Genomic DNA, 1,153,433 nt, shown 5'->3' with positions numbered 1-1,153,433 from the left:
AGGAAGCTGGACTAGGTTAATCTTTTCCACATTGAACTGGGCAAAGCTAGTAAAAGAAAGCAGGTAAAAAGGAGTTCCAGCTCAGCATCTGCAAAGCACAAATTGTCTTCCCCCAGCAGATTGTAGCAGTTCAAACCACCTCACATCAAACCCATCACCACAGTCTCAGCTCCTCTGTACTTGGCAGACAAATATGTCACTGGTGCACAAGGCATCCCCTTTTAGCTGTGTACTGTGCTATATGAGGGCTATAAATGCTCTGAAGAGATTCCAATGCTCTTCATATCTCATGACAAGACTATACTATTTAATTCTGGGAGTGTGAGATGCAGCAGGTGGCAAATGTGAAAGAACATAGATTGTACAGGCTTGTGTACATTTTTATGTCTAACTTAGGAACTTTCTATCAATTTCTGCAATATCCCTCATTTGTATTTGCATGTAAGTGCAAGACTTCATCTCTTATTCGTATTCCAGTTCTCAAATAAGTATAATTCATAATAGTTCTGAGTCATATTGGTTGCCTTACAAGTGTACTATTAGACTATCTGAAATGAATGTTGTGGATGTTGGATGGTTATAGCTGACATACAGTCAGAGTTTAGTTCCATTTATTAATTATGTATTGCATTTAGGACTTGCAAGTCACCATTCAGTCTTGGTATGTCATTGCCCCGTGTGGAAAAAGATAGGTGATTCACAGTTGGATCTTGACACGATATCTCAAGGGTACGAAATACATTTGTATTTCTTGCAAATGTCAGAAGAAATTGTTTGTTTCAAAAGATGTTATGTGGGTAATGCACACGATACTTATTAAAATGCCTGAGTAGTTTACTAATGTAGTCATGTGGAATCGACTGTATCATTAAGCAATCTAAAAAAATAAAATCCTGATGTAAAAGTCAGATTTTGCATTATATTTTATTAATCTGGGCACATTCAGGCCCATTTTGCCAGATTTACAAGACATTGAGGGGAAGAGAATGAGGAATTAAACAGGAGGAAGTAAAAGCATAATGATTCAAAATACAGAGAGGTGGTAATAAGAAATAGTAAAAATGAAGACAGAATGCAGAAGGAACAAAACAACTGGCTCTTAGGTGGTAAGTCTCCTTATCGCTTTCTATAGAACCTATCTGGTATATATATTGTGTCTGATGCAACAGCTCCTTATTGAAAGTCAATATAACCTTGAATGGTTCTACACTGGTTTTGTTTGTGCAATTGCCTTGGCTACTCTGAAAGAGTTTACTACCCTAGGCTATCAATCTACCAAGTTGCTAAACTGCTCTTACACCATTCTTTGATCTGGTACAAATGAGCTTTCATCATAGTATCTTTGATGGCATCTTTTCTGAACTAAATTTAAAATCCAGTTAATAATTTTCTTCATAGGGTAATTATTAATTCTATAACTAGAAGAAGTGAAACTCCTATGAGAAAGGATATGATATTTCAAGACTTCAAAATAAATGTTAGAATTATCTGTCCTTGTTGTCTGTAATATTATTGGCTGCTGTTCTGTATGCATTTCCTACATTTTACATCATTATTTTAAAAACAGAGACAAGCAGTGATAAATTTAGGACAGCTACTAAAATGCTTCTGATAGTTCATGTCAACAGCAGCCTACTTTCAAGGAATCTGCTATTATTAGCCTTATTGGAAAACCAACAACTGCTTTTTAATTACTATTTTTTGAGGTACTTGACAAATAATGTATTTTAAGATATTCTCATCCAAAGTATCACTAAAAAATTGCAGATATAAAAATAAGACCTCTGGGTAGTCTGTAACAATTCATACAAAGCTGTTCAAAGCTAAAGGAAGAATGAGGTTATCCCCAGATGAAGCATTAATATTACAAATAATTACCATAAAGTACAGTGAGACAGGAACCTTAGACCAAGTCCCCCACCTGATAAACACTAACACAGCAAATACCAGCTCAAAGTAAGGTACAACTGTGAGATCAAGAACAACAACTTTGAGAGCCAATAAATCAGTATTGTAATGAGTGACAATCCAAAACAATGAATGCTTATCGCAAATATGATTAGGCACACTCTGGTCAGATCTGTCCTTATCTCAACCCTCCGGGCCCCACATTGGGTGCCAAAAAAAAACTGTCTTGCTTTAAGCCCAGGCTGTAAATCAGAACCACTCAGTCTACTCCCCCCATTTCTTCCCTCCCTCACCGCTCCCGGAGGGACAGGGAGGAGAATTGAAAGAATGTAACTCCCACAGGTTGAGATAAGAACAGCCCAGTAACTAAGGTATAACACAAACCACTACTGCTACCACCAGTAATAATAATGATAAGGGAAATAATAAGGGAAGATAATGCAATACCACCCTTCAAAACCCAGCCCAACTGAGCAGTGAACTTGCCCTTCCGGGTAGCTCTCAGTTGCATCCTGAGCATGACGTACTGTGGTATAGAATACCTCTTTGGCTAGTTTGGGTCAGGTGTCCTGTCTCTGCTTCCTTCCGGCTTCCTCTCCTCTCTGGCAGAGCATGAGGCTCAGAAAGTCCTTGGTCAGACTAAATATTTGAGCAGTAGCTAAAAACATCGGTGTTATCAGCACTGTTTCCAGGCTGAAAATGAAAAACACAGCGCTGCACCAGCTACTAAGAAGGAGAAAAAATGACTGCTACTGCTGAACCCAGGACATAATACAGTCAGAAATTAATTCTTGTAGTTCTATATAACAAATATGTCTAAAATTATTCTTTCCATTTTTATTTTTAATTTGTGAAATTGGGGTAGGTTAAGAAATGTGGTATATATTACTTGAGCACCTGCAGTGCATTTACTGGTCATATCTAGTGTCTGATAATACCTTGACTTGCTCCACTTTACTGTTCTCCTCTTCATTATTAAGAAGTTAAAACAACATCTCTTAGCTCATAGCCTGCAAAACAATTTAATTCCAAGATCCTTTTTTTTTTCTTTTAACACTAGTCATTTAGTCAAATAAAAGAAAAAAAATCAAAATCTGAATGAGGAAGGAAATCCAGGAGTTATGCCTGCTTTCTGTTACACTACATTTACCTGCAAACAGGTAGTCATAATCTTACAACTCACTGGGAAGCCTCCAGCTGCCTGCAGTACTATTCTGTACTGGCATCTCCTTTTGAAAACCCACAACACAGTTTTGAAAGGCATCTGATATCTTGTCAGAAATATGTAGTAGGTAGTAGAATATTGCTTGAAGTAGTCAAAGCATCTCCAAGCAATTTGAGATAACTGTTGGTGAGACAATAAACAATCAACAGAGATCAGATAACACCTGGTAAGATGAGCCTCTGAATCTGAAACAGGAGAATCTTGACCTTGAATGATATGGCAATCTCTATATAAAGATATTAGACTGAAAGTATTTTACCTACTTACAAATAAAGGTATAACTCCAGGCAGAAAGTAGAGGTTATGCTTTATGTGATAGGTGTCATTGTTAAGAACACCTTCCCTTGTTTAAAGAGTAGAAATTTTCCTCAAAGAACATACATGAAGAACATTTTAAAGCACTTGAGATTGTCTGGAGAGCAGGGAAAATTTTTAAAGTTAAATTCAGGGAGGAGCATCAGAAAAAAACCCACCCCCCCAAAAAAAAACACCCCACAATAAAACAAAACACAAAACCAACCAAAATCAAAAAAGAGTTAAAGAAAAAAATGCAGGAAACATGGATGGGATGATTCTGTACTGATGGAATGACAACTTAAAATGAACTGGAGTTCACTTTGGGAAATAGACTGGTTTATTTTCTATCTCTCAAATGCTTCCTTTGATATTTATGGCCTTAATAAGTGTGTTAAAAGGTCAGATGATATGAATGAAATTGTCAAAACAAAGCTATCCAGATAATTTGAAAGGTTGTCTTGGTTTAACTCTAGCTGGCAACTAAGCACCATACACCTGCTTGCTTACTTTCCCTCATCCCCTGCTGTTGGGACGAGGGAGAGAACTGTAAAAGTGAGGAAATCTGTGGTTTGAGATAACGACACTTGAATAGGTAAGCAAAAACTACACACACAAGCTAAGCAACTTATGAATTCATTCACTACTTTCCACCGTCAGTCACGCGTTCAGACATCTCCAGAAAAAAAATGCACCATCATGTGTATCAGTTACTTGGAAAGACAAACATGATAATTTCAAATGTCCCCCTCTTCTTTCTTCCACCAGATTTATATTGCTGAGCATGACATTATATTGTGTGGGATATCCCTTTGTTTGGTTGGGATCAGCTGTCCTGACTGTGTCACCTCCCAGCTTCTTCTGTACCCTGGAGCCTACTTGCTGTGGTGGGGTGAGAAGCAGAAAAGGTCTTGCTATCAGTAAGCACTGCTCAGTGATAATGAAAACATTCCTGTTATGAACTTTGTTTTGGTAACAAATCCAAAATATCATCATTTGAGCTACTGTGAAGAAAATTACCTCTATCCCAGCCAAGACCAGTACAATCTGGTCCAATCTTTCAAATGAAGTGATTGCTTAATCTAGCAAAGCATTCCAAAAAGCTCTACCAATGATACCTGAAAAACTGCATCTAGAGAAGGGCAATAAAGTGGGTGAAAAGGCTGGAAGTAATGTCCCGTGAGGAGCAGCTGAGAACTTTGTGTTTGTCTGTTCTGGAGAAGAGGTTGAGGGGTGACCTCATTGCTGTTTCCAGTTTCCTGAGAAGGAAAAAGGGAGGTGATCTCTTCTCCCTGGTATCCAATGACAGGACACGTGGGAGCTGTTCAAAGCTGCATTCATGTTAGGTTTAGACTAGATATCAGGAAACGTTTCTTTACCTAGAGGGAGGTCAAACATGAACTGGCTTCCTAGAGAGGTGGTTGACGTCGTACGGTCTGGGAAGCAGGAAAGACTTTGAGTAAGCTCTGTCAGCAATAACTAAAACATCCCTGTATTATCAACAATGTTTTCAAACAAAAGTCCAAAACATAGCTTCATACTAGCTGTTATGAAGAAAATTGTATCCCAACCAAAACCAGCACAAAAGTGCAGGGGGAAAACACAAGTGGAAAGGGCCAACCTTCTTTAAGTTAAACAAAAGGAAGACAAAGATGTTTTGTTTTATGTTGATTCTGCCATTTTTCATGATGTTACACATATTAATTCTTCAGTGTTAATGTTACTTATGTTCTAAATTGCGTTAACGACATAGACACTACTGGCATTAATCCACTGTTCAGTGATACTCAGACAATATTCTTCTTCTATTTAAAAACGCATAGTGTTTTCTAAGGGGATTTATGACATAACTTCAGCTTGTTTTATTTGGATACTTATCAGCATCGCCAAACAAAAGCATAAATTGTGTTGATGCCATTTTGATAAGAAAAATCAATGCTTCCTGAAAGGAGTATAAACATTTAGCAACCCACCAGAATCTACCGATGAATTAATCTTTCAATCTTTTCTGTGTGATAGTCTGACAGTCCTGTTGTCTGTTTGTAGCTTACAGACAGTTGAAGGGAAAAGAGCTCAACTGTGCTAAGGATGTATCTAGCTTGAGAAATATGCATTATATGCTTATAATAGCATATTGTTAAACCAAAGGACATTTCTTAAGTCTTGGTCTGAGGGTAAATTTCAGAGACTGGTGAAAGTAAACTAGTTTTTTTCCTAATATTTTTTTCCCTGTTCCTGATTCTCAGTTTAGCTGGAGACAGAACCATCTGTATCACAACACAATAGTGTAAGATTTAAAAAATAAAAATAAAATAGCCCACCAACAAGGAATTTGTCAATGGGATTTTCTCTACTCATATTATGGTACTGATACCATGCTGTAGTAATTCTGTAGTAATGTTTTTGTAAGCCCTCAATGCAATGAGAGCTTATGTTTGTGTCTAGCTGAGCTCTGTTTACTTCGTAAGTACTTAGAATTGTCACTAGTCAAAACAGAAAAGCTGGAACAAACAACAGTTATCACTTAAAACATTTAGGAAACTGCAAATTGTAAAATAATGTTGCATAATCTTGTCTCATAAGACATACCGAGGAAAGAGAGGCACCTGAGAGGCCTTACACAGGCTCAGAAATTTTGATGTTAGGATATGCCTCTGAGTTACAGGGTTTACAATGTTCCTGGAACTCAGATTGCATATACACAGGAAACCCCTTGAGAACTTCCCATGTGAAGTATATTTAATGCCATTGTGTTATGCAAATTTTAGAATTTTATTAGATTCTTGGAAAAAAATGAAATACAAAGTTTGGATGTTTAATTATACTTCCTGCAAAGATACTTTTGCTATTTATTGAATAAATGTGTAATCTGTCAGTGTAGCAGTAAAACCGTAATTGGTTTGTTTATGTACACTAAAATTAAAAAATTCTTTTTTAGCTGAGTCATACACTTTGAGAGACACATTTGCAAATGTTTTTTCAAAGTGAATAGAATACATCTTATGGTTTTGGATTTAGCTCAGCTCCATAATTTTATTAATTTGCATGCCTGTTACCATTTTATATAGATTTATTTCTTACTAGCATTGCTTATTCTAAAGTGTTATAAACAGTTCCTATTATTGACAAGCCAGGCCCTCTCCTTCTTTGCATTTAAGTCTAGCAATAGGACGAATAGCTACAAACACTCTTTCACACTAAAGAGTGGTTAGTTTCTGAAAGGAGGTCTCTGTCAGTTGTCCCTTAGTATGTGGCAGTAAGAGCATTTCTCTTCTCTTGGCATCTTTCTGTGATTTTGTTAATGGATTCCCTACCCAGGTTTTTTAAGGATAGCTTATGTCATCTAATGTATTTGTGTTGAATTACTATTTCTATGCAATGAATTGAACATAGTTACATGTAACTGTGTTCATAGTTTCCTTAGTTGTTTTTTTTTTCCAATACAGAGACCAAATTTCAACAGCATTTGCTTTAAGCAAACCTTTTTCTTTTGTTAAATGAATTGCTCTCTCAAATAAAAACCCTTCTTTTCAAGAAAACTCTCCTCCTGTTTTGAGGAAAATTGCTGGAGACACAATATGCACTTGCTGAATTAAACTAAATATTTACCTAATCTTGCCTGATTATATTCAAATACTTAAAATAGATAAAAATATTTAAATACCTAAGAAGCAAGATGCTGGAACAAATGAAATTATGGCAGTGATAGTTTTGCTCCTGAAGTGAGACAAAAAATACCCTGCCCAGGAGGCTAAAAAAGAAAGAAGTATTAAATACTGCTTGTTTATAGAAAGAATATAGATAATATCACATTATAATGGGATATTTTTTATTCCAAATAAGAATGAGATTAGTCTAAAACTTTCCATTTTGACAAGCTGTTAAACTTGAGAACCTTAAAAGCTGAGAAATTCAATCCATCAGTGCTTATAGCAGGTCTCAGAATACCTGGACAATGTCCAGGATCCTAAGTAAGAGAGGTTGTGATGTGCTAATACTTAGATTATTACTGCTTTTGACAACTAAACTAATAAAATTCACCTTGATTCTAACCAAAAATCCTGAGGAATTTGATGAGTGAAAATCTGTTGAGATTTATATGCCAAAGGGCTACATAGCTATGGAAAACCACAAATGAAGAAATCCAGAAAGTTTTGCTTCCAAATAAGATCTGAAGACTTGGAGTAATCTGAGCCATCTCCCAGTTTATGAAGGTAAATTAGACCAGATTTAACAAAAGGTTAGTCAGTTCCCATCTAGAAAATTGAGCCAAAGCAAACACTCTGAGTTATACCTCTGTGTATATCCACTGTGGTTGTATAATCTTTCTTTGGAATTCATACCCTGAGTATGGCATTCTCTCACCAGAAAGTAATATAAGATCATATATTTTAAAATGGAAGCTATTCAACCATAAGGATATCAGAAAATGCTATGAGGAAAGAATTTATGAAGTCCAAATTATTCCTCCACCAGGCTGAGCTTGCCACACCTCTGGTCTTTATTTTTTTTCTCTTGTAATGTATACTGTTATTTTAAGGCCCTAACAGAAATCAGAAAAGAAGCAGAAGTTAGGAAAGGTGGTTTAAACTGGTAGAACGAATATGACTAAATATAAATTACATGATATTCTGTAAAGAAATTAAAGATACTAACAGTAGAACTACTCTGTAGCTTAGCTATACAGCTAGAAAATGAAGCCACTTTCAAACAGATGAAAAAAGTGGCATTATCACTAAAAAGTCTGCAACACACACAAAGCCAAATAAATTCAAAGTAAAAATCAGGCTTGCTGCTATAAGCCTATATGTTGGTTTCTCAAATATGGTTGACTTCTTCTGTCCATGTTTTGAGAATGTTCTCATTCACTGAAAGTCAGATGTGCATGAGCTTTTGAGAGCTAAGTGCAGCTAAACGTGCCAATTAGCTGTTCTGTCATGTGTGAAGAAAAAAATCCAAACCATAGAAATCACCTTCAGTCAGCAAATATTTTTTGAGTCCGTCCTTTAAAGGTCCAGTTGGATATAGTACTTAATTCAATTATCTGAACATGTTTCTGAACTGACACAGTATTGCCTGCTGTTATGAGCAAAGGTAACTGGAGACCCAGTAATATCATTGTGAGATTCCTTGGAAAACAGGCATGTAGACCTACAAAGGAAGGGGAAAATATATTTATTATGAGCGTAAAGAAAAATTAGTTTTTTAAATCCCTACACGTCTGTGTTTTTTTTTGTCCTGTGCTCTATTCCCAGGTAATGTCTGTGCTGTCATATAACAGGTGTTCAATCATATTGCTTTATAAAAAATGTAACTGAGGCTGAGATGAAAGAAAGAAATTTTGTAAAGAGTGAAACATGAGTAAAAGCTCAAAGAAGTATGATTTACATGAACAACTCTTATTTCCTGCACATCAGTTTTACAGACTTTAGGTACAATCTAATAGTCTCTTTGTGTTTTGTGGTGAACTTGGTCTGTATGGGAAAGAGCAACCAATTGTTCACATATGAAGAACAATTCTAAAAAAATAAGAGGGGTGGTGTTTTTTGTGGATTTTTTGTTTGTTTTGGTTGTTGTTGTTTTTTTTTTTTTTTGGGGGGGGGTTGTGTTAGTCTTTCTTTAAAAAAAAAACAACCACAAAACAGCAACAACCAAATGAAATATTTTGACATTTTCTTTGAATTTACCAAAGACTATAGTGATGCCTAGGGAAGGAAATCATCTTTGGTTTTATCAAGTGAATTACTGAACATGTTGCTCAGAGGAGCTGAAGATGTCCTAGCCCTAGAAGAGTTCAAGTGGCTGTACCATTTCTACCTTAGATTTTTATATACTGAAAAATAAATAAGGAAAAAGAAAGTGCCTACTAAGATTCATTTGCATTCTAGTCTTACGCTTTTTCAAATTTCTTTATACACTTCTCATATTTTTTGATGGTCCATGCTACACTAATGGTTTATAATCTTAATTTTCTTAGAATAGTACAATTTACAACTAGACAAAATAGCTACATTACCTGCCTAACAAGCAGTACTTCAAACCATTGGTTTGTCTTGGCCCTGTGACTATTTCCTCTTGAAATGTAGGAATGATAATTATTTTTTCCTCTGATGAAACCTAGATTCTTATTAGTAAAGGCAACTGATTCTTTCTTTTATCCATATTGATCATTGTACCTTTGGTTTAAGAGCAGTTAGACATTACAAATTCATTTCAGGAGCCTTTTTATTTTGAACATATATTTTTCTATGGCCGATACAAATAAAACATTTATTTTGGTAGGTTCTGTTAACATAATTGTAGTCCTGAGGTAATGAGAATATTTTTCTAGATTTTTTCAGAACCCACAGTAGTCATCTAAATGATGTTACAGTTGAAGTCTAGTCTAATCATTTACAGGCCACAGTAGTGTTTTCTAACAAGGCTGTCACTTCATATGATTTCCTAATATTTGCATTGCAATTTTGAGGGCATTTCAGCATGTTGGGTATTCCACCAGCAATTGTGGGTAGTTTTGTGAGCTGAACGTTGATCATTTGATCAAAAGTTAACTAATAAAATCTGTATTCAGACTTGCTATAGAGAAGCCATTTATGATATAATAAAACAATTTAATTTTAGAAAACTGTCTACTCTGATAGGAAAACGTGTGAATGTTATTTGATTTCATGTAGAGAAATATCTTGATGAATGAGACATATTTAGCTGCTAAAATTCCACTTAATTTCTCAAGCATCTTAAGTTAAAAAGCAGAGAGGATAGCGTATTTTAACAATTTAAAGAATAAAAACATATGTATATCCCAGCAAGGATTTTTTTGCATAATTTCTCCATACTTGACCCATGGTGTCTAAGTGTAGTAATTCTTAAATTGAAGACTGGGTGTCGTGGTTTAAAACCAGCCAGACAGCTCGTTCACTCACTCCCCCCCTTCTTGCCCTCCCCCTACTCCCGGAGGGATGGAGAGGAGAATCGTAAAGAATCCACCTCCCACAGGTTGAGATAACAACAGTTTAGTAACTAAGGTATAACACAAATCACTACTGCTACCACCAATAATAATAATGATAAGGGAAATGACAAGGGAAGAGAATACACCACCTCAGCACCAGCCGACCGATAACCCTCCCTCCCCAGCCCAGCCAAACACCGACTGATACCTCATTCAACCCTGCAGTGCCCTAGCTGTTCCGGGTAACTCTCAGTTACATCCTGGGCATGATGTGCTGTGGTATGGAATACCTCTTTGGCTAGTTTGGGTCAGGTGTCCTGTCTCTGCTTCCTGCTGGCTTCCCCTCCTCCTTCGCAGAGAATGAGGCTTAGAAAGTCCTTGGCCAGACCAAACATTTGAGCAATAACTAAAAACATCGCTGTTATCAGCACTGTTTCCAGGCCGAAAGTCACAAACACAGCGCTGCACCAGCTACTAAGAAGGAGAAAAAATGACTGCTACTGCTGAACCTAGGACATTAGGATTGGGAGATAATGGGCATATGACAGCACTGGTTTATTAAATAAGATCAAGTCCATAATGGGAAGTATAGCAAATAAAGAAAATAAAGATGACAACAACCCTGGGTTTGGAAGAGATGGTAAAAAAGAAGCTAAAATTGTTCAGCAAATAGAAGGCATTCAAATGTTTATACATAAAAATGTCATTGCTAGTGGCGGCATCCAGTGGCTTTGTGGATAAACTGCAAGGACCAAGATATTCAGGAGTGGTTTGCTCTAGTAGGAAAAGTTTTTCTGCTCCTAGGTCATATTATTGAAGTGTTAAGGGAACACAAGAAGAATAAAAAGTTAAAGATGTTCTCTGCAAGGCAGCCTCTTGTCCAGGACTTCTATACTTCAGAGATGGTGTGTGCAAAGCTACTTTCTACATCAATCTCTACCTAAATTCACAGAATATATAGGAACAGGTTATAAATTTATATTAATGCACTAGACGGAAAATAGTATGGGATAAAAGAGGATGACACATATTTTTACAATATCTCTGACTATGTATAATTATTACAAAGACATGTATTTAATGATTTTAGGGAAATTATTTTATTGAAATAATGCTTTGAACAGCAGTGAGGACAGGAGACATGCCTTTTTAGACATTTAATGCATAGCTTAGTCCATTTGCTATATTTTTTCACTTTCATTACACAATATTTTTTTATATGCTCTCTGTCAGGTTTCATTTTGCTTTTCATAACAACTGAAGTTGCAATTGTATATTGTTCTCTGAGTCTGCATTGCTGATTGTGTGATAGCTAAACATTGACAAGTAACTGTTAATATTTGTAGCTATGATTTTTTTTTCTTCTACTAAAAATTAAATTCCATTGGGTCTTTATCCACAAAAATCTTGGAGAATGGTGGGTTTTTGATGCCTGTGTTTGCCACCAAACACAGTTTGGTGTTGATGTTACAGAAAAGGGTTCTGGTGAGTACAGTTCTGCAAGAAATGGGTGTTTTGGGGTATTTTTTTTTACTTGTCAGACATGCAAAGCTTAACAAGTTGAACAACCTTAGCTATGTGAATGGATGAGCTCTATTGTTATGAGGACTTGTTGCATGATGGAAACTTCCGCATGTTAATTTGAGTGTGGAAAAATAATAGCCAGAGAATGTGTATTACACTGTTGAAGTTAACTGATATTTATAAATAGGTACATGAAGCTTGGCTATTGGGACCATAGAACCCACTTAACACTATAATGGCAAAAGCTTTAGTTTCATTATCTGCAGCTTTAAAACTTCTGTGTACCTCCTAGACTTCTTAGGCACCTCTTGGCCTAAATTAGTGAGCTCCTTCTTGGAATTTGTCTTTGGAACACCTACTTATACATATGCTTATTTTTTAACTCTCTGCACCAGGGTCAGGGACAGAGTTTGTGGTGAAATTTAGGATCACCTCATTGGGGTAGTGATACAGTGAATAATATGATCATAATACTTCACAGATTATAAAAATCTGGTTTAGATGTTTTCCTTGTGAAATTCCCTTCAAGGTCAGCTGTTTGTACAATATTAAGCACCACTTCAGAAATGACATTTTAAAAAACTTTAGAATGTCTTCTTGGTTAGCATCCTAGCAGCTATTTTTAACTACAGTTTCTTTAACACTTCTTAGTATGAACACTGATTGGAACTGATGTTTCCCTCTATTAAGAAAATAATAACAATTAGTAATAGACAAAGTTTACTGGCAGCAAGGCAGTTTTGACAGAAAAGCCTGTGAGCTCCAAGAATTAACTTTTATTTGAAGTTGAAGATCCACTGACCTTGAATTAATCAACCGTATAGAAATGATAACCATGACCAGTGTGTAAACCCTTAATGACATTCAGCTAGGTTAATGGAAAGGCAGGTATTATATACTATAGCACTTCAAAGGCAGTGTTTTCTGTCTACAATCAGATTCAGAGCTCAGAGAAAGCAGGGAGTCCTACCTACCTCATTGTTACAGCAGCTGAGGGAACTGGATTTGTTTAGCCTGGAGAAGGAGGAGCAGATTCCTGTTTGCTGTCTTCAAATATCTCAGAAGGATTGTGAAGAAGACCAAACGAGATGAGTCTCAGAGGTATGCTGTGAAAGGATTCAAAGCATGTTTGCAAATTGCAGCAAATGAAAGTCTAAACGGATGTGAGGAAAACTATTTCCTCGATAGGAGGGAATTACTATTATTGGAGATTTTTCAGAATTTAACTGAGCAGATAATGAGCAACGCAGTCTGACATTGAAGCTATTTTTGCTGGAATCAGAAGTTGGACTGGATGACTTCTAGATGTCTTTTCCAAACTATGTTTTCCTGTGATTCTGTATTCCTTATGGTAGCCTATGTCTCAAAGACCACTGGTTTAGAAATTTCTAACGTGCAGGAGACAAATTACGTTATATATTTTTTGCACTGACTTTCCAGTCTTAATTGTGGTGTTGCTACTACTCTGTGTTATCATGGGCATAGTACAGCTTGTGCATATTTTTTCAGTGATTCGTAGTATTTCTCTCAACTTTATCACAATAAAAGGATGAGTATAACAACCACTGTGCTATAAACCCATACATTCAGTTTTCTTTTAGTTTGGCAAACAAAACAAACTCAGAAACATTATCAGTTCTATGTCTTAATTTTTTTCTGAAATCTGGAATATTGGCAAATCTACTGCATTTTTACTTTTTGGCTTCAGGTATGAAAGCAGTGCAAAGGCCCTAAAATGAATGGAGGTTCACTAAGTAAAATCATTTTGGACTAGGCAGAATACAAATATGACTTGAAATATTCTGAGTTGAATACCTTAACTGCTTTGATGAATTTTCTGATTCGTTATGATGTTGAATTTTGCTTTCGGGAAGAGGAGATGAAACATTTGGGAGCAGATTTAGTGTTCACCAGTAGTAATTCAATAAGCCTGGGAACATCTACTTTGGGTTTGCAACGTTACAAATGGAAAAAATAGCTCATTTTGTTTTGCAGCATATGCCAGTTTAGGAAAGCTTCAGGCTTAACTACCACATTTGTAGAAGCATTTGTAATATCTCTGCTTCTCTAAGACATGGGGCAGTGATCAAAACCAAAGTGTAACTTCTGCTTAATTGACCTTTTAACCTTAAATTACCAGACATCTGGCTGCATGTGTCAATTGAGTGCATTCTAGTAGCAACACAAAAAAGTAATACTGTCCGAAACATCTTAAAACTTTGCCATTTAGCTGTTTATCTGGGGAAGAAGAGGAAGCAGATGATAGAAACAATGCATAAACAATAAATTAGGACTGAGCCATGTGATTGCTTTCTAAGTGTGATTCATGTGATTGCTCTCATAAGCAATGAATTAAGACTGAACCATGTGATTGCTTTCTAAGTGTGATTCATGTGATTGCTTTCATAAGCAATGAATTAAGACTGAACCATGTGATTGCTTTCTAAGTTGTATTCCACTTGGGAGCACAAAGCAAATCACAAGGTTGGGAATTTACAGAGTCACTCAGCTACTCAAGGAAAAAGAGATCAACAGGGTACAGATATTAAAGCAAACCAAAGAAAAAAAAATATGAAATTAATTAATCCAGGTTCCACAATACGTTTTGATTACAGTTTATACTGACAATATACTGTCTGCTTTTCAGAGGCATGTGAAAATCTAGCTTTTCTTCTGATGACTTTACAGTCTAAATTAGCTTTATAAGACTACATAATTGGTGGAGTTCCATAAAGAGGGTTGCTAATTAAATACTTTGTTGGTTGTATGCCCAAAAAGGCCACCACTGTTGCGGTGAAGCTAAACAGGAAAAGCAAGGTATTGCACTGCCTTCAGCATGGTATTTGTGTAGTGTTGTTTCCCATGGACCAGAAAGGTGGAGGATGGATGTATTAAGATGTTAAGGCATAATTTGATTGTGAAGAGTTGCAAATTGTACTTCTCCTCCACTACATCATCAAGTTTGAGAAATTATCTCTTTATCTTGTCAATGAAATGCTTTAGTGACAGCTGTGAAGTGACTGCTGATATTGCAACATTAGAATTAGAAACATTATGTTCAGAGATACTACTATTATCAGAAGCAAAATATAGTTTATTTTATAAACTGCTTTTTTCAAACAAAGAATTCTCAAAACAATCAAATATTTAATGTGATAGCACTGCAAAGCAACTAAACATGAACCACCACTCTTTGCAGTAACTGTCTGGTCACCAAGATATTTCACTTGCAGCTTCAGACCTGCACATAGAAGTTATTTTGCTTATTTAGCCCATATGCAAACAGGTATTGCATGGACTCTCTACCACTTCATTAAAGGGGAGTGAACATATCCTGTCAAGTTATTCTGGATTCTCTGACCAAGTAAGAAAATAAGATTAACTGGTATAAAAGATATCTAAAGGCAAAGTTTTTCTACTTGTATATCTACAGCAGTCTTGATTGAACCTGAGACATAAATAAGAAGACTTTTTGTCAGTGATGGTCTCAATACTTGAATTAGTTCTGGCATCTGATTAAATAGAGCTATTAATTTTTAGGAATCCAGGAAATCCAGAATAATGTGTTCATCTCATAGTCACATAAATCATATAATGAAATGAATGGTTCAGTGAAATAAGATGAAATGCTAACCTGTTCTTTTTTACTGATATAACTCAAACACCTATATATTGTGTGACAAGCTATCAGAGATTCAGTTTTCTTCTCTCTCTCTGCTCTGAAGATTTTCCTTGCAAAGACTGTTTGTGACTGTTGCATGCAAATATAAGTGTTGCCACATACAATCTAACATTCCCCATGCTGGCTGTAAAAAATTAACAGCAGTTATTGATGCTATTAATTGAACTAATGAGACATAATAAAAAAGAAGTAATCATAACTTCAATATTAAAAGATAAAAGTTCTACTTTGAAAAGTACATACCAGGTAAGATGCTTTAGCTACTATTTTCTGGATCACGGTTGAGCTAAGCAATACAACATTTGTGTGACAAGTGACCTGTTGTGAGCACTCATGTATGTACTTTAATCCTGATGCTATAACCTGTCAGAGTGTACTTGTAGAGTGAGAGTCTCAACTAAGACCGAACTCTTGGCTCCCTGAGCTGGCAATACACAGGTGATCACTTTCCTCTACTTAAAGGTGACAGATGAAAAGCTTTAGAGTGTAATACGTTGCTTAATTTTGCTTTCATAAATTAATGACAAATAGCTTTCATCTTTCAATATAGTTGTAGTCATAACATAAAGTAGAAATATGTCCTCACTCTTACAGCCTAGTTTGACTGTTTTTTCACAAAGCTATGAAGTGGACAAAACAGCTGTTTTGTAACATGTTCATATGCCTCTTCTACTTTTTAATATTTGCATGCTTATTTAAAGAACTTCTGGAGAAAGATTAGATCCATTTTTATGTCAGTCAAATAGAGTAAGATAGCCTTCTGTAGTCCATTAAGGCAAGAGCCATCTAACATGTAAAGGAAACACAGCAGCAGAGAACAGCAAGATGGACTAGTCAGTGATGATAGCATGACCAATTTATGAAATAGAAATACATGGTCAGCTTCACATTTAAAAGCAATATGTAACAGTCATTAACTTCATATTTGTGCTAAAGAATCTATGGTGCAACGCCTGAAGATGTGTATGACTGAATTCTAGAATTATATTAGCTTTTGTTAGTAAAAGAGTGTTTAGTTTTTTAAGGAAATTCTTTTTCAAACAGAAGCTTAAAAAGAAAAATATTTTTTTTTCTCCTGCCCAAAATTATTTTTCTGCCATTGGTGGCTAATTTGAAGAGACAACATGGGGCAAATAAAAAAAAATTATTCAACTAGAGTTGGGAGGTAGAGTGTGTGTGTGCTCATGGCCCAGCAGACTAAATCTGGTCAAAGGTGAAAAAAATTCATACCTCATGCAGTTGACATGTCGAAGTCTCAACACTAAATAGTTTGATCTACTAATTAACTACTATTGTGCCATGTTATTTGTTGCTGTAGATCTCTAGTACACAAAACCTGTTTTCCTGGTTTAAAGGATGATAGGTGCTCTGCTAAGCCTTACTTCTTTTTGCTATTTACATTTGCTATATTATTCTTAGAAAACACACATTATGTCTAATTTCTCAGAGGGAAAATAGTAATGATTCACAGGTAATGTATCTTTTCCTAGAGGAATTATTCATAGCCTTATTTTTCTATACTTTTATGTAAAGTTATTCCATAAATAACTTGGTTTGGTATATAGATCCCAAACTATTGATGGCGATATACCTCCAGGGGGGTGCCTAGTGATTTCATGGTAATATGTTACTGGAATATATTATTTGATGATAACTTGATGTTTTTTACTGGGGGTTGAGGGGAGGAGAGACACAAAACCAACTTCTCCCATTAAAATCATGACATTTATTCCAAGTACCCAAAGTCTGTTTTTTTGAACAGAGAATCTGGTAATACACATGAATACATTAATAAGTCCACCAATGACCAGCATAAGTAGGACCAATAGTAGAATATGATATAAAAAGATAAGAAAAAAGTATATGCAGAATGATTGCTTAAGTCCATGTTAATTACAAAACAAGATTTGTCAATAAAGGCTGTGTACCTGATGATTCAGCTGTCTGTATCTCAGTGAACTAGGGTATTGAAGGATTTCTGGAGAGAAAAAAAAACCCTGTATTCATTCTTTTGTCATATGCTTGGCATAACTGTTTATCACAGGATGTTCTACCACTTTTGGCAAAGAAAAGAAAATTTTCTTAGTGCTGTTATCTTGGAATAAAAAAAAAACAAAAAACAAAAAACAACCCAGAGAGCAAGTTCAGCTTTGAGGAATTAGTAGCCACAAGAGAAATCCAAATCTCATAGATGTTTGCTTGTTTATTTTCCCTCTCAAAACCTGTTGGGCTGCACATTAGAGTTACTTTTATCACAAGAAATAATCAGACTATGTCCAAATTACAAAAATGAATTTACTGCGAGAAAGACCTTTACTCCACTGAAATACAAACGTTATTTGTAAGCTGCACTAGTTTTCTGCAGTCCTTCAAGTTACTACTTATGAACTTTCTTCATTTCCCCAGGAATATATCGTGTTTTCATGATGAAAACTGGAGTGAGGTTTAAACCCTCTGTAGTTTAATTTTACTAGCACATGAAAAGCTACTTCAGAGAAATAGGATAGGAGCTGAAAATCCCTGATGTCACAAAAACGACAGACAGCCCTTTATTAGAAAAAAAGCATGTTATTTTGCAAGGCAAGACTACCATCTTGTGGCCTTTGTGTACAATGACTACCTGAGCACGCACAATGAAATAACTGTCACTTCTGCTTCTGTTTTTTTTGCAAGTTTTTTCCCAGTCAAAGCTTATAAGTCTTTCAATAGAAGTTGGTCTTTTTTGTTCCATTGGTTGCAGATATTATGTGAGCATCTATTCTTGCTTCTTTTACTTATTCAGTGTGAAGCCATTAGAAGAGCCTGTCTGTTTCCTCTTGAGGATACTGAAATGCAGCTGAGGAGACCAGGCCTTTCCATTCCAGAACGACTCAAGTCAGTTGTGTCAGCCTTTGTGTTCTGTCCTGTATTCTTTCTCTGCCTGCTTACCTGGGCCTCCTGGGCTTTTGTGTGGCTTGCCAATGTCTCTGTTGGTGTGGTGAGTACTAAAGTGGAATTTATCCTCCGCTATTGTTTGACAAGTTGTGGAGTTGACTTTCCTTATCCCGCTGGTTTGAGTCTGACTAACAGCATGAAGAATGGGGAGCAATGGAACCTGTGTGGGGTACCTGGCTGAGAACAAGGTATCTTGATAAAGGTGGGCATGGGCTGTAAGGACCTTCCAAAAACAAGCGAAGACTGTGTCAAATGTCTTGCTAAAATCTAGATAATGAACATCTACTGCTTTCACCCAATTAAATGACATTTCAAAGTAGAAAGCTCTCAGGCCAACAATACAAAATATAAGTTTATGGGTTTTAACATTTACTTTACACTACAAGAGACAATCAAGGTTTGAATAAAGCTTGATCCAAATCCTTGGAGGAACACAGATTATTCAGTTTTTGGCTGGTGTTTATGCTTTTCTTTTAATTCTCCTTATATTGAGCCAAAGAAATAAAAGAGAACTTCCTGAAGAATATTGGTCACCACTTTGCTGTGGGTTTCAACTTTATTATGTTTTATTTATGAAGAGAATTTTAATCCCTAGTGTGACTAAAGTGTTTATCCTTTCTTCCTAAAGATTTTATTGCTGGTTAGTGCTGGATATGACCAATTCAAAAACACATCTATGGATAGCTTACTATTTATTGCAGTCTCTCTTTATGACTTTAAAAAAAGTAAGATCATGTGTCCCAAAGAATTTTTTTCTGAGGCTTGAAAAATACTTCATTCACAACACAAGAGTAGGCAATGTATGTTTATCAGTGTCACTGGGATACATACATTAATGAAATATTAATTACAGTACTAATGATCATTAATCTTCAAGGCAAATGATTACTTGTAAGAACGCTTCATTGAAAATTAGTAAAACATACTAGCAATAATTGCTGCAAAACTCTTAATACTTTATAATAATACAACAGAATGAGATTTCTTACAATAACCTAACTGCAATTAGGAAAAGAAAACACATTTGTTTCCCTAAGTAAAATACTTTGACTATAAGTAAAATAAATTGTTATCTACATGATACCATAGAGTATTATTGGGGTTTTGTAGTTTTATTCTATCTGAAAGATATTCTTGGGTGTCATGAGTACATGTTTTGACAGTTTTAAAGACAAATGATAATTTCAGTATTTTTTAAAATGGGTTAAGCCACAAAAAAGCCCCAAAATAAACAACAATAAAGCCGACTATAATTATCCAAAGAAAAGCAAGTACTATTTTTCTCTATACAACTTGCTTTACATGCATTCCTGCATGTTTTCTCTGTAGCTTTTGAACAGTAGCCATTTTTCTCCACTGAAATGTAGAGCCACCCTACTCTTACAAGATTTCATGTTAAATTCAGTAATACCTATTTAACTCAATTTCTTCTACAGAGACATAAGAATTGTCTTGAGTTATCAGAAATGCATGGCTCTGTGCTTTTTTTAGGAAGATAGTATTTCCAAACATTTAGCTATGTAAAGTAGATTTCAGTTTCTCTGAAGTACTTACATTTTCCCCAGGGACTTTGTGTCTTGCAGGAATAGTACTGAGCAATACATGAAAGATATCTTCTTAGATTTGTGCTAAACTGATCTTATTAAAAAAAAATCAGTTACATGTGTACAGCAGTCTTCTGGGAGCATGAACACCAAGTGTATTAAAAAAACTTAATAATCTGAAAACTTATCTAATACATGTAGGGTATCCAGAAAAACATCTAAATGAACTTAAAAGTTCAAATGTTGGAAGAAATACATGGTTGATTTGATATTGGGTGGAATATTTTTCATATACCATTCCTAAAGACAAGTAAAGTTTACACACTTGTATAACAGTTGTTGGATATGTTCAGCTGATTAAAGCATTACACTGCCCAACAAAAACATTTTGTATCACACAGTCATAAAATAGTTCAAGTTGGAGGGGAAAACTGAAAACAGAAGATGTGTAAAAAGCAAGAAACCCTAATTTTACTGTGAATTTAGTGTCTTTTAACATTAATAAGAATCAGCGATCACCTCCTGAACCCTGAATACATGTGATGGAGTGGAGAAGGGGAGTTATACTGAAGTATTCCTTAGTATTCCATCTGTAATTGTGGGACTGCTTAACATCTTGTCATGCTCCATCGCCAATGCTAAACTAGAGCTATTATCTTCCACAAAGATTTTTTTTTGCTTGTTTGGTTTTAAAGATGTCAATTATTGCAATCCACCTAATCTGTGCTAGAGCACATGTTAATGAGTAAGCTCTGTATCTTTTCTGAATGATAGGAGACATAAATATTTATTGGCCAAGTTGTTAAAATGACACGAAGTAGTTATCGTGAATTAATTTTTCCATTTCACCTTCATTCAGACTGACTTTATTTTTGGCTTGTGTTCAGTAAAAATAAACCTGTCATGTCCACAAAGTTTAAATCTTTTTAAACCGTCTGTTCTTTTCTGACAAGGACAGTAAACCTGTTACAAATGGTTTATTTATTCTGGTACTTCCCCCTGTTCTTCTGCCTATCTATTCTGGTGTCTTTTTAAATTAATTCTTCCTTCCAATATTCTTTTACAAATCCTTGTCCACAGGCAATCAATAAGAATTTTGCATTTCTAGATGCTGAAAGACTAATCAAATTAAAGGCTTGAAAAGTAAGGCAAAGGAACTTTTAAAAGGAAAATCCAGCCTTTATTTTTTTTTCTTATAGAAGAAAAAAATCTTTTGTTAGTTACTGGTCATCTTTCCTACAGCTGTTCTAACCACATGTAAAGAGATTATCAGTCTCCTGTAAGTAAAATATTGCATTGATTGGTCATAATCTGAAATTAGCAGGAAATCTGCATAATTTCAAAATCATATTTTGAAGTTAGATGGACTGTAATAAACTCACATGTTCCAATTTAGCTATCATCAAGTATTGTGTCTAAACAGACTATGAATCATCTTATAACCAAAACTTCTGATCTTCTAATGACCATTCTAATGATCTTTCCAGAACTTCTGATTCTCAGCATACATTGCATATGACTGAGTTCTGTTCTGTTGATGAAGCCTTCAGTGTTGAAATGTCATATATGTAGTTCCAGAAATTCCATCAGATCAAACAAGCCAACTGGGATTTGCACAGCAGCATTGATCTGATCAGTGGCGTGGAATTATTTTCTTTAGCTGTATTATATTTCTTATATTTCTTAATTTTATTTGTTTTTCTATATTTCTTACATAAAAGCCAATATTAAGTGCTTCCGTCTTTTAGAAATGTCTAATACTTTTTTCTTTTTTTTTTAATCCCTTGAGTTTTGATTACACCAATGACTGGGAAATACAGCCATAAAATAACATCATAGTAGTATAGTGCATTTAGAACAATAAAATCATTGAATAGTTTGGGTTGAAAGAGACCTTAAAGGTCATCTAGTTCCAACACCCCTGCTGTGCATAGGAACGCCTCACACTAGACCATGTCACCCAAGGCTCCATCCAACCTGGCCTTGAACACTGCCAATGATGGAGCATTTACCACTTCTTTGGACAACCTATTCCAGTGCCTTACCACCTGCACAGAAAAGAACTTCTTCCTTATATCTAACCTAAATCTTCCCTGTTAAAAACAAGCAAACAAAGAAACAAAAACAAAACAAAACAAACAAACAAAACAAAACAAAACTTAAAAAAGTAAAAAATAGAACTTTGTTTTCTGGTGTTGAAATTAATGGTTCTGTTTGTTATCATTGAAGCAAGTATTGCAGACTGTACAGTTACCTGTAATTTGATGGATTTTTATCTACATGGATGATGTAAAGTTTTATTGTCTCAGTATATCATACTGAACCTTTTTCATCCCTGCTCAAGCTCTCCTTCCTATCAGTATCTATGCTCCATTCTCCAAAAAGATTGCTTCATCAGATGATTTCTTTCCCGATCTGATTATCTCACAGCTATACTTGGTAGGTGTTCCTGTCCTATTCTATAATGGAGACTTTCTAGAACTGTTAGGAAAGAGTTGAATTGACAGGTGGGATGAGGTGCTTCTGTTGCTGCCTGGAGATCTGGATGCTTTGTAATAACATGCATTCCTTTTTCATATCCCCAGTTCATACATCAGTTCACCACTGGTAGACTCCTGTTTCCTAGTTAAAGCAGGATGAGTGCTTTAACTTTTGTTTCTCTTTCCTACTGTAGATGTCACTCTAAGGCTGTGTGCTTCTTTCTTATTGAAGTAAATCATCAAGTTGGGGAGGAAGGTGCTGAATATTTTAATTATTTAGTCCTGAAATATTTGTAGTTTTATACCTTAGCTTGAACATAGAGGAATTGCAGTAATACTCTTGAACTGAATTACAAATTTTGGATCCTGTAAAAAAAAATCAGGTTTTCGGTATTTTAGCTGACTAAGTTGGGTATTTTCCAGGAAATATAGTTCGAATGAATGATAATTTTATTGGATTTGAGAGTCTTCTGAAAGCCAGATTGGTAGCTTAAAAATTTTATTTTGTTTTAATCCCTAACAAAATGCTAATCTTGGCTATATATGCATTTAGACGGGTACTTTAAAACAGCTACCATATGAGGTGTCCAAATGTTGAATGCTATTCAGGTAAATAGGCTGACTGGATCTCAGCATGTGAATTCACTTATCTTCAGATTTGGTAGGGTGTTTATATTACATTTAAAAATAAGAGATTCAAAAAAGACAATTACATTTGTTAAACTCAGAATATTGTTATGGGCAAAACTGAGCCCCTCTGACATGGGGAATCAGCAGTATGCTGTTAGCAAATTAACATATTAACAATATACTAAAATACAACCAGAAATTTTATTAGTTCAGTTACAGTAACACTAAAACACCCCAACATGTTACAGACAGGTTCTTAACGCACGAGTTGTCAGGACAGTACAGAACCTTGGTCTTTTTGCTAGTGATAGCAAATTTGGATTTACTGAACTATAGAACAAATGTGTAGAGACAAATGTGTATAGAACAAATCCATAGAGACAATAGCAGGTGTTATGCTCAGCACGCAACTGCATCATATTTTTGACAGTATCTTCTATAGCAACCTTCTTTATTCCATTAAAGATGAGGTGACTGCAGAATAGATTTCAAAACCTCAAATGTTGCTGCTCTGAATAGCTTCTGGAGAAGCATCTTTCTCGACTTTTTTATGTAATCTGTCATGGCCCTGAGGGCACCACCATCCCTCACCATCTCTGCCCAGCCCCAGGGCTCTCACCACCCTGTGTAAGGCCCAGGACCCCATTTCAGCCCCCCAGTACCACCTGTCCTTGCCCTAGGAACACTGCTGCAGGGCAGCTATCCAGCTCCCCACAGCCCTGCCCTGCCCAGCTGTCAGCTCTCCTGAGATGAGCCCACCCACGGAAACAGCAGCAAACTAAATGAGATGCTGTCATGGTTTAACCCAACCAGACAACTTGCTCACTCACTCCTCCCCTTCTTGCCCTCCCCCTACTCCTGGAGGGATGGAGAGGAGAATCAGAAAGAATGCAACTCCCACGGGTTGACATAAGAACAGTTTAGTAACTAAGGTATAACACAAATCACTACTGCTACCACCAATAATAGTAATGATAAAGGAAATAACAAGGGAAGAGAATACAACATCCCATCACCAGGCGACCGACAACTTGCCCCCCCCCAGCCCGACCAAGCATCAACCGATACCTCCTCCAACCCTGCAGTCCCCTTAGCCCTTCCGGGGTAACTCTCAGTTACCTCCTGTGCATGACATGCTGTGGTATGGAATACCTCTTTGGTCAGTTTGGGTCAGGTGTCCTCTCTCTGCTTCCTCCCGGCTTCCCCTCCTCCCTGGCAGAGCATGAGGCTCACAAAGTCCTTGGCCAAACCAAAACATCATTGTTTTCAGCTTTGTTCCCAGCCCAAAAGTCAAAACACAGCACTGCACCAGCTACCAAGAAAGAGAAAAATGACTGCTACTGCTAAACCCAGGACAGATGCAAAAAGTTGGGTAGTGTGGCTACTAAACCTGTTTCTTTCCGATCTTATCCTGCTTTGCCTTAAATTATTAAAATTACCATCAATGAACTTGAGGATGCATTTGTTTTTATTCTGTTCCTCTAGAATTTTGTCTGGGAATAATAACATACAGCAATTTAAATTCCTGCAGAATTTTCATGGGTTTATGGGTACAATGCTCCCCAGCCCTCCACACTATTAACTTTCTCATTCTGATGTCTAAAATTGCTTTCTGAAATCTGCTGAGAGGTTCAGATGTACTCTTAAATGGATTTCAAGGAATTTGAGAAGATAAGAGTACATAGCAAATTTTGAGCTCTAAAAAAAAAAGGAAAATTTGAAGCTTCTCCTTAAACTGAAGGAAATGAGAGCTCTAGTGAACTACATATTTACTATATACTGCTTCCTTGGAGTACCTAATGAAATCACCATAGTGCTGGATTAACACAGAAGAATTGAAGTTTGTAACTTTTGTGTATCCAAACGGATGACTTTTCTAGAGAGAAAATATGCCTTTGGAAAATTTCTTCTGATACAAAGTATATCTATTTCGGAAAGGAGTGGAAGTACCCTCCCATTTGGCTACAAAAATATAGTCAAACAAGCAGTTATAAACATTATTAATTTGTGCTCATCTAGACTGATTTATAATGAGGCAGGTAAAACAGTAGCTTGAAGAACCGTCATCCTACCTTATCTGGTTTGCTAATGGCCTGAATAGTGCTTGTTAAATTGCTGTATAAATACAACTTTTTGCTTTGCCTCTAAATTAGAAGACATGATAGCTTGGAGAAAATATGACTTCACTTCCTTAACAGTACTTCTCAAAGAAAATAGTACCTTTCTCTAATTATTTCCCTCATATCACACAGTAATACAGGTTTTCTCTTTTTGATTCTATACTGGTCATTGTCTTTACACCAGCATCAACTCATTTCTTCCCAGTCCCTCTGTAAGCATAATCAAATTTTTAAACAATTATACAAATCTTTAAAAAAACTGGTTCCACAGCTCCATATGCTGAACTGTTGCCCTTAATACTTCCTAATTCGTCCTCAAAAGTTTATTGCTTTTTTACAGTGATTTCCAATAGGAAAACTGGGGGAAAAAACTATTGCAAATCAGAAAACTGACATTCTCAGCATGAATAAGCTGTGAATAGAAACTCTTTATTCAACCCACGTTTTCTCCTCTCTGGTCAGGACCCCTAAGCACCATTGAGGAACCTTGGTTTGTCTGCTGCTTCTCCAGACTATATCTGATTCAGCCCAGATGTGGGTTCTTAGGTCTGACTGCTGGGAGAAGACCTGTGAGAAACAGGTGCCCGGCTCAAATATGTCTTACTTCATTCTTAAATTATCAGACTATATGCTTTCTGTGAGTCTTTTCTTTTTTTCTGATCTTTGATATTTTTAGGCCAAGAAGATCAATCTTAGTTTAAGATGAGCTCCACATTTTTGTTTCAATTGGATGTGAAACCTTTTACTAGTATGTAAATGTTTTTTTAAAAAAGAGCCCCACTTCATTTCCTAGATTTTTAGAATAATCTGCTTTAAATCGATTTTCAATGTAACTTCAAATACAACTTCAGCAAAGACTTTTCATGACAATTTGTCAGATGAATGTGTTAGGTAAAATATTTCAGATGTAAATTTTTGCAATGTTGCAGCTTGTTACTGTGTCCAATGAAACTCGACATTAATATGCTTCTTTCTGGTATTAGGCATTTGTACTTACACATTATGGAGCTGCCAACAGGGGATGTTCAACTTCTTATTGTAGTGCCTTGACAATGTAAATCAGGGAAATTCTTTATATAATTTTCTTCTTAAGTTACATGTAGAGACCTTCAACTTTTCTGAAGTTAAGGAAATTAGAATTGAATTTAAATGCATGATGTTCAGGACATAAATGTATCATTCTTCTCTATAGTATCTATAAGTACAATGGAAAGCTTAATTTCCCTTAAAGGACAGCAATGATATGTCAAAAAAAATCAACATAGATATATTGAGACAAAAAAATTATAATAATATATGATATTCACAGTAAAACTGTAGAACATGCTAAGTACCTTTTTGACTGCCAATATTTATTGCTTCAAGGAAAACTTTAAATTAGGACTAGGTAGTTTTGTGGCCTGACAAAGATCTATACGCTTTCCATCAAGCATAGGGTGAAAAAAAAGTGTTGCTCCACTGTTGAACTATAATATTTAAGGATGGGGTTGGAGGTTCCTGCATCCTTCTGAATTTATTTGTATTACCATTTTGCTCATGTGAATGTTAAATGTTGTTACGAGGGTGGTGAGACACTGTCACACATTGCCCAGAAAAGTTGTGGTTGCTCCATCCCTTGGCAATGTTCAAGGCCAGATCGGATGGGGCTTTGAGAAACCTGATTTAATGGAAGGTATCCCTGCCCATGACAGGGAAATTGGAACTGGATGAACTTTAGGGTGCCTTCCAACCCAAACCATTCTATGATTCTAAGGTTCTACAATGCTTCTTTGTCCTCATTCAAGAATTTTTATTGAAATAAAGGTAACAATTTACCAAAGTGCAGAATCCAACTTTGTTTAGTGTGGGGTGTCTTAGCTTAGTGATATCAGCCTACCCATAATGTGGGGTTTGAGTGTAACAGGCTTTACAATAGGATACATATAAAGCAGAGAGATTCCAAGCATGATCTCCATGAATCTTAGGAAATAATCTGATAAAACAGAAGTTATTGATCAGGTTGGGTTGGTTTTTTTTTTTGAGAACTTTGGATAACTTAACTAGGCTTTTCTGTTACAAGAGTCCTAAAAGTATCAGGAAAATTAACTGTTGTTCATAAAGCAGACTATAACTTTTAAATAAATAGGGTACTAAGGATACCAGAAAGCAACATTACTTTGGGCTATAGATTCTATGCAATTGCAGGTTTGTTTTTTTTTTTTTTCCTTAAAGTAACATTTAAGTCACTTAAGCAGTGCTGTATGGTTTACTTGTAAGTGAAGTTGAAGATTTATTGCTGTGAAAAAAACAAAATGAAAGAGTAGAATGCACAGAAGTCAATTACTTAGGAGATACAGTGGCAGGACCACAGCAAGTAGAATTAACTTGTGACATTGTAGCCATGGTAAACAAGGTCAAGCAATCAATGATGAAATTATCAACTTCAGATAATTGAGCAAACAGATTTGCCTCAGTTTTTAGCTCAGAACCCAGTCAAAGTATTCCTCATCCAGCTAAGGGCAGCTGAGGGAATAAAATGGGGGTTTTCAATCAAATCCTGGATGAGCAGCTGATGAGATTAATCCACATGTATTTAAAAGATGGGTGGAGAGTTCTTCAACATGGAGATATGCATCTCCTATTTAAGCCAATTTTACTAAAAGTACACTGTCAAGTATGGGCATTATGCACAATACTGATGAAGTCAATTCCTATGGAAGCTTCTATGGGGTCACAAAGGAAAAAGCATTATACTGTGTCAGCTGCATTTATCCCTTCCTTATTGCCCATATATTTCATCCAAGGTGCATAGGAACTGAGAAGGTGAAAATGCCTCAGAATTAATATCAGTAGGTTGTCTGTTCTTACACGCATTTCTTTACTTCTCCTAACTAAAGATTAGGAAGTATTTCTGATTTTATCCCCATTGTTCTGACAACGCCAGCCAAAAAGAAGAGATTTAAGTCTATCTCTCATTAAATTGTTAATATTTATAGTGATATTATTTCAGTATTTTCTTTGAGTCTTATAGCATTTTCACTCTTTTACATTGAGCTTCTAAACATTTCTATGTATAGTTACAGGAGACTTAATTTTCAGTAACATGAGAAAAAAGAAAAGTCTCAACCTTCTCAAAACCCAGAACTGAAGAACAAGAAAAGATGTCATGTTTTATGTGAGAAAAAAAATAATATTTTTTTTCTTCTGACTTCTGTTCTAGGGCTTGGTTGAGGGTAGCCTTACTAGTTAGGTTTGCTGCTTAAGCAGTTGTGTGTTCACAGAAACAGTTGTGTTCACAGAAAAAAGAATGTTTGGTTTGCAATTTATGTAATCACTTATTCAAGAAGAGAGTATAACCCTATCCAGTTTAATGTTTGAAAGATGCATTTGAAAAGTTTGAAAGATTTGAATGGACTGCAGCCCATGAGGAGCCAAGCTGGACAAGGTTTTCTCCTGAAGAGTTTTTCTGCACTTCAAGAAATATTAGTGAATTCAAGATGGTTAGTTAATGCCTTGTGTTCACCCAGAATTAAATTGACAGACTAATATTTGTACAGCAATGTTGCACCATGCCATTGTGAACAGTTGTTGTATGTGATGGCACCATCTCCTAGTGTTGTACTTCAACTTGAACTTTATTCTGTGTGCCCCAAAGAACTGAAGATACCTAATACTTTATTTTTCAATAGGACGATGCTATGTTAGAATTGAATTTCCTAATTTTAAGTTCAAAAAAGTTTACCAAGCTCAGTCTCTTCATGTGTGTTAATACCTTAACAGACAGTTTTCTGCAATGCAGAGGTTTGGAAAATGAACTTTTGCTATTTTTGGGATTACAGACAGAGCTTTAAGTATACCATGTCTATAAAAATGCACTGTACCTACAAAACCTGCAAAACCTAGGTGAAGTATGAGTATTCCACAGACAGACTGTGCTGAAGTGGAGAGAAGATGAAATCCAAACCAGAAGTTTTCTTTGCATTTACTAAAGACATCAACCCTCCAACAGAACCTTCTAAGCCCACCATTCAACTCACCTAATTTTAGCCATTGACAAATACTCCAAAATTTAGGAATTATTTATTAAAATGCCTAAGTCTTCAGTCAATGGAGAAGCAATAGCAGCTTCAGAGAATTTTTTTACTTTTCTGGAACATAAGTACGAAGGAAGCATAGATCAAAATTTCTCTGAGAAATACTTTTCTTGACCATAAAATAGCCTTTTAGACAGCTAATTTCAAATGGATTTCTAAATTTCAGATAGTTGGGAAAGGTGACATCTGTTTTCAGCTTTGCTATTTTCACAGCTCTAACAATTGTTTGTGTAAATATGTAATGGAAAACATTTGGGATAGATCAAAACTATGTTTGAAGGAAGATAAACAAAAACACAGTTTATTTTCCTTTAGGGAATAGAATACAACAGTCACTTGAGAATTGCTTATATTGCAGCAGACTGCCTCTTTGGAAAACGGTTCTGTCTCTTCTGTTGCAGAAAAAAATGTGAAAAAGAAACAGGAAGATATGAATGTTTATAATCTAAAAGAGATTTTCTTAGGGTCTGACTATGGTTCAAATATACACCTGCTAGAGCATTTTTTTTTTTTTTTTTTTTTTTACTCACCATTCTTTCTGCAAGATTTATGTGAATCTTTTCTACTGCATGCTTCTGTAGTTGCACCTTTGACAGACCTATGTAGATGAGAGCTGTGAGTAGGAAAGAATACATAATTAAAAAAGTACTCTTAAATGTTTTTAAGACATAGAATTTGGATATGATTGAAAAAGTTGATCTTTCCTTGTAGCCCTGAAAACTTTTTTCTTTGCTATAATGTTGTGTTTGAGATATTTCTTCCACAGTTTAGACAAATAAATAGTGAATCTTACCAAGGTGTTATTAACAAAAATAACAGTACATCCTTTTTATCTGCGGTTCTTTTTTTTTTTTTTTAATTTGAAAATAAGTTTTTAATGCCTCCTTTTCTTTCACCAAGTGACACAACATTTTTAGGCAACAATTTCTGTATCGGTCATTGTTCTTAGAGATTCTATCAAAGAACAAAATGTAAGTTCTTGCTTTTAAATAATTAATAATTTGAAAAATATAAATCTCAGGGTCAGTCATTGTCTAGAACTGTTTTAGAGTAAGATTTTTAAATCTGCAGTGTATACCTTTATTTTTAAGATTGGTACTGTTGCTTGTCAAATGTCAGTACATTATTCTAGCACACTTCTAAAATCCTCTAATGTTATTTTCCTTTCAGAAAATAATTGAGGTGAGTTAAAAGTTAATTGAGACAGGTGGTTTTCAGGATACAGAATTTGTGAAAACATTGTCCCCTCCCCGTCTTTTTCTTATGCCTTGCAGTTTTCATTTTATATCTCAGATATGCTATCACTACCATTGACCTCTAGTCAATGAAATACCCTTTTATTTCCTCAGCATCCATTGCAGGATTCAGAGCATAGCTTGATATGCTTACTTATTTTATCTAAATGCAATTTTTAAATTAAGTTAAAAGCTAAAATAAAAGCACCTCTAAAAACATTTTTCTAGTCAAAAGAAAAAGATTATGGTTAAAACAGAACTCAGGTTATCCTTAAAGTAGTATTGTTTTTTATTTGTTGATGATAGTTTAAAGCTGATATTTAGTCATGTTAACAAAGTGATGTAATAAGGTTCCTACAGCACAATTGCAGATAATAAAGCATGATTACGTTTATGTAGCTGATTATAATGTTGCTCCTATCAAGCTGCACAGAAGAAAATGACTTGTTATACACCATACCTGATGAACATGACTGTCTTGTTGTAATTTGTTAGTGAGAAACACAACTGCATTGGTTAAATTTGCATGTGTAAGTATTATATAAAAAAAAACAGAATAATGTATTGTTAGAATAAAATCCAAAAGAAAAAGTTAAGCTGTTTCCTCAAATTAGTAATCTGGTGAAAGAATTAATTGGCTCAGTGTTTATTTCTTTTTACAGAAGACAGTTGACATCGTAGTGTGGTTTTGTATTATGCTTTAGCGTATTGTCAAAATCGTTACAGAAGCCATGCTCATACTTTTATATGACATTCAGTATGACATTTATATGACAGATCAGCTTTTGTCATAGCTGAAGTAAGGTCAGTCTTCTGTTAGGCATATAACACAATAAGTATATTATAGCTCTGGAAGAGCAGCCAATATGAAATATCTTCTGAATTTTACTTTGGAATCACAATGACCACATGGATGCTCTTATCAAATGCTTTCGGATAGGCTTGGTTGAACAGGTTTCATATTTTTTGTTCTGTCTATATCTTGAAATTGTTTTTGTATGTGAGTGTGTGAGAATATAGGTTTGAGAGAATCAAGGAATGTAAATATTTGGTATTTAACTTAAGAGGAAACAGCTGCAAGGTCTATTACTCTCAGAGAAATGCCATCAGAAATGACTAAATATTTTCCAAATAAGCAAGCAAAAGTAATATGTTAGTATTTGTGTGGTTTCTGAACAAGTAAAGATTTGCCAGCAGTGACTGCAGTAAAGAAATTGCAGTATCCAATTAATTTTCATGAAGATATTCAGGTTTTGTCATTAAAGTCAAGTTGCAACTTTATTACTGGTCTTGTATATTTCTTGCTACAACTTAGTCAGTTCAATCATCATATGCAAGTAATTTGAAAATGAAAACATTTTTACACATGAACTGTATAACGAAATTCTCACTGATACAGGCAGGACTTTTCATGTTCTATCAGACATACTAAAATACTAATATTATTCTATATGGGGCTGTAATGATGACTTTACTAAATAAATACAGTATCTTATTAGAAAATTCTTTCATTTAACCTTGAGGTTGCAGTTCCTTACTTGTCTTTTAGAATAACAAAGCATGCCATAACAAGTCAGTAAACAAGTCTATGTCATTGGAGAACTGTCAAAGGAAAAGTAATTTAAGCTACCCAGAATAAAAATAAAACCCCAAAATATTAAACCAAAACCCAAAAAACCCAAACACAAACAACACTATGATACATTACAGTAATATAACATTTAATATTTCCTTTCCACTTAAGGAGTATCTGAAAAAATTCTATTAACATACTTTTAATCCAGAGAAAACAAACATAAAAACCTGGCAGTTTTCAAATGTTAATTTTCTTAGTAAAAACCCCCAAGACAATATAAAACCAAGTGCTACAAAACATAACACTGATGCAAAATATGAAAATTTAAATTATTTTATAACGTGTTCTTAAGTTGTCGTTAATGATTTGTGCTGACAACCAATGATAACATTCTGGAAAATGTATTCAACTCAGACTGTATACAAAATATGTCAAAGTTTTACACAGAGCAGCTTACTTAGATCAGTGCAGAGTTCTGCTTAAAAAAACAATAGTACCGTATGGCCCTCTGATGATCAAAGCCTCAATTTCCATTTCCATTGTTGAAAGTTGTTATTGTCAAAACAGATCAAGCACAAAGTCACTGACTGGAATTATCTTGAGGTACATGAAATATATAAGGCAGACTGGCATTTAACATTTTTCTTATGCTTTGGAATTTGAGAATTTCTGGTTAACACATCAAAGAAAGAATTCACCAAAAGGCAGAGACTGAAGTAAATCACATTTATTTATTACAAAGTGATTCCCCATGAGCAGATGGAGGTAGGAGAAGGGGGATATCCTTTCTCACATTTTTCTGCAAGACAGAAGTCAAGCTACCTTTGTAGACAAGTCAGTGTGATGACCCATTACATCTTAATGCTAGCCCCTAAAGCCCACTGCGACCCTTGACAGACCTTACAGAAAAGATTTTGTACAACTTTTTTATGATGCATTCATAGCTGAAAGTGTCAGTAACCTTTAATTACTATTTGTGTTACAGGAACAAGTAGAGGTTCTGCTGCAGTGCTGAGTCACCCTGTGCCAGCATACAGGAAGCAATAGCACTTGCCTCACAGAGGAAACTTGTAAGGGAAGAAGGGAAAAGGTAGGAAAAAATTGTCACTGTACTAGTGACAACGGTCGCCATGCACCACTGCTCAGTTTTGTCAAAACCAAACCATTGACTCCTTCATATCCTAGGCCGTTGTCCTAACCCTGAAGTCACATTGTTACATCCTGAAATAGTGCACTATTCCACATTTTTTCTGCTACATAAAGTACTATTTTTAATATTTCAGTAAATGGAAAACAATATCTATTTGCAATGTCTATAAATTAATTAAAGACTAGTACGTTCTGCTATTCAGAACTGTTTTGAATCTCAGCTTTTAAGAAATGGGTATCAGGTATAATTTGTCTTCTAATTTCCCCATGTTATACTGGAAGGCAAAGCTAATGTTCAGTGCTTGTAACATCAAGACAAATACTTTTCAATTTCCTGCTGCAAATGGAAAATGCATTCTATTAACATATACTTAGTATAAGTTGTGTGCTATATTTCTTTATATCTAGGAATGAGTTCTTGGTAAAAGTATGAAATGAGAAAGCCATGTTTCTTAGGGGTGAAATGTTTTACACATGGTGTTTATATTTCTATTTTCCACATGACTCCATATTTGTAAACTGAATTTATGAACTTCCATCAAAGTAGGCTGAATTCTCTGATATTTACAGTACCCAGAAAATCCAACTTCAGCAGTTCAATCATGAATCTTTCACATTTTGTATAATTTAATCATCAGTGTCTCAGTTTCTTGATTGATTGCCCAATAGTCTATTATATGTTATATTAGGCTTATAAATGAGATCTTAGATCACTGTGCACAGAGTATAATACGAGTTCTTCAATTTTGATTACAGTAGTCAGAAAATGTTACATAAATCATTTTGTCAAACCCTGCAAATCAAATTATATTTTCTTTTCTGAACTGTAAACAAAAATTTATCACCATAAAAAAAATCAAAATTCTTTTAGTTACACTGCTGTAAACACGAGTGTGGCCAGTAACTGTGGACTTTAGGCACAGCAGCATCAGCTTATAGATTTAGCACATCATAGTTTTGTAAAGGGAAGGGGGGGAAAAAGAAATGAAAAAAAGAGATTGATGCAAAGAGAACAATACTTATACCCAGATTTAAAAAAAAAAAAAAAAAGTATGCTTTAGGGAAGTAGGACAGAGAAAGTCATAAATTTTGGACCCTAATTTTTTTTTCTGCCTGGGGAGGGATACTGGCTTAGAAAAAGTTTCATTACAAAACTCTTGTTTTGGTTTAAACCCAGTTAGTGACTAAATACCGTGCAGCTGCTCGATCCCTGACCCATACCACAGCACTGCACCAGCTATTAGGAAAAAAATATCCCAGCCAAAACCAGAACAATTCTACTGTCTGTTCTAACTGGTTTTAATAAATTTGTTGTTTCACTCATAAAATGTCATTCTTGAGGGAAATTTGCTGTTGAATCACCTGAGCAATGATTTTCATATTTGTTACTCTACGTCAAATTTACTGCTTTTCCTAGTTACCACTGATACCATGTAATTTTACTTCTTGTTTGTCATCTTAGAGCAGAGAGAATGTAGAAATCTAAGTTTCTCTAGGTTTGCAACCTTCCCATGTGGATCAACAAAGCTTTTTTGAAGTATTATCACCTACATACATTATCAAGTATCACCTTTGTCAAAGACCGTGCTAAAGTCAAAGTATAGAATGGTCACTGCTGTCCTCTCATCCATGAAATTAGTGAGAACATTAGAGAAGAGAATCACACTTCCAAAGTAAAATTTGCCCTTAGTGAATACAAACTGACTATTCAATCAATTTCTTGTCCTGTTTAATCTTGTATATAGGTTACAAGAATATTTGATATCTTAACTTCCCAAAGACTAATGTCAGGTCAACAATCCAGTTGCTCATATCCTTATTCTTGATCTTCTCAAAAACAGGCATATTTGGCTTTCACAATCATTATGTCCCTTCCCCTAGTAACTATAAACTTTCAAGGATAATAGAACAAGACCTCACAATGATATCACCCAACACTTCTAACCACCCTGGGCACAACCTAGCTGCTCTCAAGGGCTTATAAAGTCCAGTTTGCTTAAGTGTTCCGTATTTCATTCTTCTGCTGTGGGTTATGTTCCCCTATGCCAGACTGCCTTGAGGCCGAGGTCTGGGAGGTCTGAGGACAGATTTAGCAGTAAAGACAGGGACAAAGAAGCTAGCAAGAACCTTTTCTGTTTCTGTGTCCTTTGTCATCAAGGTCTCTAGCTGTAGGAATATATTTTTCTTGGTCTATCTTTGGCAGACAAAGTGCAGATAGAGTTCCTACTTGTCCTTCACTTCCACTGCCGAGTCCAGCTACAACTAAGCTTTGCCTTTTCTAATTCTTTACCTTCATGCTCAGGTGATGTTCCTGTATTCTTGATTGAGCTCAGCTGATTACAGACCACATTAATTTGGGCACAACAGTCATAAAAACTTCCTTTTTTTTTTTTAAGAAATAGGAAGAACATATTTTATAATTACCTTAATAACTTTTCTGTTCTAAAAAGTTGCAAATTGATTTTATTATTGTTTATTGTTGTTAATGCAATGAATCAGAGCCAAGGACTTCTTAACTGAGTAATCTAAAACTCTGTGACTTTGCATGTATAATTATACCTGTGCTTTGTCAGTAAAAGACAAATGTAGGAAATCTATTATAAACATGCTCACACATGTTTCCTTTCACTTCATCATCTCAGTCTTAAGTGGATTTAAGCAGCATACATAATTGACAAAGTAAATGAGGTGAATGGTCAATATGCAAGATGTAGAAAATGGGTACAAGCTCAAGTGTATGAACTGAGATTGTATGTTTAGAATATTAGTATTTGGCTTGTTTCAGCAAATTTTACATAGAGCAGTGATTGCACTCCTGTTTCTGTCCTTGAGCCTGATTCTACATTCTTTAGTGTCATTTAATACCCTACTTTTTATTTAGCATCTTGTGAAATTTAATCTTTGTAATTACTCACAGTGAGTAATCGTAATGAATTTGAAGCCAGTAGGATTGTCTCAACAGACAACTAATAATTTGTTGATGTATTGACACTGGTATTTGTTTGCTTCCACTTACCTCTCAGTTCAACAATAACTATGAACCTTCACTCAAGGACATTAAGAACAACAGGAAAAACTTCCACAGGTACATTTGAGATTAAAAGAAAATGAGAGAAAATGTGGCCCCCCTCCAGAATACAGTGGTAGACTGCAGTGAGAGACGAGATAGTGGAAGGTCCTGGGGAAGAGGGTCTCTTCCTTCGAGGCATGTAACGTGGTGGGGACACAGTATCTCCGTGGGTGGAGTACAAATAATGTACTTTCACACTATGTAGTAGGTTTGCTAAAACTTCCCATGATTTCACAGGGAGAATTATTCAAGGACAATGTTCATGCCTCTTTTCACATTTATATTAAGTTGAAAAAATACGTTATAGAGATGCTTTTTTACCACTCTATCTTCAACATGCAACTATTTGGAGAAAAAATACAGTGGTTCTCATTTTAAAGGTTATAATATGGCACTTAAAAATATATTGTGCTCATTACTGCTAAGCAAACAAAGACAACATTTGAAATGAACAAACAAACCGTTATGCTACTTTCAGAATCCTACACTTTGATTTTTTTTTTCACTGTGAGTTTTCCTGTAATTTGTTTTAATACATCTTCATATCTGAATTAAAGAGTTTTGAAAAAATGATAGCATGCAATGCAATTTTGTTTAGAATTCTAAATACTTATTGACATCTGTGGTATCAGGAAAGGAGTCCAGTATGAAATAGATGATGTCACTGTGAGTGTGAAATAAAACAGGTGCATCAGACAGAAGTATATCTGAAGTATATAAGCCAAGTTGATTGCTAGCATGTATTGTAATTGTGGGAAATGTATGTTTTCACATGAAAGTAATAATATATTAGGCATAACTGCATAGCCATAACAATAATACCTAGGTGGCTATGGGTCAATTCAGAAATGAAGTAGGATGTGGGAGAACATATCTACAATACTTTTTAACCCAGTTCTCAAATATGTTCCAGGCTACACACTATATTCTACTTACTTTTCTTCATCTTCCCCTGGATTAAGTAAAATGAATTTAAAACAGGATAAAAAGGTATTTCCTTGGTCTTGGTGGAACAGATTTGATCTTTTATATAGAGTCATCTTTACAGTATTCTTTACAGGATATTTTTATATTTCATTTCTTCTTTTGAGTGGAATACAAACTTTAAAGTCTACTTTCACTTATAACACTCCTTTCTACTTCTGTTTCTAAAAGTTCATTTTATGAAACATAGAACTGGCTGTAGAAAAGCACTGAATATTCTTCTGTATTGTCTCTTAGGAAAATCAGGCATACACAGAATTGATTGCATTAAAATACTTCTAATTCAATACACATTCAACATGTTAAAATAGTTCCTTTTATTTTCTAATTCTTTCCTCATTTTGGGGGGGGGGAGGATTAGGAATAGGGAACCGTGAGGAAGATGTTTCACTCAGGTCAGCCCCAACTGTCTTGTACTGCTTGGCTCCATTGAGAAATAACTTTTAAGGTTCTATGTTCTCTTTATCTGTTAAAAATCCCTGTTTGAATAACATTTCTGAGGCCCATCATAGGAATCCCATGTGGAGAGTGAATCATGAGGAACTGAACAGAACTGAAAATGGAAATAAGCATTAATCAGTGTTCCTAATCAGCACTATGACCTGAAATAAAAATGTTAGTTTTGGATAAGTTTACAAAATGCAGTTTTCCTAAATAACTTCTCAATGGAAATAGGCTTAGTAGAAACAATACTTCCCATGAAAATATTTTAGGAAATCTCTTAACTTGTTTAAATTATCACATATAGTTACCTTACCCACTGATTGTTCTGAAAGAAGGTATTTCAAAATAATAAAACATAAAAAGTCTGCGATAACACAATGCGTCAAAACCAGTGCTTCAGATACCATTTAATTTAGTAATATTAAGAATATTCACATAAAGGCAAGAATGATTTTTTTTCTAGAAATTTTCATTTAGAAACAAAAACTTTCTGTTCTGAGAAGAAGAGAATATAAAGATAAAAAAAATTTATGTTTGGACAGGAAGAAGAGTATCACTCGAATTTTCCAGCATGCTGGAAGAATTAATTGTTGCATTGATTTCTGCAACACCATAATTGCCTTAATTGCCCTCACAACATGCATTTTCCGGAAACTATGTTGACTTATTAAGCTCCATCTGCCATTCTCAGCCTTATTATATCAGAAAAAAAATGGTCTCAGTTCACTTTTCTGGGTCATCTTATAATTACATTGCACACTGAGATGTCAGTTTCTATCTGAAACTGTATAGAAAACTAAATCTACAGGCAGCTTGCAAGAGCTGACAAACTCACCATTTTACGTTTATGAAGGAGAAGAGCAATTTATTATTTATTTTTTTTTTTAATGAAAATACATGGGTTGACTATTCTGTTCACTCCAGATTTATAACTGCGTTGAGCAGTGCTGGACAGGTAGAATTAGATAACAAGTTATTCATTACAAGTACTTGTGTTCAATACAAGTAATTACAAGCATTCATTACAAGTACTTATTTAGCACTTCAACAAGAAATCCAACCCAAGAGATAGTATAGCTCCATACGTGTCAATAAAAAAGTGAAATTTATCTAACTGCATGTTTGACAGTGATCTCTGCACAGCAGTATGTTCCTGTGTGGTAAATGGAGTGTCAAAAATGTAGCCTACACTGCCTGCACAATGCTCATATCTACCCTGCCACAGCCAGTGGGTCAAATTAGTTCTACACATGAGAAATTTCTGCTTTATGTGGCACAGATTTTTTTTTTTTCACACTTTTGAAGGAATCCTTCAGCCCTGGGAACTTCTGAGTGTTTTTATTCTGTAGTTTGGTAATTAGGTGAGGTGGCATAACTAATTTAAATTGTCACTAGAACATGACTGTAATTAAAAGAGCTTTTTTTTTTTTTTTTCACGTGGTGGGAGCAGAATAGAACTTTAATGTAACTACTGCGTGTATTTTGCATTCATAGACTCATAGAATAGTTAGGGCTGGAAAGGACCTTAAGATCATATTAATTCCAAACCCCCTGCCATGGGCAGGGACACCTCACACTAAACCATGTCACCCAAGGCTCTGTCCAACCTGGCTTTGAACACCACCAGGGATGGAGCATTCACAACTCCCCTGGGCAACCCATTCCAGTGCCTCATCACCGTTACACTAAAGAACTTCTTCCTTATATCCAATTTAAACTTCCCCTGTTTAAGTTTGAACCTGTTACCCCTCATCCTATCACTGCAGTCCCTAATGAAGAGTCCCTCCCCAGCATCCTTATAGGCCCCTTTCACATATTGGAAGGCTGCTATGAGGTCTCCACGCAGCCTTCTCTTCTCCAGGCTGAACAGCCCCAACTTTCTCAACCTGTCTTCATATGGGAGGTGCACTAGTCCCCTGATCATCCATATACTAAGACATTGTTTTAGGACAGTGATTTACAAAATTTACTCAATGTATTTAGTTGCTGAGCAGGACTTGAGATACTAATAAAGCTTTTCCTTTTTACCACAGATAGAAAAAAAATAACCTGCAGCAGTCACGTTACTAGTGCTAGTAAGCACTTTATAATGTAATTTTACCTGTTGCACTTTGTTTCCTTATCATGTTTTCAAAATGTCTTGTTCAGCTTCCCCTATGCTTTTCTGAGAAGAGCCTGACTTGGTGTATAGGTTATAAATTTGGTCCAGTCTTAGATGGGAGGTTTTAAAGTAGTTCTGAAGCAAAAATACTGCTGTGAATATTTTAAATGTACTACTGTTTTCTGTGATGAAATGCACTAGTCTCTAATGTTAACTTGTAAGACTTGAGCAGTTGAAATTTGCTGATTTCATAGGAATGTGTTAGTTTTGAATAGGCAGATAAGCCATTCACAGAGTTGTTAATTCCCTACTATATATGTATTCAAGGCAACAAAACATGAATACTGACATTTGAAAACTTGCATTCTTTTTATGAGTTTGCAAGCTACAATTAAATTAATCTCTCTGAACTTTTGTGAAAATTATATCACTGATACTTTCAGAAAGATAATGTCATGCAAACACTTCAAAATAAAATAATTTCAAATTCATTTCAAAGTGAATATCCACCATAACTTGCTTGTTGCATTCACCTAGTACTAAACATTTCTACTTTATTAAAAATGCAGCCTTCAAATTTATTTACCTGTGGCTTGGTTGTAAAACCACTCAGTAGAGGATCCATATGAAAAGAACTCTATCAAAAATATGTAGATATAATTTGGTCCACAGTTCACATGCCTGATAGACTATTAGTCATCTTTCTTTATATATTTTCCTTTTTAAACCTATTCCCCTGTAACAGCCAATGCTTGGAATTGCTAGTGGGTAGATAGTGCTTGTATGCAGTAGGCATTTGACATGTATATCTGAGAGATGAAACCAAAACTCTTTTTCTATTTTAACAAAAGATTGGGTGACAATCAGAGCAAGTATCACTGGAGGGCAGACTGTCAGGAAAGCAATTGGCAGATGAGCAGATAAAATATGGTAGAATGGTATCACATATCAGATGAGGTTGGGAAGTAATGATCAAACAAAGCTAGAGAAAGATGGAACGGATGTGGAGAATGCTTCTGTCACTTCTCTCCCAGATGGCTTGCAGTACTTGATATAAATCTGCTGAAGAAAAACAGTTTGACTGTGTTGTAGGAAAAATTACACTTCCCACAAACAAAGCTTCAGAACTGTAATGTATGGCATTGCAATATATACTGTCTCATTTGCCAAGAGATTATCTTCATTAGGTGAACGTAACATTATCTTAACTATTTCTTAGTCTCAGAAGCATGTCTTGCATTACTTGACACAGATCATTAATACAAAGAAAGAACCCTATGCAGAAAAAGCAGTCTTACAATTTTCAAATTAAATGAAGAATAATCTAAAATAACTTGAATTTGTTTAAAAATTCATATTGTTTGCTTTGTGAAGTATTTAATGATATTGGATGTTTTTGTGTCATGAAGGGATTAATAATTTCTGCAGATTTATTATTAACAGTTTGCTACAGTCTTCAGTAATTAATTATTTTGATATGAATTCAATTTATCTTTTAGGGATATAAATACAAAATAATTAAAGTGATTTCTGTTGACTGGGTACAGTGAACAGGCTTTGCCTATGTCTTCCTAAATTAAGGCAAGCAGACAAGCTGTAATGAAATATTGTGCAATTTTCACTTTTTTTTTAATATATATAATACTTTATAATATAAGATCTTAGGTAAAACAAATAAAAGTTTTCAGAAATCAGACCTATTGTGCATTGATTTTCTTAGATCATGTGTTATTCCAGCATTTGTCTGTAGAGATTTATTAGAAGTCGATATATGGAGATTTGTATTGAATCATGTTTATTTGGGGTTTTTTTTTGCTTGTTTGATTTTTTTTCTTATAAATGGACAGTACAGTGATGTATTGTTTCATAAGAGTGTTTGAAAAAAGATATAAACAAAGAAATAATATACTGCAATTCTTGTATAATGGAGTATCTATTTCAAAGAGAGAAATTAGTAATCTACTCCATTATTTATATGCAGTTTAGAGTCTTAAAAAAAATGTGTGGTTAATCATCAGCACTATGTATTCATTATTCCCAGTGTATCTTAAAATTACATATTCAAGTCAGGGATTTTTAAGAAAAGGCTTAAAAAATATTGAAGAATTATAAATATCCTTATAGTCATTAGTTTAATGTTCAAGGTAGTAATTTAGAATATGAAGTGATTTGCATATTCCTCATCTATTTAATGCACATGCTCAATATGTTGGCCAGCATGATGTAGAACGTTCTGGGAATAGGAGCTCTATTAACCGCTGATTTGGTATAATAACTATAAAATATATGTTATCAGGTCTAACAGAGCAGCCCCCCTAATGTGCTTCAGGTCTCATTCTCCAGCCGAGGGACAGTACCTCTGAACTTAGAATCATAGAATCACAGAACCATACAACAACTCAGGTTTTAAGGAACACCTAAAGACTGATGTTTGATGGTCCAAACTTCTGTGGGAAAGAGAGCCTAGATGGTATTACTTAGCAATCCAATCACATCCTGAAAACTTCCACTAATAGTTTTACCAAGTTCCAGGGGAGGTTGTTCCAGAGAATGTCTGTCCCACTTCAAAAATAATTTGACATATGTTGAGATGAAACTTTGATGAAACTTGGGTATTGTAATCAGAAGCTGATCAGAATCTTCTTCCAAGTAGTGTCTGGCATGAAAACACGGGACTGAGGAAAGATAAGCAGTTTCAGGCAAATTAAGAGAAAAATAACATAAAAATGACTTAATCATTCAAACAATATGTATTTCCACAGCCAGAAAAAAATTATAATATGTAGTTTATTCTTTTACTCATCAGTTTAGACCAATTTTAAAATAAAGGTGTTTTAAAAGAGCCCGAACGCTGGCTTTTCAGGAACCCACACCCTCTTTGTGGAAATCAAATTAAAAAATACTTTGACACTTTCCAGAAGATCTCATTTTTATTTACTCACTTCAACCTGAATTTTTGTATAGTTTTTGACTTTCATGTTACTCAGTTCTTTACCTTAATTTGTCAGAGTAAATTAAGTAAGACTGACTGAATGTGTCCCACTAAACTTTTCTCCAGAAACAGGTTTGCTTAGGACAACATTATATTCTACTAAGACATTGTTTTCTTGATAGTTAACACTTTCAATGGGGACATATATTACCTGAGTTTTCAGTCTTCTTCCAGCTAATGTTCCTTAATTGAAGACATTAGTAGGAAATTTTGATAGCCTGGCAGATACTGCATTTTTCTGGGAGTTGGCACTGTGGCTTCAAATTCTGTCAGAGGAGAGCATTCGTCTGGACACTGTAATATCCTGTCTAGGGATCCTGCCCAGTATCTGTTAGGTGAACAAAAGAAGAAAGATAGATACATTTTCTTACCTGAAAATGTAGTTCGTACCCTCCTATTTTTCCACTGAAAGCCGTATCTCAAATCAAATATTGTTCTAGGGACAAAAGCCTATAGAACATAAGAAAAAAATATTCAATACCTAACATGCAAACTTAGAACTGTTTAAATTTGTATGAAAGTTCGATATATTTTGGCTTGAAATATTGCACACTTGGAGATGCTGCCAATTGTTTATTAAGTGGTTAATTTTTAGTTGGCAGTGATTTATGTACTTAGAAAAAGATCTGAGGCTTCCTAATTCTTTTATTTCAGCTATAATATAACAGCCTTTTGGAAGAATAACTGTAGTTTGAAAAGGTAAGACAGAGAAGGAGCTGCCTCAGGCCTGGATTGTTGCTGATAAAGATGTACTTGGAATCTATTTTAAATATATGATAGGACAAATCAATGTATCTGGTCATTTAGAAAAGCATCTTTAACTTTTATTTTGCCATTGGAAAGAGTATTATTAATACACAGACAAGATAAAGTGTTCTGTAATAAATATACTGAAAATATATTCACCATCACAGTGTTTTACAGACATTAAGGAGCAATCTGTAGGATGTAGCTGTAACAGAAGATAAAGGCGTTTGGAATGATAGCAGTCGTGGTAACTTCATATCTGTTTTTCACTCATCACTTTGATATATGGGTCAGTTGGAAGTGTGGTGTTTTTTTTTTTTTTTTTCCAGAAAAAAAATCTTCTGTCCTAATGATGTCAAAATCAGTTTCAGTTTTTCTGTACCACAAGATGGCTTTTTGGACTAATTAAAGATCTTGTGTTTCTGTTTTCCATTCAAAAAGACCTACACTAAAAGTTTTTAATGGTAACTTCCTTTAGTAGATGTTCATGCTCTAATTGCGTAACTCAGAGCATACATCTTTTGATTTGGGGTCAGTTTTACTCAGTAGTTAAAGCTCATTGAACAGGTGACATTAAATACTGAACAATTTATGCTGTGGTGAATGCTTTACTGGTCTGTAGTGAAGATGGACTGAAACCAGGAATCTTTGGGAATGCTCAGATTGAGAAGGTGATTTAACATGGTTCAACTTCAGATTTTTTTTAGGAGTCAGAACAAACAGGTACCTTAAACTGTCTGTAGACAGGAATGTCTTTGTGTTTCCAGTACTTCTCTTTTTTTTTATTCTAGGGGAAGCAACTGGAGTTCCCATAATGAAGAGACTATTCTAGGGCATGTGCCAAGACACAAAAGTAATGCTGGTCTTGAGGAAAAGACAGGTTTTTCAGCTGCTCTTGTTTTCTTGTAGTGGGAAATTTGCCACCAGTCTAGATCTACCACCATTCTTTGTTGTTGGACTTTCTTTGATGGAGAACAAGATGTATGTGTGCTTTTTCCTCCCATCCTCTCAGCATTCTAAGCTGTGGAAAGTGGTATTTTGAAATGTAAGATTAAGTATTTAGCTTTTACAAAATATTAATTATGGGGTCTAAATTGTTTTCAACACAGATGGTGTGCACCTGCACACTTAGAATCAAGTTTTCAGTTTCTGTTGCCTTGGAAAGAAATACTTGTATATTGCAAAAGAGAGATATTAAAAACTTCAAATATGTTTTATTTGGTTATGTCCGCAGAAGCATTTTAAATAAGTTTCTGTTCTATTGATTTTGAATTTTATTGTAGAGAGCTGGTGTTTTCTGTTGAAAGTAACTAAGACTGAAAGCACTTCTAGTGTTTAGGGAAAAAAAAAAGTGAAGCTCTTCAGGGATGTGTAAAAATGCAGATTGACGTAAATTTACTCAATATTACAGAAGTCATTCATTCAAAGAAAACAGTAATGCCATGATAAATAATAGAGTGAAAATAGGGAATTTACTATTTTATTTATAGTGAGTCCATGAATTCTCTTTTAGCTGTCTGTATGTCAGTATATATTCTCTTAAACATAGGAATTTTGGGCATAATTTCAAAACAAAAGCACTTCCAGTACAGCAAACAAAAAATTAAAATCAAACTGTGTCACTTAGATTGAATAGCTTGAAGTATGGACTTGATCTTAAGGTCCTTTCCAACCCTAACTATTCTATGATTCTCTGATATATTATCCTGGTCAGTAGAGGAGCAGAAATTGATTCAGATGGTCCCACAATGTCTAATTTTTCATTCTGCTTATCAGGTAGAAAGCAGAGATACAGGAACTGAGGATAAGGGTGGGAGCTCAAATCACAAAATTTACAGCTGATTAGATCTGTGGTATTTCTCATGGCTTTCACCTTTTGCTCTGCAGTCAGCTTAATGACTTTGTGTTTCTTGGAACTAAATTTCTTTATCAGTTTCATTGCCAGTGTCTTCCACTGTACCCCTTGTGGTGATGTGCTCACTTTCAGCATCTTAGCAGATCCTTCTACTTTCCACCTATCCCCATTAACACTCATCCACACATTTCAGTTACCATCAAAATTCTGGAAAGTATGAAAGGGCTTTCTAATGTAAAGATCAAGGAAATTATTTAAAAATAATTACTGCTCTATTTAACCTTGTGTTTTCCAAAGTTTCTGAAAACAGGTTTGAATAGGCTAGTTTTATAATGTCTCAGAATGAGTCTGTGTTTTGTCTAATTTAGAAAGCTCTTCACAATCAATTTACTTCAGGCTACCATGAATAATCTTTGTAGTATCAATGTATTTTGTTAGTTTGCAGTTCTCTCTTATTTGCCAAATCACTTCTATGTAGAACAACATGGGTTGTTGTCATTTTAGTTACATCAATATTTAATTACATTCTGCTGCAAAATGTGACCACATTATTCTTACTATTTCTTATCTCTTAGGTTCTCTTGCAAAGATATTCTTCTCTTTCATAATGCCAGCTTAAGTTAATATATTTTTTAACGTATTTCATCAGATTTCTTTGCTCTACCACTCATGTCATCTTCTGTGATGAAATAATTGAAATAGTTTCTCACTGGTGGGGTTATTGCATTTTCTTCTGGTTGTATCTTAAAGTCCTGATAAATGTCCAGGTTATAAAACATATTGTTGTGGCACACCTTAGATTTTCATGGTTACGCAAATTAGATTTCTATGACTAAAGTAAAACTATAATTAGGTAAGATGAATGACTGCACATTTACAAAGACTTCGTGTGTTGCCACCACATGAAAACTCTTTAATCACACCTGACAGTTGAGACATCCATGGTCTTTCACCAGTGAGCTGTGTCCTACCTAATGTAATCCAATTATTTAATAGAGATTTTGCAGGCAAAAAAAGGACTACAAGGAAATCACAAATGAAACCTGCATGTCTGGTTTGAAATTCCTTCCATGTATCTGGATCTCAACTTGTTTATAACCTCAGATGTCCTTCAAACAAATTAAAAACTGCCCTATGTCAAATTTCACATCTGTTTATTAAAAATTAGGGAAAATGAGGGAATGAATAGAGTATTATTGTTGTCATGCTTTAAGCCCAGTTGTAAATCAGAACCACAAAGTCTCTCACTCCCCCAGCTACACCCCTCCCCCCTCCCTCCTGGAGGGATGTGGGGGAGAATTGAAAAGAAATGCAACTCCCACAGGATGAGATAAGAACAGTCCAGGAACTAAGGTATAACACAAACCACTGCTGCTACCAACAATAATAATAATGATAAGGGAAATAACAAGGGAAGAGAATACAATACCACCTGCCGACCGATACCCCGCCCGACTGAGCAGTGAACTAGCCCTTCTGGATAACTCCCCCTAGTTTATATAGTGGGCATGACGTGCTGTGGTACGGAATACCTCTTTGGTTAGTTTGGGTCAGGTGTCCTGTGTTTGCTGCCTCCCGGCTTCCCCTCCTCCCTGGCAGAGCATGACACTCAGGAAGTCCTTGGTCAGACTAAACATTAGCAACTAAAAACATTGGTGTTATCAGCGCTGTTCCCAGGCTGAAAGTCAAAACCACAGCACTGCACCAGCTACTAAGAAGGAGAAAAAATGACTGCTGCTGCTGAACCCAGGAGAGTTTTTCATAGATTAAAGATGAGGAAAATTATGTACAGTGATTGCCCTATCCGGTATCAGTAAATGGATCTATGGCAAATCCAGACCTCTAGTTATCTAACCTGGAAGCCAGACCTCTAGCTATTGAAGCCCAGTTTTAGCTAATATAAATATACTGCTTATGTCAGTTATCTTAAATATGCCAGACTTATATGCCACAGCACATTTCAAAAGTGTAATGGGAGCAGAAAGGATTATCACTGATAAAATATTAATGCTGAAAACTGAGGTATTCAGGAAATCATAAAAAGACAGGGTTATCTTAGAAAACCATCTCAGCCACATTCCACATCCTCTCTCTCTCTTACTGGTTACATCATTAACATATTATTCAGTGCATTAATTTTCACACTTAATGCACAGCAGTGAAAATATTACTTTTTATAAAGAATGGTCAAGGCACAGACGTAAGAGAAACATTGTCAGAAAACTTCCTGAATTTTCTGAGTGCTGCTTGTCTCAATTGTATAAAAATAAACCCCAAGGTGTGTCTTGTTTTTTTGCAACCCCAACTAAATCTCTCTCCTGAAAGAGGTGAGAAGGAAAAAGAAATTAAATGCTAAAATAATCTCAGGCTATATCAATCAGCCTGTTTTTCTTGAGGGTATGTACTGCATGTCATGAAAGAAGCCGGCTTATCTCTTCCTCCTGGTGCTTCTAAACTCATATCTGGAGGCCTGACATCCAGGACACCCCAGCAATGCTCTAAGAAGAATTAATAACCAAAGAGAGACCTCATGCATAATCACTATGGGTAGAAAGGACTGTTCAGTACTTGTCAGCTTCAGACTGTGTCTAGTCCTCTTGCTAGTATACCTAGTTTGACATTCATTGTTTATTCATGCTATTGACTGAAGTAATTTACCATAGTTTTATGGTATAAACCTGAGCTGTCCTTTCAAAGGTTATCAAGTATGCCAATAATGCACACATCAGGAATCTGTCTTTACAGGCCTTATGAAAAATAAAGGAGGGAACTCAGACATACGCACTCTTCAGATTTAAATTAGGTACAGCAGATAAGTGACATGGAATTGATCTGTACACCAACACCAAACCTGTTATGCATGAACTTTTCCAACTTAAAGATCAAGGAAATTTTTTCAAAAAAATTATTGCTCTATTTAACCTTGTGTTCTTCAAAGTTTCTGAAAACAGGTTTGAATAGGGTAGTTTTAAAAGGTCTCAGAATGAGTCTGGGTCGGCTTTTATCACCTCTCAAAACAAGAGGTGAAAAGAACCATCCTTTCACCTTTGTGTTGAGGATTGCTGCAACAGCCATGCTTTTCTTTCTTACACCAACCACAAAAAACATGTTTATGTCTGTGTAGCTTAAGTGTTATGACAAGGCAACATTGCAGAAGAAAACCAGGCAGTATATAAAAAACCTATACTTCTTAGCTGTGGAAAGTAGCTGGAACAATTATATGTTTAGAATTAGTACCTTTATACCCTAACTTACACTGTAATTGATGTTAAAGTCCAGTAAAGTAAAAGTTGTGTCTCCTCTTAGTGGGTCAAACCCAAAGTTAATTTGTTTAATTTCTTGGTAGTAATAAACTTCTGAGTGGAAAACGGAAGATTCTGGTGGCAATTACAGTGGTTTCTATAATGCTACTAGGAAAAAAATACTATATTCTTTTTCAATATGCTTTGCCTTAGTGCTAGCATGTGTATCTTCAGCTCTTAATGGAGAAGAAAAAGGAGACAGAAATATTTTGCAAAGGTTTATAAGGTTCTGGAGTGAGTAGATCTCACTGTCCCAAGCATAAAGCTGCCTTAGGTCTGAAAGACTCGAGATAATCTGTACTGTGTTTTGTCTTTCCTAATTTTACTTCACAGAGCCTTTGATAGTAACCGATTTTTAGTGTACATCTATGCTCTAGGTAGTTTTGCTACCAGTGTAAATGCCATTTTTTAACTATAAGGCCATTGGACAGTAGAGTTTCTTAAGGTATTGTATTGTACTAGTGTATGCAGGAATATCTTCCTAGAGTACTACATTCTATGGAATTATATGGGAATGTCCCTGTATTTTCTTTCATGAAATTTCCTCCTCCTGGGCCAATTAATGACTACACAATTTGTGTTTTGACAAGAATCACTGTATGAGAAAAAAGTGAAGCAACAGAATAGTGATTCATCAGCAGATACAGGCAGAAGAAAATTAGTTTTCCAGATTCCATACTTGCCTCATATGAACTTCTTGTTCCTTTCATATATTTCACCCAGTCTACCCTGTGCACCCTTGCAGTCCTTACAGATGACCAGCCTCTCCCATTACCTACAACTATACTTCAGAAGTAACAGTGGAGGACCAACTTCCTTCATTTTCTTCCAGCATCACTTCCAACACTGTCATGTTCTCTACTGCAGTTCAATGATTTGCAAGATGATATTTTAAATCAAATTATTCCTAACTGACTAAATTCTGTGAGCTATTATAGGAGAATTGAATTTCTTGAATGTTTGCTGGGGAATGATTCTATGGGTTATTCATACCACTTTTTCAGCAGTTTAGAAACATTAAAATATGAAGCTTGACTGGAGAAATGTATTTTTTCTCTTCCATCCCCCTTTAAATATTCTTTTGATGCAGAAAATGCATTTCTTAGTGCTTATCTGGAATTTTACTTGTTTCATCCTTCCACTAGCTTGTTGCAATCACAGATCCCACTAGCAGGTACTTCAGTTCAAATACTCTTATGCAAAAGCTTCAGATAATGACTCCTAAGAGTAAAATAATCCTTGCGGTAGGCCAAAACAAATTCCCATCTAAACCAGTATAATGTTTCAGGCCTATAGCAGTTAGGTAGGGAAAAATCAGACAAGCACTTTGTGATATTTTTCCTAGCCTGCAGCTTATTGCAACTCAAGAATAGGTACTGTCTCGGGTATTTTGTTCCTATGAAAGGAACTGGCACAATATGAAGCTCATTTCTAAAGGTAATTATTTTTATGAAGCGTTATCTTTTTCCAAACACTGAATGTGAAGGACTTTACTACCTATCAAGATCAAAGTTGTTAAAGCCTAAACTTGCAGATCTTGAAGTTGTAAACTTCATTATTTAAGTAGTTTCTTGCTAGACATTTTGAAGTGACAGCTCTTGGTTTTGTCATTTTTGGATTTGTAAGGACATTGCTGAAACACTATGAAATTGCTGAATGAATTCTACACATATTACTACATATGATATTTTCTTAAATTACTTAAATTACAATGTTAATGGTTAGATTGTGTTCTGGCATCGTTGATCTTTCCCTTTTTAAGAATGTATTCAGTAGTTAGCAGAAAAGACTTAATTTGTTTCACTTTGTTTATCTACAGCTAATAATATGAAATAAATTTAATCTATTTCTGTTTCAAGCACTATTTTGTGACCAGTGATTCACAAGAAGTTTTGTTTTCCTGGAAAATGCAATAAAAATTGTGATTATGACCACAACAATTCTAAAAATGTGTAATGCTTGAGTTCTTTTTATTACTACAATCTGAAGTTTGAATTGCTAAAGAAAAGTGCATTGAGAAAACAGGAATAGAAGGTGTTGGTAAGCTGAAACTCATGGGCTTCATAAATCTGTCACTTCAGTGACAGTGTTACTTCTTTCTTTGAAGTACCTTTGGGAAACAAGTTCTTCTCACCCTTCTTTATGAGAAGAATTGCTGATAATTAAATGCCCATGATTATTATCTATAGTAGCTTCTTCCACACTCATTTTATGTATCTACCAAAAATACATGAAACAATACTAAAAATGACTGAAATGTAATGTTCACTCTCATAAGAGGAACCATATAAGGTAAACAAAAGCTATATATTATCACACTGTAATGTCTACAGATAATACATCAGTGCTTGTGGGAAAGGAGAGAATACTCTTCTAGATACCATTTACACCCATTGCCCAACAGACAAAGCAGATATTTACAAAGACTTAATTTATACCTTTTCAATCTGAAGAGTGATTGCATTGTGGAAATAGTTTATCTGTTTTGTTAAACATAAAGGAATAGTTTTTTCATATTAAGTTGTTGTTATTTTTATTAATATATTAATGTTCATAAACTAATGGCTTAATTAGAAAAAGCTCACTGTGTTGTAAAACTATTTTAATGGATTGAGAGAAACTAGTAATGAGTATGCAATTTTGTCAACACTGCAAATAACAGAAATGTACTAAAATAATTTCCATTCTGAGTGTCATAACTATGCAGTTCACATGCTGTAATTAAGTGCCAATGAACATGAACTGTCTTCTAATAAAGGCAAATATAAAATTACTATTCCAAATAAAATACTCAATTTTATTTTTCTAAGCTGTGGGGTATTGGCCTATTTGTTGATTTTTGTATCCATTCTTGAAAGTTGAGAAGAAAACTCAACTACTTTTTCTTTTGATGCTTTTTTTTTTTTTAATATGCATATTCTTTTCATAGTGAAGACATAAAAAAGATATGCAAGTTACCTCATGGTTGCCTCCTGAATTTGTATTATTCTTGCATATACTAACCCTAACCATTCTATGATTTTATGATAAAGCAGCAGTTTATAGATAAAGCAGCGCAAAAATTGATGATTTTCATTTCAGTACAAGACCTTCTCAAGGCTAATGTAACCTGTTGTACTTTAAAAGAACTGAAACCTTGCAAATCCAGCCCTTGGATTTGAATGGATGGATTTGACACTTCTTTTGTATTTTCCTGATCTATTTCTGCCCTACTTTATGGGAAGGTTCCTCTTGTCCTCTCAAAGGGCTCCTATTACTCCTAAAACTTCAGATGTCCAGGCTGTTGAGGAAAAGAGCCTTAAATTGGTGACCTGTTACTAAGCAATACTGTAAAATGGAACAGCAACTGTTTCTGCTTCTTTAAATTTAGCACCTAAATTACAAAACCTTTGAAAGGAATTGCACTTTGGTGCTGTTGACTGTGTTCTTTCTCTGGTTTGTTTTATTTAGTAGATTCTTATTAAAATTCTTTATAGGCATTATTCAGTTTAGAAACGTAATCTGACACACAGCTTTGCATTGATTGCAAAAATATACCATTTAGTCAATTGTGTAACCAAGATATACCATCCAGTGAAATGTGCACAGATCTTGTATCAGAGGCGTGTGGAGGCAGTTTGATAATAGCAAGCTCAGGTCACACTGTGTTGTCTAAGAACATAAATTTTGTCTAGGTAAGAAATAGAAGGTATGGAACTAGGGCTGCTGAGTAAAATGGTTGGAGATGGGGTCAAGAGGAACAGAAAGGAGACATTGAATGTTATGGCATAGAAACAGGAGTTCAATAGAAAGAAGAACTAAAGAAAATCAAGACTACTTTTCTGTTTAATCACAAGGTTATGCTTAAAACAACGATTCGTCTTTCATGACATTGTACTTAGAGATCTGAGCCTGTTTTGATTTAATACTGCACACAGCTACACCCTTTCTTTCCTTACGCTCATGCATAGCCAATGTGAGGTAGATACAGCAGTGAGGGGCTGCCTCAAATTCTCTGGTTGTTCATAGTAAACAGTGCAAAAGGACAGGAGCAGTGCAGTGACACGGAAAAGATGTAGCCTAGATATAGAACAATCAATTACCTTCCCTTAGGTACCACCCAAGTGGCTATGTTACAACTGAAGTTCATCTGTCAAGTAGGTTCAGGACTTCATTTTGGTGTGTCAGTATCTGTTCTGGGATTTGCAGCTACTAAGCCTACAGAGTCTTCTGCAGTAACTGATGTGTAGAGAAGAATCTTATTTATTCTTAGCCCATTGTATCTCTGTGAAAGAAGGTAATTTTGCTCACTGCAAAGTCAAAGAAAATGCCACTTTTATAATTTCTATACTATACCTTCATTTTCATCCCACTGTTTTTTAATCGTTCATAAGGTAGTTAGGGAGGGGAGAGAAAATAATAAAATCATAGAATGACTTGGGTTAGAAGGGACCTTAAAGATCATCTAGTTCCAACACCCCTGCCATGGTCAGGGACACCTTCTACTACACCAGGCTGCTCAAAGTCACCATCCAACCTGGCCTTAAACACTTCCAGGGGAGGGACATCTGCAAGACTGTGACTGAAGATGCTGTGTGTTTTCTTTGACAGATGGACCCACTGGAAATGCACTATATTGGCATGAGTTATTATTATTATTATTATGAAGATTACTAGCTTTATGTCCACTTTGAGAGATCACCATTTATGTTTAATATAAATAAATTTGAAACATTTTGATCATCTTAATGCTGTGGTTCTTTGTTTTTCTGTGATTTCTGCTCTATGACACCAAAACAATGGTTAACCAGAAACGTACATGTTTTATTACAATATCACAATGATATAGCACTTTCTGGGAGGGAACGAAGACTTGCACACAATTTCTTGTCCATAAAGATATTCAGCTTTTAAGAAGGAGTGAAAAAAAAACAACAAACCCAATTATCTTATTAAAATTCTGTGACTAAAATTAAGGGTCAAATGGATATCAGAATATTAAAAAGCCCTGACTCTATCTGTAAGTGACATTTCCTGTAACTGATCCCAGCACAGAGCTTGTAATTTCAGGATGAAAATGAAAGTTATTTTTAGGTTTGCCTGTTTTCAAACTCTTGTTTTTATGTTACTAAATAAAGTGTGTACAATCTAGACAGATAATGCATTTTTTAAAAACTCCATTTTGGAACTAAAAATTTCTTCTGTGCTTCTTCTGCCTGTAATATTCATTCTGAAAATTTAATGATTTTTTTTTAGTAATTATAAACCTTTATTGTTTAACTTGCAAAACAGATGAGATTCCTATATTAAGCTTTTCAGTAGTTGTTTCACAAGTTTAATTTTTAATGTTCTTCATTTATAAGTATGTCTTCAGTTAGAATAATTTATTGTGATGAGATGGCTACTTATATTCATATACTGAAGAAATTCACATACTGAAGAAAATTGCTTAATACGTCAATTACTAATGAAGAATTTAAGAAATACTGAAAACATATTGATAACTTGTAGTTTCAGTATGACTATTAAAAGCTTTTTCTGGGAAACAACAGAAAGGCCTTAATTTTTAGACCTTAGATCACAGTAGCCAGTTAAATTATGAAAATAATTTATTATAATAATGTGAATCTGACAAATTCAGAAGAAGAAGAAAAAAAAATTTTTCATGAAGTGTTTTCTCCCTTAAGCCATCTCATTCAACAGTTCTTCAGGGTCCCAGTACAGCACATATGGCAGGGTAAACTGTTATCCGGGTGGGCAGGTTTACAACAATTAGAAAGCATTGGGCTGTCTGTGATGTTAAGTTATATTTATTGATACTCGATTCCAGCTGGCACTGGAGTAGCTACTTTTTACTGATAGATCTATGTCCTTTTTTTAATATTTCTTAAACAAGATTTATTGGTAAAAAAGTGATATAAGCATATTTCTGCTGTCACAGTTTCTCAAGAGAGAATTTTTTTGTTTGTAGTACCTAATAAATTAAACCAGAAAGACTATAAACAATACATTCTAGCATAAGTTTTAACTAGCCCGATTAATACAAATATTATTTATTTAAGTATTTGTTTTAAACCCTTGCTATCACCTGGGGAAGAGGAAGAGTGAAGGTAACTGATTTTTTTAGTCTCTTGTTTCTGTACCTTGTCTTAGACACGATTTCTATAACAAATACTGGATCTTATTGCTTGAGAAAATTCTGCTAGAAATTTAACATATAGAATCATAGAATAGTTAGGATTGGAAAGGACTTTAAGATCATCTAGTTCCAAACACCCTGCCATGGGCAGGGACAACTCCCTCGGCTCTGTCCAGCCTGGTCTTGAACATCGCCAGGGATGGAGCATTCACAGCTTCCCTGGGCAACACATTCCAGGGCCTCACCGTCCTTACACTTAAACTTTCCCTGTTCAAGTTTGACCTGTTACCCCTTGTCTTACCACTACAGCCCCTAATGAAGAGTTCATCCCCAGCATCCCTATAGGCCCCCTTCAGATACTGTAAGGCTGCTATGAGGTCTCCTTAAAGCCTTCCCTTTTCCAGGCTGAACAGACCCAACTTTCTCAGCCTACCTTCATACAGGAGATGCTCCAGTCCCCTGATCATTCCTGTGGCACTCCTCTGGACTTGTTCCAACTCTAAATAAAAGCTTTCTGCTTATGACCTCATTCTGTTTTTTCCTGCTAATACTCATAACTAAACTTTACCTATAGTGACTCAGACTGATAGGCATGAAACAAATGAGAATCCTTACAAACTTTAATACTTGTATTCCATGAGAAGTCAAAACAAAAGAAAAATCAGGTAATTAAATTTATTATTTCAAATCAAATTAATATCAAATAACTGTACAGTGTTATTATTGTGTTTGGTTTGTTTTTTTATACAAAAAATAGATACATAATTTACAGGAATAAGCATATCTGGGGAAATATGCAGCTGTCAATGCACAATTCATGGAACAGATAAAGGAATAATTTAAAGCTACTTATTTCAATGCAAAATGTGTGAAAGACACTATGTAAGCATGTTTATGGATATTAAGATATAAATTATGTACTACTATAATATAATATATTGTACATTTATATTTTAACTTTCTTTGACTTTGGCTTGGTTATATCAGAGTTAAATTAAGTGGATATGTGTGGATCAGGGTATTAAACATATAATCATCTACTTTTATTTTTACTTTTTATGTAGCTGACATTGTCATTTATAAGTGATTTATTATGACTTCTTTCCCCTCAAAGAATCAGTAAGGTAGGGTTAAGAGCTGTGAATCTCCTTATGTACAGATAATTATATGAGGGTGACATTTTGAAAAAAGTCATCTCAAATAACAAGAGGAGCAGCTACCCGTGAATTCAAACTCCTGGCTATTTATGAGATTAGAGTGTGACATAACGAGATGTGTGCATAGTAGAAACACTTCAGAAAGAAGGATAATTTCTGCTCAGTGTACAGTGGCAAATACCACAGGTGCATCAAAACAGGCTCTGAGGAAACATTCCTTAACTGTGAGGAATTTTTCAGCTAAATCCCAGTCAAATTCCTCAACAGCTTTCTCAAGATATCATTTTCTGATGGACAAAGCTATTGGGATAGGAATAAAAAGTAAGAACATAGTTAGCAAAACACTGTTAATATGATTGTTGAATTCTGTCCTAAAAAGTTATAGAAAAGCAAACAGGGGCCTAGTCATCATAGTGTTGGATGACAATTTTATTTCATGCAGACACTCTTTTTCTTAAAGAAGGAGTTGCACAGAGAAACTAGACTCTAGCTAAATTAAAAAAAAAAAAAAAGAAAAAGAAAAAAAAAAGAAAAAGTTTTACTTATATAGTAAAAAATTTAGAGCAACACTGCAAGATTTGGATTGAGAGCACCAGATCCATGTCATCATGCTTTTATGTCAAGCTGAATAATACTGTTGCAGAAGAAAACTTCAGCAGGAATTTACAAAGGGAATGAACATAAGAGAAACTGAAAGCAAAAGTACAATGAAAAATTGACCAAAGGAAAAAATTTACAGAAAAAGGAAGATAATGAAACAAACTGACAACTGTAGAAGAATGATCAGTCACAAAAATATTTTTTGTCCTTTTGAACAAATGTGACTTCCAGCTTATGAGCTATTTCATCATACACCAGTAAAAATTGATAGTGTTTCTTAGTGACAAAAAGTAGAATTAAGCATATTACTTCCCTTTGGACTCTATCAAGAAAACATTAATGCTATAACAGAAAATTTTATTTAGAATATATAAAAGCTGGGGAAATCATGCAGTTTGAGCTAGATAATGAAAACATTTTAATCTGAAATAGGAGCTATCTACCTTAGTCAAAATATACAAGTTTTGCTAAAATATGTCTCCTTGGGTATCTCAGTGTATAGAGTTGTTTCCTTTTTGAGGTCTATGAGATATACTGGGGAATATTTGACAATCCAGTGACAGACTTTGAAAGAATATAGGAGGATTCAACTAAAGTGATAATGGAAGATACATGATGTTAGCTAGCACTGTACTTCCAAATAGCTTAGAAATTTGAGCATTGTTATTAAAAAAAGAATAAAAAGTACAGCATGTTTTCTGGTATTGTACTTAGTAAGCTATCTAATAAAAAACCAGTTACCCTGACTGGTTTTTCTAGTAGATCGTGATATTAGTAAAGATATTGATATAAGCAAGAAATCACAATATTAGCAAAAATTAAAAAAATAGACACTATTAGGTATTATGACTAGTTCTAATTCTGATATTTTTTAAGAGTCCCACACCAAATTCAGAATTTAAAAAAGGAAGCTATCACATGATTTTTTATCTCTAGCTTGCATAATGCCACATTTCAGGTTTTGCAGTCATTTTGTTCTCAAATATCATGCATACCTAGAGAAAATTTAATGTAAATAATTTAGCACATTGCCAGTTATTAAATGCCAATTACATCTCACTAAGCATAGTAGTTTGGTAGTGGTAGAACCCAAAGCATAAGACTGATACTGAAAGAAAAACTTTTGCTGCTTGGTGTGCTTGCCTGCTCATATTGTTCCATTTTCAGTTCTGCTGCTTGAACATAATTTTTTACCAATTTTCATAAACAAATAAGGTTTTTACAGCCAATTCAATATCTAATAATTTAGTTTGTAATTTCAAGATCTTTGCTTCAGTGGATCTATTGCATCAATCAGCACCAAAGCAATTATATAATTTGCAGTTATTAATCAGATTACATAATATTTACATAACTGTCATGCATAAACATGAGCTGATAACTTCATGACAGAAAAATTGACATTCTCACAATGCTAAGGAATGCAAATATTTCCTATTGTAAAACACCGAGTAAATGGAAGTAAAACACTTACAGGCCTGGTGGTGGAATAGTTGCCTGAGTCTATTTACCATTGATGTGATCAATACTGTAACTGGTATTAGATAGCGTTGTGTTGAATATATGACCTTTTCCATGTCTGTTATGTCTTCCAATAGTTAGTGATGTAATGGCAAATTGGCTTTTTTACTCAGAATACACAGAAATTAATTTGATAGCATGATCTATGGGCTCTAAGTTTACCTTAGCTTTGGACTTTATAGTCAGTAATAATTCAGACTATACAAGTTTGTACCCAGGTTATTTCCTAGAACCATGGGAGCCTGAGCATCAAGCTTGAGTTCCTGCCACTTATACAACTCCTTAAACCTCATGAGGCTGCTGTGCAACTGCACAGCTCAGTAGGGTTGATTCCAGAGGATGTCCTTTTCATTTTTTAGGTTTGCAGGCAATTTCCATTTGCTCACACAACTAGATCCTTGCTGCTTCTTCCTAGGTTCCAGGTTGTGTTTAGAGAAAGGGCAGCTGGCTGCAGGATAAATAGTGAGCGTAGATGGCATCAGGGAAACAGCTGTGAGAAGCCACCACCACATATGCCGTCATAAGATGAAAACTGCATTCACAAAAGAAAAAAATGTGTGAGAGGAAAAAAGAGTAGTCAGATTAAAATAAAGGTGACAAAAAAACAAAACCAGGAGAAAAAGCTTGAGCAGAAATGAGCAATGAGATGATTCTTCTGAAGTTCATTTCTCTCACTTCAATTTCAGGTTTTGACCTAAAAGGATGAAAACTGAATAGTGTGCATCTGTTTGCAGTATTCAGATGGTGATATCTTTGTTGTGCATATCAAACTTGGCATAAATATATCCTCAGCGTTCTTGTTTATTCTCTTCCACTTTAAAAGTAGCTATTCACTAGATTCTGTGGTAGAAAGTAAAATGCAGAACTGATAAAGTGGTCTAATATCCACGGCATTCATACGAACAAACTTTCAAGCACTCCTCTGATTCAAGTCCCTCCTCCAAGAACAAGTGCTTAATATTAAATATCTTGATGTATTCAAAGAAATGTTGGCATTTTTAGAACTGCCAAAGAAACAACTAGAATCTCTAAAAGTTGACTTAGATGATTTTTGGCTACTAGTCTTTTTTTCAGTGAGGAGCTTTCAAACAGGAATTCTTTCTGGTGCTAATCTAGAAAATGGGATATTAGTTTATGAGATTTGAAGTGACATACTTTGAATTAGATTTTTATTACAGTTAATAGCAGAATTGTTACCCCATAAAAAAAATCATTTAGCTACTATTTATTTTCAGAATTGCCCTTTTGAAGCCAATAGAAAAAGTGAAGCATAAAATCCTCAATGAATTACCAGCTATTTAACCTGTATGTCATGGTTTGACTCCAGTAGGCAAATAAGCACCACACAGCCACTCACTCACCTTCCTCCAGCAGGATAAAATAGAATATAATAGACTAAAATAAAATAAAGTAAAAATTACCAACTTTAAGAAAAAGGAAAATAATAGAAAAAAGAGAGAAATAACATTCAGGAAAGACAAATGATGCAAATGAAAAACAATTGCTCACCACCAACCTACCAATGCCAAGCTACTCCCTGATCAGTGGTCCCCAGCCAAGCTTCCTGTGACTTATATGCTGCACGTGACAACACATGGTATAGAATATCATTTTGGTCAGTTGGGGTCAGCTATCTTGGCTGTGTCCCCTCCCAGTTTCTTGTGCACCCCCCAGCCTACTCACTTGTTGGGTGGTGTGAGAAGCAGTAAAGGCCTTGACTCAGTGTAAGCACTGCTCAGCAATAACTAAAACATCCGTGTTTTATCAATACTGTTTTCAGCACAAATCTAAAACATAGCCCAATACAAGCTACTATAAGGAAAATTATCCAAACCCAACACCCAACACACTGTGAAATTAGAACTGAATGTCAGAACAAGGCATGTCAATGGGAGAACATAATACTTGTAACTTGTATTTATGTAGGGTCATTTAAGTAGCAGCAACATTATGGCACTCCATTTAGGAAAAATCATTGATGATCATTAATTGCAAACGCAATTTGCTAAACGAGTTCTAGAGAAGTTTTGTGGGTGCATCTGAGAGGAATTACAACAAAAAATAGATGCTAGAACACAAGGATGGACTTCTGTGGGGTCTGGGACTAAATTTTTTATTTGCTAGCAACAAATCACATCCATCAAGAAAAAGCAGTGCTCTTTTAAAGATTTTTTTCTATTATACAGGATAAGGATACAGCTTCTCTGCTGGCTTTGACAGAAAGAATAGTATCCACTGTAGACAGACATGGCAAAAAGATATATTTTGCTGCTATTATTTTACCAACATGTAAGGGGCCATACTTTAAAAAAAAATCAAAAGTCCAATGTAAAATGAGACTTTAATTTCAGTAAAGTGGCTGAAATATTCTATAGTAACAGTTGAATCATCATTATAATAAAAAGCGTACTGCATTTTTTCTTGAAGAATTTACTTTTTCTGTTACCTTGCTGTCTTTTACCTTGAAAAATCATCTCTTCTTTTTTTCATAATGGTTTATTTTTCTTCTTGCTCTAAAATGCATTTTTGACCAGAGATGACCTAACATTTGTTCAGAATGTAGACACATTCTGAAATGTCAGATGTTTTTTGCAACCTAGTTGATTATATGATTCTACATCTCAATTTTAGATACAGTCTTCAGTAAACTTACGCAAAACTCGTCACAAACATGCTTTAAGTTCACAAAGAGTTTATCTTTTAAATTAGTCTGAAGTCCCTGTCCGGCAGGGGGATTGTACTAGATGATCTTTTGAGGTCCCTTCCAATCTCTAACATACTGTGATACTGTGATACTGTGATATTGGGAAACCAAATAGTTACATTACTTGTATGGCTGGTAATCAGTGCAAAGAAATGGCATCTTTTGATTCCTGCTCTACTCTCTTAATATTACTATCCTTCCAATTTAGAATAACTGTACAAATACCTCACACATTCATATGACTCACAGCCTTCAAAGTAAAATTTCCAACACTTTCATAGTAGCATCAGTATTGCTGCAGAAAAGCCATCATCATTATTAAATAGGTCTGCAAACATGAATAAATTTATTCAATAGACAGAATGGCTAATTCACCAATAATTTGTATAATCACACTTTTATTGGAATTAAAATAATAAGTAATAGTAAAAAATTAATATTTAATAATACAATAATCATGTGAACCCAATTTTGTTGGGTTTAATTGACTAAAATCTGCAAAGCACCCCAGTTAAAGAAAAAACTTTAATTGCAAGACCAATAAAGACATCATACATCCTGGGTCAAAGCAATCCCAGGCACAGTTACAGGTCGGGTGGAGAAAAGATTCAGAGCAGCCCTGTGGAGAAGGACTTGGGGGTGTTGGTCTATGAGAAAATGAACATGAGCCGGCTGCAGTGTGTGCTTGCAGCCCAGAAAGCCAACCATACTCTTGGCTGCATCAAAAGCAGTGTGACCAGCAGGTCAAAGGAGGTGATTCTGCCCCTCTTCTCTGCTCTCATGAGACCTCACTTGGAGTATTCTGTGCAGTTCTGGTGTCCTCGACATAAAAATGACATGGAACTCTTGGAACAAGTCCAGAGGAAGGTCACAAGGATGGTTAGGGGACTGGAGCACCTTCCATATGACGATAGGTTGAGAAAGTCGGGGCTGTTCAGGCTCAAGAAGAGAAGGCTGCATGAAGACCTCATAGCAGTGTTCCAGTACCTGAAGGGGGCTTATAAGGATGGTGGGGAGGGACTGTTCATTAGGTACTGTAGTGGTAGAACAAGGGGTAATAGGTTAAAACTTAAACAGGGGAAGTTTAGATTGAATATAAGGAAGAAGTTCTTTAGTGTAAGGGTGGTGAGGCCTTGGAATGGGTTGCCCAGGGAAGTTGTGAACGCTCCATCCCTGGTAGTGTTCAAGGCCAGGTTGGACAGAGGCTTAGGTGACATGGTTTAGTGTGAGGTGTCCCTGCCTATGGCAGGGGGTTTGGAACTACATGATCTTAACATCCTTTCCAACCCTAACTATTCTATGGTTCTATGATACTATGATAAGCTGTTTCCTGAAATTTGATAAAAAAAGAAACACTCTTAAAACTAGACAGCTAGAATAGTCATAGGACCGAAATCAAGGTCATGCTAATCAAAGTATCATTCTTTTAATGTCTAATATGTAGGATGGTGTTCAGACTTATAAGAGATTCTATTATTTTGTTAACATTGCTGGTATTATGAGAATATAGTCATTTTGGCTTTAGTGCAATTTATGACTGGTGGTTCTTTTAGGCATTGCTGGGCTTTCAATAGAGATTTTAAGTCTTTAAGTAAAATTTAAATGAAATATAGTCAAGGTTTAGGAAGCAAAGATGGTAACTTAATTGATCATCTGGACAAGAGAAGGCAGTGAGTCTGAAGATATGGTATTTAAATAATTTTAAGAAAATAGTGAATTTAATTCAAAGCTAACAAAAGGATAATTTCTTCAAAAATATTTTTTAATTTTGTGTTGCACTTGCACTTCTTTGTACCTCTTTTGACAGAGGTCAACAATTTGTTGTTTGCAACATTTTTAATTGATATATTCAAATTATATGCCTGACTCAGAAACTTCTCAGAAAATGTAGTAGTTCCAAGATGGCTTCTCCTCTGTCAAATTCATTGGTATTTTTTTTAGCAGGGTTCAAAAATTATGAGGAGACACATATAAGACAGACATATAAAGAGAGTGAAATTTGTTAACCTAAGAACAAAGATTACAATTCATAAAAATTCTGTGTAATTTTATAAAATAGAAAGAGCAGTCAATTGCTTATTTCCTCATATGTATCAGTGAGATAAAATATGGTTTCTTTCTTTTAAAAAGATAAAGAATAACTCATATTTGACATATTTACTAATTCACAGAACAGCTATAGCAGTTAACCTTTTCAGAGGTCAATGGGAATGGACAAATCATTAGTTTGTCTTTGTTAACAAATGTTACTGTCTCTTCTATGGCATTTCCCTCAATCTCTAATTAATAGAAACATGTAACTGAGCTCCACCAATTATCACCACATTAATTTGAGTTAATTTCAAAGACGAAATAGCTGTCTGGAGCCTTATATCAGATTGTATGCTGTAATCGTTATCTGTAATTCATTTTCTTGTGATGAAGAAGCCAGCCAGGCTGACTAAAAAAGCCCACCACCAAAAAGTAAAAAAGTTACAGCTTTTGCTGTCATTTGGATGATAAATTAAAGCTTTGTTCCTATCAAAGCCTCAGTGTTTGTTTCATTTCCTAAATTGACTGATTTTATCTGTCTATAGTTAGTGAAAGATTCAATAAATCTTAAGAAATTGAAAATAGTGGTCAGTGATCATTTTTTAGAGAGACAAAAATCACAGCAAACTAAGTTAAATATGCATGGACCCTTAAATGCAAGTTTATGTTGGATTTGCGTTGCAAGGACTTTTGGAGGAGGGACGACTATAAGGGTGGCTTCTGTTAGAAGCTGCTAGAAGCCAAGGCCAAGCCCATCAGAAACAGGAGTAGCACATCTGAGACAACATGTTTAACAAGGGGGAAAGTTACTGCACAGGAGCAACTGCAGCTGTAGAGAGGAGTGAAAATATGCAAGAGCAACAGTGCTGTGGACACAAAGGTCAGTGCAGCAGGATGGGAGAAGGTGCTCCAGGCACAGGAGCAGATATTGCCCTGCAGCCTGTCGTGCAGCCCTTAGTGAGGCAGTCTGTGCCCCTGCAGCTGACATGGAGGTCCATGGTGAAGCAGATATCCACCTGCAGAGTAGATATTAAGAAAAAATTGTTCACTATGAAGGTGGTGAGACACTGGCACTGATTGCTCAGAGAAGTTGCAAATGTCCCATCTCTGGAAGTGTTCAAGTCCAGGTTGGATGGCGCTTTGAGCAACCTGGTCTAGTGGAGAGTCTCTGTCCATGGCAGTAAGGTTGGAACTAGATTATCTTTAAGGTCCTTTTCAACCCAAACCATTCTATGATATGATTTTATGACACAAAATGAACTCTGTCCAAGCATTCTAACTTATGCCAGATAAAATAGTTTTGATACACAAGTCCAGAGGAGGGCCACTAGGATGATCAGGGGACTGGAGCACCTCGTTTTCATGTTGCTAAAGGAAAAATTGTTTTCTGGGAGAGCTCATCTTTCTCCATTGGTTTCTGAGGCAACTTCTGCAACTTGTTTACACAAGGTGTCTGTTGGAAGCCAGCATGTCCTATTTTAATTGGTAATGGTTCTAAAGAAAAATAGTGAGCTGCACCTTGTAACAAACTAGTGAAATATGGAAACAGCACCTGAGATACATATGAACAGTAAACTGTGATGGAGGTGTTAGTGAGCTCCTAGTAAACGAAGTTATTCTCTCAGGCTGTGTGCTTAAACATCTGCTTCTTTCCTCCTATTTCATCATTAATGGTTTACTATAACGCAAATTCTGGTGATGGTATTCATCAACCTGTCTTACCAGCTTCACACAGCAGCTTTTTCACAAAACATTAGCCTTAGAATCTAAATAATCTGGGGGTCCATGCAGGTAATTAGTGGCTCTGTCTGTATGGTTCTTACCCTATTCATAGGTAAGATTATGCAAGATCATTGATCATATATGAAATAAAGTGTGAAAAGTTGATGTCAGCAAAATCTGTTCCTTTAATGGAAACCCACACATCAGAAGCTCTTATACACGTAACACATAGTATATGCAGTACGCCCAGGTATCTCAGAAAATGTGCATGTGCAATAAATCTTAGAACAACCTTCCTTTCAATCAGAGTAGAAAATTTCTATAATACAACTCAGTATAGTTTCTTTGCTTGAAAAAAACTAGACTTTGTTGCCTTTATCTTACCAAAAATCTAAAAGAATTGGTGAATCCTATGTGCTGTAGAAATATCTAAGCATATTGTCTTACTACTGTGCTTTTAAGTAGTTTGGGATCTGCTCACACAAATCAATGTCTACCATCATACATCTCCTCCATCCACATTCCGTCTTGGAAAAATCCTTGGAAAGATCCTTGCAAGTTGAGAAACTTAAGAAATTGAGCTAAATGATATGCTAAGACAGCTGCTCATTCCACACTGTGATGTTGGCACTGCTGATACATAGTTGTCTGCTCTTGTTCATTAATTGTGCCCTTTAAGAGCCGCAGATTTGACTTAAAACCTTTCTGCCAGACAACTGCAGCAAACAAATTAGTAACTGCCAGGGAAGGATCTATCAAAAAAATTTCCTCTGTGAGGCTTCCAACTGTTAAGTGAAGGATTATCATTGCTTACATGATGCTTACTCTCACAACTCAGACATGCTATATGGATCAAGTTGACAACTTTCTGCAAGTAGTAAGCATCACTGGCTGAGTCATTTCCTTTCTGCACTTCTATTCTACCCATATATTTTCAGGATCAGCATGCACAGATAGACTATCATCATATCACTGGAAGTCTTTCATTGCTTGACAAACTATTTTTCATCTGGGCTAATGATCTGTGCTAGCTTGCATTGATCTGCTGGAAGGAGAAATGCAATATGCCCAGTGAGGAAAAGAGAAATTAGGCAATGAAAGGCAGCTGAATACAAGCTAGGTTGCAAATCTCTTTTTATGTTTAATCACTCAGACCTGCTTTGTCATCAGTGACTTCATGGCCAGGTTGGACGAAGCCTTGGGTGATATGGTTTAGAGCGAGGTGTCCCTGCCCATGGCAGGGGGGTTGGAACTTGATGATCTTAAGGTCCTGTCCAACCCTAACTATTCTATGATTCTATGATTCTATGACTTACCCAGGGACTTTCATGTGCAGCAGATAACTACACAATTTATTTTTTTTCTAAACCTGTTGTCTAATGCTCCAGAAACAGCCAGTGTAAGCTGATTAAGCAAATAGGTATTTGGCCTAATGGTACAGCAAAGAGTTGTTCTTACTACTATGGGCCTAAATGATTGTGACCTTGTTCCACTAAATCTCCTTCTAGAGAGTGTGTCCATCTATAGGGAGTTGTTGGAAGACTGACAGGCAGTGACGCATGATGGACCTGTGGAGAATCAAAAATAAGAAGTAGAAATCTCTATAAACTGATGCATGACTTCTGCATCAGAAGGAGGTTTTTAGGAACAATTTTAAAAATCTCTCTGTCTGTCGGAGCACAGAGGAGTGGAAAATGTGCCTCATTTATTTTCTTTATGGAAGCTAACTATAAGTCTTCAAAATAAAGAATCTTTTCACTGTTTCACATTACGTTAAGGTACATTAAAGATATCATCTGTCTTGTCAGGTTTAAACAAGAGATCAGTGAAAAGAGTTAAAGCTCATGTCTCATGACTTTCAGTATAATGGTTTTTCTATTGAATCCTCCCTTTTGCCATCTTTTAAAATAATTGCACCATAGATATCAGAATGAATGGATTTGGAGCCATCATAAGGTGTATGAAGCTGTGGATTGACTCCAAGTCTCAGGAGTTTTACGTGGTTTTTATTCTAACATGTTTCATTGAACAATGGATGACAATGCACAGTCAGAGTTCATCTGAAGCAAACTATTTATGCGCAATCTGATTCTGACTCTACTGATTAATAGCAACTTTGTTATATGTAGCCCAAAAGAATAAGTGAGAGAGAAATGATGTCCAGATATTCTTACCAATTAGATATTCATGTGTAAATAAACTAATCAACTAGGAATCTATGTACCTATTCTTTCCTGCCATAGTGAAACAAGTCTGAAATATTTCATATATACTGTAGTCAGAAGTGAAATAAAATATGTAGTCAGCCTATACTGTCTTAGAACTATTTCAAAGCACAGAAAAATCCCACTGGGCTGGTGAATAAGTAGGGTTTTTGCCACTTCTTATAAAAATATATGTTAATTGTACAACATCTTTGTCTCTAAACTGGAGACACAAATTTGATGGATGGACCACTCAGTGGATAGAGAACTGGTTGGATGGCCGCACACAAAGAGTTGTGGTCAATGGCTCAGTGGCCAGCTGGAGACCAGTAACAAGTGCTGTCCCTCAGGGATCGGTGCTGCAGTTCTGCTAAGGCTCCTCCTTACTTCTCCAAGAATCAAAAATCTCAATACCATATGCCCAAGACAGCCTCCTACCATCACATCACCCACAAGTCCTTCTCTGTTCACAAACAACAGGTCCAACAGGTTGCCTTCCCTCATGTCCTCACTCACAATCTGAATGAAGAAGTTATCTTCCACACATTCCAGGAAACACCTAGCACAAAAGAAGCTCTACAGCATAGAACGATTCATGGTTGGTTTGGTGGATTTTGTTGTTTGTTTCTCTGGCCTTAAAGGACTAGACTCCAACTGTATTTAGCTCAACTATTTCAGAATTAAACTGTAAAGATGACATTATAAAAACATAAACCTATGATGATTTTCCTCATCTCCCCCTAAACTGCAGTTCATAAATCTGATTCTTAGTCATGAATCCCTGAGGGTCAGGCTGAGGACAGAATCAAGGACTACCTCCACAGTAACTATGGGCAAGGTTCAAGGTCTAATTGTCTATCTGTCATAGTATTATTTGCAGCAGTGCCCTTGGTGACTGTTCAGGGACACACAGCTATGACCTATGCACGAACTGACATAATAACATGAATTTAAGTGTTTTGGAGGGGCTGAAAAATTCATGCAGCCTTCAGCTTTCCCCTCTGACCCTGACATCACGTTGTGTAGAGAAGACAAGACACTTACCGCAGGTGCTGGTTTGACACTGGCCATTGCAGAGGTGTGAGGAAGCAGCACACAGGATTAATTCAAGTTGCCAGCAAAAGACACTGTGATTGTCACATACAGCGTTTTGGGGACTGCCTGGGTAGTGGAGAGCTTCCTTTATGCTGTTTCTGTCTGGCACATTAAAGATGCAGATGACGAACCCTGTCAGACAAAACCCTGCAATTTCAGAATTTCAGATGTTTCACACACTTCCCTCCCACCCCCACCCCATGAGATATAACAAAAATTACAAGGATCTGACTCACTCTTACCTTCACTTTCACAGTCATTCTGTTCCAGCAAAATCTGTTAGGTAACCTACCTTTATTTTTTCTTATTATTTTTTTGTTTTGTTTTGCACAGTAAGGGTTGCTTTAAAGTCTTATCAGCATTTGTACATAAAGAAAACTCCATGTCAGGGGTGGGGTTCCATCCATTTATAAAATGTATACAGTGTACAGAATATTATACCTATTTTTATGAATGAAATGGATATTTATGCAAAAAATATTGTTCAAATAATAATAGGCTATGAAATGAAATATATTTCTATAAAATGCATGTGCATTTTTAGAACTATCTAAATTAACTTAATAAAAACAATAACCTCAATTCCTGTGAAAGTGATGAAGCAGCTAATCCTGAAAAGTATTTCCAGGCTCACTACAATAATAAAAGCACCAGGAGTATTCAGCATAGACTCTGAGGAAAACTGATGCTTGACTAAATTGGTAAACTTCTAAGAGGAAGTAACTGGCTGGATGGCGGCACACAAAGAGTTGTGGTCAATGGCTCAATATTCAGCTGGAGACCAGTAACAAGTGGTGTCCCTCAAGGATCAGTGTTGGGACCGGTCTTGTTTAACATCTTCGTCGCTAACATGGACAGTGGGATTGAGTGCACCCTCAGCAAGTTTGCCGATGACACCAAGCTGTGTGGTTTGGCTGATACGTTGGAGGGAAGGAATGCCATCCAGAGGGACCTTGATACGCTTGTGAGGTGGGCTGATGTCAACCTCATGAAGTTTAACCATGCCAAGTGCAAGGTCCTACAACTGAGTCGGAGCAATCCCAGGCATAGCTACAGGCTGGGCAGAGAAGAGATTCAGAGGAGCCCTGTGGAGAAGGACTTGGGGGTGCTGAGAAAATGAACATGAGCCGGCATCAGTGTGCGCTTGCAGTCCAGAAAGCCAACCATATCCTGGGCTGCATCAAAAGGAGAGTAACCAGCAGGTCAAAGGAGGTGATCCTGCCCCTCTGCTCTGTTCTTGTGAGACCTCACTTGGAGTATTGTGTGCAGTTCTGGTGTCCTCAACATAAAAAGGATGTGGAACTCTTGGAACAAGTCCAGAGAAGGGCCACGAAGATGATCAGGGGACTGGAGCACCTCCCATATGAAGATAGGCTGAGAAAGTCGGGGCTGTTCAGGCTGGAGAAGAGAAGGCTGCGTGGAGACCTCATAGCAGCCTTCCAGTATCTGAAGGGGGCCTATGGGGATGCTGGGGAGAGACTTTTCATTAGGGACTGTAGTGGTAGGACAAGGGGTAATGGGTTAAAACAGGAGATGTTTAGATTGGATATGAGGAAATTCTTTCCCGTTAGTGTGGTGAGGCACTGGAATGGGTTGCCCAGGGAGGTTCTGAATGCTCCATCCCTGGCAGTGTTCAAGACCAGGTTGGACGAGGCCCTGGATGATATGGTTTAGTGTGAGGTGTCCCTGCCCATGGCAGGGGTGTTGGAACTTGATGATCTTAAAGGTCCTTTCCAACCCTAACTATTCTATGATTCTATGATTCTATGGCAGATGAAGGGAGAGCAGTGGATATTGTCTACTTGGACTTCAATAAGGCTTTGCACACTGTCTCCTGTAAGACCCTAATAAAGAAGTATGTTGAAGTATGGGCTGGATGAGCAGACAGTGAGGTCAACTAAAAAATGACTAAACAGCTGGACTTGGAGAGTGGTGATCATTGTCACAGTGTAGTTGAAGGTCAGTAACTCGCAGTATACCACAGCTGTCAGTACATGGTCAAGTACCGCTCATCATCTTCATTAATGATCTGGATGATGAGGCAGAGTGCATCTTCAGCAAGTCTGATGATGACACACAGCTGGAAGGAGTGGCTGACACAGCAGGGGTTTGTGCTGCCATTCAGTGGTACCTAGACAGGCTGGGGAAATCAGCTGACAGATATCTCATGAGGTTCAAACAGTAGGGCAAAGTCCTGCACCTGGGGAGGAACAATCCCATGCTCCAGTATATGCTGGGGGATGCCCAGATGGAAAGTAGCTCTGCAGAGAAGGGGTTGTGGTGGACACCAATTTGATCATGAAAAATCAGTATGGCCTTGCTGCAAAGGTGGCTAATGGTATACAGGGCTGCATTACGAGTAGTGTTACCAAGAGGACGAAGAAGGTAATCTCTGCTCATCAGTGGTGAGGCATACCTAGAGTGCTGTATCCAGTTCTTGGCTTCTCAGTACAGACACGGACATACTGGAAAGAGTCCAGCAAGGGTCTGCTGAGGTGATGAAGGAACTGGGGGAAAGACAGAGAGAGCTAGTACTGTTTAGTCTGGAGAAGGCAACACTCAGAGTGAATCTTATCAATGTGTATATATACCTGATGGGAGAAGTACAGTAAATGAGGTCAGGCTCTTCTCAGTGCCCAGTGAGAGAACAAGAGGCAATGGGCACAAATGGAAACATGACAGGTTCCCTCTGAACATCAGGAAACACTATTTTACTGTAAGTCTGACTGATCACAGTCTTACGTTGCCCAAGGAATTTTTTGTTGATATTCAAAGCTGTCTGAACATGGTCCTGGGCAACCATGTCTAAGTGCTCCTCCCTAAGTGGACTAGATGAGTTCCAGAAGCCCCTTGCAACCTCATCCATTCTCTAATTAAAATACAAATACCATTCTTAATTTAATTTGAAGGTCATAAATTTGTGTGAAAATACAGAATGGACCTGAATTATATTCAGTGAAAAATGTTGAATTTGAAGGGTTTTCTCAGATTAGATTCTAGATAAAAAATAATAACCTATTTTTGTATTTATAGAGTAATAAACCTGAAAATATGTTCAAATAAGGCAGTCTTACATTGTGCTCTGCATGGCAACTGTAATTGTTCTTCATGTTCAGAATGTGACCAGGGCTGTGCTTTGTAAGTATAGTATTATTCCTGCCCACAGCAGAAATTGTGGGTGTTCACATAGGATTTGTGGATCTACAAACATGAGACACCTTGTCTCAATCAGTCTACTTCCAGAAAACATTCAAGCTTTGCCCAAATTCTCTGCTGAATCTGTAGTTATTATCCCTTTCTGACCTGGTTCCAGTGCATCCAGTGTTACAGGGCATGATAGGAGACTCATCTTCAGCAACCGTGATGAGCTACAGCAGCCGTGATTGAGTCTTCATTAGATTTGCCTTGAATCCCTTATAACTTATTTCACCAATGGTGTCTGCTACTTTCAAATATAAAAATATTTAAATATAGGAGTAATCAAATGCCAGTGTCTTATTTTTTCCAAATGACTGTAGTTTTCTTTTTTCTCAGTTACAACAAGGCATTCCTATCTGACTCAACATACAGGCAACTCTGACTCACTATACACCAGCAGTTATGGAATCAAGTTTGTTGACCTCTTTATATAACTAGGCAGATTTATGACTCACCCTATGTTTATGTACATCATATTTTTAGTCAAAATAATTTTCCTGTGTTTGTTTTTTTGATAATCACATATTTTAGGTCAAAAGACAGCCAGTTATCTGTAAAATCTTATAAATAGTGAAATAAAAGGAAGCTAAAGTAATGATTGTTATTTATAGGCATCTAGAAATTAGATTATGGTAGAGTATTTTTGTGGGGTTTTTTTTTTTGTTTTTTTGTTTTTTTTTTTAATGAAAGTTGATAAATGAATCCAAATGGTTTCACAACTGGAATATTGACTACAGATTTTGCTACAATTATTTAATCCATATTCAACAATTATTTATATTTAAGTTTACCTAACTGGTTTGCATTTTTTTTTTATAATTGTAACTTCATCAGTTTATTGAAGTTACTATAATCTGATCAAAATAAACTATTTTAAATCCTTGAATTTTACATTTTTCAGAATCTAGCCTAAGTAATTATTCAGTTGAAATACACTGTTTATACTAATAATATACTAATTTATACTAATTATATTAATCTACATTTTTCCTCTGATATTTGCCATAAATAATCTTCTAGTATATTCTTCCACTCCACCCCATGTGTCACTCCTCAAATGTTTATAACTGCCATGTTCCTCATACACCAAAACAGGCCCAATTACTGCCAAAGATCTTTAAACCTGCTTTATTTTAAAAATTTTAAAGAGAAAAACCCCAATATTCTGTGTTGTGTGTTAGCTTTGACTTGGATGCCAATTATCTAAATAATCAGTGGCCTTGAGGATTCTGGGATTTTCATAACATTGAAAAAGTGATTCTTTTAGCTTAACATTTTTGTGAAAATATTTGTGTTTATTCCAGAAAGTGAATTGGTTTCGGAGAAATTTAGTAATTGTCAATGAAGAATCTTAATTTAATCTTAATATTACTTCAAGGAGTTGTATTTCATACTAAATATATATATAAGTATATATTTATATAAAAATTGGTCGTACATTCCCAATATGCAGTTGTTTGTAGCCTAAACTTGTTTGCAAAATATATTTTTTTAGTAAGTTTTAGAAAAAATCTTTTAAGGACCAACCGGGGCAGAAATTAACAATCAGCAGAAACAGATATTTCTGGGTCATGATGTGATTATTCATATTTACTTTTCAGGGTCTTAGCATTTGGGACTTGGAGTAGAATGTTTTCATATAATGTGTGAACACCCATAAAAGTATGCAACAGCTGTACATCAAGTCTACATGTGTCTCAATAGTCCAGCTGTTGCAGACAGGACACCATGTCACAGTAACACCTCTGTTACTGAGGCACAAAGGATGAGCTTTGATTTATCACCCTATATCGGTTTAGCATTCAGAGCTGCCTTATACATAGTCAGCTGAGACAGCCTGTGGACATATCTGTCTGTTCACAAAAGAGCGTGTCAATATTACTTAGAACTTGCTTGGGGATATTTCTGTCAAGATGTCACAGCAGCATTATTGCATGTTTATTATTTAAATAATTAGCTTAATTTATCTGTAACTCTAAATTACACAAATCTGTCTTGAGGGCTAAATTACAATTCTGAATGCTTCTGAGGGATAAATTTTCTGGGGTACTTTCTGTTTGGTTTTTTGTTTATTTGTTTGTTTGTTTGTTTGTTTGTTTTAATATCTAGAAGTCTACCTGAACAGAAAACCCTTGAGAAAATAAAATGGAGGTATTCTGAATTGACAAAGGATTGTCATTCATTCGTTTTACATAATAGTCCTAAATATTTTTAACATAGGTAAGGAAAAAGGATGTTTTACTGTTCTTACTGTGGTAAGTACCCCTTCACTTGCCTAATACAGTTTACCTTTTCTAAAAAGAGATTTTACAATATTCCTCATTAATGTAGTTAACTGCAAAACATAGACTGCCTTGCTAAATGTAAATGGCATTATTTAAACAGTACGAAAGAAAAACATATTATCCCTCCAGAAGGATTACATGTTTGCAAATGTACTTCAATATACTAACTTAAAAGTTGGCTCTGCTTTGATCAGAGATTTGAACTAGATGACCTCCACCGGTATATTCCAATCCAAATCTTTCTATGATTCTACAGTCATTCACTTAAAGTGTCAAATAAGGTATCATCTGTTATCTTTTTCCTGAAGGTTTTCCTGAAGTTTGTTGGGTCAGCTTCATGCCTTGTGTCTTAAGTAATGGTGAAAAAAAACGGTGTGCGGAACAAATGCTGTAAACATGCATTCTACTAGCAATGGTCATAATGACTGCAGGTTAGAGTGGGAATGCTGTGAGGCTGAGAAGTATATGACTACTGTTACCTTGCTGACTGCCCTAACACATGAGGGGAAAGACTGGTGCTGCTGTTTTCCTTCCATCAAAGCCTGTCATCCTGCTTATACATCAGTTCACCCTAAGACTGGAGTTTTAAGACTGCTTGTGAAGACTGCAATATTATCCTCTTTGTTATTTTCCAGATAGTCCTCCATTGGCAGCTTTTCCCTGAGGAGTGTGACCAGCAGGTCAAAGGAGGTGATCCTGCCCCTCTTCTCTGCTCTCGTGAGACCTCACCTGGAGTAATGTGTGCTGTTCTGGTATCCTCAACATAAAAAGGACATGGAACTGTTGGAACAAGTCCAGAGGAGGGCCACGAGAATGATCAGGGGACTGGAGCACCTCCCGTTTGAAGATAGGCTGAGAAAGTTGGAGCTGGTCAGCCTGGAGAAGAGAAGGCTGCATGGAGACCTCATAGCAGCCTTCCAGTATCTGAAGGGGGCCTACAGGGATGCTGGGGAGGGACTCTTCATTAGGGACTGTAGTGACAGGGCAAAGTGTTAGCAGGCTCAAACTTAAACAGGGGAAGTTTAGATCTGATATAAGGAGGAAATTCTTTCCTGTTTAGGGTGGTGAGGCACTGGAATAGGTTGCCCAGGGAGGTTGTGAGTGCTCCATCTCTGGCAGTGTTCAAGGCCAGGTTGGACGAGGCCTTAGGTGATGTGGTTTAGTGTGAGGTGTCCCTGCCCATGGCAGAGGGGTTGGAACTTGATCTTAAGGTCTATTCCAACCCTAACTATTCTATGATTCTATGAAAGAGGAACAGAAGCAAAAAAATACCAATGGACTTCAATGGCTGATGTCTCTTGACAAATCCAAAGAAGGAAAAAGACATGGAACAATACCTTTCTTAGACTTAAAGGTACCATTTTTAGATGAACTCTGGTTATCCTGGCAGCTGGCAAAAAGTTGATTCCTCCCATGAGTCAGCTAATTAGCAGCTCAGAAAGCTTTCAGTGGCAAACGGGGAGCTCATTTGGCTTGGGTATGAGTAAAGTTCAGTGTTTTTTTGACTACTTAGTTTCTGCAAAATAAGGTAATTATTTTCTAAATATCCTGTTATTGTATGTTTACAAAGAAAGCTTTGCTACCAGAATGCTTTTTTTTTTCATGGTATAACTTCAAGAAGGTGATGGTTACTGGGGGAAGGTGGAATAATGTGCCCCCAACTGCTAGGAGATTTGAATTATAGGACAGGGCTCTGCATTGCAGCACAGTGCTTTTTGCATTTAAGATGATTTGATTTAACTGGACATGGTAAGGATGTAGATACAAAGAAGGCTTTGCGTGGAATTTTTAAATTATATCACAAAGCTTCAAAGCAAAAAAGCCACCATTTGCTCTTTAGAAGAGGTTCAATGAAAACCTAATTTTTGAAGTTTTATGCAATTTAACATAATATGAAGTAAAATTATATTTTATCAGCAAATATTTATGAAACTGTTTATTAGTTATTTTTTATTATTATAGCATTTTCACTCTGTTAATCTGTGCAGCAGTAATGACTGAACTCTGAATCTAAATGTTTATGAGACATACAACTATTTCCTTGTTTGAAAAATATCTTTTCCAGATTCTGTCTTATTAATTTTCTTCCTTTCTAGAGTGTTTTCAACTTTTTTGAACAAAATTGACTAAAACTATTGTCAGCAGCTTTGACTGAGAAAAAAAAACAATTTAAGCAACAAAGCACATTTAATCTTGTTATTGGCTGAACTGAAAAGTCAGTATTATTGTCACAGAAAAATCGCATTAGAACTTAGAGAGAACAAGTAGAATTTTAGTTGTTTTCTTAATTGGATCAGCAATGTTATAGGTTGTATATACAGAGAAAGAGAAAGAGAGAGATTTCTGGTCAAAGTATAATTAATTGCCAATTCACATCTATCATTGTGTGTCTATCTAAAATGCGTTTCTTTAGGCATTGCTATACCCAACCATGGAGAAGTGAGAATATTGTCTTTATTTTTCACTAACATTTCACATGTCTTTTTTTAACTGTGTCATATCATCCTACCTGTCTGGTTAGTGTTAAATCAAATGAGTTTATCTAAGGAAAACTGAGAAAAAAGAAATAATGACACTAATATTAAGCCTTGCAGAGACAGTGTAGAGAACTGTTAATTGGTGAATGCATTTTCTGCCTTCAGCTAGATGGTCTAGGCTTACTCGTTATAAGACTTAACATAAGATCAATCTAAAGCCATGAAGACCCTAAAGCTGGGAAGACAACATCAGTCTAGTTATGAGACGCAACCACACAGATGTGCAAGGTGTGAAGCTTTATTAGCCAGGATATTCCCAGGGCCAGGAGCAGGATGCTTAAGGCTGGCAGAAAAAATAAATGTATCTAAGAACGAGGCATTGTTAGGTTGCTATAAAAGGTCCATCCCCACACATGCAAAGGAGGCATGATGGCCTAATAACCTTATCAGAGACATGAGTTCCTGCCCTAGCCCATCCCAGGGCTGTCACTGGGGGGTGTATCTGTGTGTTCATGCCTGTTAGGACCTGGAAACAGGAAGCTGTGGCAGCCTTGTATCTATTGTGCTACTGCATTTAACAGGCAAAGTCCCTTTTAGTTTTATTCTTGTTGTCTAAGAGCCTCTGAGTAAATAAACAATAATTTTCAAAATAATATATACCTTTGGACAAAATTATTGGAAAGAGGCTTGTGCTGCCTGGCTAGAGTCCTGCTCGCTTGCTGAGCAAGCTAAGTATTTAAATAACTGTGCTTTAAGAGCTACAGATATTCATTTACGTCATGCTGTGATCAAACAGATGTGCCCTCTTAAGCGGCTACACTCCTGATTAAGAAGAAGAGAAAGCTCATGTGACGTATTTCTGGATCTGTGGATGCTGTAGTCTCTCTATACCTATGTCTCTAGACATGCTTACAGAAGACATGCTTATGTTTTTAAATCAATTACTTTTGTAGAAGCCTGAAGGGCAAGATCTTTCTGGTGCAAAATAGAATGTAAATATGGTTGGTTAACAAATGCCTTCAGTTGATAGAAATATTCTTTGGTGAGATGGAGGAATTCAAGTTTGTAATTTGAATGGTGCTCTTGGGTAATGTTAAAAAACAATGCCTAAATTTGCACATAGCAGTAGCATGAGCTTTTCTCTAATCACATAATTGAGGGTTCTTTTTATATTTTATCATTGGATACTACCTATTCATTGTTGAAATAATGATATATCTTCATAACAAATAGCATACCAAGTTATTTCAAACACCACTAAGCTCATAACTCTGTGGGTTATGTCCTGTTTTTGGCTGGGATGGAGTTACTGTTTTTCCTAGTAGCTGGTGCACTGCTGTGTTTTTGCTTTAGTCTGAGAATAATGCTGATAACACACTGATGTTTTAGTTGCTGCTAAAGTAACATTTATCCTGATCAACAACTTTTCAGTCTCTCGTGCTTTGACAGTGAGGGGAGGCAGAAGAAGCTGTGAGGAGCAGAGATAGGACACCTGACCCGAACTAGCCAAAGGGGTATTCCATAGCACAGCATACATAGCATAGCAGTATATAAACTGGGGGCAGTTACCTGAAAAGTCCAGATCACTGCTCGGGTCAAGCTGGGTGTTGGTCAGCAGGTGGTAATTGTACATCAATGATGGGTTTTTTGTGTGGTTGTTTTTTTTTGTCTGTTTTTTTTTTTTTTACTCTCTCTCTCCTTCTTATTTCCCTAATCATTATTATTATTAATAGTAGCATTATGTTGTACTTTAGTTATTAAACTGTTCTTATCTCAACCTGTGGGTTTTACATTCTTTTGATTCTCCTTTCCATAGCCCCAGGGAGGGGAGCGGAGGGTGGGCAAGTGGCTGTGTGGTACTGAGTTACTGTCTGAGTTTAAAGCACCCCAGTTGTCACACAATACTTCACTTTTAGCTTTCAGTCACTGAGGTCCACTCTTCCTGCTGCAGATGAATGGCTTTATTCAACATATATTTGTCTAAAAGGTCTATTGAAAGAGAACATTACTTTGATCGGTATTTGAATGCAAGTTCACCAGATATATTTATTACTTTGCTGCCTAACCACTAACATATGAATAATAATCAAAGAGAAGGAGGTAATTCATTGGTGTATTCTTTATACTTGCCAAATACTTCTACAGACTGGGCAAATCTGAAGCTATCAGTCAAAGGGACTTTCTTGCAAGAAGGGCCATGGGAAGATTTCATGGGCTATGTTTGTGGTTATTAGTGACACATCAGATTTCACTGTTGGTTTTTATAATCTACAGGGCTTCCCCCTAAGACTGAATTTACTGCTACAGGCATTAGCAGGTAAACTGAGAGGGTTGAGAAGTGACTGTCTTAATGTATCAAAACATTTGCTGAGGCATGTTCTAGTTGTGTCATTGTGATGTATCATTACTTAATTTGTCTACATGTTCAGAGTCAGAAAAGAATGCCTCTGGCTTTACGCTAAAGGTCTGAGTAGCTTTACTTTCCTGTTTTGACTAGTCATGTATGCAAAATGTGCAATGGCTTGGAGGAGAAAGGTCCTTATGAAGTACTCAGTATTTTCTGAACTTAAGATATTGATTCTAAAGTATGACCCCAAATCTTCATCTTGTATTTAAGAGATTTTTATCAAAGTCTGCAGATTACAAGATCATAAAAAATTTACCTTCACACTATAACAGAAAGCAGCAAATTCATTAAAATTGAAAAGAGGTGGTTTTTTCCACAAATTTTGCATCAGTTCTTGAATTCCTTGATACAGGATGCTACCAATGTTGAAAGTCTGAATGGAGTTTAAAAGGATCCTGAACAGGTTTATGAACAAAAAAATTCAAAGTGTTTAGAAACAATCTCTGCTTTAGAAAACACCTGGGAACTAATGGCTGAAGGCTGCAACAGGGTGTATATAAATATATATAATATATAGGTATTCTTATACTCCATAGGCATATGCTGTTAATCATAGTCTTGGCCTGACCCTTTGCAGGTGCTGTTATGTTCTGTTTCTCTTTGGCTTACATGTCCCTGCAACCTTATTGCCTCAGATATTAATATCATGCTTTCACAGGGCATCCCTGCTTATTTTCTTACCTGTTAGGGAGTAAAGAGAGCAAAACAGATACTCTCCCTTTCTTGGTGAAGCATCAGGACCTATATAACTGTCAGTTCACATGCATCTAACGGATACAGCCTGCAGCACAGCCCTAATTAGTGATATGTTCTTAGGGTGAATTACAGGAATTCTTGATACATTTGAAACTAGAATCAGACCATAGGGTTCTGCCCTTTAATACTTCAAAAAGCCATACCCTACAATTGTCTTGATAAATTTACGAACTTAATAATAAAATCACTGTTCCCTGTAGAGCTAGATAGCTCTTCTGGCTCTGATACTTTACAGGTAGACTGCTCCACAGCTTTGTTGCTTTGAAATCTGACTTGATCTCCACCTATTCTTTCTATGCCAGTATTGCTCTTGGGTTCTTCTCCTTTCCTTTTCAGTAGCTGTCTTCTGCTGTCTTTAGGCAGAGGAATCTTGTCTCTTAGCTTTATTGTGCTCAGATGAGTAATTGGGTTTTTTTCATTTCATTCCATAAACTAAATCTTCCATCCTCCTAAACACGATGAGAGCTGTTGTCTGTTCCTCACTTCCTGTTTAGATTCATCTTCTTGAACCCAGACTATCAAAAGTGCTCAGAGATCATTTCAGGGTCATAGCAATGCCTTATAGTTTTCACGTGATTGCCAATGTACTACTGACATACTTCAGGATCACAAACACATTTCCGATTCAGTACCATGATGTGCTAATGACTTACATTTGGTTACTATGCAAGTAAAGAAAATTCTAATGGTTTATTTCAGTGTTCCTTCTTTTGTTTAATTCCTTCCCTACAGTGATAGGGAAGTACATTACATTACATAGCTCATCATGTATCAAGCAGGGATGCATTCACTATTTGCTGTGCAGTATGTAGGTGAAAAACGTGTGTGTGCATATATAAATACACTGTACATACATATATATATGTTCCACCTATTGCTAGTTGAGGACAGTCCTATTGATCTCATAAGATGAATAAAATAGGCATATCACTTCATCTCAGCAGTACTGTGGATGGAATAAACTACTCCTATCTTATCCCTTTTAACTGAAGCCTAAATAAATCTTTGTAAAAGCACAACACAAAGGCTGTATTTACAATATATTATTTATCATTCATGAGTTTGAGAAAATCTTTTTGTATACAAAGACCGAAAGTAGAAACAAACAGATTGTTCTTTGCAAAAATAGAATGTCATCATGCACGGAATCAGGAAACCTGCCATAATAGGAAGTAAATTAGTGGCATTTACATTGTTCTTAAAGAGATGTTTTATTTGATAGAAGTTTTGTGTTGCTTTTCTCACTTGGCACATGAAGTATTAGAAGGGAATGTTGTTTAAACAAAATCAAATTTATTCTGCTTTTATTGGAAAGAGTCTGGATTTGAAATGGACACACACATAATGGAACTAGACAGGAAAATGTACATAGCTTTCTCTTTAGGGAATACTGGTCAGTTTTACATAACTGCTTCTGGATGCTATTCTTTATTTACTTATATCTCTCCCGAGCTAAGAAAAAGATAGTTTTGCAATCTCAGCTCATAGTATATCACATTATTTCACATAATGTAACCTCAAAAATCTTTTTGACTGCTATAATACAGTAACACAAAGGAGGAAATAATATTGATATTGCATTGTGTGCGGCTGTTCAATACTTACACATTGTATGTGTAAGCTCCAGCAAGATTCACTTGCAGTTACACATGACCAAATACTGTTCAATATACCATAGAATCATAGAATAGTTAGGGTTGGAAAGGACCTTAAGATCATGGCAGGGACACCTCGCCCTAAACCATATCACCCAAGCCTCTGTCCAACCTGGCCTTGAACACTACCAGGGATGGAGCATTCACAACCTCCCTGGGCAACCTATTCCAGTGCCTCACCACACTACAAGGAAAGAATTTCCTCCTTATATCAGATCTAAACTTCCCCTGTTTAAGTTTTAACCCATTACCCCTTGTCCTACCACTACAGTCCCTAATGAAGAGTCCCTCCCCAGCATCCCTGTAGGCCCCCTTCAGATACTGGAAGGCTGCTATGAGGTCTCCACGCAGCCTTCTCTTCTCCAGCCTGAACAGACCCAACTTTCTCAGCCTATCTTCATATGGGAGGTGCTCCAGTCCCCTGATCATCCTCGTGGCCCTCCTCTGGACTTGTTCCAACAGTTCCATATCCTTTTTATGTTGAGGACACCAGAACTGCACACAATACTCCAAGTGAGGTCTCACGAGAGCAGAGTAAAGGGGCAGGATCACCTCCTTTGACCTGCTGGTTACTCTCCTTTTGATGCAGCCCAGGATATGGTTGGCTTTCTGGACTGCAAGCGCACACTGATGCCGGCTCATGTTCATTTTCTCAGCACCCCCAAGTCCTTCTCCACAGGGCTGCTCTGAATCTCTTCTCTGCCCAGCCTGTAGCTATGCCTGGGATTGCTCCGACTCAGGTGTAGGACCTTGCACTTGGCATGGTTAAACTTCATGAGGTTGGCATCAGCCCAGCTCACAAGCGTGTCAAGGTCCCTCTGGATGGCATTCCTTCCCTCCAACGTATCAGCCGAACCACACAGCTTGGTGTCATCGGCAAACTTGCTGAGGGCGCACTCAATCCCACTGTCCATGTTAGCGACGAAGATGTTAAACAAGACCGGTCCCAACACTGATCCTTGAGGGACACCACTTGTTACTGGTCTCCAGCTGGACATTGAGCCATTGACCACAACTCTTTGCGTGCTGCCATCCAGCCAGTTCTTTATTCACCGAGTCGTCCATCCATCTAATTGATGTCTCTCCAATTTATAGACAAGGATGTCATGTGGGACAGTGTCGAATGCTTTACACATATCCAGGTAGATGACACCAACTGCTCTACTGCTGTCCATTAGTTCTGTAGTGTTGAGCCGCAAGATGCATTCCCGTACTGAGGCCGATTGAATTAATCTCCAGATGATTTTTTCTTTCTCATGCATAACTATGTTGTTCTATGTTTTTAAAAATAAGGGTCTGAAATTACAGAAGCCATAGCAACTGCTTTACCCTCTTCATTACTCCAGTAGGATTTGACCGTTCTCAGATATTCATAGATTTGGAATCATTGTTTTTCTAAACAAATGTCAGATTCTACTTTCCTCAAACTTGCAGAAACTTTAAGCTTATCTCCTCTTCTTGCCCTTCATCAGTCAAATGTAGTCTTTAATTACTTCTGTCATTGGATCCTGTTGTTTGAACAGCTGCAACTGCACAAGAACTATTCCCTTAGTTGCTTTGGACATGATCCACAATGGTTTCAGATATCTTTTTTCATCACATCATAGGTAATAAGCTGTATTACGGGGTTTAAACAGAAACAGAGGATGTTCAGGTTAGATATAAGGAAGAAGTTATTTATTGTAATGGTGGCAAGGTACTGGAATGGGTTTACCAAAGAAGTGGTAAATGCTCCATCCCTGGCAGCGTTCAAGGACAGGTCGGACAGAGCCTTGGGCAACATGGTCTAATGTGAGGCATCCCTGCCTATGGCAGCAGGGTTGGAGCTAGATGACTTTAAAGGTCCCTTCCAAACCTATTCTATGTGTCTATGAACAACCTGTTAAAAAAAAAAAAATAGATAAAAGATGTAAATATAAAGTTTAGGCAGGATTAATTTATTACATCTTCCAAATGTCACCTTGAATGTACGTGGCATGTACAATAAGACAGCCTAATTAAAAAAAATATCCAAACAAAATTAAAACCTGAATAATTTCCTTCAAAGCCAGTGTTAATATTTTCTGAAAAAAACAAAGACTGTCCTTGAAAGCCAAAGACTTTTGATAAGTTTACAGATTCACTTTTTCATATGTGTATACATACCTTTACATATATATGTCTGAAGTTACATGTATATCTAAATGATGACATATAGATGTATAAACCCAAGCACAGCTACAGGTTGGGCAAAGAAGAGATTCAGAGCAGCCCTGCAGAGAAAGACTTGGGGGTGCTGGTTGATGAGAAGCTAAACATGAGCCAGCAGTGTGTGCTTGCAGCCCAGAAAGCCAACCATACTCTTGGCTGCATCAAAAGGAGTGTGACCAGCAGGTCGAAGGAGGTGATCCTGCCCCTTTACTCTGCTCTCGTGAGACCTCACTTGGAGTATTGTGTGCAGTTCTGGTGTCCTCAACATAAAAAGGACATGGAACTGTTGGAACAAGACCAGAGGAGGGCCATGAGAATGATCAGGGGACTGGAGCACCTCCCATATGAAGATCGGCTGAAAAAGTTGGGGCTGTTCAGCCTGGAGAAGGCTGTGTGGAAGCCTCATAGCAGCCTTCCAGTATCTGAAGGGGGCCTACAGGGATGCTGGGGAGGGACTCTTCATTAGGGACTGTAGTGGTAGGACAAGGGGTAATGGGTTAAAACTCAAGCAGGGGAAGTTTAGATTAGATATAAGGAGGAAGTTCTTTACTGTAAGGGTGATGAAGCACTGGAATAGGTTGCCCAGTGAAACTCCATCCCTGGTAGTGTGCAAGGCCAGGTTGGACAGAGGCTTGGGTGATATGGTTTAGTGTGAGGTGTCCCTGCCCATGGCAGGGTGTTTAGAACTAGATGATCTTAAGGTCCTTTCCAACCCTAACTATTCTATGATCCTATGATTCTATATTAAAATGATAGCAACACCAAAGCACACAACAAAGTTTCACACATCGTTCTGAGCAATCCTAAACTAAGTCCTTAAGGAAACAAATAGAAGTTTCAAGCAGTCCCCAGCTTTTTCTGAGGTTTCTTTATTTATGCATAATCACTGAATGGTATCGTAACATAATTTCAAAATTTATGTTGCATGGAGTATCAAACCTTCATAACTTTGTACCTGTCATGGTTTAAACCTAGCCAGCCAGCTTGTTCACCCACTCCCCCCCTTCTTGCCCTCCCCCTACCTGGAGGGACAGAGAGGAGAATCAGAAAGAATGCAACTCCCACGGGTTGAGATAAGAGCAGTTTAGTAACCAAGGTATAACACAAATCACTACTGCTACCACCAATAATAGTAATGATAAAGGAAATAACAAGGGAAGAGAATACAACACCTCATCACCAGGTGACCGATAACTCACCCCCCCCAGCCCGACCAAGCACCGACCGATACCTCCTCCAACCCTGCAGTCCACGTAGCCCTTCCAGGGTAAGTCCCAGTTACCTCCTGGGCATGACGTGCTGTGGTATGGAACACTTCTTTGGTCAGTTTGGGTCAGGTGTCCTGTCTCTGCTTCCTCCCGGGTTCCCCTCCTCTCTGGCAGAACATGAGGCTCACAAAATCCTTGGCCAAACCAAAACATCATTTTTATCAGCTCTGTTCCCAGGCCGAAAGTCAAAACACAGCACTGCACCAGCTACCAAGAAGGAGAAAAATGACTGCTACTGCTAAACCCAGGACAGTACCTAACTCTCTAGTTTTGCCTTAGATGAGGGAGCTTCAAGGGCTTAAGATCAATGATGCAAAGTAAACCTAGGTGAAAACATATTTGTCAATTGAAAAACAAGGAAGGAAAATTTAACAGCAGATGTCTGTAACTAAGATACAGATCCCAGCTAAGTCACAAAAAAGAAAAAAAAAAAAGTGCTATAAGTGTTAGCACTGTCTGCATGAATGTTTAAAAATTGAAACCACTCCTAAAGGAAGGAAGGTTTTGAGTCACATATTGGCTGTGCCTTACGTTGCCGTCATAAAAAGGTCCTATGAAGCAGCTCTTAGGTTAACAGGAAATTTAATTTCAAAAAAGTGCACAAAACACCTACCTCAATTATAAATCAATATACAATAAATTCTATTATATTAACTGATCTTTTTTTTTGCCTATCAGGTCTTATTTATATAAAGGAAATATTTTCAACTAGACTATACAAATAGTTTTTCCTTTTTCTGTGAGTAACTTAGAATCAGGTTGCTGTTTCTACTTGCTTAAGTATAATGACAAAAAAACCCTGCACAAACACAACTATAATGAAAATATTTACAATTAAATTTGTAGCAGCTGTGTCACTTGATTCAATTTCTTGATAATCTGATTCTCTGAGCTGTTATCTGCACTTTCCTGTCTAAATTTTATGACAGAGCTCATCCAATTATCTTCTTTTTTTATATGTATAATCCTAGTAATGACAGTCCATTACCTCTGAGGTCTTAGAAGTATTATTAGCAGATACTGTTATTTATTCTTCTGGTCCTATGAAAAGATGGAATACCAGTCAAAGGTTTATATTTACTTCCTATTACATTTTAATCCCATTCTTTTTTTCTCTGTAATTGTTCTTCAAAATCAAAGATCTTTTATCTGTAAGAGAAAATTATGCTTACAAGTAAATACTCTGAACCTTGTTTATTTTTTTGTGGTTTATTTCTATTTCTATTTCTTTATTTGTGTTTTATGTATTTGTTCTTTTACATTATGAAATTAGCTGTTCCGTTCTGCCCTTCTATTTTACAGCACCTAGTACACTGAGAGATGTGCGTAACAAGACAACCTGTTAGGTAGATACTAAAGTGATGTCTGCATATACTTTGTTTTATAATCCTGTACTGCTCCTAGTTATTGGTGGAAGTAGTGACTGCAACAGTATATCCTACCAGTTGTGGTATATGAACACTCAAACATTTGCTGTAATCTCTGATTCTTCTTTAGAATTAAGTACCAAGATATTTGTTTCCTTCCGTCTGCCAATTTTTCCTATACCTGCAGAAGTCTTTCTGGCTTCTGCTAATACCCCTCTCTCTTATACGCCCTTGTCATGGATGGATCCATGCACTTCACTTGTCAGAGAGAGACAACAATACACTTTATTGATATGAAGCAGTGAATTAACAAAGTTCAATGGTAAATGTGACAGTGGTTTAACAAGATTCAATAGCAAGGTACACTTGATTATTTACTGCATAGGAGACAAGGTTAGACAAAGCTGTCAGGGAGACCTTCACATTGAGTCATAAGGTTCAGACAGGACTACTTTGGCTCCTGAACTTCTTCCCAAAAATGAGTCTAGGTGCACCTGGATACGCTTCTAGTCTCAGTCTTGGTCAATGGTTTATGTTTAAAGGATTACATATGTCCTATCAATCCTTTATATTACTTAGCTAAGATTTTAAAGTTCAGCATGCCAGAGATATTCAAATTATGTATTTCTAAATTACCTTTCTCCATCAAAGCTACAACCACAGTTCCTAGAATAAAGTGAAGACATTGCAGTTTGCCCATTGTCCATTTCAATCTGGAGCTACTCTCTTTTCTTTTTTTTTTTTTTTTTTTTTTCAGGTGGTTTTTAATCCCTATTTCACGGGATGTAGGTCAAGAGCTGTAGGCTTTATTAAGTGGGTACCACTACTGTAACTGAGTTTTTTCTCCCTTATGAAAATTTTGTTTTCTTGGTGCTGAACTATTGGTAGTCACTGTGTAAAATATATCAGCATATATTAGAGATGAAACAGGTTACCACAGTGCCATATCAATAAATATATTTGTAATTTTGCAGGCACTTCATGATGGCAACAGTCTAGAGTTCAGTTTAAAATTAAATCAACTTAAGGGTAATGAGTTACCTTTGAATTAATTCAGAAGAGTAATTCATGGAATACTTCCCAAGCACACAAACTCAGTCTGAAAAAGTCATTAACACTTAAGGAGAAATGGCATCTTTATATGACTGGACTTTGATTCTCTAACCTAAGAATTCCTTAGAAATCATTCAGTCTGTTGAACAGACACCCCAACACAAAAAAGACAAAAGTAAGCCTTCTTGTGGTAGCCACAAACTGCCACAATCTTATTTTAACCATGAAGCCTTCCATTCATTAGCGACTAGCTAAACAATGTTTTGAAGCTCTCGTAAAGCACGCTTTTCTACTAAATTGTACTATCAGGTACTGCTTGAGTAAATCTTAGACGGTGGCTTTGTCCATCAGGAAACGTATTGTGGTTAACAATATATTCAGAAGAAGATGAACTTAAAGAGAAGTTCAGATGAACTGAAGCTAGATACATAGCTCAAATATCTATTTAGCTTTTGTTTGCCATTAGTAAAATGCCAATATGTGTCTATGTTTCCAACTCATGGTTTCATTTAGCTGAGATAGGGGGCTAGAGATTAACAGAGGAATTAGTTTTGAACATAGGCAGAAATATTCAGAAGTTCCAATCTTAATATAAACAGATCTAAATGGTGTTTACCTAATCTGTTTTACACCGTCTACTGGAATTTGCAAATGCAGGTGATAGGCTACCTGATCACAAGTAAATATGCTCAGAGGGACTTCTCCATCCTGACGTCCCCTGTGAAAGCTAACTTCACAGTGACTGAAGCTCAGTCTTACTATTCCGTCAAAATCCAGCTACCATAACTACATCTGTGGCAAACAGTAAGTATTCACCTTATACAGGTAGACATAGATGTAAAACTTAAGAATTCACACAGTTTTTTTCATGTGCATCCATATTTCCATTCAAACCTGTTCACCTGTTTTGCACTGGTACCTTCCATACAGCGTATTTTATGCCCCTTAGCCATAAAAGTAGAGATGAGAAATGGGACTATCTGAACCAAATTCATTCCTGGGGGTTTTCCTGTCAAAACTATTAAAAACCTGACTGCTGTAGCATAAGGGAGGAAAAATTAAGGAAGTCTGAGCTGTAGATTTGTGTCTTTCCTATCATTATCATTACAAGTTAACACAGAGGAAATTAATTTAAAATCAGTTAGAAAGAAAAGTAAAAAACTTCCAAACATATTTAAATAAAATCTGGGCTTTGAAGTACTGTATTTTTTTTTAATAAAATAGCAATTGTACTAAAGCATTCTATACCCTGAAAGTGCCTTTTCCTGACTAGTCTTGAACTCTTTTTTCAAGCTATAATTAATTCCCATGTCAATGTATTGTGTCAATGAAATCTCTTTTGCTTTTAAATTCCTTGTTGCAATTGTATTTTTTTATCTTTAGCTGATACTTATGGTATGATAAAATACGTAAAAGAATAAGTTCCTACATTTCTATGAATATGGTACTCTCTGGAAAGAAAAAAAAAAAAACACCCACAAAAAACCCACAAAACCGACCAAACAAAGGCAATCAGTTAATTCGCAACATAGAGAAAGAAGTTAAGGATCAGAGAAAACATGAGGAAGACAAGCTTGACCAAAATGTTATGAGTGGCATTGAAATAGCTGTATTTTCTGAAAGATATAAACAGCAAATTTTATATGTGTTTTAGTCAATAGCTCATTTCCTAAGGTAAGATAGGATGCCAAAAACCACAAGGTAACACCAGTAAAAATTTTTATTGCCTATGGAAAAGCTTTCTCCAGTTGTTTTCCCTGATGACATACACTCAAAGAGCACAACTCCAGGTAAGTTTGAAAATCAAAGCTTTTCCAACCACAGTTGGAACAAACATAGAGGACTGAAGTAAAACCAATAAAAATAAGATCACTATGAGACACTAGTTAGTTTCATTTTAATGATATGCAATTTCATAAAGACCTCTTCCTCTAGAATCTTCATCTCTGAGATACCTATTAATTTCTCTTTATTAATTTAATAACGAAATTAGGAAGATAGAAATTTTTTTTGCTTAATTAAATATTTGTTCCCATTTTTTTCCTCTGATAACACTGTTAAAAATATGAATCCAGTTCTTCTTATTCCAGATTATTAATTATTTATTATCTATCTGAGAGCTGAGATGATCGTCAACACTTTTTTTTTTTCCTAGGTAGGTAAAGGAAAACACCTCATTATATAGGGAACTTATTTCTTTTATCTTGGAAATATCTGTAACAATTAATATCCAGGTCAGTGTGTATGAATCATGAATTCAGCTTCCTAAATGTAAGACTCATCTGAAAGAAGTAGTCTGGTCATCCTATCAATAGAAGCTACAGATCTCTCTCCCCACACCCTTTCCCTGGATTTCTGTTTGTACCTTCACCTGGTTTCAGCTGGGAGAGAGTTAATTTTCTTCCTAGTAGCTGGTGCAGTGCTGTGGTTTGGCTTTAGTCTGAGAACAACAACAATAGCACACCGATGTTTTAGTTGTCACTCAGTAGTGCCTACTCTGACCAAGGACTTTTCAGTCTCTCAAACTAGCCAAAGGGATATTCCATGCCACAGCACATCATGCCCAGCATACAAACTGGGGGGAACCAGTTAATGCTTGAGAACTGGCTGGGCATTGCTTCCTTACCTTCTTCCTTCCTACTTTTCTAAACCAGCAAAGTAGTTGCCTCTGTGTTCTGAACTCAGTGTTAATGATTAATTTGCTGTGGTGGTGAAGTCTGAGTTAGTTGGATTATACCTTTATTGGTCAAAGGTTTGTCACCATTCAAGAGCACTGTGTGAGTTTAATGGAGACAGACACCAAAGCACTTCAATGAGTGATATACATAGTTTTTGCAAATCACATGGCTTCCATGTTCCCTGAGGGAGACGGCATGAACGAGGAGGAAGGTCAGGGTGGCTGGCCCAAGACATGACATTCATTTGGGGCCAAGATACTTAGTATGAAGAGATCTTTCTGACCCTCTCCTCATGCTGTCCTGGGTTTTTCTCTGATACTTTGAAGCCTCCCTCCACTGTCTGATATGATTGGTCATGGGGCTGGGTATGGAGTGCCTGACTCCTAGTGGGGACATGGATATCCCTGAGACACTTGACACTGACCAGGCTGTAGCCTCTCAAAGGCTCTCCACACCTTTGCAACTGTCCCAGAAACTGATAGGTTTATGCTGCAGGAGCAATTCTCCTCTTGTAACTAGTTGACCTATCACTGCTATCGGGTTAGTAAATATGCTACTGTAGCTGTTAGCCAGGCCCAAGACATGGCAACTGTCATCATGCTGCAGTACTAGGCTCAAGATGCCGTTGATTAGTTTGGTGGCATTGCCACTGCCTTAAGTACTTCTGCAGTTTGTGTTGTGGGCATATTTACCTTTCTATATCGTTTATTAAGACATTCAATCTTATTAATGGGAAATATGCAGATATGGCAGCTAAAGTCAGAATTCTACATACTTTTGGTCATTTCTTTCAGTGGCTCAGATCAGTATATGAAATTATGAACCTCGATGACATGAACCCCATAGCTTTTGTTTTTTTAAGACAGTCCTCTGACTTACTGAGCTTCCTGTATCACACATTCAGTTTACAAAGCTTAATGGTGAAGTCTTGAGAGAAAGTATTCTTCACCCCTTCCAGTTTTCTGTGTTAATCTTTTTCTTTGATCCTTGAGACCCTTTGTTTCTTTTTAATGTCACATGAAGAAAGAGGTAGATCAAAGAAATGTGAAAGTAAAAGTGTTGGAAAATTGACGAAGCAGTACAAGATTGTGACAAGAAAGTAATACTATCTTTATTCAGTTGATAAGAGATGCTAGACTGTGCTGTAGATCCAGTGATTTAAATTACGGAAATGTCAAGGACTAGGCTTTGGGGTAGATAGGAGTGACCCAGTTGTTGCTCACTGCTCTTCAACACCACACATAAAGATTTACTAGATGCACCAGTCGCTTCAGAGTACGTGAATGTCTTGTGCAGTGGGTGGGTTGGAGTTTAAGGATAATTTTGAACTGCATTATAGAGAGTTGAAGCAGTCTTTGTGGGTAGAAGCACAAAACTGTTAAATATTAAAACTGCCTAAATTAGTAGGTAGCATATATTCAGTGAGAAATGGGTGTCTATACTTGGAGTCACCATTTAGAAATTATTTAACACAGGTGGTGGATTGTGTTGGCATACTGCCATTTCACATCATTAGTTTAACAGCTATAAAGTAGGAAGGAACACACTGTAAATGTGTTCTTTATATTTTAGGGTGTGGATATCTTAAATCTGGATTTATACAGCTTTGCTTTCACAAAGTTTTCAAATAGAAATTCTTAGTGAAGAAGTGAACAAACCAGCTACTTTTTGTTTAAATTAATTCACCGATTATACTAAATATATTTCCATTGTAAATTTCTTTGTCATTTTAATATTGCATTCACTTCAGTTGAAACAATAAATTAATTTTATGTCTTCTTTTACACTGCATTGATGTTCATATAAGAATTTAACCTTTACAAATATCACCATTTGAAGGCGGGGGGAAAGCTGTTTAAAGCATAGAAAGAAAATTAGGAAGTCACAAAAAGACAGTCATCCAGCAGCACTTGTTCATAATTCTTAATATTCACCTGACAGTCAAACTTGGGATTCATAATTGGCTTTTGTTGATAAGACTCCATTATGCAGAGAAAAACAAGACATGGATAATTAAACAGGTAAGAGAAGCTGCTTTATGCAGTTGCCTGCAGTTTTGAGAAGTGAAATGAACACAAAGGAGTAAAATGCTTTTAATGCATATACTCCTCTGTGGAATAAAAACTAAACAAAAAATATACTGAAAGCTGAGATAAGAAAACAAAAACAAAACAAAGAAAATATGAAATTTGTTGGATTAAATTCCAAATCTGAAGGTTGTAGTTCATTTACAAACAAAAGAATTTCAACCTTCATCACCTCCACAGAAGATCATTTATGTTTTGTTCCTCTCATCTTTAAACCTTACATTTAACATTATCTTTGATTACTAGTGCTTTCACATATTTAGGTATTTCTTTAGTATATTCTCCTAAATATGGTGATGTAAATTCATGTTGTTTGTAGATAAACTACAACATGCAGATTTGGAATTTGATTTAAAGAAATTTCAAATTAAAAAGGATTACAACTCCTCATCGGCTGCAGTCTTCCAAGAAACAGTAGTAGTGCAGTGTAGATCTATTTTACACAGAGTTGATACACATTCATAGAAAAGAGCAAATATTCTTTCCTCATTCTATGTTAGAAAGGGTACATATGATGTTAATATTATAGATTGTATTCAGTATATTTGTGAGACCTTACATATTCTACTATCAGTTTTAGTGAAGGGTCTCTACTTGTGCCTTCAGAATTTTGCTATTCAGTAAAATAGTATTTATAATTTTATAAATGCAATAACGTATTTTCTTGGAGATACAATAATTTATGCATTGTTCACTTATTTTTTTGCTACTTTCAGTGAGAAGTTGGACCAGATGACTTTCAGAGGTTCCTTCCAATCTAAATTATCCTATAACTCTGTGATTCTCCCATCTTCTAAGACACTGTCTGAAATAAAAATATTTGCTAAAAAGGCTGTAAAATGGAATATTCATATGTAAACATTTTATGCATATTACATTTTAAAAATTTTCTGTTGTCCTTTCACGTCAAATACAGCAAAGATAATGGTAAATATTTTTTTAAGTGATAGAAGCATTACTCCCTCTACCTGGTAGATACAATTTTAGGTGAAAAAGGAACGCATATTCTAATTCTTTGCAATACCACTCTTGCTTTTGGCTCAGGCATTCATAAATTTCGGATTGCTGGAAGCTAATTGGTGTAAACCAGGAGAACAGGTGTAAAGAAAAACCTACTATCTGCTTGCTCCATTTATCATTCCATTTGTTCTATTCTGTCAGTGGTGGATTTCTGATCTAGCACAGCAGGGAGGTTTTGCTTTTATACAAGCAAAATGGCATTAAGAGAAAGATTAAAAAAAAAAATTGGTTCTTAATATAAACTTTAGGTAAAATGAGTGGTTCTATATCAAAATTTTCAAGCACTTTTATACTGAGCTTAAATCTGAGGCTTGCCAAGGTCTGGAAGATAGGCATTTTTCTTTCTAATTCCCTGTGGATAAATGAACACAGTCCAAAAAGCTGTCTGAAAATGGTGGTTGCTGCTTTCTTTTAGGAGAGTAAGAGAAAGTGCCTCCTTTATTTTCTTTTCTTTTTGTATAAAGAAATTTACGTACACACTATTCAAATGTGCCTTGTCTAGAAATCTGTTGGCTCTTTACAGATAAGATGCATATCACATTTCTGGTGAAAGCTATTTTACAATGCCAAAAAGAACTGAAGGTTGATTCCGGAAAAAAAAAAAACAACACAGCAAACCTGTGGGATAGAGCACAACCGCATTGCTTATTATTTATGGCAGGATAAATCCAAGGTTATGAGTCCACACTGAGCATTACTTCATCTTCATTACATACACATTTGATCAGGGACTAGAATTTAGGCCTCTTTGCCAGTGGGTAAAAGCAAAAAAAAAAGAATATTCATCACAAAAGCTTTCAGTATATTTCCTATGAGCAAATTCCATCTGGCTTCCCACTGGGTATATTGCTTCTACCTGACTGTGGGTATTCAAAGTGTGTTGTCTGTTGTGACAACCTTCCATAGGTGCCTATCTCTGGGAAACCTGAACACCTAATCTACAATTCTGGGAACTTTTCTTCTAGAAACTATGTTAGATTTGCTTTGGATGCATGCTACATTCAGCAGTTAGGCCAAAGTAGCTTTAGAAACCAAACACACAGTTGCCAGGTTCTGAAATAATCCAAAAATATCTGAAGGTAGCGAAATTACCTCATCTTTCTCCATGTTTAAAAGGTGTAAAGAAATTTTCTAGAACCTTTTTAAACTTCAGGAACAAACTATGGCATAGCTGCCTATTTCAAGTCTATGATTTATATGCAGGACTGTTATTTCTTACAGTAGCGATAGTGTTTGTTAACTGATTGCCATATCCTACCTTCAGAGGCTCTCACCTCTGTTATGGACACAGCTCATTTGCTAAGACATCAAAATTTTATAGTCCAGAACAATAAATAAAATGGCATCGTTTGGGTTATGAAAGCCCAAAGGATCAGAACACATTTTTTTTTTTATGGTAAACTGTAGCAATTCAGCAATCACTGGAGGGGCAGCAACCATAGCTGTCCAGATGAGTTTTCTGAAACCACAACTTTCCCTCTTTCTGAGTCAGTGCCCTTAGGCAACCTGGTAGACTGCAGCAATTTAGCTGACTTATCTGGGACTTAGTCTTCTGAAGTATGCCTGACTGCAAAATGTTCAGGCAAAAGATTAACATATTTTTTGTTGTTGTTGTTTTTTGTTTGTGTTTGATTTTGTTTGTTTGGGTTTTTTTTCAAATTCAGAATCAACATTTTATACCAAGTTGGTATTAGCTAGGAATTACTTGGGAACTTGTTTGGATTTTTTTTCCTTCTCTTTCTAAAAGCATTTTCATCTTCGAAATTCTATCTAATATTTTTTTCTTCCATCTCTTGTGCAATCTGGTGTTTCTAAGCCCCACAATTTTCCAGTTAATTTCCATCTCACAATTGCTACCTTTTTAGTGCTACTATTCATCCAACTATTTTGGGGGTAAAAAAACCCAGATTTTGCTTCTGTTCCCCAAGCTTTTCAGGTGAACTGTACCAAAGCTGCAAGAAAGTGTTCAAGTCCCTGGTTAATTGTATGTGATATTAAACAATTAACAGAAACAAATCATTTGCATTTTAATAACATTGTAGCCATCTGGTAAATGAATCCATTAATCTTGATTAGCTGGGTATCAGACTGGATTTTATAGTTCATTGATGTGTGTATGGTTAAAAAGGAGATCCTAAGTCATGTTTGGAATAATTTTCTCCAGCAAAGGACTACAAAGAGTAAGTCAAGCTTGACTAACATTATGTAAGATACTGATCTATACTCATACTAAGAAAAAAGTTAAAACTGATGGGTTTAAATAATGTGGAGTCTGTGACACAAAATGAGTAGTTGGGTTATCAAGATGAAACTGATACTTTCCATCTACTTTATGATATTAAAAGCAAAAATGCTTCATAAATTGAAGTGGAAAATCAGAGGCGTATCTCAGTTTTAGTAACAGTAAATCCAGCCAAGGTTAGTCACTGACTGTGATGCTTGGGAAGGTTATGGGATTAGACTGTGGCTTTGTTCAGGAAAAAAGTCAGGTTGCTGCTGATCTCCCATACGGAATAAATTAAAGCTCCACAGATTAACAGAATGAAGTGAATTTATGAGCATGAGGAGATGCATTATGCCTTGGGTGATAAGCTTTAGTGTGAGGTGTCCCTGGCCATGGCAGGGGGGTTAGAAGTCCTTTCCAACCCTAACTACTCTATGATTCTATTTTCTCCCACAGGCCTTGTTGCTGGATTTCCAATCTTTTTTTATGCACTGCAGTCACAATTGCACAAGCAGAAGTTACAAATTCTATAACCTACTTTAAGCCGAAGTCTTTATTCCTTCAGAGGGTAGATCTTGATGGTGTAACCTTTTATGCTGCCATTTGACTGTATTTGTCTGTCTGCAGTGTTTGCATCTATACTTAGTATTCTTTCATTGCTGCTTATTTCTCGAAGTACCACATAATGACCTTTAAAAGTAAATTTTAACTTAAAATTTTCAGGTGTTACTAGCCTTTATGTATACATATGGTACCCGTTGCAGAGAGGTTAATTTTTCCTTTGGGTTTTAGCATGGTTGCTTCATTATTTTTTGAAAAATGCTAAAAATGGGAAAGGTAAAGCTCCTTTTATCATTATTTTTCCACTTCATGTTGTTTATTGGTTTCCCTTGCAAAAAAAAAAAAAAAAAAAGAAAAACAACAACAGTAATCACAAAGTTTAGGTTTTTAAGTTTTGAGTGCTTTACACCTTAAAGTAGGGTAAATTATGCAAAACCTTATGCCCTAGTCTGAAAGACTGAATACAGAGGTGAATTATGACATGATTTGTAACTTAAAAAGTAGATGCACTGGAAAATGCAATTTTTTTGAAGTTTTGGAACTGAGGCAGAATTTGAAGGTATTTCACTTAATAGAATCCCACCCAATCACTGTCTTCTTGTTCATATTTTCTTTCTTCTAGAACTTAGTATCATAATGATGTCAGAGGATTTAACATTGAATATGATTCCAGTTTTATAAACAGGAGAAAGAGGAAGCAGGAAATAAAATGTAAGATGCAATTTCCCTGTTGTCAAACTATAATATTGTGCAATGTTTACACTCAACCTTGGGCAAATTTCTTAAAATGCATTATTAAAAAAAAAAAAAGTAATGTCATGCAGCATGAAAAATAACACAAAATCTGGAGTGAAATTGAAACTAATTGCAGGTTGCTCATTTTAATTTTCACAGCTTATACACAATGCAATAGTCTGAGAAATTTCTGTGCAGGTGGAAATTACATTTTATTCAGTGCATGCCATTCTCTAGTGCCTTTTCTGGCAGAATATTTAAGAATTTCATACTATGCTTATTGAACCCATTATGCAATGGCTCTCTTGGGTAACCTTTATACTACTGTTAGAGAAAGGTCAGAAAGAATGATTCTGACATTGTCTTTTTAGACTACCAGAAAGGATGCCATGACAATTCCTACCAGCTGCTGGTCTGTGCCACTGGCCTGTGACAGAATCACAGTTAGGTCATTGTTATTGTTTATTATTCCTGTTACAATTTTTCTCCATTTTGCTTCTTTATCCCAGCTTCTTTTATCTATTCTCAGTAATATTTAGTTTCTTGCCCTGTTCCTCAGCAGCTTAAAGATTTCTCCATCCCTTAGTCTTGAATATGTCTGAAAGACGCAATGTTAAATAAATGAGAAATTATGATGAAATCACAATTTACGGAAAGGCTGAACTTTCCAAGTATAGTCATGTTTATTCAGACAAATGCTTCAGCAGGGATAGCTGTCTTCTAAAATGTTTTTTCCCTTTCCAATGAATTTTGCACCTGTAATTGTTTACAAATATTCAAGCAGTCAGTAAGATGGTATTCTGCCTTTTTCTAGTTCTGTGCTGCATGTGAAAGAACCTTTCCTCAACAAGAGGCAGTTTAATACATAATGTATAAGAAAATGTAGCAAAGTGGAAATTAGTGTATATAGGAATGCCTGGCCATGTTAATGGATAGGATTTTACACACCTCAACAGGTAAAGGACCTATTCAACAGATTTTTAATTTTTTTTTTTAATACAGCAAGCACAAATGTATTTGATTCAGTGGGAATATAGGATGACAGCTACAAATTAATACTAGTTCCAAAACTATTAGTTAAGAAGCCTCCATGGCTATCCTTCCCCTGTGGAATTTATGTAGCTACATTGCCAGTAGTGTGTGATGGGCTGGCATCTTCTTACCAAATTATTTCCTGGCATCTATAAATGCTTTACAGCCATGACTATGAGGTTTTAAATCATGAGAAACAACCATTTTTGTATAAATACGAATTTACCTTAAAAAATAAATTTGTGGTCTTAAATTTTGATTTTGACATAAATTATACTGTTTTTTTTCCAAATACTTTTTACATTTCATCTGAATTTCCTTGTTTTCTGAGATTCTCTTCAGTAATGCAAGCATTGTAGTAAGGTGTACAAAAATCAAATCGTTGCTGAATGTTTTTATTTTTGATTACAAATAAGAGAATATTTAGTTTAGGGAGCTTACCTACTTTCTAAACAACCATTAAAAAATACCTGTAACATATTATAACTGGAAAATAAAGCCAAAAGCATCACTCCATTTCAGGGTTCATCAGCATATACAGAAGAGATTTCCTTGCTTCTTAATAGGGTCAGTTATGAGAAACTTACTGAAAAAAAGTTATTAACTTCTTAAGCATGTACCCTTGCTTTATACAAATAATATGAAGCTTAATATTTCTCAATTATTTATTTCCATGGTTACTTCTGTATGATGCACCAGTTGAAAGAGTCCTGCAAAATCTCCTTGGCAAGTAGTCTAGACATTGTTTATTAATAAAATAAAAATCAGAGTTTAACTGCTGGCAAAACAAGAAGGCAAAGTGCAGTGATACTGCATAGTTGCTCACCTGTGAGAAGAAACTGGCCCGATTCTTTCCTACGTTTCCTTGGGAAGATCTTGGGGTTAGAAACATATTCACGCTTATAGCTGTTCTTCATTAGGCTAATGAATAGAGGAAAAGGTTATAGTATTTTGATAATAATTTGGTAATGTTGTTGGAAATATTTGTTGGAGAAAACCTTTCTCTCCATATCTTCTGTGCACCCAAAACCCTCAGAAACATTTGCACTGATTTTGATTGCCTTTTTAAATGTTTTTGGACTGACTTCAAATATGCAATATCACCTGGAAGGATTTTGCATGATAACACATCAGAGGCTGAAAGAGTTTGATTAGAATTAAAGATGAAATTCATCCATATTATATCTTTATTATAACAGACACTACTGCCTTAGAATATTATTTAGAACTCAAGTGCACCTTATAAATGTTACATTCAGTACAAACTGCTTATTGCTAATTTAATTTGGAGGAGGACTTATTCCAGTTATGATACTAAAAACTGCAAATATAAAAGTACAGACATGACTACGTCCATTATAATTAAAATTCATAGGAGGGGGGTTAAGTAGTTCATATTTTCATTATAATTTTCCTATAGCAATCAGGTTATTGTTAGACTTGAACATTTTGTATAATAGAGGTACTTAAACTACCTTAGAATTTCCCATTTTAAGTTGCCCACTAAAATATTACAAAATTACTTATTTTACATTAATTTCTTATGGTTTTGAGATAGTAAATCCAATGCAGGTCAAAAATTTCTTTAAATTTCTCAGTGGCTGGGTGTCATTGGTCACTGCAGTAGTCATTGGTGGATAAACATTGCTTTCATGCACTGACCCCACGAAGTTCAGTTGACTGTCAGAGTGATTTATTCTATCTGCATTGATGGCTATTTTATACATTTTGATGTGGAGCAACATTTGGTTCAACACTAGTTATCCGTTGCTTATTAACAGGATGATTCATTAAGGTGGAATATATCAAGAAAGGTGACTGAATCTGTGTGTGCTGGAGAAAGTTCTCATTTCTTTTTGCAAGCAAAAAGAGCTCTGTTATGGCAAAAAAAGCAAAAGGCAGAGCCAGTTTCATCCACACCAGCTTCAGTATTTTGCTTTTAGCCATTCCATTAATATTGCTCTCCTCATTTCTCCTATTCATCCATTGTGTTAAACTGTATAAATGGCTAGAACTCAAATCACTACCTCCATGTCTATAATGTTAAACTGATCATGCTCAGGATTGTTATCCAGTGCTGATGCCACGTGGCATGGAAAGGTTGCTACCCATGCTGCTAAGCTAGCTGTTGGGAATGTTCCCTGCTCTATGGCAACTCTTGAGACACAACCAGAAATGTCTGGAGGGAGTGTTAGCTTTTGCAGGCTGAAATAATGACAGGCACGATTTTAATATTTTGAACATATGCACACATAAAAAAAAATATTTTAAAAATTGTTTCAGTGCCCAGGAAAATTTCCTGACACTGTTTAATTTACCAAAATTGGCAGAGCAGAATGGACTTGGTACTTATGATATTGAATTTTATTGTCCCTGGATCCCAGACTGAGCCTAGGACCCAAGAGTTTAGTTCAAATTTCTCTGTCAATAAGACAAAAGATTGAAGTATCTAAACAATCTGACACCAGCTAGAACACTGAGTGGTGGATGCACTGAGTAAGAAAAGCTGAACAGAGAATCATGGAATCATAGAATGGGTTGGAAGGGACATCAAATATCATCTAGTTCCAACCGCCTGCCATGGAAGGGGCACCTTCCACTAGACCAGGATGCTCAAAGCCCCAGTCAACACGCCACTGAACACTTCCAAGGAAGGGGCATCCACAATGTCTCTGGGCAGTCTCTTCCAGTAGCTTGCCATACTGAAGAATCTCTTCTTTTTACCTGATCTAAATCTACCCTCTTTCATTTTAAAACCATTTGCCCTGGTTTTGTTACTGCATACCCTTGTAAAAAGTCCCTCTCCAAGTCTCTTGTAGGCCCCCATAAGGTATTGAAAGGACACAATAAGGTCTCCCCAGAACCTTCTCTTCTTCAGTCTGAGCAAGTCCAACTTTCTCATTCAGTCTTCATAGCAGAGATGCTTCAGCTCTCTGATTGTCTTTGTGGCCCTCCTCAGGACTGTCATCTAGTTCTGAGAACAGAAATAATACTAATTTGCTGTTGTAGGTGTCTTTATTTCATTACTTTCTTGTAGACATCCTCCTAGAGCTAGATGTCATGATTATCTTACAAAGATACCCCTTACTTCCCATTTAAAAAGCATGGGAATATCAAGACTGAGCATGACCTGCTCTTAAATATCTGTATCTCCTGTTTGTGTTACAGCAAGAATTTATAATACAACAGTGACTTCAGAGCCCCATCCTAACCTAAGGAAGTTCAAAACCATATGCCTATCTTTTAAAAAAGCACCATAGCCACTAGGTTCTAGAAAGGAAAGGTATAGATACGCCAAAACTTTCTTCCTCAAACTAATAATCCAAACTGTAATGTAGGAAATAATCAAAACTTAGACAAAAAAAAGAGACACTCTTCATGATTAAGGCATTCACATACAGAGAAGAGGGAGTTTTATCTTCTGGTGGGTCTTTTTTTTTTTTTCCTCTTCTTTTTTTTTTTAACTAAAAAACATAGGATCAGAACATTTTAAGCATTGTAAGACTTTGAACTGGTGGAAGCAAGACGAAGATTTCCTAAAATGTCCTCATTTAGTAGGACTTAATAAATATCACTTTCACAATACATGCAGATATAGGATGATATACTACAACTACAATAAGGATACATTGCTTTCAAATATTCATATTCTGTTAATGAGAGTTAAAGATACTCAGTGTGGGATGTTATGTTAACTACTGTTAAATTTCTATTGACTCTTCTACTCCGGAAAACAAATGAGCTATTTCTCGTGTGAGTTTAGTCTTCTTACACAGAATAGCTCTTGCCTGAGACCTCTCCCTAATGGAAAGGGCAAAGATGACTTATCCGACTTATCAGAGCACTTACAGTTCTGTTAAACTGGCCAAAATCCTCATCTGGACCACAAACTAGAGTATTCTCAATTAAGCCATATTTTAGTATTTTATTTTTTAATGATAGGAATTAACCACAATGTAGTGACATAATAGATCAATTATTGTTATATTAAATATCCAGCCAATATCTTTATTTTAGAGGAAAGAATAAGAGGAAACCATTTCACAGTATCTGAGCAGACTCTCTCCAGTGTATCCTACCCAGACCTCCAGCTAGCTTTTTAAGCCAGTGATAACTGTGGGCTTCATTTTCCTCAACCCTTCCAAGTTTGTCCTTAGTGTTACACCTATAGCCTTACTTTATGATAAAATTAAAGGTACAGATGTGTTAAAGATACAGTAAAGTCAGGTTACACAATGGCTGTATGATGGTACATGTTATTAAAGAACACACAATACAAAGGGTGTGTAGTAAAAAAAAAAATAATTAGCTTACATACTTCCTAGACTACTGTACTGTTTTACATCATCTGCTTAAAGAATTGCCAGATTCAGACCAAAAGTCATGAATTGTTTGATCTGGTTTCTTTGTCTGTCCCTCGTGGCAGTTTCTTTAGTTATTTTCCTTCCCTTTATTTGCTTCTCTTTTTGAGCCAAAGCAATTAAAGTTATGAATTTGGTATGTACATAGTCCCTTTCTCATGCACGTTTTCTCAAGGTTGCTTGTATTATTTGCATGGAGTGAGTCATGTTTCAAAAACTGGATAATGCTTACAGTACTGACACAGGTCTTTCTGATTTACATGTTCTCTAGGTCCATGGTGGCTATCACAGTGTCCTCGGTTCAGCAGTAGCAGTCATTTTTCTCCTTCTTGATAGCTGGTGCAGTGCTGTGTTTTGACTTTCGGCCTGGGAACAGAGCTGATAACAATGATGTTTTGGTCTGGCCAAGGACTTTGTGAGCCTCATTCTCTGCCAGGGAGAAGGGAACCCGGGAGGAAGCAGAGACAGGACACCTGGCCCAAACTGACCAAAGAGGTATTCCATACCACAGCACATCACGCTCAGGATGTAACAGAGTTACCCAGAAGGCCTAGGACTGCAGGGTTGGAGAAGGTATCGGTTGGTGCTTGGTCGGGCTGGGGGTGGGTGAGTTATCGGTTGCCTGGTATTGAGGTGTTGTATTCTCTTCCCTTGTTATTTCCCTTATCATTATTATTATTGGTGGTAGCAGTAGTGATTTGTGCTATACCTTAGTTACTAAACTGTTCTTATCTCAACCTGTTGGAGTTGCATTCTTTTTGATTCTCCTCTCTGTCCCTCCAGGAGTAGGGGGAGGGCAAGAAAGGGGGGAGTGAGTGAACAAGCTGTCTGGCTGGGTTTAAACCACGACACACAGTATAATAGTTTTTGCAGTTTCCATGCTTCCAAGGTTTTACATGTGTCACAACTGCTAAAATGATTTTTCAGAGAGCTGTTTGGGAATATAAAACAGCTCAACAACTCTTAGGTGTATAGATGAATTCTTAGAAAACAATTTGAAAATGTACTTTGCATGTTTGAAGATAGTTTGAAGATAGCTTACATTTCTGACTCTGTCTTGAGATTTAGTGATAAAATATGAAACATTATCCTCAGGAGGTTTTATTGAGAAATATTAAAATAATTAGAAAAAAACAAACCTAATTTTGAGAGAAAATAAGTGTCTGGAACTTAACATCAAATATTTAGGACTACAACAGCAGATGAAAAACTTTTAAAATAATATATATTGTGTTATTCTAAAACTAAAGTTTTCAGAATTAGACACTTAGGTTATCTAAAAAATAATTCATCCATTTATTGATATAAACACAAAAAGCCTACAGCTGTTTTCATTGAGTTTGAACTTCTCTAACTACATAATGTCTTGTTTAATACATAATGTTTGACAAGGGAAGGTATCTTATGTGTTTATTACTGGAGCTACAAAAAATATATATTTTGAAAAAATATATTTGCATTGTTGTAATGTAGTCACTCATTGAGTTGATGACTTTTGTGCTTCGAAAATTTGGACTCAAAATGGAATAATAATCTGGAGAGTATCTTCTGCACAACTTAATACCAACTTTGCTTTGAGGAGTGGTTATTCAATTGTAGAAAACAGAACAATGTAAGATGACTGGAATCTAGATGTAACCTTGTGGTTTTATTCTTGTTTTGTGATTTGGTTTTGGTTTGGGGTTTTTGGAAGTTTGTGTTTTTTTTTGTTGTTTTTTTTTTTTGGAACTGATGCAGAATATTGAATCCTAGTAACCACTACAAATTTCCCCATCTGTGCCAGCTTTTAAAATAGTGCAGTGGGTAATGCTCAGAACTGTATGGCCTGTGCCATGTCAAATACTAGGACTCTGGTTTCTGCAGCCTGTTTTCTAAAGAATACCAGTGTTCAACAGAGAAAAAGGACAACAGTTCTTTGAACCATGAAAGAGTCCTTTGCAATAAGATGGCATAGTGCAGTAATTTTGTAGGTATGTTGTCCCGGATTTTCTGCATTTTGCTAGGGCTGCTCATTACCATGTTCTGCTACTTCACATATGTACCTAGTGGTTCAACTTACTATTTGCCTATTGTAGGAGTGTATTCAGCTAATGTAAAGAAATTGCACAGTTTTCAGTCATAATGTCCTGCACAATCAGCTCTTGGGCATGAAAGAACATTATTTCTTTTGTGACAAAACACTTTCGCACATCCTCCAGCTTGTCCTGAGTGCACTTTTGCAGAATGTAATGAGGACCAACATAAATAAATACTTTACTAAGAACAGTGTATTTGAAAATATTCTATGTAAAATGCCTTACTCCATGGTGAAGCATTTGTGAACAGATGCTAAGTTATTAATTTGTGGGCAGTATTTTTCCCTCCAAGGTATTTCCTGATGGTTAATGTGTTCTTGTCAGCACAATGCCACCTGTTTGCCTTGTATCCAGAGGGTACATATGGGTACACAGGCCCCTAACTCTGCCATTAACTCCAGCCAAAGTAATTATAATTAAAATATTTTCTATTACTTTTATATCTGTGTCCCTCATAGATGTCTGAAGTTGCTATAGATAACACAGAAAAGGGCAGCTTGATGTTTAGGAAAGTATTCCTGGAACTAAATGTAAAATAGCACATTTTTGCACAGACCTCTGTTTTTTGCCTTGTGTCGAGGTTTAGACCCAGCCAGTAACTCAGTACCATTCAGCTTCTCACTCACCCTCCTTCTCTCCTGCCTGGGCAGGATGGGGAGGAGAATCAAAAGAATATAAAAAAACCACAGGTTGAGATAAGAATTATTATTATTATGTAATAATAATAATAAATAATAATAGAAATAACAAGGAGAAAGAATAGGAAACTAAAAATGGGAAAGAGAAAATAAACAATAAACACAAGTTGTTGATGCGGGAGCTCGGACAAAACGCGGAGATGATCGATGTGATCAAGCGATTTACCAAATTTATTCACACACATTGACAGCTTTTATAATACACAAGAATAGCTGATTTAACCAGTATAGATTCCAATTGACTTAAAAGTGCTAACCACACATTCTCATGGCAGATTAGAGGCGAACGGGAAAATTCTGCCAACTGTTACTTTTGCTACTTCTAACGTGTTTCCTGCAGTTTTGCCGCCCCGCTCCCACATCTTGTTATCCTTGAGCAACTACCAAGCCTTTTTGTTCTACTGCACATAGCTGACCCTTAATAACCTAAGGTTAGGCCTTGCAGCCTGGGTAACTTGACTACAAGCCTCAGAGTTCAGCTAAGAAAAGACAGCTGGGATTGCTTCTCATGTCCATCGTTCAGCTATATTCTTCATGACCTCCATCTGCTAGGGCTAAGATGTCTGGGTTGGTCACAAGGTGTCCACCGTCCCTCAACCAATCCACAGCAAGTGATGTACGATACAATTGCTCACCACCAGCTGACCAATACCCAACTCAATCCAAGCAGTGATTGGTCTAATCCAGGTAATTCTCCCCAGTTTATATACTGGGCATGATGTGCTCTGGTATGGAATACCACTTTGGCTAGTTTGGATCAGGTGTCCTGTCTCTGCTTCCTTCCCACTCCCCACTTCTTGTGTCCCTCCTCACTGGCAGAACATGAGGTTGAAAAGTCCTTGATCAGGGTAAGTATTACTTAGCAACAACTAAAACATTGGTGTCATCAGCATTATTCTCAGTCTAAAGCAAAAACACTGCGCTGCACCACCCACTAGGAAGTAAAAAATAACTGTTACAGCTGAAAGCAGGACAACTTAATATGGCCAAAGGTAATAGAATAATAGAATCATAGAATAGTTAGGGCTGGAAAGGACCTTAAGATCATCTAGTTCCAACCCCCCTGCCATGGGCAGGGACACCCCACACTAAACCATCTTACTCAAGGCTACTTTGATACTTTCAAAATTTTGTCTCTATCCTCCATTTTCTTCATGCTAATTTAATGTGGAAAGTAACTATAGCAAAGGGATCATTTCTTATCAATTCTCTTGCTCATTTATATTTCTATTAACCAGGTTAACATCCCCTGCCTCCTCTGCTGTGGCTTTGTTCATCTGGTTTAAGTTCCTGAGAAGTGCGTGCATCAGCATTTTATGAAATCAAGCTTGTAGTGGTTTACCCATCTTTCAGAGGAGCACAATATCTACCAGAGAATCTCAGCACCTACATATTTGTGAAATCATGTTTGAAGATAATAAAGGCATATATAATTGACTTATCTCATTAGATGGCTGCTCTACAACTGGTAATTGCTTCCACAGACACCAGAAATGACGAGAGTACAAAGGTGTCAGTAGAACTTTTCTTCAAATGAAAAATGGAAGCAGATAAACTGTGACTGGACAAACTAGCCAATGTCCCTTAAGCTTTTCCACTTAACTTCAGATTAAGGCACCCTCTCTTTTGCTGCTGCTTTCAAAGCAGAATATCTTCCCTCCTCTCATGAATTTTGGTGTTATTGAAAAAGTGAGAAAGAGAAGCACAGCAAAAGAACAGTGTTTTCCTTTTAGCTCTTATTGTTATAATATGTTACATTGGTTCCTTTTTAACAGGTATTGATGTGCTGGTAGACTCCACAACTCATTAAAGTTGTAAAGTAAGTATGCTTTATTCAGCACTGAGGTGCATGGAGAATCATTTCTCCAAAGGCATGTGCACCTCAGCGTTGTTCTACTTCATATTTATCCTCTAAAAGATTACATATTCATGAGGTTATGCAACACACCTATACATATTCGTGACCTATCCCCGTTTCATGTTATGAGGTAAAAGGTCCTTGCTTGTGTAGTGTCTCCTGGTGGTCATGGGTGAGGGCCTCAAGATGAAGTAAATGAGTCTTCCTTGAACTCTTCATCTCTAGCCGTAGAGCATGTTCCCTGGTGATTTAGTGACTGTCCAAACCACAAAGCTGATTTCAGACGGTTTAGGGGTCCAGAGAACAGGAGTTACTGTTCTTTCCTCTTATCAATAGCCTTAGTCCTCCCACTCTGTTCTGGCAAGCACGATAAGCATTGAGTACGCATTTGCTGAGTAAGCACAAGTAAGTAGTAACATTGTTAAGCAAGCAGCTTAACCCTAACCCCCTGTACATTGGGCAACCCTTTGCATCAGTATTGTTAAAGAATTTTAAATAAAGGAGAATGTCTCAGTGCCTACAGTACAATCACCTGTGCCAGGGAGAGAAATCACACTTCAACAAGTTCTTTCTCGTGGATTTAGGTTGTAACTCTCACATTCTCATCCCTTCAGCCTCTTCAGTTAGTGGTAAAATGATACGTCTGGAGAGGTGAAGTTGCCGAAGAATTTTGTTTCTGACCTTTTCTACAATTATAACTCTAAAATATGAAAATAGAGGGAGGAAAAACACTTGAAAGCTGCTTTGTGTTTCTGTTGCTTTTAACATGAAGGCCTATATCTCTTTTCTCTCCCACCCCATTTTTCACACACGGAGGAAAAAACATTAAAAAGCTGAAGACATACCAATGTTTTTTTTCTGAAATAAGTTTACATGGTGTGTTTGGTAAATGTATTCAAATTTTCTGTTCCGTATGTAACATTCTACTGTGTTTATCCTGTTTCTAACTCACACTTAATAACGTTCAATTTTCTTCTGAAAGTAGAGTGAAAATTGTAAGAGGTAAATTAAGAAACATGATTGCTATTCATAATTTAATGTTGTATAAGCATAAACTAATTAAACCTTACAGTGTTTAATTCATCCATAAACGTGGGAACATCTGCTGTTGATTAATTGCATCTCATAAACATTCAGTTGCTGCACATTTGAGTTAAAATGTCAAGGAACACAGTAAACATTTGTGAGTTTTATGTATTTGAACATGTATGCAATTATGAGCAGCCTGAAGACCCCCATCCCTGCCTTCTCATTAAAAACAAAACAAAACAAAAGAAAAACCAGACTGTATGAAATATGTTTAGAAATCACTTGGAATAGTCTCCTACTCATATCCTGTTGATTAATACGTTGAAAGTCTACTACCTTTGAAACAATTTCCAATTATGTGATCTACAAATTACTGACTAAAGCTAGTCTCATTTTTATCTTTTAATGAAGTTTTAGAGAGAGAGAGGTAGCAGACTGACAAAGATATTCTCCCTTTCACTTTAGGTTATCATATGAAATTGAGCCGATAGACTTCCTCATTGTGTTGCTGTGAATCTAATCCTTTGTGAACACCTCCAGGAGTGACAGTATAGTGATTCACATAGACATTCAGTTTAGGCAACTAGTTTCTTTTCTGTTTGAGTTAGTATGTAGTATTTCTGAACCTTTTTAGTCCAGTATCTGCTAATAAAGTGTAAGATTGATACTATAGTTGTAAACGATGGCTGGCAACCCACCACTCCGTTTTACTTGTTCTGGTGAAAAAAATGTTATCCTTCTGATTGTGTTACACATGAATGAATGACAATTCAGTGATATGGCAATAGTGATGAAAGCTCCTTTACACTCGTTCTTTATTAACATACATTGAATAGCAATATTTGTGTTGTCATAGCTTATGGTGATATGATGAGAAGGAATGCAGAAGCTATAGCAGTCTTCTTCCTCACAGTGTAAAAATGTGTGAAACATAATTGTAAAATTTACAATTATTTATTTAAGACAATTTTTAGTCTACCAGGCACTAAAATATTCTTACTCTCAAATAACTTCTTTACACTCTGGTTGCTTTCAGAGGTCAAAAGTTCAAGAAAAAAAAAAAAAAAGTGCTAAAATTGAATTTAAAAGATAGGAAACATAATTATCTTAAAGTATACCCTTTCTTAGAATCAGTTATGAACAACTATTGGTAATTGCACTGATAATTCTGTATAATTCATTAATAGTGATTTGCTTTCTATGTATTATTTCATTTATTCTTTAAAGGAGAATGAAATTACTATAACACAAATTCAGGAAAAAAAAAGAAAAAAAGTGGCTTTCTTATTGCCTTTAATTATAGGAAACATGGAAAAGCACAGTAAAAGTTTTTGAGGTACTATTTCTGCCATTTTGTATCAGACCTTTCATCACAAACAGGATGCAATATCACAACTCAGAATGATTTGCACTAGCATAATTTAACTGTAAATTTGACTCAAGAGTCATCCCCCTATTCCTAAGCGGACTTGTTACTTAAACCTTCCTAAAAAAAAGAATGTCTGGAATTGTGCATGCTGTTGGAAGGCAGACCAGATGTAAAAATGCCTGTCATGTTACCACTGTATTTTCGAGCATAAGAGATACAAAGGGCATGCTTCTATGTTGAGTCTGATGTCCAGGACATGGTCTCCCTTCACAGTTTCACATATGTGCTACATGTCTTACTGCTCAGTTTCCAAAAATATTTAGTAAAGAGGGAGGTAAATATCTGTTTTTTCCTTCTGCTTGGGATCATTGACAAAAGAAGCTCAACAAAGTCACTTCTGTTTGCTTACTTAACAGACAAATTTACTCATGTAATTTTACTCAGGTAAAAATATGTGTGCACAAAAAAAAATAATTGTGAAAGAAATAGTGGTTTTCTGGACTTTAAGTTAGAATAAAAAGTCTGTAATGAGTAGAAAGGAAAAGGAATCTGTGTGTATGATGGAAAAGAACATGCTTTTACATCTGGTCTGAGTGCATTATCTCTGAAAAGTGTTTGAAAGGTAATGTAGGCAAATACTTTTCAATCTGTAGGCTTGCTGTTAAATTGTGAACCATCACTTTAAAACAGTTTATAATAAGCTAGCATCTTTATTTTCTAAGTAAATAGCTGAATTACTTTAAATGAGTGAATGACAAATAGTGTAAAAATATATCCTGGCTGAGTTTCTGCTTTTGATGTGGATGCTCAAAGTGTGCATGACAATGAAAGCTTGTTCATGCAGACCTCTAGAACAGAGAATTGGAGAGAGCCTACTCACTGTCTGAGAAAATCTTTGTCAGCATCGACTATTTTACGTGGAAGTTTCAGACTTTCCCACTTTTCAGTTGCAGAATGGCATGAGAAATAACACAAAAATAATGGTATCTGGCAAAGTATGACCTTTCTTAACAGTGCTAATGTTCTTGAAATACATTACTAAAACAAGATTTTTATGCAGTAAAACACTCTTTTTTGAAGGTCTGAGTAACAGAGTTTAAATCTGGAACTTAACACAAATGTTTCTTTGAAGACTGCAAAGATATCAGTGATGTTTAGATCTGTTCATGCTGAAAAGAAATGAAGAGTAAGAATATAAGAAACATCGTTTAACTCTGGTTTGCTGTTTGAAGAGTTGTCTCCCTTAAACGATGTGAACTGGTGGAAAAGAGAAAAAGAGTCAGTGTCACCCTTGTTGCAGCATGGCAAAATCTTCCAGGAGAGGTTTCTCTGCCTTTCTCTGAGAGTAGATGAGCAGGCTCAGCTTGGAGGGTCTGGGGAATGAAGAGCCAGATAGATAGATGGACAGACATGGAGCTGTCAGCGGAAGTAAGGGAAATGGTTTTGCAGTAGCAACACATTTCATGTGGTAACCAAAGGGAGCGTACTCCAAGCAGAGGGGACTAGGTAAAAGTTGCACCCTTCAAGGACACAGTGATCACACTTGAATATACTTGATTTCCAGGTTTTCTTTTCAGTCTGCCTCACTCTGATTAAGACTGTGGTAGTCTCATTCTTAGCTGTTTAATTACTTACTCTGGTAAATCATTATCTTCTAAATTTATCTTACCTTATAAAAAAACATTACCTGTAGCAAGAGTGAAGTGGAAGCTTTTGATACACTGCTTAAAAGAAAAGCTGGGGCAGCCCCACCTCAGGCCCTGAAGCTGGAAGTCTCCGTTGCTAGGTTTGTTAGTCAAATCTGCAACTATCATATACAGCAATTTGGAGCAAGTTCATCAAATCTCTTTGAATCAGCAGAAAAATACCTTTATTTGTTACTATTTGCGAAAGCCTGTAGACGATTTGTTCAGTGTTTATCACTGACAACAGGAAGTATTTTAAAAGAGTACAAGGGGGGTTAATGTCATCTTCTGTTTGGAAAGACCTCCTTCAGCTCTTCATAAAGGAAGAAGTCTACTTTTTCTTGGTTAATCAGTGTTTTCATACACACAGTTCTTCTTTGGGTTAACTGACTGATTTTTTTGTTATCTGGATTATGTTAAGGGATTTTTAATTTTTTTTTTTCCTTAGAATTTGTCTTATTTATGTTTTCAGATTACAGAGATCTGGGCCTTGCAATTTTGTGGCCAGATTTTAAATATACAGAATTAGACTATATCTTGATTGTCTTCAGTAACATAAAAAAAAATACTGTTTAACACTTCTTGTTGCTGAAAAAGTTGTTATAATAATTGTCAAATTGTTAATAGAAAAGTGGCTAAGCAAATAAGTTAGTGCATTGCTTAGGGGTCACTTTGAAACAAGTCTAGATTTCTCTACTATCTAGGCTGATGGTAAATTAGATTTTGGAGAAGTGTCAGCAGTTTCCTTCACATGCTTTTCATTTGCTAGGGCTTAACCATTAATTCCAGCAAACAGAGTACCTTCGTCCTACCACACAGAATAACAGGAATCTTTTCTGGCATTGTATTTCTCTTTACTTCCTGGATCGGTTATTTTGTTCTAAAATTTTCAAGGTGATATTTTGTATAGGAAATCGATATGCTCTTTAATACATTTATATTCCCTCTGTTGGCTGTTTGTATGAAGAACTATGGACATTTCATAGGCAGGCTTTCCTCCTTCTGACTTACAATGGTCATTGAGGACTCTAGAGTTACTCTTACTACTAATGGTGGTTGAGCAATCAAAAGGTGCTGCTCTGGCATTTTACCAACCATGTACATAATAAAATATGTGCGAAGAAGTGAAGATCTCTACTACTAAGTACAGATTTAGCAATATGGTTGAAAAGCTACACTGGCTCTGTCACTTCAGCCAGATTTCATCAAATTACTTGGGTATTTCTCTGCTAGGACATGGTGTTGGTTGGGGTGTCTTACACTCAAGATTTACTGAAAAACACCATGACACTTTGTAGGAAACCAGTGCAAGACAATATGCCAAATTCAAGTAGTTGAATTCAGGAAATATCATTGTTTTATTGTCATCATGTAAGGCCCAGTTCTGCCCCAGCTCATGTCTGTTATTGTGCTTGGGAGTTCTGCTGCTTCTTTCAGAGTAAACTCAACTAGATGCTCTGCATTAAGTGTAATTTCATACAATTTCACTTCCTGGTTAATTAACTGACTACTAGACTAGTTAGAAACAAAATACTCTTTCTCAGCTGTACCTCTCACCAGCTTGCTGAGCTGCAACGTTTTTCTTTCTGCCTTCTATCCCATTTTTGGAAAGTAATAGTAACATTTTTTTCCTTAATAAAATATTTTACCATCCCTTAGTGAAAAATACAAGTGAAAAGTGTGTGAGGATCCAGGTATTAATACTGACTATAAATATTAAAAGATAATTTTCTTTTAATTTCTATTACAGATTTCATGACATATGCTGAAGAAGTTGTGAAGAAGGAAAGGGACATTACTCCTATATGGATGAAAAAATGCACAGAATTTGAGGCCTGGGTGGGTTTGTGGTTTTTGTTTGTTTGTTTGTTTTTACTTTAGGCCACAAAGAAAGTTTTAGACAATTTTATTCACTTAACTTCTATTATTTTTCTAAAAAAACAAACATAAAAAATCAGTTAATTTACATACTGATTAAATATCTTCCATACTTTCTTAATTATTCTTAATTACAAAGGCTATTTCCATAGTTACAATTTATATCTTAATTGCATACTAGATTTCTTTCTGTTTATTTGGCTCAATCAATTTATCGACCTTATTTGTTATTTGAACTACACATAAACTTCAGGGGCACATATTTCTTACAGCATTTGGGAAGGAAAAAATGTACTAAGACATGAAAGTGTTTAATATGCAGCTAGTTCAATTACCATGTAATATCATTTAGACTTCACTCTTTAATGCAGATGTAGGCCTTTGAAGAGAATCAGTAAGAAAGTAGGATAAAGAATCAATTAAATTCTCTTAGAATTGAATAAAGCACAATAAGCACCATTTAAAATGTGTAATAATTTTTAAATAACAGCCACAATTTTTAGTGGGTTCATGAAACACAGATAAGTCATGGAGGCATTTAAAACAGTTCTAAACAATTGTAAAGTTTAAAGAAGCCCATTAATATTTTAATTAAATATTGTTCATTACTTTTTATTATACATATTTTTTTTCACAGAAAGCAGATTTTTTTTTACTTTTTTCTTTGTCACTTCAGATCCATTTCAAGCCTCAGCTGTATAATTAAGTGACTCGTGCTAGTCTTCCCTGAAACACTTAACTACACTTATTATGGGCTTGTTTTGCTTCTTTGTAGCAGAAGTGAACTAAGAGATTTTTTTTTTCAATTGTAGACTTAATTACGCAGAGGATATTCTGCTCCATGAAATTTCATATGCGTACACATGTATCTGTTATAAAGTGTATTGTACATGTGTTTTCTTATATGGTTTTCTTATATGCTTTTGGAAATACTGCTTACGTTTTTACAGTTAATTGATTATCTTTATCAGTATCATTTAAAAAACAAACACTTTCACTTCAGAATTTTCACATAGAGAAATTTCTCTTTTAATGCAAAGGTATTTCTTCCTTGTTTGTTTGTTTCTTGTGTTTTGTTGTTTTGTTGTTGTTGTTGTTGTTGTTTTTTAACCTGAGATGAAACATAAGAGAAACAATGTGCATTCTCAGACAAAAGTTATGTTAGGATGCTATGCTTTTTTTTTTCCCCACTTTATTTTTTTTTCTAAGCCTATAGTCCTCTTAGTTCATAAGTACAGCACTGCACCAACATTTCTTCCAGCACTAATGTGCAAGATGTGGGTTTGGGTGTCAATAAGTAACATCCATAAATTTTCTTTTCCTTTGATCAGTTGGAGTGAAGGGATGCAGGTGCTTTGGGCATGTTCTCATTATGACAAAGGAACCAGTCTAAGCCCTGTCACTTTATTCCAATTTAACATATTCAAGTTTTTCAATAGCCCTTCCATATCAGTAGCAGCCATAACTGTTCTATGGGTGGCATCGGTGTTATATGCTCTAGAAATAAGGGATAACAATGCTTTCTGTGCTGGCAGATAATAGGGTAAAGCTAATATTGTGACCTAAGGCCTTTTCAGACCGTATTCTCACAGCTATTCACACTCTCATTCTTCTGATAAAGTAGCATCCATATTTAGAAGAGTGTTGGATATGACAAAAATCTGTATACATGGAATAGGTTCAACCCGATGAGAAAACAGAGAATTTACTGAGAAGGAATAAGTTACTCTCTATGTTTGCAGTGAATGAATTCTTGAATTAGGTCAGAGTTGATAGGAATGTACAAAATAACCTAAATACACTGTAGATTTGATGCATTCCTTGAATATGTTGCATATACAGTGTGGGTAGGATGCCTTTGCAGTATCACTATGTGTGTGTTTTGTGTGTTTGGTGAATTTACCACAAATCACAGAATCCCAAGGGTTGGAAGGGACCTCAGAAGATCATCTAGTCTAACCCCCTGCAAGAGCAGGGTAACCTAGAGTACATCACACAGGAACTTGGCCAGGCAGGCCTTGAATATCTCCAACGTAGGAGACCCCACAAGCCCCCTGGGCAACCTGTTCCAGTGCTCTGTCACTCTCATAGTAAAGAAGTTTTTCCTGATATTCACATGGAACCTCCTATGCTCCAGTTTACACCCATTGCCCCTTGTCCTATCACTGGACATCACTGAAAAAACCCTAGCTCCATCATCTTGACACTCAACCTTTACATATTTGTAAACACTGATGAGGTCACCCCTCGGTCTCCTCCAAACTATAGAGACCCAGCTCCCTCAGCCTCTCCTTATAAGGGAGATGTTCCACTCCCTTAATCATCTCTGTGGCTCTGCGCTGGACTCTTTCAAGCAATTCCCTGTCCTTCTTGAACTGAGGGGCCCAGAACTGGACACAATATTCCAGATGCGGCCTCACCAAGGCAGAATAGAGGGGGAGGAGAACCTCTCTTGACCTACTAACCACACCCTTTCTAATACACCCTAGGATGCCATTGGCCTTCTTGGCCACAAAGGCATATTGCCGGCTCATGGTCATCCTCCTATCCGCCAGGACTCCCAGGTCCCTTTCCCCTTCACTACTGTCCAGCAGGTCAACTCCCAGCCTGTACTGGTACATGGGGTTCTTCCCCAGATGTAAGACTCTACATTTGCCCTTGTTGAATTTCATCAAGTTTCTCCCCGCCCAGCTCTCCAGCCTATCCAGGTCTCACTGAATGGCAGCACAGCCTTCTGGTGTGTCAGCCACTCCTCCCAGTTTAGTATCATCAGCAAATATTACACTTCTGAAAATTTTTAGCAAAATAATCACCAGATTGGCAAATCAACAAGAAGAATACAGACACAGAGCATACACAGATTGTTGACCCTGATAAACTAGTTTTATCAGTTTCTAAAATATTATTTTACTTGATCTATTTTTAAAATGTACACAGTTGGTCTTATATAATTAAGCCTGGTTTCTATATGGCTGCTGTTTAAAATTACATGAGCATAATTACAAAGGAATCTCTATATGGTTGTACAGTTACACTTATAAAAAACAAACCAACAGAACCCACAAAAAAAAAAAAAACAAACAAACAGAAAACACAAACCCCAAAAACTCTTTGAAAAATAGGCTTTATCTGTCAATTTATTAAATTTTTTAGAGTGTCCTTAAATGTGAAGTCTGCTGATGCTTAATAGAAATGACCTGTCTGCTGACTTGAGTATAACGCATTTTTTCTAAGGCTGCATAAAAACTGTATAAAACCTTTGTACCTGCTTCATCCTTATTGTTACATGGTCATAACAAACCATCTTTAAGGTTATTTATTTGCTAAGTTTGTATACGTTAATTTCAGTTTTTAGCAGTTCCTGCTGTTCGATAGCTCAATGCTGAATGAGTAAAGAATGCTGGAAAAAAATTGGGATGCCAAACTTCTAACAGAGGTCAGTCATTCTTAAATGATAGTTTATGGCCAATTTCATACTTGACTAAAAAGTACATTTTTAAAACAATTTTACACCATCCATCTTAGTGTGAAAGTGGAATTGTTAATAGTTTTTCTTGTCTCTTGAATGATGGGGCTACCTTTTTACCAGTTTGTTGCTTATATAGCAGTGCAGGAATTACTTATATCCTCCAATATATCTGCAGAATGATCCTAAGGAAGTCTCCATTTACACAGCTTAAGATGTGAATTCTACAGTTTCCCTCTCATGGTCACCGATCCAATGGGGAGCTCCTGTGACCTGAGGGCTAGTCTTTCAGTAAGGTATAAACCGAACCTTCACTGTGATCACCAAAATGACCAAATTGTATAGTTGCAGGAACCAAATCAGTCAAGCCACAGCTAGAACGTGTTCAAGCCAAATCTAGAAATGAAATGCTAGATATTTTTTTCACATATGACCTTCCTTTAGTCACTTCAGGCATGAGTTGGATGCCTGTGGTCAAAAGGGTTTTGTTGCACATTGTTTGTAGATGTAACCATTATGATACAGTCTAAACTGCTTTAGTTTCCAGTATAGCAATGTTATTTATTGGCTTCTGTCTTTATTTTCCTCATAATTCAGGCAGTCCCTATGACATATTTATGAGTTCTTTCCTCCCTTGAAGCACCTGGGTTTTGCTTTAGGATATGCGTAAGTCAAAAAGTAAAGCAGCCTGATCTCTGAACTGTTTTCTAGCTAGCAGAGAGTAAATGGGAGGCAATCAATTTTAAACTAGGTTGGCCAAATGAAGTGAAAAAAAAAGAACAGCAGTGCATGTACATTTCATTGTCACAGCATCCATGGCATTCTCAGAATTGCATGTTTGCTGCCATATTGTGATTTTATGTCAACTGTGATGTGTAGTCTGAAACTTTTTGAAGACAAATGAGGCTTCTCATTGATTATGATAGATATTTGCTTCCATTTCCAATTACACTTGTCATTACATCATGAAAAAGACAATGTCCCTTCTCCTGAGCCCTGAAAGGCAAAGTTGAGCAGGTTTCTCCAAGGAAAATACTATTATAATTGATAACTTTGCAGAGTAAAGTTTCGCAGATGATACCTTTCTCCTTCTCAGAGCTTCATATGACCTTTGAGAGTATAGAGCTTATAGAATTATAGGTGAGGTTAAATTTGATTTTATTTCCTCCTTGAGCTTTTACTCCAAGATTATTTTTGTCTGTATTAACAGGGTTTGAAAGACATCATTTTGAATAGGCTGTGGCATGAATTCTAAGCAACACCCCAGACTCTTTGTTAAATATAGGTGACTTTGCATAATGATCTAAATCACCTTTTTTTTCTCTGTGTGTTCATGAAGTGTCCTTTTGCTGTCTATGGGCTCCTATAAGACTGAGCAATGTACGGCAATGAAGTATACTCGTGGGTCATAATCTATTTATTTTGCCTGTCATGATTAAAATTCCTTTTATCGACTTGCAATTAGGCTTAAAAAAATACAAGCTATATGATTCAAATGTCTTTTGTTCTTTATATCAAGATGATCAAAGGAAAGACAATCCATAAAACAGAGTATTTGCTTTAAATCCTCCAGGAATTGATTGCTTTTTGTTTGGTCTTAATGTCACATAAGAAAAACAACTATTGACTCTAGTACTGTTTGAAAAACCTTGGATTTGATGATGATTTCCATGCACAATAATTAATTATAGTTCTCTTACTGATTTATTTTCTCCATGCATAGTCAAGACCTTGAATGTTATATGTGCAATACATATTTATTAAGGTAAGATCTAACATCTTGAAATACTTAGATTTGATTTATGAGCTGCTCTCTTTCCAGCTTCCTTTTCATTACTGTTTTTTTTTAAGTGTATAAAATAGCGAAATTTAGCTGGTTGCACAATAAAACTAAAGGGGAGACTGGAGTAGGGAAAGAAGCAATAGAACTTTCAAAATGTTAATATGTGTTGTGGGTTAACCCCCATAGGCAGCTAAGACCCCCCACACAGCCGCTGTTCAGTCTTCCTACAGAAGGATGAGTGGGAGAAAGGGAAGGCTAAAAGAGAAAACTGATGGGTTGAGATAAAGGAAGTTTAATAGAGAAAGCAAATCATAGAATTGTAGAAGAGTTTGAGTTGGAAGTGACCTTGAAGTTGATATAGTTTCAATGACCCTTCCAAAGGTAGAGATATCTTCCACTAGATCATGTTGCTCAAAGCCTCATCCAACCTGGCCTTGAACACTTCCAGGGGTAGGGCAGGGTGTTCCAGTGTCTCATTACTCTCATAAGAAAAATTTTCTCCTTAATATCTAATAAAAAAATTACCCTCTTTCAGTTTTAAGCCAGTTCCCTTTGTTCTGTCTCTGCAGGCCCTTGTAAAAAGTCCTCAGCTTTCTTCTAGGCCCCCTTCAGGCACTGGAAGGCTGCAGTAAGGTCTCAGTTGAACTCTCTCTTCTTTAGGCTGAACAACCCCAACTCTCTTAACCTGTCTTCACAGGAGAGGTGCTCCAAATCTCTGACTATCTCTGTGACTTTCCTTAACAGGTCCATGTCCCTCTTGTACTGGGAGGCCCACAGCTGAACACAGTGCTGCAGGTGGGGTTTCAAGAGAGCAGATGGGCAGGATCACCTCCTTCTACCTGCCGGTCACGCTTGTTTTGCTGCAGCCCAGGATACGGTTAGCTTATCAGATCACACCTAGCTTCTCCTCAACCAACACCCCAATTCCTTCTCCTCAGGGCTGCTCTCAGTCCCTTCTCCGCCCAGCCTGTACCTGTGCTTGGGATTGCCCTGACTTAAGTGCAAGACCTGGCACTTGGCCTTATTGGACTTAATGAGGTTCACACAGCCTCAGCTCTCCAGCCTGTCAAGGTCCCTCTGGATGGTATCCCTTCCCATCAGTGTGTCAACAGCACCACGCAGCTTGATGCACTCCAAATCCATGGTGACTGTCCGTGTCACCAACAAAGTTATTAAGCAGTGTCAGTCCCAATACCAACCTCTGAGGAACACCACTCATCACTGGTATCCACTTGGACATTGAGCCTTTGACCACAACTCTTTGAGTGCAACCATCCAGACAATTCTTTATCTAACAGGTGGTCCATCCATCAGATCCATGCCTATCCAGTTTAGGGAAAAGAATGCTGCGCAGGACAGTGTCAAGTGCTTTGCACAAGTCCAGACAAATGATATCAGTTGCTCTTCCCTTTTCCACCAAACTTCTGAACACAAGGCTGCTTATCTCTGTCTATAAAAGGCCTTATCTGCAAAAGCTGTGTATGCAAGCAAAACAAAAAATGAATTAATTCACTGCTTCTCAAGAGTAGGCTGATGTTTAGCCATCCCCAGGAAAGCAGGGCTTCATCATGTATAATGGCCAATCGGGATAGCAAATTCCATAACTCTGAATGTACCCCTTCCTCCCTCCTTCCCCCAGCTTTATATGCTGAGAATGAAGTCACATGGTATGGGATGTCCCTTTGGTCAGCTGGAGTCAGCTGTCCTGGGTGTGCCTCCTCCTAGTTTCTTGTGCACTCCCAGTCTACTCACCTGTGTCTCAGCTGCGCATTCTCCCCCCTCCCCAAATTACCTTAAGCAGTATGAAGAAAATACTGAAATCTGGAAAAGTCATTAGCAAATGCAGAGAAGACCCTATAATGCAAAATAGAAAACAACACTAATAGATGGATTTCAGTGGTACAGCTGTGAAAATATGTGTTTTTTTTCTTGGCTGCTTCTTTAAAACTATTTAAATTCTTCTATCGGAAAACCTGTATGATAGCTGCTCTCTTGTAGATACATCATATTCTCTACCCTTCTGTTATGATTTTTTTCTTTTGTCCCCCCACAGGAACAGAAGTGCTTAATTCTTTGTCCAGCTCTGACAGTTCAAGTTACTTAAGAAAGCAATTATTGCCAAAATAACAGACCTCTCCCTCAGATTATAAACACTTTTCTGGTCACAGACACTCAACAGCCCTACTATGATATTTGGTCAGAAAAAAGCCCAGCAGATTGATCCGACTTTCTGTGAAGTTGAAGTATTACTGCAAGAGGCTAAGTAAAGAATATGTCCTCAATGGCGTGTAAATATTAATTCTAATCTGTCTGGTTTTGTTTCAGTACAGTATAAGATAAGCAGCAAAACTGAGACATGGTCTCAAAGCAAGGTACCATTAAAGTTCACTTCAAGGAAACAAACTTTTTCTGTTATCTGCTACAGAGTGATGGTTTTAACCTTCATTGAATTTAACTGCAGGTCTTTCAAATTCAGTTGACAAAACTGACATCAAATTGACAAAGAGAGTACTTCATCTGTTTTGAGATGGAAGTAGGTTTGTTTTATTCCTTGGTCTTTTAGGAAAGACATACTTCACACTAAACCATCTCATAAGCTCACTTTTTCTTATTCATCTTTTACTATAATATTTTAAGGGAAGTGACTTTTAAGGAGTCATATATTATTTGCCAGCACAGGTGAATTATTTCAGATGTACATTGAGCAGCTAATTTATAAAGCACTGCCTGTATCACTGAATAAAGTTGACTATCAACCAGTGAATCTATGTTTCTAGCATTAACCAGCATATGATGAAGTGTCTCATATTCTTAGCACATCAAGTTTCAGATGTCATTCAGCCTAATTCTCTTTTTTCTTAACAGCTATAAGGTTGTGTATAGGCCTTCAAGATACAGCCATCAATTTTCTTAGACAGACAATGTATGGAAGTTAGAAATGGGAATGTGTGGCTTCAATGAGGTTTTCAGTCACTTGTGCTATTTGTGCCCAGCTGATGAGTTTAAATCAGAAAGAACAAACCATGAATTTTGCATATATACATAGGAAGAGCTTATATATATGAAGAATATTCTATTCTTCCTTGCAAAATAGAAATGTGACATTATTTTCTCTTTAGTGGCCTCTACTGCAGTTTGTGTGCTATTTGATAATCTAAAACCATGAAGCTGAAATAAACTGAGGCTGTACCTGAAGTTTTGCCTAAGTGTACGTGAGGGTTAAAGCATAAACTCGTCCATGTTCTACATATATTGTACATATATATATATAAATGTTTTAGGACTGAGAAAAATAGTCACATTAATGTTAAAGTATTTCATAAATCTTTCAAATATGGACTGATAGCTGCATGACACCATTAATTTATTTTGCTTTGGCTTCCACGCAATAATGGAGCTGTGTTTATTGTCTATATGGTCTTCACCCACACAAAATAAAACACGTTTTTTTAAACCATCAAGGCTTAGTTGACTAGTGGAAACCCGTTAAGATGCCTGGAACATAATCCTTCATACATATAGCTATGAAAAATCTGGCACTTGTTGGGAGGGGCTATGTTTCCCTTTTAGGGGATATATGTTAAACTTTCTTGGCAACTTCCTCATTCTTACAAACTGACTTTTTTTGCTGCTAAAATAAATTAAAAACCTGTTTCCTCACACACCTTGTTTATGACTTTGAAAATTTGTTTTGAACAACTAAATACAGCCTGAAAGTGATCACTTCAAAACTGACTCTTGCTTGCTGCCTCTCCCTTATCAACAGAACAGGTGAACATCTTTGTCATGAGCCAAGTAGAAGTTATATTGTTTTTCAGTAAGTTTCTGGCATATATCTAACATATCTGACATATATCTAAACTTACTCCCCTGCTCAATGGGCACTTTCTGAACTCCTTGATTAGCTGAGTAGGTGTCTATAATAATAAAATGGTAGGTGTTAAGTGTATATTAAATGTATAAAATTACTGTGTAGGAGTGAAGTAGATTATATTATGAAATTTGCAGTGCTCTGTTGCCGAAACGTATCTCATTCATCCGTATTAGAAAATCCTATTTAACATCAAAATAATGTTCACAAAACTCTTTGAGTTTTGTTTTAAAAATAAAGATCAGGAAATATTAAAGTGTTTAGAGTCAAGTTCTAATATTCTTCACAGTCTTAACTTTCCTCTAGATGGATACTTCTAGATAGATTTGTCTTTGTTTCATGACATACAAAAGATGTGAAAGTAAAGGAGAAGACATCAGTGAGTCTTCCCTTGGCTCAGGAAGCAGGTGACAGTGTGTCTGGTGTAGAGAGGAATACTTATTGTATACTTCCTGAATACTTCCTATGCATACCTGGTTTGCAAGGCAAAGCCTCTTGTTTCACAAAATTCTGGTAAAAGATGCAAACCCACAAATTGAGTGGTCTTCCTTTCTTTATGGCAGTCTAGCTGTTAAATTCTCAAAGTTAATGTATTCAGATGGATGGGCTGTTGGTTTGGCTGTCATTGTTCAGGACCAATTTATTTTTATTATTAAGAGACCCTTAGAAGATATTTGCTGTCACATACATGATATTTTTATTCAAGAGTATTTCTTTAGTTTCAATCCTAAACTGAGTTGTATCTTATTTTTTTAGTTGCATGTCTTTGAGATGCCTTGTAAAAATTCTGCCATTTTCACTTTAAGAATCATGTTAAAATTAAGACAAAGTAACAAAAAACAAAGAATAAACGAAAAAGAACAAAAAAAAAATAAATAAAATACTTATTCTGATTTTTTTTTTCAAAGTTAAAGCATTATGACTTCATGAAAATGTAGAGCTTATCATAGGATCATAGAACATTTAGGGTCGGAAAGGACTTATTTCCAACCTAGTTGGGTCATCTAGTTCCAGCCCCACCCTGCCATCTGCAGGGACCTCCCTATGACAGGGACACTCCCTATGACAGCTTCCTATGACAGTGAAGAAGCTCTGAAATTGCAGAATCATATGCAGTTATTTAGTATTTTGCACATAATAAAATCACAGGCATTTGATATTTTTGTTAAGTTTCAGTCCTAATAATAATTCACTTAAGTGACCATTTAATTCTTTGACAGTCAGCATTTTCCCCTGTATTTGGTCCAGGTACTGGTAGCACCAGTGGGCTGCCTCGGTGTCCCCTGTGTAGAGTGACCAGTGCTGCCCAGTGCTGGACACAGCCCAGTGACTGCTGAGGCCCTCAGTCATGGGTGGGTGCCTCAGGGAAAGCCTGGGTAAGGAAGGGCAAATGGTGCCAGGCAGCCAGGGCTGAGGGGAACCTTGTGAGAAACAGCCCTGCAAACCCCGAGGGCAGAGCATGAGGAGGGCAGGAGGGGCTGCAAGGAGCCACAATAGAGCAGGGGCTTGCCTGCAGCACCTGGAGATGACTGTGCTGGCTGTTAAAACTTCTGTTGGAAACCATATAGGGGGAGTTTTTTTAAACTGGTTTTGGTTTTTGTTTGATTTTAATTTTATTTTGTTTTCATTAGGAATAGCGCTATGCATTTTAAATTCTGATAATATGCTTATATTCATGGTACACTTGGTGTTTGCAAGCAACATGCACAAAATTCTGTTTGCTTAAACTCAGTGAATAAAAAAAAAATTTCTTCAGAAATGCAGGTCTTTTGAAGAGGAGAGAACGAAGATGAAGCAAGAGACAGAAGGGACAAGAAAGTGTCTTGGAGTGTTTGAACATTTTGTCAGTGGCTGTATCCATCTCTTTTTCAAGGCAACATGTTCCCACTATCTATATCCCATTCCATAATGTTTTTCTGCTGCATATTACCTTACATTTCATCAGTTAGGAATGAAACACATTTTTTTTGCTTGTTGTGTCAGCTAGATCAGTTGCCTTACTGTCTCTCTTGAGGTATGATTATGGCTAGTGGTAAATTAATAGAGCACTTTCAAATTAATTAGCTGTTTGAGAAATGATTACTGGGTAACATCCACCATCTCTCCAGGGTTGAGGGACACTTTCAATATTGAATAAAGGGTACTCTTACATATCACTGTCCTAAAGGCAAACACACCAAGAAAATCAGGCTGGCTTCAGTAAGGCTGGAATCCCAGAGGCCTCCAATTGAAAGTGGGCTATTTTTATCACTACCTCAACTTGCAAAAGAACTAAGCAAAATGACACATGTTCTTTATAGTTAACAATGTATAAAATTTTCTTTTTCTTTGATAATATAAGCATAGCTACTTATCTGTCCATTAATGCTGGAAATCAAGTTTGAAAATCAAATGAGCCATCTTCTCTCTACTAATTAAAATTTTCTACAGAAATTCTAGCAAACAACTGAAGTGTAGTTTTGCTTACATGACATTAAAAAGAATTATACCAAATGCTGTTTGAAAATATTTCTACTTGGAGTATAATTAGAAGATTGTGAGATAGGTTTTTACTGTAGAGTGCAGTGAGTATCAAAATATTGTAAGAATAATTGTCTTTAATTCTTTCAAATATTTCATCAGCAGACAAATCTATACATATTTGTAAGAAATTCAAGAAGAAAAAGTCACAGATTTTTAAGGAATGACAGTGATATAGCATCCTTTAATTTTACTAGACAATAACAGAAATTTAAAATTCTTATAAACAAGCTGCTGTTTGTTTTTTTTTTCTGAAAAATTATAAAGCTTTCAGAGTGGAAATCCGCATCTCATATTTTGAGAAACATTTATGGCAAGTGTTAAATCTCTAATACTTAGGAGGGTGCATTACCAAAACAAATTGATAACTGAGTATGCATTTTAATTGTGAGAAGTTAGTAACAGAAAACGTGACAATGTGGCAATAGGAAGAATAACATAGAAACAGGTGAGAGAAAAAAATCATAACTGAGTATGCATTTTAATTGTAAGAAGTTAGTAACAGAAAATGTGACAATGATGTGGCAATAGGAAGAATAACATAGAAACAGGTGAGAGAAAAAAATCATGACATTTTCAAAAATGTACTTTTAAAGTATTTTAGGGTCCTAAGATCAGGTATATATAAATATATATATATATATTACATAAAAATAATTCAGAAGTTGTATTCAGCTTCAGACTAAAATTAATATTTTGAAATTTCTTGTGAAGAAGTTGAAGGTTTTACAATTTTTGGGGTTTGTCTTGTGAAAGCACATATAGACTGATGCTAATTTGTTGTGTTTTGATAACACTGTATGTTAAAGAGGAGGAAGAAAACTCTTTGAATAAATTCAGGTCCTGATTTATCTTTTTTCTTTCTTTTAAGAAAAAAAATTGAAATCTACACAAAGGTATTGTGATAATGAGTGAGAGGACTGCAACAAATTCTCCTGCCCCTGACTTGCAAGGAGTGGCTGCAAAACTGTTCTTCAGAATTCTGTACAGTATTTTGTAGCATCATCTTAGTAAACATTTTGATTTACTCAAGGGAGGTTCTCAGTGATTAAATTAAGCAAATGTCTAAAATACTGTCTTCTGTGATCAAAATAGATTTACTTTTGCCACAATCTTCAATTTTTCACTTTCTCTAGGCCTTTGTATGCTGTCTACAAAAGTGAGCCTATGGTTTTATTATATTTTAAATTATTTTTTGACTCCATTTTCTGAGAGTTCAGAATAGGGATTATTAGAACATATGAAGTAGAAGGGATCTTCACATTCTAATTTCCATGATACATGTCCTATAGTCCACTTCCTAAATGCAGCAAGTTCCAAAAAGCACTTCAGCTTTCTGCATGTCTGTTTTTCTTGCCTCCCTATACACATCTCATAATTTTCTTGTTCTACTGGGTAGTAGTGTTCTCATTTCCAGGCTAAAATTCCTTATCAACTGTTGTGGATTCCTTCAGTCCTAGTTCTTATTTTGTCTTTGCACATGTAAAGTTCTCTTACCTCCTCTGTGCTTAGACCTTTTTTTCTAGTGTAATTCTATGCAGTAATTGTTCCCTTTAACCTTTTGTTTCTCCAGGTGAAACTAGTCTTATTCTTTTAGTCTTCACTTACAGAGTAAGATCTCCATTCTCCATATTTGCATTCTCCATATTTGTCTTTGAACATGCATACCCAGAATTGCATCCAAGATTCTAGATAAACCTTTCTGAGACCTCCAACAGTTATGCTAATGCTTTTCAGTCTCTGCTGAAAATAATCATCCTGATACTGAAATTGTATTTGTCTTTTTTACAACTACACTATATTGCTGATCTACAGTGATCATATGACCATTAACTATGTTCCATACTTCTCTGTTATTTTTAACTCAAGAGTTACAAAAAAAGTTTTGTTGTTAATAAAAAAAGTGAGTTTAAACTCACTTAAAAACTTTCAGCAGCTTTTATCTTCTTCAGTTCCCGGTAGAAGTGAACACATCATTTTTTGGCTAGTTATTCTTCCCAGCAAAGACACAAGCAAAGTGAAGAATACATAGCAGGAAGCGTGAATATAGTTGGTTGTTAATATTGAATTAACATGGAGCTTTACATGGAGTTTTACAGTTAATGCCAATAAGGCAATAATAGACCAATAAACACAATAATTATATCCTATTAGAGATACACAGAATGAAAAATACACACATATTATCCTATATTTATATATAGATATGTATAAGTAGATTTTGTAGAATGACCCCAGTAATGCTCAAGACTGGAACTTGAGTGCTTGCTTGGATATGAGTAAAGTAAGTATTCAATAAGAAATTATCTGATGCTGACAAAAAAGTTTACTTCAGGAAACTGGCTTCAATTCTTTGGGATCAAGATGCTAAGCAGGCCCAGCTCTGTCCCCTCTGATCACTGATATATTTATGTTCTAGATCTACTATGGTTCCCTGAATAAAGAAACTTGAGTGACAAGTTAGGAAGAGACACCAGAATGTAAACAGTATTCTAAGAGTGAGAAGCTTGGCTTGATTATGCCCATGGAATGAGTAGCAACCAGGTTACTGACAGTGACCTACAGGTGGGCTGGAGTGAACCCTAGGGAGGTGGCCCCTAGGCAGTATATATCACCTTAGAAACTACTTTCTACATTGGGCAATTTTAGGTGCTGCCATCAGCTCCTCCTCACTGTGGCAATGTGAATTTGCAGCTTGCTTTCCAATGTAACAAGGTGACAATGGCTTGCTTACCTCTATTTCACATTTTCTCTGATTAGATTCTTCATTTTACTTTTTTTGTGTGTGTGTGTGAATTATTCTCTAGTACTTTGTGTCCTGCCATGTTCTGATGATGCCCCACAGCTTTGTGTCAGCAGCATGATCAAAATATTCACACCAACATCATTACCAAAATCTTTGACTGCAGTATATAATGGACCTGATCTCTGAGAATCTTCCTGTATGGCCTCCAGTACAGTCTATTTCCCTTCATTTCCATGCAGCCTGTTTGTGTATCTGCTTCTCCACATTTTAGTTTGTCTGCTTATGTCCATATCTTTTATTTCAATAACTTAGTTTTAAATATGGTTTTATATCAGATATCATTGACATAGAAATCCATTTTGAGATTGACTTTATTTCTTTTGTTCAGGCAATAATTTATCCAAGAGATCTAACGGATTAATCTAGCACGTTATATATAAAGACTTCCGGCATCATATTATGTCATTTTCTATATATTTGCACTTTATTGTTTTTCAAAATATGTTTGAAAGTATTTAGTGTCTTCCATTTTAACTGTTCCTTTTAATGTTTTATTAGTTGGCAACTCAAACACTCATCTGCAACTAACTTCAGTGGTGTCCTCTTAATGTTTCTGAATTACTACATTTTAAAACTCAATTCTACATGCTATTAAAGCGTCAATGTGTATTTTTATTGGACTATATCAAATGGGTTGATTTAGAAATAAGGCTGATAAGAGATGGAGTAAAATGTCTTATCCCTTCAATATTTAGAAAGGAGTGATCTGTGGAGGAGAAAGAATAAACAGTGAACATGTCCATCAGTTTTTACTTTAAGATTCTCTTTTAATCTTCTGTAACACCTTACAGTATAGCTATTTCATCTGATTTAAATCTTGATGCCAACATAAAATGCCTAAATGTCAAGTCATTTTCACTGAATTTAGATTACTGTAACCAGGTCTGCTTGTCCAGCCATACTTAACAACTGCACAACTGGCAACTGGAAATTATACATATTTCAGCTCATTCCATAAAAAAATTCCTTTGTACATCATAAACCAGTATCTCAGCAGAAAACAAAATGCACATGAACATAGCTGTATTCTTGAGAGGATAACACAGCACAGTGACAAAAGCATGGAGTGCTCTCAGGACCTAAGTATGTTGTATGTGTTGCAACTGAGTATGCGTGTGTGCATGTATTTATATACATGCATTTGGAAGTTAGGGATTGCCTTGATGGAAATGCTTAAAGACTAACAAATCAGACCACTTTAAAAAGCAAGACTTTACTGAATTGACATTCATTAAGAGTACACATGAGCAGTGGTTAGTTTTTAATGACTTTCAGTCATTACATACTTGAACCATTAGTCCTTATCTAGCTTGATTAGTGGTGAATATGTAGTACTTTGATTAGTGGTGAATATGTAACATCAGGGTCTGATGCTGGCTATCAGTGTTGACTGATGGCCTCAGTGCTGACTGATGGCTTCAATCCTCAGTGGTCTTGGTCATGGTGATTGAGGTGATTAGGCCTTAGAGCTGGAAACAAAGTACATCTTTTTCTTTCCTCTCCTCAGTCAGTGGTTTTTTATTCTCCTAGCATACTCAAAACAAAAGGGGAAGGAAGATCCAGCTGTTTCAGGCCTGGTTAATTTTTTTTTCTGCTGTTGTTAGGCATCTTTCTTGCTTCTTCTAAGCCCTTTGGTTGGCAGACAGAAACTATTCGTGATTGGCTTGGACAGACTGTGAAATTATTGTAAGAGCATGACCTGAATTTTTCAAGGCATCTTTAAAGTGGTATCCTAATTTTGAATTCCAAAATATGTCTAAGTGGTTGATTTTTAAAACTGACACACTTCAGTGCAAAATAAATTTGTGATCACTTGAGAGTATGCATGAACTAAAATTTTAATATACTTTTAAGTCTTTTCCACATGGCTTAGCATTTATTTTTCTATTCTCCCATGAAAATGCACAAATTTTAAAAATGAGCAATAAGGTCTGATAAAATTAAGCATATTAAGAACAAGAAGATTAATGTATTAAAATATAACAGATTAAAAGACCAAAGATAAAATCCCACAAGAGTTTATTTCCTCTTTCACAGAACTCTAAAGGTTGCATGGAGAAATTTCTCTAAAAAAATTACCACTGCAGCTGATTGTATACAAATATAACATTGCTATTCTTCCCGGAGCGGTGCCATGCTTGACCTCGTGCTCACCAACAGGGAAGGGCTCGTTCGAAATGTGGCGCTTCAGGGCAGCCTTGGATGCAGCGACCACGAGATGGTCGAATTTGAAATCCTTAGGACAGTGAGAAGAGCGTGCAGCAAGCTCACTGCCCTGGACTTCAAGCTAGCAGACTTCGGCCTCTTCAGGAACTTGCTTAGTAAGGTTCCATGGGATATAGCCGTAGAGGGCAGGGGCGCCCAAGACTCTTGGTTGCTCTTCAAGGATCACCTGCTACAAGCTCAGGAATGTTGCATCCCAACTAGAAGGAAGTGCAGCAGGAGGGCCAGGAGACCTCCTTGGATGGATAAGGAGCTCCTGAGGAAAATTCAAATGAAAAACAGCTTTAAAGAAAGTGGAAGCAAGGACAGGCAGCCTGGGAAGAATACAGAGTTATTGTCCAGGAAGCTAGGGGCCAGGTTAGGAAAACTAAAGCCCAGCTCGAATTAAACTTGGCTAAGGATGCTAAGGAGAACAGGAAGGGATTCTACAGGTACATAGCAAATAAAAAACGGACTAGGGACAACGTAGGCCCCCTCAGGAAGCTCTCGGGTGAACTAGCTGCACAGGATTTGGAGAAGGCTGAGGTTCTGAATGACTTATTTGCCTCCGTCTTCACTGGCAAAAGTTCTGACCGCACCACCCAAGTCTTGGAAGGCAGACACAGGGACTGTGAGAATGAAGACCTTGGGCCCACTGTAGGAGAGGAACTGGTTCGAGACCATCTTAAAAATCTGAATATGCGCAAGTCCGTGGGTCCTGATGAAATCCATCTGCGGGTCCTGAAAGAGCTGGCAAATGAAGTTGCTAAGCCGCTGGCCACCATATTTGAAAAATCATGGCAGTCAGGTGAAGTTCCCAACAACTGGAAAAAGGGAAATATAACCCCCATTTTCAAGATGGGGAAAATGGATGACCCAGGGAATTACAGACCAGTCAGTCTCACATCTGTGCAGGGCAGGATCATGGAGCAGATTCTCCTGGAAGGCATGCTAAGGTACATGGAAAACAACAAGGTGCTTGGTGAGAGCCAGCATGGCTTCACTAAGGGGAAATCCTGCCTACCAATCTGGTGGCCTTCTATGATGGGACTACAGAACTGATGGACAGCAGTAGAGCTGTTGATGTCATCTCCTGGATTTGTGTAAAGTGTTCAACTCTGTCCCACACGACATCCTTGTCTCTAAATTGGAGAGACATCAATTTGATGAATGGACCATTCGGCGGATAAAGAACTGGCTGGATGGCTGCACACAAAGAGTTGTGTCAATGGTTCAATGTCCAGCTGGAGACCAGTAACGAGTGGTGTCCCTCAGGGATCAGTGTTGGGACTGGTCTTGTTCAACATCTTCGTCACTGACATGGATAGTGGGATTGAGTGCGCCCTCAGCAAGTTTGCTGATGACACCAAGCTGTGTGGTTGCCTGGGTTTAGCAGTAGCAGTCATTTTTTCTCCTTCTTGTTAGCTGGTGCAGTGCTGTGTTTTGACTTTCGGGCTGGGAACAAAGCTGATAAAAATGATGTTTTGTTTGGTCAAGGATTTTGTGAGCCTCATGCTCTGCCAGGGAGGAGGGGAAGCCACAAGGAAGCAGACAGGACACTGTTCAATAAGATATAACAGTAGAATTAAGAAATCATCAGTGTCAACTCAGAAAAGCATTCTGAGACAAGTAGATAACCATATATTTGTAATACTGTTATTAAAAAGGCAGGCCTTTTCTATTCTGTCTATAGTATTATTTTCCTTAATTTAATGAATAAACTTAAAAAACTACACTGTCATTTGTTACAGCTAGTATCACTTCACATAATTTCTTTTAAATCAGGAATGTGATTTTTCAGAATATTTCATTGCACAGAAAACATGATGAGTTTTCAAACAAATTGCTTAATGTTTGCTCTTTTTTTTTTCTTTTGTACTTTATTGCTGAAAAATTACATTAACAAAATTCTCACTAGCTTACTTGATATAAACTTATTATTTGCTTGGTTCATTCTTTTTTCATTTATAAATTTATAAATCAGTATTCTGATATATTTCAGTAAGATTTTTAGTATGAGTCAGTTAAATTAATGTAGAGTTTTGTTACAATGTAATGCCTGTAAGGTAAAACCAGATGGTTTTGTAAGGGAAACATTGTAGTGAAACAATATTATGAAAATTAGTTATTACTTTTTATTTCTGCTGCAGTCAGGAACTGACCATTCTCAACAGTTTGCTCCAGATACAATCAAAATCCTTCACAATAAGTACAGAGATCTCTTCAAACATGGAAAATTACATTTTATGGGACCTTATGGAAGGAATCCAGGTTTAAGGGTTCCAAAAATTTCATTAGAGATAGGGCTTTGATTTTTATTTTGTTCTCCCCATTCAAAGAATCAATGACATTTTTATATAAATGTAGGTCCTGATTGGATGAAATAGTGCTCTCTTGTGTAAACAAAGGCCTGTTAAAAGTCAGGCCTTCTTTATTAATCATATCCCTATATTCTATGCTAATGTTGCATCTGTAGTATCAGTTTCACAAATGTTTACTGATGCATGTATAAATGTATTCAGACAAGTGAACACACTTTCATGGTTTTTATATTAGTAGCTTTAGCATCTTAACTAAAATTAGGGAGTTTTCAGAATGTTTTACAGAGGAGAAAAGTTGTTATGAAGCTCATTTACTAAACAGGAAGTGAGGTAGTCAGTCATATCAAACTTGGGCATTTAATATTAAATTAAATTATCCTTACTTATTGTGATGGGGATAAATTTTGCATTAAAACAAAATGTACTGGTTTTGCTTTTTTTGACACGTTGGATGAGTTAACGTTTTTTACTTCTTTTGGCTGTAGATGTCTATTAGTTAATATCCTGAGAATTGCCAATATGGTACAATTTAACTGAACAAAAGTGGGTGGGGGGTTGGTGGGGAGGCGGGAAGAAAGAGAGAACTGCCCTGTTTAAAGTCTCTTTATCTTTCTTTCCTTGCTGAAAGAAAACAAATTAACATAAATGTTAATTTATGGATGAAATACTCAGGAAATGCTGCATTTCGTTTGGTAATTTATTAATGTGATTTGACACAGATAAATATTTTTCCTATATATTAGAAACCCCATGAACACAGAAAATGTATTATTTTAGTTTAGCATAAGATTAAGATTCTCAGATGACTCTCTTTCATGTAAACTTTTTCCATTTTTCAAGGGGAATATCTAACTTCAGAGTCATAGTGCAGAGTGGTAATACTGCATGTAGTTTTCTGCAAGATAAGCTATGGCTACGCATAAAGCAAATTTGCTTGCTTTAAATTATCAAAATGTAGTAAATTATCATCTGTTTAAAGTCATCTTCTATGCATCTGCAGCACTTACATATCATCATATATAATGATTTCTTCTTGGCATTTTGCCACTGTAGGCTGTTTAGTAATTTTGCCTTCTGCTTGCCAGTGGCAGCTGTCATGCTACTTTACTGTAGATTGAAGTTCCTAAAAATTAATTCTAAAAGATACTTTGGTTCACCTCCTTGAACCAAGAACAATTGAACATTTGTAGAAAAATTTCCCATTTCAAGAGCTTTTATTAAGGTTCTGCTTCCTTTTTCTGGAGTGGTAACTTTCAGAACCCACCTCTTCACATTAAAACTTTTATGTGTGTTTCTGGTTTAAATAAAATCAGCTTGTAATTCATAGAATCATAGAATGGTTTGGAATGGAAGGGACATTAAAGAAAATCTAGTCACAACTCCCCTGACACGGGCAGGGACACCTTTCACTAGACCAGGTTGCTCAAAGCCCCATCCAACCTGGCCTTGAACACTGCCAGGGGTGGGGTAGCCACAACTTCTCTGGGCAACCTGTGCTAGTGTCTCACCACCTCACAGTTAAGAACTTCTTCCTAATATCTAATCTAAACCTATACTCTTTCAGTTTAAAGCCATTCCCCTTGTCCTGTCACTACATGACCTTATAAAGAGTCCCTCTACAGATTTCTTATTGGCCTCCTTTAAATACTGGAAGACTGTTCTAAGGTTTTCCCAGAGCCTTTTCCAAGCTGAACAACCCCAACTCCCTCAGCCTGTCTTCCTAGGAGAGGTGTTCTAGCCCTCTGATCATTTTCACTGTCCTCCTTAGGTCTTGCTTGAGTAGGTCCACACCCCTGTTGTGTTGGGAGCCTCAGGGCTGACCACAGGACTCCAGGTGGTGTCTCATGAGAGCAGAGTAGAGGGGCAGGATCACCTCCTTCTACCTGCTGGCCACACTCCTTTTGATGCAGCCCAGGTTACGGTTCGCTTTCTGGGCTGAGAGCGCACACTGCCACTTCATGTTGAGCTTCTCACCAGCTAACACCCCCAAGTTCACCTCAGGCCTACTCTCAGCCCGTTCGCTGCACAGCCTGTACTTGTGCTTGGAATTGCCATGACCCAGGTGCAGGACCATGCAGGTGAAGGATCTTATTTCTTCTATTCTTCATATTTCCTTTGCTTTCTATCTTATTCTTAAGGTAATTTGCAATTTATTAGCTGAGGATTTTCAGATGAGGTAAAAACCTGAGGGAAAGGCAGAAAGAACTCAACTCTGTTGCTGGGCAACAGAGGCATCAACTAGTAGATGATACAGTCTAATGTAGCCAAGACCAAAGGAGAAAGTCAGGAAGGCTCAGAAATTTTCAGTTCAATGTTCAAATGGCAACCTGGCTTTCTGTGCCTCCTTTTAAAAACAATGACATAAAAGAGGTGGAGTTAAAAATACTGAAGGAATAGTCTGAGCAAATGTTTTGTAACTGTTTGGGGGAATAACCTTAAACTAACACCTCAGACTATCAGCTTGGCACTTTTCATGAGCCCTAACAATTGCTACAGTGCCTTAAGTGCTGATTATATTTGGAATGTATTAAGGCTTAATCACTAGAAGACATTACACTAATAAAAGTGGAAATGTTTAAGGTTGCAAATATTGGAATCTTTGTTAGCAGTTTTCTTCTAGGATAAAGTACTTTCAACCTCCACTGCTCAGCCTACTGCCTATGTCATGAGGCAGATTTTCATTTTCTGATTTTAGTAATTCTGGTGCTGGTGATGGACACTAAAATCTATATCTAATGAAATGATTTTTCTTAAGTTAATACAGTAGACTAGAAAACATTACATCTTTTATACAAAGGCTAACTTAATATGGAGGAGGAACCTCCAGACTTTATGAATATAGTGTCTTGCCACTGGGCCATTGTTACCAAATTCAAAGAAGTCAAGGAGAGTTTTCTCAGACTTCCTTATAATTTTAATAGGCTAGGAACCTAAGAAAATTAGAAAATTGGTTTTATCTGTGTTCTGTAGTAGCAGAGAAATATTTATTTTTTTATTTCTCTGAGAACAAAAACTTAAATAAAGAAATTGAACAGAGTAAAAACAAATGTGTTGACAGCAATGTAGAAACCAGAACAGCGGGCAAAAAAGATAAAGCTACTAATACCTACAAAGGAGTAGAAAATGTGTATATTTTTCAGTTACTCACAGGTTATCCCAAAGGTACAACAAGAGAAATGATATAGTTATTAGCCTATCAAATCATATAGAGATGGAAAAACTGTTGACATTTCTGTTTAGCCTAGAGCTGGAGGAGTTTTTGGTTGTTGGTGAGAGTCAAAGAAATGTACAGTGGAAGCTGATGAGAAAGCAGAGTAGAGGAAAAGTTCAAATATTTCTACAGCTGACAGTCTACAATACAGTGTAACAGTATGAAAAATGTGCTTGTTATGTTGCTGGACCTTTATCTTAGCATCCTCACGCCTTTGGTGACCCAGATGAAGTGTTAACAGAACATACATATCAGCTGGTAAAAGTGTGAGAACCAACACTGCATCTATCACTGTCACTGACAGCAAGGGCAGGAGGAAATGAGGCCAGGGTGAGGACTAGTCTTGCAGGCTAGCACTGAAGAATGAGTGAGGCAGTCTTTCCAGTCCATTGGTAGTTAGAGATATTAGTTCCTCACATTCATAGAACTTATCCAATGTCAAATCAGTGACAGTTAGCTGACTCAGAATACAAACTTTACTCACCTATCAGGCTGCCAAAAGCTGATCCCAAAATGCAGTGACGTTATAAAAAAAATGGGAAAAATACAATAGAAGAGAGATTACTCCTGACTCTACAGCAGGCATCAGAATGAGATGCTTTCAAAGAGCTTGTGTACACCTCAGGGACAAACATCTGACTCAGATGAGCCCATTATTAATAATTGCACCTGCCTTTACAATGTAAAAATCCAAGAACATTCAGTTTCTTGGTATATAGTATATTCTGTACTACTGAAGTACCTGCTCTAGGGCTAACTCTGATTCTGGCTATGAAAACTGTATCATCAAAAACATTCCTTCTGAATAATGGCCTACACTGAGCTAAAATGTTCCTCATCTGAGATTTTTTTAACAAACCTTTAAGAATGCTGGCATCATAAGACACTTTAATTGTTGCTAATACTTACTAAATTGAGCTGTACTGAAGCTGATGTAAATGTGGGATAACAGTTGTCACGAGAGGAGTTTGTCCCATAAGGTGTTCTTGATTGTAAAACACCTATGGGAAGACCACATACATATAAAGAAGTCTGTGTCTGACATATTTGCCATGGAGTTCCCCTGCATGCCTATAGCAGCCTCCTAAGAGAGGTTTCTCAGAAGAGCAGTCCCAGGATTTTGCTCCATATAATTTTATAGATAAGATTAATCTCTTCTATTGACTGTCTAGGGAACCTGCAAAAATCTAGCTCGTTCAAAGAGGTGCATAAAATTAAGTGGTATGAAATTCCTGGTTAAAAAAAAAAAAAAAAAGGAAAAAGGAAAAGAAAAAGAAACAAAAAAAATGAAAGTGAAAATACAATTAAACCATGATAGTCACCACAACAGATCTCATTATGGAAATCACAGATAACAGCTGTTGCATTTTCAAGATGCCAAAATAATTTCTGCTACTTTTTAGTTTAAGAAATGAAAATTTTAGATAGATTTATTTCTTAAAGTACGTCAAAAACATCTCCAAGCAAGGAAAAAAGGAAAGGTCACAAATACGTCACTAAATTTGAATGGTCAGTTAAAATTCTGAGTTATTTTCATGAATACTTTTCAACTCCTCATTATTCAGTTCTGCACTGAATTGATATTTTTAAGGTTCCTTCCCCAAAATGAAGGATTCTCTTAAAATATAACATACATTTATCAAATTAAAGTTAATTAAATAGTAATTTTCCTGTAATAAATAATTATCATTAGTTTGCTGTAGTGGATCTGTAGGTGGTCCCTCAGGAATCCATTTTGTTTACATGTCAAAAAAAGGAGTTACAACTTTTCTTGTGCATTCCAATTTCTTGTCATTGCTAACCCTGGCAGAGTTATGATGCATTTGCACTTACTTCTAGAAGAAATGTCTTCTAATCTTACAGACAGTACAAAAAAGACCTACTGCACTTTCATTGCTTTCATTTCTTCATTGTAGATAATACCTCTTGTCTTCCCCCTTTTGAAAAGTATACTGATTTGACAAGGTTAGTAAAAATGTATATTGGTGTTTCAGTGTTGTGAATGTGTACTCTCTCTTCAGCTTAAATAAAATTCTTACCATTTTTGCTGTCATTTAATTTATGTGACCTAAAAGTAACACAAGTAGGGAGGCTGAATTCTTTACACCCCATAGACAGGGTGCACGAAATAGTGGGTGCCATCAACAAACTGAAGTCAACAAAGAAGGCAGAGAAAATGGAGTTGAGGCATAGCACTGCCCTGGCCCAAATGACAAGCCAAACATGGCTAACCTAATATCATAATTTGTGCCACTAGAGGTCAATCACAAATTTACTACCTCCCCAGGGCAAAAGGAAACCGAAAAGGAAAACTCAGCATTACAATTCTTCCCTTGCATTGGATTCAGGACAGCACAGCTACATGCAGTAAGTTTGATGCCAGTCTTAGACTGACCATGTTGGGAAGAGAAGGAAAAAGAAAAAAAGGTACTTAACTTGTATTATAGAAATAAGTTGCCAAATGAAAATGAAGAAAATTATGAATATATTAACTGGTTTTTTTTTTGTACTTCGACACTCTCTATGCAACTTGAAAAACCTAGAAGTGTGATGGGAAAATCACTTTAAGGACAGTTTTCTTCATGAAAGAAGAAATCTAATTCCAATTTAGCATCATTATTCTTTTTAACTCTCTGCAAATTCCTATAATCAGATCTGATCAGTGGTTTCTATGCAATATTTTGATATATTATGAAAATCTGATGCAAAATAGGACCAACGTGGGTCTTTTTATATTGACTAAAAGTAAAAATAATGCTTTATTAAATGTAGAAAGTTCAGTTTGCTTTTTCATTTCATTTGTTGCCTTTCATTCCTCCATGACCTCCATTTTTCTTTTGTAGCACAGAATGATCTGGGATGGAGTTGGTTAAGACTATTAACTGCATACCAAAATTTTAATGTGAGCAAAAGCCACAAGACACAAACATCATACCTTGGGGAGAAAATGTTATGTTTTAGTAGAGATAAATTCTGGGGCGAGTCACTAAGCAAATTATGTCAGTTCGTGAATTTGCCTTACTTACTCTTCAGGCTGTGCTTGTTCTGACAATAAGCTCTAGCTCATACATAGGAAAATAGGCTTAATTTTTTTATTCTATCTTTTTTTTTTTTTTTAATTCTGTACTAGTAAACAGTTACTACCTGACTCACACTTGATTTCTGAACATCTGTCACTCTTTTACCATTTTCATACCAAATATATTTTAACTGTCAGATTAAAACCAGAAGATAAAACCATATACACATTAAAATTATGCTGCATAAGTATGTTATCAATAAGCAGAACGACTCATCTGACTTGTAAAATTCAGTGTCAGTATTTCATAAAGTTTAGACTGAAAAGAAAGTTTTCTGCATTTGGTGAGAAAAAATTGTCCTGGGCTCAGCAGAAGCAGTCATTTTTAATCCCTCTTAGGAGCCGGTACAGAACTGTGATTTTGATTTTCGGCCTGGGAACAGCGCTGATAACACTGATGTTTTTAGTTACTGCTCAAATGTTTCATCTGACCAAAGACTTTCTAAGTATCATGCTTTTTCCTTTCCTTTCCTTTCTTTCCTTACCATTCCACTCCATTCCTTATCTTTCCATTCCATTCCCTGCCCTCTTGATAAGTTGTGTGATGGTGTGAGCATTATTTGCCTAAAATGCCAAGGGGTTTTAAGACCAGAAACACTTTCAAAGACACAAAGCAGACACAAATGAGGTTACAGGTGGAAAGCGTACTTTATTTATTTATAAACCAAGTTTTTTTATGCATCTCAGTTTTGTTGAGTTAATTTCAGTCGAGTTTAGCTTAAATCCTATTTCCTCTTCCTAAATCTGTCAGAGCTGGTGCTCACAAGCCTTAACCCAATGCACACGCGTAGCCAGCAGCAGGCTGACGCATCCTTCTGTTTATGCGGGAAAAGGCCTTCCTTTCGGGCTGACAGAGGAAAGCCGGGGCAGGAGTGGTGCCGTGGTGGGGTGACATCATTGGAAGAACCCAGCCAGAAAGGGCCAGGGAAGACCTGACTTGGGGTGGTGCTCAGTGCTACAGAGGACAGCAGGAAGTCCCGGGGCCACGCTGGGGCCAGCCTGGGAGTGCTGAAGGCTGCCTCCCCCCAGATGTGGGGCACGAGGGCCAGCTGCGTGGAGCGCGAGCCGCTGCCTTTGGACCACAGTGACCCAAAGGAGCCCCATGAAGGGGCTGTGCTCGTCTGTGGCGGAGGCAAAAAACCCCGGGGACACTTGCTAGTCCAGCCTGGGGGCAAAAAAGCCTTCCTTCCCCAGCTGCAGGACACGAGGGGCCACCTTCGTGGTGCATGAGCACCAGGCGATAACCCAGAGCACCAGGAGCACAGGAGCCCTGGCAAGTGGTCATGCTCCTGGTGCTCAGAGGAAGGCCAAAAGCCCCCGGGGCCAGTGCCAATCTGCCCCGGGGGAAAATTCCTTCCTGACCCCAGCTCTGGCGATCGGCTACTCCCTGAGCATGGCAGCAAGACCTGCTCCTGGTCCACGGGCTGGTTATGCCTTCAAAGGGACACTGGGCCTGCCTTTTCTGCCTCCACCTGCAGCCGTCTCAGAGGCTTCCCACAAGAGCAAAATGCTGCTGGCCTCACCTACCCTGGGAGCAAGAACCCTTCCAGTGCCTGGCACCGCAGCTCCAAAACACTGGTGGAGGGCACTGGCCTTATACTGCCTCAGGGCATTGTGATGCTGTGTTGGGGCGTGCTGCCACTATGACATGCAGGTGGCAGGGACCCCGCAGCCCTGCCCACTGCAGCCCTGCTGCTGCTGCTGCTGCTGCTGCTGCCGCTGCTGCTGCTGCCCCTTTGCCCAGCGTGCCTTGGAGAAACATCTTTGGGGTCTGGCCTTGAGGAAGTGACTGTGCCCAGGACGCCCAGTGGGATGTCCCTGCCCATGGTGGCCACACACTTGGCACCGCTGCTAGGTGGGCCTGGAAATTAATCCCTATGGTCAGACTGTATCCATAAAGGCATTTATACCATGTCCACTCTGTTCAATCTTCTTATTGATGGTCTGGATACAGGAGTTGAATGCATCACTGGCGAGTTTGCTGATGATGTTAAGCTGAGAGGTGCTGTTGACTCTCTTGATGGACCAGCGATCTTGCAGAGGGATCTAGACAGACTGGAGTGTTGGGCATTCATCAATGTTATGAAGGTGAACAAGAAGAGGTGCTGAATTCTGTTTGCGGGAGAGAGAAATGCCAGCCCCAAAAGTGTAAAATGGGAGAGAGGTGGCTGGAGAGCAGTCTTGTAGAAAGGGATCTGCATGTGCTGCTTGACAGCGGGCTCAGTGTGATCCAGCAATGTGCCCTGGCAGCCAAGAGGGCAAACCACATCCTGGGGTGCATCACACCCAGCATGACCTGCCACTTAGAAGAGGTGATCTTCCTGCTGCAATCTGCGCTGGTGCAGGCTCCCCTTGAGGGCTGGGTTCAGTTCTTGGCCCCATAATTTAAGAGATAGCCAAAAGAGGGAGCATTCAGGGAACAAAATCACACCTCTGAATACAATACACGAAGGTTGTAACTGATTTATAGACTGAACGTGATTAGCTGGAAAAGAAGGGACCACCACCATTTCAGAAGAGCATGTAGGTCCTGGAATGCATCCGGAGGAGGGCAACAAAGCTGGTGACAGGGCTGGAAGGCCTGTGCTGTGAGGAGCGTCTGAGAACACTGGGTTTGTCTGCTTTGGAGAAAAGGAGGCTGAGAGGGGACCTCCTTGCCCTCTATAGCTCTTGTCAAGCAGGGGAAATGGAGAGGGAGGTGCTGATTTCTTCTCGCTGGCATACACTGATAGGGCATAAGGGAGTGGTTCAGAGCTGTGCCTGAGGAGGTTTAGAGTGGACGTTAGGAAGCATTTCTTTACCTAGAGGGTGGTCCCAAACTGGGAAAGGCTTCCTAGAGAGGTGCCCTGGTTTCAGGAGTAGCAGTCATTTTTTCTCCTTCTTAGTGTTCAGCTGGTGCAGCACTGTGGTTTTGACTTTTGGCCTGGGAACAGTGCTGATAGTACCAATGTTTTTAGTTACTGCTTAAATATTTAGTCTGACCAAGGACTTTCTGAGCCTCATGCTCTGCCAGGGAGGAAAGGAAGCCGGGAGGAAGCAGAGACAGGACACCTGACCCCAACTAGCTAAAGAGGTATTCCATAGCACAGCACATCATGTCCAGGATGTAACTGAGAGTTACCCAGAATGGCTGGTTCACTGCTTGATCGGTCTGGGTATCGATGGGTATTATTTTATTCTCTTCCCTTGTTACTTCCTTTAGCATTATTCTTGTTGGTGGTAGCTGCAGTGATTTGTGTTATACCTTAGTTTCTAAACTGTTTTTTTCTCAACCCATGGGATTTACTTTCTTTTAATTCTCCTCTCCATCCCTCCGGGAGCAGGGTAAAGAAAGGGGTGGGATTTACAGCTCAGCTTAAACCACAACATGACTAAAGTCTAGAATTTTCCTTTTTTCTTTAACTCTTTACCTATTCTTCTTCTCCCTTGCTGATATTTTGAGAGGCATGAATATTATTTGAAATATGTTTTAAAATGCCTTTAGTCTAATGTTTCTTTTCTTCAAATTTTGCCATTCCCATGGTCCCATCAAGGCATACAGCATTCAGCCTTTTCTTCATTAACTTCTAATTCTTTCACGTTTCACTTTGCAAGACAACAAAGATGATACCTTAATGTGATAATCCTTATTATGTTCAAAATGAAGGAACTTTTTAATCCCTGAAGCATGGCAGATTTAGTAAATTGTTGATTACAGTGGCAATTGAAAAACAAATTTTTGCTTGTTTCCACAGAAAAAAGTTATGATCGCGCCAGGATTGATAATGAGACTTTTATCACCAAGGTATAAGTATAGAATTAAACAAGCATCTATTAGAAGGGATTTAAGTATAACTGATCCTAGCTTTGGTCAGCTAGTATTCTGTTTTTGAAAATCTTCTGTTTTGACTAGACAGAGGAAGCCAGTAGCGAGATTTCTGACTGCAAGACAGTCAGTTTGTGCAACAAAGTGCTGTAATGACTTAACAGTTCATATTTTTAAGCAGAGTAGCCACATAATTAGGTTTGTCTTGGCCACAGTCTTTCAGAATATATTGTTTCTAAACCTGACTTGAGCAGTTCAATAATCTGTAGGTAAGATATTAATTAAGGTAATTATTTTGGAAACTTGCTCACTTATTTAAGCACTTAAATAAGAACTGAGAGACTTAAAGTTTGTGTCCCAGGTGCAGCATATTTTGAAATGGCTGAGTTGAAGGAAAAATGTTGTTAATGTATTTTGCAATATGAGAAGACTCCTGTTCTGAGTCCCTGATATGAGTTAAATACATTCTCTATATTACAATCATAAAATCACATTTCTTAGAAGGTCTCAGAGTTGGCTTTTCTGCAAGAAGTAGCTGCTTTTTTTTTTTTTTTTTCCCATATGGACATTTCTTCCTGCATGGTATTAGTTGATGGTTTATTGCCTAGTCATTCACTTCGGAAGTTTCTTCCCATGAATTCTTCACACTTGCTCTCACACTTTCTTTAAAAAAAAAAAAAAAAAGAAAAAAAAAATTCACAGAAAATTTTGTTGCTGCATCCCTCACCCTGTTTTCAAATGTTAAGCAGAACAAACCCCAGTGAAAATTCCACAGTGGTCCTTCTCCACTCCTGAACTGTGCTTCTCTGCTTCCTAATCAATTATTTATCTATGCAGTGACATCCCTCTTATCAGAGAGCTGCTTAGTTCCCTTCAAAAACTTTGGAGAGTGACTTGTGAAGGCTTTTTAGGAATCCAGGTAGATTGGTTGAAATGGATGATCCTTGTTCTGCAGCTTTTGGCCCACTCAGAGAATTCTAGAAAGTCTGTAAGAGTGACTTCCTTTTATGAAAGTTACACTGAGTCTGCATTACAACCATTTTCATAGTGCTTCTTGAAGATATTGAGCCAGATGTTGTATGTCACGCAAGACTAAATCTAAGATTTCATCTGATGTCTTTAACCTAAATTCTTCCTAAAAAAAAAGCATTATAAAAAAGGTATTACCTAACAATCTGATCTTTGGCTATGTTTATCATGATATATGCTCATCCTAAAAAGGAAAATTAGGGTTTCTTCTCTATTATTGAGTCTCTTTTATCTCCCTGCAGTAAGAGCTGCTGTCTTTTTCAAGTGGTCAGAAAAGAAGAGTTGATATTGTACTGTTTGCATTCAAGATCAGAATTTCAGTCCACATGGATTCGGAGCTGCTTGCTGAGTTTTTAGTGTATACGGTTGATTTGACTCTAACCTTTGTTTAATAATGTAACAATTATGTTTAATGTATTTTTAATCTCTATTTTGACATATAATTTAAGCCTATAACACTTAGATATGACTTTAAGCAGTGTGTTGATTCAGACCATCATGGTGAGGGCTTAATAGGTGAAGAAGAAAACAATGATGGTCAGGACAATTATTGCTGCTACCAGCTTTATTATTTAATAATTCAGTCATTGTCACATTTGTTTTCCTTGCCATAGAAAGCCATCACCTTTTCTCTTCTCCACTAACTAAAATCAAGTCTTGAAGCAAAGATTATCTGATATTGCTACTATGAATCTGTGCTATTAAGAATGTGAGACTGATGGACCCAAAATAATATCTGTCATCTAGTGATACTTTTTCAGGGCATTCACCCAGCAAAAGTCCTAGATTCCAGTGCTCGGTTCCAATAGTTCCTTACATATATTGGACTTTATCCAGTGGCCGGTAAGTGCAAGATGTTTAAGCACTCCCTGATGCAAACAATTTTTCCTTTTTACTGAAGAAATGCTGCCATCAATGCCCACAGAATCATGTTCTCTCTTGTTTGTTCATCTTCCTCTGCTGTGTTTTTAAATGATTTGGGCTGCTCTCCTTATGCATGGTACCAAAATCAGTGTTCTCTTTATAGACTAATTTTCCTCTGAATACATTTTCTAAATAGGGCCTTGTGGGAGACTTATCTAAGTGGAGGTCTGCTTTGTGCATTTTGAATTATTTTACTTATGCCTCATATGCTCAAAACAGCCAAAGTAACATCATCTTCAATATATCCAGTAGTGCAGGTTTGGTTGCTTACATAATTAACAGAAATAGAGGTATCAATGGCTTTTAAAGCACTCAAGTTTTCAGGTGGGGATTCTGTGTTTGGTTGTTGGGTTTTTTTAATTTGGATTTTGTCTAAACTCCCCATTACTATGTGTTGGAACTTGTTCCTATTCATCACCAATTAAGCTTAACCTCCAATCTCCTCTTGTATTTCTGGAGACCTAGCTTTTTGTATTTTACTTCCCCTAGTAAGGAAATGAATGTACCACATGAATTCAGAGATTCTTTGCATCTATTTTTTTACTACCAGATAAAATGCAAATAATAATGATGACACTTGTTGTTTTATATGACACAGCACTTTCTGGTAGGTCAGAATTTTTAATGCATGGATTTTTCTGCTTAAAAACCAAAGCAATTTAGCTTAAAAGAAATGTTCTGTTTTGCTAGTTCTGTCACAGAAGAACAAAACTGTCATGGTGTGATTTTGAGGTGGACTTCTTATCTTACACCAATAAGTTTGCAAGACAAATAATTGATGTTGCAGAATCTAGCACACTTGTTCCTGTCCAGTATTTATGCCAGCCATCTCTCATATCCTTCTGTACACTGATTTCTAGTGTTCTTTTCTGATCCACCTCTAATCTAATGCTTTATTCATACTCATATCCTAAATGGCCCAATGATAATGTGTTGATGTTTATCAAATTCATTGTCTTTACGGGACAATCTCTGCAGAATTAATTGCTTCAGAAATTGTTTTTATATGGCACTGATTTTGTTCATGTATCTCTCCCCATGGGTGATGAAACATGATAGGTTCTGTGAATTAATTTCATACTCTGTTGTGTATACAGCCACAGTGATACTACAACACAATTTTAAACTTATTTTTTTCTTGATCACAGCATGAATGGAAAAAATCCAAGTGAGTTTAAAAACCTCAGGATGGGAGTAGGAATAAAAACACGTATTAGATATGGGGAATGATGAGTTCTTACAAAACTAATAGTCACAGGTCAGGAAATTTGAGATGACAGACTTGAAGGATTATTTCTGATGGCAAAGGCACTGAATTAGTCTCTAGATTTGGAATTCAGTTCAATATTTCTGTATAATCTTGAAAAATGTGGGCAAAGATAATATGCAGAATGTAATGCCAGTAATGACAATTAAGGCAGCTCTGAGTCAGCTGAGCTGTTTGCAAGACCTTCTCTAGCACATGTGCATTCTGTGTAATGTTGTGCTGCATTAAAAATACTCATCTTAATTTGAATGAGTTTCTACCTCTAGACCCAAAAGCAGGAAGACATGATTATGGCAGCCATCTTGCTTCCACCATCTATGTGCTCACACCTACTTCTAGAGCATGTCTTCATGATGCTGCATTGCTGAGTGTCTCCCTGGACATAATTTTCTTTCTTTTGATAAAAATACTGGCTACCAGCTTCCTGGTATTTCTCTTCCTTATTACATGTCACAATCTGTTCTTTGATTTCTCTCTACTTTTGCATTTCTGCACTTCCTCCTCACTTCAGTGATGAAGTTGGAGTTCAGCCTTTGCAGAAGAAAGAAATTATAAGGAGCAATAAATTCTCCAAAGCTATTATCTTTACCCTTCCAAACTGAGGACTTATTTGCATTCAATTTTTGTCTTTAGTTTGTCTCTTCTACTATTCAAAGGAATTAAATCACTCAGGGTAATGAGAAGGACACACAGCAATCTCACTGCTCTGAACTTCAACAGAGCAGATTTTGTCCTCTTCAGAAACCTGCTTAGTAAGGTTCCATGGGATAAACCCTTAGAGGCCAGGGGGACCCAAGACTGCTAGTTGATGTTTGAGGATCTCCTGCCCGAAGCTCACAAGCGTTGCATTCTAACAGGAAGGAAATAGGGCACAAAGGCCATGAGGTCTCCATGGGTGGATGAAGAGCTGCTGGGAAAACTTAGAAGGAAAAAAGAAGCCTATAAAAGGTGAAAGTAAGGACAAGCGGCCTGGGAAGAATACAGGGATGTTGTCTGGGAAGCTAGGGACCTGGTTAGGAAAGCTAAGGCCCAGTTAGAATTAAACTTGGCTAGGGATGTGAAAGATAACAGGAAAGGATTCTATAGGTACATTGCAAATAAAAGACAGACGAGGGACAACATGAGCCCTCTTTGGAAGCTATCAGGAGAAATGGCTACCCTGGACTTGGAGAAGGCTGAGGTTCTTAATAACTACTTTGCCTCCGTCTTCACTAGCAAAAGTTCAGACCACACCACCCAAGTCTTGGAAGGCAGAGGCAGAGACTGTGAGAATGAACGCCTTGGGCTCACTGTAGGAGAGGATCAGGCTCAAGAGCATCTTAAGAATCTGAACGTGCACAAGTCCATGGGACCTGATGAAATCAATCCTGAAGGATGGGTCCTGAAGGAGCTGGTAAACGAAGTTAAGCCACTGTCCATGATATTTGAAAAATCATGGTAGTCAGGTGAAGTTCCCGACAACTGGAAAAAGGGAAATATAACCCCCATTTTCAAGAAGGGGAAAATGGATGACCCAGGGAATTACAGACCAGTCAGTCTCACCTCTGTGCAGGGCAGGATCATGGAGCAGATTCTCCTGGAAGGCATGCTAAGGCACATGAAAATCAATAAGGTGCTTGGTGAGAGCCAGCATGGCTTCATTAAGGGGAAATCCTGCCTGACCAATTTGGTGGCCTTCTATGATGAATTCTCACAGTTCAGGTTGGATATAAGGAATAAGTTCTTTACTGTGAGGGTGGTGAGGCACTACAGCAGGTTGTCCAAAGAAATGGTAAATGCTCCATCCCTGGCAGTGTTCAGGGCCAGGTTGGATAGAAGCTTGGATGATGTGGTTTAGTGTGTGGTGTCCCTGCTCATGGCAGGTGGGTTGGAACTTGATGATCTTAAAGTCCTTTCCAACCTAACTATTCTATGATTCTATGAATTCTATGAAATCAAACTGATTGTTCGATTTCAAAGCTTGTATTTTTTTTCTCAGAATGGAGTTCACACATGGTGACCTGCTAAGGGCAAAGTTTCTCCAAATATTTAGAGGCATAGATGCCCAGATGTGTATATTGTTGTGTTTTCTACACTAATTACAGAAAAAACAATTCCCCAGAGTACCCCAAATTACAGTGTAAATATAGAATATTTACAGAACAGTTCTACAGAAATGTAGAACAGATCATAGCCAGAAGATGGAACAGAATTCTTCTGTTCAGATCGTCACAAGATGGAACAGAATTCTTTTGTTTAGATCTTATTTTCCCAATTATCCTAGTACCGCGAACTCTCTCAGGTTTTGATGACAGCAACATTTGAAGTTCATGATTTAGTAAACAGTCTTAAAAAAGAAAATGCAGTTTATGTCTCGAAACTTTAACTGAATTCTCAGTCAGTAGTGTTAAAGTCCTTATATTTGTATTTTTCCTGTATTATTCAATAGTCTTTTTATTAGAAATCATGAGCTTTATGCAGAAAAAATTGCTGTGATTGCTACCACTGAAATAATTAATTTAACTTGTTAGTGTAAGTTGTTGCTCATAATGGCCAAAAGAAGAGAACACTGATAACTTTTTAACTGGCTTTTCACCAGTTATCTGCCTGCTGTAATAAATTAGTTTAATATACAAGGTGGATGCACTATGTCAGGAACACCAGCTCTGTGGAGAGAATGTGCTGAAAGCAATAGTTCAACTCATGTCAGGGTTTTTAATATCTAATGCACCTGTTTGCTTTAACTGCCTTATGAGGACTTTTAATCAAATCTTTATTACTCTCTTGTTGTAATGGGGGAAAATGTCAGACTTGGATTTGTAAATTGCTTGTGTCTCTTTTTCTCAAAACCTGGTTTTGGCACCTCGAGTAGGTGATTTTCTTTTCCTTAGAATTGCAGTGATTTATTTTCAGGCTAGATTGTTAGAGATATTTTTTTCTCGTAGGTGAAAAACATTTGAAAAAATGACAGCTTAAAAAAAAACACCACAAAAAAAAAACAACCCAAAAACCCCCACCCTGACCAGCCTACACTCTTTTGTACAACTAGTTCTACTTCTCTTCCATCATATATCATATTTTCTCATTAAAAATGTATTGTGGATTGAAATAAAAAATCACATGCCAAAACAAAGTTAAGTGGTTTCTGTTTCCTGTGTAATTCATTGTCCTGCAATATTATAGATCTTATTTTTGCTTTTATAAAATCATTGGAAAAAAATGGAATCAGGAAGTGCTTCAAATAATTTCATATAAGTCACTGCATGTCTTTACTTGTCCAAACATCAAGACATTCGTAAAAACTAGGAGGCTGCTCTTTTTCATGGTCTCTGGCTTCTTTTGGAAACTATGGTTGGGTGGACGTACAAAGGTAGGTTATCAATATGGCATTTATCTTACAGTGAACAGAACAAAACATGTCTATAATCTTTAAAAGAGGTGACGTCTTGTTTGTTTTATATTGATGCCTTATTTTCTCACGTTGTCAATTATGTTTGTCTTTTGCTAGGTTGGTTTTTAATTTAGAAAATTTATTTATTAATTAAAACAATTTGAAATATATTTTTAAATGTCTCTTGCTGTAGATTGTTTCCCTATCCCTTCAATCTGAGTGGTCAATTTGAAAAAAACCCAAATATTTATGGAGCTGGAAAAAAAGTTGCACAATAACTATAGAAAGCTTCCTATGAGACTTTTTCAGTGCAATCATTACTCAGTCCTTTCTGTCTTTTTTTTTTCCCCATACCTTGACATTATATCTGTGGCTAAACCGTGTCCCCAGGTGCCACATCTACAAGTCTTTTAAGTACTTCTGGGGATGGTGACTCTACTACATCCCTGGGCAGCCCGTTCCAATGCTTGGTAACCTTTTAGGTGAAGAAATTTTTCCTAATATCCAATCTAAAATTCCTCTGGCACAACTTAATGCCATTTCCTCTCATCCTATCACTTATAACTCCGTGAGGAAAAAAAAAAAAAGAGGTCCCCTGTGTGGAAAGATAACAGTAATTAAGGAGATATTATTGCAGTTAACTTTATTTTTCTAATCAGGAACCTCCATTAATATTAAGACTGTGGGTAGTATTTGTCAGGAGCAAGTCAGTCACAGGTAGACATCAGTTTCAGTGCTGTAGCCTTAGGGCTAGGCTTCCACAGAATGCTAACAATTAAGAAATACAAATATCCTTAAACTCACCAGTCATCACAGGCAATATGGATGTGTGGAAAGGGAAAAATGGATATACACATTGCATAGAATTGTTGTGTCTCAAGTGGATCTGGCACTTTGCCTTGTTGTATTTCATACAATTGGTTTTGGCCCTTTTGTCCAGGTTGTCCAGACTCCTCTTTAGAGCCTTCCTACAATCAAGTACATCAAAACTCCATTCAGTTTGGTGCTATCTGCAAACTTACTGAGGGTGCACTTGATATCCTTATCCAGATCATTGCTAAATATATTGAACAGAACTAGCCTCAGTAGTAAGCCCTGGGGAGCACCACTTGTGACTCACCACCAGCTGGATTTATCTCCATTCAACACCGCTCTTTGGGCTTGGCCATCCAGCCAGTCTTTTATCCAGCAAAAAGTACAGCAGTCTAAGCCTTGAACAGTCAGTTTCTCCAGCAGAATGCTGTAGGAAATGGTGTCAAAGGCTTTCCTGAAATCTAGGTAGTCAACATCCACCACCTTTCCTTCATCCACTGAATGTCATCTTGTCGTCATAGAAGGAGATCAGGTTAGTCAAGCATGACCTGCCTTTCATAAATGCATGCTGACTGGGCCCAATCACCTGGTTGTCCTGTAATACTAAGTTACCTTTCATTCTGCTTTGTGGTCACATTAAAATAAAACAGTTAAGCTTAGTTCTTAAAACATTGTCCTGGATTTTTCTATTCTATTTGTTCTTCTGTGCTTAAAATTAGTGTTTTCATTTTTCTCCTACCTTAAAGCTTTAACCTGACACTTGATTCCAGCTTCCAGTCAGTCTTTCAAGTGTGTAAGCTATGGCTGAACACCAGGAATTAAGTGTTGCTGTATTAAGGTTTTCTTTTATGCTAAAAGAAGATGAATGCAAGAATATTATTGGTAGTAACAGGGACTACCTCTGTGTAATAAGAAAAAAGGAAATTAGTGAGTTATTTACTCATAAACTACTTTTTTTCAGCCTCTAGGAAAATTGACAGTTCCTCTCTTTGTGTTAGTTATTGCCATGGTACTTCATGTTCAGCAGTTGAAGAAAACTTAGTCTTTAATTCCTGTTTTTGTGCTTCCATTATTCTCAAAGTGCAGATTGCATTTCATTCTCTGGCCTATCCAAAACAGTGGAAAAATCTTTTCCCTTGCTTGACTGACTTATACTTCTCTCAGTCTTCTTTCTTGTTCACTTTTGTTTGGCACCTTTCACTTGTTTTCTTTTGACCTTTGGAGAGTTCTACGCATATTTTTAACTATGTGAGGGTTAAACAGGAGAATTTCATGTTTAACAGTTAAATTAACAAGATCAACAAATTTTAATTAACCTGGGTATAACTTTTGTACATGTTAGCTCAGACTTCACTAGCAGTTGAGCTGCATCTCTACCACAGTATAGGCATCAAAATGTAGCAAAACCCCCTCATTATATACTCTATTGGTTGACATACATTAAATACCATGGGTTTAGCTTGAATGTTACTAATATTTAATGTTAAAGTTAGTTTCCATATCAATAATTCATATTTTAAAAAGCTAGAGTATACTGCAGACACATTGTATCTTACTTTTGAGAGACAGATTAAAACTGAAGATTAATCTTGAATTTGATCTACATGTGCAAAATTGGAAGTTCCTCTTAACTCAGGGCCATGGGGATAACAGGCATGAATCACTGCTATTAGACTTTGACTTTCTCTAGTGCTCTTTTCAGATCAGTTCTCAAGCCTTTAAGAAAAAGCTTGTCCTAAATGTTGATGTGCAGGAGAACAACGAATCACTGTAACTAAAAAGATTCCACGTAGATATGACGACAAAAAAGAGTAGTGAAAATTACCCTGAGATTTCAAAAATTATTTTTGATTCTGTGTAAGAATCAATTTCTGATTCAGGGACTTTTTCCTTGAACTCATTAACTTGGGAGCGAGTTAAACCTGGTCCTTGAGACTGATTTTATAAAATTGTAGTGGCTATGAGCAAAAAACCACCACAAAACTGTTTTTTCAAAAGATATGTCAAGGTCTCTGTATTGTAAGTCAGCTTGGGCTCAGTTGTAACATTATAGTGGTTGCTAGAGACTAGCATCAGAGAAAGGATGTCCTGGGTTCAGCAGTAGCAGTCATTTTTCTCCTTCTTAGCAGCCTGTGCAGTGTTGTGCTTTTGACTTTAGTCAACCCAAACTATTCAAAGAGGTATTCCATACCACAGCACGTCATGTCCAGTATATAAACTGGGGGGAGTTACCCAGAAGGCCCAGATCACTGCTCAGGTCAGGCTGGGTATCGGTTGGCAGGTAGGGAGCAATTGTATTTTCTCCCCTTGTCATTTTCCTTATATTTATTATTATTAATTGTAGCAGCAGTGGTTTTGTGTTATACCTTAGTTACTGGACTGTTCTTATCTCAGACTTCGAGAGTTATATTATTTAGATTCTCCTCCCCATCCCTTCTGAATGGGGGGAGGAAAAAGAGGAGGGAGTAAGCAAGCGGCTGCATGGTTCTGAGTTCCTGGCTAGGCTTGAACCATGGCAGAGGGGTACTTTCATTAATTAAATTCTTCTGAGATAATATAATCATATTATCACAGCACAGAATATTTTTTTCCTTTGTTATAGTTTTTGAGACAAAGCAACTATTTTCTTTACTATGCTATTACTCTAATTGTCCTACATATCACATTTTATAACTTAGTGATTTCTCTGTTCACAAGGGCATTTCTGTACCTTGGCTATGGCTTAGAATATAAGCTTGGTCTTTTTTGTTTTCTTTAGAATAGATCTTTAGATTCTAGAGACTAAATTTTAGTTCTTTCTGTATTATTTAATTTTAGTTCTTTCTGTATAATTCCTGAATAGTATAATATCTTATGACAAAGTGTGTAACAGGACTTACATATATTGCCATACAGACCTAAATAGAAATACGTCAAGGAAATGAGGGCTACTGTTGGTAAACCTGAAGGATAGTGAGGGTAAAAGAATAATTCAGGAACAAACTAGCAATGGCTTTACCCAAATGTTTGGCATTTCCATTCTATAAGACAGTGACAGTGTGTACCAACTTTCCAATAGGGAATATAGTACTGGGATGTACATACCATTTTAGATTTTGAGCTTGGATAGAGATGTCAACTAGTTTTCCAAAGTGATTGTATAGATCAGTCTTGCTGGAGCAGATTTACAAGACCCAGGAGTCCCAAAATACTAAAACCTCATTTTCCAAAACAGCTATCTAGCTAATTACGCTCTTTTTATTAGAGTTTTCTTTTTTTGTTGTTGTTTTTTTTCTTTTTTTTTTGTTTTTTTTTATTACAGCAGTAGTAATATTGGGAGCAAACAACCCCACAGAGAGGTAAATACAGTTTAAATGTTTGGGAGATAGAAAACAAGACCAAGCAACAAAGTTATTTTGTAATCTCAGTTTTGCAGCTTACTTTATCTAAATTCTGATAATAATGTTGTTCTCAGTGACCCCTGAGCGGTATCAATATTACTTTGATAGCCATGGATGGCAGTTCTAACAAAAAGGCTGAGAGATGCATGCTTAATGAGCCTGAACTTTTCCCATCTCTGGAGGTAGTTCCCTTCAGGTCAGGACTGAGACACATTGATGGGCTAGTCTAAGGGAGCTTGCATTATCACTCCTAATATAATATTCATTCTCTGGATTTGTTAGTACAGAAATTATTCTCCCAGGCTGTCAATCTGACAAGTCTCATTAGTACCAAAGATTTTCTAGTCTGTACAGGAAAGAAATAATACCTTTATTTTCATTTATCCTCTTGGTAATTTAAGACAGAGCTAGGTAAATACTAAGGACAAGAATGTTCTTCCAAATGTTCTGCATTTCTAAATTCTTTTTTTTGCTTGTTTTTCAAATGACCTTTTTACACTTCTGAAAGGTATATGAATATATGATTCCCATGGTTTTAGCTATTAACACAGGAAATTTTGGCACTCAAGACTGAAAGTCACTGGAAGGACTTCACAGTTTAACTTTTGTATGCAGCTTTGGAACGATTTTTAATGCAGTTACTAGATCTTTAATTACATCTCATGTCATAATCTCTCCATAATTTTATTGACCTAGAACGCCTTAAGAAGTGGTGATGATCCACATCCTTAAAAGCCTAAGAAATATTAGGAGTCCTTAGCGATGGTAGCTACAATTAGAAAAGTAGGAGAAAAAAATTTCACTGGTCTCTGAGGCTTCTGCAATGGTATGAAATGAGTCAACTGAGGCTGTCCTAAAAAAATCCTAACTACTTCTCAGTGCGTTGACAACACTGGGGGAGACAACACTTCAGTGAAAAGACATGGTGTGACCTGACGGTCAATTTTCCATTGGGAATCAAAGCAAGTTTCCTCAATGTAAACACCAAGTATCACAGGTATCTGGTGTCAGCTTACTGGCTTTGTGACATACTGGTATGTTGTAGCTGTGAGCAGAATCTAATGGTTGAACACCAGATGTGAGGAGTGAACCGTGTAACTTATGTAGCCACTTTGAATTGCAGGGGAAAATGTCCTTCCTGATCTGAGTAGGTACCCAGCTAAATATGAAGTATTTGGTATCTGACTTCTGTTTTTCTCTCTCCTGCTGATAAAACCTTTCTCCTGATAAATCCTTTCTCTTTCCATCACAGAGAAGCAGTACAACTCTATTAGAAAGAACACAGATTCAATTTGTCTGCTTTTAACGATTCTGTGTAGCATCTTTAGGTATATTTTGCTTTCTGCTGAAACTTCATTATGCATAGGAGTCTAATGACAGTACATAAGATAATTCAGGACAAGTATGTGCCATACTTATTCATATGCAAGAGTATTTTAATGCATAAACAATACCACTCATACAAATCACATCTGCTAAGAAGTATGGTTCTACTCACTGCATTTAATCTTCAGCATAAGACAGAATGGAGTAAATGGTTTGTAAGTCAGATTGCCTCAAGAAGTCTCTGGCTATCCCTCTCCCCCTTCACTCCCTCCTTTCCCTTTTGTTTTCCCCATTTCTTGACAGGGCATTTACATATTTCCATGTTTTTCAATGTTTCCTGAATCTTCTGGCACCCACCCATCTGTGTTGACATAGAACAAATTAAGCTTTCTGCTTTTGAGCCAATACTGAGTAATTTTTGTGCATACTGTATGACATTTTCCCTGCATGTCTAGGAGACAGCTCCCCATAAGTTACAGGGGATGCTCACATATTAAAAATGTCATCTGCCCTGCTGACAAGCTTTTCATGCCGCAGCTCTTGCTGGTGAGCTTACTACTCTGTCTTTTTAGGCCACTTTTATCTTTGATTTCTGTTGCTAAAAAGTGGCTGTAGCAGCTAAGCTGTTTATGTATTTGTGCTTTAAAAATGGATCAGAACTGTTAGACGTCTTTGGTACTTAAATCACCCTGTGCAATATCGTTCAGGTCCCCTCAGAATAGTGAGGGTTATAAGATCAGGTGGCAATTGTATAGCCGTTAATCTCAGTCCTGGTGTAGCTTGTAGCTGAGCTGCATACGTCTAAGAAACATTCAGCTCCTGCTGTGTTTGTGCACAACATCAGAGCCACAACAGAAGTCTTCCCATCACTCATACTGCTATTATCATTATCAGTATTAAAACTTGATTATTTAAATGCTCAGATAATGATTGGTTTTCATTACATTCACATTTGATATGCAGTTTGTCATCCTGGATTTAATGTTTTTTAATTAAATAGGCTACTGTCTTATCTGCTGATTTTGGTGTAATTGAGTAGTATATTTGCCTTTGGATAAAAAATGTGGCAGGTAGTCAAGTATGCCATTTAGGAACATTAAATAATTCACTCTTCTCAAATTTTGTCTAACAGCAGTCATTTTGAAACACATCAGGATGGGCTGCATCAATAAATAAGTAGAACATCAGCCGTATTTATTATTATACCATAGTACAATGCTACATTTAAAAATATTTAGATATATCTGCTTTCTGAATTTCATGCATCAGAGGGATATCTGTGCTTCTCCATAACCTATACTGCATTTTAATTTACTAAATTTCTTAAAAACAGAGTTCTTTTCCTATGCTTTGTCACTGTAGACCCTTCCTTAACTGGCAGAGCCACTTAGTTGTCATTTCTAAATAGCTTATGCTTTTTATTAAAATTGCGAGTGAAAAAAAAAATCAAACAATTGTAGAGCCCTAGTAAAAAGAACCAAAAGCAACTTTGGAAGGTCATGTGGTCCAGTCCTCTTTCAGCAGGAAAATGTTTTCTCAAGCTTTCACTGATGCTTGTTCCAGTATGAAATGTACCCTGAATCTTTACTGAAACAAAATTGAAGTTTTCACCAGTCTGTCCTCCTCCTTACACACATACCTGCACACACACACAATGTGCACCAGAGTTTCAGAGATTGTAAGAGAGCTATACATATTCTGAACAGGACCTCAGGCTGGATGTCTGGAATCTAAGCCCCCAAGGTATGCTCTGACATGTGTGTGCCCTTGGTCAACATACTTCTTGGAAAGGGAATGTCAGTCAGGGATACAGCAGTCCTTGACCCACTCATTAATTTTGTCTCTTCTTTGCCTACCAAGACAATATCATTTGTAAGAAATAGTCGATGGGAACTGGTTAGCCTGAGATGGTACATCATCTATTTTTTTGCACTGGAAAATGATCTAATCTGCTTTGAGGTAGGGTGGCAGCTCTCCTGTGTAAGAAGGAAATATGGATAAGGAGTATGTATGTCACTACTTTTCCTGAACGGAACTTGTATTGATAGAAATTTAAATATCGGAGTGTTGTGGTTTAAGCGCAGCCGGTAACTCAGAACCATGCAGCCACTCTCTCTCAGCCACACCCTTCCTCCCCCCGGCTCCTGGAGGGATGGGGAGGAGAACTGAAAGAATGTAACTCCCATGGGTTGAGATAAGAACAGTCCAGTGACTAAGGTATAACACAAACCACTGCTGCTACCACCAATAATAATAATGATAAGGGAAATAACAAGGGAAGAGAATACAACAGTTTACCACTCACTGACCGATACCCAGCCCTACCCGAGCAGTGATCTAACCTGTGGGCATGACATGCTGTGATATGGAATACCTCTTTGATTAGTTTGGGTCATGTGTCCTGTCTCTGCTTCCTCACAGCTTCCCCTCCTCCCTGGCAGAGCACGAGACTCAGAAAGTCCTTTGTCAGAGTAAACATTACTGAGCAGCAACTAAAAGCACCAGTGTTATCAGTGCTGTTCCCAGGTTGAAAGTCAAAACCACAGCACTGCACCAGCTACTAAGGAGAAAAATGACTGCTGCTGCTGAACCCAGGACCTGGAGTAAGAGAAAATGGAATTACCAGTTTTCTACCGCTAAAAACTATCCTTCTGCATTGTGCTTCACTTGGGATGTCCTAATCTAGGGTATTACTTTGCATGTATTTGCTGTATGAAGCTGTACAAGCCAAGGGCAAGCAAAAGCTTCCACTAAAAGTGCAGTAAGAATCTGTTAGGTAAAAGGCGGGTAACAGAAGAGCAATTTGGTTAAAATTTGTAGCTTCTCTACTGCTCCAGAATGAAATGTTATGCTGACCCTTGTGATGATTAAGTGCCTTTATACCTCTTCTCAAAAATGGTACCCCATAAAAATACAACATTCTTTTAAACCCAAGAACAATCTTTTGGCACCTATGACACAGAAACTTGTATTGCTGCTGCAGTACCCAAGAATTGAAATGTACTGAATGTTCTTAATTTCTCAAATGAGCTGATAGGTTTCTGGAACCTGTTCTTGGATATTTTTGTAGAAAATTGACTAACAATTTTACAAGTTTGTAATAGTTGCTCTGAAGTAAAGAAATACTCTGCATGCTCCAAGTTGATAACAACCTGGGCTGTCAGAGCTTTTATTAGTCCTTCTCCCTGACAACACATCTAACTGACTGTTAGACAACCTCCAAAATAATTTTGTGCATGATCTGAGACATGATAAACTATCTCTGTGTTGTTGCTGTTCTCTGTCTACTCAGAAGGATGATATTAAATCAGATGGAGTCTGAAAGGCAAGCTACTCTTTAGCAGTGCTAACACTTGGTGTGTCAAATAGGGCAAATCCTGTGATATGAATAAGAGCACTGCAGCCAAAGAGAGTTCATAGCATAGGAAAGGGAGAGAAGATTTGTTGATCACTCAGTGCAATCTCATGGGGCTGCTGGTGCTTTGCTTCTGAGGAAGCACTAAACAGAGTCCAAACACTGTGGAAAAGTCAATTATTAATTCAATTAAGTTTTGGTGGTTTTGTTTTTTTTTTAACCAAACTAATGAGAACGCTCAGGGTCTTTACCATAGAAAGCCTGGTTTATATGGACTACATGTAGATATATATTTTAATGTAAGGTGTATTCCTCTTTGCTGTTGTAGATCAAGTGTTTCTTTTCAGATGCTTATTGATTTCCTTCTTCAGTGTGTGTGAGTGTGAGGAAATGGAGTTATATCTATCTTTTCTTTTTTTAAATGGTAGTAACATTTCTCCCTGACGCTTCGTAATTTTACTCCCCAGCTGTAAAAACTGGTAATAAGTCATTGCCTTCCAGATTTTCGGAAAGTAGATTTGCAAATTATATGTAATTTACCACAGGACTGGACATTCTGAACCTGGCCATGCTTTACTTCTGCACTGAGGTCCACACAACACTGTCGTGGCTGGCTATCTTCGAGATGCTAGTAAATGCCATTAAAAATATGTGGCATATACTAATAAATGTTGCTCTGTTAATGTGGTTAATACCAGCTTTCCCAGGGATATACATTAAGCCAACAAACTGCCTCACTGTCAAGCTAATCTCTGTACAAATAAGCATGTTTTCCAGAATAAGCCTGAATGAGCTTCTCACATTTGCCATAGCTGATTTTCATATCATCAAAACTTCATATTGCAGAGAGCACAAATAATCTTCAAGAAACTAAGTCTCATTCTATCTGATAGATTTGAGCTGTAAATCTAGTGTTGCCACTTCTGAACTCATGCAAGGACCAAAACCACACAACTTGTAGTCACAGCTATTTGCTTCAGTGAACCTGATCCAGCATTTCTGTAGCTGATAAGCTTATATGTGATGTGTCATAGGTTGCATTTTTCTCTTGGTTAAACAGCATTCAGTAGTGAGATTATAAAATCAATACTTCTGGCAGGAAAGTGTAGGTTTTCTCTTAGATATTATTGACAGTAGGATATGTTGTATCATTGACTTTTGTAAAGATCTCCAAAAGGCAGGCTTTGTTACCATAGATAGCATCATATAGCAGAATGAAGTAGATGCAATAAGAAAGGACAAATGAAAGGTGAAAGGCATGAAAAACTTTTTTTTTTCTTTTAATGGAAAAAGGTTTTTTAATGGAAAGTAGATTTAAAAAATAAAAGTCCTAGGGATGCCATGTGTAAATGAAGACATAATCTAACCTATCAAAAATGGATTGTTTCAGATTGGCAGTTTCCCATTATGACTTTATATTTGTCACATTAAGAAAATTATCAAAAATACTGTAGATGTAACAGTGATTGAGAATGCTACTAGAATGCTAGCACGTTTCTTTTTTTATGGCCTGCTCATGCTAAATTATCCACTGTTTCCTCACAGAAACAGCAAAAACAAATATAATCTTACTTTTCTGATTCTTGTGGTTAAACACTGAATCAGAAATATCTTTAAATATTATAGAACTGTAACTAAATCTTTTAAATACAAGTCCATTTCTTTTCCTGGCCTCTATAACTGTAATATACACAGAGTGCATGTGTAAATGTACATGATTCCATAAATACTTGTGCTTCCTTCCTCCCAGTCTGCCCTGAGGGATGCAGCAACAGTACATGCCAAATCTTCCTTTAAGATCTCTCTCATTTTATAAAGTATTTGTTTGAAGATCAGTTTGTCCTTTTACCATGAAGATGTAGCCCCTGTAAGAGATTTATGCAAATTCTCTATGATATAAGCCTTTTACTTAAGATGTGGAGGTGACTCACCAAAATACCAGCTACTCTAATCAGAAAAGAATTTGGGGAAAAAAAAAAAATCTTTAAACTTAAAAACCTGTACAGAATACAGTATTCATGTACTGTAGATATTAGGCAGCCTGACCCTACAACTATGACCATACCAAGTTTCCAGCATATGCATCTTATGCTCATATGCGCAATGCCCTGAATGTCTTCCAGAGTTTCCTCTGGCTGTGCAGTGGCTCATGGACAGAGAGCAGAGCTGGTTTTAAGGGAGTAGTTAGGCACCCTGAAAAGACAGCCAGTAACATTAATGGGGTTTCAAACTGGATAAGTGCTAGTCAATGGGTATATCTTTCCTTTCTACTGCAGGTTTGGGTTATACAAAATCATCACTTTAATGCATGTCTGCTATGATTTCCTTCATATAGCTAGTCACAATTTCAGCAGTAGGGTAGCACTGAATATGCAGTTGGTAGCTTACTGTAATAGGCAAACTTAAAAAGCCTGAAAAATTATATGTAGAAACATGCAACTCTATAGTATTTGTATTGTTTAAGGCACTTCTTAAAGAAAAATACCAAGGAAGCAAATTGTTCTTAACAAGGCATTTTTCAAGTGTGTGCATAGCCATTTAATTTGCAGTATATCTTTAACTGATAGAAGTGTGTCTTAATTAAACTCTCATATTCCAGTTCTGTTCCTACTTATCAAATAAAACAATGGATGTTTAATGTACTGCAGTTCTACAGATGCACCCTTGTAACTCTCTTATATTCCTGTGGTTAAAATTCCATTGCCAGTTCTAACATAATCTTCTAGTTTATATGAATGTAGGATGGTGCAAAACAAAGACAAAAACTGAAACATCTTCACCCCCACTCTCCATTTTTTCCCAACATACTTAATTTCTTTATTCCCAATTCCCCTATCTCTTTCTCCCTAAATGGCACAGAGGGATAGGGAAATCCCAGAATGGCTGAGGTTAGAAGGAAACTTTGGAGATCATCCACCTAAATACACCACAAACCTGTGAAAGAAGGCAGCTTATCACTGAATCTACGTTTGATACCTATGAGTCATGAAAAGAAAGTGATATGTAACATGAACTACTTATTTTTGTTGGTTTTTGGTTTTTTTTGGGGGGGAGGGGGTCCAGTGGTCCTTTGGAGACAGAGAAATAGCATGTAATTGAATGATGAATAGATACTACACCCCTAATTGAATTTAAAATAACCATGTTTTGCAAATATATTGCAAAAAATTCAGGAATAATACAGGGAGGCAAAAAGCTCTTGGCTTTGGTTCTAAATAATTTCTGGTGTAATGGCCTCCTGATGCTCAACGGGCAGCTGTTGATTGTTCTCAAGCCCTCTGGTTGTCAGTGACACAACTTGTACAGTGCTGGTCCTCCAGTCTCAAGTCAGAAGGAGATCTCATATCAATTCCTATCTACTGGGATATAACATATTGTCCCCATTTGATACTGTCTCCCACAGCATTCTCATAGATAAGCTAAGGAAGTGTGGGCTTGACGATCAGGTAGTGAGGTGGATCAAGAACTGGTTGGAAGGAAGAAGGCAGAGAGTTGTGGTCAATGGTGCAGAATCTAGCTGGAGGTCTGTGACTAGTGGAGTGCCTCAGGGGTCGGTGCTGGGACCAGTGCTGTTTAATATTTTCATCAACGACCTGGATGAGGGAACCGAGTGTACTCTCAGCAAGTTCGCTGATGACACTAAACTGGGAGGAATGGCTGACACACCAGAAGGCTGTGCTGCCATTCAGCGAGACCTGGACAGGCTGGAGAGTTGGGAGGGGAGAAATTTGATGAAATTCAACAAGGGCAAGTGTAGAGTCTTGCATCTGGGGAAGAACAACCCCATGTACCAGTACAGGTTGGGGACTGACCTGCTGGAAAGTAGCAAAGGGGAAAGGGAGCTGGGGGTCCTGGTGGATAAGAGGATGACCATGAGCCAGCAATGTGCCCTTGTGGCCAAGAAGGCAAATGGCATCCTGGGGTGCATTAGAAAGGGTGTGGTTAGTAGGTCAAGAGAGGTTCTCCTCCCCCTCTATTCTGCCTTGGTTAGACCGCATATAGAATATTGCATCCAGTTCTGGGCCCCTCAGTTTAAGAAGGACAGGGACCTGCTGGAGAGAGTCCAGAGCAGGGCAACTAAGATGATTAAGGGAGCGGAGCATCCCCCTTATGAGGAAAGACTGAGGGAGCTGGGTCTCTATAGTTTGGAGAAGAGGAGATGGAGGGGTGACCTTATTAGTGCATATAAATATATAAAGGGGGAGTGTCACAAGGATGGAGCCAGGCTCTTCTCAGTGGCAAACAATGATAGGACAAGGGGCAATGGGTACAAACTGGAACACAAGAGGTTCCGCTTAAACTTGAGAAGAAACTTCTTCTCAGTGAGGGTGACGGAACACAGGAACAGGCTGCCCAGGGAGGTTGTGGAGTCTCCTTCTCTGGAGACATTCAAAACCCGCCTGGACACGTTCCTGTGTAACCTTATCTAGGTGTTCCTGCTCCGGCAGGGGGATTGGACTAGATGATCTTTTGAGGTCCCTTCCAATCTCTAGCATACTCTGATACTGTGATACTGTGACCTCATCAGTGCTTACAAATATGTAACGGGTGGGTGTCAGGATGATGGAGCTAGGCTTTTTTCAGTGATATCCAGTGATAGGACAAGCGGCAGTGGGTGTAAACTGGAGCATAGAAGGTTCCACGTTAACATCAGGAAGAACTTCTTTACTGTGAGAGTGACAGAGCAGTGGAACAGGTTGCCCAGGGGGGTTGTGGAGTCTCCCACATTGGAGACATTCAAGGCCCGCCTGGACAAGTTCCTGAGTGATGTACTCTAGGTTACCCTGCTATTGCGGGGGGGTTGGACCAGATGATCTCTTGAGGTCCCTTCCAACCCTTGGGATTCTGTGATTCTGTGATCCTATGCAGTGCCTTTTACCAGGAAGAAAGGAGAATACTGAAATGAAAAGGCAAGCAGAAATCTGATCCTCCTACTCTCCCTCATCCAATAAAATTAATGTATTTGTCACTAGGACTTTGTAAACTTCATCAGAGGAGAGAAGAACACGGTTAAGGTTTCAATGTTTCAGTAGTAGTAATATTTGGGTTGTTTTCACTAACTAATGTGATATGGATAGGTTAATTATATATCGTTTCAGAATCCCCTCTTCATGGCATATTTTCACTATTAATTTTGTACTCATCTACTGAAGTGGGATAAAGTCATATAGCTTATGTTTTATCTCCTCAAAATCGGAGTGTCATCAATAGAAGTTTCATGTAAAGTATTTGCACAATTTTTCTTGACACTGAATGCACACTTTGTCATGTTCCAAATACTTTTATTTTCAATTCTAGCTAGTAGTAAGCTTTGCTTTTTTGTTAGGTACTTTAAAGGACTCTGTGACAAAAGTTCAAATTAATATTTACCACAAGTAATTATTTAGAAGTTGTACTTTATGCTGAATTTTACTATTCCTCCAAATGTAATAAACCGCAAATCCCACAGTAACTTGAAGATCTTCTAACATTAGTTGAAAGATACATGCTCTGAGTCTCTTCTCACATATGATAATATCAATCAACTCAAAAATAATTTTTATGGTTTTATTGAGGATAAGTTCTAATATTCTTGCAAAATAAGTATCATAAGTTTTAGTTCTGAGTAAGAGCAATCTGTAAGAAGTTATTACTCAATCCCAAATGGAATAGAAATGGAGACATTTTTTCCCCTCAATTTAAATTCTTTATAAATTTTAAAAAGCTAAATTGAGAAATGGAAAAAAGACATTTTGTCTGTGACTAGTATATTTTCCTATATTAAATTAAGAGAAGTATTTAAGTATAGGGTTTTTTGATAGAGTGGAATTGGAATATTTAGTATCTATTTTATACTTCTGCCACATCATGTTTTTAATTAAGTATGGGATTCATCATCAATATCACATGACAATGTCTTTCTTAAGTGATAAAGATGGGTCTAGGTCTAGTTTTATATCATGCTATCTTTACAAAATGCAAAGGTGATTAGACTTGAATACTTTTCAAATATATAGAATATTAACATTTATAAAGCAGTGTCTTTTGTTCTAGGGAAAAAAAATTGAGGAGCTGTCACCATAGACTAAAGTAAGTAATTCTTATGCCTTATAAAACTACATGCAGAAATAATTCAAGATTCATATCTCTAAAGCCCCAGTAAACTGCATGCAAAAATAATTGTCTCCCTCACATTATAATGACTCGCATACTGACTGAATTCTTTTAATAGTTGGTAATAATCTTATTTTAGTCCATATGATAATTTTGCTTCTTGATCCTGGCATGTGATATAGTTCTGCCAGGTAGATGATGATAATGAAAGGTTCTTCTTCCTTGTTCTTGCTATATATTTTTTTTAACATTATATTCCTAGCATTGTACTATTGCATTTGACTCTGAACGGTAACGTGAAAATATCATTTGTGTGACCGAGTTTGTGATTTATAGTTTCATACTGGTTCATTGGAATTTTGGTTTTTCTTGTCATGGAGCTTGGTTGACTGTTGCAAACACTCTTCTTTCTTTAAAGGAGAGAGTCAGAGGCATAAAATAGAAAAGTCACACTCTAGGACACAGCTGAAATGAGACAGAACAGAAATAAAACTTGCTTTTGGAACATAACAAAGTGAATAGTAATATATTTGTTCTGTGCAGCATATTCTCTTTTTATTCCTCTGATGTTTCTTTCCCTTTTATTATTTTTTTGCCATTTTATATAGAAGGAAATGAGAAATAAAAAATCTTTATAGAACAAAATTGAATCCTCTAACAAAACAGTAAGCAGATGCATTTAATTTGGAATTTTAAATTCCAGATGAAAAAGAGAAAAATTACGTAATTTTCAGTGGTAACTTTTGTTGTGAGTAGAACTAGAAGACTTTCTTGAATTATATCTTTAAGGTCAAGATTTGCTATTTTTTTCCTTTTTTTTCTGAGTCTGCTCAAGTCTCAAGTCTCTTGCACAGCTGAGGCCATAGGCTGAATATACTCTAGACTGGTTGCACATAAAACATTGGATACATGTTGTCTTGATTTTTTTTTTCTTTTTAGTTGATATTCATGTCTCACTTATAATACATTTCACTTCTTCTGAGTATAGTTGAATCTTTTAGAACATGTACGTTCTCTGGGTCTGCTGCTGAAAATCTGAACCTCTCTGTTTTTGAAATTCTTGAGCCAGCATGGCTATATCACAGGAAGTTTAAGAGCTGCTTCCACTGTGATTAATAAAATCAAAGATTTCTGAAATGGATTATTCCCTGTGTAAAATTCCAGACAGCAAATGGAGAATAAATGGCAGTATCATCTGCCATGCTGCAAGCAGCATCAAACGTGGATGACTAAAGAGATAAAGTCATTCATTTACTTATCTCAACTTCACTCCCCAGTAATAATTTTCAGCCTCTTTCTGTTGAACAAGGTTGCTAAATCAAACTCTTTAACTACAGGAATTGTTCTGAAGAGTAGTCTTTTCTCATTTTGTCTTTCTTTTGTGCAAATTTTTGTTTACTGTATTTAGACTGGATTTTTGCATGGCAAAAACAGTGAGAAAGGACATCTTCCTTCCTATCTGTCTTCATGAAACTTCTGTTAGCTTTCTATTATTTGAGATTGACCCAATCCTCTTAAATTAATAGCAAATTACCATAATTACTACTGACATCCATGAGATTTCACATATGTGAAATACTGGCAGAAGCTTCATTAGTGCCTTAGGAAACTGGTAGAAAAAATTCACTGATCATGAAATCCAGTCAAATAAAGAAAACTTTTGAAGAGTATACCAAACTTCCCGGCAATAGCCTATGCCTTAAGTACAGAAGAAAATCAGGATCACATTTCATGTGAGGCTGAAATGAATAACTGTATGTCAAATGTGCATTTGTACTTGGACATCTTAAATGATAGTGTTATATTTTCTTAGCAACTTAAGACTATGCAAGTTGTGATTTTAACGTGGATAGCAGAGATTATTTGAGATGAATCTTGATTAATGCTGATGATCAAACAGGATACACTTTTAGAAGGGATGTTTTTGGCTGCTCTATTATAGATATTACTATTAAGTTCATGTCAGAAGCCTATCAAGTAGAGAAATTATTGTGGAAGAGTAGAAATAAGAAACAAAATAAACATTGATCTCAGATTTAGTTCAAGGTTTGAAATTCAAGGTAAGGTTTCTGTTGACATAAGAAATGAGAACATTGTCATTGATATGGTTTATGATATACAGTATAATTTTAAGGTTGACTGATAGCCTTGACATGAAGTTAGAGATTTTAAATTTAAAATCTGTCAAGGAGAAGGTTAAGGCTTATGCTTTATTAGGAGTGAGGAGAAGAGGATACAAATAGTGGGACTGTGCATGTCTTGTCCACTGAACTTGTTTTTCTTCACAGCATTTGCAGAAATCTGACACCATGCATTAGGGTTAAATAAATTATGGCAGCTATTATTTTCAGTGACAGCCAGTATAATGTTGACAGAAAAGATTTAAAATCTCTGAAAAAAACACATCAGTGATGTACCAACATGTAACAAAATTTTGAAATTCGTTGTTAAGTTTTGAAAGTTACCATTGTGAGTTTTTGGGGGCTGGTTTTGTTTTTTGTTTTGCTTAGTTTGTTTTGTTTTAAGAGCAATATACTGATTTTTTTCTGCTAGTTGTGTAGAATGTGTAGAAATTCTGTTAGTTGTGTAAATGTGTAGAAATTAATATGTAGGAACTGAATTCTGCAGGTTATACACTTCTCACAGTAGTCAACTCAGTGACTTAAAAAAATTCAAAAAGTTATTTTAGGGGGAGCAATGCAAATAATTTTCAATGTCCATAATTAATTCTTCTCTATTTTTATTTCTTTCTTTTTCATAGAATTATCATTCTTCATTGTTAGAATGCCAAGCAATTGTGTTGAAAATTACATTTCGTAAGAGGACAAAATATCTGAAGTTCTCCCTTCATATAGCTGTCAAATTTGAAAATCTGGTAGAAACTATTTTACAATCTTGTTTTAAAAACAAGTAAATAATAAAATTATATTTACGTTGTCATATTTACTTCTATCTAACCAAACATAGCTAGTATTTCAATTATAAACCCTTTGTAAAAACAGTAACTATTTTTTTTTTATTTCATTAATTTAAAAACTTACATTGCATATGTTGTGACACTTCAATTTTTTTATAATAGCATATTTATTCGTTAAGGACAATGCTTATGCTAGATACACAAAATGGGGATTAATGCAGGGGTTTGAAAAGTATTTTCATTAATATAATGCATGCCTATATGCCTTTTTGTTTTCATCTGTGTATAAATGAAAAGTTTGTGTGAGAGTATTCCAAACACATTTATGTGTGCTTGCTGTTTGCTCATGTGTTTTCAAACTACTGTGATAATAGAGCCCTATATGTATTTAAGGCTTTATAAACAGAGATCCTATGCTTTATACTGTGTGAACAAGCCAATTACTCTTCAAGCAGAGTACTTAAAATCATACACAAATAATCTCTTCTATTAACTGTTCAGAAAAAGCTATAGCAAAATAACAACATTAAACACAGTATGCTTCCTGAGAGAATTGCTTAAGCCTCCACTTTAGAATTAGAACCTTTCACTGACAGAGGAAGTTGCCTATAAACTCTTTGGATTTCTCTTAATTTTTCAAAATGGGGTTGTGATTGATTGATGAAGAAACATGTACAGCAGTACGTGGTTACATTTTCCATCACTATCACAGAAAGAAAATGAAAATCTGAATTCCAAACTTCTTTTCAGAACAGATACAGACTGCAGCAAATGTTTGCTTCTTTCTCACACTCAACTGTGTGAGAAATTTGCTATTTTTTTCTGTCCTTTAGCCCAAAGGATAAGCTACAGAAACATACTTCTGTGGGCTATTGTTGGATGAAGTGTAAGACCAATACATTCTGCAATGAAAGCCCATGTGATTTTGAAGTTATAGCTTCCACTGTTCATCTGTATTGTTTTGCCTGGGAACAGATATTTGGATATTCCTTAGTAGTACAAAAGCTCAAATAGTGCGTATCTTCACTATTTACCTCATGTGCTCATTTCAGATGCTATTTAGACAATTAAGTACTGCAGTAATACGTCCAAGTGTATCCATCCTGCACTCCAGTTGTACTCTCATTTCTCACTGCATACTTGCAGAACTGGTTTTCTTCTATACTTGAACGAAGAATTTTTTTGTGAGGTACAGTCTTTGTCTTTCCCTGTAATATTACTGTCATGTTAATCATTAGGCTGTCGGCAGTCCCTCTAGCACACATGCAATATGTGTCCAGTGATCTGACTTACAATACTGAATTCTGGAATGAAGCATATCCTGTTCAAGTACAGCTGAATCTCTTATTATTATAGCATTAGTTCTGCAAACAGCCCCATCTAACCTGAGCCACACTCCTTGCAGCTGCAGCATTCATTATAACTGTATGTACCCATTCTGGAGCACAAATCTGGAGAGCAAAGCACAACTTGACTTGTAACATGCCTGCTTTCAACAGCATTGTCTTTAACTATTTCCAACACTGTTTTCCAACTGAGAAACGGAAAATTGTCTGAGAAGGATGGTATGTAAACTTTATCCATATATTAATCTACTATCTACAACAGGAAAGAGTATTGGGCAGACTAAGAAACTGTAACCGGATGTAATTCATTCTGGGGACAACTAATACAGATAACTTCAGGACAAATACAGGACTTTGACCTGGTTTCCTCAAAATCTGCATTGTCATACTAAATAATGCTTAAAGTTTCTGTCAGATTTTAATCAAATAGTGTGAAAACATTCTGAAATCTATCTTTAAGAGCATTTGGGACAAAGAAAAGATACATTTATTTGTAAGTACTCTTGCAACTCAATATAGTTGTAATTCTTTTAAATTCACATGCTGTGTTCTCTTACAGATTATCACACAACATGTACCTGTAAACCCTTCACTGTAAGAACCTTTCAATGTGAATCACTCTAAACCTTTGACCTTATCACATTTTACCACTCTTACCCATCCCATCCTTAATTCACTGCTTTTCAAGCTCTTCCTTTTGCTAACATTTGACACATTAAAGCTTAGCTGGCCATCACAGCGCTCATCCATTTCTGCCATACTTGTCTGAGATGTTTGTGCATGTGTATTAGATTGAGATTTCTCTCTCCATGAAGGACATCATAATTGTCTCCCAGGTAGTCTTGTACCTTGTACTTGCAGTGCCTTCCAGCATCTGCAGTGCATTGTCATTCTTCTTTCAAGAAAACAATTTTCTAGTGAATTAAGCAACTTTCTTTTGGAGTCTGGTTGCTAGTCCAGCTTTGGATGTGGATTCACTGCAATCTACTTTATATAGTCTCAACAACAGTCAGATTTAAGAAGAATATCAAAGCCATATATCACTAAAATTATTTGATGTGTAAACTCAAACATAAACTCAGAGTGGCACTCAAGCTGGCAAACAAGGGATCCACTCCAGCCAGGTACCAGGCAGCAGCATGTTTATCAAGAAGAGCTCTGTTCTTTGACTCTTCCCTCATGTCCCACACACTCTCTCTTCCATTCAGCTGCTTGAGGAAGATCATGAACTCATTCTGTACCTACCCAGCATTTAATTCTGTAGGAAGCACACTGTATACTCTTTCTATCCTGGTTGCTAATTAGAGACATGCATGTAAACTTGTGTTTTTTTTGTTTGTTTTTTTTTTCTCTTTTAATTAGGAAAAGGGAAATGCATTAGAAAACTTCTTGAATCAAACTTTTTTTTTTAATATCAGTCTGCTTTTGTTTCATTCTCTCTCACCAAAAAGCTGCTTTGTTAAGTATGCACATTGCTGTTCTGTAGTGGTCCAAGTAATAATAGGGTGATGATAGCTGAAATAACTCTCTCTATGCTTCATTTTATTATGATATGATTAAATCCAAACCTTTTCAGTGAGATAATCACATAAGATGAAACAGAAAGACATAAGGAAAAAGAGATAAGTGAGATCTCAAATTGTTTAACATAAAATCTCAATGCCTCTTTTTGCCAAAGCCCATTTCAGAAACTGATTTCATGTAATAAAGAATTGTATACAAAAGATTTCTGGCCTCAGGTCAGACTAGCCATGGGATACAACATGAATTCCTATTCTTCCTCGCCATATCTTGGAGATATCCCACAAACTGCCTTGACTATGAAAACAAGATACACTGCTGCTGTAGAAATCAAGTTAGGATCATACCAGGCACATTAACCAGTGGATATTAAGTAGATGAACTGGCAGATGGAGAGGGAAGGCTCTTATCTGCAATGGTACAGAATATCTGTGGGGCATTTATGATCTTTAAAATATAGCCAGTATTTTCCTTGTTTGCAAAAATCTTTAGAGTCCTCAAGTAGAAACGGCTTGCTCCACTGGAACTTCTGCTGCCAGCCTGAATTCAGCAAGTGCACAGAATGCTATGGCAAAACACAGCTAATTGTCTCAAAGTGAAAACTTAGAGCTTGTTTGTTTTCACACCTTAAGTTAGAATATCTAGTAGCTATTATTCAGCAGATCTTGGACATGGAGATATATTAGTACCTTGTTAAAGACAGGAAGTATTACCAAGAATGCATTTCTAGGTTATAAGGAAGAAGGAGAATTAGACATATTTCTGTCCCTGCAAGTATCAGCAGAAATAAAAGGGTTATCTGTGGTAGTTTGTGGGTTTTAATATATAAATGTTTTGATGGCTTATTACATTATAACCTTCCAGGTGCTTGCACAACCCTTTCCCTAGCTAGTATAGAGCAAAACAAGAAGTAGATTTTTCATGTGTACTTCATTCTATAATCTGGAAGTTTACTTTGAGTTGCCGCAAAGGCATTGATTTCTCTAATGGAAGTTTACAGACTTTATGCTAAGCTGTTATTAGGTAAAATAGATTAATTTTAACTTAAAATCTAAGAGCTAATGTTAGAAGTGCTAAAATCCATCAGAAAGCCAGGATACGCATCTATGAGCATCACCATAAAGAGAAAAAGATTTTCTGAGTACAGAGGTTTATACAAGAATAAGCCTGGGGATTCCTAAGCAGGAAAGCTGAAGCTGCTTTTGTTTAGTGTTTGTTAGTATTCAGGGAATTGCTTCTCTGTGTTTCCTTTACTTCACTCTCTTTTACTCCCCCAAACTCCTTCTTTCAAAGAAATAGTCTGACTACCTTCTGATGTCTTCTTGTGTATAATATAAACTATTCTAGCAGGGTGTGAAGTAGTGGCTAACTTCTTGGTACATCGAGTAACAGTACTAAACTGACAGTTTCTTACAGAAACTACTTTACAAGTAATTAGCCAGGCAGAAAAAATCAGGAAATTGGCTTGAAAATAATGCAAGAACATTTTGTTTGCTTCAAAACCAGATGATGGTGCTTTCTTGTCATTCAGCCTATCCGTCTAACTTAGGCCTTTCTTGTTTCTGCTTTTTCATTTTTTCTCAAGTGGTCAAGGACTAGAAGGTATTATTTTATGAGTGCCATGGAGCTTTTTAGTCTGATAGCTATAGTAATTCTCCTTATACTGAGATTTAGTTGAAAGGATGATTGCAGAAGGAAGGTGTTAGCAAATGAACATTATTTATCGTTTGTTGATGATACTAAATTGAGTGGTACAGTTGATACACTAGAGGGAAGAGATGTCATCCAGCGGGACCTTGACAGGCTTGAGAAGTGGGTCCAGGTGAATCTCATGATGCTCAACAAGGCCAGTTTAAAGGACCTGAACCTCAGGGAAATCCAGAGTACCAATATAGACTAGATAATTAATGGCTTGTGAGTCATCCTGCAGGGAAGGACTTGGATATTGGTCAATGAAAAATTATACATGAACTGGCAATGTGCGTTTGAAGTTCAGAGGGCCAGCTGTATTGTGGAGTCCATAAAAGGAAATGACTAGCAGGTCAGAAGACTTGATCCTCCTCATCTACTCCATCCTTGTGAGACCACATCTGGTGTACTGTATCCTCATCTGGGGTGCCCAGCACAAGAAGGACATGCAGCTGCTAGAGTGGGTCCAGAAGACAGCCACAAAAATGATCAGAGGATAAAACACCTCTCCTATGAAGAAAGGCTGAGAGCTGGAATTATTCAGCCTGAGAAAATGTCTGGGGAAACCTAATTCTGGTCTTTGAATACTTAAAGCAGGCTTATAAGAGAGATGGTGAAGGGCATTTTACTAGGGCCTGTAGTGATAAACAAGAGACGATACTTTTAAACTTTAAAGAAAGTAAATTGAGATTAGATTTAAGGAATAATTTTCTTACTATGTGGGTGGTAGGACACTGGAATAGGTTGATCAAAAAAGAGTTCAGGGTCACATTACATGGGGCCTTAAACAACCTGATGTGGTGAAAATGTCCTTGCCCATGACAGCAGAGTTGAAACTGGATGGGGAACAACGTGATTGTTATTTGACCTTGATGATGGGGAAGGTTTTGGAGCCAATCACCTTGAGTGCCACCACATGACATGTACAGGACAACCGGGTGATCAGGCCCAGTCAGCATGGCTTTATGAAAAGCAGGTCATGCTTGACTAACCTGATCTCCTATGGCAAGGTGATCTGTGTAGTACTAAGGGAAAGGCTTAGAATGATGATTACCTAGACTTTGGTAAAACCTTTGACACCGTTTCCCACAACACTGAATTAGAGAAACTGGATGCTTTTGGCTTGGATGGGTGTACTTTTTACTGGCAAAAAAATGTCTGGATGGCCAAGCCCAAAGAATGGTAGTAAATGGACTTAAATCCACTTGGTGGCTGGTTACAAGTGGTGTTCCCCAGGGCTCAGTATTGGGGAATGTTTTTTTCTTTTTCATAAAAATATTAAACAGTTCTGTTTAATATCTTTATAACATCTGATATCTTTTTAATATCTGTATCTGAATGAGGGGACTGAGTGCACCCTCAGTAAATTTGCACATGACACCAAGCAAGAGTATTGATGTGCTTGGTGGTAGGAAGGCTCTACAGAGGGATTTGGACAGGCTGGATCAATATGCCAAGGCTGATTGTATGAGGTTCCACAAGGCCAGGTATTGGGTCCTGCACTTGGGTCACAATGACCCCATGCAACACTACAGGCTTGGCCAAGAGTGACTGGAAAGCTACTCAGCAGAAAAGGACCTGGGGGTGTAGGTCAACAGCCAGCTAACCATGAGTCGATTTGTGTCCAGGCAGCCAGGGACAACAACATCCTGGCATGTATCAGAAATAGTGTGGCCAGCAGGACTAAGGCAGTGATCGTCCCCCTGTACTTGGCGCTGGTGAGGCTGCACATTGAACACTGTGTCCAGTTTTGGACCCTTCACTACAAGAAAAACATTGAGGTGTTGGAGCACATCCAAAGAAGGGCAGTGAAGCTGGTAAAGTATTTAGACACTAAGTCTTCTGAGGAGCAGCTGGTATTGTTTAGCCTGGACAAAAAAAACAGCTGAGACCTTAGCTCTTTATAACTACCTGAAATGAGGTTGTAGTGACAAGAGAGTTTGTAGATATTAGGAAAAATTACTTCACCAAAACTGTGATCAAACATTGAAACAGACTGCCCAGGAAAGTCATGGAGTCACCACCCCTGAGGTATTTGAAAGATGTGTAGATGTGGCACTTAGGGACATATTTCATTGGTGGACTTGGCAGTGTTAGCTTAACTGTTGGATTGTGATCTTAAGAGTTGTTTCTAAACTAAACAATTCTATAATCTTTAGAGGTTCCTTCCAACCTAAACCATTCTAGGATTCTGTTTCAAATCCTGTATGGGCTGAGAGACTTCAAGAATCTTGATAAATCCTCCTTCTGTAGTACTTCACAGTATAATGTTAAATACACTAATAATTTATGTTGTGCCTCTAGACTAGAAGCCTTCAAACTCTTATTTCATCAATACATAGTGAGTATACATTTGTATAGGATTTCAGTGTTCTTCAAGAATAAGTATTTAAGCATACAAAGGTGTTAGAAAAAAATTAGAAAAAAATCATCCATACTAATTATTTGACTCTGCTGTGTTGAAGATGAGAAGTTATAAGCAAAACAGTATTTCTGACTTGACTATCATATCAAATTCATACCCCAAACTTTGATTTTTTTTCTTTGCTATGACGCCTTTCCCAGCAAATATACACTGTGGTATTAAAAAGTATATTATTTAAGGCATGTATATAATGTACTCCTTAGTACATGTTGTTATTTTACTACATTTCCGTAAATGGGAAAAAGGATGGACTTTTTCTTACATATTGGGGTTTGAATTAAGACATCTTGGATTCAATTTCTACCTGCATTTCAAGCTCAAATTTAAGTTAGTTAATATATACTTTCTGGATGTATGCTGATTTCCATTTGCTAGCTGATTAGATACCACAGACACCTCAATATGAATTTACATCAGCACAGGTATTTCTTTCTCACCCTGGGAAGTTCTCAGCTAACACTGACTATATGAGCACTAAGGGAGCAGTGAGAGCCATCAGGCTAATGTGGAGTGTGAATAGGTGTTTTCTATTCAGATTGAAGAGGTGTCCCTGGATGTGATTCAGAAAACACTCAGAAGTTAAAAGTCTTGAAAAAGTGTCTCTTGCTTGATGAACTCCTGTAAGAGCTATATTATTTTGACATTGATTAGTAAAAAGCATCTTTATTGAACTGTGTGTGAAATTGTTCTCTGACAGCAAATTGAGTACATTCCAGAATTTGCTTTCCTGCCAGCAAAATAAAGTAATAATTAACTTCCTGTTACATTTTTTTTTTTACACGTCTGAGTCATGAGCCCAATTTCACGTTTCTTTGCTACTTCAAAATAGCACTCTCACTGACATGTACCCACCCTTCTAGCTAGCTTAGAATCTTATATTTCCCACTTGCTCAGTATACGTCTTCCATTTACTTTATTCACATTATTCTGTTCATTTGCTCTTTTGCAGAAAGAGGAATAAACTCCCAGGGAGAGTTCAGCAGTATATAACAGCTGTGAATATGTTCTGCTGCTGATGACAAAAAACCACAGTTCACCTGACAGTTTTAGAGGTGTGTTTTGTTGACCTTTTTTCAGCAATTGTTGAATCAATGCTAGCAATCAGGTGAAGCCACGTTAGGTAGTTCTGGAGTGTTTCAGAAGCCTAAATGTTTTTGACCATGGATGGAGCACCGGAAGGAGAGAGATATAGCCAATGTCAGCAAGAGTAAGAAAGGTTAAATGAGACAGACCCAAATAAAAATACTGGGCATGTCAGTCATGATCCTTCAGTGAAAGGTGAAAAAAATCAGCTTAAGCTGATTTAGGTTTAAGTTGGAGAAAAATTCTTACCTGATCCCAAACTACTGATCAGGTTTTGCTTTAACAGGGCAGTGTGAGAAATATGACTGCAGTCCTATGCGTCAGATATTTTTCAGACATCGGAGCACTTACATGTCATTTGGTGGTCTTACATCTAGCTGTGCCAAACACCAGGTGCTTCAGAAGAAGGTAAAAACTCCTTTTTCTGATGCACTCCTACACATTTGAAGAAGTCAACATGACTATTCTAAATGTAGATGATGTGAAGAATAACTTTCCTGGTTCTTGCAGAAGCAGCTGAAATCTTGGAGTGTAACTTGCAAATGCTTTTTCCTTTTACATACCAAGAAGTCCAGTTTTCCTTTCCTGACATGGAATGAGTGGGTAAACGATAAAAATAACATAATTTTGTCATTAGTTGTTCCAGATCACACTTTGCTAAATTCCATGAGTCAGCATGGGAGTATTTGATGCTTAACAGCACAGTAAGGATTAATAAATTTCCTCACAGCCAGAGTGATAGACTTAGGTACTGTTCTTATTTTATTGCCCACTGCACTCACAAAAAAGAAGCTAAAAACTGCACCCTCTACTCATGAGGCAAGGAATCTAGTGACAACGGAAATGGAAAAGGATGAGATGCTGATTGATTTCTTTGCCTCCATTTTTTAGGTAAATGTGTACTCTCAGGCTGCTGGGTCAGCAAGCCTTGTGACAGTGGCTGTGGGAATGAAACACCCCCCAGAGCAGATGGAGTACTTAATCAAATAAAACATACATATATGGGAGTAAACGTGGTGCTGACAGAGCTCACCAAGGTGGCTGTGAGGTTGCTGCCACTTAAAAATGATGGGATGTAACAGGTAGAAAAATGCAAACATCACATCCTTCTCAAGACAGGCAAAGAAGGAGGCCAAGAAAATGATGAGACAGTAAAGTTTTACCCTGGATGCTTTTCAGTTCACACATTACCTGATGCAGGACTAAATGACTTCCTGACCGGTGATACCCCTCCTACATAGAAGGTAGGTCTGTGTGTGAGAATTAAGGCACATGCACATATTCTTTTTCACTCAAAATGAAACTCAAATAAATTAAGCCATGTGTGGTCTGCTGAGAATATACTTGTTCTGTAACTACAAAGAGTCTTGTTTTCTGAGTTGTATTCGTATCATGACTCTATTCTTCTTTGGGAAGCAGGGGAGATAGCAGGTTACTGCTAAGCAGCAGCTGTCATCAGAAAGCTGTATGTGTCATGCGGCAGTGGATTAAGTGCCACTGAAGTACTTCGCTTCCAAAGCCTTTCTGTCTGTTATCAGTTGAAATGATTTATACCCCCAGTATTCAGCCCAATGTGTATATCCATTTTCCTCTTTCCACCCATCCCTATGGCCTGTGATGTCTGGTGAGTTTAAGGCTATCTATATTTCTCAGTGTTTGAGAGAAGCCTAGCCCTACAGTCACAGTGCTAAAGTAAAAGTCTACATGTGACTGACCTACTCCTGACAAATACTATCTACAGTCTTAGCATTAATGATGGTGCCTGTTTAGAAAAACAAAGCTGTATTAATATCCCTTTAATCCTTGCCATCATTTCCCACAGGGAATTTCTTTTTTTTTTTTTTCTCACAGAAAATTATTATGGCCAACTCTAGAAATACCTGTTGCAGAAAACACTTTTGAGAATTTTTTTTTTCTGACTGAGAAAGTTATTTCAATGACTGAGATTTTTAATTCCATTTCTATGGGCACATCTAAACAATGAAATTAACACTGATGCAAAATATTTTGATATTTGAAGTGTTTTCAAAAATGCAGTTTCTTGAGAAGGGTAAGACAAGTCCAGTAGCTATTTGGGTAGTGCTGAATAAACACAAAATACCGTTAACTTTTACTGGGACTGAAGAAATCAGGCTCAGATAAGACAGAACACCACTGCTGGTTCTTTATGTTGGCTGAGTAGGAGGCGGTTTAGATTCAAAGGCTTTTCACTGAAATTGGAATAGCATCCACAAAAAAAAGAGAACTCTTTCCTTTTAGCAAGGCCATATAATCCAGAGTACAAGCAAAATAATATTGTCTCCATTTGCATGCATGTCAGAAAGCCTTTCAAACTGTTCTTAGGTGTTTGGAAAGTTTGATTGTGGGAATGTAAAATAATGATTCTTTTTTTTTTTTTTTGGTGGTGGTTCTTTCTTGAAGTGGTACACTTTGATTAAGAAACGATGTTATCTGTGCATATGTACAGCAACTATTGTGTTTGGATTCTGTGCTTATGCTGAAGAAACAACTAATTAAAAAAAAAAAAATCAATGGGCAGGCTACACCTATCTGAATATTTAATATGTTGGTTTAGATCTAAGAGAAAAAAGTTGTGTAATCTTCATCGTGAAACATACATTTTGGACTCTCCATGTAGAAAGTGGCCTTTACAAATCAGTCAACATTAGGTATGTTTGCCACAGAGCAGGATGAAGTCTTACTTATACAAAACATCCACTGTCAATGAGGCCACCTGGTTCACAAAGCGGAGATACATGACCTTCTACAATATCTTCTGACATTCATGGTGTAGAAGGTTTCCTGGGGTAAACAAAGCTTTAAAAATGCAGTTGTTCAACTACGTTCTTCTCTCACAAGTACTCCTCTTCCAGTTATTTAAGACTGGAACGGTAGTAGGGGTCTTCTCTTTGTACAGAGTTAATCTTCTGAAAGCATTTCTTATTAGTACCAACTACCCTGGATGTTGAAATTGGGCATAAAGAATGTACTGCGCAAGAGATGTGTAGGAGAAGCAGCATTCTGGCCCCTGCTACCGCAGCCTGAAAATGACAATGAAATGAAATGACATACAGAGCTTCCCTTAAAGGACAGACTCAATGAATCAAGTACCAAAACTCACACATACCCAAGGTAGTCAGGTTTGAAAATGAAGTTCTGAGCATTTCTTAGCAAAACTTGGTTAAGACTGTATGCTAACAAATACTATTTTTCATTCCATTAAGTCAAAATATCCCCACGACAAGGGGGTGTCCGTGAAAGAGGGGGAAAGAGCTTGCGTGCCCTTGTGAAGTTGGGAGTTATGCTGGTGGTGTCTTATGCTTCTGGTAGGGTCTCCCATGCCAGTCAGCTCTCAAATGAAGGGTCAGACAAAGTGTGTCCATGGGCAGGATGGGCTCACTAGCCTTCAGGCAACCATCCTAGGAGAAGGACAACTCCAACTTCAAACCCGGGCAGATGGAGCTCGTGTAGCCCTGTAAGGCCATCCATCTAAGAGAAGGATACTCTAATTAAACCTACGACCTGAGGACTTTGCTGTCACCATCCAAGCTTGCTAGGCCCTGGCAGATAAACCTCAGGTGTAAAGGGTGAAGCCAGTTCTGCGCACGCTGTGCCTCACCTAAAATAAATCCACTGCGCAGGCCCGAAGGGTTTACCCACACTTGCAAAGCCCTGCAGCGACAGGCGAGGGACGAAACGGCAGGTGATAAGGTGCACTGGAAGTCGCAGACCCAACCCTGCATGCAGGCGGTTCAGGACATTGGTCGCTCAAGTCTGACCCAGGAGATGACAGTCTTGTTCGGCAGCATCCTGAATGACCAAGCAGCCTTTTTCAAGGACAGCACTGCTTGCTCCATATGGAGAGAGGCCTAGAAAAGGTGGCCTAACCAAAGCTCATCTCCCCCTCCACCTGGTTGGCTAGCCGCGGCCAACGGGCATCTTCTATTGCGGTCAATTAAAAACAAAGAGACAAAGGCATACACCTGCCTCCAAAGGTGTGTCCAGATTGACACTCGCATGTTGGAACATCAGAACCATGCTTGATACAGCGAACAGTGGGCGTCCTGAACGCCGTTCTGCGCTAATTGCCCATGAATTGTCACGTCTTAACATCGATATTGCTGCACTCAGTGAAGTTCGTCTTCATGAGGAAGGTAGCCTCAAAGAACATGGTGCTGGCTATACACTCTACTGGTCAGGCAAACCCAAAACTGAAAGTCATCTTTCTGGAGTCGGCTTCATGATTAAAAACTCCATAGCCTCTAAACTTGACAATTTGCTGATAGGTCATTCCGACCGTATTATCTCCTTACGTCTTCCACTACACAATAAGCAACACGTTGTTCTTTTCAGCATATATGCTCCAACTCTGCAAGCTGACCCTGCAGAAAAAGAAAAATTCTACTCCGACCTGCGTCACCTCACTCAGAAAGTTCCTATAGAAGATAAGATCATAATTCTTGGTGACTTCAACGCCCGAGTAGGAAAGAACTTTGAAGCCTGGAAAGGAGTACTAGGCAAGCACGGTGTTGGCAACTGCAATGATAACGGTCGTCTCTTACTAGAGTTCTGTGCAGAGCAACAGCTTACCATCACCAACACTATCTTCCAGCAGAAAGACAGCTGGAAGACAACCTGGATGCATCCTCGATCTAAACATTGGCACCTTATTGACTATGTTTTAGTGCGCCAGAGAAATATTCGTGATGTCTGCCAGACCAGAGTGATGCCTAGTGCAGAATGCCAAACAGACCACCGCCTTGTGTGTTGCAAACTTAATTTCCACTTCAAGCCCAAACCTAAGAGGGGCGGCATTCCAAGGAGGAGGCTCAATGTTGATAATCTTCAAATAGCTGCAGTGAGGGACAGCTTTTAGGCTAACCTTCAAACTAGGCTTGAAGACCAACTTATAGATTCTTCTCCTGAAGCGCTTTGGCAACGTATCAAAAACAGCATCCTGCAGTCCTCTGTAGAATCCATTGGGTTCTCCTCAAAGAAAAACAAAGACTGGTTTGACGATAGCAACCAGGAGGTCCAGGAATTGCTGACAAAAAAGAGATCTGCTCATCAAGCACACCTCGCTCAGCCACTCTGCCATGTAAGAAAAGCAGCCTTTCGTCTTGCATGTAGCAAACTCCAACAGAAACTTAGAGACATCCAGAACAAGTGGTGGCTCAACCTAGCAGAAAAGACTCAACTATGTGCAGATTTGGGTGACCACAGAGGATTCTATGAGGCTCTGAAGGCAGTGTATGGACCCACATTCCAGGTTCAAAGCCCCTTACTTGGTGCAGATGGCCAAACGCTTCTTACAGATAAAATCTCCATCCTGAATCGTTGGTCTGAACATTTTCAAACCCTCTTTAGTGCTAATCGTGTAGTCCAAGGCGAAGGAATCCAGCACATTCTGCAACATCCAGTGAAAAACGAATTGGATTTAGCCCCTACCATGGGAGAGACTTTTAAGGCCATACAGCAGGTGAAAACTGGCAAGGCAGCTGGGGTTGACGGAGTCCCATCTGAAATATGGAAGCATGGAGGCCAAGCACTCCACGCTAAATTTCATGAGCTAGTTGTGTGCTGTTGGGAACAAGGCAAAATACCGTCAGACTTTCGTGACGCAATCATCGTCACTCTGTATAAGAAAAAAGGTGTCAAGTCAGACTGCTCAAACTACCGTGGTATAACTCTGCTCTCCATTGCTGGTAAAATTCTTGCAAGAATACTGTTGAACAGACTAGTACCTGCTATCGCAGAAGAACTTCTACCTGAAAGTCAGTGTGGTTTCAGGGCTAATAGAAGTACCACAGACATGGTATTTGTTCTCAGACAATTGCAAGAAAAGTGTAGAGAACAGAATAAGGGGTTATACGTAACTTTCGTTGACCTCACCAAAGCTTTTGACACTGTGAGCAGGAAAGGCTTGTGGCTGATCTTAGAACGATTAGGTTGTCCCCCCAAGTTCCTGAAAATAATCATTCTGTTACATGAGGATCAGCAAGGCCAAGTCAGGTATGGTGATGCACTATCTGAGCCTTTCCCAATAACCAATGGTGTGAAACAAGGTTGCGTTCTCGCACCGACCTTATTCACAATCTTCTTCAGCATGATGCTCCAAAGGGCTACAGCAGACCTCGACGAACAAGACGGCATTTATATTCGATATCGTACCGATGGTAGCCTATTCAATCTAAGGCGACTGAAGGCCCACACTAAGACCCTAAACCATCTTGTCCGTGAACTGCTCTTTGCTGATGATGCCGCCCTTGTTGCCCACACAGAAGCAGCTCTGCAGCGTTTAACATCTTGCTTTGCGGAGGCGGCTGAGGTTTTTGGGCTGGAAGTCAGCTTGAAGAAGACAGTAGTCCTCTACCAACCTGCACCCCAAGAAGATTATCGCCATCCCCATATTACCATTGGCGAGTCAGAGCTTAAGACAGTTCAGCAGTTCAGCTATCTGGGAAGCATCGTTTCCTCGGATGCCACGATCGACAAAGAGATAGACAACAGAATAGCAAAGGCATATAGAGCCTTTGGAAAACTCCATAAAAGAGTCTGGTGTAATAAACACCTGAAGAAAAGTACAAAGATCAGTGTCTACAGAGCCATTGTATTGTCTACTCTTTTATATGGGTCTAAATCATGGGTCATCTACCGTCATCACCTGCGACTCCTGGAACGCTTTCATCAGCGCTGCCTCCGTACAATTCTAAACATCCATTGGACTGACTATGTGTCTAATGTCACTGTCCTCGAACAGGCAGGGGTCACCAGCATCGAGGCCACATTGCTGAAACTGCAGCTGCGCTGGGCAGGGCACGTCTCTAGAATGAAGGATCACCGCCTCCCCAAGATCGTGTTTTACGGTGAACTTGCCACTGGTAGCCGCAAGAGAGGTGCCCCAAAGAAGAGATACAAGGACTCCCTGAAACAATACCTTAGCCTTGGCCATACTGACTACCATCAGTGGTCCACCTTGGCCTCCAATCGGGAGACTTGGAGGCACACCATACATAATGCCGCTGACTCCTTTGAGAGTTCACGAAGAACTAGTCTCGAGGAGAAAAGACAACGCAGGAAGAATCGTGTCCCACCTGTTCCACCCAAGGAGACCTTCTGCTGTGCTTTTTGTAGCCGGATTTGCCTATCCCACATTGGCCTTCTTAGTCATCAGCGTGCTTGTAGTAACCGTGGGTAAATGCCCTTCCCAAATCTTCGTTCGCGAAGTCAAGCCATGATGATGATTGTGTTTGGATGTTCATTTGGTTTTGGTCTCTTACTACTCTAGCAGTGAAACTGAGAGGTGAAGAAATAAGCAGATTTGTGGCTTTGGAGGTGGGAAAAGGGGAAACAAAGTCCAAAACAGTACAAAACCACATCTCTCTTCCCAACTCTGAACTGGATTTCTTTACTGCTGCTCAGTCACTTGTCTTTATACGGTGATCATCACTTCCTAAACCAACAGTCATTAAAACCACAAACATCCAGATTGTCATGCTTTGGGAAAAGGAAATCACACCACATAGTGGGGTGATGTTACATTGCTTTCTGGTCTTCTGGAACCTGGTAGATATGGGTACAATCACCTCTGATGACTGTTGCTAATTAACAAATTTAGCTGGCAGCTCCCAGCACTGCCAATCTATTATTTTTTGTATTCACATAGACTCATTTGAGTGCATAACTGAAGGGAAAAATACCCACAACATAACGAATGAGGTTGGAGTATGTCTCGTACAATCATTAAATGATGATCTGTTTATTTTTAGAACCTTAAATTAGGCCTTAGATTTTAATGTAAGGTCAAGTCAAAACTGATCAGTTGCCATAAATTTCAGAGTGAAGAAGAATACACACAAAAGAGAAGCAAAATTATGCTGGTATGAAAAGAAAATCATCTGGTAGTAGCTGACAAAATACTATATGGTAGGACAATAAATTAGGCCTTTGCAGAGTCTCTCATATTCTATACTGAGTACTCATTTCCATTTAACTTGGTGAAGAAGGTCAGTTTGTAAGTAACACACTGTGAAATTGCCAACAATATACTGCCAGCCAATGAAAACTGATGTAACGCTACTGGTGTTAACAGAAATAGAGACATTGTGATGATTGCTTATTATCAGAAGTTATTGATTTGAGTTCCATCTTTGTTGGTTTAATGTATTTGCTGACACTTGTATCTTTTATTTTAAATGTATCAAAATTCTGCAAGATAGTCTGGTATTTCTTACAACTTCTAATACTGCTGGTCTTAGAAATAAAACTTGCAAGTGAAATTTTATCAATCACCTTAGTTCCCATTAAGTTTGAAACTTAGCCTCTGTCATCTCCCCAGGGTTGCTAAAGAATTCGGTAACATCAGTACGCACTTCTACTTTGTCTCACCTTTGCAGTGAAACAGTAAAACCAGTACATAGAATTCAGGTCACCACTAGTCTCATACAAGCGATAATAGATACCAGTGTTAAACAGGGTGAAAATAGAGTTTCTACTTCAGTCATTGTATGAAATTCTGTCTGTAAATGCCATATTAAAAATTAATTAATGTAGTTCATATTTCTGTTCATATCAGCCTAGAAATATTAAATTGTTTTCAGTCTATAATTACACTAAAGAAGGGAAAATTGATAAATATATTTTTTATTGGAATAAGAGAATAAGAATATGTGGGTGTGAATGAGATTTAACTGCAATGTGCCTTACTATCACAACACAGTATTTTTCCAGCTCTGATAAACCTGGACGAAACCTAGATCACCTAGATCCTTTTGCAGCTAATGAAAGATGAAATCACAGGAAAGGCTTCCTTTCTGTAGTTGCACTAGAAAACTCTGCATTTTAGAAGTCTTATTCCAACCTGAGATTAATTTGAAATTCAATGTAACTCCAGATTTTTGGTGACATCATGTAAAGCATCCTCAGAAGATTATCTGGGATGTAAATTAGAAGGAAACGATGTTAATGCAACATTAAAGATATCAGAGCCATCAGCAGCTGTTAATTAAACTACAGCCATTCAAGATCAGTGGACTTGCTGAACATTGTTCAAATACAGCTCATTGAGCAATAATATATGCTGTCTGGTTTGGAAATATACTAGTAATTTGACAAATGCTATTTGGCAATAGCCTAGCATCAGATATGTGTGCTCAGGTGTACAAAGTCTGAGCCAAGACTGCTGTAGGATGGCATCTACGCCATGATTTTTTAATTATTTAGTAAGATGGAAACATCTCTTCAAGAATGGATAGCAATCACCTTTAGTTGTATCAAGAGACTGATTTTTTAAAACAGAAACATTTCTGTGAATTACTTGTAGAAAGGGGGTTTCTTTTCTGAGATAGCAACAACTGCCTGTTGCCAACATCTTATTTGCAAGATAAATGAAAGAGCTGAAAACATTGGGTGATACACAGGGAATTTATCTCTTAGAAAAAAAAGACCAATGTGCAGTAGGCAAGATGTTTCTGTTGAAGAAAAAGCAGGAAAAATTACCTGTTTTCACTTTAGAAATCTTTTTTTTTTTTGACTACAGTTTCTGATGAATGTCTTTATTATTTTTCTTTCTAGTAATGACATGGAACTTCTTACTAGTTTAATAAAACTCTGTATTTTTCCCATCTGTTTAGCATCTCAGTATGCTCAGATATTTAAGTAATATTATTTGGAGTGATGTCTAGATATCTAAGATTTTGGCTTCTATGGTCATGGATCTGCTTTTGAGATGGGTCTGTTGGGAACCAGTGGGATTTAGCTGACCAAGTGGGGCAAGAGTGTCTTTGCCAACAAGCTGGTCAGACTTACAAGGTGAGCTTTAGGCTAGATTTAGTGGGGGTCCCAGAGAAGCTATTAAGATTGTGTCATGGCTTAAACCAAGCCAGTAACTCAGAACCATGCAGCTGTTCCCTTACTCTGCCCAACTTCTTTTTCCTCCCACTCTCAGAAGGATGGGGAGGAAAATCAAAAGAATGTAACTTCCACCAGTTGAGGTAAGACCAGTCCAGTAACTAAGGTGTAACACAAAACCACTGCTGCTACCACCAATAATAATAATGATAAGGGAAATAACAAGGGAAGAGAATACAACTGCTCACCACTCGCTGACCGATACCCAGCCCAACATGAGCAGCAATCTGGACCTTCTGGGTAAGTTCCCCCAGTCATTCCAGGGCATGACGTGCTGTGGTATAGAATACCCCTTTGGCTAGTTTGGGTCAGATGTCTTGTCTCTGCTTCCTCCCAGCTTCCCCTCCTCCCTGGCAGAGCATGAGACTCAGAAAGTCCTTGGTCAGGGTAAACATTACTGAGCAACAACTAAAAACATCGGTGTTATCAGCACTGTTCCCAGGCTGAAAGTCAAAAACACAGCACTGCACCAGGTACTAAGAAGGAGAAAAATGACTGCTACTGCTGAACCTAGGACAGATTGTTAGAGGGTAAGAAAAGGCATGTTTTTTTTCTTGAGGTCTTTTTTTTTTTTTTAAAAATGGTTTGGTTAGGTTTTGTTGAAGGATGGGGAGGCTGAGGCTTTTTGTTCTGTCTAAGAGTAGGCAAATGTGTGATGTAGAGATGGCACAGGCAACTAGAAATGTGAAATTTTAATCTTTACAATTTTTCAAGATTCAGCTCAACAAAGCCAAGGATTGAGTCCAACTCTCTGCACCTTGCAGGAGTACCTGTGTTAGTTATGGCTTTCTTTCAACTGGGAGGCTCTATTTTGTGAGCTTGAGAGTTCCCTGGCAAGCAGTGTTTTGTGATTCCTGTCATCTAAATGAATTTATTGAGGTGAAAATATGCTGTTTAAAATGAGCTTCTGTACAGCTATCATAAATATATTAATATTTTAGCATTCTTATTTATTGTACAAGTTATATTGTTACATGTATGTTTCCTTGGGAATATCTTACCTTGGTGTTTCTGCAATTTCTGCCCATCAGAATGTCATAAATCCACTTACTTCCCTGTTTCAATAATTCAAAGGCAGAATAAGTGTTATGCAGGAGATAAAGTAACAACTATGTACATGTAGCATATACGTATAGTAGCAGCTCTCCAAAAATAAGTTAAAAAAGAATGCTGGTGGTGCCAGTTTCTTAAGGCTCAATTTCCTTTGGAAAGGATGGTACTTGTAATGGTTTGACTTTCCACTGAATGTAGCAATGCACTTTCTAAAGACAAATAAAAAATGCGTTTTCATGCGTATGGATAGTTGTGAGTAGGGAACACCCTTCACCAACTGGAGACTTTTTTGGTCTTATTTGGCTTTGGTACTTGGCAGCTTTTACTGGGAAGATGAATTAGTTATACACCACAGGACAGATAGCATCTTGGAGGGAGATGAAAAGTAGAAAAAAATCTCATCCGTAGTGGGTGTAGTTCCCTGATGCTTGCTTGGGAATATGGCTCTAGGTAGCTTTGGCAGCGATGCTCTCTTCTGACATGCAAAAGTTTGTCTCACATGCACTGATACTGACTGGTCCATAATGAAGATGTGTATCTTCGTTTGCTCTTTAGGCACCGCAATATAACATACATTCTTTTAGCTCTGTATGGTTTCAACTTTTGATGAATTCAAAAAACTCCTCATGAAGATTTTACTGAGGACTTATTTCTGCATGCTACTTCTTAAGAGAATTTCTAACCTGATCAGATTTATCTTGGGGTTGCTTTAAATCATGGCACAAATTCATCTGGAGTAATGGATAACCCATTACTTAAAAAACTTAAGAAGAACCCAAAAAAGGTGGATACAACCAAAACCATCCTCTGAAATCTAAGTTGATTTTACAGTTAAGCATCCAGCTGTTAAAGAAATAAAATGTCACAAAACCTTGACGCTAAGTAATTGCAGTAATTTGGACCTTTAACAGTCTGGTCTGCTAATTGATTTTACCAGAACATGGGATGAACTGTTCCTTAGTATATGTTTCTGGATGAAAACAGAAAGCAAGTACTGTGTATTCAGCTCAGTTCCAGAGACACTGATTCAAAACCTGTAGTATTTCATTCAAAGCATACATCCTAAAAATGAGCGGGTGTTTAGTGGAAAACATGCAAAAACTCTCTCATATGTAATTCCAAGCCAGTGAGAAATGGATAAACTTCCTATGGTCCAAGTCAGATAAAATTTATTTTATTGTTTTTGTTCTTAGATCTATAATCATTTATGAATAAGTGACAAACTTAACCTAACTGAAAGTAATTGTAGCTATACTTGTGTCCTGAAAAGGGAACAGAGATTAGCAGGCTATGAAACTGACCTTTCTTTTGTAACTTTTTATGGAACAGAATTTACTTCTTTTTTTCGATGTGTATTTTTTGGGGGGGGAGGGATTTTTGAGGATTTTTTGGGGGGGATATTTTTTATTTTGGCTATAACTGATATTGAGATCAATCCATGATTTAAAATTGAATTAAAGGCTTAAACAATTTCTCAGGCAAATTTCCTTTTTGCCTTGGGGAGTGGAAGTGAAGCAACCTTTCGAAACTTCATGAAAAAAATGAACAGGGCTTATATAAAGAAGGCTGAAATCTTAAGTTTAGTGAAACTAATGTAGTTTTAACAAAAATGGCTACAGGTTTCTATTACTACTTCTACGGAATATAGGAAGACAGGATCATATGAAAGAGGCAGATTAATTATTTTTTATTTCGTTTGAATTAGTGTGATTATTATTGATATTTACAACATGTTATGTGTGCATAAAGTGCTCACAGTTTAATACTTAATGGTTTAATACTCGAATATTTAATTCTGAAGTTGTATAAATAACACATCTCAAAGAGGAAAATGGTTGTTAGTCAGAAATTACTGAAATAGTCCTCTGCTTTTCAACAACTATTTAATAGCCTTTTACTCTCCTGAACTTCATCACTGTCTATCATCATTAAGCTGCCCATGGTTTTCTTTCTTCCATTTTTGAGGCAAAAAGTTTTCTACATGCATTACATGTATAAATGCAAAAATTTCTATTAAATTCATTTCAGTCTTCCAGGAGCTTTCTTTCTCATCTTGATGTTTAGATTAAGTCTTTGCCAACTTAATATTTAGATTTTCTTGGTTATTGAACTTTGAATAGTAAGTTATTTGAGACTTGGAACTCTTGTATTGAGCATATAATGGGGCTGTGAAATATTCAGGTAATTCTGGAGTGTAAGTAATATTTTTGGTAGGGTAGAGTGTGAGCTTTAGGGTTTCCTAGGAGACCATCTGTGGCAAAAGCATTGAAAAAACAGTAATGAACTTAAACCCAATTGTAAACCACAAAGTTGTTGGTAGTAGATAATTAAACAGTTTAGCTGTTTCCAGCAATCATTTGTGATAATTTCCTACTGCATATAATTATGAACACGAGGAGAACAAGACCTTTGACAGTCTTGTAGATTTCCAAATGCTGTGGCAAATCAGGGAGACTGGAAGTTATTCTTTAGGAAAGCTTAATTAGTACATAAGAAATCCCTTCTTAGATGGGGTTTGGTGGGTTCCTTTTTTTTTTTTTTTTTAATATCTCTGGAATATCTCTATCTTTGCTTTAATTTCCCTGGAACCAATCCAGCTTCTTGCAGTTATGTTAAGACTTTTTATTTCTTCTGCTTTTGAGAGAGGACCTGGGATAAAAAAGCCTTGTTGTGCAGTTATTTTCAAGGACATGTTTTGGTTTGAGGTGAAACCAAAGAAAATGGAAAACGGCACAGTCCCAACCAGCTGCTGAGCTCCTCAGAGGGATACAGGCTGTGTTCCAGATTCTGAAGCTTTTATCTGCCAATGAATCCTGCTAAAAACAGAAGGGAGTTCATAATACTAGATTTAATTTGAAAATAGTAGTAATATTACTTCTAGTGGTTTAGCACAATCCAAGGCATCATTTTAAGGTGCTATTATTCTAGCACACAGTGTTACCACAAGGCTCTAAAAAAAGCACCAGAAATCTTCATTATTTCATTTCAGAAAGAGGGTTTAAAATCACACAGACAAACCAGCTTCTTTGTTTTGCAAAATTTCAGCTATTGCTGTTACACTTCTCTTTTTTTTTTTTCTTTTCCAGATTTAAATACTCTTCTAGTGCTTCTGGCAGCCCCAGTTTTGGTGCAGTAGGATGCCTGCCTCTGAAAGAGGCACTTCTTTCTTCTGTGAGACTGGCTGTTAGTAGCAGCCCTTCAAACAGAATTCCCTTCTGTTGCTCTGCCCATTACGCTTTTGTGGAACAGAGTTACTAATATTTTCACCTTCATCTGGTATCTGGGGCCAATATAAATGGGGAATGGAAGCTTGCAACAGCAAGGACTTGCAGGAGGAAGAGACTTTCCCCAGAGTCAGAGGTGTCCTTGCCTAACTGATTCACTAGTCTGTAGGCTGATGACAAAAGACCCACTATAGCAGGTGAAACACTAGATAATAGTACAGCAACCCAGTCTGCACCAAGGATAACAACAAAGCACAACTAGGAGAAGGTGAAAGGTAATACTTGTAGGTGACTCACTTTTGAGGGGCATGAAGACACCTGGTGTGGTGCACTCTCCAGAGAGGTGTGCTGCCTACCAGAGGCTCACATCAACGATTTCACAGAGAGACTACAGAGCCTCATATGGCCCACTGACTATTAGCTGCTACTGTTGTTTCATGGGGGCACCACAGATTTGGCTAGAAGCAGTGTGAGGACAATCAAGAAGGATTACAGAGCCCTGAGTGCAGCTGTCTAGGACTGGAATACAGGTAGTCTTTCCATCAATCCTCACAGTCAAAGGGAAGGGGCTGGAAAGGGCCAGTCGAATCTCATGAATAAACAGATGGTTACAGGACTGGTACCACAGCTAGAGTTTTGGCTACATAGACTCACTTTGAGAAACTTGATCTGCTGGGGGCTGATGGAATCCACCTCTTGGAGAAAGGGAAGAGTGTTTTTAGTCACAGGCTTGCCTAGCTGGTGAAAAAGGGATTAAACTGAAGTTGCTGGGAGAAAGGAAACTCAATACCTTCGACTCCTACCAGTCTGATGCTGATGTCAGTAGATGTCCATAAACTGGAGAGGGATAACAAGTCAGCAATGGAGCAGCTGATGAGTAACAGAAAGGACTTCCAAATGTTCCAGCCAACAAATCCAGCATCAGTAGGTCCCAAGTGAAATGCCTCTATGCCTATGCTCAGAAACATGGGAAAAAAGTGATAAGAGTTAGAGGTGCATGCATGCCTGAAGGGCAATGACCTCATTGGCATCATGGAGATTTAGTGAGATGACTCCCACTACAGTGTAGGAATGGAAGGATATAGGCTCTCCAGAAAAAAACAGGCTGGGGAGACAAGGAGGGGGTGTCACTGAAAGTGTTCAAGAACAGGTTGGAAGGTGTTTTGAGCAACCTGGTCTGGTGGACAGTGTCCCAGCCTGTGGCTGGCAGGTTGGAACTAAATGATCTCTGTGACCCTATGACTGTATTAATGGAAATCTGTACAAAGACTTGCACACCGTATGCAAGGTGCTTAGTAGCAATACACAGACTGTGGTATATTCACAGTGCCTGACATGGATATCTATAATTCTGTCAGAACTATCGTAGTTCATCTATTGATGTTTTTTGCAAAGGTTAAGGAATAGTAATTCCTCAGATAACAAGTACTTGTCTAAGATAAATAAAGGTAATATAGTGTTTATAGATTGAGACGATGATCAGGAAAAATAGCAAAAGCTAATCCACTTATTCTTCCAAGTGAGATCTGTGTACAGTTTGACACTTTTACAGTGGGAAAATATGAGAATAATTTTTAGTTTAACTCTGAATTAACAATTCTCCAGGTATGTATGTGTGTTCATTTGCACTTAGCTAAGATGCTATAGCCCTTTTTTTTTCAGTTGCTGGTGTATTTCACAGTTGAATTCTCCCTTGAAAAACCGAGTAACTGTAATACAACCTGTGAGGTCCATAAGTTGACTTTCAACAGTGAAAGGATATTACATCCCCTGCAATTACATTTTCCACCAATGAAAAATTAAAGCTGTCCTGAGAACCGTGTGCTTCTTATTCATTAATTATCTGTGTATGTGAAGGTTCTAGTGTTAGAAAAATCCCTATTTATCAGGTATTCAAGAGTATCTTGTCTTGGATGTTTCTATTAGAGTGGGTGGAATTGTACTATGAATTTCAAAATCCAAACTACTAAGCAATGGGTGACAGTGAAAATCCCACCTTAAACTGTTTGCGGTCATGGTCTTTTCACAGGTAGTGTAATAATTTTGTTCAAAGCTGTTATTTTTTTAAGCTTGCATTCTCATGAGGTATTGTGTAGTAGAAGCTGATGGAGTATTTTTTACTTCAATCCCTCACCATGGAAAGTATTGTCATTCTTTCATCTGGCCTTCAGAAGAGATGAGAAGGTCTGCTCTTCAAAAGCTTTTAAAGGAGGGGGAAATTACTGAGGGTAGAAATTTTAGGATTAAGGAAGAATGACATAAAAGATACCTGAAAAGGATTAACAGGTTTTATATTGTAACACTGGTTTATATCAAGTGATTTATCTTTGCAAGTATAAATATATTGAGGGAATATTCGAAGCTCAGATAATAGATATAAATAAATAAAGGAGAAGGGAAGGGAAAGGAAGGGAAGGGAAAGGATCCAGATCTGGTCATTCTGTTACTTAATTCGAAAAAGTGGGAATGAGAAATGAAGCAAATGTTTTACAAATCAGTCAAAAAAAAAAAAAAAAAAAAGAGAATGTAGTTTGAACTATAACTGCTTAGCAAAGGGAGTAGCTTCCAATCATTTGATTAAAGAGAACATTTACTTAAAAAAGTAACACTCAAATATAGCAGTATAGTTTAAAAGAGAGGTTGCGCTTAGCGAGCATTATTAGTGTTATAAAGTGATAATGAAACCTAACGGTATAGAACCAGAAAAGTATTCCAAACCCCTGAAAACCTGGAAATCAAATCAAATTGGTAATGAATGTAAGAATTAACTTAATAACCTAGTACCTGGAGAAAGGAAAAGTGATAAATGTATATAGCATTGTTGCATAAAGATGTGTGATCTGGATCATGAATTTGTCTTCTTTAACTGTACATATTTCCATGATATGAAGTATGGAGCTTTACACTGGTCAGTCTTTGAGAAGAATAAAATAATAGAAGGATTAAACAATACAATAGGCTACATGATCAGGGGACTGAAACACCTCCCGTATGAAGATCAGCTGAGAAAGTTGGGGTTGTTCAGCTTAGAGAAGAGAAGGCTGCATGGAGACCTCATAGCAGCCTTCCAAGTATCTGAAGAGGGGCTATAGGGATTCTGGGGATGGACTATTCATTAGGGACTATACTGATAGAACAAGGGGTAATGGGTTAAAACTTAAACAGGGGAAGTTTAGATTGGATATAAGGAAGAAATTCTTTCCTGTTAGGGTGGTGAGGCATTGGAATAGGTTGCCCAGGGAAGTTGTGAATGCTCCATTCCTGGCAGTGTTCAAGACCAGGTTGGACGAGGCCCTGGATGATATGGTTTAGTGTGAGGTGTCCCTGCCCATGGCAGGGGAGTTGGAACTAGATGATCTTAAGGTCCTTTCCAACCCTAACTCTTATATGGTTCTATGATTCTATGGTAGCCTGAAGCAGTCTCATAATTTTTAGAATATTGAATGACATAAATTCTTCATTAATTTGTTAATATTACATAAAAAAGACTCAAATGCAAAGAAAATTTTATGATTCTGTGAAATAAGGATTTTTAAGCACATCTCTGTATATTGTTAGTTGCAGAGAAAAAAAATTGTGGAAAAATAAATGTAACAGTTGACCTTGTTTGGTTCATTCTGCCTGAAAGATCAGGTTCCTCAGTTGTTGTGAGGCTGAAACTCCTCAAGCCATAGCTAAAATATGCCCATGTACATTAATTACTTAATATAAGACTTTTTAGGTCTAAAAGAACATGTAACATGTTCCATTAAAACGTTCTGTCTCTTTTCTATGAAGTGGTATAACACTTGCATATTTCTTGCAAGATGGGCAGCCCATGAAATGTAGAGAGATGGTGGCATAACATACAGAAACAGTAATTCTTGTGGAGTTATTCAGCTTTGCATCTTCCTTTAGTTATGAAGCAAAAGCTCTAAGTTAGAGACAGCAACAGAAGAATATTTCTGAACTTAATGACTTCCAAATTTATTTATGAATGTGATCAAACTACCTGTATCTTTAAGTGTTCAAAATAACTGTAGAATCACGAAGGAAGAAAGAAACATCCACTAGCAACATCATAAGCCCCACCCACAACTTAACTAGCTCTACATTTCCAAAAATGCTGAAATTTCTGAAATTAGATAGCTTTTGCAGCTGTATGAAGAGATTTTATAAACTGAAGTGGCATACAGAATAACGTGGGCTTGTCATTTTGATTAAGCTATGATCTGAAGCTTAAACTACTTAGACAGAAACTAACTTCAATACTTTGTGTTGCAGGTGTAATAAAATCTGGGGAGTATTCATTTCAAGTTTTTTAATGGATGGAATGGAATCAGCAAATGGGCCTTTGAATTATTATTTAGTAAAAACAGAATACACCCAGAGACATTGTATGCCTTGTCCAAAATAGTTCTTGATACGAAAATAAAATCTTCCAGGATGTTCTATGTTGGCTTTATTAGGAAATGAAAATCTTAGAGAAATTAAAGAGGATAGCATGGTACAGTGTAATATGTTACTTTCATCTTCTGTTAGTTAAAGCATTTACTAGATTAATTTTGTAATATAAAAGCATCTACAAATTTGGTTAAGTCTCAGGTGTTTTTCTGATTAAAAGTAGATGACAAGCATAAAATTTCCCAGGCCTAGGTGAGGTAAATCCAGTATTTAATAAGTGAAGACTAATTTTCCCTGGAGTCTTCCAATAACAGTTGTTTGAACTGGGAAAATTACTCTTTGCTTATTTTTCTTTTTATTTATAATTTAAAGATTTTTTTTTCACAGGAATGGGGTAAAAGAAATTGCTTAAGGTGTAGGAAGAGAAAGCACGTGATTCATGTAGTAGAAGTACATACTATGCCCAAACCTATAGTAACCCTTAGTATGAATATCCATAAACAGACTTGAATGAGAGTGAGAACAGAAAATAGATACTGGGTGCTAGACATTAATGTAGACCTCTTCTCACATAATTGTTTTCATTGGCACTCTCTCCTGGTTCAGGACACACACCAGCAACTGTAGCACCACAGCTGAGAAGGGGGAACTTATGTAGCTCTTAGAAGTGGAATAATAATAGATATGGCAGAAATCCAATATTAAGTACCGTATTCTTTTTAATAATCCAAAATGTGCAGTATGAGGTCATATGAGAACTAGCTGAAATTTGGATGAAAACATCTGGAAAAAAGTTCCAAGTGAAGTCTATTCAAGGTATGTCCAGATATTCACTAATTTGAGCTGATGAAATTTAATAACTAAGAACACTAATAAAATTAAATGCAAAAAAAACCCATACAAAATAAAACTTCTATGAAAAGAAATTTCTTTGTGAAAGTAAACCACAAAACATTGTTCTGAAAACATTAATACTATGTAGACAAAAGTGGTAGATCCATTGTCTATCAGAAACTAGAACATATTAAAATGTCTTGCTAATTTTTGTTGAATTATGACTATTTATCTGTCCTCCAGTTATGAGAAAAAGCAAAAGAAGTATTACAAAACTGAAAACATTGATGCTCTTGAACTAGATATTAGCAGCTTTTGTTACTTTACTGAATTGATACTTTTTAAAAAACCTAATGGGTTCAATCACTCAGTAATTACATAATAGCTTTGCATGTGTGTTTGTTTTAAATAGCCATGTTATTTTTAAACATTAATAAGAGAGGAGAGGACATACATAAAACCCAAAACATAAATAGCAAGCAGGCAGGGGAAAAAGATAAATATCTGTTTAGAAATGTACAGAAAAGTAGGTGGATAGTAGAAAACAGCAGTGCTTGGGAAACCTCAGATTTACTTCCAGGCATTCCCCCAAAGTAGTGAGCACTTTATTTCAGCCAGACAAATTGCTTATTGTTCCCCCCATGAAGAGATGTACATCAGTGAAAGTACAGAACACAGGATCTGCAAAGTTGGCACAATTACCATTCTTAAGAAATTATAATAATAGGGAAAAAAAAAATTATACAAACTTTCCTTCAGCTTTAGGATCACTTGAGTACTGCTAAGTCCACACAGTCCCCACAAGTGTCTTCATGAGCAGGCTGCCACTGCTTACATTCCTTCTCTGAACTGATTGAGAGCTTTTCTTCTACAAAAATTAAGTTCACTCTTATCTTCATAAGGTTATTTCCTTTAGTGATTTCAAGCATTTGCTAGGCAAGACATGGCTTAACTGAAAATTCCCGTAAAACACCTGGCTCCTCCAGCACACTAAATTCACTCTGATGTGTTTTTTTGTCAAGCTGCAGCCTGTAGACCCTTTGGGGTTCATGTTCTGTTTCTCTAGTGGATCTCAAAAGTTTACGTCTTCTCTACAGCACTTTGACTTTTTTTAAAGGTTCAGAAGCTGAAAATGGTTGAAAATTCTTAGAGGACTCTGATTTAAATAAGATAGTGATGCTTGACTCTTGATTATGCTTTCATGTGCCATCTGCTAAAAATGTTGAGAGCCACTGTTAAGACTCAGAGATGGAAGAAAAAAATGCAAAAATGGTAGATTTAGTTTGATCTAGGTTTTCATTAACATTGTCTGCTGTGTTTACAGATCTGAATGATATACCTTATTCTGAAAATCAATTTCACTACCAGTGATGTAGTACAATTCTGTAGTAAGCAAATGTGTTTTTTTTTCCAGTGGAATCTGAAGCTTGGTTTGTTTATTTCCTCAGGTCAGAATAAAAGTATAACTGTTAAAATCAATCTAAGGCTTATTGAACTTGAAGTACAAAATACATCTATTTCAACATTTTTTCAGAAGCGATGGTTTATCATTGCTTAAGTGGTTTCATGTAGTTTCTTGATTGTATTATTTGGTGGAATTAAGTTCTCTCATTCTAACAGTAAACAGATCTTTCCATAAGAAATCAAGATCAAGAGGTATTTTATTTCATGTTTCAGTGTAGTTCACTATTTATTACATTCCAGAAGTACTGTCATCCTCTCAAATTGAAATGCTGTCACCCTAAAGGCTTTCAGATGACCTTTTAGTTCTCCATTCCAAATTCCTTGACACAAATTAAGCTTTTTTTTATTCTTTTTTCTTTCTTGAGATCACTTTTAGAAATCTGCTTTCCCACTTGAATCTTTTGTGTTTAGAGCTTTTACATATAAATGTTATTTCATTTGTAACAGTTTAATATTAATGCCAGGTGAACACAGTTCCTCATTGTGTTCTTATTTGCTTTAAGTAGTCTATTTTTCTCCTTGAGAAAATGTTTTTTACTTATGTGTCTGTCGCAGGATTGCATAGACGATAGGACTAAACTGTCTGTCTTGTATTGCCTGTTAAATAGTCAGTGTAAGACAAAAAAAATCACCTTGGTATTTTTATCTTCCTTTGAACATGTTTGCTACCACTCTGAGACTGCCTTTCATATATGAATTTTTATTAACAAATATAAACTATTTCACCTTCCCATGAGGTACTGGCTCCATGTTGGTTTGTTTTCTTTCTTCCATGTAATTCTTGGCACAAATGCCTTCTTCTCTGTAAGGGCAAGGAAAGAAATTACAATAACCGACTGCTAAAAACAGCTCTAGCAATTACCTGTCTATGTAATTTTCAAGTCCTTTTGATTAAGAATCCATTCAGATATTATCTTGTGTCTCAACAGATTAAAAATTTGGAAAAACCCCCACCAACCTCCTGCTGCTTTGTGTCATCTGATCCATTACATGTGTTCTTGTTTTAAGTTTCATTCACAGATTATAAACATATAAAAGTAATGGTTGTTTAGTGTGAGAATCAGCTACTCTTGCTCTGAACTTTGGAAATTTCCAATGTAGTGTGTTAGCCATGACTGTTACATTTATTTCTTTATATTAGGTTTTGCTCTTTTTTTCCACATAAAATTACTTGTAGTATCATGAAACAAAGTTACTGAAGAGATGCATGAACTTAGTTTTGTTTTGAATATATTTCAGTAATTCATTATGCTACACAAAGTGCTGAAAGCCAAATATTATTACTGTCTTATTTTTATGCCTATTTTACGATGTAACATTAGCAATGAACTTCTTGCATCTACATAAAAGCTGTGGCTGAAATGCAAAGGTCTGTATTTAGCTCATGTAAAGTATGTTTCATGATTTTCACCCTGATACTGCAAAGGTTAGCTACTGTTCAGAAGACTGTCACCAAATACTATTCACAGGAAAATCATTCCATTACTGTGCATGGCAACTTTATTCACATAATCATTCTCTTCTGAAAGAACGACAATTTTCAGCTGAATATACTTGTTTGTTTATTTTGTTTGTTTGAAAAAAATTTTCTACAAACTTAATAGGCTTGCAAATAAGCAGGTAGCAGTAACTAGTGGATTAATTCCACAAATAGATATAAGTTTTAAGCATAATCTTCATCATGTGCATCTAATAAATAGATATATAAAAGGTACCTCATAGGTGAAAGAATGCATACATTTTGATGGAACATCTCTTGTGCCAGCTCTCTATGCAGGTTTTCAGTGTTTGTTCAATAACACTGATTAAACAATTTCTGTTTTATAAATTTTATAAAGTATTTGCTTCAGATGACTGCTCATGGAGATTGCATATGACCTGAATGAGATCAGATACATATTTATAATAATTATTTATATTTTTTCCTACTCAGAATTTCTATTGCTTTCTGAGTCTGTGTTTATATTATTGAACCGCTTTTGTAAATTTATGCTTTGTATGCAAATCAAGATCTAGTGGATTTGCATTCCACTGTGATGAGAATAACATTTTTCCTCAGCTACAGAGTAGCTTCTTTTATTAAGCTTAGTAGTGTACTTGTTACATGTATGATGTGGAAAGCACCATTTATGTTACAGAGTAAACACATACTGAAGAACAAGGGGTTTGGGGGATTTTTTTGCTTCTGTACATTACTGAATTTTCTTACATCATTTCCTTAATCTATTCCCAAAACTATGTATAAAAAATCATCCACTCTAAGTTAGCTATTTTCTCTGATATATGGAAAAACTTAACATTTTCAGATTGTATATTTGTTGCCTAACCGAGCAATTTCTCCACAGAACAAGTCCATTAAGGTCAGTTCAGTAATGCATTTCTGAGATTCTTTTCATTCACTGCTCACAAAAGAGAGCAAGCATTTTTATTGACATACTCAGGAGTGATACATTTTTCATCAAAACTGTTTTTTTTTTTTTAGGATAAGGCCAAGTTTTTTGAAAATATTTTGTTAAAGTTAACTTCTCATGTGAAAAACATAAAGGAAAAATTCCAACATAACCTTATTGTTTTACATTTGGAAGTCAAGTTCTCATTAAGCTCTTTCAGATATAATTGCAGCAAAAAAAGTGTGTCTTGGATGTTCAAGAAAGTTTGTCGAAATTGATTGAGTATGGAAGTAAGGACATACCCAACATGTCAAAGTAAGATATTAATAAACAGTAAATTCGCCCCATCTCCTTACAAGGCAAGAAGATTACCTTAAATTTAATTTTCTATGGAAAAAGGATGTATGCAGAGGCAACTGTTATGAAGTAGGCAATTCACTGTAGAGTTTCTTTGTATTTCCTGTTGTTTTGTATAAAATTAAATTGCATTAATCCCAATGTAGACATGTAATCAGAATTAAAGTGGTCCTAATTGAATTTAGCTTAATTCACTTTGAAGTCTGAAGTGGACTACATTAAATTAAAACCATTGAAATTCTGAACAAAAGGATCAATACTAGGCTTTAATTAATTTTAATTAATGCACTTCAACAGTTACTTCAGATTAAGTTTCTTGACTGTTTCTGTATTGACAAATTCAATAGTCCTTGAGTCTTTAGATGGGAGTTTATCATTAATTACAAAATGATTGCCTCCTTTCTCCACAACCTAAACAGCTAATGGCATAAGATGTAGCTATTCTGAGACCAACACAAAACACACAGAATGTAAACACAAACATTTTTAAACTCTGGCACTTCATTCCTGGAAGCCTTAATAATTATTGAAAAGATAGTAAATTTATCTGACAATTAGAAAGTAATCTATTATTAACTGGAATTATGCAAGCCATCCATCTTATTTATTCTTTCATCCTTTAATATTGTCTCTGTTCTGCATGAGCAAAAGGCAATATATGTAACAACATGATTTTTTTTAATTATTTTTCTTCCAGAAATTCAATTATTTTTTAGTTTATGTTGAAGATTCATAGTTGATTAATTAAAGGTAATATGAATATTTAAACCTCAGAAATAAAGGGTTTTCTTTTTTTTTTTTTTAAGCATGCAAAATGTTGTTCAAACATTCTATATGATTATATTGGAATAAAATTTGTGTCGCTGAATTGGTGTCAGACAAGTAGCTGAATAATTCAGCATCATATGCATTTTTAGGCTTTGTTCAACTATTATTTCAGGGAAATACATTTGCTCTTTATTATTTTAATCTATTTGAAATGTTTCATAATTCAGTTAGTGACATAGCTGAATATTTTGGCAAGTTATGTGTAAAGCCATTAATGTAAGAATCTGTTTCCCTTAAACCAAGGTATGGCTCCAAAGCAACACTTTCAAGGAATTCAGAGTTGTTCTTCAGTTTCTCATTTTGGATAACATTTACTTTTATTTTAATCATTCAAAGATGTATTTTGAATTGCTGTGTAAATTTAGAAACTTTTTTCTTTTTCTTTGAGCTGATAAATCTTTACATTCCGTAGCAGCATTGGAGTTTAGGTCTTTCACTTTGGTTCTTCATTCATCTGACATTATTATGAATTAAATTTTCCATATTAATAAGTCAATTCTAGCAGCTGTCTTGTAGTATATAATGCACATATATATACAAACTGTATATTGCATATGCATATATGATACTATATATACATCCTTTTTTGTCATTTGTACCATCACAAAGCTATGATCATTTCCAAGGAAAGTTAATGGGATTTCACGATTAGCGAAAGTTAATGATTTCTAGGACAAGGTACAATTATTTTTATTAAAAAAAATTGTAATGGTTCTAAATCCAAATGAACTGGAATCCCTATTGCAAGAGAAATATGATGATAAGTTATCTGTGGAAAAGAATACTGTTTATGACAACACCAACAACCGTACAACCAAAGCTGTATTTTATAGATGAATGTGACACGCCTGGAGGAGAAAACCTTTCTCTAAAGCAATTTAAAATGGAAATAGTCAAAGGACCAGGACAAATTGTTATGCGAAATTCTGCTTTCCATATTCCCTAAGTGCTGCAGTTAAGAGAAATGTGTCAAGTAGATGCAGAATGTATCAGGAGGTGAAGAAACGTATGTTTAAACTGGAAAAATTACTGAGTGCTGTTACAAACAAAATAAACATGCTAACTCTTTGATTGCTTAATGGATAACAGGAGAAGCAGGAGTGCAACAGTGAGGAAGAACCTGAAACTGAAAAGTGTAGTTACCTGTTGAAAGGGAGTTTGGAGAGAGATGCACGTAATGATGATGATGGCTTGGCTTCGCAAGCGAAGATTTGGGAAGGGCTTTAACCACGCTTATTACAAGCACAATGACCAAGGGCATGTGGGATATGCAAATCTGTTTGGAAAAAAAGGGTGCTTAGGCAATCAGGAAGTAGAGTACTCAGATGTCACCTATACTTGACTGAATATGATTCACATGTCAAAATTCCATCTTGTTCTATTTTCTGCTTTGGGTTGGTTTTCAGTAAGTTTGTCTAAACCAACAGATAAGGTGCTTTCACTGTCTGCTAGGCTGGGGTGTAGAGCTTTCTGCGAAGCGCAAAACAGCGAACATTTATTTAGGGAAGGAAAAAAAGCAAAGGGGAAAAGCAGGGTGCTGTGGAGTACTCAAACATTTATGCGTGTTTGTTAAGTTCTCTTTTGCAACAGATCCCATATGCCTCAGGTTGAGCCTGAAGAAACACCTTATTTTTCTGAACTGCTGCGTGTGTATCCTACTCCAACTAGTTCAAGAGTTTCATATGCTGGCTCTTCATGTACCTGCATAATTGAGAGCTGTTGTTCCCAATCTTTTTTGAAGCTAAGTCTCCCTTGAGAAGATTGGCATATTTCACTGGTAAACAGGTAATAAAATTTCATTATAATTTAGCATGTGGAGAAGTCAGTAGACTGTAATTGGTAAAGATTTTTCAAATACTATGTTAAAGCCCACAGGTTTGGTTTTCAGTTGCTTCTTTGTTGTTTTTTGTTTGTTTGTGTTTGTTTTGGTTGGGTTTTTTGGTTGTTTTTTTTTTTTTGGTGGGGGGAATGGTGGATGGTACAAGGACCTAGTGATGTATTAAAAGGCATATTTCTATCACTTTTCTAGCTGCAAGTAACAGAAAAAATGCTAAAATAATGAATTTCAGTGAAGAATGATTTTTATTTTACAGTAGCGGAAGGTTATAATAACCAGATGAGAAAAATGCACAATCTAAGTTTTTTTCTGTAAAAATGAAGAAATTGAGATAAATGGCACAATTACCCTTGCAGGGCCTTCACAAAGACACTGCTACAAGCCTGACACTCTCCAGAGATCTAAAAGCACAGCTAAACTACTTCAGTTAACCTTTAACTGAGGTGTGTACAGCTGTGGCTGAAGTTCAGTACTATTTTTCTTTTCTGTTGTGCTGCTGTATTCATAGTCTCAAACCCTTGGTCTAGAAGCTTTGTATAAATAATGTAACCCTGTCCTTGTATTATCTGAATCAGTTTAGAGGTTGGTGCATAACTGAACAAAAAACATCTTTCAAACAAAGCAAGAGACAGCAAATTTTATGAGACACATTGTGCATGTTTAAATTGTTAGCATAGTGGCATAGTGGCATCACTTCTGAATATTTCAGGTCAAAGCACCCATTTCCCTTTTTGGTAGAAACTATGCCACTGATGTGAAGAGCAGTTTGATTATATTGTTAGTGGACTGAATTTGTACTTCAACCTTTGATTTCAAGTTTGAATGCATCATTCCAGCTTGTGCTCTACCCAACCTTTGTTTTCACATATAAGTCTGCTTGCAGAGATTCCACCACTGAATGTTAGGACTACACAGCAAGTACAGGTTTTACTCATGTCAATTACTTGGGCAAGGACTTAGGTAAATCACACAAAGTAGTAGTATCTAGGTATTAGAAATGACCTTCAAAACATAATTTATAAGGTAGTTGAAGGCCATCATAATAGTATGTGTTATTCAATATGCATTTTTCTTTCAGGAAACCCAATGTAAAACTCATATGTCTTTCATTTTTTTCATTTAAAAATTTAAACCAAGTCTCACCATTAGAAAACAGGATATCGATACTGACTCACTTAAATCTGATCATGGTGATGTGTCAGCAACGGAAAAATCTTGTTTATATCTGTCTATCTATCTACCTATCTTTATATATTTATTTCATGCTGCAAAGTGGTGACTAGTTAATGTTTAGAAGAATTGGCTCAATGCTGCCCAATTGTGAAAAAGAGCCATTCGTTCATAAGTGGTAGAAGTATCAAGACCAGTTCTGTGGGGATTTGTAAATTGCCATCTTTTTTTTTCCTACTGTTATAGCACTCTCAGCTCTTGCATATCCCTAGCACCTATCACCACTGCAGTGTCCTCAGGTCTCTTCTGCATCCAGATGAGTAGTCACGTGTTATGGTCAGAGATATATATATGTATGTTGATTATTCAGATCCTATGCAACTTCTGATTATGTACCTGACTTTTTCTTCTCACTATGAATAAAAAACTTCTTTTCAACTGGAAGGAGAACTATGTTCGTCCATCAGTTTTCCAGTACTGTTACTTGTAGGAGCTTGGTAACTTTGAATATTCAGTAAAATCTAATTGCAGTCAACCAGTAGCTAAAAAAATAGCAACACAGTGCTTGCCATTGCCTGATTTCTTTAGGAAATGAAGGTAAAATCAAATAAAATGCAAATTTTAAAGAATAAGATAAACTTATTATTCTCATTAAAACAATGTAGAATTTAGCAATACTGATGATTTGCTCTTTGCATATATCAGAATAGCTCTTACCAAGTTGTCACAGGCGGGGGAACAGAAAGGTTCTGGGAGCTGCCATCAGATCTTTCACTTCTCATTTACGTGTTGTAAGCAACCCAAAAGCAGACTGTGTAATCATGTCTATTACACTGAGTTGCATAAAGATGTATTAATGGTATAAGAAGACACTTTGGAGCACTGACAAGTATTCAGAGTCCTCTGTGCTCCAGTGACCTCTGTCTTCACCTGAAATTGATTCTCAGTCTTGGGAGCAGCCTTGCAGTGCTTGTTCGTGTACTTTTTTCTGCAAGAAGAAGCCCATCCAGAGGTTGTCACAGCTGATTTTCTGCAACAGTGAAGATCTTGGAAACAACTATTTAACACCTTACTTGTCCTTTTTACTGAGGACTGTAGTCTTGCTACAAGCAAGAAAGTAACTGAGAGCTTCAGGCACAAGTAAGACCTGGTTAGTCCAAACAAACCTCTTAATATTTAAACATGGTTATATGGGATTTTAATTAGCTTCTGTAAGTCAATATTTCTATTGTCAGTCTCCTATTCTATCTTGCAAGAGAAGTTTTTGATCCAGATGCTTTAAATCGAGATCAAGATTATGTTTTAATTACCACAGCAGAAAAATTTGCATGACTGGAGTAGTACTGTAAAAAACTATGTTTTATTAGCATCAAACCTGGCTCAGTTCTAAGTGGCAGGTTGGATTAGATGCATTTCTAAAAAAAAAAAAAAAGAAGGAAAAGGAAAAGAAAAAAAGAAAAAAAGAAAAAGAAAAAAGAAAAAGAAAAAGAAAAAAGAAAAAGAAAAAGAAAAAGAAAAAGAAAAAGAAAAAGAAAAAGGAAAAGAAAAAGAAAAAGAAAAAGAAAAAGGAAAAAAGAAAAAGAAAAAGGAAAAGAAAAAGGAAAAAAGAAAAAGTAAAAGGAAAAGAAAAAGAAAAAGAAAAAGAAAAAGAAAAAGAAAAAGAAAAAGAAAAAGAAAAAGGAAAAAAGAAAAAGAAAAAGGAAAAGAAAAAGGAAAAAAGAAAAAGTAAAAGGAAAAGAAAAAGAAAAAGAAAAAGAAAAAGAAAAAGAAAAAGAAAAAGAAAAAGAAAAAGAAAAAGAAAAAGGAAAAGAAAAAGAAAAAGAAAAAGAAAAAGGAAAAAAGAAAAAGTAAAAGGAAAAGAAAAAGGAAAAAAGAAAAAGAAAATAAAAGGAAAAGAAAAAGGAAAAGAAGAAGAAGAAAAAGGAAATAAAAAGAAAAAGAAAAAGGAAATAAGAAGTAAAGGGAAAAGAAAAAGAAAAAATAAATAAAAATAAATATGAAATAAAAACAAAAATAAAAATAAAATGGTTGAGTCAGAAAAAAACCTCAAGGAATTACAGATTGCAGGCTACTGTGTTCAATTAAAATGCCTTTGAAAATGGTAAAGCAATGAAATTATTTGTAAGCACTTGTAAAATAAGAAATAACTAACTGCCAACACAGATTTGCCAGGAACATCCCGTTACCAGTTAAAAAACTTTGTGGCAATTAAAAAATGCAGCAGGTGTCACAAATCTTGACCTTAAATAGTGCTTCTGAAAGTGTTTCAGATGACATTCTTAAAGAAAAGACGTTTTCTATTGATTGGCATTACAGCACAGATAAAGCAATGTTGGGAAAAAATCACTTCCAGAGACTTAATAGGATTCACTGTCAAAGAAGAAGCCTATGTCACACATTTTCAAAGAAAACTGTCATTCTGGAAACATCCTTTTATTTTGTAGTATTAATGCTTGGGATGAAATATAAAGAATGGTTACTAAATTTGAACTTTAAACAGACCTGGAGAAATCTGCAAGTATTGGGAAGAACACCATTAGAATTTAAAGTGATTTGGATAATCTGGGAAATGGCCTAAATGAACACAGTGAATTTTTAGAGAGACAAGTGCAAAATACTTCACATAGGAACAAATAGCTGCATGGATGCAGAAATGAGAAAAATGGCTTAAGGAACAGTTATTTACAAAAACACTGGGAGAAACATTATATTAGAATAAAACTGAACAGAAAGATGCCCTGCAACATATTTCAAAAAATGGTCTTATGTAAAGGAGCCTGTACATGCAGCCTTGACACAGACACTTTCTCCCTTCAGAAAGGCTTATGAAGTTTCTTCTTTGCAGCTCGCCCTCCTCATTCCAAGTTGACCCTGCTTGCATCTAAGGGGCTACACATATCAAAGAGCGATGGTAACTGCTGAGTACATTGTATTTTGGTCGGCAGAGGGTTAGTAAGGTTTTCCTGGATACACTATAGCAAGTTATGGGCACTGCCCTTTGATTACCTAAAGTTGTAGACATTCCCTGAAAAATGTCCAGTGAGCTCAGAGAAAAGAAAAAGGTGAGGAAGGATTGAAAGTGTTACAAGACTAAGACTACAGAGGGTATGCAGTAGTGTTCAAGCACAGTCTACAAGGCTGTTGCACAAGAAAAGGAAATAATCTGTTCTTCACATCTGCAGTAGCTGGGAAAAGGAAATAATGGGCTTCTGTTGCTGTCAAGTAAAGTGAAGTCAGGTACAGGGAAAAAAAAACCAACAAAGAAAAACAAACAAACAAACAAACAAACAAACAAACAAACAAAAGAAACCCAACTAGTGAAACACTGGAAATGCCTGAGGAAGGTGAGATCTCCAACACTAAGAACAGTCTAGAAGCACATCTGCAAGTACTATCAAATATAGCTGATGCAGGAGTCTTCTATGGGAGACTTTGGAGTGCATAAACTAAGTATTTTTGTACACATGCTATTGTTTGATAAAGATAGGTGAAATATTTTGAGGTCTAGAAAGAAATAGCTTTCTGAATTATTCCTCCCCTTTTCTGCAGCAAAACTATACTGCACAAACCAAAGAGAAAATATATCACTGTCTCAGAACAGAAACATGGGTGCCTTAGGAACAATTTCTATTTGGTTGGTTTGTTTGTTTTGGGGGTTTATTATTATTATTTATTTTAAATACACAAAAGAATATAATAACTCCTTCTTTGGGTTAACCTACCTTGGTAATTGATTTGGCTTCAGCTGAGCAGCTCAAAAATCACTTGGGACCTTAGCATATCTCAATGCTGGTGATATGTTAGTGCAAAACCACAGTTTCTAAGCAGCCTTCCACATAGGCTATGTATTCATACCTGGGCTCTGTGTTCATGCACACGTTTGGTCCATGTTGATAGTGTGAATATATTTTATCACACAGACTTAAGCCTCCATATAAAAAAATAACAGAATTGAGTCATTGAACCATTTTGGGGAATTTTCTGTGGGTGAATATGCAGTAAGTAGGTAAATCTTAGCTTCTACCTGCATCTTAAAACAACTGTTATCAGGCCATTTATGGTCTGGAACTTGAATAAATACCATTCTGCTGTCACTGAGACAGTTGTCACTTATCAACAGACTGTGTTTATTAGTGCAGGTACAGTAATTTCATTTCAATCTGAGTTGTGTAAATCCTCACGACTTGACAATAACTTACTAGTTTATTTTTAACCTTTTAAAGGAAGATATTTTTGTATATGATTAAAAGTTCATAGCTAAATAATGTTTTATATTTTGCATAAAGCATTAAACAAAAGACATTAGTATAAGTTTTGAGGATACCAGAAGTGGGTAGTTACAGAACAAGAAACCTGCTTTTCAATGAAAAAATGTTTCTCAATTTCATCAAAAGTTCAGTAATATTCAAGAATGCTTATAGTATGTGAAGTTTTATCTACTATATATTTTTTCTTAGTTAATTTTATGAGCTCCTGAAGACCATGTCTAAAAAATATTCCATCTAGAAGAACTTTCCTTAAAGTAATTCAGATTTACTTCTTTCCTAGTTCCCTTGCTGGTATTGATAACTGTGGTTTGCATTCTGGTCAGGTTTCTACAGGACTTTAGGTGATTTTTGTTTATCCAAAATTTAATGAGAATGCTAATGACGTTGCCAATTTTAATTGTTTAGCTTGAAAGGGCAAACATGATTTACATTAATTTTACCACCTTCATAACTAATTAGAATCTCAGCCTTGTGGCTATGGTTTTAGACATCTTTGCACTTTAATGTGACAGCAAAATACTGTTAGTTACTCTCTTGTGTGAAATTTTGTTCTGATTTATTGACACTATAAGGGCATCTTACAATCTGGACACTAATCAACCTTAACTACAGATTTCATACTCAGCATGGCTCAAAGCTCTTATTCGATGGCTTGCTGAAAAATATTGTGTCAGTGAGACTTTTTTCTCTTCCTCCTTCATAGAGTTCTGTCAGGCCAATTATTACTGGAGCATTGGTCAAATATTTTAAAGATTAAAATCTTATTTAATAAAGATCAGAAGAAGGTGTGTAAAGATCTCTTTTGTGGGTATAAATGTATATAGGTGATGCAAGATGGCTTCAGTTGCAGTTAAGTTTTCAGCTATGAAATGCCTGCACTTCTCGCAGCATAAATGTAAATCCTAGCAGAAAATAAAATTACCCTAGGTGATCTTAGCTTTGAACACTTAACCCATTAACAACCTGCTACTATGTCTTGTGAAAAAAAAAAAAAAAGTTTTTAAAAAGAAAAGAACTTGCATCATAGGCATAAGTTTAGCGGTTAGTATTAGAATGATAACAGTTCAGGGGTCTTGTAGGTAGAGATCATAGCATCATAGAATGGTTAGGGCTTGAAAGTACCTGAGGATCATCTAGTTCTAGCCCCCCTGCAATGGGCAAGGATGCCTCGTCCTGCACCACTGTCCTGAGTTTAGGATGCCTCCTCCTGCACCACTGCCCTAAACCCAGGACAACCACTTATCCCAAAGTTCTGTCCAACCTGCACTTGAACTCTGCCATGGATTCACAACTTTCTTGGGCAACCCATTCCAGTGCTTCACCACCCTCACAGTAAATAAATAGTGATGTGTAATAGGGTAAAGGAGAAGGGCTAGAGGCTTAAAGGAAAATGGAAAAAAAAATAAAATAAATCCAGAAGAACTGAAAGGAAGCCAGAAATAATGTTATGTATGAATTATACCATGGCTGATGGTGTGAAAAGGGAGAGCCCATGTGTCTGAGCCCATTTTCACTTTCTGTGACACAGTCTGGGATTTCAACCTCTATGACTCATTCTTCATCCAATGACTTTTTTTCACCGGCTATCACCTTCATTGGCCAATTCCCCTGGAGAGGATTACATGGAGCAAATATAACTTTCCCTAGGTTTTACAAGTTTATGACTATTACTACCATTTGCTAAGCAGTAGATGATTCCCATTACTAGTATTTATTTCTTTATTATTCCTTAATATTTCTCTTCAGACATTCTCATTACATTCTGTCTTAAATTACATGTTCATACTGATCTCACATTTCTGTGGTTTATTTCATCAGTGCTTATATGGAGTAACATAAAAATCTGAGCAAAGGAGAGGATTAGCAAAAGTACAACATTTTGTGTGCTGTGCAAACAGATCTCTTATTTTTTTCAAATATACTATCTTACTGAACTTACAGAAAAGCTCTCAGTGACTGGATTCAAACGTGTGTAAAAATTAAGCAAAGCTATTCATTCTATAGACTTCATGTGACTAATTTAAAATGAAAGTACAATGTGACAATCATTCGTAATACTTATCTTCAGAGAAATTACAGTGCATGCTGTCATTAAAAGTTGGGTTGTTTTCTTTTTTTTTACTTAGGATGCTTGATTTGATATCTATGTATGTCTGGTTATCAATAGATGACTTCATGAAGGGAATAATTTGGTTAAGCTGCTTCAAGTTGTGTTGATGAATGGTTGGCATCTGGATAACTTTTATTTATTCTTAAAGACACTACTTATATCTATCACTAACTGAAGTGAGCATATTCAAATACACTAGAGAAAATTTCTTTTGACAAGGACATGCAGAACAAATTAAAGGAAAATAAAATCAGGAACATTCTGAAATATATCTTTAAGTACCCTTCATTAAATGCAATTTTAACCATACTTCTAAATACAAATTAACAAGAAATTATGCAGTTACATATTGACTGTACAGATTATAGATATCTTTTTCTGTATCAATGGATGATGACTTTGCCAGCAGCTCAATGACTGTTCTCGATGACTGTTCTCTTTTGTCTGTGAAAACTTTGGTCAGTGCTGAAGAAAAGATTTGGACAAAACAAAAAAAAAATATTCTGGTTTAATGGGGTTATGCCTATCTAATGAAAGATGCTTCAGCATTAGTACAAATAGTTTCACATTCAGCTACTTAGTTTGGTGATTAGAATCTATATCTCTAATTGGTTGTGCAGAACCATTATCCTGCATTAATATTAGTTTGCCCATTCTTCTGATAATTCAGTTTAAATGAAAACTACAAGAGCTGCTGTTTCTTATCATCTTGCCTATGGAGTCTAAATTTAAATGGGTCATATTATTTAATGAGTTGCACAGAGGTCAACAGTCCTCTTTATGAGAGCTCAGTGCATTTTTCACAAAGCTTTGAATAATTTGTTTTATCATTTCAGCTTGGTTATTGGATGTGTCAGAGATTTATTTTGAGTCTAATTTTTAGCAGCAGATGTACTCTAGATTAAAATGTGGAGAAAAATAGAAAAGTCTAGTAATCCAGAGGACTAAAGAAAGTATGCATTTAATTTTTCTTTTTTTCTCCAACCGATCAACATCCTATTTACAACTGTATACAAAATGTGGCATTCTGCTTCCCAGTCACTGAGACAAAAACAGGAGGCTTGTTTCTCCCATTTTGTCTTGAATTTAAATGGAAACTCTATGTTAATATAGACACAGCTGTGTGTGCAGTCTTTTCAGTTAAACAGGAGAAAAGTAAATCCTGATGGAAAGTATATGTTTAAAAAAAATATTAAAAAAAAACTCATCAGCATTTTATACTCAAAATTTTGTAAATAAAAAAAATTTATACCACTGCAAGTCCAGTAACTTATTGTTAGTAGAATTAATGCCTTACCTTTGATTACATCTAATAAAAAATTCTTAGTTTGGTCAGAGTGACATTAACATTTCTAGCTCAAATTATGTAAAGTTAAAAAGGGACACTTTCTAATGAATCGTCTTTTCTCTGGTGTCATGCTCATCCCACTCGGGTGAAAGACTTCAGTCTTTGGTGGTTACTCAGCATCCTATGTCCTTTGCTGAAAGGGTTGTCCTCACTGTAAGACATGTCTGGGGCACTTTTATCTTGCCTACAGAGTGTACTTTGGGCTGCCTTCGTTGGTGTATCTAAACTTCACACTATATCTAAATTTACCATCAGAGATGTGTTTTACATATGAAATCAGTGTTACAAAACAGGGTGCCTTCCTTTGACCTGGTGAATTGTTGATTGCCCTGCAGCCACCAGTATCACTCGTTGTCTGCAAACTCAGGGCCCCTGCTGCCATTTCATGCTGTTTTTCTTCAACACTGCATTTTATCAACATCATAGATAGCTGATTCTTCACAGAATATCTCCTGGCATCAAATAAGCCTGATATTACACAACTCTACAAATCTAAACAAAAGATGGGGGGGGGGGGAAGAAAAAAGTAAAATAGTGAACTGGACAGATAACTGTTGTTATAGCCCAAAATGAATCTCCCAACAGGCACAGAGAAGCCTGGAAAAGCCTGATAAGTCCTTAGGCTTTTGTGTTAGCCTTATACAAAGCCTGTGTCCTGTTACAAGCAAGCAACGGCCACCCTCCTCCAACCCTAACCCCCCAAGCCTAAACAAAACAACAAACCAAACCAAACAACAACATCCCACCCCCAGCACTACTCCGCAAGACTTACTGTGCTATGACACTAGAGCTGAAACTCTTTGGGTTTTTTTAAAGTCGTCTTCTACTTTGACACATGGTAAATGGGAAATTTATCTATTACGGAAAATAGAAGAAATTGAAGATTTTTATCATTAATCAAGAAGCTTGTTCTTCAGTGCCCAAGGGAAGAGAACTTCAGTTATGAGATTAGGTTTGCCTTATGAGACTAGTTTTAGCCATTGATTTCATAAATAAATTAATTTTCCTAAAAGTAAGAGTCTACAACCTACACTTAGGTGACACCATTACCTCTCCTGTAATGGAGTGAAAACAATATTTCTAGAGAAAACAACTTATTTTATCTTGTGAGGAGGCTTCTTTGGTAGAATTATTTCCCTGAATTGTATTCTATTTCCCTGCTGTTTTCTTAGTAAAAATCCTGAGCTAAATTTTTTACTGCTTCTATTAGTGAAGGTAACCCCAGATTGGTCTTCTATATCATCTGTTAGTGCCTGGCAGCTCTTTATAAGAGTGCCTTTAGCTCGTTATAAGAAAGAGTACAAGCAGAAGTAGTTTGGTATGGGGTATATAATTTCAAAGAGTTAATATTTGGGTTTTATGGTGGGAAAACTAACTTTTCATTTCAAATAATGCCTCTATATTTTTCTTGCAAAGACAAGCTCAAAAGAGTAAATGGGTATAAAACAATATTTAGAGTTTAAGTGATTAAGGCACAAGAGCTGGAGACTCAGTGCAGAGGTAAAGCACATGTGTATTTACTTACAAACAAAGTATCAATTACCTTTGATAGCTGTGCCTGAAAAATCACCTTGCTAAACTCACTGCAGGCATTCAAGGCAGCCATGTACATTGAGGTATGGTACTAGTAGACTGACGTTATTTGTTGAAGGAAGGATAAAATTATTCATTAAGAGGATAACACAGGGTATGTGCTGCTCACTGAACAGGATTCAAGGTACACTACTCACTAATTCAGTGCAGCTTTTGCCTAAGAAAAGCTTATTAATGGGGAACAATGGCAGTGTAGCACTGGATGGGAATACTGCAGGGCTCACCAAGTGCATTTTGGTGAATATTTTTTCTAGCATTACATTTGTGTTGTCTGTGATAAAGTATGCAAAATGATGCAGCTTGAAGGAAACTGATGAACAGAGACATGAACTGAATTGCAAAGCAAATTTCAGGAAATAACTTCTCTCAAACACAGGCAGAATTGGATAATCAGTCACAAATGACAAAGGCAGTATTGCTTTTCGGAGTATGTACTGCATTGCAGCACATAATTAACACCCAGCATTACAGAGCTCTGGAGGCTATTTTGTTACAGTCAAAGGAAAAATTGGTGAGTTCAGACTTGGTTTGTTAATCTGAATTCTGATAGCATTGCTTGCGTCCCTAGTCTTTTTGTGTTAGCTATTCCTCTTTGCAAGCTTACATGAAATCATGAAGTAGTAATCCCTTCCAGACATGTTACTGGAAGCTTCTACCAGGTTTTTTGAGATCTTCTCTTAGAATTTGTTATATACATGAGAAATGTAATCTGTATTTCTTTTCAATTATTCTAGGCCATTTAAACAAGATAATAAGGACGAAAAATGCTCCATTTTCTGTCTATTTGTACTCTGATATTTGTCCAAGTATTTACCAGCTTGATTCCTGGCTCAGTGACAAGATGTGCCCTGGAAGGCTTCTTTACAACATACAAATTTTCATGAGGTGTTTTCCATCCTAATTATTACAGAGGTTCACAACTTCAGAGAAACCAGAATATCTGACTCTCACTCAAATTGCAGCCTAGAGGGTAAGGGATGAATTACATAAGCATGTCACTTGAAGTTGAAGTCATGATGGTCTAAGAGGTCATGTGATTCAAATCATTCATGCTATTCTTGTTGATGTGCAGCAATATTCCTAACTTTAAAAAATATCTACAACCTAAAGTATGACAAGGTGTGATTTCTTTCTTCAAGCAAAAGTTTAGGTTAGATGTCTGCAATGAGGTTTACTATGAAATTTAATGCTACTACTGAATTGCATTAATGCAACATAATTTTATTCTGAATTGCAGCGAATTTTCAACAGTACCTTCAAAACAGTTTTATCTGTCATAAAAGCTGTTGAACATTGTCAAAAAAAAAGTAATCATACCTAATAAGTATTTCTAGTCATTAGCAATCTGCGTATTGCCTTACGGCCATTTGGAGACTCAGTGCTGTAGCTCATTTTACACATTTGAATGCTATATTCCAATTTCTTATTCTGCCATTCTTTGAATAAAACTGCATTGCAGCTGTTATTTCTTCCTTCTGCTCAGTTGCCTATTTAAGGAACAAATTTTCCTTTTTTATTGGGTTGTTGTTTTTGGTTTTTTTTTTAGTTGGAACCCAGCACTGGACAAAACCAGATGGATTTTTCTACAGGGCACTATGCAGATCCCATCCATGGAGAAGTTACTCTCTATCTCATAGTTTCAGTTAGTACAATTCCCTCCTTTCCTGCAATAGAGAGCACAGCATGGTCTGAATTTGCTTTTTTACCCTGCCTGCCTGATTTTTACAGAGCAGGTAAGCCAGGTTATATACGTGGGCTTGTCAGATCTGAGCTTCATTTTAATTCAGGGTTGATTTTTGGCAAAGCTTTAGAAAGCAAAATGTTTAAATTGTGGTTATTTTGCAAAACGCCTTATTTGTAGTGTATCTTTTTGAGAATAACTGAGTTTCTAAGCAAACTACAAAGTCTGGAACAAGATTTTCTGGAGTAAGTACCTCTTGGGAAACCTTTATTTTTAAGGAAACAAGCTACTCAATGTTTCCTAAAGCTTCAAGATTTCTTAGGCTGCATATCAGCAAACTTTGAAGCTCAAATTTCAGTGTGTGCACACATAAAATACGTATGTTTAGGTTTAAAATTGGCCAAAAGGAAAATATTTTCCCTCACAGTTCTCATTCAGTGTAGAAAAATAATTAAAATATAATATATAGTGCTATGAGTAGAAGTAATGTTTAATCAAGTTAATAGAAAACAAATTCTTAATTACTTTCCAAGTCCCAGGTATCAAAAGGTCTCTATCTCATTTCACCCTATATTGTACATAAAGACATATATAAATACCCAAAATACGCAATAATAAAAACAAATAATGGCAAGAAGTTTTGTTCTTGTGTTGAAGAACACATTTTTATTTCTATTTAAAATTTGCCAATAATTTCCTAGTGCAGAAGTTAATAAGTACTGCAAAACCATTAGTTTTGATAAAAAAGAGCAATGGCCCTACTGTGAAAAGTTTGTTCACAAAAATCAAGAGAGACATTGTTGCAATAGTTTTCTTAATTAGAAGTTCTGTGCAGTCTTTTCTGGACAGACTGAAGTGTCGCAGTCTGTCAGATTTTGAGCAGAGCATAGCGTTTGTAACACTTCTTTCCTTCTTGGATTTTTGGTGTTGAGACTGTGTGATATTCCAATTTAAATAATTATATCAAGTATTAATAATCCATATATATTATAAATATTGTATTTACAATATAAATTACTTAGGACATTCAGATACAGTTTTGCCAGATTTTTAAATACTAGCAATATACAAATAAGTATTGAATTCAAATGTTTCACTGCTTTAGTGCTTCAGGGTTTAATGTGGGGACAATTTTTAAACAGCTTCATGGACAAACGTGTTCAAGTAATTAAATTTATTAGTGCACTACTGTGAGTTGAAATATATTTTGTTCAGAAGCTGCTATTGTGAATGTTCTAATTATCTCCATTGTGTGAGGACATTGCGCTAAAGGCTTTTGGCATATAATGGGATTGAGAGAAAACCAACAGAGAGACTGAAGGAAGAGAAGTTTTAATCACTGTTTTTTTAAGTTTTTTAAGTTTTAAACACCTGTTCTGGGCTAAACCTGGTAGACACCTGAGCACTACACAGCTGCTCACTCAGTTATCACCAGAGTGGGATGAAGAAGAGAATCAGAAGAAGAAAATTTTTTAGTTGAGATAAAGACGATTCAACAAGAAAAACAAAGCTGTACATGCAGGCAAAGAAAAATAAAGAATTCATTCAATACTTGCTATCAGCAGGAAAATGTCCAGCCACTTTGTTGGAAAACATATTCATCACATGTAACAGTTACTTGGGAAGACAAATGTCATAATCTTTAATATACCCCCTTCTGATTCTTTCCTCCAGGTTTTATTGCTCATCTCAATATCATATGGTATGGAATATCCCTTTGGTCAGTTGTGGTCAGCTGCCCTAACTAGGTCTCCTTCCAGCTTCTTGTATATCACCACCATTGGCAAGGCATTGTGAGAAAGTCTTTGCAAACAGCAGTCAGCAATAGGTAAAACACCAGTGTGCTATAAATGATGCTTTGGTCCGCAGTACCATACTAGCTGCTGTGAAGAAAATTAAGCATTGTACTCAAAACCAGTACAAAAATTTTGACCTGTGTGATTGACAACTGGACTTGCAGCAGCCTGCATAACGTCCAATTCCACTGAAAAACTAGGCTTATCATTACGACAGATTTTATAGAATCATAGAATAGTTAGGGTGGGAAAGGATCTTAAGATCAGCTAGTGCCAACCCCTCTGCCATGGGCAGGGACACCTCACATTAAACCATGCCACACAAGGCTCTGTCCAACCTGGCCTTGAACACTGCCAGGGACAGTGCCAGGGACAGTGCATTCGCAACTTCCCTGGACAACCCATTCCAGTGCCTCACCATCCTAACAGGAAAGAATTTCCTCCTTATATCTAACCTAAACTTCCCCTGTTTCAGTATTAACCTGTTACCCTATGTCCTTTCATTACAATCCCTAATGAAGAGTCCATCCCCAGAATTCCTACAGGCCCCCTTCAGATACTGGAAGGCTGCTATGAGGTCTCCATGCAGCCTTCTCCTCTCCAGGCTGAACAGACCCAACTTTCTCAGCCGATCTTCATACGGGAGGTGCTCCAGTCCCCTGATCATCCTCGTGGCCCCTCTCTGGAGTTGTTCCAACAGTTCAATTTCTTTTTTATGCTGAGAACACCAGAACTGCACACAATACTCCAAGTGAGGTCTCATGAGAGCAGAGTAAAGGGGCAGGATCATCTCCTTCGACCTGCTGGCCACGTTCCTCTTGATGCAGCCCAGGATACACATGGCTTTCTGGGCTGTGAGCGCATACTGCCAACTCATGTTCGTTTTCTCATCAACCAACACCCCCAAGTCCTTCTCAACAGGGCTGCTCTAAATTACTTCTCTGCCCAACCTGTAGCTGTGCCTGGGATTGCTCCGACCCAGGTGTAGGACCTTGCACTTGGCATGGTTAAATTTCATGAGGTTGGCATCAGCCCACCTTGCAAGCATGTCAAGGTCCCTCTGGATGACATTCCTTCCCTCCAGTGTATCAACTGAACCACACAGCTTGGTGTCATTGGCAAACTTGTTGAGGGTGCACTCAATCCCACTGTCCATGTCAGCGACGAAGATGTTGAACAAGACCGGTCCCAACACCAATCCCTGAGGGACACCACTCGTTACTGGTCTCCAGCTGGACATTGAGCCATTGACCACAACTCTTTATGTGTGGCCATCCAGCCAGTTCTTTATCCACCGCATGGTCCATCTATCATACTGATGTCTCTCCAATTTGGAAACAAGGATGTTGTGTGGGACAGTGTCAAACACTTTGCACAAGTCCAGGTAGATGACATCAACTTCCCTACCTGTGTCATCAGTTCCATAGCCCCATCATAGAAGGCCACCAAACTGGCCAGGCAGGATTTCCCTTCATGAAGCCACGCTGGCTGTCACCAAGCACGTTCTTGTTTTTCATGTGCCTTAGCATGCCTTCCAGGAGAATCTGCTCCAAATTTTTGCCAGGCACAGAGGTGAGACTGACTGGTCTGTAATTCCCTCGGTCATCCATTTTCCCCTTCTTGAAAATGGGGGTTATATTTCTTTTTTCCCCAGTCATTGAGAACTTCACCTGACTGCCATGATTTTTCAAATATGAAGGACAGTGGCTTAGCAACTTAATTCATCAGCTCCTTCGTGACCCGCGGATGGATTTCATCAGGTCCCATGGACTTGTGCACATTCAGGTTCTTAAGATGATCTCGAACCAGATCCCCTCCTACAGTGGGCCTAGGGTCTTCATTCTCACAGTCCCTTCGTCTGCCTTCCAAGACTTGGGTGGGGTGATCACAGCTTTTGCCAGTGAAGACTGAGGCAAAGAAGTCATTAAGACCCTCAGTTTTCTCCAAATTCAGGGTGGAGCCTTCTCCAAATCTGGGGTAGAAGGGTATATGAAGAGACTCTGCAAAGGCCTAATTTATTGTCCTACCATACAGTATTTTGTCATTATTTTCTTTTCATACCAGCATAATTTTGCTTCTCTTTTGTGTGTATTCTTCTTCACTCTGAAATTTATGGCAACTGATCAGCTTTGATTTGACCTTACAAGGCCTAATTTAAGGTTCTAAAAATAAACAGATCATCATTTAATGATTATACAAGACAAACTTCAACCTCATTCGTTATGTTGTGGGTATTTTTCCCTTCAGTTATGCACTCAAATGAGTCTATGTGAATACAAAAAATAATAGATTGGCAGTGCTGGGAGCTGCCAGCTAAATTTTTTAATTAGCAACAGTCATCAGAGGTGATTGTACCCATATCTACCAGGTTCCAGAAGACCAGGTTTCAGAAGACCAGAAAACAATGCAACATTACCCAACTTTGTGGTGTGATTTCCTTTTCCCAAGGCATGACAATCTGAATGTCTGTCGTTTTAATGACTGTTGTTTTAGGAAGTGATGATCACCGTATAAAGACAAGTGACTGAGCAGCAGCAAAGAAATACAATTACACCTATTTATAAAGAGAAGTCTGGAAGAACTGCAGCATCAGAGTTGGGAAGAAAGATGTGGCTTTGTACTGTTTTGGACTTTGTTTCCCCTTTTCCCACCTCCAAAGCCACAAATCTGCTTATTTCCTCACCTATCAGTTTCACTGATGGAGTAGTAAGAGACCAAAACCAAATGAACATCCAAACACAATAGTCGCTGTACAAATGCACAGATAACAGCATTCCTTAACCAAAGTGTACCACTTTAAGAAAGAAATACCATAAACACATTAATAAAAGGAAAAGAATAATTATTTTACATTCCCACAATCAAACTTTCAAACACCTAAGAATATTGAGCCATTGACCACAACCCTTTGTGTGCAGCCATACAGACAGTTCTTTATCCATCAAGTGCTCCATCTGTCAAATTGATGTCTCTCCAATTTAGAGACAAAGATGGTGTATGGGACAGTGTCAAACACTTTACACAAGTCCAGGTAGATGACTTCAACTTTTCAACCCCTATCCATCAGTTCCATAGCCCCATCATAGAAGGCCACCAAATTGGTGAGGCAGGATTTCCCTTTAGTGGCAGTAGAAGTGGCAGCATATAAAATGAATATGATCTAGGAAAGTTCTTAAATTTAATTTATCTACTTAGATAGACAACTGATGAAATCTGAGAGAAAAAAAAATTAGCTGGAATAAAATGTGCTATTGAAAGAAACAAATCTATGACAACTTTCATAAGTGAAACATAGCCCTTATCTTGCTCATAGTGTCCATCCACATCAGCTGGGAATTGACACTGTCTGTGTTTGTGAAACAAGGATGTTCAGTAACAGGTGTGAATTAAAAAAGCCAAGCACCAATCCAGATTTGCAAGTTGTGTATTCACAAATAAAGTCATAACAAGAGGAATCAGTTTAATTAGAAATAGATTATATTCAGATTTAAAATATGCTGCCTTGCCTGGCACTCAGTGGGCATTTAATGAACTAGAACATTCTTAATATTTTCAAATGTTTTGATACTGGAAAACTGTGCATCTCATGCTTTCATGTCTATTTCTCTCCTGAACAATAGGCAGGAAAGAAACTTAAAAAAATAACAAGCCTGTGAATATGGCTGAAAATCACTGACTGTGATAAGGTTATTCTGCAAGATCCACAAACATATCCCTAACCCAGTTATACACTTTAAAATACTGCCCCTTGTCAGGATGGGACCTGAACATACATGTTTGTCCTGGGTTTAGCAGTAGCAGTCATTTTTTCTCCTTCTTAGTAGCTGGTGCAGTGCTGTGTTTTGACTTTCAGCCTGGGAGCAGAGCTGATAACAATGATGTTTTGGTTTGGCCAAGGACTTGGTGAGCCTCATGCTCTGCCAGGGAGGAGGGGAAGGCGGGAGGAAGCAGAGACAGGACACCTGACCCAAACTGACCAAAGAGGTATTCCATACCACAGCACGTCATGCCCAAGAGGTAACTGAGAGTTACCCAGAAGGGCTGGGATTGCAGGGTTGGAGGAGGTATCTGTCGGTGCTTGGTCGGGCTGGGGGGGACGAGTTACCGGTCGCCTGGTGATGAGGTGTTGCATTCTCTTCCCTTGTTATTTCCTTTATGATTATTACTATTGGTGGTAGCAGCAGTGATTTGTGTTATACCTTAGTTACTAAACTGTTCTTATCTCAACCCGTGGGAGTTGCATTCTTTTTGATTCTCCTCTCCGTCCCTCCAGGAGTAGGGGGAGGGCAAGAAGTGGGGGAGTGAGTGAAAAAGCTGTCTGTCTGGGTTTAAACCACGACAACGTTCTTCTCTATGATTTAGAGAAAGAAAGAGGTGGGGGGGGGTGGAGTTAGTTCCCAAACAGAGACTCCTGAAAGTGTTATAGAGGGAATCTGCACTCTCTGAAAAGCCTTCTTAAAATACCTGGTCAAAGATAATCTATAGGTTACCCATGTGTTCATCTACTCTGTAACTTCATAGTAGCAGCAACATCCAAAATTCTAGTATCTTAAAGGTGAATTTACTAAAAGGACCTGCAAATTCATTTTAATAACCTCTGCGTTGTGGGTTGACCCTGACTGGATATCAGGTGCTCACCAAAGCCGCTCTATCACTCCCCTCCTCAATTAGACAGGGGAGAGAAAATATAGCAAAAGGTTTTTGGGTCAAGGTAAGGGCAGAGAGAGATTATTCACCAATTACCCTCATGGGCAAAACAGATGTGGCTTGGGGAAATTAGTTTAATTTGTAACGATCAAACCAGAGTAAAATAATGAGAAATGTGGACAGGTCCACCCAGGAGCCTGCCCCAGCACAGGCTTCCCACAGAGTCACATCTTCCTGTGGACATCCCCCTGTTCTGGTGTGGGGTCCTCAACAGGCTGCATGGAAACCTCTGATCTAGCACCTGGAGCACTTCCTCCCTTCCTTCTGCACTGACCTTAGTGTCTGCAGGGCTCTTTCTCTCAAATATCCTCACTCTTTTCTCCCCCTGCAATTGCTCCAACACACTTGTGGTTTTTTCCCTTCTTAACTATGTTATCTGAAAGATGCTACCACCATCAGTGATGGGCTTTGCCTTGGCCAGCAGTAGGTCTATCTTGGAGCTGGCTGGCATTGGCTGTATTAGACACAGGGGAAGATTCTAGCAGAAAAAGCTGTGTTGTGGCCCCCTCGCTATGAAAACTTTGTCATGCAAATCCAATACACTTTGTAATTTGCAAAACTCAGAGAAAGGAACTTACTTAAGAGAACTGGTCAGCAATAGGATCATGATCTGCCTGTCTTTATTTTCTGACTTCAGCTTTTCAAACTTTCAGCTATTCAGTGCAAATATTGTCTAATAAAGATATGTTTTTGATAACCTTCAAAATGACAACTAAATTTTACCTTCCTTAATATTTCCAAAGTTTTCTTGATACTTTGTTTCTCTATCCAATCACTTTCAGAGTTCATGGGCTTTCAAAACTTGTTATCAAGTAGATATATGATCCAATGAATGTAGGAGGAGTTTCCCAGTATTTTTATGTCTCTTCAATGCATCTGTTTGCTAAACCCGCTATACTGTGTGGTTAACCCATGCAAGTTGTCATATTATTTCTGAGAAAATATTTTTCTTCTAGTGTGGAGTATGATTTTAACCAGTCACCTTACAGAAGGTAACATTAATTGTTCAGAAGTTTTATGTACCATAATGCAACAGAAGAAATCATATTTCACAGACACACTGCAAGCTGAAGATGCTAAGCTCATTGAGTAAATTATTCATTGTGATTTTTTTTCCCAACTCTAATTAATGTATTCTGCTAGCAGACTATGTTTAATACATTATAAAACCACAGCTTGTGCAAAATTGTATTGCCAGTTTCATTTGATAAATGTTTCTTTCTTTGTTTGTTTATTTTGCATCCTCCCAGAAGTGTATTTGGTTTTCATAGTAAAGTGTTTCAGTTTAATTGCAGTAAGGATGCCAAGTTTAGGAACCTATTTTTCCTTCTCACTGTTGTTGATGGCTCATATTAAGAAAGTAATGACCATGTAGTGTGTTACATATCTACCAGCTGTTTCATTTTGTTCTTCATATAGAGCCACATAGCTGGTTTTATTGAAGCATAGAGCATGATGCAATATTGTATTGTGGTTTTGGTGACAGTGTATCTTTAATATAGCAATATGAAGTTCAGGATTTATTTATCCAAGTGTCTAAAGGTATACCTTCAATGAGAATTAACACAAGCGATGTGCTAGGAAATAAATGCTGCAGCTTGATGCTTTTTCATTACTATTCTATTTTTTCCATGTAAGGGCTGTTGATGTTCACATGGACCATTGAAAAAGATAATAAAAAAATTGCCTTAATGGGTTTCAGTCTCTGGGTGCAAAATTTACTAACTTCAATAAATAACTATGTTTTAATTAGAACCTTCTTTAAATGAAAAACATTTTTCCAGGTTCCAAGCAGAAAAAAATAAGTTATAGCAACCTAAAACACCTTTTTGGTTAATGAAGAACGGCTGGTTTTCAAACACAAAAAAATACTTGCATAAATGGTTATGCAAGTGGGAGATAATGCTTAAAAAGTACTTTGATAACCTACTTCATTAACTCTTAATGGGAGTTGTGATCTTAACTTCCCCTTTGCCTTTTCTTGAAGATTTTTCATTTAGGTTTTGGCTTCTGCAATACTCAGTTTTTATTGTCAGTACTGGTAAAGTAAGCATTGCATGAAGCTAGTCTATTCTTAAAGCCACAGTATGTTTTAGCCACTGCTCTTATCTTAACCCATGAGTTGAACCTTTTTCCAGTTCTCCTCCCCATCTGACCAGGGGGTGGGAGCGAGTGAGTGGCTGTGGGGTGCTTAATTGCCAACTGGGTTTAAACCATGATACTCATGTAAATTAATACTGTTCCTCCTAAAATATTTCTATTTTATTCTCATGGTATGACACAGTCACAAAATACCCACACCTGTGTGTATCTGGCTATTTTGTTTATAATTAGGTAGCAAATATCCTAAGCTAAAAGCATCCTAAATTAAAATCATCCTTTTAAAACTTACTTGATGAGAAAGTGATGCTAGTTTTGTTACAGCTGCAGTTATGCTAAAAGGATTACTTGAAAATACATAAATTAAAAGTTTTTAACACTGTCTTGAGGAAATCACTTCAGTGTTCAAACTGAATAACATTAACTCATTCAATTGCTTAAAGCCTGATTTAAAGTTTTCTTGAATAAAAATTTAAAAGTCTCAGTTTAATTTGGAGTTCTGTTCGGGGTTTTGTTGGGTTTCCTTTTTTCCCAATAAAGTAAGTTTAGCATAATTCCAGTTGTAAAAGTTGCAGTTTCATTCCCCTAATTTTTTATGGATGTATATTTTAAGGCAGGTCAGCATTTGAACTCTGAAATGTAGAATTTTGTCTTTGGCATTACCTTGTTTATGCATCTTATTAAAAGTCAGTTATTTTAAAATGGATATGTATTTTGTGATATAACTTATATAAGATGCTATCTTGAATGTATGATATTGTTCCAATTAAACACATAGAATTACATGTGTAGAAAAAAAAGATAATTTTTATACACATCATATGGTGATAAGTATACAGAACCATAGAATCTTAGAATCATAGAAAGGCTTAGGTTGAAAGAGACCTTAAAGATCATCTAATTCCAACCCACTTGCCATACACAGGAATACTTTCCACTAGACCAGGTTGACCAAAGCCCCCTCCAACCTGTGCTTGTTCTGGTTCTCAGTACCATAGCTTGCATCTGGTACTGAAGACATGTATCATTGTTAAACCTGAATTGCGGAGTATACAGGTATTTACAAACTTAGTATTCACTGCAATCAGAGGAAGATAGACATCGCTCTTTTGTCCTTAAAAGATAAACAAATATACTAACCCTGTCATTGTCATTTCACAAAATGCATTTTATTATCAGAAATGACTTGTAGTGAGCATTTGTATTTGAAGTGACCTAGGGATCAATATAGAAAACAGGCATCTTCAACAATAATCCATATTGACTTTATATCATGCTATGGCATTAGAATTATTAAATTTAAACATAACTATCATTGAATTTAGGAGTATCGCCATAATCACCAAGTTTCTTTGTTTTCCTGGATAGAAGTCTTCCTACTGATGTCTGATGAGATTTTTACAGCCAGGCTTCAACTTGCTTGGCTTCAAAGGTGCACAAATATTCCTGTATTCTTCATATGCTGATCCAGTTAGTTACTTGAAAATGTTTCTAAGTAGATTGTGCCAGATGAAAAGACTAAGGATAGCATGTTTCAGCTCCAAGCTGAAACCATCTAGATAACATACATAAATGTGATTAGTAAACAGAAAGGCATATATTGCCTGTACACAGAATATTCACAGGGAGCCAGACCAGTAAGTGAATCACTGGAGCTTGGAACTTCATCCTTGTATGCAGTAAGATTGATAGATTTTAGACAGAAATTAGACATACAACTTCCATTGCAACAAACGTTATCTGAATTACTAAATCAATCAGCGATTCAGATAGGAAAAGTGGAAAAATAATCAGAATTATTAAAAGTACATACAACTTTGTAAACTTTGTGCAGTTGTGTCAGAAGTATGTAAAATCATTTAAAATTGCATTGTTAATAAAAAGGACAGTATTTTGCACAGACTTTGGGAAAGCTATGCAGTGAGAAAATAAAGCTCACTTAGTGTTTGAAAGTTGTATTTGCTCTGAAATCAACTTAGTTTGTATTTTGTCCACTGATAGTGAGTTAGATACTAAATTTGTACTTAAATTGTTTCAGCATTAGTATTCTATGCTTTCAGTAGTCACATGCACATATTTTTATAAATGCACCATGCATATTAACTGTAACTTCAATATGTTCCTACATTTTTTTTTTCATTAATAGTTTTTTAAAAGAATAATATGTGTCCAACCAGTGATTAACAGATTTCTGGTGACATCTTGAACATCATTAATATTTTTTGTGGTATAGTCAGTTTTTCCTCATCTACAAATACCTGCTTTTCTGACTAAGGCTGAAAACTGTGTTAACCAAGCCAGACAGAAGCCAGATAGCTTCCAGATAGTCTACCAGCTTTATTTCTATAACGGTCTCTTTTTATTCAGCTGTAACTGATGGTCAGGCTGCTCTACTCTGCCAAGAAACATTTCTCATTCCATAGGTTCAATTTTCAGCCACTCCATTTACCTGAATCTCCAGTTCAAAAGTGATAGGGACATATAAGCATGTAGTAATAGCCACACTAAAAAGCTTATTTTTCGGGTGAACTTACTATCATTTAATAACACATCTTCATGATTCAGATCAGAAGTGGCTTGTGGCACACTAGCTCAGAGCACAAGTGAAATTATTATGACAGCTTCCACATAACTGTATGTTAAGTTCTCTTTATTCTCCTTTATCTGGCCTGTAAATCTTCCTCTGCACTTCAGTGCTCTTTTTGTGTCCATGGTGTCCATTGTCTCCTGCTGGATTTGGTTATACAGGGATCACAACAAACTTTAGAGATAGCACCAATCTGATGTTAGTGTACAATGGACAAGAGACATGTGAGAGCTTTTCAAGGTATCAGTTCAAATTCAAGTGTCTGATTTAAGATATAAAAATTAAGCTTTTTTTTTTTTTTCTGAATGTGGTAGACAATTTTGTACACTCATAAAAGAGCTTTCATGTATGGGAACAGATTGAAAACCAGATCATTGGCTCACTGTTGATTAGATAGTCTCTGGTGGAAAAGTTGCACAAAGTTAGTCTTTCTGCCAGCCCCACACTGAACTCCAATGGGTAGGCAGTGCAGGGTTTACACTGACTGGTTGATTGGAGTTATCATCTACTGATACTTCTGGTGGTGTACAAAATTCTGATTCTTTTCTGTCAAATTTAACACAATTCCTTCTGATATAAGCAGCATAAGGTACATGGGTTCTACCTGCTTTTCTTCACAGTGCTTTTTTCGCATTCAGAAAACAAAGGTTTTTAGAAAATTGTGATGATGGAGGTCTTGATAAATCTTAAAAATGAAGGAATCAATCTTTGGCTGTTTTTTTTATTATTTCTTTTTCCTAACACTTAAGAGGAAGCATTGTAACTGTTTTCTCTATTTATGATGTTTAGTGTGGAAGCATCTAAATTTCATCAAAGGAAGTTTCATCAATTTTGTACCCATTTATCTTGTATAAAAAAAATTTATAAATAAACAGTTACTATAAGCAACACCTCTTTTTTTTTCTTTCTTCTTTTTTTTTTTTTTTTTAATTGAACTTTGGAGTTTCTTTCCCTGCTGCATCTTCATTCTATTAATTATTTTGACATAAGCCTGAATTTTTGGAAGGTCACATTTTGAAATTTGGACAGATTTTTCTGGCCCTAAAATGTAAACTGCCATGTATGAGCAAAGATCATAGCAGATGTCACTGTGTGATTTTTCTTTTTCAGTTCAGTATCAGATAGCTTTCTGAATTTCAGAGAATTACGTAAAGTTCTGATGGTCCAAATTTAATATTTATCAGGGCAGTACAGCTGCATTGAAGTGGCTGATACATAAGAAAAATGTATTTAGAACTGATTCCTGTTTTAATAAAAATGGTATCTGATATTTGTGACCTTATATTTCAGGTTTAATGAATATTAAAATATTTCTTACGTGTTCTACAAAACCCAGTTGAGAGAAACTAAATCAGATTTTTCATAGAAAATTATATTTGTTCAGAATTTCCTGATTTCTTCATCATAAATAAGTGATTAAAAAAATGATAACCCTTTTATCCTTTAATTACACTGGAGTGTTTGAATTTTTTGGTGCTGAGGCATTTACTGGACTAAAAGTGTTCTCACTAACGCCTGAACAATTGCAGTATCTGTGCTTATTTTAGCCAATACCACCTGGCAACTGATTGATAAAAAGACTGTTACCACTTTTAAAATTACTAATAACTCAGAACTGTATAATCTGATGCCTCTGAAATAACAAGGTACAGACAAAGAAGCTTTGGTCATATGCCTTTTACAGGCCATTTAATTAAAACGGGAAAGTAAAACTGCTTTTTAAATATTTAGCTGTAAAATACACAATTGAAAACAACACTTTCATAAGGGGTGTAGCTCAATAGACTAATTCTGGACATCTCAACATATAATAGAAATAATATTTGGTGCTTAAAACGTCAAATTATAATTTTCTAACAAAATTTTCAGGCCATTGTTTCATAAGAAGGATGTCGCAGACTGTCAAGGGATTTGAGGGATCTCCACCTAATTGCATTCAGAAGCAACAGAAAGCAGAAGATATGATCAGTAATATTTAAACGTATATACTCAAATCCACAAATGATGGATGTAGGTGCCTAGTTTAACTGTCAGACACAGTCCTCAAAACCACAGTGTGTCTCTTTAGGCACCTAATACCTGTAGGCACTTGAACTTTTGCCAGTGAGTTTCTACTAGCACAGGCAATTCTCTCCCAAATCTCTCCCAGTTTGGTAGCACTGAGTGCCTTAATGCTTCCTACCCATCTGTCTTCACCTGGAAACCTCTGCATAGACATTCCCCTCAGGCCAGTCCGGAAAGCTTGTTCAGAGTGAATGAGCGATATGCTATGTCCTTTTACTAAAAACAGCAAGTGGTGTTGCTTACCTCTTATTCATTATCACAAAGCTGATGGTGCTTAGTATATGGGGAACCTGAATCCAGCACCCTCTTCTGCTGATGAACACAGCCTCCTGTGCCTAGGAAAAAAAGAAAAGATCTTTACGCTAGAGTTCTACCCCAGAAAAGTAAACTTGATGTAAAAAATCCAGCTATTACAAAGTAGGAAGTAGTCTGAGGAAGGGCTTAGCTGTGACACTGATACTCTGTGTGATGCTGGTAGAATATGTTCTGCTGTACTACTTATATAAACACCTAGCATACTGCTAATGCAACACCAGGAAGAAGAAAGTTTTCAGGAAACCTTTGAATGAAGGAGAATAATTTGACAGACCGGACCACCGAAAAAGAAACATTCTAGAAAAGGAAACAGAATATCTGGGAACTGAAATATGGTGAAGCTAAATGCTTCCAAGCCAAATTTGACCTGCAATGGACATGAAATACATCTGTCAAAAGAAAAGAATCAGTAATCAAGGACTAGTTGTGCTATGGTCTCTGATTTGCAAAATCTGTAGTGGTTCTTTATTTGGACTGTACTTCCTCTTCCTGTTGCTTAGTGTTTTACAGCATCCCTTTCAAGTAATTCACTAAGAATGATCCCTGTCCTTAGTCTGCAAAAGGCAAAATTATAAACCGAACAAGAAACATTTTTATTGGATAAGCAAAATGGGCTTCCTTTTATTAATATTTTAGTGTTACTCAGGCAGTTTTAAAGCTCTTTCATGAATTATTTTGTACTTGGAGTTTTCTTACACACTTTCCTGGGTATTTATTATTTTGCCTAGCATAAAAGAAAGCTGTCACTGATACAAAAGATACTAAAGGATGCTTAAAAATAGAAATTGTTCTTGCCTTCTGGTTCATTAAATTCAGATGCTCCTTGTTTGGTCATTTTTAAGAAATTGTTTTTCATTCTTATAATGACTCTCAGGTTGCTTGCTCCAAAAGTCAACTCCGGCTACCTCTTATTAGTCTAGTAATTTACAAAACTTCTTACTGTAAACTTTTGCTATCATGTGCTTTGTCATAACATGAAAAGAAACAATTTAGCTCCTTAACTACTGCCTACAGGCAGTATACACCAAGGGTTCACGTGCAAAATTATGATGTTATATGAAAATGGTTGAGATGCAAGCATGGATGAAATTTATCTGAGATCATGGCAAGGAAAAACATGAATATATAGAGTGAGTGATAATCTGACTCTGAAATACTGTTATTTACTGCAATATCCCTTATTAGATCTTGTGGAGTGGAAAAGAACATATCACCCTTTACAAAAGGCATAGAAATGAAGAGTGATCTGTTTTATAAGCGCAGGCATGCAGGCATTATCAACAGAAGAAACTGGGGTTTAGTTCTTTACATTTTGATGTATTTGATGATAGCTTATATTGCTGCTCCAGGCATGATGTTGAATATGATTTAAGTCATACTTTATTAAAAAAGAAGTCATTGTTTTTAAAAAAGTACTAGCTTACTTGTATCTGAACTTCTTATGATCTCAAGTTAATCAAGTACTTTCAAATATGAAATACTGGGGAATGAATGGGAAAATCTGGAAAAGCAGATCATGTTGGTATGATCATCTACCTTATTTCCTGTAGTTCAACACTGATGAACTCCTATTTCTCCCATCTCAAAGAGAGAGTTCTGTGTGTATGCAGTTCAGTGTTTATCAAGTGGTGGTGGTCTGTAGTTTGGGTGTAGTCAAATAAAAAGTTCTGACGCAACTTTCCTAGTGTTTGAGGCCTGATACATTCCACATTTCTGTGGAAGATCTCACGTTCTTTACTATTCCCCTAGTTGTTTCCTAACAAAGCATTCCAGTTGGCATGCAATTTTACCAGCTATAAATAAAATATGTAGAATCAGTCTGGTCCAGCAGAGTGAGTGCTACTGCTCTAATTCTATATAGACTTCAGCAAAATTATAGCGGTGTCTACAAAAACTGAATAGTCATGCAGTCTGTTTTCTTGGGATGAAAAGTGTATGTCAGCGGAAAGGGTGATGAAAGTGTGCCATATCACAGCTCTCTTGCTAGAGTTGCTCCATTCTGAATAAAGAATGAAACTATATGGCAGAAAATTGGTCTCTGCTGTCAGATCAGAGCTTGTTCTAAGTGTCTTTTATAGCTTTCCCAACAAATGCAAAGCCCCAGAAAAAGCAACTGTGATGGTTTTATGTAAAAATACATTCTGACCTCATAATTAAAGGGAAACTAAGAAGAGAACTAAGAATCTGAGTTAAACCTTTGCTCCCTGCTCTAACCTACCCATAGGCTTTAGCCAATTTCTTGTGCTTTCAACTGCTACCCAGCAATTCATAAACCCCAGCACAGCTCTAGCACTATAATATTTGATAGCAGTAGACTGACCTACATAATCTTGGTATTAGGAGTGTTAGAATAACTTTTTCCTTTTAGACATCTTATAGACAAATTATTTGTGTATTACAGAGTGGGGAGGCAGGGGGATCAGGATTCTGCTATTTCCTTGCAGCATTTCTTCCAGTGGACCTCTGTCTGTGCACAGACTTTTTATAAAGCTGACAACAGCCAAACTGCGTTCCATTTAATAACTGGAAAATCCCATAAAATTAAGGTAGAGATTTATGACACAATAGAACCTTTGCTGAGCACTACACCATCCTTTAGGCATACAAAGCTGACAAAGCCTTCTGTAAGGCAGTGTTAGCAACTGTTCTTTGATTAGGAGACACTGAGATGCTTAATCAAGTATGCTACTAGAAGTACCTGAAGTCACCTATGTCTGTGTATACATGGACTCTCTCTTGAAGAAATAATATACAGCAGATGCTCTTTAAGTCATGTAGATAAATGGATATTATTATCCCATCTGCTTTTCTTTTTTCCCTTTCTTCTCCTTACAATCTCTCTTAGTTACAGTTCCAAGAGCTGAGATACATTCACAGAATACCTACTGTGAATCTGCCAGTTTCATGTAAATCGCTACAGTTGTACTCACTATAAAAATGAACTCATGCACCTTCTAAATAATTGCTCTGCTTTCAGCTAATGAAGAACATTATTTAGAAGGCAGGCATTTCTATAAATTTCTATACCTTGTAGTTCCTGGTAATTTCACTGTGATTTTGCAGAGCTAATCTAACCAAACTGGCTATTGAATCAACTATTAAGCATGAAAGTGTAAAAGCCTGATCATTTATTTTTGCTCATTCTCACATTCTTCTTGTAGTGCATTTTATCAAGTTATGTCAATGTTTCCTTCTTACTAACACTGGGAAAATTGCAACTTTCCCCTCCCAACTGAATTTCTATGAAATAAACTGCAATCTAAACTGGGAAGTGTTACCATGCTCTTTTCAACTTAGAAGAACTTAATTATCACAGGTGTAATATTTTTTTCTAACTGTTTCCTTAGATCCCTTCAATTGTTTTGTATAACTTGTTTTTTTTTTAATATGATTAAATATTTTAATACTGGGTGAGTACCTTGCTTCTGTTTCACTGCTTCTTTATTAAAATAAATGCTGCTTTTCCAACCTTGATATTTCTGCATGGGTGCATTAATGGTTTTAGTCTTGAATACCCCTGTTGCGACTCAAAGATTTAACACTTAAATGTATAAAATCACATTGCATATTAAAGTAGCTTCTTCTTATAGTAGAAGGTTTTAATCATATGCATCTTAATTACTCCCTTTCAAAAATTATATCAGGGAAAGAAAAAAGAAACATCTGAAAAAAAATTGGTCTTTGCATCCTTATTTGATGTACTATGTATGACAAAAAATGGTTTTATGGCTTTCCAAAGAAAAGAGTATTTATACTCTTTCTACTTTTAAAGTTGTTTCATTCATTTAAACAGATATGTCTGTCAAGACATGTTGTTTGATTTTCATCTCCCCCAACTTTCAAATTCTTCCATTCCCCAAATCTGAAAATTTAAGATAGTTCTTTTTTTCCCTGATGTCACATGCAAAGATATCCTCACAGTTGTGGTATGAAAAATATCTCTTTATGGTCATTCACAATGTTCATTTGCTGCTCATATGCCAATGATACCACTTAGTGATTAACTGTTTCAGGTTAACACAGGATTTGGGAGAACAAATGAATAAAGTACAAGAGGTGAATAAAAAGCTCTAAAGTTAAGCTGTCTAAGATTACACCATTCTTCAGATCCAACTAAATAAAAATAGTCTTCTTACCAGATGGGTAGAAATATTTTGATAGTATTTATGTGAAGAGCTTCCTATTAACCTATGGGTCCTAGGATAGCTATATATTTCTGCTTAGTATTAAAATAATTTTAAAATGTAATTGCTTGTGTAATAGCATACATCAACTTTGTTGCATGGGTGTGCATGCTGAAAGCTGTTGATTTGCATGCATGACTTGGTCTTATTAAGCTGGAAAGTGGATGCAAAAACGTATGCTCTTTACCTAGAAAATCAAGGAGTAGGCTCAGTATTAATTCTGAGTCAAGAATGATGTGTTCCCTGTTGTATTTGTACTACACTGAACATACACTTAACAGTAGTTCTTCTCTTCAATAAACATTAATATTATTTACAGGTTAGCTACTTAATACTTGTCGTGGTTTAAGCCCAGGCCATAAATTAGAACCATGCAGTCTACTCCATATCCCCACACCCCACCCCGACCCTGGAGGGATGTGAAGGAAAGTCAAAAACAATGTAACTCCCACGGGCTGAGATAAGAACAGTCCAGTAACTAAGGTATAAGACAAATTACTACTGCTACCACTAATAACAATAATGATAAAGGAAATAACAAGGGAAGAGAATGAAACACCTCATCACTCTCAGACCAATAATACTCAGCCCCCAGCAGTGCACTAGCCCTTCTGGCTAAATCTCAGTTACATCCTGGGCATAACATGCTGTGGCATGAAATACTTCTTTGCCTAGTTTGGGTCTCGTGTCCTGTCTCTGCTTCCTCCCAGCTTCCCCCCATCCCTGGCAGAGCATGAGACTCAGAAAGTCCTTGGTCAGACTAAACATTTGAGCAGTAACTAAAAACATTGGTGTTATCAGCGCTGTTCCCAGGCTGAAAGTCAAAACCACAGCACTGCACCAACTACTAAGAAGAAGAAAAATGAGTGCTACTGCTGAACCCAGGACAATACTTCATTTCTTAAGAACTGATTGAAAGGTTAAAACTTTATAAATGAGTAGGAGCCTGGGACTCCCAGGTTTTTTGTCTTCACATTGCTTTGTCTGATTTCCAGAAAAAAAAAACCAAAACATTTTAATGGCAATATTTTTAATGCTGTCTTAAGCTCAGCATCCACAAACACAAGCACCCAAACAGTTACTAATAAGTTAAAATAAATTTTATAATTTTATTACTTGAAATTACTTCACACTGACTAACCAGGAGAACTGCATAGCTTATATCCTGTTTTTATTGCTTCTCTGGACAAGTTATTTTTCTCTTTTTGAGGTAGAATTTATAGTACAGTGTACAAGAAGTATTCTCATAAACATGGAAACTGTAAAAAGATATGTGTATTTCCTTTTAATAACAAAATTTGTCTTCTTAATGTACTGAGAGCTCAATATGAAAGGAAAACCTAGTTTTCTGTAAATATAAGTCATACTTTCTTTGGTCTGATACTTATCAATAACCAAGACTTAATTTGAATGGTATTCTCCTTATATTTAAAAATATTTTTATGGTGTGTGAAAACATCTATTCTCACTGAAAAATTTCTTTCTTTCATTGTGACAAAATATTACAAAAAACCTTCAACTAGAAGCAGTAAGGCTTTTCTATTAATGCTTACCTGCTAGTAATTCCTGCATATTTTATCACTGAACTTCAGACAAATTAAACAATATTGATATTCTTACTGTTTCTGGAATTGTTCAAAAAATGGAATTCTGCTAGAAATGCTGGCATTGGAGAATTTAATCCTAGTCATCGCTCAGAAGGAAAAAACAAAATTTTTCAGTAGATTGGTAAAATACAATACTTTCATTCAGTTTCTTTGCAAGATTATAAAACTCTATTTTGGAGTTATATCAACCAACTTAAAGTTTTATTCTATCAGAAACCTAAACATTACCAAGTTACTGTGAACTTCATAGAATTTCCAATTCTGTTGTTGATATTAAAAAAAAAGTTAATACAAATAATACAGTTGAAATGTTAATGCTTAAATGGTAAGGAATTATAATTCAATTTCTTAAAATTTACTACCTTATTTTTTTTATTTTTCATTTATTTGGGGAAGACAGTTCTTACTGTGAACCATAGTGACTTACTGTAAAATGAAGTAAAAAATAACTACTCCATAGAAGGGTCCAGGTATTATCACAATGTAATTTTTTCTTTAAAGCCCTTATAACTAGGAAAGAGATCAATATTACACTTATAAGCAAGAGTAATATCATCAGTGTATGTTTCTCTTTCTGACATTTTTGGTCTTAATCTGCTCTGAGTTTTCCTATCACTACATGCTCGAATCTATCTACAGCATGGTTTCTTAGTTCTTCGTAGATAATTACTTATCAGTTTACCAGATCTTACACTCTATAGAATAACTTTTTAAACAAATAGAAGAATTTTCATTAAGCATCAAATTTAGGTAGGTTTTTTTCTGTGATACATTTTATTATACTCAAGTATGTAAGTATTCAGACTGACATCCATATGCAGTGATTGCTCAGGTTTACAAGGAGGCTGATTTCTCTTTTGAGCATAAGACTTATTAATATGATAATTTTTCAAGCATACATGAGTGTATAAGATCTAGTGAGACATGAACTCTGATGTCCATGTAAAATAAAGTCAGCAAATTGATTTTGGAGAAGCCGTTTCTAAACAAGGATCAAATGTTGCCACTAAATGCCAATTGTATTCTGAAAGTTGTTAGAAATATAAAATGCATTCCAATAAAAATAGACAGATAGCTGGTTTTATATAAAATCAATCAGTTTGGAGAGGAAACGCAAATCTGTTAGGCTAGCATTCCAGTAGTGGCTTTTTTTCATTGTTTTACTAGGCTGGGTGTAAAAAAGTAAAGTAAACTTTTGGTGTTCTTTTATTTAGCAAAATGTTCTTGTCAGTTCCCTCAGGAAAGTAATATCACCACATTAAAAGAACTTGGGATATTTTTTAATTACCCAGTTCAACATATATTAATGTTATTCAATATAGTAACAACACCATTTCCTATTACCTTCTGCATTTGTTTAAATAAGAATTCTGTTCTTTGGGTTTTCATATTTAAAAACTTGATTTCTTGTTTAATTTCAGGCATCAGACAAGCTAGAGTTGTCAAATTTTCTAGAATTTTCTATTCTTTCCTCATAAATCAGTTCCTTCCTTTTTTTATTTTTTTTTTCATGGTTGTCTCTGAATCCCCTTCAGTTTATAAATGTTTATCTGGAAGGTAACTTCTTGAACTGAATCCTGTATTCAAAGTGTTATTCCACTAGAGATGTCCAGAGGCAAGTACTCTCTGTCTGCTTTGTCATGATATATCTTTGCATACAAGCTCTAAACTGGAAAATATTTGCTTTCTGTTGCTGTCATTTCACATTGAAAACTCACAGCTCATTATCACACGACAAGTCCTTTACATTTCTGAGGCTGTCTATCACGAAGTTCTCTCTGTTACACTGGTGATTTGTTCTTCAAATGATTGCCTCCTTTCACCCTTTCAGCCCTCTTAATTTCTGAAGTTACATATAGCCACAGTTAGGCAGTGGGGCTGCACAGATCTTGGAATGAATACTGGCACTAAGGTCTAAATGATTTTATTTGTATTTTCAAACTCATTGATGTCAAGCTTCCATCAGTTTTTTGTCATGTTTATTCTCTCCTAATGAGGTATATGACATATAATAAAATTACGATAGAAAACTACTGATTTTCTGGGAGACTGTTTGATAAATAAAATGTCCGAGCCTAGATATCTCTGGTTACTTTTTATCTATTGGCATTCCCCGGAAATGCAGAGAAAATTATACTAACTACCAGAGATTTTACAAACTTTTCTGCTGTTTATGATGCCAGCTGAAAAGAAAAACAAGGCTTACCTGATGGCAAGCACAGTTTCAGGGCCATTTAAAAACATCACAGAGAAGGCATTGTTTTATTTTCTAGTCATATGTTTAAAAGGCAATAATAACACTAATCCTGGTGCATGCTGAGTGTATCTAATACTTGACTTGCTGACTGAAGTTTTCTAGATTAACATTTCACTCTGTCATTTTAACCTGGAATCATTTTCTTTGCATAGGTCATTTTGTAAGCAAAAAGCAGATATTTCTGTCTGTGGCCTAGGCAAAAAGATTACTTTTAACATGAGAATTTTTATTAGTTTTTACCTAACAAACATGAAATCATAGCCCATAGTGGTAATATACAGTTTTAATTTGCCATGTTTACAAGATTTTAGCATGCTGTGCACAATCTAAATATATCTTGCTAGCAAGTTAAGTTGAGAACTTCAGCATAGACTTTTATTCATTTTGGAAAAAAGATGCCATTTATTGACTGGAACACTGGGTGATGGGTACTCAGAGGTTTGTATAAGACTCTCTGGTTAACTTCAGGTGAAATTTTCTCCATGTTTTAGATTTCTTCACTTTTTAAATGAATGCAGTGAAATAATCTCATGTAAAAGTAACGGTGAGATTTAATTACAGAATCACAGAATGGTTGAAATTGGAGGGATTGTCTAGTCCAACCTATCTGCTCAAGCAGGGTCACCTAGAGGGCACTGCTCAGGATTGTGTCAAGAAAGCTTTTGGGTAGGGTCAACCAGGGTTCCAGGGAAGGAGACTCCACAACCTCTGTGGGTAACCTATTCCAGTGCTTAATCACCCTCACAGTAAACAAGTTCTTCCTCATTTTCAGATGTAACTTTCTGTGTTCTAATTTATGCTCATTCCCACTTGTCCTATTGTCTGGCACCAACAAGAAGAGTCTGGCCCCATCCTCTTGACATCCCTCTCTTCAGTTAGAATCATAGAATAGTTAGGGTTGGAAAGGACTTTAAGATCATCTAGTTCCAACCCCCCTGCCACGGGCAGGGACAGCTGATACTAAACCATATTACCCAAGGCTCTGTGTAACCCAGTCTTGAACACTGCCAGGGATGGAGCATTCGCAACCTCCCTGGGTAAACTATTCCAGTGCCTTACCACCTTCACAGTAAGAACTTCCTCCTTATATCCAATCTAAACTTCGCCTGTTCAAGTTTGAACCCATTACCCCTTTCCTATCACTACAGTCCCTAATACTTAGACACATTGATCATATCATCAGATCCACCCAAGCTTTCTCCTCTCTAAGCTGAAGAGACCCAACTCCCTTAGCCTTGCCCTATAGGAATAATGCTCCAAACCCTTAATCATCCTAGTAGCCTTTCACTGCACTTGCTCCAAGAATTTCATGTCACTTTTGTACTGGGGAGCCCAGAGCTGGACATAGTACTCCAGATGTAGCCTCACTAGGGCTGAGTAGAGAGGGAAGATTACCTCCCCATCCTGCTGACAATGCTGTTCTTAATGTAGCCCAAGATACCACCGGCCTCCTTGGCCACAGGGGCACATTACTGGCTCACGGACAACTTTTGCCCACCAGGACCCACAGGTCCTTCTCCACAGAGTTCCTTTCCAGCAGGTCAGCCCCAAGCCTATACTGGCGCATAAGGTTATCCATCCCCAAGTGTAGGATCCTGCACTTGCGTTTGTTGAATTTCGAAAGGCTCCTCTCTGTCTATCTCTACACCCTTTCTATATACTGCTGAATGACAGCAAAACACTCTGGAGTATCAAACACTCCTAATTTTGTATTGTCAGAACACTTGCTGAAGAGGCACTCTACCTTTTCATCCAAGTCACTGATGAATAAGTTAAGCAGTACTGGACCCAATGGATATTTAATGGATATTTAATGAAATGTTCTCCCCTACCCACCACCATCACACACACACACACACACACACAAAAAAAAAACAAAAAAAACCAAACATCACATTTCTCTGGATTTGGGTTAGTTTAGGGTTACAACACACAGCTTGAAAAATATGTGCAAAAGCTCTGACTAAATTGGGTCTCGGAAGAAAGAAAAAGAAGGATAACTTGAATTACACATTGTAAGATCACATACTCCCAAAAATATGGTTGTAACTTTTAGACACATGATTTCCTCTTGACAAACATATACAAACAAATCTGAATTTTTATTTCCTCACATATTAATAAGAAAGATTAATTTAATAAAAACAGTGATTTGAGCAGATCTATGCTTATCTCAGGACTAATGGAAGCTTTTTTATATGCAGCTTTTGTGATTGGTAGATCCTTCATATTGGCAACTGTAAGGCAGATGGAAATGTTTTAACATTTTTCTGACAAATAAACAGCTGACAGCATCCCTTGATGGTGTTTTTTTATGGCATGGATTCACCAAACTCTGTCTCATTTACATGAAAATGTCAGCAGCTGGAATGGGAGCAAGCTGGTGACTAATAAGTCTGAATTAATTGCAGCCATTAATTTTAATTGGGATTCAATATGTTCCAATTTGGTGTACATTTAAATTACTAATTAAGTTTCACTTTTTATATCTATCTCACATGAAGAAATTACTGATAATTCATCTCTGAGATAAATACCTGAAAAGCAAACAGAAGTAAGCTTATTATTTCACTCTTAAACAGTATGCATTTAAATTTGGATCTCTTACTACAAAGTGAGATATTTCTCACTTTGTAGTAAGATTCTGTGAAGAAGAAAACTATATATAAAAAAAAACAGTGCTTGAATAAAATCTATACCTTTATTCAGAAAAAAAATTACTTATATTTTTTCACACTAAATAACAATGCCTAGCTAGTTTGGGGTTTGGCGTTTGTTTTGTTTGTTTGCTTGCCTGTTCTTAAAAAGGTTTTGCACAGAGGAATATCTCCTAAAATGTCTGAAATCTCTTAACTCTTTTTCACCTTTTTGGAAAAAATGGCCATACAACCATGAAGCAGGAGTCTCTGGCCCCTAGATGACTACTCCACACACTTTGAATGAAAATAGGATGTTGAAAAAGGAATTGTTTATGAACAGTGCACTGGCTGAATTACGCCCAGAAAAGGTTCTGACAAAAATATTTGAATAATAACTAAAATAATAATAAATGCATACAAATAATAAATAGTAAATGACAGATAATGTAAAAATAGCAAGGACTAAGATATTCTAAACACTCCAGAGGCCTTAGTAACATGTTTTGCAAAAACTTTGTTCATGCATATGCAATAATGCAGTTTGCCACTGTGGACAGCTCATATGGCACTCATCTGCCGGTAATACAGAGTATTGGATGACATACTTGAAAAAACTAGCTAAGAGTAAAAAGTTTCAGGTCAAAATGCTGTCCAAGGAGCCAAGTAATATCATAGCCCCAAACAGCTCTAAATATTTACATTGACAGTGGTTTATTGGTTTAGTGAGAGTGTCCCTGCCCATGGCAGGGGGATTGGAACTAGATGATGTTAAGGTCCTTTTCAACCTTAACTATTCTATGATTCTATGAAAATGCAAGGGCAACTGAAGATACTGAGTAGAGCTAGTAGACTAAAAAGTCTTCCTTTCAGTTCCTGGTCATTTCCAGGTTGTAAAATCACAATAATAATCAGATATTCTGTATGATACAGCCTACTATATTACTTGCATATGGAGTTTTAAACTAATATATGTCAGTCAATCAGTTAATCCTTCTTTTCAGTTGCCCACCCACTCTTTTTTAAAAATTATTTTCATTTTAAAATTCCTTCTTGAGGTAAAATACAAATAATTGGTGATAAGGGTGTATATGGACATAACAGGGGCATATTTTTGGGTTTGGGTGGGTTTTTAAGGAATTGCAGAATTATTTTTCCAAAGGATATAATGACAAAAAGGAAATTGCAAGTGTCAGAAAATCCTGGAGAAAAATAATATTGTGTCAATAGTGAGTGAAGCTTAAGCATTTATGAATATTCACGTTCATGTATACAAATTTCTATATTTTTTGTAAAAAATTGTGGACAAATGCATTTCCTAGAATAAGAGGTTTCAAGGAAGCTAGAGGTGAAGAAAGAAATCACTATTCTTATACCTACAGCCAAACTATCCAAACTAGCTGAAATATATTGGTGATTTTTTACACTGAAAAGTGACAGATGTGTCTATTTATTAAATTATTTTTGTTATGAGTGGTCAGTCCAACACTATGTTTTGTTAATTACTTCTCTATTGTGCTCACAAATACTAGAGATAAATGAAAAATAAATAAAATTAAAAATATTATTGGAAACCTAAGGAAAACCAGTCTAAAACATATTAATGTATCACTCCAGCTGCAATAAGATATTCTGGCACAATTGTTACGTTAGATCTACTGCCCTTTATGCACTCAGAATAACTATGCAAGCATCAAGGAAAAGTACCTGAATAGATGCAGCATAAATCAGAAAAGAAAAAAAAAATAATCCTAAGACCCCCCAAAAACAGCAACCAAACAAAAAAGAACTTCTGAGTAAAATAGAAACTTCTGCTTGCTACATATTATATCTGATCTAATTGTTGATTACAATGAATGAAAAATTACATCTCTATGATCTATACATCAAGTAATAAAATCATAACATCACAGAATAATTACGGTTGGAAAACACTTTAAGATCATCTAGTTCCAATCCCCCTGCCACGGGCAGGGACACCTCACATTAAACCATGCCACCCAGGGCTCTGTCCAACCTTGCCTTGAACACTGGCAGGTATGGAGCATTCACCACTTCCCTGGGCAACCCATTCCAGTGCTTCACCACCCTCACAGGAAAGAACCTCTTCCTTATATCCAACCTAAACTTCCCCTGTTTAAATTTGAACCCCTTACCCCTTGTCCTTTCACTAGAGTCCCTAATGTTCCTTAAAATGTTAATCTTCTACAGAATTTACAAAGCCTTAACATAAATTAGACAAAAACTGTGATATATGTACTAATTAATTATATATGCAAATAGTGACAATGATGCCTGAGGATAGATTTTGTCATCAGTCTCATTATAGGGTTAAATAAATCCCATTTCATTATTTTGTGTAAAGCAGGTTTAAATTAAGGTTTAATGTTTAGAATTTTAAGGGTGTTTATGTGTTGCTTTACTTAGTAATGTAACACATGAACCAAGGTCTGACATTTAGTTTTTGATCATGCATAGCAACCTAATACTTTATATTGTCACATCAGTAAAAAAAAAAAAAAAAGAAAAAGATATATATGCAATTGCCTTAATTAAAAATTGCATTGCTTTGAATCGTAATAAATCTGGATGCAGAACTCTTGATTTCTTTGATAATGATTTCTCAGTGGAAATGTTGTTACAAACATTCTGTGAGATTTCAGGTAGCCATTGACATAAATAATTGAGAGCAATTAGTCAGGATGATCAAGAAGATTATTGATTTAATTTGGCCACTGACTGCAGTGATCTTAGGAAAGATACATAACAACTAAGCCACTAATGTTTGCCGTTGTTTTTCTATTTTACTTCACAGCGTGCTGAGAACATTCTAAACTGAACAGTATGGTCTTTGAATGTGTTAAGCTAATTAAAACCAGCAATATTTTTTATGTTTTATTTGTATTTCTATATCAAAAAGCTGTCAGAATTCACATGTAAATACTTTTACTTGCTATGGACAAACCAAAATATTATCTCTTGTGCACAAAATGAGCACTCATGCTGAGGACGCTTAAAAAAATTTATGCAGTTCTTGTGCTGCTGCTTCTGTGTGACTTGACAAGATTGGTCACACAAAAAGAGTGTGGGGTATTGCTGTGGAATTTATGTTCACTTTTGCAAAATATTGTATCAAGGTGCTAAACTGAAGGATACAGTGTTTTTATTTACTCAGTGAAATATTAGATAATGGGTTATTAGACAATTGCTGTTACAGGAAAAAAATCTTTCGGCAGAGGCAGCACAGCTCAGTTGAGTCTGGAAGCATGTCATAAAACATAGGCTGTTGCAAGAAACAGCAACAGAATTACTGGGCTACAAGGCTCTCATTAGCTCTGCTATGCGGATCCCTAATCTGAAGTTTTCCTTTCAGTTTTCTTTATTTTACCACTGCTGCATCAGCTACCAGATTGTCTGTTTTACCTTTCCTAACTTCGCTCCTTTCCTGAGCCTGTCTCTTCCAGCTCCCAGCTCTGACACACCTGTGCAAAGATCTTCTTCTTAGCCTTTGAAATCCACTCCTTCGAACAGGAGCTGGCTGTAGGGATGATGCCACTTCTTATGTTTGCCTTTGCACACCCTGTGGGTGGAATGATAATTTCCTGCGAAAAATCTGACAGTAGAGTATTTCTGCTATTCATTGATAAAAGAGACTTCACTTCCAATAGAAACACAGAGAAGCTTAAGGTTCTGTGCAGTAACTAGTCTTAATATAAGTAAAATCTCCAGCTTTAAATTCTCCATGGACCCTTCCAAAGATACCTTCCTTTCCTGAATTTCTGTTGGTTTATTTATTTAGTAATTTTTCTTTTTTTTCTCAGTTTTGTATTAGAAGGGGGTGTAGTCAAATATAAGGAGCAAGGCCTGATCCTACAATGCATGTTTCACTTTTTTGAGCTAAACTAGCTACACAGTATGTCTCATGATCACTACTATCCTGATTAAATTTTAATCCTGCAGTCAAGAGAATACATGAGGGTTTGAAAGCGTTTCAGACTGTAGAGGTATATTTAAGGATTTTATATCCTCTAGACTATTTCCAAAAGGGATGCATTTCAGTGGTTGATGGACCTCAAGCATTTCAGGTCAGATATTAACACTTTAAATATTTTTTAGTTAAAGAAACAATAGAAATTTCCTGAGTCTGCTAAAAAATACAAGAAGTCTTAGGAGTACTTTTTTATTTTGATAGTTCTTATTTTTATCCTTTTTTAAATTCAGTGAAGATCATAGAATCATAGAATGGATTAGGCTGTAACAGGCCTTGAAGATCCTCTAGTTCCAACTCTCCTGCCATGGGCAGAAACCCCTTTGTCCAGACCAAGTTACTCAAAGCGTCATTCAACTGGCCTTGAACACTTCCAGGGATGGGGCAGCCGCAGCTTCTCTGGGCAACCTGTTGCAGTGTCTCATGACCTTCATAATGAAGAATTTATTCCTAATATCTTATCTAAACCTACCCTCTTTCAGTTTAAAGCCATTGTCCTTTGTCCTGTCCTTGTAAAAAGTCCCTCTCTAGCTTGCTTGTAGGTTCCCTTCAGGTACTGGAATGCTAGTAAACCCTCTGAATTAATTTTCCTCTGAGCCTTCTCTTCTATAGGCTGAACAACCCCAGCTCCCTCAGCCTGTCTTCATAGAATAGGTGCTCCTGCCCTCTGATCGTCTTTGTGGCCCTCCTATGGATTCAATCCAACAGGTCCGTGTCCTTCTTATGTAGACTAATATGTGTAAAAATTAAAATCTAATCTATTCCTAACAACTTTTAAGGGAGTTCAGTGTAGAAGTCTCATAGAACAGACTATCTCCATATCTCACAAGACTGAAAAATATATACGGACATGTCTTTGCAACAGAATGAGCATTATGACCTATGAACGACTTTGTGGGAAAGCACACAAAAAATCCCAACAAACTACCAAACAGGAGAAGTTAAGTATATCAAGGAATATAATAACAAGAACTGAGATTTTGTATTTTAAGATTTATTTTTCAATGTAAAAAAATAGGTTTCATTTTAGAATACAAAAAATCATTCTGTGGTTTTCTTTCACAGTTCTAATCTATTCAGACTCTACACTGAAATGAAATAAAACTTCAAAAAATAATTTAAAAAATAAATTTCTGAAGCACATATATTATGTACACTCAAGAGCAATATAATGGTTAACCAACACTGCTAAAAAAGTTTGGCATTGAAAATATCTTCCATGGTCTCAACTGTGCTCAAAGTAGAAGGGTTTTGTAATAACAATGTCATCTTGACTGAAACTACACATTATTTTTATACTGGATTAATGCTAAATGTATGGCCATATTTCATTCATCAGTCAAGTTCCAGGCAACTAATTAAGTGTTAGTTTTGTAATAAAATGTCACACACTGATATTTTGCAAATCCCATAATATAGATCATTTATATGTGCTGACGACATAATTGGTCAACTAACCAAGGCCCAGATTCTTTTTTCCAGGCAGCGTCCTAATGCTTATCCATCAAGTTTTAGACATAGCATACAGCCATGTGTTGGTTTGAATGTTTAACTGCTTAATTTGTATGCATTGGTGTCTATTCTTGAATGTATCCATTTGCCTTTAGAAGCCTCATCTAGAACAGAAAAACCTGTTTGCTAACCAGTTTTTGTGGTTTAAACCCAGCCAGACAGCTTGTGCACTCACTCCCAGTGAGTGGTGCTGGGATGGAAGCAGTCAAGGACTGCATCCCCCCCACCGGGGGCTCTCCCCTTCCCTGCTCCCAGAGGGTTAGAGAGGAGAATCGAAAGAATGCAACTCCCATGGGTTGAGATAAGAACAGTCCAGCAACCAATGTACAACACATATCACCACCGCTACCACCAACAATGATAAGAGAAAATAACCAGGGAAAAGAATACAATGCCACCCACCAAAAAACGAGTCCAACCCAGAAGACCCGTGTCCTTCTGGGTAGCTCCCAGTTACCCCCCCCCCCCCCCCCCCGGCATGACATGCTATGGTAGGGAATACCTCTTTGGTTAGCTTGAGTCAGGTATCCTGTCTCTACTTCCTCCTGGCTTCCCCTCCTCCCTGGAAGAGCATGAGGCTCATAAAGTCCTTGGCCAAAGCAAAACATCATCGTTATCAGCTCTGTTCCCAGGCCGAAAGTCAAAACACAGCACTGCACCAGCTACCAAGAAGGAGAAAATGACTGCTACTGCTGAACCCAGGACACCAGTTTTCAAATGTATTATTGCATAGTTGATGGATAAAGCATTTAAATTGAAATAAGAAGATCCTGTTAGTGTCAAGTGCAATTTTTTCCAAATTCATTTCATCCCACTTTATATCACAAATGCTGACTTTCATCTCCTTTTATAAGGTACACTGAGATTTACGAATGAAAACATTATTCAAGACTTATAATGACAATTTGTGGCATTTCATGACATGGACTCAGGTTAATGCAGAGACTCAGATTCTCGTTTATTATCACCAAGACCTTTTTATCCCCTTGTTCAGTATTTTCCCAATCTGCATATACATACAATGTTCAATCTCATTGACCACTGTGAAACTCTCCAGGGAAATAGTCCAATCACAATGTTGCAGACCCTCTCACAACCCCCACATCCTCTGGTCTCCAACTGAGAATCCTGCCACAACTCCATCCTGGCTCATAATCCCGAGGTTTGCTTGCTTACCTTCCTTGTCCTTCAAGAACCCAACTCATCGCCCCAGGGCTTGTCAAGCACCAAGGCCTCAGAGCTTATTCCCAAACTCTTTTTCAGGCAAATCTTATCACCTTCACTCCCTACAACATTCCTCACTTTTAAGAGCTAACTATTTATCTATGGACATTGTGAAAGACTGGAATGTATATGATGTAGTGATGAATGCAATGCATATGCACACAGTTGTTCATTGGCAGAATAGAGACAATTGTACCTTATTCCTGGATTTACTTACACAAAAAGACATTGTATTTCTCTTATATATGCTACCTTCTCAAAGTACCTGCAATTTTACTATGCATCCTCCAATCATACTTCTGAAAATAGGTATGCGTGCCACTAACAGATTACTTCCTAATAAAAGAAAGAAATGGATATTTTTAACTGCTTGATATTCTGTCCTAGAGGAGTTTGGCATCTGGTTACTGATGTCTATGAGCGTTGGAGGCACTCTGTATCTGATGAAAAGTACTTCATATTTTACAGAATTTGACCTTAGTGTCCTCTTTGCTCAGTCAACCAACAACATGTGTCTTCTTTCAGTGATATTTTTCAAGCAGGTGTGAAATTCAGTCACATTTACCAGTGTCTGGCTGCAATCTGGAAGACACTGTTTGTTAAGGCATTGCTTCCCTATCAGTTCTGCTTCTTGTATAACCAAGACAGGACACAGACCTTAATACCTTGCTGAGTTCTTCATAGCATGAGAATACTTTTACTTTTCCCAAATCCTTAGATAACTCTGAACACAGATTAGTGTAAACTCCAGAAGATTTGTAGGGGTCACTCAGAAATATTCAAGTATCCAGTTTTTATTTATGTATCTAGCTTCCTCTGCAAGGGTTGTTTTGTGGGTTTTTTTTCACTTTTTTTGGGTGGCTTGAAGTTTCTGTAACCCAGTGATAGAAAATCTTGCAGATGATTGAATACTTCTGTAAAATCCTCATGTTCCAGCACTTTTCAAGTGCTTTATCATTTTTTAATTTTTTTATTATTTTTATTTTGTAGGCTGTTTCTTGTGATTTTGTGCTTACTATATTCCTACTCCCCAGTTTATTAAGGTCATAATTTGAAGTTTTTTAATAAATACCTGATCATTTGAGCTAATGTAAACACAAAAAAAGTCTGAATATCCTCCCTTGCTCCCTCAGTGGACAAATTCATTTGAAATGTATGTTTATATATAAGATTGATACAGAACTGGAACTTTCAGATTAAATGACTATTTCTTTTGGTTTTCCGTCCAGTTCTATTCTCCCTTCCTTTAAATCTGATGCAGCTGCACTTATCACACAATGTAATTTATAATTTTCTGCAGTTTTAGTTGTTTTATAGTAGCCTTAATATGACATAATTTCTCAGGGGTTTTCACTATATTGTCAAAACTATAAAATACAATGATATGGAATATGAAGATGTAGAAAAAAGTTTTCTATTTAAAATTTCATTTGGCAAATGCAGATTTTTGTCATACTGTGCTAAGAAAACAGTTGAAAGCTGCTTTCAACTTTTGTCCATCCTTCTTTTCAACCAAAATGTGTGAACAAAAATAGTACTTTTAACCTTGATGCATATCATGCAGATTTAAGCTCAGCAAAATATAAATACAGCCATAATTCTACATAAATAAGAAAATACGAATCAAATACTTCTTTAGTTTTAGTTTAGTTTTGTTTTGTTCTGTTTTTTCTCTCCAGAGTTGTCTTTAGAAAAATTAGAAATTTGTTTTGTTTAGAATTTTAGTTATGTTGCTAAATTTCAAATAAATTAAAAAGTAGTACAGCTTCTGTTTCTTTAACATTGTCTGCTATAAGTGTTTAAATGTTGGAATTGTTCAGGATTATCTTGAATCTAAATAATGCACACATATTGCGTTTATTTAAAATTCAATCCTGCTTAAATCACCTGCCTAAATCACATATGCAAGAGACTTCTAGCAGAAGCTTTAAGTAGACAAGAATTTTTCATTTTCTGAATAATCTTTTTTTTCTGGTTAAACTTTTATTGGAAATAATGTTTGGTCAGTAAGTGAGCTGAATAAGTAGCTTAAACTCTACTGAAGTGGTTATAAAGGTCTTGTTATAAGCAAATAATTTGGTATTTACATTTCTTCCTAATTCCTTAACCATTAGTTAAATAAATATGCAATCTAAAAATGTTTTAATAATCCTGTATGTAGATACTTTTCATAGGGAAAAATCTTTGAAAAGTGGTTGACAAACTCTTAATGGGTAAGCCACTCTTAAAGAGCTGCACTTTCTGATCCATAAACTTTTAGAGTATAAGTTAATCTTTTAGGGAAGTACGGCTACCTGCCTACTTATGCCTTAATCTTGTTTAGGCATCAGTCTTCCTAGACTGAACTAATCAAATATTTAGAAGAAATAGCATTTAGTTCAATAAATCACAACAGGTCAATTTTGATATATAATTATAACTTAGTGCAACAACAGCTAGGTGTCTGCATTGTAGTTATTTGTGGAATAAGACATACTAAAGCAAAGCTAACATCTGGACATAGTTCTAATTAGTGTATAGGTATTCTAGAGTATTTTTTTCTCTCTCTTTTTTTTCCCCTCTTTGGGAAAGCTAAGTCAAAATTTCTCATCATAACTAAAGCTTTGACAATCATTAATACTAAGCTAGGCTGAGGGTTGGGGAAGAAATTACATGATGAGATCATAGACTATCAAGGAAAAAACTGATTTTAGAACTGAAGGTTTATTATCCAACAGCTCTTTTTAGCTTTTTTTTTTTTTTTTACAATGAGGAGCTGGCTGTTTTGTTCTGTTTCTCTCAGGGTGTTACATGTTTGCTCTGATTCTATTTCAAGAAAGGAGATCAGAAAAGACTTTCTGGACAGATGGTGGTGTTGACTGAGTGTTATTTCATATACAAGCTCCATCTCAAATTACATTTGTGCCATATGCGCTGGCTTTTATATACCTTTTGGAAACGGTTTTAAGTGTGCGAACAACAAAATCTCAATATATGTCATTTTTCCTCCCTCTGTGGTTATACTAAACACACCTCTGCAAGGTGTTAATGGAAAAAGTGTCTCAAAACTCATATCACATCTCCATAAGTGTGAGGCCAGCCTCAGCCATTAAGAACAGGTCTCCCAAGAGAACTAGTTGTGTAAAAGATGGAAATTAACTTATATCAAGAGATTAAATTGAAATGAGACATGTGACTTCCAATTGGTATTTGAGCCTGATACACTACACGAATTGTCCTCAAAAAATCTGTCTCTCTAAAAAGTAGAGTGGTAGAGAAAACAGAAATACTTTCAATTTATGAGCTGTAATATTACTACTTCCTTCTGTTTTTAGTAACATGGAATATGATGGTTGTGATTGTAATTCATTATACACAAAAAAGTCAAATAAGCAAAATATTGTATTCAAACAGTGTACATACAGTGCACTGAATGCTATATTCAAAAGGTAAGGGTTTAGTTTCACAGCAACATCAACCAAAGTTAGGGCAGACAGGTTAAATTAGTTATTGTAAATCTATATACAGGGTGCAGGATATCAGGCACTCCTTAGCTGATGTAATCAGGAAGAAAATGCCTTTGTGCAGATTATACCTTATTTTACCTCTACAGGTGATACTTAAGTTTCCATGAGGCTTAACTGGAGAGATAAAACAACCAGACAAGACCACCAGTCCTAACCTGAGTCATATTTTTAAAAAAAACACCAATTATTTTAGAAGCAAGATGTCATTTGCCAGACTCCTAACAGTTTATAATTATCAAGTTATTGAGTCTGGCAAAAGAGGACTGGGGAGTTCATTTTCCCCTACTTGAAAATGTTATATTACCCTTTTCCAGTCATCGGGAGCTTCACCTGACTGCCACGATTTTTCAAATATGATGGCCAGTGGCTTAGCAACTTCATTTACCAGCTTCTTCAGGACCCATTGGTGGATTTCATCAGGTCCACGGACTGGTGCACGTTCAGGTTCTTAAAATGGTCTCGAACCAGATCACCTCCTACAGTGGGCCTAGGCTCTTCATTCTCACAGTCCTTGCGTTTGCCTTCCAAGTCTTGGGTAGTGTGCTCAGAGCCTTTGCCAGTTGTCGTGGTTTAACGACACCAGTGAAGACCGAGGCAAAGAAGTCATTAAGAACCTCGGCCTTCTCCAAATCCAAGGTAACCAGTTCTCCTGGTAGGTTCTGGAGAGGGCTCACGTTGTCCCTAGCCTATGTTATATTTTCTATTCATTGAGTGAAGTGAGAAAACTAAAGCTTCTATGTGCTATACAGTAATTTTTGGGAATGACAAGGAGCTTTCAAGATTCAGGAGATTCATAAGCATATTGTAGCTGTATAAATACATGTGTTGATAGGTATATGTGGCTCTTTGAAAGAGTATGGTGAAATGTGATTCCTTGCTGAATGTAATATTGTTTTTACAACTTAATTATATTGGTAATAATAATGAGCCATAAGCCTTCACAAGTCTCTGTAAAGAAAGAGAGAAAGAGCACTTGTAATAAAGAGCTTGCTGTTATTTTGAAGGAGAAATAAGAATGTTGCATACATAATTTTACATAATTACTGTGTTGTTTGAGGGTTTTTTGTTGTTGTTTGTTGTTTGGTCGTTTGTTATTTTAAATGCATAGACATATATATGTACAAAATATGTCCCACTCTGAGAAATGGAAATTTTATTTTACGTTCTTTTCCTTCCTCAAACCAGGTTGTATTTTTTGTGTTCTATACCTGAATAGTTCTGTCAACTACAAAGAATTGTATAGAATAAAATTTCTTAGTACAAATTAAGTGCCCCAAACATGCCCTTTTCCTGTATGCTCACTAATATGTTGCTTTGAAGATAAACATAATCAGATTTTGTCACTGAAATCCGAAAAGTTATTCTAGGTATTTCAGAGAAGATCAAACTCTACAGAGAGAGGAAGCAAAGGACAGGAAAAGAGCAGATGTGTTATAGACTAAATGGGACAGTAATTTGTCTACACGTTTTTGTGACACCCAGAATACACTGATTTTAAGAAGAGGTATTAGGTGTGGGATTTTTTGCCAAATAAATAAGCTTTACCTGTGGCACATTAAAGTCTGAATTTCTTTAGCACTGCAGTGAGGCATTCCAGTTATGCTTGGGTAAAGAAGAAACACATATGTCTATTATTTCTCTTGCTACTGCATAAGAAATTATTGATTTAAATCTGCATAATTATTATCAACAAAATAAACCAAACTTTTCTCACAAAGACACTCAAATCAGCTAGGTTGCATAGATGATTTTAATATACAAACTATATTAAAATATATTTTGATATATGGATAAAAGTCCTCATGAAAAGAGTGATGTGTTCAAGTCAAAATATTCACCAACTTAATTCTTTTTAATAATGAATAAATTGCTTGCATTTTTGTAAATGCAGGCATTTTAGAATCTTGATGTGGAAATTAGGTGCAAGGAATGATAGAAATGAACAGAAAAAATGTAAATGGAATTAAGGCAGAAAAAATATGAGGAAATGACCAATTCACTGAAACTGTAAAATCATAAATTTCAATGAAATCTGAAGTGTTGGAAAAACCACTACAGAAAATAAAGTTTTATTTGAATTTTTATAATTTCACATATTGTGCTTTGATATACCTCCTTTTTTAATTTTTTAGAAATAAATTTGTTTTCCCATTTTTTCCTAATAAGTCAGATAATTGTATGTTTGAAATAGCTCTCAGAAAAAACCTGACATACTGTGAAAAAAACTGGAGGGCAAAAAAAAAAAACCAAAAAAAACCACCCCAAACCTGCAAACAATCTTTCAGGAAATTATAAAAATAATATTTACTCTTTGAAATCAGTTTTGCTAAAATTTACTAAAATTGGCTAATTGTTGCATGGGGAACAAATAGAAATTGGAGATCTGTGTGCTGTGGTTGCTTTGAGATGAAAGAGATGTGGTGGGATAGGTCACACAGCTGGAGTACTGCACTGAGTGGATATAGGGTGCTTTTAGGAAGAACAAGCTGGGAAACTGAGGACAGGGAGTCATCCTTGTGTGAAGGAGCAGTGGGAATGCATGGAGCTCTACATTAGGTTCTGTGAAGAGCCACTTAAGAGCTCAGGATTAGGGGGGAGACGAACAGGGTGGTGTTGTGGTCAATAGTTTGATGACAACTTCCTGGCACAGATGATCAACAGATAAGACACTCTTCTATACCTGATATTTATAAATATATGAAGTACTGGTGAGAAATCAGAAGGTTAGGCCAACCTTGCCTGCAGTGCTTATGAGATGGTGGAGTTCAAAATCCCAGGATGAGAAACAAAGACAAAAAGTGGGATCACAGCTTTGAGCTTTGATAGATTAGATTTAGGCCTCTCTAGAGGCTTCCTTGGAAGAATATTATGATATACAATTGTGAAGAGAAAAGGTCCAGGAAAGACAGGTGGTTTTAAAGGGTCACCTCCTCCAAGCTCAAGAATGGTCCATTCTGAGAAAATCAAGCAAAGATGGCATGAAGCTTGTATGGATTATCAAGGAGATCTTGAAAATACACAAAAATAAGAAAGGAAGGGTAGAAAAGCTGGAAGAAGCATCTCATGACCCAAGAGGAATAAAAAGTCACTCTCAAAGTCTGAGGGATAGATTTAGAAAGTCAAAAACAATCCAGAACTGAATCTGGCAAGGGAAATGAAGGGTAACAAGAAAGGCTTCTACAGTTATACCCCGAAAGAGATGCCTTCAGGAAGTGAGTTACAACTCACTCAGTTAACAATCATCAGATAGTGTTTAGCACAAGTCATGCATGTGGCATATTACATATTGTGTTATTTAACCATTCTGTAAATATATTGGTAAAGGAAAGTGAAACTGTTTGTTAGGCACTGAATCAAATAGAAATAATGCGAAGGAAAGAAGACTAAATTCAAAGATCTTATGAAATCTTTAGAAAACAGTCTAATACTCAAAAACCCATGGAAGCATTTAAACAAGTGACAGGACAAGAGGTAACAGTCTCAAGCTGCATCAAGGGAAGGTTAGACTGGATGTCAGGAAAAATTTCTTCACTGAAAACATGGTCAGGCATTGAAACAGGCTGCCCAGAGAACTCATGGAATCACCAACCCTGGAAATGTTAAAAAAATGCGTAGGCGACTCCCTCAGTGGCATTGTTTAGTGGTGGACTTGGCAGTCCTGGGGTAACGGTTGAACTTGATAATCTTAAAGGTTTTTTCCAACCTAGCTGATTCTACGACTCCATGATTTGTCATCACTCTTCTACATAGCTATATTCTCTGAACGATATGCTATAGGTTCCTTGATATTAATCAGAATGATCATATACCTGTTGATTGCTGCAATGTGCAAGAAATAAAAAAAAAAATATTATGGGGAATTTATTGAATGTTGGATGGCTTGCTTGGTAAGGACCAAATACCAAAGAAGAAAGAGAGATTTGCCACAGTAAGGAAACAGTTGAAGCAGATTAAATCTCAGTGGCATCACGTAATGTCTGAGAAATGCAGAATTGCATCCAGTAAACTCAGATACTACCAGAGATGCTGGTACAGAATGGAAAAAGGAAAATTAACGTTAAAAAACTAAAGGAACAACTCCACATATAAAGAAATAAAAGACTGTATGGTGTTAGAATTTGCTGGCTTAGCTGAAAGCCACAATAATGAGGAAATTAAGCTGACCTTTTCTTTACAAAAGAAATGCTGGATGAAGTACTTTACAGAAAGAAATTTATGTAATAGCTAAATTAATGGCTGGAAGCCAACAAGTTTTAAGATAATGAATGGAAGTCAACAGCTCTTACTATCTGTGTCTTGCATATATGTGTATATATGTTTGTAATACAGAAAAGTATAGTGAGTTCATAGTTTTCTAGGGAAGCTCAGTCTTCCTTTTAAGTGTATGTGATGACATTAGCACTGATCAGAAAATTAGTTTGGTTTTAATTTTTAGATAACCCATTTTTATATGTTTATGTTTTAATATGATTACAATAGTTTTATAGGCAAGTAAAGTTAGATAATGCATACATTATCTGACTTAGAAAATCATATTCAGTGAAGAAAGAAGTCATGGCATATAGATAATTTTAAAGTATTTACTGGGTAGAAGAAAAAATAAGGAAGATGAATTATAAATAGAAATGCTTTCAAAAGACTGGCTATTTTTTGGTTAAACAAGGTTGGTTTATGAAATTTGGGTCCTGAAGTCTATTTAAAACGTAACTGTAATAATGTCATTTAATTAAAATCCTTGCAAATTGCTTCTTACTTTCTTATAATTAAAATCCTTGCAAATTGCTTCTTTCATGCTTACATCAGTTACATCAAGAACAATGAGTCTGTTTTTCTAAGGTTTCTTCAAATGATCTCAACACTGTCTGATAGATAATACAAGAGAACTGTAGAAATTGGTAAGTTAAAGATAGAATTATTTTGGAGTTAATGGGAAATTCTTAAATTAAGTTTCTGAATAATTAATAATCACTTAGGTAAGTACCAAGATTTCTAAATATACACTTAAGCTCTGTATTGAAATATATACATTTACCACATACTTTTGAAGTGATTTTATTTGCTATAATTTCTCCAAATCCAAGCCATGTTGACTGAAACTGTCTGTTCAGACTTCAGTGAAAAGACTTGAATGAGCATATTTCCAAATCCTGAATCTCCCAGGGATTAAATACAACTAAGCTAGTATGATCACCTGCTCTTTAAAGATAATCCCACTAATACCTCACATGAATTGGCAAGGCTGAAAATATTCTACCATTCCCTTTTGTCTTTATCTTGTTTGTAAACAGATGACTGGAAAACAAGCTTTAGGTTTATCAGGACTACTGGTTTCAGTTGAAATACAGCAGTAGGGCAGTTCAGGTCACATGCAGTAGTAAACCAGAACTTTGACTTAGAATCTCTTTTAGATGTAGTGTGCTTTCTTTTTTATTTAGCATATGAGAGAGGAGGAGAAAGTCACTGTGACATGAAAATGATTAAGAGAAGAAACACTGATTCATAAGCATGTGCCAGGTGTCATGAAATGGGTTAATAAAGACTTACGTGTTTTCTGCATAAAGCTGATGATACACCAAAGAAAATATGTAATAGCTGTATAATATTAATTTACATAACATACATTATAAATGCACTGCAATGGCAGTTCAGTGTAGAAGATGGTTTAAATTGAAACAGTTGGTCTTGGACTAAATAGTGGCAGAAGAAATCCTCTTATGGCATGTAACTGATTTAAGTCCTTAAATAACTATTAAGTACAATTCTATCTGTATCCAAAGCCTAAATTCATTGACATAGCAGAAGCTTGGCATGCATGAAACTCCATACTTATGTTTGTAATGGGAGTGAAGTAAATGGCTGGGATTTAAAAGGGACACTAAGAATTTGTAGAGGGATAACCTGAATAGTACCATGATTAGTTCATGAACAGGACCACCCAATCTTGGAAAGCAGCACATTTATTACCTAGGTTCATAAGCAAAGGCAGGACTTTTGAGTCATCATGAACACCTGACTGTGGATTACATCATAGAATTTCTAACCAAAAAAGATGAGAACCTCAATAACTATCTATTAAATGTAATTAGACCACTTTTTATATTTATAAGCTTTTGGCTCTAGTCATTCAGTTAAAACCCTAACATCAAGTCTTGCTGAAAAATCTTTTCATGTTTTACAAAACCACATATGATGCCGAAGGCATGTTGAGGTATGGCATGATGCTACATGCTTATAAACACTGGGTGTTGTGGTTTGGGCTTTTTTGTGTTTTTCTTTTTTGTTTTTTGTCATTTTGTTGGGTTTCGGGTTTTGTTTGTTTGTTTGTTGGTTTGGTTGGTTGTTTTTTTTCTTAAAGAGAGGATAGAAACCAAATAAAGTATCATGTGAGAGAACTCACAAAAGAGCAGATACTTTTAATATGGAGAGAAGCTTGGACTTCATTTGTGCCACATGGATGGATGGGAGTGGGATGGTATAGCCAAGCATCTGCACTGGGTAAGAAACCTTTTTTTAAACTGAATTAGCTCACAATTTTCCTGCAAAAGCAGATGGCTGTGTAACACATTACAGTTCAAAGAAAACCCAGAGTGACACAAGAGGCTGTTCCCATTAGTAATGAATCTGGTTATGTATGATAAAAGTAAAATGGGTAGCTTTTCAGTTGCCTGAAATAAAGCTGAATTAGTCTGCAACAGGCCTCACTAAAATAGACTGACCAGTTCCATGCCTTTGAAAAAGCCTTTATAAAGGACACCAAGGACGATAATGGATTGCACACCTGCAACCATTTTGTCATATATTTATCTGTAATTTAATGTCATTCCATCTAATGCTGGATGGAAGCTGCATCTTCCATGAAGTGCCTTTTCAACTTAGATGTAATTTGTTATTGAACAGGTTAACAGCAAATAATTTTTTTTTCTTTTAAAGCAAAAATTCATTCATAAAAATGTCATTAAATTGAATTTCAAGGAGTAGGTGAAATGATGGGCAGTTGAATTAGAAATTAAATATATGAAACCAACATTAATGAGCAGATTTAGATAGGCAGCCCTGAAAAAAAAAGAGCTGCCTCTTCATATAGTAAGGTGTCAGTGGCTACATTTCTTGCCAACATTTGTTCTGTTCTATGAAATGAAAAAGTAGCTTTGTTTATGAGTGTTTACATTTTTGGTGGCATTGACCATGAACACGTCATTAAAAACACTATATGTAGATTAGTTTCATATATATATTTCATATATTCAGCCTGGAGAAGAGAAGGCTGCATGGAGACTTCATAGCAGCCTTTCAGTATCTGAAGGGGGGTTATAGGGATGCTGGGGATGGACTCTTCATTAGGGGCTGTAGTGACAGGACAAGAGGTAACGGATTCAAACTTAAACAGGGGAAGTTTAGATTGGATATAAGGAGGAAATTCTTTCCTGTTAGGGTGGTGAGGCACTGGAATAGGTTGCCCAGGGAGGTTGTGAATGCTCTATCCCTGGCAGTGTTCAAGGCCAGGTTGGACGAGACCTTGGGTAATATGGTTTAGAGCGAGGTGTCCCTGCTCATGGCAGAGGATTGGAACTAGATGATCTTAAGGTCCTTTCCAACCCTAACTATTCTATGATTCTACATAAAAATCTATTTCACAAATTTTATTGCCTGTTTTAAGTATCTATAACAAAATACTAATAAATAAGCATACTGTATCACAGAGAAGGAAAAAAAAATATTTCCCACATTTTCATCTTCTCAGGACAAATTCCATGAGCAACTTTTGAATACATGTGCTGAGATGTGCAAAACTCCAGGATGTATAAAAGCATGTTGATTGACTTTACATCATATTTTAAAAAATCATGCCAGCAGGTGAAGTCCCTGGGTGTGTACTGAGACTAATACTATTTAATATCTTCAGCAATTACATAGATACTGGGATTGGATGCACCCCCAGCAAGTTTGCTAATGACATGAGTAGTGCAGCTGATTCACTTGAGTGAGGGGATGTTATTCAGAGGGACCTTAACAGGCTTTAGTAATGGCCTGCATAAATACCTCATGAAGTTCAACAAGGCCAATTTCAAGGTCCTGAACCTGCTTCAGGCAATCCCTGATATCTATACTGGCTGGGTGAAAAATTGATTGAGAGTAGCCCTGCAGAGAAGGATTTGGGGATAATGGCAGATGAAAAACAATGTATGATCAGGCAGTGTGCACTTATACCTCAGAAAGCCAGCTGTATCCTGGGCTACCTAAAAGAAGCATAGGAAACAGGTCAAGAAAAATGATTTTCACTCTCTACTCCAATTTCTTAAGAACCCATCTGAGGACTGCATCCAGCCTGGGATCCTTAGTACAAGACAGACATGGATCTGCTAAAGCGGGTCTAGGGAGAGTTGGGTTGTTCAGCCTGGAGAAGAGAAGGCTCCAGGGAGATCTTTTTGTGGCCTTTCAATACTCAAAGGGGCTTACAAGAAAGACAAAGTCTTTTTACCAGGATCTGTAAAACAAGAGGAAACGGTTTTACACTGCAAAAGGGTAGATTAAGATTTAATGTAAAGAAGAATTTTTTTTATTACGAGGGTGGTGAGACACTGGAGCAGCCTATCTAGAGAAGGAAAATTTGAAAAATTAGTTGGGAAAAAGTGGATCACGTATTTATTTTTCTCCACAAGAATAGACAGGAGAGTTTCTTTTATTCTCCATGGAGTTTATAGAGCTTTTGTAACAAAAGGTGATTGTTCACTAAGTGTTTAGTCCCCTTGAAACTTTTTAATGCTTGTTTATTAAGTAATTAAGAAAGAGTTTTGCTCCTTAGCAACTGCTACTTTTTAATTACTAAGTTAACTTAATGCAAATTGCTCCCATGGTGTATCATTATTTAGAACAGAAAAAATTGAGCATGTGATCATTAATTGTTATAAACTGACAGTGTTTCTTAGAAAGTTGTGCTCCATTTCTCTAAGGGTTTGGAGGAAGGGAGGGCTTGATTGTGTGGGTGAGATTTTTTTAACTTCATTAACAAAACAGTGATCTGGGTTACTTTTTATATGGAACCAATGTGGCTATTGGTCGCTATTCATCATAATTCATAGTTCAATAAACAATTCCCTTTTTTAATTTACCAGATATTTGCTTTGTCACTGTGTACGTGGATGAAAAGCACTTCCATATAATCTCAATGTCTTTATATAATCTCAGTGTCTTTGATATGAGTAGCTTATACAATAAGCAATAGTGCAATCAGTAGGGAACACCATTTGTTGTTTTTAACACAATAAATTATACCAAGCCATACGTATGACAGGAATTCCATAGCATAGTGCAAAAATTATTAACTCAGACCAAGACCTGTCTAATCTCCAGTGATTTAAGTGGAATTAAACCGGTGCTAAATTTGGCCCATTAACTTCTCTATGGTTTCTGCTGTGCATATCTTTGTACGCTCTGTATTCGAACATTTTATTACCAAGATTAATAGCCTCTTTCCTACTGCATTAAGAATCCAATAGCATGACAAGGAATGGCTGTCATATGCAAAAAAGCATAAGCTCATTAAAAACTAGTTTGACACAATGGTTTGCGCTACTCAGGGACTGATTTCCTGATTCAAGACTATTACTTGCTGTACTGGCAAAATGTCAGACATTCATGGGATTTCAGACAGAACCTGTCAGCTCTCTGCACACTGTCATAGCTAGTATCTGCAAATATTATCTGCAGATTATTTTTTTTATTCTAAAAAATTACTGTACCTTCCTAAAAAATTACTGTACCTAAAATAAACTGCTGTACTTTATAGTGTAGTAATTTATATTTATGTAGCAATATAACTAGATGACTCCAAAGATTTTTGGAAGGCTTGAGATGTTACTTTGATGTTACTATGATGTTACTTGTCCCAAAAGCTAAAAAGAGTGTAATTTTCACTGGATTAGTGAAGAAATAATTGACTTATATGTGGGGTTTCCATCATTTATTATGTTAGATTCCTATTTATATTATTTCACAAGAAGTTATGGTCACTGTTGAGACAGAGTAGAGGCATTTAGATAGACCTTTAGGAACATGTGGAATATTTTGCCTGTCATCCCTTCTGATGGTGTTCGTTGGGTTTGGTTGGTTTGATATTGGTTTCAGTGCTGCTACCTCTGTGTTTTACCTTTAAAAAAATGAATTGTCTTCACTTAGTTTTCAGAATGGTGTATTTGCATTTCTGAACAGAGCAATACATAGCTTTAATGGTTACCAGGGAAACAAACAGAGTTCTGCACAAGGAACAAACCTGAGTGCTAAAATTCCACTGTTCCTGCTTTACATTAATTTTGCTTATTTGCACATAACTACAGAGGACTGAGAAGAATTGTGTATCAGGACTTTGAATAATTTCTTCACACAATTTTGTGCCATTGTAACATTTTAAACACACATTTTCTTATAGCTCATTATTTGGTTATGAAGTAATACAGCTGGTGTTCCCATTTATGACAGGGTAGCAATGTAGTGATTGTTTACCTCTTTACTGTAGTGCACTTTGTGAATATCTGTTCAATTATAATAGTGAAAAGAAGTCGAAAATGCAGTTTATCACTGAGTTCTACAAAAATAGTTTGCTTCTCATCACTTGAATGAAAACAGAAATATTAAGCCCCCAGTTGAAGACTACTTGACATAGGTTGTGCAGAGCAGTTAACTTGCACTGAACTTACCTAGTAATTCATCAAAACCTCTAGAAAACATGGTACCTATTTTTCAGTATCTTGCCCCCATACATAAAATAGGAAGACAAATTGCCAAACCCTGCTATAATGTGCTTCTTTTGTACCTATCACTACTATTGCTCTATATGACCAATTTTTAGAAAGTCAAAACACAACATGGTTTTGTTTAGAGAGGAAAGGATTTGAAAAAAGAAAGAACCCCAGTAGACAGAAAAAGCGTGGCAATATAATATCCATGCTTGATACTGCTTCACTACTTAACAAACTTTGAAAGCACTCAAACATTCACTGGATTCTAAAAAAGCAGCTAAGAGACAACCCCCTAGAAGATGACCTGCTAGTCTTCATTTCTAACTTATTTGCTTTCATTAAAAGAGCTGAATCCAGCATGATTAATTTATAGGGCATCCTAAATGAATGTAAATTAGTTGTAGCATGCATTTTATTCCTCTGCCAGATTTTGTTTTCTGTACAATTGATACACAGTGATAATAAATAGAATATTGTACCCCAAGTTTTGCCAACTATGCTTTTCAGAATTTTTAGTCATTTATTGTTGGATATATTTACATGCCGCAGTCACACATGTCATCTTGATAATAGTTTTTTGATATAGTTTTTACTTAGAGGGTAGACTTCATATTTTGCAGAGTTTTTCCCCTTAGCATCTGTATTCTAGGTAACATGAAAACTTGAATCTGAGCTCTTCTGAAATGTTGACCCACATTCAGGCTCTGGGAGCTGGTAGATAAGGTTGATAGGCAGCTCTGAACCATCTTTGAAAGGTCATAGCAATAAGGAGAGTTGCCCGAGGACTGGAAAAAAGCAAATTTCACCCTAGTCTTGAAAAATATCGAGAGGGTGGACTCCTGGCCAGTCAGGCTCACCTCAATCCCTGGAAAGCTGGTGAAACAACTCATTCTAAAAGCCATCTCTAAGCACATGGAAGACAAGAAGGTGGTCAGGAATAGTGAGCATGGATTCACAAAAGGGAGGTCATGCTTAACCAACCTGATTGACTTCTGCAATGGAACAACTGGCTGGATAGATAAAAGAACAGTGGATGCTGTCTACCTGGACTTCAGCAAGGCTTTTGACACTGTGTCCCATGATATCCTCGAATGCATTAGGAAAGGTTGAAGGAGGTAATACTTCCTCACTGCTCAGCCCTGGTGAGGTCTCAACTGGAGTACTGTGTCTAGTACCCTTTGGGAGAGTTCAAACAGTACCATAAAGAAACTCATCTTCTGAAAAATACAAGGTGGCAGATGGAGACCATTCAGGACAGATGGAGACATAGGTATTCAGTACCTTCAAAACCTCTACCATGTTTCTTTTTAGCAGTTCATCATTTATCACTCTCGCACATATTATCACCTTTTTTATTATTATTTTTAAGTTTTACCTTTTGTGGGCCATATTTTTAATTTCAGTTATTATTTTTGTTGCACTCTGTTTGTTTCCAAGATTATAATGAGAAAAAATACAAGGGATCCCAACATTATAAGGAGTGCACCAGGTGCCTAAGCATAAGTACTTAGTTCTGCTTTAGAACTAGTTTGATGTCATGGCTTAAGGACCAACGGTTGTAACAGATCAGCTTCTGTCTTACAACAAGTTAAATAATACATTTTCCACATGTGCATATTCCTTCTCTTAAGGAAAAAATAACAAATTTCATCAGATACCTTTAAGCATCATCATATTTTCCTATGCCAAAATCATTCCTTAAGTACTAGAGCCATTAGGTCTGTTTAAAGCATTTTTTGGTCAGTGTTTGCAACAAATATTGAAACTGGAGTACAGGTATATATTTATGCATATGAGTGTCGTTTTTCAGAGCCCATTTACAGCCAATAGGTACTGGCCTCACAGGCACAGCACCCATCTGGATAACTTGCCCCCCCAGCCCGACCAAACACTGACCCATACCTCCTCCAACCCTGCAGTCCACCTAGCCCTTCCGGGTAACTCCCAGTTACATCCTGGGCATGACGTGCTGCGGTATGGAACACCTCCTTGGTCAGTTTGGGTCAGGTGTCCTGTCTCTGCTTCCCCCCAGCTTCCCTCCTCCCTGGTAGAGCATGAGGCCCACAGAGTCCTTGGCCAAACCAAAACATCATTTTTATCAGCTTTGTTCCCAGCCCGAAAGTCAAAACACAGCACTGCACCAGCTACCAAGAAGGAGAAAAATGACTGCTACTGCTAAACCCAGGACATTATGTCACACTCGTAAAAAGTTTAAATAAGCAACTTTCCTATGCAAAAATTATTTACTAAAACACATATGGTATTTTCATTTTGTTTTGGAAAACAACTGAGTATAGTAACTTGGAATGGTAAAGTAAAAATTCTGGCAGAATATTGAATATCTATTAGGAATTTGTTTACATATGCTGCCTCATGTCATCTAAGATGTGTGTTCTGAATTCAGTAAGCATCCTGAATCATGCACAAAAGATGTCCTTTACACTATACCTCTTCCTACTTGCATCAGAACTATCCCTCCTTCCTTCCCTCCCTCCCTCTCGCCCTTCTGCCCTCCTGCCCTTCCGCCTTCCGCCCTTCCCCCCTTCCTCCCTTCCTCCTTTCCTCCCTTCCCCCCTTCCCCCCTTCCTCCCTTCCTCCTTTCCTCCCTTCCCCCCTTCCTTCCTTCCTCTGAGGAGATTTTACTTCAATCAAGTAACTTCACCTAACATGGGAGTAAAACATTTTTAATATGCAGCTACTGTGAACCTCTGATTAAGCTCAGAAGAAAAGGACTTGGAGGAAGGAACAGAGAGAGAACATAAAACTGCTAGACAGAGCTGTGGCTAATTTGTGAGTGAGAAGTAAATCTGATAAATAAGGGGATGCATGAACTTAAATAAACAAAGTTCAAAATCTGAAAACTAATGGGTTGACATTTTGGCAATGGCAACACAAAGAAGAAATATGATGTAAAAAAGTACTTTGATGAACAGACTGTTTGATGCATCTTCACTGTACCAGATAGGAAGAAGGCCATTAGAAGGGAGTCTGGAATAAAGAGAAATCAATTTCTTGTGATGAATGTACAGACATAGGTTGTTTGCTTTGATTGAATTGAGTGCTGTATCTTGAAAATATTTTGTGATTAGGACCTGAGTGATGACAGCACTATATCAAACAGAAGAAAGCTTCATTACTTTAGAACAAGCTAGCAGACTATTAGACATTCTTTCAAACAAAGACTGACTTTCTGGTGGATTTCCCACAAGTTTTTTCAAGGCCTCTCATACAAATTTGTAATCAAAAGATAAGTTTTCCATAAATTTTGATCAACTGAATCACTGCCTTTTAACTATATATAGGTACAATAAAATGTAATGTTGGAATCTGGAATATTTTTGCTTGGTGATTTATCACAAATTTGATAAAAATTCTTATGCAAAAAATTAAAATTCTGCTATTTGATCCACATTTAAAGCCTATGTTGAGTTCATATAGGTAGAAGTTCAAGAGCTGTAGACAGAAACACACACATACATGCTGCTGTTTTTATTCTTATCATCAGTGGTAACTTCTGGTTGTGTCTGTTTCCCTCTCTTTCAAAACAGAAGCAGCTTTTGACTTCTGTATGCCTGCCTGCAGTCCTGGAAGTAGTATCCAGCACCACATGCTTGCTGTCTGTGTACTCAGTCCTCAACAAGATGACACTTTCATCTTCACTGGCTGAACAGGGCATAATTCCTTAAAAGTAAAGTTGTGAAGTGCGTGTTACATCCTGCTTCACCTCAGAAGACAGTGAAGGAAATAATGTCTGTTGCAAAGTCTGTCTGACTTTTTCATGAGAAAAAATGATTTTCAGTTGTTTAGAAAAATTACTTACGTATCTACTGAATACATGGAATATCACATTTCTCAGAATTTGGTAAATTCGGCAAAGCTGATACTCCCTCTAAACAGAAGTTACAGATTCACAGAGAAATTGAGTATTTCATGGATGCAGGAATGGAGCAAAACTACTCCTCTGTTGATAGACACTTTTCCTGCTAAACTCTAAGTTCAGGTCTATCTTTTCATTATGGCAACAAAGTGCGCTGAGAAGAAGCAAACAGAAAAGTCAGCTCACATGTAGGTGTGGAAAGAGATTGAAATATCAAATGCAAGTGGTAGAAGCAGAAAAAGGGAAGGAAGGCAGAACAATAGGAAAGTCATTGGATGCTGTGGGCAATGACAGAATGAAGAGCAAAAAGAGGGAAGTTGAGAAGGTATGCAAGGAAAAAGTAGTTGTGTGGCTTGATATACAGCAAGACTAGAACAGAACAGATGCAAGGACAGACAAACTGCTAACTCAGCATGAGGACCTGTGACTGCGTGCAAGAGCTGAAGTCATTCAATAAACACAGTGAGGAAGACTATCGAAGAACACCAGAGACCTCCACTAAGCAAGAAAGTGCATGAGTAATTAGAATGTAAATATTATAATTAGTTCATGGGAAAGCTATGAATATGCATGAGTATGCTAAATATATAGCTGCTGTCAGCATATAACGGATGCGCTCACCTTTCAGAAATAATTTGCATGTGCTCCCACAGCGGCAATAAAGAATGCCTGCTTTCTAAAACTCCAAATTGAGTCTTAGAGAGTTTCTCCAACTGACTTTCACGGTAACACTCCTAGTGGTGCATGCTTCAGTCTGTTGTACACTGTAATGATCTTTGGCTGGTCTGACAGCTTATAACCTGAGGAAGAACAATTCCAGATTTTAGTTACTTTTTGAAGGTTTACATTTCATAGCGTTGTTGAAATGTTAGAAATCAAAAGCAAAGCTCTTATAAGTCCAGGCCTAAGGACACCACATTGTTTGATATCAGAATTTCATTGGTCTCTCAGTACTCAGGCCCTGGGTATGACTCCTTTTTCAGACAACAGGCTCCACTTGGGATGCTGTAAATTCTGTCTTCAGGAAAGCTCAAGAAGAAATTAACACTGAATATGACTATTTCCTCTCTCATATGTAGTCTTTCTTTGTTGTCTGGGGAGGTAAGAAGGCATCAGACACTTGCATTTTTCAACCTTTTTCAATATACACAGTCAATTAAAGTTTTTTTGCTATCGAACTGATTTAAATGTATTTTGGCTAAAAGCACGAATATAATTGAGTGCCTTTGGTATATTAATACTAGGAAGTGAGACGGGCCACAACACTCACAAAAACCTTAAATGGATATAAAATTACAACAGATTAGCTCAAGAAGAGCTCTGAAAAAAATATGAATTCTCTTGAAAAGCAGATTACTTTGAAAACCATGAAAAGCAAGACATATAGAATGGGTAATACTAAAAGAGTATATAATTGTCATTTAATGCTGCAATTGATGGTTAAAGACAAAAAGAATATGAAATTGTAAAAATAATAAAAAACTTAAAGGCAAAGTTCATGAAGGAAAAAAATTGCATAAATGTTCAAAAGGGAGAATAGGTATGCATATGCATTGGAGGGAAATTTATTGTGTTTTTTTTTTTCTGAAATAAATCATTAGTGGATACACAGAATTGACATAAGACAGGTCATTCAGTTTACAACAGCTCCAGTGGAGATTAACCATTAAACAGCTGTCGGACTTTCACAGAGAAAATTGAGAAGATCAAGAGAATTAAATCCTCAGAAAACAACACTGTGTTTACTGGAACTTTGATTAATCTCAATCCTTTCTTATTATTATGAAGGCCAAAGAGGAAAAATATTATTTTAATTTTATTAGTGTTACATGATCTTTCAAACACCAATAAGTAGTTTTCATACAACTCTTATTAAAAAGTGAATGTAGAGAAAAAATATATTATTTTTTTCTACTGATGTCATGTTCAGTTACAAATGCTGTCTTCTAGGCACAAAAATATTAAATAGATTTAGTTTTTTAAAGACAACAAAAAAGTCAAAATCCACCTGTGCAGTATATTTGCAACTCAAGCAGAAAAAGTCCTTCCTCTTACAGAGAAAGCTTTGAGAAAACTCACCAAGTTTTGCTTATTAACAATAACTCAGAGACTGTACAGTCACAATAAGTAGTTTCCAAAGTTGTAGAAATCTCTAGTTTTGGAATACCTTTATATTAAACATTTTTATTAAAATATCTCTTTAATAAGCTAATACAATCATTATAAAGATTTCCTGTATCTTTCTGAAGGCCAAAAGTCTTTAGATTCCCAGGGTAAAATATTATTCTGTCGTTATAATGCAATGATTCCATTATAGATATTATCAATATAGACATGGGAAATAGTAAAATTAATTGAAACTAGTGAATTAAAACTATTTACATAAGCTGAGGAGTTTTAATCATTCCATTTGTATAACAATATCAGGTCTCATTTTACTTTTCACTGAAGTACACTAGAGAAGTACCAACATGACAATCAGTACGCATGCAGCTGTTATTTCATGCAGTTCAGACTACTTTACCCATTTCCTACTCTGTTTCTTTCCTCAGAAATTACTCAGATTGTAGAAATTATACTGTACTACTCCATCAGGATATCTCTGAAGTTAATCCAAAGCCATGTCATTATAAATTAGAGCAGAAGATGCTTCACGCTGCACTCATAGATGTTTCAAAAGGTCAGAATTATCCATTCACTTGTAAGAAATACGGTCATTCTAATTTATGCCAATAATGGCCTTTTTATTACCATGTTCCCAGTCTTGTGCCATACAATAAGATTCTCATAAATGTGAATTTATTAAGTAAAATTTTATTACCATTATACTGCTTCATCTGTTGACCTTCAGTCTTACACTCAACATGTTACATCTAAATTACTGTACAGTACGTTGAGCTTAATAGTGATTCATTCCTCACCCATAGTGCTATGAGTAAGGACCTAGATAATATCACCACAGTAAATAACTTATCTGAAGGTAAAATAACTTTGTTGCTATAGTGAACCCTTATTATTTCCTTATAAAATTTTATGCATATAAAGAAGACTTGTCCTAGTGGTGAATGAAAATTTAAAGTAAATTGAAGTATTTGTCGCTGACATGGACAGTGGGATTGAGTGCGCCCTCAGCAAGTTTGCCGATGACACCAAGCTGTGTGGTTCGGTTGATACGCTGGAGGAAAGGAATGCCATCCAGAGGGACCTTGACATGCTTAGGAGGTGGGCTGATGCCAACCTCATGAAGTATAACCATGCCAAGTGCAAGGTCTGAGACCCGGGTCGGAGCAATCCCAGGCACAGCTACAGGCTGGGCAGAGAAGAGATTCAGAGTAGCCCTGAGGAGAAGGACTTGGGGTTGTTGGTTGATGAGAAAATGAACATAAGCCAGCTTCAGTGTGCGCTTGCAGCCCAGAAAGCCAACCGTATCCTGGGCTGCATCAAAAGTACCATGACCAGCAGGTCGAAGGAGGTGATCCTGCCCCTCTACTCTGCTCTCATGAGACCTCTCTTGGAGTATTGTGTGCAGTTCTGGTGTCCTCAACATAAAAAGGACATGGAAGTGTTGGAACAAGTCCAGAGGAGGGCCACGAGAATGATCAGGGGACTGGAGCACCCCCCATATGAAGATCGGCTGAGAAAGTTGGGGCTGTTCAGCCTGGAGAAGAGAAGGTTACGCGGAGACCTCATAGCAGCCTTCCAGTATCTGAAGGGGGGCTATAGGGATGCTGGGGATGGACTCTTCATTAGGGACTGTAGTGATAGGACAAGGGGTAATGGGTTAAAACTTAAACAGGGGAAGCTTAGATTGGACGTAAGGAGGAAATTCTTTCCTGTCAGGGTGGTGAGGCACTGGAATGGGTTGCCCAGGGAGGCTGTGAATGCTCCATCCCTGGCAGTGTTCAAGACCAGGTTGGATGAGGCCCTGGATGATATGGTTTAGTATGAGGTGTCCCTGCCCATGGGAGGGGTGTTGGCACTAGGTGATCTTAAGGTCCTTTCCAACCCTAACTATTCTATGATTCTATGATTCTATTTTTGCTTAAAACTCACATCTGGGCACTGAGTGCTGCTTTCACACAGTAAATGTCTTCCATCTTTATAGCTTTATATGCATTAACAGCAAAATAATTTTCTTTTTTCTGAAAAAGCTATCATTTTCATTTTAGATGCAATGCCAGTCTCACAAAATATTAGTATTTCCATAGGAGCTACAAATATTTGTATAACATTACTGGTTTTTTAAAAGCATCACCAGCATCTCCATAGAAATTCCTTCAGTACTGATTCTGGAATACTGCATTTCTTGTTATTTTATGTTGAATTATTTTGCTTTTATACACAAAGTTTCCTGAAATAAGTGATCCTCTTTGATTTATTAACTGTATCTCCAAATATGTTTTCCTTAATACCAAGATATTTTTTGTCTCATACGTTGAAGTATAAATCAGATTCACTGTGGATACAGTACTTCAGGCACTACAGAATACAAGGTACCTATGTCTGTTGCCTTACCGTGTGAGTTTCAGGAAACTCCATAGCCTAATTTTCCTCTTTCTACCACCCCACTGAAGTTAACAACAGAGCCCTGAGTGTGCAAACAGGCTCTGTGGCCGCCCCCCTACCTTGGATTTAGACACCTGTGCTTCAAGCTAGCTCTGGCATGATGTAGCTGTGGGACCTTGTGTTTGACTGCTGGGCAGGAGCTGTGAGAAGCTTGACCCCATCTTATTGGAGTGGGAAGCTTAAGTACTCAGCCTTTCTTTTGGACTATGTTAAACTGCCACTGTACAACTCACTTTCCCAACCCACTGCCCCAACCATATGCCCTGCCCTAGAGCCTGCCTCGATGCTGATGTCTTGCCCAGACATCACCAGGCCGTGGCCACTCCTTGCCTCACTTAGTTGGGCTTGGTGCACCATGACATGATCAGTGGGGAGGGGAAGGCAGGGGCCCACTGGCTCATTGATGTGATGTAGTCATTTACATGCATTAGACCCATGTTAACATAGCTGTTATCATAAGCCTGGGAACGCTAACCAACCATTTTTTATTTATTTTTTTTTTATCAAAGGAAACAAAATGTGACACCTTTTCTGAAACACCAGAATGAGCACTGAATAGTATTTGTGTGTTCAAGGAAACAGAAAGCTGAACTATGCAAATAACCTGCTAATCCTCAAGTACGAACATTCCCAGAAGTATCCTGATCACCTTGATTATGGCACCAACAATGGCAAAGGCACATAAGAAAAGGCACATAAACAGCTGTATATGAAAACAGTAGTCACCAAGAAAATATTCTCTACGCATTCCCATTTGTCCTGAGTTCAGCAGTAACAGTCATTTCTCTCCTTCTTAGTAGCTGGTGCAGTGCTGTGGTTTTGACTTTCAGCCTGGGAGCAGTGCTGATAAAACTTATGTTTTTAGTTCCTGCTCAAATGTTTGGTGTGACCAAGGACTTCCTGAGCCTCATGCTCTGCCAGGGAGGAGGGGAACCCGGGAGTAAGCAGAGACAGGACACCTGATCCCAACTGACCAAAGAGGTATTCCATACCACAGCACGTCATGCTTAGGTTGCAACTGAGAGTTACACAGAAGGGCTAGTGCGCTGCGGGGTTGGACTAGGTATCAGTTGGTGCTCGGTCGGGCGGGATGGGGTGAGTTATCAGTCTGCAGGTGGTGAGGTGTTGCATTCTCTTCCCTTGTTATTTCCCTTATGATTATTATTATTGGTGGTAGCAGTGGTTTGTGTTATACCTTAGTTATTGGACTGTTCTTCTCTCAACCCGTGGGAGTTATATTCTTTCAGTTCTCCTCCCTGTCCGTCACAGAGGGGGGAGAGGGAAGGGAAGGGAAGAAAAGGGGAGGGGGAGGAGAGAGAGAAACTGTGTGGCTAGCTTGCTGACAGGGCTTAAACCACAACACCATAACACGGGAAAGTAAACAAATTTAAGGGAGACTTCAAGGAAAGGAGCTGTGCAGGGAACCCAGTATAAAGAATAACCTGAGAGACTTTGAAGGAATCTGCTCAAGAATGTGGGACTATCCTGAAACACCCATGGGGAGCCAGGAAACGGAAAAAGAACCCAAGAATCTTGCAACTGCATACCGTTGTCTGGGATAGGACCCAGACACCCAGCTACTGATGGTGAACCCCATATCTGGAAACATTATGCCAACCCACCCAGCTTTTCTCCTGGCCCACATCTTCTTTGCTATGGAACAGATAAGTCATGCAATTTGTAAAATTGTACATACATGCGTGACTGAAATATGTCGGTATTCAAATCCATTTAGTCTTCACAGTGTCGTCTAGTCCTAAACTGTGACACACCTTTCACTCATGACTCTTCTCCCCCCATGGAAGACACTCTCCTTCCCCTGACAGTTTGGCTGTTGGAATTACAGGGAAATGTTGAAGTTTCTGCCCTAAGTTTTAATGATACTCAGTGCAGCATGTTCTTAGCATACATGGAGGCTTTCTTTGGTATTATAAAGCAAATATCCCATCATGCTAACCATTCACTCTCCTATTTGAGTGCTCTATTATTTTACCCTAGACAGTCCTGAGTATTTTCCTTTTTGTCAAAACCCTACACATTTTCATAATGCATGAAAATAATAATTTTTGCTGTCTAGGTGATACTGTAATTACATAAGATGTTTTGCTGCTATGATTCACTGTTCATATTGATAATTTTGTTTTGTGTGTAGGATTTGGTCTGAATTTTAGAAAGATTTGTATTTTACATTATTAGAGGACAGGAGCTGAAAAAGGTATCTCCTTTTATATGAATAGAAAGAAATAAAAGAACATAATGATGGTCATGAATTTTATTAAGCTAGTTTCACAGTGCTCTCCATGAAAAACTATGGAAGAACATCTTTATCACTGTATATGTCTCCCACTCCCATGTAAATATTTGTGTTCCTTCCTGCCCACTTACACAGAAATAAGTAAAGGAACATCATCTTGTTCCTTTATTCACTTAAGTTATTAATGGATTCAGCCATTGTGGTTTACACAATTATGAAAGTCTACTTGAAAATGAAGCAATGGCTCAGGATATCTCTCTAAGCATCTTGTTATCAAATGCTGCCAAGTCTTGTAAATTTATTATTCTGTATTCTGTTATTGTCCTACACATGAATATGCAGTAGTTGGTCCAGTTTAAGAGTTAGATTTATGTTAAATGTATACACTGGGCTGCAGTGGAGAAATTAGAGGATTCAAAGTATTGTAGAACTTGGGAAATGTCTTTCCTTATCTCAGGGACTGAATCTCCCAGGAACAGATCACCTTGTTTATTTTTATTTAATAGAAAAATGGAAAATTAAATATAAATATCAAAGAATAATAATAATAATAACTATTATTATTATTATTATAGGAGACTCAGTTTTGATCAGAGATATTAGTGAGGGAACGAGCCCCAGAATCCTGGAAATTTAATCTAAGTGTTCTTTATGGATGTAGAATCAGCTTTCTATGAACTTTGACCATAGTTATTTAATAAGAACTGGAGGAATTTGTGAGCTATGTGGAGGTAAAAATTTCAGTTAGAGTATAAGAGGAAAAGTTCATGATGTTGACACTTTTAATGCTCAAACACCTCAAAAAAAAAAAAAAACCACAAAAAACCAACACCAAAAACCAAAACTCTCTCAAACCAATCATAGGAAAATAGTAGCTTCCTACCCAAATTCTCCTTCAAATCCCCAATAACCTCAAATAAAATCAAGATACTCAGGAGGGAGCTAGAGTTGGGAACTCAGTTCTAACAATCCTTGTTATTATCATCAAATGTTTATTTGTTACACTCCAAAATATCTGTACTGCAGTAATTTCGGGTTTGCTAATCTGATAGAAGCTGACAAAGAAATCATACTGTGGAATAAAAATAAATACTTTATCATACAATGATTTTTTTTACATTTGATTCCCTCTGATTATTTTTAGAAAACAGTTGTGCAATGTGTTTGTTTAGAGACTCATAGCAGCTAATCATACCAAAATATAACAATTTCCTTAGTAGTTTTACCTCAAAATTTCTTTTTACTTTTTCATACTGAGATCATTCTCCTTCAAGAACATGCAGCTTAACTGGTGTTGCAATAATTGTTTTTAATAGTTTTTTTATAAGTCTCATGGAATTTACATTCAAACTGAGTGTGGAGCTATGATTCACATATACATAAATGAAATGAAAGTGTAGTTCTCCAAGGTAGGTATACCAGTGGCTTTAAAATGGGTTAAGCTCTTATGCTTAAAGGCCTTTGAATACTCATTCCAATTATTTGTACAAGTACTTTTTCATAGCAAAGGGTTTTGAATTAGGGTATACATGAAGCAAAAATAGAATTCCATGTTGCAGAACAAGTAAGATATGTTATTAGCAAAAGGACATTTAAACACGTTTTTTAAATTGCTGTAAATTGAAGCACATGTTTTAGATTCCATTTTGAAAGGTGTTTATTCCATGCTAGTGAAATACATGTTATTCTACATTAATTTATTTTTATTTACTGGTATCATTGATTCATTGCACTGTCACAAGAAGTAGCAACTACTGAATACATTTTTACTTACAGTGTAGATGAACTCGTAGACTTCCTCCATGGGTCATATCATCTACATGAAAATCAACACCTTCTAAAACCTGTGCTTCAGTTGTTATAGTCTTTAGCATACCTTTAATGTATTCTTGCAGGAATTTCAGAACTCTTTAATATGCCCAGAACATCTTTGTTATTCATTTGAGAAGATTCGCAGACTACAATAGGCCTACGAACAGTTAGGTGACGAACACCCTTGCAAAAGTAGCAGTTTCTATTAGTCTTCCCAAGGGGCTGCAGGAGCACCTCTGCTGGCGCCAAGAGCCCCTCCTGCCCTGCTCCCGCTCTTCCCTTGGGGCTTGCAGGGCTGTTTCTCACTCGGCTCCCCTCAGCCCTGGCTGCTGGGCACTGTTTTGTCCTTTATCACCCAGGCTTTCCCCAAGGTGCCTGCCCATGGCTGAGGGTCTCAGCTCTGCACTGTGGTGGGGCTGTTGGAGCCAGCTGGAACCTGCAGACCCCTTTGACAGAATTTGGGCATATGCACCTGGTACCAAAGCAAATGTGGAAGTTCAGAAGTCCTGAAAATCCAAGTAGACTGATTCAGTTACCTCGTATCATGGCCTCAAAAGCACCACCAGACCTGACTGTCCCTGCTGAAACTCCTCTGGGGCTTTCACCAGCCTACCAATGGCCCAGGACCCCATTACAGCTTCCCAGGACTGTCAGCCCCTTCCCCAGTGACCCCACAGCAGGGCCAGTCTCCAGATCCCCACAGCCCTTCCATGCACAGCCAGACCCCACTGAGCTAAGGCACCCATGGGCCAATGTACTTGTCTGGCCTGTCCCAATCCCCATGGAGGTGCCCAATGCTGGGGTTGTCCCAGTGCTTCCTAGCTACCCTGCTCCTGGTTAGGGTAGTGGGATGGGTCTTGACTCCCAGGCTTTATCCTGATAGATGCTGGGGAGCTCCTGGCCTCAACAAGATGACAGTGTCCATGGTGCCCTAGCACTAGTTTCACTGTGCAAGCTCAAAAGCACCCATGGGTATATCATCAAAGCCAGAAACTGACGACAGGAGACTGAAATGTTACCTGGTACAATTTCTGCCATGGATTCCCAATTAGAGATGGCATCAGCTAAGTTTCTTCATTAAAATATATTACTTTTTTTGCATAGGAGACTGTTTTATCTGACATTATTTGACTTATAAAACACTTTCTTGTTATTTAAACACCATGTGTTCAAATCAAAATAGTTTTAATGGATATTGTTTACCTCTTACTGGTTTAGCTCCATCTTTTAATTCTACTATTATTGGCTGAGCTGCCTTTGATTTTCCCGGGATTTCTGTTTCCCAAACTGTCGGTATTACAGCCTGTTTCACTTCCTTTGGAATTTGTGGAATAGGTTTGTCTTTGAGAACTAAAATATGTCCTGGTTTGGATTCAGGGATTTTCATTATCAATTCACCATTTTCAAAAGCAATTTTAGCATTTAGTTTACTTAATAAGTCCCGTCCCAGTAGAGGAATGGAACATTCAGGTACATATAAAAATTCATGTGTCAATTCTTTTCCTCTAAATCGAAAGTCTAGGGGTTGCAAGAATGGCCGTATTTCCTCTTTCCCTGTGGCTCCCACAATTGTCGTAGTTTTCTTTCCTATTTTTCGTGCAAATCGTTTAAAACTGAATAAGTGACCCCTGTATATGACCTGAAGCTGGAGTGTCAAAAAACGTACATACCATACTCGTTGTTAAGACTTGTATGTTAGACAAGTAGAAGATCTGTGATACCACAGGCATATAATGGACTTAGAGGCACCCTATCAAACATGCTTGAGATTTCTGCCCAGCTGCTGGAAAGATCAAAGCACAGTGACAAACTATGCCTGTGCAAATCCCTAATATGCAGGCGACAAACAGCAGTTCAGTGATCAACCAGCAGAGACTGACCTCTGCCATGCCTGCATCCCCAACTGTGTGCCTCTGCCTGGGTCCTGATTCAGGGATCCCCCAGCGGGAAGGTTAACAAAAACAGGCCTTTGGTCCACGGGCCATGACAATGTTTTGCCAGATGGAGGGAGGTTTTAATGTGCTTGCTAATCTGTTTTTCAGTTCTCTAACAGTACAATTTTAACCTCAACATTGGGTCTTTCTCTATTTAGCAGGTAAATTATCTTGGGCAGGAACTCACACAATTCATTTGTACAGCATGGTCAATTTCTCTGTCTCAAATGATTCTTGAAATATCAATCTGAAGATGAGTGAGTTAGTTTACTCTGACAACCTTTCTTTAATAAATTTGTTTTCTAGTGCTGAAGGATCTGCATCCATTGAAATAGAAAGGAAATTCAACCTTTGAAGATTTAGAAAGAGGCACAAATAGAACATTCTACACCTTCCTTATTATGATGTTCTAGAAATATCTCTAATTTTTTTCATTCTAATTTCTTATTTAACAGTAACTCCTAAGAATTTCTACTACAAGAATCTAATTTTTTAATTCATAGTCTATGATAAAGAACAAGGTTGCTAAAGTTATAACAAATCCGTCACCAACTATACCTGTGTGCTGGTAACTAAGTTAAAGGTTTATGACAGAAACAATTAAAATACTGGAAAAAACTAAAGCATAGGTTGAGAAAATGTGTATGTGCACACTGTAAACTGATTGAAGTGTAATGGAAAGCAATTTTTTACTCTTTAAACAGAGATCTATGATCATAAATCTTATTACACTGAGTGGTATGTCAGTCAGTGTTATACAATGAAGTCTACTGAGCTGATTAGGATATAAATAAACTGGCTACAACAGCAGCATTATAAATGCATTGGATGGCAAAAAACATGGAAGCTCGTTGTATAGAAAAAAATTACATATCGCTTCTCGGGTCAGACTGGTGACGAGGCAGTGGGTGGTGAGCAATTGTTTTGTGCATCACATTTCTTTTTGGTTATGTTTCATTTCTCTCATTTTCATTATGATGGTGAGGATTATATTTTACTTTATTTCAATTATTAAACTGGTGCAAATATAAGTAAGTCCCCGAGGCAGATGGGTATTTAGTTATATATTATCTCTAAAACGTGTTCCATTAAGTTTGAGAATACGGCAGGTTTAGCACATAACTCCAATACTGAAAATCAGAAACAACATTTAACATGAAAAGCAAAATAGACAATATCGTATTCATTTAAAGCCATGTACTATGTTGCAGTCCGATTTTAATCTACTCCTAATGTATACTTGATATATAGCAAAACCACTGTTTGAATAAGACTGAAATATAGAAACAGAAAAAAAAATACTGTATCTTCTTTAAAGTTATTGTTTCAGAACAACTTTTATCAGAACATGGAAAAGTTAAAATAGCACTGTACTTTTCAATAATATGGAATTTTAATTAGCATTGCAAAACATGTCTTTTCAGTATTTGAACACTTCATTGTTTACACACTAGACACAAATTAGGCAATTTTATTCTGTGAAAAAGATAAAGTTGCAGTGTAGTACACATTTTCTTCTTCATTCACTTCCTAAAGAGCCTTTGGAGAAATGCATGTGGAAAAGGTGCAAAAAGAATGTTTTTTCCTTCCCCAGAAAAATAACCATATCCTTATGGAAGGGAAAATTTGTACCATGCTAAGCCACTATTTAGGAATTTAGGTGCAATTTCTTTCTCTGATACAAGCTTCCTGTGTAATTTTGGATCTGCCATGTTAAAATAGATCAGAAGGTCCTCTGGCAATAACCTGTTTGATGGAACAAGACTGGCTCTACATTCAATGAAAATGCAAGTTGAAAATACCATTTTTTAAGGGGTTGCCAATTAAATTAACCATTAAGTAATGATGTTGGTCGCCTACAGTGTAGCATACTTAAAGATCAGAAGTTATGTTAGAAGACAACCAGGTTTCAATGCAATGCTGTTAGAGACCTCTGAGATCTGGTGTCACAACTGTCTTGGGACTCTGGGCTCCAAACTCCAGCTCTTCTGGAGACTCAGTGACAAGGCAGCTGCAACTTCAGATGTTATTATCAAAGGTTCCCACAGACCAGATGCAGTGCAGAGAACTTAACTCCAGTTACAACTGGGTCTCTGCATTTCCAGCTAGCTAACCTGAAGCTTTAGCATGACTGACTGCTCTGTAACTGCAGAATCAGAAAACACTAGTTTTGTTGTAGAAATATATTTGACCAAGAATCTACAAAGGATTTCCCTTTCAAATGTTAAAAAAATCAGTGAAATTGGAACACTGAAAATAAATGTGCTTATGATACCACAAAGATTACTTTCTGACCTCAATCACTAGTCTTTTTCACTGGTTTAATTCCGAAACTGTTCAAGATTTTTTCCTACCTTCTTGTTTTATCAAACATTATTTTTTGTTCATTCTTCACAGGTCAGAAATGATCTCCTACTGTGTTGTTGTGTTGTGGGGTTTTCTTAATATGAAAATGGAATATTTTGCTTGGAGTAGTATTACAGTACTCATTTAAAAGTAAGAATTTTTAAGCTTTCTTATAGAATCACAAAATCATAGAATAGTTACGGTTAGAAAGGACCTTAAGATCATCTAGTTCCAACCCCCTCGCCATGGGCAGGGACACCTCACACTAAACCACCTGTCCCGGGTTCAGCAGTAGCAGTCATTTTTCTCCTTCTTAGTAGCTGGTGCAGTTCTGTGTTTTTGACTTTTATCCTGGGAACAGTGCTGATAACACCGGTGGTTTTAGTTGTTGCTCAGTAATGTTTACTCTGACCAAGGACTTTCTGAGTCTCGTGCTTTGCCAGGGAGGAGGGGAAGCTGGGAGGAAGCAGAGACAGGACACCTGACTCAAACTAGCCAAAGAGCAGCACGTCATGCCCAGTATATAAACTGGAGGGTTACCTGGAAGGGCTAGATCACTGCTAGGATTGGTCTGGGTATCGATCGGTGGGTGGTGAGCGGTTGTATTCTCTTCCCTTGTTATTTCCCTTATCATTATTATTATTGGTGGCGGCAGCAGTGGTTTTGTGTTAAACCTTAGTTACTGGACTGGCCTTAGCCCATGGGAGTTACATTCTTTCGATTCTCCTTCCTGCTCCTGGCTGAAAGTCAAAAAACCAGCACCCACCTGCTACTAAGGAGAAAAATGACTGCTACTGCTGAACCCAGGACAGCTCCTGAGAGGTAATAACCCATATTTGATAACATGACTGTCCTGGGTTTAGCAGTGGAAGTCATTTTTCTCTTTCTTGGTAGCTGGTGCAGTGCTGTGTTTTGACTTTCAGCTGGGAACAGAGCTGAAAAACAATGATGTTTTGGTTTGGCCAAGGACTTTGTGGGCCTCATGCTCTGCCAGGGAGGAGGGGAGCTGGGAGGAAGCAGAGACAGGACACCTGACCCAAACTGACCAAAGAGGTATTCCATACCACAGCACGTCATGCCCAGGAGGTAACTGGGAGTTAGCTGGGAGGACTAGGTGGACGGCAGGGTTGGAGGAGGTATCGGTCGGTGCTTGGTCAGGCTGGGGGGGGCGAGTTATCGGTCGGCTGGTGATGATGTGTTGTATTCTCTTCCCTTGTTATTTCCTTTATCATTACTATTATTGGTGGTAGCAGTAGTGATTTGTGTTATACCTTAGTTACTAAACTGTTCTTGTCTCAACCCATGGGAGTTGCATTCTTTTTGATTCTCCTCTCCGTTCCCCCAGGAGTAGGGGGAGGGCAAGAAGGGGGGGAGTGGGTAACAAGCTGTCTGGCTGTGGGTTAAACCATGACAATGACAAATAAAAACTTAGCATTTTCAACAACCGGATTTTTTTTTTTTTATTATAAACACACATTACATTTCATTGTGTGATTATCATGTCAGTTATACAACAAAGAAACGTTCATTTGCTGGGTAGAATAAAAATATAACTACTGTAACAGAGTATTCTTCTGAGCTCCTTGTTGTTTGCTCTGACTTTTACCAGTGATACTCTTTGCTACAGGATTTGAAGTAAGTAGTTGAAGGATCAACATAAAAGGAAGAATAATGATTGCTTCAGAAGGGGCAGTCTTCTGAGGAAATACTAAAGTTTCTGAAGTGACTGAAGCTATTTTTTTGTGTCACATTCAAATTAGTTTTACAAGCCCAGTTTTGGAATATCCAACTGCAACTAAATTTGTATTGGAGCATATTTATATCCTTAGGTTTGATTTTGTGCATCCTGTTTTTCTGAAGTTGTGTTCCTGTTGTGGTTTATATCTAGGTGAAGATGCAAGTATAGAATCCCATTCATGTACTGTGAAAATTGAAGGGGATGGGTTGTCCTGTAAAATCAAAGAAAGGTTAAAGTTTAACTTAATTATGAATATGCACTTTTGATATTCCCCCAGTTGCAGCTATAGCAGTGCTGCTAATTAAAACTGTAAGCTGCAGGTACTCAGTGCTGCAACTAACAGATGAAAGTGTGATTAGCATCAAATGAAGGCAAATTCAATTCCTCCTGGGTAGTATAGTGCATCCACGATTCCAAAGCTAAGCACATTGTCTGTTGCTCTGTATGAGACATCCCTGCAATGAGAGAAGTTTTGACAGAGGACCAGAAAGCCACGTAAGAGTTTCTAGATTTAACACTCAAAGGTGGCTTATGTTGCATGACTTCTAAGCATGTGTAGTCTCTTGTGCCTATGGCAAGAAGTGTGATGTTTTCCTCTGAAAGATCTGTTCAAGAAAAGAAAAAGCTGAGAAAAGTTGCATAGGGTACTCAACCTTTGCAACTGCTTAGCTCAGCACTGAGAAGAAACTTCAACAGGCTGGACATAGACAGTAAGTCACTACTCACATCTACTGATCACAGTGGTTTGTATGATGTTGGAATTGTAGGTCAGAAATAACTACTGTTACATCACATGTTTGAGGGTGAGGCTACACCAGTACAGAATGTGGTGGATAAATTGTTGTCAGTGTCTTTGAAAAGATGTAGTAATATGTTTAGTAAGACATAGCCTGGTGTCACACTGCAGTGTAATTCTGTGCCCAGCTAAGCATCTTATCTCCAAGCTGTGCACTTTTACCTCTCTTCCTTAAAAGCTGTCATGCAGTAGTCAATCAACCTATAATGATTATTCAGATCAATGTTCATTAATTGTCCTGTTGTCTCTTTGTATAGGAAACGGAAATGAAAAAGGAAAAGGAAAATAGGTAATATGAAAAGGAAAATGGAATAAAAAAAAAAAAAGTTTTGTGTTACATATATTTTGTATAAACATGTATCGTGACATCTGAACATCTCCTTCAGATGTGTTAGTAGGAAGTGGACAAACCATACGTCACTTCTATTTAAGATCATTTACTTTTTCAAGCACATAGGATTTCTATACCAATGGCTGATTTAATTGCATAATACCCAGGTGACTGAAGGAAAGTTAATTTTTATTTTAATGCCTTTCTGCCTCTGGCAGCTTGTTCAGAAATTAGAAGCAGCAAATGTCAAACATACCTGCTTTCCTGATTTGTTACTACGAAAGACAAGTGTGACTCACATAGCTATCATTTTCCCATTCAGTTTTTCAAGGGTTCTTCTATGCCACATGTGAAAATTAATCTAATTCTAATGGTTTGGATGGAAGAATCCTATGTATCATTAATGTTCTGTTGCTATTCTAGCTGTTCTATCAGCTGTTGTCCAACTTCTGTTTTATCTCTAGTATATGCTAAGTTTCCATACATCACTTATTTTGGGTAAAACTGCACACAAGGCTGCTGAGAGAATTAGCTAATGTATAAGCAAGAATGCTGTCTATAATCTTTGAGAGGTTGTGGAAAACTAGGGACTTCTCGATGTCCAGAGAAAGAATGCACAGAAATTGCCCCCATCTTAAAAAAAAGGCCAGAAGGATGGGAATCTGTAGGCCATTCAGCCTCACTTTGTATCTTGGGAAAATCATGGAGCAACTCCTCTTGGATCTCATTTTAGGGCACATGCAGAAGAATAAAGTGACAATCAGCATGGATTTGCTAGGGGTAAACTGTGTGTGACACATTCCCTTCTGTGATTCACACTGTCTTTAGCAGAGCTGTTACAGTCTAGATGAGTAAACAACTAGAAGGGCTAAAAACTGGATGGTTATTTGGACCCTGAAGGTAGTGGTTAATGGGTAATACACGTTTTGTCTTTGATGAGTACTACAGGGGATCTATGTTGGACCTCTCCTGTTCAGTATTTTTGTCGGTGTCCTAGACAATGTTAGAGAACGCATGTTCACCAAGTTTGCAGATGAAACCAAACTGGTGAAACAACTAATAGAGCTACATGTGGAGACAGTGTTCTCATGGGAGAATGGATAATTGGTACATAAACTCTAAATAATCCTGAAAGATACAGCAAGGCCGTGAGAAGCCTGAGGAAGCTTAAGCAAGCAAGATAAGAAGAAGCTGTAATTCACAGAGTTAATGAGAACTGTGGACTGTTGGCAAGTTTTCGAGGTCAAGTTCTCACACCTGTGCTTAACCAATTAGTGTTAGTTGCTAAGGGTCTTCAAGACATGTATCCAATCATAATATGCCAAATCACTGTAAGTGTCTGTAAGAAATGGTATATAAGGAGTTAAAGCTTTGTAATAAATTGGCATTTGCTGATCACATTGATTGTTCCTGCATTGTCCGTGAATCCCGCATCGACAGCTACAGGCAAGGCTGCCATCCACAGGAGCCTAGAAATACCAAAGGAATGGGCCAGGGAAAACCTAATGAAATTCATGAAGGACAAATGCCAAGTGCTGTCCTTGAGCAGGAAGCACTGGTGCAAGGACATAGTCTAGAGCCTGCCTACATGTCTCTTAAAACTTGCCTTTCATACAACCTAGAAACGCATTATTTCCCCTCCTTATGATTGCTAGTTCATGTGTAGAGTCTGTGTATGTCCCAGTAGAACTATTATTCAGTGTGAATAATGGAAGCTGCTTCAACTGAGGTGTTTGGTTGGGGCCATTAAGAAATCTCTAAAAATCAGTCAGATTAAGCAATTCATAATTTCATAATTTTTGAAGTGAGGTCCTAAAGAATAAATTATAATAGGAAATTTTGAAAGGCATAGCTTTCACTAAATCATGACATTTTACTAAATCTCTTCACTGAAAACAAGTAGATCTCTTGGAGTGTTTGAAAGATCAGCAAAACAACAAGATTTTAAAATTATTTTCATAAAATTATGAATTAATTTTTATGACATCCTAATGCATAGGTAGCATTCTACATGTGAAGTAAAATTAATTCTGTATAACACACGTATATAACAGTTTTTACTATTGAGATTTAAAATCTACCAACTCCTTCCACAGGAGACAGCTACAAATAAGAGCAAGATGTCTGTATGATCTAAATGCTGTGGCATTCCCCAGTTGCTGTAGACATCATGAACATTAAAATTTCTTGGCTCCATCTTATTCCTAATGAAACTCGATTTGATTTCTATTAATATTAAATATTAAGACACATTACAAACAGAAACCATTTCTTAATTAGCCCATTTAATGACTCGTTATTGTTGCCGAAGGGCACAGTTCAGTGGGATTAAGAAATAATGGCTGGTTTTAGTTTTCACTATGTTGTGCTGCTTTTTAGTAAATGGACTAACAGTTGATGAACAATGATACAGTTTCTCAGCAGAATCTTGATGGACAGCACAACTATCAACTATCCATAAGGCAAATCCATTTTATAGGTATCAAGTAAGATAATGAAATGTCTCTTTCTGGGAATTCTTTTCACTTTGCGCTATTTCTCCCTTCTATTTGAATTTTAGCTATTTGTCAAATTTTAATGTGCAATTGAAGTTGTATGCCACAAAAGAACAGATTTCATGCCTCAAATAATTGTACTGACTTCCACAGCTTTTCAACAGTGACATTCGTGGTATTTATTGAATTTATATGAATTTTTATCTCCACTTTATCTTCCTTTTTTTTTTTAATAAGTGATGTTCAAATTTGCTCAGAAAAAAAAGAAATAAATAATAATTTCTGTCAAATACTCGCATCAATAAAAATGATTCAGCCTTTAAAGACAAAGTGCTTTCTTTAAAGCACCTACAAATATCTACCAGAAAAAAAATGACTTTATAAAAGGGCAGTAGTTTAATTTTGAGACTATCAAGTACAATTCAAGTCAGCTACTAGGTTAATATTATTAACATAGCAAAAACCTCTCGCTACTAAAATTTTTTAACAATTCTGATTTTAAGAAGCTCTTTGGGTTTTTCCAAGTTGTCTTGGGGAGTGACGCTTTAAAAAAGTAGAGAGATTCTGACAGTATGAAATATGATGGATTAAGTCATGGTGCTTATGGTGTGCCTTAATGTTGGATATTGAAGCAGTGAAAATCAGAGCAATATTTACTCACGTAAAAAGAATATGAAAATGTTAAATGTATGAAATTAAAATAAATTTAATAATAAAACAATGGAAAAGGACGAGAACACTTAAGGAACTGAAAACTTTTAAAGTTCTTTTTCAATAAAATTATAGGTCAAGCTAAAATGGTATAAAAATGAAGAAGACAAAAGTTTAAAAAATATTACACTGAACACATAAAAAGTGTCCAAAATAGTCTCAGGATTATTATTATGTTTTAAGAAAAGGTAAATATTAGTTCTAATTAATCCCTTTGTTGAGCGCTTGTCTTCCAGAACACTAGCTCTACTGTCCTCATCTGATTTGATGTTGTTTTACAGTGGTAGCCCATGCTGACTTCAGTAGACTTATTCTGTTTTCATGCCATGGTGAATTAAATTGAAATTTATCACTGTACTACCTCATTGCAATTAAAGATACTACTAGATAAGCAGTGCGCTTTTGCAAGTTATTTTAAGTGTTTGGCTAGCATTCATTATGCGTATAAATAACTGTTTTACAATCTGAGTGTCAAATATAACGTTTATCTGTAAAAATAAATTGTGTCATGCATGCTATTTCCTTACACAATTATTGAACTGGTTATGTAAGATCAATATTGGCATCCATACCATATTGTAGTTTATATTTTAACTAAATATTTCCTCATGTTTCCCTAAAGGATCTTTGTATTAAGAAAAGAGCTGGGCTTATTAAGCAGTTGTTTGCTAGACATAAAAAGGAAAAAATAACACAAACAAATGATTTATTGTAGGAAAGTCTCATTATTTACATATTTTCTTTTCTAATTATGTGCTATTCCATTGACATTTTCAAAATTGGATTCAATAATAATAATGAACTAAGTAAACATTTTCACCTTCTAGTGGAAACCATAAATTGCATTCTAATTATACTCTGCATTTATAAGACTGGTGAATAATGTTAATGCATCAGTACTCTTTTAACAAGATCTCTTCACAATACAAATCAAGAACAGATGACAAAAACATAGTGGGGTTTTTTGTTTGTTTGTTTGTTTTGCATTGGAGGACTTATTTTGTTTAAAATCATGGCAAAGCTAAAATATATCAAAAATCCAGTCAGGTGAGTACAGAATGATTCCACAAGGGAGACTGAGCAAATAGTATGTTTCATAAAATGAGTCACATTTATTAGAATAGAGTGTATGGGATAAATTGAAGTGTGTATAGGTATACTGTATACTTCTGTGTACTGTTTATTTCAAGCATATCAGTTTGATGCCACTAACTGATACATTTCAAGGTGCACTCAGTCTTCAAATAGTACAACTGACAGCGTTCTTCACTGGTGTAAATGTGTCACAGCATTCATTTTATCTAATCCATAGAAATCCTCAGGGTTTGGACACTAAAAGCAAGAGCTTTTTACACTTCTCATAAGTGCAGTGAATCCTTCCATGAAATCATACCAACTGCAAGCAGAATTTTTGCATTTTCCACCACAGGAGTTTGCACCGGAGTCTGACCATTGATAGCTGTTGTCACGGCATATGCTCACTACAAGCAAGACTTTAGATTGTGCTGGCAATGTATTTGTTCATACGTTGCATAGATGAAAGGTGACTAGGAGCATGTTATAATAGAAGGCAAAAGGCTTACAAATGTATGTCTTTTAATCCAAAAGATTGTGTAAGAGTCCAATATTGTGGTAATTTACATACTTTTGATTGCAGACTGAACATGATTTACCAAATCATTTTCATTTGAGATTGATTTAGAGCAGAGTTTGACAGTTAATAACCAGAAAGAAATTACGTTCTTAAGAGCCTTAAAATGAGTTGTGCCCTTTTGATTCTTTTATTCTAAATTAATCTTACATAAAAGGTGAAATAAAGCCCATAGTATTTATGATAGGACTTGTGTAACTATTTCAGTTATAGCTAGTCTTTTCACTGTCTTTTTGCCTGCTGGTTGGTTAGCTTTTTATTGGATTTAAACAGATCCATCTATTTTTCTCACTTTCTCTGTAGTCTTTGCAACATGACCCTTTGAACCAGAGAATGCAATGCATAGTTGTAAGTAGGTTTCATATGTGAGCCTCTTAGAGTGCTACAGTCATAATGGCCTGAATACATAAGAGAATAGTCCTTAGTAAACTAAAAAGAAATCACACGCATCCCTCACTTAAAATTATATGAAATAGAAGGGCTTGCCAAAGTTTCCAGAGGTGTTTTCCAGGTTGTTTTTTTTTTTTTTTTTTTTTTGTCTTGTGCTAAATTTCTAATATTTTTTTTCCATTCCAACAAAATTTTGGACTTTGAGGTCCAAAATACAATGTACACAAATAAGTGCTACTTTTTCTATTGTGCACAGATGACTAGGTAGGTTTTGGTTGCCTCCAGCAAAACATCTTGTGGCTTCTATCCCTTTCTGGTTTTGTGGGTTTGTTTGGTTTTTTTTTTTTGGAAGTACTAATTTTTGGGCCCTACATAGTTCTTGTTCTTGCTTTTCCCTTCTGAGCCTGCAGCAGCCCAGCTACACTTCATGCTTTTCAGTCTGAGCAGGAGTCTAACCTGAACAATCCACCTGGATGTAATTCTAGTAACTGAGGATTTGGTTAGACATATTGTACATTGAGTAATCAGTTACTCAATATTTATGAACAGTAAATTTATATGAAAAAAAGATCTGTGTTTAACAGTCATTTGTAGAGAGAATAATGGGACAACAGCAATGTAGTCCTTGCAGAAGAAACATGAGTCTGGATTTTTTCATGTGACCTTACAGCATCAGAAGTTTTTGACCTCCTTATAACATAAAATTGAGAAGACATAATAACTACATTCTCTCATTTTTGTTTATTGTATGTGTAAAGTTATGTATCTTTTATTTAAGAAAACAGTTGAAAAATGAAGTAAAACTATATTAAGCAAATTATTTTTACTTTACATTTTCTCTTATTCATCTTAATAAGTGATGTGTTAAAAACTTTGTTCTTTTAATCTCAAACCTGAATATTAATAAAAAAATGATTACTGCATTTAGACTTTTTAATGCTAATATAGTTTTATCTATATTAAAAATAATGAGAAAAAAGCTGGAATTATAAAAAAACACTGAACTATAGAAAAAATATGTGCATTTTCTGATGTTTAATTATGTTGAAGAAAAGGAATGTGGATATACGCAGGAGCTATTGTAAAGTCTTTGTAATAGTTGACATTTTTGAATGTACAGGAAAAAAAAAGTATGGCTGTTTTCAATAAACAATTATGTTGCTTGAATCATACAACCTACAGGAAACAACATTAATCAGAACATTACAAAATAACTTTGGAAAAATATTTATGAGCTATAAAGTAACACATCTATTTAAGTTGCAAAAGGCCCTTTTGATTGCATAGCAGAGAAAGAAGTGGATCAATTTAATAATGTAGACATAAGATAAACACTGTGCATCGAAGCAAATTACCTACTGAGAAATTTATGGCTTCATTCTAATAGTTTCACACAGCTTTATGCTCCCTGTGAAGAGAGTACCACTGAGAAGTGATTTCCATACTGTACCAATAGCTGGATTTGTAAAGGTTCTTTGACTGTTTTTCTTAGCACATAAACAAAGCTTTTATTTCATGAGATATTGCTGGAACATCATTCTATTTAAAGAAGTATGATAAGCAAGTGGTCTTGCATTCTGCATGTTCTGTCTAGGTTGTTAAGAAAGGTGTCTCAGCAAAGCATAAGGGTCAAAATGTTTTGATGCCTTGACACATATTTAATCTATTTATTTTAATGCTTTTCCATGATATAAACATGACGTACCCTGAGTAGATTCTTGAAGCAATAATCACTCCCTGATGATAGGATGGGAGAGAGAATTATGAGGGTAAAAGTGAGAAAACTTGTTGTTTGATAGGAAAATCAAAAGTTGCACACACAAGCAAATCAAAACAAAGAATTTTCTATGCCCCATCAGCAGACAGGTGTTTAGCCATCCCTAGAAGAGCAGGGCTCCATTATACAAAACAGTTACTTGGGAATACAAATGCCCTAACTGCAAACATTCTCCCTTCTTCCCCGGCTTTATATGATGACCATGACATCATATGTGGGATCTCCCTTTGGCCATCTGGGGTCAGCTGTTCCAGCTGTGTCACCTGGCAATTGCTTGTGCAGCCCCAGCCTATTCATTGATTGAGTGGTGTGAGAAGCAGGAAAGGCCCTGACTGTGTAAGCACTGCTTAGCAGCCTGTGTTTTCAACATTGTTTCCAGCACAAATCTAAAACATTTGTGTTACAGACCCATACTGTGTGTACCCATATGGCTACTGTGAAGAAAATTAACCTATCCCAGACAAACCCAGCACATTCTCCACACCCTATTCCATACCATTTGCATCATGCTCAGGTCCCACGCTATCCAATGTAACCTCATTAACCCCTGTCACAGTTTAACCCCAACCAGACAGCTTTCACTCACTCACTCCCCCCCTTTCTTGCCCTCCCCCTACTCTCGGAGGGACGGAGAGGAGAATCAAAAAGAAATGCAACTCCCACGGGTTGAGATAAGAACAGCTTAGTAACTAAGGTATAACACAAATCACTACTGCTACCACCAATAATAGTAATGATAAAAGAAATAACAAGGGAAGAGAATACAACACCCCATCACCAGGCGACCGATAACTTGCTCCCCCCAGCCTGACCAAGCACCGACCGATACCTCCTCCAACCCTGCAGTCCACTCTTGCCCTTCCAGGTAACTCCCAGTTACCTCCTGGGCATGACGTGCTGTGGTATGGAATACCTCTTTGGTCAGTTTGGGTCAGGTGTCCTGTCTCTGCTTCCTCCCAGCTTCCCTCCTCCCTGGCAGAGCATGAGGTCCACAAAGTCCTTGGCCAAACCAAAACATCATTGTTTTCAGCTCTGTTCCCAGCTGAAAGTCAAAACACAGCACTGCACCAGCTACCAAGAAGGAGAAAAATGACTGCTACTGCTAAACCCAGAACAACCCCCACTCCCCATCCTTTGATAAAATACACAGATATTATTACTTTAGTCTTTGGACCACCACTGTAAAAGGTCTATAAAATGCCCATGAAATGTGTATAAAAAGTCCACGGAATAGTTTAGTCCATGACTTTGGGCACCCTCTGTTATGGTGGTCTCTCAGGACAGCAGAGGTGATAGGTTGCAGATAGTTATTGGGTACCAAAGCCAAGTGAGGTTAGGTCACTAAATGTTTTTCTTGAGGATTTTACATGTCAGTTATGATTAACTTTTACTTCACTTCAGATGCTGTTTAGCATAAACTAGGAAATTTGACTTTACATATTGTACGCCAATATGGCCAATATGCCAAACGTAGTTACTTTCTGTTTTAATTTTTATTCAACAAATACAATGTATAAAAAATATTTTAGATAATTGCTAACGTTATTTGCTGATTTATTGGGAGTAAGCACATTTACAACTTTGCAGCATGCATCCAATAGCTTTATTTAAATTACTTTGGAACAGACCAGAACTGTTACTGCTTAGCAACACTTATCACAAACTTATTGTGATGTTGAATTCTTGCTTTTGAAGGAATAACAGGGGGGAAATCTCTGGGTACTGAAATTTGGGTTCCCAAAGAGAGATTTTTAAGTCTTGTAATTACATCTTTACACGATGCAGACAACTAAAAACTTGTTAGGTGACTGAGAATGAAGGTACTGAGAATGAAGTCACTGTTTAAATCCTAAGTAAGTGACAGAATTTTAAATCCATCAATCTGTATTTGTTATATACCAATATTTATTTTTTTTCTTATTAAAGGTAAAATGAATACTAGGGTGGTATTCCAAAGATATTAAATAAGTCAGCATATACTCAAGACAAACAATCTAAAGAATTATTTTATGGAAACATAAACTCCACCAATTTTAGAATATTTTCTATTACCAGCACAAAATACTAAACCTCTTATGCTTTTGGAAATGCTTTCTTAACTGCCCTCATAACTGCTGGCTTTGTTAAGGTCATGTCCCATCATCTCCCCTCTTACGCTATTTTCTTCATGTTCATCATATACAATACACAATCATATTTTCCTTGCCTTTGAGCCCTTCATGTTTTGGCCCATGCCTTGAGACTTCACCATCCTCTCTCTAAGCTATTTTTCCTGAAAACATTCCTGCTTTTCATATGCAGGAAAAGTCCACTGTCTCAGTATCTACAAACCTGCACTCTCCTTCAAATTGCCACTCTTTTATTCTAGCTGTGCTAATAACAATTTACTTCATCTTTTTATTCTACTTTATTTGCTCTACCGTTTCTTCTTTCAAGTTACCAGAGTTATTTTTTGTGTGTCATTTGTTCTCTGTCTTCTTATTTGTTCTTCTTATGTGATCTGTATTAAATGATATAATCTATGTTTTATGCTACTTTATCCACAGTTTGTAATTGAGATCCAGCTATGTTTAATCAATTCTTCACTGGCCTGTAGCAAGTGGTTTGATTTCCGGTTTACTTAATTTCTCACTCTGCTTCTTTTTTTTTTTTTTTTGTCCAGAAATAAAAGAGAAGCAATTGTCTTTCCCAAATCTTTTACTGTCTTTTGCCCTTAGCCTGCAAGCCGAAGTCAAAGAAAGAGCCTTTCTCCAACTGCTCATGTATGCATTTGGCAAAATGGATCTTGAGTCTTAATTAGTTCTTATTATTTTAACATATACTCAATTCTTAGGTTATGTTATAAAGAAACCCTGTAGATTTATTGAGAAAAGGAGTCTTTAACTTACCATAAAATTTACCAGTGCCTAAAGGATCCAATTTGCAATAAGGACCTGTAGCTGTTTATCCTTTCTAAACTCCACTATGATAATGACTTTTGTCCTTAGTACTTCTTGGAATAATATCTCTTTTATATTGTAATATTTCAGGAGACTGGTTATAGAATTGTTCACTCCATAAACAAAGTTGAAGTATTATTTCTAGAACACAGCTTAAGAAGCACCCTCATTCAAAATCCAATCAAATTAAAGTTAAAATTCCACTAAGTTCAACTTTTAGATCAAGATAGTAGAAAGAGAAAGGATCCTAAATCCTCTGGAAAGAAAGGAGAAATGCAGTGTCTATTTAGCTTTGTTCGTCATGGCAAAAATGGATTAATTGTAGCAAAATGTTAGAAAGCCATTTCTGAAATATATATGTATCATCAGTCATGGTTATTATGTTAATGTCTAGGAACTAGTCAGGTGTATGAAATCATTGTGCTAGTCATTGTAAAAACACTGCCAATAACTTGTATAATAAATTAGAGCAGTGTTAGCCACCGTCTGCAGCTCCCTTAAGGCTAACTCAAGGCTCTCTAACCTGTTTCGAACAATGAGGAACTGAGATACAAAATGGTACCTTTTGATGTTGTTCTTTTTTTAACTCCCTTATATACTTTAAGACTTTTTGTTTCAGGTGTTTTATTGTTTGTAACTACTTACTGAGGTAGATTTTTCCACTTATACCACTGCTTTTATATGCCCATTATCTTTTGTGTCAGCTTCATTAAGAAAGCTAGATTTCTGTGCATGGAGGCAGCTTGTGAGTCCAGCTTCTGATAATGGAAGTATGCTTCTAGAAAACTGATTTTTGTTGTGGCTTTTCTGCAGACCCTGACTGACAACTTCTGCTGATTCCTGAGCACAGTGGGTGGCTGGCAGTTCTGTGATTCAGAGACACCTTCCCAGCATGAGGTATTAGCCAACTCTGTGGCTCTACTGCATGTTAAACAAAGGGAGATTACTAGACCAAGTACATGAAGGTCATTTCTTGACTCTGCACTGTGCTAAGTAATGGAACAGGTGTGAAATCTAGGTCCCAGTGTCACTGTGATAGGATCTGGGACACCTGGGTACCCTGGTAAGCAATATTTCATTACTCACACGAGTCCTCAGCAGTTTCTGAGATAGACAACAGATGTTGTGATCCAGTAGTAATTGCTGCTCACTGGGACTGCTAAGCTCCAGTGGCCCATGAGAGCTATGCGATAATCAGTCATTGTTTGTTGTCTTTCTAATGGATTTTTTTCTTTCTATCTGCCTCTTAACTCTTTTCTTCCCAAGCTAAAAGGCTGCTGAGCTCCCACAGAATCAGTCATAGGAGCACAGTTACCTAGTTCAAACGTAATGCAGATCCTAAGTGTTGCATAACAAAACCTAAGTGATACTTCCCCCATCTTAAAGACATTATTCCAAAGGTGCTACTACCGTCACTGATGTGCGCAACCTTGGTCAGCAGCACGTCTGTCTTAGAGCTGACTGCCATTGACTCTATCAGATATAGGGGAAGCTTCTGGCAGCTTCTCACAGAAGTCACCTCTATAGGCCACCCTCTCTCCCCAAAAAGCCTTACCACACAAACACAATACATGTTGCAATTTAAAGTTTTGGATCTTAGCATTAAGTTTAAATAAGTATTTGTTTGTTTTGTTGTCTTTTTTCCCTGAGAGTTTTCTCAGCAGAAGTCACAAGAGCAAAGTTTTCCTTGCCTCTCAAAACAACCACTCTTGGTTCATGCTATCTTAAAAAACATAATGGAACTTCATGGCATAACCAAAACTATTTTAGAAATGATTCTACCATTAGGGATCAACTTCAGCAGTGCTTTTCTCTTAGTAGTTCATGCATTTCACAACAGGCAATTGTTTGTGGAGTCTGCATACCAGAAAGACTAACATTCCGTAAAGCTATTCCATTTCCATTGTCTCTTATTTTTGTAGTGCTACGTTAGGTGTAACTGCTATTCTGTTGTGACTAATCACTAGGTAAAATATGACTATATGAGCTATTTTTTATGAAGTCAAGGAGGCAGAATGAAAATATGAATTTAAAAAGAATTCAAAATAATAACTTAAAATTAACCAACAAGGAAAGTTGTTTTTTTTTTTTTTTTACAGTCTGAAAAAAGTAAGCCCAAGAAACACATTTCTAATTTATAAAATTTTTTGGGGCAGAAACACATTCAACATGATTTCTCTCCTGACACCAAGTAATCTCCAGGTGCTCAACTCCCTTCACACTAGAACTGCAAGGTTGCCTGTGTGCTGTGTGCCCCAGGCTTGGAAATACCTGAGCAAACTGGGCATCCTCTAGAGATGAACCAGCACATCAAGTTAACTGCAAGGTTTCATTATTTAAGTGTGCCTGACTTGTCTTTGCTCAATTGCTTCTCACTCCTGCAGCCTTCTCTTCAGTTCTCCAAAGCTGACGTATTTATTTATGGCTTTTTAAAATATATTTTTAACCAAGGGAAAAAAAAAGAAAGTCATTTAGGAATCAGTTCTTGGTTTCTAATATTCTCAAAAGGCACGAGTGAGAAATGTTATAGAGATGTTATAGTGTGTTATAAGTGTATACTTTCTAATATTCTCAAAAGGCAGGAGTGGGAAATGTTATAGAGATGTTATAGTGTGTATTCTGCCTATGTCTAAGGAGGAGAATAGAAAGAATAGCTTCCCATCCCACCAAGTTCTCTTTTATGTATTTTATGTACATTGATGTACAACAAAGATTTGACACATTGCCCCTTGTCAGTGGATGGGAAGGGCTCCTGTAAAACTGCACAAAAGCTTTAGCACTTCAGCGACTGAGTTATCAAATAAAGATGTGCTGGTTGGACAATGGAGAAATACATGTTCAGAAGGCAGCTTTGTTAAGTGCTAAATCATGTGAAAATAAAACCACATGCATATTCCTTCCCAGAAACTGGGAACTGAGTGTTCATCAGATGTCTGATGGTCTAGCTTAGTGAGGTGCAGAGAACTCTCAAATACTGCTGCTACCTTCAACTGGGTGGCAGATTCACATGGCTAAAGCATGCCATCACCAGCAACATACCATTGATATTTTCAGCATCATATATCTGCTATATTTGATTTTGAACAGAAAAAGTGTCACTCACATCAGCAGCTTACTGCTAATCAGGACTGAAGCATTACGTCTAGAAGGAACCAGATAATTTAGCTATGCAACTGCTCACTTAACAAATGGCTGCAGACAGCACCGGTGAGAAAGATGATACAAAACTAATCTGTGGTTGTATTGTGACTGAGATTAAGGAAAAAAAACTTATAAAAGTTGTTTAAAACTTCAGTGAATTCCTCATTTAACTTTCACCCTGCACAAGTAATCCAGGAGCTACTACGAATGTGTGGAAGACAAATTCCTTCTGCAAGTAATAGAAGAACTGACAAGGAGAGGTGCCATGCTTAACATCGTGATCACCAACAGGGAAGGGCTCATTGGAAATGTGACTCTTAAGGACAGCCTTGGATGCAGCAATCATGAGATGGTGGAATTCGAGATCCTCAGGACAGTGATAAGAGTGTGCAACAAGCTCACTGCTCTGGACTTCAAGAGAGCAGACTTTGGCCTCTTCAGGAACCTGCTTAGTAAGGTTCCATGGGATATAGCCCTAGAGGGCAGGGGGGCCCAAGACCGTTGGTTGATATTCAAGGATTACCTGTGACAAGCTCAGGAGTGTTGCATCCCAACTAGAAGGAAGTGCAGCAGGAGGGCCAGGAGACCTCCTTGGATGGATAAGGAGCTCCTGAGGAAAATTCAAAGGAAAAAAGAGTCTTGTAAAAGGTAGAAGCAAGGACAAGCGGCCTGGGAAGAATATAGGGATGCTGTCTGGGAAGCTAGGGACCAGGTTAGGAAAGCTAAGGCCCAGTTAGAATTAAACTTGGCTAGGGATATTAAGGATAACAGGAAGGGATTCTATAGGTACGTAGCAAATAAAAACAGACTAAGGACAAGGTAGACTCCCTCCAGCAGCTCTCAAGAGAGCTAGCTACACAGGATTTGGAGAAGGATGAGGTTCTGAATGACTTCTTTGCCTCGGTCTTCACTGGCAAAGGTTCTGACCTCACCACCCAAGTCTTGGAAGGCAGACGCAGGGACTGTGAGAATGAAGACCTTGGGCCCACTGTAGGAGAGGATCTGGTTTGAAACCATCTTGATCATGAGTGACTGGTAGCAGTCAGTATTGACAACAAACAGGTGAGCTGATAATAAATAGGACACTTATTACGGAATTTCATATAATTGAACAACTGAAACAAAGCCAAGATATTTAAGGATACAAAGCTGAAGAGTTTAAGGCTTTCTTTTCTGATTGTTGTGAAACTTGTCCTGTGGTTACCCAGGTCCTGCAGAATCAGGAAATGCTATACCTGGAGGATAGCCTATTTGCTCTTTGTTTAGGAGTGAAGATTGCATGTACACTATCTGAGGTTCTACCACAGAGCTGTCTGTGCCTTCAAACACATCTCAGATTTTAGAAGCTCATAGCTTATCAAACACATCTCAGTCAGCATGTAGCAAACTGGTTAGCTGTGGTCTAGCAGCACTCTGAGCTTCTGACTCTCCATTCCTTTATTATTGATGTATCCTGACACTGACATTGGAAGATCTATGCAAGCTTTTTGTTAGATTGGTTTGCTTATTCACACAAAAATTCAGTGTGATCATAGTATATTTGCAGAAATAGCATATTCTGCCACCTTATGACACCTTTTCTAGCCAGGAAATGTCACTTTACAAGTACTGCTAGAAATGGTGAGCGATCGGAATCCGCATTACAGGAAATTTGCCATATATGGTTTTGCTTCTACAGCAAAGGCATTTATGGGTGTGACCATACTGGATGTATTAATTTTCCCCTTGATTTCTATTCCAGGGGTCCTGAAATAACCAAAACCTCTCCTTCTGCATTCCCAATTCTTTAACGTTGCCACAATCACTCCAAACTGAGCAGTACAGCTTTGAGGGTACTTGTGGCTCGTTACTGGGGTTTCAGAGAGATTTCAGAGAATTACCAAGTACAAACTCATTCCTAGAAAGGTTCTACTTGGTGGCATGCACAGCCACACCTGGGAAACAGGACTCCAAACTGGACACATTTGACAGGGACTACAGGAAGCAATAGAAATAGGGAGAAAGAAAGCTGGGTTTAAGATTCTTTCAAATGAGTTTGTGTCCATACTAAACTGTTGAGACAGACAAATTTTGGTTTTCTTTTTAAAAAAGCCCACTATTATTCCTTATTTTTAAAGAACTGTTCTTGAAGTAGACTTGTTTAAATTAAGATGTATTCATTCCTAGCTCTTCCTCCACATCTCTTACCCTTTAGAGGCTGAGTCCTAAAGAATTTTGTGAAAGAATCTTTCCTTTCTAGAATATACTAAATCTAAATTTGGTAAGAGAATATAATAGGTAATGACAGCTTCATGAAAGCAAAGATATTTTTGCATTGTGACAACTACGTATGCTTCTAACCTTTCTGTAGTGCCAGCAGTTGGAGGAATGAAAGACTTGAGATGTGAAAAATTTCCCAAGAAAAACATGCACAAGTATAACAAAAGCAAAAATCAAGAAGATTTATATAACTAATTTTTTTTTAATTATTCTTAGGCATAAATAAATTTCCTCCTCTACACATACTCTTTTAAATTTCAGCATTTTTACAAATAATTTTGAAGTAGGTGTATGTAGGGGTAAAATAAGGTTGCTCTTGACTGCATATGCCTATCAACAGCAGGAAACTGTTAAGTGACCTGCTAATCATCTGCAAAAAATTAATTCCTGCATTCGAAACACAAAGTCCTTAAAGTAATCTGGAGTTTAGGCCAGTTACAGACTCATTAGCATTTTTCCTCAGTCTTATAAAATTAAGATGATAGGTAAGAAGAAGAAAAAGTAGGAGATAAAGTCGTAAAAAAAAGTTTCTCAGCTATGCATTGGAATTTCACTATCACATTATTAATAATTCTCTGAATTCTCTTTCTCTTCCTTTTTCAGTAAATCTGACAACTGACATTGCCAAAACAATTGCTGAAAAAAATTGAAAAGTTCCTAATAAAAAACTGAGAACTTTCCAGTACATGTATTCAACAAGAATGTGATAAAGGAAACATTTGATAAAAAAACAGAGACTATAAAGAGCTACAACAAAAATTATGTTTAGCTTAATACTAGAATTTTAGATCAGATTTCATTTTACTTTAGTTGTTTTATTGGTTTGCAGCAATCATGTGCCTGCTACTTGCTTACGCCAACTGACTAGCTGTCTGTAGACAGCATCTGGCAGGAATGATGCTTCAGTGCTTCTGACACAGTAGCAAGTGAGCTTCCTATGTGTGTATATGAAGCAGTTGTACAACTTGGGATTTCAAATTAAAAAATTCAAATTGCTATAAATTTACACTTTGCAAATACCTAAACTTGAGTTACATGAAAACTGCAGATATTTGTGTTTGCTTCAGCATTCTCATTAAGGAAAAATATTATAGAGTGTGTTATACAGGGAGATAGTTTACAAAATTGTATGATACCTAGAATCATATGGAAAAGAAATTAAATTTGTATAGATTTATTTTTTTTCTAAAGTAGCTTGGTCTACCAAGACAATTTTTACACGCCTTTTTTTGATTGATTGTTTTCTCGTCTATTGTTAACTCCTCATTTGTGTTTTTTCCTGGCTTTATCCGTGAATAAACACACACTAATATAATACTGGATTTAAACACTACACTATCATTTAAACCTATGATTTGTGAAAAACTGAATAAGTAGCTACAAACATGGGAGTGGGGGAATGCTAGTTAAGTGTAACAACTAGATTTTGTTAGCCTTTTCTGTATTTCCTGAATTCTTTCAGCTTTAGACTGTATTAATTGGCTTGGATTGATGTAGTATTCTGCCTTGGCTAATCATACAAGCAATTACTCTAACGCACACAGAACTACACTGGATTTTCACTGGCACTAATAGACATGGCACTAGTGGAAAACTATCCATGAAGCCTAAGATTAATGATGGAGCATTTACCCAGTTTCTCCAGTAAGTTTTAAATGCTGTGTTGAGCTCCATGTTACTACACCCTGTTTATTACATTGCAATATTAATAGTCATATAATAACAATACATTATTATGAATATAGGACAGACATATAAAATTCAGTCACACAGGTTTCTACAGAGCATCACCTGACAATCTTTCAGATGAGTATGTGATGTGGATATTCTGGCCAGTGCAATGACACAAGAATGGTTTTACATGATTCTCAGTCCCTCTTAAAAACAGGCCAAACAATCTTAACTTTGGTATAATTGCATTGAGTCAAAACCTCTTAAAGGGATGCTTATGTCTTGTGCAAATAAAAAAAATAAGTCCAGTGAATAAAACACTCATTTCCAAAGGTGGCATGTAGTGCAGTTGGACATGACTATCCAAACTGAATTATATCCACATAGTTTGTTTTCAGTCTCTCAATTCAATGTAATGTGTTATTTTCCTTTGCAAGTAAAATGGGTTTATATTTTAGGCCTGTTCAAAGGGTAGTTAACTTGAAGGGATTTTTAATGCTCTGAATATTTTTATTTACATGACAGTTGTCTTATACTTCCATTGCATGAAATCTCATGTTTCTAAGGAGATAATCCTCAACAAATCTGCAAAAAACAGACCTGTATCAGAACCCTGTCTTTGCCTCAACCAGGTATATGGAGATAAAAAAAAAAAAAAAAAAAAAACCCAAAACAAACAGACAAAAACCCCCAACTGAACAAAAAAAAACAGCTAAGAAAACGTGAAAATAAAATTGACATGTGTCACAGAATATTTCAGGTGTCAGCCCAATAGCTGACTGGCCAATGTTCAAATAACTGATTTGCTTTACAAAGGTGTGCAAAAAGAGATATATCTCAGCTGCAGTTTGGAAGCTCTCCCCCATTTTATCTTTAAAAACATAGTAAGGTTCTTTTTTTGCTTATGTGCTGGAGGTAAATACTATTAAAAACATGATTTTATGCCTTTCTCCATTTGGAACCAAAGGTATAAGGTTTTGTAATATATCCTTTTCATTAATCCTTAAAAAGAAGCACAAGTTAGCTGTTAAATGAGCTTCCAGGTCTGTGGTGACATTAATACTTTCCAAGTCAGGGTCTTTTGAGAGTGGCATATGTGGTATATGATTTTCAGCTGTGTTTTCTCAGATACTGTATTGACTGAATAATTCACTCTGCCTGAAAAGTGAGAATGATTCTGCCCTTGTTGGTCTTTTTAAGTCTACTGAATTCAGGCAATGACTAACAGAGCCCATAGGGATGGATATGTACTTATGAAAGATAGACAAGTATAAAATAATTCATGGGCAAGTTGTTGGATGCAAGTGGATTGAATAAAGTCTCTCTTAATCTAAAGACCATTCTTAACTGAAATCAATTTAGTCATTTAAAGGCATCAAATGTTCACATGCATTTCATATCTTTTGCTTTCCATACCCAGAAGAACTGAAAAACTGTAAAGGAACAGCTCCTGCTTGTAGGTTTTCTATAAGTGAGAATTTATCTTTCCTGAACATTTAGAAAATTTAATCAGAATGGCAAACCTAGTTAGTTTAATGGAATTAACCCTTTTGTTTGAAACTTAGGGAGCTAATAAAGATAAGTTAAAACCACTTTAATCTTAAATCAGTGTCCACACAAATATTTAGTGCAGATAACCAATCAATTTTAAATTCACACCCCAATTTAATTTGGATCGATTTTACTGAGTGTCCCTGAGGATAACAGAGTCTTTATAAACTCTAGTACAGAACCTGATTTTCTGATATTTTTAGCTCATGATAACACAAGAGGTTCAGGCAAAAACTTTGATGTGTGTTATTTGGATTCAGAACTAAGCATAAAGCTTTTGGAGGCCAAAACTTCCTATCTTGTTTGAAAACAAACAAAAAAAAAAAATCCAAAACTTTCTAATGCTACAGAGATAAATTGAAACCACCTGAACATATTTTGGTGGGTTTGTTTTTGTTTTTTTTTCTTTAATCAGGATCCGATTTTTCAACCCCATACAAAAATCAGTAGTGGCCTTTTTAAGACAAGTCTATAGTGCTTACCGCGAAATTGAGCTCTATGTGCTACACACCGGAAATGAGACTTTGGGCATTAGGAAGATTTACACCTAAAAGATAAACATTTGCAAACAAATTTCTTTGCATACGGCAATTATTTCAGTTAGAAGGAATTGTCCTCATTATGATTTCTTATGTGCATTTTTCTTCCTTTTGAAAGATGGGTATTTCAGTCAGATACTACCATATGACAGAAATAAATATTAAATGCTGTTTTCACAAAGGACATAATCGTTTACTAGCTTAGGAGCTTGGAGATGTATAGAGATAAGCTGTTAAATAACTTGCAGGTGGCATTAAAATGGAGCCTTCTTTCCCGGTGACGTATGTATGCTGTAATTCAATTATTTAAATATATGAATGAAAGACTGAGGTATAGGTATATCTAGCTCAGGGTGTGATACAGTATGCATAATACCAAATTCAGCTGGCTTATATGATCTAATTGTCACCTTGCATTTTCTATAATGTATGGCTAGATTTCCATCTATTTTAAGAGAGCAAAAGAATAATTGTACCCAGTTATCAGAGGTGATGCTAGGGGACACATGGATCAGCAAGAAGATGGAAGGAATTAGGAAGTAGTTTCACATGTGGAAAAAAATATGGGATATGTGCTTACAGATTACGCCTCAGAAATGTGAGCTTTATCTATAAGTGCATAAGTAAGCATATTTTCTTTTTCATTGAATACAAGCAGCTTCAGGAATGTGGCAGGATTAGAAAAGTGCAAGAGATGAGAGAAATAAGACTAATAAAGTATAGCTTTGCAACACATCTGTTTTTATATATCTGTAAAATTGGCTCAAGTTAACACCAGAAAATATAAACAAAGATAATGTCACTATATTATTATTGAAAATGAGTATATTTGGTCATTTGATTATCTTTGGTGAAAACCAGAAAATATTCAAATAATTAAAGAAAACATAATCCAATCTTTCCAAATTGTTTTTTTCCAAATTTCCAAAGAAAAAGGAAGAGTGACCAATTTAACAAAATATCCTCTTAAAGAATATATTTTGATTTTAACACAAACAAAAATAATAATTTACAATTATTAAACAGAACTACTAATTTATCCAAGTTCAAATTTACATAATTACTACTGAATGTGTTTGTGAAGGATCAAAGAAAACTTAATTAAATGCTTTGAATCCAGTGAAAATTTTTTTAGTGAAATAATTATTGAAAACAGAAACATTTCACCCAAATCCAACATGGATTTGAGTCATCATTGTTCCAGCAGTAGGAAGATGTAACACTCAGGAATTATTAAGGTTTGAATAAATTGTATTTGCTAATGGTAATCTTTTTTTGTTTCTGCTATTTCTGAACACTGTTGTTTTCAACAGAAAACACTTCAATTTAAAGAGAATCATTTGTGGCACCTTTTTAGAAGGGTGAAGGTCTCCAAACATTGAAGTAGTAGATAGGAAAGGGCTTTCTGCAATCACAGTAGTGTTCAGAAGTATCAATAATCATTATGAGTTCATAGTTCCAGTGTTCCAAGTGTATGAAATATGAATTTTATGTAGCAGAACCGTCTTCATCTGAGTGGTATATAATCAGCTTTACTATCTGCCATAAACTTCATATGAAATCTCAATGCTTTTTTTAAAAAAAAAAAAGTAAAAAAACATAAAAGCACTCTGCAAATTTTCTGAAATTACTTTTGCATAAAGCTCAGAAAGCTTAAAGTACTCTCCTAGCCTTGACCACAGAAAGTGCATCAAATATAAGGTGTATTTGAAGACTAATGGAAACGGACAAGAAAGCTTTTGCTTGTTCTTTCCTCTTCTGCATTGGTGCAACCAGACAGAAGAAATGTGAACTGCTCAATGGTATGTAAACACATTTATGAAAGATTTGTTGATTTTATTCTAGCACCTGAAGCACTGATTATGTTGAGTGCTTCCATAAATGGCCTGGCATGTAGTCTAAGTTGAATTGCTGTCTATTCTCCAAAGGTCCTCTCCCACTGTCTTGTCCCATTGAAAGCAACTCCCATTGCACTGTGAGATGTCCATGGGGAGCTCCTTCTGGTCATCAGCCTTGCACTTCTGAGGCTAAATTTGCCGTAGAAAGCAGAACACTACTGATTGATTCCCCTGCACCATACTACTACCACTACTACAACAAATGAAGGTACAAGTTGCAAAGTCATGGATTCAGCCCAGGCCACAAATTGTTCACATTGTAATTTCCCAGAAGAACATGGTAATGAAACTGAAATTTCCCCACATTGGTGACAGAATTTCATATCCTTGAGGTGTGCATATGATAAGACATGCTGAGAATATTCAAGCTGGGGTTAAGGACTCGTCAAGCCTCAGAACTCTTAGTGGATGATGATGGATGAGTTGTGGATGTAGCATATGATCTGAATATACGACCAGAGTAATAAGTGAGGGTAAAGTGCTCACACTTTGCAGAAAAAGCAGCAACTGAGAGAGAGATAATCTCAGTCATGGATTATAAAGGGCAGTCCACTACTACCAAATTCATGCCATCTGGGTTATGCATGTTGTCTTTGGTTTCTAGAATGGCTTGCTCCACTTCTTGTGATGGTAAGTATGACTCGGTGCTCTTATGAGAGATGAAAAGAATGGTTATACCAGCACCCAGGGATGCACTAGAACCAAATCTTGATACTTAAATTTCTATAGCTGCTCATGAGCCATCTCATATTACAAGGTCAGATTTGTGAATTCATCCCCTCACTCAGCTAGAGTTAGCCTGCAGCAAGTTGCTTTTTAATCTGTGTAACGTCTAATCTTCTAGAGGCTTATTTTTAAGATGCATCTGGATTTGTTCAGGATTATGCCTAGAAGTTATATACAAATTTGAAATTAGGATTTGCATTTCAATACCTCCCTTATTAGCCTCCATGTATCTTTTGGCCTATCACAGTTATAAATTGTTAACAGTAATCTTTTCCTTAATTCCACTGAAGCACTATTTCAGTTGCTTTTAAAAATGAAACTCAGCTTCTGCCTGCAAAATGACTAACAAAATTATTATCATCACTGAACTCAAATAATTGGGTCACATGGAAAAGGTTAAGGGAAGGTCTTTCAGCCTTCCTCCTTTTTCCTTTAATAACAACGGAACTGCTCTTTTAAAGATCAGGATTGTACACAGAGACAAATATAAGTCCCTTTTTTTGTAGATGACACCTGCTGTGTAAATAACCTACTATGAATCTCTCCTAGAGAGGTTTATTTCATTGAATATCAGAGTAGAAACTTCTAAACACCCTGGTGTTGTGCACTCTAATATCTACTCTAATTCATTAAATGCAGAGCAAAACTTACTGAAAATTGTTATAGACTTGAAAATACGATAGCAAATAAAGCTAAGATCTTGCTATAAATTGCAAGCTTTGACACTTTAGAATTGGAATGTTCATCTTCTGCAAAGCCATTTTCTGAGTAACAAAACCACTATTTGGTTTTTTCCCATCTGGAAGGGATTAGCAATTGGTTTCTCTGTTTTAGCTATTTCATTGGGTTAGAGCCCTACATACCTCATTGGAAATAGTTAACCAAAGCTGCATTAACATACTGGCCAGGAATTCAAAAGAGTTTGAGATTTCTGTGTTTTTCTCACTCTCTTCTTCACACTGTACTAAACGAGCTCATCTCTCAAACTCTTCTTCTTAAATATTTGTTTGGCTCAGAGGTGATTATAGTCATGACAGCAGTTGAGAGTCTTTGGGGGTTTGGTACTACTGCCATCTGCCTCATATAAAGCAAAAACAGTTTCTGAGATTATTCAGTTACTCACGGCGTAGCAGCAAGCCAATTCTGGATAAATATTCAAAGAAGGCAGCAAAAACTGTATTCCATTCACTGATTTTGAGTGAAGAAAAAGGTATTTTAAAGAAGTAAATAGCAGAATGTTTTCCAGAATGTCTGTAGTGCTTTTGTCATTGTTGTGGTTTAAGCCCAGCTTAAAGCCAATGGGTTTCCAAAACAATAGAAGTCCTCTGCTAGACTGGAATGTTATGATAAAAATGAAAAAAGAATAACTGCTATTTCATTGTATAGTAGATAATATTGAATGGGACTTAGGCTCATACACTGATACACCTACAAAACTAACTTGGAAATATGTGATGAATAGCAGACATTTCAGGTATCTGTATGCAAATAGCAGAGAAAAATGCAGTTGCTCATTCAGTAAAAAGTTTCATTTTGGCTTTGTATCTTCATGTCTCAATCTTTTAAATTTTATTTTAGTTTTTTTTTTCTGTATTTTTATTTGCCATTTCACAATTTCTGAGTTACCTTTGTTAGCTGTGTTTTTATTAACCATTACCCAGCTTCTGAGTATGTCTATTTCATAAGCTAGATTCCCAAGAGGAGGCTTCTACATGTCTAGGAGCCTACATGTCAACTCAGTAACAGATTTTATTCTGCAGTACTCTCAAAGACTATTGCAGTTCTTTTTTGTTTGTTGATGCAATCTACTTTTGAGATGGTCTTACAAGTGAAGATGGAATATTTCAGTGTTTGCGGGATTAGTCTGGGATTTGGAAAATATCTGCCTTGATCCTGTTAATATCTGAAGAAAAGCAGTTGGTCTTCCTGTGACCTAGGGGATTAAAATAATTAGCTGGAGACTACATTTCAATTATTCCATACTCAAGTGCCTCAAAAAATGAAATTATTAACTGAGGAGGATAAAACAGTATCAGATAACAAGTATCTGATATTTCAAAAGAATCTGCTGATTACCTTCAGACTTCCTTTGTAACCCTTACCTTCTCGTATCCTTCTTCCTCTAGTGATAATATTATGGGAAGTATTTGAGGGACTCCAGTGTGGAAAGAGAAGAAAGTGGTGAGCAAAAAAAAAATAATTTAGAAAACCAGCAAACTGCTGAAATACGAAAGTGATGAAAGATGTGACAAATTATCCATTATAGGTTAGAAAATAAAATCTGGTGCTTTGAGTTTCTTGGACTTTCTTAAAAAAAAAAAAAAAAATCAATATATTTCACTTTCAAATAAATAGAACCCATATTTTACCTGTGGAGATTGATCAAAGACCAAATGAAAATAGGACTTAAGTGATCATATGTTTTCTTTATTTATGTTTTTTGCTAACTCCTTCTAATATTTGTAGAATGTTCCAGCTAATTGAAGCCAAACAACAGAAAGATAGGCGGAACAAAAGCTTTAACTTTTTATCAGGTCTGTGTAAACAGAGAAGAGAAAAAGGAAAGTTGCACACTGTGGAAGAGTCTGCTTCAGGAATTTTGCCCTGATTATATATTAAGCAATCCGCACAGAGTTCATCCTTGAAACACAAATCCAGAGGGAAAAAAATGTTCACATGAGCATAACTGCTCACTTACCCTTTTACTTAAATGTTTACTTAGCAGCCTTTTGCAGATTAGAGATTTTTGCTGTGTCATATGCAGTCCCTTAGAATTATATCCTTTTAAAAAATTACTCTTTAGAATAACATGACTCTGATTTGACTTTTGTAATTGCAATTCTTTGTAGCATTTCATGCTTAACTGATTTTTTTTTAGTAGCACAATGTTCAGTAACATATTGCAATGAGGTTTGCACTGCTAGTCTACAGCCAGTTAACACTGATTAGCTCACAGCTGAAAGTTTTTAATAACACTTGCTCATTCCTTTATAATGTCAGGTTTTAATTTCAAGAATAAATAAACTGTGGTTTAGACCTAATTATTTGCTTTACTGCAAAATCAACTGGTTTAGAGATATTAATGCATTCATTAATTTAAATATTACTTCATATTAATAACTCTATCAAAAATATAGATTAGTGGGATGTATATTTTAAATCCTAAAGGAGCTTTACTGGTGTTCCTAGGGTAACTGAACTTTGTAAGTGCCACCATGCCAAGTTATGAAACCTATTGGATGTCATCCATGTTGGCAATAAGGAATCCAAACATTATTATATTCCTAAGATTTCAGAGGTCCGTTATTAATAATTTATAATATTTTATATTATAGGTATAATTTATGTATATTTATAATGATATATAAACGTTTTTGTTGTTCATCTATGCACCTACCCTTATGATTATTAGCTTCTAGAAAAACACTTTTTGTGTTGATATATTTATGAATGCTAATACACAAGGATCTGATCCTACACATAAATATGCAATGTTATACATGCATACTGATATATAGTTTGAAAGAGTTTATCAAGTACATTCCCTACAGCTAGTAGACTGGAAAGTCAGTGTAGCCTTAAATGTGGTTCAGGTTATTTGACCTCTTAAAGCTCTTGGGCCTTCTACGAGAAGACAGCTAGCTCGATATATGTACCAATTTCTTTTTTTTTGCATTAAAAAGTGCTAGTGGCTTATCTAAACACAACAGAGTTGTGAGCTTCGCATATAATTGCACTAACAGAAATTTATTCATGTTGTCTTTTGCATAAAAGTATTTGTAAGTTTGCATTGTATATGTCTATTTCAACACATATAGAAGATTCAAAATTATTTTGCAGACCACTGCTCTACATTTATCAATTACTCTTAATGGGGAGTCACAGCTGTGAAATGTTTTGAGAAAGATACATTACATGCTGAATAGCAGTGAACTGCATCAATATGGATATGAACAAAAGTTCTGTTGAATGCACAGAAACTGGAACTCTATAGTCATTGTAAAAATCCTGAACTGAGGTCTAGTCCATTATTTATCATCTTTCAATAATAGAATAATAGAAACATAGACTGATTAGGGTTGGAAAGGACCTTAAGATCATATAGTTCCAACCCCACTGCTATGGGCAGGGACACCTCACAGTAGACCATCACCCAAGGCTCTGTCCAACCTGTCCTTGAACACTGCCAGGGATGGAGCATTTACCGCTTCTTTGGGAAACCTGTTCCAGTGCCTCACCACCCTTACAGTAAAGAAAGAACACTAATCTATTTTTGATTGTATTATTAATATGAAGTGATATTTAAATTCTTCCTTACATCTAACCTGAGCTTCCCCTGTTGTAAGTTTAAATGCATTACCTCTTGTACTATAGCTACAGTCCCTGGAGAAGAGATCTTCTCCAGCATGCTTGTAGGCCCCTTTCAGATAATGGAAGGCTGCTGTGCATTTTATCAGTCCCATGGACTTGTGCACATTCAGGTTCTTAAGATGATCCCAAACCTGATCCTTTCCTATAGTGGGCCTAAAGCCTTCATGCTCATAGTACCTGCATCTGCCTTCTAAGACTTGAGCAGTGTGGCTAGAGCACTTGCTGGTGAAGGCTGATGCAAAGAAGTCATTGAGAACCTCAATCATATCAACATCAAGACATATAAATTTAGTAATAACTTCTAGATCTGGAGGGCTGGAGGACAAGTTATGTGTCATAGTTTAAAGTGATCCAGCAGGTAAGTACCATGCAGCCACTAGCTCACTTCCTCCCCACCTGGCAGGATGAGGAGAAGAACTGAAAAAATTCAACCTGCAAAACCCACAGGTTGACATAAGTGCAATTTAATAACTGAAATAAAGTAAAATACAGAGATAATAGAAATAATGTCAGCAATAAAAATACTGACAACAATAATAGGGAACAGCAACAGAAGAGAAATGAAAATTCGGAAAACACAACTGATGACCAATACAATTGATCAACACCCACTGACCAATACCCAGCCCAACCCAAGCAGCGATCTGGGCCTTTGGGGTGACTCCCCCAGTTTATATACTGGGTACATACATGCGGTGGTATGGAATACCCCTTTGGCTAGTTTGGGTCAGGTGTCCTGTCTCTGCTCCCTCCTGGCTTCTTGTGCCCCTTCTCACTGGCAGAGCATGAGAGACTGAAAAGTCCTTGACCAGGGTAAGCACTACTGAGAAACACCTAAAACATCAGTGTGTTATCACCATTGTTCTCAGACTAAAGCCAAAACACAACATTGCACCAGCTACTATGAATTAAAAACCAGGACACTGGATTACACAGCATTTCATGTTTATGTCCTCAGGATGACATATCAGGTTATTAATAGGAGATTAAATTACATATATCCTTCACAAAGACCCTTGTCCTGCAAGCATTTGCGTATCTATTTACTGATCTGATTGATGTCTTGATTTCAGTGCGATCACTGACAGTAGGCAGATGTGTGAACATAACGTAGTTACCGTATTCTCAGAAGTGTGACTAATGCATATGAAGACATACCTCCAGTAGTTTAAATCCTGCTAATTCCAGGTACTGAGTGTAGAGAAATGGCAGCAGGCTGAACACCTTCTGCCAGCATCCTAGCTAGTGCCCTGTTTGGCTTCACAGCCTGCAATGGCTCACTTTCACTCCAGTGCTTAGGAATTAGGACAGTTAGTACAGAGGGAATGTGAATTCATTTTACAGAGACACCTTACCCTTACAGAATACAAAACAATAGGCCTTTCCTATAGTGAAGATATGTTTATATGAAGATATGTTCAGTTTAGCTGACTGAAATCAGCTGTACGACTCCTTATACAGTCTTGTGCAAAACTGCCATGGCAGGGCAGATGGAACTAGATCTTAAGGTTCTTTCCAACCCTAACCATTCTATGATTCTATAGTCCTGCGTCACAAAGGAATGATGCAATATAAACCCACTTCACCAGTTCATATGAAAAGAGGGTACCTTTTGCTTGGTTGGCATACCTGGTAAGTAAGATCCCAACAAGTTGCTCTCTCATTCATTGTGAAGACGTAGAGAATTGGAAGGTCAAAAGCAAGAGAAAAACACAGATAAAGCATTTAATAAGTGAAGGGGGAAAAAAATAAAAAAGAAAAAGAACTGCTGCAAAAGCAATAACTCATCACCAGCAAACTGATGCCCAGCAAGTCTCTGAGCAACTGCTGCTCTGGAGGAACTCCCACCCAGGTTTTACTGTTAGGCATGACATAATATGGTATGGGGTCAGTTGTCCTAGCTGTGACCACTCCCAACCTCTTTTACCCACCCAGACTACTCACTGAGGAGAAGAGTGAAACAGAGAACATCTTGATGCTGTACAAGCACTGTTCATCTGTTCATCTACAGCCAAAACACCAGTGTTTCATCAATATTGTGTGTGTCACAGACTAAAACACAGCATCATACAGGCTGGTATGAAGAAAATTAACTCCATCCCAATCAGACACAGCCCAACTGACAGACTTCGTGCCAGTCCATACTATCCCACACACCCTTTAACTAGTCATTGTTTGATTTCCACTCTTTATCTTTCGAAAAATATCCCTGAATGTCACTTCCTTAAACTGACTGTTTTCCTCTGTATCCACTCCAGAGAAATTGGGCTTTTCTTACTGTCATGGAATCCATAAACTAGGCCTAAACAAAATTTATTGTTCAAACTCAATTAAAGCTCCACCAGCATTAACTGCAGATTCACATAGATTCATCACTATACTGCTGATTCTTCAGGGTTACGGGCAATGATCCAAGATGCACACTCACCTAAAAGGAAGGGCTCTCAACCTCAAGGAGTTCCTTTGGACAACATCCTAACCCAAGGGGAGACTCCTGGATTTCAGTCCCGCTGCTCCAAGGAGGACCAACTGAAAATGGGTCTCCAGCAGGGCTACTTTTATACCCTGGTTGAGTGTGAACTGTGGCCAAATATGTTCGTGTAGCCCCACATGGGCTCAGGATTTAAATTCCTTGCCCCTGCACCCACCAACCACCACCATGCAAGTAGGGCAAGAGCTGTGCATGCAGGAAAGTTTCCCGGGCTTTTGTCTCTGGCAGGCAGCTTTTGAGAGCTTTTGTCCTTTTTGTCTTCTCCAGGCTGAGTATCTTTAAGCTCATATATGATTCCTTGTCAGACAGACTCTGTAGACCTAGTTTGCTTTAAGGATTTGCCTTCAGTTATTCATAAGTGAAAATTATGCTCCTTTTTAATGCAAGAAAACCCACCTAAAACAATTAAAATTATCTTTGAAAAATACACTGGAATTAGATTCCACTGCTTCCTGACAATATTTCTGAGGCAATGCTTGTTATAGATATTTGTGTGTGCATAAAACTCAATGTTCATCAAGTACAGAATTAAAGGAATTGATGCTTGTGACAAACCAATACCTTGATAAAGCTCACCTATAAATTCCTCTGCAATTCAGGTGAATAACATTAGTCAAAAAGCTACATTTTCTAATACTGAAAGTCATCAGGAAACTTTAGCCACTTTCATTTTTATTTCTGCTGCTGTCCTCTGACAGAAAAATCTCATTAATTCCTAATATGGACTCTTCTCAGTATTTAATGGTTTTAAAAATAGTAGTGACAGGCAAGAATGCTTAGAAAGCTTTTATAGTTGAGTGTCTCTCATCTCCCTAAGGTCTCCTTCCAAAGTTTCGAGTTATTGATGGCTTGTTTCTTAAGCACAGGGTAAGGCAAAAAAGACATTGCATCTTTCTGCAGGTGGGATTCCAAATCTAGTCAACTCACCAGAGCCCTTAACAGTGTATTGCTATAGATAGTAACCTTGCAAATTAACTTGATCCCCCAAATTGATTCAGAATTTCTTTGACCTCATGAAATGTTTACTTCCAAGAAGAAGAAACTTTTTGGCTTAGGCAGCTGGTTACAAAACTTTTTCTGAACGTGGGCAATTTCTGACATTCCAAATTTCTTGCAAATGACCATGCACTCTTAAAATAAGGGAAATTATTGTCAGAGTCAGAATTTGGGAACCACCAGTTTAAAATGAACAGTACTTTCTTAACTTTCTGCCTTAGAGGTTTATTATTGATACAAAAGAAACCCAAGAAAGTACCTTGACCTGAGTGACTATGATCTTGAATTCTCATTGTGATCATCCCCTCCCTTTTCTTAAGTCCTGAGAGAATGTGTCAGCTGTGTCATAGTCTGTATGGTAAGTTCTTGGGTTAAAGACCTTTCATGTTGAGTATGCAGTACAGGAGAGCCCCACTTCTGGCTGTGGAATAGGCACTCCGTTAAGACAAATAATTTGCAAGTAAAGCTGTTTGAGAAGACTCACCTAGGAGAACATCACCAGAAACAAAGTGTTGTCCTTAACATATGGAAGTTACTCCCCTGTCATGAACATTAGTACAGTCTCCCAGAAAAACTAAGTATTGTTTGGTCAATAAGCAGGCAAAATTTGTATCAGCTTTTTGGTTAACGATAACTGATGTTACCAAAAATTAAGAGTGAGCTCCTTTATGCTGTATAACTAACACTATAATTTCAATTGAACTTCAAATATTCAGTAACATAAAAAGAAGATTATAAAATATAATTTCTCTAATGTGGTTATATTATTTGGAATTCCAAAAATATTTTCAGCCTTGAAATTTTTATATGTATAAGGATTAAAAAAAAAAAAAGCAGAAATAGTGACTATACCTATATGAAGTAGCAAACGACAAAATGAAACTGCGGTTTGTAATACGTAAGTGCTAATTTATGACTATCAGAAAATTAATAAATATAATAAAGTAGTCTGCTGAGAAGAACATATGGAATTAGCAATAGGAGGTCACAGCTGGATGAAATAGAAGAAACTGAGATACAGAAACAGATAAAAACATTTAATCAGTTGCTAAACAATGAGCTCAGTTTCCAGAGTAATTTGCAAACACTGGTTTAGGTAACTGTATCATAACTTCAGAAGGTATTTAAAGCAAAAATCAAATGATAAAGGATCAGGAACTAATTAGTAAAACAAAGTAATATAAATAATACATATCAGACAACTAGGCAGTAATCCAATTATAACAAAAGAAATTTTTTGAACCGACAAGCATAAGAAGAAAAAAGTTCAAGATATACCTCACTGTCTTCTACTTTTCATCAAGAAGATAAAGCACATAACTGATTTCTGTTATTAAACTAAAACTGCACAGTTACTAATTCAGCAACAATATACTTATAAATATTCAGTACATATCGGTAAAAAATATACAATGAAAGGTATTCCAGTACATATTTTAAAATCTCAAGTGGATATACAGATCAATTTAAATTAATACTTTTAAAGTAAAAAAATACATTATATACCTGGCGTTTTTTTTTATTTAATTTTCCTGTACATATCCTTATTAAAGGACAGCCGCCAATGTCTTTCTTAGCAACACTTACATCACAGCAAGGTGCAGAGACAGTACAGCACGGAATCTCAAAAATAGTCATATTTCTCTAACAGGACTAAATGGGTCCTTATTTTGATATGGAGAATTTTTCAATGCAAAGGCTTCTATCCAAGTTCATAATCTCAGGCTTTGTAATTGTCAATAGAAAGAGTTAGAAGCTTCTAGCGCAAGTTCATCTCATCCTAAAGGAAATGTTTAAAATAGGTCACATGACTCATAACTAACATTTTTTTTCTCAACTGACGGCAATTTTTCCGTGTAAGTCACAATCACTTGTTCATAGAAATGTGAAGTCACAGTGTTCTGTTTCATGATGCTTGTTCCCAGACTAGTACTAGTAGCTACAACTAGTAGCTCAGTCTTTAGGAATATGTACAAATAATAGATGTACTGAACATGTATTCTGTTCCATAAATGCTTTTTCCAGGAAAAAAAAAATTAAAAAAAAAAAAAAAAGGAAAAGCTTATTTAGAGGTAAGTGAGGTTCACATCTTCACATTTGTCAAAATGGAAATAAAAGAGAAGAAACAAATCCAGCCTTACTGACTACATGAAATTCCTAGACACACAAGTATTCTGCAGAATAAAAAAAGAAAGACAAATCCTCAGGCATTCCAATATCACAGCTGTAGTACGTTTATTAGAATCATAGAATCATAGGATAGTTAGGATTGGAAAGGACCTTAAGATCATCAGGTTCCAACCCCCCTGCCATGGGCAGGGACACCTCGCTGTAAACCATATCACCCAAGGCCTCGTCCAACTTGGCCTTGAACACCGCCAGGGATAAAGCATTCACAGCCTCTTTGGGCAACCTATTCCAGTGCCTCACCACCTTAATAGGAAAGAATTTCCTCCTTATATCCAATCTAAACTTCCCCTTTTTAAGTTTTAACCCATTACCCCTTGTCCTACCACTACAGTCCCTAATGAAGAGTCCATCCCTAGCATCCCTATAGGCCCCCTTCTGATACTGGAAGGCTGCTATGAGGTCTCCACGCAGCCGTCTCTTCTCCAGGCTGAACAGTCCCAACTTTCTCAGCCTATCTTCATACGGGAGGTGCTCTAGTCCCCTGATCATCCTCGTGGCCCTCCTCTGGACTTGTTCCAGCAGATCCATGTCCTTTTTATGTTGAGGACACCAGAACTGTACACAATACTCCAAGTGAGGTCTCACGAGAGCAGAATAAAGGGGCAGGATCACCTCCTTCGACCTGCTGGTCACACTCCTTTTGATGCAGTCCAGGATACGGTTGGCTTCCTGGCATGCAAGTGCACACTGCTGGCTCATGTTCATTTTCTTATCGACCAGCACCCCCAAGTCCTTCTCTGCAGGGCTGCTCTGAATCTCTTCTCTGCACAGCCTGTAGCTGTGTCTGGGATTGCTCCGATCCAGATGTAGGACCTTGCACTTGGCATCTTGCTCTTATGATTTTATTTAAAATGTTGAAAGTTGTAATTTTCTATTTTTATATTAATTTTATTATTATTTATTATTAAAACAAAAGTTCTTTTCTAGACACTATGTTTGGTATTGAGTAGTTTTATTGAATATTTAACATATGTAGTGTGTAGATGCCTGTGTGCAAAATTGAAGATGAAAGAAGTGAAATGACAAGTTGAGGTGGTTTTCACCTAAATCAGTCAGCTCTACTTAAAATAGGAGGATTAAAAAAAAAAAAAGTTAATTTAGAATCTAGATGTTATCTATGCAATGTACAGAGGACAAATGCTAACTCATCCCTTTTCTACTTCACATATTTTCAAAAAATCCCCTTTCCCAGGTTCCTTCAGTCAACAAACAGCATGGCTGGATACTATTTATGGCTTTCAAACTGCCTTTTGTGTTCAAAACTGATGGAATATTGTTAGTACAACGTCAAACCTATAGCCAAGCACAATAGATATTATGCCCAAGCTTATGCAATGTTTCTTAGTTCCTAGCATAAGGCCATATTAAACACCTGTTTTATTGGTTGGTCTAGAGCATAGGCAAGACAGATCTTACCTGCCTTTAATTTTCCTTTTGTCATGATAATGATGAAATTTGACTCTTATGGGTCCATTCCAACTTATTTTATCATTCTATGAATTAATTACATGGATTCATTAGTTACAGAAGTTTGACTACATCAAATTGAATAGGAATCTTTAACAAAAAAAACCCTGTTAGGCTCCTATAATTTTGAAGAAAAAAAAAGAAAAATTCTATTTTAATTCAGCTTTTCAAGGTTATCCTATGAACATGAAGGCTAGAAACATTTCTTTTTCTTAGAATGAAAGCTATTATCACAGAAAAGGTGACAAATTTTTATAATATTGAAAACCATAATACCTGTTGCCACTCTAAAAGAAAAACTTCTGCAGAAGGGGTACCTGCTAACCATGTTTGGACTTCTTTCTAGTTAAGGCAAAATATTATCTTGCAAGGGGCTTTCTCTAGAAGTGTCCAGGCATTGTTTGCCTTGACACTTCTAGAGCAGAAAGTGCTCAGTGAAAGGGCTGAGAATACAGTATACCCTGGGCTTTATTCTGTGCCGTGGGACCTCATGATATCTTGCACACTGTTGATGGTAGGAATGAATTGGAAAACAAATGACCAAAATATCTGTCCCAGAAATGCAAAGTATTTCATTGAAATTGAATTTCCATTGCAAAAGGTCTACAATTGAGTCTTCAAAAATGCTTCCAGGATGCTCATGAATGATTTGGCTCAATATATGTGGCAGCATCTTAATTGCTTGGCAGTGAATGAGCTGGTGGACATGATCAGATACCTGGTATTCCCTTTGCAGCAGAGAGCACCTCAGTTGGACGTGGACTGCATTCCTCAGTGTGCTCTTTGCATGGAGGGCAAATAGACTGCTCTCTGCTCTTGAGTTAACTCTCAAGACACAATATAGACAAGTCTTGCAAGTTCTGCTTAGCAGAGCGTTAGGTTTTAGAAAGTTGTGTTTCTAACACCAAGTGGTAGAAGTATAGCACTGGAAACCAACTAAGCAATCTGGAAATGAGATATTTCAGCTGTCTATTAAAAACTGATTTAAAAAAACCCCACAGCAACAAGACAAGAAGAATAAGTTATTAACAAATTATTTCCAAAGGTGCAGGCAGCAGAATAGAAATCAATTTGTTACTTCTATTAGTTTCTCCTATTAATGCTAATTTATTTTTTTCAATATATCCATAGGTTTTGCATTGTTTCTGGCCCTGAATCAAAACTTGTAATGTATACCAAAATTTAACAACTGTTAGCTCCTTTAAGACCACTGTTAAAAGCATGTCCTTGCTCTAGGTGCTAGATACCCTGATGTGGTAAATGCACCTCTATTTTTAGCACTTATGAAAAGATATTTCTAATTATATTATTCTCTTCAAGATTATCTCTGAGAACTCTTTGTGTAAAAGACATGCAAACCTTTTCTCAAAAGGAGCTAAGAAGAACATTGCTGAATGTTGGTGAAGTGAAAAATCAAGCAAAGTTTCAAATACTGCTAAATATTTGCTTACATCCACCTGAACCAATAGAAGAGCCTTCAGTAATGAAAGCATATGTCTACTGTCACTGATGCCAAGAGGCATGATCTGTGATTATGTTGTGCTTGCAAAATAAAATGTGAAGGTTCAGGGTAAGGAGCTAATTCTATTGTACTTTTAAGACAAGAACCCGGTTATGACTTATTTATAGTTGCCCTGGCATTGGAACTCCACAAAGCATAATTCTGCCTAGCTTCCTTTTAGTGCTGATGTGCAACCCATAAGAATTACAACAGCGTAGCTTACAACCCTGTCCTGGGTTTAGCAGCAGCAGTCATTTTTTTCTCCTTCTTGGTAGCTGGTGCAGTGCTGTGTTTTGGCTTTCAGGCTGGGAACAAAGCTGATAAAAACGATGTTTTGGTTTGGCCAAGAACTTTGTAAGCCTCATGCTCTGCCAGGGAGGAGGGGGGGCCGGGAGGAAGCAGAGACAGGACACCTGACCCAGATTGACCAAAGAGGTATTCCATACCACAGCACGTCATGCCCAGGATGTAACTGGGAGTTACCCGGAAGGGGTAGTGGACTGCAGGGTTGGAGGAGGTATCAGTCGGTGCTTGGTCAGGCTGGGGGGAGCAAGTTATCGGTCGCCTGGTGATGAGGTGTTCTTTTCTCTTCCCTTGTTATTTCCTTTATCATTACTATTATTGGTGGTAGCAGTAGTGATTTGTGTTATACCTTAGTTACTAAACTCTTCTTATCTCAACCCATGGGAGTTGCATCTGTGATTCTCCTCTCCGTCCCTCTGAAAGTAGGGGGAGGGCAAGAAGGGGGGGAGTGGGTAACAAGCTGTCTGTCTGGTTGGGGTTAAACAACGACAGTTCTTTTTGGCGCCCAACGTGGGGCACGAGGGGTTGAGATAACGACAGATCTGACCGTCACAATGCTGATTTATTGGCTCTCAGAGTTGTTCCTCTTGATCTCACAGCTTCAGAATGTTGTAACTTACTTAGAGCCGGTATTTGCTGTATTAGTGTTTATCAAGTGTGGGGCTTGGGCTAAGGCTCCTGTCTCACTGTACTTTATGGCAATGACTTGTAATACGGGCGAGCTCCAGCAGCAGGGCGGGACGGACGTGGCCATGGACTGGTCCCTGGCCGTCCGGCTGCTCCTCACCGTCCTGGCCCTCGCCCTGGCCTCCTTCTGCGTGAGGCTCTGGGAAGCCGAGGGGGCGCGGCCCCGGGAGCCGGCGGCTGCTGAAGCAGCCCAGGAGAGCGGCCCCGGGGACCAAGCGGGAGCGGGACCGGAGGCCGCGAAGGGACGGCTGCCGGTGGAGGAGGTCGGGGCAGTCGAGGAGCGGGAGGAGGCGGCTGCCGAGCAGCGGGAGAAGGCGGCAGAGGAGCCCAGCCCCGCGACGGCCGAGAGCATTCCCCGGCAGCCGCCCACCGAGCCCCAGGAGGACGCGGGAGACCCCGCAGCATTTCCCAGCAAGGCAGAGGAGGAAGATCTGGACTCAGAAAAAGAGAAGCTGGTGGTGGGAGAGCCGGCAAGCACAGCAGCTACACCAGCCCCAGTGACAAGTACAGCAGCATCGCTTGAGAGTTCTGAAGGTTTTGGATGGCCTTTGGATATCCTTGGGACCTGCCTGCTGATTGTGATGGGGATCAGCATGTTGGCACACACACAGAGTGTGTTTTACCCACCACCATTGCGTCTGATCCCAAAATTTAAGCAGAGTCGGGTTTGGGTCTTGTCTGGGGTTAGACGACAATATGGGAGGACCAAGAGGTTTCCCCCAAGGATGGACAGCCATGAGTGGCAGGGCATGTGGGACAGTATGGGCAAATATCTAGACCACTGGGCCCCTCCAGTGCTTTGGAAACATTGGAGATGGAAGGACAGTGAATTATTTTGAGCCTGGTGGGCCCATGACCCTTAAGGCCAACAGAGCAGAGATGCAACATAGAGATGGACTCATGATCGAGGGGTGGACTTAGCAATGGACACTATTGCCCAGGTTATTCACAAGTGTGAACACTGCATGCAGCCTCTCCTGCTCTAGAAGACTTATTACAAGAGATGGAGCCTGACATAATGGACCAGATGGACTCAGCAGCTTTATAGGGACTGGTCCATGGACTAAGATAAGAGTGCACTTAGATCAGAGTGATGGTATATTGAAAATGTAGGATCTGAGCATGATGTGAATGGTATGGAATAAGGGGTGGATAATGTCCTGGATTTAGCAGCAGCAGTCATTTTTCTCCTTGGTAGCTGGTGCAGGGCTGTGTTTTGGCTTTCGGGCTGGGAACAGAGCTGATAAAAATGAAGTTTTGGTTTGGCCAAGGACTTTGTGAGCCTCATGCTCTGCCAGGGAGGAGGGGAGCCGGGAGGAAGCAGAGACAGGACACCTGACCCAGATTGACCAAAGAGGTACTCCATACCCACAGCATGTTATGCCCTGGATGTAACTGGGAATTACCCGGACGGGCTAGTGGACGGCAGGGTTGGAGGAGGTATCGGTCGGTGCTTGGTCAGGCTGGGGGGAGCAAGTTATCGGTCGCCTGGTGATGGGGTGTTGTATTCTCTTCCCTTGTTATTTCCTTTATCATTACTATTATTGGTGGTAGCAGTAGTGATTTGTGTTATACCTTAGTTACTAAACTCTTCTTATCTTAACCCATGGGAGTTGCATTTCTTTGTGATTCTCCTCTCCGTCCCTCTGAGAGTAGGGGGAGGGCAAGAAGGGGGGGAGTGGGTAACAAGCTCTCTGTCTGGTTGGGGTTAAACCACGACAAACCCATACCATACAAATCTCTTCTTAAAGTACACACAGTTTTTCTTAGTTCAAGGATATTGTGCCAGTGATTCTGAAACAAATGGCAAACCACATCCTGGGGAGCATCAAACACAGTATAACCAGACAGTCAAAAGAGACCATTATCTTGCTGCTTTCAGTGTTGGTGTGGCCTCACCTTGAATACTGTGTGCAATGTTCTAGGTCCCACAATTTAAGAAGGATGTGAAGGTACTTCAATGCGTAGAGGGCAACAAAGGTGGTAAAAGGCCTGGAAAGAATGCTCTGTGAGTAGTGGCTAAGGATTTCGGGCTAATCACCTAGATTGGAGAGCAGGCGGTTGAAGGGTAACCTCGTTGCTCTCAGCAGCTTCCTGAGCAGGAGAGGGGGAGAGAGAAATGCTGAGCTCTTCCACCTGGTATCCAGTGACAGGATGCATTGCAATGTTTCAAAGCTGTGCCTGGGGAAGTTTAGACTGGGCATTAAGAAGCATTTCTCTACCAAATGAGTGGTCAAACCCTGGAACAAGGTTTTTACAGTGGTTGGTGCTGCAAGACTGTCAATGTTTAAGAGGTTTTTGGGCCTAAAATCAGATTACTCATGCCTGCATAGGTGGATGAGTCATTTAGCCACATCCATGAGCCCAGTTTGCCTTATCACCACAACAGTTGCTTATGAATGTAGCAAACTTTTACAAGTAAATCACTATTTTCTTCATTTGACTTATCTGATATGGGCATATTTGTGAACTTGGAAACGTGTACATTGATTATGGACACTCTGGGCATTTAACATTCTAAATATGTAAGAAAGGTGGCATGTGAACAGTATAGGTTAATGTTGCCCATTCATTCACATATAATTTTTATTCCTTATCTGAACGCAGTGTGAAGATCTATGAGTGAAACAGAGAGTCTCTGAAGAGCTTGAAATTATTAACTGAAAAGGAGAAGATAATTCAAAAAGTATTAGTTCTCTAGGTCACCAGTCAGAAAAGTCTGCTTCTTTAAGCACACTGACCTGTTGTAAACTCACCCAACTAGTTGCATTTCACAACTTACATTTTCATTGCAAGATACCAAAGTATCTGACAATACAGGTGAGATCTGCTCCTTTCTGAGGTTTTAGAAATGCTTCTACTAGACCCTACCCTAATTTCAATCACATATGCCTTCATCCTACTTCAAATTATGAAATTATTTACATTTATGAAAGCATTGGTATATTTACTTTCAAAATTCATTTTCTAAATTTGTGTTTGAGTGCATAATTGGCTTGGGAGTCTTCAATTACAGAAAACGTAATAAATATATATGTAGGCAATTCATTCCACAAATATGAGGGTATGAATGTGTAGCTCCTAAATTGAGTGGACAGGCATCTAAAACCAGCTCATTGTACCTTAAGGAAGCTACAGGGCTTATCTGGAAGAAGTTATTAATAAATGGTCTGCAGCAAAAGCTTTGCTATCTTTATATATAATGACACAGGTACTAAGGTATTATTTACTGTTTACTGTGAAAAATTTATTGAACTACTATTTTCTCTCAACTGACCAAGTTTATGTAGTGAATTATGGCCTCATATTTCCAACATTTGCAGTGTCTTTGAGTCATCTGAGCTGCAGTATTATTACAAACTGTGATTATGTTCAGTGCAGTAAGCCTGGCTAACTGCAGTGAAGCATCTCACTGATTTTACTAACTAGTCCAACCTCAACAGCAGGGAGGCACAAGTCTCAGTTTTGGAATTTGGACTCCGCTCTCCTGTGTGAGAGGAGAGGCAGTACTTGGCTTTGTGCTGGGTTGTACAGGCACGGGAGGAGGTGTGTCTTCAGACCTGCAATGCCCCCTCCTGTTACACCTGCAACTTTCAGTCCATTGCCAAGCTATCCACAAGAAAAGAGATCTGGCTTTTAGGGTAAACTCTGCTTTCCAAACACCTGTTCCAATTTTATCCAGAGAACCAACAGACAGGTGTATTCCTGTATATTGCAGATGGGCTGCAGCATTCGAGTCATCTACTGGGTCACACTGAAAAATACCAGTCTCTGACGCTCAGCAAAACATTCTGGATTTTTCTGAATTTAAGAAACAGTAGCATTCATCCCAATTCAGTGTTCCTTTATTATCATGTGTTGAGTGCACAAAAAAGAAATAACAGCTTACAAGATTATTGAGATATAGGAAAAAAGTTGTTACTGATACCAGAAGAAATTCCAGTTCCAGCCTGTAAGTACTGATGTCAGAAGGATCTGATCTATACAGGAAAGGGGAAGGGAAAAGTACATAAAAATAAAAATTCTACAGTATTCATTATTTTTGTAGTTTATTAAATATAATTGATTATGAACATTCTTGTATATTTAGTTTATGAGAGATACAAGGAAAAATATATGGCCATTTTAATCAGATTTCTGTATATCTATAATTAGAAATACACCCAATTAGAAATTGGTGTGTAACACAATTGGTGTAACACAAATTGGTGTAACACAAATTAGAAAGCCACCCAACTACATTGAGCTGTCTACTGGGTCAGCTTCTCTGGAAACTACCCTCTCTGCACTCCTATAGTGCTGTATGTGTACACAGGATTTATTTTCACATTAAAAATTATCTAAAAAGCTGATTTGCAATGCAGGAATTGAAGCTTTAGTTAGCAGTGTAATTCCTACTTGCCTAAGATGATCTCACAGGCACTTCATCAGCTCTTGTGCTGTCCTTCATATCTGTGTCAAGGCAGTGAATATCACAGTAGCAGAATTACTTTGCACAGACATACCTGGCAGCTCAGTAATGGTTTTCTTCAATTGCCTCATAGGAGCAACTCCCAGCATGACTAAAATGAACTCATCTAATACTACTTTTGTTTCCCTGATTGAGCTATACTAGACTTAGCTCTTCTGCTTTGTGTTTTCAGGTTGCAGTGTCGAATGCTTTCCCTCTCGATAGGTGAGATACAAGGCAGAAGGCAAGTATGACGACTCCACAAGCAGCTCTTTCTGTATATGTGTTAGTAAATAGTCAGACTGACAACTGACCCATGACAAGGTTATGTCCTTCTATCCATTGCTTGTAATGTAGTGTGTATATTAGAAATTTGAGGACACAGTTAGTGTTTGCTGATCTAAATGGATTTCAAACACATCTTTAATCACTACAAGGATGAATGCTTTAGATCAAATTCCCTAATTGAAACCCCATGGTTGTTTAGAAAGAGAAAATGACATTTCAGAAGTTGGTGCATAACAAACTTTGTCCTGATTTATTTTGCAGCCCCAGAGCAGAAGATGGGAAAAGTAGCAGAATGGAAATCAGTCCAGCATAAATGGCCTTTGCTTAAAGATTTATTTCTTATCTCTAACTCTTTGTTATTTGAAAAAATAACAGCATGCAACAGGCTATGCAAACATGCATTGCTTAGTCCAAATGGTTCACAATGAGCATAGGATTTCCACAAATTAAATTTTGACATATATTGGTCCAATACTCAAAAGAAAACTGAAGAAAAAAGTGCCTCAATCCTGCACATGCCCTTCAAATGCTGTCTCTGAGGCTAGAAAACACTTCAGTAACCACATTGCACCCTATTTCTTGTTTTATAATATTTGCAGAGGTTCTGTGATATTTAATTGATTTTTGGCCTGTGTTTCTAGGGCTGCTGATAGCTAACAATGTGAGGGAAGACACATCCAACTCTTCTCTTGCTTAGCAGCAGAATGTGTATTGGGGTCATCTTCATAGCACACTATTAACATGCCTAAAAATATTTCAGTTGTCAGAAAGATGCGTTCTTGTCCCCTTTCTGTGCTGGTTTCTTGTGACTTTATTTAAAAAACTAAATGTGGAAGTTTGCTTTCTGCATTTTTTTCCATATTTGCTGTATTATTGAAGGATTGTTACCTACTGTGATAAGCCAAGCAGTCCTTTTCTTCTTGTTCTGTACTTCTTTAGCCTGATTTTGTTCCTGACTCTATCTGAAACAGAACTTGCTTTCAGAAATTCCTCAAGAGACTTTGTTGCAGTAGCCTTTTCTTGCTCATACAGATAGGCTGCAAGTGTCTGTACTGCCACTTCACTGTCACTGACATGCCAGCAGACACATCCAGCCCACTTTGATACTTCTTTGACAAGGAGGAGTAAAATCCTGCAAAATAAATGCAGCTTTTTTTTCTGTCTTCAGAAAATTTAATATCTCTTTAAATAATAGCATATTATAAATAACATATCACCAGTGACACTGTCAAACTGAAGAGGGTATAGACATCTACCTAATGAATACTGAATTTAGGAATGCAGTCTTTCTTTTTTTTTTTTTTTTTTTCTCCAGTAAATGCACATGCAGTCCATACATTCTATGTTACTTTTAGCTTGCAGATCATAGTCCATCCATACTTTGCTGACTCCATGTATTTCCAGGACATTCTGTCCTGAAATACTAATATTCATCCTCTGGAAATTCTGTGTTAAAAAAAAAAAAAATAAAAAAAATTTTCCATATAACTTCATAAACACATTTTTCTCCATAGATCTCACCTTAGACATTTGTTAATGGGTAATAGAATCATAGAATAGTCAAGGTTGGAAAGGACTTTGAGATCACATAGATCCAACCCTGCTGCCATGGGCAGGCTCACCTCACACTAAACCATGTCACCCGAGGCTCCATCCAACCTGTCCTTGAACACTGCCAGGGATGGAGCATTCACCACTTCCTCAGGCAACCCATTCTGGTGCCTCACCATCCCCACAGTCATTGAATGTTTCCCTATATCCCATTTACCTTATTTTGCAGCTAGGTGTTGGAATGAATTATGCATCTGAATTCCTAAATGCAGTATTCTGCAAATTAACCTGGTCATTCCTGATCCCTTTAAGTATATCTGCGAAAATACTTTTGTTCTGTCTCTCAACAGGATATTTCAGGATTTAAGCCACATTTATCGTTACATCTAAATACCAGCTGGATATATAAATTAGATTCCTCTGAAATCCCAAGCCTTCATAAGTTTTCAGCACTAGAACATTAAAAGCAAAAAGCCCAGAAAACAGAGCTACCTGTGAATATATACATTCTAACAAAAATGTTTCTTTTGATATTTTTATATTAAAGTTACACAAAGCTTTTCATATTGTTAGCTGGCATATTAGTAGGGGAAGGAGAAGACAGAATCATTCTTGGTGAAAAAGTATTTCTGGCTGGAGGGAATGGGAATAAATATAACTACAAAGAGTTAAAACAGCTCTTTATTTTGCATGAAGAATGATCTTATTCTTGTTGTACTGTGGTAGTCCCAAAACCAGATAAAGTTCTTTAACATAGATCAAAAATCTCCATGCATGGTAGGTTGCAGACCATCCCCTGTGTCCCAGATAGGTGTTGCACAGAATCACACCATGACAGCTAAGTGCCTACGCCTAAGCCTGTAGCTAAGCCTGTAGCAATTGTGTGGAATAGGATAAAGCATAATCCATAAAGCAACTTGATCCTGAGCAGTCATTCAATTATCTACTTCCACAGTACATTGTGATCTTCCCGTAGTACTGTTAAGTCCTGAGAATACAACAGTATTTTTAAGCACGTTTATTATCCTTGAAAGGAAACAAAACAACAAAGGACTGTGGTGAGGAAGGCTTGTAACAAAGTTTTTTTCATCTAATAAGTAGCCACAGTCAAGCAAAATACATTATAAGTACTAAAATGGCATAAGAATTCACAAGATGAATCAAACCAAACCAACCAAGCAAGACAAACCAATCATAAAAAAAAAAAAAAAACAAAACGCAAAAAAATCTCCAGGGAGTGTGGGGAGAAAGGATTTCTAAACCACTAACGTGTGTAGTTTTCAGGCACTCTCAGACACAAAACACTGGAGACCAGCAAAGTATGTTGAAGAAATATTACTAGATATTCACCTTGTTTCTCCTTCTATAAGGTGTTCATCCTTCACAATTTTCATAACATTGTAACAAGCTAGATGGACCTCTTCTCTAACCTACTAAGCTGGTAGAGAATTAAAAAAGAAGTATAGGTCACAAATGGCAAACCGAGTTTCTTGGTTAATGAATGAAATCAATCATAAATTAATGAATGGAATTAGGGATGTGTAGTCACATTTTCTCTTACTGATATGTGCTGTAAGTCTCAGACTTGCTAAGTCAGGTTGGTTCTTGGTTTCTGAGTGAAGCTTTCACATAAGTACTGCCATTTAGCTTTGAAACTATAATCCATACTAAAGATTCCACACCACACCCCCCATTTTTTTTCCCGTAATATATTCATAGAGAAGAAATTAAGGACCACATTGCTTTAAGTTACCTTGCATATCATATGCCCTGGTTTCAGCTGTAAGAGTTTTGGGGTTTGTTTCTTTCCTTCCTAGTAGTTGGTGCAGTGTTGTGTTTTGGTTTTCAGTTGTTTCCCCAGAGTTTTACACTCACTGAAAGACATTGCTTAATAGTTTAAATATATTTTATCTTTGAAATACTGTTGTTTTTTTTTTAACTGAATCAATTTGCCATAAGAAATGTGGATTTAGAACTTCAGAAAATTTTAAACACTAGCTACTTAAACTACGTACTAATGCTCCCAAGAATCAAGCTTATACTATTTCCGTCAGATATGAGTGTAGTTGTCTCCATTTCAATGTTGCCTTTGTGTTCCATTCACGCAGCCCAATAACAATTACAATTTCCCCAATCACCTAGCATAGTATGGAAATCTGAAAATATGTTAACAATTCAGACTGTCCTTGTGATTTCGTAGAACTGCTAACTCTGTACATAACTGTTGCCTGGAGAAAGTATTCCCAGGAGTACTTTTTTAAAAATAGTTCCAATAGCTTCTATTATTACAGTGGCTTTTTAAAGCTGCTAGTTAGTTACACATTCAGCCAGAAGGTTTCCAATATCAAGAGCAGATTCCATTCTCTTAAGAACTTTATGTATGAGGCAGGCCCAGGGTATTACTTAAAGATCCACCAATATGTCCTTTATTTGCCCTCACTAAGGGGAAGTTAACAGACCACTTCACAGGGCCAGTATGTCAGCTTCAGAGAGAACTGCTTTATGAAAGGTGGTGTTCTTAAAAGGTGACTTGAGTGCCCTTACAGTGAAAAAGCAGTGAGAAGCTTTCCTCTGCCTGCATTTACACCTCTACTTTCCGCTCAACATATCCAGATATGACAATTAGAATCATATGACAAATAGAGTCATACAATTCTATCACATAAAAATGGTAACAATTGAAGTCTCTGCCTTGAGTTGAGACATATTTCTTTCCTTTTATTTTTTTTTCGTTCAAAACAGACCTCTCACTTTCATAATCTTGTTAGCAATTTTTAGCTCAAAAAAACTAACACCTGCACAGAAGGGTTAATGTGGGGGAAATTAGCTGTGAATGGAATGAGAGGTGCAGATGACTGAGTTGCAGAGATGCAGTGGAAGAGTAGCATAAAAAGAAGGAGTAAGAATGTGCGATACTACAGAAAAAAAAAAAAAAACCACAACACAACACAAGAAACAAAGCTTTAATCAGATAGTTTAAAAAAAAAAAAAAAGTGAACTAGTGAAGAACTCCTCTTCATACACATCTGTTTGTGATCAAAACTTCCTAGTGTACCTACTTATTTACATACAAGGGATGCCTTACAAATAATTACAACAGCCTTCTAGTACCTAAAGGGTGCCTACAAGAAATGTGGAGAGGGACTACTTACAAGAGCAAGTAGTGATAGGACAAGGGGTAATGGTTTTAAATTGACAGAAGGTAGATTTAGATTAGATGTTAGGACAAAGTTCTCTACTGTGAGGGTGGTGAGACACTGGCAGATGTTGCCCAGAGAAGTTATGAACTCCCCATCCCTGGCAGTTTTTAAGGCCAGACTCTGTGAGCTTTGAGCAACATGGTCTAATGGAGGGTTTCTTCAATTAGATGATCATTAAAGTCTCTTCCAACCCTAACCATGCTATAATTCTGTAATTCTCTCACATCTTTGGGGGTGGTTTATTTCATTTATCAATCATTAACGTACATAAATCTGTATTCCCGCATTTGTTATAGTTAGAAGGACCAAGTATCTAAATCACTGATGTAAAAATTTGTGGGTTTTCAGCAAACCAGACTCATTGTAACCTTCAGCACATTAACAGGAAATCAGCATAAGACTTGTTTGTTTGGTTTGACTTTTCCTCCACTGCGAAAAGTAAAAAAATACATGCATTCATATGTGCCAAGGATAAATTATTCTTTTGTCTGATAAATCTGTTTGTAGTTTCACATTTGATACCAAAGGTGTACAGGTCTGCTCAGGATCACCCATTTGTATCTGTTCTTTCCTCCTCCTATATCTTCCACTTCTCTCAAAGCTCTTTTGTAGGAATTTTTGTTTGTACACTCATAAACTAAGTGGTACTAGAGAAACAGTAACTAGACTAACTGCAAAACACTGCTATCTGCAGCAGTATTTTAACTTTGAATTCCCTGAACTGTTCCATCATTATTGTCATGTGACACAAGACAGGGATTGTTTAAGCTAACAGTATAGGAGAAACATCCATGGAAACACAGTTTTAAGTCCTTAATTCCTTCCCTTATGTAGATCTACTATAACTTTATGCAGTCAACACACTCATTCCTGTGCAGTTAATAATAGGGTCGTTATAGACAATTTCTGATGCTAATAGTGAAACTGCTTGCAAGAGTCTGTTAAATCCTCTTAGTTTATTTTATTTCTTTTAGATCATATTGTATTTCTGCTATGCTTGTTCATGTCACATTTCATCGCACTTTAAAAAGTTCAGTTTGAGTTGCAACTGGTCTGTCTGTAAAATGTTCTTTTTTTATCTTTTTAGATACTGGTTTGTTTTAAAGAAAAAAAAAATCCTCCCTATCCAGATTTGCAAATAAATTAATAGATATTTTTATTTGTTAGGAATTTCTTAAAGCAGCAGAAAAATCACTTGGAAACCTAAATTGCATAGAAACACCTGAATCAGAACTGAGTAATGCACAGCTTCAGGATAGTATTTATTATAAGAGGGAAACCACAAGACAGATGAAAATTTCAATAAAGGTAAAAATTCGTGAAGTAAAATTTATTCTCAGTGATTACAGCAAGCTCTTCTCAACTGTGTTAACAGTAGCTCACAGGTCAGGGATCATTAGGGAGCATTTTAGCCAGCTCAATTGCCTTAAGATAGTGCACTGAAGATACTGGTATTGTCTCCAAGGTATTGTACAAACAGCTTGTTCTCCACAGGGACGTGGGTATTCTCTTGGCAGATAACCTAAGGCACCTAAAATGCACAGAAGTCAGCTCCCCATAGTCAGCAAAAGGTTTAAGGAAATATTGTTTAACCAGTGGGAGCAAGGAGTTGTAGATTGTGAGATGGGGGAGGAGGCAGCAAGTGTCTGCTGAGACAAGCGGGAAGAGACATCTGAAAAAGGGCAGACTTAATGGGGAGTTAGGAGAGCTATTGGGTGTTTAGTAAGGTAAAATCCAAGCCCAGGGTCTAAGGCTAAGTGACGGCTGGATGTTTAAAGGGGAATTAAACAGTTTGAAATTCCAGACAGATATGAGTACAAGGTGTGGTGGGGGATGCTGAAGGCAACATAGCACAGTAGCATGGTTGTATCTACCTACATACTGCATGTATTAGTGAATACATAATTGTATGCTTTAAATTGTTTACATCCTGCTGGCAGAATCTCTTTCACAGAAGACACTTGACCAAAAGTGACGCAGTGAGGGAGGGTCCCCCTGTGTTTCCATTACCAGTATTACTTCCCTTCTTACAGATTACCATTTTAGCCAGTAGCCCTTTAGAGACTTTGTTTACAAGAGACATTACCCAGGCTTTTCTGCATTTCCAGGGAGTCTTTTTCAGTGCCTTGACTTCTGAGCCTATTGCTGTTCTCTATTGTGTTGTTAAGTTAGTGCTACTGCTTCTCACACACTTAATCTCTTTTTCTCATGGATGTCTTACCCTTATGCTCTGGAAACTTCTTTGTACAAGCATTTGTCAGTTCTCAGAAGCAAGTTCTCTCTTCATAAATTTATACCTGACTCTCTGTGCAGCTACCACGACAGCACAAAAAGCAATTTATTTTTTTTTTTAACAGAAGCTAGTATACATCATAAACACAAAGAAAATAGAAGTTTTCCAATATATTGGTTAAAGATTGGATGAATCCTTATCTTGCTGTTGTGGCAAGCGTAACCTAAATTAACAACTTTCCATCCTGTTTGCATACATGTGTCCACATTTATGTTATTGATCCAATGTAGCCTGTCATAAAGGCTTGTGTAAACTTCTCTGCACCATTAAACTTCCTACATTGAGGGATGGCTAACAGCATCAAATATGAATATTTGCTTCCATAAAGAATTGCTAGTACGTTATTAAATTTTTTTCCTTTAGAGACCATTACATTTTGAAACAGCTGTTCTTTCAATATGACATTTTCTGTTTGTTTCATTGTTCCTGGTCATTGTAAAGAACGTGTGCATAAAAAGAGTTTATTTTTCTTGTGTCCATTTGCTTCTATTGCTTCATAATAACAGAGCATAATTATAACAAAGGCAATTCAATATATAAACAGCATAGTTAGTAGATGCAATAAATTTTAACTTGTCCATAGGGTTTCAGTTGCATAGCGTAAAACTATCAAACATCAAAGAAATGATGAAGATGCTTTTGTTGGCCATATTAAAAATATGGTAATGTTCACACTCATTTTGGTGTACAGCCTTTGGTGCTCTGCATTTCTGAAACTCACGCCGCAGAGCCCAACTCATTTACAAGATTAATTTCCATGGCAGAAAACACTGTGGTACCTGCAAGACTCCTCCACTTGTGAGAACCTTTCTCAACAGTTCTATGGACACACATCATGTCAGTTATCCTTTTCCTGCCTTCCTGAGCAGAGACCTCCATTCACTTCATAACATGCCACTAAGCCTAAGAAGCTTTCTAAAGAGAAGATGCTTCAGTGACACAGAATTGGGTCCCAGTGTGCCAAGACACTTTTTTAGTTAAAGAGGTTTGTGAGATCACTACTGCAGGATCTGATGGAAACATGGAAAACTGATGCTTCAGATGTGAGGAGATGAACAAGAGAAAGTCTGGGGCAGGTCATTAAATACTTTTGCCATCAAATACTTTTACAATCTAAAATTCTGGACCATAATTTTTACTGGACAAAAACCATAGTATCACTGTTAATCTGCAACCACCTTGATCTCAGAACTGGCTTCCATGTGAACCACAAAAAGGTGGATCTTTAAAAGCCAAAACTCTGGGTTCTGGGCCAGCATCATCATTAGGAATCAAGGACAAAAATGAGCTGAAGAGGCTCTCCTGAATGATTGGGATTGTTACAGCTTTATTCTAACAATGAAATGGTAGAAGATGAGTGCTTAGTAATCAAAATCATCCTGTCTCCAGTCCTTAGAAATTTTTACTCCTGGCATTAATTACACACTCTAGCAGAGGACTGAAAATTTATCTTATACTGTGAGCATAGATAAGAAGTTCAGTGAGTTGTGTAACTCTTTTCCTGTCTAATTCTGCAAAATTGGTTGGAGTACCCATCTACGAAATCTGCAGTTACTGGTATAGATCAGCACAAGCACACAGACTCTTTCTGAGAGTGAGCTTTATCCATCCTAGAGCAAGAGTTTGAAGTTATTATTAATTCCAGTTATCCCTTCACTCCAGCCTTTCCATAAAAATATAAACATACTAATAGCTGTACACGTAGTTCAATCTTCCTTAGAAACAATAATAAAAGACTTCTCAGGAATCTACTGTATTTGTTGCATATTACCCACAGTGCTTTTATTTTTTGCAATAAAACCTTAATTGGCATTAGTTGCAGACTTGGTAGTTACATAGATAAAATACGGGAGACTGAAAAATTCACATTTTCCCCTTATGGGATTTATGCTTGTTTATCACTTCAATTTACAGAGACTTTCATCTTGAAAGTGATAAGGAGAAAAAATGCCAGTCATTTTAAACAAGCAAACTGCTAAAAGGATCATAAGATAACCATAGACCATCACGTTTCAAGTTATCACATTATTATAATCTTCCTGCATTTTGGGGACACTTCTGAGTAACGGAAGCCAGGGACAGTACTGTAATTGAACTTGTTTTTCATTCAGGGAGTAGCTTACACTTGTCTTGTGTAAGTAGTATGATCAAATGTTTTTCAGTCTATATAAAATGCAATAAACCACATGTTTGTGGAAAATAAAGAAAAAAATCTAAGACTGTCTACTAAAAGGTTCAAGAAACATTTTAATTGCCAGACTGATTGGAGTTATTTCTAAAAGTTCATTTTTATTTATGTATATTTTTCATGTTCGAAGTTAGGAATGTATATATAAAGGACTGGATGGAGATTTTTGTGGTTACAGGAATTTTAATTTATTTCCTTGGTTTTTGTTGGGGTGGTTTTATTAACCTGTCCATACTGACTTACAGAACACCAAAAGATGATAAACTGTAACTTAAGAAACTCTGGTGTAACACAAATTTGATTTGCATATTTGCTATAACTATGCTAATTATGATAAATATAATGAACATTAGGCTAATTGTCCTTCTTGTTCTTTTCTTCCTAATTATATTTTTCTTCTATGACTGTCATTATCAAAGGTACATCCGGTTCATCTGTTGAAGCAGAATGTTTCCACATCAGTAAAAATAAAAGGCATGATAAATTATACAGGACCCAAATATTTTACTATGATTTAGCATATTTACTTATGATTTTAAACATATGTAGAAATTTGAAATAATTTAGGATGAATAAACAGCCATAATCTAGGTTAAAGTAAGGGACTAGATGATAACATTTGTCCTGGGAGGCTAAATCCTTCACACTATCCTCCTGTGCCTGGAAACATGAGTTGGAAATCTCAGCAGACTTCTCTACAGACAATGGAACAATGAGATAGAGAGGAAAGCTATAGGTAACTCTCATGGGTGGTAGAGCAGTGGGTAAAGAAAACTTTCCTCACATTTCAGTATTTCCACTTATTAATGGTCAGGGTGACCATGAGAGGTCACCATCAGGGTGAGAACATGAGTACCAGTTATTCTTCTGCATGGAGCTTTGCGTGTGTGCTCTCACATTTCAGTTAAAAAAAAAAAACAACAACCAAAGCCAACAATCCTCATATAGAAGCTCTGGCAACACACAGTTTTGAACCACAAGTATATTGGCAAATAATCAATAACTAAGAGAGTGTTTAAAACCTCTCTGTCCTGAAGATTATAAGGATCATAAGATCATAAGAAGAGAAGTTTATCCAGTTTTGCCAAAAAAAACCATCCTGGTGACGGCCAGGAACTGTCCAAGTGGACTGTGCAAAGCTGTCATATTTGGGGCAAAACTTTGCATAGCTCTTCTGGGTTTACTTCTAGTAGGTGGCTGTAGAGCTTGAGCAAGACCACAGGGCTTTTTTCTTTTCATAAGAGTCATGGGGACTATTTCTCTGGTCCACTTAGAACACCAAAACAGTGTGCTGTGCTTATATGTGCTATTTCTGCTATTTAATAGTTATTTCAAGTAAAGGTGTTGTAAGAGTAGACAAGCTGGGCATTTAAATTGAGTAAATTGCCTCTATTGAGTAGCTGAATTAACTGATTGCTTTTGTGAACCAAACTGCTTATACAGCTGTTCAGGTGTATTGCAAATCACGCATCTGTTACACTCTTTTCAAGTGCTTTCTTTGAAACTGTAAGAGCTTAGGATACTCTGTCCTTTTTGGGGGGAAATTTAAGATGAGAATCAGAAGAGTGCTTGTGAAGTTTGAGAAGCATAAACTGGTACACAAGCATCAGATGTTTCTGAACCCTTCTTCTGTTCCAGAACAGTTCTACTTTACTTTGACAGATGAATTTTGGTTTATTATTTTGATGAATTCTTCAGATATCTGCTATAAATCCTGTGTTTTATTTCTGACAGAAGAAATGTAAGCCATAAAAGAAGGATAAACATTTGTAAATTCCAGTCTGCCAGTGAAAAATTCACAACTATTTTAAAAATTAATGTATATTTGTCAACATGTTAGCTATTTCCAAATCCACATGGGAATTAAAAAAAAAAAAAGAAGATGAGAATTTTTTTTACACACTCTTCGTAATTTTGTGCCTTCTAGATGTTTATTCTCAAAACTGCCTTATAGGACCTAAGTTTCAAAATCTGAATTTCAAAATATAATATGTATATTTAAGTGAACAAAAGCCTATTTAATTAGCCAAGTTTAACATGTCTAATTTATCAAAGTATGTAAAAAAGTTTATTCCGGTAACTCCTTCACTCTTTAGAAAAGCATGTTCAACACTGAAATTTATTTGAAAAATAATCATTGGAAATCCTGTATAAATGTGCCCTGGGTTCAGCTGTAGCAACCATTTTTCTCGGTTTTAGTAGTTGGTGCAGTGCTGTGTTTTTCAGCTTTAGCCTGAGAACAACACGGTAACACACCAATGTTTTCAGTTGTTGCTAAATAATGTTTACACCGATGAAGGACTTTTCAGTGTCTCCTGCTCTGCCCGTGAGGAGGGACATGAGAAGCTGGGAGGAAGCAGACACAGGACACTTGACCCAAAAACGGGGGGATCGAGCAAGTGGCTGCGTGGTTCTGAGTTACTGTCTGGGAGTAAACCACTACAAAATGGCAGTATACCACTGTCATGATTTAACCCTGGCTGTCAGTTAGTATCTAACCAGCCACTCACTCACATTAGGATGGAGAGAGAATGGGAAGAGTAACAGTGAGAAAACTCGGTTTGAGATAAAGGCCGTTTAATTGATAAAGCAAAAAATGTACAATCAAGAAAAAGCAAACCAAGGATTTACAAAATCACAGAATTGTTAGGGTTGGAAGGGACCTGTGGAGATCATCCCGTCCACTTAATTCACTACTTCCCATCATCTGGCAGATTAGGACCTCACAGAAGCCTTCCAGTATCTGGAGGGTACCGAAAAGGGACTCTTCATCAGGAACTATAGCAATAGGAGATGGATTAATGGGTTCAAGTCTAAACAGGGGAAGATCAGTTTAGATGTAAGGAAGAAGTTCTTTACTGAGTGAGTGTGGTGAGGCACTGGAACAGGTTGCCCAAAGAAGTTGTGAATGTTCTACCTTTGAGACTGTTTAAAGCCAGGCTAGACAGAGCCTTGGGTGACATGGTCTAGGGTGAGCCATCCCTGCCCATGACAGGGGGCTTGCAACTAGATGATGTCAATGTCCTTTTCAACCCTAACCATTCTATGATTTTATGATTCTACGATTCTACGGTTCTATGTACAGTGGTTACTTGAGAAGACAAACACCGTAACTATGAATGTCTTCCCATCATCCTTCTTTCCCCAGCATTTACTGCTAAGCATGACATCAAATGGTGTGGGATATCCCTTTGGTCAGTTGGTGTCAGCTGTCCTGGCTGTGTCCCTCCCAGCCTCTTGTGCACCCTCAGCCGAATCACTAGCAGAGCAATGTGAGAAGCAGAAAAGGCCTTGATGATTTGCAGGCACTGCTCAACAATGGCTAAAACACCCCTGTGTTATCAACACTGATTGATGCAGTACAAATCCAAAACATAGCCCCAAACAGCTATTATGAAAAAGATTAACAGTATCCCAGCCAAAATCAATATAGCCACAAAATTTTCACCTCAGTGTACTATACTCAGGTATGTAAAATTCTTAATGGTTTAAAAACAAAACGTAAAGTTTGATCATGTTTAACAGGCAGGGCATAGTTTGGCATTTTAAGAATTTCAAAACCTCATTCCAGCTGTTCTAGGTACATATATGAACACCGCCTGTCAACAGTGAAAATCATATTGCAAGGAGGATCATAAAAATGCTGACCAAACAGATTTCAAACTATAAAACTGCAATTTTTAAAAATTAAAATAAGACTTGAGTGTTGAGGTTTGTGGTGTTTGGGGACTGGGGGGCTGTGGGTTGCTGGTTTTCTTTGGGTTTTTTTTTTTTGGTTTTTTTTTTTTTTTGGTTGGTTGGTTGGTTTTGTTTTGTTTGTTTGAGGTTTCTTCGCTGTTCAGTTTGGGGCTTGGTTTTGGTTTGTTTTTTCAGTGAAATTTACCTTTCAAGTCTTTTGTCTTTCTGTGGAAAAGACAAACAGGAAAGATTGAAAAAAAAAAAAGCAAAGCAGTATGCATGTGTCATTTTTAATTCCAATATCAGCTTTGATGTTCCAAGATCATCTTCAGTAAGGCACATTCCCTAGTCAGAATAATGCTTTCCTTATTCCTTGTTTATACACAATTTCATCTATTTCTGTAAGTTTATTTTTGTAAAGTAAGTGTCAAAAATAATTACTGCGTGAATGAGGATTGGTTGGTTTCACCAACTGTGAATTTAATGGTGATTCATATCACAATTTGTGGTATAATATTTATTAATTGTTTTCAATGCAATTCACTCATTCACAGAAACTTTTTTGCAATGACTTTGTAAATAATGACTTCTCCCCATATCAAAATGGAAAAAAAACCAACTTGACTGCTTAAAAAAAGTATCTCAACAGTGTTTACCTTTAAAAAAATCTTTGTTATTTGATTAAAAGATAAAGAAACAGATTATTTTTTTCACTGAAAATAAACATGTCAACTTCAATTTGAGACCTTAAAGATACCTTTGTACAGTTTAAATCTTAAATTACAAATATCTACTTTAGCTCCACTGTTCATTAAATGTTTTTAATGTTTTTTTGATTTTAAAATCTATTTAACAATGTGGAACTATATTTAAAGATCCTTAGTAAAACAATAATCCTTATTCTAAGATAAAATAATTAAAGCACATATTAAATCAGGGGGTTTATTTCTGTCTATGAAAAACACAAACTGGGATTTTGTACTGAAAGTTTTATATTTCTTGTGAAATAGAACATAGCAGTTTCTTGTGTATGTCTGTGTTGCAAATGAGAAACAATCTGAAGAAAAAACATTTTATGGACTTATAAATAATTAGAAAAAGAAATTAATGACACCTTAGTCACAGGAAGTATAAAACATTCTTCCCAAAATGAAATTCACACTTGAGGTTGCATTCAAATTGCATTTCAACACCTGAGAAATAAAACCTTAAAACGAGGTTTTATTATGTCAATAGATATACAGCTTTACTATGTGTTGCATGAACATGATGATGATTAAAGCTATAATTCATTTGCAAACTAAATAAAAAAGATACATTTCCTGCAAATGTGGCAGAATTTCAACCCATGCTCTCACACCGAAAGACCAGTAGCTTTCCTGGGCAGATGAACAGGGAAGACAGCTTGTGGTTTTTGCTCTGCTTGCATTTCATGAACAGTAAGACCAGGTACTTTACTGGGACTATGGCATGAAATAAAAATAAAATCAATGTCATGGGGAAGCCTTGTAATCAGGCTGTTGGACCTAGTCCTCAGTAAGCGCTTTAGCCCTTGCATTTCTATCGCTTGCCTCTAAACAATTCCCAGAGATATATTTTCCTGGGTCCTTCTCTAACATACAGAATATGTTTTCTTCAAGTATTTGTTCTCTTTTGCTTGCGGCAAACAGCTAACTAGGCTTTTGGTGTGTGAGGCTGTCAGGTTTCAGAACAAAAGAAAATATCTAGGAAGGGACATTTTAGGAAGTTAAATGTATCTATGTGGGATTCAGAGAAAACTGAAAAAAAAAAAAAGTGCAAACAGCAAAACACTAGTGTTTTCTTTGCAGATATCAGTTCAGACTCCACTTCAACTGATAAAACAGCACAGTGTAGGAGGAAGGCTGTTGTCAAGGGGTTTTACAATTCTTCCCAGTTTTCAGACTCAATCTTCTGCTCCTTGAACCCTGGCAAAGATTGAGGCTAATTAAAGGAAAGTCAGTTTACCTCAGTATGATTAATATAAATAATGTTACAAAAATAATAACAATAACCAAGAAAATTTAGTTTAAAAACCACTTCCATGTTAGTGCAACACTGCAAAATTAAGTCTTGTGAGTCCTGTAAGAAAACTGATGAATTCTGTAGGTCTAAAACATTCTAACCACCATATGTGAGGTGCTGAACTAAATAGCTAGTTTGGCTGCTAAAAGGAAACATGCAGAACTTTTTTCTTTCACATTCATTAATTTACATCTTAGATTATCCAAATTATTAAAAAAGAAACAAACAAACAAAACCAACAAATAAAACCAAAAACGTGGTGTCACATAAAGTGCTGGGAAATGAAATGTCTTGTAATCCACCTATAAAAGCAGGCTTTTCTCACTGCTGAGGAAGTTCTTGAACTACCTCTTGTGGCTTAATGCATCCCTGTGTAGGAACTGAAGAGTAAATGGTGATTAAAGGTGACTGAGAGATTTTTCACTTCATAGTTTTCCTTCCTTATCACAGATAACAGGTTCAGTCCCAGGCTGACAGTCATGCGCAAGCTGGAACAGATGATCATTTCTAAAAATCAATAAAAGTAGAAATGTAGGCTTTGACTAGACTGATATTGCAAGTTTGGATTGCACTTCCTTTGGTATTTCCAGTTGATTTATTTTCAGGTAATGACACTGTATTCTCTGCAGGTCTCCTGAGCAGTTTCACCATATCTGATCAATCAATCTGTCAGTGATTTTAGTAATTCTACATATTTTTCATACACTGGTCCTTCACAACATTGTTGATACAATATTCATTGTCTTCCATTAAAATCTAAGGGCATCATTAGGATTACTTCTGAAATCCTTCAAGATATTTATTTTCAGATAATGAGTATTAAATGCTGGCAGACATTCAACACATAATAAAAATTCTGGGCTGTGGAAAGAATGCAGAGAAAATAATGTATTTTAGAGGATGATTCCTGTGAGCAGCATTCATTTTGTCAGCTCCTAATGAAAGAACACAGAGATAGATGAACTTGTTTTGTGTGGACTTAAACAGTTTGATTAAAGTCATATTTTAAAATATATTGACTCTGCTTGAGTCAAAATCATGGTTCTCTTCGAAACACAGTAGGAAATTATGTATTTTCTTTTTTTTCCAAACTAGTGTTTGTAATTAAAGTTGAAGCCAACCTTTGACTGCATAGTCTATTTGTTTATGTCTTTCTTTGAGAGTAAAACTATGTTAGTTTAGGCACAGTGCCAGACAAAGTTAATGGCTTCTTGGCTGCAACTGATTCACATTCAAACAAGCGAGAAGCTCATACTTGTCCCTAAGCAGTCTGCATAGCTGAGTCAATACTTCCCAGAAATAAGCTCTATGTACAACATCCTTTACATGGATTATGAAGTCTGGCTTGCAGCCCTCATGGATGCAGCCACAGTAGAGTAGATATGCTTTTGTTTCTGCTCATGCAATCGTGGAAGCTATACATTACCTTCAGAAATAGCATTGTAGCAATGCTGAGAGACACACAGTGAAAGACTGGGTTTTTTTCATAAATACGTACTTCAGATTAAAGGGCCTAGAAAGTTAAAAATGTAAGAAAATAATAAACAGTTAAGAACTTTTTAACTTGGGATTGATCTCATTTCATATTAGCCCAGTGATCTAATTTTGGTTTGTTGGGTTTTTGAATTAAATAATTCCATATAATTATCACCTTCTCCATCTGTATCTTCTGATTCTGTAAAATGGTTCAGTAAAATGGTAACTATCTTTTTTTCTCAGAATTATAATTGAGTGTGATGGCTAGATACTGTAGGAGTTTTTACTTCTTTTTTTTAAGCTATCAGTACCAGCCTTCTTGTCCGACAGTTTAGAAAAAGAGGCATTCAGGTAGCCCAGAGGCCAAACTAGCCCAGAAAGCTAATAAATAGGTCTCTATATTTGCTTTCTGGGACCTGACTAAACCCCTGAAAACAAAACACATTTTCTAGAGAGGTTGCCCTTACTCATCCTTTTTTCAGTGACCAAAATAAGTCTTCCCTTGCAAAATACAGACTCCATGGTGAAAAGTCTTAGGTATTTTATAGAAAAATGAGGATAAATCAATTTTATTTCACCTTGAAGTCTTGTTTATTCTGTTATCACAATCTACAAAATTCAATATTTTATAAAGAAAAATGAGCTATTAAAAAAGCAGCTCAAAACCTAAATATTAGAACTCACAGGGAAACACAACCATTAGTAAGAATTTTTACTTACCAAGCTAATTACATTTTAAAATTTCTCTTCAAGGATCTGACAACAAATGGGCCAGTTTTCAATTTTATTGGTCCATAATAATATGCAGATATCATACATCACACAGGGTCTGGGAAAATTGATCTAAAACTTCTGGTGCTCAGTGAATTCATTTTCACCTTTTAAAACACAAATCAAGTTATTTAATGAACAACATTTCATTAGAGAGAGAAATCCAGTAACATAGATTAACTGGGCAACACCCAATATCTAGAGAGTTTTTCCCTGAAGTTATACTATTTACAGCTCTATTCTCTGGCTTTTTCTCTAACCAACTACTGCACCAGCTAGTTATTTATGCTGTCAAGTAAAAAAGATTGCATGTGGGGGACACTTACCTATTGACCCTGTTTGAAGGTAAACAATACTTGAGAAAATAATCTCTCAGACTTTATTGTAAACAAATACTGCTTCCTGATCATAATTATACCTTATGGAAAAATGGTTTGTTTCTAAATTACCTGTAAAAGAAAGCCTTATTAGGAGGTCCAGAACAGTCATTCTGTGAGTGCAGACAACCATATCCAATTTCTTTTTCAAGGTGAAGAAACTTTCACTTTCCCCACTGAGTTTTAAGATTCCTCCTATTTATTATTGTGAACATCACATTGGCCTCCAGTTCAATTAACAGATGTAGCATTTAATACCTTACAATTTCAATTTTAGAACAACCTGCATATACAACTTAGAATCTATGTTGGTTATATGTCTTGAGAGATGCAAACATTTCTGAAATTTTGAAAATTTTGTAGACACAGAGGCTGTGTTTCAAAGACCATTACAATTTTTATCCTATAGAATATTGTGTCTATCATACATATTTAAAAGCAAGTTCTTATCAACATGTGAATCCTTGGGGATCAACATACTGAAAAGCACTGAAAACATTGATAGTGGCTGTCAGCATACACCAGGAAACTAAATAGCTTATTAGAGAAAGTTGGTAGAGAAGTGACATTAGGAAGGAATGACTTGAGGGGAGAGGACTCCTGTACTGTGGAGAAGAGCACTAAACAAAATGCAAAATATTCCAGACTCAGAAATAAGAAGAGCTATTTCAAAGGAGGAAAACAATGGTAAAGAATAGAGGAGAAGCCAGTAGTATCTGCCAAGCTTGGAAGTGATTATTGACAGGGACAGGGAGAAATGAGATGCCTAAGACTCATTGATGAGTGTATGAGGACCCAGCCTGCCAAAACCAGGAAACTGACAAGCCACTTAAAGAACTAGTACAAAAAATCAGGACTGAAAGGTGTCAGGACTAGGAAGCATTTGAAAGGCTATTCATTTTTCATAGATCCTGCTTTCTAAAGCTAATATCACTGCAAAAAGAAAAAAAAAAAACACCTACCAAAACTGCAGAAGAGGTTTCTTTTTCTAAAGATCTTAAATTTGACACTTGCAACACAAACCAAGTATATGTGACTCTATATGGGAATTATTCACCATATTGTTCTATTTGTGCAAGCGAGTATTTTGTTCAATTACAGGACAACAGCTAATACAGACCTGTCTTTTTATAATTATTCTCTAGTTCATATTGTATTTTGCCATAAGAAAATTTTATGACCTTGTACCATCTCCAGGCAAAGGTATTAAAAAAAAAAAGAAAAAAGCTAACTTATTTTGAGACATTCAGCACAGAGCAATATATAGTTAGCAGGTAGTGCCAGCATATTAAAGCTGTGTGTTCACAAGTATTTAGTGAACATGAGAGCTCTACCTTGTTCCTGCAATATTTGATCTTAATATATTCACCAGTGGATGCACTTCTTGTTGATTTTTATCTCTTCTTTGAGAGTAACCAGGCTGTAAGGCTTTTCTATATGGTTGGCACTACACTGGCATAATGAATTGCACACATTCCCCTGAGAAAAATTTCACATCAAATATTTATTTTTAGAGTTATTTACACATTAATGTGTAACTTTTCTATAGATTAGTATATTTATACATATATAATCTGTACTTTTGATTTCCTTTCTTATTTTGAACAAAAAATAAGGAAAGGACTGAAAAATGAATAAGTATTGTCAACATTTAAATATTTACACAATAAAAGTACTGTTTTTCAGGGATTCATTAAACATTTATAGATACCTTTCAGAAATTAATTTAAAATTTTAAATTATAAGAGCTAGATTTTGAAATGCTTCTTAAAGTGGTACAAGACTAAATACTATTTGATTACTTTCCATGATCACTCCACAAGAACTCCTTTGTGAATATTTAAACCTCTTTTTTATGTTCAGTGGATGCCTTCCAGAGGCTCTTTCCTCATTTAATTCCACTGTCAATATTGAACCATGAAGATGTAAAAAGGGATTGTAAATGGTGTCTATCTCTTAAAGTAGTATAAGCTAGTATTTCCTCACTGAAGTAAACAGATTTCCATCTGCTGAGAAGGTAGCACAGTTTTCTGTTTGAACAGTGAGCAGCTCAACAGCTGGCAGTGATTAAATACAAAACCTGAGGTGTTCATTTACCTTCATCTCTAGTTTCTGGAATAACTACTCAAAGCACTGCAGGGCATTGATGACTAGTAAAATAAGATGTAGAATTCTGCAAATGCGTATATTGTCCTAAAAATGTCATTGAACTTTGAATTCAGGGAAGTCTTTTCATTAATTCTCTTCTCAGGAAAGTATAGTTATTTTCACCATTGCTCTGCATCTTGTTTTTGGCTGGAATATGTTTGATTTTCTTCCTAGCAGCTGGTGCAGTGCTGTATTTTGGCTTTAGTCTAAGAATAATGCTGGTAACACACCAATGTTTTAGTTGCTGTTAAGAACTTACACTGATCAAGGACTTTTCATTCTCATGCTCTGCTAGTGAGGAGGGACACAAGAAGCCAGGAGGAAGCAGAGACAGGACAACCACACCCAAATTAGCCGAAGGTGTATTCCATACCACAGCATGTCATGCCCAGCATATAAACTGGGTGGAGTCACCCGGAAGTGACTGATCACTGCTCGGGTCAGGCTGGGTATTGGTCAGCAGGTGGTGAGAAATTGTATTGTGCAGCACTGCTTTTTTTTTGCGGGGGGGGAAGATTCCCCTTTTAGTTTAGTATATCTTACCTTGTTATTTCCCTTCATTATTATTAGTAGTAGTGATATATTGTACTGCAATTATTAAAAGGTTCTTATCTCAACCCATGGGTTTTTCTTCTGATTCTCTCCCCACGCCACTTGCGAAGGAGCAAGAAGTGAGCAAGCAGCTTCCAGCTGAGGTTAAAAAATAATATTCTGAAAACGGAGAACATCATTATTGCTGGAAGATTAGTTGTTACAACCAATTCTTGTATGATTTTTCAATCCTGAGGCTAATTATGACCTTTGAATAATTATGATATTTCGCAAGTTATACTGTGGTGCTATATATCCATTTAATACTATGTGTAAAATAGATTATGGAAAATAATGCCTTGTTTATTTTTTTCATTATGTCCTTGGATTTCTGCCATAAATCTAGTAGGTTAGAATGCTTATCACACCTCGATGTCAGATTTTGAAAATCCTCCTTATATTTTCCTGTATTTTATGTGACAGGTGATCATACTTGCTTTACTGGGCTACTCGTGGACCAGTGTTAATCTTTGAACAGATGTCAGTCTCTGACTCTAGTGTAATGAGCCTCACATGACTCTAAATCTTAAATCAGTGTGATGTGATGTGATCCTGAATTTGGTGCAGAGAGATTCTCTCCTTTGTGTTTACTAACAAAAGTTTTTTTGCCATTTCTGTTCTTGATTTCTGTGTGATGTACTTCTTTTATTGACAATAAAATCAGTGTGACATACCTCAGCAACTACAACAGGTTCTATATTAGGTGTTCTATGAAGTAAGATAACACAGTGTTCCAGGCAACCTCATAGCAACATCTGGGAATGGTTTGAGTGGTCATATGTACACTCCTTCAGAATTAGACAATAAACAGAAAATTCTTGATGATTGAAGTGCTACTCGGTTGTCTTTTGAAATCTCTAAAGAAAGCATTCTTTACAGGTGCATAGTGTTCCCTTCAAATTGTCAGGTTGTATTTATGTTGAAAAGCTGAAAATACTATTTTACTGCATAATTTGGAATAAAAATGTAAGAAAACTAGGAGTTTAAAGCCATTAAACTTTTAACATACATGGGGTTCACACAACATCCTGCAACTGAGAGAGGTTTGGTTCAAATGCTCCAAAATTCACTAAAGTAAGATATTTTCCATAAACACAAATAAATAGTGTGCTATTAAGAATCATGAATATAATCGTTCACTCTGTTTATCTCATAGGAGTTCAACAACGAATGAATAGTGATGTTTTTCACAACTTGATCATCACACAATAACTGGAGTTAGAGAATCAAACACTACATGTCTGTTACTACAGCTCTCAAAATAGCTAATGGTTAAGAATAATATTTTATGGGTAGAAAAAAAAAGTATTCACAAACGAGTTAATGTATCATCTTTAAAACTGATCAATACTTGCTGAAAATTCTGTGCACAGGTATCAATCTCTTATATTTCGGTTTCTGACACATACAGAGCTGGTATATATTATAACTCTAGAAAAAAAAAGTATCATCTCTCTGGGTCATGTTTATTTAAATATTCCTATGACACAGAGTTTGCAATATCTGAGCATTGCAAATACTGTAAATTGATAAATGTAACCTGCCTACAAAGACTAGCAAAGTTCCAAATATATTAGTTCTTTCACAGCCATTTTCTTTCGTACTTGGTTTATTGGTGTATAAGCACCATCAAAAAAAAAAAAATTAAAAAGACAACACAATAAACATAATTTTTAGCCAACAGAAATGCTGGAGAACGTATCATTTCATCATTTATCCTACTCTTTATGCTTGGTCACTAAATACAATTTTCCTATATGTACTGCTTTCTTCATCTTGCTGGACTGCTTGATACCTTACATAGAGTTAATAGGTGTTTGTTTATAATGTTTACTGTAAACATTTACTGTGTTTATATGGGGAGGGGGAAGTATATTTTTTAGACTGGGTTCTTGTTCTGAGTGTAAAATACAGTTAATGCATTCTCTTACATAATTTCCTCTACGAACTAATTAACTCATCTTTTTAAACAGGATTAGGAAAGTGAAAGTGAGGTAAGAGAAAGCTAACAAAAGAACATAGGAGAAAGGGATTTCTGGATAGTTTCCAAACTGCTGAGGCCTTTACCCAACCCAGTTGGAATTTCTGTTTCTATTCAGGCATGCTGACTCCTAATAGGACCAGGGGGGTTTTGATTGAAAACACCACGAGAGACTCACACTATGAAATACCCACAGTTCCTTTTGATCTGAAGACTTTGTGAAGGAGATAAGACTACACCACAACTCATAAGCTTAAGTTAGAGCATTATGAAATCAACCTAGGTTTTAAACATAGCTATCAAATGGGGTTTTATCACAGAATCACAGAATGGTTAGATTAGGAGGGACGTCTGAAGGTCATCTGGTCCAGCTCCCCTTTTCCACCTAGAAGAGGTTGTCCAGGACTGATTCCAGATGCCCTTTGAATGTTTTCAAGGACAGTGACTTCTCCAGAAACTCTGTACCAATGCTCAGTCACCCTTGCAGTAAAAAAACATTTCCTGATGTTCAGAGGGAATCTCCTGTGCTTCAGTTTGTGCCCGCTGAAAGTCCCCCTCCCAAATACAAAACTAAAATTTGGGACTGGGATTTTAAGAAGTCCCAATCTCAAATACTCAGAAAGTTGCTCTATCTTTTATTGTGTCCCTTTCCTGAGTGATCTTTGGTCAACATATATACATACGTGAGTATATGTGTGTGTACATATATATGTGCATATGTATGTATATGTACCTATGCACATATATGTGTTTATATATGTGTAAGTATACCTATACATATATGAGGTATGCATACACATATGCAAAAATGTGTATATACAGGTATAGATGTGTGAAAAGGTTCACACCACTATGAGGTTAATGTAAAGGGGTGAACTGAATACCAAGATACTGGAATTAGGATGTGAAGAAGAATGTTTTTTATATAAATGCTTGGTGACTCACAGATTTTATGACAATCTATTTCTCGGAGTGCCAAGTCACTTTGAATGTATTTGATGATAATAGAATCAGGTAGAAATCAAGTCTAAATTTTTTTTGAGGGGTTGGTAAAGTAGATGAGGATACTTTAAAATATGGCATTCCTATAAGCAGTAATCAATTTACAAAAAAAGCCAAAAACCGCAACACAATTATTACATTATACAATTTCTTTAAGCAGTTTTAAAGATATTTAAATGATCACAGTATAAATATGTCATGATAGAAAACTGAGAAAAAAATCTATATACATTAGTGTGAATTATGCTATGCTGTACATTATTTTAATATGTTTACTTCAATAAATTATATATAAAATGATTATGAAATACATGAAAATACATAAAGGTGTACCTTGTGATCTAAATTGACCATAAATTGATACTGGTTGTTGAAAATATATGTATTTCAGGTTTATAATCCATATTTCCAAGAAGAAATAAAAAATTCCATAATAAACATCATTTAGTTTCACTTTGTGAATAAACTTGTAGCTATTTATTGCTCTAGTGGGATCATACTTTTTAAAATGAAAACAAGGGCCCATAATTATGATCTATGCAAATGAGAATAGTAGCCCCAGGAGGCACATTATGTGTGAGGCCTAAACAGATCATTAAGCTTATCTAATTTTGCCAACTATTTAATTGAGTCATTTGCTGAATTATTTTCTATTTGTATTAGTGTCAACCACATAAAAAGTGAAATTGAATCTAGTTTTTGTTTGATGTGTAGTAAATACAAGTTCTTTCAATTTGCTGAAAACATCTGCAAAACTTGGTTATCAAGAAACTTGAGTGCTATATGAAAAACCTCATTTGGATCACTATAACAAAGAGCAAAGACACGAGAATACTGAGGTGTATTCAGCCTTTGAAGAATATACTAAATTTGACTTTTCTAATCTATCATTAATGCAACTCCATGACATTTTATACCCATCAAATCACTGCATTAGGCTGTGTCAGAATAATCATAATTATGCAAATAATTTAAATGACAGAAAGAAGAAATATAAAAAGCAGATAAAAACATAAGAAATGAAAAAACAGCATTTCTAATCTTCTAAGCCAAATCTCAGGCATCTTTATTGGGCCTGAATTTTGCTGTGATGTTCTGCAGTTCAAAGATGCTTAGATTTCCCCTCTAAAGATTTTTCTGAGGCATCAACTTCTTTGTCTGCTTCAAATTTCTTCAATTAATCTTAACTCTTTAATTTGACAAACCTTTCTACAACTATTTTTCTTATGTTATTACTTTAAATGTCACATTTAAAGTCAACCATTTTAATTTCTTACTGTACATCAAAGTCTAGGGTAAAATTGAGTCAAGGCTACTAAATAAACATGAAATCCATACTGAGCATGTTGACAAAGCAAGAAACAAATATAATAGAAACTGAAAGTTTAGCAAAACTGAATACTGTTTCTGAAAACAAACACAGATAACATGTTTTGTCTACAGCTTTCCCAGTTATCTGAGTATCAAATTATGATAGTGTCTTCTTAAAATGTAAGCTAGCAGCTGCAAGTTGTTAATGTATTCTGTACATGTATTGATATGTGGGGTTTGTCTCCTAGAGAATCCATGACAGTGATTCCCCATTTCTTTACAGATGTATATATTCTCAATAATGACAGGGACCTGCCATTTTCCATACAGAGGTTGATAAGTTCTTCTTAGTAAAACCTTAGAAATTTCTTCAAGTGCTATAAATCCTCACATTATGCACCAGAACTCCTTGGCTTACCATTCCTGATAAATTATTTAGTTTATATCATTAAAAATAACCCAGTGTTTAAGAGTGAATAGTTTCACTGGAGTTATATGCTTTTTTGCCTTAGCAGGCCTGATGTTGTTCTCAATGAATTAGATTCCAAACCTTGAAAAAAGTAAGCTTCCTCATACAAGGAGAATGCTTAAAGTGAGGAAATTTTCCAGTGCTCTGAATGCTGCACTATTATTTTCAATGAAAATTGAAGTCACACTGCTCTGTGGAAGCTGCTTTGACAAAATTCAAAATATTTTGGAAAAGGGAAAGAGAAAAGGTGTCTGGCAACTTTGTAGATTTGTATTCAGAAAGCCATTTTCTTGACTATTTTCTTCCCGATCTCATTATTGTTACTACTGTAGCAAATTCATTAATGAAAAAATGTAGCTCTTACTTTCACAAATTGAAATTTATCTTGTTAAATTGTTTGAAGAGCTTGTTGATCTTATTGAGCTTAAATGATCTGGCAATGTACTTTACGATAGAGGCTGAAATCAGAAAATCTGAGTTTAGAGTAGTGTTTCAAAAAAATGTGAGTTGTTCTGAATAAGCCATGACTAGTTCAGCTGAACCACACCAGTGTGTCAGGAATTTAAATGTTCTGATTTACATTTCCCACTAGTGATTTAAAATGTGCTCCTAGTAACAGAATTTTTTTTGGGGGGAGGGGGGGAAAGGCTATTTATCATTTATCACAGATTCATAACTGAAAACAATGCATCAAAAATTTGGGTAATTATTTAAAAATAAAATATTCAAGTACATTAATATTCCCATTTAATCCAGCTTCATAAAGCACATACATATAAATACAGAGAAATGTTGGTATATAAAACGTAGCTGGCTCCTGACAGGCTGAGAGTATAGATTTAATATTACTGCATTCTAGGTTTATTTCTCATTCCATACTATGTCAGAATAACCTGTAAATAAAGAATAGGCTTTGGCTTTTACAAAATGTTTTTCTGTGTCTTGTGGAAGCTCTGCAGCAGCAGCTATTGGGAAAAATGTTATTATGCTTTGCTCATACTTTCTTGCCTAAGGAGCACAAAAACCTCTCAGATTGATGTTAACAGAGTAGCTTTCAAGTTAATTGAAAAGTATAGTCAGTCTGCTTCAGATTTCTATCACTGTGAACAAAGGGAAGAAATGTATTTAACCAAGCCTTTGTAGCGTTTATGCATGATGTGCTTTAAGTGTCATGACAGACCTTAGATGAAAAGTAAACAGAAAGGTAAACAAAAAGGAATTCCTTAGAAACAGTGGGGAAAAAAAAAAAATCCTTACAAAAAAACATTACCTGCAGAACCATGGCAATATTTTGCTGGAATTAAGACTTTAAGGTCTCCAGTGTGGCATATTCAGAAGTGCTCAAGTGGCCATGATGAAATTATTGCCATTTTCAGACAGTAGGTTGCTGTTGAAACAGACCTCAGTGAAGTCACTCATATGACTCAAATATCTTACTGATCTCCATCAGTCTGAAAAAGTTGTTAATCTTTTGGGTTTTTTTGGAGGAACTTGGGACTGCTGATATATGATTCCTGAGTTAGTTTTTTTCACGTGCAACAGACATTTTAAATTACAATAATTTAGTCATCTGACCTGTGTAACTGCTGAGGTACTGCATACCTCAGTCTAAAATTGTCTTATGAGTAAATATCCTTTCATGTCTCTTTGAAGGTCACATACTGCAGCAAGACATCCAAGAGTGCTTTGGTAAAATTTAGTCTGGAATGCAAAGCTCCTTAATCATTTTCTGGAGAATTATCTTTTACCATTTTCCTCTCCTATTTTACATAACCAAAATTGTGAGTGTGAAACCAAATATTGTTATTTGAAATATTCCTTTTACAGCCTTCCAACTTTACAGCTACTCCACTTTTCTTCTCCTAAAACTTGATGTGAAAAAGTAAATTTCACTACATCATAACTTAGTATTTTTAACTGCAGGCAAAACTAATTCTCTAGTTGTAGATGTATTTATCAGTTAAATCCTGTGTGATCCTTTTATAAGCAAGAATTTAACTTCTATATACTTTTATGAACCTTTTATGCATACACACAGTCAGTTACCTCAGTAACACTGCAACTGTGTGACTTCGCCCATTAATAAAATATCTATACACTGCCAACATGAATGGTCTTTGTGACAAGAATCTGTGCACCTACTGGTTTACACATTTCTTTAATGTGAGGCATATGTGCCAATAATTTCACTTTTTCTTTTATTGTCGTTAGCAAAAATATTTCTCTCACAAAATTCTAAATACCCACTCTGTAATTGACTTGCCTTATTCCTCATATTGTGGTGCAGTGAATGCTCTCTATCTGAATTCTAAGTGAAAAGTAATGTTTAAGTAATTCTATAGAGAAACATGATACCTCCTAGGTCTATACAAACAGCTGGAAATAGTATACAGCATTTCTAGATACCATTACGTAACATTTTTAGGATTTTGCTTTTTCCAACACGAGTAAGAATGTCAGGAAAAACAAATAATTATCTAAACTGCAAACATAATTCTGATGATTGCAGGTGCAAATACATTATCATAAATAAAATTATGCATATGGGTCACACACATATATGACAACAGAAATTCACATGTACAATGGTGAATGAAAAATATTGACTCATGTCCCTGACTAGCTTTAAAATCTTGAAAATTGACAGGGAAATCATGGATGGCTAAAAAGGATTTGCTATCTCCTCCCAAGACATGGTAGATGATATTTACTATCTGCATTTTATTTGAGCTACTGATGGCTGCAATACAAAATCTGGATTGGTGCTGTTACCTTTCTAGAGGAAAAAAGATTGCCTTCTGGCTAGCTTATATACTGTATTCAAGGCAACAAGCAGATGGCTATGACACAGATTGATAGAGAACATACTATTGCACTCACTAATTGTCCTACAGTGAAGAAAGCTTTATGCAACACAGGATTTATATAACAATGGGATTTGAAATACTGCTTTTGTGCATCTGTGGATACTCTCATTTTTAATAAAAGGATTATTATTTTTCAAAAATAATAACATAAGGGTAGAGGTGATATTTCTTATTTTGTGTGGTTCTTCATAGCACCTAAGGCAATTGGAAGTGCACTTTCTTGTTTTTATCAAATTGAGGAGTGGTTTTGTCAAGGCAGAACATATATCATTCTATCACCAGCAGTTTTACACATGCCTTGTTAACAACCAGGTTTTACAGATCTTGCTAGCAGTCCAGTATCCTTAAAATGCCTTCAGTGTCAGTGATACTGAAATTCAGGGAAAAAAAGCCTTAAAAACTGTTGTAAGTCTTCCTTCATGTACACAAACAAAGCTAAACAAAAGGGAATAAGAATACCTGTAATAATATAAAAGTTTAGATCTATATAAGTTCATAAAATAAAAACAAACATACATCCTGTACTGAGCTAAATGATAAACAATGCTAACGTCATTAGGACTTCATAGTAAATATGATGTATGAAATTTAAAAGAATCTTTCTAAATTTGCAAATAGCTCTCCACAGTGCCTCTTTCCAAAATTTTATTTATAGACTCAAAAAAAGGATACTTTTGTCAGAAAAACAGGGAGAATATTAACAGGTGTGCAATGTTGTATGTGTAAAATTTGTATAGATTGCAGTCTTTACATACCGATGGTAGTTAGCTGAATTATAGCATGTTGCTCCTCAGTCAACAAGGCTTGGATGGTGGCCACAGTGCCTAAATAAATGAATTTTAAATGGAATTTGAATGTTGTGTTTATTAAAAAAAAAAATTATATGGGTATCACCAGTCTTTACACCTTTAAAGTAGCTCAGCAGTAGAGGCAAAAATATAAAGGCACTGCTTGTTAACTGCTAGGTAGCATATTCAGGAAAAGCAATAGAAGAAAATTAGTTTCTAGAGAAAAAGAATCAGAGAATCAGAGAATCATAGAATAGTTAGGGTTGGAAAGGACCTTAAGATCATCTAGTTCAACCCCTCCACCATAGGCAGGGACACCTCACATTAAACCATCTCACCCAAGGGTTTCTCCAACACAGCCTTGAACACCGCCAGGGATGGAACATTCACAACCTCATTGGGCAATCCATTCCAGTGCCTCACCACCCTTACAGGAAATGATCTTCTCCTTATATCCAATCTAAACTTCCCCTGTTTAAGTTTGAACCCATTACAACTTGTCCTGTCACTACAGTTCCTAATGAAGGGTCCCTCCCCAGCATCCCTATAGGCCCCCTTCTGATACTGGAAGGCTGCTATGAGGTCTCCACACAGCCTTCTCTTCTCCAGGATGAACAGCCCCAACATTCTCAGCCTACCTTCATACAGGAGGTGCTCCAGTCCCCTGATCATCCTCGTGGCCCTCCTCTGGACTTGTTCCAACAGTTCCATATGCTTTTTAGGTTGAGGACACCAGAACTGCACACAATACTCCAGGTGAGGTCTCACGAGAGCAGAGTAAAGGGGCAGGATCACCTCCTTCGACCTGCTGGTCACGCTCCTTTTGATGCAGTCCAGGATACGGTTGGCTTCCTGGCATGCAAGCGCACACTGCCAGCTCATGTTCATTTTCTCATCAACCAACAACCCCAAGTCCTTCTCTGCAGGGCTGCTCTGAATCTCTTCTCTGTCCAACCTGTATCTGTGCCTGGGATTGCTCCGATCCAGGTGTAAGACCTTGCACTTGGCATGGTTAAGCATCATGAGGTTGGTATCAGCCCACATCACAAGCATGTCAAGGTTCCTCTGGATGGCATTCCTTCCCTCCAGTGTACCAACCGAATCACACAGCTTGGTGTCATTGGAAAACTTGCAGAGGGTGCACTCAATCCCACTGTCCATGTCAGCAACAAAAGACATTGAGCAAGACCAGTTCCAACACCGAATCGCTGAGGGACACCACTCATTACTGATCTCCAGCTGGACACTGAGCCATTGACCACAACACTTTGTGAGTGGCCATCCAGCCAGTTCATTATCCACTAAGTGGCCCACCTATCAAATTGATGTCTCTCCAGTTTAGAGACAAGGATGTCGTGTGGGACAGTGTTGAATGCTTTGCACAAGTCCAGGTAGGTGGCATCAGCTGCTCTACCTCTGTCCCTCAGTTCTGTAGCCCCATCATAGAAGGCCACCAATGAAAAACGTTCCAGCACTGAGCACATTTATTTGGTACACATATTTGTCCAATTCTCAGATGCTGAAGTTCATTGAAAATGATGGATAATGATGACGAATCTGAGTCAAGAGGACACCAAGCTCCATTTATTAGACAGGTCATGGACCTAGTTGGAAATAATTTTGTTCTAAATATATCAAATTATGTCTTCAACAGAGGTTGTCCTGGGCTTGCAGAGGAAGATATGGTTTGATCTTAAGTCAAATTGAGATGTTTATAGGTGTTGTACACAGGATTTGAAACCCAAGGCCTGGTATGAGAGATTAAAAATCATGTAATCTCCTCCTTTGGTACAGATTGAACAGTAGTCTGAGCCTTAAGAAACTTGAAAGACACTATGGATAGAGATGAAGTTCACTCAGAAACCATGAGTTCAGCTATCTTGGGCATAATGAAGGGTTACAGAAAGTTTGTAGGAGTGCACAGAAGAATAATTAAGGTTGTCACTCCACACTGTTATTATTCAGACAGTGATAAATTTGAAAAATTGTCTTTTTGGAAAGAGAGCCTACTGTTAGCATCCTTAAAAATGAAGTTAACCAGCAAAAGTCTTTCCTCTCATCTCCTTCAAGATTCCAAGCTTCAGTAAAACTGTTTCCAGATAGTTCTTCAAGGTAATGGCCAATTCACCTTTTTTGATGTTAAAATAAATGTGGTTGTCTAAACTTTCCTTAAACAAAGCGCATTTTAATGACTGAAATGGGTGAAGCTAAGCCTTAATAATCAACACTTTATTAATTTGCTGCTGAATTTCATGTGATTCCCTACTAATACTTAACAACAACAAAAAAAAATCTTTATGGTTTTAACTCAGTTTCCTTCCTTGAAAAGCAAATTTATTTTTCTAATTTACAAAATTGATTAGTTTCAGACAATCGTTGGTTCAAGACCATCTTAAGAACCTGAACATATACAAGTCCATGGGACCTGATGAAATCCATTTGTGGGTCCCAAAGGAGCTGGCAAATGAAGTTGCAAAGCCCCTGTCCATCATATCTGAAAAATCATGGCAGCCAGGTGAAGTTCCTGATGACTGGAAAAAGGGAAATATAACTCCCATTTTCAAGAAGGGGAAAATGGATGACCCGGGTGTCCTGGGTTTAACAGTAGCAATCATTTTTTCTCCTTCTTGGTAGCTGGTGCAGTGCTGTGTTTTGACTTTTGGCCTGGGAACAGTGCTGATAACAATGATGTTTTGGTTTTGCCAAGGACTTTGTGAGCCTCATGGTCTGCCAGGGAGGAGGGGAAGCCATGAGGAAGCAGAGACAGGACACCTGACCCCAACTGACCAAAGAGGTATTCCATACCACAGCACATCATGCCCAGGAGTCAACTGGGAGTTACCCAGAAGGACAGGGGGGCTTGTTTTTCGGCGGGTGGTATTGTATCCTTTTCCCTTGTTATTTTCTCTTATCATTGTTGTCATTGGTGGTAGCAGTGCTGATTTGTGTTGTACATTGGTTGCTAGACTGTTCTTATCTCAACCTGTGGGAGTTGCATTCTTTCGATTCTCCTCCCCATCCCTCCGGGAGCAGGGAAGGGGGGGAGCCCCCAGGTGTGGAGACGCGGGCCTTGACTGCTTCCAGCCCGGCCACTCACTGGGAGTGAGTGTACAAGCTGGCTGGCTGGGTTTAAACCACGGCACCCGGGGAATTACAGACCAGTCAGTCCCACTGCCATGCCTGGCAAAATCTTGGAGTAGATTCTCCTGGAAAGGATGTTATGGCACATGAGAAACAATAAAGTGCTTGGTGACAGCCCGCATGGCTTCACTAAGGGGAAATCCTGCCTGACCAATTTGGTGGCCTTCTATGATGGGGCTACAGAACTGGTGGACAGGGGTAGAGCAGCTGATGTCATCTACCTGGACTTGTGCAAAGTGTTCGATATTGCCCCACATGACGTCCTTGTCTCTAAACTGGAGAGACATCAATTTGATGGATGGACCACTCGGTGGAAAAAGAATGGGCTGGATGGCCACATGCAAAGAGTTGTGGTCAACGGTTCAATGTGCAGCTGGAGATCAGTAACGAGTGGTGTCCCTCAGGAATCGGTGTTGGGAATGGTCTTGCTTAACATCTTCGTCGTTGACATGGACAGTGGGATTTAGTGCACCCTCAGCAAGTTTGCCGATGACACCAAGCTGTGTGGTTCGGTTGATACGCTGGAGGGAAGGAATGCCATCCAGAGCCAACCATATCCTGGACTGCATCAAAAGGAGTGTGACCAGCAGGTCGAAGGAGGTGATCCTGCCCCTTTACTCTGCTCTCATGAGACCTCACCTGGAGTATTGTGTGCAGTTCTGGTGTCCTCAACATAAAAAGCATATGGAACTGTTGGAACAAGTCCAGAGGAGGGCCACGAGGATGAGCAGGGGGAGCAACTCTCATATGAAGACAGGCTGAGAAAGTTGGGTCTGTTTAGCCTAGAAAAGAGAAGGCTGTGTGGAGACCTCATAGCAGCCTTCCAGTATCTGAAGGGGGCCTATAAGGATGCTGAGGAGGGACTTTTCATTAGGGACTGTAGTGATAGGACAAGTTGTAATAGGTTCTAACTTAAACAGGGGAAGTTTAGATTGGATATAAGGAAGAAGATTTTTTTCCTGTAAGGGTGGTGAGGCACTGGAATAGGTTGCCCAGGTAAGCTGTGAATGCTCCATCCCTGGCAGTGTTCAAGGCCAGGTTGGACAGAGCCTTGGGTGACATGGTTTTGTATAAGGTGTCCCTGCCTATTGCAGAGGAGGCGGAACTAGATGATCTTAAGGTCCTTTCCAACCCTAACTATTCTATGATTTTATGATTCTAAAATCCCAACTTCAATATGCTGTTTGCATTCTGCCTTCACAGTTACAAGCTTCTTACTGATAATTGCCCTTCTCTTCCTGCAGCAATTTTTATATGCTCTATAGAACTCCAGTGTTTGAGTGCAATAGGAAGGAATTTAAAAAAACTTAAGCAATATATGAAATCTTGGTATATATTTCAAACTTTGTCAATATATTTTGTGTTGTCTATACAATTTTCTATATCATCTACTGAGAAAGAGATTATCAAGTTAACATCCAGCTCTTGACCCTGCTTAGGTCACCCTCATCTCACATTAACTGCCTCAGTCACCAGATTATTAGTTATTCTTAGCTGAGTCTATTGTGAGTTCTTGGCTGTGCTTCTCTTGTTTTATTTACAGTCTTGTTCTGAGTCAAATATTAATGACCAGCTTTTACTGAGGTAGAAAATGCATATGAACACAAGGAAATGAATGGGGGAAATGGACAGAAGAATCTCTACAAGACTTGTCTGGCTGTGGTTCTTAAAAACGTCCCTATTTATGGACTTGTTCCAGAAAGAAATCTGAAATGTATTTTTCTGTTGCACTGCCCACTTTCGAAAACGCTCCCACGGTAACTGAGTCTCTTAAAAGCTTTTAATATGTTTCCAATGTTCTTGTATATTTTATTTAGCACTTTGCCTTATTCACTCAGCTTTTTACTTTCTTTTATTTATTTGCTTATCATTGGTATTGTTTACTCAGTGTTTTCCTCTATTGAATCTTTCCCACTGTTCTTGTATTCCCACATGTTCTCATGCTGTGCTGTTCCTGTTATCACTGAGCTGGAATCCAAAGGAAAGAAAAAGCAGCTATCATCAATGACTCTGTCACCAAAGAAACATCGGTAAATACAGTTAAATCCCTTCTTAGTTGTGGTTAAGTTTCCCATGGTCATTCAAAGAATAAACCTCCTTGCCCACTGCACAAGCCAACATCTAGCACTTCCTCCCGAACATCAAAGAGGTCCATCAATATTTTTAGGATAATAGTTTGAAGCTCCAGCTTTGACAACTTGTGTCTTTTTCAGGAGATGCTCTGGGACAGTCCTTAGTTTCCTGGCCTGCAGCAAATCTAAATGAAAAGTAGTTTTTTCTCAAATCAGGTGGATGCTAATCAAGTCTAACTGCATTAGATACAAGACAGAGCACAAATGCAGTATGACTGGGGAAAATATACTTTGCCTGCAGCCCAGGAGTAGAAGACAGCTGTGACTGCATCTGTATATAAGGATGTCTGATTTGTACAGGTGTGGGAACTACTGCCTTATGTTGTTATTGCTCCTTCTAATTGTTCAGAACATTGTAACCTACATTGTTTATAAAATAATATTTCCCTTGACAGCTGAATTCTGTTTTATCACCTCAGAAAAACCTCGCAAGTAGCAAAAGACAGTAATCTTACATTTGGAAAAAATACAGTGCAGTTTAAAAGTGTCTTAAAAAGGACCGTAAAATACAAAACTGTGAAGAAAGAATTCTTTATAATTAATGTTACAAATGTGAACAGGTGTTCTTAAAAACCCATAATGCTTTTTAAATCTTCACTAAATCATAGAATCATAGAAACACAATGGTTTGGGTTGAAAGAGATCTTAAACATCATCTAGTTCCAACACCCCTGTCAAGGGCAGGGACGCCTTCACTAGACCTGGTTGCTCAAAGCCTCAGTCAGCCTGACATTGAACACTTCCAAGGAAGGGGCATCAACAACACCTCTGGGCAACCTGTTCCCGTGTCTCATCATCCTCACAGTAAAGAATTTCTTTACTATGAATCTAAATCTGCCTTTTTTCATTTTAAAGCCACTACTCCTTGTCCTACTTCTACACTGTCTGATAAGCACTTCTCTCCACCACCTTCCCACCCACCATCTTTCCTGTAGGCCTCCTTTAGGTACTGGAAGGCTGCTATAAGGTCTCCCCAGAGCATTCTCTTCTCTGGGCTGAATAACCTCAACTCCCTCAGCATGTCCTCATAGAAGAGGTGCTCCAGCACCCCGATCATGTTTGTGACCCTCCTCTAAACCCATTCAAGCAGGCCTGTGTCTTTCTTGTGCTGTGGGACCCAGATCTGAAGAGGTTTACTCCAGGTGGAGTCTCATGAGAGTGTAGTGGCTGGGGAGAATCACCTTGATAAAGCTGCTAGCCACACTTCATGATTATCATCAAGTCTTCAATAAATGAAGAACCCAAAATTCTCATGTTTTCCTATATTCTGTTTTGAAAGCAATTGTTGTTACTACATTAATAATATTCACATATTAACTTCTATTTTTTGTGCATTTATTTCTTAATGCAAAAAATTAAGAATTCGTTAAGGGCTGAGTAACTTTGTTAAAGTTCATAAAGAAAACTCCAATTATCATCATAAATCAAATGGAGTACAAAGTTTGAATTTCATTTTTGTTCAGTAGTTCTTTATAATTTATATATGCTTCTCCCATTTAGTTGTAATCTATAACTTAAAGAGCAGTTTATGGAAGAATAATGGTAAAATCCTTTTATGAAAAAGTTACTTTCCATTCTTCTTATCTAAGTCTTAAGCTTTATTCAAAGAACAAACAGAAAGTGAGTGATGACAGTGGCAAATCTGGAGAGGAAATGGAAACAATAAAGAAATTTAAACTTACTTGTAAAACCAGAACAATTCTAGATTTTGCAAACAGTCCTAACTTCCTCTTTCATGCCAACATTCTATACATGATATTAACCAGTTCAAGAGAGCAAGATAATATTTTCTCTTGTATATATTATTTTTAGATTACATTTAATGGATACAGGAAAAGATTTTAAGGCAGATCCCCCAAAACTAAAGACAGTATTATTTATATATTTTTAATTTTATCTGTCTTCTACATGGCATGCTGTCCTAGACATGTAGGAAAAAATATTTTCATTTTAAGATATGAAACACCGGACTTTATCAATTATTGATTGCAATTTCATAACATCATCTTTTTGTAAAAGATGAACAATCTTCCCTTGTAATGGAGAACAATCGTCACTTTGGAACAACCTTCCCTTGTAATGGAGACAACATTTTTATCCTCACTATATACCTGATTAACATTTTCCCTTTTTTTTTTTTTTTCTCATAAAAAATGCCTGTGATACTATATATTAAGGACAGCACATAAAAGACGTTCTTACAACATCATGTGAAGTATGGCTATGTCAATCTTTAATACTTGTTTCTACACAAATAAATTTGTTGTGCAACTTCTTGTAGCAAACAACCTATAAAGTATGTGCAACAGAAATTGACAGGTTTGTGTTGTAATATTAAATCAAAATGAAAGGAAATAGCAGAGTAAACAGTCAAGAAATTTACATTTAAAAAACCACCAAAAGATAAAGTAACATCATGCAAAAAATTTCAGTAGGAAAAAAAAATCTGGTTTTAATTTCAGGCAGACAATGGTTGATATAATTGCCATACATTTATTGATGCACTTGTAAATGATAAGTATGAAGTCCATGTCGAAAGAGTAGCTTCACAGAGTAGAGTAGATTCACAGAATGTATTTTCTTTTAAGAACTAAAAAACCCAAAAGAACAGATAAAAATAAAGTTTTTTCTTACAAGATGAGGAATATGCATACTCCTGTATTCATTCTGTACTAAAAGTTGTAACTTTGTAGAATTTCCAAAGTGACTCTAAAATAATAAGGATTCAAATCAATATCCTAAAGTTCTCTGAAAATTGAGATCTTCATTTTTCATTATACTGGACTGCATTGTAGTTTGCCTTAAAGGAAAAAGTATAATTTGCCTGGGGAGTCTTGAAGATGTTAAAGCATTAACAGTGCCAGATCTTCTGCCTGCAATAAGATTTGTTATAATTGGTACAAAGGCATCATTAACTTTAGCTCTACAAAAGTGTCACCAATATTGCACAGAAATGCTTTCTTTTTAACTGATCCATTAGCTTTCCCTAAAATCAATTGACATTAAGATATCCTTGTTTGTTTATCAATATGCTAATGAATAATGTGTAATGTAATCATTCATTTAGATATTTAAAATGCTGCTGTGTAGATAAAGAATATTAAACTTCAATAGTGTAATTCTACATGAAATTATAACACCCTATATAGGGACAACATACACACAAAAATAGAATTTCTGTAATTTCGAACTTAGCTTTGAAAAGCATTAGTAGGGTAAAAGACACAATATAAGGTCATGATCCTGAAAACTTTTTCAAATATAGACTAAATCATAATTGAAATACATTACAAGAATTCTTTTTTTTTTATAATAATAAAGCAGAATCAATGAGGCTTATTTTGATGATCAAATTCTGGAGGTTTAAACTCACAAAACACCATATCCTATAAATGTTACAATTTAGAAATGAACGAATAAGTGAATAAATAATAAAAAAATAGAACAAGAAAGATGCATGAAAGCCCCAGGGTTCCTATACAAGCAAACAACTGCCACTATAGATATGAAAAAAAAATACTCTCATCATAAAAACTGTGGAACTCCAATGCAAATTCTGTCAGGCTGCTCTGTACTCAAAATGACTACAGAATATCCAACATAGTTTCCCAGTGTAGACAGGACATTTGCAATGCAGATCAGAAGGAAATTCTGCCTACATTTACTAAATATATGCCAATGCATGCTTATATATTACTTACACACTTATTTGTGCAGAGGGCATCTTCTAAATTAATACAGTATATTTTTTTTTATCTACACTTATAAAAAACAAGAACAGTGATTACTTTGGCACATGCTCACTACTGTAAAATCTCTGCTAATAATTTCTATTGCTAAGTATTAGAGGAAGGGGAGAAGAAACAACATATATCCTTCCATAAAGCCTGATCTTTGAGAGGAGGCATAGTCATTCACAGCTTCCTCTCTTCACTAGCTACTTTGCCAGTAGCTAACTCTCTAACTACGCATTCTTCTATTTGCTTTAGTTCTCATATATGTAGTGCTAGTATATTCCAAGAGGATGATCAGGGGACTGGAGCACCTCCTGTATGAAGATAGGCTGAGAAAGTCGGGGCTGTTCAGCCTGGAGAAGGCTGCGTGGAGACCTCATAGCAGCCTTCCAGTATCTGAAGGGGGCATATAGGAATGCTGGGGATGGACTCTTCATTAGGGACTGTAGTGATAGGAGAAGGGGTAATGGGTTCAAACTTAAACAGGGGAAGTTTAGATTGGACATAAGGAAGAAATTCTTTACGGTAAGGGTAGTGAGGAGTGGGTTGCCCAGGGAAGCTGTGAATGCTCCATCCCTGGCGGTGTTCAAGGCTGGGTTGAGCAGAGCCTTGGGTGACATGGCTTAGTGTGAGGCATTCCTGGCCATGGCAGGGGGGTTGGAACTACATAATCTTAAGGTCCTTTCCAGCCCTAGCTATTCTATGATTCTATGATTATTTACTTGCCTTAGTGCAAGCCTTCAAAACTAAGGTGCCAGAGAGTTACTCAAGTTCCTTGCATACAGCAATACAAAAAGAATGGAACCAAATGGCAGAATAGGTTTCCACGTGAAGCAAGGCCTAAGTCTGGTTTAGATTCAGTTCCAATAGTTTTCATTAACTCAGTGGCCTGGGGAAATGAACATTTTACATGCTTATATTTTTCCCTCCAGACTTCCTATTGTTTTAAAGAACATTAAGAAAGGAATGCTTATTCCTGACACATTAGAAGCACTCAACAGAAAAAACAACTTTTAGGTTTTGTAGCACTCAGAGTAAAAGCTACAACACAGGGTCAGCAATCTTTCAAGTTTGCTGTGTCAGGCTGCGTTTGTTCATTCTCAGATTGGAGATTGAATGCAGTTGCAACCTGAAGCCTCTGCCTCTCAGAGGAAAAGGAGTCCGAGTATCTTAATTGCTGTACTTTGTCTCTGGGTGAGACAGTAGCTCCCAGGTTTTTTGCTGAGTTTGGATGTCAGTGGAAACCAGGAAAACCAACTATTTCTCATAGATACCACTCTCTAGATATTATGTTTCAGTGGTGGACCTCCTCCTTGTCATTTAAAAATCTGCCTCAGACAAATCCCTCTGTGCTGGCTTTGGCAACTACACTGCCTGTCAGCAACCTTTGTCAGGCACTTGAAATCTTTCTCACACTTATATTCAAAGGCAATTAAACAATGAACTTTGTGTTAGCACCTGTCTCTTAGCATTGATGTTTATTCATTGTTGCTATTATTATGATGTGGTTAATAAAGAGAGGTTGCATGAAAAGCAGAGCTCATGAAATTCAAATTTTTATGAGGTAATGCTGTATATTTCCTAATCATTCATCCTCCAGTAGCCCCATTCCCTATCATATTCTTAAAGCCCTCTCTTTTCTCCCTTGCACAAGGTTCCTCCTTAGATTTAATGGAAAAAATGTGAGATTTAATATATTGAAACAAGTATATTGATTAATTAGCTGTTTGTTTCATTCTGGAAGGAATACAGGACAGAGTTACAACTGCTTTTCTTTAACATCTCTTTACTCAGTTACCATTTTCTTTCTGGATTTATATAAAGCTCTACTCTAAGCCAAATGGAACTGAAATGACCCACAGGTTCCAAAGTTATCCGGAGACATTTACAAATATACAGATGGAGGAACAATAGGGTTGCATACTTCTAATTTCTTCAAGGAACTAAGATAAAATACTGCATTAAACCAGTTTGAAATTACAGATGATTTGCAAACCATTGCTCCAAAACCCATTCATGAGATCATCTAGTGGAAACTTTACTGAAAATAGTGGATCAGAGCAACAATGCCATTTAAAATATGTAAATACATACTGATCTATGAGCCACCAACCCCAGCTGAAAAGTGTGTTTTGACCCCTGATAGTATTAAAACAATCTGAAAGTGATAAAAGGATCAAAAACTTTATGAAAAGTCTTTTTTTTCCTAGCTAGTTTCATTTTTACTGTGTATTTTATGAAAGTTAGCTCACCAAAGCTGTCTTCAGATAAAAAAACAACAAAAAAAAAATAAAGTCAGAAAGCTATGTGAGAGCAAGTAGACGTGGAAAATCTTTTCTTTTTTGCAGGTTTATTTACAATTGGTTGGTGAGGTCAGCAGTTTAAAAGTCTGACTGGACATCGGTATAGGCCGTATCTATACTAGGAAATTAAACAATCCCAGGTACTATTCCCAAGTAAAGGAAACCAATTGTTTCTACGTTTTTAAGTTATCAAAATGGTCCATGATATGATCATGATCCTTTCTGATTAACACCCTTGTAAGTAATTCTTGAGTGTGGTTGGGGAGTTAGCACAGACCAGAAACAGCTGGGGACAGACTTAGTAGGGCCTGTTGTGATAGGCCAGGAAGTAACAGGTTTAACTTAAAAGAGACCAGATTCAGTCTAGATAATAAGGAGTAAATATTTTTACCAGATGGGTGGTGAAACACTGGAACAGGTTGCAATAGAGGTGGTAGAGGTCTCATACCTGGAAACATCCAAGGCCAGATTGGAGAGGGGTGGTAGATGTCTCATCCCTGGAAACAGCCAACATCAGGTTGAAGAGGGGTGGTAGGTATCTTATCCCTGGAAACATCCAAGGTCAGGTTGGAGAGGGCTCTGAGCAATCAGACCTAGTTGAAAATGACTCAGCTCATTGCAGGAGGCTTTGACTAGATGGCCTTTAAAAGGCCTTTCCAAACCAAACCATTCTCTGATTCTATGATGTGAATTACCAGTAAAACAGAAACAGTGTTTTCTCCTATCCATAAGGATAGGAGTGGAATAAAACAGAACAGTGAAATAAAACAGAACAAACATGAAATGTGTGATGACTAAAAGATCCCAGCATTGAAAAACCTGTTGGAAGAAGAAATCACTGACATAACTATGGGGTCTCAGGATGATAAAATTGTGTAAAATGAAAGTGGCAATATTTATGAAATTAAAATGACATCAGCTTTCACAGATCTTTGGACAAGCTGATATCACCTCTGCCAACCTTTTCTAATATTAATCTTTGTGGTGAAGGATATTTCATTCAGCCATATTATTTCTCCTCTTAAGTGTTTGCAATGATAATATATGAAAGAAAGGGGGGCACAACGTAAAGATAATGACTAGTATTGCACCTTTTAAGATGTGTCACTCTTAGAAATGAAAGTCCCTCAAAAGAATGAAATCATTAGCAACAGGCAGTATGTTTGGAGCCATCTTGTTCAAAGGAAAAGTGAATTTAATAGTGTAGATATAGGCCATTATATGCCAGATGGACTCATATTGTACGTATATACCAACACTGATCTTGTCTAAATAAGCAAATAACAAGGAAGTCAGGCATATATTCATAAAATCTTAACAACCTGCAGAATTAGAGTCTACAGAAATCACCAATTTCCTTGTTAACCTTCTGCACAGATTATTCTATATGGAGCAGCATGTTAAAATTGAAAAAAAAACCAACCAACCAACCCTATGGAAAAGTAGAATGTAGCATCCCCATTGGTTATTAGAGCTGCAAGATCACTAAATCAGATGTTCCTTTACTTGCTGTTATTCCATAGCTATCTGCGTGCAGATCAAGATGCTGTTTTGACCTCTATGACTCTATGGGCTCATCAGATAACCTCCTGAGGAGCAGTCTCTCCCTACCACCATTCTCACCTAGTTCAAAACAGCAGAAAAAATTGGCTTTGAATAAACAGGAGGAGGCACCAATTAAGGTTTCACGTGTCCTCATGTATCTCTCTTCATTTAAAATAACATAATCTGAAACCTTTGGGTGATACTGTAAATCTGCTACATCTAGCAATATAAAATGGGGGGTGGGGAGTATGTTTAAAAGGTTTTTAATGGACTAAAGGTGTATTGATACCAATTTCAGAAACAAATTTTCAGTATCTCAGCAATATTAATGTGCACCAATTATGCACAAACAATATATACCAACATTTTTCTAGATTCCGATAGATGATACTACAGCAGTTCCTTTTAATAAAGAAAAAATACCTTGCTCGTACAGGAAGCCACACAGGCCTAGGTATCATATTAAAAATAGAATGTAAATTACATGTTCGCCATCCATAGAAGAGCAGATTTCATGTGCAAAGAGGTTAAAGGAAATCAGTAGCATGTTACTGAAATAAAATGAAAGAAATTTAAAAGAATTAAAAGTTTTGAGTCAGTAACTCTGCCTAAATTGGCCTTTATCTTCAGAGACAAAACAGAGTTGCTTTGGCTTTGAAACTGAAAATGCTATAGTTGTTAACTGTGACTCAAAGAAATAAAAAGAAGTTACAAAAAGGACAGTGAATTTGGTTTTGAGTAAGTAATAGGTTAGTCTGACAAATGGAAGATCTGAAGTTCAGGGAACATAAAAATTCTAATCACCAGATTTATTGTCTAGTTTGTTTTCCTAAGGAAAAGTAACTTGCATAATCATACAGAATGTGCATTTGTCTGCCAGATTATTTGTACTATATTTTGAACCCAGCAGCAGAAAACAAAGGCACAAAATTCTTCAAAATATTAACCCTTTATAAGGTGAATTAAAATAGACACTAGAGTAAAAGAGAACCACCGTTGCAATGATCCTATGTGGGAGCAGCTAAACTCTGAGTTCACCTGTAATCCTCATTTATTTAACTGCCAGTATGTAGGCAACCAGGATATATTTACTAAGCCAGGCAATTGGAAAGTAGCTTTACATCAAGAACGCCAAGGAGAAGCACTTACTTGGCTAACATGCAAAGAAAGATAAAGAACAGGAAAACAGCTGGAGTATGGCACTGAAGTTGCTGGACATATGGAAGGGACCAGTGTTTACTGTGGCATGTTTAGGGGTCACAGGAAGGTATGTTTCACACAGAAAGGGTAGGATGGAAAGACTGGTCTGATGACATTGGCCTTGAACACTGACCGAACTTTAGTATTTAATTCTGTAGGGCATGAATCTTCATCAGATGTGCAGTGCGGAGAGCAATTTGTGTTTGTAATGAACAGAGCTTAGTTATAAAACTAAAGGATAGGTGTGCAAAATCAATTAGTTTCTTAACCCTTAGGGACCTGGGTGAGCTTCACTCTAAATTAAAGTGCTTGTCAGTACAACAGCTACTGGGAGAAGCATATTTTCTAATTGCTTTATCTGATAAAAAGAGTTTACAGAAAATGTATATAACAAAAAAAAAAAAAAAAAGAAAAAAGGAAAAAAAAAGGAAGAACTGGCTGGATTAGTGTTGTCACTGTAAACAGCTGAAAGTCATCTTTCACATCCTTCATGGAGAATACACCATGTTAAAAATGGTCCCTACATGACTTCTCAAAAAACAGGTCATTTCTGTTTTTAAATACAGCAGATGCATACTACATAATATCCCAGTTTGTTTCTTAAATGCCTTTATGTTTATGAAGATATTTAAATATTAAATTTTAAACAAGGAATTTCAACAATTTCAACTATTCAATATGGGATTATCATCTGTTAATTACCAGTACTTTCACATACTCTCTGTTTACTGAAGTCATGGGGACTGCATTTACAGTCTCTGTTTATAAAGTCTCTGTCTCTAAGAAAGGAATTTTATATTAATAATCATTAGTTTCAGCACTCATATGATTAATGGATTCTTTCCAGGCATCACACCACATAAGACCTTTCAGGATCAGAGCCCAATATTTCTGCCAGTGTAATGTACTATTACTCTCACAATAAATTATATTAATATGAAATATTGATGGAGATATACATATATCTAATGTTGAACCTAATTAGGTTCAACAAGGGCAAGTGTAGGGTACTTGACCTGCTGAGGAATAACCAAAGTACTAGTACAGGTTGGGGGCTGACCTTCTAGAGGGCAGTTCTGCTGAGAAGAACCTGGGAGTATTGGTGGACACGTTGACTATGAGCCAGCAGTGTGCCCTTGCAGCCAGTTGTATCCTGGATTTCATCAGAATGACTGTGGCCAGCAGGTCAAGAGAGATGATGCTCCCCTTCTAATCAGCCTAGCTATTAGAGACAAAATCTGGAGTACTGTGTTCAGTTCTGGGCTCCTCAGTATGAGAACGACAGGGTACTAGAAAGAGTACAGCGAAGGGCCACAAAGATGATAAGGGGTATGGAACATCTCTCTGTTGTGGAAAGACTGTGGGAGCTGGGCCTGTTTAGTCTATAGAAGAGAAGATTGACAGGGGATCTCACTAATGCACACAAATATCTCAAAGGGGAGTGCCAGGAGGAGGTGCCAGACTCTACAGTAGTGCAAAGTGACAGGATAAGGAGCAATGGCCATAAACTAAACCACAAGAAGTTTCACCTTACACGAGGAAGAATTATGTTGAGGGTGGCAGAGCCCTGGAGCAGACTGCCCAGGAGTGCCATGGAGCCTCCCTCTCTGAAGACATTCAAAACCTGCCTGGATGAGTTCCTGTGTAACCTTCTCTAGGTGGCTCTAACTTGGCAGGGGGGTTTGGACTAGGTGATCTCCAGAGGTCCCTTCAAACCCTAACAAGTTTGTGACTCTGTGATATTGGTAAAGTCTATGACAGATTTCACACTGAACAATAGGATGACCATTGAAAACCATGACCTTGCTTAGGCACTGCACTGATTGAAAACCTTAAATTAAATAAAAAAAAAAATAATGAAATCCCAGTCATGATCCACTTGGATATAATCAGGTGGCTCAAAACAGCCCTACAAAGTGACATAGATTTATTTTTCAGCTGGTACTACAAGATTTTGATTAATCTTTTTGGGGGAGGTAAATTATTTTTTAAAAATAATTAGTTAAAAAAATTTTTATTAAAAGAATAATATTTCTCTTTCTGCAAGACTATCTGGGAGATTTAAGTTCTGAATGCTTTCACTGAAGACTTAGTAGAGATTTTTATATGCTTTTACCAGTTGCACAAAAATAGAAAACAAATGAATGAGCTTATACCAGAACTAACTGTTGAATTATTAATATTATTTTTCCTCCATAGTTATATCATCCTAAAAACACTGGCTGCGGGCTCTTTAGCTATCTTTAAGTTTTAATGAAACGTAACTTTGTGCCTGTTAAATATTCATGCGTATCAGTTATTTGTATTTGTTTAATTATTTTAGAAAAGCATCTATTAATGTGGCAGATTAGTTTGAAAATTTATTCTTATTAAAACTTATTATACACAGGTTGCATATTGTACATGGGGAAGTTTGCTGTCTATTGGAATAGAATATGTTGATTTTCCACTACAGGACTGGGGTGAGAGTAGGATACAAGAGAAAAGAAAGAAGGGGAGAGGAAGTGTCCCAGAACAGTTTCCCTTAAATCCATCTCCTGAAAACTGGCATTGTGACTGAGAGAGGTGGTATCCTACAGCAGGAAAATAATTTTTCATCTTCTTTCCTAACCTTGTGTTTCAACACAACAAAGATTCTGCTATGTGTTTTGACTCCTACTTCTGTCTTATCCAGGAAGTAAAGAAACATTTAAACACTGAATTTTACAGTGTGGTTTAAATGATAGTTCAGCTTACTCACCTTAGACAATCAGGATAGGCAGGTTTTGCAAAAAATGTATCTTTTATTTAAATGCTAGATGAATGCTTCCTGTATTTTTCCACTTTTAGGAATTCATCTGTCAATCAACGCAGTTAATTGCTAGTCAATCTGTTTCATGAACTTTTTAATCTTAGAACAAACCTGATTAGAACTTACACATGTTCTAGCTAACCCTTCCCATCCCAAAATTAATCTGAATTAGGTAAAACCGAGTAGGGTTTACTCTTCACTGCCCAGCATTTTGCATAACATTTCCACAAAGGAAAAATAGTGGCCAAGTGGATGAAAAAATAGCTATCATCCAGTTTGGCAGTGTGTTGTATCAGCTTTTCTGTAGTGAAAACAATTATAATTACTACATAGCAGAAGAGAGTGTTGTTTACCATTTCTAGAAAAGTAATTTCCAGGATCTAATGACATGAATGCCAATCAGCCTCTAAAATACTATCACTTAGTTTAAAAAGGAAACTGGAAGCTAAAGAAACTGATTTGTTGAAGACTATTCAGATGTGGCCATAAATGTATGTAGACAGCAAAAACCTCCCAGAGAATATTGCAGTGTTGTTGAAGAAGATGAAAGAATTTCTTTCCCTCTGTTTGTTTGTTTGTTTGTTTTTAAGAAAAGCTGAAAAAGTAACTGGAACTTGAAAACTGTGTTGGAATCTGGCCTTAAAACAGAATATAATATTTAGAATATGCCTAGTGGCTGAGGACCATTATTCTACTTCTAATTGATATTAGCCTGCGACTGCAGTAATTTTCTTATGCTTTCCATTAGCCTTTTAACTCCATTTTGTGTCACCATTTATTAATAGCATAGAAAGACCAAGGGAGAAAATAAAATTATCTCGTTTAAGAGTAATTTCTAAGTAACCTTGGGGTAGCTATATTTCACTTAATACTTTGTACAAAGACAAACCAAATTGTACAGAGATTTAGTTAACTACTTCAAGCAGAATATGTAAACACCCTTTAGACACAAGTATAAACTTTAATGACTATTATCATTACTACAGATCCCAAGTGTTCTGTGTTTGTAAGAGTTTTAGTCTCACACTGATTACACATTAGGGATTCCTCCTATGCATCTCCATAAGCAAAGCAAGAGAGAACTTTGTAGTTTCGATCAAAAATACAAACTGAAAAACAAGCCAATTTTTGATGCTATATTGAAATTTCCCTGTAGTGCACAGCAGAAAAAAAAAAAAAAAAAAAGCTATATGGGGTATATATGTTAGCATATGCAAGCAGCAGTTAACGCAATAAAGAGAGATGCTCTACAATTTGTGAAGCTTCACTCTGCCAGCATGCTTTTCACTGGCAATTAACAGCAAGAAATGATACCTCAAAAAGTGTCAAGGCAAAACAGAGACTTTGATGAAACACAAGCTGGTTTTAAAAGAGTTTGACACTATTCAAAAAAGCTTTTTTCTTTTTCCATTTTTCTATACTATTATATTTTAACACCTTTCTGGTGTGCAACTGTGTCTTGCCATCTTCAAAAAGCTAAATAAATCTATTGCAGGGTATGTACTACACCTCAAAGCTAAAAATATTTCCATCAGAAAAAAAATTAGTTATTTAATTTCTCAAACACCAGGAGTGTGCCTTGAGGAAGAAACTTAACTCTTTCCTAACTGTTACCTAAAGCCAGAAAAAATTTGAATACTTCTTTGTAAATCTCAGGAACAGGGAACTTCAAAATCAATAACATTTCAAAATCAGTAGTTAGCCCAGAAATGTTTCTGATTAAGACTATTCACCATCAATAGTCTTCCAGATTCTAAAATGTTAATTCTGAGATTATTTCAATTCTTTCTCCAACAAGCAGTGCTATCTACAGATGGAAGTAGCAAGTTATGTAAGAATTAGAAATTTAAGGATAATTAATTTTCTACTCAATTCTTACCCACCATAATCACTACTTAGTCCAAAAGTAACCTGTATAAGATCAGCATAATCTAAGACAGCTAATCATGCAGATCCTAGGGGCACACAACATCGTAATTCTCTTTCAAAACATAGACATGCTCAATGTACTCACTGATATAAACCTTTGTAATTATAGGCTCCTTCAACTTCACTATCTAGTAAAAATGGGTGATCTTTTACATGTGTCCAAGGAGGCTAAGTTAAAAAGGTAAAAAAGAAGGGAAATAAAAACAAGTAAAAAGGCAATATGTTGTCCCACCATATAGTGAAGTGGCAGCACTCAGCGATGCGATAGCTATATTTTCTGTCACATACTGAGTGGGAATGACAAAACTTCAGGCCACAGGTTGTGATCTAGCAAAACAGTTTGTTCAGCTTGCAACCCAATCTGGAGGATCATGAGGCAAGAGATGTCAGGGATAACCAACATCTAAATTCATTCCTTTATAAAAAAGTATCTAGTCTTCAGGCCACACATAAGGCATCATATTATACAGATATATCTATCTATATATATATATAAAGTAATAAAAGAGAATTCAAATTTAAAGAAAAGCTTTAAATACAGTGTCACATTCAAATTTCTGTAGAACTTACAATCAGTTTCTAACAATAGTATATCTGTGACCTTATCATGATTTATGGTAATATCCCCCCTTCAGCAGAAAGGGCTTGAAGCTTGAAACCCAAATTTCACAGCATGTTGATTTTGAAAATATTGTTGTTAGACCAAGTACAGAATTTTAGGGCATTTTATATAAATGGAAAACTCTGTAATTTGCCAATGTTCATATGTTCAGAACACTTGCATTGTTCACTGTTTATAAAGGACTTTTTACTTCTTCCTAAGAATGAATGGACTAAAACATATTGCAAAGTTTCATTGACAACAACGAAGAAAGCACTAAAATAATACGTTTGCTTTTTCTCTTGGGTTTTAAAGACACGTGAGGATGATCATGTGCGCCAGTGGCAACGGGATAACAATCATTCTATGGGTGCAAGTTAGAGACTTGTGAAAGAACAGAATACAGAATATTTTTTTCTGGTTTTCCTGTTGAATAAATTATTGTTTCACAAATGTCTTGTGTAAACTTTAATTAAAAAAAAAATAAATTAGAAATCTGTAATCTTTGTTTCTTTTGTTTAAAGATATGTTTAGATTACAAAGGATAAGAATAAAAACATAAATGTGAGTTTAAAAATAGGGAAGAATATTTTTCAAATAAAATTCTCAGAACATTTCTTTTTTTCTAAGATGTTGCAGAGAGGAAAGATGAGTAAAACAGAAACTATTCATATTGATACGGAAGAACAGGAGGAACAGACTACATGCCTGCTGACAAAAGAAGTATCTGCTGGCACTTCTCCTTAAACAGAAAGAAAACCTCTAGTTTCTTATTTTGATGGTTCAGTGAAGCAGCCAGTGGCAGAACAAGCCCAAGCCAAACCCACAGGAGAATAAAACCAATTTAGATAATTGAAGTCTGACTATGTAATCTCTGTGTCCAGTCTCATTGCCAAAATATGAAACTTGCTGGCTGTTAAGAGACTTCAAATGGATTCCCACATATATGGTAGCTACAGTAAACAATTGGGCATAACATGCAGAGTTTAGGTTTGAATGACTTATTATTTTTTAATCCAGGTCTTATATTGCATCAAAGAGTTATGTATATACTCAACCAAGGGCCAAGAGCTCATGTTGGTAGTCCTGGGGTAATGGCTGGACTTGATCTTTACTGTCTTTTCTAACCTAGGTGATTCTATGATAGGATTGAAGTTAAGTGGATATCTGACATTACAAATATCTTCATGTGCAAGTGCAGCTGCTAGTAACAAAGGTGTCATGACTTCCTGGGTGTTTAAACACATCACCATGCCCACAAGCAAAACAATTGTCAGTTTACAATGCCATGAGATGGATAGAAAAAACACCTCTGAAACAAGCATGAGAGCCATATGCAGGACAAAGATATAGAAAAATAGGGGCAGGATGGAGTGCAGATAGAGAAGTAGTAGATAAGGAGTATTTACCTCTTCAAGCAGCCTGGGAAACAATTCATTTTTTCAAACCTTGATTTGGTCTGCTGTGTCCAGTTGTGGGTGAACAGCTTGCTTTCAGAAATTATGAAGTAAAAATAAGATTTGACAAATCCCTTTTTTTTATACCAGAACAGTGTAAGAAAAATCTGGAATTCTTGAAAAGTCTGTTTAAGAGTCCCAAATGTGCTGGGTTCATGTTCTCTTGCTTTTAGAATGCAAGAAAATGTCAAGACTTAGTGTAAAATAAATTTTACCACTTCTCTAAAGGAAAGGCTAAAATTTTCTTTTTTTTTTCAGAATACCTTTTTGATTTCTAAGCCTATTATCGTCTCCTCTACCAAAGTATATGTTCTCTATTCTTTTCACTGGGCCTTATAAGTAAACACCAAGAGAATAAGAGACAACAAAGAATGTGCCTCTTATGATAAGCCAAAATATGCAGGGGTGAATATTACTGATAGACAAATGGCAGCTTTGTGACAGCTTGAACTGTGTCAGTGTGAAAATTAATTACATTGATAATTTCCAGGAACAAAGAAAGTACCTGCAATACATAGCCTGTGTAATAGGAAGTGCTTTCGCACTCTCCTTTAGCTTTATGATCAGATACCTCAGTAACAACTACATGGATTTTTAACAAACTTTCTAAACACTTCACCTCTGGATTGAGCACAAGTCTGAGAAACTTTCTTCCAGGAGTCAATGGCTTGGAAAGTTATAAGGAGCACAAAGTAAACACTTAGAATGGAAAGAACATCCTAACTATGACTATTAAGTTTGTACCTTTGTCACCTCAAGCTGTGAGTTCAGATCTCTAAAGATAACATGGCATCAGGCTAACTCAGTGCTCAGATGAGAGCCCCTTAGGGAACACCCAGGTAGAAATTCAGCAGATAGCAGCATTGCCACTGAGCTGCTAGTGAAAGTAGTATCCATGCCAGGTGTTTGAGGCTATCCAAGACAAGACAGAATTATTGTCTTACCTGACTAGTGATATAGTTATTCTGATACAGTATAAATGCGAAACCTAGTGTCCTGGTCCAAGGCCAATTTACATAGTTTCTTTCTATCACCTTCAATCTCATTTGGGTATGCAGTTCTCAACTTATTATTCTGGAAGTGTCATGGTTTAGCAACAATAATTGTATGCTATCAGGAGCTAGACATTTTGTAACTATGCAGTGGGAGACTACTACACTGAGATGTACTGCTCAGACCTTGCCTTTGTCCCTGGACAAGCTACATCAAATAGTTTTTAGCCTGGTATGGATGAACCTAGGCTTTTAAACAAGACATTTTATCCTAATTGGCTGATCTCTTTGGCTAAAAGGCAGCAGATATTGAGACCTATCTGCATGGATTTCATTTTGCAAATGAGAACCTGTCATTGTGAAAAATAAAAAGAGCAAAGGATGTTTGTAGAACCTGATATTTCTAATAAACAATTCCATCTGAAGTTAGTAAGAACTGCTAGTGATTTCTCTCTCTGAAAATTCAAGCTTTGAACATTTAATCCTGTTATTCTATTATTCTGAAGCAGGCATTAGTAAATTCAGTGTAAGTTCAGATGGAAGCCTTTGTGCTCTCTTTGTGCATGTGGGAGCCACATTTGTTACAGTACTTGGCTTTTTCTCTTTTTTTTTTTTTTTTTGGTGCCTATTTTGTGCATCCCCTGGGTAATACTAGTTCAGAATAACACAGAAAGAAATTTAATGTCCCTTGTCAAGTAGTTTGTTCTGCAGATACAAGTACATTCTTAACATGAACTAATGCTCATCCTCCCATTGAAACGATCGGCTAGTATGCCCCTTAAAAAAAAAAATAGCTGCACACATTCTTTTACTCTGGTTTTCTGAGGAAATGAAGCTTATGCATTTACATGATTTATTCATCCGTCTATCACCCTATCCCTGCTACCTACTCTTTGTTTAATTTATTGACCAGATTCAACCAAACTTGGCAAGGGGAAAGCCATTTCAAATATAAATAGAATTCTGAGATTATAACCATTAGTCAGAGAGCAGAGCTGCAGTTACTGCAGTGAAAGATGAAGTCATTGTTTTCGTTTTCAGCTAGAGAGAATGGTGAATGCAATTTGTGCACACCACAAGGGCGTGCAATACTCCACCTTCATTTTCTATGAGTCCAGCAGCTGGAGAGAGATTAGGTTCACCAGATCCGTAGTGATATATATTTTGATGAAAAGCTACATGCACTTTATTTGAACCTATCTTTTTCCCAGCATTTTCCCTTTTATACCAATTTTAATTCTAGATCATCAGGCAAATAAAATTTTTTTGCTATTTGGAATATAGAAAAGTGGTTTGCTTGTTTGTTGGGTTTGTGGTTTGGTTTTTTCTCTTGCTGCTTAAGATTCAGAAAAGTGCTATTTATGTATGCCGTTTGTTAATGAAAATCTGTGGAATTAAGATTTATTGTTTTACATTTTTATTAATATTTCAGATATCATCTATATACTATCATATAGATCATGTCCATACACTACATAATACATAAAGCAGACACAGCTGAGGTTATAATGTGTGCAAGGAACAACACATTCCCAAAGGTCAGGTTTAGGTGTAGCTTCTCCATTTAAAAGAAAAAATAAAAATGTATGGCACGATCTGGCACCATGGTCATAGAATGCTCCTTGGCATATTCTTATAAACAGAGAAACAGCCGTAGGAACTATAACATATTTCTTAAAATATTCAACAAATAATGGAATTGCATTCAGACACACTTTTTTTTTTTTTTTTGGTCAGTATTTCCTGTCATTCTCTTTCACGGACACCCCCTTGTCATGGGGAAAGAGCTTGCGTGCCCTTGTGAAGTTGGGAGTTATGCTGGTGGTGGCTTATGCTTCTGGTAGGGTCTCCCATGTCAGTCAGCTCTCAAATGAAGGGTCAGACAAAGTGTGTCCATGGGCAGGATGGGCTCACTAGCCTTCAGGCAACCATCCTAGGAGAAGGACAACTCCAACTTCAAACCGGGGCAGATGGAGCTCGTGTAGCCCTGTAAGGCCATCCATCTAAGATAAGGATACTCTTATTAAACCTATGACCTGAGGACTTTGCTGTCACTGTCCAAGCTCGCTAGGCCCTGGCAGATAAACCTCAGGTGTAAAGGGTGAGGCCAGTTCTGCACACGCTGTGCCTCACCTAAAATAAATCCACTGCTCAGGCCCAAAGGGTTTACCCACACTTGCAAAGCCCTGTAGCGACAGGCGAGGTTTGAAACGGCAGGTGATAAGGTGCACTGGAAGTCACAGACCCAACCCTGCATGCAGGCGGTTCAGGACATTGGTCGCTCAAGTCTGACCCAGGAGATGACAGTCTTGTTCGGCAGCATCCTGAATGACCAAGCAGCCTTTTTCAAGGACAGCACTGCTTGCTCCATATGAAGAGAGGCCTAGAAAAGGTAGCCTAACCAAAGCTCATCTCCCCCTCCACCTGGTTGGCTAACCATGGCCAACGGGCATCTTCTATTGCGGTCAATTAAAGACAAAGAGACAAAGGCATACACCTGCCTCCAAAGGTTTGTCCAGATTGACACTCGCGTGTTGGAACATCAGAACCATGCTTGATACAGTGAACAGTGGGCGTCCTGAGCACCGTTCTGCGCTAATTGCCCATGAATTCTCACGACTTAACATCGATATCTCTGCTCTCAGTGAAGTTCGCCTTCATGAGGAAGGTGGCCTCAAAGAACATGGTGCTGGCTATACACTCTACTGGTCAGGCAAACCCAAAACTGAAAGTCATCTTTCTGGAGTCGGCTTCATGATTAAAAACTCCATAGCCTCTAAACTTGAAAATTTGACGATAGGTCATTCCGACCGTATTATCTCCTTATGTCTTCCACTACACAATAAGCAACATGTTCTTTTCAGCATATATGCTCCAACTCTGCAAGCTGACCCTGCAGAAAAAGAAAAATTCTACTCCGACCTGCGTCACATCACTCAGAAAGTTCCTATAGAAGATAAGATCATAATCCTTGGTGATTTCAATGCCCGAGTAGGAAAGAACTTTGAAGCCTGGAAAGGAGTACTAGGCAAGCACGGTGTTGGCAGCTGCAGTGATAACGGTCACCTCTTACTAGAGTTCTGTGCAGAGCAACAGCTTACCATCACCAACACTATCTTCCAGCAGAAAGACAGCTGGAAGACAACCTGGATGCATCCACGATCTAAACATTGGCACCTTATTGACTATGTTTTAGTGCGCCAGAGAAATATTCGTGATGTCTGCCAGACCAGAGTGATGCCTAGTGCAGAATGCCAAACAGACCACCGCCTTGTGCGTTGCAAACTTAATTTCCACTTCAAGGCCAAACCTAAGAGGGGCGGCATTCCAAGGAGGAGGCTCAATGGTGATAATCTTCAAATAGCTGCAGTGAGGGACAGCTTTCAGGCTAACCTTCAAACTAGGCTTGAAGACCAACTTATAGATTCTTCTCCTGAAGCGCTTTGGCAACATATCAAAAACAGCATCCTGCAGTCCTCCGTAGAATCCATTGGGTTCTCCTCAAAGAAAAATAAAGACTGGTTTGACAATAGCAACCAGGAGGTCCAGGAATTGCTGACAAAAAAGAGATCTGCTCATCAAGCACACCTCTCTCAGCCACTCTGCCATGTAAGAAAAGCAGCCTTTCGTCTTGCATGTAGCAAACTCCAACAGAAACTTAGAGACATCCAGAGCAAGTGGTGGCTCAACCTAGCAGAAAAGACTCAACTATGTGCAGATTTGGGTGACCACAGAGGATTCTATGAGGCTCTGAAGGCAGTGTATGGACCCACATTCCAGGTGCAAAGCCCCTTACTTGGTGCAGATGGCCAAACGCTTCTTACAGATAAAATCTCCATCCTGAATCGTTGGTCTGAACATTTTCAAACCCTCTTTAGTGCAAATCATGTAGTCCAAGGCAAAGGAATCCAGCACATTCTGCAACATCCAGTGAAAAACGAATTGGATTTAGCTCCTACCATGGGAGAGACTCTTAAGGCCATACAGCAGGTGAAAACTGGCAAGGCAGCTGGGGTTGACGGAGTCCCACCTGAAATATGGAAGCATGGAGGCCAAGCACTTCATGCTAAATTTCATGAGCTAGTTGTGTGCTGTTGGGAACAAGTCAAAATACCGTCAGACTTTCGTGACACAATCATCGTCACTCTGTATAAGAAAAAAGGTGCCAAGTCAGACTGCTCAAACTACCGTGGTATAACTCTGCTCTCCATTGCTGGTAAAATTCTTGCAAGAATACTATTGAACAGACTAGTACCTGCTATCGCAGAAGAACTTCTACCTGAAAGTCAGTGTGGTTTCAGGGCTAATAGAAGTACCACAGACATGGTATTTGTTCTCAGACAATTGCAAGAAAAGTGTAGAGAACAGAATAAGGGGTTATACGTAACTATCGTTGACCTCACCAAAGCTTTTGACACTGTGAGCAGGAAAGGCTTGTGGCTGATCTTAGAACGATTAGGTTGTCCCCCCAAGTTCCTGAAAATGATCATTCTGTTACATGAGGATCAGCAAGGCCAAGTCAGGTATGGTGATGCACTCTCTGAGCCTTTCCCAATAACCAATGGTGTGAAACAAGGTTGCGTTCTCGCACCGACCTTATTCACAATCTTCTTTAGCATGATGCTCCAAAGGGCTACAGCAGACCTCGACGAACAAGACGGCATTTATATTCGATCCCGTACCGATGGTAGCCTATTCAATCTAAGGCGACTGAAGGCCCACACTAAGATCCTAAACCATCTTGTCCGTGAACTGCTCTTTGCTGATGGTGCCGCCCTTGTTGCCCACACAGAAGCAGCTCTGCAGCATTTAACATCTTGCTTTGCGGAGGCGGCTGAGGTTTTTGGGCTGGAAGTCAGCTTGAAGAAGACAGTAGTCCTCTACCACTCTCCACTGCAAGAAGATTATCGCCATCCCCGCATTACCATTGGTGAGTCAGAGCTTAAGACAGTCAGCAGTTCAGCTATCTGGGAAGCATCATTTCCTCAGATGCCACGATTGACAAAGAGATAGACAACAGAATAGCAAAGGCATATAGAGCCTTTGGAAAACTCCATAAAAGAGTCTGGTGCAATAAACACCTGAAGAAAAGTACAAAGATCAGTGTCTACAGAGCCATTGTATTGTCTACTCTTTTATATGGGTCTGAATCATGGGTCATCTACCGTCATCACCTGCGACTCCTGGAACGCTTTCATCAGCGCTGCCTCCGTACAATTCTAAACATCCATTGGACTGACTATGTGTCTAATGTCACTGTCTTTGAACAGGCAGGGGTCACCAGCATCGAGGCCACATTGCTGAAATTGCAGCTGCGCTGGGCAGGGCACGTCTCTAGAATGAAGGATCACCGCCTCCCCAAGATCGTGTTTTATGGTGAACTTGCCACCGGTAGCCGCAAGAGAGGTGCCCCAAAGAAGAGATATAAGGACTCCCTGAAACAATACCTTAGCCTTGGCCATACTGACTACCATCAGTGGTCCACCTTGGCCTCCAATCGGGAGACTTGGAGGCACACCATACATAATGCCGCTGACTCCTTTGAGTGCTCACGAAGAACTAGTCTCGAGGAGAAAAGACAACGCAGGAAGAATCGTGTCCCACCTGTTCCACCCAAGGAGACCTTCTGCTGTGCTTTTTGTAGCCGGATTTGGATTTGCCTATCCCACGTTGGCCTTCTTAGTCATCAGCGTGCTTGTAGTAAGCGTGGGTAAAAGCCCTTCCCAAATCTTCGTTCGCGAAGTCAAGCCATGATGGTCATGATTTCCTGTCATTACTGGATAGTAATAACAGGAAAGTCAGATAAGTAGGGTTATTTTTCATATTTTCTAACTGGAAATATATCAATTGATTTAAAGTTTTGTCATATTATTGTAATGATACAGGCACTGGACAATAAGAGTCATTATCTTACCACTATACTGAAAAATCTGTTCTTTTCCGTGACATATGAAGTCATTCCCATACTATTACAGTAAATGTAATGTAAGGGTATTCAGATTGCATTTGGTTTGGAATATCTTGATTCAGCAATAAATTGTATTATTATAGAAATTTTAACAGTGTCCATTGAAACATGTATTTACTATAAACAATTTTATTCATTGTTAACATATTGATTTAATATGTATGGCTTCTTTTTTCTCTCTGCCAAATATAAAAAATAAGGCTCAGTTCCAGAATGGAATTTTGCTAATAATGGACATATGGAAAAAAAAAATTACTCTTTTTCTCAACAATGTTAAAGCCCCACATTATTAATTAAGTAGAAGGAAAAACACTTCAGTGGAGCAACTTTGGCAAAATTTACCCTCATCACCTTCCTACTTTGTTTTTTTTTAAATATTTATATATGTATGCAATAGGGATGAAATCATCAGGGCTGAAATTTAATGTAGTTTTGTCGAAAAGAAATCTGTATTTTCTTTGGGGCCAAACCAATTTGTGCACCTATGCAAGAAAAGTATTTAAATTTTGCTGAGAAGTTTTCTTCCACACTGTAAACTAAACTACCTTTCCATGTGGAAACAGGGACAGAGGATCTTTCCCTTCAGATTACATAATGATCAACTGAAATCATCCCATGGTCCTCTTAAAGGACCTCTTAAAGGTACAGCTCTATGTCACAGAGTCCAGAACAAATACCTCTAAGTAAGAGGCTAGATCTGAACTAGTATCAAGTCAAAGCATAAGTTTGGAGATATATGTAATAGGACTCTTAGCCGCCAAACTCCACAAAAGAGTGACTAAACTGTAGGGAATCAGCTCTAGTGAGCCTTATGTTTACTCCTGCATTCTGTCAGAGTGAGTCTTACTCTGCTCTGCTGTGGTTCTGTGTTTTACTTGCAATTTTCACGTTTTTACTCCTAAACAGACCTTTCACTTTACCTGAAAGAGCTGCACTGTGCTAAATGCCATCTGGCAGCAGGGTGACTTTGGCCTATGTACATTGAAACTTCACAGGGGAACATACAATAAAAATTTAATGCCCCATAGAAGTTACATGTCCACTAAATAATAAGATTATTAACTAATAGTGACCCTTCCTTTTATATAAAGGACAAAGAATACGTGGAATGAGTTTTGATATCTCTCATTATATGTGCCACTTAAGCAAGGATAGGATATAAGGAATCTAAACAGCCAAAACCAGGATCAACATTCCCACCTGATTCACAGTCACACACCTCTTATCAGGGAAGCTCCTATGGCAATAATGAGCCCATTTTTCACAGCAGGCTGAAACACACATCTCAATAACCGAAGACATAATCAATCAACACATGTACAAAAACACAAAAGCAACAAACAAATACAAAACAATGAGAGAAATTAACGAAGATAATAATCAGAAATTACTTGGCAAACTCAACCACAGCACTGTATGTAAGAGCCATTTGACTTATTTTTATGTGTTCTGAGGAAAAAAGCAGTGTAGGATTTAAGCTGCAGCGTTGTTGTTACCATGATTTTAACTCGCCAAGTGGTCTCAGCATTTCAATTCCATCTTCTAAAACCTAAAGTGGAATTTGATCAAATGCCAAATTGATTTTCAAATTGCTTTTATGAATCATGACAGCATTGCTCAATTGGGGACCCTCTGTGTATATTTATCCTCAGTTCTGTCTCTGCAAATTCTGTGCTGCTGTTTGAGAATAGTGAGCCACTCAAAATTAAAGGAGCACACACTTGTCTTTGCTGCGTATACTGACAAAAGCACTGATTCCTAGCTTTACACTGAAATGCTCGTTAAACCACAACATTAATCCAAACCTATTTTACTTTTTCATGTTAGCTATTTTGTAACTAAAAGGGGAAAGAACGTAAAGGAGAAAAGAAAAGGGAAAGGGGAAACAAAGGAAAGGGGATGGGAAAAGGGAAAGAAAGGAAAGGAGAAAAGAAAGGAAAGGGGAAAGGAAAGCAAAAGTTAGAAAAGAGGAGAGGAGGGGAGGGGAGGGGAGGGGAAAGGAAAGGGGAAAGCTTTTCCCCCAACTTCTTGGTACCCAATGAAGTTAGACAAATGGATGTAGTACAAGGAATATTATGACAATGTGGAGTCCTTGTGAAAGTCTCACTCAAAGAAAATGTAGTTCCAGGACTATCCCAAATAGTATTAGGAGGCAGAAAACAAGATGTTGGATTCCAACAGGACTAGTGTCCTGGGTTTAGCAGTAGCAGTCAATTTTTCTCCTTGGTAGCTGGTGCAGTATTGTGTTTTGACTTTCAGCCTGGGAACAGTGCTGATAACACCTACGTTTTTAGTTGTTGCTAAGTAATGTTTACCCTGACCAAGGACTTTGTGAGTCTCATGCTCTGCCAGGGAGGAGGGGAAGCCAGGAGGAAGCAGAGACAGGACACCTGACCCAAGCTAGCAACAACTAAAAACGTCGGTGTTAGCACTGTTCCCAGGCTGAAAGTCAAAACACAACGCTGCACCAGCTACCAAGAAGGAGAAAAATGGACTGCTACTGCTAAACCCAGGACAACTGGTATGGACTCTTAGGGTAATGGTATATTACTTCCATGCTGTGCAGAATTCTTATTGCTAGAGAGGTTCATAAATTAGAATTTACTCTTGAAATCTCATCATTTTCTTAACATATTCCTGAAAGCAGGCATACCAGGTGGAGAAAAGAAATCAACCTGTAAACATCATAGTGTTAATTTGTAAAATGCAGTCTATACATCAATAAAATTAATTTAACAGTGCTGTTCCAAGAAAATTAAACACAAAACTTGGCCTCTATCCCAAATGAGTGAAATTCAAGGTATACTTGGGAAAATCAATAAGGCAATTATAAAACTTCTGGAAATAGCTATATTGGTAACAAAAGACACAATTACGGGCAGTAAGATTTGATTTGCAGAATGCAAAATTTTGCAGAAATTTCTCAACATCAGAAACATATTGTGTTAGGTAAAATATGAATAGGGATTTGCATACATTCAGGAGAAAAGTGAATGACGGGGTGTGACACAGTATCAAAACTAACACATCTGCACAAAGGTAAAATATGAATAGGGATTTGCATACATTCAGGAGAAAAGTGAATGACGGGGTGTGACACAGTATCAAAACTAACACATCTGCACAATAAATTTTAATCTTTGAACTCTAATAAACAGTTTGGCATGGATTCAGATTTGAAGATTAAAATTAGCTAAATGCTGGTGTGATCACCCAAAATGAATACCAAAAAGACTGCATGTGACTGTGCCCTGGGTTCAACTGCAGCAGTTATTTTTATCCTTCATAGTACAGTGCCGTGCTTCGGCTTTAGTCTGAGAACAAAGCTGATAACACATCAATCACAGAATCATAGAATCCATGAGATTGGAAAAGACCTTTAAGATGAAGTCCAACCATTACCCCAGGACTGCCAAGACCACCACTAAACCATATATATCACTGAGGGCCTCATCTACAAGGTTTTTGAACATTTACAAGGATGGTGATTCCACTGTTCCAATGCCTGATTACACCCACTGTGAAGAAATTTTTCATAATATCCAATATAAACCTCCCCTGGTGGAGCTTGAGGCCATTACTTCTTGTCCTATCACTTGTTACTTGGGAGAAGAGACCGACCTCCCCTTCACTGAAACCTCCTTTCAGGTAGTTGCAGAGATAAGGGCCTCCCTGAGCCTTCTCTTCTCCAGACTAAACAATCCCAGTTCCTTCAACCATTCCTCATAAGACTCCAGACCCTTGACCAGGTTTGCTGCCTTTCTCTGGACCTGCTCCAGCACCTCAATGTCTCTCTTGTAGTGAGGAGTTCAGAACTGAAAACAGTATTCAAGGTGTGTCCTTACCAGTGCTGAGTACAGGGGGATGATCACTGCCCTGACCCTGCTGGCTGTGCTATTTCTGATACAGGCCAGGATGCAGTTGGTCTTGGTTGCCTGGGCACAAGCTGGCTCACATTAAGCCGTCAGCCAGCACCCTCAGGTCCTTTTCAACTAAGCAGTTTTCCAGCTATTCTTCCCCAAGTCTATAGCATTTGTATGAGGCTGTTGAGACCCAAATGCAGGACCCAGCACTCTAGATTAGCTTTGAAGAAAATGAATCTTTGTGATTTCTTACAGCTGATTGTGTATCAGTGTTCCTAATAACACTCAGAATATTTCCAATATTCAGATTCTGTTTTGCTGTTTTGGTATAAGTTTAATGACCTCTAATATGTAGCTTAACAAGTCTTTTTGATATTGCTCATTCACAATTCTTCAGCTAATTAGCATTACTGTAATATGATGTATTTTCATTCTTCCATGAAAATATTTTGAGGAGAGGAGGGAGTCATAGTTGCAAAAACATTTAGGAGTCCTTGAATATGAATCCATTGTATTTTAAAATATATATTAATATTTCGTATCTGATTGTAGTCATGGTGGCAAAAATAGGTATAATAACAATTCAGAGTTATTTTTCAATAACTCCATTTTCAGAGGGTGCAGGAAGTGGGGAGAATGGGAGAATAAAAAGCTTTGTAACTGCATCTTATTACTTTTCTCATATGATGCAGTAATAGTGTGGGAAGGAAGATAGCCATTGCTTCCTTAATGCAACTCACCTTACTCTTTACTTTCACTTCCAGCAAATCAATCTTACTAAGTTACATAAAACATAATAAGTGCTAGGCTTTTTACACAAGTGGAAAGGATAGCGATTGTCTCAGAGAATTTACTTCCTACTGTGTTTATTTCCACTGAAGTTAAAATCGATTCAAAAATAAAAACTGAGATAATAGGAAAAAAAATGGAAAGCATGAATACCAAACAGAAAACATTTCAAAAGTCAAGAAGCTATGTGAAGAGAGAAAAAGAAAGTGTAAAAGGAAGTAGTAAATGATAATTATCATAATGTCACTAATGACAACAAATAAGACAAACTTGCCTGCATCTCAGAATTTTCTCCAGTAAGAGATGAGGCAGGAGAGATACTGTGGAAACAGTGTCCTCTATTGTAGCTTCTATTCTTTGTAAGTGCTGTTCTGAGGCTTCCTCTACTTGGTGTTTTCTTCAGTATCATGTGGATAAGTTACATCCCCCATAGCATCTGGGTGCTCTGCAGTCTCATATGTATCTGTTTTCACAAGGCTATCTCACTATCTTGCAGGTAGGAAACAGTGCAACAAAGCCACTGAAAGTTGGAAAAATTGTACCCTTAAGAGCTGCTGTCCTCATCATTTAGGCTCAGGGGAGCCAGCAGGGAAATATACTTCCAGATGGTTGTCCAAGTGTCTTCTACACAGAGTGAAGAGAGTGAAGTGGGAGAAGAAACAGCAGGCACAGAGAAGATGCTGGCAGCAGGGTGCACAGTAAGTGGGTCTTTTGTGCTGAGTTGCAGAATCCTGGATTTTGGCATTGTTACTGAAGATAGATCAAAGGCATACTTTTGTTTTCAAGTCAGGAAGGAATGTATGTGAAGTGCTTAGCTCTCGTAAAGCAATATTCAGGAAGCTATCTGAATTTCTATCAATGCAAGTTTCTGAGGACAATTTGGACTGGCAGCTTTTTTATTAGTGTATATAAATATATAAAGGGGGAGTGTCACGAGGATGGAGCCAGGCTCTTCTCAGTGGCAAACAATGAAAGGACAAGGGGTAATGGGTACAAATTGGAGCACAAGAGGTTCCACTTAAACCTGAGAAGAAACTTCTTCTCAGTGAGGGTGACGGAACACTGGAACAGGCTGCCCAGGGAGGTTGTGGAATCTCCTTGTTTGGAGACATTCAAGACCCGCCTGGACACGTTCCTGTGTAACCTTATCTAGGTGTTCCTGCTCCGGCAGGGGGATTGGACTAGATGATCTTTTGAGGTCCCTTCCAATCTCTAACATACTGTGATACTGTGATAGTCCCTCTTACGGGGGGCAGAACAAGAAAATTATGCTCCTTTGAGGTACATTCTGAGCCATTTTTAAGATTTAGCCTGGAATAGATCAATTTATATAAATTATAAAGCTCAAGAAAGCTAGAAAAACAGTTCTTAACCTCATTTTTTATAAACTGCTATTGTGCTAGGAAGAGATACTACACAACAAGCCACAAAGCAATAACAGTTTCGTTTCCCTTTTCCAAATTCTCCCCTTTTTGGCAACAGAATTTATTTCTGAATAACATAATCCATTCTGTGATCTTAATAACATATGCTTCTATGCCAGCATGATATTATGAAAATGACTTACTGTTTCAGTAGGAGCTGCAAACATGCAGCACCTCTGAAAATCCATCTGTTTTTTAACCTTAAAAGGAGAAACAAAGTACCCACTGCTGAGCTACTGCAAATAAAATATATACCACCTAATTAATTAGAAGTCTACCTGCTTTAAAGTACAAAATTAGGGCCTCTATGTGCTATAAAAACCCAATCAAATTAGCTTAATTTTCACTATACAGTATCAGTATTGTGGGTTAAGAACTCTCTCATGGATGAGGTTTGCATTCTGAATGGATAGCCCCCCTTTTTCATACAGGAGTCACAGAAAGGGGCATGACAGGAGGAAAATTATGAATATTTTTATCTAAGAGAGATGTTTTTTTGTTTTCAGTGGAAAGGAGTTATTCATTATGCAGTCACCTTAGAATATGATTGAGTGTATAAAGGTTATGACCTGATTATTTTGTCAGTGGAGACATATGCTCCCAAGGAATATTCAAAGCATTCATGTCAGAAGCCTAAAGTTTCCCTATGACTACTTGTTCACTTCCTCCTACACTCTTCAACCTCATCCAGTTTTCAAGTAGGAAGCAACTAAACAGCTAAAACAACTGTCTGGAACAGAAACATTTCAGTCAACCTTGCTTCACTATGTATAATTCAGAATATTCATCAAAAGTTCTCCTGAAATACCTGAAATATCCATCAAAAGTTGTCTTAGAATACCTATAAAATTGTTGGGAACTGCATCTTTAAAGTTTGTTGTACTGTCATGATGTGGAAAAACCGCTGCACTATACAGTGCCAATCAAATAGAAATTCTTTGTCAGTGTTAACAAAGGGATTCTCTGTCATCATCTGGCTATGGAGTTATTTCTGATAATTCAACTATGATTTGAACTAAAAAGCTTAAAAATAATCAGCAGAGCTACAGATCCATTTAATCTAGGATTCCATAACTCAGTCACACAAAGGGTTACAGTATCTTAATTCCTCTTAGAATCAGAATCATATAATACCAGGTTGGAAGGTACCCCAGAGATCATCTGGTACAACCTTTCTTGGCAAAAGCATGTTCTAGAGAAAACGTCCCACCATCCTGTCCAGCCAAATCTTAAAAGTGTCCAGTGTTGTGGAAATCCATCACTTCTCTCTGGTCTGAACAAACCCAGTTCTCTCAGCTTTCCTCATATGCCAGGCTTCCCAGTCCTTTGGTCATCTTTGTGGGCCTTCTCTGGATGCCCTCCAGCCTGCTCACATCTTTTTTTCTACAGTGGGGACCAAAACTGAACACAATATCCCAGGTATGGCTTCATAAGAACTGGGTAGAGTGGGATAATGACTTTACCTCTGCTGGCGATGCCCTTGCTGATGTGACTCAGCATCCTCTTGGCTTTCTTTGCTGCAGCTGCACGCTGCTCGCTCATATTGAGCTGCTTGCCCACCAAGGCCCCCAGGTCCCTTTCCTAAATCTGCTCCCCAGCCAGATAGATCCCAGCCTGTCCTGCACTCTTAGGTTACATTTCCCTGAAGAAAGGCTTTACACTTGTCCTAATTGAACTTCGTAAGGTTCTTGTAGGCCCACTCTTCCAGCCTATCCAGGTCAATGTTAGAACAGCCCATACGCAATATTGTCCTAACAGATTCAGAAAATAATTACCCCAGTTACTCATGTACATACTTAGAACCTAGCAAATACCTAGGCCTCAGAAATCAAAACCAATGATTCAGTTCCCTTGAATCCCAAAACAAGTCAAATTATAGTAGCCCATATGTTTTGCTGTTTAAAATAGCATTGATTTTGCCTCCAAAGACAAAATTAATGAGGAAAATCTATCACTCCTTAGGAAAGGAAATGTTCCAGTCTGAGAATCTGATCCTCATTTTCAGCACTCTAACAGATAAACAATAATATATTCCTTGAATACTGGGTTTGTGAGGCAACATTTTTGTAGGGGCCTATAAGGGTTGTTTCTGCAAGAAGCTGCTGGAAGCTTCCTCTTTGTCAGATAGAGCCAATGCCAGCCAGCTCCAAGATGGACTTACTGCTGGGCAAGGCCAAACCCATCAGCAACAGTGGGATCCCAGCATCACTGGGATAACATACTTAAGAAACAAATCAAAACAAACTGCCCAGGTAAAACTGCAGCCAAAAAGAGCACTGAGAATATGACAGCAACAAATCTGAAGATACCAAGGTCAGTACAGAAGGAAGAATGGGAGGTGCCCCAGGCACCAGAGCAGATATTGCCTTTCAGCCCATGGTGTAGACTGTGGTTTGGCAGGCTGTCCTCAGTGGAGTAGATATCTAGCTGCAGCCTATGAAGGACCCCATGACAGAGAGGGGGATGTCCAAAGGAGCCTGTGACCCCATGAAGAGCCCATGCTGTAACAGGAACTTAGCAGAAACTACAGCCTTTCATGAAGGCTCAAATATTTTTATCTTTCTGAGAAGCCAAGATATGTAAGTCATAATGGCATTTTTAGTATGATGTCAACATCTCAGATCAAGTCCTACATCTGTTGAAGTCATATATGTGTTAAAGAAAGAGTTCAGTGGGAAAAGAACCTCTCACCTGTCCACAGGCAGTGATGTCATCTCTTACAATGTGCATTGCTTTAAGTGGTGTTACACAAAAGTACAATAGCTAATGACTGGGGTGGTGTTTCTTATTAACATTATTTCTAGCTAAAATATTTAAAAACATTCACAAAACACATAATTATACAGACTTCCTTTGATATCAAGGTGCTGCATTTCAGAGGTCCATAATTAATATTAAAAGTCCTGGAGGTAGACTTAACATCAATGCAAAGACACATTTTTCCTTGGAATTTTTTAATACTAATTTGCTTATTTTTATAGTTTTATTTTGAGTGGAAATAATTGTATTGACTTATTTTTACTGCATGATTTTATGCCACTTTACAATAGAAAAGTTGCATGCCATTTAGGAACTGTCATTTTTACCACAGAAAAAGAGTATTTATAGCCCAGCTGTTGAGAGCTGACAATTTTTGAATTTTGAAGTCTAAAATGCTTCTTAGACAAACATACCCATCTTTCACACATTTCAGTCACATTTAGATTTTTGCAAAGAAACAGAATTTCAGCAGCATAAAAAGTATAACTTATTATAGAATCATAGAATGGGTTGGGTTGGAAGGGTCCTTAAAGATCTAGTTCCAGCACCCCTACCATGGGCAGGGACACCTTCCACTAGTGCAAGCTGATCAAAAATTCACCCAAGCTGTCCTTAAACACTTCCAGGGATGAGACAGCCACAGCTTCTCTGGTCAGCCTCTTCCAGTGCTTCATCACTCTTATAGTGAAGAATTACTGATCTTGGTCCAGAGGGTTTCTAGCCTTCATTGCTGGATAGGCTATAGAGTTTATACGCAGAGAGCTATAGAGGCTATATGCAGAGCATAAAGTGGAAGCTCATTAAAAAAAATAATTGTCTTCAAAAAGTTTTTTTTACCAAACACATGACTGTAGAATGACAAACACTTCAACAAATTTTCTCTCTTGTATTATACATTAATGAAGTTGAGAAGCTGGTAGCTCAGAACTACCATTTTCTTTTTTTTTTTTAATTGTATCACTTTGAGGTATCTTTCTGATCATTACTGGGAGAGGAGATATGGTGAGTAGTGAAAAAAAATCAGTAATGATTTTTTAAACTAACTGGTACAAGCTGTAAATGTACCCGCCTAAGCCTACATTTCTTATTCAAACTGATTGTGAGCTGAGGAACTTTATAGAAAGAATGTCACAGGGAAGAAAAACACATGAAACACTCTGATGCAGGACTGATATTGTGGATATTTTTACAGTAGTTTTGAACATAATCAGATATAGAGCTGTACCTAAGATGCCTGGCTTATGAATGCTCTGACATGTGCTGTTGTTTAGCTCATCACAGTGGTTTTAGAAATCCAAACATATTTTATTCTTCCAAAATATTTCAGACATGTTTTTGATAGTTGTACTTGTGTTTCATTTCTTCACAGAAATATGGAAATACCAGACATGCAAGATGCCACAGACATAAAGCCAAAGAACCCTACTCTGAAAGCTTGGAGCTTAAGACCTTTTACATATATATAAAATCAAAACCAATATTTGTCTCAATTTACAGAAAGGCAACTGAAGATGAAGCAGCAAAGGAACATGTTTTCAAAACATGCAAAGAGGATGTAATAAGGTAGGGCAACTATGAGTGGGTGGGAGACAGAAATAGTTAACAAAATGGATCCAGGCGTTATCACCCTGGTCGGGCTTAAGCCTTGGGAACGCTAAAGAAAACACCATTTGTTAATGCCCTGGTAGGGCCTAAACCTTGGGAACCATAAAGAGAACAAAGAAGTGTCAAGATCGGTTAACAAAACAAAGCAGGTGGTTTGCAAGATAAAGTAGGATTTGCAACTCATAGACAGACCAAACGATGTAAATATTTGCAACCCTTAGTAGTTTCGCTGAATCAGGATGACAAGGAAGTAGAGTGGAAAGTTACTGCTTAGCACTTAGTGGACTATAAAAGGGATTCAAGACAGCAATAAGGATCTTAAGATTTCATCAGAACTGGAGTCCATCTTTGATACGCCACACCAGTGCATTGAAAATTAATCCAGATCTTTACAGTCACATATTTTTCATTACAAGCTGCATTTGTGAACTGTTATTTTTGTGGCAGACTTAAACGTAAGCATTCTTTTAACTTAAACTTCGGAAATTGAACCTTTAAAACAAAAAGGCTTTCAAACACTTTTACTGTAACATAGCATTTAACTGGAAAGTAGCCTAATTTGAAGGAAGATTCTCTTATTTCTCTTAGTTATGGCAATGACTTAGTCATAGCAACTGGTTCAGTGGTTTAGATGTTGGTTTACTGTAAACCAACTGCGAATGACTGAATAGTGATGAGAAAGCTGCTGCTCTCCAGTAAATTGGAATTATAACTGATATCATTTTAAACAAAGAAACAGTGTTCTGAACTTCTTCCCAGGTATAAAAATATCTTCTAATAAGGCATGACACACATTCTAACTGAGGTATGAGGAGAAAGAGAAGTATTAACAACAGTTTTCTGCTATTACAATACATGAGTAGAATGTATGAGTGTGACTAGGCTTTTGTGTTGAATTCTGTGGTCTGAATTTATCTTCTTAAATTTAAATAACTACCCCTAGTGTTATCAGTTATGCAACACTCATTGGTTCAAATCTTTTCTTGTGCTTTGTTTTGTGCAAAACTATAACACTGAAGAAAGCTCTCGGATGGAGTCCTGATACACCATTGATTACAGAATTCTGGAGGTCATTTTATCAGAGATCACTCAACACAGCTTAATGAGCATAAAAGAGGATAGAAAACAGTTAAGTTGCAAAAGTAACTGCTGTCTTTAAGAATGAGTCTCAAGCCCACTAAATGTCCCCCTTCTTATGGTAAGGGGGATTTTTCACATTTTTTCCCGCAAACTGAAATAAAAATGGAATCACAGAATTTTTTGTTTCTTTTTTTTGACTTTGTACAAGCACTATGAGGTTTCTTCTAAATAAATCTGAAACACTAATATAGCTTTCCAATTTCAGTTAGAGATTGACAAATGTACATTTATAATTACTTGCTAATTTCTCTGTGGTAACTAAATATAGAACAATAGAATTATCCTTGGCCATTCATTATGTAGTTTATTCTTCCTATACAAAGTTTTTTATAGTCCGATGTAGCAACTAAAAACAAGAGAGAGATAAGAGAGTAGAGAGGGTGGTGAGGGAGGGAGGGAAGGAAAGAAGAGGAAAAGAGGGAAAAAGAGGGAGGGTGCCAGAGGTTTCTGCTAGTATGTAGTAATGTACTTTTTTTTCCAGCAGGTTTCAGGAAGCAATTTTCTCTCCTGCAATCACAGAGTAACCCTCATTAAGAAGTAACAGAATTGTTGATCTGCTAAGACAACACGAATTAAAGAAAATGAACAAATAATGCAACCTGTCTAGTAAATTATTAAGATTAATACTTACACTGCTTTGAATGATTAAACGGTAGTAAAGTGTACCAAACCCCACGTTTCAGTAAAAGACTAACCAAGCTAAACTGATTCAGCAGTAAAACCAACTCAACACACCAGTATATATAAACTGTTATGCTGTTTATTTCTGCAGTATCCTGAAGCTAATTGGTAGAAATTTTCTGTCTTCAACATATTTGTATATAGTTACAAGCCATAAGGTTAACACCCATCTTGACCATGATCATAGTATCTCATAAAATGCAATTAATGAAAAGATTTTTTTGAAAAACATACGTTCAAAAGCAGAATTGTTGCATTTCAGCAATACATTTATACGTGGTTTTAATATACAAATTTTAAAGACACCTGCTATCTATTACAAGAGAAATGAAGCGTTATTTTCACCAGTTCTCAAATTTCCTTCCACAGTTTTCTAATTCCAAACCAACCTTTACAATGCCCTCAGCAGTCAAACAGGTGGGCTCAGAACCGTGCCTTGACAGTTGCCATAGCTGAGCTTTTCCAAGTCTGGGGTGATGGTCTATCCCAGGCATTCTTACAGAAATCAGTGTACTTGCCTGCTTGCTTCTAAAGCAGAGAATCATTCAGCTTGTATACTCTACATACTGTACCATGGCATCCTGACGCCAGATTTCCACCAGTTAAGAAACTCAAAGCACACTAATTACAACCATCCTAGAATGCTGCAGAAACGATATGGACCCAGTCAGAGATCAATATGATCAGACAAAAGCCGTTTATTACAAAGCCTTAACCCCTTATATACTATTTCTTACATGCATTTACAATGATTTGGCATATTATGATTGGATACATGTCTTGAAGACCCCCAGTGACTAACATATAATTGGTTAAGCATAGGTGTGAGAACTTGACCTTGAAAGCTTGCCAACAGTCACAGTTCTCCTTAACTCTGTTAATTCTAGCTTCTTCTTATCTTGCTTGTTTAGGCTTTGTCAGGCCTCTCATGGCCTTGCTGTATCTTTCAGAATTTATGTACCAGTTATCCCTTCTCCTGTGAGAATACCGTCTCCACACTAGAAGTTCAACCAAACATGACAGATGAAAGAAGTAACATATGGTCTTAAAAAAATTAATGCCAGTTCAGACATCATTAGCTGATTACATATAGGTCCAGTTTTTGGTGACCAAATGCACTGAATCCTTAATCCCAAAATCTCTGACCAGTCCTGGCAGTTCTTACATAATATAGATGAGCAAAATATTACACTTCTATAATCCTTGTGTTAATATGCTAATATGTTTACACTCTAAAAAATAAGGAAATATCACCAGCCTGCTGATGACCATGGAAATATAGAATATAATAACTACTTATAGAATCATAAAATCATAGAATAGTTAAGGTTGGAAAGGACCTTAAGATCATCAAGTTCCAACCCCTCTGCCATGGGCAGGGACACCTCACACCAAACCATGTCACCCAAGACTCTATCCAACCTGGCCTTGAACACCCCCAGGGATGGAGCATTCACAGCTTCCCTGGGCAACCTATTCCAGTGCCTCACCACCCTCACAGTAAAAAATTTTCCTCCTTATATCCAATCTAATCTTGCCCTGTTTAAGTTTGACCCCCTTGTCCTGTCACTACAGTCCCTAATGAACAGTCCCTCCCCAGCACCCTTACAGGCCCCGTTCAGACACTGGAAGACTGCTTTGAGGTCTTCACACAGCCTTGTCTTCTCCAGGCTGAACAGTCCCAACTTTTTCAGTCTATCTTCATACGGGAGGTGCTCCAGTCCCCTGATCATCCTTGTGGCCCTCCTCTGGACATATTCCAAAAGTTCCATGTCCTTTTTATGTTGAGGACACCAGAACTGCACACAATACCCCAAGTGAAGTTTCACGAGAGCAGAGTAAAGGGGCAGGTTCACCTCCTTCAACCTGCTGGTCGAATGACGCAGTCCAGGATATGGTTGGCTTTCTGGGCTGCAAGAGCACACTGGTGCCTCCTGTTAAGTTTCTCATCAACCAATACCCCCAAGTCCTTTACATTCCTTCCTTTACAGTGAAGTATTAAACATGTCCTCACTGTTTCCTACCTGCTGTCACTATTAAGGTTAGCAGTACCATGAGCTTCAGGCTCTGGTTTCAAAACAGACACCCATAGGATGCCTTTACTTGACTCACATTTTCTTCTCAAAGTAAAGTTACACTGCTCCGAGAATTTTGTTAAAAGTGGCAAAAATCAAGTAACTCTTTCTCTTAGCTTCAAACTAGCTCTAACAAAACTTCAGTACAAAACCTCAGCTAGGGCTTCAATGTATTGTTGAAAATCTCAACACATGACTCCTGTTCAATGCAGAATTTTTAGACTCACTGATTTTCTGAACAAATCCAGAATCAAATGTTATCCTCTTTATGCATTATCATCAAAAACATCCACAGTTCACAACTTTGCATGGCTTACAAATGAAACAAAAAAAACACTTCTTTTGGGGGTTTGTTTTGCCTATAAGAATATGGTTATATTCCAATCTAAGCAGAGCTCTCAGCTTAAATGTTCATGTAGATCAAACCTGACAAAGGATTTACATGGTCTCTTAGGATACAGGGCTGCAGAATTTTGCATATCAGGTTCACAGGGTGTCACAGTGTGACTCATCAGGATTATGTGAAGACAACAGGCTTCCTCAACTGCTGCAGCAGCTTTTTAAAAGTGACAAGCTGACTGAGTTATGAAAGACGCTGAAACCATAGCCTACTTAAAGGATGGATCTAACACTTGAAAGTAGCTGGCAGGGTGTTGTTTGACAGTTTTTTTTTGTCAGTTTTTGTGGAGAGCATTGTCTGTTTACATAAGCTGAAGACACTCCACTGCTTTGTGGCTTTTGACAGAAGAGTTCCCTACACTCAGGAAGTCAGCTGGAATTCAAACACAAACCCATTTTGAACTTTTCTTCCTAGAATAATTGCTGAAATGAAAACATTATTTTGAACTTAAACTGCCTAATCATGCAGGACCCTCTACAAGACAGATCCATTGTCTGAAGATAAGAAAACTTACTTTGACGAAAGACAATATTTTTCTATATTGCAGAGGTGGATGAGGTATATTTTAATTGCAAAGCTAGACAGCACTAAGTCTGAACTGAAAAACAGTTTGAGAAGGCCTTTCACTTTTTTTTTAAAACACAACTGAGTGTGAGCTATTATTTTGAGGTACTTTTTAGTCTAAACCTGATACAAATCAAAAATAATTCATTGTTGCTAGTAAATATGGCCAGGGAGGCCATATCCATGAAGGGACTCTTACTGTGTCTACATTATGAAGTAATATGGAGGCATAAATGTGCATCTGTGACCTGAACAGCTGTCACTGAGAACCTGACATTGATACTGTACATGCTTCAAATGATTAAAACCAACTTCAGATCAGCCTAGACCTGTGGAGAAAATGCCCCATGGAAGTAGGAGTGCATTAGGTGCATTTCTGGGACTCATCAGCCTTTTTAGTTTTACACAAAGTGCATTGAGGCCATGCACTTTAAGTTTATTTCATAATTTTGCCCAAAGTATGGTTCACAGGGGTAACTGGGATATTTACTTCTCCCAGTCCTAACTATAATGCTACTGTAGGTGCACCAACTACTTAATAAGGTTTGCCAAGTGATCTAGTGTTTCATCTGCTCCCTAAGCTCTCCTTGACACGTTCCACTAGCATGTACACATCACCACCATGAATGCTCACTTTTGAAACATGAAGCATTGAAGACATTCTCAGACAAGATGTTAACTACTCGGCGAGGGGAAATTGTACCTGCCTGAAGTAAACTTGAATTGAATTTCCTTTAAGAAATTATGAATAGGGGGAAAATAGCAAGAAATAACAGCTAAATAGAATGGTTATGGTTAGAAAGGGACCTTAAAGATCATTTGGTTCAAACTCTCGTGCCATAGGCAGGGACACCTTCCACTAGACCAGGTTGCTCAAAGCCCAATCTTTCCTTGAACACTTCCAGGACTGGGTCATTCACAGCTTCTCGGGGAAGCCTGTGCCAGTGTCTCACCAGCCCTCATACTAAAAGATTTCTTTCTAACGTTCAATCTAAATCTACCCTCTTTCAGTTTAATGACATTCTCCCTTGTCCTATCACTTCTTCCTCTTGTAAAACGTCCCTCTTCAGATTTCTTTTAGGCTCCCTTCAGGTGCTGGAAGGCTGCTATAAGGTGTCCCTAGAGCCCTCTCTTCTCCAGGCTGAACAAGCCCAACTCTCTAAGCCTGTCTTCATCAGCAAGGTGCTTGCTTGAGCAGGTCCACATCCCTTTTGTGTTGGTGATCCCAGAACTGAATACAGCACTCCAGGTGGGGTCTGATGACAGCAGAGTAGAGGGGACAATTACTGCAAGCTGCTAGTCATATTCCTTTTGAAGCAGATCAGCATGCTGGTGGCTTTCTGGGCTGCAGGTGCACGCTGCTGGCTCATGCTGCGCTTCTTGTAGACCAACACTCACAAGTCCTTCCCCTCAGGGCTGCTCTCGATCCATTCTCTGCCCAGCTGTAGTTCTGCTTGGGATTGCCCTGACATCTCTAATTCTGACTTCTCTGTCAGAATTGTAAACATAAAATGTAGTATTGCTGCTGGTAGCTTGGCCTTGAATTTAACCATAGGAATGATTACCATGTTCTTTTCTGTCTCCCCACTGTTAGACTCTGCTTCCAGTAAATCTCTGGTTTTGCTTTTTTGCCCCTTCTTTCATGTGCATAAAATTTGGCTAAGTAAGTTTCCTTTTCACCTAAATCTCCTCCTTGGACTCTGAAAGCAGCATTTTAGCCCCTCTGCTCCTCTGTGTCACAAGCCTTAGAGAGATGAAGAGAATTAGAAGTGGTGAGGCAGAGACACAACTCCCAGCACTTACTACAGGAAAGTGGGAAATGGGGCTACAGTCCTTTTAGCTGTAACTCCATGCTGATGGACCTTTCCCTTTCCTAATGCTCCATATTCCCATACGAACCACAAACTGCACTGGATATGGCAAAATAAATAGATATGGATTTGAATTCTTTTTCAGACATATTGCTATGTACTTGACAGCAATGAAGCTGAGGTAAACAATTCGTTAAATGAGGTAGATGGGAATATCATTATATATTTAATATTCAGCCGTGTGCTTGTTAAAGCACAAAATAGTAACATAAAATAAATTTTGATGACATCCAATTAATTTGCTACCTTCAGGCAGTTAATGCAATAAATAAACTAATTCAGTTCTTATTAGGGCCTTAAAGTTTTTAGTTCATTTAATTAATATTTAAAAAATAGCCTGCAGATAAGTAAATCACATCACAGAGAGGTAATACAAACTGGTATTTATTAATCTATTTGCTGATGTTTACTTAGCACCTTTAAAATTATTTTGTTAAAATAAAGACATAGTGAACAAAACCGTGCCTTGTAGCTGTTCTGATCTATTAGAAACTTTGATTCAGTGGTCCTACCAGAGTACTTCCTTCATTTACATGTCTTCCTATTGTAAAATTCTTGGTTCTGCTTTTATACTTTATCACTTTTAGATTTGATACCAGCCTTACAAAGTTGAAGAAAACTTTCAAAAGTTTTCAAAAGATCATATTCTGTATAATTATTTATTAAATATTCCTACAGAAATTGGTTTTAAATTGCCTGTTTTTAAAGAGAAGGGATCTGGATTGGTTTTTGATTTGCATTATTTTCCATTAAGGAGAAAAAAAAACAACAATTAAAACTTACTTATTTTGTCGTCTGGTCTTAACATCATTTTCCTGTAAAGAATTCATACTCATACCATGTATTTGCATGTTGCAACTGAATATTTTCTGTCTCTTTCACAGAGATCACAATTTCTTGCAGCATCTTGGTTAGTGAGGCACATTTATGATCCAAAAATTACACTGCTACATGTGATGAAAGCTTACAAGAAGAAACAGCTAGTGCCTGTAACACAAAACCTGCTTTAGATTAAAAAACAGGGAAGTAGTTTGTTCTACTTAAAAGCAAGTTCAGCATTTCAGCAAGTCTGGTTTTGGATTTGTTTTTGTTTTTGTTTTTTTAACTGATGTAGTTTATATTCACTGAGTTAGGAGATGAAAAAGCATATGCTTGACTTAGCATATGCACAGCAGTATTTTAGAGAGGGAGGAAAACTGAAATACATTATGTGGATTTCCCTCCTTCAGCTTATCCCTGTCTGTCAGAAGTAGTGTATTGCATTAAAATTATTTAATAAGGATGATGGTCTGAATTTTTGGGCTACTGTACCCAGGGTACAAAGTATCACTGATGTACAGAAAATGAAGTTTGACAGTATGTAATACATTCAAACCAAGGTCTAAATAGCTCTTTTTTTTTTTTTTTTTTTAATCTGATATTAATATCTCTTACCAGATACCAACAAACCTATACATGTTGCCACTAGAAACACTCCTGACCGTTGAAGCAAGAAATTCTGTGGTCTCATACACTACTTACTCTGAATACGGAGAGCAGAATCAAGCTTTTAATAAGCAATTTTTTCTAAGTATCTTGTAGAATTAAATAAAGAGTGTTTATTCTTCATGTGATGTGTATATATATGTAAACATATGTGCATTTATATATCTGTCTCCACAGGAATACAGGGATTGAGATATTTGATGGAAAATATTGTGAATCCAATTCAAGAATGTACTATGTCCCACTTAAGAAAAAATGCATACAAATATGCACTTGCCCTCCCTTTCTTCTGTAGTAAGCACGCACATTTTGTTGAATGGTGCTTTATCACCCTTCTTTTAATTTACTTCAATTGTCATAGAACTATATGGATCAATTTAAGCATCTATTGAACTTCATTTTCTAATGTTATATATATAGATCAGTTTTAGATACCCTGCACCATAATTGAGACTTATTCAATGAGGTTTTCTTAGCAGATATGATGTTTACAGTACAAGCTTAAGGAGCTGCACTGTAACTGTTCTACTGAATAGGACTGCTTTAGGTTGAAGATGGGGTTTTTTTCTTCCCTCCCTCTCACCATCCCCAAGCTTGTTCTCTCTAACCACTGGCCTCTATTTTTGTGTAGTTTTTATGAAGCACGATGAGAGCAGGAAAGTCTGAATCTATGGGATTAAAAAACTCCACTAATCTTTAGTGCTCGTGTACTGAAAGAGTTCCTTTTTGGTAGCGTGATGAGTGTCCAAGAGACATATCTGCTGAAATGCTACAATTTATCTTTTGTTATTACTCCTTTTTTTATTGTCGTCAAAGATCTGTGTGAAGGAATATCCAGTAAAATGCCACTCCAAAAAGGCAGGTGACAAATGGGGGAAGTGGACACTAAGATGCTATGCTACCTATGTTCAGTGTATTCTTGCTCAGCTGAGCTATGCCAGCAATCTAGCAGGGGCATCCCTGTCACTTTACCCAGGCCCAGGATGGGAGGAGGAGACAGAAAGGCTGGGGTGGTTACACCCTAGCACTCTTCTACAGCTTTTCCAGTGCCCCTGCCTGTCTCAATGCTAGACTTGTATCCAAAAGAGCCATGATAGTGCATTTACAGAGGAAAAATAAAATAAAAATAAAAATAATGTACCTGATCAATACAGTTCTGTAGATATTTTAATGAGAGGTATGTTATCTCCAGCAGGAAATTAAAAAAACAAAACAAACAAACAAACAAACAAACAAACAACAAAACACCAAACCCCCCAAAAAAACCCCAAACAAACAAACAAAAGAAAACCAAACCTGTATTTTTGACCAATTGTATAAAATATATTTATGCAACAAAGCAATGCAGTTTCTAGACCCATCTATTGGTGCATCTGTGTTCTCAATTCAGGCAGTGGAAACGCTGAAATCCATTTTAGTGAATGGAATGACGCTAATGCACTTCGAAGATTCTAAAACTTGTTCCTTCCCTCAGATAAAGATTATAATTCAAATGGCTAGTCAGTCATATTCTGTACAGATAGTATACATGAAAACACTACATCTCACCTGCCTGTAAATGATCAGCACATAGAAACCTAGTAGAACAGATGCACAGACAGAAAGAAAATATGGCAGTAAAATAATATTATTTAAGTAATTATTCTTACTCAAGTCATATCTTTTTAACATCAGCAAGAACATTTTTTTAACATGAAATATACAGGAAGAGACGTAGGAAATTAATTTACCATTCCGGTATTATTTAATATCTCTATTTTAAAATATTTCTTTTAAGGTGTTTGTGTTAGAATTGCTAGTCTTCATTTTGATAACCCAGTTTCTAGTCATGATAATAAAGCCATGCACTTCCATTCCTGTTCTCCTCATGCCTAGAACAATTATTTATGTTGACACAAGTTGGAACATAACTCACCAACAAGTTTAATTGAAAAAACTCAAGATGGGATAATTTCTTGATTATACATAGTGTATCATGTTGGGTATGTAAATAGAAAATACTTGTTATGCTTAAAGAAACAGAGACAATATAAGCATGAAAACCTAACTGTAATATTAGTATAAACATTTATTTTTAGTGACAGGCTTTTACATTTATTTGCTTGCTAATTTTATCTGCTTGAATTTCTGTTAAGAAATTAGACACAAGACTACATGGTATATATAACCTTTAAAAATACAATTTTATTGGGTTTTTTATAGTGAAGATGCTAAGCAAATTGCCTAAACCACATTTTTTGGATCAAAAAAGTTTGAACTCCGCATCCATTTTCTGTAACTAAACCTAAACTTTTAAGCCTCTCTTTCAGGTACAGTTACCATGGAAGTATGAAATACGGGAATTATGACTTTTCATTAATTTTTCCTCCTTTCCAGAGGAAATATATAAATAGTTGAACACTTCAATCTCATCAATACTGTCAATTAATAATGAGGGAGAAAATATACATTTTCTATATATGCAAATCATTTGTGGTGAATTTTGAACTCTCCTCACAAGTCTGCAAAGCTGTAAACATCATTTTGTACTGGAAAGGTTACCTAGTTTTCTATTCCAACAGGTTTTGTTACATGGAAGATAAAAGCATAAACACTTCAGTAAACAAAAAAAGACTTTACTGTGTTCATTTATTCTATTCATCACACTTGATGGGATCCAACTCTGTCTTGAGTTTTAACTGAGTTCACTTCCAATATAAGCAACAGAAGTTTGATGTGGATCAAAGAGAAAAATTGGACAAAGGTTCCCTGTGCAAATAACGATATGGCAAATGTAAGAATAACCACACAGAATCTGTAGGCCCATTTAAGCTGTAATGAAAATAATCATAAAGAACATCTTGAATTATTTCATTACATATTTGTCCTGGGTTTAGCAGTAGCAGTCATTTTTCTCCTTCTTGGTAGCTGGTGCAGTGCTGTGTTTTGACTTTTGGCCTGGGAGCAGAGCTGATAAAAATGATGTTTTGGTTTGGCCAAGGACTTTGTGAGCCTCATGCTCTGCCAGGGAGGAGGGGAAGCCGGGAGGAAGCAGAGACAAGACACCTGACCCAAACTGACCAAAGAAGTATTCCATACCACAGCACGTCACGCCCAGGATGTAACTGGGAGTTACCTGAAGGGCTAGGTGGACTGCAGGGTTGGAGGAGGTATGGGTCGGTGCTTGGTCGGGCTGGGGGGGTGAGTTATTGGTCGCCTGATGATGAGGTGTTGTATTCTCTTCCCTTGTTATTTCCTTTATCATTACTGTTATTGGTGGTAGCAGTAGTGATTTGTGTTATAACTTAGTTACTAAACTGTTCTTATCTCAGCCCATGGGAGTTGCATTCTTTCTGATTCTCCTCTCCGTCCCTCCAGGAGTAGGGGGGGGCAAGAAGAGGGGGGGAGTGGGTGAACAAGCTGGCTGGGGTTAAACCACGACAATATTGTACTAAATAGACATCTTAGACACTCTTTTATCATGAAGAATAGTACTTCAAAGAGATAATTTGCTTTCCTTTTTCTTCTTCTGCCTCTTGGACAACTACTCCTAATGACTAAGCTTCTATTTGCAACAGGGGAAATTCAGCATGTCAAGTTAGTGTGGCTTGGATAACAGTTCCATATTTTGAAATACTACAATCCTTTAAATACAAATCACCACAAATAGGTGGATGATATGTTTACATTGTCAGAGATGTTTTAGTGGAGAAAATTGTGAAGTGTAGGAAGATATGCTCAGAACGAAATCAAAGCCTCATGCATCTTTTGAGATATATAGAGATATGTGTGTGTGTGGAAGATATGCCTTAATTCATTGAGCAGCAGTTGTGTGGTATGCAATGTTTTCTAAGCTATTTAAATCATTTAAGTTTAAAGATGTGATACAAAGTTGAGACCAAGGGCCACAGTACAGTTTTTAATATTAGTTTATGTACAAAGATAGTATGAAAGATTTCAATTCATTGTGTGAAATATACCTGGAATATACCTATATGCCTAAATGCCAGTTTACAGAAACATCAATTTGAAAATGTAATTAATGAGACGCATTTATTCTTCCTAATCTAAAAGAATTTAAATCAAATTTTAAGAAGGCATGTATACGTGCATGGTTGAGAGGGGACAGTTGCCTATCTGAAGAATTTAAATGACTGAAAGAACTGAAATTTCTATTTGAAGCATTCTTAAACATGTTTTTCTGCATTTCTCATGCTGTTTCTCAGCTAAGACAGAATTTAAAGAAAAACATTAAGAAAACTTATTTTGTAGTGATACCATAGATATGCTAACAATTCTACTAGCAGACCAATTAAAAATGTGATTTGCTGTAAAGAATCCTTCAAAAAAAATGTTTTAGACAAGTTTTTTTTTAATTTGCATTTGTTATTTATCTGCCAAGATGATTGACAATATGCCCAAACCATATAGAACTCTTTGTTTTAGCATCAAGGCTTATGACATTACTTCACTAGGGACTTCCAGTCTAAAGGTGAGGACTTTAGAACCTGTATCCCACATATACAGGGTCTTAAAAGTTCAGTAATCATTCTGACAGATTACTGGATAGCAGTAATATCAACATCAAGATGACACTCGCCATCAAGGATAGCAGTCCCTGTGATAATTGCCATATATACTTGTAAAAACCTCCTATTTAAATAGAAACCAGAGGTCAAACCATCCTGAAATTGAACACTGCAAAAAAAATATTTTAGAAGTACATTAAAAATACATCGTAATTCTCACTTTCCCACACCTTTCACTTGATTAAACCACAGGACTATTAGTACAGATAAGCAGTCATCATCAAAAAATAAAGTGTTTGTTAAAGTGGTCTTGAGAAACTTTGTTTCCTTCTTTATTCATGTAACCTTGTTGATTTTGTTAAATTTGATTGATGGGGTGAGACATTCACATCAATAAATGTAGAATATTTGGTCAAAAGGATATACTTGATTTTCTCTATGCTTGCTTGCTTGCTTGTCATGCAAGCAAATCAAATAAAAGCATCTCAGGAATATCTTGGATAAAAAGATATATGTGAGAATTAACAATATCTTCTTTCCCTGACTCCCTTTTGTTGCTATGGAAATGTTTTTTTGAAAGTACACTTTTGCTGCTTGACCTCAGCGACAGTGGCACATGAAAAAAATTATCAGTTTCTTTAGTGTTTGTATTACCTATAATAAATTACCTCCACATTTTGAAAGATGAGCAGAAATACATTAAAATACTAAAGGCTCAAACCGTACGTTATGCATGTGTAATAACCCACACATACCCAAATGATGGCCAGGATTACAAAGACACTAATTCAGGTACTTTAACCCACACTAATAATACAAGGTAGCATTAAAATTGATTTTTTCAAGCCGAAGAGGTAAAATGAACCTCAAGCATGTCTAAAACTGTCTTACTGCAGGAAAGCAAATGGAGAAAGAAACACTGTAATTATTTTTTTTAGAAACAGAAATGTTATTAACATTTTACTGATGTAAAAGGCACAGATTGGAACAGACATCCCATTGGTTGGTCACATTCATAGGAGAAGTTGAGAAGAATATACTAATTGCTACTTTTTAAATGAAGGATATCAAGAAGTAAGCATTACACGTATTCTACCTGCTGTTAAAGAAAGCGATTCAGTAGGTATCTCAGAGCCATTTTATAAGTTCATCAAACTGAACTGACAACACTTGCAGCAATGTTGTATCATCACATACACTAGTTGGATATTTAATCAATTGTCAATTTCAAAACAATTTTAAAGGAAAAGGGGGTGAGATTTCTTATTACTTCTTCCCTTCCATCTACTTTTCTCTCATATCCCTCCTTTTAAATGCAGCACTTGTGAAGAACAAACTGAAAGAAACCAGCAAACACACACACATACACACACAAAAAAGGGAGATGAAGACAGAATACTGTTAGACAGACATCAAATACTGTAACTTTATAAGAAGAAATACATTTTAGAAGAAAAGCAATAAGGTGAAAAGGGAGAATAAAACAGATGGAAAAAAATTGTACCAAGCTTATTTTTAATGGAAAACTGAGTTTTCAACTAAGTAAGATTTTCAGCAAAAAATCAACTTTCTGATGAAAGTTGAGCTTTCCCAGTGTGAAGTCAACTCTTTTCAATTGAAAATATTCCCAGGACACCATATGGTTGTAATTTATTTTCTCACAGTCCGTTAAACAGTGTATGTGATGACTGTTTTAAGAAACTCTTCCACCTATCAAAGGAAGAGATGCTACTGCCTCATTGCAATGTCAATAAATACCACAGCCCAAATAAGAAAAATAGAAGTATATCTGCTTGAAGTTTCCTCCAAGACATCAAAGCAGCACCTCCAAATCATAACATTTGATATTTTATGCTCAAGTTTTATTGAAAAAGATCTTAGCTTTGATAAAAGAATATTTCACCAAAAGAAAAAGTATGCATTTTGTCAGATTATCAAGAAATTATGCTCTGTGTTCATTATAAACAATAAAATATCTTTATCCTTCAGTATTTTTGTGCATGGTTTCAAGTGGAAAAGAAGTAGAACTGAAAAGGAGTACATGTTCTGTGTATAGAGCTAGGGTTCAATTAGGGACATCAGGACAAGATTTTGCTGTCTGCCTTTAGTACATGGGAAAGTCAGGTTTAAAAGCACTTATCTTGCTAACAGCTTCAAGAAAATATATGATTACTATTTCATATTGATGAATTTTCTTTATCAAGTTCTTGCAGGTTTAACATTGTATTGCCTTGTCAGCATTCTGTTTGGTTTTCTACAACTACTAAAGTATGTGGTATAATATTGTCAAACATGTCTATATATCAATTTAAACAAAAAATAACTAACACAATTTAAATGGAGCTACAATGTGCTTCATTGGATCAAACTATACAGTCTTGTACTGGCTTTGGCTGGGATAGAGTTTATTTTCTTCATAGGAGCTATCACAAGGCTGTGTTTTGGATTTGTGTTGAAAACAGTGTTGATAACACAGAGATGCTTTTGTTACTGTTGAGCAGCGCTTACTCAGAGTCAAGGCATTTTCTGCCTCTCTCCCCACCCCAACAGGGAGTAGGCTGGGGGTGCACAAGAATCTGGTAGGGGACACGGCCAAGACAGATGACCCCAACTGCGCAGATGGATATCCCATACTACATGACAACATGTTCAGCATACAAAGTTGGGGGAAGAAGGAAAGGGAAATATTCAGAGTTACAAGGCTTTCTTCCCAAGTAGCCATTATGTGGGATGTAGCCCTGTTTTCCTGGGAACGGCTGAACACCTGCATGCCTGTGGGAAGTGGTGAATGAACTTCTTGTTTTGCTTTGCTTGTGTGTGTCACTTTGGCTTTATTTATTAAACTATCCTTATCCCCACCCACAAGTTTTCTCTTTTACCCTTCCAGTGTTCTCCCCCATCCCATCAGGGGGTAGTGAGTGAGCAGCTGTGTGGTGCTACTCCATTAAACTATGACATGCCTTTGGAGGAAAAAAAGAAAAGAAAAAGATTATCCTTTGACTACTAGTACTCTTCACCTAACTAATAGTTTTCTGAAAAGGAAAAAATCAGTATTAGTTTCTGTGTTTTTTCCGCTGGCACTCCCCTGCATACCGTTTATTATCACTTCAACATAATAGCCTAGCATTAACTGTAGACATGATCAGCTTCTGGTTTGCAGTTAAACAGTCTCAAAAAAAAATGCAAAATGAACCAATTTACCATAATATTTTAGACTGAAGCACCTTTCCTGGTGACCTACTCTATTATTTTATGGTGCTGTTACTCGACAGAATATTAATCAAACCTCTGTGCTACAGCGCCTGAGCTCAAAGACAGACTGCTGAATCCACACAGATTTCAGAAGGTTGTTTTGGCCGATTAATCTTCTATGCACATTAGTAGCAATCACACAATTGGCTCTGTACTCTTCACCCTTCCCTCTTCTCTTCCCTTCTCCTCTTTCCTCCCCTCTTCTCCTCTCTTCTTTCTCCTCTCATCTTTCCCCTCTCTTCTCTAATCAGACTTTGCTGTGTAATTTTTCCAGATTCCAAGGAGCTTATATAAGAGAGTTTGTTGTGAAAACTTATGTTTTGTTGAGGTAGGATTGATTGATGGTGTTCCCAGTTGAAATCAGCTCATAAATAAATCAGTACTTATGAGATACTACATCTGTCAATAGGGAAAGATTTTCTTATTTGCCTGGAGGTATGCAAGGGAAGAACAGAAATGGTTTATTTATTTTTTTTACCAGTTGTTAAAGTAAACTGATTTGACAAACTCAGCACTTTTATTTCAACCCAAAAGAAGATCATTTCTGTGACTCCTCCCCAGAGTACTTAGGTCCAGATTTTAAGTACAATAAAGGGCTTCTTCAAAGAGATTGTTAGTCACAGTCAAATTTCAAAATTATGAAGATATTAGCAGTTTCAAACCACCAGTTCTATAGCTGAATAAATGACCTCTCCTGGTGGGAATGGGACAGGCTGGCTCTGCCAGCCCGAGGATCCCTCACAGCTCTGAGCCTCTAGGGGACAGCCAGCCCTCACAGCACCCTGAAACTGAATCAGAGAACTGCTGTTAATATTTCCAGTATTTTTTTCAGTAGTAATATTAAAAAAAAAAAAAACAAAAAAAAACCCAAAACAAACAAACAAAACCAAACAAAAACCCACAACCAAAAAAAAAAAAAATCAGCATTATTTTCCAGTGTAACATATCAGTACTCTAACATCATTTGCTTGCTCTTTCAAGGAAACTTGACAGCTGCCACAGAAACTGGGCACTAAATTCTTGGCATCTTTTTGAGCAGTCAAACATAACAGCAAAGAGGTTACATTTCAAAGATGTTTAAGAGGATTTAGCTTCTCAGCTACTACTGGCATTATCTGAGAGATGCATGGCTTAACACCTGTCCTGGGTTTTGAACATTTGTCCGTATTAATATTTAGGTTATGTTTTATGCTAAGAGCTCCCAGAGTAAATGCACACATAAAATTTCTGTCAGAAAGATACACTCTATACACTTCACCAACTATAACTGAGTATGTGGCATGTATATTAGGAAACAGGAAATGTTTTGTAAATTTGCAACAGTACTGGCAGATTGTGTAACTGTGGATCAGGACTGACCTATTCTGTTATATACTCTTTAAGGACTGGATCTTCAAATTTCTGATAATATTACCTTGTTTTTTTTTCTCATCTGGTTTTCAAAATCACAAGTCAGCAACAGCTCAGTTCACAGAAGTGTATCTGTAGTATGAAGAAACACTATCAACAAGGCAGGTAGTATTTTCCTGACTAATAAATACTATTATAGCAGCAATTTTTCCTCTTAATTTTTGCTGTATGAGAACTAAGATATCAATAATTAATTCTGCTATCCTCTAAAACATAAGACCCTTTCTGAACCTCAGTCATCGCAGTGGCCAGATTTAGAAAAATATCTCTAACCCTACAGAACTGACTCTGTAACAGCATGGAGTGCCAGAGGACACAACTATAAGTGGGTATTATTCTTTTCTATCGCTAGAAATCAAATTATTTAAAACTTTTTAAAAGCAATTTATACCATATTAATCACCTAAAAAACACATACAAGGGAAGCATAATAAAACATTTTAGCTTAGTACTGGTGACATAAACCAGTGTGCTTCAGAAGTATCTATGACTCTTTCCTAAAGCAAGAAATTACCTGCAATTCAGGGCCTCATAGGTTGATTTTCTGAAAAGAAAATTAAAGAATATGGTATCTCTGATATAAACCACATTGAAAAAAAAAACAACATATATCTGAAATCCCCTGGAACCTAGCAAGAGGAAACTATATCTTTCCTAACAAGTCCAAGCTCTTTTCAACTTGCACTTGACAGGCTTTTCATGTCTAGCTTTTTTCCTTCCTCAGTCATGCTCCTGGCAATTCAGAGGTTTCCCTGATACATTCCAATACGTTTTGTCTTTCCATACCATGGAACAGCTACATAAATACTGGCCAACAAAAGTTTTGGTTTGCTTTGCTTTTTTTTTCCTTTAGATTCACTGCTAGGTTATGACCTGCAATTATCTTTGGAACAGGATCATTAGGCTTCATCAATTTCTTGCAACTGTCATAAATGAAAAACAATAATCCCACTCAGTCTATAAGCAATTCCATTAAATCAAGAACATTTTCACATGCCACTAAGAACAAAAACCGCAATAAAGACAAGACAGTTTTGTTGGTATACTATTGTTTTCAGATACTAAACTTATGCAAAATATTATAATGAAAGAAAGGTTGAAATACATAGTCATCTTCCCTCAAAATGCACCTATGCCTCACCAAAGCAGTGTGCTTTTCTCTTGGATGGTTGCACACACATTGTGCATGTGTAATCATTTGACATAATGGACAGCCTGATACAGCATTGGATTTACCAGCATTCAATAGAGTAGTCAATAAGAATACAGGAAATAATATTTTACCTCACTTGCTGTATTTGTAGAGTCCTATAAGGAGATTGTGTAAAGGAAGAGGAAAGCCATAGGTCAATACAGAAGACAGGACTGACTAATACGAGATTAATTCAGTAGAAACAAAGGCAAGCTCTGTACAAGAGGAAAGCAAAAACATGTTGATTTTATCATCACAGTTACTTTGTCTCTTATCATCTTGGTGACTCAGACACTAAGGTATTTATCCTCATAAAACCCCCAGGACAAGTAAACAGTTCTTCGAAAGCTATACCTTAAATACCTATGGGTATAATGTAGAAAGTCTACGTCAAAAGCAGAGCAGAACTGACGTCTTAGCGCAATACCTTAAACATATCCTTCTCATCACATAAAAATAACAATCATTTTGCATTCATATAGAGACCGAATTGCTTAAACCATACACTCTATCTTGACACCTATATTGTATAAACGTTAAGTAGAAATTTCCATTTTCTTTCCAAATCTTTCATTCTCACTGACAATAATTTTAATAGCAAAACTTTTTTATTTCTGGTCTTCAATTAAAAAGACTACCTCTACCCATCCCTGTCTACTTCCATATACACATTAAAATACGTGGAACTGATTATTTTTTTCATAACTGTTGGACAGGACATTAAACTCATCTGTTGTTTTCCTTTGGAAAGTACATAAGCAACCATATAAACACATGAAATATTTCTGAATTCTGGAAAACTTTGGGGTTTTTCTCTGTGCTTTTAGAGTTACCTATTAGAGTTATTATATAAAAACCTTTGTACAGGATCTAAAAAAAAAAATAAATATTTTAAGTGAAAAATCAGAACTGCAAATCTTCATGAGTACCAGCTTCACTGTCAGACTTATTATTGGAAAACTTAGCATTTTAATAGCTTTGCAATGTGAAATAATTTGCTTCTTCCTTGTGAAATTCTTCAGCATTGACAGACTTGCAGCCTATTACAGCCTATTAATAGCATCCCGCAGCTCAGCCATCTGCTGCAGGAGGACCTCCACCAGGGAGCACCAAGTGCAGCCCTGCCCATTGTGCACCCTCCCCTCGCAAGACCAGTGCAGGCACACTCTAAACTCCGAGCTCTGCACTGCAGCCTCCCCTCTCATCGGCTCTGTCTGGGTGCCTACGCTGCCCACTGTTCCCAGACCGGGCCCTGGCCATACAGCATGCACTCACCAAACCACTCACCTACCCGCGCATACTGCCTCACCGCACTCCCTGGGACAGGTTTTTAACCATTCAGGGCTGGTGCCGCCCCTCCTGGCTCCGCCCCTGTGAGTCCCTGCTCGCGTCAGCTGAGCTGCCGGCTCCTGGGCAGGTCCTGTTGAGGACCTGAGGCTCCCTCGGTGGCTCTTGCCGCTCTGAGTTGAGGCTCCTGGATGCTGATCTCCCCCAGCTCAGGTGATGAAGGTGTCCTCTCTCGAGCTACTCACCTCAGCAATTGAAATTGTGGTGAGGCACTGGAATGGGTTGTCTAAGGAAGTTGTGAATGCTCCATCCCTGGTGGTGTTCACGGCCAGGCTGGACAGAGCCTTGGGTAATGTGGTTTAGTGTGAGGTGTCCGTACCTATGGCAGGAGGGTTGGAACTAGATGATCTTAAGGTCATTTCCAACCCTAACTATTCTGTGATTCTATGACTTATTACAACATTTGCTTCACAGCTGCTGGAGGTGAATCAGTTAATTAATGGTGTCCAAATTGTGAATGTTCTCATTCTTCTGCTAGTTGCCAAGTTTAATGTACTCTCATACTTACGGAGTTAAGCACTGTGGAGACAGAATGCACCTGCTGTTTCCAGCAGCAGCTTACTTTGCAGGACCAGGACCTGGTATAGAGATGGCTATTCACCAGCAAACTGAGTGAACTCTTCTCTGAATCTAAACAATCACCACCTAATTATAGAAGTATTCTAAAAAAAACCCTGCGTTCATGCACACCAGTGCACCCTGTAAGGAGTATACTAATGATTCGATTGGTAGAGAGCATGTTTGCAAAACATCTATGTCATGTGTAATGACAATGGCAAAAAAACAAGGAGAAAGGCAGCAAGTATATCAAGCAAGATACTTGTTAACCTAAACTTTTTAGATCAAAATGCTATTAGATAAAAAGAAGACAGTGCTATAACCTATCTCTTTACTACATTCTTCCATCTCAAACAGCTAAAAATAAGTATAAGGGATGTTTGTTCTGCAAGGAAAAAAAAAAAAAAACTGCAAGAAAAATAACAGAATAACATTTAATACACTATCAGCAAATCAAATCCCCCAACAGTGTCTTACAGTCATTACATCTTTTCTTGGAAAGAACATGAAACTGAAGAAATGAAAGATCTCATCATCAGAAAATAAAGCACCATCTGAAAACACCTGAGCTCTCCAATTTATATTTTTATTTATGGTCACGTATGGACCTAATAAACTTTGGACACATTCATATCCTTTCAACATTAGCAGAAGCACTTCTGTCACTTGATATATCAGTTTGAATTCACAGCTATCTCAAAGCATGTTGTGTGAATTCAGTCCATCTTTAAAAGTACTTTCTAAGGCATGTCATGTTGAAATGTTTGCTTTGCCCACCGTATGAACTTTTCAGTCTAAGAGTTTACCAGATTAAAAAGTACATTATTTTATTATCCCCATGATGAAACAATGCTTCCCCTTTGAGGTAAAACATGTAATCCAATTTCCAAATAAGAAATAAAAAACTATCCTAATCAACAAAACATCTCAAAATGTTCTCTCTTTCCTTACTGTCAAGGTGTTGGAGCACCAGGGTCTCCCTAGATGGGTGATGGCAGGGCTGAGCAGCCAGGTCCCATCCACCACCAGCCAGGAGCAGGGCAGATAAGGGGGATCAAGGCAGCCCCAGCCCTCCTTGGAGACATGGTCCCACGGAGTCAGGCTCAGCAGGGCTCATGGCTGGCCAGGACAAGGTTGTGTGAAGCTGAAAAGTGGCCCTTCTACAGCACTGCTTGGGCAGGGGCTGATGACTCTGGAGGCTGCAATGGGATTCTGGGCCATGGACAGGGCCATAAGAAGAATTGAAAGGATATGTTTGTCTCTTATCGTATAACTCCATTGTTTAAGAAAGACCCAGCATTGTGCCTTAAGCATTCCTTGGCTAAGTGGTTTTTGATTCTCCAGTTTCCAGAAACAAAGCAACACAAGCAAATATGAGAGGTTGCTATTAAATTAAATATATAAGTTTCAGGTAGGAGCAACCAGGCAGGTGGAGGAATTGACTCACTGAGAGTCCCTGACCCAGTTTTCTCAGGACCTCAGACTTCATAATTTCTCTCTGAATTTCTCAAACCCATTTTTGTCCTAAACTCAATTTAGCTTTCCATCTTGTACCAAATAACTTTCAAAATCTTCTTCAGTCTCCCCAGTAGCTTGGTACATACTCCCAGCACATAACAATGTAGCCTATTAGGGGACGGACTTTTTCTGTTTATTAGTGGAGCCAGATTTCCAAGAAACTCCACTCATGCCCACCTGTCTAGAAAAGACCAGATGCTCACAGCATGTGCACGGCTGTTATCTTGTTTCAAAGACCAAACCTGCATGCAGACTTCCTTGGACTTTTGCAATAGGATTTTACGATAGGACATACAAATCCTCAAAGTGAATAGTATTTTCTGTTTGCATAACTATTAAGCAGTTTGTTTGCAATATTTATTCTTTGCTTGTCATTTCCGTACTTCACCTGGAGAACTTTAAAATGCAAAGTTACAAATTTATAGCTGTTATCAATGAGTTTTGCTTCAGTAATGATGCTGGGATAACATAAAAAAAACAGTTCTCCCATCTTTTTAAATACTTTTGATTTGGGTTTTTTGTTTTTCTGTTTGTTTGGTTGGTTTTCTTTTTAAAACAACTGTGCTTAAATGTATCTAGGAAAGAGATTTACCCAAAGGTTTATGCCTACATTGTAAAATAAATTTTATTCCTTGATCAACCTTTCTCTTTGTTTATTATATGGTGCAAAACAATAAATCTTTTAAATAAGGATTTAATTCTCTCATCAGGAATTATTTGTTTGATTTCTACTCTACCATTAAATTAAACAGTAGAATCTTAAATGCAGTTATTTAGATCTTAAGCTTAAAGGAACTTATGAACCTGAACCCTGAATAGAACAAGCATTTTATGACAAGGCAAGCAAAATCTTTTTTAGTTAGCAAGAGTTGGAATATTTTACTCAACAAATCATTAATTCAGTAATAAAATATCAATTTAACAGATATACTAGACCAGTTCTGCATCCCTGTGTTTTGAGTTACAGTATGCAATACTTAGATAATCAAGCAGATTACTAGGAAAATTGATACCATTTGATATATGGATTCAGTTGTCTGCAAAGACAGCACTGGTTAGCATGTATTTGCATCCATTTATCGTCTTAATGTTAGTGTAATATTTTTAGGGTTTTGCTTACCAATTTGTCACATGTAATATCTTAAAAATTCTTTAATTATTTGGAATTTTTACTTTGCAATTACTCTCTTCTGATCCTGAGTATCAAGTTAATTAAATAAGACCACATTATCTTCAAACTGCAGTTTAGGCAAAGCACTTCTCTAATTTATTAACAAAGTACCACTCCTACATGCTAAACAAGTTAATGTCCCAGTTCTATTTTATGCCTCCTGAGTCCTTCATTCTCCTTTAAAAAATAGCATCTATCCAGCAACTGGGAGAAACTCAGTACAATTTGAACTACTACTATAGCTGGGAGCCTACAAGAATTACACTTTTCATTAGAACCAGAGGAAAAGGTCTGAAGAGAGAAACATATATTCTTCTTTTACTTCAATGTCCTGTATTTTAACTCAGATTTATTTAATACAGTTATGTTTTCAATATTTTTTATTTTTGCTGGACATTTTTGTCGCTGTTGCTTGTTTTACTGTTACTCAGTAACAGTACATTCCTATTCAGTGCACTGGAACTAAAAATTGAGCAGGAGACAGAAACTGTACTTGAGTGTAAGAATTTCTCTGCTCCAAAATTAGTCTTCATTCCGAACTGGAACGCAACCTGAACATTTCAATATTCATGGTGATATATTTTTCTGTTATAAAGAAAATTTGATTTAGATAATCAACACTTTCATTTCCAGAAAAATAAAAAAAAAAAAAGTCTGTATTCTAAAATCAATTATGTAACTGAAAAATAGGAACACTCTTTACCCAGCAAGTTTCAAGAGAACTTAATTTCAAAAAATCAAATGCTAAGTCAGGTGGCATTTTAGGTCTATTTTTTAAATGTAGACAAGTCTCCCATGGCTATTGTTAATCTATTTTTTCCAAGACCTAGGTAATTACATAAAATTCAATGTTGCAATAATTCTTCTGGTTTAGTGCAAACTTGGGAACAACATGCTCTATCACCAAAGTGTGAAGTGCTTCCCAACTCTGGAGACCAGTGATGAGTGGGATCAGTACTGGGATCGGTGCTGTTAAAATCAGCAAAATTTGCTGATGAAATCAAGTTATATGGTATGGTCAACACACTGGAGAAAAAGAATGCCATGAAGAGGGATACTGACAGTCTTGACAGGTGGTCTATGAGAACCTCTTGAAGTTCAACAAGGCCAAGTGTAAGGTCCGGCACCTCGGTCAGGACAATTACAAGCACAAATGCAGACTGGGAAGTGAGTGGATTGGGAGCAGCCCTGAGGAGAAAGACTTGGGAATGCTGGTTGACAAGAAGCTCAACATGAGCTGGCAGTGTATGCTTGTAAATCAAGGGAGGTGATTCTACCCCTCTACTACACTCTGGTGAGACCCCATCTGGAATACTGCATTCAGCTCTGGGATCCCCAGCACAAGAGGGGTGTGGAGCTGTTAAGGTGAGTTCAGAGGAGGGCCATGAAGATTATCAGAGGGCTAGAGCACTTCTATAAAGACAGGCTGAGAGAGTTGGGCTTGTTCAGCATGGAGGAGAGAAGACTCTGGGAGAACTAAGAGCAGCTTCCAGTACCTAAAGGGTAAAAGAAATTTGAAGATGAACTTTTTACAAGGGCATGTAAGGATAAGACAAGAAGGATTTAAAATTTAAAGAAGGTAGATTTAGATTGGGTATTAGGAAGACATTCTTTCCGGTGAGGTTGGTGAGATGCTGGAAGAGGTTGCCCACAGAAACTGTGGATGCTGAATCCTTGATCATTCAAGGCCAGACTTCAGGCTTTGAGCAACCTGGCCTAGTGAAAGGTATCCCTGACCATGGCAGGGAGGTTGGAACTAGATAATCTTTGGGGTCGTTTCTAACCCAAACCATTCTATGATTCTGTGCATTACTGATGATAGCAATCTGTTGTGTCTAAGAATTATATCAAGCAGGCATATCTGAGTTATTGCTCTCATTGTTAAAGTTATGAAGTATGTCAAATAAAAAGAAGAAAAAAAGTAAAAAAAAAATTTCAAGTTACTTTTAGCGACTTGTGGAAATCACTATGACACAGCCAATCAAAAAGTGTCAAAGTTATTGCAGTGTTGAAATATAAGTAAATATGAGTACCTAGAGATATACAGGACTCTGCCAAAAATGATACAACAAAATTAAGATTCCAGTTGGTAGCTCAAGTTACATCCAGATCTCAAAATGCTTGTTAAAAATGGCACTTGATAAACTAAATTCTCACACTGATCTCCCACCTCTGCTCTGCTTGATAGATCCTCTTCTGCCTCAAGTTGACCTCATTCTATGATATAATCATGATGTTTGTGCCCTGATCCTGTTCTCATATATCCCTATCACAGATCTCCAGTACTGTTTTTTTCAGTTTTAGGCTGACAAAATACCCTTGCAGGAAACTGTTATGCAAGGTTTTAATTCTTTGTTAATGGATGCTCCACAGTCCAAATCCATTAAGTTTATACTGATTTGACTTTTTTAGATATATATATATATACATATATATATATGTATGTGACCCACATGAGGTTTGTCAGAAATGTTGTATGAAGACAGTTTTGCAGATTTCTAAATATGTGTTTCTGGGATTAACTTTGTGCTCCCATTTTCAAAAATTTTGGCCATCTTGGCAATGAATATTTCTGCCTTTGAAGTATTGAAGTAAAAAAAGTCTATTTTGTAAAGAACAAACTCGTTACTGAGTGCCGTGGCTTAAGCCCAGCAGGCAACCCAGAAACCATGCAGCCATTTGCTCACTTTCCCAATTCCTACCCCCGCTCCTAGAGGGATGGGGAGGAGAATCGAAAGAATGTAACTCCCACAGGTTGAGATAAGAACAGTCCAGGAACTAAGGTATATCACAAAGCACTACCGCTACCACCAATAATAATAATGATAAGGCAAATGACAAGGGAAGAGAATACAACAGCTCACCACCCACCAACCGATACCCAGCCCTACCCTAGCAGTGATCTAACCCTTCCGGGTAACTGCCCTCAGTTTATGTAGTGGGCACGTCATACTGTGGTATGGAATACTTCTTTGGTTAGTGTGAGTCAGGTGTCCTGTCTCTTGCTTCCTCCAGGCTTCCCCTCCTCCCTGACAGGGCATGAGACTCAGAAAGTCCTTGGTCAGAGTAAACATTACTGAGCAACACCTAAAATCATCAATGTTATCAGTGCTGTTCCCAGACTGAAAGCCAAAATCACAGCACTGCATCAGCTACTAAGAAGGAGAAAAAAATGACTGCTACTGCTGAACCCAGGACATTGAAGAAGTGGTTAGGGACAGAAGACTTCAGGTTAAACGAGGTGATCATAGACAGCTAAAAGACCATAAAAACTGTAAAACTTGGAAAAGCCATCAAACAGGAAATGACGCCTTCATAGTGTCTTAGGAGCTGCTTCAGATTTCTTTCCTTTTCAGAAAAAAAAGTAAAAGCAGTGACCATTTGGAACATGAGCCAAATACAGAGTCAAACTTTGTGTTTAGTACAAATTGAGGGATTAAGTTATCTGCCCACACTAAAAAAAAATTATTTTTTTTTTGATTCCCCAAACTAATTTTTCAAAAGTGGCTGCTGGCTGAGAATGTTACTTGTTAAACTGAAATCTTTCATTTGTATAGGCAGAAAAATAAAGCAAAAAAATGCGGTTAAGAAGCTTCTGAAGAAGGTTCTAAAGCTCTCCATTATTTTTTTTTGTGGCAAAACGAATATAAAGCCTTTATAATTATCTCAATGTTTTCATCTAAGTGAGTACAAAGAAGAAGTAAAGGTACATAAAATACACCATATACTCTTTACTACTATGGTTGTTAGTGTTCCAAGCTTACTGAACACTTCATTATCTAGAAATTCATGTAATTTGCATTTTAACAGGATTTTATTTGAGTTTGCTCCGTCTTTTATCTTCCTGTAATATTCAACAGTTAAAACAAGATAGAGAGTAAGGATTATAAAATTCAAATCGATTCACTCAAAGAACTGAAATTTCTTACTTTTTACTAGAGGAAACATTCTGATATACTGGGATCATCAGATGACATGATATGATACAGAAAATTGGTTTACCTGTAAAAATCTTTTCACTAATTGACAGGCAATTTTCTTCATTTATAATATTGATTTAAAATTTGTTCTCCTGAGAGTACCCCCTGCAGAAATGAAATTTCTCATTCTCATTTGTATGCTAGCTGCAAAGAGTATACAGCAATCACACATTATTAAGCATTTTGCATATTTTTATAATAGGACTCAAGTATGCCATCAAATATATTCCTTAACTGGTATATAAAGCAAACTTGCATTTTTTTTTTAGTGTCAGCATTCACAGCTGAAAGGAGAACTATTTGAAGGAAATTAATGCTTTTAACAGAACTCTAATCTGTACTCTAATCCGTTAAGAGGTCTTTTCTGTAACTTAAATCAGTATGTACTTTCTTGTAACTTCTTAATTTACAACATCCATTTCTAATAATAACCATATGCTGAGTTATAAAAAAAACCTCAAAAATCTGCACTTTATACTTCTGTGCACCAAACTATAATTAAAAGAGCTATCTCTGTATGTGATTATTTTTATCTTCAACAAATCTGGGGGGAATGTAAACTGCTGTATCAAAAATATTTCATTAATAAGAGAGATCTTATCTAAAAAAAGTCTCCATTTTAATCTGATATATTCTCCAATGTTATCCAGTGTTGCTCGTTAAAGATATAACTTTACAACAATGCTGAATATGGATTTTTAATAGGACCAATATGTCTGTCTTAACTCTTGGAGATTAATGACCTTATCTAGACATGGCCCTTCATGCTAAAAAAGCAGCAAGGACTATTTCTTAGATGAGTTATTGTACTCTTTTAAATGTTTAAATAATTCAGCACTATGCCATTTATAATTAGTCAACACTAATTACTACAGCCATTAAATTGCCAGACATATATTTCATTAATTAAATATATATATATGAAGAATATTAATCAAACCCAATGTTTGAAATGAAAAAGTATAAAAAAAACAGTTTGCTGTTTTCTATTCTTTTTTTCACCTATGTTGAGTGAACATTAAAAGGATTTTTTTGCATTACTCTTACATCAAAAGAATGTTTTGGTGACTCATTTCGCACATTTCATTGTGAGTCCTCTATCATTTTTTTGTCTTCCTTAAAGAATCACATCATTTTCTAAGGTATGAAATGAAAGCATATATTTGGGTGAAGAATTTAAAAGTGAAAGTTTATCTTCATTTTCCAAACAACTGTAGGTTCCAACCTTGTGTCAGCTTTCTACCTGCTTGGTATCATATCGGAATGGAAATCTATTTTTTTAATCTATCAGAATAGTACATAAAGACAGCATCTTTGCCACTGTGTCAAAGTAATGATCATCTTGTACATAGTGTTAACATGTTAGTAACCTTGAAAAAAGTGAACAGAACCTTAGTAATGAAGGGATAAAGACACAGCAATGAAATATATTTCTGATTGTTCTTTTCTGTGCTTACATTTCAGGACTGTTTTCCTAATGCATACTCTTATAGTTTTTTTTTAGCTCAGACCATTTCTAAAGTAATATTAAAGTTATAAAAAAAATTAGAGTTAAGCTGTACGTTAACTGTTTCTCTGGATGTCTATTTTGTTTCTAAAATGCAAGTTATGTATTTTATTCAATTCTTGTATTTTCCTACCTTGGCATAGGATGTAGACATTTTCACTGTTTACATTGTTATTTTCATAAGCAGCATGACAGCATCATACCTCCCTTCTGAAACACCATTAGTTTCTATTTGGCATTCAGATTAGTGTTATTAAGACTCATTCAGTACTAACTAATGTTTTTGTATTTCCTTTAGGGTGCTGGACAAAGCAGGGAAGTGATGCTTCTAAGGCATTGCACCACAGCAAAAGAGATTCCTGATATTAAAAAAAATCATTATTATTAATAACAGTATTATTAATATTATGCTGGAATTCTTAAAAGCCGATAAAAAAAGCAGAAATTAAAACCTCTATCTAAGTTACTGCTATTTTTCAAAAGAAAGGTTTATCTACAAATCAATTAATTCACCTGAAATGGCAAATACTGGAAAGATTTTATTTATAAGGCATTTTGAATGATAGAATCATCTTTATTCTAAATTGTTCTTAGCCAAAATTTGCAAAACTTAAGACCATAAAGCATTTGGGAGGTAGAAGGTCGGGGGGGGAGTAAGTATTTAAAAAAAAAAAAAAAACAAAATAGTGGGGGTTTGTGTAATTTTTTTAATATCAAATATCACACACACCAGCTCTGATTATACTGTCTTGGGTTCAGCAGTAGCAGTCATTTTTCTCCCTCTTAGTAGCTGGCACAGTGCTGTGGTTTTGACTTTTGGCCCAGGAACAGCGCTGATAACATCGATGTTTTTAGTTGCTGCTCAGTAATGTTTACTCTGACCAAGGACTTTCTGAGTCTTACACCCTGTCAGGGAGGAGGGGAAACAGGGAGAAAGCAGAGACAGGACACCTGACTCAAACTAACCAAAGAAGTATTCCATACCACAGCATGTCATGCCCACTACATAAACTGGGGGCAGTTACCCAGAAGGGCTAGATCACTGCTCCGTCAGGCTGGGTATCGGTTGGCGGGTGGTGAGTGATTGTGTTCTCTTACCTTGTCATTTGCCTTATCATTATTATTATTGGTGGTAGCAGTAGTGATTTGTGTTATACCTTAGTTCCTGGACTGTTCATATCTCAATCTGTGGGAGTTACATTCTTTCGATTCTCCTCCCCATCCCTCCGGGAGTAGAGTGGAAGGGAAGGGGGGAGTGAGAGATTGTGTGCCTGACTAAGTTTAAACCACGACAACACTTTATGCTAACAACTTCTTATGAAAGTAGGATTCATCAATATTTTATTTATTTTAAAGTGATTTTTTAATTTCACCAAGTGCCTCCAGTCAGTTTTGAGTAGCAGAACTCCTCATTGAAGAAACCCCAAAATAAGAAGGAAGCAAGATCATGCAGAAAGCAAGCCATGTTGGCTAGTTCATGGGGATTTTTTGGCAGTTGCTTCTAATTGAATTGCCAAATTCAGAATTTTATTATTGTAATTTTTGACAGCAGTGAGCATCATTAGAACAATCCACAGCATTTCAACCTGTTAGTTTCAGAAAATAACTTATCCAAAAAGTTCAGTTTAAAAACACATGCCACATGGTGTGTTATTTCAAAAGCTATCGAATGCTTGCTCTTCACAGAACTTAAAAGTGTATAATATTGCCAGATAACTCAGAACAGCTTTCTGAAACTCACAAAGTATTAAAACATATTCCTTAATGTGTATATTTAATAAGAAGAAAGCAGCATGACTGTTCTGAGGAACATTCTATTTCTGCAATAAATGTTCTTTTTAAGAGATGCTCTGTATGCTGATCCTAATTTCTTCAAGTTATGACACTAAAATCTTGCCCAAGGGCAAGTTTAAATACATTTACGTAACTTTAAATGCAAACTTAAAGCATGAGGTCTGTAAAATATATAATGTCATTCTTTGCTCTTTAACATACAATATACATATTCATTTACAAGTATGCTTCTGTTTAATGAGTCTGACTGCTATACTTCAGCACCAAGGACAGATCACTTAGAAAGAAAGGGACCCTAATGCAATGTCTGATTTTGTAATTTTACCTCATCTACTTATGCTCTCACTTACAGCATTTTCTCTTAAAAATAACAAGCTAAAAGTAAATAAAAACTTGAACAATGCAATAAGCCATATGTAAAGTTTAACACATGAAAGGATTCCAAAGGTTTAGGTGGAAATAGGCCAGATTAGTAAAAAACATTATAAACTAACAGCTGCAGTAAACTTCAAAGTTTTTAATAGATGGTCAACTTAATACACAGGTTTGTGATAGCAAGTCTCCTGTTTCCAGAGTTGCAAAGCCTGATCTTGCAAAGAAAGTTAAAAAAAAAAAAAATAAAAAAAAACCAAACAAAAAAACCCCACCCCTGTCAGACTAAGAGAATGGTTGAAAATTACAACTATGGCTTGCTCTGTTTTCCTGGGGTCTCATTCAGATTTTATGGTTCCCTTGATTTCTTAGTTGCCTTCTTTTCCTGTTGACTGAAACTGTACTCAGTATATTAAAGAAACTATTCGTGCATGAGAACTTATGCTTTGTGCGTGAACCAAACCTGTACAGAGCCCTCTCTTCTGCTTTAGCTCTTCGTCACCCCACAGTATCACTGTGGCATGGGGGACATTGACAGCTGTATTAAAGAGGAGAGCCATAGTGTGGCCAAAGAGCAGTGAAGTTGTTCTGAGCCATGCCAAGTCAGAGCAGCATCACTGATGAGCATAGCACTTGGGAGACCTCTCAGAGACAACTGGATGGGTTGTCAGCCCTATCTTCCCCTCTGCTGATCATTGAATAACCCACCTTTTCTGTTTAAATGTAATCACTAACTAAAGTTTCTTTCTGGCCTCTTGAGTTACTTCTTGCCAGCTTTTTTACCACTTTATCAGTGCAGCTTCTCTTCACTCTTACACATTTTTCCCTTAACTCTTTGAGGCATGCAATCAAAGCAGTAACTGTGTATTTTCCTTTGCACTTAACCATAGAGCCCCAGTCTCTAACTGCAAGCCCTCCTTTATGATTTTTCACCCACAGGTTCAGAACAGGGATTTAACTCCTGATCTTCCTATAACTTAAGCAAGTACCCTGAAAATGAGTCTGTCAGTACTATAGATTTGTTTTTTTTTTCTTGTGGCTTTTCTCAATGGCAAGAGGAATCGACTGCTTGCATTTTGTAGTCACCTAAGTTTATGAACTTGCACAGTGTTGTGACAAGCTACATTGATTTAGGTATAGTTTTGCTTCCCTCTTTCTGAGAGCCACCCTGCCAGAAACATAGATCTGGATCCTGAACTTATAGGTCATAGCAGTGCATGGTTTATCTTTAGGTTTTTTTAAAGCATCTATATGGTGAATAAATAAATACAACTGCATTAAGTTAAATTACTAGTCACATGTGAAATTGCAACACATGAGCAAAATGAGATATAGTATTTCCTTACAAGTATAGCTAATAAAATTACTGTCTTTATAAAGAAAAGAGGACACTATAGAAAATAAAATATATGCCATATAACATGCATTGGAATTCTAAATACATATCACTTACCAAGAATTTTAATAGGCATAGTTCAGCTGATAATTTATCAGACTTTTTAGGAAAATTTGCCCCAAAGACCTAAAATATGTTCCTGATAGATTTCTTTCTGTGCTGTTCAAATAGTAAATTTTAGATTTCCTGACACCAACTTAACAAGCTTCAATTTTACAAATACTCTGATACCCTTATAAAAGTACAGAAATTGCTAAAGAGAACCCTTTGTTTCCTTTTTTTACCTGATTGCTTCTTCAAGCTTTACCTGTCACCATGGGAAAGCTGGGAATATGCAGAAGAGCTAAAGCTTGGCATCAAAGTAGTTAAGAATTATGCATACCATTTCCCTTCTGATTACTTCCTATGTTTCAGTGTAAAAAGATGATGAACATAAACTGGGTTGCACCACAAGTCTAAGAGAGTCACATTCTTGACAAACTTATCCTATCTAGTTTCAGGAGTTACCTTCATGTGAACTTGAGATTCCAAAATAATACTAAAAAATAATAAAAATATTTCTGTCCACACTTCTCACTAGAGATGATAATTTTTCAGTCTCGTTAGCAAATATTACCACAAAACAATGTGCCACATTTTATTCCTTTATGATCAGTAAGAGAGGATGCAGTTTGCAGTATTGACATTCTGGATGATCTCATCAGTGCTGAAGCAAAACTGTTCACAAAAGCACCTCTCAAGCTTAAAAAAATTAAGCACCTTATCAACAATTTAAGGTAATAAAAAGAGCAATACTTACATTGAAAATTAGTAGATGTGTATACCAGACTTGTGGTAAAAATAAAAAGGAGCTTCCTTGCTAAAACTCATTCTTTCTACAGATGATGCAAATACAGTTAGCATTTAGGTCACATGTAAACGAGCACACATATTGTTGTCTCTTTTTGGACTTGTACTAAAACCTGGATTAAAATCTCAAATCATTCAAATGTGGTAGCCTTGTAGTTATGTACAAATGTTCTGTGGCCTTTTCACAGGTAACAGTTTCTTGAAAGACCTATGCATGACTTCTTTTTTTTTTTTTAATAAATCCATAAAATTCCACTTACTTTCACTATTAAAGAGTCTAGTGTCTTCAGATGTTCCTGACTGGTACTGCTGATCTTCAGGAGTGCATAATAAAGATTACAAAGCAACAACATTGCCTTCCTTCAGATTTGGGTTTAAAATTCAGCTTATATCATGACTGCCAAACACTACAATAAACGCTCCATTGGTTTCAGAAGTACTTGTTTAATATCCCACCCATTTGTTTTGTGTATTTACTATATTAAATTTTCTGTGGTATTCTGTGGTACTCTGTGCTATTAATATTAATTAATATGAATTAAATGTGATTCATTTACCAATGGGTACTGGTCATTCGTTGCCTATGTCAGAAAATCTTTCATAGACCTTCCCTGGCACACTGGGAACCTTATTGTTAAGGTCCTGACAAGGATATTTTTTAGCACAGATCAAATAATTATCACAAAGCAGTCTATTAAAATTAATGATTTAAACAATAATACGGAAGTGTACAGCTACTGTATTTTCCAGAGTTTAAATTTCAAATAATGATCCCTTATACATAAAAGGGTATTTCTCTACTTGCATAAAACAAAGAGAAAAAAATCAGTCTATTAGCACCATATGCTAATCATACACAAAAACAGTAATAAAAACCCCTTCTTTGCTCAAGCACTAAGAAGTCCAGGATCTTAATTTTTCTCCCATTCCTTAAGTTGTATTATTGTGTGCAGTATCTTTGTTCTGAATCATTGTCATGACAAGTTTTTATTAATAGATTGCTGCTTTTGTCCTCTTGATCAATACCAAACACTCTGTGCACAAATATATATCATCCCAAACATCAATCTGTGCATTTATAATGATGTTTGTTTCCTGTAAGACTCATTTAGGAACGTGTAATTGAAATTTCTTCCTGCGGCTATATTACAAATGTTTCATTCCAATATCTTCACTGATATTAAGTGCATAAAGTATCCCTGCAAAAATATGTAGGCAGACAAAACTAATTCTGGACTAGGCAGTAAGACTTCCTCTCTGTCCACCTTAAACGCACATGTGTGTATAGACATGTGTGTAAAAAATAAAACAACACAATATTATAATAAATACAGACAGTAATGATGTAACTGGAATATTATTTTCTTCAGTTAAGCCTTGACATTTTTGAAAATTCAGACACCTGATAGAATTACACAGGCTTATTGAAAGTAAAAGTACCACCATGTTATATGAGGTATCGACATACATGCTTTGCTCTTTTCTGTTGTTATTTGGTTCCTCAGAACAAAATCAACTTTATAAAATAAATACATTGCGTAGTAGTGGGAAACAAGAGAATTTTGTCAAAAACTTACTGATAATCGCTTGTGCTCATTTTTCAGACAAGGGAGGAAAGGAGGGAGAAAGGAAATAGTATCTCCACAGACATTCTACCTTATAAATTCCAACACAGTATACATATCTCCATGTATGATATGGTCCAGATGACCTATATGAACCAAACTCTAAACTGTAGTTTAACATTATCTGAAGACATTGACTTGAGTTTCCCTTTGTTAAACTTGGACTAGTCTGAATAATGTAGTAGGGCACTTCCAAAGAAACCTAGACATGGTCAAATACGGTAAGACATGAAGCAATAATACATCACAGGAAAAGGCAGACATCACTTTTTCTAGGTCTTTGCAGTATTGGAAATTTGTTAAGTTATATGCCCAGAAGTCTCAATGCCCTGTTACTTCAAATTATTTTTTTTCACATACCTTTATCTTACACAGAAATCATGACTTATTTTTGTTGTTTATCTCTTTACTGAAGTGCTAATTCTTGTGAACAAATAAATAGAAGCTCCTTTACTCCAGGCCAAGACACCCAGATCTCAACCTATTTCTAAAAATTGAGTCACTTGTTTGTAATAGAATTCTCCTAGACTTCTTTTTTTCTTTCCTTTTCTCATATAATTTTCACAGTATGAGTTAAAAGAGTTTAATAAATCTAAAGTACAAAAAGGCTTATAATGAATCTGTCAAGGGCTTTGCTTGTAATTTACCTGAAAGGATATTATTTCCTGAGAATGTGATTCTGTCTTCATATAATTCTTCCCTAGATGCTCAATGCAGAACCCTGAAAATGGGTGCTGACAATTTTGAGTAACATCCACTGCTAGCTGCTATCCTAATATGCTGGCTGAAATGCCTCAGAGTAAAGACGAGGCATAAATCAACCTCATCTTGCAAAAAGAAGTGTTGTGGGGTTGGTTCTTTTTCTGAAATAATTTTTTTTTTTCTGAAATGGTTGAACCTAGCAATTTATAAATGTATCTTTTTACTTGTTAACCTGCTTTTAACACAATTTAACTACTACTATTCAAGTCAATGCTGTCAGCCTTTAACTGGTTTTGATGGGATATTTATCACGATAGTAGCACTGGTGTAAGAGCTGAGTTGAACAAATGCCATATTCTACAACTCATTTTATTCAGCTGGTGTATGAATCAGGAATTATCCTTCACTACCTCCTCCAGTGCATCACTTTGTCCAGCACACTTTGTTCAAAGACTTTCTAGGATTAAGGCTGGTGTTTCTCTCCCTAATGGCCTCTGTAGGGAGTAAGATTATGAGGAGATGAACTGATCTAGTCTGGCAGTCCTTACATTTTGTAAATCCTGGTTCATACTCAGCAAGAAACAGAACATGGTTGCTTGCCCTTGAAGGCATAGCAGGAGTGATCCCTCTGTTTCTCCTTCATTTCAAAAAGAGTTAAATAATAGTTCTTTTCTGTAGGACTTCCCTCTACCAGATGTGCTGCATGACGAGCCTTGTTCTACCTGACTGCACCTGCTTGCTTCTGAAAACAGACCACTGTGCCTGTTTTGTTTCCTCAAGCATTTCTTGACTGTGCCCCCAATGGCTTTTGGAACTAGGTCTAAACAGCCATTCTAGGATCTTGTAGCCAACCTTTCATGAACAGTCAAATCAAACCCATATAAACACAGGCTCATATAACCAATAGTAAAAACTTTTCACCTCCAGTAACCCAATTAACTTGTTCCCCTTTAAAACTCTATAAAATTGCTATTATTACTGCATAGCTTAAAAATGTAATTCTTCGAAGTCATAATACATGTTATTTTGTGAATTTAGAGACTAATTCAGGCATTTTGATGTTCTATCATTCCTTGCATATTTGCTTATTTTACTCCTTACAAGCTTTGTACATGGTGTTTGTGCCACCATATAAGAATAAATGTTGTAGAAACTATCCTTTCACTGGATGTACTGAAATTTACTTTAGATTTAACCCATAGGACAGAATCAGCAGACTTAATCTATACTTAAATGTTTCCAATATAACTCAGCTTCAAATGTGCTGTCAGCGCTATGAACATATTTTCTTCATGTAATATGTTTCCTTCTATTGTAATTTTTTTTGATTTCATGAAGATTTTTATGACCTTTTTTTGATGGCTTAGCGCCTTTTTTGTAAAATCATTGCTACCAAGAAACGATTGCCTCATTTTCTGTTTTCTGGACACTGATCAACTTAAAACAATCAAATGACTACACTGTAACTATCCCTGTTTATTATTAATGAAATGGCAGAATATGAAATTATGACTAATAACACACTAATAAACAAAGCTTGTTTCAGAAAACAGAATTAGATTGTTGATCTGATCTGATCTGATCTGGAGCATGATTTTTCAGTATTTAGGGAACATTTTTTCTCATGTACTTATTCATAAATATCTATAGAGAATCATAGAAACACAGAGTATGAATATTGATTACTGCAATGAAATTTACTCTCATATTCATGTACTAGTTTTCCATGTTGTTTGCCAGACCCCTGGAAAGCTATCCAATATTCATTACAGTGTATTTGTCCTGACAGAGTGACATATTTCTAGAGGATATGTTCTCTGCTTACTTTTTTCATTGTAACATCAAAGGTTTGTCAACCAGCAATATAAAACACACAAATCTGTCTGGACATTAATGATTGAGCCTCTGGCAAGGTTATATTCTTTCTTTACAGGAGCCTTGACAGATACCTCAGTTCAGACAAAATATCAACACTACTCTTTAATGCTGAGCCAACTCTGCTGAGGTCAGAATATGCCTCAGACTATTTGGAAAGTGGTTTAGAACCTCTACTGCAGTTACAAAGGAAAGGACTGTACAGGACAACACAGGTCTTTTCAAAAATAGTTTTATACCATTTTTATGTACTAGACGATAAGTAGTAATAAAAATATATTTCTTAGACATCTTGCAAAATAGAGGAAGTCACATGATTAAAAATAAGATTGAACTCTGAAAGATGCTATCATATTGTGCATTGATGTAATCTTTCAAGTCTTTCAACTGGGTTTTTTGTCTATTGAGTTGCCAGAATTTAAAAAAAAAAAAAAAAAAAAGGCAGTGAAGCAAGAGGAAATAAAAGTCTTTGAATATATTCTGAACAAGAAAAAAAAATCTACTTTTCTGGGCAATATAATTTCTGAATTAATTGTACCATTCATTCTATTTTTGCATACTATTTCTTTCAATGCCGAGTCATTCTCTATGAAGGCAACCTTATACAGCTATTAAGCAGATGGTTGATTTTTTTATTCTCTAGGCCAAAGGAAATTAATTTCTCTCTCTCTTTTCTCCCCTCTTTTTATTCAGCCAACTGACAGAAGCCACATTTGTGTTCCCAACTCTTCTGCTTCAGCTAGATTATCTGCTGACGAGGAGAGGGATCTGCCAGCCACTTCTGAAAACAAATCTTTCTGTTAATTGCAGACTTTGAAGGGGTAATCTTATTGTTTCCTTTTCCTGACCCAAGTGAACTGACTGGCAAATCTGTCTCATCTGTAATCTCTCCTTAAGAAGGGAAAAGATAGTTGTCAAGTCACCTGGACTGGTCTGTGTACTGACTTCCACAAAATGATCCAAAGACTTATTTCTTTTTCCAATCAATGGTAGTATTAAGGCGGCCTGATAACTTTTATCTGTGAAACCTGGTATTATTGCTAAGAGCAACTACCACCATCTTTTTGATATTTGTCCTGGGTTCACCAGCAGCAGTCATTTTTCTTCTTCTTAGCAGCTGGTGCAGTGCTGTGGTTTTTACTTTCAGTCTGAGAACAGCACTGATAACACCAATGGTTTTAGTTGCTGCTTAGTAATGTTTACTCTGACCAAGGACTTTCTGAGTCTTACACCCTGTCAGGGAGGAGGGGAAACAGGGAGAAAGCAGAGACAGGACACCTGACCCAAACTAACCAAAGAGGTATTCCATACCACAGCACATCATACTCACTATATAAACTGGGGGCAGTTACCCGGAAGTGCTAGATCACTGCTCCGTCAGGCTGGGTATCGGTCGGTAGGTGATGAACGGTTGTATTCTCTTCCCTTGTTATTTGCCTTATCATTATTATTATTGGTGGTAGCAGTAGTGATTTGTGTTATACCTTAGTTCCTGGACTGTTCTTATCTCAACCCATGGGAGTTACATTCTTTCGATTCTCCTCCCCATCGCCCTAGGAGCGGGGGGAGGAATTGTGTGGGGGGGGGGGTTGAGTGAGCAGTTGTGTAGCTGTGGATCGCTGGCTGAGCTTAAACCACAACAAGTCTATAAAGAACAACTGAATAGCTTACAGCTGAGAAGTTTACTAAAATATTAATTATAGGTGATTGGATTTTTGGTTTTTTTCTGGAGAGACAGATATATCCAAATCATTCCTTTCACGTTTTCTCATATTACTGCTTACCACTGGAAATAACTAACAGCATTATTTACATTGCTCAGCTTTTCAAGTTATCAAATGGATATTTTTAGACTGAAATGTATGTTTCAAGGACCAATGAACCTCTTGTATCCCATTCATCAAAAAAAGATTACAGTTCTCTAAATGTCCATAGTTTTTCTAAACCAAACAGAATATATATAAATATATTCTTTTGAAAATGCAGATCTTGGAATTCCTTTGAGAATGTATTTTTCCCTCTACCGATGACATCTGTTTCAAAATTTATATTCTCTCAAACAAAAAGACAACAATTGATTTGGTCATATAGGAGAAAGTGTAATTGTCTGGATTTTCAGACCTAACCATTTCACTTTGGGGCATGTGGAACAATCTGTTGCCTGTTCTTCTGCATTAGAAAATATGATTAGAAAGTGTTGGAAAGAGCTTATAAAGCTGTTCATGCAATCAAACTGATGGATTACTTGAAAAAATATTGCAATACTTTAGTTCCTTATTTGCAACCAGGATAACCAATCAACAAGTAGAATGTGATCACAACATAACCCAACCAAAAATATACACTTTACATTGCTGAATGCAGCATTTTAACGCACCAATACTTCTATCTGTAGAAGCATGGAAATATCTGCTTCACTATAACAGAAAAGCCTTCCCCAGAAGGGTTTGTTCTGCAAGATTCTGTTTTCTAACTTCCACAGTCATTATTAGAAGTATTAGCTGATCAGATGTATGTAAAGCAAAACAAAACCATTGTGCATTTTTAACACCGAGTTCCTATATTTGCTTTGTACATCTGATACAGTATTACTGTGGGTTGAGAGGAAAATGTGAAATACCTGCTAGTGAAAATGTCAGACATCACAAGCGGCTTGCTCTTAAACTGTATTTGACCAAAGAGGGAGAGTGGAGAAACATTCTGTTAGAGGAATATATATCATGCCTTATTCAGCAGCATGAAAGAGGTGAGGCTGCTGCCACTCCATGTCCTCAGATCTAACCAGTAGTGACCCTGAAGATATATTCCCAGCAGGCATGCACCATGAAGCCCATGTATATGCTACAGCTATTCTGTATCTTGCTTTTGACAAAGAAAAAACAGGTACATAGCCTATATTCTTAGAAGAATTCTTTTTTGTGTCAGATTCTAGTCTGAGAGATAGCAGACTGGTGCAGCTCCATGTCAACTAGTAGTGAATCTGAAGATGTATTTCCATTAGAAACACACACATAGAGCATGCATATTATACCACATATATACATATATCTATGGCCAGTCATCATAGACAGACAGCACTTGCATGAACATGGATAGCACCACCCTGATTCCCTCTGTGTCTGGACAGGGTGGAGGTGCACTGGTGAATACACATATGCGCATATGTAGAAAGTGGATCCCTTCAGGAGTCTCCCCAGCTATTCTGGAACCCAGGCATACAGAGCCCTACTCCAGTGTCTGGTATAGACTGTTGTGCACATACACACGCGTATATACCCACCTAGACCTGATGGGGACTTTCCTGTAGGCTTCACAGCTAGCTCATCTCTGCTCTCAGAGCTAGAAACACACAAGTGCTCTCACACATGGAGACATGAGCTATGTCATACAACCTGAAACACTGTATTATGCAAATATTCTTTCAAGCAGCTAAGAACATGAAAATAACAATTTTTTTTTTGTGTGTGTGTTTCTTTCAGAAAATCGAAGTAAAATCCTGGAAAAAGAAGTGGGGGAAAACAATAAAGTGCTGTTAAAAATACAGAAGTTTTAAAAAGCAGTTAAAATAATACTTGCACAGTGCATCTGAATGTTACAATAGTTTATGCAAATCTAGGCCAGTTATCATGTTCCTGACAGTTTTTTAATGCAAGATTAGTTTAACAGCATTGCTTTGTATTGTTACATTATTTTTTTGCTATTTGTTCAGCTATTTTTATAAAATTGAAGGTAAAATACCTGTCAATTTCATTTGCTTAATATTTATTATTTTAATTAGCTCATAGAAATGACAGGTTTGTTTCAATAGTGCATTTTCCTTAGTTTTCAATAAGCTAATAGCTTGATTTGTAAGGCTCAAGCTGTACCCAATTTATACAATTCAAACCTTAAATTCTCCTCAGAGTGAGAATTTTAATTTAGTCATTCCTGCTTTACCACCATTGATTATTGAGGCTACTTAGTTATTACAGTAATTTCCAGATAAGATGTTATGCAAGTTATAGCTTTACTTTTCACCTTTGTAAGATGGCCTTTCTTTGAACGTTCCTACATCTGCTAACTGTGGCATTCCTAAGAGACAAAAGTGTGACATCTGATTTATGTCAGATAGTGTTTCAGCTGAACAGAGGTAAATCTTGCAGTATCATTCTGTCTTCTTCTCATTGCTTTCTTAGAAATTCAAGTGTCTTCTGTAGAAGAATATTCTTTTACTATAATACAGGATAAATCCTCATCAGTTGCTTGTCATTAACTGAAGGTTTATTTTTTTATCAAGCCTGAGTGACACGTATTATTTAAGTTGTGCTGAATGTCCCAGAACATCCAATTTTACATTTAATTTACCTTGTATTGTAAGCGGACCTGGAAAGGTAGAGCTTCATGCATTTGACTCACATTTTGGGCCAGGTAAGAGACAATCTGCCATAGAGAAAATATGCATATGAATTAGGGCTTGTGTGATGAAAATGCGCAAAACATGCTGGAACACTCAGCAGGGGCTTCTCCTAGGGTCTCTGCTTCCTTGTAGTGGATTCTTCACCGTAAGATTTGTTGCTCCTTGCAAACATGTCACAAAGGCTGAAAACCAGGGTGTAAAAAACCTAGCAAATTTTCTTTGGGGCTACATGTCTAACAGGTTGATTTTTTTGCCAAATTTTAGCTAAAATGGTTCAGTCATTTCAGAGAACAATAATATATATTTAGATGATATATTTATGTAACATTGATACCATTCAAATTAAAAGTCACTACTTAGCATTAAAAAAGGACTTCTGAAGCTTTGAAGACAATGAAGGGTAGGAGTGTTTCATGGGGACTTTATCAAGGAATATCTTTCACATGCTTGCTCTAGCTCAGGAAATCCCTGAAAAGCTGACTGCCAGAAATATAGAAAATAAGGAAGGCCACTTTAACAAGCCCTTTTGGTTTACTCTTTCTGAATAGGCAATACTGGCTATTCTTCAACAACTATAGGAATGAGATAAGCATTGACTGGGTTTTGTTAGGGTATTCCTTTGTTAAGATTTGTTAGGATATTCCTGATCTGGCCCATGGCTGGGACCTGGATCCTGCATCCTGCTGGTTGGAGATAAGACTGCACGCCACCTAGGAAGGGAAGGGCATGTTCCCGCTACCTGTGGCCACCTACTACCCTTGTCGAGCTTTTAGGACAAAATTGATTTGAGGAGATAGGGACACATTTGTGTCCAGCAGAGCATAATTCTGACCTGAAAATATTCTTTTCCAAATCCTGCTCTTCTGATCAAGTGCTGTGAAATTTAATCAGATTTCTGTGAAATCACCTACCAGAAAAGCACTGCTTTTGGTCCTGTTCTTGTTCTAGTCACCATAAAAACCACTTACTTGTTATCAGGTACCTTATTAGGCCAAGTAGCAGTATTTTGCATGGACAAAAATGTTATAGCATTGCTAATAACCTGTTAAGTATTAATGCAATATTAGAAAATGAAAACTCTTTTCTCAGTGTGAGTTTTTAGAAAAAGCCTAGGAAATTGCACGTAAATTGTTAATACTGTAACATTAAGTACTCAATAGTTAAGAAATGCAAGATTTCATCTGCTGTGTAATCTTAATTCAGATGCTTAGTACATATGCATCTTGATTCAGTCTTAATTATATGATTGCAGTAGCCTGTTCCCCTGTGTTTAATTCTTTGCACTGGCAGGATTATGTTTCGTTAGTGAACAGCTGTTCAATATTTTGTTTTGGCCTTGAGCAGTGTGCTGTTCCGTACTGCATTTACTGCACTTCCCAATCCCTTTGTGAATGTCCAGGGTTTTAAGTAGCACTTATCATTACACAGTACTTAAGTGCTTCACATTTATTGACTTTCGTGACACCTCTGTGAGATGAAGGGATAATATTTATTATCTTATCGTTACAAATAGGGACAGATACTTTAAGACAAAGACATCTACTTTTTTCCTGGAGACCTGACTGAGACACTTCGCAAATCATCTCTCAAAGTACTCCTTCTTTTTATAGCACTTTACACATTCAAAGCATACCCCCACTGACTTCAGTTCAGAGTTCTAGGCATTTTTATGATATTCAAGTCAGGCATTTAGAAACGACAAATATTTTTCAGTGATAGAAAACATTTTAAATAGATTGCTCAGAAATGTAAAGAATCCTGACAGTATCAGGAAAACAATCTAGTTTCTTATAGAAAGATACCTTGACAAATTTAACTTGTAATAAACTGCTTCTCACTTATTACAGGAGCTCACCAGAAAATGTCCTTTCATGACACAGATCCACATTTGTCTTGAGAGAATTTGATTATGTACAGTGAATAAAACACTTTCCCTTACCATCTCAGGAGGAAAAGAGGGGAGAAATTAGGTTAAATTGTAGGTATAGAAACTATTTTAATTCCTGAATTTCAGTATTTGGGTGCTCATTTAGGTGCTTAAAACCTTGCATTTTGATTATTTTATTTGAATTTCTGTATATCATATCTATTCATATTGTATATATCTCTATATCTAGAAATGTGCAGATAGATATTTTAGGTGGAAACAAAAAGGACCAGTTTGAGACTGTAGAAACTAACTTGTTTTATTATAGATGAGATCATGTTATCCAATCTATGAAAGATTTAAAGGTTAAAAGGCATATTCCCCTCCTTAGAAACAACTCACAAGGGATATTCCTACATGAATTCACTACATGAATTTCAAATGAAGGGTATTTCCAGTGAGCCCACCTGCCTGCTTAGAGATGGAAGATGGAGGCAGGTTTGCAATCACCTGTGAAAGTAGCAAGGGGACCATCACTTCTCCCAAATGCTCAGGAAAACTGTGATGAACGGCAACCTGGTAGAGGTACTTTGACTCTCTTGTATTTGGATCATATCATCCAGATCTGTCCACCCCTCAAACACCCTGCTGACCTCCTCAGTAGATTAACTCATACATGAACTATATCACCAGTACACCAGGTACACCACCTGCCCCAGGCTCCTTAGATAAGGAATCCATTCACACCATTCTCCCTGCCAGCTATTGTCTTGGTGTAGTCTAACAGGAAGAAGTATCTTAGGAAAGGTTATTCAATGTTATTGCAGTCTTGGGAGGTATACGTAAATACATTCTTTCTTGGGACAAAACTTGCTCTCCACTGTGTTAACCTGGGAGAGGAAAGGAGGACAGGACAGCCAAGGTCACAAAGGTGCCAAGGGATAATAAAAGAAAAAAACGGATACAAGTCTTGGAGGCAGAAGGCAAAGATGTCAGAGAATAAAGCAAAACAATAAACATCTTTGACAGTTCTTTCAAAGTTCCTTAACATTACTAAATAGCTTCCTAAGGTGGTTTAAGAACACACAGAGAGAAACAGAGAACAGAAGAGTGGTATTGTGAAGATTTAAAGTTCTTATCCAAGTGATAGGCCAAATTTATGCAGCCTGTGTAGAAATTTCCTGCTGCTGATTTTGCAATTCTATCCATATGCTGACAAAGTAAGCACTTTTTTTTGTCTCCAGTTGTCGAGAATGTTCTTCTGCAGAAACAGAGACATAAAGATAGAAGTCATTCACACATCTCAGTGAAACCATCTTTATTTTGCCAGTGACAGCTTGGAAGTTTATGTTTTTGTGACTGATCTCACATCCTTGCTCTACTAGGAGGCAGAAAAGGAGATAATTTACAAGAACTACATTTAAGCACGCCACTGCTTTCATGAATCATCATGCCAAGATAGGGAAGATGTTACTGAAGATCAGAACAGTAAAGATATCCTTCATGTCTACTCAAGCATGTTTCTCCTAAGTGCCACTCTTCAGGCCAAATAAAAATTCATGGCACTTTCAACAAGTTTGTAGTACATGAACAATTTGACGTAAAGTATGACCAACGCTAAATGCAATCTTGTTTAAAGATTAAAAAGAATACTTCGCTTTCTACATGCATTATTATTAAAAACTGTAAAAGCATATAATTTGCTGGCTTATCCAATGTCTGGTTAAAGGACTCGGTATACCTAGTCTACACAGCATAAAGGCTTTCAACTCTACATCTAAAGCTAGATACTATACTCCAAGCACTAACTGAAAGTGTTTGAATTCTGTCCAGAATTTTCTCCTCATTTTGTGAGACAAAACAAAGGACATTATGTTTACAGACCTTTCAAAGAAAGTGTCTTGTCTCTTGATTTCATTTATTTAAAAGATAGGTGAACAAAGAAAAGAAATATCAGGGGACAAAAAAATTGTCAGCTAGTTTAAGAAATGCATGATAAAATATCAGGAAATAGGCTTACATTACCCCCCCAAAAAAATCCCAAATAAAGGTTAAACGGGATTACCTAATAGAAAAAACAGGTTTACAAGTGTAACCAGCAGTAAATTGTAGCAATGATTAAATGAGGGTATAACAATCAAAATGTAATAAAACCTCAGTACTGTGTTTTGTTCCGAGTCTAATATGTACGTGAGCAATTGCTACAAGGGGCAGCAGATGACTATACCATGATTTTCATCTGTCAGAATCATATTATCAGGAGCTCATATCTAATATATATATATATATATATATCTCAGTAACAGCTATGGAGAATGCCTCACCTTAGAATGTAATCTGAGCTATAGTTGGTTTTGCTGTATAATTATGTAGTCTGTGTCGTGAAAAATAAAATTATCATAGATCTACCTCTTCAGGTTCAAACAGAAAAATGCCCTGAGAGCTGATTTTATCCACAGGAACAAATCTATTGGAGAATAAATAAAGTTGTCAGCCTTGTTTCTGTCATAGCCCTTGTGTTATCCATCAAATTAGATGGCAGAAATTTTCATGCACTACAGCTTGATGCAACACCAGGGCTTTAAGTCTTACAAGGCTTGATAGCACTGTTTCTTTCATATCATAAGTTGCAATCTTGTCTTCACATTCAGGATATATATCAGTCATCTTGTTTTGTTTTGGTTTTTTTTTTAATATATGCAGATCTCAGTTAGACATGCATCTTACCCTCCCAACATTTTGCAATTTTTATTATCCTTCTTCATTTCTGCATTAGCAGCTTTGAGTTAGGGGACTATAAATCATCTGAAATACCTCACACACTTATGAGGAAGTGCAATTCATTTCATGCATTCCAAACTCTCATCAGATGTATAGAAGTAGACATCTTTGTTTCTTTAAACAGCATACCATATGTGTAAATGTATATTTTGTTCACTATATTTTGCTATTATTTGAAACTTTCTAGACCCCTTCCTATTCAATTTCTGTTTAAAAACTATTTAAAAAAATATTTTACTTTGTCACATGGCATTAGAAAACTTCAGACAGATAAACATTCATAGCTAGATATTTACTGATAATGCTGACAATATGGCCAGAAGCACTTCAAGTGACTGAATGTTAAAGTAACATTGTAATTGTAATACCAAAATTGATAGAATATTGCTGGTAATTCAAGTTTAGTATGTAATGAAGTGTGTTGAGACCTACTCCATTCCTTGAAGATCAGTGCCATAAATAGCCATCCTGCCTTAAGACAAAATTGAAAAGATTTTGCTACCATAAATACTGTGCAAGTTTACAAAGATGAAATTCTTCTAGATAGAGAAAGGATAAGACTTCAGCACATTCAGAAATAATGCAGTGCTGTTCATGGGTTCTGTAGGATGTAGAAAAATGGTTCTGTTGGACTTCAATTAATTTTTTTCTTGTAGTTCCTTACAGGCACAAAAAAGTTTTAAATTTGGATGTTTTAGTCTCCACAGGCTTACTTCTATGTGTGTCACTTCCACTTTTGCTGCCAAAATACAATAATGGTATTTTATTCACTCTTTTCACAAGTGTGTATGACTACAGAAAGTGTATTCTATGATGAAACTGTCCTAATGTATTTGATATGATAGTATGGTCCCATATCCTTTCTCTCTATATATCCTGCAGTCACACACCTCTGTTTTTCAGGGGTACACAGAAGACACTTATTTTGGTGGAACCGTATGCAAACCAAATATTAGGCACATGTTGCAACACCTAAGTCTCAACAAACTCCTGACACTAACAAACTAAAGAAGTATAACATTTCTTGGTGAATTGCAGGCATTGCATTTTCAGAGAACTCTCATCATTGCATTTTGGAAAACACATTCATTTTAAAAAATTACTTAATATTTTCTGAAGACTTTCATAATCCTAGTTCACATAAAATTAATTACTTTGAAACCAGTCACATCAAAGATGTTAAAGAAAACCCGATACTGTCTCATCAAGAGAACATAAAAAGAACTGTCAAGTAGAAATAGTCTAGTCTGAAATGGAAGTAAAAATAGTATGAACTTCAAAAGTGGTCATTTTTATTGAATTCGCAGTAATTTTTTTTTTTTTTTTTTTGAGGACAAGTAGTTTTATGGCATCTTAGCGTATAACTCCCTTGTCCCTTTAGAAGAAATACATATATGCATGTACTTTGATCTATAAGCACCTTTTCTTTAGTAGATGGATAAAATGAGACCCACGTCCCAACTTTTAAATATATCTGTGAAATAAATTGTTCAACTTGCAAAATTTTTATAAAAACGTATTCTTTATGCAACTTGTCACAAAAGTTGATCCTTGGCCTTCAGAATGTCTGTTTCCAGTGTAGTTTTCTTGAAGGCCATCTATATTAATGGCAGCATCAGATAGTAGGTGATCTGAAGGCAATATATATTTCTAACCTCAACATAAAAAGGGCATGGAACTCTTGGAACAAGTCCAGAGGAGGGCCAGGAAGATGATCAGGGGAATGGAGCACCTCCCGTATGAAGATGGGCTGAGAAAGTTGGGGCTGTTCAGCCTGGAGAAGAGAAGGCTGCGTGGAGACCTCACAGCAGCCTTCCAGTATCTGAAGGGGCTTATAGGGGTGCTGGGGAGGGACTCTTCACTAGGGATTGTAGTGATAGGACAAGGGGTAATGGGTTAAAACTTAAACAGGGGAAGTTTAGATTGGATATAAGGAAGAAGTTCTTTACTGTGAGGGTGGTGAGGCACTGGAATAGGTTGCCCAGGGAAGTTGTGAATGCTCCATCTCTGGCAGTGTTCAAGGCCAGGCTGGACAGAGCCTTGGGTGACATGGTTTAGCATGAAGTGTCCCTCCCCATGGCAGGAGAGTTGGAACCTGATGATCTTAAGGTCCTTTCCAACCCTAACTATTCTATGATTCTATTATTATATTCCACATTCACATTAATTATTTCATAAAGTATAGCACAGAAGAGCATCCACTCTGAAATATTTTCATTGTCTAGAAATTTCCAAATCAGAGAGCTCTGCAACTCCCTTCTACACTGAAATTCCCTTTTACAAGTAGTAGCAAATAGAATAGAATGTAATAGAACAGAGTGTAATATCATATATCATATCATATATAAGAAATACTTAAACGGTAACACAACTTGCTGGGAAACTGTGAAGTCTTCAGTGGCGAGGAATTTATACACTGATAAAACGTGCCTGGAGTCTCATACCTGGTATCTGTGATCTTTCTGCACAGCTACATATGAACAGTGTGCGTACTGCTGGTCACAATGTAGGAGGGCATTCTTAGAGTAAAGTGAACTCATTGCATATGAAGTTCTGAGTGACCTGGAAGGTATACACAGGCTGTACCCGGGACTGTCCTCACAATCTCAAAACTTGAATAGCTGCAAGTCTGATCATCTGGACAGCCTCAGGACATAAACATACCAGAAGAGTAGTCAAGGATATGTGCTTGATCAGAGGCACCGTTTGTTCTTTGTCTCTAGACAGAAAGAAAGGCAGCTCTGAGATGGGAGTGCGATGAAACATATTTGGCAATTGGGATGGAACTAAAGACTGCTCAGTGCCAAAAATATTTCTGTCATTAATAATACAGGTCAGTGATGTGTGCATTTATCAATGCCCTGGAAAATTTTACTGTCAACCAGTGTTGACAAATAGAAAACATACACAATATTTTCAGAAACAATACTTTTAGCCATTTTAAAGTTTGCATATTAATCATGTGCAGGAAATGACATGCAAGTGTTGCTTTAACCAATGATTTGGCTTACCTTTTTTAACACTTTGATATAGCTGAGTTAGGTCTGGCCACACATATTGGTAACATCTGATTTTCCAGTTGCAGACTCAGAAAATGGAAAGTGACCCGACACGTAGTATGTGCTTTCAAAGGAAGGTTTCAGAATTAAGAGATTAGCAAGGAGGTGAGAACAAATATGAGATTGCTAAAAGATACAATGTTCATTATTATGCCCCTAGACAACCTCCAAAACAGTAACATGTCCCACATTAAACCATCATATCGATTTTCAGTATTAATAGCTTTAAATCTGTTCCCTAAAAGTTCACTCAGTTAAATGGCTTTCATACTAATATGTTTCCTGATTAAGTGGAGTATCTATCTGAATTTCTGTCTCTTTTATGATCCTGTTGTTGTTATTTTAGCTGCAGCTCAGGATTAAGACAGGACATCACACATGAAACTCTTATTTCTCTCTCTGTTGATGATAGAACTGACTTGTTTCACTGGAATATATAGTAATTTTCACATGTTCATTTGAGTGCACAACTTGGTGATGCACAGACACCTTGCTATAAAATTTAAATCAATAGCAGATAGAACCAGGAAAACACTGTCCAATTTATAGCTGTCCTATATACTCAAAGGTTTACATTAAAATGTTTGATATTGCTTTAACTATTTGTAAGAAGTAACAGTAACTGTGCCTTAGAGGAAGAAAGAAGAACGTGTTTTAACATTCCATAATATTGTCATGCATTTTACAATCATTGACCCGGGTAACTATAGACCAGTCAGCTTCACCTCCATCCCTGGGAAAGTGATGGAACACCTTATCCTTGGTGCCATCTTAAGGCATATCAAGGATAAGAGGGTTATGAGGGGCAGTCAACATGGCTACAAGGGGAATTCATGCTTCACCAATCTCATAGCCTTTTATGAGGAAATAACACGGTGGATGGATGATGGCAGAGCAGTGGATGTGGTCTACCTTGACTTCAGCAAAGCATTTGACACAGTCTTCCACAGCATCCTCATAGCTAAATTGAGGAAGTGCGAGCTGGGTGATCAGGTAGTGAGGTGGACTGTGAACTGGCTGAAGGAGAGAAGCCAGAGAGTTGTAGTCTATGGGGCAGAGTCTAGTTGGAAGCCTGTATCTAGTGGAGTGCCTCAAGGGTCAGTACTGGGCCCAGTATTATTTAATATATTCATCAATGATTTAGATGAGAGAATTGAGTGTACTATCAGCAAGTTTACTGATGACACTAAGCTGGGAGGAGTGGCTGACACGCCAGAAGGCTGTGCTGCCATCCAGCGAGACCTGGACAGGCTGGAGAGCTGGGCAGGGAATAACTTCATGAAATATAACAAGGGAAAGTGTAGAGTCCTGCATCTGGGCAGGAACAACCCCAGGTTCCAGTATAGGTTGGGGAACGACCTGTTAGAGAGCAGTGTAGGGGAGAGGGACCTGGGGGTCCTAGTGGACGACAGGATGACCATGAGCCAACACTGTGCCCCTGTGGCCAAGAAGGCCAGTGGCATCCTGGGGTGTATTAGAAGGGGGGTGGTTAGTAGGTTGAGAGAGGTCTTCCTTCCCCTCTACTCTGCCCTGGTGAGACCGCATCTGGAATATTGTGACCAGTTCTGGGCCCCTCAGTTCAAGAAGGACAGGGACCTGCTGGAGAGAGTCCAGCGCAGGGCAACTAAGTTGATTAAGGGAGTGGAGCATCTCCCTTATGAGGAAAGACTGAGGGAGCTGGGTCTCTATAGTTTGGAGGAGACTGAGGGGTGACCTTATTAGTGTATATAAATATATAAAGGGGGAGTGTCACGAGGATGGAGCCAGGCTCTTCTCAGTGGCAAACAATGATAGGACAAGGGGTAATGGGTACAAACTGGAACACAAGAGGTTCCACTTAAACTTGAGAAGAAACTTCTTAGTGAGGGTGACAGAACACTGGAACAGGCTGCTCAGGGAGGTTGTGGAGTCTCCTTCTCTGGAGACATTCAAAACCCGCCTGGACACATTCCTGTGTAAACTTATCTAGATGTTCCTGCTCTGGCAGGGGGATTGGACTAGATGATCTTTTGAGGTCCCTTCCAATCTCTAGCATACTGTGATAAGGTTTAAAACAGATGAGGTCAAATACTATCTGCAGCTGAGCAAATGCAACAGTGAGAAGAAGAATCTTTACAAGTTGTATTTTAATCATACATGAATTAGAAGGCCTACTCATTGATTAGATTTCACAAGGGCTAGAAAGATTAGGAACCCCAGATGCAACACAAGGTTTTAATGATTCAGATGGGCCTGGATTGATATATTAAATTTAAAAAAAATATTAATCCCCTAATGCAGTCAAAACAGAATTTCATAGTGATTAAAGTGCCTCAGGTTGCAAGACTTTTCTGCACACCTTCTGGGGTACACTGAGCAAGTCATCTAGCCTATCTGTAAAACAAATGCTGTTAACATATAGGGATGATGATACCTCCAAACGGTAGAAAGATTGGTAGCAGAAATTCCTATTGCTGAAACAATCAAACTCAGAATGTACAATTTTAGTTCAAAAAGATATTCCTTCTTAATCTTTATGCTCAATAAACTTCCAAATTAAAGATCTCGTAGCAGTCTTCCAGTATCTGAAGGGGCCTATAGGGGTGCTGGGGAGGGACTCTTCTTTAGGGACTGTAGTGATAGGACAAGGGGTAATGGGTTAAAACTTAAACAGGGGAAGTTTAGATTGGATATAAGGAAGAAGTTCTTTACTGTGAGGGTGGTGAGGCACTGGAATAGGTTGCCCAGGGAAGTTGTGAATGCTCCATCTCTGGCAGTGTTCAAGGCCAGGTTGGACAGAGCCTTGGGTGATATGGTTTAGTGTGAGGTGTCCCTGCCCGTGGCAGGGGGCTTAGAACTTGGTCATCTTAAGGTTCTTTCCAACCCTAACTATTCTATGGCTCTATGATAAGTGACTGAAAAACTATACCTAATCTACTTAAAACAGGGTCATATATTTAAAGTATTCTCTTGTCCATTTGACTTTCTACGTCACTAGTTTATTCTTCCAAACCCTAACTAATTTCGTTCTTCTGTACCTAAGGGGCAGTATGATCGCCCACCTAACTAACTTGTTTGAAATAGTACCGCTTCAATAGCTACATGAAGTCTTTTTGTTACATTAGAAGTTATCTCCTCCTCAGTTAGCAAACAATTACTTGCTTCTATGTTTAAAACTCTTGATCTCTCTTTGGTGCTTGTTTAACATGGTTTAGTCAGCAAAAGTACCTTTTGCAGATCATTTTATGGTAACCTGTATATTAAAGTAAGTGCTAATGCAAAAACCACCACTTTTTAATTCTATGTATGTTACTACAGTTCTTGACTGAGACAAGACTTGGCAGTAATCAACCATCCAGAGTGATAGCGGACTTAATGTGTCAGCTCCTAGTCTCTTTCTCTTACACCTGTATAACAACATAATCTCACTAGACATTTTCCTCTTACATACATAATAATCATACTTAAAGCCACAAAATCTAGCCAAATAAATATTTTACTCACCTAAAGAAACGGAATTTGTGTCAGAATAGAGAACATGCTAGGCTATAAATCCAAGAATGATATCTACATTCGGAGCACTCACAGTGCAGTAAAAATGGTGCCGGCCTGTGTTAGGCTTCCTTCTCCAGTTCTTTGCTGGCCAAGGACTAAAATGTGGCCCTTACTGGTAGTGTGCTCATTTATCACAAGTTCCTGGTGATACACTAGAATAAGTATATTTCTCTCACATGTCTTTTTTGGTACAGAGTAGTAGTAAATCTAGACATTCATCCATACTTCTTAAAGGAAGAAACTCCCATGTAAATCCATGCATCCATGTGTAAGGGAGGACCACTGCTGGAATAGTCTCCACTGTCTGGTATATTTAAATGTATATGATCAATATGAACACATGACCAAATGCATCCAAGCATTATAAGTGAAGTTGTGAGAAGAAGGAAATTGGCTCTATGCCTATAATGTTACTGATTGCAACTTTAATATCCTGCTTTGACTTTTCAGACAAGTCTTCTAATTTCTAATGCAGTAATATAATTACTGAATATAGATAGGCTGTACTTCTAGGATGAGGCTATAATCTGTCTAAGAAGCAGATGTTCTCTTCATGCACATACATTCTGTACCCATGCAGACAAGAAGTAAAACTATCAGTAACCTGTCAAGGTAGGTTCTAAATAAATTAAATTAAAGACTTTATTGGGGTAGAGAAAAAACTCCAAGAAAATCCAGGTCAACAACAGGTCAGGAATAACAGCAGCAGTAACAGACACCCTTCTGAAAGGTTTCCATCCAGTGAATGCTTAAATGCATGCTTCTCTTTTCTTATACACTTAATTCAGATAAATCTTTTAGGCAATAGGAAGAAGAATTTCCCTGTGTCTCCAGTATATCTTTCATATGGATATAGAAATCCATACCACTCTTTTACTTCTGTACAGTACTTTTCTTATTACAGTGGATACATAAGGAATCGCTAGATTTACAAGGACTAGGGGAAGAGCACATAATTGTTAATGCAACGCTAATGAAACACTTTCCTTAGAACTCACTGAGACCACATTCTTCATTTTCTTAAAATTTGAAAATTCTTCCTATTTTTACTGCTGTTCAGTGACTTAACTTCCTAAATAATCTCAGCTTTTGTATAGTTTTTCTTCTGTTCTTCATCTTTTTTGTTCTCTACTTTATATCTATCATCAAGGCTGACCTTCATTTAAAGTCTGTACTGTGCTAGGTCTTTCCTTCACAAACAGTGCTGAGAAGTGGATTTTAACAAAGTAAAGGATTTCCTTTGCAGCAAGCCATTAAATTTTTACAAAGGACACAAAAAGCTGCATACACTAATGAATGTCACTGAAGAGATGATAAAAAGGAAAAGTTCTTTTTTCTTTTAATTCAGAACATATGTGTAGTGTTGACATCTCAAGGCCACTAATCAAGTTTCTGTCAGAGATACAAAAAAGGTAATTGTTCCAAAAATGAAAATTGACAGAAAAAAAAAGGCCTTTTAGAAAGGCCTACCTAAGGATTGGTATGAGGATACCTGCATCACAATGACTGTGTTAATGAGGTGGTATCATTTAGTATCAAAAGAATTATATGTGTGTTAAAACTTTCAATCATAGAATCATTTAGTTTGAAAAAAAAACTTTAAGATCATCAAGTCCAACCATTAAGCTAGCACTGCCAAATCCACCACTGAACTATGTCTTTAAGTGCCACATCTACAAGTCTTTTAAATACCTCCAGGGATGGTTACTCAACCACTTCCCTGGGCATCCTTTTCCAGTGCTTGACAACCCTTTCAGTGAAGAAATTTATCCTAATATCCAACCTAAATCACCCTTGGCATAACTTGAGTCTGTTTCCTCTCCTATCATCACTTGCGCTTGGAAAAAGAGACCAACACCCACATTGCTATAACCTCCATTCGGGTACCTGTAGGGAGTGATAAGGTCTCTGTCAATATAAACATTGGTATATTGAGGTATATATCATATATATGGCATATATTATTGAAGGGATTTTAAAGAATACTTATTTTGTTTTAGCTATGAAAATAAAGATTGTTTTTCAGGAAAAAACCCAGCTTACAGATATAATGATTTTGGAGAACAAACATTCATAGTAGAGCTGAAATTTAATCCCCAATTTTAGACCTTTTTGACGTACCACAAAATGAGTATGTATATATTAAGAAAATAATCATAAGACAAGAGTAATACTTAACACAAACTTGTCTGCAGGTAAATCATTATATCCTAAGTACTGAGAACTTTTTGGTTTAAGATGGTCTGGTGTCTAAGTTGTCAGACAAACCTGTGATATCTTCCAGATCCTTTATTCCTGACAGGACTGAGAAAAGGGAATCACTTCTTGGGTATAGAAAACATAGTAAAATATTGATGACCACAGTGGTCACATTATAAAAGAACACAGAGGATGTTTTTCTATAAACAAAAAAACTACGTTTATATCAAGGAGTTCCTAAAGTTCGTACCATCATGAAAAAACTGAGCAGAACATACTGTATGCTGCAGTTCTTTTTGATGCACTGAGGTCCTAAAACTGCCTTAAGAAAACCTGTGTTGATGCAGACTCCAAGGTTTTCAATACCTTCAATTCCGCCATTCATCTGTGCTTAAATGTTCAAACCAATTTTCTGAGTGGGATAACAAGAACTATATTTTTATAACAAAATGCTATGTAGAAGTGAAATGTTTTTCCAAGGGTGACTGGATAAAGTTTATGAGAAATTACTTGAGCTAAAAATATCCACCCAAAATATAAACCAGGACACTAGTCGATGAGTGTCTATCACAGAAAGGGAGATAGCAGCTGAATTTTCTTGTTGTTGAAGATAGATTCTTCCTTTATTGTCTCCAGTGGTATGAAGGCTTCTCTATTTAAAGCAGCTTCTCAAGTTAGCTGTTTCTGGATTATAGCAGTTAAATTAGAAAGTGTCACAAGACTGATCAATCTTGTAAGTACGTAATTCACAGCCAGGATCACCTTTTTCTTGTAGAAGCTGCTCTTTTTCAACAGCACAGAAACTTTAGTGCTTCTTACAATGTTGTCCTAGGATATTGCTTAGCCATTATATATTAAGAGCAGTAGTCATTTCAGTTTGTGGATTAGTCATCTAGATTGTTTTGTTCACCCCAGACATGAGATCCTTGAACTTTGTAGCCACAAAATATAGAGAAATTCAGTCACAGACAGTGACAGTCTCTTTTTTATGAGCCCACTTTTTCTGATGGTGTATGTGTGACATAAAAATTCTATCATTAAAGTTAACTTCTAATTTAGTTTCTTTGTTCCTTGAAATTTCTCTAAATTATGCTAATCTATTTACTAGCTTAAACAGCAAATGAAATGGGAAATCATAAGGAATGCTGCATGATGTTTTCATGTAGTTCACTAGCATTATTGCTAGAATTTACCTAAACAGTCTTACTAGAGGTGTCTTACCAGTCTCACAAATTCAATCTTTCTTTATATCTCATGCAGTCTTTCATAAGGTAGCATCTGATTTCCAAAAGATTTCACATTCATAGAGTAATAGATCTAGATAAATAATAGAGAAAATATATAATCTATTATGATTATCATGAAAATAAATAAATTAATTTCTATTAGGAAAAATTATTGAAGCCATCAGATATATGTCCATGTTCTGAGGCCTCTTCAGGAATAAGGATAAGTAAGATAGTTTGTGGAGACCAGCTGATGTGTGCTGAATACTGTGCCATACTCTTAAAGAAGTTGCTACCGAAACTGTAGCAATCAGGCATGCTGTATTCGTTTTGAGAAGGAATTCTATTGGCAGGTGATGGTTGACTTCCTATAAACCCCCAAATGTCAACAGATTCTGAAAGATTTTAAATCGTTTGTACCATGCTAGGCATCTTAGGCAAAATAATGAATAAGCACTGGCATCAGTGTTCAAATGTTCTTACACAGTTAGGGCTTTATTGAAAAATCCTAATCAGACCAATAGAAACTGTTGTGGATTTTTTTTTTCCTGATAATTTTTTATTTGTTATGTAGAAACAGATTTACCAAGATACTCAAACAATGATCCATACAGATTATTTATTTCCATGGAGAGAGAGAGAGACAGCCTTAATGATTTTCATTGATTTTCATTTTCCTGGCAATGTCTTTTACACAATTGGTTTTGCTTTGCTGTCTGTTTATATTCTCCTTGTTAATACAACAAAACATGTTCTCTTATCCAGTGACAGCTTTTTTTTTTTGGCTAAACTATGGATCATTTTCTTATTTTCTTCATTATGAAATATTTTTTCCAAGACAGAACAGCTGGTTTTTTTTCTTAGTCTTGCTCATAATCACCCCTAAAGCTAATGAGCTTATTTTTGTTAGAGGAGCCCAAATTATTCATACCTAAAGGAAACTGAATTTCCTTCACATTTACAGAAGTATATATGTACACACTTCTGACATTTATTAAAGGTCTAGGGGAAGTTTTCTTAGCTGAACATCCACCTGTCTCCTACATTTCCTTACACCTTCTTTTCTAAATTGTTATGTACTAACTCAGCTAAGAATACCAGGAAAATGTAGTGATTACCTTATTTTCATCAAATGGCAAATGTTCCAAATGTTCAGTTGTCTCCTGCAGGGTTGGATCCAGAAAAATGCATTTCTTGCAATGCCACTGCAGTTAGGCAGCAAAGATGCAGTATAACTTTGTTAGGAAACAAAAAATCTTGCTTTAATTTCCATACTTGTATTTAAATAAAACTTCTCTTTGCAGGACTTGTTTTATCCCTATTAATAGGTATTTCAGTTGTGATGACAGGGTCTTACTTATACTAGCTCTTGACATAAGATACTAAAAAAAAATAATTTTGTCCATCTTTCCAGAAGAAACTTTTGACAGTGTTCAAGGTAAACAACAGCAGTCCCAAAAGATTAGCTATTTGCTTGTCAGGAGTAGAACTGATTGTTATCTTCTTAAATTTTATATTTTGTGTCTCTACACTGGCTGAGTCACGCCACTAATGAAATTGCAACTCCAGTCACAGAAAGAATAGAGGGAGTAGCTCTAGCTCAAAGATACAGTGGGCCACCTTTACCACAGACAAGTGTGCTTCATCCCCTCAGGGAGAGGAAGATTCCTCTACATATCTGATGTAGTCTTTCCTAGTAGGAGAAAGCCACTCATTTATGCTGACCACTTGCCGATTTTGTAATGGGAACACAAGCCAGTCACCATGAGTCTCACAGTCCTGCAGCAATTTCTCACAGGTCTCAGTGATACTGGAAGAAAGTTCTCACCCTTGGATTGAAAAAGATACCATATAAAGTGGCTCAGCTTTCTATAGGGCAAAGTAGCATAGGATATACCCACACATCACAGAAGCAAATATACCCTATAGCACAGCAAAACCATGGATTTCCATATGACTTCTTGTATTCAAGCTACATAAACTTAGTTACCAGGACTGTATGTCAATCACCACGTCTAGGCTCCTTTTGTGTACTCATTGCATTCACAGAACATTCTATCATAAAACAGATTCATTCATTACAGAACATTTGTTTAAGAACGAACCTGCTAGTCGTTTTAATATTACCTTCACTAGAACAGTGTGACACAACAAAGAATACATTTTTAGTCTTGTTTCAGTATTCTGTCTGGGGAACATTTATTTTATCAGATTTAACTTTTAATTTGTGATTTAAGCAAAAAAAAAAGATAAAAAAAAAACATGGTACTTTCAGTTTGGCATTTGGCTCACAAATTCATCACACATCTTTTAAAGATTCTGTAAAGCAATGGTATACATAGCCAGCCAAGTGTGCAACTCATGAATATACTCTACTAGTAGACCAAACTATTGTCTTGCAAATTCTGCTTCTTGATCTTTACTTTTACTGTACTGTTGATGAACATAATTGACTTTTGGTATAATCATCTTTGAAACAATAGTACATACCAAACTAGGTTAACATAGGCTGTTGGCTGAAGAGATTTTCACTTAGTCTTCTGCTGCATATTGTTCAAATGGAGTGTTCTTAAAGGGAAAAGATCAATGCTGAAACTTAGTAAAAATATTTAAGTATTTCATATTCTTACACAATCAATCCCAAAACCCTCAGCCACAGACCACCTGGTCTCCTGAATCCAAACTGGGGACAGAGATGATATTCTGGAAAGCAGGTCTGTTATTCAGAAATCCTTCATAAGCTGAGGGTTGAAACTCAATAACAAGCTATCAAATCTTCCAGAGCACAAGAGAGTGTTTTACTTATGATGATATTTTTAATTTCAGTAATTACCAATTTGATTTTTCTTCATCACTTGACCAGAACAAAATTCTGAATTACAGTTTTTGATGTCCTAATGATAGTACTCCTCTGTGATATATAAATTATGTGGTGTCCTAATGCTTTCCTGAGTAACTTTGAAGCAACTGTACAATTTCTACCACATTTAGAATAGAAATAGAGGTCTCTCAGCTATTAAGTTCTAACAAGGGAATGAAAGCCAAGGTGTTAGCAGGCAAGTTTGGAGACAAAATAGTAACAGTTTGGGAGATGGCTAGAAAGAATGTAGAATAAATCCACATGAAACTGGCCTTAACTAGTTCTGCAAATTATCATTGGCAAAATAGAAACACAGTTTTCTCTCCTGTCCACAAATAAAAAAAAATACAAAAACATTGTCACGTGTCTGGGTATGCATCCTGACACTTGCTCAGTGGAATAAAACAGAACAAATATGAAATATGTGATGGTTAAAGGATTCCAAAACTGGAAAACTTGCTGGAAGAAAAAATTGTTGACATAATTATTGGGTCTCATGATGCCTGGGATTACATAATTTAAGCGATGTTACTCTTAGAATTAAAAAAACTAAAAAAAAAAAAAAAAAAGTCAGAGTTTTGAGTTTTGAAACCACTTATTTTTCCAGCATGCAGCAACATATTTATTTCCATCCTTGACATGCATCATTTTTCTTTACATGTTCAAATTATTTTCTCTGAAGAGAGCAAACTCTTCTGGTTATGGTCTCCTAGATATCACCTGGCAGCTATGAAAACAAATTTCAAATGTCAGACATTTTTCTGGTTAAATGAAAGGACAGCTTAATTCAAGAGTATCACAGAAATATTTAAGCTCTGACAATTCTACTATCCTCAGTCCCTGCTAATGTAATTATTCAGTAGGAGATTCAACCATTCTTTTTCTACCTGTTCAGCAGGCAATTGCAGGGTTAAATCTACATCTGTAGCTTCATTCTGGCAATTGCCTACCCTATCTGTGCACCCTTAGTGAAGCATGCTTATTATTCCATGATACAAACACTGCAGCCATCAAGATGGGAGTAGCAGCTGTTCTCAAAAGAGCCTGGGGACCAGTAAAATGAACAAAATGGAATTAGGGACTTTGAAGGAGGAAGGCAGAAGGGAGATCTTCTAATCCTGAAAGTTTTGCTTCAAAATAAATATGAAGGCCAGTTCTTAATTAAATACTTCAGGGATTACCCTTCTACCCCTGTCCCAAGATCTAAGGAACCTGAAGGAGCACAAGTCAATGAGACTTGAGATAAATCTGCAGGTCCTGAGAGAACTGGCAGATGAAGTGGCTAAGCCATTATCCATCATATTTGAGAAGTCATAGCACTCCAGTGAGGTTCCCACTGACTGGAAAAGGGGAAATATAACCCCCATTTTTAAAAAGCGAAAAAACAAAGACCTTGGAAACTACAGGCCTATGAGGTCTATGAGGTGAGTCATGCTCACCTCAGTGTCTTGCAAGATCAGGGAGCAAATCCTACTGGAAAATATGATAAGGCACATGGAAAATAAGGATGTGATAGGTGGCAGCCAACAGGACTCCAGTAAGGGCAAATCACACCTGACAAGTTTGGTGGTCTTCTGTGATGGGGCTATGGCATTAGTGGGAAAAGGAAGAGCAAATGCTGTCATCTGCCAGGACTTGTGCAAATTGTTTGACACTCTCCTGCATGACATCTTTGTCTCTAAACTGAAGATGCATAGACTTGACAGATGAACCACTCAGTGGATAAGGAATTTGCTAAAGGGAGAAAAATGTAAGAAAACGAAACAGTAGAAGTACCTTTTTTATTGTCACTGGTATTAATTATCAAGAGGGCCGATAATGGTAGCTATAAAGAATTGTAAATATCTATTAATTTTATTCTGACAAGTACATTGAACTAAGTATAAATGGAATTTTAGGTACTCAATGTGATCATCACTTTTTTGAATTTACAAGCAGAAAATTATCATGCAATTTGTTCCACAACAGGTAGGTTTGCTTTTGCTTTCTGATACATGGGAGGTACTTTCAAGGTAAGGGCTTCCAACAGAATATGATCTGAAATTCTATGTTTCAGTTGTTCCATATTTGTTTACCCTAGTTTTGAAGAAGAAATCTAGCACATACTTTCAAATTGTACATCTATAATCTAAAAAAAATTATTAAAGTTCTCATAAAATTGTCTGAAACAGAACTATATTCTTCATGTGAGTCAAGAAAACTAGTAAGGACTGCTATCTTTTGACATGCAAATACAAGGCATTCAACATTCACCAAGAGCAACATCTTTGTTCAGCTCATAGCATTCTGAAAACCTCTAAAAGACTGTCTCATAAGCACTGATTAGATTATTTTTTCTGGTTTGCAGTTGCTGTAAAAAAATAAACCAAACAACATCCCCTTTCTCCCTCCCCCCAGATATTAGCATATAGATATAAAGAAACACATTCTAGATACCACCATATCTAGAAATACTGCTGCATACTGGAATTCTTTCCAAAGCAGCTGGTATGCATTATCCTCCTGTTGTGACAACACTGATAGCAGTACCGCTGTAAATTCTGCTCAGGAAGGTGAAGGCCCAGCGTGCAAAGCATAGGAATCCTGGCATTGAGATTTTTTTGCATGTATCTCTGCAAAGCACTGCATACTCCATATGACAGAATAATGTTTTGTCCATTCTGGCTGGTAATAGTTATAAATGGAGCCACTTATCCAAAACAAGAGGAACAACGGGATATTTGGAAAAGAGAACCTTGGTGCTTGACTTCTGGTGCCAGAACTGTTGTTCCTTCCATTTGGCTCCCATTTTTTACCACAAAATGTGCTACAAGAAAAATCCCAGAGTGCATGGAACCAGTGTTAAGGCACTGGTAAGGAGGATAAAATAACTGTCTTTCAAGCTCATCAGAAGAAAATCTTGCTGTGATTTTTAGAGCAATATGAGGTAACTGTCCAAGTGGGCACATTTATGATGCATTTACCAAGTAATGAACCATCACATGATGTGATGAAGCTCCTTCTTTCTATCAACTCTGCACAAAGTGAAGAAGGTTTTGTGGGTTTTTTTTTTCTTTTCTAAACTTTACTTTGAAACATTGCTTACTAAGCAGCACAATCATCTCCTATGTTGAACATGTTTATACTACTCACATGATGTATTTGGATTCAAAATTATTGCATTCAGATTCTACTGTGGTTTTAAATCTGACTGAAGATAGATGCATTTTCCTCCCACTTCTCAAAATCAGAATTCACCACAGGAGAAAAAAAAAAATCTGTTTCAGTGAAACACCGCAATGGTAAATGCAAAGGACAAGTAAGATTTTTGGAAATAACACAATTTCCTTTCAAAAGCCAATTGAAATGCTACATTCTGTGATGGATGATATCTGTTTTGCTCACAGTTAATCTTTTCTATTAAGGGGCATGGCTGGGCAGAAAAGCACTCCTCTTCCTTGTTCTGCCTGCTAACAATTTCAGTAAGCATGAAACTTCTAGAGAGCAGGGTGGGATATGCCTCTGCAGAGCAGCAAATCTGAGACGGCTCAAGTGGGTGACTTTCCTGACATCCAGGGGAGCAAGTAGAGACTAAAAAAGGGAAAAAGGATGTCAGGGCACAAGAAAGATTCTGGAGGGTAGTGAAACAAATAAATAGACAAATGTTAGACATGTCAGCAGGAGAAAAAATAAAACAAAACCAAACAACACTGTTACAGGTGCAAAAACAATGCTGAAGTGAATGTTGGACTAATAAAAAAGACCTTCCTGCCAAGAATGCAAGTGTGTAGGATGAAAAGTTTTTCTCATTTTAGTGTTAGTCTTCCCACCAACTGATCTAAGTTGCTCTGTTTAGAAAACTGAAATCCTTCTAATGAATTTTAATAAATCTTTAGCTCTGGAGAGGCAGAGTCTTTGTGGTGTTTTAGATTTCTGGAAGAAAGATTTTCTTCAAAATTCTGGCATACTTCTGCAATCATAAACTTCAATAGAGACCTACCCTTCACACGGTTTGAAGATTAAATGATAAGAAAATTAAAATTACTTCTTCCTCAAAAGAAGGAGTGGATGTAAATGCTAATCATGTTGCTATTATGTAAGTGCATCAGAAATAATTAGTTTTATTATGCTGGAACAGTCTTCCTCTCTGTTAGAGAAGACAAGTATTCAATTCATTGCTCACAATTCATTATCAGAGCAACTAAGGTCTCTGATAATAATTTGTAGCTAGTGACTTTAATACTATGGCTTTTTATTCAGCTCAAAAGTTATAACTTTTTGCTGTTCACCAAAATGTTAAAAAAAAAAAAATAGTGTTTTTATGTAGTCTGCTACAGCCATAGCTAGGATAGCTTTTCAATGCAACTCTTTAATTCAATCAGAGGTAAAGCCCTCATAGCAGCCTTCCAGTATCTGAAGGGGGGCTATACAGATGCTGGGGAGGCACTCTTCATTAGGGACTGTAGTGGTAGGACAAGGGGTAATGGGTTAAAACTTAAACAGGGGGAGTTTAGATTGGATATAAGGAGGAAATTCTTTCCTGTCAGGGTGGTGAGGCACTGGAATAGGTTGCCCAGGGAAGCTGTGAATGCTCCATCCCTGGGGGTGTTCAAGGCCAGGTTGGACGAGGCATTGGGTAATATAGTTTAGAGCGAGGTGTCCCTGCCCATGGCAGGGGGGTTGGAACTTGATGATCTTAAGGTCCTTTCCAACCCTAAATATCCTATGAGTCTATTATGTTAGGAATTTTGCATATGGGATTTTTTGCCAGTCTTTCACTACTAGCAAGAACAGAAAGTCAGACAGTGACAAAATATATAGAAAAGTATTTCTGTATAATTTATAATTCTTTTCATATTAATTACCATTCAGGATATAAAATGCAGAAGTCTCAGGAGAAAGAAAAAATCACAAATATCCATATTATTTTAGTTCCAATTATGTTCAACATTTTGAAGCTATTTCTTAGTTCATAGAGGCAATTACAGCAAATATATGATGACAAAGTGAATTGAAAATACAAGTTCTATTTCATACCATTGCAGCTCATCATATGAACTCTGAAGATTTATCTTTCTACCCCCTGTGCTTCAGCTAAGATAATGGGATCTGCTTTGTATAATTACAAATTGGGAAAGTGCTTGAAAGACACAGGTGAAGGGTGGGTGATGGATGTGAGAGATTAAATTGGTGGCACAACTGGCTCTAAAAACCTAATCTCTCATTTTCATTACCATGCCTTATTCACCAGACCAGGTTGCCTGTTTGCAACCTTTAACGAAAAGTACCTAAGAAGAATTGTTACTTTCGGAAGAGCTGAAAAAAAAATGCATTTTTATCTAATTTGTTTTTTTCCAGAGAATCAGCAATCTTCAGCTACTTCCAGCATCTGGGAGAAAAAAAAAAAAAAAAAAGAAAAAGAAAAAAATCGAGAAGAAAGAAATACACAAATGGCAATGGAAGATCAGAAATGTGATTAATATCCTGTGTATCTTGAATTTCAGGTGTTATTTCTGTATGCAGCACTCAAAACTCAGGGAAAACCACTTGAAAATTGCCTATAGATTATACCTTTTTAAAAATGACCAGCAGGGAGCATGCTAAGACACCCAGTCACTTCAACTCTTCAGAGCTAAAGAGGAGCTTCTTAAACACCTGCATTTTCTGTGAAAGTGACTTACAGATTGTTCAATAGACATGCTTTTCAGTTAAATGACATTACAAGAGGTTTAGTGCTTTTAATTATTAAGGAGTAAAAATCATTTTCCCAGCTCTTGGTCATCACACTATTAAAATTCAGTGCTATGTAAAATATGGGTTCCAGTATAACGTATAATGAAATATAATGGAATAACGAATGGTAAATGTTACACACAGGTAACTTGGGGTATAAATAAGATCTGAACTGGTCTAAACGGTGATACACATATTTAAAATGAAACATTTTATTCTGTTATTTTGCACCTCGTACAACTATTTATGTATAGTGCAAAGCAACTAGCACAGAACCCAAGACATCAGATAGATGACTGATTATCATTTCAATTCTGTATCATTGTGCTTGAAGATGTAGTCCAATGAGACACTGGGTTTGGCAGCACATTCACCTTTCTTCCTCTGCTTGCTTATACCTACCCTTAAAGTGCCCCTCATTTTGTCAAATCAGCTGTTTAAAGGGCTCATCTGTAACCTAGACCACTGAACTAATCTTGGTTAAAAACAAGCTAAAGAACAAAGGGTGAGAGAAGGTAAACGTTGCTGTGGTATGCTCACTTCATTGTAATGTTCCCTAAGTATCTGTTTGGCCTTTGCCAAGTAAGGTTAGAGGGGAGGCAAACTTCAATGTAGAGACAGGAATGAGAAGTGGCAAGAATTTCTTTCCTCAGTGTTATTGCCTATGAGGCCCACAGCTCACTGAACTGCACCTGGAAATGAGAGTCGTGGGATGCTTGTGCTGTACTTAGTGAAGTCTTAAACCAGGGCAATACTGCTGAAACTCAGTATAGTTGACAGTATGGTTGTGTAACACACCTGTTCATCCTGTCCTGCAGTGACTAATGGCACAAATCAGAGACGTGGGGGATTATACAGCAAAACATTTTGACTAATTTGAATTTTGTGGGAGGAGAGAATGCTTTGTATCCCTCATTTGACCTTAAAAACACACAGCTAAGTAGCTTGATAGTTTTAAGAAGAGCTACTTCAGTCTGATCCATAACTTCATTCCAGACAAACATCTGCAGTAATAAAATCCCATATGTATACAGTAATTCAGTATAACCAAGATTAACAAGGCAATTGCTTTCTTTCTGTACAGAATAAAATGGACAGTACAAAGTTGGCTTTTTTTACATCACCAAATTCATGCAGGGGAGGGGAAAACTATAGAACTTATTTGTATCACCATTCTGTCCAGCTTTCTTACAGCAAACCCAAAGGCCTTGGGATCCCACAACATCTTGTTACATTAGTAACTCTCAACTAATTTTTCTGCCTTCTTGATTAGAAAATATCTACTTCTTAGTGGATTCCTTTAACCCTCTGTTCTTTTCAATTTAATACAAGGTTTAGTGTGACTGCCCTTGGCTACCTACCTTCTGTCTTTCATCCTGCAGGTAAATCAGCCTCCAAGCAGACTGCCAGCTGCTTGATAAGCTTCCGCATGGTAAAGTGAATAAATTGGCATTTAACCTGTCTTGGAAAAGGTTATGAGCAGTTATTTTTTCAGTAACCCATGCATGGAAGGCACAGTACACATGTATCTTATTAGTCTAATTGCAGCAACAGAATGGTAAATGACAATCAGCAACGAGGAAGCTGCTGCGTATATGTCTAATTGCTTGTATGCAACAGCTGTTGTAATTGAAATTGTGACAAGACCCTAGCATTAATGCAATGATTCTAATAACTGGATACACAAGTGAAATAAAAAATAGGAGTTCCCTCTGGCAGGACACAATAAAAAAACAAAACAAAACAACCCAACCCTGCAGTTAAGTAACAAACTGAAAGAAAAGGAAAATCCCACATGCATGGCACCATAAAAAAGCAAATTTGTGTTAGCAGCAGCCTAAAAGATTACACTTTTCTTATAGAATCATAGAATAGTTAGGGTTGAAAAGGACCTTAAGATCATCAGGTTCCAACCCCCCTGTCATGGGCAGGGACACCTCACACTAAACCATGTCACACAAGCCTCTGTCCAACCTGGCCTTGAACACCCCCAGGGATGGAGCATTCACAGCTTCCCTGGGCAACCCATTCCAGTGCCTCACCACCCTGACAGGAAAGAATTTCTTCCTTATATCCGATCTAAACTTCCCCTGTTTAAGTTTTAACCCATTACCCCTTGTCCTGTCACTACAGTCTCTAAAGAAGAGTCCCTCCCCAGCATCCCTGTAGGTCCCCTTCAGATACTGGAAGGCTGCTATGAGGTCTCCACGCAGCCTTCTCTTCTCCAGGCTGAACAGCCCCAACTTTCTCAGCCTATATTCATACGGGATGTGCTCCAGTCCCCTGATCATCCTCGTGGTCTTCCTCTGGACTTGTTCCAACAGTTCCATGTCCTTTTTATGTTGAGGACACCAGAACTGCACACAATACTCCAGGTGAGCTCTCACGTGAGCAGAGTAGAGGGGCAGGATCACCTCCTTTGACCTGCTGGTCACGCTCCTTTTGATGCAGCCCAGGATACGGTTGGCTTTCTGGGCTGCAAGCGCACACTGCTGGCTCATGTTCATTTTCTCATCGACCAGCACCCCCAAGTCCTTCTCCACAGGGTTGCTCTGAATCTCTTCTAAGCCCAACCTGTAGCAGTGCCTGGAATAGCTAGCTTCTTGCTGTCTTCTGAGATTCAGAACTCTTTCACATCCTTTTAAATGAGATGATACATTCCTTAGTGTTATTTTTCTGCCAAAACCCCAAAATTATAAGTAGAAGAACTCTAGTTTCTAGGGCTGTTCTCAGAAGAGGCTGAGTCAAGTGCTAGTAATATGGGTTCACCTAACCTCACCCATCTGAATGGTGAGGCTATCAATAGCTCCTTCCTACAAAATGTACTTTGTAACTAACTTTCAGAACACTTATTTTCTCTATTTATTTTCTTGACAGCATTGCTATAATAAGACTTCAAGTTATTTTGAATAAAAATTCTGAACGGAGTAACTGAATTAGGTGTTAACTCTATGTACTGTTAATAAATATATATTATCTGAATTTCAGATTGTACTTCTAAATGAGTACATTTGTATGACTTCATCATAATTGGCACTGTATTTTTTAACATAAAAGAAAAGAGGAATTAAATGAAATGTAAATACATTATTAGTTGAAGTGAATGAGCTGGAGCTTCCTTCAAGATATGCCTTAATTGCAGTTAATTCATAGAAATGTTAAGTTTTTTGTCATGGATTTCATAAAAAAAAAAATGTTTGTAATATTCAGCTGAAATTTTACTTTTCTGCTTCATTCATTTTGCTTTTACTGATTTGCTTCATTATAAGATTTTTCTTTATTTTCAAACAGTATTAATATCACAAACTGTATCACATGTTTAAAAGAAAACAGCAAACAATAAATTCTATGAATAAGTCGTTTCAGTGGATTCTATGAAACTGTAGTTTCAGTATGATAATTTCTTTCTCATTTTCTAGGAAGCAATAGCTAGTATTTCATAAATTTCTGTGTAAATGTTTTATTAATACTTATACAATAATGCTAGCTTTGCCATTTCGCCTAGTGGGGGGGGGGTATGTAGAGACTACCTTGGTATAGCCTAGGCCGATGTGACGATGCTCTAATGAAATCAATCTACCAGCTGGCAGTACTGCTGCTGCACCTAGGTAGATAAGAGTCCTAATTTGTACAGATTCCCACTCCAAAGTGCTTTGTCTGCTGTCTATTTTCTCATGACAATACAAATCTCACTGCAGCAAATAATTTTTTCATTACCTGTCTGCCTGCCAGTGGGTAATTAATACTGTTATCACCCAATCAACTGTCGTTTAAATGTAGAATGTAAGCTATCTCCTTGGTTTTGTTCTTTTCACTCTGAACACTGGTAAAAGCAACAGACTCTTCAATAAAGTTTCCCATAGCTTAGGCTCTTGAAATATAACTATACAGAGATTAAAAAGAAGCATGTATTGCAGGAATTTACATTTTGCTGTACCTAGAGTATTAAAGACTTTAGTAGTCTATTTTAGGCATTTAAAAACTTTTTTTTCTGAGACCTGTGTAAGAATATTTTTGTTTTCATAAATATTTTAATTACTGTTTGGGAATCTTTATAAAAGCCAGTTATTTCAGTAGACAACCCAGGGACCATTCAGCATTTGCCAGGAGATTGCATTTCCTCTGACATTACACAGTTAACTTTTAGTTTGTGCCAGTCTTCTAATTCAGTTCACAGGACTTCAGTAAGGTCCTAACTGGCAGATGCAGATGGGCCATTCCTGTGCCTTTTCTAGAGCAAAGCTGAGTGGTGTACAAAGCCACAGTCAGAGGTCAATTAACTGACAGCAGCAGCATTGCCAGGGAAGCACATCCCAGACTCCACAGTGGGAGGGGTTTAGTCTAAATAGATTTAAAGAGGTACTAAAACATGGAGAAGAGCTTGAGCAGTAACTAATGCAAATAAAAATGTAGGTGAAATTCAAAGGTCCAGAAGACCCTCAACAAGAAATCAGGAGGGTAAGGTAGAAGAAGGCTCTTTCTTTAACAAACTGTAACTGTCCACTTTCACAGACATAGAATTGGCCTTGATGAAACTTTTGGTCTGAACACACAGAGCATTTCATCTGCCACATGCTGTCTATACAGGTAAGATCAAAAAACTTCTCTTGCATAATACATACTCAATAAACACAAAGTTTAAAAACAAACAAACAAAACCCCCCAAAAAACAGGAAAAGATACTTTTTTCTTTTTTTATTTTATCATTTTCATTCTACATTTACAGTGTCACTGACAGGTTGCACTTAAGCAGATAATTTATTTCAGATACAGCTAACAACCTATTTTTCACAAATCAGAAAGCTTTGGCAAAATACTCACAAATTATAGGCTGGAATGAAACTGGAATATTTTAATGTTTTAATATTTCATAAAAGTACATTTTGTTAGGTGACTCCATAGCAGAGTAATATTTACTCAACAGTTCACAATTATTAGGTAAAATAAAATAATCTTTATTCTTGTTCAATTGGCTTTAATTTTTCTTGAGGAAATAGAGATTAGACTAGATATAATATATCAAAAATCAAATAACTCTTAAACCTTATGTCAGAAGTTTCTATGGAGTGAAGTGCAAATTTTGTAATACTTATAAGCAAGCAACTAAAATTAAATCATGTCATTCTTTAAAAAATCTGCATTGGTATTTATAAGAATCATAATGGTAGCAATTAGAACAATTGGTCTGAAACACTAAGCCAGCTTTATTAGGGGATAATGTAGAAGAGGAAATAGAAGTTGTAGTAAAATCCACTCAACTTTTGTTTCTTCCCTCATTTTTTTTCTGTATAACCCACTCCCCACACATAAAGATGCCGCTCCTTAAGAGATGAAAATTTACTCATCTTTCTCATGAATATGGATACCTTATTTCAGGATACATTTATAATCCTGAACTTCATGACATCCTTTGTTATGAGGTAAAAATGGTTAAGGTATGTTGAGAAAAAGGCACCAGCATTTAAAATCTAAATAATCTATATATTCTTGCTTTTGACTACTTGTTGAATAGAATGGAAAGCAGAGCTTTTATGCACATGCAGATGAGTATTGCCAAAAATGTTAATTGGACAAATAGTTTAGCCTTTCAAAAAACAGTTTTCTTATTCTGCCACTGGAACAGGTACTGTGGTGTGGATCTCTTATTCCCCAGTCTAATGTTTTTATTATGCTCTGCCACAATAAAATTTAATACTGTGTTTTACAACATCTCTTCTGGGATGTACTATTTTTCAGAAAAGGTTAAGCTCCATTTCTTCAGAAAAGCTGTCTGCATGCTCTCGACTAAGGAAAGACTGAGAAGCTTTTAAAAAGGAAGGAAGCTGAAGATGTGAAATATGACACCTTCTTTTGTAACAAAGAAAAAAAAGAATTTTAAAGAACCGAGGGTAATTGCTGACAGACATCCAGAGAACTGCTTATAAGAGAAAAAAATAAAAATGCAAGAACAGTATATAAAGAAAAAACAAACAAACAAACAAAAACCCTAAGAAACAAGGATTTAAATGGATTGCTCCTTCTAGAAAAAACTCTTAAGTAATAACAACATGCAGGTCAGTCATAAGAGTATTGGAAATACTCCTGTCTTTGAACTAGAATTTCCAATTCTAAATTAGAACTTTTTGTTTTAAAAGCAGTTGGGGTTGTTTTGTTTTGCTTTGCTTTGCTTTGTAATTTAGGGCTGGAAGCTGTCAGAAGCAATCCATACTGTCTAGTCAGATATGTATTTCTTAGAATGTTTGATGTGACATTTTTGACTGCAATTTTTATTTCTTAAAGGAGGTGACAACTTGTGGATAAAGGACTTGAGTTTGATTCATTTGTATCAAATAGTACTTTGTTTATAAATTCTGGTGAAATTCATGGGTCTTATATTAAGCCAATGTTCTATGTAAGGGTAACAGAATCTGTGTTTTCATAGTAAGATGTCTGGATAGCTTGGACAAAAAATGACAGCTGAGACCTGGCATACTAACAATGAAAATCTGTCTAAACAGAGAGCAACAGCTAGCTATGAATATTTGCTTGAAAAATTGGTATTTCCTTCATTCTTCTGCCTCTGAGAGTGTCTTGCAGATGAAATCTTAAGCATGTACACATTGCAAAACCTCTAGTTAAATTTGTAATTTGAGTTAGAGACATGACAAATATGTCTGTGTTCTATATTGCGATTCAGCTGAAAATAGTATTTTTCAATATAATAATAGGTACAGAAAAGAGCTTCAGGAGAATGAATATGATTGCTTTTCCTTCTGAATACCACAATAAGGAAGTTAGATCTTAGACTGTGAGATCTGATGTTTAGTATTAATTTGGCTTAATGAGTTACTGAAATACTACTTGTTCCATTTAACAGTGCAAAAATCTTTGACTCAGGTGTAAGAAGCAATATGGGTTTTGGAGGTTTTGCCTTTTTTTTTTTTAATTAAAGAACAAGATAATTAATCTTAATCAAAACAAAGAGGGATGTTTTGAGGAAGCTCTTCCTGATTCTGACAGGCATCACTACAAATTCAGTGTTGTAACAGTGAACAATTACATTAGGCAGAGAAGCAGCGAGAGTTATCAGAGTGAATAACAAAACTAAAATGCTTCGGAAGACTCCTCAGAACCAGGATGATTTGTTCTCCACTGAGAAAACAATTTACAGTTAGAGGTTTACTCGAAGTCATGTGTGAGTCCTGTTCTCAGGTGACCTGCTCACATATCACACAAGTGGTTTCAGTAGCTTCAAGAAAAGTCATGGCCTGCCTGGGGAGTTTGTTACAGCCTGCAAAAACCGGGTACAGAACAGCAAGAAGGAAATTAGAGCTTCGGGCAGCTAAAAGCTTTTATACCAAGAAGAGGCAAAACATGAAATACCCAGAGCCCTCTTACTCTGGCTTCATAAGAAAGCAAGTCTAGTGAGAACATACTACTTGCATGGGATATTTGTTCGGACATATTTTCCTACCTCATAACAACATTCATGTCAACTGTCAGAGAACTGGGACAACAACTTTTATTCAAATTAATTGAATAAATTAATTCAAATGAATAGATGGGGTTAAAATTCCTTTATCATACTAGATGCCTGAATACAAGGGGGGGCCCTACCAATGTTAAGATCCCCTCACCTTGGAAATAATCCTCCCCTTCTCACCAAAAAGCAATACTGCAGCATAAAGCTCTTTGTGATAAACAGCAGAGAATTTTTAGAGGAGAGATGTCATTAGGTACAAGAGAATCCTTTGAACCGTAAACCTAAATGAAGGCAGGCTTCATTAGCCCTGCCATTCATTATACTTCTTGCTCCTATAAGCACTGGCAAACACACCAGCAAAACCAGCCCAGCTCACTAACCAAGGGAAACATTGAAGCCTGATTAAGTCTGGCACGTATTACTTCTTCCCTGAAACAGCATTAAAAAGCCAAGGCTTTGAACTTTGACATGCCACTTTCTTCAGACTTACAGTAATTTTGCAACTCTGTCTTAAGCAAATATATTTATAAAGAAGAGACCATTAACAGGATCGACCTAAAAAAAGCAAATTTATTTATTGACACTGAGACAATACATCGTTAAAGAAAAATCAGTAGTGTTTAGTCAGACCTCCAAATCAGTATGGTCTGTCTTTTGCAACATATATGGTTTTGATTATATTTTGTACTATTTAAACAATTCTATCTCTGGTTTTTTGACTTAAAAAAAAAAAGAAGTTGTTTCATTCTTCAAAGGCAAAGTGCTAGAGCTCTATAGCACTACTGGAATTACCTGAAGAGAACCATAAAATTCAAGTTTTGGTTACAGTTGATCTTGTGAATAGGATTCCTTCTTTAACACTCCTATATTTATGCTTTCATTTCTTCCCCAGTTTTGGAAATCAGGGACTCCAGACAATGGTATGTCTCCAGCTTCAGATGTGTACCTAGACAGTATATGAATGATGTGAACCTAAACCTAATAAGAAGCAACCAGTATTAGGCTGGATTTACATTCAATAATTTCAAGATTGAAAAACCTACTGTTCCTCTAAGACACCCAAAGATCTTAACTGACATCTGCGTTGAGCAAATTTCTCAAGTATGTCTTAGATAGGCAACACTGCAGATCTGGAAACAGATTTTGTGCTCAGATAGTTACCATCAATTCTCATGCAGATATAGCAGTGTCCTGCTTCATGGCACCCCAAAAAAAATCAAGTTATTTACTTTACTTGTGTGCAGAGGAGTTGATCCACGGTCGGATCCCAGCATGTGGAAGTTTAACAGCCCACGTCATCTGAAACCTGAATGAAATGAAAACTTGGAACCCCAGCTTTTCAGTGGACTGTTAATATTTTTAACAGAATTTTCAAATTGATGTACTGTGATAATAGTATGATAATAGCATGCTGCAGATTGCAAATAATCTGATTCACTAGGAATGTATTTACTGGTAAATTATATTAACTGAATATATCCCTTGCTCCTATATACTTTTCATAACATTGGGATTTTTTTTTAATTTTTCAGCTAAACATAAATCATTTTGTGCAGAAGACTGACAAAATCTGAATCATTAGGTATCTTCTACTTCACTGGAATTCAGATAGATCCATTACATGCAGTTCCACCAGGGCACTGGCAGGACTACACACACAGCACGTAATTGCCAGCATTTCCCAAATAAGTTAGGAAGTTGTTAGTTTAAGTAAAAAATTTCCAGAACTCTGCTCTGAATGAGTAGGACCATATATATCTGGGAGACTACATCTGTATAGATGTAAAGGACATAGGACTATGATACATTCTTTCTCCACCAAAATAATTTTCTTTTAAAACTAAGCTGCTTTCACAGAGAAATAACCTAGCAGACATAAGGTACAAAATCCCTACACAAATTAACTGAAAACGTATATGCACATAGCAAATAAATGTGGGAAAAAAATCTCTCAGATCTGGTTTATATAAACAGATTAAAGCATGGTTGTCTTTCATTTGAGTTTACAACTGTGGTTTTGGATTATACGTTTTATACTTGGCTGTCCAAAAAAGGCTAAAAATGCCAGACACCCTGGAAGTCATTCAGCGCTTTCTAACTGCTGCTTCAAGCTGTGACAAAACCAACCTACAGCTTTCAGGGTGCGATGGTGAAAATGTATCAGTGTAATACACTGCAAGCAACTTGAGCTTTTTTTGCTCACATTTAAAATGATGGGACACAAGCCCATTCAGATTTTGAATATAACAAAGCACTCATGCTAACATACCTTCCCTCTCAGCAAGATTGCCTTAGCTACAATGCCTCTTTATATAGCTTTTGAAGCTCATATGGAATTTGTTCAGACATTTTTGTAGTATATTATTTGGACATTTGTTACAATTTGGAAATCTTTAAAAAAATTATAATATCTGGTAGAAGTGTACACCTTGTAAGCAATTCCTGTCATACAATCACACATATTGTTCCTATGCACCCAAGAAATTTTACAACATTAAGACACAGTATTAAGATTTTTTCTGCAGTTATTTAAGACTTAATTAAATCATTCTTTTTAGTATTTCATGATTCTGTGATAACCTCATTGTATGTCAAAATAACTGATTGATCTTCCTAGTAAATTCATAGGGAAAATATGGTTATATGATGATCTGTAGTCTTGCCTGTCAAGAAAAAAATAAAGAAAATAATATTACAATTAAAAATTTAAAAAAAATCCACCCCAAAACCCACAACAAAATGAAAAAATAACCCACAACCAAACCAACATTATTCCTATTTTTCTCTGCAAATTTTCTCTTACAATACAGTCAGATTTGTGGCCTTAGCAGTAGCAGAATATAGATTTCCCATAAAGTTAACAAAGTAAAACCAAAACAAATTACAAGACAATAGCACCTTTTTTACATTATATGTATAGCGCTCGTAGTATAAGCACATTCGATAATAGCAATTGTCTTTGTAAGTGATTTCACAGCTCAGATATATTTACAAGTAGTGTAATAAATTTTAAAATAGCAACAGGTCTGATAAATATGTATTACTTCTTTCAGCTCCAGAGGTGCAATCCTTATCTACCCCGAGTTCAGGTTTTGGAGAGCAAAATTAGGAATTTCAGTGATTGTTGCATCACTTATTGCAGGTTTCAACAATTACCCTTTTAAGCAATGGCTATTTCAGACAGAATGCAGTGCTCCCACTAGGGCTTCTGTGATGCATCTCCAGTTAAAGCAGATATTCTTGCTCTTTTTCTTCTCAGTTCACAAATGAGCTAGCAAAACTGTATGTGTTGTACATGTCTGTTTGGTGAATACATCTTTTTTCAGAACTTACAAAAAGTATTACAATTGGTTTCTTTGCCTTCTTGCACCATGCTTAAGAATTTTATAAAATTGAGAATCCAGACTATTGCCTTTTGGAATTATTTGTAGCAGAAGGACAGTTCTTGATTGCATAGTTTCATTTTGAAAGAGGAATTATCTGACATTTCCCGTGGTGGTTTTTTTAGGAAATGATTTGCAAGCAAGACCATGTAGCAAAACAAAGCTAAATCAAGAACTGCAGATGAAGAACTGATCTGTCAGATAAAGCCATAGTTCCACGAGGTTAATTTAGATCTGCATAAGTACAAGAATCTAACATCAGAAAGCGTTTTCTAATCAAGCATCCTTCTTTTTTTTTTTTTTTTTAATAGTCTCCTGAGCTGTGTGCTCATTTGTCTAATGAGAGATGACAAATAGAAAATGCATCACCTACTCATAGACACTTTTTTACCACGGAGTCTACCTGGGGCTTCCAGCTTCCAGTGGAAGTGTAAATAGTAACTTGTCTATGCTAGACAAGTTAGGAAATGAAGATTTAGACCAAACACAGAAATATGAAATAGTTGGTGCTCTATGTACTCAGTGACTGCAGAAAGTGTTCTTGTTTTCCCCCTGAGTATTAGCTGCAGCTGACAAAAATGAGATGCAGCAATGCAAGAAAAAACTGATATGTGTTTTAGCATCAGCTTCAAAAATAGTATGAATATAAACCATACCCTCTTAGTACTTTCACTTTCCATGAATTAAACTCATGCCTTATCACTACTCCCTGCTCACCTGCCCAAGTAGTAGATCTGTAATCATGTACAAGACTTCAACTTGAAGACTGCCAGCTTCTGGGTGTAATCAACTGGCATCCTCTGTGAGCCACACAGAAAAGATCATCAACACATCTGCTGGTGGGCTACCTCTACTCCTTACAGACTGTGCAAAATAGCATTTGACAGAAGCATTGTGAAAGATCAATGAAGTGAAATCCCAGCAGAGCAAAGAGCCACATTGACATTAAAATGAAGAATTTTCTCTGCAGTCTGAACCTTTACCATCATTGAATATTTTCTAAATACATAATAACACACCATTCACAGACAAAGAAAGTTCCTTTTATAACGGAGCTACATGATACTTTGTGTGCAGACTAAGAAATTTGCACGAAGGGTAGAATTTCAAGATCCAGGGACTGGATAAAAAACATATCATGATGAAAAAAATCACGAAGAATAGTATTTCACATACACAAAGTAAATATTTCATCAAGCTGTTTTTCTTTTTTAAGATTGCTTATGTTAAAGATAAACTACCTCCTCTCATATGCCCTTGCCAACCAGTCCTTCTGACGATATTGGTTAAGTATAGAGAATGATCGAGAGAAAAGGAGCAAATGTAAGTCCCAATTGTAATGATAGCAATAAGGTTGCTTAAATTAATATTATTTATTTTAACCTATCTTCCCAATCATGATGTAGCTGCTGCTGGAGATTTCCCACTGAGAAAGCGATACTGAATAAATAATTCTAGAGCCTTTTAGATCACAGAGGAAAGGTTTCTTAATTTATGTGCCTCCAAGTGGTATGGCAAAGCCTTGTATCTTCCTATCCATTTGGTTATAGTAAAAATCAAGTAGCATGGTTTTGTTGCTTTCTCACTTGAGAGATTGTATGTCCCAAGGCAGTTATATATAAAATTCTAAAAGTCTACATACTGCGGTTCTACTTGGCTGCTATTCATAGGCTTATCTTGATCCTTATTGCCTGACCATGACTCCTGCAGAGAAGCAACCAGAACCTGGGCTATAATTACTCAGCCACCTGGAGCTGTGTAGGTGAAAACTACAAAGCCTTTGGGTCAAGAAGTTCAGTACATGGAATCAGATACATGAAAGGTCAAGTTCAGGAAACTTAAGTTATGTATAGCTGGGTCATAAGGGTTGGCCTGAGGGTCAGCTATCTTCAAGATGTCTTGTTTAATAATACCTGGATTATTCTGTCTCTGACCCATCAGTATCAACTGATCAAAGATAATACATGAACACTATGAATGTCTTTTATATTTCCATTTAAAATGCTAGCAATATTAAGATCTACTGATAATTTCTGAAAATTTTTCTGTATTCATTCACTGGTGCAGTGAACCTGTTCCTTTTTATTTTTTATTAACAGATTTTCTGCTTGCTTTGTAGCAGTAGTTCATCCTAATGCATAAATTAAGGCATCAGGAAAGCATAACAACCTTACAAATTAATATGCCTAATGGCTACTCTGTTTAGGACCTATGTATAAATAAGAGAAAGAGCATCATCTAGTGAACAATTTGTGACACATAACTTTGGCTCCTATCTGAAATCCTTCCATGGAGGAGCCTCTTTGCCTTGCAGCAGTATGTGTGCACAGTAGCCTCCAATCTCAAAGTGCTTAAAGCTAGGTGATATGAAACTCCCCCATGTTTTTAAGCAAAAAAAAAAAAAAAAAAAAAAAAGAATATCTTCTGCAATCTTAATGCTGCATTTCAACTCCAAAACTGTATTTTCTGATTCTGGATTAGTGACTTAGTAGCTTTAAGATTGAGGTGGCGAAATTGTTTTAGGGAATTTTGTACAGCAACTACTGTAGTATGGCCTGGTGGTTAAGTAATGTTTCTGGGCTCAACAGTAACAACATGCCATAAGTACTGTAAGCTCAATATTAAATTTCACACAAAACCTCTAGTAGAAAATCCTACATTTATGTTGGCAATATCTGAAGAATCAATTCTGAAGCAGAACTGCACTTAACCTGCTTCTGTGAGGTCTCCACTCCCCCATAGACATTTAACCTGTCATTATTTCTAATACTCTAAATGCCTGATGAGCTTCAGGCCACAGATATTTCATTATTAAATAACTCTACTGAGCAATGACAGAGAAATGCTGCCTTCTTCCTTGATGTACTATGGTCATACTGTGGGCTCATATAAAAATTGAGAAGGTCCATAGAAGTATTTACATAAGCCGGGGAAAACCATTATGCAGACACAATGCTGATCCCTTTTATTCCCTCCATCTCCTTTTCTTGTTGTTGTTACAATTATTGTCTTCTATCTACACTTTTAGCCTGATCCCTTAATTCTTCTAGATAATTGATTTTTATGAATCATGCCATTCCAAGTGCATCTTCATTTCCTGCTTCTCTGTTTATATGTATTCTTTTTTTTGTTGTTTTTTTCTTTTTAAAATGCTAAGTCTTTTTCTGCTATTTTTTTTCCTATTGCCTTTAGTACTAACCAAAGAGTATCACATGTACTGCTCAGGGGTGACAGGGGTAAGAAAAAGAAAAGAAAGACGGGGGGAGAAAGAGAAGAAAAATGTGGTCTAATCCTCTGGCTCCTGTATTTTTTTATTAGAGTTTTTATTAGAAGTTTTGCTTCTACTGCTCACATATAATGCTAGACAGGCAAATGTGTTTGTCCCAGGGTGTCTACAAATACTGAAGTTTCTATCTATCAATCACTCCCTAGCGCCTGGCCTTTCAAACCAGTATGTAAACAACACTTTCATAAGTAAGGCCCTTTTCACCCTAATTGCTTCTTGAACATGTTTTTCAGAGAATGGAAGAAAGTGTTATTGCTTTTCTGCCCACTGATTGCAGGCTTGGTTTATTTTAGATATGAGTGTTTTGCTGTTACCAACAATAGGTTAAGAAAACTAAGATAGTGATATGCATCTGTAGGTCAGCAATTACTTCTATGTGTAGTCTTATCCTTTGACAATCATTTTAATGCCCGAGTGCCTCCGGCAGTACATTAAGGAGCACAAAAATGTCTGTCACATGTTTGCCCTCCCAACTTCAAGTGTCTATTGATTGAAATGTTGCATAATGGGGAAAATGTAGGGGTTTTTTTTTGTGTAGGAGGGATTAATTTGGCATCTTGTTTATTTATTTATTTTTTGAATTTTTTAGAAAAAAAATAGTGTCTTAAAAGTTAAGATTTACAGTATTTTCAGCTGTCTGGATAGGTAAGCCTAAATTTTGTCTACTGCACAGACTCACAGAATGGTTTGGATTGAAAGAGACCTTAAAGGTTATTTAGTTCCAATCCTTCTGCCATGTTGCCTTTATCCTCCAGAAGTCTATTGAGCTGTCCAACAGTTTTGCTTGACCAGATTATTCACTTAGTTTTTCTAGACAGCATCAGACCAGGGCAAAGAAAATTTAGATGTAACTTGCATCTGGAAGTAATTTCCAAAAAAGTCCTGTCAGAGAATACTAAGATTGCATTGTTTTTTTTTAGGAAAATAAATGAGACTTTGTGTGTCTTTTAGCGGATTTCTGAAGAATATGTTGTGATGTGAGGCATCTGTGTTTTGCCTGCAGGGGTTCTGAACTTAGCGAATGCTGCCTAAACCAGAAAGCTCATGGAAAATATATTGTATGTTATTTAATTTTCTTATCTGTTAAAGTGGGATAATCTCTTCAGGAACACATCATGCAGCTCAAGTGATTCTTAGCTCTGCATAACTAATGGAGAATAGTCCAACAGATTAATTAGTAAACATGTCACAGGCCAATATTTGCAATCCCAGCTAGACTCTATCTGCATATTTAGGTGCTCTCAGCTAAATGAGACTCGGCATTTTTAAATGAGACTCGGACTTCTGTGTCTGTTACATGTTTTTCTGTAATTTGCCCGAAGTATTTTAAAGTTCTTTGCCTAGAAACAGCTGTGGAAGTGCATAACGATAATAAACCATGCAATTCTTTTACCTTCTGCCATTAATATTCAAATATATTTATACAGACATAGTAAAAGAATACTGAATTGCTTTAAAATGTAAATACTCTTAAATAATTCTCTGCATATTCCATAGAAGGAATACGTAGTTTTGTTCATAATTGCTGACATCTTCCATCATTCATATCTGGCACCGTGCTAAACCAGTGATTCATATCATTATTTTGGCCATGTCTGCAAATTAGGATGAGCGCGTATGCCATTTACTCGTTAAAATTAAGAGTAATATAGACATGTAGTTTCCCTGATCATTATTTCAGCCCGTATACTGAGGTTTTTAGGTACTTTCCTAAGTGAAAGAGTTGCAGTGGTGCTACAAAATGAACACATATTTTGTTTCTGCTCAACAGATGACATTTTTCCTGCTTTGGAAAAACAGTGGCATATAGAGGTATGACATGAGTATGCTTTTATATTAATTACAGGATCCCATTCTGACATAAAATATGCAACCAGAAGTTACATTATTGTATACAATGGGGGAAAAAAGGTCTCAATGAATTACCAGAAATATTCATGTGATGCCTTACTTCTGATTTTCAAAATGAGAAAAACATACCAAAAGACCAATTAGAGTTGTAACTAAGAGACTGATAAAAATAAGTTACTTATATGACATAGATTAATACTCTAAATAAAGAAGAATGAAACTTAAAATGGAATATATATATTAAGAAAAATAATATAAAATGTTAAATCCGAGGGGAAATAAAAGGGGGAGAGGAAAAACAAAAAAAAACCCTAGAAAATAATTATTACGCTTGTTACAAATGCCTACCAAAATAAAGGACTAATAGTCTACAACAGATGAAACTGCCAAAAGGAAACAAATTATAGTGGAGTTTTTACTTTTGGAAATCTCAAGAATCTGTATAATAGTTGAAGATTCTGCACTGTAATTGAGCTGCATAGTAAAAGATATGACTGAATTCTGGGACACAGAAACAGGTGTTTTATATATAATATATATATATACATAAAAACAAGGTTTATATGGTGGTATTAATGTTTCTGGAGATTATTCACCGCACCATAGTCTTGATGCACACCATTTTGTATGATTTTTGATGTAGCATGACACCACATTTTGTTTTCCCAAATCTGATATTTTCAAAGGAAGTCATATCTGTTTATAAAGAAAATAAAAGTTTAATTTCCATTGCCAGCACTGATGACAAAATGAAACAAGAGATGATTTTAGGGTCTGCCTTTCTTTTAAGCATATTGTTCTCTTTGATCCTGCTTGATCTATTCCTATCAGTGCATTAATTTACAGGTGGTTATAGGATGCAGGCATATCCATTTTGTATCTCGTAATAACTTCACATTTATTTCTATCTCTTAACCTTTGCATCTATGATTGAAATCAAGGCAAGTTAGCTCCTTTTATCACTTTATGTTCTTACTCAGAATCAGGACTTCCAAGGCCAGGAGAAGTATCAACTAAGTGCATATGAATACCCCTGTTGTCAGCCAGCATGAACAGTTTGTTCATGTGCTCAGTGACAGTCAAATGTATTAAGTGATAGCACAGTAAATGAAGAAATATTTGGCTAGAACACTGTTATTATTCTAGATGACTCAGTCACTTCTCAGCTGAAGTTTCTTTATTCAATTAAATCTGATTCAAGCTGTGACAACTGAGAGACTAAATTCTGAACTGCATCTGTGTTAATTCGGTGTTTAACTTACCTTTTGTTATCTCTGTGTTTATAGTGGTACTTTCTTCTTCAGGCCCTTTTCGACTTTGTTCAATTTCTTCAAAAATTTTCTTTTTTTCTTTTTTTTTTTCAACTTTTCCAAGTTCCTGAATTTGCCTGCGGCTCTTTTTATGTTGATGTTTATCAGTATACTTTTTTCCCATTTGGCATGGACTTCTGTGTTTTAAAAATTATTCTTATCATTTTTTGGTGGACATCTGATATAAACAACACAGGGAAGTACCACTGTGGATGGTACCTCTAAGTATTAGCTCAGAGAGTTAAGCAGTAGGTCAAACAAGTGCAGAAACTAGTAGTGAACAAAGCCTGTAATTTAGCTGTGGAAGTGTTTCATAGCTAGCGCAGTAAACGATTTATGATATACCAAGTCAAGATCTTGGTCTATATAGAGATAATGTTGAGCTGCAAGGGCCACAATAGAATAGAGTAACCAAATAAAAGTAAAGGTTTCACAGTATGTTCATGATAATGAGAAAGTGCAATGGTTGGGTGTCTTCTTTCCAGTGCAATACTGCTATAAATTCACTCAATGAAGCAACAGCAGCAGCCTAAATGAACTTAAAATCCAGCCTTCAATTTTACTTGAATATGTTTGGCTCTTTTGCATGAGAGCAGAGAGTTAGAGAAAAGGTTCAATTTCAAATCACTTGGGCTTCTGCTCTGCTAGTAATACTTAATAATTAATAATAATAAATAATTAATAATTAATAAAAAAAACTTAATAATACTTAGTGATATTCTGTCCTCAAATTAAAAACAGCTGGATGAAACTGTGTAAAGAAATCAAGAGTCACCCATTATCTTTGGTGGGAATGAACATTATAAAAGAACTGTTAGTGTTCCAGAAAGTTTATGCAAATATTTCACTTGGATGTGATGTATTGTATCCTGCTCTGGACTTTAGCAATAATATTATCAAATTAAGCACTTTTTTAAAAGGCCACTATTATCTGGTGATATTTCTTGTCAAATGAGCCTTTTCTAAATCAATATCACTTTAGAAATCCAATCTGTTATAAGAAACAACCTTTTACTTTTTCAGTGTTTTAATTCCCTTGAGTTTGTTGCAACTTTACTTACCATTTCAGCAAACCTGGTCTGACATTCCTAACATCCTAGCTAGTGCATGAATAATTAAAAGGAAGTAAATAGTACCAGGAAAAATTAATAGTGCAGTCAATGTGCCATCTCTTCTGCCCATACATATCCATAAAACTTTTTCACAGTCTAATGTAGACATAACAAAGTATCTGAGAATTTTATAAAATGGGATATATTCCCAAGAGAAGACAGCATTGAAAGGACTTAATGGAAATTTCCCCATGCCTTAGATTTGTCTATACATAATGCAGCTCTGGAATAATTTAAATTTGAATTTCGTAAATATTTTCTTTCTGCCTTTCTTACTCTTAGATAGAAAATTGCCACCCATTTTTTGTTGCTGTTGTTGTTTTAAAATATTGAGGTTTCAACTTTATTTTAAAAATCCTTCAAAAGATGGAAGATAAAATGAAGACAACACTCTCAAAAATCTTAAGCTGCTGCCTAACAGCTTTGAGCTTTGTTATAGAGATTATAACCCAAACAAGCTTTGTTAACAGCAGTTCACGTGACAAAATGCATCTGGAAAAAGGTTTTGTGAAACACAAGATGGTAGATTACTGATGAATGATGAAGTACTAGGCATCCAGTGGCAGAATCCATAAGCAAATACAATGCAGGCAGGGAATTTGTAAAGGGACAAGTAATGAAGAAGCAGAAGTGAGAGTGAGAAGTACAGAAGGGTAAAAACACTTTCCTATGAATGAGCTACCACCTGAGCCTTTTCACTTATTTTTACATTGAAATGAGCTCTTAAGGAAAGAATGGTGTCAGCACTTGTTGTCAGCAGGTTGAGGTCATGCTTCAGTTAATAATGCTAACAAAAGCATGATCTCCTAGATCAGAACACTCATTTCTAATGAATATATGTAAGGTGGTGGATTTATGTATGCTTTATTGTGATTTCTGAGCTACAGAAAAATATTTAAGCTAATGTATTTCACTCACCAGTGTAGTCCTAGGGAAGAAGAGATGACTGGCAAATTCAGAACTTTAACATTTCGGAAGTATGGTCCATTGTGTGTAAAATTACAGTGTTTGTATTCACAAGCAATTCTTGTAAGTGAAAAAACTGACATGCCAGTATAAACTGTATGCATATATGTGCATGTGTTTTGCATGTGATATTAGGGGTTTAGAGAACAGTCTGCCAAGCTCTTTGCTATCATGAATCAGAACAGGCAGCAAAATATTCACAAATATGAATCCTTAAAAGAACTCCTGGGGTAAAACATTTGCACTGAAACCTCAGTCTATTCAGGTGGTTTGTTTGTTCATTACTCTCGAAAGAAGCAATAAATTTCAGACTTGATTTGGATAGCCAAGTGGATATTTTCAGAACTTCTTGGAAATATACTTCTTTTATATTCTTTTGGAAGCTATTACATAGTGTGCATTTTTTTCCCTAACAGCTCTTCTCCATATTACATCATTTATAGCATAGATGCAACATCTACCTCATTTGTAAATCCTGTGAGGTGTTTCAACACTTCAATCATTAATTTGACCATGTTCTAGGAAAACATCTCTGGTCACTGCATTGTATCAACCACACACACATCCACACTTGGGCCAATGATATTTAAATAACTACACTAAAACACAAGGTGGGAAGTGGGAGGGGAAAACGCTTTGTCCAAGGGAGAACTGTTTTATCTTTCCTGTGGAGATCATCACCCTCACTTTCTTCCTACAAAAATCTTTTACGATGACTTTATCAATCTTGTGTAACAAGAATGTAATACTGTTTCAGCTACACCTGTCTCTTGATACTGTTTTATGCTTTCCATCTCTACCACCCACTCCTTATTTAAATGAATGTCTCTGTGACTCTACCTGAGATTTAATAACTGTTCTCATTACAAAAGAGGCCTCTGAAATTTATTTTTACTTCCTGTTGTAGAAGCAGCTGTGCTGGAAGATACCTAAGAAGATTGGCTTAATTTTTCCTTTTCTTTTCTTTTTTTTTTTTTTAATATCTTTTGTCCTGTTTTGGTCCTGAAAGGCAATTTGTTATTGCAGAAATGGTTTATATCATATTGGTAAATAGTCCCAAAGTATGTTTTTAGATAATTGGGGCAAAAAATAATGACAGTTGAGAACCTGAGTTTTACCAAAATGTAGTCTGTCAGAAGGACAAGAGTACATATCTTATTTATGTAGATAATGTGTTGGTATCTTTATGAGCTCGGATTTGATTTAGGTTTAAAATATGTAGAGCTTCTATAAAGAAATACGCTGCATATTTTATTGTGCTCTTTCATTAGTTAAAGACCAGTGACCCCTGGCAGGGCTGCACTAAAGAGAATTAATTATGTTTTGAATAAATATGGTGTTGTGTATGACATTATCTCTGCCTGGGAATGCTCTATCTCTCTCATGACTGACTTTTGATGAAGGGCTTTGATTGACTCAAATTGCCACTGCAGTCTGATTCATAATTACAGTCAATATTTTCCTTCAAAAGGATTACAACTGTTTCAAATACTACATGTGTGCTTTGCGACTACTACTGCTTTCTGGGGAAGGTGTATGATATGAGATCGACTTAACATCCAAAGAGATTAGAGTGGCTGAGTCCTGGCTATCAAATAGGTTCTGTAACTCAGCTGTGTAGTTTCAGTTGAAATTATTGAAGTAGAGCTTTGCTCTAGGCAGGTGAGTGAAGGTAACTCAGTGGAAAAAGACACAAAAGCTGACTTTAATTCCACCATCATCATTTTGCTAGCATATAATATTGTTATGTGAAAAAAAAATGTATTTTTGTAGATGTTGTTCATTAAGAAAGTCCTTTACATTACATGCTGGGAAACTCCTTGATATTGCGTGTTAGTTTTAATTATTTAGATAGTCTTAATACTGCTCTTACATATTTTAAAAAGTTCAATCAGATAGAAAAAAATTGTCTGATAATGCTTTAGAAGCTTATGAAGAGCTTCCAGGACAAAACCAGCTGATATTATTTGGGAAAAGCAACCTCGTTTGCGTCACTTGAAATAATTAAAAAAATCGTGTTGGTAATGATCTGATGCAATGTATCAAGAGGCGTTATACAATTTCTATTTCTAAATAGTCACCTGCTCTGCAGTGTGCAGGTAGCATTTTCACAAAGAACAGTACTTAAGAATATCCTCTGCTGATACTCAGTGCTATTTCATCCAGATAAATTTTGACCCCAACCACAAAGCTGCATATATATGGTTTGGTCCTCAGGAGACTGGAAGTTAAGATGTAAGAAAGCCAGGGTGTTGTTTTCGGTTTTTTTTTAGCACTTATAATGTCACAGGTATGGATAACATTGTACTCAATGTTTTGTTTATTCTTCTACAGACAAGGCCAAAGGCATAATTAAGGTACTGTTAAATGTCTGTCTCTCTTTTCCAGTCCTATTCTTTTTAAAATGAAACAGAATTAAACACAGAAACAGTGGTTGGTTTATGCATTAGCTTTGCTTTTTAAATGTTTGATTACAGGGTCACAGGTTTTGACGCCACATTTATTTCTCTTCAAAATATGTATTTCTTATGAACTGGTTATAGATCACTTCTGAAAATACACATGATCACGATCAGCATTTCTGTGGAATTCTTTAATTTAACACAAATGCCAAAACTTTCACTCTTTCTATTCAGACCATTTAACGGGACATATTTGAAGCATTTTGCTTTACCTTCATAAAGATATTATGGACCTTTTATAACCTATGGTACTACAAAATAAAAAGACTGTTATCATAAGCTAATACAGTTTCAAAATGTAAAAATATCATAAAATAATTGAGGGTGAATTCCTGATTTTAAAAGTAACTGTAGATACATTGAGAAATATTTGGAATAAGCAAGAGTAACTCTCCATTAATTATTTACAACTTTATTCAGCACTCCATGAATGTTCCTCCTAAGCTTTTTATGAATTCAAGTGGAAATGTTTCTTATTATCATGCAGCTGCCAGTGTAACTGGCTGATATAGAATATTTTATAAATAAATATTCTCCTTCTTTTCACTGAACTCTTATTTTCCACCAAGTTTCTGAAAAATTGTGTGCCTCCCTGTTCAAAATTGTTCTTGAAATTTCACTGATTTGTTATCCCTGTTATAGCCCACTGAAGAAGAATTTGCATCAGGTAAATATCAAACACTTCAACCAATCTCATAAACAACTGGTATTCTTAAATGACTCTGGAAAGATTTTCATCATAATATAGCCAGTTGCTCTCTCGTGACATGCAGCTCTAGTTTCTCATCACAGATCTCTAGGGGAAAAAAATAATAAAAGCAGCAGAATCATATTAAAATGTTACAGAAGCTGCAAGCTGTTAATGGAAAATAAGTAAAGGATGAGAGTTATTATTTTCCACATGCCAAGCAAATGTTCATTATGCAACAAACCTTTCAAGATCAGCCAGCCACCCAGGAGGCTGAGTGAATTAATTGTCCAGATGTGACAGAAATGAAACAGAGCTACCTATGTCTGTTCCCCCACACTCTCCCTCTGCACTGGAGGGTCTGCTTTAAGGAAGGCTTAGCAGAGGTTTTGTTGGGTTTTGGCTCACCTGCTGGGGCTTTTCTTTGATTTGTTTATGCTTGTTCTACGTAACATCATGCAAAGTATCACTTGTGCATCATTTTGCTCCTCCTTAGATGATTAAAGTAGAAATTAATAGGATAAATGGGATTTATAGAGCACTAATAAAGAGTCTTACCTGTTCCAGCTGGGTTTGTTTTAATAAGAGTGCCACTAACTAGTAGAGACATAAAATCACTAAAGGTGAAAAGAACTGCATGAGGTTTTGTTGTTTTTTCTCTTTCTATAAAAAAAATAGAGACAACTGTCGTCATCATCAGAAAAACAAAACAAAAACCCAACAAAAAAACATTGGCAATGAATATCATAAACCAAAACAGAATGAGATATTACAATGATGTCAGTCACAAGCACTCCTTTAGTTTCACTAGAATTATGTTTTAAATTAGCTAGACCCTGCTACGTAAACGATTTCAAGAGGTAAATTGGTCTTATGAGACACATTGGTCTTATGAGACATTTCGTTACCCATGCATTGTAGCTTACTTACTATAAAAACTAAATTTCTGTAAAATATTTAAATAATTTTAAAAAAATAGTGGTTTTTCATCCATCCTTAACTGCAAGAACATATAATTTTTGCATCTATAAAAAATTTGACCTATTAGTTTTCCAGCACCCAATGAAAATTCTCTGCCCATCTGCATTCTAAATATAGTCTGTTTGATTTTCAGAAGTGTGGCTGCTTTTATGGACTTTATGCATTGACTTTGTAGCATTCAGAACATCCTCTTTATTTGTGTAAAAGAAGCTGGTACTTCAGGTATAAAGATGTCTCTTTTGGAAGTAAGGGTGGAAACTGGCTTAGAGTTTTGAAAAATACAGAAAAAATACGAAGTAAGTAGCATGTTACCATTGAAATTATAAAGAGTGAGCAGTGCTGGAACAGATGTCTCAGCCTCTTTCAATTGTGCTTCTTTCCAAGACATGTTAAATCTTAATCTGCATCTTAATAAATTTAAAAAATAAATCACTGTTTTACTAAGTGAATGGCAAAAAATTCAGCTCGTGACTTTTCCTATAATAATCAGGGATCATATCCTTTTAGTGTGGTCTAATTGTGAATTCCTCATTAGTGTAAATGGTCTATATACACAGTACTCTGCCTTACATTGCAGTGGGCTACAGCAGTGAACAGTAGATCTGCAGTTGTACATGTGAGCTAATGCCATGCACAAGATACTGGCATACTAATGGCATAACATAACAGAAAATGACACATCGTAGGTTATTACTAGCTCACTGATTTAAAAAAACAAAGAGGAGATACTAATTAAGCCCAGTGATGGTTTAGGAGAGGAGACCTGCAGGGAAAGGGGAAAATATACAGATAGATAACGTCTGGAAAAAAGCTAATATGAAATTATTTCCTTCTGCCCCTAAAGAGAAAATCTGGTCTTTGACAAGGACAGTCTATTAACTGATGCGACCTGGGTAGGCTTATTAATGCTGCTGGCTGTATTATTATGACAAATGAGAGGCAAATAATCCAGAACTGTATAGGCAAACAGATCCCACCTGGGTGGGTGCTCCGACTTAATTCTTTTTACACTGCCTGAGTAAACCAAATGTCAAAGTTCAAGAGAGCCAGTCAAGCAAATGATGTGATTATAGTTCAGGATGAAAAGATGGAGGAGGGTGGGGAGGAATGATGAATGCTCATTCACCAGAGGAATTATAAACAAACGTAATCTTTCTTGATAAAGTATTTAATTCTCCTCCCCGTCTCAGGTCATTTAACAGAGACTTACATGGTGAAAAAATGAAGTATTTTTCAAAATTACAGTTCTTACCTCATATTTTAAAGTGTGTGGCAAAATAATTACTGAATCTGTTACATTTTCCCTAATGCATGAAAGAGTAGTTATGTTTTAAAACCAGTTACAAAAATGGGTGGAGGAAAATACAATCTATATTTCTCTATGACAGGAAAGAAAAACAGATTTAGAATATAGAAAAGCTGTAACTGTTTGTTTTGGGGTTGTTTTTTTTTTTCAATTACTGTTGCTCAGACTAAAACCAAACATTCAAAATCATGCAAATACTACAGAAATTCTCATAATAAACAAATAAGACAATTGCTTTCTGCCCTTTATAGACAAACTTATAATCAACAAAACAGAAAATCAGAGACCATTGTTGTCAGCTTGTTCATCAAAGGGAGCAGAGAAGAATCAAATGTATTTAGTTTACAATGCAAAGTGTTTGGTAGTCAGGGAGGCTGCAGGGGTGGTGACTTTGGTCATTCCTGTTGAGGGGTGGCAGGAGCTGCTCCCATGTTAAACAAAGTCAGTTCCAGACAGCTCCAAAACAGACCCTCCACTGGCCAAAGCTGAGCCCATCAGCAATGCTGGTGGCGCCTCTGATAAAGATGGGAGAGGGTGAGAATGGTGCACAGAAGCTTTGAGAGAGAGATGCAAGAAAAAGGTGAGAAAAACAACAATGCAGATATCAAGGGCGGGGAAAAAGAGAGGGGGTGCTCCATGTGCTGAAGCAGACATTCCCTGCTGCCAGTGGAAAAGACAAAGGTTAAGCAGCTGTCTCCCAGCAGCCCAGGGAGGGCCACACTGGAGCTGATGTACACCTGCAGCCCATGGAGGATGTTGCACTGCAGCAGGTGGATGTGACATGAAGGAAGATGCAGCCTGTGGAGAGCCCATACTGGAGCAGGCTTCTGTCAGGAACTGCACTAATGGCGAGGAACCCATGCAGGATCGGGTTTTCTGAGAGAAGCTGTGGTCTATCGGGGACCCACACTTCAGCAGTAGGCTCCTGAAGGACAGTACACTGAGGAAAGGATCCATGCTGGAGCAGATCTTGAAGAACTGTAGCCTGTGGAGAGAGCCCATGGGGGAGCAGACCCCACATTAGAACAGGGAAATGGTGTGAGGAGGAAGGAGTGGCAGAGAGGAGGTGTTCTGAACTGACTGTAACCCCCATTCCCCATTCTCCTATGTCATTCATGGTTATGTCTTCATAGGGCACACTGCAAATCACTGTAAGTACCTTGTTTGTAAATACCTTGTTTGGTTATTTTGCTCTCAGTTTTTGGTTTGGTTTGTTTTTTTTTTTTTTCATTAAAAGTCTTTAATATAGATTAGCCTTTAACTGAAAACCACACTCAGTCTCTATTTATTTTTTCACATGTATTTTTGTATTAGAAAATGAATACAAATTCTCAAACTAGTTCGTAAGTGTGTAAAATATATTGAAGTACCAGTATATACATGAGAATTCCGTAATCTGACAAAGAAAAAGGAAACTGAAATCTTTTAAAAGAGATCAGCATTAATTCTGGTTGGGTTTAGTATTTACTTATTCAAGAAGTTGGGCAATTGCCAAGAACACAGAAAAAAAATACCCCGGTGACCTGATAATAAACTCTAAATCAATGCCAGGCAAAGGGCCACTGTCTAATCTAGCCAACTAAAGGATTTTATAGCTTTCAGCTGCTTTCAGTAGCACAAGAGGCCAGAAAGTGCACAAACACAGAGTTCCAACTCTTTTATCATAATGAGCAAAACCACTGTATCTGTTGTTTGGTAAACACATTAGTGAAAAAGCATGGAAATTAGGTGTTGGTTCAGCACAGAAACATGATTTAAGCAGCTGTAACTTTCCATGAGTGTTCTATGTGTTTATCTGATATATAATCAGTTCACAGAACCAAAGATTAACAAAGCAGAACAGCCATTTTTTCTCAAATTGAGATGTGCAAATCTGTACAAATAACTTTTCCAGCAGAATTTGACTTATTTTTACTCTTTAAGTCAGTGGATTTATGAAAGTGGCTATGTTTTCCAGCATCTGATATCAGTTAGAAAAAGTGGCTAAGGAATCAAGCAATTTTTGAACCTCTGTAGAAGGTTAGTTTGTTGTTTTGTTTGTTTTGTTTTATTTTGTTTTGTTTTGTTTTAAGGACTAGATGCATAATCAAGGCAGTTCTTTCTAATCTACTTTTCTCTTTAAACTTGTTCTTGTAATGGTCTTTTGAACAGAGATGGACAAAGCAGCAAAGAAGAGCCATTAAATTCACACAGAACTAATTACACTCTAAAAGCACAAGTTTAAAATAAACTTGCTGTCATTCAAACAGTATGTACACACTTAACACATTAAAATTTTGAGTATTGCATCGGGATGCTACTTGAACACTTGAGCCATAAAGAATTTCTGTTTTCCCAGATGGATACACATAGTTATCCTAATGTCTTGCTATTGAATACCTATTAGATACCTATTTACCCAGAGACTGTTCATGCACAAAGAATGTAAAAGAACTAAATATGGGTACCTTTCATAAAACGCCTAACAGATATGAGCTGAATGTGTACAGTTGTCAGTGTTTTTTCAAGGGAGTTAACAGAACTACCACTGCCAACCTTGAAAGACTATCCATAATCTGAAAAATTGCATTCCTTTGACAGCTGCATGACTAGATGTGATTTGATGGCATTCAATAGCTCATTTTAATGAGATCCCAATGATTGGTATTAGTCCTCGTTTCTTTATCATTGACAGTCAGTTAAGCATACGAGGATGAAGTAGGTTAAGATCGTGCTGAATTTACCTTTAGGGTTAGGGGGAGGAAATGCATCTAGATATGACATTGCTGTGTTTCCCAGATGTAATATTCTGAAAGTGGTCTCCTCTAAGGCAGCGGGACAACCCTATGAGTGATGATTTAAGGTACAGAAAAGAAACCTACATGTTTGGGCTTTTTATTCAGCTCACCTGCATATTAAAATTGAGCCGATACTCACTGAAATCTTTACAAAATTAAGTAAAATGATGTTTTTTGGTTTTTGGTTTTTGTCTTTTTTTTAAAAATGAAAGTCAGAGAACTTAGTTTGAAATTTGTATTTCATCATTTGTGGAGCCATTTTACGATGTATCATTGAGTCTTCACAGTGTTAACATATAAAGCCTTTTCCCTTCAGTGTAACACCTGAGTTTTATTCAAAGATGATATTTTTTATTTATGAATCCTGTTCAGGGGCAAAAAATGGACTTTAATTCAAGCTTCAAATGTGTTGCATGAGTACTTAGCTAACACAACACATGGGGATAGTAATTTTCATCAAGTGAAGCAAGAATGACTGAAACTATATTAAAAGTATTACAAGAGCTTTTTTTACAGGCTTGATCACTGCTGTGGAAAATAAGAGGTAAAGGAGGTAATGTTAAAAATAAGGAATTTCCAGTTACCGCTAAAAACTGTTCTGAGTTGTCTTGTTGTCTGCACAAAATTACCTGGAGTTTTATAAAACATTCTAAGCAACTTGATTTAAAGTCACAAGAAAATACTATCTTTTGTCATGTCTGAAATCAAGTACGGTGTCTTATGGCAAACACCAGTATGAATTGTGATGTCCAGTACTGGCTTACTGGGGGAGTAGATAATGTGCTATGTCCTGAATATGTATTATGTAGTGATTATCATTTTTTTTCCTCCAGCATACTGTTGCAGTACTGGCTAAATCTTAGGGTGCATTGTTTTGATATAGAGGTACGCATGTTTTGTGCATAGTAGCTTTTATCATGTTAAATTATATTTTAGAGACTCTTGTTATTCACACTGAGAAATCAATCGCATTTCTGCTTGTGCTTCATTAGATTCAAGTTGAAGCTTATAGGAGTGGCAAAATCTAACAGCATGGAGGGAATGCAAGAGCTTTTTCAGCTCTGTAGTCCTGTTTCATAAATAGGCTTTGTTACCAAGCAGAAATTCAATTAATATGTTCTCTGAGCCAGATGCATTAAATCATATCAGCTGCCCTCAGGCTCTATCCAAAGGAACAAAATAAGAATAATTAGGTAAACAATGCATCATTGGGGAGCACTTACTGTCTGACCACTGAACATGAGGTGATACTCTACAGAATACAGGTAGGTGCAGTTTATTGAAAGTTTAGTCCAAAGGATGGTAATATTCCCATTGGGTTTGTAGAGTTTAGATTGGACAAGATAGGGCTGAGATTAGTGGAAAAGAAGGAAAAAAAAAAAAAAAGAAAACAAAAGAAAAGGAAAAAAGCTTTTTGAAAACATTAAGATCTATTGTAAAGGCAGGCAGTGAACTGTGTTAAAATCATTGAGGAATCACGGGTTCAGCTTTTCAGGCTCTGATAGTACAGGTGGGCTGCCTGTGCAGAGCAGCTAGTGCAGCCCGGCGCCGGACACAGCCAGCTCCAACAGCCCCACCACTAGCGGGCGCCTCACTCAGGGAAAGTCTGGGTAAGGACGGGCAAACGGTGCCAGGGGAACTGGGTGAGAAACAGCCCTGCGAGACCCGAGGGCAGAGCGGGAGGAGGGCAAGAGGGTTCCGGACTCCCGGCAGAGGCACCCCTGTGGCGCCGGCAGGGACCGCAGTGGGGCCAGGAAAAGTGTTGAGAGCAGCAGACAGGAACTGATACCAATTGACTGGAACACTGTTTTTGTCTTTGTTTCTCACCATACTACTCCTTTTTAATGGCAGTACGTTCAATTAATTTTCCCAAGTTTAGTCAGTTTTGCCTGTCACAGCAAATGGTCAGTGATCTTGTCTTCATCTCACTTCACAAGCTTTTCCATGTTTTTTCCCCCAGTCCAGTTGAGGAGAGGGAGCAACAGAGTGGCTGGGTGGGCATCTGGCAGAAGACTGAGGTCAACATTTGGGACCAGTATTATTTAATATATTCATCAACGATTTAGATGAGGGAATTGAGTGTACTATCAGCAAGTTTGCTGATGACACTAAGCTGGGAGGGGTGGCCGACACGCCAGAAGGCTGTGCTGCCATCCAGAGGGACCTGGACAGGCTGGAGAGCTGGGCGGGAAATAACTTGATGAAATATAACAAGGGAAAGTGTAGAGTCCTGCATCTGGGCAGGAACAACCCCAGGTTCCAGTATAGGCTGGGGAACGACCTGTTAGAGAGCAGTGTAGGGGAGAGGGACCTGGGGGTCCTGGTGGACGACAGGGTGACCATGAGCCGACACTGTGCCCTTGTGGCCAAGAACGCCAATGGCATCCTGGGGTGTATTAGAAGGGGGGTGGTTAGTAGGTCGAGAGAGGTCCTCCTTCCCCTCTACTCTGCCCTGGTGAGACCTCATCTGGAATATTGTGTCCAGTTCTGGGCCCCTCAGTTTAAGAAGGACAGGGACCTGCTGGAGAGAGTCCAGCGCAGGGCAACTAAGATGATTAAGGGAGTGGAGCATCTCCCTTATGAGGAAAGACTGAGGGAGCTGGGTCTCTATAGTTTGGAGAAGAGGAGATTGAGGGGTGACCTTATTAGTGTATATAAATATATAAAGGGTGAGTGTCATGAGGATGGAGCCAGGCTCTTCTCAGTGGCAAACAATGAAAGGACAAGGGGTAATGGGTACAAATGGAGCACAAGGTTCCACTTACTGAGAAGACTCTTCTCAGTGAGGTGACGGAACACTGGACAGGCTGCCCAGGGAGGTTGTGGAATCTCCTTCTTTGGAGACATTCAAGACCCGCCTGGACACGTTCCTGTGTAACCTTATCTAGGTGTTCCTGCTCCGGCAGGGGGATTGGACTAGATGATCTTTTGAGGTCCCTTCCAATCTCTAACCTACCGTGATACTGTGATACTGTGAACCCACCACAGCAGCCTAGTAAAAAGCAAGGACAGATCAGGCAGGAAAACAAATTTAAAGAAGGAGCTTGGTTAGTCTGAACTAGATGACCTTAAGGTCCTTTCCAACCCTAAACATTCTACGATTCTATGATGTAAGTTAATATAATCATTTCAGTCACTGATCTAAGAGGGTTCTGCTGTTAGGGTGTTGAGGGCTCTCTGGATGGATGATGGCAGGGCCTGGTAGGTCCACCCCCACCCAGTAGGAGCAGAGCAGCCCAGGGGGCACTGGGGCAGTCCCAACCTGGGGATCAGGCACCTATTTGTGGATGGGGACTGGCTGAGGACAGGACAGGATGTAGGTTTGTGAGTAGTCTCAGCTTGGTGGGGCTCTGGGGAGCTGGAGCCTGGCCCTGTTTCAGGGTCACTGGGGCATGGGCTTATCCCAGTGCATGGCTGTCAAGTTAAATGCACAAGAACACATTAACATAAATCCTTATCTGTCTGCCCAAACTTGATAGCAAAAATTAATTATGTGATTTTTGAAAGCTTTTGAGTCACTAATGATTTATTTTCTGCTAACTGAAGAACATAAGAAAACCAGAAAAGTTCAGGAGGTGGTTTTCTGCTCTAGTTTTCCTATTTACTTGTACTTCTGCCATTCCTGAGAGACAATTCACAGAAAATGTAAAAAGTTTAAATCAAATTTACTAAAAAATAATCAAATAATAAAACTAGCCACAGGAATTGCATGAGGGTAGCCTAGACTTTGTTCCCTCCATTGTGAAGCCAGCAACTGAAATCAAGTCTTCAGACAACCTAAATGAATACTTGAACTCCTAGAAGTAATGATAAGGAGAAGGCTGCTGAAAGCAGAGCTCCTGATTCCCCCATGCCTATGTTCCCACCATGAAATATTAGAAGATAATGGTCATGATTCTCAAGAGCTGCACTGGATAACTTCTTTGTAGTTTTTGTACAAAACCCCTTTTCTTATTGTTGTGTGTCTGGCAATAGTGCGAATTCACTGTGTGAATTTTGGATGTGTGACTTTTACAGCAAAAATTCATTTAGAAAGCCCTGCTGGGAAGCAGTTTCACTCCATCCAGCAGTATACAAAAGACAGCTCATCATGCCCATCCACACAAAAGTTAGGCCTCAGGAGCAGCAATATTCTGATGTAGGTCAGTCTGCCATTGTGTTTCTGCAGGACAGAAGGATCAAAACCATCATTATCTCTTCTAATACCACAGCCTTGATTTACAGGCAGTTACCTGCATTTTGGCTTTATGGAATGGTTAGAATAGGACATTTTTAAATAGAAGACATTTGAATCTCGTACATCAGTCATATTTTTCCTATACATAATATTCCATAATGATCTGTAAAGCTTTTCAGTAATGTAGAGGAATAAGTCATGGCTAAATACAGATCAGAACCGTGTCTGCCCCAGGCTTTTTGAAACAAGAAAATAAATGCCTCTAGCATATACCACCCACAGTCATTTCTCTCTTAATATGCCCCTGAATGCAAAGCAATTTCCCCCCAAGAAGACTATCAATCAGGGTAGTATTTTTGAACTGAGAGACAATCATCCTATTTCAAATGGAAGCAGCAGAACAGCTGAGCTATCCCAGAACGAAGTGGTCGCTTCAGTCTTGCAGTTCATGCAACACTGTTAAAAAATAGACACAGACACATAAATATAAATACATCATACAGAAATAATCTAACTCCAGTGCCACCCCAGGTGACTAAGAATGAACATCCCAGTCAGTACATATAGATCACCAAATAGCTTTCTTTTTTCTTTAGTTTGATGCAACAACCCCCCTTGGCTCTATCAAATAAACACAACACTAAAGATGATGTATTGAAGCTTTTCAGTACAGAAATAAAAGCTATCTCATTTTGATACAAGTGTATGGAATTTTTTGCTCTGCTGTGGCTTTCTGCTCTCTCTAAAATACTGTTTCTCAGTAATTTAAACTCTTTATTTGAATTAAGTTATTAATTTTGCTATATATTTACTATGTTTAAAATAAAAGAGTGTATCGAGGGTGTGTGTATGTGGTGTGACTGTGGAAGGTGTGGCTCTGCTTTCCTGAGTAAAATTGGATCTATAATCAGAACATTGTAACATATGACTTTTATTTTTCTGGTTTTCCTGGAATATAGAAAATAAAATAGGCAGAGTTACTAATTTATAGGAGCAAGATCTTTTGTATTTTGTGCAGAACCACATCAAATGCCCATATCTAAGTGAACTGTATGCTTATTGTGGCCAGTGTATTGGTGAAAGTTCAACTTAAACCTGAGAAGAAACTTCTTCTCAGTGAGGGTGACGGAACACTGGAACAGGCTGCCCAGGGAGGTTGTGGAATCTCCTTCTTTGGAGACATTCAAAACCCGCCTGGACACGTTCCTGTGTAACCTTATCTAGGTGTTCCTGCTCTGGCAGGGGGATTGGACTAGATGATCTTTTGAGGTCCCTTCCAATCTCTAACATACTGTGATACTGTGATACTGTGATAAATAAGCCATCAACAGTGGGTGGTAGCTGTCACATTTGCAAATGACATAGACAGAACTAATAAAATGCTGTAAGATACAACCTTGTGTGTTCTGATGAATTTTAAATGCAAGAAACAAACGTTCCACTTATCAAATAAGAAGGAATATATAGCTCATTGCAACACAATCAGTCCCCCACAAAATCTTACTGTATTAGCAATTAACGCTTAAGCATAGAATGCAATCTTCATTCTGTGAAAGGAAGGTAAGAATTATAAGCTACAATGAATTTATTTTATATGTATATGTAGTTGCACATACGTATGCACACAGAAAGACGTTCACAGAGCCATTTATAATCCAAGTCCCATGCATATATTTTATTATAATCAATATGATTAAAACATGTTCCATTGAATTACATTCATATCTTTTATCTCAGTAAGTAGCATGTGGACTTTTTTTATGAAAAGCAGTATACTTTTACATACACAGTATAAAACATAATCAGATAATATACTTAAGAGCAGTTCCTTTAAAAGCTTAGATATTGGAAAAAAAGAGGAGAAATTGTAATAAAATCACTCACTGATTTACAGGATAAGAAGTAAATGTGTTTTGGTGACACATGCCTTTTCTTATGCATGATATTACTAACTTACTTGCTTATTAGTGTACTTTTTATAAGTCCATATGCTTAAAATACGAATTCTCTTTCAAATTATCACATTTGTAACAAAAGTTGTGATGGTTCAATGCATTCTTCTAATTTACTACTTCCAACAATAGAAGAATTTAAATGGTTGGGTATGCTTTGAATTTCTTGAGTTTTAACATATATAGTTGGAATCTTTAATGTTGAAGTTTTCTTTGAGCTGCCCTGATACTGACTGAAGAACATCAGCTGGGTTCTTACAAGGTATTTTGTTAGCTACGATCTCAAGCATAATATGAAAAAACCCATGAATGTCAGAGGCAATGTGATTAATTCCTAAGAAATATAATGGATCACATTTCTATTTCTTTTTTAAAATGATTCTCTGAATATCTTTTATGGTTGCTCTGTAATCTCAGCTCTCAGTAATTTAATTATGTAATGACTCACTTCAGAGCATTTTGATTGGGATAATAGATCCCTGTGGACAGTACAGGATGAGCAGAGGGCAGCAGTCCTTTGACTTCAGTTTCATAATTCATTGGGCTTTAAATGGACTTGTGGGTTCATTTTCCTGACTGGCATTATCTGCAGATGAACCAGCTCAGATGAAGAAAGTTCATGAATTACATCTGTAGCTGGATTACAGGCAAATTTGAAAGACACAGGAGGGGATGGATGCAAGCATCACATGTCTGGAAATTATTTGATGGTTTCTTCATATTCTAAACCATTAGGTATGAAACACCAGATCCAGTTTTAACCCTACAGTTATTTAGTCCCATTTTTAATATCTGCTCCCTTTGCCAGAAGCCAGATGTTTTTCCATTGCCACTAGGCAAAATTTCTTTGGGTTGAAGCAGTTTTTAAAAACACCACCAGGAGGATGATGCAGGCCAGCAACGCTGTACCTTACAACAGCTGCAGCTGTGTGACTTCCAAAGCCACATCTGCTATGAAAACAAAAGGCTCTATCACTTCTGTATCCACAACATGACTTTTACCACTTAGTTGCATACCATGTGAAAAAGTATCTACTCTATTTTAAATCTGTTCTCTAAAGTAATTTTATGTCCCCTAGCTCTTCTATTGTGAAAATACTGATGTTACTATTCTGTGTATTTCCTGCATGACATTTCTAATTTTATAGTTTCTTAAATGTTATTATAATCATTCATTTATTTTCCATATTAAAAAGTCCTAAATTTTTTAATCACCTAAGATGAGTGCTATTTGATAACTTTGAACACTGTTCTTAGTTTCTCTGTTCTTTATTTTTCTGTGGAACCAGGCTGTTTCACTGAGTAGTAGAAATGTGGAATAACTCTGTGTTTTCCAAGTAGCATAATGACAATTTGTAATTGTTTTTCTGTTGTTGTATAATAATTCTTAACACCAGATTTATTTATGTTGGTTTTGGTGACTGCTTAGCTGATATTTAGATAGAAACACTGACTCAAAATAGTAACAGTTTATCCTGAGCTCATGGTAAAGGAACAGTTTGGGTTGGTTTTGCTTTTGTTTATTACCTTGCTTTTATTTCAGTTTCATCCACAACTTCAGTACCTGCACTAAGTATCCATTCATTGCTTTGCAAGTCTTCACAGTTTGCTTTTCTAGATTATCTTTGACTCTATCAAACAACTGCAGTCTTACCATAATGCTTAACTGTACTCTTTACACTGAGAAATCTTACAATGTATTCCTGTACTGGTTTTTTTCCTGTTCTTAAGTCTTTAAGATGATATCATTCCATAATTGGTTTGATAAAGGACGTTATCAAAAGCTTATTGCAAATCCAGTGTACTAAATCAAGCAGATTATCCTTATGCAAAGGGTTCCCAACATCTTGAAGAATTAGTCTTCTACATAAACTAGATTTACTTTTCCCTCACAGATAGTATGGAATACTGTGTCTACTTGATTTTGTTGTTTGTAACCATTTCTAGGCACTTTTTAGAATACTTGAAGAATAGAATACTTAGGAATTTTTTTGCCATTTTTCACCACAGGTTCTTAAAGCACTTAAGAAAAAGGGATTTTCAAAGGTGAACATTATAGTTGAGATCCTAAATCATCTAATTTTAAGGTTCCAGATTATAAGGAGAAATCGTCACCAGGAAGTTGCAGCATCTTTCATTTTAGCATCTTTTGTTTTGTATATATTGGTATATGGAAAGAACTGATTTCCAGCAAGCATATTTGAACAGCTCGGACTAATGAGTTACACAATGGAAGAAACACGAGAAAGTTGCTTTCTAATAGGTATGCATTAGGGTATTTGCTTAAGGACAGATAAGGAATCAATGGCAGAGACTAGAAAAGATTATTTGTTTATGGATGCATAGCTATTTCTTTTTCATGGAAAAGAATTTTATTTTTATTATATTGAGCTCAAGGAAGTAGTTTACTTCTACTGTCAATCTTCTTGCTAGCAAAAAAGTTTGTCCTTTATTCTACATCATTATATAGACAAAATACTTTCTTATCACTAAGTGAACTATAGTTTCATGTCCATTATTACTAGATTGACTGCAGTTATTCCTCTTTCCTGCATGTATTGTGAAGATATCCTTTATAATGTTATGAAAAAACTGTATCAAGGACTTTTGCTCACCTGTAGATTTCCTATTATATATAGCTGGAAACAGTAATTATTTATTAGTATATTGATATTAATATAAATATTAATTTACATATTAATATGTAGCAGAAGAATCAAGTTATTTATCCTATTTCTCTCAGAAATTATTCAATTTTATTTTCCCCTTAGTTAGGCTGTCTCTCAGACTTCATTTATAAAACATCACAGATTATCCTTCATTTCTATTCATGCCATTTCTGTCATCAGCTCGATGACAGTTTTTCTCAACCTTGAGGATGCTAAGATCCCTGACGTAGCAAATCTCAGCTTGTGTTTATTCAGCACCAAGAAGTTCAGGTCCTGATCATCCAGAAATTCTTTAGGTGATACTGTAGTATAGCTAAATAATTTTCTGGGAATTTTCCATTTAGCAAAGCCATTTTCATTTCTGGCCTTCAGTGTACATAGAAGTCCTGTATACTCAGAGTCCAGTGGTATGATTTTTTCACGCTTTTTTGTACAACAGATTATAGTCTTTCTGTATTACCAATAGAATGGTCTGTTCAAAAAAGCATTTCTCCTCTTTTCTCCTTATCCCTTACATAGCTGATATTGTTGTCACCATAGCTTGTATTACTTGGACATTTCCTTTGATTTTTGATTGTGAAATGTGTTGGCTCAGGTTTCACTTTACAGAAGTGCAAGCAACGTTGCTAAACTTTAATTGCATGGTGACAGGAGGTGAGAATTTAAGATGTATTTTACATAAATCAAACCAGACAAAAATAGAGTTACATTCTATGCCCAACAGAACAAGTCTACTTTGATGAGTTCAGCAGAAAGATTTTGATAGCTGCTGAGGCATGATGGTTTCCCACTCAAATCTGGAAACACTACCAGTGATGTAGATGTACCAGTGATGGAAGCTGGAGATGGAATGCCGTGCTATTTTTTTCCTTTTTTTTTTTTTTTTAAATTGGATAGATCGGTTTACAGGACTACTTGTCAGATCCTCAGATAAGCTCAGGATATAATTAGAGTAGACATGAATGTGGCGATCAGATTGACTCTCTTTGGTACTGCCACTATGCAGGTTTTCTCTACTAATACTGACGAGATATTAGAGATGTAATGGAAAAAAGCAGCCATTTGGTGTTAATCATGTTGCATTTCTTATTTCAGTTTCAAACATGAACTCTAGTAACCTTGAACTGAAATGCTCAGCATTTCATAATTTTATAACCAAATAAATTTACCATGATACTTTTATTTAAAAGTCTGTCGAGAATGGGATGATTCTTAGCAGTACCAGCACTGCACAGATCACAACATCAACAGCAACTGCACAAGGTGCAAAGAGACAGATTAACCATCACATAACCCTTCATATTCAGGATGAATCCTTTCAAGTTGTGATAATGTCTGACACAGAAAACCTTGCAAACAAGGAAAAGCTTTTCACTTTCAGAGGGCAAAGTTTTCCACAGGATCAGATCTTCCTGCCTGTCATAATCACGTAAAACTTTACAAGACACCAAGTATCCCTTTCACACATTTATATTGCCTGTCCCATTCTGAATCATGAATCATAGAATGAATCACAGAATGGTTTGCATTGCAAGGGACCTTGAGGATCATCTAGTTCCTTTCCCATTGGCAAGGACGCCTTCCTGTAGACCTGGTTGCTCAAAGCCTCATCCAACCTGGACTTTTTTCACAGTGTTCTTTCCTTCTAAAACATAACTTAGCAAGAGCCAGGCTGAGTTCAAGTCTAAAGTGCTGTTCGAAGCCACTTATTTTCAATTGATACACTGTAACTTTGTATATACACATTAAAACTATCATTTCATTGATGCGACAGTTGAGAATCCAACATAGAATTTAAAGGTCCAAAGCAGACAAAATGTTTGTTCCATTTAACTTTCTTCTTGTAGGGATAATAGTAAACTAATACAGCGTGAGGTGTAAGGTGCATGTATGGTGCATTCAGGTTCTGTGTTTTGTATGACATCTATATTCTTTTTTTTTTTTTTTCTCTTTTTCCCCACACACAAACAAAGTGGAAGCAACAAAATCATATTAAATTCACCTAAATATGAAATTTGGTTAGATGTGAAAGAGCTGGAAAAGGGTCAGCAGTTTTGGTATGTGCCTCCTGACAGAAACCTTCTCCAGCGTTTGGTCAGCTCTGCCAATGTTTTGTGTGGATAGAAATCAGCAAAAGTTCTGACACATCACTGTTTCCACCTGCAGCCCTTTGTGTAGCTATTGTCACTGTTCTTGCAATGTGTAATCTTTATCAGCAAAAATAAAATTCTGCTTCAGAAGTGTGGAAATTGTAACAGGTTTTCATTACAAAAGTATAGTCCAAAACATCGTGCAGAACAAACTCTTTTCAAAATCTGTATGTAAAAATCAGCAAGCCAAAAACCTAAACATAGCAGTGGGAGTCTGCATATACATAACTGACACAGCAATGTGGGTATTTACAATACCAGCATTAGAAATTACCACTAATAATTAGAAATTATTATTGTAAATAAATGCAAAGATAAAAAAATAACTTTAAAATATGTTTCTTTTTCCACTGTATTTTTTCCTGAATTTCATAGTCTATCCCCATTATTTATCACATATAACTTATGTTCTTATTACCTGTAATGGGAATAGTTAGAAAATATTGCAGTGTTAATTCATAAATCTTTACAATAATAATAAGAGAGTACTGGAAAAATATGTCCTGTATCACTATGTATTTTCTTGATAGTATGACATATCTCTGATCATTTCACCAGTAACTGTAACTGCCCTCTGTTATTTGCTAGCTATCTACTCTAATAGCCTTACATTTTTCCTTATGCTTCCGACAATCCCCTTACCTCCTGTACAAGCCTTTGCTTAAGACAGAAATTCCTTAGGCAAATAATGTCATTTTATATATTATATAGGACACTAGGGTTTTGGCCAATATAAATGCTTAATAACAATAAGATTGTGCAAGTTATCGTAGAAGCTGATTTGAATTTCATATTACGCACTAGAAAAAGGTAAGGAATTCAGATGTGATAAAGTCCTATTAAAATGTTTGCCCCAGAGTAAAAAATGAAGATTAGTATATTTGACATCAGATACTGCTGATAAGTATTTCAATTTTGCAGAGTCATTAAATGTAATTCCTAGATTGCTCTGGCATTCGTAAGATAAATTATCATACCACAGTGCTTCAAGCATCCAGCAAAAAAAAAAAGGGAGATGATGGCGCTGGAAAAGAAAGAAAACTTGAAGCAATAAAGGAGGATACACAGCAAACAATGTATAACTCATGTTTTCAGGATCACTCGACCCAGGAAGAACAATACTCTTTTTATCACAAAATACTTAGTAAGCAGTCGGCAATTGTCAGAAATTGTGATGTGGGATTATGATAAAGGAATAGTTGAGCTGGGAGACCACCATTTAATGTCTTGCTCTAAAGTCAGTCTTCTACATCCATTGTGAAGTGCTTTGACCAGTCAGTAACGGATTTGTCCTTGCAGATTTTGATGAGAAGTTCTATCCTGGACTTGGTCAAAGACCAGTCCTTTTAACAGACTTTCCATCAAATTCAAAACTAGTGACTTAATGTTCTAAGGAAATTACCAGAAGAAATTTGATTCAAAAAGTAATAAAATTACAGTCTTACTGAAACTGTAGAATATTATTGAAAAAATATGATAAAGACACATGCAAGGTTTGTTTTGAAATTAAACATAACATGAAGTGAGAGATGGAAGATCTTTTTGTCTTCATTTTTAAATAACACTGCACAGAAGAGAATATGCTTATGAGGTGGTGGTTTCCAATCTGCTTTAGGAGTCTGAGCATCTGTTCCATGTACAAGATTTGAGAGGCCTACTTTGCCTGTCATTTCCTTCTCAGAAAACTGGATGCTATATTTGAGTTAATTAGTCAATTAGTCAACACTTAAAGGATCCTTGGCATCCTACATTAAAAACAATCTCTGTATGAAACTAGGAAAACAATGTTTCAGGACAGACAAAACAGAACTGACAGACACCTTGTTCACAGAGACATTCCCTCTATAGGTCAGGTTTGAAACATTTTGGAGACATACAACACAAGAAATAGCACCAGTTTCTGATTTGATACTTTATGATAGAAACAAGCAAGAAAGAAGAACATTATTATTTTTATTATCACCAACATTATATACTAGTTGCTCTTCAGAGCTAATAATCTGTTTCATAAAGGAAGGTGTTTTCAATTTTAGGGTTTTTTTAATAGCTAAAGCAGCTAGAGATTAAAAAGTATTTTAATCTCTGAATCATCCTCCTCTGCATTACCATTTCCCCAAAATTTCCAAAATTTGTGTCGCACAAAGCATTGAAACTAACTGGAAAATAAAAGTTTGATCAAAGCCAGTAAGTTCAAAGGGGTTACAGACAGTACAGTTTGTGAGCTGATTTTGCGTCTTTTTGAGAAATCCATTGTGTCTTTATGGCATAATCAAGATGTGCATGTTTTCATATACCATTACACTTCAAGCATAGTTTAAATCAGTAGTCCTACAATAAAATGAAAATACTTTGTTTAGTGAAAGTGAATTTTACTTTCTGTACACAGCCAGAATTTATTTTTGTCCAACTCAAATCCTATCATGAAATTTTTTGTAAGGTATGTTGTGCTTGAGACTTTAAAACAGGGCTGAATTTTACTTCTGGGTGCTTTTTCCCACATTGATTCCAGAAGATACAGGACAGAATTACTTTTAAACATGGAACATGGATATTGATTCAGATTTTAAGTGAACAGTGTACAATCTTCATAAAGTCAAGAATAGTCTGATTTGTAACAAGACTGTTAATGGTGTGTTAAGAGTTGCAGCATTCCTCAGAACTGTGTTTAGACTACACCTGGCAGATGCATTAAGACTGACCTGTTCTTATCCAGAATTCTAGCATAAGATGTGCAGTTTAGATTCTTGAACAGTTCACTTATTTACATGTGCCTTTATCAGGCTTTCCATGGACCTCACCAGCTATTTGGACACGCAACATTTATGATGACAAGGTCCACTCTGAAGGTCCCATGGACCCTGATTTTGTTTGGGCTTGTCTAGGAATCTACCGTCTTTCAAGCTCTGTGTACCTCGAGTCCTAATCCAAATGTCATTTTTCCCTTTCAAGGTTGCTTTGCTGATGGGGGTGTTTCTGCAGGTGCTGACTGCCCACCACTCATAATAAGCTTTATTGCATGCACTTCCAGAACAAACCAAATTTAGAGGCAGCTGGTGAGGAAAGAGTTCAATGCATCTTCAGGGCTTTCTTTATTAATTAAAAGTTAAGGTGTGTTGGTGGGTTTGTAAGGAGTTACATGACACAAAAATGCTACACGTTATTATAAAGCCCACAGAAAAAGATGACTAAACTCACAAGTAAAGCTTTCTAGCTTTTAAAGGTTCTTTGTACCTAAATATAAATAAAAAATGTGCCACATATAGAATGAGTAGTATGGACTTCAAGCAATCTGAAATTTAGTTTAACAAAACTACCTGTATTCTTGTCAAATTAAAGGATAGTAAGCTTTCCCAAGACAAAGAAATAAAAATAAAAATCAGACAACCAAACACCAAAACCCACAAACAAAAAAACTGCCCCCCCCAAAAAAAAAACACACAACACCCCAAACAAGTTCAGTGAATCTTAAAGATGGAAGATGATCTGAAATCTTTAGAAACATACCTTAGAAACTTTAAACACTTCAAATGAGGATCCAAACAAAAAACACAAAAACACTAATTCCTCTCCTGAACTTGCATTCAGATTCAGGCTGACAGTACTTGTAAATATTATCTTACCATAGTAATTTTTCTGTGGGGCAAGGTACATGTGGGTATTGCACAGTATGGTGCTACACAATTTAAAATGGCCTGTGGGCAACAGAGTGAGTAGGGTACTATAATGTATTTTAATTTCCTATCAATCCTTAGCATTGTTTTTTAATTTTATATCTCAGAAAGAAGGATTTGCATGCAACAAGTTCCTTGTTAGCCATTATTTTCTAAGATGTAATCTGTTGGTAAAGCCTGTTAATTCCTTGAGAAAGAATATGAACTTCATTGCATGTGCCTGAACATCATCACTGTGAACGACCTTGCCTGGTTATTCTCTTCTATTCTGTGTCAACTTAGGATAATAACCCTGGCTGTTACCACCAATCTGGATTCATAGATGTGCAATTTCCTAACTCACTCATGTGGATAATGTATTCATCCTATAATGCTGTATTTCAATTTCAGGACAGTGATGGTTGGAGTGCAATAGTTGCCACAAGTAAAAGTAATGTACCGTTTAGCAGTTATATTGCAGTCTGTTGCAAAGTATCTCTTGGTATCTCCCTCTCTCCCTAGCCATCTGTAGCAATAATCATGTAAGACAGTCTTTGAAGCAGCAACACAACTATGTAACTATACCTGGCATTAAAATCTAGATAAAGTTACCATATACCATTTCTGACATTGACCTCATTAACACTGCCATATCATGTCTGATTCTTTTAGACAGAGTGTCTTTTGATAGTTACATTTCTTTGGTGAATATACAATACAGGAGTGAAGAGATAATAACCTGTTCCAGCTGTGATGAGGAATACAATAACCCATCACCATAGCAAAGAGCATATTTTATTTGAAAAATACGAATAAAAGGTTTTGTCCCTTTTGTTTATTAAAAGAAAATGTAACAATTTCTATCAATAACACTTGCATAAGGAGGTATACTTTACATTACTCTTTTGTTAAAAAAAATAGACATATTTTTTGAGACTTTGGAAAAATAAGGATGGCGCAATACTTGCAACACTTCCTTATGTTCCTTAGAATGCACTGTGCCATTTATATGTACTGCAAGTACAAGGTCTTAGCACTTTATAGTCCACAAAATAATCCTATGCAGCATAATTACATCTTCTTCTCTGCATTTAGAATATTTCTTTTGTTATCCTTTTTTTGTGAAACTATGAGTTTGCTTAATTTCAGGCTGGTCCAATACTTAGATTTTTTAAAAGATGATTTTACAAAGCCTTAGACCACAGAAATATGTAATTCGTTTTAAATACCAATGAGAATATTTTCACATAGACATTTTCTTGCAGTATTCACAACTTAAACAACTGCATCAATCAGAATTCAAAACCAAAAACATTTACAATTCTTTTGGTTTTCTAAGAAAGCAAAAAAATAAAGTGCATAACAGAGTGAAATTACTTTCAATTTTTACAGTCTTTCATGGATATGTAATAAATGACAACACTGATGAACAAATTAATTTGTTTTCAATGTATTAAATTAACGCCAGTTGAATTCAAGCTCTTCCTCATCCTTGAAGTGTATTAAATTACATTTTGACCATTTTTAGGCTGACAGTGCATTTTCACCTTTTAAAATACTTATACAGATAATTTTCTCAGATGGCGTGTCAAGATTAACGAGTGCCCTCACCATTACAAGAAAGAGGGTTTGTTTTGAAGGAATAAGACCAATTAATTTGGTGTAAGTGTACTATTTGTTGAATAGCTGTTGCAGAAATAAAATTATAAATTGGAAAGCCCTTAAACACCGTTTTGTATGTGCTATTTAAATTCACTCAGTATCTGAAAAACTGGCAGTTTTCAGCTTTTAGTTGTTAAGCTGCAACAGGATTTCTATTTAAGCTAACAGGAAAATAACTGAGAATGTGAATACACAAAAGATTGGCTAAAGCTTTAAGCAAAGTCCATACAACCAGGCTTAAACCATGAACTAGGACTTTCCCACAATACTTTCACTCAATATATAGTTTGTTTAATCAGCAATGCTACAGAACGATCATGCCCTCCATGGCATACACTGTCAATCTTTTCCTAGTTTAATCAATGTTCACATAGAAATTCTAAAATGTGATTTTGTTTCTAGGAGACTAAATGAAAAATTAGTGGGATTAGGGAAAGAAATAGGTAAACCTGCTCTTTCTCCACCGTGAGGCCTTTTTCTGTGGCCCTGAAGATTTAATATTCTGTGATTTGTCATGCAAACAACATGGCACTGTGACGTGTGTTTGAGTAAAAAACAGTAAGCATAGCAAGCATGCAGACATGTCATGATAGAAACACACATTTGGCGATCATTGTGGATAGGACGTACTGAACAGGACACAGTGCAAAATCACTGAAGCAGCATCTCAATAACCCTGCAGAGTTTTAAAGGATTCAGGATTCTTGGGGCTGTGGGTATGACGCGTGTACTGTACAGCAGCAGAGAGACCACCAGGAATGGTGAAAAGAGAATTCTTATTTCTCTGAGATATGACCTCTTTCTCTCATTAACTTAATCAGAACTTAATCATAAGGAGTAATTATTTGCTTATGCCACTGCACTTCTGTTGGCTTTAAGTCTGAACATTCTAAGATGCAAATAAAAAGAAAACAATGGTGGGAACACTGCTTAAAGCACAAAATACAATTGATTTTCTCTGCTTCAGAGGAACATAAAGATAACTAATAGCTCAAAACTATAACAGTGAATGCAGTTTTCATGCAGATGCAGTATGAAGAATTATGGCCCATGGTATGACTAACACTGAAATACTTTCTTCTTAGGACTTGAGTAATACAATATAAAAATGTATATGTTGACATAAAGCAAGTGCGATCTAAATCAAAGAAAATTTATCCTCATAAGATCCTGCACTACTAGTCACTTTATTTGGGACAAAACTGAAACATAGCCTAACTCTATCCTCCAAAAAGACAATGTATAAACAATTCTCAGCTTGTTTATAACTCTTACTGCATTAAAATATCTGTTTGACTGTTTTCTAGAATCAGAATGTCTCCTAAAATACACTTCTAGAAGATGTCGTATTTGGTAAAAATAAATAAATAAAAATCTGAACACAGATTATTAAACTACGTTCAAATTCTCCATGGAACATTTTATAGTTCAGGGTATTTTCCCTTCTACTTTGTCTTGTGGGTTCAGATGTTGACCGAAAGAGGAACATTGCAATTTCCAAGTGACAAAACAGTTGAGTAAAAACCAGTTCTGGAACTACAGTGCAACTAATACATTTTACAGTTTGAAAAGTTTTTTATAAGCCTACTTGCTAATGTTTCCAGAAGGCTGTTTAAACCAAAACCAGTCAACTACATCTCAGGAAGCAGTTCATTTAAAAAAATATATCCTCAAAGTAGAACTGATCAGAAGTTTCAGTCATATCTAGGGCCTACCCAGTCATACAGTAAAGAAGGGAAGACTTCATAATCTTGTTCACACAATAGGTCCACAATAAATGTAGACCCTTCTCTACTGAGCTCAAGGTACAAAAAGTTGAAGCTTCAAACAAAACAAAGAAATCCATAAGAATATGCTGGATTAGGTATTACACAGCCTGCAGTGTTAAGAACTGTTTAGCAGTTCTACAATGCCAGAAAATTACTAGCATAAGAAATCTAACCCATAGGAAAATTAAGAACAATTAAATATCAGTAGATTTTTTTCTTAACTAAAAAATCATCATTTTATCTCTGCTTAAATTTTTGTTAACCCAGTATTTTACCAGCAGCTGTCTTGCTTTCAGTAACACATGGAAATAGAGAGACATGATGATTAAGAACTGTGTTTTAAATCGATTGGTGTGGCTCCTGAACTCAGAACAGCAGACTTGAAAACCTCCATCTACTGACGTAAGTGAAGCACAGTGAACCAAACAGCTGCATAGTTTAATGGTGCTGCCATGACTGTTTTTATTGAAAGAGCCTATGCTTCATCTGCTTTGCTGCATAAAGACTACTTTGCACCCATTCCATTTAAATGAATGATATTCCCAAGAAAAAAACAGCAAATAAAAGCACAACACTGGAAACAACAGTTCCTATAGCACACAGGAACAGAGCAGACCTGGGGTTATGGGCTAGAGCCATGTTAGAGCTACAAGCTAATGACGTCCTCCCACTGTTAGCTGGCTGTGGATGAAAAGATTATGAAGGACATAACAAAAAGATATCACCTCAATGAAACTTGCTAATTCAATAAGATTAAATTATCAAAGGACCATTTAAGAGGACAGGTGTGGTTTATCCCTTCTGCAAAGGAAACGGGCTTAGCACTTCTCACGCTGATAGTAAACCCCATTGGCTACCTCACATTGGAATCACAAGGCTAGAGCACAGCTAGAAATGCAACCTGAAAGAGATTTGCTCCTCCGTTAGCTATCTTCCTAAACTGGCATGACCATAAACTTATGGTAGCTTTGAGATTTTAAGCATATTGCAATAAAAATGTCATTGCTTGGCTTTACTTTAGGTATTGTTACAGATACGGTACCACAGACTTTATTGAGCAATTAAAAAATATACACAAGGGACAAATAGCTTCTTTTTTCTGTATTTTTCAAAACTTGACTTTCTTTCAATTGGAGAACCCAGTTTCAGATATGAAAAGGGCACTTGTTCTACAGTAACTGCATATAACTTGCTCAGTTCCAAGTACTGTACTCATTTTTTGTTACCACTGCTGTCATCATATCTCCAGTTGTCTAGGAACTTCTTCGTTCTGGGAATTACAGCTAAGTTGTTCTTTCTGATTCTATTTCCCCATAGAGTTCAGCTAGCTTCTTGAACTCAGGGCCCCAGTCTCCAAGGTAATTGTAATCCTGGTCAGAGTGTGTTGTGGCTGAATCCAGAGAGCTGATAGATCCAGCTTCTGATCTATAACCCTCATAGGCATATGTCTGTAGGGAGTCATATGGGGGAACACTGGGATCCAGATCAGCCTCTGCCAGTCTTTGCTTAATGAACTCCTGAACATCTATGCTGTCAAGGCTTGAGGAGGCATGATGCCTGAGCACAGGCTTCACTTCAGGGCGAACATCCCTCCGATATTTTAGCTCCTCAGCAGCTGATGGATTCCTCAGTGCTGTGATGTCAAATGCTTCTGTGTCTTCTTCTCCACCACCTTCATCATCATATGTCACAACATTTTCCCGGACATCTTCTTCTGAAATGATCAGCGGCTCCTTCTTGCTGCGTCTTAGAGTGATGAAAAGGACCACAATTGCTAAAGAGAAAACTGCAGATATTAGAGTAGGTTTAAAATTTACATCTGAAATAAGCAGATACATACTAAAGAAATATCAGATACTAAGTCAAATACACAGGTGTAATATTTTCATGCTAATATGGGTATTTGAGATCATTACATCAGGCATGTGTCTGTAACAAAAGGTCACCAGACCTGTCTGATCTGGAAAAGAGCGCATTTGTATACCCAAGAGAGCAATAGCTTTGCTGTGCAACGTGTTGCCTGCAGATAGATTACTGGAAAGCACCCATACAGCTGTGTTTTGGCATAGCAATATGCCAAAGTGCAACAGGCTGAGACCACACAATTAAGGACAAAATTAATAATGCTGTACTGAAACTACAAACTTCCAATACAGCCTGGTCTTCCAAAGGGCCAGTAAAAAGCACTCTTCATATTATCTTGGTAGGGATTACTGGGGTTTCTTGAGCCAATAATGAAATCCACTGGTTGTATTATTTGAGATTTCATAAAGGACATAAAAGGGGATAACATTCTTTCAGTTGAATGAGTTCCTAGTGCTGGCATTTTTCAGAAGCATTGCTAAGGACTTCCAGTGCTTCATTAAAACCAGTATTTAGCACACATGTCCACTTAAAAGGCAAAAGGTTTAATTTTTTTCTCTTATGAGTATTCAATCTTGTATGGTAAAACATAGGATTATAAACTAAATTCATTACTGTACATTTTAAAACAGCCTCTTGACAAGTAAGTTCTGAAGTAAGCTGTGAGGAAAGTTGTCTTCAGAAAATGTAGAGCCTTTAGAAAAAAAATCCTCAAAATCTCCTATGTGGGTCACACTGTAATGCCCATTATTTCTTGCTGTCTATACGAATGCAAAAAGGCACATGAGTAGTGCACACACATGTACCCAGCAAGTTGTGCCTCTGCCAGAAAAAAAACAAAAACAACAATATATTAACTAATGGGTAACATTCAAATTGGACTGGGGAAGAAGGAAAAAAAAAGTCAAGAGAAAATGCACTTGCAATGGCATTTATCTAATGGAGTCATCTTATAGTCTCATACGGACCTTGCCCCTGTGGATTATGCTGTGCGTTTCGATTAGCTTATCCTACAAAGGTAATTAAGAAATGGCTTTTGTACAGTGCTAATGGTGCTTCTTAAAGTACAACATATTTCAAAAAGCTTTCCTCATTTCTCTTCTATCATTTTTCACACTGCTGTAGATATGGAATTAGAGTCACTGGCTTTTTGAAATATTTCCAAATTACAGAAAAAAGATCTGCAGTGCTAATTACTTGATAACCTCTGAAAAATAGTTTCTGGTGGATTCCAGATACTCATGAACATACTTTAAAGGCATTTTTCCCTATTAATTTTAGCTAAACCTTTCCCCCTTAATCACAGCTGTGTTTCTAATTACCTCCTACAACCAGGAGCCTCTGGTTCAGAAACATACCATATTAAAAAGTTTTGCCTTCTCACATTCAGAAGGACAGTGAAAGGATAGCATTATTCAATACTGTAAAATGGTTTACCGAGAAGAATGACAACACAGAGCAGGATTGCGATTAAAGCTCCTGTGCTTAAGCCAGCCGAGGAGAGGAAAGCTTCAGCGTGGCAAGTTCTCACTCGTCCATCTTTCTCACATGCACAAACCCTAATTGTGAGAGTACTGCTGCTGCTGAGAGGGGGCACTCCACCATCAGAAATCAAAACCGGGAGGTAATACATATCTTGAGTGGTTCGACTGTATCTCCTTCGTCTTGTCAGGATACTAGCTGTATTATCTACAACATCAAAATGAGAATATCATTTTAATGAAGCAAAAAAAAAAAAAAATCTTGTTTCCCATAGAGTAGAAGCATGGGGCATCTTACAACCAGACAGTCCTAATCTGTGAAAATTAAAGAGTCTAGAATTAAAATTAGTCAGGAAGCATTTGTGGCCAACAGAGTAAAAAGAGGAAGCAGGGGAAGTAATTAATACTACATAAATAAGATTATTTAAGATCATGTACTTTTCTTAGAGTCTAAATGAATTCTGACAAACCCAGTTTGCAAGTGCTTTAATCCCATACCATGCTGTTGGTGGTATATGGGCCCTTGTAAATATGAATACCTGGAATTCTGAGGGTATCTGTTGTGAAACTCATCCACAACATAAAAATCTTATTAATTTTCAGAGGAATGTTAGAATGTCTTCAGCAAAAGTTAAAATAAGACTTTCATGTTTTACTGTTTGTGACAGGTTTTATAGATCAAGTGAGCTTTCAGAAAACACCTGAAAGGACAGGGGTCAAAGACTCATGCTGTGGAGAGGTCATGATGCAGAAGGGAAGCAAAGAGAGATGGAGGAAGGGAAAGGAAAAATGAGCAAATACAGTATGTTCTAAACTGGTAGAGGTAAAAGGTAAGTAAGCAAAAGGGAAACAGTGATGTAAGATTTTGTCACCATTATGTTACCTACAGGTCAGCTGGCATATATGTACAGTCAATAAGAATACTAATGCTCATTACAGTCATTGAAAGAGCATATATAGGCACAGATCAAGATAATGAGTTGCCACCCATATCCCTTTAAATCCAAGAAGTTAAGGGGCACAAAGAGAGTGTAGGGAAAGAAATGTTATGATAATACATAGTTGCATCTTATGTATATAAAAATTAATTTCAGTTTGTTGCTACCACTTTATAATTACTGGCCCCTGAATAGGAGATAAAATATCTACAGATAAACCAGACTGGAGACACTGAGAAATCAGGGACATGAGCATCTGTGGGGAGAGAGGGGTGGGGACTGTGAAACAGGAAGAGAGATTATAAGAAAAGAGCTCTCCTTTCATGCTGCTTGCCCATGATTAACAGAGTTTCCAAATTGCAGGTTTGTGGGTTTGGAGTTTTTTAACAAACAACACTGGGATGACAAGTGCAAAAATATGTCTGCTGGATTTCTCTTCATATTATAATCAAACGGGAAAAATTCTTATCACTGTAGCTGCAGTGTTAAATGGGTTTATCATAATATATGGAAAAACAAAGTCTGTAGTACTTTGGGAAAATCCAACATGACAATACAGGTAGTGTGGAATATTTTAGCCCATAGGACTGATTACTTTCCACATGCATATTTGAATGGAGGAGGTAAGTTTTTGGTTAAACTTCATACAAACTCTTTACCTACTACTCTTCATGCCAGATCTTCTAACAAGCTCTGTGCCAAATTTTAAAAGATTCATTTTAACTCATTCCTCTCAAAATTTTGCTTTTGCATACCACCTGACAGTGGTACTGAGAAAACCCAGTAGTATAGCCCTACATGAGCATAATGTAATTACATTATATACTTGGCAACAGGTTTAACAAGAAGTATCTATGAGGTGGGAAGGGGTTCCCTTGATGCTGAGCCAAGAATCGAGCATCAGGTTCCACTGCATTGAATTTCATTAGCTTTTCTTCTCCATCCCCCACATTTATCTGCTTGGGAACTTCCAGAATGGTCAGCCTGTTATAAACTCATTAAGTTTTGTTCCTCTCTCTTGCAGTGAGTGCAAAGTATGGCATACATACATTCATTCATTCATTCATTCATTCATTCATTCATTCACAATAGGCCTTGAAGTACTCTTCTACTTATTCATGTCAAGGTATGCTTTTGATGACCAAACCCCAAGATTCATGCCAACTTCCTCTTTGGAGGCATGACACCAGCCACTTCTAATGCTATTTATTTTCATTCCTGTTGCAGAACCTTATGGAAACCTGAATGAGATGAACAGATAACTTTTTTGTCTGAAAAAATCTGACACAGAGAAAGATCATCACTTTTGGAAATGGTAGAGGTAATAAAATGCCTATGATAAAACATACTATTTTCCTTACAATGTTACTTACTAAACACACACAAAAAACAGTGAGTTCAATAACCTACAGAAGAACCCCAATACAGAGGTGATTAAAAGATATACAGTAAATCAGTATTTGCTTTTGATACAGAACTGTGGACATGCTTCCTATGTGCCTATAGAATATGACATACAGAAGTATTTCTATTATTCTCATTGAGAACCTGTTAAACTTCTCCATACTGCTTAATCTGGGCTTGTGAAATCTTACAAAAACATACCAAGGTATTCTCATTAATGCTGATTTTTTTTCATTATCTTATTGTTAAGAAATTATTTTCACATTATTCTGCAACTAGACAAGGAGTAAAGTGGTCTGTGTTATAATTGAGTCAACTGAAGAAATCAAGCTTTATGTCACTGAAATTCAGACTGCATTTATTGTATGTAGAAAACTCTCCCCTAAGCAGACAGAGCAGTGGCCTTAAGGTCATATTTACAGACTATGGCCACCCATGGAGGTCTTACTAAGCTCTGCCAGTTTAATTCTAAGATATATGGAAAAGTCCTCAGTCTTATTCTACAAATTTTGACGAGCTTGCTCCTTAATACATGTATGTCTTCTACTTTTCATTAAACGCAATACATGAATAATCTCACTGATCTATTTTAAAATCCTCTTAAACCAAGCAAATAATTTTATGGAACACAGACTGCAAAGAGGTATATTGCCTGCATGTCTTAATTTTTCAACAAATATCTTGGTACAAGCATAAGGTAAAGTAAGCAGCTGTTCTTTCTGCTGCATAGTGTTACATAAAAACATATTTGCTAGCATTCTTAAAATAGTATCTTGCCCATTTGCCACTCTCTCCTTTTTTGTTAATGCTACACTGTCAGTCCCAACTCCGTAATACTGCTGGAGGACACAAATAAAATCTTCAGTGGTTCAAAGAGGGAAACCACCATAGAACACAAAATGACCTTCAGCTGGTCTGCCTGTCAGCTGCCAAAACTGTGGCAGATTGAGCTCTAGATACAGCCCAAGAGCAGAAATAACATCACATATCTGTGATTAGTAGGGAATTTCAAATGAATACATATTTTGCATAAAAAGAAGTTAATGCATATATAAGGTGATGGCTACTGCTTCTGTCTTTCTGAATTTAGAAAAAAACTGTGTGTCACCACTTCCTCCATATGCATGAAAATCTCCACTCACTTTCTAGTTCCTTCACTTCCTTGAAACGCAGCTTATTACGAATTATTAGCTGAGCTCCCCTCCAGCCATTTCTCTTTTTATCTCCTCCAGTTGCAGGTTGTCAAACAAAACAAGGCTTGGGAGTGAGCATGATCTGTGGAACACGAACTGTTCCCAGTGCTAAATTTTAGCACTCTCACTGGCATTGTGTTTGTCTGGACCAACTAGGACTCTCTCACGTAACACCCAACCACAGTCAGAGCTAGCAGCACATGCCAGGGACCCTTCCCAGCAGGCAGTATGGACAAGCGTACACCAGGTTTGTCTCCCCTCACTTTACACAGTGCTTCAACATTATTTCAACAACCTGTGGATCCTGAACAGCCTCATGCTACACACTCTGCAGCATGTAACTTCCTTCTATGACATGATAACACAGCTCTGTTGGGCTGCAATACAAATGTTCACATTATTTCATAAATACAGAAGAGGAAAAAAATACTGTAATAACGAAACCTGAGCTCCCCTGTGGGTTGTTCTTTTTTCTCTCAGCACTAGCGTTGCCACAATAAAGTCTGAGTGGTCACATAGAAATCCCACTAAAGTCATTAGATAAGTACAATACTCCCACATTCACTTTTTAGCACATGGACTTATCAACAGAAAGAAAGCAATTTTAAAGAAGTGACAGTTCTGAGAAGAATTATATTTCAAGTTGCAATAAATAACAAGGTGACATCAGAACAAAGTTATACAGAAAAAATACCTTAAAAACCTAAGGATATTTTCAAGGACTCAATTTGAAATGTAAATTCTGTAGTGACACTACATCCATGAGCTAAGCATTAATATTAACAACTGTCATGTCTCTCAGCCCAAAAGAAGAAAATCTCAGATCTCATACTGTTAAATCCAGAAGGTGACAGCCAGTGTTATTACCAGTAATAAGAACAGTCTTTCATTATTTTGCTTAATACTCTATTTCTATTTTCATGTCTACAAACCCGAAACAAATCAGTTCTGCTACCTTGTCCATATAAGAAAATTCTAAAACTTTTTTTTTCCCATGCCAATTTTCTTGGGCCAAAGCAATCCCAGTGTTCAAATCTGAGCAGGAAAGAATAACCCCTCCTTCCATCCTCTGGCATAAATGAAAAAAAAAAAACAACAGTGAATGATCTATGATCACCAAACAGCTACAGAAGCAGTGATGAAAAAGCAGGCTGAAAAGAAAAGCATCAGAGACTGAATATAATGAACAAAACCTAAGGATTCCTGAGCAGGAACTTAGCAGTAATGAAAGGATTTAAGCACAAGAGGTTTTTGGCAAAGATTTAAAAGGAAGGGCGTTAAGATACAAGTACATATACTATAAGGATAACTGCGTACAGATGTGGGAAAATTGTGAGGAAAATATATAAAACTGTGAGAAAACTAAAAAGACAAGACCAAAATGATAAAATAGACAAACCTGATAATTTGAATGTTACAGTGAAAAAATCCAGAAAGAGCTATAATTAAATAACACTCGTCTTGGGTAGAAGGTCTTGCCAAAAAAGGGACTGACATTTTTATACTGCACAAAGTAAATACAAATTGGGGAAAAAAAAAAAAAAAAATTTTTTTTCTTTTAATGCTGTATTTGTTCTATCAACATTAAATTGTTTTTCTGGTGTCATTAACATCACAGAATTAAATATTAGCATAAGGCACAATTTTAAGCAAAGAAGGAACCAGAATAATTTTTTTAGTTTAAAAAAATTGCCATGATGGATTTACTGTTTGCAAAATCATCAGAGGTGTTAAATGGAACTATTACTATCACTATTATAGACTTACATATAGCAACTGTTAGTGTATGCCTGTGTATACATACAGCCAAAACACTGGAAAGTAACTGAGGTCCCATATACTATTCTTTGTCATTAAATTTTTCCGAGTATTTTACAAATGAGATCTCTAACATTTTTACAGAGAAGAAAACTGCATCTAAGAACTGATTTTCTGAAGGTCCCTGAGAATCAAGGATAGTGGAAAATGACCAAAGCTAATGACATTGGCATGATACAGAAATAATGTCGCTGATGTTATAGTCAGAGCTCTATTCTTGAGGACAATTGTATTTAAAGGTATGCTAACAAAATGAATAGATAATAAAAGCTTAGCCAAACTGCAATAGCAGCTGCATCCTGACACCTATTCTGATATTCTAAGTTTTAATGTTTCAATTGTTTCCATTCCTCATCAAAACCTATTGGAAGACCCACTGAGAGAGGAACTAAGGACATGGCAACTGTTAAGAGAAGGATCTTAACATGAAACAAAAAAATCACACAAATTGTAAAAGTTACAGGCAGCCAAGTATGAAGTCAGATGCTGATGACATAGGAAAGCATTTACTGAGGGGAAAAACAAAGCTTGTTTGAAAGTGAGAGAGGTCATAGACTGAGAAATTCCTTTGATACCTGAAAACATATACAGCAGGTAGACAAAGAAAACAGTTGTGTAGGATAGCAGCAATAGCACTAGGATGATGAGGACTAGAGATCTGATTCCTCTAGGCTTGGAAGGAAAGACATTCTTATTGCAACATTTTTAAACTGTGAATTTAACCCCTGAGAAGTAGGATAAGAACCATGAATCTCTGGAGAGGAAAGGCCTGACTGCTAAGGGAAATTTACAACTCCAGCACAGGGAGTGATTTGTGTGATTCCCTGTGGTGTACATTGACCCATTTCATGATCTAAACTTTCTTGTATTTGGGCTGTGCTTTGCAAATGTGGCAATTAGAACTTAATATTAATCTCAAGTGGGTTTGAGGTTACACATGGGAAATTCTTCATGGCTCTAATGCAGCAGTTCTTCACACTCTGAAGAAGTGGTAGTTTATTAAGCTAGACTGTACACTGTATACAAAGCTGTTCTCCCATTCCTCTCTCCATCATCTCTGCCTTTTTACACTGAGTTCTGGAACTATGAAAAGAAAGGAGGGCATAGAAAAAACAAGGAAGCTGAAATACAATGATAATGCTATGAAAGGTGACTACTGGAGCACTTTGGAAGATACTCATTTAGTATTCACAATTTGAGAATTCCTTTGGCTCATTATACATTAGAGGCAGCCACAAGAGAAATGGAAATAAAAAAAATAAAGTAAAATCCTGTTTATAGCTTAAGGCATGTTTTAATTTTCAGCTCTGCCTATACCAGCAACTTCTATAAATTTTCTCAGAAGTCATAACTAACAAACCCCCCCAAAATACATTAGAATGATTTGCTTTTATTTCTAAAGTTAGAGCAGTCTGACAGGCTTTTCTGTTTCATTTCTTTACTGATAACACTTCTAAATATTTTTTCTTTTGTGCTGGTTTCAAAGCTATTGCCAGTGGGGAAAAAGCTATTGTAAATTTTTAGTTCATTGGGTAGCAAAAATGAAAAGCAACATAGAAGACTTTTTGGGCCTAAAACATACATACTTAGGAGCTGTTTGTGAAACACAGACAGGTAGCACCATTGAAAGAAATGCATGAAAAACCTATACACTACACACTAACCCACCTCTCTGATCAATCTTAGACCCAACTTTTTAAAATCAAAAAGAGATCAAAGACATTCAGAGGCCTGAGGAAGAAAAATGTCTCCTCCTACAGCAGCTAGTCCTTATTTTCTGTCCTTTGTACACAAAGTCCTATTTTTGTTTTATATGTTAATTTGGTGACAACACCTGCTTAAGCATTCAACCCATTTACAGTAACAGCCCTGCTATGGACTGTACTTACAGTTACCATGTATAATGCTAACTTTCCACTTTCTCAGATACCATTTCTCTCTCATTACAACTTGTCTTCTTTACAGGATATTTCATGGAAGGACAGTAGGAACTTGCAATACTACAAAGCCATTGCAAACACGCCACTTTGATGTAAAGAAAGGCAGGAATTACGTAGCTTTTTCCTGTTCAAGTTGTGCTGCAAATCGGGGGTTTCAGCCTGACCTCTTTAATGCCACTTCAGACACTCTAGAGCAACCAAGACATGATCTGGTATCTGGCATGCTTATTTGCGTCTCTTTAGTCCTAAAGCCAGATTGCTAAACTGCTACAGACACCTTGTGCAATATGGTTGTAGATTAGACTTTTGCACATATAAAGGAAGGTTGCTCTCTTCCTAAATAGCCACATGTCATGTAAAACTGATCTAGTTTTTACTCATTTTTCATCTGTGACACAGGAAAAATGTTAATTTGCATCACAGGCATGGGTAGATGAACACATCACAAATTTCATTTTATGCAGATGCCATTGAACTCATCATGCTCTAGATTTCATAGAAAACCAGATCTCTACTTCTGTGGGTATTAATGTATCTTGTGGCATAACATTAACAAAAAAGGAATCACCAAAGGGATAGCATCAGAAAAATGGCCTACCTTTGACTCCAGAATGTTCTCCATCACTGGACAATTTTCAAAAAGCCACTTTGAGAAAAGTGGGCAGAGGGGAAAAATAAAACTGTAAATATTTTTGTGAAATGAGACTTTTTTTCCTGAAGAAATAAAAGGAAAGGAGAACAAATGCTAAGCATTCTGTAGGGAGTTGTTCTTCCTTGAAGGTAACACAAAATTTGTCTACTTTCATAAATCATCAGCCTCAATTTATTGAAGTACTAGAATGTACAAATCATACTGGCAGTGTTGGGTGAATGTACGCAGCTCCTGCACAAACCCTTATCTTCCAGGATATTTACAATAGCCATTGAAGCATCTATGGCACACTGTATATCTTGTGATAAAAAATTCCACCTGCAAAACGGTGCTTTACAGTGCATAAAATTCATAAACGTTATTTTGCACTTAAATGAACTGTTCTTTGAGGTTTCAGTCTTTTGCCAGCTCCCTGAAAAGTGTCATGCAACTTCTGAAAGTCTTTAACAGGTAAAAAAAATAGGTAGGCAGAGAGAATTAAGTTTTTAAACCAAGACAGACTGTGCTAATGTGTGTGTCTACGTATTAACAGTTGGGGATATCAAAACAGTGAAGTATAGTCAATGCATTTGCCATCAAACTAACAAGTTTTGACAAATATATCAACCATTCCTTAAGCATCTAAAAAAAAAAAAAAAAGGAAAAATAAGTACAATTTAAAATTACGTACTCCAAACCAGATCTAGCATGAAGAAGTTCTTTTATCTTTCCTCTGATACACCAACAGAAAGTGGTGTATTCTTATATTGCCCAGGAAGATATTTCTGGTTAGGCAAAAAAGTGTAAATTTGAGATATTACACACAAGTGAAAAAAGCATTAAAAAAATTATCTGCGATAAAATCCGAAAAAAACAAAGTTAGAACACAGACAACAATGAACTGAGTTACGTAGCATCTGAACTGCAACATCAAAGCACCTCCAATATTTGACTGCTCAGATTTTAATAGAGATTGCAACATTTTTCTGGACAGAATAAATTGTAAACAGCCCTGTTTTCATTTAGAAACCTTCATAATACAATTCCCAAGCAAACAAAAAGGCATCTTTCCTGGGTTTCTCTCTAAAATTGCAGGAAATTATTACAACTTAATTTTTTTCTTTGTATAGCAAACAAATTCTATTGCAGTTCTTGTTCTGGCTTCCTTACATGTGTATAGATACTGCACCATTTTGTTGGCTTCTCTCTTGTTCATACTGTAAAGCCTTTACTCTCCCTGAATAGTACTTTGTCAGTGTAAAAAAAAAACCCCAATAGCAACAAAGAATCTACTATAGCATAAGAATCCAGCCAGTAGGAAAAAAGGTATAATATTCTGTCTCTTCCATTTTTTTAGTTCTTTAAAATGAAAATCGTAAACACCAAGAGAATCCAGAAGGTGATCCAAGACCTCGTGGGTTCTGTTGGACTGCATATTTTGTATATCCTTGTGGCCCTCTCTTGATACCCACTTCCCTAAAGGGTTTAAGCTCTTTGTTATGAGGTTGCATATTCAAAGGCTGGAGCTTTAATATTGTGGATGGTTGATGAGTAAAGACACTAGCTCAGGTTTGTACTTTCATTCAGAGATGAAAGTTTAACTGGTCATATGATCAACTATCTGCACTGACACTCTAATATCTATTTCCTCTGTGGAAGCCATAGACTATTATAGACCTTAATCATATACATGCTGTGACTGTATAATGCTGCAGTCCATATAGGTAGGTACAGACAAGGTATGAAATCTTATGCCTGTGCAAGTCCTCTACATTTTCATCAAATTGCATAGATATAAGCATTAACATTTAAAGATCCAATTTACTGCTGCAGCTTATATGTCTTGTAGCTCGACTGATGAAAACAGAGTAGGAGAACATTCATGCAACAGTGTATTTGGGCTCAAGGAACAGAATTCTCTTGTTCTAGGTTATGAAAACAAGGGAGGAATATGTGTACTTAGATTTTTCTGAAATGAAACTTTCGTCTTGAAGAAAGAAAAAGAAAGGATGACTGGTTCCAAAGATGACTGCAAGACAAACATAGCTTTGCAGTAACAGATACAGCTACCACTGAATACTACTTTCAGTGTGATATGAGATTTTGTTTTTATTGTTCTGCAAAACTTTATTGAAAACTCTCTTAAGGCAGTTGTTATTTTTTTTTTAATTATTGCATCCAGAGGAAAAACATAGCAGCTATCTTGTGTTAAGAACATCTGATTCTTTTTAACAACTGATGTTCAAAACCATGAGTTTTCAAAACTGCAAACTTATCACAGACATAAGAAAAGCCTATTCTGCCCACCTTCTCTCAGCTATTTCCTAAAATAAAAAGCAATAGAAATTAAATTTATGAATTCGAACAAATGATAAATATTAAACTTGTAAATGCCATATATCTGGATACTTAAGTGTGCTTTCTAAGTGCTTCACTGATGCTTTATATATAGGTTGTATCACAAAGGTCCCAATAAAGGGCAGTGTTTAAACAACACAATCAAATGGTCATGTGAAAAGCAAAACAATTAAAATGTTTTTGTTTTGAAGATAAATTTCTTATTATGATTTGATTTAAACTGTCATTGCGTTAATTATGTGGGCAAACTGGAAATTGCATTTCTTGAGTCTCTGTATGTGTAGAAGTTTTTTGTGAGATGCACAGGGAGTGCATACTTACTTTTTGTATCTCCCACATAAAGCACAAAAGGCCTTTAGCTTTAACTTTTTCCAGTTCTTTCCCCTACTTTCCCCTGCCAAATCCAACTTATGATAATCCAAACGTTGCCTTCTGCTGTTGGTGGTAAAATCATTGCTCTCTCTCTTTGGGAGGTAACAAGAAAGCAGCAAGTACTTACTGCCGCATATTTATACCCAAGGCGTGACACTGACACATTAGAGATTTATGAAAATTTCTAACCCACTTATACACCTATTTTGGTAAACAACTAGTGTTGATATGCAGTCCTTAAAGTATAACACAGCATTTTCCCCTGTTAGTAAACAACATACAATACAGATCCCAAGTAAAATATGTTCAAGACCATAAAATATCTACTTCATTATGAATCACAATTTTAATAGTTATTCAAAACCACATCTAGATATAAGCATCTTGTATGGAAATTAACACAGCCATGGTCTTTCACATGAGATCACAGTCCAATATTCAAGGAGTTTATCTGAATCTTGGACTCAAATACAAATATACACAACAGTACACTTCTTTCAGGAACAATCCCTCTGGCTTTTGCTATGACTATCTGAGTGGAAATGATATATTAATATGGGAAAGAGCTGGAGTCATCATTTAAGGAATATTTTTAATATATGAGTTAGTCCATCAAGTATTATTAGCATTTAAATATTGATAGATAGTGGATTGATCTCTTTTGGAATCAGAATTTCAGGACCATGAATCTAGATCAAATAAATAGCATGACCTGATTAATTTTTCCTGCTGTGTGTACAGTTAAACACTGGAACAGATTCTTTAGGAGGATTATGTGGTCTTCTTCCCTGAAAGGTTTTAAGAAACATAAAAAATATAATGAAGAATAGTTTAAACATTAGTGCATGGAGCAGTGACGGAGTTAATGCTTCTCAGTCATTACAGATGAGTAGTGATCTGGAAGATCTCAGAAGGTATTCCATGGCACTACTCCAAAAATATAGCTGTAAAATGAAGCCAACCACCCCATCCTTCCACACAGCATACAAACCAAACTTCACAATACACACACACACTAAAGCTCAAGAGGAACACTACAGACAAGCATTTAAAGTTTACTCTCGTTTTCATCAGGTTTTAAAATGGAAACCATGAAGCAAGTCTCAATAAATAATAAGGCTGATTTGTTTGTTTTTTTTTGTTTGTTTGTTTTTTTTTTTTTTGTTGGTTTTTTGGGTTGTTTGGGTTTTTTTAAAAGCTAAATGATTCTTTGATTCAAGACGTTCATAAACACTTGCGCAAAGTGACTCTGAACGCCATTTTCCCTCTGGGCCTATTTGCTGTGAACTTATGATTGTACTTTTTAGGCACACTTTGTTAGGAAGGGCATGAAGTCATCCAGGAAGCACTGAAGGACCTGCTCTTGGTATCACAGCTGTAAAAGTAAGCAATAATTCAGCTTTCTATGCCCCGTAAATTCTTATTTTCTCCTTTAAGCAATAACCAGCAATAACCTTGACAGTACCCACTCAGTGCTATTCACCATGAAATAAACCAAATTGCCAACATCCTTCTCATTAATCCACTTTTTAAAAACATTCCAGAAAGTGTGAAGTATAAATGCTAAAATAAAATGGAATATATATTAAAATAATGCAATATCCAATTATTCATCATTTGCAATATGTTGTATACACCATGTCCTTGATATCAGCCAGTTTATTGATGACAGATTACAGTTTTCCTATTCTGTCAAGAAACTCATGGAAACTGTTCTGTTCAATGAGACATCCCAGACAAAACAGAGACCCATTTCTTTGAGATTTATGTGCTTGTTTTACCTTCATTGTCCCTTAGAGTAAAGTTGGGATTCAAAGAAAGCCCTTCATCAAGGGAAAAATGGAATCTTGCCCCATTTGCAGAGTTATCTTTGTCAGTTGCAGTGATAGTCTGAATTACCTGAAATAAAAATTAACAGTGAAGGTGTTGAAATTTGAACTTGACTCAAATAATACCTGGCTTCAGCAGGATCTCAAACTTACCTTATTTTAATTTTCTACTTCACTGCTGCTAAATTCAACTGATGAAGTGACTGGGCTGTTAGTTTGATTTCACCAGCATGAAATATTTTAGCAACCACACCTCAGGGCTAGGTAAAAGCATCTAAAGCATCTATACTTTCTGACATTATGATACATTCAGGACCTGGTATGGAGATTCCGCATTACATACTGGTGACTTTCAGAATTAGAGTTTCACTTAAACTTCTGTTTTTATGGAGCCAAAATTCAGGCTGAACCAGGTTGTTCTATGAGAAGCATCATCTGCTAGCCATCCCACTAATCAGATGTACTTTCATTGGTTAGGAAAAGTAACTGTTTAACCAAAATGGCAAGTATATAATACTGGCTGACTAAAATTCCTCTTAAGAATCATTTTTAAGTTGCCTGAGATCAGAACAGAAGGAACAGCAGCCAGTCCTGATTTTAGTCTGGTTTGCCCCAAAGAAACAGAAATTGATGGGAGAGGTATTTTTGAAAGGTAACACCTTTACCTTTGAAAGCCCTGGGGTTTCTGAGATTTACTTTCAACTAAATATGGGCTAAGCTTTTGGAACGTGTGACCAAGCAATATTTCTACTTCTGCTTTCATTTTCATGCTGGGTCTGGAAGCTGAAGTGCTAAAGTAGAATTTAATAAAAGTTGTTCTTGTGATATAGGCAGTGAAGCCCACACAGACAGCTGCACAGAGCTGATAGATATCCTAAGAGAACATGAGATGGGGAGGGAAAGAGCTCTTTTCATGAGAATTTTTCTATTCACTGTTCAGCTGTAGTCTGTCTGGACTGAACCTGAAGCATAAACAGTACAGGCTCAAGGATTTAGCCTGTTTTAAAACTAAAAGACAACATACAGTTCTCCACCTTCATTCACATAAGAGAAGCAAAACAAACACATATTTAAACAAATACATAGAGTACAGTGCTTATTTCTTTGACTATATACGATATAGTACATTATATTGATTATACACACATGACACAACTAATAATATTGATGATAATTGCTAAGAATATTTTAGAAGTTTGTTGTAATAATTTTTGGTAAACTGTAGCAGAATAAGATCAGTCAGAGACACCTATAATCATGCAGTTTGCCAAAGTTATGGTGATACTGGTGAAAATGCTTGGCAAAAGCTAATTATTCTCTACTGAATTTTGCTAAGGTAGCATATCTGTTATTGAAATAACCACCATGTAAAATCAGAAAAGTAAGATTAACTTAGCTAGATCTATTTGAGACCTCACTTGGAGTATTGTGTACAGTTCTGGTGTCCTCAACATAAAAAAGACATGGATCTGTTGGAACAAGTCCAGAGGAGGGCCATGAGAATGATCAGGGGACTGGAGCACCTCCCATATGAAGATCGACTGAGAAAGTTGGGGCTGTTCAGCCTGGAGAAGAGAAGGCTGCGTGGAGAGCTCATAGCAGCCTTTCAGTATCTGAAGGGGGGCTATACAGATGCTGGGGAGGCACCCTTCATTAGGGACTGTAGTGGTAGGACAAGGGGTAATGGGTTAAAACTTAAACAGGGGAAGTTTAGATTGGATATAAGGAGGAAATTCTTTCCTGTTAGGGTAGTGAGGCACTGGGATAGGTTGTCCAGGGAAGTTGTGAATGCTTCATCCCTGGCAGTGTTCAAGGCCAGGTTGGACGAGGCCTTGGGTAATATGGTTTAGAGCGAGGTGTCCCTGCTCATGGCAGGGGGGTTGGAACTTGATGATCTTAAGGTTTTTTCCAACCCTAACTATTCTATGATTCTATGATTCTATTTAGCTAATAATGCTGAAAAAGTCTAAGGCAAAGCAAGAAAAAAGTGAAGTTGATGGAGAAATATTTTCAAGAGAATCGATTTTTATTACTACTCAAATATTAAAAATACTGTTAAAGACCATGCATAGTTGTGGAAAGTTCGGGTAAGACCATAAAAAAAAGATATGAATTTATTAAATGTTGTTTACAAATCCTCAGTACTGTTTATCAGTGAAACATGTCATTTTCCCAAGCACCTTCAGCTTTTAGTTGACAGTCTAGTAGATAAACTTTTGTCCTGTCGTCCTCTCTTACATTAAATGTTCAGTGACATTTTACAGAATCTTGCTTCAAGAACATGCCATTTTTGCAACAAAATTAGCTGTGATCAATGCCTCAGTGCCACAAGACTTTTACAAAAGAAATATTTGGTTTTAGGACTAATTTTAAAGCTCACAAAATATACTGTCTCCATTCACACTCTTTCAGAGTAATTCAGAGGTGAGGAACAAAAGTGTGTGTCCCCTTAAGACTCAAATGTACTGTTAACCTTTTCTAATTAATGACCCAAATAATCAATGGCCTATTAGCAGACATTAACATTCACCTTACCAAGCTGACTGAAACAGAAATGTAGACATAGAAGCTCAGCTGCTGTAAAGCTCAGCTGACAGCACTGAAGTGATGAAACTGGAGCGTTATGCTATTTTTAAAGCCAAGAGTTGCAAGAAAAGAGGGAGTTTCAAGAATGGAGGAGAACTAATTGAGGAGGATAGAGAGCAGGTACTAAATTTTACTCAGATACTTTCCAGAACTGAATCAATAAAAGAGAAAATATACACATGACAAATTTATAGCAGAGATGTTCCTTGGCTGCTAACATTGATTTCTTTTGGCTATTAGAAATAAGAGCATCCAGGGTAAGGTAGCTCATGTTGACACCTTTATACATCCTGATTCTGAAGAAGTTCTTTGTACATGTATGTGTGTGTGCATGGGCACGAACATGTACAGTGACGGATAGTGTCAGGGAAATGACATTTCACTACTATAACAACTTTCTCTATTATCCTCTGAAAAGCACCAGAAAAACATTATCTTTAGAGTGAATGTGACTTGCAGATCTAGACAGATATTTTAATAGGTTCATACTCTGCCAGGAGAAACACTGGACTTGGAAACACTCAAAAAACCTATAAACTCTTCACTCCACTTTTCAAAACAAAGCATTTAAACTTTTTTTATACATCACTATTTGCTCTTATTATCCTTAAATTAATAAAAAAAAATTGCATTTGAAGCAATGGAAAAAATTATTTTTAAGTTCACTTTGCAGAAGACTGAAAAATTTCATTTTCCTACACTGACTATATTTCAGAATCATTCACAAAATCAGTATATTTCCAGAAGTCAAGAGTTCTCCAAGTCTAAATACTATATAAGATCAAAAATACAGCTACTTTACTTACTTTAATATATAACATCAACCAGGCTTCACCTGTAAGCTGTTGGAGATACTTAGTTTATCTTGTCAATAAGGTGATTGCTAAGGGAGTAAAGCTGTCACTTCAGCATGGAAATCTTCCCACATGCATTTTCTGTTTGCCGTGCTTTAGGGGGGTTCATTTAAGCACCTAAGTCCTTAAGTTTTATTGTCTTTTTTATTTTTGAAGGAAATATAATCAGCTGTGGAGGGAAAGGAAGCAAGAGACATAGGGTGTGCAATTAAATGATGCTGTGATTTACCTACATAGAAGCTTCTTGAACACAAACAAGCAAAATCAAAAAGTCTTCCATAACCCATAACACATTCAGAATGGATGTGCTGAAGAAAGAAACTGGGCTCTTCCAGGACAATGCAGGGCTGGAGCTCTGCCTCAAAAGCACTAGTCAAACAGAAGTGCCTGGCAGTACCTGACAGAATTTGTTCTTTAGTGCTAAATCTTATGAATCTTTCTTACAAGATGATGAATGCTCAGAGTAAGTACTACTTTTTTAGTGATTCAAAACCATCCAGCTGGGCATGCTTTTTTGGCATATGGAACACTTGTCTTGTTCTGTAATCCTTGTTTATTTGTTCTTCCCTAATATTTGTTGAACACTGTCATTTTCTTTATTAAACTAGACAGCACAATATTCTGAGTAAGAGCCATGTACTTTTGTATTTTGTTTTTGGTTTGGTTTTTGTACAGTGCAATGATTTCACAATATTTTCTGAAGCCTTGTCATGCACTGCATATAAAAATTAGTGCATGTCATATATGTGATGGAGCCCTGTGAAAGAATACAATAGCATACTGATCCAGCTACTTTAGGAGTCTACTGTTTGTACTTCTGCTTGTAGAGTCCTTCATGGTAGCATTAATCTTGGGTGTTAACTGCAGTGCTACAGAGATCAGGAGTTGTTCATGCTTGCAATGGTAGCTCTGAGAGAAATATGATGCTAACTGAAATCAGGAACAAATGATGTTACTGTAAAGCTTATTTTATCCTTTAAACATCTCTCTCGTAAATTTCTATTTGCAAAGCTACGACTGGAGAGTAAAGATTCTGCTAATAAGAAACATCAGCTACTCACTACCAACACCAACCCCACCCAGATAACTGTGCATTCCTGAGCTAGCTTTGCTGCATGCTTTAGTTTATCATTAATTATAACAATTATGTTAAATTAATATAAATTAAAAAAATATCAGAATATGTTGAAAGCAACTGCAATTAATGCTAAGAAATGTTACCTTATTTTTTTTTAAATAGTTTTTTACAAGTTCTAACTCTTCTATTAAGCTTTTAATTAATGTTTTCTGGACATTATTTTTACTTTAATAAGCATGCTAATAAGGGATATTCAGTTGATAGACCTGCTTGGATTTTTAAAGGCTTTGAGTGAGGTGTCTCAATAGCAGCACTTAAGAAATCTATAAGGTAAGAGGGAAGGCCCTTGCATAAGTAATTGCTCAAAAGACAGGAAATAGTGTCTCTTCTGTAAAATGTCTATTCCACGAAGAGAGGAAGTCACAGGGATTTCTTGTTCCACACAGGTTTATGCTAGGCCACCTGCTTATTATTACACTGACCATCTTATAAAGAGTATGAATAATCAGCCCACCTATTTATGATACTGAATTGTTCAAAGAGGAAAAAAGGAAGGGCTGACATTAAAGACCTTCCAATACTCGGTAGCCAGGCAATACAAGGAGGGGTGAAATTCTTTATACATTGACATAAAGTCTAAACTTCGCATACATGATGATAGACTCTAAGTTGACCATTACTTCCAATGATAATGGTGTTATGGCAGACAGTTTTTTGCATTCAATGCTTACTAGTGGTTAAAAAAAAACCTGTTAGAAATTGCTAGCAAAGGAAGAGAACAAAGCAGAGATCATATACTATGAATCAGAAACTGTGATAAGAATTATAGACCCCTGCATTGTGAATCTTGTTTCCTCATCTCGAGGTGAACAGAAAGGAATTGGAGGAAGTTTAAAGGATGACAAGATGAATGATCAAAAGCATAGGAGGACTTTATCACAGCTTGTCCAAGTAGGACTCTTCGGTCTGGACAAGAGAAGGCTGAGGGGCAATATGCTAAAGATTTATGAATAGCACAGAGATAATAAATAGGGATCAGCTATTTTCTCTCTCTCTTTTGCTCTCCCAACACAATAACCGGTAAATATTGATTGAAAACAGCATGGGAAGATAAAAACAAAGAAAGAAAAAAAAGCAATGAAGGAGGAGAGAGGTCTTTCTGAAACATGCAACTAAACTAAAATTCCTTGCTGCATGAAGTAGCAGCTATCAAATGTTTTTGTTTGTTATAGGAAAAGATAGATTAATATAAGATGGTTATTAAAGGTTTATGGTTTTCATAACCACAGAAACCACTCAGGAAAGATACGAGTTCACAACTGCAACTTAAAACCTGTATAAAGACAAAATAGCATAGAGTGCCAGGTAAGAACTCAATCTATGCAAAAAACCAAAGGCACTTAGAAAAATTGTCAAACCATAAGCTGCAATGAAGTGCATCAATCACAGCAACAGTGACTGGAATGTGATTCAGCTATCACATTTCCAGTCTCAGTTCTGCCCCTCCCCATGCTCATATTTGTGAAAAGCCCCTTCAACATCTTTCCCATAATGATCCTGCAAGCTCAAGGTCAAGCAACATGCTCATTTTTTAATGAGAATGGCAGCCATGTTAACCAGCCATTTCAGTGAGCTGTATGCTACCATATGGCACTTAGATAAACGATGCTAAATCTGCTTCATCCATTTTGTTCAGGATAGTGGTTTGTCAAATTCCATTACATATCTGACAAGATTGAAGCTTTTAGATATTTACCAAAGATATTTTTGGTAATTTTTTTCAGCAACAAGAAAGACACATTGAATAAATTCCCAAATCTTCTCCCGTCAACCTAATACTGTTATAACAGCTGAATCAAATGTAAAATACAAATACGAAATCAGAAAGAATTATTACATGTTCCCTAAATCAAACTTTTTACATATGTGACATTAACAAATAAAATAATTCTTCCTTCTCACTCAGAGAAAGATAACTGTAAGAGTTACCTGACCAGGCTTTGCATTCTCACAGACGACTACATCATACTCTCTGGCAAGCTCTGGAGGGTTGTCATTGATGTCCAGGATTCTAACACCAACTTGAACACGGCTGACTAGCTCAGGGTTGTCTGCAAAATACATAAGGGGGCATTAAGCCTTTTGAAATATTAAACATTCAATGACATCACAGTATCACAGTATCACAGTGTGCTAGAGATTGGAAGGGACCTCAAAAGATCACCTAGTCCAATCCCCCTGCCAGAGCAGGAACACCTACATAAGATTACACAGGAATGTGTCCAGGCGGGTTTTGAATGTCTCCAGAGAAGGAGACTCCACAACCTCCCTGGGCAGCCTGTTCCAGTGTTCTGTCACCCTCACTGAGAAGACTGGAACCTCTTGTGTTCCAGTTTGTACCCATTACCCCTTGTCCTATCATTGTTTGCCACTGAGTAGAGCCTGGCTCCATCCTTGTGACACTCCCCCCCTTTATATATTTATATACACTAATAAGGTCACCCCTCAGTCTCCTCTTCTCCAAATTATAGAGACCCAGCTCCCTCGGTCTTTCCTCATAAGGGAGATGCTCCACTCCCTTAATCAACTTAGTTGCCCTGCGCTGGACTCTCTCCAGCAGGTCCCTGTCCTGCTTGAACTGAGGGGCTCAGAACTGGACACAGTATTCCAGATGCGGTCTCACCAGGGCAGAGTAGAGGGGAAGGAGGACCTCTCTCAACCTACTAACCACCCCCCTTCTAATACACCCCAGGATGCCACTGGCCTTCTTGGCCACAGGGGCACAGTGTTGGCTCATGGTCATCCTGTTGCCCACTAGGACCCCCAGGTCCCTCTCTCCTACACTGCTCTCTAACAGGTCGTTCCCCAACCTATATTGGAACTTGGGGTTGTCCCTGCCCAGATGCAGGACTCTACACTTTCCCTTGTTATATTTCATCAAGTTATTCCCTGCCCAACTCTCCAGCCTATCCAGGTCTTGCTGGATGGCAGCACAGCCTTCTGGCGTGTCAGCCACTCCTCCCAGCTTAGTGTCATCAGCAAACTTGCTGATAGTACACTCAATTCCCTCATCTAAATTGTTGATGAATATATTAAATAATACTGGGCCCAGTACTGACGCTTGAGGCACTCCACTAGATACAGGCCTCCAACTAGACTCTGCCCCATAGACTACAACTCTCTGGCTTCTCTCCTTCAGCCAGTTCACAGTCCACCTCACTACCCGATCATCCAGACCACACTTCCTCAATTTATCTGTGAGGATGCTGTGGAAGACTGTGTCAAATGCTTTGCTGAAGTCAAGGTAGACCACATCCACCGCTCTGCCATCATCCATCCACCGTGTTATTTCCTCATAAAAGGCTATGAGATTGGTGAAGCATGAATTCCCCTTGGAGAAGCCATGTTGACTGCCCCGCATAACCCTCTTATCCTTGATATGCCTTAGGATGGCACCAAGGATAAGGTGTTCCATCACTTTCCCAGGGATGGAGGTGAGGGGTGGTCTATAGTTACCCGGGTCCTCCTTGAACTTTTTGAAGAACTGTCGTGGTTTAATCCCAGCCAGACAGCTTGTTCACCCACTCCGCCCCCCTTCTTGCCCTCCCCCTACTCCTGGAGGGGCGGAGAGGAGAATCAGAAAGAATGCAACTCCCATGGGCTGAGATAAGGACAGTTTAATAACTAAGGTATAACACAAATCACTACTGCTACCACCAATAATAGCAATGATAAAGGAAATAACAAGGGGAGAGAATACAACACCTCATCACCAGGTGACTGATAACTCGCCCCCCCAGCCCGACCAAGCACTGACCCATACCTCCTCCAACCCTGCAGTCCCCCTAGCTCTTCCGGGTAACTCCCAGTTACCCCCTGGGCATGACGTGCTGTGGTATGGCATACCTCTTTGGTCAGTTTGGGTCAAGTGTCCTGTCTCTGCTTCCTCCCGGCTTCCCCTCCTCCCTGGAAAAGCATGAGGCTCACAAAGTCCTTGGCCAAACCAAAACATCATTTTTTTTTCAGCTCTGTTCCGAGCCCGAATGTCAAAACACAGCACTGCACCAGCTACCCAGAAAGAGAAAAATGACTGCCACTGCTAAACCCAGGACATTATCCACCCCTTATTCCATACCAGTCACGTCATGCTCAGATCCCACATTTTCAGTATACCATCACTCTTATCTAAGTGCACTCTCATCGTAGTGCATGGGCCAGTCCCTATAAAGCTGCTGAGTCCATCTGGAAACCGACTGCCACTGCTAAACCCATGACAAGACTGGAGTGACATTTGCTTTTCTCCAGTCATCAGGCACCTCTCCCGTTTCCCAAGACTTGGTAAAGATGATGGAGAGTGGTCTAGCAATGACTTCCACCAGTTCCCTCAGCACCTGCAGGTGCATCCCATCTGGACCCATGGATTTATGGATGTCCAGATTGCTCAACTGGTCTCTAACCCATTCCTCATCGACTAAGACAAACTGCTCTGTTGACCTGTCTTCATCTGAGGTCTCAGAGGTACAGGGTTCTTCAGGACTGCCTCTGGCAGAGTAGACAGAGACAAAGAAGGCATTCAGTAACTCTGTCATCTCTGTATCTTCTGTCAGGGCACCTGTCCCATTCATCAGCGGGCCTACATTGCCTCTGGTGTTAGTTTTATCTGCCATGTATTTGAAAAAGCTCTTTCTGCTGTCCTTGACCCCTCTCGCCAGCTTTAATTCCAAGGAGGCCTTAGTCATCTTAGCTGCCTTCCTACATCCTCTAGCAGCAGCTTTATATTCCTCCCAAGTGGCCAGCCCTTCCTTCCATGACCTGTAAACTCTCCTCTTCCACTTGAGCATACCCAGCAATTCCCTATTTAGCCACGCAGGTCTCCTGGCCCTCTTCCTTGACTTCCTACGTGTCGGGATGCTCTGATCTTGAGCTCGGAAAAAGCAGTCCTTGAACGTCAACCAACTATCTTGGGCCCCTTTACCTTCAAGCAGCCTTGCCCATGGGATTTCCCCTAGCAATTGCTTGAAGAGGCCAAAGTTTGCCCTGCTAAAGTCCAGGGTTGCAATTCTACTTGCTATTCTACTGGTCCTACCACACAAGATCCTGAATTCCACCATCTCGTGGTCGCTGCAAGCAAGGCAGCCCTCAACCTTCACTCCTTCGACCAGACCCTCCTTGTTAGTGAGGATGAGATCCAGCAGCGCACCTCTCCTGGTTGGCTCATCCACCATTTGCATGAGGAAGTTATCATCTATACACTGGAGGAACCTCCTGGACTGCGGCTGGGTTGCCGAGTAGTCCTTCCAGCAAACATCAGGGAAGTTAAAATCCCCCACGATGACCACGGCCTGTGACTGTGAGGCCGCTCTCAGCTGCCTGTAGAAGGACTCGTCAACTTCCTCAACCTGATCCGGTGGCCTGTAACAGACCCCCACAACAGTATTGCCCCTGCCAGCCTGCCCCTTAATTCTCACCCACAGACTCTCGACTCGCTCATCATCTGTCCCCGGACAGAACTCAACGCATTGTAGCTGCTCTCGCACATAAAGAGCAACCCCATCACCCTGCCTGGCTGGCCTGTCTTTCCTGAAAAGGACGTAGCCCTCCATGACTATATTCCAGTCATGTGAGCTGTCCCACCACATCTCTGTAATTGCCACCACGTCATAATCTCCTGACTTAACACAGGTTTCTAGCTCCTCCTGCTTATTTCCCGTGCTGCGCGCATTGGTGTACAGACATTTCAGGGAGCGAGCTGAGAACACCAATTTCACCCTAGGATTATAGGAGGCCTCCCAGTCTTCATCAATTCTGGAGTGCTGCCCCACCGGGGCAAGCCCAGCTACAACCCCATCCCCCTTTGAATCTAGTTTAAAGTTCTCCAAATGAGCCCTGCTAATTCGTGCCCCAGCATCCTTTTGCCTCTGTGAGATAAATCTTTCCCACAAGCCATTGTCCAGACTGGTGCCCTATAAAACCAGCCATTATCAAAGAATCCAAACCCCTGCCTGCAGCACCAGCCTTGAAGTCAATCGTTTATGGACTGAATTTTCCCATTCTGTCCCACATCATCAATGGAAGATGGAAGGAGTGAGGAGAAGATCACTTGAGCCCCAGACTCTTTCACCATACAGCCCAAGGCCCTGTATTCTTTCTTTATCCCCCTCAGATGCAGGAAGCAGCTTCCCCCTCACCTGTCTGGAAGACCAGCAGTGGGTAGTAGTCTGTTGGGTGCACCAGGTTGGGGAGCGCCCTGGTGATATCCCTGATCTGGGCTCCAGGCAGACTACACACTTCCCTGTGATGAGGGTCAACTGCATATTGGGCCCTCTGTTCCTCTCAGAAGGGAATTGCCTACTACAATGACCCTTCTTTCTTTCTTATCAGAGGCAGTTTAATTTAAATTTAAAAATATATCTAAACAATAGCTAGATGAGAACTCTATAAAGCTTCAGACTTTCAGGTAGCAAGATACTAAAAGTTGTTTGCTGTGTTTCATTAACAGTTTTGAAACATAATTTTTAAAAAAGTGAAAAGTATGTTGTGAGTCTTAGGTCACTGTTATACTGTAGCAAAAAAATGCAAGTTACTCTAGAACTGGTGGTGGAAAGCTGTTGGAGTTATCACATACTGTCACACTGTATGCTATGAAATGATCAATTACTTTATAACAAATGTGAAGTGCCATCGCAGTATTGAGTAAAACCTAATAAAAAAATATTAAAACTTACTTCTTTTTCTCAGTCCTTTAAAATACAAAAATAATAAGATAATATGAATGCAAAGGCACATAGAAGCCTTTTCCAATCTTCACCTTCTTCACAAGGTTCTATGCTATTACACAAAGTAGTTAAAGATTTTTGCTTTAGCAGTGACACACCAGTAAGAAAGTTATATTTAAGTAACAGTGTCTTAGGCTATAATCTGTACTTCTGTGAGAGTTACCACTCAAAATTTTGAGTTCACCCTCAAAAATTTCAATAAATAGAATCCATTCAGCAAGAATACATTTTTAATGATAAAATGGGGAAGAAATATTAATCCATAGTTATCTTGCTCTTACTACTAATTACTAAGAAAATTTTATTTTGTTAAAATAATTATATTAAAACTTTTTTATAATTAAAATCTACCTTCTGATTTCTGTGTAAATATCAATTGGTTAGATGTCAAACTTGATGTTACTTTCACCAATTAAATTAAACTATCAGTACAAAATAATAAAGCCATCTCTCAAGTTCAACAAGATTGAAGAACAGGGTCTTGTCCCTGTGTGTACTCATGGGAAGAAAGAAAAAGAAAAAAAAAAAAAGAGAAATACTAGAATATTAGTAGTCTAAAGCTCATTTGCCTTGGTTATTTTGATCTTAATTAATCTACATCATGCTTCTGTCAAAAAGGGTCATTTGTGAAATGCCTTAGATTTGTCCCACCTTTAATGGCCTCAGAATTCCAAAAAACGTTAATTAGACACACATTTGTCTTCAAAGTCATCAGTAAGGTAGCCTCTCAATGAAAGAATATTTGAGAATGTTCAAAGTTTCTTTTGACGTTATCCTTCTCTGTTTTCACCTGGGATACTAGTCAAAGAGCCTGGAGTTTAGAAGTTCACTTCAGATTTTTCATGTTCTCTAACGTCTATGTTCACCTGATGGCTTTAGTTCACTTTTCGAATTTAGTCAATTAGCCCCATAAAATGGTAATTGAAAGGAGATCAAAAAAAGTCAACAGAAAATGAAGACTTAACTTAGATAACATATGAAACTCTATTCCCAATTAACATTAGCATTAGGTTAGAACATCACAATCAGAAGACATTTATAGACTTGCAAATTACACTTTCTTGCTGAAATTTTTCAATTTTCCCATTTTTCTCCAAACTTTTTCAGGTGTACAACTCATCTGCGTTCTCCAAACCACTCTAAAAACTGGTCCTTTTAGCAGTGTATTTTTGCTAATTAGACAAATTTCTTGCAGCAGTTTGGCAAATTTCCAATTTTAAGATAATGGATGCTGATATATATTTCAGGCCTGTGCACTATAAAACAGATCTATTCTGTGTCTTAGTAGCATTATGTCTCAGGAGTAGGTTTTTCAAAGTGAATGCTCACTGTTTTAAGGGGTAACTGAAGCAGAAACATCGCTGCTATTCACCTAGACTAGGGAGTTCTTTTTTTATGCTTGAGACTTTCCCAAACAAATAGTTATTTGCCAGGATACTAAATATCTGTAAGTCAACTCCATTGAGTATTAGCCTCTCCACCAGAAAGTCCTCGGGGAACTTACAAAAGTCCCTACCAACAGTATAAAGTCTTGAAACTTTTTTGCCATTAATTTCTGTGGGCAAACTAAAACCCCAATTTAAGAAAACCCCCAATTTAAGAAAACTTTTTAGTACAGCTACTGCTGTTCAAGACTTCCTTTCATACTATCAAAATTCAAAAGGGCTTTATCTAAATAAATTCTACCTGAATGACATACAGAATAACAGTTCTGACATTAACAGCCTTTTGTGCTTTTATAGTTTTGCCCCGCTTCCTTTTTTTTTTTCTTCTTGTTAGACTGCTGTAGTTAAACAGATATTATGAAAACTGAGTGAACAATTTAACCCACCTAGCACACTATTAGAAAGAATGTCTATGCTTTTGTATCATCAATATTAAATACTGACCTTAATCAGTACAATAATCATAGAATCACAGAATAGTTTGTGTTGGAAGGGATCTTAAAGATCATCTAGTCCCAGATACCTGCCATAAGAGGTTTCACTAGTCGAGGTTGCTCAAAGCCCCATCCAACATGGCCTTAAACAGTTTCCCAGGGATGTGACAGCCATGACTTCTCTGGGCAAGTGGTTCCTTGGTGGGCAGGGTTCCAGTGCCTCACCACTCTCACAGTAAAGAATTTCCTCCTAATATTTAATCTAAATCCACCCTATTTTAGTTCAAAGCCATTCCCCCTTACCCTGTCACTGCATGCCCTTGTAAAAAGTCCCTGTCCAGAGGGACTTTCTTATAGGCCCTATTTAGGTACCGGAAGGCTGCAACCATAAAATGTGAAAAAGAACTTGCAAATTCTTTTCATAACTTGCTGTTCCCTGATGGCAATATGAGGTGGCAACAGCCTTATGCACCTAAAGAAAAGATATAACTGCACCTCGCTCTAATTATATACTTTATCTCTTTAATGTAATTCTAGGGCTTTCAATATTTATTCAAAATCTCAAGGGGTTTTATAGGTCACTGCTGCAAATTATTATTTCTCTCTATGCATTGTCTTTTCCTCTGAATTGTTTATATCTTACTGTTTCTGTTTCTATTGAAACTTATTAATGACAAAGCTGCTTATGTTATAATTTGGATATGCACCTGGATGTTTTTACACTTGTTTACAGTTAGTAAACTAACTGTACCAAACTCTTATTATTGTGAGATGTCCTGCCTTTTCACATATTTTAATTCTGAACAGGGTTTATTTGCCCCCCTATGAAAATATCTCTGAAAGTTATTTTTTGTTGTGTATTTTTGGTAATAACTGTGTTTACCTGGAGTCCTTTCAATACCACATCACAGGGTACTTTGTATTTCATCAGTGAGGTACTGCTCTAACTCAGCTCTCCAGTGTCTTACTCTCTGAAGCTAGTATGAAACATACACATGGTGAAGCATATACAGATGACATAAACAAAGGCAAATATATTTGGGGTTTTTGTTTTGTTTTGTTTTTCGTTCCTTCCCAGCCCCCTTATCTGATTGTATCTGATAGCCTTGGAGATTTTCATCTATAAAATCAAATGCATAATGACTTAAGTATTTTGATTCTTAATACACTGTGGTATCAAAGCTCTGTATGTGCAATATTCTTCCATGTGGTCAGTTCTTACTGTCTCTTGCTAGCATTTCTTTAGTGGGGATCTGACAGAACATGGGAGAAAACCTGTTGTTTCAGTTTCCCTGTTCTTCACAGACTTTACACAGCTTTACAGATTTGGAACACTTTATGGACCCCTCAAAGGTAAGTTTGTGCATTCCTTGCATTCAAGTTGGTTCTATAGTGAAGTATTTGGAAATTGTCTGCTTTTCTGTTCTCAGCCATTGTAGAGCATTTTGAAGACACTCAGCACCACCATAACTTCATCCCAAAATGATCAATGATCTAGCAAATCCATTTTACACACTGGTATACTTACCAGCTGCGTAAGAGAAATATGTGAAAAACTCCCAACAGAAAGTACCTTTAAAATCTCTGAAATATCAGCATTTGATTTCAAAAAAATCACATCTTATTACCACCAGATATTCTAATTAGCCATCTTCATGTCCAGTACTTCATGGATCCAGTAATCTCTTGATGTTAACATCATCTGAAAGCTTTACCTAGAAGCTGGTTTGCTGTCTACTGAGCAGATATTGAACACAGTTCAGTTGTTACAATTAATATCTAAAAGGACTTTTCTGATACAACCTTCCTTACTCTTATTTCTAAGTTGAAATGCCTACTGAAAGCTAAGATCCTCTCATTCCCAAACCAAGACATTCCCTAATTCCTTCAGTCATCAGTGTTTTACTCCCTGCAGCTTTTATGACTTCTTATTGAGGACAAGGACTTCAAGGATACTATTATTTGTTCTGTTTGCAGTACTGCTTTGAAAACTTTGAAGTGTATATGTATTTTACTAACAGAAATTGGCTTTGGAAATGGCAGAAGTCTGTCCATTTATATTTTAGTGCCAACTTTTTCTTGCAGGGGCTATGATTTAAGGTTTTGCTGTTATTGTTGGTTTTGCTCTTGTTATCAGTACTACTATATGCTAGAGAGAAACCTTTATTACATCACCCACAATTATTTTTACAACTACCTATTTTCTTTGAGTATACATCGCTATTCTTCCCCACATTCAACACACAGTTCCCAGTACCACAAAAATCACAGAACTGTTGAGGTTACAAGGCACTTCCATAGAACAGCAAGTTCAAATGCCCTGCTCAAAGCTGGGTCAACTAGCCCAACTAGTAAATTGCTATGGGCCATGTCCAGTTGGGTTTTGAGTACCTTCAAGGACAGAGATTTCACAACCTCTCTAGGTGATCTGTGCCATTTTTTGACCAATCCCACAGTAAAACCATTTTTCTTCTTATGTTTAAATTAAATTTCTGTAGTTCAATTTGGGCATATTTCCTCCTGTCATTTCAACAGATGCTACTCAGATGAGTCTTTGCTCATCTTTGCTCATCTTTAATCTTCTTTACTCTCCTTCTGAAGCTTCTCATTTCCAGGCTGAACAGTCCTAGCTCTTTCAGCCTCTCCTCATATGACAGACACTCCAGTTCTTAATGATTTCATGCCCCTTCACTGGACTCCATGTCCAGTGACAGTTGCTCCATGTCTGTCTTTTACTGGGGATCTCTAATCTGGACCCAGAATTCCACATGTGGTCTCACCAGTGTTATATAGAGGGGAAGGATCACCTTTCTCAGCCTGCTGGCAACATTCTTCCTCACACACAACTGCAGGACGCAGTTGGCCACCTTTGCCACAAGCCATTTCTGGCTCATGTCCAGCTGGCATCCGCCAGTACCTCCACATCCCTTTTTGAAAACCTGCTCTCCAGCCAATTGGCTCGTGCACGTGCACTGGTGCATGGGTTTATTTGTCTCGAGGTGCTGGACTCTGCATTTTCTATTACTGAGCTTCCCAAGGTTCCTCTTCAACCATTTCTCCAGCTGGCTGAGATCCTCTGGAATGACAGCATATCAGCCATAACTCCAGCTGTGTATCATTTTCCAACTGGCTGAGAGTGTACTGTGTCTTGTCAACCAGGTAATTAATGAAAAGATTAAACAGTACTGTATCCAGTATTAATCCCTGGTGATACACCAGTAGTGATGAGCCTCCATCTGCACTTTGTCCTGCTGATCATAGCCCTTGATCATAGCTAAACAGTATTCACATCGCCATTCATTTATCTAGCCCATACTTTCATGTGTCTTGTTATTACATGTTTCTCTCGATCCTCCTTAGTTCTTAGCAGCCAGGGAAGTTATTTAGGAATCTGAATCACTTCCTCTCATTGTGTGCTATCATTACAAAGAATTCGAATTGACAGATCCTACACCAGTCCTTTAAACAGTTCAACACTAACCTCTTCCACTCCCAAAGGAGCAACCGTTCACTATGACTCCATTTCCTTCCTCAGCTTCTCATTTGTTACAAAACTTTGTGCACTTGCTCTGTATTTTCCTGTTTCCATTGCTCTTCTTAAAGGCTTGGTCAGAAGTCTTTAATAGAGCCAAGCAAATTCTATCAATCTCCTTCCTCTTTCAAATACTCTTTTATAAACTTTTTCACAGAATTATAGTAAGTGATTGAAATGTGAATAATTCTATGTGAAACAGTATTTTTAAATCCTATTACCATTAATTTTGTAGTCTTTCTTCCTGCCCTAAATATAGTCTGTAGATTCTTCAATATAAAATACAGTATTTTATCATTTTTTCTTATTCCCTAATACCAGAAGGAGTTTTCAGGAAGTACCAGTACTGAAACAATCAAAGCAATAGCTCTAGGGATGTGTTCTGGACATCAAAATCCCACTCTCCCTCACTGTATGCTACTGTTAAAGAACAACACATGTTAAAAAGAAGAAGGATTCCCCCACCCATTCTCAAGGCAGTGTATTTTTGTGTGCTTTACAAGTACCTGCATAAACAGAAAAACCCCACTGATCATTACACCATTACTCCCACAGAGAAAAGTGGTAGAACTCCCTTTGATTTCAGAGGGGAAATCTGATCAATGCAGAGTGTATAGCATATGAAGCATAAAAGTGAAAGTAAATGTCTTATGAAAGGTTCAGAAATAATAAGGCTGAAACAAGAGGATATCATACATTTTAAGGCAGAAGTATGATACTGACTCTAAATTTCTTTTGCATAAATCAAGCACAGGTCCAAATACCTGTCCAAATGATGATTAGTAGAAACTGAATCCTGCCAGTGTAGTGTAAATTTAAGACAGGAAAATACTTCAATAAACTAACTATAGCCATAACGTTCTTTCACATCTTACTGTTTAAGCAATACATAGCAGATTCTGCTAAGTTCCTGGTTAAGCAAATGGTGACGGAAGCTACAAATGCCTTCTTACCATGTCAGATGAACTTGAATTCTGACACTCTCACAGGTGAATAACATTTTAGTAAAAATTTGGTAATATCTGGTAAAAATAGCTTTCAACCTAATTTTTAACATTAGTCTTAACTAAAACTAGTTTTTAGTTTTGTAATTACTTGTGGACTTCAAAATGAACATCATTAAAAGCTGGAGGTATGAGCTAGACAGCACTTAAGAGTTTCGGCCTTGATGTTCTATACACAACATACGCTCCTTCTTCCATCACAGATCCAATTACAGATTTCACAATGTATTTGGAAGAGTACAGCTGTGTTGTAATTTTCAAATTATTGCAGGTAAGAAAATGGCTAAAGAAGCAGACACAAGGCAAGGCTGCCTGTCATTTAGGCTGCCTGCCATCCACCTACCTGCAGCATCTTCAACGCTGTCTCTGCCTTTATTCATAACCAATTTGTTTTTCGAACTAACATTATAAATGTATGTCACCTTTCCAATGTCAATTTTAAGAAATGCACGTGAGGAAAAAAAATTATCTCTGTTTTCCTGTAATAGGTTGCACCTGGAATGAAGAATTCTAAGCAGGCTGTTTAAAAAAAAAAAAAAAAAAAAAAGGCACTCCATCCTCCTTAACAATTTTAGGTTTTTTTAGTTATAAACATAATCCTTCATAATCCTTCCCCATTGTCCATACTATTCTCTCCGCATAGTGCATGTACTACCACTCCTTTGATCATATGAAATAAATCATACGTAGAAAACTGCATTCAAATTTAATGCTATTTGGATTTATTTCTGAAAAAAATTACATCTGGATGGCTTCCCTAAAAGACTAGCAACTACTACTTTTTTTCAGTATGTCCCAGTGTGGTTACTAAATTGTATTTGAAATTAACACTTACTATGCACCTGCTTATGATTAAGCTTAAATTATCTTTTATTTCATGATGCACTGAAATAATACACATTATATACAAAGACACTGCCAGTGGAGACATTTTTTAAAGGGCTAAACATAAAACTCTAGATTTTACTATTTACAATAGAAATTTACTTCATTTAAAATGTCAATTTAGTAGTGAAAGCAGGTACAATAATAAAAAAAAATTGTGTGCTGATTAAATATGTACGTGCTGTTAATTCTGCAGCGTGTGCTAGCAAATTAGTGGCAGAGCAGCTTCCCTTTTAACCTGGAGATGAAACAGATCAAAGCAAAGAGGGCTCAGGAATGTCAGTGGCAGCCATTACAGGTAAAACCTGTATTGTGTCATCTGGCAGTGATGGACTACACAGGAAAAAAAAAAAAAAAAAAAGGAAGAAAGGAAAAAGGAAAGGGATATACTTAAAGTAGTTCACAGTTTTAATCAAAATCTCTTCCACTGGAAGACTGTATCACAAAGAATACTTAGCTGGACTGGATCTTTTGATCCAGGCTGGGACTCCTACATTTGGATTGTTGAATATTTAACTTTACAGCTTTCACTGTGTCAGAATAAAGACCCTGTAATAAAAAGGGGAACTGAAATGTTCTTTAAACTGTTCTTGCCTCATGTCGAAACATTTATCTGGGACTATTCAGTCAGACATTTCTTGACTGTTTCAGAGCTTATCTGAGGCAGTGGAATTTCATTGCTTTGAGGCCTTTCAAATGCACAGGCAAGTATTTATTGTATCTTTACTTATCAACCTGCCTATTAAAAGGCCAGAGGTACACACTGATAATCAGCAACTACTAGGCACCTGTCAGATATAACTTAATATTGACATAGCTAACATGCCAATTTGCTGAAACAGACAATACTATACAGTCTTTTCTTGTAAGGTATATGGAGTATGAAACACAAAATCACAAGCTGTTGGTTTTAGGACACTGAATGCTTGGAACTGTTCCTGGGTAAACTGTCAACTTTCTATCTCATACAGAAAAACATAGTAAATTTACACAGATGGAATTACATTGGCACATGGAGGTTTGTTTACTTGTTCCTTAGAATTAAGGAATTTCTACACACAGAGAAAACTCTCTTTTATTCAAAATGGCTAAAACCCCAATAAGAACATGATGATGTTTAAAAAAGCATAACATTTCAAGATAGCATTTCTTAAAATCTGAAAATTATTCTTCTTGCTTCTGTTTGGGGCTTTGTTTTGTATTGTATTTTTGGGTTTTTAATAATATATGCCAAATATGTTATTTACCTATCTCAGAAGCAGCCACTGTGATGTTGTACCAAGGTGTCTCTTCTCTGTCAAAGATCTTGGCAGTCTTAATGGTCCCAGTATTAGCATCAATGGTGAAATACCTATCTTCTTCTGTGTTATGATCAATGAAATACCTATGAAGAAATAAACCAACAAATATATGCTCACTGTTGTATGTATAAACTGAAGTAACAGAAAGCCACATAAGAATATTACTTTCAAGCCATTAAAGTCACAGAAATTTTTAAAAGCACCGCAAGAAAAATTCTGAATTATGGAGACACCCAAAGTAACACCATATTTTTCAGTTCTTTCATAATGTTACATTTCTTTTGATAAATAACAAGGTTTTCACTGTGCGTCACAAAGATATAAATTGTTAACAGGTGGTATTTTACACAGCAGTATCCTATCAAAGGTAAGGTACACATATATTTTGACTAAAACAACCATAAAATGGAAAGGCAGAAAACAGAAATATATTAAGATATTATTCTGCTTATTTGCTTGTCACTGCAAACCAGCATGCTAAGTCCTGGTACCTGTTTTGAAGCATGTCTGTCTGATATGAAGTTGGTTACATGATGATAAAAGCTCTTTTGAACGTAACCATTGCAGAGACTAGCAACAGAAAGAGATGTTTCCCAGACTTGCAATTGACACTAACCTACAAGCAGAACTAAGCATCCCTGCTTAAATCCCTTGAATTCTGGGCACTTTGCCTAACAGAAGTGGGTAATGGCAGCAGAAGGAGGGAACACTAAAGAGTGACAAAACATATTTCTCAAAGCTGGAATCATTTACAAAAAATGAAGCAATTACAGACCCTTATCAAGCCTTCTTCACTAACATCAGACTTGATGAAAAAAAATAAGGAAAAGATTCTAAGTCTTTTGTAAACCATAATTGTTTCTCCTGATAATTTGATAGGCCTGCTATTATTCTCTGAAGTTTTTGATATATGAAAGCTATATGTAGGTGAAAAGGATTTATTTGTCCCATCCAATTGCCCTTATTTTGACATCACCACAAGTGTAGTTGCCAGCCAATAAAAAGATTGGTGCACATAAAAACTGCCAAGCTCAAAAAAATTAAAAATAACTTGGGGTTTATTCCTCTCACAACGTGTTTATTTAAGCTATTTGTGGAAAGAAGAAACAAACAAGCAAACAAATATTTCATTGAATAATAAAGATATACCATACAAAAAAAGGAAAAGAAAGAAAATACTAGAGGAGGCACTAATTTGAGTGATTCACCTTAACTGGTCAAATAGGACACTCGGTTGAAAAGCCAGCTAGGGTCTGATGACTTATGTTAGATCTTCCTTGTTGGAGAGAACCTGAACCCACATGTCCCACCTGCAAGAAGTATTTTACATCTGCCTTACAGTATGATATTTTGGCTTGTAGCACTCAAGATCTTCTTTTCACACTTCCCATACTTCCAGCAATTAAAGAATTGTAGGTCAGGCTTCAGAAATCAAAGCAGACAAAACTAGGCTAGAAAATCTTTCCTTCTTGCCTGCTCTCCACCTTTCCTTTTGACATTGTGAAGAGTGAAACAGCTCCCATATGACTGTGGGAGCTGTTCGAGAGACAGCAGACTTCAGTTCCCACCAATTCTATGTTTCTCTGGAATTAGAATTTAACCCACTGTCTCCCAGCTGAACTACAGTCAAAACTTCCATGTGGTCCATTAACTACCAACACCTGAGAATACATCATTCTAAAACATACTAGCAATGCTCAGTAAAGACACTTTGGATGTGCAATACAGCATCTGAAAGTTGCTTCAAAAAAGTAACAAAATCAAGCTGTTTCCACACCAAAAGCAGACTGGAAGGTCTTGATTACCTAGGGTATGGGGCAACCATTTTAAAGAATGTAAGTCAGAAATATTTTTCTCAGAGGACATTAGCTAATCAGTGTGTTCCAAACTGGATGGAAAAAAAAAAAATCAAAACCAGTCATGTTGCCAGAAAAAAATAACAATAACTATGCTGAACTTCTAATGGCTAAATCACAGCAGGCATTACAGGCACTTCCAAAAGCTGGTATGCTTCTCAGTGCTCAGCAAGCTCAGGTGATGAATTAAAAGTAAAATCTTGACCAATATGCATGAGCCAATATTCTGAGGAATATTGGAAGCCTCTGAGGACCTGTTACAAAACAAACAACAAAGGACAACACAACTATCCTGTTTGCTATATTTTATTGGTCCAGGCTACCGACACCTCTTTATCTGGGAATCAGGATTTGCTTTTTAATTTCAGAACTGATTTTTCCAGCATCTCTGCAGGTCTCAGTCTTCCATGAAGCACAGATTTTCAAGTTCACCAAGTTTCTGTCATGGAAATGGTTTGAAAGACTGTGCCAATATCAGTGGAGAAGCTGCATCTCCTATGCACACAGCTATCCTTACCTTTTGCTAATTACAAAAACTTAGAAGACAGAGCCATATTAACCTCTGAAAGTCCACAAAGTTTGCCACAGATTTATGTTGAGATTTGGACTTCATACAGAACATACATGCTTCAGGTGGAAAAATCCTCTCCATGACTTATATGTTATGCTCGGCAGTATAGGAAATCTGAGCTACACAAATAGAACATCTTGACAATACTATTGTTAAGGCAGACATAAATGAATGGCTGGTTGGGTAAGATGGATAGTGCACTTATACATGAATGTCTTTTACATGATGAACTGTAATGCTAACAGAGGAAGTATAGGAAGCATCATTGTCCCTCAGTTTTCTTGGTGAGTCTTTACTGGTAGAGCTTTACTGGTAGAGTCAGGTATGCAACAACAAAATATAATTCCTTCTCTCCTACTGCAGCCTTGTGTTTCTGGACTCTAGGGTTTATTGATAATCATAAGAATTCTTTGCTAACAACAACAAAAAAAGTTTCACTGACCTTATATGCTCTTATGGATTATGTGCTGCAAATCCAAACCAATTTATAATGTAAGTCTTGTCCCTGCAAACATTTATTACTGTGGACATTGTTTACTCATTATCAACATCAGGCACAGTGACTACTATGTGAATCAGTATTGTGCTGACCTCAGAAACATAAAAATAGGGCTATGTAGTATTTGTAAACAGTAGCTTAAAAATAGACAGGATTTTAAACTGGACTTAATTGAGAAAAAAAATAAGCAGGAAGAATATTCAGCTGCTTTTGTGTGTGTGTGACTTATTTATAACAAATCATTACCCCTCCCTCTGAATTAAGTACAGAACTAAAAATGACAAATATTTGTCCCAAATATGAAGCTTGTGTAGAAAAAACAAATTTTTATTCTTTTACAAATTGTGACTATGTAACACTTCATTTTCATAGATGTATAGGAAAAGGCAGCCTTGTTTTTTTTTTTAAATCTGAACACCTTTTTTCTAAATCAGTTATTTATATGTATTCTATAGAAGCTCAAAATTCGCAGTTTAAAGAACTCAGTATTGGATTAATACTTTCAATTGTATTTTCTGCATTATTAATGGAAATACAGCGATCCTGAGGTTACTTATTTTACTAATGCTTTTACTTCCACTGATACTAGAATAATGAAAAATGTTTCTAATTTATCCACAGCAGCACTTCCCCTTTGTGTGCTAACTTTTGCATACAGTTACAGACATACTGTAACAACTGCATCTTGACAGAATTTTTCTTGATCATAAATAAATAGAAGAGCAGCCCTTCCTTATGCTTTCTCATTATTATGATGTTCAGCTCTCCTCCATTACTCTCAGTTCTTCCTTAAAATTGCTTTTTGTATTCTATCTAAGGCAGCCATTTGAACTGCTCGGAAGGCTGGGAAGGTGGTTCTCAACCTTCATGAATATCTCAGCAAAACAAGTTACAGAAGATACTCCCCCACAGCAGAAGAAGTGGGAATGTTAGTCTAAAGCACTGCTCCAAGTGCTCTAAAAATATTTTGTACAAGAAACTCCCTTAGTACAGCCACTCATTTTTGTCACATGTAAGAGGACAACTAGAACAAGTTTAATTGTATTTACAAACTGGTAAATATTTTAGAACTTTATTGATTGATTTATATATACATTGAAAATAGAGACCAGGTATATCCATAAATACAGCATACTCCACAGCTAACAATGCTTTACTTAGGCTTCAGAATTTATTTCATCTAATAAGAAAATTACTTTCAGCTAGCAAATAGTGGCACCAGAGTCATACCCTTCTCCTCCTACCCCTCCTTCCAATTCTACTGAGCTGCCTTGCAATGCTTTTTCTAGACTGTAAAAAGCATTACTGCTAATTCTGAATTTCAAAGAATTACTGCAAAAATGAATTTTCACCTTAATTCAGTTGATTGTTTCTTCTTTCTTAGAATGCATTAATCTAAAAATGAATTTATAATATTTATTGCAGATGTTGGTTTGCAGACATTTAGTCATGACAATGCTGTGTGAATTAGCATACCTTTAATAATTATATCAGCACATCTGTGTTGCATTGCACATGTTAATAAAGAGACTTAATAACAAGACATGCCTGGATAAACAGCTGTCCGTAAACTTTTTACATCCAAACCAGCAAGAGAAACCAATCTTAAAGAAATTACATTAAAAAGGATCATGAATATAGAAAACCTATTAGTCACACTATCTGAAGAGAATTGGAAAGAAATTAAATACCAAACCAGTCCTGTTAGCACTGGGAAATGGTTTTATTAGGCCGTGACACTGAACAGAAGGGCATCCCCAGCTTCCATCCATGTGTCCTTATTCCAACTAAAGGGTTTACATTCTTTTTATTCTCCTCCTCATCCCTCTGGGAGCAGGGTGGGGAAAAAGTGGGGGGAGTGAGGGAGTGGCTGCATGGTTCTGAATTACTAGCTGGGCTTAAACCACGACAAAGTTCCTGGCCCCAGTGATTTAATTTCTTCGTGTTTCTAAATGGTTTTGAGTTTTTAACTAGTCTCCTCTTTTTTGGTTTTTAATCAAGTCTTTAGCTTGTCCTTTCATTATCCTATTTTTATTAACTACCCTCTTTACCAACTGCAGACAAGAACTCGATTACATATTTCCACCCTGGCTACAAACACTGCTATTGCTAATGAACTTCCAAAGCCCCAGCTAGATGTCACAGTACTTCTTGGGATTTTGTACTGAGATATAGGCAAATAGCCAGCTCTCCAATAGGTGGAATTGGTTCAGAGAAGCACTTTAAAAAGGCCACAGGAAGAGGATAGATCCTCTGTCAAACCAAATATACCATCAAGACTAGAATTTCAACCAGAAATCAAATACTATTAAAGGGAAATCTGTTTAGTTAAAAGTTTAAGCAAAGAAACTTTCTCAGAAAGAGATGCTTATAACTCGATATAGAGATATAGAGATTTATTTTTCCTTTAAAAAAATGCATTATAATAAGAAGCATAAGCAACAGTTGCACAGGGTGAGGGAGGGAGCAATATGAGAATGAATACTGAGAGAACTGATCAGCTATTTGGCCAGCTAGAGAGCAACAAGAAATGGCCCATGGTGGGACACAGCTCTGGTGAAGGAGTTTTTCTTCTCTGCCTCCTGACAGAAGCACTCCTCATGAGCCTGGGAACCAGCAGCATGCCCTTGAAGCTAAATGAGGCAGCAGGGAGATGTTCTGTTACCCTGACTGCCTTGCACTACACTACTTCCCTTCCAGGGCCAATCTATTTCCCCATAGTTCAAATAACTTCTCTAGGCAAAAAAAAAAGCAATTGTGAAGTGAGTCAGAAGTTGGCTGCCAATACAGCAGGTAACCAATTTTCTTCCTGCAGCATATCTGGTAGATTAAGGAGACACTAGATGTTCTAGAGCTTCTCAGCAGAAGACTACTACTGAGAAGTACTGCCTTCAACTGTGCTTTCCAGTTGTGAAAATGAAATACATTTGAAGAGATCTTAGAGAAGGTAATCTCTCTGTTTACCATTCTTCTGCTTTCTTTTTTCATACAGGCATCACATAACTTTAAGAAAAATACTGCTCCTCTCAGTTTGCAGGAACTTGTTTTGACACTGAGTTAGCTCTGGTGCTGGCTGCCAGCTGACATCTATCAGCTAATCAGCAGGACCTTGCTGTCTCCCATACAGACTCCTGACTCACCTCTCATATCAAAACCTTAGCTCAGCAGAAGTGGCAGCCTTCCCTCTCCTTTGCCTGGAAATGTGAGTTGGAAGATCTTGGGAGGCATGGGGGAGTTGCAAGCACTTAACTTGCTCACTCCCAACAAAGCCTCTAAGAGGCAGCCACTACCAGTTTGCATTTCATGTAAAACCTGGCTTTCTCCTCCTGCTCTCATTCTCATCCCCTATGCATTGCCAGCACACTACTCACCTTGGGCACTGGAAAATGGGAATGCTGTTCATTTGAAGGAAATGAGCCATTTCTTTACACCCATCTTTTTTAGCTGACAATTTCTGTCTGCATGTGTTAAGTACTTGATCATCTTTTCTAACTAATTCTTCCCGTAAATGTAGGCTGAGTACAGCCCACACTCTCAGAGGCATAACTCAGAAGTCAAAGCAAGATAAAGGTTTGTCTTCTTTTCCTGACTTTGTGAATCTCTTCAGAGGTTTACAATTGCACAAATTCATTTCAAGTTGATGTGTTGATGGCAAAATTGTCATACTGAAGTTGCTTTTTATTCAGAGATTAACATCCAGATTCCAGCTCTGCTAAGAAATAAAGTGCAGTGTTACATGAGAATCACTTTCTGTTCCTAAAAAGTTTATCATCTAAAGAATGGTATTCTACTTACTGTATTTTTTTTCCTCCTCATACTGAAGAACAAACCAAATTAAATCTAGATTCATAAATTTATGCTTATTTATTGGAGTTGAATGGACCTATCGAAAGAACACACAACAGAGATGTTCAGATATGAAGGTTGACTCTAAAACCTTTAAAGAATTTTAAATACCAGAGGCATGCTGAAGTCAGTGGAATTTATAGAAACATAGAGATGATGTCCTGGCATAAAATGCCAGGCTCTTATAGTCACCATGTAAAGATGATCTGTCCGTGTTTTCTCTCACAGCTCTAAGTGAGGTGTGGAGGTGGTTCTGGTTGCTGTGAGATTTTGACCACCCTCCTGAGCTGGCTGCTTCCTAGTCAGAACAACTGTCAGAACAGCTTACCAGCTCCTGCACAAAGAGGTGGACATTTTTTTTAGTGGGAGGCTTGGGACACATAGCTTGACAAGAATCAAAAATAATTTGAGGCCGCAGGGAAAAAGTCTGCAACAGATCTCCCAATCTCCCACCTCAACGCAAAAAAAAAAAAAAAAAAAAAACCGAAAAAGAAAAAAAAGAAAAAAGGTTTAAAATGCTTTCTTCCTGTGAAGACAAAGAATTGGAGAAGAAATTACACAAAAAAAAAATCCCCTCTTTGAATTCCTATTCAAAACAGGCTGTTTTTTTTCTGTTTTGATTTACTGATAATCTTAGAGAATAGTAATTTTGGAGGAATACAAAGAGTAAATGAATGTAGGAGGTGAGATGGAGAACAACACAGAACCTCTCTGCTACCTAACTGTGAGGCATTCACATACCCTGGAAAGATATTACTGTTTCTCTGTAAGTGTTCATCACAGGGTATGACAGTGTCGTGCTCTGGAGTGGAGAGCAGATGTCTGCCTTTGTCTCTAGAAGCGCAGGCTTAGCAGGATCTGGAGAAGGGTTTTCCTCTATCAGGCATGTGAAAGAGGGACGGTCACTCTACATGATGGCACTGATCTCAGGATGCTGCCCTAAGTACAGCTAACAGTGCATCCTGTGCACCGGAGAGCAGAAAACAAACTGACCTTATTCCACTTATATGATGCTTAAAGAACAAGTAAGACAAATACAACTAGGTGAACAGGCTTTTATATTTTCCAGCAGGGGATCAATCTTATGCTCTCTCCTTACTGACAGTAGGGGGGAGCAGCACAGAAAGTGCTACTGTGCTTAGAGGACAGAGGAAAAAAAAAGATTTTCTTTTTCACCTACCCCAGTTTCCTCACACAGCTCTCTCCTATGCCCCCCTTCATTTAATATGATGACACTATGTGACCAAATCTGAGTGACTGAGTTTGAATCAAAACCTCAGGTTTTATTCCACTCCCAGTAAATATAAACTTTATATCAGAAATATAGTCTACACCCAGAATCCTTCACAACACTTAATGTCTTTAAGGTTCTCAGAAATAATAATAGGAATACATGGAACTCCATGGGTATGTTCTTTCATCTGCTTATGAGCAAGCTTCTTAAAATACCATTTACTGAAAATTAACATGCTTTTCTAAGAGCTCATGCCAGGAAGTATTAAACTTACATCTGTCTTTAAGTACCTATGCAGCAGAAGTTAAAATAAGTTTCTCTGCCTGATGCAGAAATTGAAGAACAACATCCTACACCACAGTAATTATTACAATCAGAATATACTTGTCATTCATTAATTTTCCAATACTGTATCTGAAAGAAAGGAAGAGAAGGCTGTCAATTTAAATCAAACTAGGGTAAGGCAACTTTGAATTCATTATAGCTTCTGGATAACAAGTACTGTGCTGGAAAGCACATTTTAGTACTCATTAATATATTAATATATCAGAATCATTATGATACATCATCCATTAAAAGGCAATACTGTAAGACTGCTAGAAAAGTGAGAAGCCAGAATCAGGGCTGAGATTATATTCTTTATTAACTTAGCAAAAACTTAATCTGGTATTCACAAAAACATACAAACAAACAAAACAGCCCAGCTTTTTTTTTGTCTTTCCATGGTTTTTGGCTATTGTGTTTCTAGTTTTGTTATTGGTTTGCTTGTTCTGCCTTTTCTGGAAGAAAACCAATTATTTTCTAGAAAGGACAACCATGTGCACCTTTATGTTTCTTATTTATTTATTCTGTGTTTTACTGCCTTTTTAGCACTACTACTTTTTAATAGTGTCTGGATCACAGTCAAGAAAGTCCATTTTCTAGTGACATCGGGAAGGCACTAAGACTGCATCAATTTCCTATAGCTAATCAATTTCAATCCCATTTAATAAAATTTATTACAGTAAGGTAGATTGCAAACTGATTAGGGTCCAGTACAAAAATTACTTGAATTCAAATATATTAATATAACAAAACCTAAGTAACCTTCCACAGGTCAAACAAAACATGCTAGACATCATTCTGAAAAGGGAAGGTGCTTGTATTTCTTATTTGAGACTACCATCACACACAGACTGCTGATCAGTACTCATATTTGCCAGAAGTCTTCTGTTAAATGGCTGAGTCCATTCCTGCACAGAAATGCAAACAACCTAAGTCAATGTAGTAAGTGGGACTAATGAATGACCAGAGGGGACAGAGGCCATATTATTAGCGCTCAAAACAGCAATTTGCCTTCTGTACCACTGCATGATGAAGACAGCAGGAGCAGCAAAAGGAGCAAGCTGCTGTTGCAGAACTTTTATAATAGCATGACTTATTTCTCAAGTACTGCTTTTACAAAGGTATAATATTAACACAGACTTTCAGTTCCATCCTCAAATCTGTATCAAACTGGGGTCAGATTAATATGAGGGAACTTGCCCATGTCATGCAACTATTTTTACTATTATATCAGTTTCCAAAAGTATCTTGGTCTTAAAACTATGCCTTTGCTCTTTTCTGAATCACCTGGAGGAGGCTTGGGGAACAGAAGCAACATCATTTTTCTGAAAACACTCAAGATGAAGTCTGGGAGCTTCAAGTATCACTGGGAGTATTCATTGTGGCTAGCCGAACTCACCACCCAAGAATCACCTACAGGAAGATGGCAGGGTTTCAGCCTCAGCCTGCTTCCAGTACACATATGCAACTTGCCAATTAAAAGGCGTTTTCACCCTTATTCTCCTCAAAAGTCTTTTGCGTACAGGTTCAGGAAGAAAAAAAGATAATTCTTAAGTAAGGATGGAGGGATTCAAAATGAGTAATATATTAAAATAAAATTATAATTAGATCATTGAATACTGTGATTTCGTTCATAATGAATGGGAAACTTTCAAGACCTATTTCTGCCCCAGATAGTATTATAAGGCATAATTTAAGCCTGATATTTTCAGGCAACCAAAGATTTTGGCATGGAAGCAGACTACTTGACATAATGCAATGAAAAGAGATTAGTTTCTCATAAATATTACAAGGCATTGATCTCTGTGAACTAATTATAATTTAGGGTGATTTCTGTTGAATTAGAACACAATTTTTTAAGTAAATAGCTGTATTCAAAACCCTCAAAAAATCTTTATCTTTAAAATTACTACATGATGGAGTTCTAGTATCTTTTTTATGCTTTTTATCATTATGTTTGCTTTTCATATTTCAATAAAATAATAACATTTAATCCCAAAACGTAGCATAGAATCATAGAATCCTAGACTGCTTACCGTCTGGAGAGACCTTAAAAATCATCTAGTTTCAACCCCCCTATAACAGGCAGGGACACCTTCCACTAGGCCAGGTTGCTCAAAACCTCATCCAACCTGGCCTTGGACACTGTCAGAGATGGGGCATCCACAGCTTCTTTGGGCAACCTGTGCCAGTGTCTCACAGTCCTCATAATGAAGGATTTCTTCCTAATATCTAATCTAAATCTACCTTTTTTCTGCTTAAAGCTATTCCCCCTTGTCCTATTACTATGTGCCCTTATTAAAAGTCTGTCGCCATCTTTCTTGTAGGCCCCCTTTAGGTACTGGAAGGCTGCTATAAGGTCTCCCCAGAGCCTTCGGTTCTCGAGACTGAACAACTTGAACTTTCAGCCTGTCTTCATAGGAAAGGTACTCCAGCCCTTGGATCATCTTTGCGGCTCTGCTCTGGACTTGCTTGAGCAGGTCCACATCCTTCTTGTGTTGTTGGCCTCAGAGCAGAGCACAGCATTGCAGGTGGGGTCTCACCAGGGTGGAGTAGAGGGGGAGAATCACCTCCCTTGACCTGTTGGATATGATCCTTTTGTTGCAGCCCAGGATGTGGCTGGCTCTCCGGGCTTCAAGCTCACATTGACTGCTCATGATGATGAGAACCGACACCCCCAATTACTTCTCCACAGGGCTGCCCTCAGTCCATTCTCTGCCCAACCTATAGCTGTGCTTGGGATTTCCCTGATGCAAGGACCTTGCACTTGGCCTTAATGACCTTTATGAGGTTTGCAGTGGTCTACCTCTCAAGCCTGACCAGGTCCCTCTGGATGGCAGCCACACAGCTTGGTGTCACTAGTAAGCTTGCAAAGGTTGCAATCAATCCCACTGTCTGTGTTGCTGACAAGAATATTGAACAGTAATGGCGCCCATGCCAACACCCAAGGAGCACCACTTACCACTGGTCTCCACTTGGACATTGAGCTGTTGACCACAACTCTCTGAATGCGACCATCTAGCCAATTCTGAGTATAATAAGTGGTCCATCTATCAAATCCACGTTCACCAAGTTGGAGAGAAGGATGTCACATGTCAAAAGCATTTTTAATTTACCTGAAAATGTGCTTCTATAATTTTGAAGAAGAAATATCAAATAAAATTCCTTTAAACCAACCCACGTTGCCAAACAGATAATGTCTGAATAAAACATACCTCTAATAGCTATGTTTGTTATTACAGAAGTTCTTTTGCTAATTTTGAAAAAGTAGAACAATAATACAACTACTGGCTCAAAGTCAGTGTCCTTGGAGGACTGCTCAGCTCAGGAGCAAGATGAAATCACTGTGATGAAAATGCAGTGAGGAAATAAGGACAAAAAAAGCCCCTTCAGCTTTGTTTCTACTGATAATAGGGCTTGTTATTTATTTGGGGGTTTAGCTCAAATAACTTTAAAAAAAAATGATTTCCCTTTGGCTTTGTTAATTACTGTAAACTATTCCTCTAACCATTTTTCTGTTATAAGAATTGTTCCTGCCACCAAAATACATTGTTACTTAACTGAGCAGTGAACAAATCTCGGCACTGTATCTCTTTTAGCACCTGAACAGCAAAGAAGTGATATGGTAGCAACTGTGTGTGCCTAATGCTTTATCAATCTCACACACAGCAATGAGCACCCTCATAAAGTGGAAAGGATGCACAAGTGGATTAATAAAAACTCTTAAGCAAATTGCTGCTCCATAGCTTGCACTGAAGACTCATGGCATTTGGAGATGTTTCTGAGTCATTCTGCTGAGGAATCATTATTCCGTTGCTCAACACTGGTCAGCTGTGAAAGTCCTACCTATAGGTATCTCCCCTGGTGCCTGTAATCTATGCTTCCCAAGAAAGTCACATTGAATCTTCTTGGGTTTATTTTTGTAACAACTATTTTTATTTTGAATTAAATAGGAATTGTGTGGAAATTAAGAGACATGGTCTCATTACCCTCAGACTCATCAGGGTTTCAGATGAACAGTGTAGGCATTTCTTGCAAACCAGCACGGACAGACGTGTGTGCTGTGTGCATGCTTCTGATTGGTAGAAACAGTTTTCTTTAAATTGCTTCTTTGCTCACCATTGTGAGTGGAACATGGGGCTGGACTCTGCCTCCAGTTGAGCAGCAGCTCTACCTGGCTGTCCTGGCCTACTTTGTAGGTCATGCATTGCTTCCAACCCATAGAATCCCAAGGTGCAGCCGGCCAAATCTTGAAACAACACAAACCCTTTTTCTGCACTGTGTAAATGCTTGTGTTAGAAGCGAGGTCAGGAGAGGGGGAAGAGGGGGGTTAAAATGTGCCCCTTCCTAGAGCATCCTTTATCCTATCACAGGATAAGGCTTAAGGAAAACTTGAGGGCACGCAAACCCAGCTTGGTGCCTCTTCTCAGTCCCATGCACCAGTGTGTTAGTCTAGGTCTTGGAGTATCAGCGTCTTCAAAAAATGTTCACTGTGAGTTCCATCAATATGGATAAAGCCTGGCTCGAGAGTGGACTGAGTCACAATATAACAATATATCTAGTATATCTGAGCTGCTATTGCCCCTGCTGACCCCTGCAACGCGTAACTTGAGGACTTGCTGGTTTCAGAGATTTGTGATTTGATGTTTTCCTAGCACTTTATTTTTCCCCATTGAAACAAAGAGAGATAGAAGGAATAATGCAAAAACAAATGTCAGAAGGGAATAAAAATAGGATGGGCAAATGTAAGGACTGTTTTCTCCTTAATTATTTGAATAATTGTCTTCAATCACTGGTTACAAATTCCTGATTGGAAAAAAAAAAAGGCCAATACAGAAAGCAAAACATGTGGAAATATTATTTTTTCAATCCCTCTGTCTCCAAATTATTGCCTCTTTCACCCAGAAAATCTATTCCTGGCTTTCCCAGCCTCTGTACCAATTGCTGCTGCTTCCATTTTACCATGGTTGTCTTGCTCTTTTCTAGACAAGACTCTAAGGGTCCACATGCCGTTGAATTATGGAGGAGCCAGTCAAATCTACACTTGCCCTTCCTACTCCCAAATGACCATGATGGCTAATCTATCTGACTACATTAGCTGATGCGTCAGAATTATAGTATTAAAGTTACAGGCACTTAGCAGCTATTTTTAGTGAAATGTTTTTATTTATGTTATGATTTAGACACAAATACCATAGTGGTAATTTTTCAAAGGCAATAACTTGCCACTAAGAAATTGTATTTATCGATTGTCTGACACTAAACGTTCTGAGCCTTAGACTATTAGCACAAGAGAACCATAAAACCTGAGGCTTTCATTGTGCTGCAAAAATTGTTTCATCTTACCAAGATTATTACATACACAGAGTAGATTTTGAATTAGTCAGGAGACTACAAATGCCCGATTAGTTTAAGAAAAACTGTTTTCCAAGTGTATACTCATATGATTTCTACAAAAGCTATATATACCATTATGTCATAAAAAGGAATAGCATCAAATATGTTTACATGAATAATTTTTTTTCTGAAACATTTTAAATCCAGTACCACATTTGAGACAAACACTCATGTATTGTTCCACAAAATTTTCACACTGCATGTCAGTTTAGAAAGAAACTCATCCCACAGATGAAGCTAGTAAAAATGCTGTTGGATCTTGCTACAGCTGAAAACATGCTGCTGAAAACTTTACTCTAAACCAGCAATGAATTCAAACCCCAGTTCTGGAGTGTTCAGGGTTAAGTTCAAGTGCTTTTAAATTTTGAAGTTGTCAAATTAACATCCACATATATAGATAGATATGTATATATATATTTGGCATTAATGCTTTTTCAAGCTTGCTGTTGGGGTATTTCCAGCTTGATTTAATTTCCTTAGTTCATAACATGACCTATTGCCAAAACATTTCTGTTGTTATAAAAAATATTCTGTCCACAAAAGCAAATGAGAACATTTTCTTTAAGAATTAATTTCATTAATAAGACCATCAAAATCTTTCCTTCTTCGTATGTTACATATTCATTTAGTTCTCAAATGATGTATCTGATGCTGTATGTGCTTGGTTCTCAGTATTTCTCTTTGCCCTAGAAGTTGTAATTGGAGATATCATGACTTATACCTAGCAACAGCAGTGGGGTGTGTTATTACACCCGTTTTATTCTTTTGACACCCCACTAAAACTGAAGCATATTACAAAATAATGACTTTTTCCTCCAACACACTTTTGCAAAAATTATACCGTTTGTGAGGAAAGGCATGCCTAAACCAGTTCCTGTCTTGCAAAAGCTCCTGAGGCAGCTACAGTATGGCAAGCATGCAGAGGGCCAGCACAATACAAGCATGACAGGGGAAGAAAAGCATTATGATCCTGAACAGATTTAGAACCAGTGGCAGGATACTGACTGGCAGCAGGCAAGTGAATTGCACCATTTTATATTATGTGGCAACATATACTGGCCTTGTTCAGTGAGCTGTTTGGAGAGGTGCTGTTACAGGAACTAGTGCACACAGACTTTTGCTCAGACCAATGGCTAGATGGCAATTTCAGTGCAAACCCACAGCAGGTTGAAGACTATGTTATTAAGTCAAATCCATATAGAGTGAACAGGACATGGTTCTGACTTCTTTGCATTTATGTACTAAAATAAAAGACATGGTTTCACACTCCCAAGATCTCACCAACCCTTTAGCTGGTGAAATTCAATCACATATAAATTTGACTTACTGTACCTCACTAAACTGTTGGCAGTGTCAGGATCCTGTGCTGTTACTGTGCCAACAGCAGTCCCAATCTTCTCATTTTCATAAACTTCCATGACATAGGAAGGCATAGTGAAAAGCGGAGGTTCGTCCACATCACCAACAATGATCTTCAACATTGTTACATCTTTGAATGGCCCCAAGTGTGAGAAGCGGAAATCAAGGTGAGTATTCGCTCCTTCTATATTAAGTGTATATGACTTCTTTTTTTCATAGTTGAGTGGCTGTTGGCAGAAAAAACAGATTTATCTTTGCCATTCTGTGTTTCAGTTTAGTCTGCTAGCAAGCTAAATATATCTTTTCCATTTAATTTAAACCACATTTCTCCATGTTACTGGATAGGGACAATATTCTGTGATATTCTACCAGCTATTGCCATACCTGATACCATAATAAGGGTAAGGATACACATGAACCAGGATGGATTCACGTTTTCTCTACAACAGAACTGTGGGCAAGGTACCAGTTCTGCAAAAACTCAGGGTTTAGAATGAGCCCCAGATTCTTCTTCCATGATAATGTAAAGTCTCTGGACTTTATCACCTTTCATTTTTATAGGTCAGTGCTAACTACTGAAAAAGTAGAGATTGATATACGCCAAATTAAATTAACTTTGTATCTTTAATTAACAGGTTTAATAGCTAAAATTCTTTGGGGCATCTCGCCTCTTAAATCCTTAATTGAAGAAAGCAACTTCTTGCAGGAAAACATTCAGTTATCATAGCAGACAGGAACTTAACTATGTAAGAATAGTCTAAATATGTGCCTGTGTGCTTTTTCTAATCAGAAAGGGTGCATCCTTGTATTCTAGACCATTCTCTTTTTGATTCTTCAACAGCACCAGTGAGAGAGACAGTTCTTAGCCTGTCTCACCAAAAGTACTGCTGTGCTGTACATGGATTACACCTTCATAAATGGGAGAAAGACTGCAGCTGGGGATATGCCTTCTACAGGGACTAATGTTCCAGTAAAACCCAACAGAAGGTACATTCCCAGCTGTGCCATTCACCAGAACTGCCACTGCTACTTACTGATATTTAAATTAATAGATTCCTACTAGGAATCCTACCTTTCTACTAGAACAGAAGAAGAAGCTGAGGGCCTGACTCATATGTCACACAGCATGGGTACTTTCTTAGGACTTCCATTTCTAGCTTGCTGTTTTTACATGTGTGAAAATTACATCTCCCTAGTTCAGCTGTTTTTTAGATTATTGCTAACTAATTTTAATGACTTGATATATTTATTTTAACCCTACATTAAAATGCTATTCCACTGTCTTATGCAAGACAGTGGGTACAAACTGGAACACAAGAGGTTCCACTTAAATGTGAGAAGAAACTTCTTCTCAGTGAGGGTGACGGAACACTGGAACAGGCTGCCTAGGGAGGTTGTGGAGTCTCCTTCTCTGGAGACATTCAAAACCCGCCTGGACACGTTCCTGTGTAACCTTATCTAGGTGTTCCTGCTCCGGCAGGGGGATTGGACTGGATGACTTTTTGAGGTCCCTTCCAATCTCTAACATACCGTGATACTGTGATAGGGGATAAATACAACACACGCAACTTTCAACTCTTCCAGCATCAGATAGTTACATAGCAAGAGTGGACTAAAAAAGTATTTAATTTTAAAATATTCAAGTAATGAAGTGCAATTAGCAGATATATAATTAAGCAATGTTCTCACTAGAAGCCACGTTTACAGGACCACAACTATTTTGAGTTGGTTTCTTCAGTCTCACTAAAGTAACTGATTACTTTTCATGGACAGCCCACCACAGAAGAAGTTATTTTTCTATATATTGTTTATTAATTCTAATTACAGAAAAGGCTTTAAAAAATACCAGTTAAGTTCCAGGCAGTCATATGGACAGATTTCAAATTTCAGACTGCTATTTTTTAAATGTGCTTCCATGTTGAGCAGAAGCAGTCATTCTTGAATAACAGACACCTCAATACTTACTGGGCACAAATTTCTGGCTTGAGGCAATTTATAAAGATGGGAAGTAGCTTAATATTTATTATCATACTGTGAAAAGCAGTTAGTTTGTACAGACACACATATACTACCATTAAGTTTTGAACAGCTCCAGAACACAGGCATAAAACTAAAAGAATAATTGAAAATATTATGACATTATGGCATGGCAGAATTCCACAATGACTGCTATTATTTTGTGTGGATCTAACAGCCTGTCTGAACACAACTCAGTAAAGTATTCAAGCCTCTGACCAAGAATAAACTGGTATTTCCAATCACCCTAAAATATGAAAAAAAGTACTTAAGGGAAGAAATATGAGGAACTCAATGTGTGATCTGTCAATGTCAGCATGCATTTTGTAGATAAAATCTACAGTAAATTTGACTGATGATGTGTAAGAATAAGAGTTGGTTAGGATTTGTTTATGCCAGATGTTTGATTTCTCCTCTGAAAAAATAAAAATAGCTAAGTATATTACTCAAATCAATTAATAAAGAAAAACAAGTTTAGTAAATTCAAAGTCAGATATTGTTCATGGATTTATGATTATTTCTGTTATGAGCAGGGAAATATTAAATAGTAATCCGCACTGCTCTGCAGCATACATATTGCAAGATTACAACCTTAAAGTAGGATTGCAAATTTTAATTATGATACCTTTTTCTGAAAATTAACTAAGTTTATACTGACAATGCCTGGAGTAGGTTGTATAAGATTCATTTCTACCAGAAAATACACAAGGAATGACACAAAGTCTTGATTTCCATCTTTTCTGTAGTTATTCAAGTAGAAAATACCAGCACTTTTTTCTTCTTTTTTTTTTTTTTTCTATAAATACAACAATCCATTCAGATAATCAGGAAAAGCTGGCATTTTAACTATAGTCAAAGCAGGTTTTTACTTTAATTTTCTTTCTTCTTCTCATAACATACCTGAATTAATGAATTGGATACAGGAACATAAAAGAAAAACAGCTTACTCTACTGCACTGTAATCCACAGACATTAAAAAACAACACTATATTCAACACTGAGCTATTTTAGACAGAAAAGACACATACAATACTAAGGATTACTACTACCAGGAGTAATTCTTAAAATAAAAAACCCCATAAATTTCCTTGTTCTCTCCAGAGGAGCAGAAAGGATAATTTCAAGTAAAGCAAGCTGTGTGATATTCGACTACTTTCAAGAACTCATAAGTCCAGTTGTTATAATAACTTTCTTTTATTTTTGATAAAATATTAATAAACTGAAAACTGGCTATATTTTGAATTTACAGAACTCTATCTTGCTGGGTTTCTGTTTAAACACTGTGCGTTTGTTAAAATTTACATTTATTTTACACTTGAAGAACAAATTTGGCCTCCATTTATAGCCTGCTAAGAAATTTGCTCACATTCTTTTACATTATTTAAGGTAACGTGAACTGTTTACCAGAAGGTCTTTATTCCACTCTTTCTTTTTTTTTTAGTAACTATTAATCATAACATTCAGCTTAAAATACCTAAACTATTCTAATTCATCAAGAATAGCCTAAGTTCTTCCTCATTCACTCACAGAGAGACCTTGATTACCAATAACATATCTCAGTCATGAGCTGCAGCAAAAAGATTAAGAACTTCCCAGTTTCTCTAAAAACATTTCTAGATTTACTTATAGTTGTCCCAACACTGAAGATCATTAACTTTTTCCTGGAAATAAACAAAAATTTTTTTGATGGACCTAAACTGAATTTTTGGTCATGTTTCTTATTTTCCCAAAGTCTTTCCATGACAATTACCCATATATCTTCAGTATGTTTTCACTGGTTATTATGATTTTAATGAAAAACTGAAAATAGTAAAGGTAACTCAAGTCATCAGGGTTAACTGGAAAATACTGCTGTTTATTATACTGCAGTTTGTATTTCTAAAGTCAGATTCCCCGAAAAGGAAGAGCAAATTTTATGAGAAGTAAATGCCTGTTTCCTGACCATTTCAAGACTCTTCATATAAAATGGAAGAGACATGGGCTGTTCAGACCGTTTCTTTTGGGAAACTTAAATGATACTTGCTGACTTGAGGTCATGAGAGGTCTAAGCGTACTTCTCCGAAACTAGCAAGGGGGGAAAACTTGCTGACCAGTCACTCTCTGAAGAATTCAGGGAGTAATGGCTTTCACTATGGTAGATTACTTTGGTTTCCTCAAGTTTGCTTTTGTTTTTCTCAAGCCACTGAAACAGGCTGCCCCAGAAAAGTGGATACTCCATCCCTGTCAGTGTTCAAGGCTAGGCTGCATGGGACTTTGAGAAACCTAGCCTAGTGGAAGGTGCTCCTACCCATGGCAGGAGGGTTAAAACTAGATGATAATTAAGGTTCTTTCCAACCCAACCTGTTCTATGATTCTATTAAGTCTTCCAGTCAAAGAATTGCATGAGGCAAAAGAAAAATCCTTCATAATAGTTTGCAATCAACCAGGATTTTTGTCAGGATCTCTGAGACTGAAGGGTGGATCCACAGGGATTGTTAATAGGGAAGAAAATGAATGTACTGACATTTTGGGTTAACCCAGAATAAGTCTAAAAAAGATTTCTTCCAGCACTCATGGATTGGCATGGCTGTTGAACAGCCTACCATGAAGGTCCTGAGAAATTTTATTTTTGTGTCTGAACCTCAAGTAAGTTTCAAAAGGTTTGAGGAAGATTTACTTCTGGCTTTTCTGGGAGTAACTAGGGAAGTTATTAGAGGACAAGTCATTCTGTTCTACTGTTACAGAAGGTGCTGGCATACTATATATGAAAAAAAAATCAATTCTGTACTTAGTGGAGATTTATCTGTTTCAGGCATGCTATCAAACTAATTCAGCTTCAAACCCAATATAAATGAAAAGTAATGTATAAAAGTATATATATATAAAATATATACACAGTATATAAAATATTTATTAAACTGCATAAAAGACCTTATTTAAAAAAACCTTAAAAAATGAGATCACCTTTTTGTACTGTACAAATGGATATTATAACTTCTCCAAGGAATTTATGAACTTTGTGTACTGAATTTCTGGTCAACTGAAATAGAATATTACCTAAGCAAAATATACCCCCTCTAGCCTTGAGAGGAAATGACTCAAATCACTGTTATGTGCATTCACAAGAACAAGCAACACATGCTTTTGTCATATTCTAAACCAGTAAAATATCTCTAAAGCTATTTTGTCTGCCAAAATCAGTAAAAAAATGATTTTACATGTTTTTATGTGTGGACTTTTATTGTGTTCCAAATTCTTCCTTTTTGCTTCATGTTCAGTATAAGCATAAATATATTTAATGAACAATAACACAGTGAAATTTTAAACAGAAAACAACGATTTTTTTAAAGAAGAAACAACAGATTATGGCATTAGGTACTTCAACACCACCAGGAAATAAGTTCAGTGGTATAAAAAAGACAGTTTACTTTCATGTGATGGAAGCAGCTGGGTACTATGCAACCCTTATAAAGGACACCTAACTAAAGTTTTTTTAAAGATATTGGCAGAGACAGGAATAATTTTTAAATCATTATGACTCTGAAGTTTTAAATCAGTTTTTATTTATTCTCTTGTCCCATATTTTCTCTGGTTTTCATTGCTCCTACCATTAATTAGACCTGGAACACATATCACCAAATACGAATACAAATTTGCTTCTATTTGTTAGGCTGTATGGATATATATTATGGATATGGATATATATTGATGCCTACAAAACTCAATAACAACAAATCCATGTGAGAATTGCTAATTGATGTCTGTTAGTCCAAGTGAAAACTGAAATCAAGAAGTAGTTTTGTTTTGTTGGAAAGGATTTTTTAAAAACAGCACTTAAATATAGTAACACATTTTCCTGGGTTATTATAAATATAAACTTAAATTTAAGGTTAGAGTATTAGCATAAGTTGGCAGAAACATATGGAACTGTTAATATGAACTCAGTTTAGGGGACAATATGAAATTATCTATGGAGTTAGATTTGTGCATTAAAATTAATAGTTCAAATAGACTGGGATAAATGTAGGAAGTTCATAAAAATGATACCTGTGCGATGGCTTGACCAGTTGCATTTTGAGTCTTTATAAACAAGCTGGTATTTACATTATACAGTGCACAGTACTAGCCAGCTGGGGTGTAAGTAAAAAAATAACCATCTATGAAAACTGACTTACACATTTGTTGCCACAAACTCTTTATGCCAAGAGTTAAGCAGTTTGGGGACAACAATGCAACTTTCAGCCAAATTTTACTTCTTTGAAAGAAATTTAAAGGGCAAAACCATCATAGAGAAGAATTAAGCTATCTTCATTAAAAAATCAGTAATATTTAATTTATTATTATTAGACATGACTATTCAAAAAAGCTAAAAATATTTAAATAACTGTTTCTTTCCTTGAATTTATTTTCTCCCTGTCTTACCTGCAGATATCTAAAGTGTCTCCGGCAGCAATGTGAAGAAGTTTACACTGCTGAAATGCACAGTTCAATAGGATTACACAGTAAAGTATTTTCATAACACTATTCGCTTATTCAGCATTTATCGTTGTATTTTAGTTACACACAGAGAGAACTTTCAAAGTCTATTGCTTACCTTCTTCAGGGAAATAATTCCTTCCCTTGTTTCTTTGTCAGTAGATATAGAGAACACCCCAGAGCCATCACCATTTATAATTGTGTACTTCATGTCTGCATTTGAACCAGTGTCTGCATCGTTTGCTTTGATTTTGCCAACTGCTGATCCAACTTGAGCTGATTCAGGAACATACAGTTGATAATGTTCTGAGGGGGGAGAAAAACCAGCACAATAGTTTGGACATTTTGTAGCCAACTTAAGTTAGAGAACTGTTATGCACTATGCACTAGATACACTTTTGAGTAAATGAAAGAGTATTTCCTATGCAAAGCTGACAAATAATGCTATCAGATAATTATGATTCCTGACAGAATTTAAAAGGTTTTTTACTTTGGATGCCTTCATTGCTTATTCAAAATCCTAATTACCTTATGTAGGTTTTTGATTTTCAAAGCTATTTTTCGTGTTCTTTACACACCAAAAAAATTAATTCTGAAGCTTACTTCACACCAGTATTTTTAAAATTATATATTCTCCATAACAAAAATATATATGTCTTCACCAAGTTACCATCACATGATACCAAGTACATCACATGAGTACTTTTGAAGTAGAAAATCTTTGTATGCTATATTCTCTTTTTTTCTGAAATCTGATCAGGTTTGTAACAATGAATCAGTATTTTGTAACACTGAATCAACACAATTACGAATTTTTTTTTCTATAGAAAAATATAGTAAGTCTCAATATTGTACCATTACAACTTTGCATTGTTTTTGTTGCAGCACAAAACCCTTTGTACACAAATTTGAGCTGGTATCCGCAGTAAAAAAAAAAAAAAAATTAACTTAATGGGTTGTCCTGAACCCAGGACATGGGTGCATAAGAATATTTCACAATCATGCCCATAAAAAGCATCCCTAATATCTATGACTTCCTTTCAGGTTTGTTTGTGGTTGTGGTTTTGTTGGGGGTTTCGTTTTGGTTTTTTGTGGGGTTGCTTGTTTGTGCTTTTTTTCCCCCTTCTTTTATCCTATTTGGTTAATCATTATAAAATAAAATATTTTTGAAAGATAATTTTCATAGCTGCTTCTCTCCTTTCATACTAGATCTCCTAACAGGTACAAAGCTGCCTGAGGGACAAGAAGGTACCACAAGGAGAAAAATATGGCAGACAGAATGTGATTAAATAAACCTCAATTTCTGACTGAAACTAGGCCAGAAAGACAACTAAAAGATTTTTTTTCCAGTAATGCCAGTGTTGTAACACAACAGGGGTGCTGAAAGCTACCAACGCTGAAAAAGGGAATACGCATAAAATAGACTCCCACCGCCAACAATCCCCCATTCAAACCCCTCCCCAGCGATCTGCGCTGTTTACATCACAGGCCAAACATCAACACAAAAAATACAGAAAAATAGCAACTTCTGTTACTATGTATCTTCTGAAACTCTACAGAGTTTCTTCTATGCTCCTCTTAGGCCTTCTGTGATCCTGAGTGCAATATTGCAACACTGAGGGGCAGGACAGTGGGCCAGAAGATTTATTAAGGCTAAGATGTTACATTTTGCTTAGTTAAAGCAGGCTAGCATGATGGCAGAAGTGCCCTTGATAAGCATGTAGAAAGGCAAAATTTATACTGAATTCAGAGATTAAATCTGAATTATGGCAGAAAAAACACGGTTGTATTGAAGAAATTATGAATCTACAGATGTTGCAGGTGCAGAGGAAATGGGTGCTATCACTGAAAAGTAACTTTATACACCTGTTAGTCAGTGGAAGATTTTATTACAAATTTGTCTATTTTCTCACACAATGGTTCTTAAATTGTATAGTCTTGAGTTGGTTTTGTAATACCTGTGCATAATAATAATAAACAAATAGTAGCATTAGAAGTACAGACAAGCGCACCAAACTTCCTTAGCCCAAAATGAAAGGGAGGTTTCTTAGGAAAATGAAAAGTAAGTTACCATGCATTATGGAAATCTCAAGGGAAAGAAGAAATGTTCAGCAGAACAACAGAAAGGGTATAATTTGTTACATAAAAAAGAAAATACCAACATTAATGTAACAGGAAAATTGCTTAGTAGTTGAGGCAACTGCAACACGTAGTTAGTTCTCTGATGTAATTATGTGGTATATGTAAAAAAATGCCATTTTCACAAATTTCCAAATAAATGCTCTGTTTTCTGTTGCAATGCTTCATATTTAGAGATGATGTCAACTGACACTTTCGTCTTACTGGATGCTTTATTTGAAACACAAAATTATAATAATTGAATAAGATTCTTTTGGGAATTTACTTATTGTTAAAGTAAATATTAAGTGTGGGGTTTTTGACACTTTTGCTTTGACTAATTCATTCCAAAAAGGAAAAGGTTGAAGCCATAATGAATATGTTATTTAGAAGCCACAAAGAACATGTTATATAATCAAGCCACTTCAGGAACTAGAAGTGATATAACCCATATGATAGGGTGAACTAATTAGACACTTCCAAATAGTCAAGCTACTTCAAATATATCCACATGACACTACATTCTGCTTTATAATCACACCCGAAGTGTTAGCCATCTGTTTCAGAAATCATTTTACTGATACCAGCTTCAAATATTCCAAAATACTGAAACTTCAAGTAAAAAAAAATATCTGGAATCAGTCATTAATTATCTGTCAATATTTGTAAAACAGAAATGGGTTTGTTTTTTGTTTTTGTTGGTTTGTTGTTTTTGTTTTTTTGATGGATGGAATGAAAACTTACAAAATATAAACTTTTAGATCATAAGGTCAGAAATGTCTCTTGACGAGTATTTTCCTACTGCTTCACAGGGACAGACTGAAGATGTCTCATGCAGACATGAGATAATTAGATAACTACAAACAGCATGATCTAAAAACAACAAACACATAAAACGACAAAGTTCAACACACGAAGGTTATATAAAATGTATTATAGACAGGTGGAAATTGCAGCTGTTCTTACTAAAGATTAAATTGGTGTAAACTTTATTACTGGAAAGTATAGGAACCAACTAAAGGCTCAGCTGAACATTTCCTTGGGCATTGAATAAACTTTGATAGGACATAAAAGAAATGGGGGATATGCATACTGTGAATTCATGATTCTTTTTTGTAGGCTATGAGTCTCTCCCAGCACTCTAAAAATTGTTTGTGAAGTTAGGAGCCCTGAGGATCAGGTACCAATCTGTATCAAATCTGTTTCACCAAATCTGCCCAAGTTGAACAGGTTGCTCTTACACTCCCAGCATTGCAGCTTTCCAGGAGCTGCTGGAAAACAGAAATTTCAGTCTTGGAGATGATCTAACTTTTTCTAGAGAAACTGCTCAGTGGCTTATGGATAAAGGTTCTGTAAAGGTTGATCTGGTTCTCAATTCTATGTCAACATCCACACAGATGCGTCCACTTAGCCCATCAAATGAGTACATTAATACTCTTTTCCTGTTAATGTGCTGTATAGGATACTGCATAGGACAGTCATGCCACTTTGCAGGACTTTACGCTAACTGAAACACTGTTGAAATACATATAGGTGATCTTCACCTTTCCTTCAATAAACTATATGGCTTACCTGTCATAGTACAGAAACTATTGATCTGTAGAACTTCTTACCTCAATTAGTCTACAGGAAACCTATAATGCTGTGTTTGCTCAGAAAGCAATTCCTCTGTCTGAATCTCTCAAAATAAGAAGTATGACAGTATTTAATACAACTCAATATGCATATTATTCACTTTATTCATTAACCTATTTTGTTGATAAATTTTACTTACTTTCATAGGTTATAATGTCCTCTTGAACAGTAGGAATTACCTTACTTAACAAAGGAAGGGAGGAGAGGCATAATACTGAACTAATGGAGAAAAAGTAAATATTTGGCCTGCTTGTTATTTGTTTATCCAAGGTATAGTTTTAGTTACATAAGGATAAATACTGCTTGCTGATAAACCAACAGATGCATTAATTGATACACTACAGCTTGTATACTGATGCCTTTGTCTACCTACTAGCAAACTGATAAACGCAGCAACTGATTGCCTTAACATAAAATACCACCATATTCTAAATGTATATCAAAGTGTTATGTGAAGAAAGTTTGCTTGAACCTACAACAAGCTAAATACTCAAGTCATGCACTAAAGTGGTAAGATATGGAGAACAAATAGAAAGTGAGCCAGGCTCAAAGTCTAATGATTATAACCACAAAATTCAACTGGCAGGCAATTAATAGTAGTTGTTCAGGAATCAAAGTGTGGCCAAAACTATTTAATGTCTTAATTAATGACCAGAATGATGCATTGTATGTAGTCGTATCAAGTGAGCAGCAGGGCTGCTGTACAAAGTAACCTGGACAGGCTGAAGAAATGGGCTGACAGGACTCTCACAGCAGTCAGTGACGGCACTGTGGGAGGAATGCCATTCACCAGTACATGCTCAGGGCCAACCACCTGCAAAGCAGCTTTGCAGAAAAGGACCTGAAAAGGACCTTTCAAAACTTGACTGGACAAGCCCCTTATCAGTGTGATCTAACTGAACCTGCTTTAAGCAGGGCTTTGGGTCAGAGGTCTCACATGAACGTATGTGTGTTCCTGGTTTTCATGAAGTTATAACTCACATTTCACTGCCAGCCATCTTTGACAAAACAAAAGTGCAGCTCCAGCTGCGGACAATGCTCAGTGTTGCTTGGCGGCTTTATTATACAGTAATTCTTCATTCACAAAGCTACATGTTTTTGCTACATGTAATATGTTATTCTGGATTTTTCTTTTCAGACAGTTTTTTCAGAAGTCCATTTCTTGCAGTATGTCTTGGACATCCGTTGCATCTTTACTGTGCTTATTTTTAATCTAATAAAAACAATTACAATGCATCATCATTATGAATACACTAACTATTACGATTCCAGAAGATCAGTCAATTTTATACTTGTCTTTTTTTCTGAATATTCTTTTTGACAATTACATCCTTTTCATACAGCTAAACTAAGGCAGAAATTGTTAAAGATGTGTTTGGCTTACTCTTCTTCCCTACCAAAAGCCCAACACTTTTGCAGTTTCTAAGAATATTTTAAGTGCAAGTGAAGTTGTTTCTTATTCACAAATATGACAAAAAAGTATAGAAAAGACTGAGAACATTCTGACATTCTCAGAGAGCAAAAGTACTCTGGCTTCCTGTAAAAAGTGTTAAGTTTGTTTCATTCATGGGTAAAAGCAGAAACAGAAAAAAAAAGTGTGTTTCCTGTATTTTCAGATTCACTTTATTTCTTACCTCGTAACTCTCTTTGATACTTACTGAACATCATCATCTCTTAAGTAATGTATTCCTCATCTCACATGTCCCTCTCTTTAGGCATACCATATATGAATGACTGACCTCATAGCAGCCTTCCAGTATCTGAAGGGGGCATATAGGGATGCTGGGGATGGACTCTTCATTAGGGACTGTAGTGGTAGGACAAGGGGTAATGGGTTAAAACTTAAACAGGGGAAGTTTAGATTGGATATAAGGAGGAAATTCTTTCCTGTTAGGGTGGTGAGGCACTGGAATGGGCTGTCCAGGGAGGTTGTGAATGCTTCATCCCTGGCAGTGTTCAAGGCCAGGTTGGACGAGGCCTTGGGTAATATGGTTTAGAGCGAGGTGTCCCTGCCCATGGCAGGGGTGTTGGAACTTGATGATCTTAAGGTCCTTTCCAACCCTTTCTATGATTCTATGTTAGAAATGTATAGCATAAGAACACTCAGGTCACTGTGGCTTGTCCCTTTTACTATTAAATTTCTTGAGGACATTACTCATGCTAGCTGCTTTTTAAACAGACTGTTGTCCTTGTGCAGCAGCCCTGCTAGGCAGGTGATTCTAAATACTTCTGGAGAATTAAAAAAGCACCCTATTTCTCTTATGTTTAAGACTAATACCTGTTATCTCTTGACCTGACACATTCAAGTCACACACCTTCACCAGGTAATACAAGCATATAATGGCATCTTTTTCGTTTTACATGCACTCCTGGCTGTCAGAGTCACAAAGAAACTCATGTTCTGAAAACTGACAGAAATGTTAACCTTAAACACATCCCTAACAATATTCTTAACTAAAGAAAAATCTTCCTACATTTCTTTACACAAATAACTAAAATCTGATTTATGTGGATACCGTTTTAATTTTCAAAGTCTATACTAAGTTACTGCTTATGTCTCAACACTAACAGCTAGAATTTCTATGTTATGAGTATTTATCTCTGTCATTTTTATATGAAGGTTCCCCTGTTATTTAAGATTTCCTAATAATATGGTAAAATGTTCTGGATTAATTTTTATGTCTCAAGTTAGCTGATACTAGCATCCTGACCAAGAATTCAGTTTTGCAGAAAACTCTCAGTGTTTTTAAGAGCAAAAGGAATTCACTTTGAACAGCCTTTTAATTTTTTCATCAGTCTACTCCTCAAATCTCATTATGTTGACTCAATTTCACAATGGTACTAAAACCCACCTACATTAATTTTTAAGTAATACCTGTTTTGGATATAAAATATATTAACAAAGGCTGCTGTATTTCCTTATCATCCAGATATATCTGATTTCCTGGCATTTCTCCTGGATGTGCATAAATGTCACTCATTTTAGTAGACTGAATATATACACCAGGCTCATCCAGTCTACTAATTTCCAGAAGTTCCTTTCTGGAGCCAACTTTGTCTAACAGCTAGGAAGGAAGAATGATCCTACTTATGTCTTACAGCTGGAAAAAATAAATAATATTATAATCTGTATTTATTTAGACATGCTGGAACACATATATGATAAAAACTGTTGATACTATGTAAACTATAATTTACTTGAATATAATATTTGTTTAAATATAAATAAATCATATAAACTGCATATTGTAAATTGTGGACCACATTCAGGAACAATCAATAGTACAAAAAACTTACTGGTGGAAAACAGGTATGAGAAACATACAAACAAAATAAAAATTTCCAGGATGGTAGCTCCAGTTTTGAAGAAACACAATAAAGTATATGCAGGAATATATCTTTTGAAGGAAATAATAGTGTTCTGTACAAATCTGGCTTTAAAACAACTTTTCTACATGTCCCTCTAGCCTGATTTAAGGTCTTACTAAAAGACCTATGCATCTCTTTAACAATATCAGATTCTTGAGACTATATGATTGCAATATATTTTACCTTTATTATATTATTGTTAGTAGTCACAAATGTAATAATTGTTCTACTGTGAAATATGAAAAAACTATTCTTCTAATTATAATTATAAAAATTAAATCTTAATAAATTACAGCATCTAAATGCATAACAATTTCCAGAATTAACTGCTCTGTAATACTCCCTGGCCACTGCGCCGTTGCTGGACTCATCATCACACCACAGTAAATAGGAAACAAGGTTACTAAGTATGAACAAAATCTGATTTACAAAGGAGCAGTTAATCAGATGTTAGCAATCTTAAGCCAAATCAGTTATCATGTCTTTTTCCTGTTTCATTTTAAATTTGTTTCCTGAGGATACACAATTTCAGTAATAATTTTAATTCAACCCCTGACTGACTTCAGGCAAATATAACAAAAAGGCAAAGGCCTCAAATACATGATTCTACAAGCCTCTTAGCAATTACAGGTTGAATAGAAGAGAAACACCTGCTAAAAGAAAATCAGTGAAATTTCCACTTTCATCTCATTTGGCAGCAGCCAAGTGATCTATCAGGAGGCAGACAGCTGTGAACTAGTCATCGCAGGAGGATCGGACAGTCTTACAGTGCATGGCAGTAGGGAGTGAGATGTCACAAATATGTATGGGAATCATAGGAACTACATGTATTATGTTAGACTGGGAATACAGAAAGGACCTGACTGGAGTACAAATTCTGACAGAAAATGAACAGCAAATACTTTTGCACTAAATTAGCTAATGAGTTACATGAACAAGGCTGGAGAGTAGACTCCTCACTGGCACAGAACAGAGCTAATGACTGCTTCTGGGTTGTGAACTTATATTTTCAGAGTTAACTGGAATACCCCCACACAACATTCGTATTTAGAAATGGCTGTGTACTTTTATACAAAGACATTGTAAAAAGTGAGACCAAACTAATTATGAATATACATAATTTCACACTTTGTCTATCATAGAATCATAGAATAGTTAGGGTTGGAAAGGACCTTAAGATCATCTGGTTACAACCCCCCTGCCATGGGCAGGGACACCTCACACTAAACAATGTCACCCAAGGCTCTGTCCAACCTGGCCTTGAACACCACAAGTGATGAAGCATTCACAGCTTCCTTGAACAAGACATTCCAGTGCTTCACTACCCTAACAGGAAAGAACTTCCTCATTATATCCAATCTAAACTTCCCCTGTTAAAGTTTGAACCTGTTACCCCTTGTCCTGTCCCTACAGTCCCTAATGAAGAGTCCATCCTCAGCATCCCTATAGGCCCCCTTCAGATACTGGAAGGCTGCTATGAGGTCTTCACGCAGCCTTCTCTTCTCCAGCCTGAACAGACCCAACTTTCTCAGCCTGTCTTCATACGGGAGGTGCTCCAGTCCCCATATCATTCTCATGGCCCTCCTCGGGACTTATTCCAACAGTTCCCTGTCCTTTTTATGTTGAGGACACCAGAACTGTACACAATACTCCAAGTGAGGTCTCACGAGAGCAGAGTAGAGGGGCAGGATCACCTCCTTCCACCTGCTGGTCACACTCCTTTTGATGCAGCCCAGGATACGGTTAGCTTTCTGGGCTGCGAGTGCAGACTGAAGCCAGCTCATGTTCATTTTCTCATTGACTAACACCCCCAAGTCCTTCTCCGCAGGGCTGCTCTGAATCTCTTCTCTGTCCAACCTGTAGCTGTGCCTGGGATTGCTCTGACCCAGGTGTAGGACCTTGCACTTGTCATGGTTAAACTCCATGAGGCTGGCATCAGCCCACCTCACAAGCATGTCAGGGTCCCTCTGGATGGCATTCTTTCCCTCCAGTGTATCAACCGAACCACACAGCTTGCTATCATTGGCAAACTTGTTATGTACTATATACTATATATACGGCAGTCTATATACTGCCATGAAACAACCAAGCCTGAATAATCAAGCTTTATAAAAAATGCTTTAAACTAGGACTTGTATTTAAATTCTGCTTTATTCTGAAGAACTGAAATTTATCAAATACTAAAATCTACTAATGGAGTTTCAGGAAAATCATCTCCTTTAAAATTAGGCCTTACACACAATAATTAAAGGTCTTTTACACACTGTCCAGATTGTAATCATTAGCACCTGATGTTTAAAACATGTCAGTGGAAGCTTCTGCCTAGTGTGATGCTCTTTATGCAATCAGAATCTATTCATCAACCAAGTAAAACGTGCAGAATCTATTCATTTTAAACAAGACCAAATAGAACTAATGGAAGAAAACTACACAGAAAATTCTGATGTAACTCAAGGCTGATAAAAGTGTCATCAGCAGATAGAAAATTTTCTATCTGATTACTGACTACATTTATAAGAATGATATTAGGGCCCTCAGCCATCAGCTAAGTAGTTCTATCAGCGATAAAACTAACATGAACTGAGAGATGCCGATTACTGAAAAGCAAAAACCTTCCCAGGCGGAGCATTTTCTGTCAGCTCACTTTAAAAAGATAGTTCATTTATAACCGGACTCTCCAAAGAAAGTAAATTAACATTGATGAAAAAAAAATAAATCTGTGTTGTACAAGATGCACTTAAGTAATTGGTAAGCAAAATGTATTTGAGGTTTCAGTTTCTTCTCCTGCTGAATTCACAACTCCTTGTGACTTCTAAGTGTTTTGCAAGAAGAATTTTCCAGATGTTTCCTATTCCAGAGATTGTTCTGTGTATTTCAGAACTGCCACCATCAGAGTGATAAAATTATTCAGTAATGTTTTGTATCTTTCCTCCTAGAGTTTGTGATATTTTAGAAAAGTGTAGTTCTTCTGCAGGTAATTTCTTTGAAAGTCACCTGCATTTAGAATTAGTACAGAAAAAATACCCACAGTTAATTCATTTACACAGATATATTTAAAACCTCTATTTCTACATTTTAAATAGGTTTTTGAGGAGTTTTTAAGGGGAACAAATCCTGTATACCTCACTCCGTATGTGTATCTAATGAACACTGATCAATCAAAGCCAGAACACTATGATCTTTTAAATATATACAACAAAGCATATTTCTAAATAAAACAAATAATAAAAGCATCAATCAGATGTGCTGCCCAGCATGTTCTAAAGCCAAGTACTCATAGAGTTAGAGTCAGAGTCAAAACTTGCAAGTATGGTAATGGAGAAAAGATAACTAACCAAAAGAAAGTCTGCAGTTTGGCTGAGGCTCAGCCTGTCCCAAGGGTTATACACTTGATATATGCAGTTTTGGTTAGCACTTCCCTTGAATTCAATTCTGAATGTGACAAGCCTCAGTAAGTCTCATTTAGTATTCCATCTAATAAGGAAATTGAAGAGAAATTTAACTGAAAATCATGGCATAAAAAGAGAAGAAAATAAACAATGAAGATATTTCTATTACTGCAGTTCTCTCATATTATTATATTACTTCATGATGTTAACGTGGCTTATTTTAGATCATCTACACTTTTGTTCTGTATTACTAACACATAGCTACCATTCCGTTGCAAAGGGTTTAATTATACTCATTAAGAAGGAGCAAAAAAGCAATGTTACAGTCATAACTGTGGCATAGGAATTCTATGTAAGGAAAGATAAAGCAAATGTTTGTACTCTACAGGTCTTTTTCTAGGAGGAATAGTTTCTGTTAAAATGATACATGTTAAAATACATCTTTTTTATTTTGCTTTGTTAAATGAGTATTCATTAAACGTGAAATGATGTTTTGTACTTTTCAATGTTAATTTTTGCAACTATTAGAATCCCCTCAAATGTATAGAATGTAACTTTATCATTTTACACTTCTTCCATTTTTTGAAAAAAATATTAGTAGAGTTGTGCCAATGTATGTTTCTGCCTGACAGTCATTTTAATATCCAAATCTTTCAATTCAAAATAAAAGAGGTCAGTTTGTGAAAACTGGTATTTAGGGATCCATTTGTCTCTGAGTTTGCAAGAAGCATAGATTACTTTTTTGACTTTAACTATTTCAGATGATATATTTGCTCAAAGATATGCCTTACCTTTTGCCTTTCCAATACTTAGGAAGTATTATATAGTGACGGATGCAATGACAATTCTGTGGAACATAAAACCAAATATACTTTATTTAAGGCTGTGTTTCTAGGGCTTTCTTTTTATGTCTTGGTGAGGAACAGAGAAAATATTCATTTCTATAAAACTTTTAATGAGCCTTCTTAGCAGCTTGTCTAGGTTTTACATAATGTCTATTGCCAGGGAGGTTTTTTTTTTTTTCCCCCTGGAGCTTTGTGGTCTCTGTTATTGTTTATAAATCTTCTCATTCAAACAGTGTAATGCATTTCTTGGGTGATGTACATATAGCTACCAGTTCATTATGTTCTACAAGGGCTCATGCAATGTCTGAGTCCAGATAATAATATTCTTACTGGCCTTGAGCCAATCTACAAAGAAAAATACAATTACATTACAGAAGACTTTTAAATAAATTGTCAGCTGAATTCAGAATTGCTGTAAGACTCCAGCTGCTGTGTCAAATCAATGTGCACCCAGGGAGCTGGACAGAAATGAACTTCTTAATAGTGGTCATATTAGGATATTCTAAAATTATCCCAGCATATATTTTTCATACATGCATGTGAGAACATTCAGTTTGACATCAACATCAACAATTCACTTAGCTAGGATGTAGGCAGACCTGTCCACAGCTCAACAACAGTGAGAAACAGCTTAGGTTTTGATCATATGTAAAGTATAGAGAAAGAAACAAATCAAAACCAAAATAGATATGTATGGAAGTAGCCAAATGCATGCTGCACTGGATTAAATTTTTTAACATGTTACCTTTTGTTGTTGTCTACCATGGGAACAATGTCATTTAATTGTGTGATCAAAATCACACACTTGTTGAATTATACATTCAAAAAGGACTGCACAATAACCCACATATTCCTTTGTCACCCATCTGTTACGCAGTGTTTAATTGAAAAAAATCTTCACTGGTTTCAATATTCTAGCTGTGCCATCTCTGTGTTTCATCTGAAAACACTGAAAAAACTGGAAAATATTGGTGAACACAAACACTTCCCAAGCTGCCTTCTCCCCATGAATTTGAATACTAATTGTATTTCACAAACAGATTCTTATTTCACTGAAAAATCATCATGATTTTCAAATCATTTATATGCTGAAATTGTACATACTCTGAGGAAACCTGGGTGGATTGTCGTTGACATCAGTGAGTGTGATATTTACAGTTGTTGAACCCGATAGCCCTCCGACCTGCCCCGCCATATCTTTGGCTTGAATGACAACAGAATAATGCTCTCTGGCTTCCCTGTCCATGTTGTGCAAGGCAGTCCTGATCACTCCTGTGATGGAAAGAAAACAAACAAAAAAAGAAAGATCAGGGTTAGCTTGTCTGAACATGAGGAAAAGCTGTGCATAACCTTTCTTTCCAGGGAAAGTGGATCATGGTGGATTTTCTGGAAGTACAAAGCTTTTCTAAAATCAAAGTAAGCCAGTTTAGTTGTTTGTGTCTTACATAAATGTATGCAAATACGTATGTATATTAAAAAAAAAAAAAAAAGCCAGATGCTGCTAAACAATCAACTTGACTGAGGATATGAAGAAATTAAAATCATATGTTAAGCCAACTAAAATAATATGATTAATCCAAATATAACATTCCTGACAAGAATGTATGTTTCCGAACTTCCAGTGTTTTCTCATACATTATAACTGATTAAATAGCTACTTAACATTAATGGGAACTCTTAGCCCACTGAAAAAGACACAAATTCCTTTTTAAAAGAAGTTAATTGCTAGATTAAAATATGACTTACTTATTAAAACTACCTAAAAGCTAAACTTTCTTATTCGACAAATCTCAAAGAAAAGACACTTTCTTATTTGATACGTCAATCATATACATTTATGTTCATAAGTGTAACTTACCTAATACTTGTCTGTAAAGTGGAAGAGAAGCTATTATTGTTTTTTATTTTTTTGTTTATTATGGTACAAAGACAAAACCAAAACTAGGTGATCCTAAAACTCTACTAATTTTTATCCATCACCATCAGAATTGTTTTTAGCATGTAATCAATTACACTTGCAGAAGCAAAGATTACAACAAAGGAAGAACAATCAACTCTGTGGGTTCAGTTTCAGTTATGGGGCATTTTTTATTTATGATGATGCCTGTAAATTAAGCCCAACTACTTTCTCTGATCACAGTCCAACCTCATGGAGTTCAATAAAGGGAAACTTCAAGTCATGTGCCAGGGAACCAGTAAGTGCTGTGGACAGAGGAGCTGGGAAGCAGCTTTTCAGGAAAGGACCTATGGGCTCTTTAAGTTGGGCATCAGCTGACAAAGTGCCCTTCCATCAAACAAGGCCAACACCATCCCAGGCCACATTATGAAAAGTCTTGCTAGTGGGTCAAGGGAGGAGATCCTCTGCTCACCACTAACAAGGCCACATCTGAAATGCTGGGTCCAGTTGTGGGCTCACCAGTATGGTGAGTATCTTTGTCTTACACAAAAGACATTGACAGACTGGAGTGAGTTACATAGAAGTAAATAAATATGTGACATGCCAAAGTTATTAACACTGAATTAAAAAAAAAACCCTAAGACTTTAGCATAACTTGGTTTTGGACTCTTAAGCCAAGTGCCTGTAAGTAGTAATAAAATGTTCCACAGTACAATTGGTTGTTGCTTCTGTGTAAATATTAAACATACAATAACGATTAACACAAACCAACTTAAAAGCCTTGCTCTTCTAGACAGCCTGCTGTACAGCATAATTCTCAAGGTTTTCAAGGTTTTTGATTCCCACAACCTTAGATCACAGAAAAAGTGATTTCCAGAACACTATTTTTCTTTTACTTTAAAATTACTTTCTTTGCATATCTTCAGTTAAACCATTTAGCCTTTATTACATACAAAATGGAAAATTTCAGGTAGCTTATACCATTGTTTCTGTTCTATTGAGAAAATAAATCACACACACATAACTAGAATTATCAAAAAAGAACAGTGTTTTAAAATATCCATAAAGATTCAGGATGATTTTAACAGTTTTACATTGTAAGTTCCTTTTGATCCGAAACAAGGGTTCTGGAAAAACTGCCTAAAAATAGTATATCAGCCTGCTTTAGTTCATCAGTGTATTTTTCTTTTAAATGATACAATTAGGAACAGACCCCCCCCCACCCCCCACCCCAAATTTCACCATAATGCACTGAAATTACTACAATTTATACATACTGTAACAGAAAGCTATGGTGACATTTGGCTAAATGCAGTTTCATCAAAATATGGTCCACAAAATCCAATACCAGTATTCCAAAAATTTATTTTAGGAAATGGGAAGGTAAAAAAGTATGCAAATTGAAAATGGCCTGCTTTAACACTTTTCAAATAAATTGTTTCTGTTTTTTACACTAAAACCAAATTTGTTGGAATATTTTACATTTATGTAAATGCATGGAGGGATTATGGGACTTAAAGAAAAACCTTTCCATTTCAATTTGAAACAGATCAGATTTTGCATTGTGGAATATCTGTCTTCTGTACAATCCTCATAAATACACTAGTCACATTTTTTAACTAATTTAAACAAAGGGAAAACCCTGAATTAGAATTACTTTCCTCTTCCTTTTTGCCTCAAGTGGTATGGTACTGAATCAATTCTCAGTTACCAAGGATTCGTGGATGACTAATCATTTGATCTCTCCCACTTGCATCAGATTCTTCTTTTCTGATAACAAAACAAACGAAAATGGGCAGGTTTTTAATTCAAAAAACCTATAACCAAAGTTTAAAGTAGGATAAGCTGGCTCTGTGCTGAAGGACAGGAGATACATACATACATCCTAAAATTAGATCATCAGTATAAGGTATGTAACTATGACATGGACCCTAATGCTCTATCCTTGTCACTAGCAGTTCCACCAACTGCACTGGCAGTATACTGTTAAAATCATACATCATGCCAAAGTCCTCTAGTGAGCACAAAAGGTGTAAGGGGAACTTTCTTGGTTGCCTTTTCTGATAAGATAATATGAAAAGCTCCAGCAGTTTCTTGTCAAGAAGGAATTGTCCTTGCGTATCTTCGGTATACTTGGCAGGGAATCCTACACATCCCCCAAGAAGACAGGAAGTTAACATTAAGGAATACATCTCTCTGTCTAAAACAGTGAGGAAAGAAACTGTAAAAGAAAACTGTCACATGCTTTTCAAATCTAAATGCATCCTTAATTTCACCTCAAATTTGTTAGGCAGCACTGTGACCCTGTTAACTGACTACTTTTCAGCTATGTTTCCAGTATTTATTCACCTTTATTAAGAAAGTAAAACCAAAAAAAAAAAAAAAAAAAGGAGATGTTACTATGGCAACACCCCACCTGTTTTCTGGTATTAGGCAAAGAATTTTTAACAGAAGTTTGACTGCTATGTCAAAAATCACATGCAACATGTGCCTAAATTTATTCACCTCTAAGTCACAACAATTTGGGGATTTTTTTTGTTTATTTGTTTGTTTCTTGTTGGTTGATTGTTGTTTTTTGGTTTTGTTTTTGTTTTTCTCCTGATAATTTCTACACATGGAAAACACATTTTATAATTTGAATTTATCTTCCCTGACCATGGATGACAAGAAACCTAACTACAGTTCAGCTGAGATTTTACCACCACCTTTTCTAACAACAATCTTTTTTCCTTCTCCCATCCTCTCCCCAGATTTACATCATGCTGATGATTCTTCCATGATTGACTAATATACCCAGACTATTCTCCTCCAATGACACCTCCAAGTTACTGAGACAACAGTTACTGTGGAGTCACAAAATATCTTGAGTTAGAAGGGATCAAGTCCAACTCCCTGCTCGTCACAGGACTAATTAAAACTAAGAATCATCCTGATAGTCTTATAATTAGTCCTGCAACATGTCTTTTACTATATAATAATATTAAATGTCATTATGTTCTTCTTGCTTTTGCCCTCAGAGACATAAGCTATTTCCTTTGCACTGACAATTTGTCACAACTTTTAACAATCAGGATATTTCTTCATGATGAACCTACATTTATCCTCAAAATATCAGACAAAACTGATTGAGAAGAACATTGAGATGAAAGATTGATATGCCTACTACTGTTGATACTCATTTTTGTTCCTTTTACCCAAAGCCTCTGTATTTGAGAAAGCTCTGAAAATAGGTTTATTTTTGGTAAATTGTACTTCCTTCTCCATTCAGGCTTTCTGAAATCATTCCTGATATTGAACTGTAGTCAAACTCTCATTTTTTTCAAGGTTTTCTTTAAGATAGTTCTATGTGCTGTGTCATCTGACAATGTGTTATGTTGTCTTTTTTAGCATTCTGTGAAGAACTGTTTTATTACAGAAGAAGAGCTACAATGTAAGGCACAACTGTAACTGAGACTAAAAATCATGACTTTTTAATCCAAGTGTAGGCAATTATTAAGAAAATGTCTTCCATAGCCAAGTGTCTATCTGTTTACTGATGTATTTAACTATGTACTTACCTGACAGTCTAGTGCACTTGAAGTAATTTATCTTTTCACTTATACAAAATAAAAACTTAGTTAAGATTCAGTAATTACTGCAGAATTTTAATCAGCTTTATCTTACAGACTAGTCCTGCATGATATGCAAATGGAACCTTCCCAGAATAAACCATGGTTCATTTTTACATTTTGAGCTCAAAGGTTTTCTATCTAGTGAAAAACAAAGCAAAACAAAACAAAACCCCAAAATATCTCCACTTTAGTGACAAACTAGTTCATCATGGGCAAGTTAATCTTTTTTTTTGTTTGGTAAATTTCTATTCTACTGTTGGATCATGAATGTGGTCAATAGAGATTTTATGAAGGGCCAACAGGTTTTACTAGATCATCCATATTCTAGATTCTTATTTATCTGTCTTGTCATGATCACAACCACTAAATGGTTCAAACACAATTTAAAATATCTATTTAACAACTAATTAAATGTGTGATTTTACTAATTACTGAGAGAAGTGAACTGTTGCAGATGGTAATTTCATTAATAATATTATTTTTACTTTGTGAATAAAAGATCTATTTTTGTCATGGCTTTGCTTTAGTATATGTAGATTTATTGTAACTTAATATTCTTATATCTCTTTCATGGATACCCCCTTGTCGTGGGGAAAGAGCTTGCGTGCCCTTGTGAAGTTGGGAGCTAGGCTGGTGTGGCTTATGCTTCTGGTAGGGCCTTCCATGCCAGTCAGGTCTCAAATGAAGGCTCAGACAAAGTGTGTCCATGGGCAGGATGGGCTCACTAGCTTTCGGGCAACCATCCTAGGAGAAGGACAACTCCAACTTCAAACCCGAGCTGATGGAGCTCGTACAGCCCTGTAAGGCCATCCATCTAAGAGAAGGACACTCTAATCAAACCTATGACCTGAGGACTCTGCTGTCACCATCCAAGCTCACTAGGGCCTGGCAGACAAACCTCAGGTGTAAAGGGTGAGGCCAGTTCTGTGCACGCTGTGCCTCACCTAAAATAAATCCACTGTGCAGGCCCGAAGGGTTTACCCACACTTGCAAAGTCCTGTAGCGACAGGTGAGGTTCGAAACGGCAGGTGATAAGGTGCACTGGAAGTCGCAGACCCAACCCTGCATGCAGGCGGTTCAGGACATTGGTTGCTCAAGACTGACCCAGGAGATGACAGTCTTGTTCGGCAGCATTCTAAATGACCAAGCAGCCTTTTTCAAGGACAGCACTGCTTGCTCCATATGGAGAGAGACCTAGAAAAGGTGGCCTAACCAAAGCTCATCTCCCCCTCCACTTGGTTGGCTAGCCGTGGCCAATGGGCATCTTCTATTTCGGTCAATTAAAGACAAAGAGACAAAGGCATACACCTGCCTCCAAAGGAGTGTTCAGATTGACAATCGCATGTTGGAACATCAGAACCATGCTTGAGACAATGAACAGAGGGCGTCCTGAGCACCGTTCTGCTCTAATTGCCCATGAATTGTCACAACTTAACATCAATATCGCTGCTCTCAGTGAAGTTCGTCTTCATGAGGAAGGTAGCCTCAAAGAACATGGTGCTGGCTATACACTCTACTGGTCAGGCAAACCCAAAACTGAAAGTCATCTTTCTGGAGTCGGCTTCATGATCAAAAACTCCATCATTTCTAAACTTGAAAATTTGCCGATAGGTCATTCCGATCGTATTATCTCCTTACGTCTTCCACTACACAATAAGCAACATGTTGTTCTTTTCAGCATATATGCTCCAACTCTGCAAGCTGACCCTGCAGAAAAAGAAAAATTCTACTGCGACCTGCGTCACCTCACTCAGAAAGTTCCTATAGAAGATAAGATCATAATCCTTGGTGACTTCAACGCCCGAGTAGGAAAGAACTTTGAAGCCTGGAAAGCAGTACTAGGCAAGCATGGTGTTGGCAGCTGCAATGATAACGGTCACCTTTTACTAGAGTTCTGTGCAGAGCAACAGCTTACCATTACCAACACTACCTTCCAGCAGAAAGACAGCTGGAAGACAGCCTGGATGCATCCACGATCTAAACAATGGCACCTCATTGATTATGTTTTAGTGTGCCAGAGAAATATTCATGATGTCTGCCACACCAGAGTGATGCCTAGTGCAGAATGTCAAACAAACCACCGCCTTGTGAGTTGCAAACTCAATTTCCACCTCAAGCCCAAACCTAAGAGGGGCGGAATTCCAAGGAGGAGGCTCAATGTTAATAACCTCCAAATAGCTGCAGTGAGGGACAGCTTTCAGGCTAACCTTCAAACTAGGCTTGAAGACCAACTTATAGACTCTTCTCCTGAAGCGCTTTGGCAACATATTAAAAATAGCATCCTGCAGTCCTCCATAGAATCCATTGGATTCTCATCTAAGAAAAACAAAGACTGGTGTGACGATAGCAACCAGGAGGCCCAGGAATTGCTGACAAAAAAGAGGTCTGCTCATCAAGCACACCTCTCTCAGCCACTCTGCCATGTCAAAAAAGCAGCCTTTCTTTTGTCTTGCATGTAGCAAACTCCAACAGAAACTTAGAGACATCCAGAACAAGTGGTGGCTCAACCTAGCAGAAAAGACTCAACTATGTGCAGATTTGGCTGACCACAGAGGATTCTATGAGGCTCTGAAGGCAGTGTATGGACCCACATTTCAGGTTAAAAGCCCCTTACTTAGCGCAGATGACCAAACGCTTCTTACAGATAATATCTCCATCCTGAATCATTGGTCTGAACGTTTTCAAACCCTCTTTAGTGCTAATCATGTAATCCAAGGTGAAGGAATCCAGCACTTTCTGCAACATCCAGTGAAAAAATGAATTGGATTTAGCCCCTACCATGGGAGAGACTCTTAAGGCCATACAGCAGGTGAAAATTGGCAAGGCAGGTGGGGTTGATGGAGTCCCACCTGAAATATGGAAGCATAGAGGCGAAGCACTTCATGCTACATTTCATGAGCTAGTTGTGTGCTGTTGGGAACAAGGCAAAATATCATCAGACTTTCGTGACGCAATCATCGTCACTCTGTATAAGAAAAAAGGTGTCAAGTCAGACTGCTCAAGCTACCGTAGTATAACTACTCTCCATTGCTGGTAAAATTCTTGCAAGAATACTTTTGAACAGACTAGTACCTGCCATCGCAGAAGAACTTCTACCTGAAAGTCAGTGTGGTTTCAGAGCTAATAGAAGTTCCACAGACATGGCATTTGTTCTCAGACAACTGCAAGAAAAGTGTACAGAACAGAACATGGGGCTATATGTAACTTTCGTTGACCTCACCAAAGGTTTTGACACTGTGAGCAGAAAAGGCCTGTGGCTGATCTTGGAACGACTAGGTTGTCCCCCCAAGTTCCTCAAAATGATTATTCTGTTACATGAGGATCAGCAAGGCCAAGTCAGGTATGGTGATGCACTCTCTGAGCCTTTCCCAATAACCAGTGGTGTGAAACAAGGTTGCATTCTCGCACCGACTTTATTCACAATCTTCTTCAGCATGGTGCTCCAAAGGGCTACGGCAGACCTTGACGAACAAAACGGCATTTATATTCGATATCATACCGATGGCAGCCTATTCAATCTAAGGCAACGGAAGGCCCGCACTAAGACCCTAAACCATCTTGTCCGTGAACTGGTTTTTGCTGATGATGCCGCCCTTGTTGCCCACACAGAAGCAGCTCTGCAGCTTTTAACATCTTGCTTTGCGGAGGCAGCCGAGGTTTTTGGGCTGGAAGTCAGCTTGAAGAAGACAGTAGTCCTCTACCACTCTCCACCGCAAGAAGATTATCGCCATCCCCACATTACCATTGGTGAGTCAGAGCTTAAGACAGTCAGCAGTTCAGCTATCTGGGAAGCATCATTTCCTCAGATGCCACGATCGACAAAGAGATAGACAACAGAATAGCAAAGGCATATAGAGACTTTGGAAAATCCATAAAAGAGTCTGGTGTAATAAACACCTGAAGAAAAGTACAAAGATCAGTGTCAATAGAGCCATTGTATTGTCTACTCTTTTATATCGGTCTGAATCATGGGTCATCTACTGTCATCACGTGCGACTCCTGGAACGCTTTCATCAGCGCTGCCTCCGTACAATTCTAAACATCCATTGGACTGACTATGTGTCTAATGTCACTGTCTTCGAACAGGCAGGGGTCACCAGTATCGAGACCATATTGCTGAAATTGCAGCTGCGCTGGGCAGGGCACGTCTCTAGGATGAAGGATCACCGCCTCCCCAAGATCGTGTTTTACAGTGAACTTGCCACCGGTAGCCAGAAGAGAGGTGCCCCAAAGAGGAGACATAAGGACTCGCTGAAACAATACCTTAGCCTTGGCCATATTGACTACCATCAGTGGTCCTCCTTGGCCTCCAATCAGGAGACTTGGAGGCATACCATACATAATGCTGTTGACTCCTTTGAGAGCTCACGAAGAACTAGTCTCGAGAAGAAAAGACAATGCAGAAAGAATCGCACCCCACCTGTACCAGCCAAGGAGACCTTCTGCTGTGCTTTTTGTAGCTGGATTTGCCTGTCCCACATTGGCCTTCTTAGTCATCAGCGCGCTTGTAGTAAGCGTGGGTAAAGCCCTTCCCAAATCTTCGTTTGCGAAGTCAAGCCATGACAGTAACTGACATGACAATATTCTTATATATTATCTATATTGAAATATTTCAAAATCTACTATTATTCTACCTTGAAAGGTTTAGACACATCCCTTTTCGGAGAAAGTATGGGTTTTGCATTTTGAGACAAAAACTAAGACAGTACAAGTCAGCAGTTGCATTTATTTTTCTTAAAACTTCAAAATGAACTTCAGATTTAGAACTTCCAAGGCTTTGGCTTGGATTTGTGATTTAGTTCAAACTGTAGCTGTAAACAAAATGTGCAATACAGAGATCACGATTATACTCCACATTCTGAATGCTCCTATAACAAAGATGTTTTTATTCTAAGCCTTTGAGTCACATTTGCTTTATATAATTAACCTTTTGCATTTTATTCCATTATAGGGACATCACTATAGACTTCATGGCTAAAAGTCAGAGCACTGTAGAAAAGAACATTAGTGGTCAATTTTCTTCTACAGTGATGATTACAGTACTCAAAGACACTATGCCCTTTCTTAAAGAAATTATCATTGACATAAAACGCATGAATCTAACATTGAAAGACAACTGCTGTAATAAAATAGAAATTGCTGAAATACAAGTAACTTTTAAAAGAAAATTGTAAGGGGTTTTAAATAAGTAGGTTAGAATAGTGTTCATTTGATATTGAAAGAAGGGGATTAATCAGACTGATGATATTAAGATGGATAACTCCAGGAGGCGAAAGCAAAACCTAAAACAAAACTGTGCAATTTACTATTAGTAAACGAAGCCTTCACAAAAATTATCAATGAGTAACAGCCTGAATTTACAAAATGAACAAGTTTGTGCAGAAGCCTCCTGAAGAAAATTTTACTTACTGCGTGGAAAACAGACCTATTTATGTGGCAATGGCATGGATACCAAACACAATTACAGAACCTTCCACTGTTTTCACAATGCAAAGCATATTCAAATGAATTATATTAAGAATTTGCTTCCATGCTGCATCCGAAAAAGCAGACAAAAACCTCAAATATGCCATATGCAACTGCTGCAAATCAAAGGAGTATCTGGCATAGAAATACCATTGCAAGTGGTGGGTCTATTTGAGCAGGAAGTTGCATTTTTTTCTTGCCAATAAAGTATACGTATACAGATGCCAGGTTTGCCAGCTCTGTTTCAGTTAGTCTGGTTCACAGCCTTTTATAAAATATTTCTCTCAGCCTCATTTGGGCTGCTTAAATCTGCAGAACATTATTATCAGGGATGTTTTTCCACTGAAGAATTGTACTCGTCCCATCATGTTCAGATTGCTGCTATTTCCAAATCACTATGGTATGGAAGAGATATCTTCTGGATTTAATGATAGTGGATTGTTGGTTTATTCCACTGTGCTGTCATTCCTGTAAACATCAATATTTCACACTGACTTAGACATCTGCTTCAATCTTTCAAGGTCATTTACCATTTAAACAAAACAGACATTTTTTTGGTGCAGAAGTCATTATCTAGTCACAACCCAAACTCTTTTAGCAACCCTATGTCCACTGTGGCTCTGTATGGCTGAAAAGGTAAAGGTGTCTGTTCATTTGTTCTTTTAAGCTGTACAGACATGGTTCTAACAGCCTGATGACCTCTGTCGAGGCTGGACTAGAAACCTGAGTTAACATGCACAACTGCAGTGGGATCTGGCAGGCTGTATGGCTGAAACCTGAAGTACTGTCGAGAAATACTTTTTCTGTTTAGAAGTAGGAAAGAAGAGTTAATCATGATGAGCAAAACAGTTATGAGATTGTAGTACAGACAGGATGGAAACATATTTAAACAGAAACAGCAGAAATGGCATGGAATGAGGTGCTGCTGTCACATTAACAATAAAGTAAAATACCGGGCAATTCAATTAAGTTGTGTCCACTAAGACATACAGTATCAATTCTTTAAATATATTCTAGCCAAAGGAAACCAGCTTACATAACTATCTATACAAAGCAGGCATGAAGTGGACTGTAAGAAAAAAGGTGTCCTCAGCTTCCAGAAACATTTTAAGATTCCCTAAAAGAAGTCAGTGGGGGGCAGCCATCACTTGGCACCTCAAGAGGTGGGCAGTAGTCACTCGTAGTCACTCGGTTTCTGACTAGGAAACTAGCTGTTTCTTTTTCTGTTTAACAAAGCAGCATTTTTTTTCCCCAAACACATTACCTGGCTCTGTACCTAATTAGGTGTGGTGTTTATAAGCATTCATATCTTCAAAATTTAGACTCTCTTTTGCAGAACAATCTTAACTTTGGAAAGAAATCAAAGTATAGCTTGGATTTTTAGTATAATTTATGCAACCTGATACATTCATAGTCAAAATATATTCTTTCAAAATATTAAGATATGAAGTTTAATGCTGAATTCTGTCTCTAACAGATTCACTGTTAGAAACCAGATGGAACCGTCAGATCCCCTGCAGCACTGAGGTCATTAACTGAACTAGCATTTTACTGAAGTTAGCAGTTTGATTTTGGCTGAAGCACATCCTCCTGAAAGCAAGCAATTTTGAACTGAAGTGATGAAGAGGTAGAAGATGCCACCTAGATCCATGACTGAATATTCCAATCATTAATCATACAGCCAAAGATCTGGGCTTTATGTGGCAGTGTCCACTTCCAATTTCAAATCACTGACTCCTGTTGCCCTCTTTCAGACCATTAGTTTCCAGTATTTCTCCTTGTAAAGGCACTGCTATATTCTCATGAAACTTTCTAATAAACTAAATAGTAAAAAACTCTTCACTCTAAAGCCTTTTCTCCCACTCATAGTGTTATTTGCTCTTTTCAGCTTTGGAAAATATTATAAAAATACAGACACAGGAAATTAGCACTTCAATAATGCTACACCCTCACCCCTAATATTTTTGCAATATATAAGGAATAGTTTAAGGGTTGTACTGAGCTTTTTTTGGCTTATTTATGCTTTGGAAACTCATTTTGAGCTGCTTTACCCTTAGTTTACATAGCTATGGGCCTTCTGGATATAGTTACATCCTACTCAGCTCTAAGTGTAGGTCTTTGCTTTTACTGCACAGACTGGCACAGGTCATCAAACAATCTAATTTATTTTGACAGAATGCACTGTTCTTTATTAATCATTCTGCCATTTTTGTGTCTTCCAAAAATTTTATTAGCAATGGTCTTATGTTTACTTTTAATCCACAAATACAGAAGTTGAATAGAGCTGGTTTTACACTGATCCCTGTAGGGCACAGGTGGAATATCTTCCTTTCATGATGATTCTGCTTGGATGACAAATTTTTACAAACTTCTTACAGGTATATTTACCTATTTATCTTCTTTGGTGAGAAGGGACAACATTATTACACAAGACAAACAAAACAATTAAGTAAAAAGGGGATGCATTCAGTAACCTGTGAATACAGCAGATGGGAATTAAGCACAGGAATCTTCTCAAAGGAAATCCTATTTGACAAGAATGAGCTTAAAACTATCTGAAAACTACATATATGAATGAGCTTAGAAATACCCCTCTTAAAATAGAAATAGTATTGACCCCTAGTATCAAACATTGTTTCTTGTAGTATCACTTACCTTTTGGCCTACATAAAAATGTATTTAATCTGTAGCTTGAATGAAAATGACAAAATAATAGCTGAGTTTTGAAGCTGCTAATATTTCACTCATAACCCAAAGCTCCTTATCACTTCCTTCAAAATGGAAGGAAAAATAAAGATGAAACTGCAGACTTGACTTCATATTTCTCACCTGTTATTATTAAATTATACTTTTATGCAAATTAAACCTTTTATCTTTAATAACTAGATGACAAAGTATCAAAATTATTGGAGATACTAAACACAGTTGCCTATTACGATGAATAATACTGTGATTTCATTTCAAAGTATATCACCTTGATAGGAGGGCAAGAAAAGAGACAGACTATCTGCATAACAAAAAAACCCTTCAAATAGGGTCAAAATGGTGTTCAGTTAATTAAAAAACTGAATGCAACATGCTATTTTGAAAAGATCCCACATATGGACAAAATTTCTGAAAATTGCTGCTTGATTTAGTTACAACTGACAGACAAGACCAAGACATATTTCAGATTATCTGTTAGTGAGAAAGCTTGCTTAGCCAGCAGACCAATTTACCATTTACATGGTTGTTCTGTTTGCACCCTATCATCCTTACTTATTCCATACTTATGAGCATCCCACTTAACCACAGTGCTTCACTGATTCATGCATAACACATTAAGGACCATATAGAATAATTTATAATTGTTTTAAGTAGTTTAGAGCACAACCTTTCTCAGCAGTTAAGTATCATTATTTGTAAAGTGCAAATGAAATACAATGAGAATGGTATCAATATGGAAATGTGAAACATTTTTCCATGTATCCTAAGTACTTGATTTACAGTGTAACTACTTCTGCTCCACCTGTTATGATAGTGGTCATGCAAGCTAATATCTATTTAAACAAAATAGTTAAACAATCAGAAAAATGGCATTAGCAAAAATTCTTCATTTGAAAAACGAAAGTACTTTAGTGCTAGCTTTAGTATATCAGAATGTCAATATATATATGTATGTATGTATGTATGTTAACAACAACTACCTTACAAATATAATTAACTGGTTTCCTTACATGCCTTTGAAAGAAAAAACATCCTAGGAACAAAATATTTTTGTAATGTTTTCTGGAAAAAAAAAAATTAATTGAAACCTTAGCACTATTAAAGGATCCCAATCTATGTGCACAATGAAAAATGTTAGTTCAAATTCTATATAGGATAAAAGATGTCTAAAACCTGCACTTTCAATAAACAGAACACTAACTAAGGAAACACAGTAGATCACCTTTTAATACACATTAGGTGTACCACAGTTTTTATGACTGACACAGACCAAAAAAAAAACAAATGATAGTATATGGATTAAATTTAAAAACCATCCTATAATAAAAATTCTGAAATGTGCGTTCACAAACATCATTTTCTTTCTGAGACCCAACACCCACAAAATCTTTGACTATTAGGTGGCATAATAGGTGGCTATTGACTTCTGTTGAGATTCATTCAGGATTTATTGACCTGAGAGTTAGATATTGATCTGGTCAGAGAAAAGATAAATACCTACCTAGAGGTACAATAAATCTTACAGTTGGCTGTAAGGCACAGAAGTCTGTGTTATTTTCCACTGTTACAGGTGCACAGCTATCGAGAAAAAGACTACTGAATTAGTGGTGTAGCTTGTTAAAAAGAGGCACCCGCATACTACAGTAAATTAAAACACATCACAATAAGGTCACATAAAACATAAAATATGACCACTGTATGGCAGGACACATTTGTTTAAAGTTGTTTCTCTCTTTTATTTGAATGAATACATTATTCTACAAGGTGTTCAGCCTCTCCGGTATGCATTAACACCAAACACCTCTTGATTTGAAACTGAGTTTTATCTGCATTTGAAATTCTGAATTTATAAACCATGTATTGCAATCGTCTATGCTGGATTCTTAAAAAAGGAAAAAAAGAAAAGTCAGAAGATCCACTTTCTGTTTCCTCTTCCTGCCTGCCTTTTTCACCTATAATCTTTCAAAAATACAAGAATAGCCTTTTTTTGTACCTCAAGCTTTCAGTTATTTGTCTGAGAAATTAAGGAAACTTATAACTTGCAACTTGATTTCCTTGATCAATCATCAACCAGCTTAATAAATTACAGTAATCTACATAACTCCTTCTGAAGAATGCAATATTTATGAAGTTGCATTAAAAAAAAGTACAAATGTGCCTTTTCAAGCTCAGTTTAAAATACACCAGTTTGATTAGAGATTAAGTGAACCTGTGTAACTGGGAACTTTAAAATGTCTCAAACCTTTATACAATTTGATTATGCATTGGCAAAACCACACTGTAGTATTTCAAACTTGCACTGAAGCAACATTAGCTGTTTAAATTTTCTAAAAAATTCCCACAAGGGATTTATTACTGATTGGAATGGCATGCTATAATATTTTAAGATACTACTGAAGGACAGTATTGAAAAACAGCATGACCAAAGATGAAGAACTGAAATACAGACTTCTTTTTACAGATGTAGTATTTTTGAAACTGCAACAAATCAAAATTTCTCTCAAAATTTCACCTACTATTTTAAAATAAGGTTTTTGCACAAGTTGTATTTGCAATGAGTTTACTTGTAATTTTGTAATTTCAATGTAAATTTACTTGTAATTTCAATGAGTCTGGATAATGACTTTGCAATCTATACAGGGCAAAAAACCAGCAGATATTGGCAGTGTCAGAGCACTTCTTCCCCTTTTCTGTGCTTTTACCTAGCACAAATAATTGCCTCATGAGAACCTGGAACAAATTAAAAAAGTGGGTTTCAATACCCTCTATCTGTCCTTTCTAAAGGACAGATAATTGTCTGAAATTATTTCTAATTTCTTCATTTAATATAAAAACTCCACAATAGGGTTACACAGACAAAAAATAATAGGGCTACCTTGATTAAGAATTTGGTGCAAGGAGTCAGTGATTGCTTACCAAATGTATGTTCTAACTAATAATGTGAAGGTTCATTCACACTCAAATGAAGCTGTGAAACAATCACTAGAAAATAAACATTCGATAAAAGCAAGCAAGGCTGCCTTCCTTAACATGGCTAACTATTCCTGTAACTTTGGAATATGATTGACAAATAAAAATATAAAATTATTCGCTCTTCTGCTAATATTCAGGGAGAGTAAGAACGCTTTTAGAAGTTCAGAATGAAGTAGGCTCTCTATTTAAAATCCAGACCTTCATGTTGTTTAGGCACCTATCTCAAGGCTAAATTATTATTCTTGACCTAATTGTTCTTGAACACTACATCAAGGGCTATATAAAAGTAGCCCCTGTTTCTGATTATTATGAAAAAACAAAAAAAACAGATTCAGAACGGTAAAAGAGTACACCTAAGGCAATTTACAGGTACCTACATATAGATTATCTGATGTGTAAATAAAAATGAGCATTTCATCTCATGTACCTGGCAAAAACCTGTAAGAAAACATGGCATTAGGAAGACAGCCCCAAGGAACCCTAATAAGAGTGGACAGGAGATTTCCTTGTACAGATAACGCAGCAATTATGGCCTGCCATGTTTGGAAATGTCAAGTGTTTTTCTTGTCCTCTCTTCTTAAGATCTTAAAGTAAATACAAGATAGTGAGCAGGACCTCACATTGTTGAGTTTGATCTGGTATAAATCCACATACTTCAAATAGAGATAATGAAGCTATGCTTATTTGTATTGGTAAAGAATCTTCTCTTTTATTTTTAGGCAAAAAGCTTCTTACCATGATTAGGGCTAAGTTGTCAATCTAGTAATACAGCTGATGAGTTTTTACTCTGTAGGTGTTAATGGCAACGGGAGCTCCTATCAGGGACGACTCTCTTGAACAAGGTTGCTGTTACAGCTGCTTAGAGTCTAGCCAATAATTACACTTGTTTTTTACCATGATGTTTCTAAAATCTCAGTTGAAGAGTAAAACATATAATTGCAAATCTGTGTTTTAAGGTCAGGAATAGGAAACACAGACTGCATGCTTATTTGGGCCATTTGCTTCCTCTTAGGAAAACGCAATTCAGTTAAAATCTCTCCAGTATACAACATAACAATTATAGAAAGAATCTTTGTAAGCAGGGTACTTCTGCTAATAAAACTCTCATGGAGAAACTTCAAACTGCATCTTCTGAGACAAGCTGTAAGTAAACCAACAGTGGAACTGTAACTGAAAGAAAAATATTTTGATTCTCTACAGTGCAGCTGTTGTAAATTAACTCAGACATTGAAAATTAAATAGGTCTAAGTGAGGAAATACCTACAAAGAAAAATGTATTTCCTGGAGCTAGTACGGTTATTTGCAAAACTTAGTTGTTTTAACTCTCAGGAAAGTGAAGATCAAAATGAAGTATGCATATTTTAAGGTATTTCATATTTGAATAAATGAAATGGCTAATCTCTGCTTTATTTGAGTAACCCTGCTGGTTATGTTAGATAACACAGCTTCCAATATATAATTGACCAGAAAGTGGCAATGGTGTGTAGTAGCTGCTTTAGCAACAGTGGAGGTTGTGCATTTATGTCAACAGTATCTTCTCAACTTTTATTAGAGCTTCTTGCACACTTGTAAAACTCATTTATAGTGAAGAACATTTTCTTGTCTACAGGAATAATACAAGCTGGACCTCAGAGGACATGGTATTCTTATAAATTCTTTTTAATATTTTTAAAGACTTAGGAAAAGGTTCTCTCCTGGTTGTTAGGAGTCTGAACAGTATATACTTTGAGATGCATAAAAATTTTGCATGGCAATACGTAACAGTAATACAGTATCACTTGTGGCTTTTTACAAAGTATGTTGCAGAAGCCATTTACAGAAAGACTGGAGAAAAGGTTTTTATTACCCTTTTTAAAAGATAGTGTTTATCAAATGGACAATGAGACACATATCCTCAAAATCTGAAGATAATTCAATGGTTTACACATACATAGTATGCAAAGGACACAGGTATATTGCTCTGCTTTGAACAATATTCTTTTTCTTTCCAAGAACAAGATATTAAAAGTTTCTAAAGGCTTTCTCAAAGCATTGAAACCTCTGGCTCTGGTCTCATTCAAAAAAACAAAAAAAAAAAAAAGAAAGGTAACCTAGGAAAATATTTTCTTAATATGATAGCAGAAGGTATAATTTTCAAACATGCAATGCAATTTTCAAACATAAATGCCTGAGAACAGTTAGTTAGAAACATGGCCTGCACTTGAGTGTACCCACTTATCCCTGAGAAATCATACCTAATACTGTGTGATATTTCAAAATATTGACTTTACCATTAGTTTCTTGTATCTAAAAAATATTTTTCAGAAGACTACAAGAGTCATGTTTAAAGGTTCAATCTTGCTGTGAAAACAGGGGAAAGTGATAAGCCTTGCTAAACCCTAGAGTAAAAGATGTGAGAAGCAGGGGTTCCATCATTTATTATGTCATATCTTGGATAATGTTAACTATTGATAATTTATGACTGCATAAATAATACTGACCATATGGTTAGCAGAACATTTAGGACCACAGTGTAAACAGACCAGTGGTGGCCTATCATTCAGCAGTCATTCTATGTTTCTCATCAGTGCCCGGTGTAAACTGGGACTGAATGGATGTCTCTGACTGACTAGTGCTTCACGGAGCAGAAGATGAACTGAGTGTTTGCTGCACATACTTCTGGCCCAGAGCTCCTTCCAATTTTTCCATGAAGTACTTGTGATGCAAATACTTAGCAATTATTAGAAAGCAGTCCTGGCCAGCTGACTCCAAACCCCTTTGACCCATAGCTCTTCCCCTTTTGTCTCATAGCTATTCTCCCTTTGCATTTTCAAGCCCTAGAAAGGCACTTGTCAGAGTATGACCGTTGCAGTTCACATGTAGAATACTATTACATCTTGATTTCAGGAAAAGTGTTACACTTTAGGAGTCCAGAGATATGGAATGTCTTCCCTTGCAATATCTGTGGTCGTAGCTCTGCATTTTTCAAGTTCTCAATATTTACTTAAGCTTTACATATGTAACTCAGTAGGAACCTTATTTAAGGATATCCCAGTTCCACATACATGTTCCCAAAAACATTTCTGAAAGCCATTTCTACAAAGGACTGAAGACATGTCTGTGTATGACAGTCCTGCATAAATACCATAAATTCTTTTAAATATGTCAAAATGGATTTTTTTTATTTTCTGTTGTAAAACCATTGTTATCATAAAGGTATATAAAAAGACTGACTTGTCAGCACCTGGGATTTATTAATTAAATCCATATTCTATAATGCCACAAAAAACATCTTGGTAATTATAGATTTATTTACTGAGTTTACTGAGTGCAATATTCAAAGAGATATACTGAGCAAACCGTGTGAAAATGTAGGAAGAACTTCTTCTCTCAAACTGCAGTAACAGTATAAATTTTTGTCTACCTTTAAAGAATATCCTGAAGTCTGAATTCCAGAGCTCTATTTTAGTCCTTCCATAAAGAGTGATCTACAGACTGGAGTCCTGTTTCTCCATGTTGTACTGTGGAGGACACAAATCTGAAGTTGAAAAAGGTTTCCTAATTACATGTGGATGCATTGCTACCAGTTTCTAAAAAAATCAGCTACACACAAAAACTGTTCTACCAGTAGTCCTCTGAAGCCACCAGCCAAAACTTCAGTTTTGCTTTCAGAAATGTTTCAGAGCCCTACTGAATCTTCCAATAAAGCTTTTTCCAGCCTTACTTCTCCTGACAAAGGTATTCATTGTCTAGTTACTGCTGGTGAAGAACATAATGTGAAGATCATCTGAGTCTAAAGATTGTTCTCCATGGAAGGACCCTTGTGGTGTCCGACATTAAACACAAACTCTCTATGCAAAAATATGTGAATATTTCTCCACTGTTAAAAGGACCACATTTTCTTTGTGTTTGTCTTTTTCTGTGGTTACCTATCATAGTTTGAAGCATGGTGATGTTTAAAATGAGCTTAATAAAATGGGCTCATTTGAGTAATAAGAATACTGGGAGTAGTGTACAATGCAAGAATTACAGTAACTCAACCAAAAATGAAGGATTCATAAAAAAAAAAAAGAAAAAAAAAAAAAAAACAACAGAAAGAGGGAAAGAATGTATCCAGGAAGTAAAAAGACTGTCTACTGTAAAATAAGGCTACATGCTCCATAGTTTGGTGATTCCTGAAAGCAATGAATTTACTGACCATGCTCAAGGCTTGTTTGTGTATGATTTGTATATGTACGTGCCCGATTAATACCTATTTCTGGAAATGTCAGATGGAAATATAAGACCACATCCTCTTCTCAGTGAACTCTGTGTTTACTCTCTCCTAGGGCTTCTGTGTTTTGTTATTTACCTGTTTTTTCACAGCAGTCCATTCAGTTCATCCAAAGACAGCTGAGGAGCAAGCATATTCATTCCAGGCTAAGTTAATCCTGAATCTCAAGAGAACAGTCATTCAGTCACCTCTTTGTTATTTTTGCCTACTAAGTAACAAATTTTAGAAATATAAAAGTTTGCATTTCACATTTTTAAAAGAAACAGTATATTTTCCATGGGAAAAAAAAAAAAGCAAAAAAACTTTTCATGTGAGCTAAGGAGTATTCTACCATGAAAACCATTGTGACAGCAATGATGAAAATAATATAGTCTCTATCATCCCTCCTCCAAAATTTACCATCCTGAATTACTCTTTATCCTTTATGTGGATAATATCTACAAGAATATCAGTTTCAAACACCAAGTCTTACTGCCATAAATGGATATACCCAAGTATTATGTAAAAGAGTCGCAGAGAAGTAAGTCTCTTCCTGCTCTAAGGAAGGATAAACTATAGTAGAAGCATTATTGACACATGTTGGTCTAATGCATTTTAGAGACATCCGTTAAGAAAGCTGGCAGTTCTTAATGAGGCAATCTGGGTTCTTTAACAATCCCACTATAGTTTTTCCTAATGACTACCTTGAATCTTTCTAGCTACAGTACAAAATCACTGCTTCCTCTTCTCTCTTCCTTAGAACTGAAATTCAATGAGATGCAAGTGGACCAGAACACACATCATTGACTATAAATATATTCTTTGTTCTATCTATCTATCTATCTATCATCTATCTATCTATCTATCTATCTATCTATCTGTCTGTCTCTGCAGAGATTCATTCAGAGCATTTATAATCAGAATCCAAGTTTAGGACAAGTATCTTTATAGGAAATTTATGTACAAACATGCTATCATAGGATAGTACTATCCTCTTCTACTGTTTTAATGATTTAATGAGAAAAAAGATTGATATTTCATTCACAGTGTGCCAATTATAACTACATTTCATCCTTTTCACAGTGGTGTTAACTGAAAAAAGTTTACTGTACCACTCACTATGTTCTCACATACATCCGTTGAGCAACACTGAAATAATTTTCCAGACCATTAGGTGCATTCCCCACCTAAAAGACTGAGATGCTGGTAATAACTTAGAAATAATTCAAACAAGTACACACAGGTGCAAACTTGTCAAATGGCAAAATACTGCAAGCATAATGGATTTGCAGTCATCTCTTATAATCCTCTACTTGAATGCAGTGTTTGTGCTTGGTATGTATTTCTCCTGTGCAGCTGGCATATTATTGCTCCACAATAACAGAGTAGTTGCAGAGCCAAAAGAATGAAACCAAATTCTGCTTAAATAAACTGGCTTCAACAAGGAATTCTGGAGGGAAGAGAAGGAGGAGTGATCACATTTTTCAAAGCTAAATGATATGGTTTCTCTGGTATAAACGGTATGATTATGTTTACATGTATAAATGAATAATGAACTGAATGAGAAATGACAATCATTTGTTTTATGCAGAATTATGGCTTTGTGCCATTATCTCTATTCATCTCTGCAGCAATTCAAAACAAGTAAAGGAAATACAATGTCTTGAAATGTACACTTACGAAGAAACAAAAGCAGCAGAGCTCAACTTTGGGTGTGTCCAAAATGATGAGTAGCAAGAAATCCCCAAAGGCATAACTCCTCTGAAGCATTCTCAGAAATTCTCACCTACTCAGGTCTTTAAAACTGGAGCAGATACAGATTGCCCCAAATTTCTTGAGACTTCATAATTCATGTGCAAACTCAGAAATATTATTTTGCATCAGGTATCACTTCAAGTGAAATACTGAAAAGGTTACCCAGAAGCCTTAGTTTGAGATTTCCAAACCAATCCCTCTAATGTGTAGATTAAAAAAAATAAATAAAAACGGAATGTAGCCTTAACACCCTTGTTTGTATTATGCTTTCCACTGTCTGGTGGAAAAGGACCTGGAGGTGTTGGTCAACAACCAACTGAACGTGAGCCACACCAGTGTGCCCAGGCAGCCAAGAAGGACAGCACCACCCTGGCTTGTATCAGAAATAGTGTAGCCAGCAGGGCTAGGTCAGTGATCATACCCCTGTAGTCCGCACTGGTGAGGCTGCACCTTGAACACTGTGCTCAGTTCTGGGCCCCTCACTGCAAGAGAGACATTGAAGTGCTGGAGCGGGTCCAGAGAAAGGCAACAAAGCTGGTGTCATGGTTTAAGCCCAGCTGGTAACTCAGAACAGCTGGCTTACTCACCCCCTTCTCATCCCCCCTCCCAGAGGGATGGGGAGGAGAATTGAAAGAATGTAACTCCCACGAGTTGAGATAAGAACAGTCCAGTAACGAAGGCATAACACAAATCACTACTGCTGCCACCAATAATAATAATGATAAAGGAAACAACAAGGGAAGAGAATACAACTGCTCACCACCCACCGACTGATACCCAGCCCAACCCCAAAAGTGATCTAAGCCTTCTGGGTAATTGCCCCCAGTTTATATATTGGTCATGACATGCTGTGGTATGGAATACCTCTTTGGCTAGTTTGGGTCAGGTGTCCTGTCTCTGCTTCCTCTCAGCTTCCCCTCCTCCCTGTCAGCGCATGAGACTCGCAAAGTCCTTGGTAGGAGTAAACATTACTTGGCAGCAACTGAAAACATTGGTGTTATCAGCAATGTTCTCAGGCTAAAGTCAAAACCACAGCACTTGCGCCAGCTACTAAGAAGGAGAAAAATGACTGCTCCAGCTGAACTTAGGACAGCTGGTGAAGGGCCTAGAGAATAAGTCTTATGAGAAGTGGCTGAGAGAAGTGAGGTTTAGCCTGAAGAAAAGGACGCTCAGGGGAGACCTTGTCTGTCTACAATTACCTGAAAGAAGGATGTTCTGGGGTCGCTGTTGGGCTCTTCTCTGAAGTAACAAGTGATAGGACAAGAAGAAATGGCTTAAAGTGTCACCGGGGGAGGTGGAGACTGTTTATTAGGAAAAAAATTCTTCACTGAAAGGGTTGTCAAGCATTGGAACAGGCTGCCCAGAGAACTGGTAATCACCAACCCTGGAGATATTTGAAAGACATTTAGACATGGCGTTTAGGGCCATGGTTTAGTGATGAAATGTATTAAAAAAATCTCTGAGTTAAGGAGGAAAAATGTAGGAAACCAAGACAGACAGGCAGGGATGTTGTACACTGAATTGTCTTACACAGGCTTAGTATGCTGTATACTGAATCATCTGATATAGATAGAATTGCCTATCCCTAACAACTGATCCATAAAATGTTTTAAAAAGTAACGGCCTATTTCTGAGAATGCTGTAAAGTTGGTTTTGTTCGTTTGTTTGTTTTTTAAGAAAATCTGAAATGCTCCGTCTTATGCTTTATATAGTATGTGTTGCAATAAAACTTCTGGCAGTAAATTAAAGGGCAGTCTTAACCATTGAAATTCTATGTTCATCCTTGATGCAGATGTGTATGAATTGTGTGTCACATTACTTTAATGTATTTACAACCTGATGGGAAACAACCCGTATGATATGTGAATTAAATATATGACTTTTAAGACATAGGTTTCTGCTGATACTGTTCAGTTACAAATCCCACTTTTTTGGCTAAAGTATATGTTCTTCGGTACCACGTACTTGTGGATTTTACCTTTTCAAAAAGAAACTATTGCTAGTTTCGGACACAATCTTCAAGTCATTTTGTATTTGGAGAGCTGTCCATATAAAACATGTAATATTTCCCAATAGCTTTTCACAAATATGGACACAGCTCTCCCTTAGAAAACAAGAAAGTAATTCCTGTTCTTTAAACTATAATTACAAAACAGAAATGGAGCTGTCCCCTGTCCAATTTCATTATTTTCTGCTCAGGAGACAAACTACATAAAGTTTGTTCCCAGAGAAGAAGGAACTCCCTTTCTCTCAAAACCCTAAACCTTTCAACTATGTAAGCATGCTTGCACAATGTTATTAGCTGGCTAAATTTAAAGTTGTGCAAATAGATGTATTAATAAAACATAGTATCACTTACAGCTAGTTATTCCTTATCAGTACTTCAGTTACTGATACTATTCCTTCATGGGCACTGAAGGGACATGGGTAAAAGCGTCTGACTAGAACTTTTGACATTATTTCTGACATATCTCAAACATTTATTTAAAATGTTTTTCTTTATCTGTATAAGTTTGAAATATGAAAATATTTTTCCATTCATAGTCATAATGAAAGTAAAACAACCTCAGGAATCTTTATGGAGAGATTCTAAAGATCACTAATAATAATAAAGATGTTTATATTAGTAATGCTAAGTTCTTTCATTTTGAGTTGAACTACTAATAAAATGTAAAAATAAGATGCATTCCAAAGACCCTTCTGAACAAATAAAACTGAATTATCTGTACGAAGTGTTTTAATTCCAGATATACAGGCTTTTCCAACAGAATTGTTGCAGGCTGTCGTGGAACACTATATATGCAAAAACATGAGGGGGATTGTTTTCGGTAACAAAATTCTTATTTTTGTATCTTGATGACCTTGTGAGAAAAACATGCATGAGTTTAACTAAAATGCTTCAGTATTGCAATTTTATGTCAGAGGTGAGTGTTGGCAGTTTTACAGTGGTTTTTATAGCTAGTACAGAATATGGCATGCTGACTTGAAAAACTGTTCAATCATAATGCCTATCTTTCAGGTGGTAGATTAACCACCATCAGGTGGTAGATTAACATTATATTGTTAAAGCTATTATTTGTTAAAAGCCTTTGATAGCAAAGCCCTTAACCATTTGTCAGACTTCCCTCTTCACTCTTGTCCTGAGAAGTGACTATGCTTATATAAACTCTCTTTACAGATCATAGCTAAATCTACTTTAAAATAACAGGTGGTTTTACCTGTATTGCCACAATTGCTAAGATTTATCACTCCTATCACATCCATTTCAACTCAGCCTTCCCCGTCTTACAATTACAATAATTTTCCTTAAGGACCACAGTATTTCTTAATAAGCCTTCTCTGACACTGAAGTATCCTGACTGCCACTTTTGCTTAGCTTTTCTTTGGTGGAACAGCAGAATCATAGAATTATCTGGGTTGGAAAGAAACTTTAAAGGTCATCTAGCCCAACCCGCTCTGCAGTGAGCAGGGACATCTTCAATAGATCAGGTTGCTCAAAACCTTGTCCAACCTGGCCTTGAATGTTTCCAGGGATAGGGTATCTACCATCTATCTGAGCAACCTTTGCCAGTATCTCATCACTCTCACTGTAAAAAAAAATAAATTGCTTAGATGCAAGGTCCTACACCTACGTCGGAGTAATCCCAGGCACAGCTACAGACTGGACAGAGAACAGATTTAGAGCAGCCCTGCAGAGAAGGACTTGGGGGTGCTAGTCAATGAGAAAATGAACATGAGCCAGCAGTGTGTGCTTGCAGCCCAGAAAGCCAACCATATCCTGGGCACCATCAAAAGGAGCGTGACCAGCAGGTCGAAGGAGGTGATCCTGCCCCTTTATTCTGCTCTCGTGAGACCTCACTTGGGGTATTATATGCAGTTCTGGTGTCCTCAACATAAAAAGGACATGGAAGTGTTGGAACAAGTCCAGAGGAGGGCCACGAGGATGATCAGGGGACTGGAGCACCTCCCATATGAATATAGGCTGAGAAAGTTCTCCAGTCTCTCAGCCTGGAGAAGAGAAGGCTGCGTGGAGACCTCATAGCAGCCTTCCAGTATCTGAAGGGGACCTATAGGGATGCTGGGGAGGGAGTCTTCGCTAGGGACTGTAGTGATAAGACAAGGGGTAATGGGTTAAAACTTAAACAAGGGAAGTTTAGATTGGATATAAGGAGGAAATTCTTTCCTGTGAGGGTGGTGAGGCACTGGAATGGGCTGTCCAGGGAGGTTGTGAATGCTCCATCCTTGGCAGTGTTCAAGGCCAGGTTGGATAAGACCTTGGGTTATATGGTTTAGAGCGAGGTGTCCCTGCCCATGGCACGGGGGTGGGAACTTGATGATCTTAAGATCCTTTCCAACCCTAACTATTCTATGATTCTATGATCTAGTCTGAATCTCCCCTGTTTTGGTTTGTAATCATTACCCCTTGTCCTGTTGCCAAAGGCTCTGCTAAAAAGTTGGGCTCCATCTTTCTTGTAAGTCCCACTTAAGTACTGAAAGGCTGCAAGAAGGCCTCCATGAATCCTTCTCTTGTTCAGGCTCAACAACCTCAACTGTCTCAACCGTCTCAACCTTTCCTCATAGGACAGGTGTCCCATCCCTCTGATCATTTTTGTGGCCCTCCCCTGGACTTGATCTAACAGGCCCATATGCTTGTGTTTGGGGCCACAGAACTGTATACAGTACTCCAAGTAGGGTCTTACAAAAGCATAGCAGAGGAGAGAATCATCCCCTTCAACCTGCTGGTAATGTTTCTTACAGTGAAGCAGAGGACACAGTTGTCTTTCTGGGCTGCTAGTGTGCACTGTCAGTTCACATCCAGCATTTTCTCATCCACCAGTACCCCCAAGTAGGGATGAGTTGTCAAAGCATTTTTCTTACTAGAGAATTAAAATAGGAATTGCTTTGGAACGCACAGTATTGGAGGAATATCCGTATCTAACCAGAACTTAGCTTTGCAGCTACATTTTATCACAGTCTTTGATAACAAACACACTTTAAAGCCAGAGGTCCAAGACATAGTTAAAGCCAAAGTTCGTGCCATAGCTTTCACAGTGGCTCTATCAGGAGTAAACTCAGTATAACTGCACAGACTTAGATCTGTATGAGTTTGGAAAGAATAAAACAAAACTTCAAGAACTGCATAAGATTACTGCAGAAATGGCCATGAAGTGCATTAATAAAGAGTCTTCTCTGATAAACTTAAATACAGCCTGTGGAAATTAAACCATGTGCACGTTAAAAGTGAGAGGGTACAGACTTGCAAAACCATCTTATCTTGATAATTCCATTATATAATGATTAGTTTCAACACATTTGGCTTTATTTCAACTTTTTTGCTAATACCTATGTTTGTGGTAGGACCTGTGAGGATTTTTTTTTCTTTTTAATTTTAATAGTGATTTCCCCATGTTATTTATTAGAACCTGGAGGAACACTAACAAGGAAATTAATGTGTTCACCCATTTCCCTTATGAGAACTGTATCTACAGAACACATTGGTTTTTGTGTTTTTTTTAAATATAGGAGCAAAGATGAAGGAACTATATGTACTGGCTAAATGTCATAACACACAGCAAGAGAAGACGTCCTTTAAAACCAGACAGAAATAAGCCAGCCTTGCTTCCCCAAGAATTAGATCACAGCACTGCCCTCAGTACAGTTAAGTACAGTACAGTTAAGCGCACACGTTTGTGAGAGAAATGAAGGGGAAGGGGCTAATGTAGTGAATTTATTAATTCACTGGAATGATGGAACTGAACTCCTGGGCAAGCAAAAGTTGGTATTAGATTACCATATAACATGTTAAACAGATGTTGGATCTTACATGAGTTACTACATGTATCATTTGAATAATATGCAATAACAGCTACTGGTTGATAAACAATGCTTACACTAACACTGCTCAAAGCAAACTGTTCTTTATTTTATATTACCTAAGTGCTAACCCTTTAAAGTGAAGAATATTTTTATTTAAGCTTTTCTCCCTCTCTCACCTACAGTCTGCTTTCCCTCCTATGGTGCTAATGCAATTACTCTAACATCCAGTAAGTTAACCAAAGGCAGACACTGGCTGATACATTCATCATACTAATTCTGTGTTGCATGGTATGTTTCTCCCATCAAGTGCCTCCTATATATTTGATATATAAACCTTACAAATCAAAAAGAGGAAAAATGAAAACAAGTCTCAAAGCCAAACTGTGTGATTGAATCACTTACCCTAGTGTCACTGAACTACAAAATCAATTAATGTCTTCTATCATATTCAGAAAGTGTTATCTAATAGGCAGCCTGAAACAAATTATACACTCAAAAAAGCAATTTCTTCTTCTATTTAGGATTAAAATGTAGGTAAATTGACTCTTTCTCTACAAGTTCGGAGTGTAAGGGAACAGGTCACTTTTCTTCCACAAGCCTTTCAAAAATATTCTGAATGGCTTGCTAGGACAAATAAAGATGTAATTGAAATTCTGGTTGAGGAACTCGCAAAGGAATATTTAACTGAGGTGTAATTTCTATGTAAAGTAACTTTCCCTAGATGCATTAGTGCTTCATATAATTTAACCAGTGGAACTGAGCTCTCCTCTAAATGGATTCAAAGAAAGAGTCAACCCACACAGTATCTTTTCAAGTAAACAAATCTGCACAGCTATCTCATTACCATACTCAGTATCTGTTTTGGTTTCCCAAATGTGAGTAATCATACCATCAAGTAGATGTCCGATTCCTTTTTTTCACAGCATTTTGCCAAAATTCACCTGATAGTATATCAAAGTTTCACAATCCAGATCACATTCTAACAATAAACACCCTTTCCTCCATCAATTTGGAAAAACAGTGTTTTTCAGAGTAAGTGGAGGAGGGCTGGTGTTATGCCTGGGGGAAAAAAAAAAAAAAAAAAAAAAAAAAAAAACCAAAAAACAAAAACCCAACAACTCTGCCTACAAGGCAGGAAGGTTCTTTTACTGTCATATTACAGATCTCTCATTATAGGCTTGCGTTAGGTACTTAGACACAACTTCCTTCTGACCATGAGGGTACCCATATTTACCTTTCAATTTTGTCAGATTTTTTTTTTTTTCTTACTTGCTTCTGAATGGAAATCAAGAAGTTACTTCAATTTTAGCTGCATCTTTTCATAACATAGGTACTGACAGTCTTAAAGATCACCTTCCTTTCATTCACTATTTCAGTTAGCCAAATGATCTGAGCTAGCATTTAGTAACTTGAATAAACATCTGGAATTTAAAGCTGACAGTTTTCAGGTCGTTGACTGAAAAATGCATGAACCAAATGCAGCTTTGCTGATGCATGGAAAATGCTGCACAGCCACTTTACGTAAACTTTCCTTGTATGACTGCTGATCTAAGACACCGATTTCTCATTTGTATTGTGAAGATCAGTAATATGTTGCTTGAAACGGGGAAAAGAAATCTGAAAACTGACTTCTTTGCCTTCCTTCCTAACAGAGCCCATCCTTTTCTTTCTTGCCAGAAAACATTCTCCTCAAGTCAATCTATATGATACTTCTGAGATTGTCATTGACAGGTTTCACTGGTGATGTTCTTCAACCTTTACTCTATTTCAAATGAACCACAGCCTCATTCCTTATTTTGGTAGCCAAGGCAAGGGATAGAATTAAGATCCATTCATTTCTCCTACTGGACCCTAAGTGTTCCAATTGGGATTAGCTTTAATATATGATCCACATGTGTTTCGTATGTTTAAAGTCATAGTACATTTCATTAATGAATAAGGAAGTAAACCTGTCAACCTTTGACTATTTTTAAAAGGACAGCTACCTCATTTGTGTTACCTAAACTATGAACAACAAAGGTATTTCACACGTAAATATCCTGACACAGCTCAGAAATACATAGCATCCAAATAGCTACAAATTTAGCAGACAGAAGAACAGAAAGGACAATGTATTTCAGAAGCCTTTGTATGATCTTAATTTTAAATATGTTATTTGTGCATTTGGTGCATTTCCCCCCGGGGCAGACGGCACACTACTATTTCAGTAATGAAATAGCTTCAGAGCCAAATTAAAAATTCTGACAATATTAGATAGTTTTAAAAAATGTCCCAGAGAAAATAAAAGCACTATTTCCAAAGGAAGTGTAAGTGTGCCATTTTTTGCTTACTTCAAAAATAAGCAATGGTTTATGGAAGCCTTTAACTCCATCTTCATTCTCCTTCCTTCTGTCCCTGAAGCCCCATATGACAGTGACCATCCTCCTAGCTAAAAGAACTTGGCTAGAACTGTATTTGTATGCCAGAAAAGGATGCTTCTGAATGAGAGACAGTATTCCCAAGCACCAAGAGTACATTTGGTTTTTCTGCAGTAGTAAATATTTATATAGAGGGGATTTGCTGCAGTGGAACAGGGAGGAGGGAAATACTGATATGACTTTTTGTTCAATTTTTATATTCTGTCAAAAATTATGTTCATTATTCTGAAAGAAGTAATAAAACAAATAATGCATTTCAATTTATAAACAAGCTCTGTTCATTCACTTTAGTACCAATCACTCTCGCATGCAAATCCTGTAATTACATTCTATTATATTCAGAGACTGTATCTGTTCTTCACACACATATATAGACACACAATCTGGAACATCTTTTCTTTTATTATTTTTTTCCCCTCTTCCTTTTGATGCTTTTAAGACATGTCCTATAAACCTTTACCTAAGGATGGAATTGCGAAATAACAATTTTGAAAAACTGTAATAGCATTAAAATTCTTATTTCTTTTGTGCTTTCTGTATGAATATCTGCAGGCATGCAAAAGAAAGGAATATGAAAAGACTATGTGATTGACTGCTTAACTATGAAGTTGATACCACCCACATCAACAGTTGCCAGTAACTCTATTTTTAGTACAAGTAGAATGCGAGTCACATTTATGTCAGGCTGTTTCTTGGGCAGACAAGCACTGTACTGCACCGATCTTGTTTACAAAGAACTAATGCCCTTCAGATTTTTTGTTTTGTTTTCCCTTTAATTTTCTAAGCTAGGAAAAGATATGGACTGACACAGTGAGAAACTTTACCTTAATACAACACTCTTCCAAGTCAGTTGAGGCTCAGTCTTTTTAAGAACTGACTGCTTGACACATTCATGACCAAGAATGAATTCTTTACACACAGGGATGTCCACTTGAAATATCAGGCAATAAATCTAAATTCTCTCCTTCAGTGTAAAGGAGCAACAAGCCACATACAAAAGTACCAGGTTCTTCTTTGCTTTTGTGTTGTTATTACTGGCAAACAAATGCATCTTGGATTTATAAGCTGAAAAGGACAGTATGGCTGACTAGTCCTATCCCTTTGGCTAATGAAGGTTTGTTCTCTAGTAAATAATCAGCAATCCCTAAGTAAAAGAATACGTGATGAATCTTTCATTCTTTCACCATGCTGATGGAAAATATTTTTATTACACTGAACACAAAGCATCACTGAGTAAGCTGAAAAAACCCACAAATTAACTATTTTTAAAATGCCTATTAATAAACTATTTTTTCTTAGAAGCCATACTGTAGAACTGAAATAAAAATGCAGTCTATAGAAATATAAACGATTTTAGTTTTTTCCTCATATCCTGCTGTTACTGCTATGTATTCTGTAGTCCGATGGACTTTGGAGTCTCTGCAGTACACAAACTTGTGCTTTTGCAAGTCTTAAAAAAAACCCACAACATTTTACAGTGACATTACTCTTATTGGGAATGGTTGAAATATTTATTCACAGTAAATATTCCATGCCTTCCTTATGACAGGTCAGAAAAGCTTGAAGCAGCTTGTCCTGGGTTCAGCTGGAGCAGTCATTTTTCTCCTTCTTAGTAGCTGGTGCAGTGCTGTGGCTTTGACTTTCAGCCTGGGAACAGCGCTGATAACACCAATGTTTTTAGTTGTTGCTATGTAATTTTACTCTGCCCAAAGACTTTCTGAGCCTCATGCTCTGCCAGGGAGGAGGGGAAGCCAGGAGGAAGCAGAGACAGGACACCTGACCCAAACCAGCCAGAGAGGTATTCCATGCTACAGCACGTCATGCCCAGGATGTAAACTGGGGGCAATTACCCAGAAGGGTTAGATCACTGCTTGGGTCGGGCTGGGTATCGGTTGGCGGGTGGTGAGCGTTGTATTCTCTTCCCTTGTTATTTCCCTTGTCATTATTATTATTGGTGGTAGCGGTAGTGGTTTGTGTTATACCTTAGTCACTGGACTGTTCTTATCTCAACCCGTGGGAGTTACATACTTTCAATTCTCCTCCCCATCCCTCCAGGAGTAGAGGGTGAGTGAGCAAGCAGGCTGTGTGGCAGCTGGGCTTAAACCACGACACAGCTATGGTAGATTGTACGGTATTACACATGAGTATCCTGTTTCTCATTTTTGTGCTGTCATTTCGTGTGTTGCTTCAAATCCCCAAAAAAGCAGAAAACCCAAACCCAGCACCTTAGGTTTTAGAGGACGAAAAAAAAATAAAAAATCAACTGAACAGTTTTCAACTGCAATAGGCTGTCAAAACAGACTTGGAAGCCTGTACCTTTGGAGGTTCTAAGATAGGGTTAAATAACATCTGGTAAGAATGCTTGGTGTTCTTGTATTTGCACATGGGGACACGAGACCTTACAGGTGTGTGGTGGTGTGGTGAATGAATAAGGGGAGAAGAAACACAGGGAAGGGAAAAAGAGAGAGAGTGCTGGAGTGTGAGGCTGCAACTGCAAAAACAGAGCAGGGCTGCTTTCAGCATGGAAGGCAAAACTATTTCTTTACTAGTCCAAGCTGAAAACGTGCTAGTGGATGAGCTGCTGAGCAAGCCCCCTAGTGCATGGAGAATAAAGGAGTAGTTAAGAGGCACTACGCTAAAAAATGTAAGAAACACAAGAGCCTTAATGGAAAAAAAAATATGAAGAGAGTTTATGTACATATGTCTTATGCTGAAGGGCATGCCCTTTATGGCACTATTTTTGACTGACATTTGAATAAACTTGTTTATCAATGAATATAATAGTAATGGCAGCATGAATAGAAAAAGAAGACTGAGAGCAAAGTTCATGAAAAAATTACATAACATCTTAAAATCCTAAAAGAAACCAGTGAGAATAGAAGAGCAACTACATTAGTGAACTAAATTAATTCAACAAGTACATAAAAACTGTCTTTGAACACTTCCAGGGTTGGAGCAACCCTAACTTCTCTGGGCAACTTCTTCCTTTGTTCCACCACCCTCTTAGCAAAGAATTTCTTCCTATTATAATCTAAATCTACCCTCTTTCAGTTCAAAGCCATTCCCCCTTTTACTCTCATTACACAGCCTTGTAAAGAAGTCCCTCTCCAGCTTTCCTGCAGGCTCCCTTTAGGTACCGGAAGGCTGCAATAAGGTCTCCCTGGAGCCCTCTCTTCTGCAGGCTGAACAACCCCAACCCTCTCAGCCTGTCTTTATTGGAGTGGTGCTCCAGCCCTCTGATTATCTTCGTGGCCCTTCTCTGGATGCTATCTAACAGGTCCACATCCTTCTTATGCTGGGGATCCCAGAGCTGAATACAGTACTCCAGGTGAGGTCTCAGGAGAGCAGAGTAAAAGGGAAGAATGACCTCCCTTGACCTGCTGGTCATGATGCTTTTGATGCAGTCCAGCATACGGTTGGCTTTCTGAGCTGCGAGGGCATACCGTTGGCTCATGTTGAGCTTCTAGTCAATCAATACTCCCAAGTTCTTCTCCTCAGAGCTGCTCTTAATCCAGTCTCTCCCAGTCTGTAGCTGTGCTGGGGACCTGTCACCAATCAGATGTACCCTTTGAGCTCTGCCCTTCATCCAGTTCTTCATCCACCTCACCTTGAACGCACTCATTCTGTCTCACTGTGAATCTACCTCTGATTTGTTATCTTCCCCCATTCTAATCCTAATTAATTAATTAAACAAATTCATAAGCAGTTTTATATTGAAGGCATAAAGTGGTGCTGGTTTTTTTCCCTTTTCATAATTTCTCAACTTTTTCATCATGAATGCATAAAATTACATATTTGTTTTCACTGGCTCCAAGAAAATGATTAAACAAAAATATTTTACGTATTGCAGGTTTGTTGTTTTTCCCTTTTTTTTTCTTTTTTTTTTTTCATTTTTGTTTTATTTGCTCTTCACTGAAGGATGCTATTGGGAAAAAAAAATATTGAATTTGACACTTTTCCCGCCTAATCTGGCAATCAACAAAAAGTCAAATTATTCCTTTAATACTAAATTATCAACATTGAAAGAACTAATCTTTTTCAAGATTAGTTGCAATGTCTTCTGGTTTCACTGTGGGCTACACTCACTGCTGATATAATTCTGAGGAGCTAAACAGAGCCAAACAATCTGTTCAAGCAAAAAAGAAAAAAGTATTTAATTGTTTCTTTAGAATTATTTGTAAGTTATATTCTTCAAAATTAAGCAAAAATGTAGTTAATCAAAGATAGAGCTAGTGTTTGACTGCTATTGACAAAGCAGTCAGGTCAACAACTACAACAGTATAAAAATATTGTGGGTTTTTTTTTCCTATATCACTAAATAGCTGAACTACAATAATTTTACTGCAAATTATTCACAATTTCCACTGATTTAAATTGAAGGAGGATTTAAACAGCTGTGTACAACTAAGCATTTATTTTTCTTGATATTAATGTTATTTTCACTACAGTTAGGCTGGGAGCCAAAACTGACCTTAGGAGAACTGAAAATGTAAATATTTTATAAAAAGTTTTACATCAAAAAATATTTCTTAAAAGTTATTATTATTTTTCCATCATAGCTTTACTCTCACTCTCTCTTTATATACATATATTGTAAATATTTCTGAATCAGTATATACACTTCATTATCTATTTAATAATAAGGTGTAAACTTCATTTAGTCATTCACATAAGTACATTTCCCACTAACATGGCAAGGAAAAAAAAAGGTAGAAAAACCTTACTAAGAAAAGAACAATCTGATCAAAACCATGCATGCATTCATTTGTCTAATTACAGGAGAGGCAGCAGAGTATGCTTATGGGAACCTGAACTGATGTTCTGAACCACTGCAGTCTGGTGGCCAGAATGCATCCATAGAAATATATAAAAGGATAGTACTTGAAAAGCTTTAAAATGAAATAATTTTGCCTCCAAATCATTAAAGACTAAACTTTTATTGGTGGGGGTAAGGGAATTACAACTGCAAGTCTCTTCCCCAGCAGTGACATTTTATTCTCAACTCTAATTGCACATCAAATAGCGATTCCCAAGGAAGCCTTAAGCATTGAACTGTCAATGTTTATGTACACAACATTTTAAACTTTTTTTTTTGATTCACTTCTACAGAACATTTGAAGATAACTTCATTTTTAATATGCAAACACCATATGCTAAGCAAGGAAAAAAAACCCTTGTCTTTGAATGGCTTATATATTATGACCATAAAAGGGTCATACAGGAGAGCACCTGCATTTTTCAGATCTGTGAATTTTCCAAGTTGTGGTACTGCAGTATTGTCATCTGGAATAGCACGGAGTCCCATAGGTACAGATCCAATCACTTCCTGTGCTCGGATTCCTCTATATAAACAAATATCTGAATGTGCTACACTAAAGACGAAAACAAAAATAAAAAATAAAAAGGACAAGTGCTATTCCACTCTCCAACAGCAGGAGAAAGAGTGTTCTCTGGAAAACATATGAAGTCAAGATTCTGTATTTGGTATCTGCACATGATTTCAAAAGTGAGGTTTGCTCATGGTGGAGAGAAAAGGCTTGATTCGGCTTTGATTTGTACTGCTGCAATACTTACTATTTAACACATAAGCTAGAGTTTTGACTGTATGACATCCGCTCCCACCCCTGTCCTCCATGCACATCCCAAAAGAATGAGATTTCTTCATTGACATGTGATGGTAGCAGGTAAAATCACTGTGGAACAAAATGATCCACAGCAGATGGAAAGATTTTCATCATGTTGCAGGTACCAATACCAAACATATTTTCTATTACATTAAGCTAGTTTGGCAAAATTAAAAAAAAAAAAAAATGTTTAGATCTTTACATTAATGAGATAAGAATTAAAGAAGTGGCAATCTAAAGGCACTTTTATCTCCATCTTAAACTATGAAAATCCAAGTTGTTAAATGCTTTTCATTGTTCTCACTAGATTTATAAGAATACCAGACATTCACCAGTCTCATTAAGAGTCCTAGGGTGAAGTGACCTACGATTAAAATAATACATGAATGATAAACAAGATAGATAAATAATGAATAATTAAGCGCAAATCACAACAGTAAAATTCTGCTTTTGCTATATTAGCATGACTTCATTAGCTTTTTTATTAGTGTGGGGTTTTGTCCATGTGAAAAGAGAACAAAATCAACTATTTTTTTGTGTGAGAATAATAAAACCATTTTACACTTAACACAAAAAACCCCACAAAATTGATAGTAAGAGAGAATGATGTGTAAATACATTTTTAAAGAAATCAACAATCAGTGTGTTTTTAAAATATCAGATGAAATCCCTGTCTTAAATAATCTACTTATAGTTGTGGTCAGTGACTCAATGTTTGGCTGGAGACCAGTAACAAGTGGTGTTCAGGGATTGGTGCTGGGACACCTTTGTCGTTGACATGGACAGCCTGATGAAGTTTAACCTTGCCAAGTGCAAGGTCCTACACCGGGGTAGGAGCAATCCCAGGCACAGCTACAGGTTGGGCAAAGAAGAGATTCAGAGCAGCCCTGTGGAGAAGGACTTGGGGTGTTGGTCAATGAGAAAATGAACATGAGCTGGCTGCATTGTGCGCTCGCAGCCCAGAAAGCCAACCATATCCTGGGCTGCATCAAAAGAAGCATGATCAGCAGGTCGAAGGAGGTGATCCTGCCCCTCTACTCTGCTCTCGTGAGACCTCACTTGGAGTATTGTGTACAATTCTGGTGTCCTCAACATAAAAAGGACATGGAAGTGTTGGAACAAGTCCAGAGAAGGACCTTGAGGACCATCAGGGGACTGGAGCACCTCCCATATGAAGACAGGCTGAGAAAGTTGGGTCTGCTCAGCCTGGAGAAGATAAGGCTGTGTGGAGACCTCATAGCAGCCTTCTAGTATCTGAAGGGGGCCTATAAGGTTGCTGGGGAGGGACTCTTCTTTAGGGACTGTAGTGACAGGACAAGGGGTAACAGGTTCGAACTTAAACAGGGGAAGTTTAGGTTGGATATAAGGAAGAAATTCTTTCCTGTGAGGGTGTTGAGGCACTGGAATGGCTTGTTCAAGGAAGTTGTGAATGCTCCATCCCTGGCAGTGTTCAAGGCCAGGTTGGACAGAGCCTTGGGTGACATGGTTTAGTGTGAGTTGTCCCTGCCCATGGCAGAGGGGTTGGAGATAAATGATCTTAAGGTGCTTTCCAAGCCTAACTGCTTTATGATTCTATGATTCTATATCAGACAACCTTAGTGAACATTTTATAACCTTCTGATATGTGAAAATGTATGTGAGTGTTCATCACCAAGGAGACATTATAGACAAATTCTGTGTTCAACGAAGACCAGTTCTGGAGATGTAACATATGAATTATTAATAACAGAAAAGAGGAAAATTGGTATACTTGATCAACAAAAAATGTACTGAAATTGTCAACAATAAGGCACAAGCCAAGTGTCTGCATTAAAATGGTAGATGGTTTCATGGGCCAATCCATATTACACAACAAACATGACAGCGTCCACTCACATAGTAGTAGTGAAAAAGGAGTGCCTAGAATTTGGCTATGCATTAAATGTCCTTCCAGTCATCAAAGAATAAGAGTATCTCAGAAAATAATATACCAGGACATTTGGTATGACCACAGCCCATTTCATGCCCCTAAGTGAAAAAATCTAAAACCAGGGACAACAATTTTTTTTTGTTCTATCAGAATTTTTCTTTTGTGATAGATCTGTCAAGCAAGATTTTTCTAAGGGTACATGGTTTAAAAAGAACAAATAAATCAGAGAAAGGTACTGCTTATATAAATACAGGCCTAAAGGAATGTGTCTCTAGCCTCACAGACCAACAAATTATAGATATTATAATGAAATGCTTCAATTCTACTTCAGCTAAGGTCATAATTCATTATTTCATTTTGTTTTGCCTATATTAATGTAATAATTTATTTCATGGTTTCTTAGAATCCTTTTTTTTTTTTAATGCAGATACTTGAAATCCAATTCATATCCATCCCTGCGATAATTCTTATTCTTCAACATCACATTCAAAATAGTTTTTGTTCTTGCGATCCTCAAAATAATAGCTTCTGTAACTCATGGCTTCCTAATTTTATAAACCCATGCATAGCGTTTCATCCCATATTTGTAGTGAAGAAGGCAGAATTGTCTAAGCCTAATGCTTTTCTCCACTTCCTGGAAAGGCATCAGGACCCTATACATGTGAAGTGCTGGAGTTCACATGTGTTACACTGCAGTTGCAACAGTTAATGGAATTGCATTATCTTCATCCATTTCATATGATTCTATGATTCTATGTTAGGGTATTTGCCAACATAGACACAGGCTAGTATTAAAACTAAGCCATACAACACTATAAAAGATAAGAGCTTTATCTTGGAGTTGCAGAAATGAATATACATGAAAAATAACAAAAAGGAAGAAACTACATCTTTGAACTACCAGTTCAAACAGGTCTAGATCACGAAAGCCATAAATTAAGATTGTGCATTATCATCACCACGTATTATTAAATAAGAGCTACTGTTTGATATATCTGTTGATTTATTCTGTCGTGCTTAGTATAACTGTAAATATGCAACCTCTTTCAAGAGAGTAGTTCTGGAAGATTTCACAGTGGATATTATAATCACATTATCTTACTCTGCATAGAATGATCAGAGATATGAATAGGAAAGTTAGCTGAAACCAAGATCCAAGGTATTACAGCATACCAGTAATTCAAGCATCTATTCTTCATATATAGTGCAATTTCTTTTTTTATAAACCAAACATATTTCTTTAGTTTAGAGGCTGGTGTTCCCTTCATGAGTCCCAGCACTGCTCGACATGGCCCTCTGCCCCTGCTTCCTCCTGAGGAAAGGAACCATGTATTCAGGCAGCAGACATTAGTGTGTTAGAATGTGCTGAAGTTTCCTTCTTCACAAGTAAATTGAGCAAGCTCTGGAGAAGGCCGTGGATTTAAAGTGAATTGAGCTAACTATAGCACCACAGAGGAAGGTGTTCTCATACCCTCTTGAGCTACAGGTGGGTTGCAGCACAGACAACATCATGGGATGGCTTTTAAAAGTACCACAAAAGCTGCAAGTACTGGAAAAACATGGGTACTATTCCAAGTCCTAAGTAACTCTTGTCATAAAAATATTTTCCTTTATTTTGTTTGTGCCACCAAGTACTTCAATTCATATGTTCTACAAGGGAGGAGTTATTTGGCATACAAATAGAGGTGAAAAAATAACTCACTATAAATAAAAATAAATAGCAAAGCAGTGAAAAGGTGAGGTAGTTTAAAAAAATCCTAGCACTTCACATGAGTTTAAAAGCTCTGTTCTTTTTTTACCTATAACTTTTATATTCTTCCTATGTGGTACAGTGCTAGTAAAAATGAAAATTTCACTAATAATTTAGGATCTTTTAAGTAAAATAGCTGACTTGAGAGAAAATATAAAGGATGTTTCATTTTGATTTGTTATTCTGCTTCTGCCTAAAAATACATCAGCAACTACATGAATAATTTTTAATTTCAAGGCCCTGAAATTCACCCTGAGGACTCTTGTCAGAAAGAATCTTCAGAGTCAAAAGAAGAAAATATTAAAGCCACAGCAACATTGTGACTGTCAACTGGCCACAGTTGTTAGCTGTATTGTTAATTGCAAAGGACACACAAAGAAAAAAATCTCACTACATTTTGACAAACAAACAGCCTAATGCAGTGTTCAGTGACTACAGTAGATACCCCACAACTAAGGTTCATGCTGGTTAGACTGTTCTTAAAGTCTTGCCAGAGAGTCTCTATTTAGAGGACAAAATTCCTGCAAAGTCAGATTAAACCACATTCAAATTAAAGATACCTGTGGGTCTTTCACCTCTTGCATGGTTAGCTGATCAAGACACATACAATTAATTCCATTTATTTCAGTGTATGCTTCAAGAGAAGATAGGTTGTAATGGGTATCTGACATTTAAGACCGTGAAAAATTACTATCCCTGGAGGCCACTCCTGTGAGAAGCAAGACGCTAACTGCCCTTTGTATATATGAAGAACAATGCATACTGAGAGAAGCACATGGATGGCAAATATGCATCACCCTCTCTTCAAGAAACACCAGAAAGTCACAGTTTGATCATATATATTTAAATTTGCATTTTTTAAAGATTTTGTTTTGCATCTGCTCTTCTTTGAAAAGAAACAACACCAGAAATGGATTTTTCAAAGGTTTTTAAAATTACCAGATGTTGATTTTGTTCATTTGTTAAAGCAGCCCAGATTAAAGGAAAAATCCCTTGCAAGATCTGCATCATGGAAATACTACCAGGGCAAAAGAAGTCTCTACCTGAAGAGAAATGGAAGGACAGAATTTATAAGAATGATAAATATCCAAGAGTTATGTCAAGAAACATTATTTTAAGAACAATTCACAAGCCAAGTTCAATTGTACTACACATATTCACAAGCCAAGTTCAATTGTACTGCACATATTCACAAACCAAATTCAACTGTACTGTACTTAATATTACACTGTACTTGCTCTTAGTTTCCTAACTTAACAAACTATTACCTGAACAAGATGTCTCAAATAAACAAATCTAAATGTTGAATATGAAATTATTTTTACCAAACTTTAATATATAACTATATTGAAATTATGAAGAGTGCAGTGTTACAGTAGTCTATCACGTTCAGAAAAATTGTTTTTCCAAGAATTTTTTTACTTTCTTTCATCTTTTGTGATAGTTTACAGATGAGATTTTTACATTAGCAATTTATATATCTATAATCATTTGTCATAGCAGCAATTACACAATATAATTTGCAGATATACCTTTCAGTTTTCTGTAATACACTGTATTATTTTTATTATCTCACTATGCCTTGCAACTGTTCTTTAACCAGAGCATCCTGAAACTCTTGCAGAACGTATTACACTAGACAAATTTGATGGTAGAAGCAAAATTTTTTGAGTAATTTCCCAAAAGATTTACAGTACTTTTTTTTTTTTTATTTAGAATCAGAAGATGCATTGTTGACATATATTAACAACACCACTGAGAATCCCTTTGAGACAGTATCACACCTGAACTAAATCTAATCCATTTAATAAAATAGAGGCTTATAAAATAATCCAGAACGATTTACTGCAAAGTTCTGTAAAAAAAACCGACAGGATGAGATTTATGTGCTTTTGCTCATTTAAAGCACTTTTTCTTTACTTTTCCTCCAAAATACAAAGTAAACTAGATATTTGCCATAAAAACATCTACTTTGCAAATGGAGGCTTCCTCTCTACAGGGCAGAAGGGTACTGCATTTAAATAAATGCAAAGGATTAGACAAGTAACCATGCTTGTATGTTCTTTCAGTGATGCAGTTACTTTTACAGAACATTATGGCTTTGATGATTAATCCATATCACAATGATACTCACTTTTTATCAGAACTGATTACAAATGGATGAAACCCAAGATTTGGGAAATGAATTCAAGTAAAAGGATCTCCATTGTATTACCAGTCCTTGCCATTTCATGATGAAGACAAAAACCTGGAGGAAATCTCATCTTAAGGAGAGACTTCTCAGGAAGAAACAGCCTTAGCCTGTAAGTCCCTCATTTTATTTTCATCTTCCATTCAAGTAAAGTGAAGCCATGGTGGCTAGATATATAGAGAATTGTTACATTTTCTGCCCAAACACTTTTAGATGCTATCTATTGATCCAAAATGTATTTCTTGAAAGAACAGTTTGGGAGACAGCAAAACCTTGTTTAAAATGCCTGCTTCCCTTAGGATTCCCATGATGGCTATATCTGCTTCCAGGACCCCAAATGTTTTACTAAATTCCAGGAAGGTTTCTACTTTTACACTTTCCCAGTGTTACAGATAGAACTGAATCTTTTCTTGCAAACAATGCAAGCATGCTCCCCCAGAAAACCCAGAAATATTGCTAATTTTATGAAACAGGTAAGCAAAAAGAAAGAGGAACAGCATCTTTAGAATATTTTAATATTGCAATCATGACCACGAATATTGCAAGAAAATTCATGCATAATCCTGAAATGCATACCAAGAGAAAAACAAGACAAAAATGTGGGAAAACGAAACAAAAGACTTCCTCAGGGAAAATTAAAGACTGCAGACTGGGCTGAACTCTCTGCAATTGGTAGCAGAGAGAGCTCTCCTTCTCCCTCTTCTAATGTGAAAGTTTTCAATGACAGAGGCTTTATCTAATGTTTAAAATATTGCATAAGGTATGTACTGGCTGGGAATTTGAAAACTCTTTCTTTACCTGAGGGATGGGCTTTAATCATGTATTCAAAAATGTGAAGAAAAACATCCATCTTACAGACCTTTGTTGACAACACTTGCAATAGTGAGAGGGCACCACAGGGGCAGGCAGCTCCCTGGGAGCAGATGCTGTGGTCTCCCCAGGTAGCTGATGTCCCGTCCCTCCCACCAGCTGTGAGCAGGGCAGCCCAGAGGTCGCCACCGCAGCCCCAGTCTCAGGCTTTGGGCACCTCCCTGGGGACAAGGACATGGATTGGCAGGACAGGGCTGTAGGAAGCTGGAGACCTGACATACCGTGGTATCGTTGGCACAAGGGCTGATGGCCCCAGGAAGATGACATGGGGCCCACGCAGCCACTGGGGGATCCTGTTAGGGGACTCTGGACCCTAAGAAGTAGAATGGCAAGTCTATATAGAAATTTGTAAAGAGCAAATACAGACAGAGCTTTGGATTTAGTAACCTATCTGTGTGCTTTTGTCATGCAAACGTTCCACTTCTAGACATGGTGGTGGTGGACAAATGCTGATTAACAAGACCCTCAGAAAAAAAAAGACCTCAGAAAAAAAATTCCTACTACTGTTGATCAATTAAGTCACAAAATACATGTGTAAGCAAAGGCAAGTAAACCGAAACTAGTACTGAACAGCATCCTCTTCTGGAAGTGAAGTAATAGAGTCTCAGGAAGTCTGTCTGTAGTCTCTCCTAGATTTTAAATTTCCAAATATGCTGCTAAATCATAAAGATAGTTACAAAGGTATGAGGTAAATTTGCTAGTTATTGTGTTTGATCAGAGCCTATCTGTAGTCTTAAAGACCAGGCAAAACCCACTGTACTGCTTCTGCTGCTACTCTTGGGATTGACAAAGTCAGCAAAGAAATGAAAACGTAACTCTGAGGCAAGTTCACGAAAGATGGACTCCACCTAAGGGAAACCTTATTGTCAGGCTTTGTGTTCACTTTTCACACAGGCAGTGACAGTGTGAAGGCTACAAAGTTGAATATCAAAGGGAGGACAAAAATTGACATACAGCTGGTAAAGGTCAGATTTCCTGGAAGATCACAGGTTTGCTTGTGATTTCTGGACGTAGTTTCTTTCTCCCTTCCTTTTCAGGTAAGAACTGAATTATAGAGGTTCCTCAAATGTCATCTTCATTCTTACCATGTTTTAGAACTGGTGTGAAATGGATTCATAAATATGTTGTGGTTTGGGGTTTTTTTTTTGGTTTTTTTTTTTTTTTTTTTTTAAGTAGATGGTAAACAGGGAGCTTGCATTAATTTTATAAAGCTTTTGTTTAGTTTTTGTTAGAAGGTAACTGCAACTGAATCATTTTTACAAGACGGTATTTCTTGAGAAGCATTTTCTTTATACACAATCTTTGGAAAAGCAGCATTACTATAGTAGGTTTGTGGTTCTGTATGGTTTATTACAAGAAAGATATTATCAGCCACATTTATTCAGATTCTAAATGAAAATGGATGCATTGTTCTAAAAGATGAAGACTGATGGGAAACCACACACGTGTATTTATTGATGTACTGTAGATTATGCATTAATTCTGACAGTAGCTATCACAGGCCTTGTGTGAATTATAAAAATCTCTGTTTATATGCACTACTAAAGGAAATGGTATCTTCCAGCAGTTCTATATGCCTCATTTCGTTTTCACAAGTCTACCACTACTGGTCTTTTCCCTGTCTCCAGTGTGAATTAAACATAATTTCACAAAATAATAAAGGCAAAAAATGTGAACTTAAACAATAAAGCAATGGCATTATTAACATAATAGATCTAAAAAAATCTCATAAAATAGAGACACAAGAAATTAAGCCATTTAATAAATATATATCCAGTGTGTCTCCAACCATAAGCAGGCATTTTATCATTACCAAACCATCAGATAACATAGCTCTTGGAATAATACCTCAATATTGCTCTCTCATTTTGCTTGCCACTGTGAAGTTTCATTGCCACCTTTTAACTGCATTGCTGAAATTATTATTCTCAACAACACCAATACCCACAACAGCTTTTGAAAGGGATAACTGGAAAAGGGAAATGTGGACGAAAAAGCAGAGTTGTGTATGAATTAGAGCACCTCTAAAAAAGTTCAATTTAATGGTTTGCTCTGCATCTTCATTTCAGCCCTTTGACCAAAAATTTAAGGGGGCAAAGAGAAAGATCTAATTTCCCAGTAATTCTTTCTTGTATATCTAGAAATGCCAATAATAACCTATCGTCTAGAAAAAGGACACCTGTTAGCACAATTAAAGGCAATAAAGTCACTAATTAATTCCACAACAATACAGACTGATCTGTAAAAGTATTGCTAACATGTGAACTGGTCCTTAGGGGCACAGTCTTTAAAGAACCTACTGTATTCATCTTCTGAATCAGTGTCCTGGCTCTTATCCCAGTTAAGGTAAAAATTATAGTATTGTATTTGTGGGCTTAGGGTGAAGTCTTATTCATTCTCTTTTTCTCAACTTAAACATGCTTTATCACACATGAAATTTCCAGACTTTGTTTCAGTGCAACATTAACTTTCCTTGCTTAAAAACAGAAAACTTACAATTAATAGTTCATATAACCCTTCTGAAAAGTTCAAAGACTCAGAGAGGAACACCTGTTCACAGAAGTTCATATCACAGAAGTAATGTTTTTCTCATACCAAGATCTTAAACTTTTGCAATACATGCAGCACAGTATTCTAAACCTTAAAAAAATAGCACTATCAGTACTAACTACTATCCTCAGTAAATCTGAAAAATGTGAACGTCTCCAAATATGGAAAACAAAGATTAATAACAATTAACATTAAGAACCTTTTCCAACGTCTCCTATAGGAACCTGTTCCAATGTCCTCTAAAAAGTGAAAGCAAAACCTGGCAATGGTGAACAAATAGTAATTTTACACCTAAGAGAAAAACTGTAAAGGATGTGGCAAAATAATTCAAACTACATGATCATGTATGTCTCACTGCTTTCACATCACGCACTTTAAATCTGGTTGAACAAATATACAAAGCGCTTCACCACTGTACTGGTTGGCTGGGATAGAGTTAGTTTTCTTCATAGTACCTCATATGGTGCCATTCTGGATTTGTGACCAAAACAGTGTTGGTAGCACAGGGATGTTTTACTTATTGCTGAACACTGTTTGGACAGAGTAAAGCAGAGTCAAGTTTTCTGTTTCTCACACTCCTCTGCCAGCGAATAGGCTGGGGGTGCACAAGGAGTTGGGTGGGGGCACAGCGACACAGCTGGGACTGCTGACCCCAACTGACCAAAAGGATATTACACTTCATATGACATTACACTCTGCAACAAAACCTGGGGGAAGAAAGAGGGGGAGGGAGTGTTTAGAGTTATGGTACTTGTCTTCTTAAGCAGCCATTACACACGATGGAGCCCTGCCTTCCTGGGTATGGCTGAACACCTGCCTGCCAATGTGATGTTGTATATGAATTCCTTATTTTGTTTTGCTTGCTCTATTAAACTGCTTTCATCTCAACCCACAAGTTTTCTCCCTTTAATCCCTCCCATTCTCTCCCCCATCCTCCTATTGTGAATGAGTGGCTGTATGGGGCTTAGTTGCCTACTGGGGATAGGCCACAATAAGCAGGCGCTATGTTATAAGTGGAAAAATATATCTGTGTATTTACAGATGGAAGGTTAAAAAGAAATAAAATTAAAAAAAAAAAGTGTCTACCAACAAAATGAATGCACTTACCATATTGCAGCAGTCCCTGTTAGGAAGCCAAGATGATAGTACCATCTGGGAACTTGCCAATTGCCATTTAGTGCTTACAGAAGATTGTGCCAATTTTTTCTTTTTTTTTTTTTTTTTTTTCTGGACAACACAGATTGTCCACAGCAGTTGTTCACACCAGATGACGAAAGAAAAACAAACCCAGAAACAAACAAGAGCGGAACAACCAAGGAATAGTTTCTTCCTTGTTTCTGAATTCAATTTCCAGTACACATGGGCCATCTCATAGAAGAAGAAAAACAGTGTTAGAATATCAGGAATCTTTTTTGCCCTTGCTTTTCTGATTCCTATGCTTGTCCTTTTTAACTATATGATTGATGTTGGAAGAGACAGTGGTAGTAGGTGATCAGCAAAGAAAGTACAGTGCCGGAACACTGTTCCTGACAAGTGATCAATCCATCTTGGACTACTCAAAGTCCTCCTCCAGCAAACAGACCACAAAATCTCCTGGGAGTAGATGGCAAAACCTGCAGCAGGATACACAAAGATAATGGCCCCCCAGATATCAGTCACCATAAGAAACACCAAACTAGGTTGTACAGACCTTTGCTCCAGAGCAGTACTGGTATTGGTATTACTGCTGCTTTGTTATTACTCTTACTACGCATCTGAGCACGTCATCTTGCCCCTCCTCCTTGTAGATTTTCAATTAGCAAGTACCCTTCACTGCAGTTTGCATGCTAGTGGAAAACAAGGCCTAAACACCAAGGTTTTAGTTGTACCAATGCTCTCATAAAATCCTCAACTGTACCAAAATGGAGCAGAAATATATAAAAAAAAAAAAAAAGAAAACTAAAAGGAACGTAGACTGTTCCTCTGCTCATGTTTCTCTGCCCTTCTCTTTGATGGCTTGAGATATCCTTCCAATAAATCTTGGGGAACGTATTGTATCAATATTTTGAACACACAAAAACCCAGTGAGAATCAACTCCATTGTTCAGAGTTTATCTCAGAAGTGTAAAACTGTAGATTCAGAAAATCCACTACTTACTTAACATTGAAATCAAAGGACATTACAATATTTACATTACACTTAGTTGCGACCTGGCAGATGACACTCTCAAGTGTTTATAACTATATGTCTAGGTGGGAATACCTATTTTTGTTCCTTCAGAAATGGGGGAGTGCATTGTGCAGTACCTGGTAGAATTAGAAGAAAAAGGTAATTGTCTCTCAAATTTTGAGCTTAAATTTCTAGTGATTCTCTTGAAACAGACTGTAGACTTCAGCAATGAAATATGCTAGAGATGTAATTTCAGATACAACATTTCAGAAATTTCTTCAGGAAAAATAAGCATATGGAAACCCAAATATTGAATACAGTCCTTACAACTTTGAGGTAAAATTGCAGAATCCATATAATGAATATATTTTACACATAATAAATTTATTTTAACCCTATACACTGTTAGCAAGAAGTAGCACTAATAAAAATAACTCAGCTTTCAGACTGATTCTTCACTGTGGCTTCACTGATACCAAGTAGAAACCAATCACATATAATTAAATTGGAGATTTTCTAACAGCAATAAATAAGTAGTCTGCAACACAAGCACAGAGGAGGTTTTAAGGTTTGGAAAAGACCTTTAAGATCATCAAGTCCAACTACTAACCTAGCAATGCCAAGTCTACCATTAAACCATGTCCCTAAGCATCACATCTACAGGTCTTTTAAATACCTCTAGGGATGGTCACTCCACCACTTCCCTTGGCAGCCTGTTCCAGTGCTTGACAACCCTTTTGGTGAAGAAATATTTCCTAACATCCAATCTAAACCTCCCCTGGGACCACTTGAGACCATTTACTCTCATCCTAATACTTGTTACCTGGAAGAAGAGACCAGCACCCACCTTAAGACAACCTCCTTTCAGGTAGTTGCAAGATAATGATAAGGTCTCCCCTCAGCCTCCTCCCCAGACTGAAAGCCCAGTTTCCTCAGCCATTCCTCGTAAGACTTATGTTCTAGACCTTTCGCTAGCTTCGCTGTCCTGCTTCAGACATGGACTGTCCAATAACAGCTTAAGAGCTCCAGTGTTAAAACTGTGAGAAAGGATGTTGTGTTAAGATCACTACAGGAACCTGGGCATCATCTGTGGTGTCTTAGTTATGGAGTTAAGGTGACAATCATAAGTTATTCCTTTTAGAGCAGAAGCGTACAATTTATGTAAGATAATTCTATAACCCCCTAAGTTCATTAAAAAGATACTGGAGCCTCTCAGCATGAAGAGAAAGAGATAAACCCAGGACTCTCCAGTTTCAGTTAGCACTCTAAAATGAACCAACTTGCATAACAGCAGGGGATCATTAACCCTAGTAAAAATGCTTATTTTAAACAGCTGTCACTAAGAAATATATTTTTGCAAAAAAAAAATCTTAATATATAAAAAAAAGAATGCTTAGCAAAGTGGCAGAATTTGATTTCTGAAATGATTTTACTAACTGGCCTGAATTCCTATGTACAACAGAGCCAAGTAACATGAAATACCTCCATTACTTGAATTAGCCCAGTAGATTCTTATCTGGAATACCACAAGAGATTTTTCTACTAAAGCATGCAAAGCTTGCCCTTTCTTTTTGTACTGGAAGGTCTATATAACTCCTCTATACGCACATTTAAGTTATTTTCTCTAATATAAGGAAATAAGGTAAAACTTAATCCATTAAACCCATAACTACTACCTCAGTATTAAAAGAACTTAATTTTAATATCATCCATTAATTAAAGGGTGAGTCTTATTTAAGTATTAGCATGTATTTTTCATCATGAAATCTGTGAATAACTTGATAAACAGATTTTTTTTCTTGTTTTGCAACTTTAAAATTACACTCTACATATTATAATGCCACAAAATCAGCATTCCCATGTGAACTATTGCCAAAGACTTCTAGAAAAATGTAAGAATAGTAGTTACAGATGAGAACAAAAACCTTGAACTTCAGGAGTTGCTCCTTTGGTGTTTATGAGGCACTTCTCTGTGTTTTGAAGCATCTATTCAGACATTGACTATGTTTATTATTTCTATTGTGCTCTCAGTCAGGAACCAAAAAGTAGATAATTAGCAAACAGGAAGCCATTGTTCATGTTATTGTGAAGACAGAAAGCAGAAGGGGGTTGACACTCTTCTCATGCTTAATAGTCTGTATAATTTGCAGCAATGTTCTTTTACAAATAGGCATATGTATTTCTTTATTAGCTAATATCTTCAGGTAAAAAATCTCAAACAAGCTGATACATGATTAAGATCTTTGTAATATTGCTGATATAACAGTAGACCATTATAAATACAATTAAACATAAATATTTAATCTTTTCCACATTCAATTCAATTCAATGAAAAATGTGTTTCTCTCCCATCCCACTAGTGTCTGCATTTCAAAACTGCAATGAATGGTTTTATCTCTTATTTCATCACAGTTCCAAACAGAACTGCTGATGACAAAGGACAAATGTCCCACAGGTTAATTTTCTCTGTATGTTATGTTCAGAAAGATTGATGCATCTGGGAAGAGCTGTGTGTTAGCTAAAATCCTCCAGATATGGATTTACTATGTAAGCAGTAGAACTGGACTATAAGTTTCACTTTAATTCCCAAAACATATGGCAACAGAAAGGGGGCTACTATAGCTGCTAGGAAAAACCCACAGTTCAATTTGAGGTTTCCTCAGGAAAAAAAATGAGCTCTGGGGTTAGGTCATCTGTTAAATGTTGACCGTTGCTGTTTGATGAGCCACACTTGACAAGCAAGTACAAGCAGAGATAGATCCTACATCAAGTTAATGGATCAAAAGACCTCATGGTTTGGGAAAGGTGGAATATTAAATTTGCAACTCAGACTCCCAAGAAAAGTTTTCACGTATATTTGGACATTTAAAAATATTGCAGGGGAACCATATTAAACCACTAAGTATCTTAACAGATTATTTGCTCTACTTTCTACTAATAACTTTTAATTTAATTTTATTTTCCCAGTGAGGTTAATGTTACTCTAAAAGGATAGGCAACTTATGTTTTCTGGGATTCCCTGAGTATTTTGACTTTTTAAAAAAGTATAATCCTATACACATAAGCTTTGCAAATAAACCTAGGATCTAGACTTTGACTTCTCTCTCTTTCATCAGCATTATGAATACATAATTATTAATAAAAATTCATCAGCATATTTTGCTGCAACTGGGGAGAAAAACAATGAGGAACCAACACAAGCTGTCACAGCTGATTACTAATTACATAGGTAATTACTATTACATCCCATAGCTAATTACTAGAAGTAATTAATAAACATAAATACAAAACACTTCCTAGAAAGCCATTCAAATTCACAGGATTTTGAAAATCTTACACTTTATTATGCACGGACAGTGCATATTCAGTTCTGACATTCATAGTCATAACAACATAGCTGCAGCAAATTTCTACACTCAGAGTTTACAGTTCTCCCTTCACAGGGGAAAAAAAAATTCCAAATCAAAACACAGGCCCTAGAGCCAATCAACTGAAAGACTACAGATTTTTGGGAGTTGCCAAGTCTATTAGCCGGATGGAAATGAGGTTGCTGTAGCTCCTTATTTTTCAGAAGCAGCAACGAGGCTAAGTATGTGCTCCCAAGAGGTACATGCACACGTGCAATGCATGCACACAGCAGTGACACATGGATAGAAACACTCAGCACTCAAGCACAGATGGCACAAACAGCCTCATCCTCTGGCTGATCAGGATGAAGGACGGTTTATAGCTGGACATTACACACATACTCAACATGCTATATCCCTCCTGTAATATGCATTAGGCACTTGGTCTATCCAGTAGCTGGCACTTGGATCCCAGTCTTCATCCTTACTGGCACCTGGACATACATATCCAACACCTGCAGTTCCCCTCCAGCTGCACGTACAAACTCCCTTTTAACCCTGGACACACTCACAAATCCCCACTCACCCCAGCCCACTGTGGATCCCCCAGTAATGGGTCTTGCACATGGAGTGTATCCAGTTATGGGCCCTGGACCCTTTGGGCCCTGAGTGCCCAATGATGTCCCATGTATACATTATAAAACCCCAGTAGCTGGCTCCCTGGTCTCCCCTTGCCTCACACACAGAGACACACATATGCAAAGAGGCCTCTCAGTCAATCCATAGACCATACAGTCTCCCCAGACTGGTCTGGACCTCTTAGCTGCTCCAAACACTGAACTCTGAGCTCTCTAGTTTCTCCAGTATCTGGCCCACACTTTTGTCCACCTGGGTACCTGGCATCCAAGCTACTCATCCAACTGAGTAGCTACACCAGCCTGAGACTCAGTCATGATCCCACACTGACATAAGCACCTATGCAATATGTACACACTCTGTGCTCTCCAGTTTGCTGGCACCACAGACACAACGGCCTTTCTGACCCATGGTCACTCATCTCCAGGCAGAGCCTCCTTACTGAGGAAATAGTTAGAAATGGAGCATAATAAGATATGACAGATGGCGCTGATCAAGCACAGAGCATGACCAGATAACCAACAAGAGTCTGTTTATACACCATGGGCTCCATTTATCCTCTTATCCCCCTATTATCCCTTGCTTTTCACTCCCTAATCCATCTCAATCCCTCCCTCTCCTGTTTAGAGGTCTTTAAACATCCAAGTCTAGCACAATACCATAAGGCTTTTCCCTGCATCCTATAATGTGTCTCATACCACTGCAGGCAGTAGCTCCCTCAGCCTGAAGGGTGATCAGGCAGTATCTCCTGTGGACTTCTCATGACGGGTTTCAGTCCTGGCCCATGGGGCTGAAGCTCTCCTAGGACAGTTCCTGGAGGAGCCCATGCTTGAGTCTCTAATTACAGCACGGGGGGTACAGTCCCCACAATTCACCTCTGTGTTCCTTTGGTTGTGGACACAAGTTTGTAATTTGGTGCTGGCCCACTATTATATTTCTGGTGTATGAGTTCTAAAATCCTATTTATTCTAAACTAAGCTCCTAAAAATCTGTAACTTTAAAGTCTTCAGATAATAAGTTGTTTAAAACCAAGTTCAGACAGCACTAAGACAGAAGCAGAATACTTCTTAAAATGAGTATTCACACTGAGCTATGAAAACTTGATGTCTGCATCTGATAGCTCCAAGAAGTTTTACCTATAGCTATAAAATATCCTTAGGCTTCAAAACATCACATTCAGTCATGAATGCCAGGTTCTTTAGCTCTCTTTTTTCCTCTGGTTTGTCCCTCCTTTCTTGTAAAGGAAGCTTGTGCATGTCAGTGTAAATTCAGAAAATTTCCAGATAAAATAAAATTAAGATGAAATTGAACAATTGAAGCCTTAGGAAAAATAGGTCACAGAAATGCTTGCAAATTCAGAAGAGTGATGTTTTTAGAAAATAAGTCTCAAACCTAGAAATTCAAAGTGAAATTTCATAGTGAAACACTCTATTCTTCAAGACTTTCCCATCATTTCCAATATTCTACTTCTTCCCATTCTATCACGACAAATTAAATTAACTGCTATTCTGCAATTATAAAAGGACAAGTTATCAAATCAAAAAGCTTTCCTTGTTTTCTTTCACTGTTTCACTGTCTACTTACCTCCTAAGGTATTTATTCTTTTGTCATTTTAATAATTACGGTACCAGAATAATTTTCATTTTCCACAGACATACTAAGAACAGTTTACGTTCATAAAGTGTTACTAAACACCTGTCAAAGCCTAAGACTTGGGAAGTGAAAATACACTCACATCTTCTTTCTTAATAACATAACACCAGTGATATAACACCACTCTTCTGTGATACAGACTTGATGATACTGAGAACATACACTGTGATCCTTCGCTGACTAAACAGCAGTTCCAGACTACAGGTTCCACACCATTATAAAAATAAGAAATATAGACCACTGCCTCAGAGTGCCAAAACAGAAGTAGAAACGCAGACCAGGGTTGCATTTCTAAGTAAAAAAAGGGCAGAGAGAGCTTGGGCACGGTACTACTGATTTTCCATACCCCTTAGTTGTTAACATGTACCCCAGCGTAATTTTAGCCTATTCCAGCTCTGCCAGACTGTACTCACACATGGCTGGGTAAGACGCGTCCTAGCAGTTGTTTCCTTAAGAAAGTATGAACAGGCTTGCATCTGGGTTGCCTCCCAGGACCTTACATGGTCCTCCAACATGATCCTATCACACTTTGCATGATTAGGCCTTTCTAACATGAGCTCACAAACTTATAAAAGAGTATAGCCTGACAGAGACGTCTGGGGGTTACCAAGTCCAGCCTTCTGGTCAACAGAGGCCCAGCCTCAAACCTAGCTGATAGTACAGATCCACTTCTCTTGCAATGAAGCAAGCATATACCTCCACAAGTTCCACAGAGCTTAAGGTATGCAGCAAAGACTTGTAAATGAGGAAACATTAAAATGGAAACTATTTACACTATACTTACTTCACTTCAGCACACCAAAGAAAAACCCCACATTATTCTTCCTTAAAGTGAATTGCAGGGATCACTATTTTTCATTCTTTCCCCTCAGTATTAAAGCTTTAATACAGACAAGCAAAACCATTTACAAAATTCAGATGAATAAAGTACTTTCTTAAATCATCTTTCCTCATTATTAAGCACATAAATATGTACTGAAAATATAACTTCATATTAATATTTAAGATACTGTTCTTCAGAAAATCCAAAGCTAGTAACAACCCTCATCCCCAAAAGAGATTTCTTCTCTCTTTAAAAAAATCTATTTGGATTAATTACACATAACTTACACTTTGTGGAAAAAAAGGAAAGGGCTTAAGCATAAAAATTTCAGCTCATTTTACTTCTTGTATCTTAGAATAAATTTTTCAGTGAAATGGCAATTCTATGCTTTTATAAATACGCAAATGATATTAATTTATTATGGCATATGTGTTGAAGAACATATTCAATAACCCACCCAAGCCTACACTTCAGACAAAACAAAGCATTGAAAGCCATTATGCATTAGGCATACTTGAGTCATTTCTTGCAGAGAGGCTTCTAAAGATGGGAAAAATGCTATTCCAGTTTGTCTGAATGGCTTGCATCATGGCATAATGCAGAAATAATTTTATGCGTACTAGGCTCATTTTTGTATTCAGAAAAACATAACAACTCTTAATTTTCATTGTTAAACCAAGAAGAATATAATATGGATTAAAAAAAAATAATCACATTCACCTGTATTTTGTACGTTGGATTTCACTTACCAGAGTTAATTAATGAAACATATTAGTGAAATCACACTGACAGAAATATAAAATACCCACCTGTTTTAGGGTCAACAGAAAAGTATGGCTGTCCCTGAAGAATACTGTACACTACTCTGGCACTGTTTCCATATGTAGGGTCATCTGCATCTGTGGCTGTCACCTGTAGAACAGATGTACCTGTATGTGCAAGAAAATAAAATTTAATTGATAATAAATGTAATTTTCTGAAAAATAAAATATTTTAGATGCATTTTTGAGCTTTTACAGTCTTCAGATTGTACAGTTAGAGAGATTAATAACACTTTATCTGTATGTTATTACACTATCATATTTTTAAGGAAAACTATTTATATTAATTTGCAAAACCACCAACTTTTTATCTATATATATAACGTATATGTAACTTAATTACATATATATATAACCATAAACCAGTAATTACATAGCATGTATATGTATTCATGTTCGCAGCCATAGATTCTAAACTTGGATATTGCTTAGATTTCTGAACAATTCGTATTTATGGACTTCAGGATTATCCTCACGATAAAAATTAATCTTGAAATACATATTTAAAAAATTTTGCATAAATGTCCCCAAATCAATAAAAGAGACTAAGGGAAATAAAAAAGACTAGCTACTGGAAGGCACCAAAGATCTGAAAATTGAATAACTGCTAGAACCTCGTTGGAATTCAAATGATGGATCCAGGTTAGAAAGATAAGGAGTTCAAAAGACAGCTATTTCTATTCTGTTACTATGTACCATTACAAACATAAAATCACAGTTTCTAGCATGTCACTAAGTAGAATAACTTATGGGTAGTATTTCTGTAGGAAATAAAATGCAAAAATACTGCACAGATAGAGACAAGTGATATTATATTTTGATGTATTTTTCAAGACATTTAATGATGCATCTTTTTTACTATCACAGCCCAGCACTTCACATAAGAAATCATTAAATGAATGATGTCAAGTTAATAAAGGTTCAGTCTTCATCCTTCTTGTTTATCCTTCTACAGACTGCCTTCTACAGACTCTCTTAGCCCGGTACTAAAATACAGGAATAATGACAATAGAAGAGGCTACTCTCATGTAATTTTGCATTTGAAAGTGGCTTCTCAGTTAAATTAACCACTGAGGCATCACCTCCCCTCTGGGGTGTTCAATTTCACCTCTTAAATGTGAGAAGTATGCTTTTGAATTGACTCCCTTGATCTCCCCTACTTGTCATACTTTGATTTGCCTCATGGAACAGTTTCAGAGCATGCTAACCAGATTCCTTCAGATAAAACTAAACCAAAAGATGTGCTTTGGCAGCACATATGATTTATTCTCACTGCTAATGGGCATTTAGTCTCACAGACCAGACAAGAGCTAATCTGAAATAAGATTTCCCCAAAACATATGGTGTGGACATTGGATCCTCAGTACCAACTGTTTAATTTCATAGATCGGTTTCCATTGCACAGAACTGTTTGGTACTGTGCACACTCTCAGTATACTCTGGGAATATAAATATCAAAAATTGCAGAGTCTGACATCAAGTACAGCAAAGCAAGCATGAAAATCTACACAGATTTGGATTTATCACTGTTTAAGAAGATATTTGTTAATAATGACACTAACTTGGACACAAAAATTTGGGTTTTGTATCTCTACTGACGATTTGGTAAATGGTACAGCAAATGTGCCTGCATACTTAAATGTAGTGTCTTCTGGTCTCTGAATAGCCCAAATGCATACACTCTTATAGATAAATATATTCACACAGCACATACAAAGAAACCTTGCTGAATTTGAAGTGGAGTATTGTAATAAAATCAAGCTGGAACTAGTAGTCTGTTCATAGTTATTCAGGAGTTAATGGGAAACCTGACTAAATTACCATATTTTTGTTTATGTGACAAGGTAAACAAATATGAATTTAAAGTTAGTGCAATTTTCTTAAAATGTTCTAGGAATCTATTCAGTCGTATTTATTTGCTATGTAAACTTAGAATAACAGTTCCTGCAAACCACAGCAAGTCACTTCAAAGAACAGAAAATGTGGGTTTTTTCCATATTCTCCAGCTTATCTAAATACTGTAATGATATGTTTCTATGGCCCAGTATGGCAGTAGTTTCTAACTTGAGGCGAAAAAGTTGTGACCTTTCTGTCTTTCAGTTACAAGCTTGCTGTATTCAAGGATAAAGGCCTGTCCACAATAATTTATTTATGGCTTCATTATTTTATGTTGGAATTTGTGGAATCATTAAACATAAACAGGTTACTGGTTTGGTGTTTTTTAATTTCATATATTGTGGTTTAAGCCCAACCAGTAACTCAGAACCACACAACCACTCACTCACTCTCCCCATTCTTCCTCCCCCTGCTCCTGGAGGGATGGTGAGGAGAATGAAAAGAATGTAACTCCCACAGGTTGAGATAAGAACAGTCCAGTAACTAAGGTATAACACAAAACTACTACTGCTACCACCAATAATAATAATGATAAGGGAAATAACTGCTAAACCCAGGACAGCATACAACAAAAAACATGCTCATCCAATAATCAGTCATCTACCACGGTTTGCTACACAGAGTGCTGGGCAATTTCTGTACCTTTGAGTTTGCATTTGCACTTTTTCTAGTTCTAGATAATCAAGGTAGGTTTGGGAACGGATGAACAGATTTTGGCTATTCAAAAAGAAGAAAATACCAGAAATACTGAGATTTCATGGTTCTCTCATTCTCCTGTCCTCTCTTCTCTCTTGTCTCTCCTCTCTCCTCTCTCCTCTCAAAAGGCAGGGTATAGAATCTGAGTGCTTACTGATGTGGGACAACAAAAGAGGCCTACTGAAACGTAGTATCTCACATAAGCAACTGACAGGTCATTTTACCATGAATTGAATGCTATTATGCTTTAAAATCTGCCACAGTGATTTTCGAGTACATCTGTATCTTTCTTCTAAGAAACACCTGATAATAGTAATTTGGTACTGCACAGTGGCAAAGTGTTCTCATTCTGTCTAAAAAGCCCACTTATAATCACACCTTTAACTCAACCCCCCCACCCCACCTCTCAAACCCTCATTTGGTGCAATGTAGCTCATGAGATGCTTAACTTTTCCACTGTAGTACACAAGCACAGAGGAAAGGCAGCTTGTGAAAGCTATGGGTTAGAATGCCTTGCGAGAAAAGGTAAAGTACCTTTAGCTTCCAATTACTCCTTCCAAAGTTAGTATAATTCAGCTCATCAACATGACAGACAAATCATGATGCCAAATATATTTGTACCATTCAGATGCAGAATCATTTTTTTGCTGTTGAGACGTGTAAGGGATTCAGATGGAAAACTGTACAGTACAGCTGCCTTGCTATTTTTAATGTTAACAATTCTGAGGAAAATAATCTAACACAAAAAATAAGGATCTAATTTCCCCAGAGAACTTGGAACGGATATAAATCTCGAACCCAGAGGCGTACCTTCCATACTTTCTTCACTAACCTACTGTGAATGTGCCTGTCAAGAAAACCTCAAAATTTTGCTATGAAAGCATTTTGACACTCCGGTTAGGTAATAAAAATACTTTTCCCCAGAATGGAGTCTCTGCTCATTCAGAGTACAAGAACTATTCCACATTATTTCCTGCTACAGTTTAGGGATTCCATATTGGGAATTCTGTTATTTTAGCTAATGCTCTATACAGAGCTGTAAAATATGTCTGCTCTGAACACCACTCTATAAGCTTTGCCTTTTTTTTGTTATCAAAATTAAGGAACATTCATTTGGAAAACCAAACTGTAGTTTTATTTCAAAATCTCTTCAAAATCTACTTCAATCTGTCTTTCTGAAGACAAATTTCTGATGTATAATGAGGAAGTTTAATAAAGCATGTCCATTGACAATGCAAGATCTCTATGTGTGATTTTCCATAGTTTGCTGCACGGGTAACAGAATGTTTTAATTTAATTCTACATTAGAAAACAGTGCCTTCACCAGGAAATAAACATGAATCTACTGACTATATCATTGATTCAAGTCCTCGCTGTAGAAATTCACGCTCTTTTGTCAGACATATTTATTATAAGGTAAAAAACAAACAACACAGGAAGATAAAAAGACACATTCCATGCAAATCATATTTATGAACACCATGAATAATGCCTTCCGGATTATCTGAAATTATGACTACCTCACATTATAATACCCTGGAAAGAAGTTCAGAAAACTCCAATGTGTCTATTAATTTGTTAAGGAGAATTTATTTGGAATACACTTCTTATGCATGACTACATAGAACACTAGAAAATTTAATATGCAGTATTTTGCTCATTTTGAAGATACCTGAAAGGAAGGCTTTTGTTGTTTGGGGAAGAAAACAAACAAAAAGTTTTCCTTTATATTAAGATAGAATTACAGGATGCTTTGGTTTGGAAAGTATGTTAAGATCACCTAGTTCCAACCCCCCTCTACACCAGTTAAGATAATGATGACTCTTCTATAAAACAGAGCATAGATCTCAATGAAAGTGAGCTTTTTACACTGCAGAAGAAATAATTTAAGACATATAAAGCGGATCTTGAGCCAACTTTAAGGAGAAGTGTCAAGAAGGCAAGAAGGCAAGAATTAGGTGTTTTCTTTCAGTTCTTCCAGCACAGTACATAAAACATAAATAATATGTTCACTTTACACCACAGGAAACACTGCAATCTAATATTTGGCAAATAATTTAACAAAACTTACCCGTGCTTTCTTGTTAGTTACCTAAAAAAAAACAAAAGCCATAAACATCCTACAGCTTTCACAAATAGATCAAGGGTCAACGTGTGACAAAAATATCAGCTGTTTGAGGAGACAGACAGGAAGCTGCTGCTGAAACAAACAGCATAACAGAGATGAAAATTCCACCAGCTACTCAGCACGAGGGCTGTTACAGACAGACAGTAGCACTGAAAGTTCTTTACATGATCATGAAATAAAGTGGAAGATATTTTGAAAGAAGTGAAGCATCCTTAAGAATTCATACAATAGCAACAAGATCTTCAGGGATGTATAGACTCCTCAGCTAATGTCAAAAAATATGCTTATTACAAAACTAATGAAACTGGCATAGGGATGTCCATTATTTGACAGAAAATGGATCCTCTGGAAGCAATATTAGAATTAGTCTTCCTGAGACTGCGGACAATAAAATGCTTTCAGAGTGCAAAGAACAAACAAATCAATAAGAGAAAAAGAAAATAATGATCATGAATTTGCAAGGAAAAGATGCTCTATGCCTACAGCAGGTTGCCTGTACAGCAGGATATGAAAATTCAATTTTATTCAAACAACACAAAAGTGCTGCTTAGATTGTATGGATATTTTAATGATTTACTTCAGGTACAACCAGTAAAGTATTTCATTTATAAAATATATGCATTAATGATATGTTCTGAGCTACCGGCTGGGCTTAAACCACAACACACTCAAAGTTCCTTGGTTTACCATAATCCACTCCTTTTTTTTAACCCCAAATGCCATCTCAGACTACTCAAATTGTTCTTCAGAAAACAGTAACATTTATAATATAGCTAAAGAGTAATACCAAGATTCAGACTACTACAGAATTATGACTAACATCTATGCAAAAATATTACATTTTGACAGGATGAAAGAAAAGGGAAACTTTGGGCGAAGAAATAAAAAACAATTATATTGGCTGGTTTTGACTTTGAGGATAACATTGATCTCCTTTCCACTGTCTTTCCTCCCACAAAAAAAATAAAAGGCTTCCACAGGGGAAGGAAATAATCAATTAAAATGTTCCATTAAAGACAAAGGAAACTAAACAAAGAGGAAGACAGTTATGCATTTTTGAAGAGTTGATAAAGAAAATTAATTTAATATCAAGAGTCTGTGGTGTAACGAGAGACAACTGAGATAAGAACTTAGATGCTACTGAAATGAGCTCTAACAGTAAAGCTTTGTGCCACAGTGAATTATCAAAGACAAGTGAAGAGGTTTCATACAGGCCTACAGTATAGGGAATAACCTCACTGTAGCGCTTCCCACAAAGGTGTCTTGATAAATTTCTTTGTCAAATCCAAATGTCTTTGGATTTGGAAAAGGCTGAGGTTCTGAATGACTTCTTTGCCTCGGTCTTCACTGGCAACTGACCACACCACCCAAGTCTTGGAAGGCAGATGCAGGGACTGTGAGAATGAAGACCTTAGGCCCACTGTAAGAGAGAACCTGGCTCAAGACCATCTTAAGAACCTGAATGTGCACCAGTCCATGGGACCTGATGAAATCCAACTGAAGATCCCGACGGAGCTGACAAATGAAGTGCTAAGCCACTGTCCATCATATTTGAAAAATCATGGCAGGCAGGTGAAGTTCCTGACAACTGGAAAAGGAAATATAACCCCTATTTTCAAGAAGAGGAAAAAGGATGACCCGGGGAATTAGAGACCAGTCAGTCTCACCTCTGTGCAGGGCAGGATCATGGAGCAGATTCTCCTGGAAGGCATGCTAAGGCACATGAAAATCAACAAGGTGCTTGGTGACAGCCAGCATGGCTTCACAAAGGGGAAATCCTGCTTGACCAATCTGATGGCCTTCTATGATGGGGCTACAGAACTGATGGACAGAGGTAGAGCAGTTGATGTTATCTACCTGGATCTGTGCAAAGCATTCAACACTGTCCCACATGATATTCGTGTCTCTAAATTGGAGAGACATCAATTTGACAGGTGGACCACTTGGTGGATAAAGAACTCGCTGGATGACCGCACACAAAGAGTTGTGGTCAATGGCTCAATGTCCAGCTGGAGACCAGTGGTGTCCTTCAGGGATCAGCGTTGGGACCGGTCTTGTCACTGACATGGACAGTGGGATTGAGTGCGCCCTCAGCAAGTTTGCCGATGACACCAAGCTGTGTGGTTCAGTTGATAATGCTGGAGGGAAGGACTGACATCCAGAGGGACCTTGACATGCTTGTGAGGTGGGCTGATGCCAACCTCATGAAGTTTAACCATGAAAAGTGCAAGGTCCTACACTTGAGTCGGAGCGATCCCAGACACAGCTACAGGCTGGGCAGAGAAGAGATTCAGAGCAGCCCTCCAGAGAAGGACTTGGGGGTGCTGGTCGATGAGAAAATGAACATGAGATGGCTTCAGTGTGCGTTTGCAGCCCAGAAAGCCAACCGTATCCTGGGCTGCATCAAAAGGAGCGTGACCAGCAGGTCGAAGGAGGTGATCCTGCCCCTCTACTCTGCTCTCATGAGACCTCCCTTGGAGTATCCTGTACAGTTCTGGTGTCCTTGACATAAAAAGGACATGGAAGTGTTGGAACAAGTTGAGAGAAGGACCACGAGGATGATCAGGGGACTGGAGCACCTCCCATATGAAGATAGGCTGAGAAAGTTTGGGCTGTTCAGCCTGGAGAAGAGAAGGCTGTGTGGAGACCTCATAGCAGCCTTCCAGTATCTGAAGGGGCCTGTAGGGATGCTGGGGAGGGACTCTTCATTGGGGAATGTAGCAACAGGGCAAGGGGTAACGGGTTCAAACTTAAGGGAAGTTTAGATTGGATATAAGGAGGAAGGTCTTTACTGTTACGGTGGTGAGGCAGTGGAATGTTTTGCCCAGGGAGGTTATGAATGCTCCATCCCTGGGGGTGTTCAAGGCCAGGTTGGACAGAGCCTTGGGTGACATTGTTTAGTGTGAGGTGTTCGTGCCCATGGCAGGGGGGTTGAAACTAGATGATCTTAAGGTCCTTTCCAACCCTAACTATTCTACAATTCTATGATTCTAAATAGACCTGGTGTCATGACCTTGCTCACAGGAATACTGCTTTTCCACCTGTCTGTAAGTTTCTCTTGGGGATGATATTTGCAATAGTATGCTTAGATGGTTAAAATAGGCGATGTACATTAAAACCACATCCTATTATATATACAGCATCACTCTCTAGATGGTATGCACCTAGATGTTTTTAGGTTGAAGTAAAAGCTGGTATTTAGGAAGTCAGTATTTGAGAGTAAGAGATTTAAGAGAACAATGAATGGCTTGAAAATTATTTTAAGGAATGAAAACATATTTGATCAATAATCTGAAAATTTTATTAGCTAGATATTTACAAATCAAGAATGGCTAATACAGATTTTTCTTCTGGTAGAGACCCAAGACACTATTAGAAATAATAATGTTAAATCATTATAATAAAAGGTGAAATGAGGAGGAAATAGAAATTACAGGGAAAGATGAAGTAGCAATTAAGAAGGAAAGAATAGACTGTTGAAAGAAGGAGATTCATAAAAGGGAAGTTGAGGGGTAATATGAAAGAAGAAGAGAGAATTAAATAGGAGGGGACCAAAGAATGATGTTTCTCCCTTCATGCATTCATACTGTGAGAGGTACCACAGAAAAAAAAAGGCTTAGAGTGCTCCACAGCTGGGAAGAGACATCTGAAGTAACACACTGTGAGAGGACTTGGAAGAGAGGAAAGGACTCAAAAAGGAGAATAATACTACAAGTACCTACAAAGAACAAAGTAGAACAAGGCAATTATGATACAGACACATTATTTTTCAGAACATAACGTATGGAGAATATTTTGAGCAGAAAATCAAGGAAGTACTCCTATGTGTCAGTGGAGTGGCAGTGGCAGGGGCAATGACAGAAAGAATGAAGAGGCAGTCATTAAGTTAGGGGAAAAGACAAAGAATGGGGAAAATTTCTTACCCTTTTAACCATGATATTTGGTAAACTTCAAAGTCCATTTAATACAATCTGATTTTGTATGGTAGATAGGAAAGTATAATTATTCTCTACTTTATACAAGATTAACTTCACTTACTTCAGTGAAGAAGCCACTGGTGTAAAAATCAGTCTCTTTTCAAACTGTCACAGCTCTGAACTTCATGGTTCAGGATTAAAACTTAATATGTTTCAGTATTTCCAGGACTGCTACGATTACTACACGTTCACAAATATTTCATATACCACGCTTCATTTGTATATGCAAGCAAAGAATCGTAGAGATGTTTGGAACGCTCTATTTTCACTATGCACACCTGTAATAGAAGCTGCGGGTTTAGCACCTCAAATAATAAAAATATATATGAAACATATTTTTAACAGGGAAAAACAAAGATTGGTACTTCTGTGAACTTCAGAACTTCATAAGAAACTTAACCAAGATAAACAAACGTATGATACCATGGTCTAAAGTAGTCTAGAAACTCACCATGTCTTTGTATTTGTTTAATTCCATGAATTGCACAGACTACTCACATAGACATAAGATAATGCCATAGAGTAGTTGAATGATGAATATATGAATACATCTTGTTTCTAGAGTGCAAAGTACAATTTGCCCAGGATTGTCTTGTTAAAGCATTCAAGATTAAGAGAGACTCTCCACAGTTAACATGAGTGTGGTATCCTGTTTTCTTAATATGAATATTCCAAGTAACATGCAAAGTTGCATTTGATGGCTTCCTATAATCTCAACTGTAATATGTTTTACATAAAATCAATGATACAATAACTGTCATAATTTTGTCAACAACAGTATGTGTCATTTTAACTTGTTAAAAGCTTGTTGAATGTAATAATTTGATTTCCTTACCCATTTCAGACATCTCTGGCACAGTAACAATGTATGGTCCATCTGTAAATTTTGGCGCATTGTCATTGATATCCTGCACCTTGATAATAAATTCAGATTCAGGCTCGAGTGGCTTGTTTGTCCGTCTATCAATAGCTTGGGCATGAAGCACATAGTGTGTCTTCTGCTCTCGGTCTAGGCTTTTGGTTGAATGGATGTCTCCAGTCGTGTCATCAATAATAAAGATAGTCCCTGCCCCTTCTCCGGTAAGAATGTATTTGACTGATCCATCACCTTTGTCAGAATTGGAGTGCAGCTGTAAAATATAAACACATAAAATCATAGAAAATAACCTATTAAAAATCATAAAAGGTTATTTCATAAAAGATCTAAAAACTGTAATATTTCTGTTAGCACCATCCTACTTAGTTTTTAACCTTCCCATCACTTGTTGTAATCCCTTATGTGGCATTGCTGTCAAGTCAATCATTTTGTTCAGGATCATAATCACCCAGCATAGTTCACTTTTTAAGATGGGATTTTTTTTTTTTGGTGCACGTCCATTCTAGAAAACTTTCCTAAGTTAAGAATATTATAGTAACTGGGGTGGCTTTTATTTTATTATGGTTTGGTTTTAGTCCTTCCAGCAGTTACCATACAGCATTCCTTGCTAGAAACCCTGCCTTAAGCACTAAGCCTGAAGAAGTCACACTGAGGACTGTTTGCCTCAATGACATAGTTCAATCCCACCACCTATGTTATCTTCTGTGAACACAAGGATAGCATAGTTTACACAAAAGGAAACTGTGTAGCGTGACAGCAACAGATGTATGTCCAGGACTACCTTGTCCCACAACAAAATACATCCATTTTCTCTCAGTTTTGCTTGTTTCATTCTAATTAGAAACTCACCTAATTTGCTTGTATTTAAATTATTTCTAATGAAGCACTGAACTTCAGCATTTTCATTTGCACACTTCCAGCATACATTTCATTTTCGTACTTCCAGCATTTTCACTGCTCCTAACACACACTCTGTGCTATAAAATATACATTTAATATATTACCCCTCCTTCAGGAGAATAAAGCTTGCATTTACTGGGGGGCGAGGGGGAAGGAAAATTTACAAAGTACCCTGGTGTACCGAGAGATAACACGAAAATGAAAAAGCTATCCACATTAAGCCCCAGTGCTTCTAACTTGACTTTAAAGAATTGCTGGTTTAGATTAAAATTCAACATACGTTCTCTGAGAAGGAGGGGTAATTTTTGATAGATTGAGAAGTTTGTGGGTTTTTTTTCTTTAGAACTACTCCGAGAACAGAATGTATTTATTGAAGTGCACAATGAGAACAAAGTGATAATGCAGAAATGAACAGCCTCAGGTATTGTGCAGTTATATTGTGATGTTAAATCAGAAGGGAAACTTCCTAATTTTAAGAACTCATTCTTATTCTTATCTCAGTGCTCTGACTATCTCTCAATATCTGCAGCATGGCATTACTAAGTTTTAGTTTCCAGACTCCTTTCCATTCTCAGTTCAGAAACCATTTAAATTTGGATAGAGAAAATAGATTTTTGAGAGTCCAAATCATCTTTTTTTCTGACTTAAATCATACAGAGATGCTGATATTTTCTCACTCTCCACTTTTTCTTTTTTTTTTTTTCCCCCAGTTCTTTGTCTTGCCTTTAAAATTATCTAGTTTGCTTTTTGTAAAAAAAAAGCAAGCATACGGGACTTGATGACACTTTTTAATCTTGTGTACCAAATCTACGAAACTATGGTGTCACACATAATTTATAACTTGTCCTGTAGGGGGGGTAGGAGGGGAAAATCTAATAAAATTAAGATTGTCAGCTCATGTAAACTTCAGCGTAATTCAGTCAGTGCATCACGCACTTATGCGAGCTGCAGGAAGATCTGACTGGATAACCAAACCAAAGCTGGGTCACCACTGTGGACCCATTTTTTAGTTTTGAAAATGGAAGAGAGAAAGAAGCAGAGAAAGGGTCTGTTTGCCTGGCTTTGCTTTTATAGGACAGCAGGACAGTCTTAAACCTTTCCTGTAAAGAAGAGATGGGCAAAATTCTGGTTACATCTCTCTTTGTCCTGAGAATAAGACTGTACTCTGTTAAGACAAGAATAATTCACTCGATGTAAAATGCCAGAGATCCAAACTTCTTATAAAGTCAAAATGTTACTGGAAGTTATTTATTCCTAAAAACAAGAATAGTAGGTACTCTGGTATTCTGATCTTGGTTTGATTGTATTCCAGTTTTTTCAGAAACAATCAATCAGAATTGAGTATCTCCTGCTGCAGGTTCCTTTTTTGATAAAACTATTCCTGAGTGTTAGTGTTTGCAAATGTCAACAATTGTCTTTATGTGGAAAAAAGCCAACAAACACTTCCCTACCCAAAAAAAAAAAAAAAAAAAAAAGGCCAAAAACAAAAGCCAAGAAAGCAAGGAGAAAATTTGTATGCACACGAAAATGACAAATTTGCTTAGTTTCTGAAGATATAAGGGACCCAATTACCCCAAACTGAAAAAGATCAAAAGGATTTCCATCATTGTCTCCTTTTAACTCTACATGCATATATGCAAAAGCATATTTACTTATACTATACAAAGGTCCCAGCAAAAAACAGTGTTCATAATTGGAATTATGGAAAGTATAAACCATCTAAGAAATTGGTTACATAGGTAAGAAAACAACAGAATAAGGAACTGCTGTAGAATTTAAGAAATAAGCTTTCTTCAAAAAGTCCAAATAGACATGGTATTCCAATACCATACTGTAGAAAGGCACACCCAGAAACTCACTCTAATAGTACAAATTGAAATATTAGATATTATTCATTGTGAAGAAACAACTATTTGTACTTGTCATTAGTGATGAAAATGAAGGTGCATTTTGAGTCACAGGGCTCTTATATCTATCAAGTAATAAAAGTTAAGAAGCACAAAAGATTCTCAGCTGACTACACGGCAAACCAGTGATTCCTGCTAAACATCCTGTTATCCAACAAACTTCAATTGAAAAATGCAATCATGAATCAGCTGACTTAATATTAATTAATAATATTAATATTAATTAGGACTATTAATAAACCAGTAGCCTTCAATTTGTAGCTGGGTCTTTTACACTGCAGTTGTAAGGCAACAACCAAAACCAAGAGAAAGCTAGAGAAGTTCCTGTTTCCTTACTTCCTGACGCCTTAGATTATTTGAAAAATAACACTTTGATGTACGCCTTTTAATTTCTATGCTGAATTTTAAATTCATGCAGGAGGATTTTGCATTGCATTTCTACTGCATAGCAAAAGGGCCTTTCCTTTGTCACTTGTTGTATTTTGAGTTTTTCTGTAAGGCAAAGATTAAATAACTGTTTGTCTTCTTTAATACTTCTACCTCAGTATAAATTGGCCCAAGTAAAAAAAAAGTATCAAAGCTTCTCTCAAACACGTTCATAATATGGGTTGTACTGAAGACAGCCCCTGGGAATCTCTGCTTAAGACAATGCCTACCAGGCTAATGAGAGATTCATGTCCCTCAGCACTTCTTTCTTTTCCCTGCGTACTATGAAATCACCTCCACAACAGGTGGTTGTGGAATAAACAAGTGGTTTATTTCACAAAAGCATTTCTAACTAGAATAAATGGGATTTGCTGTTACAAATACATGGTTTGGGAGACTGAAATTCTGCAGCTGTGCCTATAACGATTTATAACGATTTTGCAAAGAAGCAGAATCTACCTGGTCAATAGTGAACTTTCTCTCTACTTGGGACTGCTGTAACTATTTCTCTTTCAGATTAATTTGACAGAGAGTGGGGAAAGCACTGAGCAGCATAGACTCAAGCCAACCCATGTTCTGTTCACCAGTTTAGACATAACCTGTGTGATCTGGGAAGCCATCTCATCCCAGATCCCTAGAAAGGGTGTGGACATTCAATTTCTCTTTTCCAATGACTACTGCAATAACATGTATACACTAGAAGATGAGATACTCACATGATGTAGTAAAATGAATAAATAGCTTTGATAAACACTAAGTATGGTGTTTTTTCCCCCCCTGGTGTGCCAGACAGAGACATAAAGTTGGAACATTACAGAAGTCTCTTAATTTAAATAGAAATACAAACAAATCGCAAACTGAAACATGATTACTCATAATGTTGAGATGAGTAACGAGCACTGAAAAGAAATACAAGGGAAATAAGACAAACATTAGAACACAACTGATTTATCTATCTGTGGTTTTAACTATGACTATGATAACATAACTGAAATTGTTTTTCAGTAGGCCTTTGCTTTTATGATAGTCCGCTGCATCTGGTGATTATAGATTGATTTGTGATATCAACTTTCAACTGCTACTTAAAGAAACTTTTTTTCTTTTTTTGCTTCCCTGAGCAATCTCACCTTAGACCCCAAACCATTTTAAAAATTACTTTGCCTAGAGGTTATAACTACTGGAGACTATAGAGCTTGCACTTGCACTCACCATTTGGACTTCCCTAGCTCCCAGGGCTCCCCAACCCTACCTGTGGCTCAGTACTTCACTGCAGCCCCACAGCGACACCATCCCCAGGAAGCTGCCTCACTCTGCTGCTCCCTAACTGCAACATCTCCAATCTCCAAACTTCCAGCCAGTGCAGGCTTCTGAATTCCTTGTGGAAATGCAGTTTCTACCCTATTTGATGGGCTGGCTTCTGAAAACATTCCTTATCACTGCTGATCGGGTTATGCTCCTATCAAGAACATATCCATTATCCTGAAACTGTCCAGAACCAGAAACCTCCAGAATGTATTCAATTTTCATACCCTACTGGGCATTATTAATATCTTTATTTCTCAGATTTTTTTTTAGGAAAAGAAGAAAAAAGAATAGATGAAGGGCATATCTAGAGTGTCATCTTTATCAACCCAGTGGGCTTCACTTCTTGACATATTTAATAACAAGTTGGATTCAGGATGATTTATGACAATTTCTCAATACTAAGCTGGTCTGTATCAGCAGTGTATGACTGATTTTGCAGAATAGCGACCAAGGTGTCCTAGTTTTGCTAAGATTTAAACATTTCTCTTCCATCAATCCATTTAAATGCTTCAACTTTCTTTTAGTATTCCTGCAGAAAGGGTAGAAAGTCTGTATTTTCCAAAGGCATGATCTGAAGAAGCATACCAAGCATTTCAGTTTCTTAAGAGTTTTCTTTATATTCTTATTATTAATTTTGATACTATGAGTCTTGAAATACTTATAATTTGAAGCACTAGTATATTAACTGATGTAAAATGAATGCACACATTGTAGGCTTGTTGCCCAGCTAATACAGTTTTTTAACTGCTAGTAACTGCAATCAGGTGACTAAAGCCTAATTGCAGAACCAAATGGAAAGGTGCCTGCTGCTTACCTACTGGCCTTATTCACCATCCTTCATTTTCATACATCTTTCCCTTCATTGTTTTGCCTAATGCTTTTTGCCACATCCTATATCCAAACATTTAAGCATATATAATTGTCAAGCAAATGACCACAAATAGGTAGAAAGAATTACAGAAACCAGGCCCAGCAGGAAGAAGCTCACCAGTAAGTACTATAAAACCAATCAAAATATTGGGGAGGAAGGCAACATCCTGCTCCTACAACACACAGTGATCACCACTGTCCCCTGCACTTGCCTGAAGAAGACAAGACATGATCAGGAAACCGTGCATGGCCAAGAGAATGAGAAAGAGGCTTGGATAAGTAGAAGAGTTGTCTATTTGTGATTTAATTGTGCACTGCTTTCCCCCATTTGCTTTAACTGAATAATCTGAATTCCTGGTGTGATGTGTGGGTGGCATTTTAAGTGGACTAGTAATTATTTTTACAATATTTTAATTGGACTAACAAATTATTGGGTCTGGATATAAGATATGTGCTGTTATATTAAAAAAAAAATATATATATATATATATGAGTTTCCCATATACATGCTAAATTCAAATCCGAGGCTGATTTGAAAAGATCAAGAACCACTGCACTAACTTAACAAATTTAATTAGAGCAGAAGTGGTTATGTACATATAAACAAATTATTTTAAAATAAATGCAGAGAATTAACTTAAAACTTATTTTTGACAAATAATAAACAAAATAATATGCATAGAATTTCAAAAGCAAAACCTAAGTTTTGGTAGTGACACTATCATTATGTCTTTCGAATAAAGTATAGTCTTCTGTTTGGGGAGCAGCACACTCTTTCAGGAGAATCAGCAGGAGAATCTCCCCTTCCCAATTCTGCTCCCACTGCCAAGCAGTTTAATCAGGTAAGAGGGCCCCAGCACAATAGTACAACAGCAAAGCCTACCAATGACTGTGCAGCCTAGTGGAATGGCAAAAATGTTCCTAAACAACATGAGCTAGGAACTTTAGCAAACCATAAGAGAATATATTAAAAAAAGAATGTACATACACTACCTTACTTTTGTTATGCAGAATCATTTAATGCTTCACTAAAACCATCAAAATTTAAATATGTATAAAGAATTAATGGTATAACATTAAAACACTGAGTAAAAAATGTTTTTATCTACTCTGTAATAGCACTGCAGTCATGTTGACTTCCTTTGATGTTTATGTAGACACAAAATGTAATTTAAAAGAAATGATACCATAACTTAATAGTAGTAAAAACCAAATTATTCTGAATGATGCACACTGCAAAATCAGTCTAGCTGATACTACTGAAATGCTCATCGTGCCTATGCAGTAAAACCATCTCAGCTTTGCCACAGAATTGCTTCTTTCAGTCTGAGCTCTAAAGTATGTTTTGATGAAATATACTGCTCTGAGCAATGTCACATGTTTTGATGGAATTCTCAGAGGGAATCATTAGCCTAGGAGATAACTGTATTATCCATTCGAGAAGAAGCTATTCCACACCCTTGTCAAACAGAGGAGGAAAATACAGAATTGCAATTGCCCCCATCTGTTGAATGGGTTTTCTCAGACAGAAAAAATATAATTGGATTGCAATAATCCAGGAAAAACACAACTGAAACAGTATTAACTTTGTAGTATAACAAACACTACAGCATAAAAACATCTGTTCTTGCAAGATGTGCTTACCTGAAGTCCACTCCTTTACCTCTGCTTTTGGGGAGACTGGGTAATGGCAAGAAGTATGGAGATGCATAAGCAATCACATCTAAAGTAACATTAGGTGTACTAAAGCTGACACAAGTGGTCAACATTAGTTTCAATTTTATCTCTGTACCCAAGGAGGACTACAAGAAAAATAGAGAATGGAATCCTAAAACACCACAATAAATGTTTATGTATAAAACTGTTATTTTGTTTTCAAAGAACACTATATACTTTTAAGAAAAATACAATCCAAAATTGTACTTTCAGTGTACTATGTGTCTGAATCAATACAAAATAAAAATACTTCCTCTCTGCTGAAGTTTTCCTCTGAACTCTCTCCACAGCAGTGAGCTTTCATTTTAGACACCTTTTACTTGGCCAAATGCTATGATGGGAATAAAGACACTCCTTATTCAAGTAAGAAGAATTTACATAGCATGTTTTTTTACAGGTTTTAAAGAGCTGGACAGGCATCCAGTTGCAGTACGTGCTAACCAAGGTCTTCTAAAAATATAATTTTGCAAATATAGTTGTTTGTAGGTCCCAGGGCTAAGTAACTACAGCTGACTGAACTATTACTTAAAACATGATTGAAATTAAGCTGGTCTTTTTTGTTTAGGTTTTATTTGAAAAAGATAATTTTTAAACAGAAAACAAAACAAGACTACTCATTCCCCAGTACTGTTCTAGAGCCAGAAGAGTTGACTCAGAGTCACAGCACACCCCTCCTACTCTGCAATCCATGAAACACTCATCTCCCATGACACTTATACAGAATGGCCACAAGATATTAATGTAAGAAAAGTGTTGTACACTTTCATAGTGTATCAACTTTATTTCTGACTAAACAAGGAAAATAATTAAAAATCTTCTATTTTTCTTCCATTCATAAAAGCTCCTATTTTTTTCAAATCCTGCAGTCTCCTTAAAGGGTAAGTATTATTCTCTCTCTTTCAAAGAGGAGTAATTTGATTTTCACAGACTTGAACTATGAAATTCACCCAGAAATAAATTCAGATTTAAAAAACCCAAAACCAGACTCCGCTCTCTCTAGTCATGATACCATTAGACAATGGTGAACTTTGCAGTTCCCAGGGAAAGGGGGAGAGGAGAGATTTCTGATTCTATAAAAAAAATATTACTGGAGGGCTGCAGAATTTCAGAACGTTTATAAACTCAACTTTTCAATGTAATCAGAGAAATATCATCAATAGGGAAAAAAAAAAAGGTAAATTTAACTATGTAAGTTAAGACTTCAAATGAATGCTTCATGTCACATTCAACCTAATAACTACCAAGATCGTGGCACCAGATTTGTGCTATGTTTGTTTTTATGGCACCAGAAGTCTGGCTTCAATGCATATGAACAAGTATTTAATACATGGGTTGATGTTATATTACTTCATAGCATTCTGTTCCAGCAATACGACTCCTTTCTCCCTCACGTCATATGTCACTAAGCAGTGCAGAAAACTATTTCATGCTCTCTAGACAAATTTACAAAACTAATGGTCTTCAGTTTTCAGCATCTTTTCACAATCCACTGTCACAAAAAACTCACTTTCAAATCAATAAATCTGTAAAACTGTGTTAATAACTTAAGATTCCTAGATCCATGTAGAAGGATTATAAATTTGACCAAGTCTGAATCCAAATGTGATAAGGTTTGATGATACACTGTTGCTAAAAGAAGCCCTGGCCACACTACATCACCATTGGAAGAAGAAAGTTCTGTTTCAGTTTGTGCTGTTACCAGATAACAGTAAAGAGGTGTTATGCCAATATAAAGGAGTTCTAAAAATCCTGTAAATGGTCACAAGCATACAATAAGTGCTTCAGTTGATGGTACTACTCTCTGACACAGGCCTTGCAAACTTCTGATTTACTTAAATCACTGAAACACTGCTTTCCTTGTAAATGCCTTACTGTTCAACTACATAGTCACAGATGCATTAAACCTCAAAGATGCCAGAAGTCGTCCTAGGTACCAGTGTCATAACTTGCATTATCTGAAGAAGTAAGACTGCTTTCATAAGGAAGAATGTTTGCTTCAGACATTGAAAAGGTCAAGGTCAGAAGAACAGCAAGTGCACATTCTCTTTGGAAACATACTGGAAATAAACTGAAGCATTGAAAAGCTGTTCTTCACTGGAAAGCATAGCACATTTGTGACAACAGTGGAGCAAAAACAGTTTCTGTTTCCATACACTGTTCCTGAAGACTTCCTACAGGTGCTCTTGACCTTCATTACTGGTGCAAGCTCAGCCAAGCTACTCTCATTGCAGCACTTTTAAAAATATTATTATTTTTTATGTGCGCAGAGTGAATCAAACTCTGCATTTCCTTTCAGAGGGGAAAATAAGGAATACGTCCAATTTAACAGGGTCTTCCAAAAAGAAAATACGCATCTGCCTTTACTGAACAGGAAAGACAGACTAAGGATTAGTTTAGATTTTCCAAATGAGAAAGAATTATTAGTCATTTAAAACCCTGATCAAGGAATTTCACATAACATGTGATTTCCATGTATAGAGCTTCTCTTGATATTAACAGGAATGATAGAAATAGCTCACTGGAGCAAAGAGCTCTAAGTGTAATTGTACTCAAGCCCTTTAGGAAAGTCTGATTTATTTGTTTGTTTGACAGTACTACAGCAAATACTGTTTACACTGTGAAAGATCTTAAGACAGAATATTCATTTTTAAGCTCTGGAAAAACCAGTCTGCAGTGTACCCATGTGACATTCTGAATTACTTCTTTCTCCTTTGCTCTTCCTAAATAATATTGTGAAGATAAAAATAAATGTGTGATTTTCTGATGTAGTATTTGTGAGCCATGTAAAATCAACAAGAGAAAATTTTATGCCAGCGACTTGATTACTTATTCAATTACAGAGTTTGATTAGGAAAAAAAAAATGTTATGCAGAAAAGTTCAAGGAGAGATAATTAATTTACCAGCTTCCTTTTATCCCATCCTTCCAGAAATCTTTCACACATTTTTGGTTTTGATGTCTTTGAAGCTAATTTGCTGAGAAATTCATAAGGCTGTAGAAAGAAAACAGGTTAGCTACTGTCCAATGGCTTCTATTTCGGGTGAAAAAAGTTGTTTCATTCTGAAGAAACTGCCATGCATTGTCAAGAATCACAGAGATCACTGTTTCACAAGGATTTCATCTGCATATTTCTGTGAGCTCCTTATAACTAATGTTAATGCATTCTTCCAGGTAATGGAAAATGCCTGTTTCCATTATTGAGGGGGGGTTTTTTGGTCTTTTTTTTTTTTTTTTTTGTTTTGTTTTTGTTAAGAGTCCTTTGTTATATACTTTCTAAATATTAGAAAGTCTTAATACTGAATATAAGAATATTGATTTATTGCTGCAGTAATCCACTTCATCTACAGTATTTCACACTTAAAGGCATGTTTAGACTTTTTGCATCTGGAATGTCATTTTATCTCTTTTATGTGGCCTACAGCTTGTCTTTTTCTGTGATGAATTTTAGATTTGTAAGAAAATTGCTTCTATATAGTTTCCATTACAAGTCACAAGTGATGACTTTTCTGTATCTCCTTTAGAAGAGAATATAGGTTTTTTGATAACAGATACCTTTCTTCTTCCTATAAGTAGTACTCTTGCTATTTAATGGAAGCAAAAAGTGCTACATGACAAAGGGAAAAAGCCCTGCATCATCATGATGAGGACATGCTTCCATAAATTTCTTTAAAAGGTCACTAGTGCCCCAAAATCTATTGATAATGCAAACTATGCTACCCGCAACAACTTTGTTGGGTAAGAAATCAGAAGATCCATGTTCACAGCAGAAGCCCTCTCCACAGATGTAAGTAATGTAATGTCTGCAATAAAAGAAATTATGAAGTGTTCATGACTGTTACTGTGATGGCTATGCTCTTACAAGTAGGAATAAAGAAATGGGAGCACATCAATCCCAGTGAACAGGAGTGTAAACAGCTGTAATTAACTTTCACATGCTTTTCATGAACAGTTACAAAAGCTTCCTGAAACTCATATGGATGCAAACTGGGGAATTTCAAGAGTCTTTGTTATGCATTTCCATACTTGCACACATGTATTATCAAGAAGTACAATTTCTGAGGTCAAGATTTTTTAATCAGGTAATTCTTACCAAGGAGCACAATTTTTCCTAAGGGGTAGCATCCAACTTTTTCTGTATTCTTCCTAGAGTCATCATGATCCCATCTGTAAGCATCTGTACTGCCACCACTGCAAGGATTTGATTATAGGCAGAGTAAATCCCTCGTTATTTACATTTAGTTCAGTATACCTTCTGGACAAGTAAAACAAAACTTCTGAAAATGTTTACAAACCAATTTTGTATCACAATTTATGATAGACTGGCATTTTAAGTTGACAGCATTCCTGTAAAGACCTTGTGTAATGTGTAATCTCTTGCTACTTTTCCCACCTGATGATAACTTTTCAAGTGCTGTATGATGTCTTTTCAGCACTGTACATTCTTCACTATGACTGACAAATGAGGATAAAGAATGATGCTAGACTTCTGAAATAGCAATCAAAAAGACCAAGCCCTCCCAATTTCCAGAAACCAATATTTAAATTTCAAATATGTTTAATTGTTCTTGCACTGAATCCATGAATTTTTAGTTTCTAAAAGCAGACATGGTGTATTTTCATACAACAGGATATACAAGAAGAATCTATGTGCATGAATCAGATATCCTCAGTTTAAATTTTGGTGCAGAATTGTGTAACATTTGATATTATAATATTTATGAGCAATATTTTTTAAATTCAAATTCTCCCATATGCTAAAGAACATGGAAAGTGTGCTGAAAGTTTATTTGTAGATATATGTGTACTTAAAAAATTAAGTAAAACCTCCTCAAACTTCTGAACTTCTCACTGCAAAAAAAATATTTATGCTGTTTGCTGTTCACTGTAAAGCCACATATGTTTGATACTTGAACTTGTTTACATTTGTCTACAGGATAGCCATATCCTGACTATGGAATTATCTGGAATTTAGCACAAGAAAAAGCTAGTTGAGAACTGCTTTCTTCCAGTTACCCTCCATGGTCTTTAATAGAAAAAATTTCAACAAAGCAAACCAGAGCCTCATCAAACTACTAACACAAATAGTAATATATTCTGCCTGTTACATTTAACACAAAATTTATATTTCTTATTAAACACTGTCCTCCATTCATCAGCATAATCCAATTCCAATACTAATGTTCTCTTTCTGTACGTGTAAGGAACCCCAAACATATTGTTCCATTCACTGCTATCAGGAAGGAAATGCAAAACAGGAAGGAAATGCAAAACAGGAAGGAAATCTCACTGATGAGAGTGGTCTTTGGATTAGGCTATCAATGTCGGTGGGTAAAGCTAAGAAAAAATAGCTATTTTTCAATAATAAACATTAATTTTGAAGATGCTTACTTAATTTATAAAGCACATATTACATATTTTATAAACATATATAATGCATGACAAGATATAAATTTTAAATAAACCTAGGTAACATCATAAAATGAGAAAATTATAATTTCAGACCTCAGATTTTCAGAGCTGAAGAGGGGAGAGGGAAATGGAGAAGACGTATGGTAGAATAATCTCCTATATCTGAGGTTATATGACCCAGAAAAAAAGCACTAAATTATTTCATTCTTTGATTATATTTTCAAGAATATCACTGTTTTACTGACTCTAAAGTATCTGTCATTTCTGGGAACCAATACCATTGATATGGATTTGCAGTGATTTGCCATGTCAGAACAGCACTACTCAGATACTATTACTATCAGTAATGGCAAGATATTTGGACACAGACACCGAAAGAAAAAAAAAAAAAAGAGCGGCTGTCTCCTCAGACCCAGGACTAGATACAAAATGAATAAAAAAGGAACAAAAGGAAATAATGTGTCCTATTTGGAGGATGAAGGCCTACTGAGCTAACAAATAATAATCCTCCAGCTGTCAGCAGCATCTGCAGTTACCGCATCACTAAAATACTACTTAGGCACTAAGCAGTACAAGTCTTGATAGTGTCAATTCACAGTAGGTCACTGGATCATAGAATCATAAAATCATAGAAATTCTTTCCTCTTAAGGTGGTGAGGCACTGGAATAGGTTGTCCCGGGAGGTTGCGAATGCTCCATCCCTGGCAGTGTTTAAGGCCAGGTTGGATGAGGCCGTGGGTGATATGGTTTAGAGCAAGGGGTCACTGCCCATAGGAGGGGGGCTGGAACTTGATGAACTTAACGTCCTTTCCAACCCTAACTATTCTATGATTCTATGATTATATTGAATCTTAACTTCTTGTTTAAGTTTTAACCCATTACCCCTTGTCCTGCCACTACAGTCCCTAATAAAAAGTCCCTCCCCAGCATCGTTATAGGCCTCCTTCAGATACTGGAAGGCTGCTATGAGGTCTCCACGCAGCCTTCTCTTCTCCAGGCTGAACAGTCCCAACTTTCTCAGCCTGTCTTCATATGGGAGGTGCTCCAGTCCCCTGATCATTCTCATGGCCCTCCTCAGGACTTATTCCAACAGTTCCCTGTCCTATTTATGTTGAGGACATCAGAACTGTACACAATACTCCAAGTGAGGTCTCACAAGAGCAGAGCAGAGGGGCAGGATCACCTCCTTCGAAAGGTCATGCTCCTTTTGATGCAGTCCAGGATACGGTTGGCTTTCTGGGCTGCAAGCTCACAGTGAAGCCAGCTTATGTTCATTTTCTCATCGACCAGCACCCCCAAGTCCTTCTCTGGAGGGCTGCTCTGAATCTCTTCTTTGCCCAACCTGTAGCTGTGCCTGAGATTGCTCCGACCCAGGTGTAGGACCTTGCACTTGGCATGGTTAAACTTCATGAGGTTGGCATCAGCTACCCTCACAAGCCTGTCAAGTTCCCTCTGGATGGCATTCCTTCCCTCCAGCGTATCAACTGAACCACACAGCTTGGTGTCATTGGCAAACTTGCTGAGGGCGCACTCAATCCCACTGTCCATGTCAGTGACAAAGATGTTGAACAAGACCGGTCCCAACACCGATCCCTGAGGGACACCACTTGTAACTGGTCTCCAGCTGGACATTGAGCCATTGACCACAACTCTTTGTGTATGGTCATCCAGCCAGTTCTTTATCCACCAAGTGGTCGACCTGTCAAATTAATATCTCTCTAATTTAGAGACAAGGATGTCATGTGGCACAGTGTCGAATGCTTTACACAAATCCAGGTAGATGACATTAATTGCTCTACCGCTGTCCATCAGCTGCATGGCAAGATAAGATGGCTCTCAAAACATTAGATGGCTATTACTTTATTAACTATTTGCTCAGGCCCAGCTGTCTGTATAAGCAAGGTCAGGGTAGGAACAGTGTTCTCTCAACCAAGCTGAATTCTGAGGTGCAGAGTACTACCAGATGGTATAGAGATCAAGGCCTTCTGAAGTGAAGAGTTCAGACAGTTTTCAGGGTGGATTTACTTTTCTTTCCCTTTCACCCCCCCCCCCCCCCCCTTTCCCAGAAACTGCAGGTGGTTTGTTGTGTTGAACATTTATTCTGAAAAGAAAGAAGCCCCACACTTCAGCCCAGGGTAATACATTCTCATGTGATTGCTCAATGTTTCAAAAAACGCCATCATGTCTCTTCACTTTCCTTTGGTTTTCCCTCCTTTATCCTGTGTTCTCTTATCCATTCTAACCTTTAAGATTCATCTGTTTGTATATTCCACATGCACCACAGTTCCTGAAAGCCCACCTCAAACTGCATTCACACTAAATGCACTGATGAAGTGCAATACCAAGGACACATGAAAATTTAAACATCAGCCTTTGGCATTTAAAAGTTTTGCTGACATACGGAGAATTCTGGAAGGATGACTGGGTGCAAAATTCTGCAGTGAATGAAGGGTTTTAGAAACATATGGCAACAAAAGTGCACATTTGCAGAAGTATGTTGATAAACATTCATTAATAATCATAAAACTTATGCACTTATAACCCCTGTATGATTAAATAGGGAAATTTCTAATGGGGGGGGGGGGGGGAAGCAAACCAAAACCAAACCTGTTTGCTTTCAGAATTAAAATAGCCAATGTGGAATTTTCATTAAAGTAAGTAAGTTAAGGAGCTTTCTGTCTCATAGGTGTTTCAGCCTTTCCTAATAACATCTAAAAGCTGCACGGCTAGGGAACAAAAGCCTTTTCAGTCTAAAAACAAGCCTTGTCCCTCCCCACCAAAATACCCATATTTAAATCTGTGAAGGCAGATGCACACCTGTTTACATCTACAGCACACAAGTAATCTTGATAAAGTTGAGAAAGACAGCTTAGAAATACAAATATTTTCCAGTGCTGAACTCCCATTTTGCCTTTTTTTTTGAGCCGAGGATTAAGGTGATTTTCACAGTTCTACTTGTATTTCTAATATAAAGAAGAAGAAGTCTTCCAGTAGTCAGCTTAAAGCACATGATATGGATATGATAACAGCTTTGCAGAAAGACAGCAAAGACAGACATTCAGTAAAGCATGAGTTTGCATGCTGTTAATTTCCACCCTGGAAATGGTGCTTTTAGTATCATGTTGTTATTCAGAAAATTAGTATCTGAAGGGAACACTGTCTTGGGAAATTCTCAAAAAGTTCAACGACAAGTAAAGCCCCATGAAAGCAGAACATAATTAAAGATAAAAATCCAGAACATAGTTTCATAGCCCACAGTACATTGGGATTAGCACACCTAGTAACAGATTCATACCATTTATGTCTTACAGTAATAATGTTATAGCTTTACCTCTGTCTACTTATATTTCTGACATTACACACGCACCTCATGTTCTGTTTTGTGAGTTCTGTATTATTTTTTATATTAATTTAAAATAATTATTTTTCAAGTTTCATTTGTTCTTAAAAATTCCCTTGGGAAAAACGAAAGCCTGTGAAATAGGAATAAAATACTACCTGGTAGTAAACAAGAAAATTTCTTTATAGTGAATACAAGTTTTTCATAGCTGTCCCTTGCCAGCAGTAAGCCTGGCTTACTGTATATGAATACATCCAACAAAAGATTTTCAGCTAGCTTTCAATTTCAATTCCAGTACATACTCAGTTACCAGTGACAGATTTTTGCCAAACTAGTCTGATCACATAAAAATATTCTTCTCACTCCCATTCTGGACAACCTTCTCCAATAATAATAATGATACTAACTTTTATGTTAATCTTACCCAACTGCTGAAAGCAAGGAATAAGAAAAACCCATTTCTGTTCCACTGTTAAAGATGTAAGTTAAAAAAACAGTTTGGTATTGCAATAATCTGTAAAGGCACTTTACATAACACCTCCCTCCTCCTCCCAAACTGAAGTGCTTTCTTTAGTTGTTCACTTTTTTAGACAATAAAAACCTTATTCTTCATGGTAGAGGAACAAGTTATTTTCATGGCTGTGCTCCCCTGCCTCATACAAAAGAAGAGAGAGGTGATATATACCAAAACCTCAGCTGGTGGGTTAACTGGACTTGGTTATCAGAAATATTACCTACTAACTCAAGATTCAAAATGACTTTTTTTCTAGTAGTCTAGATATGTGTTCCCCAAGGAGCCCCCTCATGGAAGTGGTACCTCTCTCCCCAAAAGCTGCATTAGCTCAGGAGCTCCAGAAAACAACTAACTGGGCCTTGGAATATCCAGTGTGGACCATACCGTAATGGGGACTCTTGGAACATTTTCTGATGTCCTATGCACTTAAAAACTACGTATATAACAATCATGTTAAGACGGATGAACATTTCTAGCTAATGAGTTCTGGACAGGACTTAATTTTAGTTTATGATGATATAAATATTTCCCTCCAACATCTTTAACTTGTGCATGTAGTTTCAGCAGTTAATACACAAGTAACTCTGACACTTGGAGAACTGTCTTAGAAAAAAAAAAAAATAAAAACTACAGTGAAAAATGAAAGCAGGAGAGACAATGAATGAATGAGATGTCACGAAAGAGTACTAATTAAATAAGACAGAGTAGACAAAAATCTGTTAGGAAAGGGTTAGTATAGCTGGTGCCATAGTGGGCTATGGTTATGGAATGTGTGATCACTTGAAGTTTCTTCCTTACAATTCTCTGGCCTTTTAAAAAGGTATTTTAGCTATTTCACGTATAAATCATCTCCTTCTAATCTGTGATCTCCTTGATTAAGGATGGGTAAACTCATTCAGTTCTATGAATAAATCAGGCTCTAACATTCAAAGGTAGCATTTATAAAGGCTTAAAAAAGGGTCTCATTTTTTCAGGGAATCATTATTTCACTGTACATTAGCAACACTGAATTTATCTTACAGGTAGGAGTGCTGAAATAATACCGCAGCAGATTTTTCTTGAGCCAAACAAAATCTGAAAAACAAAACCCCAAGTATTTTGTAAAAGAGGTTGTTCTAGATCAAATTTCTGAAGGAATGCAAGGTTTGCCAAATAACAGATTTATCATTTTTCTTATGTTTCTCTAAACCAGCTATTTATATTTACGTTTAGAATTATCCCCATGAGAATATCCTTACATACAAAAATAACGTGTGGTCATGCCACTAATGCTACTATTTAGAGCATTTATCAGGTATTAATTACTCAATAGTATATATATACACATAACAGGGCATAATTCTGCTGTATGCTGCCCACATACCTTACACACAACACAAGTTTATCAAAAGAACTTTATCTTTTGAAAACAGAAGTGCTTACTTAGGTGAGGCAAAATTATGGAGGAACATATAAAGAAAATAACACATTTTGAACTCTCGGATACATACTTATTTGTTATACATGTCCTTTTATCTCTTGACCCCATTCCAACTGAGTGGTGAGACTTCAGGGACTCCCCCATTAAGAGGGGCCCTCATTTTTAAGCAGAGCATGACAAAAGCTTTTTCTTCCACTTTTGCAGCTGTCAGGAAGGACAGAAAGGAGCAAAGCTAATGCTATTAAGCATCTGCACGTTAATGGATATCCTAAACTCAGTATTTTGTTTTTTAATTATTTTTAAAAGGGCAAAGTTAAAATTGTGAAAGATAATGTCAGTCAGTAGAATTACTCAACTTGTAGAGACACTATTGGAAGTGTAACAGTACAGACTCTTATTTCAGTAATACTCCTTTCCACAATTCCAGCAATCTGAAGATCTCAGAGAGGTGACAGTGCAATTTAAATTAGGATCATTAATTCTGGTCCATAATTGAAGCTGGTAATTAAATGGCAAATAAATGGTGAAGGAAAAACTGATTTGAAGCTTTACCCTCCTTTCATAGTCCTCACACTTCCAGATCTAGTTGTTAATCCCATCTCATCATGTTCTCTTGTTCATAACTGTGCTGTACCCTTTCTCCCTGCTGTTCTGGCTATGACTCACCAGTGCTCCATGTGTACTCCTCCTTGCCATCCTGACCTATGAGAGAATACACCACTTGCACTGCTTCTCATAGGAGATTGAGACCTAACAGTATTCTGGAGCAGGCAAAAAACCACTCTTGTCAGTGCTCTGTGCTATTCCACCTCCTCACTCCAGATACTGTCTCCCCATCGGCCACCCTGTCCTCAGAGCACTGTCCAGTTCCTCAAGGTGGAGCACCTCCTTCCCCCATTAAAAAAGAGAGATAATTAAAAAAATAGCCAATTCATCTAATTTTAAGATGATAAGCATTCGTGAATGCAAAACAGAAAAACAACTTAGTAAGCAGCCCCAAGTTAAAGACATTAATACAGAGAATAAAGTATGTCTACAAAGGATAATATTCAGTTCCAATGTAAAAAATACCAGGTGAGACTCTGACCCATAAAAATATCCCTGACACCCTTAACAAAACAGGAAATTAAAAACAAAGTGAAATTTATACAAAGTCTAACACTGGTCTTCTTGTTGCATGTATTTATTTAGTTTAAGAGGAAAAGAGAAACTCTTCTGCTATGCGCATTTCATTTTCCAGTCATATAGTTAAATTTTGAGTTGAACTGGGAATCATTTCTTCTCCCTCATCTGGAGTTTCATAAACATGTACAAACAAATCTCTTTGGTACACAATTTCCCTCCTTGTCAGGAAACTAAATTCACTTATTGAAGGCCATAAATCAAGACACTTGCAACTCAATCAACAAACATAATGGTTAATTAATTAATCAATTAATTAATGAAATTGTATTTGTTGTACATCTCATATGCGTGATTAATTCAGCAACATAACTTCTCAGTGTGCCCTCTGATAGGCATCCCAGCTCAAGAGGACAGGCGAGCATTAGCCCTTTACACTCTCTGAAACTCCCAGTGGATGAATAACACATTCTTTTACCCATTACCCCATTCATATCCTACTGTCTCCACACACAAAAAAAGTTATCAAACAGAAGTCAATTCTCCAAATATAACTTCAGCTTATTAGCTGAATGTTAATAAAACCCATAAAACACTGCTGCAATGCTTGGTAACCTTTCTGAGGTCAGTCAGCTTTCTGCAAAATTCCCAAGAAGTAGAACTGCTGCTTATGAAGCCGAAAGCTTCTGTAGTTTAATTTCATTTTTCAGAACTATATCTGCATGCAACTGTTTTCCTCAACTTGAAGAAAGTCTTGGCAGATATTAGTGATGTACAGATATCAAAAATTCACAGGAATTACAAAAGGTGTTCTGCATAGCCATCAGACAAGTAATCTGTTTCATTCTCATAGGTGAGCATTTTAATTTTTTTCAAATTTTGAACATTTCTCATATATCTGACATAAAAACCTAAAAATATAGAAACATAGGATACTAAGGGGTGGAAAGGACTTTCAGATCATCTAGTTCCAGCCTCCCTGCCATAAGAAGGGACACCCCACACTACACCATGTCACCCAAGGCTCTGTCCAACCTGGCCTTGAATACTGCCAGGGATGAAGCATTTATCACTTGTTTGGGCAACCTGTTCCAGTGCCTCACCGCCCTAACAGGAAAGAAGTTCTTTATATCTAATCAGAACTTCCACTGTTTAAGTTTAAATCATAGAATCATATCAATTACTCCTTGTCCTATCAGTACAGTCCCTAATGAATAGTCCCTCCCCAGCACCCCTATAACCCCCTTCAAATACATGGAGAAGAGGTATCCATGCAGCCTTCTGTTCTCCAGGCTGAACAGACCCAACTTTCTCAGCCTGTCTTCATACAGGCGGTGCTCCATTCCCCTGATCATCCTCATGGACCTCCTCTGGACTTGTTCCAACAGTTCCATGCCCTTTTTATGCTGAGGACACCAGAGCTGCACACAATAATCCAAGTGAGGTCTCACAAGAGCAGAGTAGAGGGGCAGGATCACCTCCTTCGACCTGCTGGCCACTATTGTTTTGATGCAGCCCAGGATACGGTTGGCAAAATATCTATATTCTTCCAAGAGGGGCAGAACTGAAAAAGTTGACCCAAACCAGAAAGCTTTCAAAAAAGTGGTGAAATATCCTGAAGGGTGAGCAAACAAGTTCACTGAAATTTTATGCCTGAATGTTGGTTGATCTGAGATTAATCTGTACAGACACTGCATATTGGCCACTTGGGTAAGTTCTTTCAGAACCTGGACTTCCTGTTGCTACTATAACCTGTGTTCTGCATTTTCAATGCGCTTTTGTCCAAATAAGTTATTTTCCCAATAACTAACAGAAGAGAAACCAGGTTCTGTTCATGTCACCTTGTAACCACCCATGCTTCATGAAACATCTTGCTCTACAAAGCCAATTCATGATTTCACCTCTAGGAGAGCTTCACAGACTAAACTCATTACTAGATTCTGTCAGAAACGCTTCAGAGGATGCATGAAATAAACAGCAACTAGGACACAGACCTCAACATACAATTATGTTGTATACAATTCTCCTTGATTCTCTATGATGTGGCAAGATCTTCAGATACAATTTAGAGTACAAATACAATAATTTGCCATTTACATCAGCTGAGAAGCCAGTCTGTGAAATTCAAATTACTGTCACATCAGCGTGATTTGCTAGAGCTACTCAGAAACTTAGTATAACAACATGAACATCTTTAATATGTTAATATGATATTAGATGTTATTAATTACCATATGAGATGCTACACTTACTGTCTAGTAAATGCATTATCTCCAACATTTTAGTGCTTATGTTCTGCTAAATCAAGGTAGTAGAGGTACAGATTTTTCACTGCACAGTATCTGCACATAGAAGAAAAATACAAGGAAAAGGTAGATACAGAGTCCTCTTTTACACTGCATGACTACCTATTAATTATAGGCTTCAGTGGAGTGATGAACATTTTGGAGTACAACATTACTTGTTAATTCCCTTGTTTTGTGTTCTTGGATTATGCCTTCAGCCATATTTGAGTAGACACCAGAAACAAGCCTGCATCTCTCTGACATAAAAAGAATTTGCTTGTCCTGGTGCAAAGAGTCAGGAAAAATTACTGCCACTCCATGCATACTCAGGGGTATATGCAAGAGCAAGAGGTTTGGAAAGATGCAATCCAAATGCATAAAAGTTGAGGAATAATTTTTTTTTTTTTTTTTCTTTCTTAAATTAATGCTGGGATGGGAAGGACAGGCTTCTTGTTATGTACTGTTTGGGAACCCAGTTTACTTCCCAACAATTCAGTTGAAGTCTCCATAAAACTAAATTTCAGGTCATGCTCTGAAGGTGAATTAACTAATATGTCTCCAGAATCTCTGGACCCTACACTCTAGGCAATACAAACCAAAATCATTCATATTTGTTCTATCTTGCTTCCCATTAGCAGTTCATGTAGCTGTAATATATGAATGTAATATGTAGTCTTGAAACTTACACTACCTTCCTATGCAGTACGTTTGAGAATGAGAAAGGTCTGAAGTGCATGGAACAGGTCTAATTTGGCTTCTAGTGTCCACAAAAATATTTTGTTCATACGTTAATATGATCTTTCATAAGCTGCCACATAGAAATGAGGTAATATGAAGATTATAACGCCTTTTAGCCTCCCAAGAATCCACATGAGGACAGAGCACAGTGGTTTTTTAGAGCTACAGGTATAACAAAGAAAGATGAAATGTAGCTAGTACAAGCACAGATTGCTGGAAGCTGGGAAATACAATCCTAGAAATTCCAACAAGTGAAGGGAATCCAGCTGAATAATGAAGAATGAGGAGAAAGTGTTTCTTCAGAATCTCAACATATTTTAAAAAGTACGCCTCCATTTGTTTAAAAACAGTGCTGATGGGGGAGGGATGCAGGTGTTAGAAAACACAGTAACCATGGACTGGAAAATGACAGAAGGGAATACCATGGGAAATAGGGAGCATTTCAAATCATGATTATTCAATGTAAAACAGAAGGGCTGAGAAACTGGAGCACTCTTGCACTCCTGTCTGTACACTGACACATTGAGAAGATCCCTTTTCTGCACCTGGTGTTCAATAGTCTGAAACATTAAATGCAATTTTATTGGTGGAAGAGTGTTGTCATTTAGAGATTTCTACTTTAATAAACCAATGTTGTACCTACAGATACACTTAGGGAATTACACTGATGAATAACCGCCTAAATAACAGAGTTTTAAATTCTCAGGTTTTTTTGGGAGGGAAGAATATTGAGTTTAGGAATGTAACAATTTTGGTTCTAGCAATTTTGAAGAAACCTTAGATTTTAAAAGTAACTCACTACTGAGCCAGAAAGGAAATTTTTACATTCTCCCGTGGGTAGCTATGTCATTTGATACTTGTATCACATTTCCCCCTAGGGATTTTTTTTCATTATGATTTTCTACGAAAGGCAGACAGAGAAAAGGATTGTTCTCCATAGAAATTAAAATCACCACAAATTAATGCTAATACTTTGCAGCTTAGAACACTTCCAAGACATGGAACAGAACATCTGTTTACTGTGTAAGTGGTCAGTACATCTTTCAGACCAGATACTTAACAGCACCGGGCCGTGTGGGACCCCACTAGTGACGGGTTGCCAGTTTGAAAAGGAGCTATTTACCACCACCCTCTGGGTGTGGCTGGTCAGCCAGTTGCCCATCCACTGCACAGACCACTTGTCAAGACTGTAACACATTGATTTCTCAAGGAGGATACTTTGGTAAACTGTGTCAGAAGCCTTGGAGAAATCTGGATAGAAAGCGTCCACCGCTCGCCTCACATCAAATGAACAAGTTACTTCACTGTAGGAGGCAATCAGGTTTGTCAAGCACAGTTTATTCCTGGTGAATCCCTGTTGGCTTTTCCCAATCATGAGCTTCATTTGACTTCTGAAAGCCACCAAGAGTCTTTTTTCAACAACTTTCCTAGGGACTGAAGTAAGACTGATGAGCCTATAATTTACTGGATTCTCCCTTGAGCCCTTCTTGTACATGGGAGTGACGTTTGCCTTCCTTCAGTCTTCTGGGACATCCCCTGATCTCCACAACTTCTCAAAGATTATGGAGAGTGACTTTACAATGATGTTAGCCAGTTCTCTTAACATGCACAGGTGGATACTGTCAGGGCTCATTGATTTGTAGAGGTCAAGCTCCTGTAATAGTTCACATACCAACCCTTCCACTGACATTGGGTCTGTGTCTGCATCAACCATTAACCTGGAGTTTTGTTCCCAAGGCCTGGGACCCAACAGTGCTGGTAAAAACAGGTGAAGAAAGCGTTGTGAGTCTCTGTCTTTTCAGGGTTGTTGGTGACTAATATAACTTCTCTGCTTAACAGTGGGACAGTATTTTTCTTCTGCTTCTGCTTCTTGTTTATGTACCTAAAGAAACTTTTCGTATAGTCTTTGACATCTCTGAACAATTTCAATTTGGGCTGAGCTTTTGCTTTTGTAACTGTATTTCTGCACACCTTGGCAATGCCCTTGTAGTTCTCCATGGGTATTCGTCTGCATATGCATGCAAAGAGTGTTCATTTTCTGTCTCTGGCACTCCTCTTTTTTGTTTCTGAGCAGACTCAGGTCACAGTTAAACCAAGGGGGTCTCTTGCTCCACCTAATTCCATTACCTGGAATTAGGGGATGAACTGGTTTTGTGCTTCCAGGAGATAGTTCTTGAAAATCTAATGCATTTATAATCCATGGAAGCTTCTCATGCAATCCCCCCCAACTGACCTCTGAAATTTGCTTTTCTAAGATCTAAATCCTTTGTCTTGGTACTAGCCTTCAGCATGCTCAGCCAGAATCCAAACTCCACAACACTGTTATCACTGCAGCCAAGGTGATCACTAACCAAGATATCACAATACAGGTTTCCTCAGTTAGTGAGTAGCGCATTCAGAAATGCCTCATTCCTGGTTGGCACATCTGTCATATGTATGAGGAAGCCAGTCCTCTATGTTTTCCAGGAATGTGATGGATGACACGTGAGCTGCTGTGTTGTTCTTCCAATGTCTGGGTAGTTGAAGTCATGCATAAGAAGCAAGACCTGTTGACCTGAAGCGTGCTCAAGCGACCCAGATATTGCTTTGTTGGTCTTATTAAGTTGATTTGGAGGTTGGTAGCATCTGCTACCTGCAAGATCCCCCTTTGAGATAATCCCTTTGATCCTGATCCAGAGGCATTTAACGGGACTTCTACAATTGCTGTAGCTGACTTCCATACATTTAAGGTTCTCCTTAATCACAGAATTATAAAATAGTTAGGGTAGAAAAGGACCTTAAGATTATCTAGTTCCAACCTCTGTTACCCTGTCTGTCTTTACAAACAAGTCTAAAGTTATCCATCAGGATCCTCCTGTCATGTGAGCTGTGCCACCATGTAACAGTTATTCCTATGATATTGTAATTTTCTGACTGGGCATGGAGCTCTGGTTCCTCCTGTTTGTTCCCAGGCTGTGTACACTGTTATACTACTATGTTTATATTTTAGCTTTTACTTGGAATCTATATTCCAGGTTTGCATGAAAAGTGATTTAAATAAAAACAAACCTTGAATGAGTCACTGTAAATTGCCAATTTGCTTTAAGTGTGAAAGCTGTCTATCATGAATGTATTCCTTGTGCTCTGAAAGAAACGTGCCACAATGTTTTCCTACAATATAGAGGAGAAACGGAGAAACTAATTCCCTCCAAATAAAATGTAAACCGAGATTAGCTCATGCTATTACAGACTTGTAGAGAAAACATTATCTAAGAAGAGAGAATGGACTGGAAATGCTGCGTTCATCAGTAATAGCTGCTGACACAATCAATCTTGGAATAGCATTTAATATAACAACAATCCGTGTGATATAGGTGTGTGAAGGGCAAAAGCAATTTTTGTTAGCATTTATTAGAGATACAGCTCAGCTATCCATGTGGATGTGCAGCTCTGAGCTTTTGAATGCCTAGGTTTTCTGCCAAACTATGGCTTGCTGTTAATCTCAATGTGCTATGCTTTTTACCTGATGAATTACCTCAATTCATTATTGAGATAATAATTAGGATCACTGATGTGGCATTAAACATCAAAGCATCCTATACTAAGCAGTCTTACCAATTTCATATGTGAGGAACTGCCTTATTTTCTTTATTTCTAGTCTGTTGTGCTGAGGGCTTTTTTTGTTTTGTTTTCATTTTTGTTTGTTTGTTTTTCCGATGATTCCTGCTCCATGTAGGAGGGAAGGAAAGGAAAATGAAAAATCATTCCTGATTCACATCCTCACACTAATTACAACTGTCTAGGCCACTACCCAACCCACTTTATCTCTTCAGTCAGAAGAACCCTCCCCTACTCAGCTGTTCTTCAGACTAACAGGAATGAAAAGCAATCCCTTCCCATATAAAAAAATCCTGTGCTCAGAAATACAACAGCTTTAAACACTGACATTCTAGAACTGAAGTTCTTAATCAGAAAGGTGGAGTTTCTCAAATCAAAGTGACTGATGGTCTAATTAGTCACTCCTCATACAGAACTGTTCTATACATTAGATCAGCCTTGTTGCCCTTCTCAGAAATGTTTCTTTTGCAAGACTGGGGAAAAAGATAAGTAAATGAGAAGTATGATTTGTGTTTGAGACACAGGTGCACTGCAGATTTATACAGTAAGATATTTGGTAGGGTTTTTCCCCTCTTCCTAAAGATTTCTAATATTCAGTTTATTCACTGGGTTGTTTCTAGGCACCTTGCTGGCATAGGTTTATCTTAGCATTCATATAACCTGTCTTGAGTGGTAACTATCAAGTCAAAACTGATGCTCGTGCCCATTTATCTGTATTGAATTTCATTCAGTCTTAGAAGATTCCCCTGCTGCATTTCTTTACAACTGGTATTTCCTATCTTTTTCTTCTCAATAGCTTAGTATAATTAATGAAATGTGTCATTCGGCTATTCACCCTGCTTTCCACAAATAGTTTTAAATGTTATGTGACACTGGATTTCCCAACATGCAGGCTTTGAGGTTTTTTGTTTTTTTTTTTTTTTTGTTTATTGGTTGTTTTTAAGTTTATTTGTTTGTTTTGAGGAGGTTTGTTTTTTTTTGGGGGGGGGCATTTGTTTTGGGCTTTTTTTTGCTTTGGGTTTTTTTTCAGGTTAATTTTTGTTTGTTTGTATCCTCATATACCAAACTAGTTTTATATATTATTATACCAAAATTATTGGGTTAGGTATTTCTTCTTGAAATACTGCCCCAGGTTTATGTGATTAATAACTTCATGTGTTGATTGAATCTATAGCTTCTTCCACAGTGCCTGAGTTTGAGACTCCTCCTTTTACGCATTCCTTATAAAACGCCTGTTCCCCCAGGTCTCCCATGGTAAAGAGATTTAAAAATTCTTTCAGCAATTCTGCAACAGCCTTGTTTTGCTCTCTTTATGCCTTTTACACCTCAACTGTTTTTCAGTCTTTCAGCACAACAGTGTCTGATAAGCTCCCTCATCTTGATGCTTCTAGAGAAGAATTTTATGTTTTTTATTGCAAGTTTTTCCTCAAACTTTCTTGGATGGGTTGCTGTGCATTACAATTAGGATGCAAAATTTCTCAGTTGTTTCTATTTCTCTCATTTGGAAACAACTGCACTTTTAAAAAGGCTGCCTTTATTTGCCCTCTCTACCATGCCATTTAGTCATTCCAACTTCCCTTAGCCCTTCACATTTTTCTGGTGGGTGTTTGGCATTCGCTTTAAGCATTACTTACGAATAAGTTTAGCTTTAGTTCTTCTTTTGAAGATTTGATGACTAGGTTATTTATGAAGTAGTAATTTATTATAGCTAGAGCCTTTTGATACTAGGGCTCAACCTCCCTGTAAATTTTTTCCTGCCTTACAGGGTGTAAGTACCCCATTACTACTGTGTTTTTGCAGCCATAGAAGCTGAATACCCTAAGATATCTGAATACCCTCAACACATCATCACCAACTTTGTTATTCCAGTCAGCAGGGTAATGACAATGTTCTTGTAATTTTAATAATACATCTGAAACATCCGTAAAGACACTCTGTAGTTTGTTGAAATGGTTATGGTGTCATGATTTGACTCAAGAATTCCAGATAAAAATTATTCATATATCAAGGGTGTGCAAACATTGCTTCTGTAAACCTTTACCAGATCTAAAACTATACCTCTTTAGGATACTTGAATTTAACTATTAAAACAGATAATTAATATTAAGTAGTAAAATAAATCATCAATATAAATATATTAAAAAATTAAAATCCCAGTATATTTATATAAATTGTAAGCATTTCTATTTCTTTTGTAAACATGTACAGAAACCTCTTCCTTAGCAGGCTTTCCTAATTCAAAGGAAGAGGTTCTGTTTGTGAATAGCACCTCTTTTATTATCAACACATTATCACCCAAATAGCTCAAGCAGGTGCTTTGACCAGTATGAAAAATTGTCTGCAGAAGTGTGATTATTGGTATGTCTCTTATAATGAGACTTTGCAAAGCTGTTTTATTTATACTGAAATATTGAGTATGCTAATTCACTGGAAGATAACAAAACAAATACATTTTGGCAACAGTTTTCTTGTATCTGTTAACAAAACAGAAAAGGACATCCAATACCCCATGCCACACAAATTAATTATATACTAAACCCAATGTAATTCCTAAGTGTAAATTTCTGAATTCAAACTATTACCCCCGATGACTGGGATTTTTGTTTGTAACCGAATGGAAAATTCCAAACTATTCATAGATGAAAAATGAAGATTTGATACAAATGTTAAAAATACATTACAACTACTTTACTGTTTTTGAGCAACAGACTTAGAGCAAGCTCTTTTGCTGAGATTTTTCCCCAAGTTCTTTAATAATACCTTTGTGCAGAGAGACATCTTTGCAACTGTCTTATCTCCAGTCTTGAACAGCTCCATACAATCAACCTTTCCTCTAGAAAACCTCATGTAAAGGGAAGAAGCAATTGCTGAGAAAGCAACACATTCAACATCAAACAATATGAGTCATTACCTTTAGTGTTGTATAGAATACACCGCACAGCTAACCTTTTGCAAATGCTGCTACGGATCTAGGAATATTGCAGTCTCACTCACCTTTTTTTAGACATTTTGAAATGAATGAACAAACTGCTAAACCTAAAATCTCTCCTCTTTCACAGCCGTCTACACCTTAGAAAAAGAGGATATCTTTTTGCTAAAGCATGTTTCACTTGTCACATCCTTCTACATGAAAAAAGGAGAAAATACCTAACAGTGGTGTTATGCATTCTATCTGAGGGTATCGGCTCTGCCCTGTGGTGGGGCTGGTGGACATGACTGGAACTGGCTGTGTCTGGCACTGGGAAGCACCGGCTGCTCTGCACAGGGGATGCGCAGGCAGACATCCCACCAGCAACTCACTATGTAAAACCAGTACATGACCAAAGAAAAACCAGAATGAAGGAAGGAACAAGGCTAGGCAGGTACAGAACAGGGTCTCCCCCCCACAAAAACAAACAAACAAACAAACAAACAAAAACCCAAATGAAAACCCCAAAGAAAAACAACCCCCCCCCCAAACAAACCAAAACAACAACAACAACAACAACAACCAGCTAAAATGTTGGTTCCATCAACATAGTCAGCACAAAGAACATAGAAACAACTTCAGCTGCTGGTGTGTCAGAATCATGAAACGGTAGGAAACAAAGAATGAAAAAAGAGGTCAAGTTTTGTACAGACTTTTTCAGTCTGCAAGAGTCTCAGGGAAGATGAGATCACATTGTTCCATTAATTGAAATAACCATCTCCACATTGCAAACTAATGTTTTGCAATATAGAACTGACAGACTATATAAAGCTTTCTTACAAAAACAGTTATTACTTTGACATTAGATTCAGTGGTCCTGTTTTGACATAAAGGACCAAGTTTCTCCTTGGTGCAATTCCACACTGTCTTAAATGAAGTTAAACCAGGTAAACACTTTAGCTCATGTCTTTGGACTAGAACTGAACACTTCAGTATGTTCATGCTTTTCTGTTTTTCTGGTTGGTCTGGCAAGTCAAAATGCCCTTGTCAGTCTGTATATAACCATTTTCTGTCAAAGGACTGCAATGCAACTACTATGCTTCAGGAAACCTCAGATACAGCTGAACACGCTATAAACCAGTCAGATAGATACAGCTGATGAAAGAACTCTCTTCCCTTGAGTTTAGTTTTTCCCCAAATAACCTCTGAATGTTTAGAGATTCTACTTCAGAAATAACTAAAACCTAAAGGTCCATAGCATTCTATGACTTGCAGAATTTCAGTAATGTCCTCAAACTCTCAATAAGAAGCCAAATAGCAGTTGCTGAATAAAGGTAGGGTTGCTATCAGAATGAAGGCAGCAAAAGGGGCTGTCTGTGCGGCACATTTCTTCTGTTCTTGGTAAGGTTATTTTCTGAGCAACAGTGGGAGACAGATAGGAGAAGACAGAAGTAAGCACTATCCTGTATGATGAGTTTTGGCTTTCAACCAGCTTCAGTGGCACTGAATCAAAATGTTATTTAGCAACGATAAGGGTGACAAGAATTAGGACCTGAGTAATCAGTGAGCAGAGAAGCATAAAGATTGGAAGAGACAAAAAGTACTGTAAAATCTGAGGTTAGTGACCTAATGCAATGAAAATGCTGTAATAGGGAAAAAGACGATTTTGAGTAATCAGGAAGAAGAAAACAATAAAGACTGAAGTAAGTAGAAAGTATTATGAAATCTGAGGTTACTGATCTATAAAGAAACTCCAGAGGATTTTTTAATTTTTTTTTTACTTTTTTAATTAAAAGGGATCTATTAAAATACAAATCTCTACTTTTCCAGTCCAAACACTGATAATCTCAGTCTTTCACAGATTCACCGAGATGTCCTTTGGAAGCAGCTTGAGACGTCTCAGTCTTAAATATAATTAAAAATTGTGAAGCTAAATCTTTGCTCAAATATTAAGTATATTCATTCAATGTTCATTTTCTCCTTTCTTCTAAGAACCCTGAAAATATTATAAAGCTGATCTCTTTCACACTACACACATGAAATACGTGATTTTTAAGCTTGCTGAGCCAAAATTCCCCTCCTTTTCTCTTTATTTTCTGTATAGGTCTATTCTAGTATAAACTTTCATAGAAGCAACCAAAGTCTATAAAAGAACAGAAAAATCTGTGCTTGCATATTTAGGTTGTTATTGCTACCACATCTTTGCTAGCTATAGAGGAAAAGTATTTTATCTAAATACATTATTTGTGAAACTTGCAAGCTAAAAGGTAGAAAATGAAATGCATGTTACTCTAGATGCTGATTATGCCACTTGCATGCCTTTTTATGATGGCATGAAAAGGGCTAATAAACCATGTGCAAAATCTTTAGACTATAACATCTACACTTCCCTTTTTAATTTTCTTTTTCATAAACCCACCCCACTTTTTTATCAAGATAAATTTTGGAACTCTTAATTATGCCTGAAATGCTGAAATATACTTCATTTTATGTTAACCTCCAGCATGGAATAAAATTATTTTAATTGTAAAACTCCACTTCCATTTTTTTCTTAACTCTCCAGCTGGACATTGAGCCATTGACTACAACTCTTTGTGTGTGGTCATCCAGCCAGTTCCTTATCCACCGATTTTATATCAATTATTACATATATTTATATTATATATATTATATAATATATTGATATTATAATATAGCATATATAATAACTCTATATTATATTAATAGTTGCTGTAGTTGTGAATTTTTTAAAGATACTTTTTTTTATAAAAAACTAGGTTTGGAGCTGTTTGCTCAGGAAAACACCCTGAAACATTGAACACTTACACCAAGTTCAACATCAGGGAACCAGTTCAATAATCTCAGAACTACGGAGAATGCTTAACAGATACAAAAGGATCATTTCTCATTTTTACAATAAACTAATTTTTCTAGGTCCTATGTTTTGCCATGTTCCTATAAAAGCCTTCTGAGTATGGCTAATATGGGTTAATTTTATACACATTTACAGTTTTGTTTTTTTTTTTAGAGAAAAGAAAAAATGACTGTGGATTTGGGATATGTTCGATATTTTAATATAATGATGACTTGTTGTCCTAACACTTGCAGTATAACAGATAAATTAAATCCATCCTCTTGATAGTAATTTCAGGATAAGAATGAGAAACCTTACCATTTTCATTGCAGGCCTATCTTATTGTTGTCTGCAGTGTTCATTTCCATGACAGTGACTCTAATCATTATAACAGCATTGTATATAATGAGTCTGCTTTCTCTGATGTTACTCCCAAATTGAGTGTGAAAAATGTGAAAGGACAGATCTCAAATGGCAAAACTTTCACCAATGAAGCAGAGTAGTCTACAGAATAAATAACTGACAGAACTGATAGCTTGCTGTCCCCAGACAGAAGTCTGGAATTAAAGGGCAGTGCTCACATAGCCTTTCTTCATAAACCAAGGATTTTTGCATGAAAGCTTCTTGTTAAATTAAAGGCATACAGAATGAGACCTTGATGAGGTGTGTACAATTAAATGTGATGTCTGTAAAACATCCATTTTTCAAAATTAAAAGGAACTCATGCACAATGACCACTAACAAAATCTTGCTAATTACTAATATGATGTCAGCCTTATCCAGGCCTTCTTTTTTCTGAATTAAAAATATATGCCTGAACTAGTGCATTGACCTTTGCAGTAAGTTCATCAGAACCATGTCAAGAAATGGAAAATAGAGTATAAATGCTTGCAAGTCCCACAAAGCTTCTGCAAAGACGAACTTAATAATAATAATGTGAGGTACTCAGAGTAGAATATTATGAGCATCACAGGGAATTCTTTGAGGAAAAAGGGAGAAAAATTGGTATGTACAGAGAAAAAAATGTCCTCAAACAAGGCATGTAGTCACAATCTGACCACGAAAGATTAAAAGAAATACTAATCATCAATCCCTGTAAATGAAAGTTTACATTTATGTATGATGTAAATGTAGCATTGAGTGGTAAATGTAGCATTAATGTAAACATAGCATTAATAAAGGTAGCATTAATAGAGTAGTTAGAGGCTGACAGAAAATATATTGAAAGAGACCATCCTCTAGATAACAGAATCCAGGCCCCTGTACTTTCATGCTATCATGTTTCTAAATGCCTTTATAAAGACAAGCATGCTTTACTTTTAAAACCCTTCAAATTTTTGTTTCCACTGTTCCTATTAGACTCTTGCAGAATTCTATTTTTTTATTTCCATTTGAAATTAACTCATGACCATCAAAATGTCTTTTTTTTTTTTCCAAGTAAAAGCTGAATCAACTTAAAAGATCTTCTCTTTGCCTTGTGGTTTCTTCTGAAGTGTACTAACAGAATAATACATGCTCTCCACCACTATTTGTGAGAGTAATTAAACAAACATATTTTCATAGAATAATAGAATCACAGAATGGTTTGGGTTAGAAGGGACTTTAAAGCCCATATAGTTCCAACCCCTCTGCCACAAGCAGCGACACCTCTCACTTGACCAGGCTGCTCAAAGCCCAGCCCCACCTGGCCTTAAATACTTTCAGGGTTGCAGCAACCTTAACTTCCCTAGGCAACCTCCTCCTGTGTCCTACCACCCTCATAATACAGAATTTCTTCCTAATATCTAATCTAAATCTGCCCTTTTTTAGTTTAAAAACATTTCCCCTTGTCCTGTCTGTACCTGTCCCTATCCAGCTTTCTTGTAGGTCCCCTTGAGGTACTGGAGAGCTGTTTTAAGATTTCCCCAAAGCCTTCTCTTCTTGAGGCTAAACACCCCAACTCTCTCAGCCTGTCTTCATAGGACAGGTGCTCCTGCCCTCTGATCATCTTCATGGCCTTCCTCTGGACACCCTTGAGTAGGTCCACATCTTTCCTGTGTTGGGGATCCCAGAGCTGAACAAAGTACTCCAGGTGGGATCTCACAAGAGTGGAGTAGAGGGGAAGAATAACCTCTCTCGACCTGCTGGCCACGCTCCTTCTGATGCAGCCCAGCATAAAGTTGTCTTTCCGAGCTGCGAGAGCACACTGCCAGCTCAGGTTGAGCTTCTCATCAACCAACACCCCCAAGTCCTTCTCAGGGCTGCTCTGAATCCAGTTTCCACCCAGCCTATTGCTGTGCTTGGGATTGCCCTGACCCAGGTGCAGACTTCTCACCTGGCTGTGTTAAACTTCATGAGCTTTGCAGTGGCCCACCCCTAGAGCCCGTCCAGGTCCCTCTAGATGGCATCCCTTCCCTTCTGTGTGTTGATTGCAGCACACAGCTTGGTGTCACTGGCAAGCTTTCTGAGGGTGCCCTCAATCCCACTGTCTATGTCACTGACAAGAATGACAACGCCAACAACACCGATCCTAATGCCAGCTCCTAAGGAACACCACTCATCACATCTCTCCACTTGGACATTGAGCTGTTGTCCACAATTCTCTGAGCAAGACCACCCAACCAAATCCCTTTCCACCAAGTCCATCCATCAGATCCACACCTCACCAATTTATAGACAGACATGTCTTTTGGGACAGTGTCAAATGCCTTGAACAAGTTCAGGTAGATTACGTCACTTGCTCTTCCCTTATGCACCAACACCATGGCCGCATCATAGAAGGCCACCAAATTGGTCAGGAATGATTTGTCCTTAGTGAAGCCATGCTGGCTGTCACAAATCACTTCCTTATTGTCCATGTGCCTTAGCATTGTTTCCAGGAGGATCTGCTTCATGATCTCGTCAGGCACCAGTGTGAGACTGACTGGTCTGTAGTTTCCTGTATCTTTCCTTTTTTCCCCTTTTTAAAAGTGGAGGTTATATTTTCCCCTTTCCACTAAGCAGGAACTTTACCAAACTGACATGATTTCTCATATTTGATAGATAATGGCTTAGCCACTTCATCTGTCGGTTCCACAGGACCCGAAGATGTATCTTGTCAGGTCCATGGACTTGTGCACCTTCAGGTTCCTTAGATGATCTCAAACCTCATATTCTCATTCTTCATTCTCCCAGTTCCTGCCCTTGCCTCCTGTGACTTGGGGAAGTGCGACAGTGTGATTGCAGCTCTTGGAGTAAAGACCAAGGCAAAAAAGTCATTGAGTACCTCAACATTCTCCGTAATCCCTCTAACTCTGTGGCTATAGGGTTAGATTTTATTCTCTAACACCACCCCAAATATAGTATTCTTTTTTTTTTTCTGTATATCTTCATATAGAAATTAATTTTCTTGGCCAAATTAATTAAAGCAATAAACAACATTATTTTCCACAATGCCTTCACTACCACTTTATCTCTGTTTTGCTTATCTCTGTTTTTGCAGCTTCTTCAAGTTATGACAGTAGAGGCAATAACTGATCGGCCGAACAGATCTTTCTCTTCCTCTGCCGCTTACATCTGACAAACTGTACTGTATGCCCGAAATTCATGATACTGTCTGTAAGAGCCTTATCACATTGTGGTCTTGAGGTTTACTACGTATCTCCATATCTAAATTTTATTCATGCTATCTAGCTCTTTCCAGACAATGTTTTGCTTTTCCTGCATAGCTTTGCACCAGGAATATGTTTATAGAAGGTTTCCAAACTCATTCATGAAAATGTTAATCAGTCTAAGATGGGTCCGCAAGCATATCTCCTTATCCCCTTACCCGTTTTAAAAGCTCCTCTTTCAGTGCAATCCACTATCTCCACTTAGAAAGGTCCTTCTCTAGTTTACATTTTCTGCAGAAATCTCAGCAATTTTTAGTATGCTGAAATACTTGGTATTCTACTAAGCTTGGCATAATTGAATAATTTTTTTTTTGGTCTTCATGTTAACTGTACCTTAAATACAGATGCTTCACTTGCTATTTTTAGTTCAGATGAATCTGTTTAAATTTGAAAGCCCTTGCTACCAGACATCTGTGATTTCAGAAGCTACTGGTTTCCTTCGATAATTTTTCATACTCTGAGATATAATTTTCAGGATTCCTAACTTGAAGGCAAACTAAGATTAAATAATTCCTCTTCCACGCCCTCATCTCTGTTAACAATTTTTATTCACTCAGCATATTCAATGCCTTTCTTCATTTTCATTAAGGAGATTAAGACTAATCTAGATTATGTAATAAAAAGAATTTATCATAATGCTGAAGACAGTATTTAGGGCGAGAAAAGCTCCATCTGGCATCCTTCTTGCACTAAAGTTATATATACAGTTTTGTGTTATCTTAATGCAAATTTGAAACCATGCTAGACAGACAACATTATCCAGACTTCAGTTGGCCAGCCTACAACTACATCAGCATGAACTTTATGCCTGAAGCTCCCTAATATATGTCAAAACAAATGCAGGGCTTCTTGTTCTCATAGGTTTCTGAGGAACTGTAACACACCTCCTGCCTCTTTTTATAAATAATGTCAGAGAATTTCCCCTTGAAGGATCCCTTTTTCACCCTACCTTCAGAGTGGAATGAATATCCTATGAAGCTTAGACTGTACCTATAGTATTCCCTGAAATAAAACTGAATCCTATTCTGAAATAAATACCTGCAAAAGTCTTTAGCAGTGACATATTTAAAGTCCATGCATTTGGGGTTCTATAACCTGATGTAAGAGGGTCAGCTGCACTCAGTGTTTATCTGAGCTCAGAAGAAACATTATATTATCCTATTTTAATATCTTCATCCTGTTTGCTTTTATTTATCTTTATTTTTATAATAATTACAGAAAGTATACACATACAATTGGCAAATTCATTGTGTATATATATGGCAATCTCAGAGGTGTCCTACTTTAAAAAAGGAGGCACCATCTACGGAGACACCTGGTCTATCGATTCTACATTTCAAGGGATGGCAAAACCAAAACCAAACCCCAAAAGAAAACATAGACCTTACCTTTCCTACATACTGAGGATCTGGTCCCATGTGTTCTTCTAAAACAAAGAACTGATTCCACACCCATCCACGCTTGGGACGATGATGTACTTCTGTTTCGCCTTCTATGTGTTTGGTTTGGTTTCTAGTCACCTTGATGGAGCCATGGTGAGCAGCTCCATAACACCTCTGCACAAAACAGAGACAAACTAGGACTGGGCAGATACAAGATGTACTTGTAATTTTCATTGTAGGATAAACTTCCTGTTCAAGGTTTTCTTTCTCTTGTTTTTTGAGTTGTAATCCTTTAACAAGTTCCCGAGAAACAAGGTGAAGCCTGGTTCAGAAATACAGTCCAAAATGGGTTTTTCTGCTTGCTCATGGTTTAGCTGCCCATTTGGGAAAGCTCAGATTATATTTACATTATGAAAAGCTTACTGGAAAAATTGGTATTTCTTCTGAGGTCTTCACAAGAGAGTTCCACAGCCGGCCATTTTCTATCTAATAGGGAAAGAAAAGAAAGCCACTTACTCATCACTTAACCCAGCAATTTTCAGGTTTCTGACCTTAGATTACATTCACAGCTGTACTATCCAGTCTCTCAAAGATTCTCCTTTTAACTAGAATTTATTTTTAACCCTTCCTGTAAAAGTGTTGCAAAAAGTGTTTTCAGATTGGTTTGATTAGATACCTTAAGAATTACCATGGCTTTTCCAAGCCATGAAAACGTTTACATTATTAAAAACTGGATGATGCAGGACAGTTTTCCTTTGGCTTACTTCCAAATCACTGACCTGCTCTGCTAGTAAAAAAATATCACTGCTGCAGTGTCATTACATAGATAGTGATTGGTAATTTCACATGAGTTCTTTATCTGCCATACACCACACAGAGATCCAACATGGTGAAAAATACCAAAGCTAGGATGGGTTTTCAAAGAATGCCTCCAAAATCTGCTCTGAGGATTCAGTCAATATTAGAGTGCATTGACAGGAATTTTCAGTCAAAATATACACTTTTACATCCTGTGTTTTAAATATATCCCAACCAATATCATACTGGAATGTCACAAGATTACTTCATGCTGACAGAAAGCTCAGGTACTGCTGTTCAGATGATCAGCATTATTTTCATAAAAGCATCTAAGTTCGCAGTGACAGTATTTTCTCAACTTAAAAAAAATAAATAAACATTTATACTACAATATTAAAATCTGAAAATGTGCATGGAAGTTGATTTAGTGCTTAAAGCAAAGTAGATTGAAAAAATAAAGTAACTCTTTAATCTCAGAGAAATAGTTACTCTAAGGTAACCATTTGTTCAGTTATCTGAAGGTATCAGTCAATCAGAAATCTCAAAATATGCAACTACGTCTATAAAAATTAGAATTGACTTTCAATATTGGCTGTGTTTGAGAATTATAAAACCGTTACAAGTAATGTAAACAGAAACACAATGAAACTGATTTTGTTTCTAAGTTTCATGGGAATCAAACAGAACAAATTCAAATTCTCTAAAGAATCAAACAGGAAATTAGAAATCAGATGGAAAAATAATGCAGTTGAAGGAAGCTCATCAACTGTCTTGGCTACAGAATTTTTCCCTTATGGTTCTCTCAAATCCTTACTAATACTGGGAGCTGAACCATATTTTCTTCTGTATTCATCTAAATTCAGTTTCTAATCAGAATAATGGAAGAATTAATCAAGACTGCTCTACAACATTAGAAATATCCAGAAAGGATACATTTTCTGTTACTTTTACTCAGTTCAGGACAGTGGATTATGCTGAAGTAAAGAAAGAACTCCGGTTTCTTGCAGCTAGGCAGGAGTTAAAAAAAGAAACTCTGTATGGTATTTTCTACTGTGGAAAGAAGTTTTTAGACATTTAGTATTACCCTGCTTCCTATTTCCACACCAGTGCAACCTCCCCTTAACCCGTACACGGTATAAGCCATTAGTCTTTTAAAAGCCTCACATCCCATCTCAGAACAGATTCATATGACATGATGTATTATTACCTTCTTTGGTCCAAATGTGATTTAATAGGAATTTTTCACAGTTAAATTAATACACAGTTGTATGAGGTGTAAGTAATACCAGGGAGAGAATCCAGGCATTCTGGGTCTCACATTTGTTTCTAACTATATACTCTTCTTCTGTAGTTTCCTTGACTTTCTGCATTCTTTCCTGATTCTTGCAAGAAATCAGTTTTTGTCTTGAGGCGTGCAATTGCCTTCTAAAGATTTATTTATTTACAGATGAACTATTTAAATAGATTAGTCTTTGTTATACTTCAGATGTACATTAAAATTAATCAGTACCTCACAAAATGATAAGGCTGCAGTTTTATCCATTCAAGTATTGTTTTTCTTCCCTTTGTTTCCATCTTGGGAAATGCCTGGGAGCAGTTCATAAGACTATAAGCTGTGCATAATGTTAAAAATGTGCATTGAAATTTCTCAGAATGACACAATTTAAATTTATTTGAAATCATTACTACTGAACTTTCCTTTATAAGAACCGTGGGGATGGTGGTAGTGGAAAATTCTTGCCTTATAGAAAAGTAAATATAAATGAGTACAGCAGACAGATACCCACAAATCAAGATTTACTATACAGAAATTTGTTTATTTCCTCCCTCTGAAGCCATTCATAGGAAAAAACCCAAAACCCTGCAACAAAGAGAAAAAAATCCAAGCCCAAACCCAAACGTACAAAACCTCCAAACAAAATAAAACAAGCAAAATACAAGCTGGAGCCTGTAAACTGTGGAATGTCATAGTCTTGGCTTTATACGACTTAGAACAAATAGACAAAACTATGAAGGGCTTCTTCATCTCAGAAATATCTGTTTTTCTTAGCATTAACTAGAAGGCATTAAATTTCTTTTTGCAAAAAACACTTTTACCTCGATTCAGAGATTAGGTGTTAAACGTTTGCCCCAAAATTAAAGTTTGAAAATTATTTGTTCTGAACAAATGTTTTCAACAAAAACATCACCACCACCACTAATAATAATAATAATAACACATCTACTTGCTGTTATATTCATGCTAGTTTAGCCTTCAGCTGTTCCTGAGTTGTGTGGGAAGCCTGGAGAATTGTTTCCACTATGACAAATTCAACAATTAAAAGAGGAATGATTTTTACTGAAGATTCTTTGAAGCATTTTCACTCTGCTAAACATCTGTAATAACCAAAGTCTAATTAATGCTCGGTACAAAGGTCCTTATTCGTATTTACTCAGCACACTCTTACTAGCATAAACACTCATTAAAAAACTGCACCACCTCCTCTAAAGAAAGCTCAGCTTTCCCATGAAGACAGCAGTTTGTCTACAGGGGAAAGTACAGGTGGAAAGACATTGAATGGTTACTGCAGAAGAGACGGTTGCAAAGAATAGACAAACTTGAGTGAAAGACTGTATTTTCTGAAATCCCTCAAATTGTTACCTTACGCTAACATACTGAGAGACATGGACTGCTCAGTGCTCTTGTCTGCAGGTTCAGATTAAGTGTCGTGCTTTATAGGTCTTGTTATAATGATATACGCAACTGCAAAGTAGACGTGTTACTGCTGTCTCCTGGGAGCCCTCATGAAATTGAGTTGTGTATCGCAAGAGACTCTCAGAGTGAATTAAAATTAAATAATTAAATAAGATGAGGTGGGAAAGTTCCACCAGCATTTCTGGAAATCATTACAGCACAGTAGTTACCGCTTAGTGTGGCAGCAAGACACTGTAATGAATTCCCAGGAAACCAGTTTGAGCATAGTGATGCAAAGCATGTATGCTTCACCATCATGAGGAGATGCATCCTTCGTAACAGACTTGTCCTGAATCTCAGCGTCCCCAGTCTCCCATAATCAAATTGAGCACATATTTGAATTCAACTGGAAGATTCCGATTTGCAGATGCACATTCGGCACAGCTCTGCACATCTTCTGTCAGATCCCTCAGGGACCCTTTTCAGTCCCACAGTGATGGAGTGACAATTACTTATGGAACTCACAATAAATTGCATTTCTCATATGCTTTCTGACTTCTCCCTCTGCACTCTGCCCTCTAGACTTGCTCCCTGTCAGAACAAATTCTTCCGTTATGAAAATCTGACCAGCTTTAAATCAACATAATTATTTAGATATAAATAATCAGGCAGTAAAGTATTTCCGTCTTCTTGTGTGGCTTGTGCTTAGCCTGTTGCTAAAGTTGTATCTTTCAGCACTGCAGACATAATGGTGTATTGACCTGGGGACCAAAGACAGAATAACAGGCTAGTTATCAGAATGAAAAATTGGATGTTACTTTTTGTTTTATCTTTCTGAAGAAGAGCTTGATAGATTGCCAACAGAATATACAATACTCCTGAGGAACTCTGGCAGAAAAAAAAAGAAATTCTATGTAGATGAAGGGAAATGGTTCATCTATAGTTGATCTCTATTTCAAAAACTGGTAGACTTGAGCTTATAGGACTCTCTATGAAAAAATGAGGCACCAAGTCTTTCTTAGCTTATGTGATACACAAAATATAATCATCATAGTATGCTTTCTAAAAGAATAGTGTCTTCTGCACATGTTAGTTTATCTCACAGAATTAGCATCAAAACTATTTTGGAAAGCATTTAAAAATGGTAGTACTTCTTGTCTTGCCCCTTTGTTGTGGTTATATTGTAGCTACATGTATAAGACTAAGAACTAGGAAAGAAAGTAAATAAAATTTTCCTAAAATAGTTTAATAGTAACTCCAATAACTACAAATGCTTTGACACCATAGTTCTACGTTGACAGATTTTCTAGAAAAGGGAAACTGAACTACTTTTTTACTTCAACAGAGTAAGAAAAATTTCTTTAATTTCTAAAGTAAATCCCAAATTACTGCTAAATTTATGTGTAAGTATATTACTGTTCTAAAAGTTAATCTTTATTAACCTGGAACTCAATCAGTTTCCTAAAGAAACAGAGAGAAAGATGACTGGATAGCTCCCTCTTTAATTCTTTAAGCAAACAACCCCAGCTGATGGCTGTACAATATCAGGGGGTGTTATTTCTTATACCATTCTTTCACACACACAGTCTTTTGGTACAGATCACTTCTAATCACCAAATCCAAAAATTGTCTATGCTAATCTAGAACTGGGAGACTGTTATTTTAACTGGTAAATGACTTTAAATAAACCCCTTTTACAAAGTAAATTGAAATAACCACAAAAGAAAGTTACCATGAAAAGTGTAAATTGTTCTTTCATATAAGGCAAGAGAAATTCTGTTCTGGAGAGAAAGGTTTGGGGAAAAGGAAAATGAGAAAATAAAATAGGATCCAAAATGTACACGTAATCAGGCATTATAAACAGACAAATAACAGAAGAAAAATTATAGCAAGATACAACAAAGACACTGAAAAATCCCCCAAAATAAAATCAAGATAGAGAAGCAAACTGGAAAGTATAACTGGAAACAGCTGAAGATGTGAGTGCTAGTATGTGAAGCTATTAGAGATGATTTTTCTCTCAGACCTGTAAGTATGTGTGTGTAAAACCCCAGGAGTGAAATTTCTATGAAGTGTAAGAAATCCAGTTAATACAGTTTGTCCTGGTTTTAGCAGTAGCAGTCATTTTTCTCTTTCTTGGTAGCTGGTGCAGTGCTGCATTTTGACTTTTGGGCTGGGAACAAAGCTGATAAAAATGATGTTTTGGTTTGGCCAAGGACTTTGTGGGCCTCATGCTCTGCCAGGGAGGAGGGGAAGCCGGGAGGAAGCAGAGACAGGACACCTGACCCAAACTGACCAAAGAGGTATTCCATACCACAGCACGTCATGCCCAGGGTATAACTGGGATTTACCCGGAAGGGCTAGGGGGACTGCAGAGTTGGAGGAGGTATCGGTTGGTACTTGGTCGGGCTGGGAGGGCAAGTTATTGGTCCCTGGTGATGGGGTGTTGTATTCTCTTCCCTTGTTATTTCCTTTATCATTACTATTATTGGTGGTAGCAGTAGTGATTTGTGTTATACCTTAATTACTAAACTGTTCTTATCTCAACCCATGGGAGTTGCATTCTTTCTGATTTTCCTCTCTGTCCCTCCAGGAGTAGGGGGAGGGCAAGAAGGGGAGGGGGAGTGAGTGAAAGCTGTCTGGTTGGGGTTAAACCACGACAGTTCTTTTTGGCGCCCAACGTGGGGCACAAAGGGTTGAGATAACGACAGATCTGACTGGATTGATAGTCACTCATCACAATGCTGATTTATTGGCTCTCAGAGTTGTTCCTCTTGATCTCAGAGCTTCAAAATGTTGTAACTTACTTAGAGCCAGTATTTGCTGTGGTAGTGTTTATCAAGTGTGGGGCTTGGGCTAAGGTTCTTGTCTCACTGTACTTTATGTCAATGGCTTGTAATACGGGTGGGCTCCAGCAGCAGGGCGGGACGGACGTGGCCGTGGACTGGTCCCTGGCCGTGCGGCTGCTCCTCACCGTCCTGGCCCTCGCCCTCGCCTCCGTCTGCGTGAGGCTCTGGGAAGCCGAGGGGGAGCGGCCCCGGGAGCCGGTGGCTGCTGCGGCCCGGGAGAGCGCCCCCGTGCACCAAGAGGGAGCGGGACCGGAGGCCGCAAGGGGACGGCTGCCAGTTGAGGAGGTCGGGGAGGTCGAGCAGCGGGAGAAGGCGGCGGAGGAGCCGAGCCCTGTGGAGGAGCCGAGCCCCACGACGGCCGAGAGCATTCCCTGGAAGCCGCCCACCGAGCCCCAGGAGGACGCGGGAGACCCCGCAGCATTTCCCAGCAAGGCAGAGGAGGAAGAGCTGGACTCAGGAAAAGAGAAGCTGGTGGTGGGAGAGCCGGCAAGCACAGCAGCTGCACCAGCCCCAGTGACAAGTACAGCAGCACTGCTTGAGAGTTCTGAAGGTTTTGAATGGCCTTTGGGTATCCTTGGGACCTGCCTGCTGATTGTGATGGGGATCAGCATGTTGGCACACATACAGAGTGTGTTTTACGCACCACCATTTTGTCTGATCTCAAAATTTAAGCAGAGTCAGGTCTGGGTCTTGTCTGGGGTTAGACTACAATATGGGAGGACCAAGAGGTTTCCCCCAAGGCTGGACAGTCATGAGTGGCAGGGCATGTGGGACAGTATGGGCAAGTATCTAGTCCACTGGGCCCCTCCAGTGCTTTGGAAGCATTGGAGATGGAAGGACAGTGAATTATTTTAAGCCTGGTGGGCCCATGGCATTTCAGGCCAACAGAGCAGAGGTGCAACATCGAGATGGACTCATGATCAAGGGGTGGACTTAGCAATGGACACTACTGCCCAGGTTATTCATGAGTGTGAACACTGCACACAGCCTCTCCTGCTCTGAAAGACTGTTACAAGAGATGGAGCCTGACATCATGGACCAGATGGACTCAGCAGCTTTATAGGGACTAGTCCATGCACTAAGATAGAATTGTACTGAGATCAGAGTGATGGTATATTGAAAATGTAGGATCTGAGCATGACGTGAATGGTATGGAATAAGGGGTGGATAATGTCCTGGGTTTAGCAGTAGCAGTCATTTTTCTTTCTTGGTAGCTGGTGCAGTGCTGTGTTTTGACTTTCATCTGGGAACAAAGCTGATAAAAATGATGTTTCGGTTTGGCCAAGGACTTTGTGGGCCTCATGCTCTGCCAGGGAGGAGTGGAAGCCAAGCCGGGAGGAAGCAGGGACAGGACACCTGACCCAAACTGACCAAAGAGGTATTCCATACCACAGCACGTCATGCCCAGGGTATAACTGGGATTTACCCGGAAGGGCTAGGGGGACTGCAGAGTTGGAGGAGGTATCGGTCGGTACTTGGTCGGGCTGGGAGGGCAAGTTATTGGTCGCCTGGTGATGGGGTGTTGTATTCTCTTCCCTTGTTATTTCCTTTATCATTATTATTATTGGTGGTAGCAGTAGTGATTTGTGTTATACCTTAATTACTAAACTGTTCTTATCTCAACCCATGGGAGTTGCATTCTTTCTGATTTTCCTCTCCGTCCCTCCAGGAGTAGGGGGAGGGCAACAAGGGGAGGGGGAGTCAGTGAATGCTGTCTGGTTGGGGTTAAACCATGACACAGTTCAAGACAAAGACAGCTGACATCAAGAAAACATTAACTGAAAACAAAAATAATAAAACAAATTTCCACACGTGTTGGTATAACAACAGATACATATAATGGTATGGTGAAATTGCAACAGACAGGGCAATCCTGGTATTTATTTCCTTGTGCTTTTTGCCTTCCAAACCCAAAAAATCTCTTCTAACTTAGCTTCCACATTTTCACATGAAACTTGCAAATCAAGTCAACTGATGATACATTTGATTCAGAAAAAAAGATATAATTAATATAACATTATAAAGAAAACTGCATAGGGTTAATGATTACAGGCTGCTATGCAGTAGGTGTGAGAAGCTGTGATATTCTTAGGCTCAATTTATAAACAGAGAAAAACATTATGTAAAATTAGCTACTTAGGTCTGACTACACCACTCATGACACTGCCCAAATAAGCATCAAGAAAACAAACAAAAAAATACCCTCCTTTTGCATTTCCTCTCCCCTTTACCTCCTACCCCTGAGAGAAAGGAACAGTCAAATCAAAAACCTAGGAAGAAACAAAAATAGCAGCTGTATCCAGGGATAGTTTTAAGGAAAAGGAAATCGCATATATTTGTGTATTCTAAAACAGTGAAAACAAAACTCCAGACACAAATCTTTCATTTGGGAAAGCAAGTTAGCTGGTTCTCTGGAAAGTAATTTATTACATTACATAACAGAAAGATAAACTGACAGCACAGATATAGGTTTTATATGCCCTAATGTTGTACTTAGAGACCCAACATTAGGCATTCCTCAGGAGCTAATTAATTACTCTAAATTGCCACTTGATTTTTTAAAGGTAACGGTAGGGTCTAGCTGTAGACTTAGCATTAGATTATTCTAAATTCATTAAATTATTTCAGATGGCAGCATGTGATTAATTTTTCAGTAGTATCCTGACTGACAGACATATATCAAGCAATCCCTATTTATGAGGTTCCATTCCTCTGCTGGTTTGGAGCTCCACAGAAGCAATGTCAGAAACCTCTATTAACTCCACAGCTGTCTCACATAAGATTTCTTCCTAAGTGCTTGTAATACAGGCTACTATAGAATCTCAGAATGTCTCTTCTTCCATTCAAAGCAGACATTACTTGCAAATATTCCTTTTACTCTCAGTGATATACTTCATGAGCTTTATTTCTAGATTTTTATTAATATTTCTTGTTTCACTGACTCGACTCTTTGAAATTTCTATAGGTTCTAAGTCATAGAAATGAATATGGTATTATTAGTCTACAAAGATCACCAAAAAAAAAAGCACCCTTTGGGTTAACAACTCCTGAACATGTTCTTAGTTTTAAATTAATGTGAATTAACTGAAACAGCTTGTGGTTCTGTTTCTGTTCTTATTTGCATTATAGGTTTGATATTAGACAGGTTGTACCTAAACCTTCAACACAGCACAAGTATAGACTTCCTTATTTCTAGTAAAACAGGTAAGTCTGATCTTCTCCTTTGCAAATGTATTATATTATGTTTATACTATCTTGAGACTAAAAAAGGAAGAAGATAAAGCCAGAGATGACTTTTCATCCAACATTAACACACTGACATTACTAGTTTTTATTTCTTTCTGATTATTTTGTCAGGATGGAATAAAGTCTTTCAAAGATTTCCTTTAAAACTGTGCTGCAGCCCTAACTATTAGCCAGCACTGGTTTGATGCAAGTTCTAGATTAAAGTTAATTTTCATTTTTACTTTATTTTTACCTTCAATATTGAAGTACACCACTTTAATGTTCAGAATCCAGAGTCCCTGTTATTTTAAAAGGCCTTAAAAAGTTACCTTGCTTGCTAAAATATGTTGCATCATTTAAACTAGCTGGAGTCATAAAATGGAACAGACATGGTATGAAGAAAAACTTTTGAGATTACTTATAGAAAAGACACGACATTCCTTACAGAATGAGGTATGTGGACTGGAATTCAGATTTTATTATGAAGGAAGTTAGAAGGAAAGCCTAGCAGCAGCTGCAGTTAAAAGAGAAGAGAAATGTTGAGCAGGGCAAGCAGCCCTGGGCAGAACTACTTCCTGGGAACACCTAGGTTAAAGTAGGCTAGTCATTTTTTTCATCTAGATGGACTTCCCCAGAGGACAGAGCCCCACAGGAACCATACCTAACAGCGCCATGAGGACGAGCGGAGTGTGAAAAGCTGAAACAGCCTTAGGAGATAGATAGTCACAAGGAACATTCAAAAGGTTTTTAAACTGCTTGTGGCAAAAGAAACTGCGCTGGCACCTGCTTCATCATTCCTTTTTCTTGATAAGACTGTCAAGACTGTCTTGTACCAAGGTCTTAAAATAGCAGCTTCGATAGGAGTTCAAGGAATTTATAAAAAGCAATGTGGACTAGTGATCAAAGTACTTTCTTCTGGTCTTATGTGTAGCTTACTGCTAAACACAATCTTTAATGGATTCCTTAATGGATAGCATTAACTGAAGCACCACTCACAAAGAGTAAAAATTAGCCACATTACAGCTAGGCAAATAATCCAGCACATTATATGGCAAAGGAGATTGATACCACATGGCACAAACAAAGGATTCTTTTAAAATTTGGTTTTAATCAATGACAACAATAAAACCGGGGGGGGGGAAAAAAAAAGGAAGAAAGAAAGGGAGGGACGTCCAGTCCTTTACATACAAAAAAGTCACCAACGCCCTATAACAAAACCCTTGAAATCAGCCCTTGAAATTCCCATCAGAAAAAAGTTTCTCATTCCAGACTACAAACAGGCAGCTCACAACACCTGCGCTGTTGTGCTGGAAATACATTAGAACTACTATGGAATTCAAGTCTTATTGCGATAATAGGATTTTTGAAAGTGTATCTAATTGATGCTTTGGTTAGATAATATGCAAGATGAGCTGTGATCTGCTATCCTGCCTTCAGTAATAAATGGCTCCAGTGAGTGGTTAACTGTAGAGATAATTTAAAAGACTCACTGATTTTAGAAAATACGTTGAAGTGGATTATTAGAAGGCATTCTTATATTCATGAATGAGTAGAGAAAACTATTAAACACTACAAAGCAATGGATTTTTTTACCCTGTTTAGCCAAGATATTTTGTGAAACAGAGTGCAAATGAGTAAAAAAAATACACTATCATCCTTGAACAAATGGAGATCTGCAAAGTTTGCAAACAAAGCAGAAAATGTGAATAATTTGCAAATAACAGTGATCCAGGGATACAGTGCCTGCCCTCAGCTGGCAAACAAACTATTCTGTATACAACAAGCGGGCACATAGCAACTTCAGGATAACAGAAGTTCTCTGCCACAATCGAAGAAATATTTTTTGCAACTATACCTATCAGATTTGTGCAGAGAGTGACTGTCAGAATCACGACACAGTAACAACACAATTAGATAAAATCCAGCCACCATTTCTGTAACTATAATTGCACCCACAGTCATGTTAGCCGTTACCTCTGAAACACAAGCAGATGATTCATGAATCTGACTCATGTCTTTCTTTTTACCTCAGTCAGAGAGACCAATCAATCTACATTTATATCTGGAGTCCATGTAGCTATTCAAGGATAATACAGATGTGCAAGACAGCACAAGGGTCCTTTTACATTCCCAAAGCAGCAGAGGCTTCTCTTCTGTGCTGTTTCTCTTCCTGAGGAAGTTGCTAGCTGAAAAAATTTTTTAGTGATTTCTTGAGTCATTCCTCTCATTTATAAATGTCAGGTCACCCAGTCACGGAACAAAGCAAATACATGAAAATCTGATGAGCAACTACCCAGTTTAAAAAGGAAGAACTTGCAGCAGCCCACTTGTGTATAACCCACAGGTACTGTTTGTCCTAACAAATTATTTCTCAAAAATAAATAACACGATCTCCTCTCAGCTGCGTGGCAGAATCCCAAATGACTGGTAAAAAATGATGGAAGGGAGGCCCAATGTAGACATCAGATGCTTTAAAAAGTGTTAAAGAATTTTACCTCCCATAGTTTGCTATCGGTTCAGCATTGTACTGGAAACTCTTTAAAATCATGCACGCTATTCATTGTATTAGTATAATTATTGAAATTTTGACAATACATAATATACAGTATACAGATGATTCTCAGATTAGAAGGGTGATAAATATGTTACTGTATGCATAAACTTAAATTTCAGTGTTTTAGATAAAAATATTAAATGACCAATCCTTTTAAGCAAATCTTGCCATGTATGCTTGAAATCTGAAAACGTTCTTTTTCCAGTGTTTGAAGAGAAGTTAGAAAGCATGCCCAAAACGTGACCTTCAATAGAGAAAACAACCAAAATACATTTTTACTGGCCAATTGTTCTATTCCTTTTGGATCAAAGCATAAATTGTGACCATTGTTTCTGGGATAATCTACTTTTTCATGTATTTCACAACTCAGGAAGAAAACCAGCTCTTTGTTCCATTTTTAATGTAGCAACATTACTGAAATAATGACAGAAAACAAAACTGAGACAAGGTAGATAAGCCAATTCTGGTCAATTAAAAAAATATTCCTTCTAAATACAATGCTTTAACATTAAAAATCAGCTAGGTTTCAAAGCAAAGGTAATTTTAATTTAAAAAAATTAAATGGCATAAATAAATAACTTTGAGCCTTTTTTCCCATTGAAGCAAGCCTTCTACAAAATTTTGCTTCTCACAAATTGAAACACTGCAGCTAAATAATTTCTTGTCTGAAATTTCCCAATAAGTTTTCAATTTAAAGCATGCAACTTACAGATTTCTTTCCTCAAAAAGGAGTCATGGCAAACTTTTATTTATCACTGTCCATCATAATAATATCCAACCTAGCTAATTTTCTGTATGCTGGACTTAAATGACAAACCTCCAATTCCCACGAGGTGAACTGCAAAATTCCAAGCTCAGCAAAGATACCATTTTCAATAGTTCAGTGGCACTCAGCATCAGATGTTTTCCTCAGTAAGAGAGTATGTTATGGTTTAACCCCAACTGGCAACTAAGGGTCACACAGAAGTTCCATCGCTCCCTGTCCACCTCCGCCAGTGGGATGGGGAGAATAGGAAAGAGGTAAAATTCATGGGTTGAGATAAGAACAGGTTAATAACTGAAATAGAAGCAAAAAAAAAAAAAAAAAAGAGGGTAGGAAAAAGTGAGAGAGCAGAATAAAACCCAAGAAAGACAAGTGATGCACAATATAATTGCTCACCACCTGCTGGTAGATGCCTAGCCTGTCCTGGACCACTGATCAGTTCCCGGAGTTTATATTCTGGGCATTATGTTCTATGGTATGGAATATCTCTTTGGCCAGTTCTGATCAGGTGTCCAGTCTCTTCTATCTCCCAGCTTCTTGTGTCCTTCTTCACTGGGAGAGCATGAGAGACTGAGACGTCCCTGACTTAGGGTAAGCACTACATATCAACCACTAAAACATTGGTATTTTATCAGACTAAAGCCAAAACACAGCACTGCACCAGCTACTATGAAGAAAAAAGATCTATCCCAGATGAAAACAGGACAAAGCATCTTGCATACCTTTTATTTTTTTTTTAAATCTATATTAATATGGGTTTGAGTTAAAATTTCTACAAGCAAAAAAAACACAATAAAACCATGAGAAAATCCTTAATTACAGCAATATACAGAAAGGGGAGTTTATGAAACAATATTTCAGTGTTCAGAATGCCTTTTATGGAATTCAGTTTTTGAGAAATCAGATCAAGAGGTCAAATTGTGCACAACTTTTGACAAGTAAGACGATCTCTTTGGGTCAGTTACTGGCAAAATAGTAAAAAATATTCTTTGCAAAGAAGAAAATGTAACCTGGATTCTATTTCAAGTTTGAATTTGTTTTGAGCACTACGTGAAACCAAAGCAAATTGTTCCTGTCTTCAGTGAAAGTGGCACAAAGACTTCTTCATGCTTCATTCAACTTTAGGTCAAGGGAGGTGATCCTCCCCCTCTACTTAACCCTTGTGAGGCCACATCTGGAGTACTGTGTCCAGCTTTGAGCTCTTCAGTACAAGAAAGACAAGAGCCTACTGGAAAGGGTCCAGCAGATGCCACAAGGATAATCAGGGGTTTGGAGTATCTTTCCTATGGGGAGAGACTGTGGGAGCTGGGCCTGTTTAGTCTAGAGAAGAGAAGACTGAGAGAGGATCTCATTAATGCATGCAAATATCTCAAAGGTGGGTGCCAGGAGGAAGTGCCAGACTCTTTACAATAGTGCCCAGCCACAGGACGAGGAGCAATGGCCATAAACTAAAACACAAGAAGTTTTACCTCAACATGAGGAACAACTTCACACTGAGGGTAGCAGAGTACTGGAGTAGGCTGCCCAGGAGGCTTGTGGCATCTCCCTCTCTGGAGACATTCAAAACCCACCTGGACACGTTCCTGTGTAACCTGCTCTAGATGGCACTGCCTTGCCAGGGGGTTTAACTACATGGTCTCCAAAGGTCTCTTCCAACCTTAATGATTCTGTGATTCTGTGATCTACCTATTTTACAACATCCTGACACCACATGTCTAACATCACAGAATCCTATAAAGCAGGTTGGAAGGACCTTTGGGCATCACGTAGTCCAAAGCCCTTCTCAAAGGGCTTGTTGGCTGGACATCACCTAGTCCAAAGCCCTGCTCAAAGGGCTCCTTGGCTGGATGCAACTTCTCTGAGACTGCAGAAAAGCCTGTGGGAAAAAGAACTGTCCTGGGGTTAAGCTAAATAAACAGGAGGTCAGAAACCACCAGGTATGAAAAAAAATTGCTGGAGGCAACAGATAACAATGTAAGAACTTACAGAGCCTTAAAGAATGGTTGGATTTCACAAGGACCTATGTTGTGAGAAGCACCTGAACCTCACAGAACATTCCAGAAGAACATGGGCGCTCTTTTGCAGACTCAGATCACTGCCTAGGTAACTATCTCAGTAATACTTTGAAAGATTGACACTCCCTAGGAAACACTACCAGAAATGCTGTATTTGAGTGCACTTGTAGAAAAAAATGAGATAAATAAGGAAAAGGTAATTACAAGCAAGTTGTTCATTTGGGAGGGGAGAAGGAGATGGTAAAATGGAATAACCTGAAAGAGGGAAGGGGCGGGGGGGGAGGATATAAAAGGCATCAAATTATGTGGCAAATATTATTTGGAGATCTCTGTAAAGCAGCCCAGTGCCTGACCACTGCCTTTTGGAACAATTTTTTGCACTATATTAGTATCTGACTTGCTTCTGCAGTCGAGGGACAGGACATGACTTCTCTGGAGCTGCTGAAGGAGGCCTGGCAGCTCTACTCATTGGAATGATGGAGGAACGCCTGGAGGGTATCACCTACCAGCTTTTCCCTCTCAGGTCTCTTACAGCACACATCAGGGTCTTTCTCTTCATTTTAGACCTTCATAAACTGTTACAGCTCCTGCAGAGCTAGATTAATTTTTTATTACAAATCTGTTTCATAAAGCCTATAATTAAGTGGTACCAGTTCAGTTAATTCCTACTCATTGTTTTACAGGTGTACAAATTGATTCAACTCCTGCAACTGCTGAATCAGGTTGTTCCTTGGATGCATACCCCTCAGTTCATACAAAAAACAAAATAAAAATCAGGGAAGTCATAAAACCCCCAATAATAGAAAATCCTTTTCAGAAGTAAAACTATCACCCAAGAATCCAACACTGAAGAACAGGAATAACTGTAAATGTCAAAAAAGGTGAAAAAGAGCTCAGCTCAATGGTCATTGGCAGCTTCAGGATTTCTCTTTTGCCATTAAAGAAATAAATATTATTAGTAAAGAGAAAAGGAGACATCCATATACGTTGAGTCTAAATTTGAAGTCTGTATTTAAAAACATTTCACACCACACATTAACTGAGATACTTAAGTCTTCAATTTCTTCAGGACATTACTTCTGCCAAACATACTACAATCACTGTCAAACACAGAGCATTTGCTGGTATGTTGTTTTCTTACCATTTCCCTAAAAATGCTCTTCTTCTACACAGTACCAACCTGATTTGCCTTTAGCTGCACTCGTCCTTTCATTATGTTTAGCTTTCTCTACTCTTGAAAAGTACATACTGAGCATAACTTTTTTTTTTTAAATCTTATCTTCCTCTCTTCTTTTCTTACTCTTACAGCTCAGCCATTAATAAACACCAGGCTTCTCAATTCATCACTTCCATCCATAAATGTATTTGGTTCTGTTTTAGACTGACTTATTCAGAATTCTTCAAATGGAATGTCACAACTATCTCATAGATGCCTATAGTAACATGTTATCTGTTAAATGCAAACAATATAACTTAGCAACTCATTTTGCAAAGTATTCACAACTCAAAACTGATATACAGAACATGCAAAGGCAGCTTTGCCCAGATGGATGAATGAAGGAAATAGATACAGATAAACATCTATGAGTTTGTGGGTGTGTAAACAAGAAGTGTCTGCCTATAAGTAACAAACAAATCAAAAGGAAAATTAGCGAAGTTTGGTGCTGGAATTTTCTATGGATAGATGCTGTTGTAAATACAGAAATATTTGAGACATCTACTTCTGTTAACTTGGCAAGAAATCTCTAATAATTAGAAAACTACCAAATGTCTTACAAGAGACTGTCTGAACAGACTGAGTAAATGCAATTCTGGATGTCATATTTTAAGTATTCCTTTGCTTTGAAAGAAATCACAGCTCTTTTTTTTTTTTTTTTTGGTAGCATCAAGTCCTTGCATTTTCACTTTGTAGTATAAATGAATACAAGCGTCAAGCACATATTTGTTTCACCCTAGGGGCAAGTTAGACCAGTGGAATGGATTTTTTCTGGTTTACTTTTGAAGATCTTTCTAGTGTTGGAGGATTCCTCAAACCCAGATAACTAAGTTTCCTATCATGAGACATTAATATGAAAATACAATGATTTCTACTATATAAGAAACAACTTCTGTGTTTTCCTTCAGTGCAGTCCCTACCGATACTGAACATTTCCAAAATACCCCAACAAAACATTTTCACAAGTCCTCTAGCTTTTGCAAATTCAGAAAGAAATTATATACTAAATTCAGGTAAAACCCTGGTTTTAGAGTTAAATGAAAAAGGTCTCAAAGTGAGTTTTGAAAAGTCATGCAAATGACCGAGGTATTTTATATGGGTTCTTGGGAAAGTGTATTAAATAGTTACGCATGGCTACATTAAAAGTGCGCTGCAGTCTTTCAGTGTGTATATATATTCATAGTTATTCTTTCTGCTATTATAACAGCAAAACCTGCCTAGATACTTTGAAGTACTCCTGCCTGTGATCACTACTTCTTTATTCATTTACTAAATCCATCTCATATTTTTCAGAAATTTACACCCAAGCATAATCCAGGACCAAATAATCTGCAAGTAAAATCATTCTGCAAATCCACAGAAATCAACAGGAAAACAGTGACGAAAGACAAAAGAAAAGGCAGCTAATTTACTTCTTTGCCATTAATATTTCTATAGTTCTGAAGTTTGTTTTTTCTGATTAAATACTAGAACCTATGGCTAGCTAAAAGGTGATCAAATAAATACTTTTTCTGTTTAAAACTACTCTGATAAGGCTGTGTAAACACACATATAAACACCATCCACAGAGATGTGTATATGTGTGTGTACCTCTGAGAACAAAACATCTACAAATTCCCATTTCTCAGTAGTTGAACTGGTCTGTTACAATTTCTAATGTAAGGTTCCCTTATATATTGATTTTTACTCACTTTTCCATTTCCATTGTTCTAAGTTTTATATATATATATATGTATGCACACACACATATACATAAAAGAAACCCCCCAAACAATAATTTTAAACTATTAACAGGCGTGATTAATAAATTTCAGTTCAATAACTGAACTCATTATAACTGAGAAATTCTTTAAACTTGTATTTTTTTTTTAACAGAAGGTAAAAATACTCGCATGCTTGCCTGAATTGTATATGTATATTCATTTTTTTCTTTTCCTATATTTAGGGAGAGCAATGAGTACAAAGAATAAGTTGTCTGTCTTGAGAAAGTTTACGTTGCATAGCATGGTATATGAAAAATGGGTAAAAATATACATAAAAGTAACATTGTACTCCTGCCCCTTTATTCTGTTCTCATGAGACCTCACTTGGAGTATTGTGTGCAGTTCTGGCGTCCTCAACATAAAAAGGACATGGAAGTGTTAGAACAAGTCCAGAGGAGGGCCACGAGGATGATCAGGGGACTGGAGCACCTCCCCTGTGAAGATTGGCTGAGAAAGTTGGGGCTGCTCAGCCTGAAGAAGAGAAGGCTGCGTGGAGACCTCATAGCAGCCTTCCAGTATCTGAAGGGGGCATATAGGGATGCTGGGAATGGACTCTTCATTAGGGACTGTAGTTGTAGGACAAGGGGTAATGGGTTAAAACTTAAACAGGGGAAGTTTAGATTGGATATAAGGAAGAAATTCTTTCCTGTTAGGGTGGTGAGGCACTGGAATAGGTTGTCCAGGGAGGTTGTGAATGCTTCATCCCTGGCAGTGTTCAAGGCCAGGTTGGACGAGTCCTTGGGTAATATGGTTTAGAGCGAGGTGTCCCTGCCCATGGCAGGGGGGTTGGAGCTTGATGATCTTAAGGTCCTTTCCAACCCTAACTATTCTATGATTCTATGATTCTATAAATAACCATGTCCAGCTACCAGTGGAAGTCAATACTGATATGAAGAAGATGATAACATGTTTTATTGTTGTTGAAACTATATGATACTTTTTTTCCAACAGCTACATTTACAATCACTTTCTTTCTCAGGAATGCAAAACAGTAGTTTGTTATAAAAAGGCAACAAAACAAAAGAGAAGATCCAATTCTTTGAAACCTGGTGCATGTATGACTATCTTTGAATACACAGTATTCATTAAATTCATTTGTGATTGAGTATATATATTTTTTATAAATTAATCTTAACACAAAATCATCTTCATTCTCACATTCTCACTCATCTTTCACAACAGGAAGACATATTGCCATGGTTTTATTTGAGACTGTTCTTTATTGTTCTTAATGTTCTTTTCTTAAGAAGGGATACTGTCCTGTATATGATTTTTAATTTGAACTGAAATTTTAAACACATCATGAAACATTATTAATGATCTTAAGATAAATTCAGGTTTTATACAGCTGAAAATTTTCATGTACTACTTTGTTTTAACGTTTAAATAGCAAAGTTTGTCAAATACACTAGTGCAAATGAACTGCCACAGATTTTGTATATGCAAGTTCACTGCATTCTTGTGAAAATTTTAGCTTCCATTCTTGTCCAAGCAACTTCCAAAGAAGATAAACTGACATGTAAAGTCCAAAACATAACACTAGCAAATCCTCAGAAACAGAAGGGCAAGGAGAATCAAGGTTAATCAGCAGGATCACATCTTAGGTTCTGATTTGTGCAAACAAAAAAAGACTTCCTTAACTTTAGGCCTATTAGTGAAAAGCTCATTCACATTAATGGGATTGTATGATTAAAACTAAGCTTAAAACTGAACTTTTTAAAGATCAGGTCATTCGTGCTCTAACAGAGGAACTGGAAGAACAGCTTCTGTAGCTAAATAACATTCTATAATTATCTCATTGGGAAATTTTAAGGCAGAAGCATTCAGTTTCAAAATGTGCTTGTCTTACATTAATACATTAATAATAGTCTAATGGCAACCAAAACACTAAGACTGTTTTCATATTATTGATAAATACGAGGCATGGTATGTGATACTAGGGTTTCTAGTGTGGGTTGAAGGTCTTCGAGAAGGAAAAGGGCACCTCAAACTGTAACTTCCATGTGTCCTGGAGCTTCACTTTTTTTTCTCATAAGGGAGCAGGGTGAGGGGTTTGCACTTGTCCAGCATCATTGAAAGAACACCATAGTCAGGACTGAACAGCCAAAAATAATACACTCTCACTTTAAGAGGGAAAGCATTTCCCAGGAAAGACCAGTTTCTGAGCAAAACCTCATATCTTAGTCTCATTTTGAGCCTTATTTGACAGTGCTTACAACTAAACTGTTACCAGACTCCTCTATTTGAGCAAGTAACGAAAAGAGGTAGATTGAGGTACTTAAATGCAACATGCGAACTATTTGTGGATGAACTGTAGTAAGTTAGTAGGCAGAACATAATTTAATGAGTAATAGAACAACGAAAAATAAATTTAAAACTGTAACAGCTTTCTGATCTATTTTTTTCTCCAATGAGGCCTGTATTATATGTTATGAAAACAATCAAGACAAACACAAAAAGATACAAAAGATAACTGCATAAAATTTCATCTCTAAACAACTAATCAAAGTGATATTCAAGGCTGTTCTCTTGCATTTCAGTCTCTTGTGTTTCCTCACTGGCTATCTGCTACTTCTGATAAAAGTAAACTAGCATTTTATTGATAAGAATTCATAAATTTCCACATATTCTAGCATAGATCTAATATTACTAGAAAGGGATTGAGCAGACCTTCATCACCCTTTGAGAATTAACAGAAGTATGCAGTTACCAAAACAAACTGCCACTTCGTAACAGAACATTATCAAGAAGATAAATTACCTACAGTGATTAGAAAAGTTTTAAAAGCTAATATAAGTCCAGGATCCTGATGTGATGCAGATTCAGGCCTATTCCTTCCTGATAGAGAAAACATTTGCACAAGAGGCTAAATCAATTCATCAAACAGGAGACTGAGGTGTTACTTGAACAGGTCTGTCACAAGAATCTTTAATCCCCAGGTAAGGGCTGATGAAGTAACACCTGGTATAGCAACTAAGGTCAATCCCAAATCCCACTCTTGACTGAAGAAACAGCAGAGAAGCATTTTGTTTATTTATTTGTTTTCTGAGGGGGCATCATGATGTCATGATTATGAAGTCACCTCCACACATCACTATGTAGGTTGCTGTAATTTTTAAATTTTAATATTTTATCTCCAAAACTCTGAATTCTGAGGTGCAGACATTGCTGGAATGAGACTGAACAGTTTGTAAAAAATACATATGCCAGATTTAAGCAACACTGTATTTAACACTTGTGCCTGCCCAGTGCATGAATATGAAGGACTCTTATATGATTGTTGCAATAATGCAGGTTTTTTTATGCATGAAAAGGTAAAGAGACACATAAAAAAGATACTTATACACACACATGCTTAAGTATCCAGTAAAGAATGTCAGTGCTTAATCCAAAGGTAATGAAAATAAACAAGGTTCTTGTAGAATTAGCAAAGTTCTGAATCAAGAATAACTTGCTACAGTAATAATATTTCATTGCATTTTCCCTAAGTAAGAGAAACTAAAAAAAAAAAAAAAATTTACATTCATCTGTTCCACTTTTCCAAAAATTAAAATATTCATTTTTCCACTCTAGAGAGCTTTCCAATATAAGGTATGAAGTTTATAAAAGAGGAAGTTCTAAGTTTTATAGCACTGCATTAGCTTTTGAGACAATTTACCTAATACCTTCTACAACATCTTATGAAAACAAATATTCTTCACCTCAGTTAATTAAATCAATACAGAGGAAATAGTAAAAAGTAGTTCAATATTAGATTACATTATGAACATTACTCTTGGAAAACATTGTGAAAAGAATTTTAAGCAGAATTATTCATTAAACTTCAGTGTTGCCTACTACAAGTGTTTTCATAATTAATTGCACTGGTCAGTTTGGAATCCAAGCTTTAAACTAAGTGTGTCAGCTATTTTTTAGTTCTTATCTTTTAAAATCTAAATTTATACTTAGTTTAAAAACATTCAAGCAACAGTTGAATTAAGTAATTTTATATAATAAAATATGAAAAAAGAGGGGGGGGGAATGTAAAAAGGATCCCTAAATGTTTCTAACATGGCTGCTTCTTTGGTGCTTGCATTTATAGTTCTTCCTATGAGTAGGGAATACATATCAGAATAGTTATTTCTTGTAAACAGTATCTTTCCAGCTCTGGCAGCAAAGGACTCAGCCTGGGTTGCACAACATGACCAAACATCTGGGTAAAAATATAAATGGCTGCCTGCACAGTCCTCAGATGCTACCTGTGCACTGGTACACGAGTAAGCTAATTTTTCTTAGAGCTCAGTATACCAGAGACCTTGCCAGTCAGAGACATCTACCTCTCTAAAAAAGGTCAAGAACAGACCAATGCATTACAAGTGATAGAGTTCAACTCTAGTTATCTCAGCATGTATTTGAGAATGAGAAATCTGGCCTACAGTGAGGATATAAGAGTTTTAATGCATGAGCAATGGTATTGGCTATGTAGTGCTGCTATTTAAAACTCAATCATTAAAAGATAAATACATAATATATATAGTCTATGAAAGATATCTAGGATTGTAGACCATTCAAATATGCCATCTCTATATTTTACCAAAAGCAGCAGGTTATTTACTTTAGCTGGTAGATAAAAAACAGATGTAAAGCACTGATCCATCTCAAAAATATTAGGTCCATAGCACTGACCAGCCATACTTTCTTCTAGCATTTCTTCTAGCATACATCCTGTTCATTTCTGACATGCCCTTAAGGTGTTTTTCCTTACACATGAGCAAAAACTAATCCACTTCTGCCAATAGGTAAATTTTGCCCCCAGAACATACCTAGTTAAAGAGAAAAATCTTGTTGGCTTGGTTTTTGTTTTGGTTTTTGTTTTGGTTTTTGTTTGTCTGTTTGCTTTGGTTTTTTTTTTGCGCCTTTCATCCTTTAGCTTTCACTATTTTTATTAGGTGGACTGTAAGTAATCAAAATCATATTGTTTTTATGTAATTAGGTTATATACGTACACTATCTCATTCTAAACAAAAGCATTCTAAATATAGGTAATTCTCTCTACTTCTGCATCTCTAAAATCCACTTCCTACAGGATCTCTAGCTTCCACTGATAACAAAGATAAAAATCCCTTTTTCATAACCAGCGTCAGATCCAATAATTTAGAGTAAGTCATAGACAGATGGAGCTCCATCTCCTCTATTATAAATGCTTCAGTAATAGCATAATGAAAGTAACGCATCAGAGACCACACTTCTTTTTTATTCATTCGTTACTGCATTTTCACCAGAGAGCAAGGAAATGGGACTCCAGGGGAGCTGACTACACATTCTAATAGTAAGACACAGCCCACAAGACATCAATCTTTTGATATACACCAAAATAAATAACTGAAAGCAAACAATTTATGAGACAGTCGTACTTCTATTTCAACACACAATCTTAAAATAAAATGCATAAAAAATGTACATGCCAGAATAACAGAAAGCACCAGGATAACACCAGCACACAATAACAAGAGCTCATCTTCACTTATCAGTATTTCTTAAATAAACACAGTGACAGTTATGTACTAGTGGTGTCAATATACTCCCACTCTGCACAATTACAGACCATCAGAACAAGTGTTCATCACCAATTTAACACTCTCAGAAACTGAACTTTCTTATAAGCACAGAAAAGGCCATGAACAGATAATATCAAAGTTCTCTTTATCCCTGACACCAGGGCACTCAAAAGGGTTGTGGTTCTGTCCTGGAAATACAGAAGACATCCTGAAGATGTATAACAGAGGTACTTTCTCCCACATCTTCCATTAAAATCTTTAACAAGAGAGTAATTAGTGCCAAATGTCTAAAAAAATCATCAAGTAGCAACTCTTCTGATCATGCTGGACCATTAACCTAAGATCAGTAACTATTTCTGACAATAAGATCGTCAGCTATTTTACCAACACCAAAAATCTGGTGAAGTTTAGAAGTTTGATCTTTATCATTCTTTTCAGTATTGTATTGAAAGCTTTTCTTTTACTTCCAGTATTCTTACAATTCAATTATTGCTGTCCATCACACAGCCTTGGCACTGATTTCTAATACAGTAATACAACTATATACCCATGGTAACTGGTTTTCAGATAACTTCTCAACCCATACATCTACCAAGCATAGGAGATGGCCTGTACTATGACAGTCATTCCTAAAATATGTAATATTTATTTTAAAGCCCCACTAATCTTCCATGATCAACCTACAACCCTTATAGTTTGTGCAATATATCAGTTCTCTCACTTTCCCAGTTCCTTCCTTCCTTCCTTCCTTCCTTCCTTCCTTCCTTCCTTCCTTCCTTCCTCCCTCCCTTTCTAGCAAACCAGTATTCATTATTCAGCAGCTGAAGTTAGCTTCTATCCAAAGACCACAAAGACAGCAGAAGGAGGTGTGCAGTCCCTCAGAGACAGAGGTATTACATCTCAATTTCATTGATAAAGGAAGGTTGTGGTTAGGCAAGGCAGATGATTTCCTCCAACACTCCAGAGCTAGTAAAATACACAGTCCACTTCCTCTGGTTTTCTTGTCATTTCCTGCCACCTCACTTCAGTGTAGCCCACTTAATGGACAGAAAACCCTTACGCTTTTTGGCTGAGTCAGTCTTTCTTTCATTATTGTGCTACAACTGGCTTCTCAAGAGAATGAATGAGCACCAGACATGGTACCACAAAGGAGAGAGGAACAAAACTGGGAGCTGTGCATCTATTAACAAACAACAAGCAGATTGGTTTGACTGGGCCCAATCTGCATCCCACTTACATCCACACAAACAAGTACTGCATGATCGTTCCAGCTAGTCCTACTCCGCTAACACACATCATTGTCCCTTTGCTTTCCAGGACTCCTGTTCATCTAAAAGGATCAAGATTCTGTTCATACGGAAAGCTGCAGATAGCAAACTGTCCCAGAGTGAGGGAGATCTTACAGCATTCTTCTTCCCTGCACTTGTATATAAACAAAAGATACTGAAATCTATTAAAGTCATGTTCATAATTCCTAAGATAATAAAACTACTGTCTAGTGTTATTAACTTCTGCCTTAGCTGCTTTCATATTTTCAATTCTATAAAAGGAAAAATTTAATTTTTAAAATGACCTGCTGAAGTAATGAAGGTTTTAAAGATACCACATATTAGGTGCAGAGCTTACATATTTTGTCCTGTGTGACTGTCTTCAAACAACAGCTAAAGTGCTTAATACACTTGCAAATATGTCTAAACATTTCTAAGACTGAGCTTCATATATTAGTGTTCCAGTTTAGCTTCTCACATCCAAATCTATGCTGCAAAATTCAATATTATGTATTGCTTTCTGCTGCAGAGATATTTTATCCTGGAGAGGAAAAGAAAGCAGTTAACACCTGCCTTTTGAAAAACAAAACTTAATCTGACATGATTCAAAAAAGCATTTGAATTAGCAGACAAGCATACTGCAAATAAAGCTGACAGTCATTTATAGTATAAAACAGTGTGACATTTTTAGTAACATGCGAATACAGCTGACAGGCATGTCTTTATTCAATTAGTTCCTAGTTTCCAAGGGCAGAATTGTGTGCACACATCCAAACCGTGCCCTCTAATTTTAGAGACTTTTGATACTGAATATTTAAAACTACTTAGTATCTGAATCAATTTAACAGAATGTCATTTAATGTACTTCTCAGTTTTGACTTTCAATAATTTACTCTGAGTACCTCAACACTGCTCATGACCTGATCCATAATTACATTCAAGCAGATCTTGTCTTTTTTTTAAAGTATTTCAGTTTCAGAATAGTTAGACTTCCATGTGTGTACATTTTTATATGCTTTTCGGTATTATAAAAGTTTTATACCTATCCATCTGCATATCCTACTTACTTCTGCTGCTAAAATAGCAGGTAAAACAGGCACTTACTGTTCAGTGGTTACAGGGCACTTCTCCACTCCTCCTTTTCCAAATGACTTGCCAAATCAAACCTACTGCTGCTTTAGCTGCTGGGAAACAAAAACAAAAAAAAACCCCACACATGTCAGAACTCAAGGAACTGATGAGAGATGGTATTGTACTAAAAAAAAATCTTTCAGAGGAAGTAAAAAGCAGTCATAGCTCATAACAGCTAGCAAGGATCCCTGAATGTGGAATCTCTTCACAAGAATACTGCAGCCGGGCATACAGTTAGTCTCTTTAAAAAAAACCCACAAAAGACAAAAGACACCAGAGGCGACGATATTAAAAAAAAAAATAAAATGCAAAACGAACAAACCCATTGCCTTTGCATTAGCTCTATTTTCTCTTTTTACCCTACAGTATGTAAAATATGAATATTTCAACAGGTAAGTTTTGATAATGTCTTCGCCATTGGTCTACTGTATTAAAGGACTGACCAGGATTTGTCCCTATGACCATGTTAGTAATGCATTTGGGTTTTATTTCTTTTTATATATGTTATATATATAATTTATATATTGGACAAACCCAGACATGTTGCTCCCTCAATACGGAACCCAATCTCTTTGAAAAAGCTTTTGATTTTTTTTTTCTTTTTTAATACAAAAGCTTCAAATTTCCATTGAGGAAAATGCAATTGAAAACCAGGCAACTGTAAGAAACTTATATTTTCTGAAGTACAGGATAGCTGATGCTTACTTAACATTCCCCAAGGGTATCAGTATCAGTAGGTAATACAGTGCTAACACTGGTCATTTAACAGAATTATTAATAACTGCAATTCTAGCACAAATCAAAGGTACTGTAATCGTTCCTACAAAACTAGTATAATAAAGCATCTTTGATTTACAGTAATCCTCATTTACAAGACACAAGATAGCATCTTGCAAAATTAAAGTTTAAACAGTCATTTCAGACCTAAGGTTTTTTTGAGATGTCACCATGTTAAACACAGCTCTGTTTCATCAAGTATGTAAAACTCATCATGACTAAAATGTTAAATAAGAACAGTTTGCTTTCTAAAAGGGAAGTCAGCAGCATTCTCAGGCCTCCTGTCAAAATCAGGCACAGCTTTTAAATGACCACTGCCAGTTGCAGAATTTCTGACTATTCATAGCAGTATGTGGTTATGCTGAGATACTACATAAAAAGCCCTGCTGCACTACGCACACCCACTCATTACACACTGCTAGGAGACAGCCTCTGTGCTGCATTGGTCAAACCACATTGAAAATGTTATATTTTAAGAGAAACATTCTCTAATGGAAATAACCATTATCTCCATCTTACAAACAGAAAAATGAGGCATGCCAAATGTCATGGGCTAAAACCTAGTTGAAAGCAGCGCTCAGATAAAATGAGGTCTGAACAACATCTGCCCGCTATACTAGCGTAGGTACACACAGGAGAGCAGAACAGAGGAACTGCTACCGACTTCACATCCTTGCAATGCCTCCCAGGCAGGAGACTAGAAGGCAGCAGCAAGCTGTCTAACAAGTGCTTATTGGGTTTAGATTTGGAGAAAGTCAAAGAGATTGGTGGGGGTGATGGGATCAGTGAGGCCCTTGCTAACCACCCACATGTAAAACCATAAACAAGGGGGCAGCAGCCTCTCAGCTGGAGGAGCTTGGGGGTGAACCACTGCAGAGGAGCAGGGATGCTCAACAATGCTCAGGCTGCACCACTGCGGGCACTGAATGGCCTCTCCCTGAGCCTGCAGTGCTGACTGTGGCCATGAGCAGAGGCACTGCAGCTTCATCAGTGTACCAGAAACGCAAGTGTGTCACATCAAGCACACCCTGCCCCAGCTGTCCTCTGGCAATACCCAGCCAATGCAGAAATGAAAACCTGCCAGTGAGCATGGTGATTCTCTTCTTGCGGCTGCCTCACCCCCAGATTCCCCATGCAACCTGCAGAATTACAACAAAATACTTGCAGAGGAACATGAAACAAGTGTTTTCTAACATCCACTGCATTCCAAGTACCTCAGCCACCAACTTCCATTCCAAAGGTTTTACTTCATTTTCACAGAAAAAATCCTTAGTATTATTTTTAAACTTACAAATGCTACAATCAAAACTTTGGCAAGAAAACCTATTTTATTTATTTTTCTCAGGGAATAATATATTTTAAAATCTGTGCTATTTATATTCTTGCACCACAGGAAACCTCTGGTTACAGGTAAAATATACCATTCTGAAGACATGAGTTTGCAGATAACATGAAGAGGAGCGGTGCAGTTTACACACCTGAGGGATGGGAAGCTATCCAGTGGGACTTAGACAGTCTTGAGAAGTGGGCCCATGTGAACCCCATGAGGTTCAACAGGGACAAGTGCAGGGCCCTACACCTGGCCTAGATGACCTTAGAAGGTCCTTTCCAACCCAAACCACCATATGATTCTATGATTAAGAGCTTAAATAATCTCCCTTTCTCATCTATTTCAAATTAATTTCATCCTTCACACCTCCAGAATGACACCTGCCAGTGCGGCTGCTCCATTAGACATTTCTGTGTGTGGTTAAGTCCTGCAGAATGAAAATAGAGTTGGGAGACAATGGGGGGAGCACAAACCAGGACATTGGCATGGTGGTACACTGCTCTAGTTCCCAGAGGTAAACCACTAAAAATGAAATATTACCACTACAAGCTTTGCAGAAAAGGTCTGGAAAGAAAGGTCAAGGAATAGAAAGGGCAAAACACTTTTCTATCCTCGAGTTTAGAACTCATGGAGAGATAAAGGGGAAGGAGATTACAAACCACCAACAGAAAAGCAGAAGAGGCATAGCAAGGGAATGGGGCTACCAACCGGTTTTGCCATAAGGTTGCAGGATAAAGCACAAGTGAAGGTGCTCTGAAAGCCCTTTCTTCCACAGAAACATCAAGCTGTACCTGCCTGTACAGGTACCTCCCAGCTTCCTGTTTAAAATTCTTTGCTTGCTCACTTTCCCCTACTGGTACAATCCGAATGATATCATGTCAACTCTCAAATACAGGATCTATTTATATTTAATGGGAAAAGTACAGTATGGTGCATATTGTATGGTACATACTGTAAAGGTAAAAAGGCTGCAGTGAGTTAAACTTGCATAGTGTTATTCATTGAAAAAACTATTTTAAAAATATGTTAATAATGCCTTTTTGAAGACTATTTGAATGATTACACAGGAAGATGGAAACACTACTAAGAACTGACTGCTCCACTAAACAGGTTAATAAAGAGAAAATAAATCTCAGCAGTAAAATTAGAAACGTATAGCATGAAGTACCATGCTGTTAATATTCCAAGCCCTACAGTCTCAGAAGCTTTGTAGCATTCCAACTAATTGGAAAACAGAAATTTCAAAACTTTTTCTAGATAGAAACAATGTCAAAACTCCGTATTTATTTACTAAAGAATTCAGAGCCAACCAGATATTGCTTTCTATATAAAACCACATAAATTTCTATGGCTTTTGATTTCCCCTATTCATTTGCAAAGGGCTATAATGGAATATCTTTGGGAGAGGAAAAGGTTGTTGCTTCTTATTTAGTTCTCTTTTGCATCCCACAAGACAAACTGCGTTAGGAAACATTCATCTAAATATTAATAGAAAATAGAAATGAACACGTCTCTAAATACTTAATAAAATAATAATTAAAAATTAAACCCCTTATAATAAATAAATTATTTTTCTCCTTTCTGGATTGCAGCACAATCACCAGATGAAAACCACATCCATATATAGAAATCAGATACTGTTTTCAACCAGTCATCATGGATTAACTTTGCAAACAAAGATTTGGGAAGGGCTTTACCCACACTTACTACAACTGCACTGATGACTAAGAAGGCCAATGTGGCATAGGCAAATCCGGCTACAAAAGGCACAGCAGAAGGTCTCCTTGGGTGGTATAGATGGGGCACGATATAAAAGAGTACACAATACAATGGCTCTATAGACACTGATCTTTGTACTTTTCTTCAGGTGTTTATTACACCAGACTCTTTTATGGAGTTTTCCGAAGGCTCTATATGCCTTTGCTATTCTGTTGTCTATCTCTTTGTCGATCGTGGCATCCGAGGAAATGATGCTTCCCAGATAGCTGAACTGCTGAACTGTCTTAAGCTCTGACTTGCCGATGGTAATATGGGGATGGCGATAATCTTCTTACGGTGCAGGTTGGTAGAGGACTACTGTCTTCTTCAAGCTGACTTCCAGCCCAAAAACCTCAGCTGCCTCCACAAAGCAAGATGTTAAACGCTGCAGAGCTGCTTCTGTGTGGGCAACATGGGCGGCATCATCAGCAAAAAGCAGTTCACGGACAAGATGGTTTAGGGTCTTAGTGTGGGCCTGCAGTCGCCTTAGATTGAATAGGCTACCATTGGTACAATATCAAATATAAAAGCCATTTTGTTCATCGAGGTCTGCCGTAGCCCTTTGGAGCATCATGCTGAAGAAGATTGTGAATAAAGTCGGTGCGAGAACGCAACCTTGTTTCACACCACTGGTTATTGGGAAAGGCTCAGAGAGTGCATCACCATACCTGACTTGGCCTTGCTGATCCTCATGCAACAGAATGATCATTTTGAGGAACTTGGGGGGACAACCTAATCGTGCTAAGATCAGCCACAAGCCTTTCCTGCTCACAGTGTCAAAAGCTTTGGTGAGGTCAACGAAAGTTACATATAGCCCCATGTTCTGTTCTGTACACTTTTCTTGTAGTTGTCTGAGAACAAATGCCATGTCTGTGGAACTTCTATTAGATCTGAAACCACACTGACTTTCAGGTAGAAGTTCTTCTGCGATAGCAGGTACTAGTCTGTTCAGTAATATTCTTGCAAGAATTTTACCAGCAATGGAGAGCAGTTATACTACGGTAGCTTGAGCAGTCTGACTTGACACCTTTTTTCTTATGCAGAGTGACGATAATTGCATCACGAAAGTCTGATGGTAATTTACCTTGATCCCAACAGCGCACAACTAGCTCGTGAAATTTAGCATGAAGTGCTTGGCCTCCATGTTTCCATATTTCAGGTGGGACTCCGTCAACACCAGCTGTCTTGCCAGTTTTCACCTGCTGTATGGCCTTAAGAGTCTCTCCCATGGTAGGGGCTAAATCCAATTCATTTTTCATCGGATGTTGCAGAATGTGCTGGATTCCTTCGCCTTGGACTACATGATTAGCACTGAAGAGGGTCTGAAAATGTTCAGACCAATGATTCAGGATGGAGATTTTATCTGTAAGAAGCATTTGGCCATCTGCACTAAGTAAGGGGCTTTGAACCTGAAATGTGGGTCCATACACTGCCTTCAGAGCCTCATAGAATCCTCTGTGGTCACCCAAATCTGCACATAGTTGAGTCTTTTCTGCTAGGTTGAGCCACCACTTGTTCTGGATGTCTCTAAGTTTCTGTTGGAGTTTGCTACATGCAAGACGAAAGAAAGGCTGCTTTTCTGACATGGCAGAGTGGCTGAGAGAGGTGTGCTTGATGAGCAGACCTCTTTTTTGTCAGCAATTCCTGGACCTCCTGGTTGCTATCGTCACACCAGTCTTTGTTTTTCTTAGAGGAGAATCCAATGGATTCTATGGAGGACTGCAGGATGCTATTTTTAATATGTTGCCAAAGCGCTTCAGGAGAAGAATGTATAAGTTGGTCTTCAAGTCTAGTTTGAAGGTTAGCCTGAAAGCTGTCCCTCACTGCAGCTATTTGAAGATTATCAACATTGAGCCTCCTCCTTGGAATGCCGCCCCTCTTAGGTTTGGGCTTGAGGTGGAAATTGAGTTTGCAACTCACAAGGCGGTGGTTTGTTTGACATTCTGCACTAGGCATCACTCTGGTGTGGCAGACATCATGAATATTTCTCTGGCACACTAAAACATAATCAATGAGGTGCCATTGTTTAGATCGAGGATGCATCCAGGCTGTCTTCCAGCTGTCTTTCTGCTGGAAGGTAGTGTTGGTAATGGTAAGCTGTTGCTCTGCACAGAACTCTAGTAAAAGGTGACCGTTATCATTGCAGCTGCCAACACCATGCTTGCCTAGTACTGCTTTCCAGGCTTCAAAGTTCTTTCCTACTCGGGCGTTGAAGTCACCAAGGATTATGATCTTATCTTCTATAGGAACTTTCTGAGTGAGGTGACGCAGGTCGGAGTAGAATTTTTCTTTTTCTGCAGGGTCAGCTTGCAGAGTTGGAGCATATATGCTGAAAAGAACAACGTGTTGCTTACTGTGCAGTGGAAGACGTAAGGAGATAATACGATCGGAATGACCTATCGGCAAATTTTCAAGTTTAGAAATTATGGAGTTTTTGATCATGAAGCCGACTCCAGAAAGATGACTTTCAGTTTTGGGTTTGCCTGACCAGTAGAGTGTATAGCCAGCACCATGTTCTTTGAGGCTACCTTCCTCATGAAGACAAACTTCACTGAGAGCAGCGATATCGATGTTAAGTCGTGACAACTCATGGGCAATTAGTGCAGAACGGCGCTCAGGATGCCCACTGTTCGCTGTATCAAGCATAGTTCTGATGTTCCAACATGCGAGTGTCAATCTGGACACTCCTTTAGAGGCAGGTGTATGCCTTTGTCTCTTTGTCTTTAATTGACCACAATAGAAGATACCTGTTGTCCGTGGCTAGCCAACCAGGTGAAGGGGGAGGTGAGCTTTGGTTAGGCCATCTTTTCTAGGCCTCTCTCCATATGGAGCAAGCAGTGCTGTCCTTGAAAAAGGCTGCTTGGTCATTCAAGATGCTGCCAAACAAGACTGTCATCTCCTGGGTCAGTCTTGAGCAACCAGTGTCCTGAACCACCTACATGCAGGGTTGGGTCTGTGAATTCCAGTGCACCTTATCACCTGCCGTTCGTCCCTCGCCTGTCGCTACAGGGCTTTGCAAGTGTGGGTAAACCCTTCGGGCCTGCGCAGTGGATTTATTTTAGGTGAGGCACAGCGTGCGCAGAACTGGCCTCACACATTACACCTGAGGTTTATCTGCCAGGGCCTAGTGAGCTTGGATGGTGACAGCAGAGTCCTCAGGTCGTAGGTTTGATTAGAGTGTCCTTCTCTTAGATGGATGGCCTTACAGGGCTACACGAGCTCCATCTGCCCGGGTTTGAAGTTGGAGTTGTCCTTCTCCTAGGATGGTTGCCCGAAGGCTAGTGAGCCCATCCTGCCCATGGACACACTTTGTCTGACTCTTCATTTGAGACCTGACTGGCATAGGAGGCCCTACCAGAAGCATAAGCCACCACCAGCATAGCTCCCAACTTCACAAGGGCACGCAAGCTCTTTCCCCACAACAAGAGGGGTGTCTATAAAACAACCAATACCTCCTTAGGACCTCAATAACATCCTCAGGACCCCAAATACCCCCCAGGGACCCCAAATACCCCCCTGTGGCTCCAGTACCCCCCCCCCCCTTACGCCCCCTGTGTCCTCCACTGGGCATTGGGCTGTGCTGCACGAAGGAGCGGAAAGTATCCCCGGTGTGCTTGGCTTCTCCTCGATGCACTGCAGGTCCTCCTGATGGGGCAGGCAGCAGAAATCCACGGCCGTGCCGCACCGCCCGCCAAACTGGCACTGCAGCTCTACGTGCGTGCTCCTGGGCAGCCAGAAACCAGGACCCAGGAACGCTGGCATCCAGAACACGACGGCAACCCGGCGATGGACATTGGCCCATGCGAATGAGCCGTGAGCCCTCCAGCCCCCAGCTCAGAACCGCACCTCGACGTCCCCTCCACGCCTGACCTGCAGCACCAGCAGCACCGTGTGGGGCCCACGCTCCAAGGCCAGGCCCAGCAGCTCCCGCAGTGCGCCCCCCTCACCATCCGCCCCCCACAGCCCAGCGGTGGCCACAGGGCCGTCCGTGGGGACCAAGCCAGCAGCAGCACCTGTGAGGCCCGCACCGGGCCCAGACCCGCAGCACAGCCGCCAACACCGCCGCCATCTTGCGGTGTACGAGACAGTTTATTACCACTGTTCTTATTTTTAGTCTTGCTATTTCTCCTTGAAATGACAGATGGGATCAGTATCAGACAGACCTATTTTCTTGCTGTATGTCAGTAAGGTTCTAGAGAAACTAGTAAGCACACTAGGTCTCTAGGCCATTCCTATTGTATCTGAGACTTGACATTGGTTAGATGCATCATGGTTTAGTGGGGAATGTGACAGCCCTGGGTAAAGGTTGGACTTGATGATCTTAAAGGTCTTTTCCAACCTAGCTGATTCTGTGATTCTGTATTGATATGCAAATTTTCTAGTAGAGGTTTCTAAATCTCCCCATACCTATTGTTTGAAGCAATACTGTAATGGCAACTAAAGCAGTGAACTTGCACATAATTACATTTTTAACAAACTGAGCTTGAACAGTATTGAATGAAAAGCTTTCTACAGAAAAATGATGGGCTGCAAGAAATCTTAGTGACTGTTCAGTGTGATCAGTGTGGGAGCAACAGTGTCAATTTAATTCACAGGCAGAAATAAAAATCCTGTTAAGTGACTTCAGAAACCAATTACTTTATTTCAGACCATCCATGTATAGTATCTCTTAGAAGCAGTTGAATGCTATGGACTCCTACAGATGTCCTTCATAATGTTACAATTCAGGCAGTTCTTAATGAAGGATATAGTTAGTATGAACTAACCATCTGCTTTGTATGGTATAATTATTAATATTTTTCCAATTGTTCTGTAGGAAATTACACTGTAGCAACACAAATCCAATTACAATACACATAATGATAATCTCTGCTAACAGAATGATCCTAGATTATCTGGAAATCTAAAATATTTATAAAATGTGGGCACAGTGAAAAAGAATACATTTCAATTACAGAAGTATCTTTTGTACTTGCTGAAGAAAAGCTTCTTATATATTGATCAGACCTGACAGTGACTGACAGAGGAAACCTTTAGGAAACAATTTCTGGGAATCAAATTAAAGTGCTGAAATGCTGATTCTGAAATGGTTATTTAAATTATTTCTAAAGTTACCTGTGTCTCTGTATTATGTGGTTACTCCTTTTGTTTAAAAAAAGTGTCTTAAACAATGTAGTGAATCTTTTGGCCAAGAATTACACAAAACAGAGAGTGTGCAATCAAAGCTTTTACTTGAACTGTGTGAGGCTTCAGTCCTTGTGAGGCTCCAGTAATTGCAATAGGCTTATAGCAGGAACAGTCTAAAGCTCATTGTACAGAGCAGATCACACAGCATTACGTTCTGTAAACTGCTACAGATTTCTGATCAGAGCAGACAGTTATGTTTCACCTCATATTTCAACCGTGTCAACAGAAAAGCTTCTGGCAGACTTAGAAAAGAATTAAAGTTCAACACTGCCTTCTATGTCTTCAAGCAAATATAAAACACAGACATACAAATAGCAATTTAAAATAATAGGACAGTTCTTCTCAATTAAGTTTGAAGCAAGCAAGGCTGAGTTGTTGGTTTGTTTTTTTGGTTTTTTTTTTTTTCTTTTCTCTAATTCTTGCCTGAGATGCAGCAGAGTAAGATCACTAAGATGATTTGCCATTAGCAAAGCTTAAGGTTGGAAGCTTTCAGGTCTCTGTTAGGTGCAATGCATTCCCAAGTGTGCTGTTCTTGTTTCTATACTTAGCTGGAACCCCACTGAGCAAATGGATTGCATGTGCAAGAGTAGAACAAAAACGGGCTTTTAGTGCGACAACGTTTTTTCCTTACACTGGCTGGGAGAAAGAAAGACCATTTAAAGTATAAAAAAAAAAAATAAATGCAAATAATTTCAGGGAATCTATTTACTAAGCAAATGTGTAACAGGTTTTAGGAAACCATAACTGAAGTTCACATGTAATCAAAATTCACTAAATACTCACGCCACAACTTATAATTGGTAAAGTTCAAGAAGCAGAGAAAATACATTAGTTGATAAGCCACTTAACTCTTTCTTCAGCAGTTTAGAGTCCATGAAAACAGAGCAAACAAAATTAACTTAGTAATGTGAATTAGCTGCCACCTGATGTGAGTATTCCTAAATTCTCAGATTCAGGAAAAAACAGTGGATCCAGTGACACAAGAAAATGATCAGTACTAATAAGCATGCTTTATGAAGGGGAAACACAGTTAACCAACCTGACTGCCTTCAAAAAATGAGATGACTAACTCGGTGCATGAGGAGGGAGCAGCGGATGTTGTTTACAACAGCTCTATAGGTGCTTTTAACACTGTCTCCTGGAAAATCCCCATAGACATGCTGATGAAGTATTGGTTAGGTAAGTACAGTGAGGTGCTTTGAAAACTGTCTGAATGGCCTGATAAAGAAGGTTGTGATAAGCAGTACAAAGTCCAGGTGAAGGCCAGTGCTGTAACCAAGGTATTGATACATCTCTGCTAATGACCTGGAAAATTCAGTGCACTCTCAGGAAGTTTGCATATGATATAAAACTGGGGGGCAAGGGGAGTGACTAATACACCAGATCAGTGTACTGCCACTCAGGGGCACCTCAACAGGCTGATGAAATAGGAAGAGAGGAATATCAGGAAGTTCAACAAAAAGAAACACCAAGTCCATCTGGGGAGGAATATGTTCACATCAATGACAGATCATTGTCTCCTGTATTCCTGTTAGTATACTTTCACATTATGTCTAGGGAGGGGAAAATAATTATACAACAGTGATCTCAGCATGCTATACATCTGGTCCCAGAAAAAATTAACAAGTTGCCATTGATTTACACTACAGAGATTGTTATATCACATACAATTTTAAAGTAGAGGTTACTGTAGAATATTAACACTTAACGAAGGACATTACACAATGAAATGCAAGAACCTACCAAGGGTGCTTTATAAATTATCCCACAAAAGCTTCTCAGCAAGTGTTATTTGAGGTTCAAGGCAAGCACAAAGAGTACAACTCTGACTGCCATATTGACAGCATGGACATAAGTCAATTTCATGAGGGAGGAACAGATAATTTGACAAAATGCTTGTGAAGCAAGGTTAACTGCAAAGTCTTTCACTTCATCTAATTATACTGAAATATCTTATACCACGTGGTCTATTTTGGATGCTATAGACAAATGCTAGTACATGATTTTTATTTTAACACAGCTTTAGTTCAGTTTCATTAGTGACAACTGGATAACAAAGTATTCCTTACCTAAAGTGTGCCTAAAAACTTCACAGTAAATGGCCAAACACAAGCTACTGTTCCTTGGGATTTCTACTGTTATGTGATTCAAGGATGTTTCCCTGTTCCTTTCAGGATGTAAATATTTTTTCAAAGTTCTAATATCTTTCCTCAGGAGTTATTCAGTATGCTTTCACAGCAAGAGTTGCTATCCTCAGATCAACACACTAAACAGAAATGACCCTTAGAACCTTTATAGATTTTTGAAGTTTTGTTTCCCATATATACACAAGTATTTTGTTTGGTTCTGAACCTATCTAAATTGAAAACTCAAAGCAAAAACATAGATCTTCACTTGAAATGCAACATGTTAACTTCACCTGTACAAAGATAATTTAACAAGGTTACATCCTGAAACAAACCCAACTGGTAAGTTTATGACTATCTAACTTGCCCTGTTTCTCCAAGTAAGGGGTGAAAGCTCCCACAGCATTAAAACTTCTAAATATATATTTATTTTCTTTCAATATGAAAGCCTATAATTCAATAATGTAAGGGGTTAGCAAATACTTATTCTTAACAGTATGGGGGTGTTTTCTAAGCTATGATTTTTGTCTTGCTTGTGTCTTTGAGGAATGTGAAATAACTGCTTCATGGAATCTGAATTTATTTTGCATGGGAAACGGATTTTTCTGTTGCTGATTCCTTCTTATTATTTCCAAATAAAACCCATGTATGCCTGTATATAATCTGGGGTAAAAGGTAGTGCTGCAGATTATTAAATGCATCAAAACATTTTCCCTTTTATATTCCCCAGAAAGCATCTTTCACCAATAGTTTTGAAATCCTGGTGGGATTTCAAAAAAAGAATCATCACGTCATTTAGACTTCTTCAATATATGTTCTATAGATGTTTGCTACAAACAAGATGTAGGGATGTATCATGCCTTTGGTCACTATTCAGAACGAGGAATGACTCAGCTTACAGTATCAAAGAGTCATGGGAGCTCAAAACCACCATCCTCAAACCTATTTCCCTTACTCTCCAGGGTATTTTCCACGTATATGGAAAGTACAGCTAAATCTTTTCCTATTCTCCTCCTCCATTCAGCTTCCTGTGTATACATAAAGTGTGAATAAGCCCAGAGAATGGCACAAGTGGGGCAAATCTAGAAACAAAGTGGCAGCCTAGCAATCAAAGTTATGAGAGAATCTCATAAACATGTAACTTAGAAGCATGAATTTGCTACAGTTGTTCAGACCAAAGCTTTAAAACATCCAGAAGTGAGGGATAATCAACATCAGGAAAAGGAGGCAGCTGTTTTAAAAAAGTAAAGATGAAAACTAAAATTCCTCTCTGAAAAAAAAGTTCTGAAGTTTTAAAGAAAATGAAGTCTTTTGACAGAAATTTTTATCTGTTCCCTTCTACTTTTTTCTCTTATACTGACAATAATGTGTTAACTGATGTGCCATTAGTTAATAACTTTCAAGAATATTTTCATGCTCACACATACACCTGAGGTGCCAAATGCTACATTTCCAAAAATAATCTTTGCGAATGCGCAAATCTCTACTGCAGACAAAACTATGAGGGAACAGAGTTAAGCATAATGGTTTTAAGTAGCTCTCTTATTTTGAAATCAATTTATCCACTTTACGGGGATATTTGCTGAGGCATGAAAGACACTTGTAATGGAACTTTCAAAAAAGTCAATCAGTTTGGTCTTTCCAGTTCTTCTGAAAAATTTGAGATCGCCCTGCATACCAAGAAACATCCAAGAAAATTAACTGGAAGGTAGGGAAAAAAATAATGAAAAGCTACAAAACCAGCTTTGAATGTTAGAAATTAAGGCAGGTGAGATTCAAAAGAATTATTCTATTCATAAATGGAGCTTTTTCTCAAAATTCCATCTAACATATCAGCCACTCGTTGATTGTTCTTAATAATCACTCCTGAACTGGAAAACTATCTCCAGAACAGTATGTTGTTTCTGTTATAGAGGGAAATTGGTAGAATTATACTCTATGGCCTTCTAAGTGTAAGCACAAAATCAGGCAAATGTGTTTTGCCTTTGGACTAGTGGAAGGTGGTAAGGTATTACCTGAACTTGAACTTCTAGAAAACCTCATTTTTTTGGATTTGGTGTGTTTCTCTCCTGTATAGATCATGTTCATCAATGTAGTGACCATTCAGTTTTTCATTAGACTCAAAAGGATCAGTAACTTCAAGTAGGCAGTGGTTAAACTGGAATTTTCAAGGATGAGAAGGCCATTTGGAAGAATCTAAGTCTCTTGAGAACATTTTGACAAGAATTTATTTATTTCAGATTACAGCTTCTCACGTCTGTATTTTGGTAACTAAACCATTGTTTTGACTTTCAGGTGTTACACATGTAGCAGTTGCTAAATCAGGACACCCTCAGAAAATACATGAAGATTTTGTTATAAAAACTCCTGGCCTTCTCTGAAGAGAACTTTGCTCTCTAATTGAAAAGCATAAAGGCACTCTTCTCACTTCTTCCTCCCATCATTTTGAGCAACATTTGAATAGGGGCAGACAAAATAAAAGAAAATGATGTTGTGGAAATTGGAGATACTACCAAGAGTATATGAAATTGGAGATTTGGAAAATTTACGTTTTCTTCCCACTTCAGCAATAGATTTGTGGTTTTTTTCCATCTTTAGTAGCCCTCTCCTACCTCAAAGTGCTACAAATATGATATCCATAAAAGACTGAGAGGTAAATTGATCATGAATAAGATTATTACTAACAGAACAGCACGTATCATTTTCAAAATCAAAAGTTGTAAAAATTTAAGCATTTTAACCAATATATGCTTAAAGTTGCACATATCCAATACTAATCCAAGGGTCATTTGCAATTTGTAAATATAAAAATACATGCCCTGAATAAGGTATTTGTATAATTATATGTTTAAATTGCAGCAGAGATTTGACTAAACTGTATAGATAATTTTTTTACCTGAATCACTTCTTTCTTTAAAATAAGATCTGCTTTACATCCAAGAATTCAGAAAAAAAGGTAAGCAAACACTTATTAAAACAATCAAAGCTACCTTTTAAACTTCCACAATTGTTCTGTTGAGAGTACTTTTGTGTGAAAATGTTGATCTGATATCCAAAAGTGAAATATTAATGCTTTTGTCTATATAGCAGGAAAAGAAAAATCTTTTAAAAAAAGGTTTTTCAACTGTCTGAAGTTTTTTAAGACCTGCTTTGTGTATATCCACAAGTTGTACACCTAAAACCTCCTTACATTCAAATTTCAGCTACAACAGTGGCAGAAAGAAAGGACTATTCATATCAACTCAGGCTTGAAAAAGTAGGGGACAAGCTCTGAAATTACTCAAGACTTTGTTAATAAAGATTACGTAGATAATCACTGAATAACATTTCATAAGCTAAAACTAAAAAAGCGCTTGCCTGTTTACTAGAAAAGAACATCTACAAAGATAGTTAACTGGCAAGGGTAATTAACTGGGATAGCTCATAAAACCCAATTAGTAACTAACGAGGTTAAATTCTCTGAGTGCTGCTTTCAATTTTACACTTTTCTTGTTATTTTATACAGTTGGGCATTTTTTCATCAAACTGTAATTTCCATTCATTGTTCTATGTTTTCCATGTGGTCATAAAATCACATGAAAAATAAAAATCAGCATGGCAAGGTGGTTCAGTGACTTGATAAGGTGTTCTTCAATGACTGTTAGTACTTTACTCCTGCTATATCAAAATACAGAAGCCCTTATTTTAGTGTTAAGGAACTGTTTTTTTTCCAAGAACAGAAGAAATTCCTCATATATTCACTGTATGAGGAACGCATAAGCATGTTACTTTGCTTAAGAGGTTTCCTGAATAATGGTCTTTTTTACACAGATAATTTATGACCAAGAAGGAACAAAACGTTGAACAAAGACCTGATGAGTCATTAAGGAGATATGTTGGAAAAAATACACAACAAAGAAAACACTTTTCTCAATGCAAGTTTTGTGGGAATCGTAGAATAATAGAATCATAGACTCATAGAATAGTTAGGGCTGGAAAGGACCTTAAAATCACCTAGTTCCAACCTCCCCGCCGTGGGCATGGACACCTCATAATAGACCGTGTCACCCAAGGCTCTGTCCAGCCTGGCCTTGAACACCGCCAGAGACAGAGCATTTACCATTTCTTTGGGCAACCTGTTCCAGTGCTTCGCCACCCTCGCAGTAAAGACCTTCTTCCTTATATCTAACTAGAACTTCCAATTTTAGTTTGAACCCATTACCCCTTGTCCTGTCTTTAAGAGTCCCTGATGAACATTCCCTCCCTAGCATCCCTGTAGGCCCTCTTCAGATACTAGAAGGCTGCTATGAGGTCTCCACGCTGCCTTCTCTTCTCCAGGCTGAACAGTCCCAACTTTCTCAGCCTGTCTTCATACGGGAGGTGCTCCACTCCCTGATCATGCTCGAGGCCCTTCTCTGGACTGGTTCCAACAGCTCCATGTCCTTTTTATGTTGAGGACACCAGAACTGCACGCAATACTCCAGGTGAGGTCTCACAGGAGCAGAGTAGAGTATAGGGGCAGGATCACCTCCTTCAACCTGCTGGTCACGCTCCTTTTGATGCAGCCCAGGATACGGTTGGCTTTCTGGGCTGCGAGCGCACACTGAAGCCAGCTCATGCTCATTTTCTCATCAACCAACACCCCCAAGTCCTTCTCCACAGGGCTGCTCTGAATTTCTGCCCAACCTGTAGCTGTGCCTGGGATTGCTCTGAACCAGGTGTAGGACCTTGCACTTGTCATGGTTAAACTTCATGAGGTTGGCATCAGCCCACCTCACAAGTGTGTCAAGGTCCCGCTGGATGGCATTCCCTCCCTCCAGTGTATCAACCAAACCACACAGCTTGGTGCTGTCGGCAAACTCGCTGAGGGTGCGCTCAATGCCACTGTCCATGTCAATGACAAAGATATTGACCAGGATTGTACATCCTTTAAAAAAAAAAAAAAAAAGGAAAAAAAAGAGAAATCTACCCTGCAAAATGTACTCATTTTCTAATCTTTTCTAGTATGCAGCAATGCTTAATTGGTTTAGTTGATTTGTAAATTACAGGCAGGAACTGTTATTTTTCTTCAGAGTCTTTATACTCTACCAACATCCCCAATCCTGAACAACATAAAACACACAGAGCTTGATCCAGCTTCTCTCCCAGTCTGGGTGGTCTTTTCTTAAAGATCACTGAAAATCATGCATAGTCAATTTCAAATCTCAGGGTTTAGCTTTATAACTGAATGAATTAAACAAACCCTAATCTAAATTTCCCACATAGGGCAGATTCTAAAGTCATTCTCCAGAAATGCAGTTCTCTCTGATCCAGAAAAACATTCCTTTCCCCCATCTTTTATCCATGTCAGACACAGACATACCAACCTCTCAGTACAACTCTTAGAGAATTTCTCTGGATTTGTACGGCTGGATTTTTGTATCTATGACTAAATTTGCTCAGCAAAGGAATTTCACATTCTTCTTGCGAAAGTCAGAGAAGCTACCAGCTCACTTTCTTACTGTGCTAACCAACTTAGCTCAGTAAAAACATCACCTGCTAATCTCAAAATCCTCCCAATAATCAGCTAGTTCCCCCTCCCCACCCTGATGATTACTGCAAAGTAGTTGAGTCAATCAAGTTTAGGATTTGTGAAATACTCACTTTGTAAGAAGTTATTATAGGATTCTAAGGTACACCACACTTTGACTCCTATGTCACAAAGTCATTCACTTGCAAATGCTTTAAGTAAAATAGTACAAACTGAAACTTGCAGAATACATAAGAATAAAAGTGTAAAAACCATTATTACATGCTGCTTAATGTCAGACTAGCCCTCTAAAACGTATAATTACAAGACCATTTCTCATTTCATCTATGTTTAAATTATATTCATCCCATGGAGGGTATGTTCTAAGAAAAATTCCATTGATTCATGGAACTAAGTTTCATGGGCTTCAAAGTATTTATTTCCTCTCCACCATGTCATTACTTTCATGTACCTGTCAAGTGAACATACTCAAATATGTAATTTTAGGTCCTCTTATAAAGAAATCTGTGAATAGGACATCTTCCCAACAGATTTCCCTCTGACAGCTAATGGGAAGTAAAATTATAGCTACAATCTGATCCTCTGTCCTGCAGCAAAGTCTTACAATAAATCCCACTGAAGAGTCATCTCATTCAGTCGATTTTTAGGTAGAAAACAATGTCACCCCAGATATCAATATGTGTCCCTGGCTATTACTTTGACAGTTTTGACAGTCAAGTCCCCTAAAGCTTATCAGGATGCTGTCGATGTTGCAGTTAACAATGTACAAAAATGTATGTCTCCACTATTTAGTATCAGGAATTATCAATAAAGTTATATAAATGCTTCTTTCTTTAGGTTGGCATACATAATGTCTATACTCCTTTAATGAAACAATGTAAGTATGTATCACTGCTCATGCACTTCAGGCACAATAAAAGAAAATAAGTTTAATTTGCGTAACTGTGAAGGGCTGGAGACTTAGCTACAGTAAAATCACTACAGTTAAACAGAGGTGTTCCCAAAGCTTACAGTAAACATATTGCTCTTTACAGTGATTAAAGCCTCTGGTTTGTATTTATGTATTCCCTTAGAACCCAAATTCTTGGCAAACTAACAGCTTAGAATGTTTTGTCCAGATGAGAATACATTTCCCAGTTCAATGGATTTAAAAAAAACCCTAAACAAACTAAACCAACCAAAAACCTCAACAAATCCTTTAAGATCCAAATCAACCTTAATTACTACTGGGATTTTACTTATTGATATCCTCAGATATTCAGATACTTCTACTAGGAACACAATATGCTTCTGCTGCTAGAAATATTAATGACTAATAATGCTTACTGCTTTTAGCTTGATTCAAGTTAACCTAGGATGCTTTTGTGTTTTATTTTATCTTTCCATTTAAATAGTGCTGTGAAATGGCAAAGTGATAATAAGGTCCTGGCTCTACTTCCAATAAAGGCATGAATTATTTTAACAAAATTAATTATTTATAAAATAATTATTTTAATAAAAATGCAGAAAATAGTTTTCACTGACCAATGTTCTTATGTAACAAAAATATTTTTTATACAAAAAGCTCTACAAATCTTTAAAAAAATCTTGAACAAAATAACACCCACAAATTCAGCACTGTGTGACTGGTCTTGCTCCATTTACCTGTGGATTTGTCAGAAATGAAAACAGACAAATCTCTATCTTTTTGACAGTAAAGTTCAATTCAGATAGAGACAGAAGCATCTTTTAAATACAGCCCTTTTCTGCAAGTCAGCAGGGAAAACTCAAGAGCTCCTAACAAGACCTTTCCCATATGCCTGTCATCATTTCTGCCAGAAATAATCTGGCAATGCTGCCTCTCAGAGTTCCTATGTAGTTGCTCAGAAATACAACAAAGCTGTACATTCAAGCAATAAAGTAAATGTTAAGATTAAAAGTACTTTAAATATTTTATAATCATGCCATTTTTTTTTTAAATCATCTAACATTGCTTAAGATTACTTAAACTGGATGGCACCTCTGCTCAAAGCAGGTACATGAGATCAGGTTATTCAAGGACTTCTCCAGTCACATTTTGTATATCTTCATGGTAGATATTCCACACCACAAGGGGAAACATGTTCCAGTATTTGATTGCTCTCATATTTCTTTCTGACCAAAATTTCTCATGCTTCAGCTTGAGCTCTTTGCATTTTGTTTTATTGTCATGCACCGCTAAGAATCCATCTACATCTCTGTACTCTCTCAGTAAGTACCTGAAGACAGCAGTAAGACCTCCCTTTAACCTTATCTTCTTATGGCTAAACAAACCCAGCTCTCTCAACCTCTCTTTCTACATCATGTACTCCAGTTCTCTGACCAACTCAGTAGCTCCTCCTTGGGTTTGCTCCAGTACATCAATGTCTTTTTTATCATGGGGTGCTCAAACTGGGCACAATACTCCAGATGCACTCTCACACATGCTTAATAGAGGGAAAAAATTACTCCCCTCAACCTGCTGGCCACTTTCTTGAAAATGCACTGCAGAATGCTGCTATTTTTCTTTTCATGGCTTACTTTACCAGGACACACCCACAGCCTTTTCTGCAAAGTTGCTTTCTCTTCTGCTGGTACCAAGCCTGTACTGCTGCATGTTAAATTATTCCAACCTAGGTGTGAGACTTAAGCATTTACCCTTGTTGAATTTCATGAAGTTTCTATCAGATAATTTGCCCTGTCTGTCAAAGCTCCCCTGCAATCTTCCTGAGTCCACTGTGTTTCCCAGGTCATTATCAAGTGCTTCATCTAGCTGCAATCCTTGGGAGACATCACTAGTCATTGGCCCCCAGCTGAATTTTGCACGACTGATCACAATGCTCTGACCTTGGTAGTACACATCCCAGCCTCTGCTGGTAGGCTCAGGAGCCTGGGAGATCTAAACCAGACCTCAGTAGAAACACCAAGACAAAAAAAAAAGCACCTGAGGAATGGCCTTTTCCATGTCCTTTGTCATTAGATTTCCTGCCCCACTAAGCAGTGTGCCCAGTTTCCCTCAGCTGCCTTTTGCTGCCAATGTACTTACAAAAGCCCATCTTGTTTCTTTTACAGGCCTTGATCCAACCAAGCAAAGGCTTTCCTAATATCATCTCCACATGCTTGGACAGTGTCTCTGTAGGAAATAAGCAGGAAGCCCATCCCAGCTTCCACCTTTTGTGTCGTTTCTGATTTTGTTCATCTTCAGTCAATATTCTTGTATTGATCAGTAAAAGTCTTCTGCAATACCCACATGGCTTATCTGTGCCATAGCCTGGCCTAACTGATGAGGTTGTTCTTGAAAGTCAACCAATTGCCCTGGGCATTTCTGTTGTCCAGTGCAGACTCCTAAGTGATAATTCCTGAATAAGTGGGAGTTTATTCTCCTCAAGACCAAGTTTGTGATTCCCTTTGTGTTGTTCTTTTTTTTTTTTCCCCCGGCATTCTAAACTTTACAGTCTCATGGTCACTGCAGTTTTAAGTCCACCACTGACTTTCACATCTTTAGCCAGTTCTTCTTTGTGAACAACAGGTCTGCAGAGCACCTGCCCTTTCTGGCTTGTTGATCACCTGTGCCAATGGTGAACAATGACCATTGACACATGACAGGCATCTCTTGGTTTGCTTGCACTTTGGCATGTTATGTTGCACTTCCAATAAATACTCTAGGTTTGTATGGTTCCATGATTTTATCAGTCATGAGACTTTCTTAAGCTGGTCAGAGACTTCATCTACTTCCTCCTATTGGTTATACAGTTTGTAGCAGATGTCTTGCACTCAGGTAGGTCTGTCCCATGATTTTTACTCATGCCTCTTCACTAGCTTGTGACCTGCACCAAGCCAAAGATCTGTTCACTCAAACCACTCTTTTGCACAGAATTTTATGGTTACTTTTATATGAACGGTTAACATAAAATGGCACACTGCTCATTCTTTATGGAGAGATCTATTCCTGCACTAATTAACTTGCCTGCACCTCAAAGACTCCTCTAGATTACAATTGATTTTAATCCTACAGCTTGACGGGAACAGTAACTTCAGGTGTTGTGGGTTTTTTTGCCTCAGCACTTCAATCCACAAATTAAGTATGTTATGTAATCACATATTATTGTTGTTTGGTTGTTGGGTTGTTTTTGTTTTTTTTTTTTCTGTGTAGATTCTTGGAGGTCAGTATTGGGAAAAAAAATATTTTGAATTCTTTAAATTTTTATTCTGAGCTTGGAAGGTACATGAGAAAATGTTTCAAATCCTTCTTACATGTTGAAGGAAGCAGAAGCCTGCTGATTTTCTGTTAGAATTAAACCTGGAGTTCTGAAATAAATTGCTTGGTTCCAGAAACTGCAGCTTAAAAAAGCACATGTAAAAGGATAAGAAGGCACTGATGGAATGCCATTCTCTCACACACTTCCAAGAAAAGCTGACTAGTCCACAGGCTAAATGATTCTTGCAAAAAAGTTCTTCTAAAATAATATAAAGAGGAATTGAGTGACAGTATGGAAGAAGGCTGTCAAAGAGAAAAATAGCTTATATGAAGTGTATAAACACATTGGTTCCTTCTCTTTCTTCCTGCAATTGCCCCACACTTAATTTTCTGTTCATTCATCTATGCAGGCTGGAACATACACTCTCTGCTTTTGCTATTTGTTTGTATTCTGCCTTGGACTACTAAGGAAACCTCTATAGAGATCTGCAACTTACTGCCATACAGACTATTGGTCTGTGGACTGAACTTTACAACTGCAGTAAAGAAAGTGAGTGTGGCCAGTTTTAAATGCACCCGAAGTGTGTGTTTAGAAGAAACAAGTCTACTCTGAATTCTAAATACATAACAGGTGAACTGCATAGAGATCCTCTCTAGGAGCCTCAAGGAATCTTCAGGAGCACAGACAGTGGATAAGAAGGATGAAGATCACAGCTGAGGAAGCTGGATCATTTCAGCAGAAACTGTGAGCTAGAGAGAAAAGGGTCACTACAAGTTAGCTCAAATAAATCTGCCACTATAGCCAAGTGCCCTTTCCTACTATAGCTGCTAAAGACACAGTCATAAGCACTCCAACACTTTGCTAAAAGTCTATAGATCATCCTGTCCATTTATAAAGCATGTAACTTGCATAACTTACATATGCAGTAAAAAGAAGTGTGCAACAGTAAACTCACAGCAGGATATAAAACCATCTCACATACACATTCCTTGATGAAATGCATTTATTTTTCAAATAATAAAAAAGCTTCCTAATGACAGATGTAAAGCTTAAGGACAGTGCATAGAGGTGAAATTACATAGGCTTAAAACTGTTTCTTTGATTCTTTGGATTCACATTCAGTTACATAAATAAAAACTAGTATTTTATTTACCTATATAAGAATACAAGTTCTCATTCACTAAGCTAGTATGTACTTCTTAGCGATTTATTTGGAAGAGGTTTATAAAATATTAATGGAAGTATCAAAAAGAAAAGGTAGAAATACTCATTCTATTTTTAGGTCTCTTACATACCAAAACACACAGCAGTAAACAAAGAGGAGTAATGCTAATCATGTTTTCCCTAGTAAGGTAAGCTCCACAGTGGAAAGATTTGGGCATGATCACCACTTGTATCAGTAAAGAAAATTTTGTCTTGCGCTTACGGCTTATCACTAAGTAACATTTAGGAACAGCAGTGTTCAAAACTTATGAACAACTAAAGCTGATAATCTGCTATTGTCGTAACTCCAGAAAGAAGATACATGTCTGTAAAATAAAACAAACAAACAAAAAAAAAAACCACAAAAAAAAGTAAAGAAAAAGTCTTTCAAGAGGTGAATAATCCCATTTTTTTGCTTTAACTTCATTTTTTTCTTTGTTCCCCAGATTGTCTTCTGTACCAGAAATAAATATGTCATCAAGGTATCTCTTTACCATCTAAATCCACATAACAGCAGAGGAAATAATCATGATGCAGGACAACCCCTGAGAATACAATAGCACAAAAGCTTTTCTGTTAGTCTATTAAACCTAGTTCACAAAACTGACCTCAAGACAAAAATATCCTCCATCAGATATCCCACTCCTTCTTTAAAGCTTTTCTTACACACATTCAGCATATACGCCTTTAATTTGTTTGACAGCTGCTGTGAAGTACGGTTAGTATAGAAATATCTTCAAAAGTGATGCTAGTGATGGGAAAAGGGGAAAGGGGATGTTGGCTCATTTGGATAAAGAAAGGTATCTTGTGTGTGTAATAATATTTTACCAGAGTTACAATACATGAACAACACTACTTGTTTGACTTATTGCCCATTACTTGGAGGGACTAAATAAATCCTTCAGATTTGGCTGTAAAGAACAGAGAATATTAGGTCAAACTAAAAATGGAATCTCTCTACAAACAACAGCACCTGTCTCCCTGTTGTATAAATACACAACTGGGGAAGAGCCAGAACTGTGAAAAGGTTTCAAGATAAGGGATGAATATATACTTTTAATAATATCCTTATTTGTATCTAAATATGCATGAGCATCTATCTATCTATCTATCTATCTATCTATCTATCTATCTATCTATCTATCTACCTATCTATCATCTATCTATCATCTACCTATCCATCGATCGACCCATCCATCTATTTAGTATATGTGATATATTCTACATCAATTTTAATCAGGTTTTGACTTCAGACTGTATTTATATTCCTGCACATAGCATGCTTTTCTACGCTACAAAATATTATCATGAGTGGTTCTCTCCTACTTCCAATCAGATAGAACAGACCATGCAGGGGCATTGTGTCTGGGTTGGGTGGCTTGCTTACTGAGTAAGAAACCCTGTTAGATTTAATGTCAAAATAAAATCACATTATGAAATACACTTATTCCAGGTAATTCTGATAAATCCTAAGTGGTTCAGCTGGGACTGCAGCAGTGTGTTTGATCTGCAGTGACTGACATTGGGTCAGAAGACACCCTGCTGCAGTTTCCACATCAGAAAATTCAGGACAGGGAAAGTTCTTCCTGCCACTTCCAGGTCTTAAGATCAGGATCCTGGATCTGAAGTGGTACCCTCCACTGAGCTACACCTTTTGCCATTAAAAACACTGTCCTTCATTATTCATTTCAGGAAGCTGAATGAGCAACACAAAGCCTTAATCAGCTTCAGCAGTAACCTTTCCCGTAAGGGTGTAGGAATTGTTAATACAAAGGCTGTATGATGCAGCAAAGACTGAGGCACAAGAAATAGAGTTCATCATCTTTTCCAATGTTCCCTCTTTCCTCTCAATTGACATGGAACAATTCCTGCTGTTTCCACATTGGTAATGTAAAGGCTTTTTTAAATATTCTTTATTATTACTACAAGTTCACTCTTTTGCCTTTTTTTTTTTTTTCCCATAACTTAACAGTTTAAGAGAATTAAAACCTTCCACAAAAGGATCAGTATTAACCACATCCTATAAAATTGTCTCCCATGACTTTTGTGAGCTGAAGGGGTTTTGTTTGCTTCTTTAAACACCTGATCTAACATAAAATGAGAAAATCATACAAGAAGCAGATTTCTTTAAAGTAATCCTCTGGCTTTCACTGTGTACAAATATGCAGGACAGAGTTTGTCTCCAGTCATGTAAACAGAAGCATAGAAAGAAGGGAAAAAATGGTAATAAACAACTGTCTGTGAGATTCAGGCTCCTATGCAACCTCACTTGGAGTATTGTGTGCAGTTCTGGTGTACTCAACATAAAAAGGACATGGAACTGTTGGAAAAAGTCTATAGGAGGGCCATAGGGATGATCAGGGGACTGGAGCACCTCTCATATGTAGATGGGCTGAGAAAGTTGGGGCTGTTCAGCCTGGAGAGGAGAAGGCTGCATGGAGAACTCATAGCAACCTTCCAGTATCTGAAAGGGGGGCTACAGGGATGCTGGGGATGGACTCTTCATTAGGGACTGTAGTGACAGGACAAGGGGTAACGGATTCAAACTTAAACAGGGGAAGTTTAGATTGGATATAAGGAAGAAGTTCTTTACTGTAAGGGTGGTGAGGCACTGGGATGGGCTGCCCAGGGAAGTTGTGAATGCTCCATCCCTGGCAATGTTCAAGGCCAGGTTGGACAGAGCCTTGGGTGAAATGGTTTATTGTGAAGTGTCCCTGCCCATGGCAGGGGGGTTGGAACTTGATGATCTTAAGGTCCTTTCTAACCCTAACTATTCTGATTCTATGATTGATAAGCCTCTTCATGTCCAATATCATCATTCATAGTGTCTTGGATACAAGTGTAGAACTGCGAACTGTAGGCAATCAATTAAAATAGGGTAGATATAATAATAATAGGGTAGATATAATTCCTGTGATGGACCTGCCAAAAGAGAAGCATCTCTTTACTGAAGGAGAAGAACAATCACAGAGACACCAAGGTAACAATTGAGCTTTTGATGGCTGTAATACAGGGAAAAAAAGTCCTTTTGGGACAGTTAGTTTAAAGGGTATGTGTGTGATTAAGCATTGTAATCTGTAAGATTTAGGAAACATCTTCTGTCATCTTTTTTTATATAGTTTGAATGTTCCAAGGCACTCAAGATGTTTCTATGAATATTGTAATAAACAAGAGCATGTTATAAAAATAGAAAAAAAAGATGAATTCATTTAAATTTTATGAGGTGATGGAAAAAGGCAGGGGTAAATGCTTGTCACATTGTAATCATTTTGATTTGTGTGATTGACTTCAGTAACATTAAGTTTACATCCCCCACTCCTGCAAGGTTGGTTGGTTTTGTTCAGTTTTTTTTCCCCTCAAACAAGTTCTGAAGAAATAGCTCACAGCTTTTTAATAAATGGAGCAGAAAACACACATCAGAACAAAATATGTGACTTGGTTCATAAACTCTTCGATTCATCTGAGAAAAAAAGGCATGCAGTTAAGGAGGACTCCCAGGTTTGTGTCAGTGTACTATCAAAGAAAATTTTTCTGTGCAACCCAGAAAATACACTGTAACTACAGATAGCCAGTGAAATCCTACACATTTCTTGGCTATAATAGGAACAGTTTTGAGGTTCTGCACAGGCAAAATCCATACTTTCTCTTTCAGTCATGCCCAGGAGGGGGTAACTGAGGAGGGTGTTGAAAAGGTGGGAGAAGGTAAAGAGGGAAAAAGAAAGGGAGGGAAAACAAGGGTAAAACTCCAGATCTGCAAAAAATTCCATGCAATATATGGTCCCTTGAGGTTCTAGGTTAAAGGCAGCTGTGCCTGTGATGTCAGGAATCACGGCTGACTGCCCAGTGGACCCAGCAATATTGGAAATTACTCACAGTAAACAGGTAAAAGAAACCCATTCTACAAGTTAAACTCAAAACCTAGTACAACCAAATGTTCTCTGCCTACTAAGATGGCCTCCTGCTTAGCTGTTTTTGTTCTAAAATAGGTCCTGCAACTGCTTTATCACACTATGTCTGGTTTTTAACATGAAAAAAAAAAAAAGCCCAATCAAGCTAACTCTAACAAGCTCAGAGCACTTGCATGAAAATGAGCCGAGCAGATGGAGTTTCAGTTCTTGGCTGAAGACAACATTTGAATTCAACTGTCCTGTGATCTGCCAGTGCTAGACCATAATACTTACTCTTTTTGTCCCCTGAATTGCAAAGAATGTAACTTAAAATATAACTCTTCAATATACATATAATTTTGCATACAGACATGCACATCATACAACAATATCTTCAGAGATTTTTAATTGTATCGTACCTTTTCTTTCACTCTTATTTACCTTGCAGTATTTCTGCCTCAATTTTGATTATGAGGCAATACAAAACCCAGAAAAGAAGCTGAAAGCACTATGTTTCAACTAGAAACCAGAACACATGTACCTTACAAAACAATACCTGTTTCAGTTTTCATAACTACCCCTTCAACTGTCCCACTCCTCACTTTTATATGACCATTACTCTGAAATTAAAAAATGGGATTTCTTAGAAAGAATGCAAAATATTGGAACATGCATGCTTACGTCATTGACTTGAACCTGTGTTATGATGGTGAAGTATGATGAAATATGTTGATGCTTACAAGATTCTCTAATATTATAAAAACCCCTCAACCGTAAGTCTTTATAAAGGCAGCATTTAAAACAATTTAGCTTATACACCTGTGTAGCACTGTATAATTAAGGGATTTTAGTTTCCTTTTAATTTGGCCTATACTCTGAATTTTGGCTGTGTAACAGTGGTGGGTTTTGTAATTATTAAACATTCACATGGATGTGTGACTGAAACAGAAAAGATTTTTATTTTTATTTAAATAAACTAGTATTTTTAATGTGTATTGTACTAATTATGAAATAAGTTTTGTTCTATACTATAATTCAGGATTGAGAAACATCTCAAGTAATCATGAACAGTCACTGCCAAAGAGTAAACTTATTAGCAGGATCCTATGCATTTTGCCAAGGACAAGAGAAACTCCTACCATCTTCAAAAGAAAAGTACTCCAGAGGACTGGTCTCAGGACACAAAACTCTTTCTGTTTTCTACTCACACAGCAATTGGCATAAATATATGTATTGCTACAGCTGAATCAAGTTGGAGTGCTTTTATTGTAGAATACTTAAATTCCATTGGAAATTGCTGTTGCATACATCTGTGAGAGACTGATCTGAAATCAGACTCCATTGTTTATTGTTCAAAGATTGGTATGAGAAGCTGAGATGGAATTCCACCAATCCATTGCCTCAAAGATTGGTATGAGAAGCTGAGATGGAATTCCATCTATCTTCTGTCTCAGAGAGAAGTGGAAAGAGCTGAGATAACATCTATGTCAGAAGAACAAATATCGTGTTAAATTGTATATTTTACGATTGTTGTTTCAAAATGTTTGAAAATGTATTTTATTTATCATATTATTAAAAAAAATGCTTATTTGATTATTTCAACAGTTTGAAACCAGATTTTCTGGAAGTTTTCATTTTATTCTAAAACTGTCTTTTCCCAAATTTTGACCATCAGAAACTGGGGGAAACAAGAAAAAAAACATACAAGAAAAAAAAGAAAAAATCATACAAGCTTTAGTACCACACTTGAAAATGCAGCATATAGCATTGTCAAAATGTAAGAAAAACATTAAATCAACAACATAACAGCAAACAAGTATCTGATTTGTCTATAAGGTTCAAATGTCTTAAACTGGGAGAACTCTTCCTCACTGGAGTCTTGTAATACCTAGCAGTACTTTTGTTCAACAACTAGCAGCAAGGTTATATTTATTTCTTTAGTAATGAATAAGAAAGTGCATTATTTTTTCAAAATAGTTTCATTCTGCTAGACCTCTGAAAGTCAGAGAAGTGAACAAAGGCAGTATAATAATACAAGATGGAAAACACATACTCCATCATACAAAGTTATTGCTGCAAAGTAAAGCTCTCATTATTAAGAGACAAAGAATTAAAGGAAAACAAAAGACAATTTACCTATTTAGGGGTTTTTATGTGGGGCATACTGACATACATAAACTTAAAGAAATTATGTTCAAATATTTTTTCCTATCAAAACCAAGATGCAACATCATAAGAATGTGACTAATCGCATTACTGTTCTGCTAAGAGATAAAGTTGACTGAAAAAAAGATGCTTCTGTAATTTTCAGGCAGGTAGTAAGAAATGACCTGTTTTTCCTCTGCATGACTCTAATATTAATGTTAAGCACTTCTACTACAGCTTGGGATTTCGATAGTAATCAGAGCACACTACCAGAACCCACGCTGCTCAGTACTCAAAAATAAATGGCTGAGTTGGATAAATGCCAGGAGCTTAAGGTATCTGTTTTCTATCTTCATGATTAGTGACAAGGCATGAATTGAATACTTAAATGAGTGAAAATGTTCTTAGACTGATTCTTAGTATGCAAAAGTTATCCTACTAAATTATCTTCTTGGCTCGCATCATGAAATGTGTGATCTGGCACAAGGTATAGTTCCAGCTCTGCCAAAATGAATGCATAAACTCCCACAATGTTATAGGAATGGAATTATAATATCCTGTGATGGCTCTGAAGATAAAGCGTGTCAGTGTCATGATGAATTATATTATGCATAGTATGAAGAAAAGAACAAGACACTTCTTCAAAGTACCTGGTTAATTGCAAAAAAAAACACTCCTCAAAATCAAACAGGTTCTTTAGTGCATTCATTGATGAGCCAGATTAATTTTACTACCATGATATATTTCATTTTCTAAAATAATAATTATATATGGTATTACACCTCTTTTCCCACTCACCCATTATGATCTTAAAGGAAACATGTTCATATGAAACCTTGCACTTCCAGTGATGTACTAGAAGTCATAGTAAATAAGCAAACCAGCTATGGACAAAAATATGTTACACTACAAAGAGTTCACTTATAGTACTAGGTGGATAACCCAACCTGTACCTTTTTTTAAACTTAACAAGAGATGCAAAGCTAGATGCTATAATAACTCTTTCCAAATATATCAATATAAATATATGAAAAACAAAAACCAAGCAAAAAAAAAACAAACAATAAAACATCGAAAAACCCAACAACCAAAAAAAAAAAAACCCCAACAAAAAACAACAAACCCAACCCCTAACCAACCAACCCAAGAAACAAACCAAAAAAAAAATCCAGGAAGCCTTTGGGAATTTTGAATGGCATGAACTGTTGGGTATTTGCTGCAGATTGTGTGGATAAGCAGTCCTTATAAAAGCTTGAGAGAATGTGATGAAAGTGATAACTAAAAGCTATCCCTTCATATTTATGAGAAGGTGTGATATATAACATTAAAAAAACCCAAACCAAACCAAAACAAACCCAAACCCTCCACACAAAATAATATCACCTTCCTGATACTTAACCTTCACCTAAAAGTTTCCACTGTCACTACAAGATACATCCCACAGATTCCATTTTTGCCTTAGTGTTAACTTGGCTACTGTGACTTACAGTGGAATGCCAGTAAATTGATGACAGGGACTTTTCAAAACTTGGTAGAAGTATCATGTACTCAGGCAGAGTAGCTGATGATCTTAAACATGTAGCTAAAACATTTCATGGACTTCATTCTCCGACATACAGCAGTCAAACATTTGTTTTTATTGGTTGCTATGGAAATTACATGGAAGATTCATTCCATAGTCATAGAAACATAGAAACATAGAAAGGTTTGGGTTGGAAGGCACCTTGGAGCTCATCTAGTTCCAACACTCCTGCCATGGGTAGGGACACCTTTTGATAGACCAGGTTGCTCAAAGCTGCATCCAGCCTGGCCTTGAACACTGCCAGGGATGAGGCAACCAGAACTACTCTGGGCAACCTGTGCCAGTGTTTCATCACTCTCATAGTGAAGATTTTTTTCCCCTAATTATCTAATCAAAATCTACCTTATTTCAGTTCAAAGCATTCCCACTTGTCCTGCCACTACTACATTGTAAAATGTCCATTTCCAGATTTTTTGTAGGCCCCTTTTAGGTATTGGAAGGCTGCTATAAGGTCCCTCAGGGCTTCTCTTCTCCAGGCTGAACAAGCCCAACTCTCTTGGCCTGTCTTCAGAAGAGCGGTGCTCCAGCTCTTTGATGATCTTTGTGGCTCTGCTCTGGACTTGCTGTATCCGTGCATTTACTATGTTTGGGGGTCCCAAAGCTGAACACAGTACTCCAGGTGGGGATTCATGAGTGTTCTCTTTTTTCTACTTCAATAAGAAAATCAATCCTCAGAATCATTCTGTAAGTCATTTTTCTTTCAGATGGTTACAGCAAACGACTGACAGACCTTTCCTACTTCCTTGTTTCAATGTATCTCACCTACTTGTCTTGGATAGTACAGATGGCATATCTAAGGACTATCCTTAAGCTTATTTGTCAAAATACTAATTATTCTCATGTCCCAGATAAGAATATCAAACCAGCCTAATACACAAATCTTCTGATCATGTTCACCTACTAAATCAGAGGTTCTATTTACCCCCTTTTTGTTATTCATTGAAACTTCAAAGTAGCTCTCACCAATCTGACTCTAACATAGTGTACAAGTACAAACCAACATCAGTTTTTCACCCACTGTAAAGGAACCAACAACTATTAATCAGTCTTGTGGAGTATCTCTAAGGATTCTTTAACAATGGCAAAAAAGAAAACCGGAGATATTCATAATGCTTTCAAGTGATGGAGAGAAAACAGCCCAGGAACTGCATAAATTACTTTCTTTTCTGAAGAAGAACTAACAGTCTCGTAAAAGACATCATGGTTACAAACAAATAAGTGACTTCTTGAGCAAGGGAAGAATTTGTTTAAACCTCCTTTCCTGTAACTCCTAGAAGTCCATTGAAAATGTTCAGGGTACACTAGACAGTAGCTTAAATAACAGGAGCTAAAACCCTGTAAAGCATTAAGTTCAACACTGTAAGCTCAATAAAGTATTTCATAAGTAGATTCAAATGAAAATATATTTGGTTTAATGAGAGATAGACATCATTCTGAAATATTGTGAAATCACACACAAATCCTAAACAGGGGCTATGATGCTATCTTACATATACATAAAAAGCACAGTCACCATAACTTTTGTTTCAGGGGCCTTAACAATGCAAAGGCCCCTAAAATACAATTTCCATCAACCTATGTTCTTTTCTGTGTCACAATACAAACATTGAAAGTGTAGCAAGTATATTAAATTATTTTCAAATGCCTTAAATACAGATGTTAAACACATTAGCAGTGATAATATAAAATTCACAATCATGTTTCTCCCTTCAGCACGATTCTAGCCCAGTGAGAATGAGTTCTTCCTTGTGGAAAAAACCTGAGGAAACCTGAACTGAAGAGGTACAGCATAAGCTTTCTGTTGCGCTTCAAGCTGAGATTTGGGCTAACCTTCTGCAGCTATTCAGGGACCACCCCCACAGAGGACAACTCTGAAGAGTCCATCCTTTGTCCTCCACAGTGATACTGCTGTTCTGGGAGCAGAAGTATCAGACAAGAGTTCATAACTTGGCTACTGAGTACAACCCTCTTCTATTGCAGAACAAAATTTATTTGTGTGGTCTTCAACTTTGCAGCTACAGAGTACCTTTGTATCAGGGAACAGAATATGAAATTCATAGAGCCTCAACTTATTAGGGCATTCTTCCCCTCACCAAACAGGTTAAAAAGAATATGGAGCAAAAAAAAAACCGCAGGCTTCCTTCACCACTTAGTATACCAGCAAGTAACTCTACAAAGCACAGCAGAGAAAAATAAACTGAATTATTATCTGAGATGGAGCAAATTACCTGCTCCATGTAGCAGAAGAAGGGAGGGTGCTCTTTTCAGAGCAGAGCAATGTGCTCTGGTGTGAGATTAATAAGTCAATTGGACCCTACCGAGACAGATTGAAGATTTCAGTTGCAATGTACCTACTACCAAGAATTCTGTTTACCTTATATTCTTCAAATGCTTGTATCATGTTTGTCAAGGCTATTTAATTTAAATCATCTCTTCAGGAACCAGAATCACAACCAGCAAAAATGTGTAACTATATGGGCAGCAATAGAGTTACATAGCCACCAGCTCAGTATTTGTATATCAAAGTCACAAGAAAAAGTTTCAAAATGGATTTGAACATACTACTGTTTCTACTTCTTTAGCAGGAAGAAAAATATGGAGCAATACAGACATTTGTGAACAAATAAACCTGTGGAAAACTAAGTTACTAAGGTAAGCCTGATAGAAAAGGAATATATTCTGCCGAACTCCTCCTACATAAAACATTGTTCCCTCTATAGCAGATGATTGCAATTGCAGAGGCTATTCAATCTTGTACACTACAGTAAGCTCTTAACGCGTAATGAAGAGCCTTAACAGTAGGCAATATGTGGAAGTTATCGAATATGTGGAAGTTATCGAACCGTCTATCTCACAAGAGAAGAAGAACAAAATCACTGTTTATATTCTGAAATAAAAAACCACTCTGCCTGCACAAAGTTTGTGAAAGGGATCTGGGTGTTTCATTGATGGTAAGATTAATACAAGTCAACAACGTGTGTCAGCAGGCAAAAAAAGATCAACTGTATCCTGGGGTGCATTAAGCAAAGTATAACTAACCAGCTGAAACAAGCTATTTTCCCACTATGCTCAGCACTGGTGCAGCCTCACCTCAAGCAGTGTGCGCAGTTTAGGGCTCTACAATGTAAGAATCATTGAATAGTTAGGGTTGGAAAGGACCTTAAGATTATCTAGCTACAACCCCCCTGTCATGGGTAGGAACACCTCACACTAAACCATGTCACCCAAGGTTCTTTTCTACCTGGTCTTGAACACTGACAGAGATGGAGCATTCACAGCTCCCTTGGGCAGCCCATTACAGTGCTTCATCACCCTCATAGAAGGATATAAATATATTAGAATCTGTCCAAATAAAGGCAACAAAGACAGTGAAAGGATGAGAGGGCATGAACTATGAGGAGTGGCTGAGGGTACCAGCTTTGTTCAGATTCAGAACAGAAGACTGAGGGGTGCCTCCATTGCTGTCTACAACTTCCTCAGGAGGTAGAATGGAGATGGAGATGCTGATCTCTTCTCTCTAGTGTTCGCTGGCAGGATGAGAGGGAACAGTTTAAAGCTGCATGAGGGAGAGTCCAGACTGGATATCAGGAAAAGGTTCTTCACTGACAGGGTGGTTGAGCAGTGAAACAAGCTCCCCTGGAAAAGTCATGGCCCCAGGCCTGTCAGTGTTTAAGAAGCATTTGAATGAAACTCTTTAAAGATATATGGTTTGACTTTTAGGTTGCCCAGGACTTAAACTCAATGATCCTTGTGGGTCTCTTGCAGCAAAGGAAATTCTATGATTCTGTGAAATAACTTATACTGTTAAAAAAATTATACTTCCTTTTCTAAAATACATCATGTAGTTGATAAAAACAAAAAAAAAAACCTTCTCAGGACCTTAGGTTCTTTGGGTTTCTGGTTTGGGTTTTTTTTTCTTCCAGATATATTTTTACTAAATACTTTTGGAAAGGATACTATTTCACATTAACAGAAAGCAAGATATTTTCAAGTGGTAGTAACTTTCCATTACAAAGAAATGCAAACCTACTTTCATATTTCACAAATAGAACATTCTTCATACGAAATAGTAGATGTGCACAGAAGGTTGAAGGGGTTATTTAGAAATATGTATTATTTAATTGATGGCAATTGTCACACCCAAAATCCAGGCTGAAAAAAAAGAGGCCTTTAGCTTTTCATATACTTGAAGCCTGTTCTGCAATCGAGAGCTTAAAACAGAAGTTTGTAATGTTTATTTTGTTGAGGCACACAGACACTATAAGAAACACAACTGGTCAAATTAAATCTCAAAAAGTATATTACTTTTTATCTATGTTTGTTCAAGTTATGTCCATCTATTTATATAGCAGTAGCTTTCTTATCAGAAGTCTGGCAAAACAAAATACCAGTTGAGTATGCATCTCTCAGTGTTGAAATGCACAATTCATTGCCATTTTGGATATTAAGAAACACCTCAATACTGAAATACATACAAGCAGTAAGTTTAGCAGGGTGCCTGCAAAGCAGCTTATTGGTTTATATAAATTGCACTCCAGAGGGAATGAACTAAAGTTCATCGGCTAAACAAGGTATTGAAATCAATGCCATTACCATGGGTCCTTGATAAATACACGGTTCATTACCACTTTATTCATTTGCTGGTTTACACTGGTGATAAGAGTCTAGCTGATCTATCAAAGGCATGTCTTTGGCTACAGAAATAATCTTGGGTTTAATAAAAACTTCCTGAATAACCAAGGTTAATATTGTTTGGTTATAATCATCCAACAATAGCTGTTGAAGCAATATTCTCAGATGGTAAGATGTTTTACCAGACTATTTGCGGGGTTTAAATTGTTCGTTTACCAACACATACAGTTCAGGGTTAGAAAAGAAAGCCGGCAACTGTTCCATTTCTGTTGAGACTGAAGTGTTATCATTTTGCAGAGGTCTAGCTGGAGATATTCCATTAACATTCTAATGAAAACAACTACCAAAATGTAGAAGTAAAATATACAGTCACAAAGTTCTTTCTTATTCAAGGTTTTCTCTTCCCTTGAAAACACAGACCACTTATGACCAAAACTAGAAGTTACTGTTGTCAACTACAGTAAAATGAAAAATGGAAAAGTTTCCAGACACACACAGAATATGTATCATGCTGGCCTTCTAGCTTACAGCAAGTAACTAGCTTATTGAAAGTAGCTACAGCACAATTATCATGCATGGGCTATTCACTGAGAAGTTTAAATTTTCACAGTAGAGTTTCCTGGTTATGTAATTTAAGAACAGAATTAATAAATAATTATGAAAATTTACATTAAACAGGAACCTTTCAAACTCATCCACTAGGGAGGAAGACAAAGCAAAAGAAAAAAACCCAATCAGTGTTAATATTGGTTAGGTCATGTAAATGAAATGGCATAAAATGAGAGTAGTGAAAGGTTCTTTAATAATGTCTAAATGACCTAGGTCCTTAATTCATGTTTTCAAAAGACAAATAGTATGATCTTAATCACCTTAAATTACCAGTTGAAAGCTTCAAGGTTTTTCAATGTCTGATATTCTTCACTGTAAGAACAAATTCATGTTATTGCCTTGCAATTTTTTTTTTTTTTCACTGAAATAATCCTAAATCAATGTCCTCTACAGGAAATCTTAGGTTTTCTTCTACTTTCACTAATACCTGTGTTCATACATTGAAAAAATAAGTAAATCCACTCCCTACACATACACACACAAAAGCTATTGAGTTTTCGTCTATATGCAGAAAGAGTTTACTGTCAAAGCTTGTTTCTGGCAACTAGTTTTTCTTCACCTGGCAATCAGTCTGTGAACAACAGTTCCATAATATGCAGAGTTCATCTTCTGCTCAAACACCACTTCAGTGTTGAACGAACTACTTTTTAAACTAAAGCATCTCCAAGTTGTGGGTCACCCACGTTTATAGGTCTTCAGGAAATGGCTGTCAGCCTTTCATTTTGGTGATAGCGTATTGCTATGCATGTTATTGAGACATCATTAAGTGATTCTTGCCTATATAGATACAGAATAATTATAATTCACCATACTGAACAAAAATTGTAGATCCATGACCTTCTGTTTCTACCTAAGAAAATAACACTCACACTATTTTTTAAGGAATACCTCCAAAAATAATGTATTAGAAATATGGTTTTGACAGTAAACTGGTGTTTCACATAATGAAAATAATGTTTTTCAAACAATATTTTCTGTAAGTTTCTAAAATTCTTATTTTAACAGTCCATAAATTGTCATCCTTCTGATAGTTTATTTCTCCTATACCACATTCCTGAGTATCACTCCCTTTACCTGATTGTCAAAGATTAAAGCAATACTACTCCCTCCCAATTTTGAGATTTTTTCTACAGTTAAAGCATATATTGTTACTGCAACACCCCTAGAAACATCAGCTCATACGTAACTATATCATTTAAAAAAATATTAAAAAATCAGAATAACTCCAGTAATTTCCTGACTCTGGGATATTTAGTAGAACGTGTTATCACACAGCAGTCTTTCCTCCTAGAAGCAGTACTTATTTTTGTAAAATTTACAGGAAACTTTACATCTTTGAGACTTCTAACCATCTGTGGAACTTGGCAAGAACTGGCCAATGGTTTAAAAAGTTGTTAGCAGTGGAGGAGGGCAGGATAACAGATACACATACACACACAGACAGTATGTATTATTAGATGAGCTCCTTTTCCTTTAGATGATGCAGTAGTGCACTAATGTAAAAGATATTTAAATATACATCCCAGATTGTCTTTACTCCATCTAAAATTTAAGATTTAGCTAACTGGGATGGAATTCAGAATATGGCATACATAACGTATTAATGCTGAACACGTAACTCAACTTCAGAGTATTAGATCTAAAACTTAAGGAACATGAGAAACATGTGCGTGTCCTGGTTACATCTACATATAAGATGGCTTTTTCTATTTTGGAATTTACTTAAAGAAAATCTATGTGGTTTCTTCATAATTTAAACATGAATACAAAGTTAGATTTCTGAAGAAATGCGGCCCAACTTCAGCCATCCCATAGTCAGAATTTTCACTGTGTAGAATATGTCAGTAATTGTGTATGTTTAAATGGCACTGTGTCCAAAATCAATCTGAAGATCCATCAGCCTTTTCTACAAAGAGACTAGAAATATACACAGAATGACACTAGGATACAATCTGTATTTTGGCTAAAATTACTTTTTATTGACATATAATTTTATTGGAGGTAATTTATAATAGACATGCAAAATTTTCAAGAAATCAAACCACTGCTAACACATATGGTCTAAATCAGGTGTTTTGTCTCTCCTTCTGGAGGAAACTCAAAATAAAGACCATAGAAGGAATGCAACTATTAATTTATCTCAGGTCAGGTATAAACCAACCATCAATACAAGATTCTCACAGAAGAAATTACTGTAAATGAGATATCCATAATCACACCGACTGAATCGTAATTAAGACCAGGTCTTTTGAATTCATTCCCTTTCCTGATAAAGCAACCTTTTGTGTACAGCTAAATACTATCTGAGCTTGATATGTGGCAAAATGGTCAGAGTATCTCTAAACACAGTGATACTCAATGACAACTGAAGAACACTAGGACCTAGAACAGTGTGTTAACTATTCAATAAAAGATCTGATCATGATCTTTATTATGCACAAGCTGCTTCTCTTAAGCAACATTCAGGTGTCTAGGAAACATATATTGAAGTTCTTGCTAAGAAACAGATTCCACTGGTAGTAGAAATACTAGCTGAAATTGTATTTTGATACTGCAAAATAGTTGAAAAATTGATACTATTATCTGATGCACTTTGCTCATTAGACAGTACAGAGCCCACAAATTTTATATAGGTCTGTGAGCAAACAGTACACACTATTTCAAGTTATAATTATCCACTGGATATTAGAAATTTCTCTATTCCATGCAATTCGATTTATTGACTAATGTTGTCTCCTTTCATGGTCAGGACTCCCAAAAAATTCATTATAACATGCAAAGAAAAACACTATTTTTTTTTTAATTTCCAGAACAAATTTAAGATCACAGTGTAAAGGGATTACCATTTTCCTGTTTCCTGGGAGCACCGTACAGAAACATATAGGTATGTATCACAGTGTTACTGACAGCAACTTTTTTACTAAGAAAACTAACATAATAATATAAATGAAATAATTTAAAAATTATGAAGGAATACAGGACTTTCAGTATTGTAAGATGTTCCTCAATTCAAAAGTACATGAAGATGTACAATTGAGTGACTTGGTATGCCAAACAAATTAGCATTGACATAGTAAAAAAAGAAAGGAAGAAGAGCAACCCATGTTATATGGTCAACCAGACACAGTCCAACAGTTCAGGTGCATAACCACAATACAGCCTTTTCATAAACTGCTTTAGTCTCATAACACTTTTTATGAGCTATAGAAAGCAAAAAGCAATGTTATAAAACGTTTTTAGAAGGTGTGAGGATATGCCTAGCCTTTAAGATTTCTCAAAATAAAGATCTGTTGGATCCCCAGATTCTGTAGGGAGTTCAGGTAGCAATATTTGTCAGGAATGGTGGTTTTAATTAGTATTTGGAAAGGAGATTAAACCCTTCCCTTTCAAATGCCATTTCAACTGTATTTTCTATCTGATTTCAGTGGGACAGTGTTCTCTGGAATAAACTTGGTATAGGGTCATATCAAAACTTGCAGAAATAGTAACTACTGCAGAGTACATTTAATAAATAGCATACTCCTCACACCATAAATGATTTCAAGTTTACTCTTTCATCTTCTCTGTTTGAAAACTGACATCATTTGCAAACCTCATCTGCCAGAGAGACTCTAAGCATCTTTTTACATACAACAGTACTGTCATGATCACAAGCTTTTGTGATCATGCCAATATCATGAAAAGTCTGTGTGACAAGTAACAGGATATTTCGTGGGAAAAGTCTTGAAAATCACTTCCTAGATCTAATGACTAACGGGACACAACATGAAGCCCTTTTAAAAGCGTAATGGACAAGATGAATGAAGAAAGGCAAAATTACTTTGAAAAGTCATAAACTGTTTTTGTTAAGATATACTCTGCGCCTTGGTAGTAGTGCAGTGCAAAACAGTAGTATAGTCTCCACATCCAATACAAACTCAGTATCTTTTCATAATACGCCATTTTTTTCCCCAGTAAGAACTGATAGGATCAAAGGAAATGGCCTCAAGTTGTGCCAGGGGAAGATTAGATTCGGTGTTAGGAAAAAAATTCTTCACCAGTTGTAATTGTTTACATTATAATTGTTAAAATTGCAGTGTTTAAAGTAGCCCCAATGGAAAAGATTAAACCCCATAAATTCACATCCCTGTCACTGCTATGTCACAATGTTGTCAGTGATGCTGAGGGAGAGGATCCTTCCTCTCTACTCAGTAAAGTGTTGTGTCTAATTCTGGGCTCCCCAGTACAAAAGAGAGATGGACATACTGGAGAGAGTCCAATAAATGGCCAGGAAACATGGCAAGTGCATCTCTCCAATGAGGACAGTCTGAGAGAACTGGAACCGTTCATGCTGGAGAAGAAAAGGCTCAATGGGTGTTTTATCAATGTGTGTAAGCACCTGAAGGGAGAAACTAAGTAAGAAGAAACCAGCCTCTTTTCAGTGGTACCCAGTGACAGCACAAGAGGAAACAGTCACAAATTGAAACGCAGGAAATTCCAAATGAACATGAGAAAATACATCTTTACTAGTAGTCAAGTTGTCCAGCAAGGTTGCAAAGTCTTCTTCTGTGGAAATCTTCAACATTCAACTGGACATGTTCCTGGGCAGCCTGCTGTAGCTGACCATGCCTGAGCAGGGATCAGACTATTATGATCTCAAGAGGTCCTTTCCAACCCACACAAGTCTGTGACTTTGTAATGTTTAAAAGGTCTTCTACCAAATATATATAAAAAGGTATTTCTAGTCAGCCACACATGTGATTATATTTAAATAGCAAACTACTATAAAGAACTGAGACACAGCAATTCCAATAAAGACTTATTTTTAATTCTATCAGTGCAATACCAAGCCCCATGCATTATCCTAACAATGGCCTGAAGACAGTAGCATAAAACAAATAATATATGAAAGACAGTATTAGTGGCCATAAAGTAAAATATTACAAAAACCCAAATGTTCAGTTTGGTCAGTTTACCAACTGCCTCTGACCATACTGATGCAAGAGCTTATGAATACAAGTTTTTACACTGTATTTGGGTTTTCTTCTCTCTGTACTACATCTCTACAAGGTTCTAAGCAATAATGGTCCAATGTTTAGGTACATACAATATGGTGAAGGAGAAAAGAAAATCTTAAAATTTCTTCAGTGTTATCGCAGAAGTTATGTCAGAAGTATTTCAAGCCTCACAGGTAAGGTTTCAGAAGTGTATTTCTGCACTATACTTAACTGCCCCACAGATAAAGAAAACATGAACAACTCCTCACACTGAACTCTAGGCAATTAATTAGCCTGTGGATTTGGTGTAATTAGCCTGCTAGACTTTATGGAGCAGTTGCACCAAGACTGATGAATACTGTCCCAGCCAAATAGGAAAGAAATAATCATTCTGATCAGCCTGATTCTTCATCAGGAAAAACATTCCTGAGGAAAACTAAAGCCTTCAGACTCAAGGAACCTGCATGTTTGAGAGTCTGACTTATAAATTTCCCCTGTATTATCCCAGCTCCTAGATTTCAGGCTCATGCTTGCAGCTCTTCTACTTCTCTAGAGAAAGATTTAGATTTCATTTTTATAAGGTGACTATAAAGTCTGATGTATAACTCAGGCACTAAGGGCAATTCATACAACAAAAGAAGACAATACATCAAATAAAATGGGTGACCAATGAAGACAATGGTAATTGTGACTGGACATGTTTGAGATTTTTTATGACTAAACAAACATTACTTTTAGTATGGCTTTCTAAATCAACATCTCCATATATGAAATTCCATGCAGTTGCTGACATAATCTAACGCTGTTATTACCATACCAAACAAAAAAAAAAAACCAAGAGGTTCAGAAGTTGCTTCAAGTTTCCATGAAAATTTGATACTGTTGAACTGTATAAATCCACACATTCCATACATTTCTGAACATAGAATCACTGAATGGTGTAGGTTGGAAGGGACCTCAGAAGATCACCGTTTCACCCTCTCTGCCATGGGCTGGGACACCTTCTACTAGACCAGGTTGCTCAAAGCCGCATCCAACTTAGCCTTGAACACTGCCAGGGATGGGGCAGCCACAACTTCTCTAGGCAACCTGCCAGTGTCTCACCAGTCTCACAGTGAAGAATTTCTTCCTCATGTCTAATCTAAATCTCCCCTCTTTCAGTTTAAAGACATTCCCCTTTGTCCTGTCACTACACACCCTTGTAAAATGTCCATTTCCAGATTTCTTGCAGACCCCCTTTACGTACTGGAAGTCAGCTATAAGGTTTCTCTGGAGACTTCTCTTCTTCAGGCTGAACAACCCAAATTCAAGCCTATCTTCATGAATATACTGATGTTCAATTACACTTTTACTAGACAGGAGGGACAAGAAAATTCAACACCATTGCCATGACTAACATTTTAAGCATGTGAATCTATAATAAAATCCTTACGTTACTACAGTTTTATTATAAAGCCACTTCAAAGCTGATCAGTTTTTCCTTTTGGGGGGAAAGAAAAAGTGAATCAAGTACAACAGAAAACTTGCTACTTATAGGCATACTTGCACAAATAAACGTGCTGAATTATTGGAGTAGTAGAAGTTATGTGCTTGTTTTCTCTCCTTTCATGTGTACAGAAACCCTGTATCTCAGACACCCTTTTGTGGTAAAAACAGATAAAGGATGATATGGAATGTCAACACCTTTCCATATGGTATTTACCAGAAAAAGATATGCTTTATATATGGAGAATATATCACATATACATAAACTAAATCATTTTTTAGAACTAGCAATCACTGGGGCTGAGAAAAATTTATGCACTTTACAGGTCTGCCATCCTAATCAGTAAAAGACCTTGCTGACAACTTGTAACTAGACAGTGAAGAGAACACAAATTGTATTAAAAAAGAAGACATTTAAGGCAAACTAAAAATGAGCTTCAGAAGCCAAAATTTATAAACAAACATATACTAGTTAACAGAGATGACTCTGAATGTTGGATACATGAGTGCATCACTTAGAACAAAGTGGCCTCAAAGTACAAAATTCAAATCTTAGTTTGTACACTAAAATGTACTTTTTTTACTGTAAGATGAATAAAAAATGTAACAAGATCTAACAGTTCCAGTACACAGGAAATCTAAACCCAAAAATATATTATTTGCAGTTTTTAAAGAGCACAGGTTTTACATATATGAACACATCATTCACTTTCAAGAAGATGTAGTCAACCGTGAATCTGGTATGTATTTTGCAGGTTAGGTAACAATGTACTAGCAAACCATGTAAGTAATTAAAAGGCAACAGATTGAATTTAGGCAGATATACTTTCCAAAAGTCAACTAGTAGATAATCTTATGGTATCTCACTATTCATCAAAAATGAGGACAATGTGCAATTTCAAATGCATCTTTAGATGTACAGTATGCAATCCAAAAGAACCTATTTATGATTTACATTCAAGCAGACAGATGCGAAACATCATAAACCATGGTGATTCACAGGAGTATGTATTACACATCAGAGTAACTTAATTACATGAATGTTGCCTAGGGTTTTTTTTCATATTCTGTTCATTTACGTGATGGAATAAATCCATACAATGAACAAACATTGCATAAGATTAAAAATTGTTGGCATATGCCACTGAATTGCATCACAGGAGCGTGACACCAACAGCCAAGAGTGTTATGCTAGGGGTCTGCTGCCTATCACTCAGGCTCATTTGATATACAGTACGTCTTTATATCCTCCTTCCTTTCATAAAATGAATATAATAGACAAGAATGTCCACAGCCAACATCATTCATAAGTGTACCTTATGAAGCCATAAGCTAAGATCTATTTACTATATAACTACAAAATAAAATACACTTCTCACTTGCAAATCAAGGCTTTGCATTCTACAATATTAGGTGAAATCCTTTGTTTAGAAATATCTAACTCATTTAGAATGAAAATGACCTTTATTTACTACCTTAATGAGAAAATTTGTAAATCTTAAAAACAGTGGTGGGTGCTAATTACTTGAAAATATAATTTGAAGACCTTTGAAAAAAAAGTAATTACACACCTCGGCTAATTCTCCCAGTTCTAGATTTTCTCTACAAGTTTAGTAACCATGCATTGCTCTGAGCAACCAGCACTATAAAGGAGAAGATTTTTGAAGAATTATTCTTACAATAGTTAAATATGTAATCAGATAATTTACTATAAATATGAAATAGTCATTCCTTTATTTTTTTTTTTTAACCATAAAGAGGTGCTTTTTGGTTTTCTGCTTTTCTGTTTGTTTGGTTTTTGGTTGGTTGGTTTTTTTTTTTGTAACTTTTTTTTTTTTTCAGTACAAGTGTTTCATAGAGTTACCAGGAAGTAAATTGTACATAGCTTTTTCCCTGGCAAAACCTGCTGAAGACCTTAGGACTAAAGCCTTAGTCGTAAGGTCTACTGTAACTAAAGTACTACAATGTCAGGCCAGAAGTATATTCCCTGAAACATAGGTCATTTTTGCAGTTATGATTAAAACAAAATAAACCAAATATATATATACACCACAGCCAAATTAATAATTAATAATTACTGAGTTTCAAGTGCTTCCAAAATAATTCTTTGAAGTGAGACTACAGACTGAGGTTCATTATCCTCCCTTTCGTTCTTTGATTACTGAGTTGCTGTTACTGATACAGTAAATACATATTAGATTAATGACCTAAACAATAAATATTTTCTAGGTTATTAGTTAATTTAAGATTTTGAGACATACTTCTCTTTTTTGCTCCTCACATACTATCAGATTTCAGGAATTTGGGAAGTCTGTTTTTCCTTCAGTGCTAGCCTTAATCAAGACATATGGTTGGGTTTATTTTTCATTGTATACTGCTTCCCAGGAATATCAAAATGCACCCAGTACAACCTAAGTCCAACTAGAATGATTAACATTCTTCCTTCTTGCTCACTTCGACAAAAAAAACAAAAAAAAGGAATCTGATATTTGTTTAAGCATGAAAAGCTTCTAAAGAAATGTAAAAACCTCTATGTCCTGAATATTCCCTCATGCTGTTCAGTGGTTTGCACATACGTAAGCATCCTCTTAATGATTACTAGAAAGCTTCTTTTGCTCTGTTAATGTTTTTATACAGGCTCTGAAACCAAGTTTACAACAAGCCTTTTACCTTTGAAAACTCTTGACAGCCTGCTAGAAATCCCTGCTTGTGGTAGCCTACAATCCCGAGCCAAGCCAACACAATTAGCACATCCAGTTTCTTCTTTTGGTTTTGCTTATTTAAATAAAATGGAAACAAAATGAAACCCACTAAAAACCCAGTAACATTAAAAGTAATCATAAATAGTGCACTTGTGAAAGAAAAAATGCTTACCCTGTTTACAATAAGGCTAAATCTGAACTATAGCTGCTGACTTGCTTTAGGCTCTTGCTGTGTCATTGGTTGCATTTATCAGACAAAACCTTGTCACTGCAGAGCACTGCCAGCTTTCACAGCCTAACTATATTTTGGAGATAGGCCCAACTGACCTAATTTCTTTCTCTTTCACTTATGCATTCTTAAAAATAACTTTTAACCTATCCAGAAGACATTTTTGACATCTTGACATTTTCATTTTTTGGCATTACTTTAAGCGTTGTTTCACCACTTGAGATAATTCTTTGTTAGACAAGGTTAACCTTCAATAGTAATCATCCATTTCAGGATCTGTGATAACAGAAAAGTAAAGGAAAAAAAAATCTTTCTTCTAAAGACATGAGAACAAAAAGATCTCCCTGGGGGAAAAAAGAAAAAAAACAAAGATTTTTACAAAACTATTTTTCCACAGCTTTAGTTGCTAAACCACCTGGAGCCAAAGAACTATCCATCTGAGAAGAAAATATGACCTTTCACTCCATGTGTCTTTGTGGATACTTGTAGAGATCTACCAACTGAACCTTCCCATACCATGTCAAGTATGTCACAAATACTGTAAGAAAAGAAACAACAAGATTGAGTCTTAGCTGCTCTTTAAGCCTTTGTCACCTATTCACTAGCAGGTTACCCAATTCTGAGTCTCTGCAGGATTATCTGGATGCCCAGCATTACAGACCATGTTGTCTCATCACTGGAACAGAATGAATCTGTGAAAGTAGAAATCCATGGCTAGATCTTCTTCCCTTTACACTAGACAAGCGTGGTCAGCAAGTATTCTGAGATTTTATTATAAAAGTTCTGTTAGGAAACTTAACTTCATCTCCATATCAAATTTTCTGTGATTACTGTGACTGCAAAATACTTGTGTTCTAAAAAGCTGTCAACTAAGAGCAAAAATAAGCACTGCTGTAGCTAACTAAAGCACAAAAGTTATTTGATCCAGGAAAGAAATCTTCTGTGATTTTATCACCTCCAAACAGTTACCAGCATCTACTGGCAAAATAAATGGAAGTGGAACAGTCTCTCAAAAGTGCACTATGTAGGCCATAACCTTTTTCCCCACCCTTAATTACTAGACTGATACACCTATCCATAAAAACCCCTCTATTTCATTGTTTTATGAGTCAACTCTAGTCCCATTAGAAAGTATACAAACTTAATACTCCTGTAAAAATCTGCAGAAAATCACTAAATGATGAATGGAATTTAAAAGAGTTCCTGTTATTATAAAAAAATAATAATATGATATGGTATAGACAGTGCAGTGCCTGTGCCTTTCCACATATGTATTTTTAGGGTTTTCTGACAGAAGGTAAGCCGTCGTATGTGCACAGGTAGCCACACAGATACATAAAAACATACATGCACCTCGATTTATACTCTTTTTAAATCTTTTTGAGTAAATCTGCATTGAGTAAATCTGCACTTCATTAGTCATCTGTATGACAAAGAACATTCAACCATATTGCCACTACCGTACTATTGGAAACAGTCATGATCAATGAATGCCTCAAAACTCCCAGGATAACATTTGGCTAGAAGTTATTTTGAGAAGAGAAAAATAAAATTGTTAGACTCAATGATCATTACATCAGCTGCACTACCTGCAGGCCCAATCATGATTTCTGACAATCATGACAGCAATGATCTAGACCCTCCAGTACTAGGAAATACTTGAAAGGTTAAAAAATTGCCAAAGAAAGATTTCTGCACATATTCACAAGCTATTTCTCAGTTATACTCTATGCATTATTTTCACTTTCACTGGTGCTCCATTAGGCATTAATCAGCAAAATTTCTGGATTAGTATCTTCAGAGTTAATTATACTGAGTCCTGCTCATTAAGCAGGGCTAATTTCCCAATTCTCTAAGTTGAAATTGAACATTTAAAATAAAAACTAAGGCATACTAAGGCATCCCTGCCCACTTGCTCCCCAGATAAAAATATAACCTTATGTGGAGGAAAGCTTACATTTGGGGCCAATCACAGCAAGACAAGAAAAAAAAAAAAAAAAAAGTCTAGAAAAAACTATTTTTATCATCAAATCTATGACATATTTTGCTAATTTTCCATCCATCTTTTCACAGTTCTAAAACTACACAGTTGTTACTAGATATCTTTCTGGCTGACAGGGAGTTAAGTGAAAAATTTATCATACACGACCTGTCCCAGTTGCTTATTAACATCTTTCTTCTCTGCATGATGCTGCCTCCTCAGATCTGCTAGCTTAACTGCATGCATACGCAATCCTGGTGCTAGTCAAAATGTTCAGTATCAAATTAAACTTTGGGTTTAGATGCAGGTTATTTGACACAAACAAGTTAAGGAGAGGCCACAGATTCATTTCTACCATCAGACAGCAGGATAAAATAACTTCTGGCAGGATGTGGTAAAGAGCAGACGAAGTAGGCTTAGAGCTGTAATCTTTCCACCAAGCTCAGTGGCAACTAAGACAGCATTTCAGACCACAGATTTAAAGTTTTGGAGGATAGATAAGAGGAAAAAAGTGGTGGAATATCACAGAGACAATGGTAAACTATTAGAGATTGGCAATGGCTTTAAGAAAAATGTCTTATAGAACTAAAAATAGAGAAAAATCTCCTCAGCTTTCTGTACTACCTTAAGTTTACAGAATATGCAAAACCAGTAAAAATATTAAACCAGAAGGATTCTCACAGGGAAGGTGGCGGCAGTTAATAAAAATTATATTCTTACAAGATAAGACTTATTTCAGGACTGGCCACATTCATACAAGGGAATAGCTGACATGAAGTGTTTACTGAACACAGCAGCCTTTAAAATTTACTGCGGAAGTGACAGAAGGGTCTCTTAAAGAAACAGTCCAGATACTTTTACTCTGGGGCTTCCCAATTCTTTCCCTTCCTTAGTCATCCTACAGCCATAAGAGCCAACTCCAGAGCCTGTGAGCTGGGTACATGTAAAGCCTGTCCATAAGAGCCCATTTCCTGCCAGGTGGCATAGACCCAGTGGTAAAAGTCAGGCAGTGGTTCAGCACCTCTGGATGACTAACCACGACCAATCATTAAATGCAAGTAAATGTTGCCTGATACACAAGCTAAAAATTGGTCTATTGCAAAGAGTAAGGAAACTGTGAATTCACCTTCTTGGTGTCCAGATCACTGCTCTAGCTAGAAGGCTGTGCTTCTCTTAGCTTACTTCAAATAAAATTCATTCTCTGCTCATTTCACAACACCTAGAAGTGAAAAAGATCTTCCTGAGGGAGCATGCGAAATATTCATTTAACTGAGTCCCTTTTCAGTAACTGGATTAGGAAGTGTATGTATGCCTATTTTTGTACAGGAGATCATAAATTTCAGATGCAAGTATCAAAGGCACCTGAAAGGCAATGCTACTGCGATGCTAACTTGGCATCCTTAACCTTTCAAATTAAAAAAAAAGAAAAGACAGGTAGTCACTAATAAACACCAGAGTGATGCCGTATTTTCTTTCTCCACAGTCAGCAATCTGTAATAAACTCAAACATGACAAACTGCTTCCACAGAAAAGAAAGAAAAGGTAAGAGTGAAACAGTTACTTTCATAATTTCTGTCAGTATAGAACATGTTCTAATTTGATTTCTATGCTGGGAAGAGAAATTCTGAATTACTATTTCTCATTCTAAAGAAGTACAACAAAAATTAGGGGTTTCTAGGAGATACTGCAGCAGCAGAAATGATACAGTATTCCTGCCGCTTCTAAGAAATAGAATCATTTTATTATTTTGAAGTAACTGACCAGAGCTGGCAGCTGAACTCAATTACAATTCCATCAGGTGCCAGCTGATACATTCAGTAGTGTTTGAGAGAAGATGAAATACGTCCATGCAAATCATAACAGAAAGTAATCTCACAAACATGATACCGAGCCACTCCTTGCCTAAGAATGGGTTTCATGTTCCACATAAAGGAAATTTAAAACATTAAAACTAAAAGATGAAATCAACTTAGCAAAATAATTCAAAAATGCTTTTGTTTTAAAAACACATTCCCACAGAACTTAAAGCAGACAAACATATAATGTGGTATTGTTCTTTTTTAAAAAGATCACAAATAATGAAAAAGATGGTATCTTGGTTAATGCAATGCTCATGCTGTTTTCTGCATCCATCAGCAAAAGACTTATTTTTCACCAGGCTGTTTAGCATATGCTGGGGGAAGATAATATTAAGGTCATTTGAGATTTCTCCAAAGGCTGCACAATGCACTACACATGTAGCATTTACTTAGGATTATCAAATGCAGCTGCATTGTAAATTAGGAAAATACCAAAAGCACAAAGGTGAAGCAGCATATTCAGTCCTTCAGGACAGCTGGTGCTCCCTTTTGCTGAATGCAGTTAGGCCCCAAAACATTGAGAAAAGCACTAGACATCAGTGGGTTTTGCCAGGCCGTTTTTTCTCATCATTATTTTCTAGAATGCTGTTGTCCATCTCAGTCATTTTGCTTCAGGGCTTCAACTTCATTCCCTCAGATGCTACTCCAGCACCAAACAAATCAATGATCCTTCTGGTAATCAGACTTTATTTTCTGTATCTTACCCTAAGATGGCATAAACATTTTGTTTCACCATTTCAGGTTCATCTCCTCCTTCAGCCTTCAAGACATCAAACTCTGTAAATCAATTCTATTCTTGCCATTATAACAAGCAAGCTCTACTAATCTACTTCCCCATTCAGTAATGCTCTTACCTTTCCACAGATACTCTTAACTGTCTACAGAAAAAAACAAACCTGTTTTAGGAAGAAGGGGGCTCAGCTTCATAATCAGCGCAGGTAAAAATGTATCTTCCAGAAGCCTATCAGCATCTGGCTGGAAAGGGACTTTTTACAAGGGCATGTAGGGACAGGACAAGGAGCAATGGCTTGAAGCTGAAAGACTGCAGATTTAGGTTAGATATTAGGAAGAAATTCTTCACTAAAGAGGGGGTAAGACAATGGAACACTGCCATGAGAAGCTGTGGACGCTCCATCCCTGGAACTGTTACAGGCCAGGTTGGATGGGGCTTTGAGCAACATTGTCTAGTGGAAGGTGTTCCTGCCCATTTCAGGGGGGTTGGAACTAGATGAGCTTTAAGGGTCCCTTCCAACCCAAACCATTCTATGATGCCATGAAACAGGACTTCAGACTGGACAATAAAAGCAAAAATATAGGTTGAAGGAAACTTTTGGAGATCATGTAGTCCAGACTCCTCCTCAAGGCAGAACTAACTTCCAAGTTAGGTTAGGTTACCTTAGAGCCTTGTTCAGACAGTTTTAGAAACCTCCATGGATGGAGGTCCGTCCCTAAGCAACCTGTCCCAGTGCTTAACATCATTCCCTGTGAAAAGCTGCTTCCTTTCATTCAGTGGCAGTTTCCTCCATTGCCACTTGTGGCCACTGTCCCCTGCCCTGTTGCTATTCACCTCCCAGGAAAGCCTACCTTTGGCTCCTCTACTGCTCCTGCAACCCGCTCCCTTCAACCAGCTCTCTGCAGTGCCTTTTCTCTCATCTCCTGTCAAAACTGTCCCTTGGGCACCTCAGCAGCCTCCCACTCAGTGCTGCATTGTCTTGACCTCCTTCTTGTTTTGGAGGCTGCAAGCTGGGCACAGCTGTCCCGCTGCAATGGAAGAGGAGAATCCCCTGCCCCATCCCACCAGCTGTGCCTGGCCACAGTGAAGCTGTCCTTGCTACAAGGGCACACAGCTCCTTCACCTGCAGTTCAGTGCCCATCAGATCACCAAGTCCTTTTCCACAGCATGGCTGGCAGCCAAGCTGTAGCACTGCTGGGTAATGCAAAACCACGTGCAGGACTTCTACTGAGCTGTCTGTGGGAACAGTATTTATAGAGAGTTTTAAGACATAGTCCTGTGCTAAGAAACATAAGCTTAAACTAGGTGAGACAAGTAGATGAGGCAGCTTGAAAAATCACTGTTTAAGAAAAAGAGGCCAGTTAAAAGTTCTGAGGCAGACTCAGAGTGAGTATAAATACAAATGCTAATTCAGGAGTTTCTGTTAGAGGTGCAGGAGACAGATAATTGAGAAACTCAAATCCAGGTGATAGGGATAAATAAAGAAAAAGTATTAGAAGATTACCTGGCCATAAGGTGTAAGAATAGAAGAACGATTGAAAGTAAAATAAGCTTATGTACAACCTTAGGCAAGCAGCTCACTTCTTCAGTTATTTATTTTTTCACTTCTGAGATTCCAATTAGGCAACATCAAAGATACCACAAACCACTATAGTATAAAAAGGTCTTCAAAAGAAAAAGCAGTACTGCAGCCTGTTGGAGCTACCAGACAAAGAGGAGTTCAATAATCCTCTACTGCAGTAGAGCTATAGGAGAAAGAAGTATAACTTTAAAATATAAGTAATGGAAATAGGTATGTGCCTGAAAGGAAATCTCTAATTCATCATGCTAAGCTTTCAAAGACAAACGTTAAACAAAATGGAGGTAGCTGAAAATATGTATTCATTTTGCTTGTAAGAAGAACAAATCTCTCATGCCTTTAGGCAGTAGAGAATTATGTGGTCTTTCAAACTGAAAAAATGTAAACTGTAGAGGATCAGACTGAATAAATGGTAAGATGCCAGTCTCACAATGCCTTTGGGAGTCTACTCAATAACAGTATTTTTGAGATTTCTCACACAGAACAGTGTGTTTACTTAGTTATTTACACCTTGAAGAGTAACTTAATGAAAGTGAAGAGATGCATTTGTGCATTACAGAACAGAGACAAAGGAAATATCTGCATGAGAATACACAGCAGGTATAAACAGACAAGTAATTTCAAGGTAAACTGAAAAAAAAAAAAACCTAAAACAAAACAAACCACACAAAACCTGGTAACTTTCAGATGGACTTGTTGGAACAAGTCCAGAGGAGGGCCATGAGCATGATCAGAGGGCTGGAGCACCTCCCATATGAAGCCAGCCTGAGAAAGTTGGGGCTGTTCAGCCTGGAGAAGAGGGAAGGCTGTGTGGAGACCTCATAGCAGCCTTCCAGCATCTTAAAGGGGCCTACAAGGATGCTGGGAAGGGGCTCTTCATTAGGGACTGTAGTGATAGCACAAGGGGCAACTGTTTCAAACTTAAACAGGGGAAGTTTAGATTGGATATAAGGAGGAAGTTCTTTCTGTGAGGGTGGTGAAGCACTGGAACGGGTTGCCCAAAGTGGTAAATGCTCCATCCCTGGCAGTGTTCAAGGCCAGGTTGGACAGAGCCTTGGGCGACACAGTCTAGGATGAAGCATCACTGCCCACAGATGGGACAGTGATGCCCATGGAACTAGATGATCTTAAGGTCCTTTTCAATCATCTTCAAGTTTTAAAAAATTATTTAGTAACCTTTTCCCTCACTTTATGCAAAGTCTTGAAATGCAGAATTCACTGAGTTCTCATAGGAATAAAAAAACACCTTACCATAAAAAACCCAACTACAAACCAGAAGCAAGTTATTGGATGAAAGAATAGTTTTCTAAATCTGTAAAGATGATTCCAGCACTACTGGAATCCAAGTACAGCTCTTGCAGGTGGGACAAGGTATTCAACATTCAAAATGAGATGCGTATGTCTGAAGAATGCCTCTTCACTAAGTCCTCGTGTAAACCCTGATGTAAAGACCTGCTTCCTGAATACAAGTTTTCCATGCATGTTCTTCAGGGTAATGATAGCAGCTGTGGAGAAGCCCCTTGGCTGGTGTGATAGGAAGGTTAACACCAATAGAAAGTTGCAAAAGTTATTTCTGTGCTGTTGAGAGCAGGCGTCCTAGCAAAAAGCTGAGGCCCTTGGCTGAGAATCAAAATGCATCTCAAGGATGAGATCCAACTCGGTATGCAAATATGTTTTGCACTGGTGAACCAAAGCAGAAGATAGGTACAATTCTCTAACTCATAATATCATAAACATAATTTATAGACACTGATTATTAGGTCTAAACCATCAATTCTCTTTAGGTGTAAGACACCTACTGCATAACTAGCTTCTTGATTTAAAAAGATCAACTTCTTTAGTGGCAACCTGTAAAACTAACTACGTTTTCTTGAGAAAAGAAAAAGATAAGGAGGCATAAAGTAGCTGACTCTAATTGGCACCTTTACTAGAGTAAACTGGAACAATACTTCAAAAAAAAGCAAAGAATAGGCTTAGTCATGTGTTTCTTTTCTTGTATCATACCCTAAAAAAGGTTTAATCTCTGTTACTTCTTTATTGAATTAATTTCATTTATTTTATCCTTTCCCTTCTGCTTTTATAAATCAATTGCTAAAATTACTTGGCAGAACTGCACATCAGGTATACAACACTTCCTCTCATTGACATGAGATATATAGGAAAGAGGAGCTTAAAAGGCCACCCATTATGTGCAGCATATAAGCCAACATCTCCTGCAGACAAAGCATCTTCAGTTATAGCAGGGATGGGGCCAAACTGGATTTAGGCTACCCATTTGAAGGGGTTTCTGCAGCTAATCAAAACATCTGTCTTTGTTCCAAATGTAACCTCTAATACCAGGTATGTTGAAGACTCCATGAAAATGGAGCACAGAACTTGGAGCTTTAAGGTAGCTACAACTGAAATACATAAGTGAAAATATAGAGTGGGCAGTGTTGAAGATTTAAAAGTACAGGAAGTCATGGCAAAGTATAAAGACATGAGGGGGAAAAAAAATTGGGGAGCTAGGAAGACAAAAAATCATCAAGAACAATCCCCATCCTTGGCAGCAACAAAGGTTCACGCTACCCACTTGGCTGGTAACTGTCTGGTCCACAGGGACTCAGCAGGAGCCCACATCTGAGTTATAAGGCATTATAATGGACCTTACAGGTTGCCCTTACCTATCTACTGCTTGTATCAGCCAATCAATACTTGCTGTGTATTCATAAACTCAGTAAATTCCTGCTTGGAAATCTTCGTGGCTGGTAAAAGATGTTCAAATGAAAGTGGCACAGTAGAGTACATAAAATAAATGTATGGTTTGATTAAACAGCTTTTTATCAGTTTGAATTTACTAATACTCCAGTTTTTAAAGTAAGAAAATGAAGATGGCCTTTCAGATTTCACAAAGAATAAACAATTCTGCCACATCAGAAAATCAGTTCATATTTTCAAGTCTTAATGTTGATAGAGCAGTATTTTTCAAACAATCTGCCTCGTTCTGAAGCTGTTTGTGTGGCAACATGAGGAGATGATAGAGAAGAGCAAAGTGTTTCCCTTTAGGGTTAACACATACACGGACATTACAGGAATGTCATTATTGAAAGCTTTGGTGTCAAAGCAAGATCACCAGCAATCTACTAAAAGTGACTAAACAGACTGACAGGCTTAAGACCTGGTCTACAAATCAACTTGTATGGCATTCAGTTTTTAGTCCTGCTTTTCCCAGACACAGTGAAGCCAGAATGTTGATGATCCTCAGATGACAAATGCCAATTTTAATTTAAAGTTCCTGTATTTAGTTTACAGGTGCCATAAGCCTACTTAAGTCTTTATCAATATTTCTCAAAAAAAAAATAAAAAAAATCTGAGCCTGAAAGCTGTAAATGTGAAGGGGGTTGCGTATTAAATCACATTAATTCATGACCTTTAATTTTAATGAAGTCCTCCTGAACGAAATATTTACAAGCCGTCTTTCAGTACGAGAGTCTTTTAATGAAACCACTCATCTTTCACCTGGTATGGCACATAAATGCTTGCAACCATGTTTTTGTATTTATGCAAAGTTAAGAAAAGTAATATCCTGTTTTTAAAAGCAAAATTACAGCTCTATGGTGCAATAAGTATGTTCACACAAGTCCCAAAATGTGTAACATATCCATTTAAGTGAGCTACATACATAGGGACATTCTTGAGTCTCACTCTGCAGGGGTGTCACAACACTCATTAAAATATAATAAGCACCACAATGAATAGAGTTAGTGCTCATTATAATGTAATGAGCAATAATTATCACACAATGGTCCTGTGGAGTAAATTCATTGCTCTCCAAGACTGTTGCACCTTTTTTTTTTTCTTTTTTAAAAAGGCATAAAAAGCTTCTGACTCAGTTCAGAACTAGGAAGCATACAGGCATGTTGACATGACACAGTACATTTGACCAAAACACGCTACAATAATGTAACAACACAAGACAAACTGACTTCAGTAGCACAGTGGGCATTAATAGCTTTAGGAAATCAGTCCTCACCTGACCTGATACAGTCTGAAACAGCTCAAGTTCATTAGCCTTTAAGTCACAACACAAGGCTATACAGTCAACAAATTCTTCCTGCTGGCTTTGCTTGAGAGGCATTTACAAAACTCCTGAATAGCTTTCTGTCTAAGAGGCTACTTTTCAAAGGTGTGTACAAAGGAACACCCCTCTGGTCATCTTTTCAATTCATCTGCCTCATGGCTAAAGATGGATTACTGAAAAAAGGCACCTTGTTTTTCTTTCCCCACATCCAGCCTGTTGCTTCCCCATTTTCACTGAATTAGACCTGGAACTGGCGAAATCTTCATATAAAATGACACAGCTTTCTAATCTGACAGAAGATAAACCCAAGGGAAAAAAAAAACAACAAACCACCACCACAAAAAACAAGCCCTATAAAATGACTTACTTGTGGGCTTAGTCATTTTGCATTAATTCTTCATAAGCTCCTCTATGCTCTCAGAAGCTCAGTTCTCTGGTAACACACATTTATCTACTGACTCCTTAATAGGTCAAGGGGTGTGCAATGCTATGTTTTTCACTTACACTATAAAACATGGTTGGTATTAGCATGATGCACGTTTGAGAAACAGAAAGGCCATATCCAGGATAATATTCATGTAACAGGATCACTACCTCTAAACCTAGAGCATCCAATTTACAGCACACAAGCAATGAGCACTGCCAGTTTATGACCCAGCAGCAAGCCAGGGACTGATACACAGTACTCTGCCAGCACTGGGGACCCACTCCCTGTCTATAACCCACACAAAGCCTACATGTGCATAACACTCCTGATAAACACCTGGAAAGAGGTTGCTGCTGCTTGAAGGCACTGCTGGCATCAGGTCTTACCATCTCCTCCAGGAGCAGTAACCACCCTCCCATCATGCTGCTCCTTGGGGTACCTCTAGGGCACCCAGCATGTCAACACACTGTAAACATTACGCCTAAAATAGCTGTTCTGAGAAAATACAGATTAAAAAATAAATCCAGCTTGTTTAGGAAACACTAGACCTTATATAAATCAATTACACTGTGAATACTTTGCAGTCTTTATCTGACTCTGAAAGAACCTCAACCAGCTAGATATGTTGAGCACCACTTGAAAACATATGTTTGCTTGCAGATTGTCTTACCACTTACCACTTACCACTTAGAAGGGTTTGTAATACATATCTAAGTTCGATTTCAAAGCCTTAGTTTTGCATTCACTGAAAATCAGTAAGAATGAACATTATATTTCTTGAGCAGTTTTCTAAATGAGGTCTTATATGGTTCAAAATAAAAAAGGAAAAAAGGAAAAAAATAAGATAAAGAAAAAAACAGAAAGAAAACCCAACTTAACATACAAAGTCAAATGAACTGATTACTTTACACCTTCCAATCCAAACCATTCTATGATTCTGTCACAGAAATACAAAAATATCCAAGATCTCTCTAGCTTAATAGACACGACAATATCTCTCAGGTCCAATTCCCTAATATGAATGCAATAATTTGTGCTTTAATGAACAGCAAATAGATAATGAGTTTTCTTTGTCAGCAAAGTGTGTGGAAATTGCATAAAATAAATGATGTGTAGGTGGTTTTTTTATTCCAGTAAGAAGGCTTATTATTTATGAGAAAGAACAAAATGTAAAACAAAAGAAACAGTGATTGAGGACTGTAATCCAGACATAAATTAGTTTTTCTTTTTTTATTTTTATATATTGTCAGTTCCCACAGGCAGTTAATAGCTTCCATGCTACAGTGCTGCTCATATGCACTAGTTCTATTTCACCTCTCCTGAAAGCCAAGATTTTATACTTAGAAGAGTCAGCACTTCCCAGGTGCTAATAAAATATATCAGTGTTAAAAATACCTTTTTCAAGTCAAATGAAATATTTCTCACTACTGAACAAACTAAAGGAGCTACCTCCTTTTTAGCAACAACTTTATCCTTTAAATATGCACGAACGTGCAGACGCATACCAATGTCCTCAAAATTAACAGCGATGCTTTCCCTGTCCTGCCAGCATTTTTAAACTATTCACATTTTTACTAATTATAGGAAAGTCTCTACTGAAAGAGCACTTGTACTTCGCAAGTAGTGCAGGATTCACTGGCAGAGCCTCTCAAATCTGGTTCTGGGTACCTCCAGTGTTTATCCTGTTACCACAGAGATGGTCCCTATGCTGCTAATTTTTTTTTTTTTTTTTTTTTTACTATTCTATCAATTTGAGTACCATCAACAGCAGCACATGACAGACAGTTTGACTGAATCCTAGCTAGAAATCCAAGCCTGAGGAATTTCTCTCCCTGTCCCAATTCCAAGTGTCATCTTAAGCTTCATTCAACTTCCCTGTACAGAAAAGGTGTCTATACAGAAAAGGCACAACAAAAAGTATTTCCTCTGGGCGAGACATAGTTATTGATAATGAAAGGCACTTCACAATCACTTGGACCAAAAAATTTTCATTTGTAGCTCTGTCAATAAGATGTAAATTAAACAGAATTCAAATCCAGATGTGTAACTTTTGTATAACAATGTATTATTCAGTTAAGTGGTCTAATAATAGAATTCAAAATAAATCGTTTAATATTTTAAATAATTACAGAATTGCACATTCCCTTAGTGAAAACAAGCAGACCTGGGTCAAACAACAGCTCATTGTACTTCCACACAATGTGATCAGTAACTTTTGCAGGCTTTTAACAGTATGAAGCATCATTTTTTTTCAAAAAGCTGGTTTCCATTTCTTTGTACCTTCCCAAAGATTATATGCATGAATGTGTACCCATATATGCATCCATAACCATGTCTGTACTGTAATGGCTTAATGGCAAGCGATTACAAAACAACACAGTGCCTGATGGAGACAGTGGAACAGGCTGGCCAGGGAAGTTGTGGATACCCTATGGCTGGAAATGTTCAGAATCAGACTGGATGGAGCTTTGAGCAACCTTATTTGGTGAAAGATGTCTGTCCGTGGCAGGGGGTGTGGATTAGACAACCCTCCCTTCCAACCCAGATCATTCTTATTACTCTGTGAAACAACTGGAAATACCAGAACAGGGAGTCAATCAAGTACAGTTGGTTGTTTTCAACAGGAATACTGCACAAGGACAAGATGTAATGGGCAGTATTTAGACCACCTACATTTAGACACATACTTTAATTCAAGCTACTTATGTCACAGGTAGAAAAGGCAGGTTTCTCCACAGACTAGTTCAAGGCAATTCAAATACAAGAACCCACTGTAGCGCATGAAAAAGCTGAAGCTGGCCAACTGGCAATGCCCATTCCAGTGCCCCCAGCTGACAGGGAAACAGGACAAGGACACACAGTCCATCCTAAGGAAAAGCATGCCCGTCCTACCACCTAACCCTTCTATCTGGTAAGTAAGCTAATGTGACTGATCTCTCTTATAAGGTACTTTCAGGGTTCAACATTAATTAAAGGCTGTGCAAGACTACACAGACCAAAAATGTCTTACAGGTTGCTAGAGGTCTATGGTAGAAATGCAGCCAGAACCTGAGCTAACTTTGATATTTGTACATGACATTTCACAAACACTTTTTAAAATGTGTCCACGTAAGCACAGGATAAATTATATTGAAACCTAAATAAGGTAGAGTAAGGATGGAAAAATATGTCCATGATCTAAATATATTCCCCCTTGCAAGATTGTTTGTTTAAAAGAAGTGAAGAATTTCATAAAAAATCAGGAATCAAGCCTGTAATTGTAAAATAATGTTCTGCCTTTTTTACAATAACAAACCCAGCCTTAACTCTGCTCAGGTTTTAAGAAATTCCACAAAAATATAAATGGCAATTGCCATCATGCAAAATCAAAATTCTTACAGGCCTCAGACATCTGTTAAATGTATTTTCAGTATATGAGAACTGCAGATGTACAAAGGCCACCAAGTTGCTAATCAATTACTTATAGAGCTACCTGACAATGTTGTTCTGGTTATGCTCAATGAACAAAGAAATTATTAAAAAAAAAACCAAAACAAAACAAAACCCCAAACCAACCTCAAAGTAACACCTTCCACACCCCAAAGAAATAAAAGAAAAACAACAAACCAAACAAATCCAAACACAAGCTTAGGCTCATGCATGAGACTTAGGGGATGTGAAGGGAATGTGATAACTGTACCAAGTGTAGTGTTACCTCACTCCCTTCAAATGCCAGACTAGTTTATTTTGAATTCCACTTGATTCTCCATCTGCATATGAAGACCAGCCCAAAACAGTCCAAAGCATCTCAGTACCCATAATTTGTCTGACAAAGCCTGGATTTGGAGGAAAAAAAATAAATCTCATTCTGCCAATCTTCATTTTTCCCTACGGGAGACACGATTTTTTTTTTTGGCTCCCAATTCAGAAGCTTCTTTAAAATCCTACTTCAGTTCTTGGACTGAATAGTCAAATTCCATGTAGCTTTGCTAGAAACTGAGAGCAAAATCATGTTCATAATCAAAACCAATTTACAGAGTAATAGGGACACTCACACTTAGGTATTAGGCTCTGCAATATTTCTTTAATGCAGTATTGTACTACACTCATTTTGTAATTAACATAGAATAGCATCATAGAATAGTTCGGGCTGGAAAGGACATGAAGATCATCTAGTTCCAAGCCCCCTGCCCCTCACACTAAACCATGTCACACAAGGCTTCGTCCAACCTGGCCTTGAACACCCCCAGGGATGGAGCATTCACAACCTCCTTGGGCAACCTATTCCAGTGCCTCACCACCCTCACAGGAAAGAATTTTCTCCTTATATCCAATCTAAACTTCCCCTGTTTAAGTTTTAACCCATTACCCCTTGTTCTATCAATACAGTCCCTAATGAAGAGTCCATCCCCAGCATCCCTATAGGTCCCCTTCAGATACTGGAAGGCTGCTATGAGGTCTCCACGCAGCCTTCTCTTCTCCAGGCTGAACAGCCCCAACTTTCTCAGCCTGGCTTCATACAGGAAGTGCTCCACCTCCCTGACCATCCTCGAGGCCCTTCTCTGGACTTGTTACAACAATTCCATGTCCTTTTTATGTTGAGGACAGCAGAACTGCACACAATACTCCAAGTGAGGTCTCACAAGAGCAGAGTAGAGGGGCAGGATCACCTCCTTTGACCTGCTGGTCACACTCCTTTTGATGCAGCCCAGGATACGGTTGGCTTTCTGGGCTGCAAGCGCACACTGCCAGCTCATGTTCATTTTTTCATCAGCCAGCACCCCCAAATCCTTCTCCACAGGGCCACTCTGAATCTCTTCTCTGCCCAGCCTGTAGCTGTGACTGGGATTGCTCTGACCCAGGTGTAGGACCTTGCACTTGGCATGGTTAAACTTCATGAGGTTGGCATCAGCCCACCTCACAAGCATGTCAAGGTCCCTCTGGATGGCATTCCTTCCCTCCAGCGTATCAACTGGACCACACAGCTTGGTGTCATCGGCAAACTTGCTTGAGGGCTTACTCAATCCCACTGTCCATGCCACTGACAAAGATGTTCAATAAAACCGGTCCCAACACTGATCCCTGAGGGACACCACTCATTACTGGTCTCCAGCCGGACACTGAGCCATTGACCACAACACTTCGAGTACAGCCATCCATCCAGTTATTTATCCACTGAGTGGTCCACCAGTCAAATTGATGTCTCTCCAATTTAGAGACAAGGATGTCGTGTGGGACAGTGTCAAATGCTTTGCATAAGTCTACGTAGATGGCATCAGCTGCTCTACCGCTGTCTATCAGTTCTGTTGCCCCATCATAGAAGGCCACCACATTTGTCAGGCAGGATTCCCCTTTAGTGAAGCCATGCTGGCTGTCACCAAGCACCTTGTTGTTTTTCATGTGCCTTAGCATGCTTTTCAGGAGAATCTGCTCCAAGATTTTGCCAGGCACAGAGGTGAGACTGACTGGTCTACAATTCCCCAGGTCATCATGCTATGCTCACGTCATACAAGAAGTTACAGAGTGTTTCAGGGACATGACTATGATTGCCCATCAAGTAAGTGCTGAAATTAGAGACCTTCACCCTGATTCATCACTGTTCTATGCTCTCTTAACTGTTGACCAAGGAAAGTAGGTTTTTCCGCTTTAATTAAAGCTAGTGAGATTGACGGGCTGGATTACATAAACCACTGTAAGCAATTTTGGGGTTTTCATATTATCAAAGCTTATGACCTTCATATATGCACCTCCTTCCTCTAGAAGAAGGTGAAAACTTTTATTTTGTATTGCCTACATTGCTACATGTCATGATGGCTGATGTAGCTTAGACCCCTTTGCAGGACAGGTCCACCAGAGCTAACTAGCTGTTAACTGAGCAGGAGCTCATGTTCATCTGCATGGAACAGATGACTCACTGATATTCAGCTGCTTTGATTCGATCTGATTAGAGTGATAATTTTCAGCACTACTTGCATTAACAGAAATGTATCTCTTAACCAGAGCAGGAGCTTGTAGACATGGAACAGGATTTTTCATACCCTTCAATTTTCATTTATCAGCCTTAGGCCAGGTTGGATGAGGCCTTGGGTGATATGGTTTAGAGCAAGGTGTCCCTGCCCATGGCAGGGTGGTTGGAACTTGATGATCTTAAGGTCCTTTCCAACCCTAACTATTCTATGATTCTATGTAGGCTGAAGTCTTCCATACAACCATAACGAGAACTAACAACTAAATTGCTTACATTTTATGTGTTTCTTTCTAGTTGTTGATAAATATCCAGTCCTTACTGAAACCAGTAATAGAAATCAAACCCAAGTTCAGAGACAAAATTATATTTTAAAAAACCAAACAAAAACCAACATAAAACAAACAACAAAACCAAAATTATAATTGCTTTTAAATACAGATTGTTCCCTGAATGTTATTACATAAATCTTATGCACCACAGGAACATCAGTACTGGTACAGCAAAAACTGCACCTTTCTGGCACACACACAGGTATTCACACATGCTTGTTTTGGATGGCAAGATATTTATCCCCAGTTGTTTTGTAACATAACCTATGTTCACCAGAACTAGCTAATGTTCACCATGAGTTAGCACAGCACACACCAACAAAGCAGTTGAGTTAGAGTGTCTGCATTGCAGGACAAAATCTCTAGACAACAATTTTAACGCAGGTAGTAAAGAATGCTGCCCTCAAATAACCTGGGGAATTAAACTGGTCAAAGTATGAAAATTTCAACTGGCACTTTGTCCTGATAGCAGGGGTAGCATTCCTGTCCTGGTGAAGACTTGCAGGTTTCTCAGCACCCACAGTGGAAGCCATTTAGTTTTGAATCTCATCTGTAAATGGTTCAGTAAGCAACGTAGTGCCCTCTAAGCCACGCTTGTGCCCTGGATCTGCTCCTATTTAAACATAAGTGCTGTCTGACACACAATTTCTCCTGTCATTTTTTAGAAGGAGCAGGAAACAGCAAATGGGTTGGTTTGGTCTTTGGTGGTTGCTTTTGTTTTGGTTTGGGACATTTCCCTCCCTCCCCCCCACCCCCCCCCCACCCCCCCCGCCCCTATTGTTTGTCTGTTTTGCCAAGTCACAGAATTACAGATGAAACAAAATTATCCATTGGAGTCCTTTAGCAGGATGACCAGTGATTTTAACCAGCTGCTAAAGAAAACCATTAAAACTATTACATTGTTTCCAGCAGTCCACCTAAATTTGTTTGATTGGTTTTGTTGTTTTTTTCTGTTTGTTTTTAAAGCCACACCTTAATTTGCATTAGGAAACTATAACATATCATTGTCTTCTTCAGAAAAGTCTGAAACAGCCTGTCAAAGGCAGTGGAGTAGGTTAGGGAAGCCTTTGGGTTATTTCTCTAAATCAGTCTTCTCACCTTTGCATTTAGGCAAAATGCTAAACATATCCCAAAGTTTTATATTAATTTATTATTTCCCCTGAAGACAAACACTTACTGTCATCCAGAAGAAAGACAATTATTGCAGACAGAAGGCTCCTGCATTTTTACACAACTGTATCTGATTGACTGCAGCACAGAAGTAAAGCTTTAGAAATTCAGGAACTATGCTTAGTGTCTTGGAATGAAAAACAGCATCTGTACCTTAAACAGAGGCAGTGATTTTATCACCTGTGTTTTCAATCATATTTCTTTTGATCATGAAAAACTAATGGGCCATTGATGTTCATGAAATTGGATTTATCCGAAACCCTAATCTGAATGATGAACTACATTAAAATGTGAGAAATGTTCATACTGCTTTACAGATACATACTCGGAGAAAAACATGCAGGGGTGTACATTTGCCACATTTCACTGGCTTCTGTACCCTGTTCTCCTTGTATCTTGTCACTCGAGTACAAGCCAGCCTCTTTCTTTAACAGGCACAAACAGACACACACACATATAGGGAGGTTCACGACCACCTTGTTTTCAAAGAGACACATTAGTGAAGTCATTCTGAGGAACTCCTTGCTTGCAAAAACACTAGATTCCAGACCACAGGCAGTGCAGTTGATGAAAATGTGGTATGAACTAAAGGCACACGTTCACTAGGAAGGAATCCACGGGGGTGGGCTAGGAGGAAAGGAGGAGAGGATTCGTTTCTGGTTGTGCATTATTTACAGCGTCCTTTACACAAAGTAAAGTTGGGTCACTGCTTAAGCTTTAACAAGCAGTTAAAGGTACACCTGCAATTGGTCTTTTCTGCTGCCATTGCAATCCTTGGTTATCATGTAATATTACAGACATGGGGACCAATAAAAATAATAAAAACCTCAACTCGGATACCAAGCTTCATGTTCTTCACATACAGTTTAACATGACATGCTTTTTGTACAGAAAGGCTCACCTACGTGAGTTGAGCCCCAGAATGTGCCTGCCATCCCCATTAGAAGGTATCTGCAGATCATCCTCACACGCACAGCGGGCACTGCCGGCACGGCCGCACACCACACGTTCACAGCGCGCCGCTGCCTGCCCTGCCTCTGCTCTGCAGCTCCCTCCCGCACTGCTCCCTTCGGGGAGCATCGCGACCCCCACCACCGCGGGGACCAGCCTTGTTGAGACCTGCGGGAACTTTCACACACACAGATGGACCCACTGCCACAGCGCTACCGCACACAGTACTCCGCACTGCTCCGAAGGCGGCTGTGTTATTAGCAGCACCGCTGGCCACCAATATCCACACTGCCACGTATTTATAAAGTGTCATTTTGTTTAAGCCTTACCTTAGCTGACTTGCCCTAACTGGTGACAAGGCACTTTAATTTAGAGGAAGCACTGGGGACTTTCCGCGGTGCTGGCGGCACGGCTGCTCCCCGTCCTTAGAGGCACCGGCACCGGCCCGTCCCCGGCACCGGTCCCGCGGCCCTCCCGGCCCGGCCCGGCCCGTCCCCTCCTCGCCCCGCCCCGCCGCTCCTGCAGCGCCGCCGGCCCCCGCCATTGGCTGCGCCTCCCGCCCGCCCTGTCCCCTCCCGGCTCGCCGCATCTCCCCTTCCCCGGCACTTCGGGGCTCGGCCAGCCCCAGCGCTCTGGAGAACGAGCCATGCACTCAGCCCCACATCCATCCCTCCGTCCGTACCGATCTCATTGGTCCGTACAGGCACAAGCGCACCCCTTTCCGTGGTAGCGCTGCTGAAGAAGGACGACTCCGGCTCGGCGACAGCTGGCCTGGGAAAGGGGTTCGGGGCTGGGAAGTGGGGACGAGAAGCAGGGCCGGAGGCAAGAGGGCTGGGCGGGCTGCGGGGAGAGCAGGGAAGGGGCGTACCGCCGAAAGCGGGTGGTGCGGCACCGGCGTGGCGAGCCGGTGGTAAATTTCCCTCTTTCCGTGCAAAGTCGTCACAGGCTGCTGAGCAGCGAGCTGCCGGCTCACTGTATAGCAATCCGCGCAATGCAAATCCAACGATGTCTCTCGGCGCCTCCTTCAGCCCCGCCGGACCACAGGAGGTTCCACACTGGCCACGTGCCCCCTGGCAAATCAGCCCCACTCCTTGAAAGATTTCCTGCCTTTTAAAACCCCTGTATTTATATTACTACACCTTACACTGTAAATTGGTGGAAAATTTATGCTCTTTCAGGCTGGTGTGGTTCAAAGCAGACTGGCTGATGCAAAAGTAATTCAAAGAGCTGGACCTCCTGCAACATCTTTGCTGCAAACACACCTTATTTGGAGTTAAGATTAATGGCATTCTTCTGGTTCAAGGTCTCGGTAATGGAGCAAGCAGCAAGCATGTCAGACTCTGCTTATCCAGCCTGCTAAGGCAGTGTATTAAAAAGGTAATGAACATCCAAGTGAAAGCCCCAGCACATACACTGCTGGTGCAAAAGTCTTCCTTCTGGCTAGCAGTACAGGTGGTCTGGAATGAGCCCTGGCAGGATGGAAGGAGAGAAATCTACTGGTTACCAGTAGTACAGGTCAGAAGCAGTACCCAAGGTATAAATGATCCAGGTTAGGAAAGAATAGCTGGAAAGAGTAATTCTACAATTTAACATAACCAGAAGGGAAGGTGTTCAACCAGATAACATGGAAGAACAACACTGCTCACTGAGATCACTTGAATCAAAGTTAGAATAGAATATAGTGCTCAGTTTTGAGGAACTTCCCAAACAAAATCACTCTGAGCTGTTCAGCTACACACATTCAAAATGATTTTGCAAGCAGGATAGGGAACTTAAGGCAAGAAGCAGCTAGTTGTTTGAATTTGGAAGATGAAAGCTCTTGGAGAGAATGAAATAGAAGCTGTTTCAATTTGCTATTTACATGTCCTCTGGCTTACAACTGCAGCACATATGAATCGATGCTTTAATACACAGTCTTCAGAATGTTCTCTCTCCTGCAAGTTCTGCTAGGTTTTGCATAGCTCTGGATTCAGATCTCTTGATCTGGGGGATGGGTTCCTTTTATCCAGATGCTTTCACTATTTGACTGCACTAGAGGAGAAGCAAATTGTGAATCTCCTTGTCAGGGAGGTGGTTACATTTAGTAGCATGGAGGGGAAAAAGAAAAAAAAACAAAAAGGGGGGGGGGGGGGGGGAAGGGATGAACCAGCTCCAGCTCCCCTTCCCTTTCATTCTTTGAGGGTCCATGAAATTTCACATGGAAAAGAGCTCATGCCAAGCCACCCTCCGAAGACGCCCTCCTCACTGCTGAAAGAGGCAAAACACAGGGTTATCTATCAGCCTACTAACCACTGGATGAAATGATGCTTAGGTGTAACAACCCAAGACTACAGCTGAAAACAAAACATTTTATTTTATGTTGGGGGGTTTTCGGCAATTTTCAGTGAAATTCTGAATATTCACCAGATACTCAGTGTGTAAGTCATCAACTCATTTGTTTCTGCAATAAGAAGTATGACAAGCAGAGGGAAGTCTTGATGTTCCAAAAGAGCATTTAAAAGGTGAAAATCTATAGTGCTTTCTTCTTTTGTATATATATAATAAATACACGCATATACATTAATATCTACATATTTCAGAGACTTCTCTTAATTAGGAGAGAAGAACATCAGTGTAAAGAGATTATAATCAGTATTGCAGGCTGATTTGGTACAAAATGGTCACAGATTTTCTTAACAATTCAAAATTGTGCCACTTCTCAAGGCAGAAGCTGACAGTTTGGGAAAAAAAAAAAAAGCCTCGCAGAACTCTGACATTTCTTCTAAGCCTACATTTTAGAACTAAATACTGAGATTTGGTGTTACTGATGTTAGGTTGATCTTTTCATCAGTTTGGATGCTAAAAGAAACTAAATGTGTCATAGGGAAAAAAAGCTTCATGAAAAGAGCCCCAAAAATGAAATTATTGTCTCGATCTGCAGCAGTATTGCCAAAGGAATTCCAGAGAGATATCAGTATAACCCTTGAAGTCACTGCATGCATAGGGTTTACCTCAGGAGCCCAGCAGAATTCTAGCAGCATATCAAAACACAGAGCTTTGCCAATCACATTCAGAAAGTTCCCTTCCTAGACTTGAGAAGTTGTGACTGTAATCACTGGGGGCATAAAAACAGAAGGGGCTTTTTTTAGTACCTTCCAACTTGTGGACTTGTATGTTAAAAAGCAATACTGATGTGGAGGTGGACTAGTTATGAAGAAGCATATTTAGCTATACCAAAAAATAATCAAGTTTCTACAGATTTAAAAGAAGGAACGAAAAAATTATTCTGTATCTGCTGGTGAAATTCTCCTTATTAGATAACAGCTCCAGTTTATCATTTTTAGGCTAAACCCGCAAAGTCTTTCTTTGTTGGTGCTTAATATGCTAAACGTGTATTGATCATCTTGCAGGTAACGGCTAGAGAAGTGATCATTCAGCTAACATTCAACCTGTTATAAAGAGACTACGTGGTTCATTAATACATAAGGTAATGCAAAAATCTAGGTCATTTATAGCTTACGAATTTTCTGTACCCTAAATGGCTAATCTTCATCCCTTACTGGGATAAGGATGTTGCCAGGTTAAGTCCAACTCTTCCTTGTTTTTAGGCAAGTGCACTCTAACAGCTGCGGTTGAAGAAAATTAGCACAGTTGCTGCCAAGAACCTCTTCTCACACACTGAGAAGAATTGTACTGGGATTTTTCACGTTCTTGTTCAAAAGCACCAGGGAATATCCCAGTTACCCGCACACCCAGCAGCAACTTTCCAGTCTTATGAACAAATCATGTACAAACACTTCCCTTTTTCTTGGAGTGAAAGGGTAAAAAACGTATTCTACCATTGTGTGCCACCAATTTCACAATACATGAAAAAGAATAGCACTGCCACTGAAAACAAGTAGCAGTTAACACTGGCTGCATAACTGCTTGTGTTTTGTTTTTTCCTTTTTAACTAGATTATATAATTACCTTTGTTCGCAGCTGCAGTGCAGAAGAACCAGTCCCAGCAATACGCCTGCAAACGATGACACTCCCTCCAATCACTATTTCTCTTCTTATTTGATAAACATTTTTTTATTCATAGTTATTACTATTCTTACTACTATATACAGAGATGCATTTTCTTCAGTGTTTGTATGTGATCTACTAATGACAGTTCTTTACAAACTATAGTCTAAAAAGGTTTCAGTAAGTGCAGTCAACAGTTTAAAATATGTCAAGTAGGATTTAAAAATAATGTATATAGTTTGGTGATGCCTCACAATTGGACATAACTAAATCACCATATCACTGCTATTTCTACTTAGAAGAGGACCTAAAAGTAATAAAACATAAAAAAAGTGACAGTAATTTTGAAATCAAATACATTGAGAATATTGTTACATTTCTATGTTTAGAGTCATAATAGAAAAACATACCAATATTGATCACAGTAGTAAAAATTTTTAATCAAAAATTGTTAAATGGTGGGGCAGGAATTTGTAACTGTCTAGTGGAGGAACATACAACTAAGTCACGTTCACATTCCTGATGAAGAATTGCGGGTTCTCAGATCCTGCTTACTGTATATTGTTTGGGGGATTTTTTTATTTGGCAATGTAATGTGCACAAAAATTCAGAGGGAATAGGATTAAGCCATATATATTCTCTAAAAAATTAAAATAGTAAATCAGAAAAAAATATTTTTTTTATACAGGTTAGCAAATTCTACACAATACTAATGGCAGAGGGAATGGCAATGCTGATACTGCCTTGGCTCCATCTACACTAAGCATCACTGGAGCATTTTCTAATAAAACAACAACAGCTGTTCCTAGATATATGATGCCAACAACAGTTGCCAGTCACAAAAAACTTCTGATAATATAGTCATTTGCCTTTAGTATTACATGAAATTACAGGTAAAACATACTGACAGGACTTGGAGAAACCACCACAATACCTGGCATCTTGCTACCTGTTACCATAAAACTCTGAGCAAATCAGTCCCTCTGCAAATGCAGGAAAGCGCAGAAAATGCAGAAAGGGCAACAAAAGAGTAGCACAGTGTTTCAGTCTTTCAGTGTCTGCATCACACCACCAAGGAAAAGATAACAAAGAAGTCTCAGCTAAAGGCAATGCGGTGATTGACTGAAGACATTAGTAGATCTTTTTGCCCATGCTGTGTAGTTTCTCACTAGCATATATAGTAGACACCATTCAATCAATAAACTTGTTTAATTGGGATCTTTCCTAGGAAACCAATATAACCCCATAACTGTATATAATGCAGCGACCACCGTAAAATGGGATGCTTCCTGGTAACTATGTAAGGTTTACATGCAATAGACAGCATTTTTCTAAGTTCAAGCCTGGTAAGGAAAATATCCTGATGTTTCTGAAACTACTACAGGCAAAAGTAATCTCTTTTTCATTCACAAGCTGATAGTAAATCCTGACAGGTCAAGATTCTCTCTGGATAGTTGCAAATGGTTATTTAGATACTCTATTTTTATATATCATATCAGCTGATTACAAAGATGTCTGATTTCAAATGATGAACCTTGTATTTGGTGGAATTTGATGGTTCTTACAACTGATAACAAGATACTGTCTTCTTCCCCACTGTAACAGGAGCTTTAATATTTTTTTCTTAAAGGCTGGTAAATACCAACAGGCAAAAGCTTCTGGGACATTCTAAATACATATTTTTGTAATATCACCATAAAGAGCATTATTTCTGGGGCATCTTATATACTTTTTATCTTTACTAAGATAAAGAAATTGCTTCTTAGACTCATCATTCAGTAAGCTAACAGCATATCAAAAAAGAGAACCCTAATATGTTACAAGATCATGATGATGATATTTCTATTGAAGAGATAATATCCTTTCCATTGAACCATAATGCTGAAACATGCTGAAGCTATGTTAATGAAAATACAGGTCATTTCTGATATAGAGTCTCCACTGGAACTCAGGCATCCTCCGTGCCTCACCTGTACTGTATGTCATATCAGCTATTCTTTTTTACCACTTCTTGCCACTATGAGAATGCATCCAGATATTGTTTTGCTCCTTGAAAAATGTACAGGATCAGTATATTTAAATATAGGAATATGTGCTCACTGATTCATGCCCTGTCAGTGGGCACCATTGGCTTCCTCTTCTTGACCCTCATCCCTCCATTTAGTGCTTATACATACTGCTAAGACTTACCCAGCCCCTTCTCTTCTCCAGGCCAAACAGTGCCAGCTCTCTGCTCCACCTGACATGATGGAAGTTTCAATCAGTTAATGATCTATATGGCCCTTTGCTGGGCTTGCTCCAGTACCTAAATATGTGTCTTGTACTGGGGAGCCAAGAACTGGACTTGGCACTCCAGATGAGTGTCGCCAGGGCTGAGGCAATGGATGACTTCCCTCGACTTACTGATCATCCCCTTCCTAATGCAGACCAGGATGCTCTTGGTCTTCTTTGCCACAGGGGACAAACCTGCACTGTATTTATAGTAATTATATTTTATAGTTATTTATATATATATATTTATTTATATTTCATAATTATATTGAGTGCTAACATAGGACCAAAGTTGAATTTTGAAAATTACTGAACTATTTAGCAGAGCTAAATCACCTACAGCTTGTGGGACAACTGTATTTAGTACAGGGTTGTAGAGTCAATTGATGTCTAATCCCAGTGCTTCTATTAACTGGATTAACCTAGTTTCTGATTAGATCAGGAAAAGGATAAATCTGGGTAGGTTTCTGAAAGAGGAAGAAGATGGGGACAAACTCAGTCACTTACAAATTCTTAGATTGTCAGTGTTTTCATTTATAAATGTCAAATGAGAAAGCAAGCTTAAAAACATAGCACAGTCCCCAAAGGCAGGCTTCATACACTGTAGCCAATGGGGATTGTCCCCCACTAAGGGCTGCTGTATAGGCATAGTACCGTTCCTATTCTGCAATGCCAGGCTTGATGCTAGTATGACCTCCTCTGGTGTGATGAGTGCAAGTGGGAAATTTTAAGATTTTAGTGAAGTTTTTAAAATCCCAATGGAGATAAATCTCTGACACCACCAATGTAGAAGTTCCCCCTCCATTCCTGCTTACTCCTCTAGCCATGCAATGAGACAACTGAAGAAATTCAAACAATAGTCAAAAAACAAATTGATTCTTATTCTCTCTGTTTTTACTTGAAGAAACACACCAGTTCCACCAACCACCTACATTCCCATTTGGGAAATGCAGTGACTGCCATTTATTTAGATTTTTTTAAAAACAACACCTACCGGAATGATACTCGGGATGTGCTTTTCTTCTACCATTTACTTATTACTGCTCACTAGACTTCTTTAGAATTAATAAAAATGAAGAATATCACTAGTATGATCTGTTCCATAAGCAACAAAAAATAACCTTATGCTAGATGGTGACAAACAATGAAGCAGAGACATATGTTTGTTCTGTTCCTCAAGCATAAACAGAACACAGAGTTTCCCTGACTAATAAATTTACTTTCATTTTAATTAAAACAGAACATTTAGCTACATTTCCTCTGTTCTGTAAAAGAATTAAACATATAAATGGCTGGCAGGGGAAAAAATGACAACATTTTCTTTAGTGCCCCAATTGTATGCATAATCGATTACTACCCATCTGTTCACTAGAAGGTGTAGGAAACACACATCATATAAAGCCTTATTGCCATAAAAATCCTTGCTAAAGTACTTGGCTTTTGGTCCCATATCTTCAAAAATGAAAGGAATCTTTCACAAACCAGAATCTGTCAGTTCTCTTTTGGTATAACATTAGATAAATTATTATTGTTTTTATTCTTCCGATTCTTTCCACCATTAAATCAAAACTACTGAAGAAAACTACTTTCCCCCTCTGAGAAACCAATCATAATGGTAACTCCATGGATTTCAACCAAGAAGGAACAATTAAGTAACAGACTCATGTAAGACAAGACAGAAGACTCCACTCACTTTCTCTGGTAGTAAGCCTAATGACTTAGGTTTGATTAATGTGTATGGTCCAGGAAGGGACTAGCTTTGCTTTAAGGAATTAAAGAAATGGATTATCAGCCACTTCCCTTGGTAGTTTATTCCAATGGTTAATGGCTTCTGTATTTGGCAATCTTCATTTACCGGCTTTCAGTAGTTTTTAAGAACATCTGTTCAATTTACTGATAAATATTCTGTCCTCTCTTTCAGACTTGTTAAAGATATGTAGGTAAACAAGAAATCCAAAATAGGACAGGATGCATTTAGCAGTGTTGAATGGAAAGACTGCCATCACTAGGGACATACTCCCTGCTAGAGGATCATAGAATAGTTTGGGTTGGAAGGGAAACTTAAAGATCGTCCAGTTCCAACACCCCTGTCATGGGCAGGGACACCTTCCACTATCAAGCTGCTCAAAATCCCATCCAGTCTGGCCTTGAACACTTCCAGGAATAGGGCAGCCACAACTTCTCTGGGCAACCTGTGCCAATGCATCGCCAAGCTCAAAGTGAAGAGTTTCTTCCTAATGTCTTCTCTAAATCTACCTTCTTTCAAGTATAAAGCCGTTCTCCCCTTGTCCTATCACTACATGCCCTTGCAAGAATGTCCCTCTCCAGATTTCCTGTAGGCCCCTTTAAGGTACTTAAGGTTCAGCCTTCTCTTCTCCAGGCTGAACAAGCCCAGCTCTCTCAGCCTGTCTCCACAGGAGAGGCGCTCCAGCTCTCTGATCATCTTCATAGCCCTCTTCTGGACTTGCTCCAACAGTTCCATAACCTTCTTATGTTGGAGCCCTAGAGCTGGACATGGTACTGCAGGTGGGATCTCACAAAACTGGAGTAGAGGGTAGTAGAATCACCTCCCTTGACCTTCTGGTCACGCTTCTTTTGATGCAGCCCAGCATACAGTTGGCTTTCTGGGCTGAAAGTGCACATTGCCATCTATTTAAAGAAGCAGAGGAATTCCCCAGCAACTGAAAAATGGCAAACCGTGTCCATCCAAAAGATAATAAAGCAAGATCCACAGAGATACAAGGCTGGTCAGCCTCACTTTAATCTCTATCAGATTTATAGTGCAAATCCTAGAAAAGATTTCCAGGCTCATGGACAGCAACAATCTTACTTGGAATAGAAAGAATTGATTTACCAAGAGAAAATCCTGCCTGACCAATTTGTTTTTTATGATGAAACAATCAGATGTATACCAACAGTACAGGTATCTTTCCTTGGCTTTAGCAAGGCTTTAGCAAGGCTTTAAACACAATCTCCAACAGTATCCTTATAGCCAAACTAAGGACTTATGGGTTGGATCAGCCAAAAGGTAGTGAAAGTCTGATCAGACTAAAAGACTTTGGGAACCACACTTCTCAAGAGTTTATACTATTTAGCATCTTTGTCATCGACACACACAGTAGGACAATATGCAAGTTGATAGATGATACCACATTGGAGAGAGTGGTTGATGCACTGTAGGGATGTGACCACGTTCAGAGATATTCCAATAAGCTGAGGCATGGCCAGTGAGGTGGTTTGTATACTGGAAGATCCGATATACACAGAAAGGCTGCACAGGCTGTGTCTGTTTTGACTGTAGAAGAGAGAGAAGACAGCAGGGGTCTAAACACAGTCTGCTGGTACCAGAATGGGAACAGTAGAAGAGACAGAGACAGACTCTCCTGGGAGGTACAGAGCAGCAGGATGGGACAGCAGTCACAAATGGCAATAAAGGAAACTCCAACTGGACATAAGGAGGCATCTTTTTACAGGGAGCAAGGTTAAGCACTGGGAGAGGTTGCTCAGAGACATACTATAGTATGATTTTCAAAAGACTTTTAAGATCTTCAGAACTCAGCTGGCCAAAGTCCTATGCAATCCAATTTGATTTTGAAGAAAAACATGCCTTGAGGAAGGCTTTCAATATGAATGTTTCTTTGAAACTGCAAAACCAAACTGGATGTTTTAAAACCAGACCAGTCCTTTCATTTTCCTTTCCTACAGTTCTCCAGGTTAGGCACCTCCAGTAACTCTGCATTCAAGAGAGTCACACAATCAGACAGTCTCTTATTTCTCATATAGTAAGAAATTCTATTCTCTGTTGGCTGTGATGAAGACCACCAAGTCAAATTCTTGGCTGCATAGGATCATCAATGAGAAAACAAAAATAGCAGGAACTTGCATTTATTACTAAAGGCGCAGACACAGCTATACGCACGTGGTAAGAAAGGTACTGGGTTTACAATATTAATTTTTGTTGTAGCAGAAAAACATGATCTAAACCCATCACAATATTTCAGATTACATTTGAAAAGGAAGAATTATGATTGATAAGGAAGAATTAACCAGATGCTATTTGAAGAATGTTTAAACCAGAATTATCTAACAGCAAGTTTTTCAAAGCAATAAGATTTTGACTATTTCCTTACAGTTTTTTATAATATAGGGCTATAGATTACTAATCCTTTCTCATTCCTCTAAATGCTTCAATAAAAGTGGAAGTTCATTGCTGTAAATGAAAACTTGGTATATAATATGCATTTATGCATCTAACATTTCACTGCTTGTATTTTAACACTTGCAGTATGTGGACTGGTTTATGTTCAGATGACTCAAGTTATTACTTGTTAATATTAATTTAATTTAATATTAATTTGGTTTTGACCTTACTTGCATGCTACATTGTACCACGTCTAAAAATATTTATATCAGTGGCATTTAATGGAATCAGTACATCCCCACAATCTAAATGAATAGACTAAAACTCATCTCTGTCACTTTCCTGTCCTGTCCCAGTGCAATATCACTATTAATAAACAGACATTATTAAATTCCATCATAGACATTATTAAATTTAAGGTTTTATGTCCATGGTCAAGACCTAAGTCCTTTAATATGCCTTTTAATTAATAATGCATTTTCTACTTTCATTGCTTGTACTGTAGTGCATGTTTTTAAGCCTATCCATTGTAAAAGGTTCATAAGTATTAATGCAGCTGGAATATGAACCGTTCTTTAGCTAATATTACACTTATTAACATGTTTCTATTGCTTCTATGAAAATCTAAGTCCAAAGAGCCTGTTAAGAATATACATTTTCTAAATTAGTTAGGGGCAACTCAGACTCTTCTGTTTGGAAACAGCAGAAAGATTTCTCTAAAATACTCTAACTCCTGAAAAGAAGGAAGAAGGATCCAGAAACAGAAACACTGCTTGAGAGCAGCTGCCTTCTACAGCTGTCCAAACTCTTCCCAGACCTAGAGGGATTAGCTGGAGGATGTGCTAGGTGGAGCACCCACTGCACTGGGGTGACCCTGAGGGGCACTGCAGCAAGCCTTGAGGACAGCAGGCTACCCACAAATCACACAAACTCCTAGCAGTGCATGCATTGCACCAGCTACCACAGTCTAACCCAGGAGCAAGACACACACAAGCAAAAGAATCTTGAATTTCAGTGGCTTATATGTGCAACACAATCATCTGATACACAAAACTTTTCTTCTTTTTTTTTTTCTTTTTAACCTGGTCACACCTCTTCCTCCAAGCAGCATAAAAGGACAGGGAAATGAGCAGCTCTTGGAATCTTTGATGGGTGAGCAAGTGCTGAGGTCTTGCTTTGGGGGGAACCTAACAGAAGGCAAAACTTTCAGACCAGCAAAGACCAGCTTCAGAACAGATACCTTGGTTTTAAACTGCTGATAGTACTGATAAACATTTGTATAAATGGATGAATTTCAAAGTACTGCAGAAGACCAAAAGCCTTGGTAGAACTTCAACAAGAATTAGGAGAGGGAATTTGAATTTTTTTTTCTTCAAAAAGAAGTAATTTATTTCACTAAACTCTTCCCTCAAACAAAACCAGTAATGTATAATGCAATGAATTTGTAGATAAAACCAAACACTAGTGCCTGATACAGATAATAGAACTATTTTATTATTAAAATTACATTCATTTAAGCATTGAGAACATCTTAAATGCAACTAAAGCACAGTAATAACTGCATAGAAATCCCACCTAAACACCAAATCTGCAAATGGGAAAAAAAAAAAACAAACCAAAAAACCAAAACACTGAATAGTTTTAATAAATGCATTTGGTTTTTTTTTAAATAAACCACAAATAATAACCTGAGAAACATTTTTTCCTTAGTTATACTCAAGGCAAATGTTAGGTTTATTCTGCAATGGAAAGAAAGCCTATTATCTGTATACTGCAACTGGTTCTGGTTTTGAATCTGCAATCTCCTTATCTGTCTTCTCTCTTCAATGTTGTACTGTTATGTCTTGTATATTACACGGCTTATGAAAACATTATCCCATGTCTTCATTTTTGATACTATCTTGTAAGTTACCTAAAACTTTCTAGAATAGACCAAACTGTGAAAAAAGGGTGATGTTTATTGATGCACATTATGCCAAAAATTAGGACTATTAAATTGATGACCTATGTCAGCCTACTGTGATTAAAAACTGTTGATTGACTTGTAAAATGGGCAGTATTTCATTATGTCAGAGAAATAGCAATAAATAAGAAGCAGTCATGACTGATTATTTTTGGAGACTGAAATCTCATTTATGTCCCAGACATACCACCATTCTCTGTGCACACCGGAGTGACATCCCATGTGGCTCATATTTCTTGAAAGAAATTTCTGGCTTACCTTAAAATAGAGAAAATGTCTTTATCACACATTGCGGGTTTCAGTACATTTTAAGCACCTGTCTGTCTTTTCAGCTAGTACATTTTCTGTGAATAGTAACATGTTGAACCAATGTTTTGAGTGAAAGGTTCTAGAGATAGAATGATCATAATGCTCTTAATTGACAATGCTTAAAGGAACAAAACCACACTGGAATGATTACAGAGATTACATTCCTGCCTTGCCAGGTAAGCTGGATGTAAGTGCCAAAGTTGAAAGATAAAAAAGTTTAGTCCGTGTCAGAGATGTCATCTTCAGAATTGAAGACACTCTCCCCTATGTTTCATAGCTGACAGCTGAAAGATGCACGAACATCAACATTTTGCTCTTCTAGAGGCAGTTTGCAGATAAACTCTGTGAAATCAGTTTCTTTCCTCTGATTAAGGAAGAAGGCAAAACACACTGTAAAAACTCCCATTATGGACTTCTTATTTCTATAGTATCTGTACCTCTATTATTACACTTTGCTTCCTTCTCTCTTCCATCCTTGGTGGTATTGTTTGGTTTATCAGAGTATCTTTGGTATCTAATGAACTCCACTGCTTAATAGCAAATGTGAGCTTCGATATGAAATTGTTTAATGGAGCACACAGTCATGATTTTTATCACTTTAGGGTTTTTTTAGTTTATTTTGGCAATAAAAGGAATTTCTTCTTCACATTCCACTGATTTCAATGCCATTGAAATGCCTTGGGCATTTCAACGTACAAGGGACATGTACTTTTGAAGACTGATGCTTTATGAAGTTTTAGATTTGTGATCATAAAACTATCTTAGCCCACATATTCTGCAAAGATTTGTATGTATATACTAATTACTTTACAGTGAACAGCTTCCATGATTACAGTAGGCAACATTTGGTCTCCATGTGCTTTTAGGATCTTTACAACATTACTGCTGATCTGCTTGCAATAATACACTTTTAGAAGTTTATATATATTAGATTTTACAAACGTTATCACATACTTCAACTTGCAGAAACACAACATTATTTCTCAACTAATTACAATACTGTTTTTTTCTTTAGCAGGAATCCACTGTGATACAAATGAAAGTTTTTGTTGGAATATGTGTATTTCCTGTAATGCTAAGAGAATAATTAATCATAGAATCATAGAATAGTTAGGGTTGGAAAGGACCTTAACATCATCAAGTTCCAACCCCCCTGCCATAGGCAGGGACACCTCGCTCTAAACCATATCACTCAAGGCCTCGTCCAACCTGGCCTTGAACGCTGCCAGGGATGGAGCATTCACAACCTCCTTGTGCAACCTATTCCAGTGCCTCACCACCCTCACAGGAAAGAATTTCCTCCTTATACCCAATCTAAACTTCCCCTGCTTAAGTTTTAACCCATTACCCCTTGTCTCCAGCAGCAATCTGGTGATTATTTAGTAGTCTACACTAGAGATATACTAAAGTAATTTATGTTAAATGTTTTACAAACTCAAGATCAAGTCCCGTAAGGTATTATTACACTGAGGAGCCTCATAGCACATTCAATTCTCTGTTAATTTCACTGAAGCTACAGTAAGCAAGAGTTCATGAATTCTTTACTTCACAACCAAGATTTAAGTCATCTGCTTTGAACTGTGTCAACATGATTAATTACATAAACAGCTCGTTAGTGGAACCTTTTAAAAATACAAAGATAAAAGGACTGAGAATTGGGAATTAAATTCTGCTGCTGTTAACAACTTTCACTACTGTTTCCACACACTACAAATTTACATTAGTCGATGTTATTGTCTGTGTGCGAAAATATTACAATGTTCTGCACATTCTAGGAGTAAACAACCATCAGTCAAGGTAGCTCTGCAAGGGTATACGTCTATCTATCTGACTGCTGAATCAAGAGAAAGATACCTGGTCACAACCCACTAAGAAGATTTTTTAGATACAGTCATACAAGTGATTCACTGAAAGATTCAAGTTCACTTCTCTTCATCTCTGTCAGAGGCTCTTATGCAAAACAAAATATTTAGGTTTTTTCCATCCATCCTAAAATTTAAGCTTGAACTGATGGTTTGAACTACACACTCCCTTCTCTGATTTTATTTCATATAACCAGGGAAAATATTTTTAGAAGTCTCTCTCTGCAATTTCTCTGTCTTTCAAGTCTGTCGTATTATGAGATTGTCCATACCATATACACACACACACACACACACACACATATATACATATACATATGCATGTCAAAAAACGTTCGGGAAACCACAGAATTAGACCTCTCCATCTCATATCTAGGGTTGAAACAGAGATCCTGTGATATATTTGTATTTTATTCCCTTGAAAAATTATCCCATTCAAGTCCCTAGCCTTCTAGCCTTTCTCATAAAGGCTTCTTTTTGACAGAAATTGTAAGACCTTATTTCTAAGCCTTTTTGTCTGACACTAGCTCTTGCAGAATAGTAGCGTACTCCATATGCCCTTACCATTAGAATTTTACCTGTATCTTTCAGCTTTGATGCATTTAGTAGGTATTAGATAAAGTCAGGTTAAGAGTTTTCAGGTATTTTTATTCATACTATACCCTTTTTGTCTCTTTTCAATGTCACTTTAAAATATTTGCTTTTTTTCTCTAATTTTTTATTTTTCATTCTTTCCTATTTGCATTTTTCCCTTCGTTTTCAGTATGGAAAATGAAAATTTAAAAATATTTACTGGTTTTTGGCTATTTCTTTTGTACATTCTTACATTTCTAAATTCATGTAATTTCTTAAAATGCATCTGCATTGCTGGTACAGTTTTTACTTATTTTGTTTCCTTCCCATGTAAGATTGATATAACACTATGTTATTCCTTGAAGATCCAGAAAATGCCTCTTTTCACTATAAGGGCTGTTTCAAAATAAAAATCATATTTTGAGCTTCTTACATATGCTCTTCATTTTCAAAGGAATTGGTAGATTAAAAAGTTAAAAGAAAAAGGTTTAGTCCCTTTTCCTTCTTTGTAAATTTTGCTTCAAAAAATTATGGCTGAATACTGGGATTCTTTAAAGTTGCTTACCCTGAAAAGGGGAAGAATGTGGTTGACAATTTCCCTTTCTACTGCCACAGTAGAGCAGATTCTCTGTGGTCTGTGCAGAGCTTTCTTTAGTATTGATGGCGACCATAAAGTGAACTACTACTTTCATTACATTGCACTTCAAATACAAGATGCATTTTTTCAGCTGCATATTCTCTAATATAAACATAAACCTAAATTTACTTGTGCATTTCTACACAAAGTAGTACATCACATACATGTTTGCAAGATAATGAGTGACAAAACAGCAAGAAAGACTGCTTTCTGGTATAAGTGTAGGCTAATAAAAACATAAACACTTGTGAAATTAGTTTAGGGCCAGTGGTTTTTGGAAAATGTTCTGACTGTTTCTCTATCAGAAAAGCACATAAAAATTTCCATGAATTCAGAAAACAAATTTTTTCAAGGGAAATAATTGACTGATGAGACAGGAATGATACATATTTGTTTTACAGGAAAGGAAGAATATTTTTTTAGGATGATCTATGGAGATAGGAACAGATTAAGTCACCCCATATGAAACATTCTCTAAAACAGAAAAACAAAGGTTCCAGCCTCCTCACTGTATTATTGTTTCCATTGTTAACTGAACCTGACTGACCACTCAGGCTTGAGTATCTGTTGCCCACTTTACACAGATATAACAAAAGGGATAAAAAATTTACGATATAACAAACCATTTCAATTTAAATCGAATAACTGAAGAGTGTGCCCTTTGATACTGTGGCTTACCCCTTTCTTCAGATGAAAGCATGCAACTCAGATGGTTTGGGGTACTTACTACCGCTTAACTCCAAGTAAAATACTGAAGCTCATCACTTGAAATAAACAGGTTATGAGTATTTCTTTACATTCTTTGTTGAAAACGCAATTATATATGTAATTTTTTAAAACATACTAGGAAAAAATCAGAAAAGGAAAATAAAAGGCATCTTCAAGAAAGTTCTTTATCAAAACGAGTGTTAATTCACAATTACTTATACATAACAGGAGCTAGATGAAACAGCTAAATGATATAGTGATCAGTAAGATGATACAGTCGTATTTTAATAAGTAGGTTTTGGAAGTTTTCATACTTCCAAAGGTCAAGGTTATCTTACCAATGTATATCAACACCTGGACAGAAGGTGTAAAGAAGACACAGCCATGCTCTTTTCAGTGGTGCCCCGTGCTGGGACCAGAGGCAATTGGAGCAAACCGAAACACACAAAATTCCCTCTGAACATCAGGAAACATTTTTTTACTGTGAAGGTGACCAAGCATGGACACATGTTGATCAGAGAGTTTGTGTAGTCTCCATCCTTGCAGACACTCAAAAGCTGTCTGGACATGTTCATGGGGAACCGGCTCTAGGTGGCCCTGCTTGACCAGGGGGATTGGACCAGATGACCTCCAGAGACCCTTCCAACCTCAATCCTTCTGGGGTTCTGGGATTCTATCCTTTGACCTACAACACATTATTTCTGTTTGTCCCAAATATGATCCACTCTAATCAGTCTTAATGCTCTACTTATTTAATGAATTTCAGTTAAATACAACCCTCTTCTGGGACAGTCTCATGACCTGTGGTGTGGTCTGTGTCTGTTTTGCCTCCTTGTTCAGCTACTATCTTCTCTCCCAAGTATGTAAGGCAAGAACTTCAGCAAGTATTCCACTGTGTACTGGTAAACCTCTACCACTTCCTGACACTCTTCAGCTCTCATGCTTTTGAATGCATCCGCACATCACTGATCCTAGCCAGTCTTTATTAATTTCTCCATTTCCAGCAGTGCTTGCCCATCAGTTTCCCTGTAAAATCAGTTCTCTCTTTCTTCTCAGGTCACTTGTACATAATAGGAATATCTGAAATTTAATCAAATTAGCATACCTGTTCCCATACTGCAGGTGAAATGTCATTAGAGAAGGTATTTTACAGTAGGTATATCTAACAACATTTCTTGCATGCCCTATTATTAATGCACTATTGACTGCACTGGAAGCAAGGAGAGCACAGACAAACAAGGCACTTCCTTAAAGCCAAGTAAGTGAAGCATAAGCTTAGACCTGAATGTTGAAAGTGAAACACTAATTTTGAGCTTATTCTTCATATTCTTCCCTCTGCCCTCCTGACCTGATATTAGGAAACTCCAGCAAAATGTTTTGAGAAAGAGATATGCCCTTAAAATTTCAGCTTTGCCTCAATGTGCAGGTATTTCCCAGTCTCTCTTTTCAGGACTGCTACCAACTGCCTTGACCAAACTGCCAGCGAAAGTTGTCCATTACCTTTCAGTCTTTAATCCACAATCTTTTTCATATGTTCTGTGTCAAATTTTATTAATTTTAAATATTTTAGATGTAGCTATATGGCTACTGCACTGTGATGGAACAAGGATAGTTTACAAACAATAAACAAGACATAGGATGGAAGCTTAGAAAGGGATTGCTTATCCAGAAAATCTCCAGCTGCAAACATTCCCTCTTATCCAGCTCTTGAACAATTCAGAGGGTGTGAATTTCACACAATCTGAAAGGAAACTTGAAATACAGCACTGGCTCTTTAGGAAAGCTACCCCATCTTCTAACAGATGGTCAGAATACTTTAACAAGCAAAAAGCTCTTACAGTGGAGAAAGTGAAGAAAAGCAAAAAAACCTCAGAGATTTGGGGCACTAGAGTTAGCCATATTCCATATTTCAGTGGTGCTGCTGTAATGACTATAGGTTGAAGAGCTGAAACCTGCGGGCTCAAGCTAGTAATCCAAAGCACAATAGGAAAAAACAAAAACAAATTGGAACTAGTGCAAACAGGCAACGAAATATACACTAGACCGCATACTCTGAGCACACTATGGCTGCTTTGTAGATCTGTATTGTCACAGTCCAACAGGAAACATTCAATTTCATAATGTGACCTGGTGTAAACTGCAGATCAGTGAGTGTAGGATGAAGCACAGGAGCCTGAACTCCTGTAAAACAGAGCAAAAAGGGGAGAGCTCTGTGATCCACCAGGAGCTTGATAAGTTCATGGCACAGGCAATTGATTAGATATGCTTGGGTGACACATGAGGGCAATCCATATCGTGGGCTGAGGAATGCAACTATTTATTACTCCCTCAAGGCTTCTTATACAAGATGAGATGAAATAAAATTATCTTCACTTTGTAGCTGTAAATCTGTTTGTTATCATGATCCTGGCTATATAAGAAAGATACAAAAATGGAAGATTTACCATGCCACTTTAGAGTATGGGGCCAACATATTTCATGCATATTCTGTACAAGAAAATCATGGAAAGTCTTAGCGAAAACATACATCCATGCTCAGAAAAAATGTCTTTCATTGGTTGTGCTTTGGAAAGTAATCCTCCTTGAATCCAGCAAATAACTGGCTAAAGCCCTGAAGCCTAGACATGCAATTACGGTGTTCTTACATAAGGAGAGATGGAAGTGTTTTGATGAGCACGCGGAAGCAGAATGGAGTGATCCTGTTTTTGTCTGGGCTTTTGAAGAATGATTAGAGTAACTCAGATACCTGAGGAGTTCTAAGTCTAGAATGATAAACAGCACTATCCAAGCCAACCATCCTCACCATTCAATCCAGCAAGCCTTTTCAGGAAAGAAAAAGAAAAAACATGGAGGAAAAGTCAAGGGGAAAAAAAAAACAGTTACACCCACCACCCCCCCTAGAACAGCAGACACAGATAATAGGTTAAAACTTTTTTTTAAAATATGCTTCATCTTTATGGTAGCAATATGATTCATATTTTTCCTACCTTTATTAATTGAATTTCATTAATTATCCTGAGAACTATAATGCATATGTTAGTAATATGGTAATTTTTTACAACCTTCAATCAAGCATAATTATACTTTTGCCACCAAGGTTGAGAAAATCCTTTCATTTTCAGCTATATTGTCTTTAGATATTGTATCTATATTGAAAACCATGTTGGAATAAATTGAACTCTTCAACTCTCATTTCAGAAGACTTCCTTTTCTCATCTCAGTTAATTCTTTTGCCTTCTTTTTAGAAGTATTGTCTAGCTCTCTTCACAACTTTTTGGCAATAAAACCATCTAAGCTATACACAGTATGATAACAGTGGTCATTCTATGTGTACGTGTACACAGACACAAGGTCACCTTCTCTTTTCTTTGGTCCTGTTCCTACACATTCAAGGGACAATTCAGTCTTTTTTGCCAAAGTAGGGTAGTGAAAATTCTTTTTGATGCAAGTTTCTGCAATGATTCATTAGCAGTTTACTGAAACGGCATTTTCAGAAAAAGGGCTTCCATCATAACAAAAAACTGGATCATAAAAGAACTTAATTTTGCAGTATTAAATTTCCTTCTGTTGAATTGCTCCAGTTTCATTAGAAGATAGATCAGTGTACCACACTATAAGCTATGCCTTGCCTTCCTCATAATTTACTATATAACCAATTTCATCTGCATGCTGTCCCAGTATTTATTTGATCTGCAAACTACCATTACAAGATTATGGACTAACCTTAACTATTTAGACTTCTACTAAAAGTGATAAAGTTGCCTTGACTCTTAGGTAGATTTTTTCTCTTTCCCCTCAGGTAGTCCTGAAGTCACCCCTGTATTGAAAAGCTTTTATTATTTCAATTTTTAATTTGCCTGATATAAGATGACAACTCTATATAAAACAAGGATGCTTGAACCAAAATACTGCTGGTAAAACAAGTAATTCAGAGAATTTGAGTATGCTGTGTAAACTCATACATATGTATTAATCAGATGTTTGAAATGGATAACAGAAAGCCTTCTTCATGAGGACTTAATTTTACACAGCTACAGTGGGTTCATACCAGTAACATACATACAACATTTTCTAAACTGCAGTGTGATACACAAATGATTTCCTGAGATGTGCATCAGACTAACTAGTTATACAGATCCTAAAGCTTTATCCCTTTCTATACTCTCCCATCTTTTAAGTATTCAGCTTTGCTCAAAAAATACTATCAGTTTAGCATTCAAAACTCTTGAAAGACATGTTCTCATGGGCTCCTGTTCTGAATAGCTTTAATTTTAGCTGGTGTTACTTCACGTGTTCTTTTATTACAGATAAACCTTTTCAGTCATCCGAGAAAGAGAAGGCCTGTGCTTCTATTCACATATGTTTCTGCCTAAAAGAATGAGCAAGGGGGATAGTCTACATCTGACTACTCAGTCTACATAACAATTACGGGATCAGAGAAGACTCTGGGTTTCCCTTGGTTTGGCCAGCACCAGTGCAGTAGAGCAAAATTTAATTTTGGCCTTAAGGCAGGGAATAAGACCAACTGTCAGTACAGAGATGAAATAAGGATTTCTAAGTGGGAGTCAGTTCCTCTTCTGTTTGAAGAAGACTGCTGTAAAAATATCCTAGTCCAATATATTTCTGCTCCAAGAAAGCATGGCATAGTTTTTAAAAAGAGCTATCATATGAAGTTGAGAACACAGCTCTATACAAATTTATGTAGGCAAGCAAACAATGCAATTAACATTTACAGTTAGGATAAATGTTATGAATGGCACACCTGTTTTCAGAATGTGTTGACACTTTGAATGTAGAAATTAAAAAAAACCTGAAATCACTATACATATAAATGCTATATTTAGGTGAAACATATTTCATATTTCAGTAAGAAGAGACATAAAAAGCTGAAATTAAATTTTCTAAAGTGAAGAGATTGTCCCCTGTGCTATTAACAGAAAACAAAATATTCTTAATATGAAGAACTCTGTCATTTTTTTGTAGTAGAACTCAATTCATTCTTCAGTCAGCTAAATGATATTTAAAAGCAGGAACTGCAATAATTTTAAAATTATAATGAAGTTTCACATAATAAAGGTTGTTTGTACCAAGTTTGAATGAAATTAAGTATTAAAATATGTACAATAGCTGAAAAAAACATTGCAAAAAGTGGATGCATCTGACTGAACTTTCAGGGTTTTTCTTCTCTCTATTCAACTGCTATAAGCCAATTTCTACCGTCAAAATATGAAACATTGCAATCTAAATGGACATCTCAAGAAGAGTGTTGGAGTACATATTCCTAAGTACATACTCAGTTGTGAGAGAAACTCAAACTTGAAAGTATGCATGTACTTGGATTTTAGCCACAGTTCTGTTTTATTCCAACACTTCTTAAGACACACTAGTCCCTTTCCTGCAATTTATTTTCTTGATCATCTCTCACATTTAGCTTCAGATTTCTTAACTTCTTGACTTTCTGTGTGTTGCAAGAATAAATACCTTCAGGCCCATTTGGTTGTATTCAGTTTATTCCACATGGTGAGATTTACACCATCAGCTGGGAGAATGGTGTGGGTTTCTAACATCACCTGTTCAGTGGCTTGTGGAATTTCTTTTGGTAGATTCAACTTTCATTTTTATGATCTGGAATGTCTTCACCTTTCATAACTTTTCTGTGCCAGATTTTTTTCTTTTTTTTTTTTCCTAGAACAGAAAACACAGCTATAATAGATGACTTTTCAGGGCTCCTTAAACATTGTAGGTTTTCACTGTACTAATCTAGTGGCTGAATGTTGGGTTTTGTAATTATTATTATTATTAGTAGCAGTAGTAATATTAATAATTCTAATAATACTGCAAAAGCAGTAGAGGGTAGGTTCATTACCTCTCAGCACAAGTAAGAGTGGTTGTTACATATTGCTAAGCACCAGATGGTAGCTGGCTTTTACATTTGTAGACAAGTGAGAAGTTATTAGGAGCCCTTGTTCTGTAAACAGCGCAAGGACTGTCTGTCACTGCAGTGTCTAGCTTCATACAAGGAATGACATGAGGATTAAAACTTTCCCATTTAGGTGGAAAATAGAAAAGATATGATGAAAACTACACTGCAGAGGGGTCTGACTAAAGTGTTCTGACTCAAGCAGAAAGGGACATCTTGCTGGACACTGACTTCAGAATTATGAAAAAAAGACAAAAAGAGAAAGATATGTTCTTACAAAAGTAACACAGTCTTTTCAATGCTTCATTTCCCCATTTTTTTTTAAATATGGCAATATAGCATACATAGCAGAAGTGTTCTAAAACCGATGGGCCTTCACCGCATCTCAGATGTGAATCTGCACCCTAGAAGCCCAGTTGACTTCCTAACATTCTTAAGTTTATTCCTTCTCTTTCTCTCCCTTCTGGTATCCTGTAAATGGAGAAAGTGGTGAGGAAAAAATGTAACACATCATCTCAAAGCAAAAATTGCTGCTAGGTTAGTTTGGAAAAAGACTTAAGTGTGCTGTTGTAAAAGGTACTATTCTGAGTTGATTCAGATTACGTTCTATGTCAAAAAACCTATTAAACAATAGAGCACAGGATTTTCAGTTTTCATCAGGTAGTTACTAGCACGACACAGGAAGGGCTTGGTTTGCAAAGGATTCTGATAGCACATTACAATTGCTATTCCTACTTTCTTCTTATGAAGCAAGCTTTTTCTAATTTCTAGCAGCTCAGCAGACACTCCCTTGGAAACAATCAAAAGCAAAGCACAGCCAAAGTAAAAATGAATTCATAAAAAAAATACAGAATAATGACCACCTTTTAGGCATTCATTTCATCAAAAACCAACATGTTGCCAAATGCTCATACTACTTTAAGGTACAGGAACTACAGAATGAAGTTGTGGCTTAATATTGCACTGGTATAGACATCAGAAAATAAAAACAGAAGAACAAAGAATATCAAAGTGCTGAAGCTCAACTAAACAGCACTAGTCCAAAATTAAAGAAAGCAATACAACATATAACCCCAATTACAGAGAGGTCTAAAGGGGCATAAGAAAACCAGATAATTGGAGAAGCCAGCTGGCAGCCCTTTACGTCCCCTGATCCCAAACACACAGTTCACACTTGTTAACAGCTTCTCCTCCTGCTACGTTGCCAAGGCTCAGTGAAAGGAGCTGCATTCATCTAGAGAGTGCATGCCTTGAAAAGAGGATCAAATTCAGATGTTATGACTTGAGCACATAAACTTCTCTACCCTCATGTCTGACTAGTCCAGCCTTATGTTCTGGAGTAAGCCATGAAGAAGAGATCTGCTTCCTACAGCTTCTTAACACCCTGAAGATCAGGAAGAGAGCAGGAAATGAGATAATTTAGGAAAGTAAGAGTATGCCAAGAAATTACAGCTAAAATGACAGCATTATTTAGGTGGATGTTATTTGTGACACCTGCTCCAGTAGAATGGAGATTGCATTTTTGACCATCACGACCAAACTTGATTAACTGTTAGATGTTTACACAACTATGTCCATTTGATGAGGTACCAAATACACACCGACACTGAATACATCTGTCTTGATATGCACATGATCCCTAGTTCCACAAGGTATCATCTTTACAGTCCTCTGTGCATTTGAACAGTCTATCAAGCTTTGCCTGTTCTATTTGGTATGTAGATAACAAGATGACAAAGGAGGACAGAAAGGTGTAGCACCTCCCCAAAGGTCAAAAAGAAAACCTAAGGAAAGCTCTGTTCCATCAATCCCTCAGCTAGGTTGCTATCCACCAGTTATCCAATTTAAACGAAGACTGATCAGTATCTGTTAATACAGACAGTTGCAGAGATGTTGGTTTAGGCTTTAATGTTTTCTTTAAAGTATAACCAGCCCCAGTACTAATTTTCTATTATTTTTGGTAAATGTCCTCTGTATTTCCACATGTCAGGCTCCTGATAAAGAACAGAATTCAGCAGGCAAATGTTTTTCTTCTCCTGGAGGAAAGCTGGAGCTTTAGTGTTCCTCAGGTACTACCCAGAATCAATTTAACCTTAAGCTTCTCTTGCCCCCTCTGACTGATAACTTTTGATTTTTAGCTGAGTAAAAAAAAAAACAAACTAAACCTACCAAACAAAAATGAAACAAAATGTGACTGATTGATAGTCATGCAGGTTTATTTCATGTCACTGAATTAGGAAGTGGTTTTTAATCCTTATGAATTTATAGTGTAAAAATGCAAGGATGCCTAAGTTATTATATGCACACTTAGTAAATAAAATATAAAAGCATGATGATCTGTGCCACTCAGTGGTATAAAATGTGGAGCAAAAATTCTCCCCTTCACATGATAATGGTGCAACCCCAATGCTTTGATACAGTCATGGTGCAGCTGAGGAAACAGTCTGCATATGACAGCTGGGATTGATGATTTAGGGAAGACTGCTGAACTGTGTTGGGAATAAATGGATTGCTAATGCTCAGCTCAGAAACAGAAGTTGGAAGCTAAAATCCCTGTAGCTCCTTCCTAAATTATCTTGTCCAGTAAATGTATATCTACATACAAAGCCTCAAATATGAGGAAATGAAGAATAAAGTTTTATCACCCAGGTTTGCTCCCAAACACTCCTGAGAGCTCCCAAATTCTTTCTCAAGAGGGTAGCAGATTTCAGCAAATCTATCACATACAATTTAAATCTCTGCTCCCTTCCTACATTTTTTTTCTCAAAGCTCTCAAACCACAAATTATGCTTGAATAATGTGATTTTGAAAAAAGGTCCAAGAAATTAATAGAATTTTCTAGAATTTGAGTTTGAAATATTACAAGAATATTCTTCTACCCTCTTGCTATTTTCTTGTCATTTTTCTAGTCCTGAAATTGTTAGAAATGTCCCATTTGATGTATTAATTGTGAAGCTCATACCCAGTACACTTAAGCACAGCTAACACTCAGAAGTGCCACTGCCAGAAGATAAGTATCAGAGCATGAAAATCAGCATGTGGAAGCTGTGATTCCTCTGCTTGCACAGAAACTTCTTCACAGGACTGAGCTAGTAGACAGCTCTGCTGTCTTTGGGGAGAGCTGAAAATTAACCTGTGCCATATACTGGAAAAGACTACTTTAGTTTTTTCAAGGTGAACTTCAAATGCATTTTAAGGTGCAAACTGTCTGAACCAAACTAAAAGTAACTACTTTTTCTTCCTGCATGACTGGGGCACTGTCAGTGTTAAGTGAATTAAAGGCATAATTTATTAAATTGTTTCTCTGAGCACTAAAATCTGTAAAAATTTAAACAGTTCCAGTTTGCCATCACTACTTTGGAGGGAGATTGCAGAGGTTAATTTTAATTTTTTTCTTTTTTCTGTTCAATGCTGTCCACAGTATCATTTTCACAACCAATGTTCAGCTGCTCTTTTACAAGGGAAACTGCAGTAAGTTTTATTCCCAGGATGCAAAATCCAGGTTTTGGGAGCTCTACCTCAGAAGAACTCAAGGAAAGCATTCCCAAAACATTTTGTGGGCATCATGTACTGATTGACTCATTAAAAAGCAGCTATGTGTTTGTCGTGGTTTAACCCCAGCCAGCCAGCCTTCACTCACTCGGGGGGGCCCCCCCCCCGCCCCCCCTCTTCTTGCCTTCCCCCTACTCCTGGAGGGACCGAGAAGAGAATCAGAAAGAATGCAACTTCCACAGGTTGAGATAAGAACAGTTTAGTAACTAAGGTATAACACAAATCACTACTGCTGCCACCAATAAGAATAATGATAAAGGAAATAACAAGGGAAGAGAATACAACACCTCATCACCAGGCAACCGATAACTCACCCCCCGAGCCCGATCAAGCACCGACCGATACCTCCTCCAACCCTGCAGTCCACTTCTAGCCCTTCCGGCTAACTCCCCAGTTAGCCCTTCCAGCTAACTCCCTGGGCATGATGTGCTGTGGTATGGAATACCTCTTTGGTCAGTTTGGGTCAGGTGTCCTGTCTCTGCTTCCTCCCGGCTTCCCTCCTCCCTGGCAGAGCATGAGGCTCACAAAGTCCTTGGCCAAACCAAAACATCATTGTTTTTCAGCTCTGTTCCCAGCTGAAAGTCAAAACACAGCCCTGCACCAGCTACCAAGAAAGAGAAAAATGACTGCTACTGCTAAACCCAGGACAGTGTTGAAGACTGAGGTTCAGAATTTACCCCAAATTCTTACTCTATCTGATCCTCAAAAGCAAATTTTAGCCCTTCCTCCCACAACCCAAGGAAGGTAACTTCAGTGGAACAACTCTTGCAAGCAATAGTTTTCACACTGGCCCCTACTTGACAGTGGCAGCAGTAACATTCAAAAAAATATAAAGACAACACAGTGCACTGAGCCAAGTATTGTTTTGATGTAAACAGCTCTTACAAGAGACAAATACTGCTTACACTGATGGCAAGAAAATGAAATGTTTATTACTGGTTTTAACTTCTCTAGGATTACTTTGGTCTTGCTGTCATGTAGGTAGACCCTTGCTAATGCTTGCCCTCATGAAAGCAAATGCTTTCCCACAGAGGACTCCCTGCAGAGGTGGCATGCTGGGGTCAGCAGCTAGCAAGAGGAAAAGAAATAAGGGAAACATACTAATTCAACACACATCTTAATCTCCCTTTGGGCAGCACCCAAGAGGGCTGACATTGCCTTCCCTTGCTGAAATCCCAATTTTTCTGCTGTTGGCCTTTTGCCACCTTAGCTGCTAAAGAGCAAAATGATGAGCTCAGATCACTGATCTGTTTTCTAATGTCTCAAAAAAAGGCAATAGATTTTTGGCATTTAATACAGCGAAAACAGGCACCTGGTTTGAACTTAAAAGTTAAATTTCTCAGTGCAAGCTCTAGCTTTAAAGGATATGCACACATCCATACACCATTCTTTCTGAAGAGAATTCCATTGACACTTCAAGGTAAAACTATTCTGTGGAAGAAAAATATATGTGAAAAGGAAACTCAAATGCAAGCTTAATATTGTGTGTAAAGCTGTCAGACTACAGAGCTCAGTTTTCCTTAGGACTTTAAAGAAATGACTTAAAGGTTTTTTAAAAAAAAAAAAACAGAGCAGAGGAAGCAGGACCAAAGGCCTCAGAAGATGCCTTTAGGTGCTCTTAATTTCTTTCTTTCTTTGGGCTTATATACAGCCTTCTTCCATTACCTGGCAACACTCCTTGGTATGCTTATTAATGGGGCAGTCAGCCCTGCACACTCAGTCAACTAATTGCATGGAGACTACTGCTGCTTGCAACATCTGCACACACCTCTGGGGTTTTATAAATCCCTCTCAGGCAAGTCCCCCAACTTCCCAGATGAAGAAATGAATCTTGAATCTTGAATCTTCTTCTGACAGAGGGCATGGTAACTTGCTTTGTTGTGTAGAAGAGCCACATATTCTGCCCTAACTGCAAAAAAGCCTACCTTTACCACACAGTTATCATGTTCAAAAAACTTCTGCAAGAACTGATGGTTAAGAGGAGGTGAAATATTTCCCCACCCACACTTTCCCCCCAAGAGATGAAAATGCACTGAATTTTATACTGGCTTTTACAGTGTATTTTAAAGTCAAACAGAATAGTTGGAAGCTCACATTTACCCACTGACAGCCCAAGGCAGCATTAAAAATGAGCCAGTCAAGCAGAATTGTGACAATGCTCTTATTATGCCCCAAACAGAACAAAGTAACCACAATATAACTCTCTTCTCCTCTACCCCTATCCCTTATAAACACAAAGACATTATCTGGCATTTGTTGGTAGAGGGATTTTCTTTATTTTGAGGATAGCAGGAAAACAGGGTTGTGGGAGTTTTCTTTCTGTTGTTAAAAGGGAAATTTACAGGACTCTACGTGGGTATTTAGAAAAACCCCAATAACCTTCACACCTGAAGAATAAAGCATCTTAGTTTTAACACAACTTGTGAATTATATAGAAAGAGCAAAACAGTATCACCAGGTTATATTCAGTTGGCTAAAACGTAATTAAGTATTTGTGTGTGTCTTAACTACGTAAAATAACAATATTGTTATGAAGTGATTTTTCATTTAGGCAACTTTTTACTATTTCTCTCCTGTTCAATTCCTCTAAAGAGGACAACATCACACCCTCTGACTCCTGTCAATTCAAGCTTTTTTTTCTTTAATACTTGACCAACAAAATACATGTACTAGCTCTAACCTATAAACACCCATACATACAAAATCAAATGCCTTCTCTTTCTCCCACAAAATTCAACATTTACACAGAACCCAATCTAATCTCAACGAGAGACAGATTTTCCCTATTTTTTCTGATAAGCAATTTTATATCATTAAATATACAATTTTTTTATCACCATTTTCACATTTTTGTAGGAAAATGCTGTTACAGTGTTTAATTGGAACCACAGCTGTAAAGGGATGAGTATCCAAAAGTACTATTACTTTTAGACCTGGAGGCTACTAAAGTCCATAAAATTTGCATCCAGACACTGTAGCTTTTAACAAAGCTTCTTATTATCTTTATTCCATACTTTGCAAGAAACTGACTGAAACAGGAATCAATCGCATACTGCTTCAGTTACATTGTCGCCAGCACGCCACACCATGCTCTGGGATCAATCAGCTCCATCAAATACCTTGATAAAGTACAAAATACTTCAACTACATTTACTGATTCTTTGGTAGTTCCAGGTGTAGGGGTGTGGACACTGTCAGTTCTATTACCATGTCAGGCACATTCCTGCCCACTCCACTTTAGATACACAGACCTGCACTGCCCATTATAAAAGCCAAACTCTAATGATGCTTCAAATCACTTACTTATGTTAAGCTGCATATCTGGTGTAGTGCTGCCAAAGCCACTGAGAAAAAGGAAACACAACTGGCCGTTAACTACAACTTTTTATTTTTTAAAGTATTTTGAGCCATTTCATAATGGAAAGCTTTTGTTACTGCTAGTTCTCTGCCCATCACAGGATTACTTCCACTCTCCACTTACACAGCACTGCTGTGGCAACTATAATTCTTCACTTTTATCTATTTACATTTAGTTTCTCTTCGTGTAAATAAACAGTTGGAAACAACAAACCACCCCATTCAAGTCATGTGTATCAGTGGCCCTGCATGAGTTTGAGGAAATACCAAAAAAGAGATCTTTCTTTTGCCAGAAGGAACATTCTTGTATGTATTAGTACCGACTAATAATACTCTCCCTCTTAAAGACCATCGAATTCTTTCTATTATCTTCCCATTTACTCATAACATCAGCTAACAATAGTCTTGTGGTTATTTTCCACACCAAAGACACTGATTAAGAATGTTGGGGGACAGATCGAACAGCACACGCTCCTGCCTCTGAAGATACCTACAGAAGGCAAGAAAACTGTGGTTGCATGGGGTAACTTTTATTCAGAAAGTTCTGAGAATTTAACAGAGACCTGTACCAATCACAGCCTTTAAAAAAAAATAATGGTCTGCCAGTATAATTTTCCATGTTCCAAGTGCCAAATAACTCATGTTGCTATTACACTGCAAAACTGTGCAGGATTAACAATGTTTCCATAGACAACAGATTTCAGTACTAATCACAACACACTGTAGAAAATGGAATTTGAAATCTCAAGCATTATCCTAAGAAATCAGCTCAAGAAGTTAGAATGTTAAAGGATAAAACCACAGAGCAACTGAATCTCAGTTCAATGGACCACTTTAGCTGGTTTAATCGCAATTAAATAAATTCACATGAATTTTACCAGCAGTCACTATTTACACTAAAAGAGTTAGAAAAAAAAATCAAGAAAGAAAACAAAATTTAGACAATTATGTGTGTCAAAATCACAACATATTTTACAAAACAACTATTTCTAGAGCATAAAGCAGTACCTTCTATGTAACATGAATTCTATAGTGACTTAGGAAGATATTGCACAATTAATTTTCTTTTAAATTTATCTCCCTGATGTTTATTTAACCAAATAAAAACATTTTTGATGTTTTTTTAAACTTTTTTTAAAACAATTTTTAAAACATTTTAAAAACTGAATAGTTAAAAAACAAAAAAAAATTAGTATACATCCTTTGAGATACAGCAATAGTTTATGCTATCAAGTAAAGCAATAACACTGTTAAGAATTTTAGTAGACATTGATTCAATAAACAGCAGCATTCCAAATTCTGGATGCAGTGCCAGAACTGTAAAATTAAGCACTAGATGTGAAATATGCTTTTAAATTTCCATGTATTAACCTATGGAATGCTCTTCAGAGATATCAGAATGGTGAAGCTGTGCCTAGTAAAATCTGAACTTCAAAAGAGAGTTGAACCATTGCAATTTCTTAGAACTCGACAGCAGCCCCACAGTCCGCCCATTGGCAGCACAGAAAACTAAATACCTGCCCCAGTATAAGAGAATATAGGAATAAAATACAAAGCAGCAGTCTGGTAACTGGGATAAAAGATATTGATTATCACTAAGCTGTCATGTGGCAGTTTAACATAGATCTTCAAGATATATAAAATCCTTTTCTGAGAATACATAAACACATACAGGAATTCTTTTCAGGCAAGGAAACTGATCTCTGAGCTGCTTTTGCTGCTGTTGCAGTTCCTGCTATCCAGTTCTCTCCCTGTTCTTGTGCAACACCCAACAGGCACTATCTGAACCACGGTGACCAAGTTTGCACAAATAATCCAGAAAAAAAAAAACAACAAACAACTAAATTAGGAGGGGTGATAGGGTTTAGTCTCTTTTTCAGTTTAGCTTTTAAACCATTCCATTGTAGTGCCAGAGGAATACCAAAGCCATCAATGAGGAAAGTAATGCAAGAATGAGTATGAGGGAAGAATAGTAAACTACTTGTTTTCAGCAACAGCTCACAATTTACTCTCAGTTGTGCTGTGGAAGTACACCAGAGATTGGTCGAGTACCAAAAGACAGATAAAGAGCAAATATTAAGAAGAAATTTCTCATGTCAATTCCCATGCTTTCACTACTTCATTTTGCCACATTTTAACATTTATTGATTTCATTTTTCGTAACTAGACTCCTGCATTTCTGTGTTAGCAATTTAATTATTTAACTGTACTTTTACAAATTATCACAGTATTAAAAATGTAACATTTTCTATATTACCATTTACTTCAGGCTAAGTAAATTTTAAATGCTCTGAGCATTGAGGCATGAGTAGAACTTTCCTGAAAGAGGACTTATACTAAAGTGTTTTATATAAAACTATACAGTTCAATACTTCATTTTCTCTATGAATTGATTGATGTAACATCCAAAGAAAAAGATCATAGTAAGTAATACGAAGCAGCTGCCTTGTGAGGAGAAAGCAAACAAGCTGGGGCTCTTAGTTTTGCAGGTACTTGGCAGTGGGGGGACACAAACACAGTTCACCAACTCGTGAATACAGTGTGTAAGTTGAATGCACAACTGTTACTTATCCCATCCTTACAAACCAAAAGTAGGTGGTGCCTGACTGGTCAAGCTAAAACATATTGATGCAAGTGTGGAGGGGACCAGCCCACAGGAAGTGGCCAGGTTCACTTGCCTTCCCCTCTTGCCTCCCAGATTCCTTCTCCCACTGTCACTGGGAAAGCAGTGGTACAGGAGAACACTGGCACCTGTCATGAGCCCATCCTCAGGAGGTAAAACACTGGGTACAAGGGAGCACTGGTCTGACACAGCACAACACGTCCTGCTTTCTCATCTTGTTCTACAGTGCTTACCACACCACTGGATTACTCTTTAATTGTTAATTTTGCCAAAATGCTTAAATGTTTTGAAATGTGAAGAAACAGAGAAAAAAGACTGGCACATTTTTTTTTTGGTAAAAAATTAAATACAAACTTTTTATTGTGAAGTTGAGAGGCCAGCAAAACTACGTGATGTGTTCCTATTTGTATTCAATTAAGTAATTTCCTAAATTTATTCATTGATAAGATGCTGCTATAAACTGACAAAAAATGAACTATTATAACCTCTTGTTTTACATCACAATGCCATGCCATGGCCAGAAGATATTCTGTTCCCCTGCTGTAAGATATGACATCACCATCTAAAATACAAACCTTCAATACTATTACTGTTTTTAGACATATATAATTTACTCATCTTATCAAGTTAATATATGTTCTTGTACAGAATTTAAATTTATTAAATGAATACTTACCTATGACTGAATTGCAGCTGCCTTTGAAGCAGCTGATCTGCTAAACTCCGAGCTGAATTGTTATATAACATCAGTTGCTAAAAATGACATTATTTTCTACTTCTAAATTTTGACCTAAGAGTGATTCAAAAAGCATACAAAGATAATGTTCAATTCCCAATCCTGATTCAAACACATTCTTACAAATTCCTTCAAACACAGACATGTGAAGCCTTCTTCCCACAGGTCACTTTTCTCAGTCTTCCAGAAATACTCAGGAATGTTGACACTTTTTTTCTAAGGCATGTTTATTATTGTTTTACTGTTCTCAGTTAGAAGGAATGATTTTTTTTTACTTCTTCCCCCCCCCACCCAATGGCCATGCTTACCAAAGTTATCAGAATATGAAAAGATTAAGCATTTAAAAAAAAAATAAAAAAATCTGAAATCTACTTAGAAGCATTCCAATACATTTTTTTCTGCTTATCTATGGAATTCTCAGCAACTGTAAAGGACCTGAAAACAGCAATTAAAACCAGGGTCTGCACCTCAGATGGCACACCAATAAATAAATTATATTTGCCCTGCAGAGAAGGACTTGGGGGTATCAGTTGAGAGAAACTTAACATGAGTCAGCATTGTGAGCTCACAGTCCAGGAAGCCAACTGTAATCTAAGAGTACAGAAAAGGCTGGGATCTATCTGGCTCTGGAGCAGCTTTGTGGAAAGGGACCTGGGGGCCTTGGCGGACAAGCAGCTCAATATGAGCAAGCAGTGTGCAGCTGCAGCAAAGAAAGACAAGAGGATGCTGGGTCACATCAGCAAGGGCATCACCAGCAGAGGTAAAGTCATTATCTCACTCTACTCAGTGCTTGTGAGGCCACAGCTGGAATACTGTGTTCAGTTTTGGCTCCCACTATACAAAAAAAAAGATGTGGGCAGGCTGGAGAGGCTCCAGAGAAGGGCCACAAGGATGATGAAAGGACTGGGAAGCCTGGCATATGAGGAAAGGCTGAGAGAACTGGGTTTGCTCATCCTAAGGAAAAGAAGGCTCAGAGGAGACCTATCACTATGTTACAGTATTTAAAGGGTGGCTACAAAGAAGATGAAGAATCCCTTTTTAAAAGGAATCACATGGCAAAGATGAAGGGTAATGGGCACAAATTACTCCTTGGGAGATTCCAGTTGAATACAAAAGGCAAAATTTTCACAATGAGACCAATCAGCCACTGGAATAATCTCCCCAGAGAAGTGGTGGATTCCCAGCGCTAGACATCTTTAAGATTCAGGTGGACAGGGTGCTAAACTATTTTATCTAGACTGTGCTAGATAAGGTTGGTCCAGATAATCCCTGAGGTTCCTTCCAACCTGGTACTCTGACTCTATAAACTCAAACGCCTAGAATAACCGGCAGATGAAAACACACCTAAATTTTTATTTCTTAAAAGGAGCACCACATATTGTCTGCATGCCTTTTAATTTCCAATATATTATGAAAGTAAAAATCCTGAAACATTATTTCAATTCAGTAAAATCTTAAAATGCTAAATTATGTTTTCTTGCTATAATTTACTGTTTTGACAATAATGAAATCTTTAATGGAGGTTCATAATATTAAGAGCACTTAGCTCAGCAGTATTAACATAGCCCAGACAGAATAACCTATAGAAGAGCAGGAACTCCAAGAACATATTTTCTGTGTTTTCTGAAGTATGTATTGAATATGTACACTGAAAGTCGGGTTTTCCTCACTCCTTTTTTCCCACTGATATTTACAGACACTATCTCCAAATCTGCACACCTCAAGGACTCCACCACAGGTTAAAAATTATTTCTGCAGCTAATCCTTGGTACTGTTTATATTATAGAGTACAATTCTTGTATGAGTTGCAACATGTAAATTTCCATGAAACCACAGAAACTGTGACAATCAAATAGTGTCATAAACAGTACTTATAAGATGGAAGCCATCAGCATAAGCAATATTTGAACAGCTGAACCTTCTTTCGGTATGCACTTTCTTCTGTCATTGCGCTGCACTGAACTACAGTGCCCAAGGAATATGCTGTGAAACCATGAAACCCAAATATAAAGCCCAGAAGATATAAGTGAAGTAGGCCATACTCTACACACAAGCTTAACTCATGTAGAAAAATCTGTCTCCACTGCTATATATCCTAAGTCAAAAGCAGCATTGATAATTGATGCATCTTTTATCTCCAGTAGTCTGTAGGAGGTAATACAAAGTAACATAAGGAAAAAGCAATTAAAAAGTATTTCACTAGCAAATTCAGCAGCATGACTGCCTATATGGCAGATGTGCTGTTCAACTGCACTTTTAACAGAATTAAAGAATGACCAAAAGATACTAAGTTATAAACCCACATCTCAAAAGATTCAGAAAACATGAATTTCATTTTCACCACTTTCACTGTGTTTAATAATTACACTCAAAGATGTCCAAAGAGGTTGAAGTTCAAATATCATAGAATCATAGAATAGTTAGGGTTGGAAAGGACCTTAAGATCATCTAGTTCCAACTCCCCTGCCATGGGCAGGGGCACCTCACACTAACCCATATCACCCAAGGATTCTTCCAACCTGGTCTTGAACACTGCCAGGGATGGAGCACTCACAGTTTCCCTGGGCAGCCCATTCCAGTGCCTCACCACCCTAACAGGAAAGAATTTCCTCCTTATATCCAATCTAAACTTCCCCTGTTTAAGTTTTAACCCGTTACCCCTTGTGCTACCACTACAGTCCCTAATGAAGAGTCCCACCCCAGTATCCTTAATCAATAAATTACCCACAAAGTTGCCTCAAACCACTGCAGACTGCTGTATTTTTCTAGATCATTAACAAAATGCATGTTAGTGATCTGATAGTTAACTGGCATAAAAATAAACATTTTCAGAAGTGTTATAGCATTTTGCTGAATATTTCAATAAAAGCAAGAAGACTGACTTCTGACGTATCAGCCAAATTCTGTTTGTTGAGCTCTAAAGGCAAGCTGTTAAATTTTGTCAATATAGTGATATTCTATCAAAATAAATTTAAAATTAACTAAGATCAGAAAAAAACTTTTGTCAATGGCATTCCTTTATACTTGTATTGATACAACAGGATTAGAATGTGATCCCAGGGGTTATGATCACCCCAGTCATTCATTGGCAAAAAAATTTCCGACACAATATAATCAGCATGAATCCAATACCATATGAGACAACTGAAGTGTATAAATATCCATTTTCTTCCACCTCTCCTAACCAAACCACAAATCTGATTTTTAAAAGATGGTTGCTGAAATGACATTCCTGCAATGATAGCATTTCTCAGATGAAATTATGTGTATAATGTCAGAGAGCAGCATCCTTCATGCTTGAACTTTAAAACAGTTTGATGCAAGTGGTAACCTGTGTCTTCACTGCTGTCTTGTGATCCACAATGCTTTGTCAGTTCACATCCTGTGATTAAATTACACCTGTGTATCTATAGATTAATATGCCAACCTGATCTGTCTTACTGGCTTACATTACCCACCATCCACCTGCCATGGGGATCTCGGTTAAACTACAGTCTCAATCAGAGGACCAAAACTTTGCACTGCGATCGGGGTAGATACTTACTGCCAGAGCCCTGCAGGCTCCAACAGGCCTTAATTGCCCTTCCCAACCTCTCCAGGGATCCCAGGACACCTACGCATCCACCCATGCACATGGGTCCAGTGGCATCCAGATCCAGGCTGTGTTGGAGGAACACCTCTTCCCAGTCCTGTTCCTGCACTGTCATTGGGATTTCCCAGACTCACCTCAGAACTTACATGTTAGCTGACCTTTTGCTGGATCGCTGACTGCTGCCCTCGGTGGGACCTGCCACCAACCCTGCTCTGCTTGCCCAGCTCGGGTACTACAGGTTGGTGTCCCACTGGCGATAGCCTTGCCCAGCCTAGATGGCAGTCACCCCCAGACACCCATGGACAACCCCCAAGCCCATGTTGGAGCAACATGGAGCTAGCTGGCCTTCCAGTATAGTCTATTTGGTCATTGTTTCACAGGGTCTTTCACCTTTGCTAATATAACTCCTTATGCATCATGTTTTCAATGTGACCTTTCTTGATACAGAAATCCTCATTCACTTCTATGTAAAAAAATCCTTTCATAAGGGAAGGTCTACAATATTTGTGAAGTCTGATTTGTTAAAATGTGCTTTTGATCCTCACTTTACATCAAATATTGATGAAGTACATGACAGTAAAATATCATATTTAAACCCTTTGAAATTGCAAAAGAGATTTGCAGCTATTTTAACATAAACCCCACACTAAAAGAAATTGTAAGTTATTGGTGACCTTGAGCAAATATGCATTAAAAGATTTTCATGCAAACTGCATAGAAGTTACAAAGAATTATATAAGCACTTAGAATTTTTATAAGTGCACTTAATAGATAGTTTAAGAACATCTATATTCTAGAATCTAAACTACTTTTATGATGATGAATAAGAGTTCTAGTGAAAGAAAGAAAACGCTATTAAGATTTGCCAAACTTGAAAACTCTTTGTGTCCTACTTTCATGTATTACAAGTATTTAGCATCACCTTACAGCCGAGGCTAATAAAGACCATACAACCCATGAAATAAATTTATTAAGATAATGAAACAAATTTAATTCTGAACAAAACTCACTAATTTCATACAATTTACCAGGAACTGAAGAAGGGAAAACATAAACACTAGAATTCAAGCTTGATGTCTCTCTATAACTACTCCCAACACAGCCATGTTGTTCTCTAGGCACTTTCATAGAAGCAAAAAGGGATAAATCTTTTTTAAAACACTGTCCCCAACTTCCCAAGATAATCTCTCAGTGCAATCAGAATACCAGTGAAGAACCTTCAGATGTGACTATGGAGAGGCAGACGATACCAGGTAGTAAAACTTTCTTATCTGCAGGGAAAGAACACGAGATAAATAGATAAAAAGATATGTCATAAAACAGATGTATTCACTGTGATGCTTACATTTTTGGGGTGTACAGAAGCATCTTCCCTGCCTCTACCTGCTCATGCAGGAATAGACTCTAGAAAAAGATGATGTTTTACGGTCTAATCTATCTCTACGTTTTCACAGATGTTCTAAATCCCTTAGAGCTTTCTTTAAAGAGAGGCATGCCTAGTATGCCAGGGATTGTAAAATTTCTGTAAGATTTAATGGGCATTTAAGAGTATCCTGATCAGACACTTTAATCATGTTTTGTAGCAATGGTAAGGGACATCTCTAAAAGCACTAACAGCAACTAGGTACCCAGTTCCTACTTACTGCATTTGTAGATATAGTGTTCTAGAGGACTAGAGAAAGAACATCACCCTATTAGGCTACAAACCCAATTTTTCTTGGGGTACCCAGTCCCTGAGCTGGAAGACAAGAGATGGAAAGCAGCATCAAGCCCACATAATCCATGGGGAAATGGTCAGTGAGCTGCTGACCTGGGTTCAGCTGCAGCAGTGATTTTTCTCCTTCTTAGTAGCTGGTGCAGTGCTGTGGTTTTGACTTTCAGCTTGAGAACAACACTGATAACATCAATGTTTTTAGTTGTTGCCAAATTCTGATTACTCCTATCAAGGACTTTCTGAGTCTCATGCTCTGCCAGGGAGGAGGGAAAGCCAGGAGTAAGCAGAGACAAGACACCTGACCCAAAATAACCAAAGAGGTATTCCATACCACAGCATGTCATGCCCAGTATATAAACTGGGGGCAGTTACCGGGAAGGGCTAGATCACTGCTCGTGTCAGGCTGGGTATCAGTTGGTGGGTGGTGAGGTGTTGTACTCTCTTCCCTTGTTATTGCCCTTATCATTATTATTATTATTGGTGGCAGCAGCAGTTGTTTGTGTTATACCTTAGTTACTGGACTGTTCTTATCTCAACCCATGGGAGTTACATTCTTTTGATTCTCCTTCACATCTCTCTGGGAGCAGGGCTGGGCGGGGTGGGGGGGGGAGGGGGGAAGAAGAGGGAGAGGGAGCTAGGGGCTGCACTGATCTGAGTTAGGGGCTGGGTTTAAACTATGACACCTGCTAACCATGTAAACACACAAAAGTTTATAAGGCCAGATGGGACTGACAGGCTTGACAAACCTGATCTCCTCCTCTGGCAAGGTCACCCACTTATTGGATGAAGGAAAGGATGTGGATATTGTTTACCTAGACTTCAGTAAAGCCTTTGACATTTCCCACAGCACTGTCCTGGAGAACAGGCTGCTCGTGGCTATGATGGGTGTACTCTTTACTGGGTAAAATAATGGCTGGATGGCAGAGCCCAGAGTGATGGTGAATGGAGTTAAATACAGTTGTGGCTGGTCACAAGTGGTGTTCCCCAGGACTCAGTACTGGGGCCAGTTCTTTATCGCTTATGTGGATGATGGGATTGAGTGTATCCTCAGTAAATCTGCAGATGACACCAAGTTGGCTGGGAGTGTTATCTCCTCAAGAGTAGAAAGGCTCTACAGAGGGATCCAGACAGGCTGGATCGATGGGTCGAGGCCAATTTCATGTGGTTCAACAGGGCAAAGTGCCAGGTCCTCCACTTGTGCCACAACAACCCCATGCAATGATACAGGTGTGGGGAAGAGTGGCCAAAAAGTTGCTCAGTGGAAAAGGACCTGGGGATGTTAGTTGACAGCTAGCTGAACATGAGCCAGCAGTGTGCACAAAGTGGCCAAGAAGACAAACAACATCCTGGTCTGTATCAGAAAGAGTCTGGCCAGCAGGACCACGGAAGTGATAATCCCCCTGTGCTGAGCACTGGTGAGGCTGTACCTCGAAACTGTGTTCAGTTCTGGGGCCCTCAGATACTGAGGTGCTGGAGCAGATTCAAAGAACAATGAAGCTGGTGAACGGTCTAGAAAACAAGTCTTATAAGGTGCATCTGAGGGAACTGGGGTTCCTTAACCTGGAGGAAGGAGGCTCAAGAGAGACCTTACTGCTTTATACAGCTACCTGAAAGGCGGTTGTAGCAACACAGGTGTCAGTCTCTTCGCCCAAGTAGTAATAAGTGATAGGAGGAGACAAAATGGCATCAAGTTGCACCAACAGTGGTTCAAGTTTCTTCACCAAAAGGGTTGTCAAACACTGGAACAGGCTGCCCAGGGAAGTGGTGGAGTCACCATCCCTTGGTTAAATGTGTTGACATGGTGCTCAGGGACATAGTTTAGTGGTGGAGTTGACCATGCTAGATTAATGGTTGAACACAATCTTGTCTTTCCCAGACTAAAAAATTCTATGATTCTATGAGGAAGTAAAATAAAGTGGAAAAAAGGTTGTGTTAGTCACCCTTTCCTCTTTTGATTGTCAATCATTTCTTCTCTTAAATCTATACTTTTCTCTAGTGTTTTGAATTGTTGAGGATTTTCTGCAAGATCATTCCAATACCATCTCCAAGAAAAATTTACAAGCATTCTTTGTTATGAAAAGTTGTCCTGAATTCTCTAAGAAATTAACTTAGTCATAGCACCATAAAGCCTGGGAGATTGTTTCAGTTTATAGTCTCCATAGTTTTAAACATACTGACACTGTCCCACAGCACTGAGTGATTAGCAAGACCACATGATGCCCAAAGTCAAGCTGGTAACTGTCAGGAAATAACTTGGCAGTCATTATCAAATGTAGTGACTTCAGCAACCCATTAATGGAATAATTATAGAATAAATCAGTTTCACACTTCTATCAGTCTGGAAAACATGACGTGATCTTCACACAATTACTAGATACAGAAAACCATAAAAAGATACGTGTTGGAAAGGACTTCATCAAGCCTGCCCTCTGCCCTCCAGCTCAAAGCATAACACAAAACATAAATCAGCCACAATTACTGACAGAAATGAGGACAATAGAGCATTTAGACTTGCATTTTGAAAATTTCACATTCTGCAGATGCAAAATAACAAAAATGTAAAATTTATCTTCCTAATTTAATCAGGAAGTGGAAGTCCTATCTTGATCTCACTAACTGGTTAACCCCTAGTGTAAAAGCAGAGAATGCACTACACTGTGCATCTTCAGCAGAACTGAATATGGAGAAATGATCTGACTCTTCTTTGGATTACCAGAGCCAGTTAAACAAAGAAAGATAATCCCACTGGAAATGAGGTTCCTACTGCTCTGTTGTTATTTATGCACAACTGCCAGCTCAGACTGCTTCTGATTTCTGATAGGGTATATATTGCTGCTTAGCTGAAATTAAATTGAAGCAACTTAACAATTAATGGGCAGTTCTGTTTCTTTCTTTAAAAAAAAAAAAAAAAGCATGAATTCCTCGTTAAGAGACAATATGTGACTGCCAGCTCTTAAAACAAAGTCCAGTCTTAAGCAGATGTTTTGAGGCAGCTAGTGCTTCAGTTTCTTCATTATGTTTCTATTCATTGAGTTCTATTCACTGACTGCTAATACACTGGCTCTACTGCTGTTATCCTTCCAAGCTTATTTCGCTTTTACTGATAACACACTTTAAAGCAAGATCAAAAGTAAATATGAATTCCACACTTTTTATGCAAACTCTTAAAAAAGTTCAGGAAAGTAACTTACAATGTTCTAGGGAAAAAGGTTAAGATTAAAACATTTACTTAAACACTACTTGCGTTCCTCAGAATGATGATACTGTGAACATAGAAACATTTCAGAGATCTGTTTCTTTAAAATATGTCCAATCCCAAGTGGATGCAATATTATAGCAAAACCGAATGTTTAGTTCACAGTGACAATTTTAGTCCTAGCATGCGAAACAATTATTGAGAAACCAAAACATCAATATGCCAAATGAACCAACCAAGCAAACAGAAAAAAAAAAAAACAACACCGAAATACTCTTTGAAATTTTAGTGTGTTAGCAACAGTAAATATTCAAAATAGAAAATTTAAAAGATATTATTATTCTCTAGCAAACAAATGATTATCACTTACAGTTTAAACTTACTAGTTTCAAAAATATACCAGAATTATGCTTCCAAGGCAGCAAATACAACCAATATTTACAAACAAAATAAAATTGACAAAAAATTGTAATCTTGTTATTCAAAATTAGGATCTAGACAATGTTTCTACATAGAAATGGTTGAAAATTTGTTTATTATTTTATGTAATACAAAGACTAACCTGAGTTATTTGTTGCTGTTCTTGATAAAAAACCTCCAATGAGTGAGAACGTAAAGGAAGCTCACTTCTACTATAGCACATCCATATGCATCTATAGCTGAGGATCTCAACTGCTTTTGTTATTAATCAAGCAGTAGTATCAAAATAAAATTCATCACTGCAAAGAGGTCAACATGAAGCAGAACACAAGCCTAACAGAGGTACCTAAAAGGTATTAATATTAAATGGATAATACATAACCAAAACCCAGCAAACCTTAGTCCCTAGCATTTTATTCTAATGCACTTGCAGAATGTCCCCCATCATCAGTACATGGTCAAGGTCTACAAAACATAGTTACCTCAAGTGGTCCTTTTACCAAGCCCAGTCAACGCCTTGCTGGTTGAAGTACAATGTATTAAATACTCAAACACATGTATCCAGGAAACAGGAATAAAACTATCTGTAGTTACACATACATTGTGATTAGAAAGCACTTTGAGGTCTGTAAATAAGGATCCATTTGCTATTGCAATTTAGCAGTAGCATGGTTATGGCAGGGAAAAAAATGGGAATGTTCAGGCCAATGAGAATTCATGAACATTGTAAAAGGGAAATAAAAGCTTTCAGTAGTCAATGAACTTCATTTACAGACTGCATGATAGATTCTTAATTAATTTCTAAGACCACCTGCCTGGAGGTGCTATAGTAAAAGCTGCAAATACTGGCTGCATTAGATAATAGAATAGAAGCAGATCACAGAGTGAAGGTATAAGCGCTGTGTTACCTATACACATTTCATGGGATCTACTTCTAATCTGGTCTGTGAATGAAGTTCCACATAACAGCCTGAAAACATGAGTCCATGCGTTTCCAAAGCACATCTTTTAGTTTATTGGTCTTTAAGAAAGAATAACCTTGAAACTGATCAGTGAATATTAAGTTGATACCTACCTCGAGTAAATTTATCTGTAATTAGTGGGACTAAATTCTGCTGTTTTCATAAGAACAAAAAAAATCCTATCGATGAAGACAAAAAAATAAGGAAATCAATCATCTCGAAGAGCAGATCAAGGACTACCAAATTATCAGTAGATTTGTGCTCAAATTAGACTGAAAATGATGAAATGTTATTGCAATGACTGCAACTGATCTCATTGATGGATTGTAGAATTCCAACTCAGACACTGAGAGGAATAATGTAAAATATATAACACCACCAATATATTTAAAAAATCCTGGCAAAATATTAAGAATTATTTAAAATTATCTTCTTATAACATAGTTTGGAAATTTAATAGACATAGCTGGGGTTTTGCAGATGCTGAACATATGAATATTGCCTAGAGGTTTGCAATGTCTACAGAAGAAAAAAAATCAAAAATTTTTATATATATTTTTTGTGATGAACATTTTTATAAGACAAGTTTAAACCTAAGTTAAGACTTTAAAACCTAATAAAAAAATGAAGTACTCTACACTACAGGAAATCCCCATGCAATTTAGCACATACCTTTTGCTCTTAACAAACTAATTTTAAAAGCAGAATGTAGAAGCCTAGATGGTATGGTTATTATGCATGTCATGGGAATTCTGCAGAAGATTCAGGGAAAACCTACTATTTGAAATCAAAATTCCAGATTGCACAGAATCCCTAGAAGTAAAACATTAAATCACACAGAATTTTAGTTTAGATCTAGCTTTCAATTCCTGATCAATTTGATTTTGTTAACAGGAACTCTGGAGGTATGTTCACTCACCTTGGTTATGAGGTTTTGCATCTATACAGTTATATTTTGGTTTGCTTATTAAAAAAACCTACTATTTGACTATGCAAATATTTTAAACTATACAGAAATACAAAGCATTCTGCACTCTTATGCACGTGTTCCACAATTATCTGTGAAAATGTCACATTTTCACAAGTGAAACAGTGCCATCTTGTGTATTACGTACTTTTTTTCTTGCCAAAGCAGGAATATTCTTCCCTAGGGATGTTCAGATTTTATTTTTTTCCCCTGAAAATGATATGAAGTGCCACAGATAAAGTTTGTAATTTACTGATGAAAATAGCTGTTCAAGTCATTCATAAAGCCCTGTTAAAATAACTTAAAATCTTCCACTGATGCAAGCAAAATGAAAAACAGGCTTCAGATGAAACACCACCAGAAAGTAGATGCAGTTCTCAACAAATACATTTTTCCTGTGTAATATCTTAGACTCAAGTCTCTCTGTATAATGGTTTAGATTCAGTTATAACAGATTTGGAATTTAATTTATATTGGCTGAATCTCCCTCTGTTTAATGCCCCTGAGTACCTATGTAAGTCCACATCATACAGTTTAAAAAGTATTGATGACCATCATTAAAATGAATAACATAGCTTACAAAATTTTATTTTCATTTTATAGATATTACTCTAAACTTTTTTTATAACTGGAAATAATTATTCAGTATTGTAACATTCTAATCATATAATAATGATCAAGTAACAATTTTAATTAACACATTTCACATGTGCATGCATTTGAACGCTTGAAGAAAAAAACAGGAGAACTGTTTAACAAACACTAATATGGATATAGAGCAGCTCTTGAGTAATGATTTCATAATTTTAATATGACGGTGACATGTACTGGCTACAAGTTGGGTAGACACATACATAAAATACATTTCTTTTATAGCTGATAATTCAATGCCTTTTGCATCTATAAAATCATTAATTCCTACTGTTATCTCTAACTTTGCTCAGAAAAGCAGGCTGAAGGACGTCACTGTTTATAGCACAAGAAACTCAGCAGCAGTGATAAAACGTATATTCAAAGTCCACTTTTTTAAGTGTCGTGGTTTGAACCCAACCAGACAGCTTTCACTCACTCCCCCCCCAGTTCTTGCCCTCCCCCTACTCTCGGAGGGACGGAGAGGAGAATCAGAAAGAATGCAACTCCCACGGGTTGAGATAAGAACAGTTTAGTAACTAAGGTATAACACAAATCACTACTGCTACCACCAATAATAGTAATGATAAAGGAAACTACAAGGGAAGAGAATACAACACCTCATCACGAGGCAACCGATAACTCGCCCCCCCCCCCCAGCCCGACCAAGCACCGACCGATACCTCCTCCAACCCTGCAGTCCACCTAGCCCTTTTCCGGGTCCCTCTCATTTACATCCTGTGCATGACGTGCTATGGTATGGAATACCTCTTTGGTCAGTTTGGGTCAGGTGTCCTGTCTCTGCTTCCTCCCAGCTTCCCTCCTCTCTGGCAGAGCATGAGGCTCACAAAGTCCTTGGCCAAACCAAAACATCATTTTTATCAGCTCTGTTCCCAGCTGAAAGTCAAAACACAGCACTGCACCAGCTACCAAGAAAGAGAAAAATGACTGCTACTGCTGAACTCAGGACATTATGTAATGGTATTTATTTCCGTATTTTTTGTTTAATAGTATGTCCCAGCCTTTATTTAAGTTGGCAAAATATTACAAAGCTTTTAAAACATAAATAGACAATTTCTGAACTCACAGATAAACACACTGAATTATGCAGCCCCATACCTTAAAACAAACAAAAAAAAAAGTATCAGTTGATAGGAAGATTTCTGGGAAATAAAATACTAGGCAAATGGCAACTGTCTTATATGTAAGATTTGGTATGTACCAGTAAGGTAATTATGGACTGAATGATGTTTACATTAGGAAATAAAAATCACAGGCATAATATCAGGAGTACTCCATGTTATTCTTTCTACATTCTATGTTGATAATGATACAAACATCACTGTAAGGTCATAATAATTCTCACAAAAATCTTTATTTCAGGGACAAATATAACTTGCTACACAGTAAAGAATTGTGTTGAAATTAAGGAATAAAGGATAGAAACCCCTATATCTTCTACCTGTTTTCCATGCACTGTATAATGTTCCAGACTTTTTACATCTATTTATATGAACAATTTCAAACCAATGAAACTAAGACAAGCAAGACTCATTTTCTGCTCATACCTTAATTTTCAATCACAACCCTTAAGGTGTTCTACATTTTTTAGGGAATAAATGCATCATCTCACTAAGGAGAATAAGCTCTGCAAGGGTCAAACTGGTATTAACAGACTTCAAAATATTAAATATGTCACTCAGCAGCTAGAACCACTCCTGGTGGTGGAAGTCCCAAGCCCCAGAACTACAGAAAAGCCCCAGTATTGAGGTGGAATATTTATATGTATAAAAATATATAGATGAAAAATTATATAAACCTAAATTAATCTTCTCTGTCCACAGACTGGCACTAGTGAAAAAATATACTGAAGCAGAGTAATGTTGAAATTAATAGCAGATGCAGTTAATAGGGGGAGGGTTCTTGGTCTAGCTAAATAAAACTGCTGCATATGGAGGAGATGATAGACTTCAGGAGACATTTTTCTCACTACATTTGACAAAACCACTCTGTTTATTTCTACATATATGTAGATTTGCACATACATATCCATGCACCCACATATATATACACATCTGTCTTCTGAGTATATGTGACATATGAAATTAAGTCACAACATTAGAAATTACAATTTTCAAGAAGAGCTCGTTCACTTGGGCAGAAAGCCACTGATCTCAAGAGTCCAAAGTGGTTTGGATAACAAGTCTGGTATTTTACCACCCCCCTGTCCTACCTGCACCTCTAATATCCATTTAGTTAATTATTCTGGTGTGTGTGTGACTCCAACACAACTGTTACAGTAATCTTATGCAAATCTGATGATAAAAATAAACTACAATAATAATGAAAAGGTAAACAAACCCACAAAAAATTATATTTTTAAAAAGGGCAGAACACATTTTAAAAAATGGTTTTGCGCATGACTAGACCAAATCAGAGTGGTCACTAAAAAACTTATCCATTAAAAGAAAGCAAAAGCACACCTGGAGAAGTATGATTTTAATTTTAAACCACATTCAAACATCTTCATAGAGGTGATGTGATTGTCAAGATACAAAAATAAATCATTAGGACTAAAAAGCAACTCTGTGAACAGTGTGGATTGTTCTAGCTGTACTGTATGTAGTATAGTCCACTCCATGCTAATCTACTCAAGCTTCTATAAGCAACATTTAAAAAAATATTTCTAAAGTTTTTAGTCTTCCAATATTATCAAACACTCCGCTTATGTAAATAAATCCTATAGTAAATTGCATTTTAAACACATCATTACAATTTGCTAGCTTAGTTTTCATGCTACTGTTTGGAAGTCACAGAAATAAGGGTAATTCAATTATCTGATTATCAGTGATGAGTAACTTGACAAACATCAAATGTACATTAGAAAATAAGTAGGTGCTACTCTGTGAGCACGTAGAGACTGCACTGAAGACTTCAGACAAGCTAACACAAAAGTGAGAGATCCATGTTATGATTATAACACACAATGTTTTCTACATCAATCAGCTGCAAAATAAGACTCCATCAAAATAATAAGCAGAAGATAATATTTTAAGCTCAAAGAAAAGTGAACACGTAACCGGGACCTCAAAACATGACATCCAAATATTTGCACAGTTCCTAATCAACCTAGTGGTCCTGTATATGGGATATTTGTTACTTAAATTTTCTACGTTTTATCTGAAACAGCCTCAGCCATTCCCTTGAAATAAGTGAAAATATTAAAATGAATGTACAACAAACACTCAGAAACTCAAGCTGTATCTTTAGAATTTTATTATTATCTTTTCTGTTTGTCTATCATTGAGTAAAGCCTTCTGAAAGTAGAAACTGATTTTGCTGTAAGAGGAATTTGTATATACTTAGGTTACCAAGGATCATTTATTAGTAATTCCTAGATAAATAATTCAGGTATTAATCTAATGTTCACAAAAAAAATATTATTGTCTCTAGGATTTCGAAGTTGATGTAAAAATAATTTTCAAAAAGTTGCTGATTATTTTTTAATTTTGTTTTACATCTTTCAAAACATGAAAAAGAAAACCCACCCTGAAAATTCAGGCCACTTAGAGATAATCTATAGTAAAGTGGGTGTCTGTCTCTCCTCCAAAGTAACAAGTGATAGGATTAGAAGAAATGGCCTCAAGTTGCCTCAGAGGAGGTTTAGACTGGATGTTAGGAAAAACTTCTCCACTGAAAGAGTTGTCAAGCACTGGAACAGGCTGCCCAGAGAAGTGGTGGAGTCACCATCCCTGAAGGTATTTAAAAAACATGTAGATGTGGAGCTCAGGGACATGATTTAGTGGTGGCTTTAGCAGTTAATGGCTGGACTTGATGATCTTAAAGGTCTTTTCCAACCTAACCAATTCTATAATTCCATGATATCAAGGTAAGGTGAGGCAAACTGCATCCATTAAAAAAAAATAAGAATGCACCATCTGACTTCTCTGCATCTTAGCTACTACATCTGTTTGTGCCACCTCATACATCTTACATGAAGAGTTCACACAAGCTGAAAAGGTGTGATAGTAGAGGAGCAAATGAGGCTACACCAGCTAATGGATACATCCTCTTTTGTCTTAATTTGAATGGCAAGTTATTGGTAGATTGACTTTTCAATGCAATTTAAGTGCTCAATGATCAAGAAAGATTATTTACCTCCAACTAATTTAGTAACTACACACATTCACTCTGTTCATGGCTAAGGCAGAGAGCTACTCTTTCTCACATTTTCTAGGTCTAAGCTCCAGTAAAAAACAAATTTTTAAGTAGAAGATTTTGGGCAGGAGGTTAGTAGGAGGGAATGGTATAATATTTATCACATGTAATGGAAATGAAATCTTCTTTTAGCCACAGCATGTAAGAGCTCAGTTAACAAAACTGTACTGCAGACATTGTGAAAACAGATTTCAGTGCAGACTGGCAATAAAACACACATTTCAGATGAAAACGTGTAACAACATTGAAATCCACTGTATATGGAGGAGAAAAATATTGCCTGTAACCTTACCTAGCAGTCCTAGGGGTACTGATTAATGAGATTCAGTTTTAATTTCTAGATTTGGTTAATTATTTATAATGAAATTATTTATTAGTTACAATATTGTTGACAAACAAAATCCTAAAATTGTTTTGAAATCTGTGAAAAATAAATATATGAAATAAGGAGGACAGTTCACATACTTCTAATAAATAATGCACATTCCTAAGGAATTCGCTAATTGCTGTAATGTTTTTTCAGATACAATATCCATTGAAAAGACTCCTAAAATTACAATAGAAATAGCAACTAGCTTTTCATATATGGGTTTTTCTTCAATGTTTATCTTATTTCCCCCTTATGCATCATAAAGCATTAAGAAAAAAATAAAATCCTTTTAAAAAAAAATAAATCCTTCTCCGCACTGATAGTCTACTCAGTAATGATTCTGCCATACCAGTTTATATAAATTGGCCCCATTTTATTACCCATCATTACCTCCTTTACCCAGCATATAACTCCTTTAAATTTAGCTCATTCATCCAGAATGGAATGTTTTAGAATCAGGCAGTTCTGTCATCAGCAATGATTCCCAATATTCATTGCTATACCAGCAGAACAGGAACTGCGTCTGAGACAGATAAGAGAAGTTGTGCAGAGTAACAATTCACATGCAGAGATACTTAAGGAAGAAAAGAAAAAACAATCCTAACCAAACAAGAAAAAACAACCAACAAAAGAAAATACACACCCCCCAAAAAACAAGAAGCCCATTGTCAACATATACAGCCTAGTTTGAATAGAAGTTCAGCACTCAAATTTACTGCTCTTTCATTAAATATTTTCCTGCAGGAAAAATTATGAAGTTGCTTTTTTCAAGCCCAGTACAAACTTTTTTATCAAAATCAAAATGTGTAAGCTGGATGACTCTGCTATATTACTGACCAATGAAGTTAAAGTGCATGAAAATCCAGTAAACATCGCAAATGACTACTGGGGAAGACCCACTTCAAGAATTATCAGTCACTGTGATTATTAAACTGAGAGGGAAAAGACTGCTAGCAGTTTTAGTGTTTTGCCTGTGCAGGAACCTGACCTGAGCTTCTCAGCCTTCCTATAGGAAGTTCATCTCAGTAAGTCCACTAAGTACTGGTGAAGAGCACAACACCAAGCAAAGTCCTCTTATTTCAGTTAGCTACTGTCAGCTTTCTGTCAGCTATTTCTTTTATTTCTGTCAGTGTGACCAGCAGGTCGAAGGAGGTGATCCTGCCCCTTTACTCTGCTCTTTTGAGACCTCACTTGGAGTATTGTGTGCAGTTCTCGTGTCCTCAACATAAAAAGGACATGGATCTGTTGGAACAAGTCCAGAGGAGGGCCACAAGGATGATCAGGGGACTGGAGCACCTCCCATATGAAGACAGGCTGAGAAAGTTGGGGCTGTTCAGCCTGAAGAAGAGAAGGCTGCATGGAGACTTCATAGCAGCCTTCCAGTATCTGAAGGGGGCCTCTAAGGATGCTAGGGAGGGACTCTTCATTAGGGACTGTACTGATAAGGGTAATAGGTTAAAACATAAACAAGGGAAGTTTAGATTGGATATATGGAGGAAGTTCTTTCCTGTAAGGAATGCTCCATCACTGGCAATGTTCAAGGCCAGGCTGGACAGAGCCTTGGGTGAGATGGTTTAGTGTGAGGTGTCCCTGCAGGCAGGGGGGCTTTCAAACCCTAACTATTCTATAAATCTATGATTCTATGGTTCTACTTTTACACATAAATGTCTTTCAAAATGAATAATAATCTGCACATAAACCTTATTTTCTCTTCTGCTATGTCTTTTCACTAACACAGTTATCAGCCAGTATTATGGTACATCTGAACTGGTGTTTAAAAGATTTTCATGAGACGCCATAGAGCTTATACACTGGAGATGATAAACATAACTGAGTCACTATTTCCAATCTCTTCATCCATTATTTGCTACACATTGTGTGATGCAAATATGGCACAGTATTATACATATAAAATAAACAAGATCAAGTTAGTTCTTAGAACAAGCACACATGCAATTAGAATAAATATGTCAATTATTTGAAAAGTATTTGGGGGGGGGTTTTGAGGGTGGAAACAAATCATGAAATAAAACTCTAGGTAATTGTATATTTCAAACATTTTTGGCAGAAGAAATGAAAAACATACACACAGTAAGCCTGAGACTAGTACTTCTCTTAACGTGAAATAAATTCCTTGTGCCTCAGCCAAGGCTGCTGGGTTATGTCACTGAAGACTATTTTACGCTTTGTCTTGTCTAAGGAGATTACTGTATAGACATTGCAATGAAGACAAAGACCTACTTATTTTAGATGCAGGGGGAAGCAAAAATCACAAAATTACTAAGTACACTTGTTAACAAAAAGTCTTTTTCATCTTCAATAGATATATCTGAACCAAACGCAAAGAATTTTTCCTCTTACTGCCTAATTTGAGGAAAATAGGTCTAGTTTTTAAAACTGACATTCACAGTTGCTCTTGCAGTACACAGATTTTGGACTGCTTCACACAGAGCAGAAGTCATTCCTCTGGTATTTCAAACTGTGATTATTTTTAAACATAGGCTTTAACCTCAGATGAATTGTGAAATGATACTGATACAGCATAGATGATGTTTTGAGGAGGGATCAATTAATTCAAGCATTTTGTAATATCAATTCTTGGACCCAGATGACTGACATTTATCTTCTGCATCTATGAAGCTGGTGCATCTTCTATCATCTCAAGAAATTTGGTTCTCTGCAACTGGAGAAGACAGATTTTATTCTAGGCTCATCACACAGCACATTTCCTGAAGAATGATGCCACAACAGTGTCTTCCAAAAAAACCAGAAAACCAGAAGGATGAATCTCAAAACCTTAAGTAAGATGTTGGGAAGCTGGGGAGGTGGGGTAAACTGAAATGGGGTAAGAGATGTAAAGAGCTCTATATTCTTCACACTGATGTATTTCAATTATGTAATTTTATTCAGTAAAGAACAGCAAGCTGGTGTTCTAACTGATATTCAATTGTATCTCTTCAATAGCATTCATGAAATATTATTATTCAGGTTATTCTAAATGTTCCAAATACATCTTGCTTCTAAAAGGATGCTTATGCCACTTTATCATCTTTGCACAGGAATTTTTTATTTTAGGGGCTGAAGTTAATAAAGCAGGCCTCTAATACATCATAATCTTCAAGTTCTGAAAACATATTTGAAGAGCTACAAAAGTACCATAAAACAGGTTGCTCATTCTACTTCACAAGTAGAAGGGGTTCAATTATTTCTCTTAAACATACTATCGCAGCCCTTGTTGGAGGAAGTGTGACTTGATATTCATCTTTGTCTTTCATATTTATAGAATCATAGAATGGTTAGGATTGGAAAGGACCTTAAGATCATCTAGTTCCAACCCCCAACATTTTTGCAGTATGCCTCAGTGTTTAATTATCAACCTTATTAGTCCAAATGACTGTTTGTTAAGAATCTTGTGCAAATGTAAATGCCTAAATCCACACTTATTTATCTCATTTCTGCTTAAGGCAAGGGACTGCTGGCACTGGAACAGCTCTAGCAGGTAGATCTAATAAGATGAAGTTCAACAGACCCACCCATTCTTTGGGATCACTGAAAGCCAATTTTAAAATACTCTGAGGTCTAGTGGCATGTGACAGAACACAAAATCCACTACAGACAATCAACATGGCTTCTGCGGAAACTTACAAACTTATTAGACATGTTCTGATGTGCAGCAGTGGTAAAAGCACACCGTGCTTCATTATAAATAGTTAGGAGTAGTAATCGGAGGATAAGCACACTGATCAATTTCACACACTGTTGTGTCTATTTCATTAAATCCTTCATACCAATACATTAAATTTCCAAAACACGGGCATTATCAACATTTGAGCTACCCAGTGTCCCAGAACTGCTGCTCCAACAGGGCATGGCCACACGCAGACCCTTTGTCATTTTAGTCCCTCCCTCTCCTGTGTGGACATGGATAACTGAGGGTAGCCTGAACGACACCCAGCAATAGCTCAGTGAGTCTCAGGGGATCAATGCATCTCAGTACGGTAGGGAGGGTGATGAAGAAGACATTCTCATAATTCTCATAATGAAGAAAACAGAACCCGGCTCTGTTCCTCGGTTCCCAGTGACAGGCCAACAGGCATTGGGCACAAGGTGAAATACAAGAAATTACATTAAACTGAAGGAAAAAAAAGTTTCACCATAGGGTGACTGAACACTGATATGGGTTATGGAAATACTGACATCCTTGGAGATATGCAGAGCCTGAGCAAACACAGCCCCAGACAACCCGCCTAGTTGACCCTGCTCTACACTTTCTACTACACTTTCTGTCCTTATCCTCTTTATGTTTTATTGTGACTTGTAAAGAGAATTGAGCACTAGCAGATGTGAAACTAAAAATACAGGAAAGGAATTCCTGTCATACTAAGAACTCCTGAAGCAGTATGTGAACAGTAGGGAAACAATGTTTTTATTGCTTCCTCAATACAAAATTCCCCAGCACTGGTACTACGTAATACTCTTCAGAGTGAAGAGCTGTAAATTTAGTTCTTGATTACATAATTCTGTAAAACATATGACAAGAACTTGTCAGTTAATATTTGCCTTTAATCTTTCTTATCTCCTTCATACAAAAAATAGAATGTCATTGCTTAGAACCTAAATTATGAGGTAATAGGTTTTGGTAGCTTATTAACAAGGCTATTGCACAAAGACAGGCAGAATGAGGTCGAATGTGATTTTGTTCGCTTTCTTTCAGTGAAGACCTTTTTATTTTTTAATATTTTCAGAATTCAGTAACATATCTCTAATACAGTGGTATCCAACCTCTGCTCACCGCTGCTTTGAAAAGTGGCTAGTATTTTAAATGTGGATCAGTGAAAAACAGCAATGTATCATGTCAAAAGGACACGTCTGGTGAATGCTGCTGGGATGAGTGCTGGGTCATGTTTTAATTAAATTTCTCATTAGTGATTTGAGAAAGAGTATAAAGAGCATGCTAATGAGATTCACATATCTAAATTGGAAGGTGCCTCACAGTCCAAACAACACAGCAAAGTTTGAAATGTGGGGGAAGAAAATCTCCTGTCCTTAATCTGGAAATGTTTCCATTATCTGTCAGGTTTAAAAAAAAAAACCAAACAAATAAAAAAACCAAACAAACAAACAAAGAAACAAATCAAGTGCAGAAATGAAATTTGAACATAGATGTGGGCTTGTTTGTTTGGGGTTGTTGTCTGGTTTGAACTCAGGTGTGGGTTTGTTTTTTGGGGGGTTGTTGTTTGGTTTTGTTTTGTTTTGGGTTAGTTGGTATTGTTCTTGCTTTATTTTGGGTTTTTAATGAGAAATGGAAGGCTGTTGTAATGAATGGTATCTTGGAGACCGTAGTGATGAAAAAAGTTAGGCAAGATTTTTTCAGTGCCATTACATTCAGACCTGGACCCAGCCCAGACCACAGCAGAGAGAGGAGGGAGCAGCTCATTGCTGGTCATATGCCCTAACATCATGCAATTGAGACCATGCATACTTAAGAGAGTGCTACTGTGCAGAAATTAACCTCCAGAGTCACAGAACCTTTTAGACTGGAAGGGACCTCCAGAGATCTACCTAGTCCAACTTCCACTGTCCTATCCCACCCCACTGACCCCCAAATCTTCATCAAAGTAGCCAAAAGGCAAAAAACCCTGTGCACAGGCATATGGGCACATGCACAGTACTGCGGAACACATAATTTGAGACAACTCAGTAGAGTTCTAAAGTCTACCCCTATGAGTTCCACATATACTCAACAGCAATACTGTATTAAAGAGGAACTTACAAACTGAACTAATGTAAAATGACCAGGAAAAATGGTTAACAGAAGGGTTAGTGTAACTGAAGTATAAGGACAGTATAAAAACTTGTCCTAGATTTAGACTGACATCATTGAACAGAGCAAGTTTATAGCAGTTTAAGCAAAATCCTATTACGGATTTCAACAGCTTTTTTAACCTTACAGGGAAGGCATCAAATACTTTTGTGAACTGTTAGTCAAAATATGTTTGAACATAATCATGAGAGAAATGCTATGGGAATGGTTTGAAATACTGTCAAAGGTTAGGTTAAAAACATTTTGTTCTCATTTAGCTGTATCTAAGTGTATGTTTAAAGTTATAAAATCAAACTAAACCCAAGAATGAGCATTTTTAACTTTTAAGAGACTAAACAGAGCATCTATATTTCCTTATCATCAGATTATTATGGTATCAAAATATTACTAAAATTGATGGCAAACGTTTAGCTCTGCTGATGTCAAAGGTAAAGCTTGCTGGCTATTTGCTTTCTGTAACTTCCTGAAAGTGGTAGTTTAGATGAAGTACTAATTTGAGCACTAAGAACAATCAAAGGTTTTCCGTTTTTTCAGAGATACTAAGCATATATCTTTTATTTCAGTTCGATTTAGGAATTTTCATTAAAAAAAAAAAAAAAAAAAGAGTTAGCCTAACATCCATGTCAGTTTTATCAGTATTTGCAATAATATTAACCTTTATGTCTAACAAAAGATGAAAGTTATGAAACCTGTATGAATTTTAACAACTATACTGAATTATTTAATGTGTGCTTACTTTTGCTTTTGTTGTACACAGTTGATGAAAATGAATGCTAGAATTTGTCAGCTGGAGTTTAAGAAATCTCTTTCATGTTACAGAACTATGGTAAGTGCTTAATTTACCCTAAGCAGCAGCTAAATTTCTATAAGCTTTGCAGTTCTGTTAACACTTTTTTTTCTAATCAGGAATCTTAATGTATTTCTCTTTCTACTACTAAATTACATGGATCTGCATTTAATTATGGGAGCAGTTAATTTCTAAATGAAATAGAGTGCAAATGAACTCCCATTTAACCTTAACATTACTTGAATACTATAGATGTCAAGGACGAGTAGTAAGTGTTCAAAGCTTCAACCTTCTTCCTCTAGAACTGCTAAAGCCACTCTATTACAAAGAAACACAATGAAACACTGTTAGGATTTGGAAGACTACCCAACTGTGACCAAATTATTACTTGTTCTTCCTTGAGCGATAGATCATTAACCATATAACCTATCAAAAGTTAGAATATACAGGCAATTAAAAAGTACCATGCCGCAGAATTTTCTGATCACCTGAGGAAGACCTTGATGAAGGGTAATTTATTTTGTTCCAATATATACCATGAAAATGGAAGCCTGGACATTCTATGCTAATCAGAAAGCTCTCCAGGAACAGAGTAATACAGAACTTTTAAGCATTTATTTCATTAAGCTAATTTAACTTTCAGAAGTTTTCCTTAGTATGTGTATATTTTCCCTTTTTCCTGCCTTTTCAGTAAACGTAACAAAATAATTTAAGCAATCCAAAGTACCTCAGATGAGACAGAATGAAATAGTATCGCTGAGAGCAGGGTCTTCAATTCGCTGGACATGTTTTATGCTCTGTAAGGTAATTATTTAACTCTTGTTACTACTATCTCATTGTAATGTACAGGTGTTCCTGTCTTTAAAAAAACATGAGATGAAAACACACACTCCTGGCATGTTACACAGAGAAAAAGCCAAACCAAGCTGAATGGAACACACAGTTACTGTCAAATTCCAAAATCACTGACCTTATAGAGAGAAGCTCCCTAAAATATGCAAATACTAACAAAAAGTTTTCAGTACAATAAACCATTTGTTTTTCTCAATTAGAAATTATCTTTATACATGACATTCATAAACAACTAACTTAATATAAACAAATAGATCACAACATGCTTCCTTCAAACTCTCTTCCCTTCTAAACCAAATACCTCATTGCAATTTGCAGGGAGGGTTGGGAGAGTAGGAACTAAGAAGGCCTGTGCATTGTCCATGGAATACTAACAAGCTCAAAGTTCTCAAACTAAGGAAAAAAAACCCCACAAAACCAAATAGGGATATAAACAACCCCCCTTTCTCAACCATCACTTGCTGGCAAGAACCTTACCTATAATACATAGTCATTTTTAAAATGATATTTGAATGTTACCTGTAAACAGTAATAAATACATTCCTGAAAGATTTCTGAGATGGACAGATACTCTTTTTTTCCTTGAGCACTTCAGTTACAATGTTCAGTCAGCTGTCAATTATCAGCTGCCAATTATTGTTAAAAGCATAAGCTATCTTGGTTACAGAAACAGTGTAGGTATGTTTCTACGCAAAACTTTATGTCTACAAAACCCTGAGTAGGTGCTCTCTTGGGGATGTTAACATTCTACCCTCATCTGCATCACTGACCTTCTGTTTCTCCCTTAAATCCTGTATGTTTATTCTTACAGACTTTAGTAATATGCTATTATCCATGCTTCTCTGGTTCCTGCATTATAAACATACTCCTTTATCCTTTGCAAATTAAGATTGATTAGTCTCCCCAGAAATACAGCCACTCAACCTTTCCCCCAGAAGAGAGTCACAACTGTAAGATGCTACATAAATCATCTTGGACATATGCTTTAAACATCGGTAAATCTTTTTTTTTTTTTTAATTTACTCTAAACATCCAGAGTAAAACCAATTTTACATCACATTAGGGAGGATCCCAAGAATAATTATTTATTGTGAAATTTAGCAATTCAGATTTACACTACAGGATCATTATCATCTGCCAATGCATAAATCTTTTTAATAGGGACTACACGTCTGTCAGTAGCAGAACAGAATATTAAATCCTTTATGCATAATGCTTTTTTTTCCTTTTTTTTTTAAATCTGGATGACGTGTCAGTCTCCTTCTGAAAATTATTACTTTTGGGTATCCACATACTAGTCTTGAAACATAAGGTCCAGTTGAATTCAGTGGGACTAAGAAGATGGGCAATTGGGTCAGTGACTTCCACCTTCCAAATCTCAAGAACTATTTCACTGGTGCTATAGAGCATATTGCAAGGCTGAATACTGAGTCTCCTAATTCAGGCTCACTGAGGAATTTTAGGAACTAAACCACAAAGAACTAAAATTCCTTAACATACTTTGAAAAAGCTGACAAGAACAGAAATAAGAAGCTCCTCACTATAACTATTAAAAAAAAAAAAACCACAAAAAAAAACCCCACAACCCCCCCCCCAAACCAACAAAAACAAAACCAAAAAAAACTGTTCATGAACAGATCACCGGTTTCATTCAATTTAAAAAAGGTATTAAAACATTCAGCGAATATTTTGGCATGCACATTTTTCAACTTGAAAATCTTCCTTGCAACAAGGAGAGATGAATTAAGACACAGGTAGTAAAAGCCGTTAATGAAAGACAGCTCAGGGATCATAGGATTACTTCAGAATTCATCCTTCTATGAAAAAAATGAAAAATTAATGTGAAGAAATAGTCCCAAGTACTGCAAAGTGTGCTGTCAGTCAAATCCAGAAAACCTAAGAGCTGCTAAGGAGCTAAAACTCTGCACTGGATTTTGCACTTTGGAGAGCTGCACTGGTACTGGGCAAAGTCTACAACAAGGATACAACAAAGAAATGTGAGTAGAAGCGAGTGAGCATAGGGTATCAGAAGGAGTCCTCAAAGAGGAGGAAGGATGAGGGGCTGAAGTGGAGCAGGCAGTTCAGGAGTGGGATAGTGAAGATCCCATCAAAAAAAAGGAACCTTTAAGGGATCCTTAACCACCCTACAAGATGGTTGGAAAATTACAAGCTCATACAGATGAAGAAACCTACATAAGTCTGCAGAGAACGTGAAAGTAACAGACTGCTTCATTTATTTCTGAAATACTAGTACAAGGTCTCCTGAATAAAAAGGTTTGTAAAAGAAGAGTAAAACCTTGCCTGAACAGACCAGCGGATATTTGCTGGTGGTTGTCAAAGATCAACAGCTTCTCCATTTCATCACACATGTGCTTCAGGAGTGAAAGAAGGGAGAGCAAGACACTACCTAGCTCTTCTTGGGAAGATGACGTATTAGTAAAACTCTTCAGAGTAGAACAGAAATGTCCAAATATTTATATTAATCTCATTGGACTGTATGAAAGCTGAGGGTTACCTCTATCCATTAAAAGGCTATCCATTAAAACTATTGTATGACTGGGAACTGTGGGAGGCAGCTATCTTTAACCCACAGCACAACTTCTGCTCACAATTTTAATTCTGAAAGCAAATAAGATAAAACCTCTGGCTGATGACCAGTAAGATGATTTGTCAAGGGCTGCTAGCACCCACTACTATGTTTTGGGTTTTTTAATAATACCAATGATTTCTAGACAAACCCATTGCTCAGAAACACATGCAGTTTTAGAAGAGACTATTCTGTAAAGCCAAGGTGGTTTACTTAAATTAATTTTTGCTTTCTCTGCTTTAGGAAAACTTGATGCATTCAGATGTGTTATTGTGCTACTGGGTAATACTAAAATCAGTGTTATTTTAAAGATAAGCATGAAAGGAGACTTGGGGGAAAAAATATTCTGATGATTCCAGCCATAATAACAAAATGGATGCAGCCACTCATTTTAAATCTCTGAGACACACCTTGTATCTTGCTTCTACCCCTTGTCAGATGAGGCGTGTATAAGCCATTAATTTTCTCCATTACAGCTTCTGTATCAGTTTGGATTAGAGCTTGCGTATCTGATTTTTATTTTGTCAGGAGCAGGATTTCATAGGACATGACTACTATTTCCTTCAACTAACCTGGCACTAACACCTCTCAACAGAAGTAATTTCAAAACTAACACAGCTGTTAAAACAGAATGTCAGTGCATTTCATGAAGATCAGAAATTACAAATGGCAAATATATGAGATGAAAGGCTGTTTAAAACAGCATCACAATGTTATTTCCACCACCTTTCCTATTTTATCTAAAGTATATATGCAATAGTCAACTGTTACTTAATACAGATATATGTATGAGGACTCACTCCATCTGCAGTAAATAACATCAAAGTGGTAGAAAACCTCTTATATGTAGCACACATGAACTAAGTTCCAAGTCACAACTGTAATAGAAATCTCAGAAGCTCAACTTTTGCACCAGTATCATCCACTACAAAATTCAACAAATTTATTTTTTTCTCTCATATCCACATATTTATTGTGCTGCTGCAGCCTGCTTCTACAATCAGTGTGAGTTCTTAAAGACATATCTGACCTGGTTCCTCGTAGTCCTCCCTTAAGTAAAAGTGATTTTGCAACATCCAGCGGTCTCTCTCAAGCACAATTGTATCCTAAAACATGCAAGATCAGAAAAATACACTTCCTTAGTTTTTCGTTCTTAACAACAAAAATCCCAAAGTCTCAAAAAGTCGTGTTTTTAAGTGTTCAATCTTATAAATTAAAAACAGCGAGGGACAAATCTTACCTCCAGAAAGTGAAAGAAAGTGTGAAAAAAAGGCATAGGCTCCCTGATAACAAAATAACAAAAAGTACTAACAATGGCATCAAGCTCTTTCAGCTGCGCTGTACAGAAACTCAATTGTAATACATTTTATAAAGATGAGTTAAGGGTTACTGCTGGGTTGTACAGTTTTATACTAGATCAACCTTCTATGTTCAGTCTGAAATATGGCAGCTATTTTTAAATTAAGAAGAACCATTCTAAGCTGTGTCCTTTGCTCCATTTATGAGCTTCCTATGTGTAGAAATATGTGTAAGGCACCCTTCTCATCTATTCTTTCCATCTAATAAGCTCTCTCTGAATAGCATGTTCTTTGGGCACCACTGATCTCTCACGTCATAATCTCTGTGTGCTTGGGTATGCAGTATAATAGCCATCTTCTTGCTTCATCTCAAAGCTTTTTGCCCGAATTTTGCCTTAGTTTTTCTGCCTGAGGATTTGAAATGCACCATTATTTTACACACATTTGTTCCTGTCCTAGTCTAGTCCTGTCCCTGCTTCTTTAAACAAAACCCCTTAACACACATAGGCTGCAAGCATATCTGTGCTCCTTCCACATTCTCCCTGTGCTCTTCCTTCCTGTTAGTCTCCATTTCATTGCTGTCTTGGTAAATAATTCAGCCAACGTGTCTATGACTGGTTTAATTAGTTACTTTTCTCTGTCCACGAAGTGAATTTTCTATGTGTCAACATCTTAATCCCTATTAGAGAACGAAGGAGAAGGTGACGTCATCCAGGAAGCTAAGTGCTGATATTAATCAACCCTGTGACCTAATTATAGACCCATTAAATTGACACAGAATACAGAACACAGAGAGTTGCTCTGTGTATTGCATGTATTTCCTTCCTCATTTTCCCCTTTTCCCCTCAAGTTAATTGTGTGTTATCTATAGACAGCTGGGAATGTTATCTCAAGAGCAGGGCCTCATGAGCTTCAGTATTTGAAAACTGATCCATTATAAATAAGCAGAAAAAAATCCATTTAATGTGGGACAGATCTGGACACTGTAATTTTAGAGTGTTTGGAAGAAGTAAAGTTAGCCTGTATTTCTGTTCGAGCAACCTTACAGGTTAATTTAACCACTGTTTTATTTGAAATTTACTGTCTGCTAAAACTAAACTCATTTTGCCGTAAGAAACAAAATACCATTTACTCTTTCTTGCCGAAACAATGTTCTTTCTTAATCTGCATTTTGAAAGAGTTATACTGCCCTATTTAGCGGTTTCATAAAGATTCTGTGTAAAAAAAAACAACGTAACAAGAAGCAGGAATTAAAAATCACAATGATTATCAAATATTTGGTGTGCAAAATAATTCACATTGCTACTAAACCCATAGAATTAACAGAAGACAGAAATAGTAAAATTTTGGGTAAGAACTGATACCCATGCATTTCTAAGTCCTATTTTTTAACTACTATTAGTTACACATGTTAAACTGTGCTCCCATGTGTTCTGAAGGGAAAAAAAAAAAAAAGTCTTTTGCTTCACTTCCTGGAATTTCACTGGAGAGGGTAAAACCAGTAGTGATTTTGAATTATACAAAGAAAACTGGCAACAGAAGTCTGAATTTCAGTAGATTTTTGGATCTGTTAGATTTTAAATAAATTTTTATAAACAAAAGCAAACACTGTGCAAACACAAATGGCAGGTTAGCAGTTGCCAGAGCTAACCAATTGTAATTAAATTCCTGTATGCAAAATAACTGATCCCTTGCTGATCAGATCACACCTAATGCTTGCTTTGCACGCAAGAATGCATGCAAGAACAAACCCATCTTTCACTCTGAAGCTGCTTCAAAGGGGATGGCTTCTGCAGCTGCCCACCATTGCCAATGGTCAGGGCCCCGGTTCACCTTTCCCTGCCTCAGGAGCTGCCTCAGCCCTGACACAGTGGGACTTTGCCTGTGAGGAAGGAGAAGGCATGGGCATACCAGCCTGTGGTCACCTGGTGCCCTGATACCCTGGCATACAGATATGCCTTCTTTGAACTGGTAGGTCAGCAGCTTGGCCATTTCAATTAGGAATGCTAAGTCACATCCTTCAACCGAAGTGATAAATGCAATTAATTCCTCCCCTTCCTTCTGATTCCTCACACTGTCACATTTCTTGTGCAATCCTCAGCTGTAGTTCTGCTGATTTAGTTCTAGAGCAGAAACTACATGCCACTGAATTCAAACTGAAAAACAATCTGGTGAGTATCCAACCATTTTCTTTATAACACGAAAAGGGAGCACACGTGCTACATGAAGCTGAGATTAATTTAGCAAAAGACAAGAAAAATGCACTGGGTTTGTACATTTGAAAAAGCATGTTTGCACAAAAGCATCTACAGACATATTTTAACTAAACCATCTTCTAGTCCAGACTGCTGACAATGAATACTGACCTTTGGCTCTTATGTTTAGAAATTTACTTTAAATGCTTCTAAAATAGTTGGATGAGATGGCTGAATATCTACTGTTTGCATAACTTCCAAGAACAGTTGTGCATTGTGGGTGTTATGCAATCAAGCTAATAGAAATTCCTGACCTGCATAATCAATCTGAAACTGTCCCAAAATAATTTTTTAAGACATACATGGTGAGAATTTTCTGATACTGCTTCTGCATTTTATACCATTAGCAGAAATGTAATCAAAGCCTCTCAGTGATAAGCAAAATGTTGGTCTGTTTATACTGATTCTGAAGCCAGAAATATGGATTTCTGAAATAGTTTTTTAATATTATTTCAGTTTTTAAAATTACTTTCAGAGCAGAAAACCTTGAAAAGCTCAGAATATTCCATTTTTATATACTCATATTTTAATTTGGCCTTTTTCATACCCCTTGACCAACTTCCTGCTTTAAAATGTTTTTCAAGTTAATTTTACAAAGCACTCAAAACATTCTGTGATGTTTCTGAATTTTCACAGTAGCAAAATGACAGTTATTCTCAGAGTAGTAAGGGAGGCTAAAATCCAATTGACTAAGAGTCCATTTCTTTAGCTATTCATTTCTGAGTTTGTATCTTGAAAAGTGAGGCCAGCATCCAGCAATGCTGAATCTCGGTTCTGCATTTCAAACTTACAAGACAGGTGAGTTTCTTTAGCCCCATCATGAATATATATATGTGATGAGGTAGCTCTGAAACATCCATTTGCATTTATCAAATCAGGTTTTTACACAAATGTACAGAAGGTTATAAAAATTCAGGCTACTCTGTGTATAAACTCTTCATGTATTCATTTCTAAAAGGTAGACACATCAAAAGATTTCAGAATGCATTTCGTACTATAGCAAAACTGTACATAGTACACTTTATGTGTGTATAGCCGTATATAAAGAGAATGTGTGCACAGGACCACTGGGAATAGCAGGTAATTTCATTCTAAATCTAGAGAAGTAAAATTAAATCACTGGGTTTGTTTTTTGGTTTGTTTTTGTTTTTTGTTTTTTTCACAAGTCCTGCTCTAAAAGTTGCCAGGATATCAAAAGTCATCATTCAAAGAGAAGCCTAAGGGTTCAGAAAGACTCTGAGCTCTGCATTTTGGAGAACATCTTATGTTCTCTTAAGTGCCTGGAACAGACAAATGTAAGTTGGACTACTATGCATGGAGTAAACTACCAGATAAATAAACTACATACGTTTCACTCTCAACATCTGGTACAGAGCTTCTGTAAGCCAACAGTAACATATACTTCAGGTTAATTAGGAACAAGAATGGTTTCAATGCATTTGCATGATTCCATTTATTTATTTCATTCGGGTTTATTAGTAAGGCAGACAATTTCAAAAGTATCAGCATGAAATTTTAGTAGTTCCTTGCACTGTTTGCTAAAGATCACCTGTATGACCAGGAGAAAATACTAAAGTACAACTTGAGATAACCACAAAATAATCTTTTAAAGTCTAATATGAAGACTCTGAGGAAGGAAAGAAATCTATGTAACCATATAAATATATAGGTATATATCTATATACCTATAAAATATATATATGTATAGATATATAGATATATCTATCTATACGCATCCATATATCTATATTTATCTATATAGATATATCTGTAGCTATATATAGACAGGCAATGATATATATCTATAAAGATGTATGTGTACATCTAAAAACATCTACATATAGATATGTATGGATATATAGAGACAGATAATTATATCTCTCTTTATATATATAGATATATATGAGAACAATTCTTGGCTACAAAAATTATCTCTCCTTTTCTCTATTTGTTATATAACATAAAGGTTTTCACATGAGAAAGTCAAGAGTCCACTCTACCACCAAGGACTAGGTTTACCATGGAAACCACCATTACCAATAAATCTGAATTCACTTGGGTACCTGACTATTACAACATTCTGTTAAGCATCCAAAATATTGAACTGCATATTAAATAATCCACTCAAAATCCTTTTGAAGTCACATGGTAACCTGGCCACCACAAAACTCTATGAATGACAGAAATTCTAAAACCAAGATTAAATAGTCTGGTAGGTTGAATGAGACATGTTTTGCTTCTTTTGTTTTTCTTCATAATATATGAAATTTTTCCTGATGCTTTACAATTATGTCTCCACAACTGAGAGAAAGTGAAGATTTTATAAATGCTTGAAAAATTATATAACAAAAACTGCAAAGGAATGTTTAGGCATCAGGCTAGGTAATAATATATCAATTTCACAAATATATATGAAGCTAAACATACCGATTAAATATTATTAAATATTTGACTTGGTGTTTTGCTTCAGCAGACCAAGTAAAATGAGATCTGTTTTTCTTTAAATGTTTTTTCTAATGGCTGAATATAAAAATATTGCCATAATATGCTTCTGTATTTAACACTGATACTCTGAGCTTCTACCCTTAGACTACAAATCAAATACAATCTGCGAGACAAATTGTGCCCTGAAGAACAAGTATGTATCTGAATGGGAGTCATGAAAAGGCAATGCAGATTTTTCAGTTCTTAAAAAGCATTGTTCTCAGATGTCACTGGCACATGTGTAGAACCTCATCAAAAATCCAGCAACATTTTTAAATTCCAATATAAAATTTAGGTATGCTGTCAGATAAGAGAGTAATAGGTTAAACTTGAAAATATATTTGCTGATTTCTCTCGTTCTTACAGTAGTTCAAATACTGCTTCTCCAAGAAAACAAAACTGACATTGAAACAGAGGTATTTGTGGTTACAAATGCTAGGAGTCAAGAAAGGTGTTCTGAAAGTATTCATAGTGAATAATATTATACAGATAGTTTGCAGAACTCAACTTCTCAAAACCAAAGGCTACAAACCTTCTATTAAACATCTCAATTAAATGAAAAAGAAAGAAGTCTAGAGGTCAACAGTCTTGGGCAGGGAGGTAGTTTTAAAGAAAGCTGAAATAAATATAGTCTTTGAGGAAAGAGGAAACTAACAGTTGAAGTTAGTTAATATACTTTTAGACAAAAATCTTGGAGCAGATTCTCCTGGAAGGTATGCTAAGGCACATGAAAAACAAGTGCTTAGTGACAGCCAGCATGGCTTCACTAAGGGGAAATCCTGCCTCACCAATTTGGTGGCCTTCTATGATGGGAATACGGAAATGACTGACAGGGGTAGAGCAGTTGATGTCATCTACCTAGACTTGTGTAGAGTGTTCGACATTGTCCCACACGACAGCCTTGTCTCTAAATTGGAGAGACATCAATTTGGTGGATGGACCACTCAGGGCATAAAGAACTGGCTGGGTGGCCGCATGCAAAGAGTTGTGGTGAAAGGTGAAAGGTGAAAGGTGAAAGGCTCAGTGTCCAGCTGGAGACCAGTAATGAGTGGTGTCCCTCAGGGATCGGTGTTGGGACCTGTTCAACATCTTTGTTGCTGACATGGACAGTGGGATTGAGTGCGACCTCAGCAAGTTTGTGGATGACACCAAGCTGTGTGGTTCGGTTGATACGCTGGAGGGAAGGAATGCCATCCAGAGGGACCTTGACACGCTTGTGAGGTGGGCTGATGCCAACCTCATGAAGTTTAACCATGACAAGTGCAAGGTCCTACGCCTGGGTCGGAGCAATCCCAGGCACAGCTACAGGCTGGGAAGAGAAGAGATTCAGAGCAGCCCTGCAGAGAAGGACTTGGGGGTGCTGGTTGATGAGAAAATGAACATGAGCCGGCAGTGTGCCAACCGTATCCTGGGCTGCATCAAAAGGAGTGTGAGCAGCAGGTCGAAGGAGGGGATCCTGCCCCTCTACTCTGATCTTTTGAGACCTCACTTGGAGTATTGTGTGCAGTTCTCGTGTCCTCAACATAAAAAGCACATGGAACTGTTGGAACAAGTCCAGAGGAAGGCCATGAGAATGATCAGGGGACTGGAGCACTTCCCGTATGAAGATAGGCTGAGAGAGTTTTGGTTGTGCAGCCTGGAGAAGAGAAGGTTGTGTGGAGACCTCATAGCAACCTTCCAGTATCTGAAGGGGGCCTATAGGGATGCTGGGGATGGATTCTTCATTAGGGACTGTATTGATAGAACAAGGGGTAATGGGTTAAAACTTAAAGAGGGGAAGTTTAGATTGTATATAAGGAGCAAATTCTTTCCTGGTAGGGTGTTAAAACACTGGAATAGGTTGTCCAGGGAGGTTGTGAATGCTCCATCCCTGGCAGTGTTCAAGACCAGGTTGGACGAGGCCTTGGGAGATATGGTTTAGTGTGAGGTGTCCATGCCCATGGCAGGGGGTTTGGAACTAGATGACCTTAAGGTCCTTTTCAACCCTAAGTATTCTATGATAAAAAAGGATGTATCCCCTACATGCCTGCATTACTTAACAAGCCATTACTTAACAAGCAATGACTTAATCTCAGAAACAACTCTGTCATTAGCCAAAACTTCTACATGGTCTATCAAGTCAAACATGTATAAAACCACACATCTGAGAGCAATGTAGAAAAGACAGCAGTCTATGCTGGTGAGGTAGACCTCCTGCAAAAAATAAGTGAGGTTCAGGTGGGGACTGAAGTAACCAAAGATGGCCGAACTTGTATATTTCTGTTGTGAGAAAATGCCTCCTCTAAGACAAAAAAAAAACCCAACAAACAAACACAACATTTTTCTTTGAAACACAATATATTGAAGGAAAGAGAAAGCTAGGGTTGGAAGATGTTCTGGAAAAGTTAACCTACACACTAGTATTTCCCAAGTGTACTAGAAATAGCACTTTCTGGGCCCCTGTCTATTTGACTGTATGAAGACCATAATTTGCTCTGTTAATACTCCTGAATGTGCTAAGTGATAACTAGAACTAAAATGAAATTAGCATAAACTCCATTTACGTGGTACACCACAAGCTTTACTAAATTTTCAAAAGTGGAATACAGCTTACTGAGTTAAAACATTTTTTATAACTGAGTGTCCTGGGTTTAGCAGTGGCAGTCATTTTTCTCTTTCTTGGTAGCTGGTGCAGCGCTGTGTTTTGACTTTCAGCTGGGAACAGAGCTGAAAAACACGGATGTTTTGGTTTGGCCAAGGACTCTGTGGGCCTCATGCTCTGCCAGGGAGGAGGGGAGCCGGGAGAAAGCAGAGACAGGACACCTGACCCAAACTCACCAAAGAGGTATTCCATACCACAGCACGTCATGCCGAGGGGGGAACTGGGAGGGACCCGGAAGGGGAGGGGGTCGGCCGGGTCGGACTGGTGGTTCAGCGCGTGGTATTGTACTCCTTTCCTTTGCTGTTCTCTCTTATCATTGTTGTCGTTGGTGGTAGCATTGGTGATTCGTATTGTACACTAGTTGCTAGACTGTTCTTATCTCAGCCCGTGGGAGTTGCATTCCTTCGATTCTCCTCCCCACCCCTCTGGGAGCGGGGAAAGGGGGCGGCAGCCCCTGGGGAAGGGGGGGGGGCGGACTAACGCCTGGCACCACTCACTGGGAGTAAGTTAACAAGCTGTCTGGTTGGGTTAAAACCACGACACTGAGGAACAGTGTTGGATAGGCTAATTTTAAACCAATGGAAAGGCAATGGTGGATATCCTTAGTGTAGCCTCTGTTATTCAGTCTACCTACTGGTGACTTTGTTGTCTCCCCTGTTATTTGTAATTTATTTCTGCATCGTGCTTTTCTTTACATCTAGTTGATAGAAATGTTTCTTGTATGGAAAACAGATCATTTACAAAATTGAAAGTGTTTACAGCTTTATCCAGAATATTCTTAACTGAAAATTTTCACCATAATTGAAGTCAGAAAGGATAGGGAAACTCTAGAGTTTATAGCTTTGCATCTGGCTATATCTAATTTTCTAGACAGAAAGATAGTGTCAGATAAGAGAGAAGCAAATTTATAACTGATTTCCATGTTTATCAAAAAAGAAAAAAAAATAAAAGAAGTCTCTTTTGGAGTTTCTTTCCAAATCGAGCTACATCTGAAGATGTGAAAAAGTCACCTATATTCAAAAGCACGCACTGCTACTCTTACACTTAGCAGCAAGATTAGTAAATAATTAACAGCATTTCCAAAACAAACATACCTCAAAGACACTGTTGTGTTAATTCTTCCAAAGAATTACTGCCTCCACTGCCTTTTTGTCTTCTGGTCCTGAATTTGTTTTGCAGCCTAGGAAAAATATATCTCAGCTTACTTTCAAACTGAAAGCACAAGGCTAGACCCAAGGAAAAAAAAATTAATTAATAGCATTGCAGTTAATTCCTCTATAATCCTACCTCATTATCTTAAGCAAATAAATCTCTGAAAAGGATTGCCTTATTAAAAGCAAATTAGAAAACTGAATGTCATCTGTGCAGGGAGACATTTTTTTAAAATGCAGCCAGCAAGAAAGCTCATAAATGGGGCACTATATAAAACTGCTCCTATAAGGCGATCCTTAGCAGATTTTCAACAGATGTGTATGCAACTATGATTTCACAAATTCCTAAAATAAAATGTGTCGACATCATTTACCACAAACTTTTAAGAGTCTAAAAATATGTATTCATTTAGATTCTACAGGAAAAATAATACTATAAAGATATGTAAAATATAGCAATAGCTACTGAATTGTGATACCTCCCACTCTTGCATGCCATCATGTTTGATTTACTGAGGAGAACGTAAAAAAAAATTAAAATAAAATTACTTATTATGTTTTGCTTTTATTTCTATAACAATGTAAAACTCAGGAGCCATAGACCCAAGGTGCATCATAACACTCATTACACATTTTTAAAATTGCACGTGGAGTGTATACATAGTGAAGTAGTACATGCTATGAAGAGAAATCAGAGATAAGCTACTGCAGTCACTATCATTGTCAGATGTTGTAGATTTTTTTTCTCAGAAACTGTTGACAAATTTTATTTTTTTTTATGTCAGTTAAAAATAGAAAACATGGGTTATCAGATCCTTGACAAAAATAAATCAATACTATTACAACCAAGATTCTTTTTTTTATTACAAAGTGACAACTTTATTATTAATTTAAAAGAAAAATAACAGGTACATGTAGAAACAAACTGGACTTTGCATTTTTAGCTCTTAGTAGTTCTGTACTTCTGTACTGGACTTGGCTGGCATGGGGTAATTTTCTTCACAGTAGCTAGAATGGAGCCAGGTTTTGGATTTGTGCTGAAAACAGTGTTGATAATACAGTGATGTTTTAGTTATTGTTGAGCAGCACTTACACAGAGCCAAGGCCTTTCTTACTTTTTACACCACCCGATCAGTTAGGAGGCTGGGGATGAACAAGAAGCTAGGGAAGGGACCCCAGCTGACCAGAGGCATATCCCATACCATATGACTTCATACTCAGCACATAAAGCTGGGTGAATAAGAAGGAAAGGAGGGATATTTGGACTGATAGTATTTGTGTTTCCAAGTAACCATTACATCTGATGGAGTCCTGCTGTCCTGGAGATGGCTGAACATCTGCCTGTCAATGGGAAGTAGTGAATGAATCCCTTGTTTTGCTTTGCTTGTGTATGCAGCTTTTGCTTTCCCTCTTAAACTGTCTTTATCTCAACCCACCAGTTTTCTCACTTTTACCCTTCTGATTCTCTCCCCCATTCCACTGGGGGTGGAGTGCGCAAGTGGCTGTGTGGTACTTAGTTGCTAGCTGGGGTTAAACCATGACAACTTCTCAGCTTCGCTTCAAAATACTCGTCCTATCTTTATCACCGTCTGAGATTTTACTTCAAATAACTTTGTATATCTGTACCAACACAATTGAGGATATTTAAAACACAACCCAGAATACAGCTTGCTTGAAGGGCATGCAAGTATACCAAAAATAAGTGAACCAATCTCTGGAAGATGATTGCATCATATGAAACGTCAGTGCAATGTGGAAAAAAGTAATGAAGATGGTATTCGAAGGAAGGTAATAGAAGGCAGACAAAGCCAAAGTAGAAATGGAAAACAAGTTAAAAGGGTTCACTGGAGCTACCGGAGCTTTGTTCATAACCACAAGTCATCATGTAGCGAGTCGGAAAGAAGTCAGAAAACTGATTTCTGACAACAGCTGGTTGTAAGTTCTTTACTTCAGTATTTCTCAAAAAAAAAAAAAAACACCACCAAAAAACAAAGTATATAATAACATATATGTGAGTTTGGACACATAAAAGACAATGCACACTATCAAAACTAAAACAAGGCATCCAGCAATTCATAATAAGATCTAAGAAGTTGCATATATCATATTATCATGTAAGATTCTTTAAGAGGTAGAAAACTGTATTTTAGCATCATAAAATTAAAAAAATCACACTGCTACCATTAAGGCCAAATCTTGATGTATAAATATTTGTAAGTCAAAGTGGCCTTGACTTAAGTTTTGTGTTACTTTTCAAATGGTAATTATTAGAATCTCATACAGTTCTTCATATTGCTCCTTTTGATAACAATTTCTGAAATAACAATTTCAAGCTGAACAGGTATGTCTTCATTCAAAGGCTGTTTTCATCTGAGTGCTGCAACAATGAAAATTAGATAATAGAGTGAAAGTGGTGAAAATAACTCTTGCTTGAATGAACCACTTTTAATCAATGTTTAAGTGAAAATTGGCAACACATCCTTTCTTAATCTCGCCTTTTTCTTATTTAGATGCATTAAATTAGAAGAAGCCTTCAAACATGCTTCACTGAGCAACAGCACACATTTAAAAGTTGTTTATAGTCTCTCACACAAATCCTTATACCTTTGTATTGCTAAACTAAGTGGAGTATTTAATCAGATTTATTGATTTTATGCTTTTTGCTGAGAGCTGAGAAAATGTCCAGTTCTTTCACTCTGTTGGTGGTTTTGGGTTTGGTTGGTTGGTTGTTTTTTTTTTTCCTGTTTCTCTTTCTCCTGACTTCGGTTCATTGGTTCTTTGGGGTTAATTTTTTTCGTTTAGATATTTTAAAGGCTCCTACTAAGTTGGCATTTTTTTTGTTCATGTATTTGTTCACAGCTCTGAAATTTGATGTTTTCTTCTCTAGTCTGCTTTGAGAGCCGCAATTTCAGTACTATATGAGTCTGTATTTGTCAAATATTTTAAGAAATACATAAAGTATTTATTCTCATGATATCAGATTGAAGGAAACCCATCAATGTAGTCTAGTCCCCCTAGATATTTGAAAGTCCATATTATTATAGCAGGCTTCCAGTATCTGAAGGGGGCTATACAGATGCTGGGGAGGGACTCTTCGTTAGGGACTGTAGTGATAGGACAAGAGGTAATGGGTTAAAACTTAAACAGGGGAAGTTTAGACTGGATATAAGGAGGAAGTTCTTTACAGTTAGGGTGGTGAGGCACTGGAATGGGTTGCCCAGGGAAGTTGTGAATGCTCCATCCCTGGTGGTGTTCAAGGCCAGGCTGAACAGAGCTTTGGGTGGCATGGTGTAGTGTGAGGTGTCCCTGCCCATGGCAGGGGAGTTGGAACTTGATGATCTTAAGGTCCTTTCCAACCCTAACTATTCACGATTCTATGATTCTATGATTCTTATCAGCTTTGCTCTTCCAATATCACAGCTTTAGGTTTGCTTTCTCTAGTGTTTTATTCCTGTAGTGCCCTATTGTGTGCAAGGTTATAAAGAATCACTAATCAATGTGTACCTTAACATTCAAGAACTTGAATTTAGCAGCATGCAGAGCCCTACCTTCTTAAAGGGAAATCTCTACTACAAAGTCGTAGTAAGAAAAAATGTTTTTTTAAGAAAGCAAAACCAACAACAGAACAGTTTATTCATGAAACACAGAAACATCGCTGGGTCAGTGATGTTGTGTTACGAGGCATGGACAAATGTAAGTTTAATTCTCACTATTGTGGTAGCGACAGTATTCTGCAAAATAATCATTTGCAGTAAAAAAAACAACAAACCAGAAACAAAAACAAAACTACAAACTTTCCTTGCAGATTTTCCACTGTTTTGTGTCATGTGAAATGCAAAGTTCTGGCTTCCAAGTTAGAAACACTTCTACGAAAAAGGACAGGCCGATTAAATTAATAATAAATTTATTTACCTGTACAAAATGGAAAAAATTAAAAAAAACCCAAACCAAACAAAAACAGAAGATAGCAAACTTAATCAGTAAACTAACCACCTTTTTATTATTTTGGTATCTTGAGGACTTACTAATGCCACTAGCTATTAGTGTTATTGACTTTTTCATTAAGGCTCAGTTTGTTTAAAACATCATGAATGTGAACTGGTGGCTACTATTTATGTTTGTGTCATAGTACCCAGATGGAAAGGGTTTCCCCAAGCTGGCAACAGCCAAAAAAGAAAAGACAGCTTTAGTACCTTAAGTTTCTTTGTTTTCCAAAAGAGATCAATAGTCATAGTTCCACAGACCATAAATAACTACAAAATGTCACCTTGATAACTACTTTTTCCAAGCAAACAGTTTAGGCTTCAAGTTAAGTAACCTGTGATGCATCTTCTTTCTACCACCACCACCTCCACCAACCCCACTCCCCTTATTTTAGGTTTTATAACTAAGGACCTTTACCATATAGGGTAATTCCCAGTTGACTACTACTTGATCTCTATAAGGCACGGAAGTCTCCAAGATGGAAAACTGCCGTCACTCCTACTTCCTGACTGAAAATGACTGCAGCATTCTGGATTTTACCTGTAGTATCTATTAATGAATCCTTAAATATTTAGTAGCATTTGTCTTCACTGTGAAGAGCAAATCAACCAAACACATACTTATCTTTCAAGAAATGTAGTATTTCTACTCACTTCTGAACAGGTAATCTTAAAGGTGTTTTCTCATATACCTGTTTCTGTAAAGACCCTTAGAAACACTCAGAAAACATGAAAATTAACAATACCACTACACCAATTAAGCTTTAAGTACATGAGGTCTGGGACAAAATGTTGGTGAATATAAATGTCACTGTATCACTGAAGCATATGTATGATTTCAAAGAGTAAATAAAAGGTTCTTGAAAACCATGTATACAGCAGCTCAAATGGAAACTGAAAATCAAGCAGACTGGTAACAGTAAACACATTTTGAGGAGAAATTAAAACTTTGAAAGTATTTAAAAAAGTATTTATACTTTATAGCCTCAAATATTTAAGGCATCACTTCTTTTTTTTTCCGGAGAAATCAGTTGGGTAAGTGCTATACATTTCCTACAATGTTTTTTTTAATCTGCATTAGATCTGTTAGAACCCAGTTCTTTCGTTGCCAAACACATAGCCTTGTTTTCTTCCAATTTATGATGAACTTTTTTTCCTTACACTGAATTAAAGTAAGAATCGAATTATGACAAAACCATGTACCACCAGGCAATCACCCCCGAGTAAAGAGCAGTGCAGTTATTCACTGACAGAACAACAAACCTCAGCCAGAATTCTGCCTCAGATTTTGGCGGCCATTCCATCTCTGCTACCACTCCTATTTGTGCCAAGGGAAACTGCACTGATTTTTCTGCTTTGTTCCCATACATAGGCTCAGATTTATACTCAGAGATATGGATAGGAGAAAATACTTGGAGGGTGAAGGAAGGAAATGCAAATAAATCTTTAATAAAGTAGCAATTAAACATGATTGTTATACTTTTTCTCAACAAAAGCAGGCAAAACATGACAGAAGCCTTAGAAGCTTACTCTTTTAAGTCCTTAATGGCATTTTACTGTTTATAAATCAATTCTAAACAGTGAATTAAAAAATGTTATCTCTAGTTTTACAGACATCTCTATTTTACTTCCTTCATCATTTTAATTGTTTATTATTTCAAGACCAGAATAAAACATGCTAAGTACCATCCTAACATCAATTTTCTTAAAAGACATTCCACAACCATTTAAGTGCATACTATCAAAACAAGTCCTAATAGTCTATCCAAAGATCCCTGGGTAGTAAAAATGTGGAAACATAATGTGGGTATACACAACAGGTATCTGTAAGGATGACAGAATTTACTAAAACAGTGTTAAGGTCATTTCCCTGATACTTACTCATTATAAGTATACACACTAGCAAACAACATTTAGAGACCACATTAGAATTCCATTGTAAAAAGTGACCCTTCACTTACTAAAGCATTACATCTTATTTACAAGGAAAACATAATCAGTCAGCTAAAACTCTGGCCGAAATAAATCATAGCTGTGTCTTACCAATTAACCTTTCAATGCACAAAACCCCCAATAGTTTGTAGTGATTTTGTTTGCAACATATTGTAAATGGAAAACATTCATTCAGCACAACTCAATCACTGATCTCAATTAATTAAAAAAAAAATCATAAAAAGAGATGGAAAAAAGGAACATAAAAATATATTTTAATGCTTTGAATAGCATCTAATTTCTATTATTTACACTTATCTAACCAACTAAAGTAAAAATTTCCAGTAAAAAATTTCCAGTGTGAGGGAGCAATCAAACTATTAATAATATAAACTTCTCAATAAATGGGAAGCTTATTGAAATGCTTCTTGTCAATTTACACCTTGTGTGGATTATAGGTACAAGCGCACACCTACAATTAACTATTCTATTTTTACATACCTTATGTGTATTTTCAGAAGAAAATAAGAACATTCAATAATTCTATTACCAGAATGTTTTGCACCTTCCCAAAACAAAATTTAATCAAATTCAGTGTTGCTTGCTTTAGCAAAGTTGTGTTGTCTGACACAAATATACTCTCTTGTTAAAATTCCAGACAAGTCTCACCATGACTTACCCTCAATTCAGACAACAGTCTCAGGTTTCTGGCTGCAGTGACATTTTAATTTATATTACCGAAAGGACAAAACTAAATGTTAGCACCCAGAGAAAATCAGATTTACTAAAAAGTGAACACACAAGAAAGAGGAATACAGTTGTATTAAGCAGAAACAGGACAAACAGAAAGCAGAGGAACAGCTTTATGTTCACACTAGCAGGACCACAAATTTTCTGCAGAGAATGATGGTGAAAGCAAAAAGTGGTGTGAGCTTATTTTCCTGTCAAACAATCAAGAGTGACAGCAGTTTGCTCCCCTTGAATATACAGAAGTAAAGGCCCTGCTTTCCTTCAGACTGCTTGAAGCCTGATGATGTTCTTCACATAAAAAGAGACATCCCAAGATAAAGGAAGCAAACAGTATTTTTAAGCCACCACTTAGAAGACAATTTCTGAGCTCACAAAAAGTCTCACAGCATATTCTAAATTACACAGTGGCATACAATCTTTTCTTTGTAATCTGGTCTCAGTCTGTTCAGTGAGGTTCCAAAACAATTTTCTATTTCCCACAAATTGACTCTATGCTGAAAATAATCTATGTCTTGAGGGAGAGGAAAGGCCTTGAAACAGTTGAAGGTTTTATTGAGTGTACAGTGCTAACTGCAGTTGCCTGTGTATCAGGAGAGCAGAACAGCCATCTAGTCTGGCTTAGAAGCAAAAAGGAAGAAACAGGGATGCAACAGTGCTTGCAGTAGAACATCAGAGAAATGTTTTGTTTTCCTCATCTGAGTTTAAGCTGCAACTACAGTCTTCTTTCAATTCCCAAAATACTGTAAGTAAAAAATGTAAAGAGGAAACTAAAAGACTTCTCTGTCAACTGGAACACAATTTGAGGTGAGAGAACTCACTGGTAAGCCAAAATTAGAACCAAAACAAACAACCCCACTAAATTAGAAAACTTTTTGAGAGACAGAGAAAATCTTATTAATCTTTAAATTTAAGATAGCTTCGTTTGACTCCTGGAGAAACATTCCATTATTCCATACCAAATGAATCCAGCCTGCTTCTGTGACCAACGGAATATTCTGTGTGTTCCTTTCCCAGATAAGATTTATATGTTAGCCCTGCACCCTTTTATCTGTTGGCTTTACATTTGTTTGTATCTGTCTGTATACATCCTTTACATTGATCTGTTTACTGGAGTTGTCCAAATCTGTTGCACAGGGTACACAGTTCAGCTGTAACAATACTCCTAAAGTAGCCCAGACCAGCAGGCTTCTTGTGTTTCACTTCATTTCCGCCAGGACCCCCAGGTCCCTTTCCAGCTGGTCAGCCCTCATCATGCCCTCGTGCCTGGGGCTGTTCCTCTCCAGGTACACGACTTTACACTTAGAATCATAGAATAGTTTGGGTTGGAAAAGACCTTAAGCTCGTCTAGTTCCAACACCCCTGACATGGGCAGGGATACCTTACACTAGACCAGGTTGCTCAAGGCCCTATCCGACCTGGCCCTGAACACCACCAGGAGAGGTTCCTGTCAGCCCATTTCTCCACCCTGCCCATGTCTCACCGAATGGCAGCATGACCATCTAGCCTGTTACCACTCCTCCCAGTTGTGTGTCATCTGCGGACTCACTGAGGGTACACTCTGCCACATAATCCTGATCATTAATGTAGACATTAAGCACGACTGGACACAGAGTTTACCCCTAAGGTACACCACTAGTTACTGGCCTCCAACTAGACTTAATGCCACTTACCACCACACTCTGGCTACAGCCATTAAGACAGTTTTCAGTCTATCTCATTGTCTATTCATCCAATCTATACTTTATCAGCTTCTCCATGAAAATCTTACAAGACACTGTCGAAAGCCTTGTTGAAGCCTAGGTAGCCTTGCTGACATCCATGGATCTACACTCATTTGCCAAGACAATAATTTCCTCATGTAACATTATCAGTTTGGTCAAACATGACTTCCCATCAGGCCCCATGCACTTATGCATGTCCAGTTTGCTTAAGTATTCCCTGACTTGATTCTCTTCCAACATGGGTACACTTTACTTGCTCCAGCCATTCCTCTGTCTTTGGGGCCTCAAGGCTGGTCTTCCCAGTAAAGACTAAGAAGATGATATTCAGAACCTCTGCCTTTTCTACGTCCCATGTCACCAGGTCCCCTACCTTTTTTAGCAGTGGGCCTGGCCTGCATTTTCCCTAGTCTCCCTTTTGTCACTTATGTACATACAGAAGCCCTTCTTGTCTTTTGAAATCATTGGCCAAATTCAATTCCATTTGGACCTTGACCCTCCTAACATCATCTCTGTAGGCTCAAACAGTGCTTTATATTCCTCCCAGGTGGTCTGTCTCTGCTTCTGTCTTCTGTAAGCTTCCTTTTTTGTGTCTAAGTTTGCCCAGGTGCTCCTTGTTTATCCATGCAGTGCTCCTGGTATTTCTGCCTGACCTTCTGCTTGTAGGGGTGGACTGACAACAACAAAATATAAAACTGTTAAGTATTTATTAAATAGTTTTCTCAGCAGTGTAACCCATGGGAGACAAATTCATAAATCTATGCATACAAAGACTCTGTTTTATATTACGTAAGTAAAACTTGTAGGAAAACAACATAGGCAGGACATAGACTATACAGTGATAAAACTGTTCTTGTTCTGTTCCAAAGTCAGTCACAGGAGAAAGACTGTGGCTGCTAAACAGATTAGGGGAATATAATGAATCTGAAATGGTTTGAAGTATTGACTCTTCCATCTTCCAAAAGCATTTATTATCGTGTTTCTGTGAATCACTTATTTCCATGGACTGTAAAGAAAGGCCTCTCTGAGGAATGGTAAGCTTCAACAACTGCAACCCTTCTACCCAAACAGCTAAGAGCTTTCAGAGAGTGCATAAAGGAGAAAACTTTTGCTCTTTACTAGTAGTTCACCTTTGCTTAAGTGCTTAACTTATTGCTTTTCAGACTGCAGGTAGTTAGTTCAATTCTCCATAAAGTAAGGCTTTATGTACATTCAAGAAGTACTTAAACTAAAGCAACTGATTTAATGCTTCTGTCTTGATCATTAGTCTGATAGCAGGAGACTCCTAAATCAGTAGTTTAAGAACCAATACTCAGTCTTTAAGGATTTTTCAAAATGCTGCATCAGCACTCAGGGAACTTCAAAACATAAAGAACTTGTCCTGTACCCAGCTAGCTGCTGGCACTTTTCAATTACAGTGACGTTTTCACACATTTTGCAAAAGTGAAAGAACTGCACAGTGTGAGTAACAAGTAAAACGTCAAGTCTTCAGGACTCATCAAGTACTGTAATTGTACCAATTGCAGTTACACGGATCATTCTGTTCTGAGGTGATTCTGTAACTGCTCCTGGAAGATACACAATATTTCAGTAACGAATTAGCCAGACTACTGAGTCTCTTTTGGGAAGGACAACATAAACATGCAGGGGAGGCACAGAATGCAGCTAGTGACTCTCCTCTAGCAGAGAGCATTTCTTCCATTTTAGAATTTTCTTTCTTGGTGCCCATGTGTAATCACATGATGAACATAAGTAAAACAAACAAACTGTTATTTGTGTAAACACATCCCCACATGCTTTACACCATGCTTTACACCCACACTTCCATAGACAGCATCTTGGTAATTACGAATGAAACTGTTGTCTTAGGGTAAGAAGAAAACTTAGTTTATTCATTTAGGTAGGTAACATGGGGCTAGTAGCCAATTTTACTAAAAATCTCATATAAAATGAAAAGCATTAAAAACTTGAGGAAAGGCAATCATCATCAATGTGCTGCACTGGACAGACTCATGCATTTTAAAAAGTGATGGCTTAAACCAAGTATTTAAATTACTATGTAGGTTAATTAAGTAAATTACACATTCTCTCACTAGTTTCCAATTTATCTGCCAAGTTGTTGACATCCAAAATTCCACTTTTGTATGGTCTCTATAAAATCTCTGTGCACCCTAGAAGTTGGTCCCATCTGATCTGAAATAAGAGCATGCAACTTTCAGTCACAGTAATTCCAAATAATTCTTCAGGGATGATGACTGTGGAGAGAGAACTTCTTCGGTTTTCCCTTTCAATTAGTAGTCTGAGTTGCCATAAGAGGCTGCTGCTTAGGACAGCTCCTGACTTCCTCGGGTGCTCCTGGAATACCACTAACTGCTAGAAACAAAAATTAGGTTAAGGTATTAAGCACAACTTTCTTGTTGAAACAGTTCTTCATTTCCTATGGAAGAATACAGGAAACATAGGCCAAGAGGCTATGCCACTGTTCTGCTCTTATATTTGTCATAATGGAGTAAAAACTTGAGGACGTATACAGCAATGTGGAGTAATTTCTACCTTCACGGGAAAGGGGACAGAAAAGATAGTAAAACACATATGACAAACAGTAAAATATCAGAAATCTCCCTCTTCCTCCAAGAAAACTGAAAGTGAAATTGCAATTATGCAGAAAACGTAAACTAAATTATGACATCTCAGTAAAATACTGTGTGTCTGTTAAAAAAGGAAGATGAAACTTCTAGATTCATTCCCGTTTTACTAAGAATGCAAATCTCCCAGGTTATATTACAGTACTTCCTGCTTGTGGGATAACTCTTCCCTTCACACAGCACCATAAAGACTTGTTACAGTCAGTGCAGACAAGTTTCCTCAAAGTTCTCATTGGTACTGAAATAACTGAAAAGTTCTTTAACCAAATCTTAAAAATATTAATAAAAAATAGACTAAAGTGAATTTATGAGGTGGTTCTAACAATTTGTTCCCTTGTCACTGCAGCTCCTACATTGTGTAGTGTGTTTATCTTAGGCACTTTTAAAATGTAATCATACCAAGTATCTGAATTTACTCATAACAATGAGCTTTAGCACATGCAAAGGGTTTGAAAATAAAAGCTGGTAAGAGTTAGGCTTACATACACACTTTTAGTCTCCATGAAGTATCTTAACAGATTATGAGAGAATTAATCTGCTAAAATTTAGACCTTTAAAATGTCTTCCATCAGCCATTTAGGCTCCCTTTAGGGAAGCAGGGAAATGGACATCTGTGCAACTCACCCTAATCTAGACATGTGTAACAGGTCAAACAAGTTGCTTATTTCTTTCCATCAACTAGAAAAGTTAACACCAGTCTCACCAGTGAGAAAGACTTTTTGGTAAATGTTCTGGTCCTCATGTTAGATTCTGGAGGCCTTTTTAACACGTCAAGTTCAAAGTTCTAGCTCTGCCTCCTAGAAACTTCAGAACAATGCTATACCCACAGTTCTGATATTCTGTACTGCCTCACAACTGGTTAAAAGCTTCCAGAACTGAATAGCTGAGAGATATTCTCTCACTTGTACTTTACTGAAGCTGAAGCCCCTCTTGGAAGGCAAACTATACGCAGACAAATTACTCCACCAGTATCACATACCTTGCCCTGCCTCTAAATGACACAAATTCCTAGAGTTTTTCTTGAGTGCTGATCCCCTCACTCCAATCTGTCTCTCTTTAGTGTTATCTACTTTTTTTATAATATTCAAAATATAATCAAACTAATGTAAAATGCATCTCAATCTATAAATCTTGCATGCACATTTAGAAAGTTCAGAACAAAAAGTGGCTAATCAGTGTATTACTTTAGATGGGCATACGAATCTGCTAGAGCAAACTAATTTTATAGGCCTGTTTTCTTCATATATTACTTGGCGTGCCCAAGAAAAGCACAGTAGGCTTTTTGATACCTTTACATTACCAGTAATCACTAAAAACACAGTGTGAACAAGTTGTTTCACAAATAGAGAAAAAAATCTGAATTAGTCTTCCTACAGATGTGTTTGTTTCTATTTTTATGACAATGACATCAGTTCCCCAACATCCCTAGCACACCCCTACTAAACAAAAGATTGCACATGCTGTGCCTGCAGCTATTTGTGCACTGAAAAGATAGAACAGATAGGATGACTAGCTGATTAGCTGCTACAAACAGCATGTGTGATGCTCAAGTCCTGTCCTGCCTGCTCTCACCTCAAGGGAACACTAATGCTGCGCTCCCATTCAACTCATTAACCAGATTTCACACAAATAATGTACAAACATAATGATCTTTGAGACTTCTTCCTGACTTTCACCTTCAATAATAACTGGCAAACCAATTCAGTAGTCAGGAAGGAGGGACTGGCAGACAGAAGCAAGCAGCCTCATTAAAACACATTTAAAAAGGGAAACAGGCCAAGAACAACCTAAGCATGTAATGAAAATACAAATGAAGAACTCATTTCTGTAAAAGTAGTAAAAAAGCCATCATAAATTCAATTGTAGGACAATACGCACTGATGGACTATAATAGATATGCATATTCTGTTCTGTCACTCTGCCAAGACGGTGTTGATTGACTGGAACAGTACAGCACTGTGCATGAGAACTAGCTACAGAATTGTTCTTCACACTATGCTTGCCATATGTGCAGGCTTTTTGCTTAAATAAGCTATATGAGGTGTCAATACAATTTTAGCACACTTGAAAACAGAATGCAAATTCAAAGCCTATGTTTGTATCCATATGACCATATGGTCAGAACCGCAGAGTATGCAGAAAAAAAATGTAACAGGTAGTGCACTACTTTTCCAGAATTCTAACATTAACATGAAAAAATAATCATCTATCACTTGAATTTTAATCAGTGTTATTTTTATGGAATAGAACAGGCATAATACAACGTCCTAAGTAACAGAACAAAACCTAGAACAAGTACAAATCATAGAATCATAGAATGGTTAGGGTTGGAAAAGACCTTAAAATCATCTAGTTCCAAACCCCCCCTACCATGGGGCATAAGGGATGTCTCACATTAGACCATGTTGCCCTAAGCATCTCTCAAAGAACATGCAATAAACTGCAAAGGTTTACAAGAAAAATAAATCTATTTTTCTAATTTGTACCACATCAATATTATTCCTGCTGTTTCTTAAGTCATCTGTCTCTTTTTTTTTTCCCATCAACAACTTCAACTGGATGCTATTCCTTCATAAACATTTTAAATAAAGTGAGTTCTTTCAATTAATGGAAGATTAATTTTATGGAACAGCATTCTCATTTTATACTTGAACATACAAGCTAAGAAAGATACATTGATTAAGAAACTGAAAAAGAAGGAGAGAATATTTTCTTCACTTGATTTTTTTTCCAAATTATTGTCTTTATTTAAGCCAATACTAAGTGCACAGTCTCCAGAGGCTGCAGCTTTACCTGATCTGAATTCTTCAGGAATAAATAAATCACTTTTTAATTTTCTTCTCTAGCAGTCTGGAGAAAGACGATCAAATATTAGAATGGAGTTGGAAAGTTATGTTTTTCATTAAAATTATCTAAGAAGAAAGCTATGCTAATGCTATGCAGTAGCATGGTAATGATTTTATAGGGAGAAGATCTTTATCATCATCACAACCTTTCTTAGAACAATAAAAGTGAAACTGAAGAGTTGACTGAGCTGAAGCTGACTGAATTTAAATGGAAATCTACGAGGAAAAATCTTGATTACTGAAAAACATCAAAACCATAAAAATGGATAAATTTACAAGACATATTAGGAAAAAAACCTCTCATTTTTAAATAAAAATACTTTTTTGAGATCAGCACATTTTTTTTTAACAGCAATGAAATGAATGCTAAGTATCATTTGCAAACTGCATGCAAAGAACATCCCAGTTAATTATTTAAGAAGTTGTACACTGTTATCAACGTACCAGTCTATTTCCTTAAAGAGTTTATCCCTTTAGTAATAATGAAAGCTACTCTTCACAACCACTGAACAACCAGCTTCTTTCAGAAACCATTAAGATCTCCTAGATTTTATTTCTATGTGATTACAGCAGTCCTACTTTGGACAAATAAGGCAGCTCTATATTTTCTGACTCTCTTCTTGTAAAAGGAAATCTGCTCCCTAAACCCTTTCCATCTTCTTATCATTACATCAAAATTGAAATACTGGCTTATTTACTTCTCCTTCCAGTTCACAGACCTTGCAAAAGATACTCAAAGCTGTTTCCCTCCCTGGACTGATTAATCAGTTCACTGAAAATAAAAAAAATAAAAAAAAAACCAAAACACCCTAGGTAGCATTCTAATTATAAGTAAATATAGTTTGCAGACGATCTTCATAATGCTCAACTGCATCAAGCGTTAAAAAATATTCCAAGTTCCAAACACACCAATATCAACTTGTTAAGTGTCAATATTGCAGCATCCCTCACACTACAACCATCTTCAGCTTCTTCTCAGTCAGTCAAAGCTAATAACTGTCTTTTCCATTGGAAGAAATATTTCCTATGCCATTATCTTACAAGCTTAAAATAACTGATTAATAATTTATAACTAATAAAAATTATATGCATTGACATTTGGGTATAAAATTGGAGGTTTTGGGTAGCTTATGCTTAAATAAGCACATAAGAAAAAAGTTAAATTGAAAGTAGACACTTTTGGCAGCAGTCTTAACTCCAGAAGTACCTTGCAAGTAGTGTGTTTATACAGTACCATTAAGCATGGGGAGACAAACTAGGTAAAGTTGCAAGAAAAATAGCGAATTTCAGTAAATACATATAACAAGGATCACAATTATTAAGACTGATCAGTTGAAAAAGAAAAGGATAAAAGAAAAAAAAACCCACAAAAACCAAAACCTAACCAAACAATTAAACACAACTTTCTCAAAAAAAACCACCTACACTTGTATCTTGAAACCAATCCAGAAATTTTAAAGTAGCTTCTTCCCTTGAGACAAACTATGATAAGGATAATGAATGCAATTAAACCCTCTTATCATCCACCTAAGTACTCCCTTTTCTAAGATGTGATACACAGTTTTGCATATTCAGCAGTCATCTGAACTTCAAATCTATGGCTCAGTTAAGTAACAGCATACAAGGTGTGGAAAGCATACCCTCAATTTTGCTACAAATGATACACAGCTGGCAAAAGAATTATCAACACCTGCAACTAAACTGGTACAGAACATGATTTTACTTTGTCTTCCAGATGAATCATGCATAGAATCTAACCAGCTGCAATAGGATTCTTTATTTTGTACTACACATGACTTAAATCCAAGTTTCTAGTTTTCAGCGAAGACTCTGTTCCTGTATGTATGTATGCCTGGCTGACATTTATGAGCATAAAATACAAATGATAAGTAACCAAGTGCATGAAGCTAAGGCATTAACCCTGATAGCCCGCGTTCTACATTCTGAAGTCTCATGAAGGAAACATTGATAACTGCAATTTGCAAAGGACTGGAACTCAACATCATGGACTTTGAAAAGTATATGCAAGACATTCTTAGCAATACCTGTTCATCTGACTATATGTAAGGCTGAGTCAGAACAGAAGTGATGAATTACTTTACCTGGATCATTACTTAGTGGAGAAGTAGTCTGCTGGGCAAGATTTTCTTTTTGATTTTTTTTTTTCTTAGAAATACTGTTCACTAGAAACCATCACAAAAAAAAAAAATCCCAACCAAAACAGTTGGGGAAAGAAAAAATTGAATGGGGATAGCAGCAAACTTACTCTTTTATCCCCAACAGCACTACTCATAGAATCATAGAATCAGGGATATTAATAAAACAAGAACAAAACTGTCATCGTGTTTATTGCTGCTTTGCAGTTTGATCACTTTTACATTTTGTAACCTATCACTAAAGAATATTTGTTGAAAACCAGAAATTATCATATATTTTACCATTTTACTCCCAATTTTGATGCAAAAGCATAAAAACATCAACCCAAGTTTTGCTAAGCATGCCTATTCTTCATTTCCAATTAATGTGGTTAACTGGCAGTTCTCAGCTCTTCAGCTGAGAAGAAAAAGCTCTGCAGCTTAGCTAGAAACAAAATTAGTTTCTAGACACATGCAAGTATCATGACTCTAAAGCCCCTTAGACACAAGATTCAGATATGTAAAAGTTCTTCATATTGTCTTGTGTAAAAAATACTGGATACTGAACAATTAAATTAACTGCTGTTTTTAGCTTTGAATAATAGATTTATCCTTTTAGGAATAAATGACAAAAAAAAATTACATGTAACTTACTTAAATTCTTAATACCCAGGATGGGTTTCTTTTTTTGAAATATAACCATTTTTTTTAATTATTACCTCAAATTAATACCTATTGCAATTTTCTATTTGAAGCTTCTTTTAGTGTGTCCTATACCTGCCTAAAAAGTTTCTTGCCCTTCCAGCAACTGTCTCAAGGCTGCAAAAATAACATGCTTGGCACTGTTACTTGGTCCCAGTTTTATATCTTTAGTGTCATTAATTTTCCTGTAGTTATAAAATAGGGCTTTTTTTTTTTAAAAACCAACACGTTCATATAGCTGCCTTCTTTCATATGACAGTTTGTTACAGATATTCACAGATACTGGGAATCTACATCTATAAAATAGGCTAATCTGAAGACCAGTATATTTTTACCTATTCATCATTGATGCAGCAGCTATTTTAACAAACACCCAAAACCCCATCCAGCAAGTGAAAGCTAATATAAAAATTTCCCAGTAGCTAGGGCAATGCCAAAGCAAGACATGTCCATGAAATGTGCTCTTTCATAGTGACTACGCAGGACAAGAGGGAAGGGGTGTTGCACCAGCTGCTGTTGCTGTCACATGGGTTTTCATTAACAGGTTAATTTACATGGCTGCTAAATGAAAGAAAGAACAGAAAATGAAAAAAAACAAAGCAACCCAGCACAACTAATTTTTCTGAATTCATTCCCCAACAAATACATGAATAAGAATGTGTATTATGTTTTCATAGATATTAGAAGACAAGTGCATGAAATAAATTCTCTCTCTATAGCTAAAATAAGTGTAACTTACTTTCTCCCACTTTTCAAGTGACTCACTTGACAGTTTACCACATCCAAAGTTCTTTTTCTAAGTATTCTAGGGACAGAAATTTTCAGTCTGTTCAAGGTGAGTAACTGGTGAACCAGAACAGGATTAGAGTTGCTATTACTTGATTAGGAGAAATTCCGAAGAATTTCTCTAAAGGTTTCATTACTTCTGAATTCACCACTTGTAAACTCTTTGAACATGTCTTAAACAATCAGTTTGATCTATTGGTTCCAATTTTTCTTCAAATGGGTATTTGCCTATTGCATCTGCTAAATTTTCTAAAGGCAGTGATACTGAAATTCTTCTAAATTGTCAGTGTTGTACAACACAGGCTTCTAAAGTAGCTAGTGTTTCTCCACCTACATTTTATCTGCCTAATTACAAAAAACAACTGAGTGCTAACAAATAAGATGCTGTAGTTTAACATTCCTGTATTCATAAACAGAATATCACAGATTAAAAAAGCTCCTGGTTTATTTTGCAAAGGAATACCACTACTGACACAGGAGGAAAGGCCCCTATTCTGTTCAAAGAATCCCCAAACTGCCAAATTGTAATAAAAGATAACTAACAGAGCTAGAACCAAGACTCAGTAAATTTATTGCTCAGTTATGGAAAAAAACCCCAACAGTGTCTTGCATGGTTCTCCTTAACCAAATATAGCCCTTTACAGTCATCATACAGTCAGCTCAAATATCTGGGAACTTCTAAGAGAAAGACCAAAGAAAACAGAATTTAAAGCTTTCCACTTTCTCCTATATGCAGCCATCAGGCGTTTCAGACATAATTATTTAGACAGTATTGAATATTTAAGTGTGTGTATAAAGTAGTGCAGTGGTTTGACTGCGGAAACTAAAAAGTTCAACATTTTGCTGAAATTATTAAACTTATCTCAAGATGATATGTGTTATTTTGATGAACTGCAAACAGTCTACTTGGATTTGCTTCTGCAAAGCTGTTGGTTTTGATGGCATCACACCGTTATATACTAGGAGATAATTAATTCAGTAATCACATTACTTGCTCTGATACATAATCTGAAATTCTGCAGAAGTGAGTACACTAAAGAAGTACACAAAACTGAGACCATTAAGCAGAAATCAGCTATCCCAGTGCAAGTCATTCTTTACTTTCCAGTGTGAACTGGCCAAAAATCTAGTGAGAATCTCAAGCATTTTAAGATACATTTTATTAATAGTTCAGAACAGAAATATAAATGTATCATTTGCTCTGTGTACAAAGGAATAACAAATTATGCTACCTGGGCGCATCCCCAGAGTACTCAAAATGGTCATTCATTTGCAATTTCCTTCTACTGTGCTATAATTTTTCATCTTATCTACACTTCAATTAGAAACTTTACCTTAAAGAAATGAGTATGCCAGCAAAGAATGAAAAAAAAAAATAAAAAAAAAAATCAATGCCTTTATACAAAACACTGGTGCCTAGAATATTCTGTACAGCATTGCTCAATCTGCCCAATGCATTTGAATTCAAATAAGAGCCCAGAAAAGTTAGTAATATATTAATGGAATTGCAAGGACTTTTCATGCAAGAAAACTAAAGGAGCTTAATGTCAAGGCCAAGAGGAAAATTACCACTCTCTAGAAATTCACTGAGTGCTACAGATTTAGGACAGAAGAAAATTATTTAAAGTAATAGACAATAAAGACAGTTAAAGGTAGTTTTAAAAATAGATCAAAAAACTCCCTATCTCTCACAAGCAGAATTTGCAGGAGTTCTGCATGACCAGATTCCAGCCAGAAGCCACAGTCCTTAATGCCAGGTATCCCACTATAGCAGGACACTTCACTGGCTAGAGAAACCACTTGAACACCTACAAACAACGCATTAGTGTTCTTGATTAAACTCAGATGTTCCCATATCTACCCAAAGCCACATCTGATTCAGACATGAACACTGACTTCACACAGTTTTGGCCTTGTGTTTAACTGAGCATGTTGGCTACCCATTGCCTAGCTACTGGCCCATGACAGTACAATAATGAAGAACTCCTTTCCTCAGCATCTCCTCCCTCTCTTGACACTGGTCTTGGCAGGCAGGTTTTGCTGCACACCGCCTCTAACTCTGCAGCCAAGCTGCTGCTCTGCATTGCAGTGCATGAAGTGCACTGTGTTCACTGTGGGAGCTGGAATCTGCCCACTATGTTTGGGATAAGGGAGCTCTCCCTGGGGCTGGCTGCAATAGCCAGGGACACAGATCCAGAAAAAAGAATGAGAAAAAGGCACATGTTGTAACCATCTTCAAAAAGGGTCGGAACAATCCATGAAACCTACAGGCTGGTGAAACTCAATTTTACCCCTGGGAAAAAAATCACACAAAGCAAGTCCTCTTGGTCAGCAGCCCTTCTTCAGCCCTCCAGACTGAGACTTGGGAGCCCAAAGGATAGGAGAAGGGTGAGGAGAACATCAGGAAAAGGAGCAGATCCTTGGAAAGTTTGTATTTATTTAACTGAATACACTGAACTGAACTACAAGTGTTAGCATTATTGTAACTAATTAATAATAATCTGCTTGTTAGACTAAAAATCCCAACAAGATTGTCACTCTCAAATTGATGGCAATTCAAGCAAGTTGATCAGAAAGGTGGATGCAACAAATCGGTAACAATTTTATAATTATCATTTTCACTTCAGACTTCACTGTCTTCTTCAGAGATAAAAAAAAATTAAACTAAGTAATAACAATACTGAAATGCTTTATCTATATCTGGTAACTTCTCATTTTGCCATATATTACTTTCCTATATCAATGCTGTATCAATGAAGACTGTTTCCTTCTGATAAGTTAAGGACATATTTGATTTGTGATAGCTTGAAAGACGCAAAGTAATTTAAATACTTTTCAAATGTTAATAATTAATAACTGCCTTATCATACAGTCAGGTCTTACATATTTGTTCCAAAGCTGCTCTGACTGCACAGGGAACTAAATATATGCTTATACTGGGAGGTGGGGAAAGCCAGGATTTGGTAAAAGTGACAGAAACTCCTGATTTACACATGGGAAGGCTACTGCTAATTAGCTGAATGGCAAAAACATGAAGACTGGGTAGAGGAATCCAAACACTGCTTTGTTCAGTGATTATCAGGACATGCACAGCTAAGAACTGCTGCCTGACAGAAGCAAGGAATTCTTAGTGAGGTGACTGGGCCACATTTGAGTATAAGCTATGGTCAGCTGGAGAAGCTGCTTTTTCTAAGGGTCAGGGAACCTTCAGAGAGGCCAGGGTCTGGTTCAAGAGCTCCATCCCCCCTTGACCATTACCAAACATTACAGCTCAAAATCTCTGCTTTGAACAAGGCTTCTCTTCAGCATTTGCAGGAACTTTGTGGAAGAAACACTTCTTGTTAAGTTCCAATGGACTTAACAAGCAAGGTATTTTGCTCATGGAAATTAATCAAAAGACAGAAATTCAGTCATGTTTAATATTAAAAATACCCAAACCAGAACAACAACCTGGTAAAAAGGATGATATGGCAACAATTCAAATACTGTAAGTACGCACACATACACTACGTAACAGTTAAGTTTCATTTCACCTGTTGTTCTTACATTTTAAAGAGAGTAATACTAGTGTTCACTGAGGTCAAACGTGTTATCTGACACCTAGTACATCTTGCTTAATTTAGCTCACAACTGCACATAAGCACAAAATATCTTCTCTTTTCCTTTTAGAAACAATCACACTACTATAAAAAAGACAATTTATCTCACTAAATGCCAACATTTTTCACTGGGAGAGATTCCTGTCTCTTTAAACTAATTAAAAAAAAAAAAAAAAGAAAAACAAACAAAACAAAACAGAACAAAAACAAACGAACAAAAAATCCCCAACAAACTAACCAACCAAAAACCCAATCCCACCTCAGTAATGTCTAACAACAAAACCAGCTAACACACTGCTCAAATGAAATTATGAACATGCTCATGAATATTCCAGGCAAATTTCAGTGTCAAGGGGAAAAAAAGTTCATGAAATTTCACAGCCTGAAGATGTGATTAACTTTTAGAAATAGCTCCCCTTTACTGAAACACAAGAGATTGATTCAACACTGCAATATGGAGTGTTTTATGTAAGAACAGGGCTGTTTAAACTACAGGATGATACTCATTTAACATCTCTAACAAAAGTGGCTGAAAACAAAGGATGCGTCACATCACTGCTTAACAGCAGTAACAACAGTTATTTCAAGGCATTACTGGGGATACAAACTTTCTAGCCTCACTCCCCACCTCTGTGAAGGGAAACCCAGATGTTAAGCCAGTATCTACATTCCTCTGAAACTGCATTCACAGTTAAAGAAGTAAAATATTTAAGCAACAGAAATTTATCATGCCAAACCAACACTGTGCTTTAGGTTTGCAAGGCATTGTAACTCGTTATCTTCTTCAGATAGAATTTAGAATGGTCGTGCACCATTGCCGTGGTTTAACCCAACCAAACAGCTTGTTAACTCACTCCCCCCCTTTCTTGCCCTCCCCCTACTCTCGGAGGGACGGAGAGGAGAATCAAAAAGAATGCAACTCCCACGGGTTGAGATAAGAACAGTTTAGTAACTAAGGTATAACACAAATCACTACTGCTGCCACCAATAATAGTAATGATAAAGGAAATAACAAGGGAAGAGAATACAACACCCCATCACCAGGCGACCGATAACTTGCCCCCCCAGCCCGACCAAGCACCGACCGATACCTCCTCCAACCCTGCAGTCCACCTAGCCCTTCCGGGTCACTCCCAGTTACCTCCTGGGCATGACGTGCTGTGGTATGGAATACCTCTTTGGTCAGTTTGGGTCAGGTGTCCTGTCTCTGCTTCCTCCCGGCTCCCCTCCTCCCTGGCAGAGCATGAGGCCCACAAAGTCCTTGGCCAAACCAAAACATCATTGTTTTTCAGCTCTGTTCCCAGCTGAAAGTCAAAACACAGCACTGCACCAGCTACCAAGAAAGAGAAAAATGACTGCTACTGCTAAACCCAGGACATTATCCACCCCTTATTCCATACCATTCACGTCATGCTCAGATCCCACATTTTCAATATACCATCACTCTTATCTAAGTGCACTCTCATCGTAGTGCATGGACCAGTCTCTGTAAAGCTGCTGAGTCCATCTGGTCCATGATGTCAGGCTCCATCTCTTGTAACAGTCTTTCAGAGCAGAAGAGGCTGTGTGCAGTGCTCACACTTGTGAATAACCTGGGCAATAGCGTCCATTGCTAAGTCCACCCCTCGATCATGAGCCCATCTCGATGTTGCACCTCTGCTCTGTTGGCCTTAAGGGTCATGGGCCCACCAGGCTCAAAATAATTCACTGTCCTTCCATCTCCAATGTTTCCAAAGCACTGGAGGGGTCCAGTGGACAAGATACTTGCCCATACTGTCCTACATTCCCTGCCGCTCATGACTGTCCAGCCTTGGAGAAAACCTCTTGGTCCTCCCATATTGTTGTCTAACCCCAGACAAGACCCAAACCTGACTCTGCTTAACTTTTGAGATCAGACAAAATGGTGGTGCGTAAAACACACTCTGTGTGTGTGCCAACATGCTGATCCCCATCACATCCAGGAGGCAGGTCCCAAGGATACCCAAAGGCCATCCAAAACCAGAACTCTCAAGCAATGCTGCTGTACTTGTCACTGGGGCTGGTGTAGCTGCTGTGCTTGCCGGCTCTCCCACCACCAGCTTCTCTTTTCCTGAGCCCAGCTCTTCCTCCTCTGCCTTGCTGGGAAATGCTGCGGGGTCTCCTGCGTCCTCCTGGGGCTCAGCGGGCGGCTTCCGGGGAATGCTCTCGGCTGTCACGAGGCTCGGCTCGGCCGCGGGGCTGGGTTCCTCCGCCGCCTTCTGCCGCTGCTCGGCCTCCCCGACCTCCTCCACCGGCAGCCGCTCCCTGCCTGCCTCCGGTCCCGCTCCCGCTTGGTGCCCGGGGCCGCTCTCCCGGGCCGCTTCAGCAGCCGCCGGCTCCCGGGGCCGCCCCCCCTCGGCTTCCCAGAGCCTCACGCAGACGGAGGCGAGGGCGAGGGCCAGGACGGTGAGGAGCAGCCGGACGGCCAGGTACCAGTCCACGGCCACGTCCGTCCAGTCCTGCTGCTGGAGCCCGCCCGTATTACAAGCCATTGCCATAAAGTACATTGAGACAGGAGCCTTAGCCCAAGCCCCACATTTGATAAACACTAACACAGCAAATACCGGCTCTAAGTAAGTTACAACATTCTGAAGCTGTGAGATCAAGAGGAACAACTCTGAGAGCCAATAAATCAGCATTGTGACGGTCAGATCTGTCGTTATCTCAACCCCTTGTGCCCCACGTTGGGCACCAAAAAGAACTGTCGTGGTTTAACCCAACCAAACAGCTTGTTAACTCACTCCCCTCCCTTCTTGCCCTCCCCCTACTCTCGGAGGGACGGAGAGGAGAATCAAAAAGAATGCAACTCCCACGGGTTGAGATAAGAACAGTTTAGTAACTAAGGTATAACACAAATCACTACTGCTGCCACCAATAATAGTAATGATAAAGGAAATAACAAGGGAAGAGAATACAACACCCCATCACCAGGCGACCGATAACTTGCCCCCCAGCCCGATCAAGCACCGACCGATACCTCCTCCAACCCTGCAGTCCCCTCAAGCCCCTTCCGGGCCACTCCCAGTTACATCCTGGGCATGATGTGCTGTGGTATGGAATACCTCTTTGGTCAGTTTGGGTCAGGTGTCCTGTCTCTGCTTCCTCCGGGCTTCCCTCCTCCCTGGCAGAGCATGAGGCCCACAAAGTCCTTGGCCAAACCAAAACATCATTGTTTTTCAGCTCTGTTCCCAGCTGAAAGTCAAAACACAGCACTGCACCAGCTACCAAGAAAGAGAAAAATGACTGCCACTGCTAAACCCAGGACAACCGTGGGAACAGGGACATAATGAAGCAGCTGCAACCTGCTCTTTGTGTCAGAGCAACACTGCAGTCCCTTGAAATCATAACATGCTAAGTAATTTTCTTTGTCTGCCATTAACTCAGAAAAGCTGACTTTAATTGCAGACTGAAACTTACATGTTTCCTATAATGGATTTAAAACAAAACAAAACAAAAAAAGAAAACCAAAAATCAAGTGAAAACCAACTAACATTCTGCTTATAAAGTCTACTTGGTGAAATTCCATAAATCCAAACATCTTCAAAATTGGTGCCTCATAATCTGAGTGCTGCTTTTTTCCATTGAGATTGGCCTTTTTTCAGAAACTTCAATAAATTCGAAACTCAAGGAATGCATCAGTGCTCCTGAGAATTTGTGACTCTTTCCCATCTGTTGAACTAGGCAGTTTATTGTATGTATAAATAGCCAGGAGATGTAAAGCAGTTTGGGTTCCAATGTTGATTTTTTTTTTCCCTGTACAAACAGAGCTATATATTTCTCCTTTTAAATTGCAGACAATTTCTTTCTTTCATGTAGATATTTCTTTCCTTCCTGAGATACTCCTCTAACCACTTTGAACAGCTGGGTTCTACAGGACTTTTCCCCCACCTTTATTAGGTTTTTTGCAACAGAAAAAAAACTAAAAGCTAAACTGAACTTGCTTAAATCCAAAGAAATTCACTTTTATTTCTACTTTTGAAGTATATATTAGAGAAAGGAAGATTGTATTACTGATTGGAACAAATGGCAGCTTATCTTGCCTTTTTAATGTATTCATATTTATTGACAACTATAAATGACTCTTACAATGGGAACACATCACTTGGTTCAGCCACAGAAATTCACCATTTCTAGTGGAAAACAACAATAGATTTATTAATAAAGATATGTTATTATCAGGTTTGAATTAAATTATCCACAGATACATTTAAAATAAAGTATTTTACTACCCATATGTTTGCTTTCAATTTTGGTACCAGTTACTTCTACCACCAAATGTAACTTTTAAAAAATAAGTGCAAATTTGACTTATCTAGAGATGTTATTCATGAAAAAGATATATTCAGTATAATTCATGAAAATGCTCTGCAATAGTTTTTATCTACAACATCCTATAGCAATTTTAGTTTTAACTCCTTTTTCAGAACTCTCAGGAATATATGTGAATGTGCTAACAGAGATAGCTAAAAACGAAAGCTTGCAGTTTCGCGAGTTCATCTTTAACATATCCTATGCTGCCTGAAATGCCATTATTAATAGGACACTTTTATGCCTAACAGTATCCTCATTACTCTTCATTTGTGGTTCCACTGAAATAGTGATCTTCATTTTTTTCTGTAATGGAAACAATAGTGCTTATCACATTTTCTCTGCTCCAGTGAATAGCCCTTTTCTGATATGAGTTACTTGAAATGAAAGTTCTTTTCTTTATAGTGGCTTGTCTTTAGGATAATTCAGTGACAGAATTATTATTATTTTTATTGAAGAATGTTTAAGCAACAACTCTTTTTCATGCAGAAGTATAACTGCAGGATCAAAAAGTAGAAGATACAGAGAAAATGAAAGGAGGAAAAATCACACAATTGATGAAAATATCTGCAGAATTGGCATGCCAGCCATTCAGTGGCATATTTTAGATACTTCAATAAAATGGAAGGTGAAGGACACCTCATTTGTGCTGCTCTGTTTGGAAGAGCTCCTTTTTCTTACACTCTGAGTCATGTTTAACAAGAGTTTCAATCCAATATATAAAATCACAAGTCACGCTTCACTGAACTTAAACCTTCTTGTGAACCTGCACCAAGATGGTTTTCATCCTAAATTGACAGGAAGCCAACAAACCTGATGAGAGGTGAACAAAATATTTTCATTTTGCTACTTATCAACTATTATTCTATGACAACAAGTATCTGCTGCATTTGATGAAATCTTTTCAGTGTATTTTGGAAGTTACTGGAAATTGAATATTAATTAAAAAAGTTCTTGTTTTGACTGGGAAAGCCCCTAAAACATACTCTGATAAAATTATTATCTTAATTCAACCATTTATGCACCTAAGTGGCTTTCCATTTAAAAGTACAATAAGCTGCCCTCAAAGCAATAAAATCAGGAATTATTCCATTGCTTTTCTGCTTTTGTTGCAACCTCTAACTAGAATCATAATCTAACTAGAATAAAAATTATGAAGTCATATTCCAGGTACACAGCCCCGATCTGTGAAACAGAGAGGAGTAGATTAACACAGGCATGAGCCAGCAGTCCTAAACATTCTTTCAATAAATTGCTCCTTTAACTGACTAGATTAATTTTTTATGCTTCCTTTGTGTGAGTCTAGGCACTTTACACGAAGCTCTCAAAACTGTTTTTTATTCATCTATTATGATTTGGTATTCAAGAAAGATGTTTGGGAGGAAACCCAATAATAATAATAATAATAATAATAACAATAACAACAGAAAGGCTAGATACTAAAGCTGAGAATTTTATCTCATTCGCTTGAAAATCACAGGATATTGATATACACACATTGATCTTCTATGAAAATGCCCCCTTGTGCAGAGCTCATGTACTGTATTGGACAGGCTGAACTGTATTTCTGCTGGTAAAACTGAGAGCAGACATTTCAAAAATTAGGTTAATTGCCCTGCTGTCCAGTGAAACTCGCTGTGAAATAAAACTAGCCACAGCAGCAGAAGACAGAATTTAACCTAAGATGTATGTGCCAGACCTTTAGGGATGTGTCCACATATTCAGGATTTATTTATTCCCTGCAATAACAAGTATACAGCATACAAGAGGAAAACACTATTCATAGCTGAGGCAATGCAGTTGCACAAGTTCTCACCTATAAGATAACAAAAAATCCTCTTGCTTTTTCTCTTCAACATAAAACGCTGAACCAAAGAAAATAGATGGGTCCACTTCCATGTGGGTTACTTGCTTCTCTGTTTGCTGAAGCTCGTTTTGAGATGCAAGACTTCCTTTCCAGCAGATTTATTTTTGTTCAGTAGCACCTTTCCAAGTATACTGTGTGGGAGATGTACAAAACTCTACAGGACTTCCTCACTGGTTTTATACCTATTAAACGTTCATTCCTTAGAAATATTTATCTAAAGCTAAAAGTACATACACATTCGATAAGGTACTCATACAACACATGTTCATTTTAAGAAGTAGAAACTGCATTTTCCGAGAATTTAAGGTCCTATTAGACTTGTTACAAAAGCTATCCCCATACTTTTTTAAACATTTTCCAGCTGCAGAAAATTAGTCATTTGTGCCTCTGTTTTATCATTAGATCCTAAATAATTTTGCTGTTATAACACATACTATAAGCCATACATTTCAAATCCTGCAATTTACAAAATGGATTTGACAATCTCACAAGAATACATAAGTCTTGTACTGGGTTTATGTTAGCTTTATGAAGCAGCAACTGAAATCACTGAGACAATGAAGTTTTATTCCAGCAGACACAGACTGAATTTGAGACTGCTAATATAGGTCTCATTGCCACAGGGTATTTTGGAAGCCAAACATATAAATGGCTTGAAATTAACAAGGACAACAGTGTCAGTGACTACTAATATCACAGACCTTTTTCACAGAAATCCAACAATGTATGGAGTACAGGAATGACAACATATGAGGAAGATCCCTTTATCCATGTTCTCTTCTTATATTCTTCCATAATTATAGAATCATTAGGGTTGGAAACATCTTTAAAGATCATTTAGTTCCAACCCCCCTGCCATGGGCAGGGGACACCTCACACTAAACCATGTCACCCAAGGCTTCGTCCAACCTGGCCTTGAACACTGCCAGGGATGGAGCATTCACAATTTCCTTGGGCAACCCATTCCACTGCCTCACCACCCTCACAGGAAATAACTTCTTCCTTATATCTAACCTAAACTTCCCCTGTTTAAGTTTTAACCCGTTACCCCTTGTCCTATCACTACAGTCCCTAATGAAGAGTCCATCCCCAGCATCCCTATAGGCTCCCTTCAGATACTGGAAGGCTGCTATGAGGTCTCCATGCAGCCTTCTCTTCTCCAGGCTGAACAGCCCCAACTTTCTCAGCCTGTCACAGTATCACAGTATCACAGTATGTTAGAGATTGGAAGGGACCTCAAAAGATCATCTAGTCCAATCCCCCTGCCGGAGTAGGAACACCTAGATAAGGTTACACAGGAACGTGTCCAGCCGGGTTTTGAATGTCTCCAGAGAAGGAGACTCCACAACCTCCCTGGGCAGCCTGTTCCAGTGTTCTGTCACCCTCACTGAGAAGAAGTTTCTTCTCAAGTTTAAGTGGAACCTCTTGTGTTCCAGTTTGTACCCATTGCCCCTTGTCCTTTCATTGTTTGCCACTGAGAAGAGCCTGGCTCCATCCTCGTGACACTCCCCCTTTATATATTTATATACACTAATAAGGTCACCCCTCAATCTCCTCTTCTCCAAACTATAGCTCCCTCAGTCTTTCCTCATAAGGGAGATGCTCCACTCCCTTAATCATCTTAGTTGCCCTGCGCTGGACTCTCTCCAGCAGGTCCCTGTCCTTCTTAAACTGAGGGGCCCAGAACTGGACACAATATTCCAGATGAGGTCTCACCAGGGCAGAGTAGAGGGGAAGGAGGACCTCTCTCGACCTACTAACCACCCCCCTTCTAATAAACCCCAGGATGCCATTGGCCTTCTTGGCCACAAGGGCACAGTGTCAGCTCATGGTCACTCTATTGTCCACTAGGACCCCCAGGTCCCTCTCCCCTACACTGCTCTCTAAGAGGTCGTTCCCCAACCTATACTGGAACCTGGGGTTGTTCCTGCCCAGATGCAGGACTCTACACTTTCCCTTGTTATATTTCAAGTTATTCCCCACCCAACTCTCCAGCCTGTCCAGGTCTCGCTGGATGGCAGCACAGCCTTCTGGCGTGTCGGCCACCACTCCCAGCTTAGTGTCATCAGCAAACTTCTGTCTTCATACAGGATGTGCTCCAGTCCCCTGATCATCCTCGTGGCCCTCCTCTGGACTTGCTCCAACAGATCCATGTCCTTTTTATGTTGAGGACAGCAGAACTGCACACAATACTCCAAGTGAGGTCTCACAAGAGCAGAGTAGAGGGGCAGGATCACCTCCTTATATCTGCTGGTCACACTCCTATTGATGCAGCCCATGATATGGTTGGATTTCTGGGCTGTGAGTTCACACTGTAGCCAGCTCATGTTCAGTTTCTCATCGACTAACACCCCTGGTGATCTCTGAGACAAGATCATCATAAAAGACAGTCATGCTAAAACTATATTTTAACTTTGCAGAGAGGAACACCTTCACAGACTATGACTCAGTCAAGGGACATATTTGGATTTTTTCTTGAAAAATACTTCAATGCTTTTCAACGACATTGAAAAGTTAGTAATCATCAAACTCTATAAAGCCAGGATTAATAGTCCATAAAAATTGTCAACCTCAAATGTTCTGCTATTAGTAAGTGTCCTCATTATGAAAGTAACCAAAGTTTCCAGAAGAAATCCAGAGATCCAGCAGGCAACACAGAACAGTTAATATTACTGCTGAAATACTCAAGCTATACACTTTACAACAGACATTCAGTGATGCTGTTAAAATGTTCCATTATAGACAGGAAGTACCAATATTTTTTTCAGTTACCAGACTATACTGTCAGAGCTGTCAGCAGTTAAAATCAAATTAGATTTTACAATCAGGATTTCAACTGCAAACTGATCTTTCGTAATTAATGTAATTAACAGTCTGAGACACAGAGCATAATGTGCTAGCACCATGAACATATTGTTTGTTCAGATGAATCACTTGCACATTACTGTTTAATTGATGTGTCTTTTGTTTCAGATACACTACAGTCACCATGTCATGTAACTGACTGAATAGAGGGAAAAAAAATGGCTTATTTAGTCTTTTTTTTTTTAAGGGCAAAATTTTAATTAACAGTAAAAAAAACTCCCAGCTCAGTAATGTGAAGATCTGCATGCAAATGTTGAGTATTTAGATCTAATTCTCCTATTTTAACATGGAAATACCAAAGCTTGATTACTTCTGCCAAACAACATGCAATCTATACAGAACATTGCAACCAGCCTACTTGTAGAGAGTAAAACCTCAAAGAATTGGTAAGACTAACCATTCTGTTGGAGAAAAGTTATTTCAACACTACTTACAATTCCGTAAAATGGATCCAGAAATCTAATATGGTTCTTTAAGCCTGATTACAAAGACAAACTAAATGTTGTTACCATCTCATTGCTAGTCAGCATCAACTCCCAGCAGTGTGCTAACTTATGGAATGTCTACATAAAAATTCCAGTTCCCCATAATGCATCCTTCTTGTTCCCTCAAGAGAGGAACAACACAATGTGCTGCCTAAATCATATGAACAACGTAAGTAGGATTTGCTTCCACAAAGATCTTTAGTAAATGATTTTCAAAATGCAACATTTGCAATCACAGTAAAATTTGCTCCACAAATCATCACAGGGAGTAAGTCAGTCACAGCCACAAAGCACTAAACCTCTGCAGTTCAAACTGAAGGAAGTATTTCTGGAGATCCAGGATTTTATCATCAGAGAGGGCCAGGACACATGATCAAATACAATTAATTAGTTCTGACTAAGAAAGAACTTTTTGCTAGGCAAGGTCATCATACACAAGGGTTGCCAGACTGTCAGGAAAAAAAAGAAAAATTGTAAAACAGAACGGAATATTCTACTGGAAGAACAGCCTCCAATGTTGCTGTTTCAGCATTTCCTGAGAAAGCATAAATTCTTTTACAAAGTCTGGGTAATAGGCAACATTTATGTCCAAAAAGTTACCTTTTGTTCCTCCCTCCCTTCTTTTCTCCAGCAATTTTGGATGACATAGAAAGGATAGAAGACCTTAGCAAAAAGTCAGCAAAACAAATCCAATAAATATATAAATACCTTTCTTGACAAGAAGCTATGAACAATCTAGGAATTTTTCATTAGCTTTCAGAGAATATACAAGGTTTTATTCCAAATCCAAGAGTATTATAGAAAGTAAGAGCATCTTCAACCTGGATTACAGATGGACTTTTTTTTTTTGGAAATTCATAGATCTGTGTTGCTTTATAAGTGTGAGCCTGAGAGTCTAAAGAGATACTAAACTGTGTCAACATCAATCAAAAGAATGTGACATTTTAAAATAGGATAGTATTTCATAAAGCCCTGAATTCTACAAGATGTCCCTCCCTAGACATAATCCTGCATACTGCTACAGCATACCAGTGCTCTGCATGGTCCTTCTAGATAGCCTTCATTGGCTTAAAATTCTATTACTATGAACAGGAAACCAAAATTAGTTATGCAGCAGCTACCTTCTTAGAGCTCTACATTTTTGAGTGGTGCTGTCCCAGTAGCCAGCCTGTCACCTGGTGCCCATCACAGAAACTGATGACTCAGTCCCCAGCACCGTACACAAGCTGTCCTTGTTTCACATAACAGGAGGCCACAATTCACTGGAGACTGCACTGGAGCAATTTACATATTAATCTTAATTTCCTTGCAGTAGTCATTCATTATCACAGTCCTCCATGCTAACAAGCTGTTCCACACAGTGCCGACACCCTTCCTGTGTGCCATCTAGTTCCACATGTTGGTGATGATGAGTTTAACTGGCCAAGGATCCCTCCTGAGTCTGTTTTGACAGTAGATTTTGTTTAGAGATGAAACGTATTGCTGGTCTGAGTGAACAGGCAAGAAAAGAGCACTGTAGAGCCACTTCGAACTGTACAAATTAAAAGAGCAAAGAACAGTTCAGGTGAGGCAAGACAGCAGGACAGTGATGGCATAAAATGGTTGACAGCTGGGAAACAATTCTAGTAATTCCAGCCATATCATGCATTCCAGAAAGCAAAAATTAAAATAAAACCCTTAAATTAAGTAGCTAAAACCCCCAAAATAAACCTCCAAACTATTTCTAATTTTCTCGAAAGACTGGGATTTTGCAGCAATAGCAAGATGAAATACTCTACAGGAATTGGAAAGCTGAAATACTAAATTGACTTCCCTCAGTGTTGTCAGAAGCTGCTTTTCATCTCTTTGTTTTGCTGATAAAGAAAGGTTAGAAATGCCTATTGTTTTCCACAAACAGCTTGAAAACAAGGCAATTTGAGACTCTGAAGTCAGTGATTTTTCTTCCTATCACCAATGAACTATAAGTTTCATTACTCTATGATCCTTGATTCCTGAGGCAGTTCTGTTACATAAAATAAGCCTCCTAGAAACTGAAACAAAGCCAGACATGCACAGAACTCCAAGCAAGCAAAAACATCTCAACACAAAGCTTTATTTCAGTTTATCTGCTTAAGTGTGCTCTGTACAGCTACTACCTATTGTTGACTTGGCAGCAGTTGTTATGTTCATTTTTCTTATCTAAAAAAAGGCAAAAAAAACACCCCAAGCTCCTCACAGTGAAGAACCAAGCAATCCAAACACCTGCCTCTGGCACATAAGCCTTTATTTTTCCATTGGCTGACGTGCTGAAATCTGGTTTTCATGCTCCTCATACATTTATTTTCTTGCTGCACTCGGCATTATGATGTAACTTACTGAGAATTTCAGTATTTTTTTAAAAAAAGCTGCAAAATAAGGGTTCCGAGTTATAAATTTTCCTAGAGGACTTATGAAGAACGGATCCCATTGCCCCTTTTAACAGGTTAGCTCCATTAGAAAGTATTTCCTATCCTTATTATTGAAGTGTCATCATTAAAAAAAAAAAAAAAAGGAATATTTAACAGTTCAAAATGAGCTGTTTATTACCAATGGTTTTTAATTCACCGTAGCCTCATTCACAAGTTGCTGTCATGATTAGTAAAGTAGCTAATTCATTACTCTCTTCAGCTTTTGTTCTCTGGGGAAAAATAAAAGAATTCAGTAGTTATAAAAATGTAGATAAGGTAAGTATAACAAACTACCTAATAGCCTTTGTCAGGTATATTGACCTAGTCAGAGGAGAGCTGCTTTTAAAGAAATGTATAAGCAGTTAAAAATATGGCAGAGGAAAGATTCCCATTTAGATCCTAATTTTAGAAATATTTCAATTACACAACAGAAGAACTTCTATGTAGAAACAGCAGTTTTGCTAGAACAGGAAGACAACTCAAAGTAGGCAGTAGTTAACTCAAAGTACAGTATGTTGTAACATAAAGCAGTTTGTGACAACAGAAAACAACTAGCCCATCCCAGGACTAAGAAACCATTGTCTGTCCCCTGAAGTAGCTCCAAAATCCAATAATTTTGTTTCAAAAGGGTGAAGAAAACACAAAGAAACAAATATTTGAGATACTGAACATTGAAATGAACACATAAATGAAACCACTCCAGAAACTACCAGGGGTTGAGACAAAAAATTGGCCTGCAAGAGACTCTGATTTCAAACAGGTGTCTGCCTGCTTTCGTATTGCTAATTTGAACTGGCTTTTCCCTACCTATGGGAATTTCTTAATCAGCGAACATTGAAGTTACTTTTTTTCCTCATTCTTACTTAGTGTAACTATTATAAGTGCTATAAAAAAAAAAAAACCAGAAATAAAACCAGTCTGATGGAAAGGGGACATGATATGAAAAAATACAAAAAATTAAACTGATAAAACGACCAAAAAAACCCCCCTACATTTGAATCCTTATTCTTTCCGACTCAGAGTAGAAAACTTGAAACTATGTATTCAAGACTCCTGCCTTGATTACTGACTGATTTAGCGTGTATGTGGACTTTCCATCTGGAACCTAAATATATCTTTCAAACAAACCCATTCTTTCTTCTTTAATACTTCTAAACACCTTTTCCATCTATTTATTTTATCTGCCTTTTGCCCCCCAATTTGCCCACTGAATACAGGTAAAACGGCTGGCTTTTTTTTTTTTATTACAAGATTTTTTTTATTAAAATATGTGTTAATTCCAAATATTCAAGTGTCCATCAAAAATAAAACAACCACCACCCAATTACTGACTTTAACATTGCATTGAATTGAAGCAGCAGTATCTTTAGCACAGAAATACTGATCTAGAAACAAAAGTTGCTGCAGCAGCTATTGCTCTCATAAAATGCCATGTTTAAATATTAGTAACCAAGGGAAAGTACCTGATTGAATTTGTGACGATATATTTCCCATTACAAAATATGACAGAAATATTTTATCAAAAGTAAAACATTAAAGTGCATTCAATATGAGACCTGTTCTGTTTCTTCGATAGTTTTTCATATAAATGATCCAGCAGACCTATGTTATTCCCACTATTTTTTCATTAAAGAAAAACTCTTAATGCACCTTTATAAAACTAATGGAGCTGGCTAAGAAATGTGAGCTTAGTGCATGGCCCCGAGGGCACCTGTCTGTCCCTGCCCATTCCTCTGAACATCCCCTCACCCTGCCCACAACCAAGGACCCCATTTTAGCACATTGGGCTGTCAGTCCCTGCCCCAGAGGTGCTTCAGAGTGCCTGGTCCTGGTCCTATCTCCTGTGGTTCTGCTCATAGATCGGTTTTCCTGTAAAGATCCTGCACCTCCACTGAGGACAGCTTTGTCTCCAGTCCTACCTCTGACCTTGCCTCTTGCTGTTCCTGACCAGATTCTGGCCATGGCTCATCACCTTGCCTGCCTGAGAGGGTCAACAGTTCCTCTCACCATCTCCAGTCCAGCTCTGCTTGGGTGCTGCAGGATTGTACCCTTTCTGTGATGGCTCTGCCAGTGCCTGTGGGCACTCCCAGTGCCAAGCTCATCCACCCTTGCGGAGCAGCCTTGCTTTACTATTCCCAAGTACTCAGATCTCCTTAAGAATAAATTACTATATATTTAATTAAACCTGACATGAACAATGGACTAAAAAATAAAACTTCTTGGTCATTAAATGTTGTTGATGTGCTAAGTGTTTAGGAACAAAGATAACTATGTTACATTTCCTTGCAATTGATACATAGGAAAGAAAAAGGAACCTGGACACAGATGAAGTAAATTAGAATTCTGCCCCTGAATTCAGTTTGATCATGAACTCTTCACAGGACTTAATATCAAAATAATCAAGCCTTAATATCAAATCTAGAGTTAGCTCCCAGTTTTAGCTGAAGCTGAAAACTGATTTGATGTTTCAGTACTTCCTATTTAAAGGTGTAATTCCTCTGTTCCCCCTCTAAATCACTTGAGAAGTTTTCCTTGTAATCCTATTATTATCATATTTTCAGGAGGCAGTAAAAATCTCAATAATCAGTCAGAACAATATACAATTATGACAGTAGTTCCAACCCTCTAATTAAGAAACGAAATTGGTTTTGCTATCAAAAACTTCATGATCACTTTATCCAGGCTTGACATGTGCCCTGTGAATATACTGCTCTCTATTTCTGTACAGTAAGAATGGCCAGCAAAATCTTTTCATAATTGTATTTAAATACTAACATCACAAAATGGTTTTAAAGGCTTGCTTCTATCTTTTAAATTGTAATTATTTAAGGCTCCAAATAAAATCTGGATAAATTCTCCTGGTGTTACTTTTACTGAACAAAAGCATCAATATTTTACATTTTTAGTTAAATTTAATAAACTGCAGTTATGCAGAGAAGATACTGGAATAATACTACACTGCTATATTGTGAAGCACATGCATTTTTCAGCTTAACATTTGGAAAATAAATTCAGAATATATAGCACACTCAGAGATGTATGATAAAATATCAAAGGTGACATTTCCAAGCAGCCTCTAATGTTACATGGATATTTTTGTCCCAAATGCCAGTTACATAGTCACACAATGTTTGCCCAGACAAATGATATTATTCTTGCAGAGAATTAAAATGCCCACTTCAAACTTTCACTTGAAGAAAGGCAAAAAAGCTACACCTTTTCTCTCAAGCTAAAAATGGGCAGCTAGGTGGCCTTCCTGAACACAGACAGGACAAAGCCAGCCCCTTCTACAAAAAGAACTGTGGGTACATCTAGAAGTAGGGGCTTCCCTGCTTTTTTAACCCATGATCACCCATATGAGGACTTTTCCATAGGCAAATGGCATGCATGTATGCCTGATGCAAGCAGTTCAAGCAGCTCATGGGCCAAAGGAACAAAGTAATCTTTTATAAAGTCAGACCAGCTGACTAAGCAAAACCAGGTCCAATTGCAGACAGCTGGGCAGGACACTGTTGAAGGAAAGTACAAATGGACAAGTTCATCAAGAGACACTAAAACGTCAGCAGCTTTACAACTTTGGAGAAGACAAATCTCACAGCAGTAGAACTTGAGCTGTTGACAGAGCTGCTCCATTGCGAGGCAGTCAGGCACATGTTGATGATCAAAGATAAACCCTCAGAGGTTACCTTTCTTCCATTTTTCTTAAAGTAGTTTCTTATTTGTCTACACTCTATTACTTAATGAAACAGAAGGAAAATAGAGAAAAAGACTAAGCTATAGATGATGTGTTGTCAAACAGTGGCAAAACTGAAAGAGATTTTTCACAGTCTATCAAGTGAAACACTAACAGCTATTGAAATATACCATGTTTGAATCCATAAACTGATAGTCTGTCTCAAACTCTCCATTCTATGACTCTTCAAAGGAAATTTGAGAATTCTGCATCCTAATATAAAGGGAATTGAAATTAAGCCCTTCATACTAATTTCTACCAGATATGACTACATTTCACATACTTGCACTGCAGCACCCTTCCACAATCCAGTATGTTTGATAGTGCTGGCTGCCCTAACTGCAGCCTGGAAACCCATTGTGCCAGGGCAAGGCACAGGCGGGCCATCCCAGTGCTGTGCAGCAGCTGACACCATACTCATGAGGTGAGTTGTAGGCTGAAAGCAGGCCCATAATAGGAGTTATTTCTCCACTGTATGTTTATGCTCTGGTTTCTTAAATGTCTCAGGAAGTCACACAAACTCAACATATGAATGCACAGGGATCCACAGGTCTTGCTGCCCCAATGGTCAGGTGCTTCTCTGTCATGTGGCCATTAACGCAGAAGGGGTAGAGTCAACACTGGGTGTGTTACGGTTTGTTTTATTCAAAGCAGGGAGCACTTAAATTTCAAACTTCATTCAAGGCACAAAGAAAGAGGGGTTATTCAAAAGCTGGAGAGTGCTATATTTATTACATGATTTATGACCTTTTCAGTGCAGTATCTACCATTAAAAAAAATGATAAGATCAAAGGAGGTGATCCTTCCCCTCTGCTCTGCTCTTGTGAGACCTCACTTGGGGTACTGTGTGCAGTTCTGGCGTCCTCAACATAAAAAGGACATGGAACTGTTGGAACAAGTCCAGAGGAGGGCCATGAGGATGATCAGGGGACTGGAGCATCTCCCATGTGAAGATAGGCTGAGAAAGTTAGGGCTGTTCAGCCTGGAGAAGAGAAGGCTGCGTGGAGACCTCATAGCAGCCTTCCAGTATCTGAAGGGGGGCTATAGGGATGCTGGGGAGGGACTCTTAATTAGGGACTGTAGTGACAGGACAAGTGGTAATGGGTTAAAACTTAAACAGGGGAAGTTTAGATTTGATATAAGGAGGAAATTCTTTCCTGTTAGGGTGGTGAGGCACTGGAATGGGTTGCACAGCGAAGTTATGAATGCTCCATCCCTGGGGGTGTTCAAGGCTAGGTTGGACAGAGCCTTGGGTGACATGGTTTAGTGTGAGGTGTCCCTGCCCGTGGCAGGTGGGATGGAACTAGATGATCTTAAGGTCTTTTCCAACCCTAACTATTCTATGATTCTATGCCCTTTATATTTTTAAGTTAGATAAATTTATAATGGACAGAAAGCAAATCTTTCCAAAACTAATTACAGATATATATTTGGCAAATTTGGGCTTTTAATCAAGTGTGAATCTCAAATTCATTAGATTTCAATTTAATGTTCACAAAGACATCCACTGTGGTAATTTATAGCTTTGTGGCACAATGGTGGATCTTTCCGAATTTAGGTATCTGACAAACTACAAAAAAAGTACAAAGACCACTAACAGGATGTGGTATTCTTAAAATATAAAATATTGATTTGGACAGGCTGGATTGATGGGCTGTGGCCAATGGTATGAGGTTCAACAGGGTAAAGTGCTAGGTCCTGCATCTGCACTACAACAACCCCATGCAACACTACAGGGTTGGGGAAGAGTGGCTGAAAAGCTGCTTTGCAGAAAATAACCTGGGGGTGCTGACTGATGGCTGCTGAACATGAGGCAGCTTGTGCCCCGGCAGCCAAGAAGGCCAACAGCACCCTGACCTGTATCATAAACAGTGTGGCCAGCAGGATCAGGTCAGTGATCATCCCCCTGTACTGTACTACAACTACCTGAAAGGAGGTTGTAGTGAGATGGGGGTTGGTTTCTTCTCCCAAGTAACAAATTACAAGACAAGAGGTAACAACCTCAAGCTGTACCAGGGAAGGTTTAGACTGTATTTGAGGAAAAATTCCTTCAAAAAGAGGGTGATCAGGTATTGGAACAGGCTGCCCAGGGAAGTGGTGGAATCCTCATCCCTGGAAGTGTTCAAAAACCGTGTGGATGAGGACCTCAGTGATATGGTTTAATGGTGGTCTTGGCAGCCTTGGGGTAATGGTTGGACCTGGTGATTTTAAAGGTCTTCTCCAACCCAGTTGATTCTCTGATTCTAATGTGAGTTCTAACACTTATTTCCGTAATTTCCATGAAAGCTGGGAAGACACGCTGTACAGGAAAGATCAATAATACAGTACTGTGAAAATGAGCAATACAAGGTAATGCATCCAAAAGCCACACATAGTTTACATCTGAAATCTCTTTGAAATATCAGTGATGCATGAATTTATCACTCTCCATACAAAGACTATAGAGCTTTTTTAACTCGTGTACATGTTCTCCTATTAATAAATCACCTACTTAGAAATTTACTAGGTATTATTACCTGTGATGGTATAACACCTGACACCCACAGGCTAGTTTACATGCTGCTTAGGAAAATATTTTCATTCACTTGAAATGTGATTTATTTATTGTAAAGTATTCCACCTATAAAGTTCAAAAAGGAGACTTATTTTGTGGGATTTTTGGTAATAGATGAACTTCTGAAACATGTCTACAGCCTACACTGAAACTCACAATATTTAACATTTCAGTAATAATTACAAAAATAAAATTTTCCTAATTGTAAAATTCAGCATAAAAGCAATTTAGAATACAATCTTTTCCATTGCCAAAATTAAAAGTCTCTGGGCAAGTACCTTTTAATCAACAAATATAACTTCTAATATGTGGAATATATTTTAAGATATTTTAACTGCAAAGTGTAATCATCTTGTGGGCGCATGCTTCATTATTTCCAGTCATTCAATGCTGACAAAATGAAGTATCTCCTCCAATTCTGAAACTGTTTTGGCAGGTGGGGAAGAATGATTGAAAACTTCAGTTACACAACCTTCAAGATCAAATGAAGATTTATCTCTATTGTATTTCACTATATTATGAAGTACAAAAATTGAGCAATTAACTGTAAGCAAATATTCATTATAATTCTCCAGTAATTTATAAATGGAATAATTTCTCACAAATATATCAGTTTGATACTCTGATCATAAATCTTCTTTATATTTTTTCCACGCCTTCACTGCTGTCTTGAATTTTCTCAGCTATATTCCAACATAAAAGTTTCATATATCTTTAGATATAAAAGGACGTTCTTTTTCGTTAAAATCTATCATCACTTTTATAACTAAAAGAGAAGCTGACATGCTGTTGGTAATACACAAAGTAGTTCCTCCCACATCTACCATACAAGGTATTTGTTTCACAGGTGAATGTCAGAAAACAAAGCTAGTTGGCTTTCCATCTTAATCAAACAGTCCATTTCAAAGAAAAGTTTTCATTGATGGCATAAAAAAGCAGAGGAAAGAGAAGGAAGATGGAAAGGAATGGCTCACCTGGAAATGCATCTTAACCAACTAAATCTGAGTAGGTTTTAGGCTCAACTTTAGAATCAGAATGCTGAACATTATTTATGGTAGGATAATATAAAGCGTATTGTATATCTGTATTCCATCATACAATACTTATCTGTGCAAAACATGCCATGTAAAATAAAAAGTCTGATCATAAAAAGCATCCTAATTACTAGTCTTCTAGGTAGAATAAACATACATTTTTAATTAATTTTTCATTTAAGGGTTAAAAACACATCCTGAAGTTTCTGATGACAGAAAGGAATCTTTGGCTTTAAAGCTACTTTGTAAGCACTTATTTGAGGTCCAGGACATGTAGTGTACTGAACATCAGCAAGTGACTGTTGGGAAATGGCAAAGTAGCTCCAACTCATTTATTCAGAAGTCCTTCAGATCGTGTGAAACCTTACAGTACTCTCCTCCACTATTCCTAATTTTTTTGTATCATGACCTAACTTTTGCACTTCACAAGCAATGCACCCAGCTTATGGTATGCATCACTGCCTCCAGTTTTGGAGAGATTCCTTCACCTCATTCATTCTTTGATGCTTTCACCACGTCCTTATCTTAAGGTCACTTCTTTTCCCAGTTCTACTGCATGGCTTTAATACCCTCCTACACACTTCTCAGCACCTGGAAAACATTCAGATCACATAACAGTGATAAAGGGTAGCATCTCTCTTCATTGATACGCTGCTGAGCCTGAAAGAAAATCTGCGAGGAACTCTAGTAAGACCTTCACCTAGAAAATTCCAGGGTCTGGCAGGAAATGCTGACTTGCTGCCCACATTTAAAGTTCCTCTCATATGCATACTACTCACTGAGCATCCTTATATAGGGAAGTATTTGTTGTTAGATATGTATTAATCTTCTACAAGTTGTTTTCTTGGCATGTCATGTCCTTATGAGGTAGAAAGTGCAAAATTAGGCACTTAGAGGAAAAACAGAGCATTTTAGGAGACAAAGAGTAACACGATGCTATGGCCACAATTTTATTTCAGATGCAAAATAGGTTTGGTGTTGGAAATGCTAAATGGGAACAATCTGTCTATTCTTTTTTTTTCTTTTTTTTTTTTTTTTTTGCCTTTGTACTTTATGAGTTGCATGTTTTGTTAAAAATCAGTTACTTCTGAGGTAATAATATGCAGATAAATCTGTCTCAATAAATGTCACTCCTCAAAGATCTGATTACTCAATACAGCTTTCCCTTAATTGTGTAATTGATGAAATAAGGATTTTCTTTAAAAATAAAGCACACCTAATAGACTTGACAGATTAAGGACCATCTCAGGTACTCCAGGGAAAAGTATTTTTTTCAGCAGATCTTAGGGACGGGATGAAAGGAAAATTTCAGAATGCATACCTCAATTCACTAACAGAACAACAAAAAAAATCACCCATCATTTTAATTTTCCATCTTCTCATATATGAAGTCTTACACTGATGATCTCGTTAAAAACACGAAACACCAAAAAAAAAAAATCACCAAAAAACCCCCACATCACACACACACCTCCAAAAAATCCTGCAAAATCAAAACAGAAATGAAACAAAAAACAAAGCAAAACAAACAAAAAAAATTAAGAAGTACCTACTTTTCTTTTTCCAAACTCATCCATCCTATGGATGTTATTTACATTTCCGTATCAGTTCTCAGCTACATCTGATACCCACAACTCCTCTTTAACTGTCAGTCTTGTCCAATACAAATGATTTCTTCCTTTCCAAAGGCCAAGAGACCAGACATTCTTACCTCACTATGCCTCATCTCATTCATGTCCAGATTTTCTTGCTATTGATTTTGTATTCTTTTGCGTGAGCTAGGATTGTAACAGCTTCTTTCAGAATAATCTTGCTCCTCAACAAGAACTGACAGCTAAATGAAATGTAACTCTTGCAGGGCTGAAATCATGGCAAGATATTATTTTACACTGCTTGCTACCATCTGAAGAAACATGAATGCAACAGTAGAAAGGTGCCCTTTTTTAAAAACATTTAATTCATTGTGATGTGAAAAACATTTCAAAGACAGCCTTATTACATAATATTGGTACTGATACAGTTGTATACAACACCATTACACAGTCTGTGTACAGGCCAAGTCTGTTGTAGGACTGACTGTATGCAAAGTGACTCTTTTCAAATACAGTAGAGTATCGCATCTGCACATTAAGAAAATTAATGTTTGATAACAGACAATTAGGTAATGAGACTGGATTACTTAGTAAGAGTAATTTTATATTATTTACATGAACATTTAAAGCAATTAAAAATAGAATTTGTATGCTAAAATATTCATTAAATAGCATTTAAAGTAACAGTAGGTTATGACACAATCAATGTGGATGGACTAAAGCCTTCTCAACAACCACAAATAACAACACAAAGCAAGTCATTATTATTACTGTAGTCCTTCTGCTTACTTAAAATAGAAAATAGAATCTCTATTCTCCTTTGTCAATAGTGAAAAACTCATCACCTTGAGGATTAGTTTCTGTTCTCTGTGCAAGTTGGTCTGAATTCATTTCTACTCAAGAGGTATTAGTTTAGCAGTATTTCAGATCATATTTTGTTGCTTGTGACTTCTTACATGAATGGTCCTTTGTTATGTGTAAAAGCAATTCCTAATAGTAGATTCCCATGTACTTTCTTTCTCAAGCAAAAAACTGCATAGCTGTTCCAGATAAATTAGGAAAGCCTGCAGAGGTCACAAAATGGCGTGCTTCACTCAGCAGTCTTTCCAGTGTCTCTCAGTGGGTTATTCACTGTACTTCCTTTGGAAAAAGTATCTTCTGATTTCACTACTACTACCAGGTCTGCTCTATAAAAATCTACTCTGTCTTAAGGACTTAAGTAGATGAACTTTCAGTGAAAAAGGTAACTGAGTGGGAAGAAATTCACTGTGCTTCTTTCAGATTTTTAATAAACAAATCAAACTCTGACCTTGACAGTCATTAAAGATATCACAATGCCCAAAATTTGGGATTTTTTTTCTGAATACTTGGATTTATGCAGTGTATATTACTGAATTTAATTATGTTTCAAAACATTGCCAAAGCTGGAAAATTCAATCAGGTATTTTTCTACATTGATGACCTTGGCTTGCTGGTAGATACTCAAGCAACTGCTCTCTTACTCCACCTTCTCAACAGGACAGGTGGAGAAAATCACATGAAAGAAAGTTCATGGATCAAGATAGGGTGATCACTGACCAATTACTGTGATCTGCAAAACAGACTAGACATGAGGAAAAGCAGTTTTAACTTGTAGCAATTAAAATAGAGTAGGACGGTGAGAAACAAAGACCTCACCTTCCCTTTTTTACCCCAGGCTCAACAACACTTCTATTGCTCCCAATTACATCTGTCATTTTTGTTTATATTCATCTTCAGGGAAATTTAAAAAAATTTTAAACAGGTCTTTCTGAATAGCTAGCAACTGATTTTATTCCCAGACTCTCTTTTTTTTTGTCACAGAAAGATACTAAACACTACTAAATAGAAATGTAAATGCTTTCATACTGAATGCCTGCTATTTGAAAGAAATTTTTGAAGACAACTAAAGCTGCTTTCAATTCTTCCATAGTTGATACAAACACAGGACCTTAAAGATCTTTTCTTCTTTAATATGTCAGTTATGCAAATGAAATGATCAAATTCAAGTCCAACTTAAAAGTAAAATGCTTAATAACTTATATTTATTTCAATCAGTGAGTTAACTTTCTAAGTAAGTGTCACAGAAAAGCTTGACTAGGGACCGATAGTGATTATTAGACAGTAATTGAGTATTGTATTAAAGCTTGGCACAGTCACAAGGCACACAGACAGAGGAAAAATTCTGCAGAGATAATGGGTAATTTGTAGAAATATGTATCCGTTTAGATTCCCTTAGAAGTCTCCCAGTTGACAGTCAAACCACCAAGTTCAAAAACAACACCACTTAAATTGTAAGATGAAAGTAAATAAACATAAGCTGATGGATCAAAGTGTTGTCTTCAGTCAGTTTTGCTTTTCATCCTTGTTATACTTTACAGATCTTGCTGAACAGCAAAATGTATTCTCATTTTTTTGTGTAAAAGGCATTAAAATCCCTTTCACTAGAATTACAGCCAAATAAATCTTTTCAAACAAAGCAAACCAAAATAAACTAACCTACATCCAAAAGTAATTACTTTCTAAAATATGCATAAATTTTGCTGATTTTTCTCAACTCTGGGCAAAGGACTGAATAAAGCTTTGGCAGAATACTGAGTTAAGAAAAATTAAGTTACTGCTCTAATAAGAAAAAACTAACAAAAAAAAGCAAAAAACCCCAAAAACAAAACAAAACAAAACAAACAAAGAAAAGGTCTATTAATAATCTTTTTAACATTTATCACACTGTTACCATAGAAATCCACAAATAATGATAGTTCTTTAAATAAGGAAAAAGGGAAAACAGAATTACACTTCATTGACGATGAGTGGCTTACCCATTTCTTTTTTAATTGTATTTCAGCTTAACAATCAAAATGTCTACACTCACCGAAGAAGTGGCCTAACATAATATATCCAGAACACAAAACACTTTTAACAAAAGACATCTTGTAAAACAATTAAAATGGCACTTTGACAGTTTCATAACTGCTTTTACCATGTATACTGAAAACAACACTACGGGTTTGCATGGTGAAGCACTTTTGCTTGTTTTCAGCCCAGAGTCTCACAAGTATTTGGAAGTCAAGAAGTGAAGAAATCATCAGAGAACACCAGAGCCCACAGATACACAGTACTGCTGCTTAGAGAAAGCAGCACTGACAGGACTGATACAGGCAATCCCTGAACAGTGTTATAAATATTTTAACACAAAAACAGACTCAAGATTAGAAGAAAACAAACAAAACCCCATAATGAATAACCACCTTGAAAAACAGGCACTGAATCTGCACCTGACAGTTTTGGGAGATGTTTAAAACAAGACTAAGATCTAATTTACCTTCAGTTCTGCAAAAACAAACTCCAACCAAGTAAGATTTGGAAAAAGTGAAATTAGTTTTATCAGTGATAGAGAAGTATAGCTAATCTCTAGCTTTCAGTGAAAAGCCAAAACTATAAAACAATGTGAAGACTAGAGCAAAATAAATTCCAGATATATAATTCAAGTTCAAAGTTATTACTATCTGGAGTCACAAATCATTGTAAAATAGCACAAAAGGCATGAATTTTGAATAAGTGAAGACAAATACTTCACTTGAGTAAAATGAAATATGATACTCGTCGCCACTGTGTGCATGCAGCTTGAAAGTATGCAATTTCTTTATCATAATAAATTACCTTTCTAGTAGATAACTACAAGTTTGTTCATATAAATGAAACAGTGAATGAAAAAAAAAAGGTGTAGTGCACAGAAATTCCGTAAGCTGGAGCAGTGGGGACTATAACAATTGTCTTAATCGTTAATAGTATCTGCAAAATACCACCTTCATGGTAGGTAGATTTAACTATAGGAGACTGTAAAGACACTATGCCATGGACTTGGTATATCAAGAAAATATTGGATCTTGGGCAGCTTCCCAGAAGTCAGGCACATAATCTGCATCACCCTTAAAAGAGAAGTGAGTTTACCTCAAAATAATGCCTGGAGTCATGAACACTGCAGTGACTACAAAGGGCCTTCTTATTTCATGCGGTCATTAAAATGTACATTTAACAAGTAAGTGGTCCCAATCACTTTCTCCTGTATGTAGAGTCTACTACTGCTTCTATATAAACGAAGCTTTTTCTAAGCTTTTGGAAAAACTTGTGAAGTTGATGTGCATTTGATTTCAGAGCTCCAACAGTTATATTTTATAGCTTCCATATAGTCGCTGCCCCACTGCAGCCAGCTATCCTCTGTATGTTGAAATCACACATTGAAATGAAATGTTTGAAGATGACCATCTCCAGTTGTATTGCCTCTTATGCACCATGTGAACAGCATTATTTTCAGTCCTTTTTTCTTATGATTGCATATCAAACTCAATACTCACAAAAAGATCCACTGATAAGGATGGGAATATTGTCTACTGATGAAGAGGAATCACCATTATGACAAAGCTGTTTCAGGGTTTTTTTTTGTACACCTGCCATCTCTGGATATTCAGTATTAACGAATGCATGCATATAAAATTAGACCATACTAAACAACATTTTATTTACTATGCCTGACATTTCAGAATCATATTGAAAGATACAAATCCGCCATGAATAATGGGCATAACTCAAATCTAGCAATGGACTAAATGTAGAAATCACAGAAGAATAAAAAACTAAAAATTAGAGGGAAGAATCACATACAGAAAGAATGGAAGCAATCCATATATGGAATTTCACTAATGGGCAAAGAGTATGTATTAAAAGAGGACAACACTGATGTATTTTGTACAGTTTACTTCATTGCTGTTTTTTCATGCAGCTGAACCAAACATTCTACCTGTAGTAAGTGCCTTTCTTTATTATCTGTCTGTCTGGTATCTGCGGAAACCTAATCAATCTTATGAGTCACTAGGCATTTTAATGCAAAAAAAGAAACATTTTAGAAGTATCAAAATAACTTAATTCTGTCCATGTGAATATTACTATGCTAATTTTATTGTGTTGTTGAATAAGACCTACTGGAGGCCACTATTAAATCTTTTATGTTCCACTGCTGTATTTCCTTTTGCTTGACATTCGAAAAAACTCTGTATTTAAATGGATCAAAACATATCAGATGCTTTATCCTGCATAGTACCCTAAAGGTCAGTACTCTAAAGGTAAACAGAAATTTAAAAAAACACCTACATTATATAAAGTTCTACTGAATTTTGTAGAAGGAAAACCAAAAAATAAGTGGCAGAATCAGAAATATTAAAAACTGACTAAGAAGGCAACAAAAGTTCTGGGAGCCATACCAGTGAGCAAGTGAAGCTGAAATGTTTCACCACGATATCAGTATTTCATGTGGTTCTGCAGTTTGTCACCTAATAAGTGCTTAATTATGTGATTTTTACACAGTTGTCTAACAAACTGCATGGATGCTTTGAAAAGCTTAAGCACCAACAGAAAGATCATTGAACATGAACAGACAGCTTTGAGAGCACAGACTACAAGACATTTTGGAAACTCTAAATTAATTAATTCAATATTTAAACCAGGGTGACTTCATTCGTGACTTAGAATCACATTACTGATGAGAGAAAAGAGAAGTAACTTTTCCTTCCCTTTTCCTCATCTAAGTTCAACTTGGAACACTGAAGCTTTGAAAAGTGTATGTCTCAAGGCAGAATTACCTGTGTAATTTCAGGTTGCCTTATTGCAAGACAGGTTTGTAAGGACAGGATTCAATTTTTGAAGATTTGCAGATCTGCAAAAGACCAGCAAGGTACAACATGTGAACTTCTGAAGTCTATCATCAAATAACATGAAGAAAAAAAAAAAAATATATATATATTTAAATGCAGATCTGACTCAAAGGGTTATACATTCCTCTGCCTACAAGACAAAATCTAATACTTAAACTGCTATTTAAAAAGCCCATATAACCCCAACACCACTTGTAATCAATTATAAAATTCAGTGAAACAGAGACAAAGGAGATGTATTCCTTAAATCTAAAAAGCATTACACTGGAGGTGACTTTAACAAGTCAACATGGTTACTGGGTAAAGCAAAGGAGCCTACTGGGTAGACTTTGATCTCCAGCAAAGAGGATTCCAGCTGGCTTCTAGATAATGGGAATGAATGCTCATTATCATCACACTTAGCAAGTTTTCCCTAATGTCAAAATAATTTATTTTCTCTGGAAATTTGAGTTCATTGTGTCTTGTTCTGTTACTAGTAGACATGAAGAATGCTGATCATCATTTCTTCTGCTGCAGCAGTTCTCAGTAGGTTGCCAGGTACACATACAGGCAGCCCATCACACCACCAGCAGAAATACTAATTCCATGACTACATTTCAAAAATTCTTCATGTCCAACTTTCAGGATTTTTTGCAAATACAGTTCCTCCAGCTTCTTAATAGCTGATAGTTTGCAAACATCATTCTCAATGTGTTCTTCTGCTCTCCAATTTGCTTTCAACTTTTCCAAGTTTCATACAAATTTGCTCTGTTTCATACAAATTTGACAGCCTAATTTGCCTGCATTCCCCACAAATATGTTGCACTCCAATTTCTGCCATGCATATGCAAGGCAAGAACTTAATAGCAGATTAAGTGAAATCTTAGCGGTTTTACTAACTAGCTATTACTAGCCCAGATTTAATTATTATGAACGCTTCTGTTATATAAAAAAAATCTCCAAACTAATAACACAAAATTAATATACACACACTTCCTTGTATTCTACCCCTTAGTCTCTGATATTAAACTCATCCTTCCCTCACCTCAGGATTATGTGAATGCGAATGGCTGCTTCCTCCTCTCTTGAGGACTCTCTTGGGATTATTTTTATATGACTTCTAACATACTATACACCTTGATTTCTTCATCAATTCACAATTCTGTATTACATCTAAATGTATACTATAAGGCATGCTTTATATTTACAAGTACTATGTTCCATCTTTGATTAACAAAAGTGGTTTTGCCAAAATTTTGTTCTGCAGTAATGGCCCGCTAATGAACTCATCCTAGCCTTGAGGACTTCGGTATCATACTGTGCCTCTGCGGGAGGGCTCCTCTTACAGTTTTAACCCTGTACTCTTTTATCATGCATTGCTATTCGCAGCTCATAAAAAGGACATTTGGCATGGAATAACTGCTGGTTAGTACTGTTTATTAGCTATAGAAATATAATTACATTATTAACAGTAGATGTTGCATCACATGATTGTGTGAATAAAACTGAACAGATTAGGTAACAGTTATCTGATTATTAGACAACTGCTAACATAAACATAGTTTAACTTACCATAAAAGCCTGCAAACAGCTATTAGCAACAGTAATCTTTACTGTGCATTTAATACTCCAACTGAAATATTACCAGAAATCAGAAGTCAAATAATCTTCCCTCAGTTATATTGTACATGATGTCCATCTTTCTATATTTAAGAAGAAAATCACATATTATTTATACTCACTGCTTATTACATTTGAAAATATAATTTGTGATTTATAAAAAAAATGCCAAAGCCCAAGCTTTCTGGTCAATAACCACTTTGTACTCTTCAACAGCTCCCAGAGTGTTTTAACTAGTAGCAATTTAAATTATTCCATCCAAACTAACAATTTACAAGTCTCTAGAAAGGAACGACATAAGACTAAAGCAGTATCTATGCCAGGGAAAAATCACACACTGACTGCAACAATGCTCTCATGCAAAAACATGCAATGAAATTCTGGTATAGCTTTCAATAGAGCCAGAATTTCTTGCCACGTACTGTTACAATTCTCATTAAAAACTCCTTTAAGTAGATATTCCTAACATCACAGTTTTAAAAAAAAAAAAAAAAATATTTCCCAATCCCATGCCAAAAGGAAAAAAAACCCAAACAAATAAACAGAAAACCACACCACAAAATCTAAATACATACACACACCTACCTGGAATCTGTTTATAAATTTTCTCCTATATGCTAAATATACATAGATATGAATTTCAGGTTATCTTCTATTGATCATTAAAGTGAAAACAAAAAGGTGAGCACCATACGATTTCTTCAAACATACTTAATATTCAACTGCCAAATTAAGGTTCAACTTGTACTATCTGCTTACCAAATATTTAAGGGGTAGATACTTAGCTATATTATTCAGTTGCTGAATTGAACATTGAATACAGTATCCTGCATTTGTATTCCACAGCGATGAACAGCTTCCACTGTTCAGTGTAACTTGGTTTTGTTTTTCAATCTGGAGTGAATTTTATTTTCTATTGAGTCAATTAAAATCCTAAAGATACTTCTAACAAACAAACAGTGGTTTTGTGCCTCATTTCTTTCCCCTGAAGTTAAAATAAACACCAGATCTGACAAGGGGAGGTTGGAAAGGAAGGTCTCTTTTAGATGCAATTTGATGATTTTTACCTTCATTTTATTTAACAAATATTCTGGCACTGCAAGATCTTAGTGCACCAGGTACATTTATGATACCTTCAGCACTTGCTACTTCCTTTCTATAGAACATAATACCCATGACTTTCACTCTTTTACTACAGGTATTTAGTTTGTTAAAGCAATTCCATAGTAATGTAACTGGGGAGTGGTTCATGTTCTCTGACAGTGTGGGAGTGACCTAGCAACTTTGTTGAATTAAGCCTTCAGTATGCATCTGCTGACAACTGCACTAAAGTCCATCCTGTCATTAACTTTTCATTATTATTTACAGCTACTTTGGGCCTGATTTTTATTTACTCCAGCTCATTTTTTTTTTTTTTTATACACCATACTGACCAACATCCTCAAGGTGACTTAGACACCATTCCAAGCCCACATACATTACTACATTAGTACAAGTGGGCTTAATATAAGCACTCTTTAATGCTTATTTAAATGCTATCTTTAAATAAATAAACTCAACAACTATGTCCTGGGTTTAGCAGTAGCAGTCATTTTTCTCTTTCTTGGTAGCTGGTGCAGTGCTGTGTTTTGACTTTCAGCTGGGAACAGAGCTGATAAAAATATTTTGGTTTGGCCAAAGACTTTGTGAGCCTCATGCTCTGCCAGGGAGGAGGGAAGCCGGGAGGAAGCAGAGAGACACCTGACCCAAACTGACCAAAGAGGTATTCCATACCACAGCACGTCATGCCCAGGAGGTAACTGGGAGTTACTCAGAAGGGCTAAGTGGACTGCAGGGTTGGAGGAGGTATCGGTCGGTACTTGGTCGGGCTGGGGGGGTGAGTTATCGGTTGCCTGGTGATGCGGTGTTGTATTCTCTTCCCTTGTTATTTCCTTTATCATTATTATCATTGGTGGTAGCAGTAGTAATTTGTGTTATACCTTAGTTACTAAACTGTTCTTATCTCAACCCCTGGGAGTTGCATTCTTTCTGATTCTCCTCTCCGTCCCTCCAGGAGTAGAGGGAGGGCAAGAAGGGGGGGGGGGGGGAGTGAGTTAACAAGCTGTCTGGCTGGGGTTAAACCACGACAAACTAAACAAGCAACATATATAAATTAAGTCGAACCCAACCCCAATTTGAAATTAAAACAAATTACTTAAGACTTCTAAATTCTTTGAATGCATTGTTTGCTAATACTTTGGAAGTATTAACAGAAAATATTTCAGAATAACTCAAAGGGGAATTATCTCTGCATTTATTGGTATTTATGGCTGCTTACATTTCTAAAGCTCACCTTTAGCATTACTGAAGAGAGTTTATTAACTTGAAGTATGGAAGAAAGTCTAGATCTACAGTGCTTTTACTGGAAGTTAAAACAGGTTTTACCCAGCAGTGCCAAATTATGATCAACCAGCACAGAACAGGAAGTATGTATAATCTGCATCCCTAGACACAGAATAATTCTACCCTGTCCACAGCAACGTTTTCTACAAACTCAAATTATTTTTCTTTACTATCTTTGAAGACCTGCTATTCTTTCATTTGAGAGGAGTTCTAAGTAACTGCATACACTCAAGATCATACTGCTTTATGTTGAGTACATTTTAATTATGTTGTTCTTATATAAATACATACTTTATCTGTAGCTGTTTTTTAAACAATGGGTCATTATGGCTGAAATATACTTCATAGACCATACGGAAATATTAAGTTCTTTACTATTGTGAACACAAGTTTTGGGTATGTGTCTGTAACAGGCTCAAATGTAAGGTTAAATTCAGCAAATTAATACTGCTTTTGTAGTTGTCATTGAGAGGCTCATACATAATGGGACTAACTAATCCAGCAGAGCTGCTGTCTATGGAAACAGAGATGGAATTCAGAAGGAGCTTTAGAAGGTAATTTGAAAATGATTCACTGAAAAGGAAAGCTGTAATGAGTGAAGTGTTATCCTTATCCAAACAAAACTAATACCAAGCACTGTGAAGAAAAATATTCTTCAGGAATGATCACAAACTAATTCTCACAGAGTAAAAAAAAAAAAATTACCAACAGTCTACTGACTAATTATTAAAAGGAAGAAGAGTCCCCAGGTAATGGAGGCTTTATTGAATGATGGGAAGCAGTACTTTTGGAGAACAGGATCAGAACTAGGGATAGAAGGGATAGTGCTATGTGTAACTGCTCATCCTGTGAAATCAGCAAACTTGTTTCAAACTTACAAAACTGAAATCACACAGTGTGCAAATTTTTTCCCATGATCTGTAGATGTTCGAAGACAGCACATACATCAATAGCAAAACCACTTATCCCTTATAAGTCCTTTATTTAAAATAATACTGTTAAAAAAATTCTGGCAGATAGCAGCATATTGTTGTCACTTTTAGAAACCTCTCACTATTCTTAGTTACATGCAAGGAATTTTTGTAAGCGGAATTAAAAGACCTAAAGCAACCCATAATCATAATTAAATGGGAAGCCATAAGCAAAACATATAGACTAATTCTAATATGATCTATGCTTCTGTGTCATGTATGACCTTGTAAAATAATAAAAATTACACTCCATGAACACTTTCAGCTGTATAGAAAGTATTTAATTTTATTAGACCTATGCTATTTTCATTTTTTCTGCGACAATACTTGTCTCGTATTTGCATGTAACTGCCTCTGCATGGAACTTACTGTCCTCTGTATTAATTTTGCTAATTTTCAATGAAATACAAAACCAGTTAATTATTTTCTTCTCATGTTACAGAGCAGCCAGCATAACCTGTTAAACACCTTCTCAGAAAATTAACTGAAGTGCAGCATCCGGTTCACTGAAAATAATTACTATTTTCAACAGGCAAAAAATGTAGGAAATACAAAATGATGAACATAGCATATCCATGATACAACAGTATAATTACTTAGCAAAACATTACAGAAGAAAATTTACATTTTCCTCCTAAATTAAATGGCCAAATGAAGTTATATTTCACTCTAAGCACTTCATTAACTTTGGTAATTATTTCCTTTATTGAATTCTTTCAATATTCTTCATTCTGAATGTTCAGTAGCACTTGCTACTTAAACATCACAAAAGTAATACATCTTAAAGGTCAACTATGAGCTAGCAACAATTAAAACTCGAGTGCATTATGCTTCTCATACATCATAGCTCAACATTATCATAGAATCGTAGAACAGTTAGGGCTCTAAAGGACATTAAAATCATCTAATGCCAACCCACCTGCCATGGGCAGGGACACCTCCCACTAAACCGTATCACCCAAAGCCCTGTCCAACCTAGCCTTGAACACCCCCAGGGATGGAGCAATTCACAACTTCCCTGGGCAACCCATTCCAGTGCCTCACCACCCTTACAGTAAAGAACTTCCTCCTTACATCCAATCTAAACTTCCCCTCTTTAAGTTTTAACCCATTACCCCTTGTTCTATCAATACAGTCCCTAATGAAGATTCCCTGCCCAACATCCCTATAGCCCCCTTCAGATACTGGAAGGCTGCTATGAGGTCTCCATGCAGCCTTCTCTTCTCCAGGCTGAACAGCCCCAACTTTCTCAACCTGTCGTCATACAGGAGGTGCTCCACTCCCCTGATCATCCTCGTGGCCCTCCTCTGGACTTGTTCAGCAGTTCCGTCTCCTTTTTATGTTGAGGACACCAGAACTGCATACAATACTCTAGGTGAGGTCTCATGAGAGCAGAATAAAGGGGCAGGATCACCTCCTTTGACCTGCTGGTCACACTCCTTTTGATGAAGCCCAGGATACGGTTGGCTTTCTGGGCTGCAAGCGCACACTGCCGGCTCATGCTCATTTTCTCATCGACCAGCACCCCAAAGTCCTTCTCTGCAGGGCTGCTCTGAATCTCTTCGTTGCCCAGCCTGTAGCTGTGCCTGGGATTGCTATGACCCAGGTGTAGGACCTTGCACTTGGCATGATTAAACTTCATGAGGTTGGTATCAGCCCACCTCACAAGCGTGTCAAGGTCCCTCTGGATGTCATTCCTCCCCTCCAGCATTATCAACTGAACCACACAGCTTGGTGTCATCGGCAAACTTGCTGAGGGCGCACTCAATCCCACTGTCCATGTCACCAACAAAAAGGTTGAACAAGACTGGTCCCAACACCGATCCCTGAGGGCCAGCACTCATTGCTGGCCTCCAACCGAACACTGAGCCACTGACCCCAAGTCTTTGCGTGTGGCCATCCAGCCAGTTCTTTATCCACCGAGTAGTCCACCAGTCAAATTGATGTCTTTCCAATTTAGAGACAAGGATGATGTGTCGGACAGTGTCAAATGCTTTGCACAAGTCCAGGTAGATGACATCAACTGCTCTACCGCTGTCCATCGGCTCCGTAGAACCATTATAGAAGGCCACCAAATTGGTCAGGCAGGATTTCCCCTTAGTGAAGCCATGCTGGCTGTCACCAAGCACCTGGTTAATTTTCATGTGCCTTAGCATGCCTTCTAGGATAATCTGCTCCAAGATTTTGCCAGGCACAGAGGTGAGACTGACTGGTCTGTAATTTCCCGGGTCATCCATTTTCCCCTTCTTGAAAATGGGGGTTATATTTCCCTTTTTCCAGTCGTTGGGAACTTCACCTGACTGCCATGATTTTTCAAATATGATGGCCAGCGGCTTAGCAACTTCATTTGCCAGCTCCTTCAGGACCCGCAAATGGATTTCATCAGGTCCCATAGACTTGTGTACATTCATGTTTTTAAGATGGTCTCAAACCAGATCCTTTCCTACAGTGAGCCTAGGGTCTTCATTCTCACAGTCCCTGCGTCTGCATTCAAAGACCTGGGTGGTGTCTTTGCTGATGAAGAGAGTTTTGGGCACCCCTGTCCTCTAGGACTCCCATGGAACTTTATTAAAGAGGTTCCTGAAGAGGCTAAAGTCTGCTCTCTGGAAGTCCAGGGCAGTGAGCTTGATGCACGCTCTTCGCACTGTCCTGAGGATCTCAAATTTGACCATCTCGTGATCGCTGCATCCAAGGCTGCCCTGGAGCATCACATTTCCAATCAGCCCTTCCTTTTTGGTGAGCACAAGGTCAAGCATGGCACCTCTCCTTCTCGGCTCCTCTATCCCTTTCAAAAGGAAGTTGTCTTCCACACAGTCGAGGAACTTCCTGGATTGCTTGTGCTGGGCCGTACCATCCCTCCAACAGGTATCAGGGTGGTTGAAGTCCCCCATCAGGACAGCGGCCTGCGAGCGTGAGGCTGTTCCTATCTGTCTATAGAGCACTTCATCCACAGAGTCCTCTTGAATAGTTGGTCTGTAACAGATCCCCACAGTAATGTCCCCCATAGCTGTTCTCCCTTTAACCCTGATCCACAAACTCTCTGTTGAATGACCACCTGTCCCCAGACAGAGTTCAATACCCTCCAACCTTTCACTAACAGAAATAGCAACTCCAAGTTTTGAAGCAAGTTTGAAGGTCTGTTTTTAAGCCAAAAAAACAAACAGACCACATCCACCCCTCCAATTATGGGAGCATTAGCTCTGCTGCACAGAAAACGTCATCTCCTTATCACCAGAATGCTTTATTTAAAGCTTTCACTGTGTGAATATTATTATTTATTTTAAGGTACATTTTAGGAAATGGAAACAAAACCTTGACAAACAGATACCTCATTCTGCAGATGATTCAGAATGAGGGCACCAGCAGTCTGTCCCATGTAATCCTCATGTTTGCTTAGATTGATTAAAATTATTTCAGTTATTGAACATGCTAACTGGTGCTGGTTTTAGTATAAATAGATGCATTCACCACTTTCTTTAGAACTGGTTGTTTTTTTTCCAGACTTTACTAGGTACTCAAGCTCCACATCTACCAGACATTAATTTTCCTTTTCTTTACAGGTCCTACAAATCAGTTAAAAATTTACAAATGCAATAAGAATTTACAATGAAAATTGAGTAAAAAAAAAAAATGTTGATCTAAACCCAGCTAAATATTAAAACAGAAATGTTGTTAGAGGAATATTCCTTGAATACTTCTTCCAGCAATTAAGTAAAGCCAAATTCTTACTAAGTCATAGAAGCTGCTAGCCTGTTGATTTTTGGTTTTGGGTTGGTTTTGGGTTTTTTTCCAAGCGAATTTACATGCTTAACACCTAGTTCCAAAGGTGATTCAAACCAGCAAAGGTGATTCAAACCAGCATTAGCATCACACCTCCAATGTGCCTTATTATACTGTGCAAGGTACTAAAATATTATGGCAGTGCAAAAAGTAACAGACTTGAAGTGAAAGCTAACAATTTATTTCTCTCTGCCCTCTTCACACCCTGTTGTTCTTATAGCAGAAGCTTGAAAACGGTAATGAAACAACAACCCTTTTATCTTCAAAAGCATCATCATTACTGGAAAATTCCTGAGATGCTTAAAATGAAGAAAAGTTTTATATGTAGGGGTGTAGTATTGTATCATGCTGCCAACAGTGCTACCTGACAAGGACTCAGCAATGAAACCATATTTGTTAACAGCATGGCCAGTAATGTGACTTTTCCTATCCATCAAATTCAGAGATTCCTCCACTAAATTAGCCTCAGCGAACACATGAACAGTCAGCACACTGCTGTACAATCCTTCCAGATACTTGACCGTGTTTATGACCCCTGTCTGCAGTTTGTCACTCTGCCAGAATTGCACATTGTATGTGAATTACTAAAGAGGCAGCAGCACTCAGTAGCTGGTGACTTGTCTCTTGCCTAAAATCCTGTATCACTGCCCTGTCTCTGTCACAATGACTTCAAATGAATGTGTGCTTCATGTTGTCAGGCTAGGTAGTCAGGGACACTTGAGTGAGGATAGGACATTTACGCCAACATCAAGTATGAGCTCACAGCTACACACTTCACAAGCCTGCTGCGTTGTCTGCATTCACAACAGGCCAGTGTCTCCCTAAGGGTTAGTTGTACAAACCTGTAGGTTGTTTCCATTTGCAATTTGTGCTTTTTCAGGGCCTATATTTTGACTACAACATGTAAGTGAGGTAAAGATAGCACTCATTTTGCCCTCTTCTCACACTATGATATTCTTTTTTTTATTTATAATAATGATATGAATAAGCCAGCATTTTAAGCATCAAATGAACTAAGAAGTTTATAAGGCTAAACAGTAATATTTCAGTGTAGAGAGAGCTGAATTAGTTACTGGTGATTCCTTGGAGGCCAAAGAAATTATACCCGTAATGACTTCACACTTTACCTCTGCATTAACATCTTCATTTAACTGATTTTGCTTTAAAATTTTCTTTAATATTTTCAAAGAAATATTTGAGAGCAGACCCCAGACCACTATTACAATCTTTATGGAAAACCTTCTCATCTCAAAAATAAAAAAAAAAAATAAAAAAAACCCAAAGAAAACAAAAAGCAAGGCAAAAGATACTTAATCATAGCTGATTGTTTTACTCCATACAACATAAAATGACACAGTTCTTTCAACCCAACAGTCAATGTATTGTAAATTAATGTAAACCAATGAATTAGATTCACCAAAGGAAGAATTTTATTACTACAATGCGGGCAATAATGAAGATCATAACAAGACTTATGATAATCTACTCTTTGACTGGAATCACTACTTGGAAGAAAAAGGTCAAATAAATGTGGGTTTTTTTAATAAATTAAGAAGCATAGTATTATTTTTTATTCTTTAGGAAAGTATTCACAACTCTAAAACGAGTATTAGAATGGAGTGGTGGCTCTACGCTAAGACAGTTACAATGACTCAGAAAAGATGTCATTGATTTTCTTTCACAGGTGTCCCCTTAGTTTTCAGGTATTCACAAATGCACAAGGAAGAAAAAGGCCCACTACACAGTCTAATAATTTCCAAAGACTCAAAGGAATGCATCAAAGCCTAGTATTGTCCATAAAGGCAAACAGATCACAATCCTGCAGTAATTAGGCCTATCAAGCTAGGATGAAAAAAATCTGCCATAAAAATTTAAATAAAATGGGAACATACACAATCATCTGTAGGAGCTCATTACATACAGAGGATTAGAAATTTTGTGAGAAAAAATTTGAACATGCCCGTTGTAATTATGACCTGTTGTCAAGCTAACAAAGGTACGTCAGAATAAAAACCAACAAAAAGACTCCTAATTCGAAACAAAACAATTTCTTACATTCAGATGCACAATGTCAGGCATATTGAAGTGATAAAGTCTTTGTATTTCTCTAGTGACTGCTCTGCAGCTGGGATGCTTGTGAAAGTATCGCTAAAATGCTGTGGCAATGATAACCAAGAACACAGTGATTGTGAAGTTATTAGTTCCATTCATACTCTGAGAAACAACCAAACAAAAGAAAGATGGAATTTATATTTTGTGAAATCCTAAACAAAATAAAGTAGATGTTGTCTCTCTTACTAGGCAAAGAAATAAAACATGAAAAAAAAAAAAGCCTAATACCAGACCAAAGTTGCAATTCAGTGGTAATGTTCTATAAAAAAAGTGATTTCTAACAGTACAAAATCCACATTCTAATTTAGAGTAACACACACTCCTCACTTTGATATTTATCTTCCTCAGGTACCCCAACAACTGTGTATCTTTCAGCTAGCTATATGGAGATTGTGTACATAAAAAAGTTATACAAGAAAGATTTTACATACAGTATAATTCACTTCATATAAATCATGCCTTTTACCTATTTTATCAACATATTTAGCATGCTTAAATACTGATTAAAAATTACTTTGATTACTTCAAGTGTTAAGATACTGAGAAAAATTGAAAATACGTCTTTTTTCTATCATGTTACGAAGCAAAAAGAGCTTTTATGAAAGTAGTTATGTGGTAAACTGCTACATAAAATCGTCGTCAGAAGCTCCTATTGAAGTTTATGTATAATCTTCATTGGTAAATGTCTTTAGAGAAAAATTATTAGATGTCTGATTTTTTTTTCATCTTTTTCAATTTTAAAAGAAGAAGAGGCATTTTGCTTTTTACTTTTTTTTTTTTTTGACATCTGAAAATATGTTGATCGCCATAATTTAGTTTTGCTTCCCACACCTGTCTTTGTAGTCATCACCATTTTGAAACTTACTCAGAATTCAGAAGAGATATTAAAAACCTGCTGGGACACAGTCCTGATCAGCCTGCTACAGATGAATCTACTTTAAGGGAGGAAGTCAGACCAGGCAATTGCTAGAAGCATCTTCCAACCTCAGTAATTATGGGATTCTACTCAACTTAGAGTAGTCTGCTGAAACAAGATATAATTTGTTGACTGGCAGTGGCAGCAATTACATGATTCCTTAGGCACTGAAGACAAATACATGAAAATGAACATATGAAAACAAATACTTTAAGAAACATTTAAAAAAGGTCATAAAAGGGTAGAAATAAAACAGAAGACAGGGACGTGGAATGCTCTACAGTTGCCTTAAGGAAATGATGACACCAGGGAAATCAAGTGTAGGGGTTTATGATGCTGGTATTTTAAATAAAAATAATTTTATTTGTATTTAAATTTGGATTGCTGAGGGATGAAAGAATATATTTGTTTGCAACAGAAATAAAAAGTGATTTGTCAAACACTATTATTACCATTTTCATAAAATGCCCAAAATACATGAACAGATTTTTTAAGCATACAGCATCAACTTTTGCGCAATCTATATAGGGTTTACCTGAATTTGCATGTGTGACAAATTACTACACTTTGGGGCAGTTGAATTTACATACCTAAGACTAAGGCACAGTTTTAGATCCAACATTAATAATCTACATAATTCTTGAACCAATAGGTGAGTGGATTATATTACTTATTAATGGTCTTAATGAAAATGCTTCTGAAATCAGACTCTGATTCATATTTAAGGTTATTAAACTGACAGCAGTGAAGCCTGGGTTTTATTGCAATGTGATCTGCTAATATTTCCTTCAACACAGAAGAAAACTGGAATACCTGCTGAAGGCTGATAGTTCCTGACTACCAATGTAATGAATACCATAGGGACATGAATGCATAGTTCCACAATAATTCTTTTATTTTTCTGGGAAACAAAAGTATGAGGAGTTCTGCCCTGCTAGGAATAGCAGGAAACTTTAACTCCGTGTTAGTGATGTCAAAGAGCAGTGGCTCTCCAGTCTCATCAGGAGAACTGCCCTTTTCCTCAAAAAAACTGCATGAAGCTTTTTTCAAAAATGGGAGTTGGGTGAGAGACCCTGAGAGGGAATCTCAGTACTCCCCTATGTATATTGGTCTAGCAAAATCTCTACTTTAGTTCTTGAGTGCAGAGTCCAAGGTGCAGAGGAAACTGTGAAAGCAGACACAAAGAAAGCATCTGTTGTGGTTTAAGTCTAGTCAGTAATTCAGAACCACACAGCCACTCGCTCACTCTCCCCCCCCATCCTCCACCCCTGCTCCCAGAGGGATGAGGAGGAGAATCAAAAGGATGTAACTCCCATGGGTTGAGATAAGAGCAGTCCAGTAACTAAGGTATAACACAAATCACTACTGCTACCACCAATAATAATAATAATGATAAGGGAAATAACAAGGGAAGAGAATACAACCACTCACCACCCACCAACTGATACCCAGCCCGATCAAGCAGTGATCTGGCCCTTCCTGGTAACTGCCCCCAGTTTATATACTGGGCATGACGTGCTGTGGTATGGAATAGCTCTTTAGTTAGTTTGGGTCAGGTGCCCTGTTTCTGCTTCCTCCCAGCTTCCCCTCCTCCCTGGCAGAGCATGAGACTCAGAAAGTCCTCGGTCAGAGTAAACATTACTGAGCAGCATTTAAAAACACTGGTGTTATCAGCATTGTTCCCAGGCCGAAAGTCAAAACCACAGCACTGCACCAGCTTCGAGGAAGGAGAAAAATGACTGCTACTGCTGGACCCAGGAGAACACCAAAAAACATGAAAGTTTAAACCGGCTAAACAGCAACTATGAAAATATACTTGAAAGGATTTGAGTTCTTAAAAATTGCTAGTGCACCATGAAAACCTCTCTGGTAGGGAAGACCACCACACACAGTGTTATGAAGATCTCAAGAACACGCTCACTCCACCATACATATTTCACGTATTAGATTACATGAGCTAATCATGCACGTGACATTTTTTTGTCAGAAGTCTCAGGGAGAAAAATAATCACAGCAGATTCAGACAGCAGATCCCATCGACATCTGTAACAGGAATTAGGGTGCTTACTGAATACATGGATATTCACATGCTGATGCTTTAGGAAACCACATGTTCTGGGAATAGCATAATTACTTCAAGCTAAATTAAGTGTAGGATGATATTGAGCTAGCCTCCTCTCCGCCTTCTTTGCCAAACACTGCCAAATTAAATAATCAGCATTCTGGAATGGCAGTCACCTCATTCAGCTGTACAATGGCAGTAGTGCTGGTCAGGCAGGAGGTAGAAAAACAGTTGAGAGCAGAGAACATCCCTTTTTTAGCAGCAGCCTCTATTTATCTTGGCTTCAACTGAAGCTATACTTAGAAACTAACTGAAGGTAGCTTATTTGTAGGTATTTAAAAGGTATTAAAAATTCTGTTTTATCTAGGATGTCATTACCAATGGTCCACTGCTACTATTTTTACATTTGTCTGAGAAATAGCAACGTGGGAAACCTTCACTGTTGTGCAGTAATTTGTCAAAGAGACATCAGGAAACAGAACTGAAGAAAATTTTTGATCAATATGTTTCACTGATCCTGGTTGATTAATGAGAAATATGCATTTCAGAAAGGATTCAAGGTGATGTTAGAAGTTACCTTTGCAGGACATACATGATATGTTTGCAGTTCCTCAGCAGTTGCTTTGATTTCTTGTAACTGTCATTATTTTATAACAAAACCCCTTGTATTTCTTGCAAATAGCCTGCTACTATTACCTGTTACTATTTATTTGCAATCATAATTCAGTCAGCATTCAATATTGACAACTGAAAGCATTCAGGAATTAGAGGATAAATTATTATCTTTAATATAGAATAGGAGATTTTAGACAAAGGTGCCTTCATTCTCTTGAACTGTGTTTTGGTGGTTTTTTGCTTAACTAGTATTAGTTCCTATTTTCAGGCAGCTAGAAACTCAGAGCTTTTATTTTAAATACAAGTCAGATGTGCCTAGGATCTTAAAATTTAAAAACATCATGTTGAATGACTGACTCATGCTTACTTCTTTAAAGCTGACTGAAATGCCAGAACTAAGATCTATTTGTATTTATTTTGCAATGAATGGCACAGAGAGTAACCAGATGATTTCACAAGCAAAATTATCTTGTAGTTTTAAGTAATACCTTAGGACAATAAAAAGCAAGATAAACATACATGTAGACCTGACAAATCAAAGAAAATGCTTTAAAATTAATTGTGTAAGAGCATGAGTATCTATGCAACAATTATTACCAAGTTCACTGGCACTCTGCAGGGGGCACAGTAAAAATTATTTCCCTTCCTCTGGAAATCAAAAGCCAGTAAAATTTTTGCACCATTCCATAGTGATTGCATGCTTATGAGATGACCAAGAAATTCTATAGAAGTTACATGTCTGACAAGCATATTTCCAAATAACAAATCCTAATGTATGATTAATTAAAGTATCATTCAATTTTAAAAGTAGCAAAGGAAATTTTGTGAAGGTATATTTTTTTTCTGTTATTTGTGCCCTAAATCATCGAACTGTAGTCATATATTCTGAAAACAAAGCACACAACAACTGATAAAAATATTAGTTTTCTTAATTTAAAACTATTAAGTGAAATCAGTTTCTTGTATGTGAAGTTTGACTTTGCCACTTAAATGGAAGATTTTGTGCATGTGAAATATTCATAAGGAATAGTTTATTTTGACATGCATACATCACTACAGTGTCAGTAATACAAGGATATCATGAAAAGACTATACATGTTCAATTCATTATGTCTTCTATTCACTTCATTATGATTTTATGCAGGAACTATCATTTACTCAACTAACATTAGCACTCACTTTTGTACAGTCATAGTTTATTTTTAATATATGAAATATCTAGCATAGACTGAATTCCCCATATCTCTATGCATACACTGAACTCCCCATATTTTTGTAATTTATTCTATGGGAAATACAGTAGCATAACATATAAGTCTATGCATTTCACTATTCATCCAAGGTTTAAAATAATGACTGATGGAGGGATGTGTTTTTCCTGGTGTTTCACTAGATATAGCCAGTAACTGTAAGGCAAATTATGTCAGTAATTTGTTTCTTTTTTCACACTCCTTCCTGCAGAAAAACAGTTTACCAGCTGGTGTGCCTACATGTGGATGTATAGTCATTGTTGTTGAATTTGTTTTATCTAGTGACAGAGCTTAATTGACCTCATGCAATCATATATATGGGTACAACTGTCATTTCCCAGACTACTAATATAAAACATATCTGTGGCATTATTATGAGGGTTTTGTTGTTGTTTTGGGTTTGTTTTGTTGTTGGTTTTTTTTCATTAAAACATGCACACAATAAGCGTCAATTGTAAATTGGAAGTGGAGTACATAGTCATATATGGAAAAATGTTAATGGTAAAAAGTAGGTATAAAAAGGTCACAGATGGCAACCTGTTTCCATCCTGTTTCAGATAGAAACAAGTTGCCATGGTGCTTAAAAATTATATGACACAGAGCTGAAGAATATTACACAAACATATTATTACAGGGTCTGGACAGTGTAAAAAGCAACTAACTGGCAGAGAAAGTGAAAAAGAGAAGTCTGAACTATAGATGTGTTATCACTGATCAAAGACTGTGGAAGGGAACACTGCAACACTGGCACATAGCTGGGACAGCAAAATACCAGTTCCATTCATAAAACGTGAGACCTCATGCATCTTGGCATCCAGAGCATCCTGGCTGCATGGTGTTGCAGCTCCAGCCAGAGCAGTTCCATGCAAGAACTGATTCCTGATTTGCTTCATTTATATGTTCTACTTAAAATTCTAGTTTAGGGTAGAGTAGAAGTCTGCTATGGATGTATTTCAAACATAAAAATAATAGAATATATAATTAGAATATTAATATATAATTGGAACGTAAAACTAATATCCTAGTTACTAGGCCACAAGCACTGATCTTTAGAAATATTACTGCACTGTGTGTGATCAGGGAAAATTATTTTCTTCCTACTTGCGTGCAAATCATATGCACTTTCGTCATCTGCACAGGCTTATAGAAGAATAGCCACATTTTCAACATAATGAATATATGTAAACATGCACACACACACACTCTGCTCCTGCCCAGGACAACTAGAAGAGAGTTTCTAGAAGCATGTAATGCCAGTTCCTTGCTGACATTGCCTGCTCTTCATATATTTTAACCCATGAGCCAATGCATGGGAAGCTTTCCCTGGGAAAACAGAAATCAGAGGTTGGAATCAGACAGTTCAGGAACATTAAGATACAACTTTCTAAAACTCCTTATTCATCCCTACTTTTCACTGTGTGTCAGGGCATTACATAACAGGAGCCATTTTTTGATAGCTATCAGCACAAAATTTATCTATTTAGGTTTTCATTAGCAGAAAATGATGATTGAGCAACATTGGTTTGGCTTTTCCACTGTCTCAGTGAATACATTAAGAAATTTTCTTTAAAGACTTTCATTATACTTCCTTTCTAAGTATTACCTGAACTATACTCCTTAAATTCTTTTTCATAAATAAGACTACTATAATACTTACTCTTTCTGTTTATAATCTAGACTTTGAAGTTGAAGAGTTTGTAAAACATGTTTTCCTTTTGCACAGAGAAACCTGAATGCAACATACCAATTTGATGAAATAGAATCTATTTAGAAATATTTTTGCATTCTTCCTATTTAAAATAACTCTTTATTACACCCAGCAACAGTCTTTCCTTCTCATTTGCATTTCCTTCTCTAATACTGTAATGAGTAAGATGAAAGCATTTTGTTGCTGTTCTTTTTTTCTTACATCCTTCTTTCCATGAAACTCTAAAATGTAGCAATGGATGGTCACACAGAGTTTTTAAATTTTAGTAAATGATAAATCAGAGTAAATTATGAGAGAGATATTAGCACTTATGTTTGTGTAAAACAACATTGATTTTCACAGTCTGCATTGTGGAGATAAGCATAAATTTTAATTTGAAACCAACAGCTATTTATATGCAGAAACTTTATTTGCCATTGAAAAACATTTTGCTAGCTTTCACAGACAAATATATTTTTGCTAGATAAATAGTCTGAAAATCTGAATAGAAATCAAAACCTTTTTACTGTAAATTACTCATGAAATTTAGTTATTTTACTCTAGAGGAAAATGTGCAACCTTAGCAGATACAATTCATGCAAGACAGACAAACAAAACTAACTTACCTAATTTTTTAATTTACTCAAACCCTATCTTCAATACATAGCTTTTGCTCTTTGTAAGCCTTCTCATGCTTCGTAACAAGCATTTCAGGCTAAATCAGACATCCAAGGTTTTAATTAACGCTGAATATCATATACAAAGTACTTCAGAAGAAAACAGAGGTTATTTTACAAATTAATAAAGCTTAAGTTTCTAAGACTTTGTGCTCCACATCTTCACACCCCCTCCCCTTCTCAGCTCTCATTAGGTCTCATGATGGAATTATCAGAAAGCATTTAGTAACGTAAGAATTCCCCAACTGTATGCACCTAAATAGGTCAAAAGACTTCACATTATTTGTGCATTTTAGCTGTCACATCAGGTAAACTGGAACGTACTTGCTAGAAGGTGCAAGTGTGGGGATAACAGTCTAAGTATTGTTGCAACCACATAAGTATTTTTTGAGAGTTTAAATGAGTTTAAATGAGACTATAGGGTTCAGAAGGGAAACAAAAATTCAGTTTTTTACTAGTAATTTTTGTTTAGTGTATGAATCACTGCATGCATGAAAAAAATTCTTGAGAAGTAAACACATGTGAACAGCCATCTGAAACAGATATCATCTTTGGTGTCTGATGTACATGAAATTTGCATGAATTAGGATTATAAAGAAGTACTGAAAACCTGAACATGCTTAGTTTAATCATATAGTAATTTCTCCAGATTTGCAAAGTAAATGAATGAATAATTTTAAGTAACATAATTCATTCATGTTAATGGACACTGAGATGCCAATTATGATACTTTAAATGTCAACATCATTAAACTTGTTAATTCTTTCAGTGTCAAAGAAAGTGTAAAAGAAAGTATGTATCATATTAAAAAGAATCACATAAGCTGCTCTTGCAGACTGCTCCTTAAGGACAGCTTTTATAGTAGATGGTGAGGCCATAGAAGCAGGGACATTCTTTTAATCACATTAATGCTTAATTTTCAGTTATGAAGTATTATCACTTCATTGGAAGTTAAAATAAATTTGTGCCCACAATCCTCTTGCATCCAGTTAGAAACAAAGCCCCATAAACAAATGAACAAAATCCAAGAAAAACCCAAATCTAACAGTGGCTAGGTCAGATGTGAAGTTTATGAATTTCAAAAGAAACAAGTAGATTAATTGGAGTGCATTTATCACATATATCAGTAAAATAAACAGAACTACAGAAAGATCATCTTACCAGATTCCTCACAGTCTTAGAGGAAATTCCACAGGTACATATAGTTTAGGTTATCATTAAGGAAAATATGCATAAACGTGCACAGCGTATGTATTTGGAATTCTCACTTCTCTGTATATCTCTACACTTCATAGCCTGTCCAACTATAATAAATGAAACCTGAACACACATTAAAAGAAGAGAGAACATCTGTTTGTTCATCATCACCAGCATGCCACACTGGAGAATCCATGTACCAAGCTGATGTGAAATCAAGGGGGAAAGGATTTGGATTCATGACCTCACAAACTCTACCTGCATTATTGACACTTCTTAAACTAATAGCTCATCACACTGAAAATCCTGCCATCTTCCTCATCCAGTGTCAATAACCATTAGGAGGCTTCTAAAAACTGTATCTAGCATTGCATGCACCATTTGTCAAAATGGTGTAATAACTAAGGCTTTCATTTCTTATTACTGATGGAGTGTCATTCAATTTTATTTTTCATTGCATATTACTTCCAAAGTTGATAAAGTAATATTGGATCATTACAAAGTGCACAATTAGTCAAGAGGTTTTTAGTCAAAACATTTAAAAGCCACATATCCTGTAATATGCTTCTAGACATGCAACTCAAGGTGATCCAAGTAGCTTACAAATGAAGCATCACACTCAAGATGATCCAAGTAGCTTACAAATGAAGCAGTCCTTACAATAGAAACTTCTGAGTCAGAATAACTAATCTTATAAGTCCAAAGATTTAAACTAAGCAAAGCCTTTGTTTAGCATTCTTCGATTTAGTCAAGTACAACTTCCTTGCTGTCAGAAACAACCCAGCTATCAAGAAACAAAAAGAGAATCAACAGAATAGTGAAAAGATCTTGTTACTCTCCATTTACAGAGAGAACTTCTGAAAAGTAATGTAATTCCAATGCAATAATCTCATACTTAAAGAATAAACCTTCCACTTACACCCTAGTTTTTTAGACTGTTCCTATTGTTGAAACATGGAATCACCAGAACTTGATTATATGAACACAAGAACTTAGAGGAGTATCAATCACACATAAGTAGACAAAGGTTAGCAGAAATCCCTGCTGTGCATCTCAAAGAACGATACAGCTCACTGAAATCTTAGAGATTTTGAAACAGCTAAGACAAACAGGATTCCTCATTGAGGACAGAAATAAAAAAGGGGGGGGGGGGGAAGGAGGGGAGGCAGGGAACCCACAAGACAAATGTCAGGTAGAGGATTGTCCTGGGATCAGCAGTAGCAGTCATTTTTTGCCTTCTTGGTAGCTAGTGCAGTGCTGTGTTTTGACTTTCAGCCTGAGAACAGAGCTGATAACAATGATGTTTTGCTTAGGCCAAGGACTTTGTGAGCCTCATACTCTGCCAGGAAGGAGGGGAAGCCAGGAGGAAGCAGAGACAGGACACCTGACCCAAACTGACCAAAGGGGTATTCCATACCACAACACGTCATGCCCAGGAGGTAACTGGGAGTTACCCAGAAGGGCTAGGACTGCAGAGTTGGAAGAGGTAGCAGTCGATGCTTGCTTGGGCTGGGGGGGGGTGGAGCAAGTTATCAGTCGGCTGGTGCTGAGGTATTGTATTCTCTTCCCTTGTTATTTCCTTTATCATTATTATCATTGGTGGTAGCAGTAGTGATTTGTGTTATACCTTAGTTACTAAACTGTTCTTATCTCAACCCGTGGGAGTTGCATTCTTTTCAACTCTCCTCTCCGTCCCTCCGGGAGTAGGGGGAGGGCAAGAAGAGGGGGGATTGAGTGAACGAGCTGTCTGGCTTTTCCAGAACTTTTTTACCAGGCTTTTTAAAAAGAATTAGCTGACAAAAATTTAGTAAAATTAATTCCTCAGTAAGTTTTTTTATTAAATGATTTTATTTTGCTTACTATGTACACAAGATTTAACTGACAGATGCTGAATTGTATTTATTTAGTTCCTTTTCAAAACACATTATGTGTATTAAATCATAATGGCATTTAATCAAAAGCCATTAAAAGTATGAAGTGAAGGACTACTTTATATAATTGCAATAACTGAAAAAAATGAAACATGATCCAAGCCAACATGACTTCAGTGAGCGTGGGAGTAGCTATTTTTTTCTAGCTTGTTTTGCAACCAATACACATAGAAAATAGAAATTCAAATAAAAAACAATTATGTGCCCTTACCAAAGATCAAAATGCTTATTTGAAACAACACTGAAAGTTTATCTTCTCCCTTTCAAAAGAGATGAATAGAAATAAGACTGACGGATACAGTAGTGAACAGTGTAAGGTAAGAAAGTTCTGTTTTCAATGTCTCCCAACTCAAGGGAAAAATATGCTTCATTCCAACTCATACAAAATTTACTTGTGGGATGGTTCGGTTTCTTAATTCTGCATATGTATGCATATATTTGCTTTTGCCTTAAGTACTACAACACAAAAGTGTTCATACACAAGAGCATTCTACATTTTTATATCCTAGAAACATAAACATAGTACTACTAGTTCTAGCTGAGGTTCTGTGCCATAATTGTCTAACTAACAAAAGGTCCTAGAAAAACTCAGTAAAGTCTATCAAAATGCAATAATTTTGCCGAGTAATTCTATATATCGTTAAAATTCCAAATATGTTCCATTTGAAGTTGTGACTGACTTCAAATGCTGAGTAATTCCCGCTGTAACACCTGTTCAAACTTGAAGATTTTACTTAGCTGTTAAAACACTTAATTGTGACTCTAATTAACAGAAAAGTAACTCTTCGAATTCTCCTCTGTTTACACAATAGTTTGTTCGCTCTCACTAAATCATTCTATACACAGGTGTCATAAAAGTCTAATGTGCCATCAAAACAAGCTTAGATTAAAATGAAAAGGTACTAATTTTGGAATTAGAGCATTAGGCATGGACATAATCAAAGGTATTTCATCAGCAAAACCACCATATGTAATCAAGCCCTTAAAATTTCATTACCTGGTCTACTGGAATCTATTTGACCACAGTCTACTGCTGCTACTAACTCATGTGATTCCTATTTGATTTACACTATTTCTTGGTTTGGTAGTACACAGTTTTAATTCTTTTTATCTTTGCTTACTCTTTATCAACATCCATATATGAGAGATACTAACTTTAGCTATGCATTATAAACACAGTAAAATGAGGAAATCATGAAAACATGGAAACAATTCATATACACTATAATGCCAACATACCTAAGAAAACACCTTTGAAGAATCTTAATGGTAAACAATAAAGTCAGATAAATATAAGTGACAGAAACAAAGTTTAAGAACAAAATAGGCAAAAGGATTCAAAAGAGTCAGGGGAGCCAGCAGAAGAAAAAGTGGAAAGAGATCTGAGCAAGATGTTGCAATTTTCCTAAATCAAATTTTCAGAAAACTAAATTCCCCTTAATCTGATCATGATACACAGCCCAAAGCTGCTAGGTAAGAATGCTAGCACCTGTTCTGTGCAATGTCTCAATCTTCTGCCTTTGTCAAATCCACAACTTCAGTCACAGTTGTTCTCAGGAATGATGAATGTCATGACCATTAGGGGTCCAAATTAATGACTAATACCCTAATATTCAGGTTTGCTGTGTGATTGCTTGTGCACCCAAATGAGTTTAATTCTAGTGGTACATTCTTACTGCAGATAACTGGCCATGTGATACTCCAACAAGGCAGAAGGCACTAGATGTTACTGCTGTAACCCACCCTAGCAGAACCTACAATCTTATATAGGTTAAGTTCCTCATTTGTTTTAGTTTAGTTAAATACAAATCTGTCTGTGAAATCATGTTTTGTGGTATGTATTACAGCTATTCATTGTTGAGCCTTTCAACATAATCAAATATTAGTTGACCTTACAGCTCTCATTAGCACTATATTCAAAATTCAAGAACTCTTTTCAACCAAAATGAGCTCTCACAGTACTTCTGTTGGAGCTCATTACTTCAGCTACAGCATCAGTTCTCAGTCTCCCTGGCAAAGTGGCAAGAGAGCTCATGCTCTTGCAGTGCTCTTCATGCCTCCAGACATGAGGTCTTATTCTGATGCTGCAGCACCTATCTGGAATCACTCATATATTGCTCACCAATTTACATACATACATGTTTCTACGTTTCATCTGTTATGGCTCACTGGAACTCAAACTGTGTCCAGATTTTTCTGCCACTGGATATGGCACATAGATAAATTGAGGCAAGCCAAAGTATAAAAATCAAAGTTTCTTTAGTTTCTTGTAATTCAACCTGCTTGTTGTATACAGGGATGTGTTGCTACAGGTATCCTGCCACATCACCCTTATAACCAGGAGTTACAGTCCTGTTCACATCTACAAGTCACTGTTCCTGTGATTGCAGAAATAAGTGACTACAACTTCCCCTAGTAAAATCCAGCTGGCATTACAGCTTAAGAGTGGGAGACATGCTGAAAACAAAGCTGCTGAAGATGTGTGGTTTGCAAACAAGCAGGATGCTGTAAAAGGACAGTCTCCACTAAGAAGACTGTTTACTATTTAGAATGAAGAGAACAAAACAGTACATGGCAAAAAGTTCTCCAAAAAGAAGTTTTGCTGTTAAGAGAATTCAAACTCTACCACTATACATACTCTGTTACTTCTACTAATTTCTAACCAAATAGCTATTGCTAATAAAGTTGACTTACATAAAAAGTTGATAGCAAAAGGTAGTTCAGCTAGGGCCTAAAAAAGCTGAACCAGGAAATTTCTTGGGTCTAGACAATTACAGCATAAACATTTTCCAATGAGAAAACAAAGTAACCCAAATATTAAAAACAACCCCCAGGAGGCTATCTGATTCAAATCTCTGCTCAAGCTGGCTTGGCGGGAGCAGGTTGCTCAGTACCATGTTCAGTCAGCTTTCGAGTATCTCCAAGGATGCAGAGTCTCCAGCCTCTCTGGGCAACCTGTGCCAGTGTTCAGCCACCCTCACGGTATGGAAATTTTCCCTTGTGCTCTGACAGAACCTCCAATGAATAGAAAAATTAATGGTATGGTAATGCATTTGCTTAGATTAACTTGAACTATTTGCTCCAAAACAAAAAGACACTGGAAGTTAAATTCATTTCCAAATTACCAAGCATTAGGGAATTTTTCCCAGGAGAGCCAAGCATGATGGCCAGAGTAGATGATAATCTATGCTTACGGTATTTAAAAAAGCTTCCTTATCTGTGTTCTACAGTCATGAAATCTAATTAACTATACACAATCTAAAGTTTACTTAATATTTAAATTAAGCAGAATTAATCTTTCCTTCAGTAAGATTTCTTTCTGGTAGAATTCCTGGACCAAGCTCAGACTACCCCATCACATGCAGACATTAACTGTTCATAACTAAATCACCTTGTAAGGCCTCAGCTGGCACCTGAGCAACTGAAAATTGATCTTGAAGAACATTAGTAAGTAGAAGCACAAGAATTGTTAGGCAGACATCAGGCTTTTGTGATTAACAGAACTGTGCAGAATGTAGCACACACTGCCACTGTATAGATCTTCCCTTCACTTTTCCATTTGTTATATAGCCACAGTTGCTATCTAAGTTTCACATTTGCTTTAATTTAATGCAAAAAATACTGCATGCTTATTAAAGGTATCAGTCCCAATGCCTCAGCCCCACAAATGCAACGTAACAAGGCATTCTTTCTGATCCATACAGTATAAGTCACTTTTTTCTTGTAGTTCTAGAAGTGAGGCATAACTGAGAAGAAAAGTTATCTTCATTCTTTTACATATAAAAAAATGCAGATACAGAGGTGGTATTCCTGTTGTGACAGGACAAGGGGTAATGGTTTTAAAGAGAGGGGAGATTCAAGCTAGATGCAAGTAAGATATTTTTTACAATCACATCGGTGAAACATCAGCACAGGTTGCCTAGAGAGGTGGCAGATGCCCCACCCCTGGAAATATTCAAGGCCAGGCTGGATGTGGTTCTGGGCAACATGATCTAGTTGAAGATGTCCCTGCTCATTGCAGGGGGGTTGGACTAGATGACCATTAATGGTCCCTTTCAACTCAAAACTATTTTATGATTCTATGAAGGTTCTTGAAATACTATCTCAGCTTTCCACTCCAAGAAAAAAAAGAAGAAAAAAGAAAAAAAAAAATGGTTTGCTACTGTAGCTGTTACTTTCATGGCACATTTCTGACACAGAACACTTAAAAAGTTTACCTCATGTATGCTCAGCAAAGCTGTAGGATGGAGAATAGTAAAGGTGAGATAAAATGTAGTTACCTTGTGAACAGTGATGTCTGGCAGTTTTGCAGACTGATATATTTAACCCCCTGACAGCAGTGAGAGTTTTTCCATTGACTGCACCAAAGAAGGCTTCACTAACACTAGTAATGTGAATAAACACTTTGAAATCTGCGTTACTTGCTGAAGAGTCAGTCTATCCCAGTAAGAAATTCTATACACTAAAATGCACATGCAGATGACATCAGCCTACACTTTATATCTGCATGCCTGTATTATGTAAGATAATCTACATATTTCAAGGACATACATTGCATATCCAATAATCCTGATTAGAAGAACTAAAGTTTTGAAACTGTGGTACAAAAGAAATCCCAACCTATCAATTATATAAAAAATGACCTTGGATTTACTGATATATTCACTGTCCTCTTTGACATTTAGATAAAGTTGACTGCACTGCATTGTAATACTCTGAAGTGCAGAGTCATAAATCTGTATCTGTTTATGTATTTACTGACTTACGTGCTAGACAAAACCAAGTGCTTATTGCCTCCAACACCACTATGTATAAAACACACTCTGAGGAGAATTTACAGTGCATTTACAGTGCACTGCATCTAGTTAGTGAGAAATCCTAAAGGAGAAATAAAAGATAGCCAGAAATCATTCTGATTGCTATACAATAACCAAAGCTTATTTTCTTGTGGACAATACTTAACAGTATCTTATACAGACAACATATTCCCCTATAAGTTCTTTCAACAAAAGTGATATTTTATATGCAAGATTTGAAAGTCATTCTACATTGGAGAAAAAAACCACAAAGAAACAATAACCAAATAACCCACACAGAATTATGTCCCAACGATATAATTGCAAAATTGGTTGGGTTTTTTTTATTTTTTTAAATCTGTATTAAGAGGTTATCAGTCCCCACTGATTTTTTACAGAGGTAGAAACAACATGGTGGGGGGAAGGAGGTGGAGGGGGGAGGAACTTGGGAGAGAGAGTACAAGGCATACAACTGGCAGGACAGTTAAGACTACAGCAAAAATAAAAGATGACCATGACCTCATGCAGATAGGGCAGACAGTGCAAAGTTCTAAAAAGGCAATATATTCAGCAGAAAACTAAATACAATAAATAACATAATATTGGAAAGTTATGACACATGTGACATGCATGAATTATTTCTTTATTTGGATCCCCTCTAATAGGGGGCCAGGAAGCAGAATAAAACCACAAACATTCCACTAGTCTCAAAATCTATCTTTGCTGGCATAATTAGCTATTGAATATCAATGAATACAATTGTGCTTCCTTTCTGATTCTCCTTAGCATGCAAATAAGAAGGAACTGTTACAGTGCAACTTTCTAGCTGAAGACCTAAACATTGACAAGTTGAGAAGTAGACCAAGTATACAAGGCTTTACTTAAGAGTTCTACTGAAATTAATGGAGATACGTCCTGACAGAGCAGAGCTCCAACAAGCATACGGCTACAAGCTGCTGAATGAAGTTGTTAACTGGCGAATGAAGTTGCTAAGCCGCTGGCCATCATATTTGAAAAATCATGGCAGTCAGGTGAAGTTCCCGACAACTGGAAAAAGGGAAATATAACCTCCATTTTCAAGAAGGGGAAAATGGATGACCCAGGGAACTACAGACCAGTCAGTCTCACCTCTGTACCTGGCAAAATCTTGGAGCAGATTCTCCTGGAAGGCATGTTAAGGCACATGGAAAACAACAAGGTGCTTGGTGACAGCCAGCATGGCTTCACTAAGGGGAAATCCTGCCTCACCAATTTGGTGGCCTTTTATGATGGGGCTACAGAACTGAGGGACAGGGGTAGAGCAGTTGATGTCATCTACGTGGACTTGTGTAAAGCATTTAACACTGTCCCACATGACATCCTTGTCTCTAAATTGGAGAGACATCAATTTGATGGATGGACCACTTGGTGGATAAAGAACTGGCTGGATGGCCACACGAAAAGACTTGTGGTCAATGGCTCAATGTCCAGCTGGAGACCAGGAACGAGTGGTGTCCCTCAGGGATCGGTGTTGGGACTAGTCTTGTTCAACATCTTCGTCGCTGACATGGACAGTGGGATTGAGTGCGCCCTCAGCAAGTTTGCTGATGACACCAAGCTGTGTGGTTTGGTTGATACGTTGGAGGGAAGGAATGCCATCCAGAGAGACCTTGACACGCTTGTGAGGTGGGCTGATACCAACCTCATGAAGTTTAACCATGCCAAGTGCAAGGTCCAATACCTGGGTCGCAGAAATCCCAGGCACAGCTACAGGCTAGGCAGAGAAGAGATTCAGAGCAGCCCTGCATAGAAGGACTTGGGGGTGCTGGTTGATGAGAAAATGAACATGAGCCGGCAATGTGCGCTTGCAGCCCAGAAAGCCAACCGTATCCTGGGCTACATCAAAAGGAGCATGACCAGCAGGTCGAAGAAGGTGATCCTGCCTCTCTACTCTGCTCTCGTGAGACCTCATTTGGAGTATTGTGTGTAGTTCTGGTGTCCTCAACATAACAAGGACATGGAACTGTTGAACAAGTCCAGAGGAGGGCCACGAGGATGATCAGGGGACTGGAGCACTTCCTGTATGAAGATAGGCTGAGAAAGTTGGGGCTGTTCAGCCTGGAGAAGAGAAGGTTGTGTGGAGACCTCATAGCAACCTTCCAGTATCTGAAGGGGGCTATAGGGATGCTGGGGATGGACTCTTCATTAGGCACTGTAGTGATAGGACAAGGGGTAATGGGTTAAAACTTAAAGAGGGGAAGTTTAGATTGGGTATAAGAAATTCTTTCCTGTTAGGGTGGTAAGGCACTGGAATGGGTTGTCCAGGGAGGTTGTGAATGCTCCATCCCTGGCAGTGCTCAAGGCCAGGTTGGACGAGGCCTTGGGTGATATGCTTTAATACGAGGTGTCCCTGTCCATGGCAGGGAGGGTTGGAACTTGATGATCTTAAGGTCTTTTCCAACCTATTTCACAGATGTTGACATTAGACTTGCCATTCGAGTAATTGTCTATCTGTAAAAGATTCACTATCAGGCCTAGATTATATATCTCAGAATAATTAACTCACAGGAATTACACATGCATATTCTAAGGGTTTTTGGTTTACATTCTTAAACAAAACAGGGTAAAAATGTCACACCTATACTTCTGCCTGTTTACTGGTGGAAAAGAGGCTGTGGGAACCAGTAGAGTCCCATGATCGAATTGAAGAAACATGTAAGATTGGAAAGAGCTCTTTGGTCTTCCAAATTGTACCTTTGTATTTGTTTTGGCATTGTAGCACATAAGGCCCTCCAAAAAACTCACTGAACTTGACCTAAAACTACATAGCTTAGGTTTTTTCCTCTCATTATTCTATAATTGTTCTCAGAAGACACAGCAGAGAGAGATCAAGTGAATGAAACACACTCATGGCAAATAAACAAACATATACAATTTTATTTTTTTTTTAATGAACATTTGCAGATTGGGACCCACAGCCAACTCTCCATACACACGCATACACATGTGCATATATATGCATATATACCCCACATACACAAACTGTACACTACAAATAGTTGTAACATGGAGCTACCCTTTTTTACAGTCTGAAGCAACCTGAATGCAGGAAGCAACCTGGTTTGTATTCCATACCTTACTTCCCAAATGTAAGCTATATGCCTGTTTTCTGGCTATGTTTTACTACCCTTCACCTTAAAAAAAAAAAACACACCAACCTCTGGTTACACAAGTTTGTATCTTTCCTTATGTAGGTATGAATATTTTGTCCTGTGTTCTACTTCTTTCACTTCACTGAAGCTCACGTGTCTTTTCTGATGCTACGTGTCTTTTCTGATGCTACATGTCTTTCCTGATGCTACATGTCTTTCCCTTTCTCTTACCCTTATGATAACTTTTACCTCTCCCCACCTCCCCATTTTTCTCTTTCACACAAGTTCTTGGGCAATCTTTTTAATTGTTTCTAGTCATTAGCTGGAATATATTTTCCTCCTCTCTGTCTTTAAAAACAGTAAGAGGTTTCCTTCTCTTTCTTTCTCTTGCCCTTCCTCTTTTACAGGCTCAAATGCAAATTCCTCTTTTGTGGATTCGCCATCTGTTACTGTTTGCCTTTTTAAGGCTTTTGCCTAGGTCAGGCCTGACACTTCCAACTGATAATAGTAAACAAAAAAATCAGTAAATATTTCTTATACCTTCAGCAGTAACTCTTCAGCCTATTTATATCACAGAAACCCTGTTCATACAGCTTCTAAACTTTAACTTACAACCAAACTGAGCAAGACCAAAGTCACTTCTGGAGAGAAAGGACTTGCTGTTAATACCTCAAGGGCAAAGACCTGACACCTGCAGTAATTACTGGGCTGATTAATCAAGGCCATCTGCATATGCATGGCCACCGATGTTTTGGCAGTAAGAATACATAAAAATAATAGTAATAGGAAACAAACAACAAAAACCACAGAAGAAACAGTTGCAGCGCCACATGCTACATGGAAAGCAGAGATAACTCTTCCTCTCCTAGCTTAGATGAGGATGTTTTACTGACCAGCCTTGTTCTCTGGGTGTACACTAAACAGAAGACTCAGATATGATCATCTCTTTAAGCAGGGAAATCCAAAGCTTAACTTAACAACAGAGTTTTACTGATTTTATTAAGCTCTGGTACAGGATTATTTATATTTATAGCAGCCTATTAGAATCATAGAGTCATTTAGGTTGGAAAAGACCCTTAAGAAAGTTTGAGTTCACATGTTAACCTAATCCACCAACCTATTCTTATAGCTTACTTTTTTCTGCATTATACACAAATTATATAAAAATAAGAACAACCAAAACACGTTCTTCTCTTCTTGCTGTACTTGAAAGATACAAGCCTGACAACTGTTAGGTAATTATGCTCCTTACCTCACTGTACATTATAGCTGTCTCCTGCTGCTGAGTTGCCTGGTCACTGCAGTGTGGATGATGATTCTCTGTTTGCTATTACAAGGTATAATGCAGGGAGGCTTTGACAGAAATCTTAGGAAATGCAATTTCTATTTCAACAAATTTTATGGCATGTTAGTGTGGCTGAAAACAGACAGAAATGGGATGTTGCTGGTGTTGAAAAGACTGGTGTAAGAAATCTCTGAAATATTAACAATAACAACATTTCCAAATTATAGCAAACACACATGAGGAAACAGGTTGAGATTACAGTTCACCTAAAAAATGTAATTGTTACGCCCTATTGGAAGAAACATTCATTCACTGGCCAGTAACTTCACTCTTTCATTACAACAGCCATAAGGCAGTATCACAAACGTGTGCACATAAGCAACACTGGAAAGTTAATGCAGCAACAAGATCAGGTTCTTTCCCATGACATTATCATTAGTCAGCAGAAGAAAAGAAGTAAAAGATTTAGCCTTTAGTGTTTCTTTTCATTACAAGGAAAACAGACCTTTACCAAAATAATGAAACCAGCTTTCCTATATATGTGTTGTTTCCTACCAACTGTGAACTTAATAATTAAAAAATAACAAACAAACCAACATAATATTATCCAAAACCATACTTTTGGAAATAAACCCAATGTGAGACAAAGGATATGATGGTTTTAAAGTATCTTTGAAAGGAATACCTTGGAGAATTTCTGTTGGCACACTATCGTAAACACTGTTAGTTCAATTACTGTGCTAAAATTTGCATGTACACACAGAACAATTCCCTTAAATGAGGTTAAGTTTTCTTTAAATACGCTTAAGTATTTAGAAGAGAACTGTACTGAAAGGTTTACTTATCTTTATTGCTCCAAACTAGCCCTGTTAGAAGTCTCATGAGTCAAAAGCAGCAGCTAAAATATACTAAGGGATGATATATTTGCTTTTTCAGTGTGACACATCACAGCAGTTGAAATGGTGGATTGAATAAAGCTGAACATCGAAGCCACATCATAATTTAAATGAAGTGGTCAAAGAAACTGATGTAGTATGAGAGATTATTTTTATCATGTAATGTAATCATGGAATAGTATGGGCTGGAAGGGACCATTGAACACCCTTCTAGTGAACAATCAACCCCCTGAAGTAAGCAGGCATATCTTCCACTAGACTGAGTTGCTCAAAGCCCAATCCAACCTCGTCTTGAACACTTGGGCATCCACGACTTCTTTGGGCAACCACCTCCAGTGTCTCACCACCCTCACAGTAAAGAATTTCTCCCTAATAGCTAACCTAAATCTACCCTCTTTCAGTTCAAAACCATTCCCCATTGTCCTATCACTATACACCCTTGTGAAAAGTCCCTCTCCAAATTTCCTGTAAGCCTGCTTTGGATATTGGAATGCTGCTATAAGGTCTCCCCCGAACTTGGGGCTGAGAGAAGCCCCAACTGTCTCAGTCTCCCCTCACAGGAGAGGTGCTCTAGCCCTCTGAATATTTCTGTGGCCATTCTCCAGACACTCTCCAACAGCTCCATACCTTTCCTGTGCCGAGGACACCAGCACTGAACACAGTGCTCCATCTGGGGCTTCATGAGAGCAGACGGGAAAATCACCTGCTGGCCACACTTACTATGATGCAACCCAGGACACAGCTGGCTTTCTGAGCTGTGTGTGCTTATTGCCAGGTTATGTCCAGCAGAATATAAACTCGATTAAACTGGAGGATTAAAAAAAAATTACCGGTACCCTCAAGTCCTTCTCTTCAGGACTTCTCTCAATCCCTTCATTCTCCAGCCAGTACTGGTAGATGGGGATTGCTCCAATCCAGTTGCAGGACTTTGCACTTGACCTTGTTAAACCTCATGATGTTTACATAGATTCACTTATTGAACTGGTCCAGGTACCTCTAGACGGAACCCCATCCGTCAGGTGTGTATACTGCACCACTCAGCTTGGTATCATTCAGCTCAGTTTTCTTCAGGCAAAATAAATGTGACAGTCATTGTTTATCACTATATACGGTATACAACTTCCTTTTCCATATATTGTATATATTTTACTAACCTTTCATCAAAGTGTCATGGCCCAGGTTTAAATGTGTTGTTTTGGGAGACATTCTGCGTTTCTGTTTGGTTGGAATCCCCCCCAGTTTCTAATTGCAGTTTGCGGGGTTTTTCCCTCTGTTGGGTATTTTGTTGTGAAGTTTCAATCACAGCTACAAGGTCACTATGGCAGATGACCTAATTTAAATCTTCTCCCAACTAAATAATTTATTATAATCCTTTCTAATCACAGCAGAAGTCAAAGAAAGGAAACTGAAAAATTAGTAGATTGAAACTGCAATCGCTTGAACTGAACTCTCAACATCTTCAATGGAAAGAAGAATTACTCTGGCATTTCTACACCTGCTTTCATCTGCTCTCTGGGGTTCTTCCTGCTGTGATACCCTAAAGGCTGTTTCTCCTCCGAGTATTTTAAACTGCCATGCTAAACACTTAACATTCTGTGCACTTGAGTGCACTTATCATTTGTTTTTTGCTGCTGCTATAAATAACATGAAGAGAATGTCAGTGTCTAGATGCCTTATCCACACATATGCAATGGGATCAGCAGGTTTTACGAAACATTTATCAACATAACATTTGGAGTTTTCAGTCTGCTTTCCTTTGGAAAAGCAAGTGCAGCTATAAATGGTTTTCTCTAGACAAAGTAGTATTCAATTATTCAAATTACTGTAGACTACAATAGTTCTTCTAAGCATTGTTCATTTTATTAATGCTGAATGCTGTTAACATCTCAAATAGAGATATTTTAATTTACTGCTTAGACAAAGATTTGTGAGGAGAAAAAACACAAGTAAACAAGCAGATAAGGCTAATGTATTAAAAACAAGCTTGCTAAATTGATAAAGTTTCATTTGAAGCTAAAGCTAAATAATTCTTATAGTCTGGACTACACATTGCATAATGTAACCTGATGGTAATGGGTTTTTTTGTTTGTTTGTTTGTTTTAAAGCCTTGCTATTGTTTGTGTTAGTAAAAATGCAGAACATGTTGTTTACTGTGGAGCAACTGAAAAAAACCCTTTCAGAACAAGTATTTTCTCTTGGGGAGAGAAGGGAATCATTTCACAATGTATGTGCTGCGAGCAGGATAAGGAAAGAAATTTGAAAATGGAGTCAGAAATCCATGGTTCTCTATCCTGCCCTAAATGGAACTGCTATGTGCGCGAAATCATATCCCTCCTACCTCTCAAGGTACCATACACTACTGCAAAATTGAAACAATATGCATGTTTTTCAGTATTGAACTTCAAATTAAAAAGCCCCTTCTTAAGTAAATAATGTATTCTTTAAATTACTCTAACTCAGATAGGAACAAGATTTTACTATCTTTACTCAGATGTCAATACCTTTATAATGCCTAAGGATATGCCCTTCTGAAGTCAACCATCTCTGCTGAGTCCCTGTAACAAGACCAAAAAAAGTAAGAGTTCTAGTCAAACATTACACCCAGATGCTTCTGTAATCCAAAATAAAAACAGCCTGTGGTTTGGATGGGGCTTTCAAAAAAATATCTCACATAGATTAACTTTATTTCCACAGTAATCTCCTCCTAGCAGGATCCATGCTTTTTTGGAGTCTCAATATTGTTATTTAACTGTCTGCAAAGAATACGAGACCTGAAGAAGCAGTAACATTTCCATTTTCCCAAAAGATGATATTTTCACCAACATAAAGAAGAGTGAAGATCAGGAAAACTGAATATCAAGAAAATAGCTGACACTTCCTTCTCTTCTCAAAAGAATAAATGAGAATCAAATACTCAGTTGTTTGGTTTTTTTCTCCAGACTTCAATCCATCAAACTGAGGTTTACAGCCTTCAATATCTGAGCTTTTGAGTAACATTAATAAACCTACTTAAATATTTATTTACAAATTGCAACAGCCCAAGTTGAAAAAGTTCTAAAATACAGGAGAGCTGAATGACAAAAGTCATGTTGTAAAGTCTTTATTTCTATTACACTGATGTTAATAATAAAATTAATTTCATAATGCTTTCAATAATGCTGTTATTCAAATAGTATAGCTTTGACCTCAGTAATAATCAGATAATAAATTTCAGTTAATCATCCTAGCTATACTTTTCATGCAGTTAGAAGTATAGGGATACTAGCTCTACGCATGTTTTTTTTTTTTTTAATATATATATTATATACTCATTCAATCACTGCAGTCAGTTTCCTTTTTTTTTTTTTTTTAACTTCCGTTTTGTATGACCACCTATTAATTATTTTGCTTGACCAGGATTGCAAAGCAGATATAATATTTATATTTATTTCAAATTACATATTCATATGAAAAGGCTAAGAAAAATGTGTTTCAAAAGCAAGTATTTAGAACAGATTACTCTGGAATTGTTTGCTGATTTTATCCACAGACACAACAATATAATGAAATAAATTAGAATAATAAAATTTTCTCACATAAGAGGCAACAGAGGAATAGATACTAATGAAGCAAACCAGTGGTGACATTCTGCAAATGTATCCATATGAGCAAGTTGCTCTGCAGTAATCTAACAATACAGATAAGCATTATAGGATCTGAATATATAACAGCCTTGCAAGAGAAAACAAACCAACCAAACAAACCAACCCAAATGCTCCCAAAACAAACAAAAAATGACAAACAAAACCAAAACCCAACCAAACCCACACTATCTGGCGAATGAAAGAATTCCACTTTAATTAATTCTTTGACAATTTGGGCACAAATAGCTATGTTAGTTTTATGTAATAATTCATCTTCTGTTAGAAGATTATACATTTACTTCTTTTTGGTCTCATTTAAAATTCCCCTACAAGAACTTTAAAAAGAAATCTAAAATTCCTTGTAAACCCATATGCAAGAAATCAAAAAAGTTTGTTCATGGAAGGTTTTCTTAGCAGAAAAGAAAAATGTTATTATTTGTCAAAGTTAGACTTCTTTAGAAGATGACTATTAGTATCATATCCTCTCAATCACTGGCACACAAGTTTCAGATACATGACAAGTCTGCCCTAGTAAAAACATTTAATGCAAGGACATGATCTTCTGTATGCTTACACTCACAGCCATCTGCTATTTGGGCACTGTTCCCACTCACAAGTTGATTGGAGATTTTCCTTAAGAGCATTCATGGCAAAAAAACAGGACCAATGTTCAAAGGCTTTCCCCTTCTACCAGAATCCTCTTTTTTTGGTGTTTCTTTTTTTTTGGTGTGGGTTTTTTTTTTTTTTTTCCCTGTTTATAAACCAGTGGCACAAGTAGTTCTGTTACCACACTGGGAAAGTGTGTTTCAGAAAGCAGCATCTGAAAAACATGTAACAAGAAAAAAAAAGTCCAGCTACCAGTAAGGTTTCTTGTAGCGGCCCTTTGGGGAATAACAGCAAAAAACTTCTGCTGAGATATAAATAAGAAAGTATCAAGATGACAGGGCACTCTCTGCAAGTAAAATCCGATGCCAGAAAATAAACTTCATTCTAGAGATGAGGGATGTTCTCCAGAGACAACATTCAAGTATCAGTGTTTCCATAAATTAATTTGCTATTCTGAAATCCGTATCTGCGCAATCAACCCAAGACTGGCAAACTGATTTCCAAATGTTTTAGAAATGCAGGGTCTCAAAAGAAACTGTGTAAACTAAAACTGAGGAAACAAAAATAAGGAGGAATCTGCTTGTGAACTTTTTGGTTACAATGTCCATGAAATAACAGGTTTGAATTCACCACTGAAGTTGCACAGCAGGTAATTATAGTTTCAGTGAGAATATGGTAAAAATGTAAGCCTGCAGGGTGAGCAATGTACCTCTCTTCCTTATATATACAATTTTTATTTTCATCAAATTGAAATATTTGATTCCGTAAGAGTATGATGTTGACAAATGCACTGAATTATTTCCGTTGCTTCTGACTTGACATCTTCCAGACAAAAACAGGCAGTGAACTGAATTAGTATTAACTTATGAGGGAGGAGAAATGAGTCTCGTCTTTTTGGAAAGAATACAAAGATAGGTTAAACTACCTCTTGATAATGAATGTGCACATAACTCAAGGAAAACTAAATTAAAAGGTTATAATGCTGGCTAGGGAAGAACATGAATAAACCCATTAAAATGGTTTTGGGGGAATCTACTCTCAAACTATTATCTATTGATACGCAGTTTTCACTACCTAAAAATAAATCATATTGCTGTTTAATACAGTGTCTACTTTGCTTCATTTTACATTCGAAAGTCAAGTAACCTAATTCTCAGAGCGCTGAGAAGAAAGCACTACTAATGTTAATTCTGTGACAGCTTATATAAATCACTTTCTGCTTCTGGGAGTCAAAATAGGGATGCATCAGTGTTGGAACATGCTGGTGTTAAGCAAACAAGTATACACCCCCCAGCATCTTGTGAAATACATCCATACAAAAGGAAAACAAAAGGTTATTTCAAGGTTATGACAAGACAAGACAAGGGGAAATGGCTTTCAAGTAAAAGAGGGAAGATATAGATTAGATACTAGGGACAAGTTCTTCACTATGAGGGTGATTAGACACTGGAACAGGTTGCCCAGAGAAGCTGTGGATACCCCATCCCTGCAGTGCTCAAGACCAGGCTGGACAGGGCTTTGAATAACCTGTCACATGAGAGATGTCCTTGCTTGTGGCAGGGAGGGTGGACCTAGATGATCTTTAAGGTCCCTTCCAACCCAAACCATTCTATGATTCTACGATTCTGATTCAGTACAGCTTTGCTCTGGTTTGCTTCAGAATATATGTTAAAACAAGAGTAAAGTAGCACTGATCCCAGTCTTTAAAATTCACATTTGCATTTTGGCTAGTATCAAAAATGGAAGCATGTAAAAGCACTTCATACAGAGTAAGGATATGCAAGCCAGGTGGGCTCCTCACCATGCATGGCTCAAATAAAAGGACCACTGACTTACAGGACAATCTTTCTAAAATAATACATACTAAAAATGTCAAAAAGACAAGTACTCACATTTGTGACTATATCAAGTCCTACTCCTCAGGGTCAACATATTACCATAGAGCCTCTCTTAAAGCATATTGCCAAGAACAGGGAAAAAAAATCAATTCTAACATACACTTGGGAACAACTAAGTTTAGAGTGCTATTGACAATTAGTATATTTGAAATTAGGGTACAGCCTTAAAGCTGTATGTTGCCTTCAAAAGGCATCAGATATCCAATGAACTGTCCAAGAGGACTCTGGTTAAAAAATCTTCACACATGAGAGCTTGTACATCTAACCTACACTGAGCCTCTCTCTCAGTAAATCTCATCCCATTTAATATATTTTGCATGAAGTATACCTCTAACTAAAAAGCATATCAACATAATTAGTCCTGGTACTTCTGTCCATTCGTTCTCTGTCCCATAACTGAAACCTCACTTTTTGAGAATCTGAGTGCTTTATATCGTAAATCAGAAAGCTAAGTACACTAGACACATGTTGCATTTACTGTCCACAGAGCTAAGGCCAATTATTTCTTGAAATCCGCAGTCAGTATTTAAACAATGTATGGTGCCAATTTATTTTATCAAAGTATAACATCTTTAAGTTGTATATCACTAAACATTTATTATTTTCACAACATTTAGACAAGGTTAAGCATGTACAACAGTGCGTATTCTGAAACCATCCCTCAAAAGTATTTTCAGCAATTATCTTAACTAGGTACAAATTCCAGAGGCCACCAAAGGATACTTAATTGTTTTTAAACAATGAATTAATCATAAAGTTTGCACATACCTAATAATGAACAAAATCTGAAAATAATCAACTGTCTCCCATTAGTCTGCACTGCAGGCCTCACTCTTTATCATCTGGTTATGCAAAAATAGCATGGAAACCCTTAGAAAGTTACAGAATTTGATAATGATTCCTCATGCTACATACTGCTTTAGAGCAATAAACTGCAAACAAAAAAAAAAAAATTGAAGTCTCACTTGCTCTCTTTCTGCCCAACTCTGACAAAAAGTAGGAACATACTAAAATAAGATCAAAGCACGGTTTGATCAATTAACTAAGCAGATCCATCAGACCAAGTTGCACAGGAAAAAGTAGAAGCCACCCCTTACACTTTTAAGAAATTATGGTGGTAACTGATACTTATCATTCAACAGGAGGTTAATGATTTGAGCAGTCAGTTAAAATGAGAGCAGCCTGGCTCCATTCCATTCTCCTCTGCTGACCCAGCCATGGATCAGCAGTCACACCTTGTACTGGGTGGAAGAACTGTGGCCCCTCTTTGCCTGAAATTCTGTTAAATTCTGCCTGGAACACAAAGACTCATAGGGCCACTGAGAACACGGAGGAGCAACGATATAATGAAAAATACATTGACTTACACTCTGGGGTAATAAACTAAATTTCATCTTTCTCTGTATTAAAAAGCAAAAACAAAAACACACACCAAAAAACTCGTTTCCACCCTTTTCACCTACTTTGCTCCTCTATCTTTCTAACTGTTGGAATTTCTCTGATTGTTGAAATTTGCACAACTCTTATGTGGACTTCTGGGGCACAAAAAAAGTATAGAGCAGATTTCTGACACATTTCTCTGAGATCTGTACAGACACACACAGAAAAATCCCCAAACCAAAACACCACACACACGAAAAAGTGCATAAAAAAACCCTCCTACTCCTCTTCCCTTGAGTATGAACTCTAATAAGAGAACAGGAGTGTTCAATTTTTAACCTCACAGGAACAAAGGAAAAACAAACAAACAAACAAACAACCACAACAGGGCCTGCTGCCCCTTTACAGAAAAGACACTACAGTTATCATTTAATAAGCACGCAAATTCCTGCTAATCCATTCCTAGCAACTGTTTAAAAATATAGAGGATTCTTCACAGTCCTGTAGGAATACACAGTTCTAGACAGACTTTGTCTGTAAAAATAAAAGGAATATTTTAAATAATCAAACTTCTTCCAAAATGCATCATTCTCCCACTCCCAACACACATTCCAGATCAACATTCATTCTATGTGTTTTCCCCAGCACATCCTCTGCACACTGTTCAAACAGCTTTTAATGAATCCTGCACTCTACACTTACACACTGCGGCTTTCTTTATATTTCCAGAAAGGGTCACAAGAAAGAAAATTACAGAAGACAAAAATTTAAGGTGTGTTAAGATGAGATAAGTTATTTTAAGAAAACTAATTTCAATTATTACTAACAGTCTGTGCCAATGTTGCTCTGTAGGCTTCAAAGACTGTCTTTTGCATTGTCTTTTGCAGGAGCAAAGACAATGTTTTTCCCAGTGTCAGCAACTGTAGTTGTGCAGGAATTAGCTGATATGAACCACCATAGAGATGAAAATAGCATTTATACTGTGAGTGCAGAAGAAAATGAGATACTCTGTTACCTAAATTAGTTGAATTTCATCGGTCTCACTGAATATTAATCACCCAAAGTTTGCCTTCATACTGCAACCAAATCTTCTCCAGTTCTCATAGCATGTCTACCTCAAATACCTTTTCTTTTACATGTTTAGAATTATATAACCCAAATGAGGATACTTAAGTCTAAACACCAGTCATTCTAGAGGAAAAAAAAGAATGACATGACAACTGTATGACAAGAGCATACTGTAGTATTTATCATTGTAAGTTACCACTCAAACACTCCTTTCATATTATATCTCTACAGGAATCATTAGACTCCGAGCATTACAGAGTCTTCTTAAATAAAAAACTTTTATTTTTTTTATCTGTTTAATTAAGCAAACAAGCCAACCCTTAATCTAAACAGCTCACCCTCAGTGGTCAAATCTGAAGTCTGTAACACCTGAAGAGTGCATCTTACAGCTGGGAAACTATATGGCTTTTATTTTATTCTTTTAATTATTTACAGTAGTGGAAGATAATATTGTGTGTTTATTTTATATTTTTGTTTTGTAAATGATAGAAATTAGCATCTATTTCAGTCTTTTTATAAAGGGTTATGCAGCAAAATCCAAAACTGTACTTAATTATTTCTCAGTATGATTCTAGGAAAGTGGTAAAACTTAAGACACTGCAAGCGTAAGAGCCACTATCCACCACTTCTGTTGAAGAATTTATATCCTAAAAGCAGAGCATTGGGTCCAAATGCTGATCAGAAGCTATGAACTGTGACAAGGAGGTTAGTTGGGTGTGTTTCTTCAAAGCTGAAACATATTTCTAGTAGCTGCTTTTCTTCATAAGCTCATTTGATTAATAAATTTTGTAACATCAACTGATGAGGTTTGGACTTTGTCTGGACCTTGCAGTCTATCATCAGAAACAAACAAAACAGAATATCTTCTCTGCCTGGATCATTTTAATGCTTAACTAACTTCAGTCTGGGTAGGAATTAATTGTCTTCTAACACTGCTACATGTTATCAGTCCATGAAGTCTTAGCATACAGTAATTCTGTGAAGTTACTACATTTTTAAAGGTACATACTCATTTCTAGATGTATGCCTCTTCACCTCATTTTCTTTTCACATCCAAGGTGCCAATTTAGTGCTCTTATTACACTCCCAAGGTTTTGACTATATTTGTCACATGTTACAAGTGCTCCCACCCATTCACAATTCATCTATGCATTTTTTAAATGCATCTTGCATTTTAGGCTGTTTTTCTTCAGGATGCAGCAGAACAGCTGGGCTACACCCCGATTCATGTCAATACATCTTAGAGAATCTTAAACTGTCCTGAATCAAGATGATTATTCCCTGCCAAAGGTAAGTCTTTCTATACCATAGTCAATATAGGATGTCTGGACCTCATCTTTCCTGGTCAGTGGACATCCTTCAAATAAAGGTGATAAAACAGTTCTGACAAGCATAACAGTTCTTCTGATGTTATTAAAAACTAACACCACAGAAATGAATTTTCATTTCTGCCATGGCCCAGTTTGCCTTCAAACTAAAACAACCGAATGTTGGCCAACAGCTGCTTTTTCTTTCCTTTAAGCACAGGAGCTTCAAGCCTTGCTGTAGTCCAATACAGTCCATATTTTACTACAACACGCTACTTTTTGCCAGTATAATCTTTAACTTACATGAAAAGAGTACTTTTACTAAACTGGCAAATATTTACAAGATGGATTTATTTTTTTCTTTTTTTCTTATAAGCACAGGTGACAGGTATTTACTAAACATGTACAACCCCCTCACAGTTCACTGGATAGTACCAGGTCCATAGAATTTAATCTTAAAACTAACAACATCAATAGAAATTTAAACACCAACTCAGACTGAAATAGTTTTGTTCCCTTCATCACTTCAACACAAGGTCCCAAAAGCAAATTTTCTTCTTTTCTACTATGTAGAAGAAAAAGGAATGAACCATGGATAAAACAACAGTATCAATGACATACTGAAAAACTGGTTTTGAGTGTACAGAGATTCTTATTACATAAAATTATAAATGAAAATGAAACTAAGACAGTATGAAAACTCATTTCATTCATCACCTAATGAACCTACTACTTGCTTTAACATACTTTCAGAATGCATGCCATATCATAATAGAAGTTCTGAACATCTGATTTGCTCAGTAACAGAGTATGTGAAATAAAGTCAGCTAAACCTTATCACAGCAAAGCATGTCTCCCGCTGACATAAAAGGGAGCTGCACAGCTAAAGCTCTTCAAAGGCTTTGAAGATGTACACCATTGTAACAGTCATCCAAAAGATCACGCATTTGAGTGTGTCATCTGATTAGTACTTTATAAACGAATGTCTTTATTCCACCTCTCTGTGTTACACTTTCACCTACTCAGTGATACCACGCACAGTGTCACACCACTCAAGCAGCAACTGCTTTAGCTGTGGGCTCACTGGTATCACTCACTCTCTTGCATTTTTAGGACACCAGATAAAAACCTGGCTTTGTTCCCTACAAGTGGTTTTCCTCTTTTATTTTAATATGATAAAAGAAAATACAAAGCAAGCCAAAATTTTTCAACAGCTGAAAGGGTTGAAAAAAACTCATGACATTCAATGACATTGAAAAAACAGCTGCAGCATTCCCATACTTACAATATATTTTAACTGGGTCATACGTAACTGACACAATGCACACTGCAGTGGCTTAGATATAGTATCAACAACAAAAAAAACAACACTCATACGATATATGTTAACTTACTTGGGCTATCAGAAGGTTTATGGCTGATTTCTTGCATACGCTTGGAGACAGGGCACATGCAATCATTTTGCCTAAGCTTTTGAAGGACAGAGATGCCACTTTTAGTAATTTCTGCGTTTTTAAATTTCATTAACTTATTATGAAACTAGAAAAAAAAACAACAAACAAAAACAAAATTTATAAATCTATACATCCAGATAGCATTTAAATGCTTAGAGGGATACAAAATCCCTAACACCCAAAATTAACAAATTTCTACAGCTACTCTCTCCTCCCGGGTTAGATAGATCATCTGATAAAAATTTTCATTTTTCTTTCTCTGATACCTAATATTTGATTCCTTTTTTTATTTTTTTCACTGAGATTAAACCTAATTTTGCTTTCCAACTTTAGGCCAGATATTGCCACCTCCTATAAGAGCTTGCTGAACTAAACATTGGAGTTTCACCATTCATCCCTCAAATTCAATCATTTCAACAAAAATCTATTTTTTTAGGGTTAAATTAATAAAACATTATTAAAAACAAGGACATAATTCTCATTATAAGTTAGACAGTAATATATGGCATGATCAAGTTGAGCTATCAAAATGAAAAATAAAAAATCTTGGCACTTGATCCCTGCAGAGAAATACATCTTTATTTTTGATGTCACTGAGTAGGAACTTTAGATTTGCACTGACGCATTAGGCAAGATTTCACCCACTTGGAAACTGTGATTTCTGTTTCACCAAATACCAAATAAATACATATTTCTAGCTTTCACGGGCTGTGATTGCTTATGAACAGAAGAATATTTTGTAAACCAATCCAAATACGTATTTTTTAAACCAGTTCAAGTATCACAACTCAGACTGAGATCACTGTTAAATGAAGTGTTGGGTTTGGGGTTTTTTATTTCATTTCTCTTTTTTTTTTTTGTTATTGTGGTTTTTGTTTGGGGTTTTTTTGTTGTGTTGTTTTTTTTTTAACTGAAAATTAAAGTAACATTTATCTATTCTGGTGAAAAAAAAACCCCACCACCAAAATTATTATGTTTTGGTGAGAAGTGACCTAGAACTTGTATCTAGTTATCCAATTAATTAATTAATATCTAATTAATTCTTAATTATAATCAGGATAATAATTTTTAAAACATTCTGAGTAGAATCTATAAGCACCATTCAAATGTTAACAACTAACTTCACCTTATTTTGCAGTTTCACTATTTGGGGTTTTTTCCTTTATTTTCCCTACTTCAATCTTAACATCTTGCTTTCCCATCAGCCCAATTTTCTTCTTTAGGTTTACAAGCAAAGCAAATTAATAAAATTTGAAAAAATAAACCCCACCATTATACCAGGAAGGAGTATAGTAAAACCACAAGAGCAGCTGCTTTGAATGAGTGGCTTACAATGTTCTTAAAAGAGTCTAAACAGTTGAAGATGACACTGATATGAAGAACAAAGTACACAAAACAGTGAGAAAAGTAAGACAATCTGAAAATCCAAAAGGTGGATGGTAATAGAACGCAGCTGTTCAGGTGCTATTTAACTGTATTTACCAACTCTAGTAACTGATTACTAGTCACCATTCCTGACCACCTCTATCAGGCTAATGGAGCAATGTGTTTGTTACTGACTACCCACTGGATTCTTACTCCTACTTATGCTTCACACGCTGGAAGTCATACAGGTCACTTAACAACACCACTCTGACAGATGCTGAACAGGAGTACTAAGTAAAAGCTCCTGGTTTTATATGTTAAAGCACTTATAAACGGTGACTTAAATGTGTTATATCTTTAAAGGAGCACCAGACATCAGAGAAAAATGCTTATATAGAACAGAAAGGTAAAATAACAATGAAATAGTTTTAAAAATTGCTAGTAACCTAAGAAAATTCAAACACTTCATTGGAGGTGAATTAAAACTAAGAAAATATGAGAAACTACTTACTCGCTTAGTCAACAGCTAGAGCTTAGGAATGTTTTCTGCTGAAGAGTCTTATGAGTCTCCACCAAAGATATCAGAAGCCTGGCGATTCAGCAGCTTTCACTGAAATAGAGCAATCAAATTTTGAACATGATGAGATAATAGTTTTTCTTTGCATGATAGTTAAGTAAGCAGACAACAGCATGAGCATTGGACCGTCCCTTGCAGCAGGACATGAAGAAGGTCAGATATTTATCCTGGCAAATCTACAAATTAGTACTACATTAATACATAATTTTTTATTTGTAAGCAGCTGTTTAAAATTGGAACTCTAACTATAATAATTAAATGTGCAGCAATGGTATTTTCAAGCCTTGTACTAGCCTAGGAGTAACCTGTGATATCGTATCTCATGCTAAATTTAGGTAAATGAGCTAATTTGAAAACCTTTTGATATTAGAACAGTAATGAATTATTGCCATAGAGAAATAAGGAAGTATTGATTCTGAAAGAAACTGCTCAGAACACGACTAATACTAAAGCAACACTAGTCCTTATCTTGCACAAATTTAGAACTAAATCTGTTTTAGAGGATAACTTTTATTTCTATAATTACTGTCATTCTCAAATATGCACTGCATTGATACAACCTCACAAAACGTTTTGACTTTTCATAGCTCTTGTCACTTATGTCAGTTAATAATCCCAATAAACATGTTCACTTTAAACTAGTCATGAATCATTCATGATAAAAAACATAAAAATCGCAAACAAAGCTAGCCCTCCGTTCCACACTCAGGTGTCTTAGTTTTCTGCACAACAAGGTATCATCTCTCCTGTCAGGAAATATGCCTGCTTTTGTCAGGAAAATCCTCAAATATAACCCAAAGTCCTTGAGCAAGTGCTTGGGTCAAGGTATCAGTAGGAATTACAGAAATGGCTCAACTGTATCATTTTTACTGCTCCCAGTTTGCTTCCTTGTAATATAATTGGTGAGTATCAGAGATGTCTAGTCATGCCAGAGAACTACAAACAGCTAGATTTTAACAAAACAGCAGCAAAAACCAGCACTATCCGTGTTGCACAGAGTAAGTCAACTGAAGCGTCAACTGCTACAGACCTGATTCTGCTAGTTCTTCGACGGCATCTGGGATGTGTCATCAATGACCTGACTTTTTGCACATAGGCCTGTAACTCTACCATACAACAGAAATGGTATGAATTTTTCTGAGTTTACCCTTTAGAAATATTGTAAGATTCAAAGTCATATCTGTTCTGTTCTCACACTCTCTTCATCAGAATTCAGAAGTTTCTTCATTGCTAAATTCTCTGGTTTCAGCTTTGCTAACTTTTCTGGGTCACTTTCACTGATCTCACCATTAACAATTCTCTTCCAGTTACAAATCAAGAGGATAGATTAGCTTTTGATATCCTACTGGAATAACTGGTCTCTGGCTAGTCTTAGAGAAAATGTCATAGACAGCTTTATGAATTATATTTCCAGTAGGAATGACAGTAGTGGTGGTGTTTCTATGTGTGATCCTTATGTGGTTTTCTCTAATATTAATGTTCTGGTTCTACATTGAGATTATGTAAAAGTCTTTATTATTCTTATTAGTAGTAATAGCAGTAGTAGTAGTAGTATCGCCCTACTAATTCTCAATTGCTGTTATCATTGTTAATTCATTCTGTCATCTTTTCTTCTTCTGGTTTTAGAAACTGTTTCCTCTAAGCTACAGGGATTCAAATTCAGCAGAACACAAAACAATACATTAAGCCATTGTTTGTTTGATTCTTAATTATTATTTCTTCCTGTTGGTGTATTTTCTTAAGATCCCGTTTTGGTTTAAACCCAGCCAGTAACTCAGTACCATGCAGCCATTTGCTCAATCCCTCCACTTCCCTCACCCCAGGCAGGATGGGGAGGAGAATCGAAACAATGTAAACCCCACAGGTTGAGATAAAAACAGTTTAGCAACTAAAGTACAACATAATAAAACTACTATTGCTGAGGTGAGTAGCTCGAGAGAGGACGCCTTGAACACCGGAGCAGGGGAGATCAGCGTCCAGGAGCCTCAACTCAGAGCGGCAAGAGCCACCGAGGGAGCCTCAAGTCCTCGACAGGACCTGCCCAGGAGCCGGCAGCTCAGCTGACGCGAGCAGGGACTCACGGGGGGGGAGCCAGGAGGAACGGCGCTAGCCCTGATTGGTTAAAAACCTGCTCCAAGGAGCGCGAGCAACCAGAACTGGTCGAGGGAGTTTGCGCTGGCAGGCGAGCAGGATGGTGAGCCTTATGACCAGGGCCCGGTCTGGGAGCTGTGCTCTGGCTGCATCGGCGGTGGCCACCGTAGGCGGCCACCGTATGCACCCAGACAGAGGCGATGAGAGGGGAGGCTGCAGTGCAGAGCTCGGGGTGTAGAGAGTGCCTGCACTGGTCTGGTGAGGGAAAAGTGCACAGTGAGCAGGGCTGCACTGGGTGCTCCCTGGTGGAGGTCCTCCTGCAGCAGATAGCTTAGCTGCAGGAAGCTATCAATAGGCTACAAGATGTCAGGGTAGCTGAGAGGAAGCAGGAATGCTTGCTCCCAGCCCAAACTGCAGGGGCCTCAAGCTTCCCCTGTAGCTCATGGAGGAAAGAAGGAGGTCGTTAACCCGGGAATTGGTGACAAAAAAAAAAAAAAAAGGAGGAAAAGGACAATTAAAAGCAAGGGACTTCCTCCTAAATCTGTTGTCCACATGCAGAACCGCTTTGCTGTCCTGAAGGGGGCTCATGAGGAAACACACTTGCGCCAGAAACAGCCTAGTGATGCACTAGTAAAGAAGATTTCTACTGGTGCTGCCAGGAAAAAGCAGCGGGTCGTAGTGGTAAGGGGACCCTACTTTGAAAGGGACAGAAGCACTCGTCTGTCGGCCTGACCCAGTCTCAAGGGAGGTGTGTTGCCCACCAGGGGCACGGATCAGGGATGTGGCAGAGAGGCTGCCTGCTCTAGTAATCCCCACAGACTATTACCCACTTCTGGTGATACATGTGGGTGCTAGGGATATAGATACTAGTAGCCTGGGGAACATAAAGAAGGACTACAGAGCACTGGGAGAGGTGGTTAAGGGGTCTGGAGTTCAGATAGTTTTTTCGTCTATTCTCCAGGATACAGGGGAGGACCTAAAAAAAGCTAGGAGGATTAGCCAGGTTAATAAATGGGTAAAAGGGTGGTGTCATAGTCAGGGGTTTGGGTATCTTGAACATGGGACCCAAGTTTGTAGGCCAGGTCTACTGGGGGCTGGTGGAGCTGGTCTGATAGAAGGGGAAGAGCAGTTCTGGTACGAGGCTTGCCAGACTGGTCAAGGAGGCTTTAAACTAGATGCGCTGGGGGAGGGGGACATCATTCCATTGCAACACAACCAGTCAGTTGCCAGCACCTATAATAAATGCTTGGACCAATGTAGAGATATTCTGGCTGCTCCAGCCAATGAGCCGACTTCATTTGGAGCTCGGATCAGATGCCTCTATACAAATGCCCATAGCAAGGGTAACAAACAAGAGGAATTAGAGATGTGTGCACGTCTACGGGGGGTATGAAATAATAGGCATAACAGAAACATGGTGGGATGGCTCCTATGACTGGAGTGTTGGAATGGAAGGTTATAGACTCTTTAGAAAAGACAGGACTGGCAGGCACGGAGAGGGAGTTGCCCTTTATGTTAGGGATAGGCTGAAGAGTATGGAACTCTGTCTGGGGACTGGTGAGCAGATAACAGAGAGTTTGTGGGTCAGGGTTAAAGGGAAAACAGCAATGGGAGACATTACTGTGGGGGTCTGTTACAGACCACCCAATCAAGAGGAACCTATGGATGAAGAACTCTATAGGCAGATAGGAAAAGCCTCACGCTCACAGGCCCTCATTCTCATGGGTGACTTCAACCACCCTGACATCTGTTGGAACGACGGTACGGCCCAGCACAAGCAATCCAGGAGGTTCCTCGATTGTGTGGAAGACAACTTCCTTCTGCAAGTAATAGAGGAACCGACAAGGAACCGAGAGGTGCCATGCTTGACCTTGTGCTCACCAGCAGGGAAGGGCTCGTTGGAAATGTGGCACTGCAGGGCAGCCTTGGATGCAGCGACCATGAGATGGTAAAATTTGAGATCCTTAGGACAGTGAGAAGAGCGTGTAGCAAGCTCACTGCCCTAGACTTCAAGAGAGCAGACTTTGGCCTCTTCAGGAACCTGCTTAGTAAGGTTCCATGGGATATAGCCCTAGAGGGCAGGGGGGCCCAAGACTCTTGGTTGGTCTTCAAGGATCACCTGCTACAAGCTCAGGAGTGTTGCATCCCAACTAGAAGGAAGTGCAGCAGGAGGGCCAGGAGACCTCCTTGGATGGATAAGGAGCTGCTGAGGAAAATTCAAATGAAAAAAGAGCTTTATAGAAAGTGGAAGCAAGGACAGGCGGCCTGGGAAGAGTACAGGGATGTTGTCTGGGAAGCTAGGGACCAGGTTAGGAAAGCTAAGGCCCAGTTAGAATTAAACTTGGCTAGGGATATTAAGGATAACAGGAAGGGATTCTACAGGTACATAGCAAATAAAAAACAGATTAGGGAGAATGTAGGCCCCCTCAGGAAGCTCTCGGGTGAACTAGCTACACAGGATTTGGAGAAGGCTGAGGTTCTGAATGACTTCTTTGCCTCGGTCTTCTCTAGCAAAGGCTCTGACCGCACCACCCAAGTCTTGGAAGGCAGATGCAGGGACTGTGAGAATGAAGACCTTGGGCCCACTGTAGGAGAGGAACTGGCTCGAGACCATCTTAAAATTCTGAACGTGCACAAATCCATGGGTCCTGATGGAATTCATCCACGGGTCCTGACAGAGCTGGCGAATGAAGTTGCTAAGCCGCTGGCCATCATATTTGAAAAATCATGGCAGTCAGGTGAAGTTCCCCATGACTGGAGAAAGGGAAATATAACCCCATTTTCAAGAAGGGGAAAATGGATGACCCAGGGAATTACAGACCAGTCAGTCTCACCTCTGTGCCTGGCAAAATTTTCGAGCAGATTCTCCTGGAAGGCATGCTAAGGCACATGAAAATCAACAAGGCGCTTGGTGACAGCCAGCATGGCTTCACTAAGGGGAAATCCTGCCTGACCCATTTGGTGGTCTTCTATGATGGGGCTATGGAACTGGACAGGGTTAGAGCAGCTGATGTTATCTACCTGGACTTGTGCAAAGCATTCAACACTGTCCCACACGACATCCTTGTCTCTAAATTGGAGAGACATCAATTTGATGGATGGACCACTCGGTGGATAAAGAACTGGCTGGATGGCCGCATGCAAAGAGTTTGTGGTCAATGGCTCAATGTCCAGCTGGAGACCAGTAAGGAGTGGTGTCCCTCAGGGATCGGCGTTGGGACTGGTCTTCTTCAACATCTTTGTCACTGACACAGACAGTGGGACTGAGTGTGCCCTCAGCAAATTTGCCAACAACACCAAACAGTATGGTTCGGTTGATACGCTGGAGGGAAGGAATGCCATCCAGAGAGACCTTGACACGCTTGTGAGGTGGGCTGATGCCAACCTCATGAAGTTTAACTATGACAAGTGCAAGGCCCTGCACCTGGGTTGCAGCAGTCCCAGGCACAGCTACAGGTTGGGTAGAGAAGAGATTTAGAGCAGCCCTGCAGAGAAGGACTTGGGGGTGCTGGTTGATGAGAAAATGAACATGAGCTGGCAGCTGCACTTGCAGCCCAGAAAGCCAACTGTATCCTGGGATGCATCAAAAGGAGTGTGACCAGCAGGTCAAAGGAGGTGATCCTGCCCCTTTACTCTGCTCTTGTGAGACCTCACCTGGAGTACTGTGTGCAGTTCTGGTGTCCTCAACATAAAAAGGACATGGATCTGTTGGAACAAGTCCAGAGGAGGGCCATGAGTATGATCAGGGGACTGGAGCATCTCCCATATGAAGATAGGCTGAGAAAGTTGGGGCTGTTCAGCCTGAAGAAGGGAAGGCTGCGTGGACACCTCATAGCAGCCTTCCAGTATCTGAAGGAGGCCTATAGGGATGTTGGGCAGGGACTCTTCATTAGGGACTGTAGTGGTAGGACAAGGGGTAATAGGTTAAAACTTAAACAGGGGAAGTTTAGATTGGATATAAGGAAGAAGTTCTTTCCTGTTACGGTGGTGAGGCACTGGAATGGGTTGTCCAGGGAGGTTGTGAATGCTCCATTCCTAGCAGTGTTCAAGGCCAGGCTGGACGAAGCCTTGGTTGAGACAGTTTAGTGTGAGGTGTCCCTGCTCATGGCATGGGGTTTGGAACTTGATCATCTTAAGGTCCTTAACCTTAACCTCCACCCTAACTATTCTATGATTCTATCCGAGACTGGTTTCTATGTGTAAAAGCCACAGTTTTTCTGGTCTGCAATTTTTTAGCTCGTTGGCAGAAAAAGTAAGGCCAACATGGATAATAAATTCTGACCAGTATCATAACAGAGAACAGTTGTTGGTATATGAGAAATTACAGAGCTTGTCCTGGGTTTAGCAGCAGCACATATTCTTTCTCCTTCTCGGGTGGTCAACCTGTGAAGGAGGCATTCTTTTACCCTCCCATTCCTCCTCCCAGAGCATTTACAGCATCATTTGAGAGTTTTGAATGGCCTCGATCACGAACCCATCTATATTTCTGGAGTGACAGGAGGATCCCAAGAGTTGACTGTACTGGAGGCTGAAATCAGCCCGACTGGGAGAGAATGGCAAAAGCACCGTATTGTGACTGGCCCAGAGGCTCCATGCATCCTTGGCATAGACTACCTCAAGAGAGGGTACTTCAAAGACCCAAAAGGGTACCGATGGGCTTTTGGTATTGCTGCTTTGGAGACTGAAGAAGTTGAGCAGCTGTCCACCTTGCCTGGTCTCTCAGGGGATCCTTCTGTTGTGGGGCTGCTGAAAGTCGAAGAACAAGAAGTGCCAATTGCAACCACAACAGTGCACCGGCGGCAATATCGCACCAACCGAGACTCCCTGATTCCTATCCATCAGCTGATCCGTAGACTGGAGAGTCAGGGAGTGATCAGCAGGACCCGCTCGCCCTTTAATAGCCCCATATGGCCAGTGCGAAAGTCTAATGGAGAGTGGAGACTAACAATAGACTATCGTGGCCTGAATGAAGTCACACCACCCTTGAGTGCTGCCGTACCAGACATGCTAGAACTTCAGTATGAACTGGAGTCAAAGGCAGCCAAGTGGTATGCCACGATTGATATTGCCAATGCGTTTTTCTCAATTCCTTTGGCAACAGAGTGCAGGCCACAGTTTGCTTTTACTTGGAGGGGTGTCCAGTTCACTTAGAACCAACTGCCCCAGGGCTGGAAACACAGCCCTACCATTTGCCATGGACTGATTCAGACTGCACTGGAACAGGGGCAAGCGCCAGAACACCTGCAATACATTGATGACATTATAGTGTGGGGCGATACAGCAGAAGAAGTCTTTGAGAAAGGGAGGAAAATAATCCAAATCCTGCTGAAAGCCGGTTTTGCCATAAAACGAAGTAAGGTCAAGGGACCTGCACAGGAGATTCAATTTCTGGGAATAAAATGGCAAGATGGACGTAGACAGATCCCCACAGATGTAATCAACAAGATAACAGCAATGTCTCCACCAACTAATAAGAAAGAGACACAAGCTTTCTTGGGTGCAGTGGGGTTCTGGAGACTGCACATCCCAAATTACAGTTTGATTGTAAGCCCTCTCTATTACGTGACCCGTAAGAAGAATGATTTTAAATGGGGACCTGAGCAACAACAAGCCTTTGAGCAAATTAAACGCGAGATAGTTCATGCAGTGGCCCTTGGACCAGTTCGGACGGGGCCAGATGTAAAAAATGTATTGTACACCGCAGCTGGGGAGAATGGCCCTACCTGGAGCCTCTGGCAGAAAGCTCCAGGAGAGACTCGAGGTCGACCCCTTGGTTTTTGGAGTCGGGGATACAGAGGATCTGAGGCAAGCTATACCCCAACTGAGAAAGAGATACTGGCAGCCTATGAAGGGGTTCGAGCTGCTTCGGAAGTGATTGGCACCGAAGCACAGCTCCTCCTGGCACCCCGGTTGCCCGTGCTAGGCTGGATGTTCAAAGGCAGGGTCTCCTCTACGCATCATGCAACTGATGCTACATGGAGTAAATGGGCTGCACTAATTACACAACGAGCTCGAATAGGAAATCCCAGTCGTCCAGGCATTCTAGAAGTCATCATGGACTGGCCAGAGGGCAAAGATTTTGGGATGTCACCAGAGGAGGAGGTGATGCGTGCTGAAGAGGCCCCACCATATAATCAGCTGTCAGAAAGTGAAAAGCAGTATGCCTTGTTTACTGATGGGTCCTGCCGTATTGTGGGAAAACATCGGAGATGGAAGGCAGCTGTATGGAATCCTCGACGACAAGTTGCAGAAACTGCTGAAGGAGAGGGTGAATCGAGTCAGTTTGCTGAGGTGAAAGCCATCCAGCTGGCCCTGGACATTGCTGAACGAGAAAAGTGGCCAGTACTTTATCTCTATACTGACTCATGGATGGTGGCAAATGCCCTGTGGGGGTGGTTGCAGCAATGGAAGCAGAGCAACTGGCAACGCAGAGGTAAACCTATCTGGGCTGCTGCACTGTGGAAAGATATTGCTGCCCGGGTGCAAAACCTGGTGGTGAAGGTACGTCATGTAGATGCCCATGTACCCAAGAGTCGGGCCACTGAGGAACACCAGAACAACCAACAAGTGGATAAAGCTGCTAAGATTGAAGTGGCTCAGATGGACTTAGATTGGCAACATAAAAGTGAATTATTTTTGGCCCGGTGGGCCCATGACACTTCAGGCCATCAGGGCAGAGATGCAACATATAGATGGGCCCATGATCGAGGGGTGGACTTAACAATGGACACTATTGCCCAGGTTATTCATGAGTGTGAAACATGTGCTGCCATTAAACAAGCCAAACGGTTAAAACCTCTTTGGTATGGAGGACGATGGTTGAAGTATAAATATGGGGAGGCCTGGCAGATTGATTATATCACACTGCCACCAACCCGCCAAGGTAAGCGCCATGTGCTTACCATGGTGGAAGCAACCACCGGATGGCTGGAAACGTACGCTGTGCCCCATGCCACTGCCCGGAACACTATACTGGGCCTTGAGAAACACATTTTGTGGCGACACGGCACCCCAGAGAGAATTGAGTCAGACAACGGGACTCATTTCCGGAATAACCTTGTAGACACTTGGGCCAAAGAGCATGGCATTGAGTGGGTATATCACATCCCCTACCATGCACCAGCCTCTGGGAAAATCGAAAGGTACAATGGGCTGTTAAAAACTACACTGAGAGCAATGGGTGGGGGAACTTTCAAGCATTGGGATACACACTTACCAAAGGCCACCTGGTTGGTCAACACTAGAGGATCTGCCAACAGAGCTGGCCCAGCCCAATCGGAACTTTTACATATTGTAGAGGGGGACAAAGTTCCTGTGGTGCATATGAAGAATTTGCTGGGGAAGACAGTCTGGGTTATTCCTGCTTCAAGTAAAGGCAAACCCACTCGTGGGATTGCTTTTGCTCAGGGACCTGGATACACTTGGTGGGTAATGCAGGATGATGGGGAAGTCCGATGTGTACCTCAAGGGGATTTAATTTTAGGGGAAAACAGCCAATGAACTTAATTGTATGTTGTTGCCTGCTGTGTAATACTTTAATAGCCCATCAACCAGATGTCTTCAGGCCACCAGCAACTAGCCCTGACTTCCCTCCAACCATCATCCCAAGAGAGAACGAACTTTGACAGAACCAGACAAGTTCTACAGTAAGGGAATGATCAGCATCAGCAGGCAACGACCCAATACTGCACACGGCCTCTCCTGTTCTGAAAGACTGTTACAAGAGATGGCGCCTGACATCATGGACCAGATGGAATCAGCAGCTTTATAGGGACTAGTCTTTGCACTAAGATAGAAGTGCACTGAGATCGGAGTGATGGTATATTGAAAATGTAGGATCTGAGCATGACGTGAATGGTATGGAATAAGGGGTGGATAATGTCCTGGGTTTAGCAGCAGCACTCATTTTTTCTCCTTCTTGGTAGCTGGTGCAGTGCTGTGTTTTGACTTTCGGGCTGGGAACAAAGCTGATAGAGGTGATGTTTTGGTTTGGCCAAGGACTTTGTGAGTCTCATGCTCTGCCAGGGAGGAGGGGAGGCCGGGAGGAAGCAGAGACAGGACACCTGACCCAAACTGACCAAAGAGGTATTCCATACCACAGCACGTCATGCCGAGGGGGGAACTGGGGAGGGCCCGGAAGGAGAGGGGGTCGGCCGGGTCGGACTGGTGGTTCGGCGCGTGGTATTGTACTCCTTTCCTTTGCTGTTTTCTCTTATCATTGTTGTCGTTGGTGGTAGCAGTGGTGATTCGTATTGTACCTTAGTTACTAAACTGTTCTTATCTCAACCCGTGGGAGTTGCATTTCTTTTTGATTCTCCTCTCCGTCCCCCAGGAGTAGGGGGAGGGCAAGAAGGGGGGGGAGTGGGTAACAAGCTGTCTGGCTGTGGGTTAAACCACGACAGGCTGAAATGGGAAGTGGACATTAGTGGTCAGCCACCCTCTTGTTTTAGACAGACATTCAGAGCATGGAAATGCTATGTGGTGAGATCAGCTAAATACAGGTACTTAATGACATTCAAATCACAATACAAAAGTGGAGTCTACAGTAGACCTTCTGAAGCAGCCTTCTGGCCCTGGGTTAACATCACATGACACCTAACATGACATTAATCCAATTAGCTAATCTGTGGTGTTTTCATACTAGTTTTGCATACAGGCAGCTAAAACGTGAAAATGCATCAGTTGAGACCAGTCCTGAGTATGCTAAGAACAGTGAAATGAAATTAATATAAGAGAAATTGTCCTCTGTAGCAGATGGCTTCAGAAGGTACAGGATCGCTGGACTGCCTAGAGGGGATTCAAAACTGGCAGTGAAATGCTTGAAAGGGAGAACTTCCTTAAAAACAAAACAAAACAAAACAAAACAAAGAAACAAAACCTCAAACAACAAATCAAAACAAACAAAAAGTGCCACAAAAAAAAAATGCCAAGAAACCGCAACCACACACTCAAAAAACCCAAAAAAAACAAAAAACCACACAGAAAAACAAACAAGGGATACTAGCATAGGAAGTTTGCTTTCCCAAACTGATCTTTCCTTGATCACACAACTACATAATAACATAATATTACTACAGTCAGCTCTGCATTCTGCCTCTCCAAACCCCCACCCTGTGGGAAGAATGCAGATCTTCAGAGTGAGAATATGAAACATAAGATTATCTTAGATATACCACAATTCAGTAAAATATACAAAACAGCTGATTACTTTAGCAGATATGTGCAATCACATGCTTACTGACTACCCCCTCTTTATTTGCTTTGAAGAAGCATGTATTTGAAGATGTTCTTAATCTTAACAGGAGTACCTAACTCCAGAGAAGACAACTGAATTACAGAGAATTCACACTGCAGGTTTAACTTTATTCAAGAAGTAACTGAGATTACAGTACAGGGCACACACAGGATTTTTTTGTTCTGAAAAATCTTACCAGACTTTTAAGAAAAACTTACCAAAATCTTACTGCTCACAAGCAAAGCAACTCTCATCATCTTGCAAACATACTCAACAGGATGTATTCCAAAATTACTAGTAAGCCAAGGTCAGAAACAAATGGTATTATTTGTAGCAGCAAATTCCAATTACCTATTTCTGATCATAGAATTTTTTTTTACTTTTAGTGAGTTTCACCTCTAACCATGTGGCTCTCTAGTGCAGTGCTGCCACTGCTATTAACAGGTCATAACCTCTCCATAGCGGCTGTGCAGTCTCCATCCCTAGAAGTTTCCAAGACCTCAGCCTTGTAAGACAAAAGCCCTCAGCTGTCTGTTGTCAACTTAGGGCTTTGAGAAACAGGTTGGGCTGCATGGCCTTGAAATTCCATTGATATTAGTACAAACAAAATGCATACAGGCCAGACCATGTATTGTCTCTTCTTTGTCCTTATTTCCTTATTAGGGATAATAATGAAACCATAAAAGTACTCTTCTTTCTCTTTTTCTGGAATGTTATGGCTGAATTTTTGATTCCATGAAACCAGAAAAACTCCCAGTAATTCCATGTAGAGAGGTTTCATCATGTGTGTACTGGACAAAGTCTGGTGGTTACCAAGTACAAGTGGAAGTCGGGACTCTTGCGTTTTGATGACATGCATTCATGTGACTATCGCTGTGATTTTGGGCAAATGCTTCCATATGCATTAAAACATGTAAGCACGTGCTTACACTGAAGCATGTGGGTGGCCACTGTAGGAGAGACAGCTATCATGCCCGGGATGACTTATGGGATGAACATAGTTTCAACAGCAGATGATTCAAAAGTTTAATGTTTAAACATAGGTTCATATTAGGGGATTTGACTAGAAAACAGAGGTGTCACCTTGTGACTAATATCACAAAGTATTTCAAAATCTTCCAGTCTCAATTCTGTATTACTTTTGAAACTAAGAGAAAGTCAGCAAAGAAAAAAAAAAAAAAGGTACTGACAGCTACATCTACCAAAGTTTTACTAGCATTTTTGGTTCCACTCTCCTGAAAGTGAGTCATCTATTAAATTACCATTAGAACTCAAATCTCGTTTAGAAGTCTGTCTTTCATAGCTGTGATTGGAATGGGACAGAATATAAGCTGCTCTATCTCTGGTGCACATGAAGGAATTCTCAATGCCTCTATAGCATTAACACTTTGAACAAAGCACCTACTGCCATCTTTCAGACCTTCAGTGTCAAAGGTTTACTAAAGCAAAAACTCCCTGTAATGGATTTCTATATGCATTACCTTCTAACCCTCCTTCAAGATAATTCTTTTATGTGGGCAGTACTGTCTTCCTGACATCTTAAATAGTGCAGAAATGGTGCAGTAGACTGTTAGACAGTTCAACAATAAGACCAGGACAAAGCAGAAGTGCTCAGGAAGCTTGCTGGAATATCTGGATTGATTTTTTATTTTTTTTTTTGTTTGCTTTGTAAAAGTTGTTAAGAACAGAGAAAGATTACCAGGAAAGAGAAAAAGTGGCCTTAAAAATGAAGAAAAGGGCAAATGTTAGAGTAGAAGCTCCCTATGTCTCAAGTACATACATTCTCCTTCAATAGATACCTGGTTAAAATTACAAAGGAATTAAATTGAACCTGATTGAGCCTACATACCAGTTCTTTGCTGTTCTATACTCAAAGCTGATTTGCATTATGAATTCTAAAGATTATTTTGCATGTGCAGTATCAATGATTAATAACACCTAAAAACTAACTATCATGGAATGAATTTGATAAATTTTTGTTTTAAAAATTTTAAACTATGTTCTAAAAACATTTAACACAGGAATCTTTACCTAAATGGTAAATATATAAACACATATATGCACACAGAGTTAAAACAAATGATACAATCCGTTCTGAGTTATAAGAATATAGATTCTTAAAGGAGCAGAGAAAACTGGCACACTTTTCCTAGAAACAACATATAAATCAAAGATCAATACACTTACTTAAAGAAGCAACTAAAATTAATAAAAGGTAAAGCTGGGTGGAATTCTGGTACTTTCTAGAAAAATAAGGCACACAATATAATAAACAAAGAAATGAAATATAATCTAGAGAATACCTAAAATACATCAATCAACAGAAAGCAATCAAAAGACTTTTCCAGACACAGATGCCATCACAGACTGAGAAAAGCATAAGTAGCAAGCATATTAAATCAACAAGGAAAATTTTTGCCAGAGTCTGTAATGATCTGAATATCTACTTAGAATAACCAGAAGAAGAAAGGCAGTTTAACAAGCTTAATGGGAAAAGTAATGGACCTAGAACTGGATTAATTTTCAGCACTAAGGAAGAAAGAAAGTACTAACACTGAAAGGCTGATTTAAGTCACTGGTGCACTCAGGGAAAGTGTTGAAGTGAATCTCTCTAAGAAAAAAAAAAAATACATTAACATGTGAAATAACTAAAGCGTTGTTTATACCAGCAGTTTAGACAATATAATGTAGGGACTTGAAATACTAGCACAGGAGGGGAGAAGATGAAAAACAAGCAAGAATAACAATAAAAGCAATGATGAAATGCTAATGTTACTACTGTGTAGTTACTGAATAATAAATAGCATAAAGAAAAAAAGAACAACTGTAAATAATGATTATAAAAATAAGAACAGGTCATATGGAGAGAAAAGCCCAAGTGAGTCAAGGTAAATTCAGCAGAAAATAGAAGGGGGCTGGCCTGGAAAAGCTGCCCACTGCAATCCTGCCAAAGCAAGAAGGGTCCAAGCACCAGAACCAGCACTAAGTATGACACTGGGAAAGCTTTAGATTCAGCTGCAGCTTTCATGGCTACAATAAACACCAACACACAGAGGACGCCTTCAAACCCGGACTGAGGGGAAACCCCGCGTCTAGGAGCCTCAGTTCTGAGCTGTGAGAGTCAACAGCGCAGCCTCGAGCCCTCGCTGGGCCTTGCCCAGGAGCCGGCAACTCCACGGAGACGCACAAGGGGCGGTGCCAGGAAGGACGGCCCCGCCCTGAGCGGGAAAACCCACCCCAGGGAGCGCGACCGACGAGCCATGTGAGCTGTCAGTCAGGGCACGCAGCGAGCGGGATGGGTAGCAGTCGTTGTATGACCAGGGTCTGATGTGGGAGGTCTGTTCTGGCTGCACCGGGAATGGCCGGCGTAGGCACCCCGACAGAGCCGATGAGAGTGGAGGCTGCAGCGCAGAGCTCGGGGTGTAGAAAGTGCCTGCACGGGTCTCGTGAGGCGAGGGTGCACAATGGGCAGGGCTGCACTAGGTGCTCCCTGGTGGAGGTCCTCCTGCAGCAGGTGGCTGGCCTGGGGGATGCTGTCAGTAGCTGAAAGGTGTCAGGGAAGCTGAGAGGAAGCAGGACTGCTTGCTCCAGGCCCAAACTGTGCAGGGGCCTCAAGAGTCCATCATAGGACATACAGAAAGGAAGGAGAGCATTAACTCAGGAAGGTGGGAGCTGGTAACAAAAAACAACAAAAAAAGGAAGAAGAAGACAATTAACAGCAAGGGGCTTTCTCCTAAATATGACATCCCCACCCAGAACTGCTTTGCAGTTCTGCAGGGGGCTAATGAGGAAATACACCCTTTGCCACATGAACAACTGCCTGATACACCAGGGAAGAGGATCGCTGTTGGTGCCACCGGGAGAAAACAATGGGTCATAGTAGTAGGGACACTTTGAAGGGTACAGGGGCACCCATCTGTCAGCCTGACCCAGTCTTGAAGGAGGTGTGCTGCCTACCAGGGGCTCAGATCAGGGGTGTTGCTGAGAGGCTGCCTGCTCTACTAAGTCACACTGACTATTACCCACTTCTGATGGGTGCTAGTGATATTGACAGCAGTAGCCTAGGTATCATTAAGAAGGATTACAGAGCCCTGAAGAGGTGGTTTGGGGCTCTGGAGCTCAAAGTTTTTTCATCTATCCTCCTGGTCAAAGGGGAGGACCTTGACAAGGCAGATTTGGCACATTAATAAATGGTTAGAACAGTGGTACCATAATCAGGGGTTTGGTTATTTAGAACGTGGGACTCTATTTGGAAGGCTAGTGAGAGCTGGTCTGAAAAGGGGAAGAGCTCATTTGGTAGGAGGCTTGCCAGGCTGGTCAAGAAAGCTTTAAACTAGATGTGCTGGGGGAGAGGGCATTGATCCATCCCAACATACCCTGGCTGTTGCCAGCACCTGTAATAAATGCTTGGAGTGATGCAGAGCTATTACAGCTGCTCCAGCCAATGTGTCAGCTTTATATGGAGCTCGGTTCAGATGCTTGTATACAAATACCCATACTATGGGGAATAAACAAGAGAAATTAGAGATGTGTGCACAGCTACAGGGGTGTGATATCATTGGCAGCACAGAAACACGGTGGGATGGCTCCTGTGATTGGAGTGTTGTAATGGAAGGTTATAGGCTGTTTAGACAGGCCAGGCAGACAGGGAGGGAGACTACCTATTTCTGTTAGGGATAGGCTGGAGAGTATGGAACTCTGTCTGGGGACAGGTGAGCAGTCTACAGAGAGCTTGTGGGTCAGGGTCAAAGGGAGAACAACGATAGCGGATTACTGTGGGGATCTGTTGCAGACCGCCTGATCAAGAAGAATCTGTGGGTGAAGCACTCTATAGACAGATAGGAACAGCCTCACACTCACACGCACTTATCCTAATGGGGGACTTTAACCATCCTGACATCTGTTGGAGGGATGGTAGGGCCTGGCACAAGCAATCCAGGAGGTTCCTTGATTGTGTGGAAGACAACTTCCTCTTGCAACCTATCGAGGTTTCTGGGATTTATGTGATAGAATATGGAATTAGAAATTGTTACTTTTATGGAAGAATATGTGAATTACTGCAGGAATTTTAAAATTAGTACAGAACTGGTAAAAAGAGAATAATGTGTTAGTGGTGAGAGTTAAGGTTAGAGAAAAGTTCCTACTAGAGCACTTCAAGGACTTCTATTGGGATTTGTATTTTTCATTAACCTTGCCTCAAAATACAGGACTGTTTTAATGAAAAGTGCAAATGACATATTTAGGAGTTACTGTCAAAGGACTGGAATATCATATCTGGAGAACTGTCAACCTTGAAAAAGATATTAGACTGCTGTCTGCTGCAAATTTTCCAATTTCTTTCATTGTTTTATATTCATCTTGACATTCTTGCATGAGAACAAGCATAAAACCCCCAACAGCTGGCTTACAACCCCTCTACCTATCCTATCTCCATTTTTGCCACATATTCCAAGATATTACTTGAATTTCATAGTATACACCATAAAATACATTTTTCTTTGTTCAGCAATGAAATGTCTTCAGAATTCTGACACTTAATCCACACTTAATTATGGTACTTAGTGTGCTACACAGACTACACAGGTACCTAGATAGGTAACATGATAGGTACATTTTCTTGAGATCTGTTACTAGCATTTTCACTTCATTTGACATGCCCTTTCAATGCAAAGCAAACTTGAAAACAAACTTCAAAAGGGATGCTATACAAGCATGACATTTACTGTTGCATGATTAAGTTACTTGGACAACTAAACATTTGGCCATTCTTGCTGCTTTCATTTCAATATGGCAGTGAAATGTTTCTGCTAAAACTACCAGTTATGAATAACAGCAAAGCGTGCTCACAATTTCTTTCCATTATCAAATTATTTAGCTGCATGCTACAAAAGATTGTACTTAATTTTATATCCAAAAATCAATATTCATCTCAACTAGAAAGGAACAGCAATAAACACCTGCAGCACTTGCTCAAGGACAAATGAGGCAAATGTTGAATGCAGTGAATATTTGCCTATCAAAATCATTTGTTCAAAAATATTTCTAGACTTACATTTGTATCAGAAAGCAGTATCAGTACATCCTACCAGCAAAGACATTCCCTGAGCAAGTACAGAAGTGCTTTCTTAAGAAACTTACACAATTTGTTTTGTATACTGTTCTTGGTCTTAGTCACAAAAACTGTGACAAAAGGCCTTCAGCAGTCAACAGATATGAGCTAAGTTAAAAAATATATTCTACTTATATATTTTTAAATCACCTGAATCAACCTATTTCCATGTACACACAAAACTTGGAGGTTTTACAATTAACAAGAATTGTATCCTAAAAAAATATAGATAGGGCCTCCTTAATTAAAAAAAAATTACAAAGAAAAAAACAAAACAAAACAAAAAACCGCGCACAGCAAACAACAAAAGCAACAAACAAGAAAAAAACCCCAACCCACTAGTTAAAAAACTCCACACCACACAGCTTCTGAACAATCTAGTGAGTTTATTTCTTTTGCCTTTTAATATATGAAACCTAGACAAGATTTACCTATGAAAAGCTCCTAATGCCAAAAGAAATGAAACTCAGGAATCTGATGCTAAACAGAGGGGTAAGAATGCCTGAAAACGTGATGAGGGTTTGGTTCTGTCCAAGCCCCAAAAGCACTGTTCTCCAAGATTTTTCATTTTATAGGTAAATTAATGTTTGACAGATGACTAAATAGAAACATATGAGAAATTAAGTATTCCTCATGCTGACAGAGCATTAATATTTATTCCTACATGTGATACCAGCTTATTTCAGAGAAGAGACAGGGAATTGGTTTTCTCTTCCTCCCTCTCTCCATTTCTCCTTCTCTCTTGGTGTTGTGAACACTTTTTTGTACACAAAAAGAATGGAAATTCAGTTGAAGTAGTTACCAGAAAATTCTGCATTTGAATGCAGTATGTGGTTATAACAGCATCAGTGAGCTAAACAGAGCCAGTGCATAGAGCTGGGCATTGCTACACAACTGCTCACAATGTTTGGTTACTGGCATCCCTCTCAGCATATTTTTGATTCATGCCCCGTAGGTTCTTCCTTGACACTGACTGAGCACAGTGTGCATGAGTGCTTCAGCAGCAGCTGTTTCCAGGATACACGTGGATAAACTACCACCCTGTCCTCAGAGGGATCAGGCTACAGTTGTACAGACAGAAGCTGCACCATGCTGCTTGCCCAGAAAACAAAGAAAATGAACCTTCACTTTTTCCTGCACCTTCCCAAGGAAGCTTATGGCTGAGTTTAGCCCTGCCCTGGCTTTAGCTAGCAGAGCCAAGGAAGCTCATCAGAGAATCCAAATGGATAAGCAACCCCAAACCAACAGACCAATCTTTTCCAATCAACAGAATGAAGTTCAAACAGTTCTTTCCTAGTATGATTAAAAGTTAAACAGACAAACCCCCTAGTTTATTCCCATACACTTGCAAGCAGCTTTCGTTCACAGCTCACGTAAGTATGGTATCAGCACAAATACTGCCATGGTTTTAGAGAGGCACTGTGGCCCTATCCTAAGACACAAAATGGACAAAATGCCATGAAACAACCTTGTTCATATCCATAAAGCTGAACTCTCTGTCCTCCTCATGCAGAGTTAGAGGCACCTTGTTCAGACCGGGAGTTGGGGATGGTCTCTGGCCCATGTTATCCCTCAGCCACTTCCAGACACTATCTTGGTACAACTGTATCAGAAGTATGACAATTATTAAAATACTATGAAAAACATGTCACTGATTAAGCCCAGTCTAGTTTTTTGTAAATACTGTAGACATATTTATTTTGAACTACTAAACCCAGCTGTTTTCTGGCAGTGTTTCAATTAACTTTCTGAATTTGTTACCAGCCATCTTTATCCTCAATTAAAAACCATTTCCTATACAACTGGAAGAGTGAGAAAAAGTCTTAATTGTTTATAGTCTGTTTATTAATTGTGAAGATCAGAGTTTATGGTAAACCTTCTTGTAGCATCCACAGACTACTTTCTTCCATGAAATATATGATAATAAAAATAGATTAACTTAAATTGGAGAAACTTACTAAGAATAACACAACATTTCAGTTCACTGGAAGCAAGCAATTAACAGCCATTGAAAGGGGGAGCTGAAAGAAACAGCAGTTATCAATTCATTGCAGTCAAAATACATAGGTACCCAGAAAAGATGTTTACTTAGGGATTCAAAGATTACATTTTCTGAGGATGTCAGTCCAAGTACTTTCCATAAAGTGTTTCCCAATGCAGACAAACAACATACTGCTCATTTTGAAAGGAGAAAACTGAAGTAATGGAAGTCTGACTGAATAACCCTTGCTCACGTAATGCTCACATTAATATTAATGCCAAGAGGCCATAAGAAATTAAGTGATTAATCTGAGTAGGCAAAGGGTTTGAGTCCCTCATGAATACATGTCTTATGTAATTCATCCCTACAGGTTACAAACTAAAATAACCTGAATTGTTAAAGACTGTTAAAAGTTTACAGAGTTCTTCCTGTTGGAAAATGGAAAATATTTTCTTAGATTTACTATGCAATGAAATAGTTTTATGGCTACGATGTGAAAGCACAGCAACTACTTGCCCTCGACATTTTAAAATACAGTATAGTGTTTGTTATCCAGGCAACTACTGATTGTTCATAGAATAAAAGACATATTTAATAATTTACCATCACATATCTGTGCTCAGTGTTAAGTAAAACAGATTAGTTAAGAAAATTCCAAGTTTTCTCTATGTCATAGAAATATGGCTTCATTTTCAGTTCCCTGCAACATTAACGGTTGTTTACTTTAAGCTTCATAGTTGCTTACAAGTTCTAGCACAGAAAAGAACTGTCCTGAGTTCATTAAAACATTACCTAAAGAGGGTCGTTAGAATAGCATACGGAAAACAAACACTGTTTGTGCTAATATAGTGTAATGGGACAGAAGGAAAAATTAAAAAGCTTCATTTTGGCAGTACTGGTTGAAAACTGAGTTCCTCAGGAAGGAATTTGCATTCTTTCAGTCCAGTGAGATTCTTAGCCCTGATTCCAGTGATCTGATCACACCAAAAGAGAATGCTGTAACTTTAGGCATCACACTGTACAGTACTGCAATACAGTTTTCTATACCACTACCACCCCCAACCTCCCTCCCAAAAGAAAACAAAAAAACCCAAACAGCAAGAAAGCCAACAAACGACACAAAACCCCCAATACTTTTCTACACGTACTTTTAATGAGAAAGTAAATTAATCTTTTATTAGGTTTCCAAAAATAATAATAACTTTAAAAAAAAATAATACATGCAACCCTAGGTAACCTATCCCTCTTTAGACAAAACAGTATTTGAAATACTATTTTCGTCAGTGAATGTAGCTGAAAGTCTACAGCCCTATTGTCTATACTATATGCACACACACATAGTCCTCAAAGAAGAAAATGGAGAAGTGTTTGCGCTTTAAATACCAACCCATATATTCAAATTACAATATGGAAATCTGCCTAGGTAAATCAGAAATAGTATTGATAAGATGTCAAGGCTCAGTAAGCTAAAATGACATTTTAAATATTATTGCTTAGCAACACATAGTGCAGAAAGCACTGAGTGATCCTACACTAAAGTTACTAAAATGTAAAGAGAAGAAACCTATCATTTTCCAACTCACCTCCCCCTAACATCCTGGTGAGAGATCTGGTTACCTTGTTTTTCACAAAATAAAGCAACCTGGTAGCTGTTAACCAGAGTTGGTAGGGGGAAGGGAAAGCAGTTCATGCCCAGAGTCCCTTTCTCAATTTAGAGACTTAGGTTTAAAAGGCAATAAAGCACTAACTTTGTTAGCCAGTGCTATCTTAATAAAAGGGTATGATAAAACACCATATGCTTTTAAAAAAGAAACCCTTAGGTAAAATCACAAATATACAGTTAAGTAAATTTTATCAAACAATCAAACTGCACCAAGAGCAATGTGTGATCTTGCTTTTCCTCATTCCTTACCAAACTGGTTATGACCATTATCTTCAGGAGTTTCAAGTATATTTCTAACTGGATTTTTTAAATTCTATGTTAACCTGTAACTTCCCTTACAATTTCTAAATTCCATTGTCTAATTGGTACGATTTCAGTAACCACTCTTTGTCTTACCTTTCAAATGCACAATTCACTGCTGCACACACCAAAAAAAAAAAGTCCCTTTGCATAGCAAGCAGAGGAGTCCATCAGCATAAAAAGTATTTTAAGAAAAAAAAAAAAAAAAAAAAGAAAAAAGGTAGCTATCAAAATTATTAGAAAATGAGATAAGAATATTATCCTACAGTACTGTTGTGATATCAGAAACTCAAGTTGACTTCGGTGGGGATTGCCATCATTCAACTCCACTTAAAGTCAGGCAAAATTAATTCTATTATGGCATAATTTTTAATACAATTTATTTTAGAATACTTCAGAAAACATGCTACACCTTCTTCACGGAGAAAAATTGCTAACTTATCCTCCTTAACATCTGAACACAGCCATCTGGAAGATGGTACTCTCACTGTAAGCACATGTATCTAGTGGCTGCTCTTTCCTTATATATATTCACAGATGCTTCAGAACTGCTGAGGAAGCAGCTTCACCAGCATATAGAGGTCCCCAGAGGTCTTCACCTGATCTAATCTTCGTGGCAGGGCTTATTTTAAAGCTTAGAATAAGTGCCGACTGGCACCAAAGTCTATGTCACCCCCATAGAGTTCCTTTCAGACTGTCTAGTCTTCTGCTTTCCATTATGACCCACTGAATAGACAACCTTGCTGGCCTTTCCAGTACAAAGCCAAAGAGAGGCCTACTGATTACTGGTGCCTTAAGCTGCTGATCAACAAGGCTTCTGACCTGCCAACAGGCCTCCTGAAACTGCTGTTTTTTCTCCATTCTGTATCAGCACAAATTCTAAAATACATGATATCTTAAATACCTATGCCTCAGTAATAAGTTATAAAATGCATATGGTATCTGCCCATAGTTTCAAAATAAAAAAGGAAAACTAAAACAAAAGCCATTTATTGACCTGCAATACGTAGACTGATAAATGACCAACTGACCTGCAATGTACATTAAAACCTATACAAGAGATAGGCTGGCTTCATTTCCTACATATTGTATCACAAGAACAAACACAACTGTGTCTTCAGTTTACTCCCTGCACAGCATTTATTTATTTACCTGAAGAGACCATCTTTCCTATGTGGCACTCCCAACAATCACTGCAAGTGAGAGGTTCAGGTCTGAGATAGAAAGCCAAATGAACTGAAGTCGCAGCAGAAAACCTCCCAAATGCCATAATGCTCACAGGTAAGCCATAGCTTCCCAGTGTTAACAGTTTCACTTTCACCAAATTAAACCAACAGTGTAGGCACCTATAATACATTTATTAGTTTTCTTTTCCATAAATAAGTATAAAGAAGCCATTCACAATATAATTATCATTTCTTAACAGAAATACTGCAACAGCTAAAGTCTCTGTTTTTATAAGAAGTGATTTCTTTCCAATATCTGAAACTCTCCTCCATGATCCAACACCCTTTTGACTTCTTTTCCTCCTCAAAAGCACCTTTGTCTTTCTCTCTTGCCTGGGATGCTTCACACAGCTGAGTTGACAATGCATACTGACTTTTTACAAAAAGTGCTGGGTAGAAGGTTTGCATTTACTGACTGTGGTCTCTTCACCTGTCATCCTGTCCTGGTTTCAGCTGGGATAGAGTTAATTTTCTTCCTAGTAGCTGGTGCAGTGCTGTCTTTTGGTTTTAGTCTGGGAACAATGCTGATAACGCACTGATGTTTCAGTTGTTGCTAAGTAGCACTTACCCTGATCAAGGGCTTCTCAGTCTCTCCTGCTCTGCCAGTGGGGAGGGACACAAGAAGCTGGGAGGAAGCAGAGACAGGACACCTGGCCCAAAGTAGCCAAAGGGGTATTCCATACCACAGCACACCATGCCCAGCATATAAACTGGGGGGAGTTATGCAGAAGGCCCAGATCCCTACTCAGGTTGGGCTGGGTATCGGTCGGTAGGTGGTGAGCAATTGTATTGTGCATCACTTGGGTTTACTGTTTTGTTTTTGATTGGTTTGGGGTTTTTTTCCCCTCCCCTTTTAGTTTAATATTCTCTCCCCTTGTTATTTCTATTATTTTTATTATTAGTAGTAGTATATGGTAATTTAGTTATTAAACTGTTCTTAACCCATGGGGTTTACATTGTTTCGATTCTCCTCCACATCCTGCCTGGGGTGAGGGCAAGGGGAGGGGCAAGTGAGCGTCTGTGTCAGACTTATTTATCAGCTGGGTTTAAACTATGACGCATCCTAATGTGACATGAAAAAAAGTCTAAGTTTATATACGTTCCTATTTCTAAACTGGATTCTAACCATTTATGTCCAAACTGTGCTATTTCTTATTATGTAGGGGCTGTGAAGGCACTGCCTTTTCTACACTTCTCATTCAAATAGCCATCATTTCATGTTACAGTAAGCTACTGAATACCAATATTAGTGTTTGAATTAAAATATCTTTGGAACAAAGAGATTAATTTCTTAAATTAGACATGAAAACTGTAATAAGCTCCTGAAGTATTATCTATTACTGATTGGTTTAACAAATTACATCATTATATTTTCCCTCTGCTTTATTGCATGTTATTACAGATAGCAATAAAGTAAAAACTTTACTTGACAGTTCTGGAGTCCTTTGGTGTGAAAGATACTACTTAAGGATCTGTAATATCCTGAAATTAATTTATTGCAATGTATTTTAACACAAGTATCTGTTCAATTCAAACTAATCAGCAGAGATGCCTTTCCTTCTCCTGTATCCATCTGAGCTTTGTAGTGCTCACTCACAGTGCTCTCTCATTTAACCTGATGTAAGTATGTGTGCTACGCATGACAAACCACACTGGACAAATTTTACAAAAATATTTGCTCTAAAACTAATATGGCAACCTTTGTCTTAATCAAATGAGGGGAATGGGAAAGTTCATCTTAACTCCCATCAGTTAATCCTAATTCAGACCACTCAGCAGTCATCTGAATGCATAGATTGGCTCACAAGAAAAAAAAAAAAAAAGAAAAAAAAGAACGAAGAAACCACCAGGAGACATTACAGAACGGAAATGTCTCATGGCATCAATCACTGGATTAAAGGGAGAATATAATAATAGCATCAGAAGAACAGCTTAGTCTTGAAAGTAAAATTGCAAATTTCAGAGATTCACAATGACCAAGATTATCTCAATTTTCCCCCGGAAATACATAGAATGGAAGATAAATTGAATTGTCGGGTCAATTTCTCAATTTAATACTATAAAACCTGACTTGACCTTAAAAGAAACCCAAACCTTAGAAATTTTTAAAGCTTAAGTGAATACTAATACACAAGGGAGAACAGTAAGCCCTGATCACAGATAAAAAGAGACAATTAGTCGTCATAAAACCTAATTATAAATAAAATTTTACCTATAATTTCAACATGTATAGAAGAAAAATAACGAAAACTGCATTAAGTTATTTAAATAAAAAATCTAGAGTAAAAATAACTGGAGATGTCTGTTGAGGACATAATTGGAAGAGGAACACATCAGAGACTGCATTATATTGATATAAAATCACCACAAAAAGTGTTAAAACACAAAAATTGAGCTCTGAAGTCCTAATTCTTATAAAAGCTTCTAGAATAACTTCAGTATTATAATATAATAATACCCACAGAGTTTTGATGAACATCAACCAACACCAAGTAAAGCATTTCAAGCACTTACTTGAGACCTTTCCTTTTTTGCCAGCATCACAAATCTCCGTAACAAAAACTGTTGTTGGGGAGGGGGGGGTGTGTGTGTGTGTTAATCTGTAGTTTCCTGTTTCCAAATAAGTTTTTTTGTTTTGTATTTTTTGTTGTGATTTTTTTTCTTCCCTGAAAACATAAGAAACAGCCAAGTATGGGTAAATATACTCAAAATAGACCAGAAATCCAGAAAAATTTACCTATCATTGGGATATGTCCATATCCCACAATATTCCATATTACTCTAATTGCTTGTTAGACTGTACAACGTACAGTTAATACCACAGTACTGAAGACAAAACTACAATTTAAATGAGCTGCCAAAGTAAATAATAAATAAATTAAAATCTTGTGGGTCAGAGGTAAAATGAAATTCACATTGTCTTGATAAACACTGCACCTTTCCTACCACAATGGTTGCATATTTTTACTTAAAAGCCCAAGGCAAAGAATAGTTGCATTAGAAGATGCTAAAGCTTGTTCTTCCACATACACAAAACCCAGCTAATTTTGGATTGTCTTACACAATTAGGAGATATCTTCAGAATGCATAAACAAAGAGAACTCAAAATACTTCTGCAATTACAGATAATGTGGTGGGCAGGTCTCTGAGAAGAATCTACATTTCACCGTGACCCCTAGTGCCCCCAAATCTGAATATATTCCCTATCAACAAAACCTGAGTCCCAAAATATGAGCAATTCATCTTGATAATCTGTGACGTTTTTTAACTACAACTTACTTGGGATGAAATCCACAGTGAAGATAGTAAGTATTTCTGGAGCAAACTACAGTTATATCTGGTGGACAGCTATTCTCTTACAACTACACCAAATGTAACAAATTTCAGAGACATACCAAGGACTCCATTCACCAAGCCTGCAAAACCAAAAGGCAATTCTGTCAGTTACAATTGTTAACTGCTGTACTAAAGCCCAGCAGCTCTCCTGCATCCAGCCTCCCCATTAGACCTATATACTACCAGAAGTGCTTCTATAAACATTAAAAATATCTGGATTTATAGCACAACAAACAAAACCTATGGCACCAACTAACTGTGTAAACAACAGTCTCTTTTTACTGCAGCCTCCTTTCCTGTTCTGCCTTTGAGCCGAGGAGACCTGCCTGGGGTGCCTTGTGCCTCTCTGAAAGACTATTTTCTTAACTGCTCTCAGCATTGAGACAAATTAAACAGTTCATTATCTAAAGTGTTGAGTTTGAAATATTGCAGGGAATTTTCTCTGTAAGGTCCTTAACCATGCTTCCTCTTCGCAGCATGAATTAGTCCCAGTCATTATCTTTTCCCACTTATTATCATTTATTCTGCAGTATGTAGATAATCCTGAGATGTTGATTCCTGAAGAGATGTGAAGTAAGACACAAGGTTCAAGAAGGGCACATCTAATTGCAGATTTAGTGAACAGAAGAAAAATGAACCCCGAGATTGTATGTGGTGACCAAAAAGCAGCATCATGGAACTTTGGATGAATAAGACTGAAGAGAGCAGAAAGGATAAGACAGTCTGGTAAAGCAGCTGAAGCACTAAAATAAATAAGCCAATAAAATTATTCAGAGGAAAAGTTAGCTTAGAGAAAATTTTTTCTTGCTGTGAACTGTTTACAAGAAAATTAAAACTAGACAAGATGAAGCAGAAGGCAGAAGAAGATCAATTTCTTTTCACTTCAAGAAAGTGAAGCAACATTTCAAAGTGCCACAAAACACTTGTTGCTAATTGCCATTATTGATCACTTCAGTTTTGTGTGGCTACATTCCAGATCTCCTCTGTTACTCAGCTGTGCTGTTAAATAAAACATCCCTTGATTCATACATTCTTAAATTGAAACTGAACCCTAAATTTTCAACATCTGTGTACTGTGCCTACCCCACAGTTCCGGTCTTACTACCCAACTATTTAGCTTTACTTTGTCCATCTTGAACAAACATTGCTATTTTTCTTTAAAATAATTTGTCAGTGAAAACAAAAGGAAGGCATTGTGTTCTCCTTTTCTCTGGGACACTCTGAAGCACCCTGAAGCCTGATGTCTACAGCAAAACTAGCTGACAAGTCAGTAATAACATTCATTTAAGAACGTTATTCTTCATTGAAAACTACTTTGAATTTTTTTAATGATTTCACTTATTACTAAACAGTGACTGAACTGGAAAACTGTAATGCATTTTTTTCTACTTGATTTCTAGAAACAAGATAGACTCACAGGTGTCAGAATTACTGAACACTCAGGGACTTTCTGAATATGTTAACACACAACTGAGACAGAGCCTGAGTGTCAAGATATTAAAGACATCGTTCTGACAAACAAGAGGTTATTGAGTTGAAATTCAGACATGTACCCAAAGCCAGAACTGCCACGCATATGTAGTAAAGCAGCAGAACTTAGAAGGTTTTTGTAAGTGAATGAAAATTTACAAAGCATGTTACCATTATACAGAACACGTTTGTGGAAACACAACTCTTTGCAGTGTGTCGTGGTTTAACCCCAGCCAGACAGCTTTCACTCACTCCCCCCTCACCCCATTCTTGCCCTCCCCCTACTCCTGGAGGGACAGAGAGGAGAATCAGAAAGAATGCAACTCCCACCTGTTGAGATAAGAACAGTTTAGTAACTAAGGTATAACACAAATCACTACTGCTACCACCAATAATAGTAATGATAAAGGAAATAACAAGGGAAGAGAATAAAACACCTCATCACCAGGCGACCGATAATTCGCCCCCTCCAGCCCAACCAAGCACCAACCGATACCTCCTCCAACCCTGCAGTCTACCTAGCCCTTCCCCGTAACTCCCCGATACATCCTGGGCATGATGTGATGTGGTATGGAATACCTCTTTGGTCAGTTTGGGTCAGGTGTCCTGTCTCTGCTTCCTCCCAGCTTCCCTCCTCCCTGTCAGAGCATGAGGCTCACAAAGTCCTTGGACAAACCAAAACAACATTTTTATCAGCTTTGTTCCCAGCCCGAAAGTCAAAACACAACACTGCACCAGCTACCAAGAAGGAGAAAAAATGACTGCTACTGCTGAACCCAGGACACAGTGTCAGTTATGAAGGCATTTAAATACATGTTTGGACAGAAATCCATTCCTGAATTGCAGAGCAAAAGCAGGGCAAAGCCTATGAAAAGAGTTACTGACACACTAGTACGGGAACAGTTCCTAGGTGAGGTGCACATCCAAGTGGTAACCTACCATAGTTGGAGCAAACGCCTGACATCTAGATCCAATTCTGCAGAATGAGACAATGTCACATGAGCTAGTACTCAACACTGCAAACACTCAATATGATTTTTTTCCTACATAGAGTTAAAAATAAGTTTAATTTTCAGTGTTAAGACGGAAAATTCAACAGAAAATAGAAAAAAAAAAACACAAACAACAACAAACAGACAAAAACAGCTTTATAAATCTCATTAATGATACTAAGGATTAGGCTGCACTCCAATTCTAGTATTCCAGAGTATCTGAGGAGAAAAAATACAAATACTAATCCAAATACTGGTTTGGGAACTTCCAGCCATCTTGAGCAAAGTGAAAAACTTTTTGTTTATTTTCCAGATATTTAAATAAAAAATTGTCTCATATTTCTTTGAAGTATAAGAACACATGCACCTGTCACATAAATTTAAGTGCATAGAAACTAACCTTCATTATTTTGAGGCAGGTTGACCTCAGGGTAAAGTCAGGTAAGTTTTGGTATATCTTTCCAGAATAGTTGAAAGCATTATTATCACTAGGAACATCTTCTCTCTCAGAATTTCTCATCAACTCAGTGCTGGCACTGGCATGTCTCATGGCTGTCACACAGATATATCTACCTCCATTAGCAGGTGACGAAAGACTCCAGATTAGTGCTGAGGTGCTGGGGTACAAGCATAGCTTCTGCTTTGTGGTTCTAGTGGATACAAGACAGCTAATCAAGCTGAGGCAGTGGTAAATTTAAATCGAGTATTTCATGCTAAAATCACCAAAGTTGCTTTTTGCCACATTTGCAATCCAAGTGCCCCTTGTCTCTTCTCTAGTCTAATCTGAAACATTAGAACTGCAGAATGTCAGCTCATGGTCCCAGAAATAACAAGAAATACTCAGAACCTAACGCTCTGTGAAAAAGGGAATCAAAGCATGAAACCTGACACAGTGGTTTGCCATCTCCAGTCAAGTTAGGATTTCATACAGAGGACTTTAGCAGGACTAGATTAACCTACCCACCCTTTGTTACATTATCATACTGTCATAGAAGACATCCTGTTTCATAAAGGGTGTTAGACTTTGGCAATTTTACCTCAGTATCAAACTAAAAACTTAGTATGAGCTTTAAACTTTAAATGTAACTGAATAAATGTTGCCTACACAAATGCAAACCCCAGTTTAAATAATTCTACTGAGTTCATACAGCAAAACATTTCTTTTTCACTTTTAACTCTTTAACATCAAAGATAGCATGAATATGTGTTCAGTCAGGACTCAGAGCATGAAGATGTACCTTGTTTAACCACTGTCTTTATACAGGTTAAGTACGTCAATGCTTTTTAATAACTTGACCCCAGTATAGCACTTCCTCAGTGTCACACAGGAAGCTCTATGTGCAGTGCATAGACACACAGCAAATCCAGCATCATTAGATCAGAATAGTATTTTAATTCAGAAACACACTCCGTAAACTGTCCCCTCCACATCTTCACTTTTTGTTACTAACACACAAATAATTTAATTACTGGCAGCATTAAGAATAAAATGCCATTGCATCACCACATTTGCTTTTCCAGAGTAGGGGGAGATGCTGCAATACTACCAGCATAACTGAACAGATATGCTCAAGACTTCCACATAGCTGCAGACAGAAGAGAACTTGTGACACAGCTATGAGGACACCATTTGCATGCAAGGGAAATGCAGTTTTCAAGCCAGTCAGTGCCAAACGAACTTTTAGACATCTAAATCCAATGTTCTTTTATGTGTTCTTGCATGTGAATATATACAAGAAACGTGTGTTTTACTAGTAGCAGTGAATTCCAAAGCTTGTGTTTCAAGGTGTGGAGTACATCAAAAACCCCATGCCTCCAAACTGTAAGAGGAAAATTCATTTTTATTCATGCTACATAAGAAATTTTAAAATGTTTTATTTTTAAAGGGGACATATAAATTACCAGACATAGATCTGTAATCCATGTATCAAACTGTTCCCTATCCCTTCAGAGAATGGAAAAGATAAAGTTTTCCCTGGTTTCCTGCAGTATTGCAAGCTCTCTTAAGAGCTGTTTCACAACATGGAAGAACAAGGTTAAATTTCTCATTAAACATTAATTCAAGATTTAGCTCCTGAATAAAGTAATTCTTGATTCTTTAGTAAGCTTGCACAGTGCCCCTGAGGTACCACCACACATTTAAGTTAAAACTAGCACTAATAGCTTTATGTGCATATCTGCATATCTATATTAATGCATTACGGTCAAATTACAGCATAGCAAGTGCTGTTAGTAATTAGCTGTGGTCCTGATCCAGCTCCCACTGAAGTAAATGCAAGCATTTGCCAATTTAACCAGGAAGTAAAATGAAGTCTTTAAGTTCAGGATAGATGTGCACCCAAAATGAAAATAAAGTTTATTGTGATTGAAAATCTATCCCAGTATCCATTCACTGTAGTTACTCACTTGCAGAAACTGTATCAGTTTTTTTCCCTAAAATGTCTTATTATTCAAAGACCTGTTCTGTTTTTAATTTTCAAATTAAGAACCAGAACTATTAAACCACAAATATGAAACACATTACAATCCCTTATTTTAATTTATACCTGTTTACTTGCCTTAGCTTCAGCTGCACAACATGGCATAAAGCCACTTTTCATGTACATTTTTATTTAAAACCCCTGTTCTCTATGGGCTCTAGACTGACCCAATTATGTGACCCATGTGTTAGATTACAAAGATTCAATGTTCACACGGGCTTTAAGAGACAAAGATGAGAATGGAGAGAAGGGTCAGAATAACGCATGCATGCATCTGCTTTCTTCTAGAGACAAACTAGTGAATTTCACATAGATATTTTTTTAACCAGGGTGAATTTATGTTCTGAAGTTGTTTTTTCCCCTCTGTGATGCTACAGGAAAGATCAGTTTAGCTTTCTAAATACCTACAAGAACACGCATACTATGCACACACTCCACTAAGGATACAAAGGAGAAAGCATGGTTTACGGTAAGCTGAAGAAAATAAAAACCTTCATTGAAAAGCACATAAATCACCTGCTTTTTATGCTCAGGAAAATAAATAAATTACAACATATGTATATATGAACAAAGTTGCTGCCCATCTGTCCAGGTATCTGGTTCTCCCTTTTATCTTTATAATCCTGTAAAACTGGTACATATTGTGTCCTAAGACAGGAGGGAAAGGGAAGGACACAGTGTAATTCTTCCAAGACAGTATAATCATAGAATCAGAATGTTTTGGGTCAGAAGGAATCTTACAGATCATCTAGCTCTAACTCTCCTGCCAGGGGCAGGGACACCTTCCGCTAGACCAGATTGCTCAAGGCCCCAGGGAAAGATCTTACTGTTTAATGTACGCAACTTCAAGAAAATGATTTCTCAACTATTACAGCTTAAACAAGTCACAGTAAATTCCATCAATTCCCTTATATAAATATCACTCACTGCATTTCTAACAGTCATGGTTTCTAATATCTACCAACCGTCTCATATGGAACACAATATATTCAGACCCAGCCTGTGGGTGAACTAACACTGTAGGTATGCTGTAAATGTACTAATCGCTGGCTTCCTACATCATAACCACTAGCAGACAAATGTGAATGCAGCCTGGCACCGGTTCTGTCCTTGTATCATGCATCAGCAATTCCTACCTTTCTTTTGACAGTGAAGATGATGGTACACCAAAACAATGTCTAAAGCCAGCATCCAGGCACTTTGTAAAATTATGTGCTGTGGTCCACTTCCCATTTTCTTTTTACATCTCCAGGAACACAATACCATTGCAACACACAAAGAGGGGGATTGTGTCAGGCAGGCTCATGGCCACCCCAGAAAAAAAGATTAGGATGCTTTGCCAAGTTCAAAATCAACAGTGGCTCAAGTCTTCAATGACTTGGAATGAATTTGACCTCAGAGAGAATTAGAAGACTGTGTGCCGTGTATTTTCATTACTAACCACACTGAGCAGTTGTATATTTCTAATATTTACACATTTCCAGAACAGCTTTCATGTCCAGTTATTAACTGTAGTGGAGTTCATGTTAAACACGGTTTATTCTATGGTCAGGCCTTTATTTTTTTTTTTTTGTGATGCAAGGAGAGTAAAAAAAAAAAAAAAAAAAAAAAAATTAAAAAAAAAGAAAGAAAAAGGAAAGAAGTAGCAGATACAAGGTATCAGTACTAACAGTACCATCACTGTCCACTTGCCAAGCAGTGATTCTGTACTAACGAAGTTACTCTTTATTAGTAACAAATTAGATAGACCTCTTCAGCTCCTTGAAGGGAACTGAATTTACACTTTGGACAATCATGCAGTAATCAGTTTACTCTAAGGGACCAAGACAGGGAACAACCAGTTAAAGGTTAAAGAAATAAATTAGGAGGAGAAAGAGTAAATTAGTTTTTCACAATTTACAGAGAATTTAAATCCTAAAAGTAAATAGAAACTAGGAACAAAACATCTTCCTTCTCAGTTTCTCAAGTAGTGTACAAATGTAACTCTTCATTCTGTTCTCTTTCAATAAAACTCCTAAAGTGGAAATGAGAAATTTACATCAGGTTGCTTTAATTTCAATTCAGTGAACATGACAAACAAGAAGAGTAACTGGCTTGCACTGAGTTGAAAATCATTTGGTTCTTAAAAGAGACCTAGTTATTACTCATACTGAGTAGAACAGTATAATTAAGCTCATGTTACTACACAAGGCTGAAAATTAATTCATTATATACTAAGGAACAAATCTTCCATTTTATCTGCTAGCAAAATGACTACAGACGTAACTTTTGTTATATCTTCTCTCTGCAAGTCATTTCTTTACTACAACTCATTTCTGAACACTTTTAATTTAAGGGGTTTTCTCTGGGTAGAAGTCCACATGGGAAGTCTGTTCTCAGAATGAATAATTCCAAGCAGCATAATCCCAGTGTGATCACTAGAACTTAAAATTGGAAAATTTATTTGTGGGAAATCTGAATAAGTCCTGTGTATTCACTGTGTTTAAAAACAAATAAAAACAATGAAAATAAGCTAATGCGTATGGCATATAATAAAGGACAAGGCAAGGTTATTCAATGTAACCATTCTGGAGGAAAGGAGTGACAAGTGTCTTAGTAAGGTATTATCTGCCGTACAGTACCTTGGATAACTATATTGTGGTTTTGTTGGTTTTTTGTTTGTTTGGTTTTTTTTCCCAAGAATCAGGAGATTTAATTTAAAAATTAAATTATGATTTTCTTATTTTAAAACACGTACCTGGACTATATACTGCTTATTATTTTGTTTCTTCAGTTTTTCCTGGTGTCTACAGTTTCAGAATACCTTGGGAACAAATTTCACTTGGATGCAAACAGTCAGTAATTTATTAAGCTACCTCAGCACTGCACTGTAAATGCTTCAAATCCAAAGCAATGCTTTAATAAAAAGAATGCGGCTAATGTAAATATTAGACCCTTGCTGAGAAATTTGCAATGAGAAACTAAGTTAATGAATTAATTTTTTTCTACTCATCAGCTGTGCACACAGATCGTAGTTTTTTGATGTGTTGTTAAGCTTTAGACTACGTGTTGCTCTCAAAATGCTGTTAAAGTTCACAGTAAACTTTGTGAATATCCACATATATATATACCCCATTAAAACTATAGTTAAACTGACACTGCAAAACATGCATTGCCAACGCACAGTTAACATCCTGAATTAGAAAAATTGAATGAGGAAAAAGGGTGTGGATACTGGCAGAAAGGAACCATGAAAGAGAAAAGAATGAACATAGTTTAATTTTTAAAGACCAGTGAGTTAAAAACATATTCCTACATCACATATAGAGATCTGATATACTAAAGAGACAATTTATATTAGGTCTGCTTTTTCTTTTTTCCTTACTTCTAGTTGAATTAAGCAATTGCACAGATTTTATTACACATTTCTTAGTTACACATGGGGAAGTACTGATTCTGATCATCTATGCTGCTTGCCATCATTTCAACTGGTCTCTTTCTTGGGAAATTATTTATCCAAAATGTACACACAAAAATATCCCAAAAACTTTAAATGAATTAAGAGTTCTTTTAGATCGTACATAAGTGAGCCTTTCTCTTATGTCAAAAGACAAGATTGAAACACAATGATTTGTACTATGCAAATGAAGAACTGTATCTGCTGTTCCTTCTTTGATGACTGGGTCTCAGTTTTCCAAAATGCTTAAAAAAACATTCTGAATCACTTATCATAAAATGACTTGATTCTCTTGTATTGCCTTCTCCATTGGCAAGACCATGCTCCTGTACTGCAGAACTTTCTCTATTACAACTGGCAAGTCACAGTGGGTCCCACCTACCCATTAAATTTTGAGCCTCATTAACTACTAACCAAACTCATACAATAGCAAAAAATATTCTACCTCAAGGCATTGCTCATGAAAAATGAAAAACGAAAAACATTGGCCTAAGGAAATACCAGCAAAACTTTTCTTCATAATCAGTTACAATTGGCTTATGCTGTACAGCATACTGCAGTAGAATGTGCTTACTAACAAATGAGGAAATCATGCACTCACAGTGGGGAAAAAGAACATGGGTAAACAAAGAGATTCCAAATGATTTTTTTTTCATTTGATTATATACTAAATACACAAAGATCTTTATATAGTCAACAGTAAGACATAGATATGCCATGAAAGAAATTAATATAGGGAGAGATATATTACTCTAATGAACATAATATAATTAAGCTTCTGAATTTAACACCTCATAAAAGACTACAGCAGTTATGGTGGTCCCTCCACAGTAGTACTAACTCTGGCAGTGACACACATTTGAACCAGCACAAACAGCAATAAATTTTATTGTTCCTTAAGTTTTTGGCACCAGTGACCAAAAGGATTAACCCCTACTGGCCTTAGGATGAATATGGGCCTATCTGTTTTGCTACTGTTTCCTCTGAAGTAAAACTTTATTTCTAGATCATTCTGTAACATGCAAAGCAGCTACAGTCATTGAATCTACTAATGCAATTCTTTTAAAATGCTGTGAAAATGTGCTGGTTTTTGTTATAGATGGTGTAATTTTTTTTGTTTGTTAAGGTGTTGATTCCTGTATTTCAGAACAAAATTATCAAGAATGTTTGCTTTGCTTAGATGAGACCTTTCATTCAGATCAAGTCATTAATATCAAACAAGAGCTGCATGATAGTGTTTTCATCATCATCATCATGTATTAACATAGCCAGTAATGACCAGCAATTTACCTGTGCTATCATGATACCTAAAACCAGGATAAGATGTAAAAAAGAACTGGAGATCTGTGGATTATATAATTTTGTGCACATATATAGAGGAAAAAGAACTTACTGGCTGACAGAATGATTAGAAAAAGTGAATTGTGAATGCTCCATCCCTGGCAGTGTTCAAGGCCAGGTTGGATGAGGCCTTGGGTGATATGCTTTAGTGTGAGGTGTCCCTGCCCATGGCAAGGAGGTTGGAACTTGATGATCTTAAGGTCCTTTCCAACCCTAACTATTCTATGATTCTGAGACTTGGAAACATCTTACTTTCCATTATCAGCATTTCATGGGGAGAAATCAGGATGTACTTTTCAGGAACAGAACCCAAAGGGAAATTTTACTCTGCACTTTGCACTATGCTTAACTGCATTTGTATTTATTGCTCTATTACTCATGACAATCACAGGCATAATGTAGTGTAAGAAGCTTATGCTCACAAGTAAATGCAATGATTATAGATCTAATGAAGAGCCAGTGATCATGTAAACTGATAATACTGTAAATGAACTTCGATAATGATGGGCAGAGCAGTGACGCCAAAGGGCTTCATTGTTGTGAATTTCCTGTGAATGTGTTCCTGTATATTTGGATAGAAAAGTCTTGCTAGGAAAAACACATTTTGGAAATTTAGTGTGTGAAAGTTTCCCAAGAACTGACAAATTCTGCAGGGGACTGTTTGATTCTGCACATACCAATAATCTGAGGGCACTGAGAACCTGCTGAATCCCTAGAAGGCCGCAGTGCACTCAATGGCAATGAAAGCCTGTGTGGCTCAGACCACATACAGGAAGGTGGTGGCTTCTATATAAGGATCGCAGGATTAGGTTTATATTTCATGAAATAAAATATGGACTTTGGGACGTTATGAATAGCTATCCGAGAAGTCACTGGTGGTTTTTATGTCCAACCCAGCCTACCCAGGTCCAATCATGTGCTTCAGCATATGCAGTTCATCTCCCAACCGCTGTCCCATGAGTTAGTGTGTGAGCAACCATTTTAAGTGGCTGCTGTGTGACTAGCTATATTATTATCAACAGCCTGACTCCACTGATAACAGCTTTGTAAATAAATCTGTTCACAGAATTATCAGTTGTAGTGTACCCTCCATCGATGCCTAAACAGAATGTATAAACAGGGTAAAACCATGTATTATATGTATGTATTTATGTAGCTCAGTATCAGGTCTGTAATAAACTACATATGTATGTCCTATCTCACTACTGATCTGAATCCCACTACCACACGCACACAGTTCAGAGTACACACCTCTCCTGAGATCAGTGCTCAAGTTTGGAACAGTACTGTTGCCATTGGCTGCTGTCAGTGCAGTGAAGTATTTTTACAAAATAGAAGATGTGTTCAACTCCGCCCAGGAACTGAACTATCTGCCACAACAATTAACAACGCATACCTATTTGAGCACGAATTATTCAATGACTGCGACTTGAGGAATACAGTCTAGGTTAATCTCTCGAACACAAAGTTGATAATCTCATTATTTTTACTCATGGATTCGGGTACTGTCCTTTTCTTTACATTACTAATATATTTTAATTGTTTTATTTAATAATAACCTGACACACTCAGTTCCACATACAAACTGCAACTGGACTGCTTCAAACTTTATCATACAGATATGTAAATGGAAAATTAATCCTCATCAGACCAGTTTAAATCACAGGCAGTCTCACTGATGAGAAGAAGCAAGGGGGTAGGGGGGCAGGGAAGAATGGAAGGAGTTAGAAGAGAAAATTAATAGCTTTGCTACATTTTTCATCTATAGCCACAGGCTAAACAAAATGCGTAGGGACACTGTTCCATAAAACAGGCTGAAGGAATATACTCCTTTCCTATATTAAGGGATAAACTAAATGCTGATTAGGATCAAATATGTCTATTGTCTAATTTATTTCTGCCTTTTAATCTGGATCATTTAGTCTTACATATTTTAGCCATTTACATGACCTCTTCTGCTTCAGGACCTGAGCATCTCACAGGAACAGCTAATCCCTGAAAGAGTGATCTAAAATGTGGCAGCATTAGTAACTGTATTTTACAGTTTGAAAATGTGGTTTATACAATTTCCTATAGGCTGCATGCAGGCAAAACAGAGAAATAACTTTCAAAGGTCCAGTAACATGCTAAACAGTAAGTCATGTTTTCTCTATATATTAAATAGATGCATCACAAAGACTAGCTAAAGTATCAGTGAACTGTAGGCACTGTTAATCTGATTTCTAATCTGAGTTCACTCTTCTCACCAACTTGAAAAGGCCAAAATGCCATAACAGAGTCACAGTTCCCTGAGAAACCCCAAATCTTCATTCCCTTCATTCCTGCTGGCCCACAGGTTAGACACATGTACATACTTTTAATGGAGCATATGCAGTGTGAGCCTTCAAGCATGGAACAATGGCAAGTATATTTTACCTGCAGCCAATGTAATTGTATTACCTGTGTTTAAACATCTGTTTCTCCTCCAATTAGAAGCAAAGGAAATTACATCAAGAATGAAAATATCTGCAAGATTTGATTAGCTCTGAAAGGGTTGCTAACCTCCATCAAGCACGTCAGAGACACTTTATCTTTTACATAAAATGACTTGGAGGTAATTGCACTCTCTTCAGCTAATATAAAAGTGTTTTCACTAATACTGCCAAGGGTGTCACTGTGACAAATCATATTTGACAACAATTCAACATCATTCTAAAAAAACAAATTTAAAGTAATAGAGAGGTACTGGTAGAAAGGCACTGTTAGATACACCTAGTATAAGGTAACCTAGCCTTCAACAATGAAGCATATGCTCAGGAGAGCTAAGCATGAAACAGACATAAATTTATTGTTTAAAGCTAGTGACAATTTCTTGTTGACTTAAATGAAAGAAAAGCTATACTGAAACACAGCACTCTTCAATAGCAACTTATTTGTATTGTGAAAGAAGCAGCCCCACAAAACTGGAAGCTATTACAGAATGAAAAGCAGTATCTCATGTACTTCAGAAAGATAAAGTGTTCTGCTCATGAAACAATTTCTGACACCCAAACTCACCCTACATGAGAGTGCATCCAGAAGGACATTTGGGTGCAAGACACTACTTAAGATGAGAATCAGTGATCCTTTTGAGACCAGAGCCACTGTGACTCTTCTGCACTAAATCAGAACTGTTCTCTAGCGATGTTTTAGCAGCACAGTATAACGATATACACTGGTCAGATGCTCATGTTAAACAAGCCTGAAGTGTACTACCCCAGGATTATACTACCCCAGGTTTATAAGGTAGTGGCATATATGATTTAAGGGTTGGTTGGTTGGTTGGTTATTTTAAGGTACCTAATTTTGCATTCAGATGACAAATACCTTCATAGCAAGAGTCCCAACATATTGAATCAAAACTTCTTTCAGGGTTTTCTCTGCTAGAATCCTTACTACACCCTTTCTGTAATTTCAGATTTTGTCAGTGTGGTTGTTCAGGGTTTTTGTTTGGTTGGCTAGTTTGGTTTGTGGTTTTATTTGTTTGTTTATATTTTAGAACTTTCATCTCCTCTTCAGGAATAAGTAAAACTTAGGTCTTAGCTTAATTTTTCAGAAGGTAGATAACATGACATAATCATATACCAGTAAATTTCAACACTGGTCAAAAATACTTAACAAATATTTAAGAAATTAATCCTGTGGTTTGTAAGTTCTAAGCTATGTTTCGCCTGAAATCCTCTCAGGTACCTCTCCAGGTACAGAAAAAAAGCTGGGGAGAAATTCCACAGACCTGTTCAGGGCTTTTTTTTTTGCCTCTCTCTTCTTACTACAGCTTCTTAATTTAATAAACCACACCCTCAACGCCACACTAGGGCATGAAAATGATTCAATTTTTTATGGTACTCCTGAGAGGAAGCTGCCTCACATATTCAGTGAAAAGAAAAAAGGGTTCACATGAAGTAGGAGAGACAAAATTGGCTAACACTCCTTGTTCTTTAAAAACAGGACCAGTGCTAGTTTTTCCCACAAACTAAATTAAAGCTTTTATTAGAAGATTAATAAACAGTTAGGTTAAGGTTACTCTTGCAAGAAAGTTGTTTTAAAATATTTATTAGCCAAATTAAGTTACAGTGAAAACCAACTGCGGTTAACAGAAATCCTCTGATTTCAGAGGCCTCTGGCTCAGATCCATTGCAGTTTTCTCCTTCCTGTGCTATATAGCATTTCTTGGTTTAAAAAAAAAAAAAAAAAAAAAAAAGTAATAATAATAAAATCATCTTAGTGGGAAAACAGCATATTTTTCCTCGTTTCATGCAAAGCTTATTTTTTTGCTTCTGGTTTCACTGTTTTTTATAAAAGGCCTGATCCAGGTAGAAGCAATCCATATTCTTACTGACAGTTTAGAAGAAACCACTAGCTACATTTCTTACCATGTAATTGAGTGGTTGCGGACTAAAGATTTTTTTCACTTACACACACTGTAAAGTGAATTAAATGGTGAAGCAAAGTAAACTAAATATACTGAGGAGGTATTTTTTTCAACTCAACTATAAAGTCTTAGCCACTGAATGCCTTTAAAACATCTCTTCTGGTTCACCTGAAAGCTTCCACTGAGGTTTAAAATCAAGATACTTTAATACTGTGCATGACCAACTATCTCATTAAAGTGGAAGCAATGGTATTTCTGTTTTACTTCATCCGACTGCTCCCTCAGCAGACTTCTGTTCCACTTATTTTAACTCTAACACTAACTTTTAGCATGTAAACATCAAATCAGAATTTTCTACTTTATTCTTAGCATGGTAAAGAAGTGTCTAGGTGTATATCTATATAAACAACTTTGTGATTTCAAAAAAGTCGGTTGCTAAGCTGTCTACTCTCCTCAATAAAATTGTGTGCCAGCTTCTTTTTACAGACTTTTATAGAATTTTTATAGATTTATATAAGATTCTTAACACTGGGAATGTTAATAGTTCCTTGAAATAGATGAGACTGAGCTCAATTCCTTAAATTGTAAGATTACTGTTATCTTTGTTAAACTAGATTTAAATATAACAGATGAGACTTGAATTCTCTAAAGTATACTACCACGAAACAGTAACCTCACTTTGCTTCCAAGTTGCTTAACCTTTCCACTCTTCATGAATACATAAACAACTCTACTGCCAGTACGCTAGAAAAAATCCTTCACAGAATTTTCAGAACTGCAACATATATTAATTACCTAGCAAAACAATAACGTTGTTTTCCCTTTCTTCACCAGTGTGATGAGGCAGCCCATTAACATTTTGACCACCCTTCAGTTCCCCAGTCTCCCAGTCTGTTCTCTGCTTCCCAGTGAACCGAACCAGAATCACTTACAAAACCCTTTTTTTTTTTTTTTCAGATACACCAGAAATATTTCCAGATTCAGCTCCTGTTATCAAACAGGAATGAAGGCTTCTCTTAAGAAACCAACTAAAACCTAGATAGTAGTGGGTACTCAAAATTTTATGAATTTCAGAATTCCTGGATACATATTCTCATTAATTCCTTGGGTTTTCAGTACAGAAGGTATAGGTAGTTTTAAATATTAAAAGATTCCTTCTGAGGTTAAAGTGTAAGAAACTGACTCAATATCCTCACTAAAAAAACACTCAAGATACGTTGTAGAAGAATAGTGATTATCTCATTTTCAGGAGTGCACACAGGTAGATTTTTTTCAAGCGATGTTTCAGGTAATGTTGCAGTATCAGATAGATTTGCACATCTCTCCCTTGGGTGCTCCTGTAATTTTTGAGAGTGGAAGGAAATAGTTCCTTGTTGGGATTTTCTTGCAAATAGGAAGATGACAGAAGTTAACACTTGTCTAAGCATTTAGGAGCCATCCTAGATAAATGTGACCTTTCATTCTTTTGTGTAACTAAACAGCAGGTATGGATCCCAGAGTGTCAGCTTGGAATTCTTTATAAATATTATGTCTTCAGTACCATTATAACTTTACAATGCAGAATACTGCCTTTCTCTTTATCCCGCTCTCTAATCAGTATTTTTTGTTGCAGTTTATCTGTCCTTCAAGTATCTGATGTCCTTCAGGGCAAAACAATGAAGGTATAACAAAGACCAGAAAGTGTAACAAAGAAGAAATTAATTGTATTTCAGTGTGCCTTCAGGTGCAAATTGCTGCATTTTTACATCTCTTATAGCTATTTTCTGTACCTCCTTTTTATACTCACATGCTATGCAACCAAATCTGCTGGGATGCACACCTGCAGCATCTGTTACTTTAGACAGCTGCTGTGTAGTCTTTGCTATCATGTATTACAAGTGCCCATACACAGGGAGGGAAAAGGGGAAAGAGAGAAGAAGGAAAGATGGAAAGGGAATAGGGAGAGGTGAACAAACCTGCACTGGCATAACCTGTATTGTACCTAGTATTTATTGCATGTGCCATCCCGCCAAAAGTCAGTCAACTGGGAAAGTGAGCTCTGAATAAATTGCTTCTTTAAACAGTTTCTATGAACTGACACCATGCAGAAATGTCTCAGTAGGCATACTGCTGTTTTATTAGAAGAAATGCTAGATTCATGTAACAACAACTGCTACTAAATTTTATGAGGCAAACATTACCCTGGAGACAGAAATCTGTGAGGATCCTGGGAACAGCCATAGCCATAATCTTATACATCCATAATAAATATCATCAGTAATTTCTTCCAGAAATGAGATCTTGCATGTACATGGGTAAGTGCTTCTTTGCCACAGTTCACATTCCAGATCCTGCTGTACATTAAAATTTTTCATTTGTAAAATATGCCAATCAAAACTAAACTGCTAGCCCACAGAAGGCAAATTTGCTCAATTTCTCCTTAAAAAAGCCCCAAACAAGCAACTAACTAAACTGGCTTTTGGAAGTTCATCATCCCACAACCAGCAGCAATGTATGCCTTCTAATCTCACCATGGGGAAGTAACATCATGACTACACTGCCCTACTTGAACACACTGCACTATTTTGTGAGTGGAGGTCTTACATGCATCTCCAAACACTTTCCCATTTTTTATCAACTCTTCAGATCCTAGGTGAGGGGCAGAGAACATATTTGAAGATACAGCTTTATACCAGCTCAAATGAGCATTCTTCGAGAAGCAAGATATTAATTCTAACTATAAATCTGGCAAAGCACTAAGAAACTTACTTTTGGAGTTGATGACAATGGCCACAATTTGCCTTCAACATGAAATGCAGTGTTAACTTTTTCATAGTAAAAGAAAATTAGCCGAAAAAAAGACATAGGGGAGAAGATAATTCTCCCCTGCAGGCAGTTCAGAGAACTGTCTACCAATCTGTTACTTCAGCAGTAGAAATACAATTCACTTTTCAGACCCTCCTTGGATTTCATGCCAAGTACTAAATTCACACCCAATATATAATTGAATAGAAGGGGACAAGAATAACAGCGTTTTTTCTTTAAATTTAAAATTTTGTTTCCCCTCCTATCTATAAAATAGGACCAATCAGAAATACTGTGCTATCACCTGAAGGAAAATATGCTATCATAAATTGCCAATGGGAAATCATCTTTATTTCTGCTCAAAACCTCAAGTGTTCCTAGACTTTAGGTGTTAAATATGCTGTCAGAGTGGATGTTGGCTGAATGCCTATCTCTTGAATTCCCTGAGTTTGTATTTACTACAATCTACTAGCAATGGATCTTCTCTAAATTTTTCTTCCCTAAGAATGGTTCTTTTCTGTTATCATGAAAACTTTTTACAGTCTTACCACGTTCAAGCTAAAAATTTCATCTAGACTCAATACCATCAACATCATATAGGTTTTCTAACTATGGAAACATGATTAAGAATTATTTGCTAACTGTAATGGCACTTAAACAACTGCTGGTTAAAAACCAGACTACACTGCAGCATCCTTTCTGTTGTTCCTAAATACTCACACGAGAAGACCAAACACTTCTAGTAATTTATGTTCCGTTACTACTTATATTTTGCAGACTTGGGTTTTTTTATTACAAGACTATGGCTTTGACATGCAGAATGGTATCACCAATTTCAAAGAAAGAAAAAAAATTAGTATTTCAATTTCTTCCTGTCCAACACATAAAACACTAACGAGTAAAAGAAGACAAAAGAAACAAACACCTACTCTTAAAAAAAAAACCTGTTTATTATTTATATTTTGCTTATGATGGTTGTCTCTTACCATGAACATATTATTTCATTTGCAGATGCTGAAGCACTCTAAAGTTTTGCTTAAGTAGATTCAACAAGTTGATTTTTAACTTCTAGCCAAAAAAATTGTAACTTTGAGAATCCCCTTTACACATTACTTGTAAGTTAGTATTGCTTATAAGGAAGCCGGACATTGTCAGCATAATATTAATACAATTAAAGTTTAACTTTGGAAACCTGCTGAATTTATATCTTTTTATTAGGCTTCTTGAACCAAGTCAGCAGAATTCTGTTAACTGTAATAATTAATGAGCTGTAACCCTCCAGCTCACAGCACAGACCAAAGCATCTGAAGAGATGTAAAATTATTGATATTATCCTGTCTTTATAATATTATCTCTAATAAATGGCATTTTAAGCAATATTTTACAGATCCTGGGTGCCTTTCTCACTTGGATGATAATGAACTAGCCGATCCCGATGTTAAACAACACATCGTATTTATTCACAAAGGCTGTTACAGCCACAGTGCATAAGCAGCACCAGCAGGATACAGATGATTACACATAAACAGCAAGTCTATTTAATTATGGCATCATATGACCATATGCAGATGGTTATGAATGAGGGAAAAGAAAGGCTAGCAGTCTTTTTTATTCCCGTTCAACCATTTTCCACAAGAAAACCCTAAGTATAATAATTTCATATACAGACCAGTGTTTATTCTGGTTCTTGAGGCATCAGCAACAAACCTGTACATGAGAAAACCAGGTAATATGCAAGTTCTGACCTGTAGAAGATCTACTTACACCAACAGTATAAAGAGGCATAGAAACAAAAGGAAGAAGTGTTACCATCAAATTATTCATCACTGAGAATGGGATAGTGAAGCTAAACCTGGTAGCAGTTTCAGCCTCTAACAACTGCAAAGGGAAAAAAAACCAAACCAAGCAGAACTTTGAAACAGAAGATGGATCTTGTCAGCAAAATTCCTTACTGTTTATGTGTCATAAACTCCCTTTTGCCCCCTAGGAACATTGTATCTGATTTCCTCTCTTGTAACTATTGTCATTATCATTTCTCAAGCAGAAAGCTCAATCTGTATGCTTTTCCCAGGGTTTAGGACCAGCACTGCTCCTTTCTCAGCAATGTGGTGCAACACCAGGCTGTTGCAGTCAACCCCTGAGAGCAGACCTCATTGACCCCAGGCTTTCACCATGCAAACTCAGCTGCTCAGAATTGACTTTTAGTGACTCACACTGGTGACCTCTGACACGATTTATTGGGAAGCCTCAAAAACTACAGGTTCATATACAGAATGTGAAGTCAGAATTAAAATACAAAACAAAAACCCAAACCAAAACATGAACATCTATTAAGCAAGTGTTATCAACAAGCCTCTGATGTGTACTTTTTAACATTAGCAGTCCTAGGGATTCACTAGCTAAAATACACTTGCAAGGAAACATCTAAAGGAGTTTTCTTACCAAGAACCATCAGAGAGGTAAATCTAGACATTTAAGACAGAACAAAAGTTACAATATGTGCAAAACTGATTAAAAGGCTTATTAAGAATCATCACATGGTGATATTCAGAATTTGCATTTACCTAAAAATAAGTATTCATGTTTTGGGCTTAGAAATAAATAGAACATATCATTATAAATGTATTTTCCTCTAGCATTTGGTAAAAGTGACAAAATTTTATCATCAGTTTTGGTCAACTACAAACGTATCTTTTGACTTTTACAAAACTCAGCACACATTTGCAAATAAGGTGTTTGGAAGCAGAGAATCCTTCAGGAAATCATTATTTGTATTCAAAAATATAAATATCTGGCTAGAAATTAATTCTTCCAAATATTCTTAAATGCAAGATGAATGTCAGTACTTGTACCAAAGTTTACTTAGCAGGATGCATACTTTCACCTTACAAGCACACTGATATTCATGGCTCCACTGAATATTAACAAGGGCTAAAATCATCAGATACCCCTGCTTGGATACGTGACTTACAAAGTCACCAGCTCATGTCTTGGTTCTTTGAAAATTTCACCTTCCCCTCCTCCTGCTTGCCAGCTAGCCTGGCTTGAAATGTGTTAGTGAGTCCCAACTCTACTAGACATAGAAGGGAGAACAGTCACACAGAAAGTACTTAGGAAAAAGTAAGAAAACAGGACAGACTACAGTAATGAGGCATAGGGCTGGGCCCCACAAAGGTACTGACTAGCTGCTTACATGCAACTGGCACTTTTTATCTCACCCCTTCTCTGTACTCTTATGCTTGCTCCTCTCTGATCCACCTCAGTCCTTACTTTTCCTGCCTTTGTCTCTTCTCCTAAGTATCCCATAAGAAGTTTTACACATTCACACAATCCGCTCAGAATATTGCCTGAGGTTTTACACAATCCCACAAGCTCCCTCAAAAATCCCATAAAAAGTTTTCTTTTTCCCATGAGGCCCAAAACCAATCTTGTTTCCCCTTCATAATTACAAAGTTTTGGTTGAACTTCTTCAAAGCTCTAAGTAGTTTCTTCAGAGGTCCACTGATCAATGAACAGAGAGATACAACCTTTATTATTTTCTCTGTTACCTCCTCTTCCTTAGGGTTTGTGTTATGTGGGTACCTAATTTATTACTTATCCTGTCTCTTGCCCTTGCTTCTTAACCTGACGAGCTATCAACTCTGTATTCTGACAAACCCCATACCATCATGTTAGCTGGAAGAGACTGAGTCAGCTCCAGAGAGTCAGACTTGCACTATAAATAACACTGTAAGATTAAAGGTGCGTTACCAATTTCTCTGACAAGAACAAAGTGCATCAATAAAGAGTAAATCATTAAGACTAGAATTTCAGTTATGTAAATATAATACAGTATTTCTGCTTCACACACAAGCATGCAAAATGAAAGCTGCAGTCCATTGCTGAACCAAACTCTCCTTACATGACAAATCACCATCAGTGCCAGTGACAGGTGTAATTAAAAAGAAAAAACAATAGATCTGATTGTTCATTCTTCTGCACAGTGGTGTAAGAAACCAGAGTGTTATCTTGCTCTTGCCTAGACACTCAAGTATATGAAATACACAGGACTGTTATCAGTGTCAATTTACTCATTAATTTTTATCCTTTAGGTGATTATCAATCAGTTTAAGTGTGGATAGATAATTTAAATCCCATAATTTATTGGAAAAAAACCAGCTAGTTGTCACATATTGAAGAGAGCTACAAATCAACGTAGGAAAATGCAACTGGTTTGTGCATTTCGTATATGGCTAGTGAGTCAGACTACAGCTAGCAGTCAGCCTGTCAAAAAGTCCATGCTTAGCTCTAGGCCAAGTCCCAGTGTTATCTTTTCCCCATTGAGAACATTACAAGATTCATGGGTGAATTTGGAATTGCTGCATCAAAAGGTAGAAGTGAAATGGACCCAATCTGTATCAAAAGAAGTTCCACTACTCTTGCAGATCACAGAATTCATCTTCACAGCTAATAGTCACATTGAAATAAATCCAAAGCTATTACTGGAGAGAAGAAGGAGAAAATAAAAAAATTAAAAAAAAAAAAGCCAAAAAAACCCCCCACCACAAGCAAACAAGACACACACACAAAAAAAAAAAAAAAAAAAAACAAAACCAAAAATAAACCAAGAACCAGAAAACAAACAAAACCAAAAACCTTTTTGTCCTTCGCAACCTTTATGTCAAGGGTGTGTTTGCAACTGGTTAAATCACTGCAGCATAAGCTCTTGAAAAGCCCATCAACTACAAATTAGTGAAAGACAATGTATGCTCCATTTTCATCCACTTCCTTGTCACTCAGCCTCTAGCATCCTGATACACAAAACCAACCACATCTGTGTACATCTACACAGGCATTTTTCCTGGTGTAGCATCATTGCCTCTTTACCTTCACTTTCAGAAAGTGTAGAGGATAATAAAGTAACTGTGACCTCTCACCATTGCAACATGCAGTTGTTTCTCCACTGTATCTGTACTGAGACATGGAACAGGTGACACAAAAATTCACTTACTATGTAGCTGGCATAATAAATAATGCATTGTCTGGAATTTCTAAACACTAAAGGAATCGAACTTTAATTTTCCTTTTATCACCTGGAAAAAGGGTCTGCTGTCATGAAGTATAAAAGTCATTGTCTGATATGATCTGGGTTTTTTAAAACCCAGCAACACATTTCAGAGCTACAGTTACTGGTTTATTCAGGAAAATCAGGATTAGAATATGTAATATTTGTTTAAGTACATGCCCTGTCTCCTCTGCTTGCAATGCTGAAATGTGATATAGATCTCTTCAGCAAATTTCCTTTTCCTGTTCAAACTGCATATCTATAATGAGATGAAGAGGGCTTGAGCATAAAGGGTAAAGTAAGGAAAGTTTGTTGTAAGGAAACAAAGCAGTTATCATTTCTGGAAGTATACCAAATGGAGACACTCAAGGATAAAATCAGGCCACACACTGTGTTGTGAATTACGCTTAGTTAGCTGAATTCCTTTAACTGAGTTCTTTTGACTGAGTGGTTTTTCTTAGCATGGGAAGTTGAAGTTGCTGTAAGCTGTAAGCCGAAAGCAGCTAACTCCCACTTAATTAAAGCCAAACTTAAATTTACAGTCTGTGCTTAGTTATGTAAATAAAGGCCTTGAGACCAATGGAAACTGGAAGATACAGGATTAGGAAGAAGCAACAACCAGAGAGATAAGAAGAAATTTACTACCTACCTTGAGGCAAGGAAAGAACCCAATGATGGATGAGGAGACCCCAGACCACATTCACCACTGGACCACAAGGCACATACAAGGCATATAAACAGCATGTGATGCACTCGAGGTGCATAGAATTTAAGGGTATAAATCCCCAGGAATTTCTTTGTTCTGGATCCCTCCATGTAAGCACCCAGCTCAAGCTGATCCTATTCTTGCACCACTCAATTATTGAATTATTTATCTAAGAATCAGAAATCTCAGACTCTGTTGTAGGAAGAGAACTTTAACAACTTTATCTGTCAATAAAACAATGACGTCAGATAACACAATTTATGACATTTCTGGGGTCGCATGTCCTGAAGCTGTAGGAGGCTAAGTTGTTTATTTTAAAAGTACTGGCTTAAGCAGCACTTGAAGGCATGTCAACAAAATCTTGTTTTGGGAGAGTCTGAGGTTTCTGATAATGCATCTTCTTCTAGCTAATAAGTATTCTTTGGTAATGCTCCTACACTTTGGGAATAGGACTTTCAACATTTGATTGTGCTTTATCAAGTATACACATACCAAAATCTAATTCAGTACAGAAATAAAAATAAATTGTTCAGTTTTTCAGCACACGTTTATTAGGTGACTGATATTAAGTGACTGCAGCTGTTCTTGCCCAGAGCCCAACAGACCTAAATGAACTCCATATCACCTCAGGCGTTCTTTTCCTCTAAACTGATTTATAGCACACAATTATAATGTCACAATTTGTAGTTTTGTGACAGTTCTCCCACCATGTTTACCCATTTCTCAGGAGGGCTGAGACATCATCCACAACAAGTGTTACATGTGAGATCCCCTTAGTTGGCCTTTCCTAGACAAATTCTTTATAATAACAGCACCTGCCCACCTTAACAAGCATTCTCAACAGGACATATCACAAGCCAGTAGTAGCTCTCCTGCTTTTTGACGCAAACTCAAGCGCATTACGCTCTCCTGTAATTAATCAGAGGTGCCGTCTCTGCACAAAGCTGAAATGAAAGTATATAATTGAAGAAAACTAACTTTGCTTAGCAATTTGCAGCATTAGAAAGGAAAGCTAACCAGGCAGTACAGAAAAATTTTAAAGAAGTTAAACTTTTCCATCTGCTTTGAACCTTACATAAAGCGAGGTGACTTAAGGAAATCACACTCTATACTGAATTAAAAATGAGACTTGTAAAGATTAATGTTTCAGATTCTGAAATCAACAAAAGAAATACTCTTAGAAGCACAACTCTGCTCACTTTGCAGTACAGTACTGAAGCACCTGGAATATAACTGAAGTACTGATCCACAGGTTTCAATCCTGAAGTAAACAAGTGGCTTGATACAAATAATCTATTTGTCAGATGAAAAAATTTGTGACAACACTACACTGCATTCTGATTTTTCTTTTGATTAAGAATACATATCCTGATTCCATGTTGGATATTTCCTCTCAAGTCATATCTTACCAGCTGAGCAAACAGCACAACAAGCTTCACAATCAAAGGTGTTCTCTAAATTTACAGATGTCCAAACATACAGATCAAAACTGAGTAGACAGAATGGGAACATATTTTAAGACTGAGTAGTTTTAAAGTGTACTTTTAAAATGAAGAGTAGAGAGCATTACAAAAACTGTGTAGCCACTACAAGTAAAGAGCTGATCTGCCTAACAAAAACCTAGAATAATAAATAGCTCAATGTGAAAATAGTCCTGTTAGATCGAACAGGGTGTTAGGAAGAGCAAAGAGCACTTTCTGAAGAGAAGTGGCAAAGCCAGTCTCAGCATAAAAGTTAACATTAGTTTTCTTTCATTAGTGAAATGTACAATTTGTTCTGTCTTGAGGTTGTATTAAAGACTGGGAAAATTAAGGAGATTCTTGAAGACAGATAATCTTTGACGATGTGGCCTACAAGTATTGTTGATTATTAGCATCTGCTGTAAGTAAATCATTCCTTTGAGGTTGCTTTGTTCTTGTGTAATTTAGTAAAATATATCTAGTTTTAATCTACTATTACTCTATGAATATATTATGGGACATAACTAGATACATATTATAGAATAATTTACAGCAAAATAGATCTTAAAAAAAAAAGTACAGGTGACAGTTTCATTTCATTTCCTTAGGTGAATGCTTCAAAAGATGTGACAGTTGATTCACACCCCAATTCATTCATTTCAAATGATAAGAACTTACAACTTTCCTTGATAAAAGAAGACAGCGCCAGTAAGTTTAAGATGTGTAATTTACAGCTCCACTGACTTTTCTAGCTCAGAAATTCAGACAATCGACATTTAGACCTCACTAAAATTACATTTCTGTGCCAATATTCATGAAAGTCACTGTTCATTTAGATATCTTAAAGCTGTTTTCTTTACCTAGTTATTTGAAAAGCTGTACCATTTCTGTTGTTCCATCTTAACTATGTTCTTCAACTAAAACTTGTAATTTCCTTCCTGTCCAATATTTATATTCAGATATTTGACACTAGGCTGAACTGGAAATAAAAAGACACACTGGATCTTTCTTACTAGGTCAATGCATTTACTATTACAGGGGTTTTTAAAGTTAAATGAACTAAGAGTCCCATTCAAGTTATTTTCATCTGTTATCCTGTTCAGCTTTGCATTTATGCATCATGATTCCTTTGAAATTACTTCCGTCAACTAAGCGTATAAAGGTTCACACCATAACTTCAGCCAAAATAGTTTTAGTCAAAATTGCGAGAGTCCTGCTTCCTGTGGCTCCCTTTCATTTGCAGGTTGGTATGAAACGTAGACATGGCCATTCTCTAAAAAAGCTTACTTCCATTTATGGAGCCTTTGCATTAGATCTTAATACCAGTGACAACTTGCAAAAAGCACAACATAGCATGTTTGATGCCCTTGAGAACGTACGTGTCCTGAAGACTCTGAGAGGAGCTCTGGCCTTCCATAACACCCCTCAAGTCCTCATGCTCATAATCCATGCAAAGGAAGGTGCTGAGGAACTAGGGCAAGAGGTGAGTGCTTGTTAGCTCTTCTCCCAGCGTCCTAGGACAAAGTCAGCAACTGAAAAGTACTCCCCAGTCTCTGAGTAGCCATTCAGATATAGCCACTCAGTCCAGCAATACAGCACTTACAAGTTGCTCATGATTTCTAGAAAACCATCACAAGGCATTCTTCTACAAACTTCTCTGAAAATTGTCATTATTTTATATGGTGGCTGTAAGACTGGTGAGCTATTCACAACATAATATATGAAAGTGTAACCACCTAACAGAATACCTAAACCTGTAAGGCATCTTTCTGTTGTTGTTTTGATGAGAACGTAGTAAGTGTTTAGGTGAAGGAAATACACTCCTAATAATTTTACTGAGGTCTGCAAATGGTACAAATATCATCTGTATCCACAGCACACTTTGTCTACGTAATTATCTTTCATGCAGTATCGAGACAATGGGACAAGCAGGAATGCATGTAGGCAGTGCCTAGCGCCTGTGATGACTAGAATCACCTTTCATTTATAGATAAAATGGCTATTCCCTAACAATTAACATGCATTAGTTTTGTATACCTCACTCAATTCAACAGTAATCATTTGTGTTTTGTTGATCTGAAACTTCTTCAGTACCTCAAAGTTCTTCAAATACAATCTTTTCAAAGGGTGGGCCACAGATATTCAAAACAGCAGCTATGGTAGTTAAGCTGCATTCAGTTTACTGAGTCAGCGCAACAGGGAGGGAGCAAGGCAGAAGAGAGAGAGAAAAGAAGTAGGAGGCCCAGGGAACTACAGGTTAGCTCAGCTCAGTCCTTGTGAAGTTTATGGAGCAAGGCCACTTATGGGAAGTCATTTTAAGCCACTTAGGAATGTGGCTGTGAACAGCCACAAAACTTATAAGGCAAATCACTCTTGTCTAGCTTGACTGCTTGTTTTCTTTAAAATCGCTGCAGACAAGAGAGAGCACTGGAAGTTGTGTACCGTAAGTCTAGTGAGGTCTTCAATACCATCTTCTATAGAACCTTGGTACTCAGTATGAAGAGGAACAAACCATAGGGAAGGTTGGGTAGAAAGCTAGCTAGATCGCTGAGCTCAAAGAATAATGACCAGCGAAGGTTCAAATGACAGCAAATTACTAGTGATCATCCTCAGAGACTGATACTAAAGCCAAAGTTCTCTAACTTCTTTATTAAAGCCTGGACAAGAGGACGGAATAGATTATTCACAAGTTTGCTACTGACACAAAATGTGGGGAAGTGGTCCCTGTGTAAGGTTCAGAGGAACCTCAACAAAGAGGAGGAAGGGGCAGACAAAAGCCTCTTGCTATATTAAAAACCCTAAAAATAAAAAAAAAAAAAAAAAGGCAAATTCTGCACTTAGGGTAAAACCTAACCAAAACAAGAAAATAGCCAAAACCACAGCAATATAAACAACAGTATAAGTAGCAACACTGTAGAAAACTATTAGAAGCTCCAGTAGACCATGAATTCAACATAGGTCACCCAGCAGCAATGATGACTACTCACTTGCTGGGCCGCATTACCAAAAGCAGTCAGCAGTAAAGGGCAGTGATTCTTCTGTACTTGAAACACATGAAGATACATGTGGAATACTATGTACATCATGCCCAGTTTGGAGTCCTCCACTGCAAGAAAGATTAAAAAAAAAATAAAATTATCAAATGATGAGCTATTATGATGGTGAAAGGACTGGAACACATGAAATAAGAGGCTGAAGAAGCTCTGTTTTGCTTTAAAAAAAGAAGTCGATCTAAGGATCTAACTGCACTCTGCTGCTGCCTGAAGGTGGTCTATAAATAAGACTTGAACTAAACTCTTCCCAAAGATGTTTTTTCAGGGTTGAAATTGGTCAGTTTATTTTCTTTTTGCTGGTGGTGGTGACAGTGAAAATTTGACTGAACAAGCCCTGGGCTACCTGACCAAACTTTAGAGGGTCCTGCTTTGAGCAAATTAGTTGACCTTCTGAGCTCCCTTCCCAGTCACCCGCCACCTAGAGTACTCTGTGATTGGAACATCCTGTCATTATAAATGAGGCATGTAAAGGATACACCTGAATCATGAAACCAAATACCTAACAAAGGTGGCAACTGCATGTATCGCTTCTGTTACAAATGGCCATGGCATAAGATGCTGTACTATTTATTATGGATTAGGAGAGTATCCTTAGTGAAAAAGCTGAGCTTTCATTAATGTTGTTTGACATTTGCAAAATTGATTTGTTTTGACATTTAGAGCACTTCTGTTGTAGTATGGACTCACGTCTGACATTAAGCAAACTAAATTACAGTGATTTTGCTTAAAAGCTTTGCGTAGAACATTTATTTTAGAATGCAGATGAAAACTGTTCTAGCAGAAGCAGGAATGTGTTGAAAGACAGAGCTGGTATACTGACTTATCTAAAAAAAACCCCACACTTAAATGAGGAATATCTAGAGTGCTAAATGTTGGTCACTGAAAATAAATAAATGCTATCACAACATGAATACTTAGTCATAAAACTTGGAATGTAATACAGAGTTTAAGGTAAAACACCAAAAATCTTATCCACATTTTTATCTTTTAAAAAGTTGTATATTAAGAAGAAATAGGAATAACCTAAGTGAGCATAACAGAGCTCTCAAACATCTGACTCTTTTATTTTAGCAGTACTACGGTCTTTTACTCATCTTGGTTTACATGTGAAATGCACAAATTGGTCACATGAGTAAAACAGATCAAGTTGGAGATGACTGATTTCCCTCTGAGTGAATCTTATACTTGAAAGTTCATCTAATATTAAATTTTGCAGGTGCTGGTTTTGGGTGGGTTTTTTTTTTTCTGATGCATTGTAGCAATTCAAATGTTATTTTGGATGCAATTCTTTATTACTTAATCACAATGTATAACAAATCACAGGGTTCTTCTGGGATTTGTGTCTGAAATGTATACAATGCAGGATCCAAGATTACAATCCACAGTATTATATTCTTCCTCTTACAGATTGAAACTTCAGGAACCAAGTTCAAGTAAACTTTATAATTAATCATACATGCACTGAATATCCCAAAAAACTATTCCAGCATGCCTTCCTTTTCCCCCATTTTTATGCTTTCATTGTAAAGGTTAAAGACTATATAAAAGCACCTGATAATTAACACATGGGCAATCCCCACACTTTGGGGGCTCCCCATGTAACCACAGCAAGTTTCTGTTCACTGAGTACCTCTGCAGGCCACACTCTCTATCTTATATTTTAAGCAATGTACTCCCTCTAACATTCCTGTTAGCTCACCAGTGACAGCAGAGCCAGATGGACCCTTTCATTCACTTTGGGTTCAGTGTTCTCATCTGTATTATGATACCTTGGCTTGCTTGCCAGTTGCCTGGGATTTCCAGATGGTCTCCCAGGATTCTGCCAGACAGATAAAAAATTGCTTAATTTTGAAGACTGGCTGAAATCAAAGCAATGTGGCTAAAACATGAAGATGTTGAATTCTGTCTTCACATACTCCTTTCCTAAATCTCCATCTTGATAATATCAATATCACAGAACTCCATGAAGAATTACGCAAAGCTGGAAATATACTTTGGACTATTTCTTTCTTTCCAAGCTAAGCAGACTAAGAGAGTGCGTGAACGATATTCTTTCACATGATGATCTTTCCCATATCTTATGACTTACCTCTGTTAAGTGAATAGTGCACTCATATATATAAATGGGTTATGACATAAACATGGTATTCTCAAGGTGATTTCCTGTCATCAGCTTTATGACATTTATTTTCACAGCTGCTTTCCAAACTGTTCTGTCTCCACTCTAATATTTCTTGTCCATGTCTCACTAAACTGTCTACTTTAACATACAGATCTTTTGCATAATGATTACAATTAAATTTAACTTACAACTTAAAGATATATACAACTAACTGAAATTATTTGTTTTGAAGCAAGCTGCTCTTCACTTGTCAACCCTAGGGACAACCACCAAACCAGTCTCTTTTCTGGATCATGCTTCTCCCTAGTCTTTTCCAGACTTAACCAAATGAATGACTTTGCAAGAGCTGTGACTTCTCTCTTTGGATGTTCTCTTTTTGTTTTCTATTATAAAAAAAAAAAAAAAATGTAGTACCAAGCCTGTGAGAACTCAAATACAAACATTTTATTGTGAAGGACAACTCTAGAACCCACATTATCTAACAGTCTTTCAGATTTACTTCTCTTCTTAAATGCAGCAGAAACATCCTAACAGCATATCCTCCCCTAATAGACTCACCTTTTTTATGTCAGTTCATTTGCAGGAATGTGCAGATTATATTTAAAGTGCACATTAAGAAAAAAAAAATAAAATCCTGTCCTAATAAAAAAATTAATTTAAACCAACCATTATACATTTTCCATTACCTTTACTTAATTAATAATGCAGAATATACTGCATTAAATAAACTATGTTTTAAGTGCACCACTAATTAAAAAATTATAAAAATAACAAAAGCTCAATCTGATTTTTCTTAAGATAACTGAGTGTTGTTTTTAATACCTTGTAAACTATTAAGATTTTTTGGTTTTTTAGGGATAGAATGAAACAGCTCAAGGGCTGAAATACATGAATTTGCATTTTAATGCATTTCTGCAGATTGATATGTCAAGCCAAGGACATCATAATAAATTTACTCAAGCTGAGTGAGAACCAACATTTATTTATAAAATTTCAGTTTAATACAGAAAGGACTTTTGACAAAGCTGTTTTACATTCAGGGACAGTGAAAACCTTAAAGCAACATTACTAAATATCAGTAGATAACTCCATTACATTGGTAATTAACAGTGCCAAGAGAAGCTTAATAAGAAAACACTGCTTAAGATTTTTTTTAACTTGCAGTTTTCACTACTTACTAATAAAGATGTAAGAAATCAGTAGTCTCAGCATCACTTGCAAAAGTGTCAAACCACTGTCCTTGTGAAGGCAATTATTATAATTAATATGCATCTCTATTGAGCTGAAAGAGCAGTACCCCTCATATTTTCTAATAATAATAAGAAATCCATAAACATTTAAAATGTTTCAAATTATGCACTCTTGGTTTCCTTGCCATTTTTATTTCCAGTGACTAAGGAACATCAAAAGCTAGGGAATAATTTAAAAGTCCATAGGTAATTACTAGAAAGTAAACTGGAATATTAGTCTATGACTTTTACAGTGAGTAAACTGCTCAGTACATGACTGCCATTGTTATTCAACACTTGTAGCTGCTTTATCACAGAATGAATAAGACTTTGTAGTCTAACAAGACAGGCCATTTGAGTAGTCTGATGTCATGTAAAATACGTGTAAGTAATCTTACTATTTCATCTAATATTGTCTGTAGTGAAGTTGCACTTTTGAACACTAACAAATGGGTAACAGCTTCAGGGTAGTTAAACTAACAAGCTGGATTTTAGTGCTCAGTTCCTGTGTCTATTGGCAGGGGGCACATTTGCACATAATTCTTAAAATTTATGTTAAAAATGAAATCTTACTGTTTTTAGACCTTACAAGACCGTTTTTTGTGTGTGTGTTTTTAAAGTGTTTGCCATTCTCTAAACTCAAACACTTTAAAAGAAGTGTCTCAAATCCAAACAGTGATGTAAATACATCTGAAGTGAGCTTCACAGACTTGATAGCAAACAGCTTAGCATAAATACAGATCTGTGGTGCTTGCAGGAAATATGAAAGAAAGCTGTGTTCCACCTTCTTTTATATTTGTCATCACACTGATGCCACTTCACAAAGGAACCCTCAACAACCCAAAACCCTAAAATACTTCTCTTTCAAATGTGTGTATACGCTTTCTACATCAAAACCCTATTGGTTTAGGCTCATGTGCGTTGCATCTGGAAGGAATAAGTGTCAGAAAGAGATACTCGTGTTACAGTGAATACCAGCCTCTCCAGACTGAAGTCATGAGAAATTACATGTTTTCAGACTCAACATGGTTATTTCTTTAACTGCAGAAGGCTTTGTTAGGCTGCTTCATTAAAGGCTAATTTTTGTAAGCACAAAGGAGCATAGAGGAACAGCAACAGGCTGAGGAACCACAAGAACAGTCAGAGTGACCACAAGACCCTGATGTGGCTCCTTCCATGGCTGGGGGAAAAGGATCTATTGGCCCATTGTTCTGGAGCAACATCCCTCACAAAGTATGAGGCTCTGATTACCTCACAGAGCAACTGGGGATCCTACCTGCCATTTTCCAAATAAAGGACAGCTTTGCTAGAATCCTTCCCTTATTTTTTCAAACTTTAAAAGCACTAGTATTATTTAGCTCATGAAAAACTGCAAGTCAACTGTCAAAACTGAAATTTATGAAAAGATTATACTTGAAAAGGTGTTTCTGATGAAAAGCAGAAGTTTGGCAAAAGAAATTTACCAAATCCAGAATTTTGGGAAATTTCAATTAGCTTTGACACAAAGAAAAATCTGTCATTATTCCATATCATACAATCATTGTATAAACAAAACATACTGTCATTTCTTCATTTTCCCATGCACCTTTACCAAAAGGTACGCTTGGCTGTAATGCAAGAACTACTAGAGCTGCCAAGTTTTCAGCCAAACAAGCTCTGTAACTCTGTAACCAAATGCCATAATAAATACTATCCTAGCTGGATTGCTACAAGTGAATAATCTGTGCTTTATAAGAATGCACACAGCAGGGGCACACATGTACACACACCCTCTTTAAGATTCTGAACTTCAATTTATCTAGAAAAGGGAAGGTGCACTGAAGTATCTCCATGTGAAGAGTCTGATAACAGAACAATCCCCTCAAGTCATTACCAGTGCTACTAATCACATTGTCATCTCCAGAAAACATTAATAGGTCTCTGACCTCTTCATGTCCATTGGTAGGATTCACAATAAATTACTGTTTATCAAAACGTTTATCTAGTTATAAAATGACAACTTGGTATCTAAGATCATACAGTAAATAGAACTGATTTAGCATCATATTGAAGACCCCAAATTTTTATTATGTAGCTACACACACATAAATAAAATGAATAATAAAAAAAAAAAGACAAGTCTCGCATTCTCACCATATGAGCAGGTCATCCAGTAAATAAAATTCTAGATACAGCAAGAATTTTTAGTGCTATAGAAACCGAATGCAAACAAAGATAGAATTCAGAAAGATAAGCTCTCTCTTTACATAGTTTCAAAAGTAACCAGTTATTCTTAACACTTATTCTGAATGTCTAATTACCATGGAAGCACTTAACTACAAACATAGTAGTAGGATAAGAGCAGACACGATGAATCAGTAGCCAGCTGTACTTCACAAAGACCTCTCTTGCTCTGTAACAGAAAACACAGACAGGGACTCTGAATATTTCAAAAGAGAATTAAAAAAAAAAAAAAATCCTAACTAGAAACCACTTCTTTAACAAACCAAGTTCTATTCCATTGTGATTCATTTTTACTACAAACAAAGGCACTGTGTTTTACTTACAGAAAAAGCTGGAGTAACTCCCATAAGCCTTGATTCTCCTGTGCTTTCCTCTGACAGCCATGTGAACCACTAAAACTGTCATTCAAAAGCTAGCAAGAAGAACTACCAATTCTGGTTACCATGCTTTATGCAAACACTAGGCACGTAGAAATGAAGTTGTATGGCACAAAAAGTAGACTCAGGAAAGTCTCCTAGTTTGTTCAGATTAAAGGCAGAGGCAGAAGCTATTTCTGAGAGTACAGTTAGTATGAAATATAGCAATTCCTTCAATAAAAGGAAGGGAGAGCTGTGGTAGGCATCTTTCTGACAGCTGAACGGCTTGAGCTCATTGTTGTCATTGCAGAATGTACAGACCTAACAGAATGCAGGAATAGCACCCCACAACCAAAACCTCATTTTCTTCTCACTGATGGACTTCCAGGGCTTACAGAGAAAACAAACAAACTCTTCTCAACCCCCCAGAAAAACAAAATAAACAAAAACCCACCAATCCACAACAAAACAACCAATGAAAAAAAGAACAGAAAGAAACCCCCCCAAAAAATCCATAACATAAAACAGAGCATCACCCTCTAGGATAACAATTATTGCATATTATACTACTACTAAAGTTCTAGGAACAACATAAAATAATTATTTTGCATTCTGACACCACGAGAGACAGGTTTACTAACGAGTGACCAAAATAGGCAAGAATGGTGCAAGAATGGTGCAAGAATGGCAGTGAAAACCAACTAACTCTACCAACTCCATATAACCCAAGTCCTCTTACTCCAGTGCTGAACATCGTTGTTAGCAAAACCAGAAGGGAATTCAGTCCCCATGTCCATTTCACTCTTGTTTTCTTCCCTGAAAAATGCCTGTTAAGATGCCAGCGACTAAGAATTTCATATTGAATTAAATCATAAAGACATTTTTATTCTAGGGGGTATCTCAAGATAACATGGGTTATTTTTCACTTGATGTATTCATACTGAAACTACATAAAGGGGAAAGTAATTTTATTTTTTTTTTCTAGAGAAGCAAACAATATTGTAACAGGAAATACTACTCTAATGAATTATAAAATGTTAATACTTAGCTGATTCAGCATCAGAACTGAAAGTACCGTGGGAGAATCTTGACCTACATTTAAAATCTTCATGTCTGATTTTGACAAACTAAGTAGAAGGTTTTCATATCACCCTATACAGGCAGAATCAAGACTTTTGGAACAATGATAACTGATTTATACCTATGGAGTTTTTCTTCCTACTTTAATACAACACAAACAAATGCACTAAACTTATTGTATGATATTCAAAGATTGCTAAGAATACAGGCTACTCCAGCAGAAAAACTAACGATCAAAACATGTAACCAAGCAGATAACTCCAAATGGATTAAGACACATTGATAATGAAATAAAATTAAAGAGGGGGAGAAAACATAATATACAGCAGTTATGGGAGATGGGAAACTCGTTCAAAGCACATGGAAACAGAGAGATTACTATCATAGGAATTCTTATTAGACCCATAAGAAATCCACTGTAAGTGTGTTGTGTTTGGGTTGGTTTTGGTTTTTTTTTTGTTTGTTTGTTTGTTTTTTTTTTCTCTAGTACATTTCCTGAATAAATCAACCTTCTGGAAATCGGCTTGGGCATACTGCCACCCACTTGCTTCATTTGCTGACTTCTCATACTCAGCAAGTTCACCACTCCATAATGCCTATTTGAAAAGATGAACAGATACTAATTAAATCACTCAAGAATATAGTCTTTACGGAAAAGTAAGGCTACTCTAGATTCAGTGCAAATGACTGACAATAGGGGTTAAATTCAAAGCCCACTGACCCCAAAGCAAAACTCAGTCTTTCTATATCTTGCTTTTACCTTCTTAAACCTCAAAATACGTAGTTTTAATATTATCAGATTGGACAGTTAATAATGCATTTAGCAAAATTAAAGAAAAATATTGTACTGATGATAAGAACGACAAAAAAATCACATTTTTTATGTATATCGTTTTTAAAATAGTTACATTAACAGTTTAAGAATAGAATTAGAGACAGAGAAATGGCACAAAGAACCAAAAGAAGATCCAGACTTTTCCCATTGTTTTGAGTGACCACTGAGTAAAGATTTCTTCTTGATAGTCATCTAGGTCAAGCACCCCATTTAGATCCTTCAGGGAAGGTTCCAGAGCCATCTTCTTTGATGCTTTCAGTATTTTTTTTTTCGTTGTTGTGCTCTGCTCACATTTCAAGCTAGCAGGAAGAACACCAGCCAACCCTGCTCTAAAAACCATATACACAAAACAACTGAGACATGGTGGCACAGAAAATACAGTTAGTCTCTGAAGCTCAGTGGCATAGCTCCAGTAATCTTCTGGATCAAATAAACAGATGCAAACATAATAGCTGCTTCCCCAGTGAGCACAAATTCTGAGTATGTATCAACAGAAATTGTGATGTAGCTGGACCTCAGTAAAGATCCCTTTCCTAACCCAGTATATCTTTATTTAGAATTTTATATTTGTAAGTAGGTGACGGACTGGGATTCTGAAAAATCAGCTAATTATAAGCAAAAATGCCTCACCACAGGAAGCAAGGATACTCTACACAGAAGGGAACTCCATGCTCTGCTAATAACTAAGCACAAACCTGTGGAACTTTTGATCATCTGAGAAGTCTTACATTGTTTCTGAAGCTCATTATATTAAAACTCCTACAGAGAACACGTTGTGGGTATGTTGGCTTAACCACAGATATTTTAACTGTGGTTCTTCCTGAAGCATTCAAAATTATTTATGAAACAATCTCATTTTTAGGAAAAAAAAATTAAAAAATAATTAAAAAAGAAAAGGCAACAATGACAGAAGACCCAACTCCGAATAAGCAAACCAGCAAGTGAAACTCAAGGCACAAACAATACAGAAAGCCACCACAGCCTCAGCAGAACAGCTGATTTTCTCTGCCTCCCCCTGTATGCACCATGCATCCTCACAGAATAATGGATGCACTCAAGGCTGCTGGTGTGAGGACACATTGTTAACCACTGCCAATTATCTCTGTTTCCACTAGACAGAATGGGAGTTGAAAGCAGCTGGCACTGTGAAAGACTGAACTTTAAATTAGGCATAAATCATAATGCAGTAGACAGAAACTGCTGTCCTAACAGTCTTAATAAATACCAGCATGGTCTGAAGTGCCCAATACCCGCTGCCTTCCCTAACACGCACAGCCCGGCACTACCAAGTTGCCACGGAAACCACAGGATCGTTCCCATCCCATCATTCTCCCATTTTAAATTCTACTGCAGTGCTTAAGCATCATTTCCGTTGCACAATAGCACATGCTTATTACCACAGATTTCTACTACTACATCGTCACCTTGCAAGGTCACAAAATTAAGGAAATTTACAACACAAAAAAAAATTTGTGTCATTTTTCTGACTGTCTTACAGATTTCTACATTAGACACAGTCCTATGAATAAAAAAGTGCCACCAACATTCTACGTGGAAAAAAAATCCCAGAAAAACCAAACAAAAAACAACATACCACTTCTTTTCTATCAAGAAAGAAAAGCTACTCACAGTTCTATAATATGTAAGATTTTATGACCATCTGTACAGTGCCATTCTTGCACACTTGGAAAACAAGCAAGCTAATTCACAGAATACATTGCAGTAAGTTACTAAAACCAATATTAAATAAAAAGAGTGTATGCTTGCTATATGAGACCCATGAAGCCAAGATACTGATAGTATAACCAGCTTCTCACATATTCTGTGGTCATGAACTGCTGTGCTAGTGACTACTCTAATGGAGAAAAGCAGCTGAAAGGTTAAGCAGCAAGGATAATATGCCATCACTTTAGCATGGCAAGAGAAGAACTACAGTCAGTTGATACTTTCTTGCTACCTATGCATCAGCTATCTCAGAATTAATGTGATTTGTAATAGGAAGTTCAGGTCACATCTAATTGCAATGATGATTCTGAATTAAGCAAACCTGCCCTTCTCTAGTATTTCTAATGTATCATCCATTGCCATTTCTATCCTTATATTACAACAAAAACCAATTCTGCTACTAAGGGTTAAACCCAACAAACCATGGTCTTTCACAGAAAAATATATGTATGTGTGAAGAAGTAACTATAGCCCTAACACAGCTTTCACTGCTTTAATGAGTAGACTGCAGTAAGCAGTATGAATGCAAGCTTGGATAACAAAAGCACTGCAGCTATTTTAAGTCTTTTTCAACAATAACATTTCAGCATTGTGTCCTGGGTTTAGCAGTAGCAGTCAGTTTTTCTCCTTCTTGGTAGCTGATGCAAGCATTGTGTTTTGACTTTCAGACAGGGAACAGTGCTGATAACACCAGTGTTTTTATAGTCGCTGCTTGGTAATGTTTACTCTGACCAAGGACTTTGTGAGTCTCATGCTCTGCCAGGGAGGAGGGGAAGCCAAGAGGAAGCAGAGACAGGACACCTGACCCAGGCTAGCCAAAGAGGTATTCATAGCACAGCACGTCATGCCTGGGGAGGTAACTGGGAGTTACCAGGAAGGAGACGGGGTCTTCAGGATCAGACTTGTTTTTCGGTGGGTGGTATCGTATTCTCTTTCCTTGTTATTTTCTCTTATCATTATTATCATTGGTGGTAGCAGTAGTGATTTGTGTTATACATTAGTTACTGGACTGTTCTTATCTCAACCCGTGGGAGTTACATTCTTCAGAATCTCCTCCCCAGAATTTCCTCCCAGGAAAGGGGGGGAGTGAGTGAATAAGCTGTCTGGCTGGGTTTAAATCATGACACACTGTAACCATTTAACATTTCACCACACATCGTAGGCACATAAGATAATTATTTACTAACTGTTCCCTATTCTACCCCTCCACTCCTAGTGTGGGACTTAAGATTACCCAGACAAGGTAATTGAGCTCAGAATTTATTACTAATTTTTTAAAATCCCTGTAGCTTCCAGAATACCTCTTGTGTTTGCTGCTACTTTTGAGTTCCTGTGATGTCCCATGTTAAAAGCCCCTATATACATGTTAACACTCACTTTGATGATGCGCCTCAGAGCTTTGGACAAAAACCCCAAACATCGCCTACTTAAACCACCTCACTGAAAAATCCAACAGACCAACCTTTTATACCAATGATACAGCACAATTAATAAATAAATATCAATAAATAAATTTGTTAATTTTGATTCTCTTCTTGGTGCATTAAGAAAGCTAAATTTCTCAGAACAACAGTCCAACAAATCTAAAATAAAGAAATGGGAATGCTAGTAAGGCATGAAGTGAACAGATGCAAGCAACCTGGTTTAGTAGAAGGTGCTCGCATCCATGGTAGGAGGACAGTTAACTAATTTAAGATCCTGTCCAACCCAAACCATTCTATGATTCTATGAGTCTTAAAACAGTCCCATCTTCAGAATCTTGTTGCCTCCAAAGAGAGTCTTAAGATTTTCCTCTGGAATAATTTTGGCTGTTCTAGAAAGATGCTCTAAAATTTACTCAGAAGTTATCATAAGAGATACTTATATCCTTAATGAGATGGTAAACACTCTGGATTTAAATCCATTCTTCAAACAAATGATATCCAGGCACATATTCTCCCCCTCCATCTGAAGCACGAACTTTAACTTGAACATGACATTTCTCATGGTGAGGAATGCTTTCCACCACTTTCACTGTTGCACTGCTGTGTCTTCTATTTGGTTTCTTTCCCATCTTACTTCCCTCTCTTACTTTGAGTGAACATCACCAAAACAAGCTTATATGAGTCTTCCTGATTAATCTACCACCTGATAGCAATTACATTCAGCTCAGAGACAGGAAACAATACACGGGAAGTAAACCAAATTGATTGTGAAATATGAATTGAACCAATACTCTCAACTTCCTGGTCTCATACCCTAACCAGTAAGTTATTACATGAATAAATATAAGGTATGTCCTCCACTCTATCCCCCTTTTGCACCTCAACAAAAGGAGTCTGTATTTTACTTACATTCCTAAGGGAATTTCTTAAAGGACAAATTGTTGATCTCTCTCTGTATAGGCAAGGGTTAGGGGCTAACGTGCTCGGACAAGCAGTACTTACAGAAAGAACATTTTCAGTGCTTGGAAAAAAAAAACAACCAACCAACCTGAAGTAAAGTAACTAGACACCTATTGAAGTACTCAGCATCTGTCTTAGCAGGATTCCATCACAGTTCTTCCACTGTGGAGCTCTGTATCAACCTAAATCAGAAATTGAAATGTTTTACTAAAAGCTTTACTGATCATTTTAATAAATTGGCTAAAATCAAGCCTTAATATAGCACAAGGTCTGCAGTACAGCTAGGAAGCCTTCAGCACTGAATTGGTTGAGTGCTCCTTGTCTGCACTTTCTACTTACACCCTGTAACTCCAGAGATGGCAGAACAGGCTAAGCTTCACGCAGATCTCATAACACAGTTTCCTATCCATCCCCACATTTCCCATTAAAATATATTCCTCAAAAATGTTGATCCAATGGCTTTTTGTGACAGAGAGGGAATTTTGAGCTGTACTCACTAAACAGAAGCCTTTGTGTTCTTAGTGATTTTACTGTTCATTTGCACAGCATTAGCTGAAAATTATACCAAAGAAACCATCTTTACACCACCAATAGTTTGTATGTTATAGAAGTTTGATCTTACTTATCCCACTCCTAAAAAAGTGTAAATGCACAAGTGAAAAGAAACAAATACTCCCATCTTCCGGGGAGAAGGCCGATATGACACAGCACTGCTCCAGAAAACCAAATGGTGGATTTGCTCTTAAATCCTGCAATATACCAAGCACTGCTCCAGCTGGATCAAACACAATTTGAAATGCCATTGAAACTCTGCTTTCCTATTAGACAATGGCTCACCAGACACCACTGTTTTGAAAACCTACCTGCAATCAGCAAAAGGTTAAGTACAAATATATCTCCTGTTACACATAGCAGGGGAGACAGAAGGCTCTCCCCGGCTAACGGCTCCAGTGCTCCTCACCATCCCTTTCCCAATAAACTCCCCTACTCCAAACCACTATGGCCATTTGAAAGGCAATTAACAAAAAAAGCTGGTTTTCAGCATAGAAAAGCCTCACGTGTTTCTCCAATGTAAATGACGGAAAACAGTGTTGAATAACAGTCCATTCTTATCACTGTGAGACTGAATACTAAATATATAAACAATAAGGATAATTTCTAGAAAGAAGCAAATAAAAAATGGAACAGGGTTTAACCTCCTAAAACTGCCCAGCATCCCTTCTTTGGTGAATTATACTACATCAATGTTTCACATTTACAGACATGCTAGAATCTGAAATTGTGTCTCAGTAATACCTGTATTCTGACACCAAATGTGAAGTATTTTCCCCAGTCATATGTTACAGCAAAACCAGTAATAATGATTCCACTGTCATTGCTCACAGGAGAATTTCTATGAAAAAAAAAAAAAAGCTAAAAGATTATATTCTTCTATAAGTGTAGTTGGGTTAAGTATGCTCTAATTATTGCAGTAACTAAAATTATTACTTAGAAACCACTGCACAGGAATATGTGTTCACAGCTTTAAAGAGGGACAAACCCCATAAACTTATTATGATACACATGCATTCAGTGCTGGCTGTTCACTAAAATAAGCAGCAGTCCGTGCTTATCTCAAAATGCAAGAGCCAGAATTTCCTGCATGCTCTCAGATATGTTAGATATGTTACATAAAGAATTCACTGGTACAAAACTAACATCAGAATTCATGACTTAATTATTACTTTTATTGTGAGATTTCACCTGCAAACAACTCACTTCAAGACAAATGACATGTTGCCTTTTTTAACCTTTTTTAGACTGTAAGAAAATACAAAGAAATTGAAACCAGAGTGCATTTCTGAACTGCTGCTTATTTTGGCTTTTACCACTGATGATCAAATCATAATGCAAAAGATTAAGACAGGACACCTATGATTAAGACAGGTGAGAACATTTTATGTGCATTTCAAGAGTCAGAAACCAGTTACCTAATGAGGTAATCAGCAGTTCAGCAGTTTAGTTTAAGGTGGCTTAACGATCTTCCTTGACAGCTTCTTAAATTTACATACCTTCAAGAACTTCCACATGGAAATCACATCATACTTGCAGAGGCTCTGCAAGTAGCTGCCTGATAGCATGATATCAGTTAAGAACAATTCTGAATGTATTTCAGACTACTTGAGAAGCAGCACAGTGATTTCACAAGTTGAGGAATGTCAGAATATGTGTCTATTATTTTTACCAGTGACAGCGGGTATTGTCAAGAATTTGCAGGGTTTTTTCCCTCTTTCTTCCCAAAATCCTCATCCTGGGTTTCTAGAGCACCATCATCACATAATAGAGAAGTATTCTCTGCTCCCTTAAATCTTTCCTCCATACATTCTTCAGTGTGAAGGAAGCAGGCAAACTGTACCTGTTCTGTTTACCCTCAGCTTCTCTCTCAGTGGAAGAGCATGTCACTGTAAGGATGCTGGCTACAAAGCAAAAGTGTTGCATGACAACAATCCTGCTATAAACTTGGGTCACTGTGGAAGATGTCAAGCAGAAGGGAGTAGGACTGCTTTTACTGAAACTGACTGTTGTCACTCAGAGCTGCAACACAGCTTGACAGGTATGCTCACAGACAGTTAATTGGAAGTAAACAAAGACCTATATCTCAACTTCTCAATTTAAACTCCCCTGGCCATACAGTAAAACCCTGCATGAGCTATCAAAAAACAGGGCATAAATTTGGCCCACGGCTGGTCAGCCTCAAAGATCCCTTCTGCCTCTGGAACCTGCGCACTCTCAACCTCCATACATAACTGGTTAGCTGTTAAACTCCCTGCTTCTGCCTTCATCACCTACTCTCTATTACTGTCCAGGAAAACAAAGAAAAAAGTCTCCAACCACTTCCTAGAATACCTTTGTCTCCAAGAAGAAACAGTGGAAACAGAAATCTGGATGTGTGAGCTATATGCTGTGATGACAATGACAGAAAAGAGTTAAGTCTTATTATGCAGAAACCTGCACAGAACTGACCAGCCTCAGGCATCACCTGCTACTGCTTCATAGAGGCAGCACATGAATTTTCCCCAGAACTTTTTCTCTTACAAAGAAGACAATGTTTAGTGTCTTCTTTCCACAGACAAAAAGTTTCTTTCCTCAGCTAGGTAGATCTCAAAGCTGGCAAAACATGCCATATAGTCCCATAAGGTCTCAACAATATAAAGCTGCACCTGAAAAGCCAGCTTAATTTTCCCAGTAGAACAAAATTAAGCAATCAATTTCCAAATGAGACTTAAAAATAATGCACATGAAACATACATTAAAAAGCATTAGTATGCCCAAGACAGATGTTTAAATAGATTACAGTGAAAATTAGTACATGATACATTATGTTCTATGGAAGGAGTTAGTACTAAATTCATTGTCCTTGCCAGCTTCTTAAATCACCTCCTGTCATAAACCAGAACTATTTTTCCAAATTGTGGCTAGGGCAAATCTGTATGTCACTCAAGTGTAAGTTAACAAAAGAATCAATCCCTTTAGTCTTCTTCCTTCTAAACATCAGTTTATAGTAGAGTTTATAAATTTAGAAAGTTTGTTAACTACACATTCAATTGTTCTTTTCTAAAAATCACAGTGAAGTAACTACCTGAAAGACCTGGACAAACTACCTTCTATAAATAAAACTGTACTTTAACAAATACGCACACACAGATATACATAATTATTAAATAACAGCTGATAAGTTTTTCTATTACACATATACAATGACTGAATAATCTCACAAAATAATCAGGTAAATTAGTTTGGATTACACCATGACAAAACTTGTACTATTCATAGGAAAAATAATCCCTAAATTTCATGAATATGGAAGGCATTCTAAATGACTTTCAAGTAAATGTTGACACAATGTAATATTTCTTAATAAGAAAGTTAATTTCATACAGTTTGGATATAAATCATAGGAAACATTCATTATTTACATATCCTAATACAACTTAAGATTTGTGACTTGAAATGATAACCTTTTTTTTTTTTTCAATTAAAATTGCCAAGTCATGGGGAGCAATCAACTACCAAAAAAAGAAAACCATAGGTAGGCTCTGTAACTGAAAACAGCAAACTGCTGGTGAGGCTAGTTTTCTAAGTTTTCAACAAAAAACTAGATTTATCTTTGAAAATCACTTCCATGCTGCATAACAATGGGCAGAGTTGCAGGTGAGAACGCAGATGCAAGAAGAGCTTAAATTTCTTTTCCTGACCAAAGAAATTGTGTTTACTAGCACTAAGGAAAAAAAAAAGAGTGACAGAATTAAGTATTTCTCAGCATTAAAAGATGTCTTACACTTGTAAAACATTAATTCATATGCAGCTATTGTTCAGAATAAGTTAAGCTACAAATGTAAACAGAAAAAACTAGATTTTTTAGATTTCTCTTATATAACTACTACTTCAGTCATATTCTTTTGCATCTCTATTCAGTAAAAAAGAGAAAAAAGCTTGACTTGCAATTCTGCATAAGATTCATTTTGTCCAAAATTAGCTTGAGGGGAAATCATGACTAAAAAACATTCTGAAAAATAGCAGCAATAATTGTGAGGATGGTTCTAAACATACAGAGCACTGCAAGTCTGCATTTATGGCATTCTCACTGATACAGATGCTCAGCTGTTTTTTAAGATTCGCCTCAGACACTACGCAACTCACAGTACAGTCCTTTCACCAGATGTTGGATGAAATAGGAGATTAAGTTAATTCATGGCCTCTGTCAGCAAAACACTGGTATTTCCAGAGTCTCCATTTGGGGCTTGTCCCATCCTGCTCAGCGGCTGTGTAGAGCTGATCTTCTACCACGCTTTGCTCTATTCACAGGGGAAACCACAGGCCCTCCAGAGATTGAAAAACAAAACAGTGACTGATTTTATTGTAAACTTCCCTAACCTGTGTCAGGAGGAACAAAAGTCTTGGCAAGCTCTTATTCCTGTGGCAGATCTGAAGCAGAGGGAGGAAGGAAAGAAAATCAATCAATAGGATCATCACCTTGTGGATAAACTAATTCTTCTCAGTCAGCGAGCTGTAGCCCCTTCAGCTGTAGCCCTTTCAGTCAGTGACACCATCACAACCCGACATGGACATGCACGCAGCATGTGGTCACAGCCACTTGCCTGTTTATAGGATCAGGGTCTCTTAGACCCCTCCCTCAGGCTCAGACTCATTTCCTGCCAGCACCGGGAGCTGTTCTGGAAGGTTCCAGGTGATGCCAGGGGTCTCTGGTGAGCCCCAGCCCCAGCCCCAGTTCAGGCCTGCAGCATGGTGCCAAGCAGCCACAGAGGCTGTGCTGCTGTCACTGGGCAGGTTCTTTCCAGGGCAGTTGATGTTCGCAGCCTCAGGGCAGAAGCACGGGAAACCATCCCCCTGCTTCCTGGAGAGGGGTCCCTGCTCTGCCCCCGACCACCAACACGCTGCCCACCATCAACAGGCGCTCAGCCTCCCTCAGCTGCTTCTGTCTGTTGTTTTGAGACACATGCAAAGAGGAATTCTTGACCATCACAGGGGTTTCCCTTTGAGACCAGGGCCAGGATAGTTCACAGCCCAGCCCTACAATGGCTAGGCTCACAGTCGTGTTCCTCCCACTGCATACAAGGGCAGATCTCTATGGAGTTCCACTCATGACTTCCAGGGGACCAGTGGTTGGATGAATCAGGACCCTCCATTAGTGAACACCTACAAATTATTTCACCTGAACATCTGTCCTATTAACGGAGACAAAATGAAAACAGAATCTCTTCAAGAAAGCATACACCACAGGTTTTTTTGAATATGAAATAACAAGCTGTTCAAGAGGACTGAATTGCAAGTTTTAAAAACTTTGTGTTCTTTAAAGTAATGTTTACAATAATAATGGTGTAAAGGCCCCGACACTGTATTCTTGTTGAACTAATCTTAAGTTTACTGCAATAACTGACATTATATAGTAAAAAAAAAAAAAAAAGAAAAGAAAAAACACCACTTGACACACTTCATATGTAAGAAACCAGCATCAGGACACAGTTGTTCTGCAAAAATATTCCAGGATTCTGATGTATTTAATTTTTTATAAGGTGGCAAGAAATATTCTTTTCCTGTTATGATTTACTCTCCCCTTCTCCTGCTGCCGTCGCCTCTCATAAATCTTGCTCCCATCTTCTGTACAACTGCTCCTCCTTTTTTATCCCTTCTTATTTTCAGCTACAAAAGTGTCCTATTCATCTTGTATCACTACTGACAGTTCTTGTAGTCTTTATTACATTATGAAATATATCTCTGAAATAGTTTAATAAGAATTTAGGTTTTCTTGCTTTAATTATTTAGCTGTGATAAAGGCCAAAATATTACAAGGCACAACATTTCAAGAACACAGAAAGCTTCCCCTCTAGTGAGTACATTCCTACATTCCTTATTTGTAGTTGTCCTGGATTCAGCACTAGCAGTCATTTTTCTCCTTCTTAGTAGCTGGTGCAGCGCTGTGGTTTTGACTTTCAGCCTGGGAACAGAGCTGATAACACCAATGGTTTTAGTTGCTGCTCAGTAATGTTTACTCTGACCAAGGACTTTGTGAGCCTCATGCTCTGCCAGGGAGTAGGGACAGCCAGGAGGAAGCAGAGACAGGACACCTGACCCAAACTATCCAAAGAGGTATTCCATACCACAGCACGTCATGCCTAAGAGGTAACTGGAAGTTACCCGGAAGGGCTAGTGCACTGCAGGGTTGGACTAAATATCAGCCTGTGCTTGGTTGGGCGGGGTGGGGCGAATTACCGGTTGGTGAGTGGTGAGGTGTTGTATTCTCTTCCCTTGTTATTTCCTTTATCATTATTATCATTGGTGGTAGCAGCAGTGATTTGTGTTATACCTTAGTTAATAAACTGCTTGCCATCCCTCCTGGAGCAGGGGAGGGCAAGAAGTTTTGGGGGGGGGGGGGGGGGGGAGAGAGAGACAGCATGATTTGTGGCTGACTGGGTTTAAACCACAACAGCGGGGAAGAAGGGGGAGAAGCGAATGAATAGCTGCGTGGTCCTGGGTTCCCGGCTGGCCTTAAACCATGACAGTAGTTTATCTTAAAGTACAACTGTACTCAAGCAGCCCTTTTTACTTCTACCTGTAGTGACTCAGAAGTCACATCTCTAGTGACTTTTAAAATGAGCAATGAATGACCTCTTGACAAACACACCCAGCACAGATGGAAACACAAAACTGGGAAGCCATTGTCATCTAGCCCAGAGCAAGCTGCTGTTACAGATATGTTTCAGGCACTAGGAAAAGACTTCAGCATGCTGGAAGGTGGACATGGCTGCTTAAAAGGGTTTCAGTACTACAGTATCAGATTTCAGCCTTGCTGAAAGCTGACTTGTCATTTTAGGCTCATGTATACATGCTATAGAAAAAGGAAAAAAAAGGAGAAAGAAAAAAATAATACTTAAAAATTGAGTACTTCATCAAACAAGCAAGGGGGAAAGTATCTTAAATTAATCCAAAAAATCAAGTTTAGCAAAAAGCCTTGACCTGATCAAGTACCTCACTATTAAAGCTCCAAGCTGATCTCAGTGAAATACTCAGCTCAAGTTTGCTACTCAGTCCATGACCTTGATCCAGTGCTGTTAAACTAAACACTTTTCTATTTAGAGTGGAGCCTTACATATGACATTTTCAAGAATTGCAAGCATAATGCAGTGAGTCAGAAAGTGAATTGTTATAAAGCCTTAAATCTGAAATTAATCTCTTAAAGATAACTAAGTAAAAGTTATATGAACTTGTATTTCTGGATAAAATGATGAACCAGCATTACTATTTTCTGCATGCTGTGCTAGGCATAGAAAAAAAATAAATCTTTAAATTCTATGTTTGGTACAACTGAATGCCCTTTGAGCTCCAGAAAACAATCTATAGTTTCCACCTTAATTTCCTATTTTCCCTTCTTAACCCAAATCCTTGCCTCTAGACTCTTCCCTCATTATTCTGTGTTCTACTTTTGTTTCTCTTCCACTGTTTCTTAAGTAGAATGATGAAACTGGAAGTAGAATGACCTAATCCACTGAAGACATGGAATGACATGAGAATGAAGGATCCTCCTCCACCAGCATTCCCCACACATTATCTAGGACTGCTGATGTAGTTTGAAGTACTTCTGCAGGATTAAGCAGTCATCTCCTGCTGACCGTGCTGAGAATATTGCTGCTTCTGCATACTCTGCTGACAGGGCTGCTATTCCATGAAAGCCACATACAAAATTTGACACATACTTGAGAATAAGAAATGTAAGTCCATTGAATCTAATAAATTATGACCATATACTTATGTAGCTAACCTTTTTGTACATTTGCAGCCCTGCACAATAAAAGACCTTCTGTTTACTCTTATTGATAGCCCTACAAAGCCCTGACTACTTTTTTTTTATATTTATTTATTTAGAAAAAGAAAAAATACTAGTGTGATTTATCAGCCTCTTGTAACAGACAACAATGTAATGATAAACTGCATCGTCCTTTATCGTAACATGGGGAAGAGTATCTCATCCTTTTGGGAAACATTCATAGTACTACTATACAAAATAGGACAGGCTTATTGCAGTAAAACTGTGGAGTCTATCATAATGTAGCTCATGCTTTATCTTAATAAAGATCCTTCTGATTTTTTTTGGCCTTACAAAAATATTCACATGTTCAAAAACATGTATCGCTGGACATACATCAAACACATTAGAATGTGACAGCCATACAGCATTCTTAATCTGAGGCTGTAACCCAGGACAGGCTCTCAACGCTGATGTCCATGTGAAATACATAATTTCATTATTCCCATCCCATTACTTGGTATACAAAATCCATGATCACACAGCAGTTGATTGATGGGAGAGAACTCAGTTCTGACCATGAGTTCTGGGAGCTAATCAAAAGACTGTCTTCTCTCAAAGCACTTATAATTCAGGTAGCTTGTCACATTCTTAATGTATCAATTAAGAAGGTTTTTCATTTAAAAAATAAGTAATTACAGAAAAAATAAAGAAAACATAACTGGAAAATAGCTTTCCCTTTTATGTCTTTTTAATCCATAAATGCAAATTTCATGTGCCTTTCCAAATTTCTTTTTCTAAACAAAAATAAAACTAGGTTTTATTTAATTACACTTAAGCTATTAAAAAAGAACAACAAACAAATCAACAATAAAAATACCTCAAACCCCTAAGAAACACAACACACATTTTATTAATTAAAAAAAATCCAAACAAACACCACAAAATCTTGTTAGTTTAAGTTAGTGAAAGTTTTAATTATGACTGGTTTAATGTCACGGTGCAGTGACAGAAGACCAGGAGTCACTCACTTGAAACAGCTAAGATGATTTCTTATCATTCTCTTGAAATATTTCATATTTTTTGTGAAATATTTCATATTCTTTGTGAAATCCTATTCAGAGACAATAGGAAAGGAAAAAGGCTGCTGCCATCCATAGACTGCCAACCATAGAACATATAATTAATTAGAAAACAGGTTTCTACTTTAGGGTTCTGGAATTCAAATATGTTCTTAAAAAAAAATAAATATATAAATAAACCTCCATTTATAGAAAGGGTGGAGACATTTTTCTATATAGTAATTGAAATAATGACATAGAATAAATAAAAAAAATAACAACATGTTTAAGGTCTAGTTTAGTAAATGTCACTTTTGTCTAAAATACTACCAGCTTTTTGCAGTTTGAACTGAGGAAAAGATTCTTCACTTTGGGCTATGTTATTTGCCATTAAAACTTCACTTTAAAAACAATCATAAGGGTTACCAACATAGCTAGGACTTAAATATCCAATTATGCCTCTACAATGCATACAAGTAAAAGCAAATCCATTACAGATCTTTCTCCCTTCAGCTAAGTCTTCCAGCTTTAGAACAGATTTATATAACCCATTTGTTTCTAGTTAGGTGGACTTTTCACTTGAACATATTCAGGAAAAGAAAGTCAGACAATGATGACTTAATGTATCTAAACCTTGCTCTCTGTCCAAGGAACTGAATCTTGACAACATTAATGAAACCTTTGAACAAAATCAAGCATACCCTCAATAACTGTGCTGAATCTGCGGCTGTTAATAGCTTCCAAACCCATTAGAGAACATATTTTAAGGTGGGGTCTGAAGTAAGTCTTCTTTGAATTTTTTAACTGTATAATGTTGCACTTGACCTTTTGTATCCAATCATATAATTTTTTTATTTCTGTTCTAGCAGATTTTACAGAGAATGCTTTGTCTCCTTTGTATTATTAGAACTGTGTACTTTAAAAATCCTTTTATAGTGAAGTCAGGCTTTTATCCTTTATGCTCATTAAAAATACAGACATTCTTAATGCACACATCTACATATGCAAAGAATCATACTTTTCTTTTATTACAGGGACTTAGGATGCACCTTCAGGAACTGGAGAAATTCTTTTTACAATGTGGAAATTTGCAGTGCACATCAAACTGTTTAATAAGGCCATTTCTTTTTCATTTGGCATTCACTATTGAATCTTCATTTTTAAAGAGCTCCAAAAATGTGTGACTTTATCAGTTTTGGAGTACCCCATCTATTCATAAAACAGGAAAGGCTGGAAAAACTGGGGGCAGAAATTCCATGCAAACTGGAAGGAACAGTTTTTTGTGCAATGCTTTCGCAGTTCTGATAGATCATGACATAAGGGTTATTGTCATATACAATATCACTAACTAGCAACAGATAATGTAGCAGTTGTATCTATGTAGGAGATACCTATTGTGATTTGTCTGTATCATTAAGCCACCACAACTGTGAACTTCCATTAAATGCCACAAATATATATCCAATATCAAACAACTAACAAAATTCACCTTCTATCATTTGCATAGTTTGTATTTTCATGGTTTGAAATAATAAAATCTAAAGATGTTTAGTAGCATACACTATGAAAATGTGAGAATCTTCTGAAAGAAAAGTTCAAGAAAGAAAAGAGCAACTACTGAATTATACAGTTTACATGACTTAAAAGCTTGTGCAAGTCAAATGCTTCTGAACTTTATTTCAAGTTCTGATACAGAGAGCATTCAAGTCTGACAAAAGCAAAAGGTTCTGAATTATATTAAAAAGAAACAGATTCCTACCACACATACTGCTTTATGTATCTGTATAATGTTCTTCACACCTTTCTCTTCCTATATAATTTTATATATATAGCAGTGCCTTGACTGTTATGGCAAGACTTTGAAATAGTAGTTCCCTTTGTTATAAGTTTGAATTAAAGAATGACTTTCAAGACTCCTACAAACTACATAATTTTAGACATTACACTACTGGCTGACAATGTCTCCAACAGGTTTTCCATCTTCTTACCAAGAGGTTGTATCCCGTTTCCTGAAACCACACAGGAATTCTTTTCCTTCTGAATATGAAGTCTATTAAATTCAAATTATGACACCATTTTCCACCCTCATGCTTCACTTTTAGGCTACACAGTCAGACTGCTTGTTTCTCCAAATTAACACCTGCATTTGCTTACAAAGAAGAAAGGCTACACACAGTCACTTAAGAACTCTGCTACAGTCAGATCAGATGAATTTGTGTCAAGCTGCCATTTTGGGTTTGATGTTAGATGGCTGCTCCCTATGCTGCACTCTGCAAACACCCCATTCAGCACCAAAATGAAATGGGGTCTAAAATTTTAGAAATATGAAAACCAGAAAAACCTTAAAGTACAACATCATTCCTTGACATATTCTTTAGTCTACTTCACTATTCCATTAAATCACAGATGACAAGTGATGAGACGTTTCTAACAATTTTTGTAATGCACAGGACCAACTTCATCAAAATATCTCTTTTAGTCTGCCATCTGTCATTTCTTGTTTCATAACAAAATGTTCGTGATTTAGAAACAGAAGATTTATGCATTTATTTAATTAGGTAAAGACAAGAAGAGGTGCCTTGAAACCCAAAGTACACCATAATATTTTTAAGACACCAACTATCAAATATTAAGCAGTGTTGGATCACAGCTTAACCCATGCATATCAAGAACAGACCTTTGGCAATGCAAACTTCCCTCTCCACTTACTTGATGATTAAACTGATAAAACTATCCTTAGTAACACAGCCTCAGCTCAATAGGAAGCCTACAAGGTAATTACTGGCTTTCTCCTTGAATCATCATATTTTAAATTCATTTTCCGAATCTGACAGACCAGTGGGGTCAGGTCAGATATCTGGATCAGAATAAATAAAATCAGGATAACTGATTTTATGGGGCTTGAGGTACTGCTAAAAAGTAGCAGTTCTTATTTGACTGTGGAGAAGGATGGAGAAGGACAGGGGGTACTTCCAGTTGAGGCACTTTGTAAAAACTTTCAGATCAGTCAAAAGGAAAACAAACCCATGAAGAACCCCAAACAAAAAAAACCCTTCTGGTCTGTTCTGGGTAACCTATGAGCTTCAAAACATGCATGTTGCATTATACTGCCAGTATTCTCAGTGTTGAACACCATTACCTTGAAGCGAGTGTAAATACATTTTCATTAACTTCCTACAATTTTGCATGGTATAGTCAAAATACATATGAAAACACCTTTCCAGAATACTACTGAGAATCTCAAGAATAAACAAAGGAAACATTACACTATCTAGAGACCACAATGAATACCAAATACATTGCCCTCAACATTAATATGATAAGAAATATTAGAGAGACGGACACAGACTATTCATTGCAGTACTCAAAAACAACACATAAAACCCCATTCCTTTTAGCTAACAGGAGATGGCTAGGGCTTCCAAAGCAATTCCATACATTAATAGCATTTGAACAAAATACTATTGAAAATAAATTAAAAAAATACATAACAAATTTACATTATCTCTTTCATTTTCCTGTCCATAGGAAAACAGGAAGGTGACCAATGGGGAAAAAGGGTTGGGAGAAGGAAAATAACTTAGAGAAGAACAGCTACAAACCAAGGATGAGGTTTAAGTTTGCTTCCTACTTGTTTATAGGCATTTCTTTAAAGACTTTCATTTCATACTAAAACCTTTGGAAAGGGACATCAGTTTTGTTGTGGACTGTTCTTACCAGCCTGCAGTCTCATTGTCTGCCAAAATAAAACCAAGATCAGAATCTCAGTAATGGCATCTTAATCTTGAGGATGTGCCTTAGCTGATATAATAAGTAATAGCTCAGTTTGTAACTATTCAAGTTAGGGTCATGGATTTCAAAGGATTCACACTTCTGGAAAATAATAGGGGAAAATAATCCAGGCTTATTCTAAACTATCAAAAAACTGAGAGAGAAATATGGTTTTGTTTTTCTTTCTATACACAAGAAAAACAGTGGACCCTTCCAGCATGATATGGACTATATTTCTCCCTTATCTGTTAAGACTTGATGCTGTCTGCAGTGAAAAGAACTGTAATGAGGTACTGAATGATGCACAGAAAATTGCAACCACAATGTTTTACAAGTCAAGTTCTTTTACAACTTTTCTTTGAGTTAATATTGTCATTGAACTGACTGTGGATAAGAGGATACAGAGGAATGAAAGAGAACAGCACAGAAAAGTAAAATAAACTTCACAGATTAATGAACTGAAGAAATTAGTTAGTCATAACTCAAAGACCACATACATGCTTTGTCTCATAAAAATGTTAAATTCTCATCAATATTACTTCCATATCATTTGGAAATATTTCACAATCATTTTGCAAATAGACAACTAAATATACGTAAAAAGTTATACCTTCTGCTGCTCAAAAAAAGAGAAAAAAATGGTCCATCAGACTGCAGTATGACTACTAACGGTAAAGACAAGACAAGATCTGTGAGCAGAATAATTCTGCATGAAAACTTCTGGCATATGTGTTAACATCGCTCTTAAATATAACAATGAAACAAATAGATTAAATGAATAAAAATTACATTCTACAAGATGGCGTTGGCCAGCTAAGTCACAAAATCACATCACAGATCCACCAGAAACCAGAGTCTTACAGTTAAAGCTTAAATTAGCTGTTAGACAAGAGTGGAGATAATACTGGTGTCATGGTTTAAGCCGAGCTGGCATCAATAACCAAGCACCCGTTAGCTCGCACCCTCCCCCCACCCCCCGCCCCAATTATCCTCTAGCTCCCAGAGGGATGGGGAGGAGAATCAAAAGAGTGCAACTCCCACAGGTTCAGATAAGAACAGTCCAGTAACTAAGGTATAAAATAAAACACTACTGTTACCACCAATAATAGTAATGATAAGGGAAATAACAAGCGAAGAGAATACAACCCCTCACCACCAGCTGACCGATAACCAGCCTGACCAAGCAGTGATCTAGCCCTTCCAGGTAACTGCCCCCAGTTTATATAGTGAGAAGTGCTGTGCTATAGAAACCTGGAATAATAGAATAGTTAGGGTTTGAAAGGATCTTAAGATTATCAAGTTCCAACCCCCCTGCCATGCACAGGGACACCTCACACTAAACCATGTCACTCAAGGCGTCGTCCAACCTGGTTTTGAACACTGCCAGGGATGAAGCATTCACAACCTCCTTGGGAAACCCATTCCAGTGCCTCACCACCCTAACAGGAAACAATTTCCTCCTTATATCCAATCTAAACTTCCCCTGTTTAAGATTGAACCCGTTACCCCTTGTCAAGTCACTAGAGTCCCTAATGAACAGTCCCTCCCCAGCATCCTTGTAAGCCCCTTCAGATACTGAAAGGCTGCTATGAGGTCTCCACGCAGCCTTCTCTTCTCCAGGCTGAACAGCCCAACCTCTCTCAGCCTATCTTCATAGGGGAGGTGCTCCAGTCCCCTGATCATCCTTGTGGCCCTACTCTGGACTTGTTCCAACAGTTCCATGTCCTTTTTATGGACACCAGAACTGCACACAATACTCCAAGTGAGGTCTCACAAGAGCAGAATAGAGGGGCAGGATCACCTCCTTTGACCTGCTGGTCACGCTCCTTTTGATGCAGCCCAGGATACGGTTGGCTTTCTGGGCTGCAAGCGCACACTGCCGGCTCACATTCATTTTCTCATCGACCAGCACCCCCAAATCCTTCTCCGCAGGGCTGCTCTGAATCTCTTCTCTGCCCAGCCTGTTGATGTGCCTGGGATGGAATACCTTTTCAGTTAGTTTGGGTCAGGTGTGCTGTCTCTGCTTCCTCCTGGCTTTCCCTCCTCCCTGGCAGAGCATGAGACTCAGAAAGTCAATGTAAACATTACTGAGCAGCGCCTAGAAACATTGGTGTTATCAGCATTGTTTCCAGGCTGAAAGTCAAAACCACAGCACTGCATCAGCTACTAAGGAGAAAAATGACTGCTACTGCTAAACCCAGGACAACTTGGAAAGACTAACACTGTTAACTTTTTCTTGAGATTTCAGCTGACAAGTTTCAGCAGAAAAGGAAATTAAAGTCTCCTTAGTTCTTCTAAAAATGCCAACTATATTTGCATACTGGCCACCCCTCCACCCCAGTTAACAATACCACCTGTGATTTACCTGTATGGAAGTAAATTCAGCCCGAGAGTTGGATTTTCTTCTTGTGGAGATCTGTTTTGTTTTTAAAGGGTTTGGGGGGAGCAAGAGTATGGAAGGGAGGCCTGTTCAAATGCCATTACCAGCACAATTTTAGTCTCCACAAATATAGTTAAGGACATGTACATATTTAATGAACTATAATGTCCCCCCTCCACTATACAGAAAATTGTATCTTCTAGAAGTTTTCCTATTCACTGATGGCAAAGTAACTCTTAGGTCAAGCTTGATTCAGTTATATAAAACAATAAAAAATTAAGAACTGTAGTCTTTCCAAATGAATGAATAACAAAAGTGGAATGGTTTCTGTCATTAGTGAAAAGTATAAAATTCTGTTATACCTTCAAAGTTACATATTGCATGTAAAGAATAATTTATGTCATTTAATAATTTACAGTATAATAATGATTTGTAAAACTGAATCATTGGTAAATGGATACTATTCTTTAAAGAAATAATAAATAAGAACATTCACTCCCCATTGTTCACATGCTTCCATTGTTAGCACTGATGTTTCTTCTTCATATTTGCTCTTTATGCTTTATTCCATACGTTAAAACAGTCCCTACTGAAAGTATAATTTAGATCACTTTAGAGGGAAAAAAACCCAAAACAAAACAACCAACAAATGAAAAACAGGGAAAAAAAAAGGAAAAAAATTCTTACAGATTAGTTCTGTACCCCAGTTCACCACAAGATCACATGAAGCAGAAGCAGCATGCAGAAATATGCTAAGGGTGGGGGGTGGGTCAGAGGGCAGGCAGAACATAAATTGGCTTAAGTTGATCATGGCACCATGGAGTTGGATGGCTTCCAGAGCCTGCTGGTCAATCCCCAGCAGTTAGTGTCAGGGTCATGATGAGAAATTGAAATCCATGATGGAGTCATGAAAAACCTTCCACATAAGATATATCACTGGACAGGCAACCCTTAAGAACAAAAGCAAGATGGATATTTGAGCGGGATATATGACTCTTATGGGTCTGAATACAACTTAGAAGATGGCTACAAGAAGCCAAAGAAACACTTTCTAGTTTCTACTCCTTATAGAGACACTGTGTCCATACTCCAAGGCATCACTGACAATCCTAGCTCTGCAGTGATCATCATTCAGAGAGTAAGCTACCTGTCCTATCTCCACCCTCAAAGCAGTATCAAAGTCCTGATGTGAATAATAAACTCCCTGTTGCAAGGAGGTATTTGCTGCCTTCTCCATGCTGGGCTTTATATTTCTGGCTAATTTAGTAGCCATATTACCATTTTCCACAGTGTTTCTCTGCTTTTGGGCACGCCAGAGACATAAAGGGTCAAGAAATATGATGAAAAGAAGGGTAAACTCACAGGCACTAGACTTCGCAGGGAGTAAATACTACAGGTACTAGTAAAAATAGCAAGTGATTGTTTAAGCATGCCTATGAGCAGACAGCATACTAGAAACCTGCCTGTCTTCATAGAATAAGGTGTCTCAACTGCCTTAATGCCTTCTCCCACAGGTGTTAAGAACAATAGGATAGTGGCCCTGTCTTTGGTATGGCAGCTTTAGCTTTAGTACATCATAGTTTTATCGGAACATCGGACATCAGCAACCCATAAGAGGCAGCATTAAGAGGCAAATTAGCTATACTTCACACATTTAAAAATCTTTTATTCTGTTTTGAACCAACAGATCAATATAAATGAATGAACATGGGCCAGCACCTTGTGCCCTTGTTAAATATGGCATCAAATTCCAAGTACTAAAAAGCTAAGCTGAGATTTTGCAATTTAAAGGGGTTTTTCTTACAGGAAAAATAATAATAAAAAAAAAATCATCAAACTACAACACATATTTGGTAGTCACATAAAATAACTTGAAATGCCAATTACATTACAAAGAATTTCTTAAAATATAAATATCTTCATTTTGTTCTCAATTGCAGAGTAGCCCAGAATAAAAGAAAAAAAAAAGAAAAAAAAAGAAAAAAGAAGACAATTCTGGCTTTAATTAGTTCTATTATTAGATTTATATTAAGCAACTTGGTCCACAGAGAGACAGATACTAATTTCTTTTAGATGTATACTGCATACCAACATTACAACACTTTACTCACCTTTTAAATTCTTCCAGCACGTTTTTAATGAGTCCAGTGGACCTAGTCCTAAACCACAGAAAATTACCTGAATACCACAAAACAGACATAATTTTTGGCTTTAGCGTTTGTCCTCCATCTAACCATTTTCTCACCTTCATCATGGTTTGGAACTCCAGGTTAACTTTCCTGCTTCTAAGAAGCCTTGGAGAGAGTTAAAAGATAAAGCAGATTTTTTTTTTTTTTCCCAAAGACTCCATAATATACCTGAAACCAGGGTGAAGTCATTCACTATGCTAGTACAGGCAAATCCCTGTAATAGAAAGGGTGTAGGTGCAGAACAGCTCACACACTTGCCTTCTCCTGGAGGCAGAAGTAAATTTACGGTCTAGGTAGAAGATAAATGATGAAGCCCAAGGAGCAGCTCTATAGTAAATTTGTGAGTTTTGCACCCGCCCTTCAAACACCAGTTCACTTGGCCCCAAAGACACTGAATAAGTTCTATGATTTTGTTGGTTCTTCCCTCTAGTATCTTCTTTTGATTAACAAAGTGCTAAACTTCCTTATAAATTATTATTTAAAACTTCCAATTTGCTAGAAATCTAAATATGTTCTAGTGCACACTCTTACATTCTGAATATTTGTAATCTTTCATTGTGTGGCTGCTGTTTCTACTGACCTTTAATCTGTTCTCTACCATGACTTAAGCAAATTAGGCAAGGCTAAGTGCATGAATTAAACAGGGTTTGGTTTTGTCTTCTAGTCCATCTTGCAAACTGATGGAATGCGATGCACTATGGAGAGCTTGCATTGAGCAAATTTAAAAAAATCTTAAAAATTCCTAGGGTGCAAACGTGTCAGTAAGTAGCATCCCTGCACTTCTTAACAGTTATCATTCCTCATGGATTCCACACTCAAAATAAAACCATTAAGGTGATAAAAATGCAAATCCAGTGTTTCAAGATACGTCTAGAGTACAGAACATTTGTTCTTATCACTTATTCTCAAAGTTTTATCACTCATAATTTATCAACTTTTTTCCCAAACAAGATTTTATTTTGAAGAAACAGAAAGTCAAGAGCAAAATCCAATAAAATACAACACAGAATAAAACCACACAAATCCAGGTTTACTTTTATTACAGAAAAAAAGCTAGAGATCAACATTAGTAGTCTTGAAGATTTTAGTCTGTTGCTCTACAGTTTCATGAAAGAAAAATCAGACAGGAAGGAATTTTAATTGCTACAAGATTTTGTCAGCTAAAACTGTGAATCAGCCCATAATAAAAGAAACTAAACAAACAAAAAAAACCAAAAAAAAAAAAAAACAAAAGAAAACACCCGAAAAACACCCAGAAAAAAAACAACCAACCAAACAAACACAGCCCCACAAAACAGTTTTCTTCTCAAGCTAAACTACTTTTTAACTAGAAATTAATGCTAGACTCGGTGTTACTATTTCTTGTAAAAAAACTTGGCAAAATATGTGGGTTTTTTTTATTTTTCCCCCTAAAACAGCAATAGATAAATATAAAATAAGCATTGCAAAACAAAAAAAAAAGGTGCCAAGCTTTTAAGGAGCGCTCTTGAATGCACTCTCCTAAGAAATTACAAAATCTGCAGAAAGACAGAGAGGAATTTTGTTGCTCCAGGACGTGCTTTAATTTCCAGACACCAAGAAAAGAACACAAAATGTCCCTAGGTTCATCCAGATCAGCTCAAGGCCGAACCAGACCAGTTATGTAGAACCTGGTCAACTGTTAACCTTTAGTAACAGGAAAAAGGTAGAAAAAAATGCTCTTAATTGACCATTTGGCTGAAAAAGCCACCTCACAGTTTAAATTCCCAGCTCAGGCATCTGCACCCTGCTTATTCTTTACTCACTTTCCATTTATGGAATCAAGGGCTGACATAATGGGAGGCTGTAACATACTCATTCAAGCATAGTAAGATTTCTGGAATTTCAAGGTGAAAAATAAAAACAACCTTAATATTTAGCCTAATTTTATTAGATGTACTTTGTCAGAATGTGTGGACTGTTCCCAGCCCTTCCATTCTTATTATTCTATCTACCAAATATGTAAGAAGATGGAAAAAGAAGCACGGATGTGCTACCCATTAGACTCACAGAAATCCAGTAAGTACCAGCTAAGAATATGCATAGGCTGTATACACTGCTATAGTAGAAAATTAATTTTTTTTTTTACTAGTAATTAGAGCCAGCTTTAAATATAGTACATATTTCATACTTTATTGAATTATTTTATCCTGCTACTTATTTTTGAGAAGTAATCTAAATACAGCATCCCTCCTGCTCCCCACAGTACTTTCCATAGCCATTATCATTTACCAATAAAATTTTATTGTCTATTTTGGATAAAAGTTAAACACTCGCACTTGACCTAATTCCTTCCATCCACTCCAAAGAATAGCATTTCTTCTGCCCTGACTACATTAGTCATAGGAAAGAAAACAAACATTGTAGGAACCTGAAATAACTGAGGACACAAGTTTTCTAGTATATAGGAAGACAATGGTGCACACACTTGAATCCCCATGAGCACATCCCACTGTGAAGCTTTATCTGCACCTGTGGGCCAGATTCTTACATGTTCATATAAACTTACAATCTAAGTGTATGTAATTTGAATACCTACTTATATAAAGAGAGACAAATATATAATTTGTTATTTTTCATAGGGAAAGATGCCTCTCACTTTTTCCCCAGTCAAAGTGCTTTTATTTAATGTTTGAGGAATTAGTTGGAAGGGAGCAAGACAAAGAATTATTTAAGGGTTCTCTCCCTGACACTGCTCCAGAAGCTTATTCATTTAATTCCTTCTGAGGGCTTTTTCTATTGCTGCATATTACTTTGGATCTCTTAGCATATGGCAAGCTTTAAAACCAGTCACTAAACTCATGGATTATCTTCTGTGCTATTTCATTGGGGTTTACTCTAGTATAAACACAATTTTGTAACAGCTAATACAGTGTAATGCAGAGCTGGCACTACATTCAAGAGTGAGGCTCACTCTTACGAGTTCTCTTATACCAGACAACCAAATAGTAAAACAAGAACATGAGGAACAAGCACATAAACTTGCCCACTGGTGGAGCAATTTCTCTGTAGTTTAGCAATATATGCATTTATATGGGTTTGGAAATGGTAATGCAAATGTCAGCAGATACAACTCCTCATATGTGACGAATGGAAGGACTCAAAAAAATTTCAGAATAAGATCTCCATGTGTTTCACTCAACCTGTCTATTCTGTTTGATTTAATTTGTTTGTTTACGGGAAGCTTAGCAAGGGAAACTTAAAGACAGTATTCACATATTTTCCAACACAGTCAAGTCACAAAAGAATAAATGCATGATGTATCCATGATGACGCATCTACTGCATATAAAAGCTTACTTGATTCAAAAAGGCTGAGCTCACAACATGCTTGCAGAACGACATTAAGGTCAATATGTACTGGTCATTTTTTTCTGGGATTTTACCTGAAAGCACCTACATCCTAATGAAAAGGGGAATGAGTAAGTGTGGAAGAGTCTGGTTGGAATTACATATAACAAAGGTAAAAAAAACCCCACATTGAATTATGAACAATGCAGCTTCAAAAAGTTGTAATAGAAGAGAAGCCTGAAGCCTGGGATGTGCTAATTAGGCATTTAGTTAAATATGCAGGTACAAACAAGCAAAGGAAATTTATTTCCCTCCCCACATACTATTATGTGGTGCCCAAGAATAGAAGTAAAGACTAAAGCACATTGATGAATTCTATTTTATGACAGCACAGAATAGTTTAATTTTACCCTGTCTCACCCTTCTTATTAATAAAAAGGTGGTCTGTCTAAAGGAAATAAATGAAAAATTATGCTCATATAGCCAAGAGTTATATTTATAGCTAAGCACAACTCTAATAATGGAATGTTTTATTTAACTCCTCCGTTGCTGTTTTAATTAAATACATTAATTTTACCTTTAATATGACTGGATAAGGATTCTAACTCTAAATGATTCCTGAATTTTATTTTTTTTTTTTCCTCTCCTGAAGTGTGAAAATCCCTAGCAACTGGACAGCGAGACAAACTATTGCTCAGCTGCTCAGTAAATTATTTCAGAGTATCCAGAGAAAACACAGCATAGCTCAGTAAGAGTCAGACTACTTTGAAAACTGGCATCAAGCAGGCCCTAAAAAGACGGGGAATCTTTCAGGAAGCTGATATTTGGAGCAATTTGTCTTTCCCCTTTTCTGTTACCCAGGTCCTACCTGGACTGAAGAACTGAGTCAGAGTGCAATAGAATTTACACTTGAAAGAACAGCTGAGATAGTCTTTATGCTCATCATAAAGGACATCATCCCAAAATACAGATGTTAAAAGAGATCTCCCCAACACTGTCCTTTCAAATGCCTTTTTTTTTTTTTTTCCAAATACTTCCCAGAAAGAATTCTTCTTTGAATCAACCAGATACAGACACCCCTTTAAAGGGTGAAGTCAAGGCTTTCCTTTATGCTTTCACAAATTATTTTCTGCTGAAGTGTGCATCCCAGACTGCACCAAGCCACGGAAGCACCGGCACACAACAACCTATAGGATTAGGCGAACATAAGTAAGCTAATGATTAAACAACATGCCCTCAAACAATACCAATACATGAAAGACCAACATAAGCATAGTATTTTCTCTGCCTGAATGATTTATAATTGGAAGCAAAAGAGAAAGAAGCCTCATCTAGTAAATCATTATTTAGTAGTTTACAGAATGGAGACCAGTAACGAGTGGTGTCCCTCAGGGATCGGTTTTGGGACCGGTCTTGTTTAACATCTTCGTCGCTGACATGGACAGTGGGATTGAGTGCACCTTCAGCAAGTTTGCCGATGACACCAAGCTGTGTGGTTCAGTTGATATGCTGGAGGGAAAAAATGCCATCCAGAGGGACCTTGACAGGCTTGTGAGGTGGGCTGATGCCAACCTCATGAAGTTTAACCATGACAAGTGCAAGGTCCTACACCTGGGTCACAGCAATCCCAGACACAGCTAAAGGTTGGGCAGAGAAGAGATTCAGAGCAGCCCTGCAGTGAAGGACCTGGGGGTGCTGGTCAATGAGAAAATGAACATGAGCAGGCAGTGTGTGCTTGCAGCCCAGAAAGCCAACCGTATCCTGGGCTGCATCAAAAGGAGCATGACCAGCAGGTCGAAGGAGGTGATCCTGCCCCTTTATTCTGCTCTCGTGAGACCTCACCTTGAGTATTGTGTGCAGTTCTGGTGTCCTCGACATAAAAAGGACATGGATCTGTTGGAACAAGTCCAGAGTAGGGCCACGAGGATGATCAGGGGACTGGAGCACCTCCCCTATGAAGATAGGCTGAGAAAGTTGGGACTGTTCAGCCTGAAGAAGAGAAGGCTGCGTGGAGACCTCATAGCAGCCTTCCAGTATCTGAAGGGGGCCTATAGGGATGCTGGGGAGGGACTGTTCATTAGGGACTGTAGTGACAGGACAAGGGGTAATGGGTTAAAACTTAGACAGGGGAAGTTTAGATTGGATATAAGGAGGAAATTGTTTCCTGTTAGGGTGGTGAGGCACTGGAATAGGTTGCCCAAGGAGGTTGTGAATGCTCCATCCCTGGGGGTGTTCTAGGCCAGGTTGGACGACGCCTTGGGTGAGGTCTTGGTTTAGAGCGAGGTCTCCTTGCCCATGGCAGGGGCATTGGAACTTGATGATCTTAAGGTCCTTTCCAACCCTAACTATTCTATGATTCCATGATTCTATGAAATGTTGCATTACGCTGGCAGACTTGATCTGCATTTTCCTATGAGAAGACAGCTTTCGTGGTGGTTCTGAGCAAGGCAATAATACACATTTTAATGAGGACCAAGTGATCATCTGTAGTCCTAGAGGAACGAATATGCTTCTTCCCCTTCCAAATCAAAGAATATTTAAGCTGAAAAGATATCAGCATCCTTTTAGCTGCTGTTTTCACCTTGGAGCTGGAAGGTATAATGTAAGCTACTGTGAATATTAAATTGGCCTGTTATACAGTTGGGGTTTTGGGGGGGAGGGGGTGGTGTTTGTTTTTTTGTTGGTTTTGTTTGTTTGTTTTTTGTTTGTTTTTTTTTAATGATAATGTAATTCATGTGAGAACATAAATTTTAAGCAACATGTCACAAAGCTACAACACCAATTCAAATCCTGTCCAGGTAAACAGTAAAAGGAACTAACATATATAGAATACAGTTGCTGGTTTCATTAATTTTGAATAGAAAATGTTTACATAAAAGAGGCACAGACACACCTGACACCTCTGACAGCTCTGTCTGCTGTAACAAATTTACTTAGTGTATCATCTACCAACTAAACATCTAATACAGAATTGGAGTGTGGCATTCTAGGGAAAGAAGACAAACTGAAGTTGCATACAGTCTTAAAGCACAAAGTTTACAATTCTTACATTTTATAAGCCATTTTTAAAACCTGTTATTAAAATCAGCACAAAATCTGCTCAGACTGGCCAATCAGCAAGTAAATTAGGAAGCCAGACATTAAAATTTTTGAGACATGAATCTGACAGCCACACTTACAACTATTCTGTCAATTCGTCTGCAGAGAAACTACACCCAATGGTGTCTATATTTTTCTTAATAGAATTTCTGACATACAAACAAAAACTCACAGACACACCAGTTTCGAAATGCTTGATAACGCAGGGTGTTTCCCCCCAATCGTTTTTTTTTAAGAATCTAAATTGAAGAATGCGTAGACATCTCACTTCTTGGGCACAATATTTCAGGTTACTGAACACTTCAAGAAATTTCTCTTGATACACACATTTTTATCCCCCATTTCTATTTAAGTATTATAAAAGACATAATAGTTACTTTAGCCTTATTTACTTTTCCAGAGTTTTAGCCAGGAGCTCCGGTTGATTTTAATAACAGAACTGAAGATGAAATGAACAATTTCATCTCAGTGACTGAGTTTCATCCCATATCCTTCACTTTGCTAATAAAATATTTCTCAGGCTCTAATAAGAAGATGTTTTTTACAGTTACATTTACTACATTTCTTCTAGTCAGGTTGCTTATAAAATGTACTGTCTTCTTTCTCTTTTTCATCAGTCAGATACACTACCACACTCTAAAGAGTATTGTAGGTGGTATGATCATATCTGTTACCCCAAGAATTAGAAGGAAAAAAAAAAATTCTTTCGCCATTAAATTCCTCCAGGTATTTCACATAACTAGATATCACTTCAACAAAACAGAAGCCAGGAAATTGTTCTGAATCAAGGCACTTGACATGATAAAAATAGCATGTTCCTCCTCTGATAGGCAAGCTGCCAATAGATTTAAAGGGTTACTAAGCAGTTTTAAAAGCTTAGGAAAGTTAAATGTAATAGCTGATGATTCCTTCTGATACAGGGAATCCCCTGGACTCTATATTTCGTGTCAAAATGAAGGCTCAGTGGAATTAAAAATAATCAAATTTATGCCATCCTGAAACACAGCTGAACCAAAAAAGCCTTAAAAGAGTAAAGAAAAAACGGAAGAAACTAGTTATGTCTTCTTCATGGGATTGAGTATTAGGATTTAGGTTCTTTTGGATGCAAATGTCAAAATCCATCTTCAGCATTTCCACTGCCCAAATTTTCTGCAAATGCAGTGCAGTACTCCAACATTTAACTGTTTCTTCCACATGTAATAGTATCTAAAGTTTCAATTTTAGTAAAAAGGCTACCTAGATATATACCTAAAGCTACAGAACAAAATCTGTTTGGAAGAGGCTTGTGGGATAAAGCCTTACAGGGGAAAGTAGGCCAAGAAAGCTGGTTCAAGGACCACCTTTGAAGCTAAAAAGCTGTCCATCTAAACAAGCACCAAGTCAGGCAAAATGCAGGTCTGCATGGATAAACAAGGAGCTCCTGCCAAACTGAAGCATAAAAAAGAACCCTTTAGAACGGAACCAAGGACATGTAACCTGGGAGGAATACATGCTCTGAGTATGCAGAATTGCTGTAAGGACAGCCAAAGCTCAAACTAATTAAATCCATCCAGGGACGTTAAAAACATCAATCAGGGATTCTTGCACATAGGTGACAAAAGGAAAAATAAGGAAAATGTGAACCCACTGTTGAATGGAGCAGGGGACTCAGTGGTCCTAGAAAAGGTTGAGATATGGAATGCCTTCCTCTCCTCAGTCTTCACAATCAAGACAAGCTGCATGACATCTAAACTGAAGAGGCATGGATTTGACATATGGACCACTCAGTCAATGAAGAATAATCAGGATGGTCACACTCAAAAGAGTTGTGGTCAATGACTCCTATGAAAACAGGCTGAGAGAGCTAGGTTTGTTCAGCCTGGAGAAGTGAAGGCTCCAGGGAGACCTCATAGCAACTTCCAGTACCTGGCAGATCTATTAGTAATGCATCTTGACCAGTACCTTTCTTGTAACTGTGCAATGAAAAAAAAAAAAAAAAATGGAGAAAAAGAAATAATTGAATTACATTATAGTGAATAATTAAAAGAAAAAACAGCTTTCAAAATAAGGTGTTTGTACGAGAAATCTTACATAAATACGTGTATAGATTGGAAAATGTGTTAAGTAATACCGCATATTACAAAACATGGAACAATACTAGTACTGAATAAAATCCAGCCTCTGCACTGTCACAATCAGCACTATCGTTTTCATCAAGGTTGCTCAGATGCTTTCACAACTTTTTGGTTTTAAGTACATCACCTTGCCTGAGAATCAGAAAATTTAAAGGGCATTTCCTTCAATTTCTCTACTTTTCGCCTAGGTTATTCACTAGGACAAAACAGAATAACTTCATGTCACATCTGCTTACACCACAAAGGAAAAACAAAATCAAACCAAAAATATATATTTGTATACATAAAAATCACTAAACTCTATCAGAATCAAAGATAATCTGAATGGCTTTCCCAAGGTCTTCATATATTAATTGGTACTGAAGTTAAGCAGCTAAGATGTTTTACAGGAGTTTCAAACACTGAGAACCACTGCTATGGAACAGACAGAGGACATCTGTCCTGAGATGCCAAGACTACAATTCACCAGGAACGCAAACACTGTCAAACACGCCCAGAGATTTTTCTTAACCTCCCTATCTTTCACTGACCAGACTACCCTCTACCAGTTTCTACATGATAGCCTCCTCACTGAATAAAAGCATTAGCTGCTTCTTGCTCCTTCATTAGTTGCACACAAACCTACACATCCTCTTCAAGGATTTGGAAGGGGAATTGAATAACAGTGTGATCATGGAACAACTTAACTCTAACTTTGCAGACATACAACTACTAAAAATCACGATACTAAATATTTTAGTATTTGGAAGTACAATTAACATTAACCATGCCATTAAAATATGTAATAGCTATTCATGCAAATGCAAACATTTCTATCTAGATAATGCACTCAAAATTTGTATTAAATATCAGATAATCTTCAAATGCAGCATGGGCTGCCTAAAAATAAAATCAAACAGCAGTGATCCTCTTATAGTCCTCCTATTTCTAACTACAAGTGACTTGCTGTTTTGCTCAAAATAGCCTATCTGGGTCAAGAACATATCAGGTGTTCCCAATGTAGACAAGACTGGCTTGATATGTTTTCAGGATACATTCTGATTATAGTTCTTAACTTCAAGAAAAGATGCTGTCATTTTGTAATCAATGACAACCAAGAGCTTCTACCTCTGCAGAAGACAAAAGGCTCTTCAATTGCTTCATAAAGCATCCTTTAAATTCATTGTTTTCACATTTCGTCCTCTAAGATCTGAAAAAGGATAATCAACTGAACATAATATGTGACTTAACATCATTTACTTGACATGTTCTTAATAGGTTCTACAATGTTCTGCAGTTATCTTATTAAACAAAGTCACAGAGACTTCTTGTCAAGGCATCCTTTCTCTAACACACTCCTTCACAATTCAGGATGTGCTTAGATAAACTCTACTCTGTCCAAATGCCACAAAGTTCAATAGCCCAAAGCCGCCATGAAGACCAGAATTTATAAGCACTCCTTGTTTATTTCTCCCCTCATGGGGCAACCATGTAACTATGTCATTCACTGTGTAGTCTTTGATCACAGGATAACAGAAACTACATAGTGTAAAAAGAAAATGCATCAAAAACTACCAGTGTGCTGTTTGCTTTAGCTCTTTGATCATTTTGATAGATTTCAGAATTAAAAAATAAGTGCCTGGAAAAAGTCATTACTAACTCCAAACACATTTGACTAACTTCATTAGTCAAATAATGACTGTTTAACGAAATACATTAGAAACATTAACAGCAACAAACAGCAAAGAAAAATTCTAACAAAGAAAATAAGAAAAACTTGGAAAGAAAAAAGCAAATTCATGTTTGCCTATTTGTTGGGGCTTGGGATAGGTTTTTTGTGTTGTTTGGTCAGATTTTTTGTTTGGTTTAATTTAAACCACGAATTTAATACCTGTATTCCCTAAGAGTATTTGAATTCCTTTTTTTTTCTGCTTATGGTTCAATTTAATGAATAAAACATACTACTGCACAGGAAAGAACAAGATTTCACGCTACACCGAAATAGTAGTTCCTAAGACATTTTGGTTATTTTCATACAGATGTTGTTCTTTACAATTTTTTTTTTTCTATCTACATCAAATGCAAAGGTCATGTATGTCCTTCTCTTCAAAGCCAATGTTGCAAGAATCCTACTATGCACATATGCTATCCTAAAACATGGAAAGACCCAATATATTAGGAACTTCTAATTAATTCAATCTAAACCTTTATTTAGTCTATATTTACCAATACTTTGAGACAACAAATTATCAGGAGACACACACAAAATATAGAAGAGGTCTCACTGGAAATACATGCCTTAAATGCAGAAGTATTCGCTGCTGCAATTTTTGAAAATGGAGACTTACTTCTAGGCATGCTCACAGTCATCATCTTCATGCAAGTCCCTACAATATTTTACCAAAAAATATTTTGCTATTGCCTCTACCTGCCTGAGTGACTTCTCAGTCTCTCATTTATGGCTGAGCTTGAGAAAGAGATTGTATATGAAGGTCTAAATATGGTCCAAATATTTACAGAATAAGCACAGTCTTGTGAAAAATAACTTCTTCACCATAATTTTTTTTGTTTTCTAAAGAGATTACTGTTTTTTTTTTCTGTGAGATAATGTATAGCAGCAGATGTAATTCAGCTGCTAGGGAAGAAAACATCTGTTCTGGAATTTCCCATATTCAAATTAGTACTAACAGAGTTTAAAATGTCATTCAGTATTCACTGGAGCCTTTGTATTGAAACACCACACCTTTCATTTCATTGCTCACCAGTGTTTTGACATCATGGTGTTTGATGTCAAATCTTGTAACGATTGGAGGAGGGCAACCAAAATAAGATGTCAACTGAATCAACTGCAACCAATAACTTACTAAAGGAAGAAAGGAGGGAAACCAAGAGAAAGAGCTAGTGCTCAATGAGAGTTTTTAAACAGGTGGCTTTAGTGAATCAAGCCAAACTAACACCATAAGTGGTTGAAGCAGAAAACTGGAAAACTCCACCCATCCCTGAACAGACCTCTGTATCTTTCAAAACTTAATTTGGACAAAATAAAATTTCACAAAGCAATCTTATCAACTGAGCAGTTAACCCTGCCACATCAGAAGCTTTGACTCAGAGATCCAGGAGGAGGCTGCAGTTCCTCGCCCTGCCTGGGACCACTCCCTAAGACTAGGGCAATGGGAAATTGTATCCTTTCCTAAAGGAAGTGTCCCCTGGTTGAGGACATGTGTCATCAAGTTATGGGTGCATATTCTCTTCTTCTTAGAGAAGATGCATATTCTCTAAGACCTCATACACCCAAGAGTCTGAACCGCCAAATGCATGAAAGGAAGGAAAGAAGAACAAGACTCTGCTTTTTGGACTGGCAATTGGAGATTCCCAAAACATGGAATACTGGAGGCCTGTGACTTCTGGTGAGATGTTCATTCTCCACCCACAGATCTGCAACTGCAGACCAGGTTCATTGGCTTTGTAGCAGATTTGTGGAGTGAGGGTGGGGTTGAGGGTGTAGAACATCATTCTGGTGAAACTTCAAAACCAGACGAGCCTGAACCATGCAGCAGCATCAAGAAATGGCAGGTGCTTACTGCATAATACTCCCTTGCACAAATGTCAGCTAGTGAACCTGACCTGCTGCAGAGAGAAGACTTCTATTCAAGATGCTGCAAAGAGACGGATAGAGCTTGTCCTCAGACTACTAACCCTTGCTACTCATCCACTTAGATATCAATAATAGTGCCAGGGGAGACAGTAGGTTTGGCTCCAGGCATGAGGATCAAGGGCCCAAGGTGGTGTCTTTTCAATCCTTACAATGCAGAGAAAAGGTGTGAGAGAGAAAACAGACATTGTGTGGATCCACACAACTATCAGTTGGACTAGATGATCTTTTGAGGTCCCTTCCAATCTCTAACCTACTGTGATAACAGAGATTTGACTCTTGCAGCCACAGGACTCTCTTTCAGGACTGAGTCCGCTAGGCAGAAAGAGGATCCACCTGATAAAGTGGGGCAAGAACATCTCTGATGACAGGCTAACAGACCTGGTGAAGAAAATAAGGTGAGGTTTTAGACTATAAGTGACAGAGGAATTAAGTTACAACTCAAATTCAAGTGAGAAAGTGATGAACTCAGTTGAGAATCAAAGAGTTTAGGGTGATAGGCATTAGAGACACTTTGAAAAAAAATAAAACAGGTGGAAGGGCACCCAGCTCATGGGCTTACACAAATACAGAGAGCGTGGGAAACAAACATGAGGAGCTAGAGCTTAGCATGTGGGCAGAGAAATATAACACTGTTGGAATAGCTGAGACATGGCTGGCATGACTGGAGTACTGTGACAAACAGATGCAAGCTCTTCAGGAAAGACAGTAAGAAGAAAGGGAGAGTTTACCCTTTGCAGAAAAGAGTAGCTCAAATTTACAAGGCTGATCTGTAGGACAGATGGAGATACTGGCTGAGAACTTGTAGGTCAAGATCCAGGGAGAGGCTGGGAAGTACAACAACATCATGGAAATGTGTTGAATTCACTCAAAGCAGCGCAAGAACGTCAACAGAGACTTCTTTAGACAGTTGGAGAAAGTGTGGGGATCACAGATCCTGATTTGTATTGGGAATTCCCAAATTCTCTGAATCTGCTAGAAGGGCAGTGTGTCAAGATGAAAGTTGTTAAGGAGGTTTCCAGGTGGTGTCAAAAATAAACCCTTAATGCAAGTAATGGATGAGCCAACTAAGGGTGTTATAGAGCTGGACGTACTACTCTCTAAATAAACTGCTTTGGGTCATCATAACCATCAGAAGTCTTGGCTGCAGCAACCATGAATTGGGGTTCAAGATCCTAAATGGACTGAGGAAGGTGAGTAACAGAGTATAGACCCTAGAATTTAGGTAACCACTCCCCAACTTCTTCTGAAAACTTCTAAGTGGGATAACATGGGAGGCAGCTTTAAAGGGTCAAAGAGCTGAAGGACTGACAGGTCTCTGGGGAAAGCATCCTCCAGGTGCAAATTCAGTCCATCCTGATAATTAAGAAGACAAGCAGATACCTGAGGAGACTGGCTTGTCTAAGCAAGGAGCTCCTGTCTAGTTCCAGTGGAAACAGTGCACCGCACAGGAGGTAGGAGCAGGGACAAAGGAGGAATTCAGAAGTATTTCCCAGACCGTATAGGGATGGTATTATCAAAGCCATAGCTAAAGTTTACAATTTCAAGGGTCACACAGGTTACCCAAAGAACTTATACTGCTAAATTTCTAGTAAAAGGCTGAATAAGACAAGTGTGGGTCTGCAGCTGAATATAACCGGTGATATACTGACAGCAGACACAGAGGAGGCTGACATACCTATGTAACCTTTTCCACAGCTTTCACTACAATGCCTCTTTTAGTGAAAGGGTTAAGAAAGAAAGAAACTATAATCAGCTGAAGGAGGCTTACACGGATGCTGGAGTGGGCCCAAAAGAAGGCATTTTCAGAAAGCAGAAGAACAATTTGTACAATCTGTACAATACAATACTAGAGGTAGAAACAGAAACCTAGTTAGCTGGAAAATTGTTGGAGAGCTCAACTGATAGAATGAGCACAGAAAATCCAATTGGAAGAATTTGAAGCTAGTAATGGTTGGTAAGGACAAATAATACATCACCATTTGCCCACAAGGAAGAAATGTTCTTTGACATCATCTACCCCTCAGTTCACCAAAATTCTTTCTGCATTTAAGCAGCATGTGATCTGTTTGCATAATAATCACAATTGTCTACTCAGGCAAACGTGTAACACAGATGAGACACCAATTTATTTTGGAAAACCAATGAACTAAAATCATGAAAGAAACAGGATGCAGTTGCAAGATCTGTCATCTTAAAAACTTCATGATAGGGAGGAAAAAAAGAAGTGTATTCAACACACTGCATAAAACAATATCAAAAGAACAGATGCCTACAAGGTATCTATATGAGAATTAAACAACCCCAGGAAGGCCAAAAATCTTCAGTTCAGAGTAATGTCGCAGATGGACAAGTGATGCACTTTGCTTGTAAGAGCGAAGTAGTAATACATTTACTGACATAAAACAGTGACTTAACAGAGTTTGTCAGTAAATGGGACACCAATTTAACAAGGTGATGGGAAGGTACACTTCATTTACTGCATAGAGGATAGGATCAGACAAAACCATCAGGGAGACACTCCCACTGAGTCATGAGGTTCAGAGAGGACCCTCTTGCTTTCTGAACTCATTCTCAAAGAGGAGTCTACATGCAGCTGAATCCAGACTTAGACTTAATCAATGGTTTATGTCTAAGGGATTATATATGTGCAATCAATCCTTTATATCAGTTAAAATTTCAGAGTTCAGCATGCTATTAATCACTTACTGAGGGTTTGTTCCAGCAAGTAATCTCTCAACTCAAGAGGCATTCCTGCTCAGGGGAATATACTGTCATGCAGCCTGCTGCTGTGCAGGACAGCTCAACAGCCTGTGGGCTATCCACTATTTATGGAAGGAGATAATTGACTCATAGTCATGTTTACCCTTCTGACTATAACTTGGCTTGAGTCAGACCTTGACTGGTTCGGGCGTGGGGTAGATTAGCCCTTGGTTATTGTGGTGTTATCTGTCGCCACAGAATTGAGTAGATGCAGTTATCACGACCCAGACACATCCATTACCACCACCCACTGACGGTTATCACTTGAGCAGAATTGGGAAATAAAGGTCAGGTGGGGGGAGCACACCACCACAAGAACTTAACCGAAGAACCATTTCAAACCTAATTTCCAAACAGTCAGAAGTGAACTTGAATTCAGTGTCTTGTATCTAGTAGGAAATCTTCCAAAGTTACACATTAGCCATTGTGCTCATTACCTGGTAATGCAGAAACATTGTTGTTCAAATGGATTTGTACATATATTGGAAAAGAGGACTGTAAAAGTAATACATTATAGATAATTTACAAGTCTGCATAAGGTAGGTGTAGTGAAAGTGCTTGACAACAAAATTATCAATAGATGAATGTGAGGCTTTCCCCCACAATTTAAAACCAGCAGGTTGTAAAGCACCCCTCACGTATACCTTCATCTTTATAATATATCTTGCAAATCCTATCTCAATTTAGACAGAGATTTACATACTTCTCTATACCAAATATATTTCTGAATGAAAGATTTTAATACAGTAATCTTACTTAGAGGTTTCAGTACAGAGATTAGAATTCACCCTCTTTTACATTTGCCCCTAAAAAGTGTTTATTTACTGGTTAAAAAACACTGCCAACAGTTTTACATCCAAGAGCTGATAGAATTATGAGGCCAAGAGACAAGAAGTAATATTTTACATAAATAATTTAAATAGCAAATGAACAGTACTACAACACTAACAATATATCATGTAAAAAATCTGCTTTAAGGATATTCTGATGGGTTTTCTTGAGACTCAAGTGTTGGGGTAAAAATCAGAAACCTCATATCTTCTTGGTACATGAAAAATATTAAACAGTATGTGAAAAATACTGAAGAACAGCTTCTTACATCAGAAATCTACCACAGCTTAGTATAAGTTCACCATTCTACCAACACTGAACAAGTCAATTGATTTTCACCGACACTAATATGCAAACCTTTAGAGTTTATACCTTCACACACCCATCTCACAGAAGGTTTGAGAGTAATAGGAAATTTGAACTATAGCAGATAAAAAGCACTTTTATTTTAAACAATTTAAAAATGCTTCAGAACTTTAAGTTATAGAGTTTGTCCACTGAACTGCATTATTGTAATAGAGACCAACAGATCTGGCGTTCTTGTGGCACTGTGACTCTATGTCACATTTATTAAATAACATGTTATTATTGATTAATAACAACATCATGTAAAATGCATTGGGGTTAATCCACTGCATGGCTTATTCTCTCCATCAAAGAAATCACAGGATGGGTCTTTAAATATTCCAGACACAGACAGAAGAGCTTCCTAAATGACAGTGGAAGGTAGGAAGGAAAAAAGAATAAGGATGAGAAAGGGGAAGGGATAAAAAAGGGTGTGTGTGTGGAAATGAAAGAAGGCTATGCTTATTTGGGATTTTCACTGCTATGCTTTACCTTAGAGACTTTGAGTTATTTCAATTGAAAAAAAAAATAAATAAAATAAAAGGTAAATTGGATGAATTTGCTTCCTTCAGCACATATTAAATAATCTGGTATGAGCCTCAATTTTTTTTTTTTTTTTTTTTTCTTGGCGTAAAATTTTTTCTATGGCTAATATAAGTCCAAGAGACACAAAGCAGGAGAAATGCAGCAAACAGCTACTCACCAAGTATCAGGGGTATTCACACAGCTGACAGAAGTGTTGTTTTATATCTCTAGTTAAAATTAGAAGAGATTCTGGTACCAGTGAACAATTTTAAGATAACAAAGTCTCAGTAATCTCACACTTTAAACTTTCTTCTTTGAAAAACATGAACGATTGAATCATCTCAATAATTTGCAAAATACCTGGAAATTCCCCAAAATTTTCACAAACATTCTCCCTCTTGAGACATTTCTATTCATCAAGACCACCTCAAACAAGTAGGCCCAAAGATGCATACTCAGAAATAAAACCATAGATTTACCACAAATTCTCCTTGCTGTCATTTCCACAGATACTCATGACATCTTTCCTAGTGAGTAATACCAATCACAACCAAATTTGAAAAAACCTGTAAAGCAAACAATGCATTCATCATTAGCCATTGATTTTCAGCAGTCTAAGGGCTTTGTGTGGTATAAATAATACCAGCATTTAATTTCATTTTACAGAGTAAGAGAAGATTGGGAGCATTGTAATGCATACCTAGAAAATTCTACAAGATCAGGTTTTTCTTTCATATGAAATTCTTCATCTTCCTCGTTATGCTTAATATGGGGGATGTTGCAAATTTGAAACCTTTCCCAGTTGACGCTGGGAACCCTGGCTCATCTGCTGGTTTTATTCATAAACAATAAGACAGTTTGAATGATTAATACAGGAAGAAGATTTTGTACAAGCTGCACAGTTTAAATGAAGCATAAATCATGCAGCTGGTTATAACTTAGAACTATTATAATAGCAAAAAACATGAGGCATCCCTGCCCAATGCAGAGGGGTTGCAACTAGATAATCTTAAGCTCCATTCCAACCCAAGCCATTCTATGATATTGCTTGCTTTGCAAACTTAATATAAAACTAAATTAATGCTCATCTGGTAGCCACTACATAGCAATGTCTTTGTTCTGCTGCCAAGAAGCTATTAATGTAGCTGCCAGGTGTTTGAAAAAGTTGAAAAACCTTTGCTTTTCAGAAATAATTATTAGTGAAAAGCCACAATGAATCCCCTGTTCAGAGAATTTCAAATCTGTGGTTAGTTCTAAACATACCATTTCATCAAAGGACCTGGGCACACAATTCACTTCCTCCCTCCATATGCTTAGAACTGTAATTTAATGATTTGGCAACAAAGTCACCTGGTTTTGATACTCGGTTTGCTTGTTGATCCAGCAATTACCATAAGGAAAGTGTGTTTCAATATAAGCCATACTTTCTAACACAGGTTTATGGGGGAGCTGGGGGTGGAGGGAATCGTACAATTAAAAAAAAAAAAAAAAAAAAAGGAAAAGAAAAAGCATACCTAATTATATACTCTGGAATTGTTAAAGGAGGGAGGTTCCTCAGGGATCGGTGTTGCGACTGGTCTTGTTCAAGATCTTTGTCCATAACATGGGCAGTGAGATTTAGTGCGCCCTCAGCAGGTTTCCTGGTGACGCAAAGCCTGGTAAGCTGGAGGGAAGGAATTCCATTCAAAGGGACCTTGGCACACTTGTAAGTTCAGCTGATGCCAAATATATGAAGTTTAACCATGACAAGTGCAAGGTCCTACACCTGGGTCGGAGCAATCCCAGACACAGCTACAGGTTAAGCGTAGAGCAGCCCTGTGGAGAAGGACTTGGGAGTGCTGGCTGATGAGAAAATGAACATGAGCCAGCAGTGTGTGCTCACAGCCCAGAAAGCCAACCGTATCCTGGGCTACATCAAAAGGGGCATGACCAGCAGGTCGAAGAAGGTGATCCTGCCCTCTGCTCCTGTGAGACCTCATCTGGAGCACTGTGTGCAGTTCTGGTGTCCTCAACATAAAAAGGACATAGATCTGTTGGAACAAGTCCAGAGGAGGGTCACGAGGATGATCAGGGGACTGGAGCACCTCTCATATGAAGACTGGCTGAGAAAGTTGGGACTGTTCAGCCTGGAGAAGAGAAGGCTGCGTGGAGACCTCATAGCAGCCTTCCAGTATCTGAAGGGGGCCTATAGGGATGCTGGGGAGGGGGTCTTCATTAGGGACTGTAGTGATAGGACAAGGGGTAATGGGTTAAAACTTAAACAGGGTAAGTTCAGATTGGATATAAGGAGGAAATTCTTTCCTGTTAGGGTGGTGAGGCACTGGAATAGGTTGCCCAGGGAAGCTGTGAATGCTCCGTCCCTGGCGGTGTTCAAGGCCAGGTTGGACAGAGCCCTGGGTGACACAGTTTAGCGTGAGGTGTCCTGTGCATGGCAGGGGGGTTGGAACTAGATGATCTTAAGGCCCTTTGCAGCCCTAACTATTCTATGGTTCTAAGTTTACCAATATCAGCACCCAGTCGCTTTGGAACTTTTCTTCCAAATGCAGACATTGTCTACAGAGGAAAAAATTTTACATTACAGAATGACAACAGTTTCCTTTATGCCACAGACAAGCCAATCCATTAAAAAAAAATAAAAAACAAAGAAGCAAAACAAAGAAAACCAAACAAAAACAAAACCAACGAACCAACCAAAATACAAAAAAACCCACCAAACAATACGATTTTTGATAGCCCTGTTCTGCACTTGACAATAGGAATAGTATCATAATACTGTGAGGTAATTTATTGGTCTGTGAGGCGTTCTGGTAGTACTAAACTGTGGATTAAATCCAAACTTAAAGTCAACCATGGTATTCAATATCTACTGCAATTTAAAACTGAATGAGTTGTTCCCCTGATTATTTTTAGCAAAACCTGCCCTAGCATTAAGACCCTGAGCAATTTCTGCCAGTATGAACACTGAAGTAACTATAGACCGGTTAGCCTCACCTCCATTCCTGGGAAAGTAATGGAACATCTTATCCTTGGTGCCATCTTAAGGCATATCAAGGATAAGAGGGTTATGAGGAGCAGTCAACATGGCTTCACCAAGGGGAAGTCATGCTTGACCAATCTCGTAGCCTTTTATGAGGAAATAACACGGTGGATGGATGATGGCAGAGCGGTGGATGTGGTCTACCTTGACTTCAGCAAAGCGTTTGACACGGTCTCCCACAGCATCCTTGCGGCTAAATTGAGGAAGTGTGGTCTGGATGATCGGGTAGTGAGGTGGACTGTGAACTGGCTGAAGGAGAGAAGCCAGAGAGTTGTAGTCTATGGGGCGGAGTCTAGTTGGAGGCCTGTATCTAGTGGAGTGCCTCAAGGGTCAGTACTGGGACCAATATTATTTAATATATTCATCAATGATTTAGATGAGGGAATTGAGTGTACTATCAGCAAGTTTGCTGATGACACTAAGCTGGGAGGAGTGGCCGACACGCCAGAAGGCTGTGCTGCCATCCAGAGAGACCTGGACAGGCTGGAGAGTTGGGCGGGGAATAACTTGATGAAATATAACAAGGGAAAGCGTAGAGTCCTGCATCTGGGCAGGAACAACCCCAGGTTCCAGTATAGATTGGGGAACGACCTGTTAGAGAGCAGTGTAGGGGAGAGGGACCTGGGGGTCCTGGTGGACGACAGGGTGACCATGAGCCGACACTGTGCCCTTGTGGCCAAGAAGGCCAATGGCATCCTGGGGTGTATTAGAAGGGGGGTGGTTAGTAGGTCGAGAGAGGTCCTTCTTCCCCTCTACTCAGCCCTGGTGAGACCTCATCTGGAATATTGTGCCCAGTTCTGGGCCCCTCAGTTTAAGAAGGACAGGGACCTGCTGGAGGGAGTCCAGCGCAGGGCAACTAAGATGATTAAGGGAGTGGAGCATCTCCCTTATGAGGAAAGACTGAGGGAGCTGGGTCTCTATAGTTTGGAGAAGAGGAGACTGACGGGTGACCTTCTTAGTGTATGTAAATATATAAAGGGGGAGTGTCACGAGGATGGAGCCAGGCTCTTCTCAGTGGCAAACAATGATAGGACAAGGGGAAATGGGTACGTACTGGAACACAAGAGGTTCCACTTAAACTTGAGAAGAAACTTCTTCTCAGTGAGGGTGACGGAACACTGGAACAGGCTGCCCAGGGAGGTTGTGGAATCTCCTTCTTTGGAGACATTCAAAACCTGCCTGGACACGTTCCTGTGTAACCTTATCTAGGTGTTCCTGCTCCGGCAGGGGGATTGGACTAGATGATCTTTTGAGGTCCCTTCCAATCTCTAACATACTGTGATACTGTGATACTGTGAAATCTTGGCTCTCGTTTGTGACAGCTAATTTCAACCAAACTATAAACTTCTTCAGAGCAGATGAATATACAGCAATTGAACAAAGTCATGTTTGTCACCTGTGCTAACAAAGAGAATTCAGGGGAATTTGTTTCCCCTAACCATCAAATACATATCTGTTAGAAAAGACAATACTGAAAGATTTCTGTTCACATACAAAGAGCCATACTATAAAATACTATGGGAGAATAATTAGATGCAAGCAATTTTATGTATGCAAAAGAGCTTCCAGAACCGTGGAAGCATCAAACATCTCCCTTTAAAAAACTTTAACACCTTTTTGTTTTAATAATCACATTCACGTTTCACAGGAGAAAAAAAAATAGCCAAAAACAATCAACCAACCAACCAAAACTACTTTTCTTGTGCCCTTAAACTGGATGTTGACTAGTACTAGCATACTTGTCACTAAGACTCCTGCAGTCAATTTTCCAACTTTAGTTTTTGCCTCCATCAAAAGGCAAAAGAAGATCTTTGAGTGGGAAAATCTGAGAAATTTAGAATTCCTCAAACCTAGTAATGGCACCATTTGTATAATTTTCTTCTTGCAAGATATACTTGTTTTAGTCACATAAATATTGCCTACAATCCGCTTTCCAAACTATTTAGAATGTTCAATGAGAGACTTACAGGAATAGTTCAGGAGTGGATTGCTATACTAATAGAAAAACTGTATACACATATAAAACACAGAAAGAGGAAACAAATGAATGATTTCATTAAGGGCCACAAAGCCTCCAAGCACACTGGGGCTGTAAAAGGTATGCCAAGGGGAGCACGGCACTGCACCAGCATTGCTCCTGCCACACCTTTCTCAGCTGGGCCACCCATGGGGATGGAGACATCAGACTCAAATCTATGCTGCCATTCAGATGAGGGTTAGGGTTCAGAGAACCAGAAAACCTACAGCTCCAAGGATACTGGAACTGCAAAAGGTATGCCAAGGGGAGCATAGCACTGCACCAGCATTGTTCCTGCCACACCTTTCTCATCTGGGCCCATTGAGCTGCAGACCTTCGCTCAGGCTCTGATGGTTTTTAGGGTTCAGAGAGCTACAAAGCCTACAGCTTCAGGGACACTGGGGTATTCAAAAGGCATGCCAAAAGGAGCATGCACAGCATCGATATTGCTCCTTCCACATCTTTCTCATCTGGGCCACTCATGGTGCTGGAGGTCTCAGCCTTATCTCCACACTGCCATTCAGATTAGGTTTAAGTCATAATCATGACTAAGTTATTAATGTCTAGAAATACTGAAATACTATTATATTTTATGTATGTTTGTGTTTTCCAGATCACAAAATAGAGGTACTGTAGAAAGTAAAAATGGAGCCACCATAACTACCTTCAATTATAGAGGCAAGAAAATTTAGGGTTATAAATTTCAATTTTCTGATTATTTTGACCCAGCTTCTCCTAATCATTTCTATTCAGCTGAAGAATATCTAAAATACAATAGTATAAGCTCTGCATGTTCTATATAATAAGCTAAGAACCTAGCAGACTACAATGCCAAGTTGTCCTCAACATTCACAATAACATTAATTTTAAACATATATATATATTTTACCATACTTCCTTCAAAAAGCTACAAAGTTTTAGAAGGTATTAAAATGACCTGTGACTAGAAGGTACTTATTGCCAATTTAAGTATACACAGTAGTAAAAAGTGCATGATATATAAAGGATGTCCCCTATTTTACTGTGCTAGGGATAAATATAGTTGAATTTGCAAGTGCATTTTGCATAGGTAAACTTTCATATCAAAGTCTGTGCATATGATTTTTTTTATTTATTCTCACTCAATTCATCCTCCTTTGTCATGGTTTAACCCAAGCTAGCAACTACCTTTGAAACAGCCAATCACTCACTGTGCCCTTGGCTCCCAGGTGGGATAGAGAGGAGAATCACAAGAATTCAAAGAAGGTAAAACCCCCAGATTGAGATAAGAACAGTTTAGTAATTGAGTTAAACTAAAATATAATAATAACAGGAAAAGGAAAGAAGGAAGAAAAAAAAATCAGTCATCAGCCCCTCCTGGCCAACTTCCACCAATTTATATATGGAATGTCCCTTTGGCCAGTTTTGGCCAGGTGTCCTATCTCTGCTCTCTCCTGGCTTCTTGTACCCTTCTTTACCAGCACAGCATGAGACTTGAAAGTCCTTGACCAGGGTATGTGATACTCAGCAACAACTAAAACATTGGTGTGTTATATCAGCATTCTTCTCATACTAAAGCCAAAACACAGCACTGTACCAGCTGCTAGGAAGAAAATTAATTCTATCCCAGCCTAAAAGAGGGTATTCATCAGCATCATTCACAAGGAACCTGGCAACATTTCAATAGTGTCTATTATCTGATCAAACTGTATGTATACTACAGATAGTAAGATTTCTCCAAACTATTGACAAAGCTTATCAGCTCTGACTTCTCTCGAGTGTCCCCTTAGAAAGTGGTTTAACTTCATTTTACTATTTCCAGGGTCATAGCACTTACTTAAGTTGTCTCAGTCTTCATTAACTCGGATAGTTCAGATGAACTCCAGGGGTACTGCTTGCGATATTATGACCTAACAAGTGCATTAAACAGAACCAAGCAGAGTTCAGCACAGTTCATACTATATTCTCATCCTTCCAGCAACGTGAAACATGCATTAATTATGGCACATAGCAAGCTGTACTGATTGTCTAATCACTTAGCACTGTAAAACTTTGTCAATTTTATGCTAACAAATTATTTTTAAGAAGGTCAATCTTGTATACAAATTAGGTGATTTTCCCCATTAGTGGCACTACTTAACCAAATTCACTTGGATGGGTATATATTTACAGGCTTCTGTATTAAAAACTAAGTGGTCTAATTTTTATTGAGAGTCCCTGGAAGATTATGAGTTCTGAAATAAGACTGCTTCTTCAAGCAATTAAGTTGGAATGCTAACTTTTGTAATGTTACCGTGAAACACTCTAGTTTACCTGCAGCACTTCGCTGGGCTTACTCAAGTTGACAACTTATCAGGTAGTGAGAAGAAAAGGAATCTTAAAAATAGACTTTATCCATTTAAAAATTTACCAGCACTCCTGGATCATTTTCTAAAACCAGCATTGGAAACAAGCTCTTTTTCTTCTGGATAAAAAAGCCTGAATAGTTTTCTGCCACGTAAGACTCTGCAAACACTGAATGGTGTTCCTAACTGCTAGGCAGAAATAAGGGAAGCCAAAGAGTTTCAAAAGGTATTTACAAAATCTTAGCAAGATGTAGTAGAATTTACTAACAGTGGATAGCTGAAGGAAGGGGGTTTGTTATCCTATATACAAAAAACAATATCATAAGTCAGTGCAACACAAAAGGTTTCCACTTTATTATAAAAATTAATTACTTTCCTCTGAAGTGTCTTACATACAATAATGCTAGTTAATGAAAGATATGAATCATTAACGATGGGACATTTTCCAATAATAAATCTCTACTAGAGGACTGAAACTGCATTCACTATTACCATGTTCTTTATAAAGTGTCTTGGAAAACAGTGTATTAAAAAAAAAAGTTAGGATTATAATTATTCTACAGTTGGATAACACATTTGTGCCGTTTGTTCAAATACAAAACATTGGTCAATACCATAAGGAAGAGAAGTATACTTTTGAAAGCTCTGTCATCTCCGGTTTAAGTGAGAGAGCTACACAAAAAAAAAAAAAAAAAAAAAAAAAAAGAAAAAAAAAAAAAAAAACCACCAAAAAACCAAATGCAAAAAAAAAAGAAAACAACAAACAACCCAAACAAACAACAAAAAAAAAAAACAAACAAACGCCACATACAAAAGCCAGTATCTTCTGATAAATGCCAGCCACGGTATGCTGGAAGTCAGGATAGTTCAGTGGGTCCTGCCAGAGTTTGATAACCTGATTAACAGCACACAAAACTATCCTTTTGCTCTGCATTTAGAGCATATTCAGAGACCAGTATTTTACTCTTACCAGGAAAGAGTCTGCTTCCCCTTTGTGGTGAAAATTTTGTGGAGCAATAGCTGGAATAGACAATTCCTTTGTTATATAGAACTGTAACTTCTCCAAATTTGTCGAGGGATCTAAAAGGTTAATATCTTTAGAGTTAAAAATCCTCTACAGGAAAAACAAAGTTCTGATAAAATAATGTAATAATTGCAGCAAAATTGCAAAGAAGAATGGGAACACATTTCCCTTCATTTTGATGGTGATAATAACTCAGATTTGTAGTAAAAATGTACTTAAACTTTGGAAAACAAAATTTAAAAAAAAAAAGGAAACAAAATTGAGAATGAACCGCAGAATTATTCTATACCAAACAAAGGTATTTGCTTGTTGCTTGGAATCCTTGTCCCAAGGACAACAAAAATAAAACACAGCTCTTCTGAATATAATTGAGAGCACATCATCATTTCCCTCCTATCTGAAGGAAACAGGCAAGCTAAGTCATCCTAGTTAGTATGAAGTATTAATTCACACACTTCCATTTCTCCTCCCCCTTATTAACATGTAAGTAATAACAATTTACAAATCACATTTTAAATATATAAATTGAACAGCAGTGCAATCCCTTGCATTAGACTGTAACATGTAAACAAGCTTTTTTATAGAGTTGGCTACCTTATTTTGGTTACAGTGAGATCTTTATCAGCTTTCTCCTCAATGTAATAAGAACAAGCCTGAATCACCTCAGCAATATCCAGTTAGCAGTGTGATATGAAGGACATATGGTACTTGATGGGAAATACGGTAAATATGTTGCATATACAGTGTCTGGAATTGGAAGTTACTGTTTGGGGTAAGAAAAGAAGTTGATCCTTGCTATTTATTCAAGACCAATCTGAATAGTATTTACACTTGATAACACTGATATTTAGCATTAACCTGATCTAATTTTGTCTGGAATAGTTTGTTTTCTTCCTAAGAGCTAGTACTGTGTTGTGTTTTGGATTTAGTCTGCGAATAATGCTGATAACACACCAGTGTTTCAGTTGTTGCTAAGTAACCCTTATCCCAATCAAGGACTTTTCAGTTTCCCACGCTCTGTCAGTGAGGAGGGGCATAAGAGGTCAGGAGGGAACACAGCCAGAACAGCTGTCCTGAACTAGCCAAAGGGTTATTCCATACCACAGTACATAATGCCCAGTATATAAACCGGGGGGAGTTGGCTGCTCAGACACAGGCGGGATATCAGCAAGCAGGTGGTGAGTAATTGTATTGTGCATCACTTATGTTTCCTGAATCCTACTCTTCCTTTTCTCTTTTTCCTATTATTGTTATTTCTGTTATTTTTATACTTCATTTCAATTATTAAATTATTCTCATCTCACCCTGTGGGTTTCATCTTCTGTTTCTCCTCCCCATCCTACCAGGGGGAGAGAGGAGTGAGTGAGAGGCTTTCATGCCTGTTGGGCTTAAACCACGGTAACAGCTCATAGATTCCAACTGGTATTATATCACTCAGTGATACAATTTCTTTCTTCAACTGATAATAAAGAAATGTTACATGAAAACTACTTTGATGCAAGAAAGCAGCAGCTCCAAAAGTAATCTGAAGTATTTATTTCTTTTTTACTATCAATTCATTTCCCCTTTAATTTGAATTAAGTTTTTTAAATAAATTAATGAATTCGCTTAAATGTTAGCATCTTGGGTAATTCAACAGACTAAACCATCGGTTACATATTCAGTACTAGAAGTGCATTAGTGAAAACCACAAAGCTAAAGGTTAACGTTTAGGTCTTGTCAAGCCACATAGATGAAGGCCTACATACTTAATGTAGCATCTTATCCAGAATAATGACAGAAAAATCATTAGTGCATAAAGCCACAACCTGCAGAGAGTTAATCACAATCATTAATCACTACACTTCATTCTTATTTTTATGTTGACAAAAATAGACTTCTTGGTTATTTGGAAAGAAAAGTTGAATAGTTGGCTTTGTTTAAAGACTGGATGTCTCATGAACCTGGATGTTTCACAAGACAGAAGAGCTTCTCTACTTGAAGTTTCTGGTTCACAACCAGATTAGGCTAACTAGCCAATGCACAGAGCTAAATAACCAAGTAACTACCCAAATACATTTAATAAGCTAGGAAAATACTTTTGAATAATGTATTTGCCTAGAAGCATGTCTTCATTCCACCAGTGTGTCTGTGCTCCACATAAACTGATGAATTTCAGGGCAGGCCTAGGAATCAGTAACACTCTTGACTCTAGGTGAAGAATGAGCTGTTGAAATCTCACTTAGTCTGCTTTTCCTACTCTCCCAAGGTCATCAATATTTCACTCCAAAATTTCACTTGTCATGACACTGACTTTTGTCTTAATGCTCCTGAAATTATAGTATACTTTCTTTGTAGATCAACTTGGTAGGGCTATTTTTTATTAAGCAGCACCCTTAAGGGAACAGCTGAGGGAGGATTCAAAGGATGAAGTAAAGCATTAGTACTTCCATTGACAACTAGCTAGGAAGAAAAACTCTACTGTTTAGATGTGCAAAGGAGGACCTAAAGTTTTCACTTTAAAGAAAAAATAGATTACTCCAAAATCTGGCACCAGATACTCATCAATACTGATTTAAAAATGGTTTAACAGCCAGTTAGTGTTGGTCAATACATTTTTCTCCTGCAAAATAGGTGTTGCTCATGAATTAGCTGAAGACACTGCAAGACTAAGATGACTGCAATCCTCTTCTCTTTGTTAGACCTTTTAAAGGAAAATTTTAAACAGATAAAGAGCAAAATGCTTCTTGGATCTATAGTTTCTATATGAAAAAATAAAAAAAAAATCAGAGGACTTCATCTACTGTGTTCCTCCTGAAAGAAAAATACAACCCCCAAAAAAGAAAAATGAAAACCAAAAACCACACAAAAACTAAAGCAGAAACAAACAAACAAAACACCAAAAGAAAAACAAGCCCCAGTATTCACTTAAATGTCATATAAACCTCAAAAGGTATTCAGTCTTCATGCAAAATTGTCACATGATGAATAATCCATCACTTCTCTTAGGAAGCAGGTTAGTGTTAAATAATAGTAATTACTGTTATAGTTTCAGGATCAATACATTTGTCCAGATTTGCAGAATATTTGCGGAAAACACACAACCCAGACAAGATTTGTGCCTGAAGAGTAACATGGCTGGCCATGTTGCTAATGCTGCTACCGGTGACATAGTACTGCAATTTTGCCTCAGAATCAACGTCACTTTGTCAGATTTACAATCCTCACTAATTAAGGGAAATTTTGCAGTGTAAACTGGCAAATGTTAGAAGCTTACCATACAAGTTCTAATTAAAAACCAGCGACTACTCAAGATCCCCTAATCCTTATAGCATGGTTCACGGATTATCATACTCTGATATAGATTAGACTTTAAACGCACGGTCTACACTAACAGAATACCTCTACTATCTGTAGGAAATTGTAGACTATTATCTAATGTCTTTGCAATACAGAGAATATTCGACAAACACAGAAAATTTTCTTGTAAGAGCACATAAAAAACAGAACCACATTAATTGAGGAAAGTTTTCTAAATAACCACTACTCTTCCTTACACCTGTTTATCTTCCCTATTGACTTGCAGAGAAAGCCTTTATTCACTTTCCCCAAAGAATTTTTCTATGAATGCAATTCAGTATTCTCTCTTGTTGACTGACAAAATGTATCCCTGAGAGGATAATAACATCTAGGGTGCAGCATTATCAAAATACACCACAACTTAGCTGAGAAAGGAAAAAAATTATTGTACTACAGGTCAAAAGTATGGGCAAAGCTTCAGATCAAAAGAAAATCAGAACACCAGGCAGCCCTATAAAATAAGAGGTAATGTGGATAAAAGATCCTACACTGACCATGTCCCACTGGTAATTTTGAAAAAGCAGATAGCAGAGGTACAGGTATTTCATCAGCATTTGGAAATAATTCGCAAGGTAGTTTTGAAAATTATAATTTGAGTGCTTGCTTATTAAAATTCAGCAGGGAATGAAAATGGCCCTAAGTATAAGGTTCTTTATCAGTTAGCTCCCAGAAACCTCCTAGAGTACGCACCATTTTAATTCAGTGAATGGCTGTGTATAATAGCACCTATTAGTGAAAAAAATACCAAAACCACATGAATATTTTAACATATGTTGTAAAAGTCCTCCCCTCACTTGTCAAATAAAAAACTAAAGTCAAGATGTATTTTTTAGTTATGGGCCCTTTTCTGTAAGAGGTTGAATTGAAGAAGTATCTTCAATTCACAGACTTTTCATTCAACCCAAGATAAGAGATGACAAAAGCTCTGAAATGTCATTTTTTTAATTTTTTTTTTGTCCTTAGAACAAAGCACAGATTTATCTTCATTGTTTTTATCTAAATCATGATACTTTCTACTAGTTCTGAGTCCGTCTGAAAAAAAAACAGTCCTAGAAAATTTGTCATCTTAATGTGTACTTGAAGAAAAAACCTCTCATAAACCTGCAAACCATACTTAATTGCAGCAGAATTAAGAGATTGTGCTTTTTACTATCACCGAGTCCAAGAACTATACTAAATTTCTTTTCACCTTCTTATCTCCAGAGTAGTTTCAAAGTCCACCAAAAGACCTCCAGAAATTACCTGCCTTTTCTTTCTCAGTACCATCAAAAAAGTCTAGGTAGATTGATTTTTCATAGAAGACCACTTTATAAAGCCTTTCTGAAAATCAGAGAACTTCACTGACTTTGAAGAAAAAAATCCAAAGCCTAACTGATTTTAAATCTTGCATACATTTGTGGGTAATTCGAAGGAGTCAAGGAGTGAGGAGAAAAAGAAGGCATTTTGGGTATGTTTAAACTTCCTTCTTCAACAGTCCATAAATCTTTAAGTAGAAGGAAACTGGTCTTTTACAGGATAGCAAACCTTTATTTTCCACTGAAATAATCCTGAAATTCCTACTGACAGTCACCCTCAGCATTTTTTTTCTTTTTTTTTCTTTTTTTTTTTTTTCAGTTTAACATTTGATAAAGAAGAGTGCAGAATGTGGTAGTACGAGTAAAAGCTTACGACCAGTACAGGTTTCCTTTCTCCAGTTATCGCATATGAAAACATGCTAGAGTTAAGCTGATGTCACTCAGTAATATTAAGCAAACATTTTAATAAAATCTTGAAGTTAACTAATCAACTAAATGAGTGTTAGGCACTACCTCTACGGAGGGGGCACAGAAAGTTTTCATTCCCATGATACATTTTTGTAAACAGTATTTTCATAACAGCAGTCCAAATGGCATTAGCTATGAGTCCATTAATTCAGAAGTATTTTTCCTAGTCAACCTGAGAATTGCAAGAAAGACCTACCTCCAGTTCAGGTACAACTATTTTGATATCAGTATTACATATTATGCTTGAGAGATTGGGCATAATTAATTTCTGAAAGTAAGCTTATACCATGGGGTCATCATAATTTCATGAAACACCCATCATTTTTCTACTTTTTGGCAACAGACTGACAGCTTCAATAAAAAACAATTTTGGAAAACCAAAGTCTTCTGCAACAAGGAGGCCACAGTTAATGGAATGTCATGGGAATCACTGTAACAGGTCTGGCAGCAATGAGTAATGAAAGTTCAAGGGCTATGCTGGCCACTGTCAACTGGATAGCAAAGCTAAATAAAGCCAAGGCCAAAGACTTCCTCTAGCTGCCAGCCTATATGAATTAATTCCCAGCACATAAGACCCTGAAACGTGCATCAGCTGCACACCTCTCGGAAGCTCTCTTGATGTTTCATTTGGATTTACACACTGGACACAGATAAAGCACTCAAAGTCTGAAACACTTTCATCCTTGCTCTGATGAGACTGGTTTGTCAGGAGAGTATTGTTTGACAAGATTTAAAATTCAGGTAAAAAGAGGAAATTGAAACTAAACACAAAACTATGCAACCCTGGTCTTCAGAGTTGAATGATTTTTACCTTATGAAAGGCTTATCTGACCTTGACTCAGAAGTGCCCATGATATAGCACAACCGTAGAGCTACAGATCAACACCACTGCTCTATTTTGCAAATAGTACCATCAACTATAGCTTACTTTTATCCTAGAGGTCTGGTCCTCTGGCACCCCTGCACGCACACACCCAGCCTCCCACCACCTCTGGGGTTTGCCCTACATCCTCCCTATTCTCTTTCCTTTTACCTCCACTGCTTCTTGTCTAACAGAAATTCAACCTTAACAACTTGCATGTCACCCACCACCACCTTCTGGCAAACAGACTTTGGCTGCAGTGTCCCAGGCGACTTTCCTTGAGATTTAACATCCCAGTGCTCAAAGGCCTCACTCTTGAACCCTCAGTGTTCGGGTGCACCTTTACCAGCCCAGCCAGGACCAGCAGCTCTACTGCAGCAAACGCGACAGAAAACCAACAAATCCCAGCCCCCCCAGTACCAGGGTGAGTCACATGAACAACAGGGACTATGGCAGCACAACCCTTCAGACAAGGGCCCCTACACTGCCACCATTTCAAGCAGAAAAAGGCGTGGAAGAAAAAGCAGCAACCCACACAACCCACTGCACCTCTGCACTCCCTCATCCTCTCACTGGCCGACTCCTGCAGCCCCAACCTCCCGCCCCTTGCTCTGGCCAGGGCTTGCCACACCACACGGCGGGTGTTTGGTGGCATAAGCAGCTCCCTCCCACACTTACTGCTGCGCTCCAGAAAGTTCTGTGAGGGGAGGGGTCTGGTCTGGTCCAGTCAGGTCCTAGTCTAGTCTAGTCTTATCCAGTCCAGTCTTGTCCAATCTAGTCCAGTCTACAAAGGGACTGAAAGGACCCTGGCAGGAGAAGGCTTACTGCAGAGCCTGGCTCTTCACTCATCTGCAGGGTATGCTCAGTCATGTACAGTGAAAACATGTGAGAGTGTGAGATGTTGTATTGGTACTTTGCCCTTTGTTTCAGCAGCATGGTGGTAATTGGTTCATATGTTACTCTTGCCATGTTTAAAGGGTGTTGTTCTCCCTGACTTAAAGTCACCCTCACATCAGCTTTTCTTACCATTAAACAAATTATTTTGTTGATGAAGGTATCCATCAGATTTGCATAGGTTATAAGGAGGTAGCTGTTGTTAAACTGTACTTGAGTGCAGTGTATGTGTTCTGAATACACCCTCTTATTTCTCTGTAAGGAGTAGGAGTTACAGAGCCTGCTGGAATTTTATTTATTATTATTATTATTATTATTATGATTTGACAAATATTTATCAACAGCAGAACAGATTGCCTCAGCTAGAGGAAAATGACAAAGGCTTAGTGCATCTCATGGTCTGCCCAGAAGGCTGATTGTTATAAATTACTTTATTGAACCATGACTCTGCTCAGCATTATGTACCTCAGTGAACCGAGCAATCAACACTGCTAAATGGGGGTCATTCACAGCAAAATGTTAGTGCTGAACAAGCCTACCTTTTTATTACAATGCACAATTTGTTCCCATTTCAGTTTCTCTGGCGGATACATTTTATTCTTGAAAGTCCTGGACCATTGAGACTTCAGTTTTCAAACAGAAGCTTCCTGATTGTGGTTATACAGACACAGGTTGTACAGTTGTAGGTATCTATATGCACTTGCTTGTATGTGTTTACACATAAACCAATTGTAGCTGTAATACCAATGGAAGTTACATCAAATGCAACTCTCAGACTAGATAATACATAAGAAAATAAGTTGTTCACTACTTATGACTGAATATCAATCACCCAGTATAATTTGTTATGTGTGACTGAGCCCACACACAGTTTGGTGAAACAAATTATGGAACAAAAGCAGTTTGTGCTGTAGAGGCAAAAATTGCATTAAATACATTTGTGACATAGTTGCAACATCTGAAGAGTAGGAATAGATTGGCTTTTTGCTCCTAATGAATGCTTTCAGCACAGAGTTTAAATTGAGGCACCTAGGAAACTGAGTTGAATTCTGTTAAATGTTTTTTTCTCCTTAGTACATTAAGGGGAATATTTTCTAGGTAAACCTAGTATTATCCTTGAATCATTCATTCTGTAATTGGCAACATACCAGTGCTCAAAGTAAGGAAAGAAGTCTCCTGGTTTAACTCTGATTTTTTATTTAAATCACTAACTTCAGAAGAAAATAATCCATGATTAAAGAGGAGCATACCTATCACTACATTATTCCAATGTATCAAATTTAGATTTTAAGTGTTTTCTTGGTTGATATAATTCATACTTATTTGTATGAAATATATGACATGGAAGATTTATACATTAAATATCATTTTGCATCTTGAAAAATTTAAGCTGTTGTAGAACATTTTCAATGGTGTTCCTGACTTTCTGAATTTTATGAATTATAGCTAGGAGACTCAGGTTTACATCTATTCCCCAAAAGCCTAATACCTCTAAGACTATCCTCCTCCTGAGAAGGGAAGGGGACAAAGAGGACATAAATGTTCATTAATGCAAAAGAAGAACATAGGATCAACTAGGTTGGAAAACCCCTTTAAGATCATCAAGTCCAGCCATTACCCCAGGACTGCCAAGACCACCCCTAAACAATGACATTGAGGGCCTCATCTACATGTTTTTTGAACACTTCCAGGGATGGTTCCAATACCTAACCACCCTCTCTGTAAAGAAATTTTCCCTAATATCCAATCTAAACCTCTCCTGGTGCAGCTTGGGGCCATTACCTCTTGTTCTATTGCTTGTTACTTGGGAGAAGAGTTACCCCCACCTCACTACAACCTCCTTCCAGGTAGTTGTAGAGAGTGATTAAAGTCCCCCCTGAGCCTTCTCTTCTCCAGACTAAACAGCCCCAGATCCCTCAGCCATTCCTCATAAGACTTATTCTCCAGACGCTTCACCAGCTTTGCTGCCCTTCTCTGTACCTGCTCCAGCACCACAAAGTCCTGGAGAATAACATGGAGACTTGTCAAAAAATGTAACATAGATGTTATATTTCTTTGGTCCATGTCAAGATAAATAATCCTATGTGTCTGGTTCATGGGAAAGAATTAATTTATTATTTGAGAAAGAATTGTCAGATCAAACAGCAGTAAAAAATGGGGCCTTCATTACATCTTGCTTTCCATTTCCTAAACAAGGAATTCATTCTTACTTTATTTGGTGATATATATATTTTTTTAATTTGTTAAAAAAATTGCTCAAAATCTCTAAATATATATGTTTTGATAACTAATATTGTGAACAGGAGTGTACAGTGATAGTAGCAAGGAACAGTACTTGTCTTCATGATGGAAAAAAAGCCCCTGATGATAACTTCATATGGTAAAAAAGATTACATACCTAAATTACTGGTGGCTACAGCAGTTCGGAATATGATGGAATAAGTATAATTAGAAGTCATGGGAATTATGATGACAATGTATCATCTGACACATAGCACATTAGCCAAAATTTACATGCTGCTTTATGCCAGAGCAGTTTTGTTGGGTCAGAGGAAATAATCATCTGGGCTTTTGGAACACTGGAGGCAGATGATGTGTAGTGTCTGATTTCAAAAGAAGTAAGCCGTTTGTTAGAATTACTGACTTAAGAAATCTAATCAGTGACTTTGAGTATTCACAATATTTTGGGAAAGAAAAAAAAAAACAAAACCCCAACAACAACAACAACAACAACAAACCCCAAACCCAAAACAAACAAACAAACCAAAACCAAACCCCAACAACCCAGCATATACTATTTTTTATCTGAAATAAAACTAACGGGGGTGGGGGTGGGGGTAGGGTTTGGCTGACTGAGATCTTGAAAGAAAATTCTGTAGTAGACTCAGTTGTTCATATGTATGCATCTATAATGGAACTGAGATTTAAAAGAATGTCATATAAAACAACAGCTGTGTAGCTTAAGTTCAAGATAATGCTACCAGGACAAGATAATTTGTCAAAGATATTCTTGTTTTGGACACTGCTGTTCTCTTAAAACTTTGTAATATGGCGTGACTACATGCTAGCAGTCAGACAGGATGATAACAAAAGATGTGAGGTTTATGACATTGTGGTGGGGTTGTATGTTTATCTAGATGTTCCCCAGAAAGTGAAGTCAACTTTACTGTGTCTTCTTAGAGTAAGGTGCAACTTTGGTTTGAACAGTTTTCGTCAGTATGAAAATAACTTGCGACAAGATCTACTAATTGTATCCCTGCAAGACTTCACTGATGCTGTCTTCCTGGTCCCATGCGTCTGGGAGTTAGTCGGCTCAGATTACTGGTAAGCAGTTTTACAAGGTCTTAGATACTTTGTGACAGTCAAACAAGGCATGGATACACAATGCAAAATGAACATGTTCCCGGAGTGTTCTCTCTGACCTTCAAAGTAACAAGTACATGACACATCTGCTTGGAGAGGCTTTGGGGTATGAAATTCAGGAGCGATTTTCCTTTTATAATGGACACAGTAGAGCTTTCACACTTTGCTCCAGCTTTGCTAGTGATAAGCGGTTTCATAATAGCTATAATTCTGGCCACTGATGCTAGTTTTATTGGCACAAGGTAATAAAGAGTAGACACTGATCTCATTGTTGCAATTTTGCTAGTCAAATTCTACACTTCACTACAAGATGTTTGAAAATCAGCAAGGCGGTGCTTGATGTGCAACAGTGTGTAGTATTAATGGGCAAACCTCCAAGATTGGGTGCCTTGAATGTCATCCAAGCTTACCTGAAGATGCTAAGCTGCTTCAAATTGTCTCAAAATAGGACAGGGATCTTGAAAGTAGGTTTCCCTGGAAGGTGTTTACTTGAAGATGATTTCAAATGCTTTCTCATACAGTATTGAGAAAGTATAGTCTATTATAAGTTAAATGACAAAAATACAAAGGATACATACATATTAGTTAATCTAAGTCAAGAAAATGCACCAGGTGCAGACATTGTCAGATGAAAAAAAAAAATAAATGTAGAAGTAATGTCCATTCGCTTTCACTTGTTAACGTTTTCCTGTGCTTGTGTATAGTCAGAAGCCACTAGAAAGTTACAACACTGCTTTCAGAACTGTCCCTACATACGTATCAGTAAAGCTGTGTTGCACAGAACTTAGAACTCTTGATGGGTCTTGGGAAGCAAAGAGCAACAAAGCAGTACAATGTATTTTCAGTAGTTTTTAGAACTTGGGCAAGACTATATACCCCTATGAAAACCGGATATATTGAACAATTGAAAGTAATGTATTGCTTTTTTAATTTCTTGCATATATAATTTCCATAGGCTACAAAACATTAATACTGTCATTGTTAATATTCTTGGCCACAAAGAGCTGTTATTGCTAATAACTGCACAGTATTAAGAACAAACCTGTTTCAGTATGTACAAGGAAAAAATTTATTACAATAGTTTTTGACAGTTAATGGTGTTCAACTTTGACATCTCGCCCAAAGGTGAAATTGTGTGAGTTTTGGTGTGTTTGGAGGGCTTTTTTTTTTTTTTTTTTTTTTTTGGATGGTTTGAGGGGGTGGTGTTAGGGTTTGGGATTAGTTGGATGTTTTTGTGGTTTGTTTTTGTTTGTGGGGTTTTGGTGATTTTTGGGGGGGAGTTGGGGTTTCTTGTTTGTTTTGTGTGTTGTTTCTTTTTTTTTGGGAGGGGGTGTTGTTTTGTTTTGTTGCTGTTTTTTGGGTGGTTGAGCTTTTTTTTTCTGTTTAATACTGAAGGAAGACAAAATCCTTCAGAATCCCTTCTCCTAAATCAGTTACCGAGTTCTGGCGTAGGGAAGGAGGAAGATGCATAAATAATTAAGATGTTGCCATAGCTTTGTTACTGCTGTAAGCACATTAATTCTCAGTGTTACACATCTGTCAGAGAAGGACAAAGAGATACTTCTCACTATCACCTGCTCTGCAGGACTTCGTTCAGTTCACTTTATACTCCACAGACCAGTGTTAATAATTGCTGTTCCAGTGTAAGATTTGTCCATGCCTTGTTCCTGAGCCAAACACAATCAGTGTTTTGTAAAGCAGCAGCACTTTTGGCTCAATTCTAAATATTCTCAATTTCAAGTAAACACAAAAATTTTAAGAGCTTTTCTCCAAATTGTACAGCTTCAATGGCATTTTGTTGCATGCTGCACAGCAAACGTTTCTGCTATCTCACCACATTAAAGCTGATGATGTTAACTAAACACTTTCAGTATCAGGCAAAATAACATTTTATTGTTAGGATACTGGCATTTGATGATCTGCATTTCTTGGTAGCACCTTCCTCATAACTTGTAACTTCAAGCAACCTCAGATCACAACTGATAACCCCTTTTTTTCTACGGAACATGGACAACACGTTCCATATTGGATTTTACATGACTGTATTGTTAAAAAATTGTGAATTCACTATAATACGTACACATACATCTGTGTCAAATACAGGCAGTAAAGTACAAGATTAAATATAGGTAGTTGCAGATAAATATGTGCATATATGTATATTTAGCTTTAACCCAGCGATTGTATGCAAATATGAGGAAGCTGAAGGCTGTTCTTTCAATGAAATTACACAAAAAGGAGTTGGGAAACACCAGCACTTGCTAAGTTCTGTTTTTTTGGGTTTTTTTTTCTTTCCAGTAAAGCAATTAAGAGCAAAAAGTCTTGGTTTTTATTACATTATGATGTGTATTTTAGTCTGTGCTGGTATAATTCGTCTTTAAAATGATTTGATAATATATGTGTGAGTTACTTTTATAAAATTATCTATTTGTTAACATCTAGACATATGAATGATGCCCTGCATATAATACAGAAAGCCATGGAACAGGGAAAAAAAAAAAAAAAAAAAAGAAAAGTATTTCTTATTTGAATATGTGTCTGAAGAAATGAAATTCATCAGAGACAAATAATTTATTCATGCTTAATAGAGCATGCCAGGCTGTTGCAGGTTTCAGTAGCTGAATCTTAGTGACTTCCATTTGCCATAATAATCTTTACATCTATACATCCATTTTCATTCAGAAGTATTTCAAAGTGCTTTGCATAGTGTGTGTATATAAGGGATAAATTAACCAACCAGTAAATTAAAATTACCTCTGAAGTGAAGCTCTGCAGAAACTTGTGGCAAGAATATTGCATGTGCTTAGGTTTTTTGGAGTTTTGGTTGGTTTGTTGGGGTTTCTTTGATGAAATTTCATTGATTTTGAGTAAGCAGAGCATAAAATTAAACTGTGTGTTATTGAGGAGAAAAGAGTCTTACAGCTGGGACCCTTGAATCTAACCAAGAAGAGGTCTTTGTTACTTGCTTCTTAAATAAAGTCAGGATAACTAATTTTGCCAGTTCTGCTTTTCACTGTTACTTATTGAAATGCAAGCAAGTCATACTTAACTTTAGCCACCTTTTATTAATGGAAAAGACCTCTTCCACTGACAGTAAACCAATCTGTGTGATGCTGTATTTGCTATATGCTAACAGCATAGTTATTGAAGATCATCTGCCATCAGTCTAAACCATCAGTCATATATCTCAGAAATTATACATGATTTATTCTAGGTTTTTTTTTGCAATTTTGAATATGCTGCATGAAACTAAGGCAGTTTCCCAGCAGTAGGCACAATGTCTTCAGATTCTATTTGGAAATTCTAGGTGTTATTTAACAGACCCAAGCACTTTCTTGCAGGTTGTAAGACAGTTGCTATAAACATGTGCATAAATTGAGAGACTATTCATATCTCAATCCCAAGAAAAGGCATAATTCTTTAGCTTTAAAAGACCCCAACAAAACAACATTGAGGTAATTCCAGCTTGGCCAAATTACTCTCCTAGATCATGAATGTACAGTGCCACAAAGAGTGTCAGCCCTTTTTTTTTTTATATATATATTTTTTCCTGAATGGATATGGTAGTATTGGAGTCTCTAAGACAAGCAATGTAAAGCAGCAGACTGGTCAGGGGGGGTAAAGTCATCTACAACAAATAATTATTTCTTTTTTTTTCTTTCATGGTTGACAACAGTAAGAAAATCTATCAAAACTAGAACAGGTGGACAACTATTTTGATGTCTCTTGACACTCATTTCTGCTGGCCTCACTTCAGCATGTTGCTGCAGTGCTTGCAACTACCTTGCTGTACTTTACAAAAGATAGTATCATAGAATCATAGAATAGTTTTGGGTGGAAAGGGCCTTCAGATCATCAAGTTCCAATGCCCCTGTCATGCGCAAGGACACCTCACACTAAATCATCTCACCCAAGGCTTCGTCCAATCTGGCCTTGAGCACCAGCAGGGATGGAGCATTCACAGTTTCCCTGGGAAACCCATTCCAGTGCCTCACCACCCTAACAGGAAAGAATTTCCTCCTTATATCCAATTTAAACTTCCCCTGTTTAAGTTTAAACCCATTACCCCTTGTCCTATCACTACAGTCCCTAATGAACAGTCCCTCCCCAGCATCCCTATAGGCCCCCTTCAGGTACTGGAAGGCTGCTATGAGGTCTCCACGCAGCCTTCTCTTCTCCAGGCTGAACAGTCCCAACTTTCTCAGCCAATCTTCATAGGGGAGGTGCCCCAGTCCCCTGATCATCCTCGTGGCCCTCCTCTGGACTTGTTCCAACAGTTCCATATCCTTCTTATGTTGAGGACACCAGAACTGCACACAATACTCCAAGTGAGGTCTCACAGGAGCAGAGTGGAGGGGCAGGATCACCTCCTTCGACCTGCTGGTCATGCTCCTTTTGATGCACCCCAGGCTACGGTTGGCTTTCTGGGCTGCAAGCACACACTGCCGGCTCATGTTCATTTTCTCATCAGCCAGCACCCCCAAGTCCTTCTATGCAGGGCTGCTCTGAATCTCTCCTTTGCTCAGCCTGTAGCTGTGCCTGGGATTGCTCTGACCCAGGTGTAGAACCTTGCACTTGTCATGGTTAAACTTCATAAGGTTGGCATCAGCCCCCCTCACAAGCATGTCGAGGTCCTCTAATCTACTAATTTTCTCAATCTGGCTATTGCTATATAGCATTTGACTATTCAGTAGTTATTTCTCACCAGCTCACACAAAGAATAGTACAAGCTTCACAACCCATTTCAGGTACAGTGGTGCAATGCATACAGTAATACTAAAATAGGCAGGACAAAAGATGTTAGAATTTGGACCACAGTACCTTCAGTGCAGCTGCTGGCGTGAGTAAATGTTTGCAGAACTGAAACTACCTCTTTCACTTTGTGCAGTGCACAGTCATTCAAAAATCTTGGTGGTATACTCTGCTCTTCTGAAAGCAGGCTGTGTAATAAGGTGTATGTCTGTGCTATATACTTAAGGTTGCTATCAGTACAATAGGACAGTACTTTTCAGGATAATTTTTTGTCTCAGTGCTAGCTGCACTGTTGGTTACAGTTACTGGAATAAGTAAACAAGATTTTTGGACATTAATGGTGCTTCATATTAGATCTGTTCAGTCAAATTGACTAACATCCCCAGAGATTACTTGAAAATAGTGTGTTCCTGCTGAACATGTTCCCTGCTTCTCCTTTACGGGGCACAAAATAACTTCAAAACCATATAACTATCAGTGGAGGAACTCTCCTCTTTCAGTTTTGTGCACTAAAAAAAAAAGCAACCAAAACCCAAAAACTGAACAAACAAACAAAACCACACAGCAACACCCCCCCTAAAAAAACATCAAACAAACCCAAACCAACAACAAAACCCAAACCAGAAACAAAACTGCAAAAACCAAACAACCCAGCTATATCTGCTGATGTACTTTGGTGTGTGATAACATAGGAGGAAAGAGCCCCCTAATGGCTTCAAGTTCTCTTGGAAAATAAAAATATATTTCACTTTCTGTGAGTTCAAGCTGGAAAGCAATGCAAAATGAGTTTCAAGAAGGCTAGATCAGTCTTTCCAGATTAACAGCAATAGAAACTCTAAAGAACATGTACAATTTGTGATATATAAACTCTTAAGATCTTTCTGATTTTATTTGGGGTTTTCTTGGGGGTGGGTTGTTGTTTTTTGGGTTTTTTTTTCCTCCTTTTGCCTTTTTTTTTTATCTTCCTGAGGTTTTGTTTTTGTGGGGTTTTTTAATTTTTTTTTTTAGCTATTTTCCTATATCTGACAAAACAAAATGCTTACACTGCAAATCTTTATTGGTGAAATTAATAACATATTTTGTGAATATAAACTGAAGTAATTGTTTGAGCTTCTGATTTTGTTTTGTGTTTAATAACGTTTAAATGGAATATTCTCTTTGGGTAAACATATACTTTCTAGCGTCATTTGGCATTTCACAGTTAGTATGTAACCTGAATAGTAACAGATAATAATCTGGTGAGAATTGTATCGCTGTCTTTGAAATCATAAAATTAGCATGATTTTATTTCCAGTTACAAAATTATAAGCTATATTTAGTGAGCACGAGTATAGTTAATAAGGCTTTTCAGGGAGAGAAGAGAGAAGTAAATAAGAGCTATAAGACAGCTTTTGAGCATACATAAAAATTATTTTTACAAGTCAAACTGCACATGAAATATTTTGAGGCAGGCCTTATGTTTTGTAAGGAGCTAAAGTGCATTAGACATCCAGTTGTCTTAAATCCTCACAAAATTCTGTCTACATTTGGTAGATCGAGCTCTTGATACCCAGGTCATTTTTTACTGGTAAAATTTTCTGTTAAAATGTAAAGAGTTTCTCGCCATTATTTATAACCGGATTCTGACACTCTGACTCTGTATAGTCATTGTATGCAGAATTTTATGGACTAATATGCCATTCAATAAAATCTAAGGTTTTAAAGCATGCTACCTTTAAAGAATTTCAGAAAGAAACATTGAAAATGCTGATGTGGATCAATTAAATATATAAAAACCAAAATAGACATTATTCACAGAAAAATATGAATAAGGTCATAATGCCTAAGATCCCTAACATTTGTAATGTCTTTTATGAATTATAAATAATAATTTTGTCAGCTATGGAAATTTCATTTCACATTTGGGATTTTGACACATCACTAAGTATTTCATATGGTGCTCTATAGAAATTTATAAAAATATCTTGGTAGAAGAAGAGAAGAAACTGGAGTTTCTAAACCGGGCAAATCACTGGAAAGTTGTACCTGGCAGCATGAAAAGCTGCTTGAATGCTTGACGGAGTAGACTGATGCCATTGTTTCACCCAGAGAGAGTAAGCCCAGGTATATGCAGGATTATGAAAAGCAGCAGGTATATGAAAACTCCTTTCAGTTTGGAGCAAGGTGCAGAGTGCACAAAGTGATGGGTAAGGTGGTTTGGATTACCACAGTTGGAAGAAAGGCATTACTAATGAAGTGACAGTGCTGTCTTCTTAGCGTCATGCTCCCATGGACTGTAAACACTGAGTCAGTCAACTTCCTGACTTGCTACATAACCAAAAGATGGGTTATTTCAGTTTTAGCTTGTCTTCAAAATCATAGCAGCCTATCATAGCAAAACTCTTTTCAACACAAGCCCAAGGAAATATGTAGATAGTTTAGGTAGAGCTAGGCAGTTGGGAAACAGTAGTGTCAATATCACACCTAAACAAGCAATCAGTCCATGGGATGGCTGCTTCAAGTGTGCATCACAGCATAACGGAACATCCTAGGTTTTATATTTCAGGTCATAAGCCTTGATCTACAATTTGCAGGCAGAATGTTAACAATAACTACTGTATCTATCTATAAAAAGATGGCAGTCTAATGCTATACTGTTTAAAGCAGGTCATGTTTGTTCAGCAGAGGTAAGCTTGCAGTCAAAAGACAGATAGTGTTTCAAACTACTGACAAGCACAGAGAAATCCTCCAGGTAAGTGTTCTCTACCTTTTAACATGTAAAATAATGTAATAGGAGAGAGCTTGTATGCTCTTATTACTCCAGGATGCTTATCATGTGCCAGACAACTTACATTAAAACATCACACAAGTAGTTAGAAATCATCTTTACTGGCTGTTTCATTCCCATTTACTTGAAGGGTAAACCACAATAAATGCAATGCACAATCCGTGCCCTGTTCTTAATTGTCTTCGTGTGTACACAGTATTTGATACATACCATCTGTGAGTGAAAATTTTAAGTGCAGTACAATATGCAAGACAGAAAAAGAATAATTCCTTTTATAGATACTCAGAAAAGCAAAAGATAATTTCCTTACCTGGAAGATGAAACTCTGTATATCATCAGTACTGTGTGAGCTAAGGGGACAGGATGATTTTTTGTCTTCTGTGATAAGCCTTTCTTCAGAGATGCAGAACATAAGAAATGTGATTTAAGTGAAACGAACTATTCCAACATCCAGTCTGTTATCAGTTGCACTGGATTAGAGCTGGCATCCTCTTGGAAATGAAAAAAGGTAGCTCAGCAAGTTGTCCACTGAAGGAGCTCGTTATCAGTGTTATCAGGCACCAGCAGTCACATACTGATGCTACAGTGTGTACAGTCTCCCTCTATTGCGCGCTTTCTCTCCTTGCTCTCCCTTTCTCTCTCACCCTGACGTTCACACAGCTCTGAGTCTGAGCTCCTTCTGCTGCTGTATAATCAATCTAGCCTGTCTGAATCTAATAGGCCTCTATTTAACCAGCCAATCAATAGCACAGATTCTGCTGCTGCTCCCCGGGGTCTTTTCCAGGAGTGGTACAAACAATAAGAGTTTGGCCAGCAGTTTAACCAAGTATTTTTCATTATATTATCTCCCTTAAAGGAAAATTGTTTAGGAGAGCCCAGGTTCACAGCTGTCTTTCTGAGGTTTTTTCATCAGAGTTATATAAACATGCACATTGCACTGCACTAGCATTCTAAACACTTAAACTTTTATCCTTTCTGTGCATTTTAGAGTAGATAAACCCCAATAATACATTAGAAAAAAAGGGGGGAAATGCACACACTTGCTCCCCCCACTCCCCAGTTTAGAAATGAACCCACATGGCAAGCCTTAGGCTTTGTATTACAAAAAGTCCAGTAGCAAATGCTGTAACCTAGACCTTTTTATAGCAAGTGTGGAAATTAGGCATAAACCAAGAAGCAGCAGAATCGTGCTTCTAATTCCTATCATCTTGAACTGCCTTCTTTGCTGTTTATGTTTCAACTTGTATGATTTTTATTTTTCTTCTTAAGAAAAGAATATATGGAGACAATGTAGATTCATATATAGAAGGAAATGAAGACACAATGTCAACAGATGGGACCACTTTTTCTCATAAAATAGTGAACAGGACTAACTGAAACATGGAGTTAACAATGAATACTTGTTGTACTTTAAAATCAACTTTTTAGTTGAAGTCTGTTACTACACTGTGTTCCCCACATATGGAGGCAACAGACTGTTCTTTAGTAGCTGAAACCAAAATTTCAGGATAACTATTGTGCAAAGTGAGATTTTTAACACAACAGACTGACATTCCTTTTCATTTTGTTTTTAGTTTAGAGGCACTAATCCTAAGAACATTGATTTGCAACCTGGTCATTCTGGTTGCAGTTCAAAATTATGAACTGACTTTCATGCTGAAGCAATGTGTGGGAAAATATCTACCATAGTGCTGAGTCCAGAGGGTGGGTTTCACAGGTCACAGATGCTTCCACATCCCAGCATATTGGTGCTACTATATTGGTGTTCTGTCATTTGAAACAGAAACTGTAACTAGAGAACGCCGTGAGTGGAATGCATTGGGTGGTTTTCTAGAGAACATACTGTCCCATTCTTGGTGGTGCCCTCATATATGCTTCTTGCAGAAATTCATTTGATTGCTGCTATAGAATCCAGAAACAAAATGAGAGTTTTGATTTTCTGCCTCTTAAGTGCTTGCACTCTCTATCAGTCTAAGGCTCTGTCAACACATTCATTGTATTAAGACCTTATGCCTAGAATCCTATACTGAGAACTGGAAGTGAAAGTCTGTTTATTCCATGGTTAAATTTCCTGCTTAGGGTTAGCATAGGTCAAACCTCCTACCCAAGCAAGACCAACATTGTCTACAGTCTTTACACAGAATCTGACATAAGCAAGTGGATGTCCTGATAATTAAACTGAAGTTTCTTATGACAGCCTGGCTTATTGGGGTTCATACTTGCTTCACAGGACTTCTTGTGTAAGCTCTAAGGAGTGGTCAAGAAGGGTTCCTTTCCAGTCCCTTTATCAGAAAATCTCCCATTAAACACATTTATAGAGCCCTGTCAGATGGTTTATGACCTACATAACCTACCTAGGCATCCAGACTTCTTGGATAAACAGAAGCCAGTGCTACCAAGTCACCAGTTTTATGTTATTAGTCTCTTGAAAATTCTAGTCAAAGAATAAAAAGGAAAGACAACAGGAAGAAAAAGACCCACTATTAAACTGGAGTTTGCAACAGAAAAGAAATGTATGGTGTTCATAAAAATTAAGGGACACTTCTAAGCCTATTAGGAGATACAGAGCTGCTGGAAAAACATTTCTGTTTAGTCTGAGTGTTTACACAAGAGCATGTGTAAGGTCACATAACGGCAGAAAATAACAGTATAATGTTAACAATACAACATTTATGCACTTGAATCTTTTTCAACGCACAGACAAAATGAAAAAAAAAAACAAACCAGGAAACAATAAAGACACAGTATCCACAATATCATAGTATCAACTAAAAATCTCCAAGTCCTTAGTTGCATATGGAATGCCTCATTAACTGCAATGCACAAAACACATGTAACACATGTCTCAAGTGATTTAAGTGGTCTGCTTCAGCTAAGTGATGTTTCTGGATAAAGAAGATTAAAACCAGTAAATAAAAATTAAGATGGATAGAATTATGGTTATACAGTTGTATGAGTGAATCTGCTAGTGAAAGTGTGTAAGGCCATATATTGTCATATATATTGGAAGAAGGGCCATTACAGTGAATGGTGTTCTGCCCTTAAGGGGAGAGTGGGAGCTGAGAGGGATAGGGTAATTTAAAGGTTATTCTGAATCTTAGTGAGAAAGGCCCGTTAGAAATGATGTAATAAAATATCTGCTTTAATAAGTGTGAATAAAGAGTACAATAGATAGAGCTATACTGGCAACCCTTTCGTGCAGCACAGATCATGGGTGAATTTTCCTACAGCACACTGAAGCACACTCCATCCATGGAGAGGTTATTTTCTTCCTCCAATGCTGTTGTGCCCTTTATTTTCTGTAACAAAAAGAATCACATGCTGTCTCCAGACATGCTGGTTTGTTATTTCTATCTTAACACTCACCAGTAGAGTCTAGGCTGGCATGGGGCACACCAATAGGTTCCCTTAAATCATGAAAGCACATGGGCTGCCCTAGCAGTAAGCATGGGACCCAAGAGAGCCAGCATGGTTTGACAAAGATCACTCACATTGCGGAACACAGCGTTTTCTGCAAGGCTCCCCATGCAGATGGAAGGAGCACTGTCGTGGAGATCAGAGTGGAAGCAGTTTACCTTTAACATGCTTTTTCTGAAATTTTTCTTCCTGACAAAGTTTCAGCTTCTTTCTACATGTAATCTGATCTAGCCCATGTAAACCAATCAGTAGTTACATGTGAGGTACTATCACAAAATTATATATTGTGCAGTTTGATATTTCAGTGTTTTTTTTTTGTTATTATCGACACACATACAGGATAGCTTTAGATGCTACATATGCTGCATGGAAATTGTGTTTGTTAGAACACTTTTGTGTTGAATATATATGAAAATATCTCTGGCTTTCATGTCTGTGGTAGAGTATGACAAACTTTTAATTATGTATAGATACAGAGTAGCATAGCATAATGGTTTGGGACTGTACAAATATATCTGCAGTGGATAATATAAATGGTTAGTATCTAGACAAATAGACGTTTAATACTGCAGTGTTTAATACTGAGACTGGTGTTTAAGGTTGAATCACTGAAATACTGATATAAACAATGTTAAAGTAGTTTATAATAGAAGGCTTAGATTAGTAGCATAGAATATATACTCTAGTAAGAAGACCTGGACATTTACCCATTAGAATACTTCTGCTTGTGAGTGCTGTGGTTTTATATATCAAATGTAGCTCCCTAGGAGAAATTGTTTTTCTCTATTTCAGATTCAATTAACAAACACAAAATATGTTTCTTACCTCAAGATCCCAACAACAGTCAAGGTTGCCTTTCTGTAACCAAGTAATCAAAGGAAAACCAGAATATTCAGCTCTGTAAGACTAAGTCTTGTGAGCATGTAATGATGGAATAGCAGATGTTGCCTATGGTTTAATGGTGGTGGCAGTCCTGGGGTAATGGTTAGACTTGATGATCTCAAAGATCATTTCCAACATAGTTGATTTTATGATTCGATGATTCATAGAGATGCCTTTGATGGACTCCCTCATGACAAAAATAAAAATAAAAGTCAGGGTTGTATATTTTACACTTTTTCCTGGAAAGAATGAGTTAATGTTTTTTTTTACATTGAACCTAAACACTGGTTCTATTAATCATACAATTGCTGAGTAATATTTCACTGATATAGGTATAATTCAGGGTTTGAGTCCCAAGAAGTCTTAGTGTATTCTTAAAATGCTCAGGCTATTCACATGCTTAAAATTGCATATTGCATACTTTGGTATGCAATGTAGAAACCTAAAACATTATTTATAGTCATACTGATACTTAGGAAAAGTATTTCTCCACAGGTGGGATACAAAGCTGTCTTTAAAGTTTCTTTTAAATGCTTGAATGTAAATACAAGGATACTGTTGCCTTTGTTGGCGTGGCGACCTGGTTCAGGAACGGCACAGCGACCAACCCCAGGCCGCTCAGTCCATCAGCTCACGGACACCAATGTGGTGGATGGCAAATGGCGTTTATTGGCGAGTAACACGGTGTTATATAGCCTGGGTTTACAACGTCACGTCCGTCTGCTTACGACCTAGGCTAGGACCTATCGGCTACTCAGAGGGGGGCCTTATCTTTCCGTACAGTGCGACATCTTCCGATCGCCAGACCCTAACTACCTACAGGATACTGAAGGTAGATCTTGTCAATTTTATTTCCTTTTTCCTTTGAAAAATTCCCTTTCAGATCCTGAAAAGCACGCTTAGGAAGGAAGCCTATATACAGGTTATGAGAGGTAAGTAACAATACATAGTTTCTGGTGTTCTATATAGCTGTTCTCATTATTTCTTGTGGAGTAGGTAAATCTGTTACAGTTTTGCTTGAAAGCTTGTTTTTATTTCAAGCTATAGAAGCTTGAAAGCTATATAATATTTAAGTTTTGTAGCTACTCAATTCATTTTCTGTAAACATGCAAGAGAATAAGAAGGTAAATCTCCATTTGTTAAAGACTTTGACCTTAGCCAGGGAAGTTATGTATACCAATCTGATATAATGGAATACATGCACATAAACTACAATATAACATTTTCTATCTGAATGCTTTAGTGAGTCTCAGGATGAACACTGCAATAAAATGCAAACTAATATAATTGAAATAATTTACTATCATCACTGTTAATATTTATTGTATTATGATGTTTCTAGGTCAGACAGTTCTCTAGAAAAGGCAGTGATTGATGAAGGGAAATATACAAAACAAATATTAACATGTAACATTTCTAGGGCTATATTTATCTTCTGCTTCTCAATACAAAATGTAAGATCATCCATTCCAAGTTTAGAAAAGTTTCTCTTGGAATTTATCAAATCTACTTTAAATTCATACATGTCTATGATGTATTTAACACAATAGGAATTGGTCTTTTCCACAGACTTCAGAAACTTCAAAGGGCCACAATAATGGCACTGAATGAAGTGGGTTGTACTAGCCCCAAGGCCAGCTGAAATGGAAAAGCTCTCATCCATACAGCTAAATGTTTTTTTCTTCATCTCAGCATCATAGCCATGTCTAAGCTACATCTTGAAAATGTTTGTGATTATTTTTTCTTCATCTCAGCATCATAGCCATGTCTAAGCTACATCTTGAAAATGTTTGTGATTATTTCTGAATTTTGCATAATCCTTGTTGGGAAAAGTGAAAGCATTTTTTAGACATTTTAAAATACAGACAATTACTGTATTCATTTATGCAAATTTCCTGAGTCCTATTATGGTTACGTTAAACTTCTCTGAGTTGTTCACTAAAATACAGAAAAGGTAATGACTGTATTTAAAAAGAATGGGTTCTTCATGAAAATTCAGTTCGTATGGGGTCTCTAGCTTCACAAATTTAGTATTCGCATGGGGACCCGATTCTCATTAAAAGTGGTTTCTGTTCTCTAAAACATGGGCAGTAGTGAAGTCTGAAAGTGACTTCAGTAACAAACATACTTCACTAAGATATGTTTGATCTGTGTAGTCCAGCCAATGACTACAGATGCCAACATGCCACCTGTTTTTTTGTTTGTTTGTTTTGTTCTTGTTTCTTTGTTGTTTTCTTTTTTAAGTAGCTGCTGCTATAGTTTAATATGCTAAAAGCAAGCTCAGGTTCAAGCAGAGCAAGCCCAACAAACTTCAGCTCTGAGGAGCAGCGAATTTGACACAAAGTCTAAGGCCTATCATTAACAATGACAACACTCTGTGATGGGGCTGCAGGTTATAGATTTTTTTTCTCACAGCCCATACTTCTGTAGTTTCATTGTTTTTGATACTGAAGTCTTGCAAGATAGAGGTAAATTAGTTATTCTGCCATTGTCTTCAATATCAGCTCCCAGGTGCAAGAGGTACATAGTGAAAGATCTTTTCCTAAGACTAAAGGTAGTGCATCTGCCTCAGAAAAATGTGTGTTTCTGATGAGGAGAAAAGTCTGTTTATATTCAGGGTCAAAAGATGGCGGCTCCATTGGTGGCATTATGCTAAGCAGCATTGCCTTGCAAAGCTTGGAAGTTCCAGTCTGATAACAGTATTGTAAGGAGGAACCCGGCAGTACAAGTCCTGATTTTGCAGGGAGTTAAGAAACTTACTTTTCCTGCAGTAGCAGCCACTGTGTCCTACATCATGTCATGAGATTAATGCTGTTTGCCTGAATGTTCTCAACTCTTTCTTATTATGATAGGGTTGTTGTCTGAGAAGGTTTATGTTAAATTTCCATTTCTTGGTGCTTGGTAAGAACTATGGGTGTATGTGAGTAGTGTATTATATCCATTTTCATACCTTTCCATAACAAATTTTTAATGACAATGTGTTTGTAGATTATGTAGCTGTCAGTTTACAACTTGTACTGGTTTTTAATTTGATGTTACTGCTTCTTCCAGAACATGTATGAAGCTTAAATTTCAGAAGAAAATGTATATGGAGGAAAGTATTGTTTTAACTTTCTTTGTTTTTTATTATTAGTGGCACTGTAGTAATATTCGAGAGTCTAGACGCTATGCATTATGCAATGCTGAATAGCAACACAAATTACAGTATAAATGTTTTTTTAACTGAAAATGTGCTTGCTGCACAATGAGAAGCAAAATGTAATTAGTGTTATAGCACAAATAATATCTCCCCTGTGCTTCTGTGAAATATTTATTGGACTTTGCCATTGAATTAAGCCTGCAGAATTTGGCCTATGAATGTTTAAAGAAACAGATTTCCTGTGAGTGCTGGTTGGTGCTTCAAATTCTGACATCAGACCTATCAAAAAAACCCAACTAAGACAAACAAAAAACCAAAACAAAACAGCTTTAGCCTATGAGATTTCTGTCATCTAATATTTAGACTCACAATATCCTAATAGTCTTGTACAGAACAATGAGGACAATAGAAAATGTGCAAGTGCTCCAGGCATAGATGTCAGAGGAGCTGATAAACCATAGCTAATACTCAGAATTAAACTCTGTATTATATAATCATTTTGAATATGATGTATGCATGGTGTACCCTGAAAAAGAATAGGCATAAATACAAGCCGTTTGTCTTACATGCAAACCAATGCAATTCTTTTAAAATTGCTTGGAGTTTATTTCTCTAGCTTGCATGGAGAAGTCCAAGAAAACATTACCCTGAATTGTTAATGGATAGCAGAGTTAGACTGCTGTAGAAAATAGGGTTTAACATGTGAACACCACCTTTATAGTGAAAAGTAACGTCCACAGTGACGCAGCATATTTCCTATTGTTCCCAAATAAACTTGGATTCTAATTTCTACTTCTGTTTGGGAAGTACTTCAATGAACCTAATGAAAGTTTTGTCAGGGTAAGTAACAGGATCGGTCATATAATGTGAACTGCATTTCCAATTTGGCTCATTGCCTGAGAACACTGTATTGACACCATGCACCAAAACCATCTCTCTGTAGCAGATTGAAATATGTAATTAAAGAAGAGAAAGTTCATATATCCATTGGTCTCCATTGTTTCTTAGGAGTCACGATATACTGAATGTTCCTATATCATGCTGAGAGAACTTGGGGGAAAGATTGTTTTGTTTTTTTTTCCTTTAGAATAGTTCAGAGAGCAGAATTTGTTGGATGTCTTCCCTAACAACTATCTGAAAAACAGGTTCATTCACCTCGTTTCCTATAGATATATCTTGAGTCATCCTTGAGCTATTGTTTCCTTGCACATTAATTGTGAAGGCAAAACAATTCACCAGGGAGTCCTAGTTGAAATCAAACCTTGAGACTGCAGAACTAGAGAAATAAATACATAACAGACAAGGGAGCAGTGAATGCAGCCAGTGTTAGAGTAAAAAGAAACTGGCATTTATCAATGTATGTTGTCATTAAAGCAGAAGTACAGCCCATCTACCTAATACATTTCCTTGTCTTTCAGTGCTGTATGAGATGTTTTAGAGTGGTAACCAATAACTTCAGATAAAGCCAACTTTTATGAGCAAGGGCCAGCCTTACAATCGGTGGGACTCTGTTGATTATTTTTTCATGTCTTAGATCAATTTTTTCTAGGTGGCTTTCACTCACAGTACAAGAAGCCTTCCCAAAGAGTTATTGAAAGCTGTTTGAGAGTGAGAAATAGTAATGATGGAAAATCTTGTGTTGATACCTATATATGCATAAGTAAAGGATGGTCAAAAATAATTTTGTTTTCTTGCAAAGGGTCTTTAGATAAATGATTAGAAGTATTGCCAGGCTGAAATACATTTCCCGTAAATACTGTGTGGCTAAAATCTTGGCAGGCCATTTGTGTCTTGTGTTTACCCTCCATGTCTCTTCTGATGGAAATGGTACTGCTAAGAAAGGGGTATTCAACAGTACTGAAATGCAGTTTATTTTAGGATGAAGCAGTTGATCCACATGTAAGAGCCAGTATGGTCATTCTCAGTTCAAGGAGGAGGACATGGTGATACACCTGAATTTACTGTTTTGCCTGGAGGTTAGAGATAAAAAGCCAGCTAGTGTCTTGACACTAAAAGGACTTAACAAGCTTCAGGGGGAAAAAAGAATGCTTGGAATTCTGTTGAAAAGTATCTACTTCTGCTAAATTCTGAGTTTGAAGGATCCTATAAAAAAGGGCTGTATCACTCCTTTAACTAATATCCTGGTCCATGAGGAAGGAAAAGGGACTGTTTTTGTCTGGTACACACTCAGATCTCATAGGATAGTCTCTTTTGTTTAATGCCAATGGTTACTTGACAATGTCACTTTTTTTGTTTGTTTTGGTTTTCCTCACTCTATGAAAACAAACAACAAATTTATTGCCCTTCTTTTAGCCCTCTACTTAGATTTTAAGATGATACACAAAAACAGGGTTGACTATCACCTGTGTGACCTTAGTGATGGCACTTCCTTCTTTCAAAAGGGTCATCTTTCTTGACAGTTTTACAAGAACATACGAAGTGTTGTTAAAAGAAAGTAAGAAAGACACTTCACTTTGATTTTAGCTAAAGCAGTGATAATTTGCAGTAGATAGTTCAGCTTTAATTCAGATATGGTTGTGAAAAGCAATAATTAGAGGCACCATGAAAGAATTCCCACCTACACTGTACACATGCTATGAGTCTCCATGACACAGAAACCAGTTCCCGCAGACATGAATTCTGGGGGGGAGTTCTAGATACACGAGATTGGATCCTCATGCAATATATACTGCTCTCTGTCCTGGAGTTTCTTAGAATATTTCTCTGTGGTGGTCAAAAGACCCTTTCTCTGTGTGTCTCAAAACAACTCGACAGAAGCAGCTGAGGGAGGCTGAGAGCCTGTTGATGGTGAGCAGAGTATTGGTGTTGGGGGCAGAGCAGGGACTGCATTCCATGAATGCCGGGGATAGTTTCCTGTGTTGTCTGCCCTGAGCCTGAGAACATCAATTGCCCGGGCAACAACCTGCCTGGAGGCAGCAGACACGGCAGCTACCTGACTATAATTTCAACAAAAAAACTGATTACAGAAACCTGATGACAGGCTTCTCGTCTTTCTGAACCATCTTTTTTGCCATTTTTTTTAATGTGTAGACAGTCTTAGCTTGGAGGTTTGAGGACTACATTACAGGAATGAATCCCTTTGGAGGCTCCAGGACATCTGATTCTCCATCTTTTAGGCTCTTTCTGCAGTCATAATACCAGCTAGAATTTTATTTCCATATTTCTAACATGCATTTTTTCAGTTTTTTTCTTCTGTAAAATTTTAAGTTGGAATGTGAAATGCCTGTGTTTCTGTTGGAAAACAAAAGCACTGCAAAGGGGCAGTGAAATTCTGACATTCCCTAAGCTCTTTTGAGCAGTCATCAATATGAGTGTGTCCTGGGTTCAGCAGTAGCAGTGATTTTTCTTCTTAGTAGCTGCTGCAGTGCTGTGTTTTTTACTTTTGGCCTGGGAACAGCGCTGATAACACCGATGTTTTTAGTTACTGCTCAGTAATGTTTATGATCAAGGACTTTCTGAGTCTCATGCTCCACCAGGGAGGAGGGGAAGCCAGGAGGAAGCAGAGACAGGACACCTGACCCAAACTAACCAAAGAGGTATTCCATACCACAGCACGTCATGCCCAGGATGTAAGCTGAGAGTTACCCGGAAAGGCAAGTTCACTGCTTGGTCGGGCTGGGTATTATTGTTTGGAGGGTGGTATTGTATTCTTTTCCCTTGTTATTTCCCTTATCATTATTATTATTGGTGGTAGCAGTAGTGATCTGTGTTATACTTACTGGACTGTTCTTATCTGAACCCATGGGAGTTACATTCTTTCGATTCTCCTCCCCATCCCTCTGGGTGGAGGAAGGGGTGGAGTGAGAGAGAGGCTGCATGGCTGACTGAGTTTAAACCACCGCAGAGTGAAAGAAGAACACAAAATTGAGTGGATTAGAGTCAAAACCATGGAGGATCAATGGGTATTTTACTCTGTTATCTTTGATAACTTTTATCACAGAATATCTGAATGGTTGAGGTTGGAAGGGACCTCTGGAGGTCATCTGGTCCAAGCCCTCCTGATCAAGAAGGGAAACCTTGACCTGGCTGCCCAGGACCAGCTCAAGATGTCTTTTGTGTTCCTCAAGCATGGAGACTCCACAAGCTTTCTGGGCAACCTGTGCTAGTACTCAGTCACCTTCAGAGTGAAAAAGTGTTCTTTGGTGTTCAGATGGAACCTCCTGTGTTACAGTTCTTCAGCTTAAACTGTCCAAGCTCTCCCAGCCTTTCCTCATAAGACTTCATAATCTTAGTGGCCCTTTCCTGGACTCTCTCCAGTATGTTCATATCCCTCCTGTACTGATAGGGCCAGAACTGGATGCAGTAGTCCAGGTGTGGCTTCAGCAGTGCTAAGTAGAGGTGAAGAATCACTTCCCTCAAACTGCTACCAACATTTTGCCTAGTACAGCTCAGGATACTATGAGCCCTTTTTGTAGCAAGGGCACATTGCTGACTCGTGTTTGATTTGGGTATCCACCAGGACCCCCAGATCCTCCTGTCCACCAAACTGTTTTCCAGCTGTGCAGTCCCCAGCATATACTGATGGGGGGGGGGGGAGGGGGGGAGGTTGCTCCCCACCCGGTGCAAGACTTGTTGAACTTCCATTTGCTGACACTTCAGGAGATTCATGTCACTCCATTTCTGCAGCCTGTTGATGTCCCTCTGGCTTATCAGTCACTTTTCCTAGTTTTGTGTTAGCTGCAAACTTGCTGAGGGTACACTCTGCCCCATTATCCAGATCACTAAAGAAGATGTTAAACAGAACTGGATCCAGTACTGACCTCTGGGCTATGCTGGTATTTTCTGGTCTCCAGCTAGACTTTGCACTGCTGATCGCCACGGTCTAGGCCAGCTGTTTAGTCAGTTTTAGTTCACCTCACTATCTGCTCATCTGGCCTCTATATCAACACTTTGTCAATGAGGATCTTATGGGAGACAGTGTCTAAAGCCTTATGGAAGTGCAGGTAGACAACATCCACTGCTCTCCTTTCATCTACCAGGACAGTCATTTCATCACAGAAATTTATTGTTAGTCAAGCATGACTTCCCCTTGATGAAGCCTTATGTACTACTCATGATGATCTTGTCATCCTTAATGTGCCTGGAAATGGTACAAAGACTTGCTGCTCCATCACCTTCCCAAGGATCAAGGTGAAGATGACTAGCCTGTAGTTCTCTAGGTCCTCCTTTTTTGCCCTTCTTGAAAATGGGGGTTTGACATTTTCTTTCCTGTAGTCTTCAGGCGCTTCTCCCATTACCATGATAGAACAAAAAATAAGCGACCATAGTTTTATAATGACATCAGCAAGCTCTGTCAGCATTTGTGGGTGCATCCCATCAGGGCCCATGGACATCTGTGTGTCCAGTTTACCTAATTATTCCCTAACCTGATGCTCTTCTAGCAAGGGTATGTTTTGAGGTTTCAGGGGGGAAGATGTATGTCTTCTACCTTTTGAATATTTAAATAATTCTGGAATTCTTTTCTATATTCAAATGCTTTAGGTAAAGGAATTCTACCTGCAACTTCTTACAGTGTAAGTACTGGCGGTAACATGCATGCTTTTTAACTTCCAGAATTCCCTCCAGAATCTTGAGAATTACTGAAAAAAAAAGGGAGACTTGTTGATCTCTTTATGAAAGAGACCCTATGCAGGCCAAAGCTGAATACTTCAATATTATATTGCATATACCACCATTTCATGTGTATCGCTCTTGAATGAGAACTGCATCTTTCAAGGTAATTTCTCAAGGTATTTCCACTATTTAAGTTCCTGAAGACAGCTCAGCAGAAAAAGGACTCTCTGCTGTTTACCATTAGTGCAGAGGTGGCAGAAACATTTGTTGTACTAATCACAATTCATGATATTGCCTCTTTATAGATTTGGGAAAGAAAATAAATAGTACCATTGAGGATCTTGTACTGGCTTTCATGTTCCAGTGTTCATATAATCATTTTTATGCCACTGTCATTAGATCAGCTATTTCTCAGCTCACTGTAGGCTAGTCAAAATTTCTTTTCCTTGTAGTCCTTTATTTCAAGAATTCTTTTCACCTTTGTGTCATTTACTTTAGATACATGTCATATTGCTAATGACACAAAACACAAACACTATATTCAAAATTTTGGGGTGTTCATACATTACATCCTTTAACAGTCTCTTACCTTTTAATTACTGTAATGTATCCTGTATGAAATAAGGAGGGGGCTTTTTTTCTAGTTTCTCTCCATGCATTGCCATGCAGTTTAAATTATGCAACCATCTTAAAGAGAAAAATAGCCTAGTGTACCCCAGCAAAATCTCAGTTTTCTTTAAGATTAAATCGCATGTGTTTTGTTACCTTTCATGTAGTAGTTCAGACATTTTCATGTCCCCATCTTCCCAGTGTCTTGATCCGACCTCTTTATTCTATACATTTATTTCTGGCTTTACCCTAATAAAACAGTGGTGAAAAGAATTCACATTTACATTACAGGGACATTTCTTTTACTTGTCATAATCTGGTAAAAAAATGGAAATATTTGTACCAGAATTTTGTTCTGGAAGTAATTTATTTGAAATAAGCACACTCTAAAATAAGATTTTCAATATAAAATTGCATCTTTTATTAGTGGTACTTAATCTGGGTGAATGTATGGCTCCTTAAAAGAACTTTTTGGAGGCACAAACCTTTTCATTCAGATCAGCAGATCATGGAAAAGATTTCATATGAGAGGATTCATGTTCTCCACTCTATAGTTTAAGAAAATCCTATATCTGAAATCAGAGGAAGTGACAGAAGTATTAAGTGTCTAAACATACTATTGAAGTAGAGAAAAAATGTTATTTCTGAATATCTTACAAAGTACGAAAGACTTTCTCTTTTGAACTCTATCTTTCATGGCTTAATGAAAATATTGAAACACGTTAAGGAACTAGTTAAGGAGGCTTTAAACTAGATGTGTTGGGGAAGGGGGGCATCATTCCATCCCAACACTCCCAGTCAGTTGCCAGCACCTATAATAAATGCCTGGACCAATGCAGAGATATTTCGGTTGCTCCAGGCAATGAGCTGGCTTCATTTGGATCTTGGCTCAGATGCCTCTATACAAATGCCTGTAGCATGGGGAACAAAGAAGAGGAATTAGAGATGTGTGCACATCTACGGGGGTATGATATAATAGGCATCACAGAAACATGGTGGGATGGCTCCTATGACTGGAATGTTGGAATGGAAGGTTATAGACTCTTTAGAAAAGACAGGCCTGGCAGGCACAGAGGGGGAGTTGCCCTTTATGTTAGGGATGGGCTGGAGCGTATGGAACTCTGTCTGGGGACAGGTGAGCAGATAACAGAGAGCTTGTGGGTCAGGGTTAAAGGGAAAACAGCGATGGGAGACATTACTGTGGGGATATGATATAGACCACCTGATCAAGAGGAATCTGAGGATGAAGCACTCTATAGGCAGATAGGAAAAGCCTCATGCTCACAGGCCCTCGTTCTCATGGGAGACTTCAACCACCCTGACATCCACTGGAATGAAGGTACGGCCCGGCACAAGGAATCCAGGAGGTTCCTCGATTGTGTGGAAGACAACTTCCTTCTGCAAGTAATAGAGGAGCTGACAAGGAGAGGTGCCATGCTTGACCTTGTGCTCACCAACAGGGAAGGGCTCGTTGGAAATGTGGCACTGCAGGGCAGCCTTGGATGCAGCGACCACGAGATGGTTGAATTTGAGATCCTTAGGACAGTGAGAAGAGCGTGCAGCAAGCTCACTGCCCTAGACTTCAAAAAAGCAGACTTTGGCCTCTTCAGGAACCTGCTTAGTAAGGTTCCATGGGATATAGCCCTAGAGGGCAGGGGGGCTCAAGACTCTTGGTTGGTCTTCAAGGATCACCTGCTACAAGCTCAGGAGTGTTGCATCCCAACTAGAAGGAAGTGCAGCAGGAGGGCCAGGAGACCTCCTTGGATGGATAAGGAGCTCCTGAGGAAAATTCAAATGAAAAAAGAGCTTTATAGAAAGTGGAAGCAAGGACAGGCAGCCTGGGAAGAGTACAGGGATGTTGTCTGGGAAGCTAGGGACCAGGTTAGGAAAGCTAAGGCCCAGTTAGAATTAAACTTGGCTAGGGATATTAAGGATAACAGGAAGGGATTCTACAGGTACATAGCAAATAAAAAACAGACTAGGGAGAACGTAGGCCCCCTCAGGAAGCTCTTGGGTGAACTAGCTACACAGGATTTGGAGAAGGCTGAGGTTCTGAATGACTTCTTTGCCTCGGTCTTCTCTAGCAAAGGCTCTGACCGCACCACCCAAGTCTTGGAAGGCAGACACAGGGACTGTGAGAATGAAGACCTTGGGCCCACTGTAGGAGAGGATCTGGTTTGAGACCATCTTAAAAATCTGAACGTGCACAAGTCCATGGGTCCTGATGAAACCCATCCGCGGGTCCTGAAGGAGCTGGCGAGTGAAGTTGCTAAGGCGCTGGCCATCATATTTGAAAAATCATGGCAGTCAGGTGAAGTTTCCGACGACTGGAAAAGGGAAATATAACCCCCATTTTCAAGAAGGGGAAAATGGATGACCCGGTGAATTACAGACCAGTCAGTCTCACCTCTGTGCCTGGCAAAATCTTGGAGCAGATTCTCCTGGAAGGCATGCTAAGGCACATGAAAAACAACAAGGTACTTGGATACAGCCATCATGGCTTCACCAAGGGGAAATCCTGCCTGACCAATTTGGTGGCCTTCTATGATGGGGCTACAGAACTGATGGACAGTGGTAAAGCAGTTGGTGTCGTGTACGTGGACTTGTGTAAAGTGTTCAACACTGTCCCACACAGCATTCTTGTCTCTAAATTTGAGAGACATCAATTTGATGAATGGACCACTCGGTGGATAAAGAGCTGGCTGGATGGCTGCACACAAAGTGTTGTGGTCAATGGCTCAATGTCCAGCTGGAGACCAGTAACGACTGGTGTCCCTCAGGGATCAGTGTTGGGACCGGTCTTGTTTAACATCTTTGTCGCTGACATGGACAGTGGGATTGAGTGCGCCCTCAGCAAGTTTGCCGATGACACCAAGCTGTGTGGTTTGGTTGATACGCTGGAGGGAAGGAATGCCATCCAGAGGGACCTTGACTTGCTTGTGAGGTGGGCTGATGCCAACCTCATGAAGTTTAACCATGCCAAGTGCAACGCCCTGCACCTGGGTTGCATCAATCCCAGGCACAGCTACAGGCTGGACAGAGAAGAGATTCAGAGCAGCCCTGCGGAGAAGGACTTGGGGGTGTTGGTCAATGAGAAAATGAACATGAGCCGGATTCAATGTGCACTTGCAGCCCAGAAAGCCAATTGTATCCTGGGCTGCATCAAAAGGGGCATGACCAGCAGGTCAAAGGAGATGATCATGCTCCTCTATTCTGCTCTTGTGAGAACTCACCTGGAGTACTGTGTACAGTTCTGGTGTCCTCAACATAAAAAGGACATGGATCTGTTGGAACAAGTCCAGAGAAGGGCCACGAGGATGATCAGGAGACTGGAGCACCTCCCATATAAAGATCGGCTGAGAAAGTTGGGACTGTTCAGCCTGGAGAAGAGAAGGCTGCGTGAAGGCCTCATAGCAGCCTTCCAGTATCTGAAGGGGGCCTATAGAGATGCTGGGGATGGACTCTTCATTAGGGACTGTAGTGATAGGACAAGGGGTAATGGGTTAAAATTTAAACAGGGGAAGTTTAGATTGGATATAAGGAGGAAATTCTTTCCTGTTAGGCTGATGAGGCACTGGAATAGGTTGCCCAGGGAGGCTGTGAATGCTCCATCCCTGGCAGTGTTCAAGGCCAGGTTGTATGAGGCCTTAGGTAATATGGTTTAGAGCGAGGTATCCCTGCCCATGGCGGGGGGGTTGGAGCTTGATGATCTTAAGGTCCATTCCAACCCTAACTATTCTATTATTCTATGATTCTATGTTAAAAGTAAAGGTTTTAAAAATCTTGTTTTCCATAACATAGCTTTCAGATATTAGACAGACATCAGTTCTTTCATGGGGTAAGATACTGAGTGAGAAAGAGGGAGAAAGACCAGTTAATTCCAGAATAATGAAAGAACCCTTTACCTGCATTCTTACAATGAATGTGATAAATTAATCAGAAAAAGTGAAGATTTATTTGTGCTACTGAGATGATGACAATTGTGTATACTGTTACAGTAATGGCAGTTTGCAATCACTTTTTTATATCTAAACAGATGCTTCTTCAAATGTGATATGAAAGGAACAGCATGGTGTTCAGATGAGGAAGCATATGAATAATAATATACTTGCTAGAATACAGGAACTATTGCTGTGGTTGTGTATCTCAGAACTACTTACTCAGTACCTCCTACATTCTCAGGGAAAAATTTCTGTCTATAGAGAGTTCGTCTTGAAAATGGATCAGAATAACAGCCTTAGAATTGAGCCCTGTTAAATGTTTGTCCAATTCTTTATGCATAAGGCAATAGTATTTTGCTACTTTTTCAGAGAAGAAAACAGAGTTGAGATAGCAACAGTGCACAAGCTCACATTTTGTTCTGAAAAAGGTGAATATATTTTAATGTGTTTCAGTGGCAAATGTCCAACAATTGAGAGTGATCTGTGAAGAAAATAAAGGATCTTTATTTTATGGAGAGTAACTGACAAGTATGTAACACTGACAATATTTACAAGAACTCCTGAACAAATGCATGTATTTGTGAGTGGCATGGGGAAAGAAGGAAGGGTGAAAAAACGCTGCAGGGGAAGATACTCTGAAAACTGAGAATAATTTTGCAACCCAGCCAGTTCTACACTTTGAACAGTCTTGTTAGGATAGCAAGACTTGATATTAAATTTCCTTTGAGGAGGGTCATTGTATAAGTATTGTTTATATATTTTGTCAGGTAATTTTTGCACTACCTACTACAAGCAGAGAGTGTAGCAAATAGCCTGTATTGGAAAGACCTTGAGGTTATAAATGATTCTCTCTTAAAATAACAGACCAAGGAGGTAAAGTGCTGCTAGCATTCCTCACTGGAGTTAAATTGTTAAAGGATCAGTTTCTGTAGAACTTGTATATACTCTCAAAGGTAACAGTAGTTTCAGGATTCAGAATTTGAGAATCAGATATGATTTTTTAAGAAAGAGAATGTGAGAGATTTTTTGTCATTGTTTAAGAAAAAGCCAAGCACATGGAAATTTTCCTATGGGCTTCTCTGATAGAATGAAGAACAGCCAAGCAATGCTGCAGTACTCCAGCCTGAAAAGGAAGAGGTGATTGATCTTTAAAAAGCATCTTCTCCTGTATTAAGGTGAAGAAAAAATTCCTATTCACATTACCAAGACAAAACAAAACAAAAAGTAAAAAACAAATGTACAGATTCTTTCAGAAAAAAACAAAATCTGATTAACAAAACTTTTATTCTCAGAATGAAAGTCATTTATAAGAATGACTCTATAATCATATTTAACCTTTTCATGTTATACATTCATTCTGTATTTCCAGTAGTTCTGGACTAGATTCAACTTCTTCTTCTGGAACACTGAAAGAATCAATAGTCATAGCTGCCAGAAAAATGGGACATACATAGGTCCAGAATGCTAAATCAGATAGAAGGGTGGATTTCTTGATTATTTTTTCTGGGTTATTATGCCTTCCTTGTCCATCTTTTGTTGGCAACCATCAGAAACAGCACAATTGTACTTTCATGTCCTACCTCCTAGGTATCATCTCTTTCTGATACATAGGACCTCTTTAGGTCACTGAATTGTAGAATCATGGACTCAAAACCACAGCACTGCACCAACTACTAAGAAGGAGAAAAATGAGTGCTACTGCTGCACCGAGGACACATATGTATGCTCTGTTTTCGGTAAAATAAAGGTACTTTCAAAGACATTTGAATGTATTACATAGTTTCTAGATATAGTGTATCCTTTTCTTACTTCACTTAGGTAGGATAAGACTTTTCACAGTATGTCTGCTCTTTTTTGTGTCAGTACTAGCACCAGAATTCATTGATAAATATGTTGATGTTGATTAATAGAATGGTGGAGCTGAAGAGAGAAGCAGTAACCCATTTTCCCAAACAGATACTGAAACAGTTTCTCACATTCTTTGCTCATATGTTGCAGAAAAGGGATATGAAATAGAAACTGGAAACAAGACAAGTTTTAAGCATTCATAATACATTTGTCCTCAGAAAGGAGGCAGGCAGCGGTTCAGCAGTATAAAGCTGCCTGAACCCCAGGGCACAGCCACTACACTACAGACACAGAGGCATGGAGTACAGCAATAGCAGAGGCCGAGAAAAGAAATACATGAAAAGTCTAAACTGCTGAGTGCTCCAGAGATGACAGCAAGTTTGATGTGGCAGATACAACCTTTGCCTTGGAGCTGTTCAAAAGAGAAACGTCTAGCAGCATCACATGGTTTTGCAAGCTGTTTGGAAGTACAAGTAGCTATTCAGGTAAATTCTCACCTAACTACAGGATGGTGGCAAAATGCATAATCAGCGCATCTTGTTGAGACAAAATATGATCAGAAGCCATTCAAAAGTCTAAAAATACAATTTCCTCACACTAAAAACATTGATTTTGATTACACATATTATTGTCATATTTGTGTACCCTCTTGATCTGTTGTGTGATACAAATTTCTGATAAAGCAGTGGAAAGATACATGAATTCATGAAGATAAAATTTTAAAAGTCTTGTTTTGTTTTTTTGTTCAAATAATTATTAATTATTTTTTATGTTGCCTCGTGATATTAATGAAAATTTAGTTTGTTACTTATAAGAATTTACTAGAAGACCAGAATAAGATGGTAGAAAATTAAGATCTGTATGTGTCAGTAGTACTTCACTTCCGCCCGCCTGCTAAAGTTTTACCAATATAATTTATAAAGTTGATTAGTACTTACCTTTATAGCTGTCTGGATTTCAAATTAATACATCACATAAATCAGACCAATGTATTAAATACAGGAAGAATTAAAACCACAGCAGCATATCTTTTGAATCTAATGTCTTGAAGCCAGCGGTCAATTTGTACCTCAGTATGCATTTAAAAAAAAAATACCTATTTTGCACATAGTAATATATTTTAAAGCATTTTTTTAAATATGAAACATTTTTAAAATTAAGCATTATCTTAATTTAAATCTGAAAAGTTATAGGTGTTTGTCATCTGTCTAGTGTGAGTATAATCTTTCAGGTCATTTAATCATTAAAGTCTTTCAGGAATAAAATCAAAGGCATTTAATTGCATAGGGAGAGATTCTGAATGTTATTTTCATCTTCCTGAGGAACAGAGTTCAAATATTGATGATAATTTACTTGTCAAATATGATAAGACTGCAAAAAACATGAGAGGAATTTGAAAGGGAAAAAGGGAGAAAAAAGTATTCATTTATGTTTATCGTGAGGGATTGACAAGGGGTTTCTTACAAAATATAGATCAAACCAGGAGCATGTCAAATTCAAAAAATACTTTTATTGTGTGATGGAAAACAAACAAACAAACAAAAACAAGAAATGACACTTTACAGTCTGTTTAGATCTGGGAGTAGGCCAAGCCTATCTAGGATCTATCTTCAGGTCAATACTTGAATCTGAATGACTTTCTTCCAAAATCTAAGTTTTATGTTTTCTGTACTTATGTAAATTTAAGAAGCTTATTTACCTTTAGACTTCCAGCTGTGAATAGAATCTTTCACTGTTGTTAAGATCATTCTCAACACAAACTTTTGCTGCTCAGTATTGGGCAGGTGTTTGAATTATACCCTAAGTTTAATCTGAATGCCTACCTCAGTTTCTAGTAGTTGATAAAACATGTAGTGAACTTCAGTGAACATCGTCGTAGCAATGCAATAGCCAGACTGATGAATAATTTTAAAAAAATTAAGTAAGTTTTAAAGAAATCATTGAGCTTAAAGGTACCTTCAACTTTGTAAAATGGGGGGGGGGGGGGAAGAAGGGGGGTGTCTATCTGGAAGAAATATCTGGAAAAGGGATTTTTTTTTTCTTCCTCTTTATCAGACTAGATTAGTATCATAGGTTTGGAAATGAGTTATTTTTTCGTCCATTGAGAGGAGAAAATACAAGTAGTCATTCATTTTCAAGTAACAGTCTGAGATTCTGTATTAATAATGTAGACAGACACACTAAAAAGAACTTAAAAAATGCTTTCAGACTTCAGGGAAATATTCTGAAATTGTAGGCAGTGTGTATTTGGTCAATAGACTTTTCTAGGAAAATTAAAATTATGGGTTTCTTTTTAAATCAATGGCAGAAATTATTGTGTTTTCAGAATGAAATTACTTTTTAAATTTAAGATCAAAGAGGGATGGAGAAGACGAACATCTGTGGACAACGTTTCTAAGACATAAATTTCATCAACAACACATTTCTGGTCACCTAGTACCCATGCTTTGGGTCCACACTCACAGAGTTATTTCACTATAGATGAATTAGAATTTTCTTTTTAAAAAATTGTTTGTTGTTATTCATTGTTGTGAAGAAGAATCCTGAAAATCTGACCATGACAAAACCCAGGCTCTGAGCTGGCAGATAAACAGAATATTTGTCCTTATGTCAAAGGCAGCCAACAGCATCCTGGGCTACCTTCAGAAGCTTTGCCAGTAGGTCAAGGGAAGTGACCTTCCCCTCTACTCAGCACTTGTGAGAGACATCTGGCATAGTGGGTCCAGTTCTTATTTCCCCAGCACAAGAAAGATGTGGGCATATTGCAGTAAGTCCAGAAAAGGGCCATAAAAATGATTAATGGATAGAAGCATCTGTCAGACTAGGAGAGGCTGAGAGAGCTGGAACTGTTCAGCCTGGAGGAAAGGTGCCTCTGGAATTGATGGGGTGTCAGTGTGTGTAAACACCTGAAGTGTGGAAGTAAGGAACAAGGATCCAGCTTCCTCTCAGTGGTGTCTTGTGGTAGGGTGTTTGTGCAATGGACACAAATTTTAAAATACAAGAAATTCCACTTAAATACGAGAAAAATCTTTTTTTATGATCATACTTTCACACAGTTTCTTTTGGAGGATAACTATGTCCGTGTGTCCTTTTTTTCAGTTCCTTTACACTTTTCTTGTTATGCTTGATATTTTGAAAGGCATGTTTGTCTTCAGGACCTACAATGCCATTTCTTTAGTTGTACACCTCATTTTTTCCCCCTCCTTCTTTGCAGAGATCTTTTTCTGTCTACATACTACTCAGTTTCTAATGGGGAAAGCCAATTACACCACATTGAATATTGGCAAGATAAAAACTATTTTCTTACCCTGTGACTCTGTCTTTTCTACTGACTTGAATTCAAGAACACTGTGTGTTTCTTTTGTATTTTAAGAGCATCAGCTAAAGTCATATGGCAAATCTCTCTACAACTTGAAAGCTGGCAAGACTTAACCTGTATGCTGTAGAAGTATATGCCTTGTGAAATGCCATTGTGTTATCTTTCATTAATGTCCTGAGCATTACTTATGGCTGCATCTGCTCTCAAACATTACTGCAATGTCTTAAATTCTGTTCCAAAGTAGAATTCCTTCAGTAACAAATGGAGCATGCTGTTGGATTTTTAATGCACTTATGTTATTTAATAACTTTATTTTCAGTGAAAATAAAATGTTGAAGACAATCATGGTCTACACAGTTCCTCAGACATCTTCATGGTTTTATTAGACCTTATCAGACTATTTATATCCTCAGATACTAAACTGATACCAGTTTTTCCAACAGCAGGGAAGTTGGCTATGTTTGCACAGGGAAAAAATTTTCAATGATATCGCTGATTATTGAGGTAAGGAGATATGGGAGAACCTGTAATTCTGCAGTCCTACAAAGTAGCAGCACTAGAGTTATCCTTGGATCTTGAAAGGGAGTGGGAGGTGATCTCAAATCTCTGTGACAATTCTTAATTTACAAGGAAACATTATATTTATATAGAAAATTTTTTAAAAGTTAAAAAAAGGAAATGAATTCTGTGATTACTCCTGGGGTACCCACAGGTGACTGCAACCTGATAAGGCACACGTTAAGTGTCAACTATTAAAATCAATTGTTGGTAAACTGCTGTGTAAAATTTCTGCATAAATTACATTCAGCTGAGTTTTCTAGTGTGTCTATTTTACATTCTGTGGTTACATGTGTTGAAACATCATGAATAGAGAAAACATAATTAAATACTAAAGTTGTAAATTTAAAAGCAAAAGAAACACTGAAATAAATTTAAAACAAAACAGAAATTCATTGTAAATGTATCAAGTGATGCTAATTTTCTCAGAGATATGTACAGCACAAGTTGGGATTGATTCTCAGTTGCTGTTTTCTCTTGCCCTCCCCGTTGGGTCAAGAGCAAAGGTCACAAAGGGTACTGAGAGCAGTTGACATCAGTTTCCTACTCTACCTTTTGACATTGAAGAAGCTTAATATTTGTATTCGGATTCACATCCTTCCCTTACTGCAAGTGTGTATTTTCTGTTAGAACTAAGGGGAGATACACATGTGCATCAAAGAGAGAGAATCTGTCTCTCAAGCCCCATTTGAAATAGGACTATCTAGAAGACATATTTGCTAGATCTAGTTAGCCTCATGCATTATTCTTGCAGGTGACACTGAACTACTGATTTTCTACCAGATAGGAAATCATTAACAGCTCATTTTCTAATTCATTTCCTGATTTGGATAATTCAGTTCATTTTCATACACCTCCTGCTTATCTCTCTTCTACTCAGAATGCTAATTTCCCTTTCAAGTCAAGTTCTGCTGAAGTCAGGACAGATCTAAACAAATTGATTTGTTCTAAACGTGTTCCCCTTAGAAACAAATCTGATTTTCCTGAAATGTCAAGACAGTCAATTTCTTTATCTATATATTTTCTAATGCATATTTCATCTAAGACTTTTGCTTCAGTATATTTGCAGTATGCTAAGGTCACTGCTGGCCACAAACAAGACTTTTTTTTTTTTTTTTTGGTCTGTAACTACTGAAATATTTCCCCTTTTAATTTTTTAAAGTTGTTCAAGAAAATCTAAACTAGTATGATTTTCTTCCAGTTTGGATATCTTTTCTTTTTAAGACGGTTGTTCATGTAATGATCACTTCTTCCTACTAAACCAAAAGCCATAATTTGAACTCACTTTACAATGCAGAGAGGAGACATGCCTACATGTATTTTTTTATTGATTTGGTGGAAGGGTTTTACACTACATTGCCAAATGATATTCTTTGGTATAAAGAAAAAAAAAAAAAAAAGAAAAAAGAAAAGCCTATGAGACGTCTTTATTAAAGGTATTGGTCAGCAAAGATGATATTTATGGCGAACCTGGATTGTGATATACTTAAATTATATTTAGTCGGTGGTTTGGATTCTTGGCTTGATTCTGGTTTGTTTTGGTTTGGGGTTTTTTTGTTCACTTGTTTGTTGTGTTTTTTTTTTGTTTTGTTTTGTCTTGTTTGTTTTTTCCCCATTACTATTAGTGGCACCTGAAACTCTTTTATTCTAAGGTTCAATTTCAGCTGTATACGGGTGTTTTTTCTGCATTTGCTTTTTCAGTGCTTATTTAAAATGCCCAGCACCTTGCAGCTGAGCTGTAAGAGGAAAAGTCTATTCCTTAAATCTCCATATTTTACTGTAAAGAAAAATGAATCTGCATTTTTTTTCCAGTGTTCTGCTAATACCTTCATTGAAGGGAAACTGCCAAAAAAATTTGTTAATATTAATCCTTAAAGATCCACAGTGTTGGAATACCATGCCCTGCAGTCTTACTTTCTAAAATTAAATGGTCTGCTCTTGGCAAATTTAATCCTGTGTTTTGCCATTTTGACATACTGACAACTAACATGACCTTCCAAAACGAGGGTTGCATATACATGAATCTTGTCTGTATTTGTCTTCTGCTGCCAATAGCTATTGCTCCTCAAATTTACTTTCTGATTATTTTTGTCATTCTGTTTGTTTTGTAGTCTTTAAGAAAATCATTGTATTATGGTACTTGAGGAATTTCAGTGCATGTTACTTGAAGAATTTCAGTGCTTGTAACTAACTGTGCATACCTCAATTCAGTTTTTTTTATTGCCAGGTGTTTCAGTTTCTATTAATGAAATACAGACTCTTGCATATTGTATTCTAATTTGGACAAACAGCTGCCACTTCCAAACCCCCTTAATAGTACTTTTCTCACAGTCTTTGTTTCTTAGTTTTCACATTGCGGCTTTTATCTAGAGTGTCTTGAAATCTTTCACAAGGCAAATATATGCTTACTAGAATGGCTGAAAACTATATGAAAATGATATGAATTTGTAGATTATGCTTGTTTTTCCTGGTTAAAAAAAAATATTATTTTCTTTATTCCTCCTTAGTAGAGACAAAATAACCTTGATTACTTGTGGTCCTCATGTTCCTCTGCAGTCTGGTTATGATAAAAGTAAAGCAATCATAGTATTTTTAAAGAGACTAATATATATGCTTATGATGTACCTGGCATGTTTTAAATTAATACAAAGAAATTTTGAGTACTTATATATATATATGCACACAAAAATTACTTATTTACAATTCCAAAATATATTTCAGCTTTAGCATGAGAATTTTTATCTGCCTTCAAACCAGCCCCACAAGTTTTCTTGACTTAATCAGAATTTTTTTTTTTTTTGGGTCGTCATCCTCAATATTTAATAAATCCACATCAAATTGTCCATTCTTGAGAATGTGTTGCAGCAAGAACTGCAGGTGCAAATGAGCACCGTGGTTTTGTTCATGTTCAAAGAAAAAGGAAAGCAGAAAAAAAAGCTAACACAGCATCATAACCAGTTGGAAGGGTTTACACAGAAGATTGTTCTTCATATTTGAAAACAGACAAAGGTCTGAACTACACTGCTCAGCTACAGATTGGAATTTCATCAAAGTTCAATGTTACACTTTCTGGTCATTGTAGATAGAGGGGATAGTGCTGAAGGCCAGTACACAAGCTTCAGTTTTTATCTTTCATTTTGCTTGGAGACTTTATCTTGGGATTTTAAACATCCAAATTATTTGAACAACAACAAAAAAAGTTGGTAGCACCTTGTACAGGGTTTCCCTCTTTATTGCCTACATTTAATTTCCAGTGAATCAGTGTGTTTTCTCTAGCTTCATTAAGAATTCCTTAAAATAATTGTTAAAGGCAGCTGCTTATCAGACAGGTAGGTCTGCTTCCTCTGCTTGAATTTTTTAGAAACCAAATAACATGACACAAAATTCTGCTTTGCTCACTCACTGAATATAGTGCCTAACACCAAAGACATTTAGCTGAAGAAGACAGTTTCAGGCTTTTCTCCTGAACCCACAGAACCAATCTTTTACATAATGGGATTGTACTGCAGTATTTCAAGGCTCTACTATTTTTTCATTGTGTCATGGTTCAAACCCAGCCAGACAGCTTGTGCACTCACTCCCCCTCCTTCTTTCCCTCCCCTTACTCCCAGAGGGATGGAGAGGAGAATCAAAAAGAATGCAACCCCCTGGGTTAAGATAAGAACAGTTTAGTAACTAAGGTATAACACAAATCACTATACTACCACCAATAATAATAATGATAAAGGAAATAACAAGGGAAGAGAGTACAACACCTCAGCACCCACTAACCGATAACTCACCCCCCCAACCCAACCAAGCACCAACCGATATCTCGTCCAACCCTGCAGTCTCCTCACCCTTCCAGGTAACTATCCGTTACATCCTGGGCATGACATGCTGTGGTATGGAATACATCTTTGGTCAGTTTGGGTCAGGTGTCCTGTCTCTGATTCCTCCCAGGTTCCCCTCCTCCCTGGCAGAGCATGAGGCTCACAAAGTCCTTGGCCAGGCTAAAACATCATTGTTATCAGCTCTGTTCCCAGCCCAAAAGTCAAAACACAGCACTGCACCAGCTACCAAGGAGAAAAATGACTGCTACTGCTAAACCCAGGACACATTGTAACCTGGAATTGATTTTTAAGAAAAATGCTATTATTTTGTTATTTAAATCAGTAACAGTAATAGGTCAGTAACCAAGGCATCATCAGTTTTAGCACAGAAGTTACTTGACCATGATTCATTAATGAGGTTGTACCAGTCTCTAATCCCTTTAGGTGTTTATACTGCTGCCATTTCATTGTACTTCAGTATATTTGCAGTATTCACGAAATAATCCCCACAATATCAATCATGTAACGGAATGGTTACAATGTTATATAGCAAAAAAAAAAAAAAAAAGACTCAAGATGCAAAGAAATTAAGACTTCCCAAAGTCTTTCAGGCCTAAAGCAACTGATGAATCTTTATTGGTTTTCTTCCTCTTTCCTACCCCAAGCATCAAAGCTGGCTAGGGACCTAAATATCCTTCAGATCCGATTAGCACCTTAATTTCTTCCATTACCACAAGGCGCCTAACACCTTTGACTTGAGTGCTTACTGCAATGTCGCAATGTGTTTTTCTTTTGTATTCATCCACCTGGTAGTGGAGTCTTTAAAACTGAAGAGAAAGTTTTCCCAGTGAGCTCCAGAGGGCTGGCTGCTAAGAAGGAGCACTTTTTCCTAACCTGGGTGAGAAATAATGTGAAAAGGGACCAGTGGGTAGGCATTAAACATGTTCAGCTTGCAGTGAACATTTGCACCTATGTATCACAAATTTCTATTTAAAAAATATGGCCATCATAAAGTACAGGAGAATACCTAGCTGAGATGATACCTGAAAGTCTGGGAAAATAACTATGTCTAAGCACACCTGAGGTGAAAAACACCCAGATCTGAAGCATCGGTATAAATAAGGAGTCTAGAGCCATAGACTGTGAAAGCAGAAGAGCCATGACAGATACGTCAAAGAGAATACTGAGGGTTTTTTTTTATTATTTAAATATTATTATTTAAGTAAATTTTGTTGTTGTACATTGGGGAATGAATAATTACATATTGATCTGTTCATCTCCCTTGGCCTTTTCTTCAGTAAAGTTTTGCTCTATTGAATCATTTGATTCAGTATATGTGAAATAGGAGTATAGTGTTTTATTAAATTTTGGCCAAACCAAAACATCATTTTTATCAGCTTTGTTCCCAGCTCGAAAGTCAAAACACAGCACTGCACCAGCTACCAAGAAAGAGAAAAAATGACTGCTAGTGCTAAACCCAGGACACTAGGTTTGCAGGTGACAGCTTCAGCTAGTAATTACTACTGACCAGTAAACCCTGAAGATGGTCACTACTGTTGCTAATTTAGTCTTGAGAAAAGGGCTACAAACTTGTGTATGTCTCAAGTAGCCACTTTGTGAAGATGTGGGTTGTTTTTTTTTAAGTTATGGCATAGATGAATTTGTCATGCCTCTGCTTCCTAAAATGATCATCTAATAACAGCATTCATGAGAGCACTGCAAAAGCATGTACAATATGTTTCCTTACTGTACAAAGACTTGATAAATGGGTTTTACCCATGCTTTTTTTTCAGAAGAAGCTAGGTGTACCAGATCTGCCATCTGTGATAAAGACTGTGAACATCACTATCATTTCATAGTCCAGTGCTGAAATTAGATCATTTTTCCTGGCTCTGCTGCAAACATTCCATGTCTGCAAAACCCAGGCAACTATCTTTGTGATTTATGAGTTGAATTAGTAATGTGTTAAGTAGTATTACTATACGCAACAGTAAACTTTGTAGATTCTGTGACAAGTACGCTAAACCTTATTTGCTAGAGAGCTATGGACAACCCCTGACCAGCACTGCTTCCTAGAAGACAAAGCCTATGCACAGCAGAAACATGTCAAGGTTGATACGAGACTTCCGACATTTAACTGCAGTCATTGACTTCTCATAGCAAGTGGCCCACACTTAGTATTTCTCTGCAAGTTTTGATTTGGCCTAGGGACAGAGAAAGACTGAATCTACAGCAATTTTAACTGTTTCTGTAACCAGATTTTCTCTCCTGGATAGTATCTCTTTTCTGCTTGTAACCTAAGGAGAAGCAAGTTTTTCTAAGTAACTGTCTTGCCTGCCAGCAGCTAGAAAGGGAGAAAGCCCCAGCACACGTGCAACAAAATTGTTACAGTTTCAATTAGCTTTGCTCAAAATCTCTGAGATACTTTTCTGAGATTGGAAGGATAAATTTTCCATCTGCTTAATAACAATCCAGTGTAAATGGCAGGCACAGAAGGAGAAGCTACTATCTGCTAAATGTGTCATCATTACACCAGTTATTCAATGTACAATAGATTCCTTTTTTACTCTACCAAAATTGCAATCAGCATTTGTTTGTGTTCAGTGTTACAGAAATCTGTGCCTGAATTCAGAGATGATTCTAAGTTAAGGAAAGTTTTCCAAGAGAATAATTCTTTGGCTTTGTCAAGTTTTCCTTAACAGTCTGCCAACAAATGTTACATCAGACTTCTTATTTCATTATGGCCAAATCCAATCTAAGTTGACATCTCAAGTGTTTTGTTTTGGTTTATGTCTTTTTTATTTCCCATCACCTTCAATTACATGGAATGAAATGTCAATAGAATTATGGTATTATGTATAAGGGTTGAAACTTGAAACTGAGGGGGCAGTGGCATTGTTACACAAGTACAGTACAACTACATTATGTTCCATTAATCCTCTCCAAATACTGTTTAAACTAACTTTGTTTATCGTATTGTATATTTACAGGTATTACAAATATTCCCTCTAAGTGAGAAGTTTTTTAAATTTATAAAAACAGAAGGGAAATGGAAATTTGGAATATACACATCTCTCTGATACTAGCAAGCCAGCAAGCCTTTTCCTCTGTATTTTCTCCATCTGATTAGTTAATTAAGCAGCTCATGATTTTAAGATGATATCACTGATACCTCACATGGAGCAGTATGGCAGATTGTGAAGAATACCTGGACGATTGAATCAAGCAATTCAGAATACAGTTTAGTCACTGAGTGTCAACTCTTTCTTTGCTCAGAGCATGGCTGCCAACCTATTATGATTTAATTGAATTTGCATTAAAAAAAAAAAAAAGATGTTTTGTATGCATAATTATTTGTCAGGAGCTTATTAATGGGCAGTTTGTTTTGGCTGCTTAATAACTGAAATTCAGTTTGTTGTGACTGAACACTGGAAACCTGAACTACAAAATTACCCATATTTTAAAAGGGTGCTTAACCTTAGTCATATGCTTAAATCCTAGTTAAGAAAAATGAGAGTTAGGTATGCATGAGTAACACAGTGGTGGCTTTTCACTAGACAGCTAGGAATACAATTTCTTCTTTAAAAACATACCAGAACTGATAATATTTCTTATAAAGCAGCATTATGTGTCAGTTCCTGGGGATTTTGCCATGTGACAGAAAAGACATTCACAAAAGATTTGCTGAACTGTGGGGACAGAGTGTCAGAACAACCCCTAACTTTCAAAATGGTGACGATTATAGGCAATGAGTTATTAGAGGCAACATAGTATATCTCAAGCATATCTGAGCATAAGCCAGAAGCATGAAAACAGATTATCACATAGTTTTCCTAAGAAATTAAAATATACAATGTAGATTCCCAATGATTTTAAAGAGACAGATATCTGTGCAGTCATTGTTTGTGGTTTTGCTTTAGGTTATTAGATCTTGTGGTTATGTTTGAGGATAATTAACATAACAACTAATGCACGATGAGGTATATATAGTCTTTTACATGACCACTAATCTACATGACAGCTCTGAGGTGTACAGTTGTCACCACACTTATGTGTTGGTCATCATGGATTTATATGTCATAGGCCTTCACAAAACAGAATCTGTTATTATACAAAAAGAGAAATATGAACAGATTGATACAGTTAGTAATTTAAATGGCTATATTTACATGTTATTGGTAACTCTAGTGGAGCTTTACTACCACACACCATTTTAAGAGCTGGTTTACAGAACTATGAATAGTGTACGTTGGTAGATTTTTCTAAATTATTTTGAATTGGGTAGGAAATGGAAGAAAATGTGTAGGAAAAAACCCACCACACACATTGGGACAGGAAAGTAGCAGAAAGATGGCTATCTGGAACAACCACTGTATCAACATTTATCAATAAGATCTAAGCTGGAGGCTTATTTCTTGAACTTGTTATACAGTGAATCAGTTTCCTGAAAATGATTACTTAGCCTCAAATCTTATTACCATGTATCTTTTCAGTAACGTAAAACCTGTACCCATAGAATCTTACAAAACCGTCTCAATTCACAGTGTTCTGCTAGGCAATGATACTAAAATATCACAGGCAAAAGGTAAGAGATGAATGGTTTATGCAGCCTGGCAAGCACACTCCACAGCCAAAAAGGGTCAAGAATTAGACTTTTGAAATCTTTCCAAGGGCCTTGTTTGTATTATCCACAGAATAAGTCCACCGAAACCACAGAATCTCTATAGACTACTAACATTTTAGTTACAAATAAGAGAAGGCAGATTTCTGCCTGGATTCCCTTTACTACACTCCAGGTAATTATGTCACTGGTTGGATTGTGTTAACTGCTTAGGGACTTCAGCCTTACCGTGTTAGCTGTATCATGCTCTCTTCTGTCTTGCTCTAAGACTGTCTTTCATGTTTTAGACCAGCAGAACACTTTGATAGCCAATATTTTTAGGCTATTAAATATAATATTTCTTCTTCCTATTTGATTTCTAACATTTAAACATGTAAAAAGGCAGAAATTTCAAAGGTTTTTATTCAGTATTCGGAAAACTTGGTTGGCGACAAACCAAAATGTAATCATTACAAAAAAAAATTGAAAGCACCAAGCAGTAAGGATTCACAAATTGCATATATGATTGGAAAGCGTGTGCTGAATAATTGCCTTGTCTAATAGCTTTGAGCAAACAAATATTAAAGCCTCCTTTGGATAATCCATAAACATGAAACAGTAAGAGTACTCCTAACATGTGGCAATCTGCATCCAAGAACTAGGTGGGAAATACCATACAGGTAGGACATGCCCAGGCAAATTTTTCACTAACTTCAAAATGTTTAATTGGGGATACCACATGTAGAGGTTAAAAGTATAAACACAAAGTCCATCTTTGGGTTGTCACAACATGATGCGTTGAGCCAGCATTCATTTTTCATTAAGCAGCTCATCCTGTCACGGTAGTTTTCCTTATCAAGAAATTGCAAGAGACAAAATAATGTTGAAAATAATGAAGTAAACTTTAGGGCATTATTTAACTATTTCATAATGCCATATACCCTATTTTACTCCTCAAATCATGTCTAGGTTATATATATGCAAGAAGATCTGTCTTCGCCTTGGTCTTAGAAAAATATTCTTATCTTTGTTGATTGTGCAGTGGTCTCTGGTAAAGCAGTAGTTGAAGTGATGTCATCGTACTTGTACCATCATGGCTTCTGGCGTTCTGCACAAATATACCAAGAAATGTGTCTTCTTGGCACTGCTCTTGAATTTTTTTAGTTTTTAATTTTTTCTTGAAACTAAACAACTTTGTTTTATCACAGTCATTGCCATAAATATCAGACCAACAGGAACTCTTGTTGCTTTTATTTCCAGCCTGTGGAGCATGGAAATCCCTCTAGTGGTTTACTGGGATGTGACATAGCACTTGAACAATTGCAGGAAAATCTTTGTTCTTAAAGCCAGGTGTCACCACTGAAGTGATTTTAGAGGAGGGGCAGAAGAATAATAGGTCTGCAGGTTTTGAAATGCAGGGAGACACTATAGGTGTACATTTAAAGAAAAACAATTCTGATTTTTACTAAATAAATGTTTTTTTTGGAAATGTTCTTATACAGCTGATCTTCTAAAGTACCTGAGCTAAAATGCCAGTGATATTCAGAGGCATTCTACTGAGCTATGTTTTTCACTATGCTGCTCAGCTTCATTGAGCTGTGGGGCTAAAGTAATATAAAGGAGCTACAACACCAACTGTAGAAGTAAAAACGGAGAGATTCTGCAAAAGATAATGTGTGTGTGTGATGTGTGTCAGATGGTGTGGCACTGACCACTCCACCCAGTTCCTGGAAGGCAGATGCAGGACTGTGAGAATGAAGACCCTAGGTCCACTGTAGGAAAGGATCTGCTTTGAGACCATCTTAAAAACCTGAATGTGCACAAATCCATGGGACCTGATGAAATCCATCTGCTGGTCCTCAAGGAGCTGGTGAATGAAGTTGCTAAGACACTGTCCATCGTATTTCAAAAAGTCATGGCAGTCAGGTGAAGTTCCCGACAACTGGAAAAAGGGTAGTATAACCCCCATTTTCAAGAAGAGGAAAATGGATGGCCCAGGGAATTACAGACTAGTCAATCTCACCTCTGTGCCTGGCAAAATCTTGGAGCAGATTCTCCTGGAAGGCATGCTAAGGCACATGAAAAACAACAAGGCGCTTAGTGAAAGCCAGCATGGCTTCACTAAGGGGTAATCCTGCCTGACCAATTTGGTGGCCTTCTATGATGGGGCTACAGAACTAATGGACAGCAGTAAAGCAGTTGATGTCCTCTACCTGGACTTGTGCAAAGCATTCAACACTGTCCCACACGACATCCTTGTCTCTAAATTGGAGAGGCATCAATTTGATAGGTGGACCACTTGGTGAATAAAGAACTGGCTGAATGGCCACATGCAAAGAGTTACGGTCAATGGCTCAGTGTCCGGCTGGAGACCAGTAACGAGTGGTGCCCCTCAGGGATCGCGGCTGGGACCGGTCTTGTTTAACATCTTTGTCGCTGACATGGACAGTGGGATTGAGTGTGCCCTCAGCAAGTTTGCCAATGACACCAAGCTGTGTGGTTCGGTTGGTACGCTGGAGGGAAGGAATGCCATCCAGAGGGACCTTGACACGCTTGTGAGGTGGGCTGATGCCAACCTCATGAAGTTTAACCATGACAAGTGCAAGGTCCTACACCTGGGTCATAGCAATCCCAGGCACAGCTACAGGTTGGGTAGAGAAGAGATTCAGAGCAGCCCTGCGGAGAAGGACTTGGGGTTCTGGTCGATGAGGAAATGAACATGAGCCGACAGTGTGCGCTTGCAGCCCAGAAAGCCAACCGTAACCTGGGCTGCATCAAAAGGAGTGTGACCCACAGGTCGAAGGAGGTGATCATGCCCCTCTACTCTGCTCTTGTGAGACCTCACCTGGAGTACTGTGTACAGTTCTGGTGTCCTCAACATGAAAAGTACATGGATCTGTTGGAACAAGTCCAGAGGAGGGCCACGAGGATGATCAGGAGACTGGAGCACCTGCCGTATAAAGCCAGGCTGAGAAAGTTGGGACTGTTCAGCCTGGAGAAGAGAAGGCTGTGTGGAGGCCTCATAGCAGCCTTCCAGTATCTGAAGGGGGCCTACAGGGATGCTGGGGAGAGACTGTTCATTAGGGACTGTAGTGATAGGACAAGGGGTAATGGGTTAAAACTTAAACAGGGGAAGTTTAGATTGGATATAAGGAAGAAATTCTTTACTGTAAGGATGGTGAGGCACTGGAATGGATTTCCCAGGGAGGTTGTGAATGCTCCATCCCTGGCGGTATTCAAGGCCAGGTTGGACAGAGCCTTGGGTGAGATGGTTTAGTGTGAGGTGTCCCTGCCCATGGCAGGGGGGTTGGAACTAGATGATCTTAAGGTCGTTTCCAACCCTAGCTGTTCTATGATTCTATAAAAACAGGTAGCAAAACTGTCACAGTAACTCTACAGCTTCAATCTGGCGTGGAGACAGAGTGCAGGCAGCCTTAAGAATTTGTGGGAAATCTGTATTGTTACGTACTTTGAACTTAGATATCAGACTGTGCATTCAAGTACATGTGGAAGGAAGGCAGGATTAATGATATTTTCTCTTCTCTTTTGTTGATAGTCTTCCTATCTTCCTACATTTTCTATCCTGGCTTAGAGAAGCAGTCTTCAAAAGGGGATTTTAGCAAGGAACCTAGTCAGCAGTGAAAAGTTCAGAGACCACTAGTCACTGAAAGTATTCAGAGCTTCACTGAAGCATCTCAGTCCCTCTAAGTTATCAAGATACTTAAAGCCACATGGCTATTTTAGATTTTTGTAATTAAGCAAAATATAAGAACAACGGCCATTTAGAACAGGTATTTCTTGACATCTAATTCCACCTTTTCCTTTAAACCATTATTTCCAAATACCATATTAGTGTTATGTATATTCTCAGACAGCCATGAACCTACTTCCAAGTACCAGTATTTTCTTCCTGCCCTTTCTGCTAAGAACAGGTTTGTATTGACTGTTGCTTGTTGGTGTTATATTATGTTTTCTCTAAGAGGATATTATGTGATAAGAATATTTACAGTGATAATGTTAAAGGTAACTTAGAAATGAAAATATTTAAGTAAAATGCAGTACTGTCTGTATATTGAAAACACTGGTAATGTCAGCAAACTTTGATAAATGTGATCCTAGAGTACCAGAACAAGAAAGAAAGTTCAAGGGTATGTATCTTTTCATTTTATCAGCAGGCCTACTAAAACTCATTAAAAAAGGCACTATTTTGTCAATGTGTACTGCTTTTGCTGATTAAAAAAATAATACAAGGAATAATGTAGTTTACTCACAATAGTGATATACTAAATCATATTTGTCGTGGTTTAAGCCCAGTCAGCCATGCAGTTCACTCTCTCGCTCCCTCCCCTTTCCTCCCCCTGTGCTCCCAGAGGGATGGGGAGGAGAATTGAAAGAATGTAACTCCCACGGATTGAGATAAGAGCAGTCCAGTAACTAAGGTATAATACAAACCACTACTGCTACCACCAATAATAAAAACGATAAGGGAAATAACAAGGGAAGAGAATACAACTGCTCACCACCCGCCAACCGATACCCAGCCCGACTGAGCAGTGATCTAGCCCTTCTCGGGGGGCATGACATGCTGTGGTATGGAATACCTCTTTGGCTAGTTTGGGTCAGGTGCCATGTCGTTGCTTCCTCCCAGCTTCCCCTTCTTCCTGGCAGAGCATGAGACTCAGAAAGTCCTTGGTCAGACTAAACATTACTGAGCAGCAACTAAAAACATCAGTGTTATCACTGTTCCCAGGCTGAAAGTCAAAAACAGCACTGCACTAGCTACTAAGAAGGAGAAAAAAATGACTGCTGCTGCTGAACCCAGGACACTATTTCATAACAAGTTTCAAACTTCTACAAAATTTTCAATCTGCATACTTGGCTAAAAATATTTGGACATGCGTGGCGGCCTCCTCTTCCTACCTGTTTGGATTTCAGATAGATAGCTGGCACCTTGTTCTACAAAGACAAACGCACTTAAAAGCAATCTAAGTACATACCTGTAGCCATGATTTTATATTGCAAAGCTGGTTTGAGAAATACTTTATTTTACAACCCTGGTGCTCTGCAGTGCCTTGGCTGCCGAATCAGTGTGATCTTAGTGAAAGAGCATTACTCCTGTTAAATGGGTGGTGTATGATGTGCAAGCTATAAGCAGAGCAGCACCTTATGGGTATTGTCCTGTGAGCATTAATACAATATTTCAGCATTATGATTTTAGTAAGGCTCTGAGGGTAATTACAAATTATTGAAATATCTTAGCCAGTTAACAGGTAATAATCATAATTATTCAATGAATGTCAACAGACAGTTAATTGAAGTGTCATAAATTTATCTTTGATAATTCAAGGACTCATCTTACAGTTCTCAGAACCCAAAGAATGAGAGCAACCCTCAGCTCACTTCCAGTAAGTTATACCACAGTTATCTTCACAGAGCTTGATTTCCTAAGGTTACCAGACATGACAGACTCACAGACCTGGAGATCATAGTGCCACAGTTCCCTGCTGCTTTTTTATAGGTTTTTTTCTAAACCTGTTTCTTAATACATAGTTTTTAAACCACTGATAACACTAGTTACAGTTTGATGGATTATGCTTTGAGGCTGCATTCATTAAATGACTGCAAAGTGCTAATTAAAGTCTAACTAACTAAGTTTCTTTTCCACAGCACTTAGGGATTAGTTGATGTTTTTCCATCTCTCGCTTGCATATGAATCATTTTTAGAGCAAATACATTTACACCACTGGCATTTGAAGAGTGGCTTCCTGAATACTAATTGCTAATTCTGGTATGTAGCGAAAATATCTCTTATAAGCTTCAACAGCAAAGAAGCTTTATGAACATCTGGCTTCCTCTCAGCCAGCAAATAATTTACTATACCACTAAGACCCTGAGCTTCCCTGAGTGGAAGAAACTGTGATAGAAATCAAATAGGTCTTGAAATGATAGGTATTTCAAAGATGTTTGCAACAAATTGCTTCCAGAAAAAATATTTACTTTAACTAGCTTAACTGAAAATTTCAAACGTTCAATTCCACCTTTTCTGCATCTGTGTAAATTAAAGTGTTACTAGCAAAGTAAAAACTAAATTTCATTAATTTTTCTTGGCTTTACTTTTTATAAATTTTGTGATGAAATTTTAACAGTAAAAGCAGCATAATGACAAAATATACTTTGAAGGTCAGGAAAGTAATTGTAAATTGCCCCCCGCCCCCCCCAACTTACCAAACTATAAGTAGATAAATTGATTTCAGTTATAATTTATAGTGGCACTGAAATATCCCAAATGAAATTAAATTCTACCTGTAACATATTTATACAATCAGAACTAAAGGAAGTCTCTGCCGCAAAACAAATTTTCAGTTTAAATAGATGAGAGATCTATTTGTAGAGCTTAGAATAGGAAAGACCCCCTGTTCTGATAAAAGACATGTCTGTGTATACGTTTCAAACCCTGTATGGAGGTATACTGCAAGCAACAATTTCATTTGAACATGCCAGGTCAGAAGTGTTTCTTCATCTCAGAACTGCTGAGGACGTAGCTTAAATGATTTGTCGAAGTTCACACAGTATCAAAACAATGAATGAGCCTAGGTCTCCTCAACACCTCTTCAACATTTAAATATATTTTCTCCAAATATATAACTTTTGCCTAACTGTATATTTTAGAATCATAGAATAGTTAGGGTTGGAAAGGCCCTTAAGATCATCAAGTTCCAACCCCCTTGCCATGGGCAGAGACACCTCGCTCTAAACCATAACACCCAAGGCCTCTTCCAACCTGGCCTTGAATACTGCCAGGGATGGAGCATTCACAGCCTCCCTAGGCAACCTATTCCAGTGCCTCACCAGCCTAACAGGAAATAATTTCTTTCTTATATCCAATCTAAACTTCACCTGTTGAAGTTTGAACCCATTACCCCTTGTCCTATCACTACAGTCCCTCATGAAGAGTCCATCCCCAGCATCCATGTAGGCCCCCTTCAGATACTGGAAGATTGCTATGAGATCTCCATGCAGCCTTCTCCAGGCTGAAGAGACCCAACTTTCTCAGCCTGGCTTCATACGGCAGGTGCTCCAGTCTCCTGATCATCCTCGTGGCCCTCCTCTGGACTTGTTCCAACAGATCCCTGTCCTTTTTATGTTGAGGACACCAGAACTGTACACAATACTCCAAGCGAGGTCTCACAAGAGCAGAGTAGAGGAGCAGGATCACCTCCTTCGACCTGCTGGTCACGCTCCTTTTGATGCAGCCCAGGTTACGGTTGGCTTTCTGGGCTGCAAGCGCACACTGTCGGCTCATGTTCATTTTCTCATCGACCAGCACCCCCAAGTCCTTCTCCGGAGGGCTGCTCTGAATCTCTTCTCTGGCCAGCCTGTAGCTGTGCCTGGGACTGTTCTAACCCAGGTGTAGGACCTTGCACTTGTCATGGTTAAAATTCATGATGTTGGCATCAGCCCACCTCACAAGCGTGTCAAGGTCCCTCTGGATGGCATCCCTTCCCTCCAGCGTACCAACCGAACCACACAGCTTGGTGTCATTGGCAAACTTGCTGAGGGCGCACTCAATCCCACTGTCCATGTCAGCGACGAAGATGTTAAACAAGACCGGTCCCAACCGCGATCCCTGAGGGGCACCACTCGTTACTGGTCTCCAGCCGGACATTGAGCCATTGACCACAACTCTTTGTGTGCGGCCATTCAGCCAGTTCTTTATCCACCGAGTGGTCCATTCATCAGATTGATATCTCTCCAATTTAGAGACAAGATGTCATGTGGGACAGTGTCAATATTTTAGCTGTAAGTTCCTAATTCAGATTTCTTTTAGAGTAGATCAAACAGGAATTGTTTTCTTTTATCCTCTGCATTTTAGAAATATGTGCAATGCCTTGGGCAGTGTCCACACAAACATGGAAACCTCACTGTCTTAGAGAAAAGTTCCATGATCATGAAATACAAAAATTCTAAGAGGCATGTTTTACATGTAATATTTTACACCTAAGTTCTTTGTAATTGATTCCTCATGAAGTATAGGAAGATGTTATCTGCTGCTGAATACGATACTTAGCTACAACTTTTCAGTGCCAGTAATTTACTTGCTGGATTATGGGGCAGTTCAGTCATTTAATGTAGAATTCTTTACAGGAAGATTCCTTGCTTCTGGGTTTTTCTTAAGTCAGCTCAATGGCTTTCTAAACTGCAGCAGACACTGTAGAGCTTTCTCTGGTGCCTAGGAGGGGTGTCAGCCAAGACTGACCAGCCTACAGAAGACTGTGCTTGAATGGAGGCTTTCAGATCTTCTGCAACTTCCTTTGGCCAGCTCTGAGGCCAAGTGTCTCTGAACTTCAGACTTTTGCCTCCAGATAGGAAACCCTTTTTTTTACTTTAAAGTTTCAATTAACTACACAGCAGAATTAGTATGGACAGCCTCTACTTCATTTTTTTTTCCTATTGATTTTCCAGAGAGACATTTATAGTACCTCTAGGAAATTCTATTGCTTGAACCAAACTGCTTTTTTTGTTGTTGGATTTTTTTTGTTGTGGTTGTTCCCTGTGTATAATTCTGAGAAAGATCACAGAATCATTAGGGTTGGAAGGGATCTCTGATGATCATCTAGTTCAATCCCCATGCCAAGGCAGGTCCACCTAGAGTAGGTCACACCAAGCCAAGTAGAAGAGGGTTGCATGTCTCTGTGGCCATTACCATGTAGTATGAAATAGCACTCTGTGTGACCATACTAGATTAACTCCTTGAATACAGGTTTTGTTTCCAATTCTTTTCTACTACAGTAGAATTTGATTTTAAGGTTATGAGAAACACAGGTAATTTTAGACCTTGTCCCTGGAATTTATTTCCCTTTGCTAGCAGTACAAAAATTCATCTTTTTTTCTGAGAGAAATTTTTGTCTTAGTGTTGGCAAGCCTTTAAGTTTCATCCCTGAGTTTCACAGTCTTCCATTTCATGCAAAAGCAATAAAACCCCCTTACATATAAGCCAATTTTACTTAATGGTAACTTCAGTTTACTCCAAATCAGTTCCATTCATTCAAGTATATTGTTTTCTATGACCTTATTTTTAAATTTCCATTGCTTATTAAAATAAGCTGAAATGGTATCCACAGTCTTGTTGTCATTAATTGTCTGGTAAAAAGATCTTGGAATCTTGGAAAGCATGTCTGATAATTGGGCCATATTATTATTCAAATTATTATTTCTTCTTGTAATTTCATCTGAGAATATAAAGACCTAAAAAATTACACAATTCTCAGGCTTATTGATGGTCAACACATTGTGTTGTTGTGGCTGCCTTTTAAACTGATCATGGCCCAATTCTATCTTAAAAACATTATCCTTGTTTTTTTTCTTCCTTCTGAAAATGAATGTATTATTCCGTAATTTTTTTCTGATTTTATTATTTGACCTGATGACTAATTTATGATTTATTACTTGATGATACCTTGCAGCAGTTGTTCTATCTGTTTTATTACACAGGATCCTGGTCTTAGCATTTACAAATTTAATTTACTTTTTTCTGATCATTGCATCCTATTTTCCAACTAGTTTGAAGACCATTTTATTACCAATGATATCACTTACCGCACTAGTACAGACACCAAAATGACACATTGTTCATCTTCATTAGTTTTACAGTACATTTTTAGAGAGCTATCCTGCTTAATATGCACTCAGCCACTGCTGTGACTCTTCTGCAGTATATAATTTTTACTCTTTATTCCTTCCATTGCGAATCTGACAGTGAAGTTTGTTCTAGTGTGCAGAAGTCTTGGTGGATTTTTTTCATGCTTATGTTTTTCGTTTTCATTTCACTTTCACCTGTACATATTGGATTTTCTTCTGTCACCTGTATCTCTGTATGCCTAGGTGTCCTCTGTTGTGAGACAGTTCTTAATAGGTCACTGGGAGTCACATTTGAATCCTGATAGATAATGTTTTATTATGGCTATCCTCCTGCTATCCGAAACATTTATTTTCGGAAGTATACACAAGTATTACTCTGCCTCCATATTAATGCCACTGCAGCTTCCATAGCAATGAGGAGATGAATATTAATTGTGCTGACAATAATAAAGGTTCCATACTTTGCTGAATTATTTTACTACAGCCTTGCAAATCAGCATTATTGTGGGCAATGAGGAAAAGATAGAAACTCCTTATGATAATACAGCTGTTAGCAAATTTTAAGGAACATTTGACAACACAGAGATCTTTGACATTCCCAGGGGCTTTTCAGAATGTCGAAGACTTGGAGAGTCATCTAGGTTTTTGCAAAATCGGTGTCTAGTAACACTGGTATCTTAGATGGAAGTTGGTTGCAGGTTTGATAGGGAAGATATGCTGACTGGAATACAGATTTCCCTAAAGACATATTAATATAAGGAATAAAATTGCTTTTCAACACTGTTAGTTTTTTGGTTTGGTTGCGGTTTGGTTTTGGTTTAGTAGAATAAGTTCAATTAGAACTACAACTACTGCACTCTGTTAACCGGTTTCACACTCTGACAAATATAATTCTGTAATTATTGTTGTTAACTGATGTTTGTTACTTTTAGGGCTGAATAAGACTTTTTTAGTACTTTGCCTTCCTTCTAGAATGATTGGTATTTATATCATTGTCAAAAGTAATAGATAGATTTACAGATCAGTCATTCAGTCCTAATTCTTTGGCAGGCCTGAGAACAGCACATACTGTGATTTTCCATAATAATCAGTTACAGTATTTAGATTAAGACATTATGTCCAGTTATCCTGCATAGATTATTTCTTTTTAAAATAGCAAAAGATGGTGTAACACTCCAATTGCATTATTCTGCTCTTAAATTTCTGCTAATGAAGAGGTTTTCTTATGCAGCTTCCCAAATTCTTTGAATTTAGGTACTTAAATAAGATTTGTGGGTTTGTATACAACTTCTGGTTTTTTTCCCTGAAAGAATCATTATTCCACAGTTTTCACACAGTACTTTTTTTTTTTTTTTAATTTTCACTCCTTAGCTATATACATAAGTTTCTTAAATAACACTGTAGCACAAGAAATTGCCATGTCATTGTGTTTTGTAATGTTCTTTGTTTTCTTGTATTGTGACATTTAGGTGCTAAGTAAATTCTTCTCCTTTGTGTCATGAAAACTTGGTCTATTTCTGGTAGGAATCTTGAATTCCCATTAATTCCCTGCTAACAGATGGGATCAACAGCATTCAGCCAAGACACAGTATGTGTTACACAGTCCAGTTTTGTTGATATAGAATCCATTACATTGCTGAAAAAATATCTTAATAGGAAAAAAAAAAGTACCAAACATAATTTTCCAAATGATGCAATTATGAAATTCTACAATATTCTGTGGGATACTCTGAACTTACAAATTGTGTTGGTCTAATTTTGATTTGAACAAAGTATTTAATTTCAGATAGATAACTTTAGATATAATTTGAAAGTAATATGGCAATTTGAAGTGGACATCCTAATTTCAAGTGAATGTTGACATATTTAATATTTTTTATGGGTTTTTTTTTTACAAACATCTAAATCTGCTTTTTCCCCCCTAAATGAAAATGTCAGTATTTGGCTTTTGGTCTTGATTAATGGTGAAAACTGATACTGAAATACCTGAATATTCCTGGGAATGTAGATGTAATTTCCTGAAATTTTTCACACAGTATCTTGAGAATATTTTTTCCTATCTTAGACAGAAATAAGCAGCTATGATGGACATGAACAGGGAAAATAAGGAATTGCCAGGTCAAACTTGATTTCAATTATAATAATGGAGCTAAGTATGTAAGCAAAGAAACAGTCAGAAACATCTGTTGTAAAAGTCTACAGCCTAGAGAAAATGAACAGAGAAATAGAGGAAGCTGTAAGTTTCCTTGGAAAGAACTACTGAACAGTGAAGGCATTAGGGACGGACCAATGTAATGAAAGGAGACCTATTGCCTGAGAAAGTAAGAACCATCCACTGGAAGTGGGTGAGAGTCCATAGTTGCAGTCTTTGATTATTGAATAAAAGGACAGAGCTGAAACCTGAAGAAAGCTGCACCTGTATTTTCTGGCACTGCCTTTCCCTGACGAAGCAGAAATGAAAGTTCTGCATGGAACGGGTTAAGGGAAAAAGCTCCCTAATAGTGTACAACCTCCTAAATTCTGGTCTTCAACTTGAAACCTGTTGTTCAGAAGGCTGGAAACCTAAACTGACTATAGTGACAAAAAATGGGTGGGGATGATGAAATATGAAGCCTCATTAAAGTGAGTACTGTTTGATACCACTATAGACTGAAAAAAAAATCCGTTATAGGTGCTTTTGTTGTCCAGTGTCTATAGACTCCAGGGTATCCATGTGTCAAAACAGCAGTCCACTGCTCTTAAAAGCACCTTACATGGAAAGAGTTTTATCTTCACTACAAAGGGAAACTGAAGGCAACTGGCAGGAGTAGCATTTCCGCAGACAATACATGTCAACTATAAAATGCACCACTGGTTTTAAATGAGAGACTATATTGTTCAATATCAATAGATTGATATGTATGTGAGGGACTCCACCACAGATATGGTAGAAATGATGCAGTGTCTCTCAATCTGTTAATACTCAAGGCTAGAACAAAAGCGAACACAAAAGGTAATGGCAGAAGAGGTGTAAAGAGTAGAAAACTTGGGAAAGGAGCCTTAAAATTACACAGAGAGTAGAAAAAACCACACCACTAAGACTTAATGGAAGCTACAAAAGAAAATTAATGTATACCCATTAATGATTAAATATTATAATAAGAAAATAATTGGAGCACTTCCTCTGACTGCTAGTGACATTACTTGGTTTTGATAACAATATGTAAAAAAAGTATGAAGTACAAAGGGGATGGAGTCAAGGCAGCCTGAGGGGGAAGAAGTTGTATTCCTGTCTTTAAAATAATGATCAAATTAGTTAATGCATCTGTTTTACATTCACTGTACATATTGGTTTTCTTTCTCAAGAAAGGTTTTTCTTTCTTCATTCTAACATATAAAAGAATAGATATATGAAAAATAATTACGTAAGTAAAATTTCATGAAAAGTAAAAGTTATTGCAAAATTGTAATAATATATAGCAGAACTGAACATTTTTTCCCAAATAAGGATGTATTTCTACAAAATGAGAAATATTTTTCTTCTGTCTGGAAAGTAAGGAAAGATGAAAACCTTAAAATGCAGAGTAATGTAGTACTTAAACATGTGCTAAGGATCTGAAATAGCCAGGTTCAATCAAGAGACTTGAAACACAAAACATGCATACATGTTAACCATCTGAACAATGACTGTGAAGGGAAAAATATCTCAGTTATTCTCTATTTATTTCAGGAGAAAAGAACTAGCAAAGCTCCAAAAGAGTGAAATGGAACTTACATCATGTGTGAAAATTTAGTTAAAGAAGGGAGCAATTAGCTAATACCCTCTAGATACTGAAGAATTAAAACACGTACTTCATATTAATAGAGCTGTATGTTTCAAAAAAAAAAACAAAAAAAAAACAGAAAGCGAGAGACCATTAGACTCATGCTCAGTTGCTCAGTTCTAGAAGTAATAAAACATGCTGTCATGAGTCCTTTATATATTATTCAGGCAAAAATGAAAAGCTAAAATTTGTAAGCAATTTATCCATGCCTTTGGGGAAATAAAAGAAATGAATGCAAATAGTAATTTTAAATGAGTTTGTGTCCTGTCTGACCTTTGCCAAAATCTCTTACTTAATAGTACCAACAGAGCTGATTATCAAGTAAATTAGATTTGCCCAAATACAGTTGCAGAATTTTCAGTTCCATGTAATTATGAATATTAGATTCATTGTTAGTAGTGACTGGTAGTAGTAATGCTTAGTCTAAATCAAATCCTCTGTCTTGGGCAAATATGCGCCTTAACAAGAGAGCATTCCTGCTTTGCACTGTTTAGAGTCTGAGACCTACATCACAGAAACACTTATGCAGGAGTTTACCTTCAAGCTTCTGAGTAGTCCCACTGTTCATCTGATTTTGTGCTTGGTGTCAATGTAATCTAATATATTTACACTTACAGAGTCTTGTCTTACAAGATAAAGGTCCACATAGACGGGACAGATAAAGAGCAAGGGGAGAAATGATATTTTCCTCCTCATACAAAGAGGAGGTTGAGAAATCACACAAGGCATTAGGTCAGTGTTTTGGGAGAATACTATTTCCATTTAATTCTTGCAAATCAGAATTGGAATCCCAATGAAATTAGTGCATGTAGCAGCCTGCATCTGGTTTCTGTACTAAGGTTTCCTTTTCAAGCCTGAGGCAGAAAAAATGCCCTGTTCTGGCTCTCATACAGAGCTGGGACACCATATGATCAACTACCTGGAATCCAAAGCACTCAGAAATCTTCTGGGTATGTCAAGGCAGCTGTATTCTCAGGGAGCTAAGGAAAGAGACTGAGTCACGGCTTCACCAAAATGCTTGTTTCCTTTGTGTTCTGATGTTTAGAACGTGGAAATTCAGGGGCTGGTTTTAACTGTAGAATTCTACAGACAGTACAATATACACAATAAAATAATTCTTCCTTGCAGATGGTTTCTTTTTCCTATTGGATTTTTTTGTTGTTGTTGGTTGTTTGGTTTGGTTTTTTTTTGTTTTGTTTTTCTTTTTGGTGGGGGGAAGTTGGGATTTGTTTTGTTTTGTGGTTTGGTTTGGTTGGGCACTTTTCTTAGTATTCACAATATTTAATTGTCATCTGCTTGTATCTTACAGACCCAAATTTCATGGTTCAATTTTACAGCTCAGAGGAGTAAGAGTTCTGTGTATGCTCTGTTGCAAAGCCATCCAGGCTGGGCTAAACAACCTTTCCAAATGTCATACAACGCATTTTAACATACAGTGTTCAAAATAATCTGAATTTATTTCTGTGCGTGTTTACCATAAGGTAAAGGTGTGTATACACCAGGTGTACACTTTAGCCATGATTATGCCCAGTTCAAATTTAGTGATTTTGGAATGTTACATATTCCACTTAATTCAATATACAAAATGACATGAAAAAGAGAACAGCAGGTTTGAAGGGTAATTATAGAGCAGATAAGCTTTAAATGACAGGGTAGTCACTGCAGCCCATGATTTAGTCCCTTAATGAACAGCCTACATCTTTCCATCTGAGTAGTTGTGGTTCATATGCATTATATTTTCTTGATAGTGCTTGAAACCGGACTACAAAAAAGCACAGATTGTGCTTTTCCTAGAAGCAGATCTAGGTTTTCTAATTTGGAGGCCTGTAGGCATTTGTCACTTTTGGGAGCCCTGTAAAGAATTAAAAGCAACACCGTTACAGGCCTGTTTCCTCTTGAGTAATTTACCAGAACTAGAACTACTTGGCTGCTCTTCCTGGCACCAACCCCACCTTTCCTCTTTGCATTCAAGTTGCATAGTACTTGAAGTAGAAGCTGAAAACCTGTGTGCTTCCATGTGAAATATAAGCCAGGTGGGGAACCCTGCAAAGGGTTTAGCCTTACAAAACCAGTGAATAGGTTAATGCTATTGAAAATTATATTAATATGTACAACTGTGCAAGACTCTATTTTCACTGTATATAATATGGTTGGTAGAATTTTAAATGTGTAAGAGCGGATTCCCCAGGTAAATGAAGGCACTGAAAATACTGAGAGTGAATTGTTTATGTGCATTACGACCAATACACTTGCAAAAGGACTCGAATATCTACCAAGCTAATCATCTGTTAAGGACTGTATGTTTCTTTCACAGCCTTGCAGCAAGGGAGAAACTAAAAGCCAAAGATATTCAGAATCATAATATAATACAAGCTTGCCTAAACAGACTTTCAGACATCACATATATGTGGTAAGCATTCCTTAGAGCTACAGTTCAGCCCTGTAAAATAAATAGGCATAAAAAGAAGAAATTATTTTTGATAGACTTGAATTAAAAGTCTCAGGAAGTCAAGATGTATATTTACCTAAATATTATATAAATAATAATCTAGTATTGTTATTAAGGATTTGTTTCTTTTTTAATCTTTAATTTTAAATACAATTACTCCTTGTTTACAGTTTAATTAGTCTTTGCATACCCCTACATATTCCCAAATGAGAGTTCCTGTTATTACTGTTGAATTGGTGCCAGAGTTCTTAGAGCATTTCTGAACTGAGACCCTAAGCTTTACCTGAAATAAATAACACACTTTATTTCTACAAATATATTTATTGCTAAATTGATAAGGTACTGTAAACATTTCAGAATAATTTGAATCCTGGTTCACATTCATGGTAGCAAAATTAAATACCTGCATGGTGGACTGATGAAACATAATATATTGTAATAATAAGGATGAAAAACTGCATTCTTCAGAGGACATACTGTATCAAAATAAATTAAATACATCTTGTATAATAAAGATTCTGACTGAATATTCTTTTTTGAAGGAATGCAACAATACTCTGAAAACATTCCCAAATACATAATAGTGCACTTCAACCTGGGAAATGGTGCTCAACTACTAGTCAATTAATATGCTGAGATCAATGCCTTTTAATAAATTTACTGTAATGGGTTGAAGTACTTGTATATGGGTCCGTACCTCAAATGATTTTTGAGTAACCATATAATGTATTGAGAATCAAAAATAAGTCACAAGCTTATATATGCAGTTTGAACTTTTAACTGTCTTAATTGTTGTGACACATGCCATCTCTGCTTCTCAACTCAGAACCTAATTCAGAAGAAGACTAGTATCCCACCTATGTCTGTATTGTTAAGGTTGTGTTTATCTAAAGATACTTGTTGCATCTTTCTGATCTTCAGAACAGTTTAAACAGACACTAGAATATTAATAGCAAATATGAGCTCATGTGAAATCATGAATTAGGTTCAGGGTATGTACATGTACATATTGTATGTGTACAAGTACAACTGTTTGAGACTAATTATTTTCACATTTACCTTGCTAGAAGACAGAAAAATATTAGAGGCCTCTCCAGATGTTTGTATAAGAGCTAAATGACCTAAAAAAGAAGCTTAGAATCATATTATAATCATATAATCATAATATAATCCATACTATAATCATAGAATAGTTAGGGTTAGAAAGGACCTTAAGATCATCTAGTTCCAACCCCCCTGCCACACACAGGGACACCTCGCTCTAAACCATATCACCCAAGGACTCGTCCAACCTGGTCTTGAACACTCCCAGGGATGGAGCATTCACAACCTCCCTGAGCAACCTATTCCAGTGCCTCACCACCCTAACAGAAAAGGATTTCCTCCTTGTATCAAATCTAAACTTCCCCTGTTTAAGTTTTAACCCATTACCCATTGTCCTATCACTACAGTCCCTAATGAAGAGTCCATCCCCAGCATCCGTATATGCCCCCTTCAGATACTGGAAGGCTGCTATGAGGCCTTCACGCAGCCTTCTCTTCTCCAGGCTGAACAGTCCCAACTTTCTCAGCCTATCTTCATATGGGAGGTGCTCCAGTCCCCTGATCATCCTCGTGACCCTCCTCTGGACTTGTTCCAACAGATCCATGTCTTTTGTATGTTGAGGACACCAGAACTGCACACAATACTCCAAGTGAGGTCTCACGAGAGCCGAATAAAGGGGCATAAATAACTCTTCAGCATGCTGAGGAACACTGGACATGGGAAAGGAGCATACTCCTGAAACAGTACTGAAAAGACTAACATTTCCAATTACATAGTAATATCTGTCAAACAACATTTTTCATAGCTTCCATCAGTTTGGATTTATAGTACAGGAAGTCTGACATTCAAATGTAATACAAGGTATCTTAATATGGGCTAATTATGGTTGTAAAATGTTTCAGTGCATTCAACTCTTCTTTTATCACATAGAGTGTTCCATTATCTCATACTAAATTGTTGTTCTTTTGTAGGAATTTGCAAGTTTTATTTAATTAGATTTTCTACAAAGTGGATGAAGATAGGTTTCTGTTACAGGAAAGCTATTCCCTTTGATATTTTTCAATTAGTAGTGAGTGAACTAATTAAGGTTTGGGACATTCTATGATTGCTACAAATCTACAATGATTTAGTACCACTGACATGAAAGTTAATTTTCAAATTCATATTGCAGAGGAAGAGTTATGTTTGCAATATATTTAATGGAAAAACAGTAACAGTACACTTTATCATAGCAGTATTACAGAATTTTTTCCCCTTTGGGTCTGACAGAATGTTGTTAGTAAGCATGGTCTTATCAAAGTCAGTACGGAAGGCATTTTCACATAGTTCAACAAAATATGATTGGAGGGTTTTTCTGTCCTTCCTATGCTATTGTATGTAGGAGAGATTTCATCCCAGTTATATTGGCAATAAGAATTTTTCAGCTGTCTTGAGGGCTGAAAAGGTGAAGTTCGCTATACAATTTACCATATCACATTTTGACACTTTTTAAAAATTATTTTCCAATAGAAATTAACTTAATTCAGGGCACTTTAACTATTTGGGAGGAAAGGATTGGTATTTATTTTTGCCAGTTTTTATGTGACATGCTAAACATTTTAGTTTTAGTTTGTTTTTTTGTTTGTTTTTTTGTTTTTTTTTTAGCTCTCTGTTGTTTGATCATGTAATTGTAACATGCACTGGAAAATAGTCCTGAACAAATTGTGATGCTTTTTATGTTCTTCCACTGAGAAAACATCCATCATTTCATTATAACTTCAGGTGTTTTCATGTGCAGTCTGAATATTTTCTTTATTTACTTGACTAAAATCTGCTATTAAATGTTTTTTAACTCAAGTCTTACAGTTTGATGAAGTGCATCAGTCTCCTGTCATAGCTTTTTTATGCCCTGAGTACATTATGAACATATATCTGTGGATGTCTCCTGTCTCTCTTGTTTTCTGAATACAACTGCATGACCAGTTCTGAGCCTGGTAATAAAACAGAGACACTTCAACACAATAGAGAAGAACAGCAAAATAGTACATATAGAACTACAGCTGGAGCAAATTTGTATAGCATCATAGATACAGGTGAAGAGCAGTAGTATATGTGACCTAATAAAGGCTGTATTGATGCTTCATTAATCTTATTCACAAAATTGCAAACTGATATATTAGCAGGACTGAGGACAAAACTTCAAGGAGGGTTTTGAAAGAAATAATGTGTGCTACCCAGCCTTCATGTTCTGTTGTATTATGTGTGAAGCAGTCAGTGACCAATCTTCCAAAATGCCTGTTAGCTAAGAGACCAACAACACATCACTTTCTCCATTCACTTAAGAAGGAGCTGGGTCAAACCCACAGTATCTAATGGATGAAGAATTCCATTTGAGCCAGAATGATGTCTAAGGCATACTCTTTGGAATGAGGATGCGTGCTATCTAACTGCTGCATACCATAACTATCATTTCTGTCTCTTCTGCTGGTACTCCTCATCAATATATGCTTCCTGAAGTCTGTTGAGGTTCTGCTGGAATCTCATTGGATTGCAGTAATTTCAAAACCTGGCAACACTGGCAACACAAGCCTTTCACACTCTCTTTTTCACTGGGTTACTCCACTATTCTACTATTCTCAGTTTTAAAGATCAGTTTGCGTTAGTTATATTTAAGTAGCAGCATAAGAATATTTTAATACTTTTTCCCCTTAGCTTCTTTTACCTTTTTCCACTGTCACATAAAGAGGAGACAGACATGTCTCTATTCAAAACAGGTTTGGAATCTGTAGAAATACTTTGTTACTAGTGTTCATCTCTGAATATATTCAACATTCGTAATCATTTCATGTCTTCTGTTTACATTCAATACTGTATACTAGAACTGTATTTAGTATAACAGAAAGTATCTGTACTCCCGATAAATATCAGACTTATGGATTTATGCCATGGAATGGAAAAGTGACTTGTCATGGTTTAACTGGGACTGTGATTATTTGGAATTTTTCTCTGAGTTCTTGTAATGCTGCCTGGGATTTTTCGCAAATGGGAATAAGTGGTCTTAAGGAAATGGTCAAGGAGTGATGAGGGGAAAAAAAAACCAACAAACACCAAAAAAACACAACAAAAACCCCACTGGCATTGTATGGGAATTTTCCTTCACTTCTGCAGTGTTCATTTCTCAGAAAACAATACAGGAAATGGGCTGAAAGACACAGTAACTCTTTCTTGAAGTTTTGTGATATTAAATGTGAAGACTTTTGTAACATTATCACCACGCCAATGATGATCAATATTTTCTTTGAAGGTCTAGCTTTTGGACTCATTTAATTATATGTATTATCCTTTGTTGAAGAAAAATACAACTTTTTAAGTCTTTTTGCTATCAGGCGGAGCCGTGACCCAAAGCCTTTGATGCAAAGGTAACCTTGTGTTCCAAAAATTTCTCTGATTGAGAATGCTTCCTCTAAAAGAACAGATGATTAGACAGGAAACTTTAATGATAGTAAGTTAAGAAAGTTTGAATTAATGGGTATTTAAGAGACTATGTATCAAAGCTGCATCCAGAGGTGAAATGAGAGGCCTCATAGTGAAAAGCAATACACAGGATTAACACTTTGATTTGTCAAAATATGTCTGACAGCAATCGGGAACCAGTTATTCTAAAAACTTTGTTTCTGTGCTACCCAGACACTGAATGAAATATTCTTTCCTGGGGATACTCACAGGGTTAGTCTTGAGCAAGGATAATTAACTCTGTTTGTTGAATGCATTTTCATTAGTCAGGCAGAAGATGAATGGAACAGAACAGTGGAGTCTGAAGAATGTTGTATTTATTCAGGTAACAAATATATCCAAGAAATGGATGTTCTAGGTGGAGAAAATCTTCTGAAACTTATTTTAATGTAGTTCATCTCTGCTCGTCTGTGGAGAGTTATTTAATCAGCTGGTGGATTTAGCTTGCTTTTGGTGTGTTTACTGGAAGCCTATGAATCTTCTCCTTCTTTTGAGATCAGTAGGTTATTGCTTCTCATTTAGCAATCCGCCTTTTGTGAATCCTAAGAAAAATCTGAAGGGTCATCCTGTAGCATGAATAAATAATGAACTACAAAGCTGTAATTTAAGCATATTGTGTATTAGGAAAACCATGCTACTTCAGTACAAAGCTCAGAACTACAGTAATAGGACAAAAAATGGCTTCCTTACAGCTTTAGTACACTTTTGTACATTCAACCTACACTCAACCTTTTTTTTCCTACACTAATCCATGAAGACATCGTGTTCTGACATGATCCCCCTTTCCTACATATTGATAATTCCTATAAGACATGCAGGCATCTTTAAATTTGGCCAACTACTCTATATGCTTTCCTTTCCCTGGATAATACACCACTGTCATTTTACTGTAGCTGTTACTACCACTTCCTAATAAAGTAATTACCCTGGCTGTACTAAAAGCAGCATATTTTTAATGTGTCAGAAAGTAATAGTAAACATGAAAAAAATAATACCTCTTTAGTTGCTGAAGAATAAAGCAGACAGGAGCAAAGGGTACGGGGTAGAGATCAATGTGTGCCTGTATGCAGAGCAAGTTCATATCCATCCTCTGATTCGCCAGTCCACAGATAGCAAAATAAGGAAAGTCATGGAATAAACAGACATATGACAAGGTCCTGTTCCGCATCATCACTTTGAAAAATAACAGATACATGAAAGTTGACACATTTCTTTCTAGAGCAAGCTATAATTGTTTTCCTGTTTCACAAGCTACCTTATATTTTAGCAATGTGATCTGCTTGGACGTACGTTGGTTAATACCACAACTTATAATACTAAGACTAAATCTCAGAAGGATGTGAAAGTTAGGCTGGTGCTAATAATTGCCTCCTGAGGCCACAGAGAGGTGTTAGTTTGAGAGCTGACACTCTGATAAACATATTTTAGAATTTAGGGGTTATGTTAAAAATGTTCATATTCATGTAGAAGTTCTGTTAGGGCAACATAGATAGTTTCCATGAAATAGACTAGTTTTTGGAAATAACAGACGTTTCTACCAATATTACTAGCTTGAGGCTGGATCAGATTTAGGCATACAAAAATGGTAAAGTACATTCTAGGGATCATTTTACTATATAAGGTTTGCTACCTTTCAGTCAAGAACCTTTGAGAAAAGTTATATATTATGTGTTTTTATTGCCACGTGATATTTGATCTAGAAGTAGAATCACATTCCGTAATTTGCATATCTGCACTGATACTTGCTTCTGGCTAGTGTGAAACCCAGGAGTAGCAGAGTTTGAAGGAAACTCCACTGTGATAGAACATTTAGATATCAGTATATTCCTCGCTGGATGGAGGCATTTTAGACTGACTTGTAGGTGCAGTAAATGAAACTTGAAGGATATTTTAGGGGCAGTAGCTGTTTAATGAAAAAAAAAAAGTATCCTCAGATATTTTTTAGTCACAGAATATCTTGTTGCTCTTGTTGAAGCTGGTAGCACATTTGAAGCCTGTGAAAAAGGGTATGTTTGCATGTATATCTTCATATGGGTATCATTCCGTATAGCATAGTTTAGTAACTATGTATCACTTAGAAGGGGAAAAAAGTACCAAAATCAAGGTCTCTGTTACCAATAGGTAGTACACTGGGAAAAGAAATTTTACCTTGTTTGCTTGTTTAACCTGTGATTCTCAGTTTTCATAGCATGTTTGTTAGATATGGAATATTGTAATCTTAAAGCTTCAAGGAGCAAGTAAATGATTATGTCATTTAAGTCCTGAGAGGTAAGACATACTCTTATGTATCAGGTTTAACTCTGCACATGACAGATTCATCTTTTCTCTATGAAATACTTTTACCCTTAGTTTTGTTTTGTTTCTGGGATTTGTGTTTTCTGGTATTAAAAAAAAAAAAACAACAAAACAAAACAACAACTATTTTTCATTTTTTATTTATTCTTCAATAGATGATAGGGTCAAATGGAATTAATTTCATTCCATGAACCTGCCAGAGGATAGCAGACGCTTTCCTTTAGAAGGCATGGTAGAATAATTCTCTGCAAGCATCCTACTCAGTGCTTGTCAAGCCATACCTGGAGTACTCTGTCCACTTCTGGTCTCATCGTACTAAAAGAGAGTCAAAATGAGGGTCGTGAAGATGATGAAAGCACTAGAGAGCCTGTTCTTACAATGCATTTGATTAAGGATGTGATAAGGATGATCAATACAGCATAACAGTCTAAAACCCTAATCTGTTGGGAGAAAGACTACAGCAGCTTTCAAGGGTTAGCTATCACATGCATCATGGAATAGGCTATCACGTATATTTTTAGAAACTAATAAAATATTTTCTGATTATAATAAACATTTAATTTTAATATAGTGTCCTAATATAGTGTAACAGGACTTTAATATTTTATATACAGTCTATTAAGAATATTGCTTTGGTGGTTTGAGCTGTGGTTAAACATGATAAATGAGACACAATTTTATGTTGTAAGATTTCCATGTCATGCCCTTTGGAGAAACACAATAGTATAAGCTGACTTTTTATTTTATTTTTATTATTATTTTGCAAGTGTGACTTTGTTTTCCACCAACTTACAAAGCAATTGAGGTTTCAAGCAAGCGGAATTGCATTTCTGAATTGCAAATACAGATAGATGTGCTAGCTAGCATCTTAAATAAAAGTATTCATGAAATTTTGCAGCCCAATAAACTTAATAACAACCATTAAAAATTCTTAAGTCTTTTTCTAATTAGAATATTTTTTTAAATTAGAATTTGAACCAGAACACATTCAAGATATTTGCGACTAATGCTTCTGCAGCTAAAAATTTTATTAGTAAAACAACAGTAATTCTTAACACCTTAACATGAAACAAGTAGATACTTACAATTAAAAGCCTTGGCTCTTTTCCTTTGTAACGCAAAATTTACATGGATTCAGGAAAGTTAATTTATTTTCCAAATGGAATTTGCTTCTCCAAAATAAAATTTCAAGTACATTTTACCAAATATCAGCTGCTGTGGTATATGTAGACATTTCTTCCACAGAACTAGGAAAAATTCACATAATTTCAGTATAATAATCAGAAAAAGGTGACTTTCGTTTATGTAATCAGAGATTTCACAGCTTTGGAAAGCCAACAAAGCAGTAAAAGACAGGAAGTCTAAGCAGAAGGAAACAAATGTTAATAGTAGAAAAATAATTTTCAGTCAAAATGAAAAACTAATAGACATTGTAGGAATACAAACAAAATATGAGAGGAGGTTTATATTTTATTGACCACATTTTTTGTCAGTGTTTTTCCAATGCATGTATCACAGTATCACAGTATCACAGTATGTTAGAGATTGGAAGGGACCTCAAAAGATCATCTCGTCCAATCCCCCTGCCGGAGCAGGAACACCTAGATAAATTTACACAGGAACGTGTCCAGGCGGGTTTTGAATGTCTCCAAAGAAGGAGATTCCACAACCTCCCTGGGCAGCCTGTTCCAGTGTTCCGTCACCCTCACTGAGAAGAAGTTTCTTCTCAGGTTTAAGTGGAACCTCTTGTGCTCCAATTTGTACCCATTACCCCTTGTCCTTTCATTGTTTGCCACTGAGAAGAGCCTGGCTCCATCCTCGTGACACTCCCCCTTTATATATTTATATACACTAAGAAGGTCACCCCTTAATCTCCTCTTCTCCAAACTATAGAGACCCAGCTCCCTCAGTCTTTCCTCATAAGGGAGATGCTCCACTCCCTTAATCATCTTAGTTGCCCTGCGCTGGACTCTCTCCAGCAGGTCCCTGTCCTTTTTAAACTGAGGGGCCCAGAACTGGACACAATATTCCAGATGAGGTCTCACCAGGGCTGAGTAGAGGGGAAGGAGAACCTCTCTCGACCTACTAACCACCCCCCTTCTAATACACCCCAGGATGCCATTGGCCTTCTTGGCCACAGGGGCACAGTGTCGGCTCATGGTCACCCTGTCGTCCACCAGGACCCCCAGGTCCCTCTCCCCTACACTGCTCTCTAACAGGTCGTTCCCCAGCCTATACTGGAACCTGGGGTTGTTCCTGCCCAGATGCAGGACTCTACACTTTCCCTTGTTATATTTCATCAAGTTATTCCCCGCCCAGCTCTCCAGCCTGTCCAGGTCTCGCTGGATGGCAGCACAGGCTTCTGGTGTGTCGGCCACTCCTCCCAGCTTAGTGTCATCAGCAAACTTGCTGATAGTACACTCAATTCCCTCATCTAAATCGTTGATGAATATATTAAATAATACTGGTCCCGGTACCGACCCTTGAGGCACTCCACTAGATACAGGCCTCCAACTAGACTCCGCCCCATAGACTACAACTCTCTGGCTTCTCTCCTTCAGCCAGTTCACAGTCCACCTCACTACCCGATCATCCAGACCACACTTCCTCAATTTAGCCACAAGGATGCTGTAATCTCTTTGCTTAAAAAAAAAAAAAAAAAAAAAAAGAAAAAAAATCCCCCAAATCCCCCTCACTTTTTAAGGTGCCTTTCACTTTCATTGTCTTTATATGTCAGTAAAGCTCTGAATAGGTTCTCTGTATTTATTTTATCTCAGGAAGTGTGTGAATTAAAACATTCTTTGAGGATGAAGGTGGAAGGAAAGAGCAAACATAGGAGGAATTCAGAGTCCTTTATTTAGTTTAAATTTTTAGAGACTTTTTAGTTGGTACTTGTCGTTTAAACCTAGCCAGTCAGCTTGTTCACTCACTCCCCCCCCTTTTCCTCCTTCTTTCTTTCCTTCCCCTCCGCCCCCCTCCCCGCTCCCAGAGGGGAGGGAAGGAGAATTGAAATAATGCAACTCCCATGGGTGAAGACAAGAACAGTCCAGCAACCAATGTACAACACAAATCACCACTGCTACCACCAATGACAGCAATGATAAGAGAAAATAGCAAGGGAAGAGAATACGATACCACCTGCTGAAAAAACGAGTCTGACCCAGAAGAACCCATGTCCTTCCGGGTAACTCCCAGTTACCCCCCCCCACATGACATGCTGTGTTATGGAATACCTCTTTGGCTAGTTTGGGTCAGGTGTCCTGTCTCTGCTTCCCCCTGGCTTCCCCTCCTCCCCGGCAGAGCATGAGACTCACAGAGTCCTTGGTCAGGGTAAACATTACTTAACAACAACTGAAAACTTTGGTGTTATCAGCACTGTTACCAGGCTGAAAGTCAATACACAACGCTGCACCAGCTACCAAGAAGGAGAAAAATGACTGCTACTACTAAACCCAGGACAGTACTAAACATCTTAACATTGACAATTGAATCAAACAATCTCTCTGTAGAGTGCCCCTTTTAACTCTACCTTCTTAGCCATGTGAATTGTATTTCCTTTACATGGCTGCTCATACAGTAGTTAGGAGCTTATTACCATCTGCAGAACCTGAGAGAAAAATAGTTCAAGCAGAAGAGGGAATCATAAATGACAAGTTTCTGAGAATGACCTGTGATGCTTTTCTCAAATTATTCTCAGATATATTTAGCAGGCAAGTACCTTTTCTTCCTTCCCCTTTTGTCCCTCCCTCCTTCCCTTCCACCTCCAATAATAAGCGCATTTTAAATATTTCAGCTGGGGATTCCTTGGCTTTTGTTTCATTCATTCCTATTCCATTAATCTCATTCATTCACTTTGTTTCATTTCCTTCCTAGTGTCTTATCTGCTAAATTATTTCTTCTGAGTGGGGTTGGCAACTACTTTTTGAGATTTTCCTCCATCTTCTCAGAACTGAGACTTGTGATCGCTTGATTGTCTTATATTTCTCCCTTCTCTGTGCAAAGCTGTACATAATGATACTCTGCTTAAATTACCCATAGACTGAAAATAATAGAAGCACAGTAGTTAGTCATCTCAGCGGGAGTCACTGAAATCAGATGTGTGGGATGAATCAAGATTTTAGTTTTGTATTGAGGTTAATGTTCAACGTACAGCTGCTGAATATATTTAAAAAAATCACCTGACTATTCTTAATTTTCTTTAAGGTGTTTCTGTTGGTTGGTTACTTGAGGAATAGACCATTTTGCAACATGAAAGTGCAGTTATTAAAATTATTAATTTAAATGTCTTAACAGAAAAAAACTAGGACAGATTCTTCCAGGACAGGTGCCTGAACACTAGTTTCAATTTTTTTCCCTTTCTTCTCCTCTACCGTTTATTTGCCAGATGTCTGGTGGCAGGAGCTTTTTTCAGCATGAGAACCAGGCTGCAACCAGTGTCTTGTAGAAAACCCAAAAGTGGAGTCACGAATCCACACTAACTCTGGGCCAAAACTTCCTACTTGAGAGGAGCGTGATCTTAAGGAGTAGAGTGAGTGTCCTTTCTGTGCTTCCAAGTTTGACATGGTTCTTTGTCCTGCTTCAGTTCTGTGTGAATCCTATAGCCTTTTCCTGCTAAATGGAAACAATCACCTCCTGAGCCTATATATTCAGAGAGGTTCAGTTATTACATATACTGGTAGACAGCTGAAATATAAGGATACTGAAATAGTCAGACTTCAAATTCAGTGTATCACATCAGAAGTAATGGGTGGCAAAGGAGAAATTTCTAGAACAATTTGAACAACTATAATGCTGTATATGTATATATATAGGTATGAAATATAAAGATATTCATAGAATCATAGAATGGTTGGGTTGGAAGGGACATTATAGATCACCTAGTTTCAAACCCCCTGCCATGGGCAGGGACACCTTCCACTAGACCAGGTTGCTCAAAGCCCAGTCTATCCTGGCCTTGAGCACTTTAGGAATGGGGCATCCATAGCTTCTCTGGGCAACCTGTTCCAGTGTCTCATTACCCTCACAGGAAAGAATTTCTTCCTCATATCTAAATTAAATCTACCTTCTTTCAGTTTAAAGCCCTTCCCCCTTGTCCAATCGCTACGGCCTTTTGTAAAAAATCCTATCCAGCTTTCCTGTAGGCTGCCTTAAGGTACAGGAAGGCTGCTGTGAAGGAGCACTCCAAGGAGCCTTCTGCAGGCTGAACTACCCAAACTCTCTCAGCCTGTCTTCATAGGTGGTCCAGCTCTCTGATCATCTTCATGGCCCTCCTCTGGACTTGCTCCAAAGGTCCACATCCTTCTTATGTTCGGGCCCCAGAGCTGAATGCGGCACTGCAGGTGGGTTTCACAGGAGTGGAGTAGAGGGGGAAAATCTCCTCCCTTGACTTGGTGGCCATGCTCCTTTTGATGCAGCCCTGTATATGGTTGGTTTCTGGGCTGTGAGTGCACACTGCCAGGTTATATTGAGCTTTTCATCAACCAACACCTCCAAGTCCTTCTCCTCAGGGCTGCTTTCAGTCCAGTCTCCACCCAGCCTGTATTGTGCTTGGGATTGCCCTGACCCAGGTGCAGGACCTTGTACTTGGCTTTGTTGAACTTCATGAGGTTTATACTGGCCCATCTCTCAAGCCTGTCCAGGTCCTTCTGGATGGCATCCCTGCCCTTCTGTGTGTTGATTGTACCACACAGCTTGGTGTTACCAGCAAACTTGTTGAAGGTGCACTAGATCCCGCTGTCCATGTTGCCAACAAAGATGTTAATTATATTCCTGTTAGTAATATTTTTTAATTTTAAGACAAAGGAAGAAATCCTCCTAAAAACAAGTAATTGACTACTCATCAGTCTGCACATCTGTGGTTGGCAAACCGGAGGTTCATTAACTAGCCTAGCCTTGGCTGTTAGGAATGAGGTGAATAAGACTCCTCCAACACGAGAATTCATTGGGACGAATAAATTTTAGGGAAGTTTTTTTCTGATGTCTATTCTAGGAATTAACAATGTTGATGCTAAATAAAAAGTGTACTGGTCAGGCAGGTGCTGGTTGAGAGCAATGCACTGCTGTTGACATGCGCTGAATGCCTCACACCAGGTGTGTATGAAGTCACTGCCTCCACCATGCCTGTCTAGTAGGCTCTTGTCTCTTTGAAGCATTTTGGAAAATCACCCTTACCCTTCAGGGTCAATGTTTGTCTCCAAGCCAGTGTTCATGAATGTTTGAGACATTATTTTTTTTGAACCATCCCATTGATCCACAGTACACTAATGACTGTGAGTCAGACTGCACAGTCAAGGGTGCTCTTCATGCTACATCAAGTTATTGTCAGAGGAAATAGATTTTAAAGCTGAGAGAAATCATTAGATCATTAACCCGTTTTCACAGTATATCAAAAGCATTATATTTCACCCACTTATCCCCCTAACATATTTCATAGATTAAAGATTGCTAAAAGGCAATGATTCTTTTGAAGGAAGCCCCACTGTTCCAGTTGTAAAGATCTTTTAAATACAGATAGCCTCTGCATGGTCCTATTCAGCTTTTCAGCTATGAAGACAATTTTTCATACTGCAGTTTGGAAGTTCTAGTTCACACAGAGCATGCAACCATAGATGCTAATTAAAATCTGGGAGGACATTAGTGAGTTGACATATTCTTTAAACTGTCAGTGGTCTTCTTGCAAATATCTTGTAACTCACTTAGAAGCTGCAAAAAGTATTAGTAGTTGTACATTTTCTCTATTATGTAGACTATCCCATTAAATTGTCATAATAGTTTCTTTGGCTGTTAAAGCATAAGCAGCTGGAACTTCTGTTATTGTTACTAAGAGAAATTGAGATATTCATTCTGTTTGTTCTCTGTTGAAACTACTTAAATATAAGCTAAATAAGCAGTAATATTTTTTTGTCTCTGACCACTTTGGTAACAAGCAAGTAATATTAAACCATATGTTCACAGTTAGGATGTTCAGGAAGGGAGATGCTTCTATCAGCAGTTTGCACTTCAGCTGCACTTGTGCCATATTTTGCCACCTTGCTGAGTGAAGGAATGAGAACAAGAAGAGTCATGTGAAGACAGTGAACAGCTGAGTAAGCATTTAGTTCAATAAGAACTTTTGGAGCTACCAGGAGCCATTAAAAAGGGAGAATAGCACAGATGAACCCAGCCACTTACCTCCAAAGTAACTGTGACATTAAATTGGCTAGGCCATATATACCTTCAAACAGAAGCAAAAAGGAAAAGACTGAATGATTTAGTCTAATGGCTTTTTTTCCTGTATGCCTTTCACAGAGAAGAAAATCCTGACAGGGAGAAGTTGAATTCTGTACTTGTGATTATAAATATAGCTTGCATTTTGAAAGTACTGACTAAGACTAGAATCCTAATTCTGCAATTCTTAATGCAGATTTTAAAAAAGATGTGGTTTCCAGTTTTTTCTTCCTCCCGATGTCCTTCCCTCTGTCTTACCTGAAAACTCCATCATGTGGAACCCTACCACTGTGCCAGGGGGCTAACATGCATTTTGCTGCCATTTAAATTAATGAAGTTACAGAAGTTTCCAAGGGAATTTGTTTGTTAGTTGGTTTTGTTGTTTTGCATTGTTTTTGTTTTTACTTCAAGTGCAAGAAAGAGAAAGCGTGTTGATGAATATAAGCTTTCTGCTATTTGACCTTTGTGCACTCTTTTTCCAAATGATTTCCATCCCATCTCTTCTTCTCTGCAGTTTTTATCCAAGGCTCATTCTCATCTCTGTAATTTCCAAGCTTTGGAAATCTCATTCCACCTCCTCCAACTTCTTGACCATTTTTTCTGTACTCACATAGGGCAGTTTGAACACTTGCATATTTGACACATTTCCCTTCTCCCCAGTTCAATACAAGCTTTCCCTCAAATTTCTTATTTAATTGTTCACTGATAGTCCTTCTCTACCTTTTTATGGTCCTTATTCTGGTCTCATTAAACAAATATTTCCTTCGCTTCCTTTTTAATACCCAGGTATTCTGTACTGTAAGTACAGCTTTCAGCACTCTCTCCTGTTTCCCACTGATGGCTTCTGTTATAGCTTTAGACTTTTGCCTCAATCTACTCTTGCCCTGTTTGTTTTAGCAGTAATTAATCCCAGTACATTTTTTGGCACGTAGCTTAAGCTTGCGAGAAGAAAGCTTCCTTACTATTTGTTGAAGTATTTAGGCTATTCACAAAATATTGCATTTCAGTGCTGCAAGGGAGATTCTAAGTGGTTCTGCCCTTGAGCATGTATTTGTCTGGAAATTATGCAGGGGGATAGTGTGAAATACGGATAAATGCTGGATAAATTTATTTTAAAAAATTCTTCAGCTTTTTTATTCTGCCCCATGCTGCCTGACACTAACTCTTATGATGGGGGGTGAGGAAGAAAATTTAAATTCTTATCCGCCCTCAAAATAAGGCAGAATGGATACACTGCTGTTTCTGTACACAACATCTGATTTCAGTCATATTATGTGGAGGTGAAAATTTAAGTTCTGTTTCAAGTGTATCTATAATAATGAAGTTATTTCATGGTAAGAAATTTGGTTTATAGTGACTATATTCAATAGCATTTTTAGAGTTTCAACTTTCTTGGGATTTGCTTTTCTTTTCTGTGTTCCCTGTTAATCTAAGTGTTGTAATTTGTAAATTTATAACACCCAGAAGGCTGTATTTTTTAATATTTTTTTTGTTTGTTTTTTGTAGTAGTAGCATGTACTGGCACCAACTTATAAGAAATAAATATAAAGGCAAATTCTCACTACCTTATTTGCAGCTAGGTGTATAGCATACGTTGTAACTTAGTGCTTCTTTGTATGTTCTTCATTATGTTTTTGTTTTGTTTTGTTTTGTTTTGTTTTTGTGAAAAGAATGGAAAGACCATGACAAAAGGTCTCTCTTAGGGACTAGAAATAACGAACAATATAAAAAATTTCTAAGGCTGGCTACTTTAGAGGTGGCTGGTGGAAGTCAGAGGACAAAGTAACAAAACGCAAAAATAATGCCTTACAGTAAACTGTGAAAGGCAAGTCAGAAAACAATCCCAATCCAGCTGGGCACCAGTTACAACTCTGACTAGGAGAAGACATGATGTTCTCTCTCTATTTTCCATGGATCACCTTTCTTGACATCATGAATCCACTCACTCCAGGTTTTCTCTTGTGCCAAATTAGTTTTGAAAGCACAAATTAGGGAAAAAAATAAAATAAAATAAAAAAATTTGGGTGGGGGAATTCCATTACAAGAAACAGTTTATGTAGCTTCTGTAGAAAGAGGATTTCTGAGACAGACAGGAACAATACTTTAAATAAAACCAATACAGTTATTCTGATTTCAAACATTATTGCAAGATAAATTGGTAACAAGTAGAATATACTTCTATTTAATACCTCTCCTTAATATTTTACTATTTTTTCACTTATTTCAATTGTTACAAACACAGATTTTACTAATTTAATTTCAAAATGTTCTGAGGAACAAATTAAAGTATTTTTCTTTTTCGCACCAATGGATGATGGCAGCTCAGTTAAAACATTCTAATGTCAAGAGAAGACTTTCTGTAATATGCAAGGGTTATTTTAAATCAGATACTCTTTTGTGTGGCTGTCTAAATAACTTGCTGCTACTGTAATGTAGCAAGAGGTCCTTGAAGCCGAAGGCAAACTGTTAAGGCAACTTTAAGTTACCTTTTACTTTTTCTAATCCAGGACTACTCTGCTGCTTTTGACACAGCAGAAAATCCTGGGAACTCATTCTGCAATGTGTGCCTTATGTGCCAATAAGCTGTGCAGAAGTTCTGGAGTCACACAGTACCTTTTTCAGATCCAGCCATGTTAATGGCTTACCAGCTCTGCCTCTAGCCAGATTTTCAGATGCTCATTAGTGGGTTGCCTTGTGGCTGTTTTCCTCAGTGACTGAACTAAGGGAATCCTCCCACAGTTAGAAATAAGACTTTGGTAGCTACTCTGCCTCATGGGTCTTTGGTGCAATGCTTAGGATACGTTCAACTACTGAAATAAAATTCAATAAATCTAGCTATTTTTCAAAAATGTCTTCTTTTTTTTTGTTGTTGTTGTTGAGAGGTTATAAAGGTCTTGCAATTCAGTTAGTTTTCACCTCTCACAAATGTATACCAATACCAAATATTGAAGTGGATATAGCCTCCAAACTATGAATTACTGCTAATTAAGAGCTGTGCAGAAATCACGATTCTATTTCAGAAGAGAAACAGCAAAATCTCGACTGAATAGGGGCACAAAATCTCAGGTCCAAATTACTTCAGTCTTTGTGTGCAACATGTCTTGGTGAGTCAAACCATGACAGTATTGTTGAAAAGTTAATTTCAGTTTGACTTGTGTATGCAACTCAGACAAGATATATTTAACCTGATCTATTAGTTGGTACAGTGTAGATATAGCCCTTGCTATGAAAAATGTGCTGTATTCAAGGTGTGGTGCAGAAAGAAAAAAATAATCCTGTTTGATACTTTAATTGAGGATAAAACATGCATGAAACCACTTGGATTTAGGAAGAAGTCTGTTAATACACAGAGATATTGTTAATATACATAGAATCATAGAAGCATTTAAGTTAAATAGGATACCTATGTCCTTTTATATATATTAAAAAAAATCTGAAAGAGAGAAAAATATGTAAAATTTCCTAATGTGAACTGCTTTCGTAATGGCTGTATTAAGTACATCAAAGGAGATAGATTCATCTTTTTTGTTGTTGCTTAATTCACTCATTATTTAGCAATGGCTGACTGTCAGTCCTACTTAGTAATTGGTACTGTTATTGCAGAATTATTGCAGCTACAAAATCTTGGTTTTGAAAAATCTTCCTTACTATAAACAGGCTATGAAGTGGATTCCTTAGCTAGAGTAAGTTGTGATACTCATTGATTTCATTTGACCAGAAGTGACTTTTGCAACTCAAAACCAAGCCTATTCCATTTCAATAAAACACACCTTAAAAGGAAAGAACTTACCTGCTTTGACTGCTAATGACACTATTGCTCCATGTTTTTCTTTAGAAAGAATACTGAATAATATAAAGTAATATTAAAAATTGCTTATTTTCAGGAAAAAATGTAAATAAAATTTTATTAAGTCTAGGTTTACTCTGTATTTGATATCATAAGTAACTTCAAATCAGTAAGTTATTTTCGGCTATAGAAAACCAACACAAATATTTCTTTTAATTTGTTGTTTAGAGAACAGAGCAGAAACCATATGCCTTATAGCTTACAATGTTATCATTCACTAAAGGTCTGTAGCTGAGATTTCTCTGTCTTCTTTCTCCATAATGCTATATACTGCTGTCATGGTTTAATCCCAGACAAGACAGCTTGTCCACTCACTCCCCCCCCTTCTTGCCCTCCCCCTACTCTCGAAGGGACGGAGAGGAGAATCAAAAAGAATGCAACTCCCACGGGTTGAGATAAGAACAGTTTAGTAACTAAGGTATAACACAAATCACTACTGCTACCACCAATAACAGTAATGATAAAGGAAATAACAAGGGAAGAGAATACAACACCCCATCACCAGGCGACCGATAACTCACCCCCCCAGCCCGACCAAGCACTGACCGATACCTCCTCCAACCCTGCCATCCACTCTAGCCCTTCCGGGTAACTCCCAGTTACCTCCTGGGCATGACGTGCTGTGGTATGGAATACCTCTTTGGTCAGTTTGGGTCAGGTGTCCTGTCTCTGCTTCCTCCCGGCTTCCCCTCCTCCGTGGCAGAGCATGAGGCCCACAAAGTCCTTGGCCAAACCAAAACATCATTTTTATCAGCTCTGTTCCCAGATGAAAGTCAAAACACAGCACTGCACCAGCTACCAAGAAAGAGAAAAATGACTGCTACTGCTAAACCCAGGACAACTGCTATGCATGGCCTACTATTTAAGTTCTGCTTGCAGGTGTCAACAAGAAAGGCTTTAATGCTGGGCAAGTAGGTGAGGAAGCTGCTTTAACTGTGTGTATGTTGCAGGCAGAGCAGGCTGGCATGTCTGATCAAGAGCCCACAGCATAACTAGTTGTGAGGGAGATACTGCTCTGAAGAGCAGGTCTTGGCATAGTCAGGTTATGGAAAAAAAAGGAGGAAAAAAAAGGAGAATCTTCTGGCAATCCAGTCATCTGTGGGAATAAAAGACAGGATGCAGCATATGAGAACACAGCAGGATGACTTTCAGCTTCACTTTCTGTTTCATAAGACTGGTTCCACAAGCTCTCTCATGATTTTGTGGTGTGTTGGCTCTGAAGACAAGATCCAGGCATATCAATTACAAATCTCCACCTTTTTCTGTCACAGAATTTCATTGTTAAACCTATACTTTTGTAGGTGATTTGAGTTTTTCTTTAATCTCTTGTCTTTTATTGCTCCATCCCTGCTCTGGCATTGTATTGTCTGTTGTTATTCCTTTCCCATGAACTAAAAATTTACTTTCTTGATTGAAACAACAGGTATGGTTTTTCAAGCTGAGTTTAACTTGTAAATACTAACAAGAGAACATTTCCCTCTTTCCCACTTGGCTTTAAATAAAAAATAAAATGTTTGGTTAAAAAAAATTGTGAACATGAAAGGTTTTCCATCTGTAAATAAAAAGGGTCTGACAATACCTTTTGTATTTCTCAACAGTAGTGCGAATTCTTGACCTTGTGTGTGCTTTTGTTCCCTGTGGCAACAGGAGAAGACTTGAACTCTGCATAGATTGCAGGGCTGAGCCTCATCTATTTCAGTGGCACTTTGTGGAATAATAAGGATCTTCATAAAAATGTGTTGCAAAACTGAAATCTAAGTTGCGTACACATCTGATTGAAAGAGCTAAACAAAGGCTCCATTCAGCACCCTTTGAAAGTGATGCTGCTACTGGTATTAGCTGACTTCTTGCTTTCTTAGATATGAATTCAATATTCTGTCACTAATTATATCTAAAACCTGTGTGTTACAGTTTAATTTGCAGGTGTACTCAGACTGTGAGAAATGCCAAGGCTAATAAGGCCAGCTATAATGTGCTTTATTGTGCCAAGAATGTTCTATTCAGAAGATGGAACACTTTTATTTTATGTTGAGCAAAGGACAACTGTCTCTGTCTTCTGCGCTGGACTTAGCTTGTGCTGTGTTTGTGTCAGGATCTGGTTCTGTCTCAAGCTGCCTTTGGACAGTCATTGAGCTTTCAAGGATTGTCCTGAGTCCTGACTTGATAACCCTGCCTTTGCTTGAAGGTCACAGGGCTGTCATTGGAACATGTTGCTGTCACCATCAGTTGCTGCTTATTGTGTTCAGGTGCTGCAGGACAGTGCCCCAGCAGTGAAGGCACTTCCTGTGCTGTCGCTGTTGGTTCCTGCCTCGTCTTCTCTTGCAGCGCAGCCCCACTCTTGCTGCTCCTTGATGGAAGTTTTCATAACCAGACTCTAATTGACTGTCTCTACAATTAAATTGTTAGCTAATGCTCATGCAAGTCAGTAACTGAAGCAGGTAAAGGCTTTGTGACCTAGCTGAATTTTATGATTTACACAGTCTGTTCTTCCTGTTAATTGCCTGCCATTAGAGTGGTGCAGCATTGGGTTCAAGTGAAAAGCAGTGTTAGAGTCTAATATTCTCTGACTGGGTTCTTTTAGATATACATATGCATGAAGGGTGTAAAGTTTAATATCAAATTTACTTATTTAAATATAGTCAGTGTTACACAGAATTTCTGATTTAGCAGAGTCATACAAAATGTAGTGAAAACACAATAAAAATATAAGTTTATACTTACAGAAATAGAGCAATTTCAATACAAAATTAAATACCAATGTGATTCCCATTACCAGCTTCTGTAACATGTTTATTGTCACAATGCTGGGCATCTCTAGTAACCAGGAAGGAATATGTGAGTTGAAGCTATCTCAAGCTTGTTGCTGTGTTTGAAGTACTTTTGCTAGTTGTCTAGTTTTAATACTCCTTGGTGTCCTGGGCCACACATTCACTCAGCTGCTGTGGTCAGTAACAGTCTGTGTTATTCTCTGAGCTTCATGTACGCATTTCTGTCAGGTGACACCCATCTGGAATGCTGTGTTTGGTTTTGGACTCGCCAGTACAATACAGTGATGTTCTGGAGTGTCTGAAACACAAGGCAACTGAGATGGTTAGAGGGCTGGAGCACATGAAGTGAAAGTAGAGACTGAGATGAATGGACTTGTCTAGTTTCAAGAAGAAAAGGCAGAGAGGCAATTTTAAGTCTGATTGCAATCACCTGTAGGGAGGACATGCTGAAGAGGGTTAGAGTCTTTGTGGAGGCTCACAGTAGAAGGATGAGAGGCCAGAAACACAGGCTGCAATGCGGAAAATGCCTGCTTGATATAAGGATTTTTTTTATTTTTTTTTTACCGTGAGGATGTTCAAACACTGGAAGAGGTGCCTCAGGAGGTTGTGTGATCTTCAGAACTCAACACGGCCCTAAGCCACCTGCTTGTTGCTTTCAGAAAAGGCTTGGAGAATATAGCATCTGGAGGTACCTTCCAACCTGAAGGACTCTGATTCTGTTCCCTTTGTTTGAGAAACGTGACATGCCAGGGACTCTCTCTCAGTGGAATAAATTTACAAACAACATTATTCTTGCAATGAAAAACTTTGAAGAGGTAAAGTTAGATTTCTGCCTATTTGATAAGTTGTGGGTTTTTTTTAAGGTTTTTTAGCCTCAATAATTTTTCATGAAAAAAGGACACAATTAAGGGGGGGGGGGGAATGTTAATCAGAGGCAAAAGCATTGAATATATGCTATTTGCAATTTTCAAAAATTGCAGGTTTTAGTAACAGTAAAATGTAATAAAAGCAAACTGCAAACTGCAGTGTCTGCGTAAGGTGAAGATATGGTTTGCATCAAGAAGCGGCTTTTGTATCAGTCTCCATAAGCTCCTTACAATTTCGCATCAACTAAATTTATTCTTCAGTTCTCTACTTACTACATAAAAATTTTAGGTTTGTACAGAATGATTTTGCTTGCTGTGTAGGAAAAAATGTGTGAACAAATAGATTTTTATAGCGTTATACATCAAGAATGATGATGAAAAGAAACAACTAAGCATCATAGTTAGAAAGAAACAGCCACTAGCAGTTTCTTGGACAGAGCCTTGGGCTACATGAGCTAGTGTAAGACGTCCCTCTCCATGGCAGGGGGTGTGGAACTGGATGATCTTAAGGTCCTTTCCAATCCAAACTATTCTGTGATTCTATTCTAAAGTAAATAACTTGTCACAAGAAAAAATATTCTTCTGTTCACTTAATGTACTCAGTTTCTTGCTTGCATTGTATCAAAGATACTTGTATCAAATGCAGCTGTTTTACTATTCCAAGCATTTGTAAATACTGCAGTAACTAAGACAGAAATACTACATTTCCATGAGCAAACTCATAAATGAGACATCTAAAAAATTTTGTCTTGAGGTATTTAACAGCATTCTCCTAACAGCACTGTGAAATAAAGGAACACTCTTGGGAGAGGGAGTGTAGACTAGACAAAACATTAAACTAATAACAGCTTTTGCACAATTATCTCTGCTGCCATGTTTTAAATGTCTCATTATGTCAAGTGCAGTGATTTGCTGAACAAATATTTACACTGGCTTTTTCTATCTTTTTTGCTAATGACAGCATATTAGGTTCTGATTAGCTATTCTTCATTGTAACAGCTGTGACATGTTCTACTTGCTCATTTTTTGTTTTTGAATGAGAAATAATGTTAGACCATAAAAGGTGTTTTTTTTTTTTTTTAAATGCTCAATTTATGAGTCTTTGCATTTTCTTTTTCAGAAGGAAAGCTTCAGGTATCTTATGCAGAGTTTTTCTAATTTTTAGTTTTGAAAGCTACATAAGAACAAACCGTTCAGCTAGATGTTCAAAGCTGAGTTATCAATACAACTGATATTTGTGCAGCTTTATTTCATTTGAAATCACAGCTACTTTACTTAAGGCTTCCAGTGCCTTACCAATCAAAACTTTGAGGTATGGCAAAGTGTTATATTTCTATCTGTATGAAATATAATTTAATTACTTTTAATTGAAAACTCAGGGTTGTGTTTGGGTTTGGTTTTGTTCTGTTTTTTTTTTTTGCAGTAATACTTGCTTGGAACCACAGGAGTTTCAAGAGACCTTAGCACTTACCATGGTGCTGTTTTGAAAAATTATGTTATAAGTTGGCAGTTATCAAGAATTTTTTGTGGCCATAAGTGACACTAGAGAATAAGCACCTTAAAAGGTTCTTCATAATGAACACAAAAGGTGAGACAATAATTGATATGAAACACTGGGCTATCATTTTTTTTCGAGTTTTTATCGCTGTTTTTTTTTTTACCCGGTATGAAAGTCAGTTTGCACAATGGTTTGTCAAGTCCTAGAAGTATTCTGACAAAAAGAACTCTTGGGTATCAGTACCTGCAGGTCTGTATCACCTGTCTTAGTGCACTCAGTATTCTTTTTTTCCTTTTGTCTCTTCAGCAACCTTTCACATATTTCAATACTATCAACATATTATCTAATGCATGTCCACCAATGTCTTCACTGAGAAAGGCTACTCCATTCATTTTTTTTTCCTTAGTTGCTGTTATGGGAAACATAATTCTATTAAGGCTTTTAAAGTAAATTTATCTTATTCAAAGTTTAGCATACAGAAATATTCACAGCGTTGTACCTGAGGATTTATTGAAATATGGTCCTGTTTATTTTCCCAGTGTAGCTTCTGTCTTGGTTATAACACTGTGGCAATGTTGACTTCAACTGATCTTATGTCTTGCTATAGTTCATTGCTTCTTTTTTTCCTGAACAGCTGCAACCTAGATATTGTTCCTTATTCTATAATTATGCAGCAGATGATTTCTGATTGAATATAATATTTTGCAGTTGGTCCTGATGAATTCTATCAGATTTCTTCTCCTCAGAAATCTGACTCCCCTGCCGCCCCCCAAAACACAACAAAAAAACCTTCAAGGCTCACTTTTGAAGTCATATAATGGGGAACTAGGCCAAGGTTTTTTGCAATGCACTGGGTGTGGAGTTGGACATCTTAATTTTCAAGAATACTGAATACACTGTAACAAGTTGTATTGTCTTGGCAATGCCTACTCATATCACAGCTTGATAAACTTTCCATTAGGTTTTTTGCTTTATATTTCTAAAGAACATATGCACCTGATATTGTAACAGTGACTTGCATCCCCTTTTGCCTTGGTTGTAAAATCTATGAGATTCTGTGTGCTTTATACATGCTCATGTTGCATGCAGGTGGAACACTGGACAAGACTGCAGTCAGTTCAGAGGAGCTGCTCATTTGCCTTGTTTTCAGTGTAAAATTAGAAATGACAAATGTTATATTAAAGTGTTTGTGGGGGGTGTTGTCTGTTTTCTGTAAATAAAACTTCTGTTTTACTGAGATCCTACTGGTTTTGTCATTCTGGTCTTTTAGGTAGACACAAAGAAAAACTGTTTCCAAAGGTCTAATGCGTTACCTTTTAATGTGTCATAGCCACCTAACTGTAAAGTATTCCCATGCAGATGTGTAAGATGCTTCCTGGCCATATACCTGCTAAATTTTGCTTGCCAAGCAAGTCTTTGCTACATGTGAAGTTTTTGATTGTCTGGTTGTACCACAATTTCTTCCACAGTTATCCAGTGTTAATACTTAAGAAAAGATACTGTCTTTTGTTTCATGGCTTAAACTAATTTATGTTCAGTATCTTCTATAGGTAGCCAGAAGCCTTGACACTTAATAAAAAAGGATTTCCTATTATACAACCTTCTAAGATAACTTGTTTTGTTTTTATTATGAGATAATATTAAGCATCCTTTCCAAACCTAATTTTGTTTTCTGGGCAGACTATTGGAGAGACTAAACACACATGAACTTGCACTGATCTAATAAACTTTTGTTAATTATGAAACCTGTTGTAATTATATTCTTAAACCCAAGTAATTTCAGTAAGACATGAGACATTCAAAATACAGTATGATCACCCAAGCAAAGTCAACTGTATCTATCTGTAAAACTACCCTGTATCTGCTTTGTTCATTCCTCAGTCATGATTACTCTTAATACTGTTTATTTGTTTTTTTCTATCTTTCTGCAGTAAACTACTTTTTTCCTCAAAACAGCAGCAATTCTTCTACCCTTATATCTAACACTAGTGTCAGTTTAACTGAGCCTATTGCTGTATTTATTGCTCACCTGTATTAATATGAGGTTTTGTCAAGCCTCTTAAGCTTGGCACTGACCGACTATATTTCACAGACAGTATTGAGCTGTGGTTATTTTAGGCTTGGTTAGATGTAGTTTTTCAGGAAAGTTGCATAGTATTTTTTCTGTTCCTTGAACAGAGTTTCATAATACTCAGAAGACTTAAGAACATTCAGCCTCTGAAGTTTATGTAGCTTCAAAAACTTCCATACAACTAAAATTGGGTTTAAAGAGCAAAATCAGATTCTTAAAAAAACATTCAGAATGGGGAATGTGTTCCTAAGAAGAGTTCACCTACATAAGGGAACAGGCAGTTGGACGCGATGGTTTTCATGGGTCCCTTCCAACTTGAGATATTCAGTGATATCTGCAAGTACCTTGAAAATTAAGATGTCAGGACTGTACCAAATTCCTTGCTTGGTATGCATATGGTACATAATGCAATGAGATTTAGGTGTTACTTCAGCTGTCATTTTGGATTCTGGGGAAATAAATTCATTCTGTCTTTCTCATCTCCATCTCCAAGGTATGTCATCTTCTCTCACCTCCTCCTGTTTAATCTTCTCCCTGGCAACATATTACACTTCAGCATGCATATTGTGTACATATCCCCTACACATAAGCAGACAGTGGTAGAAGCTCTGTTTGGAGCTAGCTGGAAGGCACTGTGTCAGTGTTCCCTTTGAGCAGTACTGCCTGGCTACTGCCTCCTCACTGAGAATTAACTGTGGTTACAATACTCCAATATAGCATAGAGTCAGACCTATTCTCTTCCAGACTTGTGTTATTTTAATATTGAATACATTCAAATTGACAGATGTGGATACAAAAAGCTTGAGTCAGGCCACATGTAGCTCTAGTCTGTAGCTGCAAAGCTTATCCATCCACAGCTGCTGTCAGTCACAAGCCCTGGGTGAATGCAGCTCTTCAGGCAGTAGTGCACCATCACACTTAGATCTATTCTTTTCTGAAGACTGAATCTTTCTTTTTCGTAATGTCATATTACAGAGGAACATTGAAGACTTCTAAGGGGTCGAGGACCATTGAAAGCTTCTAAGTAAAACAGATGAGTGATAAAATGTCTTTCCTGCCTGCAGAATGGAGAAAAGTAAATAACATGGCAAAGTAATGCCAGCAACAAACCGCTGTTCCTCACTCTCTTTTGCATAATAGGCTGCAGGACTTTGGCACCATTTAACTGAGATACAGTATTTTATTTATGTTCCTTCTCAGGTTAAATTAAGTGAACTGCTCAAATAATTTCTATGTACTCTATTTGAGAGATATCATCAACTTTTCACCAACAAAGTTTAACAAACCAGAATAACATATTAAGAACTTCTAGTATTTATATGAAAGTAAGCAGCCATGATAATAATGGTTACATGCTCTTCTTTTTACTCTCTGGGAATGCTGCTGTCTGGGAGAGGGAGGAATGGGACTGAAAACTATGTATCACAGGCCTGCAAAGAAAACTTAAAAACATGTAACGAAAATCAAAACAAAACTTGTATAAGAAAATTCAGTTGGCTAATGGTGGTTGTGAATATTTTAATAGTTAAGTTAGAGTATATGTAAACCGGTAAAAAGTAAGTAAACGCCGTGTTATCTGAAAAGTCAGTTAATCAAAATGAAGATTTTGGAGCTTAGAGAAGATTCACAAAGTTTTAATTTAAAACTAGGATTTGATGAAAGCTGAAAAATGGATTTATACCACATATACAAAAAAAATCTGTATCTTTAAAGATGTAAATCGCAATCTCATTCCATATTCTGAAATGCTTTGTGCTCACTCTGTTCAGATGCTCTTATAACACATATTTTAGTATTTACCTTTCCTAAAGAACTGAGATTAACACAAGTGTAGCAGTTTTCTTAGATGTATTTGGGATCATCAGAATCTAAAATTTTGCTAATGCTAAGTATATTGCGTATACTACCCTGGTGAATATTCCTCAGGGTTTTTTGAGGGGAAAGCTCATCGAACTATACGGTATTTCTTATTTGCTAATTACGCAGTTTAGTAGGGATAATCTTATCCTAGTTTCATTAATCATACAAATACACATACCTGTGGGTTTTACCTGTAAAAGGAATTAGTCCAAGTAAGGGAAGTAACTTAAAAAAAAAAAAATAATCCTCTAATAGCTGTGTTTTTCTTTGGTGTTTAAGGATTAAATAACAAAATCCTTAATGAATAATTTAGTGAAGTAGAGAGCAAGCTATACCCAGTACTAAGCAGATCTATATGAAATAGACAAATTGTAAATAGCATTATATAAATCATCTTCTGTTTATTTCTTTTTTGCTCTTTTACACTAAAAGTACTGTAAGTAATGAAAGACTAGTTTTGTGTAGTATACTTCATCTTGAAAAAAAAAAGAGGCAGGAATGAAAAGATTTTTAAGGGAAAATTTTTTTCACTGCCAAGAACAGAAATTCATGGTATACAGTAGCAAATGATTATATGACAGCAATATAATATCAATACATAATATATGTTGCTAGAGCTTTGTATTAGAAGATTTTCTTAAAGGTCTTAGGATCCAACTTTAACTCAGTCTTTAAAGCCTAGTGAGAAAGATTAATCTGCCATTTACATCTTGAGATTTAAGAGTAACATTCTTGATTTAGTGTAGATTTCTCTTGCTTACTTTGGCAGAGCAAATGCACTAGGGATCTTACTGTTGGAAACATGTAAACATTTTCCTGTGCTGCAAAGGAAGTACCAGTAAATTTATTTACCTTTTTAACAGGAACTTTTATGTGTTTTGGGACTTGGAGAGAATTTTTTTAGCAGCTGAAAGACTCAACGCAGGCAAACTCTAAATGTTTCAAAATGACTTAAAATGGAAAATCTATAATTTAAACCCCCGTACTTATCAGAGATTTTGTTTTTAAGTTAAGCAATTAATGATCTTTTTAAAAGAATGTGTGGAAAAATGGGTTGGTAATAAGGAAATAGCTGACAGGGAGTTTGATACAAGAAATCCTTTACTGAATTTAGAACATTAATTTTACAGACAGTGGATCAGGCTTTATTACATTTTGTGTACAATATCAAATGTATGGAGACTCAGATACCTTTTAAGGGTGATTGTAACCTAGTCCTTTATGAAGGAAATATGGAGCTACTGGGTTGGTTGCATAAATTAATGGATTTTTATTTCACAATTGCCAGAACTGTGAAGATCAGAAGTTTACTTGTGTTTAAGACACCATACTGATTACCCATGCAAGGCTTTTGCTACATTTTGTGAAATAGCCTACACCTGGACTTATTAATTTGGTGTTGTAAAGACTAGATTATTATAAACATATTACTTGTAGTTAAGAGAATGTTTAGAACCCCTTCTTCCAGTATCAACAGCCACCTTTCAGTCCAGAGGTGGACCTGGAACCTTGGAAGATCTCAACTAGAATAAGTTCTCAAAAACAGAAAGTGACTGGTGTTCATATATTCCTTCATTTTCATTTGGAACTCCTAGATGAAGAAGTCAGGAGCACTAGGCTATCAAGTTCTTGATACAGAAGAGATAAGAACGAGGGACAGCCTTCTTTTAATCTCTAGGAAGTCAGAAAATAGATGCTGCCGTCTCACTGGTACATCTTTAACTGTTGTGCTAGTGCTGACTCTCTAAGAAGGGATCAACAGGATGTTTCTGATTTTGTTCTGCCTAGTTGCAGCATCTTGTTGCTGACTCTTTTGCAAGAACCAGGTTTGGATGATCTTTGTGCATTGTCACTAATGGTCCTGACACATTCTCTGTTCTACATCCTCTTTCTCTTGCTCAGTGAATGGAGGTTCTTAGGTATCTGTCTGTACTCTGAGCCTTAGATGTCTTCATTGTGCTAGCTTTTTTTTATTATTATTCTGTGCTTTTGCATGGTTTACATATAAAATCCATGATATTTTTGTACTTCAGTAGTAACAAAACAATGTCACAACAATAGAAAGCATCTCTACTTGCTGAATGCTGATGTAAGCAAACTAGCAATATTCATAAACCAATTGCATGTTGATTTGGTGTAACAGGCTGCTGACATTTTCAAAGCACACAGAATAGGAAGTGAGGGTGAGAGGAAGAAGGTATCTTGTTTTGTAACACAGTACTACAGGCAGAAATTGTCTGTTACTCTTTGAGCGAGCTACTGATATAGTTGGTTACTGAAATCTTTGAGCCTGAATCCAGATAATAAAAGCACTGACTTTGAAAGGAGCTAAGAATGTAAATATTTTTCACCTCATGAATACTCCTATTGATTTTGATGAGACTGTAGAAGTTTATGAAGTCCTGTGTGTGTGTAAGCTTTAGAATCCAAGCCTGAGGCCAGAGATGATCTCGTTTTGCAATCTGAGATTCTGTAAGACAGCAAAGTACATACCTTAAAATTCAGTTCACATTTAGCAAAGGTATTTTCTTTTTCTTTCCAGGTCTAGATTTTCAGTTTTGGCACAGATAGACTGCAAACTGTCACAGGTCAGGATTTCATCTTTGACAGAGAAATATGTTGTAAAGAAAACCGAAACAGCTCTTAGTTATTTCAATGCAAATATTAAAATAAGAATATGTCATAGAATCATAGAATAGTTAGGGTTGGAAAGGACCTCAAGATTACCATCAAGCTCCAACCCCCCTGCTATGGGCAGGGACACCTCGCTCTAAACCATATTACCTAAGGCCTCACCCAACCTGGCATTGAACACTGCCAGGGATGGAGCATTCAAAACCTCCCTGGGCAACCTATTCCAGTGCCTCACCACCCTAACAGGAAAGAATTTCCTCCTTATATCCAATGTAAACTTCCCTTGTTTAAGGTTGAACCCATTACCCCTTGTCCTATCACTACAGTCCCTAATGAAGAGTCCATCCCCAGCATCCCTATATGCCCCCTTCAGATACTGGACGGCTGCTATGAGGTCTCCATGCAGCCTCCTCTTCTCCAGGCTGAAAATTTCAGAAAATTTCAGAAAATTGTCAGAAAATTTCACTGTGTATGACCTAAACAGTTGATAATACCATTGCTAATACTACAGTCACCTCTTGTGGAAGAAAAGATATGAGAACCTTTTGAACTAGGCTGTTTTACGCCATTTCCTAATAGTTTAAGTGTCTGTGAAACAAGTGCTCCAAAGGCTAAGGGAGTTAGACCACTTTTTGACCCTGTTAATTCATGATCTGTAACGTATCCATCTGCTGTGTTACTCAGCAATAGATGCTTAGGGATGTCTTGTCCTGTTCTTGAAGCATAAAATGTAAATGAGAGATGGGAGGTGCAGGACTCCTTGACCTTTCTCACCTGTAGAAAAAAAAAAAAAAAGGGACTTTGTATGTATAACAGCTGTAAGTCACACTCTGTAAGTCCAGCTTAATGTCTGGCAGGTCATATTTGTTTACAATACTTAAAAACATTGTAGTAGATCAGAAGAGGTAGATTACCAAACCATACCTCAAATTATAGTTCATGTGGCTGAGCTTTATTTCTTATTTTTTACTTTGGTGCATCAATATTATAGTATTCTGTGCTTTTAGACTGTCAAAAATGTGGAAAGGGAAAACTGAGATACTTCTTGTGCATTTCATATGACTTCCTCTGGTAGATCATTATGTCTGTTTCCAGCGTAAAGTGAGGTAACATGGAAAATGGAGGACACAGCCGGGTAAGACTGCCAGTTGACTAACTGCAAATGTCAGCATGAATTTAATCTGGCCCTGGCAGTGTTTGGCTGAAGGTGTGGTGTGTGTGTGTGTGTGTGTGTGTGTGTCTGTGTGTTTGTGTGTTTTTCTCCTCTGTAGAGCTAAGAAATATTTACGTTTCCTGCTACAAAAAAAGTCTCACATCCAACAGCATGTGATCATTAATGGCAATCAGAAGATTCTTTAGCCAGAGCTCAACTAAAAGAAAGGTGTTTTCTTATGAGCCATTCATATTCTTGATTTGCTTGCTTTTTTGACTGAAATAACCTGATTCTTTTGATCTGAAAGTTTTTTGTAGGTTTGTTTGGGATTTTTTCCTTATGAACAACATTTTAGTGAGAAGAGAGCACTGTAAAAGTTGGCAAAATTATGTGATTGAAGGGTAAGATTTTGATTTTTTCAGAATTCTGTGGTTTCTTTTAATTGTCCATTAGATAAAAAAGGACCTATTTAATTCTTAATGGACATTATTTACAAGTTGGACTGCAAATTCCTTCTATTTCTTTTATAATACGAATTCAGAACTGTAAAGAAGTAGTTACCAAAGTCACGTACTCTTGTACCGAAACCTTGGATTACATTACTTGGAGAGGAACTCTTCATCAGTGATTATAGCAATAGGACAAGGGGTAATGGGTTTAAACTTAAACAGGAGAAGTTCAAGTTAAAGATAAGGAAGGAGCTCTTTACTGTTAGGGTGGTGAGGCACTAGAACAGGTTGCCCAAAGAAGTGGTAAATGCTTCATCCCTGGCAGTGTTCAAGGACAGGTTGAACAGAGCCTTGGGTGATACGGTGTAGTGTGAGGTGTCCCTGCCCATGGAAAGGGGGCTGGAGCTAGATAATCTTAAGGTTTTTTCCAACCCTAACTTTTTTATGATTCTCCTTGGTATCCTTCTTTTGCTTAATTTCAGTGATTATCAGAGTTTTAAGGCAGCGTGGTGGAAAACTTTTAATGAACTGGTTTACCTCCTCTTTTTTTATATTGCTTCTGTTTTTGAAAACACTATTACCAGTTCATTTAGTAAGAATTCCTTTTTTCAGTTTGACCTTGAATAAGCACTTTATCAAATTGGTGATTAGTACCTTAATCCCATAAAAGTAAATTAAAATGCTACCACAAAGTTAAAGGAATACTGCATGCTTGACTTCAAATATTTTTTTGGCACCTAGTATTGAGAACTTGGGCATAGAGGTTGTTTTTTTTTTTTTTTGCTTTCAAACGCTTTCTGTAGACTTTTACAGACCTGGGAGTTGCTTTCAAATTTGATGGGTAACATTTTAGTCACACTTGTTATTATCACAAAACCTAACTGTGCATTTCACTGGAGATCCTAACCTTCTGCCATATGTTCTTTTGCTGCTATTTTTGCTCAAACATTGCTACTCCCAGTCTGAACTGATTCCATGCAACCACTATGGGTTTAGTAGGGGTAATTTTTGCTGGTCAGTATACGCAGCAGAAAACAATTTGTCCATATCATAGGTCACAAGAAGTGAACACTGCAGTCCTTGATTTTAATATCTCAGGCACTTAGAAGTGCCTGAAGAGTGCATGCCAAATGTGTGTTAGGTATAGGGAACTAGGAAAAAACAGAAAGCAAACAGAAGAAAAAACTAACATTTTTTCAGAGTAGCAAAATAAAACAAAACCTTACATTTTACCAAAACAAAGATAAAGCAGTCTTACTGCTGAAAATATTAGTGTTTTGATGGAGGCATTGTAAATCCTATAAAGGAATAACTAAAACTATACTCATGACATGCAGTTTCACAAGGAAAGCTATTGGTGGGCACAGACAGTAGATACAGACATGTGCATCTGCATTAATAGACCATCTCTTTCTGCTGAAGTAGCATTAAGCAATTAAAAGATTTATTACAACAGAAAGGGATAATGTATTCAAAAATCCTATAATTAGAACTCCACACTTATGCTGAATCCTTTGGATGTGAATTGTTATGTAGCACAAAGGAATAGCTACAATAAGTAGAAAGCAGGCTGCTGACCTTGTTGAAGATTAAAAATATATAACATTTGACAATGGCCTTATTATAATATGAAAAAAAGAGTAGACATGAATTAGTTTGACTTCATGAAACTATTTTTTTAAAGTATTTCAAGTGTGTCCTTTTCACCCAGTGTACCACTCCTTACTGAGGACTCATGAACCATACCTTTGATTAGCTCTAGTTTTGTACTTTGATTTAATGGACCTTATTAAGAAACAGTCAGCACCCCGAGAACATAAATTTGTAGGTGAACTTAGATGTGTAGTTCAGATTGGAGTTAGCCATCTCATATGTGTTTTACATGTTTTCTCTCCTGCATTATTTTTAACTCTTTTTTGAAATACAACTTCTTTTTGTCAGAATACTCATGTTTAGCATTTTCTTGTCAGCTTTTTTTTTGTTATTATTATTATCACTGCAGAATATCTGGGAAAAAATCTAAAAAAATTTTATACTGATGGATAGATTTTAGAACAATGAATAAGCTAAACCATTTTTCATTTCCTAGGCTCAACTTTCACCTCAGGACCCTTAAAATGGCTCATAACAGATCCACTATTGCATTTTCATAAATTTAATTAAATCCGGATCTCTGGATGTGAATTAAACTCCATTTGTGGTGAAGTTCGGTACTGCTTTTGGCTAGGATAAGAGTTAGTTTTCTCCACAACAGCTGCTGTGGTGCTGAGTTTTCAATTAGTGACTAAAACAGTGGTAATAACACAGGAATACACTGCTTACACAGAGTCAAGGCTTTTTCTGCTTCTCATCCCACCAGGAAGCAGGCTGGAGGTGCACAGGGACCTGGGAGGGGACACAGCTGGAATAGGTGACCCCAACTGACCAGAGGGATAGTCCATGCCATTTGATGTCAAGCTCAACTATATAAAGCCGGGAGGAGGAAGGCAGGGGGGCATTTTCAGAGTGATGACATTTGTCTTCCCAAGTAACAGTTATGCATGATGGACCCCTACTTTCCTGGGGATGGCGGAACACCTGCCTGCCAATGGGAAGCAGTAAATAATTCCTTATTTTGCTTTGCTTGCATGCATGGATTTTTCTTTCCCTATTAAACTGTCTTCATTTCAGCCTACAACTTTTCTCATTGCTTACTCTTCCATCTTCTCACCTATTCCACCAGTAGGGAGTGAGTAAGCAGCTGCCGGGGACTCAGCTGCTGGGTGAGGTTAGGCCAAGACAAGTTTTAAATGAAAGATGAACATTTCAGACTTTAACTTTAGTCAGAAAGGAAATCAATTCTATAGAACAAAACCTATATTCAATTTGCTGTTGTTTCTACTTTATATAACTTGAAAAATTATTCAACTTGTATAAAACAACTTTTTCTACTATATCTGTTTGCTATCCATTTGTATTAGTAGAATTTTCTTTTAAACTAAATAACACTTTTTTAAAAGAAATTAGTAATTTTATAATAGAATCTTTTCGTTTTCTTACAATCATGCATAGTAAGAGATAAGAACAACCTTAAGATTTTTTGTATTGCTATTCAGTACAGCTAAGGAGTTTTATATTGAATCCAGTCTCTACAACTTTACAGTAGTCATTAAAAGAAGGCATACTGATGTCCTCTTTTTATCTGTCAGTGGAAGTCAGTAAGTTCACAAACCATGCCTAAATGTCTTCTGAACTGTTTAGTAAATCCCTGCCACTGAATTGTGCAGGTTTCTTTGGACACATAGCACATCAGCAAATGGTTGGTTACAGCTGTTGTATCAGCTAAACGAAAATTTAATAGCTTTGTATATTAATAGAAACTGTTTTCCTTATTCTGGTTTTTACATAATTGCATTATTATAATTTGTTCTTTTAAGCTGCAAGAAGATAAACTGTAAGTAGTGTTCATCTCAGATCATAGTAACTTTATAATTGCCAAAAAAATTAAAGCTTTGTTTAGGTTCTCCATAACCATTTTTCAAAATAAGCAGACTCAACTTGACTAAAATTAAAGTTTAACCAATATTACTGTAAGTTCAGCCCTTCTGCTGTCCCCATAACATTAAACACAACTAATGACCACCTATGAACTTGTGGGTGTCTTGAAAAGTTAATTATGGATACAATTATCTTCAGCCCTGTTTAACTACATGTGTTCAAACTGCAATAGAATTAATTCAATTGAAAATTGTAACCAAGAAGACTTAGTGGAAAATAATATATAGATTAATGTTACCAATTGCATGAAGCAAATATGTGTTATCAGGTAAAACTCCTTCCCTTCAGTGTGCTAATAAACGTTGCCATTGCCCTTTGCTGATTATTGGTGAAGAAAGGTAGACCAGATAATATTTAGCTAGAAATGCTATCTGTGCAAGAACTCTTGGGTAATGTCAGCTTCTCTCACGTATACAGACGGCCACTGCATCTTTTGGCTGTTATGACTTGAGCTGCGGTCAGGTCACTGCGTTGCCAGGAGCAACATTTGCTAACTCCAGAACGGTGTAGATGGTGAGCTTATACTTCTCACCCTTATTTCTTTCAAACGTTTTCTAACTAGTTAGACTTACTTGTTAGTGCTTCTCTTTTTCCTGTGTTTCCAGCAAACATCTGAAGGGCAGCATATCTTGCTTTTTTAATGGAAATTTTTTTTTTATTAATTTTTTTTTGGCTTACATTCACCCCTACTACCACACTCTTAATCTGAATAAGTGGCAAAGGAACCTAAGGATGAAAAAATGTTTTAAGTAGACTCTCAAATTTTTTATCTGCAGCTAGCAGTTTGTAACAAAAAAAAAAAAAAAAAAAAAAGAAAAAGGTTTTCTGAGTGATGGAAAATAAAATTTCAAAATCATTATTTCTTTTTAAAAACAAACGGGGAGGGGAATCTCTACTCATCTTCTTATTGGTACACTCAATACAGAAAATGAAATGTATATTAAAAGCTATACCTCTGAAATCCTGAAATCACGTGTCAAAATCTGATAAATTTAATTGCCAAGGTTTTCAGCATCAGATTACTTCCACAGGGTGAACAAAAAAGATGTTTCAGAAGGTATGGGAAAAGATAAACGAAGAAACTGGTCTGCAGCTCACAGTGCTTACTACTGCAGTCAAAACATCTGCTGAGATACAGCAGTTTTATACCAATCTTTATTTATTAGGTTCTTTAGAATCTGGAATATAGACTGACAGGTCCTTTACATGGAAAACATTTGCTTTTTTCCTGCAATTGGAACGTTTTGTAGCATTCAGGATTTTATCCAGCTTGGTTGTACCATGGTCTAGACTTTCTTTGGCAGTGTATCCTGGAATTATGTACAGCATAAAAATAAAAATCGTGACTCGGTGTAAATATAAATTCCCTATAGTGGTGCACCCTGTTGAAGCATACTACGTTATTTTTTTTATTCTCTCTCTTTGGCCTAATTTTGTGTCAGTAATCAGACTTCCCAGAGAGAGATAGAGTCCTAACCCCCATCCAAGAAATCTTTCCACTCCCCATCTAAGATGCAAAAATGTAACCACTTTGCCATCTGGAAACCTGTTAAAGACTTATACATCATCTGCATTACTGAACAACAGCATGATGCTGTTATTATGTCATTATATAAAGCAAAGTGGTTATTCTGTGTTATCTTTTATATTTAAAGGAAACTATTGTAAATATTCATGTACTACAGTTCAAATTGTTACTTGCTGCAACCTGTCCATATGTCAGCTTAACAAAACACCTTATTAGCTGATATATCGTGGTCTGATTCAAGCCTGACTGGGAATCAATTATCCTACTGCGAGTTTTGTTTAATCTCACCAAGTAACCAGTTTAGATGACATAATCAAATTTGAAGCTTTTCCCAGCAGATGCAGCATGGTCACTCAGAAAATATTGGGAGAAATCAAGGAAACCAGAAGTTCAGATCTCTGCTGTTTTACTCTCTCTGTCTGTTTTGGGAACTGATTGCAATTTATCTTTCAGGAGGGTAAACTAAGTATGTCTTCACACTTGGCATAAAGTAATTATTCCCAGTCTTCAAAATAAAATATCCAGGATTTTCTCAAACTAATTTATATTCCTCTGAGCCTAAATAAAATAACTGTAAGTAAAATGGCTTGTCCCAAACTCCCTTGTGTTTCTGAAGTGGCAGACAAAAAGTGAGAACTCAGACACTGTTAAGATGATAAATGTATATGTATAAAAACAGACTACCATTTTATTTTTGTAGTTTTAAGTTCCTCATATAATAAGGAATAATAACAAGAAGTTTCACTTTTTTCAAAATCATGTATTATCTGAAATAATATAAAATGCTTACAAGAAATAATTTGCTTTTAAAAGTTAAGGATGAAAAGTCTGGGGATTTCGTTCACTGCTAGACTGTCTGAAAGGCATAATGCCAGACGAAAAAGTCTGTAAAAGAAAGTGGTAAAGTGGTAAGTAGAGCTTTTAATTAAATAATTTTTAAGTACTTTTTTTTTCTCCTGTCCAAACTGATGCTTGAAATGTAAAAGTAACATATCCTATGGTATATCAATTTCAATACTTACAGTTAAAGGTTTTCTCTTTCAAAGTTTTACTAAAAATGTTTTTCTTTATGACAGAGGAGAAAAGAAACAAAGTGTGAAGAAACAACATTCTTAAAACTTTAAGAACTGTGAGTTTCAATATTATATTTGATTTCTCCAGAAGGGTTTGCATCGACAGCAATACACTTGATTTTGAGCAGTATTTCTTCTTCAAATCAGTCTTCTTCCTCTCTGTTGTTCCTGATTTATAGGAAGCTACTGGGGATAGCTGGTATATCTTCTGGTATATCTTGTCCCAGTTTTCCCAAAGTCAGATTAGAATTTGCAGCTTTGTTGAAACTAAATGGTGGGGATGGTGGAGATCATGGTGGTTGAGAGCAAGACGCAATTTTGATACAGGGCACAAGATCACTGTATCAATCAGCATTATTTATATCCCTAACTAATCTTGAGGAATTCTCTGACCATGAAGGCATAACCTCTCAAGTTCCCATATAAGCATTTATTCTGCATTTTTAAAAACATCAAAACTGTGACTTTTTTTTTATGCCTGGGTGGGTTTTTGTGGTTGGTTTTGTTTTGTTTTGTTCTGTTGGGTTTTTTGTTTGTTTTTTTATATCTGTTCTTATCAGTTCTTTATCACAAAGCAATGGCAAGTTGACAGATGTCAGTTGTGCTTGTGTGGATGCTTGGTTGGTTTTATTGTTCTGAAATTAAAAGGATTAATGCTTTTTTTTTTTTTTTCTTTCAAGTCACACAATAGCTCATTCTAACAAAATGAAATGTATGAATTGGCAGGTATTTTATATCTGTACTTTTTCTGTAAGTAAAACACTACCCAGAGACAGTTCAGATTAATTTCACCTTCACTTTAGACAAAGAAATTATTAATCTGAAAACTTTCTACCAATCCTGATTAGCACTGCACAGCATTAGACTTCTGAAGTCCAAATATGCTAAGCTTGATTGCTTTGTTTCATAACTTTTGAATGGCATATATTCACTGGGAACCTGCTGTGCACAAAGCATAGCAATCCCATTGTTTAGCAAGTCATGTTACTGTTAACAAATGCTCCAAATTCTTTGTAATCTGCTTTGATGTCCCACAGGGACCCCAGTGAAAATTTTGACTTTAATATTCAAAGCCCTTTATGGGACTAGACCATGCTATTCCAGATACCTGGATATTATTTTCTCTCAGGTTAACCCTGATTATTAATGTGGCCTGACAATAGAAAGTAGAAAATTGCAGATACGTTGTGATGATAGCCAGTTTTAGCCTTTCTTCTCTATTGTAATATCCTATCTATTTTACTAAGCAGGCCTTGTGAAGGTTGAACAGTTTTCTGTGGTTATAGGGAATAAACGCATGTTATTTGTTTGATTTTATGATATCCCGGTGGTATTCACAGCATCACAGACAAACATCAGCTTTTGACAAAAAATTGTCACAGTACAGAGGAAAGAAAAATGTGTTCTTAATATGACTTCTTAGATATCCTGATATATTGTCTGTAAATCCAGGCAAGAATTCAGTAATTTTGTCTTTCGTTGGGATATCAAACCTATTAGAAAACAATAAAAGTCAGCTGCATTCTCATGCATCAGATTTCCCTCTCGGTAACCTTTCAAAATGAGTCACAAATGGTCTTATTCTAGATAATACTGGCATCTAACCTTTGTAAATGTGGACACTGAAGAGAATTAGAAAAGCAAAGTGTAAAAAGAGATGCAATCTTCCATTTTAAAATGTTATAATTTCTGAAAGCATCAACTTATAAAGTTCAAAGTTGTGCTAGCTTACTTCTCCCTTCACTTTTCTTATCTTTTATCCTTGATAATTGTTTATGCTTGTCCATATTAGTTGTTGATATTTCATACTTTTGATGTTTTTTAAAATGCAGAATAAATGCTCATATGGGAACTTGAGAGGTCATGGTCAGAGAATTCTGCAAGATTAGTTAGGAATATGAAGTCCTGCATGCTGGGTCATTTTCTGAGATGACTGCAGAAAAGAGTGTTTCAGTTGAAATACACTGAACTACTCTAACTTACTGTAGTGGGCTCTCTGGCCTCAAGGGTAACAAATCTGGTAGATGTGGTCACAGTAACAGAGATCTCTCTGATTCTTCAGAACACTGGGTTCCTTAAGCAATGGGACATATTAATGTGTATATTTAGCAAACTTTTAGGTTTTTTGGAGGGTTTCTTTCAGTAAAATATGTAAACAAATTGCTCTTTTTCCCCACTAAAGTTGCCAAAGTCTTCATTCCAAACCTCTGATTTCTTCATAGCTGATAGTGGGTGATAATTCAAGTTCACACCGATATCACAAAATTTCAGCCATCACAGTCTTGTCCTCCTTCTACCTCTGATATATTTTGTGTAGGATGTCTTTCTACATAGTTTTAGCACTTTGTAGAGCTATGAAAACAAATATTGATACATAAGAATAGTATAATTAGAAAAATCGTATTATCTCTCATGTGTCTATAGCCACTATTTTTGACATTTCAAAAGGGAGAATGCTAGTTACTCAAGCAATCTCTTTCAGGAAAATGCATGTAAGTAAGTGTCACATTCATAAATCAGAAGGGACCATTTTGAGTTTTGATTCTTTCCTTCTGCACGATGCAGGTCAATATATTTTGTGAGAATTTTAACAGATATGTATTTTGAAAATTTTCTGGATGGAAATGTCTGGAAAAGAGGAATGAAGGGACCTGTAGTAGAAAGAGTCAGGAAAAATATTTCTGCTCACTCTGCTTCCCACACCATTTCCTTAAAAGTCACTTTTTACTGCAGTTCTCATCTCAACAGATCTTTGTCCTGATTCATAGAATCATAGAATAGTTAGGGTTGGAAAGGGGCTTAAGATCATCAAGTTCCAACCCCCTTGCCATGGGCAGGGACACTTCACTCTAAGCCATATCACCCAAGGCCTCGTCCAACCTGACCTTGAACACTGCCAGGGATGGAGCATTCACAACCTCCCTGGGCAACCTATTCCAGTGCCTCACCACCCTATCAGGAAAGAATTTCCTCCTTATATCCAATCTAAACTTCCCCTGCTAAGTCTGAACCCATTACCCCTTGTCCTATCACTACAGTCCCTAATGAAGAGTCCATCCCCAGCATCCCCATATGCCCCCTTCAGATACTGGAAGGCTGCTATGAGGTCTCCACGCAACCTTCTCTTCTCCAGGCTGAACAGTCCCAACTTTCTCAGCAGCTCTTCATATGGGAGGTGCTCCAGTCTCCTGATCATCCTCGTGGCCCTCCTCTGGACTTGTTCGAATAGATCCCTGTCCTTTTTATGTTGGAGACACCAGAGCTGCACACAATACTCCAAGTGAGGTCTCACGAGAGCAGAATAAAGGGGCAGGATCACCTCCTTCGACCTGCTGGTCACGCTCCTTTTGGTGCAGCCCAGGATACGGTTGGCTTTCTGGGCTGCAAGTACACACTGCTGGCTCATGTTCATTTTCTTATTGACCAGCACCCCCAAGTCCTTCTCCGCAGGGGTGCTCTGAATCTCTTCTCTACCCAACCTGTAGCTGTGCCTGGGATTGCTGTGACCCAGGTGTAGGACCTTTCACTTGGCATGGTTAAACTTCATAAGGTTGGCATCAGCCTACCTTACAAGCAAGTCAAGGTCCCTCTGGATGGCATCCCTTCCCTCCAGCGTATCAACCAAACCACACAGCTTGGTGTCATCGGCAAACTTGCTGAGGGCGCACTCAATCCCACTGTCCATGTCAGCGACAAAGATGTTGAACAAGACCGGTCCCAACACTGATCCCTGAGGGACACCACTTGTTACTGGTCTCCAGCTGGACATTGAGCCATTGACCACAACTCTTTGTGTGTGGCCATCCAGCGAGTTCTTTATCCACCGAGTGGTACACCTATCGAATTGATGTCTCTCCAATTTAGAGACAAGGATGTCGTGTGGGACAGTGTCGAATGCTTTACACAAATCCAGGTAGATGACATCAACTGCTTTACTGCTGTCCATTAGTTCTGTAGCCCCATCATAAAAGGCCACCAAATTGTTCAGGCAGGATTTCCCCTTGGTGAAGCCATGATGGCTGTCACCAAGCACCTTGTTGTTTTCCATGTGCCTTAGCATGCCTTCTAGGATAATCTGCTCCGAGATTTTGCCAGGCACAGAGGTGAGACTGACTGGTCTGTAATTTCCTGGGTCATCCATTTCCCCCTTCTTGAAAATGGGGGTTATATTTCCCTTTTTCCACTCGTCGGGAACTTCACCTGACTGCCACGATTTTTCAAATATAATGGCGAGTGGCTTAGCAACTTCATTTGCCAGCTCTGTCAGGACCCGTGGATGGATTTCATCAGGACCCATGGACTTGTGGACGTTCAGATTTTTAAGATGGTCTCAAACCAATTCCTCTCCTACAGTGGGCCCAAGGTCTTCATTCTCACAGTCCCTGCATCTGCCTTCCAAGACTTGGGTGGTGCTGTCAGAGCATTTGCTAGAGAAGACCGAGGCAAAGAAGTCATTCAGAACCTCAGTCTTCTCCAAATCCTGTGTAGCTAGTTCACCCGAGAGCTTCCTGAGGGGGCCTACATTCTCTCTAGTCTGTTTTTTATTTGCTATGTACCTGTAGAATCCCTTCCTGTTATCCTTAATATCCCTAGCCAAGTTTAATTCTAACTGGGCCTTAGCTTTCCTGACCTGGTCCCTAGCTTCCCAGACAACATCCTTGTACTCTTCCCAGGCCGCCTGTCCTTGTTTCCACTTTCTATAAAGCTCTTTTTTCATTTGAATTTTCCTCAGGAGCTCCTTATCTATCCAAGGAGGTCTCCTGGCCCTCCTGCTGCACTTCCTTCTCGTTGGGATGCAACACTCCTGAGCTTGTAGTAGGTGATCTTTGAAGACCAACCAAGAGTCTTGAGCCCCCCTGCCCTCTAGGGCTATATCCCATGGAACCTTACTAAGCAGATTCCTGAAGAGGCCAAAGTCTGCTCTTTTGAAGTCTAGGGCAGTGAGCTTGCTGCATGCTCTTCTCACTGTCTAAGGATCTCAAATTTGACCATCTCGTGGTCGCTGCATCCAAGGCTGCCCTGCAGTGCCACATTTCCAACGAGCCCTTCCCTATTGGTGAGCACAAGGTCAAGCATGGCACCTCTCCTTGTCGGTTCCTCTATTACTTGCAGAAGGAAGTTGTCTTCCACACTATCTAGGAACCTCCTGAATTGCTTGTGCTGGGCCGTACCTTCATTCCAGTGGATGTCAGGGTGGTTGAAGTCAACCATAAGAACGAGGGCCTGTGAGTGTGAGGCTTTTCTTCTCTACCTATGGAGTGCTTCATCCTCAGATTCTTCTTGATCAGGTGGTCTATAACAGATCCCCACAGTAATGTCTCCCATCGCTGTTTTCCCTTTAACCCTGACCCACAAGCTCTCTGTTATCTGCTCACCAGTCCCCAGACAGAGTTCCATACTCATTCAGGACAGCAAGACTTGAATACAGGAGCTGATCTTAAGTACAAATATTTTAGATTATGAAAATTGTATTATGGGTGTTTATCAGTTGTGCTAGTGGTTAATAAATTATAGGCAATAGGGGGGAAATGTTTTGTGACATTAAAAGTTTTACCATTTCCTGAAGTTTGTTTGCTTTCACATACTGCAATCTTTACACAGTAGTAGTAACTACTGTAGCAGACTGTAAGCACTTTATGTGACAGAAATTGTGCCTGAAATCCCCTGAGGGAGATTCTGAGCAAGGCTGCACAGTATTTAAACCTACTTTATGAGTGCAAAAAGAAGGAGAACTGCTAGACCCATATTGTTACTGCACTACTCTCCTTACAATTTATGTAGGCTAAAGAAACACAGATAATATGCAGTACATATATCTTGCTTGCATGCACAGCTTTTGCTTTCACTATTAAGCACCCTTTATCTCAGCATGGAAGTTTGCTCACTTTTATCCTTCCCGTTCCCATTTATCTGTCATCCCACTGAGGGAGAGTGAGCAAGGGGCTGATCTTCCAGCTGGTATTTATTAACCCAGGGCTTATGAACGGTACTCAGTAAGTATGAAAGGGACAGGACATTATTTAGATATTAAAGAAAAAAAAATCAAGAAAACCACCAAAAGTCTGCTGTAGTTTATAGGCCCTAATATGACTATCTCCAAGACAAATATGTGCTCTGATAAAAGAAAATACACCTTCAGAATTCAGCAGAATTGTAATTTTTCCTAATAACAAAAGTGTCACTCCTGATATCAAAAAATGTCACTTTTGGTTAATATTTTGCTTGGAAAATAAGGGAGGAAGATACGAAAGATAGAAAATACTTCCTTTTTCTTCTTATTTCATGCTTCCATTTTGAGCACATTAATCATCTCTCTGCCTGGTGCTATGGTCAGCACAATTATAGTAAGCAGGTGGAAACAGTCCCCATCTGACTGAGATAAATTCCTTGCTGAGGGCCTTTGTAAACTTCATAGGTTCTTGTTGTAGTGTGGCACCTGCTTTTAACAGTATCTTTGTTGTCTTTCAGCCATACTGCAGTTATCCTGTATTTCATTAAATGCAAAATGGCTGAAAAAAAAAGGGGATGAGCAGATAGCTAGTGTTTTGGCTGAAGTTATGTGCTTATTGCAGTGTTGGTGCCAAGCTTGGTTTTGGTTTGCTTTGCTTGTTGGGTTTTTTGTTTGTTTATTTTAGGTTGGGTTTTTTTTGTGTGTGTGTTTGGTTTCGTTCTGTTTCAAACTGTTTAGATGTTGATTACTGTTATGAACACGAGTCAGAGTTTGTCTGTATAGTGGACAAAGATCTACAAGGTAGCCATCTTTTCCCTCTAAGTGTTTTCTTTTTTCTTTGTTTGACACTTCTGTACTTTTCATTCCAAAGTTTTATCCCTAAAGGAAGGCAGAGTATGGATCACAGTGATGAGAAGTGGAAAGAACTGGTGAAAAGTAATTTTATGCATGCATCATGCATCCCCTTCTACTATGAGATTTTCACTTTAGAATTCATTTGTGGTATCTTCTGCGATTCCTATAGAAGTGGCAAATGATGTATGAAATGAAACATTTTTGTTGACTGATTATACCAAGAATTCAGATAATAACGTTATAGTTGCTGCTGAGGCATATTTATCTTACTTGCCATAATACTTGATATTAAGGCAAGCTGTCAAAAGTTTACTTGGATCAAAAGAGTTAGAGAATGAGGACAAGGGACTTTTAAGGCAAATAGACTACTCTAAAGAAAAGCAAAAGAAAAGAAAAGAAGTATTGTCACTGAATAACCCAATTGTTAGACTTGATCTCGGAAGTAGGTCACCTTTCCTGAGGAAGGATGAGATTGCCCTTGAGATGGAGCAATGTAAGGTTAAGACAATGATTCAGGTGTTAAAAATACTTATTAGAAATATAGTTTGCACCTGTTATGTGAAGCAGAGTTTAGGGTCTATAATGTTGTGTAATTGCAGCTATGATTACAACAGAAACAGAAAATTCAAAACAGATGAAGAGCTTTTTTTCCTTGTCTATATGTATATGCACAGGTTCTGTAAGTTGTTTTTCTGTTTCTTTTGGATTAGAGCCTTAAAAGTTTTTCTTTTAAAGTTCAGAGAGCTGCAGGGTCAAAGAAGCCTACTGACAAGAGGTTAACTTTTCTTCATCAGCTTCTGTGAACCACTAGGACTTAAAGACTTTATCAACAGTAGGTTTAAGATAATTTTTCTGGGGTGGTCTCTCTTTCTTACTGTTTTAAATGGTAACTTAAGAGTGGCAAAGTACTTTCTTCTAAAGGTTAGTGAACACACATACAAAACCATGTAGAAATGTTGACATTTGCATTCAATTTTGTGATACAATCTGCTCACTTGATCTACCCAGGTTTGCTTTCGTTTTCACAGCTGTCATGACTCATAAGTAGTGTTACTGCTGTTAAGTCCTTAACTTACTGGTCTTGTGTTCTCTGTTGCTCTTTTGACTTCCACACTTGAAACTGTCAGTAGAGAGAACTGACAGGTTTTGCAAAACCAAAATCAAAGACATATTTCTCTGCTTCTTCACTATGTTTCTTCTCACCCTGCCTAAATCAGAGATTAAAAAAAGAGGAAGAAGAAAGTGTGCATCAGTGCAATAAATAACTTACGGTGCAGCCACAGTTTTGTTGTCGTTGCCTTTATGCAGAGGCATCAGCTTTGTTTTGTAGGGGAGAATGCTGCTGCATTTAATATAAGAGTGGAAACACTGACCTCTGTGTTCTTTCTCCTGTAGACTTGCAGTAAAACTTGGGTGACTTCTTTGTTGTGTCTTTAAAGCAGCCAGCATATCTTACTGCATTTTAACGGTGCTTGGAACACTTTCTATGGAAATTGCCTGCTTGTGAGTTAATGACTGATGGTCTTGTATGGAAAAGATCTAATCATAAGAAAGCAAATACAGTAAAATGGAGAGATATGGGAATGTTTTCAATTTTCTTAAGGAATGTCATTTTTATTATAGTAGTCTTTCTTCAGAATCTGTATTTCTCATCCTATGTATTTTCTGGAATATTGGCGGTAAACTAAATCTACCATAAAAGATATGGCAGATAATCCAGGATTTCACAAGAAAGTGAAAAAAGATGTAGACTCCCACCTTGATAGCTCTTAACCAGAAGAGTCAGAATGGAAAAAAAACAAGCAACCAACAACAAAAAACAACAACAACAAAAAACCCCCCAAAAATCAAACCTCAAAACTTTGTGAATATTTAGCTGTTGAATGGACTTCTCTCTTGTAAATAAAAGAAAAAAACCACAAATTTTTAAGCATAGAACAAGTACTCACCTTTTCAGGTAACCATGAGAATTTTTACTGTGGTAAAGACATTGTTTCTTAATACCTGAGAAGCATGCATAACAAAAACAGTTTTTATTTGTCTTCTTGCTCCATAGTTTCCTCTTTTTTCATTTTAAGGTGTGTTTTTCCTGCTCTTCACCTCATAATAGCTGATGTTTTACTTTGATAAGCTTCACCTTATTAAGTGTTAGTGTCTGGTACAGCCCCAGTAGCCCTCAACAAGACTCATTGGAAGCACAGAGCAGATCGAAAAGCAATTAGCATTCTGGCTTGTGATAATTATCCGCAGTATGGGAGGCTTATCCAAGATGTAGTTTCCACTGTGTCTAATAATAGGATTTTTTTTAAACACTGATATATTTTCATGGACACACTAGTGCTCTCATTTCAATTCTGTCACTTAGCTCAGATAGGGGAAATAAACATCCCTCACACTTTTTTTTTTCCTTCATAAAGGAAAGTGCACTGCTGTTCTGACAACTTATTGTGTCACCTAAAAGTGACCTTGAATCATGTTTTAATCAGCTGAAACAAGGCAACATCTCATTTATTTCTGCAGTTTCCTTGCTCTGCAATGCACTGATTACCGAGACATAGAAATCCAAATTGAGCTCTGATTAAAATGGGATGAGGATGCAGATGCTGCCATTGGTTCAGAGGGCACTCTGCTCTGTGCTAGGAAAGGTCAAGGTGATTCAAGTTCCAATTAAACCAGAAAGATTTACTCTACTTCAGGAAGATGTTGTATTGTATCAAGTTTATGCTGTGACAGGTTGAATAATTCCTGAATCATTTGTCTTTGATCTATTAGTTTTTATTAGTACAAGAGCTTACTTAAACTCAGTCTTTTTTGCATACTGCAGCAGGACCCAATCCTATTCTTATAAAAGCATTGTTTCACAGACTTGGAAATCATGCATCACTTCCCAAATGTAGCCAGTACTGTAAAGAGTTTTGAGGGTTTAGTGAATTTTGATTTACTGTTGATTTCTAACATCTGGGTAAATAAATTATTTGTTCAAACACACTTTGATTTTGAGCTGTATCTAAAGTCACAATGTATAAATCAATGGGTGGTTACCTAGATGTGCTAGAGGCGAGGCACCCATGTTGTCTTCCACTCTTAGCTAAATATAGCTAAAGGAGAAATGATTATAATAATAACCCATGTCACACAGAGATTTTGAAAATAGACACTAGTGGTTGAATTGCAGTATACAGAAAACACACCTTATTTATACACTTCAGGCTATGTCTATTACAAGATGATACTTTATTGGTAATGTTTTACAATGGATGAAATTGCGTATTAATTCAAGTGCACTCCTGCTAATCTGATGGCCACAAATATGAAAGAAACCACACAGTGTTATTCTTAGCTGTAGAAATCATGTTTTGAGTTCTGGGAAAGAAGTTATGTCATATTATAGAGGCAGAAAGTGAATAATACCAGGTGATTTTAAATTTACTATCTAGAACCTTCCAGAGAAGAGTAGGAAATAAATAAATAAAAAGCTGAAGTGTGGGCTAAAATAAACACTGAATATATTTGGGGACTAAAAATAGGTAATGTGAACACACTGGAAGAACATGGTTGTTATTTCTATTTTCTAATTTCTGGGGTTTACTGAGAGTATTGACAATACTGACAATATCGTGATGGAATATTTTCCTGAATTAGCACTGTACAGCCTCCTTATTCTTACAACTGATATGTACAGCCTCAGTGCAGTGCCTCACCCTTACACTGGAGGAGGCAATAAGAAAGGGAAGAAAAATAAACCTGAAATTGCATCATGAACTGCTTATGAGATTGAGTGTGATGACTTGTTAATAAGTAAAATGTGAGAACAGCTTTCTATATGCAGACTGAAACTATTAAAAAATACTAATCAGGAGGTTGTTAGGAGCAAAGAAAATGTGCTGCGGAAGTTACCTGTTGGGAAGGATTTTTTGAATTTTATTCCTTACTGGCAATGCTACAGTGAGCCAGTTAAAGTCAGTGATTCCAGAAGGGAGGGGAGTTTTCATGCAGGGCCACAAAGAGCCACAGCATATTCCCAAGGGCTCTTTGCTCAGGGGGAATCATGTTTTTGTGGTGGTGTGGCAGCGTACCCACCGAGTAGCCCTTTGCACTCCTGTTCTTGAGGAGTGAAGGAAGACTGCTTAGAGGAAGAGCAAATGGAGATTTGCAAATTTTACTTACTGGAAGGGTACACCACAAAGATTTTCCATCCCCATTCTTTAAGGTCACGTGCCATTTTCTTTCTGAGAAGCTGGTAGTTCAAATGTTCTGCTCTTCGGTATGACTTTACTTGGTTTACTTGACTATCTTAGCTTTTATAGCCTAAATGTGGTGAGATCCCTGACTTAGGCTCACCTATATTTTCAGCCCTGGGCAAAGACCATTAGTTGTGATTTAAAATCAGCTGGCAACTAAGTACCATGCATCCCCTTGCTCACAACCCCCCCTTATTCGCTTCCTAGATGAGATGAGGAGGAGAATCAAAAGCATGTAAAACCTGTGGGTTGAGATGAGAAGAGTTTAATAACTAAAATAAAGTTAAATATAATGATAATAGAAAGAATGCCAACAATAACAATAATGAAAACGAAAAACAGAAAAGGAGAAATGGAAATTCGGAAAACACAAGTGACAAATCCATAATCTAAATACATAAATCCACATACTAAATCCAAAACACAGCACTGTGCCAACTACTAGGAAGAAAATTAACTCTATCCCAGCTAAAAGTGGGACATTGTCCCTGACTTTTAAGAAGCAACAGTGTGAAAATGTGGGATGGCTCAGAGCACAGAAATGGAAGCAATTTTGTTTACAAAGTTACATAAAATTTAGAATCACTCAATAGCAAAGTAAAAAAAAAAATCAAGAAGGGCTAACTTGGATGTGCAGAACTGCTAAGTTTATAGTGACTGGTTTTGGTGCATCCTTTGTATTTGGAGGCAACATAAAAGACCAAAGGATGTTTAAATAAATGGACAATAAATCTTTTGGGGGGTGGGGAGGCAGTGAAGTAAATTTAGCTCCTGTAATATATAAAACAGCCTATGAATAACTAATCCATTCTTCAAGAGATCAGTTCTAGTAAGATGGAGATGATTTGAAGTATGTCTAACATCACACTTGTACAAATTAAATAAAGGCTAATGAAAGTTCATCCTCATATCACAAAATGATCACTTTCTAGGGCGAAAAGTTTTTTTTTGCTTATGTACATTGGCTATATAGACTACGGAAAGGAGTTTAATTACCAATTATTCTCAAGTAGAAAACCATGAATTTTCTCCTCATTATGAAGTTCAAAAAGACTAAATATCCTGAACTAACATCTCAAGGAGATGTATGATGTGATATCTCTGTAGATCAGATGAGAAACCCGTGGAAGGAGTAATGTTGTGTCGTGCATGTTCCCCTTGGTGTGCCTTTTGCAGCTCCAGTGTCCCTGGAACTGTAGGCTTTGTGGCCCTCTGAACCTTAAGCTTAGTCTGAATGAGAGCTTGGAGTCCTTAGATCAAATCTGCGTTAGTTTCTTTTCTTTTGTTGTGTTTTAGCCATAGTTACAGTCAAAGAGGGTCTGTCTCAATGTCTCTATAAATGGCTGGTGTCTAGCTCCATTTTTGGGTATACTGCCCCTTTGGTTTCTGGTAACATGGAAATGCATTTTAAAATATCTTCAGGCAGTGACACAGGAATTCAGAGTGACACTTCAGAAATAACCTTTCTAGAAAGAAAATAGGTTTTTAAGTTGGGGAAGGAAAGAAAGAGGGAGGAAAAGGGGGTGGGGAGTCAGTAAATGAGCTGTTTGGCTGGGTTTAAATCACAACATTAAGCCAAAGCATTTCATAAATATCATTCTGGTCTCCAAAACATATGATAAATAGTTGCTGAATATTTGGTGAGTCAGTCAATAAATACCAATGCATCCTTGAGAGCAGCCACATCTTTGATGTCCCGTCACTTTGTGGGTGATTTTTTTTCTTTGATACCTTTGCCTCTTGAAGCTCATTGTATGCATTCGAAGAAAGTCTTCTGGTTATCAACTGGAAAATGGGAAACTGCCATATATTTTTTCATAGCCTTTGCTATCAGCAGATTAAGATCCCAGTAGAAACACTTCCATCTGTTTATTCATATGTTCAGCTGGGATGCATTTATGTATGTATATGTATAGACATAGATTTATGTAAATATGTATTTATGTGTTTGGGGTTTTATTCCATAGGGGAACATTTCTTTTCAAAGCACTTGGTATCTCTGGTTTGTTTTTCTCAAAGATTTGGAGCACTGACTGAGGCCATCTTTAGACGTACAAAGCTACTATTTCTTGTTATTTATAAAATAATAATCTGTGAAAGATTGCATAAGGTATTTTAGTCTGACTATACAAATCATTGCAATACCTTTGAAATTATTATATGCAGATATCATGTTAATATACAGCTGAACTAGGGTATATTAACCTGAAAAGTTAGTTAATCTGACTAGCTCACATATTGCTTTCTGATAGTCATGTCACTAAAAACACTTTTGTGACTTACAGATGCTAAAGGAAAACTTGTAATACTGGAGCAAAAGTATCCCTTTTCTGAGTAATAATAGCATATTCAAATGATGATCTTTTCATTTTAAAATGAAAGTTCTTTTTTCCCTGTGTCAGCATTTTCAACACTGAAATTCAAATATAGCAAATACAAAAGCAAGACAATACAGTGCTCATTAGATTGAATGGATATATTCTCACTGAACTTAGTAGAAAGCACTGAGCCTAAAACAGATAGAAAAGCCAGTTTATGGGAGCTAAAGTATAAGAAAGAACCCTGGTTTCGTGGAACGTTAACTGGTGAGCTAATGATCAGTACTACAGCAGTGGAAAAATTATTTCACTTCAGCTTCCCTTATTGTCACTAAGCCAACAGTACATGAGTAGGAGAAAGCTGTTTAAAGAAGAGCACTCTGCCACCAACAAGCCTATAAATCCTGAATCACTTCTCTGAAAATTGCCTGGTCACAGCACACACTTTTTTGACAAGGCAGGCTATAAATTTTTATATTTGTTCCTATTAGCCACCTCTGCATAGGTTCCTCCATGTGAGCTGCAAGTGAAAGAATTTTCCTGGTTCCAGCTGGGGAAGAGACTTTGTAAAAGGCACCTGATGTAAAGAGCTGCTGGTTACTGAGACTGTTTGTCTTCTAGGCTGAATGCAACTGAAACCAGAAATCAATACAGACAACAAAGCTATGTGAAAAGACTTTAGTGGAGTCTATACAGTTCCAAAGGGAGCTTCTGGTCCTTCCCTCAGTGATATATTAAGACTCTTGATGTAAACAGTGTTAAAGAAGCTTTGATAAATGCTTCCCTTGCCAAAGAAAAATAGAAGATCTAAATGCCAATATACTTGCTTTTTTTCCTGGAGACATCCTTCTGGTGGTTGCTTTTGTTTATTTCTTCATGAGAATCAAGAGTAGCCAAAACAGCGGATAGTTGGTGTCAATGGCAGAAGCTGAACAGTGAATGGGGATCACATTACATCATATCACGTATTTTTTAAAGGAAAGAGAAGAATACAAAATTCTATGAAGAATTAAACTTTCCTCCTCCCCCCCCCCCCTCCATTGAGAGGATTGCAGAGGATGAAAAACAGCATTGGGATAAATGGTGAAAGACAGGACAAAACGAAAGACTTTATTTTTCAGAGGTGAGCAGCTCTGAAACATTAAGTGCTGTTACCACAGAGGAGATGAATGTTGCCTGTATGATGTAGTAATTATTCCCTACTCTCTCAAACATTTCTTTTCAAGTGAATTGAATCAGGGTCTTGATGCTTTTATGTGGAAGTAAATGGAAGTTCTGCCTTTGGCTTTAATTCATGTTCCAGATGTTCACAAGACTTTTTCAATTTTCCCTGTACTGAATTTCAAAAGCAACAGCTTAATTTTTGGCTACAGAGTAAAGCAGTATTAAAAATGGCTCTTGTGTTAATATGTATGTGTATCAGCACATTTCTTTTCCCCACACAGACTGTTTTTACTGATACTTTCAACTTGGCTGAACGGAGTGAAAATATTTGGGTGTAAACAGATGGTGTTAGCTGAGTGAGAACTACTTTCAAAGACAGTGTAGCGTTAACAAACTGAATATTTTAGTACATTTACATTTTAAATGGAAATTGGATTAAAACTTGAATAAGAACTATTTTAGGGTTGTGTAGCACTTGATACTGCAATGGATGAAGTTTGTCGCCATCCCTTTCATGCCATTGAAGTACTGATTCTTTGTATCTATTTGTAGGTGCACATACATAATTACTTAAAACAATGACTAAAAGTCTTAACAAGTGATGAAAATTCTGTTTCATCTTTATCTGATCATACTTGGAGATATTCGCTGCTCTGGGTGTTCACACCTTTAAAGAGACTGAGCATTTCTTAGGCTATAGAGAAAGCAAGAGGTTAAAAAGAGTTTGTTCCAAAATGATTACAAAGTTATTACATAAACTGGATTTAGATTTCAGCTGTGAATGTCACATAAGCTTCATGCATTCCAGTGGCATTTGTAGATCTAACTGACAGCTTTCATAAAGTCCTTCCAGACAAAAATAGATTAGGATTTCCTGTGGGTCTGCCTTAGTAGAGTCGGATGTACAATTAGAAAGGTCAGAGCTCAGCTAAGACCTTAGGCAATGTTCGATATCTTGACACTAGAGCACAGAAGACATTCCTCTGAGTGCAGAATGGCTACCTGGACTCTTTTGGATAAAGTAGTTCAAACAGTAAACAGTTGCGTAAAGATGCTTGAATTTAGAAAACTCAATTGGATTGTGACTCATTCCAAGTACTGAGTGAAAGAAAGGTTAGCAGTTGTTCTAGAAAGGGTACGTCGGTTCCTATGCAATGCTTGAAGGGTTAAACTCAGAAAAAGGTAGTAGTAGTTTTGTATTGTACCTTAGTTACTGGAGTGTGCTTATCTCAACCTATGGGATTTACACTCTTTCAATTCTCCTCAGCTGGGGAGTAAGCGGGCTGCTATGTGGTTCTGAGTTATCGGCTGGACTTAAACCACGACAGGAGGGAAGATCATTTGAAGGCTGAAGTTCTATTTTCACACAATAACATGAGTATGTGCATCACCTTATCCTGCACATTTAAAAGGGTGCTGGTAGCTGTACTCAAACTCAGCAGCTGACAGTGTCAACAAGATTCCTGATAGCAGGCAAAAGAAAAAAATGTTTTTTCTCTATGCTGCTCAGGCAATGATGAAGGGCTACATGTCTCTACAGACTTTGCTGACAACAGGTGACCAAGAAACTGCTGTCAAGGTGCCAAATAGATTCCGCTGCAGTAGGAACAGACTCAGTAATAGCAGCAGTAAGAGAGCACCTCCAGCAGCAATTTCCATGAGACCTTATTAGGAAACGAAGCTACAATATCATATATAAAAAAAAGGAAGCTTTCTGTATTTCTGCATTTTCTAGTGTTGGATCAAATCAAGATTAATTTATCATTTTGTTTCATATTAGCTGTATAACCTATACTAGTCAAATTTCTAAAAATCCAACTGGATAAGTGATGTTCTAAACCACAGTGACCAGTTCTACTCCAAAAACAAAAGGAGGAAGCAAGCTATTCTGGGAATTATAAGCATTGATATGTATATACACATATGTGGTTTAAAACAGAATTATTTTTTTTAATGCTCTAGAAATAAACATAGTCTCATATAAAAAATAGCAGAAAATCCCTCAAATTTAGGCTTTGTATTTTAATGGCTAATCTTACCAAACAAGTAACAACAGCAGCAAAAAAAAGGAAATTAAAATTGTATTTAAAATTAAATTCAATATCTGCACCAAAGGAAACACAAAGGAAAAGATTTTTTCATACCCTGTCTGTAAACGTGAAAGTAACTTCAGAAAGTTTTATTTAGTTTGTTTGTTTTGTTTTCCTTTGTTTTTTCTCCTGTGGACTCCAGATAAAGGCCCAGTTGGGGACAGCAAAACAGAAGATAAAAAAACATCATATTCTCTATTCACTCTAACTACCAAGTTCTTTCCCAGTTGTATCTCAGATAGACAATTCAAATTACATTAAAATAATCCTTTCAATCACGCAGAGATCTCTGAATATTGAAGATGACACACTTTTTCAGAAACTCTGTGATTGGCAATTACTCCGCAATGCTATCTAGACAGAAATCAGTATTTAGCTACAAATTGTTGGAGTGTGAGAGGGAGAGTTTGTCTTGAATGTTTTTATCCCAGTCAAAACGGAAAGAGTACAGATACCTTCACAGACTACTGCAGACGCCGATCCTGGTAACTCTCATGGTAAATTGCAGCAAGAATTTTCAATCTTGAATAATGAGAATTGCTTAACTTGAAAATGGGAAACTAAAAGCAATGCAGGTTCAGGAGAGAATATTAAGAAATGGACTACTGTTTAATCTGCTCTGTAGGAAAAGTGGGGAAGATATTCACAGCTTGTTCACTGCAGGCCTTTAAACACTGGAATTTTTGCCTTTCATAGTTACACTCTGTTTGAAGAAGAGTTAGTAATCATGTTGCTTCAAGTCAGCTTTAGGAAATGACAGGCAAAAATGAAAAATTAGTTGCATTAAACTAGCACCAGCCCATGAGCTCAGAAAATGTGACTAATTTCTACCAAATTTTCTTATTGCCATAGAAACCCTTAAAAATCACAGGAAAGACACCAGGTGGTGTGTTCAGTAAAAGACACACAAAGCATAAATTAAATAATGGTTAAAAGTACTTGAACACAACTGGACCTCTGCTGTTTTTGTCTGATAAGGCTACTCTACCCGGTGTCAACTAAAACTAATAAGCACCAAATAATCATGGGACTGAGGTAAAAATGAAGAAATAGCTTATAGTTGAGTGTGCTCGTGGTTATTTCAGAAATTATGGATCTAGGATAATACTGAGCTTTCCTCAAAGACTGCATTTCTGGGAGTTTGTTGTTTGGGTTTAATTTATATTTTTCAGCAGCTTTTTTATTCCGCACCTGTTCTAGCTGCTGGTTTTAGGGTGTGTGGGTTAGTAAGGTGACTTATTTACTGTCTGCTTTTTTTTTCTTAACAAAAGTTCTTTCAGATCCTACTGGTAGTAGTGACAATACCTGGGCACATCAGACACTGTGACTCATATGACACTCCTGAGGAAGTGGCTGTTCTCTGGGTCTGGAGCAGCTAGGACTGCCTGGTGGAGGCAGCCGTCTCACTTGCAGAAATGAGTGGTGGTGAGAGTTCTGAGTTGTTGGGCGGAAATTTGTCTTGCACTTAGGTCACAACAACCATGTGAAACACTGCAGGCTTTGGAAAATCTATGGATGGTCACAGAGGCCAGGATAGGGCTTTGTTGACTGAAGACTGACAGATAGATGTCATAGGTTAGGTGGGAATATCAATGAAACTTCAGGGAGAGGCTGGTGAACTGCACTTCAGTCCTTGGTAATACCGTGGGTTTGAATGGAACACTTATTGGCTATATGAAGGTAATAGGGAATCGCTAGCATGAATTCATCAAGGGTAAATCAAGCTTGACTAATCTGACTGTCATTTATGTTGAGATTATTTTTTCCACTATGTTTATAGATGTAGGGGAAGGGGTGGCTGTTTTCTGCCCTAATGAGGAGAGTTTCTGACCCTGTTTACCTGAGCATCTTTGTAGTCAAAGTAGGATCTTACAGTGTAGATTGGTGAGCTAATAGCTTGGTAGAGTGCTGGCAAGATGGTTAACCCCAAAGAAAAGGGGTTAACAGCTTGTACTTTACTTGGAGGTCATTTGCAATTGATGTTCTTCAGGGGTTTATCTTGAGGCCTATCCTCTTTTTGATTCATATCCAGGACAAAGTGGGCAAATGCACCCTTATCAGATTTGTGTATGACACTAAAAACTGTGTAAAATTCCATTTTACAGTTGTTATATTCAAGGGCAAGGGTCTAAATGACATCTCTGTGTGCGTAAATAGTGCTGTAGGCAGATTGATTTGGCTTGGGAACCAGTGCTATTCTTTATTATTCTCTGAAACTTATAACCTCTATGAAAGGCTGTCCAACACATTTTATTTTGCAGAAATCCTGTAATGTACTTAAGGTAACTGCCGATTACAAGCCCTTATGATCATGACTTTGCATGTTTATGGAACATTTTTTTTGCTTTGATCTATATTTTAGCTATATATATATCCACATGTACACACAGGTACCCATGGTTATCACCATAAATGATAATGATTTAGGGACATCTGCTAGAGTTTTTTTTTAACTGACAAATTAGCTCAGTTCTTTTCATCATACTGGTTCACTTTTCTTTCTAAAGGTATAGTGGAACACCATATTTTTAAAACTGGTTTGCTGTATTTTTTACTTTGAGGGGGTATTTTCTGTGTATCAGTTCACTATCAGTCTGTATTTCCAGTTAACCATGCTGTGTTAATCAATATTTGGCTAACTTGGGCTTGTTGCCCAAGGAATTGAATACAATGTAAAGCTCTCTGAGCTAGTGTCCGGTGTATTGGCAGATTTGTATAGTGTAGTGAAACAACATGGATGTTAGATTAAATTCCAGAAACAGTAAAAAAATGCCAGCATGACTAAGCATCCTTGCTCATTATTCTGGACCTTAAATGCTGTCCTGAAGTAACTACATTGCTTTCAATTCTAAAGTGAGGTAGACATTTAGTTGCCACTGTGTTCACACTAGCAGTTTTCCATCATGTAGGTATGAGCTAAGTATAGCAAAGTAAAGCTGCTAGTTCTGTAGGGTTCCACAGTGATCTGACTTACATCAGAACACTGCAGAAATTTGGTTGCTGATCTGAGAGTTGGGTTTCAATCATATTAGTACTTGTCAAAATAACTCTGTGTAATTTTCTCTGTAGAAAAACAAGCTTTTTGCACAGTTAAAAATCCAAGTTGATGGCTATTGTAAGGGATTTAAAAAAATGCTTTGTATCCAGCTGCGTGAATTTTTCATTGCATTTTTAATGTCTTTACACAAAATGCTCTTATAACTAAAATCACTTGCAAAAATGTAAATTAATAGTTAATACTTTTTGAAGCAAGGAGTAAAATGCATGCAATTATTTCTAATAACCTGTTCCAGCTATGCTTCTAGTCTGCCAAAAATCTGTTCCAGTTGAAGGGGGAGCACTGGCCTTGATTTTTCTGAATGCTCATCCCAGGTGTTTAATCTGTGGTTTTATGAATCAGCTCCTGTACAGGATAGAGTATTGTGCTGTAAACTCAGTGATTAGGGGCCTGCAACAAATTAGTTGACTCATTATAGATGCCTAGCATTATATGACAAGGGTATCCAGCTAGGCTTCTAGACCTGGGCAAGAAGAGCCTATGTCTGCTACAGGCCCTGTAATATACCAGCAGCCTGTGGCAATATAACTTCATTAGATGCTGTGCTGGTTTTTGTCTGGGATAGAGTTAATTTTTTTTCATAGCAGCTGGTATGGCATTGTGTTTTGGATTTGTGACCAAAACAGAGTTAATAACACAAGGATGTTTTAGCCATTGCTGAGTAGTGCTTTTCTGCTTCTCACACTACCCCACCAGCAAGTAGGCTAGGGGTGCACAAGAAGCTGGGAGAGGACACAGCTGGGGCAGCTGGCCCCAACTGACCAAAGGATATCCCACACTGTATGATGTCATGTTCAGCAATAAAAGATGGGGAGGGATGTTTAGAGTGATGGCATTTGTCTTCCCCAGTGTTCCAGATTTCAAGGATTCCAGGTTGAGAGAAACACAACACAATAAAGAATCATAGCTAGTTTATTAATACAGGGAAAATATAGATGTAACAAAAGATACAGTAAAGGTTATCTCTGATGTTTGGTTATCTTACCAACCCCAAGGACCGTGTAATGATGAGCAGGAAACCAGCTTTGAGAAACATAATCACAGTGTGAGGTGACAGGCTCAACCTTAGCAGGCATCCCCGCAGAGGCAACGTTGACCTGTGTGGTATGAGGTTCTGCCTTCCCGCATCACCTGAGGCTTGGGCTTTTATACTAGCAGAAATGCATGCTCATTCTGACACAGGGGGCCAGCCTACACTGGAAGAAGTGGCCAGCTATATCTAGAAAGGTCTCCAAGGGTTGGGACTTTTCTGTGAAGGACCCAAAGTGAGACCTTCTAGGGAGAATCTACCATGGACAAACAGTACTTTTCTATTTTTGTGTGTTCCACCACAGACCATTATGTAGTGCCACTGACACACCCAGCAACTGCTATGTGTGATGGAGTCCTGCTTTCCTGGGGATGTCAGAAGATCTGGCTGGTGATAATTCCTTGTTTTGGTTTGCTTGTGCACATAGGTTCTGCTTTCCCTATCATAGCATCTTTATCTCAGTCTATGAGTTTTCTCACCATTACACTTCTCCTTCTTTCCCATTCCCCTGTAGGAAGAGTGAACAAGTGGCTGTGTGGGGCTGAGCTGCCTGCTGGGCTTAATCCACAATGAATTATGGTTTGACACTAAAATTAAACATTTATGCTCATGCACTGTGAAGCAGGTGGCTGTGCTCTGATGCACAATCCCAAGCAAAAGATTCTTTTCTTTCTGAAGACCCTAGAGAATATTCAAGGTTCACAGGCCAGGTTATATCCTCCTTGATGGATGGTTCTTAAAAATAACAAGAGTACACATTTAAAATCCAAAACACTTACCTTTAATTACAGATATGAGACATCTAATCAAATTTGATAAATAAGTATTAATTTTCCTTGTTGGCTGCATACAAATTATAAATTATAAGGAATAATTTATATCCATTGACTAGAATTTATTTGCTTCATTCTACCATACTTTATTTGGGTTCCAGTTCAGTTGAGAATTATGAGTATTACTTATGTGTACAAGAACTGCATGACAATCATTGTGTGCAGAAACAGGACTGTTACAGACATCAGTACAATTTAAGGAAATAAAAATATGTGCTTCACGTACTGTTGTTCTGGAAACAACTCTTTTGTACTTCATTCTTTGTCCTTCTCCAATCCCAGAATATTAAGAGCATTATTTCTTCTTATTCTATGGTCAATTAGAGTTGAGGAGACAATGCTTAATTTAAAAAAGTCTCTCTACATAAATGTGTAAAATCAAATTCCCCAGTGCAGGAGGGAGCAAATGAAAGAATAGACTGGGGGGGGGAAACAAAACAACCAAACATCCATGGACTTTAGAAAAGATGTATTAGAGGGGTGAGTAAATCTGGCACAAGTCACAAGTTGTCTGGATGGGGGAGCCCTGGAAGGTTGGGCATAACCTGAAGTCAAGGGCAGAGACTACGAGGGGTTGGGTGAAAGGAAGGGGAAAAGATGTATTTAGTTCCTGTGTTGAACTATACAGTTAATAAGGCTTCTCTGTGCACTTTCACAGTCCTGGAATGATCTCGTGTGAAGTCTGCATTTTTTTTGTGTGTGCATGGTTTATTAAAAACCTGAGGAAAGGGAAGAGACAGATTTTGCTTTGGTCTTGCTGCCAGAGTGCAAATGTAACTTGGTGAACTTTGGTGTGGAGATGAGGCAGCAGAGGTGCTGACAGTGTTACACCAAAACCTGAGAGAGAAAGAAAAGAGGCAGACCCTGAAGCAGTCTGAGAAGAGGTAGGACCCTGTAACACCCTGTAAAAGAGCCAGGGTTTCAGTCTCTGTTCACAGCCTGAGATCAGAGGTCTCTGCTTTCAGTTCTCTTTTGTGACCTGGTCGAATCCAGGTGTTTGGTCTTTTTGACAGGATTTTCTGTGGAATGATGGAAAAGCAGAAGGCCAGGCACACCTGTCTCCCAGACATGGAAAAGAAGAGCAAATTTCTGCACATTCCTGACCCCACACTAGATGCCTACTCTGCTGCTACATGAGTTCTCAGGGCTGAGCTGGGTAAAGGGATTATACATTGAGAACCAAAGCCCTGGAGCTGGGCTTCTGGCAAGGGGGTTTTTGCAGTGTAACTCTCAGAGCTTTCTCTGTGGGTGAAATGTACTGAAAGGGAGAGAGGAGTGTGGTACTGTAACAAGGCTGCCTTGTTACCATCAAGGGAGGGGGGGAAATGTTTTAAACAGGATCACTAAGTGTTCTTAGTGCATAAATACTGCTGACTGCAGTAGTACAGAGTTAACTTTCCAAGTCAGAAGATAGGAAAAGTCATTGGTTAGTGATGCTTTCTTGTACTAAAAACTGTAGACTATTAGGCTGTAAATACATCAGTCATCACGTGTCAAAGTACACATACTTTAAATCCATGATTATGTCCAAAACCAATCACTCCTTGTATGAAATCTCATAATCTTTAATTTAAGATACTATCTGTTAATCTGCATTATACCTTATACTTCCACTGTGTTGTGTTGCTTCAAATATCCAGAGCCTCCCCTCCCAACCTCCAGCTCCTTTGCATTATTTTTCCCATGCTGTATATTTGACTTTATTTGTTTCTGAGGAACTGACAATTTTCTTGCTAGGGGGTCTTTCTGAAACTATTTTTATGTAGGACTTGCGTGTTTTCTAGGCTTGTATAACCTTGAGTATCTGGAACGGACTATGCTGGCTAAGATGGAAGTCCAGATGCTAGATCTAAATTTGGCTACACATATTAGAGTTTGCAGCTATCATTGTGTTGGTTTTCCTGCTACAAAATACAACTGGCAGCAGTGCCCTGTGCATCTGTCTCTGTGTATTTAAAGGCTCCCCCTGACTTCAGTATAAAGTTTGGAGCTTTGGCACATGCAACCTTTCAAGGCTGGCTGTTGTGAACCCAGCCACTCCTGAAAGAAACCAGTGTTCTAATAGCATCTTCCTCCTGATGGTACTGGCATGAGCAGTACCAGAGGGCAGGTACTCTTTCCATCATTTGGTGGTTTATGTCCATTGTATTTAGTAGTTTCTGTGGGGTTACATGTGAAACTTTGCTGTCAGTAGTATTGTTTTGGGGCCTGGGTTAGCTAGGTTTAGGAGATTAGAGAAAACTTGTAACAGGAAGGACATTTGGAATAGATCTCATGGTATATAAGGGTCTAAGTTGATTCTGTCATTGTGTTGCAAGAGGTGGCAAAATTAGCGTAGTGTTTTTCCAGAGTGAAATCTGATTTCTGGTCTAGTACTTGTAGACTTCCTAAAGATTTACATCTCTCCTGTCTTAATCGTACCATTACTGGAAGACAGGACTCACTGTAAAGTCTAATACATTAATAATACTCTTTTGTATTGTTATTACAGTAGGAGTTCTGTTCCCTCAAGCACAACAGAGACCAGCTGAGACCCATGAGGCAGGCTTCAATTGTAACAAATTTCTCAACATTTACTGAAATAGTCTGCTTGCATCCTGAATCAGAGGAGTAGATTTTCCCAATGGACATCTGTTCCACATTCAGAGACAGTGTGTCTCCATGTCTGTATGTGGTTAAAACCAAAATCAACCCCATTGTGTCTTTCAATATGGCAATTAGGGAACATGAGTAAAATCAGGAGAAAAACTCATATCAAACAAAAAAGAAAGTGTAGCTTTACAGTATGTTAAATGAAAATGTGCAGCTCCTTCCTGCAGAATATTGTGTTTTACTAAAAGTGAGGTCAGAGAACTGGCCAAAATTTAAACCCATTGAATGTGGAGGTTTTCTGTATCTAACTTACTTCAAATTTCTTTATGCAAGGAGCCAGTATAATGAACCCTAGTTCACAGGAGACCCTGAATCATGAAGAGATAAGTTCACTTGCTGAAATTATTTTTATTGCAGCTCATAATTATTCTCCTTCCCCAAATAAAACTCTTAAGAGTGCTGTTTTCAACACGTTTGTGCTACCCACTCTTCTTACAACTCATAAGCAAGTGTTCGGTTTGTAATTCAGGAATACACAAGCCATACACAAAGAAAAGGGAGTTTGGTCTGGCAACACGCAGTCTTACCGAGCTGAATTTCAGGATGCTGGTTCCCTGTGTGGAATCCAGATTCTTCAAGTCAGATGACAGTGGTTAAATATGAAATATGACAGGAGCCAGTCATAGGCTTCTGTGTCCAAGTCGTAAAGCGGTTGGAAGCTAGTTTATGATGTTAACTTGGCTCCATTTCCTTGCTAATACCTCCTGTCTTCATCGTAATGTCTCTTAATAGTGAGACATCAAACTTAGTCACTGAGGCTGCCACCTGATGAGCTGCAACTTTTGTGGTGCACCTGTAAAATTTAGTACTAAAGATGTCACATTAAGTCCTCAAGGATGGTATATCTTCTTTAATTCAATAGTGTAATGCATTATAAGAGAGTTTGTTCTTTGGTGATTTCATTTATATGTACATAAGTTACAGGATGGTGAAATTTAAATGGGCAGTCCTATCAAGTTAAAAAAAACCTGAAAGATTTCCTCATTTAAATTTCTGTTTTGCTTAAGGAAGATACTGGTCTTTATACTCCTCAATTGCATATGCATATTGACAGTCAAAAAACAATCCCTCAGTTATATTGCCTTGACAAGACAAATGCCAACTATTTTTGTCAGTTAATAATTTAGATAATTCATCCCAATCTCCCAGTTGGAGAAATAGTCTAACAAGAATTTAAAAATGGCCTTATGCTGTCAAGCCATATTCTCATGTAGCCTATTATCTTTATAACAGTGGCCTCAAGCAGTTGCCAAGATAAGAGAAAAAGAGTGTAGTGATTATTCTCAATAGCTCTTGAATCAGGAAATAGGAGAGTATGGGTAGTCTTTACCATTCTGAAAACAGTAATTTTTTGAGTTAGTTATTAATTCCCAGTGTTATCATCCAGGGATAAGAGGCTAAAAGGAAAATTGTTTTAAATTTGCATTTACTTGATGAAAGTAAGATTTTGAAAGTGCTCACAAAAACCTGAATTGGGAAATAGGAATGTTAAGTTGCTCTAAAAAACCTTAAGCTTTCAAACACAGTTTTGCTATTTCCATGACTTAATTTTTTAGCTTAAATGATTCATCTTGGTTTAGGTGGGTAATTTCTTGCTTTAATAGCTATTAATAGCGTATAAAAACATGCTATTAATTGTATTACATTTGTGCTTAAAGGAACCAACTGAGAATCTGTTTGCACTACTCTATGATATCAACAAAGATGGTTCCTGCTCCTCAAATATTTTCTAATCCAACTAGAAGTGATATAAACTGATGTTAAAATGACATCATAGAATATGTGTTTATGAAGCTTGAAATGCTAGAAATAATATGGTGTAAAATGTATGAGCATCTCAGCCTTCAGCTCACTCTTACAACCTTTGTCAAGTTGATTGATTAATTTAGGTTTGAAGGAAGATTTTTGTTATATCTAAGGTTCAGACCATTATTTTAGTGAACCAGTCAATAGATTTTGACTTCTTCAAAATTAGTTGTGAACTGAAGGTTTCATAAAACTATTTAATTGAACATATCAGACAGAACAGTTTATTTCAGCTCCTCTACATGCTACCACTTGCACTGGTGAGACTCATGGAAAGCCTAAGTATGGCAGAATCTTAATGTGGACTCCTCTCATAGTCGCGCTCCACCATTACTATGACTCATGTAGACTGATACATCAGCCAGGGGTTACTGCTGTGCTTTCAGCTATTGTTCTTCTGATCAGTTACATTTTGGCAGTCTTTGGATCTCCACTTAACTGAAGCAGATCCCTGATTTTAACTTGTTTTTGAAATGCAGTCCCACAGCTATGATACTAAGAAAATTAGAAAAATGTCACTGTTTTTATTGAGCCAGATCCTTTAAAGAACCAAAGTTCAGTCTACATGCATACATAAAACCTTAGTTTGCATTTGTTGCAGACAGCCTGCTTGGCCAGGGGCTTTGCCCAAAAGACTGTGTTTCTACCAGATGTCCTCAGTAACAACCCTGGCAACTTGCCTTCAGAGATAACTTCTCTGGTTTCTAGAACTGGCTTCAGATTACTCCTATTTAATGAAACATGTTAGCTCATGCTCCCAGTATCCTTGTGAAGTCTTTCAGAATGTCAGGAGAACATTTCCTTCTCAAGCTTTAGCTTTTCTGTCCTAGTGTAAGAGATAGTCTGGTTATTCTTAAATTGTTTCTCTTAAGTATGCAGATGCATCTTGGTTAAAGAAGGAGCCAGCTACTCAATTTACTTGGCTGACAGTGAGCTTCTGTCCTGAAAAGCCTTTCTTTTTTACCACTAGGACATTATGTCTCAGTGGGAAATGTGTCTTAAGCTTGCATGAGGCCTTTCATTCTGCATCAGTCTGTTAAGTTTGTTTAGTTTATAAATGGGATAAATATGTGTACCTACCACTAGCTCTTGACAGAACACAGACATGGTTATAATTAATCACTCTGGGGTGTCAGTGGATTAAGGAATATTGATCCCTAATGTCCTTCTTAGAAGGAGTTATATATGCATGGCATTGCCTGTTTGACTCTAGGTTTTATAATGAAAGGATTATAACATAAAATTACAGTTAGAGTTAATAAGGAAATGTTTGAGTGACAATGGACTCATCTCCTAAGGAGTAATACAGAATTATGTTGCTTGAGATATTTGAAAATAGCAAAGTAGCTGACCTTTTCCATCTCTGACTCCTGTGTTTCAAGCTTTGATTTCAAGCAGCCTCACTAAACATGTCTTCAATATTTTTAATTGAGCAATGAATTTTTGCCGTTCAGTAGAACTTACTTTGCAGACAAAACAAAAATATTTAGGTTTAACAGTTTAACTGTAATCCCTTCTGGTTGAAGGCATAATATATCCAATGATCATGTCCTGACTCAGGAGAGGCAGTTAAGTGTAAGAAAGATAACTTTATTTCAAATATAAAAAGAATCTCTGTGTTACATTAATATTGTGGGGTTTTAATAATGCACTTATTTTTATTAGTGGCACCTTTACAACCAGTTTCTGATAGGAAGTAGCCCTATAGTGTTTAATTTCTTTCAGCTGCAAACTTTGTCATGGCAGAACTAACTCATTCTGAAAGTGTAAGGGATGAAGAAAGTGATTGTTCAAGAATTTTCTATTTCATGCTGTGGTTTGCCATTTAGGTAAAGAGCATACATATTTTTAATCTCAGTGTTTAGATATTCTTATGCATTCTTTCTGGGTGGAAGGGCAGCCTTCACATTTACACTTACAGCTTTGCTGTTCTTAATCTGGCCTGGGAACAGCGCTGATAACACCAATGGTTTCAGTTACTGCTCAACTGTTTAGTCTGACCAAGGACTTTGAGTCTCATGCTCTGCCAGGGAGGAGGGGAAGCCAGGAGGAATCAGACACAGGACACCTGAATCCAAACTAGCCAACGAGGTATTCAATAGCACAACACATCATGCCCAGGATGTAAACTGGGAACAGTTACCCAGAAGGGCTAGATCACTGCTCAAGTCAGGCTGGGTATCTGTCAGCGGGTAGTGAGATGTTGTATTCTCTTCTCTTGTTATTTCCCTTATGATTATTGTTATTGGTGGTAGCAGTAGTGGTTTGAGTTATACCTTAGTTACTGGACTGTTCTCATCTCAACCTGTGGGAGTCACATTCTTTCGATTCTCCATCCCCATCCCTCTGGGAGCAGGGGGAGGAAAAAGAGAGGTAGGAGGTGAACGAGGACTGCATGGCTGAGTTATTTCTGGGCTTAAACCATGACACTTATGAAAGAACTTTTG

At 37.3% G+C, this 1,153,433-nt stretch overlaps 1 protein-coding gene and 1 long non-coding RNA gene across 6 annotated transcripts; one reads left to right on the top strand and one right to left on the bottom strand.

Annotated features, from left to right (window-relative positions):
• Positions 1-171,729: 171,729 nt before the first annotated feature.
• Positions 171,730-174,800, top strand: LOC133208410 (uncharacterized). The gene is made up of 4 exons (XR_009724369.1): positions 171,730-171,830; positions 173,857-173,929; positions 174,159-174,225; positions 174,637-174,800. It is a non-coding gene; the product is annotated as an uncharacterized LOC133208410 (long non-coding RNA).
• Positions 174,801-495,068: 320,268 nt separating this feature from the next.
• On the bottom strand, positions 495,069-1,079,376 carry CDH18 (cadherin 18). 5 transcript variants are annotated; one of them, XM_061346697.1, is made up of 15 exons: positions 1,040,389-1,041,028; positions 914,501-914,599; positions 737,782-737,874; positions 690,315-690,394; positions 664,555-665,034; positions 628,186-628,480; positions 618,642-618,761; positions 564,562-564,729; positions 552,220-552,407; positions 545,604-545,857; positions 530,491-530,627; positions 517,157-517,278; positions 510,602-510,719; positions 498,123-498,374; positions 495,069-496,608 (listed from the first exon to the last, which is right to left on the bottom strand). In XM_061346697.1, the coding sequence occupies exons 5-15, from the start codon at positions 664,780-664,782 to the stop codon at positions 496,106-496,108; spliced, it is 2,385 nt and encodes a 794-aa protein (XP_061202681.1). In that variant the 5' UTR covers positions 664,783-665,034; positions 690,315-690,394; positions 737,782-737,874; positions 914,501-914,599; positions 1,040,389-1,041,028; the 3' UTR covers positions 495,069-496,105. The 5 variants fall into 5 exon arrangements, with proteins under 5 accessions (XP_061202681.1, XP_061202682.1, XP_061202680.1 ...); XM_061346698.1 differs by lacking the exon at positions 914,501-914,599; XM_061346696.1 differs by lacking the exons at positions 914,501-914,599; positions 1,040,389-1,041,028 and adding an exon at positions 754,040-754,183.
• Positions 1,079,377-1,153,433: the final 74,057 nt, after the last annotated feature.

This window comes from Neopsephotus bourkii, unplaced genomic scaffold (genome assembly GCF_033783945.1).
Source record: "Neopsephotus bourkii isolate Nb327-2 ecotype Australia unplaced genomic scaffold, CSIRO-AGI_Nbou_v1 NB_272, whole genome shotgun sequence".
NCBI classification, from domain to species: domain Eukaryota; kingdom Metazoa; phylum Chordata; class Aves; order Psittaciformes; family Psittacidae; genus Neopsephotus; species Neopsephotus bourkii.
The sequence above is the reverse complement of the archived record's forward strand: the minus strand, read 5'-3'. Positions and strand labels throughout refer to the sequence as shown.

What these genes read in the sequence shown, in the direction of transcription:
- CDH18 (XM_061346700.1), bottom strand. Translation starts at nt 664,782, where the DNA reads ATGAAAATTACAAGTACATCTTGTATCTGCCCAGTCCTAGTTTGTCTC. An exon ending in TCCACCCAGGTTTCCTCAGA is followed by an intron (nt 552,408 to 564,561) that starts GTATGTACAATT and finishes CTCCCCCCTCAG; the next exon opens with AACATTATCAACTGTATGTT. An exon ending in AGAATGCAAAGCCTGGTCAG is followed by an intron (nt 510,720 to 517,156) that starts GTAACTCTTACA and finishes TTTTTATTTCAG; the next exon opens with GTAATTCAGACTATCACTGC.